General features: G+C 39.9%; 8 protein-coding genes, 1 long non-coding RNA gene and 1 other non-coding gene across 33 annotated transcripts; 6 read left to right on the forward strand and 4 right to left on the reverse strand.

The window, feature by feature from the left end:
• The first annotated feature begins 1,315 nt into the window (after nt 1–1,315).
• STXBP5 (syntaxin binding protein 5) lies at nt 1,316–111,755 on the forward strand. 11 transcript variants are annotated; one of them, XM_061471495.1, is made up of 29 exons: nt 1,316–1,441; nt 1,985–2,379; nt 4,829–4,926; nt 32,630–32,711; nt 33,571–33,671; nt 45,805–45,939; nt 47,072–47,135; nt 49,787–49,870; nt 58,919–59,042; nt 60,305–60,383; nt 65,884–66,038; nt 67,075–67,147; nt 69,854–70,001; nt 70,420–70,487; nt 71,560–71,600; nt 73,622–73,842; nt 75,354–75,532; nt 76,630–76,755; nt 77,233–77,384; nt 86,378–86,443; nt 89,545–89,604; nt 89,705–89,752; nt 96,017–96,067; nt 100,320–100,559; nt 102,010–102,379; nt 105,786–105,951; nt 106,719–106,830; nt 107,642–107,862; nt 108,362–111,755. In XM_061471495.1, exons 2-29 carry the CDS (start codon nt 2,227–2,229, stop codon nt 108,401–108,403), a joined length of 3,459 nt encoding a protein of 1,152 aa, XP_061327479.1. In that variant the 5' UTR covers nt 1,316–1,441; nt 1,985–2,226; the 3' UTR covers nt 108,404–111,755. The 11 variants fall into 11 exon arrangements, with proteins under 11 accessions (XP_061327479.1, XP_061327482.1, XP_061327471.1 ...); XM_061471498.1 differs by lacking the exon at nt 1,316–1,441 and adding an exon at nt 78,358–78,441 and having other exon boundaries at nt 1,506–2,379; XM_061471487.1 differs by lacking the exon at nt 1,316–1,441 and adding an exon at nt 1,507–1,906.
• A 34,020-nt stretch (nt 111,756–145,775) lies between these two features.
• LOC133278565 (SAM and SH3 domain-containing protein 1-like) lies at nt 145,776–681,439 on the forward strand. Of its 9 annotated transcripts, none has more exons than XM_061471499.1 (21): nt 145,776–145,900; nt 146,412–147,494; nt 584,668–584,796; nt 616,867–616,917; nt 617,039–617,088; nt 628,400–628,440; nt 630,006–630,092; nt 631,381–631,493; nt 633,173–633,274; nt 649,044–649,176; nt 653,154–653,989; nt 657,966–658,037; nt 660,244–660,387; nt 662,528–662,663; nt 663,602–663,771; nt 664,872–665,081; nt 665,764–665,914; nt 668,575–668,688; nt 674,989–676,118; nt 676,687–676,818; nt 677,606–681,439. In XM_061471499.1, the coding sequence occupies exons 2-21, from the start codon at nt 147,030–147,032 to the stop codon at nt 677,864–677,866; spliced, it is 4,527 nt and encodes a 1,508-aa protein (XP_061327483.1). In that variant the 5' UTR covers nt 145,776–145,900; nt 146,412–147,029; the 3' UTR covers nt 677,867–681,439. The 9 variants fall into 9 exon arrangements, with proteins under 9 accessions (XP_061327483.1, XP_061327487.1, XP_061327484.1 ...); XM_061471503.1 differs by having other exon boundaries at nt 653,154–653,500; XM_061471500.1 differs by having other exon boundaries at nt 630,015–630,092.
• A 12,373-nt stretch (nt 681,440–693,812) lies between these two features.
• On the forward strand, nt 693,813–696,935 carry LOC133278301 (uncharacterized). The gene is made up of 3 exons (XR_009746507.1): nt 693,813–693,981; nt 694,983–695,101; nt 696,397–696,935. It is a non-coding gene; the product is annotated as an uncharacterized LOC133278301 (long non-coding RNA).
• A 29,794-nt stretch (nt 696,936–726,729) lies between these two features.
• On the forward strand, nt 726,730–1,040,075 carry TAB2 (TGF-beta activated kinase 1 (MAP3K7) binding protein 2). Of its 2 annotated transcripts, XM_061471515.1 has the most exons (7): nt 726,730–726,748; nt 1,021,069–1,021,259; nt 1,026,711–1,028,220; nt 1,033,687–1,033,847; nt 1,034,475–1,034,568; nt 1,035,874–1,035,954; nt 1,038,118–1,040,075. In XM_061471515.1, the coding sequence occupies exons 2-7, from the start codon at nt 1,021,158–1,021,160 to the stop codon at nt 1,038,261–1,038,263; spliced, it is 2,094 nt and encodes a 697-aa protein (XP_061327499.1). In that variant the 5' UTR covers nt 726,730–726,748; nt 1,021,069–1,021,157; the 3' UTR covers nt 1,038,264–1,040,075. The 2 variants fall into 2 exon arrangements, with proteins under 2 accessions (XP_061327499.1, XP_061327500.1); XM_061471516.1 differs by lacking the exons at nt 726,730–726,748; nt 1,021,069–1,021,259 and adding an exon at nt 1,026,168–1,026,539.
• Nucleotides 726,764–894,918, forward strand: UST (uronyl 2-sulfotransferase). The gene is made up of 8 exons (XM_061471522.1): nt 726,764–727,216; nt 787,384–787,427; nt 808,575–808,730; nt 817,997–818,076; nt 836,979–837,132; nt 862,703–862,800; nt 864,988–865,145; nt 894,541–894,918. Exons 1-8 carry the CDS (start codon nt 726,952–726,954, stop codon nt 894,822–894,824), a joined length of 1,239 nt encoding a protein of 412 aa, XP_061327506.1. The 5' UTR covers nt 726,764–726,951; the 3' UTR covers nt 894,825–894,918.
• A 16,621-nt stretch (nt 1,040,076–1,056,696) lies between the features above and the next one.
• ZC3H12D (zinc finger CCCH-type containing 12D) lies at nt 1,056,697–1,068,014 on the reverse strand (the record flags this gene model as incomplete). Its single annotated transcript, XM_061471509.1, has 5 exons — nt 1,056,697–1,058,868; nt 1,059,585–1,059,691; nt 1,061,436–1,061,670; nt 1,062,634–1,062,773; nt 1,067,587–1,068,014. Coding segments are annotated over 5 exons (1,917 nt in total), but the record flags the coding sequence as incomplete, so codon positions are not given.
• Nucleotides 1,068,015–1,077,604: 9,590 nt separating this feature from the next.
• PPIL4 (peptidylprolyl isomerase like 4) lies at nt 1,077,605–1,096,710 on the reverse strand. Its single transcript, XM_061471521.1, has 13 exons — nt 1,096,559–1,096,710; nt 1,095,665–1,095,732; nt 1,095,499–1,095,563; nt 1,093,540–1,093,657; nt 1,091,874–1,092,016; nt 1,091,424–1,091,520; nt 1,090,978–1,091,094; nt 1,089,954–1,090,078; nt 1,088,051–1,088,117; nt 1,087,127–1,087,238; nt 1,085,530–1,085,635; nt 1,084,793–1,084,931; nt 1,077,605–1,079,007 (listed from the first exon to the last, which is right to left on the reverse strand). Exons 1-13 carry the CDS (start codon nt 1,096,626–1,096,628, stop codon nt 1,078,789–1,078,791), a joined length of 1,446 nt encoding a protein of 481 aa, XP_061327505.1. The 5' UTR covers nt 1,096,629–1,096,710; the 3' UTR covers nt 1,077,605–1,078,788.
• A 3,544-nt stretch (nt 1,096,711–1,100,254) lies between these two features.
• Nucleotides 1,100,255–1,120,165, forward strand: GINM1 (glycosylated integral membrane protein 1). Its single transcript, XM_061471510.1, has 8 exons — nt 1,100,255–1,100,454; nt 1,109,700–1,109,759; nt 1,109,935–1,110,031; nt 1,112,230–1,112,381; nt 1,114,230–1,114,386; nt 1,115,156–1,115,286; nt 1,117,304–1,117,467; nt 1,119,264–1,120,165. Exons 1-8 carry the CDS (start codon nt 1,100,335–1,100,337, stop codon nt 1,119,370–1,119,372), a joined length of 990 nt encoding a protein of 329 aa, XP_061327494.1. The 5' UTR covers nt 1,100,255–1,100,334; the 3' UTR covers nt 1,119,373–1,120,165.
• Nucleotides 1,120,166–1,124,016: 3,851 nt separating this feature from the next.
• Nucleotides 1,124,017–1,142,784, reverse strand: KATNA1 (katanin catalytic subunit A1). Of its 5 annotated transcripts, none has more exons than XR_009746597.1 (12): nt 1,142,098–1,142,285; nt 1,137,928–1,138,102; nt 1,137,043–1,137,200; nt 1,134,890–1,135,073; nt 1,133,204–1,133,325; nt 1,131,700–1,131,805; nt 1,131,207–1,131,365; nt 1,130,017–1,130,143; nt 1,128,364–1,128,498; nt 1,127,970–1,128,096; nt 1,126,799–1,126,977; nt 1,124,216–1,124,351 (listed from the first exon to the last, which is right to left on the reverse strand). XR_009746597.1 is itself a non-coding variant. In XM_061471518.1 (11 exons), the coding sequence occupies exons 2-11, from the start codon at nt 1,138,096–1,138,098 to the stop codon at nt 1,124,153–1,124,155; spliced, it is 1,488 nt and encodes a 495-aa protein (XP_061327502.1). In that variant the 5' UTR covers nt 1,138,099–1,138,102; nt 1,142,769–1,142,784; the 3' UTR covers nt 1,124,017–1,124,152. The 5 variants fall into 5 exon arrangements, 3 of the variants coding, with proteins under 3 accessions (XP_061327502.1, XP_061327501.1, XP_061327503.1); XR_009746598.1 differs by having other exon boundaries at nt 1,126,799–1,127,007; XM_061471518.1 differs by lacking the exons at nt 1,126,799–1,126,977; nt 1,142,098–1,142,285 and adding an exon at nt 1,142,769–1,142,784 and having other exon boundaries at nt 1,124,017–1,124,351.
• A 325-nt stretch (nt 1,142,785–1,143,109) lies between these two features.
• On the reverse strand, nt 1,143,110–1,143,180 carry TRNAG-GCC (transfer RNA glycine (anticodon GCC)). The gene has a single exon. It is a non-coding gene; the product is annotated as a tRNA-Gly (tRNA).
• Between the last annotated feature and the right edge of the window lie 5,065 nt (nt 1,143,181–1,148,245).

Genomic DNA, 1,148,245 nt, shown 5'->3' on the forward strand with positions numbered 1-1,148,245 from the left:
AGGACTTCTGCCATCTCTGGAAGCATTCTTTCACGTTTTACCAAGATGATGAGAACGTCCAATAGTCCTGGTAGCACAGGGGAACAGCCACGTAAGTTCATGACTCAGTCACTCTGTAAGAACACCTAAAACGTCTTCGTTTCTTTCAAATACTTATACATCACACACCAGCTTGCAACATGGCTGTAAATTGACATGGAGTTACAGTTCTAAGAAGAGTTTGTGGAACTTTTGCTTTTGAGGTTATGATGATCGCTTGTATTGTAACTACTTGGCTGCATTTTGATGATGATGATCCCTCTGTGCACTTTTGCATTTATGGTGCTAATAAAGCACGCCTGGCTACCAGGCTGGAAACACAACTTAAAAGCAGAATTTTAATGTTGGTGGAGCCATTTACTGCTACGGCATTAACACTGTAGCTGGAAGATGTGAGGCAAGGTCTTGAATCACATCTCTACAAGTTTTCCCTCCAGAAGCGATGACTGATCTTCCAGTTCTTTTTGGTTGAAAAGAAAGTTCAGGAAAGGGTTGCAAATACTAATAATACAACAAACACTGAGAAAATAGTAGTATGTTACCTGAACACTGACTAGATAATCCAAACCCACAATCTAGTACTAAAACACAAATCAAAGCAGAGCAAGGAATGCTATACGACAGTGGTTAGCAGAAAGACATGCTATAACTCTGTGCCACCTGCTGAATTAGTAAGACTGGATGGAAGGACAGTGGTGACCCCATAGGCTCGCCTCGCACGGCGGGGACTGATCGTGACTTCGCAGATGGCAGTGACTCGTCCGCCTCCAGCCGCTTCTGGCTGTGAGTAGCCACCCGAGCAGCTCCACCACCACGGCGAAGGGGGTATGGGGGGCCTCGCTCCTCCGGTAACTGTTACTGCCATTGGAAACGGCCCCGCTGCATCGCCCCCGACCCCGCCGCCGCTCTCCGCTCCCCCGGCAGCACCAGCCCCACCGCCACACGGCGACGCCGCGCCATGGGTAAACCGCAGGCGCTGTCCCAGCTCCGGCTCGCACCCGCTACGATGTCCGTAACGCCGCGGGATGGGGATCATCTTCCCCCCATTCCGCTCCACAGCGGATTTTCCGCGGCTCCCTCCACGGCAGCCCGGCTCACGCGGGAGCCGCCGTACGCCTCCAGCACCGTGCCAGCAGCAGGGACAGCGCGTCCACCTGTTACCTGCTCCTGGCTCCGCCCGGCCGGAGGCCAACACCCAGCTCATGCCCCACTCCTACCCCTCACGCTATTACGGCCCTGGAGCAGCGCGGAGCGCAGCAGTGAGGGGGGGAACGGACAGTACCACATCCGGGTGCCGGCGTTCTTAGCGCGCATGCGCGTTCGCGCAGCTGCTGCGAGGCAGGGCGCCGTGGTAATCGCTATCGTCGCTTCTCCCCGGGGCGCTGCGCTTCCGCGTTGTCAGGCAAGGGGTTGTGAGGCGTTGTGAGGTGGCGGAGGCGCCCCCCGTGGCAGCAGCAGCAGCAGCAGCAGCAGCAGCAGGAGGAGGATGATGGTAGTGGGAGCGGGCGGTGGCAGCAGCCGCCGCTGGCAGCAACCGGGAGAAGCCCTGCTGGTGACTGGCTGGCAGCGCACGCAGCTCTGAGGAGGCGGAGGGTGCCTGAGCCGAGCCGCGGGGCGGGCGCCTGTGAGGGGGGGAGAGACTGCGGCGGCGGGAGGGGACCGGCACAAGCGCGCACACGCACACGCACGCAGAGGCGGATGACAGCGGCGGCCGCGGCCGCCACGATGTGAGGCGAGCTGCGCGGGGGGGACGCGGAAGCTCCGCGGAGAAGGGAGGCGAAGCAAGGCAGCCCGCGCAGCCCCGGCAGCGGGAGGGGCGGCCGGGGCGGAGCCGGCTGGGCCCGGGGCGAGCCGTGCGCCCCGGCGGGTAAGGCGCGGGCGGCGAGTGTGGGACCGGCGGAGGCGCCGCCGGTGGGCTGACCGGCTGCTGTTTGCTTGGCTCCAGTCTCCGTCTCCGAGCCCGCGGCCACCGATGAGGAGCGCCCCTGCGCTGCCGGACTGACGCCTCGCCGGCGTCCCCGCGGACGAGGAGAGCTGCCCCACGGCGCAGAGCGCGGCTCCCTGGCCGCGGGCCGCCCCTGCACCGCCCTCCCCGGCGGGGACTCGTCTGCCGCCTGCGGGGCGGGCGGCGGTGACAGCGAACCGGCGAGGCCGGGGGAGCGCGGAGCGCCCTCGCCGCCGAAGACCATGAGGAAATTCAACATCAGGAAGGTGCTGGACGGCCTGACGGCGGTCTCCGCCGCCGCCTCGGCGTCGTCCGCCGCGCAGCAGCAGCAGGCGGGGAACCGGGAGACCGAAATCCAGGAGACGCTCCAGTCCGAGCACTTCCAGCTCTGCAAGGTGAATGAGTGCTGCAGCCCCTAGCCGGCTGGCGGCTGGGGAAGGGGGCGCAGCGCCGCGGTGGGCTCTGAGGGCTTTGCCTCTCGGTACCGGCCTCGCCGAGCCTGCTCTATTTACTTGTTTGATTTTATTATTTGGGAAGGGAGGGCGGGGGGAGAAGGGAAGGAAGGGGTGGGTGTAGCTGCACAGGTCTTACTGGATTTCCGTAGTCATCTTTCCTGGAGAGTTTCAAGGTTTGTCGTCTTCCAGGCTCTTTCGTGCGTGTAATACTGGCAGTGTTCACGAAGGCTTCGTAGAAAGAGTGGGATGGATGGGGGAAGGAGTGATACCTAGCTGTAGTGCAGGCTTGATTATCGTGGCGTTTGTGTAGCAGCCTCTGCTAATGGGCCCAGAGGACAGGAATCTGTCGCTCTGCATTATTTGGAGATACATTTTCCTGTTCTTTTGCGCCTGAAAAAGGCTGTAGACGTTTGTGGTGGTTTCGCTGCAGTGTGTTGCCAAGTTGCCGATGCTGCTATTGCAGATCTGCTCCAGAGACAGAAGAAAAGTTCCTGTTTTTGTTTTTTTTTTTTTATTTGTTTGTGCGTGATACAGTAACTGCGGTTTGTGCTCGCACGGTTCAGAAACTGATGCAGCGAATTAGTCTACCAGCTGTACCAGGAGGAATAAAAACTGTTCGAATATCAGTAACTATTTTTATCTTTACAGTGCCTAGCTCGATATGGATGAGCTTGTTTGAGGATTCGCCTCCTTGTTTTGTCTAGTATTGCAGGTGTTTGTGCCACTTTTGCAAGTTGTTCACAAAAAGCATGGAAAAAAGCAGAACTGTTACCAGTTAGATTTTATTCACTGTGAAAAAACGGGAGATGGAAGGTCTGACTGCAACTTCAGTGAATTAAAAGTATATCAGAAGTTTGCTATGCATTTGTGAGGTCCTGAAGTAACTCTGCTTTAACCTAAAGGGTTTGAGATGGCATAGGTAGCATCTGTGTGGCTTACTTTGTGTATAACAAATAAAGTAGGTGACACTTTTTATGTTCTCAGTTCTGATTAACTGCAGCCTGAGAGGTATAATGGAGTTACCATTTGGTCAATTTCCAAATTAGTCTTGGCTAACCCAAAAGCTAGGTGTGCCAATAACTTCATACTAGGCAGGAATCCCATATTTGAAGGTTGTTTTGCTTTGTTGGTGGGGTGTTCTTTAGTTTTGTCTATTTTGGGTCTACTTTGGGGGAGGGAGAGGTAGCAGAGGGTAAGAGGTTGGTTCTATGGAGCTTAACTTGTTGGTTTTTGGTTTTGTTTTTTTTTCTTCATGTGCTGAGAGAGGTTGCATTGTCATGGGCCTGTTGGATTGAAATTGAAGTGGTTCTCAGACAAGCAGGTCTAGTAATTTAGAATCGTAGAATCGTTAGGGTTAGAAAGGACCTTAAGATCGTCTAGTTCCAGCCCCCACTAAACCATGCCACCCAAGGCTCTGTCCAGCCTGGCTTTGAACACCGCCAGGGATGGAGCATTCACAACTTCCTTGGGCAACCCATTCCAGTGACTCACCACCCTTACAGTAAAAAACATCCTCCTTATATCTAATTTAGGCTTCCCCTGTTTAAGTTTTAACCCGTTACCCTTTGTCCTGTCACTACAGTCCCTAATGAATAGTCCCTCCCCAGCATCTTTATAGGCTCCCTTCAGATACTGTCTCCAAGCAGCCTTCTCTTCTCCAGGCTGAACAGCCCTAACTTTCTCAGCCTGTCTTCATATGGGAGGTGCTCCAGTCCCCTAATCATCCACGTGGCCCTCCTCTGGACTTGTTCCAACAGTTCCACGTCCTTTTTATGTTGAGGACACAATACTCCAAGTGAGGTCTCACGAGAGCAGAGTAGAGGGGCAGGATCACCTCTTTTGACCTGCTCGTCATGCTCCTTTTGATGCAGCCCAGGATACGGTTGGCTTTCTGGGCTCCTTTATGCATCATGTTAAGTTTCTTATCGAACAACACCCCCAAGTCCTTCTCTGCGGGGCTGCTCTGAATCTCTTCTTTGTAGTAGTTCTAATGAGGATTCTGGCTTTGTTGCCAAACTTCCTAGGAGCATCTTGTTTTTTGATAGTTTAGCACCTTTGTTAGAACTGGAAAGAAGGTTACTCAGAGAATGAGGTAGATGGAAAAATAAAATGCTGAGTTGATATAGTCTTTGTAGAGAAGAAATGTAAGATTCAAATTAAGTTTCACTAAGTGTGACTGTCACTTGATAATCAAGGATGAAAGGGTAATTATGACTAAAACAATCTTTTTTAATTGGTTCATGTAATACAGCAGATCTTATTCTATTGTTAAAATGCTTTGTAGTTTCTTTTTCAATTGTGATTAACATTGAATAACATATGATTTTGATTCTGTTTATTTTTGGTCTGCTGCTTGGTCCATCGTTACTGCTATGATCTGACTGGTTAGACTGTACGCCATGGTTTCCCTTATCAACCTTCTGCCTTGGCATTTGATCCGGTTCAGAAAATACTGGCCATCGGGACTCAGACTGGAGCACTAAGGCTGTATCCTTTTATAATCTGAAGCGGATTTAGTGCACCTCATGCAAGTAATGTTTTGATTCATGTGCTGGAACCATGCAGGAGTCTGGTGCGAACCGGGTATGCAGGAGGGGAGGAAAAAAAGCTGTTTTCTGTTAGTGGGTGTCCTGGCTGTTCTGGTTGTTCTTTATGTCAGTTCAAGTTGTATTAATGATGTAGGGCATGGCTGCTTAGTCCTCATTACCTCAAGTTAATAGAAACATTTTGTAGAGGGTTACTAGGGTGCTGACAGTTTACAGCAGCTGACTGCAAATCTAGAGACTTGGGTTGAGTGTTCTTTTGTTGTTCTGCTGCATTCTCCGAGGTGGAAAAATTCTGTGCTGCTTCGTGGGGTTTTTTGGGTGGTGAGGTTTTTTTGGTCTTGCTCATGAGATAAACTTTGTAATACTGTAGTTACCTGCTACTGCTTCTTTATGCCAAAAGATGGTTTCGGGGGGACACTAAAGGGTACAGGAATTCCGTCTCACTAATAGCTTCCAAGTGACTGAGATGAGCAGAATGAATTTATGGAATAAAGCACCCGTAACCCTGCTTCCTTTTGTTCACTAAAAGTGAACTTACCCATATGTTCATAGCCGTATGGTGCCGTAGCCATGTGGTACTATCCAAGCCATGTAACAACATATATATTTAAACATTTATTTTTAAAAGAAGATGCCTCATAGATATTTTTTTTTTTTTTTTTAATCCACACTGCCATTGCCCAGACTTTACTTTTCGGCAGAAGGGAATTAATTAAATTCTCTGTTTTTGTGAAATTGACTGAACTCTGACTCTTTTGAGGAAGGCTTAGGCCATCTTGCTAAAAAAAATTGCTTAATCCTCTTTAAACTGTAGGTAAATATCATCTTTTCCTTTCCCTTTGCTGCTTACATTAGTCTGCAAGTAGAACATTTTTTTGTTTCTTTCACTAACATTACAGCTCTGTCCATAAGGTTAATTGTCTTAAGAGGGTTGTCTTTTACAAGTTAAAAAAATTAGAGCTTCACTATCAAATCGAAACTTTAAGAAGATGCTGAAGTAGCCTGTATGGTATCTATAATGATATCTATTATGATCTTTTAATTCAAAGTATAAGTAACAGTAATAACCATACACTGCTTTTAATGCTGTATTTGAAACTACCCTGAACTCCATAAATTTTGCTTTTAAAAAGGTGACAGAGTTGATTTAAATGAAGAATGAAGTGTGGGTGGTGCTGTTAATTACACTCATACCAGTAGAACAGATGAGAAAAGAGAGACCTAAAAGTAAGGATTTGTTCTGGAGGAGAGATCAAAATGCACTTGTTTAGAGCTTGCTTACCTGTAATTTTGGGCAACATGATGTTGCAGTTTGGGAAATGATGACTTGATAAAAAACTGTTTATTTGCACTCATCCATGACTACATCTGCAAGATCTCAGAGTGTGAATTGCTTTCTAAATAGTTGAAAGAAGTACTGCAAGATTGTTAGGCAAGAAACAGATATTGTGAGAGGACACAGTAACAATGACAGAAAATGTATTTCCTAAGGGGGGAGGTTTTGTGCTGAAATGTTGGTGTTCCCGTAACTTGGTGAAGGTGAATATGCTTCTTAGTACCTAGGTGCAGGTCTTGATTTGTGGAAGAACTAGTGAAAAACCCTCAACTTCAGCTGATACGCTAAGCCCTCTAATCCATCAACACTGCAGAAGTGGCATCTTCCATGATTACTTGTTCTTTGGGATGGAGGTGTGCAGGCAGAAGGGATAGACTTGAACATTTTCCTGATGTAAAACCAGCCTTTCTCTCACCCTAGTGAAACTGATTTGACAGGTGCTCTTTGAGAAGGAGTGAAACTTGCAAGAAGTGCTTATTTCATGCTGTTGCTTAAAGATAGGAACGCATCCAAAAAGTGCTTGTTGACCTGCAGAATGCTTTACCTGACAAGGTTTTTACGAGCAATAAACTATGTGTAAGGTTTCATTAAAGTGGGAGCCACTTACTCTTTAGAGCTGCAAAAATGTTTTTAATTGGAACAACATGCAGACTGGAAAGACTGAGAGCCAGTCAAGAGGTATTCCACTGAGAAGTAAATCCTAAAAGCGGGAGTAAAGTCAATCCTCATTTTCTTCTGCATTTTTCTTGTGAGAGCATAGAAGTAAAGGAATGCTAATGCCTCTTTCATTGCCTGCCAGCAGATGAGATCTGGGATATTAGTGTTTTCTTTGCATCTTCAAGTATAGGTGCGTATTGTCAAGCTTTCACTTCCTTCCTATTGCAAGTAAGTGATCTGAAAAATTTTGAAGCAATTTTTTTTTTTTTTAAGGGTATTACAGATAAAATATTTTAAAATCAAGGAATGAGCTATCCTGTTTTAGATTTCATTAATATGTGAAGAAATTAATGTTACAGTCTTGATTGGCTTTGGGTCCTTTATCAGCTAACCTCTTTACAGAACATGTTCTCTGTATTTGAATAGTCTGCAATTTGGGTATTATAAATTCAAACCCTGTATTGATTAGAGCAGATTAATATGAATGGGAATTTTCTCAATTGCACTCATTCTTCTTTATGGGAATTCTGTAACCACTAGTGGAGGAACAGAGAGAATTCTAACACACAGATGCTAAATTTTGTTTCCAGTATTGATACAGTTACAATAGAACGGAAGTTTTTTCTGAAGAACCAGAATCTGTGGATACAAATATTCTGAGAATTCACTGACTTAGAATATTTTCAATCAGAGATAAAGACAATATATCAACACTATATTTAATTTTCTGAGTCCCCAAAGTAATTGTGAAAATACAAATACCTGAAATACAGGTGGCATGTAGATTTGAATTACTACTATGTTAATTTTCTTGTCTGCAGTGCTAGGTGTGATGGGTTAAAATCAGAGGAGAGCATTGCTGAGTTGTAACTAGTGTGCCAGAGGCAGGACTTTGCCATTCTGTGCCCATAACCAGCATTTGGTTCTAGATCTTGTAGCTTTGAGAGGGAGAGAAGTCTATAAAAACATTAGAAGCAGACTGCTTTTAGTGTAAAACTTAAACCTTATGAGTCACCAAAGTTACAGCATGGGGTTATTCAGTTGTTTAACTTGTGATGTATTCCAGGTATTCCTTAAAAAAAAAAAAAACAAACCTCTTAGGTTTATTTCAAGAGTTACTTATAAATATTTCTAATTCTGATTTAGTGAGGTGACTTAAAAGGAAGTGTTTCTGAGGCAGACTGATATTGCTCAGGTCTTATCCTGAATTAATAAAGTATGTTGTGCTCTCCACAGAAAGGATCATCTTGAGCTGTTGATAACAGAGGCTCTGTTCCATTTTCAGCTACAGACAGCTTTGGTTTCTTTACTCTGGGGAAAGTTACAAAGTGTATAGCTTAGTAGAATACAAATCTTGGAGAGGTTTCTACTCTTGATTGTAGGACAGCCAGCTGTTGTGACCTTCTCCCTGACATCAGGATCTGCTGATGAAAGTCAAGCTGCTTGATTCTGTGTTCTGTATTGCAGGGGAAACTGAGTGACGAGGTAGGCACAAGAGCAAAAGCACAGTGCTGAGTGACATAAAATCTTAAATTTATTTCTCGCATACACCCACACTCTTCTGCTCATGCTTATTGAGTTGTTTCTTTGAGTTTGTGGTGTTGATCAGAGGACACTTGTTCTAGCTGCTTGAGGTGTTTGAGTCTTGGCTGGTGGCCTGGATTTTGTGTGTGGCAGTTCTGCCTCAGGCTCAACGTTCTGCAAAGTGCTGGATGCTTGTGGATGTGTTTCCCACAAGAAGTAATTGTTTGCTCTTGATTACAAACTAGTGGTCAATGTAAGCTATCTCATACTGCAGGCCAGTATCTTTGACTTTCTCCATTCTTAAAGGGATTCAGCTGGTGTCCCAAATGTATTAGATATCAAGTAGTTAAAAGTTCATCTCTACTTTACTTCTTTCCTGTGCACACCCACACCATTACAGCAGAACATGTAATCCTTTTAGTTCCTGAAGTCCAGAGTCTTTAGGAAGTTTGGTGGATAATTGCCTGTGCTTTGTTTTCCCAGCAGATAACAAAACCTTCTAATAAGTTAAGTTAAATCTTGAGTACATATATACTCATCTCTTGCTTGAATGATTTAATTGGGTAGACTTTCACCCTATGGCATCTTGACAGTGTTCAGTCTCATAGGTTATAGCCTTGTTTCTGTGCTGTCCATTGTTTGTGCTCTTCTGCTCTAAAGTCCTTTTAGAACCATACAATGGTTTGGGTTGGACCTTAAAGCTCATCCAGTTCCAACCCCCCAACCATGGGCAGGGACATGTTCCCATGACCAGGTTGCTCAAAGCCCCATCCAGTCTGGCCTTAGACACTTCCAGGAATGGGGCATCCATAACTTCTCTGGGCAACCTGTTGCAATGTCCACCACCATCCCAGTGGAGAATTTCTTCCTAATACCTAATCTAAACCTGCCCTCTTTCAGTTTAAAGCCGTTCAGTCAGGTGTCATCTGGACAGGGTAGCATCCAAACCTTAATGATGTTTGAGAAGGCATGATGGACTTTTCCAGAATTTGTCTGCCTTTAGGATGTCGTTTCATCAGATCTTTAAGTTACTAATTGTGCAGGGCTCTGAATCTAATAGTTGCCTGAGCCTTTTTGTTTGCTTTTATAGGAGGTAGAATAGGCTTTGACGCTAAAGCAGAAAAATGGAAGGAATTCTCCTGCTCCCTGCTGTTTAACTGATTCATCTTAAACAAGTTTCTTTGGTTTTCTGTGCTTTAATTTCTCAATAGCAAAACTAGGACAGTATATCAAATGAGATGTATTTTGATTGTCTGCCAATATGAATGCAGTATCCCTAGTTCTCTTTCATGGCTTAAAAATACTCATTTGAAGCTTGAAGCTCAGACTCTGTCTTGATAGAGTGAATCCTAAAAAGGAAGACCATTTCCACTAGAAATCTCTTGAGAATAAAGAGGAATAAGTGTTGTGCCTTCCACACAAACCACATTGTGCCTGGAACTCTTTATTCTTTTTAATTAAGGTAGAGTGTTTCTTTCTGTTGCAAACCCAGTTCATGGGAAGGAGAAAAATTAGATTGTTTGTCATTCTGTCATTAAACATCTGAAGATCCCAGTAATTCTGAGTGTCAGCATCTGTTTGTTTCCTCCCATTCTTTTCAGAAGTAAAAGATTACTCTTATGTAAGCAAATGGCTAAAGTTTTCATACATTTGAGGTGTGTAAAACTTGCTTTCTCTGACTTCCATTCTCTGGCCTTTGTGAGAAGAACTTAAAATTGTTATTCTTTGATCAAAATAGCTCAAGCCTGGGTGTCTGGTTCCATGCAGTCAGTTTCTGATTAAATGTTTATGTTGCAGCATCTGGATAGTTTTACTGTAGATGAATAGCAAAAGATTCAAGCGATTTAGAGAATTCTCTGAAGCTCTAACAAAATCCCATTTAAAAATTGGGATGTGATTATATTCATTAAAAATACTTTTCCTGTGGATCATTCAGTCTATGCTAGGCAGTTTGACCGTGTGAGGGTTGTTTTTTTTTTTTGTGGTTTGCTTTTCCTCTCACAGAAACATCAGCTTGAGATGTTGTGTGTTGTTGTTTTTGTTGGGGTTTTTTGTTTGTTTGTTTCCTTTTTTGTGTGTGTGTTTGGTTTTGTTTTTTTTTTTTTTTGCAGTAGCTCTATACCAGGTCTTTTTTCCTTCTGGAGAAAGGGCAGTAGGGCAGTGGCAGAGAGCAGATTTCAGTTTTTCAAACTGAGCATCTGACTGAAGTTGGCACAGCTTTAAGTGGGATCAGACGAACATGGAGGTCCTTTCCAACCTAAAATATTCCATAAGACTGTCCATTCTGTGTATATACCAAAGTAGAACTAAACTACTGTTTTGTGGATTGCCAGGATTGTTTGACATTTATACACGGAAGAGAATAGTCTCAACCTTTATCAATGCTCTTCTGGACTTAAATTTTCTTGTTTTGGGAAGAATGCATCGGTAAAGCTACTGAAAATATTACAGAAGTGTCATGTCAGAAACACTGATTATCTGTTAATATGAAAATGTTCATGGGCTACATTGCCACCCTATTTACACAGAGTAGTTTAAACACAAAAACTATGCTTAAATCATACATTAATCTTATCACAATTCAGTTTCTTTTAACTCTCCACATTTCTTCTAATTGCTTCCAGTACTTAGTTCATGAGAGTATCATTAGCTCTCATATTTCTTTCAATGAAAAATCCTCATTCCCTTAATGAAGAAAATCAACTACCTTCAGATATTCTGAAATGAAGCAAGTCCAAAATGCCATAATGAGTCGTGTAACTCTTGATGTATGAGATCATAGCAAGTTAGTCCTACACAGAGAAAGCTATGACTGAATTCTTTATGGTAAATGGTGTGGTGTGAGAAGCAAAGAAGTATTTTAAAAAGTATTTCATAAATCCATGGCTATACTTGTTGGGAGTCTTGGTGTGCTGGTTTTGGCTGGGATAGAGTTAATTTTCTTCATACTAGGTAGTAGGGAGCCATGTTTTGGACTTATGCTAAAAACAGTGTTGATAATACAGCAATGTCTTAGTTACTGCTGAGTGGTGCTTACACAGAGTCAAGGCCTTTTTTGCTTCTCACACCACACCATCAGTGAGCAGGCACAAGAAGCTGGGAGGGAATGCAGCTGGGACAGCTGACCCCAACTGACCAAAGGGATGTCCCACACTATGTGGCATCATGTTCAGCACATATAGCTAGGGAAAGAAGGAAGGAAGGGATGTTCAGAGTGATGCTGTTCATCTTCCCAAGTAACTAGATGGAGCCCTGCTCTCCTGGAGGTGGCTGAACACCTGCCGGCTGATGGGAAGTGGTGAATGAATTCCTTGTTTTGCTTGGCTTTTGTTTTGCCTATTAAACTATCTTTACCTCATGAGTTTTCTCACTTTTCTGAGTCTTTTCCCCCATCCCATGGGGTGAGAGTGGGTGAGCAGCTGCGTAGTGCTTAGTTGCTGGCTGGGGTTAAACCATGATCATCTTTTTTGGTGCCCAACATGGTACTCAAAGGGTTTGAGATAATGATAGATTTGATTGGAATGCGCTATATTAATAGCTGAATAGCAATAACAGGTATAAAGTCACTTGTCAGACCCCTGTGGTTGCCATAGGCTTTCTTGCCTTACTGCATAGTAGAGTCTAGTGCTTCTTAGTGGCTGCTGTTTGCTTTTGCTGCTTACTGTACTGCTCATTTTAGTCTGCTGTGCCTGGGAACGTTCTGGTAACAACAGTGGTGATGCTCCTGGGCTGGCGGATGACCAGGGCATTGCTGCTGTTTCTGTGCTGCTGTAACAGGAAGGCTGAAACTGCAGTGTGAGCTCAAGTCAAAGGGACTATCACCTGTGCATGACTCCATGTGGGAGCTGGATACCCCAGGTGTCTGTGGCTATGGATAAGCCCAGGCCAGAGTAGGTTCATCTCAAAGTGTCTGGGGCCATGGTTGTGTCTGTGCCAAGGGATTGTAGCCCAAGGATAAGGCCATGCTGGAGAAGGCGCTCCTTGAATCACCAGTGGCTGTGCATGAGGTCATGCTGGAACACCTTCAAGTGTGTAGCCATGGATAAGCCCATGACAGAGCAGGTACACCTTGGAGGGACTACAGCCATGGGTAAGGCCAAGCTACAGCAGGTTTACTTCTGAAGGGGCTGTGGCTGAGGTCATGGTGGGGCAGGTGCACCTAAGAGCAACTGTGGATGTGGATAAGCATATGCTGCAGGAGGTCTTTGATTGGAAGTATTATCACGTATTAATCACCTTTTTCATGTCAATGGTTCTATCATGGGCACTTGATAATAACACAGCTTACATGTTTATGAGAGGGAACACTAAGTTACTACTTCTGTTGACTTACAGTGCAAATGCAGGTGAAGGTCTAATGACATAATTGAAGTCTCTGGCAGTGATATTTGTATCACTGAATTCAGGCACAGTTAGAAATAATGAAGGTCTTGGAAATAGCTAAAATTGGAATATTTCACTAGTGAGGACTGTGGCTGAGTGGTATATGTTCTTATTTAGTAGATTTCTAAAATATGTAGCAATTCTGTCAGCCTTTGGAGACTTGTACTGAAAATCCTGATTCCCCTTCATTTTTACAAGGCTGTCATGAAATTCCTTTTTCTGTGGTGATCATTTAGCCTGATCTGACATATTGACATTCAGTTTAAGGCCCTCTACCACAAATGAGGCCCATTTTGTCTTGCAGTTAAAATCTCTCCTTGGTAAGATTTTCAAAACCTGCCTTTGTCTGAGATCTGTACAGCTTTGCAGTCTTGATCTGCATACTGGTTGTTTTAACTTAATCACTAACTGCAAAGACTTAGTCAGTTTTGAATTGCTAAGTTTCTCTTGTTGGCGGGAGGGAATGCTGGTATTGAGGCAGCTCTACCAATTGCTGACTAAGATTGATTTTAGTATTGTAAAAACTTTTCACTGACATTCAGGAGCAGATCTTCCCCACCCACTTCCTGTGGTAGTTCTACTCTCCAGCAGTGGTTCTGTACTTACAGATTTTTTTTTTTTCCATTTGTTTGACTTTCTAAGTGTCAAGAGTGAAAGTAGATTAAACTTGAAATGTCTGCTAGAAAACAGTGCAAGATGAAATACTTAGAAGAATGCAAGGCTGTGCTGACAGAGCTAATTAAAACACAGTATTTTAATTTTTGTGTAATAGCAATGATGCTGATCTTAATAATAGTTGAAAAAGTGCACTCTGAAGTGTTGCTTCAGACTTTAGTTGCAAAATCAACTACTAGATCACTGTTCTATAGATAAGTTTATAGCTTGATAGAAATAACTAAAGGCTACTTTGTTTCACTGAATGTCACAGGATTTTGTTTTGTGTCTTAAAGGTAGTAACAAAACCTGGCTTCTGTTTGGGCACCTTGAAGCTTCAATTTCCTTCTAAAATTGAGATAATGTAATTGCAGTGATCACTGCTTTCATGTCCAGAGCAAGTTTTTGTCCCATTCAAACCAGACAGTGCTCATAAGAACAGTTATTAGTGGAAAGAAAAGGTTAGGTTCACCACCATGAAGACTCTAGATCAAACTCGCCCTTTTATAATGTAGATCACATGGATTCTCCAAGAACTAGTTGTTGCCTTCTGCTCTTACAGCCTTGTGAAAGGGCTTCACAGGAAGTATGTTACCTTTGGAAACTAGAGAACCAAAGAAAAGATGCAGATCCAAAGGGAGCAAGGCCTTCGTACTTCTGTTTAGCAAGCTATTGCTTTATTTGGTGTGATTCATGGCATTTCAAGAAGGGGATTGTATTACATAGCCTCTTGAAGCTGCTGCCAGCTTGTACTTTGTATATGTTTGATTAACATTATTAGATCTTTGATTCATGTTAAAATGATACATTTAACACTCAGAGTAGACAAAATGGTAATCCAGCTGGTAGCCAATGTTTTTGATACCCTTTTCTACTAAAGGTCCTATTGTTTCCCACCTAGTAACACCAACTTATAGTCAGCAGCAACAGATGGACAAAAGCAATTTGTGGTTTTGTTTTTTTTTTACTTGCTTATTAGGGGAAAAAGAATAGAATGCTATTTTTTTTTGTGATCACTTAATGTTAATTGATAGGGTTAGCATGCCTGTATTTTTCTAACATATGCTTTATCCAGTCTTAATACCTTGTTAAACAGAGCAGATGTTAATCTTCACAGTTGAAAAACATTCTTGACTGAACTTTGTAGTGTTGATATGAGAAGTACAGTTACTAAGCTTTAGTGATGCTTATTAATATGCAAAATGGGCTGCTAAGCACTAACTTGCCTGGCATTCCCTTTTTTACATGTTCCAAACTGGTGCAGCGAGATTAGCTTCACAGCTGCCCTTAAATGTCAGATAAAAAGGAAAGTCACCAAAAAAAGCCTGCAGTAAACTTCCATTTAAGTGACTAAGTATAATGAGATTTCTGCTGGCATGGTGAATATTCCCTCATTCTTTAAAATAATTAGATAGGAAACATAGCGCTCTACAAAGAAATCCTGGTGAGTTACTAACCTGTGAAGAAGGAGATGGGGGAGCTTACCTCTTTAAAGTACACGGTCTTATTAGTAATGTTTCCATGTTTTCATAAGGGCTGCTGGCCAAAGAAAATAGTATTCAAATAACAGCTATAGCAGCTACTCACACACACAAAAAAATACTAGCGTTTTTGAAAATTTGTTTTGTATTTCTCCATCTTTCAGTTAAAAAATATGTAAACAAAAATGTAAGTCCAAACATTCCCCTCCCCTGCTCCTCACCAGTTACTCACAGTTGTCTTGGACTTGATTGTTCTACTTGTTTTCTTTCAGGCATTACACACGGAAGTAATGTGAATATATTCCCAATTGTGTTAATAGCTAAAGGGAATAGTAAAAAAAAAAAAGACTTATAGATGCTTTAGAGAATGCTGTAAGGAAGAGGTAGAAATTAACTTCTGTAATATTGCTTCTTTTCTTACTTGAATAGTAAGAACTGTGGGGGCGGTTTTGTTTTCTGGTTGTGTTTTTTTTGTGGTTAATGTTGTTTTGTTTGTTTATTTTTAACATGAATACTTTTCCAATAATTTTCTGATCAAATAAATGCTGTTCTGGATAAAAAAGGGGGGGCGGGGGGGGGGGGGGGGACGACATGGCATGGGAAGGGAGGAGAAATTGTGGGGAGTAGGTGGCATTTCCTGAGCAAACTTCACTGACTGATGATCTGCTCTTTCTGCTGGCAATTCCCAGTGGGAGAAGTAGCATGTCAGAAGGTGCTAATGGTGAAGTTTGGTCGCAATATATTTAGGAGCTTCCATTTTGCATTTTGGTATGTCATAACCAGAAGCGATTCCAGTAGTTTGTGATAGTCTTGTTGTGCTTAACTAACTGCACCTGTCGTTTCCAGACTACTTTTTTATGACATTTGTGCAACTTCTCTTACCTCTCATATTTTTCTATAGATAACCTGACTAAAACTTAATAAACACATCTCTTCAATACAGGAAAATTAACTGTAACATGTTCAGTGTAGCAATAGTGCTAGCAGTCGTAGGGATGCATGTTACAGCAGTTTGCAAATACAGCTCTAAGGGGAAAAAAACACTTCTACAGATCTGCAAGTATGTAGACATTACAGCTGGTGCATAGCTATAACTGGGGAGGTAAGTGATAAATATTTGAATGTATCAGTATTTGAACTTTGCAGCAGAACTGACTTGTATTTGCAGCAGACTATATTTAAAGCTAGCTCTATTTTGGTACTAGAAATTACAGTTCCAAAGGGGCCAGAAATGTGCTGGTGTATGGTTTAAATATGAGTAGATGGTAGACACTAAAAAAAAAGTCGTCTTTATAAAATAGATAAAAATGAGGCTGTTACTACTCTTTCTCCTGGGGATAAGGTCATCTGTATCAGCCTAATAAACACTAGAGGTGATCATTGTCCACAGTTCCTCTTGCAAATAGAAGCTGCCTGCCTTTCGTTTCAGTAGGCAGAAGTTGTAGAGATCCTTGCTATTTTGTTAAAATTATGGATAAGCTCTTCTCCCTTAAGTTTTCAAAAGTGACCTTAACTTATCTGTGTCTAGTGCACCCTGGCCTGGGCAGAATATTTACAGGCTTCAGCTCTTACCTTAGTGAAACCCTTTTTAAAAAAGGATAGTTCCTAAAACCAGGAGGAGGGAAATATTTGGTTGTTACCTACCTACAGGTTTTCATAACTCAATTACAGTTGAGTTGTCCCTTGCAAATGTCTTCCTTTATTTCGAAGATTGACTTGGAGGGAGAGAGGGAAGAAATCAATTCCTAGTAAGGCTGCAGAAACTTGCAAGACATTACTTCAATTCCAAGAATACTACTTAAATGTTTAGTTTGTAAGTTTTGTGTATCATTTCATAGTAATTCACCTGTCTGAAATCAAGCTGATATTACCTGAGATGTATAATTCTTACTTTATATTTAGAAATGTATTTAATGTACTATATTATAGGTAATACATACAATATATTAAAGAAAAAATTGGATTGGCTTAAGCTTTGAGGCATAAAGGTTACAGTAGTCAAAGTACAAAGCTTCAAATTGGTGGATAAGTGGATATGTATTTTTCTCTGAACCAAGTACTGGAAGTTGGCATTTTGCTTTTTGTTACCAAGCTTGCTTAGCAAACTTGGAAGAGTATAGTGACTAAAGAAAGTATCATTTTACTGTCATACAGACAATGGTGTGTTCACTTTGAGTCTTATGTTTTCCTTGTCACTGCGTTTCAAGTGGCAAGGATTTGGAGAAGGAAAAGTATAATTCCTGTGAATGCTGATCCTCCTGTAAGGCAGTCACTCCAATGATAAACAATCAGTTGTCAAATCAAGAGGGCACTCGTTAAAATATATGCTGAGCTGTTATTTAAGCAAATTTGCAGTGTAAAAACTAGGGGCATTCACTAAATGGTTTAAAAGAGCTAGACTGATTTAAAAGAGGGGAAAAACCCACCAATTTTTAGTTTGAATATAATGGCTAGTGAAATTCAAGGATCTGTGGGTGTAGGAGATGGTGTCGGCAGAGGCTGTACCAGTGCATTTTGGGAGGGGAACAGACAAACTAGCTCAATAAGCAAAAACTAAAGGGACTAGACTGGAATTTGTCCTCTAATACACCTAATCCACTAGGTTTGGAGGGTTTGGTTTGAGAGTAGAAAGGAGATAGGCTTGCGAAAAGCGGCCAGGCTTGTTTGCTCTCGTTAAAAAATGTTGAATTGCTGTTGTAGAAGACAGTGCTGGGCTGCGTGGGCTTCTGGCTTGAGCCAGTATGGTGGCTCCTGTGCTCTTATTCTGGCAGAGTCCTGTTGGAGGAAAGAATTCCTTAACTATGAAGTTGTTCAACATCATGGTTGCACAAACTTCTTCAATTCATTAGTTCACACTATAGTTTTTTTATAAACACAGTTTGAAATTTTCTCAGTTTCTGTGGTTTGTTAGCAATGAAATGACCTTTGCTGCTTAAGCAAAATTTATCTGATGCCTCAACAGTTGATGAAACAGTTTCCATGATATGGTAGAATATGAAACATAGACTGTTCGTGTGGTGCAGTGGTGAGTTTTAATGTCAAGGAAGCTGGCATGAAAACCTGAGTGTGGTAATCACACAGTGATCTGATAATGTTCTCTGCCTTTGCTTTTTTGTCTGCAGTGGAGGTTACTGTTACAGTTAGAGTGCTGGGCAAGTTTAGAAAACAATGACCTTGAGTAAGTTTTCAAAGGGAAAAAATACTCTGTGCCATTCTTCAGTGTTATGTTATAGCGTGCTACTACAGTAGTTGTACCTGTTTGGCAAAAGATGCTGCTGCAGTTCTAATTTGCAAAGTAATGGACTAGCATTTTTAGGAATCAAATCTCACTTGCTGTAGGAAAGCTTATTCAAAGAGACTGTTTTTGTAAAATATTCCTGTAATTTTACTTAGTTTCAAACTTAAAATTAGCAGATTTATGTCATAAAAAAGGTAAAATATTTAAAAACATAGTTTAGAAACTTTGTCCACATAGAGTGTGTGTTTGTTTTTTTTCTACCAATCCCTCTTCCCCTCAAAGTAGAAAATCCTTTGTAGTCTGTAATTTGTCATTGTCTCCTATAGTACATTAAGAACATATAACTGTAAATTATACAAATGTGCTTAATCTGGGGTGAGTTCACTTCTGATGAAATTAAACTGAGAGATATTTAGTGTTGTCTTTATGTTGACATATGTCTTTATGTCTAATGTTGTATTTATAGAGAATCTTTAAAGATGATCAGTGTAAGTGCATTCTCTGAGTGATACTGAATTATTATGAATATATTTTCAGCTCCTAATAAGAACTTTAAAAAATATTTAGTAGTCTATCTTAGTAGCTCAGTGCTGATCACAGATATTTGCTATGCTACTTCTTTGGTTGTCTTTTTCTTTTCAAGGACTACTAATAAATGCCATTCAGCATGATATTTTTGTTGATGCTTGACTGGAATTCATGTATCAGTTTGTAGTGGTTTTTAGTAAAAAAGACTTCATGCTGGGTTCATAAAACAGGCTGCTAGTTAGTGTTCCTCTCTTCATTTGTCTTTGAGGAGGTTATAGGAAGTTATCCTTCCTTTGATAGTTGCTATTTTGCATTATTGGAAATTATTTATTAATAGAAATAATCTCTGCTTGTCTTTTGAAACCCAGTTAGTCTGACTTTATTTTACCGATTTCATTTTCTCACTAAATGATTCTTCAGGAATATATCTTATGGTTTTCCGGTGTGCTTTTGTCCAGGGGCACTCCTGGTAGTTAATTGTAGCTGTTCCTCTGTGGTTTCAAAGAATATAGCCATGGGGGTCTGGAGTGAATGACTGATTTAACTCTTTTTCACCTCTGCTCAGGAAGTGTTAGCTTTGTGTATGTGTGAGGCTCTTGCGGAGGGATAAGGCTTGATTCTGTTGAAACATTTCTTTGGCCTGACTCTGCAGCTTCGTTTCTGCAGAATTAATTTGAAGACTACTTGTTCTCTGCAGACTTGCCAAGTTTAGTGAGTCAAGCAGACTCAAAATGTGTATGGGATTTGTAAGTGATTCTAGATTAATCAGCCTACTTCTGTCAGCCTTTCCTGGAGGCTGAAGCTAGGAACCTGGGCATTCATTGGGCAAAAGTGAGTAGTCATCAGACTTCAGGTTGCAGTGCTAGCATATCAATCAGTTTGGATTTTATTTTTTTTTCATTATCCTTGCAAGCAAAAGACTTCCAGAATTCTAGTGCTTCAAAGAATTAAAGTGAATCTGCATGGTAGAGATCCCTTTTTTGTTAGGGAAAATACACTTTTTTTTTTTTTTTCCCTCTCCCCACTCTTAATACATGTGACTTGAGTTTATCTTTAGTGGAGTTCTTTACCATCAGGAAGTGTAATGCTTTTATTGTTTTGTTTATTTATTTATTTATTTATTTTATTCCAATTCACACATAACTCTCAACCACTGTGAACATACAACGGGATTATTTGTTCTGCTGTTAGATTGCTGTTCTGCTATGCTAACATTTAAAAGAAGAAGTAAACTTTGAATGTAAAGATAGTATTCATTCTCTTTAAACTTTTCTGGCCAGATCTTGGAAACAGTAGTTCTCCCCTGTGATTTTGTTGTTTGGTTTGTTGTGTTTTTTTTTTTTTGTTTGGGTTTTTTGTTTGTTTGTTTTTTCTTTGTTTGATGGGGTTTTTTTGTTTGTTTGTTTGTTTTGGTTTTTTTTTTCTTTTTTCTATTAAATATGTAATATCATAGGCTTAGTCTGACAGATACCAATTTAGATGCTTAGTATTCCATCATGTATCTGAGCCTTCTGTGTTTTTACTCCTCATTATGCAGAGCATATGTAAAACTTCCACATGTTGCAACTTCTAGTGAGTTGCACAAAGTGGCTGAGAGTTACATGGCTGGTTTCCACTTGTGCTTTCTGATGAAAGGTCTTACAAAAGTGAACTTTTAAAACTATTTTCGTTTTCTATATTGGCCTGTCAGAAAAGCTGTCTGGCACTGAAACATTGAAACAAATGGATTAATCAAAATATTTTAAGCAGTGAATTACACTGTATCAGTGCAGGTTCTCCTGACTCAAAGCAGGTCTGAATATAATGCCACATTAATTTTAATGATCGGTATTTGCTGCTTGGAAACCACCTTGAGGTTGGATGATGAGTCTTGTTCCAGACAATACTTTCCTTTTGTCTGAGTCCCTGGATGTTTTAATGTTACGGAGCTCTTTTCCATGCTGGAAACTTCCCTACAAAAGGTGGGAAACACTGTCTGACATCTGTAAATTCAGACATTGACATTTAAAACCTTATTAAAGCTCTGGACTGTGGTGATAATCTACCTCAAATAGTGAGTGTTTGATTTTTATTTTATTGTATTTTGAATTTTATTTGTGGAGGAAGTTCTGTGAAGAGTGATGATGATAGAGGTTACTGTTTTGGAAGATGTATGATTACTAAGTTTTTTAATAGTTTTATCTTTTAGGGAAGCTGCAGTCATTTCACTTTCAAGTGGTTCTCATGTGTAAATAACCTGCTGAGGATTCCAGTGGGAACCAAATTGCTTTAAAAAAAGTTCCGTACAAGTTTTGTACTTGAACAACTGTCATTTTGAAAGTTGTAATTTTTTGAGGAATCTGGCTGTACGTCTTCAAGCGCATCTTTGTGCAGACTTGCTCTTTACCTTGCCCTATTTTTACCATTTAAAAAAGAGGGAGGAATAGTGAAAATGTGAGTGTCTTCTCTTGGCATTTTGGGAGCAGGGTGGGAGTGAAGGAGATGGCAACACTGTGTGGAAAGGAAAATCTCTACTCTTTTTCTGCAGCCTTTCTTTGACTATGCAGCAAGTGTAGACAAATGCTCAGTTTTCTTTACTTGTTCAACCCTTCCCTCATTCATAATAAGTCAGAGGTCACACTAATAAATTTTGATGCATGTATGTTTTTTCTTAAGATGACCTCATTCTTGCAGAATCATTGCTAGGTATTTCAATTAAACTACAGGATTGTGGAGGAACCTTGTAATTGCTGAGCAGCAAAACAGGTTTAGCTCTGCATCTTTGACAGCCTCAAAACTGGGATTTGTTCTATATAACATTTCCTCCAAGCCATCATATGAAGAGAATGGCATTTCCCCTTCTTTGGAACCAGAACTGTTTTAGTTCTAGGAAGCGAGTTGTAATATGTGGATATTCATAATTCTAGATTGTTTTATCTAGAGGAAACAGACATTTTATCTGTGAAACCTGCTATCGTATGGCTCTATCTTGTAGTATGATTACCTGTGTGTTGTAACATTTGCAATGTTTCCTGTGATTGCAGCATTTAATGCAGAGCCTCTATTTTAGGATGTTGAGGTAATGCTGCCACCCTTCCCCTTTTGATGGGATATGGGCCTAATCTGTGTTTCTTCCTTCTTCTTGTTTTCATAAAACTCACAGCAACTATTACCTGCAAGACTTCTTTTTTTTTTGAATTTATTTTTTAATTTTTTTTTTTTAATCAACTTTGACAGAATAGCTCTTCAGCCTCAGTAATTGCTATCAGATGACAAGCAACTAAAACATTCTTGTAATAGCGGGGCAGATGAGCACTGCCTGAAGTATCAGAAGTTACTTGGAATCTGACAGGAACTGGAAACATACAAGGCTAAAAGATGACCAGGTTCTCTAAAATATCAAAAAAAAAAACAAAACCCAAACTAAAACAAACCCAGCCCCTCAGTAAAGCTGGATTTGCAAGGTAATACCTTCCCTCCATCTCATAGTTAATGTGTCTACTAGAAAAACTGCAGGAAAGATGCATAGGAGAACTGCTTTGGACTGTGCTTTTCTGTTGATCTGTATTCCATCCTTTTGCAGTCTTGAACTGATCTGTAGACACTTGGAAACCTTACCATACTGTCTGAATTATGCCTTCCCAATGCTAATAAAAGCTATTTGTTTCTGACATCTACAGCCTGTACAAAACAGTAGCTCTGTGTTTATACTCTCATGGGAACCCTCTAGCACTGTCAAGCGATGCATTTCTTGGGGCCAAAAAAAGAATCCATCTGAAGTCATCAAGTACACTGAGAGAGCAAACTACAGATCTCTTGTGGCATCTGCAACGACTAAGATGGAATGTGTAGCATTGCTTTTAATGCTATGCTTCACATTTTTATATTGAAGAATTGCATGTTTTAATACCTTTTTTTTATCGTGCTGTTTAGGTTTCTCTAATGTCTCTTTGACACTATTTTAAAATAAAGTTAGTTAAATAATGTAAAACATTTAATAGTGATGTTGAGGTAGTGCATAAGCTCTTAAAAATAAATGACCATAATATATTTGTGGATATAGGAATTAAGGTTGCATAAGCACCTTCTAGGGACAATGTCAGCCTTTTAATAGTCCACCTCAAGTTGGTTTTCTGGTAAACACAAGCCACAAATATGACTTCATGCAACACTGATATGCAGCTGTTTTTGTGGTCTGAAATGGAGCTATGTGTAATAGTAGAGATGTCCGAACAAAGTAAGTAAAATTACATGTATTTCAACAAAACATAGTAATCACTCTTAATATTTTGACATGTAAATTCTATGAAAAAGCACAGGAAAAAATCAAACAATGTAATGAGTAAGTACTGGGTTTGCATGCTGAAAATCAGAATCGCAGTTCCAAGGTACCCCTTGTCTGTGTGAGGACATGCTTCCTCTTTTGATTTTGGTGGAAGAGTGCCATCTACTGAATTGCTTGAATTGTACCTTAGTTTTTCATTTGTAGTGGTAATTTTGAGCACACCTTTGAAACTGTCACTACTACTTTGATAATAGTGAAACAATAAGTTTATCAATTCCTTTGGGGATTTGAAAACCTAAAAAATATGATGCAATAGTGGAATCTGAGGAGGCTTAAAATAAAATAGAAAACACTTAACTATTTTGCAATATAACCTTTTTAAGCATAGCACTGAGAGGATAGTTATTGATGGCATATATATGTTTGAGGCTTATTGTAAAAATCTTAAATTTTATCCATTCAATATGGCACTCAGGAATTCTCTCTACTTATGCCTTTGAGTAGACTTCATGGAAACTCTCTCCCTAGACCCATTTATTGCATTAGTCTCAAATTAGGACTTAGACACTGCTAGCTGAAATACTTTAAGCAGTAGCATCAATACTGTTTCTGAACGTCACTTTGGGTATTTGGAAGATCTTCCAACTTGTGTGCACTATGATTTTGGGACAGATTGTCATGTCAAATTGGTATAGACAGAGAGGTATCTACTGGCTTGATTCGGGTCTGAGCTTCTACTTTTTGGCTATATAATGGAGGTGCTGGTACTTCTAGTCTGTGACCCTCTTAGCACTTTAACAAGTGACTTTACTGGCAAGTACTTCAAAAGGCTGCATAAAGCAAAAAATGTGCTATAACCTGTACCACTGTATTGATAAAACTCGTAGCAATAAGCTAAACTTTCTACAGAAGCTTATGTGGAAGAGAGAGTTATTTCCATCATTGGTACAAGGCAAAATGGTGTGGGAAGCATAAAGATGGGCTTAAGGCTCATCCACAAGATAAGTATTGGAGGATTGTGTCCAAAGGAGGAAGCTAATATCAGTACTGAGAGACCACAGCAAACTCTGGGGGAGAAATTCATACATGTGACCAATGTAAATGTTAATATAAGGTGGTTTTTAAGACCTTTTTCTCGTCCAGATCTGGCAGCACTCTTTAAGTGTTTAGTGTGGGGTTTTTCTGTGTGGTAATTTTGTATTTTTTTTAATTTTAATCTCTTCAGTTCTGTCTGCTTTAGTCACTTGATTTTTATGCCTTTGAAAAAGTAGATATATGAAGAATGATAAATTGCATAGGTGACATAATAAAGGTGACAGATGAGGCAAAACCTGGTTTGGGATAAGAGAAAAATTAAAAAGGATGAATAGGGGTATAAAGGTAGTGATATATATGTAATATATAATATAAAAATATGAATAATAGGGGTAATTTGAGAAATAAGGCATTGGTGCCAAAAGGAAAGACTGCGAGAATAACAAGTTCTGTAAAAGGAGAGAAATATTAACTGAGGATCAGGAGGGCTGGGGGAACCACTTCAGTTTATGTAAGTTGTAATAGTACCTAAGGTCTTACTCTATATAACCTCAAAATGATGTGAAAGGTTAACAAGATACAAATGAAACTGAGACTCAGCAGGTTAGTCTAGCTACTCCTCAAATTGCAGGGAGGGGATTGAAGAATGGGCTTGTATTTGAACCAGGTTAAGATGGAATGGCTAACTGGTTACAGTTAATCTTCTGTTACGAACATCCAGTAGTCAGTGACTTGAAAATAACTGAAGAAGGTTTGTGTGGCAAGTGAGAGTTAAGGAAGGTGTTATACACTGTGTTTTGTGAATGAAGAGAGTCTTCTGGACCTAGCAAAAGAGCTGCTTTGAAATCAGAAATTGGCAAACAATAATTGATTGTTCAGGGATTGGCCATGGTCTTTGGCAAAGTTGAATTGTCCTTCTTGTTAGATAATACCTATGGTTCTTTGTGTTTTCCTAAGTTAAGATAAATAGGTATATAAATTCACTTAACATCTAGTTCAGAACATTACATTTGTTAATGCTGCTGTTGGCAATGTCTGTATAAAATATTTGGATGCTGGGCAAAGGCATCATTCTTGCTCCAGTTATTCCTCATTTCAAAGAGCATAGAATGGTCCTGCCTTAAGCCTTGGCCAAGAAGCTATGGACGTAAGAGTAAAAGCATGGTTAATTATTGATATTATAATACAGTATGGGCTACCAGAAGGATAGGATATCTGTAATAACATGTTGAAATTTGATAAAAATTAAACTGGTTTACATTGATGACAGGTGAGCAGGACTTGGAAGCTTGCAACAGAATACAAAGGTTTTGCCTCTGAAGTTTGATTAAGATCTTTCAAAATATATCATCATTTCCTGGATTTACTTATCTGTATAGGGTCTTCAGAAAAAACTTTAGTGAATTAGCAGTTTATCACACATTTCACTGCATCATGCTTAGTCAGAAGAACCGTTATGCTATTTCCTACTCTTTCCCCTTGTGTTCTATCATTCCCCTTCCCTTCCATCCCACCCAAAAAAGTACCAGATTAGTCACTGTTTTTGGCTGGTTTGTTGTTTTTGTTTTTTTTTTTGTTGTTGTTTTTTTTTCATTAGTGCTGAAATACAGTTTTTTGACTAAAGTAGCAGAAGCTCTTGGTCGTAAAACCTGGATCAGAAAACAAATTGAATAAAATCAAGGAAAGCTTATAGCTTTATAGCTTGTTTTTGAAAACAGAATGTTGTTATTTTAGTCTAAATTGATGATTTTTACCTCTTCATTTAAGAGCATGCTTTGCTATTTGTGAATTGTGCATATAGAAGCTTATAATTAAAGACAATTTTTGTTTCTTGTTTGATTTTTTCTTTTTTTTTTTTTTTTTAAATCACAGGTTTTTAATCCTGTTTGCATTTGTACTACTAATTACATCTTGTTTTAATGAACGATTGCCACTCACTGGCAGTTATGAGGAAATTCTACCAAATACAGCCTTTACAGAAAATTTGCTGGCAGATCTCATAGCTGTTTGGGAAATAATGTATTTGTGCATATTTATGTAAGCAGCTTTGAAGTTTAAGGTGTACTTTGACTCCTAGCTATTATCATTATTAGAAAATGGATTGGAAATAAATAATGGCTCACTATCCATTCTCTATTGGTTTCTATGCAAACTAGTTAAAATTGTTTAAAGTTAAAATGCATAACTCTAAGCAAAAAAAGTGGGCTTGTGCTTTAAAATTGCTGGACCTTTCTGTATACAGAAACTAGTTAATGAACTTCGAGATCTATGTACTTTGGTATTTTTCAAAACAGAGCTCCTTTCTTTAACCTATTAATCGAACACATATATATATATATTTTTTTTTTTTAATGTTAACATTTAAGCATCAGAAGCCAGCTGATTCAAGAAGATGAGTATTGTTTTATAAACAAAGTGAATACTTAAGGAAGTTGATCTGTATTTATGCAGCAACTAATGTTATTTGTAGCTGGTCTGGAAGTTGAGAAATTCAGCTTCCAGGCAGTTGTGACTACACAACTTCACTGAAATTTCTAAAGCTGCAGTGGCCAAGAGCAGTAATAGTTTGCTGAAACCTGTTAACCTAATATATCTTGTTTGTAATATGATCTTATTTGTAATAAGATCCAACATCAGCAGTTTAAATACCATATCGGTTTTGCTCCTTCCCCCCCCCCCAACAGAACAAGGACAAATGATATGCTTTCACCCCTCCCTATGAAAGAACAAACTCATTGTGTGAGATGTAAGAGCTGCTGAACTCAAATGGTATTAAATAATTTCATGATAATGCATCTCAAATACTTTTTGACAATCAGATCATCTGAGTTATGGTTCTTTATTCTCTCATGATGATTTGATATCCAAATATAAAATGTAATATTGACCTCTGTCCGAGTAATGAGGTCAAGCTGTACCTAGATATCAGCTAATTCACAGGTACTGTATTTGCACAGAAGTTGCAGCCACTGTCTTCTGACTGTATCTGACATCTGCCATTTTCTTACCCTGTTTCCTTACTGTGAGTTTTCTTCCCTTCTCACACTCCTTAGCTGGCAGAAGGAGAATTCATTGCAATGGTTCAGCTGGAATTTCCATAGCAAATTGTTAATAGTAATTTGATAGTATTTCCACTTGGCAAACTTCAGTCTCAGTTCTAAAGGCCACGGTGCTGTTGTTTACATATAGAAAAGTTGATCTGATATGCTAACATTATTGTATCCTTTTGCAGACAGAAAAACTGAGACATTGGGAGGAATAAAGACTTGCTTAGCTGAGTGGTATAAACACAGCAAGATGTTATGCAGGCCTAAAGCTTTAGAAGGAAACTACTTGTATCATATCACTATTTTTTTGTAAAAATCTTTACCGTGTCAGGATTGGTCTGAAGTCTGAAAATCCCCCAAAAGTATTTTTTGGTTTTTTTTTATTGTCTTGTTTGTAGAAAAATCAGTTTTATAGACAGTGTTGACTGTAGTACTTTCAGTTTTATTTTTTTTTTTATAACTGTTTTGCTAAATACCTGTATGTCTGGATAGATTGGTCTTCATAAGATTGTTTCTGTGAGATCATGCTTTTGTATGTGCAAGTATTAGTGTTAATTAGATCTAGGTGCAGGCGAGATTGAAAGTTAGGAAAGTTGCGTGAATCTGCTTTTGTGCTTGGATGTATAAGTGGACTTTATGGTACTCTGTAACTTGTAGTAAAGTTAATCTTTTGCTTTTTATCTGTTGTTGCATTGTAACCAGACTCCGCAATGATGAGTAACACCAGACAGAGTTTTAACGTTTATGTACTTCAGCTACTGTTTGGAAATCTCACTGTGACTGTCTGTTTTTTCTGTTCAGTAGTTCTTGGGAACCACAATCAAAGCACCCACAAAAGTGTGTGCAAAGTAAGTGATGGTTTTGCTGCCTGTAAGTGAAGTGGAAAACTGCTACATAGCAATGACTATAGTAAAACGTGTCAGTATAATGCGTAGTCTTGGAGAACTATATGCTGCAGACTGGTACACATAAGAATACTGTGAGTTATCTACTACCCTTAATGCTTTGTATGTAATTGACATAAGTGATATGTTTTTTCCTCTAGTTGGAGATCTTTTTTTTTTTCTTCATTAAATTGTCAAATATTTATGTACTGTGAGATGTTACAGCTACAGTTCTGAGAAGCATCTAGGAATTAGTTTTAAAAGTTGCTACAGTTTCAGATTTATCTTAAAAATCGTAACAGTGGCAAATCTGATACAGGAACATGGTCCATATCTTGTGCTGTGCTATCAAAACTTTTCATAGCAGTGTAATGAATGACATGAAGATGTGACTATCTGTGTGGTGATAGTTTTGGATGTAATTTATGTTATAAATGTATCTCGTATGTTAGGGCTTGAATTCATAGCTATAATTTTTGGAACTGCCTCCTATGTTAGATAGGTGAACTGTAGATGAAGAAGAACCTGATATTCCCTAGGTCTACTTAAAGTAACTTTAAAAAAAGCCAAGCAACCAAATTGCTCTTCTGAGGCTTTCATAAATATTCTGGAATTAGGTTTCTGTTTCAAAATGTGACTTCTTAAGGCAGATGTGTGCCAGGTTGCTTTAGTGTCGATAAGTTGTAGATAATAGTAGTACTTCTTAAAAAAATGTTTTGTGTAGAGAACTCTCATATCACTAATTGAAATGCTTTAGTTTTGTTTGGGGGAAGGGGGGGGAGGGGAGTGTAACCTTAGGCCTGAAGCTTGTTTGGAAAAATATTTTAGCTGTTGCCTTTTCTCACAAACCAAAGTAAATCAGTGTCATTATGCAATATGAAATTATTGTGGTACTGTGCTTCTGTATAACCTGCACTTATAGCAGTTATGGAAACGAATGGTGCTGTAGGACACAAGTACATTATCTCTTCCTGTTCTTAGCCACAGCTTTTGTCTCTTACTTATAGAATCATAGAATAGTGACGGTTGGGAAGGACCTTAGAGTAATCTAGTTCCAACCCCCTGCCATGGGGCAGGGTCACCTCACACTAAACTATCTCACCCAAGGCTTCGTCCAGCCTGGTCTTGAACACCGCCAGGGATGGAGCGTTCACAACTTCTCTGGGCAACCCATTCCAGTGCCTCACCACTCTAACAGGAAAGAATTTCCTCCTTATATCCAATCTAAACTTCCCCTATTTAAGTTTTAACCCATTACCCCTTGTCCTGTCACTACAGTCCCTAATGAAGAGTCCCTCCCCAGCATCTGTATAGGCCCCCTTCAGATAGTGGAAGGCTCCCATGATGTCTCCATGCAGCCTTCTCTTCTCCAGGCTTAACAGCCCCAACTTTCTCAGCCTATCTTCATACAGGAGGTGCTCCAGTCCCCAATCATCCTTGTGGCCCTACTTGCTTTAAAAAAAACAAAAAAAAAAAAACAAAAAAAACCACAAAAACACCAAACAACCCATGCAGTGAAATACTAGGGTTTTCTAGGGTTAATTTCCTAATTGTAGTGGGGACCACAGAAGCAATATTCAAATGCACAGCTGAGAAGCTAGTAATTTATCCAGTTTGTTAATATTTGGAATGGGGATGAAGCAGGAATAGTAGAAAGAAATGCTTGGAAGTGAAGAAGAAAGGAAGTGTCTTTGTTTAGAAAATTGCTCAGGGCAGACTATTTCCTCTAGAGCTACCCTGGCTCTTTGGCAGAGAATTTTTCCTGTCTACAGCATTAAAATCCTTTGTCCATCTTGTCATTATTCATTATTATTTTTTGCCTGTTTTGGGGACTACTGTGCAGTAGATGATCACTGCTTAGTACAGTGAGCTCTCTTGCCTTAAGCACGCATAGGCAAGTATAGAGGATTTGGGCAAACTGCATTGCTTGGAATGCTGCCTGTTTTGGGTGGTTGAGAAATGCTTAACATGTACCAAAATGGGCATGTATTATTATCCTTCTACAGTCAGCATTTAAGTGGCATGGTTTTTCAACTCGGCATACCCTGCAAAACTGGGATGCTTTGCTTTGCTTTGGAAAAGAAGATTAATGCTGGTTAGGAGGATGATATTAATTTGAGATGAGAAGAATAATTTTAGCTGCTAGGTGAAAAAGTGAAGATGACATAATCCTTGGGTAAAAGAACTAAATGGGACTACTGCAAGGACTATTTTTGATAGCTGTAAGCACTATAAAAAAGCCAAATTCTGTTTTCAGTTCTGCATATGAGGCTTCCACTAATTTGTCAAAAAGAAGAACTTGCTCTGAATGCTTAAAGCTTGTGTAAACTTACTCCTACTGCTGCATATTTACTGATTTCTGGAGAGAGAACTGGTGCAGGTGTCCTTGAAAATGTAAAAGAATTATTTTGTTATTTAAAGAAATGTTCAAGTTGGTTTTTTTTTTTTGTTGTATTAACTTTCAGAAATATTTGTGTTAGAAGTGCTTAAAGAAAACATAATTTGAAGGTTGAAGTAACTTGAGGAATCCGTGGGCTTTTCTGTTTTTCTGGGTTTTTTCCTTGTTTTGAAGCAAAGCAGCTCTAAAGCCTTAATTCCAAATAAACTGTGTGAGTGAACCAAAAAAGGGCTACATTTAATTATGTTGGAAGCTGACATTCAAGGGATGCTTTTTTTTTGTTGTTTTTTTTTTGTTTGTTTGAAAACTACCTATGTCAGTGCAGATAAATAAGAAGTTTTATGTTTCAGTTCCTGTAAACATCTGAGTTTCATGGAAATTTCTTTTTGTCTGTTTCTGCAAAGAATTGTTAATTCAAGTGAATGCAGAAGCAAGAGCAAGGCTGGAATGAATGTGCTCTGAAAGATCAGTATTCGTTATGGGGATATTTAGTTTTTTTTTCCTAATGCAGCAATTTGTGTAGTCAATGCATAATTAATGCAAAAGCAATGAATTTCTATTAAAAGTACTGAATTTTCATAGGAAGGTATTATATATGGGGATATCCCCACCCCCCCCCTAGTTTTAAGCTTGGAGGTATAAACTATCAGTGGACTGCAGATGACTTCTTAATGCAAGAAACATATAGATAAGAATTTAAAATTCAAGGGGGAAAAAACAGGTGAGGCAGGCTGGTTCTTTAAGCCCTTCCGTGGCAGAACAAAATTAAGTTACTAATTCTGTTGAGGGAAGAATCTGGTATTAAGTTTGCTGGATTATTCAACATCTGTATAGTGCATCTCTCATCAATTAACTGGATGTTATGCGGGTTCATTAGCCTAAGAGAAGAATACGATTGAAGTTTATAAAGTTCAGCTACTGTGTTGAAGCAGACTTGTTTCTATTGTATATATACTTACGTTTTGTCTCGTAGAGGCTGTGAAGATGTATTTGAATTTTTTTGCATGCAACCTAATAATCTGTTTAGGCTTTCAACTGTCTCTAGTTGGAATGCATGTATTTTTTCTTTTTTTTTAAGAGTATCTACTTCAGTTTTGATCAACAATTTCTCAGTAAATGGAAAAAATACAGAATGGGTGAGAATTGTACTGGTTTATTAATTCCTAGTGTATACTGAGAGAGCAAATTGTACATTATATTCCTTGGTTTGCATACATCTTTGGAATGATTTCTTTTCTTTAAAAAACTAAGGTGGCTGTCAAGAGGTGTTTAGCTCTTTGGAAAATTATATTCCAGAAATTCTGGGCATATTATAGTGATGAAATACTGGCTACTTTGTGAGATTCATCTAGACTTGTTTTTTTTTTTTTCCTGCCCTGTCTCCTAGATGTTGGACAATTTCCTGAATTCTGTATCAGAAGAAAGCAGGATAACCACATTTGAAATACAGAATCTCTGCAACTAATAAATCAATCGAGTATAGAGAATTGAAAAAATCTGTGTTGCTGCTACTTCTGCTTTTATTTAATATTCATTATGGAAATACTGAACTAATTTAAGTGTGAGAGGGAAAATGAACAAGCTTTTGTTATCTAATAGTTGGTGTGAATCCAGGAAGTCTTGATACAGAGATCCTGGAAACTTATATTATCCATAATTTCCCATTGACTCCTCCATATTTTGGCTATCGATCTTTTTATCTCTGCAGCAGATTTTTTTTCAACATGCTTTGCATTATTCAGTTCTTCCATCTGTAAGTAGTGCTTAAAAGGAGAGAACTCCTTTAAAACTTGAAAAATTTGGTAATTTTTATTATGATGCTTATTTAGTTTAATAAACTAAATTTTTATACTAGCTCTGATATTTAACACTAGGGAAATAACTACTTCATTATTCTATGTTCTGATTGATGAAAAATCCTTTAAATAACTAAGTTAAGCAATTATAGGTAATTTTCATATTACATGGAGATAAACAAGGTGGGCCTTGTAACCTTTTTGTGTTCCTTTGTGTTGTTTATAAATTATTTTTTGTGGTGATTACTCAGATCTCCATGGTTAAATATGTTGGGTGCTCTAACTAGAGGCAGGATGTTAACTTGTCCGAGTGTGGTCTTAGTGACAATGTTGGTTATGGTGTTTGGTGTTTTCTTATGTTTGTTTGTTTTCCCTCTATGTCTCATACAACAATTATTCCTTAATGGTACCAATTCCAGCTTTGGTCGGCCAGGAGTTGAATGCTACTGCCAACATGACAGTGGAGCTGCAGTAATTCAGCTTCAGTTCCTGATTAATGAGGTTAGTAAAATGATGTACATATTCCATAATTCAGAGGGGACTGTTTTTTCTTCAATTTCTCAGCAAGTAAGCATCAAAATCAGCTAACACAAGTGCCTCTAAACATGAATGGCAAACAGTAATAGCAATTACAAATTCTTTTTATACTTTTAGTAAATGCTGGACTAACTGCTGAAAATCTTTGTCTCTAGAGTACTCTTGCTAGAAGCAACAACTTTCTTCCTAAGAACACTTATTCATATAATGAACATCGCAAGTTAGCTCTTGTAGTAAATAATGTTTACAATAGTACTAATAGTTTCAGTAAGTGGTTCATTTTATTTCAGTAGTTATTGTTTTAAACATGAACTGAGCAATGATCCCTAATCTGATCCCTCAGTAATTTCACATATATTTTCTTTCTCGCAGTGTAGCAGCCAAGATGTGACAGCAGAGCTTTTCTTGAGCTAGCTGAGGCCAGATTTGTAGAGGGGTTTCTAGCTCAGAGGAATGGTGAAGTCAAACTTCACTAGCTTTGTTAGCATATAGCTATTAGCAGCTGAATTCATTGTGTAGTTTTTTTGCAGAGATTGGACATGAGGGAACTGATGTACATCATGCATGGGAAAGCTGCTTCTTCCCCATCACCCCTCAGTATAGCACTGAACCAGATGTGGGTCAGCTGAATGACATGTGATCACATCAATTATCTCATTGCTAGTACTTAAACCTTATATGTGCTATACTGTTGATGTGCATGTTTATAAATAGTTTTTTTTTCATCCTGGTAGCAAATATGCAATGTACTTCCACTATGAAGATGATATACTGTTAGTAGGTTTATGAAAATAAGTTGACTAAAACTTTTTCTTTCCTATAGGGAGCTCTTGTGAGTGCCTTGGCTGATGATACCTTACACCTGTGGAACTTACGTCAGAAGAGACCTGCTATACTTCATTCACTCAAATTTAACCGAGAACGGTAAGGATTTGGTTATTATTCCTTTGCCCCTTAACATCATTCTATGTGCTATTGTAAGTAATGCAGTCCAGTTTATAACTTGTTACACTGTTGAAACTGGATTTACATCCCATTTGAATTGCAGGCTGTTAGGACCCAGTGAATAGACACGCTAGTAACCTAAAATGAAATGACTTTCTATCATTTTGTATATTGCATTGTTGAACATGAATTTTCTCATCTTTAAAAAGTGGAGGGATAGAAAACCTTCAGTGTATGTCTCCAAAGGAATTCTGTAACAAGACAAAGTGTGTGCATATATGTGTATGTCTGTGCACCAACAACACAAAACTAGTTCAATTTTTTAGTTAGAAGTTTTTCTCCCCCTTGATGAAAAACAGGAATTCTGCAGTGTTAGAGCCCCTGTGTGTATCAGAGAAGCTGAAAACAACATGCATTTTGACTAGCAATTTAGAGACTAACAGTGTAGTAAGCAGGCTAGGGTGATACTTTAAATTTCAAAAAGTCAGAAGATTTAACTTCTGGGAAAAAAAAAGTAAAAATGTGGTTTTATTTTGTGAGTTTTGGTTTTTTTTTGTTGTTTATTTTTAATAACAAGTAGTCTTTCCTTTTGGGAAAGTAGTTCTTTTGTGGTATGGGTGAAATCTCAGCTGGAATGCTATGTCTGCTTTTGAGCAGAGGTGGACTGCTTGGTGAGCTCAAAGGATACTGGCAAGAATACAGAATCGTCTGAGTTGTGCCTCTGTTGAACAGGGCAGGAAGTAATCAGCTTTAAGTAATGGGTAACAGCAGAAAGAGGAAGTTAAATATTTATGTAGAACTTTCTAATGTCTAAAGTTGAAGCAAAGTGCTAAACAGACTGATGGGTTATAGAGTAACCTCATGGTTTTAAAGAGCAAGTTATACGTAAATTTGTTAGGAATAACTTAAATGCAGGTTACTGGAGGTTTTGGGGCTAGAGGACTAAGTCCCTTTTGAGGTTGTTTCTATGATCACTGTGCATAAACTTTTTACCAGGACCTGCAGTGATACGATAGGACAAGGGATAATTAATTATTTTAAGCTGAAATAGAGTGGATTTGGATTAGATATAAGGAAGAAATTCTTCACTATGAGGGTTATGAAGCACTAGAAAAGGTTGGCCAGAGAAGTTGTGGCTGCCCCATCCTTGACAGTGTTCAAGGCCAGGTTGGACAGGCCTTTGAGCAACTTAGTCTAGTGGAAGGTGTCCCTGCCTATGGCAGGGGTGTTGGAACCAGATGGTCTTCAAAGGCTTCTTAAGAACCAAACCATTTTGTGATTCTGAACTCTTCTGCACCAAATATAAGGCTTTGACAGAGCAAAATTCTCTGCCCCAAGGGAGTGACTATGTTTCTTTACACAGCATAAAGGTCAAATGCAATTTACAACCTCTAGTTTAACTAGTATTCTCCAGCTATATGAGATGCAGTGGTGTATCCAAACTCAATTTTTTTCCCTTCTTATGCCCACTTAAGACTTTCATCTTCAGTACCTACTTAAATGTCAATATAAAATTCAGATTTGCAGCCTCAAACCACAGTTGGACCTCGGCTGCTGACTAGGTCACTTGTGTCACTTCAGTGGTTGAATTTGTTATTAATTTTGGAAAGAGGAAAACCTGTGAGAGCACCATAATTGCCAAGAGTGGTGAAGGTATAGTTGGAGACATGGGCTTCTTCTAGCAATTTTAATATTAAATTGTCTATTGTAATAGCATATAAAAGTAGCCAGAATACTTAAAATCCCAGAACCATACATTGTCCTAGCCACTTAAGTCATGCTGGATGACTGTTAACTGTTTTCAAACATTGTTTTCTTGACTAGTTTATAAAGTAAAGCACAATTTCATTACGAAGGAATTATTTTGATTCTGAAATTCAGAGAATTGCAAAACTTCACAATAGAATAATTCTAAATAGGTGCCTTTTATAACACTAGGCATTCTTAGTAATTATACCTAATAGGTCTGATATATCATGTGAATTCGAAGTAAATAGGCATTGCTTAGGTCATACGCATTATATTACCTACTAAGTTTATTAAATGTTCATGAATCATACTGGGTCTTCTCAGTTTACACACGCCAAGCTGTTAGATACCTAATTAACAAAATTTTTAAAATAATTTATGTTGTGGGATGAAGGTTTACTCGTAAGGATAAATAACTTCTCAAAAAGGAGTTATTTACAATACTAAACACTACAACAGAGCAATATCTTCTCTAATGATACTTTAATTTGACAGCTTGGGTAGGGGACTTCAGTATCTTGGCAATGTTTGGGTGAAAGAATAAATAGTGAACACATTGGAAAAAGTGTCCTTGGAGGCGAAACTAAGCCAAATCTGACTCCATGACTGAAACCACTATTCCAGTTATATTGTTTTTTGCTCTAGGACTCTGTAGATCCTAAGGTTTAAAATTACATACCTGGACTCATGGTGACTGCAGAAAAGCAGTATTTGTGTCTTGTTTAATAGCAGTTGAGCTCAACATGTCACAAGCCAGTTCTTCGATTTTGTTTCTAAGAAGTCAGAGTTTAATGTGTGAGGATTAAATGTGAACTAGAAGGTTGGCTGTAGCATTGTAACCTAACTGTAGCAGGTAGCTACCCAGATTAAATGATATTGCAGTCTTGAAAACTATTCTTGAACTATTTAAAAAAAAAAAGAACTAAATTATAATGCTATGACTGAATTCTGTATTCTAGAACAGCCTTTTACCAGGCTAATTCCCTGCTTTTAGCCATATGGAAGAATTACTGCCCGATATTTCTGGATTTCATATTTGTTTCTCCTGTTAGCAAGCTAGCCAAACTAGATTACCTTCAGCCCTGTTCTGAACATCTTTCAAACGAGGAATAAAAACCAGACATAGCTTGTTTATAAGCGCTTGTGTAGTGTCAAGGGTTTTTTTATACTTACCTGAAAATTGAGTTAGAGTATTAAATTACCTGTAATTTAATTCAAAATGCAGTCTTTAGTATATGACTGGAAAGTGTGAGTTCCTGCCTCTCCAGCCTTAAAATTCCAGGAATTTAAAGAACAGAGTGGTGAGAGTTTCTTTTTCTTTTAGAATAATTCTATGTCCATTACAGACTGTTCTGAGCTGTGGATAATGTCTTCATTGGGTAACTTGCAGCATTTTAGATTTGTACAAAAGAGTTCTTTAAAAGTAGCAGCTAATAGTCTTGAAAGATGCCTTCTGTGGAATCTTTAAGTGACTTGAGTATCTATAGATAGGAAACTGGTCATTGAATAGATTCATAGCTTTTGATTGCCTTTTGTACCATTGATGGTTAGTAATTTGAAGCAAGTCTTCTGAACCAGTGATTGATGAAGTTTTTGATGTATAACGAATCTGTTAGCTGCAATTACTGGCAGATGTCAGAAGCACAGTGCTAAACACGCTTGTTCTGCAAGTTTTCTAGCCTTTTGTTTCTGTTGTGTTTGTGTGGGCTTTGCAGCTGCTCCATGTTCTGGTTGCCAAGCAAAATTTAGAGAATATTAAACCCATGTCATACTAAGCCTGGCCACTGTCTGACTGTGGGAATCAGTGTGTAGGGGCCAAAGAGAAAAAAAAAAAGCATAATGATGCTGACATGGGGAGGAGGGTAGGGTGTTGCTTGCATATTAAAAGTGTATTAGTACCTCTTTGCAGAATGCAAACTTCAGTGTGTGAACTTACTTAGTATCATAGGTTTTGTACTTCTCTAAGATTTCTTCAGTGAATCATAATGTAATTTTTGTCATCTGCATACCTTTTTACATTACATACCTGTGTAAATATCCTACAGGTAATAAAATCGTGTGTTCATATGTAATGCAAACCTTGCATCAAACTTGGTTTGACTTAGTAGCAAATATGTTAGGCTAGATTAACTGCGAAATAAGCATAGTTAATGCTTCTTATTAGGGTAAATATTGAAAGCATGTTGTAAGCTAGATACCCAGTCTGGCTTTAATTTTCTTACCATGCAGGAACTACTTCATTTTGTTCTGATCTGTGGTGTGAAAGGTCAAATTCACATCACTACTGAGCCAGGGGCTTCACAGAACCAATTCAAGAGATGGTGAAGTGACAGTCTAACCAGATATAAGAAAAAAAAAAGGGGGGTGGGAGAGTAACTTACTTAGAGCCGGTATTTGCTGTGTTAGTGTTTATCAAGTGTGGGGCTTGGGCTAAGGTTCTTGTCTCACTGTGCTTTATGGCAATGGCTTGTAATACGGGCGGGCTCCAGCGGCAGGGCGGGACGGACGTAGCCGTGGACTTGTACCTGGCCGTCCGGCTGCTCTTCACCGTCCTGGCCCTCACCCTACCCTCCATCTTCGTGAGGCTGCGGGGAGCCGAGGGGGAGCGGCCCCGGGAGCCGGCGGCTGCTGAAGCGGCCCGGGAGAGCGGCCCCGGGGACCAAGCGGCGGCGGGAGCGGAGCCGGAGGCCGCGAGGGGCCGGCTGCCGGTGGAGGAGATCGGGGCGGTCGAGGAGCGGAAGGAGGCGGAGAGAAGGCGGGAGAAGGCGGCGGAGGACCCGGGGCCCGCGGCCGAGCCCAGCCCCGCGGCGGCCGAGAGCATTCCCCGGCAGCCGCCTGCCGAGCCCCAGGAGGACGCAGGAGCCCACGCAGCATTTCCCAGCAAGGCAGAGGAGGAAGAGCTGGACTCAGGAAAAGAGAAGCTGGCGGTGGGAGAGCCGGCAAGCACAGCAGCTACACCAGCCCCGGTGACAAGTACAGCAGCATCGTTTGAGAGTTCTGAAGGTTTTCAATGGCCTTTGGGTACCCCTGGGACCTCGCTGCTGACTGTGATGGGGATCAGCATGTTGGCACACATACAGACTGTATTTTACCCACAATCATTTTTTCTGATCCCGAAATTTAAGCAGAGTAGGGTTTGGGTCTTCTCTGGGGTTAGATGACGATATGGGAGGACCAAGAGGTTTTTCCCAAGGCTGGACAGTCATGAATGGCAGGGCATGTGGGACAGTATGGGCAAGTATCTAGTCCACTGGGCCCCTCCAGTGCTTTGAAAGCTTCAGAGATGGAAGGCAGCTGTATGGAGTCCCCAGCAACAAGCTGCAGAAACTGCTGAAGGGGACAGTGAATTATTTTGAGCCTGGTGGGCCCATGACATTCAGGCCATCAGAGCAGAGATGCAACATAGAGATGGGCTCATGGTCGAGGGGTGGACTTAGCAATGGACACTATTGCCCAGATTATTCACGAGTGTGAACACTGCACGCAGTCTCTCCTGCTCTGAAAGACTGTTACAAGAGATGGAGCCTGGCATCATGGACCAGATGGACTCAGCAGCTTTATAGCTACAGGTTCATGCACTTAGATAAGAGTGATGGTATATTGAAAATGTGGGATCTGAGCATGACGTACATGGGATGGAATAAGGGGTGGATACTGTCCTGGGTTCAGTAGTAGCAGTCATTTTTCTCCTCCTTGGTAGCTGGTGCAGTGCAGTGTTTTGACTTTCAGCCTGGGAACAGAGCTGATAACAATGATGTTTTGGTTTGGCCAAGGACTTTGTGAGCCTCATGCTCTGCCAGGGAGGAGGGGAGGCCGGGAGGAAGCAGAGACAGGACACCTGACCCAAACTGACCAAAGAGGTATTCCATACCACAGCACGTCATGCCCAGGATGTAACTGAGAGTTAGCCGGAAGGGCTGGGAGACTGCAGGGTTGGAGGAGGTATTGGTTGGAGCTTGGTCGGGCTTGGGGGGGGGGTGAGTTATCGGTCGGGTGGTGCTGAGGTGTTGTATTCTCTTCCCTTGTTATTTCCTTTATCATTGTTATTATTGGTGGTAGCAGTAGTGATTTGTGTTATACCTTAGTTACTAAACTGTTCTTATCTCAACCCATGGGAGTTGCATTCTTTTTGATTTTCCTCTCCTTCCCTCCAGCAGTAGGGGGAGGGAAAGAAGTGGGGGGAGTGAGTGAGCGAGTTGCCTGACTGGCTTTAAACCTCGACAGGAGGGAAGGAAAGTGGTATGGATAGGCAAATCCAAGTCTCCTTTGCTGCAAACCAAACCCCAAACCATTTAGCTTTACATACAAATATAAAATATTTCTTTAGGTAAGACTTGCACCTTTCCTGAACTCAGTTTCCCTGTCCTAATGCCAGAGGAAGTAGTTTACTTGTTCTGTGACTTAGCGTAAAGACAAGAACCAGAATTATAGCGTAAAAATAGAGCTGAGCATTTGGTGCTTTGCATATCGATCATTGAATATATTGATAAGTTTAATTTTTAATATGACAACTTTTATGTTGCAGGATTTAAATAGTTTTCCTCATCATGAAACTGCACAATTACAAGCTATGAAATTATGCTTTCATGTTTTTGTATCCTGCTCTAAACAGCAACTTGAGCCTTGTGTTTAAAACAGTCTACTCACTGTAGAGCTGTAGACAGAGTGAAAAATTCCACCTGTTTTTACTTATTAATAAACAAGACTTAACTTTTATTATGACACATACCTTATTTTGTTAGATACTGTAACTTTATACTCAGACTGTGTATTAGCAGGTATTAGTTGCAAGACAATTTTTCCTTTCACCTCACAGAATTTATAAACTGACAAATTCTGCCACTTTGTGGATAGCTGAAGGACATACAGGTTTCTTGCCTGTGAGAGCAGGTGATAGATACTGTTTCGGGGCTTTTGGTTGTGTGCTTTTGTTTTTTCTTCCCCTCTCTGTGTATCAGTATCACTGTTTCATTTCCAGGCTTTGTTTGAGAGCTGACTTTTTCCCCTTTCCCTGTGTGTTTAGAGGTAGGATTATATTGTAACTAACAGGAGGATTACAAATACATATCCAAACTACACTTCTGAGAAACACTTGGGAGTCTTTGCAGAGCGTTATACCAAGTACAAGTTTTATATACAACACAACTAAGTTTTTTAACCTGTTTTCTGCCTTTTTTTATTTAATACATTTTAAACTGCTTTCTTCAGAGTGAAAGGAAATGCTCATCAGGTCTGCTTGCATTTGTGATGTCATATAAAGCCTTCTTTTAATTGGTGGGCTTAAAAATGCTACTTAATAGTGATCAACTAGATGAAGTAATTAGAAGGAGTTTTATCATCTTTCAAGAAGTTAGCATAATTTCCCAGATGGAATGTTGATCTCTAACTGCATGTGTTGGAGCAGCTTACACAAGCATCGTCTGATGCCAAGGATTTGGTTACTTTTTGAGTCATGTCTGGTACACCAACAGGAGATGTAGTGCAGGGGATTTTATCAGTGGCAAGAGACCTTCAGATCTTCAGGATATTTGGTGTGAATTCCTTCAGTATTGAAAAACTTTCTTAGTTTTCCAAACAGTTGCTTCAACATGCTTGTGTGCTTCAGTCTTTTGTATTACAAGCCCATTTCTACTTGTCTGTACATAAAAATGTGGAGACCCTTTCTGAGGCAAGTACAAGTGAAGCTCGAAAAGCCATCTTAAAATGGAGTGGTGAAATGTGACCTCATAAAGGAAAACATGTAAGCCACGAAATATATTAGGAATGTTATATCATAAGAGTACAGACACCTGCAGCAGTGTACAAAACCTCTAAAATTGAGCCTTTTTCTCGAAAATTATCTGAATGGACCTAATAGTGATCACGTCAGTGGTGACAGCTTTATTTCTGTTCTTGACTTTTGATTCCCTGTTACTCCATGTTGACACCATTAGTCTACATCACAGCTCTGATACTGAGCATAAGTACTTCTCAGTTCCCCTTAGAGGCAGCCCTTCAAGTGAATGTATTTGGAGAGTTGTTATGGGATATAAATGGAATTGAAGTACCTGTTCCAGTCTCTGTGATATACCGCATTTATTCACGTGGTCCTTTCAGGGGCCAGTTTTTTGATGCATTGAAGAGGAATTCTTCCTCTGCATGCGCTACCTTCCCCTCCAGGCCTTTTGTGTGCAGGTAGGTATTTTAAGCTTATTGTAGTTACTAGACCTGGAAATTGACCCCATGCAGCAGTCTAGGAAGTCACAGCCACTGCTTGCTTCCATTAGTATGTAATTCTAACACTCTTGACTTATTGTGCCCATTGAAGACTTGATAAGAGACCATGGATGTGGAATCTAGGCTAACATAAGTATTAAACTTTTCAGCTTCTGGATTTTACATGGTGGTTATCCCATGAATGAAAAGTTGAATATAGAGGTATGCAGCATACAACTTTGGTAGCTTAATGCTTTTCTTTTTAGAAAATTTTTATTTTATAGCTAGTGTAATTACAGTAACTGCAGGCCTATAATGATAGCCTGAGCTTCTAGAAATAGTTTTAGTGACTGAAAAATAAATGTATCATCAGTGTTTGTCATTCATCAAAGCATTTGTCACCCTTTGTTAAAGCAGTGAAAATTTCTGAAGAACATATAATAATTCATAATACGGTAGGCTAAGAAAAGGCAACGGTTAAATTAGGCTTTGTTGTCATAATAATACATTCAAGATAACAGCCTGTCATTTTTACTTAAATATTTCCCTTAAAAGCCTGATTTCCAACTTGCACATTAATAATTTTTTTTTGATATTTCTGTAATTAAATTCCTCTAGGAAATACTATCATTTGCTATAACAACTGTTGTGAATCAACCACAATTAAGGTGGTAGGGTTTTTTTGGTCTTTTTTTTTTTTTTCCTTTAACTAACTTTGGTTTATGAAAAAACCCACATGGTCTGCAGTTAAAAGAGGAAATCCTTTCTGTAGGTTTACATATGGCTTCTTAAAGACTCTTCTGTCGCTAATACTCTCCCATACGCAATAGCACAAATTATATTTTAATTATAGTAAGAACAGGTAATATTTGTGAGGGTTTTTCTTTTATCAGTGCTTCCTACTCTGTGTGCGCCACTGTGGTTTTTGTATATTGTTTTGTTTTCTTGAACTCTTACAAATCCATTTCACAGAAATGAAAGTGTTTTTTTATTTATTTTATTTTAGGGGATTGTTTTGTTGTTGGTTTGGTTTTGGGGTTTTGTTTTATTTTTGGAAGGGGGCAGCAGGTAAAGGAGTAGTTTTGCAAATATGTATGCAATGAGGAGGAAGATTTTATGCTTGGGGAAAAGTACAGCTTGAGTTTAGAACTACTTTGACTGTTGCATAACAATACCTCGTTTTATCACTGATGTTACCATGTATTAAAATCATACTGTAGATTTCAGATTAAAGCACAAAAATCTCTTTAAGGCACTGCTTTTTTTTCTATAAAGGGATTTTTTTGTGTGTGTGTGTACAGGTATGGGGAAGTGAAATTCTTGGCATAGGGCTGTTGCACAATACTTGGATTTTGCTCAAAGTTCAGTCCACTCCACAAAATATGCTATATGTACTGAGCTAGCTGAAGTTTCTTTGGCAATTACATGAGGAATCAGTTGCTCCATGAAAGAGCTGCCTGCAGAAGGCCGCTTTCTGTGATCACTGGCTTAAACAGTCCTAGGCTGTCTCTTTTCTTTAGATGCACCAAACTGGTCTATTTTTCATAATAGTTGGCCAGAATGGTTTAGTACATGAGAAAACTTATGGTGCTCTGCTTTAACTGATACATTGTTTTCAGCCAGCTGGGGGTTGTGTGCAAGAAAGAATTCAAAAAATTTCTTATATGGGTTGGCTGTAGTCTTTTTGATCTGTTCCTGACACGATTTTATTTTTCCACATGTAAGTATGTATCCATATGAGCATAGGGAGAGAGGAAGAATCCCTGACCTGTAAAAATGCCCTGAGCATTATATGGCAGCTTCCACTTCTGTTCATCTTAAAATATGTTATGGATGGAGTATGTTATTCTAATCTTGTGGTGACAGAAAAATAGGTTTCTGAAAGAAAAAAACTTTTTTTTTTTCCTGAAAGAAAAAAAGCATTTTTCAGAGGAAAAATAAGCTATCCTTGGCCAAGAGTCAAATAAGCAAGTACTGCCTCACCACCAAGAAGACCCTGACCTTTTGTTTCCATTCCTGCAAAACGAGTTTGAATCCCTTTAATCCTCAGTCCAATTTTCAACAGAGCATTCTTGACAAAATTAATCTCACTTGCATAGAGGAGACAGCAAATTGAATATGGCTGCACATTTAAGAATAGTATCAAAGAACATTGAGGAGTTGGGCACTCAAAATATTACCCTTTTGCCATAGTACTTGAAGTTGCAGCCCCAAGTTATATTTTTACCCACCTTTAAATGAAGTGGATTAGCTTTGGTTTTATAATGAAAGTGTTGGACAGCTGTAACTGACAATATTAACTCACAGATCAAGACGGATAGGCCCATGACCCTGCTCCTGGATATTATTTCTGGCTGCTAGGACACATTTTTAGATCCAGCTGATCTGTGTGCCAGCTGCTTCTGGCACATGTAGTGCTGGCACAAAAAAAACAAACCCTGTGGTGTTGCAGAATACTGAGGGTTTATGTTTTCATGCTGGTTACCTTTCCTCATCCCCATTACCTGCTCATAGTGGGAGAGTTCTGTTACTGGGCAGTAAAGTTTTGGTGCCTCCCTAGGAAGTGTGTGATTTAGCTTACAATAAAATATTTTTGTCAGGATGTTGGGAACACTTCAGTCTTTAACCTGTAATGTTTGCAGATTGGTATGCCTAGTAAAAATATTACAACCTTTGTAAGTTCAATGAGTTGGAAGAGCATTTTAAGTCTTGCATATAGTACTTCTTCTGTGAAACATAAATAAAAAATGTTGGTGCAGCCTTTTGGCTTAAATATTCAAGCACAATCAGTCAAGAAACTTAGAAAATGGAGAAATCAAATATGTGCTTGAACAAACTGCATTCCCTAACTAGAAAGAAATTGATGATATAAAAAGTGGCACACTTTGAATCCGGGTAGTATTACTACAGAAGCCTTAACTTTCGAAACCTGTAATATAAGCTAAGATCTTTTCAGCCATTAGCAATTTTTTCATTGCTGCTGTAAGCCTTTGCTTTTGTGCTGAGTTTGAGTGCGCATATACAGCATCGAGTGCAGAGGGTCTAAAGCTGTTCTTTGCATAAATACTTACTAAGAGGCTTGTGAAATGATGCATGGGTTTGGCAAGAAGGGAGCCCAACTGGGAGAAAACAAGAACAAAAAGTTTGTAAAGCTAAGGATTAAAGCTGACAGAACAATTTCCATTGAATAATTATTTTACTTTATCTCTGCAACATTTATGAATGCCCAAGTTTGATAGTACAAGTAGTTTGGCAATTTCTTTCATTATTGGAATCTGTCAGGTTAAAATGGTTTGGAGTTTACAGTTTCCAGAAAGTTTCTAGACTCTAATTTCTAGTTAGTGTTTCTGTTGTATTAAAAAAATCAGGTACTTCAAAAACTTCAGTTACTACAACACTTTTTCCTTATAAATTTTGAAGAAGTAGCAAATGATAAGCAGGACCCAAGAAGACAGTAATAACCAAGCTTTCAAATAACACTTGCACTGTAAATATGGTCAAAAGAATTTTTGTGGTGGTAGAAACCTTTATTGGCTTTTGGATTTTGTTCAGGTAATTCTTTCTAGAAGAGGAGAAGACTCTAAGGCAGAATATTAAAACATTATTTAAGTAAAATAGCCCCCAGATTAAGCTACTTTTATTTTTGTAATTGTTTAGGATTGGGTTTAGGTTTACTTTTTAGGGAATACTTACGTATCTTATGTTTCTTATGCTTTATTTTCTGCCTTTGTCTCCTCACTTGAAACCACCTTAATCTGCGTTAGGCTACTTTAAAAATGTTTTGTTCTTTAAAACTTGAAATTAGATAGATTTCAAAGGGACATTTATGGATTATAGCGTAGGAGTACTGTATTTTAAGTTTAAAATGACAGCAATCTTGCACAAACACGTTCAATGTGATAATTTTCAAAGGTGGCTGAATGGCTTGCTAGATTTAGAATACCTTGGTTTCTATTTTTTGTTTTACTCTGAATTTTTACATTGTCTGTGTATCTCTTCATTTTGTCACACACTGGCTTTGCTAATTTTCTCTACCTGTAGCTTGTCTTATTTCTTCCTGTTTGCTTATTGCCTTTCTTCTGCCTTTTGGCAACATAGGCCTTGAAGTGTAGGATATCTAAAAAAGTATTATTTAATTTTTTTTTTTTTTTATGGCCTTCTCTTTTAGGATAACATTTTGTCATCTGCCTTTCCAAAGTAAATGGCTGTATGTGGGCACCGAAAGAGGAAACATTCATATTGTCAATGTGGAATCATTTACTCTCTCAGGCTATGTCATCATGTGGAATAAAGCCATTGAACTGTGAGTTTAATGAAGCATTGTCTGTTGAGGGGAGGGAACAGAAGTGTCCTAGATGTTATTAACGTCAATGGCAGAAATGTCATTGTTACCCAGAGTGGCCTCAATCTTAGTCTCACTTCAGCAAATACATGATCAAAACACATAAACAGTCACATAAACTTTTTATTCTCATAAATATGAAGTTTTAATGTTAGCATGTATGTTTCTGCCCATAACACTATTTTATCATGGTGACTGGAATAGATATAAAAATAGACAAAAAATAATTCTGTGGTGATAAAGAACTGGAAAAACAATGTATGTTAAAATATGATGTGACTGGTACTTGGGCAACCATGTCACTACTACGTTTTTGGGGTTAAAGAGCAAGATATAGAAATACACATTGTAAGAGGGCTGGATCACTCAGAATATAAAATTGCGTGCTGAAAATTAAATTTAAATAGACCTGTTCCAACAGCAAAGTATATTTTACAGCTATTGTCATTGCTCCTCCTTTTTTAGTAATTGCGTGTGCAAATACAGTGGTTCATGGGAGAAAATATATACTTGTGTGCTGCTGTTCTTGTGCTCTTAATTTGTTTCTGGAATGTTACGTCTATCTTCTAAACATACAAGAATTCCATCAGTTCCCAAAAGCTGTTCAAACAAACATAGCTCTTTGGTCCATCTTCTTCAATAGCTAAGTCAACATAATGTCCTAACTGTGTTAACAATGCACAGTTTAGGCGGTTTCTGAATAATGGAAAGACTTGGTTTTCAGCATTAAAAAAAAATACTTTATCCAGCTGTGTCAATTCTGTAACAACAGACATTTAGATATTGTAAAGCTAATGGCAGTTTTGTTCTGTGTTGTAAATAAGTGGTAAATAAGTCTTTCCTTCTTATTAAAAAAAAAGCCAGGAACTAAGGAAGTATTTATGGGCTTGAAGATAAAAGTGACTCCATGGTGAAATGTCAATAACTTCTTTAGATGGAGTCGATATCTACAGCATATGTATTACTTGCCATTACTATGAGATGAAGTTTTTGGCAGTGGAATGTTGTTTTGGTTTTCATTTTGGTGTTGGGTTTTGTTTGTTTGTTTTTTAATTTATTTTAATTCTATTAAATGGAAATATTTCTTGTTTAGGTCATCCAAATCTCACCCAGGACCTATTGTGCACATTAGTGACAATCCAATGGATGAAGGAAAGGTAGGATGTGCTTAAATACTATTCAGTACATTTTTCAAGCAAGAGTTTCTCTTTGAAGTATACATACCAGTGCTTTTTAAGGAAGGATTAAGTAGGTGAGGACAATGTTGAAAATATAAAGGCTAAATCAAGTTTTTAAGCTCTGAAAATATGCAACAAGGTACAGACATGACTGTAGGACACAGTGATAGAATAATTGAATTCATCTTGTAACCAGAAACATTTGAAAACACAGGTGAAAGTGCTTAATTGCAGAAATTAATGAAAACAAAATTAAGGAACTTTATGGTAAAAATTAAGATGTTATCAAAAAACAGTCATAACCTGAGTGCAAAAATAGTTTGATGGGAATTATATAAACTTTAAAATGCTCATGGGTGTTTCTTGTGGGGTCTACTTTTCTTCACATCCCATGGTCCACATTGACGTGTAAGCAGAAGGGGTGTTCCTTAATTTTGACAGTAGGAGTAGAGCAAAATACAAAGGAAGGATCTGAAAACAGCAGCCTTAGATGTATGTTTCCCAAAAGTGTACAGACTCCTAACAAAAGTATGCTTATAACTTAAACAGAGAGACCTTGATACCACTTTAAACTGATTCTCATTAATGACTCTACTTTAGATTAATCGGGCATAAGTGGTTGAATTAAATTGAGAGGATTTTTTTGGTCAGTGCAGCTTCTCAGAAATACCCTGGGGTTTTGAAGTCCCACTTGTGAAGAATCTTCAAGGAGAGAGAAAATAATTTTGTTTACTATTGTTCCACATACACAGGAGAATTTTGTTTGTTTGTTTTCTTTTCATTTAGTGAAAAGCTCCTCCATTTTAGTAGGGGGTAAAATTGGAGAGGGAATGATACTATTATCTCAGTAGAGCTTTGAATGTTTTAATAGCATGCTGGTTATAAGGCTGTATCCTAGACACCTGAAGTTTCAGTCGAACAAGGAAAATTTCAGGAGTAGTTTTTTCTTTGGGATGAAACTCGGTGGTGTAAGTGCATAACTAATGGTTTTCTCTGTAGAACTGGGTTTGAATCACATTCCAGAATCAGAGACCCTAGGGTATGAATGCAATGAAGCTATGGTAATTTGAGAAGGCAAATGATCAATTTATTCTGGTGTATTCCACCCTCACTCCATACAAAATTATTGTCAATTAAACTTTAAGAATTACTGGGTTTATCAGTCAGTCTGTTAGCCAGTGTTTTAGAATCTGACCTTACGTTCATCTCGTTTCTCATAAGTCATTGCTGAAAAAAAAAAAGTTCAGTTGCAAGAGCGTCCTGTGTACTCACTCTTAAAATTTGTTCATGCTATTAGCCTTCCAGTGACCATGATATTTCTACTGTTTAAAGTTTAAATAGAAGAATTATAAAATATGGCTTATGATAAAATAATTTAAAATAATAGTATATATGACACTGTAGTGAGGAAAAAATCCAACTTTCACTTTGACTAGATCAAATGTCTAATATCTTTAGGGTATTTTAGTAGATGTAGCTGTAGAGCATTGAAATAGACCAAATATAGTATCTCTAAGATGGCCATGTGTTATATCTCATACTGGAAATAACTGTACTCTTTGAAAAATTTAATATGCTGAAAAGATTGTCCGGGCAGAATGTCTAGGTACAGCTCTAGGTTTGACTACAGTGCCATGTGTGTGAAGAGAATGTTTTCTAACTTGTAATATGGAGGACACTCCTCAGCACAGTTCTGTTTTCTCATGGGAAATAGGCAGTTTCAGCAGCAAGTAAATCCCAGAATCCAGCTGCTCCTCTTTATTGTCCATACTGGGAAAAAAAGAAGTGGGAATGAAGTCATGCTGCTTAATGCTAAGAGCTGCTTCTCCTGTAGCAGCTTTGCTGAAAGAAAAGCTCTCACAGTAGATCCAGCAGCTATGAGAGATGAAGCTGCATTGCCACTTTCTATGTAACAAGTGCCAGTGCTGTTACTACTACCTTATGTTGGCCTTGTTTTGTTTTCATTAAGAGAAGTGTCACTTAAGGTAGGAGAGCAAATTTAGATACTCAGGAATGTCTGAGACCAATTATTATGAGCAGTTTGAATCTTGACTCCCTACAGAAATGGTTTAATCTTGCTTCTAGCAGAAAGATTATTTGGAAAATTATCTTATTTAATTTCTCTCTAGCTTTCCTCCTTTTAACTAGCTAAAGGAACACCAAGAACCTTAGTTATCTCAACTGTGATTAACATCTGGAGAAAGCTTATATTACATAGCTCCTTTATAGGCAATGAACTATTACGTAGAACTTTGGGAAGCATAGTGTGTTCTTCCAGAACATCTAAGCAGAACAAATTCCAATGAGGAAAATGCACAATAAAGTTGTCTTTCCCACCACTATTCCCCACCTCCCATTTTCATTCTGGAAGGAATATACTTGCACTTACCTAAGTTTTATGTTAGACTTCCTGGAACTCAAGGGGATTTCCAAGAGCACTTTAGAAGAATGCATTCTCTCTCTTTTTTTTTTTTTTGTGTGTGTGTGTGTGTGGTTTGTTTTTTTTTCCTTTCCTAATTTCGCATGAATGTCAGTTGTTTTCACCACTTCTAAGTTTTTTCTTTATAACTACTGGCAGTTACTACATGTAGTATTATATAATGACTTAATATATATGCTTATTATCGCAGCTTCTAATTGGCTTTGAGTCTGGAACAGTGGTGTTATGGGACCTGAAGTCAAAGAAGGCAGATTACAGATACACACATGATGAGGTAACATTTTTCACCTGCATTGCTTATTATGAGAATATAATTGCCCAATCTAAGAGTGATTTTTTTTTTTTTCTATGTTTTTCTTTGTTTGAATTCCTCCTCCTGCTTCTGTCACCATTGGCTTAATAAATATGTCTTTGAAATTTCAAGTACTTTAAGCTTTCTCTTAAAGAACCATAGAGTTAGAGTAATAGGAGCTTCAGATTGAATAAGAAGAATTCAACTCACAGAGCTGAAGTTTGTAAAGCAATAAATGGTGGCATGGATTGGATTTCTTTACTAGTTTGGGGGTCTGGCTTTCAGATATTTTTCCTGTTACTGGGTAGTGTGACTTTCACCTGTATTAAGAGCTTGAGTCTTAAGCTGAAACAAGACGGTTTAGCAATTCCTGTCATTTGGAACCGCTCACATATTCTGAAAAGTTGGGGGGGAAAGAAGCTACTAAATAGTCTCACTAGGCCATTTCTATAAATACACTGTTTCCTTGTAGAATAAGATCAGGGTCTGAAATGAAAGTGGGAGAGATTAAAAAAAGTTGCATTGAAGGGCACTTAATTTCTTTGAAGCATATTTCTTGAGAGAATGTAGGCTTTTTGAAAGACTGAGATCAAAAAAAAACAACAACACATGCAAGTTGATTTATTTTATCTGAAATAACATAAAATTAGTCTCAATTATATTTCATTGATTGTAAAATGTCTGTTTTATTGTTGGGTGCCAGCTAGGCCTGTTTCTTGTATCACAGCAGGTATTTCTTCCTTAGCTCTGTACTAAACTTTTTTCACAAGGCAGGATTTTTGTGGGTTTTGTGGTGGTTCTGATTCAGTACTCATGCTTGTGTGTTAGCTGTACCATTGAAGAGCTTCTTTGAAGGGACAGTCTCTGAAGTGGTTTAAGCCTCAGATCATCAGAGCTATGTTAGAATGCCTGAGCTGAATGAGGCTTATTCAGATGTCTGTATAAGCCTCAGAGCATATTATTTAAAGAGCAGTTTTCTATCTTCCAGTTGCATTGCATGCATCTAATTCCCCCTGTCATTTTGTTTCATAAACTTAATTGTATCTCCATCCTTATCTAGTCTAAAGTTCTTATACCTCATGTTTTTCTTGCTCTTAACCATTCTATTTCATCTTTGTTTTATAAAAGACAAACTACAGTGTAGTATATTCAAGATGTAGGTGCACTGAATTTACAATGTGGAATAATGACTTTTTTTTTTTTTCTCTTGATCTTAATACTGGATCAGCCTTTTGATGTGGCAAGCATTAAGGAGATACTTCCTTAGAACAGCCTACTATAAAACTAGAACCTCACTCTTCAGTGTTAATTGTCAGCTCTAAGTTCATCGCACTTACACAGTGCTTCACACTTAGATAGTTGGACAATAAAAATTTCAAGTCTTTCTGCAGTTCTTCACTGGAATCCTGATTTCTACCTTGAATATGCTTTGGTACTGTCAGCAGACTTACCACTGTTATTTCCTGAGTTATTTATTAATAAACTGAGCAGCACAGATCCCTGTGGGTATCTACCAATTGCCTTGAGCTGATCAATTACTGCCAGTCTGTCTTTATTTTAGCTTGACCAATTATTCATCTGTTCAGGGATCTTAATCTGTTTGGTTTTAGTTTCATTTGAGAGATGTTGAAAGACTTGTGGAAAACTTAATTGGTGTTTCCATTAGCCACATGCTTGCTAACATTTTTCAGATGTTTGTTGGATATAACTTCCCTTTATAAAAAGCATATTGACTTCTACCTGAGATATCATACTCATCCCTGTGTAGACTAACTCTGTTCTTTATTAAAGCTTTATTGCAGTTTCTAGAAGCTTACCCAGGGTAGACACTATGCTGCTTATTCTGTTTTGCTTCACATTTTGTTGTCTCTTTGCTTAAAAATTGACTCCATACTTGTCATCTTTCTGAACCGGCCCTGATTTGAGAGGTTGCACACAGCAGTGAACAGTTCAGCTGTTTCAGCTTTGATTTCCCGTAGGATTTATAAATGAATGTATCTAGTTGTTCAGTTGTTGTTTTGGGTTTTTTTATTATTGGAGGAGAAGTAAGGTCTCTTGTCAGATCTTTTAGTAAAGGAATGTTCATTATCATAAATTGGGAATAGATAGGAAAGGAAGAGAAAAGTGAAGACCTGTAGACTGAACTTGGTGAGTTTCTTCATTCTCATTGGTGAGAACATGCATAAAATGGCTTAAAAGGAAATACTGACCACTGATGTCTTAAAAGTTGAAGTATGCTTTTTCTGTGAGTTCAGATTACCCTTTAAGAAAAATCTATCTTTGGGGAAAAGAATTACTGGATGCGGTAATAATTTGTTGGTTCTTACCCATTTAACAATGTATGACAAGGGATTTCTTCTTCAATGATTAAGTTATTTAGATCTAATCTTCTAATGGGGAAGGCAGAATAGAATACTGTCCCATTTTTCAAATTTGGATTTGATACAGTTAGGCAGTTTCAAGTTCTTCAGGATTCTGGCCTGAATGGCATAGAAATAAAATTATTTATTTAGTCTAATAGAATTGAAAATGGCATTTCTCGAGAAGTGCCATTGTGGAGTGCTGTAATAGGATCTTCTCTCAAGGCCATTGGTCCAGAAACAGTCAGATATAGAAAAGATAATTAATAGGAAGCTGCAGAAAGTGGATTATTCCACATATGCTATATATACACGTATCTTATCCTCTTTTAAGTGTGAGTCAAAGTGAGTTGGGACTGCTGCTTTAGTTTTATTTTATTTTATTTTATTTTATCCTCCAGTGCCTCTGTTTTGTATTTAGCTGCAAAAATGGCAAATCTCCCTTGATTTGTCAGTGGAATTAAAATTCAACTCTATAATGTTATCTTTCTAATTGTATTACAATCAATGCTGGTTAGTTAGTGGCCCATATAAATACACTGTTTTTGCTGATTTTTCAACTAGCAGAGATTCAAGTAAGTGAATGTAAATGTTAAGAAACATAGAAGAAACATGAGTTTTTTTCACTACATTTTGCAAGAATGAAATAATACTGCCAAATAATAAAATCTTTGCTGGATTTTGAGCCTCTTCCTTAGCAGAAAAGCACTCTCACTAGCATTTTGCTGAAAGATGTTACTGCAGAAACGTGGGTAATGTTTTGAGTCCTACGCAAGTAACACCTTAACTGATACTGTAAAAAACACTGACTGGTGTTGCTGGAATTATGGTAATAAGGTAACGTGTTCATTGTAGTTGAGTAACTTGGCAATTCACATAATTAGCCAAAAATGAAATATCTATAAATGTATAATATAAGCAAATAATAATTTTCAGTGGCAGGCTAGTTCGGTTGTGTAGAATTTTAAAATAGAATGGAAAATCACAAACCAGGGAAGTTGACTAAATGGAGCAGGATTCAGGGAAGGTATGAGTAGCCTAGGTTCTGAGCAAGAAAAGAGTAACTAGTAGACAGTTCTAGGCAGAAGCAACCTAATATGTGTCCATTATAAGTTTGACCTCACCTTGCTATCTTCTTTTCGTCCACATGTGAAACTAATATTAGTTTTTTTCTTTTAACATGTAATATTGACTTCAGAGTTGAAAAACTTTGGTCAAAAAGATGCATTTAATTATAATTTGTTCTTGATTTTTCTGTATTACAAGTGAGATCTTGAACTTCCAGTACTGTATGCTTTTTATTACAACAGTGATATGTTGTATGTTTAGAATTAGTTAAGAGAATGCACAAATGTAGCATTCTTTTCCAGAGAAATTGGAGGAAATTTTCTGTGACATAATGGAACTGCAGTTGTGAATTAACTTCTCTCTAGAAAGTTTCTTTGAAGCCTTTTCCTCAAAACATCCCTTTTGTCTTAGGCGAGCTCAGTGGAAAAACAGAATGAATTCTTTATTCATAGCCTTAAGCCTTTTTTTTTCAAACATTGGTGATTAAGAAAGTTATGCATTTCTTATATGTAATGCATTTTATGCAGCAAACATTTCTCATATTTTCAGCCATGAGAGGAAAAAAACTAAACAACTGTTTGGTGGTTTGTTGTGGTTTTTTTCCTCTAAAAAATTGAAGTGCAACTTCTGAAAACTAGATCTGCTTTTTTAAGTACAGTCCATTCTTCAAGTATTACTTTGTTCCAATTTAAAGGAAGCTTTGGTAGCATTAACTCAGCAAATGTATTATAGATGACTATTTTTAGGCACAATGTTCTGGTACACAGCTGAGTATAAGGGATTATTTTAAAGCATTAAAAACATGTCAAAGTAGCCTGTGGGATTAAGAGGAAGAGAGCAAATAAAAAAAAAAAGGCAATGCTGATATGTGACTTGCCAGGAACTGAAGCATGTTGATGCACTCATTAGGCACTTGCCCATTTCATAGCATCAAAACAATCTTCATGATATATTGCCGTTTAAATCTCAGTAGCTATATTCTTTTTCTTTTACAGCATTTGTTTCCCTTTCTTTCTTGGGCTATTGACAAGAGAGTTAGCACAGGTACTCACAAGTTACTATCCATGCTTTGAATATGTTAGTAAACCTGCAGAAAAGGAGTGTCATCAGCTGTTTTTAAGTTCACCAGAAAATACTTCTTTTGTCTATTGAAATGAAGGACTATAATAATAAGATAGTGAAATCTGAATAGGCTACGGTAAACAGTGGTTTGCAGAATAACTGATCTCTTACCATGGACCTTACCAGTCATGCACAGTATACTTTAAGTTCACTTAATGGCACAAAAGAGAAAAGGGTTGTTGTCAAATCCAAAGACTGATAAAGGGAATTTTCCATGATTGTGGTGCATTCCTGTGGGAAAGTGTACAGAAACATTTTGCCAAAGATTGTGTTACACTTGAAAAGCAAGCGAGGAGGTGCATATTACTTAAAACAAAGCAAACAAAAAAAACTCAAACCAGTTTACATAGATTTTTTTTTTTTTTTTTCCCCGAGTTGTAGCAACTGTATTGGCAGTAGTCTAAAATAAGTCTGTAGAAATTGAAAGAAAAGGGATTTTATGTATATGCTGTTTCATTAATTGAAACAGTTAAATCCCCTTGGTGGGGAAAAATAGTCTCAAAACTTGAGTCTTTATTAATGAGCTTGTCTATTAAATTGTAAGGTTGTATTTAGAGTTACTGATTTTTGTACCTCTTCAAAGAACCAAGAAATAATAGTGATTTCTAGGCATATTGACAAGCTGCTGCAGGTGTGAAACTGAATTGCATAAAGTGTTGTAAATGTGCATTAATCTCTTTAAAAGCAAGTGATCTACTTAAGATATTTCTGCTGGAGACCTGCATATAAATGCTTTTAACTTTGTTCCTCAGACTTCAGGTTTCTTATTTGTGATTGCACTTCACTTGTGATTGTGAGGGAGTCCTACAGTCTCCGTCGGGTAACTGTTGCAGTCATTGCAAGATTTCCTTCTGAAAATCAGATGGGTTCACCTTCTTTGCATGCAGTGTGACAGTCACTTTTCCACACAGGATAATCCTTCTGGAACAGCTGGTGAAAGTGAGGCTTCCTTTGTGCACAGCTTGTCTCCACATAATACTCTCTAGGGTAGTTAGTTTCTATGTTTCTGGTTAAGCTTTGGCTTAAGCAGGATAGCACAGTCAATCATGCTGGATTTGTTATTTAAAAAAGACTTGACACCCCCGCCCTTCCCCTAGAAAATACATAACTGTCTCAAAAGTTTTGAAAATATTCCAGAACAGCTACCTTTGAATCACAGTGAAGGGGATAGTAGGAATACCCTTGATAAGAAACCTTTAGTTATATTTAAGTAAGCGTAAAGTTGGGGTGTTTTTAATAAAGAATTTTCTGTGTAAGATCCTGTAAAGATGCCCTGGATTCAGTGTATGTTTATAAATGGAAGATTTGGAATGTTAATGAGGTCATGAGTTGAATTACCTGTGCAGACAACTCTTCTTAAGGATATAAATGCCTTGTGCCTTAAAAACAGCAACGTTCCTCTGTGGTACTGGTCCATGATCTTGTAATGGGGAATTATTGTCTCTCTGGGATCCATATGACCAGTGGTATATTCCATAAAAATATTTGAGATACAGTTGAATTGGCTCCAGATGATTTAAGCATACTGCTGCGTTATTGTACCAAAAGGGTACCAGGTGAAGTTTTAAAACAAAGTGAGAACTATCGTTAAAACTCTGCAAGTTTTATTCTTGACCAGTAAGTTTTCTGTAAAATACTGGAAAATATATTACTCCTAGGGGCTTTGTAATGTTGAAGAAGCTATATATAGATTTGCAGCCTCAGTGGATTCTGCCTGATTTTTCTATCTTGGATGTTGTGCTTTCCTTTGTATTCTAGCACTAATATTAATCACAGAAAAAATGTCCAAACTTTTGCTCTCGAGTATTGCAGTGATTTTTCAGTTACCAGTTTTGTTTTGCTGATTGAGGCTATCGATACTGACCAGCTAGTGCCACCTAAACTTATTGTACTTTTTTGTTGTAACTGAATTGTCATTGTAAATATGCTAGCCTGTTGTAAAACTGGAGATTATTCTACAGACTTACAGGTTTGGCTTTATTTTTGAACCTTATAAAAAGATATGAAGTGTGTAGTAGCTAAAGATAGTGCTCTGCACCAAAGATTACCATACTCAACCCACAGAATTGTTAGTTGGATTATTTTAAAAATACATAAAATTTATTTTTGTTATGCTTTAAATAATATTTAACTGCATTGCTAAACATAGCCAGATGCTCTATAAAACTAGACAATAAATAGCCATAAATCCAGAGGCCTTATTATTCTCTTTCAGCATTCTTTCCATCCCATCAGGTTCCTTGCAGAAGGTGATAGCAGTCATCCTTCTCCTTTGTGCTCAGTTGTCAGATCTTTTTATGTTCTTAAGCATTAATGATGTTTCAACATGGGGTTTTGGGTTTCCTTCCTCTTGACCTGATTTTTCAAGAAAAAGATAGTGTTCCTTTTTCCAATTTACCCGTCATTCTGTGAAACTTGCCTTCTTCTTGGTTCTTAAGACCCATTTTTATATAAACGTGTATCAAAAATGGTTCCATTTACACTATGAGCTGCTTATTATTGTCAGGGTTAGTCTCCACATGGGAGAGTATTTAAAACATACTTGTTACATTGTATTGCTCATAATAGTATAGATAATTTCTTCTCTTAGTGAAAGTAGATTTTAGAAATGCAACCTGTGCTTTACCAATTTTGTGCTTTCAAGCTTACTGATTCCTGGATTTGCTTGGTACTGCGTTGGTAAATAACACTGAATTTCCAATATTTATGCAAAAAATCTTTCATATTATGTGCTTATATTTGCTAAATAAAAATTAATTTTACAGGCAGGATGAGCAAGTCTATTTCACTTTGACTCTAGGAGACTTCATGTGAGTGTTTAGGTTTCTGAGACTTCATGTGAGTGTATAGGTTTCTGAACTACATATGTGTAGATTGAATATTGGTACACTGAATCAGTATCCTAATAAATTCTGTAGTGATGCCACACTACATAGGGAACAAGACTAAAATTCACTAAGAAATACAAAATTTAGTTGATCTGTAGTTTATAGATAGCTCTTCTACTACTTTAAGTTGGAAAAGTTACTACTGGAGAGTCTGAATTTATGTTGTGTAGTCATTTTCCTCTATCTGGCATTTAATCTCTGGATTCTTCCAATCATATTACTGGAAACTGTCTGGATTTTCTGTGTAATTTTATGAAATGTGAGGATCTGATCTGTGTATAATCAGTTTAGGCAAAGCTAGCTTAGATCTGTCTTGTGTGATTTGCTTTTCATCTAGGGGTGCTGCCTAAGCTTTCACTGCTAGTTAAGATTCCCTACTACTCAACCCTTAGGTACCTGACTTACTGGAGTGAGTCTAAACCCTGCTTACAGATAGAATCTCAGCTGAGGGTACCCACTGAAAAGATGGCATTGTACAGCCCGTACAGCCCATAAGCTTTCACACATTAAGTTCTTGCTTTAAGTTTACCTAGTTATGTCTTTATCATGAGGCAGACCTACCTTCGCACTGATATCACAGTTCCATACTTCCAGCAGGTAATACTTCCTTCTGCATCTTTTGGGTATTAGAGAGGTACTTTGGGGTTTTGATATTTTATATTTTTGCTTATTGATATTTTAATCCTATAACTAAAATTCCTTTGAACATCATCTAATGGTTTCATGATGTCTCTGTGTACTAATGCAGATGCTGGAAACAGAAATGGCACCAAACTTTTCTTACTAGTTCATCTCTTTGCCTTATTTGTACTCTTTGCTTTGTTGTTTACTTTTCCCTCACCTTAAGGCAACAAGTAGATTTCATTTAGTTAGCTTTTTTCTGCAATGAGAATTCATGTGACATGGCTTAATCACTCCAGTCCCAATTTTATGAATGTAAAAATGCTTCTGTATTCATGAAAAGATATACTAGTAGATTCCTATGCTTTCTTATACCTTAAAACTACCACTGCAACATTAGAATGCTTATTCAAGCTAATGTTTTGTTTTTGTGATCATCATAATTCATTGTAATTTCCAAAATCTTACTGTTGCTTCAACTGTCATTTTACTGATGTTCTCAGCCCCTGCTTGCCTCTTGTGCATATCTGCACAGATATCTTGAAATGCCATTTAAAACTTTGACTTACAAAAAATAAGTATTGATAGGATTATTATGGACAGCCTGTTTTTCCCAATAATAAAAAAAATGTTGGCTGGCAAAGTTCAAGTGCTTTCAGATACTCTCTGCATGCTACCAATTACTGAAAAATACTTTAATACTACCCTCTGAGGAGTATCTTTCCCCCTCCCCTTAAACATGTCAAACATAACTACAATGAAGACAGCATTTTAGATGAATAAAGTATGTCTGAAAGAAGTACTTCAGAATGGAAAACTTACCATGGGTAAATTGGGACATTCTAAATGCGGCATGATTTAATTAGTACTTTCTCTAATTTCCTTTTGCTGTCACATGTCACTGAATAAGGATAAAATTATACTAAGCTACTGAATTTATACTCTTCTGTTTTAAAATTTTTCTTTCGTAGGCAATCCACTCTGTGGCTTGGCATCATGAAGGAAAACAATTCATTTGCAGTCATTCAGATGGTACCTTGACAATATGGAATGTAAAATCTCCTACAAAGCCATTCCAGACAATCACTCCACATGGTAAGATGAAAATGTTTGACAACCCTCAAAACACAGGGAACTTATTTTTAAAAGAAGTACTTCTTGCAAAACCAAGTATTAAAAATGCAAGTGCAACTAAAAAAAAAGTCATATCAAATTCTGATAGATTTCATTAAAAAAGTATCAAATAAGAATCCAAATCACTGCAATTCTGTCTAAAGTGCTAAACTTTAAGCTCACCTTTCACACAACAGCATCGATCTCAAAATTAGCTGTTGCTTGTTTTGCAGGGCTTACATTTTGCTTGCCATTACAATCCCATATGTTGTTTAAAATACATATAAGCAAGCATCTGTTTCATGTATAAATGTGTAGATTACCATATAAATTCTTGGAAAGGTTTGTAATAGAGTAAGACTAGCATCTGGTAAAATATTCCCATTTCTGAGGAGTCTTGAGTTAATGTTAATCTAGGAAATTAACTTTACATGTTGTTCTTCTGTGAAATATGCTGCCACTATTCAAAAAGTTCTATATAAATGCCAGGTTTTATATGGTGTGCATATGTCTAAGTCATGTTTTAGCAACTTATTTACCTCAGATTCTGAAGTGTATGTAACAGCATAATCTGTGAAGTTACAGTTGTAGCATGAGATACTGAATTTAAGAAGCCTGGTTTACCTATATGAGCCTTCAGCAAGTCCATGTTTACTGTGCTGGCTGGGGTCTAGGGGGAAAAAAGGAAGCTGAGCATTTCTACATGATGCTGTAGCAGTCAAAAAATAAAAACCTGACTGCTACTGCAGTTGTAAAATTGGTTAGAGAAGACTAACGTTTATATTGTTTTGGCCTCTTAGTAAACGATTTTGATTTTGGGCTGTAAATGAACTTTTTTGTGCAGAACTTTGTAGCTGTATCAGACTTCATCAGTGTTCAGAGGGAAAAGATGCATATTTACACTATACTCTTAATTTCTGTTGACTGCGTGGGAAATTGTATCTGTAAAGCTTTAGTTGCTAATGGTGCACAGTAAAGGAGTGGTCCATGTTCAAATCTCAGCCCCCAAGGAAAACACTCAGAATAAACCTTATTTTACTTTTAAGCTGACCAGTTTTCTAAGTTGGTATACTGAGAATTTTAACAATCTTTAATGGTATTGTTCCAAGGTAAACTGTAGTTTTCAAAGATGTTAAATATATGTCTGTATGAGTGTTCTACTTTGCAAATTGCATAGTGGTTTTCATAATTCTTCATCAGATTATGGAACTGTAAGGTTAATGTAAGCAAATAATTCACTTTAGGAAAGCAGCTGAAGGATGGAAAGAAGCCAGAACCCTGTAAACCTATCCTTAAGGTGGAATATAAAACAACTAGAGCTGGGTAAGAGTTGTTTTGCATCTAAAATTAATGTACGTAAAATAAATGTAGCTCCCTGGGAATGCACTTTGTTTTCCAGTTGTTGGGGTACATATTCTGATGGCACTGAGCTATGACAAAACATAGCTGAAAAATTTTGGTAAAGCAGGTATTGCTGAGTAAACTACAAAACCTCATGTAAACAAATGACTTCCTACAAACCTTATCTTAGGTAAAGATACTACTAATGCATAATCTACGTGCTTTCTCCATGCAACTAAATGTGTATTTTTGTTCAATCCGTTGAGCATACTACAGAGAAAAAGGCTGATAAAGCAAGAAGAAGCGAAAGCACAGGCCTGAAAAGCTGATCTTAGGCAAATAGTAGCCTGATGCGAATATTCTAAGTTCTGAATACGTGTTCCTCCCCCAGAAATGCTACTGACAAGCTCTTCTGGTAAAGTGCAGTAATTTATGCTGTGAATTTTGCCTAATTATGCACACTGAGAATGTTACAAAGCAGTAATTTCAACAAGAGGCTCAGATGGAATTACAGTATCTTGAGTAGCATGTTTTGTTACCAAGACTGCAATTAGGATTGCAGGATTTCATGAACTGAGTGGAACTTTATTTATGGTTCTAAAGTCTTTTAAAGCGTTTGAGTAAAAAGTGCAACATAAAGTATTCATGGATACCTGTTCAGCTACTTGCAAATGTTTTTGTTGGGATTTTTGTTTTATTTGAGGGTGGTGGTGTTGTGTGTTATGCATTGATTTCATTTGCTTTCCAGGCATTCAGATTTGTAGAAGATTGTTACTTAATTGATGTAATAGATCTTACTATAAATATTGGTATACACATACATATAGTAGCAGTGTCTTTGTGTTTGTTTTTTTTTGCTAAAAGTGAGGTGAAAAGGAATTTAAGATGGGGGCTAATTCCCAGTGTATGAACATGTATGATCAGTTGGCAAGCCATATTTTCCTTTCAGCAGTCTACATCTGTGTATTCCTTTCTCAAGTGAAATGTTAAAAGCTGATCTAAAGAAAGATACAGATAACCAAAAGTAGCCTCAGCTTCAACAAGTTACAAGTTCTGCAATCAAAAGCCTTCTGTTTATGAATAGTCACTCCAAAGGAGAAGATGAGTTTGAAGTTTGTTCTATGCAGTTATATTACAATGTGGAAACTAACTGACTTTTCATGCAGTTCAAATAGGAGCTTACTCTAGTGTAATTTCGAAGAATGCATAGCACTTTGGAGAGTACTTTTTCCTATTGTGGTCTCTTTTTACACCCCTTGCTTTTCACACTATGAAGCTGGAGTTGTGGAAACAAGGCAAGAAGTTTTTTTCTGGTTCTTACAGATTACCTATTTATCTTTTAAGCTTGTAGGTTTTCTGTCGTTGGGTGTTTATGCTTAAATCTGCTGCAGATAGTGCCTGTGAAGTTTCCAAAGACAAAGTTGTTTACCCTCAACAATAGTATGTCTGTAGCTTTGTTTCTGGGAAAAACATATAGAAAGGTTATTGACAGTCATCCTGTACCCAGGCTAGGGAGTCAAAAAGGCAAGTTTCTTCATATATTTCTTGTGAAAAGTGGCATAATTTTCCAATCCCAGAGAATGCCATTGCTCTCCAATTTTTTTTTTTATTTTTTTTCTTCATTTAGAGTACTCCAGGTCTTTTGAAGTGATGAGTTGCAAAGATAGATTACTCTTTGGGCTTGCTGAAATGGTTTCCATGTTGCCTTTTAAGCATACTTTTCTCTCTAAAGTGAATCTAGAGAGAAGCTCTTGAGCTTCCTAAAGCCATTTCCTGCCCCTCCAGATTCAGTTCCTGCAGTATTTATTCTGATTGATATTAGCATTATGGTAAAATTGCCTAAGCTTATTCTTCACCAGTAAAGCTCTGTGTAATAGAAATTGCAGCTCAAAAGTCTCCCTGTGAAACATAGCAAAAGGTTATTGTTAGCTAATGCAGCTGTCATTGACTAACTGTAGAGCAGTACCTCAGAAAGATGGATGTATATAATTGGGGCCTAGAGGTTATAATAATAATGAGGTCTTCAGATAAGTAAAATTTCTTGATCTGTTAATTTGGTTTGAATATACTATTTTATTGTATTTTATTCAAAAGCACTCTTCCCAAAATGAATTTGTAATTTATCTTCACTAGTACTTCAAGAATTTCCTGTTTAAGCTATACTAACTCTTGGAAGTATTTTTCACCTGTATTACTAGGCATTAAGATCTTGGCAGATCCACCTGTGGCTTGAAAAGGAAGCTGGCTGGTACCAGAGGCCTGACTTCTGTGTATACTCTTTGCCCTCACATCTAGGTTGCCAGAAACTGGCTGACATTTAACGATTTATGTCTGAAATTGAGCAAGAACATCCTACAGGATTATAAGCCACCCAACTCTCATTTTTATTTCATTTTCATGCACTGCAAGACCTAATCCTGTGTTTTCTGATTTTTACTGAATATTTTACGGTGTTTCCCAAGTGATCTTACAGATTTAACTAATGAGAAAATTAGTGTAAAGGGATCACTTCAAAACCTGCTGAAGCAGAACTGTTTCGAAGAAGAATCTCTGTATTAGCTGCTGTTAAAAATGCTACATAGGAATTCTCTAAGAGTTGAGCACTGCTTTTTGTTAAAGGTTTCCCATTGTTTCATATTGATCGAGCTTGGGGAGTTAATTTTACCTATCTCATCTATTACATAAAGTACAATACTTTCAATTTTTCTGTTAAATTATGCATTTCTACGTAAAATTTGTGTGTGCTAAAAGGTGCTAACCTTTTAATATGTATCACAACTGAGGGACAACACTTTAAGCAGAAAACACACATCTTGTGTTCATGGTAAACCCAGTTTCACTAAAATATGAAAAGTTCCTATACAGACCCTGTATTAGTCTTTCTGGCAAACTAAAGTCAGCTTTAATCTTTGATCCCTTTGTGAAAAATCCATGTGACAGATCCGTGTAATCTTTTCTTAGGTCTTCCATTCTTTGCTTCATAAGAATACAGGCTCTGGCTAGCCTGCCCAAAGCAATCTGATTACCTTGAGAAATAAAACCAGGAAAAGTGGTTTTTACTGTGATGTATGACGCTTGGAAACTGTCACTTTGTTATTATTGTCAGTTGATCGTTGTGAACCCACAAGCCAAATAATTACTGCAACTTGTCCTGGCAGCATTATTGTTAAAAAGAAAAAAAAAAGTGGTTTTGTGTAGACAAAAACTACTGCAATAAATCATTTCAGCACAATAAGATACTGTAAGTACATCACACCAGTATTTTCCTCTTTGTTGACATCTAGAAAAATATCCGGTTAAATTAAAGTTCGTCCTTTTTTTGGAATTGCATCATGGACCTGACCATAAAAGATTGTCTGAAGTTCCAATATGAAGAATTGATACTAAATAAACTTGGAGGAAACTGAATTCTTTTCTAGAAATGTACTTTTGGCTACTCTTGGAGGCAGGATATTGAACTCGGTGGAGCCATGGTCTAATTACGGCTGTTCTGTGGGGTCTCTTCCTCAGCCAGCAGAACTCTGACCCTATCAACTCCTCAGTTACAAGGCTTTCTAAAGGATCAGGCAGATTGTGAAATAATTGTAGAAAATAAGAGCTTATCTTAGTCTGTTTTGTCTTCAGTGCTGAAAACAGAGCATGCTTAAGGCAAGCCTGAAAATAATGAAAGGCACATATGCATAAACTAGAGCATCCATACAGAGCTTTCAAGAAAAAAGATGTACCTAGTCTTTCACATTCCTATTTCAAATGCAAAACTACTATAGGAAATATGATGTTATAGGAAAGGACAAAAAATAAAAGATATCTTTAGCCTCTTTTTCACAATATTCCAGGATGTCAGTTTTACCTACAAATTTTTTCCAGATAGTAATATGCTGGCTGCTTCTGAGGTAGACACAGAAAGGGTAGGTTTCCTACCTAAAGTGATCATAAGAGTAGATCAGAGGAATTTCATGGGCTAAGTGCATATTTTTTCTCCAGAAACAAAATCTGAAATTTGAGGCAATAGTCAATAATAGCTCAAGAAATTGAGATGTGTGCTTATGAACAGTAGGCCTGCGCATTAAAAGGTATTATGCCCTATTTTAAACATAAAAAGTATTAAAATGAGTAATGACTTTTGATAATAAAGAAAATACCTAGTTGTCATGGTTTCAATCCAGCCGGTAACTCGGTACCGTGCAGCCATTTGCTCACCCCCACCTTGCCCACTCTGGGTGGGATAGGGAGGAGAATCAACAGAATATAAAACCCACAAGCTTGGAGATAAGAGCAGCTTAATAACAAAAGTACAGTGTAATACTACTATTACTACTACTTAGCGCTTTCTGGGTAACTACCCCTCCCAGTTTATATACTGGGCACTATGTGCTGTGGTATGGAATAACCCTTTGGCTAGTTTGGGTCAGGTACCCTGTCTGCTCCCCCAGAGTGCTTCTTGTGTCCCTCCTCAATGGCAGAGTACGAGAGACTGGAAAGTCCTTGATCAGGGTAAGTGCGACTGAGCAACAGCTAAAAAGTTAGTGTGTTACCAGCGTTGTTCTCAGACTAAAGCTAAGCCACAGCACTGCACCAGCTACTAGGAAGAAAATTAACTCCATCCCAGCTGAAACCAAGACAGCAGTAAAACAAATGGATTGATTTCATCTTGCTTTTCAGGAAATGAAATACTAAACTGTGTGTTACGTGCGTATTGGAGAAATTGTGGATGTATTTAAAAATCTTTCTGTAAAGACTTAAACTTTTGAAGGGAAGCCTCTAATCTCTTTTTCAAGCCTAAAAGAAATAGTTTTGCTATACTCAAGGCATTTAATTATGCAGTAGAAGTCCATGACATAGTAGTTTCTTGAATTTTGTGCATTGTAGTAGGGAGTAAAATTAATAAAATGTCTAGAGTAAATGTGTGATGAAAGAACTGTGGGTATTTATTTGTGTCCTTACTTTATTAAAACATATTAGATTGTTGTAGTTTATCAAGCAGCTGGTTGCTTCTCCAAGACAGTAAGGTTATTGTGGCTGCAAAATTGCTTTACAGGGTTTGAAAAATTGTTCATCCTTCAAAATTTAGGGTAATTCTGTACAGGAAGTAAAAGTACTTGATCCTGCTGGAATATTATATAGTATGGATAAACAGAGCTGTTGGCAAATCCAAATCTGCAGTTTAGTAGAAAGAAACAATTCTGAAGTTTAACAAAATAAAAAAACAGTCTCATCTTAGCAAACAGTTGCAAAGATTGTTAAATAAGCGATACCGAAAGAGGTTTGGAAAAGATGTCTGACTTAAGTCACAGTCTTCTAATTCTTGTTTTTTAAACTTTGAAACAGATAACCCAATTGCATGGAGAGCTGGTATGCATTATTCTTAATGTATCTCTGCTTAATGATATCTCATTGAACTTTATTATATGGCTACAAAAGTGCCCAGTGTCTTTTAACATTATCATCTTGGCTTGATCCACATGTCTCTGCTTTATTCCAGGGAGCCTTTCATCATTCTCTCAGGAGGCTTGTCGTATGACACTGTAGGAAGAAGACCCTGTTTAACAGTTATGCACGGAAAAAGTACTGCTGTGCTAGAAATGGATTATTCTATTGTTGATTTTCTAACCCTCTGTGAAACACCGTATCCTAATGGTAGGCTCTGTCAAGATTTATTTCTTTTCCTCAGTACTTTGACCTCTTCTCTCTAGAGTTGTATCCCATCGGAGTATTTTTTACTATTGCCTTCCTGCTTTACCTCTGGCAATCAGACTGCAGTAGCAACATCTGTTAATCCCAATTGTCTGAAGTATGTTTTATTTCCCAAAGCATCATAATAGAAAAGTTTATTATAAAACTTGTTTTGCCACTTACTGGTTGCATGTTTTTTCCATGTATAGACAAAAAGTAATATTAGAGTTTTAAGCTGTAGCTACTGCACCAAGTTTATTGATATCTGAGCACATCAGACCTTTCCGTTCAATGCTAGATCTTAGCATTCAAGTAATACTTTTAACTTTAATGACTTTATTCATTCCAATACTCACATGCAGGTCATCACTAATCTGTAATCTCCCTTCTGCAGAAGGGGATTTTTTTTATGATGGTTTTAGGCATTTGTCCCATATTAATAGTTTTATATTACCAATGGCTCAAGTGTTTTTACCTGTCACCTTCCATCAGAGTGTATAAAACTGCTTAGCTCAGAATTTGAGGGCATGATAAACTGTGGAAAGGCTTTCAGTTTTCTTATTTTAGTGTCAGGCTGTCTTTCAATCTGGTTTGTAAGCAATTACACTTTAAACTCCACTGAGTATGAGGAAAAGCAGTTTTAGGGTGGGAGAATGTTATTGTTCCGTAATTAGGTTGTTCTCAAAAATACTGTTTATTCCAGTTCTTTGCATGTTCCTTGTTGTTTGAGCTGTTTAAATGGCTCTAGCAAATTGGAAATGGGTTGAGAATATTGAATTAAATGGAGAGCATGGTTTTCCCAAACTTAACTTGAAATATTCAGGGCGGGGGGTGGGGTGGGGGTGAGTGTATAAAATATCTTAAGAAAACTATAGTCATCCAAGGGGCCTTTTGGCTCTCAACTTGATAGAGTTGATAGAGGACTGATCACATTCTTGAGACTGTGCATGCAAGAACTGTGTCTATTGGTTAAGTACCTTTTTTTCTTTCTTATTTTCAGACTTTCAAGAACCATATGCTGTAGTTGTTCTCCTAGAAAAGGACTTAGTGCTGATTGACCTTGCACAAAATGGGTAAGAATCTTGTGTAGTCTTTTTAACAATTGGCTGTAGTGTTCAGCCTGCTGTTCTGCTCTATAGCTTTTTAATCTACCATAATACCTTCCTGTCCAGAACATAAAATTTTGAATATTAGGTATGGCAGACCTGTGAAGCCTTATAGGTCAATGTTTTTCAAGTTAGTATGTAGTAGATGAGTAGAATATTATGTGACGACTTCAAACTTGATCAATGGACAGAAATTACTTACAGATCACTGCTACTTTTTAAGTATCAGTTTATTTTGAAGTTGATTGAAGTTTACTTTGAAGTGCTATGAGGAGGGCTTGGAATTTAAGGGAGCAGGGAGATCAACTCTTCAGATAAGCCAAGTAACTTTATCTGACACTGAGTGTTGTGGTCATCACATAAATATTTGCTGATTTTTATTGCCAAATGAATTGCTATCTCTATTGCTCAAAGTAGCTCAATACTGATTCAATAATATGTAAAATTAGAATGGTAACATCTACTCCCTGTTTTACTACTGTTGTAAGAGATAAAAAGTCATATCCTATTACAGTTTTCACAATTATACTTTCCTAACAAATTTAGAGTCTCTTGTTCTTTTGTCCATGGCACAGTTTGTGTACTCTATTCAGTGGTGATTAAAAATCTGGGATACTACAATTTTTTTTTGATCGAGGGTTTTGGGATTAGTATGGGTAGTAACAATTAGCTACTAAGGGGTTAATAGCAGAGGATCCAGACAGATGAGATCTTTATACTGTTCCTGATTAAGAGTCCGCAGTGGTCAATGAAGAACAAAAAATCCTTGTAAAGAACATCCTTCTAGGGCAAAACAAAAACCTGTAACTATGTATCCTCAGCTGTGATACCTTAGTTAATGAAGACTATTGAATTTGGAAGAAGGTCAAGTGTAGTTCCTAATATCTCTGCAGCTACTGAGCAATTTCATGTAGATTTTTCCAATGTTACATGGCCATATGCTGTATCTGAAACTTGTTTCTGATACACTAATGGCATTATGCTTCCAACATTCATATGCTGAAACATTAATAAAACAAGTTTGAATAAACTTGAAGTCAAGAAGCTTGTATAAACCTTTTTTTCCTGAATTGAAATAGCTTGCAGTGCCTGAAAGTTAAAATTATGTTAAGGCATATTCCTTTTCATATTAAAAACAAAACTGCTGAAGATTTTTTGTTTTTAGAAATTCATACTGGTCTTTGTTATGCTTGACTTGCAAAGTATCGTTTCACACCTTAATAAAATAACGAAGTAGATTTTTTTTTCCTGCTGCAGGAAGTTTCTTATTGCCCTGTGTTGAGATATGGAGTTGTTACTTTCTGTTAAAATTAAGCCCCTTTTTTTGTTCAAGTTTTAGAAGATTACTGTAACTTTCCAGATAGCTCTGTATAAACTTACTGGTCTGCAGGATGTTTTCATCTGTTGCTAATTTTTCCTTTAGGTGGGTTGTGAAGCTGTGTCCTTTTTTGACTCTCAAAAAAAAAGAAAAAAAATTTTTTTTTTCCTTCCTTAAGGTTTTGTCACTTTTGTGATGGAGGTGGTAGTGGGGAGTTTGTGTGTGTCACAATGTCTAATTGGTAACTGGATGTTGCTATCTATAATCTTTAGAAAGTGATCTTGGAGTTGCAGGTAGGTATCATGGTTTGTACCCAGTCAGTTACTCAGAGCTACGCAGCCGTTTGATCAGCCACCATTCCTGTTCCCTCCTCTGGGCAGGATGGGGATGAGAATTGAAAGAATACAAATCCCATGGGTTGAGATAAGAGCAATTTAATGAATAAAGTATAATATAATGCTATTATTGCTACCGATAATTAGGGAAATAACAAGGGGAGAAAATATGAAACTAAAAGGGAACAGGAAAAAAACACAATAAACAAGTGATGCACAATACACTTGCTCAAATACCCAGCTGGACACAAACAGTGATCTTGGGCCTTCCAGGTGACTCCCCCCAGTTTATATACTGGGCATGACATGCTGTGGTATAGAATAACCCTTTGGCTAGTTTGGGTCAGGTGTCTTGTCTCTGCTCCCATCCGGCTTCTTGTGCTCCTCCTCACTGGCAAAGCATGAGAGACTAGAAGGTCCTTGATCAGGGTATTCGCTACTGAGCAACAGCTAAAACATTGGTGTGTTAACAGCGTTGTTCTCAGACTAAAGCCAAAACATAGCACTGCACTAGCTACTAGGAATAAGAAAAACAACTGTTGCAACTGAAACCACGAGAGTAGGTTATAACAAGTGCGGGTCAACTTTCTGTCTAAGAACAGTATAATAATACGCAGAAAGAAGTGGAGTCTTCTCCCTTTCTTCCTGGAAAAATAGGCTGAAGAGTTAGAAACAAATTCATAGTTCCACGTTACTACAATTAGGACTTGGTAACTTTGGGTTTTCCACAGGCCGTTAAAATAGTTTCATATTTTTTTAAAAGCTTACTATAGGGATAGTAATACTCTAGCAATATTCTAGGACCAACACAAACTTCAAGTTCTATCTGGAGTACTACAATGTCTTGATAGCTTACTGGATGAGCAGTTAAGTTGCGTAGCGCATTTGTTCATAATCTAATTTTGTATGCATTTATTTTTCTCTATGTGAAAAGAGTGCAGACTTAATCTTTAGTGGTTTACTTCTGCTTTAAAAAAAAAAATCCTAGGTTAACAGTCCTTCTCCTTTCATCCATCAAAGGTACCCTATATTTGAGAATCCCTATCCTCTGACTATACATGAATCTCCGGTTACCTGTTGTGAATATTTTGCTGATTGTCCTGTGGACCTCATACCTGCACTCTATTCAGTTGGTGCTCGACAGAAGCGTCAAGGTTACAGTAAGAAGGTACAATATCTAGTATACATGCAGGTATTTGAAAATACTGAAAATCAGCAGCGCTAAACAATGTAAGAGTGGCTATGCCAAGACTAGAGCTCCATCTGACTCATTATCCTGTCTTTGACAGTGACTAATCGCAGATGTCTGGGGAGAATATAACAAATATCAAGCCTGTAGCCGTGCTTTCCTAATATGCTCTCATCGCTTGTTTAGCAAGGAAGCTGAGGGGCTTCCTGGAGCAGGGGTGGTGTTTATAGCCATTGTTGAACATTTCTTTTTTATCCCCTCCCCCCCAAAGTAGATATGTCATAATTAGTTTTTGAACTTGTGAAATATTGGAACCTGCAGTACCTGCAGTAATTTCAACGGCTTAACTTTGCACTGTATGATATTTTCTTCCTCAGTGTATTTGTTAATCTTCCAGGAATGGCCCATCAGTGGAGGCAACTGGGGTTTGATCACTCAGAGCTATCCAGAGATAATTATTACAGGGTAAGTGACACCATAGTGTGGTAATAACTTTCTTAGCTGATTAAGAACAAGTGGGAATATTTTATTTCTATTAAACAAAACAGTTTTCTAAGTGTGGTTTGAATTTAAAAAATAAGTTCATAAGCTATTTGCATAGTCTTCTTGAGGCATTAACAAGAAAGTAAACCAAAATGTCAAAGAGAATGTCAGCACAAAACAATAGCAGGTGTTTTACAGGGATTATTATGATTTGGTATTGTGATTACCTTTGCTTGCTATCATTATATCCTGGATAAAACTTCTCTAATTTTTGGAAAACAGTTAAATAGTGCACTAAAACATAGGAAGCCCATCAAATAGTTATTGAATTCAGTTCTCAAAGTGAAGCCAAGTTTTTTATTTCAAAAAGGACAACTGAATACTTAAATCTGTTTGTTTTGATCTCTTTTGAGACTGATCCTTCTAATACTACTCTAAGAAGCATAAATAAAAATTAATTTATAACCATGCAGTGCATCACTGAAAGTGAGAGCACCTCTAAAGTTTTTTTCAGAAGAGCCCATTAATCCTAATGAGGATTACTGTCACTTTATACTTTTAAGTTATACAGACTTTGAGAGAGAGTCCTGGAAGAAAAAGAAGTCATCTGATTCTCAATTTCAAGCATAAATAAACAAGTTAGGTGACTCATTTACACTGAAATACAGTATATGTAGGCATCTCCTTTACAAGTGTCACTCCAAATAAAGACCATTTTTTGAGAAACAGCACATGGTAAGGTATACCAAACTGCTTATGGGAAATACAGGTAACTGAAATCCATATTTAAAATGGAAAATTAGCACTAGTATCATGAAATTTCAGGGAGTTAGCCTTCAAATACTTTTTATGTTTGTTTATTTTTTTAATCCCTTCTATGTAAAGTAAATGGGGCACGTGTTTGTAAAATACTGGCCTCCAGTAAAGAAAATAGGGTCACTAAGAATTTTGATAGAAATAGAATATTCACCATATTTCTAATCAGTAGCACAGAGGTCTAACAGTCCAACTAACCATTTTTTTACTATCTTATTAATTTTTTAATATTTCATAGGCATGCTGATGGGTCAATCAAGTTTTGGGATGCCTCAGCAAGTAAGTGTTTTCAATAGAGATACTTTTTCCTGTGCAGTAGGAGTTTTGTAAACTTAACTGATTTCTTTACTGGAATATAATTGTTGTCTGGTCATTCTCATTATTTCCTACTTTGTGTAGAGTCAGTAATTCTATAGGAAACTTTATTTTAAAATTAAATAAAATTAACATTATTTCTTAGTTACTTGTTTCACTGTTTTTACCACCTCAGTGCATTGGTAGTCCAAGAGCCAGCTAGAATGGAAGAGTTCTAAAAATTTTTAGAAGCACTTTATTGAACATAGAAGTGTGTAACAGACAAATGCGTTCTTTTTTAGTACAATTGAATTTCAGTAGGTTGTTTCTGTGTCTTTAGACAGAAGAGGCATGTGTTGAAGACATTAGCTCCCCATAAATTACAGTATCTAAAAATGAAAATTGGAACCAGTAGTAGTTTATGCTAATAAAATGATCCATTTTGTGAAGGCCTTTGTGAAGAAAGGCAGAAGAACAGTAAAAGACTTTCTGGTGAAACACTGAACAAGCCTGCAGTCAGATACTGTTTTACATTTCTTTTCACTTAGAGGGTCAATTGCATCTAATGCTATACAAAAGTAACAGTGAGAAATGCAGTAAGACTTCAAATTAGAATGGGCTACACAGAATTAGATGTTTTAATTAATCTAGTTCTGACTAACCTTACTCTTGGTACTTAAAAGCTGTCTGAAGCAATCTTGGAATCATTATCAGTTGTCTTTGAAAACTTGTGGAAGACTGGTGAGATTCCAAAATTCGAAGGCATGTGTGGGTGTGTGAGGCAACAGATGCAATGTATATGTTTAAAAACTGGGAGGAGGAGTATTTGGAGTGTTAGCTTTAATTTCAGTTTGGGATGGGGGTGGACCCTGGGGGGGAGGGGGTGGGCCGTTACCCAGCTTTTATTGATAGTGTGTGTTTAAAAATTCTGTTCGGTATAGGATCTGTCAAAAGGAGATCCTAGTAAATGCATTTAGTTACTTTCTAAAATAGATAAATCTGTTAAGGGAGAAACTGATAGTACACACTATCTTGATTTTTAAACTTTTAAATCTCTGTAATAGCCCAGTCTTACAGATGAACTGGGGAAGTGTGATTCAGATAAAAACATGGAAATATGGAAGAGGAGGAAGGATGCTAGAAATTAAGTTTTCCTAATGATATGACTAGTAGGTGTAGCAGAGTTGAAAGAAAATGTAAGAGAGAATTAGAATTGCAATTGAGAATGATAATGGTAATTCTTGAACAGCATTCAGGACAACTTTATTCAGTGATTTATAGTCAGAACTTGTGTTTTGGGAAGAAAAACCTGGAGGTCTAATGGATTGCAGTGCCAGCCTTGCACAATATAAAATTATCATTGGTATAAACAGGTTGGAATATACGTAAAGCCAATATGGATCTTTTTTCCACAATTTTAAACTGTGGCAAGGCATCACTAGAACAATTCTAAGAAACACATTATCAATAAAAATGTAGGGTGATTGATTAGACGGGACAAAATGAAAACTGGAGCCTGTTAAGTCTGAGAACATCAGTGAGAAGCCATGTATTTGCAATACTATAAGGTGAAAGGAAAGGAGCTTCACTTTGTCTGCCATAGGTAAGCTTAAGTTGTGGGTAGATGTTATGGTATGAGATACACAAGTATAGCTAAGCCTTGAGAAGCTATGAGGTTAGTTGAAAACCGAAGCTTAGTATGTACCTCTCAGGAAAAGTGTTGGGTTGTTGGTTTGTTTTTTTTTGGTTTTTTTTTGTTTTTATTTTTGTGTGTGTGTGTATTGGCTTTTGTTGCTTGTGGTGGTGGTTTTAATACTGATACTGAGTTGGTCAAGTGGTGCACTGCACAGGCAGAGTTGAAACAGGTATTTGGTGCTTCTCCTCTGCCCTCTTTTGTTGAATATAGTTGCTTTATGTATGAAGGAAAGTTTCTAAATGAAAAAAAATCAAAAACAAGATAAATATGTTTTTAGATCAAAACTAATTATCTTTTATTTTTTCCCTAGTAACGCTGCAAGTACTCTATAAGCTAAAAACAGCCAAAGTATTTGAAAAATCACGGAATAAAGATGACAGGCCAAACACAGATATAGTGGATGAAGATCCATATGCTATTCAGATCATCTCATGGTGTCCAGAAAGTAGAATGTTGTGCATAGCTGGAGTTTCTGCACATGTCATTATTTACAGGTTCAGCAAGCAGGAAGTGACAACAGAAATCATTCCGGTAAGTACTATAACTGTGCTTTGGCTTTATAGGATTTAGCTATAAGAAGACTGCTGTAGCAATATGCTATTTCATTGTCTTTAATTTTATTAATGAAGCAGAGTAAAACAGTGGCCGCAAAACAAGGAGATACATTTTTGTGGAGGAAAACCAATAAATTATGAAATTCAGCAGAAGTGAAAATTACACACCAATGTTTTCAGATTTTGCAGCCAATAATAGTTCTTTGTTCTATCTATCAAACTAAATAGTGGATCAAAACTTGGCTGTATTAAAAATAAAATGAAAAAAAAAAGTGATAGAGATGTGGATTTGAAAAATTTTCAAAGCTTTTAGGCAGCTGATTCCTTTCTTCCTCCTGGATTTCTGTTAATTACCATCTGTTTTGGCAAAGCTTCTGTAGCATGCAAAACTAGAATAGAAGCATTGTAGACATGCCCTCAGGTCTGTTAAGGACTTTGCTGTGTCACTGTTTTATTCTGTGTAAGACACAATGAGTTCTGTCACGAGAGTTTCAAAAATCCTTTTTAAATCAAACACACACATGCAAGGTTAAGTTACCTGAGTGTGTGAGGTGAAAGCTAATTAGAAGCCATTTAATTAAAAAATACTGTATGTTCTAAGCAAGGCATTAATTGTCATGCAGTTGGTTTTTTTTCTTTGTTGGGTTTTTTCCCCCCCTCTTATTCTGCCCCCTTCAGATTAGTTTCAGTTCAAGATGAGGCATACTTTTTTTCCTTCTAGCGTTTACTTATGTACAACTACACTTTCTTCTGAGGGAATAGTTTTTCTAAATGATATTTACAAATCAGTGACTAGCAAGCTATTCAGTACTAAAAATGCTTTAAAAAAATACTCTTTAGTTCTTTGTTTCAGTCCTGGAGTTCTATTTTGCAGATGATGAGAATAAGAGCAGAAAACTTTCTTTACACAGCGCTACAATTAATACCAATATTATTATAGATCCAGCAGAAGGAAGTATGAAATCATAATGGACTTAGTTCCTTAAAATGTATCATCTAGTTCAGTGCAACATCAAACACTGAACTAGGTCCCATGTGTACAGTACTACAACAGTATAAACTATAGCTGTCTATATGCTTTCAGCTCTTCTCAGTTTTAGCATTCCTGGACTACATAAAACAATTCATCTTCATAACTGAGGATTTCTTACGTTGCACAGGTTGATAATTGAATGGGTCTTGTATCCAGTGTTTAATTTCTTTCCAGTATTAAGCAGCAAACTTTTATGTACTGGGAAATAGGTTAGTTTTCCAAGTTTTAGCAATCTTAAGATACTTGGTCTGTAGTAGTTAGTATAACTCTGTTTCCAAAGACTGGATTGTGTTTAGGTTGCACTGTTTATTAAACTACCATTATATTTTACAAGGTAATAAAGTCCTGGATGTCACTTATCATTAGTATCTTTAGTTGCACTTCATTTATTTCATATCTAGTTTTTTGAAAGGCAGAGCTTAATGGTATTTTTTTTTTTTTACTTTAATTAACAGATGCTGGAAGTACGTCTGTTGTATGAAATAAATGATGTGGAATCTCCAGATGGTGAACAGGTGCCACCTTTACCAACTCCAGGCACAGGTTCCAATCCTCAGTCCATTGTTCCCCAGTCTCATCCATCTACTAGTAGTAGTTCATCTGATGGACTTCGTGACAATGTCCCATGTTTAAAGTAAGCATATTTTGTTACATGTTTGAGTGTGAAACTTTACTAGAATATGTAATTAGAATATCTGTACTTTGATATTATTACAGAAATGTAATATTTGGGGATTTTTTTTTTTCCTTAATGTTTTCCAAGAATCTGAAAGTATAGTTCTGTTTTAAGAAATTAATATTGCACTCTTGGTTTCCTTGAACTTCACAAGCTGATTCTTAAAAAAAAAAAAAAGGCAATCTGAATGTTTTTACCGTCTGACTGCTGCCTGCTTTAGGAAACTTGGACATACATGTTAATGTAGTCAGATGCTCATGCTTTAGGGCAAACATTTTCAATAGCAACAGTATGGTTACTTGTAAATCTTACTGCCTGTTGAAATGAGTAGGCAACTTAATTTTGATTAATTAGTTTTGAGAGTCTCTTTAACTTTAGACCAAGCATGTCTGAACAGATTTCACCTGGTTTTAGAGCCTTAAGTTTTTAGAACCAAATCAAAAGCAATGAAAACATTTACAAATAACTGAGAAAGTTATTTGTAGGCTTAAGGTTAGGCTTAGAAATCTGATTGGGTTTGTTTTTTTTTATATAACTCTCCAAGGGAACTATTTTGTATTTTGGGAGCAGGAAACAATTAAATGTCCCATTCTCATGGATGTTCATTTTGTATGATGCCACAGTGTGCTCATGGAGCTTCCACATGTGCTTCTCATCCCCTTCCATTTTTTAAATCAGAGTTCTTTTGGGAACTCTGAAAAGAATGGGTAACTCCACTGAGACCCTGGTGGCCTTTATTCAAGTCAATAAAGCATACTGATGCTGTAATGCCATGCTCTGAAGAGGGGAGAAATGACATATTTGTAATCACTGATTAATTAATTTTCAATTAGGTAAGGTTATGAATCAAAAAGGACCTGGAAGTGAATGGCCAATTCCAATGTGGCTTTTTATGGTTGCTTTTATGTGTTGATTTTTTTTTTGTTGTTGTTGTTGCTATTTTCAACTTTCTGAAGTCTGGTGTAGTGTAGAATGTAATGATTTCTGAGCCCATAAGATAAAAACTGAGAGTGTGGAGAGTCATAAACAGATACCATGTTTTGTTTACTTTGCAGAGTTAAAAATTCTCCTCTCAAGCAGTCTCCGGGCTACCAAATTGAGCTAGTTATCCAGCTAGTGTGGGTGAGTGGAGAACCTCCTCAGCAGATAACCAGTTTAGCAGTCAACTCAGCATACGGCTTGTAAGTATAATCTATGCGTATTTTTCATTGTTACATTGAAGTGGTTTAAAATTATCTATTAAAAATTAAACTCCGATGTGTGTTCACATGAGCTGCACAGCAAAGCAAGAGAGGCAATCATTGTCCTGTGCTTGAAATATAAATGGGTTTAGGTCATGGCAATGATGATGCTAACATTGGAAACAAATCAGCATCACTCTTCCTCACCTGACGCTCTATAGGCAAAGAGTGTCATTTAAGGCTCTGTCAGATTGGCAAGTACAATGGTAGTGATCTTTTCTACTCGGTGTTCTGTGTTTTTTTACAAGACAGCAATTAAACAATACTTCATTCTAAAACAGTAATTTATAAATCTGCATAGTTTAGGGTAATTAAAAAAAATTAGGAAGTCTTTAAATGCTGAACAGCAACAAATAGAGATAAAATTTAATGAGCATTTGATTAGCACTATCTTTCCTTCCACTTCTCTTTTTCCAGAGTAGTTTTTGGAAACTGTAATGGTATTGCCATGGTCGATTACCTCCAGAAGACAGTGCTGTTGAATCTAGGCACTATTGAACTGTATGGCTCCAATGATCCGTACCGCAGAGAGCCACGATCTCCCCGAAAATCGCGGCAACCGTCTGGAGGTGAGTAACCCAAAACTTGGTTTAAACTGAGAAGAAAGGCACAGCTGGTTATCTGAGCTGTTAGTGTATATTCTTTGAATAAAAACATACTTTTCTCCATTGCTGTTTAATTCTTTCTTCTTGATCTGTTCCTAATGTTCAGCTTTTTATTGCTGAAAGAAAAAACACAGTATTGTTAAATTATTTTCTTATCCTCATTATGTAGTGAATACTTTTCAGCTAATTTACAAAATGGCTGAAGACAGAATAATTAACAGTGTCACTGCTGCCCCATATGATTATTTTTCAATAGGCAATAAACTGTTCAAAAAGCTTTGTGATGCTCTAGTATTGGTTGCTCTATTTTAAGAGATCTGAAATAAGGTCCAGGTAAGTTCTTTAGATAATGTTTTATTGAAATTGAAATGGATGCTCTAAGATGCATTTTAGTAAATCACTTGTTTGAAAAAGATCTAGTTAGCACCAGTCAGATTATTTCCACTGAGGAAAACTGGTTTGAAAGTCATCAGTGTACAGCAGAATGTGCATGTTTGGTATCCTGTCAGATAAAATATTTTCTTCCAATAAATAAACACTTTATTTAAAAAATTGCATTTTGAGGGAAAGAAATAACTTTGCTAGTTGACTGTTTTATTTCCTCTTAGGAATAAAGGACTTGAATCCTGCTTCATGCATTTGGATTATAAACTGCTTTTTAGAGTGTCAAATGTTACTTGCTTTGTTTTCTTGACTTTTGTTATTTTAATGTATTGGATCTGCCTAACTCTCTTATGTTCATGAATTAAGTCCTTTTTGCTCATGAATATAACTGTTACATGAAATCATGTATTTTTTTTATCTTACATTTTAATACTAACAATCTGCATGGCAAGAGCATCTTACAAGCCTGATTATAGAAGTTACTCTGCTGGCTTTTCTGTCTCAAACGTACTGTTAGTGTCTCCATCTTTCCTTTTCTCATTGCTTCATGAAGGTATGCTGACTGTGGCTTCTTGCATGTGCGGCCTTTCTAACTTATATTCAGAGTCTGTGAAAAAGCTTCGCACCTCTTATATAAGTAAGTCATTTCATGGCATTAAAATATCTTTGAACACCTGAATTTGATTTTTCACTTGTTCACTCACCATAAATATTTTGTTAGTCCGTTTCAAGTAATTGTTACAATTTTAGAAACTGATTCTAATTTATCACACAGCTGTTGTATTTCTTATTCATGGCATCTTCAAAAGAAATTTAAAGGAAAAAAAACAACTGTGATGATCTCTGCATTTTGTTTTTAAATAAGCATCAAAATTAAAAGGAGATTCTGTCTCAGAAGTTACTGATGTCTACAGGCCTTAGATCTTACTTACTGATCATAGTGTTTTACAATCTGAGACTAGAAGCTTAGCTTGGCCCCCTTTCTGGCAGAAAAAGCTTCAGAACTCTAGTGTTAGATGATTTTTATTTTTATTAGTTAACATTGTGAAAGGCAGTGATTTGTCTATTACAAATAAAAACTTACTTCTACAAAGATGTTGTTCATAGGGATTGAGAGTGGAGGTGTTTGTGTATCTCTCAGCCCTGTGGAGTTTCCAAGCAGTTTTGAAGTTCAGGTGCCTGTGCAAGGTGGCATTGGAACCATGATTTACCTGAGGGCTTCTCTGACTTACTCCATCATTCACAAAATCCAAGGGTCTGGAGAACATAAAGCTGATTTTTAAAAGCATAACACTGTTCCTTTCCCAAGGGTGCCAGTTTTCTGCAACTCTTGGGCAGATGTAGGTAATCTCTTCCCATTTTTTAATGAAGGAAGGTAGAATAAAACTAAGATAAGGGAAGAATGACCTGTAGGATTTTTTTAATTAAAAAAATAAAAATAAAAGAATTGGGGCAATTCCCCCACACACATACCTTGAGTCCTTGAGATTGTGATCCACTTCTGTTAGTTCTGCTATTTTTTTCCCCAGCAAAAAAAAAGACATTTCAGAAAAGGTGGGCTCAACAGCCAGATATTACTGTGCAGTCTTTCATCACCTGCTGAGAAGGGAGAAAAGGAGCTAGACATGAAAAAAATGCCTCCACCTGAAGATGATGCAGAATTGAAAACCAGTCACTGACTGGTTTTAAAAACCTGACGCAGACTTATTATTGTGAAGGGAAGCAAAAGATTGGCTGGAAGTCCCAAAACTGATTTCTTATGCCAATGATTGTAAAGCTGAATTTATCTGGACCATTTAATTTAGGAATAGGTTAAAACAGGCTTTGTGCAAAAGAGTTAATTTCTTAACCATGTTGTTAATTCACTTTCCACACACTGTCCTGCCAATACCTTGGTTAGCTTGGAGCTACAGTCCTTTTAAAACCTGAAAATTTCTCTAGAGTTTTAATATTTCTCATTATTTATAGTTCTTTCGAAGTATGTGTTGCCCAGAATTCAATAGTTTAAAGCAATATTGCTGTGTAATTTTCCACACGTAAGACTTGCATCAAAGAACTATCATTTGCTATATTTATAAGATTGGAACTTTAAGAGTTAGAACACTTAAGAAATGCAAGGAACTTACGCTTCCTTGCTTTTATTTTTAAAGTTATGCCTTCATCTAATTCTTTATCTTTAAAAAAAACTTGCATTTTGATACTTCTAAATTTTATTTTTCTATGAATAAGACTTTTTCAATTACTGTATAGCTCTAATAACCTTCAGGGAGTATTTGCACTTAATTTCTCAGTCTTCCTAGAAAGTGTTTATGTATTTGATGTGATTGCTTCAGAGAAGCTGAGTATTTTTCCCATTCTCTGAGACTATCACAAAGTATTAAGGGGAGAAACAAAAAAGTCATACTAGCTTATGCATGTGTTAAGACAAGTTCTTAATTAGTTACATTAAATTCAGGTTCAAACAGCATGCAACAAAGCAGCATATTATTATTGCACATTGTATCACAAGATTAGCAGGATTAAAAATTAAATTATTACAGTATGGCAGGGGAGGTAGGAAAATACTGTTCTGTTACTCAACTACTTCTATAGGTTTTGTCCAGAAAAAGCAGCAAGAATTGGTCCTTCCTCATTAGGAACGCTTCTATTCTGTATGTTCCAGAATAAAATGTCTATTTAACAGATCATCATTATCTGCTTACATATTTGTTATTTAGTAAATGGTATGTCCTGAGTCAACCAGTTGAAGTTTAAAGACTTTTTCTGGGGGGGGGGTTCACAGATTAAGACTTATGTATCTTCTAAAATATGAATGGAAATGCAAGATTTTCCCTTCACTTGTATTGCAAGAATATGCTATATGATGTATGTTTCTGTCATTTTTTTTCACTCAGAAAAGAAATTCAGATTCCCGTCTTAAAGCAGCAGCTATTTAGAGACAAGGCTCTCTACACTAGCTAGACTGTAAACTGTCATTTCAGGCTAGCTCAACAGATACAAGCTCCCTGTTGGGATCGTGTTTTGGAATTTATCGGTGATTCGTACCAGGTATATTACTCATGTTTTGGATGGCAATTTATAGTTTGTGAAGCATGCAGTATATGTGTTCAATGAAGGCCTGTCATCAGGTGCTTGTCAAGGATAAAAACAGTTAACCTTTGCCTTTAGATCATAAGAGTGAAGGGAAAAGAAAACCCATAACAAACAACTTTGCCCATGTGCTGAAAGACATAAACTGTGTAAGTTAAAGTCTCATACTGTGATGAAACCTCTGTACTCAGTGGAGGCTTACACTGTTTAGAGACCTTTACTTTGTATACTGTTTACTAAGTAGGAGCCATTAAGAAAGTCAGTATTGGCACCAAATTATCAAACAATTGACAATTTTATGACTCAGCACCAAAATTCAGGAACAGCTGCAGTTTTTCCTTGCTTAGTTATATAATTAAATTCACATAAGACACCAATCTTGATTCTTTTGCAGCTTGCTATTGATGGGAGTTACAAGATTTTATGTGAATTCTCAACTAGTACAATATAAAACGACTTTTTGTAAGTTAGTATTTCTTAGTTCTACCAGAGGCAGTTCAGGATTCTGACAAAATAGAAGCACTTCTTGCATTCATGTGACTATTTTGTTATTATTTTTTATTATTATACACCAAAAAGACTTTTCGATGTGATCTACAAGGGATTCAGAGCAGGGGTTGAGTCAAAGCTGAAGACAGTACATGTCTAGAACTCTTCTGGAGTTGTTTGTTAAGGCTGTTTTCCGTGTCCCCTTTTTCTTTGAAGTGGATCCAGACATGAACTACTTGAATTTTTAACTTAAAATGTCGATTAAATCAATCCACCGTAATCTATGGCTAAGCCAAATCCAGAACTGAATCAGAAAGCTTGATTGTTGGGCTTGCAAATGTTTTACTCCATTTTCCCGGTTAATTGTTCTTAATTATTATTTTTACATCTTTATATCAAGCTAGCTTAAGTTGTAATTTTTAATTAGGCTTGTTTCCAGTCAAGTTGTAGTTTCTTCAGAGATATATCAGGGATATAATAACAGGAAGGGATTCTTTAGGTACATTGCAAATAAAAGACAGACTACGGACAATGTGGGCCCCCTCCAGAAGCTCTTGGGAGAACTGGCTGTACTGGATTTGGAGAAGGCTGAGGTTCTTAATGACGACTTTGCCTCAGTCTTCACTGGCAAATGCTCTGGCCACACCACCCAAGTCTTGGAAGGCAAATGCAGGGGCTGTGATAATGAAGACCCTGGGCCCACTGTAGGAGAGGATCTGGTTCAAGACCATCTTAAGAACCTGAAGGTTCACAAGTCCATGGACCTGATGAAATCCATCTGCAGGTCCTGAAGGAGCTGGCAAATGAAGTTGCTAAGCCACTGTCCATCATATTTGAAAAATCATGGTAGTTAGGTGAAGTTCCCATGACTGGAAAAAGAGTAATATAACCCCCATTTTCAAGAAGGGGAAGATGGATGACCCAGGGAATTACAGACCAGTCAGTCTCACCTCTGTGCCTGGCAAAATGTTTGAGCAGATTCTCCTGGAAGGCATGCTAAGGCACATGAAAATCAGCAAGGTGCTTGGTGACAGCCAGCATGGCTTCACTAAGGGGAAATCCTGCCTGACCAATTTGGTGGCCTTCTATGATGGGGCTACAGAACTGATGGACAGGGGTAGAGCAGCTGATGTTGTCTACCTGGACTTGTGCAAAGCGTTCGACACTGTCCCACATGACATCCTTGTCTCTAAATTGTAGAGACACCAATTTGATAGGTGGACCACTCAGTGAATAAAGAACTGGCTGGATGGCCGCACGCAAAGAGTTGTGGTCAATGGCTCAATGTCCAGCTGGAGACCAGTAACGAGTGGTGTCCCTTAGGGATCGGTGTTGGGACCGGTCTTGTTCAACACCTTTGTTGGTGACATGGACAGTGGGATCGAGTGCGCCCTCAGCAAGTTTGCCGATGACACCAAGCTGTGTGGTTCAGTTGATACGCTGGAGGGAAGGAATGCCATCCAGAGCGACCTTGACACGCTTGTGAGGTGGGCTGATGCCAACCTTATGAAGTTTAACCATGCCAAGTGCAAGGTCATACATCTGGGTCAGAGCAACCCCAGGCACAGCTACAGGTTGGGCAGAGAAGAGATTCAGAGCAGCCCTGTGGAGAAGGACTTGAAGGTGTTGGTTGATGAACTTGATCCAGCTTCAATGTGTGCTTGCAGCCCAGAAAGCCAACCGTATCCTGGGCTGCATCAAAAGGAGCGTGACCAGCAGGTCAAAGGAGGTGATCCTACCTCTTTATTCTGCTCTTATGAGACCCCAGTTGGAGTACTGTGTACAGTTCTGGTGTCCTGAACATAAGAAGGACATCGAGCTGTTGGAACAAGTCCAGAGGAGGGCCACGATGCTGATCAGGGGACTGGAGCACCTCTGGTATGAAGAGAGGCTGGAAAAGTTGGGTTTGTTGAGCCTGGAAAAGAGAAGGCTGTGTGGAGACCTCATAGCAGCCTTCCAGTATCTGAAGGGGGCCTATAGGGATGCTGGAGAGGGACTCTTCATTAGGGACTGTAGTGATAGGACAAGGGGTAATGGGTTCAAACTTAAACAGGGGAAGTTTAGACTGGATACAAGGAAGAAGTTCTTTACTGTGAGGGTGGTGAGGCACTGGAATGGGTTGGCCAGGGAAGTTGTGAATGCTCCATCCCTGGCAGTGTTCAAGGCCAGGTTGAACGGAGCCTCATGTGGCATGGTTTAGTATGAGGTGTCCCTGCCCATGGCAGGGGGGTTGGAACTAGATGATCTGAAGGTCCTTTCCAATCCTAACTGTTCTATGATTCTGTCATTCTATATAGCTGTCTGAAGGTTACATGCAAAACATGACAAATGTCATGAAACTTAATTTATACATTAGTTAATTTTGAGCTTTAATTCTAGGGAGTTTTTAAGGCAGCATAGGTAATTTTTGTCTTTAATGATACTATTTGATTTTTTCTTTTTTTTTTTTTTAATTCATTTTGGGGGCTTCCAATTTTTTTCAGCTAGATTCAGAGAGATTAAGCTAAAAACTCACTAAAATGTCACTTTTCCGTGTATTTGTGTTCTAGCAGGTTTTACTTTTTGCAGTTCTAAAATGGAAACTCTTGGATCAATTTGCTTTTGTATATTTGCAATTTATATGTATGCTCCAAGTCTGAAACCAGGAAACTTTTGCAGAAAATCTGTCTTACTGCCAGTGCACATGCTGCTTCAGTCAGGGTACCTGGGGGCTGAAGATATGAAGAGCAGTAATGATTGCTACACTAGTTTCTTCTCTCAGGGCATGGACAGACCTTCATAGCTCAAAGGCGTCAGTCGAATCATTCGTATGATTCTCTGCTTAGCTTAATTGCTAATACAGTCAGAGGTAAAATTACTTTTTAGCTGCTCCTGTCCCTTCTTCGCTCTTAAATAACAGTAGTGATGGCTATGCGTAGATTTCAAAGGTTTGTGCCATAATGCACACTCTTTAGTGGGGTGAATCTTACCCAAGCCATAAAATTAGGGGATTCTGGGCATTTTCTGTTAGATCCATTGATCTGACTAGTTCATTAAGATGTATATAAATTAAATCATAGCCTCAAGACTTCTTGCAAAGAAATTAGGTGTACAAGTGTGTGATTTAATTCTAAATCTAAAGATTGTTCCTGTCAATGCAGGAGATTTCCTCGGAAAACTAGTGTGAGTAGTTAAACTATTCAAATTAAGATAAAGAATGAAAACACTTACAGGAAAGGGGAAAATAAGTTCCTGAACTGTGTGCTTGGATTTCTTCAGTTTGGATCCTGAAGAAGCATGATCTAGAAACACAACCTTGTCTAAAAGCACAGTACAGGTATATTCTCCCAGCATTGCTACTAAAATTTGTATTGCTTGTTGGGAGACCAGCATCTGGAATTTCAAAAAGTCTTTTTACACAACACTGTCTAGTATATAACATTTAGACTCCCATTCTTGTTTAAAACTCTCCTTTCAGAGGTCAAATAATACATTGGTGGAGAATGTGTGCCACAATTATCCCATAGAGCTCATTGATTTACTGATAGATAAAGGAAAAGGAAAAAAAGCAATGTATTTATTTCTCCAGTGTAGTGGAAAGGTACAGCTTTCATCTGGGATTTCACTATACACATTAGAATTGAAATCACCTCCTGCAATGTTGTTAAGTGTAGGCTTAACCAAGTCTTAAGGTCACTTGACAATTTCACATCAATCCTTGAGTTTTGAGGTTCAAGCTGCTTGTGCATTTAGAAATCTTAGACTACTTTGCATAAAAGAAACTGTATGTGAATGCAACCTACTTTTAATGTGTTACACATTGGTAGCGTATTCCAGGAGAACTTTTTTCCCTTTAATTGACAACTTTGATAATAGTATTTGGAAATCTTCAAGCTTTGCTGGAAGAGTAGTGCTGTTCCCATGTTTTTTGTCATCTGTTAACATATATGTACAGATATACTAGTGAATGTGTAGTGAACAGCTGCATAGACAGCATTTGCATGTACAAGCCCTTGTTGCCTTAGTCGTTACCATTACACCTTTCAAGCTTTTTGACCATTTGAAATATTTGTATGCACGCAAAGCTTTTCATTTTAACAAATATTTCTTAACTATTACTGTTAAGTATTACGTGCTGAAGGAAAACTGTTATATAAACCTAAATACATGTTACTAGCTGTCATGGTTTAAGCTGTAGATTTCTTAATTTTGGGCACTCTTGGCAGCATTTTATTGTCAAAAAGAATACTAGAAAAATTTCTTGTGTATTTCTAGTCAGTGCTATAGAAAAATATTTAGGACCTTTATGAGGCAACTTCTATCTTTAGCATCTGATTGTGGACTCCTGTGCTTTACTTCCTTCACTGGAATGAAAGGAATGAGTTTTTAGATACTAACACATTGCAGTTACTCAAATTATCAGATTTGTTGGTGTAAGAATTTAACACAGTTCCTCTGTACAAGGAAGAGCACTTTAATAAACATTCTAGAACCTAAATTACGTAGGTGACACCAGTAAGGAGTTTTGCTGGAGGACAGAATGTAACAACAGCAAATGCAAAGCATATCACTTTATAGTGGGAAAAGAACTGCAAAAAGGCACTGTAGTTTCACACGTACTGCACACATGATTGTAAGCGTCAAGATCCTCTTTCATCTGGCTTCTTTTGTAATTACACTTTTAATATAACCCTAGGGTGTTTTTTAAAACAAGTTGTACTTAATATATACCTATAGCTTTTAAGTAAGTGTTCTGATAAATCTGTCTTGCTGAAAGTATGGTGGTTTTCACTCAAAGTTCATAAGGAAATTTATTTTGTAAAGAAAACTTCAGTAGAAAGAATTGACTCTACAGTTACTGTGAGTAATGTCCATATAATAACAAAACAAGCAATATGTCACAAATTCTATCACAACTGGCTGGTTTGTATCTATTAAGAAATGAAGTTTCTAACTGCAGTGGAAGGAAGGATAAAGTAGCAGCTGTATTATTACACACTGTTTTTGTGTTCCAGCAGGTCTTTGCGATATTAATGAAGGTACAACAGTGCCAGAAGACCGCTGCAAGTCACCCACTTCAGGTAATCATAACTTTCTCTGATATTCAGCTTCTTATTTGTCCAGAAGATAGCATACTTTAAGTCAACACTTAGTAGTTAAGTAATTATGTAAAACCTGTTGTCATCTCACAAACTGAGCTGTGATAAATCTTCTGTTGTACAACTGCATTTTTAAAACAAGGCTGATTTAAGAGATGCAATAGGAATATGTCATAAAGATAAGTGAAGAGAAATATAATATGAAATATTTATGCTTCAGGGAATATACTGCACAATGGAATTCTGGAACACTGATAGAGATGCACAAATTCCTGTAATAGTTGATGTGATTGTGTTTCTTTGTCCTCAGAAGTAGTAAAGATTATTTCTGTCAAATGAGCTAATTCACTTCAGTTTCCTCATAAGTGTAAATTACTATATTTCTTTGGAATCTGAGACCTTCGGACACTGGTATCCTACTTAGCACTCCCCCTATCTTATTTTATTTAGTAGCTACTGCTGTACATGAATACTTTAAACAAAAGCTTCAGCAATATGTAATATTATTTAGTGTTTAATACTGGCTAGTTGAAGTTGTAGCCATGTAAATACTTAATAGTGCATGTCAGTATATAGTATTTGAGATGAGTATTTCATGTAGTAGCTAAAAATTTGTAGCTTGTCTTCACTATTAATATGAGTAACCTTTTGAAGTAATATGTAACTTTATATGTTTCGTTCAAACCTGTACTCAAGGTTGAGTAGAGGATAAAACTGCAGGTTTACTCAAGTACCTAAAATGATATGTGCACTCTTGCGATATAGTGCAAAAAGGTAATCAGTATAGGATTCTAAAGGTAGATTCCTTTCCTACTGTAGCCAGTGCCTTACCACCCTCACAGTAAAGAATTTCTTCCTTATATCTTAACTGAACTTCCTCTGTATAAGTTTAAGCCCATTACCTGTTGTGTTATTGCTACAGTCTCTGATGTGGAGTCCCTCTCCATCATCTCTGTAGGCCCCTTTCAGATACTGGAAGGCTGCTATAAGGTCTCCACGCAGCCTTCTCTTCTCCAGGCTGAATAAAACCAACTTTTTCAGCCTCTCTTCATATGGGAGATTCTCCAGCCCCCTGATCATCCTAGTGGCCCTCCTCTGGACTTGTCCTTCTTATGTTGAGGACACCAGAATTGTACACAGTACTCCAACTGGGGTCTCATAAGAGCAGAGTAGAAGGGCAGGATCACCTCCTTCGACCTGCTGGTCATTCTCCTTTTGATGCAGCCCAGGAATACAGTTGCCTTTCTGAGCTGCAAGCGCACACTGCTGGCTTACGTTCAGTTTCCCACTGACCAACACTCCCAAGTCCTTCTCAGCTGGGCTGCTCAGAATCACTTCAGATTTCTGATATACTGCAATAAAATGTGTATAATGAACAGCTAATGTGTTGTAACCCTTAATCTATATCCTTTATTCCCCTTCTCCAGCATCACTCAAATGTCAGCCCAAGCCACTTCTGTTACCACTAAAACTTAAAAGTACTATTTTTTTTGAGTTAGTTTCTTTCATAATTTGGAATTGGAGTTAAATTCAATTCAGAATTTTCACATTACAGTGAAAGCAAGCCCAAAAGTGAAAGTCAGGGTGTATATGGAAAAATACTAAATTTAATAATTTACCTCTTCTCCCTCTCTGTTTACCTTAATGTCTTGGTTATGCACACAGTACTGAAGAGAAGTAAGTCTAAAGTACCAAAAAATAATGAATGGACAAAAGGTGGAGGAGGATAGCCACTGTAAAACAGAATATTGAGACCATGAGGCTGGTCTATACCTTACCTCCTGCAGGGGTCACCTCCCTGATATAGAAATTGTTTGGTGGTGCTTATGAAGAGAGAAGAGCTGCAATTCCTTAGGTTTGCTTTAAGTTTTATATCTTTTCTGGGCAAGAGCGCAAGACTGTAAAGAAGCTTGAAAATGGCATTCAGTTTTTGGAGAGGTGAGAGGGGACATTTTGGAGAAATTGGCTGCATAGTATGTGGTAAGCATGAAATGCAGGACAGAGTCCAGATTTAAATGAATATTTTCCAGTCTAGATGCATTCTGGTTAAGAGGGAACTACACTAGCACAAAAAGTTTGCTTGTTATACTTGCTCTAATATTGCAGGGTAGGATTGTCAATTGAGTACCTTATTGATTTTGACTGTTGTAGTATCATCTGTAAAACAGACCAGCCACTTTTTGGTCTGAAGTCTGCATTTGCTCAAGTGAGCTAAATATTCCACCTTTCTGTGCCCATGTGAAGAGAATTGGAAGCTAACTTCCCTGGGACATCCTCCAGTGGGTGGTTATACAGTTGAGAGGACTGTGAAAGGGACAACCTGCATATGCAAGTTAAGAGAGTATCCTACAGTGCTAATAACACAGAATTATGAAAATGCAAGAGAGATAGTAAAATTGTATAGAATTGTAAACTGTCATGTTTGTCTTAACGGGTGCCAAAAAGTTTTCATTCTGTTCTTATGTTACACTTCCAGAATACAAAAATTCAGTGAGATTTGGCCTTTTTTAGTTGAATTATGTTTTAATTTTGTGACAGTGTTAAGCCTCAAGCTGTGGCCTGTAGCAACAACTGTTTTTTCAGTATCAGGGATTCAGAAAAATCCCGTGTGGCAGCATTGGCTCTACATTGTATGCTGAATAGTTGAACAGTGGCCCAACAGAACCTTATTGCATTGAAGAGGGGAAAAAAATAAAAATTAAAAAATGAAAAAACCCTTGTTTGTTACAGCAGTGTTCTGTGAATCATAATTTAGGTTAATCTAGATTAATGGTTAAGGCAACAATCTAGTTATTCAATATAAACATTTTATTCAATGAGGTAAATATCTAGCAATAAACTCGCTGCACTGTGCAACATTGTACCTTGCATTATAATTTGTTCTCAATATGATAGAATTCCTGTCATACCAAAAGAAGTTGGACCTTCCAGTATCTAGTACAGCTGCAGAGAATACCTGTATCAGTATTTGATATTTTAATACATCTTTGTATCTTCCTTAAACTCAAAGCTTGTATTAATACATTTGTTTTGTGTCAAAAATATATGTTTGTATATCCATTTCATTCTGTCTTCACTCATAGGTTCTGGTTCACCAAACAATTCTGATGATGATGAAAAAATGAATAATTTTATAGAAAAGGGTACAGTATTTTTCTTTTCTGTAGTCTTTTTTTTTTTCTTCAGTTCATCCATTGATACACTTAAATTGATTTTTTTTTTTTATTAAAATGTTCTTTACAGTGAAGACCAAAAGCAGAAATTTTTCCAAGATGGTAGCCAATGACATAGGTAGGAATTAAAAAAACAAACCCCAAGCCCAAAATAAAATTTCAAAGCATCAAATTATTAATTTCTCATTCTTAATGCTAATTGGTAATTCTGTGGGTTGCTTCTGCTCTAAATACATTGGGCACAGGAATTTTTTAAATCGAGGATATTGGTGGTTTAAGTTCTCTGATTTTTACAACTGCACTTTCTGTTTTCTGGTTGGGTAATATTCTAATCCATACTAAGAGTTCAGTCTATGCAAGTCGCAACATCATTCCACTGCTTTTGCAAAGGTACACTCTGAGAAGATGTGACTGATTTTAATTTCTGATATGTTACATTCATAGCCATATGGTTGGATTTCCATGTGACTTAGGACATAGTATCATGTTTTTATTTACTCATGTGGAAGATGACTTGATCATATTTATTAGATACACCCTGTTACTGTTCTGGAACTGTGCTTACTTTAATGCATCCAATAGTGACACAATGCCCTACCAGCTCCAGACTTGTGTCTTAAAAATTTGGCAACAAAATTCTCTTGGAATATGTTGTATGCAGGTAGATTGAACCCTTTTATGATTGGAATGAAAATTAACTCTGCTTCTGACACCTGGGTCATTAAATAAATGAAGGTGAGAGGCTGTACGATTTAATTTTGGGAAAGGGACTATTCTGCCTTAACTGGGATATGGTTATTTTAATTTTATAATCACTGTGTTAATGGGTCATTTTGCTTTCATTTATTGCATTGGTCTATCACTGTAGGAGGATTAAATTTTATTTCTGTCACATAAAAAGATTGAAGCTACTTGATACAGTAAAATTGTTTGCTAAACTACTATTTATGCCTTTTGGTCACTACTGTGTTGAGCCCTCCCTGCAGTGATAACAGAAATGTGAGGGAATATGCGTTCTGAGGAAGTGGAAACCTGAATATAATTTAAGAAAGCAAATGACTGTCACTAATATATTGTAGCAATTTATCTGTAATTGAAAAAAGACACAACTTGAGTATCATTTACATGAGTATGGATTAATATGTTCTCTAAAGGAAATTCAGGCTAACTAGGAACTTATGTTCAGTTCTCTAATGGGGGGGGGGGGGGGAAACAATATTTAATCTTTTTCATGTTAGATAAATGCTTATTGAGGCAATATTTCCTTTTTGTCCCAAAGAAGTCTCTTCTGACCTTTAGACAGCTTGTCTTGGGCAGGAAACACTGTATGTTTAAGTGTGACTTCATTATTTTTTCCACTTTTTTTCAGAATAATGTTTTACAGTGTTAATAAAACATGCTAATGACAATTCTATAGAGCTATTGACATCTGTTTCAGCTTGAAGCCTTTCAAAAAAATTATTATGAATGTTTTTCACAGCTAAAAAAGCAAAACATTTATTTGCAAGGAATACATTCTTTGGAGTGTAAGTTAAACGCAGAGTTAATTGAGGCAATGCATTTGATGTGTAATTCAGAAATTACTCCCAGTCGTCCCATGCTGTAATTTGTGTAACACAGTTATTGGAAGTTAAAAAAAAATTCAATTATTTCATCTGCATTTTGTTAGTGTTGAGTGGTTTGATGCTGTGAACTGTTTTATTTTATTTTGGTTTTCTTTCGCTGCGATGTTTTCTACCTTATCTGGCATGTTTATCCTGCATGGCTCTTTCTGAACCTGCATTGTGAGTTCTTTCACATAAGCAAAATACCTCTTTTTTGGTGTCAATAGTTGCATGGGTTTGCATTTTGTTGTTTTAAACCGAATTGTCAACTAAATGTGAATGGACAATGAGTTTTGTAAAATGTGTCACTGTCATTACCATCACCATGTTGTATGAACTTAAACTGTTGACCATCAGTTGTGTTCACATGGAAGAATTTCATATATATATAGTATGGCTGTAGCTTTTTGCACTGACACATGGTGCAATCAGTTCAAGTTTTTCTGTTGTTAGTATGTGAAATATAACCTGTCAGGATTGTGAAACAGAACAAGAATTATTTATGTTGATAATTTCAGTTGCTGTTAATATCAGTCCTATCTTTTGTCACACGAGATCTTGAATAAGGGAGTACTGCTTACTGGGTGCAAAGTAATGTTACTGCAGTGATAGGGCTCTAAGGTGGCAACATAATACACATGCATTTAGAAATATGAAGCCATAGTCATTTAATCATTTTATTGAAACTTATCTGTACTTGAGACATCTTAATTTCTGCAGATTTCTAGCACTATTGATAGTATCAAAGATTCTTTCTTTGTTAAAGAACCAACCAACACTGCAGCAATAGCATTAATTAAAACAAAATGTAAATGCTTCATGTATCAATGTTTCAGCTCTGCCTTATATGCTGCTAAGATCAGTTGGTCTTCTGTTTTGTTTTTTTTGTTGGGTTTTTTTGTGATTAGATGGCTATGAATCAAGTCAGATGTTACAAGGTATTGTAACATCCATTTCTGGAAGAACCTTTAGTAAAGATGTATGCAAAATGTTGTAGACTCTTAAGACCTTCATTAACTGTTCCAGTAGGGTACAGCTGAAATACCTTTCAGTAAAATTGTTTTTATTTATTTTCTGAAGTTTGCAAATTCAGAAACAAATGCAAATGATATTGGTAGGTAGATATAAGCAGAGTAGCTTTAATGCAAACTTCTGTAGTTGCTGCCGTTACTATTGACATCAGATTTCTTGCATTTGTTACATTCTAAGTGTACACTTAATTTTTTTTCAAGCAGTGCTAGTCATTGTGGTTTTAATACTTTGATCTAATTTGGGGTATCTCAGTACATCTCTCCTTACATTCTCATATAAATTGGTTTTATTACTCTTATATTTAGATTTCAGCATTGATAATCTGTTGTACTTTCACCAGTACAATAGTCAATTCTAAGTGTCTTGTTAATTGGTAATGTTAAGTCTTTCACTTCTGTGTAGTTGTCAAATACGGAGTAAGTTGGGAACTGCTATGCCTAACAAATTCTAAGGTGCTAAGTTATTTCTCATGAAATGTGAAATTAAATAGGCTTTATGTAAACTGTACTCTTATCTGTCAAAACACCAAGACTCTTGTCTCCTTTATAATTTTAAAAGCTTTTTAAAGGTGGTTTGGTTTTTTTTAAAGGTTTTAGAGTGTTTCCTTAAGGAATAGTTGATAAATCACTTTACAGCTTTCAAACTGATGTGCTATATGTTGTAGAGCATTGGCTCAGGAAAACCCACTGCCAGTATACATAACTATTACTTTTAAGCCACAGCTTCCTATTGTTAGTTTTTTCGCAGCCTTCAGATTTTCTTCATTGAATTGGCTGCACCTGCAATATAACACACTATGCCAAGGTAACTTTTCGTATTTTAACACCTGCCCCCTCAGGCCTTACCTATGAGAAATTTCCAAGAATGCTGAATGTCATTTTTGGACAGTTCTCCAATATCATGCTTTTTCCTGATACTTCTTAAATTATATATATTGGCAACAGAAAGAATATGTGTCTACGTGTGTATGACTCTAGGTTTTCTGATTTAGAGGACTATTAAATGTAGGCCTAAACTCAGGCAAAATAGTCACTGTTGCTTTGAGCAGCAGTGTGCCAGGAGGAGTGAAACGGCTTTCAAGTCTCTGTCTCCTTGTCTCACACCATCTGCAGAGAGTGTTGGCTGTAAATGCTGCAGCAACCGATACCACCTTGATACATATTAAACTCTGTCAGCTACTACTTGAGGTCAGCCACATCCAGCAGGAGTAGTCACCATCAACCTTACCTTGTTGTACGTCTGCGGTAAAAATAATGCAAAAAATCATGAGTGCTCTTTGTAGTTCTTCATCCTATCTTTCATTTCTCTCATTTTCTGTGTTGTATAAGTTGTCTAGCATGTTGCTGTCTTTCATCTGAGGCATAGTTTTTTCCAAAACTATCGTAAACCATAAGCCAGATATGAATACAAGTATAGTTTGGGATTTTATATGAAGTAAAAATGGCTTAGCTGTTGAAGTACTCCCATTTTCTTAAGGCATCTTTAGTCACTTTTTTCTTTAAACACAAGATGGCACTGCTGCTATTTAAATTGGTTCTTGTTTCCTATTTACATTTGAACTACTGAAGGGTTTGACACATTAATGTATGCTTTGAAATGTGGTGTGGGTTTTTTTTTTTTTTTGCATATCACATTAATTCACAATTTCTAGCGATGACATCCTTTTTAACAGTTCATGAGCCCTGTCGTCCTATTAATGAGGCATAGTTCAGTGTTCGTAGAAAATGATGTCTGACAAATTTGTTTTGCCTTTTCAGTAAGTTCACACAGCTGGCCTAGTGAAAGAATAAAAAACTAAAACTTGTAGTTGACTCTTAGAATCCAACCCACTGGCCTGTACTTGCTGTCATCTGCTATATTACCTAGGGATTTTTTGGCTGGATTTTTGGTTTGGTTTGGTTTTTTGCCTTTTTTTCTCCAAGGTTTTAAACTTCCGTGTTTAAGTTTTTCTATTTGAGAAGCTAAAAGTGACCATTCTGGTCTTCAGGATGGCTAAGGAGGTTAATTATTGCTGGTGTTCACATATGGTGAAGTATGTGAAAAGTAAAAATAACTCGCATTACTTTTTGTGTATATAATTGAGCTTTTGTTCAATATCTTAGCTTTTGTAGTTTATACCTGTAAGACAGAAAACAAGTCTTATGGGGAATTTGTAATTCACAATTTCAGATGAGGTTTCATGATCTCTTTTCAAGCTGATACAAGTTCAAGCTGACAGCAGAAACATGGGCTTCTGGTCACTAGTGCTGTTTTCTACCACAGTTTTCTGTTTGTATACCTGAGCTCTGATCTGAAACGGAAGTTGTTCTTATTGCAGATAATCCTTGGCAGAAACCTTACAAAGATGAGTTTTGGCCTCAGATGCCAGTGCCTATGCAAGGTTGAGGATAGAAAACATGTAGTCAGGCTGGCCTTTTCAATTTCAGCCTGCACTAAAGTAAGTTTAAGTGACTAGCATTTCACTCTGAGAGTAAGTAATTTCAATTTAATTTAAATAGAATATACTTTGTAACATTGACACATAAAGGAAATAAGAAGATTATTTCTGGAGTCTTAATCTCAAATTTTTATGATGTATGACAGGAATAAAACTGTTCAACTATTCAGATAACTAGGATTTGCAATATTGATAAGCATAATTGATGATGCAATGAAGTGTTTAACTTTTTGAAGGAGCAGAAGTAACTTTACATCACATGCTGTTCTTCAGGATATATAGAAAATTGAATTATTTCTGTTAAAAGGATAATTAGAATGAGTAAACTTCATTTTTAGCAGAGAGGAACAGCAAGATTCAGGCTGCCTTGTGATTGGTATCCATTACAAGGTGCTCCTAGAATTATGAAGCTATTGTCAACATCTACTTTAGGTAGAAAAGAGTTACCTTTACAAGATAGTGAAGAATTAGTTGCTGTATCAGACTTCAAGCCTATGGCTGGGAATAAATTCAGTCTATCCCTGGTGTAGTAAAGTTACATCAAAATTATTCCTTCTCTGGTAATTGTTGAAAAAAAGGATGGAAGATGGCTATATGGCTACTAGTTTACTGGTTACTTTTATTTTAGCAGCATTTATTGCATTTTAAATTTTCCAAGGAAGGGATGAGTTCAAGTTCTATTATTTTGCTTCAGCAATATTATCAAAATTTTACTATTTTTGTTTACAGTGTTGCAAGTGTTTGTATGCTGCTGACTTCATAATTATTCTTTATAACATATTCATTCTTCTAAGGTTGCAGGTTGCATCTCAGATTACTAACTTTTTACACATGTTCATTAATGTTTTAGCATAATTAAAAGTTCATCTTTTCTCTATTTTCAGTATCTCAAGTTTGATCAGGAAGTAGTACAGGAGAAAAGGGGATGGAATGTTAACTTTATGCAAATTTAAGTGCATGTTCTTGCAATAGCCAAGAGTCTGTATTCTGTCCTCACACCTGAAGAGATAAAACTTGAGGTTGAGCCAAAGCAAAATTCGTCTGATCCAGCAAGTTCCGCTTAAAGCCTGAGGAAAAATGAAGCTTGGCAAAAGTCATAAAATGCTGTATTTGGGGATTTTGGTATCTTCCAGGTTTTACTTTGCACCCCTCCCTTGTGGAAGTGAGGCCCTGCTTTAGTAGAAATCCTGTTAAATACTTCAATTAATGTAATAAACAATGATACATTAAGTATTGGGGAAGAAGCAAATAAAGGCCTGCAGAATCATGTTTATTCTTTTTTAAAAAAAAGATATACTTCACTTTTCAGCAAAGATGTCCAGGAAGCTAAGTTTGCCAACTGAGTTAAAGCCTGATTTAGGTAAGTTTACATAGTTGATTTTATATTTACTAAAACTGTTTTACAGAATGTGGGTACGTTAGTATCCTAAATCATGTATAATTGTGACTTTGCTATATTTATCCGAAGTGTAGAACTAAAATTTTAATTCCACTCTTTATGGGGGCTCTCAGGTACAAAAAGTTATTCCTGTCATCATAAGGTAAGCCTCCTGTCCTTGTACATGGCTTATCGCACTTTCGTCATAATTTTGGGACATCTGTCACTCACTTTATCAGTAGTGTTATGATAGTAAAAGCATGACTAAGCAGATAGTGGAGATTGCTGCCTATTTAAAACCATCTGATACATTTTAATTGAAAAAATAAATATCTAAGAATAATAGGATATGTTGTGTTCTAATCAATAAACGGATGTGCATAGTTTTACAGATGTTAATTGTCTTGTGACTGCTCTGTCTAAATGAAAATAATATAGAGCTGTTTGCATGGATGACCTCTCTGAGAATTTAATCTTTCTTGAAAGAGCACAGTAACTTTTTATATAAGAAGCAGTTCAGTTGTAAAGTCTGTAGTACTAAAGTTCATTATACTGCAGAACTAAAACAGCGTAAAAAATGAGTAGATTTATGATTTTATTTTTAGTACTTTTACTGCCAGCTTGAAGATCAGATCCAGCCTCCCCTGTCTTGTTCCCTCAAGTTGATGAGGGACAGTTGTAGACCTACGACAGTACATGCAGCCTGAATGCGAAAGTTGCTTTCTGCCTGCCATAGCTTGTTCCCCCTCGTGCAGCAGGATAGCTGCCACAACGCCGGCAGAAGATAGACCCCAGTCAGACTGGCAGCTGCAGGACTCTGTATCTGACAACTACTGCTATGAGCAAGGAAAGAGTCCATGGTGCTGGGATATCCTGAAACTGAGTTAGACCACCCTGACTTGCAGTTTACCATTACAGCTTGCTTCACTCAGGGAAATGTGAAGTTGGAAGGAATCCTCGGAGATCCTTTAATCCATTGCTATGGCAAGGATCCAGATGTCTGATAGTTTAACCTCTCATCCATTCATAAGCCTCCAATAAATAAGTTTTTAGAAAAAACCTAGACAGAAAGTTCCAGTGTTTTATAGTCGGACAGATTTCCTGTTACTTAATCAATCTTCCTTGCTTCCACATTAACTTTTCCATGTCCTTTCCACAATGAACAGGGATAACATGTACTCCCTATTTTTTTTTTTTTTTATCTGTCTTATGCTGTTGGAAGCTGTCATCAAATCTTCATTTTTGCAGATTTTTCTCACGAAATTCAGTCCTTTCTCAGGTTGTGATGTCTAAATCTAGGATGGCTTCTGTTAATCTCAGGACTTGGAATTTTTCCTCATCTCCTAAATCTCTTGCTTAGAGGGATTTAACTGTGGCCTTGTTGGCACAAAAGAGCAGAAATATTTGTTTTTTCAATGTTTTTATTCTTCCTCACTATGTTTACTAATGGTTTAGAGATGATTGCAGTGTAGGGTGATTTTTTGCAAACTGGAATGTGTTTGTATTTAAATATTACCCAATTCATTCTAATTTTACTGTTGTTTTACCCCCAGTTCTTTGACAGTAGTATGTACTTAGAAGTGTTCTTTTTTTCCTATTGAAGACTGGAAAAAAGAGAATGCTAAGAGCATTTTCCAATCCTGAAAGTTTTGGCATTTTCTTCATAATTTAATGTTTGGTGTTCCTTCTACCAAAATAATGTTTTGGGGTTAGTTTTGGTTGTTTGAGGATATTTGTTTTTTTGGGTTTCAGGTGTTTTGGTGGTTTTTTTGTCATCACACGGAATCATACAAAACAGTTTGTACTTTCTAAATTGTAGCAGCCTTTGACGGGTTTTACTTGACTTTTCATGTGTGTGGATATCTGCACTTAGATATCTCATTTTTTTCTGTGTAAAAATTCTTCCAGGTTTTCAGACCTGTAAATAAATTCCTTAGGCAATTATCATTTTCTTCTTTTAATTTGTTTTACTTCTGTCTTTTCTCCTAGTGGGAAAGCTTTTGCATAGTGTTCTTCAAAGATTGTCAGCTTGCTTGTGGGTTTGGTTTCTTGTTTGCTAGTTTGTGTTTGGTTTTGGTTTTTGGTTTTTGTTGTTTTTTTGTTGTTGTTGCTGTTGTTGGGTTTTGGTTTGTTTTTTTTTTTTTATTTCACTCATGTGGCCATATCTCCTGGCTCAAGGAGCCAACTGAACTGCCTTTCTCCAAAGTTCATTATGCTTATCATTTTTTCTCTCTTTCATAGCTCCTTGAATCTACTCGTCCATGATCTCATTTTTTCAGATCACTTTTCTGTCTTTAGATGTTTAACCTATCCCTTTTTCTCCCTAAATATCCAAGACAAAAATCTAAATATGTGCTTATGTATTTGTCCTCTACTTCTTAAAACAGCAGTTATCTTGATCATTCTCTAGTCTGCATTATGCCATTGCTTTTCAATATTGTAATCCAGGTTATTAAGGTACCCTTACCACTAGGTCCTATCTTTTTGGTTTATTTATCTTCCCATCCTTCTAGTGAAATGGTGTGTAATGGGTCATCACACTGTTGTTCCTTCGTCTTCATCTGAAACTAACCTGTTAAAAAACCCACATAGATTCTTTATTGATATCAGGATAAATAATATGCACTAAAGCAGTTATACAGATGAGTTGTCCCCTCTCCACAATGCCCATATTGTCTGGAAAATTAATTTTTACAGATATTTTTCCAATCCTTCTGGAATACGTACACATACTCTTCAAATACTCAACTGGATGCAACTCAATGAATGCACACTGAATTTTATGCCTTTTGCAGTTAATGTATGCTTATATTCAGGCTGCTTAATCCATGTTAGAGCTGAAAAATCTTTATTAGTAAATATTCAAGCTTGAAGAAACAAACATTTTAAGATGTTGTTGTCATACGAAGAATTATAAAAGCAAATTATGTTTTTCATTGTTTTACTCTAGATTTATTTTTTCCTTTAATGTGGAAACCTAGAATGTCAACATCTGAGTGATCGATCTAGCTTCTTTCAGTAATCCATTTTTTACATTTGACAGCTAAAATTCAGTAGGACAATAATTTTTCTGTCGATTTTTGAATGAGACAAATCTGAGAAGACAGATTGTTTCTGCTGAGTAGATGTCTGTATTTAGTCATTTGAAATCTAGTTTGTATGCTCTTCAAACGCGTATTAGATGTTCTTTCTTCAAAGTGGAAACAGTCTAGTGGAATTAGCATAGTGCTGCTTCCAGAAAGTATGTGGGTAGATGTTGTTCTTCAGCCTTTAATCCTGCTTTAAAGATACCAGTCGCATTTTTTACCTGCGCAGAGATCCAAAACAGTAACTTAGTTTTTCAAAGTCATGATAAATATTGCATCAAACTTCTACAGTAAGGTTTGTCTTATGCTAAAATTTTGGAATGATGAGTGAAGGAATTGAAGGATTAATTCATGAATGCACAGATAAATTCACACATGCTGTTTTGTTAACATCACCTCACATTGAGAGAGCATACAACTAAATGGAGCAACATATGTACTGGCTTGAGCTTTGTTAATGTTAAAATTCACTCTCTTTTACAAGAACCTTATTTGCTAAGCAGTGAGCAGGATGACCTGAAAGGTTTTAATGCCATTTCTGTCACTAGGTACAGTATTCAGTTTTATATACCAGTGCCAGGTGGCATTTGTTAGCATTTGATGTTTCTTTTCCTAAAAGTTTGGATATGTGAAAATAACCTGTCTGACCACCTCCATACAGTTTTCTAAAGTGAGATAGTATTATCTTGAGTCATTATTGGTTGCATGATACCCTGCTGTCTGGATATTGCTGCACTTCTTAAAGTAAAACAGTTGTGTCTCCTCAAGATTACTAACCATGTTCCATGGAAGGCAGTATTTCTTAATCTGATCAATGAACTAACTGGCAGAGAGGTTTGTAATTCAGTTTTTATAAAGGAGGAGTCCTGTTTAGTTTTTATTCTCTGTCCCAAGAAGACAGAAACACACATAACAAGACAATTGCCTAATGGCAACCTCTGCAAAAAAAAAGACTGGGCACTTGATATTCAGAATACAGTGTTAAAAATGAGGCCTAAAGGAAATAGGAAGAATACAGGACTGACTATAGAAAGGTAGTCAGTACATACTTCATGCTAAAGAAAAAAAAAACGAAAACCACAAGGTTCTGAATTCTCTTAAACCCTGCATTTTGCCATTCTTTTTAATTAATAATGATTTATTTTCAGATGTCAAAGACAACTCTTTCAGTCGATCCCGGAGTTCTAGTGTAACTAGCATTGATAAAGAGTCACGTGAGGCAATTTCAGCTCTCCATTTCTGTGAGACTTTCACAAGAAAGAATGATACATCACCTTCCCCTTGCCTGTGGGTTGGGACCACGCTGGGTACAGTGCTTGTCATTGTACTGAACTTACCCCCAGGAGGAGAGCAAAGACTTCTTCAGCCAGTAATTGTTTCTCCTAGTGGTATGTACAAAGCAAATGGGCTAAAGTATACTTTGATAATGTTTTGTTGACATTCCTCATAATTTTATAAGGAAACTATTTTTCTTAATAATAGGTTAATTAAGAATTACTATATACACCATTAATATAGCTACTGAGGTTAACAATTTAGATTGGTTACTTAATTACCAGTGTTTTAAAGTTGTGAAGTTGAAAATATGATATCATGTAATATAAAACACCACTTTAGTGTATACTTGCTGAGAAAAGTATGTTTGCTGACCTTAATATAGTTCCTGGTAATTGTTAAACAGAGATGGGATTAGAGATGAATATTTCAAGTGCTTAAGTCTATTACTTTTTTAGTCATGAGGTAGGAGACTTTGAGCTTTCCCGCATCATAAAAAGGGAATACAAGTTAAGGGTTATGTATTGAACAACTAGCTTTAATTAGTGATTAAATATTCCTTTGGATTGCAGTGGGAGGTCTTGTATCTTGTTTTTCTGATATAATTGCAACTGAATCAGTTGCTGTCTGTATTAATGGTTTGCTGAATATGCTGTTAGGCATAGAGTTAGCTTTCCTGCTACAACTGTCTCATACAGAATGTACTACTGTGTTCCACTTTGCTCTCGCAGATGGATCAGGACATGCAAATGGTAATGCTATATGATTGACATAGTGATTAGGAGTAGTGTGGCCTCTAGACTATATATGTGATTTGTGCTTCTCAAGTATGGTATTGGCAGTAGTATTCAGATTTCCTAAAACAGTAAAGGCAATGCTGCGGATTGGATAATAATTTTTATCTCTGGATCTGCAGCATAAGCATTAGAAGATGCTGCTATGTGTATGATTTTTTTTTTTGTGCACTTAGCAAATGTTTGGTTTTTACTTGCATGTGAACAAGTAAACTAAGAAACTTATTAGCTTAATATTTTGTCTACAGAGACAGTGATTTAAACAGTGAGGAGAGAAAACTTCTTTTTCATTTTACGCTAGAGAAATGGATTCAAGCAGAAGCTGCAGGGCAAAAAAATCCTGCGTGTTGCTTGTTTCTGAACCTGTCTATACTGAAGAAAAAAAGAGGGTCTCACCTTTGACTAATGACATTTATATCAACCATCCTGTGTCCTCCTCAGAGATTGAAATGAGTTGCATTTGTGACACTGAACTTGAAAACAAATATGCATTCTAGCTTGGCACTCTTAATAAATGTGTATATTTCCATTGAAGTTAACAGAGCAGTATGCATGCACTTAACCCTTGAAAACTGGTTTAACATTTTCTTGAATGCCTACATGTTCTTGAATGTGCTTCACTGGTCTGAAGGTTTTGGTATGTTATTTTGCTACAGAGGCAAGCCTACATTCTTGTTTCTTTGCATTGTGCTAGCTTCTAAAGAAATATTCTGTAGCTGAAAGATAATTTAGAACTGTTTTAGAAATGCACTCAATTTCTTTTTTCTAGGAACCATCCTGAGGCTAAAAGGGGCAATCTTGAGAATGGCTTTTCTGGATACAACAGGATCTTTGGTCCCACCAGCACATGAACCCTGGAGAGAACACAATGTTCCTGAAGATAAAGATGAAAAAGATAAATCGAAAAAGCGACGACCTGTCTCAGTGTCCCCCTCTTCCTCTCAGGAAATCAGTGAAAACCAATATGCAGTGATATGTTCAGAAAAGCAAGCAAAAGTTATCTCGCTGCCATCCCAGAACTGTATTTATAAACAAAACATAACAGAGACTTCTTTTGTTCTTCGTGGAGACATAGTATCATTGAGTAACAGTATCTGCCTTGCATGTTTCTGTGCCAATGGACATATTATGACTTTTAGGTAAGACTAGTTTGATAATAACTTAAATATTTAAAAAAAAAAGTTTTCTGCTAGATAAAACGCTTCCTTTTCCATAAGGATGTGATCTAAAAAAAAGATAAATCTACATTCACTCAGTTTTGATAAACCTCTAACACCTGAGTCTGCATAATTTTGAGTATGCATTCCTGTTAGTTATGCCTTTAACACATGAGAGTGCTTACAAGTTTAGGAGCTACCCTGATTCAAGAGAGAGATCTAAATGTGTGATACAAGTCCATGAGTTGAAGAAGCTTGTCTCAAAGGTGAATTTATTCCCTGATGGAAAAAAAATGCCTTCAGTTAGGCTTTCAGCTGGTACCTGACCATAACTCATATTTTTGTGCAGCTGTTTACATCACGCTCATGCCTCAAGCTTACTATTTTGTTGTGTAGCTTGTTCCTGTCTTAAATGCCTGAAACTCAAGCTGTAGAGGCAAGATGAATTGTAATACAGTAGTATAATAGTATATATTGCCGACCGTATCCTGGGCTGCATCGAGAGTGTTCAACAGGTCAAGGGAGGTGATTTTCCCCATCTACTCTGCTTTTGTGAGACCCCACCTGGAGCACTGTGTTCAGCTCGGGGGCCCCCAGCATAAGGAGGATGTGGACCTGTTGGATTGCGTCCAGAGGGCTACAAACATGATCAGAGGGCTGGAGCATTTCTGCTATGAAGACAGGCTGATAAGAGTTTGGCCAGTTAAGCCTGGAGAAGAGAAGGCTCCAGGGAAACCTTAGAGCAGCCTTCCAGTACCTAAAGGGGGCCTGTTGGAAAGCCAGAGAGGGTCTTTTTACAAGGGCATGTTGTGACAGGGGGACAAGGAGATAGATTTAGATTAGGTATTAGGAAGAACTTCACTATGAGGGTGGTGAGACATCAGAACAAGTTGCCCAGAGAAGCTGTGGCTGCCATCCCTGGAATTCTTCAAGGCCAGGCTGGATGGGGCTTTGAGCAACCTGGTCTAGTGGAGGGTATCCCTGCCTATTGCAGGGGGGTTGAAACTAGATAATCTTTAAGGTACATTGTAGGGAAGTTGAACTTCCAAGGATTAGCTCCATTTCATAAAAATTAATTGTTGTTAGGAACAGGACTTAATGTTCTGCTTGTGTAAAGCTGGCAGAGGATTGTATCACATCCAAGATGCCCAATATTTGCCTACTGATACATGTTTAGATGGGACTTAAGATTCTGTTACAGATTTGGTTGATACTATGAAAATGCTATCATGGATATCATGCTTGTCATATCTGATCTGGGTTTGTGTTTTGTGTTGAAGCTGTAAGGATGTTCTATGTTTCCATCAGTCTGAAGCAAAGCACTCCCCTGTTACTAACTCACTCTTGGGAATATTCTTAGTTTTGACACATGCATGGCAGAAGTGTTGTTCCTGGGTGACATGCTTATAAGAGAATACTGCTTTTTATTTCTTACCTGTAGAATTTGCATCCAAAGTCATGCTACCAGTTCTCCTTTCTTTTGTTTGTCATACTTGAAGTTCCCTGCTAAGAGGCAATTCAAAATCAGTAAAACGCAAGTTTAACATTTAGAAATCTCAGTAACATAAAAAAAAACAACCAAAACCACTCACTGTTGCAATTACAGTCCGCTTTTTCATTGCTTTTGACTTCACTTTGCCCCTTTACTGCCTTTTTTAGTTTCTAGAATTAATGATATTAATGGAGATGATTTCTGCAGCAAAACCTGCTTAATGTATGTGTGTAAGTGTTGGCGCATTTGCACTAATCTTTTGTAAATCATGGAGGGAAGGAATGCCATCCAAAGGGACCTCGACACGCTTGTGAGGTGGGCTGATGCCAACATCATGAAGTTTAACCATGCCAAGTGCAAGGTCCTACACCTGGGTCAGAGCAATCCCAGGCACAGCTACAGGTTGGGCAGAGAAGAGATTCAGAGCAGCCCTGAGGAGAAGGACTTGGGGGTGTTGGTTGATGAGAAAATGAACATGAGCCGGCTGCAGTGTGCACTCACAGCCCAGAAAGCCAGCCATATCCTGGGCTGCATCAAAAGGGCATGACCAGCCAGTTGAAGGAGGTGATTCTGCCCCTCTATTCTGCTCTCGTGAGACCTCACCTGGAGTATTGTGTGCAGTTCTGGTGTCCTCAACATAAAATGGACATGGAACTGTTGGAACAAGTCCAGAGGAGGGCCACGAGGATGATCAGGGGACTGGAGCACCTCTCATATGAAGACAGGCTGAGAAAGTTGGGGCTGTTCAGCCTGGAGAAGAGAAGGCTGCGTGGAGACCTCTTAGCAGCCTTCCAGTATCTGAAGGGGGCCTATAGGAATGCTGGGGAGGGACTCTTCATTAGGGACTATAGTGATAGGACAAGGGATAACGGGTTCAAACTTAAACAAGGGAAGTTTAGATTGGATACAAGGAAGAAGTTCTTTACTGTGAGGGTGGTGAGGCACTGGAATGGGTTGCCCAGGGAAGTTGTGAATGCTCCATCCCTGGTGGTGTTGAAGGCCAGGTTGGACCGTGCCTCGTTCAAACCCACATGGTTTAGTGTGAGGTGTAACTGCCCATGGCAGGGGGGTTGGAACTAGATGATCTCGAGGTCCTTTCCAACCCTAACTATTCTGTGTTTTACAAAAATTTCACAATTGCTGTTTTTGAGACAGTGGTTTATTTTGGGTTCTATTTTTCAGGACATCAGGTAGTTAGTCACTTCTTACTTGCATTTATTATTACTTTGAGAGGAATGTTTGTTAGCAAGAGCATTGTTAAAGCCTGAGTGTGCTATGCCTGTCCTTCAGTAGCTCGATGCAGTAAGTACTGCAGTTACATGTACAGATTCAGAAAATACAAGGTAAGCAAACTTTGCTTCGAGGACTTCATCTTACACATACAGTCAGACAAAAATGTGGACATAGTAAGATTTTTTGAAGATACTTCATTCTGTTTTCCTTTGAAAGCACAGCACTGTGTATTTCCAAGTGTTCTTGAAGAGAGATCTTTTAGAATGGTATTTTTAGTCAAAGATAAATTTTTCACCTGAGAGGAAAGGCAGGATGTTGAATTATAAAATTATGGTAGATATTTATCAAAATACTTTGTTATTAACTATTGAATAATGCTTTAAAATTAATCTGATATACACACAGAGGATATCATTTAAGTGATGCTTTTAAACACATCTGTGATGCACTTGTTTAAATTTCACTTTTGAGGTGCTACTTTGGAAAGTCTCATTTATGTTTTGAGATATTTTGTAATCACATTAAATGATACCCTGTTTGTATGGCACTTATGGCGATAGTGAAGAGAAAAATAATGTATTATGGTGTTAAAAATGAGCCATTTGGTCTAATAGTAGACAATCCTGCTATATTTAATGGGACTTTTTAATTCTTTTTCTTAAGTTTGCCAAGTTTAAGGCCATTGTTGGATGTATATTACCTGCCACTCACCAATATGCGGATAGCCAGAACATTCTGCTTCACCAATAATGGACAAGCACTCTATCTTGTATCACCAACTGAAATACAGAGGCTCACCTACAGTCAAGAAACATGTGAAAATCTTCAGGTAATGAATTTAAAAAACAGTTTTCTTAGATATACTCTGAGGTTCTTAGTTCTGGATTCACAATGCTTACATTAATTTGTTGTAAAGCTTTGGCTTTTGAGTTTCGATTTTCTGTTTTTCCCTCAATGTAGAGTCTGATTGAGGATGAATCACTTCTACTCTTAAATTTACTGTTTCATCCATCCTTTTGTGTTTCAAACAGTTTCTTAAATTTCCTTTCTGATCAGTGGGAAACTTCCTTGCTCAACATGCACAGTTAACAAAAACTCCCTTGTTCAATTGATGCTGGTGGACGTGCATGCTGACATAACTGAAGAATGCTATCTTGGGGTACTTTAAGAAAGCTATTATATTTCAGGGATATTAACATTAAAGATTCTCACCATGCTCCAGCTTGGAAGTAGTATAGAATACTGAAACAGCAGAGATGCAGGCTGTAAGGTCTCCTGTGGTACCACACAGGATTATTTGTAGATATAATGTGAACAGAACAAAATCAGGAGTGTTGCCCAAAATACAGGTTTACTTGAACCGGTTTCTTCACTACAGAATCACATGCGCTATAAACCTGCAACTATCAGATGGATAGTTTGGACAGATTTCTTAATGTGTTTTTATTTTTTATTTCCTAAGTTACCTTGCAAAGGCAGATGCCTATTAAAGCATGTTAATTTTGAAATTCAAATCCACAAAGTTTGCTCCTTAAGGAATATTCCATTAATTTGTGTGGAATAATGTATGCTTTGTTGTGTCTCTTCATTGTAAAGGAAATGTTGGGTGAGCTCTTCACTCCTGTAGAAACACCAGAAGCACCAAACAGGGGGTTCTTTAAAGGCCTATTTGGAGGTGGGGCACAGTCACTCGACAGAGAAGAACTCTGTAAGTTTCTTGTATTCATTATTTTTTGGTATTTCTGCCTAAGGAAGCCAGTGATCCTTGAGAAATGTATTAACCTGTGACAATAGAACACTACATTTGCAGAGAGGAGAGTAACAAAAGGGATGACAAATACCTTTTCATAGCTTTTGTGTTGTACACCTTACCAAAAGATCAGAAATGCTTGGTACTGTTTCTTCACAGGCTCCTTTACCTCATTTATTCAGGAGTGGATTATAAAACGAGAAGTGGGACAACTGATCTTATTTTTATTCATCTTTATGGAATACATAGTACTGACCATGATATTTCTTAATCTTGTTAAACTGAAAGGGGCTGGTCCTGGAGAGCACTATGCTGGATAGTGAGAAAATTAAAACTCCATCTTAACTTCAGTGCATTTGCTAGATTCTTTTTCATCATTTGACTTATGCAGAGATGCCTTAGCAAGCAGAAGGATAGAACGGTATGATAGTTCAGTTCAGCTATGTTGCTAAAAACCACCAGCACAGTTCTGTTGATGACTGATGTCAGCACTGGTGAAAGAGTTTTAATTTCACACTCGAGCTGTGGAAAGGTTATTATTTTATAACCTGTCTGGAAAACTTGGAAATATGTTTGAAAATCTTAATTTTATTAAATAATGTCTAGTAATATTGAGTAATGAGTACTGCTGGTAGTCACACCTATGATTAGGTGTTCAGTGTCCGTACAAAGAAATGTCACCTCCTTATAAACTAGTTACATTAGTGTTTGTGTATAAATGGTAGAAAACCTCACTATTGTGTTCTTGCTGCTTTGTAAATGCCTCTAGTTGGAGAATCAGCAGCTGGGAAGGCATCAAGGAGTCTTGCCCAGCATATTCCAGGGCCTGGGGGTATTGAAGGTGTCAAAGGAGCAGCATCTGGCGTAGTTGGTGAACTAGCACGAGCCCGGTTGGCACTAGATGAAAGAGGACAGAAACTAGGAGAGCTGGAAGAAAAAACTGCAGCTATGCTTTACAGTGCTGATTCTTTCTCTAAACACGCTCATGAGGTGAGTCTGTTGCATGTTATGCTGAACATTAATCTGATTCTTTATCAAATAAATGTTTTGCAAGTAACCAGTTTATGCAAAGGCATGTCAGAAGTATGTAAAGGGAATGAACTAACATGGATAAAGGACCTCTTAGGTCTGTTTTACCTATTAATCATTACTCTTAATAATTGAGTATTAATTAAAACAGCTTTGCCTTGTGGCTCATTGGTCTAGAGCATACCCTCTGTCTGAGTAATATGTAGACTTCCAAAAGTGCATCTCAGTTCCCATTACTGAGATATAATTAATTTTGAGGCCAAATCATCAGCAGTGATGCTACCATTAGAAAACTCATCATGCTAAATCCTTGCTGTTCACCAAAGTTGTTGCACTTTTGAGACACTTTATTAAAATCCCTTTGCTCATACTGCTTTGTAAGCATATGATTTGTTTGTATCATTGTGCTTCTTGGTATGTTACAGAAACAGTAATTAGAAATGTTTTTTTGTTTTTTCAGATGATGTTGAAGTACAAAGACAAGAAGTGGTACCAATTCTGATGAGCTCATCAATTTCATCTGTTTAATTTTGTCCTGATGGAAAAATCTTGGGTTTTCATTAATTTTGGCAGGACCATTGAAATTTCAAGGAGTATTCACCATTGGATACTGTGTTTCCTAGCACAAATAACACACTGTTTTACCTCAGTCATGGCGTGAACTGAGGAGCTTTATATTTAAAAGAAACACACACAAAAAGCAAACTTGAGTGTTTCTTATTCTTGAGTGATTAGCTGAGAGTTGGAACAGAGAAGGTAACCAGAACGTATGGAAAAGAGGGTAAAAGTTAAAATGTAGTGTGAGATGGGCAGGGGCAATGCAGGGTCAGTCCTGTGTTAATATTTCGTATGCCAAAAGTTTTTGTGCTATTGTAATTGCTGCCAGTGTTATATGCTCCTGTGAGGAGAGGCAATAAATCAGGGGTCCAAGAGCTGGAATGAAGTTGTTTGTCTTGCTGGACAGTAGCTGACTTACTCTTACCCTCTCTAGGACTCACTATATTTACCATTATTGCTGAGGAAGAGTTTGCTGTCACTTCTTTCATCGGGAAAGCTGGAAACTTGGAAGATGTCTTGTTGAAAATTGTATACATAGTTGACTTGTGCATAGTCTTTTCTTGGACCCCTGATCTAGTATTCTTGTATTCACATCCTATTCTGTGAAGTGGAAAACAAGAGAAAACACAATTTTTGCATTAAAAAAAGTCAAGTGAATAATATGACTGGAATGTGTCATGCTGGGAGTTTTCATTTGTGTTATGTCTGTGAAATGTGATAACATCTTCATTGTGGTAAGAATACTTCAATTTCTGTTCAGTTAAATATTATTCTTTTGCCAAAAATAGCTATTGGTTCAGTTTGTATAACATTTAGAATTGGCTGTGGGTTCCATTCATGCTGTGAATTTTTATAAATGTTTAACAGAATGTATCTTTACAGCCATTAATTAAAATAGCTGCGATAGTTTTGCTTAAAACTCAAGTTCTAGATGCCCCTTTAGTCCTTTACTATGAAATCCGATAATCTTGGACTCAGGTTTTCAAAGTTTTACACTCTGTGGAGGTGCTGATGCATGAATATTGGCAAGCATCTAATATCCTGATAGTTGTCAGTATATTGTTTAGAAAATTCCTGCTAGTAGAGCTATTTTCAAGTACCTATCTCGGCCCCACCCAGCACTAAAGGCAGTCGGCTAAAGTTTTGATTTAGTCTCTGAAGCAGTGTTTTCAGTGTGGGCCATGGTAAGTGTCAACTAAAACTTCAGGAATTCATGAAATAATGTTCTGTTTGGGCAAGGTAAACAATATTGCTGAGCTAACTTGTTAATGGCTGCTGCACTAAAGCTGTAACAGTGTGAATGACAAGAGCTCTTTTAAAAAGAGATAATTCCTTAAGATAAATGTTTGTATTTCAAAAGTTTATTTAGACTTTTTTCCTCAAAGCAGTAATAGTTACTGACTGACTTTATTTTATAAAAGGGAGTACTTAGAAGCAGGTAGATCTGCATTGTTTGAAGTTATTCTTTTGGGCTTGCTTCACCAAGTATCGTATCCTTTGTGGGTTTTTTTGCACATGTTCTGAATATTCCCAAAGCAAAACCTTGGTTATATTTGTATTGTTAAGTGATGTTGCAGATGCATAGATAAGGCAACCTTCCAAAACACTCAACACATGCAAAATACTGAAGTAACTGATGGTTCCTAATGAATTTTTCAAATGAAAGGTAAATATGTTTGGGCTTTGTAGCACACACTAAATCTTCTGATTCTTTGTATAGTAACACTTAATTTAAAAGGGCAAGTGAATTCTGTTCTTAGTACGAGGGCATGCCATACCATGTCCACTGCTGAAAGAACAAATGAGAATGTGACAATTTGAACAAGCAGCATTCTGATTTCCTTATGGCTCTATCCCTTACCTACTGAGGCAATGTTAACTCCAGTTACTAGACTTGTCTTCCCACGCAGTTTTTGCCTTTACACGCTTTTTCTTTTTGTGTCTAATTAATGCATATTTAAACCAATTCCATTTTGTCAAAAATCCAGGTAGGAGAAAACTAGGTAAACAGCTATCCATACCATTTCCAAAAATAAAACACCCTAGCTGACACTTATTCCCTTTGTTCTGTCACATATGTAAATTGAGATGACTTATTATTAATTGACACGGTGAAGGTGAACTATATTTCAGAGCAACAGATCCTGGAAAATTAGTCTGGTCAGGCTCAGGGGGAGAGGATGGCAAAAGTACTCTTCAGCAGATCATGGTATCGGTTCAATGGACGATGATCTTGGCTTGAAAGGAAGGCGTACTTCTCATCAAGAAACATTTGACAACCACCAGCAAGCAAAAAAAATAAGTGGCAGTGGGAGACCATCTGCCAGTACAAGAAGAGCATAGTGGCTTTTTTGGTATTATAAAATTTATCATAGGTGAATCTTTCTTCTGTTGCATATGTTCAGAGCATGCTTATGGATTTGAAAACTAATGATTGCTCATGAGATGAATACACAAATGGTTCTTGGTCAATAAAAGGGGCTATGTACAATTTTTGTCTAAAATGTTCCTGTTTCCTTCTCTGTGGAAGGAAAATGATCGTACACACATTGTTGCGTCTTGTTCCGCTATTGGTGGTGCACCTTTTGTACAGCAAAGTATATTGAAATCCTTGGGGGGAAGCTCCCCTGGTTTTTTCGCTAGCATTTTAGTTGTGTGAAACTTTTTTAGGGTGTCTGGAAAACTATAAAATACAACTGAGCTATTACTTTTTTATTTTTATGATGGAAGTGTAAGAAACTGCTGCTACCTATCTGTTTATATGTAGTGTGTCTCATTAGGAACTGTAAACAAAAGAAGCTTTTTTTCACCTTAGTCCTGCCAAATTGTAACTTTTGAATGCTGGTCTGCGTAAATATGTGTGTATTCCAAATATGTCTGAAAGTGTTACACCACAGGCATCTCCAGTGATTCGTTCTTCAGCAAACAGTCAGATATAAAATATAGTAATAGATAGCTGTGTTCCTCGTCTGTCTTTATGCCAATATTTTTGCCTGAGGTGGTACTTGTGTGGCAGGTGATGCTGGAAAGCTACATCCAAAGGAGGATTTTTGGAAGCAAGTTAATTTCCTCTTTTTCCTTTCATTTGCCTTTTCTCTTTTCCATCGTTGGCTTTTTTATTTTTTGTTGCTTACTTAATGGCACTGATCTCACCTGAACTTTTAAACTTGAATTTTTCCTGCACTTTAAGTCAATCATGGTATTTTAGTCCTTAATTTTGTTTCTGCATTTGTGCAGTTCAGGTTCATTATTTGTATATAAACACACACGTTCAGTAAAGACTTTAGAACAGATTACTTTCAGGCACATTTGCTAATTATGTGACTATCATTTAGAATGTGTGTTTTCTTAGCAAAATATGTATATACAATACAGACTCTAATGAAAGGCACGTATCCTGTGTCAGCATTCAGTTTATAAATTACTGCAACACTGTCACATTTGTTACTAGTTACTACAATAAAATCTGTTATATTTATACATACTGCTTAAGAATATACTTTTAGTTTTAAATAATTTTTATATGTACACTTCTACCTTTAATTTTAAAAAGACTTACGTTCAACTTTTAAGTCAAAGTACTTAAAGTATGTATATTATCCATAGAAGAAGTTGTTTTAAGCTTATGAATACATTCATATCTCATATGGAGATGATAAAATTACTAAGAAATGAAAACAAATAGCCCATTTTGCTTTGCAGAAAACAATCATTTTTACGTCCCATTTTGAACATTCTTTAACAATTCCCTAAGTAAGGAGAGGACAGATTGTGCACTCGGAAAACTAATGTGATGTAAAAGTTATCTCAGTAGCTGCAGTCTGTGGCCAACTGGTTTTCTATGGTTTTATATATATGTATTTTTTTTTTTAGGTATACACATGAAAGATATTTTTCAGCTTTATTTCTTGAACTCTTAAAATTCCCCAAAACAAGTGAGAGTTATCCAATAAATATTTTCTTTGAGTATTAATCTTTTAATTTTCTTGATGTATTAATCTTGATTATACATCAGCTCTTTACATGTAAATCAGGATTTTTTTTTTTTTTTGTATACCAAACATGCAAGAGAAAACTTTCAGCATATGGCTGAAGTGCCCTCTTCTTTCTTACCAGGCTTTAACGTAGGTGAGCACAGATAGCAGCTGGGGTTTGGTGCAGGGGAAGGTGGGCAACACCTTGCCTCACTCACTGAGTGGCAGGGTAACTCATCAGTTGAACGTGTTCTCATTCTAGCCAATTTCCTGTATGACTTACATGAATCTTTTTGGGTGGGTGTTGGTAGTTTTGCTGTGACCACAAAATCTTCAAATGCTTTGTAGACAGAAATTAATGCTGTTTGAGTGGAGGGAGGAAGTAAACAGAAGAAAGGTGTGGTGTAGGTGAATTGGCTAAACCAATTTTATTCATTGAAAAGCTAAATTAAGCTGGGCCAATTTCTTCTTACATGTGCTAAAAAGATATGCTGTATATCGTCTATTTGATTACTGTTTCAAACCAGATGAGTGTATGGTGCTTCTGGGTTCTTTTGCACCTTAAAGTTTAGGCTTAAAGAGATGGGCGTTCATTTTTTAAAAGATGACAAGGGGAGAAGAGGCAGAAACATAGAACAATCAAATGTCAGGTGTCAATCAGTATTTCTTTTAGTTTTCCATGTAAAGCACACAAAACGTTTAAGTCATACAACTGTAGGTTACTTTGATACTTGTTTTACCAGGCAAATAGTAACTCAAAAGTTAAACTGTTTCAGTTGAAAACATGTAAGGAGTTGTATGTGGATTACCACTACCATTCAGTAACAGGTGATGCAAAGGGAGAGGGGTGGGAACATGTTTTAAATATTCCCTTTTAAAACAGAATTGTAAATAAGCTGTACTGTGTTATTTTAGACCTGAGCTCTGCTATCTGTAGTGGTTAGAACTAGGAAAACATGCTGCTTTCTAGTTATGCTACTGTTTCATTGTACCAGCACCATGGGGTGGGGGGAAGGGTAAAAACAGTAAATTTCTCTAACACTGCCCCATTGTGGGTAAGCATGCTTGATGTGTAGCGGTTCTCGTTTATGTATCTCTTAGTGTGTACGTGTGTTTTCTTTCTTTCTTTTTGTTCGTTGCAACTTACTCTTCAGTTAAGTCTTGCTGAGCCCCACTAGCTCTTCTGAGGGTGATAACTGGAATATGCATTTTAGGTAGGGTTGCAAATCCATCTGTCTACAAATATAGTTTCGTATGAACTGCAAACTGTACTGTTACAAACACAACTATGTTAGATTGCATAGAGTTATTTTACTTACATGTACTTGAACTGAACTATGTCATCATAACAAAGTTAAAAAATTAAGTATGGAATATTTTTGTAAATAAAAATACCTGTGCAGCTGGTATTTTAAATTTAAAATGTATTATACATTAATGTTTCAGAAAAAATGTTCATATATGTGTATATGAATGTGTCATTATGCTGAAGGGCTCTTGATTGGGCAAAATAAACTATTCAAATCTCTCCTGAAATGAGTGGAGCTTACTCCTTCCTACCCAGTTGTTCTCCCACTGGCCGGAGCATGCAATGACTCCCTGGGACAAAAGGCTTTTTCATTTTGCTGAAGTTTTTGAGATGCACTTTTTAGCAAGTAGAGCGGTGTGTGCTGGAAGCACTAGCAGCCAGGCCAGTAGCAAATAGCCCCTAAGGAGCACAAAAGGTGAAATGGTTTGTCTGTGGTTATGTTCCCAAGCAGGTCTAAAAGCATCCTGAAACATGCATCTCAGTGGTGATGATGTGAGCTCCTGTTGCACTTTCAAGCTACCAGAAAAGTTAAGGTCATTCATTGAACAGACTCGGTGTTGTTTTTCTGTTTTGACAGTGTTCTTTAATTTAAAATCCAGGATGTGTGGGGAGAAGAAATTAAGCTGATTTTTTTTTTTTCTTTTCCTCTCTGTGTTTTTTTTCTTTGCCCTATGCTGTATTATTTTCTTTGAGGCTTAGCTCTGCCACAGGCCAGTTTCTAGCTTGTAGTCTATTAGATTTTCTGTTTTCTGCTGTTGGGGGTAGGGGAAGGGAACAGGACTACCCAGCTTTGTGAACATGCTCTGGATGCAGAAATACTGACTCTGAAGAGGGACAGGAGGAGCAACTCTTGAGAAGTGAAATTTTTTGGAAACTCGTGATGTCAAACAGTAAAATATTTCAGTGCTGGTTGTTTTATTGTGTGCTTGATATAGTGAGAATGTAGTTTCATTTGTGAAGTCTGCTGGTTCCAGGCCTCTCCTGCCTTCCTGTTCTGATTTCACACACACGTACACCCCCAATAGCTGATAGTTACGTTTTCTGAACTTTAAGCTCTGCAACACATGGGGCTATAAAAAGAATGATGCGTTGGAATAAAAAACTGCTTTAGATTCAATTGAATTGGACAGAAGACATTCAGAACTTTCACACTGCCTCCTGCTAGAGTTAGGGTTAACACCAGCTCTGGTGATCTCTGCCATCACTATTAACACAGCAGGAATAATTCCCTCCTTATGGGGACAGGCTGACAAGAGGAGGGGATTGTCAGACTGAGGTTGTGAAGGGAAGGCCCTTGATTTAGTGAAAGACATAAAACTTGATCCCTTTGCACATCATTTTTTAGGATATTTCCAGTGCCAGTGTACTGTAAATGCATTGAAGACCTATAGACACATGATGATATGCCCATTAGTATCAAACTGTGCCACTCTCTAAAAGTTTTCCTTATGCAAATTCTTTACTGGGACTGGCCCCTGGCCAGCTCTGCCCAGGACACTAAGAAGCCCCATAAGGTAGCCCCATAAGGCAGCCGAGGTCCAGTGCAGAGGGACTGTAAATCAAGCAATGAAAAGGACCGAGTGCAAACCCAGGTACCAGACTTGCATCCCAACTTTCAAAGGCAGTCTTCGTGCAGACTGAGGAACCAAACTTCTTGTTGCCTGTTGTCCTGCAGGTGCTCAGAGGCACCCTAGCTGTTAATCACGACTGCTCCCTCCTCCTGCTACCCCTTTGGCTGGGGGCTGGCCAAGCAACAGGCTCTGGCTGTTTCCTCTCTCTTAGGAGGTAAGGTAGCAACCTTACTAGAGACATCGCAGTCTGGCCTAAGGAAATAGGATGCTTTACCCCACAGTCCTGCACCGAGATACACCATGAGAGCAGAATGTCAGCAGACACCAGTTTCTCACCTAGTTTGCCAGCTGTTTGTTCAGAATGCGTAATTAATGCTCTCTTAGTAAGGGCTTGGGGGCTTGCATATGTAACTTGTTAGAGTAGCAGGGTTCTGCTCAGCTGCTGTAGTGCGCAGTTGTAATTTGTCAGCCACAGGAGACAGCCTAGGCTGAGATTTGAGCTCAGGCTGCTTGGAAATGAGGGAGCTGTACCCCCTGGCTGGTTGAGACCTAGGGAGCACTCCTTTAGCCTCAAATACTCATTTAGAGTTGATTGACTACAAAGGTACTCAGAAGGGGTGATGGCGGATTGTAGCAAAGCCACAGTCAAGAGAAGGAAAATTGATGTGTTTTGGAGCAGGTAACAGCGTTTCTGCATCTTGCTGCAGTCACAGTGTGAGCAGGGCTTCAGAGGGAGCCGATCATTGGCAATCAAAATGTCAGGCTGTGCTTATGTTTTGATAAGTTTACCAATTCTTCTGCCTAATTAAGCAGACATAATGAGAAATTTTATTTAACTGTGATTTCTGTGGCACAAGAGACTCCTACGGAGAATAACGTGGAATGCGGTCTTCTCTGTGGGAGTGAACAGAAAACTATTTCAAGCTGGTTCTCCTAACTCTCTTGGGCACCTGCAAGTCTCTTGGCACCAACTCAGTAAGTACCCTTTATCTGAATGTCAGTGTCACCTAAAAACCATGTGCTTTTTCTTCCAGGATCTTGAAGCGCACAGCACAGTGCACCAGGCCCTCGTGAGGCTTCTCTTCATTACAGTTACTGTCTTCAGACTGAGTTATGCACATGCCTGTTGTTCAAGTGGTATAGTGCAACATACTAATTCATATAGGGAAGGGCAGGATTTTTGGTTTGTTTTTTTTTTTTTGTTTTTAATGTCTATCTTGTAGACAGGGTTAGAAAAAAATCAGTAAGAAAAGGACTAATCAAGGTCATTGTATCAGGTTTTCTCTTTAATATGCTCAAACTCAGAGTCACTTCTAGCTGTGAACTTAGGAGACCCATACTTCCCGTTTCTTGTTTAAGCACAGCAGTTTTTGGTTGGGTTTTAGAGTTTCCAGCATCTCTTGAAAGAAATCTGTGAAGAACCTGGGGAGATAGAAATCAGTGCTCTTATTATACTGTTCAGTTAAATCCCTTCAGAAGGCTTTCTTTTTACACATTTTCAAATGTAATTTGTTGCCAGAGCAGGATCAGTGGAAGCTGCATTGACCTCCAGAGCTTTCCTTCTGTTGTAAAAGGCCAATAGTTACTTTGGCTCTAAATATCTGACATGCAGCTGCTTGCTCTCATTACAATTATTCTGGAAGCAGCTGCTTCCTTTCCAGTAGTCCAGCCGTGCTGCATGCACCAATTTTGGCAAGTCACTTGTGGGCTGTAGTCATTGATGCAAGCTTTCACTTCCTGCAGGTAAGGGAGAACTGAAAAACATCAAATAGTTGCTGGCTGGGAGGCTCTGATACTAGTATCACAACTACTTCAGAGTATTTAGCAGATTATACCCTAAGGGACAAAAAGTAATCTCTCCCTATGCACTCTGTAGAGCACAGTACAGCACTTCGGGACTCATTCCATGTCAGAAACAGACAGCATTGCATCTGCAGCCCTTCACTATCTCCTTGTATTCCAATACTGGGAACACGAAGGGATGTCAGTCTGAAGTGGATGCATAGTTTACCAAGGATTTAATACAGAACTTCAAGCAAAGAATAGATGTGGTCTTCTGAAGTATAAACAGTGACAGTACCAGATTCTGGAGAGCCAATTTCAAGCCTGAAAACCTTTCTCCTTGTGATTTAATCTGTGGGGAAAAGCAGCGCTAATGTGGATAATGCTGTTTGCCACAGTCTTGCATCAGACTGATGGCAAGCAATAGCCTAAAATTTATCCAGTTGCTCTTCCAAGAAGTTTCTTTACATTTGCATTATAAACTATTAGGTCGTGATTTGCTCTCGGTCAGAGCATGAGCTGTAGCTGTGTGTATTGCTATATCACTGAAAGGCCTGCTTATGGTCTGCTACCTTATTATTACAGGTGGTGCAAAAACATGGAAACAAATCTTGGTCTGAGCCTGGCTCCATAGGTTTCAGTCTGGTAAAAGAATGACTGATTTAGGTCAGAGAGGCAAGGGAACAGAAAGGAGGAGATGAGGTTTGGCTGAGCTCTTTGGCACAACAGTGGTTCTCTTCTTGCCACATCTTTGCAGCTATTGTGTCAAAGAAATCTTTTAAGAATGCATTTAAAAGGGCTGTTTGGGTATTTATAGGGAGCTATAAATGCATATATGTATATATGTATATATAGATGTATACGTATATGTATGCGTGTATATATATATACTACAAGTACATGGAAAAAGTGAAGCGGTACTGTTTGGAAAAATCTAGCCAGGATTGATAGTGTTTGGCATAGCTCACCAGTCATGAGAGATCTGGCATCCCACTAAAGGAGCAATGCTAACTCTGGAAGAGGACAGAGTGCTCAGAAGGCAATAAAGACAAATTGTGTTTGCTGCTGTCCAGAAGCAGCAAACACAAAGGGAAGCAAAAGGAAGGTAGCACAGGGGGAGGCAAGAAGCACTATAAAGCAGGCTTCAAAATGATCTTTATGGCTGCCTTGTGCAAGATGACATTTGTTGGAACCAGAGGAAAGGATCTAAATGAGACCTGATGCGAAGCTTTGTGATGTGGATGTATACAACAGGCTTTGCTTTAGAAGCAATGCACAAAAAAAGAGTGTGTGAGGCAGCAGGCAGCCCCATCATCAGTGCCTACAGAGAGTGGCTGGAAATGATGCCTGAGGAGACACCTGCTTGACCAGACAGAGGACCCAGATTATCCCAGTTATCACTTCATATACAGACAATGCCAGCTATGGGGCACATTTCCAAACACAGTCACACCTGGAGCAGCACTGCAGCTTGTGACAGGCCTCAGATGTGTCTGGCAGCCAGGGAGAGGAGCACACTGACCCCAGGGCTCTGCTGCCAGCAGTGAGGAATCTGAGAGCAAGAGTCTGACGTCGCTGCCTCCTCCCCAGCATCCAGATCAGGATCTCTGTCCTCCTCAAAGTGATAAAAGTGGGCTTTTTGCCTTTCATGGTTGGTAGGAGGTGACTCCATGACCCTTGTGCTGTCCTGCTGGCTGCTCTGACGCTACCAGCAGGGCTTTGATCCCCAAGGTTTTCCAAGGTGGCTTTGAACCAAACACAAAAAGACAGGATTTCTTTTAGGGTTTCTTTATTAGGAAAGGTAAAATTTAATCAGCCTTTGATTATATAGATTTTTTATTATTTTTTTTTTTAATGAGAAAGCAACAACAAAAACAAGCCCAATGCTGTTCTGGCTCAAATTAACTGGCAATGTTGCTTTCTTAGTGTAACTAAGGCACAGTGTGTGCAGCTTCCTTTTGTGCACTGACACGTGACGACACCTGCCCAAAGGGCATTGCAGATGCAAGCACCCTCTCGTGAAGAAATTACCAGTTGCAGAGTGCCCTTCAAGTAGCTTTTGGCTTTACAGTTGCTGTTCTGCAGGTCTGCCTTGCCTTGGGACTCTTGCTCCATGAAGGCAATGCACATGACAGACGAGCAGATTTTTTCATTTATTCCCAGAGCTTGAAGTGTCACATTTTGGCAAGGGCTTCGTGGGCTGCCAGGTTGCTGAGAGCAGGTTCTGCAGCAAGCTCACAGGCTTGGCAGCGAACATGCCCTGTAAGTAATAAGCTCTGTGGCTTTTGGGCACCAGATGGATGTTCATGGGAGAGATACTAGTAATATTGCAAATTAATAAGTAAAGAGCCCTCCCCTTCTCATCATTACCACCTGTCCTGCTCTGGAGTGAAATAAACCCCATAGTTTTAATTAAAAGCTATGCTGGTACATGATAGTGCATCAAGGATGACTGAAATTGCAGACTCCTCTTCCCCTCCACCGGAAGACTTACTGCATAGGCAACTGGGAGTTGTATTTTCCTTTAGTCCTTTGCACACCTGACTAACGCAGTAAGTAGTGTATGCTGTACTGAAACTTCCCACAAGAAGTTCCTGTATAATTAATATACAGGTCTCCAGAAACTTCTTCTTTGATGGGGTCACTTAAAAGATTCACACCCTCAGCTTTTTTTTTATTTAACTCTTCCAACCTCTGTGTGAGCTACTGGAAAAGCTTTCCCCAAGCCCATCCTCCATTTTTGTGTGGATCAGCATGGCAGCTCAGTGTGGAGGGTTTCACTTGCCTGCTGTACCCTGTGAAGAAATGCTGCTGAGCCACTGGAGCAGGGGCATCGCAGATGAGCCTTGCAGAAGAGGAAGGTTCCTCCAAGACTTTGTCTCTTCATGAAGATCCACCCTTTTCCCATCAGGTAGGTGAAGAGCGTGGTCCTGATGCCGGGAGGAGGAGAGATGAGAGGCTGCAGGGTGGGATGGGTACAGTAGTGCACAGCTGGTGCTGGCCAGCCACTCCTCCATGCTCCTTTCCCGGGTGTGGGATGGGACAGCCCAGATGGGGCAGAATGCAGATGTGGTCACGAAGTGCTGGAATGTGCGGGAAGGGAACAGCTGGAAGGTGCCTGGCTCTGTAGTGGTGACTTTCACAGGAGGGGCCTGGGCAGGGCCCCGCTGGCTCTGTTGGAGCCCAGGCAGGGTGCAGCTATGTTTTGGATAGGGCAGGAATTGGAAGGAGAAAAGAAGCCTGTGGATTGCCAACACAGTGGTGAGCAATTGGCAAGTTTGGAGGTGCAAGAGGTAGACCAAGGACACTCTTGGAAGGGAAGAGGAAGGTCTTTGTGTGGACAGTTACTGCTCTGACTGCACAACAGAAGCAGGCTTTGCTTGCCAAGACTTAGTGTCCTGTTTTGCAAACATTAGGCATCGCTGGAGATCTGCGGGAAGCAGCTTGGCTTCTCTGACTCTTTCAGCTCATGCTATTAGCTTTCAATGTAAACTCATCCTCTAGCCAACCAAGTATAACAGAGGACCAACTATGGACACAAGCCTTTTACCTCTCAAGCTTTGAGGATGTCCCCCGAGGACAGGAGCAGCAGCACTAGCATGTAAGTCACCCAAAATCTGACTGAGTCAAACAAGGGGAATGCTGCATCTTCTGCAATCCTACTCACCTCTAACTTGTGTTTGCTAGGAAATTCTTGCTTCTTAGAGGATGCTTTACACAGACCCTCCATTAGGGAGGCTGAGAGTTGGAGCAAGGGGAGAATTTGCCATAAAATACATAACGAAGGCAACAGTGCGGATTTTACCAAGGTCTGACTGTAATGAAGTGAGCCCTGGATCATTTAGTAATTAGTAAGGTTGATCGATCATAAGCACAGCTCGTACATAGGATGAAGGTTTTACAGATAGTGTCCTTTGCCATATTGCAACAACTCTGACACAACCGTCCCAATCTTTTCTAGCACTGAATAAGTCGGCTTTTGTGAAAGGCACAATGAGACATTAGGCTGTTGGTCTGGGTTCAGATATGTCAATCCTGTGGTTTCTCAGGAGTTTTTAAAAATAAAACCAAAATGCCTTTACTTAGCGTAGGCTGTTATTATGAAATGTCATTGTGTGTAGATTACAGATTTTGCTAGTTTAACAGTCAATCTTTTCCATATGAGTGTATGCTTTTGGCTGGGAAAACTATTATCTGACTATAATGGCTTTCTTTTCAAGCCAGAAACTAAGTATGGAAGGCACATCCAACCGAAATGAGAAATGCTGCGTTATTTCAGGTTTTTGTAAAACTGCTCTTATTTCTGACAGTGGTTTTGCTGAAGACAGTGATTTTGCAGAAGAGATGCAATCTTTCTTAAATAGACTACAAATAATAGCTAAAAACTGAATTGGAAGCAGAATAAATAGAGACAATTAATTCAACTGAAAAAGGCTAATTTTCATTCTGATTACTCATGCTAGCACACAATCATCACTTAATGCTGTTACGAGACTGTAGGATGAGGAACAAATCATGGAATTCAATTGATAAAATAAATAGTACAATACACATGCTGTTCGTTTCAATCTGTCAGTAATTATTCTCCGCTGTGTTACACAAAAATACTCCCCTCCAGTTTGAACACAGTTCCAAAACTCTCATTAGAAATATCAGGACATACATGTAGACGGTGTGGGTGAAGCTCAGTCCACAGTCCTTCAATGTTGTGTGTGTCTTTTTACCTTTACTTTCCAAATGTATAGTTGGAAATCCTTCTCCCCTGGCCAGTATGCACATGCTCAACCTGCACCCCCTCATCTGAGACATTTCGTTATAGAATCATAGAATGGTTTGGGTTGGAAGGGACCTGAAAGCTCACCTAGTTCCAACCCCCTGCCACGGACAGGGATGCCTTCCAATAGACCATGTTGCTCAAAGCCCCATCCAACCTGGTCTTGAACTCTTCCAGGGATGGGGCGGCCACAGCTTCTATAGGCAACCTGTGCCAGTGAATGGAGTTTTGGAAGGTTATTCCACAAACTCCAGACGAATCTTGCTGCCTCCCCTCAACCAGCCAATTTCCTAAGCTAGCCCACAGTTAATTGAGTTTTTACTGTCCTACTGTGCTGGATGTGTTTCACTCCTACCACCAGATGCCAACCAAAGTTCCCTTTAAGTGGCAGCTGTCATCCAAAATTGGATCTGAAGGAAAGTGTGTGCTGCTTTCTGCTGGGAGGACCCAGAGGTATGTGCAGCATTTGGTGCCTGTATTGGTTTTTGCACTTGCAATGCCTATCAACTCTGGAAACCTATTGCAAAAATGCTTTTGATCAAAATTCCTAAATTCCCCAAATTTATTGGTGTAGTCTTCATTTTCTGTTTGAAAGCATCATTGTCTAACAGCTTGATTTCTGTGTGATAGTGACCTTCCCCACCCTCATTTCTGCTCAGCGTGGATCAAAAACTCTCCACACCTCAGCATTTCTGCCATAGGTTGAGGGTCTGATAGTACAAGTACATCTGCTTTTCTCATTCTGTTGATGACCAGAGAATGAGTCAGAATGCGGAAGGGATTGCTTTTAGCATGATGTGAAATTTGAGTGAAACTGTAAATTGAAGTTTAAGTTCAAAACCAATTTTCTTGGCATAGGCGGCTAGACTATATGAGCACATAAAGCTTGTTTTCCTGAGAAACTGGGCTAGAGACCCAGTTTGAAGCCATCAGTACATTTGGGTCAAATAGTATCAAGAAATCAAGTCAAGAAACAGCATAAACAGCTTTACCTTTAAAAAATATCATTTTAGATAGTAATTTCTAGCTGGTGCAGGAATGTACTCCTAAAAAGGATTCTGTTAGGTAGCTGAAAACTTTTCCAAGCCTATCTTTCAGCTTATCTCTCATGTTTATAGACTCTGGGAAGGCATGTTAGTCTCTAGGCAATGAATATGATTTGTTTACTCAAAGAGCTTCCTGGAATCACAACGCTGCACCACTGTATGTTATTAAAAGATAAAAAAATGTATTACTGTCAGGTGAAGGGTCAATGTCAAATCCTTGTTTTATCTGGCAAATTCATATTTAAAGCTGAAGCAGGCTTGAAGATGCTCAATTGAAAGCGTCATCTTCAGCAAAAATATCTCATGATACCACATTGTTTCCTGTGTCTGGGTCCATCTAGTGTTGTTAGGACAAAAATATTGCCCCAGCATGCAGCTGCCTGTCAGTTTACCTCTCTGGATCCTTGCAATAAGCTGTCCAACAAAAAGAAGAAATTTAGAGAAAGATCTTCCTTATAGCATGTGTGCCCTTGCAGGGAGAGAGGAGAACCAGGCTGGTCTGAAAGGGCTTGCTGGAGTCTTTGTCTCTTTCTGGGTGTGAGATGTGGTTCTGCACTGAAAGGAGACTTTTTAAAATGGCACTGGTACATAATGTATCTCGGGGGGAAGAGGCAACGAAAGTAATTTCTTTCAAACAACTAAGCAGATGTGACTGGATATTGTAAGGAGCTATTCACTTGGAAATCAGAAATCATTTTTATATAACTGTGTTCCAGAGGAAACATTCTTTAAGTTTTTACTGCAGGACTCAATCTCTCCTTGCATGCTTGTCTTTTCACTCAGTTTTACACGCATGCCCCCTTCATAAGGGTTACTGTAATGTCTTTTGTAGAAACTATGATTATAACCTGCGTAATTATTCTTGTCCTGGGAAATTATTAAAAACCATAGAAAGCCTGCTTGAAGTGCTTACAGTCACGGCTCTGTGATGAAGGTGAAGTAGCACAACTCTTAAATTTTTATTCAGAAATAAACCGAAATGTCTATTGAATGGGAGGCTTGGGGTGGGGCGGGGGGAGTGGTGGTGGAAGCAGAACAGTCTGTTAGGACCACAAGACAATCTGTTTTTCCAGCTAGATTGTAGGAATCCATCACTTTGCAATGAGGTTCTCAGAGGCAATTTAGGTAACTTTGTTTGATATACATCTCAAACCAGTAATGGTAACAATAAACTACTGAGAAAACAATTTACCCTGTTTCTGACAATGATTCTTTCAATGTTGTGGTGACCCCATTAACCAACCATGTGCATTAGCAAAATCTAGCATTGCAGCTACAAATAAGGGGAAGAATAGCGATGCTTAAATGGATTCATTCAAAATCTAATAGCCAGTTGAAAAGCCTATAAAGTTTTTATCACGCATATAGATTCACCTAAATAGACAATGTTCTTATTTTTCCAGTACAGAAAAAGATGAGATCCTTAAATCCAAGACCTTTTCCACAAAAGGGCTTGAATTTCTATTGCAAATCTTAGCTACTGGAAACTGCTTTTGTAATGACATTTTTCTGACAGCAGAGAATCAAATACTTAAAATGCCAAATTTATTATTGCTCACATGCAAACACTTTCTCTCTTCCAGAATGAAGAAGTCCAAATAATTACTTATGCATTCCTGACAAAAGAGGCACATGAAATTTTGCCCCCACGTAGCGGAGCCGTTAACCCATCAGGTATATCTCCTGCAGTTGTTCCGAAGAAAAGACATTATGTCTTTCATCGCCTTGGTATGATAGTGTGTAACATCAGGGGCTTATGATAAACCCTATTCTCAAATGATTTTGCTGAGACACGAGTTGTGCTGACTTTCCATACAAGTACTGCCACAAACAGCTACTGCATTCATTAATATATCACATTATGTCCTGTGGGGAAAAAAAAGAGCCCAGTGGAGTTTGTATCGTGTCTCATCCTTGCTTATGTCTATTCAGGCATTTTATTTGGGTTGTAGCTCCCACTTGCTAGCACGGTATCCCTGAAATGGACCACGTTCTCACAGAGCTGCTGGTGGTTTTATTGCAGAGTGTCCCTTTGCTATCCCAACCATATTTACATAGTTCCGTGCATTATGGCAGAGCTTCTTAGCTGGTAGAAGACATACAGGGTGTAGATTTGTTAATGCCAGCCAGAAAGTAACAACTTCTTTGTTTCAATTCTTTTGGCAGGTGTTAAAAAAAAAAACAAAACAAAGTTTTAGATGTTTCTCTTCAAGTGCAGATGTGATAGAGTCAAATTCTTCAAATTCTGAGAACAGTGTGCCAGTCAATCCAAGCAATCTGTAAATCTCTGTGCCTATATGTAAATCATTCTGGAATTTGCCTGTTGGCACCCCTGTGTACACCAGTAAAACAAGTAGTCACTGCTAATGAAAACACAAAGAAGCACAAGCTTAACATCTGGCTCCATCTTATGTCCCATGCCATAAGGCAGTTAGAACCAGATCCTCAAAACCTATTTGTCTGCTCAATGTTCTTTGAAATTAGTGGAAATGAGGTCATGCTTACCTGTAAAGCTTTGGTTCTTTGGGAATTTTCAGGAGCTCTTAAGCACCAAATTTTCACAGCTTTCACTGTGATCTGTGAGCCTAGTGGTTTGAGCACTGCTTTTGAGTGCCTATCCAAATGCTTGAGTATCTACATATCACTAAGGTTCCTGCCTGTGGAGCTATGATCTCATTAAATCACAGCAGGTAAATGGTATCATGGCTGTTAAATACTTGAACAATTTCCATGACACACCAACAAGCAGCAGTAGCCCTCTTGTGCTAGAGATGTCCTGTTTCATTTGATTGCTTGTGATTATAATCCCATGGCATTGTTTAATGAAAGACCTCAACCAGCAATTTAATTGCAAGCTTAAACTGCAGCGCCAACACAGCTGCTATTTGAAATGGTAGATGCAATCTCACTGGGAGCCAGGCAGGGATGAAGCCAGCTTTGTGGGATGACACGGGATGGTTTGGGCAGGCTGAGGTGCTCCATTTCCCTCCCTTGAGGAGAGGGGCAGGCAGGGAGGAAGGGAGCAGGGGAGGAGGGCTAGACTCCATACAAGTGGGAATGGTATGGATACCACCAGCTCAGCCCTGCTCCTCCGTCAGCCAAGGACAACACAGTCCATGCAACATGTGCCTGGAATTCCTCCCTGTTGTGGTATAATCACTGTTATCACGAGCAAAGAAAAAAGTAATTTAGAAACCCGCAATAAATTAATCAAAGGCCATTATCAAAAAGCAAAGCCAGAATCGGTAACTATTTCCCAGAGACAGATTCCAACAAGACCACTGTGTAGCCTCCTTTCTTTCCTTTCTCTGGATTTGAGGTGCTACATTAAGCCTTCATGTCAAGCAAAGAGATTGTTTGTGACCCCAGGAAAATGAACGTACAGACAATTTTTATGTTTTCATTTGTTCTTTCCCTGCATTTCAGGGCAAGACCTCTGTGGCAGTGGCATAGATGCTGCACTCTGTGCTGGAGCAGACGCCCCTGGTAGGACCAACTCTGAAAAATACAGTTTTCCCCAGGGTAAGTGAAGTTTGTCAACCCATGGCAGTGTGGGCTCTCACACAGCTGCTTTGCACTTAAGCAACACCTGAGAGTTGAATGTGTTGGTTGTATGAGGAGGTTTTGAGTTGTCTTCAAAGTATTATAATCATACTGTCTCCTAACAGCTTCCATCTGACAAGCTAATTCAGATTTCTGCAAAATAGAGACAGGCAGTCTGGATCCCATTCACTTCACTCACAGCCCTTCTTGTCACACTCATCAGCAAAGTCTCTTGTGTCAGGCTGAAGGGTTTGTGGTCCTCCCTATGAATTTGTGTTGCCATGTCCTGGTTGCCATGGCCAAGTTTGTGTACTGTTTATTTTATTTCTAATTACTTATTCACCCATTAGGAGTGTACACCTGTAGTCTGGACCTTCACAAACAGAATTCATGGTAACTAGTGTTTAGCAAAGTTTGTTTCAAGTTAAAGCCCTGTTGATAGAGAAGCTGCGCCTGCTGTCCATTTTCCATCGAACTTCCTCCAAAATCTGTTAAACCACGATAAGAGCTTTGAGGTTTCTCAGTTGCCATTTCCTTTTTCTCTGCTTTTAAAAAAATAATAGGAAATTTAGTAAATGCTGGCATAATGGCAGATGGAAAGTAAATCCACTTCAGGCTATAGAGATCTGTGGGCCGATGGGTCAGCAGTTTATTCTTATGGAAATCCTTTGAGAGAAAATCAACCGGCTTAAAACAAAAGGATTTTCTTTTTTCCCTCCTTTCAAATCTAGAACAGAAATACAGACAGCTATGATGGGAAGTTGAACTTTATATGCTAAATTATGCTAATCCTTTACGGCTCATGCATATAAGATTGATACGTTTTTATGCTAACCTGAAACATAACAAACGGGTCAGAACAGATTGCATTCCTATTTTGGACAGTGAAAATTTAAGCCACTTAAGATAAAATAGCCTTTATGTAAGTTGTAGGAACAGATCTGGTTACAAGGCAGACCTTTTCTCCTTGCCCCTGTTCCCACAGTGAGAAGTGGCAGTGTCCATCACCAGCATTTCTGGGTAGTTCTGGGCACCACAGCCCCCTGCTGGAGCAGAGGTTTATTCCCACCATAGCCATCCTGCTGCTTCTTCTGCCCTGCAGCTCATATCACCAGCTACCCCTGCAGCACCTCCTACCTTTCAGCATGTGCTCATCTCTTTCCCCTTCCGGCCAGGACGTTGGCAGGTCCAGATAGGACCCTACTACCTATGCTTCTCAGATTATCCCCAAATCCCCAGCATCTGCATGCTTTGCCAAGCTCGGCCCTTGCCACTAGGGCAGTCTGCTCCCTCTGTAGTCACCAACCTTCCCACTCATCTATAGTTTCTGCTGACCCGACTTTCTTCAGATCCTGCCATACTCGGCTTTTGTCTCCAGTTCCATGGTCTGGTGCTGGCTTCCCAGCCCCAGCTAACCCTCCTCTAACCCTAAAAGGGTGGAACCAATAATTTTCTGCCTGAAAATAAACAAACCTTGATAAGCATTTGCTGAATTTGATAGACGAAGTGTAGCAAACTTTTATTTTTGCTGGTTCCCTTGGCATTCCCCACCTCTGAAGACTAAGGCTGAAGACAAGGAGCCCTCCTTTCATCAGACAGCCTGCTGTCAAGTACAAAATGCTCTGTCCCCTCCTCCAGCCCACACGTTTGCACAGTCCTAATGATGGGAATAATGGGAAAATCTGCTTTTGTCCACTTTAATAATTGCTCCATACAGCCATGTCCTTTCAGTCACAAAGTCGTAAAATTGCTTTTGTTATTTATGTTATAAAAGGACTTTGAATGCAGCCTCAGCAGAGCTTTCTGTGCTTTCTTGCTAGATGGTTGAGGGTTTTTTTTCCTTTTTGTCTCACAATTTATTGATTGAGGTCCTTATACAGATGAAAAACGTCCCTGCACCTCCCAGAACTACTGAGTGTGGAAAAGTTGCATTTAGCTCTTTCTCCAGGAAGCAGGTTGAAGAAGTGACTTGTGTATTTAGCCCAGAATATGGCAAATGTTTTGGTCATCTCCGTACCATTTTGTAGTGACCTACTCCTGAACTAACTGACCAGGAAGCAAAACAAAACACAGGTGCTCCCCCAGTGCTGCATAGGTGAGTGTTTGTTCTGATTAGATCACAAATCCCAATTCCACAATCTGCTGGACTATACAGATGCAAATTACAATTTGTTCACAAAACAAGATGAATAAACCCTTTCCTTTGATCTGTTGTTAGATATAAAATTGCAAAGACAGCAGGGCCTGGGGTGATATAATTTCTATAACCTCTGCTGTCTAGCACATGTCCTTTGGTCAGCAATGCTTTGACTGATGCAAACAATTTCTACTCATATTTCACACTTTCAGCTTAAACAGTAGTCTGAATTCAATAGGAAAATTGCTGCTGCCTTTCTAGCTGTCAATGGGATAAGAAAAGCATCACTCTCCTTTCTATCAAACTGTCCCATGAGACTCTTTCAGAGACTGAAGAGTATCTTAAGAATTTTGCTGGACATATAACATAGTAATGCAATTTCTTTCCATATCACCTAAATATCAGAGTTGTATCTTAATTAGGATTGAGCATTTTAGAGTTTCTATCACAAACAGAGAGACAAAAAAAAAAAAGACACATCAAAACCAAAAACATTTACTTTATGATTGGTTTTGTTGCTTAAGAGTCTTTTGATAGTTCAAGCACCTCCAGTGTCTTCCACCAAGGGTGAAGCATACTTGAAGGCCAGGCTTGGAGGTTAGGATTTTTAAAAACCCTCAGAGAGGTTTGCAATGTGAATTGAAAACCCAATTTTTTAGGCTTTCAGAACACCAAAATGTGTGACTGCAAGTGTACTTATTGGCTCTTCCACATGGTTAGTATACATTACTGTCTTTTAGACACATGGAACCCTTCAGCTACCTGTAAGCCTCTGTACTTAAAATTCCCTGAAGCTTTCAGACTTTTCCTTGGTCTTGCTCGTGAATAAAATGGTCTCCTGAATAGGCTCTGGCCGTTCTGTAAGTATTGTCTTTTCTTCTAGGTAGTAAGGTTGGGGTCAGTAAACCACTTGAATATTACCCAATCTTTCAAAAGACCAACAAAGCTTTGTGTGGGGAATTTTAGATTTCTTGGATTGAAGGTAAGAACTGAGCTAGAAGAAAGGCAGTGCTGAGCTTTTAGAGTGAACAGGAAAACTGCTGGTGGTGACAATGGCAAAAAGGCCCTACCTGCCTTCAAGATAGGTGATTTGATGGGTAAAGTCTTCAAGGGGCCACTGAGTTGAGAAAGGCAATGGGGGGGGGGAGGAAAAAATCTGACAAATCACTGGAAACTGTAGTCCATGCTGGGTATAATGACTATTTGTTTTGATATATTGCCTCTATTTTTGTCTAACCACTAAACTGGCCTGAAGTCATGTCTCACATGGCCTTCAATTATTTAGGACTAGGAGGTGATGTGTTCATCTGAATGACCTTAATGGTGCTAAAGTTTATCTCCTAAACCTCAGTGTTTTCTCTCTTGTAAGCATTTAAAGGGCTTTTTGTATGTTTTTTGAAGTTTGGTAACCTTGTGCTGTTCTCAGCCTCCAACACAATATGAGCTGATGGACAGTGAAAAGGCTATACTTTGAGGCTGTGATTTAATTTCAGAGATCTGGTATTACTTCAGCAAGTTAAGCACAAACAGCAACACTGAAGTTTCCCTTCCCTCGCTTCCCTCCTCATAAAGCAACAGCTGTGACTTTAGAAACAACACCCAGCACCAGATATTAATTCAAGTTCTAGGAGTTTCATTTCAACTTATTACATGAGCAGTGTTCCAGGGTACTGCCTACATTTCTGAGCTTCATCCATTTAATTTCTTCTTTCTCAGCACTAATCCATGTGAATAGCAGATGACATGCAGACCTAGTGGTAGTCTTGTTACTCCAGTTGTTTCTATTTAATCAATCATGAAAAACAGCCTTGGAGTAAAGTTTTCCACATTTTTCATCATCTCAGCTTGAGCTAACCCTTCATCATTTCCCCTTTAGCATCAACAAATTTTCTACAGAAAAAAAGAAAAAAATCCCCACACAACAAAACAGGTAACAATGGACTGCATTAACCTACCGCAGAAAACAAAGAATAGTTGAGGGACAAGGTCATGCCACCAGTGGCACAACTTTCTTTTGCTCCAGAAGAAATACGTGTATTGTTGGTCTCCAGGGGCTTCCTTGGCTCTGGCACTGGAGGAAAAGAAAACATTTAAATTCTATGAAAATGCACCTGGCAATTCAGTAATTATTTCTTACACTATTTTTCTTTTCACTATTTTTCATTATGTTTGCCAGCACACATTGCAATAGAAATGGTCTGACAGGTTGCAGGTGATAAGGTGGAAACTCACACAGGCAAATGATTTAGTTAAGTTGCGGTCAACATTATGAAAGCCACTTTTCCATGGCTTTGGGCACTCTGTCCCTTCTTCCTCTTGATGCCTTTCAGAAAAAGAACTTGCGTTTAAATCTGTGTTGTTTTTTTTTGTTTGGTTGGTTATTTTGTTCCTTGGTTTTGTTTGGGGTTTTGTTAATCAACTGCACATATTGAAAAGGATGTCACTAATGATCATATTCTAATTCTCTGGACTGGAGTCTTGGAAAGAGCTTGGGTACCCAACCTCTTAAGGCTGAACTTTGGCCTTAAAGAGTTTCCATCCACTGCTAGGACTCACCTACACAGAGGCCCCACCTGCAACTTCCACTCTCCTGCTGGCAGTAGAGTCCTGTCACCAAGTCACAGTACTTAAAAAGACTTTAAAGAAATCAGCAAAGATATTCTGTTGTATATATAACAAATGACCCTTAAGAAAAGAAAATAAGATACAATTCTCTTTCATCACTACCCAGAGAATCTAAGGCCTCTTAAGCCTGAAAACAAATCCTTCTTCCTTGTGATCCATGTAAGCTTTCCAGACACAAAGAATAAAGGCCTTATAAGTACTGTAGTAAATCCAATTTAAAATTTAGTGTACTTATAACTAGCGATGGATTCCCCAAAATAATTAAAATTATATAAATTTGTACTTTTGAAGAATTTATTGTTTGTTATTGTGTTAGTTATGTATCAGTAGCTCTGTGGCATTCACAAGACTTGAGGGAAGATATCTTTCTTGTAGCTCAATGTTTCATTTATTTTGGCCACTCACATGAGAGCCTTCACCAATTTGTTGTGTTCTTCGTTGTACTGAATATCAGCTTCTAAGCCTGCTTTCCAAACCTGTGATTTAGTTCTGACTAAGCTATCTTTGGCTTAGCATGGGTGAAGGTGGCAGCTGACTGCTATCATAACTTTTTAAATCCAAATACACAAATGACCTTAGTCTATCCTCCTTTAAGTGCCTCTAAGCATAGCATGAATTTTCCCCAATATTTAGACTGCTAATACCACTCCTTTCTCCAAATCTCTTATCAGAATTTGTTCCTGTGTGGTGCCTGCTAAAATTAATTGATATTTGACAGATGCTAAGGGCAGGAACACATGATGCCACCTTGTGTGCTGTGCTGATTTGGATAAAACCCTGCTGCCATCACTGCTAAGTCAGTTCTTTCCATTCCTCCACAATGGCAGCAGTAGATGGCAAGTAGCGAAGGCGAAAACATTTAACCCAGTGTCAGTGAGTAAAGCTGCTTTAGAGAATTTGCCCAATAGGAACATATCTGTAGAGTGTGCTAAAGACCCAACTTTCAGACTATACCCGAGTAAGAAGAATTGCTTTGGACTAGGTCGATTCTGGTCCCCTGGGCTGAACCCTCATATGCAAATGAAGCAAATTGCATGTGCTACTGGAACACATAGTTTTGTTTAGTTGTGACCAGAAGAAAACCAATTTTATCAAAGCAGTAACCAAGAAAAGTCAGGAGATAATAAATGCAAGGGCACCCTGTATGTGCCAGACTTCCTGTCTGCAGCAGCAGTGCCCTGCATGTGATCCAATATCCAGTTAATTTTCATACAGATGTCCAAAATGAATTGTTATTAAGGCCCTGGCTTTGAAGTGGATTTGAACTAGCCATTTATTTTTGCAAGAAAACATGGGTGTGATGAGAGGGCTGCTCCTGCCAAGCTCCATGCCTGTAGATGCAGTGCAGATGTAAACAAAACTGTTTGGATTTCTAAGGTGGAAGTATTCTCCCAAAATTATCCCAGCAACCTTTGTGGCCTCTTTCACTGATAAGCCACATACAAATCTCCATATGAGACACATGGACATTGTGCTTTAAGAAGTTCCATGTGGTGGGCTGTGAAGCAGCCAGTCATTTCTGCACCAATTGCCAAACATAGGGTTCTTGGTGCTCTAGTTTGGAGTTGTTGTGACTTGGACTTTGCTTCAAGCAGCAATATAAGAAGGCAGTTCAGCAGCTGCTTGATGATGGCCTTTAACAATGCAGGATGACAATCCCAACACAAAAACGTAGCCTACCTTAAGTCCATGAAGGAAAACACAGCTCTAGCACGGCTGAACATACTGCCCTTGTTTTGCCATGGAGACCTTTGGTATGGAGCCCATGTCAGAGGGTCTGGTCATACAGGACTTGCTGGGGTTGGGGCTGGGCTCCCTGTAAGCCTATGTGAGGCTGTGGTTCTAAACTCCCCTGTGAGTTTCTCAATGACTGGAGCACCTCCTGCGGACCAAGCCCTGCCCAGCAACTTTGACCATAAGTTGCAAGGGCCTCTCCCAAAGAGCATGTCTCCCTGCTGCACAGAAGTCCAGCCCTGGGGAATATTTTGTCCTGGTTTCTGTATTTTGAGGAGAGAAAAGAGGGTACAGTGGCTGGGTGTCTGACACTATATGTAGGTAGCAAGGTGTGAGAAGACATCCCATAAAGCATGGAGAGACTTCCAGAACCACTGGACCGTTTTCATTCTAGCCCCATGACAACTGCAAATATGGTCTGAGCTGCTCAAGCTAATGTTTCCCACGTCTGATAGGGGCCGAGCACCACTTCTTCATTGCACTGGCCCATTCCACAGCTATGGCTCCAAGTAGCCTGCTGCAGAGCCCAGGGCACATGTCTCTCCTCAGGAAGCTTTGCCCTTGTAGGCATCCTTACCCTACTACTCACCACCAAACCAAAACCTAAACCTAAAACTAACTCCCTGTTGCAGAAAAAAAATGTGGTGCTTGGGAACCAGAGGTGCTGGAAAACTAAATGGGCCGTGGCAGAGCTGGGGATGCAATCTAAACTTTGTTACTCCTAAACCATTCAGCTTAATCCTTTCTTAGAGAGAGAAGGACACGTGAGTTGAATAAAAGATCATTGTTTTAAAGCTATGTTATAGACCCCTCTATTTAGCTTTTATTTTGTTTTTTAAGTTTATGGACTTAACTGCATATTGGTAGAAAGTTGCATACACATTTTTCTCAGCCAAGGAAAACCATAAATTGGCTGTGTTTACTGACAGAAGAAGCTGCTGCTAAGGCAAACATTCTATTTCCTGCTGGGAGACTGTGAATCACAGCACACAGAGCAATACATACACGTTTTTTTTTAATCTATTGTAAAAATACTGGGGTGAATTTGTTGCCTGAAAGAAATTAAAGGCACTGAGATACTGTGAAATACCTTAAACTGTTGCTTGCTGACATGCATTTCAGATAGCTTTCCATTATATTACCCTAAGCAGCTGTACATTTGAGTTGACTAGATTTTACCAATTTTTCATAATTAATATAGATTTTTTCTGAGGGAATGGTATTTCTAGTACAGTAAAGGGTTATTTTATTTTCCTTATTTTACTTTCATTTATCTTCACATCTCTCTCGCTGACTTTTTATTTCAGCACCTTTTGCTTTTCATGGGTCTTTAGCTCCATTAAACATCCAGCGCTAATTAGACTCTGTTGTCTAAACTGTACCAAACACTTCACTCAAAATCAAAGAGCATTTAATTAGTTAGTCTACAGGTTACACCCTATCTTGCAACATTAACAAAAATGAACAGTTGAAATGCTTGTTACAGCCTCGTGAAAATGTAAAAAAAGCTTCTTCAATGGCAATCAAGATTTCCATTTTGCTCTTGATGAAGGCAGGCATGACAAGTCTTTACTACTCAGATGACTGCTGGGCTGTTTGTGGTGGAGGGAAGGCAGGGGAATAGCAGTGCTTATTTCTATCCTTTCCCAGGAACAGCTTCACAGGCAAAGCCTTGTGCCTGTGCTGAGCACCTGTGGGGTTAAACCCGAAAGAGGGGTGAAGCCGGAGGGTAGCCTTGGCTTAGTGCAGCCTGACACTCCCATAGATAGGACCACATTTCCAGCAAGTTTCATTACTCCAGCTTTTTTGGAAATCTGAACGCTTATTCTGGCATTGAAATGGGAAGAAAGGAAGTCCAAAACCAACTGCTAATCTACTAATATTTAATTTTTTCTAATGAATACAGCAATAGGATGCTAAAGTTCAGTTTATCATCTTTAGTAAGTGTTTTGACAACTCTGGATGTGCTGCCACCATGCTACCAAGCTCTACCAATTATCTGATATTTTACTCCAGTTTGAAGAGGGGGCAGTACACGCCAGGTTTGGTGTACATTGACTACAGTGGTAGCTCACTGTTAATGTACCTGTCCACATCTTCTAATCATTCACAGGCAGAAGAGGAGATATTCATCCTGAACAGACACACCAGAACAAACTGTAATGAAATGCCTTAGGTCTTGTCCCTCTTTTCAAACTTAGACAGGGTGATAATTACTTCAACACAATTAGCCTCATGCAAGTCAGGTAGGAGGAAGTCAGCTACCATGTGCTATCTGAGAGATAGTATTTCTTTCAAAACCACAGGAGAAATAAGGCTAGACAAAGCACCCACGGCAGTTTACTAAAACTCAAAAACCCCCAAAGCAAGTGATTATAATCTCACCTTTCTTTCTAGAAAAAAACCAAACACCCCCCCCAAAAAACAAACAAAAACACCAAAACCAAAATAAAACAAAAACTCACACACACACACTCAGTTGCCTCCCTCAAAAAAAAAAAAGAAAAAAAAGAAAAAAAGAAAAAAAAGAAAAAAAGAAAAAAAAGAAAGAGCTGTCATGAGAACGAAATTAATGTCATGAAACACATCAGACCTTGTTTATGATTTCTGAATATTCTGGATTGAAAACATACTGGTTGCTACAGAATCAAAGAATATTAGGCAGTTTACTTAAGGAGTTAAATCTCTTAAGTGATTACTCTTCAACTTGTCAAAAACATTATGAACATTAATTATTTGTGGTCTCTAGTAAAACTGCATGTAGTGGTGTGAATGTTATGTTGAAAAAAATAGAAATGGGTAACCAGAGCCAAGAACTTGATCTGAAAGTGCTTTAAATCTGTATGATCTCTGGCATACTTGGAGAAAAAGGTCTGCTCAAGGGAGTGAAAAAATTCTTCTCGAAGTAGTTCAAACCAGTAATGTTTTCCAGGTATGCTTAACTTCTCCTTCCTTCTCTCCTCTGTAACAATCCTCTATCACCATTTCAAAAGAAAATCTTTGAGGTTCAGAGTCTGCTTCTATTTTGCAATACATTTAAATGTCTGTTGAAGTAAAACTCCCCAAAGGAGCCTCTTCTTGCAAATGGAGCTACATAAGTCATCTTTTCAAAGAAAACTTGTGTTGAAATATTCAAAACTGCTCAAGATGTGCTTGAGATAATTTGTTGATGGCATTGGGTTGGGCAGCTCAGCTGGCAAGAGCAAGTACTGAAACTTAACAGGAAAAAAAGAACTGAACTGCTACTGTCTCCCTTTTAAAACTGGGAAAATATTTTTGATAAACAAAATTCTTTGAAGCAAAACAGAATCAAATTTATAATGCTTAACTTACTTCAGTGATCTTCAGAATGCTACACTGTTCAGTCACTTGCTTTGCTTCACTAGCATAGCTATTAATAGAGGCAGATATATTTGTGGTGTTCTAATTGTAAAATATAAAACCAATATTGCCATTACCAGTTTCTAAGTGTTATCATTTTTACAGTGCACTGATGTCAAAAATGATTGCAAGTCCTCTCTCTTCCTTGTTCATTCTGGGAGTAAATATCTGAGGAAATAAGGAAGCTTTTCCATTCTCCATGAAATCGAATTCTCCAAAATTAAGTTGAAATGTGCACTGCCAAAATGATACTAAATACTCCAGTTTGTTGCTTTTTTTTTTGGGGGGGGGGGAGGGGGCAGAAGACCTTGTTACAGCCATCTTTTAATACAATTACATTAAATTCAAGTAGATAAATACCACATATATTGCTTCCATCTCGGGGGGAAGATTTCCAATAGAAGTGCAATTCTATGAGTTTGTGGCATCTGCCATTCCTTGAGGGGAAGGTAAGTAAATAAAGCAACATGTCCTTCCTTACATTTATTTGAGCATATAAAACAAACCCCCAAAAAGCCATGTCTGAGAAGCAGTGGTGATATTTTAACAGAAAAATCTGTCCTTAAGCATCAGAATTGGCTGTTCAGAAATCACATATTTAACTGATAATTGCTGCAATGTTTTAGGGGTGTCACATCTCAGAAGAATTGCAGAGAATGTTGGAGCATAGGTCAGCTCAGCAAACGTTAAAAGAGCAGCATTAAATATCTTTGGTTTGGAGTGGAAAAAATCCCAAACCGGTTTTCTATTTGTACTTCAGGCAGAGGCAAATGAAGATAAGATGGCATTCCATCATTACTCTTCAGAGCTCCAAAACCCCTAACAAACTTGTCTTGGCATCTGTAATACTGTTCATTGCTATACAACTCAAACAGGAGTAAGCTAGTGTTTAAATTTAGTTTATTCCAGAAGTTTAGTGAAGTTTTCCAGCATACCAAAACCTTATGCACATGCTTGGTACAAAGCACTTTCAAAATTTCTCTTACAATTATTCATTAAAGTAATTATTCATTAAAAATTGCATTCACATGTGTTAAGGTTGAATTACTAGGAAGACCACGGAGACACATATGTTTCATTTCTGCAGTTTTCTTTTATCTCACTGATGGGATCTTGTATTTTGTATTTCTTACCTAGTTCACAAAAATCATCAGCGTTTCTCTTGCTCTTTCTTACTTAACTTCAACAACATGCCACTTCTCCAATGATCCCTGCTGCAGTTACAGCAGATATGCAGTGCATAGCTCAGCATAGCAGCGGATAAGGGAAAAAATATCTACGAAATAGGGATTTTGGGAGTTTAAAGCTCTGGTTGAAAGCACCTGTAGAGGACTATCTTTTTCTGAAAGTAAAAGAGCTCATTTGGGTGAGATGAAATTTTGCTAAAAGCTTGTAAGACAAAACTCATGAGCCCTGCACTATAGTTAGAGCATTTTACATAGGCTGGAGCTGATGAAGATTTGTTCGGTTTGATTTTTTTTCTGTAATAAGAAAGGTGAAGTTTCACTATAAAAAGACAAAGGATGCTTGTATCAGTAGCTTATATGCCTAAAGATGGAAAGGTAAATTACAGATTGCCTCATAAATTTACTGACTGGCATCACTAGAAATAGTTGGCTTTTTACATTACCTGGAGAGAGGAAAAATAATTCATTATAGCACATCTCTGCAGAATAATTCAGTCACTTCAGCTGACCAGTCTGAACCAACGCTGATTTTATGAGGCTAAGACTGGTTTAAAGACGCATTAATGTTCTACCTGGATCTTCAGCTGGGCCTGAATGAAACAGGAATTGCCTTAATATTTGACTAATCCAAATTAAACTAATTCATCACTATTTTATTAATGTTAAATTTAGATGAAACCTTGGATCTTAATTCCAAATCAGAGCCTCAAACTTCATGCAGACATGATTTAACCTGTCTCAAATCATTAGCAGGACTGAAATGCAGAGGCTGTGGTTAGATTGGTGTGCTTCATGGCATACTTCTGAGTCCTATTCTCTCAACGATCTTAACAAGTTTTTGGTTCACGCGAGCAACAGCTGTCTTCCAGGATCTGTGACTGCTGTTTCTACCATATGAGTTAATGCAAAGATAATAACCTGGACCCCCAAATTCTGCTCTGGTAAGAGGTTGTGACACAGCTGAAGAATTCATCTGGACACCTGGAAAATCAACAATGTCCTTGGTCCACCAAGCAGAGATACAGCTTTTTTCTGATGCTCAAAACACAGAGCTATATATAGACTTAGAACTGTGTCTTCTGAGTTTGGCAACCTGAAATGGTGACAAGAATCAGATATTGGCAAATGCCAAAGTGTACTTAATGAAGCTCCTTTCGGATTAGGTTTGACCCATGCCTAGATCAGAGCTGGTATCACAGCTTGGATCATCTCACATATGCAGCCCCTTTTCACTTACAAAACAGTCCACTCCTACATTGCATACTCAGCTGCAGTGAGACATGAAAGCCTACAGAAGCCTGGAAGGGATGAAAATATTTCTTCCTCTCTCTACCAACACTTCTGTGATTAACAAGCATCAGTGATATATGCACATGGTACTTGAAATGTCAGTTATTTGCTTTACAATTCATCTTTCTCCTTTCTTCTCCCCCCCAGAGGTGCAAAGGTTAACCCACAGATCTGTCTATCCTTATGCAGTCAAGGTCTGTAACCCTCAGCCTTTCACTTCAAATATAAGCTGATGCTTAAGGATGGATGAGGGTTCACCCAAATGAAATTGTTTGTAAATGAATGGAAACTGCACGCATGCTATAGAGAAGTGAAAACTCAGTAATACAAGGATAGAAGACTTCAGTTGAGCTAGTATTTCTTGAAAAAGGAACTAAAACATAGTACATCAAAAACATAAAATTGGATCTGCTCCCTGGAGATAAAACCCATCATCCTGATTTTGTATCTACAGAAAAACTCAGTGTTCTTTTAGCCGGCATGACTCTTTATAACAATGAAAAATGGTCTCAGAACAGAAAACACATTACTTCTTCTTCTTTTTTCCTTGCATTTCTAATTATACTGTCATATCAACTTTAGTAGAAATATATGTAGTGTAAATGAATTCATATGATTGCCAGAATTTTTATTTGTTAATTCCCTGATATTATAATATTCTGCTAGTTTTATATTTATCCATCTAACCAGTTAAAACCCCACAGATGCACCAGCTATGACTGCCTGTGTCAGGATGATACTGGGTATCAGCTGCACGAAGACTGGAATCAACACTGACTTAATGATTGAGTTGGTGCTGCACGGTGGTGAGGGAGTCAGCAGAGACGAGGGAGGTGTGGTGGGTTAGGCTTCTGTGAGATGTGATTGACTCCTGACATGGCAAGGAATGGTGGAATGAGTCCCAGCCAGAAAAAAAGACCACAGAAAAGGTGGGAGCTTGGATGCAGTGTTGTCTTTTGGGAGACCTAGTCGAATGACTGACAAAAATCTATTACAGAGAAAGGGGCGAGCATGACTAAAAGGTCTCCCAGCATTTATTCTGACAGGATGATTAATTTCTCATTACTCATCCAGAATACAGCTGTCTGGGGGGAATTCGGGGAAATATTTGATTCTTTCAAACATTGATTGTTTGGAGAAAAGCTTTTGCATAAATCTAAACACTTTATGCTGTCTTTGTTTTGAAATAGCACAGCAGGAGCATTCTAATTTCTTGGTGGAGGTTCTTTGGAGTCCCAGCACCACCAGGACTCTTTATTTCAAAGCCAGGAGCCAATTTCTTAGCTGCTTCAGAGGATATAACTTACTTGGGCCTTCCTGTACCATTTTATGCCGGTTGGTTCCTTCTCTTTCTCCTCCTCCAGGACTATTGGTCCTGCTGTGTTGGGCTCAGATCTTTAGAAGGAAAAATCATGACTGCTAACCTGCAATACTACTTGGCTCCAGGAATTTTTAGATGATAGCCACCTGTGTAATAATCTTGACTTCTTCCTACAAGGAAGCACTTTATGTTTGATGACCAAGAAATAGAGTAGGCATTCACTACTTTACTCTTTCTGATTTCTACCTTGCATGGCTCCTGCTTTTATGCCTTGTGTCTCAAGTGCCCTTCAGGGTGCTCTGTGTGTTTATGCCATCTACAGCAGCTGAGCTCAAGAGAGAAAGGGAAAAATAAGATAGTGTTTTCGCCCTTCACAGAAGCCACGTATAGCAATGGCCAAGCTGAATCAGACAACCAAGTCCCTCTAGCTCAATATCCTGTCTAGGTAGCAGGTGTATAAGTGAAAAATAAGTATATATGTGAACATGGCAAATATTACAAAGGAATTTTCCAGCTTAACTGTTTTTATTGGAGGTGCAGGGGAAAAGAATCAGGTCTGGACACAGCAAGAGAAGGAGAAAATAACTGAAAGTGAAGAGTGGTAACAAAAAAAGCCATTCAGCAGACAAGTTGTGAAGGAAAAGGAGAGGAATTGTGAAAATATGAGATGATGAAAAACACAGTTCATGAGGCAGACAGAAATACAGGAAATTGGGTGGGATAATAGGTATGGAGGAAGGATGGATTAATGGAGCAGCTAGAGAAAGAGGCCATGGAATAAGGGAACTGAGCATATGCCAGCGGGTAATAACAACAGCCAGTCTCCACTGTTAGCTATTGTATATTACAGAAAAGAGTTTAAGAACACAGTTTCAATGCTTATGTACTTAAAAGAGTCTGGGTTTTGAGCAATTTCAAAAAGATCATGATTTTATATCTATCTTTGCCTAAATACCTTATAAAACCGGGCCTTTGCCTGTATGTCGCTGAAGAGAGGTAGAATAAAAATAAACACAGGAGAAACCAGGACCTGGTTGTCAGATGGCAGTTTTTCTGATAACTCTGTAAAAGGAATGGGTGACACTGCTCCAGGAGTGCAGAGAAGCCTCACCTGTTCTGAACTGAATGGCGGTTTTTTTCCCTAATTTCCCCTGGGGTTAGGATGCTACCTTGCGGCCCTACATCATTGGAGGATGCTTTTAGAATGGAGAGGATAATTTCTGAAGGGTTGAAGGGTTCTTCCTTTCCCTGACATACACTTTCCGTCCCACAGTAATTACAGCTGGTAATTACAGCTAGAGCCACAAGTTTCAGAGCAAGCGGCACAGGCTAGTTAGAAATGATGGAGCCAATTATTTTTTTTTTTCCCATTTTATTAATTTTCTTTTCCTCCACAAAATGCTTTGGTGTCCTGGAAACCTGGCGCCTGATGTTTGTGGATTTCCACAATCCACATGTATATAATATACATAATATAAAATGTGTTTGTTTACAAAATAGGACTATGCTGACTGTGAGTTCAATTTTATTAGGCAGTAGCTATATGCTCTAAATTCAATTTCTCACTGGGAAAAAGGCAACAGCAAAAGAAACAACTTGAAAGCTGCATAAAGATTATTTTTTCATGCTTTGTGCATATGTCTGATGAAAAAGCACTTTTTCATGAAGCGAGTATGTGGAAGTTCATAATAACAAGGCAACAGAAGCTGACACTAAATGTCCAAGTGAGCAGAGCTTTCAGCTTTTTGTTCATTATGATTCCAAGATGGTATCACATGGAAGTGCTAGATTGTAAATTGTGAGGATGTAAATATTCATCAGTTTTCTACCCCCTGTGCTAATATTCAGCTGGCATTTCTAGGACTTTCACAACTTAACTAGTAGTATGAATGCTATTAGTAATAATGTAGGATTTCTTCTTATATTTACCTGCAATTAATAGCTCATTTAAACAGCATTCAGTGTGAAGCAAAATGTTTCTGAGTAGAGTTAAAATTTAACTGCAGGCAGTGTTATCTTCTGTCTCGAAGCTAATAGCAATGAGAATTGTTCAACGTTTCAAGTTCTTAAAGAGAAACCCACCCTGAACTATTGTAGGGAGCTGTTTTATGAAAACACGTGTCTGTCAGCAGCTGGTAAAATAGCAGTCACCATGTATTTCTAGGGATAAAGTGTATTTCTGGTTTGTTTTAGAATAATTTTGTTATCTTTCAGGACAACCTTTGCCACAAGAGGCCAAGAAGGTTGTACTTGTGCTCTGTTTTACCTTCTTATTGACAGTGACATACAAAACCAGTGTTAGAGGTTGAATGGTTAATAGAGAATTGGCTAGTCTGTGGAAGAAGTTGAGCTCTTATACTTTCTCCTGTTACCGAGGAAAAAGAGTCTAAATTTTTAGACTGAATTCTGGTTACAGAACTTGGTCTGAGGCAATCACTAGCCTTCATTTTGGATATTTATTCCCATTTCTATTAAATTTCCTTCTCTATTGCATTCAGAAAGTGATCTTCTAGTTGTAAGAGACTTCATCTCTAATTAATGTCTGTAAATTCTCATGGGAAAGGAGCATCACAGTAAATAAAGTAGCTGCTCTGTTTCGAATCCAAAAAAATTTTATCTTCATTTCAGAGACAAATGGATATTCCTTTAACTAGATCCTTTTACATTCCCAGTTAGATAGTCTCAGTGAGCATTAAATTATTCCAAACATAGTGTTATCACCAGCCAACCGATAACTCCCCAGCAGTGAACTTGCCCTTCCGGGTAACTCTCAGTTACGTCCTGGGCATGATGTGCTGTGGTATGGGATACCTCTTTGGCTAGCTTGGGTCAGGTGTCCTGTCTCTGCTTCCTCCTGGCTTCCCCTCCTCCCTGGCAGAGCATGAGGCTCACAAAGTCCTTAGCCAGACCAAACATTTGAGCAGTAACTAAAAACATCGGTGTTATCAGCACTGTTCCCAGGCCAAAAGTCAACAACAGAGAGCTGCACCAGCTACTAAGAAAGAGAAAAAATAACTGCTATTGCTAAACCCAGGACAATAGTGTACTGTAGATCAAGCTAAATTTAAGGTAAAACACAGTGTCTATATTTCACCACTGCAATTAATCTGAAATACCATTAGAAATACCGTTTAGTGATGCTACCCTATTAGCTTAATAGTTCTGTAAAAGTAATATGCATGATAGGTGGGGCCTTACAATCAGCAAGCACACTCTTTGATTTCAGCTGGATTGAAACTACAGTTCAGTGTCTTGGAAATTAACATTTTGCATTGAATAATTTTTAATAATAACTTTGCAATTAATAAAAAGTACATAAAGGAGGTTTTCAAACTGAGTTTGCTGTTATCACTCAAAACATGCCTCCATTTTCTGCTCCACCACTCTGTGACCTTCCTCCTTTTTCACTCTGAAATTAGCTTCCCAACATATTGACTACCCCTCCCAGTCTGTGTCATCTGTGAACTTGCTGAGGATGCACTCCACCTTGTCACCATCACTGAAGATGTTGTACAGTGCCAGCTCAAGTAATAACCCCCAAGGAATGCCCCTTCTAGCTACCCACCAAAACTTCATGTAAGTCTTCACAAAGACTTACCAGAGCTTTCTCAGGGTCTGAGGTGAGATGGACTGGTCTTTGGTTCCCTGGACTTTTTTTAAAGGTGGACACAACAATTTATTTTTAATTATTAGTTGTTTTGGGTTGTTTTTTTTGTTTGTGTTTTTTTTTGTATTTCTAAGTCACCTGGTAAGGTGAACTCGTTTTGTGAAACTAAAATCAATGCCAACACAGCCAGACAAGAGTTTCACAATCATAGAATAGTTAGGGTTGAAAAGGACTTTAAGATCATGAAGTTCCAACCCCCCAGCCATGGGCAGGGACACCTCACACTAAACCCGTCACACAAGGCTCTGTCCAACCTGGCCTTGAACACTGCCAGGAATGGAGCATTTACCACTTCTTTGGGCAACCCATTCCAGTGCCTCACCACCCTCACAGTAAAGAACTTTTTCCTTATACCTAACTGAAATTCCCCTAAGTTACAATATTGTAACCTGATGCCAAACTCCACACTTCCATGGGGTGAAGCCAGGACAGACTTCTCCTTCTTCTGTCCCGTAAGAGTCTAAGGATCCTACCTTTTTACAGGTGGGAGACCTGCAGTTTACCAAGTGCATCTGAACCATAACATCTGTAATACCTTAACAGCCTTCCAGGACACTTAAAGAAATGTATGCATAAAAATGATAAAATTCTTTATGCACTGTCAATAAGCCTGATTAGCCTGATGTACTCTCACACCATCAATTCCAGCTCCAGTTTACAGAACCTCCTTGCTAATTTCTCCAGTTTTGTCAGCCTTTCACCAGGTCTGTGAAGAGAAGATAACTGCTGCTTCAATCTCTGCCTCTGGCCTGAAAAGGTTTGATATATTATGTGGCCTGGAAGGAAAATAAAATACATAAAAAAGAAGGATGGAAAAATTTAAAAGGAGTAAAATGCTGTTCCTCCCTTTCTCCCCTTTTAGCATGTGAATCTGTGAACTCTAGGCTTTATACTCAGAGGCTGCATTTTAACCACTTGTAAGCAGCTAACCTTTTCAAATCTCTTTGCAACATGATGCTTCTTGTGAGAATGCTGCTAAGCTATTATGTGGTAGTTCACCACGTAATCCTATGATGAACTACTATGAAGGCCCAGGACAAACGCAGCCCTATCTGCTAAAAATGGTCCTTCAGGAAACCTGCTACAAATAAACCTCACTAAATAGCAAAAGGGAGCGTGTCTGTCCTTCGGCACCCCTGTGCTGTGAGGAAGCAGGGTGGGTAACTCACCGTCGTTCCCCAGCTCCCCTCAGCCCGAGCAGGGCTGTCCCTGCCCGTGCCCCATCCCCTTCTGAGTGGACCCGATGGGCAGTACCAGCCCGAAGTGCCTTAACTACCTCTCACCCCACCTATCGGGCCTGACGGGTCCGCTGAGGGAAAGGGATTTTCCTAAGAAAACAAGTTTCAACCTGTTTTAAATGAAAATGGCAGCGGGACCCAAGCTTCATCCCCACTGCGGTGGCCGAGCGAAGAGGGGACCCCCGGCCACCCCACTCTGTCCGGGCGTGGCGGCGGGCTGGGGCCGTTTCCCGCAGCGGCCTGGCGGGGGCGCTGCGAGCCAGGCGTTGCCGGGCTAACGCGGTGGACAGCGTGCGGCGTCTCCGCCGGCTTCGGGCAGCTCGTGGCGGCGGGTGGGAGAGCGGGGCCAGCTTCTCCCGCCCTTCCTCGCCGCTTTCTGGAAACGCGGGGGGACGCTTGTTCCCGCTTAGAGACCCGCTCTGCCCACGAAGGGTCGCCCTTCGGGCGCGAAGGGTATCGGTGCCCCCGCGGCGGAGCCGCCGCCACAGCCGTCGGTCCGGCTGTCCCAAGGGCGCCGGGTGGGCAGCTCCCCGGGCCGTGCCCCCTCGGCGCGGTGCCTGCCCGTGCCCTCAGGGAAGGGGGACGGGCAAGCCCGCAGGAGAGCTTGCGGAGCGGAGGCAGCCAACCCCCCGCAGCTGCCCGGGCGGGCTTGCCGTGCCCGCGCCCCGGCGGGTCTGGCAGGGGCGGCCGGAGGCACAGAGAGAGAGCTGCCGGCGGGGAAAGTTGAAAAGGCCCCGGGGAGAGCTAGGGAGGGGGGTGGCAGCGGGGTGACGGGCGCGGAGGAGGAGCAGGGAGAAGCTGCACACGGAGCACCGGGAGGAGCCGGAGGAAATCTGCTGGCGGCGTGTCAGGCGCCTCAGGGGTAGGGGAGGAAGGAGGACCTGGGAGGGGAGCACCGCGCCGAGGTACCGCTGGCAGGAGGGGAAAGCCCCGCCACTAGCTAGAGGAGGGGGGAGCGCCAGTGACCTGTCGCAGATCAGCTCATCCGCCGCCGCCGGAGGATGCACGGAGCGCTGGTTGCCCGCACGGCCCCGCCGCCGCCACTGCCTCATCCTCCTCCTCGCCGGGGCGGCTGCGGGCAGCGGCGGGAGGGGTAGCGTGGATAGGGAAGAGGGGGGAAAGTCGTGCGTGCCGGACGTGGGGCTGCCTGCCCCAGGGGTAACAAGGGGGCACCGCTGCCAGCAGCGCGGAGAAAGTGGGGTTGGAAAGCAGTTTGCGGGCTCACTGTCGGCGAAGCGCGTTTAGCCATCATCCCGGGGGTGAAGGGGAACTGGGAAAGTAACTCGGAAAAGTGAGTGGGATTCTTATCTTTTTTTTCCCCTTTTTCCTTCTTTTTTTTTTTTTTTTTTAATCCGAAAGGACCCTTTTCAAAGGAAAGCAAGAGCCGCCGCATGCCCCCGCTGCCGGGAGAGAGCCGGGAGAGGCGGGCACCACACGCTGCAGCCTTGCCCGTGGTGGCCGAGCGTGCGGGAGCCCCGTGCTCCTCAGCGTGATCGGGTACCAAAGCAGCTCCCCACAGTAAACAGCTTCATCATGCGACAGAGCGCAAGAAGGTGAGACACAAGCAGAAACAGAAACTAACACTGAAAGGAAGAGGGGAAAAAAAAAACAGCGACTGCGAATTACTTCCAGAGAAAGTGGGTGGATGTTGTGCATCAGCGACTTGGGATTTTGGGGGATGCACCCTTACGGTTCGCTTCTCTCTAGTCCAAGGCCCCCTTCTCCGGTGGCACAAAGCGGCTGTACTTGGCGGTAGGAAAACAGGAGGAGGAATAAACAGGACGGATTTGTTCAGCGGTTCTTGCTGTGCCCCACTGATCTGCTTTAAGGATTTTTTTTTTTTTTCCCTGGTGGATGTTGGTATCTTGACCTTGATTTTGAGACCTTTCAGTTGCATCGCAGGTTTTGTGGGTTTATTTCCTTTGGTGAGGCGTGGAAAGGGGGAGGCTGGCTTCGGTGCTGAAAGTTGCAGTCATTATTTTGGAGCCAGCATGTGCACCAACATAGTCTATGAGTGGCTGAAGACCCTACAGCTCCCCCAGTACGCTGAGTCCTTCGTCGACAATGGCTACGACGACCTGGAGGTCTGCAAGCAGATCGGGGACCCGGACCTGGATGCCATCGGCGTGGCCGTGCCCCACCACCGCCGCCGGATCCACGAAGCTGTGCGGCGGCTGAAGGAGGCGGACGAGACAGCAGCGGGGCTGTACTTCACCCTGGAGCCGCAGCCGCCGCCACGGCCGGCGGCCCCCGGCACCGGGCGCTGCCCCCGGAGGGTGGCGGGGCAGGATGAGGCCCGGCGGGGGGCGGACCCCCGGCACCGCCCCGGCGGGCGGCGGCGGGCGGGCGGCGGCGGGGGGCTCACCGCATACCCCAGGCTGAAGCTGAAGATCATGATCCGGGACAAGCTCATCCGAGACGGCATCAACCTGAGTAAACCCCCCTACTCCAACAAGGTAAGAGGGTTCCGGCCGCCCCTGTCCTCAGGAGGGGCCGGGCCACCCACTGGCAGCAGGAGGTTGAGTGGCATCCAGCTGGAGATGAGGGACCTGGTCCTGTTTATCTCCTACTGTAGTGGTGGCATTTTCAGAGGAAACATGGTAAGGACTTAGCACCAGCCAGGTGTGAAGAAGAGTGGGGCCAATACAGGTCAGATCCGCCAATGCTTGTTGGCTTGGTGTGGATTTATGGGGTGGTGCAGCATTGCACAGCCTTTTGGTGTTGCGTCTATTTTACCTTAACCGGTTCTCTTAGTCCAGGCTGAGTGTCCGGGGTGTGAAGGCAGCAATTGACAGGGCAGGCTTAGTGGTTTAGGGTTTTGATTGTTTGCTTTTCTGTCCTGTGAAACTTCTCCATTGTGTTGGAGAGTGATGGCTTCTTTTAAATCTTTTGTTAAAGGTCATATTTTAGTGCCAGTTTCTGTTGGAGAAATGGCTGGTGAAGCAAGTGGTAATCTGGATGGAGGAACAACTCCTTCTGTTTCCTGGATTTATTTACTGGAGGATGGTAGCGACTGATGAATGTCAGACCTGTTCATCAGCTGCCCTGGGACAGGTCTGTCTATCTCTAGGACACATGGTCTGCTGAAAGGCCAGGAAAGTGCAGGTCTTGGAATAGTACATTCCAGGTTGATGAAACCCAGATATTTACCTAATTCTTACCTTTTGAAAGCTTAAAGTCTAAGACTCATGTGGTTTGGAAGGTAGAAATTGGTATATCTAAAGTTTTCTGTAGGTTTCCTGCTGAAAAAGCTATGTGCAGAATAAATAACACAACAGAATTGAACAACTAATACCATGGATGATTTGTGAAAGAAAATAAGGTATTATAATGCATGGTTGCTTCTGGGTTCAGAATGAAGTGCTTCAAAGTTGTTGGATGACCCAAGTTGTCTGTATTTTCTGTAATGATTTGAAGTCTGATTTTTCAGAAAGACTGAGCAGTTGAAGTAGACCTTCAACTTTTGAGTACTTTTTTCCTCTGAGAAGCTTATGAAGGTATGGAGGCAAGGTGGTAGGGATGTCTGCACTTCTGGCTTTACAGAAATGTGAGGAATTAAAATTGAGAATAGTTACCTACGCTAGAGGAGCTGAGTGTGAGGATAATGAGTAAAATTCAACTTGGGTAACAATGTGGAGGTGCAGATAATAAGACTGATAAGGCAGCAAATTTCAGGACTCCAGTCTTTTAAGAGCTTGGTGATAGAGGACCAGTAGTTACTTCTCAAGTAGAGCACAGTTGACTGGTTTGAGATATTTATAGAATGGTTTGGGTTTGAAAGGACCTTAAGACCATCTAGTTCCAACCACCTGCTGTGGCCAGGAATGCCTCACAGTAGACCATGTCACCCACGGCTCTGTCCAGCTGTGTCAGGAGCAATAGGTAATGGTCCGTGGTAAAACACACAAAGACAGAAAAGTACTGTTTGTCCGCTTTGGCTCCTCCCTGGAGACTCTGCATTGGCTGCTCCCTGGAAAGTCCAGCTTTGGTTCCTACCCTGAAAGTTCTGCTTTAGAACTCCCCAGAAAAGTCTCAACCCTTGGAGACCTTTCTAGATAACAGCTGGCCACTTCTTCCAATGTAGGCTGGCCCCCTGCGTCAGAAAGAATGTGCAGTTTTGTCAGCATAAAAGCCTAAGCCTCATGCGATGTGGGGGAGGCATACCCTCATACCATCTAGGTCAATGTTGCTCCCGCGGGGATGCCCGCCGAGGTTGAGCCTGCCACATCCCACTGCGATGATGATTCTCGGAGCTGGTTTCCTGATCATCTTAATAGGGTCCTTGGGGTTGGTAAGATAACCAAACATCAGATGTATCATTTACTATATCCTTTACTATCTCTATATTTTCCTATATTAATAAACTAGTTGTGAGTTCTCTATTTGTCTCTCATTTTCTCTCACCTGCAATCCTCGAACTCTGGAACACCAGCCTGGCCTTGAACATGGCCAGGGACTGAGCATTTATCACTTCTTTGGGCAGCCTGTTCCAGTGCCTCACCACCCTCACAGGAAAGAACTTCTTCCTTATATCTAATCTAAACTTCCCCTGTTTAAGTTTGAACCCGTTACCCCTTGTCCTATGATTACAGTCCCTAATGAAGAGTCCCTTTCCAGCATCCTTGTAGGCCCCTTTCAGATACTGGAAGGCTGCTATGAGGTCTCCATGCAGCTTCTGTTCTCCAGGCTGAACAGCCCCAACTTTCTTAGCCTTTCCAACCCTAACCATTTTATGATTCTATGATTTGTTCTCTTTTCCTGAAACATCTGTCTGATGACATTGTCAGAGGCAGTGTAATAAATCTGATAGGACACTGATCAAATCTAACAATACATCCATGAACATTTACTTTAAGTACAGCATCTTCCAAAAGTTACTGTATCATTTTGTAGAGATTTTTCCCCCTTCCTTTGAAGTGTTATGTCATTGGACTGGCACTTTTCTGAAATTGCCAGTATGTATCTTGGATGAAAGAACAACTATGGAAGTTCTGGCTTATTGGTGTAGCTACAGCACATTGCTCACCTGCACAGCTACATTTTACTTCTTCCTTTTGACTTCATGTATATTTATAGTGACCGGGTCCGTCTTACCAAGTGGATCCTCTACCTTCTCTCTTCTTTACCTCCTCCATAGGAGTTGTAAAATTTCTAAGATGTCAGCATGAGACATCAGGAAATTCAAATCTTTGGTGCTAGTTTCTTCTTTAACTCACCTTATTTTGATTTGATGGGCATCAGAGCAAGCTCATCTTACACTGAGCATCACTCATCTTTAATTGGTTTAATCTAAACGCAGTATTTTGAAATAAAGGAACCAAGCTTACTTTCCTAGTTTTATTTCGGCCTGTAGTGTCAATGTATTTATTTTGGATGATAAATGCATATAACATCATTTTTTTACAGTAATAGAAAAACTTTCTCCATCTCCTCTGTGTGAATCACTTCGCATCGTAGCATGTTGTAAGAAACCATAAAACTGGTAAGATTTCAGTGTGCGTTGCTCAACATGTGTTATTCTGAATGACACCCACTGTAGCAATCCATCTCCAAAATGGCTTAAAGGAAACAGCAAAGATCACGTCACTTGAAATTATTCATTGGATGTTGTTTAGGGCAAGAAAAATGAAATACTGTATTCTTTCATTTAGGAAAGAGTCATAACAGTGTCTCTTAAAAAAAACTTCAGAAAATTGTGGACATAGTTTAATTAACCTGTATTATACTTTGTATATAGAATATGTGGTGTACACATGTTCTGCATGTTGAAAGAAGCTGGATGTGTTCTCTGCTGTGAACAGTATTAAAGAATCGCCTTGAGGCTTGTGTCAAGATTTTATATGCATTTATCACATGTCCATCTACAGGTGGTTGTGCTGGTACTTCAGAGCAGGGCACTAGACACTGACCTGTTTGACATCTATTTGCATTTCTGGTGCTGCTGAGTAGCTAACTAGCCACCTACTTCCTTCCATGGCTTACGTGGAGAATGCCATCATGTTTTCCTCTTAATGTCTATGAATGGAAAATAGTATCTGAATGGAGGAGCATGCCTCTGTGTCTGCATGTATACATACATGTGTATGCATTTTACTTGTTACCTGAAGAACACAGTTATGTAGTTCTAAGACAATTTTTGATTTTTTTTTTTTTTTTTAAACATCCCTGGAAACTGGAAGCACTACTCCTGTGTCTTGTTTATACCTTCTTGCTAGCTGCCTGAGCTATAGACACATCAAAGGATCAAAAATGAGAATTGGATATGGCTGTGGAGATGTTAAAAGCATCTTTTCGCTGTCCTTCCAGTGTTGTCACTGTATTTTCAGATAAAGGGTGAGACAGCAGAGTCAGAAGGATAGAAATGTATATTGACATGGTAGATTTTAGTTTAACTTAGTTTGATTGCAGTCAACAGAAATTACTAACAACTACTTAAATCTCCTAATAAATCTCTTAAAGATGTGCAAACTTTGAATTGAAGCCATGTGTGTGGGTGACTTCAGACATGGAGAATTATCACAAACCATCTTATTTCTCTGGAGAATTAGAAGGAGGCCTCATCTCTTCAAACTGCATCTTATGTATTTTCCAGATACTAGCCAAGGAATACAGCTGTAACTGAGGAGAACTCTCCAGAAGTCAGATTTTGTTCCATGTTGGTAATGCTCCTTAATACTCAAAGTCTTCTGTTTTAGTTTCACTCCTGCTGCTGCTGGCTGATATCCTTAGAAGTATCATACATCTATGAAACTTATTGTGGAGGTGATGGGCCTGAGTACCCTTCAAACAAGAACCCATGGTACCTCTCCTGGTCAAGTGAAACATCTGTGTCATCTCAAAACATATAGCTGCATAAAAAACATAACCTTGATAGTTGTAATTCTGTCCTTAATAAGGAACTTAATTATGCCCAGTGTAGAAATAATATTAGTGTCCTTTTGCCATATAGAAGTTCTGGGGGGATGAACTACTGGCAGAAGGAAACCAAAATGGGCTGCCCCCCTGGATTCCAGCGAAGATGAACAAAGAAATGCATAGCACTAGACTCAACCAGCCAGATCAGAGGAGGTAGAGCCTTTACCTCCACACAGAGACACTTTTTGCCTTAGTGGGCTTGTTGCAAAATGAATTATGTCCGTGCTGGGTTTCAGCAGGAATAATGTCACTAAATGTCACTGTGGTAGGGAAAGCAGAGGAGCACCAGTTGTGTCAATATAAAGACAAGTAGGGTGCCTTGTTGTGGAACATGCCAACAGAAATTAAGTATTCTATTTATCTGAAATATAGATTAAGTGACATTTAATAGTTTACTGGAATTTCATTACTATTTCTAATTGAAATTAATGGCCTGACCTGTTTCTTGAGGAACTTTATTCAATTTTTCATCTGCAGAGGATTGCAAATGCATTAAAAATCACTGAAAACATACATGCATTAAAAGCTCCCACACCAATTAAGATGATTTACTTAACCTCAGTAAAGTTATACTCACGTAGATTTCAATATTTGTTAGAGAGAATAAAACTGCAGTGTGACATATGTATGTGTACGTGATCTCATTGTCAGTCATGATGATGTTCATGAAAAACACTAAAAATCCAGCTGCATCTCAAATGTTCAAGCAGATGTAGAAAAGTAAGAAGTCAGGTCCAAGTGAGTATGTGCTTAAATGCCCATCTGCATTTTTGCAAGTTCTGTGCTGATGATACAGCACAGATTTGTGGTTCTGATTAAATGTTTATTTAAGCCTTGCTACTACAAAATGAGGAATATTTCACATAAGTTAAATGTTAAGAGGAAAAGATGCCAGCAATACTGCTTTAAAATAGACTAGTTCAGTCTGAGTCTGGGGCTGGATAATGTACTCAGTGCTATAGGTATCTACACAAGTGAACTGAGTGAATTAAAAATATTGTGCTTTGAAGGACTGACAACACTCACCTATACTAGAATTAAACACAAACCTTTTTGTAAAGACCTGGCTGCTTTGGAATAACTGCATCAACTCTGATTAGCAGAGCATTCTCAAATATGCCTTGGGGAAAACAGCCTATTGACAAAAGTACTAGTGCATTAAGTAGTAACAATATTTTCATGACAATAAATTAGCAAAGCTACAGGCAATGTTCAGGAAGTGAAAACATATTTTATGTAAGAAACCACTGAATTTGCCTTTGACTTTGTTTCTTTCAAAGAAAATACAGGACCTCATATATTGGATGGCTGTTTTAAAGTCCTGGTTTATTAACCTCACAGAAAACAAACTGGAAAAGATCTTCTTCCAATCGGACCATTAAGGCAAAATGTTGCAGAATATGAATAATACAGTACTGTGCTGTATTTGCATTTGAATTGTTCCTGAATATTTTAAAGTGTATTCAATTTCCTGTGGAAATGTTCAATGTAAATCTTCCTGGTTTTCATTATCTCTCAGTTTTGAGGGGAGAAAGATCCCATTTGGGTATATTAAAGGTGAAGTCCTGAGAGAGAATAGTATCAGTGCCACAGCTTTCTCGCCCCCTTTCTAGGATCATGTTAAGTGTATTTTCTCAGCTCTGGTGGTGGTGGGAGGTGGCAGAGGAGAAGGGGAGTGTGTGGCTTTCATCTCTGAGGAACTGTGTGGGGCTGAGAAGCCTGCCACTGCGAGCAGCAGCTGCCCTGAAAGGGGGATCCTTCCTTCATCGTCCATATAGCTCCAGGCTTGAATGGAAAGCAAAACTTACAGGTCTCTGGCCTGTAGTTCCCTGAAGGCTTTTTCTTCCCCGCAAAGGACACAATGCAGTAAGACTTCTGTCTGGAGTGGCAGAAATTTTAACTGCCAGTTTCACTCCTGCGCACTGATAAACCTGTCTTGTTTGAAATAAGTTTGCTGATTGTAAGTTTTCTTGAGGAGAAAACACATTTAAAGGAAAATATTTCTATTGCTAACCCCCACCCCCAGGGCTTCTGTCTCTGCCACATGGAGGATGATGAAGCCCATACACTCAATCATGTGTGAGGAATACCAGAGAAACCAAGATAATTTCTCACCAGTGAAGTAATCTTTTGGAACGTGTTTCTAGTTCTGTTTATGACCAATATCACTATCTCACATATACCATAATATATGGGGCAGCTGTGTGCCTGATTTCAGATGTGAAATTGAAGACTTTGCCTAAAGTAATTAAAAAATTTAGACAGATGAAGGACTGAGACCCACTACTGCAGCGTCTTTGTCCATTCCCTTATGATTAAACTTCCTTACATATAAGTAACTAAAATGCAGTCAAGGAATAACCAGTAACTTGTCTATATGGCAATTAGTTATGCCTGTTAATTTTTGCCTGTTAGTTATATCTTCTGTGCATATGTTATCATGAAAAGTCCCTAACCACTAAGGTATATAGATCCATATGCATAATCTGAAACATAGTAACAGCCATTATAGAAATTCTGAAAAGTGCAGCACAGGGGTTTGTTGTTATTGCAAATCATGAATGAATTTATTATATCACTTACAGGAGCTCCCTTACTGGTTTGAGACTCTTCCACAGCAGGAGAGGACAGAATGAGTTAAGGCTAGGTTGGTAGGTTCAACTTTTAAATTTCTTGCTTTGTCAGTTCGAATGAGCCCCTTTGCTTGGTGTTTGACAAAGCTATCTGATTCAATCTCTTTGTCTAGGCTAATATGACATCTCATGTTGATGTGCTTATCTTGACAAATGTGGTGACTTGTACACGCTGCAGGAATCATTGTTTATTAAAAGAGCACGGCGGTGCTATGTTTAGCACTGCCACGTTATTTTGGGATGGCTGTGCAGCAGGAAGGGGAGAATTGGGTGAACCTTCCCTGACACTGGCAGTCTGCGAGCTGAGCTGGCCCAAAACTGTCTCCAGTGACTCATCCAGCCTCTTCAGCTTGTTACTTGCAGATAGTAAAAATCTTCTCTTACAGTTCTGCAAAACAAAAGAGAAGTGGTGTGTCACATGAAACGTAAGTGGAAGGGCCTTCTACTCGTATCTCGTCCTGGTTCTCACAGACTCAGCAGGATGTGAATGACTGTGATGCATGCCTCTCATGGGATCCTTGCTTCTCCAGTTGGTCTTACTCCGAGTGAAGTCAGTGGGGGTTTTGCCAGTGATTTCATTTGATGCTGGGTTTGGCGTGAAGTGTTCAAATTTAAATCAGCTAACAAGCACACCCTTACTGACTCTAATTTTTGTGGTGAGTGAAAGCAGGATGACATGAGATGAAAAGAATAAAAATACAGCAGTAGCATGCAAACATAAGAACTTTTCAAAGGCTTAAATATCACCATTAGCAGTTTGAATAATGGCAAGGCAGACTGAATATACAGCTTACAGGTTTGTGCTAGGTTACATGTTTGGTAAATATTCTCTGAAATCTTCACTAACGTCTGTTGGCTGTAACCAAGTACACATAGTTGTTCACGGCTGTACTCTTATGACAGTCATATGTAGCAAATAAACTTAGAACCACGTACAAGTATATGTCTTCCACAAGTACTTTTTTTCCCCAAGAAGAATGCATTGGTTTTGAGGATAAAAACCCCAAAGCAGGGATGTGGTATTATCACTGCATATGATGTCAGTCAGAAGTTTATGGGGATATTAAGTCCAGTTCTGATGTCTGTGCCTCAGAAACCACACTGTAAATTCAGTGTGGTTAAGAAAAGAGTTAAAAAGCTGGAAAGAAAAAGTTGCCTTTCAGCTGGGGACTAAGAAAAGCTTGTACTGTTTTTTTTTCCCAGTGTTACTTAAGTGGCCACTTGGCCATACTCTCACATGCATGGAAGGAAATATTTTTATTAGCAGAAAAAGGCATTGAGAGCTGGAGCTAGGCTCTTCATGCTGTGAAGAAGGCCAAAAGCCAGTATAAAACAAAAACTTAATAAGTCAGTGTTACACAGAAAAAAAACCGCCTCAAAAACCAAAACTGGTAGTGAGAGCCAGTTCTGCAACAGTGCCCTTGGTTTGTGGACAGAGATGTTTGCTGGGAGTGACTCATCTGCACTAGCAAGCTCCTGTCCCTTGGGCTCTGTATCTCCCAGCCTTACTGTCCCAGAACCCTCAGTGTATCCCAGAGCTACCCATTCACTGACTTCTACATTGTCTCCCCTAAGTCTGTCTCAAGAAACACTGTTTTCTGCCCTAAGAGCAATCTCTTTCCCGCCCAGGAATGTACATCTTTTGCTTGGGGTCTCCCTAACCTTTTTCTCCCCATTCTACATTCACTCAACAAAGCTGACGAGTGTTAACCATGATCTGTTCGGGTAGAAAGATGGAACTGATGTAGCAATACCTTTTCGTGCAGCTTGAGAAAATACTGTGATTTTCTTGTTCCATCCCATCCCAAGCCTTTGTATGAGTTTCATTCCATCTTTCTCTCCTGCCACCCCAGAGTCTCAGGCTGTAATTTGGATCCTTCTCTGTCCTCCTTTATGCTCTGATGAGAACAGAAGCTTTCTCCCCACTCGGCAGAGTGGCGCCATCACGTCTCTCTCCTTTGTTTTCAGAGTCCCCAGCTACCCTTCCATTGACCAACACAGGAGGCTGAGCTCAGATTGTTCTCATAAAACTAAAGCTCTAGACTTCAATCTTAGAAATTCCAAACTAAAAAATACCAGTTACCTTAACGCTGCAGTTATCCAAAGTCCCTCTAGCCCCAGTTCTTTGTCAGAAAGAAGGGATCGATCTAGCAAAAGGAGGATGCATTATCCCTCTCGAACATACGTATAGGACTGACTTGGTCTTTTTGAAGCAAGGCTGAATGTATTATTAAAAAAATAAGCTGTAATCTCATCAAAAGTTAGGAGTTCAGTGCAAAGATGATAAAAGGGCTTTTTTACATAATTGTTTTAGATCTAATCATGTGATCATCTTAATTGCTTCTTATTACAGCATCTCAGAATCCTTGTCCAATATTTTAGTTGTTGCAAAATGTTTTTCTTCAAATTTTGTTTACGCCTCCTCTACAAATAACTGCTTGTGGTGTACTGCATTGAGAATTTTTGTACAAATGCATCTCTGATCTTTTGCATACCTCATAGTTAAGGTTTCCCTACAAATATCCAGCTGTTGGTTTAGAAGCAGCTTTTCCATAGCTAGAGAATGGGAAGAACCAGAAAGAGAATCATCAAGAACTGAATTTGCGCTTGAGAAGGTCAGTCACAGATCTTCATGTGCTAGTTCCTAGGCTAAAAAATTCAACCTAAAGAAAAGAATGACTGTTTTGGCCTCTTAGTCTACATTCTCTCTCCTGTCAGACCAAGCATCACAAGGAAATCTCATTTCAAAACACTAACCTAAAGAAACTCAAGGGTTACTAAAGAGAAGAGTGAAAATTACTAACCAAGAAAGTTTATTCATTTTAGGATAATGGAGAAAAGCAGAAAATAAGGAAATGTGACTGAAACTCTATCAAGAGATTTGGAAAAAGAGTAATTTTGGTTTCACCTGCTTTGTTATTTTCACAGGAAGAAAACGTATTGGATTTTCCTATGATAACTTCTAAAAAGGATTTGCCAAGAGAGTATTTCAGAGAGGATTTTCACATGCACTTGGTATTTACAGTGGTAAAAATAATGTTCTGTAGCTTGTGGAGTAGGATGAAGGGGACGTTTGACAAGAATACCACTAGCTGGTTTCTGTCCAGCTCTAAAAATTACATACAGTAAGGCCATACTTCATGCAGCTAGTAACTCTAAGTTTGTGTCATTGCCAGTAAATGTCAAAACCAAAGGAGAAACTCCAGTCACCCATTTTCTGTCTCTTTAAGAAGTAACATTAGTATCCTTAGCAAAAGTTATGGCAAAATTCTCCTAAAACGTTGACTTTATTTCCCAGATTTGTGGTCTAAAACTCAGTGTTTGAAGAAATGTTAAAAAGTTATCCTTTCAGTAGTACTTTGGGTCTGGGTAACAGTAATTTCATGGGGAAAAGGATTTTATTCTTTTTAATAGAAAAGCATGCACATGCTGCAGAGTGAGAGGAACAGACTTAATTGCTATCAGGTAGCAATGCAAATCAGCTGAGCTAGGCTTGCTCCTGGTACTCCAGGCTAGTGGCCTCAGTGGTTATTTACTTCATCTGAAGTATGAGTAGCACTGCATAGAATTGAGCTAGTTTGGAATGTTTTTCTGATGGAATTCGTGTTGTCTGCAATACTACTTGTAGGTAAGTTTTATGCGCATCAAGGAAAGCAGAGGTTATGACAGTGGTAGTTTGAATCTCTTGTTGAAGATGGCTTGCACTGATACTGTAACAAATATGTGATAGTGTGGGTACTGTGTGTTTTACAAGATACTGCATCACTTATAAAATCATGTCGTTTTCATATGAGCTTTCAGTAGTGGGTATTCATTCACCTATAGAGGAGACTGTAAAGTATTGATGTGTTTCCCTAAGGAATTCTTTCATTTTAGAGCTGGAAGTTGCCTTGAATGAGAATTTATATTCTAAGCTTATGTATATTAAGAAGAATTGCTTATGCAACTACTGGATTTATTAAAGTAATTCTTATGGTGTCTAACAGGAAATAAGCCATTTCAGTACATCCTTACTCTGTGTGTGTATGTGATGGTTTTGGTAGGGGCACAGATTTGTCCAGGAGAACTAATTGTTTTCATAGAACTTGTTTTGTGGATCTTTCAGTGGCTGAAATTGATGCAAAAGTTAGTAGTATTGATCTAGATTTGGAAAATAAGGCAGAAATTCCTTTGTGCAGACCACACTCCTTCCAACAGGGATAAGGAAATGAGCATCATCTTCTGAATAAAAAATAGTTTCGTACTTAGGATGAATATGAATTAAAGGTGAAGGTAGTGAAGAAATTTCAAGAGGTTATTTTTCTGTTCTCTGTGTCTCTTGTCATATTTGCTATGGAAAAATGTTTTTCTCTAATTCGAATTGGTTATACAACTAAAAAAACCCAGTTTAATCCTTCTACTCAGCACATTCGAATTTCATACTCTTCACTCTTTTCATGTTTTCCCTGATAATGATGCAGTATGATTATATGCTTCAAGTACTTGTTGGTTTCTAGTTCATAAGTATCTAATTTTAAAGATGTGCTATTTTAAACTGAAGTGGTAGCATTGTTTTTTTTCCTTCAAATTGAACATGGTGTTCAAGTTCTGGTATGATTTTTCAGTGTTAATCAGGTGTTATCACTGACACCTTGCTTCTTTAGACAGCCCCTCTCAGAACTTTAGTAGCAGTACAAGCTTGCATGATTTATTTATTTACTGATATATTGCCTTACTTCTTTGGCACCTGCTGACAAAAATAAAAAATTCCATTCTGAATGGCATTGCTTTTCACCAGTTCTTTTTTATTTTAGTGGAGGTTTGTCTTGCAAAGTGTTGGCATTTACAAAAAAAAAAAACACCAAACTTTTCTGTAGACTTTCAGATAGTTAACCTGAATAGTAATTACCTATTAGTGGTTACGTATATCACACAGACAAGGAATAATATGCTAACTGAGGAATTATTTGTGGATTTTATATTATGAAGGGTTTGGGTCATGCATGAATGTTTAGGTTTTGCTTTAAGGGGTTTTCAGTGCTTTCTAAACAGACTGTGGCACTGAATTTTTGTCTGTGTGCTTTCCTGTGGTATGTTTGCTAGCCACTTGAAAGAAAGACATGCAGAATGTTTAACTGAAACATGTATGTAGGTAGGTGAAGAGCTCTTTGATGTAAAATTCTGCAGTTTAAGCAGCAAGTGTTATCAATTGCGTTTTCTAGTACAATTTTCAAAAGTTAAAGCATGTTTACAGTAGAATCTGTTAGGTATGCAGGCTCTGACCATATCACCCCTATCATGAAATGTCTGTGGAAATTTTGCTATTGATTTTGTTGGGAACAGACTGAGGTTTTTGCTGAGAACATACAGTTCTGCTTTCAAAGTACTAAATCAAAAAATGTAACCAGTGTGGTTTCTGGTTGAAACATTGCCTTCATCTAAATGTCTTTTTAAACATATTTTTATTAGCTGCTATTTTCATGAACTGGTAAAAGTCCTTTCTCTTTGGAATGAGCTGCTGAGATTGTGGGTGCCCCTCCCCCAGTTTGGGGCCATCCAAATACTATTGATTTGATCTGTACCTCTTTTCTCTCTTAGGTTGTTTTTTTTTACTTTCTTGCTTTCCTCTCACTTCCTCCTCTGCCTTTTTTTTTTTTTTTTCCAGTTTCTTCAAGGCTAGTTTGTCAAACACTGGGGCCAAATTTTGGATGATTTTCCATTTTTTCAGCTAGAAGATAATAGAAAATGTAATCTGTAAGAATGAGACAGTTTTTGGAAAATTACACATATTTAGAAGGCAAGAAATTGCAAAAATTGATAATTGTGCTATAATTGTTGATGTTGTATAGCTTTTTCAAAAGGATTTTTAGCCTATATAAGAAGAGTAATCCTGTATGTTAAGTGTTTATGCCTTACTAGGCTTAAACTGCCTGGGATGAGCTAAACTTGGAAAGAACGTATAAGCTGTAGTAAAGAGATCTCAAGAGCAGCCAGGTTGAGAAGAAAGTTTTCAGACTGCAAGCTTGAATTATGTTGTTTTGGATCTGTGTGACCCAAGGAGGAGATCACTTGGACTCCAGTGAAATGGTAGGATTTTCTCAGAGATGGGTAAATTGGTTTACTTATGTATTGGGTCAGTCCTAAAGGTGGAAAATTTCAGACTTTAACTGAAGTGATGCGTTCAGTTCAGTGATGCTGTCTGCCCATATACTCCCTCACTTTTCTTCAGAATGTCTGGTTTCTGCTCCCTTTCCTGATAAACACACACATTTATAGACCTGTTAACCTATTACTTGTGCCTGTTCAGATTATTTTTTCATTCTGGACAAAAACACAAAAGTCCTAACAGGGTATGTGAATAACACGTAGACCTTGGGTTTCCCAATACTGTTAGTGTCTTTTAAATATAAGAAAATACTGGGAGATGAAAGTGTGCAGCTGAAGACTATGTTTAGAAAGACTCCTGCACTTTTATACGAGCTTCTTTTCTAATGTACAAGTAAGTGGTAGTGCTGCATGGAACTGAAGCAACTGCATATCTCTAAAAAGGAAAAAAAAAGCAGTGAAATTGGTGCAGCAGTTTTCCATGTGTTTCCTTTCAGTCTATCTAAGGTTTGACTAAATGGATATTGCCCAAGCTTTACAAATAGCTCTGCTTATGTGACATCAGATCCACCTTGGGAGTTAAATGTCCTGCTGGTGGTTGGCTAATTGGTGGTAGCAGCCCAAAGTAATTTTTTATGATTTGAAATACTTGTCTGAATAGAGGTGATGTAGTGACAACTGTTTTCCTCAAGCGTGAGCTGGATTTTGAAACTGCTGATTGACAAGCAGTTGCCTAACTTTACAGAGGTTGCATTATTGGTGATGTTAATCTTGGCTATTAATCTGTAGACAATTTTAATGTGTCTTTGCATTTGATTTTCTTTTCCTAGTATTTTACCTAAATTTTTCATGCAACAATTTTAGCTTTTTACTTCTTGCTGTGTCTTCCAGGTACATGGAGAATAGAGGTTTTTTCTTTTCCTCTGGTGGCAAGCTTTAGCTATCTGAGAATGCTGCTAATTCCTACCTAAGTATCTCTGCTAAAATAAAGACGGCTCGTTAATTCTCCTTTTAGGTGTTACTTTCTAGACTAGTTTTCCCTCTTTGAAGTTTGTCCCTTCTGTACTCTATCCTTTGTCAATGTGAAGGGGTCTGGGTATGGTATCCCAGTGGGGACTTTGCTGGTGTTGGGCCAAAAGTAAGTTAATTTGTTTTAGTAGTTGATGATTTGATTCATTTACCCCCATATGGTTGTTATGTTTTTTTTTTTTTTGTAATGCTGTGATATTGCTGACTCATGCCTCGGATTCATGGGAGCCTCAGAAACTTTTAGGTAGCAGAGTGAGCCATTTGTTTCCCATTATTAGTATACATAATGATTCAGTCAGGTGTGCTTTCTTGCCATTTTCCCTGGTGAAAAACAACCATGTATTTTCCAGGCTTTTCCTCCACTTTAAGGGCATTTTGGAATCTAAGCCTAACCTCTTGTGCACTAGTGATCACAAGTGGAATATGGCCTGCTGATACAAAAAAGAACAACAACCCTGTTTTACTACCCAAATCAGTACTAAAAAAATTATAATTGCTGTACTGAGGACAGACCCCTGAAAAACTTCTCTTTTATACCTCCTCAAATTTTAGCATGGGTTTCCTCATATTTCATACTCGTTTGTTATTTTCATTTTGGCTGTACTTCCTTAGTTTGCTAATACAAATGTCTTGTGAAACAGTATCAAAAGACGTAATAAACTCAAGATTTTTGGCATCCACTTATTTCTTTTCTTTTTTTTCCCCTGGAGGTTTGTGATCTGGTATACAAAGATTAGGCTGATTTGACATAATTCTAGACAAGTCTGTTGACTGTTAAACATCTTGTCACTTCTTGATTCATATAACAAAGCATTTTTATGTAGGAGGATCAGTGGGATTTTCCTTAGACAGCGTGATAATCTTGTTCCAACGAATACAGGTTTGTTTCATCCTTCTGTTATCTTCCCTTACCTAAAAAGTAACTGCTCTGGGTCACTTACAGCACCAGTTCTGGGAGATGATAGCGTGCTAGGTGGATCTGCAAGGTACACAGCAGATCATCTCCTTGTGTGAAGTCCAGTTCCCCCCACACACACCAGTTTAGTTGTTATCATAAACCTAACGTAGTAGGTGACCTCCTTTGCAATGCTGTTTGTCCCTATCTATGAGATGTCTGTTGAGTACAGACACTGATATGCCTTCTGCATTTCAGCTCCTCCTGGTTTTCTAGTGGGTAGAAGGAACTGAGGGGTAACTCCATGCTGTACTTCAGCACTTTGGACCTGAGGAGACTTTGTCCATAGGCACTACAGGAATGTGCACATGCAAAAGTGGGGTCCCCAAAGGAAGGCCTTGAGACACTCATGTAAATCTCATGTAAATCGTATCCTGAGAAATGCTGTGTGCTTTTTGGCTGCTGCTGGGGAACTGGCCTGGTGTATATCGAATGCTGTGTGGCATCCGTCCTGTTGTTCAGGATGTAGCTGGAGAAAACAATAATGTACCAGGGTCACACATGAATCCTGATTGAATTTCTCAACCCTTGGACGTATCTTTAGTTTGTATTAGTCTAACTCAAAAGTATGAACTGTTTGAAATGTTTTTCCTAATTGGCATGTCATGTAAAAATAAGTGTGTCTGTTCTGCATTTCCCTGGATATGCACTGACCCTATTTAGGGTCACTTGAGGTAGGACTAACGTGGCTTTGAATTACAGGCCTTTAGGATTTTGCAATATACTTGAAAGGATATCTCCCTCCTTGTCTCTCTGGATAACCTGGTGGTACAGTCCTTCTGAAGGACGTTTTTCCTCTTACATCAAGACCTCCAAAAGCTTCACAGACTTTTTATAGGGCTGGCAATGGGCAGATAGGTATCCTGTGTTTTTCTGTAGTGTTTTTTTTTTGGTTTTGTCTTGGGTTGTTCTGTTTTGTTATGATTATGCTGGTGGAAAGAATCAAGTTCATGGGAAGGCCCAGGAGAGTTTAAATGTAGGTAAGAGAAAACCAAAGCCAAGGCAGTCTCATGTTTCCTCAAGCCTTGGCAAAGGAAGGGGTGAGGAAAAGTAGTGTCTGCTTCTCTCTAGTGCTGTATATCTTACTCCCTACTTCTATAATCAACAGATCTTCCACTTAATGCAGTGGGAATCCATTTAGTGTCTTTAAGTGTAGTTGGTATTGTTGTTCTAATGGACCAAATACGTTTTGATTCACAAATGCACATCTTAATGTGAAGAGGGCAAGCTGCAGCATACTGGAGATTGCACTTAATTACTGAACCACACATTCATCTACATACATTTATGTGAAGTTTGGCATTTTCAACAGTTTAGTTTTAAATAGCTGAAAACATTCTTAAATAATGCTGATGTTACCCACTTTCAGCACATTGTTCTGAAAACAAACAGTTCAGTATATTCCTTTGAGGGGAAATACTTTGTGTGGTTGCTCCTCACCTGGAGCTTTGGGAAAATTAGGAAATAATTTAGGGGAAGTTATAAATCAGTGAAGAGGGACTTGCATGCTTCTTCAACCATGACTGTGGTTCATAATAGGATGTTATAATCTGGTCATGTAGAAACATCCATACTAAAGGTGGGGAGGGGAGGGGAGGAAAAGGACAAAGTGGACTTTTTACCTGGTTTTGTTCAAATTCTGTCCCTGGAGGCTCAGCAGTGTGGATCTGCAAATTGTCTGTTACTGGGTTTTTTTTTTGTTTTTTCTTTTCAGTGCCTTATGATTCTATGAATTTACAAAAAGCCCACCAGAATGAAAAACAGTTGTTACCTACACTAAAATAAACTTTGAGCAGTGGTAGCAGACAATGACATCAGTATGTAGGCGTGGAAAAACTTTGATTTAGGAAGCTAGTTTATTCCTATCATTCATCCTAATAGAAACACCTGAAGATCATCAAAACTGATTTTGGTGGTTTTTTCCTTTTTTTTTTTTTTAAACAGGAAATGCTTTCTAATTTCCAGATCTCATTTATTAGTTATCACTATTTTTCTAAACGAATGGTAAATAACTAAGTAGGTTACCATGTAAAAAGAACACCACGGTGCCTGTCAGCCCTTGCATAGTCTCCAGTGTGGGTGTAGCTTCCTGCAAATAGAGGTGAATTGCAACAGTAGTTCCCATTCAGGGAGTACCTCAAATTCACCAGCATGGTGAGAGCAGTCATCTCTCTTCTGTGGCTTTTTTCTGATAGCTGAAACAGGGAAAGTTCTTCCAGTCTCTCCATGTAAATTGGCCTGTTCAAATTCATGAATATCCCTTTTCTGCACCCACTAAAGTTTGTATTACCCATTTTTCAAATATGGGTTTATTCCATATGAATTTTTATTCTATCATTCTATGAGAAGTCTAGCTAGCATACACTTTCATTTATCTAGAAACATTAAAGTCTTTTCCTGTTATTAATTTCATTTTTCTGATTTCCACCCCTCCTAGAAAACATGTATTTTCTAGAAGCCAGTTTTATTTTTATTACTGAAGAAATGTGTTAGGTCTCTTGAGTAGTGTATGTGGGCTTTCTGATGTTGTGTGGGGTTTTTGTTTGGTTGGATTTTTTGGTGGGGTGGGTTGTTGTGGTTTTTTTGGGTTTTTTGTTTGTTTTTTTTTTTTTTTTTACTAAATTCATAGACTATGTTTCACCACTCTATGAAATGTTCTTAGGCAGTGCTGAATCTGGTAAGTCATACCAGGTGTTACAAGCTGTGTTTCAAAGTCTTAATTACAGGTCCAAACTGCATGTATAGCACTGCTGGCCTTTTCAGTTTTTTCTTATAATACTTAGAGCAGATTTTTTTTCTCAATTGGAGATTTTGGTAGCCACAGGGATTACATAAACAAGCAGGAGTCCCAAATCTGATCCTTGACACTTTTTTTTGTCTTTAAATACCCCAAAGCAACTACTATTGTCCCTGCCGTTAGCAGTCTCTTAGATAAAGTAAATGTTTCTAAAGTCAATTCTGCAGGGCTGCAATTCTTGGCAACAAAATAAATTTCCTTACCAGTGTTCAAAATTATGGATTTCAATTACAGCTTGTAGTGTATCATAATTCTAGTTTTATACCCTGTGCAGTTCAGTGTTTTGGATTTTTAATGGGTATAGAGCAGTAATCATAAAAGTGATTCAAAATGCACCCAGTAATTACAGAGATTTGCTGTTGCTTTTGCATTAAAAATGATGATGATTTACAATCAAGAAAATTGTAGTCTATGGTTTTACTTCAGATACTCATGCTATTACACTGCTTATTAGTTATGGTCAGTGATTTAGAGCTTAAGAACTACATGTTAGAAAGCTGTAAAATCAGTTCTTCTTTAATAGAAGATAACAGTAAATTTAAAGCAGACCTTATATTAATTATAATCTTGTACATAAAAGAATACATATGTAGCCCTTTATTTTCTTTTGTTGTTGGAAATAAGTTCCAACTAAAATGAAGTAGTTGGACTACAACTGCCAGAGTCACATATATATATATGGTTTTTTTCCTCTTGGCTTCTACTGTGGTCTAAGAATTTTAAGGTTAGCTTCCAGACTAATTTCTTTCTAGTAAGTAATGTAAATAAGTCCTTTTCTTCACCCCTCCCCATATCCCAAATTCATATCTAGGTATGTATGAGTCATTAGAAAGGTAGCTAATAGACTGAAATTTTGAGCACTTAAAATCATGTAGAGAGAAGGAAGATTTATTTTACCTGCAAATTATTTTTAAATACCTTTGGAATGAGGTAAGAACATGGGGGAGTTTTGCTCACATTTCTCCTTTTTGTTCTTTTTATTCCTTTCCTGCACATTTCCTCTTTTTTCTGCTACCTTCATGCATCAAAACATGGGGTGTAATTCCTGAATTGGGCTTAGCAGTTAGGAACTATAAGAGTTAAAGCTATTTTAACAATAATGTGTTTCTTTAGAACATTGTCGGGCGTTAGCATTAACAGTACTTTTCCCTTCTCGTTAAACCTGGATTTTAACTAGATAAGACAGCAGCCAGGTACATTAGCAGTCAAGTCACGATGTAGAATGTACTTGCATAGTTACTGATTATATAGCTGTTTGTTAGATGTACTGACTCAAGATCTCAAAACTAGGGAAGTTTCTGAACTGTTGGATGATAGTGGTTTGTTTCTACAAGCTTTCATGGAAAGAGTGTCCCTATTGTTTTTGACCAATAGTATTAATAAGATAAACTTACTGTATTTTAGTTTGTGTTTTATTTGGAATCCATAGGTGACTAAAGCTTCAATCCGTGTCTTCCACTGAGTTGTATTCATCTTACTGTTTGCAAAGTATCCTGAAGTGCTGGCCTTTAGTAAGTCTCCTTGTCAAAATTCTTCATCTGAAAAGGGGTTTAAAATGTAGCAGAGACCACCTCAGTACTAGTTGCTTTAAGGTCTGCACATTCTGGCAGATTCTTTCCAGTCCAGCTTAGTGCTTTATTTAGGTCATTATAATAGTGTAAGACAGAGTGTACTGGAAAATTACAATAGCAAGATTTTATCTTTATTATATCATGGGTAAGGACTTAAGAATTCCTCAATGCGGGCAGGAGAGATGAAACCCAAATCCTCACCTGAAAAAAGTTTTGGGGTTTGTTGTTTGTGGTGTTTTTTTTCCTACCAGACTTTGTTTAGGTCTAGAGATTGTTTGATAGTTTTTGAATAAGAGTCTGAAATGTTTCATTTGGATTCTTCCAGATTGAGGGAACTCTTGTTTTCTGCTGATAGTTGACCCAGGCTTCCAGCAGAATCTCTGTTCAGTTTTCATTGTCATCTTTTTCCTTAATGGAGGACCTAAGAATCCCTAGCTGGTATCTGGCCCCAGGTTCTGCAGCCAATCTGATATATTTGTGAAGCCCGGGTGGATTTTGACTGTGGAGACAACATTCCAGCATTTGAAGTCCAGAAACTGATTATTAGAGTGAGGGACAATTACCCCAGGAGCCGTATACCCTGCAAGCCCTCACAGCTGATGAGTGAGATTGCATCTCACTCATGACTAAAGATGCCTTTTGCCAAATCAGGTTATAAGTACTGTACTTTCACTGCATTAGCTAAAGTAGCCTGCATCAGAATTAGGCCCTCATTTTACAAGCGGTTTAAACTGGTTGTTGTTTTGGGTTAGGGTTTTGTTGCTTTTTTTGTTTCTTTGTTTTTTTAGTTTGGTTTGGTTTGGTTTTGGTTTTTGTTTAAAGCCTTTTTAGGCAGTTAATTTTAAATCTGTCCTACCTTCCTCTTGTATGAGTATGCACACATACAAACCCTCTCTTTATGAAGCGGGTTAATTTTCACTTGGATTAGTCCTGTGATATGGGCAAGCCTGCAGTCATGTGAAGATAGGTGGCATAAGAAATATTAGGAGATGGAGTAAAGGCAGTGAGTGACAAAGTCATGAGGGATGGGGGAAATCATGAATGCTTCTTCAGACTCAGGGTTTGCCTCTGCCTCAAAACATGTGACCCTCTGACCTGTCGATGCATGTTCTGTGAACAGGGTTATTTCAGCCAAGTATTAACTGGAAAGGGTAATGAGTGATGGACAGGTAACCAACAGTCCTTATCAGGGGTTTGCTCAAGCTAGCTCTTCAGCAGTTTGACAAGAGAGTTCAAGCCTGCCTGTTTCAAAATAGCTGTGGATTTGTAGAAGTAAATCCGTTGGGCAGAGGTTTATTTGTTGATTTATATAGTGTATTGTGCTGGATGGGTTAATACCTGCTGCTAAAAAATCAGTGGTTTCTCTGTTTAGATTCTGTTTTCCATGTAATACAGAAGGACAGAAACGGTAAGACCTTAAGTTCCCAATGAGTCTGTTAAGCGTTAACATCTGCTGGAGTCATGAACTGTCTATTGACTGTGTTTGTAACAGACCAAAAGCAGCTGATCATGATAGTGCTTCTCTTAATTACTTTGTCAAATGTCACTACACTCCCATGTAAGGACAAAAGGTATTTCCTTAATGACAAGGAAATAAGATAAACAGGAAGTAAAAATGGAATAGACTGTCAGTATGCTGCTGGTCTTAGTTTTATTTCATCATAGCTGAATTCATGTTGAATTCTTTCTTGCTAAGATCTTGGTACCTTTTTTCTACCAAAATATATGGTTTCACACTCTGATTTTAAAAGGCTGTTGGCCTTTCATCCTTCTAGTAATTACCCTGAGTGAATATAGGTCAGAGTTTGTTTGGATGTTCCTTCTGCCACTTTCATTTTCTCCAGCCTTATGCTCGTCTACCCTAATATTGATTTATTTTTTTTAATGTCTTCTTAACAAGTGCTTTTATGCAGCAAGATGAGGAAGAGGTGTACTTTGCAGATATGAATGGCTTACCAAAATGGAAAATGGACTGACTTCAAATGAATCTATTACTTGAAGCTCAGCCTAGCGATAGAAATTACATTTGAGGCCTTTGGACCTTCAAGGGACAGTAGTAATCCCTAGTTTATCTTTATGTTAACAATATCAAAGACAGTGTTAAAACTGTTAACATGAAGTACTTAGAATATTCTACTCCAAAAGGATTGCATATGTAAGCCAAAAGTGTATTACATTATGCTAAATCTATATTGATTGTTTAGCTTGTGAAGCTTGAGTAAGGTATTTATGGTCTATAAGGCAAAATAGACCCACGACTCTTACAGTCATGACTTCTGCCTGCACAAGGGCAAAATGAGGCCTTTTCAGGCTAAAGCTAGCTAGATGACAGTAATATCACAGTTAAGACTTCAGTGTCAACTGTGAAATTCTGCTGGGAATTTTCAGGACAGCAAGGCACATGCAGTATGTAGCTGTGCAACTTAAACTCTTACTGTGCTGGAGCTGAGCTTAGTCTTTTCCATTTATTAAGTACTGTTTTGTCCCCAGAGCATTGCGTTCTGTGGGAGAAAAAGATGGCAACAGTTTCCTGTGCAAAACAAACCACTACAGCTGTTTGTTAACACTTACTACAAAAGTTACTGTTAGCCCTAAGTCATGCTGAATTATGTTAGCCTTATAAGATGAAATATTCTGAAACCAGATGCATTTACATGCATTAGCTAAAGCTGCCTAATTAGTTTAATTAATTAGCATAATTAGCTAAAGCTTCATTGTTCTGCAGAGTTGAACTGCTTTGTCAGCCTTTGGGCTCAGAAAGGGTATTTGAAGTACCTGGCCTAAACCAGTGTAGACAGGATGAGCTATTTATTAATCTCAGAAGTAATAAAAGATGATACGGAATTTCCTGAAGCTGCGTGTAGGGTTAGCCTTCACATGCAAAAGGGATCTTTATGTCTGCTGGGATTGTAGAGCCTTGTCGTAGAAAGATTTACATTAACTTCATTGGAACAGTTTTTCTTGTGGCAAATATACTTTGAACTATGTTTCAGTGACTGCATACGAGATTGTGGTGTAACTGGTTGGGATTCTTTAATATAACTTACCAACAAAAGGTCCAGTCACTTTGATAAACTTTTTACACTATAAATTCCATGCAAGTTACTTGGGAGCCTTGTTAAGTGTCTGTGAATGGCAGTCAGATCCCTGAGGAGCATCAGCAGTAGAAGCTGGTGTGTTCACCACTGTTTCAGATGTCTGGGCAGACTCTGCTGATGGTAGAGCAGTGTTATTCTCTCTGATGTCTCTGAGAGCAGCACACCTGAGGCAGAGTGCTGTGGTACACTGCTCTCTGCACCCGCAGCCAGAGGCTGTGCTGGGCTCAGTGACCTTTCACAGCAAGTACATGTGCAAACTAGGTAGGCAGTAGGCCGCTGTGACTGTGCAAATGCATGCTAACCTTCTCTGACTGTCTAAGGGATTGGTGCTTTTTTTCCTGTGTTGGGCTGCTTCTAGAGAGATGAATGTGTATTCTGTCTGTGTGCCTGTATGGCTGACAGTATATTTGGGTGGGTTCTTCCAAAACTTGAGTCCCTGATGTAATGTACCGAACTTTTGTGGAGTCATTGCAGAGTTCAATCTGATTTGTCTTGTGTGCCTTTTCTGAGTAATATTCAGTAAAATAAACATAGATTTGTATGTTTGGTAAATCATGCTGTCACAAGATAGGTTTATGGGGACTCTAGGAAAATTGAAGCACTGCAGTATTTGCTTTTGGGCTAATTATTTATCTTGCATATAATTGCAGAACTGCGTCACAGCCATCGCTTCTTCCATTTCTTATTGAATCAGAATTTTCATTTCTTTGTCCTAGGATGACTTCTATAGAATATATTAGTCCTTTAATACTCAACTTATATCATGGTCTGCACAAGTGAAAAAGAGGGTGGCTCATGCTGCTCTCTTTCCCTCTTACTGTTTTCACTCTTAATAGATTGCAAATGATCTGTCTGTGCATTGTGTAAGTTCTGCTTGTATGTTTCTCAATAAGCAGTGTCAAAGCATGCAATGCACTACACCAGCAACCAAAACATTGAGGCTTGCATGGGAAAGGTGTGAAAGAGAGGTAAGCCATTGCGTTGTACTTTTGTTTACTTACAAGTTCTAAACAATTATTAAAATAACAATAAAGAATGCATTTGTGAAATGGCAGCAGCTGGCATGGACTTACATAATTTCAAATGTGAAATTGAAATTGTTTTGTGATCATAGTAAGTGTCTACGTTTATTAATGCCTGGTGTGTCCCTGCAGCAGTAGTGCTGTCACTTGTCTGTTGAAGTAATATGTAACAGACACTTATTTCAGTTATTGGCCTACAAATAACTTTAAAAGGTGCCATTCTACAGGCTGATACTTGGGACCAGACACTTTGATCAGTCCTAGGACATTCAGTGTTGAAGCTTAGCATGAACACATATTATTTATTCAAAATCTTGCCCCTTGTAAACAGATGGAAATGTTATCTTACTGTGTGAGCATTTTCTTCACCAGCACCACTTGTTTCAGAAAAACTTGTAGATAAATGATGAGTGTATACTAGGGGCCATATGGATGGAGAAGCGGTGTTGAAAGCCAGAGTAATTTATTACAATCAACTTGTTCCTGGAACAGGTGAGGTAAATCATTACTTGCCAAGGACATCTCATGAGTGTGCAGAGAGGCAATACATTAACTGAGGAAAAAGCAGACCACAACTTTAATATCCTCCTGTCCCATATATAGATGAGGAAGAGTGGTACAGACAGGCTACTCTGCTTCACAAGGACTATGGAAGACAATGTGTTGGGTTTTTTGTTATTAGGGCAATTGTGTATTGCCGTGAGCAGCTAAGTTGTCACTAATACACAAATGAGCTCTTTGGAGTATAATCCTAAAACCTTAGGGGCCTGTGGCTTCCTTTGTCCAAATTTTAAAACAGCTGCTGTATCCTTAATTAGACAGTAGAGCTGGTTGTGTTTTTTTTCTGACAGTATTTTAGTAAAGCAGTATTTGAAGTATGCGGGATTTCCTGCTACAGCTTTTTCTAATGTTTTTCACAAGAAATAGCAACATTCATTATAGTTTTTTAAAAAAGTTTTAAATGGTCAATTTATAATCGAGTACATAATTTTATTTAAATAGCTCTGTACATAAGGTGAATGTATTGTGTTTGGGGTTTGTTTTGTCTTGTTTTAACCCCCCATGGAAATTAAGAGATTCTGGAAAAGGGAAGTGATAAGTTCGTGGGTTTATTTTTTTGAAGTAAGAAAAAAAAGAGTTGATGCTGTTTCAAGACTTGCAAGTGGAGGAATATGGGAGACGGAAGGGATATGAGTGGAGGCCACCCAGAGGAGTCATTACAAGTTTCTTCTTTCTCTTTTGGAAACTGAGAAGGAAATTCTGCAGAGTAAAGGGAATGCAAGGAAGGCTGAGGCAGGAATATAGGTTAGTATAGGTGTCTGTGCTGAAGTGCCAAACCTAGCATGTGCTGATTATGGCTTATTTTTTGGAGAGTTTGTTTCATATTATGGGAATCGAATAAGGCTGTGGTCTGCCACATAAACTGATGCTACAGTTATCCTTGCTGCATGTTTGAACAGTGATAGCTAAATGCTGTCAGATAAGAAAGTATTTGACTTGCTTTAGTCAATGGAACCTTCTAAAGCATGTCTGTATGCTCTGTGTGTGTTTCAACCCTAAAGGTTTACATATCAATAATAAAAAATAAATTTGGATCTTGACATTGCATGACTGGAGTTGCCTGCCTGCTGACACCCTAAACCCCTTTTAATTCTGATTTGTTGCAAATGATGGCTTCCAGAGCCTCTTCCAGTCTCTGGGGAACAATAGTGATCAGTTCAGTGAAACTAAATATTAATTTACTTTTTCAAGAACTGTAGGTGATTTTTGGGATAAATTAATCACTTTCTAATAAAATGTTTTTCTTACAAAGTGGGAATAATTATTTTAGTAAGGCTTTGGATTTTTATTTTTTTTTTTTTAACCTGTATTATGTCAGCAGTGATACTCTCAAGGCTGTGGGAATACTTTTTAAAATTGCATGTAATAATTTTTTTGTCCTTTTATCTGTAGGTTTGGTAATCTCTTGACCTAGATGTCTACATAATCAAGTACTTTTATTTTTCTGTTCACTAAATAGGCGTCTTTATCGGTAGATCTCAAGCGTTGTACAATGAAAAAAAGTACAATTTGACAGGTGATGAAACTTGTGAATAGTAGAAAAACAAGTTGCCTGAATGTGCCCATTTGATCAGTTGATCTTTGAATAAAACACAGTTTTCGTGTGCCATTCTCTGATTTTTTTTTATTTTTTTTTTCTTTCCAGTAAAAATACTTGCTCATGCAGCCATTTTTTCTTTATTCTTTTCTTTTCTGAAAAGAATAGCTGGCAGCTACTGAAAATAGTAACAGGTAGCATATATGTATATACATAGTGCTTTATATAGTGCTTGCCTCCTCATGGCTCTTTGCAAACACTAAAATTATTCTATTATCTGCAAGGTTATATTTTTATTATACACTATAAGTATCATTAAAATTCTTGATTAAATGTTAATACTATTTTAAAAATCAATCAAACCTGTTTTTTTGCTAATGACAGCAATGAACTTTACAGTTCAAAATAATAAAGAAAAAGAGGAGATTTTGTTAATAAGAGAGAAATCTCACTTTATACAATAAAATTTGGGGTTTTGGTGGGCTTTTTGGTTTGCTCTTTTTTTGCCCCTTTTTTTTTTTTTAAGATTGAGTTGAGGTCTCTGTATTGCCTTTCTGAAAAAGCTGTAAGACTGGTTATTCTTGGCCTCCAGCAGAGATCAAAGGAATTAATTCTGAAGTGGGATTAAACTTTTATTTCTATCCTTAACATAAATACCCTATATGCATAAATTGGATTTACTTCAGCTGAAATGAAATATTTTCATTGTATATACTTCACAGATCCATCATTGGATTATATTTGCTTTTGCTGGGGGTGTTGCTGTCCTGCTGACACTCACAGTTAATTACAGTTTGATGTATATATTCTGGACTTTTCTCTAATGTTTGGATATAAACTGACCTTGCACTCTGAAGTATTATAGTTGTCCTTTTTCCATACAGTAATCTTTGAGATCATGCAGTTCTGGTGAGTCTGACCCTCTTGTGTGTTGGTGGACCTCCCCTGCTTTGTGATGTTCACAAATTCCATTTGCCTCTTTTTTTACGTCAGGCAAAATACTATATAAGAACAGTCTTGAGACTGATCATTGAAGATCACCAGCAACAACCTTATTTACACTGCATAGTTCCCTTTTCATTATAACCTGACTGCTTTCAAATTCATGTGCTAATTGTCCTGCTGTCCCTGTAGGAAACTAGGTGAATTTCATGTAAATATGAAGTAAATCTGAGACTGAACAGATGAGGTGTTAGCAGTTCTTGAGGATCAGATGACATTCGCCAAAGGGTACTGAAAGGATTTGACTGTGACATGGAAAATCACTGAACTGCTGGCTAAGTTGAGTAACATTCCATTTCGGATGACTACTGTGTAGATTGCTAGTATGGCTCCCATCTACAAAAAGGGCTTAAGTGGACACCCTGGAATCTAGGGATCAGTAAGTCTGACTTGTATCCATAATACAACGATAAGCCTATAATAAAGGGTGAGATCAGTGAGAAGATGGTTAAATACCTTTTTTTTCTACCACTTCTATCAGTTATTAAGTCTTGCTGTTCTTAGTTCACTTTTTCATTATTTCATGTGGCATATTCAGTTACTGAGATGTGTGTTTGTGGCTTCTTCAAGAAAACACTGTTCTTCAGTCATAGCTTTAGATTTGTGTTTAAGATGAATTTGACACAGCAAAATTTTTGTGATACATTATGTGAATGTTTGACCTAACACATGCTGTGAGCAGCCCAGCAGTAGGAGTATGTTTATTACAGAAAGTACAAGCTTTTGCAGGATTGTATTTCTGGGTTCATCTTCTTTGGTTACTTAAACACTTAAAAGAGGTTATGACTTGTTCTTTTGACTTAACGCTATTTACCTTATATATGTTTACGTGGGACTTCTCTTTCTTAGATTGTAACAGAATAGAATAGGGTCAAGAAAAGTTCCAAGAGACTGAAGGGCCTTTCAAAGGGTTATCTTCAAGAGCAAATGTCAAGGCTTTATATTTCACTTAGATGTTTTAAAAAGTTAAATAATATATACTATAGATATCTGCCATAATTTCTTGAAAGGTTTTAACATATCATCATCTGACTTTTGTCTCCTTATCACTTTCACATACGAGAAAACATTTGCTTATGTGTGGTTGAAACTTTGTTCTTTGTCAAAAATTTCACAACTAAAGGATAGTAGTGGGGGTTTTGGTATGGAACAACACAACACCATTTTTGTATTGTATTAAAACTTTGATTTACTTTTTCCTTTGTATTTCTTATTTTCCTTAGTTGAGTATTTTAGGATACAATTTTCTTTTCAAACTATTGCTTGTGGTATTTTTAAAAGATGCATGAATGAAATTCTCTATGCAATCCATCTAGCATTTTGTGGTTGCACTTCATAATTTGGTAGGATACCAAATCAGTAACAACCTCAGAGTTAACCCACTGGTACCAGCAGGCAGTTATTTGAAGTGTGAATATTTTTTTTGTTTAATCCCTGAAAATTGTTGGTTGGTTTAATGTAACCTCCAGTAATAGTGTAATGAAGAAAATATGATAAAATCATGATAATGTATCAGACTGTTCTTTGAACAAAACTGATGTGGTCTATAGACAAAGCTTATGTTCTCAGTGGAGGGGGAAATTGAAAAAGTCTAAGGATACTTCAGAATGTTGGGTTGTTTTTAATAATAAAATAATGGGAACATGTTCCTGGTTTTTTGGACAGTAGCACAGAGCATGAGAACCTAAAAGTTTTCATATCGCTGACAAAGGAATCTCTCCTAATTTCACCTCCTGAAAATCTTTATCAAAGTACGCAGTTGTGCTGAGTCCTCCAGAACAGCAGGTTGAGACACAAACTTCTGTGCCATTTAAACTATGTGTAAGCTTCTTAGTAAGATTTTTTGTTGGTGTTTGGGAGGTTGTGTGACTTCCTGCAGTGAGGGCAGTGTGGCCGTTCAGTTAAAGCTTTCAGGGAATGCTAGGAGTACTTTTCCCAGCCCCCTTCCCCTGCCACTCCTGGCTCTGACTTTCCCGCTTGCATGTCCCTGAGAAGAGTCAGGGGAGATGTGCTGTGACACACATTTGTGAAGGGCTGACTTTCGGCCTTGTCAGATGGGCAGTAAATCATAAATTCTGCTCATGTTCAGTTTTGCAGGGGCTGTTGTTCCAATGAAGGCAGTTAAAACTGTCAACACCTAGCAGTCCTTGAAGATAATGAATGTAGCACAAACTCGAGAAGCCCATGAACAGTGCTGGCTTCCTATATAGCACATGAAATCCACTGGGTCTCTGCATTTCAAGAAGGCCTCTTAATCCTATTCAGGCATTCATAATAGTACAGTGCTTATGTAAAAAAAAAAAATGTGCTTGTTCAGAGAAGCTTGTTAACAAAAAGAAGTTAAAAAGTATTTAAGCATCCTATATTTAATGTGTTCCAAACCCACTCCAGAATGTTGACAACTGGTTATTAATTATAATGTCGTGGATAAATATGCCACAGTAATGCAACACATAATTTTAACTTCTATACACATTTTACAGTGCACGCTCAGTGTTCCCTTGGTGGGTGAATTTCAGCAATAAATGGTGGATTTTTGTGTTCTTCACTAGCTTAGCTGCTTTTAGTTGAGTGCAATCTAGAACTGAATTCCATTATTGGTGATGTTTGTGATACTTGTTAATTTTTGCTAGAAGAAAATTCTTTGTATTTAAATAATTTTCCTTTTTGGAGGGAGGGAGGGAGGTAGAAGGAATGAGCCCTTGGTAAGACTCTCTCAGAAGAACTAAAAGCAGGAAACCTAATAATGGAAGAGTCCTGGCTTTCAAAAACCTTTGAAATTAAATAGAATACAAAGTGTTGTAGCATAAAGTAATCCCCAAGGAAAGTAATTAAATGGAGAAATGATCATGAAATGTGTGAAGTAATTGCTGAGAACCATGCATCGAGAAATAATTTGTTTTCTGTCAGTGTGTGCGGCTCTAACTGAAGTCGAGTATTGTTTGAAAACACACACAGCTGCCACTGGCCATGGAGTACTCTGTGTGATTCCTTCTTATTTGACTACTGCAATTTAAGTGGCTTGAGCTTTTTAATTACATGACCCTATATGATAGGAGGGATTTGGAGTGATAGCGTATGACTTTGAATGTAGAAATCGTGTGGGTGCTCTATAAGCGTTCAGTAATTACTACAAGCACTGATCCATGCACATATCTGCACATGCACACGTTTACAGCACTGTAGATTATAGACTTTCTGCCAGGAATCAGTTTTACTGTAATAAATGACTAATCTGTGATATCCTCAAACATCTTGGTTTCCTTCTGAGAGGTACATGCTTTGTTGTCCATCCTCATGCAGCAGTTTTTAGTCTATTATTAGGTAAAACAGTAGAGCCAAGTTTGGCAGTGGGATGCAAACCAAAATTTATCAGTACCACACGTGAACCCACTTGCCAAGTTTGCAATGGTCTTGGTAAGTCATGCTGTTGAGGGAATATATAGAAGAGATCAGATGAGCCTTGGGAGAATTTGCACCAGCTATGGAGGCAATGACACTTTTTATGTACTTCCTTGAAGGTGCAATTCAGAAAATAATTTCACCTTTCTGACGTAGTGAGAGTGTTCAAATCAAATCTACATGAGGGAAATGAACTTGCCTGTTCTTTCTCCAGATTATTCCAAGGGCAGAAAAGGTGATAGTTACTATGCCTGAGTAGTTAGACACCATACAACAAGCTGACTGATATTTTCTTAAAATCTCTTTGTGGGAGCTCATCATTGCTACTTATTTAGATCTTGAATACTGTTTCTAAAGAAATAAAAGATACCTGGTTTTGAACAAACTACAAGCGTTTAATTAATACCAAAACATATGTTTAGACTTGGAAATCCCAGTGTTAAACATCCCCAAGAAATGCTGCAGTACCTCCATATAAAATTGAAAAATCCTTGGTGCGTTTCAACTGTTGCGTAGAACAGGGAGTTTTTTCGATTTATATTTTACTCCTCTTTGATATAGAAATAACAGTTAGGGGGAGGAATGCATTTGCTTTTGGAAATCTCTAATTGATTTATGGTGAAATACACCACTATCGGAATGAATACAGCTAGTGAAGGATATAGATAAAGTTGCTGAGTACTAATAAACCTGATACGCCAAGCAATTGTCTGTAGATTAAGGGTCTACAAATACTGATGATGCATGAAAGAAAATGCTTTTCCCAAGTGAAAGGAAGCTTTGACCAGACCAAGAATTTGAAGGTTATTTTAGGCAGGGGTGGTGGTAAGTCGCAGGGGGGTTGTTCGGTTTGTTTTGTTGAGGTTTATTTTGCTTTTTTGTGTGATTTTATACTGTCCTGCAAGCATCTCCCCATTTAATGTGTTGCACATTCTTTACTAACATTTATTTTTCATTCAAGCCTCAGACATCTTCCCTCTTGTTGTGGAGTGTGATACCAAACTGAACAATATTAGCTAATGTTTGTTTGTTTATTTGTTTGTTTACTCCACTCTGGGCTTGGACCAATAGCTGCTTGCCATGGTGATCAGCTCAAGTTATTGAATACAGCATATTTTACATGAGTTTTTGGTAAATGTATATATTCTATACTCTCTTTCTGCAGTTCTTAAAACAAAATGCTACAGGGCTGCAGTGGATGGTTCATTCATGCGTGCTGCAGAATCAGGCTGCTAGCCCTTTTTCCAACTGGAGAAGGGCTATGGAGGGTCATACAAAGAAACAGGTCAACCAGTTGAAAAAAAAAAAGGAAAATTGGACTTTTCAGTTTCTCAAGAAATCTCCCCTGAATTTCTCAGGATAGTAAATATCAAAAGGCAAGTGAGGTAACGTGAATAAAAAAGGGTTATTTCTGTAACTTTACGGCTTTGGGAAGACTTCAGGATTTTATCAATATTAGTATTAATTTCAGATCAGAAATAAATGGGTTAAGTTCTGCATTTAGACCTGATTTTTACTTTCCAGCTAGTTCTGCCAAAAAGTTATTCCACTGGAACATTAGGAAGGAAATAAACTTTTAAACATAACTTAAGACCGGAAAAATATTTTCTGGTTGTATTTTATATCATGGCTTTTATATAAAAAAAAAAAAATGACAACATTTAGTATTTCAAAAATGAAAATTCTTTCAAATATGTACAGGATAAACTAGTACATCCCTGAAACCAAATGTCAGGCATGTCACTGTTGTCTGTTTTAATGCTTCTAAGTGTTTAACATTCTTGGCAACTAGTTCATATACTAATGGCTTAATTCAGTAAAATCCTCTAAGAACACAGAAATCTGCCCAGTCTCTGGAAAATCATTCTGGTGCTTGTTCAAAATGCAAGTGCTTACATAAGAGTGTGGGGGGTCTTCAGTTTTATTTAAATATTGTCCTGAAAGTATGTCTCTGTGTTTTCTTTTTGTTTTTTTGGTTTTGAGGGACCTGTAACACTGAAGCAGTTTGTTTTTCCTCTTCAGATGCATAAATCTGAGATTTTTCTTACCCCTTTCTGTCTTTAGGTGTGCCGCTATTTCCACTAAATAATGCTTCATTTTTGAAGTATTTCCAAATTCCATGTATAAGATGCCACTCATAAGAATACAGATCTTGAAACATGATTGTTCTAGTGAAACCATCACAAGAAAGAACTTTTTTTCATATAGTTTGAATAACTGATTAGATTTATTGTTACTTGCAGAATTCCATAGCTTACTGACTTTAATCTTGCAAGATCAACAGATTAGTCCAACTGTGGCAGCAATTCTCCCTCACTGCTTCTTAGAAAAAACCTGTATGCTTTGGGCAGCTGTCAGAGGTTCTGTATATTCAATGAAACAGGAGATAATTCTATACAGAAATTTGTGTTCCAAATATTGGACAATGGGCACATGTTTCGGGGGAAAAAAAATAAAGTGTTTGTTATTGCTGTTTCTCTTGAATATTTGTTTGCCATTGACAGCAAATCATGCTTGTGACTAAGTGTGAGCAAAGCAAGGAAAGGGGATCATCTGAGACATATGAAAAGTGTAAACCCACAATTCTGAGACTTACTACTGAAATAATCTTTCAGTCATTATACTGATCCTGTCATAAATAAGTTATTTAAAGGTAGACCAAAGTGTTTTAAACTACAGCCAGTCTCATAATAACACTAAATGCTACAGACATCCTTAATTCTTATCATTAGGAAGAAGGAGAAGCAAAGACAAAATATCTTGCTTTGTGAGCATCTGCCTTAATAGTGGTTTCCTCACATGGCACAGTTTTACCTACTTTGGCATGCCCCTAATAGCTACAGTTCTGTTTCAAAAGCCATTGTGAGATGATATGTTACCAGGCATTCATTTCCATAGCTCCATACTATATTTTAGCAAATAATATGCATCCGTGGATCCTTCCCTCCCAGTCTGGTAGCAGAAGTCTCAGTAGGTTGAAAAGTAGAGTCTGGCTGCCAGAGAAATGGCAGGCAAATTAATTTCATACATCCTTCTGAATGGAAGAGGTAGGGATTGAGGGGAGAAGTGCTTGGAGTGTTGCATCTAAAAGCCCCAGAAATTTAAAAGTACAGAAGGTAATAAGCAAAATAACAAAACCTGAAGTGTTCCCTGTAGGGAGTGTGTTAATGAGAGAAAATAGATATGTATTCAATAAATTTGAACATGTACTGAAGAATATATGAATTTATTTGGCTATATAAGTCAGATTACTGTTAATTGGAGTAGAAAATTAAAGTGACTTAGATATAAAGTGCCTCATTCAAAGATTTGTTTCACATGTCACTTCCTTTCCGATCCCCTCCGTGAGAGGAGAAAATCTGGCCGTAGAAACAAGTTGTATCACTCCATGACAACTTGCAAAGAGTGCATGCTACTTACCAAGATGAGAATTTAATAAAAAAAGATCTGAAACTTGGCGTAGGGTTTTTTGCATGAGTAACTTTTTAATGTTCTTGAAATGCATGTATTAGGATGTGATGAAGTAATAGGCTTTGAGTTTGCATCTTTACACCCCTCCACTGGATTAGATGCTCTAATTTTAAATAACCTAGATCAATCTTGCTTGTTCTGTTTTAGCCATATTAAGCACACCCTTTAATAGATAGATGAAATTCAAATTCTTCAATTAAATTTATGAATTCAGTTGTTAATATGAGTAACTTCTACAAATACCAAATTCTAATCACTTTGCCATGTTAGGTGATCGAAATTTGACTGTTTTATGAATTGCCAGCCTAAAATAAACCCACATTTTAAAATGTTTAGGTCTCTGTGGAAGTAGTAATTATTATCTTGAGGATTGTTAAGAGAGATACAAATCATGGTACTTCAAAGATTTTTTTTTTTTTAATATTTCAGAGGAAAAAATGCTTTGCAAAATGCACTGGTTTACATAATCTTATGTCAGTGAGATAATTTAAGATCTGGCCTCAAAGAAGTCAAAAAAGCACAAAGATCATGGTACTGTGTCTCTAATACGTGTTCTACTTTCTGTAAGATGGTTAATTATAAAAGAGAAGCCTTAAACAAATTGTAAATGTGATTATCAATCATTTTTCAGGTTGCCTAGGGGCAGTGTGCATTTCTGTAATTAAGGGTGTGCATTTAACCAGCACAAACAAGGAAGGGGGGGAGAAATAATGTATCAAGGTCTTAATATGGTGTTTGTGAATGTTTGTGTTCATTTTTCTTTCTTTCTTTTTTTTTTTTTACTGAAGTGGACTGCATTTATGAAGTTACTGTATCAAAATAAAATGTCATTTGTTGCTCACAATTTTTAAGTGGTTTTAGGGTAAAGAAAAAACGAAAAACCAAAAAAAAACCCAACAAACCCAAACCAACCAACCAAAACAAAATTCTCAGGTAACAGAACCATTCTATTTTTACAAAAAGTTTTCAATGTAATGCTATCTATAAATATTTGGTAAAAGATGACAGTCATTAAAGAACAGTTTCAGGTGGTGTTCAGGAACTGGGCTTGGTTTTCAGGAGGAGAAAATGTTACATTTGTTCAGATGTTATATTACTAAAAGGAAAGCTTAAATATTTTTATGCTATTTGTGAAAGTCTTCGCTTCACCCACTTAATCTTTGTATTTTTCCGCTCGGGTTTTGAGTGAAATAAAATGGTATTTGTACGTCTTGGTTTGCTGTGGTCTTTTTTTGATTAACCCAGGGTAGATGATCCAGTTTTGAGATTAACTCAACCACAGGGCATATAGACTTGCTGGCTGTAGGCAGGGTGAGCTCTGACACCCTGGGCTGCTGCTGGGGACTGCTCTGCACAGGTCCCAGCTGCCTCTTTGCTTTTCCATTTACACCTTCTTGTGTTGTGTAATCACTTACATAAAGTAGCTTGATGGCTTTTTTTTCCCTATGTTATTCATGATGTGAAAAACTCAGTAACCTACAAACACAGGAAAAATAAAATTAAAAGGGAAAAAATGCATGAGTTTGAATTTGAAATTAGGGTTTGTAACAAAAAAAAAAAGAAAAAAAAAAGGGGGGGAGGAGGGAGAAAGAAAAGTAAGTATAAAATGGAATATTCTGTGGGGTTTTTCCTTCCTGAAGGTCTTCACCCTTTCACTTCAAAAGGAAATTTTTGTGTATTAGGGGTTCAGCCATATTAGCATCCAGTGAAAGTCACCAGCTCTTCCAAACCTGTAGCACAGTTGATATAATTAGATCTTTTCTCAGGCTCCTGTTCTGTGTTAAGAACAGCTAAATTGGATTGTCTTTTGTCACTGTAGATAAACCCTGTGTCTCACTGATCAATCCACATGGTGTGGACACAGTACACTTTCCTCTTCCATCATTTTACCTTGCCCTTTTAGCTCTTCTGCTTATTACTGTATTGTTAGTTGTATCTTTTGCCTCGGTTCATCCAGAAGTCATTTCTGTATTTTCTGTCTCTGCAAACTTTATTCAGACTCATAACTTTTAATACCAAGTCATGTCTGTTTCAATGGATATAACATAGAACTGGTTTGCTCGGTATTTCCACTGAGCTGTAATATTGCAAATATATTTAAAAACACTTTAGTTGGTGTCTCTAACACTGTATTCCGCTGAATAAGCTCATCATAGTTCTTTGTTTTTCTGCTAGTTTAAAAATAAGAACAAATTTAATGGCAAATAGAAAATAAAATTATGTGGCTGAATTTAAATTAATCCCCGAAAGTGTGATAAAGTCGAACAGGACAACTGCAGTTGCCTACAATGTCATTCTGAATGATATTAAAAGCAGTGGCCGATTATCTCTACTTCAAGCCTCCCCCTTTTGTGCACAGACAAAATATGTCAAGGGAAGAAAATCTAGTTGAACAATGACTTGGACTCTCTGCAAACACTGTATTTTACTGCTTTTTGAACTGTGCACTTCATTAAAGATCAATGCAACAACTTTGATAAAAAGGGCCTTTTCACATAATAAAAAAGAAAGCAAATGGAATGTCATGTCAAGCTGCAGTACAAGACGAATGTAGCATGCACAGATGTATATTAAAGCTATTTGTTTAAAACAGAAGATAATTTAAAATTCTCTTGTGCTGTGTTCAAATAGCCCAGAGCAGAGACACCCTTGATATCTATACAGCAATATTAAGTAAATTATTGTAAAAAATCAAATTCATCAAACTAATAGATCTATTAAATAGATGGTATTTCAAGAGATAAGCTGTGCATTTGACAGCCTTTTACTATGTAAAGCATTCTGAAATGCAGCTATTTGTGCAACAGTTTATGGAGTCTCTTATTTCTCACAGCATTTCAAAATGTTCTTCCAGTATACCACTTGCCAAAATGTTCTAGTTGGCATTTGTCTCTATTAAAGACTTCAGAGTCCTGCTAAGTTAGCTTAAGGATTTGTTGGCAATAGCTTAGAGAATCTTGCAATATAATTAATATTTTATTTCATTTTGTATTATGATGCTTTACATATTGTGCTGCTTAATAGTTAAATCTGAATTTTTCTTTGAGGAGGAAAAATCCCAGTCTGTTTTAGTGAAGTTCATAAAGAATGTTAATTTAGAAAATGAAAAGTTATGTTAAGTGATTTAATATGGTAATCCATGATTTACTTGGGATCAACAGTTGCTTGGGAATAAACCAGCTACTTAACACCTGGATCCATTTAATAAGGGTATATAGATTAGAAGTGAGGTACAGCTCATCAGGTTTTAATTTTTAAAATTCTAACAGACCTTTAAAAATAACAAAATTACTTCTCCCTTCTTTTTCTTCTCACTGTTGAAAATCAGTATGTTCTGCAGTAAGAAATACTGTTTTGGAAGACAGGCCTAGCACTTGTAAATGAGTTTCATTAGGAATTTTGGGACAGAAAATGCATATGTGTACACTTAAAAGGATGCAGTAATTCATAGTTATATGCTTATGACTAATTTCCTTATGCTGCTCGTAACTTGCTCTTCCTGAGGCAGTTTCAAAATATTGTTTCTGAAATCATGAGGAGGCATTGGCAGAGTTTTAAAACAGAAGCACTTTTGACTGTTTTAGAAGAGCTGAGATTTCCTAGCAGAAAATGTTTCTTCCTTTGCTTATTATTTACGTTTGGTTGTAGTACAATGCTGATTGGTGCAGAGAAGAGTCCAACTTACACCCATTGCTTTGAGCCCCTTGCTCAAAATAGTGTTATAGGAGGGTGAAGGGTTTGAAATGCTGACTGGTGAAGCAAAGTGAACTAAATGAGGTAGTGCAAAGTAATAGACTTTCCGGATCTGTGAACCCACATCCAAGTGGCATCCTGCTGTGCATCCATATCATGCTGTAAGACGTGATCTGGGAAGCTTGGCAGGTGGCCTTTACCAGAGTTGTTCTGCTTAGTGCCCAGAAATCCTCAGACAGTTTTGAACTGCAACTGCATGGGGAGCTGGAGTGTTTGGAGCACATCCCCTGGTGTGGTGTTCCCAAAAGAGGCTATGTTCAGGTGATAAAAGTGCAGCACACATGAGTTCTTAATAGATTGCATTTACTTTGGGTACCTGAAAAGCTCCTTAAAACCTATGTGGTCCAGGTCTAACTTAGCTGCTTAGCAAGTCTAGAAAGCAAGAGTATGATTTGGAGAACAGTATAAGTATGTTTAGCTGCAGGAGGCATTGTTTTCCTAAGCTCAACTGTGCTAAACTTCATTTGAACAATGTTTTTGTAAGAGTAACTTTTTAATATTTCTCTCCTTAAAGCAATTCTTTGCTTTACTAAGAAGGTGTTTCTTCGTCTAAGCTTTTTATGTCAGATTACCCTGTTCAAGTTTTCCCTTTACTATGTGCTTGTGTAAAGCAAGAGATTGTCAATAATAAGATGGAAAGGTTTTTAACCTCTAGGTCACAAGTTCAACTTTGTCCTGTGTCAGTGCTGTTAGATAGGGTCACATTTGAGGAATTGCATGACGTCATTGTGGGATCTTGGTGATGTTTTTAGTAACTGCTATCCATACAGTAAAAAAGACACTAATCTCAATTCTCTTTCCAGCCTAGATGTCATCCTTCCGCACTGGGATGCGCAGAGTTTAAAAACGTGTCATTTGTCTATATTATCTCTTTTCCCTGGATAAATACACTGGTTTCAAAACTATAAAACCCACATCCTCCATAAATATTAAAGTCATTATTATAAAGTTGTCCTTGTTCTCATTAAAAAAAAACCACACCAAAAACAGACAAACAAAAAACCAAACCCTTTACTTCCTCAGTTATGAAATTCGCTTAGGACTCCTACATTAAAATAAATCACTAGATATGATTTCCCATCAGTGCATTACTTGTAAAATTTCATAAATGGAAATCACTTCTAAAATTGTTTCTACGTGTGTAGTAAGCCTACCAATTGGTTTGATTTTGTTTCTAGGGATGAAGCAGAGCACAGAAGGCTATAGACCTTGAGTTCTTGTCATTGTGTGTGCTGAAAGAGGACAAGTGAGAGAAGAAAGTTGGGTTATGATGAAAGCAGCAGTGTTCAGTTACCCTTGATTATGTTTAGTTTGGCAGTGTTAAAAGTGTAGACTCATGATGAGGTATGTTTTGCGCTTTCTGTTGCATAGTGTATACGTACATGTTTTCTTTGGAGCTGATAGAGAAAAGTAAATGTCATAGGATACACTAGGCATACTGGTAAAAGCATGTTATTGTGTTACTCAAAATGAGAGCAAGTTGTTGAAAGTTCTACAATTGCTATGTGCTTTTGTTATATTTTGAGTGGAAAAAGTGCACTTTTTTTTCCGGATTGTTTTTTTTGAGTGCCTTTTTTAGTGGCTATTTTACAGAATAGAAAATTAAGCAGATGTTTCAGCAGATGTCACAAGGTCTCTGGAGGGAATGGCTGTTCTGTACACCAGAGCATTAGAAAACTACTTAAGGGGGGGGGGGAGAAGTCTGTAGTTGTGTAGCTTGAGGTCTGGTGAGCTAGAACTCAAAGGCTTTGAGATTGCAGCTATCAAGAGTGGCAGGTTCTACTTTATTCTTGTGTCAGGGAACAAATTCAGAAACCTTCATCACAAACAGTATTCTTCTCCTTTGGCAGCTGTGAAACTCTACAAGGATTGTAGTGTAAGCTCTTGTGCAAAGCGTTCCATCTCTAAGAGGAGTGTCAGAAGCAGATTCCCCTGCCTTATGAGGAGGAGCTTTACCCTGGCCATTGCAGAGATGTGCTCCTCAGAGGAGCTGTCAGAAGGAACTTAAATGCATCTATCTGGAAACGTTTTCTGGATTGGAGAAAACTGTGAAAGATAGAAGGTAGAGTGGGATATAAACTTAAGACTTGCTACATAGTTAAGCAGTACCACTCGCAACATTTAGTCAGCTCTAAATTTAGACTAATTTAACTTCACAGCAAGTAAGAATTGCAGCAACCTCCACACCCTGTCTAGCAGTGCCTTGCTTAGGAAACAGCCTTTTTATTACCCTCCTGCCTTTTGGTGTATTTTTTGGTTTGGTTTTCTTTTTCCCCCTTCAATCAAAATGTCATTCCTAGGTTGCTAACCATAATAAGAAAAACAAAAAGGTTGGAGATAGAGGAGAGGCAACTGAGTTACCCTTATTCCGTAATACACAAAAACGTTAGTTATACACTGTGAATACTGGCTCCAGCAGTCCTGAGGCAGCATGGTTTGTAGGGTGTTCATGCCATGAATGTGAGACACTCTGTTCTGTAGATGCAGTTTTGTGGAAAACTGTAATTTTGCTAATGAACATGAGCATATATGAAGAAGAAAAAGGAAGATCCCATTTCATTTGGGAATAAAAGCTTTTGTCAGTGAGGCCTTGTAGAACATATCAGAATGTCTATCTGAATGACATAAAGCTACAGGAAAGATAGTGATAGGAGTCAAGAAAACCTTTGGAAGTGCAAAGGTTTTCTTGTGGGATGATGGGGAGTGGGATGATTGGGAAGGCAAAGGTAAGGAAAGCAGGTCATGTTTTCTAATAGAGGTAAATTTGCCCCAGTCTGCAGAGGAGGGAAACCTAGTTTTCCTGTTCATTAAAGGCAGGAAGCTGTCAGTCATGCTTATGAGCCAACTCTGGAGAGGGGGCACAGGCCTTGGTTATTTACACAGAAATCCTGCAACTGCTGCACAGACGCTTTTGCAGCCACTGTTGGCAGCACGTAGCTCAGTGGAGTGTCGCTTTGATTTCAGACATGCTTCTGGTTTGGGTCCTGGTTCCTATGTTCACATGTTAATCGCTAATGAGCTCAGAGGGGTACAGAGCACCCTAGATTTTTAAGTATTTCATAACCAAAATTTGCATGTTGTATTTCATCTGGGATGGATTTTGTGTATATATTTATTTAATCTGTGAGTTACTGCTTCTAAGAATAAATTATTGTGCTAATTTATACAATGGAAATCTGTAGTACAGAAATAGAATGATTTCTCTGCAAATCTGTCCTTTTCCCTGCTGCATGCTGCAATATGAGAAACAGCCATCATCCTGCTTCAAGGGGAAAAGGATTGCCAGGGCAGGAGGAAGAGAGATTAAAATTTTAAGAGGATTTAAAAATTCTTGACAAAATAGTTTTTTTGCCTCGTGCTTTTCCAAAATGTGAGAATTACAAAATGAAGGGAAGAAAAAAAAACACAAAACAAACCACCAAAAAACCAAACAGAATTAAACAGAGCAAACCAAAACCTAGAAACATGGAGGTGTAAGAATGCATGTGGTTTTGTTTGGTTGCACTTTTTTTGTCTGGGGCTTGTCTGCATGTGTGACTCAAAGTTTATCTTTTGACACAGGACAGTACAGAGCTGCATGAACACTACCATGTATATAAGTGTAAGATTACTAAAGAGGTCTAACAAGGGGAGTGGAGTAGAACCTGGAACCATCCTGGGTTACCATTTCCAGAACAGTGTAATGTCCTACAGACAAATGACATTAGATAGAGAACAGCAGTTTGCTGAGAAGGAGAAAACCTCCCTAAAGTGGCAACACTCACCAATCCCATATGATACAACATATTATTGTGGTTTAAATGGCACAGCATTTGGAATAATATAATATTTTGGTGTAAGTATTGTGAAAGATTCACATGTATTATCTGCTACCCAAATGGAAGGAAATGTTCTGCCAGATTCTTAGTTGTAAAGATGTAAATGGCTGGAATTATACTCAGAAAGATGTCTTCCATTCCTTTTCATTATATCATTTAGTAGATCCTGGAAAAAAAAAATAGTTTTGCTGATTCAAGGCCCTTGGAGATGTTTGTTGCTGTTTTCCCATGTACCGTAAATCTCATTATTTGTACTTCCAGCAGCAAGCTGATTTGCAGATGTAGAAACTGAAATTTATGGCAAGAAGTAGAGGACTCCAGTGGGTTTAATACTGTCCACAGCTGAATTGGAATAAATCCAGAGCAACTGCGTTTAAATGTAATAGTTGCTTCAGAAATTTTCACTGCAATAATACCTTTTCTCTCCAATGTATCTTTTCCTTTATTTTTATTGCTAGTTATTTGTCAAGGATCATGTAACTTGAGACCATTACAAAGGGAATCAAGAATTAAATGTTGGATATTTATGATACTTAGTTGAAGACTTTATTCTTATGAGCCAGCCTGTTGTGGTGGCAGGTTCTTTGGTGGTGTTTGGGTTTGTTGTGTTGGTGAGGGTTTTTTTTGGTTGGTTGTTGTGGGTGGGATTTTTTTTGGGTTTTTTTGCTTGTTTGGTTATTTTTTTTGGTAATGGACAGTGAAAATATGGCAAAGACAATCTCTTACATAGTGGAGATTAATCCAAAAGGAAGTGTATGAACTGATATATACATTTTCTTGATCTGTTTTTTAAGGTTCTGTACTACTACTCCATAACACAGCATGCTGTAGAGCCAGTGCAGTCTGTTTTCCCCCTTGAAAATGAGAAATGCAAGTATTAAAGAGCCTTTTTTAATAGTTTTTTCGTATTTTCATTCATTTGTGATCTGAAGGTGGAGCAGACAGTCAAAGTGAAGTTGCACTTAATGTGCACACTAAAGGAACCCAATGAACTGTGGAGGTGGAGATGTAGATGTGTTTTTTATGGTGCAGGTTTACTTATTTTCCATTGTCATACCTTGACAGAAAGTCCCATGGAAAGGCATGAGACTTTTGAAAAAGAATCCAGTGGCATTCTTTCTAAATCTTTTTACTGAAAACCATAAGGTACTTGTTAAATGCGTCAGATATACTAAGTATAAAGAAGTGAAAATATGGAAATCTGTATTGCTTTTTAGCAGGGCCAGATTTGTTGCTCAGGACAGTCACAAGAATTCATTTCATGAGGAGGATGATGTGAATGGGGACAAAGTCCTTGTGACTTAATGATGGTGTTTCACTTCAATTCTCCATGGCCTCTTTGGGAACTAGGGACTGTGTAATGCCACTGAGTACAATTATGGTCCTTTGAAACAAGAGTAAAACCAGGAAAGTATCACACAGGTAGGTATGTGTAATAGGTCTGCTTCTAAATGTTTGTGAACAATAATATTGCTAAATCATCACATGCTCATGCCAGAAAAATCTCAGTTGTGTTCTCGGGAATAGGAGTGCTGGGCCAGCTGTGGGCATAATTTAGCCCAGTTCTGGGCAGTGGAAAGTATTTGCTGTAGAGCCTATTTAGATGCCTGCACAACTTGGCTTGGTTTATCACCCTCATTCTTACATATGAGGGACAGAGTAGATTTTGCAGTAAATCTCTTTTTTACTGGATGGGGTGAGGAGCTGTTGGTTTTTCTCCATCTGCTTGAGGGCACATACTTGGATGCAGTGGTCACCTTGGTTGGTACATGACCTCTTGATGGTGATTCTTACTTACTTTGGCTCCTTCCTAGCAGTGTTTAGGGCACTGCCATCCACAGATCTTAGTGAGAATGTATCGGCCCTCTTCCAGGCCACCACAGCTGTTTTACCACTCCGAAAAGAAATAGGGAAATTGACTGAAAATTGTGAGAACAATTCATGTTCTTTCAATTCTTCTGAAATTAATTTTTCTGTTTTTGCTTTGGGGCTTTTTAAGCTTTTTCACCCAGCTACACAGAACACATTATTAGAGTGGATGCTCATCGGATTGTCGTTTAACCATATGCCTAAGCTAAAAAAAAAAAAAAGGCGCTGATAGTACTTCTGACAGTGTTGTAGAAATTGGCAACGTGCTCATATCCCCTCTGTGCTCGTGACAGAGAAGGCAGGCTGACTTTGACACGTACATTTTGACACTTTAAATTATTTGGCTGACATGCATATTAAAAACAAAACAAACAAAAAGAAAAAAAAAACCAAGAAAAAGAAACAACCCTGTTTTTTCCCCTGCTAGTATCTAGGCAAAGAAGTGAGAATCACATTTAAATATACTGGTGTCACAAGACTTTTGTTATAGTCAAACACAGGTATAAAAACTCATTGTCCCAGATTTCCGTCTTCCTGAACAGTCATTGTTTGGTCTTTTAAATTTCTTATTTTGTGACCATTGTTTTGCTTGATATAAACTTCTTTTAATTTCTTGTATACTGGACTTGATGATCTTAAAGGTGTTTTCCAACCTAGTTGATTCTATTACATTAAAAATTAGCCTGTCTGAAAACAAATGTTTGTTGGATTGGTGAATTGGGTTTTATTGCGCTTTGCTATTCTCAATACAGCACAGTAATGCGAGCAATTTAAGGAGAGAGTACTTTAATAATAATTCAGCTGCAAGAGGTGTTCCAATAAATTCAACTGTATCGTTAACAATATATTCTATATATGTTTTAATAAAAGGTCATTACAGAAAGCTTTTGCAATAGTAGCAGGGACATTTAGCTTTACCTGAATCTACTGGGTGACAATTCAGATGGCATCTGCTGATGCTGACCAGTTACTAAAGGTTGAATGCAGTTACATTTCAATCTAGTTAGAAATTGAACTTTTTTTTTTCCTGATACTTTAGTTGGGGGGGGGGGGGGGGGGGAAGTCTCTTAACTGATTTAATCTGTACTACCCTAAAAAATTACACAATTTAAATTGGTTTTTTTTTTCTTTATTTAATTAAGGAAAGGACCATAGAGATGTTACTTATGTCCTCAGTTTCTGTTTGGTAGTATAACAGTAGTTTGGCTCTATACGTTTTTCCTTAAGTTATTTTTCTATTCAGTTAGGCTCTTCCATGCTCAGAAAATAATCTACTTTTAGCTGGTAGTGGCAACTTAAATTTATGATTTGGTAACTGTTGTGTTAAGGATTTGTGTGTGTGTGAGGTAAACAGAATCATTGCCTGTAAGTGATAGTTTCTTAAATAGGTATCAGGAGGAAAGGGTGTCGAATGCAGAGGAAAAAGTAGAGTGAAAAGTCACAATGCAAGTTATGGATAAAGGTTATTTTGAAAAATTCAATATTGATGATTTATTTTTAACCACTTGATCCCACTTGGTCCATCTTTCTCCAGACACTTCAGCTATTAATGTAATGCAAGCCATAAGTCATTCAATTTCTCTTCCTTCTCTTTATGCTCGTCAGACATATTTGTATACAGTTGGTTCTGGCAGCAGCAGTGATGAAATACATTTATTGACTTCAGTCACAGCAATCTAAATAGATCTCTGTCTTTCCCTAACACCTCATAATAGGAATTTGTGGGTTTTATCCGTGAAGTAAATTTGCTTAAAGAATTTTTCCTACCATAGATTTTAAGGTTTGCTTATGTCTAGAGTGTTTTTGTTAACTTTTGGAATACTTACAGAAGGCAGGAACACAATGTTCCTTTGACCAGGTTTGGCTATATTTTGGACTTGTTTCTTAAAATTCATGTGCAGAATTTTGTTCTTCTTCTGTGAGTAAAAACACTGTTTTCTGTAAATGTGGTATAAAAAAAAAAGCCTGGAATAATGTTTTGGGTTTGTTTTGTGGTTGTTTTTTGTTGTTGTATTTTTTTGATGGGATTTGGGGGGGGGGCTTTTTTTTTGTTGTTGTTTATTTATTGGTTGTTTGTTTTTTTTTTGGGGGGTGGTTTTTTTTGTTTGTGGGTTTTTTTTTTTTTTCCTTCATTCTAGTGCATGACCTGTCTCATTTTCTTTGGTTCATTTTACTTCTTTCCAGGTTATCCAGAGGACTTCTTCAAGTTCCAGTTGTTCTGAGAAATGTGCAATAAATTTAAAGCAAGCTGCTAAATCAAGTAGACAATTAGTTTTAATGGGGAAGTCCTGGGTATTGTGGTCTCTGTTCTCCTACGTATATCTTTATTTTGTATGACACAGTAATTGGATAAAACGGATAATTGTGTTTGGAAAGGTTATTGGCTGGTATAACAGTGGGTGGATGGCTTTGTCCCAGTCTGCGGAGCTACTTTCTTTTTTAACTCTCTCCCTGCTTTCTTTGTGACCCTAAAAAAATTGCATGATTGTACAGACAAGTATTGTAGAGTTGAACAGGTGACTAAGTACTCTAATGTCGTTTGGCCTATAATGCAATTATAAGCATATGCTATTGGGAGCTGAGAGACATAGGAGGGTTGAGAGCACAGAGATGTCACCAAGTTCTTTATCACTAGTTCAGGCTCTTCAGTTACCTTATTAACAGACTGAGGCAGGAAAGAAAGTATAAGATATTACATATGTTACATGTTATGTATGAGTGGAAGGGAACTGTTGTCTATTACTACCACCATTGTTGGTTTTCAAGCTGGTCAAAACCGGAAACTTGGTAGGACTAAAGTTAATGGCAAGTATCATCTGAACTTCCTTGACCAATGTTCTGTTAAGAAACGTCTGATTTATTATGTATCATACAACTGCAGAGTTTTAGTCATTTCTGAGAAGGAATTTTATGTTTGGCAGCAATATCCAAGCATTACATTGCAGGTAAATAAGCAACCTGAATGAAACTAGTGATGACAAGTATCCTATGTATTTGTTTAAGTGCTAGTTTCACTTAAGTAATCAATTAGATTTTTCTTGTTGATATGCAGTCTATTATAATAATATGATGCACATTCATTAAGAGATTTCTTAGACTTTCTGGGCCACAGGGATTTGGACATAAAGTGATGCAGTAGGATTTTAAAAACATCCTTGGTATCTCTTCCCCACTGAGATTCTATTTAACTAAGTAGCTTTCAGAATTTGATGTGAGGTGGTTTCTTTCAGTCCTGGTCTTTGCCAACACACCTAGTTTTCAAAAAAAAAAAAAACAGCATGCAAAGACTTGAGCTAAAGAATTCAGGAATGCAGAAAATATTACAGCTGCGGAAAGAAGCACTTGGAACAGAGAAAGTACGAAGCTGTGGCTACCTGTGCGCTTTTAACTTCTTTTTCTCTTCTCCTTCCATGTATATGCTATTTCATAAATATTTTTTCCAAACTGGTTGTAAACTTTTTTCAACACATGGGATGTGTGATGTGCAAAATGCTACTTTTTCCTCATTATATCCCTACTACATTTTTGTATGCTAATTTAACTGTATTTAATGCACAATTATTAATTTCTCTGTGGGCTTTTAAGGTGGATTTCAGTGAAGCATCTTTGTGCTTCACAAAGATCATTCATTTATTTTCATTATACCCCTTGATATCTCCATTAAACATTTGGGTAACTTAAACACAAAGGAAGAAAACCAATGTCGGTATTCTTAGCATATTCATCAATGTATAGTCATACTGTCAGATTCAACTATGATGACAGGAACATTCTGCAGTGAGGTCTTTAGCTCATTATTAGACCACACGCTGACTGTCACACACTGTAGATGATTATGGGTCATATAAGGTACCTCATATAATTACAGTATTTCTTTTGTAGCAAGGGATATGCCCATCTTCTTGGTGAGACAAGACAATTAAGATTATTCTCAAATGCTGCAGCTCTGTCATGGTTTTGCATAGGCTTCTCTTTGCTGTTGTGTGTCATTTGCATACCTTAATGATTTTAAATTAAGTAGTATTCATAGGCTGCCTCCTGATTTATGTATCCCCTCACAGGCTCGGTGTTTGTAAATTTTTTTTTTTTCTCAGATTCCCATGTTGGTGCCATATTTCAGAATCAAGAAATAGATAAATGTTTTTTCAATAGCAGTTGTCTCTAGTGGTATATGTGCTAGAGACCAGAAATACCACCACGTGTAGGGTTGATCTGGATGTTCCCACGGCACATATGGTCTTGCAAGTCAATCAGTAGTTAGCTATCTTCTAGAAAGATGAAGTTAATCATGCAGATGGGCATTTAGGAAATAAGCGTTTTCTTGACTCTATGGGTTGATGATGACTTTCTTTAGGACTAATTAGTAGGGTTATTAATCTAAACAATTAAGTTCTCTTTTTAACACTACAGCTGTCTAATTAATCTATTAATTAATCAGTAGGTTCTCCAGATGTCTACTGAGATACTGTCCCTTGAGCAGCAGTACTAGTTGCTGAATTTTTATAAATGAAGTACTAGACTCTTGCGTTTGCTTGGCTGCATATTAAACAGGAGCTGGAGTTATTATAGTACGGGAACTGCATCTTTTCCTCTGAGTAAAAATCTATTTGAAATTATCATTGGTTATTTCTTCCATTCAGCCACCTGACACACTTGTGAATAGATAATGTATGATTAAAATCTAAGGGGTTGTTATTCAAATGCCTCCTTTCCAGTGACCCAGAAAAAACTCTTGCAAAAATTAATGTTACCATATAAACATGCAAATAGCTTAATTGCTTTCAATTTCAAAAACCTACTTATATTGTGCTAGTAAGTCATGATCTTACCACAGTACTGCTGCTGAACTCTTGCATTTACTGGGATATGTTTAGTATTTTCCTCACAACTGAATGGGAGCACATTTGCTGAGCCCAAGGTCACCATTTTGTTCAAAATTTCTGGTTGATAAGACATTACTAAAAATCTGGTGAACCTGCCTGCTCCCCTTCCAAATGCTCATCTTTTAAATTATATGTGCTCAGGGACAGGAAAAGTTATTACTCCTGCTTTCACCTAGAGATTAAGTGTTCTCCTTCTTGGTCTTTGGTACAGAGAGACAACCTGTGTGAAGGCAGTGGGAGCTTTATTATTCACAAAGGTGTGTTCTTATCTGAGGCATGCTGCCTCACAGTGCAGCTTGAAAATGAGCTGTCATTTGAGTCAAGTCTGGCAAAGTCATCCTATCTAGTTTAATTTGAGTGATACTGTTAATCCCAGAGCAACAGAAGGTGCTTTGGTCGCATTCTGTGCGTATCTTTATGTGTACAGGTTTGACAAAAAAATCCAAAACATTCCTCTGCATACTGAAATTTACAGGGTATGCTGTGCATGTTTGTGCTGGTCTGCTTGTTTTGTAATTTCTTTTGATAAAGTGGGGTTTCCAAAATTAAATATTAAATCTGAGTATTTAGCATCTTTTGTTTTGCAAAACAGTCTGAGTTTATTCAGTAGTGAAATCTTAGTCATCTAAAAGTAATGAAACCAGTGATCATGCTTCTTTCTCTGTTCTGTCGAAGCCAAGGTATAAATGACCTCGCCTCGTCAGTTCTAATTATCATACAACAGGCTACAATGTAACTGCTAAACTGCTATGGCTGCATTTTTGCTAGCACGTTGTCTCCCTCAGAGACAATATCTCTCCTTTCACTCCTTCCTCTTAAAATTCCCTGCCTTTTCATTTATTAGGTATAAAAGATCATAAGGAAGAAGAATTTAAGCCTCAAGAAAATTGTATACATTTTAATTAAAAATTCTAGAATGTAATCCACACCTCTTATGTTCCTGTGTTGGTGTGCATGAGACTCCAAAACTTGCCAGCCCACAGCTGCCAACGTTGCTGTGTTATTGGAACATATGCGGAGTTGGCTGCTTTTCCCTGTGCCATGCATCTAAGCTGAGAAAAGTGCTATACTGGGAAAGGACACTATCAGAGGAGCTGAGGGCATATGTTCTCAGTTGGAGGTTGTCCGTAGTGACATTTTGCTGGAGGCTTGTGCTGTTTGGGAAGGTAGTTTTACTCCGGTGACAGGCTGGGTTTTGCCAGCTGGCATCAAACTTACACAAAGTGTTAGCAACATGAAACAACTATTTTGGATAAAACTTTGTGGGACCTGAGACCTCAGTGAAACTGGCTTTACTCAGAAAACATCTTGTTCAGGTTCCTTCAGCTTCTGTCCATTTAATTTAGTGTTAATATGGGTATTATGGAGATTTGAGATTATGTTGACTCATTTTCCAGCTGAGTTCTGAGAACTGAAGACCGAGCAGAGACATAATTCTGTTTCTAGCTATAGACTGAGCTAGAGATAACTGTTAAGTGTTTATTGTCTGGGCTGTGTTGTGCAGAAAACTACAGTTGCACTATATCAGTAGCTGTCTGTATCTGGCTAACCAAGCGAAGAGGACTAACTGGAAAATAGAATGCTGAACAACCAAGGAAATAAATCCTAAATCTATTAAAGGAAGAAAATGGAAAACCTAGCTCCATAAAACTCTTCTGAATTAGGAAGAGCCTCAGTTTGCTTCAAGGGCAAAAGCTTTATTTAGCTTATCTTTAAGAATTTTCAGTATTCCTGTTCCTCTAAATTCTCTTGCTGAGATTTAAAAGATAGATCTGTCCTATCATTAATTTTTTTTTCAGTCACAGATGAAGAGGTAATTTGAAGTTTTTCTTGTAATTTATATAATATGTTTATATTCCTATGACTGTGAAAATTATTTCTTGATTTAAGTAAGTGTTAAAAAAAAATCCAAATCAAACAAAAAACAATCTCTCTTTCCCCAAAACCCCAGCAACAATACTTAAACTATGTATGCAATTAACAGAAAAGAGAAACTAACCCTAAAACAAAGTAGGTAATTTGTTGCAATAAGCTCTACTTGCAGCTAGGCTTGAGAACTCCCCTAAGAGCATAGGTTAAAAGCATACCTCAAAGGTGAAATAATTTTAAGAAATGGTAGTCTTACCTCCCTGCCAGACTCTACGTGCTTGAGTTTCTCACCAGCCTGCTCTGTTTCATTCCTTTGATGCTAGTTGTCATGCTTAGAGATGCTTTTGCTGTGTCAGGATGGTCACGACTACAGTAGATTCTTGCTACACAAATAGCAAGATCCTTTTGAAAGATGGGAGACAGTGATGTGCTAGCTAACTTTCCAAGCAGGTATAAGTAAATTCAAAAGTAGATATCACAGAAATGGTTTTGTACCTTTGGCCCTGTTTATTCAAGGGGTAGGACTGCATGGCGGCCAGCTACACCGTGTTTGGCAGAGATAGGTTTTTACAGGCAACTGAGTTTGAACCTTCTGTTTTCTGATGTACGTGGTAAGGATCCTTGAAATATGAATGGCTTTTTGTTCTTCCAATCTACCTAAACAGAGCTCTTGGAATGCCCGGCCAGTTTTGAATGAAAGTGAATGGGCCCTTAGTCTCCTGTTTAGGCATACTCCCTCAGTTTACAGTGCATGATACTTCAGTACTTTAAACAAACATGCTGTGTCAGGCATAGTTGATCAAAGGTAGCCTTCCACTTCTGATTAGGGCAGGTGTGCTTAGAAACCTGCCTTTTCAGAAGTGCTGAGCGTCTACAAAGCTCTGAGTCACTTAGATTTGCAAAGTTTCAGCATCTTTGGAAGTCACACCACTACCAGTAACAAAATTGGAGCGTCCAATTGGGTGATCTCAGTATAAGTCCAGTTAAATTATAGATACTAGCATACTTACAGATACAGGTAATCATGCAAATGCTTACGTCATTTGAAATCAATAAACGTTAAACTACTCAGTGCTTTTTGAAAATCCCATTAGGCTCTGCGATAGCTGAATAACTTTAGAAATCTTATGTATGGGAACATTATTTTATATGTATGGCATCTGCTATGGTAGAAGACTGCAAGAAAGCTGCGCTTTTTAGAGGGAGTAAAAGGAATTAAATTCCCAGTCAATGGAGCATTCAGTGGCTAACTATTGCAAGCTGCTTTAAAGCCCCAGATTGCCTCCTCTGTTTCCAGAGGTTTATGGACAATGTGTGGGAAGAGAACAACTTGTCATACAGTAATACTGAAGCACACCAGAATGTTTATAATATTCAACACTCTGTTGCCCTTGGCAGAGAAGTCTAAATGTTGACCCACTGCCATAGTTTCTAACCCCTCTTAGCCAAATTCCCTTCTCAGATACATTCATGCAATGCCATTAAGTTTAGTGGACGGAACCTAATAAACATCAAAAGAGACTATATCTGGAAAAGCAGAAATTCTTTAGAGTTTATTGTTTCTTTTAGTATCAACTTGTTTCACTGGATTTTCTTTTTCTCCTGGTCTTTGTGAAATACAAGAAAATGTTTCTATTTTGAAATGCTTGTGTGTAAGAAAGGGTTACAATCCTTTACAAAAGGAAGAGGGGTTATGAATGATTGTACGATTCCAGTTACAGTGTGAGTGAGAAGAGTAGATGCTTAGCCAATATGGGTAAGATGAGGTGATGCGAAGATATGCAATTTTACTCGTCTGCCAGATGTTCAAAACCTTATTTCAAAGGCATGTCTAGAAGCCTTCAGTGAATATGAATGTATTAACAATATTACTCTTTTTAATGTTTCAAATAAATAAAATACGTTGAAGCTACCATTTGGCTATCAGCTTCCCCATGAACTCTTCCAAATGCCAACCATGGATAATAGCAAGAAAGGTTGCTTCATCAGATATTATCAGAAAAATTATGTCTTGGTTGTGCTTTAGTGAAACAAGTGGCAATAGAAAAGGACTGAGAACTCTATTTGCAGTTTCCTTCAGCAGTATTACTTTTGTGTTACCTTGACTAATCTAGATAGCATTTTGAACATATTTTTAAGAACTGAAAGTATTAGGAGACTTTTATAATGAAAGCTTTACAGTGTGGTCAGGTAATCCATTTTAAAAGCAGTAAAAAAAGCATGTCTTCATGAAATGCGTTTACTTGATTAAATTTTTGAATACAGAAGCTGCTAAAATTAAGGATTAACAATTTTCTGTAATGTGAATATCTGGTCTCATTTTCTGATAACAGCAGTAATAGAGCTATACATTTTAGGTAAAGATGGATCTGGTAAAATGCAGCTAAATCTGTGTTTGTTCCTGCAGTGCTACTTCCTTTTCTTGGGTTAGGGGAAGAGTAAGGAGGGGTAGCTTTAGGGGGTGCTATTTTGATGGAGAGGCATGTCTTTTATTGCTGCAAACTGACCCTGTGAATGAATTGTTCTGCACAACTTCTTGTAGCATGATGTTAGAATTTAGCATGTAATAATCCTCAGTAAATCCCTGTAGTTTTTGTTGGGTCTTTTTTTTTTTGGGGGGGAGGGGGGTATTGTGTGGTGGTTTTTTGTTTGCTTGCTTGTTTGGCTGGTTTTGTTTGTGTTTTTTTGTTTTCCCTCAATACAGAATGTACTTGGAGGTATGGTAACTTGCCATTGTTTGACTTGAGACAATTTTGTACCTCACTGGAATGACCTATTGCATCCAAGGCATTTGCTGGGACTGAGCAATACATTCGTATATGTGTGTTTGAATTTTCTGTTATAGTTGAATTTTAGTTCTAGTATTTTTAAAATTTCGGACAAAACAGTTTAACAGTTCTTGGAAAAGAGATGAACAGAAACAATCGTTTACATTTAAAATTATTCCAGCAGTTTTTATTATTTTATATGTAATTCTATATATTATATTATTTTATTTATAGCTTTATCTACTGAGCTCCAAAATTGGGAGCACAGCCTTGACATTTAGGAGCAGGTGGCCTTTTTGTCAGGGGTATTTCTTTCATTATTCGTTTGCCAAATTATAAACTTTTAAAGTCTGCTTGCATGGGCTGAATAGAGACCAAAGGGAGGTATTGAAAGAGGCTAATCTTCTCTGTAGTTAATGGCAGGCAAGTTCGTCCAGGGGTGATTCAAAGGATCAAAGTTAGGTTCCTGCTGAGTTGTTCTCTTCTTTCGTTACTTCTGGAGGAAGTCAAGGGAGAGAAAACTCGGTTGACTGGTTAGCCCTGGTGAGTACTCCTTTTAAGGTTTCCTGAATTCTCTGAACTTGTGTGTGACCATTTTGCTGCACCTTTCTGTTCTGCTAGCGCTGACCAGCCTGTGCACCTATCAGCCCCCTTGAGATACTTGACATACTTTAGCCTGGAGCTACACCGTTAAAGTTGGATTCATTTTACTGCAGTTGCTGCTCCTGGCTGAAGAACTAGCACTGAAACTGAAATCGTAGCCCCTATCTTGCTGTGCCCTTTGTGAACCCTGTGCTGGCCCTGAGGCAATGCTTTGCAGGAAGCTGTGAGAGTGTGCAAAGCAAGAGGGAAGGAGCAGTGCTGTAGTGTTTCAGTGGCAGTGGAACAGCAGTAGTGAGAGGAAAAAGAAATAATAATAGTTCAGACCTCTTTGTGACATAGGGGAGGACAAAAACCGAAACAAAACCCCACCAAATCTAAAACCAAACCAAAACTCACCTACAACAAACCAAACAAAAACCAAAACCCCACCAAACAAAACCCCTTTAGTTCTTAATGTCACTAAACCCTTTTCTATGCTTTCTTTTATTTTTTTCCTATATTGTTGCCCATTGCTTTTTAATTTTAGTTTTCCATAATAAACCCATTTATACTCAAATGTATGAGAGAATGATGCTTTGTGTGTTGAATGTGCTTAGACATCATTTATCTAGAACTTGACAGGGATGTCATCCTGGATGATTAAAAAGGCATTAATGAGATGGGTGCTTGTCAAGACTGGATTATGGCCATCTCCACGCTAAATGGCAATGGAATGACTACTGGAAACAAATGTGAAGCACACATTTTTGAAATTATTGATTGTGCTTGACAGAGAAAATAAGGAATTGGAATGACTGGATGACAAAATATAAACAGTCCTTGATATTTTCACCAGGCTTATTATGAAGTAGTCTATGTAAGATAAAAAGCTGCACATGTATCGTGTCACTTCTCCTTAAAGAAGCCTAATGTAGTTTAGGCAGGAAAAAATGAATGTGTGGGGTTTTCGTTTCTGATTAAGCCTTAATGCACTGTGGTTTATGCAATATGCAAATAGTTAGATTTCTTCAACATGTACATGGGAATTCTTAATTATCATCAGATAAACTGAGACTAATTCAGCTAGATACTAAGCATATGTTTGACATTACATCTATAATAATTCTCAGAGCTTAAAAATTTAAGAATACACTAATGCTGTTTTAATTTCTTAGCTATTTAATTTCTATTTGACAAACTGAAATAGGTGGCATCTTGGGCAACCAGACCAGAATCTGATGTATAAAATTTGTTACCTTTACAAAATGCTTTATAGACACTGCTTTGCTGTGAAAGTCTCTTCAGATTTTTTTTATCTTGCAATGTCAAAACAATTAATGGGAAAATAAGCATTTCAGGATGTTTCATCTTAGTGTCTTCAGTTTGCTAATGAGCTCATATCTCTGTATCTGGAAGTTTTTCATATGTATGTGTGAGGAACAACGTACTGCAGTGCAGCTGCTGCTTTATGGGGCAGTAAGGTTTCAAGAAAATTGTAACCATGAATTCCTTCACCCCCCCCCCCCCCCATCTAATCTGAGAAGTATGCAACGTGAGATACAGTGAACATTTTCTGCTCACCATAAATTTGTGTGTCTCCCAGCAAGAGAGAAGAAAAACAGTGTATTAGGGCTTGGCATTTGCAGAATTTTGCCCAAACTTGTGGAGATATTTTTAGGGTATATTGTTGGGGGGGGGGGGGGGGGGGGAATATTTCTTTTCAACCCTTTTTTGGGAATATTACTTTTCAACCCTTTTTTGTTACTTTTCATGAAATTGAAGAAAAATGCAAGAAGCAGTTTTAATAATTTTTAATTTTCCAATTTGATTTTCACTATTTCTCTTATGTACATGAAATACGCTGTCTTTATCCACTTTCTTGTTCATTACTGTACCATGGTACTTTCCTATTTGAAACCTCATAAATAATGGTAGCACTAATTCCAAGACATGATGCATGTTTGGGCTTCTAACACTTGATATGGGAATTTTTAAAAGCTTTTATTTTCACATCTCATTTTCAAACATTATTTTAATAGACTCCAACAGAGTGGAGTTTAGTAAATACCAGCACTGACATTAGAATGTCGGGTTTTGTGGAAAACCAAGTAGTCCTCCATTCTGAGTTAGCCACATACTTTGCTGGTGCTTCGGTTTTTGGTTGTGCAAAGGGATTACAGTATTACACTGTCCACTGGGTTAGTAAATTATTCCTGCCTGGCTGCAAGGCAAATATGTAGCAGGGCATACCTAAATTTTAGCTCTTCTTTTTAACCTTTTTTGTTTCTTAATAGCAGTAACTTGGAAAACTGCTTCCTATCTCCTCAGTTCCTTCTAGCTGTATGCTGCTTTTTTTTTTCATGATGGCAGGTAATTTTTCTTACAAATATCTAAGCATAGATGTCTTGTATCAGAGTTATGGGTGTAAGCATGCCAAAATACCCTAATTAGTTTACTAGGAAGTACGGTGATCATGTGTACAAACGTTATCAAGCACATGATCACTTGTTGTGACTTTAACTTCCCCCGTATGAGATAATGTGCCTCCTCTTAAGCAGTACCAAGGGAACTAACAGTTTTCTGCAGTCTGACCAAACAGCAGTACTGGCAGTGGGATACACTTTGCTTCTCCCAGGCTAGGATTACACCAGGAAGAATTTCCAAGCAAATTCGGCCATCATAAGAAGGGGAGAGGGGTGGGGAGGAGAGTGTATGTGTGGGGTAAGTAAAGACCACTTCACCACAGGAGAAAAGTTTGATCTGCTGGCTTTTTCAGTTAAATTAGTACTTCAACTAATGGGAAGCAATTTAAATACCTCCTAAAGCTATAAAGTAACTGTTGGCAGAACAGCAAAGCGCAGATTATTTTTCTGGGTGGGTGTGTTGTGCCAAGATGTGAACACTACATTTTAGATATAACATGTAGAGTTAAACCCATTCAGGTTTGCAATGCACATTAGTGTTTTCATTGAAAACAGTAACTTTCAGAGTGTTGGGCTTTTTTCATATTGTTTCTGTTAATATAAGGTTTCTGCATTTAGAGAGAGAAAAATACCCCTTTTTCCAGTTTTATAATACTTGGGTATTTTACCTTCATGAGAAAATTTTCTAAAAATGAGAGTATTTTGGGATTAAAATTCTTCTCCCACTCAAATCAGTAGGAAAAACTCATGAGCTTGACTGGGAAGAGCATCAGGCCAGTAATGAGTAGGAAAAAATGAACCACGCTCTGACACCAAGCTGGTTCAACTTGTGAGAAAATGCTGTGGGCTTGCACACGTGTCAACTGCGGGGAGGTTGTATATGTCAGCTCTGCACTGGAAGCCCTTGGCCAACTGGAACTGTTCCAAACAGACTTAAATATCACCAGATATAGTGGAATCTGTTGTATGTTCTCATCATTCCTGACAATAAGAAGCACCTCATAGGTAGGTTTAGGCAGGCATAAAAGGTATGGTTATCTTTCAGTTAGGTTGCAATGACAGTTTTACCAGGTCTGACGCAAAATTACAGTTTGAGAGTATGGTAGCCAAACCTGTTACACCTCCATGTGATTTAGTCCTTGATGAGAATTTAGCCAATGTAGCAATTTGTAAGACTTTATGTCAGCATTTTGCAGCTGAATCAACACAAAACATTAGACTCGCAAGAACTCTTCTTTACAGAAGCCCAAGCATACAGTGAAAATTAGGTTTCCCATAGAAACTCCTTCAAAATATTAACTGTGATGATTCCACTATTATAAATTGCTAGATCCTATTTAGTTGAAGAATACTGTGGGCCTATAAGTAACTATTGAGTGGAGAGAGCTGTAAGAGAAAATAGGTTCTTTCCCCATCTGGTATGCTTAAAAGAAAAATAACACTAAATTAGAGGTTTATGTTATCATTTATTGATGGTAGTTTTCTGCTTCCATATCTTAAATTTGCAAATAGCAATGCCTTGGGAAGCTAATTCATTTCTCTGTAGGTGCTAAAATTTCCATAAATCTGTGGCGTGAAATCTCATAGATTTGTTTTTACTGAATTGAGATGTAACTGAGCCTCTATTCACCCTCTGCTAAATTGGGTTCGGCATGTTTTTCACTGTTAAGTTTCGCTATGTACTGTGCCTATTGCAAATATGTAACTCTGCAATTGACTGGGAATAGTTGTGAAGAGGTTGTTATGGTCTCTCTTGCGTAAGTAATACATCTTTAGAAAACTGAATTAGGTCATTGGCACACATATTTAACAGTGATTTGACTCAAACAGAAGAACTGGAACTGTTTCTTTGCCCCTTGAGGAAAAGAGCAGTTCTCTGTCTATTAAGTCCTGACTGTTCATCTTAGGCTACACATTATGGTTATGGTTCTTCATCTGCAGGACAATTAGACCTTTTTGATCAGTATTTTTCTGCTGGTAAGTGAATAACCAACAACCTCTGGGATATTGCTGTGGGTTTACATTGAATCAGTAATACAAGAGATAAGTTTAGAAGTCCAGACTGCTGTATGCTACTATTGAACTACTACTTCCTTCAGCACATCTAATTAAATAACGTCTCAAGGTTAACTGTGCATCCAAAACCAGTAAGCAGTTTTAACAGTTCGTATGACAACAGCTGGCAGAAGCCTTACAGTAGCATGAAGTTTAAGAAAATTAGATTTGTTGCTGATGCAGGATGTTGGCTGGCTGGAGTGGCATTTGTCCATGTGAGTTTCTCAGTGAAGGGTTGAGTTGCTCAGTCTGTGCATGTGGTTGTGCCTCTTCTCACAGGAAGCACTCTACTGGCATAGCTGTGGAGAAACTGTGCTCACAGATCTCGGTGTCCTTACTCATCGCCACCCCCTTCTCTGGCTTGAGTGTGAAAAGGCACATAATACACTTAAATCTCCCTTCTTTAGTCTACGTAAGACCCTCTTAAGGCCAGTTCTTACTCAGGAGCAGGTTTACACCACTTTCACCTTTTAAATAAGTCTTCACTGAGCCTCAGGTTACATCCTCCTCCAGCAGGGTGTGCCTCACTGGTGAGCTGGAAATACACTGTCTGTGAGTTGCAGTGCAAAACATGAGCAGATAAACTTTGCCAGACCTGTACTGTTTTTTTGCATGGTCAGTTTGTTATTTCAGTACCTAAATCTTGGTATGGGAATTCTGTAGCCATGACAATTTCCCAACAGCCATGGCTGTGAATGGTTAGGAGCAGATATATTGCACTGCTGCACAGCGTGAAGGAATGTACAGGAGAATTTGTTTCCAACCGTTAAAATCTCCTCATAGTTACTCTGGTCAAAACTGAATAGCTTCATTAAATACAGACTGTATATTCTGGACTGGCATTCCACAAGTACAGCAGAATTGTCACTTTACTGCTGGAATGTTTTGTTCCATGCTTAATTCAGTGTCCCTGAAGAAGGAAAGAAACTTACATTAAAAACCCACCCTGGACTGCGGTAGTAGGTTGCATAAGAATCTCGGCACACTTAAAAAATAAATATATGAAGTAATGCTACGTGTAGCAACCGTCATATGGTTTAATCATAGTTTAATGCAACTGAGTTCAGTGTGAGTCCAAGAGATAGTTATCCTATTAAAATCCAGTGTGATTACAGAGCTGTTTTCAGGAAAGATGGGAAAAAGGGCATGTCAGCTTTTGGCAGTGCTGAGGTGTTGGACTTTGATCAGAAACTTTGATTCCTGTGGCTTCTATTACACAGGAAAGGAACTAGTCTTGGCACATCTTCTAACAGGTTGTGAAAGATCTGTTGCTCGTGCCCATTGGAAGAACTTTCTTGACTATCTTGGTTTCATTAAACAGTTTCAGAGAAGTCATGAATTAGAACTTGAGCATTCACAAAAACGGTTTTAATAATGAGTTTCCAGACACCGTATTTATGAAGCATGGGAGAATAGCACTTCACAGCCTGACAGATATCTGGAAGGAAAAGTTTATTGAAAGTTACGTGAGCCCGTACTTAACTGGAGAGTAAAACATGGTAAGGGAATGGAAGGTGAAAAGTCATTTGTAAATACTAGTATGAAAACTAGAAACTACTGTATATAACTTATTTAATAAACATATTAAACAAATGGTTGAGATTTTATATATTTTCTTAGGGTTTACTTTTTTTTATTTATATCTTGTATGATTTCATTCCTTTCTTAAATTAGATCTGCTGCTGTAAGTGTTCAGGTTTTTCTGTGTTTACCACTCAAAAGCCACTGGAGAACTTGAAATAGGAACATATACGATCCCAAACAGTGTCAGTGAAAGGAGAACAAAAAGAAAAGATACTGACTGAATCTCCCTTACTTCTACTTCTTTAATAAAGCTGAGCACTGCAAGCACTACTCAGAGCTCTACAGATGAGGAATGGACATATGTGGAAATTCAGGGCCTATTCTGGAAAACTTCTAGGCAGGCATGGATTTTCTAGAAGTGGAAGAGCATTGCTGCTTCCCCAGTGCTGCTCCACCTTCCCCTGTTTCTCCAATGTGAGGTGGGAAAGACCACAGACCACAGATCTCCATTTAATGACCAGCCAGCCCACTCCATGTCTGCAGATGCAGCTGGCCACCTGCAGCAATTTTCAGTGCCTTGGAACTCCCAGTGGCTGATCCAAGTCATATCACAGTTGTCAGAAGCCTCAATATTTCTGAAAATTCAGCCTTAGTTCCTCCTTCCAAAAGTTTCTTATTATAGCAGAGCGTGAATTTAGAGCATAATAGCTGTGTGTGATCAGCTCCACATCTGTACCCTAGCAATGGTAGTTGATCTTTCTTTAAATGTAGCTATCATACTGGTTGATGAACAGTGTGGGCAGAGCGCAAGTCTGCAAGTACATCCCACAGATTTGTGATGCCCTAAGGTTATCCCAGCCAGATGTGGAAAACTGGCTTTTCTTATGAAGAAGTAGGGACTGCAGGAGGGGCATTGGAGGATTCTCAATATTATTTTATTTGTATTCTCACTACAAAATGGGCAAGTGCTAACTTGGTTTAAACTAGATCCTGGGCTCTAAGCCACACTGCCATCTGTGCTAGCTAGTCAGGATATTCAGACTCAAGTTAACCTTTTGTCCCTGTGGAGGTAGGGAGGTTTCAGCCAAGATTCAGTGCAAACAAACTATTGATGATACAAAAAAGGAGAGGGCTTATTTTATTTTTCAATAACTTTTTGGACTGAAATAGCTTGTTCTTGTATCTGTAGTTGGAGATAATAAACAAATCACAGTCATTAAACAAAGCCTGGGTTAATTGTAAGTTTCCATACAAAACAATAGTATTAAAAATACAAAAACCTGAAGACCTGACAGGAATCAGTGTTTTTGTTCTTACCGTTCCAAGGCAGAATTCTTCAGTGTAGCTCTGGGCTTGATTTTTCACTTTGGGTGATACAGCTCTTGTTTCACATGAGTTGCTGAAGCTGTCATGATACTGTAATAGTTATTTAAGCCAAAGAGTTATATACTTCCCTCCCCCACTTTGGTTCTGGAGGAAGAAAAAAAAAAAAGTAAATTAAAAACATAAAGTGTTTTTTTTAAATATATTCTTTCTATGTCCTATATACCATAATTCCATTTTTAAAATTTTAATCAAAATCCAGCATACTTAATGAAATACAGTATGCAGATCAGTGGTTTCCAATTTTCTGCTGTTTGGGACTCTAGTTCCAGCATCATAGCCTTTTTTCCAGTTGATCCTTTGGTCTGTGAACTCCAATTTGTTTGAGAATCATTGAGTTTGTGGAACCATGGGTATGGGAAACCTCAGTGATGAGGAATGAGCCCTTTGTTAGCAGGAATACCAGTTCCCAGTGCTGCCTTGGCTGATATCCTGGCTCTGACAGTGCACTTGACAGTGCACTTGAGAGAACTGAAGTTGTGAAAATGGCACAGTAGGCAGATAATTTCTTCTTCACAACTGTTTTCACTCAGATTACAGATATTTAAAGACAGGTTTAAAACCATAAAACATGAGACTTCAGTAGCCTTTCAAAATGTTATGTTGGTTTCACAAAATCTAAGTATTCTTGACAGCTGTGCCAGTTACGTATGGCTGTCAAAATTTTAGATATATGCTTGCTCTTATTTTGATTCCTTTTTTCCTGTAAAACAATACTGATCACTCTTTTTTCTTTAAGCTTACGAATTTCTCTGCCTTCGGTTTCATTGCACTCCTCTTTGTTCTTCTATTGTGAGACAGGGGACACCGATTCTAACTTCTTTACACCATTGCTCTTTTATCCTAGCTGTTTATATTCTTCTTTTGCTTGAACAAAGCAAAAAGACTTAAAATTGCAGTCTCTTTCATGCCACTGTGTTTTCTCATTTCCTTAAATCAGAATGGTACAGGTCAGGTTGGTGGACGGACCATGACAAATCATTGTATAACTCCCTGTATGTACAGCCTCTCCCTTTTCTCCTTCTTGTTACTCCTAGTTGTATATGCCTCTTATTTTCTTGTGTATTGTCCCCACTAGCTCTGTGATGTCCTCTCTGTTTTAAAACATCTCAAAGGTTTGGCCTTCTCTGGGCAAGAGGTGGAACAGATGGGTGGAAGAACTTGTACTCTAGCTGGATGAGTAGTGGAGGTGGCTGGGAACTGCTGGGCCAGTCAGCTTTTGTCTCCTGCCTCTTGGGCACTTGTGGCAATTTACTCTTTCATCGTATATTTGCTTTCATAGCACAGATGTGATACAGGGGCGATGAGTTTAGACTGCTCTCTGGTGAGCCTGCATTGCATAACTACATATAGTGGTATATTATTATGTTTGCTGTTCTGGATATGCAGCTTCATTTTAGTAGGGAGCTGTTGGAGGAAAAATAAACAGTAATAAAAGTGAGTGTCAGCAAGTAGACTCCTTCTGGGCAAATGCATGAGAACTCTTGGAGAGCTACAGGACAGGGAGAGGTGGGTATGTGATAGAGAGCTGAGAAAAGGGGCCTGCTTAAGAGAATGACCTTTTTACCTTTTTCTTTTTTTTTTTTTGTTCTGAGGGAAAGCAGAGAATCAAGCTGGGAAGCCGGCTGGACTTGTTTGAGGTCTTTCCTGGGTTACCTGTAGACAACAGTCAATCTTTCTGTTATCCACAGTTTCACATAGAAATGCCTTTTTTTCTAGAGGCAGTGTGAGTGCTACTTGTGTGTTAAGATGGCTTTGCTTTGGTCGCTGGTCACAGACATCTGGAGGTCCAGCCTGAGAGACCTTAGCCATGCTGTTATCTGTGGGACACACACAATGGGTAGGCCAGGAAGTGGTGGAGGCTCTTGCGTGGGAGCGTTGCCAGGTTCAGCCATAGGGCCTGCAAAGGATGTGGGTCTCCAGGGCTAAATGGATCTTTCCTCCAAGGAAAATTGAAATTTTCCTCTCTGGAGGTAAGGGGCAGTTACTGGAAAGGCAGAGAGAGAGATGAGGGAACTGGGGAAGGCCAGCTATCCAGGAGGGCAGGGCAGGCTCTTTCACCCCTGAGAAGGAGTCATTGGCCGTGCCTTGTGCACTTCCTTGATATCCCCATTGGCAGCCTTGGCCCTTGGATTTCTGGCATGAGAAAACAGGGACAGGACTGTTTTCCCGCCCTCAGCAAATTCACTGCTGTAGGCAGTTGTTTGTTTCAGTTGCACACGAGAGGATCCTGTACTGAGAAGCGTGAACACTCAGCCTTACACTGTAGCAGCAGGCAGGTTCTGCCAAATGCCAGCACATTGGAAAATTTGATCTGAAGAGGCGTTAAAAAGAGGAACTGCCAATTCACAGACCAAAGCAGATCAAAGGACTGTACCCCTCAGGAGAAGATGCAGAGGTATTTTATGCAGCACTTTCTACCATGTGTTGGGATAGATGTCATTTTCCAGAGGTGTAATTTCATATGCTGTTCTGGGTGTGGCATTTCTTTAGTAAGCAGAAGAAACCCAAGAAAAAGACTTTCTGAGCTTGCTGGCGATGAGGGTCTTTAACGTCGGTTTGTTGAAGGAATGTGAAGTTATTTTGCAGGATATTTATGAATCTTTTCAGCTGGTATTTGCACCTTGTCACATAATTTTTGATGAAAGCTGTGTTATATTCGGTCTACACTTGTGATGCACCCCAGAAATCATTGGACGAAATTTTCTTGCAGGGTTGCAATATACATTTCAGTAAGTGTTCCTTATAGTAAAGAATGTGATAAAAGATTTGCTCTGATAGAATATGCATGTTTTATCAAACGCTTTGCTTAGATTAATTTGTTATTCCCAGTGAGTCCAATAGCAACTTATAACAGGGTTTTTTTTCATTAAGCTGTTGGAAATAACTGTACTACAGCAAATGATAAATATGCTATGTTATTCTGAAAATTCTGCACTCTAAAGCATGAACATAATTTTCTTACTTATAAGATACTTTCCATGCTGTGCACAAATCTCTTATTATGTGTCTTGTCTTGTGGTTGTCCTTATTTTCATTTAAATTTATTGCAGGGCTTTGTCTGAAGAAAATATTTTGATTGGTTTGTAAACATGCCACGGGGGGTAGGTAATTTACATGAACCAGCAATTCTGTTGAAATTGCTATTCAGCAGTTTACCTATTTCATCCTTGCTGTAGTTAAACAAGAAGAAAGAGATCCCCAAAACATGACCTTGGATTTTTTTCCCTCCTAACTAACAGACACCCCCATGCCTCCAGTTCCAGAAATATGGAATAGGTGGTGTATTTGTTTATTTACTTCTTTCTAAGGTGATAATCTTGTGGGAAAATAGTAGGAGCATGGTGTGTTAGTCTCTGATAACACCCCAATAATGTGGGGTTTTTGCAATAAATTCCTGTAGCCATCAATGCTGCTCTTACTCTGCTGTAAAACTAGGAGGGACTGAAATTCATTATTAGTAGCATGAGACTAATTAGCACTAAAAGATGCCTACAAAGTGAGCTTCATTGTCAAAATGATAGCAAGTGTCAGAAAACTGTCATGTATGAAGAATATTTCTCCATTCATGTTTCTCTAGAACATGAAGTTTCTTAAAAAGCTATTGTTTGCTCTTCTGGTTATAATAAATCTGTTAAGTATTTAGTAAGTAAAACATTATGAATTCTGTAAAACCACCTAATGCTTTAGACATCCCCTGAGGATTTTTAAGGAAGGTTTAAGCTGTGAAGAACTTTCCAGTTCTGCTACAGCACTTTTGAAATGTGTGCAGTCTTGGGCCACCATTCCTCAGTCTTTCATGACTGTATCAGGCTGCAAGTGAAAGTGTTTGGTTTTGGGAACCACTGAAGCATACATAATGCTGAACAATTTAAATATGTAGAAGATTCTGGTCTGGGAAATGATGTGATAGAAGATGTCCTTCATTACTCTTGGATATGGTGGAGCATCTTACGTTTTGTACATACTTGTGAAATGTTCACTGACACACTGCTTTCTGATGCCTCACTCCTGTTTCCATTTTCATGCATTCCAGTGAAATACTAAGACCTGAGCCCCAGCGGGCCCAAAACTAGATAGAAAAAGAAATTTAGAAGCCTAAGCATGTTTTCAAGGTGTGTGTAACCGCACACGTCTCAAGCCAATTAGTGCTCAGATTTTCATTATTAAAACTTTGAGAGCTGGAACCTCTGTTTCCCCCTAGGCATTAAAGAGTCTGCTGTATCCATGTGATTATTCCTGTCATTTTTCTACATTGAGGTATCACAGGAGGGCCCAAAAGGAGGGAGGGGGGGAAACCCACCCCAAAATGTGAAGGAGGGGCAGCCTTTCCATGCTCAGCAAGGCTGTGAGAGATTGAAGGTCATTTATCTCTTCCATCTGGGAATGCGCAAGCCCTGAGTTCAGAAAGTGTCCTGCTTTGCAGATGACAACACTTATTTGAGCTGAGGCACACTTCTCAGTTGAAACTGCATTTTTGCATACAAGAAGTTGCAAGACTGATCTAAAAAAAACCAACAACCCAATAAACAAGACTTGAGATTTTTAATATGTACGCATCTAACTCTTAGACTACATTCAAAGCTGTTTAAGTGGACACATTGTTGCTTGTGCTACAGGGGCATTTGGGTTGAAGATGCACCATTTAGGTTCCTTACTAGTGTTCATGGTTCCCCTTGGCTAGCTTTGGCATCTCTCTAGCCAGGTTGCTTCTTTCTGAGGGTACATTTTGAGGCACCTCATTTCCCTGTGGATGAGGAGGGCTGTGCGGAGGTACTCAGTTTGGGACAGTAAGGACAGTGCCTGGAAATTTGACAATGAAATCTAGACAGCAGGTAGCTCAACTCTGCAGGGACTGTGTTTTTCCCCAGAGAAGTTACTTAACAAGTCGTATTCTCTGTCCAAAAGAAAATAACCAGCAAACTTCTGTCATAAATCAGGATTTGCAGCTTACCTAAATGCTTCAACTTCATGATTAGTATTAGCCCAACCCATTTCCCCATCTGAAAACTGCAAAAAGTTTATACAGGACAAAGCAGGCACCATGTGCTAAGCATGTCCATGTATAACATGGTTGTTGAAGAGCCAAAGGTTTTACTTCTTTCAGATAGTCTTCTCTAAAACACATCAACAGTCTGAAATCCTGTACTTCTGAAGAATTAACAGTAAATCTTGAGACCAGCTGTAACACATCTGAAGATTAAATGCAGTGATCCAGGGACAGAATAATTCATTCAATGTTGAGACACAGATCTGCAGCATCCCTTGCTGTTGTTATTTCATGATGCCTGTGGATGGTTTAATGTGCAAGACTGACTCACTACACAGAGTATACAACAGAAGCTCATTAGCTTTTCAAACATTTTCCAAATACTTTTTGCACTGATAAAAGCAATGAATTAAAAATCAGAGTATAAGATACTCTAATATTGCTTTTCATAGCTATGTGCAGCAGTGTGTTTTTATTTTTATTCCTTACTTAAGATCTTCTGATTCATTCACTGACAATTCATTTATGTAAATATAATTTAGAAAATATACCTCTCAGTTAATTCCAGCTTCTAAACTGGTTGAGTTTGTAATGCTGTATCTTTACAGCAGTTCTGTAATAGAAATACTTCATGTCATGCAAACAAAGGCCAGGCTAAGTAGCAAGCTACACCAGGATTTTCCTGGCTTCAGCCTTAATAGGAAGTGGTCAGGAATTTCCTGCTTTGAGATGTTTTTGGTGGAGTTTTGAAATTGTTGTGACGTTCTAATTTAACACTATTCAAATAAAGTAGTTCAGCTTTACTCTTTGGTGTTTATTTCAAAAGCTATAATAATTTACAGTAAAACAACAACAACAAAAAAAAATAGCCATCAAAATAAAACATTTCAATTGATTTAGGATTATTTTTGGCTTGAGGCCATGTTTGGATTTTTGATGTTTTATTCAAAGTTAGGGAAAAAAAAATATTTGTGTGACAGCAAAACTGTTTCCATCTCAGTCTACCATTAATATTGTGTTAAGATAGCTTTTCATTTTGGAAGTTATGAAGAGAGGGAAAACAATATAGTAAGGTTATGTTTCTTGGATGTAAGACATCATTTATGAATGACGCGAAAAAACTGCTAACCTTCAATTGACATAGTCAATGTTATCAATATATGAATATGCTTCTGTATGCTCTAGCCTTAAAATATTTTGCAAGCAACAGCCACTGCTCCACTTCAGCATTTTCTCCTAGTTTAAGTATCTCCTTGTTTTCCCTTTTGCTCCTTTTGTGTCTCTTCACTTACACAGATGAGTTTGGTATTTGTAACATTACAGCTGTTCTTGTTGCCCTGAAGTGTGCAAAAGCTCAGTAGCTGATGAATAGACAGCATAATAACAATCATGATAATAATGAAGACTAATTTATTATTCTGTCCAAAGCCTAATCCGATGCAGTTGTCAATGTTGGATGCCTGTGAGGTTGTTGTTTGTTTTTTTCCATAGTGGCAAGTTAGGAGCAAATTAATGGTTGGCAAAAATGGCAGGCACACTTTCACTCACAAATTATCTTCAACCTTTGTGAAATACCTGTTGCCATTTGATCTTTTGCTGTGGGGGTGGTTTTTGTAAAGTTATGTTGGCACTATAAGTGGAGAAGAGGAACAACTGTCTAGCCCTGAAACTATACTGTTGCTATGAAATGTGGCATAGATTCTGGATGTGTGTATTATCGGAGAGTTAGTATGAGCTGCTGTAGCTATCAGAGTGGTAGAAGGCCTATCAATCATCTTTTTAGCTGTATGCTAATCTATTTCAAGGCATGTATTTTTGGGAACAGCCTATCCTAATAAGTAACTTATGTCTCAGCAGTTAAACTTGAGTTACAGAAGCACAAATGATTTTTTTCTGCATGTGGAGGGATTCAAAGCCCAGGCTGGATGTGAGAGCAGTGAACCTCTTTAAAAATCGCAACTTGACAAAATTGTGACATAGTTATCACAAAAAAACTAGTGCCACTGATTATTTCACAGGCAGAAAACTACTTACAAGCCACAGCTGGAGACAGGGCTGGAAGGGAAAGGGAGCATGCTAAGACTGTGACAAAGAAATAACTTTCTGTTAAGCAAGCTTAAGATGTGCAAGGCAGCCTCCCCAGTCACTGGCACATGGGTTCTTTGTCCACCCAAGAAGCAAAAATACACCTGCTGGGGAAATAGGCATGATGGAAAGACTGACAATAATACCTTGCTAACTGTAGTAATTTTAAATGGCCTAGAAATACTAGCCATTTAAAAAGCAAAGTTACTTCAAGGTGATTTAGAATTGGAGTAATTTAGGTTGGAAGGAACCTCTGGAGACCTAAGTCCAGGACACCACTCCAACCAGGACCAGCTACAGCAGATTGCTAGGGCCTCATCCAGTGCAGTTTTAGTTTCTCCAAAGATCAGCGTTCAGCAACTTGACTGGGCCCTCATTCTGGTGGTCAGTTGTTTCATTGTGAAAACTGAATTCCTAATACCTCACTGGTATTTCCTGTATTACAGCCCAAGTCAGTGTCACTCATCCTGCTCCTGTGTGCTTTTCAGGACATCAGCACTCCCCCATTTACCTGCCTTACTTTGCCATGTTGTCATATCCATGCTGACTGTAATGGAAAGAAAGAACAAGCAGCTGTATTTCCAAGAAGAGCTGTGCGTTCAGACTCATAACAAGATGCAGAACAAGAAATTAAGAATACAAAACCAACACCTGAACTGCAGCATTATGCTTCTGTGTCATTAAATATCATTAGCAACAGAGCAATGATTTTCTACCTGATTTTTTTCCTGGTTTTTAGATACCATTTAGAGACATGTTTTTTTAATATAACCCACATCCAGATAGACTCTAAATACTGTTACTGACAGTATTCTAGTGTACCCCTTTCCTCCTTTTTATGATTTCCAGTCTAACTCTGTGCTGATACTAATTAGATTTAATAATGACATGTCTTCAAACAGAACTCTGTATGTTCCTTCATACATATCATAGCAGAGAGAAGTGCTCTCTCTTGATCATCCTTAGGCAGTCCTTTGCCTGCCCTGCTTCACTGATGAGCAGCTGCTATGATTTATAGGATAGTTTCTGTGCCAGTCACATAAAGTGTGGTGTGGCAAGTTCGTGATTAGTAAAGAATATGCACAGCTGATAAGAGTAAAAATTTATTTATACTAAATGTGATAAAATACAGTAAACACTGTTGCCAGTGTGGTTCTTTGAGTAAAGGACAAATGCCTGACATGTTTTTCACATATATAATTTTGCTTTAATTTGTGGCTTGGCATGAGTTTCAGGTCACCTAAATCCAGCTGTCTGGACAGGCACTAGTCTTGAGCATCTCCACACTGTGTTTTTATTTGCCTACCTCCAAAGATGCTCTCTGCTCTTTCCTGCAATAAGAGTATATGCTTGGATTTTTATTTATTTTTATTTTTTTTTAAGATAGCCAAGACTAGATAGATAAATCCTGCCCCTAAGCAATATCTGTTCTTTGTATGAGTACTAACTTCATTTTCATACTAGCATACTTTCATACTACCTTCTATTTCTCATTTGTGGATTTCAAAACACAGTGAAGACCAGTAGCAATATACCAGTATCTGGGTGGGAAACTGAAGCATCATGAAATGAAAGTGGAAGCAGATAACAAAGCTGTAAATAGAATTTGCATTTTTGAATTGCAAATGTATTGCCATAATCTCTAGGAGAAACCATAACATGAGTCCTTTTTCCCCTTCTATTTATTTTCAAGAAATTCTAGAGTTTGGACTTAGATTATTATGTGATTACTTCCATTTCCTTTTTAAATTTTGATTACCCCCCCCCAGCTTACATGTATAAGATCCCAGACTCTAAATATGTAAAGAAAATAAAGGGGTTTACGTACAGTCTGTAAAAGAAAGCCTATTTTTAAACAATCTCCCAAGCTTTCAAGAGGGCCTTAGTCATGGCTCTCCCCTCCCCAAATGCCTCAGATTTTACTTCTCTCCCCCCCCCCATTTTTACTGTCTCTTCTTAAGCGTATGCATTTAACCAGCACATTATGCTCTGTTTATGCAGTGATGGTGGTAAGTAGTGATAAATGTATCACAGAGAAGCAAGCCTTTGCACAAAGAACTGTGCTAGTAGACTAATCTGTCTAGTGCGAAGATGATTCAGTATTGGAAATCTGGGTGGTCTGGGAGAAGAAGGAAACAATAGCCTGTTTTAAGTAACTATATTTTAAGCAGACCACCTCCTTGCTTTTTTTTTTTTTTTTTTTATTTTGGGGGGGGGTGGGAGGGGTGGCAGGGTAGAGAGGAGAGGAAGTAGAAGTGACATAACTTGATCCATCATCAACAGCCAAGCAAGTCTTGAAGGGCTCCTTTTCAAAATCCATTATTTTATTTTTTTTCCCTTCAGTTTGAAAATAAAGAGAATCCTGATGGAATTAATTATTGGGATTTGTGAGGTTTTTGCATGTTTATTTGCATAACAATGCTGCTCAGATACAATGGTGGGAATCTGTCCTGAATCAATGGCAACTTACAGTAATGTTTGGCATCTGTTGGTTTGGAGTACTTAAAAATGAGGCAGTGCAGGTGTTTACCCCTGAACTGGAGTCAGTGAGACCTTTTGTGGTTTTAGAGCTAGTGATAATTAATTCTACATAGCAAAGCATTATACTGTAGGAAATGCTTCTTAAACATCTGGTCCAATATGAAAGAATTTAGCAGTAAGGCTGATTAGGGTTAATGAGTTGTGTGGGTCAAAATTCTTTCTCTGGATGATCATCTTGGACTTAAAGGTAACATAATTTTGCTAGTGATTTTCGGTCACCTGCAAGTAGGAGGATGCTGGCTTGATGCCTAATATGCCACAGGAGAATGTTCTGTGTAGTGTTAAATAATGTTAATTTCCTAAATTTAACAAATAGAATATGAAAAAAGCATCATTCCTGTGACCTAGAATGGTGTTAAAAGGGCATATAAGGAAGTTCAGTCAGGTAAACCTTCACTGTGTGTGTTCTTGGGGAAAAAAAAATCCAGTGAGGAATACACAACTACTTCAGTGGTGTGTGTGATAAAATATACATACTCTTGCTATCACCTCCACATATGTGTATGCTTCATTTCAACAAGGTGAACTTACTGCTAATAATGCAGCAAAAATCACTATTAAGTTATATTTAAGAAAGTATTTTAGTTAAATTTAAGACTCTGAATAATGAATTGAATTAATAAGTTGTGTTTTTTAATGCCCCCTAAATAAAAAGGAACTTGTTTTCTGTTGAAGAACAAATAGTTTTATACGTAATAAGTTCCTTCAGGACTTTTCCTTTTAAACCTTTAAAAAACCGATTTGGTCAAATTCAATTGCAACTCCCACTTGTGTTGCCCTGCTGCCAACATACCTAGGGAATGATTAAGATGGTACGGCATGTTACTGTACAAGTTAAAAAAAACATAATGTATTTTCAGTACTACTCATGATTTTTTTGCATGTGTGCATATGCAAATGTTCTATGGATAAAAAGTAAACACCAAGATTTCTAGCTGAAGCTGTTTCTAAGCATTGATTAGCTACTTCTCCCTTCCCCCGCCCCCCCCCCCCCCCCCCCCCCGCAAAAAAAAATATATGGTTATATAGTTGTGTATATTTGGAGACATCTTAGATACTCTTACTTATTTTCCTTCAGGAACTGCTGGCTGTATGCCTTCATTTCTTCGTCCATGCCTGTGATAAGATTCCAGACAAACAGTGCTATACTTTGGAATCATGCTATTGTAGCTCAAACATTGTTTTAGTAGAGACATGAAAGGAGTACTTTTACCATTAGTTTAGCAAATATGGAGCCTTTTTAAGTTGGCCATAAAGTCTACTTTACTTTGCCATATTATATGTATGAAATAATTTTTAAAAAGCCTTTTCTAATTTTTTTTTTTTGTTTGGCAATTCCAGGAAAGTACTTGGAGGGATAACTATTCCTGTTTATTCCTCACTTTTATGTTTATATCTTCAATTTCTCTTCTATTTGCCTTCCTCAAGGTTTTCTTGCTTTTTTTGTAGCGTACAATTTTTAGACTCAGTCCTTTGCTTGAAGTACGATCCCTAAATTTTATAGTATCATAGTAAGAAAAATGGTGGACTATAACCTTTGTTATATACTTAGTGTGTGGCTCAGATTTCTTTTCTGAGACGGGGTAAACCACCCTCAGAAATGGAGAATGGCTTCAAGGGGAAGGGATAGAGGTGTCCTTTTACAGCTGTCACTTACCTGAGCTGCTATTAGGAAAACAAGAATATGAACCGGACCTATGAAAGAAAGCCTTCCAGCTAAGGAATTGTATATTGCCCATACTTTCAGAAGAGTTTTTGCTCTGCTCCCCTCAATGCAATGCATCAGAGGAGCATTAGGGAACATATTGCAATGATACAGACTTAGTGCTCTTTATTCTCTCTATATTATCTGTATAATTATTACATTGATAATAGAGGATTTTTATGCTTGGGTGTGTTTTATGGGTTTTGTTTTGGAGGGGAGCTTGCTTCAGTAGGGTTTTGGCTTTTGTTTTTTGTTTAGTGTGCAACTTCACAAGAATGACAAATATTCTCAGAAATCATGAGAACAAATCGAGGATAAGATTTTTTTGTACCAAAGGGTGATCTTCCTAATGCAAATACCAGACGTAGTTACTTCTCCATCATAGCTATGACATTGTCCTTGCAATCCTAAAGTCTGTGTACTGGTGTAGCAAACAAGATAGGATTTTGTTTGGCGTAGCAATACATTGTTGCTAATCCTTCATGCAGCTTGTAGAGCAGTTGTTCTGTTCTTCTCCTGCAACAGTAACAGCTCTAAGTGCCCAGTATCCCCCCCTGCTTACCTGCAATTTCCCAGTTAGAATGGGTGCAGCTTATTGTGCTTTTAACACAAAAATCATCTTCATGTTGTAAAGTAATTGGCAAATGTTTACCCATTAGGATTGGCTCTGGTATTGTTAAAAATTAAATTGATACTATGCCAAATTCATTCATGCTGTAACATTGCTGACTTCAATGGCATTATACCAGATCTGAGTTTAGTCTGTTGTGCTTCTGTTGCTTGGTTTTTCCAGGCACAGATACAGGAAGGAACAGGGTGGATAAGGAATAGTTGATATCTTCCTTGCCTTTCCCATGATTCATTTTCCTTGTAAATTAGTTTCATTGAAGGAAATGATATAACTTAGCAGATCCTTGGCACAGTTCTTCATACAAACAAAACACATTATGGAAAAAAATACATAATCTTTGTCCATTATGGTTTGACAGCATTGTGTTCACTAACCATGTCTGACATCTGAAAACAGAATGGGGCCACGCCATCTGAAGCAAGGGAGGAATAAAAAAAAAGGCATTTTAAATAGGATGGCAGTGACCAAGTAACTTTCACAATATGAGGTTTTGTTTGCTTTCTTTTAGATGTTTTATAACATCGTGGTAATCTTTACACAGCCTAACCAAACCAAAGAGCTTACACAATAGTTTTGTTTGGAGTGTTGTCAGTTCAAGCAAGACATTAATGGAGAAAAATGGGCAAATTCAGTCTATGTGGCAAATTTGGTCTAACCTGGTGGTTGTTACAATCATATCTCATGGAAAGAAATTTAAGAGGGAAAGCAGCTTAGTCCTGGATTCTGTTCTGTGGGCAAACAGTAAAATGTGAATTGTGAATCTGAAAATTACATTTTGGGTAATATTTCTTCAAATTTTACTTACTTATTTTCCATTCATTATTTCTCCAACAGCTCTTTGAGCTAGCAGAAAAAGGGACAAACTCAGTGTTCATCCTGTCTCTTCAGTAGGCACTCATCCTTCTCTTTGCCTCTGTAAATGAGCCCTGCTTGTCTTACCTCATGTCAGGTTGCTGGACCATATGTCCTTTTCCTAGCCTGTGTCACTGACTGCAGTGCTCTTCGAGTCAGTGCACTTGGTCCTTCTTTACTCCATAGATACCTGTCTTTCTTTGTGATCTGTGATCCATTCCCTTCTGCCAGCAGCTTGCTCTTGCAATGGATAGGTCTGACATGAAACTGCTTTTGGGTACATCTCCCTTGCATCAGTCTATGACCTCTTCCTCTGTAGCCTGATGAAGTGATTCTCAAATGACCACTCATTGCAGTTTTTCCCATGCAGCTTTCCATACTTGGCTGGAGCTCATTGCAGAGATATGCAGGATTCAGGCTTGTTGGGCTGGCCTTCAGTACTCCCACTTTTTGTTTTACTGGACTTCCTTTTCTTCAGATCTTCTCCCCTCTTTCCCTACGGATAATGTTTTAATAAAAGGAAAGCCTATCCTTTTGTTCCTCATCCTATTTTCTGCAACACTGAGATCATGATCCATGGCTAAGGCAGAAAGTAAGTCATCTTCCTCATATTAGTTAGCATGTTGCATGGGAGAAGCACACAGTGGCAGGATAAGGAGAGCAACACTCAGAAAAAGTGCTAAATTAGAAAAGTGTCTGAGTTAATCGGTTCTTTCAGAACCAATGCCACATGGTACTGTTCTGTGCAGTAGGATTTATTTGAGGACCTTTTCTTAACTGTTTCAGTGTCAGTGTCAGCACCCTGAAATGTCGATCTCCATTGCTCGTGAGAGAGAATTCTTTTGTGGTTAGAGTTGGCATGCAAATCTTGAAATTAAAAGAGACTGGTAGTTAAACAGCTTGTGAAAGCAGCACTCCTTTGAAGTAAAAGTGGGTTCTTCCTGCAACTCTATTCATTTAACATACAGGGACAGGTTTGTCTGCAGGAGAGACCAGTCATGATATACAGTTGCACAGATAAGCACTGGTGGGGCTTTCTTTGGGGTGGGAGGGGTATGGGAAGAGCAGCAGTGGGAGAAATTTTGATTATAGATCTGATTTATGCTCACTCTCCCACTTATCTGGTTCACATGAAACTGGTGGAACTCCCTTTTAAGCTATGTTTTGGGGATGGGGCACCCATGTGTTTCTGAGGTTGCACAAAGCCCTTCACTAAAACTACCCTTTCGCTTCTGGTCCCTGTATGGCAACTGCGCATTCCTGCTGATTGCTGTTGTACTCTGAAGTAACTAAGTAAATGTATGTATTATTTCTTGTGAGTTTTACAGCTCTGCGGTTTGTTGGTTTTTTTTGTTTTGTTGTCTGTATATGAGTATACATCATTATGGTGGTAGGCTCTTCCTTTATAGAGTGTCAATGTCTGCTCTGTTTGAAACGAACATTAAAATAATATATTAACTTTTACATGTTGTATTTAAGTGAGTTGCTGTTTAAGTCCACTGGCAAATTTCATAACCCAGTGAAATACCACAAGTGTCTAGGAAGTCCAGCAAATGCCACAAGCCAAATCCTGTTCTATTTTCCACCAGTGTAACACAGAAGTTAAATATTTGCTGGTCTAGCATGGATTTACACTAATGATGTAGATGCCATTGGTTCTTTGGACTTAGCAAAATTATGCTGGTGTTAAGTATACTAATAAAACAGAGCACAAAGCAGAAATAACATCTCTCGGTATTATTTATGTTCTTTTCTAATAAGTGCAAATAATAGTGATGGTGATGTTTTATAAAAAAAAAAAGTCACATGAAAACAGTTCCTGCCTTTTCTTACTTTGTTTTAATCAAAATGTCTTTTTATAAAACTTCATTGTGTTGACAGTGCTTTAAAAGGAAGGGGAAAATTCCTAACAAAATACAGAACTCATCTTCTAGCTTATTCATTATTTACTGCCTATGAAAATCAGAGGTTAGAATATATTTTTTTGCATGTGGTTGAGATAGAACTTGATACATATGACACTGTGATTTACAGGAGCTTAATTGTCAGTGGGATGATCTATTGCTCTTGTGTCGAGCAACAGGGCATTTGTCTAGTAGCAGGAGAGAGTCCAGTGTAGCATCAGCTATGCCTTCCCCTACAGGTGGGCAGCCAAGAGGGCTGCTGAGTTTGCTCTTGGACTGTGATAGGTGAAAAATGCTATTTAATGAGTTTTCTTCCCGGTCAATTAGCAGACAGAGGGAGCTTTCCCATCTGTGCCTGACACAACCATGGTTTGCCAGTTGCCATGTTTCCTTTGTGCTAGTGACGGGCAATTCATAGAATGGGGTAATGACAATGACTTTGCTGGCTGCAGTCAGTCTCACTAACTGTGATCAGTTTAATCTCAGGGTTTGTTTTTTTTTTTTTATTAAATACTTCCCGCTAGTGAAAAAGGGCAGTGTGGAAGAAGGGTTCTCACTAGTAGGTGGGTTATTCATGTCTTGCAGTAAGACAAAAGGAGAAACCACCAGCAACTGTTAGTGTACTTAACATGCTCATCTATACATGTAATGTATCGATAACAGATGCATGGTTGTTTGCATTGCTTACTGTCTGCAGGTTCTATCAGTAAATATTGCCTTATTTTTGACTACTGCTGGCTTTCATGAAGAAGTATGTTATACTCACATCAGTAAAATATAGAGAAATCCTTCTGAAATCTTTATTAATCTTTTCACACCCTTTCCAGGGTACTCTAGTAAAGAAAATTTCAGTCTGACACCAGAACACACACACAAAAAATCAGTGGCTGACCATTCACGTGAACATAATGTGCCTTCTCTCTGCGAATTCTTTTCTTAATTTAAACAGAATTTTCTAATCGCATATTTTATTCATTCCTAGGCTCTTACTAACCCATCTAATGCATAGACTTTAAATTTCTTCACACACCAATTCTGCTGAAGTAATGGAAATTAGAGGATATTAACATATTACATCCTACTGCTGATACATTATATTTACTTGCAGTGACACATAGAATTTTCACAGAGGAAAGGGAACGATGGGTAGCTATGCTTTCTGTACAGCAAATCAAAATCTCTTTGCAGGTTTTCCTGGAAAGTAAGATTCTTTTACAAGTATATAGCATTCAGTTAAGAACCTGTATATTGGATGACATTCAATTGCCTGGTAGCAGTATTATTCCTGGTACCTACACTCTCAGTATTTATTTTTCACTTTACAAACCCTATTTTTGTCTTAAAATCTACTTGAGCCGTTTTGTCATACATTTTATTGCGGGTTTATGAATTAACATAAATAGAGTTTTGAGTTCAGGGTGTTGCTTTTTTTTTTTTGTTTTATTTTAAATCTTCAATTCTGTGAAATATAGCTGCCTTGGGAATTCCTTTGAAAAACCTGATAATGAATGTAAGATGTGAGTGACTGGTGTGTGATTGTGTTGATGTTTTCCCTTCTCTTGAGCCCAGTTTGAAATTCAGCTCTGCACAGCAGGGATTGTCCTCAGCCACATATGACTATTTTGAGGATTGTGTGCTTGAGTAGCTGTGCAGGCTTTGGGCAACTGGCAGCCGTTTGTCATGGCTGCCTTTAGGCTAGTAAACCTTAGGGATTTTAATCCATGTCCCTCTCTGTCAGTCAAGTCTGTTTCACTTTTTAATGTAGTATTACATGTTTTCAAACAAATAGTGTTCATTCTACAGTAGGTGCAAAAATACCAAAAGGCAAAATGCATAATGTAGGGAGTTTACCTGTTTTCCTGTGTGTCACTGAAAATTACTTGCTCTGTGATATAATTGTTCATATTTAAATAATCAAGCTCGCTTACCTATTTTCTCATTGTTTTATTTTGATTGAGTACTTTGATGCTGGGAATCCTGTCTGCATTTAATTCATTATAATCATGTGAAACTAAACCCTGAATGGCTTCCAAATGAATATTATTTAATTTTCTTTGGCATTCACAGAAGCAGCTTCTTTGCTAGCTAAGTAGTAAGCGTAGACATGTTTTTCACTATTATGTGACATGGTCAGATTTTAGAGATGTTTTCTTTTGCATTTTCAGAGTACTGAATGTGCTGTTCTGAATAATATTGTTATTAATATTTTTCCTTCCTTTTAGTCCCAAAATGTGAAGAGTTGAGGAGTAAATGGTGTTAACAGTTTTTTTCGGCACTGTACAAGATGAAAAGGGAGTTTCCACCACTCAATAGCCAGGTACTCTGCAAAGATGTTCAGACATACTGAATGTCCAAGAAGAATAATTTTATGTTTATTTGTGACACATATAAAAATATTATTGTTTAATATGGAAGAAAGACATTTATACAGCTTTATGTGTGTAGCCGTGCCATTCAGTTGTCACATTGTAATGTTAATGGGCCTTCCAGTGCTTCAAGTGAATTAGTTTGGATTTTGGACTTCTTTTTATCCCTTATTCCTTCTTAGGCAAGTCGATGAATGTGGTTCACAGTCTTTATAGGTAACTCACACTAAAATGTTGGAGTTCTGATTTCAGTAAGTAATAGAAAACAAGTTGGAAACAAATTGTTCTCAAATATATGTGTTTTCAGGAGGAGGCTGAGGTATCATCTTTTATTGCCTGATGTGGTAGGGGAATCAGTGTGGCTTTCAAAGGCTTTTTTGATTGTTGAAATCATGCAGTTCTTCTCATGTCTGAAAGGAGCAGGCAGCCAAGAAGTCAAAGGTTGCTCATCAGTGATGCAATGGAGCTGCATCGCTAACTGTGGTGTGCTAGAAGCAAACCAACAAAACCTGTCCTCTGCTGGTTTCTCCCACTGGAAACAGGGGTGGGGTCTAAACTGTTGGCCTTTACCTGCATATTGAGTCTGAGAATGGGTAAGTCCCTAAAGCCATTGCCTAAAGAAGGACATGCTAAAAACACTTCATAAGGGACTCTATGTGGGACAAAATCGAGACACTTCATTCAGAACATAGAAGTCATCTTTTAATGATGGTTACCATTGGCTCCTCACACCATAGTACATGTGCTCCTATGAGAGAATGTATTCCCTTCTACTCACTTAGTTTGGTTTTCTAATAGGGTTTGAATGCGTAAAAATTGCACTACATATGTTTGAGAGGTATGAACATGAGTCCAAAACAAGAATCAAATAGGAATACAAAGAATCCAAAAATGAAGTGGGAGTCAGTCCCAGTAGATAAACAGGAAAAAGGGAAATGAAGGAAAGGCTTAAATCTCATGACATGTCAGAGACAACTCTTGCATCCCATTTGAGTATGTTAAATACTAAAGTATTTATATACAAAAACATACAAAAGTACGTTAAATACAATATACCATGCTCGCCCTTCTTGTGTTCTGTGAGTCTAACCAGATACTTGATATTTCAGAACCCTTGGTTCTGCTTGCATGTTGAGGGACCTGCTTAAACATGTCTACATTTCCTGCAGCATTTTTTTTGGTTTTTTTGGAAGCCTTTTTCTCCCTTATAATTTCTATGCTGTTGTTACTCTGTTACCTACTCAGTCACCTAACACTCTGTGTTCTGCCAAACTGTGACCCACCATCCATCAGGCTGGCCGACTCCCACGGTACAATTGCAGAATGCAGGAGGGAGATTTAAAACTTATTTGGTCCTCTAGTTTTTAACAGTTTTACATATGATTAACTGCTAACTGTCTCAAACTGCTGCTGTAAGAACCATCTTTATATTTCACCAGAGATGTGCTTTTGGGAGAACAATGAGGCATTTATGCTATTTGGGTGGGAGGGAGGCTAGAAAGTGTAAAATAATTTCTTACTCGTAAACTCCCAGTAAATTATCTTTTCATTTTGTAATAAAAAACTTAACTTCAATAAAGATACATCAGTGGATTTGGTCAGAAAGTGGCACTATATGTCTAGACCTTACTGAAGGGTAACTAAATCAGATGTTTTTGGAAATTGTTTCTCAGATCCTTGTATTTTTGTTTGTGAGAATTTTAGTACTGATCCCTTATATTCAGCTCTCATCATCTCACTTTCATTAATTCAGAACCTCAGGTTATTGAATTGCAAGTCTGCTTTTGTTTTCATTTAAATTGCAAAACAACAATCCAAGACAACAGTGATATTTTATACTCACACACAGCAGTGTTGTTTTTCTCCTGAAAATAGGAAACACACAGTCCAAGACCTGAATCCTCCTCTGCCACAAAAGAATAGATGGTCCCATAGACCCTCAACCCTGGTCACCTCCTTTCTTTACATGCTTGTGTTGTCTTACATGTAAGATACAGTCAGTCTGTGTGTTGCTTATTGTAACATTCTAGGTGATGTCCCTTCTCCATAGCCTACCTGGGCTTTCATATGCTTTTCTAAAAGAGCTCCCTAGTCTGGATTAATTTTATGTGTGAAGAAATGCGAGAGTGATGAATGCTACGAAAGTACTAGAGACCTCTTTCTAGATCTGAAATTTCCCCTTTCATATGTAAAGTTGCATGGAGACAAGATGATGTGGGTACAAGGATGTTCTGAAACAAAAGAACTGTTGACTGGCTTTTTTCTGGGTTCTCTTTATGGAGTAAAGCAGCTCATTTTGAGCTGGATCATCAGGTTGCAGCATCACATTTGCTCAAAACTTGCCTTTGAGATTGAAATTCTTCAGTCTTAAGCCTGGGAATGAAGCCAGAATCATCTTTACAGATAACATCAAAGACACAAGGTAAAGTCTGATGACTGTGTCCTTGGGCATGGAGGTGATTCTAATTAAATCCCTATCTATATAGCATGCTTATATTATGGATCTTAGTGTTACACTCTGACCTTTGGAAAACCAGCCTGCAACTGGTAAGAATTAATGAGAGATCTTCAGTATCTATAAAGGATGCTTTTGCTATAGGTCCATACAGTTGTTTAATGTTTAACAGATAAACCATAGAAATAGAATAGTTGAGGTTGGAAGGGACTTTAAGGATCATCTGATTTCAACCCCCCTGCCATGGGCAGGGGCACTTCCCACTAGACCAGGTTGCCCAAGGCCCTATCCAGCCTGGCCTTGAACACCGCCAGGGATGAGCATCCACGGCTTCTGTTCCAGTGTCTCAGCACCTCACAGGAAAGAAATTATTCCTTTTAATCTAGCCTAAATTTACTCGGTTTCAATTTAAAACCATTCCCCCTTGTCCTATCCCTACATGCCCTTGTAAAAAGTCCCTCCAGATCTTTTTTGCATGCCCCCTTTAAATATTGGAATACTGCTCCAAGGTCTCCATGGAGCCTTCTCTTCTCCAGGCTGAACAACTGAGATACAGGTGATATCCTCAATGAATAATGAGCCTCCTTCATTCATTATAATCCTTATCTGTTTATTTTCCCTATGCTTAAAAATAAAAATGAATTGCCATATTTACTGATATTATCACTGTGTAATTCTCTTTGAAAAAAAATACACATAGTCCATCCATATGCCTCCTAATTCCAAACTAAAAGCAGAATGTTATTAAGTTTAGCTTTTCTGGATGGCTAGTCTTTGGCTTCAGACTTTTGCTCCCTCTCTGGTTGATTCAGGTTCCTGGTGGTTTCGCTTAACATCCAGGATTCAACAGCCTAATGGACCTGCATGTGTGTCTTCTGACAGCTCACATGGGTACCCAGTCAGCTCAGTGCTGAGCAGCTTGGGATTCTTTCACCAGTGACTGTACAGCATTTTTTGAGGGATGTGCAGTACCTGGCTGATTTGTGGATGTCTTTTTAGATTGGGAACATTTCAGATGGACAGAATAAATTTAACAAAATACATGTTTTTCTAAGGGAAGTTCAATTAATTTTTCCTTTTGTATTTATGAGTTTGAGAGTATATGGGCAGACTTCAAATAGCTGATCAGCTTCCTTGATAGGAAGAACTTGCATAAAATTACAATCATCTTTCCACACTTGCTTCTTTCAATGCAATAGAAAATGAGGGATGCAATATGTGGATAGCATACTCAAAGCAACAGCTTGAGAAAATGGATACAACTGTGCAATGATGCATTCACCAGCCTTAGAAGGAAAGATAATACAATAATCAAAATGTGAGATGTTGTGGACTTGTGTGACTGTTGTAGCCATGGGGATGGATACAAAAAGCCCTGTCTTCCTTTCTTCCTTCCTTCCTTCTCCCAGCAGCCCAGAGAGCTTATTCTGTCTCTCTGTAAATCACAGAACCAAACAAAATCAAAACCTAAACCAAAAGAAAAAATAACCCCAAACCCACAAATCCCACAAATGACACATTTGAAAAAAAAAAACAAAAAACCAAAACTGGAAAATATTTTGCTATACTATCTTCCCATGCTTACATGAAAAGTGATTCCCTGTGGAATTTTGTAATTCTTTTTTATTTTTAAATAAAGGATCATACCAATTATGAGGTCTTCTATTTAGTTATTTTCTTCATTTGTAATACAATACGTATTTATAAACTAGTAATACATATTTATGCATTGCTTTTAAGACAGCAAGTATCCCACAGTTTGTATAGAAAGTGGTTCACAGGGCTCTACTATGTAATTTTGAAGAGATGCAGCCTTAGCAGATTTCACTGATAACAAAATAAAAATAGAGCATGCCTGTATATCTACTAAGGCTTTGCTTTTGAAACATGGCAGGAATTCAATTGCACCAGAAGTGGAGAAGGAATGAAATTATGTAGGTAATCTGTAGCTTCCCATGCACAATGTGTAGCACAATCTATGGTGTTTGGGTGGGAGCCTGTGGACCAGAAACACTGCTCTCGCTATTTTAGGGTATGAAGCTGTGCTCCAGTAGCTGGGGAAGGAGCTCATGTGGGTTACGGAGCATCTGCTAAGCATCCTAATACATCTGTGAGGCATAAATGTGACTTTTGTTTCTTTGTTCTCCTGGTCCAAGTCTACTGGGCTTTGTAATACACCCAGCACAGGATGTAGCTGTTGATTTTTGTGATCCGAATTCAACAGTGAATCCGAACAGCAATTCTGGATCAAGAGTTGTGGTTCAGAACCATTCATTTTTCATAAATGTCTTCATTAAAACTTTTTTTCTAAAATATGCTAATCTTAATAGACAAAAAAAAAAGAGAGAGAAAAAATATGCAAGTCCCTAGGAAAATGTTACAGGAAGTTGTGCCTGCTTTTAAAAAGCAGATAGCAATGGAAAGGAGTCATTTCCTAGACTCAAAAACTTCTGCCTTAATAGAATAATATTACTGATCATGATAACTTCTGTGTTTCACTTCCATGACTAAAGAAACTGGGTTGTCTAATTCCTCGGCTGATTTCTGTTTGTAGCATGATCATGTCTGCCTCAGGGCTTAGTTCAGTGGACAACAGCATCTCACATAGGAATTAATCAAAGATTTTGATTACTGTGGGTCTTAGTTGCTCAGGATACACATCTTCTGTCAAGTGAATCTTAGCTGACATAGAACTTTAAAAGTAGCTTTTCCTCCTGCAGGATGAGAAATATATTGCATGCATAACTTGAGAGAGCTGGATGCTTCTGGTTTGTGCTGGAGCTCGCACCGAATGAATGGAGAAAGAGAGAAAGATGAAAGACTGTTTCTTCACCTGTTCTCATCTCTAAATTATGAGGCTTATAATGTCCCAGCTCCATGCTGGGACAAGTCTAGACCATACAGTAATTTCTCCTAGTCCTGTTGTCCTTTTTATTTTTTTTTATTTTTTTTTCTTTCTTTCATCTTCTCCCTGCGCCCATGCATGCTCAGGTCAGGTGTCCTGCAGTTCAGACAGAGTCTTTGTGACTAACAAGCCTTGGTGGTAATGGGAATTTCCAGCTGCTTTGTTACTGCAGCATCAGAGGAACTAGCCGTAGGACTACAAGGCAAACTTTGTTACATACAGAGGGGAAATTTTATAGTCTGAAACCCTGTATATCTGCTACATCTTGAAAACCGTACCTTTAAAGCTTGATTTTTGTGATTTTTTTTTTTTTTTCTATATTCTTTTTCCTATTACTTTAATGATAGGTGCTTATATTTGTATTTTGGAGACTTTTCTACACTACTGTAAAAATCTTCAAAATGCAAAGAGAAATGCTTTAAAAGATCTGAAATATACAGATGTTCAAAATCCTTTTGGTCAAATAATTTTTATTCAGATTTATCAGGGTTTAAACTAGCGGGCTTGCAAGATCTCCCAGCTTTGAACATTCTTAGCAGAATTAGCAGAATTTGGTCAATGAGAAAATGAGCATGAGCCAGCAGTGTGCGCTCACAGCCCAGAAAGCCAACCGTATCCTGGGCTGCATCAAAAGGAGCATGACCAGCAGGTCGAAGGAGGTGATCCTGCCCCTCTACTCTGCTCTCATGAGACCTAACTTGGAGTATTGTGTGCAGTTCTGGTGTCCTCAACACAAAAAGGACATGGAACTGTTGGAACAAGTCCAGAGGAGGGCCACGAGGATGATCAGGGGACTGGAGCACCTCCTGTATGAAGACAGGCTGAGGAAGTTGGGGCTGTTCAGCCTGGAGAAGAGAAGGCTGTGTGGAGACCTCATAGCAGCCTTCCAGTATCTGAAGGGGGCCTATAGGGATGCTGGGGAGGGACTCTTCATTAGAGACTGTAGTGATAGGACAAAGGGTGACAGGTTAAAACTGAAACAGGGGAAGTTTAGATTGGATATAAGGAAGAAATTCTTTACTGTGAGGATAGTGAGGCACTGGAATGGGTTGCCCAGGGAGGTTGTGAATGCTCCGTCCCTGGCAGTGTTCAAGGCCAGGTTGGACGAGGCCCTGGGTGAGATGGATTAGTGTGAGGTGTCCCTGCCCATGGCAGGGGGGTTGGAACTAGAAGATCTTAAGGTCCTTTCCAACCCTAACTATTCTATGATTCTATGAATTACTTAAGATTTTGGAGGCTTCTGGTGTCTTATGCTGTTTCAGCAGAAGTCATATGTGGAGATCACTTTGTTAATATGGGCGGGTAACTGAAGATACCATTGCATTTTGCCTTTGCACTGCATAGTCCTTGCTGTCTAGAAATGAGCAAGGACCTTCAAGCCTAGGGGAAGAAGGAGCTTTCTAATGAAAATTCCAGAGAACCACAGTCACTGTACTGTGTTCAGAGGACATAAATGGAGATAGTATTTCTTCCCAAAATTTACAGCCTGTCTTATATGGCTGATGGCTGTTGACAAAAGTAAGAAACCACACAACAAACTAAAACTACATAATTTAATATCCTTGACCACAGCAGTACCAATTTGATGGATCTGAAAATAGAATTTCCTGTCTCTAGGCTTGGCATGCAGTCTGGGAGCATAATGCCAGATATTAAAACCATGGCTACTAAACTGCATAAGGTAAACTAAGCTATGATTCTCAGCAGTGTTTCAGGCATCAGCATCCAGACAGACAGAGAGCCGAGGGCTATAGTGAGCATGTATACCTGCCACTCAGCAAGGGAATTCATAGCAAAGCTGAGGCATTAAGAGAAGTATAGGTGACAGATCCTTTTTGTTTCCTATTGCTTTCAGCAGAAAAAATACTGTTAACATTTCAAATGGATCTGTACGCAAGCTTGGTAGATATTTAGTTTCTCTTATTTCTTAGGGGCTGTAATAAGGGATTTCTGCTCTGTGTCTTCCCTGTGCTTTCTTGACCAGATGTGTTGCATGCAGCAAGAATGAAGAGTTCTACAGTACTGGAAAATGTACGAGTTTATGGTGCCAGTGTGCTCCAAGTAACCAGCCTATATAATTCTCTGCTGAGAATGATACTCGTTGGTAGCCATTGTGTTTTCTTAAGGCTTTGTGACTGTCATAGTAGTAGTGCTACGTGTAACTAATTTGCATTTTAAACTATCCACCTTACTGTTACTAATTCAGCTTCGCTGAATCCCTGTCCCCCCCCCCCCCCCCCCCCCCCGTTCTTTACATCCACTAATGTGTCATGCATATTTTTGCCTAGTGTATTCTGTTTATGTTTTGGGTGGGGGATCCTGTGATCTAATCATCTGTGCTGTACACATCCATATGTGAATTCAGCTACCTTTGCAGTTCATAGAAGTGGCACTTGGAGAAAATGATTCATACATTCATCCTCTGACATGTCTAGAGCTGGTCATGTGAATCACAACCCAGAAATGCCCTTCTCTCATGGTGAGTCGAGGCAACTAGCCAATATGTAGATGTCTGTGTTGCAGAAGTCTGAAGCTGTGTCCTTAAAATAAAATGTCATTGCTTTAATTTCCTGAGCAGTGCAAGCTATAGTATTCTGACATTATTAAGCTATTTAAATAACTGCAGAAAAAAGTTTACTTTCAGAGTCTGAACTTTAAGAAAATAATTTAAAATGATGGTTGAGTAAAATAAGTAGATGAGAAAGTGCATTTATTTAAAATGATAGTTAAGTAATATTTTTATTTCTTTTATTTGCTTTTTTTTTTGTGAGAAAAGTAGGATTTTTTAGCTACCAAGAAGGAGAAACATGACGGCTACTGCTGAGCCCAGGACGTTATATAATATGCAAAACATGTTTTGCATACTATAGGGACTAAGTTGTAGTCACATAGAAACTCTTGTGCAGTGACTGTAAAGGCAGATGCTCCCTCTAGTGCCTATTTTCTTCTAATGGCAATAACTTTGTTGGGCTTTCTGCCATGTTTTACTCTCCAGTTGTTTGAGTCCTTCAGTGTCGATCTTAAAATGGGTAATACAAAATGGGGATAAAACCTTTAGTATTGCATGCCTTCTGCATATTTCCCCTTGTGTGTAGCAGAGGGAGTCAGATAATGCATTAGGATAAAACCTATGGGAAAGTTAATTAAAACTATTTTTTTTAAATGGAAGTTTTTTATAGGCTATCAGGTCAGTAAACTGTTCCTACGAATTAAATGTCACCTGGGAAAACTGTGCTACTTGTGAGCATTTCTGAGTTTGAGGAAGGTTCACTGCGTACGTGGAACATGAGGGACTTAAAAAGTACCTGGGCAGTAGTCTCAAATTCAGGTAATTGTTCCCTTTTTTTATGTATTTGTTAGCTGATGTTTTTAACATGGCTATTGAAGTTAGCAGACTAGGGTTTTATGAAGTGTTCTAAACCAGTATGTAATGTCACTGCATAGAAAGAAAAAGTGCCTAAACTATCTAGACAGCTATATATGTTGTTTATTAGGAAAGCGTAAGCAATGAGCATCTGTGCTAGCATCTGGGAGGAGAAGGGAGAATGGAATATGTGTGCCATGTGAGATGGCTGGGGATGCATACCCTACTTGCTTGTTATATTATGGCTGCATTTATCCTGGTGCATAGTCTTTTCTGAAGGCAGCATTTCAATGCTGTGTGCATTCTGAACTTTTAAAATGTTATGTGCATTCTATTATTTTTTGTCCATCTGTAAATCATGCTTAATAATAAATTGTTAGAAATACTATATGTGGAGAAAATATGAATTATTGTATATTTCCAGCAACACTCCATGCTAAACTGTAATATCCAGGGTTGAGAATAATACTGCAGTAACGCATTGCCATTTTCAAGCTCTGGTGGATGTGACAGCAGAGGGATTTGAGAGAAGAGAATAGGTAGGGATTTCTGAAGAAATCTTTTCTCCAGTATGACGGTGAGTTATTCCTGTGCTTTGTATGTTATCCTGACTAAAAGCTGCCTGAAATGGTGAGCTTTTAGTTTTAGGGGTTTTCTGTCATTTCTGTATGTAGTCTGTGTGACCCTTTTGCCTTCCTTTCCTTCCCGCAGTCTTTCTCTCCATAAAGGAAACAAATGGAAAGTCTATTGTAAAGGCTTTGTGGGCATCAGCATTCAAACCCAAGAAAAATGTATACAAGTAAAATGCATGTTCTCCTTGGGCACAGTGGGAATATCAGTAATATTTTTCATTCTGTAGCTTGCAATTTATACTGCTGAATGGAAGAGTGGCACGGTGCAACTTGAAATAGCAGCCAGCAGCGGCCTCTCTTCTCTCCTGGATCCTTGAATCTTCTTCCTCTTTCCCAGGGGGAGGGAGTGAGAAAGTGTCCTTATGTTTTAGTAATCTTTCTTTTCAATAGGTACCAATACCCAGTGTAAGAAAAAATAACTGAAAGTAATTAACTGTGCTTGATTACATTTGAAAGTAATTGGGAGCTACAGCAGAGTTTAAAAAAAAAAAAAGTAACTTGTTACAATTATAAATGTCTACTAAAAGTTACTTTCTCAGCTTTGCCATTGGCAAAGCCATTATCTGCTGTGAAGATTCCTTCTCTCCTTCTGGTGGTATTTTATCAGCATTAGTGGGCATGGCAGTGAAGAGCAAAATCATGTTGTTTAAGAGCTAGATTCCACTGCAGATAACCCCTCCATCAGAAGGATGCTTCTTAGAATAAATACTCCAACAAGATAACCTTTGCATCCTCTTTGATGTCTCCATATGCCTTTAACCACTTGGAAGTTTAAGTGCTGTGCACTTACTCTTTTGTTTCAAGGTATACATTGTAGATTTTGTGCAGTAAAATGTTCCACTTATCTGCTTCAAAATTACTAGTTAAGCTAAATCCTTAGCTAATTGACGCTACCTTTTATTGAGATTATTTATTTGGGTGGTTGTGACCTTCTGAAGAGCATATATTTCTTGGGAGGGGGACTTGGCCCCTAACTTTTTATTGTATGCTACATGATTGCCTTTACTGAGGTTTTCTTAAGAGAAATGCTGTTTATTGGCAATTGCAGTATGATGTCAGTAGATACAAATATGGTTCAACAGTCATATTCAGGAATTTAAAGATCAGGTAACATGTCAATACCCTGAAATACAGTATGGAAATGATCATTCATGAGGATGCTGTTTGCATGTGAATATCACATTTCTTTTCCCTGAGGAAATGGGGAGGAATTTCAGCATTTGTATTCCTGCTTCAAAGAAGGAGGTTTTTTTTTGTTTCTTTTTGTTTTTTTCCCAAGCTGCATTGAGTCAGCAGGATGTAGCCCCTTCCTACAGTTCCCTCCTTGTTGCTTCTTCCCTCTAAAGCTGAAGGAATTAGCTGATAACCTGTTGAAAAGCAAATTACTACTCCTCCTCCGCCTAGCTCTTCTTAAGGAGGAAGAAAAGGAGGAAAGATTTGGGATATGGAATGCTGAATTATCTCTTCTTTTTTTTTTTATCTGATGATCAGGCCTTGTATATTCAGACCAAAGATATTGGTGCTCATTCAGAAATGTGTAAAGATGTAGACTTTTTATTGTAGTCGGTCCTTAATGTTGTCTTATAACCATTGCTGTTGCAGAACCAGGATGCTTGGCTTGTGATCTTAGGCCTGTTTCTGCTCTACTGCATGTGATTAGCTTTTTTCTTCTTAGTTAAAATTGTGATGGTCATTTAGAAATCACTAAACAGAAGGGCACAGCATGACACTGTGCTGATGCAGTTGTTTTAATTTCAGTCTAAACATCAACTGCAAAGAGATTCAAACCTTAACAAGATTTGTAGATTTATAGTTTCGGATTTATTAGCAATGCATAAAGTCTGCCCAGCAATTCTGAAAAAATTCCCAAAACCCAAACCCATTGGCTTTTGTTTTTTGTACTGTATAGTAACTTAGCAGTTAAGGACAGGAAAAGTTAATATAGCTGAATATATATTTTAAAAAATGCTGTTTCAGTAATTATTCCTTGGAGCTACATTTTTTAGTTTGTTTCCCCAGTACTGTGAATATCTGAGCAGCGGGGCACTGACCTGACCTGTGATTGTGTTATGAATTCAGGGGCCATCATAGCTATTCTGATTTATATCACTGCTGAAGTTCAACCAAGACCTCAACCATTTATGTCGTGTAGTGATTTTTTTTCATGTAGTTTTTCTTTTGTTCGGAAAAGGTGACTATTTACTTTCTTGAAATTGTAGATTCTTAATGTTTTCAGCCAGTCCTGTTGTTGAGTTGGTCTTTCCTGAATGCATTTGTACACTGTGTGAAAGCTTTATTTTTTCTGTGATGCATCATTAGGGCACAACTTAGTTTGATTTTGTTTCATTCTATGTGTGACGTATTTGAAACAGTTTGCAGTTTGCCTTTTTATAGATATAAATTCATACTTTCTGTTTCATATCTTTGTATTTAATGGATTTTCTCAGGATAGACCTAGTGGAAAATGCATCTTTGACAAAAGAGCTTTAAAATGCTAAAGCTACTGCCAATATCAGACCTAAATTTTCTGCAATATGAGGCAGCCATAATAATGAAACAAAATTCCGTCAAACCTTTAGCAGTACCCTACATTCCTAATTTAAAACTATAAAATAAAGCTATTTCAGTTTTCTTTTGAAACAGCATAGCATATCAATAGTCTCATTTGCACCACTCATCTGATATATGCTACCATGGGTTATGTTTTAAGTGTAAATCAAGCTTTTGGAATTATTCCATAATATTTCATTTTGTGATATATGTCATCATGTAAACATGTTCGCCAAGCTTGGCCCAATTCTAGTGAATTGGAAGTGTAAGCCACTGTGTTCATGCATTTCCAGTATCTATTTTTCCTTTTCACACTTCTGTGATAGTTGGCCTGCTTATCTTGTATTCTTTTCTCTGATGTGTATGCTTTTCCTTCTTTCCCATCCGAGTGTTATAGTGCTGTATGTGTTTCCTGACAGCCAATTAATTGGTTACCTCTTTACGCAGCCAAGAATAGAAGGACCAGTTCTACATGGACCCCTCACGTCCATTGATGTGTACAGCAGACACCCTAAGAATGGGGACATATTTCGCTAGTCTTGTGGCTGCATGCTGTTCACATCAATTTCCCATTAAAAGGTAATTTAAAGGTATAGCCCCAGGCAGACTCAGGAGAGAGTTATAAAAAGAGTTTAATTAACAGTTCAGAGTAATATAATCTAAGGTTGAATAGTCTGTAACCAGCTCATTTTTTTGTTCACACTTGCCATTTCCTTTACTTGCAGATTAGAGGAGATTTCCTTCTTTGGTAAAGAACACAGTGAAATAAGTCTTCGAAGAAGCTTTGTTGTACATGTCTTGGAGCTAGATCACTGCATTATCACGAGCTTTAAACCTGCCAATGCTTATCTCCCCTCTGTATTAGCTCACCTCTTCTGGTCAACATGTTTTAAGGGAGCAGATTTGAGTCACCTCGCAGTTGGGCTCTCCGTGCTTTTTGAAACCTTTACTGCCATTTGAAAATGGATTTAGCCCAACTTGTTCCAAAATACTCTAAAGAAATAGCTATTTTTGTGTGTGGTGAAAAATAAGGTAGAAAATGGGGCTACAGGCAATTCAGAGGCTTTGTATTCAGAAGCAAGTACTGTTGCCTCTCCTCCTCTTGCTGATTGTATTTTTGATAAAATTTTCTTTGCAGGTATTTTCTTTCTGTGTCTGTTCCTCTTTTTCTACCTTTTTTTTTTTTGTTTTTCCTCTCATTCCTCCTGTGTTTTTGGGTTGTGCAGGTTTCTGCACACATCAAGCCAGGCTGAATATAGCTGGGTGTGTTACTTACATGACTTCTAACAGCCTTCAAATCAGAATGATTTTCTGTCTCACTGGCCTGACCTTTTCCTGGAAAAAATTATTACCTAAAGGATTAAAAAAAAAGACATGTAAGGGAATCTGTAGTACTCTTTTTTCTTGAGGGCTAAAGATACACAGTACTTGTTGTCATTTAACTGTCCACCCACCTAATTCATTCCAAAATGCCAGCTACAAGTGCAACGATCTGTGGACATGACATATCTTGCGTGCTTGGTACAATAGGACTACAATCCTGACAATTTTATTTTCCCACAGAAATCTGTCTTGCTTTCTTAGATCTGCCTCCTTTTCTCTACCAGTAGAAAATATATGGATTTCTTAGAAACTTTTGTTTTTCACACAGATCACCTCTGAGGAATAGAGTGGAAGCAGTGGCTGAACTCTTGTTTTGCCCTGTGGCCCAGTATATTAAATCATCCCAAAATTAATTATGGCTAAGCTGGGACATATTCTGTACAAGTTAAATAAGTCTGACTTGTCAAGTATTGAGTTTGTTGTGATAATAGAGAAAATGAGATGAGGTCTAGTTTGATCTTTATTCTTTTGTGTGTCAAGTTTTTAAATATGTTATGACAGTTCAGGGGGGAAAAGAAAAAGCAAAATAGGAATCTTTTTACATGATTGACAGAAAGACCCCTTATGAAGTGCTTGAAGTGACTACCTCAGTGAAGATTGTTGTGGAGCTGCATCAGCTCTTGCAGTACCTAATTAACACTGCCACAACATCCAGGTAGTTTCTTAATTACCGTTCCTGCTTCTCCCTCCAGTTGCTGTGTCAGTTAGGCACAAAAGTTAACATGCACCTCTGTAGTATACATCAAATCTGTTAATTTTCATCGTGCTCTCGCAATGGAAAGCTGTAAAGGCGATCAAAATAAATTTTAACTCTAGCTATTCTGAAGGCTTAATAAGCTTAGGAGGCAAATGTTAATTTATGTGTGTCTATTTCAAACATATGGTGTTTTTTTAATTATAACTGGGAAATGATCTGGGGGGAGGGGTCTGTCTTGTAGAGCTGAGACTAGAAGCAACGTTTTCAAGCAAGTCTGAAAAATTCCCATGGTGCTGACAACAGGGATTTTCCAAAATGAGCATAACCCAAGCAGGTTTGATGTTCAGTGCCAGGAAACTCTGACTTCAGGGGTCTCTAGTGTTCGTGAGTTCCAGGAAGTGGGTGAAGGAAATTAAAAGTAATTTAAAAATAGGGCTGTGTTTCTCAGCTGTGGTGTAGACATGCTGTCTCATGAAAATAGTCACTGTGTTACTTTTTTTCTCCTTTTTTCTTTTTTTCTCTTCCCCCACAGTGCAAAATGTATATACAAAATAACAGTGTTTCTATACAGACATGAGAACACTACAGTAAAAATGGGCTTTGCTTCGTTGTGGGATTGAGCACTGCTGTGGAAGAGGTCTGGTGCTTGGGTTGTACCACTGCTGAAGGAAGACAGGTGACGAGCAGAAACGGGCACATCAATAGCTGCGTTTTATTCTTAGCTTTGTTTCTCATAGGTAGTCACTGACCTATACAAGCAGAATATATGCTACTCACTAAGCAAGTCTGGCTTGTATATGCAGCTGTCTGGATACAAAGTTCTGCTTATCTGCAGTAACCATCTGCTCTGAGAGGAATGAGCAGAAAGCAGTCTAAGTTTCTCCTGTGATGTAGGCTTGAGGACTTGATAGCCCAGATAAAGATGAAAAAGGAAGAGATGGGAAGCTTCTCACTGGGTTGCACAGTGGGAATCACTGTCTAGCTGTAACTCACATAGGCCTGAAACTACCAATTTCCAAGAATGATAGTAAGAAAGGCAGTAAGGTGTCAAACTGTCACTCCATCTTGTATGAGAATCTCCGTCTTGTATTGCAGCAAGAACGCATCTAGGCTTGCCCAAGACAGTGTACAGCAGACAGTTTACATGCTGAGAGGGGCATTTGACAGTTTGTCCCTGAGAGCCATCACAAGGTGATCCTGGACATCAATTTGGCTTGTCTCTCAAAAGTTGTCCCAGTTAGCAGGGACACTGGATTTTCTGTGGAAGCATCACTGAATAACTAATAACATCTGACACTTCTCAGCCTTGCTACATGACAGAGTGAGACAGCGCATTCAAGGGTTTGTTAACCATCCTGTGCAAACATGACTGGAGAACAACAAAACAAGAGACACTCTGCCTGCCCCAGAACAGTAGAAACTTTCAGACTCCGGAAGCAGTGAGATTAGACAAGAGTGGGCAAGCCCAGTACCTTTATTATTATGGTTTTAATTAGAATTTACAAACCCTTTAGTGTATAGTGGCTATGATTAAATAGTTTGCCTCTTTAGCCAGAATTGGAAAATACTAGAACCAAGAGGAGCCTGCAGTTAGGGTAAGGACGGAGGAAGAGGGAGTTCAAAGTGGCACCAAAATATTCAGAGGAGGTATATATCAGACCTGGAGAGAGTTGGATCTCTTAAGAGCTAGTTGGTCTGCAGATGCTTTTACTTTTCACCAGTGGACTGGCTCAAACTGCCGCATTGCACATCCTTAACTGCCACAAATGCAATCAGGAGAAATTCAACACGTTGCACTTTTTAAGTCTATTTGCGGTGCTCTTTCATTTCACCAGCTGTTCTGTCCTTACTTCATAGTAGCTTCCAAAGTTTTAATTATTCTTGCCCACAGTTAAAATTATACTTGTGTGGGTAAATGCAAGAGTGTTGTATCTAATGTCAGAGATAATTGCTGGCTGCCTCAAGAGACTTGATAGATTCATTACCTCTACATATGGTAGGAAGAAAACTGTCAGATTGTATTTAAGTTTGAAGAGCTTTTAAAAGGGGTTAGAAATCTTCACAGAAAGAGCATCATTTTGCTAAACAAGGTCCCACACATTGCTATGTTAGTGCAGTATTTATAAGTTGATACGTATTTCCTACTTGTCTTACAAAAAATAGTTTAGAAACAAAAAGTAAAGGATTTATTGGTCTCTTTCCAATGCCTGTAGAACTTCCTAAATGAAAGCACTTTGTGTTGGACTCTCATTTTGAATATCTCTGGAAGGTCTGTTATATATACAGAGGTATTTTCCAAGAAAAATCTGTGATGCATCCAATGATATCACTTACTAAGAGGATGGCCAGTTCAGCAAACATTATAAGCAGCATGTTCACTTTGGCATGTTTTGTTGTTTTTTGTTGGGTTTTTTTTGTTTGTTTGGTTTTTTAAACTTTTTTTTATTTTTTTATTTTTCCAGTATAATTGCACTTAAAGGCCTCATTGAGTTTGAGGTTATTTCATATGAATGTAGATGTGAACTGAACTGCAAGTTCTTGTAAGCACTTAAGGAGAATTTAAGTTGATCTCACTGCTGGCTGCATAGTCCCACTTTCTTTCTTTCTTTCTTTGCTGCATCCCGCTCATTTGTGCCAGTTCTGGCATTCATCAAGCCTTCATTTTACCAGTAAAACACTGTTCTAAGTAGCCAGTAACTATTTTTTTCAGGCTGCTGTAAAGCCTCAGTGTAGAGGTGCACCTCACTGAGAGGTGTAGAGGAGTCCTCCCTTGCTCCTCCTGTCTCTACCCATGTCCTCTACTCATGTCCTTTAGAACAACTTTGGCTCTCTCCAACTTTTATTTTTGGCTCTAACCAACTTTTCTTTTAACTTGCTAATACACTGTAAAGTTATTCAGTTCCTTTTCTTGGGCTTCTTTTCTGATAAATAACTCTAACCGGATGCAAAATTGGACAAAGCACTTGAAGTAGTGTGAAGAACATTGAGCAGATGAAGTGGCTGGAATCAAGGAGGGAATGTGTTGGCAGCACTGGGAGCTCCTTCTGCAGTAGCAGCATAATTCAGATCAGCTTCGGTCATGATGTGTCACTTCTCCCCAGCACCATAACTGGAGGAGCAGGTAAAGCCAAGGCCAGGAAACAGAGGTGAGGGGAAGTCAGTAGCAGCAGAGAGCTGGGAATTAGCTCAAGAGCCCTGCGTCCACCAGGCCTAGCTGCCATCATTTTTTTTATGATCTTTGTGAACATGTGTCAGGGTTTTGAATGTTACAGCTGCTGTAGAAAAACTGTAATAGATTTTATTGGATCTTTTCCCATTTGATTCCCCTCTGCCTTTCTTGAAATATTTACATGAACTTAATGCATACCAATAAGATTATTATTTTTTTTAACGTGTTAGAAACATTACAGGCTAATTTCAGTGTGTGAGTTAAATATTTAAGTAAAAAAAAGGGAGAGGAAAATGTAGTGGTAAGAGCAGCAGGTACTTTCACTGACACAGAGAAAATGTGAAGGTGGTATGGCAGTGTAGTGGCCTAAGGAGATTTGCCAGTAGCACTTGCTGAAATTCTCAAAAGCTTAAATTCTCCCTTTGTGCTGAGCTGTCAGGAGGGGTTTAAATCTATCATGAGCAAGCAAAATATAGCAGGCGTTTGATGCAATGGCAACCACAAAGAAAAAAAAGGAATTAAATCTGTTACAGATGTTGACATATTGCATTTAGCTCAAGTGGAATTCGAGTTTGTCTTAATTAACACACAGAAAGCTGGAATACATATAAAGAGGAAAGTTCTTCAAGCAGATATGGCATCTTTCTGTTAGTTAGCCAAGTTGCTCTCATCTCAAATTCAGAACAACATACTTTTGCACAGAATTGTTGCATGATAACGTACAATCGTGTCTCATTTTTTCAGCATTTAAGGTTAAGGAATCTGGTTATCCACAAAAAGCTCATTTGAAAAAAAAAAAAAAAGTTGTAGCAAACTGTTAGGAAACTGTAAATCAAAATTGGTGAAGGAATAGCAAGGAGATTCACAGCTTTTCCATTCAAGTCTTTGCTTCCAGTCAGCCAAGCACCACAGAAATGTAGTACTACCATGTATGGATTACTCAGATACGAATTTTACACTAAAGTAGATAAGATAGCACATAAAGTGGCCATATTATGATGCAGAATAATATTATAAAGCAGTGAAAGCAGATGTGAAATTTTCTTCCATGTTTTGACACACCTAAGAAGCAGAGGGCTACTCTGCAGACTGGCATGTACGAGAGCAATTAACTCACAGTGAGATTTAATGTGCATAGAAGTCATAAAACCCCTCTGTTAGGGTTATATTTAGAAGTAAAAGAGAATTTGTTTGTTATGTAAGCCTCCTTTGAGGTGAATTTATTTTGGTTCTTCTGTCCTCATTTTCACCAGTGAAAAAATCTCTTTGCATTCTGCATGTTTCTCTCTCTACACGGCAATTTTCTCTGTGACTGCGGAAGAGGGTTTTTGAGGCCAGTAACTTAGATATTTTGCAGATGTCATCCAGGAAGTGAAATTTATGTCACTATTGTCTGAATTGTAGGAATTAGCTTGTGAGGTTAACAGAGAAAAAATTAGCTTTGGTATGATTTTTATCGTTTATGATTTATTTGTGGTAAATAGCCTCTGTCATACAACTAATCGCTTTACGAGTGTTCAAGGAGGACATTCTTTGCTCTGGGGAACTTGAAGCATAAGGAAAACTGGTCAAGGGAACAGGGGGGCAGTGACAGGTAATTTAAAGCTTTGAAGGTGATGACAGGACCCTTAAATTTGATGTGATAGAAGTGGAAGGCTTCAAAGAGGGAATGACTTGATGTGATCAAATCGACAGGTGAGGAAGATGGCTGTTGCATTTGTGTTTTGCATGGAACGAGGGTAGCCTTTTGGCAAGTCAAGAAACAGGATTTACCAGTACTCAAGGTGAGGTATAGTGAGGGTCTGAGTAAGAAACTTTTCTCTAGGAAAAGCAGGCAGGATCTTGGAGATGTTAAGAATCGAGCAGCAGTAGAATTGCAGAGTGACTCAGCTGTGTGGTAGGGGAAAGAGGAAAGCAAAAATTAACTCTCAGATTGTAAGTGTAAGCAGTGGTGAAATCAGTTGAGTTGTCACCTTTCATAAAGAAGTAGAAAAGCAGAAACAATATGTTTGTAAGAAAAGATACTGTTGTGGCAGTGTTTTCTAATACCTGTGTATGTTTTTACTGAACACTGAAAAAATATAATTGGAAGTGTGACGTCTTTCACTTCAGTTTTCCAGGCTATAGGACAAAGACGCAAGGCAAATCTACTATGTGAAGTCATGAATGGTGCAGAGCAGAACTGTGTACCCTGTGGAAAATACAAGAGGAGTTTAGAGAAAGAAAATTTAAATCACCATTAACTAGGTTAAAAATGTCTCAGAGCAAAGCCACATCTATTTTATTGATGGGAAGAAGTTCAAGTCTCAGAAGTCAGTGAGATAAGGAGAAGCGGTGTTCAAGTGAAATCTATGCTTTGTGGCTGAAGAAAGAAAGGGCTATCAAAAATTTGAAGGAAAGCCATTTTAGTACCTCATGTAAAGTTCTAGAACATTTTAGCTGCTTCCATATGCAGCCAGAAACATGCTTCTCTGTGGTGTTAACCAAACACAACAAGCTGGCCCAAATCACAGCAGCAGTGTAATTTAAAAAGTTATTTTGTCTTGTTGCTTGTAGTTGACCTCCCCCCCACCAGGGTTTTTTGTGGTGTTTGGTTTTTTTTTTATATGTGTGTGGGGAATCAAGGCTGAGTGAGTATTTTTTTTTCATCAGTCTGTATCTGACCTCTTGGTCCCTCTGAAGTTTGAGGGGCTATTTCTTCTTGGCTGATGTCAGAGGAATATTTTGAAATTATCAAGTGCTTGTTTTCTCTAGATTTCTCCATATACTTTTTTCCTGCTTGCTTAAGTTGCAGAATATGAAATCTGCTGCAAATTTTTTTCTGCTGCTGCTTATAATTGTGCATGTTATTAAAAAAAAACAACAAAAAACAAAAGGTAAGAAAAAAAAGAACTGTAGAAAAATCAAACTAACAGCACTTAAAGATAGTCTGAAGTTGTTGCCAGTGTAAGAATACATGGAGAGCCAGGCACAGATGACTTTAACTAGCGTCACTGCATAACAAAAAAATTATGATCTGCAGCCTGTCTTTTTTGTGATTCTTTTCTTAGCCTTGAGCTTTGTCAAATACATTTATTTTATTTTTGATTACCATCCAAATAACATGGATGCTGAATATCAGACTAGAGTGAAATGTGCTTTCCTCTACTGTGGACTTTCCACACAGGCTTTTAATTCCCCTATTACTGCAGAATATCTCTTGTCTGAGCTCTCATAGTGAAGCATGCTGCAGTTCTCTCTGGCTGTCTTGGGTATGTATGCTTTCATAAATAAAAGAGTTTGCATAACCTTTAAGGTAGAGTAATGGAAGAGGCAAGACAGCCCCTTTGTTACTGTAGTGACACAAGTGGCAGTTTATTTCATGTTTCACTTTTTTGTGGTGACCAGAAGGTGCTGTCTTTTATGAGAATTAGTGGCCAGTGGGACAGGAGGACTAACAGAAAACTTGGTTTAAGACAGAGTATCCAGTGCATAACGACAGAGGTAATGTGTCATCACTGTGATAGAAATCACAGGCTTTCTGGGAGTCACTAGCAGTTACTGCAAATAAAATCAGTGGGCATGAGCTTATTGACTTACATTACTGACTTATGAACATTTTTGGTTGCATTTTTATTTTCATATGGTTGCAGAGACTTAGCCAGCATCCATCAACATTTCAAGGGGAAATGGAGCTTAAAGCATTTGCACAGACACACTGTGTGTTTTCAATGCAAGAACAGTGTAGTTTTGAAGGTGCCATGATGGTGATTTTCTTTACTTTCAGACTAGCACAGTGAAGATTTCTAAATATTAACTCACTTTTTTTTTCTTATCTCTCAGTGTAGCTTCCTCATTACGTTATCCAGCTTTCAGCTTATGAAGTCACGTTGCCCATTGCTTATGTCTTTGTAGGGTTTATATTCCATTTCCATGGAAGTATTTTGGAGAGGAAAACATGGAAAGGGAAAACTCACAAGTAAGAGGCTGTACGTTCAGAATAAAATAAGTATCTATCTGCCATACTAAGTCATATTCTGTGTACTTATATATTATCTGCATTTTTCTACAAAGTAAAAGTAATGTGCAGGGGGTTGAACCTTTGAAAACATTTAAAATGCAGTCAGACTGAAATAGCAATATGTAATATAAGGGGTCTTCTACAATAGCAAAGGTCAGATATTATTGCGATTCAAGAGAAAAACTCTGGTATTTTAACTTCTCTATCTATGAAAGTTACTGCTGTTAAGAGTGTGGCTGACCAGCTGCAAATGTTCACCACAGATGAGTAAGGCAAACCTTTTTTTTTTTTTAACATGTTATCTATCTCTTCTGGTGCCTCTGCACAATGTATACACAAATATATAAAATGCCACTGGATAATAAGATGCTTAAGTGGTGTATTTATAGGAATTCTAAAAAGCAAAACAAACCCCAACAAACAAACCAACCAAAACAAAACAGGAAGGATAGAAAACAGAAGTTGATACATTACAAAGGCCTTTGTAGATGTTGAAAACAGATACCTAAAGTATACAATGAGAAGTTAATTCCATACAAGAAGGTCTGTTTCTCCAGACTTGCATCTTTATTCTCCGCATTAAAACCTGAAATCTCAAATTATTTGTATATTTTGGTAAACATTTGACAGTTCCTCCCGTGTTTAAACTAGTATTACTTAGATGGATTTAAGAGGCTGTAGTAGATAGAGATGTTAAAAGAGAAAGGAATTTTATTTGCAATTATTCTGTTCCATCTTTTTATATAGTAACTCTGCAAATAAATGAAAGAGGACTAGCAGATGCGCAACTTGGCAAAAAAAAGTACACTTGCATGTAATAAGCTGCAGTATAGTTGGTATTGGTAACTTCTAAGGCCAGTTCTTCTCAAGTTTTAGCAAAAACAGTATTTATAAAGATAGACACACAAGCAAAACTGTATACTGTATTTTTTTCTGATGTATATGCTTTTTCTGAACTGTTTATATATTTTTGGAAGAGGAATTTACCTGTAAGGTATGATGAGATACTGTTTGGAGGGTTTTTGTCACAAATTCCCTGAGATGCATGATCATGTGCAACACTTCAAGAATTAGAACTTGCTTCTGAGTATTGAGGACAGTAGCAAAAGTTAAGCTATTTATGGGCTTCCAGGAGTGAAAAGAAAGCTGGTTAGATTTATTTATTTATTTATAATTTCCATTTCATGCTTTCATTTCACATCAGATAAATGTTAAGAAAATCTCTGTTAGTTAAAAAAAAATAATCCCAATTTCTTTATTTGGAGACACAAAGAAAAGGCATATGGGCATGTTGGTAAAGCATATGGAGACCCTTATGTAAAGATAAAACAAAAGCAAAATAAAGTTACTGGCCGGATCCCCAGGGTACAGCACATTAGAGTGTTTGGTGGAATGTTGCCAATTCTCTTTTCTTCTGAAGAACAAAAGTTCCTTTACATCCTAAAAATGTAAAAACAATGCCGACAGTATACATCTGGTAGCAGCAGAGAGTTGCGCGCTGCTTGAATCTCTGTTTTTATACTAGTTATTTTCACTTAATGCTCAGATGTAGCAACTTAAAAAAGTTCATGACAATTACTGTATTACGCTAGTTGGTTTATTCCACGCGAGTGCAATTCATTCTTTTCTGGGATTGTGTATCCCCAATACGCAAAGGCTGCTACTAGAGGAACATCCTTTCTGTTAACAAAGATCTTTACCCTGAAATGTTGTTTTCCTGCTGTAGTAAACTTAACTGTGTTTGTAAATAAAACTTCACTGGCTAAGCCCAGAAATATAATTTAATGCATTTACAGTTTTTCTAAATTTTATGCAATTTTTTGGTAAGTTTTACTTCTTTAGTGGTTTGTGTCTCCTGTTTTCATTTATGTCAGCCATTTACACACATCAGCTGTGCAAAGGTAAATGTACTGTAAAAATCAAAACATTTATCTTCTGCTGAGCATAGTATCTATTAATAGCTTGCTCTGAATGTATTTGAATCAACCTCTGGGATCTGCTCTATCTGACACACCCTGTTATTACTAAATTAAACATGCCAAAACTGTTGGCATATCCATACACTCATAGTACTTTTTCACAATCTTTTCATGTCCTACAAAGCAGAGGCAGCATGGCTGTAGGCAGAACACCAGTTAGGAACAGTCTCTAGTGTATACTAACCTCTGAACCGTGGAAGGAAATTGTTAGGGAGCACACTGGTCATTGCAGGCTAAAAGCGTGTTCTAGTGATTTAACAGTAGAGACAAGTAAGGTTTAGTACCAAGGAACATTTGTTAGCACAGTAAAATTTACTTTTGTAGGTGTAACCAAGGAGTACTTCTAATAAGTCTTCTTCTAGGCTACTGCTGTCTCTATTCTGAGATAATTTTAGAGAATACTGCTTGGATAAAAAGACGTTCTCACTAAACATTACCCCTTTTCAGAGCACACAGAGACTAGAACTCATGTATCACTGTGCACACTGCTTAAAAAAAAAAGAAAGACATCCTCTTGATTTTGAAATTTTGAACTCTGGGAACTTTCCAACATTGCTATCTAGAAGATGGCTAATGAATTGTGGTGAATTTTTTTAAAGGATTCAGAGTTGAGTACTCGGCAGCAACCAATAAGTATGCCTTGACAGCTTTGTGTTCTTTTGATAATAAGTCTCCCATTTGTGTGCTATCTTTTTTATGCTGTCCTTAAAATTAATAACTAAAAAATCCTCTAACAATTACTGCTGTAAATTAATAAAATTTATTTCTTGTGAAAGAGTAGAGGATACACCCCAGCTCCCAGTGTATAACTGAGGTTAAGTTCTGAAATATGAAGAACGTATTTGGGAAAGCTGATATTCTCCTACACTCAGTTATTATGTCTTAAAGTATACCTTTAAATTACAGGTCACGGTGAAGTAGGAACAAGCACAGACATGAGGGGAGAGGGTATTAGACCCCAAAAAGGGAACTGCATACCAGAAGCAACATCCCTCACATCTATGGCTGAGACACTGCATAGGGACTGTGACAAGACCTCTGCAGCACCATTTCTTCATGGGGGCTGGAACTAGATGATCTTAAGAGACATCTTTCAACCCTAACTATTCTGTGATTCTGCATCACCTGCAAACTGCTTTAAATGCACCACCTGCCCAAGCTAGTACATGAGATGTGCTTCTGTGCCCAGCTTCTTCCAAGCTAGGATGATACACTGCAGGGTTGAAGGATGGCCCTGGCTTTCCTGTCAGTCTGTGACCACACATACCAGAGAGAGAAGCTCATACATCTGCCTCTTATCCAGGAGACTGCTGCACTGTACTGCAGCTGTGTGTGCCTCCTGCTGTAGCCCCATGCTGAAGAAAGCACTGTTAGAATGCTTCCTGTCTTCCCTCCCTACATTTGGAGAGGACTGGTACAGTCCATCTCCTCTTATGTGGCCAGAAGTACTTGCTGTGCACACCTCCATTGTGTGGGCCCTTGTAAGAAGAGAAAGTTGGTCTCTGCCTTTCATACATCTCAGGTTTCTATAGTGTGAACCATATTGGTTTTGGAGAAGATCTATAAATTATGTTGTTAAACATAATTCATTAGGAAGGCAGTTTACCATGGATAAGTGTGTCCAGCTGTTAGTGCGAAACAAATAGGCAGGCAATGCTTGGCCCTAAGCCGTGACTGAAAAGCAATTGGGCAACACGTGCTACATGTCACAATTTGTTTTGCCATTTGTTGGATATAATTCCTCTGATATGTAGAATTCATCTTCTACCACCACCTCTCCTTTTTTAAATAGCAGTACAGTTTAAACGGAGAACAGTTTCCCAGACAAAGTTAGCATTCCTTAAATGCTAGAGATATTTCTGCTGCTTACTGTAAATGGGGTAGAAAAAAAAAAATCTTAAAAAGCTACACCCTAATTTATCAGTCATCTTAACAATTTACTGTGATTGGATTCTAAATTCATAAATGATTTTTACTTTTATTGCCTAAAAATTGCACTAAGCAGGGTTGTATTTTTGCCTCTTTAAGTGTTTTTAAATGACAGACATAGAAAATGAAGAATACCTTTACTTGGAAATATGTACTAAAAAACATTTGACAAGAAACGTTGACAACATAGATATATTCTGGAGGATGAAATTCTACTCTAGATAGAGCAATTTCTTCTTTTTCTTCTCCACCCCCTGATACAGTCATGTTGATAAAGATCTATATTATACCCCTGCATTAGAAGATTAAAATATTTTGGGGAGCTTATGCAGACTGCATAGGAGCAGACCATCTTTTCAGACATGTCTGTGCAATCCCATAGAGAAGGGCTTGAGATGGAGATCATGATGATGAGATCAGGAAAACTGGTATGTCTCCTTCTATACAAATTTGGCAGCCATTCTACAGAGAGTTTGGGCATGGGAGAGACCAAGTTGCTGCTGCTCTGCAGCAGAGTTAAGAAAGAAAGATAAATTTCATCCTAGCATTATTACTATCAAGTATTTCTGCTAATAAATGTTTTTGTCCCATGGCAGTTTAAATGTGCCACATTATTAAAAGGCACATAAGAGAAGAACCAAAAAGCTGGAAATTACAAGACTGTCTATGCGTGAAGGCAATTTTCCGGAAGACTTACATTGCTAATACAGTCAAATCTTTCTAATATGATGTTGCATTTAGGGTTTTTTTTAAACTTCTGCCAGTTCAAATTATTACAAAATTGTGATTAAAAATTTGAAACTGTTTCAGTGCCTGATGTTATCTCAAGCAGTAGGCAGCAGCAGGCTTTCTCCTGCAGGTATATAAATAATTTCTCCTAAAGCTTTGACCCTCAGGTAGATTTCACCACAGGTTTAGCTAGCAAAACCCTCCTATTTTTATAGTAGTAGGCATATGATGGTGGTGAAGGCGCTCTGCCTGTCAGTCTTCCATGGCAGTAGGTACTTTTGCTATTTGGCTATGCTAGGCTCCCCACACTATTGCTGTTTCCTCAAAAACATTCTGCATGTGCAAGCATCATCCTCAGAAGTTAACTATTGTGCTTGCTATAGGAGATTAATTTTACTACTTAGATGTATTTAGAGAACAGACACAAAGTATTGTGACGCATTTTCTAAGTTTGATAAATCAGCCAGAATTTTCACTAGTACATATAAAGTTTATTAGCATATTTGGTTCTAGAAACACTCCTCAGACTATTTCCTGGTCTCCTGAGTGCGACATAAAGGTATCAGTTGGGTGGGTTTATGTGGGGGAGGCCTAATACTGAAATAAAACATAATAGAAAATTAAAGAAAAATTAACAGAAAACTAAAGGAAAATAAATTGGAAGTCAGTGAAATGCAGCCATTTCTCTTTGTCCTGGGTTCAGCAGTAGCAGTCATTTTTCTCCTTCTTAGTAGCTGGTGCAGTGCTGTTCTTTTGACTTTTGGCCTGGGAACAGCACTGATAACACCAATGTTTTTATTTGCTGCTCAGTAATGTTTGGTCTGACCAAGGACTTTGTGAGTCTCGTGCTCTGCCAGGGAGGAGGGGAAGCTGGGAGGAAGCAGAGACAGGACACCTGACCCAAACTAGCCAAAGAGGTATTCCATACCACAGCATGTCATGCCCACTATATAAACTGGGGGCAGTTACCTGGAAGGGCTACATCACTGCTCAGGTAGAGCTGGGTATCGGTCAGTGGGTGGTGAGCGATTGTATTCTCTTCCCTTGTTATTCCCGTTATCATTGTTATTATTGGTGGTAGCAGCAGTGGTTTCTGTTATACCTTAGTTACTGGACTGCTCTTATCTCAACCCGTGGGAGTTACATTCTTTCGATTCTCCTCCCCATCCCTCCGGGAGCAGGGGGAAGGAAGGCGGGGGGTGGGGGAGTGAGAGAGCAACTGCGTGGTTCTGAGATACCTGCTGGGCTTAAACCAGGACAAGTTGAAGTACAAGATCAGCCGAAACAGCTGATGTCTTGCACTGAGTAGTCAGGCAGCGTCGCATGTTCTACAGAAGGATTTTGAAAGGCTTAAACTAATTCTCTGTGCAAGCATGGTATTCACTATCAGTTTTACTAAAGTGCAACATCTTGGTTACAGTTTTTGTCCTCTTTTACTAACATCTAGTACGTTATTTTGTAGTTTTTAACATTGGCAGCAATAATAATTACAACAAACTTAATATATGAATGCAACATAGCCCTACAGGTGTACTGAGATTATGGGGAAATACTATTTTAGATATTTTAAAATTTAATCGCGCATGCCCTTTTTTTTTTTTTCAAATCAAAAAGGTCATCATCTCCATTGCTGAACTGCTTTTCTTGTACTAAATAAATTTAAAGTATACTTTAAGAATAACTTTAGCTCTTGAAAATTTCAGTAGTAATTTGAATGATGGTAATAGTAATGAAAGTTCAGGTTTGGGATAATATGCTTGTCTTCAAAACCAAAGGCTTGATTTTAATCAGAATGAAAATAAGGAAACTTTCTGAAAGTTTTTGAGCTGTGGTACAATCTCAGTGATGCATGGATTGGGAATGGTCCCATGAGTTCTGGTAACTTGAGGTCTTTCAGTATCTTTAATCTCTCTTTTTGAGGGAATAAGGTGTGCAGAGAGGTGAGGGACTAAATATTCAGCAAGAAATTTCCTCCCCCTTTCAAGCAAATGGATTTATTTTATTATTTTTAATGGCCAAGAGATTTCTGCATTTCTTATTCTGTTAATCAGGATAGTAAGTTTATTTTTTTTTGCTTTTCAGAAAGACTCAGACACGTATACCCTGATTTTACAGTGTTGTTTTTCAGAATGAAAGTTGCATTTAGCACCTCTGGTTTCCTACATAACACATTAGGAAGAGATGTGTATGTGTTTAGCAAAATGCGCAGTGTTGTTCAAGACTGTTGATCCCGGGCTATCAAAATTATTTTTGGAATCCAAAATTGCAGATGATTTAACTCTCAGAAGTACCAAAATGCAAAGAGGGGAAATAGATATAGAATAATAAAATAATAATAAAAAAAATCTTAATCGTGAAGTCATGTTATAGAGCTAAAATGAACTGGAACTTAATAAATGCCCTTAAAAAGCTGAAGACTAGAGCTCCCTGCCTTCCTTCAACCTTCAATAGATGCTATCCAGGCATCATGAAGCATATCGTTATGACTGAATAGTTGTTACATCCTCCAACCAAATAGAGCTCCCATTTACAAAGACTCAGCAACATGAAGAAGATCCACTAATTTTTAATGAATCAGATGGAATTTGGGAGGAAGATTAGTAGTAAAATTAAGGTAATTTATAGCTTCTTATTACCACTAACATAGTCATACCACTAAAATGGTATATTTTATGCATCTGGCCTTGCAGCTTTACTTCAGGAACGTTTATTTTAGGAATCTGTGATAAACTACAGATTTATAGTTTCTGTAAGTTGGGTTTTTTTGAAAAAAAAAAAAGTTCATCATTAAAAAGAAAGCAGTTCATTTTACGGAGAAAAATGTCATTATCAGAGTTGAGAGTTGCACTTGGTTGTTAGTTTGCTGTAGATTTTGAAAGAAATTATAATAATCTAAACCATATGGAAATATATAACCATCTGCTGTAAAGCAGCTGCACTCTTCATAACTAGTAAAAATTACGCATAGTTTATATTTGTCAGATTAACTGCTGGGTTTGTTTTTTGTCAGAGCTGCTGTTCCAGGTAAGACAGAAGTGTTAAGTTCATCTTTCCAGAGCTCACTGTATTATTGCTACTGTTCTTATTCTCTTTCTTCCCCTTTCTCACCTTATCTTTCCTTATCTCACCGTAATCGTTCCCATCCCTTCTACAAAGGTGTGTTTGTGTTTTTTTTTTCAAACAGGTTTAAATCCATTCTAGGAATTGGTGTGAGTACGCTGTTAAGTAGGTGATAGAATGGTGCTCCTGGGCCTTTGCAGTGAAGCAGAGTTCTGAAAGAGTAAATGTATCATATTGAAGAGTGGTTTAATTGCTTTTTAGAAAAAACATTTCTCCGAATCCTTACCTTTCAGTGCTTTTGCCCCTCTACCCATTTTCTATGTCTTCTGTGTTGTTAACTCTGAAGTAAGATTAAGATTCCTTATCTGATTGCTTATTGGTTTATAAGCATTGGTGTTTTCCACACATGAGAACAATGCAGTCATTATTCATGACCGGATGCTGATTTCAGAAAGCAGTCTCTCATATAGCTGTTTCGAGGAAACAGTTTGTCCTTTAGTTACACATAGAGCTGAATGAAAAGTGTCTCTCTAGGCTACACTGATTTCCCATTACCTTAAACTCCCAGGTCCCCAAGCTAGATAAAAGTGCTGAATGTCTTCACAGGGTATTAATGCTAGATCTCGTTCAGGACCCTTGTGTGTTATATCATCCTGTGAAAAGCAAGCAACTGATTCCAAGTAATAAACACCTCATTCCCACTTTGCAAAGGGAAAGTGGGAGTTCTCTGTTTTCTTTCCTTCTCCCTCCACAGCTGCTGTCCTCCATTTCAGACTGGAGATTGTGAAGATCTGTCTCCTCCAGTGCTGATATTAGAATACTTGACCAGAAGTTTCAGGTTGCTTCCATTTGTCTCTGTTAATGTACATTAAATTAATTTTGAATTATGAGGTCTTATACAGCCTCTTCTGACTGCTTGTCTTTAGAAAGAATCCTTAACTGTCTTAGCTATATGTACTGTAATTATTATTTATTATTTTCTACAAGGTTATTATTCATTGGCTTAAAATAGGAAATCTATTTCTAAGGGAAGAAGAAATTTTAGTATTATCTACTGTTAATCTGGAGATTTTTTTCCCATCTGGTTTCCTAATAATGATGGGGGGGGGGGGGGGGAAGGATGTTAGGATTTTTATCTTTACAGCGGTAATGAACTGCATGATCACATGAAGAATTGGTAGGGGCCTGTTGGGGGTAATTTAGGAAGGAGGAAGTGAGATGCAGAACATAAGTACCCATCACTGAATGTAATTAGAAAATGTACAGCACATTCTTATGAACTGTGACCGCTCATCTAAGCAGCATATTTGTCCTTAAAGGCCTGATCCTGGTGAGATATTGACTGTGATGCTTGCAGGGTACTGTTCTCATTGATATCAGTGGGAACTGAGGGCATATGTCACCCTGCATGAGCATATGCTCAGAGGGGTAATATCAGTTACCTCCTGCCATGTGAGTGCCAGCTTTGATCCATCACAATGCAGTTTCCCAGATGTGTCCTGGATCAGATCTCTGTGCTCAGCCGGTGTTGTTCACCTAGAGGGCGAGTGTCCTCTATCACTTCTGTACCTTCTCCTATCCTGGAAGCTTATCTGAGCCAGTACAGCTCAATTACTGCAGTAACAGTCCTCAGGGTTTTGTGGCTGGGTGGGTCTGTGTGGAGTGGTGACTGGGTTTTTACTTTTTAAAAAGAAGAAAACTGGTTAGAGAAGAAAATACAAAGCTTAATTCTCCTTCTGGAGAAACTGCTGGCTGATGGACTGTTTTATTCAACTCTGCTAAAAGCTCAAAATGTACTTACACCACCTCATTGATTATCGTGACAAAAAAATACATGGGAGGAATTTTGCTGGAGGCAGAGACAGCACCAGAATGTCTGGCAACTATATTACCACTTGAAAAAAAAAAAAAAAGGGAAGCTTAACCTCTGCTTTTAATCAGCATCTCTAACAAAGTTGTTTGTTAAGGGGGTGTGCATATTTGTGTCTGTCTCTTCCTTCCCCTTCACTTTCCATGTTGTAATGGAAATGCGGGATGCCTGTGTACAATCTTTCACCTCTGACAGCATGTACTGCATACTTCACACAGCTGTCATGGTAATGACAAGTCTGGTGCACCAGGATAATTGGGTACTTGAAGAAGATTCATAAGGCAATATGCTGCGCAGTACTGTGTTGTGCCCTGGGGCAAGGGGAAAAAGAGAGAGGGTGCCAAGCAGAATAGAGAGTCTATTTGTGAGAAATGATAATATAGTAATGTGATTTTGTTTGCTTATGAAGTGGTTTCCCTCACGCCCACCCGCCCCACAGAATTAAGTTAAGGGTTTCAAAGTTGGTTTGTACTACGTAGGAAATCGGGTTCCATTTCATAAGTAATGGAATTGAAATATCCCAGTGGAGTGAAGGAGGTGAATATCGTCACAACACTGTGGCTCTCCATGAGAAGTAGTTTGGTGTCAAACCACACTATAATCCTGCCATCTGACAGCTCGTTATTAAGAAACAAGAACTGACTTTATTACTGTAGACTATAGTTGGCTTATCTGCAAATTAGCATCTTTTGTTCCCTTGTGACAGATTCCCTCTGCTTTTCTGTCATCTGTCATGAGGTGTTAAAGGGGAGCCTGTTTCAGAGTTTAATGTGATAGCAATTAACCTCTGATCCCTTTTCCTGATACATCTCCTTTTTCATTATTGTTGAAGTTATTTGTCTTGGAGTGAAGATTAAATGTTTGGAGACCATCTATTTATGCACAGTGGTATTGATAGTCTGTGTAGCACATTCTTAGATGTTTAACAGATTACTCATAAAAATTTTTGATAGCCCCTCTCCAGGAACAGGAGAGTAAGTGTGTTGGTCACCACTAAAATCAGAAACCTAGGATTCAAACCTTCCATCTGAATCTCTGATTTGTTTCTGCATTCTTGAAGAAGATATGTAATCTCTTGGTATGATGGAAATAATAGCCATGGTGTCTTACCAGCATGTTGAGAAAACTATTTAATTACTGTTGATATAGCCTTCGGGTGCCAGTGATTGACTTGTGGCAGAAGTATGAAGTGCTATTAGTAACAAGAGGTTGGAACAATTAAAAACTGCTAATATTGTTTTGCCTGGAGAGTTGTTTTGCTTTGTGTTTTTTTTTTTGGTAGTATCATACAAACAGAATTTTCATCCAAAAAGTAAGTCATGAAAAAATGAGATCTATAACACAATTTATGCTGAAGATAATGATGCCAGCGTAACACAATACCAACACTTGTAAACAAGAGCTGACTTGCAGTTATGTAGAGTAAGGTCATGTGCCTGAAAAGCTTTTTCAGCATCACCAATTTTGACTATTGTAGAAAATGAAACATGTATCAAGGCATCCTTGTCTTATTAAGAATAATGAGGTTGACACAGGCCACAGAGGAGTGCTGGAAGAAGCACTCCTTAACTGCCTAAATGGTGACTTAGGCTGAGCTTCCTTTTTGTACACCTTTACAAAGAACATTGTTTTCTAGATCTCACCCTTTGGGAGCCCAAGTTTTTGGATACCCTTCAAGGAGATTAATTTGCTGAGTTTTCATTTTGTAGTAACATATTCAAACAATAATCAGAAGTCATTGTGCTGTCTTCACATATTTTCTGTTTCTGACAAACTGAGACTATGTAGTTTTAATGTGTTTGGTCTTCATCTGAACAGATGCTTCCCTTCATTTGCCCTCATTCCTCTTTTTCACTTTAGAGCTTTTTCACTGCATCCCTATTCAAAGATGCCTTAGTATTTTAACTATCCAAGGAGGACTGTCTTAGGACAATACAGTGCTCGCTGGCTTTAAGTGGAACTTCGAGGTGTGATCCTACAAGGTGCAGAGCACTGCCACCTCACAGTGTCCTCAGTGAACAGTAATGGCCCTTCGTGCCCTCAAAAGGTTTGTGCTGCTTTGCAATGTTTTGCAAATTTTATTAGAAATTGATAAGAGGCAGCATACAGGTAGAAGTCATGCACTGCTTAGCTGCTGAGTCACTGTGTTAGCTGTGCATTTTGATAACTTCTGATTAAAACTTTTTCATTTTATAAGTATCAAAGTGGATAAGCTACTAGTCCAGATTTTGTTGGCCTAACTAGCATTCTACATAGCTCCCGCATATAACCTGTAAACTTTGCATAAAGTACATAAGACCTTTGATCAACAGTTGACTCCCTTGGCCAGATTTTCCTGAGAATGAAATATAACTTGTTTTCTGAGAGCTGCATGTCTAAATTATGGCTTTGGATGTTATTTTCAGTGCAGTGATGAAGCACAAAGGGTTATTATTCTTTGTGATAATGCCTCTGAAAATCTCTAATGCCCAATCATTGTTTGTTAGCACTGAGATGATTCAGGCTATATTGTATGATAGTATGCCTCATTCTTTTGCCTTTTATCAAGTCTGCTACACTATTTTGTATGCTGTGAACTGAGGAGTAAGCTTCAGAAAGTATCATGGTTTGTCCTCTGAGGTTTTTCTTTCTTGCCCCCTTGGCTTTAGTTCACTTTAAAGGATCATCCACGGGATTGTATCCATGCAACTGAAAGCTCATTTTGCTTTATTATTGCATAGAATGATAACCTGGGACCTGAATTCATTGTATGAATATGCTGCAGATTGGTGATGACAGCAGGCAGATAACTAAAGCCACTCACAAAAACGAGTAAAGACAATGGCTTGGATTTCTAGCTGCTCAAAACCAGTTGTCTGCAGCTCCTGACTCTGATGAAAGTCTGTGCTGTATTGGGCCTAGTACATTCTGTCTTTGAGCCTTTTCTGCGTATAAATTGACTACAATACTTAGTAAAACAGAGCCCTGACTACATTTTCTTATTTTCTGTAACATATTTATTACATGGTGTGATAGAGAGGTCAGAGTTAAATATGCCAGGTGGGATGATCTGCCATCAACCTGTCCCTGGTGACCTGCCAAAAAGGCAGGTTGTTGGATCTAAGTGTTTGACCCAGGTTATTTAAAGTAATATGACTGAGCCTTGTGAAGCTATTGGAGTGTGAGTGCAAATACTTGAAAGGGTGGAGACCTGCAGTAGGTGGGGGAACTTTCTTACAGGAAACAGGTTCACCAAATGAATTTAAACATCCGTTTCTTTAATTTGAAGAATTGGAATTTTTCATCCTTTCCTCATTGTACCATGTTAAAAAGCCTTTTGAACCTCAGGAAAAGCATATTCCTGTTCAATGATACCCAAGGTGTTAGATTTGCTTTGCTTTCTGTAATCTTTGCTAATTATAAATGTGCATGTAAAGAACTGAATTTTAGAACAAGCAAATCAATACTTAGAAATACTTTCACTCATCAAGTTCATTGTTGCTATAAACAGCCTTTACTCATGAAAAATAAAAATGGGTATAAAGTACTGCTATTCACAGAGGTTTATTTTTCATATGAGATTTTTGAGACCCATTAACCCTATCAGCTAGTAATTTTAAGGAAGTCCATATTTCTTCTCTATCACTGATTGAAAAAATGTTAACTTTTCATTCTAAGCAGAATATATAAAATCACAGTAAAAAAATGTTTACACAACACAACCAAATAAATAAAACACAAAATAGCGTTAACTGCCAGATGTTTGATATTTGAATTAGAGTTTATACACATATCAAATTATCTAAAAATAATAATCTGTAATTAATGGTTTCATTTTAATATCAACTAAAGAGAATCATGAATGGTTGGAATGAGAGAACCTATTTTTAATGAGTACATCTTTTAAGTGCTAATTAATTCATTGTTCATTTTTCACCATTCATTTCCTCTGATTTTCTTTCTTTTCTTTTGAAGACCATTGTTGTGGCACCGTTTTGCTCAGTGCGTGGACTTATATGCAAAGCTGTCATGTATTCAGATTGGCCTGCATTATAAAAATAATACATGTTGTGTATTTGGAGGAAGCTCTTCAGTCTTCCCCTGTTGTTTGTTGTTTGGGTTTTTTTTAATGTATGTATTAAACCCAAACAAATCAGGTAAAAAAGGAATTAAGGCTTTAAGGATGGCAGGGAATATCCTTAAGCCACCACAGGCCAAGAAAGAGGAAGTCTAGAAAGTCTCTTTCCATTTTTGTAGAGCCTATAAAATCCCTAGCAGGGACTTGTGTTCTGAATTCGGGGCCCTTCTCACCTTTTGCTGTCAGTTCCTCATGGCAGGCTGTTATCAGCATCAGTAGGGTGACAGCTTCACAAAGTCTTTCCTGCTGCAGCTGCTGCAAGGTATAAACCACCTGAGGGGCTCTTTGGTGTAATCAGCTCTGGTATTCATGAAAATTAGACAGTGTGTTTGTTCTGGTAACTGCTCTTTGCCTACTTCAGCTCCTGTCCTAGATACACCCATGATTTCCAAGGAATGTTAATATCATAGGGTAATGATAAGAAGTTCCTGAGGAACAGCTCAAACAGAGCAGTGGCTCTGTTTCTACTATTTGTTACTACTACCCTACTCACACAGGTTTAGTTATCTGGCGGCTTGCCTTCTGAGTTATTTTGCTGAGGCCACTGGGATCAGTATCCAGAAAGTAACAGAACTGTAACTGAGGTATGAAAGTAATTCAGTGAGCAGTGCATATATATGATACTCTGATTGAATCTTTTGTATTATCTGTGTGCTTTTTAGGATTACAGGAACAGGGCAGGACAAGCAACTGTCCTGAGACATTAATTTTGATTATATTTTTGATATGCATGGTATGCTGTGGAAGAATAGAGGGTTGCTCCTCAAGGGAACTAGCAGATTTTCTTACACAGGTGGAGGCCTAATGTGACCAGATTGACAGTACTGAAAACACTGTTTAAAAGTGAGACATGATAAAGCACCACACTGTTGAAAAACAGTATTATTGGAAATAATGATGGTAAATGTGATTTGCTGGTGGTAAATTGAAATAACTGATTAAATTACATCTTTGACTAATAAATTCATTGGAAGAACAGAGCACAGCAAGTGCCAACACAGCACAGCCTGAAGGCATAAATAAAAGTTATCTAATTGATGGCAAAGATAAATCAGAATAGAAGTAAGTGCCTTGTTAATGTGCTAGCAAAGAATTCATTACAGCTGGTTGCAAAAGCTCCTCTCTGCACACTTCCGTGCACAAGCTAACCCTTCTGTCTGATGTTTTTACCTACCTGAATTTGTTACCTTAAAGTTTCTTATGCATGTCGGCTCTTTTGAGGGGGTACCACAGGTGTCACTGAGATACCTCCATTCTTACTAGACTACATCATGGTTAAATGTCACACTTAGGCTGTCTTTAATTGCTTTCATACCTTTTCTCTGTTGCTTAAGGAGCCTCGAGTATTTTACCAGAAGGTGTCTTGTCTTCAGTTAGTGATGTGAGTTAGGGTCCCAAGCTGACTTCAGATTTACCTCTCTGAATATAGTGAATGAATTCCTGAACCAGCTCTGGTGGGGAGCTGCAATTGTTTCTAGTCAGTGAAATTGCTTGTGCAGAAGGAAGGGGATACACTCTTCAAAGATGCTTTCCTTAGAGTGGACATCAGATCAAAGTCAAGTTTCAGTCTGATGACTAAGCAGCCATTAAATGTCACTCAAAAAAAATGGTATGGAAATTATCCTGTCTTTGAAAAATACTTTGCAGGGTCATTGGTTGCTGCTTTGGGTTATATGATCATGTGCTTGGCAAATGAAGGCTTAAACCCATCAATTTATTGCATGCAAAAAAGCGAGTGATTCTGCAGCCTTTGAGATTTATTGACTAGGAGAAGTCAATGAAAATTTGGATATCGTAATTCTTCAGACTAAGTTATCGAGTTCTGTACCAGTACATCTTTTAGATCAGAGTCAACTCTGGCACAAACAGGTAAGTATCATTGGATATACTGTGCTGTCTCATTTGCTGCTATTTGTAGATGTGTTCTGATCTCAGTATTGCTGAGTAAGACTCTCAGGTAACCCTGCTGCATTTAAGACATTTATTATTCTTCTACACATAGCTGAATAGAGCTTGCCCTGCTATCTCAAGCTGACAGTAAGGATCTAGTCACTTCACAGAGGTTATATTGTGCTGCTGCTTTGAGAGGGGAATTTTGTGATTGATATTCACACTGCTTCTGCAGCTGTAAAGCTTAAACATAAATATTCATGTTGAAATCATGGCAGCAGACTTAAGGTTCAGTAGAAAACCCAGAAGCATTTTCAGTTGTGTAGTTAAAGGCAGCCATATGTCCCACATAAGACAAAGTGTAAAAGAATATGGCAAAAAAAGTGACACAAATGCGCATAGCTGTTGCATTTGAAGAAAATAACAAAATGCAGTTCAAACCTGACAGTGATAAACTCTGGAAGACTTCATAGTCCTTCTATGATAGCACTAGTAGCCTGGCTTTTCATTGTTCTTTGAAAGTTCAGAGCTGTAATTTAGTGGGGAAACCAAGTCATCTCCTCTCTTTGAGGAAGAAAGGTAACATCCTATCTAACTAAGTTAAGAAGAGAAGCAAAAATCGCCTTACTTGAAATGATTGTGTAGTTCCTCAGAGACAGAATGACTAAGCAATCACGATAACCTGATTGACTTATTTTATGTGCCTTGTTGAGTGGGCGTGTCATTCAAATGAATGCAAGTCATCATTGTACAGTCCTTTGAAGCGTGTTGCTGATATTTTATTTTTTTTTATTATGAATTGCAATTTCAGGCACTGATGAGTTTGTAAACAGAAGCAGTGTGAATCTCAGGAAAAATTATTGTAGGGTATGGGACACCGGAGTGGGAGGAAACTTAAAAATACCCCTTGTTTGTCTATAATAAGCCTATGTTTTCATATCCAGATGGAAAATTTTCTTTGCTCTTGCAGCATATTTTTCTCTAAGCTAGCTCATAGGTATGTGTATCTGCAAATTGTGGCCAACAATATTAAATTTTGAGTGCAAGAAACTTTAAGCAGCCACAATAGATTTATCCTGATTGAGGTTCCAGCAACGTTCACTAGAGCCATGACTGAATATATCCAAGAAGACTTTCTTTTGGTTGATCGAAGGTGCTCAATTCTGAGGTAAAAATGGGTGTGTTTTTTATGCACACAGCCATTCCTTCAGAGTCTAATGCTATATATATGTGTATGTATATGCTGAAAGCTACCCATAACTGGGTATGGAAGGCTCTTTTTCCTGGTCGGTCCCATAGTGCTTATACTCAGTCACAGAGTGGTAGGTCTATGACAGTCTTGGAGTCTGGTATAATAGAAAGATGCTCTGGAGGTGAACTGAGTAAGAGGTAATTATCATTTTCTTCTTAGCCTAGAGGCTGAAGAAAAAGGGTTGATAGAGTGGTAGAAATGGGTTCTGTACCTTGAAGACCTCCATAATTCCTTTCCTAAAGCCATCTGCTGCTGTTCTTATGCATGGGGAGGAGTAATGTCCCCTGTAATGATAGCTGCCTCTTTAGCACTAAAATGCATTACTTTTTATAAATGGCAGCAATGGAAAAACCTCCTGAGATTATTGTCATGGCTATGTGCCTTGACATCCCCATTCAAGGGATTAGAGATACAAAGAGAATGCTCAATGAGCTGATTAAATCAAATAAACAGATTTTTAATTCTCATTAGAAAACATTAAAAGCTACTGCTTTTACCAACAGAGGGAAGAAGAAAAGCTGAATAAAAATCTGCTGCTGTAATTCAGAAAATGTAAAGCAGTGTTTGTATTAGAAATATTTGGCAAATGTAAGTGTATCTTGATGAATGTTACAACCCTTTTGCATTATAAGCAGCAAAAATGCCAAGGTACATTTTGTATTAATCAGTCAAAATGTAGAAAGTAAAATCTAAAACCTCGTAGAGAAGCAGAGGATATTCCTCAGGGGCTCTTTCTGTGGAATTGCCTGACTTTTGCCAATGCCAGGTATCCAACTATTGATTTAAGTCTAATTATATGCTTTTTTAGTAGTGGTTTACATGCTATTACAATAGATTTCAGGAATGGAATAAGGAGGTTCAGAAACAGAGGTAAAATGCAGGGGCAGTCAGGGGTTGAGGAAGATAAATTCAGAAGTGTCTTTGAACTGTTATGAAATGATTTTTTGTTTATATGATGGGAGAATCACATAATCAGAAAGCACTTTTATTGCAGGCATAAATGCGTGTTTTGGTTAGCATTTTGCTGTTATAAGTGAGCATTTATTTTGCTCACTATTTGGAGCCCTGTGAAAGCAGAATTAATATGCTCGTTTAGTTTGCTTGTAAAATTATAAAATGTCCTGAAGAAGGGCAGCTGATTTTCAGATTGGAGCAGACAGAGACAGAAGGGAGAAAACAGGAAAAAAAAAAAACAAAACAGGAAGAATTAGATAAATACCATCTTGGCTTGTCCGTCTGGTTCCTTGTTTTCTTCATCCATCTTCTTTTCATTCTCCTCTTGGCCATCTGCTTTGGTAGCAGCTCCCACAAGTGCTGGGAAGATGAGCCCATACAGTGAATAGTTTCCTTTTTCTGGAACTATCTTTTTTTTCCTCATTATAAAAATGCCCACCCCTTTTGACCACCTTCTGAACCAAGATACTTCATCAAAAGTTCCATGGGAATTTAGCAAAAGAAAGTCTCACAGTTCAAGCATAAGGTAAACACCTGATAGTCAGGGGCTTTTCTGGAGTCCTCCTAGCAGCTGCTGTGGATTTACAGTCATTGTGTTTGAAAGGTTCTTTATTAAATAAGAGTAACAAAACAAAGGAAAAAAAAGAAGTGAAACAAAGCTCTTCTAAGGCTCTAGTATATTACTATGAAGTTTCTTTAGATTGAATGATGAGCACAGTGCTTGTAATTCTCTGTTTTGAGATTACTAAATTGGTGGTGAGAATGTTGAGGGCCCAAGTGAATAATGGTTGTTTCTTGAGGTCCCATTTTAGCAAAACACTTAAGCACACACAATACTAAATAATCTGAAGAGAAAGTAGTCAAATAAATAAAAGTTGATGCACCTGGAATATATGTACAGCAAGAATGAAAAGACACACCGCATGCTGCACAGAACCCTTAGCTTACTAATTTACATTTAGTAAGAACAATTAGAAATTTATTTGGATGATAGTTGAAAATCAGTATCTGAAGGTAAGCTTTTACAGGACGGGCAAGTAGAGAACTGCAAAAAATAGATAATATATAGTGCCCTATCCTGTCATTCTTATAATGAAAAAAATAACTTTTTTTTCTGGCTTTGATCAGATTCCTAAGGATTTTTGTTAGTGAGTTGATCTTATTTCTTGTTTTTTCTCCTCATTCAGAGCATGATTCATCATGAAAGATATTTGTTGTAAAATAGTTAATTTCAGAAGTAGTCTGAAGTAGAAACAGATCATATTTTCAGGAGGACTCAAAGTTATCAAAAATGACTAACTCAAAGTTAGTAATTCTGAGAAGGTCCTGAGGTGCCTGTCTGTAGCAGTGAGCATCTAAAGACCTTGACAGTTCTGGTTGTGACTTATTGTGAAAAATAGTACAGTTTGAAGGCTAAATTACATACCTTAAACCAGATCCTCAACAGGATGACTATTTCAAGTGTTTCCCACTCAGTACTATGGAGTGTGTCAGTATCTTTGCATGCACACAGCTTATCTTTTCCAAGCTTTTGCAAGACAACAGCTGAACAGTTGTTTCTTCAGGTTGCATGGACACCTGACCTTGTTCCTAGGTATTTGGTGGTACATCTTTCCGAAGTAGTTATACCCACTGCCATTAGACCCAAATGTTGTGAAATGAGTAATGCAATGATACCAATAGACTTAGTGACAAATGAGTCATACAGATTCCATTTGCAATTTGAGTGATATCCTTATCAAATTCTTTTTTTTTTGGCTCATCTGGTTAACTGTGTTTATTGTTCCCTGTGGAGAGCATTATAAGGTATTGCTCAGAAAACCCAGTGTGGACAGAGGTGATACATAGACTCTTACCTAAATATTAACAGAACTTTTCTTCTCCCTCAATGTTTTAAAATTACCCCTTTTTTTCTTTTCTGTGTTTGTTTGTTGTTTGTGTTCCTCCCTCCCCCCCCCCCCCCCCCCCCTTGTCAGTCTCACACTAATTCTTCAGTCTATTTGTGGGAAAAACTAGAAAAATAATAAAAAAGATGAGTTATATCAGAATTACTGCATGGAATTAAGATGTAACTGTGAAATAGGTGTATTTTTCTGTCTCTCCCTTTCCCATTGCCTCCTGAATGATTAACTTCTGTTTATTTCTAATTAGAAAAGCCACATCAGACTAAGCCACAAAGCATGTCAAAGAGTATGCAAATAATGCAGAGTACTTGGAAACCTAGGACACTTTGCCTTTAAATGCCCTGAGTGGTTTATTAAACTATAATTGCACTCTCTGAAATGTCGTATTGCAATTATATACTGGGTTATTAATTAAAAGAAAAGAAACTATAAATGGTAAAAGATAATTTTGCCTGTGAAAAGCTTTATTGAGATTTTAGAGAGGGCATTCAGGCAAAAAGTCATTTGTGAGAAGAGCTCCCACTGAAAGAAAATAAGATGTTTTGATCACCTTCTGGGGAAGTGAACCTGCATCCATTCTCAGCAGGCTGGGAACTGTAGCTAAAATACAGTGAACCACAGAGGAGGAATTGTAGGTGATAATGACCAGATACTTATGCAAATTTGTTAATACCAACCTATATACGGAAGGTCTCCTCTAGTCATATCTTTGGGTGGGAAAATGTTGGTTTTTTTTTTAAAAATAGGTTTCCTTGTTGGAGTTACCAGAATATGGACATTCTTAATGTTCTTTAAAAGTAGATGCCGGTGATGAAACCTCTGAAAGTATCACCAGCATTCCCACCACCTCTAGTGGAAGTGGAGGTAATGTGCAAGTCTTCACTATTTAGGAAAAAGCATTTCAAAGGAGTGTTTATGTACCTGATATTTTACTTTCCATTTCCTATAGAATGATGTGGCTATTTTTTAATTGAATTTGATTCTATGATAAACAGAGCAAATCTAAAATGGCTGTCTGCTAAAGTATGAAAGAACTCTTCTGTAAGTCACAACTCACTCTTGTATGACTTTTCTTTAGAAATTTGTGTATGATTAAACCTGCTGAAAATGAGGGATTGCACTTTAGCCAGAGCTTTCTGGTATAAAAGAATCGGATTCCTGGGTCCTTTTGTGTGAGAATGCATTTATTCTTCTCAGAAATCATTGTGATGTTGGTCTGTATTGCTGAGATGGAGGATATTGAAACATTTGTTGGTTCTTCTTTTCTATTAAGGCGCTCCTCCTGTGCAGACTGCACATTCACATATTATTGCTTTTCATCTGAAAAGAAATCTGGCAAGGTGCAGTATGTGTTTCTGTCTACATGGATATTCTCAGTCAAACCATAAATAAGTTATGTTTTTACCTCCCTATATATAAATGTGGGGATAGTTCTTTTCCTCTCCATGTGAATCATACTATTAGCTGTCTTTGTGAAAGGGAGAGGAACATCCATCAGGTTACTTCATAGATTTGTCTCCCAAATCAATTTGTCTGTTCTGCTGCATACTAAAGATAGGTCAGCATGTATGCAGTACTTCTATAAAGATGACACCACAGTAGCTGTTTTTTCCTCTAAGCATTGTTCTGTCAGCGCAAGTCATAAGGTTGCTAACATTGGAAGAGTGTTCAAGTCACATGTTTTCAGCATATAGCTTTCATTTAATTCCAGAGAGACAGAGGAAGCTAGGTCAAGAATTACTAGCAAAGGAGGGTCTAAGAACAACTTTTGAAAGTCAGCTTTTGTGTTAGTCTTGCAGGCATAAGTAATTCTAATGGTCAGAGAGGCTGCTGGACTGAATGAAATCGTGTACAACGAGTAAATAAACTGCCTCTTAGACTGCACAGAAAGACAGCTTTTAATGATAAAAAGGCTCTAGCTCATATCTTTTTCTTTCAGATGTTGAGAGGAGAATAACCTCAGGGGGTTCGTTATTTTATAGAATACTAATCAGAATATGCTTTTTGTTATACTTCTAATTGAGAGAACAAGAGGTGAAGAAAATAAATATTCTTAGAGGGATATTTGTACATCTCAATGAATGAAGAAAAAGAAAATTCTCTCCTCCTGTTAGTAAACAAACCCCAAACATACAAACAAACAAAAACCCAAACCAAAACAAAGCCCTGCCACATAACTACAGGCAAAAATTTCCTCAAATTCTCTTTGTATATTTAGTCTCTTTCAGAATGTGTCTGGTACAAATGCATTTAGGATAGTAAGAAAGTTTCACTGAATCTGGTGTCCCAGTTTAAGAGTTTCTGGAGGACAGTAGTACCTCTTGGAGATGTGCCACTGTTGAAACCATTTCTCCCATAGGATAAAAGGAACAAATATGATTTTTCCACAAAGCAAATAAATGAAAAAAATAACCTGTCTGAACTGCCAGAAAGTGAAGTACTTCCCAGAATGAATCAGGAGCTCACCACTTCATTGTAGCTAGTGATCTTTCACAAGCTCACATATGTAAAATAGTAAAACATCTATATCAGTGTATTATTTTATTTGAGCTGTATTTCACCTTCCATTTTTTCAATTACTTGTATTAGAGATGCATCAAACTTAGCAGCTGTTGGAAGTAGCTGGGGAGAATAGCTGAAAAGTTTGTTCTGAATGTTTATTTAAAAAAAATACTATCATTGTTCAAAACCTTAGTGATGGAAAGAAAATGTCTTTTAGCAACAGGCTATAAAGAATTTATAGCATGATGTTTAATAACATTTACTTTTAAGGGAGAGAACATTTTTAATCAAATCAGAATTCTTACACCTAAGTACTTCATTGCTGGTAGGTATTAGAGCTGTTTTATTAAAGTATGCTTAAAATAATATCAAAATAAATGTAAAAATCAAGTTCAATTTTGTTAATATTTAAACAGTACAGTTTGTGTTCATTAGAAGCTCATCAGTAGGGTCAGGATTCAAAAAGCATCAACTGTTAATTGCTATGAACCTACATGACCGTTATTGTGAGATTCTGAATCAAAGCATATGTTTAAATGACTATTTAATTTAAGAGTATTAAGACAGCCCTGAAGAGACTCTGCCACGAAGGTGTAACAAAAGTGAAATTGTAGTACTATTGAAGGCTCGTTTTGGCCCTTCTATGCTGCTTTTAAATGCTTGTAAAACTTTAGGAATAAGTTTTTTCAACTCTGTAAATAAAGGAGTAATGAAGAATTGTGTTCTCTGTACTGTAACACTGCACTGAGCTTAAGCACAAAGAGCTGAGGACTGACTGTTTGGAAATGGAAATTACTGCATCTGGATTTCCAGAGCTTAATGTGCTCAGTTCTGGAGAACTGCATAGTTTATACCTTAGATTTCTGAGGAAATTTGCAAATAAGATTGTCAGTTTGGAATTAATAATTTGGAAGGAATTTACAATGACAGGAGTAATATTGAAGCATACGAAATTATTTTTACAGAGGAGTGACAAAAACTATTTGCAAAACTGGGGAAGATGAGACTTAGTATGTGAAATATTAGGAAGTGGAAGAACTGGCTTAACAGGAGATGACAGTGGATTGTATTGAAAAAGAAAATACTGGCTTGAGGGGGAAAAAGCAGTGGAATTTCTGGAATTTCCCAAAGATTAAGAAGTTAATGGACTTTGTCAGATTTTCATTAAATGGTAGCAAGTTGTAGTGATTTGCTGTTGCACTTGACACAAAATTAGGAAGGACTGTCGACAAAGAGGATTGAGACAGCAGGATGGGAAGAACCAGAACTTGGAGATTATTATAACAAAAATGTAATGAAATTCAATTCTAAAAAACTCAGGATAATTTGTGTAGATTACATGTCGAAAATATGTGCATGTACTGACACCACCTAACCTTCCCAGGCTTTGCACTTTTAAAAGTTTCTGTATGCTTTCATATTGCACCCTTGTGCTGCACATTACATGTAATCTCCATATTGTGGCATAAAAAATACTGCAGTGGTGGCTGCAACATGGGGTTCTCATTATTTCACATACTTTGAATTGAAAAAGCCCCCCCCCCCCAGCAATAATAGTAATAATACTCATAGTAACAGCGATAGTCATTGCCATCATTATCATTGTGTCCTTGAGCCAAGGACATACAATATATGACCAATCTTAGATTCTAGTGCTGTGTAGTGTGTACGTGGCTTTAGGGATACAGAAGTGCTGGGACTTGTTTTCTTTAGACTTACAGGCTGAGGTATTCCTTTCAATCACAAATTAATAAGAAGAAAAAACCTGCTAGGACCCCAAAAACCTTCTATGACCCCATGTACCAGAGGTACTTCCATACTGAGTCTATAAATCAGACTGGTATTAGCCAGTGGGAAAGAGTGTGTTTTGGTAGAGATTGGAGAGCCTTCGTGATGTCGTACAGGGCAGTGGAGCGACCTCACCTGATGGTTTTGTTTAGCCACCTTCATGGAAAATGAATTTGAACTGGGACAGCTGGAACTAAGGTAATTAAGGAAATGGTAAGCTTGTCATGCAGAGAGGACAAAAGGAGCTTGGCTTGTTAAACGTAGTACAATAAAGGCTGAGGAGTGTGATTACTCCTTCAGGGCTAGGCACCAGAGAGGGAGGTGAAATAAGTGCTTCAGCTGAAGAGCTGTGGTAGCACAAGAGCAGCAAAATGAATGTAACTGTCCCTGAGTATATCTGATTTGGGAGGTTTCTTACTATGAGACAAAGAGGGTTCTGGAGCAACCTGCCAAGAGCAGCAGAGGGAGCAAAAGACCTGGTTAGTTTTAGAATGGATTAGTGGTGACTTGTGAAAGGACGGGTGATCAGCACAAAGATGGAATTGCTTGCGCTCCCTGGGAGGTCCATTCTAGGTTTATCTTCTTATTTTTGTCTATCAGAATGAGCAAAACTATTTGACTGTTCAAAGAAAAATACGCTTGAGCATCAAACATATTCAGGACAACATCAACAGTAGTCTTTAGTTTTCTCAGGTTAAGCTTTACTGGGAAGAAGCTGCAAACACTCAATGATCCTCTAGTGCTACAGAATAAAAACTCTGTATATCGGATTGAACAATTATGTGAAATCAATGCAAAGGACCTTTTTTATATTTTACTTCTAATTAATATACTTGTGATATAAAAATTAAGTTTGAATGACACAAAAACATGTCCTATAAAATGCCATTATTCTCACTTATATTAAAAACCCTTTTCAAAGATGAAATATAGTTTTGAAATAAGTCTAGGCTTATTTGTTTTCATACCATGGGAAAAAAGTAACATCCCTAAGGACTCATGTTTCTTTCATTTTAACTTGGATATAGCATGAGCTTTTATTCCTAAAGAAAAATACATTCTTTGTGTGTTTACAGTGAAATTAATTGCATAAATCCTATATGCTTTTAATTACAACTACAAAATGGTAATACTTTTGTAGGCTGTATGAGATCTATGGTAGACATTTGCTGCAATTTTCCTGTTTATTTTTTGTGGAAGTTGATTAATATTTTTACATATTTGTAATTAGATTATTCTTTTAAGAGAGCCTATTTGATACATAAGTAGTAGTAGTAATCCCCAGTAGTTCTGGGGACTGTGATTTCTGGAGTTTATCCAGGTGTAAAAAGAATATTAGGTTAGCTGAGTATACCAAACAGAAGTATTTCTGAACTTCTAGTACTGAGGGAGTACTCAACTCCGTAATTAATTTGGAAATCTTATTCTGGGTGCTGCTACCTTTTTCAGCTCTTGGAGTTATTATTTGGGGAAGGGGAGAATTAAGAACACTTGCTTTTAGAGAACTTGCGACCAGTTACGTTTTCCTGTACAATGATCTGATGATCATTGAACTGGGCAAATTCTAGAGGGAGAAGGTCAGTAACAGAGTAAAAATGTATTCTTCCTCAGAAGAGAAAAGAAAAAAGATTGATATTTTGGTGAGACTTAAGAGCTTCAAGGGTAGCACCTTGTGTCCAGGGCTGTAAATTCAGTGTTACCATTTATTGGTTTTATAAAGTTTATTCATTAGGGACATCTACCAACCTGAGCTGGTATTTGCTATAATCTCAGTTGTTCATGAGAGCGTAGTCTTGTTGAAATTTCTGTTTATGCTATATTAAAATACCCATCCTATTGCTGAGGGGGGAGGCTAATTTAAATATATTATGCAATTATCTTTATATATAGGCATTCTCAAACATTATATATGTCTAACAACTTCTCCTCTGAATAAAGAGACCCAATATATGTAAATATATGAGGAGGCATCCATTGTTCGGCTGCTTTTGTGCCTGAGGGCATTTTATGAAGTGTCAGTGATTACAGGTGGTTTTGTTTCAAACAGCATTTCCCCTAAAATAGCAACAATCAACAGTAAGAGGAAAACAAAGCCTTGCCAATATCAGCAGCATAAACAAACTCAAGGGTGCTCAAGGGCCCTTCTAGTAAAGATAGCTGGTAGGAGATGGTCTCCTCTTGGCATATTAAATGTATTTTATTGGTTTGGGGTTTTATTGTTGGTTTGGTGGGGGGTTTTTTGATTTTTTTTTTTTTTTTTGTAAGAGAGGAGAATTACGCCTCTCAGAAACCTAGTGAGAGTGACGCTGCAGCCTTATGGGGCTAACTTTTATGCCTCCACTTGAAGCATCTCATCACAGTCATAAAAAGATTCAGGGACTGGGAGCTTCTAACCCAACATACAGTCCCCACTGTGCAAAGACTATGGAGAAAAGCTAGTATATATTGCAAAGAATTGTAAATAAGCTAAAAGGCTCCCTTAATAAACTGTTACAGTATTGTTTAGGCATCCTCCCACTCTCCCTGCTTGCTAAGCACCCTGGCTGAGGCTGCTTTTTGGAAGGTATTTTGTTCTGAAGGGTGCCTTGAGTTACCTGTTGCCACATCAGCTGCTGCAGCTCTGAACAGGAGCCCTCCTACTCTGCCTCCTGCTTTTGACAACTGTACTTCAGTGCTGGGTACTGTGATAACTGTTGGGTCCCCAGCAAACCATAGCTGCAGGTATAGAAGGATGAATAGGAAAAAAAAATTTCTTAAAAAAAGAATGCTTACATAAAATTAAGATGTTAATACTAGACCATGGTAAATATTGTTAACACATGCATTAGAATTTGTGATCATAAAATACAGGAAAATCAAGCTCATATCTTCCTATGTTTTCATTAATTCATTAGAAATATTTTTCTCTCTGCTGTATCTTGCTGGACATTGTTAGGATATTTGCATGACATCACAACTGGGATCCTGTCTTAATACAGACTCTTTCTTAGGCCATTTTTGCTGAGTAAAGCCCTGATTTGAAATTACAGGTTTTGTTACATGCACATGCCCACCTAGGGTGCCGAGGATGCTGCTGCATTCTTTTTCCTCCATTGCTCTTCTGCAGAAGAGGAAGACAGAAATTCAGAATGTATTAACGATATCGCTGATGGACTACTGAATGCAGTGTCTAGCATGCAGAAGTGCAAACCTGGTTATGGTATTGGGTTGTAATCTTGCATCCGGGCAGGGAGAAGAATAATGCACCTAGATCTCAATGTTTTAGCAGTAACCTGCAGCGGCATTAGCCTGTTCTAAGTAAACCCATCTGATTCACAGGCAGTAGCTCACAGCCCAGGTTGTTCATGTTCTGAGAGCTACATTTTCTGTACAAATGTTAACAGATAATAATTCTTTATGCAAGTATGCATTTAAATCAGAAAAATGCATCTGACTCATTGCTAGCTCTTGAGTGAAGCTAGACTTAATGATAGCCGTTCTAAGAGAGTGTGTTTGGAAGAAATGCTTTGGAAGACTTTTGTTTTTTTTTTTCTACTAGCTGTATTTTGCTGGAGCAGTAGTATTTTGTTGGATACTGCTGCAAGTGTAAAATAGGAAAATAGGAATTAAGCAAGTATGTTTCTCTTGACATGAAACAAAATGTTAGAGGCTTACTTGAAACAATCTTGAGTAGATTTTTTTTTAATATTTATTTTTAATTAAGATTTACTGACCTTGGTAAGAAAAAGGGTTGATGTGAAAGCACAGATAAAATTTACTAATAGGTTTCACGGGTGGAAATGATTCAGACTTACACACTGGGAGATGAATGACTACATAATGCAAAATCTAAATAGCAGAGAGCAAAGAAATAGATGTGCCCAACAACGTATCTGTATGCCAGGCTACTGTGAACTAAAAAAATGATGGCTCCAAAATCAATAAGAAAATCCATTTTGGGGAAATAAAGGATGAAAAAAAAAAAAGTGGAAAATAATGTTGGTCCCCCAATAGACTCCTTAAAAAGCCATTTTCAATTTCTGGTGATGCATCAAAAGAATGATAACTTCATTTCCTATGGTGGTGCTCTTCTAAGGCAGAGTACATGAAGACTTTTTATGATGAAATAGATGAAGCATCTGATGAAGCATCTGATGCAATTAACTTGCATCTAACTCCTTAATTTTGCATAGCAGTAAATGTCTTTAGTAAATGTGATCTTTCCTTTAGAGTCTGATAGAGTCTGTCAGGTTCTTTGTCTCATACTGGTATCTGTTTGAAGACTAGTTAATTTCGGACTATTTTTTACCAAGATTCTCACTGAACCAGTTTTTATTATAATGCTTATGACTTGCCAGAGAAAAATAATGTCACGTGGTTTTCAGTGGCAGCCTGACTCAGTGGACTATAGTAAGTAATCCAGGTCCCAGCTGTGAAAGACTAATCCCAAAAAAAAGAGTGTTATATGGATACAGTGTCATTTCAGCAGCCTGAGAAGGCAGTGAACTGAAGAGTAGACATGTAGAGGCTTTGCAGTATAACATATATGGAGTACATGGAATAATTTGAAAAATACCTGTATTTTGTCAATAACCAAGTAGTTATCAGGTGTTTTCAGATTTGTAGAAGGACTTTTAGCATACAATTTTATTAAATGTAAGTTTTATGAAAGCTTTAGAAGCAGTTTTATACTGTATACCATTTTAAAATAAACCATGAATAATTCTATAAAGCAATTATTATTAAATAAAGACAAATAGTTCTAAAGCATGAAATTCCTTGTCTGAGCTATGGGCAAATACAGTATTTATGAAGGCTTTTCAGTATTAGGTTAGTGAAACAGTCATGAGGCACATGCAGCCTATTTGCTTTGTAATTGAAATTTCCTGGGCATCTGAGCAGTCATATGACCCTAAAGAAGAGAATTAGTGATTGCAATTATATCTAGCTAATCAAGCCTTCTGTAGTGAGCCATATTTGAAAATCTTCCACGTACACAGGACGTTTCAGTCGACTTCTAAATTTTTCTGACACATTTTCACAACAGTCCAATGTTACATATTTGCTAATATTCCCTAATCTCATTAACACAGCATAGAAGATGGATAGGTGGTAGGGGGGGAGAATAATGTCAGAGACTTCTGTGAGCAGAAGTTCAGCTGCTGTGGCTGCTTTGTAAGAACTCCTGTTCTGTTTGTTGCTCTGATGTGAGTATTGAGAAAGCTCTAAGGTGCAAAACCAACATTGCTTTTGAGTGAGGAACAATGTCCAATCCCCAGGAGAAATTCACAGGCGCTGCTTTTTCCTCAATTGATTTTTCATTTAATGAAAATCATGACAATGTGCTAGATGCCCCCAAATAATAATTTCATAAATAAAAATGTTCATTTTTACAGGCAGCATTCTTTGAGTCTGTTTTGTGACACCTTGGCTGCCCCTTACAAATAAGTTTCTTCTATACCTTCATTCATGTTCATGTAGCAAATGAGTATTTTTTGCAGGTTCTGCCATAAAAACACGGTCTTATAAAATTATTTTAGACAAGGAAAATCCCCAAACAAACAAAGCAACTAACCTGAATTATTCGAACTATGACAGAGGTCTTTCTTCTGCTTCTTTCCAAGCAGTAATTTAATGAGGTTCTTTCAATACATTTTAATGTATGCCAGGTCTTTTTCTCCTTTAAATTGTCTCACTGGAGGAAGTGGGATTTTGTCTCTTTGCTGGCTGAGCTACAGCTAAAGACAGCAATACCGGGCAAGATTGTTTTATCTGCAGTAAAACACTGGCCTCGAGGCAAATTTTCTATGCCTAGTTCTATAAATTAACAGGGAATTGAGCTTGGGGTTTGAAATCTTGAATTCCTGCATCCTAACAGCAGTTCTCTTTATTGACTCTCGTTGTCCAGCTTTGTACAGATATGGTGGGAAGTGTAATGTCAGATGATCGTAATGTCTTTTTTTGGCATTAAAAATATGAATAAAGCACTTCAACCTCTCTGTTCCTCAGTCTCAGTTTTTAAATCGAATATAAGTTTTGTACACATAGGTTATGGGATATGCTAGAATACTTACTGTTTGCAAGTGCAATGAAAATATAAAGGCTTCTTTTTTTTTTAATAGAAATACTCAAACAGTGCCATAGACTTTCTTTGAACATTTACTAAAGTATCGTCATCTGTCAGAGTTAATCTAATATGATTAACAATTATATTATTGTGATAGGCAATGCAGACATTTCATTACACATTCACAAGGGATTGCTTCTGATTAATTTGCATGGTAATCCACAGTCACTTATTCTACTTGGCGCCTGTTTGCATGGGGTGGTTATAGTCTATGTTAAGGTGTTTGCGAGCTATATAGGCAGCTGGATTCATGCTCATTAAGCCTCAAAGCCTCTCACTTTCTCCCCTGCTAGAAGTGTTCAACGTGCTGTGGGTTTGTGATTTGAAGGTACAGCACTGAGGGAACTGAGCCGAAACCACCAGTATAATTTCACTTTGGTCTTTTTTCACTTGACTGATCAGAATGATTTTCAGTCACTCCAGTCAGGGCTGGAATCCCAGAGGTGAAAAGTCAGCGAGTAATCTATTTAGCCACCAGGTCCTCCAGGTGGAGTTTAGCAAGCTGTAACAATTATTGTATTCTCTTCCCTCTTATCATAGCATGGCCATTGCTAATGTTGTATCGAAGCGTCCATTTTAAACCATGCTTTGCAGGAGGTGTAGAATTTGCTGTAAAAATTCCCTGCATGATGAATCTGGACACAAAAGGTCACAATGCAAGAGCCATTTTTGGCACCAATTTAAAGATGAGCCTCAGTGACTTCTAATGAAAAATTGACTTTTTCATCCAGAATATTCCTCCTCCAAATCCATGCACAGAAGAAGCCTCCTGTGAGGGGGAAAAAAAAAAGGGTATTTGATGGGATATGTGTCACAATTTCTCCCCAGTGTCTCCGTAAGTTACAGAGAGCCCTTCACTTAGGTGTTTTAAGAAATACAGAATAACAGAAGAATACCTATGAATTGACCTATTAGTTAAATATGGTAAAATGCCTTTAGTAATTTATTTGACCAGTTAAACTCATTTTGTTACATCTGAAGTATCCGTTTAACCACAGAAATTGCTTCTTATGCATTATGGCTCGGTAAGCCCTTCTACTTCTTTCAAGTTGGAGGATACAGAGCTGAGAATTCATTTGTATAAACAGAGTTTCAGTTATAAGGTTCCCTGTACTTCAAAAACTGGGGAGCAAATACCACAATTTTTTGGTTTAGTACAAAATGGTGGAATTAGGATGACTTTTTTTTTTTAACAAATGTAGAAAAAAATTTTTTTTAAAGAATAAATTATATTAATATCTATACTTTTAAAAATCTTGGCAAATCACACGTCTGTATATATGACATGTTTTCTTATGTATGAATTTTTAACTTATAAAGTAACCTCTCTTGAAACCATGAAATGGTGAAAACTAGATGGAAGATAAGATCGTTGTTATTATTTTAGAAGTAACTGGATTATAACCAGTCTTGGTTTTGTGAGGCCTTACAGTTAAGGACTACAGGCACTTGAAACTGAGGGAACTCATGGAGAGTTAAAAACACTCAAAGGAGATATTTCTGAAGTGTTCCATTTACTGCCATTTCTCCTGTTTGAGCTTGAGTCTTGGTCTTTCATCCTTATATTCTTCTTACTCCAAGAAAGAAACATCTGAAGATTAATGACCTTTCTGTTCCCAGGCAGGGAATAGGATTATATCCTTAACTCGTTACTGTTGTTAACCATGCAGATACATTCCCAGACATTATTCTTCCACTTTATCTCAAGTCCTGCCATTTCTCAGGATTTGATGGCTCCATGGAATCACGTAAAAGGTTTGGCACAGTTTATACTTTAGCCATCTCTTTCAAAATTGAGACTCCAAGAAAATAACTGGAGGGGTGAAGGGGATGTGTGAATGCACTACAGCAACAACCCAGGAAAAAAAAAAGCCCTTCTGTTTTGTGTTACTGACTGTGCAACCCATATAATTTTATCCTAAATTTCCCATAAATGATGTATCATTTAGCAACATCACTGTGTCTTTCTTCTCTAAAATCCTTTGTACTTGGATCTACCTTTGTTCATGTGAACAAGATTGTATGTGTGGATTTTATGCATGCGGGATATCCCAAATGCTTTCTCTTTGGGAACTGAAAAATAGGGAAAAATTGTCAAGCAGGAGAAAGCATTTTGGATGTGCCTTCAGTGTATAGAACACAATAGGAAAGCTGACAAAGCATTCCTGAATTGAAGATCCTTTGTTTATTACAAATCTTTAACAGTCTTGACTGTTAGAAGCAAAGATGGATTAAATTATTTTAAAAGTGACAAACTCTAATCAATATTCAATTATTGGTGTGTTAATTAGTAGATGATGTCTTGTTTCTATTATTAGCAGAGGCAATTTGCTGCTGAACATCTTTTCTGTTTTGACTGCTTAGTCTCCAGTTAAGAGTCAGCTGCAGAAGCACAAGCAGTATAACTTGCCTTTTCGGAGCTTTAAGTTAGCATTTGGCCATGGACATTCTCAAGAAACATGAAATTTCTGTGAAGAAATATTTCTGTGGGATTATGTTGCATAAAGCACTTTAAGGAGCTTTTATTCATTAATTAGGCAAACTCAAAACTGCAATGTTGTTACAGTATCTGCCTGTGCTTGTTTGTAAAAGGGCAAGTGCAATTGCTTTAGAGTTGGCTGCAGAGCATTCCTTAACTTCAGTGCAAGCTCATGTGGATTATTAGTGTGCATTGCAATTGGGATGGTCTTCCTATGAAGCTAGCTCATATTAAATTCATGTCTGGACTCAAACTGTTAGGCATTGTATGTACACTTGCATATACTGAAGGCACATTCTAGTTTAGGGATCGGAGAGGAAAAAAACAAGAGCTGTAATTGTTTCTCACAGTCATAAACCCCTAGAAATTTATATCCTATCAAATGGCAAAATTGTTGCTTTCAGAAGTAATTTTTAAAAAATGCCACTAAATTTAGGGCACTGTTAATCTGTTTTCTGCTTCAGAAAGTTAATTTATTTAGGGCAATAGAACATTAATGCAAAATGAAATGGTCTGAGTCAATTATTAGTAGAGACAAACTTGAATGGTAGCTCATTTTAGCCTCTGAGATGTCAGTAAATACTGGAGCACTGTGACAGAATGCTTTTGGTGAATCTACCAGTTCCTACAGAAGTTGGACTCCTAAAAATTAAAGATTCCAAATCTATTAGGGTACCTTGCTTTTGATTTTAGTTGGCTGCTAGTTTTAGATGATCAATGGTACTCTCGGAGTATTAATTGTGATATTAAAGGAAAACAGTGTACAGTGCTAGTACTTAGCATCATACCAATCTTGATACCCAGCAATTCTGCAAAAAATATGTTTGTCTTACTTTCCAACCCCAGTATAACACGGTCAGCTTTCTTTGTAGCGGTTGCGTCAGCCTTTATTTCATTTCCCCCCACCAGGACTTTCCTGCTGGGCTACTAAATGCACAGCTTTGGATTTTTTGTTAACTATTAAATATGAATTAGGACACATGCATTTTTCCTTGGTTTATGATATTGCTTTTTTCCTTTTGTGTATAAGGAGAGGAAAATGAATGTTACATGTTGAAAGAAGTATGTGGAGAGGAGTGAAGATGTGCGCTTTTGCTCATCAGAAACTGCCGATGTGTAACCCCCTCTAGCTTAAGCATATTTTTAGATACAGCCTTTTGTCTGACCATTCTGTCTTACTACCTCTGTGTGGGCTGAAGTCCTGAGTATTTTTCCCACCTCCCTGTGATTTTCTCAATGTGATTTAGCTGGACAACACTTAATTAAACTCAATTTCCCCTCTTTACGCTTCAGGTATTATTATGCAGCTCCCTTCAAGAGGTAATTTGTAGGCTGTTTATCAAAGCTGTGAATTTAATAATATCAAAGCCATGCTATTGTGCTGCCACTGTAATAAAATGTATTGACATTTCTTATGAGAAGAATTTTCTCTCAGTATGTTGTTCCTCTGCTGAATATTGTGGGCTTTCAGAGCAACAAAAAACCTGCCACAATATCTATGTTATTTAGTCATATTATGCCATTACCTTTACCTCCTTCATAGTTAGATATTGTTGTCTAAAAAATGTAACTTCAGCACTGTAGTACTTTGCAACAGGAAAATTATCCCATGTTTTATGTAACAGTGTTACCTGTAACACTCAACCAACATTCCTCATACAAGGCATGAGGGGAATGACAGCAGTGCCCTTTCAGACTGTTGGAGATACAGATAGCCTCTGCTGTGGTTCCAGAGAAGCACTGGTAACATAATTCTGGAACTGATCAAAACCACAGATCTTAGTTACTTGTGGAAGTTGTGTGTGATTTGTTAAAAAGTTGGAGTTTTATTTTAGGAGAGTGAGTTCTGAATTAAAAACCCCATTATTATTATATGGAAAGTAGAGGCTTTCTTTGATATAATGGAAAAAATTACTTGGTGATTTTTTTCTATAGTTTTACAGTAGTTTCTATATAGTTTTACAATTGAAAGTAGTGCTCTTTCATTAACTATAGCGTAAAGCCTTGCTTTTTGTATAATTTGTTCTCCTTTCCAGAATTCTTTTGCTGCATTCAGGAGGACTGCTGAGATAACATACTTAAATATACAAAATGCAGATACTAAAAAATGAGCATGGAAGGAAGTATGGAAAAGACCCATAGCAAACAATATTAAGTGTAACTCCTGTTCATCTCCCCCCCCCCCCCCCCTTTTTTTTAAGTATTCTTTATGTGTCAGGAAAGTAGTAGGATGGGAAAAAGGGCATCTTGTAGACATTTTACAATCAGCACTGATTTAGATAATTTTAAACTTAAAAGTCAGAATATCCAGTATTTCCATGCATTAATGCTGATGTCTGTGGCAGCATCATGGCAGCCCTGTGGTATTTTTCATTGAAAAATCATTCTAGAATATTCAGTCCGAATTTTTTTACAGGTTTTTATTTTAAACTTGTGAATTTTGTTGTTCCATTTTTACATTTTTGGGCTACTTTTAATACTACTTTTTTTAGAAAGTATGAATTAGTTATTTTCTTAGCATGAAGAAAAAATGACTGATGTTTTTGGTCCTCTATCTACATGGGCAACCCCATCCTTGTATTGCTGCTTCTTTGAATGAATATCTACAAAGATCCTATATTTGATTCATACGTGACTGAATTTATTTTGAGTACTACTGTACTGGGCCGTGGATGCTACGGTTGAAAATTCCTTGCTTATCTAAAAACTTGCTTTCTGTTGACAAATTACTTCCTCAGAACAAGTGCAGTTTTGCTGCAGAGTCGTTGATAAGATAGTCCTAGCTAGGCATTTTGAGAGAAGGTACTGTCGCAGAAAGATCCTCAGAAAACTGGTCTGTCCTCATCTGCACCATCCTGTAATCTCATCTGCTACCTCAGTGACTTTAGATCCTGGTATAATCATATAGTCAAATCCAGAGAACTTTCTCATCAGCAGTCCTCTGTTCCTTTCCCTCCTTTTGATGATGCTGCCCTCAGTTTTACACTGTGAAAAAGAATGTATGCTGCTCGTTGTGGAAGTGAACATCCAACACAAGAACACGAATCTAAATCCAGATATAGTCTTCATTGATGGAGACTGTGGAATAGCTGCAAAACCCACAGAAAATGTGCAGAATAGTTTCAACCATTTTTCAGCATTCTCCAATGACTTCAGTTTCATGGTCAGAGAAGCTGAGGGTATATTTCAACCTCTCCCAGGTCAACTGTCCCAACATTGGTTAGTAGAAAAAGGATCAAAATGGTCACCAGCTTTGTTTGTGTTGCAGTCTTCTCAGATCAGTAGCAAATGGCAATGAAATTTGTCTTCTCGCTTTCAAAGACAATTCATCTTTCAGTTGTGAGGAAAAATGCAGAGTTGATTTTTTCACTTCACTTGAAGTACAATGATATACTTTTGCATTTTTCCCTGAGTCTTGGATCCTGTACATTCACCATATTCAACACCTTGAGCCGATGGATTCTGAAGTTTTACTAGCATGGACATTGTGTCAAATGCCGAGGGAGAGAAAAACATCTGAGATGTTTTTCAGTATGGATGTGATCTAGGGTTTCATTTGCTATGGGCTGAGTACACATGGAAGAAGGAAGTCTAGGATTCTCAAATGGGACTTTTGGTGCCGGTTATCTAAGCAACAAAAGTAGAGCTGGAGAGGAAGTTAGTCAAGGACAGCATTATTAAAAGAAGTCCTGCAGGGAAGACTAAAAAATATTTTAAAATGATACTAAAATGCTTCCTTGAATTAACCCTGTTAAATCAGTCTCAGTGTATAGTAACCAGAGGCTCTGAGCTGAGGAAAAAAATCAATTATGAAACTGCTGTAGTGTTTGTGGTAAAGTACGTATTCAGGAGAGAGAAGAACTTCAAAGAGAATTAGTCACCACCTTTCAGTTGTGTTAATTTGCTTAGTTGACTTGTAGCTGTGTTTGTTCCTTAGATGTCTTTCTGTTCTCATGAGTGTTCACATAGACTGTGAGAGTACATCACAGTGAAGAAATGGTTGTTGACCACAACAAAAGACCATCGAGTTAAGCTTAGTGTGAGACCAAATGCTGGCCGCGTGCTCCATCTCTTCTATGACGGAGCTTACTTGTGTGAAGGACAGTTGCATTCTCATTTTTTGATTGAATTTTATTTCTTATTCTTTGAGCTCCTATAAACTTGGTCTTTAGAAGGAAAAAAGTAATTTTACATTTATCTGTACACCTAGTTGGTTCTTACTGACTGCCCTTAAGAGGCTACCTTAGTCATTGTGACAGATCACCAGTTCCTTGGCTTTTAGGCTTTCCTGCCATGTTCTTCAGCATACAAACACTCTTGTAGTTTTTTCAGCTCTGGAGACAGTTGTGCAATTAATTAAGGTATGGCTGCTAGAGGCTCCAAACCAACTGTTTCTGAGAAGCCAGAAAAATTTCAAGGTAGTTGTTGTCAAGGGCGGTTGTTCTTCATCCTAGGCTCATTATTCCAAGACCTATTCCTGTAAGCATGAATGTTTTCTTTATCTCAAAAGATTATGATGCCTCTGTTTCTTCATCCTCTGCAGCATCTCAGACACCTGTGATTTCCGGAGATTTGATGTCAGCACCAGTCATCTCTTATCAAGCCACGTACGTCAGCGCTGAATGTGTCATCACTGAAACTCTGCAGGAGCTTGGCCAAGCTTTTGAGTTAGTTCAGTACTGAGATCTGCATTATTAAACTTGGTGAAAGATATTCAGGTAGTTGCCAGTTCCAATTCCTCTTACAAAAATGGGTGCTCTGCAGATCCCAAGCCCTCGGTGGAAGATTTTGTCTCTGTTTCATCCACCAAGGATGCTCTCTCCAGTAACTTCTCCATCACAGGTTTCATAGAAGGAGGCAATACACTGAGCCATTCTCAGAAAATGAAAAAGTGGGTGTTTTTCTCACAGCAACATATCATCTATTCACAGTGGCCCATGTTCTTCAGGAGCCCTATATGCCTTGGATGTCCAAATCTCATTGGAGTGTGAATTTCTTTCGAAGAACGTTCTTTTAAATGATCTAACTGCTCCAAGGTGTCTCTCAGAGGAACTGGTGTACATTGCTGCCTTTCGTACATTTATTTTTCCAGTGTCAGTAACTAGACAGTAAAGAGAACTTCAGGAAGACCTTTTAATAATGGTGCCTCTCCAGATTTATGCAGCATCTCTTATCATATGTTTTATACACTTACTCAGCCTGCAAGGATATGATTTAAGAATTAGTAGAGGAAAAGTTGCAAAGATAAGTAATCATGGATAACTTGGGAGAGGTAGCACAACTATTTAATAACAGACACAACAGCATTCCGAAAACTCGTACATTCACAAAGAGCGCTGTAAGCTCACTGAAGTCATTTGGCACAGTCTCACTTTCCCCAGAAAAAGGAGCAGAAAATGCTTCTAGGTCACAGCCAAGGAAGAAATCTTGGATAGTAAAAATTAATGAATAGCCTATACAGGGAGAACATGTGAAGGGTGCTATGGTTCTGCTGACCTTGTGGCAAGTGGCATATTAGAGGAGCAGTCTGCTGTCCTGCTCAACACCATGTTCCCACTTCTCTACTTTGCATTGGATCAAGCGATTTTTATCACTAGAAGGTGAGTTGATACATCTTGATCCATCAGAAAATTTTCCTTCTATTTTTCTGCATTGACAGAGTTCGTTTTCCACAGGATGAGCCAACTGAACTAACTCACCCTGTAGCTGCGTAATTCACTAAATCTGATACAAGGCAGAGCGACGAGAATCCTTGACACAAGAACACAGAAAAACTGAGTTGTTTTGGCTGTAAAAGCTGTTCAAAGGTAAATATTCAAAAGTGTGGTAGCCAGTGCTCAAGGTCTCAGAATTTAAATCTTACTTTCTCCTGGATGGCCTTTTAAAAAGTGGAATTTGTAAAATAAATGTTACATGGTAAACAAATAATGTGGCTCATAATGGAAAAAAAACAACCCTCAACCAACCAATACTAACCTATCTATTGACTTTGCAACGTATTGTTATATAATGAATGTGTCAGGCATCATACATAATAATGTTAGTGCTGGTGCTCACCAGGATGTGTCTCTTATTGGCTTGGTTATGCTTTTTTTTTTTCAGTGCTGATGTCCTCCAACTCACGCATGCATGCACAAAGTGTATCACAGATCAGTTCCAGTTTGAACAAGAGTCTTGAAACTTATTTTTTCATGTGTCCTTTAATATTTACCTGAATTGTTATTTAAAGAAATAATCTTGATGCTTTTCTGATGCAGCTGTGTATTATATAGTCTCTTGTGGTATTGCTAGTTACTTAAAAATGAGAATAAACATCATTACGAGGAAAGACTCATTACATTTTTAGTCTTCACTTTAGAAGCTGAAGGCTCATCTTTGAATGTGCTGCAGCTGTTCCATGATCTTCTGACTCAAATGCTGGAAAATGAAATAAAGCATTTTGCTCTTTCTAGCTAACAAGAAATGAAATTAAGTCAGATGGCCCAACCTATAAATATTCCTATGCTTGTCCTTTGACTAAAAGAAAATGCAAACCCCAACCCCAGACTTCCTTCTTTTTGGCTTGTCGTGTGTTTTAAGGCCACAGTGTCTTATAGCCAAGTACTGTTTTATGGCATTTAAAAGGGTTTTTTCACATGTACTTAAAAGGTTTAGCAGCAGAAACATATTTTTACTCAATTATATATAAGAAGTGAGATGAGAGGAAAGATGAAGATAGGCTGAGAAAGTAGAGGCTGTTCAGCCTGGAGAAGAGAAAGCTGCGTGGAGACCACATAGCAGCCTTCCAGTATTTGAAGGGGAGCTATAGGGATGCTGGGGAGGGACTCTTCATTAGGGACTGTAGTGATAGGACAAGGGGTAACAGATTCAAACTTAAACAGGAGAAGTTTAGATTAGATATAAGGAAGAAATTCTTTACTGTAAAGGTGGTGAGGCACTGGAATGGATTGCCCAGGGAAGTTGTGAATGCTCCCCCCAGCGGTGTTCAAGGCCAGGTTGGACAAAGCCTTGGGTGATACGGTTTAGTGTGAGGTGTCCCTGCCCAAGGCAGGGGGGTTGGAACTAGATGATCTTAAGGTCCTTTCCAACCCCAACTATTCTATGATTCTATGTGTATTTGCCATAAATAAGTATGCATTTCTAGAACTACTGGAAACAATTAATGATCTGAAAAGCCTGTATACCACCGTAATTTATGATTCATGTTGATTTTTCCTTTTGTATAGTAAAAACTGAAATATGGAAACTATTAAATGACAGTTGTAAACTCCTTGCAGTAAGCATAGCAATTTTTAACTTTCTGACAGACCACAAGGTGAACTCCGGGAATGTTATGCTTTCTCTGAGTTGATCTCAAGGAACTTTGCTCATGCTCCAAATTGTGAGTGAGAATTGTGTAGGCAGCCGTATGTTACTAAATCACTCTGAAAATATCTTCAGTTGTGTCTCTAGGAAATTATTTTCATCAGCCACATGAGAACAGCAGTTAAAATATATCAGGACGCTGTCCTCACAAGTTGTCCTTTCCCAAATTTTGTTAGTGATGGTCAATGCAGCAAAAGCAATAATAAAAGTGAAAGCTCTTTTTCTTCCTTTAGTTTGGAAAGCTGACAAGAACAGGGTGTGCTTTTGTCTATTAGTGTCTGTCATGTTCCACAACTGAAGACACCTTCATATTCAAATAAATTATTTCTCTGTGTATACCAGAGGGTGTCCACTTTTTGTTTTCTGTCTGTATCCCAAAATACTTTCTCTGTGGCTTGCTCAGTAATGCCTGCTGAGTAATGTGTGTGCTACTTTATTTGCTCCCTGTTATGTCCTACTGATTTTTCTGTTGCTTTAATTACCTGTGCTCCCATGGGATATCACAGAATGTGCTCCAGCATAGCATGTTGAGAGAAGGGCTCATTCAGCCCTTCTTCTATTCTTCAATCTGCTAGATCTGTGTTTTTCCCGAGGTTTCCTGTGGTGCCTTTCTTCTTTGGTGATGTAGCCACCATGGGAATCATATAAGGAAGAAGATTAAATTCTAGCACATGGTAAGGGCAGGTATACATAAAAGCGAAAAATTCAGGGATTGTTTTGAAGTTCACAAGAGATGCTTAATTTACATTTGGGAAAACTGAAAAGTAGGAAAAATACATGCTAATGTGAAAGTGGGATCATATGTATTTTCAGTTATACTAAATATTAATATATAAAAAATACTAATGGAAGAAAGGAAGGACTTGGACCATGTAGATGCTGGAAAAAGAGAAAAGGGATGTTCTGGAAAAAACACAGAGGGAAACTGAAATACCTTTAGCGATAGGTACAGCAATTGCAAAATAGGGAAATAATGGTAGTTGAGGGCAATAAAAGATTGTGTAGCAAAGCAAAATAAGAAAAGGAAATTATATCATTAGAGTGAAGAAAGATTTCTAGTAAGATAGACATAAAAAAGAAAAATAAATGTAATATACAGGAAATTAAACACTTTTTTCATATTTTAGGTAAGAATAGTTTAATGAACAGCTCAACTATTATGGTTCTTACAAAAAGGCTAAAAGATTGTGGCAGGTTGAATTGGAATGCATGGATACACATAAGGACAATAAGAGCAGTGACAGTATTTGTAGGAGATGTGAAGAACCTGTTCTGCATTGTCCAGTTTTAATTTCAATCCTAAACAAATTCTCCCTGCCTGATGATGAAGTTTCTCCTTGGTAAAGTTACCTTGAAGGTCAAACCAAATGTGGAATCAATGTAGTGGTCTTATCCAAAGCTTCATTATGAATACTTTGGTATATGGTCTCTTTAGAGCTTGCACTGTTGAGCATAAGAAGGCAGAGAAAGGGCATAACCTGCAAGAGGACCAGGATTAGAGCAGACGCAATGTGTCACTGTGTGTGTGCACCACATGTCATGCTGTAATGTCCTTTTCAGGAGGAAGTGAGCGTGTTGTTTACTCTATGCTTGATTTTTAACATGTGGCCATAGATTGGATTGTGTCGGCAGCCAAGTGTTTATAGTACTTAGAACTTATCTTTTGGCAAAGCTTTTAGTTAAACCAAGGATATTAATTAAGAACAGTACATCATAAATGTATAATGTGTTAGAATTTTAAAATCAAATTACCGGTTATGAAATGTTCCCAATGACTATTAAAACAACAGCAAGACATTAGAAACACTTTTTACTGCTATATAGAAGGTCAATGCACTGTAGTAGCCTAACAACATTTTCTTTTGCTGCTCTGATGGCTCCTTCATGCCTACTGCTATGAGACATAAAAATCAAAGGACAGCGAGAACTCATCTTGCTATATCAGAATTAGGCAGACTGAGATGTGTTATTAGCTTCAAGATTGCCCTGTGCTATACGTAGGTAGGTACTGTATGGATGGTGAACAGCAAGCTCTCACTGCTTTAATAGCTTAGTTCTCAGACATGGGAAACTATGTTTTCTCTTTTTCCTAGATTTTGTAGAAAATTCATGATCAGAAGTAGGCAAGGGGTCAGGCAGGCTTTTTGGTCACAACAAGAGATGCTTATGGACAAATTACTTCATTAATAAATGAATTGAGCCTAGGGTTGTGGCAAAAATCCTATTCATGTCACTGCCAGATATTGCTACTAAAAAGAGATAGGAGACTGTTATCCTGTGATGTACTTTAGATCTTAATACTGAAAGAACATTTAGAAATTGAATTAAATAATTTTTTTCAGTTCCATTGAAGAGAATGGTAAAACTCCTTCAAATCTTAGTGGGTTTCGTTGTCATATTTCTCAAATCTACGTTCTGTAGTTTTGCTTATGTGCTTTTTCAATGCATGCAGTACCTTTGTAAGTATAAAATGTACAAATGTTTAATATATCTCTCTCTATACACAATTCTATATTCAATCTCAAATCCAATTCTGGATCTTCACAGTGACTCTTTTCTCTTGGCTGCTTGTCAGCATGGGGAAAACCTGTGGCAATTATTTCCTGGGGAGATCTGCCTTGTGCTGTAAGATTCAGAGGCTGTGGTTCTCATCTCTTCAATTCTCGATTAAAACTGGAAGGCTTAGAGTTTAACCTTGGAGTAATACTTTCCTGGACTGCTTTTCTATCTATGCATAAAATTAAAGATACAATCTTTAAAGTAAATGCAAATTATATTAAAAATTTTATTAAGTTATAGGTGCAAGCAGCCTTGCTACTCCCATAAGTTGTTGTGTTGTTTTTTTTTTAATTTTAAATCTGAGACATACTGATATGAAAAACCATCTTGTGTCTTTTTCAAGGCTTTTAGCATATTTCTCTTGTGAAATCTTAAGGTACAGGCAGGAACGGTTAGTTTATGATGGCAACTGCTCAAGGTATTTGGTCTTGTAGAATCTGCTTCTAGTGAAGCTTTTCCATGAAGCTTTACTGGAATGATAAAAGAAATAATTACAGGACTTCAAAATGACAATCTGCATTTTTAGTGAAAACATGCAAAGTTATGGTTCAGAGTTTATTATTTTATAATAGCCTCTAATTGCATTATTGTTTGCAAATACAGGGTGGTGTTTATACTTGCAGCAATACGGAAACTAAAATTTTCCTACATAATAGCCTTGTTGGAGTAAGAGAAAATTGATCCCAGGAAGGCGTCTAGTCTAGGGTAACTCCAGCATAGTGACTTTGAGTAAGAGTGAAGAGGAAGGAGGGTGTGTTCAGCTGCAGGCTGAGGCATGTCAAGGTTTGTTTGGAATTCAGAGTTCTCCTTTCAGTGATTCTCGGTGTGTACTTAAGGGAGGAGTACATTCATCATGGTAAATTTGAGAATTACTGTAATTTTCTTTTACTATGCTGCTCCATGTCTGGTAAATTGCTTTACAGTACAAAAATAATGTAACACAGTACCTTTGTCACTGCCAGGAAGACTCAGTCCCTGAAAGACGTGACTGACTGGCACTGGGTAAGTCCCATGATATTGCTAAAAGAACAGAATGCTAAAAAATAGTAACTTGTCTTTCGTCACACCATCAGCTGAATTCTTTTCCTTGTTAAATTTTACTAACACAATCATGCTATTAAGAGCACATCTGGGAAGCACTTACATGTTCAGAGGATAATGTTTTTGTATACTAGCCTGTAGACTGTCTTCTTCCTTTTGCCACCCCTTCTCTATTGTCTCTTCCAGGGCTGTTAAAATTCAGCTGCATATTCAGACACAAGGTCTCTTCTGTCCTGTGTGTTGTGTGGGAGAAGCTTTTTGGCAGAAACTTCCTAGTGGCTTTTTTTCATAAATCATAAAATCCTATACGTAGGAAAAATGGAAGGTAATAGCATGAATAGAAGTGACATAAGGTTTCTTGGGTAGAAAGTTTGGAGAGATTTTAATCACCAGAACCTGTCCAAGTATGGTGTGATGAAGTGATTGTGTCAGTGTCCTTTATCTTCCATAGCTTCTGTTGTTTCTGTGCAACTGTAAAGGAGCTACAATATAACTAAAGATAGTGCAGTACGAATAATTCACTCTGTATGGATACAATACTTGTGATTATACGCATTACTGAAATACTGTCATCTTTGAATCCCAGTAAAATACACAACAAGGAACAGCTGTTGGGTATCTGAAGAACTTTTCTTTATTCCCCTCTGTGTCATGGTTAAATGTCCAAAGAGAAGTTGTTCTTAGCAAAGAATACTTGACAAAATATTTCAGACGATTGAGTTTCTGTTCAATCTGTCTTCTTTCTAGCTCATGTTCACTTTGGGAAATCATCTTGACCTTTATTGACCCAAATGTTTGAACTATAATTTTCTGTAAGGTACGATAAAATTGAATATGAACCTATAGATACTAATATTGGATGAAATATCAGCATATTTTGACACCAGCCAAATAATTTCTGGAAGATTTAGTCATTTACAGATGACTGAAATGATGAAACCAAAAGTTTATCTTCTCTCATAAGAGGTGTGATTATCCATATGACTGGGGTTCATCATTGCCTGGAAGAATGTCATGTATTTTCTTCAAAAACAGTTGTGCATACCTACAGAAATGATAGGACCAAATTCCTTACTAAACATTGAGGTGTTTTAAAGCATGTATAATGCATAGTACTACACAAGAAAATTTTCTAATCTTTTAATATGACCTTCTGCTTTAAGAAAGGATCCTATAGAAGCAAAGATAATTTTATATGAGCTTGCTTTAAGAGTGGAGAGTTAGTTTACCATTTATTTTTGCAGTTGCATCTAAATTAGTCTGATTATAGTTTTGGCTAAGGAAGGACCAGAGGTTGAGAAATTTTTAGATATTTGGGAAGGTTTGTTAAGTTACCCGTCCTTCTGTCTGCCACTGCACCATTGTTCTCAACCCAGGCAATTTTCCAGTGGTTTGTCTAATTTACTGTTAAAAACCCCAAACAAATTATGCTTTTGCCATTTCCTCTGGGAAGATGACATTCAATGAGTCTCAACAACCATATATATAATTTATTTCAATTCTATATGATGTCATCAGAACTTTATCATCCAGATGAAATCAAAGCAGAAAAAAAAATTATTTATATCTGTTAAGACAGCTTTTGGCATTGTGGTGATGTGTTCTTTTTCATAATATAAATTTTATACCTCAGTGCACAGCAGCTGCCTATACTGCCATGTTCTGCAGGAGACTTCAGAGGAGACAGATTTATATAATAGTCATAATTTATGGTCATTAATATGAAGATGTTTTAGCAATTACCTATGCAAAAATACCCTGCAGAATTTATATCTTTTAGTTATTAAAAAGTGGTGACTATCTTAAATTAGTTCTTGGAAATAAAGAATTCAGCAACAGGAATTAATCACTGTCACATCCTTGTGCATGTCTTGTGGATGCTAGACTGCGTAGAACATTTGTTTGGAAAAGAGAAAAATATTATTATGATACCCCTAATAGAAACAGACAATCATACAAGTCTTAATTTTTGCAGTCATAAATCATAATGGCACTGCACTCTAATGAAGGAAAAACATCTTCATAACTGCATGACCTTGGTGCAGAGGGTTATGTTCTCATCAGACACTTATATTTCTCCATTTAAAAGACTGATGACATTTTTGCCAAAATACAAAGTTGAAGACATGCGTTATAGTTCCTGGTAAAACCATGTATCTGTCCTCAGATTTTGTGGCAATTAAGTATGTATTTGACCAGAATGTTAAGATTAGCTCTTTGTGTTAATGACATTATGGTCATTTACAGCATCACTGAAGTCAGCCACAATTAAAGGTCAATATATGTTTAACATAGCTATAAAGACCAATGTGCTGGTAAGTCTTTGATTGTTAGGGTCATGAGTACTTGAGCTGAACAGAATGAAGTGAAAACAAACAAACCAACCAAGCCCTCCAAAAGCAAAAATGTGAAATATGTAACTTATGCTGCACAAACCTCAGTCGAGGTTTTTTATTCTCAGAGGAGAATAGCATGCATTTAAACTATTGAAGAACTGGATAGCAAATTAAGATAGATGAGTTGTAGCTATTTATATATTTTACTGTATTCTTTATTTACAAAAGTTTCTGTCATCTCACCTATTACATTAGTGGAAGGCAACTAGCATAGTTTAAAAAGATGAGGGAGATGTTTTGTGAATTAATATAATTGTGATAATTTATACAATTGATACAATCTCTAGAATTGAAGTAACTGCCATTGGCCTAGAAGGCCTGTTTATCTCTCTCAGTTGTATCCCTGAGATGCACCGAATGGCACTCCAATGCCTGTATAGTGTACATATGTTTAGAGAAAGATCTCCCTGTTAAAGGGCAGGGTCAAGGGTATAAAAGGCATAAGGTGTAAAGATGAGAGAAAGCAACTTGAATGTGATGTAGACTGTGATAACGAACATCTGTTCTGTAACATCTGTTGAGCCCCTGAACTACATCTAGAGTCATTCAACAGCCTGAGGGAGTTGTATTTTGAGATAATGGTGGTAAATGCGAGAGGGGGAAGTAAGGTTTGATCTGTATCTTCTGAAAAGGAAATAAAGAATCATAGAATAGTTTGGGTTGAAAAGGACCATTAAAGGTCACCTAAGCCAACAACCCCCTGCAGTGAACAAGGACATCTTCCACTATATCACATTGCTCAGAGCCTTCTCCAATCTGATCTTGAGTGTGTCAGGGGATGTGGCATCCACAGCTTCTCTGGGCAGCCTGTTCCAGTGTTTCACCACCCTCATTGTAAACACTTTTTTCCTTCTGTCTAGTCTGAATCTACCCTCCTTTAGTTTAAAACCATTACCCCTATACCCCTATACTACTGCAACAGGCCCTACTAAAATGCATCACCACTGGAGCAAAAGGTTAGTGATATTGTTCCAGTGTGTGAACTTGTACTATCTTACATCATTACTGTGTATGTCTACTGACCCTATCTCTTCATGTGATGGGATGCACTTCCTGCAGGTTTTCTCAAACAAGGACTTTTGAAATAACATTTTGGAGTAATTTTTGAGTGTGACAGGCTTTCTGCTGTAAAATGAACAGGCCCCATAATAAACTGCTCAGCAGTATCACATGATTTTTTTCAGGTCACCTTTAGGAACAGACATGGTGTTCCCACTGTGCTACATGCCTCCAACAAACTGCTTCCTTAGCAGGATCTCTGTTGTTTTATTGATAGCACAACTAGCTACAGATAAATCCTCTGATTTTAGTAAGTCCCTCATTACCTCCCTGATAACAAAGCATCTCCTACTGTGTTTCTCAACTATCAGATGATCAAAAAACTGAGCAGTGAAAGCCACAGTAACTATGCATCTTCCTTTCAGAATCCTTTTTTTTAATAAAAAGCTTATTATAAATTAGTAGATGAATTAAATATATCTCATTAATATACATTATAGCAGTGAGAGAGAGCAAATTTTGTGCTAATGAAAGAAATAGAGCAAGTTGAAGAGAGTTCAGCTTTTCTTTTTTACTAATGAGCTAGATGGTGTGAAAAGTTAGTCATTTAAATTACAGCATGGCATGGTATATGATTTGGAAGACGCAATTGTAGATCCATAGAGTAGAAGAATAATGGTTGCGCAGGAGGTGGTGCATCATGCAGCTTATCTGTACACGGGAATCACACTGTGATCTTGAAGTATTTTGGTATTTTCTCTCACTGAAGAAGACACTCAAAGTTTCAGCACCCACTCTGAAACGAGAATCTGGAAAAGTTACTGGCTTGATTATATGAATCAGCTATATGTCAAAGCTTCACAACTCTGCTTTAGTGAATCTCTGTTTTGGGATGTAGTTTGGTCACATGTTTTATCATAAAAACTTACTGCTTAAAGCATACTGAATGTGTCAGATGTCCCCCACACATCTTGTGTGGATTTAAGACTGCAGTCATAAACAGCTTCTCAGACTGCACCTCTAGGAACTGTTCAGCTGTAATGTAGTATTTACTCAATAGGGGTAGGAACTAGCAAGTCAGAAATACCTTAAAGGCGTTGTGGAGGCTTTGCCCTAGTCATAGAATGAAAGAATGGTTTGAGTTGGAAAGGACCAACAAAGATGTTGAACAGGATCTGTCCCAACATCAACCTCTGAAGGACTCCACTCATCCACATGGATATCGAGCTGTTAACTGCAATTCTCTATGTGCAGCCATCCAGCCAATTCTTTATTCACTGGGTGGTCCATCCATTAAATCCATGTCTTTCTAATTTAGAGACAAGGATGTCACATGGGAATACGACCCGTAACATGCTACATATTGATCAGACTGGTTAGGTCTCTGGAATAGCTGCTTTATTTTAAGAAAAGTTTGGGCTGTGGGTTTGTATAAAACAGGTCTTGTTTTTCATAGCTTTTGTATTTAGCTAATACAAAGTGGCACTTGCTAGAATGCAAGTGTTGCTTTTTCTGCTATTACTTCTGGAAGAATCTCAAACAAATTGAATAGTTTTGCAGAAATCTATAGGTTCGTTCAGTCACTGAACATGTTGCCTCCACAAACCAGTGCAGCGCAACTGAAAAGAAACATTCTCTGCTTCTCATCAATTTGACCACGAGAGACGCATTTTGTCTGATATTCCTGTGATCTGGAGATCACAGAAAAAGAAAATGCTGACAGGAAAAAAATAACTAAGTTTTTCAAAGCTCAAAAAATGGTTTGACTGTCATTTGGATTTTGGGTAACGAGGCAGTGGAAAGAGAACATAGTTTCTGTTGTCAAGACGGGTTTTGCTGCTCATCTGATTTCATGTTATTTCTGGATGTTACATATTATGAAGATCTAAAGAGTAATGGGTTATACTTTTCATATATATTTTTATAGATATATAAACACCCCATTTTTCTTTAGGAACCCAGATCTGCTTTTTGTGTCTGACTTATGAAGTATGGCAATTTTAATGAATTTGTTTAAAGAAATAAGGTAATATTCCCTGGTTGTGGCTGTAATTAGAGTACCAAGATTCTGTTTCAGAAGCAGGCATGCGCCCAAATCTTGAAACACAGAACAAAACCTCAAGAGCCAGTGTAATTGCATTTAGTATGTTTTCTAAACTCTGAGGGTAAAGATGGAGACATATAAGAAAGGAAGGGGTAGAAAGGTAAATGTAAGCCAAGAGGCTACCGACACTTGTTTAAATGCAGTAACTATAGTGAGTATGTACGCAGTATTCCCTGGGTAGCACGTTCCTGGACTTCAGACAAGGTCAGGAGAACTTGCTGTAGATTTTCTCCAACTGGAGATGATCCCTTCTTGTTTTTTATTAATGAGGTGCTTTGGTGAAGCATGGGAAGTTGGAATGCAACTTGGTTACTTTATGATGGTAAAGGGCTCAATGTAAAAGGGTTACAAAATGCTAAGTGTTTTAATGTCTGACTTTATAACGATCTTTAATAAGAATGCACTGTCTTTTGGAAGTAGAGGACCACACTGGCATCAGTTGGACACTGTCATTGGAATCATGACATTTTCACTAAAGACAGTAACATTGATGGTTTAGGGTCCAAACCCATAAAGCATCAAAATAAAAATTGATTTTGTTCTCTCAAGAAAACTTACAAGGAACTGTATGGTATTGAAATATGGTATATAGTGTGGTATACTGTGTGGTATTGAAAACTGAAATTGTCCTGTGCCCCTGAGGAAGAGGATAGAGAAGGCAGCCTTCCCTGTGCACTGATCTAAATGCCTTTTCCCCTGAATTCCACAAGTTTATTTTATGATGAAAAAAGTTTATTATACTTAATTGTAGATAAGAAGCATATGGATAGCATATGAGAGCTAGGACCTGCATCTAGTCTATTTCTGCTAAGCAGAAAATTATCAAATGTATATCTAGTTCAGAGGGTGTCAAAGGTATCATATTCTGCAAACACACAACATCCAGTAAAGGCATCCGCACTATCTCACACATTGCAAATTTTCAAGAGTTTTGACTATAACTGTAAAGATGTCTTTGATTCACAGTAATACACTAATGTTAGAGAAGCACATAGGCTGACTGAAAGTGACTTGTCATTTTACAAATGCAGAGGAGATTGTTAATTGTTCACAAAAGATGCTATTTACAGTAATAATTTCTGAACCAGGTAATGATCGTGTAATGGTTTGGATATTATATCATGCTCCAATGCATTTGGACTTATTACCAAGTCATTACAAGAAGAGTAAAGTTTTCATGATGTATAGAAGTGATTATGCTGTGTAGTGCAAGAGCTGACCAAATAAATAATTGAAAATGGCATTTTTTTCCTCAGGTACCCTCCCACTAACACATTTCTCCACTAGAAAAAAACTGTCCCAAGCTACTGTTCAGACAAGACAGATTGTGGTTCTTCATTTCCATCAGTCTGAATGTGATACGTGCTTAATTCAATTGTGTAAGCTTTCTATACTGGTAGTACTGTATTGATAACTTCTGATGTAGAAAATAGTTTTATTTTTTGTTTTTCAGATGCTCAGTGATTTCACTCCATCACTTTTTTTTTTTTCTTACAGTTACACATGTTGTACAGATTGTCACAGCTTTAGTTTTGCAGCCCATATCTCCTTAGGGCTTTTGCCTCAGGGCAACCCATAACTATCAAGTTTTCTTGAATAAATTAGCTTGTTTAAAGTGTGTACCAGGAAGAGACTGAGTAATGAAATCTGTACCCTGACTGTGTTTAAAAAACTTCTTTTTTCTCATTGGAAGATTTGAACCTGTGTATTAATTTTGGGCTAGTTGTAGAAAGGTCTGAAGCACTAATTCTAGACTTGTGAGCAGTTCTGCTTCCAAACTAGACCAAGAAGTGTTCCAGAGAGCAGCCTGGCTTCTGACTGTGCAAATTATGAGTGCAAATTCTAAGCTTGTATTTAATTACCATTTTTTTACGATTTGAAATCTTAAGTGCATGTCACACGGCAATCAGCTGCAAAAGCTAAGCCACCTACCAACTGCTTGTTCCTGCTGGACAGCTGCATCAACAGGCCATGTGAGGCTATTGTTCCTCAACCAGTGCAAAGTTAAGTGGTTTTATTTTATACTGGCATTGAAATGTGGCTTGGGTTAAGCTGCTGGATTTCACTCTAAGTGGCTGAAGAATGCAGGTCAATGCAGTAACCTCCAGCACCAAGGCAGTAACGCTTTGCTGTTGAACAGCAGCATCTTCAATTACTGTGGGTGCTTGCTAGGCAAAATATACAGCTAATCCTTAAAATCTATATTCATTTAATGTCGATAAGGATTTGTGACAGCCTTTGCCTGAGTAAAAGTACGTAGTTTAATAATTGGAACTTTGAGCTTGATTTTTTCATTTTTTTAAAGAAGGATTAGTTTTTGAATTTACATTGTTTTTTTCTTTGCTTATGCTGTTAGGTTAGTGTATGTATATGCATGCTTCCAGAAACCTAGCTGCTCTAGGATGAGGATTTTAAGCACTCTCACAAGTGTTTTCTTTGGCAGCTGATACGTAGTTTTTCACATGCAAGAGTGATGTGTTGATTATACAGGTTTATTTAGAAGCATAATAGAAGATAAAGAAGGTAAAGAAGAAATTGGGAGGCCTTTTTAAAACAGAAACCCAGTCTCAAGAGCCCTTTCTGACCACACCAGTGTATTGAGTTACTGTCTTCTGTCTTAGAAGAAGGGGTTCTTCTTTGTTACTGGTTCTTCTAGAGAGTATGTTAAGATTTTTCTATTAAAGAGAGTATAGCAAAAAGGAAGAGGATAGTGTGTGCCACCCATTTGCAAGGTTCTCAATAAACTGTCCACAATCATATGTTTGAGTAGTGTGTTGTATCAAGAAAGGGTAAGGAAGAAAACACAATACTTTCCTTTCAAAGTTTTGAATATTAGAAGTCAAGAAAAAAACATTCTAAACAAAGCCCTTCAGTAATATGAAGAAATCATACCCAGTTGTAATCAGGTAGGAATGTCAGGTTCATAAACTGCCGTTTTATTTCAGGGGCTTAGCTCTGCATTACAGCCTTCTCTGTGCACTGTCATCTTCATTGTCTGTTGGAGTGGTTTACAGAAACAGTTTTGCCACAAATGTTTTGTAGCTTACGGAGTGACAGTCTCCAAGTGGTTACTGTGTAATAAAAGGCCTTTGAAAGGCATTTCCCTATTACAATGATAGTTTCTTATTTATTAATTATTCTTTACATAAAATAAAGTGCAATATGTGTGAGGGGGTATTTGAGGGAAAGGAATATGGAGAAGGCAAAATCTTGACATTCACGAGTGAGAACTAATCATAGTTAGCCAGATCCTCCTAGGCAAGCTCAGCTGCACAGCCCAGTGAAACTTGTTAGCTAAGGGGTCTGTGCCATATAAGGAGTATACTCATTCCATGGCTCTTTGTCAGTTCGATAACTTCCTGAGTTATGTTTAGAGGTGTTACAGAGGTAAGAAACGTGATTGCTAAGACTCAATTCTTTGCCTTCTTGCCATGTTTCTCCAAGAGGTATAGTACATCTGCAGACAAGTAGATTACGTAGGGGCAGTGTCTATGGGAAAGGAGCCCATTCCTTAGCCCTAAGCTCAAGTGACACAACTGAGTTTACACCCATATAACTAACTTTTTTCCACAGAAAAAACACTTGGTCTCATCCACATAGCCTTTTCAGACCAGTGCCCAGGCTCTGTTACAACTAGGCTGTTAACTAGTCACACATTTGCTAAATGGGGTAAGCTAAAAGCGCCATACAAGGTATTAATTACAACTTTGACAGTAAGTGGTCACAGAGTGGAGACTATTCTGCGTCCACTTCTGGGCTCTCCAGTACAAGAGAGATGTGTAGCTCCTGGAGCAAGTCCAGCAAAGGGCTACTGGAATGATTAAGGTTCTGGACCATCCCTTATATGAAGAGAGGCTGAGGGGGCTGGGCCTACTCAGCAGAGAGAAGAAAACGCTCAGGGGGGATCTGGTTAATGTATGTAAGTATCTGAAGGGAGGGTGTTAAGACAGGGCCACACTCTGTTGTGCCAGGCAATAGGACGAGAGGCAACAGACATAAACTAAACCACAGGAAGTTCTACCTGAACATGAGGAAGAGCCTCTTTACTGTGAAGGTGACAGCATTGGAGTAGGTTGCCCAGAGGGAGCTTGTGGAGTCTCCTTCTCTGGAGATACTCAAGAGCCACCTGGATATAATCCTGAGTAATGTGCCCCAGGTAACCCTGCTTGAGCATGGAGGTTGGACTAGATGACCCCCAGTGGTCCCTCCCAGCCTCAATCATCCTGTGACTCTGTGATTCCCAGCTGTACTCTCCATACATTTTGGGGGAACGTGTCTAAATATCTGAAGTGACAAAGTAGGGGAGTCTCTGGACTTAGAAAGGTGACTGATTCCCCTCATTTCTGGGATGCCAGAAGTGGTAGTGCTTTTGAGAGCTCTAGATCCACAAGACATCACAAGACCACTAGGCAGACTCAGTGGGCTTTACATCGTATGGTAGGCAACAGGTGTGGTCCCATGTTAGAGGCATGTCCAAGAGAGGAATAGGTCATTTCAATGTTTTTACAATAGGTTGCTTCAAAGCCTGTGCAAGTAAACAAGTTACAGAAAAGCTGAGAAGAAAGCCTTGATGAAGAAAATAAAGGAGGTATACTGAAGCTGCCGCAGTGTCACTTCTTATTCCTGTTCACATAATGGAAGGAGCAAGTTTACTTTTGCTTACATAATGCTCCAAAATGCTCTAAAATTGCACTGACTGGCAGTTCCTTCACTCAGTTTAATCTTCAATTGCAAATTACTGTAATGTAAAATGGAACAAGCTGACAAGGTCATACATTTACTGTAAGGGTGTGTTTGAAAGTTTTCAAAGGGTTTGGAGTGGATATACAAAATTCACCCTCTGAGCAGTCTTTAAGATGTAAAATGTAAGAAATATACATGTGTGCCTGCTTATAGGGTACCTTTGAGTTTCTAATGAGTGCTTGATTGTGGGGATTCTAATCTGATAGCAGTTTTCATCTTCACATCCTTATTTCTGGCATGGAATACTCTATCATAAAAAATAGATTGTTCTTTTCAAGTATATTCACAACTGTAGGGAAATGCATTTCATGGTTTTACAATAGGGCTTCAGACTTCACAAAGCAACTCTATTGGTTTTTATGCATCCTTTCAGCATCTAAGTAACTTTATTCAGTAGTAATCACCAGTAAAAGGCATAGCATTCTCTTGAGATGTGAAGACAGTGATTGTAAATCATAGTTTTGTAGTGGTTCACTACAGGAACTAGGAATATCAAACTATATATATTATTTTTATTTAAGGGCCTGGAAGTATCCAGCATCTTTCAAGTAAATCACAAATAACCTGATGTAGTAGCAATGACTTTTGTTTAGGTGAATGCTTATAGATTTGATCTAGTGAAAATCTCTCTCCCCCTTCAAAATCTGTGGGTGATCGCCTAAGCTCTGAGGCTGACTGAGGAAGGTGGAGGGTAGAAGCACTAAGCAGAGGATGCAGAGGAGGAGAGAAGAAATGCCCTTTTGAGGATTGGCATGGACTTAGGTCAGTTTAAGAAAGGGCTGGGACCACAAGTGACACAGACCAGGATGCTGATTGCAAGCATGGGCAGCTGCCTGCACATCCTTACCCTGGTTCTGCTCCTTACTTCCCTGACTATGTAGGGATTTTACACAAAGCAGCCAGCAAGTATGCACACTTTAATTGATGCTCTTCAGTTTTTTAGTGTCTCAAATTGGTTCAGAATTACTGTTAGTCTTTTCCTGCACACCCCACCCCCACCGCCACCCCTAAGAGTTTTAGTACTGTTGCAAAAAAGATATGCTGATTCAAGGGAATGTGGGGAAATGGGAATGCAGGAGTGCTTCTTTGGGTGGCAGAGCAGATTTAACCCAGGCACAAAGCTAAACCGAATACCTGTCTGTCCTTCCTCTTTTCAGAGTTGAGGACAAGACTTGGTTAAGGTTTAAGTTTAGAGTAGAGCAAGGTTAGTGTCTCTGCAATTTATGTAACTATCCCAACCACTGTAGAGCAAACCACCTTATTCTGCAGCCTGGATTCCACTGTTAGAGCAATGCTTCAATATTAATATGAAAGCATTACATTTTTGGTTCATGTCTACAAAGGTAATGGGGCTTCTTTTGATTTGGGTATTAACTGAAGGGCCTTCAACCCTTCTGTGCTTCAGATATTGAACTCTGTCTCACATAATCAGTTTTTCCTCATGCTTCGCAGGAGTCTTAAATAGGAAATATATTTTAAACTATAAAAATTCAAATAATGAAATGTGAAAATGGCCCCATTATTTTGCAGAAAGGATAAGAAATGGTGGTTGAATGGGAGATGTGGAATTAAAAAAGGAATGAGAAAATATCAGAGGTGGAATATATAAAAAGAAGAAATACCATTGTGGAAGTTTGGAAGGCTCTGCCTATATGAGACTTTCTGGGTTTGCTTATGTAATTATTTCACAGATCTAGCAATAATGATTTCTAGGATTAGAAAGATAACAGCAAACCTGAAGCCAGGTCATAGCTTGCTTGGTCTTTCCATGAATATACTGAAGCCTTTTCTCCAGTAGGAGCAAGCGAGCTGACCCAATTTAAAAAAACACATGTCCCTCATGATGCTTAAACTGCAGGTTCTGTTGGCAGAACATTAGAAAATTGTAATCAAGGCTGAATGTGCCAAATTTCGGAACTTAAAGCCTTCAGAAAGACCCAGCGCATTGGGAAGGTTTTTTAAAGGCTTTAGGAGAGGGTTGCAGCAAACAAAACTGCAGCACTTTTCAAGAATAGTTGTGCTAAAAAGCAGAAAATGATAATTTCTGAGCTTCTTATAGCAGCAAAATTTCTATAAACTACCTCAAAGGGCTACTTCTGTCATCTGGAAAGGTAAATACCTCACTGTAGTTTCCATTTATCTCATTGGGCATTAATTTCCAAGAAGTGCCTGGAGTAAGTAAGCCTTAAACCTAAAATATAACAGTTATTAAAAATTGTAGTCATTTGCAGGAGATTCAACAATATTAGACAGTCAGCTTCTAATAGCTCTTCTTGATTGATTTGTTCTGATTCCTCAGACACAGTTGCCAAAAAATAAATACTTTTTCCTGTAAATAACTTTCTCGTGTAGTAATGTTGCTACTTAGGCTGCTGAATCACTTTTGCTATTGAAGTCATAGTCACTTCTAAAGTGAGTATCATCAATTTTTAATGGCAATAGGTTTGCATGTGTTCTGTACATTAATGTTCTTTAAGAATTGGAATTAGATAAATTAATTTTAATGAGGACCTTCTGTTAGGATGCTTGTTGTTTGTTTTTTTTTTCTCAGTGAGAATGTCCCTTGTGCTCTCTATATGTATACATAGATGCAGATAATAAAAAGGCATAGGACATGGCCTCAGCTAAGGGCCTCCACACTTCCAGGAATAGCCTCAGGCATTGTTTGGCCTCCCTAGCCAGATCTTCCCCAAACACAGCTGCAGTGGAGGGTCCTGAATAGTGTGAAGGTAGATTGAGCAGTTTCTGGCCATTCTGTATTGAGCACCATGGAGGGAGCCTGTATTTCCAATTCATCTGGTGCCTGTTCTAAGTCAGGATCCAGAAACGAGGCCATCCTCTGCCTGAATATTCAGAGGGGCCTGGTACACTGAGTGCCTCGAAAGATCCCAATGACAGCCGGTGGAGCTCCTTACCGAGTGAGGCTGCAGCTGCCATGTGCTGCTGGCAGAGACAGAACTACAGGTCTGTGTCACCTTCTGCCTTTCTACTGATTGCCTTAGCCTTGGGAGCCCATCTAGGAGCTGCAGGTCCAGGTTGACTCCCTTCTCAACGTTAGGGCAGAGCTGTTCACCAGCAGCTTCCTTATTTATTTTCACTTTTAGAAGATGTACTTGGTTGACCATCAGTTTAAGAGATTCCTGCCTGCTTCTGCCCTGCCAGCAGTGGCTTTTCTATTAGCCCTGAGGAACTCTGCTGGGGGTGAGCCTGCCCAGCCAATGGGGTGAGCGGCTGGTTTTTGTGGCACCAGAGGCTTGAGAGAAGAAGCCAAACAAGTGCAGGAGGGTTTATCGCTTCTCACTATCTTCTCTTCCCACTGGAAGTTTGTGCCTGTCAATTGTAATCTGTGGTTAAAGGCCAACCAGCCCCACAAGACTGGTTGCCAGTCCTTTTGAGCTGAGCTTCAACCTGTTTCCTTTGTTCTGCTTGCAGCCACCAATGATTCTTATGAGTTGTGATGGTGGTTAGACTTATTCTTTTTTTTTAATTTTTTTTTCCTACTGATTTCAGACTTCAGCATAGTTTAGGGGTTTTTCTGCTTTATTATTCCCTCTAGAAGTATTAGGTATGTTGGAAAAAAAACAGTGGGTAAATTATTTCTATCCAAATGTGCAGAGGGGAATTGTGACTCTTCCTCCCCTTCCTTGAAACCCTCTATATTTGACTCTCAGAAGAGCCCTGCACTGGGTTTTGTTTTGCACCTAGTTTTGGCAATTATTTTGCTGTGAGATTGGCCTGTCATAATTTTGAAAGAGTATTTCAAATCTCTTTGAGCAGTTTGGGGCTTATATAACTATATAGGACAGAAACTGCAGTATCTGTGAGTGAGAAGGGTAAAAAGGTGTTTCCTTATTTTGAAGTGTTCTTTCAGATACGATTATAGACAATAGTAACTAATTGCAAAAATGTATGTTATGTTCATATTTGTTAGGTATGTGACTGCATTCTTCTGTTCTCATAATACACAGAAATGTGTTTATGCTTAGACTTGCAGTTTGGAGCAAAGACTACCGTAATAGGAATTGTATGTTGAGATTTAACTGCTCTATGGATTGTAGTACAATAAAGCAGTAATCTGTCTCCCCTGTGATGGTTCTAATTTTTTATTCAGCTGTGGCATTCTGTACCATGCTGTTTATCTTGTACTTTTATTCACTCATGGATCTGACAGTTGTGAAATTGGCAGATGGCTCATGATGCTTTCCTAGGAGTGGTTGCGTCAATCCCAGTGATTAAAAGCTTGCTGATTTGCTTTCCCAAAAGGATTAATGGTAGGCAGCAAGGGCTTTGTTTGAAAAATCCATGTCCCATAATTCAACAAAGGGTCAAAAAAGTAGACTGGAAGTAATCCAGTATTAGAGCTGCTTTATGAAGAAGCTTTTTAAAAAAACTTACTGACTCAGCAACTGGACATTTCTTGATGAGATCTGACCTATCAAGGAAAATGCAGCTTCCCAGTGTTTTTTCAGTCATTCCATGACAATAAAGTTCAAGTTTTTAAGCAGGTCAGCAGCAGAACTGACTGACACGTAAAATTTTGGAGAGCTGCCCTGCATATTTTGCTTCTGCTTCTGTATAAAATCAGAAATGTAAAGTATAACCTTGATCCATCCTCTCCTACCAATGCAATTTTAAGCATTCATGAATTACTGTGTTTTTATTGGTATGGTCAAATGCTCAGGCAGACCAGACTATGAGCACTTGAACCTGCTGCTTAGGCTTCTGTAAATTATTGTGATGACTTCCTAGGGAATTGTAGTTGCAAACTGCAAACTATAGTCTACTGTAACAGTAGGCTATTAAATTTAAAGTTGCGTGTCAAGTACACAACACGTAACCTAGTGAAGAGCATAGTCCTCTGGGAATTCAGGCTGCTTCTTCCTGTTCTCGAAACTGTTTTTAAGATGTATGCAATGACTCTTGAATAGGAATGGAGCTACTGTATCAGCCTTTCTCATGCTCATTGTCTCTTTAGTTTTCACCTCCTCCATTCTTGGTTGCCCAGATCCAAGAGAAAGTAGTGCCCTCTTGTCAGATTAGCAGGGCACTCCTGAGCAGCGGGATTCAAATACTCTCAGGTTGGGAACAACAGGGTCCTGCCTCTGTCAGCAACTCTGCTAACTACTGGATGCCCCACAGAGGTATGCATGGCATCATCTGCTCAGTGTGAGCTTCCCATTTCAGTCAGTGCAGGCTGCCTTAGTAATCTGTGAATAATATGTTCTAAGCACATCTACAGACTATTTCTTTCTGGGGAGTTTCCATGGAGATAGGTACACCAGAGCTCAGATGACAGATAGACACCTCTCCACAGACTAAGTTGCTTTTCTGTATGCAAAGATACCTATTTTGTAGCTAGGAAATTGAAGTGTTTCTTGACTATACATTTCTGAAAATGAAGAATGGGCATAAGAATAAACAGCATGCCTGTTTTGGGACCCTAATGGACCGTAGCCAATTGTTATCCGGTGTCATACAGTCAGTGCTGCCGTTGCTCCTGTATGTCAGCTGATTCTGTGTATTGGTATCCTTTCTTAAATATAAGTTGCATCCCTTGTATTTTTTTTTACTTCATTACAGTATCCAATTTTGGCACTTTGTGCAAGCTTCAGGTATTATTAAATATATATTGAACCAGCTCCTTTTGCTTCCAGCCATTCCTTGTGATACCTTTGCATTTTTAATGTTGCCTACAGGGTCAGAAACTTCAGCCTGGTCAATATGGTGGCTGTCACTGGAAAAATGAGAATCATCTTGTAGAGGACTAATTCTAAGTCTCCTCAAAATCTGTCTCTGAGATTTCTGTCCTGTAGTCTTATCAAGACTGGGTCTTATATCTCACTTATTGCTCTCAGACTTGCAATAGCTTTTCAGCCTTAATCAGTCACAAGCCTTTTTCAAGCTCCAACTTCTGTCCTTAAGCTTAAACCAGATGCGCTTTGAAACAAATGTGTCCTCCTTAATGTGAGGTATGATTTTCCACAGCTGTATGCAACACACTTGCACAGTTAGCTCCCTCTGTGTGACTGCCAACCAAAACACATCAAGAACACAGGAATCTGCTGCTGTCAGACTATTCTCTGCATGTTTCTCTTTTCACCAGCACCCATTCCTGAAAATACAGAATTTGGATTAGATCTCCTTCAGTTGCCTTCTGTATATCTAGATGTTTCCATCTTTCCTGCTCTGATTATTTTCTGTAATTTCATCTTCCTGGTGCTAGCTGCTGTTCAGAAATTGCTTTGGACCACAATGCTTGAGAGGGAGAGCCTTGTTCAGGGGTGTATTTTCAGTGACTTCTGCTTAATGAAGAATGTGCTTCTTCATGAGATCTTCCCACATCTTTCAAAGAATGAGCAGAATTATGCAAAGATCCAGTTCTTTTATTACATAGTATTTGTGATGATATCAGCCAGGTTACTCATCTTGGGTGTTGTCTGCAGAATCTGAGACCTAGCTGGGAAAACTTATAGACCAAAGATAAATGGTCAAATTTGCCCAAATGACCTAAAATCCTCTCTGCAAAAGAGAAAAAAATACTAGGATTCTAAACTTCCTTGAAAGTACTCCTACTACATTCTTTTGCATTCTTTGCTTTGCTAGTTTTAAATCCAGGGATTTTAAATATGCATATTTTTCATATTGCCACAGCATACTCTGGGTATACTCTATATAAGCTGGTTTTAATTAGATTTGTGTTAAAAAGAGACAGCCTTTATCCTAGTTGAGTGACTAGACATGTGTTGAATACTTTTAATGGCAATCTCACTGTTCCAATTGTCTGATTATTTATTATCTTTTTCCTACTTATTAAAAAAAAAAAAAAAAAGACAATCAAAATTAGCTTCAAGCAGCAGAGGCATGAGACTGATGTGATTCTGGTCCTGCAGGTGGTAGATGGGAATAAACTACTGACCCCAGAAACACCTAAAGAGTGACTGAAGTTAAGATACCTATGTATCTAAAACTTTGGATAGTTTCACCAAATAATTTTCTTTTCAGTTAATTCCTCCATATGTGGGCAGGACACATTTTAGTAGACATTTCCTTTAGAAAAAAAGTTTCCAGAACCTTTGTTTTGACTAGAAGGGATTAATGTAATGAGGAAAAAAGTCCTGCATGAGTGTTTTTAGTTGCCATGAAGAAGAACGAGCAGTTAAAGACATGTAAGGGTAGCAAATTCTTTTCTGTTCATATTCCTGATGTATGGAAAAGTTTCTCAAGCAATTTAATTTTAGCTTTGACTCCACAAGCTCATAATATATTCCAGCATTTTGTTAGCCCTCTGCTTAAATTATTTGTCCAGCCGAAACAGCTTAGGTTATGTGACTACTTTCCCATGTTCAGGAATAGTTGATTAGGCTGAGAACATACGAACTTCTGCGTGTCTGTGATTAAGCACATGTGCATATCCCAGTTTGATTCAGTGGTATTGGGGAAAAGAGTCAGAGTATGTTGAATTCTACTGTGGAAGAGACTTGTAGTATTTTTGTACGGATTTGTTGCATGCTATCTGATAGTTTTATAAATACAGTATTTGGTGCAATGAAAAGAAAACAAACACATGAATGAACACATTGAAAACACATCCTAAAATTTAATAAAAATTGAATACTTAGAAGTACCAGAAGGGAAAAAAAAAAAGAAGTCTTAGGTATATTAGTAAAAATTATCTCATTGTATCACTCAAATATTTCAATGAAGAAAATATCAGAGTGGGAAATGTAAACAGACAAAAGAACAGTTCACAGTCTTAAAAATGGATGAGGGCTAGAAAAAGAAAGAAAATCCTATAAGGAAATTAATTTGAGCAAAAAAAAAAACCCTGTCCTGTTGTTTTTTAACTGTATGTCTACTTACTCTATTTCCTGACTTTGTTGTGTTTTTTATATTTATTTTTCTTATGTAAAGAATGAATAGGTCTTGCCAGCTGCTTTGTTTGAGTGTCATTTGATCATATGGTTCAAAACAGGTCAGCATATACTACTAGTACACAGATGTGGTTTTCCATTTGCAGAGTATTGCTTTCCCAGGTGAAAGTTTGGCTGTGTCTTGCTGGGTTGCTAGTGTTTTGCCAATGCTGTCTTTGGACCACCATCGCTGGTATCTCTTTTTGGATGTCTGTAATGTAATAATGAAAGAGAGAGAGGAATTGTTTCTTAGCATTGACCTAATTCACTCTGTTTGTTTAATGACATGATAGCTTAATGTGATGCCCATAATGAAGCTAGTCTGTGATGACTTCACTTGGGATGGAACCAGCCTTAAGCTATAAAGGAAGGCCATCCAAATAATATTTTTTAAAATACATTCAAAAATTTTGTGATCTATTTTCAGCACCCTCCTGCAGTGATGTACTTTCTGCCTAACCGCCTTTCTGTGCCTGACTATACAACATTAAAGAAAAAACAAACAGAACCCTCAAAATCCCTAGTTAATTCTCCAAGTTGAATATTCAGAAATTAGGAATCTGCACTAAATTTGGAAACAAGGTATTTTGAGTGTATTTCAAGAGTTTTTTTCAATAACTGATGAAAATCTAAAGGAAGAATACCCTTAGACATGCCAGTGAGAGACTGGGGATGTGGGTTTTTTGAGAGATCTTCCAAACAGGGACTGAAGGCTAATAAAAGAAAACAAGAAATAAGAATCACTGGATTTTTTTTTTGCCCCAGTATGGAATAGTAGATTTGTATGAAACAAGAGATTTGTACTGCAGGTGAAGACAAGAGAACTGGTGCAGCACAGGAGTGACAGATGCATCAACTTCAGCTGAAGCCAGTAAGAATCTTTGTCTCTTACGCTGTGTCTGTTGTCCTGTTTCTAGAATTTTAGTCTCTTTCCCTTGCAGGTATAGATATACCATTTGCAATAACAAGAAAGCCAAAAATAGTGTGTCTTGGTTCTTGTTTTCTGATGGACATTTGCAAACTCAGCAAGTCATGTGTTTTCTAAAGAATAGTTCTGTACCCTATTTAAATAATTTTTAAGAGCAGTGATGGCTTTGGTCTGATTTGAAGTGATCATGAAACTGAAAAGTCAATTAATTTTTATTTGTAAAAACCTACCATATGATAGATGAGTTTCAATCAAACAAACCTATTAAACAAGGTTCTTGGCACAGGTGGTAACTGGTTTCTCCCAAACATCCAAAGAGGAAGTGAGTTTTCGTCACAGCATGATACAGGATAGACTGCCCTGTGTGATTCCTTTATGGAAGAGATAGGTGAACATCTTAGTAATACTGCTGAAGAAAATCTTACATCTCGTTGCTGAATTGGTGGCTGTTGTAAAGTTGTCTAAAAACTACTACATAAATCTTACTTCTTGATGATTTCTGAGATTGAATTCAGTTGAGCTGAAGCCTTTATTGTATTGAATTGCAATGTAGGTCAAGGATCAATGGACATGAATAAGAATTAAAGAGATGCAAGAAAATAGCCCTAATAAAAAAGTGCAGTGCTTCGATGCCACAGATTGAGTCCTGAATTGTCACTGATGGGCTTCTCAATCTTGTCAGCAGGAATGGTCTCCCATGGTGCCAGCAAACTGCAAGCAATTTTTTGCAGTAGTTGCTGTGACCAGATTGTATTAAGATGAAAGGTGTCATGAGACAAATATACAGAAGCTTCTACTTGCTTGTGTCTGAAGCAAGGAAGAAGCCCATATTTCTCTGCTTGGTGAAGCGTAGAGAGCCCTCCTTGAATCAAGGCTGGGAGAAAATCCATTGGTGTTTCAGTCATGTGCCATTTATTTTGTCTTTATTAGAGACAACTTTTGTAACTGGAACAAAATGAGTTTGCATATATGCAGACTATTTTCAATATATTAAATATAATTTGGTCATTTACATGCATATGTTATCTATAGTAATGTTTTTCATACTTGTGGGACACAAGAACAAAGTTGTGCCTTATTGAGAAGCACTGATGTAGATTGCAGGTGTCTACATTGGAGATACCCGGTTTTGTTAAATCCATTGCAGTCTTCCATTGAGGCTTTTAGAATGACATCTCACAACTAAACAGGTCTCTAATGGAACGTAGCTATTTTCAGTTATGATTAAATATGAACCTAATTATCCCAAAGTCTGGAAAAAATAGGAAACAACAGTAAGTTTGAAGCACTTATACATGATGAGAGTAACTGAACAAACAGGATGCTTCTGAAGTGGTGAAAGAGAGAAATTGTATTTCTGAACTCTTGGACTCAAAAGCTGAGACAGGATAAAGTGAAATGGAGGAATACAAAATGTGAGAAATACACTAGGAAAAGCTGATGGATACCTGTGAGCAAAGAGCAGTAATAGCACCCTGTTTAGAGAATCCCAGAAGCTGCCTGCCTAAGCAGGAGTAACAGTGTCTCAGTTTCTTACTCACAGGCTTGAGTGAGACTTAAGTAACTTTTCAGACCTCTGCCAAAATGAGTATTTACAAACATATTTTAGGTATATTTGATTAAGTAAATTGTAAGAACTTCTTCCCAAAAGTTCGTGAGTCTTTTTCCTTCTGATCATGACAGAATGTGAGAGCTTTACAAGTGCACACCCAGAAAAGGAAGAAAACAGTGCCTTTTCTTCCTTTTACATTTTACATTTTACATTTTCTTTTAATTCAGTGGAAACAGGTAACTGATATTTTTACTCTTTTGCAGAGCTTAAAACAACAATAAGAGCTTGTTGTGTAACATTGCTTATCATCGTCTTCTAAGATTGTTTTGAGTCCTTCAGTAATTTAAGTTGCAGCTTAGGCAGTAAATATATACTCCAGTAATCAATTTGAGATGAGTATTTGGAGAGAACCATACATACTTAAGTGCTGTTAATATATCCTTTAGCCTGCAGGTGTACAACATATTAAAGCAAGTAAAATACAGCAGGTGGGAGCACCAAAGACCTCTGGAAGTTGATGAAACTTGTGGCTGTTCGTCCTAAGAAAATATGTGGTTTCAACTACTGTTAAATATAATTTCTTCATATTTTGCCTTGATTAATTATTTGCTTATTTAGGATTTTTAGTTTGAGTAATATTGATTCTGCTATTTGGCGTGGATGCAGGTAGTCTTTGTATCTTTGGTTGGCAACATGTTTACTTCTCTCCACTTACTGTATCTTTGGTTTAGCTTCTGATCTTTCTTGAGTTCTGCTCAAATTCTTCATACATTTCTTGTGTACCTTGGACATCTCGTTTGAGTAGTCAGCCTGTTAAGGTTATAAATCCCATCCAGTACCAATTCCTGTAATTTTACTCTGTAAACTACCCATAAGTTCCATACCATCTTTGTAGCAATGGCCATTTAACTCTGAATCTCCTTTTATTTTTTTAAAAAAACACAACTTCTACCAAACTTCTGTTTCCTTCCTTATCAAGCTAAAATTGTATTTTTCTATTGCCTGAAGCCTTCTGATATTTTTCCTCCAAGTCATTCTTCACACTTTTTTATGTCTCTCTCTTTTTTGCTTCCCCACTCAATCACCCAGAATGTAAACAGTGGAAAATTATGTTTGTCACAGCAGAGCTATGAAAGTGAGACCAGTATTTCCTTGTTCTCCTTTGTGGATTTCGCATTCTGTATTGCTGGGATAAAAGGATATTCCTGATTCTCTAGAACGTGTAGGTGCCTTGCTATGAGTAGAACTGCACTTCTGAAAGCTGGTGCTTGTATGTGCTGAAGTAAGTGCACAGCCACAGGATCAGCTCCGTGGCCCAGAAGGTTGATTTTGACCATTTCTTATTGAGTGATGAGTTCTTCAGACATACATTGGCTAACCTCATTTATTAACTTGATGCAAAATAATCAATAAATAAAGCCTTTCCAGCAAAAAAAAATCCCACATCCTGGGAGTTCTGCTGTAGCTTCCAACAATGCACAACTATAATGCTGAATAGATAGGACAGGTAGACATAAAAATGGTTGGCCAATAGATTAAATTCCTCTTCCAGATGCTCAAATGATATTAGGTGCCTAGCATCTAAAATACCAGCTATCAAAACCCTTAAACCCCCTACTTCTGAGCAGTATAATCCCCGTGCTAGAGTGGAAGGAAATATTATCACAAACAGGACTCCAAGGAGTTGGAACTAGATGATCTTAAGGTCCTTTCAAACCCTAACTATTCTGTGATTCTGTGAATGTGTACTGTGCTGGTTTCTTTCTATAGACAAACTATAAAATGGATGCTACCTCAGAATTTATAAACAGTCAGTTCATTCCCTATCAACACATCTGCCTTTAGTTTTTTTTTCCATAAAAATGCAGTGTTTTGTAACTTCCAGTAAGACTGCAAACAATAGAAACCTTGCATCTTTTTTTCTGCAAATATGTCTAAGTGGCTAATTAGAAAGGATTATTTTACCTAGTGATAATGATTCTGACTGAAAACAGCTCTTCTAATGTGTAAATCTTTGTAAATCTTTGAACTTCTGTGGAATTTGTAGTTGGGTGAATCTAAAAGCACTTAGTAACAGAGGGGCAAATTTAGGGGAAAATACTGGCATCACAGTACTAATCTAGCACATCTTTTTTATATTACATTGTTTCTCTATTATTTAGGAATAGGTATTCAAGTATTCTGTTTCTGAGGGAGAATTTCCTTGGTTTTCATGGGCATAATAGTTTGCACAATGTGCAGTCACATTGGAGAAGTTGGTGTTGCGATGATGCTGCAAAGTTACTGTTATATTTCCAGGGAATCTGTAAGGCAAATGCTGAATGTGCTATATTAAATACAGAAATACCTAAAGATGTACTTACCTTCATCTTTTATAATCTTCTATATTCCCAATCTGTTTCCTCCCACCTCTGAAATAAAATTCGAAAAGATGGCTGGTAAAACACTGCTAATTTTCAACTAGTTTTTCCCTTGTAAGATTTTTACCTGAACTTGGTCAGTCAGCTGAACTGAGTCAGGCAGCCCGTGTTTGTCTAGAACAGGTACACTGAATTGCCTAATCATGAAAAGCAAGTTCTTATGGATCCTGCAAACACACAGTGGCACTCTCCCAGGCTCCTCTCACTGCTGCTTCCTGATTGAGATGCACTGATAACAAACAGGAAGACTGAAGTACCGAGTACCTGGGCTCATTGTGGTACCTGCACGTACCCACAGTTAACACATCATGACAGTTTTCTCATGGAACTTGCTGGCTCCAGCACCAGCTATCTATTTCTTCTTTCGGGGCTAACATAGGCCATTGCAATCTGATCCTAGGGGATTCCAGGAGAGAAGCCCAGTCTGTGTTCTCCATTTTCATACAGGTGGGCAGGGAATACATACGGGGGGGTACACTCCACTATTTGTGGGGTGACTCCTATCTGCAGAACTGCTGCATGAGGCAGTGGTATCTTTCAGGCATGGGATGGGATAGAGGCACTGGGGGAGGATAAGATAAAAAAACCAAAAGGTGCTTATCTGATTGTCTTGCAGTCATTTTCTTGATGTATCATATATATATGGATCTGTTCTGAATATTTTATACAGAGATGTCTTAACAATATTATTTTTAAGTGTTGACCCTGAAATTTCTTCAGTTTCTGAAAATTAGTTTTGGATTATGGATACAAAACACATATGAAATGCTCTCATGTCAATGTAGCACTGAGTGAAGTCATTATTTCTGCTTAATACTCCTTGCTTATGCCCAAGGAGTCTTAGTATTTCTTGTCAGAATGTTATCCTGGGAGTTCATGTTCTCTCTGAATCTTTTTCAGCTTCACCATTTTCCAGGATTCAAACCTCCTGTTCCATTAGTGTATTCAAGGTTCTTAGGTGTGGTTACTTTCTCAGTAACTGGTTTCTGACCACTACTTACTTCTCCATATCAGAGTTCATATCAGTATTTGAATGTACACTTTACTGCTAATCTCCATTGTTGCACTTTTTTTAATTAGCAGTTAATGTGGTTCTAATTGAACCAACAGAATATTCCAGGAATATCCCAGCTTTGTAGTTTCCAATTTATAACCTCCTAAAATTCTAGAATTAGGTGTGGCTGCAAGACTTTCATTATGCAACCCCAAATGTAGTGTTTCATTGTATTCCCATCCTCTAGAAACCAAATATCTGGTGGTCTTTATCATACACAGCATTCACAACACTTTGTTTGCCTTCATTGTGTTTTGAAATGTTAGCACGCTTCCAAATTTCTGAAATTTCCAGAGTATCACGAGGTTTATGTAAAAACTGGTAACAGTGGTTGAAATATCTCCGTAGAGCTTTGGGAGGTCATTGTAAAAAAGCAGCTGATTTAGTAATCCTTAGTCCTAGCACACGTTAAGTATCCACTTACGTTATTCGCACAATGAAAAGATCTGTTATCATTCTCACACGATGAGTACCACATTCTGCTTTTTACAAATAAAAGTATTATTAGAATAGTTGAGCCTCATCAGCATGTAAGGAAGCTTTATTATTTCCATCTATAACTGAAGGTTTTACTATTGTTAAGACTTCTCTTGTTACTACATTTTAAAGCCTTTTTCATAATGGGTGTATACCTGCCATCTGTGATTTGATTCTGGTTGATATTAGATCTCATCCTCATGTTTCTAATAACAGCCATCCTACTAGTAATGATAGCTAAGTAATTTCCACCTATTTTATCATTTTTCTAAGCCAAAACCTCTGGTGTGGATTTGGCATTAGCTAGAGCCCTTGGGGAGCTGGGGGTAGAAAAGGAGAAATATCAACCAGTTTTATCCTATCATTCGTTCCAGTTCAATCACTACATAATTGTGCTTGAATAAAGGTTGTATTTACTTATTTTTAGGTTTACCAAGGCAGTGATATATTTAATATTTTGTTATTTGCAGAGAATATTCTAATTAATATTGAATTAGCTCCTAAAAATCATGAGAGGAGCAGTTCATATAATAGTAAAGGATTTTTTTTATATGAAAACCAGATGTAAAATGAAATTTAGCAAAACAACTCTATTATCAGTTTAGCCAAAGAAATCACACATTGCTTTTGCAGATAGTTAATGTTTGACATAAAGATTGCTGGTATCTTTTGAAAGAAGCTTTTACTAACTTAAACTGTAGTGTAGTTAAATTGCTGCCATGTGCAAATCCTTTTCTAAATATGCTTGTATCAGTAGGCCAGGCATCACGTCGTGAATCAAAAATCATGCTGCTTTTTGATCCCTCTGGAAGTCAGGTGTTGATATTTTCTGAGAAGCTGTTTGCTCTGTCGTTACTATGCTGAGGTGAGTCTGAATTCATATTGCTGTGGAGCCTGCAGTTTTTCAGACATAAATGGAACACCCCTTGAGCCTGCTGTGACAAATTTCCTGCACAGTCATGTCCTTGAATAATAAGCAATCAGTGAAGCATGGTTGCAGGAGATGATTCTGGGAAAGAAACCTGGAAGACAACTACCTTTCAGAGGGACAAATGGTAGTAAGAATAGACCTCTGATCCCACAATCAGCTCCAGGTTAATTGTCACAATTACTTGTATTGAAGCTGCCATGGGATCTTGGTCTTGAAAAGGCACAGGTCGGTAGTAACAATTTTAATCTTAAATGGTACATGAATGGTCCTACTAAATTAGAGAGTCTTTCATTCTTTAATATCGAATAAAAGCCTGCCTTCACATCTCAAAAAGATAGACTCAATGGAAAATAAAATATTAACTATTGAAGTACAAGACTGCCACACTTTTTTTTTAGAGCAGTTCATTTGGGATAGAATATTGTTGTGGAAAGTAACTTTAAAAGTGCAATCTAACCTGAAATACAGATACAATATTTCTGTCACCCAAATAGAGGTCTTGCAAATGCTCCTTTATTTTTATGAGTTCTTCTAAAAAAAACCTATTCCTCCGGTAGGCCAAAAAAGTCTTTTTAAGTGACATTGTAGTTTGATAGTGTCCTAAATATTATTAATTATTAAAGCAACTGTGTTCTCTTCTTTAAAGTAGTTATCCATCTGAATAATTGATAACATAATTGCTTGTGCCTACTTCTGTTACATAAGAGCTTGTCTATTTGCTGTTTTAACATAGCTATGTGGAAGGAAGCTACTGATAATATGTAAAACAATTTTTAATGCTTATTCAAGAAGACAAAATAGTATTATACTGACTTTTTGGTGAAGAACTGATTCTTATTTATACAAAATCTGTGCTATGTTAGTGTCTCAGGGATATTACAATAAACAGTAGGCAGTCAGTACATTTTTGCGTTCCTCTCATTTTCTTTCAGCCAAGCAGTTGCTGAACTCTCTCCCTTATGCAGTAGCTTTGTTCAACAGCACCTGTAATCTCCTAACCCTCTTGTTTCCCACATCTTGGATCAGCAGCATGCAAAACAGCTTAAAACCAGCAGAATGGTTGTCAAGGGATCAGAGTGGCAAACTGGTAAGGCTTTGAGGACAGGAGGAAGGACAAAGAGAAAGAGCATGGGCTGATTTCATGATCAGGTGTCACATGGCAGCCACGCTTTAGTTCTTGGGTCTTTCAGACTGGGCATATTTTTGGCCTGTACTGTGAGAGAATTATGAATTGGGAATAGAGTTTATGAGGGCACTGTATAAAATATTTATTAGTTGTGCAGGAGGACTGGCTATTGAACACCGGGACAGTGAGCTGCACTCTGATTGCTGGGTCTCCAGTCGATATTGCAAAGCGGAGTTTTCTGCTAGGACAATCCTGCATTAGAAACCTGCAGGAGGCGTGATGTGGTTTTTTACTTGCTACTGTAAACAGAAAGAAGAGCAGCTTCTCCAGTTATGTTCAGCTTCACTAACAGGAACAGGCAACATGATAAATGGTTCATGATTTATTCTGTGATGTACAGGGTCTTTGACCCGGGGGGGGGTGTGATTTGTAAAAGAAAAAATCTCTTTGCTCTGTCATAAAAATCGGAAGCTGTCTCAACATGGCTGTAAAAAATACTAATATTACGATGAAGGAAGACATGATCTCCATGGAAAGAGAGTAGTTTAATTGTGACACTTCAGTAGGGGAGTAGCTGTGCCAACAACTTGTGAGCTTTCTCAGCCTCTATGTTAGATTGCACAAAGTGGATATAATATTATAGACTCTAGTTTTGTGATCAGTTTCATACTGCATTTTTGTAAAGAGCTAAAGACCACGAGCTCTGGAGAAATTCTAAGCACTAAAGAACCAATTGCAAAAATTCTGTAACTGAAGGCACTTGCCTATTTTTACATATTTTACCACTTTTCTCAGTGCTACTGCAAGAATTGACAAGTTTGCTCCCAGGACTTTGCTTTAAGCAATTGTCATGCCTCATATGTAGCACTGTGTGTGTTGACTGCCTCCTCGCTACTTTGTGTCAGCAAAACAAGTACCCTTTCCATTCTTTGCCATAGCAATGGAAAATAAACATCTGGCTATCTGTCTCTTCAGAAAATATAAAATGCAGCTTCTGAGAGAGTGTCTACATACCAGAAGATTACTTTGTCAGAGAAATGATGCTTTATCTAAGGAAAAAAAAAGCCCCAGAAACTTTAAAATCACAGTGTACAGCATTAACATCTGGTTTAAAGTGTGTTAAGAGCCAACAACTCAGTGTCAATTTGGTCTGACTTTACGGTATTACTTGCTTGATTATGGCTCTTGCTGGGGGAGCCGAACATTTCGATATCATCCAAAGCCCCTGAGAACAATTCAAAGCAGCTGGTATTCTCTATATTGCATAATTACAAAGCACACAGTGCCGTTTGGCATACTGAAAAGGCACCAGGGGCCCACTTCTCAAAATATTTACAGCCTTTTATTCTTCTCTAAACAATCATTTGCATAGTAAAAGTGATATACAGCACACCAGCATGTGAGTTTACTTTATTTTCTTTCACTTTCTCAAACTTACCTGGAAGTGGCTGTGTTTAGCAGTGTGCAGGCAGAAGGGAGATGGAGCCAGCAAGGATAAAGGCTGTGTGGTTCCCAGGAAAAGCTTTATGTTGACTCAGTCAGTGAAAGATGAGGAAACATGAAAGATGTATAAAAGTTCTTCCGTCTATGTGAAAGTGCACCATGAAACACCTCTTCTGGAAGAGGAGAAGCTAGAAAACATTATACATTGCAAGCTGGTTATGACAGGAATGTTCATGTGTAGATGAGATGAAGTGGCAGCATCTTGGTAAAAGGGGTGTGTGTGTGTGTCTGTTTTAAGCAACATATATTTGATTGTGAGATCAGCTTTATCCTAAGGCAAAGTTGCTAAAACTGTGTTTTGTCTAGAGTGAACAAAAAGCTGTGGAAGTTACCAGAAGTTGAGATGCTGGAAAGAAAGATCTGTTGGTGTTTCTTGTCATTATGTATTGGTCTGAGAGATTTAAAGTTAAGATAAAAGGCTGTGTACAGAATAGGTGCTGATACAGCCTCAAGGCTTAGTGCTTGGGTCTCACAGACTGAAAATTTCTTTTCAGAAGTGGATCTCTGTACCCTGGAACCTGTTAACCTAGTAGCAGCCACAAAACATAAAAGGAAATCCAGATTTTTTTTTTTTTATTATTATGATATTGTTATTGTGTCGTGTGTGGCATTTTTAGGCTTTCCTGAATTTTCTGCTCTCCTAAGGATAACAGATTCAGCCACCCACTCAACTGATGTGCAAGCTTTTATCAGGCATCTGATCTTCCAAACAAAGTAATTTTTTGTTATGTTCTGACATCTTTTAAGACCTTTCTCAATATAGTGGCAAAACCTAGTTCTGTCTTGTATGCCTGTGTAGATGCTGTGGGTTTAGATGAGAGCGGAAAGGGGCTACAGGTCAGGACAGAAATACTCCTGCACTTTCAATAATTTATTCAGAAAAAGCAGAAACCTCCTACACAGTAGTTGACTGAACTCCCAGTGATAACATTCCCCCTTCTAATCCAGTCAATATATTCCCTGTCTACAATATATACCTGAGAAGAGCTACACAAATCTGGACAATTATGTCCATCTGTACTCACTATGGAAAGAGAAGAGCCAAGATAATGACATACCTGGTGAAGTTTATGTTCTTTCAGCACCGCCCATTCTAACACTATGCTAAGCTTTTCAAATGCCATGCATTGGATTAGCACGTTTATTTTTTAACATAAAAATGCCCTTCAGGTTTGTATTTTGAGTGTGAATTTGGAAGTCTGTAGACACAGAAGCTTGGAGATTTCAGCTACATACACCTTTCCATACACTCTCTGCTCATTCTGCCTATGAAATCAAAGGAGAAGGAGGGACAACAGTCATTGACATAATCAAATCTGGTAAAATAGATGATGGATTTAATGTAATTCCTCTGGACCCTCGAAGCAAAATCCATAAATCAGCTATGAATAAATCAGCAAAAGTTTGCCTATATGGATTTCAGATTTGTTGCCATAGCACATAACCTATTAAGGAAACTTGGATCAGTGTCAGAACACTTCACAATAAAAGTCCAATTTCTGCTAATAAGGTAGATCTCTTGCAGAAGGCTGCACACACATCTAACTGGACAATGGGTTCTTCCACACTGTGGCTGGAAGGATGTTGCGGATCGAATACCCACCTTTCTGGTCTGCACACCAAAGAGATACAGGCTTTTGCTTTCATCCTGTGCACATGTGCATGTGGATGAAATGAGGATGTTTGAAAAGAGTCAAATTTAAAACAGGTTTTGGTCCCCTTGCTTGTAGGTTTTGCTCAACGGTTAATGCAATTTTCAGATAGACAGTCTTTGTCACCTCCAAAATAGTATTCCTTTGCATTCTGATGTCTTCTACCACCTCTTTTACCTCTCTAGTTACTTTAATATAGCAGTGACGCCTGGTTCTATACTGCGTGATTATGTTGATGTTTATGGAAACTGGAAAAAACGTTTGTAGCTGGAAGTCTGTCTGCCTTAATATGGAGACCTTACTAGTAGTTACTCAAGGCTGACTGAAAATTACATTCACTTACATGTGAGTGGTTTTCTCTCCACAAACCTTTTTTTTACAGTCTATTCTGTGTTCTAATCTGCTTCTGAACTGAAACTTCAGTGAAAAGTAGCTATAATCCTCTTTAATGATACAGGCAGAGTGGATAGTGAATTGCATGCAGAACAGCAATGTAACTTTCCAAACCTATGTAAAATAGTGTTGCTGCTTTTTTCTTTGCTAAGTTTAAATCCATTTTTAGCAAGCAGATTCAATAGCCTGTGTGGTGCTACTACACCATTTAATGATATTTAATGATATTTAATGATTGCATTCAATACTATTATTAATAAAATTCAACAAAAAGAACAGTGTTGTGGAAAAGCAATATTATTCCTTATGACAGCTCAAATAAGGAAGTAACCATTATTCTATTGAATATGTGTCCTATCCTGATATGATTAATTCATGTTGAAAAGACTTTTCACCTGTTACAAGGCTTTTCACACATAGTTCAATTTCTTTTACTGGCTTTAATAATTACATTTATTTGGTACTAATTTTTCTCTTTTGCAAAAATATGCATAGTAATTTTGTGAGTATGAATATTAACTTGAATTACCTCATTTCTTAACTCTATGAAGCTGCACATTAAATGTCTGTACATCTTGAAATAGAAAAAGGGCTTCATTTGTGCATCACTATGGTCAAGACATTTGAGATGTAAAATGCAGTTTGTGTTCTTTTGAATAGTATCAGTGCAACTTTTAAAACATTGATCTGGATGCCATTGTTATAAATCATAATTGATGAACCCTTATTTGCTGAGAGGTTCTAAGGAACATCACTTTAAAATGTCCCTTAAACTATCCAGTTGAAAGTGATAACTTTTTAAAATACATGGCAGCTATCATTCTGCTACTTGAAAAAAAAAAACCAAACGTAGAGCTTAATGAAGCAAATACATCAATTAGGTAATTCGCTTAAAAAGCAAAAGGGACCTTCATGTCACTTTTACTTACTAAACCTTAGAATGTCTTATGAATTTACACATTAGGTTTTTTTTCCATAAAGAGATTAATGATTGTGTGCTTATAACTTGATGTATGTAGATGATAAAAATAGGCATGGAAAGTAGTGAAACTTGAAGAATGGTGCCTCTTATGGAAGAGTAGTTTACTATAAAATAGCTCTCAGCAGTAGATCTCAACATATGAAATTAAAATGTTGATGAGTAAAATAATGCTTTGCAGTCTTTAATTCAGTTGCAGGAGGAGCTTACATAAGAATAGTGTAGGGAGAGAGTACTATGCCTTGAATGCTCTGTGGTGGAACAAGTGTTTATTCTTACAACAGAACATTTTAGCTTCCCTCTGTTAGAAGCTGATTACTTCTGTTAGGGAGGCAGTTTCCAGTCTTTCTTCCTCTGCCTCTATTTTATTGTATCCAAATATAATTTCCCTGTTAGGATTTACCTTTTCCTACTTGAGCAGCTGCAAGCCCACACGATTACACTACAAATGCAGGGTGTGGCAGGTGAAAAGAAAGGATTCTTGCAGCTGTGTCCTGATTTGTAAGATGGTGTGACCTCCTTTAACACAGCCAATAACAATAGTCTGTGTAATTTCTAAAAAGCACCTAATACCTCCCCGCTCCTCTGAATTGGTTATTTTTCATGCATGAGGGTTGTTCTTCTTTATACACGTAGTATTTTCCAGCCACAGTGTTCTAAAAAACTTGTGCAAGACTACACTGGACATGAAACAGAGGCCTTTTCTCAGTTTTATCTATTCCATAATACTAATATGTAACCGATGAAGGCCCAAAGAAAAGGGCATCAGTATAATAGTGAAGAAAACAATGAAATTACTGATAGTTGTTACATATCTTTCTAACCTATTCTTGCAGGTGTTTGGTAAAATTTTTAATCACTGAGTATCCTTAAATCTCAAGTTCCTTTGCATAAGGAATAAATTCTTTACTGTAAGGGTGGTGAGGCACCGGAATGGGTTGCCCAGGGAGGTTGTGAATGCTCCATCCCTGGCGGTGTTCAAGGGCAGGTTGGACGAGGCCTTGGGTGGCATGGTTTACTGTGAGGTGTCCCTGCCCATGGCAGGGGGGTTGGAACTAGATGATCTTAAGGTCCTTTCCAATCCTAACTATTCTATGATTCTTTTCTTTTCTCTGATCTTAAAATCAAGTACTGTAGTAGTACTTGATACTGTCATTTAGAAACTCCTTTCAGATCACACTTTAGTAATTTCAATCACACTGTTATTGCTGTCTGACAGTGATTAGTATCCAAGGAAAACAGCTAATGAGAGATTCTACCTAGTTAAAACCCTGACCTGGAATTCTGGCATCTATTCTTTGCTTACAACGTCTACTCTTGGAGGCTGATTGACAACTGACTTTTCTTTGAAGCCATAGGTTTTACCTGTTTTTCTAAAAAGGAATTTTTGGAAGGTTGCCTAATTCTTCAAGGTTTTATGAAAATCCTAGATTAATTCTTGATTCGTTTGGCTATTGACGGCACAGCTCTTTTTTCCATTATACTATTAGCCTCTGTCTTCATATAAATTAAATTGTGTTTAACTGGATTTTATGGGTATCGTTCTTAGAGGTAAGGGCTGTTAAAACTCATTTTATAAATATTCTGTAAAGCTTAACTCTAACTCAAAATTGTAAAGTCCTCAGACTTACCAAAAAAAATGAGTCCTGCCTGCAGAGGTAAAGCTTACCGTTTGGCTTAAGGTTCTGTAAATTAGCTTTCTGTAGGCTGCCAACCTGGCTGTGTTTGGGATGTATCTGTATGGCCACCGTAGACCAGCTGAGGGCTTCTGTGATTCAGCAGAAGAGCAATAGAGATGCAAGAATTTACTTGCCTATATCAAATTTCTGTGTGAACTCCTGTATCATAATCGCAACTAAAACAAAATTTTTGACAATGAATCTTGGTAGAACAGACCAACATGCTTCAAAAGTCAGTTTGTACTTCCGTATATCATGAGGCAGTGTGCTTGAGTCAAGGTCACTCAGATGCAGTCAATCTCAGTTCTCCATTTTACCTTTGCTTTCTCCTATTTTCCTTTCTTCATTTTCCACCTCATGGTTCAACTACAGTTGAGCAAGCTGTAGCATGGTCTGTGAGCCTGCACGGCTGCCGTTTGGTCTCCCTTCTGTTTGGAGACCATCTTTTCTCCACACCTGCTTTTACTGCCATTACCTGTACTGTCAGTCTGAGTAGGCACACAGGTACAAAAGTAACTGGAATATGAAGAGATTCAATTAAGGTTTTTTTTGTTGGTTTTCTTTTTCTCTTTCCAGTTTCTTTTTATTTGTGCCATATTGGTTTAGCCTGCAATCTGACTAAGCCTAGCAATGGCTTTTATCTAAGCAATGAGTGTGCCTAATTACTCGCTCCAATGGCCTGCCAGCTCCAGTGGGCTGCCTAAACAGTTGTGAACCTATCAGCACTGAAGGACAGGAGGGCAATATTTTGTTGCACAGCTATAAAACCACTTCAGCAAAGCCATAAGAATTGCAGAACATTGTTGTGCTAGGATGTATAATATCATTTGAACCTTTTACAACATTGATACTAGAAAGTAAGAATCATGATGAGATGCATCTCCTGTTTCATATGGAACTGACGAATGAGGTGGCTAAGCCACTAACTATCATATTTGAGAAGTCATGGCAGTCTAGTGAAGTTCCCACTGATTGAAAAAGGTGAAACAGAACCCCCATTTTTATAAAGGGAAGAAAGGAAGACTTAGGGAACTAGAGGCTAGTCAGTATCACCTCAGTGCCTGGCAAGATCATAGAGCAGATCCTCCTGGGAATATGCTAAGGCACATGGAAAATAAGAAAGTAATTGGTGACAGCCAACATGGTTTCACAAAAGGCAAACCATGCCTGACCAATTTGGTGGCCTACTATGACAGTTGTACAGTGATGGTGAATAAGGCAATAGCAACTGATGTCATCTACCTGGACTTGTGCAAGGCATTTGACACTGTCCTGCACAACATCCTTGTCTCTAAACTGGAGAGACATGGTTTTGGTGGATGGACCACTCAGTGGATAAGGAATTGGCTGGATGGTCTCACTCAAAGAGTTGTGGTTAATGACTCGGACGTCCAAGTAGAGATCAGTGTTGAGTGGCATTCCTCAGGGTTGGTGTTGTGACCAGTGATGTTTAAAATCCTTGGTGGCAAAATGAATGGTGGGATTAAATGCACCCTCAACAAGTTTGCCAATGAAATTTGCTGATAAAGCAGAAATGGGATCAATGTCAATGCAGGGGAGGAGCTGAATAACAAGTAGGATGAAGTGGGTAATATCGAGAACTGAAATGAATAAAAAGAGATGGATTTTAATAGTAGAAAAGACAAAGCTGTGTATCCAAAGCAAGTAAAAATTTCTGCTACATTCTGAGCTCTCATCAGTTAGAATAAAAAAGACTTAAGTGCATTAGGGAGTTACAGGATGTTTATGAAATACTAATGAGATTTAGCTTTGCAAAACACATAGCAAGATAGCAGGAGGCATATGATAAGGTATTTATAGCCATGGAATGAATAGTATCAACTATTTAAAGTGTTGATGGGTTCCTTCTGAAATGCCATGGACATGTCTGTCTTCAAGAAGAATGAAAATTTTATTAAAATCACTGCAAATAAGACTCCTAGGATTGCGGGTTATCAAGGAAAGGATGTGTTTGAGAACAAACAGATGTCAGCCAGTTGTGTGTACCTCTTGCCTAGAAAATTTTTGCAAGTACTGAGACAACCGCTGCATTAGCTTTCCAATGGGAATGGGAAATCTAACCAGATTTAGGATGATGCTTGATAAAGTTATAAATGGGATTATGTGACACAGCTGCTTGTCTGGTATAGCAGGGGACTAGATCTGGTGCTGTGCAGTTGCTTCAATAATACGTTTTCCCTTTGAAAAGAGCTTTCAAGTTTTCAAACATTGAAAATCAAATTTAATGCTCTACGTCCGCAAGATGCACTGCCACAACCATTTAACCTCTACAAAAGGGGCAGTGAGGGATAGAGCTATGAACTGCTTTTGCTAGAAATATTTACCTTTTTTTTTTTACCCCTCCGTAAGGGATTTTTAGAGGGTTATGTTTAAGTTTCTTTGTAACAGAAAGAGAGTTTTGCACAGTATTGTCTCTTCCCAGCTGACCGGAAGAATGTTTTCTTCACAGAATCTGTGCCTCCCTGGTTTTATGTCCTGAAGCTTCATGATTCTTCAACATCCTAAAAAGAAACTGGTCCTTCTGTGGTAGTTTCTCAGAGTCACCAGTCCTTCCTGAATTTTGCCATATTGTAGACTGATTGCATGCAATGGCTTTTTGTCCTCTTTAAGTTTTTTTCTGTCTGCGATATGTGTCTGGATTGTGACAGGAAATGCTTAAGCAAGTTTTTGATAATAACATCTGTGTGCAGTGAAAGAATCTTTCAGCTGAAGATACTTTTCAGCTTTTTCATAATTTTTCCAGAAGGTTTTCTTTATCTTCTACCCAGGTTTGACTATTCTAGAAAAATATTCCTAGTTTTAGTTCAGGTACCAAAGTAAAAAGCTCTACTGCTTTTTTTCTAAGATTTTTTAAGTATTTGCTCTCAAGGAACTCAAGTTACTTTGACAGTGACCAGATATAATGCTGGTTGCTTTCCAAGTTCTCATTAAAGATCGGCTCAAAGACCTCAGAAAATAGGCATCTATTTATTACAATTGCCTACATCTGAACAAAAAGGTCAGTGGTTTTATCAGATCCAGTCGGGTTCATGAGAATAACAAAGTCTCTAGACAGTTTACAGAAAGGTAATAATTCAGTTACTATCAGAGTTTCAACAGATACCAATTCAGCATCCACAAGCAGTTTTCTCTCAGACTCCTAGACATTCATATCTTAGGCTGCAGGACAAGAAATGGAGGGATTACCTTCCAGACAATAAGCCTAGTCAGCCTCAGAAAATATGCACATTTTTTGACTAGGTATTCGTTAAAGAACTTGACCTTTATTGTGCTCCAGAATGGACAAGATTGCAAAAATTTAGCTGAGAAATGCACTAGTGTTCCTGTACTGTTATTTATACCTATATCTTATTTTTCTGAAGTTTGGGGGTTCAGTGAAAGAAGCATTCTTTCCTTTTCCTTCCAGTTCTGGATCTTTTCCCCAGCATGTTCTTATTTCCCAAATTCTTAAACTAAGTCTGAAAAAATAAATACAGAGAATTCCTGCAGGAAAATATTGTACTTAATCATTTCACTCTCACTGTTTCCTGAACCCTTGATTTTTAAAAAACAAATTTCTATTCAAACATTTCATATTAGCAGTTATAGTGGGCCCATACAGTTAGTATATATTGACAGCTTATGCATCTGGAATCATCGTGTGCACATTTTTCCTTTGCATACTATGGCTCTCAGGCCAGGAGTGTCTTCTCCAAGAGAGATCTGTTCCTAGCAAGCGGTGGTGGTTGAATATGTGGCAGGAAAATAAATTAACTTCTTGTCTTAGGAAGTATGAAATCTGATGGGCAAAAAGAACTCTCTGCTTTGTTTTGTTTTCTCTGTAGCTCTTTTTGCATTAAGCATTTCTGGGGGATTTTGAGACCTTCTTCTAACTTTAAAAATCATAAAGCCCCAACAGGTGTTACTGAGAGGGTTTCATATTATTCATCATTTTAATGGTGAATGGCCATTTTAATCCATTGCTTTTCTCCTTTATTTTTCCGCTGTTTTATTAGCCCACTCATACACAGTTTTTAATTCAAAATACTGCCTGTAGATATTCTTCCACCTTCAGATGGTGCCTTGAACGGTCAGCTATGATCACCAGATCTAATGGTGAAAATATTGGGTTTCTTCTTTCTTTTTTTTCATTCCTTCTCCTGCATGCTGCTCCAGAAGACACTGACACATGGTACTTCATTCAGCCTTTGGACCCAACAGTTGCCATGGGAATCTGAATGTTTACCCCCAAGTCCCTTGCAAAAGTACACCTTCCTTGTGGTAAAGGTGTTTCTATGGTAACGTTTTACTGGAGGCCATAGAACTTATACGGGATGTGCTGTAAGGCTTCTTTTGCACATTATCTGTCTTAAATATGTCAATATAAGTTTAGCTGTATTAAGGCAGGTAACAGTGAGAAGAAATGTTTCCCTTGGTGACTAGATTCTCTAGGAGTTATTGAACACAATTCATCAGAATTTTACTCTATTCCAGGTTTTTATTCTGTGCTCTTTCATTCTTTTTGATAGGGTGCCCTATTTTTCAGTACTAGTCATTCTCTGAATAATACTGGCAGATTGTATTATTTTCAAATAAAATATTATACCAGTACCACTTCTGGTCCTTCTTTAATAAACCCAATATGACTTTTGATTTCTGAGAAGATTTTGTTGGTGTTTTTCAACTTCCTAAGATGTTGTTTTGGTGTTTGCAAGGGAATCGCTATCTGTAGCAAATGTACTGGACTGAAGGGTTAAATATGGGTTTCTACTGCTTCTTTTGATTCACTATAGATCATTGTCACCTCTGATAATGGCTTTCACCTGAAAAAATGTAATGACGCTTCCCAAATTAAAATGGGTCGTGTTTTCTTCCTGAGAGTCATCCATTGATGTCAGCTTCCACTTACAGCAGAGCCTGAGCAGGCAGCAGTGTTCTCGCCTTGTAATAATTAATTTTGGGTTATTATTGTTGGTTTATTACTTTGCTATCAGCCTTTATATTTATTCCTATCCATCAGTGAAGGGATTCTTACTACTACCAGGTATGTGGGCTCATTTTGTTTCTCTGCCTGTTTCAAATTGCTGTTCCTGGCTCTGCATCAGCCATTGCTTTGCCTTAACTATTGGGACTGTCTACAATATGGGTTATTATTAATGTTGATCATTCTCCACTGGCAAGGGTACAAAAGAAGGTTTCAGCCAACACTGTGCTACTTTAAACAGGAGTCTTAATTAGATAATCTTCCTTGGCCAGGGAAAGGTGCAGAAGAGAAAATGAGATGAGCTAAAAGAATTAGGATGACTAAAGGCATTTTGTGAATGCATTTGTGACAAATTAGCTCAGACTGCAAATAGAGATTGATTTTTTTGGGTGAAATGAATGGGTTCTCAGAAACATAAGGATCACACTCTTAAGTTTAAGGTGACATAAGGTGTATTTATAACCAATGTTAGCTTTTCTTCTGGCATTTACCCTAAACTGAGAATAGAGTCTGAAGTTAACGCTGTGGATGGTCCTTATCTATACAGTTTTCTTTGGTAAGGAGCAGCTGTTCTCACACAGAAGTTGGATAACATGTAAATTCTGAAAGTGACAAACAAGCTGTGTCACACCCCATGGAATTATTACTGCCTGCCACCTTACACATACTGCCACCATGGAGGATGGTGCCAGCATCCCTTGTGCTCACTTGCCGAGAAGACTGCAAAGTCTTATTCAGTGCTGGTGCACTTAGTTTCATATCTACCTGACATGAGTCCCATCAGCCTGCTCAAATGAAATACTCTTTGCCAGCGTATGATTGATGCTAGTTTGTTTTTTTTCACCATGTAAAAGCAGAAAGAGGGGAGAGGAAGTCATTTCCATCCACCTGTGGGCATTTGGAGTATTTCATTCAAGACAGAGTTACTTTATTCTGCTTTATAACACAGGTGCCATGCAATTGAAAGCTTTACATGTGAAAAATTCATGCACACTTGACTTTATCTGGCATTAAATCTTCTACTTGGAAAAATAAGCAATTCAATAAAATATGGAAGCCGTATTTTCAGAAGGGTCTCAGTGAGGCATCTGAAATTACTCAAATACTTTTAAACAAGCATTCATTGCCATACGTAAGTTAGGTGACTGCACACAATCATTTGATCCTTATGTGTACCGTTTGGTGCTCAGTTTCAAACTGGCTCAAAATTGGAACATTTGTTTAGCTGGCTTGTTTAGAAATGTGGTTTGCCAAGACTTGGTAAGCAAGCCAAATATTTATAGATGCTGTTTGCTAAGGATTCTTCCTAGGGGCAAATCTCCTGAACCTGAAGAGTTAAAAGTATTAAGCCAGTTTTCCTGAAAGGGGATGATAAATGCTCTGTGATGCTACCTGTTCTCCCGTCTGCATTTCTGGGGTTAGTTTCTATCCATATCTCTTTACTACTCTAAAATAAATCATTTCTATGTTCAAAATAATCAATTTATCCCTTTTGTAATCAAATTGTGCCCAGCCAAATGAAGTCAGTTAATTCTAGTATCTTGGCCAAATCACATTAATTAATGCTGGCCTCCACTCCTTCCTCAGGTCTTCTCTGCTGTTACATGAAACTGCACCCTGGATTAGTAGCAGGCCTTCAGGGCACAATTTATTTCTTTTTACTTAAGCCTGCTGCCCCTTCTTCCCAGCAGTTCAGAAACTATTTGATATTGCCTTTCCATGCCCAGGAAGAAGGATGAGACACAAAGGTTAGTATAAACCTTGTTCTCATCTTGTAGACTGTGAGAACATAGCTGCTTCTTCACTTCTTCCTCCTTTAACTTCTATCTCTAGCAGTGTCTATATTACCCTTTTTTTGTACCTTGATTCTCTCTCCCTACCCATGCTATCCCAGCTGAAATAAGGAGTGCAGCTCACTGATGGAAGATCATGTGAAAGAATAGCAAGGCATCTGCAAGAAAAAGAAGTCTTGGTGGTTTGTTCTTTGGGTTGTTTTTCTGTGGTGTTAGAAGACAATGATGAGGTTAAATAATGGGTGTGGTGTGAAATCTGCAATTTGGCATGCAGGGAAGTCTCCTTGAGATGGCACAGCTCCACCTGTGTCCTAGGAGCTGAGCAGTTTTACAGAAACAGAGGGAGAGAGGGCCTGGTGATGAGCCATATTCCTCTACTTTTTTTCCTTAGAAAGTAGCAGGTTTTCCTTATCCCTTGAAGTACCAGAAGAGAGCTGTCATTTTCATCCTGTACCTCAGGAAAAGGGAGAAGCTAGAGAGGATCCCGTAAGTGCTTCAGTCTGTACCCTGCACCATGGGATCTTGACGTTTCCTGCAGTATTTAATTTGGAGTAAGGCTCTAGTTTAAGGCAGAAAAGGAGATTCCTTTGCTACAGGAGACAGTATTTGCTCACCATCTCCATAACCTCCTTGAAAATTTTTGTAAAGCTCCCGTTTATTTCTTGTGGCATTTTGGTGAGAAAGTTCAAATGGTATCACCCTGGAGATCATGAGAGCCAGGGTAACCCAAGTAATATTCTTATAGTGAACCTCCTCTCGTAGAATCAGTATTTGCTCCATGATTAAAGTAGAAGTTTCCATTATACATTTTACTTTGGATCCTTCAGTGTGATCTGCCTAAGAATTTCCATCAGGGTCAAAATGGGTTAGATTTCTTACAGCACTGAGAATTTCTCTCTCCCTTGCTTCCTCCCCTCAAAAAGACAAGAATCTGATATTTGCCTGAAGATGGTACACATTAAGAGGAGGATTTGTATTCTTCTAAATAAAGAAAGAATAAAAATTGGGATTTCAGATAGGCTGACATCAGAGAATGAGCGTTTTTCTTGTTAAATACTTGTTAAGTATTTTTTATAGTGGTAATTTATAAAAATGTGTTGTAATGAAGATTTATATCACAGTAATTGCTAAGAGTTAGAGCTGTAATTTGGTGGTAGATTTTTCCAACAATGCACTTTTATTGTGACCAACCTTTCTTTTCTTTGTAGTTCTCATTTATGTCAGATAAAAGTGATGAGACCTACGTTGCTTATGTGTGTTCAACAATTAATTGCTAGTTGGGATGAATATGGATATACTCCTATGTACCTAGTATCTTGGCAAAACTTATAAGCATTTCAATATTTTCATGACAACGTTCCTTTGACAAAATAAGTAGAAAGTGGTCCCTAAACCTGCAGTTACCTTGAAGCCACTCTAGAAGGAGAGAGATTAAATGCATGACTTGTTCTTCCTAGGCAAATTCTCGAGTCACTAGGCTGAGACTTGGTACCACCTTTCTTCTTCCAAATCCTTAAACACAGCTGAGAGTTTCGAGCCATTCACACTTCTTGCAGTTGATGCTGTTTTGAAGCAGGGCTTGGCTGGAGGTGTGTGTGTCTGTCTCAACCCCACAATTTCAGCGTCACTCATAATCAGATATATAGGGTTCAGCAGCAGAGCATTCAATTACAGTCTGGATATCCTGTGCAGTTATGTTGAATGAAACTCTAGGAGGATCATGTGAACTCAGTTGTGACTGATACAAGATTTTGAAAGGATTGTTGTGACTGGTTTTGCAGTCTCTGAACTAGCAGCCAAGGTAGGAGATACCATTTTGGGTCTATAGATACAAAATAATTTAAAAACATATGAATGAGCATAATTTATTATTCCTTGTTGTACCAGATTCTTCTATAATGAATTTTGGCATGAGGATCTAATTGAAGTACATAGTACTAAATGGTGACAGTAATACATGGAAACATGTCAAATAAATAAATAGGTATCCTGAGAGATTTTATTGAATGTTTTTCACAGCCTGTTCAAGTTGTAATATTGTTCAATACTGTATTTTGCATGTTTTATAGTGACTTGGTTTATTTTGGTGGTGATTAACTGTTTTGGGGGGCCCAGTCACAATAAGTCTAAACCAAACCTTTTACTTACGTACTTTCTTCCCAGTCAAACAACAATATGGCCTGCCCTACCATTGAAGCATAGCTGGCTGAGTTCTCTTAGCTGTCATTTTCTTTTGGAAAATGCAGATTCCAGTTTCTAATGCTTAGTACCATAATACTGATCTCTTTATGTAAAAACATAGGGGGTGGGTTTGCTGTAATCTACTAAGAGAGAAGCAATTCTTTAAGAATTGGAGTGCTGGAAATGTTCTCTTGGTTTTCTGAGTTTGTCATGAGCAAAAGCTGAATAAACTGGTGAGGAATCACATTGCCAAACTTAAAATCTTTGTATCGCAATTCACTGTTTTCCGTCTTTATGAGCTAGGGTCAGTCCAGAATTGCACATCTTTAGGCAGATGTGAAAAAAAATCTTTATTTCAAAAAAGTTGAAAACTTCAGACTGAATTTTACAGGAAGAGCAGGCATGTCATCTAATACTCCTATTCAATCTGGCCCTTATTAAAGGTTAGTGGGCACAGAGCTGCAACTACCATTTTATCCAGATATTTTAATTCAAGGAATTCCAGTGCTGTAAAACAAAACAGAAAACAAACCAACCAACCAACAACAACCAAAAAATCCCAAATAAAACAAACAAACAAAAGCCACAAACAAACAAACACTCATTATTGCTTGTTATGTTTACGCTTTCAGTTATGAGTTACTGTGTTGCCAAGAAAAAAAGAAAGAGGTTATTAGGCTATTAGGATGGGAAGGAACTGTTGGGTTATCTTCTGTTATTTCAAACACATTGAACACATTGGACGGGAGGCAACATGAAGCAGCATGGATTCAGGGATTTATTTATTTTTTCAGCACTATTAACTTTGATTTTGCATAAATTCCATGTCCCTCAGGGGCCTGCTAGCTTGGACAGAGGTTAGCCAGTAACTGCTAACCTTGTCTGCATTACTATTGATTCTGTCTTTCAGGCACGGTTAGAAAGGCAACTTTCTAAATAAAAATTTGTGTCACAGTCCATTGCAAAGTGTTTACCAAAGCAAGAGTAAAATATAGAAAATGTGCCCTTCTGTCTCTTCCTCAAACAGTAAGAAAATTTAAAGAAATAGCGATGCTTTAAATGTTCCCTATGATTAATATAGCAATTGGATATAGTAGTCTATAGAACTTTTTAGATGTTTGTTAAATACTGAATTTTAAATCATTAAGGAAAGTCAGGAGAGAAGGATGATGTATCTCCCTTTGAACTGCTCACCATTCCTTGGGTTTAGTCTTCCAGAGAGAATGCTGGTTAAGTTTCTCTTTCCCAAGAGACATCAAGCTCCCACTGTTGTCGCTTATGGCAGAATAGAGCAGGTCAGCAGGAGCCTTCAGCAGTGGTACAGGCAGGGAGACCTGGGGAAAGCTGGAAACTGATGGGCACTGGGAAGCCCAGGCCCTGAGCTGATGAAACTAAGAGGGACTTTCCTGTGCCCTCTGATGTGATGGGAAGGATTTTAAACAGGCACTGAGAGTCTCTGAGCTGAAGACAAGGCAATAGTTTTTCTTCAAGCCCTTTTGTTTACTTTTTGTCACTCAGCAGCTCTGAATTTCTTTAGCTGTAATTATCTTTTTCTAGCTATTATTCTGGTTTAAAAAAAAGTCTTAGAGATTGCACGTCTCTAATTAAAGACTGCAAATATTTGGTGTTTTTAAGGATGCTTGAAAGAAAGAGGGAGGTAGTTGTATCCTAGGGCTCCGTCAGACTTGAAATTATGTCAGGCTTTTCCTCAGCCACTACCTGGCTTGCTCCATTAACCTGAAATTCAAACCATCCTGACAGAAAAGGGTAGAGGGGTGAGACAGTAGTGATCTGTTGTGTCTCTTATCCACGCAGTTTAGAGTTGCTCTTTAAATTATGTAGTACGTTATTTCACTTTTTCCAGACTGCTTTTAGGAATCCCAAATGAAAATTTCCTTCCTATGATTTCCTTTCCTCAGTGTCATCCTATTTTCATTTTTGTATTTTCTTCATAACATATTAAGTACTCTAATCAGTCTCTACAAGCAGCTTTTATAACTTTTCAGATAATTTTAATAGAGATTGTTTTGCTGAAGAAATGGAATGTATTTGTTAAATAATAAAAGTTTTATCCCAGTCTCTAGGTGTTTATTGGTGATACTGTAAAATCATAGCACCATTAAACAAATATATCAAGATAGAACTTGGCCAGCTATAGCCATTAGTTCCTGTGACATTCCCCAAATCTCACAAAGTGGTGAATGAAATCCTGTGACCCAATGTCCACCAGTACGTAACCACCTGCCTGCTTGCTTTTCATCTGCATGGATGAGTGGTCTACTGTGAGAAGTCCTTCTCTTGACCTGTCACTGGGTAGAGTAGCATAAGGAGCAAGCTTATCATCTGAGTGAGTCCCAAGATCTTTGACAGTACAAACGAGCTAGTTCCAGTACTTAAATATTGTGGATGTTCATGTATTTTCTGAAATAGCAAATGGTAAAGTTAGAGTGGTTTTATAAGTTGTTTCGTAATAAATGAATCACACATCCCAGTTTCTGCTGTGAGTTTTTCTTAGCTGCATGGCATGAGCAATGTGTACAGAGTGGCTTGGGCAACAGCATTAAGGGAAAAATGGGATGGAGAAAGCTCAAGGGAATCAGTACATCATCTTTCTACATGAAAACGTAGTTGCAGTTGTAGGGATATTGTTCTTACTGAAAGCTATTTTAAATAAATGAAATACTCTACTAGAGGAAATGGAAAGCAAATTTGTTTTGACTTCACAACATAGCAATAAATATTGTATTTTCAGTGGCATGAAAGGAAACCTTTGCTATAGCCAAAGGAACAATATATTTCTATTGTAAGAAATAGCCTTAAAAAGCAAAACAAACCATGCAGTATTTTTTGTTTAAACAAACTAAATTTCTTTAATGAGGAAATGGAGGAAAAAAGTCATTATTTTCACTTGACAACTAGCCATTATGCCTTTACCTTGATAAACATATATTTTTCTCAGTTTAGCTGCATTACATAATAAAATATTCTGGCTTCAGCAAGTGTGTTTTCTGCTGAGTGTTGAGAAATTTAATAGAGAAGTAATGTCTTATTGATGCTTAGTTTTTGTGACCTTTTCCATCTTGTGTTAGTGACATATTGGTCCTCTGTCTCCACTGCTATAGGATTCTAATGGATAGTATAGAATGGGTCAGATAATGAAAGTCCCTGGTACATTAACTTTCAATTTCATGAATGTCTGAATACTGCCTGGAAGATGAATAACAGGCATTTCCTTCCTTTTGCATTTTAACATTTGTGACCTGGTTATGATTTTATTTTTTTTTGTCTGTGTTACCTCACAACAGGTCCTATATCATCATATTAAACTGTGTACTTCTGCTGCTGGCAAAGATCATATACTGTAATATGCGGAGGGAGGTGGATAATGCCTACATTCAGCTAAATGAGATAATCTGAAACCTATTTTTGATTAGCAAATGCAAATTTTTTTGCCCAAAGGTATATTCCTTGTTTAATAAGGTCTCATTCAGCTGGATTAAAAAACAGTTTGACTTTATTAGTGATTGATCTTTCAATGAAAAATTGGTAATTACTTTTATAAGTAGTTTGGCACAGCTACAGGTTGGGCAGAGAAGAAATTCAGAGCAGCCTTGTGGAGAAGGACTTGGGGGTGTTGGTCAATGAGAAACTTAACATGAGCCAGCAGTGTGAGCTTGCAGCCCAGAAAGCCAACTGTATCCTGGGCTGCATCAAAAGGAGCGTGACCAGCAGGTCAAAGGAGGTGATCCTGCCCCTCTACTCTGCTCTCATGAGACCTCACTTGGAGTATTGTGTACAGTTCTGGTGTCCTTAACATAAAAAGGACATGGAACTGTTGGAACAAGTCCAGAGAAGGGCCACGAGGATGATCAGGGGACTGGAGCACCTCCCATATGAAGACAGGCTGAGGAAGTTGGGGCTGTTCAGCCTGGAGAAGAGAAGGCTGTGTGGAGACCTCATAGCAGCCTTCCAGTATCTGAAGGGGGCCTATAGGGATGCTGGGGAGGGACTGTTCATTAGGGACTGTAGTGATAGGACAAGGGGTAACAGGTTAAAACTGAAACAGGGGAAGTTTAGATTGTATATAAGGAGTAAGTTCTTTACTGTGAGGGTGGTGAGGCACTGGAATGCATTGCCCAGGGAAGTTGTGAATGCTCCAACCCTGGTCGTGTTCAAGGCCAGGTTGGACAAAGCCTTGGGTGATATGGTTTGGTGTGAGGTGTCCCTGCCCATGGCAGGGGGGTTGTAACTTGATGATCTTAAGGTCCTTTCCAACCCTATTCTATGATTCTATGAGCAGCATTTGAGCCTTTTAAGTTGGCAAACAGTAGGCATGATATATGGAAGACAGCCACGGATAGAGATTAACCAGTGTTTATAGGTTGTACGTAAGCGTACTTAGGATATTACATATATAATATCCATGCTATATTGTATATACAGTTTAATAGGAAGCTGGAAGTAGGTAGATTTGATATTGGCAGTATTAAAAGAAAGAATTGTTAATGATATGATTGAGGGTACAGCAAGGTGGGAATTCAATCAGTCTTCCACCTCTTCATAATATATTAATGTAGCAGGTAGTCTTTTTGCAAAGTGCATGAGAACTGACCTGAAGCTTTCTAGGCAAGATATTTAGGCAATTCTAATTCTAGATGGCATTTCAAAAAGTGTTTCAGAAGGCATTACCTTGCAGGTCAGAATAGCCCCTTCTGCTCATTTCAAGAAGCCTGTGCAATGTCAAGTTGTATAGGAGTGAGTATCAGAAAATTTCTTAGAACACAGGTGATAATAATGCTTAATGTTAAATTATGTCAGTAAAGCATCTTCAGAATCTTTCTGTAGAAAATACTGTAAAATATTTTCAGGGGAGAAGAAGATAAAGCCCGCATTCCATAGAAGAGTTCTGATGCATGTGCTCTCCTTCAGCAGCATTCAGAAACTAAATGCAGAGTTATTAGTTTCAGTACTTGTTTCATTCATTGAGATTGATGGATATAGATGACTAGGGTGGTTAACAAAATGGGAATGTAGCCAGCACACTATGTTTAAATAGGAGTTAAACTAGATTTCCTCATTAAAGTGAGGTCTGTGGTTTCTATTCTAGATTTTAAACTGATCTGAGGTTGGGATTAGTGGGAAAAGGATGTTTCTGCTGTGTTAGGAAGGAAGAAAATCCACAAACATCTTAGATTTAAGTGAGATTTTCTAGAGGGAGGTATGAAACCTGACGTTGAAGGCAGGGTAGGTTGCATCAGAATGTTTTTTGTTTTGTGGGTGCAACAGCTGAGTCAGTTCATAATGCATCTCAGAGAGAAATTGTATGTTAACAATTTTTCAATTCCTAGCGCCAATTTTATTTATCATCCCAAAAGAAGAATTAAAAACATTCTGGAGCTGGATTGAATCTTCTGCTTAAGACCCCATTCTTTCTCTGAAACCATTGGAGGAGTATTTCAGACGTGAGCAGCATGTAAAACAGTCTGAATTTAACAGAGGTTCTGTGGAACCAATCATAACACTCCTGTGGTTGTGCAGGTGCTTTATAAGTAATGAACAGTTTGATGGGCATTCTTATTTTACATTCGAAGTTGGGGGTGGGGGGGGGAATATAATATTTTTTTTTTGAAACAGCCCCTGTTGGTATTTTTGCTTTCTCCAAAGAGTAATTTAAAGGCCAACTATAATTTAAAAATGGAGCATGAATACCAAAATCATTGCATACTTTAGTAAAAAAAAGGTAAGAGGAAAAGCAGGCTGTATGCAGGAACACCAAAATTGAACTGCAAAGTAAGAATTGCAACTAACTTTGTTGTACCTTTTGATTTGAAAAGTCTAAAAAGTGCTTTTTTAGAACAAGTATTTTCAGAGGAGATGTTCCTCAGCAGGGTCATGCTCACTGTCGTTAGTAGTTCCATCTGTTGCAAGAGCAAGAGCTTCTCTGTGAACAGCTGCTGATTATGCAGATGTTGTCTCTTTACAGGGGTTCTGTCATAAAGTAAAACATGAGCGTATGTGCACATGGGGCATCTTTCACCTGGATTTAGAGGAATGCTTCATCTTCAGTAAAAACCAGAGTTGCACAGACTGTGCCCGAGGCCTTGTTTAGCATTTGAGAGATAGTACCTGACAGACCATAAAAGCCTGTTCATGTACCTGGCATATGTAAAAAAAAACGGCCTGCCTCATACAATAGCTTATTATAAATAGCCACCTAACTGCTTTTCAATTCTAGAATGGTTCCAAGATTGAACGGGAAAGCTTTTGTTTGGAGGGTTGGTGTGTGTGCAAGTATGTAAAATAATTCATATCTCAAGTTGTCCTCCTTTCATCCAGGTCTAGTTGCCTTTGGAAGATCACAGCTGGGGTTGTGGGGTTGCTGCCATCCCCTTCTGGACAGATCTTTGTAAGCGTATTTGATGACATTGCCAAAAGCGGGTGTAATGGCATTTGGCCAGAGGTAAATTCTACAAAGTACAAATGTCATTTACTTCCCTAGTTAAAAAAGATAGTCTACCATATTCAGTGTGAAGTAGAGAAAAACTGTGATACAAGGGAGAGACAGTGAATCAAGCTACCATCTGGAATGAACTTGATTTACTTGTGTTTTAAAATGAACTGGACTACATGAATTGGTTTTGGTCTATGGTTAAAATTTCATTTAAAGTACAGACAAAAAGGTATTGAAAGTCATTATCACAAAGTGCAGATGTTATACAACATGTTTTTCCCAGATTTAAGAATGAATCAGTAGAATCAAAAAGAGATGATCTGCAGTTTATTTTTTACTCTTAAAGCATGCACAATACAGCCAAAGATGTAGCAGAGATAAGTATACAATGCTTTAAAATTCATGAAATAAATCTGCTAAATAAATTTAATATGCAGTCTGACAATATATTTTAAATTGAGACATGTGGCTCTGTATGCATGACATGGCACATTGATGATTCCGATTTAGACAAATCTCATAGTCTTATTTTCAGTCTAAAGGCTCTTGTCTGGCTGGTCATTGAATGCATGGAATGAGAATTTTGTGTTGTGCTACACAGGGATCTGAATGACTTTTAAGATGACTGGGATTCCATTGCTCTCCATTGTTTTTCCAGGGAAGTGATCATCACAGCTTTCTTACAATGATAAAGAGAATGACCTCTCTCTTTGGAGGGTAAACGCTGTTTAACACCCTCATGAAAATCAAGCACAAGGGGGGTATTCCTGCATCAGCACATTTACACACAAGTATAAGACCTCTGTGCCCGAGGAAGGAGGAGTTTGTAAATAACTTTTTGCAAACAACTTTTTGTAAATTAACATGTCATGCTAAGAATAGGTCCCAGCTCAGGGCTACATCAGGGTCTCTTTAACTGAGAAGTGGCTCCAGAAGGCCCCTGCAGCTGGTCCTACTAAGCAAAGTGTCTACATTACTAAAATTTCAGTTATCACCAGTTCTATTCTCTGTTAGGTCTAATCAAAAGTACATCCTGTTGAGGTGGTCCTTCTGCAGCCTTGCTAAGAAATGCTGCTCTGAAAAGGTATGGATGGGTGTTTTGCAAAAGTATGAGTGCTTGACCTAGGGCAGAGACTGAAACAGTGGCAGTGCAAATACAGCTGGTGATTCTTAGAAAAGGCTAAGAAATTCTCTAAACTAGGAGAATTCTCACTAGAAAAAGAGGGTTGGTGGTGCTTGCAGACACAGTATGTAGCTGCATATTTTCAAGGTTAACATCCAGGAGACTGGTGTGTTTGGGGAAAGCAAGCTGAGGGAATGTGCTTTAGCAGGGTAAAACTGATTTCAGTTTCCAGTGATTACAGCTGCAGCTAGATGGATTATTGGTAATAAATTCATCAAGTTCCATTTGAAAACTAATTAGAACAGTGGCCTCCCTTGCTTATACAGACTAGTAATTTCCTTTTAATTCCCAGACTAAATTTCTTTGTAGTTAGCTTATACTCAGTTTTTCTCTTGCCAACATGATGGGTTTGCTTTGCCGTCTTTTGCTGTTCCCTAGTGTGTGTGCACCCAAGTGTCTCTCTGATTCCTTATAGTATCAGTATATCTAATCATGCTCTTCCTCATCTGTCAGAATTCTCCTTGGCATAAACATATGTGCATATACCCTAATTCACAAAAAAAAAAAACAAAAAAAAAAACAAAAAAAAACCAAACAAAACCCCTGTTACAATTAATTGCTGTAATCCTACCCCTTATAATTAAATCCTCCTCTTTTCCATTTAACCCCAGTTAAGCTTTCTGAAATTATACTGCCCGATGCTAGGAACTCAGACTAAAAACCTCTACTCTCGTGAAGCAATCTAAAATGCTGATCATTGAACATATTACTCCTGCCCAATTCAATCAAAGCAGAACACATTAAAGGTGGAGATGACATTTAAACTCCATTCACCAGAACTGGGAAAAATGCAACCAGGAAGTGCTATGACAGTTAGCATATTTCTCTCATTTTGTTGGAAAGTTCCCTTTAACCCATATTAACGTCTTACACTAATTGAGAAGGAGGTAATAAATTACTTCATGGATCATTCAAAGACTGATGATGCAGTGACATACAAAGTTTTCCTCTGAAGAGTCATTAATAGATTATTTAATCTTTGACAGAGCCTCTGAAATTCTATATTTATTTCCAGGCTTTTTTTTGGAAGACTTAAGTGAAAGATGTGATGGCCATATCCTAGAGATATGGTGCCAGAAAATTAACAGTGAATGTATAATCAATATTTCCAGCATCTATTGATTTATGTCAGTAATTACCCATGAAACCGTAATGCTGATTGTTGTCAAAATAGCCTGCACTTTATGGTGTAAAATACTAGTTGTGCCAAGGGATTCCTTATTTATCTCAATAAATTGAATATAATAGTGATAACTCTAAGCAAGTGTTTATATTATGTGACACCTTTGACACTGGCCAGAGAGTAATTCATTCAGGAGGTTTCTAGGCATGAATTAGTCAAGAAAAAGGTAATTCCAGTCAGAATCAGACAGCAAAACCCTTGGGTTGAGTCAGCCCAGGCAATGAAGCTGTAGAATATACTTGAAATATAGCAAAGCAGTTTTCCTTAAAAGTTGCACAGGTTCTGTTCTGGTTTGACGCTTGTATTTGATTATTTTTTTTAAGCTAAGAAGCAACAGTCTAAGTTGTGTCACTGGGAAACTTTCATTACACAGTAAATTACAGTTTATGGAAATTGAAATATAGCACTGATTTTCTCTAGGTTAGTAGTTCATAACTGGTTTGTGTAAAAAGAGGCCTATAAATTTACCAATTAATTGCAGCTCTGTCCATGAAGGTTTGTATTGAGCAAGTCTGAAAATGGGAGTTTTAGCTTGCCAACTACATAATGGTTTTTCAAGGTGTAAGGTGTTCCCAATTTTATCAAAATTCACAGGGACTGCAGAGGACTGGACTCATGGATTTTCAGTAGCTTATGCATATACTCAAGCTCCTTTCAAAAACAAACCCACAGGAAGTGCAGCTGTATATCCTGGTGATTGAGAAGCAATAGTGAGGAACAGTAGTTGGTACAATCACAATTCAGTTTAGTCCAACTTAGGGTATTAACAGAATGGCCTTGGTTTTATACCTGACTTGGTTTTAATGATGTCAATTATCACAGTAGTAATTCGTGTCTTGAACCACTTGACTATTCGAGTGTTCACCTGTTGCCTCAGTGTGGTTTAGTTTTGTTTGTGATAAACACCCTCCTTTCCTGGCTCCTTATTTTTGTGTTAAAATCGCCATGATTTTAAAGGAAGAGAAACCATAAAACCTCTTTAAAAAAAAAAAAAATACCAAAAAAAACCCACAGAAAAAAACCCAACCAAAAAAACCAAACAAAAACCACTAAGAACATGGGCTCTGATTAATTTAAACATGATGGCAAAGGCCATATGTTAGTGCTATTAGTACTGCATTTGACTAGAGCTTAAAATGCTTAATGGAAGTTATTAAACTTTATTCTTCTACCATTATTTAATATTGGCAAATGATTCTTGCTGATCCATACTGCTTTAAAATTAATTGTTTAAATCAGCAGTGTAGTTTGCACAGTTGAAGCTAAGCATAAGTGTAAGCAAAAGCCTTGTACCACAAAAGTCATTAAAGATATAAGAAACATTTTCATAGCAGGATTCCTGTGGATGAAAAATGCTTGTCCCTTATGTTTCCCCTGTTTTTTTCTGAGTTCACAAATGCTGAGAAAGGTTTGTGTGTCTATTATCTATGTTTTATATTTTTTAGATCTTAATGGCCATCACATAAATTGATTAAGTAACAATAATACCATGATGCACATTAAATTTAAAGTTCAAGTATAAAGCTATGGTGAATTAGAACAGTAGAAGAATACTTGGAGACATTTCTCTGGTTTCTATAAAAATTTTTAATAATTTCATTTAAGAATAAAGCATCCAAAATGAGAACCCACAATATCTAAAAAGAAACTGTAGCTAGATTAGGAGTAGTCTACATTATTGGAAATCTACAGAAATAGTACAAAGATTAAAAATTCTCACAGTGAGTAGGGCAACTAGAGACAAAGAAAATGTAAAAGAAAATCTAAAATAAATAGTGATGGGTAAAAAATGTTTGCTGAATGTTTTCCAGATATATTGGATACTCAAATTTAAGAGAAAATAGTCTTTTGTGTAAATCTATTACCTATAAACATCTGAAGATTTTTTGTAAACACTATTAAAAGTTAAATGGTAATAGTATATATGCGTAGAACAATAGGACTAACAAACTTTGGAACCCATAATGAGATCATGAAAAAGAGAAAATTTGGGAATGGTGGAGCAGTAACAAATTTCTGCTGTTCCATGAGATAGTCCCTTGATGCTTGCCTGATTGCAAATGGAATGATTTTTTCCTCATTTGCTCCAAAATTAGCATAGGTACAGGGTAGAAAGTAATTAACTATAACATAACCCCTAGCAGCATAGAAGAGTAATAGAAAATAATATTTGGGAAGAGTTTTCAGTTTCTGGTAGAACCAAACAAAAAAATACAGGATCTTCAGCTCACTGCAGCACAACACTACCTACCCACTTGAAGGAATTAGGGGCACTATTCCTCCAAGCCAGGGAGGCAAGGCAATATCGGGGAGTCCCCTTCTTTACCTGACTCCAGTCCCCACTCCAGAGACTTGTGGGAGCCTGTATTGAGTGTTTGTGCCTGTATCGGGATATGGTGTCTGGGTCTCCTCAAGCATCTTTTGTGTTTCATCTTGAACAGCTTTTCTTTCCTGTACATAACACTTCATAGTTGAGTATCATCTCTGACCCGCTTGGGATTTCAGCAGATACATAATTGACGGGTGAGGTCTCCAGTGGACTGAACGGGAGGTTTCAACACTTTCTCATCCTGGAGCGCACAAGCGGTCAGTCTTTACAACTTTTCAGATTTCTTCTATCCAAATCAAGTAAAGGGTGAGACACTGCTTTTTTCTAATTTTGATTTTACTAGGTTTGTGACAAAAAGGAGAAATACATAAAGTAAGAAATCTTCCCTGCTGAAACTATAGTCTGTGAAGAGCACATTTGGATGTTTTCTTCATAATGAGGAAATATGAAGTAATATCCTTTAATAGGGCATATCTACTGTAGTTAACAAGAGGAAATGCATGTGATGCAGTGAGCTGCTCTCATTAAGCATTTTATTTGTGATTGATAATGCTATACCCGGCGTTTTGGCATTCAAGGACTTAATTTAAACTCCTCATATTAATTTAGATTATTAATACTTTGAAAAGTTAATTACCCCCCCAAAAAATAAAATGTGCAAGTGTGCTGTTAAAAGTTTATCTGAATTACATTATAAAAACATCCAATCTTTCCTTTTTGTGAGAAATGGGTATTAATATTTCAGTTACTATGAACCTGCGGCTTTACCTGAGAAAAGCAGGACTATGGAGGTAGCGAAAAAGGAGGAGACATAACATAGCAGCCTAATTTTAGAATTCCTTTACATTTTATTTTTACAGATACAACTTATTGTAGACAAAAAAAAAAAAAAGAAATAAAACACCCCCCCCAAAAAAAGCAACACAACCAAAACACAAACCCACAAAAAAAACCACAAAACAAAATGACCTCTAATAGCTCCAGAGAGGTTCAAGCTATAAAAAACCCGCTTTCTGTGGTGCTTCAGTTTGTGACAGGCACAGCTTTTAACAACCTTTCTCTCACTGTCAGAGCATTTCTGTGAAGGCTGCAGCTAAATGAGTATTGCAACCACAGCTGTGATCAGCAGATTCTGCTGCCATGGCTATTAAGTAAGCAAGACTCTTCATTAGAAAAGCATCTTTTTTTGATGAAGAACTTAAGACCTTGAGCTCTCAGCATAACACATCAAGTCCCAGTTGCCTATGGAAAGATTGAGATGGCAGCTCTCAAGGAGAGTTTGATTTCCTATCTGGTCCAGAAAAAAAAGCAAGAAATTTAATACCTGTCTGCCTGTACACCAAGGTTTCCATTCAGGCTGGAGATGAAGGGTTGCTAGTAATATGTTTCTATTTTGAAAGGATATGGCGTCCTTTACAGGTAGATCTTTCCCTGCCTGGTGACTATAATATTAATCTCTGTGTTTCTGAAGACCATGGGCTACACAATAAAAATGTTTTTCTTGATCTTGAGGATAAGCCCTGGTGACAGCTGTTCCTTTGTATTTTCTTCTGTTGCAGTTCCCAGAAGTTAGCATTTCTAGCATTAGCAACTACTTTAAGGTGTTTCTTCAAATATAACTCATTTCTGCATTTTGAATATATCTGAAATATATATACCTTCAAGGTTTTGCACCTTTTTTATCACCTCAGGTATGGTAAGACCACAGGCAATCTCTTTAATAATTTTTTACTACATTTGAAATCTTTTGAATTAGAGAACCAAAAAAATAAGGTTTTTTTGACAACCCAGACTGGGCTATGGAAGGATTAAATCTTGTAGGGGAGGAAAGTTGATATTAAGTGCTAATAGCTATAACCATTGTGATGAGTGTACAGTGAAGTACATAGCTAGCTGGACATCTCATATAAATAAGCTGATATTACTAAAACTGAAGGACAGGCCAAATCTTACCTTTGCCGGCACAGTAAAGATGTCTAGCTATGGCCTCGTGTTCCATCAAAGGAGTCCTAGCAAATGTGTGCAGTGCAGCATGCACGTACTGCTTTTCTGAGCTGAAACAGCGAAGCTGTAACTAGCATTGCTGTTGACTTTATCAAAGGTGTTAGCTAACTTGACAGTTGACCTTTCTCTTCTGATGACAAACACTTGGGAATATGCAATAGAAGTTATCTTGGCTTGACTTTTTGTGCTTTATTTTGTGCTACTGCTGCTGCCTTTTGGCTTTTGTGAGGGAAAATGCCCTTTTCTTGCATTCTTGGCTCTAGCTGTAAAATAGACTGCAATAAGCAAACTTGTGCCCTAAAAACCTAATACGTTAGATCTGCTTGCCAGAAGTACCTGGCTGCTACCAAGCACAAAATCAGTGTCTTAGGATATGATCAAATTTTTACCTTAACGTTATAAATATTCATTATCTCACATTTTCACTAATTGCTCTAGTGCAAGAGAAAATGTTAATTTTTAATCAATAATACAGCATCCTTGAGAACATTTTACAAATTAAGAGTTCATTCGGGTCCCAGCATATGTTGTTGATGTTGGTTGTTACATGCTAATTAGTTTGGATTTTTTTAATCAGGAATAGTGCTGGAAATGCAAGCTATAAAACTGTCATTGAGCTGAAATTTTCTGAGCAGAGGTCAAGTAAGATCTCCCATATAGAAGAAGCAGGATGTAGTTACTTGCTGTTTTGACTTTTCTCTGTGAAATCAGTTGATAAGGAAATTAACTCTTCTTCCTTATATAGGTTAACCAACAGTATGTGTAGTGCTCAGGAATTTCTTCTGATTAGTGATTTCACTATTTTAAGGCACTATGATTATTGATGGGTTTTTTGAAGGTTAAGTATTTTAAAGCACAGATGTATTCATGCAGACTATCAATTACTTTGATATCCTTTGAATTAGCATTAAAGTTAAGGGTCTTTGAACTGAAAGGATTTCATTAATTACAGGCAAAAGATACGGAGTCCATAATTCCTTTGGATGTAACTGTCACGAATCTTGAAATGTGGGAGGAAGAGTCATTAGCAGAGTGCCATTCACATTGCTTCATCAGAAAGGGAGTTTGATGTGATTGCCTCAAGTAGAGTACAGAAGGTCAGCACGGGCCAATACCCTCAGCTAACAGAAATGAAGAAAGTTCACAGAGCTGCATGACAGCTAGCTCCAGTAATCCTGACTCCTCTGTCTAGATGACTTGCTCCTTTGGGAGAAACCTATTGTCAACCGCTGAAGTCTCTTGCCATTTAAATTCTTAAAGGGATTTTATTTTTTATTAGGTGACATTTCTGTAATATTCTACATGACTTAACATTATTTTTAGGGATAGTAGTAAGGTTCAATTAGAGATTAAGGATCAAGATGATGACCTGCTCCCTATTTCTATGTGTTTCACTTCCAATTTTTCTCTTAGTTTGATATTCTCCTACTATAGTTCTTGTATAATTTCACATACTATTAAACGCAAAAAGGAAATCTTGAATCCTTGCAGACTGAGAAGATATGTGACAGGTAAGGAAGGGACATTTCTCCACTTCATTCAGCAGAGCCTTGGCACAAAAAAAACAGATGTGTGAGAGAGCAAGAGAGAGCACCAGTCACTAGTTCTCAGTTCTTTTGTGCTTTAGTTTATTCTACTCGTGCAAGACTAGAAGAGAAGGCACACTTGAATGACTGGAGGCATTTACCCTTCTCCCCCCTGCACCACTAACATGGACAGGAGCAATTCTGAGAGCTAATGAGAAAAGATTTCAGTTATAAACAATTAAATCTTAAACAGTTCTGTAGCGGACAACAAATAATTCACTCTTAATATGAATTATTATGGCTTAATATGGCCTTTGAAGTAATACATATGATTTCATGACTCCTGGCTGACTCTCAGAAGTAATTACAAGGGGTGTCGGCCTCAGTCTTCCCCCCCTCCCTTAATCCTTCTACCATCCCATTGTCCCATGTTAGTGTTAAAGTGAATATTCCCCAAAATGAGATGTCGAGGCATCAAATTGACTCAAGTGGCCTGGCTTTTCTGGCTGACACAGATTGTGCATGACTTCATGCCTACAGAGAAATAAAGGGCGAAGATTAATTTTTCTGAATCTTAGTTATTTCTGTTTCTTCTGCAGAACAGGTCCAGTTTCTTCACATGTCACTTACTGGTCTCAGCCTCTACAAGAAGGCTGAGACTGGGATTGACTGAACAAAATACTTCATTCATAAATGTTTCATGTTACTCAATTGAAAAATTTGTAAGGAGAAAGGATGAGAAAGGCCTGGATCCGGCTGAATAGTAGCAAAAATTGGTCTAATGTGAAGATTACAGTGCAGAACAAGGACGATGGTTATTTTTATTTTGGTTGTTACTTATCTTCTGATACAACTGCCTTTTAGGAACTGTGTGAGATGCACTTGATTCTGGTTGCATGAAAGTTCACAGCCTCTGGGGCTATGTAAAGGTTCGGCTGATAGTTAAAATTAAAGGTAGGTCACTTACAGCTAGTCATATTTTCAAACTCGTGATACTTTTGGGGAACTGCTTTCCATGCCATAAGAAGCAAAGGCACTTTTTTCCCCTTTTAATTGGCATTTCAGGTTGTAGCTATATTTTCTCTCATAGCCAAGTCTTGGGCTTTTATGTCTTCTGTCATAGTGACAAAGTGCTAACAATTTCATTCAAGCAGTCAGTCAGTCAAATTAAAATTTCACACCATCTATACTGTTTATCTGTCTTGTTCTACTGTCTTCTCTCTAATGGCCAGTGACTCTTAAGCCCTGACAAAATTTTAAGTGGAAAGGGTTATTTGGGTGTTTTCTTTTTAACTATTTAATATTAGGTCTGTGCCTCATCACAGTGTCTGCTTCAGTCAGATTCATAAGTTCTTCTGCCATCTATACTCTCAGATTCAAACCTGCTATACAAGTTCCAGCCCTATTAGTCACCTCTGAATCAACAGCACTCAGAAATGTTAGAGCCTAGAAAAATCACGAAGTCACAAATATTTATATTTAATGTAACAGCTCCCCATCTTCCATGTACCTCCTGTTTTATCCTCCCTTGGCATGTGGGCTGCATTATTTTGACTTAGCTGTAAGTACATTCAGTTTTCCTGATAGTAAATACCATGGTTTAAAAAAATGGTAATTGGTTGCACTACTGCCAAACAAAGGAGCTCCATTTTTTCTCAGTCTTTTGCATCCAGACTCAAACACATGCGGCACTTATGAGATGCCTTTTCTGGCAAAATACAGTCATCTAAAAAAAAAAAAAAAAGAACAACAAAAAGAACCACAAAACCAAAAAACCAAACATGTAAATTTTGTAGCTGGTGATGGTGACCAGACTAATGGCGATACAGCTTTTTCATATGACTTCATTGCAGTCCAGTAGGGAAGATGCAACAGCCCCATTTTGTGGGACCCAGAGATGATAGCAGAGTGAACAATGAGTTGGAGGATTTATATATAATTGTGTCTCTGTGCGTATATACATGTACGAAGAGAAGACAAATCTGATAAGAACAATGAATGGTTTAATTTGGTCTGATTTTCTAGTTATCCCAGAAATCCACTGAGCAACCTTTTTTCAGATGTAGATTAAATCTAAACATGAATCCGAAGCAAATTGAATATCCATTTATTCCACACAAGGGAAGAAACTGCATAAATAAGCTTAGATTTTTTTTTGATGTTCACTTTATTGCACATGCCCCCTGATAGTTATTTAATTTCAAATGGTTTGGGCTTTCAGTCATAGATTTTGAGCACACATCTCTTCAAAGAGATTTTCAGTGCTGCTGCATTCCAAAATAAGCTGTGATATAAATAAAGCAAAGTAAAAATGCTTCAGTAACAAAGCTTAAATGTATTTAATTTCGTAATTCACAAATCTCAATAAATACCATTCCTTTATTTTCTGGGTGTTTTAATCACTCTTTCTCCTTTAAAAAGGTAATAAATAAGTAGATTAACTGTAAATGTAAATATATACAGTGCATTTAATAAAAATGTAATAAAATACTGCATACACTATATACATCTTTTCATGTACTGTAAGCCCTATTCAGAAAATTGCAAGTCAAATTCAAATGACATTGCCAGTATTCTGACCAGCTCACCTGCTGTTATAAGGCCTGCATTTGTCCAGACTCGTGTAATTTGGTCGAAAAGGAGTCAGGAGGAAACAGCTTTGGTGTTAGTTAAGTTTATATGAAAACACATCCAACTGAGGTGATGCTGCTGCATCAAAAAGAACATGACCAGCAGGTCGAGGATGGTGATTCTCCTCTTCTACTCTGCTCTCATGAGGCCCCACGTGCAGCACTGCATTCTGCTCTGCGGCCTCAACGCAAGGAGGATGTATATGTGCTTGAGCAAGTCCAGAGATGAGCCACAAAGATGATCAGTGGGCTGGAGCATCTCTCCTATGCAGACAGGCTGAGAGAGTTGGGGTTGTTCAGCCTGGAGAAGAGAAGGCTCCGAGGAGAACTTATAGCAGCCTTCTAGTACCTAAAAGGGGCCTGCAAGAAATCTGGTGAGGGACTATTAAGAAGGGCATATAATAACAGGACAAGGGGGTATGGCTTTAAACTGCAAGAGGGTAGATTTAGATTAGATACTAGGAAGAAGTTTTTTAGTGTGAGGGTGGTGAGGCTGTGGAACAGGTTGTCCAGAGAAGCTGCGGTGCCTTGGCATGGTTCAAGGCCAGGTTGGACAGGGCTTTGAGCAGCCTGGTCTAGCAGAAGGTGTCCATGCCTGTGGTGGGAGGCTTGGAATTAAATGGTCTTTAAGGTGCCTTCCAACCCTAACCATTCCTTGATTCTATGAATGCAGCAGTTATAACAGGGTACCTATGTAATATTTGTTTGTAATGTCTTGGGTTGTTTTTAATTTAGCCTTTGAAGGACAAAAATTAGTCAGGACTTCCTTTAAAATACACACTGCAAAACAAAGAAGAGAGAGACATACACAGAGACATGCAAACAAAACATACTGGGACATTAAACCTTTTTCTAGCACAAACTTCTAATCACGGTCATATGTTGACTGGTCCTAGAGTGGCCCTTCACTTTTGCTTCATGTTCCTTCAAGTACCATCGTTATGACTTAGAGAACTTGTAGCATTCCTAGGAAGAGCTTCATTGGTATAGAAAGAAATAAGCATGGAAGCACTCAAAATAGTTAGAAATGTCACTGCCTGACTTTAATTTTAAAGTAAAGATCCCAGAAACATTTTTTTTTCCCAGATATCTCAGCATTTTCAAAGCCACAAAATGATCTCTCTCAGGCTATCAAAGACTGCTTTAAGATTCTGTGAGCTCTTTGTAAGAGTCCTTGAGGATTCCCTGCCATTTTTGATCCAAATGTGTAGCTTTTATATTGATTGAATTGAAATTTTCATGAGAACAGATCTCCTTGTAACATCTCTCTCTTTTATACCTCTGGGTAAAGCTGTGCTCCCTGCATCTCAATTAAATCAGCATTGACCTTGCAACTCCCAGCTGAAAACGCAAGAGTTTGTCTTGTCACTTTTTGTCCCTGCTGTTTTCAAGAAATTGTTGTGCCCTCCAGAATTGCTGGAGCCAACCTTCAAAAGTATATCTAAAATACACTATGGAAGTATTTAAAATAAAATCTCAGTATTACAGGTAACAAAACAACAAGGTGCACCTTCTGGGAATAGTTAAAATAGTAATGAAGTCCATAAAAATTAATTCTTTGGTCTTTGTTTGCATCATTTGTTAACCAAAAGTGTCCCTAAATTTCTGTCTAGGAAGGTGCTGTGCCATCTGGCAAGCTGAATATGGTAGTGGGGATAGAGCAGAACCATTATAGATAGAGCTATATAAAACAAATATATACAAAACAAAAACCATAAACAGGTTTTGACAGCCAGTTGAGGAAGCAGGTGTGCGTTTTATCACTGGGTTCAGCCAAACTAACAACACACAGGTAAGCCACTGGGTCTCCTAACAAATAGTTGGTATAGAGGACAAGCTGTATAGGAGACATATAATGATGGAGACCCTGAGAAAAATGAACCCTACAAAACTCCTTTGTTTTTGGTGGGGTTTTTTTTTCATTCAACTCCACAGAAGGGCTTGTGTGCCTTTGTAGCTTATACAAAACACAGAATATAGACCTACAGTCAGTCTGATGCTTCCTGAATTCTAAAGCCAAAGGGGTATTTTTATTGAAGACATTCTTAGATAGAGAGTGGATAATACATAGACAGTTATAATTGATTTAAAGGCACTATATTTTCTATGTTATTCTTCACATTTTACTGAGCATTAACTCAAAGAGAAACTGCAGGATATTTTGCATTGTGCTTATTCTGACTTTTAAAAATAGACTTCTCCAGTAGTTTTAACAGCCTGTAATACTTTTTCATATGTCTAGAATATGGTACAGGTGTTTTATTTCTCTTCTCTTCAGTTTTTCAAGCAGGAATGTTAAAAATCCTTTATTATGTATTGGAAGAGGTAAGCTCTATTCCAAGAGTAAACAAACCAAACCCTAAAGACTCTTCTGCTAAATTTACTAAAATATATGCAGTTTAACTAGTGCCCCATTTTCAGAGGCATCTGTTCTATTAACTAAAGGGCTTTTTCCTCCTAAGAAGCAATTTTGTAAGGTTAGGTGATTGAGAGGCTTGTTAACCCCTGGGTAGGGAGGACTGTTTGTTTTAAATTTCACTCTGCTTTAGATCTTTTCTGGTTTACTTCTGATTCTAGATGAGCATTAAAATCATGCTTCTTATGGATTTGGGGGATTTGCTAGCTTTCCCTGCTATGGGTTCTTCAGTGAAACATGTTTCTTCATGTGCTTTCTCCAGAATTAATGAAGTCAGCTCCAAATTCATTTTTTCCTTTTTATTTTTGAATCAAGTAGGATGTTCTGGCTATTTTTCATCTTTCTTGTAGGCTTTTGGTGTATGTAAGAGTGAAGGGGGTTTTGCTCAGCATTGTCTGTTATGATTATGTTTATTAAAGGAGAGTTTGTGGGATCAAAGACAGACAGACCTAATATTCTGTATGTTTTCTAATCACTTATTTGTGTGTCTTGGAATATGGAATATGTAGATTGGAATGTGTATGTTGATTGTAAATTTTTATGCAGATGCTAAAATGAGACAAGAAAACTGTGGCCTGGTAAAGGCAGGACAGAAAGAAACCAGAAATAATGTGTAATTTGGCTTAGAGTCTGAAAATCTGGGACTCAGAAGTTGTTCAGTCATAGCGTGATCTGCTCTGCTTAATAGAAATAGGTCATGTATTCAGGGGAAGAAATATAATAGAGGCAGGCATTTTTTCCAGTTTGGATCAGTTTGGTCAGGTGTAAGCCTTAGGATACAGGACATATATAACATAAAGTATAAAGCAATTATTGCCTAACTAGCACACAGAATATAGGTAGGATTTAATGAGCTGTTAGGCAAAGCATCAGTCCATAAGCGTTAGCATTAGCTCTTAGGCTGAGCATGCAGCACCTCCGGCCAGCATGAGCCTAGCAGGGAAGGGTCAGCCTCTGCAGCCCCCGGCACTGGCTCCACATTGCTGCTGAGCTGCCGTCTGCCACCAGCTCTGTCGTCACTGCTGTCACTGGCAGCTCAGACCTGTGACCCAGTGAGTCCCAATTCACTTGACCAGCATCTGTGGCTTTTCCCTTTAGGGTTTTACACTTTTCCATGTTGGTGCACCTTTTCATCTTGAATCCTTGAGCCACTAACAAGCCCCGTATCAGCTACACCATTTGGGGGTTGGAAATAGTTGATCTTAAGGTCATTTCCAACCCTAACTATTCTGTGATTCTATTTGTAATCTATCTTTTCTCATTTTTCTACTCCACACATCTCTTTCTCCCAGCTTAGTAATTTTCTCAGAAACCAGAGTCCCAGTTAAACAGTAGGACTGGGTAAGAGCTGGACCTCTAGTCCTGGAAACACAACGGATCGGGATCCTAGGAAACAGAGGGGGTGCTTATAAAGCATCACTGTCTGTTATTTTTTTTACTATGGCCTATTTTTTTTTTCTGTTAGTATTTAGCTTTATCAATTTTTGGCAACTAAACAGTTCTGAAAATTTGATTTCTGGCAGCATAGAATTGCATCCTGCTTTTCCCTCTTACATCAATATAGACAGTTGTTCTATGTTGACCTAATATTTTGGCTTTCTCTGTTCACCTGTATTTCTGTATTTCATCTTTCACTGCCTTCTTGGACCACTGACATTACTTTCTTTTCACAACCACTTTCAAGTATACGCTGTAGGTTTGTAATACAAATTCTATAACCAGGAAATGTATGTGTTGCATGGATTACAGTGGAAAATAAGTCATATTTCCATAAGAGTGTCTGTGTTTTCACTTCTTAGCATAACTATGTTATTTTGCAGTATTCATAGAAGCTGTCCTTACAAACTAATACTTATGTAAATGCTGAAAAATTAGACATCCAGTGAATTACTTTTTCTAATAGATTTATATTTGCTCCAAATTCCTTTCTTGAATGCAGATTGATAATCTATGTTTTGAATATCAAGGAAGAATATTCTCTGTTTCAACAGATTTTGTATACTTACGCGAATTACTGCTCTAGTTATATAAATTTAGTTTGAGGTCATTATATGGATAATTTGTTACTTAGTAAAGTAGTTTGTCAGGTTATGAGACATTAATCCTCTGATAGGTCTTTAATTAGCAGATATGAACTAAATAATTCATAACAAGACTTGGCCTGAGAACATTTATACTACTCGATTATACCGTTTTACATGCAAGGACAAATTGTTTTGGTTTAGTCTGGAAATAGCAGGACTTAATTAATTACTTCCAAGGTTTTAGACATCTGTGATAGGTTTTTTAAATGCATTAGATTAGAAATTCATACAAAGGCTAAAAATAGAGTTCAAGTCCTTGGGGTTAAAAAGCTGAGACGAGAAGAGAGCATTCTGTTTGCAGAAAAGAGCAGGAAGCAGCTGAAAGAGGAGAGGAATGCAGCTAACTAGCGTGTCCAATTCCCTAAATATTATTTTTGCAAAACTGAGCTGGAAACCGTTAAATGCTGAAAATGACATGGGTTTAAATTTGAATAAAAGGAATGTGCTAACTACTTGAGTGCCTTTTACTCATTTGGCCAATTAGATGGAAAAAACGCTAAGAAAGAAGCCCTGAATAGTTTAAAAAGCCTACAAAGAAATGAAAAAAAGAGAGATATTTTTCTAGTCTGGAATCATCTAGCAGATGAAATCAGCTAAGTAAGAAGAATTTACTAGATTGGAAGGAGAGATTCTTTAAAAATAAGCAAATGAAAACAAACAAAAAAATCTAAACCAAAAAGCAAACAAAAACCAACCAACCAAAAAACATCCCAAAACAAACCCACAGGAGAAATTAGCTGGATGTTTTAGTAACTCAAGTTTTAGTGTGTGTCAAGTGGTATCTGCCGATGATGAAGCAGTGAGTCACACTGCTATTGCATTTATAGCTAGTGGAAAGAGCAAATAGCAAAGGGTTATAGTCATATGATCATATAAATCTGAGAGAAAAAAAACATTTTTATAAGAGTATTTACCAATTTATAGTGTGGAGGAGTGTATTTTTTACAAATCAGATACCATCTTGAACACTTGAGTTGGGAACTCTAAAAGACTGAAGATCATAACCCCAGATCTAGCATTAATCCCTGAAAATGGTCCTTTTGAGTTGTGACAAATAGCTAACTTTTTCTGTTTCATAGCCAAGCTGCAACCTTTACATGTAGCTTCACAGTTGGAAGCATTCATCCAGTGCCCTCAGGTTCTGACTTCAGTTTCCCCTGTGACCTGAGAAGACTGAAATGTACATTGCTAACTCACAAGTGGACATCTGGGTTCAGTGAAAGGATCTTCACCATTGTCCTGAATGCAGCTATGGGAAACCAGAAAATGAACGATCTAAAGGAGAGTGATGGAAAAGATAAGTCATTTGGAAACTGAGTGATTGGAAATGGCAGTTTGCAGACCGTACAGACTGAAAAGGGTGTTTTATCTATGACTGCTTTCTGACATTTTCCTGTAACTACTACGTACCTACCAACAGACTGAGGCTGTGCCTGTTAATTTATTGCTATGGATATGGCTTGTGGGGACAACTGGAGGTTTGTGAAACATCCTCCATGGATCTGGGTCACTATCTTCCACTTATACTGTACATGAAGTGCCTCAGCACTTCTGCTCTTTTAAGATCTTTGTTATTTGAATTTCAGGTTATCTGTCTGTGAAAGTACTGAATTGAAAACCTCCTCTGACTAACGCATTAGTATTAGGAACAGTGGCACTGAGAACAGCAACAGGTATGAAAACAACATGAGGTACCTGCATGGAAATAAGAAGAGAAATAGAAGTAGCCACCCAGTAGCCACTACAGCTCGAGTGCACATATGTAGCCTTATTCATAATAGATTTCATTACTAATTCTTTCTAGTGACCCTAGGAAGTCTCAGAATATTTGCCATCTTTGGGATGATTCTAGACATTCGTAGAAAATTTCAGAAAAGTCCGTATTTAATGAAAAAAGTCTGACATCCAACCTCAGAACCAAAATATTCCAATGTATGATAAAGAGGTGATGCTAATGGAAATGCAAAAAACAGAAGAAAAGGGATGTGAAGAGTCTCAACAAAACAATGTAGTTACATAAGAAAGGGTACATAGCTACAGAGTGGACTTACTGATTGTGTTCGTCCAATGCAGACATGTGGGTTAGGTTGAGGCTGAATTTTATGGGTTACACATGAGTAAAGAAATCAAATTTCACAGCTTCAAAGCAATTGCTTTATTTCATAAGCGTCCAAAATCAGACGAAATTTTCTTGTTCCATTTCTCCATCAGAAACACATTTTTACAGTAAGTCAGGGCACCTAGCAGGAGCTGAAGCAAACCCTTTCAATTCATTTGTCAAAGCATTTGCAGCACCTATTATAAAACAACAATAGATGTTAACAAAAGGAAGTTAATCTGTATTCTATAAATAAAATCCAGAGAACATCAAAGCTACTTGCAAAATCTTGTGTTTCTTTTAAGTTTCATTCAGTTTCACCTCTTTGCATCTATGTGATTAAAGTTTATTTAAGGACCCCAGCTAAAATATTCAACATTGTAGCAAAACTAAAACAGCCTACATAAAAAGAAGCAAGGGAAGTGCGGCTGAGTGAGAAAGATGTCAGAAAACAGCTTAGCTGTCAGTAGCTGTCATACACCACTGAGGCAAAACCCTGCAGACAGGCTTTAGTTGCAGCTGCCCTCCTCAGCATTAGAGGTCAGTGCCCTGAGCAGCATTGCTGGAAGGAATCACAGGAGCACACTCCCACCAGCGCCCACAGCCCCAGTAACCTGCCTGAAGCTGAGCCCTGGGTTTCAGATAAGCTGATACTGTCAGCGTGGTTCTTCCCAGTCCACCTGAACAAAAGAGGAGCTGTTGACCTTGCAGGGGATGCTGTGCTTTCTGTGTAAAGCTTTGCAGTCCTGTTGCAGTCCACTTGGATGTGTTGAGATTGTTCTGAAGGAATTGATTTATAGAACTGATGGTTTTTACTGTGCTGCTGGCAGTGGCGGTGGCATTAAAGCATACATGCCGAGAGAGCACCAAAATAGTATCTGCCTAAAGTCTTAAACAAGAAAGAAAAAATGGTAAAGCAAGTCTCTCAAGACAAATTGAAAGGTCAGTGGAGGAGTTTGAATATGGAGTCTAGCAGAATGACATCGTCTGCCAGGATGACCCATTACATGTGAAGGCTGCAGGGCAGAGGCAGCAGTGCCAGAAGTCAGCATGATCAATCTCTGTTGGAGCCTGGCTGCAGAGAACCAGCATCAGGCAGTGACAAACACAGTCCAAATTTCCTTCCCTACAGTGGAGTCTGTAAAACCTATGATAGTTGTCCTAACAGGGCTAGATTGGCTCTCATTTTCTAAAGAGCTTTTAATTATAAAACTTGTTGTGTGTTAGTCTAGTATTAATGCATCTCAGTTTGATACATAAATGGGGGGGGGGGGGGGGGGGAGGGTGTAGAACAGGTGGTTGGTTTGCCTGGTTGGAGAAGCTACCAAGACAACTAATGGTAAAATTCTGTGCTGATGCCATTCAAAGAGGTTAATCTCTGCTTATATCACTGCTGAATTCAGCCTGTGAAAAGTTAAGTGAGAATTGTTACAAAAGTAAGTTTTATGATATATGTTTTTTTCAGAGCAATTCTAGTAACCGGATAAAATAGATACCATTCAGTTATTTTACTTGGTGTTTGGAAACAAACAAACCAACCAGCCAACCAAGCAACAACATTCAAACTGAAAACGCAGAGACATTTTCAAAACGTTCGTTTGTGTTGTCATGTATTTCTTGGTCATTCTCACCAAGAATGTTACTAAAATGCTGACCATTTCTCAAGCTACTTAAAAATATTTTGCATTTCTTATTTTTCAAATCGTTACTTAGCTGCATACAACCTCCCTGCATGTACACTGCAGTCATGAGATGGATCTTAAACCAAGGAGATATTGTATAACTCAAGCAGGTTTTGCATAGTTGACTGTTTGTAAAAACAGCTATTAAATGCTAAGAGCTGCAAGAAATGTGAAATCTGGCAATGAGAGGGGGAATGAGAGTCAGTGGCATGCAGGAGCACTCATGCTGTTCTGAAGTGTTCATGCTGTGCTGATGTGTGCATGCAGTGCCACTTCCCACCTCTCCGGTGTGGCATTTCAGCTGTGGTGGGGGGTGTTTATGCAGTTTATTTCTTCATGGTGATTGGTAATGGTAAAGTCTTTCTTTAACGTAAAGGTGGATAAAATGCAGGATTTGTCTCCTGGAGAGCTGATCCCCTGGGCAGCTGAGCGCTGTTCCTGCCTGGCAGGAAAGAAGGCTCTACTCGCAACCAAGCTGGCCATATTTCTGGATGCACATTCTCCCTGGTGAAGAGACAGCACAGAGAGGCTCTGTGAATGCCCCTCTCACCCAAGTTTCCCTCAGCTGCCCTAGAGGTACGTTCAAGCAGAAGCACATGCCTTTGACTTATTCCCCATCTCTGTCATCCTCAGAAACAGCTGGTGCTGTAAGCCACCTCTGCCTGCAGAGCCCACAAGCAGAGAGGAGAGGCTGATGTGAAGCCCTTGGACCTTTGGAGTGAGAAAAGGTCATAGTGGTGTCCTTGGGAAAGTTGGTTATGTAGAAACGATTGAAAGCATGCTTTTGGGCTGAGTGGATGGGTGTTATAATAATTGGACTGAGCTGTGGGTAGGAGGAGGGTGGCGTGGCTTGGGGCAGGCATGCAGCCCTGACTTGGGTGGTCAGTGTGGGACTTTGCTGGCCAGGCAGGCTGTGCCACCTGCGATGGCTGGAAAGGGTGGCCCCAAAAAGTTGAGGGGGGCATGGGACACATGCCCAGGGCAGTGCCATGCTCCTTTTGTAACGATGCCATGTGAGATGTTGACATGACAGATACACCTTTAGCTTGTGTGCTGTAGCTTGCATGTGTTTTAGGGAGTCACTGCACACGTATGCCTCAAAGTTGTTATGTTGCATAGAAGTATGCAAACACCTCCTGGGCAGAGGGATTTCTTGAAGTTGTTTTCCAAACAAGGGGTCTGGAGGGAAGGTGTGAAACAGCAAGCAGCCATCTGGGGACGCAGTGGGCTCATCTCTCTGGGAGCACAGCAACTGTCCTGCCCACACTGCTGTCCTCAGTGGGCATCCACAGCCTCAAAGGGTTCCCTGTCCTGCTTTTGAGACCTGTGTTGTGGGAAATACAAAAGTAAAATGAACATACTGTGTTCAGAGATGCATGCTTATTAATCTTTTACAAGGAGCTGTATTTAAGAATCAAAAAAATGCTGAAAACCACTGAATTAGCCATTGCTATTATCTGAACTATGGTGTTTCCACTTCACTCTGGTTGTAGTGTGGAGAGTAGTTTGAAAGGTTGTCTCATGCTTCCTTGCATTGCTTTTTTGATAAAAATAAATCAAGTACTAATGCTGCTTTTGTGGAAATACAGTATCTGTGATTACCAGTAGTTAAGGAAATAATTCACTCTATTCCAGAAACCTGACTCTGCCTTCGTTTACTGCTGGTTATCAAAGACAAGAGATACTGTGTAAAATACCTGCATAATAAAGTAATATGGAAAACTAATGGTCATAATCAGAAGTCAAGTTCAGGATACTCTATATTCACATCATTAGGTAGCATATTGTAGCTCCTTTGCTCTAGGTATGTGCTGAATTTCCCCACCAATATTCAGTACTTTAAAAGCTTCATTAGAATGGAAAACACAGCTAATTTTTAAGCTGCCTTCTGGTGCACTTGCAGAAATATTTCAATAAGAAAATAAAGCTTTTGAAGCCTGCCTCTTCTCAGCCCAAGGTGATGTTTCTTGATGGCTCCTGCCAGACTTCTGCACAGCCAGATCATCTGGTGGATTAAACTTGGCCTGTAATTAGGCACGGTTCCATGCCTGGACTCTGCTACACAATGGCAGTCATCCAGTAGCAGCTTTAACCTTTATGAAGCTTCCTGAACTTTGCTTAATACATTCAAGTGTAAAAAACCTAACAACTCATGCTTTCTCCCCTTTACTCAAGTGCCAAGTATATTAGACCACCTTCTATGTAGAGAAAGATGTTCTTCAGTGCCTTTCAGTATGCTCAAACTGCATCTCTCTGAGGTGGTACCATCCACACACACCTTCATGAGGATTCCCAGGAGAAGGAGTAAGGAACATTGGAAAAATGTACAATAAAGACTTAATGAGAAGTTTTCTGTGCAGTCCGTGTCACCTGTCCACCAGGAAAGCCATTTACCTCCCCTTTTATTGGTATGACCTTAACCCAGATATTCAGACACTGTAATTCTTCAACAGTATTTGTTAATAACTTCATGTGGGGATCTTTGTCATTAAATACACTGGGAGCTGCTGGTGGAGGAAGTTCTGTGAAAATATTAGGTGGGAATTAGCGGAGAGGAAGATGAAGTCTGCGTCAATCTACAGAACAACATCCTTTGAATGGCTTTTAAAACTAAATTTTATTCAAGATGCAATTAAAAAAAAAACCCTGAAATGTCTATGAACAAGTATATACAAAACATTCAGCAGTCTCTGGTTTGAAATACATTCTGCTACTTTCTTCAGGCCTGTGTTATTTGGGCTTCCTCCATGTAATGGTGTGAGCCTGGGCCTGGTGCAGAGAGCATAACTGTGTGAACTGTAGATTGAATTTCTTTAATGATAGCATTGAGTGAGGTTGTTAATTTTGTCACTTCTAATCCTTCCTTATTAGCATATTCTATTGAAATATTCAAGTAATCAATAGCTCTAAAATGACTTGTTATCATTTAGGGTATGAGACTACCTATGTAGATCTTCCTTATACTGATACATATGCTTCTGATATTAAGATTAATGGTATTGGAGAAATATCAGATGTTTGTGTGGTAAGAGCCGAAAGGCAGAGGTACAGTATAGCCTGAAATATTCACATGCAAGTAGTGCAGAGACTTTTGCACCAAAGTCTTAAAGAGGAACATGAAATGTAATTTCCCTGTTATGACTTACCTTTTATTACTTGAACAGCTGCAAGCCCTCACGATTATACTACAAATGCAGGGTGTGGCAGGTGAAAAGAAAGGATTCTTGCAGCTGTGTCCTGATTTGTAAGATGGTGTGACCTCCTTTAACACAGCCAATAACAATAGTCTGTGTAATTTCTAAAAAGCACCTAATACCTCCCCGCTCCTCTGAATTAGTTATTTTTCATGCATGAGGGTTGTTCTTCTTTATACACGTAGTATTTTCCAGCCACAGTGTTCTAAAAAACTTGTGCAAGACTACACTGGACATGAAACAGAGGCCTTTTCTCAGTTTTATCTATTCCATAATACTAATATGTAACCGATGAAGGCCCAAAGAAAAGGGCATCAGTATAATAGTGAAGAAAACAATGAAATTACTGATAGTTGTTACATATCTTTCTAACCTATTCTTGCAGGTGTTTGGTAAAATTTTTAATCACTGAGTATCCTTAAATCTCAAGTTCCTTTGCATAAGGAAGAAATTCTTTACTGTAAGGGTGGTGAGGCACTGGAATGGGTTGCCCAGGGAGGTTGTGAATGCTCCATCCCTGGCGGTGTTCAAGGGCAGGTTGGACAGAGCCTTGGGTGGCATGGTTTAGTGTGAGGTGTCCCTGCCCATGACAGGGGGATTAGAACTAGATGATCTTAAGGTCCTTTCCAATCCTAACTATTCTATGATTCTATGAAATCTACCATGAAATCTGTGTGGGAGAAAGAAAGAAGCATAAGCGAGGAGCTGGGTTTGCAAGACAGTCTTTAGCAGGTGACTTGGAAAATTGGCTGTCATTTCTGCTGGAACCAGCTGCAAAAACCTAAAGAATATGCTGCACATGCTGTGTTAGGTTTTCTCTTTATATGGTTCTTTTTATGTATTGCAGACTTCTCTGGGTGAATGCAAATTATTTTGTTATATACCACACTGTGCTATTTTAAATATCGGTAAAAGGTGATGAATGTGTGGGAAAAGGAAGACAACTGGTGTGATGTATTACATAATATATCACATTCAGGTTCTGCAGATAGTAAATGCATGTAAAATGAAAATGTCTCCTTATGTTTCACTAGTTGTCAGTCAAAGCTTTGCCGTATAGTCCGTAACAGGATCACTTCCTTGAATGAAACTTACGAAAAAGCTCTTAAAACCTCCATTCCACAAATGGTCCTTTGCTCATTTCGTCTTGGTAATAAAAGAAAAGCTTGTTCACAAGTTGATTAGATAATTCTTATTATCAAAATGCAGTTTTCAATCAAGAATGACCTTTTCTTACATTTATTGGGAAGCTAGCTTTACAACCCATTAAACTGAAGCTTTTGTGCTGCCACTGAAAAGCTCACAGTTCCATAAAGATGATCTTCAGTTTGTTTGCTCTCTACAACAACGCTTATTACAGACAGCTGGCTGCTTTGATAAGATTTTGGGGAGGGGGGAACCTTTTTCATATTTTGGCTCAGTCTTGCTGGTCTTTCAGTGTCTGCTGAATGTTATTAAGTCAGCTTTACAAAGCCTTTGCTCTGCTTAAATTCTGGGCATTTCTTTATGGATAAGGTTTTTTTTAGGTGAAAGATTGTCCCCTGAAGATTATGCAGCAGCCTTATTACATAGGGTACAGCATCGATGTTATCTTTGGAGGTTAAGATGATTTTGTTTGAATTAAGTTATTTTGGAGAATAAACTTACTATTTTCAAGTTTGATGCTTATCTCCATTGCAGTTCTATTACTAGTTGTTTCCTAGTAATGGCATTTTTATATTAAATAAATGTCTGAGCCTTTCTCATCCTGCTAAACAACATGGTGAATACAAACAAGGACCTGACTATGATGGCGTTTGAAAGAGGGAGAAAGAAATTATAGGAGTTAGGTGCTATTTGAGAAATGCTTTCACATGCTGTCTTTTATGTTTCTTTTTTTTCTGCTCAGTGGTTATGTTTTTCAGAGCAGAACTTTTATGCTTGTCAAACATGGCTTTTTTTGTGAGGATATTTTGCTAACACTCATGGTAAGGAGTTATCACCTTAGAATATTGGCTTTTGCTACAAACCATTTAAGATTTCGTATTTACTTGCAGCATTTGACAGTACTTAAGCATCTGGTTTTTTCTGTAGGTTGGTTTCTCTTTTTTTTTTTTTTTTGTGAAAGTGGAGATAGTGGAGATCTTAGCTTTGTTTTTTTCAAACTGTAGTTTTTCAGTAACCAGTCATTGCAAGACTCCCTTCCAGGCACACCAAGTATTTTGTGTGTCGCAGCACTGTTCCCAGACTAAAGCCAAAACACAGCACTGCATTAGCTACTAGGAAGGAGAAAAATAACCATTACAGTTGAACCCAGGACACATCGTATGTGAATTATGGTCTTCTACCTATTGCTAAGCAAAGTGTTTGCTATATTTTGCCCATATGCTCTTCGGTATTATGTAACTGGGGGTCACTAATGCCTCTGTGTGCTCAAGTTAATAGCTATGTGGTTTTTAAGGTCTTTTGGAAGAAAAAAGGATTTGTTTTTAGATGGGTGATAATTTTTAAATAGTAGCTGTACCTTATGGCTTGATACCTGGGATGTTAGAAAGCGGAGAGAGAAAGTTGGATTTGTGGGCAGAGGGCAGGTGAAGATAGCCAGAGGTGCACAGTAAAAGCAATTTATCAAGTGGTTTTACTGAACAAAAATGCAATTTATTCTAGGATTTTTTGGTGTGATTCATCATAAGCTGTACCTCTAACATGCCACTGCAGGGGGCACAAAGTAGACAGTGACTTTTGTTCTGTTTCTGTCCAGGAGACTGGCAGAGTCTCATAATTTTCCACTGTGCTTCTCATGAGACTTTGTGGAAGATCTTACTGGTGTCACATTTTACCTAAAATTTTGTGGAATACCTCTGTCTGCAGTGTCAAAGAAATACAACAAATTTAGGGAAGACTTGTCTTTTATGCCCTAACTGCCTTATGCCAGAAGAATGCAACCTTTCTGCTACTGGCAATGGTATATAAACTGCTTGGAATTATAAAAGAGAAGCTTCTCTGTTTGTTTAATGTATCAAATGAAAGTAACTGGGGTGGGTTTTTTGATTCTGTTTATTCAACTGTTTAAATTTGGTTGTGTGCAGATAAAAATCTAGCAGACAGAGAAAAGCTTTATTAATAAAGAGAATTCTGACATGTCTGTATTGGAAAAACAGGCATAATACCTCCACAGGTAAATGTCTGAAATCAATTGAAGGGTAAATGGAGCACAAACTGTAAACTATCTGTACCTTTTTGCCATATAAAGTTATGCATACATATGTAACATGAAAGTAGGCTGGAATTCTGCATGTACATCTCAGTCTTTTTACATAAGAAATTTTTTTTCCATGCAGTATAATTAAACAGAACTTTTTGTCTGAGAGGCTGATGTGTTTTGTAGTGTTTCTGATACAGCTTTTTTTACAGGAAAATATACGATATTACCTCTCACATAAAGCCATTTAATTTAGCTGATGTTAACATTACAGATACTGCTGTCCGAGTAGTGGTAGGGTGTTGCATGTGACTTTTTGGAAAGACTTAATTTAGGAAAGTTTTGACAGAGACATGACAGAAGTTCAAAGTTCAGAAGTAAAGAAATTTGTTACTTCAAGTATGTTTTACTTCTAAAAACAATTAATGTTGGGCAAGCTCTGTAGTAAAAGCTATTGCACTTTTTAATTATGCCTTAAAAAAAGAAAAATAGCAAAGAAAACCTTTCACCAAAGTAATTTGAGTGTACAAAAGGGAGTTATTAATGTTTGTGTGCAATGTCGTATTACGAACTGTATGAAAGCTTCCAGGACCAGTACTTCACAGAGAGGTTTGTAACCTCTTGGGGCACCATTTGAAGATTCTAGGGTGGCTCTCAACTTGAACATCACAGCATTGATATAGAAGCTATATATAGTGTCAGTGAATTGTGTGAAGGAAGAGCAGTCTGAGGAATCTGAGGGAAAAGTCTGTAATCCGAAGAAAAAAATACAACACTCAGAACATAGTTGTTTTCCTCCTTCAAATGAAAAGACCAAAGAAGAATAAGAGTAGAAAAATACTTCAGTTTGCTCTTAACTCACTTAGATTCTGTCAATGGGTAGGATAATTTGGTTATTTAGGTGAATTTCTGACTTTGTTCAATGAGGCAGAAAATGGAAACTCCATACTAAACGGAGGCTGTTCTTTTTACTCACAGTTAACTGATTGGAACAAGTGGAAATTAAAAGCAAGCCTGGAATTTACTGACTCACTGATAAGATGCCGTAATTCAAGTAGCACAAGGATAGGAGAAAAAAATCATTGGGTTTGGGAAATAATATGCAAGGGTGCTGGCAACAAAGAAAGAAGGATCAAATTTCAAACTGCGTGAACTTCATCAGGAGTTTCTCACAGATTTGTATCTACATTATATATGAAAAATGCAGGTATACATATATATCGGAATGGATATTTTACATATAATTTAAAAAAAAAAGCAAACACTTTCATTTCAGATGGCATATTAATCTGCAAACTTTCTTTTGATCCCTCAGTAGTTCTTAAGGAAAAGGTTATAAATGGTAAATTCCTGGCTCCTTTAGGGTTTAAAAGGAGAAGTGGTAATCTCCACAGCTGCATTCTGTGCAGATCACAAGCCATGTGAGGAAGCACATCTTACACAGCTGTTGCAGCAGAAGTGCAAAAGTCGTAGTTAAATACTTCCAGTATCTCTAGTGTGCAAATGCTTTTAAAAACTCAGTTCTGATCTACTGTGACACTATTTTTTAATTTATACACTTTATGATTATGTAAGTGCATCTCCAGAGAGGGGCGTTAAAATGAGCAATTAGTTGGGCTTCTCACTCACTTTTTTGATAGACTTTTTTTTCTCAATTGTCTTTATAATATAATTTCCCTTAAGTAATTATATAACTGAGCAGACTAACCTTCTTTTATTCTCTGCTGATCTTTCTCAAGCTGGAAGCAGAGTCATAGATGGATGGTGAAATTTTTGTCTGGCGGCCGAAGCCTCAGTTGAAGTCGTAACAAAGGATTCTAAAAAATGCAATAAACCTAGACTTTCAAAAGCCTTTTCTGGGATTTAGTACTGGAGCTAGAAAACTGCCAGTGAGAGAACAGATTTTTAAATATATTATTTAAATTGTCTTTGTTCTTACTTTAGTAATGCCTTCACTTTGTACTGTTGGTTACAAAAACTTGCATCTTTCACATCAAAAGGAGACCATTCTGTCAACTCACATTAGCTCCATATGAAGCAGCCTAAAATTTTTTGTTAATCTGAGGTCCTTTTTCACTGTCTGATGGTTTTTTGGTTTGTTTTTTTTGTTTGTTTTAAGGTGTGTGTATAGGTGTGTATACACATATATATATGTTTACTTTGGGGTGAGTATTTTTGCCAAAAGTTATGATGACAAGTCAGTTCTGTGCTTAAAATGAGTGCTTCAGATTTCAAAACACAATGGTAACAGTCTCTGTTATCACATATAAACCCAAGATCTACTCCTGGGATCTTAATGGCTACATTTTAGACCCACAGCTTTAGAAAGAACATACTTCCTTACTGCCTTTGCAGTTGCAAGTGGCCAGGAGTGTTCTGTGTTCTCCCCATAGTTCCATGATGGGCACAATCCTCACATTCTGCAGTTAGTGGGAAATATATATTATCTTTCACGACGATGATATCACTGATTAGCACACTGCAATCTCTGGTGTGCAATAATATTTCTGTAGGACAATTTTGAGTGAGTTTAAGGGGATATGCCATCATCATTCCCCTGCTCCCTGGTCAGTTTGTTTTTACTTTTGAAGCCAGAAGTTCTTGCGGAACTTAAACTCATGGTGAAAGCTATGATATCAGGTAGTGCTGACAGTTCCCAAACCCTGTTCCATATCATTTTCTTCCTTCATCTGCTGCCTTCCTGGGACCTGTAGTCATCTTGGTTTTCCTGCTCTGCTCCAGCCCATGTTGGGAAGAAGAGTACAACTGGCTGGGAGAAAAATGTCTGACTAGGCTCTTTCCATGTATTTTTGGAACAGGGAACGCATGTAGATAATACTGCTTTCCTTGATAGAAAGAATAGAAAAGTCAAGTTGAATGAAGCCACCACATTAGATTGTGAGATGAGTATCAGCCTACTGGGTTTGGTCTGTTGGTTGTTTTTTGGGTTGGTTTTTTTTTGTTGGTTTGAGTTTAACGATGTGGTTTATCAGTTGACATTACTAGCAGGAACTTGGCTGTGATATCATTTATTATTGATTTCTATGAACCTTTTGCCTATCACTTATGTATTTAATAAAAAGCTAATAGCTTTTCCTCATCTATGCTTCTGTATCTAATTTTCATTTAATTTAGAAGGGAGTGACCGGACTACGGCCACTTGCTGCTGATGTATGTAATCTATAAGGTACTACTTTCTATGGCCTAGAGGGCTGGGTTGGGTATTTTTGGTTCTAGTCATATGAATTTCTGATACTAGTTTAGAGAAACGATGCTTCAGCCAACTATCAAATCTGCTATGGCTTTTCTAAGGTGTTAAGTGGAGAGGAGGTGCTCTGCAATTAAAGAAAGTACTCATGGAGTCCAGTTGATGAAAATCGGTCTGATACTTTTCCTCCCTTCACACACATCACTTAAGATGTCTCATTCTTCCAGTTCTCTCTTTGAGATTTTTCTCTGGTGTGCAGGCATGAGGCCTTGGTAAAGGTTTGATGACTGCACTTTGCTTTCTCTTGAATTCAGTAGAACTTTTCAAAGAAATAGAATCCTGTGAGGTTTCAGGGAAATATAATTTTGATGTTGAAGTGTAGAAATCTTCTCTGACCTAAATTTTCAGAAATGCTTAATACTTTGGGGGGTGCATTTTCTAATGCTTGAGCTGAGGTTATGTAAGGAGACCAATTACAGAGAAAGAGTGCTCCTCTTGAATCTTTTGCTCCTTCCCTGTTAATTTATTCAACACATCAGCCTCATTGATCTCCTAGGATTTAGTAGTCTTCTGCATTATTAGTTTACTTTTATGACTGCTGAAGTAATTATATGTTGTTCCTTAAGTTGTCATGAGAAAGTTTCTTGTTGCTCTTGTGAATACTCTTTAAGTATCGAGGCAGCTAATCTGGGGGATTAAAGCCAGCAACATCAGTTTAAGTTGTACATGCTCTTTCAGTTCTTCTATCCTGTTGCATGAAAACAGCCCTTCATACTTCGAAAGCCTCTCTTTTGACTACTGAGAATTAAGAGCTATAGGCAAGTTGGAACTGGAAAAGTCCTAGAGTGGAAACTAGCACACCTACTAGTAGGAGATTGTGATGGCCTGAGTCTTTGCTCAGGGGTATCAGGGAATGCATCCTACATGACTTAATTCAGTTCATTGAGAAACTACACAGATGCTAGTAGAAATGTTCTGAATTCATGTTCATTAAGTTACCTTCAAAAAGAAGATGCTGGTAATTTGTTGCAAGTATTACAGTAAAGCACCTATAAAAGCTATGGTTAAAAACACATTTTCCATCAAATTCTTGTTTTGAAGTGATGTTGAAATGTTCATAACTTATGTGAAACTCCTTTGTGTCCGTAGAACCAACAGAAAAGAATAAAATGTGAGGGAAGCTAGAAAGTAACATCAAAAATCCATTGTGGAGGAAAATACCACATACATTTCAGCTGATAAAATTCTTCTTTCCTTGCACCATGCATTTGTTTAGGTCTTTGGCTTATGACTTATCTGTAAAGGGTTTATACAATTACATTATGCTTAGTTAGCAAAAGACCGTCAGATGTTTTTCAGTATATGAGATAAGATTGACTATAGTTTCAACAATGAAATGTTACACCATACAATGGATTTATTGCAGAAATAGAGTAATACGTTGCACACACTTGATTTGAAAATATTTGAGAATCTTTCTTTCATGCACTTCCTTCCTCATTCATTCATAAATGCTTGTGTTTTATATAGCTGTGTTAAGGGCTATGCATGTGTGCATCTATTGATAGTTTTAAATTTCCTTTTGAAAACTGTATGGTTATACTTGAGTTTGTAGTTTCCTCCTGTGCAGTGTGAGCCATGAGAAGGACAGTCTAAGCTGCAGCAGCCTCCTTTATTGTATCACTGATCCTGTGAAAAGGCTGTGTCATGCTTCCTTGTGTATGTGTATTATTTCTCAAAGAGAATCAGCATCAGAGTAATTATTCATACTTAGCAACAAAGCAAGAACCATGTCAAAATATTAACTGATTTTTTTTTTTCTTTTTTTTCATTTACATAAGTCACACCTCTTTATGTTGTGGTCAGAAAAAAAAAGTCATTTTTTAGAATGTGTGTTTTGTAGTTTTGATACAGCAGTAAAAGACATTAAAATGCAACTGCTATCACTGAATTTATGAAGTTTTTTTTACTTGAAAGAAAATTTCCCATTTAAGCATTCAAGGTAGACAGTATTTCTTTTATCATCCCTTAGGAATTCTAGCTAGGATGTATTTATTCTATTCAGGGCTCTAGGTTGTTGGGGTCTTTTTAGTTCCTTGTAAGTATATTCCTGTCAGTGCTGCTGACATGCATCAGCATCACAGAGTGAAATACAGCAATGAAAATAGAGTTTGAGGCCAGCACATGTTTGCTAAAAGCACTGAAAGAGATGTCCTTTGTAATAAACAAGAAAATAAGAGGGTATACCACAACAGGATTTTGTGCGTGTCTTCCAAATATGTACTGATGCTATAAAGCTGTACAAATTGATATAATAAAGGCAATGATTTTTCCCTAGGCTTCATTCCAATAACTGATAAAAAGTAAGAGGAGGGAAAAATCTGATGACCTGGGCACTGAGGACTGAGGAGCTGAAGAAAAGTTTATGATTGATTTGACCATGGACACATTAGGTAATCAAGCTAAATGCATTACCATTACAAGACGATGCTGTATGTTGGTTATCCTTGTAGATAAGAACCAAATGGTTGAAAGCATATTTCAAAATAAGAACTAGATCAAAGTTCTTACTTTGGGGGGCTGGGGGAGGGATATCAAAGCACTCTGAAAATGTTAAATCAACTTAGTACTAGTTTAGTTGCTATGCTGCTTCATGAAGGACAGAAGGGTTTGACAGATGTAAGTAAACCAATAGAATTCTTTCTGTTCTTGAAAATTCAATGAAAATGGATCTTAATCTTTGCCCCTTCTCTCTTTACATTTCCTTTTTTCTTTTGTAAACAAAGAGGAATCACTCCAAATAAAACAATTGTTCCTGACCCTACAAACAATGTTTTAGGCATTTTTACACTCTCTACATCAAATGTTGTAACTCTAAGTGTTGTTAACTTGAAAGCATAGGGTTTTTGAAAGCAAATACATCAATGTGCTGGCTACTGAAGCTCAGGGAGGGAATACTGCTGGGACATATCACAAACCATTGAATCTAACCAGAGAACACAATGAATTGCTCCTTAAGTCACTGCAAATGTGAGGAAAGGGAAATACTGTTGAAAGGCATCCGTTTGCAACAGGCATGCTAGAAACTGCATAGAAACAGCTTTTTCTATAAGTGATAGAAAAGTTAACCTCAAAAATTTTTCAATCTAGTCAAGTTCTGTAAAATACCCTTTAAAAGTGACTGTTTCAGAAAGGAGAGGGAAAAATATAAATCGGAAAATGCAAGGAAAAGAAAAAAAAAACCTTCAAAGAAGGCTTTGAGTATTGTATACTTAGGGACTGCATTTCAATGCTAGTGAACTCAAGCAAGTTAAGCTCTAAATTAGAGCTTGTGGAAGAGGTCTAATTGCAGTGGACATGAGGAGTGTCTTTTGGTGTACATGAATGCCATATTTAGAGATTCAGCAATTAGATTTTTCATAAGCAATATTATCTTTAATGCTGGTAGAGGTGACAAGTAGCTCCCTATTTTTTCTTCTCCTTACTACTGTCTCTTTCAGCTAGGTTTTTAAATGGTGATATTCTTACTTTGTTTTCTCCTCTTGCAAGATCTGATATGAGATTTCTGAAATGCATCCCAATTCTGTTCCCAATATCAAAGCAAAACCATGCAGTATGTATTTTTGTGTATTTTATCTACATTGTGAGTATGTATCTTTAAATATTAAACAAATAAGTAGCAAATCAGAAAGAGTTTATCCACTTTCCTTTCTCTGAAGAGGTATGAAAAGCTGAAGACTTGACTCTATTTGGATCAAGCAAAGCTATCAGAAAACTAGGTAAGGCTGGAGGAAGTCATGTACTCATCACCATTGCGTATTTTCTGTCCTTGCTTGTTCACTTGTCTAAGCTACTGGAAAACTTTTAAACCACTGAGGACAAGGTTTTATACAGAAAAATGGGGAAATGACCATGGGAATAACTAATTATGGGTGCTCTTGACTGGAGAACAGACATGACCTGAAATGCCATTGTTTCAAGTGCTTGTGACCTCCTTATAAACTACTTCAGTGATTTTTCATTACTATAGAAGAGTAATTGTTTATTACTGCTACCCTCTGTTCTGAAGTGCTGCATCATTCTGGAGTGCCCTGATGAAGGGATACTTCCCCAGCATCCAGTTATGTTTTAATGAGCAGATATGTAAAGTACGCTATTTGTTTTTCCTGATAATTCCTTGCACATTAATGCTTCTGTGGTGATTTCTATAACGTGATTAAACCAGATTGTTTAAAAGTAACAAATCTGAGCTACCAGGGCAAGACAGACTAACAGAATTCAGATGAAAAGCATGAAGCCAGCTTTATGGTAGCTTTATTTTGCCTTAGCAGCCAATATGCCCTTGACCAGATAGAGTCTAACCATCTACTAGAAATTCCTATACTTACTGCTCCAGTGGGTTTTGTTGAAGGTATTGGTTTCTATTATATGAGTCAGCAGTGTTTATCAATTTTAATATCATGCCTCAGGAATATTGCCACTTACGCTTTAATATGACTTGGCTTGTCAGTTCAAACCTTGGGTTTTTGCATTTTTAAAGTCATAATGTTATAATCTATAGGGCTTCATGATAATCATTAAACTATGCCTGTTGGTTCTTAGATAAACAGTTTAGGAAGATATGGCTTTTTTGTTCTTGCAATGCACTGTTTCATTTGGCAGGTTTATTTAATATATTTAAAGGTGTAACATTGAGAAAATAATAAATGCAAGTTTAGAAGTTCTTATTTGAATCACAGTGGGCATCTCAATTGGAAAATGCTCTTTTCGGGTCCATCCTATAAAGATTTAGTTTGTGTTGCTGATAAGCCCTACAAAATTCTTTGTGTAATCATGTTTTAAAATCACACCTTTTCTGAGCCTACTCATGTGGAAATAATCACATTCTGTTATAAATTGATACCTTAATTCATTGTGCCAGCACCTTCTAATACTCATCAGAAGAGCTCTTTTTCCCAGAATGTGCACAGCCTCAAAAACATGACTCCTTGATACATCCTTTGGTGTAGAATTTTGTAGGCAATGCACCATCAAAACTGGGGGGATTTGCTGCTTGTCTCTGCTTTGGTTTGAAGTTCCTTGAGTGAAGACAATAAACCTTCTTCCTGCTCACCCCACTCCATGTAGATAGATATCTTAAATTAGTCAAGTGACTGGCATGTCAGAAGCATGAGCTGAGTTCATGTGTAAATTGCTTGGCAAGTGGTGTGATGTTACGTGCTAACAGCATCTTCTGTGGAGGAAAGAATGTGTATTTCATTGCTTTGGCTTTTCAAAAACAGAGATAGGTTGCATTATCTCTATCTTAAAGACCACTTAGAACTTTAATGGCAAAGCCATTTTTAATTATTTATATGAGAGTACTATATATTGGATTAAAGTAAACAATATTGCTAATTTTATATCATCTTTCATTCAAAAGTTATACAAACATTTCAAAAAGTCTTAAGACACCTTTGTGAGGTATCATGTAAAGAGGAAGTCTTTACATGCATCAACTATTCGGAAAACAAAGTTGATTTTAAATATTTGCTGTGTTTTATGGTACAAACCTGGGAGTATGTTAGTAGAAATAGTGTTGCCTGTGCATTGCAGGTACCTCAATACTATATTTTGGTTGGCACCAGGACTTTTGTTTTGATTCTTCAGTCTGAAACAGTTCCTCTTGTGTTTCCTTAGACGAACTGTACTGTCACTAACAAGGAAATTGCAGAGTAAACCCAACTGTTTCTTTTAGAGAGGCTTTTGGCTCACAGATGGGACAATGCAAACCAAAATCATGGGGAAGGAACTCTAAATCCCCAAAGTGTGCTGATAACTGAGTGTACTGCTTAGTAGTATCTTTCAACATGTTTGAGCTTTTATTATGGGGAGTGGTGGGGGTGTGGTAATGTTTGGGGAGGGGTGTTGTTGTTTTCTTACCCAACACTTTATAAGCCCTATTTCCTTTTTTTTTCATATTTTATTTTCTTGTCTGTAGTCTTGACTATTTATACACCTGCAAGTTACTTGGTACACTTTTTTCTTATCCCCCTATCACCAAGGTACTTGTATCTTTTCCAGAGTATACTCCAAGCACCCAGATGATAAATCTTTATCAGCTGTAAAAGAACAGTTTGGGAAGGAGGTTTACTGTGAAGTGTTAACCAGCAAGGGTGAGCCCAAAGCATCTGCTTTTGGAAAATAGTATTTCCAAAACATGTTGCTACTGTACAGAGTGATGGAGAATTCATACACCTCAATTGTTGGGTTTTACAGTCTTCATGCATATGCTGGCCGAATAAGGGAAAACAGAAGGAGCTCCAAGGATTTAATTTATAGTGTATGCTACAGTTGTAAAATTGTATTCTTCTTTTATGTGTTTAGTTTTTTCTAAACTGAAGTTTATGTGGAAAAAAAGCATAATGAATCCCTATATATCGCTTTCTTCTATTCCAACCTTATGTTTTTTAACACTCTCCAGTGAGAAGCTGTTTATCTCAGCTTTGTGCATTTTGACGTACAGGACTCATGTGGCTTCATTTATTTAATCTGGAATGCTTTTGAAAGAAACACTAATCGCAGCTGTGAATATTCAGAAACATAGTGTGATTCTCTGCAAAAGCAGGACATTTTCTTTACTGTATAGTCTCTTGAGCTTTCATTATTTTTACCCATTTATGAATAGAGTAAGGATTTCAGTACAATTTATGGAAATTTAGTAAACTCCTTAAAAAAACCCGCATGAACAACAAAGTGAGGAAATAACTTTTTGCAGGTTTGTATGAGTGTGTGTATATATGATTGTGTGTATATGTATGCGTGCAATAATTTATTAAATACTGAGCTTAAATGTATATATAATGCTCTTGCATTTACAAAAGATAACTTCAGTGGAGGTTCCTGTCAATAAAACCTTAGAATTGTGCAGGTTTTCTTCTGCAGACATCTGCCCTTGGCCATTCCACAAGCTGGTTTGGGTTCAACTAACAGTGCTTGGAGCAGATTAATACTGCACAGAAGTTAGACAAAAGAAGGGAGCTGCAATACCTCTAAGGGTTTCTGTAATTTCTAATTTCACTCCATTTACACGCAGGTTTATTGTTCTGAGAGTAGAACTGAGGCAAGTAATGAGCTGATTCTTAGCTCTAAATGGGGGATATGGCAGAGGTGACAGGCTCGAGCTGTGGGAGAAGGAAATTTGTGATAACTTCTTAGAGGTGGGCTTGGGATCTTTGTTTGTTTGCTTTCCCACAGTGCTCAGCAACTTGATGATCTCAAGTTTTCTTCGTATCAGTCAGCTCTTCCTCCTTTTTTTTTTTAATTCATGATTTTCATTCCAGTCCCATTGCATGAAACCATTTGTTATCTTTGTGATATTTACAGTGAAGCTCAGTATTGCCCTCCTTAGATACACTTTAAGCATTGGTTCCATAAATTGGCCTGTTCCCTCTGGGCAGAGCTGTTACATCTGGACCCATGCAGAGCTGAACAGGCTCCTGTATTAATAGAGTGCTGTGTGGTCCCTGCTGCTGTGGCTATCTGCCTTTTCACAGATAACATCACAGTCTGATGTGATGTGTGTAAATAGCTCCCTGCACTGAAAACAATGTGCGACTGACCAAGCCTTTCAGATTCCCTGATCCTAGCTAGTATGCTGCCTGGTTTCAGGTCTTGATGCTGTGTAAGCGTTGCCCAGCAGTAAGGGAATCATCTCTGTATTATCGACTGTTTTGGTCACAAATCCAAAACATAGTACCGTAAAAGCTATTATGAAGAAAATTAACCCAGCCAAACCCAGTGGAAATAGTTATATAAGCTCAATGACATACATCACTAGACCAGTAAGGGGATTTGTCCTTTAACAGCAATGGATGAACTTACTTAGGAATGCCAAAATTTTAAGTAGTTCCTGGTAGAGTGGTCAGGAGGAACTGCAACAGCAGAAAGCATGTCTTTGAGCTCCCCTGCCAAGCAAGCATCTTCTGCCTTGGCTCTTGGGTAGATTGGTAGCTCCCCTCTGCAGACAAAATGCCTTGAATATGTGTTTGTCTGTCTGTCCTGATCTAGTGAGTCTTTAGAAGACTGTGTCTTACGTGTGATGGCCTTGACATATGGTAATGTTTTTCCACATAGTAAATCCAGTGTTTGTTTTTGTAATATTGCTTGTCCACTGCGTTTCTCTGTGATTTATGTATGAAGGTTCATACTGCCCCTTTTTATGGTCTAAGTATGCCTAAGTGGCTCCCGACCTTCTCCTCATGATTGACTGTGCATCTATCACAATGAGGGGTAAATGAACTGTGACTGTCAGTAGCAACGTGGAATATTTTTAGTAGTAATGTGTAGCCCAGCTGATCGCTAATCAGACCACAGCCTTTTATTCTGGTAGATGAGTGCAGAACTGCAGCTGTTAGCTGTAGCTATGAATTTTGATCAGGGTAAACACTGAGGGGCTCATTTGTTATTGAGATAGGTAAGAGTACGGCAACAGGAGATGATAGAGGAAACCAGGGCTGTGCTGCGTGCTGCTGAGAAATGAGACAGTCAAATAATGTTACACTTCACAAATTTTCACACACAAAAGAGAATGAGGGTTTACAAGGCTGGTATATAGCAAGCGCCTGGCACTATCTGGTAGCACTTGGAACGTGTTAGTACAGGGTAACATCTGTGTTAAAATTGGCTGCTTCATCAAATGGAAGTAGTGTCTTACGTCCAGTTATATGTTCTTATTTTGTACCTCTGAGACCTTCATTTTCTCATCCTCAAGCAGCATTCATTTTTACAGCAAAGGACTTCTTGTGATACCTAGTTTTCAGGAATATTAAGGTAATTGTAAAAGATACTGTTTTGTTCACTGTTTGCACAGTGCAATATTTCTAATCGAGCTAATACATTACTACATTTTCACAAAAAAGTTGATCCCTGCCTCTAAAGCTTTACAAAGTCTGTTTTAAAGAACATAGTGACATTACAAAGTCAGGGGCTCAGAAGTTAAAACTGCAGCTGCCCCTGTAGCTTACAGCTGCCTCCTTGCTTTGTGAGAGTTATGGCATGGCATTCCCTATTCTTCCTACTCCCTGAAAGTCCATGCCTTATCTAGTACTCAAGATCTTATATGGAGAACTAATGCAATTGACTGTAGATCATCTTCCTTGTTCTCATATGTAGAAGTTTGATGCCCCATATGCGCAATTTTAATATGATGCAGATAAGTTCATCAGATTTTGTACACCGCTCAGCTTCTGCTGTGATTGAATAGTGTATAACTAACTATGTACCGTTTAACAGTTCTGCCAGGGTTTTGTTGGGGTGCCATAAATACAACCCCGGCTAACACAGAATTTCACAAAGATAAAGTCTGACTGTTCACTGAGCAGGTGCCGCACAGAGATAAAAGTTTCAGCACCAACATTGCACAACCAATATTTTTAGTCTTGTGAAATATATCTGTGTATGCAAGTTACGTCTCCTTGATATTTATTTTTTAGTTTATATTTATATGTATCAATAGCTCATTTAGGTGCCAAGATACCAGATGCAGAGAGTTTACAAAGTTATGTTCAGTAACTTACGGAAAGCTTGTCAGTGAAAGGGAGAATTTTTACTTTGAAGAGGCTGGGAGGTTGGAACTAGATGATGTTTAAGGTCCCTTCCAACCGAAACCATTCTGTGATTCTATGATATGCACGGAACTAAAGATTTCTCAAAGGTGGGCAGTCTTTGGCAGAGATTTTATGATTAGCACTTGATACAGAGTTTCTGTAGCATGGTTTTTTGAATCATGCAGTTAAGTATTTTATATAGTGACCAACTTTATATTGAAAGGGATTCATGCAACATTGAAAGGAATTCTGTTCACGCTGTCAGTGAGTGAAGCACTGAGCAAAGAAGGAAAATGAGATATTTTTATTGGAAGTAATTTTTTCATGTAAATGTGAAGGAATTGCAAAAACATGCCAGAACTAATATGTAAAAGCCTGTTTTATAAAATGGCTTACTATTTTATTAAAATAGTACTTTGTAAAACAATAAGCAATGACTGTTGTTCTAGGAAATACACTCTCATGGTTTATACAGTATATATTCTAAAAGTAATCCATTCTCATCACTGACCCACTGTTATTTTATTCAGTACCACAGTAGATATAGTAGATATAGCTCTCAAAATATGATTAAATTGTATTTTATGCAGCATTTCTTTTCAGATTTTATTTATAGCTTTTGGTTGGTTTGGGGTTTTTTTGAGAACACATCACCCTTGAACATGAGATGGTATACACAATACATTATTTTAAATCTCTTTAACTTAACAAGGCATCCAAGGCTGAACTGACATTATCTCCAGTGGCTGATTACATTTCCTGCTGGTGGATACTGTCAGGAGTGAGGGAGGAAACTCTCGGTGGAACAGATAGAATCTACCAATCAGTTCTGCTGTAATTAATGTAGAATTTACAGCAGAAAATCCAGACTGTCAGTGGTGTGTTCAGTAACTCATACCAAGGCCTCTTTATCAATAATGTTTATCTTTGGAAGGGGCATAGTTAATTTTGTCAGTAGTCTGTAAATTATCACAGAAATTATGAATCTGCTATAAAATCAATACAACTAATTGTAAATTAATAGATTTCTAAATGTGAAGGAGCATGTAATAATGTAGATGAGTCCTTGAATGAGCATGCCAGTTCTGGTGTCAGGGGTGGGAGCTTCCCACTGTTTTATGTGACATCTTCAAGTGTAAACACATTTCTTTTCCTTCCCCCAACTGATTTAGCCTGCTACCGTAGCAAGTAACATTTCCATTAACCTCCTACCGTTAAATCGCGGAGTAACTATAATCACAAAAACATCCACCATGCAAGCAAGCTAACAGAGCAGCAACTGTGGTCATAGCTTATCTCCATCTTACAGGCATTTTTTTTGTGGGTTCACTGCAAGTTGGTGCAGAAACAAATCCCTTTAAACTGAATCTAATGAAGGAGGATAAAAATGGATTGTTACAATACAGACTAAGCGTTTATAGATACTTCTGCGTATGCTTGCTAGAAAGAAAAACATCGTTTATGTTGTTTTCCTTAGCAGCTAAGCAGTGCCCTATGTATTGATGCCTCGACTACTTGGGATTGAAATGGCAGAAGAGGAATAGTTTGACAGGATACTACGGATTTTGTTTAAAATAAAATATATGTAGAAGCTGACAGGTTTAGCTATGTTACAGGCAGTAGAACAGAAACAATTTTAGGGCAAGAAAAGCTTTCCTGTTTATTACTTGCAGTGTTTTGGTTTTGGACTAAAACAACCTGTGTTTGCATATGTGCAATAGCCATAACTTTTTGTGATTTAGCTCTCTTTTTAAATAGAATTGGCTAAAAGATGGCTTTCATCGCATAGCATACTAAGCTTTTGTTTTTCTAAAATCCCAGCTTGGTAAAGCGTGTAGACTTGAAACCAAAGTGACTCTGAAGCAGGGTTAACTTTTACACAAAAGTTTTTCTGATCTGGGATTTCAAGGTGTCCTTATCTTCCTCCAAGACTGAGTCCGGAAACTTGGCAGAGAGCTATTCCTGCCAAAGGCTTATCTTGCAGCACTGTATCTCTCTTCTGGATACAGCTATACCTGCTGGTATTGATGAATTAGTGGTAGCACCTTCAGTACCTGTGCACTGTGGGTTTGATTTCTGTTCTTTTTATAATAATGGAATCATGAGTAGGATGATGATACAAGGTCGTATAATGAGAAGTCTGTTTGTGAAATATATGCAGTAACAGGACATTTTACATTGGAGTAATACACTGTGTGCCATAGTTTAGATGGAAGACAGATTCTTAAAAAGCTTGGTCATGAACTGCTAGAACTAAAATGTATAGAAAACAGATGCTTTTGCTTTTTTTTTTTTTTTTTTTGCTTTTGTTGATTTTCTTATTTTAATTAAAGTGAAATATGGGATTTTTCTAACAGCCTGTTAGGTGACTTAACAGTGGGGTGTTGTGAAGGAGTAAAGGAGTAAAGCACAGCTTGATGTGCAGCACTGCCCAGGAGGAGCAGCAGCAGCAGCAGGATTGTATCTGATGCAGCCTGGTCATTCTGACAGCCACCCAAGTTAAACATTTTGGTTACACTTCCCAGGATTGCAGCATACAGTTTAGTAACTCTTAATGTTTATATATGTTTGTTAAAAGTCAACTGGTTTTCTGTGTTTCTAACTACCCTGTAGCAGTAAAAAATAAGAGGCATCTTAGAAACAGTGTCGACCTTTACTCAGTGTTCCTAGAATATGAATTTCCTTGTCCAAATATGAGCATTTGTTTAGAGCCCATTTTGAGTCCTTCGCTGCAGAGTGTCTGCATGAAAGGACACAGAAAAGTAAATTCTTAGCTATGAGTAATATTCAAGCATTAAGTGAAAGGCTGAAGGGAAATGTATTTCTCAAAAGGTCTTAGATTAGTTAGAGATGATACAAGTTTTACAAAAAAAAAAAAAAAACAAAAAAAAAGAGAGTTAGTGAAGAGCTTTACCTAGGGGGTAACAGGTGAAATCTGCTGAATGTTGGGTATGAGTAGAAAATATCTCCAGTGTTCCATCATTGATCTGTACTCTCATGCACAGCCAGGAGATCCCAGTGGAGGAGCAGTCTCCTGTGGAGCTGCTGAGCAAGTACCCCAGTCTGCCAGGGGTCAGTGAGGGGGAGCTCAGGCCCTCTGGACTAGGAGGTGGCACATCATCTGTTTGTGGAAGGGGCTCTGCAACTATGCTGTGTGACACAGCTTTGTGCTAACTACATGGCGTCTCTAGCTCCAAGATAATAGGAGCATTCTTGCTGTGCTAAAAAGAAAAAAAAGGGATGCGTTTTAAGTCTATGTTAGAAGGGCACAACTGCATATAAACATACAAACTATTTAAAATCATCTTAGAATTAGAAGTTTATGATATGGTCACCTATAAGCTGTAGGAAATCCTGTTTCTCCTTAACAGGCTTTCAGGGTTCTTATTTAAATGCACATCATGATTCAAATGCTTCCTATGATGGTAAACTTAGAAAATGAGCAGTGCAGTTCAGAGGTGATATCAGTTGCAAAGGAATGGCTTTGTTCTTTTGCTTTTTCTCTCCTTCTGACTTCTCTTTTAAGTGTCCTTATGCATTAAGCATTTCATGTGGTTAACTGTTGGTGTGTTCTCAAACTACCCCTTCTTTGATAATGCATGCTAGATAAGAGCCTTATTTGGATAAGAGGCATATTGAAGATGATGTATATTGATCACATGTATGCTGGTTGTGCAGACTGCTATTGTTTTTTATCCCTTGCAAAACATTTCTTACCTTTTTTTTTGTGGGAGGATGGGAAGATGGGAGAGTCAAAACTGAAGTAAAACTTCCATTTCCCCACCTAAACATTAGATCTGTAACAGATTTCCTGATACTTTATTTTAATCTTCTTTCATTTTATTTATTTTATTTTAGGTAAGTGGAAGCTTTCTCTTCATGACTTGGGGACACATTTAACTGCTGTGGTAAGTGTTCTCCATCACATGAATATAGAGATCAGCTGTGTGTAAATTAACACCATAAGTTGGCTTCACAACTGGCAGCAGATGGTTTCTAGAAGGCTGTGTATATACATACACACACGCTGCTTCTCCTACACAAGTTGTTGGTAGTCTTGAGTACAAAAGATGATCTATTCTCTACAGATCTGCTCAGTTGTATCGATTGCAGGTATCCTAACTCATTTTTATTCATATTACTGTGGTTTACCATTAGCTTTGTTTTGTTTGGTCTTACAGTACAGAAGCTTGTTAGATGAAGTGGATTACTTGTGTTTCTGGTTTGGCTGCTTGTCTTCCAGTTTTCATGTGTTCAGTTGTAGTAATAAATGTTGTTTTCCTCACCTCCTTTAGCATTATTTCGCAATGCTTTGCAGTAGCACTGTCCTAATTGTTAGTGGCTCAGACTTATTGCTGTATGTAATTTTTTAATTGAAAATGACTTTATAAATTGCATGTGTGTATGAAAGGAAAAAAATTGAATACCTATCCGTGGCTTCTTTCAGAGCGAAAAGAAATGCTTGAATTTTGTTTTGTGTACTAGTTGTGGCTGATAGACCATAATTGGGTGAAAGGGAAGGACAGAGTGGTTTTTAGGAACTTGGGGTTTAGATGATAAGGGAGGAATTTTCTACTTCAGGTATGCAAATTCCACAGGGTTTTTTGTCTAAGCAGGTGTGTGATGAATGAGGCAGTGGACTGCAGGAGAGAGAAACATTCTTTTATGTTTCTGGCATTGACCTGGGAATGGCAATATGTGTGTAACCCTCCTGTTGAAAGTGCTGTGATCTCATGTTCAAGCATCATCTATTAAGTCACGGCTTTGAAATGAAATTTTATGACCCTGCTTGATTTTTGGTTTCTTTTGTAGGGGTTTGGGGGTTTTGTGACTGCAGATCTTTATCCTATGTGTTTTTCATTTATATATTGAACTAAAGAATGACTTACATACAATGGTAGTATTTTAACCATAACCAACATACTTAGCCTTTGCCAACAGCATTGTTTATATTGATGGTATTTTTTGGATGCAGGTAGAGGAGGTCATGCTAGTATAGAATAGCTCTTCATTAAAATGGCTTTTTTTTTCCCCAGTAGATTTTTGCTATAACAAAAAAAGAGCAGTTCACCTCTTTAACTAAATTAGGTTGATTTATTTGTATTGTGATTATTTTTTTGTTGCTTGGCACAGTCCATCTGCATTTTCTGTGGAGGAAAAAAAAAAAGAAAAGAAGAAAAATTATTATGTAGTTAAAGCTTGTACTTGAAAAATTCAGGTTATACTCAAGGTATTTGTAAATTAGCTGGAGAATACCCAGCTGTGCTTGCTTTTTTTTTTTTTTTTTAATTTGTTTTTTTTTTTTGCTGGCTTTAAGGGAAACATTTGCCCAGAAAACTGACAACTTTAAGAGCAAAAAATGTCCAAATAGAAGAACATTTCATGCCAAAGTTGAATAAATGAACTCATGGGAATTGTCATCTCTCTTTCTTTAGTTGAGCATTGGCTTTGTGGTTAGAAAGTCCAGAAATCTCCTGCCAGTGATACCAGTAATAATGAGAGAAGGAAGCTGTGTGCGTGTGTAACCTTGTATACAAACTCTGCTGATGAGTTGCCAGTGGTCTATCTGTGAACTGTCTGCTTGAGAGCGTAGTTCTATCAGTGTCAAGCCTAATTACGTATTATTTTTTCAGCTTTTAAATTTTATCTCCTTTTTGGGTAGAAACACAAATTAATTCCTGGCAGACAAATACTTTTTTTTTCTTGAAACATACTAAAGAAAGCAGATTTTACTGTATATTCTACATTGAGATCCATGCCCCATGCTGTTTCCAACCCTGGTTTAGTTTTCTATTGAAGAAGCAGGACTAGAAACATCAGAAAATGGGAAGGTGAAGGTCAGGTTTTGTGCTTGTGTAGGCTTTTTCATACTTGTGCTTTGAACCTTTCTAAGAATAACAGAGACACACAAATCTGGATGTTGTTTGAAGAGCTATCTCAAAGGAGGTTGGCCAGAGCAAATCATACCAGTGTCAGGGCAAATATGTGCTGTGTCTTTTCATGCCAATACACAGTCCACCAGCTTAACAGCTGCACCCCATTTCAAGTGATCATGGTATACTGATATGCCTGTCTTTCACTCTACATTTTGTTTGAGGGTACTGGTTCCTAACATCTGAAGTTGTTCACTGTTAAAGCTGCAGTTAACTATTTGTCATAGTTCTCTTTTGTCTTCTAATACTGCTTACCTCCAGTGATGCTCATTTGTACTTAGCATCATTATATATGAAGCTTTTTTTTTTCAGTTGTGATAGATATTTTTACTTTACATTGTATTGCAGCAATCTTCAAAACGTTAAGAACTGAATTTGAGATTAATGCTGATGTTGAATATTTTCGAATTCGTATTGCAGCTCAGGTTGCTTTCAAACTTCTGTTGAGAAACTTTAACAAAGCAAAATAGTATTGCAGAAACTGGGAAAAGTAAATCTTTAATCCTTTATAAACAGCAAACGTTTAAATTATTCTGGGTTTGCAGGTTTTCTTGTGCACCATTTTTTAGGTTGTAAATGTTTCTACTGCCACTTTTCTATGTTCAATCACTTGTTATGTTCTTCTTGATCAAGTTCAGTTTTATTTTCCGAAAGGAAAATTTTTAAAAACCTTTAGCTTACAACTTTTGTTACCCTGTTGCTTGTTCTCTTGCATTAAGTGCCAAGTTAAAGGCTACAGTAAAGACTAAAACATCAACAGCGGTGCATTTTGCTGCTGCTCAAAGGAAACATCACATGTACAATTACAGTACCAGAAACATAAACACTAAAAATCTTATGTTTCAAAATAGCCATTCAAAACAATAGTTTTGAATTTATTTTTTAGAACATTTTTTACAACATTTATTACTATAAATGTTGGATTTGGTGTTCATAACAATTACTTTAGACTTACAAAATTTGATATGTATGTATAGGTTGGGAAAGCATTTCCCAACATCTTAGGAGGTTACTTCAGCTGAACATGATTCTGAGGCATGCCTGGATTAAGGCTATCATAAGGTTTCTCCATCTAGCTAAAGGGATAGATTTCCTTATTTCCTTTCAGAAAGAATCCTGGATTGATGAACATTTAGGGGTGGGGAATGTTGGTTTTTTTTTGTGGTGGTGTTCTGTTTTGCTGTTTGGCTTTTTTTTTTTTTGCTTGTTACATTTCTTGAACTATTTTTCTTTTACGTTTTTGGTGGACCGTGTGTATATTTATTAACAAAATCAATTTTGTAAAGTATATGATTCCAGAAAAGCCTCTTTTAGGCTTTTATCTTAAAAGATAAACGATAGCATTTTAAGATGTCTTATGAGCAAGAATGAAGCGAATAAGATCTCAGTCTTCTGACAGTGCAAGGTACAGAGAACAAGAAAATCCACCCCTCAATCTTGTCTGTTGAGCAGATGTGAAATTTGCAATGACAGATTGCTTCTAATAAATTTACTTCCACTTCATTAATCTCTTAAGTAGTATCTAACTTTGCTCTTTGTGATTACACTATTGAGGTTTTCCTAAGTAGTGTTTTTTCTGTAGAAAGCTGGCTAATGATATCTGTCAAAAGAAACGTCAACCTCTACTGACAAATACCCAGTGTCTTTCATTGGACTAAAATAATGATCTTGAAGTCTTTAAACTGTGTAAACATGTATGTAACAAAGTGGGTATACCCATGTAGCTAGATTACACATTCCAACTTGTTGTTTTCAAGATCAGAGCTAAGTTACTTTTCTGATTTTGTATACAGACATTTTGTATTGCATTGGGATCTCTTGTAGTCCATGACCTCACCTTTACCTTACCATGATTTTGGTGGGATTAGTCTGAGTCGCATTCCGTAAAGCAAAAAGCGCATTAGTTGTATTAATTCAGAAGTCAAGTCTGGAGAGATTGTGATCAGAAGCTTATTGTTGTACTTTTGAGTTTATTAAATTTAATTTGAAAGGCTTAATAAGAAGTTTGTGGGGGCTTTTTTAGTGGTTTTTTTTTTCTTTGTCTTCGATTCCTTCATTTTGAAAGTGAGGGTTGAATTTGTATGGAAATAATCAGTATAGTCCCAGAAGATGCCCACGATCCTCCATTGCAGGATTTGTTTCTTTATGCTAAAGTGAGTAGAACCACTTTGGGCAGCAGTAATAGTGAGCTTCTGTGTAACATGGTTTCAGATTACTTGTTTTACTTGGCTTGCTCAGTGTCCCTTGTACAAACCCAGCGTGCAGTTAAGTTGGAGGTGACACATTGTCGTGCTAAATTGGAGCGCTCAGATTTGACTGAAATCCTTTTGAGAGCACTTAACTCGGTGTTTACCTGCCCTTATTTGTGGCTGTCAAAGCAGGACACTGGACCTAAGCATCTGCTAGTTTACATGTTGGTTGGGCAGCCAGCTAGCCTTAAACTTTTTATGAAGCCTGGATACTATGTTGATATTTTTGTGCTTTTTCCATCAGCAAATAAGGTCAAACTGAAAGTAAAATTATCTGGGGTTGTGTATCAAAATTGGATGTTAAAAAAGAATCATAATGTTGTTTACGAAGAAAAGTAACTCCAGAGTATGGCAGTGAACATACAAAAATTAAAAATCAGATCATGGATTGCCACATAAGCATTGATCTGTGCATTTTACTCCAATTTATTTTTTTTAACAAAGTGGAATTTATGAACTGAAACTGAAACCCTTTTCATTAATGATTTATGAAATATTTAAGTGAAAATTTTGTTATTTTGCAATTATTATTAGGAAAGCACTCATCAAATTATATGAAATATCTGTTTTCTTCAGGGTTTGCCTGGCAGGAAACATTAAAGGGTTATTTATAGCTTATTAGTAACGGCTTCTTTTCTTTTTCTTCTTTTTTTTCTTTTTTTAATTTCTGTCAGCTGCGTGGATTTCTCTCTGTATATTCAGAATTTAATTTGTCCTGTATGGAAAAGATATGGGAAGGAAACTTGTAAAAATCTCTAAGAACACCAGAATGAAGTGACACCAGAGATGTTGACACCAAATTGTTTTAACCTTATATACAAATGTAGTTAAGGACTGAAAGATAACCTTACAATAACATCATGGGGGAGAGTCTTATGCATAGTAAAATCTCCTCTTTCATTAATGTACACTTTCAGCACTCACTGCAACTGTTAAATTATGCAAATGAAGTTACCATAATATTCAGTGAAAAAAATGTTTTATTTAATAGCAGTCATTAATTTATTTCTGTAATCAAATCCACTAGGAAATCATTTTAAATCTATCATTTGGTTTTAAATAGGTCCCAGTTAAGCAGAAGGAAAACCTGTTGGACCTTAAAATCATGGGTCTTTTTCCACACGTACATGACAATTCAGCAGTGATGCTCCCTTCTTTTCTTCCCATTTATCCAATAATTTGGCATAATGTGAGAATCAAGCAACATATTTAAACATGACATAACCAGGTATTTTATAATGCAGCATATAAACACTATTGTTAATGCTTCTGCTTAAAGCAGAGCGAAGGCTTGAAGCAGACCTAAGAGAACAAGGGTAGCACCTTTGAGAGATGGTGAAGGCAATGTTAATGAGATTAAAAAAGAAAGAGAAATTATTGCATAACTCTGGGTCTGAGTCATGTGATCTTTAGAATACATGAATATAGAATAGAATACAAGGACATCTTGAGTAGTGCAGAGAGGCAAGCTCAAGCAGCTTCTGTATCTTTGAAAGTCTTAACAAAGGAGAGGCTAAACTGAGTTGTTCTTCTGCCGTGTGTATTTCAAATGTGCCATTTGGAATAGGCAAATATTGAGGTACGTGATTGGGTTTACTGCAAGCCCAAGGAACAGTACAATTATGGACTTACAGCTGCCTTAGGCTTTGGGAGGGCAAAACATAATTCAGAGGTTCTGTGATCTGAAAATACTACTCAAGTAACATACACAGAATTTGGTTTTCTTAGAGAAAGCTATTGCATTTGAAATCCTGAATTTTAGGTATAAAATATAAGCTTTATATGCACATATTTATAAGCAAACCTTGCATACTGAGTAAGTTTTCCTTCCACTAAACTGGAACTGTGCACCCCCAGTCCCAGTGCTCTTGTGAAGCTGTGGCAGGAAATTAAATTCAGTGCAGCACTGGAGATTGCAATCACTGCTCCTCCTGTAGCCGACAAATTTTTACCTTGTTCCATTGAAGGGGAGCTCTGGCAACTTGTTTGAACATGCAAGTGAAATATTTTTGCAGGGACAAATAAGGTTAACTTTGCATCATTTAAAAGCCACAGGGGGCAGACTAGCCTGTTGTCTCTAAGAATGTGCAAATGAGGTTCTTGCCTAATTGAAAAATAGGACATTTCTGGGTTAATTGCTGGAAAAGACCAATTATCCAAACACCTCCAATAAAAGAAACTCCACCACCCCATGCTATCTTTCTTCAAAGAAATTACCATCATCTTTAATCTGTAGCACAGTCACTACATGATCTAAAAATCACTGCATGATTTTTATTATTCAGCTTTGTGAATAACTGGAAAGATTCTTACCCAGCTGCCTTATTTGCCTTTTGAAATTAGGTGGAGCAACAATTCTGATGGCAGTGCATTGCCTCAAACCTGTCAGTGTCTGTCTTGGTGCTTAAGCACAGAAAATGATGAGAAAAAGTAGGTAGGTGGCCATCACCTCCTGTTTTCCCATCTTCCCTCTATGCAATTTAATCCAGCCCTAAACAGATAAATTATTTCCATGACTATTCTTCCTTCTTAGCTTTGCTTCTTGAAGTGTTGCTGTAGAAAGCAGAGGAATTAGAGTGGAGAACCTGACTGTAGGGGTGAAGGGCAAAACGAGGCTGCCCTGCTCTTGTCGTGCTTCCTCTTCCCCCTCCCTAGCCCCTTTTCTGCAGGTAGCCTTCAGGAAGATCAGGCAACATGGAGAAACGTTCCTGGCTTTAATATTTAAAGCACTGTATAAGTGTTTATAGGTTTCTTTATATACTTTTATATAGGTTTATAGGTTTCTTTATATACTTTTCATGCAACCCCAACACAAAATAATGAGATGGGGTGTTTGTGTCCTTTAGCCAGTTAATGGTGCCTACCTACCTCAGATCACGGTCAGGTCATACACTCTATATGTAAAATAGCAAGTCTTAAAAGACATAAGAAGAATCAGTAGGTCTTTTGGAGAATTGTGCTTATATTTGTTTGATTTGAAAACACGAAAGTTCTTAATACTGAATAAACACTTATTTTCATGCTCAGGACAGGGTTTTTTAATAATTATTTTCTGAATCAATAGCAAATTCAAAACAAGAATGGCACATAAAAAAAGATATTAACATTACCCCAAAATAATATAAACTGCCTTCGACTAATTTCCCCAATGTGTATTGTGACAGAATTAAATATTCCATATATTTTAAAATAAAATAATAAAATCAGTAGGCAGAATTGGTGACCATCTTCTCTTTTTCCATTTCTCTTGACTTTGTTCTTGGCAGATTTCCCATCTGCGATTACATATTCCTGCATTCCCAAGATATAAAGCTCTCTGCTGAATCTCAATGACAAGGAGAATTCTCAGTAGGTTTATTCTTTAATGATCTGACCTTTCCTCTGTCAACTTGTTTACTTACAAACAGTTCTGTCTTTGATTCAACCTCCAGTTTACTGGAAAACAAAACTTGTGAGTCTGCCCCTCTACTTGTGGTCTGTAATTTCTGTTGCAGAATAACAGTTTGGAAGACTAAGGGGAGTATTTGTTCTTTCTTTAGGAGTTTACAGTCTCAGGCATGAAATTTTGTAGGCACTTTTTGCTACCTTGAAATGCTGTTTGCCTCTCTGCAGTGTCGAGTATTAATCAGGTCAAATGGAGGCAACCAGCTGCTAACACTTCAACTCCTGTTGTTTCTACACAGAGATAAAATGCAGTAGGTAAAATGCCAGCTCATCAGTCCTAGGCTTTTCCCAGTTTCATGGTCGAATTTCTTGAGAGTGATCTTGAAATATTTTTACAAATATAATGATGTATAAGTATGTGAGAGAAACTACTTGTGATGGAAGCATGGCTGTGGGCTTGCGGAACAAGGAAAAACCCTGTCAAACCACCTGGCAGCTTGCCTGCCAGCCTGAGCCTTACTTCCAGGAATAGTAGTTTCCATCTAGGTCTTCCTTCCCCCACATTGTATCTTTAGCAATCCCCAGTGATTAGACTCATTTTAACTAGGCTGAATCTACTTACCCCTATCAGTTTGTGTGAGCATACATGATTTTCTATCAGTTTTGTTGGTTGCTGAAAATGTGTAGGTGTTGGGTTTGGTTTTGGTTTTTATTTTTTAATCGTAACTATATGGTAGAGACTGAACTGGTGCATACAACTGTTGTTTTTTAAATCTAACAAAATTTCATTACCTGAAGAATATCCAAAGCTCAGAAAGTGTATCTCCTTTTATTAGGAAGTTTATTCTTGTTCTGTACCTAGTCTGTCCTATAAAACAATCTTGATTTTTCTTTCCCTCCTTCTTCTTTCAAATTTTGTTGTGCTGATGAGGTTTTTGGGTTGTTTTTTAGTTTTTTTCTAAGGTAATAGGATGTTGACTTAGAAGGTGTTTAGACAGATAAATATTGCATGAACTAACTACCACTTTGGAAGTCTTCTGTAGCTGTACCTACGCTTCTCCTCCCCCAGATTTCCCTCTGGGAGAGACTCTGCTTATGGCTTGGGAGGTTGATTGTGAACCTTCTCATTGCCTGGCAAGTTCTGGGCTCTCTGAGGGTGCCTGCGGTCGCAAGGTGGCCTTCTCTACCAGCACTCAGGGAAGACAGCTGGTGCTGAGGATTTTTTTGTTTCAGCAGTTTGGAAATGACTTCCCTGCTCACTTACTGCACCTGTTAGCAATTAGCATTGTCTGCAAATAATGTGTTGGTTACTCATTAAAGACCAGGTTCTTGAAGTTATTTAAATGACCAGCTTCTGTGGGTTTCAGTATGGAAAAGTTGAATCAATTTTGTGGAAGATAAGTGACTTTTCAAACTTCAAAACATCTACAACCAGTTTGCACTCAGCTTCATTTCCTTGATAGCCATCTGCTGTGCTGCTGCACGCTCTTTACATCTGTAAAGTGGATAAGGTGGTTAAACCATATTTGCAGATTGATTGCTTCTGAGTTATTTCCATTAAGAAGATGGTGGCTAAGGGATTTATTTTTATTTTCTTTTTTTGTTTGTTTTTTTCCAAGAAAAGGTGGTATGAAGCACCTGAGGGTGTGCAAATAAAAATCAATACTTGCTTTTGTTTTTTTAATGTGCATTTTTACTGGCAACTCTTACTGTTTTGTGTCCTGCTTTATTGATCTTCATCCTTAGAGATGTTTGTGTATCTACTTTTCCTGAATTAAGTTTTTACCAAGATGTGATTGTAGCAAAGAAGCAGTAAATTATTTAAATGCCTCTGATTATCTGCAAAGATTGTTGTTCAAACTGTACAAAGGATCAACATGAGCAACAGTTAGTGCCCTTCAATGACACCAGTTTTATGTGCCAGCTTTGAAGCCACTAGTCTATGGAGCTATCCACCTGAAATTTCAAAGTGGCTCAGTACCTTTACATTTCATCAAGTATGTAATTATATTTTTATTATTCAAAGAACTCTAAATATACTCTATACTTCTTTCTTCTGGTAGAATTAAAATTGCAAATTTAGAAGTTTGAGGGTTTTTTTTAGTAGGCTGAATTCTTACTTGACAAGACAATGTAAAAAAAATGCTACCTACAATGGAATAAGATAGCTAACTAACATTATTCTGAGTGTGTTAGTATTGGTAGAGCCTACGCTCTATTTCATTTAATTTGTTAAGCATCTGTTTGTCTTGGTCATATGATTTAGAATAAATCTGTCTTGAAACTATGCTTTCCTTTCTGATTTCAGTGAAGTATAAATTTGGACACAGAAAAACTTCTTGTGAATACATTTGCTGGGTGAGACTGAACCCTAACTATTGAACTAGTTTTTGCATGCCACAAGAGTGTACTCAAAAAAAAATGGGAAAACTTGTATATTTGTAGGATTCAAATACACAGAATTGCCAGATATTTTTACTGAAAAATTAAATTTGTTTTCAAGTTATAATTATTAGCAAATATTTTTAATTGAATGTAACTGTGTAGAGTTAGGGAAGTGATTTGAAATCATAGATACCTTTGAAGGTTAAGGAGCAATGCCTTCTTAAAGTGATCTGAAGACCATTAAGAGTATCTTGTATAAGTAAAATGTATGTCTTCTCCAATTATATGGATAATTTGATTTGAAAAGGGATCAAAGTTCTAATTCTAACCTTAGCAACCTTCATAAGATTTCTGACTGTGGAAGATAGCAGAGCCATTTCCACAATGAACATAAAAAAAATGAATGATACCGGTAAACAGTAATACAATAAACTGAAGAGGCTGGAAAGCATGTCATGTTAATGCTATGACTATTACTTCATTTTCCTTCACAGTTCTGGAAAGCGCAGGGCAGGTTTATAAACTTTACTCCTGAGGGATATATTCTGACCAATAGAAAAGCAACAACAGCTAGAATGAATATGTACCTGTTTACATTTTGAATTGTGTAGGAGTTGTATAAAAGCTGTATATCCTTTCAGCCGGTCTTTTTCCTAGCTAGTCAAGAAAGAAAAATGCCTGTTTGCTGAGATGCTTTCTATTCTGTGGTTTAAGTATCATTAACTTCTCAAACTTCTATTATTCCTTTCTAGCAAACTGTTTCCTAAAGAAGGCCAAATAAAGAAACAGCACAGCATTTTTCCAATAAGGTATACATTACGTAATATGCTCAAAGCCATAGTTTCTTTTCCCAGTCAAAGATGATGGCCTTTGGTCAACTACATTGTTGCTGTTGAGAGACACCACCAGAAAACTGATAACAAAACTCACTTCCATTAAATGTATTTGCTCAGCAGATGTGTATCTCTGAAAATGAAGTTATATTCATACTTTGCACAGAAATCTATCAAAATAATCTTTGGTATGCTTTAGCCCTGCAAATTGAAGTGATAGCTGACTTAATTGCATCTGTCAGACATTTATTTATATTCTCACAGGGAAATGCATTGCACATTTAGAAAGCCACTGGAATGTGTTGTAAAAAAAAAAATCAAATTGTTGTTTAGGAAAAGATTCATCTATCATCAACATGGATGGCATTCTGTTTAAGTGTGATGAATGCGTATTTGTATTAGAAATGAGACATCCCAATGCTATTGCACATACATCTTTGCAATTACCGTTTGTTGAAGATAAATGTTTTTTTTGCCAAAGTGTGCTTTAGAATGCCACGGGTTCTTGATGCTCTAGTAATCCCCAAGACAACCTGATGGTCTGTTTACATAGTACAGAATTGAGCCTGGAAACAGCAGTATATCCTAAAAAACACATGGAGGGCTAGTGGCCAAGGTAGCAGGATCCCGATTTCCACATACTTTGCCTTATTGGTGTGCCTCCAGCACTTTGCTGGATTCTATATGCTGATGAAGTTGAATGCCTTTGGCATTACTTTGCCTCCTACATGGCCATAGTGGCAGCTCCAGTATTAAATGTCTGCTAATATATATGTTTGTTTAACAGTGTAGCATGAGCTTTCCCATCAGCTCTTCATCATCTATAAAGGAAAGTCACAGAGCAGCAGGCCAGATTGTACTCATTCTTGCTCCCTTTGGGGTAAGGAAAGTTATCTTAACTCTTTGAGTAGAGCTCAAAACAGCAAAATTTGTGATGCCAAACAGGAAAGAAGTGGAAATACCGGATTGTTTTCCACTTGGAAATCTGAGTGAAGTTAGTTTTACCAGATCTCTCAATTATCCTGCTCAAAAAGAAAAAAAGAAAAAAAAAAGAGGCAGGCAAGCTATTCTCAGATCTTTTTGTTTGTGTGTAGCTGGGCTCTTAAATACAATCTTATGTGTTTGTTTATAAATGTATGATTGGTATGTTAAATTAAACTTAATGTATTACTTTGCTTATTAAAAGCAATAATGCACTGAACATCTCTAAAGTGCAAACGTCCACTTCTGAAAGCTTCTCTGATTAATCTGCTTGCCTTCGTATTTATAATAGCTACATCTTGTAATTTTTAATGAAGTGAAGCTATAAGGAATGATGTAAGAGCCTATAACAGAATAATCTGTTTTGGAGCTAATAATATGTCAAATTGTAACATGATATGAAAATACAGAAAACTTGTAAATGTGTAAAAGTAATTTGTTTGAGAGCAGCAACATGTTTTCAGTACTCTCAAATGTATTGTTTGATCATGGGAAAAGAAAGAATTATTTCCAGAAGATCAAACAAGATCATTTACAAGGTAAAGCCTAAGCTTTTTATTCTAAAATTCACCTAACACCTGTAGTTTCATCTGTGGGGTTGGTGATTTTCAGTATAACAGAATTTTGTTCTTTACAACATTCAGTGAAGTGACTGTACACAGTTATTTTGTCAATAGAAGATCCATTGTGATATCAAAACAGGAATACTTTAAAGGATGGTCAAGTCTATACTTTTGAAAACACACATTGGAAATCCCTCAGTAATAATCAAGTTCATCAAATACATTAGAACCTGATCTTAAGGGTTATTTTGCATTTCACTTTAATACCATTTGGAATATTAAATTGGAACTGTACTGCAACCAATCCCACTTATGGCCAGGTAACTGTCTAGTCTGTGTACAGCAGATCAATGGTACAGTATTTCTTGTGCACCGTTGAGAAGAATTTCTGTAAGTGTATGTGCATGTACATAAATGTGTGTTCGGCAACTTAACCGGTACCAGGTGATATTTAACAAACAAACAAACAAAAACAACCAAAAAACAATTAAAAAGAAGAAATCCCCCTGTGTTTTGTGTCAGTTGCTGTACATGCCAAGTAGAATACAAATTCCCTTGCTTAACTGTCAGTGAATAACATGATAATCTTTCAGCATTCTAATATGTCTCCTCCTGAGGGGAAAAAAAAAATGTTAGAGCTAAAAAAACCCAAGCAAATAATAGTCAAGTTAAGGATGTATTTCTGTTCCAGTTAGCATTTTAAGTAGAAAAGTCCTGATTTGTGGCATTTGGCTGGAGTAAAGGGGGGATTTCTTTTGGAAGGGCAGAGGGAATACTCCTTCACATAACAGCAAAAGCACTGGCAAAGCTGCCCTTCAGTGACTGTGCCGCTTGCCCTGGCCTTTTCATATGCCTCCCCCAAAGCATGGGCATTATGACAGATCCTCAGCTCCTCCAGTTCTCTGGTCCATCTTAAACCCTGCAAGTTCTTGCACACCTGTCTGAATCTAGAGAGAAACCTTGTGCAAAGTATTCAGTGTGCATGTAGAGTGTGGCTTCTTCAATTCATGCTGCCCAGCCTTCCTCTGAACTGCTGTTGAAGCTGCTTTTACTGCTGGATAATAGGAATGTAGAGTTTGCTGCTGCTTGCCTGGTTGCTTTTGCTCTTCTGTGTCCTTCAGCCATCCCTCAGTGTAGTCTGTTGTTAAAATGATTTGTGTGTTCAGCCACTTCGCCACCATATTTGTTTATACTCCAGTTTGAACTCTGGCTTCTTTTAATTTCTCTACAATTCATACTGTTATCATTACATGTGGCAACCTGTTTCCTTATCAGTGGGAATAAAATGGCAGAAAGCAGCTCTGGCTTTTTTTCAAATGGCTTGCAATTGACCCAAGATCTTTTCAAGTGGGTCAACTTCTAGCATGGTGAACCTCCAGCATCGGCATGTGAAATCATTTCTGCTTTCTTTCTGTTTTGCGTTGTGCAGGCCTGCTCCTTCAAAATTACTCTTATCCCACATTCCAAATACCTGATCATATCAGTGCCAAAGTCATGGCTGTCTCCACTATAGGCCTGGTCTGTGTACTTTCTGGAGACCAAGAACCACGGATGGTTCTTCCAAAGTTTTTAGATTGTGGGAGACACTGACAAGTTCTGGGGAAAATTATGGATGACATGGGCTCAAAAGTCTGAGGAAGTAACAACTTAGTACCTGTTCTGTAATAATTATTGTTTTTTTTAATTACATGCTACCAGGGAACTTGATTCCTTGTTGTGTCCCCCATATCAGTTTGGGAAACTTCATGTAGCTGCTTTATTCTTAAGCTTGTGTGGTATGTCTTAGATTGTATATAAAATAGGATATGCAGATTATATCAATGGCATTTCTAAACATAGGAGTTCTGGTTTCCTTTCCCTACTTTGATGTCAGAGTTTTGACAACTGCCCTTTACTTGTGCGCCTACCTGCTGCAGTTGGGGGCCCAGCTTATGTGCCGTATTCTGTCTGAAAAGATGTATTATTTTTCATTTGACTTTTTGACTTTTTTTTTTTTTTTTACCCTCAAAGGTTTTTATGCTGCTTTTCTTTTTTTACTTTTGGTGTTGTGTGTTGGGTTTTTTTTTGTACTGATAAAAATAAGGCCACCCAGGGTCAATACTTAGGGTTCTGATTCTTTGTTGGTTTTTCTTTTGTTTCTGTAGTTTTCCAGCTTCCCCCATGTTAACAAGGTTTGTATAGACATGCTACACCTTGCAGACATTGAACTCTAGTCTGGCATTCCAGTGCATAATCATTTGTAACCAAAATTGCTGGAGATGATTTAGCAAGCAACATTGAATGCAACTGCTAAGTGTAGGAAGTAGAGAACTAGAGCCTGATTTAGAGCTTGCCCTTGGGTCTTAAAGCATAAAACTAATGGTGCTAAGTAACAGAGAGACAACTGTGTGTTATCTGAGGCTGGCATGATAGAAGTCTAAATTACATTCTCACTGTACTGTAGCTTTCACATGTAACAAATACTGCTACGCGAAAGCAGAGCACAAGGAGAAATAAAATCGGCTCTGTCTGTCAAAAGTGAATTCACAGATGCTTCTGAAGAGGATGGGCAGCATATTTGTACAGCTCTGTTCCCGATGGTTTCCTTGTTTGGAAACAGTGCAGTTCTGCTATAGATTTTAGGATCAAAAGGGTTGTTTTGCTTCAAAATAAATTGAGTCAGTGGACTTATATTTTCTTATTTTTGTTCTACTTTTTTTTCTATGCCAACAAAATACAGATATAAGTCTTTAAAATCATAATGAAATACTGCTGTGCATAATACACTGTTAGAAGGATGCAGATGGAATTTATTTCCTCTTGTGTATCGTCTTGAAAAAGAATGTCTTAACATTTTAATGAAAATATATATTTTAACATCAGTCTGAAAAACCTCTGTACACATATTAGGATAGAAAAAGAAAATTTCTGATTTGACTTTTAAAACAAGCTTTTTTTCCAACCTCTTAGCAAGTTACTTATTTTCTATAAATTTTAGCACTACTACACAGTAAGAAATAGTTAGGAAATCATGTTTGGACGTGCCTATGAAAAGCTAAGATGTTGGTGGTATAAAAGAACCACATCCAAGCTATGTTTTCATAGCTATCATCAGGGAAAACTGAAATGGCTTATTCTATCAAATTTCTGAAATAGGAGCCCTCACTTTGAGGCAGGAAAATTTAATTGGAACTCTGAAGCGAAGAAAACTTCACTCCTGGCTTCTACTTTCTACTTGTATGGCAGAGATATTTCAGTGTCCTGGTCTACTACACAAAAAAAAATCTTCATAGTTTTCAACTCAACTGATAAGAGCATGTAGTATATATGCCAGGGTGTCTGAATGGGTTTATAGACAAATAAATAACTAAGGTAAGTGGGGAAGTCAAAGTACTTGGGATAGATGGGCTTGTTGGCTTTTACTTGGAAAGGCTAGGATGGGGGAAAAGAAGAAAATAATTCCTGTTGAAGATGCCAAGGAAAATAAAGTTAATGGGGATAAGTATGATTATGTTTTGTGGTGTGAATGATGAAGAGAAATACTCCTGCTGTCTGTGGTTGAAGAGGTCAGATATGATTTTTACTTCTGCAGATGGCTATAAGCCTTAATCGCTAGCTTTCTCTAACATCATCTCTGTATTTAATTTACAGAATTTGAAATTTAGCACTCACTTCAGTGGTGCTAGCATTGAATTGCAACAATTTGCTTAAAGTTTTCATTTAGTAATCTAATTCTTAGAAGTTTTACCTTTTTTTATTATTATTTATTTATTGGCCTTTCCATTCCCTTGCACAGTGTTTGTGATTTAGTGAATTTAAAATTATTTTTTTTAAAGTCTTTAGAAACTAGATGTTAGCACTGCTTCATATAGAAGTGTCCAGGTACCATATTCAAGATCCTCCTGGTGAGCAACGCCGAAGACAGAAGTCCTCCCCAGGAGTGTTTCATTTGCCTATGAAGACAGTGTCTTTTTAATTGAAGAAAATTTAGTGTTAAAAAAAGGCATTCAGCCTTTTAGTGATAAATAGTTTCATTGCAGTCAGACAACGCTTTTTCCAAAGACAAAGGAATTGACAGACTTGGTCATACTGGGATAACAGTTGGACTTGATGATCTTAAAGGTCCTAGTTGATTCTATGATTTGGTAATAAAATACTGCAAGGTGTAGCAGGCAAAAAGATTGTGAGGTTGCCAAGACACTGGGTTTCTAACTTGAGTAATCTTAGGGTGAAGAATAAGGACCTTCTGCAATAAATTGAATTAGGCCAGAATCAGAAACTACTCATGATGTTGATTTACGGTAGCAAACATAGAAGTTGCAGTGTCACGTTTTTTACAGCTGAGTCATGTTACCTGTGCCTGGACAATAGAATAGTTACTATTTACTATTACCAGTACCTATAGTTACTGGTAAACAAAGTTAGAGAGCCTGAGGGGTAACAGGGAATTATGTTTCAAATACTCTGTTACCCTTGTCCTTAACTATGCTTGGATATTTTTTTTTAATTTTTTTTTTTTTAAATCTTTCCAACATTATTTCAGTCTGCACAATATAATGATGGGAGTATTAATATGGAAAGGTGCCTGTAAATAGCTTCAGGTGCCCTCTGAAGCTATTTACAGGCACTGCAGTCTCAGTAGCTGCGTCTGTACACTTCTACAACTGATGCATTCTAGCAGGTGACACAAACAATGGCTGTCCCAGAAGAAAAAATTACAGTATTGTAAATAAGGTGATAGTATATCTGTATAGTATTTTTAATCCTTTAATTACCTACTAATGCTGTGAATTAAGCATAGAGCTATAACAGTGGATAATTTCAAGTTTCAAAGCTCCCAGCGTAGATGTGTCCAGAAGTTCATTCTGCACTCTGTGGTTTTCAATTACTACACACAAAGGTCATGTTTCCAACCCTGTTGTTCTGCTTTTCACTAGCTTTTCCAACTTCTGATTTATTATAGTAAAGAGTGAGATAAGAGCCAGCAAGTTAAAAGTATGTGCGTTTTGATGGGGGATGGAATGAGATTGGTGGCTGCTTTGCTGGAGCTTATTAGTTCACCTGCCTTGAAAGGAGTCCTGAAAGTGCTTTGACAAATGGATTGAGAGACTGCCTAGTAAATTCCTCTGCTTCTTGTAAATACGTTTGTCCTATGTAGATGATTTCCAACTTCCTATGTCAAGATGTCTTTGCAAATCACACCAGAGACCCCTATGCCTTCCAAAGCCACAGCGTGGCTTGAAAGGGTTAAAGCAATGCAAGCTGAAGAAAGATGTTGAGAGAAAAATTTTTTATGGGATTTCAACAGCTTAATTTTCTAAATATGTGTTGAAGCAAGAGATGTCTATTTCCCTCAGTAGTTTTTCACACTTCTGGCAGTATGCACTGCTTGGACCTGCAGTTAAAAGACCAGTTCTCTCTTCTGCAAAGTACCGTGGTCCTGATTTATGAGACTTATGGAACTCCTCATAAGTCTCATTTCCCTGCATTACTTCAGTTCCTTAAGTGATACTTCAGACTTCTGAGTTTGGCTTGTCCCAACACCACATCTGCCTTGAATGAGAAGTTTGGATTTGACATAGGGACTTGAATTATTCACAACCCCTGTTGAAAATATAATGTATTTGATCTCTCCCGGTATTTAGAGAAAATATGCAAGTTGCAAGTGTTTCTGATGCATGAATAAAGTGGGAAGATAATGTTAAAAAAAACCCACATATGTAATAATCAATTTCATTTCATCCTGAATATACTTTTAAAAGCATTTAGTCTTGTATGCAGCTCTAAGATAGGCAAGCCTGATACTTGTACAGAGGGAAGAAGGGGGAAGCTAGCATGAAGTTGTCACTTCCAAGGCTCTAAGGAGCTGGAAATTACAGAGTTTCAATGCCCTCCCTGTTTACAAAGAGCTTTTTAGTTTTATGCAAGATCCTGCAGGGTGAAATTCAGGGGCATCTTGGTGGTACATAAGCTTTCAGAGCATGCTTTAAGTCTAGTGCAAGATACCTGCCTCCATACTGGAATAACTCGGTATAACTTACTTTGTTGTGATCTGGTAACACCTGTCTGAATCTTCTTTGTCAGAACAGCTTTTTAGGGACCTGACAGGTCACATTTGTTTGGGGAGAGGAGAAACTGTTTTTAGAACACGTATTTGGTTTTAATAAATTCTGGAAATGTTTTCTTCTCTGTGAAAAATATTCCCATGCATAGATATTTGTATATATGTATTAAGGCTGGGAATAATAATGCCATAACTCATACGTGAATTTCTTTATAGCTACCCTTATCTTACGATTTCTTCTGAAGTGTTTACTGTCAAAGCTGGTCTCAACATTTTAAAGTTGACCTATTAAATTATATCCAAAATGAATAGAACTTTAATGTCAGAGATGTCATGTCTAGGAGAAACAAGTTTTACAAAGGATTTTCAAGTTTTAAACATCTCTTGCAAAATCTTTTTGTACTTTGCTTTCCAGTTTCATGTTATGTATTCTGCTCTTTTACAGCAAGGCTTCATTCTGAAGCCAAAGTGAAGAGAGAGCTCATATGAAAGTTCACTGCAAAAGTTTAGCTTTTTCTGTGATTGAGCAAGCTTTGGTGTCATTTTTGTATTTATGCAAAGGGAAGGGGTGGCAGGTGGGGGGCTTTCTGTTTCTGCTTCCTAGTAGAGGGATAGCTTGTACTCTGACTGGCCTTTAGTTATTTCATGTTAAGATCATAAAAAAGGGCATACTTCATTATTTGACCATTAACAAAAAGAACATTCATTAATGTTCTTTTGGTTTTGTTTTGCTTCAGATCAGAAATATAAGAGAACTGATACAGATATGAGTTCCAGAAAAATATTTCAAAAAATATAGACATCTGATTGATCAGCGTCCATTACCAGAAGACAGAAGGACCTTTCAGATTGGAATATCAAATTGTTGACCAGATTTTGTATTTAATTTACTGAGTGTCAAGAAAATCTCTAGTATAATTTTAAAGGGAAATTTCAAATTTCACTGTGGTCCAAATATAGAACTGGGACTAATAAAAGACCTTTGCTTCTTTCTTTGCATACATATGCATACCTACTTCCAATGCTCATTCTCTTTTCTCTCATGCAGTGTTTGCTAAGGAATGGCCCAAGTTCTACTTTGTGATGGTGATTACCACACAGTAGGATATCTGGGCTCTGTGACTACCTTATATTACTTTTTTGATTTCCTTCTCTTACGTGAAGCTGAACTAATAAGTTTTTCTTTACACAAAAGAAGAAAAAATGTTCTCTAATTTATCAGTGTTCTCATTTCTACAAGCTTGGGAGGTGATAGAATTTAACAAAAAAAGCAGTGTCTTTTTTCTGAAGCAGTTGTTAAGGAAATAAAGACAATATTGAATCATAATTCTGAAAAGACATATGGCGGAGCACTGCTTAGCTTTCTTGATGATCCTTTTTCAAATCTGAAAACACAAACCTAGTCATATCAAGATAGAAATCATCATACAATTTTATGGGGAATTTTCTAGATACTTTGAACAACCTAATTAAGCTTTTGTTACAAATACTAACTAAAACTGTTTCCCATTAAAAGAAATTGTTTTCTAGTATGTACTTATATCCATCTCACTAAAATTTTTATTCTTTTTGTCATTAAACCCTGTAGGCACTTCCTATGCAGAAGACAGTGTTCTATTAAATCATTCAGATTACTGAAGGTGTTTAGCAATAACAGAATAAAATGCTTTTGAGTTTATTTAAAAAACAAAAAAAACTTTGTGTTGACATTCGTCGTAACAAATCTGTACTTGTTAAGTTCAGTAACTGAATTATACTTAACTAATGAGTTAAACATTTATTCATTTTGAATTTTCAGTGTCTAGTTTTGTACTGCATAGGTGTTTCAATAAACCAGGCAAATTTTTAGTAAGGTGGGGTTTGGTAATATTGATGAATTTGAGTTTAATACTATATCAAAAACATCTCAACTATGTAAATGGTGAACAATCTATTCCAGTTGCAATTTGTTTGAAAGCTCTGAAAGAATAGCTTTGTCCAAAAAAATATTCAGACGGTATTGTGTGCTTTCTGCTTGCTTCCACTATTTAGTATTCAGGCAAACTTTAGGCTGGATTGGCATGTCTTCCCACAGCAAGAAACACCTGCATGCACTCTGGTCACACAGAAGGATGCACAAGCATACCTTCAGGCTTGATCCATTTCAAACTGCTACTCTATTTTGTGGCATTAATGAGTACAGCATAAGGGTATGAGAAGCCCATATAAATAACTGAACATCCAACTTGGAAAACTTTTGTTGAAACCCATAATGTAAAACAGAACAAAGCCACCTTGGGCAGTACGAGTAAAAATAACAGTATAGACGATGGCACCACAGTAGGAGCTGCCTATTGAAGAGAACTGAAAGCTGTGTTTGTACTGGATGTTTCTGAATTCTGCCTCAACCTTTACAAATGCATCACAGCTGGAGCATTTGCAGAACTTCACATCATTGCAGCACACTCAGCATTGGCTTTTAGTATAGATCCATTTTTCCTTTTGCTGTCTCGAAAGGACTTGGAGTACAGGTCAAAAAGAACATCTGAGTGAAAATACAGAAGTCAAGATAGCAGGACAATTAAAACAGGAAGAAAAGGGGGAGGAAAATGGCAGGAGTTAAGCAACCACCAAAGCATGGTAGCCTTCATAACTGAGCCTGACCTGTTTGCCTTTCAACTCCCCATGCTTAATTTTGGGGAAAATGTTAACTGAAAAAAAAGAAAAGCAGACACTAACCTTATGAATACTGAAATAGCTCAGAAAAATGGGGTATGGGTGTTGCAATCTGAATGCTATTTAAACATTGTTTTAAAATGGCAATTTCCCATTTTTTGATCTTTTTTTCCTAACTGAACACAGATATACCCATGAAAAATGACACTTGGCATGCGGTGATTTGAAAATCGCTATCTGCCCCTTGATGTCTTCATCTGACAACATCTATATGTTGCCAGGTTGCCATGACAACTAAGTACAGTTGTAATTGCAACCCTGGAAAGGTAATTCTTTCACTCAAAATGTGGCATACATTTAGTCTGTCTGAAGTTTCAACAAACCATCTTTTAATGACAAGTATTTTGAAAGGTCTGAATAAGGTAGTTTCTTTGATGTCAATTTTTTTTTATTATATCATGTAGCTTAACTAGATAGATACACTGGCTTTTATCCAGTGGAGTCTGTATTTTTTAACCTTTTAATGCCTTATTTAAGTTTCAAATATATGGTATCAACTGTGAATCTGAAATTAACATATGAAAGCAAAATACCACGTTAAGTGTTCATTTACTTGTATTGGCAGTTCTGAAAGCAGATCTTGATACATTCCTCATACTTACCATCCTTCAGGTTAAATCAAATGACTTCTGTTGTATGGCTGGCTGTATTTTCTTAAATTTAAAATAAAAAAAAAACCCATACGCATCAAAACCAAGAATTAACTGTGTTTCTATGCAGTGGGCTACTAATTTATATGCCAGGGTGGGGGGAGAATTGGGATTCTGTATGCATAGCTGAGCCTTATTATTAATCTAAAATCCTGGATACTGAAGAGTTGACAACATGAAACTGCATTTTATGCTGTTAACAACCTGACCTGTCTTCTCCAGATATGATGATGCACAGTCTTTCACCATCCATTTCCATTACACAGGGAAAGTAAGATGGTAGGCAGCTACATCACTGTAGTAGTAGAAAAAGCCTCCTTCCTTGGATGTTTTGTTTGTCATTTAGAGCTAGGATATCGGGCCTTATACTCTCCGAGAGGTATAAACTGTCTCTAGAAAGAGTGAATGTAGTCCTAATCTGTCCACATTAATTTCCTCAAAATGCAATACTGCTCCATGAGAACATGGTAGGAGCATCTCTTGGACTGCTGAGTTCTTGCTCACTAAATGATAGTACTGTCACTTAGGATTTCAGGAATATATCAGGCAATTTTAATCTTTGAATCTGTTAGAGCTTCAGTGAAACCTGAACATAAATAGTGTGGATTTAACTTCATATGGAATAAGTGCCTGCCTTTAGCTGCTTATTGGTCTCAGTGATCCACAACAGTAAGCTCGCCCACTGTAAGTCACATGCAGAGATGTTTGTGATTTCTTTGTTATATTATACTTTTATAATTGAAGATCTCCTTGCAAGTCTAGGCATCCATAATCATTTCAGAAGGACAGGTCCACTGAAACAATCATGGCATTATGCCATCTGATTTCTTTTTTTTCTCTGCTCCTTTGTGCTTGAAATTATTCAAAATATTTTTATTTGGGTTTTTTTCATTGCCTACTAATGAACCAGAGGACAAAACCATGGTATCATTCAGCAACATAGAACTTGTATATTTTGAAACAAGTCACAGATGTGTCTCTTGAGATGTCCTAAAGCTCATTATAAACAAAGTCCCGATGTAGGCTTTCAATATTCTAACACACAGTGCAGTGGTATAAATTGCAGAGAAAGAATCATGATTGTTTAATTTGAAATAATCCTTTTATCTCCAAGACCTGTGCTTTGCGTAAATGTCCTGTCTCGTTTGAGCATTTTGTGTGATCTGGTAAACAGTGTTCTAATTGTTTTTGCAGCTCACTAGTTTAAAAAGCCAGCAAACCTTCTATACAGGGTAGAAAACAGCTATTCTGTGATTAAAAGACATTGAGCAGCAAGCACATAATACCAACTGGTAAGGCAGGTGGAGTAGGGAAGGGACTACAGCAATCCTCAGTATCTTTCTACATATCTTCCTCTGAATATCAATGTAAGGAGAGGTTCTGTTGCCACTGGATAAATATACTAGGGTGTGCTGGCATCATTTGGCTCAGAATTTGCTGTTTAGTATATATAAAATACTATGTATTTTATTTTGAAAGCTTTTTTTTTTTTGCAGTGAAATGTCAATAGTAAGCCCGCATTTACCACTTTCTATAAATTTTAAATATTCACTTTAGCACACAGGAAGATCAACTAGCACCTTACATCCTGGGTTTTGGTTTATACTGTTTATTACTTTCCCTTAAAGCCACTGAGGTCTAAAAGTTGGTCCAGCATTCTTGCAGGGAACCAGGGGTCAGGGCAGCAATGTTAGAGTTAACTACTTCACCTGATTTGGCTTCCCACAGAGACGTGTTACAGTCCCCTTTCCCACAGGCATATACTCCTCTTTAAAGCAATTACATGTCAACATTATAATGCAGCCAAGAATTCATAAATTATATATAGACTGCCTGTATCATCATATTTCTCCTTTGTCAAGGAAACCTCATTAGGATAGAGGTGAGCTAGTCCCCTGGGTGCCTTTCTGATGTTCTGGCATCTCAGTCACAACACACCTGCTTATAATCCTTATTAATTGAGACTTCCAGCATTCACTGTGAGTATGGCCCCCTATCATGAAATTGGTTTAGCTCAGTTTTCATCTACTGTGTGTAAATCTCCTTTCTTGTTACATGTGGGAAAGCTGTAGAGAAAAAAGCATTCATAGCTCCCACTTCTTCTTAAGTTCATTCATCTATGAAATCTGTTTCTCACACATGAATATTAAAGAAAAGCATTTACATAAGGTAGATGTGAATTAACCTGTAATGCTTTTGCAAACCTCTACATCTCTCTGATCATTGAAGCAAATGGGTGATCGTGATACGTCTGTAGGAAAAAAAAACCCAACATCTATGTGCAGTTTTGCCATTGCTGTAGAGCCTTCTTGGAGACTTTTGGAGTCCAGAGCATGTTTGCTTATGAGGTGGGACTTACAGACTTTCATCTCTTTTAACTATACCCTTTCTGTTGCCCATCCAGCGTATATGAGGCAGTTAGTTGTTTCTCACATAGAAGTGTGACAGAGAGATTGTGCCTTGCATACTCTGTGATAGTTCTAGACTTGAATATGAATACTGTGATTAATGCAGTCCTCACAGCCTTTGGTTATAAATGTGGAAACATGGGTTAATATGAAAGAATAAAACTTTCAAAATGTACGATCCATGCCTATAAATCTAGGAGCTGATTTTGACAATGAAAAACATGCTTAAAAGGAAAATAGTATTTAATTCAGGGGGTCACACAGCATTTTCTTGAAATCGTAATTCAATCAAGAAATTGATGCTAATTAGTGTTTAAATCTCTCGTCTTGTCAGCTCTGTATGGTGCCTTGTTTCAAGTGAAATGTTTTTTGACACAGCCTTCCTAATGCAGAATTTGTTTTCCTTAGTTCTTTGATGTTGTCATTAAAGGGAAAGGCATTCAAAAAAAAAACCTTCTCTAAAGCAATAGTAGTAAAGGAGGGAATTTGATATTCATATTAAATTCTCTAGGGCTTTGCATATGAAGTATCAACAGCTCTGACCTATCTTCATCAAGATTAGACTTAAGTTTTTGTATTATAGTAGCACCTAGAGGCTCCTTTCAAAATTTGCTTTATCGTATCTGACATTATATATGGTAATGAGCATCTGTCATCCAAGAATTCACAAATAGGCCAGGCAAAGACTATAAGTAAAACTGGTCTTCTGGTAAGCTGAAGGGAGGTACCTAAGGTCACTCATGGATCTGGTGTAAAGCTGGGAAAAATGCAGGATTACAAAGGGTAGGACCCCACACAGCACCCTTATCCCCACCGTTGTGCTAGTGCCAGCACAACAGCATTTGAGGCGGGGTTGGGCTACCAGATCTCTGCTGGACTCCTTATATCAGCCACTGCCCTGTATGGATAGCTTTGTGGAAGTGCATGGGACAATGGCAGTATCAGCTTGAGGTGAGCTGAAGGAAGAGAAAATGGCGACAGTAAAGGCTTCTGACAAGAACAGTTATACTATACCTATTTGTGCTACATCTGCGCTATATACTCTTAATGCAGTGTAGTATAAAAACACATGAGCTTGCTTTAAATGCTGTGATAGTACGGGGTGTTGCAATCTGCTTTTCATCTTGCACCTGGCAGATGCATAAACCAAAATATGCCAGGTGTAAATGAAACAGAAATAATAAGGTATGTGCTGTGAAATAAGAATGTGAGGGTATGTTTTTTGGGAAGTGTGTGCATAAGTAATAAGCAAAGCAGGATTATGTAATATACACAAAAGCAGACTTAAAGTAGCCTTATTAAGGTAATGAAATTTAGCTTTTAAGATCTAGGAGATGTTGTGAAGGTTTTCTTCAAGGTCTCCGTTTAATATTCTTGTGCATATACATTGTGATTTTATTGCATTCACTATTTTTTTCACCTCCAAATTCTTAATTCATTCAGGAAGGATTGTTCCTTTTTTCTTCCTTTCTCCTGTTCATTCTTTGTGCCCAGTCCCTGTACCTGCTTTAACACACATTATTCAAACCCTGTTCAAATAAGACAATTTATATCCTTGTGAGTTTTTGAAGGTGTTTAGTCATTACACAGTCCAAACATGTAAATGTTAATAAATCTATTGGCAACACTACTGTGAATTGGTCTTGGTATCATTATCCCTTGTTAAAGACTAGATATTCCAGAGTTTTATCACAGAAATCATAGAAAATGCTGGTGTACGAGTAGTAGGAAGTCTAGGAATGAGGCAAATAGAATATGGTCAAAACCAGCAATTAGATTTATTTGCCTGATCTGAGATGTCTGGGATCATGTTGCTCAGGGTACTGTTTGGTGCAAAATATTGCTTCTGCTTGCATCCACAGCTGTTTGGACCAACATCATTTCTACAAATAACCAGGCTCTTCAGCTAAGAACCTAGACAATGAGAAATACGAACATTTAACCACCTATGAAAGTTAAGGTTCTAATTTGTCCAGTATTCTGACTTCTCCCACAGTGAATATGTAGATACAGCATTAAATTCACCATGGCCACATCTTGAGGATGTGGATTATTTATTTATTTCTCTTCTCTGCCATATCTCTCCAGCTTTTGAGGAGGGGAGTGGAGCGGAGCAGGGAGAACCCCTAAGTATTAGTAGTTGTTATGCATCCCAAGGGGAGGTATGTGATATACAACCCCATTTCACATATATAGTGAAGAAAAACAGTATCTGGTCAATTTTAAAGATATATTATTTAGTTAGCAGCCAGTGTGCCACATCTTGTTTATTATCTGCTTTATGTTTCTGTCAGGAGTGGAAACTGTAGGAGTACCCACAAATGATGACTTAACAGAACACCCAACAGTGAGGGAAAGTTACTTTTCTTTAGGTCAGGAAGAAGATACTGAAGGATTGCTAGGGATGGTTTTTGGGTTTGGGTTGGAGGGGTTTTGGGTTTTTTGGTAGTGTTCTGATTTGGTATTTTTCTTCTTGAATCATAGTCTAGAAGACAGTTGTTCAGTCTTACAACCAGAGGTCTCTTGAATAGCCTGTATCCAAATTTAACTGATGTATATGAGCATATTTTCTTCCAAGTTAAGAAGAAATCAAATTCTGGTTGTGTTCGGTTGAAAGTTTTAAAGATTTTTCACTGGAACTAAATATAACAAAAATTCTAAAAAAAAACCAAATTCTGGGTATATACTTTTTTTGTCTGTCAAAAAAGGATTCTTCTCTGTACATAAAACAGAATTAGCTAGAATGTGGGATATATCTGAAGATGACTTCTAATGCAGTGTTTGTATGAAAGAAAATTTCATTTCCAGTGTTTTTAAATAATAATCAATTGCATGAAATCTGTAATTTCAAGATTAATTGATTTATTCTGTCTATATTACCCATTATGAATTGTAGTTGTAATCTTAGTGATGCATCTTCAGTCAATAAACAGCTTTCAGCAAATGTTTGAAACCAGCAATGATATCTGTTGGTATTTTCCATGGACTAATTTGTATTGTATAACATCTGATTTTCTTCTTGGAAATTTCCTCTCAAAATAGCTGTTATTGTAGTCTAAACTTCATGTGCAATATCTTTCATTAAGAAACCTGATAATTATTTGTTTCCTTATGATATTAAACATTTTCCTTTATCAGCTGACAATTCAGCAATTTTCAGTCCTCCCTCACATTCTAAATGTACTGTGATAGTGCTGGGGAGCAGTGAGTGTAGAGAAACCATTTCATGGAGCTGTCTGAAAATCAATTATATTCATTAAAAATAAATTCTAATATATATTGCTGCTCCCAAATAGTTTCTCTCCTTGGATTTGGTTATGTTCCATTTGGATGTTTCTTTCTGCTTTGCTTGCTTCGTGCTGTAAAAATGTTAAAGCATTCAGGCTATTTTAATATTCTTTTTTAAGTACTCCTAATACTGTTGGTTAGCTGATTTGCAGTGGAGAGTTATTAGTCAAATGAGCCATTTCCTGTGTTCTAGCAACAAGTCTGATATTTAGAGATATAAATTGCACCTTTCGTTTTGTGTAAGTCTTACACTGTTATTTCAGTATATGAGTAGCCTGGAAAGGCTATAAATCTCACTTCCATAGGAAAAAATTCTTTTGCTGATGTCCAGATCACAACTCTATCACCAGTGCATTTGAGGGAGAGGAGGGGTGCGCTCTTCTCTTAGCTGTTTTTTCCTCTCATGGCATGTATTTGTGTCTTTCAGTCTATGACTTCCACTTAGGTCAAGGGCAAGCTCTGTGAAGGCTGTGACTTCCTGCAACTGGAGCTAAAGGCTGTGTCTGTTGAGGCCTAAAGGGGGTCATTTTATTGTTAATATGGTGTATCAAAACATTTGTACAGTCGATATCCACAGATTCTTTAATATATCACTTGCTTTCAGTGTTTCCCCAAAATAGCAAGCACAGAAGTCACTGTAATTGCAATTACCACTAGCCCTGGCTGCCTACAGAGCCATATGAGCACCTGCTGTCTGCAGAAAACACTACAGTTTTTCAGCTGTTGCTCTGCCCAATTGGAAAATGTTATTTTGTCAGACTGAATGTATCACTGTTAGTGTGACCATTTAGATGGCAAGGGAATTTCCTCTTATGTTAAATAGAAAATGCTAGTAATGTCAACCTTAAAATAAAAGGTTTTCTATGTACTTTTTTGCCATTCTATTATGTAGCAAAAGACCTGTCCCTTAAAGGTCAGGTACTCCTTGGTAGCATTTTGATAAGGAAACTTCTTGTTTACTGAATCAGTTGATTTTTGTAGCACCAAAAATATGGCTATCCATCCATCTTGGACCTTTCCCTTCATCTATCATACTGCCACCAACTGCTGCCCGTTTCTGAATTAGTGAGAAAATGATGGCACTGCCAGAGCAGTTTAAAGATTTAAGAAGTGTAGCCAGGCAGGAAGAATACTCTAATGGTCTAAGGAAAGCAAAGAAATGCTCGTTCTCAGATTTATCTTCTGCTGTGTATAGTTATGCTATGTGTATGGGCTTGCTGTACTGTCTGACATCTACATGTAGATCTATTCTGTGTCCACAGATAATTCCGTAGTATTTCATTTGCCTGTAAGCATAAAAACTTTAGGAATATGTTACTTTTCTCTGATAATATTGGAAAGAGAGGTTCAGGGTTTTTAAACTCTGATTAATCAGAAGCATAGGATTCTTTTTTTCTTTTTTTTTTTTTTTTTCAGGAATGCCATATGAATTTAGTTAATTGCATGTGGAGGATAAATCTGTACTCGAAACACAGCCCTCAAGGGCTCCAAGTTCAAAGGTACCCATGTTGTGCCTAGGTAATTTAGACCAGTATCCTCTGTGTATATTACCTTTTAAGCTAAAAACTCATGTACACTTGAAGCTAATATTGCTACAGTGGCTGTGCAGGTAAGAAATATATTAGCCTTTGTATTGCATCAGTATGCCTTGTCTTGAAGAAATGAAATAACTGCAATTTTTCTATTCATGAACAAAACTAGTAAATTCCATGACTCTTAATCAGTGCATTTTGAATTTAGATTCCATTAAAAAAAAATTGTAGGAGGCTCTTTTCTCATGTAGTACATATAATTCTATGTGACCTCTGATTCAACTCTTAATTGAAAATGAGGCTAACAAAATATATCTAGATATTTGTATAGGTAGATTTAGATATTTCAAATATATATTACTGCATATTCAATACATCTAAATGGTAGAGGCAATTTTTAGAAATATTTTGAATATAGCTGACTCTATATGTGGAAATTATATATCATGCCTCATGATATATACCTTATGAAAAGGGGGAAAAGGTTTGTGTTCTGAAACTCAGAACATTTACTCATATCATTTAATGCTTTTGCTACTGACTTACATGAAGGGGAAAAAAAACAAAACAAAACAAACAAAAAAAAAAAAAAACAAACCCAACCAAACCAACACAAAAAACAAAACAAAAAAAACCACCCACCAACAACAAAAAGAAAAACCCCACCCCAACCAAAACCCAACCAAAGGTTTCTGAGGCAAGTATACAGAATTAGATGTAATCACAAGATAATGCTGTAATGCTTTATCATTTTGTGGGCCAATGACCATTTAACAGTCAACAGTTTGAACCGCTCCAGCCCAAAATAGCAAAGAAGTTTATACCTGTCAAGCTAGTGGAGGAACTGGCCAACTTGCTTCAGTCACCAGCATTTCACTGAAAGCCTTAATACATTAAATCTTGAAGTACATTTTTAACAGCTGGGGAGGTATTTTTTGAATTGGAATATAGTAGCTATGCTGTGCTGCATTTCAAACTGACCCTGTTTCCTTTGGGCATTTTCATAAGGGGGGGGGGGGAGTAATGGGGGAGTAATGTAAGGTTGGTGGTGGGCTTCTGGGCAACTGATACTGTATACAGATACTGTTCTCAGTAAAACAGCTTCTTTTTCCCTTTGAAAACGGTTGTTCTGTCTTTCTGTCTCTTTATGGCCAATGCTGATTACATCTGTAGTTACTAAACCTGTTGCCTAGCAAGTCAGAACTAATTGAACAAATTGAACTAATGTTCAGTTGCTCTTCAACTTTAAAACTGAGTAACTCATGAAGATGTTGTATCTGAGTATTCAGTTGGTAGAAGAAGGTCTCTATGCAGGGTCTAAATTTCAGACGTTGTGAAACTTTATTTTAAAAATAGATGTTAATTTTCTTCTGGGACAGGTTTTTAATGTTTTGGAGTCTTTTCACCCAGTTTTTACAGCAACTGTTTAGAGTTGAATCTGCCAGATAAGCAAGCAGAGGAATTTAAATTAAACTTGCCTTATGGTGTCTCAGGAGACTTCAAGGCAGTTTTCTTCTTTAATTTTTTAAGACTAAAGGAGCTAAAATTATGCAGGGAATGGACGTTCTGGCACCCCAGAAGAGGAGAAAAGCTGCACCTATTTCTTTTGTCCAGGAAACACACCTCTGTGAGATGGAGGGAAGGAAGCACTTGGTGGGAGGCAAACACATGTCAGCTTCTGCAGTTTCCTCCTTTACATTCACATATAAGGTTTTGATTTGGAAGAGTACATCTGAAGGCGCCTTTACCTATGGAGTTATCAATTGTGTAGCAGAAGAAGGAACACGGTATTATATTCTTTAGGTAAATTGAATGAGGAAGATCCAGAGGGCCTTAAGCTTCAGCTAAAATTCCTGGAAGACAGTACAGGGTCTAGATTTCAAGTCTCTGAAAGCAGTTAGGGTATATAGGTGAATAATTTTGCATAGAATGATTTTTGAGAAAGCATGGTCCTCAGGCCCGAAGTCTTTAAATCTTGATAAGATTCAGGCCTCATGGGTTGGGCTTGAAATAAAATGCTAGAAATGAAAAAAAAGAAGCTGTCTCTTGAAAAATGAAAGTCGTCATTTGTTGAAGAATCCCCTTAATTATATTTCTAGTCTACTTTTTTTTTTTAAATTCATTCAGCATAATAATCACTGCTGTCTCCAAAGTAAAACTTAGTTTAGTTAATTGGCCAGTGGTAGTGAGTGGGCTCTTGTGTAGTTGTAGCATGACTTTTTCACGGATAAGATTGGGCACAGGGTGTACCCTCTATGCAGAGCTAGTGGGACGTGCGTATTTCTGCTGACAAGAGTTGTTGCACTTTCCATTATGATGCTTGTTTTCCTTCTGTCTATATTCCAGACAAGCACTGAATATTCGTATGTGTTTTCATGCACAGCTCGGTTAGCACTTTTTGTCGCTCTGCAAGTCCCCCTTCTTTACTGGCAATTGCAAAGAAGTATCAAGCAGCACAATGTTTTTCTGCAGTGAAGTTTAGATGACAGTTATTTGTCTGAAGCCACCAAATGAGTTTTCAGCTTTGGCCAGAAATGGATTTTTCAACTAGTTCATGGTGATAGAGTAAGTTGTACAGTCGAGTCATAGGTGATGTTAAAGCAATAACTTGATATTACTATTCTTGTTATTGGACTGTGTATCAGTAGAAACTATGTTTAGAAATCATTTAAGAAATCTTTCATTAAAGAGAGTTAAAAGGCTGAGAAGTTCTGATCACATCTAGTCGCATAATTTTAAATACTTTAGAATAACTTCACAATAACTTATTTAAGAAAATATAGGTCCTTTGTGAAAAATGTTATTAGTGGAGTTCTTGAAGCAAGTGCTGGAAAATGGCTTTTCCATTACTTCAGAGGCAGCATTAAAATACCATGAAATTCAGAGCTTCTGGTTTTATCACGGACATGTTTATACCAGTATTTAAGCATTTCCCTTACAGATCTTCTACTTAACAGTATTTTAAGAGAACCGATATACCTGGAGATGGATCACCAAGTGATCATTAAACAGCAAGTTATAAATCCATCAGGTTTTCTAAGTTTAGTAGATAGTCGTAGATCATTAACTGACACTACAAAATGTATTTGGGTTTAATTAAATTTTTAGTGTTTATATAGAACTTGAATTTGTAAAAGGAAGTTGTAAATTTAGCTGACTTGAAGCCAGCTCTTGAATCTTTTTATTATTTTTCCCCTGTTAGGTGGGCCTTTACAAGTTAAATGAAATTACTACTTTTTTTCTCTTACATAAATTAATAACCTTTAAGCGATATTCCAATTATTGCATTTTGTCTAGATAGGAAAGTTTTTTTTCCTGTTGCAGTGTCACCTGCAGTCTACAGAAGAAAAGATTTGCAGTTTATTCCTCCCTGGAGGCAAGTTATAAGAAAGAAGAATCAGTAGGTGAAACGGAGCAAGTCTGCAATAAAACACTTGTGCTGACTGTCCACCCTACCATCAGTCTCCCCTTGCCAGCAAATTCACTGAAGTAGTATTTTTTCAGACTTGCAGATTATTTAAGGTAGCTGTGGCTGATGACTCTAAAAACACAGCTGCTAACGCCTGGATTATAAACAGGGGTAACTGCAGAGGAAGAGAAGATACATCCCTATCTCCAAGCCAAAATGTTTTATTGAAGGAGCACTTACGGGGGAGGGGGAGGGGGGAAGAACCAAAGAAAAAAAACCAACCAGACTAAGACAGCGGAAACAGTTTCAAAGAAATATGCTTAAACTGTGCTGCACCAGGGCAGGGCAAGAGGGGTTGCAAAATAAGAGCAAACACCTTATATCCAGAGCTATGGCTTACAGGAATCCAGAATGAGGGGATGCTGGGCAGCTCAAGAGGTTAGAGGGGAAGTGCCACATGTCTTGCTACGGCACTTTTTCCTTTCTTAAATAAGGATAAAGGAATGTGGTAGCATAAACTTATTTCTTTTGTCAGATGTTTGAGTGCCTGCCTAGTACATGAGGCAGATTTATTGTTCTTTGCTTCAATTACGGGTCAGAAGACTGCTCTGAATATTACTGGTCAGTGCTAACATTACAGAAAAACGCAGTATATTACAGACATAGTGTTTTGTTGTCTCCTCTTACCTTGAGAAAGGATAAAACACAGTGAAATCTGGTCAGTGCATAGTTGGTAAATCTATCAGGAGCCTGAAACGATTCATAGAACTGGTTGGTGAAGGCAAAGAGGGATAAATGATTGCATTAAGAGAACATTACATAATGTTTATTCTTTTGGAAAAGTGTAAATCTGAGTTTGATCACTTAAAATGTTGACATTCTATTCCGCCTTTCATAAGCTGCTTTCAGAAGTGGCAGCTAGAGATGTTCAGACCAAATCTAACTTTATGTAATTGTCCTCTGACTATGTTGCAATTCTTGTAAAACAGTGTAATCACATCCTCTCCTGAAATATGGTTTGGTGTTATTGCAGTTCATAAAATATTTGTTCCTGCTTCTTTAAAACATATGTATTGAAGGGGAAATAGGCAAGTTGCTTCTGACAGAATAATTTTAGGCAAACTAGCGAGGAAATAAGGCTGCCTAATGCTTTCCGTTATTAAAGTCTGCTTCCTGTAGCTTATAGTTTCACCAGACTTAAATTTCTGGTTTGGAGTTTTCCATACATCCCAGTCTTAGGACGTTTTTTAACCACATTAAAAATGAAACTTGAGACTGCAGGTATAAACTCTTTGCACTGCCTAAGCTTTACAAGTATTACATACACCTATAATTATAAGTCTGGATCATAAGAAATAAGTTTGGTTTGAATTTGTGACCTTCCTGTTAGAATTTTGTGGACTCTTACACACTTCTAGCAAGGTGAAGCATTTCAGAAAATGAATGTGACATTCTTGTGTCTGGATAATGTAAGAAGTAACTGAGAACTGAGAATTCACAAGTTACCAAATATTGTATTATATATAAGTTTCTTTACAGAAATTTAGTTCTTAATATGATGAAGTCATAAGCTTGACAAGAATTAATCTGTTCAGTCATCAACAAGCTAGGGAAACCACGCAGAGGAAGAGCAATGGCCTCTATTTCATTACATTCTTTCATTTGATCACATCATTGTAGCTGGCAGACAAAGATATCTAGATTTAATAAATTTTCTTTTGCTGTGAGATCATACAAAATGTCACGTGGAGATATATTTCCAATTGCCATAAATTTAAATACCCTTGATGGATGAAAATCTGACAGGCAGTAATCCAAAACTGCTGAGTGATCAATGACAGTGCGCTGACTATAGGAAGGAGAATCTATCAAGTCTGTCACTGGTCATTGGTAGCCTGCTTGTGCAGAGTGAAGAGTCTCAATAGTAATTTATTGGAAAAAAATGCCACATATTTATATAATACATTGATTACACTAAACTGAAGGGGAAAATAAGAAGTGGAACACAAAGTGACTATTAATGCAGATAGGCAGTAAAAAATTAGATTTCTAGAACAGCATAGGTAAAAGAAAACAGGTGCAATTTTAGTTTAAGATGAATCTTGTCATGGTGGGGATATCTCTTTTTGTAGCATGGATATACTGCTGGAATCACGGGTTGAACCTGCAGTAGTAGATCACTGGTTAGTGACTGATCTCTGACTTGCAAAATAAAGATGTCCAGAGTGCCTCAAGTCCAAAGCATTCACATTAATTCCTTCTAGACTGACTTGCTGGTATTCCCACCATGTACACATTAATTGTCTGTAGTCTACGTGGGCACCCCTGTCACTCCCAGACATCCTTCTATGATCATTGGGTGTGGGACAGAAAGAGAAAAGTTCAGTTTGTAAATTTAAACAGGGAGAAGGCTGAGTCACAGCCCACAGGAGTGGTGGTTTATAGCATAATGTCAAGGGCATGACAGCAGTAGTCAACTTCTCCAACAGGAGAGCTGGTCATGACAGAAGGTGACATTGAGTGGTGCTGCCTTGTTCATACTGGCCCCTAGCAAGGAGAATCTGAAGCAAGTCTCCACCATCTCACCTCAGTTGTGTCAGAGTGAACATGTTCTCTTTCTTCAAAGAGAGACACAGACAGAAGGATGTGACCCACGATCAAATTAGAAATCGGCACTATTTGGTGGCATACTTGTATTCACGCAATTGTTTGTGTTGCTTGAAATTTCTTTGAATCTTATTGTTCTCTGTAGTGATATCTAAGTAGTGGCGTGCAAAGAAAGACTAATAAATGCAGATAGAAAATCATGATTTTCTCGTACTAGACTTGTTCAAAGAAACCCTTATAACCTGATGGGTCATTGGTCATTTTTTTGTTGTTTTCTTTTTAATATATTCAATCTTTTCCACACCATTGAAACTAATACGTATACTATACGTCTTTAAAAATCCAAAAGTGACTGTATTGGTAAAAAAATCCATCACTCTTATTATTGTTCTGCCCAAGCTAATGCAGTTCACATCGGTTAACCTGAGAATTTTTAGGAAAGGACTCAATAATGTGTTCCATCTGTAGCAATGAAGTTTCAGCTTTAAGTGGCAGAAAGCATTAGCATCTAACACTGGGCATTAATAAAAAAGGTTTGCATTAGAAATACTATAATTGACAGAATCAGGGTCCTAATGAGATTTCACATCTAGTTCTATTAATTTCAAGCATCTGGGGTTTGTTTTAGAACCTGAAATGGAGGTCTAAATCTAGATAGATATTCCCAAGGGGGAGTATCAGTGCATGTTGTCAAATTTTAGAGAAGTAAAACAATGTTTTTACAAAGCAAATCATCTTTTTTGGGGGGAGGGTGGGTTTTGTTGTGTTTGGGGTTTTATTCTTTTGATTTTTGGTTGTTTTGTCGGTTTCCTTTTAATCCACTGTATTCTGTATTATTCTTTTAAGTACAAAAATCTGTTGTGGAAATTAAAAGCTATTGTGTGACAAACAGTAAATTCTTTGGATTTTCTATGGGTTTAGAATTGAATAAGAGTAGACAAAATGTTTGTTAAGATCTTTGGTCAAAATTGACACTTGAAACGTATTTCAAGTATATGAAAATACCTGACCATTTTATTGCTTTCTTTTTTTTAGACAAGTAAGTACTTACAAACCTAAAACACAAGATATACTGATTGTTAAGGTCTAGCATATTGATTATGGAAAATCAACAATTTCATACCAGTATAGATGATGTCATTACTGTATATTGAGGCAGATTTTCCAAGGTGAGAGCTACTGTTATACAGTGTTATCTGTGATGTTTTCCTTTAAGATGCTAGTTGGTCTATATTGAGTCCCTTGCTGCCATGTGAAAAATATGTAATAAAGTTGCCTGTGAATATGTTCATGTCAGTCACTTTGTATGAAACCAGAAATTCTATCTGAGCAATGACCTGCAGAACAGAGGGCAAGAGAAGGAGCAGTAGGATCTATGTTGGTAATATGTCTTATATCTTGAGGAGAATGTCTTTGTAAGATTAATTCATTTTAAGCAAGAGGAATCACCTTGTTTTACAACCAAGTAGTAATCTCAAGGTCTGTACATTAAGTTTTGTCATTATGAAAGGAGGATTCTGAAGTCATATAAAAAAAACATGACCTGTTAGAGCAATCCGATGCACAAAGTCTATTTGCAAAGATTGTGGTATAAATCATGATTCATTGTGTGATTGTGATCAGTATGTAGTAGAAAAAATTAATCTTTTTCAGCAGCGTATTCTTTTATGGCCCTCTTTTTATACAGTTAAATTGCTTTACTGCTTTGTTCTTTATCTGAGTTTAAATATTTTTTTATATCTTTTCTTGCATATTTTCACAGTATCTGTTTTACAGCACTGAAACCTTTAAAGGAAAGATAAGCTTTTTTCTTGTTCTTTACAGAACCCTACATTTGCATTCATGCATTAATGTTTCAAACATAAGACTAGGCATGAATAGCATATCATCTTGCTCAGTTTTGAGCCAGATTGTGGCCGATGCCAGAGGAAAAAACATATAAAGCATCCTTAAGGCTTCTGCACCACTGGCCTGGGCTGTAAGTTGTAACCCAGTGGGGAGCAAACCAATGCAGCTAAGCATGTATGAGGAATGACGTAGACACCCTTCCTTCCTTCTCCTTTTCTGCTAGTCAGTGTGCCTGAGCTGACACCACCATATGAATGGAATGATCTGGACCACCATAAAGCTCTCACTGATTATGTCCCTTGCCTTTGAGATACTGCTTGATACAACTGCAACTATGTGTTTCTCTCTTGTGTTTTGTATCAAATGTGGATTTTATTCCTTTTTAAACAAAGGATATAGGTGTTTGCAGTCTTTGTGGAAATTTCATTTTCAATGACTCTTAAATGATTTAAACGTACAGTTCTGGTCTAAAACGTGATGACATTACAGTCTTGTAGCTTTCCTGTAAGTGACATGAGCTCAATTTGCACCCCATGTTTTTTTCACTTTTCTGTGCTTAAAGTACTTGAAAATATTTTTTTCTCTGCCAGCAAGTGCAGATAGCTTACAGACCCTCTGTAGTTAAATATCCCATGTATTTAAGGGGGTTGCCAGTTACCAAACTTCAACAGTGTAAGGAAGAACAGATGGAGAGCATAACTTTACCATCTCAGTAGAAAGCCAGAAAGCATCAAACTGTCTGACACATGGGCCCAAGAGCACATAAAATGACTTTTTTTTTTTCCCACTAGAGAAATCTGAATCTAAGATCTCATTTGACCCACAAAGATGTAAAAGGTGCAGTTGGACCTGTATAGTTTTTAACATAAAAAAGCATTTGTAGTAGCTTTCTTACATACATTCAGATGATTGCTCAAGGATCTATAGCCATAATAATTTAAAAATATGTAGTACTAATACTTCAAGAGTCTCTGATACTGTACTCTGTTATTGAACTAAGACTGTTATTAATCTTTTACTTATTTTGTGTGCAGAATCTTGAACTCTTCTCCTGCAGCCTATCAAATTCAATGTCCTTTCTTCTTCATACAGCTATTAACAATGTGCGGGCCTTTGAAACTTGGAGCTAAGCTTTCCTAAAAATATCAGTGCATGATTTTTCTTTCTTTTTATTCCAGTGACATGACCCCTGAATCAAAATCAGGCAAGGTTTGCCTTAGAATTAGTCTCTGTTGCTTTGAGAGCAAGCCAACAAGGGATGTGTAAATTATGCAGAGAGCAAATCCCAACTGTGCCGTTTACTTGCACAACAAGCTCAACTTTAATTAATCCAGGGCCCAAGATCCTTTGCCAAGTTGCTTTCAGTACTGATTTTACAGTTCATAGAGCAATGTCCTCACCTATATGAAAGTCTTTTTAACCCTTCAAAAACCTGTCTTTATTAGAATGTCCATGGTAAGGAGCTCTCATAGTTCAGTAGCTGACAGAAATGCTCTATGATAATCATTTTAGCAGATCACAGACCTGAATTTAAAAATGCAGATTTTTAGACATCTTTGGTTCAACAGGCATAATGATTGGCATGACCTGCCAGTATAGTGTGGGTATTAAATCTACAAGATTATTGCTTGCTAACATCAAACTGAAAGGATTAGAAAGAGGTGACCTAAGGGGCACACCCAGGATTTGGAAGTGAGATAAGGTCTCATAGCTCAAGAACACTCAGCCTCCTGCCTGAGCTCCTGTATTTCCCAGTGAGTGGAATCTGATCTAGGGATGCTCATTACTGAGTGAATTCTTTCCTCCACGAGGAATTAAAATATTAGTCCATGTTGCTTATATTCTAGAGAGCTATATATTTCAGTTCTCTTACAGCTGCCAACTAACAACTGTGACTGTTACATTTCACAGGGAATGTGGTTGCTCAATTTCTATTCCGGTATGTTAAACATTATTTCTAAAAATTATAGGGTTTTATTCCCAATACTGAAATTCAGTGTTGTACATAACAATAAAGTCCATCTAAAAATTTCATTTTAACAAATAAGGCATTGGGAAAAAAATGATCACCTTAAAAAATTAATGATAATTAGGTGTGTATGGTTAAACTTGTCATGTGCTGTTAGTGGTTTGGACTTAATTCTAAGCATTGAAAGAGACCAGTTTCACCAGAATAAATAAGTTATTAAGAACATCACATTGTTAAAGAAGAAATACGAATAAAGATGGGAAAGACTTTCTGGTTTTATTGGTTTTGGTTGTTTTTTTTTTTCATCTTTTTAGACTGTACTACCTCTGATAAAGGGCTTAAAGCATGTGCAGAAGCAAAACTTAGAATCTGTGTAAAAACTTGTGGTTAGTTGGGGAGTGGGCCTGGGGAAATGGCCTTTTTTGTGTGTGTGTTTCTTTTGGGGGGTGTTAAGTTTTCTAAAAATTGGACACTTCTGTCATGTGCAAGAGCTCTTTCTTACAATCTATAATGAGCTTCAACACGTTCTCTTTGCTTACTCAGTTCATTTCTAGTTTCTGTTAGGCCTCTGATGAGAATGTGAATTTGGACTTTCAGTCAAGATTAAAGTGAAATTGTGGCTGTTGGCACATTGTTCTAAAGATGCTACTGTATGCCAGATAGAGCCAGATATGGGCCTGTCACGGGATATCAAATGCCTTTATTTGTTAGCAGCTTCAAAAATAGCTTCATTATGCCTCAGACCTTTTGAATGAAGCTGTCTGGGACTTGATGGTGAAGGTTAAAACTGCACATTGCTGTGAGTCCTGGTCATTGAACTGACAGCCTTTATTAGGTACTACTGTTTCTAGTGCACTGATCACATATGGACCTGATTCATTCTTTGATATATTTTTATGTGATATTTTATTTTAGTGCTATCGCTGGAAATAAAAGTAATAAAGGTGAAATATAATCTCTGTGTGTAAATGTTAATGCCTGGTTCAGACAATATCTGTGACATTATCTTGTGTGACAGCATTGTTTCTTCTGTGAGTTTTTTGATCTCTGTAAAGCACTTATTGGGTTGTTTAAGGTGTATGTTTCTGTTGGTATTTTAAAAACTCGATACAGCACTGAACAATAGTAAATACTCTGCAACTTCCTTTTCATTTTCAACTGATGGTCATAGAGTAATTCAGTGGATGTTAGTTCCCCACTAGGCACCCTCAGTTATACTGAACTTTTTTCTGCATAGTGGGGTTTTTTTTTCATAAACTTGCTGTTGGTAATCATGCAAGTGTTAGGCCTTGAAATGTAAAGATTCTGTATTTCGTTATTGGATACACAGACAGTGTCTACAGAGACTTCATGTGTTTTTGTTTCTTTCTGAAGGACTACACACATTGATTTTTCAATTCTAGATTTTCCAAGAGTTTAGTAGCTTTATTTTTTTATCTTTGATGAAGATAAAAAATAGATTTCTGATAGATAAAAAAATAGATTAAAAATAGATAAAAGATTTCTAATCTGTAGATTAGTCCTGTCTCTTTTCAGCTTCTGAGCGCTCTGGTGTTCTTGATGTTGCTGTTTCAATCCCAACAGTCTCTCCTATTTTGGGTGGGGGTGGGTCTGAGGAGGAGCATTTTCTCTTCTTCTGATGTCTCTTCTTTTTGACGTACTCAGTCCTTGTAAGGTAGCGTTTTGAGTAAGGACTTTTAGTAGTATATTGAAGTTTTGATAAAGATCCAGCCTACTGTCTAGAGACCTGTCACATGTTGGAGAGCCTACAGCTGCCTGACTGTGGTTGACAGATAATTCCCATAGGATCACCAGAAGCGCAAGCTAGTTAAAAGAAATAGACAAAAGTGTAGGTTAGTAGTAGCAGATATAAATAAAACAAATATGGATTATGGGAAGTGTACCAAGCTCTTTAAAAGAAGCACTATCTAGCATATGCCAAAAACTTCCCAGCAGTGCTAGCGCTGAAAATTATTCCTTGCAGTTCTTAAAACACCAAAGTGCATGTTTGCTGGTATGTAGCCTACAGTAACATCAGCCCTGTAATAATAAAATTTAGGCAGGGAGTATGTAATATTAACCTAGCTGTTACTTAAGATTTCTACAGGGAGATTCACTAGTTATGGAGAGCAAACAGCTCTGCCCTTCAGGGCTCTGCTTGTAGGACACTGAATTTCAAAGTGAAACTTCAGAGGCATTTTCTGAGCAGAGGTCAGCCATGGTCTTGTTAATCACACTCCACTTCCAAGATGAAACAAGAATAATGCTGAAAAGCTCAAAAAAGCAGAGGGTGATGAAAATGGTTAGGAGGCTGGCAAGTACAACATAGGAAGAGAGGCTGAGGAGGTGGGATTTACAGCCTGAGAAGAGAAAGATAATCAGGGATATAATTTCAATTTTCAGTTAATATGTGGGGAGGAGTGTTTCAAAGAAAGAAATCGGATTCCTCTTGGATGGGCACAGAGAAAGGACAAGTAGCAGCAGACACTCGTTTGGACATACCTGTGCGTGTGGGGTGGGTCTTCCCTGTGAGGGTTCATCCCAGGGAGGTTGCCATCTCTCCACCCTCAAAGATTTTCAAAACTTGGCTGGACCAGGTCCTTTGCAATGTGATCTAGGTTTGAAATTGCATCTGAACTTGGAAGGCATCCCTGCTTTGAGCAGATGGTTGGACCAGGTTACCTTCACAAGTTGCTTCCAGCCTAAATTTTTTGGTGATATGATTCAGTATTAAATCTTCTGCATGGCATTTGATTTGAAATAATGTGGCTAAAAATTCAAAATTAATATGGTATGCACAGAATAGGTTTAAAATTACTAACCAGTGTTTGTAGACAGAGGATAATTCCCTAGGGAGTGTTTTCTAGTTGGGTCCTGTAGGAATTTATTCTTGTTCCGTTGCTAATTAGTATTTTTAACTTTCACCTCACTTTTCCCCCGAAGCAGAAAATATTCAGTGGCTGGTGAGGAAAAGAGAAAAGCTTTATCTTTGTTTGTTTATTTTTCTTGGTAAATAAATGCACATAGATTGAAACAGTATTAAAATGGAAAAAAGGTTGCTACTGTCAAAAATATGTTACCAAGAGGAAACACTGGCTGTGGGTCTTTGAAAAAAGAAAATGTTAATTCCCATAGTGTGAAGTAAAACTCGCTCTCTGTTTCTCATGAAATACCTTGTAAAAACTGAGAATAAAATATAGAGAATAGGAATATATATAAAATCTTCTCTGTACATTTTAATTGCTGAAAGAGAACTCTAGTTTAAAGTGGACTTCATTTGTCTTTCAAAAATTATTAATTCAGTAAAGTCTTTTTTAGTCTGACTTCATTTCACTGTCCTCATCATTGTTTAAATTTTCTGTGAGGTGTTGGACTATTCTTGCATTCAGAGTTGTAATCTGTCTCTTTTCCCACCTCCTACATCCTTTCAAGCCCTGGACTAGGGAAGACTGGGACTGGAAGTGAACTTTGGGGCTGAATCATGTTCCTTTCTTACTGTGGGTGAGAATAAACATGTTAGTCTCATGGCAAAGTATTCACGACCTTTAATTCACTTCTGTTCGTTGTCATTTACCTTGTTGCTATGTGTAATAACCATATTGCCCTTAAAGGGAAGCTTTGAAACCAACTTAGAGAAGTTGGTTTGACCATTTATAACTTCATTATCAAGCTGAACAGTAGGAACAATGGGCTTATCTTAGAAGAAAAATAAAAAAGTAAAGAAGTCCTGGGTCATTTGTGAGCAAAGGGTGGGAACACCAGAGATCAGGGAAACAGTGCAACTGAAGCGGGCCTGTCTCCACTATTTCACGTAGGTACAAGAGACGGGAGGGAGTCTTCTAACTCCTAACTACAACCTTTCTCTTTACCTCCATCTCTTAAATAGTTTTGGTTTAAAATTCAACCACTGAGATTCTAATTCTAAACTCAAATATTTATTTGAAAACTAGAATCAAGTTCTCAGTTTTAATACTTTCTTTTCATTTATTTAACTCATCAAAAGGTAAAAGGGGGAAAGAGAGAGAAAGATAACACCCCGCTGATTGTAATGACTGGCAGAAAGGTCCTTAACACTGAGCATTTTTGTGCTTTGACATTGCAGTCGATAAAAGGAGAGTGAATTGATTCAGTACTGTTCGTTGAAATGCAATTCCTCGGATCATCTGGGATAGACATGGGACAGACAAAATGCTGATGAAGTTCTTGGGTCCCTGTACTGAAATTGTTTGACAGGGAAGAGGTAGAGTTATCCAATACTAAGGTAATGTTAGCCATTTCTTACCTCACACTCATATGCAGAATGGACTTTAATATGCCATAAAGAGACTATCAGACATCTTTAGTGCATTGGATTAAAACCAGTTTAGGTCTCATATGTATTACCAGCAAAAGGAGTGGGAGGAGGAATGGGGGGGGGGGAACCCAACCAAAACGCTCATAGGATTCTGCTATTGGCAAAAGAAACCTCCAAGAAACCGAATATGCCCAAGAAAGAATGCCAAATTTGCTCTGTAGGGAAAAAACACAGAATGAGGCAGGAATTAGTATTTGTTTTGGTTTTATTTGGTTACATTTTTCATTCATGCATCGCCCCTAACCTTTAGGGTAAAAGGTATTTCACATTAGCATAAATATTAAGCAGATGCCATTTCTGCTACATAAAGAACTTTCAGCTAATCATTTTTCCATGCATTTAAATAGGAATATTAGAATGAGGGTAATTACTTCAGTTTTCCATGAGTGATCCATCAAGACATTGACTTTCACTGTATATTGTTGAAGAGATTAGTAAGTGTAAAATTAGATTAGAAAGCAGTGTTGAAATATTTGAAGTGTTTTGACAAATTCAATATTTTTTATTTATTAAACAACGTTAGGATTTAAAATACATTCCCCTCATACAAAGAGATTATTTTGCCAGGAGAAGGTTTGTCAGATTGGATGGTAAGGCAAAAATTTAGTTTTAAGATATGACCAGTCACATAAAGGAATAATCTAGCAGGAGTGAAATAGGGTGTGAAGAAGTAAGTTAGAGAAGTTGCTTTAAAATTAAAGATTCCAAATTTTTGTTGTTATTCTTATATTTCGCATGAAAGATATCACTGCTGACATTGAAGAAGTACAGTACAGCATTGTTGTAGCAAATGCAAATGTAACAAACAAGTATGACTTGAACAAAAGTATCTCTGGGAGTTTCAGATTTGGCTACTATCAAATAAAAGGAGTTTTTATTTGCTCTTCCAGTTATTGGCCATTGTATCCATATTAATTTTATTTTTCAAGCTTTTGCAAGAGTATTCCACATTCAAAACAACACACTGAAAAATTTGTTTTTCTGTATAAAAAGAGGCTAAGCAGCTGTCTCAAAAAATATCTCACTAAGCTAAGCTTTTAAGGAACTACCAAGAATTACACACCATCATGTACAATCCACCTTGCTTAAGCACAGGAATGTACCATTCATCCCAGGTCCAGGTACAGAATCAATACTCTTTTTTTGTGTCCCTCTCTTGCTTGACTCTATGCTTGAAAGTCATTATCATTAGCTAAGCAAGTGATGCGACTTGGAAAGTAGCTTGCTTTTTGAGTAAAACAGATTGCATTGCCAGAGTTAAGTATCAGAGGAACTGCTTATTGCATGATCACAGATCTGTTATTAACAGGATGCTTTGTCAATGGTTGGAAGAATCCTAAGTAGACATTGACTTCTCTTGCCAATATCAAGATTTATTGGCACGAGAGATATTGACTTCAGCAAATCCATGACATTATTATATCTCAAAGACTAATAAAACTTGTTACCAGCCAAAACCATAAGTCAATATAATTATGCTTGATGGTGCATGTTTTCCCTAAAGATCTCAGCTTGATATTATACTTCCAAGCAATATCAAAATATTGAGGAAAAAACAACTAAGGGAGAAGTCAGTAAAAATGTTATCACATGCCTCGTAGTCTCTGGGATTTTGTGAAAGGCACTTGCCTGTTTCTGTGCTGTTTCATATGCTTTTTGAGATGGGTTGTTATCTCTTGGAAAGTTGTACTCCTTTTAAGTGATGGGATTTAATTTTTGTTATTGAAAAATGACTAGATGGCACGTACGTGTGTCTACAGGAACTCCTGAGCTCGCAGATAGTCTTGTTTCCAAATTATTAGGTGTAGGTGTAATGGGCTGCACAGGATTGAGGTCTGTTGAAGAGACCATGTTTTACAATAGCTGAAGGAAAACAGTGCCCCAGAGTGCAATTAAGTAAAAACCCGAACCAAACAAAACAAAACAAAACCCCAAGCTCCTTAATAACCTGATTTATTTTGAGCCCATTTATTGTTTAGTAGAAAAAGTAATTTTTGTTTTAAAAAGACCCTCTTCAATTGTTTATACCTGGGGTTTATTTTCATCAAGTACTTGTCTGGGATTGTGTTCTTCAGAGCAGAAGAAAGGTGGGGTAGGCTCAGGAAAGCTGCTTTGTTGTCCCTATGCTTGTAGTGGGAGGGAGCCCTCCTCAGCATCCCTCTTGGGGTTGGCATGGGACCCGGATGAGATCTGGCACACAGTTGCTCCATGCTTGACAGGTGAACAGCAGAACTAAAGATTCACAATTTCTGCAGAGAATAGTTCAACACAGAAACAGCATCATTTTGGGACTGTTTGTGGTTATATGTAAACTTGTGGTTCTCCATGAAGCATTTAACTAATGGTGCAGAAGCAAGGAACAGTAATGAAAATTCCTTTGCATTGGATAAGTTTGACTTTTTTCTAGATTTTTAACTGATTTTACATATCTGAAGAAGATTCTGACTAAAAAAATATAAACACTTTTTATTACTGTTTTCAAAACTATTGCATGATTTCAGGTGGTTCTTTCAAATGATCCACTTGTTTAGCTCTTCTTTGCTTCTTCTCTTGATCATAGCATTTTCTTTACTTCTTGACATTATCAGTATTTAATAACTTTTCTTTCTGATTTACAAAGTATGTGCAGTCATGTTGCTGTGGAGGTTTTGGTTTAATCTGGTGACTTGGAAAAATATATAGCATCGAATGTGCAAGCTGGTAAATTTCTGAAGGAAAATAGGAAGGTTCACAAAATGTAACCATACATTAAACTACATTTTTGGTTGGTTGGTTGGTTGGTTGGTTTTTTGATTTAGGTTTGTTTGGTTTTTTTTTTAAGAGGATATTAAAAAATCACACAGCAGGGGCAGTAATAGCTGTGCACAGGATTTGAATTGAATTTAGTACCAAACCAGTTACTGAAAATGCATTTTAACAAAATGGAGATAATGGTGGGGTTGAGGAAAAAGATAGTTTTAAGTTTGTCCTTTCTTCTCAACTGCTTTAATTTATAATTTGAGGTGAGAGAGCTTTAATAAGCAATCTGAAGGTCACCTATTTTCTGAGAAGTCTAAGCCATCTATTAGAGGAGGACAGCATTCAAAATAAGTGCTTTGTCACATCTGATATAATTGGGGTTGCAAAAAAGTCTCCATCTAATATAAGGGGACGTAAAATATTAACGGCTGTATAAAACAAGGCAGCAAAATCACTTTCCATAATCTTCCTTTTTGTTTTAATCCAACAAATTAGTTGGTTCCATTGTTTGGTTCCAACAGATTAGTTGGAAGATTGCTTTAGTTCAGAGCAAATAAGAATTGTCAATCATTTCTCAAAAGCACAGATTAGATCTGGGAGATTTATCGCATTACGGGACCATATCAGTTGGTATTTTATTTTCCACACATGATGCGGTTTAGATGTTATTCACAACTTGTGATAGTTGGTCTTACATGATTTGAAGCAATTTGCAGAGATTAGGGTTGCAGCATAAAAGAATAAAAAAGTTAAATGTTAAAAAAAAGAGCTGCATACCAATTCTTACAGAAGTGTAACAGCTTTTAAAACCTCATTTGTCCTGTGCTACTCAGGAGTTTTCAAGGTGGCACCCCTCTTAGAACTGAAGTCTTCTGCTAATAGCAACAGTACTAACACTGCAGGGAGGATACGGTTGCCACTTCATCTGTAGACTCAAACAGTATTTTTTTTCATGAGAATGAATATACATTCTTCAAATTTTGTTGGATACACCTTTTTTTCACTATTTTTAACTATTCCAGATATTGTTCTTCATGTTTTAAAGACAGTTCCACAAATGTAGTTTCCCCCTTAATGTGGTATACTCATCGCAGCGTAACACAGGCGATTGTTATAAAAAAGAAGTAGTAACAGAACTTACAGTAAATGAGCATCACATTTTGGAGAAATGTGAATGCATGGTTACATTAACTGTCGTCCTCTCAGAAGGTACTAGGAGTGTAAAGGAATATGCAGCTGTGTAGGAGGAGAGAGGGAAGCAATGTCTATGGTAAAGGCATTGAGGAAAACTGCTAGAAAAAGAGAAAAGGCACTGCTGTAAGTGCAGATACAGTGAGAAAGCTATTCCTTTTTCCTGAAGGTAACCGGGATTAAACAAACAAACAAACAAAAACAAAACACACACACCCCCCCCAAAAAAAAACAACAAACAAACAAAAAACAGGAACCAAAAAACCTGCACAACAATAGGGTTTCCTGAAAACTAAAGGAAACTGTTCATCTCTCTGGGGTGAATTGTTTTCTCTGAGACTGTCCTGGGAAGCTTTGGCTTCTTTGCACTGTTCCTGTGCACTATTTTTTGTATTTCTAGTAGTTGGTTATAGCAAACTTCAAGTATTTTTTACTTTTCAATTTTTAGATGGTTATAGTAAGGATAGTGTGGGATGGAAGAGACTGTTACAATATTACCTTATGTTAAATTTACTGCCCTGTATTGCCATTTCCAAGGTGAAACACACGATTTCTCAGTAGGTTATGCAAAGGCAAAAGCAAACATGGCACCTGCCATTCTTCAAAGGCCTTAGAGTAGCATGGCTGGAGCCAGTTTACACTGCAGATACAAAACATGTTGTGAACTTCCTGATGAATTAGTGACTTGTCTTCCTGCTTATGCTATATGGATAGACCTGAAGTACAGTACTCTGTTTGGTTTTCCCAATCTACTGATCAAATCATTTTGTTTATGAGCAGTGTAAGGTAATGGTATGCTGCCACTGTGCATGCAACTGAGCTGTAAACCTTTGCTATCTGCTCTGGTAGGGGTTCAATTTGTAATCTTTGATTCAAGCCATTGCTCATTCTTTTTATATTCTTCCCTCTTGGTTGGCTGACTCCCAATACAGTTTGTTCTTTAACCAAGCACTGGGAGCAAGAACCATTAACCTTTTTAAAGTGGCTTTTTAGCATGTCATGAGTTTAGATGTCTTGCTTCTTTTTGCCATTAACCTTTCTGATGGGACAGTGCGCTGTGTTTTGCTTACTTCAGCATGTCACACACATTTTCACCCCTTACGCATTTGCAGATGCTGTATTTCATTACAAGAAGGATGGGGGAATGTAGTGGGGAAAGCACAAAGGCAGTGCATGCCATACCTTTTCCTTGGGCACACAAGCTGCTAGCATGACCCTAATTAAGAAAACTAACCTGTTAAAGATGTATCCTTGTTCAGGTGCAGAAGCAGTTCCTCTAACACTATCACTGGCTCTTGCTACAAGACCTTGATTGTCAGCCATGATCAGGCATTGCAACCAAAGCCCTCAAAACAAAAGCCGTTCATCTAAGGCCAACATCAGTGAAAGGCTCAGTTATTCTTGCTTTACTGAGCATGAAATGGAATTGAAAGGCAATATTAAATGGGTTATTAAACTTAAGACATGGTGTCTTGTGATCTTCTCTTGCAATTGCCCTTACCACATGCATATATAATCTATTCTCTATAGGGCTAGTCATTTGTATGGCCTCTGAGTTTCAAGAAATGTTAGCATTGGAATTATTCTGTCATCATTTTATGATAAAATAAAAATATGGATATGGTTCCTTTGGAAACTAAATGTCTGTTCTGTGGTTATTTTCATTCTCTCTGTAAGCAGGCAGGTATCTACCACAAAGAATGATTAAGAAGTGGAAAGAATATAGTAATTTCTAGTACAGGTTTCACTTCCTCTCAAAAATCCTTAAAATGAGAAAGATGTACCTTTGTTTCTCTTCAACATATAAATACTAGTCCCTCCATTTTTTTGGTTTATTTTACACAGTATTATGACTTCCCTGATGTCCCCATTGGAATGATTCTAGGACAACTGACATATGTTTCCTTAAAACAAACTAGGCATTTAAAAATGTATGGTAACATTTTAATCAGAACCTTTTCTCAGATGAGCGCTGAATAGTTGTTTCCACAGATTTTATCTGGCTTGAGGGTAGGCCCAAGGGAATTGCATGAAAGCACATTTCTAGTCATGGATTCACTGTTTGTTCAGCTTGCCTAGAAACCAGAAAGGACTGGAACATTAGACAAAAGGAATTGATCTAAATGGCATTTGCCAATTAGACCGTATAGCTAGTAAAGGTGTCTATTAAGATAGCATTTCCACTGTTTGCTCAAAAACTGCAACTAAACTGAACTAGAAGCTCCTTGTGCAGGTCATTTGCCTGGAAACAAAAGTATTTTCTAGATATTAACTATCTCTGTAACTAATTGAAAGAATTACCCAGACTAATTATTGTCAGACAGGACCATTCAGTAGCGTGAAGTAGAAGCTGGAGAAACTGACACAGTGCCTACTTGACAATTAAGCAAAAGACAGAGCATCAGTTAATTCTGTTAACTGAAGCTTATCTGATAGCCAATTTGTTTAACTGTATACCTGAGAGGTCTTGCTAAAAAAAAATCATGACATTTAGAAGACAGGAGAAAAAAATACTTCTTGTGAAATTAAAGAAATGTTAGAAGATAATTCCCAAAAGATATTGCTAGAAACGTAATCACTCCCACCAGGATCTGTCTGTCTTATTTTGACAGTTTATCTTGAAAACAGCAACTTGATTTAGGAGTGGCTGAGAATCATGGTATAAATAGGTAATCTGTATTAGAATTTCTAGCGCCTATAACTGCAAGTTATTAATCTATTATGAATCTGTCAAGTCCAGAGGAGGGCCACGAGGATGATCAGGGGGCTGGATCACCTCCCATGCGAAGACAGGCTGAGAAAGTTGGGGCTGTTCAGCCTGGAGAAGAGAAGACTGCACGGAGACCTCATAGCAGCTTTCCAGTATCTGAAGGGGACCTATAAGGATGCTGGGGAGGGACTCTTCATTAGGGACTGTAGTGATAGGACAAGGGGTAACGGGTTGAAACTTAAACAGGGGAAGTTTAGATTGGATATAAGGAAGAAATTCTTTACTGCAAAGGTGGTGAGGCACTGGAATGGGTTGCTGTGAATGCTCCATCCCTGGAGGTGTTCAAGGCCAGGTTGGAGAGAGCCTTGAGTGACATGGTTTTGTGTGAGGTGTCCCTGCCCATGGCAGGGGGGTTGGAACTAGATGATCTTAAGGTCCTTTCCACCCCTAACTATTCTAGGATTCTATGATTCTATTTCTAAACTAATAGTAAAGAAATTCACCTTTAATGATTCTAAAAATATTTTTATTTATTATCTCTTTAATAGTTCACCTAACTCTGGAAGAGCTGTTAAACAGCAAAAGAAAAAGAAGTGGCAATACAGTCAAAACACAAATAGCCACAGAGCAAGGAAAAAATTGGATGGAATTAAAGATGCTACTGGGGCAGATTTTGGTTTAATCTAATAGCTTGGCTTGGTTTATGTCTGTTGAAAGACAGGTCAACTGCCACAGCTTTATTTTATCACTTTACAAAATCACCTTCCAAATTGCTAGAAGCATGAAGAACATTTAAAGGCAACTTTCACCCTAAAATAAATTTCAGAAGAAAATTAAAGCTAAAATCAAATGTTTGAGCAGATCAGCGCTGAGTTGCTTTTACCAACACAGATGTGTTAGAGATGCTCTGAAATTAGGGTTCCATCTTATTCAGAACTAAAGCTGTTTAATTTTCAGTATCCAGGGTCCTAGCAAATTTTGGTGTGTTTTGTGCCTGGGAGTTTGTCATATGCTAATGGTCTTTCAAAAGAACTATAGAATTTGACTTCTGATTTTTGGGCCACCTCAGCCTGTATTTAACTCCTGTATGCACTATACATAAATTGCTTTTCAGTCATAGTATTTTATGGCTATACATGGGAAAAACAAGGATTTGTGCCAATGATTTTGTGTATTTTCTTCTTTTTATTTATAGTAATGAAAATAGAAGTTGTATTTTTTCACACCAGGCATTTCCTCTCGCTACCATTAAATCTATCGTTGTTCTTCAGCAACAACCCCTGGAGTCCAGGGAAATATACAGAAGTGCTTTTTATTTTGAACATTAACACTACTGATCCTATTTTCTGTGTTAAGGAAATGAGTAAATCCATCTCTCCTGCATGGTTCAATCAATTTCCTTTTGAAAAGGAAAACCTGTGATTCTTTTACCTTCAGCCAATATGTCAGTATTTCTACTGTGATATATAGGCAGTGGATTTAGAGATTTGGTTTGGTTTGGGCTGAGTTTTTTGTTTGTTTGTTTTTTTTTTCATAAACCAGCTAGTCCCACACAGTCTTTTTGCTCTGAAGTTTGTGCTTGAGACATGCATACTACAGTACTCCAGGGACTGGTTTTAGCTTTCCAGTTTGCACTTCTGCCTACATGAGGTTGGTCATTCTTGCTGCTTCTGCTCTCCTATTTCATTGTGATTCAAGGACCTGCCATACAGATTTGCGTCACTTGTGCAGTGCTCTGTGCAACTGGTGGATACTTGGTGTATTGTGTCTTCCAGTGACTGTGTTGACACAGTAAAGAGCAGGTTTCAAGTGCTCTCCATGGTAATGCCAGTAATTTGTGTCTGAGCTGCATGTCATTCTTGTTTAACTTGCTGAGATGCAATAAAAAAGCAGTAGTACAATGCACAAAGATGACAGAGTGCTTTGTGGTTTTGTGCAATCATCTGTGGCAGTCTAACCAAGACATGAGATCTTGGAGGTTTGCTCTAAGAATGCTGGAAATACAGAGATTCTAGATTTTTTTTTTGAAACTTGAGTTGGGACCTGAAATTTTGATGCTTCAAATCCACTCTTTAGCTTCTCTATAAAGTATCAACTTACTATAGCAGGTTCAAGAAACTCCTCCATCTTTCTCGCCACCCAGCCCAGGGAAACCTATGAGGAAGCCAGTCACGCTTTCCTTACCCAAAACAGTAAGGACTGACTTTTTAAAACTTCATTTTTGAAAGGTAAGTTGTACTTCCGTGAAAAATCTTCAGGCCATTTCTGCTTGATGTGGATTGCAGCTCTGACACTGGCAAGGTTAAGGCCACAAAGAGGTGAAAATACTGCCTTCAATATATAAAGAAACTTCTTTATGGTGAGGTCTAAGAACTGAAGACAGGCTTTTATTTTCCTTTTAGCTCCTACATTGTATACTTTATCTGCTTATCCTTTTATATTTTACAAAGCACATCTATCAATCACACCAATAGAAGATGAATAATTTGTACTTAGTCTAAATGCACACAGATTGAAGAGAACCTCAGTCTAGCATTTGAAAACCTCCACTGTGGACAAAAATAAAAGTACAAGTTTATGTTGGTTTTCAGGTCTAGGGCAGTATTCCAATGAATATGGGAGAGTATGAAAGAGAATAAACAACAGAGTATGGCTGTCAATCCATCCTACCCCTCACTGGGTTTCCTTGGTGGAACAGTGGCTTCTGTAATGTGTTAACGTACTCAGAGGCAGTTTAAGCTCAACAGCTTGAAAAAGATTGGAAATAGTTTTCTTCCCCCCTCTCCTCCACTATTTTAAGGTACTTCTAAATCTCACTAGTGTCTGCTCTTACATGCAACAGGGACTCTTTTTAACTTAAAGGCAAGGCCTGAGCCTCTAATCCATATCTCCTGATGACCTGCAGTTAAGGCCTGTCAGAATAATTGCATCTTGCTGTGGGTGAGTATAAGCATTCTTTATTTTTTTTAAGATTCTTCCCTTTAAGGTACCTAACCTGAGCTGAATATCCTTCACAACAGGGGAGAGGAGTGTAAAGTAAAATTAGCTATGCATGTCCTGCTGTCAGCCTGAGATCTCCATCAATGACTACTGTCAACCTCCTTGCCAGAAAAACAACCTACTCTGCTCCCGATTTGCTTTATGAAAAGACTGCATGCTCATTAAAATAAGGAAAAAGAAACAAACAAAAAAACCTTTCCATCATAGATTAGTTTACATCAAAATGTCCAAAAAAACAAACCACACATCTTTATTGGGATGTGTGTCCCTGTTGCCATGATCACCTAGCATTGCCTTGAACTGCAAAGAACAGACAATGAGTGATTGAATGTCGATTTTTCCTCTTTATGTGTTATACTTGAGTTTAGTCTTGGTCTGGCTCCTAAATAGAATAATCAATGCCATTATCTCTTCCTCCCTTATCTAAATCACATCAGGAGATCAATAGCTACAACAAAGACGGCCAGTGCTTTCTTTCCACTGGGACTCATTACTTTGCTGCCCAAGATGGGGGTATAGATATTCTCGGGAAGGTTATCTGGTGTTCCCTGGTAGTTAACAACAACTGTCAGTTATTAATGGTGCTCTGCAGCCTCACCTTTACAGTGCTGTGACTGGTAACAGGACATATTTATAACAAAGTGAATCCCTGCTGCCTTTTCTCCTCGCCCTCCCAGTTCTTGTTCGTTCTTTAGTCTCCTTACTCCCCTCCTGTCTGCTGTTACAATCTGGGGCAGCATGTCTGAGAATATCAAACATTGGGGCCTTCTCATTGAGATTCCTCACAAGTGCAGGTTTGCTTTTATACAAACTAACATCTGCTGCAGTATTACAAAGACTAATTAAAATAAATTCAGATCTTAAATTAGTCTTTTCAGTAACATTTATTACACAAGACGCTGGGTGATAAAGTGTATAATATGGTCAAGCTGAAGCAAAATTTGTATTTTGATTGGGTTTACTGGCAAGTCAGGAGCAGTCTCCCCAAAGAAGTTTACATTTGCGATATAGTACTTTTCACTAGGCTAATAACAAAGTCTGCCACAATGTTCTCCTCATGTTTATTTATACATATCAACTAAATGGAAGAAATGATGCTAAAAAAAAAAAAAAGAAAAAAGAAAAATACGCTTCTCCTGTCAGTTTGGACTACACTCCCAGTTTTTCTTGTCAAAAACAGACAGCCAGTTTGCAAATCCTAGGTGAACAGTGTGACAGAGAAGTCACACTTCAAGTCATCAAATCCTGAAAGGGGTAGTTAGCCACTAATTAATGGCTCCACTTTCTGCAGTGGCACATACTCAGTGTGAGTGCAAATCCCACCCTATGCCATAATCTTGCCTTGAGGAGCCGGGGATGGAGCTTGGGTAACCTCAGATTTGTGTGGAGTGGTGAGCAAAGAAAAGGAGGGCAATGATACCTGAAGTACATTTTGTATATATCGAAAGTGTTTACAGCAAATAGAAATAGATGACCAGGATGGTATTTATTCCTTATTGTGTGCTTCAGAGAAGCAGAGCAGGGTGCCCAAACAACATTGTCACTCTTTACAACCCTCAAGGCTGTAAATGAATGAAAATGAGAGCAGTTGTGAAGCTGTGTGCTTTAGACATGCTAAGCTAAAGAGCCAAAACATAAAGCAGTGGTGCCGCATGTTTTTTCTAATACAACATCAGGATTTGCTTGTTGAATCTTATGGGCCTGACCTCATGTCAACTGAAAATAATGGGAGTTTCGTGGTTGGATTCAGGTATGAACAAGAGTCGCCCTTCTGTCCAGAAAAACTAAGAGTTTGCTAATGCATGGAGGAGAAAAAACTTGAGATGTTTTAGGCCTTCAAACTGTCAATAAACATCACCATGATGTAGAATATGTAGCTATAAAATCGCTCGTCTTAACAAGGAACTGAATTACTCATGTTTCCAGCCATTTCTTCCACTCACTAGGCGAGTTTATTACGGTGGGTGTTTTGTGGCTCTGTGTTAATAATTCTTTCTGGACTTTTTGTTGGCTACTTCTAATTGCAGTCACTCCTCATTTTCCATGAGGAAATAGACTAAGAAAGAGAGGAGAATGTTTTTACTTTTGTTTCAGTTGTTTCTTAATGTACGTAAAAAAGTATTCAGGAACATGCAGTGTGGGAGCATTGCTTTCCTTTGCCTGTACAGCCTTTCAAATGCAAGACATCTTGACCTGGACCATTCCTGCTTTTATTTCTTTATGTGGTTTAGGTGCTTTTTTTGATCATCTTTTTCTTTAAAGATTTTGAGGCCTTTTTAAATTGGCAGCTTGGTATCTGTCCTGCTACTCAAAGACTTTGTGCGCCTTCCAGTGGATGGGAGATAATTTCGTTGGAAAGAACCTGCACGTTTTTGTGTATGAGAGAGTGTGCACCCTTACACATACTGTTTGCTTAGATAGTTTTTATTCAGAGTTAAAATATAACTTGATGATATATTTTCCAGTAGCTCTCCCTTGGCTACTTCATTTTTCTTACATGAAACAGCAAAGTAGCAAGGAGTTAATAAAAGACAGGTCTGTTAAAAGGGCATAATATGTTACAGACACCTCAGTACTGGTTTTTGTATTTTCTTTCACTCTGTCAATCCCCAGATTATAATATACAGATTATTTCCAAATACACCACAGGGAGACTTGAGGAGAAATTAGTGGGTATAGTCAAAACAAACACTCTCTAAAAAATACCTTTGAAAATAACCAAGCTTCAGAGTAAGAGAATCTCAGCAAAACATAGGAGGGAACATAAAGAGGTGAGCAGCAGAAATGACTGAAACCATCTTAAATTAGAACACAAAGGAAATTGAGCTGTGCAAAGTTTCTTTTTCTCTGATAGTGTCTTTTTGTAGTATAAATGAAACTATTTAATGTAGTTTGCTGCCTAAAATCACCGAAAACATGAACTGGTAGTTAAATTCTGAATTGGCTGATACCAACTTGTTACATCTTTGCTACCTGGGTGACATTTTATCTTCATCTCACGTGATAATGAAAGGCTTGCATCTGTTGGAGTACACCATTCTTTTCTTCATCTGGCAATGGGTTTGAGCTTTCCTCTGCCAGTTTGGGGGTTTCTAGGCACTAGCAGCCGTCCATATTATCTCTGCATTACTGTTGCTGTCATTGCTGTTCAAGACCAATACGAGATTAAAGCAAACAACTTACATCTTTAAAACAAAACGTGATCATTAACTAGCACAAAATATCTCTGCCTTGTAAAACTGGGAAACTATGTTAATGCACATCTTCACCTTTGCCTAGCTGAAAAGCAAGTGGTGCCGGAAATTGGATTCAGGTTCTCAGAACCTCCTAAAATAGTGAAAGTTTAAGTCATACGGTTGGCAGCATAATGTTTGGCTACAGTTCAGCAGAAAAGATGAGAAGGGTGGAGCAAGGCAGCAAGACAGGCCCACCATGTGGAAGTGCTGATGCTGATGAGACGTTTCACTAAGATGATTAATGCCCATTTACAAAATTGGGCTATTTGCAAAATTGAGCCTGTAACTTAAAGACTGCCTGGGTTAAAAGGAAGTGTCCCTGCCTGCTGACACTGCTTTTATCCTACACTGTTCCTTCTGTCCCATTGTGCCATAATTATGGCTGAGCCTTGTGCTAAGGCCTGTCTCAGGTGGCATTAGTCCAGGTCCTGCTCTCTGCAACTGCTTCTGTCTCTCCCAGTGTGTTGTGCCAGGCTGTGAGAGCGAGGGGATGAGGGAGCACTTAATGGAAGGCGAGAGGTTTCCATTTATGGCTGTTATTCCACTGTGATTCTGGGGTAAGAGCCATTATAAGGGTGTTTCAGAGCACAACAGGAAAAAACTACCATAAGTAGGAGAAATGGGATAAGATTGAGCAAAGGCAAATGGAGGCCATTTCCTGACAGCGAGATCTATTAGACTGTGGAATAGATAAATTTCCCAAGGGAAGTGGTAGAAGCCCAAACAGTTGAGTCATTTAAAACTACAGAGGACAAAGAGCTCAGGACTATGTAATAGGGAATAATCTATCAGTGGCCACAGTATGAAAGATTAATGTAATATGTCCTTCCATCTCTAATTTCTGGATTATGTACAGACCAATTGAAGCTTTCCAGCTTGTAGTTTCCTGATAAACATTTTTTAGAAAGTCCAGTGTCTAGAGGAAAAATGGTGGCTGCAGATGTCTCTTAAAGGCACTACTGTTTGTTTGATAATGCTGTTCCACAATGCTTTCTACAGCAGTCTCCTCTGGAGGTGACAGGTTTCAGGCATTTGCAGGTGAGTGAAATCCAGCTCAGCTTCCCTTCCAGAAATTCCATTTTCTCTCTGTCACACCCTGTACCTTTGTTGCTCATCACACCTTATACCCGGATATGCATAGCATTATTAACGTTAGTTTCAGGCTCTTCAATGCCTTTTACCTTGTTTAACTATTTATATAAGTAGTGTAAAACATAGAAATAAGGTTTCATCTCAGTGCTAGCCATATCCTTCACCTTTCAGCCATGTGTTGGCATGATGGAGCAAGCCTTGCAGAAAGAGAAGTCCTCAATCCTACAGTTAAACTCAGGAAAGGCAACTCATATGCAGGGACAGTAAGAACGTGGAGCACAAAGGAAATATGTATGAGAAACACAGTGAAACCTAGAATTACTAGAAGAAAAGATGAGGAATGGTGTAGTGCCAGAAGAAAGCAGTCAAGGTAGGAGCAGCAGGGTTCTTAGGTGTACTTGAGCCTGAACATGCTGTAGAGGGATAGTGATATGAGCCATGTAGTGCTCTAGAGCCATGGACCTGAGATGTCAAGTTTTTGATAACTTGAAGGCAAAATTAAAGGTGTTGAACAGAAGTCACTGGGGAGGGCAGAGAAATTAAATACTTCTGGGTTTGGAAATTCTACTGCCTGACAATATCAATCGTATCATCCGCTGAGATAAAAGCTGCATCTAACCTGTAGCTTTATCCTTCTTTCACTGTTGCATGCATATTGTAACCTTAGATTAAACCACAGACTGCAGAATTCATGAGCAGGTTGTGCTACAGCTGACTGACTCACTCCTCTCAAGCTATACCCCATAGTGGGTATTGGCAGAACAATGCTACTAGCATAAGAATTGCCTTGATCTAATCTGCAATGTTGTTTGTGCTAGAAAATGGAGAACAGAATAGTTATTGAAATGGATTATGTTCAAGAAGCCCTAAGGGTGGGCTAATATCTAAGAAATCTTTAGCACCCTGTAATGATTTGCTGTCTTCAAGAGATTGTTTTTTTTTATTTCTGTGACTTGTATTTCTTTTAATGCTGCAAGATTCATTTTTAATAAATTTGATCATAATATTGTATTGTTTGCTCTGTATTTTTTACCTACTTTCCGTGTTGTTTTTGTTGTGGGTTTTTTTTGTTTTTTTTTTTTTTAACATTTATATGTAACATGTTTGCCATTTCTCTCTAAGCACACATGCTTTGCTATCTCAAGATTCTCTAGTTAAAAGCTTAGCCGGGAACTGAAACAAACACATTAACCCCGTCTGAACTATGTACATATCACATTAAGTCTTTCTTTGCTTGTTGAGCTGTGTAAATTCATGGAACTTTGGCTTGTCCTGGATGGTGATCAGATAATCTTATTTATTTTATCTGGCTATGGTGCCTAATTCCAAAACTTTGACCTCTCACTAAAATCTGCATTGGGTCAGCACTTCCATATTTCCATTTCACTGAGATGGATGGTCAAGAAATTGAAGACAATGTGTTGTGATGCAAATTGGCACATCCAAAGAAGTGGCAAAATTGTTTATCGGTCATCTTCTAGTTTAAAACCTCTATTTTGCTTCATGTGTCATCTCCAATTAAAAGTAGCTGCTTAAAACAATTGCATGTGTTTTCTGTTGTCTAAGCAGACAATCTTCTGTTTCTTGCTATTCTGTTTCTTTGCTATTTCTGCAGAGCAAATCCATAAACTTCTGTCTCCAAATCTATTCATATAGGATAATAACAAAACTTAAGTATCAATGTTATACCAGAATAGCTGTTACTTTATGTGTGTTTTATATTTATAATGCTCTTCTATATTTTAAATAATAAACACTAAAGGAGGAGCAAAATTCCAGTTGACTATACCAGTATTTATGCACTAAATTAACACCTTTATTGTATCATTTAGATGAAATATGGGTATATTAAAAAGCATGTGTTATGGTAGGGTACAGTATGTATGCCTATTATATAGAGTCCAGTAGAAAGCTATGCTGAAACATGTAAGTGGATGAGCACAGCATATGTAACCATAGGCTATCAATATACGTATGTTCATATTATTTCCTGTAAAGGATTTTCCAAGAGGGAAGAATAGAAGCATGTGAATGGGAAATTGATTCCACTGGTAATAATGGCATCTGATGGCTAATAGTTTCAGATCACTGTCAGCTCCTGCCTTCTAGGCAGCAATCTTTCAATGCAGGATTTACAATAAAGATCAGAAAAACAGCTGGCAACTAGCAACTTATTACATAAAAGACCTTTAAATGTCTTCTGCTATCTAGCTGTGATGTAGTGTAATTTACTTAAAAATGTTGCTACTGAATGCACAAACTTATTCAAGACCCAGAACTCCAATTAGCTGGTAAAATCTGGTTACGGCTTTAATTGTTTTAAGGTTTCTGTGGGAATATGAGTCTGTGAAGAGATGAAAGGGGGCGGGAGGTGGGGATGGAGTGCATTCTGGAAATTCAGTTTCCTAATTGTGGCAGGAATGTTTCACTGGAATATCTGCACTGTCATTAGTGAGCTTGAAAGCCACATGGCAGATATTAAAGGATAAGAATACAGTAAACTGCACAAAAATATCATTGAAAAGGAAAAGAAAAAAATAAATTAGCGGGCTGAAGGATATGTTGGACATTTAAAAAGGGAATGACTGAGATAGTGATTTTCCCTGTCACTCAGAGCACCAGTGCAGGTGAAAAGTACATACAGACCTGTGCACACCCTGCACTGCTGGTGGGTCCGCACCACAGTCATTACTGAGAGAACTGGATTGGGATGATTTTAAAGGTGGATTTTCAAGGCACCTTCTTTCCAAAGCAGAAAACTATGGGAAAATGTAGTTGCCATCAGCAGGATTTTTATTTCTGTTTCTTTTGTAAGGTGCAAGCTTGTTCTTCAGTCATCCATACTCACCCTGGTTTTCTTTTTCTCCATGATTCCTGGAGCTCTTTCTGTATTACCAAGTATCTAATTCAGCTTTCATATCTGTTTTAGCTATCTATCTCTCTGTTATATCTTCTATAGCTATATTTCAACAAGCTGTCCTGGTAAAATACCCTGTCTGAAAATTCAGATCGACAGCTTGGAGAGTGAATTTGGATGGATGGATAGATAAATGGTTATCCAGAATAGCTCTTAGAGCTGTCTGTTTTAGCAAACTATTTAAGCTGTCAGCCTCCGTGTATTTATAGCCTACTTATCACACTAGTATCTGAACACCTATCAATTTAGCATCAGAAATCCAGTCCAACTCTCAGTCCAATTGTGGAGACTCACTGGCTGTTCCCTACTTGCCTTAAGTAGAAGAAAAGGTGTGATATGCAGCCATGCTTTGCTTTTCCTTTCCTAGTGGATTATCTGAAAGGTTGATCTAGGGCTCTTTTTGACAATTCTTTATAAAAGGTAGTTTATACTTGTTCAGACATCTTCTCTGAAAAAGGAATTTTCTTTAAGAAGTCTTGCAAAATTTAAAAACTAATGTTTTCATTTACATTTTTCCCCAGGCTTTTTAGTATTTTACCATTTTCTGTTTTTTTGTCCATGATGTTTGGTTTGGTTTTCACATTATTAGTTGGGCAATATGCCAAAGAGAGAAAGTGAAGATTATTTTTTTTCCCCAGTAAAACCAATGGATAATACTTTGTTGAATGTGTCGGCAAATGGTAGCGATATTCACTTGCCAGTCAGAAATGCTAACCTTTGAAAGTGAAGCAGTTGCCCAATATGCTGAGCTAAGAGTCATTTAAAGAGAAAAAATGAAATGTTAAACAAAATTGAAAGTTTCACAGCTGACAATTTGGGGCCTTTTTTTCTTTTTTTCTTTTTCCCTTAAGAGAAAGAAAATATTTAAGAAAATGGAACTAATGATTTTCAGTGCTATGTTCCCAAGCATGAGAAGGACATCATGAATGTGTGGTGGACTGCTCTTGGAGCTTATGCTGATCATAAAACTGCATCTTATGCATATCAGAGCAGGCAGCTACAGCTTGTTTTTTCAAATGGTTGGCATTATAGGCTGCATAGAAGTAAAAATGGGTTTCATTACTCTCCCTAGGTTAAAAGGGAGAATAGAGTCAGGCTGTGACAAAATACAGCATTATAGTGCAATACAGCTCTTTGTGCAACCTGTGATATTGATTGTTAATGTAGTCATATGTCATTAGTAGAGCTCAGTTCATTTTTATTCATGGCAAGATCCTTGCAGGGACACTTCTGCAACACTGGAAGGTTCTCACATTACCTGATGCTCTGAGGAAGCATTAATAAAAGGAACCGGGTCAACACAGTCACGGGTTACCCAAATGGATACAAATGTAAGTTCACACCTCCATTATTGCTCAGATCAGCCAATTTTATGGTCATACCTCTTATGAATAAGCAAAGAGGAAGACCGGATGTGTGCAGCCAGAGGCATGCCTGCTTCTGTTCAAGAGCGAGTCCTTGTTTCTCTTTGGGGGGAAAAAGGTTCTCATATGGTGGTCTCGGGGAGCACAAGATACAGTGATTGGTCTGTAACATGTGAGAATCCGTCCCTTGAACAAAGGGAAGTGGCATTTGTGGCTGAGCTCAGTTTGTAGTTTTGCCAAATCACACATGGCCCATTTATTCCATGTCAGTGTTTCCTTCCTGTTTCCACTAGGGGAGGTCAAAAAGGAAAGAGCTGAGATTACAGTTTCACTGAATTTGAAGTTCTGGTGCAGATAGGTGTCCTGGGTTCAGCAGCAGCAGTCATTTTTCTCCTTCGTGGTAGCTGGTGCAGCGCTGTGTTTTGACTTCCAGCCTGGGGACAGTGCTGGTGATACCGATGTTTTCGGTTGTTGCTAAGTGATGTTTACCCTGACCAAGGACTTTGTGAGGCTCATGCCCTGCCAGGGAGGAGGGGAAGCCGTGAGGAAGCAGAGACGGGGCATCTGGGCATCTGACCCAGGCTAGCCAAGGAGGTATTCCTTACCACAGCACGTCATGCCCGGGGGGGGGGGGGGTAACAGGGAGTTATCCAGAAGGACAGGGGCTTCCTGGTCGAACTCATTTCTTGGCTGGTGGTATCGTATTCTCTTCTCTTGTTATTTTCTCTTATCATTGTTGTCATTGGTGGTAGCGGTGGTGATTTGTGTTGTACATTGGTTGCTGGACTGTTCTTGTCTCAACCCGTAGCAGTTGCACTCTTTCGATCCTCCTCCCCATCCCTCCGGGAGCGAGAAAGGGGAGAGCCCCGGGGAGGGGGGGCCTCGATTGCTCTCAGCCCGGCACCACTCACTGGGAGTGAGTGAACAAGCTGTCTGGCTAGGGTTTAAACCATGACAATAGGTTGTTAATTCCCTGATTAATTCAGTATGGGACTGACCTGGAAGAGTATTGATATATTTGGCTTTTCAGTTAAATGGGAGAGATCAAAGGGCAATATACTAGGCGTTTTTGTGGGCTAACTCAGCGTGCTGCTTTTTGGTGCAGTCAGAAACATATATATTTTTGTCCTTTATTTCTTTGTTGATTTTTTTTTTTCAGATTAAAATAAAATGACACAGTAAAGCACACTGGTTTGCAGGAAAATGAAAGAAACCCCAAAACATTTAACTGGTTGGAGAAATCCAGGTTAGAATTAGCAAAAAATATCAGAGAGTTGTCTGGATATCTGTTCACCTGAAAGAGCTGAGAGAGAGAGCATTTAGAATATGAGGATGCTGCAGGATGAATCTTTGTATTTGGTCTGGTTAGGATGGACTTAATTTTCTTCGGAGCAGCCTGTACAGTGCTGTGTTTTAGGTCTGTGGCCAAAACAATGTGGATAGCACACCAATGTTTTAGTTATCGCTGAGCAGAGCTTGCATAGCCTCAAGCCTTCTCTGTTTCTTGCACTGCTGCCCCATCAAGTAGGCAGGGGGTGAGCAAGAGGCTGGGAGGGGAGGCAGCCAGGATAGCTGACCTGTATTGAGCAAAGCGTTATTACAGACCTTATAACATCATGCACAGCAATAATATGGGGGTGGGTGTTTTTTCCAAAGTAGGCGTTGCTTGGAGGCTGGCTGGCCGTCGGTCTGCTGGTGGGAGCCTAGTGAGTGATTGTTTCTGTATCCTTGGTTATTTTCTTTTATTTTTCTTCAGCCAGCAAGGGTGAAAGCAAGTTTTTCCTGCTTTTGCCCTTGCAGTTCTCTCCCCCTGCCATAGGGATTTGAGTGAGTGGGCTGGGTTAGAGCTTAGCTGCCAGACAGCATCAGCCCACCACAGTCTATGATGACCTAATTCTGGAAACAAGGAAAAAGGCCAAGTTTCCCCTGTTGGAAGTAAGAACTTGGTATCAGCTCCTTCCTGCTATGAAGCTATATTTACTACTAACATACTACTTGTATTCATAGGTTGTTTGCAATAAAAACGTAAGGGGGAGAAAAGGACATGCATATAAATATAAATCTCTAGAGGTGTTAGTGACAAGTTGTTGTCAAAGGAAACAGCTGATCAATGTATAGGAAAGATGAAGGGTGTGATCATGATCAGCCAACAAGGTTAGCTGCATCATCCAGGTCTCCTAAAATAGATGGAAGAGTTGCAATTTCATGTCTTCAGCTATAGCCGTGCCTTGTTTGCTGGTTTCAAATATAAAATAGCAATAAAGCATCTATCTAGCTGACATCCTTTTATGTTCTCTTTCAGTCATTGGCCACAAAATGTTTCTTTTCAGGTTTACTCTGGTTTGGCAGCCCTGTTATTGCCTATCACTTTAAGGAGTTGAAAGGCTGAGGATTGATTTCATTTTCTTTTAGCTCGCAAGCTTTTTTATGTGGAATCTGTTTCTCACTTGGTTTTGTGTTTCATCTAGGATAATGCAAGCTATCAGTGCTTGAATAATAATTGAACTGAAGCAAGCTGTTCAGCCTAAGGTCTCAAGCTGGGAAAGCTGTGTATGTCATGTGTGGATATTTCAAAAGAATTTAAGATTCAAAAATTAAGTTGCAAGTAAACAAGAAGGTAGGGAAAATGTGTGTGGTTCTGGCAATGAAGCTACACCACTGCCTACAGTAGTTCTTCACTGTACCTGAGCTAGACCTTCAAGTTCTTTAGCCATTTTCATCAATGATGTATAGTAAAGCATTACAGCACTGAGAGGTGGAAAATGGCGTACTGGTAGTTTTGAAACATGAATGAGCCTTGTGGAATTGTTTCTCCTCTCCGTTTATATGCTTAACTTCTGTTAAATGGGCCTTTAATAGTTACCCTGCTTGAAATCACACTTTATTTAGATACCATTAGTGCTGCTATAACATAGATGCTGGTTGTAGCTTTTGTATGTGGGTGCAACTTTAGTTTACAGTAACTCTATACCATTATTGCTGTGCCATCTATAATCTCTGCTAATAAGAAGGAAAAGCAAGCTTATTTTACACTGTCAGTCTGTAAATGTATTGGTGATTACAAAGTTTGTGGATTGCTAGTATCTAATTCCACTCTTTGACACACCCTGCTTGAATTTGGCAGACGTTGGTAGCTGGAGATAGAAATGGTGTGGGGTTGCAGTTTGGGCTCACCTGCAGTGAGGGAAGGTAGACGCCAAGTTCTCGGAAAGCTTCTTCTATCTGCAGCAGGTTTGGCTGTGACCTGGGGACAGGGTTTTAGTTGTGAGTAGAGAAGCAGAAAATTGTTCACTTCGTGAAACTTAACAGATGTCTATAAAAATGCAGAATGTTTATCTTTTTTTCATTAGATTGCTGTTTGAATCCTTCTAATCCCCTTTATAATCTCCTGTATTAACCATTTTTTCTTCAGGTTGGGGGGGAGTATTATATTAATGGTCCAAATAGTAACTGCATCTTGTAAGTCACAATCTGATGGCTTGAAAACATGTGTTAATTAAAACTTCATGGACTGTTTTTGAAAAGCTTTAACTTTCTTCTGCCCTACTTAATCCAGACATGGCACTGAAGCTTCACCAATGTATAAGCACTTTTACATGTTTCACTAGCTATTCACATGCACAGTTACTGTGCTGCCAATTAGACAATGTGATTTCTCAGTACTCTGGAGATGAGAGCCAAGGAAGGATGTATCATATATTAAGAAAAGGTCTTTCTATAAGAATTTCTGCCATTTGCATAAAAGATGCTGCAAGACACAAAAGTGTGAGTTAATCACAGAGGTTAAACTGTAAAGGAAAGTGTCATGCTTAGAGAGAGAGACATTCTTGTTGTAGCTATGAATTTATGATACTGCTGATGGATATATTTTAAACTTCAGAATTAATGAGCAGCCTGAGGACAATGAATGATAGCTGGTTAAAAATGAATAAACGGGTGAAGGGGCAGTGTTGAATATAGGGGCCTTTTGCTCTGCAGGGGTAGAGCATGCTAAAATCCTTTTGCTGATAAATGTAAAATAATATATGTTGGAAAGAAGTAATCCTTCAACCAAAAAAGAAATTACACAAGCAAGTTACAGTATAGCCCCTGCAGCTTAGTTCCCTTATAATGTAAAAGAAGAGATAGCTAATTAGCATAACAACATAAAACCCAGGCTTTTTTTACCTTCAAAACTTCAAGGAGAAATGCCAAGCTTTTGAATGTTAGATTGTATCTGAACTGTTAGTGACTTCCTTTTTTAGAAGAGAAGGAAATAATTGGGCTGCTTTGGGACTGCATTTTGCTGTGTACATAAAGTTAGGAGGCGAGCATACACATTTGAAGCATCCCTTTCTGAGCAGGCACCTGCTGAATCCTACAGCATGTAGGATTGCAGTCTTTCTGAATTGTTAAAACGTTGCAATTCAATGTGAAGTACTTGCTTAGTATGTTCTTCCTTGGGTTTAAAGTGCTTCTCATTAGTTTTGAGCACTCCAAATCAAAGATGAGGTTTGCTGCTTTTAGCACTACTCAGGCTGATCCACATTGACCTTGATGGGTGGATCTAAGAATCAGTGGGCCTCAGGCTGGCACCTCTTTCTTTTTTGGAGTCCCAGTACAAAGTAACATTAGCCACAAGCACAGCAAGCTTCAAGAGGTATTCAGATTTTCAAAAGGCAGCAGGCATTTGCATGGGCATCTCCTGGCAGTGGATGGTCAGTGTCACACTGGGGGTGTGGATTCAGCTTCCCCCTTGTGTGGGTGCACAGTTTATTACCACACTAGTGAAGCTCTTTGGGTTGCGCCTGGTCTCTTGCCTGGCAGTGCCAAATCAAGTGCCATAAACTTGTCAGCAGACAGGCTGTAATCGGTTATTTAGGTTGTGAATCTGTTACCTGCATTATGGCAAGAAGGGAGCAGTGTATTTTACAGAGTTGTCTAAGCCTCATAACATTGTGGTTTTCCTCCACACTGGATGCCTTCATTTTTACTCCATTTGTAAAATATTTGGGTAATTGTCTGCAACTTCAAGGTTACATGGCATTTAATTGTGAAATTTGCTGAGATTTTTTCCTTGCCTCTAGAAAAACCTTTCATTTAGCCTTTAAACATCAGGTCAACCATTTGTTGAAAAGCTTTGCATAGCTGACGAACTCCTTTTAATTCCACTTATCCCTTCATTCGTCTGTCTTGTCAGCCCTTGTCATGAAGAGCCCTTTTTCATATGAATATTTTGTTCTTAACAGGGCAGAGAAAATGCCTTGCTGTTTAATATAAAGCCTCGAGACTTCCCTGTATGATGGTGTTAAACAAGGTCAGAATTTTTGAGCTGATCAGGTTTTTCTTAACCAAAACAAGTTTTTGATAGGTGAGCAAACCAAGGAATGCGTGACTGCAGTTAAGTACGATGCAGTATTTCCTTCCCTTGCAGAGGTGGAGTTCTAGTGATGGAATGTGAGCAGCCCTCCTATGGTTGGGGGAAATTACCTAGGGAAAACAGCAATTCTGCATCTCTTATCTCTGCAGATATCGGTTGAACATAATCTGTTAAGGTAACAAGGTGGCTAATATGATCTGCAATCTGCAGTCTCACAAACTTTAGATTTTGAACTTGGTATGACTGCTGCTGCAGTTCTGTGTCTAGTTCTGATCTCCCCAGTACGAGAAGGAAACTGTCAAGTTGGGAAGGTCTCAGGTGAGATCTTTGGAATGGTTGACTAAGGGATCTTAACTTTTTCAGTTAGTCAAGAAAATAGTTGAGAAAGACCTAGATTATTAGTTCAGTAGTACTCACACAGAAAACTGAAGTGTGATCTTAGAGGGCTTTGCAGTGCAGCTGACAAATGTGTCTAACAACTGGAAGCTAGACAAAACTGAGAGAAATATAGTGTCCGCTTTCAGTAGTGATAAACATTGGCAAAACATACCCTAATCAAGGATGGATATTCTAAACCATGTCAGTAGTGTAACATGACTCAATATTTTCTAAGTCAAACAGGCATTAGTTTCAGAAACATGAGGTTCCTTATAATCTCACATGAAAAATTTTTAGAAGTCATAAATAATACAACCTCCACCTTTGTTTTTAATTCTTTTATGTGCATTCTTTATACTATGGAATGCTGCCTTTCCTGTATTTCCAGTTTCTCCATGAGTTTCTCTTTCTGCTAGTCAGATTCTGGACTGTGTATTGGGAACAGTGATGAGAAGATCTTGACTGGGTTTGGTCTGAGTACAGAAATAGCAGTATAAAATGTGAGAGCAATTACTTTATTTTCCGGTGCTTTGAAACTGCTGTTTTGGAGGACAAAGGGGAATTAGGGAACTTTTCTAATATCTGGTCATTCTCATCGCTTTTTCAGACCTGTCACAGTTCTTACTTGATAAATAGGTCTATGCTAGTGTTAGGTTTGAAGAGTTAGTATTAGGCTGCCCTAGTAGTTAGGTAAAGGTATATAAAGCCTTATGTTAAGCTCACTGCCTTAGTTAAATGGGGGAGGGGGGTTAGTAATCATTCCTGAAGCCCACTCCTTCACTTTACTTTTCACTCACACTCCTTGCATGGATCTTCTGAAGATGAGCCTTACTTCTGCAGTCTCCTGAGCCTTTAGCAGGGCTGTGGATGGGAGCTCTGCCTTGTGATGTTTTTATTTATTTTTTTTTAATAAAGGTTGTTCAGTGCCTGCAGTACTTCATGCTCTGAATTGAGAACATGGCAATGTGCTCCCAGCAAGCATCAGAATATCTAATCCCCAGGTCTTGGAGGTGCAGTGTTTATATCTGTATTTATTTCTCAGGTAGGTTTGATGTCTTGGGTTCCTTTTACAAAATAGGCATGCTGACACTAGGGTTGTTTGTTTGGGTTGTTTTTTTATGGGGGGTGGGGTGGTGAAGGGGGGAGTTGATGATGAGGAGAATACAGACAAGACTACAGTAACTTCCATTTTCATTAGCTACATCTCTGCCTTTCCTGACATTTGCTGATGAATACGCCCTAAAATTCCAGCAGCAGCAACAAGCGCAAAAAAAATGTCTGCACCTGAGGTTTCTGAGCATGCTGAGAAACAGGGAAGGATAAAAAAGAATATTCCATAAGTATATTGACTTGGCAGAATTTGGGTCTGCTTCCAAGTGATTAATATAACCAAAAATACACTTGAGAAAGAAATGTCAGAAACTATTTTTATTCTCAGAGATACTCTCCCTTCAGCACCTACTGTTTGTATAGCCTTTCTCCCTGTTTTAAAAAATACTTTTCTATGTGGTTAGTTTGTGTGTTCTCCCATTACGAAACTTTTGAGAATGAGAGCCCTATATTTTTAAAGCTTCATTTGCTCTGTGTGTGAATGATATTGACCCAGTACAATTGGTGCCCTTTGCTTTAAACACCCTGTTGAAAGGAACCATTTTATGGAGAGTTGACTGACGAGTGACTTCAACCACTGGCAGTGGCGAGGAGAGCAGCTACACCTACAACTTTGTCAGCCGTGCTGAGTCGCTGTTTAGTCTGAGTCCTCAATATAAGTATGAGCAAATCTCGAAAAACAAAAATAGTGGGTAGACAAGCCTTCAAAATAAAAAAAAAAAAAAATGTTTCCAAATTTTATCTGCATAATTATGTATTTGTCCCAGTGTTTCTGTCTCCAGCAGTGGAAAGTATTAGATCTCGGAGAAAAGTGCTAAAACTCCCACAGTGGACTATTATGGAATAAGCTGTTCTAAGGGAAAGTTCCTTCCTAACCGCAGGATGCCTGGAAGTATTTGTGTCCTGTTTAATGTAATTGTAGATCTTTATATTAGTCTTATAAATGCCAAATCCCTTTATTAATCCTTCTGCAAGATTAGTTCTTTAAAAAGTCAGTTCTGTGTAGTGGCTGCTCAAAAGAAGTAGAAATTTATCTATTTTTAAAAAAGAAGAGAGAGATTCTTTCTGTTTTCAAAGCAGGCCGAGATCTATCGGATAATTTATAAATATATTTCTTTCCATAACTAGCCTGATAATATTCCAGTTGAAGGACAAGAATGATTATTCTCCCTGGTTGTAGGCAACTGAATAAATCATGTTGCTCCTAGAATATACAAGAGATGCCTTTTAAATGTTGTTAATTTTTATTTACCCATTCCATTTATTCCTATAATTCTTTGTGTAACACTCGTTCCATTATCCTTCGATACCTCAAATGGTCTTCAGACCATTCTACACCTTCTCTTTTTTCTCTGCAGGTTCATGATCTAAGTTTTAAACACGTAATTCACTACTAATCTTTGTAAGAAATGGGATCATAAATTCAGGCATTAAAGATAAATATTAGGTAAATTACAAGTCTAATGTGTTCCCAACTAAGTCGTTTTCTGATAAGCATTGACATTTCTGGAAGACATTTAATTATTGATGTACAATATATCAGGAATGATTAATCAAAAGGGTATCGTAAGTTCAAATGGATATAAATTATATGTTTTATAATGCTGACATTATTTAATTTACTAGGATTTTAGTTTAGTAGTCATCTTGGATTAGACAAAATAGGGGCACACTGTGGGAATATTAATTTTTGTCTGACTTGCCTTAGATTCTGAACCACCAGGAACTGGGCACAGTTTCCAAGGCTAAATCCTATGTAGAATTTCAATATGAATGCATGCCTGAAAGACTGTTTAATTTGTATAATAGTGTCAAATACAAGCAATCTTTTAAAATAAAATTGCAGCAGCTTCATCTTTGCAGGACTGGGGTAGGAGGCGGTGTTTAACCTTTTAATGAACTTACCAGCAAGACCGACGTTGTACCAGAAGGTTGTGAAAAATATCATCATCCATTTTTATCTAAGATTTAATATTCTGAGGTTGCACTGAATAGTTTAGATGCTGCAGATTTGATTTTTTCTTTCTAGCACAAATTTTACTCTGATAGGGTAGTGCTGATACTGCTTTCTCATGAATATGTAGCAGCATAAAGAAAGAACTGGACAGCGTGTGTTCTATTTTAAGAAATCTATTTTCTCTTCATTATAAAACACAAATATGTTCCTAACAGAATTGTCCATACTGTAAGTATGTTTAAATCATCTGTTACACTCTAGTCTCATGCAAAAATGCAGTTCTTTTATATTCAGCTTTTGAACATGCTGTCTATTGTGCAGGCTACATGCTATCTGACATTCATTGCTAGTGGGATTGGGTCTGTGGTGATGATTTCTCAGCCCTCATGATGATTGTATAAAGTTTGTCACCTTTCAACTCCGAGTTTGCTTTTCAAAGTCATCTCTAAAATGTCTTTTCCAGCTGAATAATCAGCTTACCAAAAATCATCTGTGGTAACACAGTTTCAAAGTAATTATGACTCTAAAGCTTAAAAAAATTAAAATAAACCAAACAATAACATTTCTGTGGCCTCCAGGCAAAATCATGTTTTCAATTAAAATCTGGATGCAGTTTTAACTAGTGAATTTGTATTGGGGAACGCTGGCAGATGAGAATGTTTGGGCAGTTTGGTATTTTCTGTCAATATGACTTGCTCAGTCATCCAAAGTAGATGGAAAGTCCATCATTTGGGCCTTTGGTTATCAGGTCCCTTAACTGTATTGGGGTAACACTGCTTTTCCCACAGCTTCCATGGCAACTGAGGAATATTTAGAAGTTCAGTTCAGCAGCATGCATCAGTGATAGAAGGAAAAAGTCTGTCTGATAGTAACTTCTGTTTTCAGTTACCCTAGAGACATAGCTAATGTAGGAAGAAAAAGAAATGCCCCGCCTCTGCTACAGGTGAAGAGCAGTCCTGGGTTTGCCTGCATCTTGTGCATGGAAGTATAGTTGTCATCCGAGGCCTTTTTCTTTCCCAACATACCATTCAGCCATTACTGGAAGTTATGCAGACACGTATCAATGTATTACTTTTTTGCCCTTTTTATTGAGAGAGGTGACAATGTCAACTATACAGCCAATTCTTTATCAAAAAAGGGGGAAAAAAGGTCATGTAAGTATGACAGACTTGAGCCCTTACGATGATGCTATTGCTGAAAATTCATGCAATTCGTTTTTTTGTTACTACAATATCTGCATGAGGACTGTGATAGTACCTTTTTTCAATTTGGAAGAATTAAAGATCAAAACATTTCAGGATTTGCTGAAAGGCTTTTGATGGGTTTTGGCTGTGCACTGATCATTTCCAGTAAATTGTTTATAGTGGAGGAGTGAACACTGCAGTAAGTCAACTGTTTTATTTTTTTTTTTGTCATATATCTCCATTGAAAGAAGAAGGAATATGTTTCAGGGGTGGAGATCAGTGCAATTTGAGATAGTTGCATTAAATTACATTTTTAGAAGAGACAAAATTCTATACCAAAAGAAAAGTTGTCCAACAGCCTAAGTATTGAATCTGGCTAGAACTTGTTTAACTGGCCATAAGGTCATGACTGTGTAAGAAACCTGCCTGCTCTGTAGCTAGTGGCATGGCTTAAAAAAGAAAATCCTTGGCTTCCACTATGCTTTCTTCAGCCTTGGAAAACACAATGGTACCATAATATCATTTTGGGCCAGTGAGTTCTGTACAGGTGCTTGTGTTTTAGAGGTGTGTGAAGATCACCTATGTGAGCTTCCTCACGCATCTGCAGATGCCTTTACAGAGGTTCCCTGTTGTGTGTTCTGACTCCTCTGTGCTCAGCAGGTATGCTCCTGATGTCCAAAGTTAAGTGATTACCTTTGTGAGTGACCTTCTACTTTAGGCATTACTTAATTTTGTTCAGGATCTTGGCTTGATTTTGGATAAACAATATTTTTATAACAAAGCAATAAAGGAAGCAAATACAATGGAGTTTTAAGTAAATGAACAGATTCCCTCGTGTGCACTGTGTGGTTCACCTGGCTATGAACGGGCTAAATCCCAAGGAATCACTGAAGATGAAGGGTGAGGTGGTACATGTTAGGAGCATTTTGTGCTTAGTATCACCCTAAAGCAAGTTCTGTTCCTTAGGGTTAAAGAATTCAACAGTTAGGATTAGATATGTGTTAGATAAATTTACATTAGATATAAGGAAGTTCTTTACTGTGAGGTTGGTGAGGCACTGGAACAGGTTGCCCACAGAAGTTCTGAATGCCCCATCCCTGGAGGTGTTCAAGGCCAGGCTGGATGGGGAGTTGGAACTACATGATTTTTAAGGTTCCTTCCAACCCAAACCATTCTGTGATAAATTGATGGCAATGGGATGGGGAAAAGTACATAAAAGAAGACAAGAATAAGCATTTTGCATTTGAGAAAAATTCAAAAATATTGGTGTATACAAGCGTGGTCTTATTTACCAGTAGAGATTTCTGTTTTCTTTTCTCATACACACTGTGAAACATAGCTTAATACTATTGACCTATTGCATTGGTTTTGTTGTGGCTAGCTGCATGATTAGGTATAGGGGGCCGTGTATGTATCTGAAGGCAATCTAGTAAGGACTCATTCCACTGCTGCTGAATTAAAATTAATCTGTTTAGGGAGAGAATTCATCTTACCCCTGTTGTTCAAACAGACTAGAAAAGGCCTCTTCTGTGAGGGTTAGAGGTTCTTCAGGAGTCAGACATGTCAGCCAATTGAGTGCTCTGTTGGCTTTCTCTCTGTGGGGGCCTCATGTGCAAAGTGGAAATTCAAGGTTGAAATGGGATCTTTGCAACCATTTATGTGATAGTTGTATGATGATGCCCCTAGATGAAAGAATATATAAAAATTCATAAGATACATGAGGAGCAAATATCATTAATATTTATCAGCCTTCTTCTTTGTGGAATATACAGATGTTAGCTCATTGTTGCATTTAAATGCAGTATACTCAAGACAGGGAAGTAGTAACAGGCAGTAAATTTCAGCAACCTAATACTTCTGAATATATCTTTACATGGCCACACAGCCAGAATGATAGCGTCACTGCTTTTAAAACAGCATTTTCAGCTACTCTTTTCCTCATATAAGTTTGTGAAAATTAATCAACTTTATTAACATCCCAAATTAAGGACTGCATTAAGGCAATTTGGTTTTTAAAGGTTGGCCTTCAGACTGCTCCAGTTGCCTACCATCACAATCCCAGCAATACTTGAAAATTAAATTATGATGGCAAAACACTATGTCTGTTAACATGGATGGTTTTCAATCTCTTGTGCTCTTTCTGAGGACAAAAGTTCAACCTGTAGCTCATCATTTAATGCTGCTCTAGAGTGTAGCTGAAATGGAGAGAGTTATTTGGAGTTAGAAGTTTGCTAAAGCCTGTCAAATTCTGCTATGGCTACTCTTGTTCTCATGCCAGGGGATAATTACTTGGAAACAAGGGTCTTGGCACATGTACTTTGTGCCATACCAGAAAATCAAGCTGAGCAGTGCAGTGTAATAAGCAGTATTGTATAACATGTTGTTCCAATTAGCTTGTGCCAGGACTTACTAACAGCTCTTTCTCCCATTTTTATTTCCCAGCCAAACACAATAGCAATACCACTGGAAAAAATAAGAAAACAATTACAAACAATCCATCAAGTGTAACTAAATGGCAATATATAATCAGTTACTGAGGTGTCCTGCACTGGTTTGTGTTGACTGACAGGGCTACCCTGAAGTAAAAAACAGAGTGTGGGCAGTCTTAGCTGTGGTAATTCTGCTTGTGCCTCACACTCAGTGGTTTCACCTGCTGTGGTTCTCACCTGAGACTTTTTCAAGCACAACAGTATCCTGTCTTCTGGCATATAGGAAAGATACTGCCACCTACTTCTGTATAAAAAGTGCCTATCTTGATTGACAACTTCATGAAATGCCACCGACTTCTTGTGATGTCCTGCTATTTGCTGTCATAGTTTCCCATTGTAGACAACTGCTGCTTTCATGGCAGCCTCCAGGACCGACATAGTATTGGCTTTTGCCTTCTCTCTCTCCTTAGCTACTTCAAGTCCTGGCTAGGTCTGATGCTGGTTTCCAGCAGTGTGTGCCTTCTCCTTGCAGTATTCAGTTGAGCAAAATGCAATAGGTGTTGAGAGAATTTCTCCTTAGCCCATTTTAGATCAGATATTTGTGCAGATCTAAGATATACTCAAGTGCCAGAAACATCTGCATGAATTTCTGCTAAGTGGGCCCTCCAGTTTCACACTTCATTACTGTGAGAATCAGCTGTCAGCTATGTGCAGCTAGATCCTTGCATATTCTCCAGGCTATTCAACAGACTTGGGAGAATTGCAGCATTAATCTCTGTGTCAAGGGTGGAAAAAAAATTAAATAAAACAATCAAAACTGATGCAGTTCTCTCCACAGTGGATTCTGGCTCTGGTGGACTGTTAGGGGCACACTCTGGTGTGCGTCAGACCTAGGTGATGCTCACCACACAATGGGCTGTTACACAAATGCTACCAGAGGAGTAGTTTCATAAAATCATAAATCAATGATCTAGAAAAACAGAGTTGAAGAAATGATGATAGGACTGTAAGAGTCCTTAAGGAATTGAGGGCTCTGACCCTTGGAGGATTTTAACTAAATGACTATTTAGTTGATTGGATTTACTTGGAGACAAAGGGGTGGAGAGGCAGGGAGGAAAAAGCTTAAATGAAGCTGGATGAAGAAAAGATTCTCTAACAAATCAGACTGAACAATAGCAAGAGATTTATTACACTCTTGTTAAAATTCCCCCAGCTGAACAGCTACCCAGTTATCATTTTAAGATCCTGCTATAACATCTTCCTAAAGGTTTTTCTCAGTCTCAAAGATTGTATCCATGCCGTAGTAGAAACAAATGAGTATTTCTCCAGCTTCTGTGCCAAGGGGAGACTGAACTCCTTCTTTGTGAGACATCAGCAGAGCTGCACAGAGCTCATCAGCCTAACATAAGCAAGATACAGATTATTTAAATCAGACTTCTGTGCGTGCCTTTTCGTCCAGGCCATAGAGTGTGTCTGATTTCTTGCTCTTGCCTATCTACAGCAAATTTGCTTCTTTTTTCTGCTTTTAAAATGTCACTCTTTGGTTTCCTTCACTGAATGACTTGTGTCTGTGAGTCCTTCCAGCAAATCTCAGGTTTTGCTTAAATCTGACACTAAAACCACCACTTTGTAATACCCTGAATATGTTCTACTGCTCCAAACATCAGGGTTTCCCTCCTCCTCACCTCATCTTCTAAACACCTCACTTCAGCTGTAGCTGAAGATCATTCTGATCTTATAGTAGGGCACTTCAGCTCAAGTGATGGCTCTCCAGCTTCAATGACCTTTTGCATTTTACAGGCAGGAAAATCTGCTGTAAAATCCCAAGAGTTTGTAATTGACTGCACATGCACCAGGGCATTGCTAAAGAAGTACTTATTGTTGTACTTCATACACTGCATGGAAGCAGATTCATGAAACTGTCATACTAGGTCAGGTACGGGGGATGGTTAGATGTTTCTATACAAATGTAAAGATGAAATGTAGTGCAAAGGACAGTGTGAGATGAAAATGTGTCAGCAGATGGCAAGCTGCTGCTGCTGCTTTTAGTACTACTGGTTTATTTGTTTCCATAGCAAAATGTGTGCAGGAAAAAATATCCTCAGAAACTGATTTGGAAGAAAGACCATTTCTATCATGCAGTTTCTGATATCATAGATTTGATCAAACTGTTCTTCGTGGAAGAGGCAGCTAGGTTGGATTGGTCCATAGCTTGGTGTTGCAGGAATAGTGTAAGAAGACATACCTGTTTGGGACTTTCTTCTCCTGAGAAATGATTCCCATAGCCCAGCTGCCTGAGGATTAGTAGTGATTCCTCTGACCAATAAAATGTGCCTTCCACGGGAATGCCATGTGGATTCTTTAGGGCAACTTTTTACTTCTTTAGAAGTGTCATAATTGCTGAACTTGTCATGATAAATAGCAGAGGGTTTCTGTAAGCGTAGATGATTTAGAAACCAAAGTTCTTGGTAGTTTACTTTTCCTTTGGAGTCCACCTTGTTCAGAAAGATAGGTCTCTGCTTTTGATTCAAGCTCAGATAGTTACTTTAAGTAAGTAAAACAGGATCCAAATGCAGAACATCTTTGATCCACTTGTTATCCTGCTGTAATAAAGTGTCATGCTCTGTGTGGCAGAGCAATTTCCAGCAGACCCCACTCAGGGTTCTGCTCTGAGTGATCTCCACCAATGGACACCAGTTGTCAAGGGCAGTGCCAGCCTGCTGCGCAGCAGGAACTTGTTTAAACTGATTTGTAAATATGGAAGTTAAAACTCAGTATATGAGCAGTATTTACCACTTGCCTCAGTAGTGCTGCTTGTTACTACAGTTTACGTTATTTTAAAGCCTTAATTTTGCAGACATTTATGTATGTTCCTACTTTACTCACATAAGAAGCCTGTTCCTCAGAAAGGTGCTGTCATATGCTGAAAAAAAAAAGCAACCAACTTTTAAAGGTTAATCTTAGGTAGGTTCCTAAATAAGTAGTGGGGTTCTTGTATGAGTAGGTAAGTTTTCTTCTAAATATTGGATGCATTTGCTAGATGAGGCCGTATGCTTGAAGGCTGTGGGTTACGGAGCATGTTTTGGATGGGGTAGAATGAATAAGCCTGCAAGGACATCTTTGTGTCTTACAGACATGAAGGAGTGAAAATTCTGGGGTCAGAAAGAGACCATATGACAGAAAACATCAAAAATGTTTCTACATTAAGGATGCGTTGAAGTGGGCTGATGTTAACCTGTGATGAATTACAGCAGCATTAAATATTGCAACTGAGTACTGAAAGAGACAGCATTGGCATAAATGTTAAATCAGCAAATACTAGGAAACAGGAATCAGTTGTGGGTTGTTATGACAGGTGTTATCTCAAGTCTGTCTCAATAACACAACTGCATTTTACTTATTAATCAGGCGGAAAACATAAGTTTTACAAACAGGAGGATGGAAGATGAGCATTTTGTACAAACGTTTAGATTTCTGTCTCATCTGCAGTTTGCATGGGACTTGGGTGAACAGTATGAACCAGTGCTCCAGACAGGAGTAAGTGCACGGGAGGGATCTCAGACTCTGCAGAAGCCCCGTCTGTATCTCACCCAGGGCTAAGGCACCTTCAGTCAGCTCATCAGCAGGTTCTAATGTGATCTTTGCTGTGTTTCTTATGTATAATCTGCAGGGCATATTGGACTCCTGTCTCCCATGAAATCAGGATAGGCTTAATGTAGGCTTGGGGGAGAGAGAGGCATCCATCTACCTCTAAGTTTCTACTTACAAATGCCTACCACTAGGGGGTAGTGGGGGTAAAAATCATCTCCAAATAAAAGGGGAAGGACATAAAAAGACAGGAGGATGAATATTTCAATATTGTTAGAAAGCTCAAGGAATGTTTTTCACTTTCCATAGATGGAAACACAGAAAAAAAAAATGTGGTTTTAATAATAAAATCCACCATTTTAGAGGAACCACTGGAGCCGTAGCTAATTTGGAACTTTTCTCAGATACATATTTAGGTACTGTAGATTAGCTATTTAAATAATTAAGCATCAATTAATATTTGCGAGTTCAAACTGGAATTTCTGACTGTACTGCTGCTCAGCCTACACCTTGATAAAGGATGGGTTTGCTGTATTTCTGGTGTGTAAAATCCCTAGAAGATGTTCTGGGTTGAGACAGCTTGCTTTGAATATTCATTCACTGAATTCATATAAATTCAGATGATGGCTGTCACACTATTTAGAAAACACAGTGGAAAATTATTTTCATACTTCTAGTGATGGTTAACCTTGAGTAGAAGAATAATAGAGAGATAATAGAGTTACAGTGCATTGTTTATAGATTTCCTGTGTTTTTACTGTCCCTTGTAGTTTATTAAGTATAAGCACTTCTTACCTTGTAATATATAGGGAGTGTTACACTTAACAGTTGGTCTTTTACCTGGTTTGACGTTATGGAGCAATTTTTAGAGCACAATCTCCTCAATAAAGGACGCCAACGCACAATCTCTTCCTTTTCATTACTTCAAAAAAAATAAAATCGACATGACTAAAGTTCTGATTATAAACTGGAAAATTTTGAGAGGAATCCAAAAGTTCTTGAATTATTGGTATGAAAAGAAGCATCAATCTGCCTTCCTTAGGGGCAAATTTGTTAAAATGTATCTCATCAATTATCAAAGACATTTACACAAATAATTTCCTTGCATAATCTTAGCAGCAGTGCTATGTAATGGTTCTTTTTAAAACATACCACATATATAAACTTATTAAGATTAGCAGAAATTTTTCTGTGTTTGCTTTAGTGTTTTGTTGAATGCAGATGGACCATTATATATTGAGAATCAGTTTACAAGACTTGTAAATACAGGGGTGAACTCTGTGAATTTAAATACTGATATAGGAATTAAGCTTTCCTTCAACAAAACAATTCATGATAGTTCTTTTGGAAATGCTGCAATCTGCTAAAGCTAAAATGGCATTAAAATACACATATTAAATATGTATTAGATAAATCTTAAGCCTGAAATATGCAAATGTTGGAGCCCGTAATTGCATTTTTTGTTTTTCCTGATGTGTCTGTTGATTTTTTGATGGCACCAAATTTTCCTCTTCTGATCCTTTAACAAAAGTAAATAAATAAATACAGTCATACGAGGATTGCCATTATTTGTCAAATCCACAGCGGAATGCTTTGTTGAACTACCGACTCACCTCACCTGTATTTATAAAGCGTATCGGTATATCTTAGATAGTAATGGAAGTAAATAGCTGCATAAAACCAATTTCCAGCCAAATGCCATTTGAGAATTTGGAGTAAATATCACATTATTGTATGCACTATAATTTATTATTTGCATGGAATAAAGATAAGACTGACCTTCAGTGTTTCAGTTGTTTTTGAGGATACAGTGAAGGTTTTACTAAATGTAATCTAATGTTCTGGAACATGGGTAAAAAAATGTGCAGATACAGACTCTAAGGAAAATGTTAATTATCCTAAATTTAATTAAAGTAAAAGATCATGATGAGAATACATAAAAATGCTTGAAATGCAGCCAAAACATTTTCCAAAGAACATTAGAAATGATTGCTGTTTACTAATCACAGATGATGTAGACACAAAGCTGCGGTGAGAAAGATGTTTAAATTTCATCTATGGGGTTAACAGTAGAGAATCAAGGCCAGGCATAAAGTAAACTGGAACCTTATTCTCATAAAAGAGTAATTTGTCTAAGGCTGAAGCAGAGCCTTCCCTGTTACCTCCAAACCATGCCAGCTGAACACGTCAGCACCCTCCATAAATGACAATGTCTCTGTACGGACTTCCTCATCCCTGAGTACCAACACACACAAATTGCATGATTCATGAAAGGAGTTCTTCAGCTTTCCGTAGTCTTTTGCGTTTAATGTAAAGTCTGAAGATTACAGGTAGGGAAGAAGTAACCTTACATGGCGGCAGCATTCCCTACTTCATAATTGCTTGTGTTTAAGAGTTACTGTCTTATATGCAGCTGTGAGCTTCCTTCATTGTGGCAAAGATGAGAAGTTTTGCAGTCCTGCACTTTCAGACAAGAAATGTGTGCTAGCCAAGAAGCAGAAGTCTGTCTTTTGATTGTCACCTGAGCCCTCTGACACCCAGTTCCTTTGAAAGAACTGTTAATTTCTACCTAGACCAGGTTTTATGTTGTTTTATGCCACACTGAATGTTTCCTGTTCAGCCAAGCTGAATCCAAGAAACCTATTTTTTGTGTCTATTAAATGTAATGTATAAGATCTAGATAAGTCACTAGATTCAAATGACCATTAGAATATGCAGAATTTTTGTTTCTTTTCAGAACTGTTTGAGCTTTTTACAGTTTTGCTTAGACCACTTCCCCCCTCCCCTTTCTCCAGGGAAACAAAAAGTAGGTAACTGGGTTGGACATTTGGCTAGCTGACTTCCAGTTCTCCTCCTTAGTTTCAGGTGAAAACACAGAAAAGACAATAAATAAAAATATCTGCAGAGACATACATGCTAATGAAAATGGATCAGACCAGGTGGTTTGTATGAACCTTTGCATTCCACAGAATACCCTTTCTCAGACTGCTGTGAAATCTGAACTTGCTAAATCTAAAAGTAAGACAAGTGCAAATTTTAAGGTAAGACGATAAATCTTCAGGTAATAAGCGGCAATCCTGAGACAAGTGTTCACGATCATCTTCTTGATGGTCTGTAGTGTAGTACTTGAAAGTATCAACTCCCTCATCCTGCCCCCATCCTTTTTTATCACCTTGATAAATGAGTTAATTACTCCAGTGCCAACTAGTCTTAAAGTGGGAAAACAAAAGAGGCCTGAGATACTGCAGGACAGAGGGGAAAGGCTGGAAAGGATATAGAAGGGACCAGGAGCACGGGGTGAAGGGGAACACAGAGCAGTGCAGGTGAGCCTTGGCCCCAGGTCCTGCACATGCTTTCTGCTACCAGCACAATCTGGCCTGTCACTAACCTACCCCCTGACATCTGTTGAAAAGCTGAACTGGAGAGTAACAAGGCTTCTGAAACGTCATGCTCTGTCCCACAGACTGCAATTAGAAACCTCATGTAGGCTTGGCTGTGGATTTGGCACACATTTACAAGCCGTTTTAGGGCAGGTTTTGTTTCAACCCCTGAAGCAGCGAATGCCATGAGCTGGCAGGGGTCTGGTCCCTGTGCCCGGGCAGGAACAAAGGGGGCTAGGGGAGCAAAACAAGCACCCAGCAGAGCCCCAGGAAGGCTGCTGGGCCTGGCATGTTTGGGGAGAAAGGATTCATTATATTTTAGGCAAATCAGAACACTGGGGCTCATAGACCTTTCAGGCTGCGCAACAGATGGTGTTGTTTTGGCTGGCGCAAGAGGCAGGTGTTAAAGCAACTTCCAGAGATAATGGAGCTGCAGCCGGCAGAGTTGAAAAGAGTGCAGAGAATTACAGGGCATGCCGCATCTACATGGAGAATAGGACAAGAGGAGCTTTGAACCTGAACTTGGATTTTGAAGGCAGGCACCTGACTTGTTTGTTGCTTCTAGGTGAAAACCCTGTTGGCTGGAAAAAAGGGCAACATTGCACCCCTTTTTAAAAGGGGTGGAAAAGAGGACCCTGAAAACTACCAACCTGTCAGATTCACCTCTGTTTCTGGGACGATCATGGGACAGATCCTGGCAGAAGCTATACTGAGGCACATGGAGGACAGGGAGGTAATTTGAGAAAGCCAGCAGGGCTTCACCAAGGGCAAGTCCTGTCTGACCAACCTAGTGGCCCTCCATAAGATGGAATAAATACGTCAGTGGACAAGGGAAAAACCACAGATGTTGTCTATCTGGACTTCGGTAAGGCCTTTGACACAATCCCCCCACAACATCTTTCTATCTAAATTGGAGAGATATGGATTTGACAGTGTACTGTTTGGTGGATAAGGAATTGGTTGGATGGTTGCATCCAGAGGGTAGTGGTCAACAGCTCAATGTCCAGTTGGAGATCAGTGGTGTCCCTCAGGGTCCATATTGGGACCACTAGTGTTTAGTATCTTCAACAGTGACACAGACAGTGGGATTGAGTGCACCCTAAGGAAGTTTGCAGACAACACCAAGGTGAGGTTCAGCAAGGCTGCATGCAGGGTCCTGCACCTGGGTCAGGACAACCACCAGTATCAATGCAGGCTGGGAGATGAAGGGATTGAGAGCAGCCCTGTGGAGAAGGACTTGGGGGTAATGGTGGATGAAAAGCTGGAATTGAGCTGACAATGTGCATTTACAGCCCTAAGGCCAACTATATGCTGGGCTGCATCAAAAGGAGCGTGACCAGCAGGTCAAGGGAGGTGATTCTCCCCCTCTACTTCACTCTCATGAGACTCCACCTGGAGTATTGCATCCAGCTCGGGGGCCTCCAGCACAAGAGGGATGTGGACCACGTCCAGAGGAAGGCCACAGAAATGATCAGTGGGCTGGAGCACCTCTCCTATGAAGATGCACTGAGAGAGTTGGGCTTATTCTCCAGGGAGATGTTATTATGGCCTGTCAGTACTTAGAGGGGCCTTATAAGAAAGATGGAGACAAAGTTTTTAGCAGGGTCTGTTGCAATAGGATGAAGGGTCATGGTTTTAAACAAAAGAGGGCATAATGAAGCTATAGCTATATATATGAATATATATATGAATTCATATATATATTCATATATATATAGCTCTATATGAATAGCTATAATGAAGACTTTTACAGTGAAAGTGGTGAAACATTGGAATAAGTTGCCCATAGAGGTGATAGATGCCCCATCCCTGGAAATATCCAAGTACAATTTGGACAGGACTCTGAGGAAACTGATCTAATTGAAGGTGTCCTTACTCACTGCAGAAAGAGGTTGGACTAGATGACCTCTAACCCAAACTATTCTATGATTCTAGAAGGAAAAGAGATAGATGTCATGAGTGACTTCAGGCTCCTATGGGTATGGTGTGAATTGTTGAAAATATGTAACCTTGTCAAGGCTGAGACATTGTGGTTATCTTTTACTGCTGATGCTTTCCATCCCCATATATCACCGAAAGAAGAGATGTGCTATCTGAGAGAAGCAGAAGTTGTGAAAAATGGGTGTAAGTGGTCCCTGAGCACGGTAGTATTTATCCACTGGAGCAGTCTGAGAAGAGAAAAAGCATTCAGCCAGGGAACCAGGTCTTCAGGCTGCACTGGGTCTTGTCTACAGTGGTGAATCCGAACTTGTCAGTTTCTGGGTTTTGTTTCTGTAACTGAATCTCAGATTCAGGCTATAATCCCTTGCTGGGCACGCCTCTGCCACACCACAAGTCCTGCTGTGATGGTGGGCCTGGCATGACCACCAGTGTGCCTGGTGTGGGTCACAGACCTGCTGGGCTGCAAGCCTGGGGGGCAGGTGCCAGGCGCTGCCTGGGAAGCCTTCTCTGGGACACATGCCTTTTACACCATGCTCAGCCATTTGCTGCTGTGGCCAAGTAGTGCTGGCTAGGTAACCATACTGGCTTCTTGATTCAGTTAATGCTCACTTGACTACAGCTATTTGTACTGCAACTTGAGTGGACAGACTTTTTCAAATTCCAGAAAGCTTGTGGTAAAGGCTTAGTAAAAGAACAATATTAAATCTTTGTAACTCTCTGTTCCCCGTGGCAAGGACCTGCTACCAGTCTGCCCAATTTATTTTGTGACTCAGGCATAATTTTCTATAAAGGGACATTCAAAATGAAAAAGAAAGGCTGTCATGCTGGCTGTGCCAAAGCAAAGAAATGATAAATGCACAGCATGGTTTTCTTGCATGTCAAATACAGATAGTGGAGCAACCTCATCAGGTCAAGCAAACCTAAAAATGCAAAGACCAATGTGTATGATGCACCTACCTGCCACTGGTGTGCGCTGTGCTTCAGAGCCCCTGACTCAGGAGTATGACTTTTTAGGTATTTACTTCTTAGGTGTTTCTTTCAATCTGTAATTTCAAGGGTTATTTCCTCTATTCCCTCTCTATCTTATTTTAGCTAACATTATTTCCATTTCATTGTGACATATTTCATCATTATTACCATGAAAGTAAACAGTAGCACAGTTGCTATAATAGTGACTGTATACAGATAATTAAAATAGAAAAAAATATTACGCTACTCATTTCCTTTCACTAACTTAATGAAGAGTCACTGAAACTCTCAAATGCCACTTGCTGTTTAAGATGTACTTCCTGATTGTGTTAGCTGCTCACATGGCAGGTATTATAAAGATATACAGGCTATATATCCCAGTCAGAAAACTGTAATAATACCTATAGCATCATGGAGATCCTTTTCATCTAAGGATTGGTGTGAATAGATTTTGCAAACTATTTTAGATCTCCAGATCTCTAGAACTATTTTTACACATTTGTCAATCACTTGATCTGTTCTTGAAGATACGTATGGATTACAACTGGTGCATCCAGATGAACAAAATACAATTTTTTTTTTTAAATAAAATCTCTGTGTTTTCTAGTTTAGACTTCTGGGGTTAGTACTGAGTGTTAGTTATGATCTGGAGCAAGAATGATGCTCAAATTGCATAAATAGGCAACTGGAAATCTCCCTTTACAAAGAGAGCTACAAGGTTGCTCATTTTTCAGTGATTGAATGCTACAAATATACGTTTTTCTTGAAGTACAATTCTAGATTTTGAGTGATTTAGGGATTTAGCTTGAGATGGGACATTATGTCTAAATTACTTTGTCTAAATACAGCAGTGTTGTGATATTATCCATGTTAAAATAAAGGCAGTATAAATTGCCTCTTAGACATGTCTGTGGGAGAATAAGCGATACAATATTTGAACTGTCTCTGATCTGTGCATATTGGTCTTGGCCATATGCTGCCTGGTAGCCCTAAACCCATAGCTTTCAGTATTTGAGGTTGATTTACCAAATGACAAAATAAACTCAACATCCACCCTGCAGAAAGAAAACCTTATGTAGAAACATAATGCAAAGAGTATTTTAAATTTTTTGTAGGGCAAAATGCTTATGGATTATTTTTTCAGAAGTGTCAGGCCGTATAAAAGAATAGGGTTTTATATTTTGTTTATTGGTGTCTAGTCAAGCAGATTTTCTCCTCCTTCAAGTTGCATTTAATATAATGGCAGCTTTGGGAAACCTACTGTAATTTAATTTGACATGTAGCTTGTATATGCTGCACAAATTTATAACGTGTGGCACTGAAAATACAATAAAGGTTCCTATTTTACTGAGTTTTGCTAGACAAAGAAAGATGAATAAAATGATCTCATAATGAGTCTTTAGAAAAGTCAGGATGCATTCTTCCTTCCAAATAGTGCATTTGTCTCATCTGTTGGCCTAAGTTATCCATGTTCTCAATAAAATGTGAGATTTCGCATGGCAGTTGGTGTGAAGTTAGCAAGGTGCCTAATTTCTTGGCGAGTATTATCAACAAGAGATTTGAATACAAAATTGTGCAGCTATTATCATTACTTTAGAAAATTTGGATTGTTTTAATGATCAAGAATAGATTGGTCTTATTTTCCTTTGTTGTATCTTGAATATATCGCAGCATTATTCAGCTTTGAAAAAAGATAGGGAGGCATCTACTCAGCTTCCTGCTCAAAGCAGGGTGAACTGTATGAGCTTCAGATGAGGTTGCTTAGGGTTTTGCCCAATTGATCTTGAAATCCTCCAAGTATGGAGAAAGTGCACCCTCACTGGGCAGTCTGTTCCACTATTTCACTGTCCAAGTGTCCTGGGTTCAGCAGTAGTAGTCATGTTTCTCCTTCGTGGTAGCTGGTGCACTGCAGTGTTTTGACTTTCGGCTTGGGAACAGAGCTGATAGCGATGTTTTGGTTTGGCCAAGGACTTTGTGAGCCTCATGCTCTGCCAGGGAGGAGGGGAAGCCAGGAGGAAGCAGAGACAGGACACCTGACCCAAACTGACCAAAGAGGTATTCCATACCACAGTATGTCATGCCCAGGAGGTAACTGGGAGTTAGCCGGAAGGGCTGGGGAGACTGCAGGGTTGGAGGAGGTATCGGTCAGAGCTTGGTCGCGCCTGGGGGGTGAGTTATCGGTTGGCTGGTGGTGAGGTGCTATATTCTCTTCCCTTGTTATTTCCTTTATCATTATTATTATTGGTGGTAGCAGTAGTGATTTGTGTTACACCTTAGTTACTAAACTGTTCTTACCTCAACCCGTGGGAGTTGCATTCTTTTTGACTCTCCTTTCCGTCCCTCTGGGAGTAGGGGGAGGGAAAGAAGTGGGGGAAGTGAGTGAACGAATTACCTGACTAGGTGAAGAAAACCTTTGTCTGATATCCAATCTGGACTTCTCGTTTTTTCCGATTCTCCTGCCATGCACCACTGTGAAGAGCTGGCTCCATCTTCTCAGTACGCAATAACTTCCCTCTGGGTACCAGGAGCTGCTGTCAGATGTGTCTCTTCTCCAGGCTGAACAAGCCTAGCTCCCTCAGTCTCTTCTCATGAGGCAAGTGTGCCAGGACCTGACCTGGTAGCTCTCTGATAAATGACCAATTTAGAAGTATCTTTTGTGTATTGGAGGGTCTAAAACTGTGGTCTAGGAAGTGCTGAGTAGAAGGGGGCTGTGGCGACAGGGCTCCTGTTCATGTAGCCGTAGGTGTCACAGGCTGTTTTTGCTGACAGGACCACTGCTGGCTTCTGCTCATCTCGCTATTCCTCCCCAGGGGCAGTATCTTGCATTTGGCCTTATTGAGTCTTCATAAGGCTCCTGTGAGCTCTCTTCTTTAGCCTGTCTAAATCCCCTGAATGGCTGTTTGGCTCCCAAACGTATTGCTTGCTCCCACCCTTTTGGAGTGAGCTGCAAACCTGATGACAGTGAGCTCCACCACCTCCTCTGGGTCACTGATAAAGATGTTAACCAGGACAGGTCCCAGGACAGACCCCTGCAGTGTTCTGCTAGTAACCAGCCTCCAGGCAGAGCATCACCCTCTGAGCCCAACCAGCCAGTCATTTCTGTACCCACAATGGGCTGTAACATCCTAAGATAGATTCAAGAATATAGTAAAAGATGTATTGGAAGCCTTGCTGAAGTCAAATGGGCCTACTTGTTTCCTTGTTTAGCCTTTTACTTCTAAAGTATCTGTATTGTTTCCTGTATTTTAAGATCCTTTTGCTGGTACTGTTTATTCCTGAGTTTTCTGAAGCAGCTCTTTTGACTGACTGGATGAGAATCTCTTCTCTTAATGAGTGACCTTTTGCTTTTGCTTTATTGAGTAAAAATCAGAATGAGTGATATTTGTCATTTAATAAAAGGAGCAGCAGAGGCTAGTAAGGACAGCAACACTAGAATGTCATAGTTTGTTCAGTAAGTGATAATTTGCTGTGCCAGACTATTTTAGATTTTAGGCTTTTTAAAAATGTGTAAATCATTTCTATTATTTATAAAGACAACTTATAATACAGTCTAGAGGCAAACTTTGTTTTTATAGCATTATCTTTCAAAAAGGTCATTCTTCAGCTTCAGAAACTGCCTTCAGGCAGACTCTGTTTAGGCTGATTTTTTAAATGCATTTTTACAGATATTCTGTCCAGGTAAATCCTATTAAAATATAAAAGTTCATTTCAAAGTAGTTGTAGTCCCTAAACTGTCACGGTTTACGGATCTGAATGTAAAAGTTTGTGGTTTTGAGACCAAAATACTGAAGAATCTGAATTCTGTTTTTAGATATAGCAGATACTGCAGGTCGTGTCTCCAAGGCCACCTGGGACTTATGCAAGCACTGGGATTGTTAAAACCATCCTAGATTCCTCCAACCATCAGTAGAGAGGCAGATCAACCACACAGTGAATTCTTCAATGTAATCCAGATACCTTCTGGAGCGTTGTGCCTGTACAACTTTAGATTGTAGCATTGCCCTGCTTAAATATATATTTATATTTGGGCCTAAGTAACATGATTGTGTCTACTTGATAATTTAATATCTAAGGGCAGAAGAATGAAACTCTTGAAAGCATTTATAAAACAGCGTTTAAGAATTTTTCAGCCCTGATTTTTGTTGTCCATGCTTATTGCAAAGCCCGTAAGGCTGGCCTTTATACCTGAAAGGATTAGCAGGCTCCTTTTTGCATGTAAAAGCAAAATGGAAAAATGAAAAGCATTCACAATTATTTTAAAATATTATTCTGTGTGTATCTGTAGTATTAGTATGGCAGTGTTTGTGAAGGTAGCGATCTAGTTGTTCTCTGCTATGTATGCAAGGAAATGGGAGCTTGGGCACTTCTCATTTCAGTGGTTGAAACTGAATATCTGCACAAACTGCAGAACAGCTGCCATGGCCAAAGCCCATTCCGTTTCATCAGTTCAATTGCATTTTTCTTCATGCATTTAGTTAGTAAGAAAACAATATATTCTGATTTCTTCATACTGTTTACAAAGTAATATGTATGAAGCAAAGACTAAGACTTTATTAATATTAAAGAAAAAAAGTGTGCTTAGCTAGGTAGAAAATGGAAATACTCCAGAGAAATCTTTCATATTACAGGAAAGACTTATGCATATAGTAAGACTGCATAAACAGTCTCCTTTTTATTGTGGGTGGTAAGTGATAGTGAATTTCTTGTAGAAAGGTGTCTACCAGAAGCTATAGGACAGGATAAATTAGAGAAAAGTCCTTTCTTGGGATTTAAGCTCATCAAAATAACAAGATTGTAGGATCTCAGTCTGCAGCCATTTTTTCGGGGCACGGCACATAAGGCTATAAGGTAAATAGGAACTGCCTGTGTCAACATGAAGTGCAGAGAGCTAGTACCCAGGTACCACTGCTGCAAGCAGGATTTGAATCAGCAGCCCTGGCCAGGAGGGTAAGAGAGGAGTCAGGTGGGGACATGCTAATGAATACCTGTAGGCACACTGCAATTGGGATGAGCAGCCAGATCTCAGGCTCCTCAGCTCTGCTGTCATTCAGCTCAAAGAGCTCTGGGAAGGAGGTAAGTCAGTCAGTCAAACACAGTAATTATATTCCTTCAAAAGTGAGTGAAAGTGGCACATGTTCAACATGGATCTCCTCCCCTGTTCTTGATCATTACAGAAGATTTGGGCAGATTTCATATTCAGAGGCAGTCAGTGAGTGTGGAGAGCAAGGGATGCAGGATGCCCTGGCTGACCTTCAGAAGAATTATTTTTTTCTTTTACTCATGGTTTCTCCCCCCATCTTCCTTGTACAAGGCTTGGTAGCTACAGAAGCTTTCTGTTTAAAAACAGGTGCATAAGTGGAGCTGTCTGCTGTGGGAATGTAATTGATTCAGGACAACAGTGCCCCTAATCAGACAGCTGCTTTTGTTGCCTTGCCCTTTTGTATGAGGGAATAGGAAAATAGCTATCACTATGCGTTTTAGTCAGGAAATATTCAGCAAATATTTGTCAAGTAAAGTGTGTTTAGAATAGTGCTTAAAATTATACCTCTATTTAACACTTTCCCCTCCTTTTCTGCTCAAAAATGTCAGGCTTTAAAGGATACAATTTAATTAGCAATGGCATTTTAATACAGTTACTGGCACTGGCTGGGCTATATGCAAATCATTTATTTCAGGGAAATTGTGCTGGGATTGAAAACGTTTTTTCTTTCCCAAGAAGTATTATAATTCCTAATTGACTGAAGCGCTGCTGATTTAGAAATGCATTCAGAGAAACCAAGACACAAGTCAAGGGTACAGGGGGATTAAAGTTACTGTCACTCTTATGCAAATGTCTGTCACCCCGCACAAGGCTCACAAATTAAAATTGAAGTGCTGGTTTGCAGCAGCAGTCATGCTTTCAGAATAATCAGTGATGAATTCAGCTGACGTACCGCAACTGTCTCCTAAAACCAGAGCATCCTTTTTGTGCAACACAGTACATTTACATTGTTAGAGAAGATTTATATCAATTTCATTCTGCATTCAGATTTTTGAAAGTTGCTAGTTATGAACCAAGTGTCTTTGCTTGCCCCACTGAAGACGAGTTTTGCATGTGCAGCACCGTGTTTGTCATTACAGATTAGTGCATCATTTAGAGGGAAAAGGGATGGATAGAATAGATAAAATATTTTGCATATGCATAATCAACACAATTGCAAATAAAGGCAAAAGTCTTGGGAGGCAAAACACAGCTGTAATGCTAATGCTGAGTGAATAATTTCCTTGATGAATTTAGCCTCTGTGTCTGCCCACGAAATCTCCTCAAACATATTGTAATTTCTGAAAATTTGGTTATTCTTTAGAATTGCTGCACTGGTTTTGTTTTTGTTTTCCTCTTTGGTTTGCATGCAATTTGTGATTATAAAATATTCAATATTCAGCCTCAGGGTGTTACTAGCTAGTAGTCATCGGTCATATAAGCATACCTCATTTCTATCTGCTGGTTGGATTGGTGTAATTCCTTTAGGAATGCTATCTGCAAACAGTTGGCCCATAGCAAAGAGTTAGAACTTTATGTGGTTTGTCCTAGAAATAGTTGCTTTCTGTTTGCAGGAGTAAATTTTAAAATGGACGTAGTTGCAGTCTTTGAAGGAAGGGAAAAAGATAAAGTGGTGGTATGTTTCCCATGGGACATATATATTATTTTCTCAACACATTTTCAATTACTTGGTCTAGTTGGACTTCTTTCTTGATATTTTTCTGTGGAAGGGAATGTTGATTTGGTTTGTGGGTTTGTTGTTTTGGGTTTTTTGCCTAATGTTTATCATTCCATTTATAAACAAATTAATAATAATCACAAGCATTTTGAGAGAGGATCTGTAAGAATTATCCATCTGAGAAGTGTTAGAACCTCTTTCTGGTACAATATAAACAACTTACTAAGAAGGAATAAAGGAACAAGGATTATTTCAGAACAGTTGTCTTTCCTAGAGTGATTAGATAATTGCTTTGCATTTTGTTGAAGGAAATAATAAGTAAATGGTAATAAGTTTTATTTCACTTTCTTATTCTAATTATATGGAATCTGCTGCAGTGAGTCAAATTAAGCGGTTTAGTATTGTCTTAACATATACACAGGCTGCCCAGTGATTCAGGAACATTCTCTGTGGTCATGTTCTAATGACTGGCAGACAGGTTATATCAAAAGCCATTACACAAAGTATAAAGCTATGAAACTTTCGAAGTGTTTTCATAAAGAAACAAAATGCTATGTGTGGAGACAGTGTTCTCACGGGAGAATGGATAATTGGTACATAAACTCTGAATAATCCTGAAAGATACAGCAAGGCCATGAGAGGCCTGAGGAAGCTTAAGCAAGCAAGATAAGAAGAAGCTGGAATTCACTGAGTTAATGAGAACTGTGGACTGTTGGCAAGCTTTCGAGGTCAAGTTCTCACACCTGTGCTTAACCAATTATATGTTAGTCACTAAGGGTCTTCAAGACATGTATCCAATCACAATATGCCAAATCACTGAAAGTGCATGTAAGAAACAGTATATAAGGAGTTAAGGCTTTGTAATAAATTTGGCAATCGCTTGATCACGTTGATCGTCCCTGCCTTGTCTGTGGCTCCTGCGTCAACAGCTATGTTTTCAAAAACAGTAAATCAAGAATATAAATGTCCTTACAACTTGAAAAAAAACAAAAGTGTTAAATGGACTTTTGTTAGTTCATGCTATTTAAAAGTATTTAGATGTACAAGCACCAAACAAGAGGCTGGTGCTTCCAGTAGTGTCTGTATTCTTGCATTTGCTTTTCTGTAAATCCATTAGTCAGACACCACTCTTCAACAGCCTCTGTACTGGGTTTCACAAAGTATTACATTCAGTCATTATAAAATCAGCAAGTTATATGTCCCAGATATATAAACAAATACTTATTTCCAGTGGCTCTGTACCAGTGGCAGGGTTGCAGCCAAGCTCCCATACATGTGATACTGTTAGTGGTTCCAATTTCCTAATTGTCACTCTCATAATACAGGAGAATGAGTAATTGCCCAAAGCAAACCAGTGTTTGCAAAGAGCACGTCTTCTGCCATTCTTGTTCATTACATGTTGGATGACCAAGTACAAAACCTTGCTAACTCCATAGCTATTACTCAGGAGCATGATTTATTTTGATGTGGGGAAGAAAGGTCAGATTCATTTAATTCCACTGCACGTTCCCCACTATGTTTAATATCTAGATGTTGATTATCAAACTATGTTTCTCAAGGCCTTACTTGGGAAAATAATCTGGTTACAGCTTTTATATGTCTGTGACATGCACTATGTTTTCAGGAAGCAGAGCAACTGAATGGAATCCTTTAGCACCTGTAATCTTTGTTCTCTGTTTTATGGCTTGCTGTCACCCCTACTCACAAGCATTCATCTCCAGTGAGGCACGCAGTATTGCTGGTGGTCCAGTGGCTGTCTGGGGTCTAAAGGCTTTGCCCAGGGTTAAAGCTGTTCCCTTGTAGGTTCTAAGTTTGCAATTTATTAAAGCAGTACATTGTGAAGCAAAAATTTACAAACTGAAAGTGCCTTTCTTTTCCCTTTAGAAAGTAATTTTTAGCTACAAAGCTGTAATAAATCAGAGCACTTAGAGATGGCCCAAAGGAACTTTAACATTTGTAAAACCTTGTCAGTCAGGGTTAGGTTTTGTACAAACTCCAAATGAAGGAAAGTTCCTTGTTTCATTTTTATTTGAACTTTTGGAGTAATGAAGATTTGGATTAAAGTTTCTTGATGGGCTTTTCTTTTCTTTTTATACTGTTATCAATGCTAATTCAATTATCAGATATAGTAAATCAGTTCTCTTTAATTAAACCTGACTGGTTTTAAACCACGACACCAGATTACAAAACATTTGAGATGAGATGAAAATGGGTATTTTTGTCTTTCTTAGATCTACCTTAGTCTACCCAGACCATTTAATTGCTCATGTTAATCTGTATTTGAGGATGGTTTCCCTCGAGCAGAGAGATAGCCTGCAAAAGGAGGCACATTGTGCTGTCATCAGTGCAGGACAGCTAATGCCAGGCTAAGCCAGAGCACCGCACTGGTGATGTTAGGAGGGAGCGCTTGCTGTACTGGGAGCTGCAGATATTTTATGTGCTCAGAAAGGTTACTCAAACACAGGCACCTTGAGTCCTTGCATTACGGTGGCAACTTTATTTTACAATACTGCATATGTATTTCATGCAAGTGAACAGTGTTACTGAAAGTACCTTGAAGTACTTCTGGTAGAGAATACAAAACATCTCATAAGATACGATGTGCAGGAAAAAATAAACCTCTTGAAAGGGAAATCATCAAAGACTGTGCATTTACAGTGATGTGGGTAAAGAAATATGGCAACTCTGCTCCTGAGCCTTTAGTTTTATCTCAGTAGAATGGGTTTCATAATAGAAAAGTAATTCATTTTTTTACAGTTAATTAAGTCAGAGTTTCCAAAGTTGATATATGTGCTCTTTAAACAAACTGAACAGGACCAACTTAATGGCAATTTTTGGTAGGACAGACAAGGTTAAAAGCATTTGTAGAGAGAGCAGAGACATAGACTGTCTAGAGAGTATCTGTGGGAATACCTGAGGCTGTTTCAGCAAAGAGAATGTAGCTACAAACCATAAGCTGTCATTTGCTCTTTACTGTTTTTCTTCCAGACAGCAAATCTAACCCCTTAGTACCTGTGATGCAAAGAAACTGGGGAGACACACACGCACAAAAAGTGCTGATGCCCTCACTATATTAGGAATATCAGAGATATAAAGATTAATTGGCACAGCTGCAGAAGAAAGAGCACAGCCCTACAGCTGTTCAGGTGAGCACAGGCTGGAAACACTTATTTCTCGTGTTTCAACTCTTTCTTGTCTGTTGTCCCTCTTCTGCACTGCAACAAGAAAAAGTTATCTTCCAGTGGTGTATATTGTATGTAAGTTTTTCAGATTCCCTAATCTAGGAATGAAGCTGTTACTGTGATTGTACTGTATTTGTGGAGTAGCTGCAGGCTTGATTAAAAAATACAACCAACCAAACACCCCACTTCTCTTAAATGGGTGGGACTGTTAAACTGCTGGAGGACTGGTTAAATGTGTTTGAGAAACGCAAGCATTACTTCAGAGCAGTCTAGACCGGGGCATTGTGACAATGCATTGATATTCAGGGCCAGCTACCTAAAAACACTACACCCCCATTGAAATACACATTTTTTTATTATTATTACTATTATTAAAAAGTCATTGAAGTATGAGATGGAATAGTAGAAGAACAATGAAAAAGGCAAATTTTAAAAAAATGGAAATAATTCTCCCATTTCAAATGCTCTAAATTAAATGCATGGGTAATCTTTAGCAGTCATTAACTGAGATCAGCTAATAAAGAGTGTTCAAGACATTGGGCTTGTAGTTCTGCTGTATACAGTCCTCTGAATAAAATTGTTACCCAATAGTAATGAAGTGACTTTGGTGGGGAAAGAGAAGAGTCAGGATCCTGCCCCCCCTGTTTATTTAGTGGAGAGACATTTAACATCATTGAAAAGAGAAGGGAATTCTGCTTCAATATTTCAATGAAACACCTTCAATAAATAGGATTATACATGTGTAAGCTCTTCTGACCTAAATTCTAAATAAATTCCTCAGAATAACAAGTGCATGCTTGAACAACTAAGTGGTCAGATTGGAGTGGGTTAACATTGACTCTAGAACGAAGGCAACACATGTAGAGTCAAATCTTTCCCTCTTTAATTTCTCCATGTGTATATCGAGAGAACTAGTGAAAAAACTTGTTCTCAACTGCCAATGATTTACTCATAAAAGTATCACAATTCACACAAACAGTCCCACATACACTTTAATGGCATGTTCTAGGTGACAGGAATCTTCTCCACTTCTAATGTGCTAAAATCTATGCACAAAATCAGGCTGTGGGTTAAAAGGAGCCAACATAGAAATGACAGTGGAGGAAAAGGCGAAACACTGAGCAGTGAGAAGCACAAGCTCCCTTTTGTTTCTGCACAAAAGTTCAGTACCTTTTTTGTTTTTCCAATTTCATAAAGCTTCAAGCTCTCTCAGAGATGTCACTCCTTCCTCACTCATAAAGATTTGTGAGTCGTGCACATATTAACTTCAGGCTCAGCAATCCTAATTTACAGGCTTTGGAGCTGCATGTGAAAATGTGGTAGAGGTCCCAGCTGGCAGGCTGTCCAGCTGCCCCCTGGGACAGCCTCTTGGACTGTACTCATGCTGGCCTCCTTCCAGAAGCTTTAGTCACCCCTTGCTAAACCTAACAAGGATCTGGTGCCCATTTTTGTGTGGAAGCCGTAATGGCAGCAGCAACAGCTTGTTAGTTTTATGCTTGTTTACTCATTTTTGGCAACTACTTCCCCAATTCAAAAGGGTATCTGAGAGGCTGTAGTTGCAGCCCTTCTGCGTCCCTTCCCCACTGCAGGCACATGAGTTCTTCTCTTCACCTTGCTGTAATAAGGTGAATATTCTAATCTTCCAGTTCAAAGCCAAAACCAGCAGAAGGTTGTTCAAAAGCAGTAATTACTTTGCATTTCTCTATAATGTCATCATCTTGAAATCTGTATTTATCAGTGAACCTCTGAGAGACAGTCAAGAACATCTGGTCCTGGAAAGCCAAATATTAGGTGAACATCTAGTTTGACCATTGTTCACCATAAAAAATGGCATTCCATCATAAGAAAATGAGATTTACTTGGCATTGCCTTATGCCCATAAATCTCAGTTCCTTTTACTTTTGCCAAGATAGTTCTTATTCTGAAAAGAAACATCAGAGAGTTGAGAATTATGACTTTTGTCTGAAGTTGTTGCTGTTACATGAAAGATGCGTGAAAGTTAGAATGATGGGGAGAAATGTAAAAACCTTAAAATAAACTTTTTTTTTTGGAACTGGGGTGATCCAATGAAATGAGTAGAATTACTGTAGTATAAATCATGGTTTGGCCCAAAGTCTGAGTATTTCTGCAGATTGTGGTAATTGCATGTAAGGTCCTTGTAATTTTGTCAGTGTACAGTATGTTCATTTAATACTGCCATTTCCTTCAGGTTAGTCCTGTAGCAACGCTTGCTTCCATTATTTTCTTAATGTGTTTTTTTATGGATGAGTAGTGGCAGGTTTTTTCTTAACATGTGAAGAAACGCAAAAACAGGGAAAAGAATCCCATAATGCATCCTTAAACTCAACTGTCATCAAACCCTAACTAGTTTCCAGAGAAAGCACAGAAACCATCATCTCAAACCAGGAACAGTGCCAGCAAACTCTGATCCTTGAATAAGCCATTTACTTGCTCAAACTCTCAGGACTTACGAGAATGAGCACTTTTCTCCCCCGTGAATACCTCTGTTACTTAAAAGAAGTGGTCCGAGTGTTGCACATATTCATGATTAAAGGTTCATACTTTGAATTTCAGTTGACAGAGTTATTGTATGTAAAACCTGATACCTTCACTTTATTTACTCCCTACTGGCTACTTCAAGTTGGAAAATAACAAGGTGCAGCAATGTATATTATTTTTTCACTTGTTTTTATGGGATTACATGGGATATGGTTTGATGGGATTAGATCAAATTTGCTTTTTGATACATTCAGTGTGCCTGATTTTGGAGTTCAATTTTTGGTTAGGCCCAGCACTGCTTGAAAGTGGCTGACCGGGGAGCTGTCAAATCCTAGGTCATAACCTAGATGCTAGTCTCAGTATGACATCTAGCATTAAGTTTCTGCAGATCTAGCTTGGGCCACTTCTAAAATCATGAAGGAAGCTGCTGAACAGTGTCAGGCATGGCATCTGGGGCTATGTGGTCAGTCACTTGCTCCCAAAGCAGCAGGAGCAAGTGGGAGTGTCAGGGCATCACCTGCATGGGACCTGTGGCACAGCTTGGCATGTGCTGTTGCAGTTCAGCCTGGATTTGGACCAGAGCCAGGCTGCAAGTAGTCGGGTGTGCATTTCATCAAATGTGCTGTTAAGAAGCTACATGTATGTTACTCACTGGCACTGTGTGGATTTGTTTGTTTTGTTTTGTTTTAATCGATGTGCTTAGGTTTTTTTACTGGCTTCCTGAAATTCTCTAGGGAGAGCTGAAAAGGTTTAATAGGTAATAAATTTCAGCCTTTTGCAACAACAGTGGAAAAAAAGACATTAATTTTTGTAACTGTGGTGCTGGGGGGTGGGGGGTACAGGTAGTATTGGGTGGTCTGTGTCTCTAATTTTTTATTTTTATCTTATTATTATTTCTTAAGCAGTATAAGTATTCAGGGAGATGCAGAATACTCACTGCAGAAGTTGGAGCACAGGAAACTTGGGTATTCTGAACCAGCAATAGGAACTGGAAAGTCCAGGGTTGCAGGTTATTCCTGCTGCAGGTGCAGCACTGTAAACACTCACATACTTTGCAAAGGGCAGAGATATCCAGGGTGATTTTCTCCGGGAAAGAGTCAGAATTAGCTCTCTTAGTGCCTGTCTGCAGGGAAACTTTGCAAATGTAATTAAACTGCTGTAGTTACATGAGTATAACTCCTTGTTTGGTCACTCGTGTTTCAGGAGGTGTGTGCAGGCAGGGAGTACCCACAGCAATGTGCTGCCCTAGGAGTGCAGCAAGGCCATTTGCCAGCTGTTGTGTGCCAGGTGGTTGCCATCTCTGACGCTCAGGACAGCACTGCCCATGGTGAAAACAATTGCCGAGCTGTGCCAGGGCCTTAGGCAGGACACACATTCCCATCAACGCCCTGAAAATAAAACATTCCAAGTCAGAAGTCAAATCATTTCGTTATGTATATAAGCTCCAGCTGCCTTTGAAAACCTCCTATCACAGCTTGCTTTCACAATCCAATCCGACAGAAAGATGAGTTTAACTGTAATATTCAGCAGGCTTCTGATGTTTGGTACTAAACACATTTTCTCACCACCCCACTTTCCAACCACCCCTCTTTCCACCCCCTCATGGCTGCAGGGTGATTCCTGACTGAGGGAGAAGCTAGAAAGGGCATGAGGGTGAGTAGCTGGAAGCATGGGTGACCTGGCTCCAAGTCTTTGCTTTGCATAGACCGTACTTTCTGTATGGTCTTGGGTAGGACAATCTCTGCAGTTTGTTTTCTGCCCTGTGAAGGTGAGGAGCAGCACGTCCATGACTCTGGGAAGAGTTGTGAGATGTGCTAACCACCTCAGAGAAGAGGAGTTACAGGTTGTGCAGGGTGAGAGGTTGGGTCTGTACCTCAGCTCTGTGGATTTCCCAGGAGACAGGGACTGAAAAACTGTCCATTCCCCAGCCAGGCTGCTTTCTGGAGTAAATCCAGTTTTCCTTCCCTTGTCTTCCCTTACTGAACAGTCTTTCAGAGCCTCAACTGCCCAAAGCATGTTTCTGTTTGTCTAAGTGCACTATAAAGTATCTTTCTGAACAAGGATGAATCCCCTTGAAGCCACTTGTGACCTTTGATTATTACAACCTGAAGAAATAACTGATTTTAAAGCAGGAAGGTTAATGGTACTTCTCAGGTTGTCTGTGTCATGAAGATTTGGCTGGGGAAAGACAAACCTCATTCAGAGAGAAATGTTCTAAAGTTGTATTTTCAGTGTAAAAGATATCACAGTTCATCATGGGACAGGCTCTACTATTACTATCAATGTTTACTAACAGGTGGTTCAGAAAAATTGGCAGCATTGGATGTCAGTGTTGGATACCAAAACGAAAAAAGGTGGGGGGAATGAAAGGGAGGAGGGCCCTCCCATGCTTGGCCTTGTCTGGACAGGAGCTATTTATTTGGTTAGTATTTTCCTGAAGGGTGTTCCTGAACCACTGAATATTTTGTGTGTTCATCAGCTTGCATAATTTGCTCCTACTTGTCTCACACCAGTCTCTGTCTGACGGGGAATAAGCGCGTATCTTATGTGGGAACTCTATTATACAGTTGTTAAAAGCAGCTGTATGAATCCTACTATTCAGTCTTTACTTCGTTTCAAATGGGACAATTCAGATTGTGAGTTTAGCTCAAGGATATACAATGAGGGTAATCAAATGTCTTTATATAGCCTCAAATTTGTGTCATAAAGAACTGCAAAAAAGGCATCCAAATGCAACATTGAAACTTAAATGGCAATTTATTTCTGCACTGTAATCTAGCAGTTGCTTTCCTGGCCTACAACAGGCTTGGAAGTGCTCTGCTGTGGTTTGTACGCTCTAGAAGAAAGGAATCCTCGTGAATATACATGTGTGCTGACGTTAAACGTTAACTTCTGTGTTTCAGAATTTGTGTTTGCTTGTGTAACTCTAGGCATACAATATCCCTGCCATAAAAATGAAGGGTACAGTAATATTTTATCTTCAGCCATCTCTGTTCCCACTTCCAGCCATACCTTTTTCAACATTAGATGTCTGGCAATGGGTGAGACAAACTGTAGGGTTTTAACAGCAAATGGATCATGCAGGCTTTCCAGTCTGATCCTTGGTCAGACTGGATGGACTGATGGAGATGTGCTTAGCAGGCAGGAACAGCTGAATCCAGTCCCTTTCCCTATCCAGGTTTTGGCCAGCTTTTCCTCCCTCCCTCCCTGGTTAGTGAGCTGCTTGGGGGGAGCAGCACTTGGCAGAAATTCACCCACCTCTGTTTTCTCTTAAAAGCTGCCTCTGGTTGAGTATCTCTTTAATTTTCATTTTATTTTAACATATAGTCAAGAACCTTAGTGACATGGTGTAGGGGTGGACTTGGTAGTCCTGGGATAAAGGCTGGACTTGATGATCTTAAAGGTCTTTTCCAACATAGTTGATTCTACGCATATGCAAATCAAAGCAGTGCTGTGGCCTTCCAGACCACTGACAGATCACTGTTGCTTTTCTGTGCGGAGGCAACCCCAACTGGCAGAGTCAGTCTGGGCCTCCAATCCAACAAGTACTCTTCAAATGTGCTCAAAATCTGCGATGCCTTGGTAGTTGTAGTTACTCAGGGAAAAGCCTACAGTATATTCAGTGTTTCACAGGTCTTTGCTTTGAGCAGGTTCATCATTAATGGAACTTCTTTCTTGCTTGGTCCCTGACTGGGCTATGTTTTGTTCAAAACTTGCTTTGCTAAATTAAAGCAAACACACATCCTATTTCTGCAGCTGTGCTGGGTATCAATAATTACCTTTGAGCCCCCTGGGAAGTTTTGTCGCAAGTTGCATCCAAACACGTCCAGTGCAGAAATGTCTGTTTACGCTACATCTGCCGTACCTGTACATTAGGGCAGGGGTTTTCCCTGCAACGGCTGCCCGAAAAGGTCCTTCCTGGGCAGCGTACAGCAGCAGTCCCCCTCTCCGTCCATCTGTCCGTCCGTGTGTCGACCGCGGCTCTCACCGCCGTCCACCGGGCGGCTGAACGAGCGCCGCCTGCCACCTAGCGGCCGCCGTGGGCGCTGCCGGGCCGGGTTTGGCGGGGACGCAACCCGGCATTGGGCGAGGTGCCCGCCTGGGGTCTGGCCCCCTCTGGGTTTCACTCTGGAGATGTCGGGGCGTTTATACTGCTGGAGCTTGTAGCGCACCTCGTCACTTGAATACGAAAAAATCCCTTAAAAGGATAAAAAAAGCCTCAAATCCAAGGGGGGGGGGGGGAACACAAAAAAAAAATAACACCACAAAAAACAACTAACCAACCAACAAAAAAAATAAAACAAAATAAAACAAAAACAAAAAAAAAACAAACAAAATAAAACAAAAAAAGAACACCTACCAACTGTGCCAAACTGTCCCTTGCATCCTTGCATTCAAACAGTAGTGTTTTGGGGCTGTGTCTGTGTTGCAGGATGGGCACCGCTAATTGTGGGGTCACCCCTCCCCAGGCAATGTGCTGGGACTCCACCTATGCAGTTCTTGAGCTTGCGTGAGTCAGCACGGCCCTTGTTGCAGCCCTCAGGAGTCTGGAGGTGCAGGGGGAGGTGTGGCAATCTGCACTGTAGGGTGGGATCAGGGGCTTTGAGGGGGCTCCTGCAGCATCAGTAACAGGGAATGAATCAGCATCAGTATTTACTTTTGTATTTTAAAAGAAGTAAACGTTTCCTGAAGGAATACCCTGTCATCTGAAAACGTTCATGCCAAACAGCCTTTCTCCTCCATCAAAACCCCAGAGAAATAAAAGAAAAAAGGGAAGAAAACCATGGGACAACTTAACTTAAGACTACAGAGGAAGAGAGAGCAAGATCACAACCTTAACGTGACATAAAGAGCTGGTATTTTGTCCTGCCTTAATAATAATAAAATTTCACTTGCAATTTTTTTCCAGAAAATTAAATACTTCTAATAAAGACGATGATGTAGCTTAAAGAATGTAGCCATTCAAACTATTTTGAATTATCTAGTGTGTATTCATTGAAATGAAATTGAGCCTTTGTCTTTTTTGAAGGCCTGGATTTGAAGCTGCAAATTTATTTGATTTTTGCAGCCACTTCATATAAAAAAAAAATCACTAGTATGAAGTTGGTATCATTTGCATAGTATTTAGGTATTAACTGCTGCAAGATCATTACTGTGTAGCACAGAATAGTTGTTTCATTGTGTGCTTTCCTGCTATACCACACTACCTTTCTGAAATCAGTGGAATCAAGCACATTGGAAAAGAGAGGAAATTTGGAGTTGTTTATGATATTCTCTTCAGAAACAGATGAGGCAACTGAATCCATTGTGGGTTGTGGTAGAGAACTGTAGGTATAAACAAAATGCTCATGGATTCCATTGGTGCTAAGAGATTTTCATTTCTCCATTGCTAATACTTAAATGTTTAAATTTAAAAAAAATAATATTAAAAAACCCAGTATTATTTACCTTACTACATTTATATCCTTCAAGCATCAGACTTTATGTCTCAATGACTTTGAGTACTTAAAATATCATGATATTCTTCATAAAAACTGGGCTTACTGTAAATAACATGATTACAGGAGCTGAAGCTTTAAAAAAAAAAAAGCTATGGTTACATACTTTTGAGAAACCTTGAGGTTATAAAAGTTACATTAATGAAATGACAATATTGTTTTGGGGGTTTTGTGTGTAATTTTTAGTTATCAAAGCATCTATGGATATTGTATATAGATAATCAGGAATGAGACTAACCAACAATATTGCTACAAATTGTTCTCTTAAAGCCAGATGCTAGGGGAGGGATGGGGGTACAACCGCTGCCTTTGCTAAGAGCCAGCTCAGGACAATAATGACTTGTAGCCTTGGACATTTTTTTCCCATCAACTATCAAACCCTCACTTACCCTTCATACAGTACTGTCAAGGAGTTTGATAAATATTTTGCTGATTATTTATATACTTTATATAATTCTGGGTCATTTTTTGACAGGTAATCATATCATGCTTTGCTTCAGCCTAGCATGTTTTTCTCATGCTACCATATCTGCTATGGTCAGAGAGAAAATTATACTGCATGAGAAAATGATGTTTGAAAATCTCTGCGAGTCCGAATGGGAGAGAGGGATAGCATTGTTTACCGGGGGACTTTATACAAGAACAAATCAACTCCTTTTTGTTTCCAGTCAAGATCTGCTGACTGAAAGCTACTTTAGCTTCTAGGTTAAGGATAGTAATTCTAATCATTGGTAGCAGCCTCCTAATACTGGGTAAGAAATTAGTGTAGGAAGCCAGCAACATGAATGTAATTTACAGAGCCACTGGGAAGTTTGGAGTAAGATGACTTTTTCCTTTCTGTCTCTATCTCTTCTGCTAAATGAAATGGTAACTTTTTTAAAAACCATTACTAACCTTTACTGCCTTGTTTCCAAAACATGTATCATGTTCATGTGTGGGTAGGCCTGACTGAACAAAGAGCATCAGTGGCTTTCTGTCCTGACTTCTAGTATGGACAAATTGTAAATTGATGTACTGTATAAGAAAGTCATGTAAGCACAAGCCCCCTTTTCACAAAGATTGATGGTATCACTCCTGCAGAGGTAGCAGAGCAGCCTAAAGGTTTTACCTTCTCCCTCTGGAGTGGTAATCCTCTGTGTACATTGTCTGCAGCACACAGCACAGTGTATATCATCAACAACCTCAGTACACAAAACTTAGGTAAGATGAAAATAAGGCAGCTAGCAATCAAGTATTTTCAAAAGAAGGGAGTTTGTTCTGATCTGGGTTTAGTCTTTAACTTAAGCTTAACTAAGCTTAAAATTGCTGTTGTCAGTCTGCTCAAGCTGGTGAACTCTTCTAATACTGAGTCAGCAGCTACTGAGGACAGTAACTGAAAATGCATTTTAGAAGCAGTGGCTATTTTGTGTGCTCTATCATTCCACACAAACCCTTGCTTTACTTACGTTAGTATCCAAGTGTCACGATCTTTGCATGGGACATGTGTGCACAGGAGTTAGAACTGGCTCCCGCTAGCGGTAGCAGATAGTGTTGCCCTCCACCTTGGAGCACCAATCTAGGGGAATGACAATTTGCTCCTCTGCTTGCAGTGTTTCTTAAATGTTTCTCCCACCTCACGTAAGAGTTGATGTCCCAGCTTCATTTCAGCTGTAAAAGGACACCTGCTACTGCAAATGTTTATTCATAAGAGGCTTTTCTGATACTTGATCTATAAAGAGGAAAAAAACAATAGTAACGCTTCCTGTCAGCTGTCTGATTTCAAAACGCAGCATTGTTCCTGCATGGAGGAAAAAAAATGTAAATAGTTAAACTAAAAGCAGTATTTCCCTGCTTCTCCATTTTGCCAGAAATATCTGGGAATGTGCCAAAGTTTTGGTACATATTGACGCTGAAGACCTGTATACTGCTGACCCCTACTTATGCCTCTAATACACTTGTAACTCCTCTCTTGTATTTTAACTTGATGAGTATGATTCAAATTCCATTGTCATTAATGAAGAACAGTCATTGACTTCAATAATCTTTGAATTGCATCTAGTATCAACTACATTAACATAATCAAGTGAGAGGCAATTGTTATGGATGCATTATTTAGCACTGATTGGGAACATACTGTCAGCTCCCAGTGTCAGCTGGTGTTGTTTTATAAGGGGTTGATTATTAAATTACTATTGCAGGTTATGAATCTTTTAGTTGTGCTTTCACTTCTTACTGTGCAATATTCTGTATTTATGTTATAGTTCCCCTAAAGCATACGTCAGAAGGGTTCAGCCACTTTGCATATTTTCCAAATATCTAATATCTTCTTCTATGAACTGGCATTTCTTACAAACCTGAGTGAAGTAAGGGCCACAATGTGCCTCACATTTCTCTCAGCGTCATGTAGTGAGATGCATACTGCATCACAACAGATAAGGCTTTGATATGACTGCACTCATTCATGCATAAAGTTGGAGAAGGAGTATGCCAGGTTTCTGATGCTGATAATTCAACTGGGCTCCTGGTACACAGTGCTTCACAGCTTGAATGTTGCTGAAGGCCATTAAGATGAAGAATATCAAACTACTGATGCCACATCCTGGAGTAATTTGATCAAGCCCTGTTCATACAGTATGATCAGCACTCATAAAATAGACAGTAGCAAGTAGGAAGTTAGATGCTGGCAGGTCACGTGTATGGCAAGGCTCTGATCCAGCTGTCTGTAGTGACATTGTTAGATGTTGCCCTGTACATGAGAGGATTGCTGTGCCCAGGAGGTGAGCATGGTTGGGTAGGTACATGCAATGGTTTCTGGTTTTAATTTCTTTTTTATATCTGTATTCAGCGTAACTAAATCTAGAAATATTTGTGTGCCCATTGCCACCAGTTTAAAAGCCATATTTGATCATAACTAGAGTGAGCAATTTCAGAGGACACAATGGTGTAGGGATAGAAGACAGAACACTTTCTACAGTGATAATAATTTTGTTAATACTTATGGGGTTAAAATAGTTTAGTTGGTGATCAGGGCATTTCTCCGAAGAGCCGCAGGGGACATAGACCTCTGCTGCAAGTCAGCTTGCTTGCTTTCCAGAAGCACGTAATTTGCTTTTAGTGAGGCCTCAGATGATTAACTGTCATATTAACCAATGCATATGCTTGTGTCAGCACATAGAAGAATTTCACTTTAGCTCCTACCCTTCAGGCTGATGGACAGCTGTGCCAGTGTATGACTTCATCAGTTAACAGAGATACATCTTCAATCATACTTCATGTAGCAAAAGCCAGACCTCACCCAGTAAACCAGATGTGAAAATCTGGAGAGGGACTTTGTACAAGAGCATGTAGCGATAGGACAAAGGGGAATGGATTTAAGATGAAAGAGAGTAGATCTAGATTACATATTAGGAAGAAACTCTTCACGGTGAGGGTAGTGAGACACTGGCACAGGTTGCTCATAGAAGTTGTGGATGCCCCATCCCTGGAAGTGTTGAAGGCCAGATTGGACAGGGCTTTGAGCAACCTGGTCTAGTGGAAGGTGTCCCTGCCCATGGCAGGGGGGTTGGAAGTGGATGAGTTTTAAGGTCCCTTCCAAGAAAAGTTGTTCTAAGATTCTATAATTGAAGGAGATTAGAAGATTGGCCCCTTAGTATGTGACCACAGTACTGAAGTCTGCTTCAGAAATACGTCATTAAAAACAGAATATACTTGCACTTGCTACAGGAACCAAACCTCAGAAATCTTTCTCACAAATCAAAGATTTGTGGTAGCAGGTAAAGTGTGCTGAACCACTAAGGAAATGTATTTATAAGAAATTAGTACATGATCATTATTTTTAAATGTAGCTATTTATATAGCTAATGAACTTAAAATATAAAGTTTGTGGGTGGGTTCTGCCTGGTACAGGCAAAAGCATGAAATTCGATGATGGACATGTGAAAATGTTCAAACCATGTTTTGAGGGGGTGTCAGTATAAAAGAACTTCGGGAAGGGTACATAAAGGTGATTTACTGCTCACCTTTTTCTGGCTTACTGCAGAAAATGTAATTGAACTTCAACTGGTCTGTGAATTATTTGGCCTTCTGTTAAGGTAGCAGGGAAAGCTCTTTGATAGATGTTTATTATGATCCTGATGGAAGATTTTATGCTGTTTGGCATGAGACTCAAGGGAGAAAAAAAGAAAAAAATAGACTTTTGAAGATGGTTTCTACTGTGTGCCATTTCACCTTTGTGGTTTTCTTTGCCATAACTACCCGAAGTTCCTGCTTATAGGATCCAGCAGTGCACAGGCTATCATCACTCACCCTTTGCTCTTGTTTTTTCACCCTCCCCCTCCAAATACTAGTTTGAAACCAAGAACTCAGTCTCTTAAGGTTTTCACCACAGTTTGTCACCACAGTATTTCTAACTGTTAAAATTGTTCTCTAGCTGTTGAAATAACTAATCTGAGGTAATTTTCCATGGAAATTAAATTTTGTAACACAAATTCAAATGCTTCTCAAAATGACTATGTAAAATAAAGTAACATCCTCATGGTAAAGTAATGGATCACAGAAATTCCTTAGAGCTTACAGTGGAGCTTAGTGACAGGACATAATTTCAACCCTCTGGGTTCAATGTACATATTCAGAATGACAGATGAAGTACTGGAGACATCCTGATTGTAACTGGAAAGCCCAGAGGGTTAAGGATCCTTTGTAGTGGGACAAGGATGTCTGTGTTACACAAAATGCCAGAAGAATTACGTTCGTTTGCCAAGTTGTAGAATTCACAGAATACAGCAGGGAACATACATGTGACAAGGAACAGTTTGCTAGTTTTTGCAAATCAAAGAGCTTGAAAAGCTCTAATAATAGATTTATTGCTGAATGACATCCTTTGTAATTATTTCTGGACAGATACAGGATGATCAGCATCCTGTTTTATTTCAGTTTGTTTGTATAAGTAGAAACCTGAAGTGATTAACTGGGAATAAGTGCTGATTAAAGGTGCATCCAAATTTATCCTGCATTTTGGGGAGATGACATAGACTCGGGAAATCTGAAATCAGGTCATTGGATTGTAAATGTTGACTGGTGTGTTAAATAGTGCAGATTTATCCCAGGCCTAAGCGTGCAGTCAGAGTCTGGTATGGATGTCCCACTGATCTAATAAAATGCTGTCTGAAAGCACATAGCTGGTTCAGGCTATAATAGCATAGCTATTAAGCTATTATATGTCTATTATATGGTTAGGTTATTGTACATATAGGTAGAATTTCCTACAGTGTAAGAAGGTGGAGGACTTTCCCTATGTTTTTAATGATTTAACAGGGCAATAGCATTAGTACTGCCTTACCCAGCAACAACCACCAGGTAGGTGTTTCCCACCCCATCTGCTGAGGGGTCCCCAGCCATGAGCACCACCTCATGCTGTTCCATGGCCGGACCCCAGCAGAGGGTGCTCGGGTTCCCCTGGGAACTGCTCCCAGCTTCCACCTGCCTTCTTGTTGAGTCTTGCCTGTCCACTCCCCCTAGTTACAGGAGCAGCCCGCAAGCACAGCAGGGGTGTCAGAGGAAGATGTTAAAGATAGGAGGGTGTTAAAGATAGAAGCTGGGCAAAGAACATCAGCTTTGGAATATTAAAACTTGGAGCTGTGGGAAACACTCATCTAGATTGTCTCAACAGTTTCCAAGGCAGTAAGGACTGCAGCATGTGCAGTTGTCCCAAGTCAATAGGAAACACCAAGAGGTGTAGAATGAATACTGCCTCAGACCCCAATGTGTCAGAAAAAGCAAAAGCTTGCAAAGAAAAAAAGGTTACCTGGTGAATCTGGTGAGGGCTTGATGGTCAGGTAAAGATCTGCAGCAGCATTTGTTTGCTTGGAGTGGTATTTTTAGTCTGGGACTTGAAAAGATTTTGAACCGTCACAAGGTTTGCCTGTGAAGGCAGCTGACCAGAAGCTTTGAAGATAGGCAGATGAAATAAGCAACAAATCCTGCCCTGGAGTCTCCCAATTAACAAGCAGTTATTAGCTTTTTACATATTTCACCCCCCTTTTCAGTTTACTGCAGAGTTGTTACTGAACTTCTCCAGCCTCTCTCCTCAGGGCTCAAGCAGGTCTGTGTGTGTATGGGAAGAAGACACAGCATTTAGATTGTCCCTGGATCTTGCTATCCTTGTTTCTCAAAAAAATACACTGTAAATTCTGTGCTTTTCTTGGAGTTCTGGGCAGCAGATGGGGGATGGAATGGAGGGTGCGAGTGGTGGTGGGTGGTGTCAATTGTTAAAAGTGCCAGTTATAAGAGCATTTAACTATGCTTTTGTGACTTCTTCCTATCACAACAGTTTTGTGCATTAACCCAGTAGTGCATTGTGGCAAACTAGATGTTTTTTAACATGTGGCTTACAATGAACTTTGTGATATTTCTGTATGTAGCAAGCAGGAATCCACGGTTACGTTCCATACACAGAACGTAACTTCATACACCTTAGGGACTTACACTTCAGAGACTTTTAAATACAAGCCTCTGGCTTGAAGCTATCTTTCCCTTGGCTGCACAAAGCACCCAGTAAAAGTTTGTATCTGGCACATCATTTTTGAGGTGTGGCAGAGTTATAGATGGTAATGTGAGTTGAAGTTTTACAAATTATTATGTTAGAGACACGTATGAATCCTTGAGTTCCTTTATTATATGTTGTGCAAGCATTCAGCCGAGGCATACTTCACTTTTGAATCATAAGGAAAATGCCACTACCCAGCTTGCTTGCAAAATCGTTCGCTTAGAAGCTTCATTGCATCAGCGAAAACAACAGCGCGTGTTTAGAGTGCTCTGTGGAGCACAATGTTTCCTTTTCTTCGTTCAGTAATTTAAATGACTGGAGTGATACTTTTGGAAGGCAGAAATAATTTCCTTATTATGGATCATTTATCAAGGAAAACTGAGTTTTGGAATAAGGTGATGGTGAGTAAATGATGAGAGTGGGGAAGAAGGGGTTATTTTTGCTCTGAGTTTTATTCAGCAGTTTCTGCAAACTAAGATGGAAGTGATTTTCGTATTCTGACTGCAGTTTTATATGTTTTTTATTAACTGGAAAACATAACGTTATGATTAAAGAAGGGGTGAGACAGTAACAGGCACGCTTGCTGTCGTGTTCCATGGAAAAGCGGAATGTGTTTTCCTTTCTAATATTGAGATACAAATCTGATTCACAGTTAGTTCATCTGACTTCTGAAAGGGAAACATGTCAGCTCATTAAATAGATGCATTTTGTCTAAGCAGCCTCTTTTAGCATAATAGTAACCTAGATTTTCAAAATCATTTGTGGTATTGCTATCTAGATATTTTAAGAGTTGGGGTTTTTTTACTATAGAAAAATGAAAAGTTAAATCAAAATCCAAATTTTTTTCAGATAAGGGGAAACTTTTAAAATGACTAATGATGTTTTCTTTTTTCTGGGAACTGTATTTTCTGCATTAACTGTATTCCTCTTTTTCTGTAAGTAGCCATTTTCTTTTGTTTCTTGTTTCTCTCTCTTGCCATCAAAGTACAAATAATACTTCAGTCTGTGAATTATCAGTTGCATCCAAATTGAGAGTGGGCTTTTTAAATCCCAAGTTTTGCCCATAAGAGTAAAAATGCTAGGCAAAATAATGCTGCTTAAGTACAGGGAATTAACCATATGCATAGCTGCAGGTTAGGACAAGTAAATTTTATTGTGCCTTCTCTTGTTGCTGATGGTAATCAGAACATTCATGTTAGCCTGATGAAAAGAAAAAAATCAGCTGGAGGTTTCTAAAGTAACTTAAGGAACACTTTTTTTTCTGAGGGAGAGAGGCAGTGTGATCTTGCTGGTAAAGCATGTAATCAGCATGTCTGGCTTATCATCTCAGGCACTGCCACAGGCAGCCTTAGATGACTCTGAGGAAGCCTCTGTACAACCAATTTTGCTACACAGTGAGTTGTACTTTATTCATATAGTAAGGTTTACGTATTTTTAAAATACCAGTAATTTGTGTCTCCTTCACAGGGCTGCTATGATTCTTGCTCCATCAGTGTTTTTAGTCTCTGATGACAGTGGTTCAGCCTTCTCTAGATCTTTCCTCCATAGGTAGGAGTCGGGAGAGTGATTAATATGAAACATTTCAAATTTGTAAAGACTTATTTGTATTTCCGTATTTTTAAAAATGGCAACTAAAGTAACCACTTGGCTGTCCAACTGCTGAAAATACTGTGCATAAACAACCTCCATTTGAGAGGCATACAGGTTAAGCTACCTTTTATCCATATAATTTAGTTCAAGTTTGCGAGCTAGAATTTCTTCATCTTGCTGTCTTGCATATGTGACTTGTACAAATGTACAACAGGTTTGTAAGTGGAAAGGATCATCCTGTCAAACCTTTAGGCCATAATTGTGCAATCTGGTTGTAAACCAAGAGTTTTGTGGGTAAAGGCAACCTTCATGGTTGTCTGAGCATATATATTGAGTGGGTTCCCATACACGGAAGTTGTTTCCACGCATATATTTGCAATTTATTTTAAGTGGGCTTATGTCCAGTGATGGCTTTGGGAGCATGTCTCCTTTAGGATTTGCTGACAGGTTTAAGTATTTCTTTAAAATAAAACTAAGAGAGCAGCTCATTTCATTCTTATTTTTCAGTGACTGAGGTTTTTACCACCTTTCTCCCAGAATAGTAGCACTTCCATCTTCACCTGACTGTATCCTCTTGCAGGGTGATCTGTCTCTCTCAAGAGCAGAGCCCTGCACGCAAAGCTGAGCTATATAAACACTACATGAAGATGCAATGAAAACTTCTGTCTATGAGATTTCTATGGTCTCTTGAAATCAGATTTTCAAATAGGCATCTATGTATCCTAATCTTTTTCCTGTCACTAAGCATTTCTTGTAGGTCAATGCAATTTTCTTCATTGTTTTTTGCCCTTGAACACAGCTTTATTTAAAGTAATTTAAAACGTCCAAAGGAGCATAAGTTTTTTTAAAAACCTGGGCTATGGTTGTGTGAACACTGTAATCTTCAGGAAGGATTTTAAAAGAAAGGTGACTGGAAATACTGGTTGTAATTTCAAAATAGCAAATGCATTGTGTTTCTGTGGAAGAAGCCAGCTGATTGTCACATGGATAGGTCTGTGTCCACATTGTTAGTGAGGTTTGCAGTAACACTGCGGTTCTGACCTGTGATCTGGAGGGGATTCTCAAGTTGCTGTGCAAGACTGCCTCAGCTCTGGAAGTTGGCAAGCTGGTTCCCCATGTGTCTTAAGGATGGGGTTATCTTGCCAACTTAGTGAGAGTGAGTCAGGATAGCAGTTACATATGGATCATTGGACTTAGCCACATCTTTGTCAAAGATAAACAGGAAAAAACACTTTGAGGCATGCTAAAGCATCAAAGACAGTAGTGGACCATTTCTCCTGATCACAGGCGTTTTGCTTACCTCAGTTCCAGTTTTGAGTTTTGGTAAAGAAGTACATGATAACCAGGATGTGGGTAATGATATCAGGATAGAAAGTGTAACAGTGGTAGAAAACTGCTTAATCCTGTAGCCATCTTACATTGAAAATCAGGGAGTGGGTGAGAGGTCATTAGAGAAAGATGACTGTGTGATGCAGAGCAACCAAATCCTGTGGAAAGCTTAGGGTTGTTTTTATTTCAGTTCCTGTTAGATGATGATTTGCCACTTCCTTTTGTACCTATGGGTTGGGTTTGAACTGTGACTCTCAACAAGGGCTGATGAATATGGAAGGTCTTTTGACTTCATTAGGTGGCTGCCAGCATCCTGAGCCCCTGCATAACTTTTGAAGGCTCAGGAGTGCCCTGCTGTTCTTATTGTCTGCTGGATTGTTTCATTTGGGGTGCAGCTAGTCATGAACAAAATCTCTTAGCAAAGGTGTTTTCTTCATACAAATTCAGAATTGGTGTGCCAGTTGGTGTCAATGCAGCATTTGAAACAGGCTGAGAGAAACAGTATAACAGAAGAGTTGTTAACTGCCAGGCCAGGGCTTTGTGGGGTCTGTCTAACCATAGGAATAGGATGTGTCAGTGTATACTATTACCAAGTGCCGTGCCACTCTGCTAAGATTTTTGGGATGTAGTTCAGAAACCTGGCTCTGCAAAACTCCAAGGTAACTGTGTGTGTTGCCAGCTTCACCAAACAATGGAAAGAGTGATCGCTCTTTGATTAAAGTGCTTGAAGTAAAATAAGAAGCTCAAAAGTGCTTTAATGATAGCATAAAAACACCAGAAAACTGAAGAAATCGTGATTTAAAAACAAAGCAACCCTTCTGCACTCGACAGGTCTAGAAGGGGGGGGAAGCCTGATTTTCAAGCTGGGGCACAGAAAGGAAGTAGGCTACATCTTCTCCTTGTTCAGGTTCTGAAAACACTGACTGTAACCAGCTTCCCTTGCCAAGCAGAGATCCCACCATGTTTGAGAGGCCTACTCTTACCTGCACACAATCCACCTATATTTGAAATGCTTCACCCATCACTGATCTAGTAGAAAGTTCACATTCACATGTGTACGAACTGCTGATTCATTTGCATGATAAGCCACAGTCCTGCTGCTTTTTATGTAGTTAGGCAGTAGATAGCAAAAGATACTGAAATACATTTTTCCACAGAAGTTGTATGTCTTTTTTTCTCCCTTCCTCCTAATTTTCACTCCTATTTTAGTACCTTAGTTTATATTCTGTGTTTATTTTCCATCATATTTACAGAAGTGAAAGCACTGTATCTACCGCACACCTGCATTTGTTTTCTAGCAAGTCATCCAAACTCTAAAAATCCAAATGCAATATTTACAGGTAATCTACTTATCTGGAAGGTGATAATTTTTTTAGAATCAAGTTGAAGGCTACATGCTTCCCCAGAGAAAAGACACATATATTGATGTGTTTATGCTTTGCAGTAATAATATTTGTCCATATGAGAAAGTGTGAAGGTTTTTTTTCTGCCACACCATATGGGCTTATGACTATTTACCATCCAAACAATAACATCTGCTTCTCTGTAAGAGAATCCATTCCTCTGAGCTGGAGCTGCACTGAGTAGCGAATGACAAAGTATATGTTCATAGATGTATTCCAAATATCCTCATGTGCCACTCAACATCCTGTCTATAATTCTCCTCTTAGAAACTGTTGGAATTTTTTTCTTACATGCTTAGCTAATGCAAAGGGCTAGAATGAATTTGACAGCTTGGTTTGGGAGCAGACAGAGAAGCTGTGTCTGATGACAGTTATCCAAATGGAAAAATGGGACATTCTGGTTGGGTTCTCAGCAAAATGAAAATGTGAATCATGTATTGGACATTGTAAGAAGCTGTTTACCATTGTCAGTCAGTCCTGTCAAATGGCAAAGGGCAATTTCCAAATATTATACAACTGGGTTACATGCCTGGCCTTTATCTATAGTGATCTGATTGGAAATGGCATTTAAACCATGTCTGTGCCTGTCAGCAGGTTCTCTCATATTTGCACTGAGTTTTTCGTGTACCTGCTCTTTCCCAATGGGTGAGACAATTGGCACATCATATTTATGATGACTTATCTTGCAAAAGCATATTCCAGAGAGGATAAAATATTCGGGGGAAGGGAATATTCCCTGGGCATATTCTTCCTGTCACACAATAATCTAACAATGCTCATTAGCAAAAAAAAATTGCAGGTTTCTTGCAGTTGACACTTTATTTGCCATGAAGCTTTACTGGTAAATAAAACCCACTGGATTTCATCTGACTTCACTGAGTAGTGGCTATGAATAGAAGTGATTACCTTTCTAACAGCATTTACTGTTATAGTGGAGCTTTCTCATTGAAAAGCCTTAAAATTAAACCAGATGAATTCCTTGACACCATATAATAATTTCTATCATTTACATTTTATTTTTTTAAATGTATTTGTAGTATTCCTGTGCCACTGTTAATTTTTCATGTCAGGGCTACAGCTGCCAAAAAACAGAAGGACTGAGAGGAGCCTTCTGAGCCTCAGTGGTAGATAGGCTGGCAGTACCAAACCCTGCTGCTTCAACAACCCTTTAATATGGATGCCCTTGTGGTAATCATACAGAGAGATATTTTTAACTTAGTTTTCTTCCCAGTGCTTGGCATGAGCAGTTCAAGATCTCAGACTCTACTTTACTATGGTCAGGAGCCTCTGCTCACATATGATAGATGCCCTGTTGCCATGATTATGCTGGCTGCTTTTTCATGACCACGCAGTGGCCAAAAGTGTTTTGAAGAAGGGACCCCACAGAAATTGATAGGGTCTTGTGACCACTGAGAAAGACCTGTAGGCATGTTCCATGTGCCACTTCAGCAAATAAATGAAGTGAGACTCCAGGTAGATTCAGGTCAAATCCCTTTATTGTAGAGCCCAAGCAATGCTGCTTATATTTAGAATCATAGAATCATAGAATCGTTAGGGGTGGAAAGGACCTTAAGATCATCTAGTTCCAACCCCCCTGCCTTGGGCAGGGACACCTCACACTAAATCATATCACCCAAGGCCTCGTCCAACCTGGCCTTGAACACTGCCAGGGATGGAGCATTCACAGCCTCCCTGGGCAACCCATTCCAGTGCCTCACCACCCTAACAGGAAAGAATTTCCTTCTTATATCCAACCTAAACTTCCCCTGTTTAAGTTTTAACCCATTACCCCTTGTCCTGTCACTACAGTCTCTAATGAAGAGTCCCTCCCCAGCATCCCTATAGGCCCCCTTCAGATACAGGAAGGCTGCTATGAGGTCTCCACGCAGCCTTCTCTTCTCCAGGCTGAACAGCTCCAACTTCCTCAGCCCGTCTTCATACAGGAGGTGCTCCAGTCCCCTGATCATCCTTGTGGCCTCCTCTGGACTTGTTCCAACAGTTCCATGTCCTTTTTATGTTGACGACACCAGAACTGCACACAATACTCCAGGTGAGGTCTCACAAGAGCAGAGTAGAGGGGCAGGATCACCTCCTTAAATGCAAAATCTCCTGTATAAATCTAAGCCTGTGATACAGCTTCACATAATTGTGATTCCATAATTCATGTGCTGAGTCAGCTCATTCCCATGTGAAGGAAGGAGTTACTTGAGAACATGTTCCTTAGTGTGAATTTCATCTCTCTTGCCAGAGATAAAAAGGAATTACCAGAAATATTTGTATGAAGAGCTGTAAGTGCAGGCTTAATCTAAGTGCTACAGGAAAGAGCTTCCAACATATTCCTACCAGAAAAATGCTGATAGGTACCATCTCCTGCCCCATGTCTGCTTCACTAGAAGAGACAAATTACTTCAGCTTTCTTGGATCAACGCAGCTGTGCCCGGGTTAAACTTGGAACTTCATGGAGAGAAATCAATATAAAACAACTGACAACAAAAATGGCAGATGGGAAAAATTGCTCTATGTAAACCAAGGCTACATTTTGTCATGGCCTTTGCCTGCCAAAGCTGTTCTGTGAGCAGTAACAATGGGTTGCATAAACAAATGTAAGGGATTGGTGGAATTTGATTTCATGCTTTGTTCTTGCTAGCTGTCTGCTGTGTTAAGCAGAGAATCCATTTCAATACCCACTATGCAAAATTCCAGAAACAGCTGTGAGTATTTACTTCTAGGGTGCTGCCTACGATTAGCTGGCTTCTTGGCAACTCTGTGTTAGAGCAATCAGTGTCAAGAAATCACCTAGTGAATAAAATTGTTTTGCTGACCTGTGACATGATTTGATGCCATTAATACCAGATGTTGAAGCCTCTGCTCCTCCTCCTGTTCATGTAGCACTGAGATGAGAATTTGCTATTGAAAGCTGTTTCTGCTGCCTAAGCAGTGAACCCATGAGCTTTGTCTGTAGAGGAAAGCCGATGTATTGGCTTAATTAAGGGAACATCCACACAGACTGTTGACTTCATAAAAACAAAAAGCATATTGTCACACTATCCACATGCAGAGACTGAATTTACACCCATTCTTTTCTGTTGCTTCACGGCTTTCAAAACACTGTAGAAGTAAATCACAGAGGGTCTGTGCTTTACTATCAGCTTTACAAGCCACTGAAATTGAGACTCTTCTGCACAGAGGCAGCCTTGCATAATAAAATTGCTTCACTTTGAGACTTCATAGGTGTTGTCTGTGTTTTGGCTTCAGACCAACAAGCTGGAATCTAAGAGAGTTATCTCTCAAATCCCATACACTCGCTTTAGCATAGCAAGTCAGAACAAGAAGCTGTGTTTGGACAGTATCCCAGTGAGACAGCATGGAAGGTACAGAACCAATTGATGTCAGAAATCTATACCTTGTTGTGACTTCTACTGTCCTGATGTTGCTGAAGCACACCTCTCGGAAGTCTCCTCCTGGAAGCTAGAGTTGCTGATTTACTCAGAGACCTTTGCCAGGACCGAAGTGTGTGATCCGAATATACTTACGCAATAACCTTTCAAAAGCACATCCATTAGCATCAGGTAAGCACCTCCAACAGCAATTGTTTGTATGGTTTTTACTTGGCATGCTAGGAAAGGTTGAGTAAGGGATGAGGTAAGAGGGAGTTTTGGGAGATCTTCTCTCCATCCTATCCAAAAGTAAAGAAAGTCCTGCTTCTTCTGTCCTCTATCTGTAAGGGATTTTCTTTCCTGTGTTTCCACAGGCTGATGATATGAGAGCTTATTTTGTTGGAAAATACAAGGCTAGGGATAACAAGACAATGCAACAGCAGAATCTTACAACAGAAAAATTAAAGTGTAAATCCTGTGTCTTCCTCTTTTCCCCTTAGAAATGCCCCATTTTCAGGTCTGCCAAAGAGCAGGGATGCTAGCAGCAGAGAAGACTCATCAACATTGGCACTCCAAAATCCTCAGGGGAGACGCCGTCCCCACTGTACCAGCAAAAGCCTTTGGGGCCATTCCCCCAGCTGGGCTGTCATTCCATATCTCAAGAGTGCAAAATAGTCAATCAGTGCCCCAAGTGAGGCTCTGGCAAGCTAGGACCTGTGCACGGGCAGAAAGCTTCACAAGGCTTCAGGCATCTGTATGATTTGCTTTAACCTGGGTTATTTTACATTTTAAATGTGCTTAAACTATCATCCTAGACTAATTCCTGCAACAGGAATTGCACTTTATCGTGTCATTTATCTCATTATTTTTACGATTCCATTTCTTTCAATATTGTGAGTTTCATAAAAAAAAAAATAAAAAAAAAAAGATAAATCCCCAAATGAAAAAAACACACCAAACCCCCAAACAACTTACTGTTCAACACTTTGCGCTGTCACACGATGAACTTACTTTCCCAAATACCTTTACTAAGCCAGCAGTGCAGATCCCCTGTGAAAAACCTGCAGCTGTTAAAAGAATTTTGAATTTATATCTTCAAAATCCATATTTTTCCTCTTGATTTAATAGTCCTCTAAGCCATTACTTCAAAAAGGGATGTTGCCTGTTTTTTATTTCTTGGGTTCAGTAGTTAGTGATAAATGAATCTCAAGAGAGAAAATAACTGAAGATGATGAATAGAAGGAAAATGTTCATTATTAGCTCAGGCAGAAAATGAATCCCTTTTCAGAAATACAGGAAGTTGAAGTGGATTTTTTTTTTCCTATAGATGATTACCCTCATGACAAATCTATCACTTTGCCTTCTCAAACAAGTATGATATGTTTTGTCTTTTTTTCCTCTTGACAAGGGAATTCATGACATAATGTCACCCTCTTGGAAAATGTGTATGTTTCTGGTAATTACTGGAATATGATGCTGCTGTTAATTTTCATATTATGCAGGATGGTTGTGATTAGAAAGTTAGACATTGACATGCAAGAAAGTGCTGGGATAAGTCAGTTAATTTCTCCTAGCTGCAGCAGACATTTCTCTGTGAGAAGACATAGTACCATAGCATCTTGTGTGTGCCTTTTTTAACTGTTTAAGAGCAATCCTTGTATAAAGCAGAGCTGTGATCCCACACAGACGCTGAATTTCTGTGCTACCTTCAGCGAAGGTACCTATCCCTCATTTACCTCATCAGAAATTCTACAATAATTTTTATTATTGCCACACAAAGCAAACAAGTAAAAACTGTCTTCTTATCCGTTTCCAAGTCTACATCTATTATTTTCAGAGATGCATAGGTAAAATTTCATCTAAGCACCCATCCCCCTGCACTGATGTGTTGCATTTGAAACTCAAGCAAAGAACAAGCTGTCATGCTGTCCTGCTTATCTGTAAAGCAAAACAGTATTTCTGCCTTCTTAGACATGCCCTGCCTTTGGACTTCATTTAGTGTTTCTCTGCAAACTGTTCTGGTACGAAGACAAAGCCGGGGTGATGGAATCACTCTGTCACCACATCTACTGGTCACTCCTCACTATCAGCTTAATGAGTGAAGTTGCAGCTTGTATTAAATCTTGCCTAGCCCTTTGTATAACAACTTAGCTGCATTTAATATGTCACATCTGGCCACCCTTAGGCGTGGTTGGCATCTTTATTTGAAAGATGTGATGGCATGCTTACCTAAAGCATTTGCCAAAGCAAAGGACCAAAGCAAAGGCAAGTCTTAGGGTTCCCTTGGGAAATGGAAATTGAAACTGGCAGTGTGGTCCTGAGGGCTCTTCAAAAAAACACTAGGAAAAAAGTACTCAGTGAAGAGAGGAAATCAGAAGAAGGGCTTATCCTCTTGCTAGTACCCCAAAGTAAGGCAAAGTTTGCATTAATGGGTTTCTACAACACAGGCAGACCCTGAGAGCTTTCTGAGCTTAGAAAGGTTTTTTTCTGGCTGGTCATGGTAGAGAAGTAATCCTTTAATGCAGCGAGAATTTATAGTATTTCCACACATTTTTCATTCTCAAAGTAGGATGAAAAGCCTGAATCCTAGGGAGTATCAAAAATTCGCAAGCTAAAAATAACTAAATAAAAAATGAATCACACCATATCAGTTTCCTGTTCCTTTCCCTCCCATTTTGCACCTTGTTTTGCAGGGTCTTTTCATCTAAAGTTACTAATCCTTCAAAACAAAGAAGACAACAACAACAAAAAACTGTCACAGAAAATACAAACATTTGCAATCAGTTTTGTTATTGGCAAATTCAAAGCTTTCATAAAGAGAGGTTGTGTTTACTGAAATAATCTGCCGTTGACTCTACTGTTGAAATTAGTCCCTCCAAATCCATGCAAAATGCAGCTGAAATCCACTTTAGTCGTCCCTTCCCTTGGACTATGATTAAGAAGTCAGTGCCCCATGGGACCAGGATGCAAGATGAAAACCTGCTACATTGACTAGACTGCTATATAATCTGGATGGCACAATGACACTGATTTGTACAGCATGAGGCCTAAAGCCTCCTAACTTCCCTGTCTGAAGGGAAAGGAAGAGGGGAGAAACCTTGTGTTAAGTGCCTAGATTAAGTTCTAATGATCTTACTGTGTTACAACTGAAAGACTGATAACGGAATAGCATGCTATAAAATGATGTGGAAAAAGATGAATACCTTTAAACAAGATTAATGTGCTAATAAAGCGATTTTTTTTTTGCTCTGAACTAATTATCAAATCCACCTCCCACAAATAGATGAATAGGCTCAAGTTGCTCCTTCCTAGCATTCCTTTGCTGTTGGTTATCACTAGCAATGAACTTCATTATTTGCAACGTAATGGTATTATGAAAAGAGAAGGAATTGTCATCAGTTCAATAGGGTTTGGGTATTTTTCATCTTTACAGGCTTCGTGGCATTTTCATTTACCTTTCAAACCTCCAGAAAGCTGTATTTAAATTTGAGATCTTAGATGCAGCTTCCAAAAATTTCAAGCAGATGTTTTTAGCCCGAGCACCGGTCAAGCACAGGAGCACCCAGAAGTTGGTATGTGGTGTTCCCTGCCTGTGCTCCAGTGAGATGTGTGCTGGATCACTTTAGCTTATTGGAAAGGTTTTGTCATTTGCAACTAACCAAAAAAGGGCCTTAATCATATGATTCCTATGAAACTGTGGAGCACAGGGAGCTGTCAGTGGAGATGATGGAAATACAGGATTGTTAAGCCAGAGGAAGACAAAGATCCTCCATTTATTATTGTGCTAGCAGCAGTAGGAGGTGGTAGTAGGACGCAGGTGGCTTTACATAAACAGGACAGATGTGTGGCAACTCTCTCAAAAGATTTCTCTTTCTCGTACAAGGCCCTCATTTTCAAAGTACCCTTGCTTTCGCACAGCTTTTGTCTGATCTCACCTCTCTCATCTAGCATCAGAGGCCTTTTGGTCCTACCAAAGGCTGCCTAAAAGTTGTGCTGCCTGAAAGAAGCCTTCCTTTATCTTTCTGAAGCATCTGTTTGCCATCTAATTTCAAAGCATAACTGAAAATCTGTTTTGTTGTTTTTTTTCCTTTTTTCCCCATGCTAGTGCTTTTAAATTTCTCAATCACTTTGTTGTTGTTCTTTAATTTGTAAATTTTTAGATGTGGTCCCTTTTTTTCTTTTGAGAGCAAAATACTGCCTCAGATTGCTGGATCACAACATAGATCAGAAATTTGTTAGTTAATAATGCTTAAAAAAAAAAAAAAAAGGTCCTCTTTCTGTTTAAATCAGTGCAATGATTTGGACCTATTTTGTTTTGCCAAACAAAAAAAGCAGAAGGAAGAAATCAGTTCTTTGACAGAGAAGATGAAATAGTTAACCCCGTGATTTTCACACATCAGTTTTGGTCAATTCTGTATGTTCTTTTCCTCTAAATCCCCTGTCTGATGGTGGGATGCTTGCCATGACACTGTAATTCCTGACTTACAGAGATTCTGTGTGCTGCTTGGTGCATGCAAGAGTAACTTCAGTTTTCCTTTCCCATCCCTTACTTCCCTCTCCCCCTCCCCAGCTTTTTTTCTTCATCCATATTTATGCCAGTGGTTATGAAAAAAGGAGGGAGATCCTACCTCCTACCATTTTTCTCTAGGGCTAAGAAATTGGAGTACATATGCAGCTGGGATACACTTTTCAGTTTAGATGGATTTTTTATTCTCTCAATTTATAGACTGAAGTCAGAAAATTCCTTCTCCTTACAGCCACTCACAATCTGAGGCTTTTAGAGAAGAAAGAGGAGAGACCATGAGAACTTTTTCTTTCCCTTACATCTCTCCCCATTTTTCCCCCCTTGAAATCACTCATCCAGACAGTCTCATCTCAGCCAAACATATATTTTAAACTTCAGGGATACATTCCTCTCTGCTCTTTTAAAACTCATTTTTCAAGGAAAAGAAGTGGAAAATTTGCAGTCCTTAGTATGCGTGGGAAAAGCCTTGAGAAAGACATATCCAAACACACCATACTGAGCTTACAACAGAGGCTGCTTCTGCACCTTCTGAGCTGCCTTGCTTGAGTCTGCTAGGTGAAAAAACATCACACAGGATATTTTCACCAGTGCAGCTTTGCTAAACATTGTGTTGTGTGGTTGGTGTGCATGCTGCACCACTATGTATGTTTGGAATCTGAGACTTAGACAAGACAAATGCTTTTTTTTTCCTGAAAGCTAAAAATTGCATCTTACTGCTCCTTAAATAATATTTTTTTTTTAATTTGCTAGGAATCTGGGGATAAAAACTCATTTTAAGAAATGGTAGAAATTATAAAAATAACATTTAGGTTTTCATAGTTCTCCATAATGTTTGAACTCTGGAAAATTCATCCTCTGAGAACAAGAAATACAGATGATGTGAGTCTAGAAAGCAAAAGTAATTGGAGCTGTAATTTGTGTAAATCAAGAGGATCCACTAGAGCTATTCATGCAATGTGGGTAGCTGCTATTCTTCCTTCTGTAATAGATGCTTATGGCTGAACACACAGCTTTGGATACCTACACTCAGTGTAAAACTGGTCCTACTGAATCCGGAAATTCTGAGAATTCAGCTGAGCCATCTTGAAAAAAATCTGTGAATGAGTTACAGGTGTAGCAAACAAGAATTCTGCATCTATCATCAGTGCAATAGTTTGGCAGGGGGGAAATCTCATCTAAAAGCAGGTACAGCAAGTATGATTTGCCTAGTTTCTCCTTTGAACTTAGAGAAAAATGTTCTCCACCTACGTGAGCAAGAGCCAGCTGCTTTCTTGCTTCTTCACATACATGTCTGGTCCTGTAGAGTGGGCAGAAACTGAGCTGATGCACTGAGCAAGTGTAATTTAAATAACAGGTTTAATTACAGTCCTGGAACTGGAGTGTCAAGTTTGTGACAAACGCATAGTCATTTCCACTGCACTTCATAGAGTCAGCAAATGTTGATCAACAGGTACTGCTTACTCTGTCTTTCTGAAGTTTTGATTTAAAATAACCAAGATCAAACCAGTTCTAAGATACACACGCATCGGATTATTAAATTTTATTTTACCCATTCATTGTTTTTCATGGTACATATTCTCAGTAGCAATAGACATAACAAAACAACTGCTGTGACAAGATAATATGGCTTTAGAAGCCAATATTGGTGAGTGCTGGGAAAAGAATTAGAGAAACGAGTAGCTTTTGCACAGACTTAGAATTTGTGTGCAGTAACAGTCATTTTCCTGGATGTCCATGGCATGTCAGTAATCAGATCTTATACAGGGTACGTGTCATCAAACCATTCTGAAGGCTGCTAACTATATATTTTTCATTAAACCAGTCAAAGCTGTATTCCCACAGCATTTGGGAATTCCCACAGCATCTTCCTTTTAGTTTTAGTAACAGTGAAGCCCCTTATATTAAAATTATTTTGCCTCTGATTAATGGAGAATAGTGGTGTTAATGCAAAAAACATAGAAAATGGTGCAGAAGCACTTTATTTTTAGAAACCTTTTTCTAAATACTTAATCTGGTTTATGTCCATTACCTATACTAAAAATGAATGCCAAAGAGGGAATTATATTTTAGAAAGAAACCTGTTTTCCTCTTTAAAATAGCTTTTGTACCTTTTTATGAGGCTCTTTGGAGACTTAAAGCAAATAGTCTATTCTCAGGAAGACTTTAATTTGCTTAAAAGTGCGGATTTTTCTTTTTTTTTTTTTTTTTTTACAGCATGTGTTAGTTTAAAAGAAGGTGTTCAAACTAAATGTGTTGTTTGTTTCCTGTTTCTTTGGTTTTACCACTATCTTTTGCCTTTCCAAAAGACCCCTGAAAAACACCTCCATGTATTTCATGAAATGATAGAATGGTTTGGGTTGCAAGGGACCTAAAGGTCATCTACTTCCAACCCCTCTGCCATGGGCAGTGACACCTTCCATTGGACCAGGTTGCTTATAGTCCTGTCCAACCTGGCCTTGAACACTGTCTGGGATGGGGCAGCCACAGCTTCTCTGGACAACCTGTACCAGTGTTTCACTACCCTCACAGTAACCCCCTAATATCTAATCCAAGTCAACCCTTTTTCAGTTTAAAACCATTCCCCTTTATCCTATCACTACATGCCCTTGTAAAAAGTCCCTCTCCAGATTTCTTTTTGGCCCCCTTTAAGCTGCCCTCAGGTCTCTTCGTGGCCTTCTCCAAGCTGAACAAGCCCAACTGTCTCAGCCTGTCTTCATAGCAGAGGTGCTCCAGCCCACTGATCAAGTTTTTGGAGCTCCTTTGGACCTGCCCAAGCAGGTCCACATCCCTCTTATGTTGTGGGCCCCAGAGCTGAAGGCAGTACTGCAGGTGGGATCTCAGGAGAGGGGAGTAGAGGGGGAGAATTGCCTCCCTTGACCTGCTGGTCACGCTCCTTTTGGTGCAGTCCAGGATATGGTTGGCTTTCTGGGTTGCAGACACACACTGCTGGGTCACGTTGAGCTTCTCATCAACCAACACCCCCAAGTCCTTCTCCTCAGGGCTTCTCGCAATCCATTCTCCACCCAGCCTGTATCTGTGCCTGGAATTGCCCTTACTCAGGCACAGGACCTTGGACTTGACTTTGTTGAACTTCATGAGGTCTACACTGGCCCACTTCCCAAGCCGTTCAAGGTCCCTCTGGATGGCATCCTTTCCCTCTAGCATGTTGACCGCACCACATAGCTTGGTGTCATTGGCAAACTTGCTGAGGGTGCACTCAATCCCACTGTCCATGTTGCTGACAAAGATGCTGAACAGATGTTGTTTGTTACTGTTAGATTAGTGTTAGAAATAAATAAATGACTCCAGAAGATATTTTCCAATTCAAAATCTATCAATTTTACAATTTTATTTTGTCTCTTTTAATTCAGGCATACTTACCCTGTTCCTATCAGGAATCTGGGCCCCTTGACTTTTGTTCCTTCTCCCCTGTCTCCAAACCTTTGCAGCATTTCGGTCAAACACATTGATGATTGCAGAATATTTGTCTTGTTTTCTGTGCTCCCATTCTTGAATAAAAGAAATAGGTTGTATTTAATCTGTTTAATTTTGATACCTCTGGTGTCAAAACCCAAGTAGGACGCACTCAATGTCACCTTGGTCTCTTCAAGATGAGAAGCCAGTTTTGTGTTGCCTTTGTGTTGTCTACCCCTATGTTTTCCATAATGCATGATTAATAGAAAACAAAAGGGGTTTTCCCCTGTATTTTTAAATTGGTCAGTTCTAGTTTCAAAAAATATTTGCTGAACAAAAGTTTTTACCATGTGTTAACCCACTGCTCCTTATCTTTGGCAAGTTTTAGCTCACCTTGCCAATTTAAATCATACTTGAAAATATTTTGGGTTTATTTTTTCAGTTTTCTCAAGACTGATGAGATCACTGACTAGAAAACATGTATTCCATTTACGTATGAGCAATTTTTTGCTTTGCTATTTGCAACATGTGGATAAGCAATTTCCATTAATCAGCTATTGAATACAGGGCCACATAGCAAGACAGATATGAGCTATTCCAGGTAATGGCAGTGAAAGAGGTGTGGGTCCCATTATGCAGTACCCCAGCCTTGTTCCTTGTCTTTATACCTTTCCTTCTGAAAATTCCCATCCTCAAAAAGTGTCTTGGCATCCAAAACTGACAAAACTGCACACTGTCTTTCAGTGCATTGGTTCTAACCATCCCCTTCTCCACCATAAAAAAGATTTATATCAGCTATGGCCTAGCATCCTGTGCAAAAGTTAGTCTTGAACTTTCCCCCGTGCATAAGATGTTGTGAATTTGTCCCAGGTCTTGACTTGATAATTGCTGCTCCTTAGTGCGATATGACACCTTGACTCCATGAACAGGGGCCCCTCAAGTCCTCCTCTTCTTAGGATGCCTCCAGAAAGAGAAGTTGCAGTTTGTGCCACTTCACCACAGAGAGGAGGGAATAATGCATGATTCCTTCAGGTTTTCTGCTTCTCCTTAATCAAAGCATTAATCAAAAAGCTGACTCGGAACCAGAAGACTTGAGGGATGATGTTATAGAGGTCTTCATAAGTTCTTGCTGCAAAATGGAGGAAAGATCTTCAAAAAAGAGTACTAGCAGAGCTATCTGTGCTGGGTTTGCACTCTAATAATATTCATGTTGCCCCTCAAGTGATGATGAAAGCAGTAACTCCGTTAGATACCAGTGGTCTCTTTGTTACTTATATCAATCCTGTTCATCCAGAAGCAATCCAATGAAAGGCAGGATGATTAAGAAAGAGCCAGTTGTCTGGTGTTACAAATAATGGCCTATGGCTTTGCCCTTAGTGACCTAAGAGGTATCATAGGATGAATTTTTATTAGCATTACTTCCCCAATAAAACTATTTTCCCTTAAACATCACATATTAAATTGATTATCCACCATGTCATTTTAAAAGTATGCAGTTGTTGTTGATTTATATGGTCAGACTGCCTGCCAACTCAGCAATTTCCATCCTAAAATAACAGATCCAAAAAACCCCCAAGCCCCACATTCGGCTGCTTTATGTTGTAATGAGTCAGCTGCAGATCACTGCAACCACTAATTTCAGCCCATTTGTCCAAAGGGACAAGCAAAAACATGCAATTTTCTAGCAATTACAATCACTGAAGAACTCTACATGGAAATGGTCAGCAGAAATATCAAGAAAAATATTTAGACCAGGAAGCATTTTCTGCTGTTTTCTGCTCACACATTTTCTCTCTATATATATACATATATGTGTTTCCAGTAAATAATTACATGATAATCACAGACCTTGTTGGCCAGTTTTAGAAAAGAAAAAGAAAGGAAAAACCCAAACCAAAGCTAACCAAACAAAAAACCCCCAAACCTGGTGAAATGAATAGCTGCTAGAGTTCTGAAATTTAAGTGAACGGATAATGGCAAGACAGTGCAAACTTTAATAGTGTCTCTTAACACTGTCATAAAATGAATGAATGAAAAATCTTCTTGGCAGCTCTTCTATGCATGGTTATTTCAGATGTAAACCAGACAGCCCTGTGTGTGTCATATATGTCATACTCTGCTATTGAACAGCACACAGACTAACAGAGAGCAGTAGTAGGTATGGCAAATACAAATGTATGGTCATATCTAAAAGCAAGAAAAACTAAGGAGGCGATCTTCAAATATAAATAATGCTGGTACATTCTTCATGTGTTTAATATGCATCTTAGTGTTAGCTAGCAATGAGTAAGAGAAAAAATAAGTCTACTCTTTCTTCTAGTAGCTCAAGATACAGAGCTTGCTGATCTCTTCAGTGTATTGAGATACCTTGTGTTGACCTCTTAAAATCCACTGCACCATAGTGTTACAGTCCTTTATTACTGGAATGTGAAAATCTGTAGGGTAAATTCAGGGTAAGAAATGGTATTCTCAGAGTTCTCTGGTTATAGCAAACAAAAAATCCATGCAGTATGGCATCTGGGAAACAGGGAACCCATCTCTGTTATCTTCCATTTTGGCACTACAAAGGTCACCAGGAATTCAGATAACCTTTTTGATGTGAAAGAGCCAATGAATATCTGGCAATCACTGCACATGCCAGCTTTCAGCAGTCCAATCACTTATGACCATAATCATGTGTGACTTCGTCATTTTAAGGTGATATGTAGAGCCTCATACTTAACTTGTATGTTGTTTCTGTTTCTGTTAATGATGCAAGCCCAGAGCAATAATGTAATGAGACGAATCCAATAGAGTTCATTTGTGGAGCCTGTGAAAGGAACATCTTTAACAGACCTTGCATTTAATGAAAATATGATATTGATTAAATTAGATCTACAACAGCATAAACAATAACACTGAATTTCCAAAGTGTGCTCTGATTGAGCTACTATTTCAGATTTAGGCTTTAGGGTTAAAAGTGGGGTGAACGCATAACCATAAATAGTCTTTGCGTGGCATCAGTACTAATTACTATAATTATATCCCAATGTCATTTGCTTAATTTATGAGTTGGCAGCATGGCTGAAAGTAGGGTTTTTTCTTGCCTTTTCTGTTTAGAATTTGGTTATTAGGAGGAGGTCGTTAGTTTACAACTTAGTTGCTTTATTTCCTCTAGCACTAATATTAATGGAACACTTCATCACTGGAGGCCGTATCTTGCCTTTCTGGTAAATAGAGGGAGGAACTCCTAAGGGGTTTAGCTTCCCACTCCATCATTAAAGCTGCGAGAGGAATTTCTTAAATGTCTTACATGAGACAATGAGGCAATTTCTTATGAAGTCATTTTTGTATACACATTCCCATCTTCATGCCTCCAGTGTGCCCTTTGGATCTTCTCCTCCTTCTGCCAGCACAGTCCATCAGTTCAAATGTGGAAGAAGGTTGTGCTTTGCAGGGGGGGAAATGTGCAACCTAGCTTTAATTACAGAGTTTTACCAAGCTAAATCAGCCCTAAACATTCAGTTCTTAGTGCACATGTCTGGCAGCAGTTGACATCAAATCCCCCCGATGAAGGCTTTTTTTTCGTTGGTGTGCAAGGACGATAAGGGAGGAGACCTGTTGTTTGGACCACTCTAGACTATCAGTGTGCAACATAAATAAAACTCTAAAGGCTTGGAGCTTTTTATTATTTGTCACAGCATGATCTGATGTAATAGTCCATCTCCCCCTTTATGCCATTCCCCTCTAGCGGTGGATCAAAGGAGGAGTGCTGCTGTATCCTGCCAAAAGCTGCTACAGAGCAGAGCAAGCTCCTTGCTTGTGGACCTGGGAAACAAATGTTTGAGTCACATTTAAGGATGAAAGTTTATAAGTTCCTGTTGTTTTAAATGCTATATTTTCCATTCATGTACTCATATCCTTTCATAGGCTTTCTTTTTTTCCCTTGAAACTAAATGACCTAAAGCTACATATCACTGCCATAAAGCACATGGTTCCCTTTTGTGTCCCTCTTTGCCAGCAGTATCCGCTCAGAGCCCAAAGCATGCTGTTACAATAAACCACAGTATTTTAATCCCAATTCCCTAGTTGTATCTTCTATCCTTCTACGTCTTTCTAGATATGTTTTAAAAGAATCCCAAATCCAAGTGCACATGAGAATGCGTGCTATGCTTTTTTAACAGTGTAGGTGTGTTTTGTGTACACACAAGGATACCTGTCCCTGCACATAAACCCTGAACCTTCTGAACTGGGTATCTTCAGTTCATGCAAATTTCCCCTCTGTGCACTTCCTAACGGAAGCCTTGGGTGGCTGTTTTGCAGTGGGTGACCCTGTGAGGATGTGTCAGAGCAGGGCACTTGCCAAGGCTGGCCTCCTTCCTCCCTCTGTGTTTGCCCACTGGCCTCTGGAGGAAGGTGCACACCGAAGAGCTCTGCCCCTTGACAGGAGGATTAGCTGTATTCCAAATTGCTGGGGAGCTCAGAAGGGCTGAAGCTGAGCTGGGCTGTGAAAGCTGTTAAATGGAGAGCTAGGGATATTGCCTGAGAGTAGAAGTCCTGTCCTGGCATTCCTCATCCATTCCACATTCCAGCCTCTTGCATTGATCTCAGATGTCTTCCAGAAACCTTCCCAGGAGAAACAGCTGCCTTATGCTTAAGAGAGGAAATACTGAAAGTTCCCGATGTTTTAAATCTGGGGGATTGATGCAATTTCTCCCCTTTGGCAGCACAAACAGTGTTTAACTCATCTCTTGCTACAGTCAGGGTATGAGGAACTACCCTAAAATTTGTTAGTTGTGCAAGTAAAGGATGGTACCTTTTGCTCGTAAAAGTTGATAGCTCTTTGGTATTAAATCATGTAGCTTAACAGGATTTGAAAAGCTATGTTAAGAAAAGGGTGGAAGTGATGTGATATTAGCGCATAGGCTCAGATTTTCAAACCTAAGGTATCTAAAGTTTGTTCATCTAAAGGTGGCTCTTTAGTGGGTTTTTGAAGTGTCCACTAGTAGTTAGGAAAGTAGATAGATTATTTAGCAAATCTCATTTTTTGCCCCCCTGAGACCCTAAATAGCTATAAAAATAGTAAGTATGGGGCTTTCTATCCTGCAATGACTGGAGTTCTTACTATAATGCCTTTGGAAGAGACAGTCAAAAATTAGCCTGGTGTAGGGCTGACTCCTAGTGATTACTCACAGGCAGAAGCAGCAGCCTTACTGGAGTCTGGCAGAGAGGCTGAAATCTGAGTGTCCGCATGCATGGATATGTTCGTGCATGTATGGATGCAAACGGGCAACTTCTGAGTTGGATTTGCAGCAGATTAATGTTAATTGTTAAATAAAGTGTTGGGTAGTGTCCTGGGTTTAGCAGTAGCAGTCGTTTTTCTCCTTCTTGGTAGCTGGTGCAGTGCTGTGTTTTGACTTTCGACTTGGGACCAGAGCTGATAACAAGGATGTTTTGGTTTGGCCAAGGACTTTGTGAACCTCATGTTCTGCCAGGGAGGAGGGGAAGCCAGGAGGAAGCAGAGACAGGACACCTGACCCAAACTGACCAAAGAGGTATTCCATACCACAGCACGTCATGCCCAGGATGTAACTGGGAGTTAGCTGGAAGGGCTGGGAGACTGCAGGGTTGGAGGAGGTATTGGTCGGAGCTTGGACAGGCTGGGGGGGGGGGGGGGGGGGGGGGGGGGGCAAGTTATTGGTCGGGTGGTGGTGAGGGGATGTATTCTCTTCCCTTGTTATTTCCTTTATCATTATTATCATTGGTGGTAGCAGTAGTGATTTGTGTTATACCTTAGTTACTAAACTGTTCTTATCTCAGCCTGTGGGAGTTGCATTCTTTTGATTCTCCTCTCCATCCCTCTGGGAGTAGGGGGAGGGAAAGAAGTGGGGGGGGAGTGAGTGAACGAGTTGCCTGACTGGGTTTAAACCATGACAGGTAGGTATTCTGAGTCATAGACATTTTCTCCCATTCCCGTAAGAGTATCGTTCAGCTTCTGTTAATGCTTACAGTGCTAAATCCAGGGTACCGCCTTGAGTCACTGGCTTTAGGACAGATTTTACCAGAGTTTAAAGAGGAGTAGGTACCTAACTAAGGGTAGTTAAGACATGGAAGAGAAATAAATTGGTATGATATATGCAGTAATTTTGCTACATAAACAGAGGATGTGACATTCATACTCTTCAGAAAAAGAAACAGCAACTTTTCATAAAAATAGTAGCCAAAATTCCCATAACTAAAAGGAGATGAAGTACTTTTTCTTCCATTAGTTTCTTCCAGCTTGCTTGCTTCATGCATTTGACAGCATTTTGTGGATAGCCGGTTGCTCTATTCCCTAGCATAAAATTTAATCAGTTTTCAGGGTTGAGCCCGGGTTGCTGCCTTTAAGTGTTTGCAGGAGTGCCAGCTGTATGCTTGGCACTGCCTAAGCACTTGAGGATGTCAGCTTGGACAACTAGTAAGACAAAAAGAAATAATACTACTTTGCACAACTTAAAAACCAATGTATTTTCATAAGCATCATGTTGCAAGTGGATCTGCCAGGTTCAGATAAAGCAGGACTTTGGGAGAAATTTGAGCAGAAGAGGTGCTATGGGACAAAAGGCAAGGAAACTGAAAACTTGGCAGGCTGGGAGGAAAGGAGGGGAGAAGTGAAGATAAAGCTTAACAAGGGGAAGATAAATTAAAAGGACCCAGAATTACACTGAGCTTGGAAGGTGCTGACATGATTTTGGAGAGATGCCAACAGTGAAGCTAAGAAAGGGATGGGGGGAGAGGAAGGAAAAGAGGTGATCAAACTTCCAGGCAAGAAACACATGTTTATTTGGCAGCACTTTGATTTTTATGCCTTTGTGCACACGGGAAGCCAGGAAGGAGGAATTGAGGCTGCAGTAATCAAAATGGGATACACGTGAGAGATAGAGCAAAGGATTGCACTGTAAGGATAGAGATGAAAGGGGGATTTTGAAGATGCTGAAGAGACAAGTGTCGTGACTTGGAGATGATTTGGCTAAGGTGGAAGGAATAAAACACAACCCCCAGACATGGGCCGGAGTGATAGAAAGAGGAGTGGTGTTGTCAACACCACTGGAAAAGTTCTGTGAGGAAAGGTAAATCTGTTTTGGGCATAATCCATCAAAAATGATGAAGAATACAGACTTTCTTGGATAGCTAATTCATACTTTAAGAATGATTTTTTTTCATGGAATTAATACAGTGTAAACTTCCAGCAACTGAAACAGTTGCCAGCTAATTTAAACCACTCTTACATAGAACTGTAAAAGGTCTCACGTTTCATGTCATAGCTCTGTTGAAATGGTTGTTAGTGCTTGGATTATATAGTCTTTCAGATAACTGTGGGGTAGGAAAAATACATGTATTGTCACGGGAAAGCGTAATTAGAAGATCCCAGAAGTTGGCAAGGAAATATAAGGCAACATGTTAGTACATTAAGTAGGTAGTCTGTATGTGGATTTGCCTGTACTCCCTCGTTGGGTGGCTGGATTCCATGATAGCCATCTCACTTGAATTTCCTTCAATGCCAATCTTTCTCTCTGTCTTGCTTTTTTTTTATTTCACTAGCACAAATAAATGCAGTGTCAACCTGTAACTGATCAAATATTAGCAACACAGGCTAGTATTGCTCTTGATGCCTTCCTGGACCACAATTCAGGAAAAAGGTGTTTCTCAGCCCCTTTTGATATTGATTCCATAATGCTCCATCCCTGGCAGTGTTCAAGGTCAGGTTTGACAAGGGCTTTGGGTAAGTGTCCGTGCGCATGGCAGGGAATTGTAACTAGGTGATTTTTCCACCCCAGGGTCCTTTCCAACCCAAACCGGTCTATGATTCTATGATAGCTACATACAGCTGTTTATTCTAAGCATCTTTACAGTAACAAGAAAGTTACCGTTTTTAATGTACACAGCTGGAAGTCGTGGCTGTTTCATTTGGGACTGATATTAAAGTTTGTTTCCCCGGCAACTGTCGGGTCCAGGGCACCCATGAGAAGTCATCTTCTAATGAACCGTTACAGACTACCCTGGTGGGAGAGCCTGAGAGTTGTTTGACAGGCACACATCAATATGGTGACACCATCATGACATGGTTGGTCAAAACTAGGAGTTGCCAATATTATTGTGGCATTCACAAAACTAAAATACCAGTGAATTATGCATTTCTCCCTGTCTCTGTGCCTCTTTTTCTGCTGTCTAGTCTCAAAGTGGGATGGTGCTACTGATGCCGCCCTGGCTCTTCCTTCAGGAAGGTGAATGCAGCCTCCACTCCTGAGGGAGATGAGAGCTGCCTCACTTCCCTTCCATTCCTCTGTCCAGGGGTACCCCCTTTGTTCCCAGTAAAATGCTGGAGCACACCCGCATCACAGAGGTTAGTGGCACAGATCCTGAGGAGCTGCAAGGGGATAAAAGAGAAAGCTCCAGAACCATTCTGCATTTCAGGCTCCATGTAGGGTGAAGTTCCCCTCGGTATATGCCTGGGCTCCCAGGAAAAGCAGATTATGTAAGAGTCAAATTATTAATAAGAGATCCCTGATGCCAGTGGGATACTTGTAGAAACTGGTCTTCTGTGTGACAGTACACATCTAAATTCTTGAGGAATGTGGCACCTCTTCTCTTATTTCAACATACAGATGAACTTCATGCTTCTTTTCAATGCCTTGGAGGAAAAGAGAGGCTGTAGTGCAGTTGAGTTAAAAATGCTAGAATATATTTATAAACCTAATGCTTCATCCAGTTAGGAGCTGGAGCAATTCCTGTAGCTCCTTGTTAGCTACTCAAGGACAGTTGTGGCTGGTCTGTGATAAAAGAAGATTATTCATGCAATCTGTCTGGAAATACATGCACATGGGAGGTGGAAGGAATCAAAATGCAGAAGTTTTAAGAAAGTCAAGCCACCACCTACCCCTCCCCTCGGTAAATGTTTCCTTGTGCAACATCAAGGCAACTTTCCACCATTTATCAGTAGTCCTGACTAACCTGCAAGGTCCCAGTTGGCTGGAGGTTAGCAAATGTGACATCCATCAATAAGAAGGGCCAGAGGGAGGATCTGTAGAACTACAGACCTGTCAGCCTAACCTCAGTGCCGTGGGAGGTTATAGAGCAAATCATCTTGAGTGCCTTCATGAGGCACGTACAGGACAACCAGGTGATCCGGCCCAGTCAGGAGGGCTTTCTGAAAGGCGGGTCCTGCTTGACTAACCTGACCTTCTTCTGTGACAAGGTGACCCGCTTAGTAGATAAGGGGAAAGACTGTGGATTTTGTCTGTCTAGACTTCAGCAAAGCCTTTGACACCATTTCCCACAGTGTTCTCCTGGGGAAACCGGCTGTTCACGGCTCAGATGGACATAATCTTTGCTGGGCAAGAAACTGGCTGGATGGCCAACCCCAAAGAGTGGTGGTGAATGGAGTTAACTCCAGTTATTGGCTGGTCACAAGTGGTGTCCCCCAGGGTTCAGTATTGGGCCAGTTCTGTTTAATGTCTTGTTTGTCAACAGTCTGGATGAGGGGATCAAGTGCACCCTCAGTAAGTTTGCTGACACCAGGCTGGGTGGGAACACTGATCTGAAGGACAGGGAGGCTCTGCAGAGGATCTGGACAGGCTGGATCTATATGTTTGAGTTTCAACATGACTCAGTGCCAGGTCCTGCACTTGGGCCACAACAACCCCACGCAATGCTACAGGCTTGGGGAAGAGTGGCTGGAAAGCTGTTTGGTGGAAAAGGACCTGGGGTGCTGGTTGATGGAACTAAACATGGGCCAGCTTGTGCCCAGGCAGCCAAGAAGGCCAAAGGCATCCTGGCCTGTATCAGAAATAGTGTGGCCAGCAGGGCCAGGGCAGTGATCATCCCCCAGTACTCAGCACTGGTGAGTACTGGGGGATGAATACTTGAATACTGTGTTCCGTTTTGGTCCCTCACTACAAGAAAGACATTGAGGTGCTGGAGCAGGTCCAGAAAAGGGCAATGAAGCTGGTGAAGGGTCTGGAGCACAAGTCTGATGAGGAAGGGCTGAGGGAACTGGGGTTGTTTAGTCTGGAGAAAAGGAGGCTCAGGGGAGACCTTATCGCTCTCTACAACTACCTGAAAGGAGGTTGTAGTGATGTGAGGGTCGGTCTCTTCTCCCAAGTAACAAGTGATAGGACAAGAAGAAACAGCCTCAAGTTGTGCCAGGGAATGTTCAGATTGGATATTAGGAAAAATTTCTTCACCAAAAGGGTTTGTCACCATTCCTGGGGATATGTAAAAGACATGTAGTGTGGCATTTAGGGACGTGGTTTAGTTGTGGACTTGGCAGTACTAGGTTAATGGTTGGACCCAGTTTTCATAAAGGTCTTTTTTAACTTAAATGACTCTATGATCAGGGGATTCGCTTTCCTTGACATTACGATGTGCTATCATCATCTTACAGCATTCATTATTAATACCGAAGAAAACTGAGACAGAAATTCCCCATTTTTAAACTGAGCATTGTTTGCTAATCAGGGTATTATATTTCATTTAAGGAAGTCACAGTCTAATTTCCTGCTAAGCAATTTGTTATACTGGGGTGGGGAGGGAGCTGTAACTGCTGCTGCTGCTGTTGTTGTTTTAAAGTGCTTGTCTGCACTGGCTATAGATAAAGTTTGACGTCGCCTGTTTCGTATGTACATAATGATTAGGGAAAAAGCAATTTAGAAAGTTTTGATGACTTTCCTCCTGCACCAGACTGTGCTGCTGCACCCCTTGCTGCCACCTCCTGGGACACTGTGCGGGATTTGTGACCATCAAAAAACAGAGGGCAAATAAAAGTGACAGCTGTGGAGAAGCACCAGTAGCAAAGGTCTGTCATTACCCATTCAGCCCCAGGTTGAAAGTTACTCTGACTATGATAGCTGAACTCCTTTGTAGTAATAACTCTCAACATAAGCTTTCTCTAGGATATATTTGGGTCACTTGCAGTGGGTTTTGCTATCTGTCTGCTATGAAGTCTTCCTTGAAATGTATAAAAAATAGCTCTCGTTTCCTTCCAGTTTTAGTGTTGCTCACCTAAATATAGCTTTGCTTATCACAGTCATGTAATCCTTTACAAGAACAAGGCTGATGTTTTTTTAAGGAAAGTAATTATCTAAAGCCATTTTATTTCAAAGCTAAAACCATCCAGCGCATTGATTCCTTGCTGCAACCTGGAAGGGTTGACTTGTCAGATCACTTCCAAACATTGTTTGGGAATATTTGGGAGCTAGAGCTTAATTTGCACCTGCAGTGTCCAGGACTAGAGCTGAATGATCCAGTCACATTTTAACCACTACCTTTATCTCTAGGGTACCTACCTGTTTCCTTAGTTGTCATAATGCAGCCTGTGCTCTGCTTTGATTGCTTCCATGGTTCAGCTCCATGTTGTCCTTTTGTTGCAGTGACTCAACTTTCAGCATGGCTCTTGAGCACAGATTTTAATGACAGAGAACCACTGGTACCACCTGCAGAGTAAATGCTAGGGATTTCAGCATGGAGCCCATTCAACCTATCATGTTTGCTCAGTGCTGGGGATCCCAGATGCAGTCTGGTGAAGAGAGTTCATCATTATCTGTTCCTTAAGTTATGGAGGGACCGTTGTGAAACCATAAATAGCTTGACTTCAGCACTTTGATTGCATTGGTTAGTAAAGTCTGAAGTGGATAAAGATGAAGAGGTAGGCTAGGGGGAAGGCAGCACATACATCATCCTCCAGGAAGAATCCATCAAGAGTTACATTTAGGATGCCTGAACAATAGTGGCTGTCTTGGCCAGCTCTCTTTCCTGCGTGCAGACACACAGACACAAATGCATGCATACCTTCAGTCTTTGATACAATAGAATTTGTGATGCTTCTTTGACTCTTTTACTTACATGTCAGTCCTTCCAGGTATAACACATACTTTTGGAGAGCAGAGTAACATCACTGTGCCAGCTGAGATCTCTGAGCCATTGTCCTCCTCTGCTAAAGCAAACATGCTCTTTGCTCTGATGAGATGCCATTTCTCATTTACATCAGTCCTCTTGCAGTACTGCATCCCTCAGGCTGGGGTCCTAGGAGGGCAAAGAAAGAAGAATGGCTATGGCTCATTCCAAATTGGCTTCTGAATACCCAGGTGTTATGTCAGCAGAAATGTAACCTGTTCGTATCCACATGTGCCACTATGGATCCCCTTGTTCACAATGTTTCTGGGTATTTTGTATGTACTATAAAAGCAAGAGATGCTTTAAAAAAAATAGAAATGTGACTTGCTTGTGTGATTTGTACAGTGAAATAAGTGAACATGAGCACTAATGAGCAAAGTGTGAAGCATGGTTTGGAAAGCATGCAAATCCAATGAAAAGTATGTTGGATTTCATATGAGACAAAGAAGAAGGAACACGGATGTGAGAGGGCATTTTCCCTCCAGCCAATATTGTTACTGTGCTTGGTGACAAGGAGGAACTGCTCTGAAATGCTGAAGCAGTTGAACTGCATGAATTCCAAGTTCAAAGACTATTGCAAACTAACCCAGGGTTGGAGGTGTTTGGTTTTATTTTTTATGATCCACCTGCATGTCAGGGATAAATCTTTCTTGCATTCTTAAAAGTTGCTCCTTCTCTCACTGGCGGTGCCACAGAGAAGCAGAAGGCTGTGCTTGGGTTCACTGAGCTGGAACAGCATATTGATATAAACAGACCTGGGACCTGCTGAAAGAGATGCCTGCTTGGCAGTAACACCACCTTGAGTTCAGACGGGATGTACATCTGTGCCTCATTGATAATGTAATAACCTTCATTACATTCTTGGCTGAGAGCACCTGTGCACAGCCCGAGATGTCAGCCCAGGGCAACCATTTTGATTGAGGTGATATCAACAGCTCTCATTAAAACTCATGACTATAGCAGTGCCCAATAGCACTGCTATACTAAAGCGTCTGTCAGCATTTCCATTATAGAGCTCTATTTTCAGGAGTTAATAATGTGACCATAAAAGTTTGCCTACCTCTGAGCTAAGCCTTGAATACAAAATATCAGACTGAGGTTTCTTCAAAGCAACATAACTACTACAGGTGTAAATTTCACTTTTTTTTTCCTGAGGCTATCTTGTGCTTTGTTGACAGCGCATTGGCATTTATCTGGCAATCATAAGATGCCAAAAAAGTCATGTGTCTTCCTAGGCTGGAATGGGGAGAACTGGAAATGCCTGAAAAGTCCTGAGAGTCCATTGGAGAATGCATCCTCTATCTGCCCTGAAAGGAACCAAAGTAGGCTACCAGCCTTTAAAATTGGGAATTGTTCTAAAATGTAGTAACATGATTACCTTACTTGTAATTAAGCTTCAGCTTATTTGCTTGAATTGCATGTATACGCTCTAGAGTAATTTAATCTGTCTGGATAATAATTATCTCAGTAATAATTAAGGAATTATTTCAGATAAAGTATTTCTGGTTAACTTTCTGCAGGTAGACATGCTTATTTCAAAGTGAGAGTATTGTCTCCATACCAAGTTTTCATATTTTGGACAGTGCATTCAAATAATTTCCAAAATTTAGGCCTTCTGATATTGGAATATATATTTTTCCACCGAGTTATTCCTGAATCATGTTCAATTCAAATATATTACCCAGCGGGGACAGGCCCTACAAGACGTTTAGGTTCATTTAAACATGCAAAGCTAACGCATAAATACAGACCCTGAAAATGTCATCATTCTCATGCTTAACTCTACTGGCAAGTAACATTAATGTGTTTGAAGGGTTTAAATCACAATATTTAATTACACAATTCCTTACAGACACAAAATGACCTGCTAAATCTGTGGGACCGCAACACTGAAAATACATGTCAGCAGAGAAGAATGTGGATAAACAGCAGTTATGACACAGATCTGACAAGTAAAAAAATCCAGCTGAGCTCTGGAAATTTATATTTTGGCATCTGGGTCTTTGCCAGCACCAGTGTTTCATACTTGACACCTTACATGGACACTGTGTACTTTTGAGAATATTCTTAGACAATTATCTGCATCTTGTCGAGCCAATGTCCCCCTTAGGGAAAGGAGGGGGTGGGAGAGGGAGAGGAGAGAGCAAATAATGGGAACATTCATGATGCCTCTTATTAGTCATAAATTATAGAATCACATAATAATTCAAGTTGAAAGGGGTTTATGGGGACCATCTAGTCCCAATGGCCTGCTGAAGCAGAGTTAACATCAAAGATAGGTCAGGTCTTGCTGATTTTGCTAACTCCCTGGGTGCCCCTTCCAGTGCTGAACCGCTCCCGCTGTGAAGAATTTTGTCCTTGCGTCTAATCAGAATTTCTCTTTCACAATATGTGACCGTTGGCTCTTGTCCTGTTTTCATGCATTGCTGAGAAAAGTTTGCCTCTGTCTTCTCTACAACCTTGCTTTTGGTAGATGAAGTCTGGTTATGTGTGCCTTCGGTCTTCTTTTCTTCAGAGTAAGCAAACAGTTTGGCCTCTGCTGCATTTCTTTCTGATTTATCAGTACTTCTCCTGTGCTGGGTGTCCAGATTGGCCACAGTGCTTTGGACATGGTTTCAGGTGCTGGAGGAAAGAAAAAAACTTTTCCCTAGACCTTATCTTGCTCATGCAACCTGGTATACAGCTAGTCTCCAACATGGTAAGGGTGCATCACTGCCCACGTTCAACTTGATGTCTAACATCAAGTGCTTTTCTGCAAGGCTCCCAACTGTTCATGTCAGGCTGTATCAGTGCTGCCTTTGGTCTCTCACTGTATTGATGGGTGATTTTGTAGTTTTGGGGTTTGTTGGTTTTGGGTTTGTTGGTTGTTTGGGTTTTGTTTGTTTGTTTTTTTTTTTTTGGGGGGGGGGAGGAGTTCCTTTTTTTCAAATGAAAATTTCTGAGATTTTTAAGTACTTTTATTGAAGAAGCAATGGAGACATGAGCATAGACAGGAAAATTAGTTCACATAGTCATGGAAGAGGCTAACCTCACCTGTAGGTCATATTCATTGTCTGAATAACTGTTTAACACACAGGTATAAAGTTTCATCATCCATAAAGTTTGACTTTTACACAGATGAATAAAACAGGCTAAGCATCCTTTCCATGTACGTTACGTAAAGCACAGCACAGGGGTGTGCTAATTAAGCATTCCTCCAAATACTTTAGCAAGGTAGGGGAATAAATGTTATGATCACTGTACAGAGAAAACTGAGACGCAATGGTTCAGCTTTTTCCAGAGCTTCACGCAATGTGATCTGAGCCAAAAGGAAAAAACTCCAATCCTCCTCTGTGGTGATTTAACCATCTCAGTCACCTAAACTATGCTATATGTGTATTTTAAATATAGTACCAACTTTCCACTTTTAGTAAGAATTGGTTGAAGAAGGTTTGAAGAATGTGTGAGCGTTTTGTGTATTTATGAGTTAACCAAGTGGTTCCTACTTCTGGCTTTAAAAAAAAAAAAAAAAAAAAAGACAGGATATACCTATAAATTGCCAGAAAATCAAAACATCAAAAATCAAAAAATGTTTTCTATTTCCACAAATGAGAGAGTAGGATCTGGCTCTTTACAAGAAGAAAAAACTCAAAAGTATGTTACAAAAAATCAAACAGCAGTAAAATGAGCAGTAAATCTCAAATTAAAGGACTGAGAGAAAGTGGCTGTGATTGAGCAATATGGTTCTCAGAATGCAAAGACATATCCTTACATCTTCACTTTCTGGAGGAATTGATCTAAATAATGCCTTTGTGATCAGACCTTCCCAGAGTAGGTAGACTGTGCTCAGCGTACTGAGTGTTTTAGGTTAATTCACATGGGGTCTACCAGCCAAACCAGAGAGCTGTGGAAGCAGAGCAGTTGCTTGACACTCCAATGTAGCTGAACTCGGCCAACAAGCTGTTCATGATGGCGGCAGACGTTCCTGCTTTTACCTTATGCCAAAGTTTGCCGTACAGACTTAGTTCATGGGCCATTCTTCCCAGCTGCAAATTCCAGCGCAGGCAAAAACTTTTCAAAGTAGAAAAATTGGATGCTGAGGCATCAAGACCTGGCACTAGTCAGTGTTTTCAAAGAAGCAAATTATAGAATAACAGTAATCTGCAATGTAACAATGCGGATATTGGAATTATTTTGTTTTCCAGTCTTCAGCCCAGTGCTGTTCTCTTTTGTTTCAGAGCATAAATACTGAGGGTTTTGTGGCTAGACCACATTAAAATTTGCACTTCACAAAGTTCATGTTTTCTTTGATGTAGATCATGAATGTTCAGAGACAGGGTTCCTCAAGGCCATGATCCAGCCCAGTGGAACGAAGCATTGATTTGCACAAGCAAATAACAATATGAGTTTTAATTTATATTTCTTTTATCCAGAGAAACCCTGGTTTTGCCAACAAAGGGCTTCGCAAACAGCCAGTTTAAGACTAAGGCTAGCTCTGATGCAGAGGAGACTATCTCAACAAGGAAACGTGCATCAGTGAGTGAGAGACAAGTGCAAACTCCTTTCTTCTGGAAGCTCTGCATCCCTTCTGAGCCTCTGAGAAGCAAGCATGTTTGGAAGCCATACAGTGAGCGTGCATGCAGCCTGCTCCTGCCTTCAATGGGGAGCACGGATGCACTGGCTGCTGCAGGACTCCACCCAGGGAGATGTGACTTGGACTGCGGGGCTGAAGCCTGCACTCCAGAGGGAACGGGGATTCGAAATCACACTCTTAAGTAAAAACATCATAATTCCCTTTTAACCTGGAGTTTTTGTGGAGTTTGGAGGTTTTTTGTTGTGGGTTGGTTTTTTTTTTTTTTTTTCTTAAAAAATATTAACTGGGTAGTGCATTGCTCCTAATTTTAGAAGAAATAGGTCTTTTTTTTTAATTATTCAAGTAATCTTCATATAATAAATACATTCATTTTTCTATTATTAAGCATGGAAAGTCAATTAAGTGGCTAGTTTTGTAAAGCTGATTTTTTAACATGTTAGAGAAAGAGAAATTGATCCATCTTCAACTTTATATTTCTTTTTGTGTGACTTTTATTACCATCTATTAGTAATTTGCCTATTTTGCTTTTGGAAAAAAAAAATCAGAAAATATTATGCAACATTTCAGAAATTCTGACCATTTTTCACAAAACCTTTTTTGGTACATATTTGATCCTTAGGCATGCTGCCTAGTCCTATACAGGAGGAAGGCAGAAAGCATACACAGATGGTCTTGCAGAAGTATGATCTCAGTATTTCTATAATGCAGGGACATTTTAAAATATTTAATACTTTTCAGTTCTCATAACTGAGAGTTTTGGAATCACATTTATTAAAGCTAGATAGAAACTGAGGAGTGGCTATACTGATGAACAGGATTTCAGTGCCTTTGGAGCTCCATCCCTGATTTTCAAAACTCAAGCAGTTGGTGTTTAAATCAATTTTGGAAACAGGATTTGGGTTGCAAGACCATATAACTGCTTCTGAAGCGTGTTGCCTTTCAACTACACTTCAACACAATCACAGCAGCTGGTTAGAATATGTTTAAAGTGTAAAACCTAATGGCAGAGCTTAACATTTTGTTTATTTAAGAGGATATATTGCAAACTCCATCTTTTTTCTTTAAAATTGGTTAGTTTTATAAGCCCTAATTTTTCTGCATGCTTACTGACAGCCTGATGAAACCCTAAATTAGCCTCTCGAATTGATTCCTCTGTTTTATACACCATGCTAAGAGTGATTTGATTATCCCTGTATCTGAAAAAAAAAAAAATAGCCTGCATCTGTCCTGAATTGAAAACAGATCTGCATTAAAAAGCATTACATCAGTATTGCTGATAAGCTAGAAATGAGTCAATTGGGAACTACATTTTCAAATAAAATATGATGGAATTACAAGCAATTAACTTCTTCCTTGAGGTAACAGATATATATGAGATAGACGTGCTGTTCTTTAAAAATACTTAACATTGTTACTTGAACAGTAAAATAGGAATACTGTGCTTCAAGAGAAGACTGCACAGGTGGCAAGGAGATATGTGCTGCACATCATCAGGGACCGTTCACTTCAGACTCACCCAAGTAAGTGGTAGATGTTCAGTCAGTTAAGTGGTCATCTCTGCTTTCTCTTTCAGCTGAAGATAACGGCCTAATGTCTCTCATCATGCTGGTGCCTTGTTAGCCTTGTATCAAGCTCTAAAATGTATTTTAGATTTGTTCTCACTGTGCAAGAGACTGCAACTCTGTAGAGCAAGCACATTTTTGTTAAATCATGAAGTACAGTTCTTAGGTTGATCTGTCTTTGGTACGAACTGAAAAATTACTCACATCATGAGCATTTTTACCTCCCTAAGGAGAACACAGTAGTCAGTACTGCTACTTGGCAACCATCAAAATGTATTTTAAAAATCCAGTAACAAGGTAGGTTTTTCATAACCTTTTCTCATTTTAAGCATATGTGTGAGGGACCTGGATTATTTTTATGAGAGGAAGCCTCCTTTAATTTTATTTATTTTTTAATAAACCTTCAATTTTAGGAAATTAAAATGTAGTATGTCAGTATCTGAAAAATTTAAAACTATACTAAGTATACTGTAATTGTTATCTAAGTCCCTTGGCTTTTCTACTTCATTTATTTTGCTTCTCAGCAGTTTGATGTATTTAAGGACAAGCTTATGCCAGAGGTGACTGAGCAAAGCATAGAGCGTTTTGTCTTGGCGAGTCATTCACCTTGAAGCTGCCCTTGACTGTTTCACCTTCTTTAAAAAGTTAATGAAGAAAGTTACACTGCTTAGCTATTTTAGTCCATTGTTTTGGCGTTTGCATGTGAAATGAAGCCTCTTCTTGGCACATGAGACAACAGTGACAAAAATAAAAATTGAATTATCTAGATATATGTTGAGTTCAGAAAGTGGTTAGCATGAAGAGAGATGGGACAACCACTTTGTTGATGGCTTTTGGACTGTCTGCATCGGTCAGGACAAGACTGTGGGAAGCAGTAAGTCTATTTTTTAAGGAAGTGAGGCTGTGAATCAAAGACTGACTCCCTGCAGGAGGTATGAGTTACATCCAGTGACTAAAACCACGTGAAGGACAGAGAGCCAAATAGCTGACAAAAGTGGAAAAAGGATTTTTATTGATTCATTATAAGAGAAATAATGAAAGCTAAAAAGATTTTGGGAAGCTGGGATAAGAGTCACTGGGAAGCTTTCTTCATTTCTTTCTTTCAGAGCTGGCGGAGAAGTGGGAGCAGAATCTGATCTAGTCAGCTACCACTTTCTTTTTTCTAAGTTCATTGATCTTAAATATTGTGATGGTGTTAAAAGAATTTATTTTACATGAGATCCACATAACTGAAATAATGATGTATTGGCCAGGGGTGATGTGTTCTTTGGAGGAGCCACAATTTTGTTGTATTTTGAGAACCTGCCAGCATTCCTTACATGATGTCATATTTCCGTGTATGCCAAAAATGACTGCAGAATGCCATGGGACCGTCTTTGCCTTATGATTAACCAGATTTGTAATTTTATTATTTTGGTGTCTTATTTGTCTTCACATAACACTGAAGAGCCAAAAAAGTTGATTGGTTGGTAGAATTAACCGATCATCAATAGCTCAAACCATTTGAGTTTGAGAGTCACTTAAGGAAGTAGATTAGTGGGTAACCCTTCCATCTCTGAATATCCAGATCACTCCAGATCAAAAGGAATGGCAAGTTATCTTTTGATGGTTGTTTTCATCTTGTCCTTGAATTAATTTTTGAACGAAGTACAGATTCCTTGGTTTTGACTCACTGGCACTGCTGCTGACAATCTCATTATGGCAGAGGTGTTCTAAGGACAGAGAGATAGTGCCCTTGGGGTTGAGACAGGGATGTACTGGATAAGTCTTTTTGCATTACTTATGTAAAAGGAAAAAAACTGTTATCTGAATATTTTCACACTGCACAAACTGAGGTTTTTTAAGAAAATCTATTGCACCGTTAATTATTAATTTGAGGCTTATTAAGTTGGGGCTGTTCAGCCTGGAGAAGAGAAGGCTGTGTGGAGACCTCATAGCAGCCTTCCAGTATCTGAAGGGGGCCTATACGGATGCTGGGAAGGGACTCTTCATTAGGGACTGTAGAGACAGGACAAGGGGTAACAGGTTAAAACTTAAACAGGGGAAGTTTAGATTGGATATAAGGAGGAAATTCTTTCCTGTTAGGGTGGTGAGGCACTGGAATGGGCTGCCCAGGGAAGCTGGGACTGCTCCAACCCTGGTGGTGTTCAAGGCCAGGTTGGACGAAGCCTTGGGTGAGATGGTTTAGTGTGAGGTGTCCCTGCCCATGGCAGGGGGGTTGGAACTAGATGATCTTAAGGTCCTTTCCAACCCTAACTATTCTATGATTCTATAATTAATTTAGGCTTATGTGTCTGCTATTACTGAAGAAACGACAACATTTTTGAGAAAAAAAAAAAACAAAACAACTACTTTCTCTACATGTATTTTGTTTTCTCTCTACAGTTAACTTGTGTGTGTGTGTTTAAGGTTATCTGGTATTCTCAGAATCTGACTTAAAATATTTGCAAAATCCCCAAAATTTCACAAGTTACTCCTGGCCTTGCAAGCATTGCAGATTGTCATGAGGCATTACTCATCTCTATTCTGTAACCAGAGAGCAGGAGAAATAATCAGCAGACAAATAAGCAGAAGTGTATTATTTTACTAAATTATTCAGGTACAAATTATTAACAAGAAATACGGTCTCATTAACAGCCCAAATAAAGGCGCTGTATAGATTAGTGGAAAACAATGCAGTGGTGTACCTGCTAGCCATCACGTGAACCAGTGTTACTGGTATCTGTAAGATCAGGTAAGGGTACTGTCTCATTTGCTTCTCCATGAGAAATCTACATTTGTCATCTCTTAGATTAGATAATTAAGCTTTTGTGTGGACAAACACATAAACTTTTACAGAATTTTTTTTATCAGTGGCTGTGAGCTGGCTCCACTGGCTGTGAGGTGAGCAGCCTACTGCAAACCCTGGTAAACCTGCCATGGACGCTGCCAGCTGATTTGCTAGTGTGAAACCACGTACTCAGGTGACTCTTATTTCCTGTTTGAACCTAACTAGAGCACAATCTTGCGAGATACGGCATTAAGCATGAGTTTAACCGTAATCAAATAAATAGTTGAGTTGAGATGGACCACATTTTTATTCTTGAATACATGTGTAATTGTCCTGTCAAAGTGACACCACAGCACTTTCCAGCATCTTAACAAGATATGATTTTATTACTTGGCAAAATGAAGTAACATAAACCATTTGTGGGTATGTCTACACTAGTTAGCATATCAGGGTTTTGTCTACCATTATGGGGCTTTCATTTCTTATTTAGTTGTTTGGCTGGTTGAAGGAATTTTTGTTTCATGTCTGTTAAATCACCATTATAGTATCCAAGGAATATCCTTGATGTTTAATTCTGTAACCATCTTCAGCAGCGGGGTTCTTTTCACACCCAAAGGTAATATTGCCAATACTAGTAATTTACACTCTCTCAACTTTTCAAAGAGTTGATCCCCAGCAGAGAGTAGCTTTCTAGTTTTGTTTGGGGAATGTAGCATAGAAGAATAAGGATAATTAACCAGATCATGACTGTTTATTGACTATATCACCAAAACTTTCTATATGCTGTGTATCAGTGCATATCCATATCTAAAATACTGGTTTTTTTTTATTTTTCTGAACAAATAAGATCCTCATTTTCAGTGGAAAATATTTGTTTTAAGACATATGGTCTCTATGCTTATTTTTTCATGCATTAACCTCAGGATTAGACATTGATTTTATTTACAGTTTTGAAGGCTTTCTATCACTGCAGCATTTCTAAAGGAAAATGGATGGTGTGTATTGATTAATACTCTATATGTTTTTATTACTTAGCAGCTATGCCAAATGATTTGCAAGCAGGTTAGTACCTTAGAGGCAGCTATCAAAAAGGTTTTCTTCACTTATTGATTTATAGACCACATGATATAAAGGACAAATATCAAGATCTCAGGTGTAAATTATACACTCTCTTGTATTCTGCAATACTTGATGTCTTGTATTTTAAACCTCTGCTTGCTTGGCAATACACCAGTTTTTTAAAATTCAGAATGGACACACATTTGGACATGAAGGTAGAAGATAATTAGTTACATTTATTCTCTCTCTTGCCATTATTGTGAGCATCATTGCAATTACTGCTTTGTCAAAACCAAAAATTCTCTGGTCTGCAAGAGATGTATTCTTTATCATACTATGAGACCCAAAGGGAATTTATATTTGAGAGCTTTCAAAGGAATTACTCCTAACATTTTGAAGTTTATGACAGAGAGATAATAAAGTGCTGTCTAAAGGGAAGGCATCAAAATGAGGTGCTGTGCTTACCATTTCACTGTCTCTGGGAGGCCAGCCTCTGCTCAGGAGGGTCTAGCGGCACTGCTAAGACAGTTTTCTGGCTTCTTTAGGGTAAATTTCAACCTGAACTAGCCTGTTTGAAAACATGCAATTTATCTAAGTAGTCTAACCTCTTCTTTTTCCTAATCTGACCTGAATTCTCATCCCTTTGTCTCTCATCTTAATGGTGTTAGACACCTGATAACAGCTAACCTTGTTAGTGAAGCAGAAACAACAAAATCTTTACATGTGTTAGTGGTCTCTGTAGAGTATGTTTTCTTTAGGTTCCTCTGGAACTGTGGATCAAAGCATTTCCTGTTAATCTGCTGTGCTTTCCTATTTAGGCTCCAAACACAGGAAGTTTACAGCTCAGGTTGCACTCTGATTAAAGTACAAGATACATAAGTGCAAGGGGGCGTATTTGCCCAGTCTGAAGCCAGTAATTACTCGATAGAGTAATTCACATTTTGGCAGATGTGTCTCTGAATCTTACTAAAGAAAAAAAAAAATACAGCTTTTCACTGTTGCCTAGCATGCATGATTATTTACTGTTCTTCATGTCAAAGTTTATCTGGCAGGATAATCTTATATAGGTATTCTGTAAGGAATCCAGAAAAAAAGCATGATTTCTTTTTGAAATGGTTGATGCTCTCCTTTATTCTCAGGGGACTGGAAATTACATCCCTAAGTAAAAAAAAAATATCCCCATTTGAACAGTTTTCCTACCTGTTCTGCAAAAATACAGTGGACTAACTTGGCTACTGCAGTACTTTTCTAAGCCAGCAGATCTTTTGTCAGTGACGTAAGGTTGTGCAAGCACTCAGAGCAAACCTCACTGGAGAAGCACTGCCCCACACTGTCAGGAAAATACTGTTGAATTCCATTATATGAAAAGTTAAGTGTTCTTCATGCATGAAGACCTCTTTGCAAATGTTTTCCGTTGTCTAAACTGTTGGCCCAGATCCACTGGTAAGAGCAACAGTGGGAGTGGAACAAGTGGTGAATATTGTTCTCTTCATTTTATTAAATTTCTCATGATATTTGTATTTTTGCTAATCCCTGGTTACTGAATATAGTGATTATATGAGAAAGGGCTTTAGTGAAAATAAAAGAAAAGTTGCCTCAGCAGTAAAATTCACCCCTTGCTGTTGCAAGGACTTTGAAAGTGTATTCTGTGGAGATGTAAAACTCCAAATGGAGAAGGAGCCCTGAAATCTGCCTTTTACACATGAATTTAAGCCATAACAGGACATAGAGGAGTGAAAACTACAGTATTTAAGAGCAGGACATCCACAATCTGGGGTATATGCATTACAGACCAGTTGTTCCTTGCTAGCTTCTGAGAGTAGCACATAAAATAGTAGTAGCCTACTTGTTGCATCTATCCAAAACTTCCTTTGCCCAATGAGGTGAGAACGGATGAAGTCGGTGGGGAACCAGGCACTTCCAGATAAGACAGGATGCATGTTAAAAGTGGTATGCAGTATCCTCCTGCTCTTTTAAAATAGCTTTGAATATCAGAAGGTGGTGGTGTTTTCAGAGATAGAAGAATTCAAACTTTTAAATGTTAAGCTGTCAAGATTTAGTTGGAATGGCAGTGTAGTTGAGGCCATATGTCTTTGCTTTGCTTAGCACCAAAACAAGACCAAAAATTAAATCTTAAAATGCAGTCTTAGTGCAGTGAGTGGTGTGCATGAGCATGGTCAGTGCGTGAGCAAGGCAATGTCAGAAATACAGCTGAATCATTCAAGAATCGGTGTTGATCTGAACCAGAGCAGGAATTACCTGCAGCAGGGATCAGGAATTCTCCTAGGCAGTGATATTCCACTGTCCCAGTTCTGAACCCATGCTCCAGGGGGCCCTGCGCGGCCAAAAGTGATGCTCCCTCCTGCTCACCATCTGCAAGCGGGGGGGTTGTGCTGCTGCGAGCACTGTGAAACTTCTCTCTGCTGCCCCACAGTAAATGAAGTCTCGCAGGGGTAGGTAGCTGCCTCCTGCCCACGTTCTGCACGCTTCCAAGCGGTCGCTGCTTGCTTTTTCCTCCATGCTGGTCAGGAAGGGTGATGGTGCTCTGGCTGGGAAGCAGTTGCTGCGTTCTGCTCTGGAGAGGGTCAGATTTCAGGGCTGAATGCAGTGGTCTCACTTTATCATACATAAATGTCAGTTTATGTGTCATCTTTAAACTCCTTCAGAAGTCCCTAAATGCTGCTACAAATCAAAGATTATTGTGGGAGTGAGGGTTTATTTAGAGAGAAGTATTTTATTTCCAAATAAGAAGAGAGGCAACACATGAAGGGCAATGAATTTTGTGTGTTGTGTTTGCATGTATGTGATTGTTTCCAAACTAAAAAAAAAATCAAGTTAAAAATGACCCAGCAGGAGCTTGCAGTGCTTGTGAATTATTTTCTGTTTGTGAGCTGTGCTAGGATGAAGAAAATAAGTATTTAGTTCCTTGGGTTTATATGGTCTTTACTGCTTAACAGATTTCAAAACTCTTGCAGCACACAACTTAAGAGGACTCCTGATCTGTCACATTAGGTCCATATCTCTGCTGCTCTCCTTCTTCCATAGCCTTCCAGGTCCCACCTGCAAAACTGGTAGACACTTCAAAGGGTGTGAGCAGCAGATTCAGTTAGCTGCAAGACATTTGGACTGTCCAACACCTCTTGCTTCCTTTAAATAAAGTGTTTCCATATCACAAATGAAAGGAAGTCCAGACTTCCACCTTTTCTTTTTGTTGCTTATGTTTCAGCGGTACTTAGTCATGTGGGCTCTGATGCTGTACAAGAAAAGCACCCCGTCCTTTTAACAGTTCCTGTCATTGAGGCAGCCCGTCTTCAAGGAGACACCGGAAAGTTTTAGCCAGCCCCATGGTGGGAGAAGAGGCTTGAACTGCAGGTTCTTGGAGCTTGGCTAACCTTGGGAGTCACAGACAGCCTTGTTCCCAATAAGCTTTAGTTATTTCAAAAAAGGGTGATTTGGAAGTTAGAATTTTTTTTTATCTTGGGGGGGGGGATATTTTCTTTCTTCAGCAATCTCTAGTTTTTCTGTATGCAATGAGTCAGGCTCACCTGTTAGATGTAGTTGGTTTTGTGTATTAAGATTAGTAGTAACTGTAATAGGTCACTAAGTAAGCCTCAACTTCTTCAGTTTCCTGTAGATTCATATAAAATGCTTCTTTAGTTTGATCTCATTGATGGCTGGAGTTTAAAAGATGTAGAACTGTCTAGTCTTCACAACAGGGATCATTCTTGCTTCAAAACCCTTCAAAAATATCAGTGTGGCAGACTTGGGATGCTCCTTAAAGATGCAGTTAGAAACTGCCATGGTTGTTAATCATGGCCTGTTTCCACAGGGCACTATTACCAAGCTTATAAAAATGGTGCCTAGCTTTATTTAGCTTTACAAGGCTTTAACTTCATTCTAGCAGAACCACATGAGCCTGTTTCCCCAAACACCCCTGTGAGAAGGAGGGAAAGTTTAAAAAGGGGGCCCAGCCATTACTAATGAATGCCTGGACTATGCACACAAATCCCACTTCTCAGGGGTGTAGGAAAGTGGTTTGGATATGGCTCCACATCCAGGAGCAGTGCTGTTTGAATAACACCTCCCATAAAGCAGGCTTCCTTCTTTCCTCTATTCCACCCAAGGCTATGCTAACAGAAGTGTTCATGTGGCTTCTTGATGTACCTGAACACATAAGTAATCTGGCCAGAAAAAATAGCTTAGAATTTTATTTCAGGTTTTTGCTGTCCCCACCCAGTTCAGCTCCTTGAAATATTTTACCACACAGCTGCATAAATAGTTGGCTTTGGTAGAGCACAGGGAGAGAAGTGGGGTGGGCACCAGTGTCCAAAGGGAGACAGAGCTGTTTAAACTATCCTTGCCATCAGAGAAATGGTCCAAGAACCACAGTCCCAGCTGCGTGAAGTGCAAAAGCACAGGTTTAAATTGCCAGCTGCTTTCAGTGAGCCTGAAGAGCCTCTACAAAATTGGGAAGCCATTGTTTACAAATATGAGACCCTCCCAGATCTGTTTCTTTTGTGTGGGCTGTTTTCAGTGTGCCATCACTATGAACCATGCTGGTTATCATTTTTCAGTGTTATGTTGGATACCATCCAGAAGTAGCTTCATGCCTCTAAAACCTCTACGTGTAAATAGAAGTTACCATCAGAATAGGTGGTGCTAGCACTCTGGTCACACGGACATCCCTCCTGCTTACCTTGCCATTAAGATCAGGTCTGTGCAACATCAGATCCAGATCAACTGGCAAGGTAGATGTGTCCTGAACCAGGCTGGGCACATGGTTACTCAATTAGCCCAAGCCTGCAAAACAGCATGTATTTCAGACTTCTGTTTATGCTGGATTCAAAGGACAGACAGTTCCTACGCAGGAATAATGCCTGCCAGAACGAAAGTTGTCCTTCAAAAATACTTTAAAACAAATTAGAACCAGAAATGTAGGTTTGGGCAGGTTCAGTGTTTTATTTTATTTGGTATTATGTGCCCTAGAAAAGAGTTAGCACATTGTGTGACAGCAACCTGACATTCTGCACAAGAGCTATGAAGGAAATGAAAAAAAAACCCAAGGATCTCCCCAGCTAAATCCAGTTGTTTAAAATCCAGCTAACAAGCTTGAAACCACCTCATGAAGTCTAACATGCAGTTTTCTCTACTTTTTTGAAGACTTCATACTTGCAGAGCTGTTCTGATGCAGCTGAATGAAAAGTTCAAGTTTCTTGTTTTGCTTTTGTAGTGGTCTTTTTTTACCGAGGAGGAGACAGTTAATGTTGGTAGCTATAGTAACTGACAGCAGCATCCCAATATTTTGGTATACTCGGGTGGTCTAGACATGGTCTAGGCTGAGGCTTCCCTGCCTATGGCACGGTGGTTGGAACTAGGTGATCTTAAGATCCTTTCCAACCCTAACCATTCTATGGTTCTGTGCTCTTACTGAGTCAGTGGGGGTGCGTTCTTTTTAGGTACCCAAGAAAAAGCTTTTTACACAGTGAGTTAAGCTGTTTGCAGTTTGAGGTTTTTGAAGCCATCTCTGGCGATGGTTGTACTGCAGTCTGTGTGGATGTATTAGTGGACTGAATACCTGCCAGGTGGTTGCATGTGACTGAGCAGGGTAGTTTGCAGAATCCTTCTGGAAGGAAAACTGGTCACAGAAGTTTGTTTGAACATTGGGGATGATGGCAGAAAGGAACAGACTAAATTTTTATGGAGTACATCCTACGGGTCACAGAAAGCAATTCGCAAGCATTGGACAAATGTCAGGGAACAGAGAGGCAACAAGGTCCATCCAGCTCTGAAAGCATCTGTGAAAGATTACATGGCCCAGATGGCTGAAAAGATTTTCACATTCATTGCACATGTAGTCTCATTTTAGCTATCTCCAGTGCATTTGTTCTGCTGATCTATGGTAGTTATTCCCCCCTCGGTGCATGAGCATGTTTCCCATTCACATAAATAAGAGTTATGTCTTTGTATGCAGAGAGAGTGTATTTCATTTGTCTACTGCCAAATCAGTTTCTCACAGGATTGCTTGCCTCTCACACCCTTGGGTTTTTTTCCAGCTCTGTGTTTTCTTTGTTTTGAACTGTTTGGACTTTAACATTTTAGGTAATAAACGTTAGTAAAGTATTGGAGAGACTGACATGGCTAGAAATGGAGTCCTTAGTGGGTTCAGGCATCTAGGTAATGCAGTGTAAAATATGAGAGTCACACTTTGCTGTATGTGGAAAAGCTTGCTCTTACTTACAGGGCTTTTGTGTTATTTAGCTATTTTTTGTCAACTGCTTTTACAGTCTCTGTCTCAACATACTATTCAAGCAGTGCCCGCGATAACTGCGGTTATCACTGCTAAAAGCTTCTAAGCCATGGAGCATCGGTTTCTTTTGTACATGAGTTTAGGTGGTTTAATTAACGTAGTGCAATCCCTGATGACCAGGGTGCCTCAGGCTGAACAGACAATGATGTTCTACTATCAACCCCATGGTCTCCTTTTGACACCTCCCGTTTATTGTCCAAGACTGTTGCTGAGAAATTGCAGCTGGTGATGTTCACTCAGCAGTAGGTTTCATGTACTATGGTTCTGTGGAGCAAAGGTTCATCAAGTTGAAATAGTCATTTTTGCCGTTTGTTCTTCCCATGTGCAGTTCACTTGGCTACAACCACAGTGTGAGAAGGAGGGTAGGTAGGTGTGCTCTCCTCCCTGTGAGCTTCTGGAATCGTTGCTGATGTGCCTGCTTCTCTCACCCTCATTTATTTGGGGGGGAGAGGGGAGACATGGGAGAAGAGGAGGAGAAGCAGCAACAATTTCTGTTAGTTATTATTTTATTTTTTTTTATAATTGTTTCTTTTCGCTCCTCTGCTAGTTATGGGCCAAGCCCTTTGACCACTCCAACCTGTCTCCTTTTGTGTGACAGAAGCTGTCATCTGACTTTCTGATGATGCTCATTCTCTTTACCTTCTCTGTCTTCTCTTTGCAGTCCACCATTTTCTCACTCTGCTCACTGCCTTGTTAGTCAAACTGGCTCACAGCCACCTTGGGAAATTGTGTAACTGAGGATGCCAGGGAGAGGGCAGGCAGGGTAAAGTCAGTAGTCATGTGGGAGGAATGAGCTCCTGGGTGGCACTGCAGCCTCCTAGCCTCCCCTCAGCTGGCTCTTGCATACATCAGTCAGCTAAAACCCCTGCAGGACAGCTGTACTTGGACTTCAAGCTAGTGCTCTGCAGGGTGCATGGTCACCCTAGCTCTAGGATAATCCTGCGCATGGCTACAGATAGATCCTGCTGGTTTGCATCCTCTATGCTAGGGAAAGGCGGTTTTGCCTCAGCTCCATGTGGCACTAGGCGAGTGCGCTGTTTGCCTGGCCGCTCCCCGGGTTATCAGGGACCGGAGAAGCAGCAGATTAGGGCCACTCACACCGGCAGTTTCCTTAGTGCCTTTGCGAGATTGATAATTTGTGGCGGAGAGGCAGTGACACCAGCAGGCAGTAATCTTTTCCCCAGGGAGAGCTGCCTGCCCTGCATGTGTGTTTATCCCCCCAGGTGCGGCTCCTGGAAACGCTGTCTCTCCTTCTGGCTTTTGGCACCTCCAGTAGTATCCCAGGCTAGTGGCTTGTCTGGTTCCAGCACTCCTCCCTCGGGAGCTGCTTCTGGATGGCATCTGGGAAGTGCTGCTCAACAGCAGCCTTGTCCATCATAGGTGCCATTATGGCCCTGCAGAGGGGTTACATGCTGAGCCAGCCTGGCTGTGGCAGTTCACAGCCTTCACCCCTATCTCCTCCCTGCTGCCTGGCAGCCTGGGTGGGAGAGGTGCTGGCTTGCGAAAACAAGATGGGCTAGGTGAGGAAACAAGAAGTGACATGAGAATAGCTTGGTTTAATTGCAGGCCTTCGCATTACAGTGCTGCCAGTCAGAAGGCATGGCACAGCCTGAGTGGCCTGGCATGGGTGGCAGGGGAGCATGCCCACCCTGGGTGTGCAGCCAACGTGCAACGTGCTGCCACAGGGATATGCTGCGAGCACAGGGGCAGTCATGGGAGGCAAACACCTTCTGAGCAGCAGCACAGTACAGGCAGGCTGCTGGCCCGACTTGCTGTGCCTCGCTGCGTCCCTCCACACAAAGGCAGTGCTAAGTACAGGCATGCCTTTAATCTTGATTTCCTCTCCTCACCTTCGGGGGAGTTATGAAAGCAACGTCCTACTGTGTCTGAGTAGTTTTAAACATGGCTGTGAATGTTTATTAGCTTGCTTGGCCCGGGATATAGTAAGCTACTGAGAAGGAGTGTTTACTGAAGTGTACCCTGGCATCCTTATCCTTCCTTTGCAGCTGCTATTTACCAGACAGCATTTGTGGTGAATGTAGCTGGGCAGGAAACATCGTCTAGGAATGAACTGGATGAGTTAAAAAAATTTTCACACTAACATTGTCACAGGCATTTGAAAATATTTTGCATGAAGGCGTATTTTTGTAACACTGAATTAAAATAACACTGCATGAAGCTGACTCAACTAAATTGAATTTGCAATCAAAATGTTTGGTGTTTTTGTTTTGGGTCCCTGCCTTGTTTACAGCTCCGCTGTGTTACTCTCTGTATTGCAGAGAGAGCATCTCCATCCACTCTATTGATGCGTTGTTTCACAAACGTGGCAGCAGCACAGCTAATTCAGCAGCACTGGAAGTGGGAAAGATTTAGACTTTTTCTTGGCACTTAAAGAAACTGCTTATGAAAATGCACTTACTCCTGGTTTAGTCAAAATGGCCTGCTATCATGCTACTTCTTTAAGAAGCTCAGATTGCTTAACTAGAATAATAATGTCTTCTTTGAAAGACAGCAGAATAAAGTAGCAGGATTGTTTCTTACATAGGCTGTTGTGAGATTCGGAAATCGCTTTCTGCATTCCGGGATTTAACTCGCCAGTGAGATGTAACTATTCTTGGAGTTTTGTAAACCATGACTGGGACTTTTTCTTTTTTTTTAATTATCATTCCAGAAACTGAGAAAATTGCTTAAAAATAGGTTTTAGAAGGGATCAAAGCCCACACACACAAAAAAAAAATACACAGCCATTCACATGCATGTCAGTTCACTGCTGATTTTTTCTTTGTAGGTTGTGCAGTCTACCCCTTCCGTTAGCCATTGTCTTTATTTTCTTATTTAGATCCTTGTTTAGATTTTTTTGTAGGACTGTAACTCTCTATTTTGTTTAGAAAGTTCCTAGCAGATTGTGGTTGCTATAGCTATATGGGAATGGACTATTTTTGTTCAGTTACTTATTTGAACTGGGACTTTCCAAAACCCTCTCCTTGTCATCAATCTAGTAGAAACATCCTGACAGTGTATTAGTCATTACTGGGGTGACAAAAAGCAGAGTACAGTGTTTGGAGATGCCCTTCCAGTGAAAGACACTGAGGTTTAAGCCTCTTCACAGTTGTGCAGAGCTGTACTAGCCATGACTAACTCCCTTGCATGCTTAATAGGCTTTTTCTCTATATATCACCATGTGCCACTGAGATCCCTGTAGAAGGGCTGGATTTGATGGTAAACCTGGATGTCTCTGATTTATCTCACACCTCCCCTCCTGAGCGTTGCTTATGGGGGTGGGTGGAGTATGCTGCTCTGACACTTACTTCTGTTGCCACCCAGGTAAAAGCTGCACAGGGGAAAGGTCTCCCTGCCCAGCACCCAGGAGCAGGCTCAGAGCTGGGGCTTTGTCTCCAGAACTCTGACAGCAGCATGGCCATGAAACAGCTGAAGTAAACAAACCAACAATACAGGCATTTTTGTACAGAATAGATCCATTATTCTTCCTGACAGCATGACTTGGATTTTGAGTTCTCATTCTTTGTATTGTTCCTTATTTAAAAAGAAAGAGAAAGCAGAACAAGGAATAATACAAATGAGACAGCCTAGGGCTTGTGCTAGCCTATAGGATACTATTAAGGTCCTGTCGGCACTACAAATTGGAACCATTTTGTAACCAGGTCCCTGAACCCAGTTGTATTTTTAAAGCAGTCGGGCCTGAAGTCTGGCAAGATTGATTCGCCCAGGGCTTTTACACAGACTAATATCCAAGAGGCAATAAGCAATCACTAACCAAGACCAATCTATTGATCATTCAAGGTGCAGAGTTTTTCTTAACCAGACAACAGGGCTTGCACAGTCATATAGACATATGCTGAGCAGGGGGGCCTGGAGGGAGCCCAGGGCCAGAGGGCTGCTGGAAAGGTGCAGGAATCTGTCAGGGCTTTCAGACAGCAGTTTGTTGCAAGGGTCACAGTAAGACTTTAAAAAGTTTGTGTTAGATAAATTTTGAGCCCTTTTCTGGTCATTTGGACTGGATACCCAGAGTGTCTGCTGGACACAGAAAAACCAGCATGGATTCTGGGAAATAACCTTTTCCTCTGGCTGGGAGAGGTATGGCTGTGGGAAGACCTGCCTATGGAAGAGGTCAGGGAGTGTCCATTGAAGCCTTCACTGACTTTTCAGATCTGGGCAGCCATAGCAAGAGACAAACAATAAAGCCATCATTGCTGAAATGAGATGCACTGATATCATAATCAAATCAGCTATCCTGAACCTGCTCCTGGAAAGAACACATCAGGAACATTAAGTAGAAAATACTGTCTATTTAGAAATTTTTAGTTATTAATTCTGCATGTTAGGGGCATAATTTCTTGGGTGTTTCATGCCATTTTTGGTTTAATCTCCACACTTACGATTCCCCAGGGGGACACATGGAGTACATCCTTATTCCACTTTCAAAACTGCATGTAAACCCAATTTGAATTGCACAGTCTGAAAGATCTTTCAGTCAACTAGATGCCATTTCTGTTTACACATCTGTAGCATTTAAACATTGCAGGATTGTTTAAATACAATGTTTAAATACATTTAACACTTAATGCATTTATGTTTATATTTAAATATATAAATAATGTATACATTTATGTTTAAATAAACATAAGCATAAACATTGTATGGCCACCTCAGTTCACAATCTTAAGCATAAATCATCGGGTTTCTTGGCCTGAAGCAGGCGAACTGACACTGGTGGAATTAAGGGGAACCACAGCACATCTCTCCATTATTGACAGGTCATAGATAACAATAACTTTATTGACAGATAAATAAATAAATGGCTAAGAGTCAAATCCATTAATGGTGACCAGCAAACCAGCTTCCCTACTTATTCTTCCCGTACAGTTTGGGAAGCCAATGCCTGAACACCCAGTAGTGCTGCTTTTTTGCAGCAGACAGGAGGAAAATTGAGAGGTCAAGCAGTGAAGAAAACAGGGTACATGAGGGAAGGAGGAGGCACGGGGAACGCTGGTAGGCAATTCAGATGCATTAAATATCTTTTGATTGAGACACGAAAAAAAAGCAGAATCAAGAGCTGACAGGCTTCCAATGAAAAAGTAAATGGGAACAGACAGAGGTCCTGGTACAGGAGGGCATTAAAGCATTCTGGTCAGGAGATGTGGGGGGAAGATAAGGGGATATGCAAATGCTGTAACAGGAAGAGGCTGTGACATTCAGTGAGGGTCAAGGGATGGAGGCACAACAGAGGGAACGGGATCACATATGGGTTAATGTCTTGTGCTTACAGATCCAGGAACACAAGGACATAGATGGCATGGAGGGATCAGAAAAGCCCACACTGGGAGGACATGAGGTACATGGAATTACTGGCATGGGGACACCATGGCCAGTTGTAAGAACATCTTTTGTGGCCCTGGGAGAAATTTAGGCCCTTTCCTCCACATCTTTACTGCTTGATGCATAGCAGAGGCAGCATGTGCAGTGGGACTGTCCTCAGCAGTGCACTTTACAAAGACTGACAGCAATAAAATTTCCCTGGGAAATATATTGTTCATCTGTTATTTTTAATGGGTATAAGGTGAGAGAAATAGCCAAAGGTAATTTGCTGGCTTATTTAACTTTGGAAGGTTAAGCCTTTTTTCTGGCATTGTGGCTGTTCAGCAGAGGTTGTAGAGCTCTGCTTTCAGTGGGGAAATCGATCAACCTGAAAACCAAAAATTCCCTCTGTTTGACAGTGTCTTACAAATTCTGCAGTGTGTACTGTTTTTTTGTCCCTTTTCTGCTATTGATTTCCTAGTGTGTGGTAGTTGTACCATGTTTTTGAATGAATGCATATGTCTAATTGGACATGTGTCATTAAACATATATAAAATTCACATACACACATTAAGCATATGGAAGTTTTGTTAAGAAGTATTCATTCCCTCTGTGGCCATATACAAACATTTGAAATAGTTGAATCAGGCTGAATCACAAGGTTAAAAATAGATCAGTAAAGTCTTCATATTTACTTTCTAAATTTTAAACCCTGGAGGTGTAAGGAAGCATTTGAAGTTTTTTAACTGTAATCTTTTTCTCTGATACCAAAAGGAGTAAACAGAGGGGCTTCTTTCTTTTAATGAAAACAAGAGATTCCCAAGACTTGAAATGAAATCCTGAGAACAGGCAACAGCATGCTTCCTGCTTCCTTCCTGCGTTGTTCCTGCCAGGGATCCTCAGCTACTGGGCACAGCCCTCAACCCTCCTGCACCCCACTCCAGCCCATCAGCTGCCCTTTCCCTCTGTGCTTCTGCCTCCCTCTTCCTTGGACAGTCAGTGTTGTCCTCAGATGGGCTAAAGCTGTTCCTGCTCACTTTCGTCCCACAGCCACTGCTGTTGGGTGTAAACATGGGTGTAAATCCCTGTCCAAAGCCCAAAGACTATGAATGTTTGTTATATGCATCTCAATCTCAGCCCTCATTCCTCTTTCCACAGCAGCAGGGATGGTAGATGGGGTCGGGATGGTGTGCAGCTCTAGCCCACACTGGTTGTTCCTGTAATATTGAGGTCAGGCCCTCTTTCTCCTCCTGGGAGCACAGGAGAACTGGACCCTCCAAGAATTGCCGGATTTAATAGCTGCAGATGGAAATGTCACCTATAGAAACTGCAAAGAGCTGCTGCTGCTGCCAGAGTACAGCTTGGCTTTGCAAATGCAGGGATTGCCAAGCTGCAAAGGTGGGTGAATGAAAGTAATAGAGTGTGGGGAAATTATTTAAAATCACCGCAATCACCATCATCTGTAGGAAATGATTTTCTGCCCTTCCCAAACAGCAGTGCTATTTTTGCTCATGTGAGAAAGAAGTTACGACATTTTTAACCTGAAAAGAGGAAGTCTAAGAACATCAGTGACTTACAACTGTGTGGAAGGATTGATATATGGCACTCCATCTTAGAATCATTTTACCCTTTTGAATTCATAGTGATATATGTCTTCGATAGAGTATTTTATTTTTTAAATTTGCATCCAAATAGAGCTAAGAAAGCATTATAGGAAATTATCTTCAGGGACCTTTCTAAAGGCTTAACACGTAAAATCTTTCTTGAGTGTGTGTGTGTGTATATTTTGAAATTTGTGTGTGCGTATTTTCAACACATTTGCTTGTTTTCTGCACTCCCAGTTCACTTCCATTTGCGCAGTTACAAAGTTTTTGCTGTATTTAATTCTAGATAAGATTCAGAGGGCCACAACAAATTGGCAGTACAATCCTTATCAGCAGTTTTCATAACTCGGGTTGGTCCAGGCTGAAGGGAAGCTGTGAAGGGACAAGCCTGGGCTGGGCACCGGGGCTAAGGCACCTCTGGGTGAGGGGCACATTCAGGGTGATGCCAGGGAGCGGGGCTGGCCACTGCCCTTGCAAGCTGGAGAGCCCTTGCAGCCCCACCACACCGGTGTTTCAGCAGTCAGCATTAACGGGTGGAAATGACACATGTCTAGCAGAAAGGGAAAAAGGTGTTTGTCAAAGGAAGGCCAGCAGCTGGACAACTGCAGCTGGGCGGCTCTGCCTTTGTTTGAGATGTAGCACCGAGGAGCCAGTGAGGCCTTTGGCTCAGCTCCTCAGAGCCTTTGTATGTACCTGTGAATATACTTTTTAATATTTTAGGGAGTGGTTACCCAGCATTTTTAGGAGGCATGACTCTTCAGGAATGGGACTGTGTGGCTTGCTGATGCTTTTCATCTGGAGTATGAAGTGGTGTTTTGAAGTCTGATGGAGTTTTTACCCCTGCTGGGTCTGGAAGTTGGTGCAGAAGTGAATGGCACAGATGCTTTGGAGAATAGTCTAGGCTGTAAAGAAGAACTAACTTAATAATCCCTCTTGGGAAAGTTGCTATTCCTTGATGTCAGATGGTAAGTCATTTAAATCACTCCACCCTCATATATTTCTATAGCTATTTACCTCTATTTCCAAACTACATGTAGATTATCACAAAGCTATCATGTGGTTAATTATAGTGGAATTTAATAGTTACTGGCCTTACATATTTGATTGAAAATAAATACTTTCAAACCGTTTTCACCCTGAGAAAATAGAAGCATTACTTCTGATGTTACTGTTTGTGAACAGTTCTGCTGCTTCCTATCACAGAAAGGTAAGAAATTAAATAGACTATTAGATAAGATTTTAGAGTTGGTTTAATTTATCCCTTTAAATAAAATATGTGGATGAATATGAAGGTGAGGAATGTTTAAGTTGAAAGGAAAGAGACCAATAAATATGAATGTGGAGCATCAGGATGTGGATAAAGATTAGTCATGAGGTTTTTTTCTCTCTTTGCTTCAAATACTAATAAAAACATGCTTCATGAATTTAGCTTGAATTCAGATTGTTTCTCACTTGCTATATCTCACCTGCTCACCTTGGCTTAGAGCCAAAAGAAACTGAGTGTTGCTCCTATGTGCTCCCTCGGACTAGGTAAAATTTTCTGTTCGGGGCAGAGAGAACATACTAGAGAACATAAAACTTCAGTAATTCATTGGGTGACTGAAGCTGTTAGTATTTCCCAGCGATGGCACAAGAAATGAAATCTCAATTAAGAGTGACTTTTCCTTACAAACTAAAGCCTTCACATCAGAGCATACCTCTGAGCCTTTTGTCTGCCAAATGGGTGGGGGTTAATTCAGCTGAGAAAATGCAGTCAAGATGTGAAAAAAAGTGCCTGGGGGCATGCAAGGCCTGTTTCCAATGATGCACGGATGTTAGCAACATGCTGAGCTTTAACATCCCAGAGCACAAAAGGACAGAATATTCTCTTCTCACTCTCTTGGAATTAAATTAGGTGTCAAACCAAAGGGCTTTACAAAAATAGAATCAGAAAATGTTAGGTTTTCAGTTGAAACTTTTAACGTGGCTTATACATTTTCTGTGCGTGAAAGCTTGCAAAAATAGGGTTCTTTGTTGGCACTGAAATGAGGAGTTGTCACTTTTTTAGTGCCAGGTCCTTTTATATAAGCAAGTTGTTACTTTAACTCCGAAGCTGTTCAATTATATGCTTAGTTTCACAAAAATATGCAGACTATGCTTCAGCAAATGAATTCTAAAAATGTTGAAAGTGTCGCTTTATAGTATATAGTACTTTACAGTATATACACTTTATAATAGATGGTATAAAATCAAGTTTAAGATTCTTAATTCCTGGAATTATATGTAGAACTGTACCCGGCTATTTTAGCAGTTACAATAGAGACTCTTGTTCCAACTAAATAAGCAGGTTTCCATAAGTGTAATCATCTCACGTACTGTGCTATTTTACTCGTAGGTAAGAATTTAAAATTAAAGGAAAAAAAAATCCAGACTGTTCAGTTTCGCTGTTCCTTCAGTGGTGACAAATGCAGAATGCCTCCCCATTGAGAAGCACTAACGATCTATTTTCAGTAGCTTTCAGGAGACTTATTAAGGAAAACAATGTTGACAAAACCAGGACTTGAGTCATTCTGGTTGGTGAAGACTTGGCTATTTTGCAGCTCTTGATGTATCAGTGGGAGCTGCTGCTCCTTAAAGGGGCTGAAGTTAAATATGTATTTCTCTGAACAGAGAAAATAGGTGAAGTAAATAAAAAGGACATACAGTGTAGTAGTGCTATGCATTTGGTTTAAATGAACTTGGAAGATAACCCTTGAACATTGTATGAAGGTGGAGAGATGGAGAATTATATATCTCTAAGTGCAGAGTGTCTATTTAAACATAATGTTTTAAATAGCCTTTATTCTCTTCATAAAATATGAAGAACATCTATTTTTAATACTTTCAATTTTCATCCTCCTACAATCTATTGTAAATAGGCAGTGTTCTTGATCACAGCTACTCAAGCTTAGGTTAGGCTTCCAGTATAATGAGAGTTCTTTAAATGTTCTCCCCAATATGTTTGGTATCTTTTTAAGCCAGTTCTTTCAGTATTTGAAATATGCTGAAAATGTATTTTCATTCACTGTAAAATCAAGAGGGCTAAAAATTCCTGGGTTTTTTTCCTAATTTCCATTTACATTAAAAATAAAATTAAAAAAGGATGTGTCTGCATAACTTCATGTGTCTGCAGAGGGGCAAGGAAATGCCAGCCATCATAAATCCTTAGGTTGAAGATTTTCCAACTGAGCTAGCACTAAATCCCAGGCAGTTGGTTTCTTCTGCTGGACGTGTTTTGTGGACCTAATAAAACTAGGCCTCTAGGTTATTCTAGGTTATTTAAGGTGTTTCCTCTGGACTCTTCTTAATTGATTCAGATCTTTTTTGAAGTGCAGTGTCAGCAATGAGTCTCATGGCCCAGCTGATGCAGGTCTTGCAATGCTAAGGAGAGCAAAAGTTTTATTTTTTGTGCTGTCTGTTAGTAAATCTTTATGTAATGGTTGCTTTTCTGTGACAGCAAGAAATAAGTTGACTCATGTTCAGCCTGCAGATCCTTTTGTAAGAACTGCCTCAGGGCCAGCTGCCTCCAATCTCCTGCTCATCCTCCTAACTTATTTCTTTCCAAGTGAAGTATTTTGCAACAATATGTCCTTTTTGCCTGCTGCCTCCTGTTTTGTCTTAGCCCATTTCTCCAGTTTCCATATCCATCTGTGCATCTAATCACACTCTCATATGCCTGCAGCTCCTTCTAGCTTTGTGCAGTCTCGAAACTCAGAAATCAGGTTTCATCATGCACATTAGAGGCTAGCTGATGACATGGCTCTCTCTTGCTTATGGTTCTCAGGACTTTCTGCAGCCTCTGCAGGCTCAGGCACTTCTTGCACTTGGATGTTGAGAATCATGATCTGAAGAGGATGGTTATTGACCCTCTACGAGCCTCAGACAGGTTTTGATCACACTTCTGAAAATGTGAACAGCCCCTAAAGTCTTATTAATGTCCCAAAATCCTGAAGAGGGCTTTCTGTTCTGTCTTTCCAGAGTCTGGGAGAAGCATAGGTTACCTTTGAAATAAAAATACAGGCTTCTCCCTCACTTATCATTCCCTAACAAGCTGTACCTTTCATTTGTGTGAGTTCTAAGCAAATTTCTGTTATGACAATTAAATCTCGTACTTCATTATGCATTAAGACTTCCAGTTCCTCCTGTTTGATTTGTTATAGCTCTTTTATTAGCACACAGGCTTTTAATAGGTTCACCAGACTGAGCTGCTACTTCTTCCTGTCCCTCTTGTGACCTTACAGTGAACCCCAGAATCTCTTTTCCCCTCTTTCCCTCTTTAGATTTTGTGCTCTTTTTCCCCCTCTTTTCCATCACTTTTCTGGGGTTTGACTGTTGTCTACATTGTTTTGGTTAAGAGGGGAGAATTTAGTTCACTTTGTTGTTTTCTGTCTTTCTTCACTAGATGGATAACAGCAGAATAGCAGGGAATCTCTCCTGGAGCCATTATCCCATGATCAAAGAAGTCAAACCACTCTTGGCAGTGTCCTCTGCATAGCCTCTACATCCAGCCCCAATGTGTATGTGTGCATGTGCACACACACGTCTATGTGTGCCCCTCTCCTCTGTCTGGTCCTTACTAGTTTGGTGGGGTATAAGGGGATGCTTAGGAAGACCCTGTGCCTTCTCCCTTAGCCAAGTTGTCCAAATTTCTCCTGCTTTCCACAGGAATCCGTAGGTTTGTTTCTGTGGGTTTCCTGCTCTGTTTTGGGTTGGATTTTTTTCTGTAAGAGAAGCTTTTTGCCCCTCCTCAAAGAGCTATGGATGGAGGGAGGTCACTAAGGTGCCTGAGCACCTGGGGAGGAGCAGGAGCACTTCCCAGTCAGGCTAGGAGTGTCTGGACTCCTCCTAAATTGAAGGGCAAAGGTTAGAGGCTCAAGACCCTAACAAAGGGAAACAAACTTCTACACTGTTTTTAAAAAACTTGGGAGAAACCTCCTGCATACATAAGGGCTTAGATGTCTTAAAAGAGAGTTTGACCGCGTTCTCCTCTTGATTGCTTCTTATTTCTTACTTTAAAACCCATGCAGTTTAGTGCAATGTGGGTGCATTTTGGGCCCTCTGTGCTACTTAGTCACCTAACTACAAGCACTTTCCCATGTTGAACTGACTACTTGGCTGCCCCAGAGTAACTAATTACCCCGCAAACTTTTTGCTTGCAACAGTTGCTATACATTAGCTGTGGCTTCCATGGCATATTGTGCAGGTTTAACCATTGACCTGGTACCACAACTTACCTAGTTAAGGTTCAGACTCTGGTTGAAATTCAGCAAAAGTGATTTGCAACCTTTCTGTATTCATAAAGTTGTCTAGACATAGATGCAAATTGGTGTGGTGAATTTAAGGTTATTAAGAAATAAGAAATTTTCCTAATTACTTTTTAAGAACATCATTCCTAAAAATGCTCAGAAGTAAGGCTCAGAAGTCCATGAACCACAAGCTGAAAGCCACAGCTTCAGAAACAGTATACTAGGAATTAATAGTGGATTCACAGTGTTTGTTACCTGCATTTTTGATAGTAAATAAGAGGAAGGCATCTGCTATCTATTTAAGCAGTGAAGATTAGCAGAAGAGGTTTCAAAACCAGTTTGCTTACTCCACTGATACTGATATGGAAAGGGCTTCAGGAGCTAGGTTATTCTAAATGTCTAATTTCTCTTTCTCCCCTTTCACCATATTTCAGTATGGGGAGGTAACATGAAATCCTGAAAGATACAAGAGCCTGGAATGAAGAGAGAGAAAACTATCGCTATGATTCTTATAAAATGAGATTAGTGCATTTGTAATTGAATACTCCGTGGTTCTGCATCTTTACTGTGCCAGAAAACGATGATGACAGGTCACTATGATATAGTGTGTCCTGTACTTCTATATTAATTATCATTAATATAATTTTACATGCAAAATACAATTGAAATATGCCTGCCTGTCACTGTGCTACTACCTTCCAGAAAGATCACGGCGCTGATACAGTTCTCCAGATGACTGTAATGCTTTTAGTTCTAAGATACCAAATTTCTTTGCCAACAGAATTTACTTTAAAAATATTTGGTATTTCAGTTCACTTTCTTGGGAAACTGCATTTTCTATGCACTTTGTAGTACAGAAGTATGACTTTCCAGAAAACACTCCCACGTCATTGCATGGTTTGGGACTTCATTACAAAGCATTTCCCCTTCCCAGTTACAAGAGTGTCTGCTTACAGCTGTGTATATTTTCTGTGGTTGTTGCTGTAATGTTTTTAACAGGTTTATTTCTGTTATGCTTCATTGTGTAAAAGGTGTCCAGCAAAACAGATCATTTCCTAAGATATCTTTGCTTTCTTAGAGTCATGGAGCATGTGATGTGGTTCCTGGACTGGTGCATGATTATTCACATCATGAGGAGCATGGCGTGGTCCAGTTAGTGCCCTGGACCACAGCTCAGGAAGACCCTGATTTCCTTTTTGGCTCTGTAACTTATTTGGGGTGTTTCCCAGTGCAAATAACTTCATCTTTGTGCATCTTCACCTTCTATTTCAGATTCAGATGTACAATGAAAATGCCCTTAAGCTATATGCACTGTTTAGTACAGTGGGAATCTTTAGGTGAGGTGTCCAGATGCTTCTGTAGTAAAACCTGAATACATGCTAAATGCTAAATATTTGAAGAAATAACAACATGTTCAGAAACTGAAAGCATAAAGGGTGTATTTGCACAAACACCTGCCAGGAAAATGTTCATCATGGTCCCACTACCTTTTATTTCCTGAATTGATTCCTGTGCTATTTATTTCTAGACTTTTCAGAACCTTATGTGTAGACAAAAGCTCCCATTTTACTTCACATGTTCCTCTGACTTTGGTAACTCTAGTAACATGGTCACTCATTATTACCACAAGAATTATAACATCTTGAGTTGTGGATGGCTGGCATGGTGGCAGTTCAGGCAGTAAGAGCAAGTTGCGTAGAAGAGCAGGAGCTCCCTTTTAGAGTTGCCAAGATAATTGTCAGCTATCATAAAGTCCAAGCACTGATGATTTTAGATTGAGGTTTGGGGGTTTTTTAGCACAGAAGACAGTCCTACCAAGGAGAAAAACAGCTCATTTTGGAAGCTGTGGTTATTGCTTTATATCCATGTTAACTTTAATTTTCTGGGCTTGTTGCAAATTGGACTAGTTTTTCAGACATAAGCAAAAGTAGCTAATGCAGAGAGACTGCAGGAAGGGAGCACTGGGATTTCAGGGGACACATTGTTTCAGTTCGGTGCAACAGGGAGAAAAGACTGGGTCTGCCTAGTCCCACCTGATTATGCAGAAAGGAAACTTCTTGCTGCTGCTTTCCAGAAGCTGCTTTTGTTCCAGGGGAAGCGAGTGGGAGATGTATGATTGGCATTGTACCTTTTGCAATGTGCAAATCTAGAATTTACTAGGAATGGCTGGGAAATGAGATATTTAAAGTTGCCAACTTCATTCCTCTTTCAGCATTTGTATTTGAGGGGAGGAAGTGTTTTCCTACAAGTGGAAGCTTTAGCTACAGTTATGACACCTTCAAAGTTAAAACAAAACTCAGACTCTTGTGATAAGGCATTTAGTGTGGAAAGGGTATGTGTATGTTTGTCTTTTTTCACCCTCTGATATAGAATACCACTGCAAAAAATGTTCCAAACTTTTCCAAAGGACTTTTGCTACAGAAGGCACTAGTACAAAGAGGCCTTTGTTTCACAGGAGTATCCAAACCTGTGGTAAACTTTTGCTTGTGGGGTTCTTTTTCCTCTCAGACAGGTGCCATGAAGCTCTTTGACATTTGTAGAGCAGATGGGATGACATGTCCCTGTTGTATCTAATTGACACAACCTTACTAACTCTCTCCAAACCTTACTTTCTCCATGAATCCTGCCTCAGAAAGTGTGGGCTGTAGAGTCTGAGAGAGCACTTTTTCCTAATCAGCAACTTGCTTAACTCACTCACTACGGGGTGGGGAGTTAGAGCGATAACTTGCTAACTGGCCTGTGAAGCCTCCTGTGAATTCATAACCCATGGAAATCATTTCTTGCTGCTGAATTTGCCATTTTGGCTGGTTGGTCACTTGCTGTTAGCTTGGCTACTGTACGTTGTATTAGGTGTATCTGCAGCCACAGATGTTATTGTGTGCAGCTATTTTAATGTAAATAGCAGTGTTGTCTGTCTATGCAATCACAGATTGACATATGTTATTGAGTATGCGTAGAATACATGAAGACGTCTGTGTAATGCTGTCTCCGGGGATGTGCGAATACACATGCCTCTCCATGCTTCCTCCCCCTCTCAGGCTCCCAAAGGAGGGATCTTGTGAATGCCTGGTTTGGGGAAATCAGACACTATGAGGCTCTGATTTCCAAAAGGCTGATGCCTGTGAAGGTCTCAGAGAAGAAAGTAACTGTTCCAATCATTTCTGCTAATCTTGACATGCCACCATCATGCTCAGTTCTTGTACATATGTCAGTCTTGTATGAAAAACACAGAAAAACTGTTTCAAGTGTAACTTCTGCTAAAGGTACACTCCTTGGCACGTCTGGTTTACACAAGAAAGCCGCATTTGCAGTGTGCTTCCAGCATTCAAATCCCGATAGACATATATGCTTCCCCAGAAATTGCTTCTTTGAAGAAAGCAGGCAATGATTTCACTTCTGGAAGGGTAGCTAGACCATATTTTATGGTGATTGTCATTGGTTATGATCAAGAGTGGTAGGAATACCCAAACAAAATATTTAATGGAATATAAATGAACTAACAAACCTATTGCCCTTGAGCAGCTGTAATTTTTAAGATTATTCTTATGAAGCATGTTGAGTTTGAGATTCTTGGCTTCCTTGTACAGCAGGCTGTCCCTCTGGCAACTGTCATCCTCACTCATATCAGTTACATGCTGCCACAGCCACGCAAATGTCTTGTGCAAATGTTAATATTAAAAGCAGGCCAGGTGGTGGCAAACTCTGGGATAGATCTTCAGGTCACTATCAAAATCACAGAATTTACAAATAACCTATATGAAAACTCTCCAGTTCTCCAGGTTTCAATGGCTGTTTCTGTGGCACTGGCATACAAAGCATTTCCATGCTCTTTGTGGTGTCTTTAATACCTGTAAGCTCTGATTCTAGCTTGCAGCATTGTATATTGGCTTTTTGGCATGAATGCACTCAGATATCCTTTTGAATAAATGCTGCCTACTGTACATAAGGCTGTCATAGTCTGGTTTAAAGAATTAAAACACACACAAAAAAAGTATTAAAAAAAAAAATAATAAAACCTGGAAAGACTCTTAAGAGGTTATTTAGCCAACCCCAAGCCCCAGAGCTGAATCAATTGTACCAAAATAATGGGATGTTGAGAGACTCTCAAGAACAGGTTAGACAGTGATGAAGGCACCACACTGACCCCAGGCAATCAATTCCACCACTTTACGAACCTTGCAGTTAGAAAGCTTTTTCTAGTGTTTAAGCCAACATCACCCCTTCTGCAATTAAACCTGTTCGTTCTTGCCCTATCCCCAGTAAATAGAGGAGTTTTTTCTCAGTGAAGTGAAGCTTTTACATATTTGAAAATTATTACCCTATTCACTGGCAATCTTTTGTTTTGGATAAAGTATCCTTGTCCTTTCAATTTCTGTTCATAAACATCTAATTCATGTAATGTCTTCTTTATTTTCTCCCATTAGTCCATGTCTGTCTTGAAGTCTAGAGGATGCTGGGTCAGACCAACACAGTACTCCAGCTGAGGGTTTGCACTTGGTGAGCAGCATACAGATTGCTACACATCTTGGTGGTTGTGTACTGGCTATATGGGGTGTGTCCTACTATGAAACTTGCTGCTCTGCAACAAGATGACTTGTTCAGTAGTTATTTTCTGGCTCTCTGAGCTTTCTGTGTCATCTGTAAATGCAGTGAGCTTATTCTCTATTCTACCAACCAAGCTGTTAATTAAAATATTGAAGAACACAGTCCTGCAAAACTCCACTCAATATATTCTTTCACTTTGGCCGCCAACCACTGAAAACTAATCTCTGAAAGTGTTCTTTTCAACGAGTTGTGCACCACTTATAATGGTATCAGCTGACTGTGTTGGATAAGGTAGAAACCTTATTAAATTCAATATGTACTCCATCTGCTACTACTTCTTATCCAGTACCAATTATCCTCCAAGGCAGGAAATTAGATTGATTTGACACAATTAATTCTTGACAAATCCATTTGGCTGTTTAAAACTCCTACAGGATAATAGGGTGGAAAAAGAAATATTATATAACTTGTCTGTGTATCTTTCCAGCCCCATGCTTGCACTCCCTTGAACTCTACTCTTCAGGAGTCCTCATTTGTAATTACCAAGGTGCAGGAGTGAGAACAAGAGGTGAAGGCAGTAGTCATTATTACAGCCAAAATCTATGTATCTTTAAGCCAAGCCTGAGCATTCTTGAATGAACATGAACAGGTTAAACTTGCATAAGACCAAGCACACTAAGTAGCCTCTAATACTGTTTATCCCTTTGACACTGACAGGAATCATCTGTCATACACGGAGCCTGTTACAGTCATTTCTCATGTATCCATATAAAAACAATTTAGCTATTTAAACTCTGTTGCCTTTCTTCTTTGGGAAATACTAGCCACTAAAATATTTTTAAACGGTACCTCCCTTGCCAAAGTCTTTGGCATTTGAACTTGTTAGAGATCAGGATAATATTGTGCATGTTTTAGGGTGCTGTGAATAACTAGGTCCTTTGAATTTCTTTCTGGTTTCAGACAAACTTGAACACTAGGTGGGAAAGTACAGGCAATAGAAGGCATAAGTTTAAATCATTTTTGATACAGTGAAAGGTGCTTTAAGCAACTACCCAAGAGAATGATTGTATTTCATTTCTAACATAAGATACCCATGTCTGGAAATGTTACCTGGAAAATACTAGGAGATAAAAAGGTATCACAACACTTGGAGAAAGCTTTTAGGAGGCAAGGAACTTGTCTTTTTGACAAGTCAAAATACTGTCTTTTCTTAGCTCTGTCTGCTCATGCAGTTTGCATATGCAAATAAAATAAATATTAAACAACAAGAAATATAATAATGATTTTTATCTCCAGGAGTTTTAAATTTATCTATTAAAAAGAAATGAAAGTTGTTGAGTAATGCAAATAATCTAGATGAGGCCCAATACCTTGCCGGCGTCTTACCATACGCTTATGTATTCCCTAAATGCCACATGCGTAATCAAGGGGATTAAGGGCCAAATAGGCTTTTCAGACTTCTTAGGTAATTGCGCAGGTAGCATACCCCTTAGAATTACCCATGAAAAACATCCAAAATACTTCCATGTAGCTGCAAGCCATGTGAAATTAATGGCTTGTACCTAGCCCAGTGCCTTGTAGGCTCACCACCCGCCCCTGCTGCCTCCACTGTGGTAGAGATGGCAGATACTATAAAGAGATTCCAGAAGGTCACCTGGTTTGCCCCAAGATACAGAGTTACTGTTGCTGTATCTCATATTCCCCTTCATCCATATAGCAAATTTCTTTCATTCCTTTTAGTCCACTTTCACATATTTTGTCCTCAGTGACAAATAGTCATGACTTCTTATATGACCAGAGGTTCTTTTGCATACACAAATAATGTCATCGTTTTAGAAGCCAGTATTTCAGGGCTTAAAAACACATACATTTATCTCATTGTCCGAGTTACACCCTCTTGAGTTTTCTTCAGCAATCTGACTTTCCCCTTGGTGTTTACACACCCTTCATGCTTTCAGATAATCTCTGCATCCTTTCCAGTCCCTTTAACCTTCATCCAGCCAAGCAGCAGTTGTTTGTTTAAATGTATTCACATAAATCACCTCTTCCCGCAGAAATCAAAAGGAATATGTGATGCACTTCTGGGATCAAGTGTATTAGCAACTTTCAAAACCCCAAATCACTTTTTGTGATTAGGCGTACGTTGCTACAGGATACACATTATACTGAAGTAGTGTTATTTGGCCATCTTCAGACAGAATTGCCTAATTATTAAATCCTTGCAAATGAAGATTCATTTTTTCTGAGAACTAGAGATACCAGCTTACTCTGCATATACTTCAACAAAATGGCTTCTTTGTAAAAATTCATCAACATTGAGCCAATGCAGTTAGCTCATTGCCCTTGAGGGCTGTTGTATCATCATTGATGCAGTTGGTTGAGCTGTGGAGGGTAAATTCCTCCCACTCACACCACCACAGTCACAATAATCCTTCTGTTCACAAACTTCCCAAAATATTTATTAAGATAATAGCTTGGAGGTGTATTTTCAGCAACGCTTAAGCCTGTTTTCATCTGTCTCTCTTATTTGCCTTTTTTTTTCTCTTTTAAATTACATTCGGGGAGTGGGTTAGCCAGTGCTTAAAAGCTGGAGTTTCAGATAGATAGCTTCTCCTCACTTTAATTAATTTGACAGGCACCTCTGCTTTCCAGCTGAGTTGCCCTAACTGGAAGCAGCTGCTCCTCGGAATTACTCCCTCTCCTTGCTTTGTTACACAAGTAAGAAGCGTCCCATGCCCCTTCAGTGAGTTCATGGATGTAAAATGCACAGTTCCAGGGCTACAGGTGTGCCTGGCTGCCGAGAGATGTTTCTCTCTCTATTATTTAATGAAGTTTTATGAAGTGAAACGTGTCATTAACAATATAGGGAAAATGAAATGTGCTGATCGGGTATGATTCTCAACTTCTTGTTAGCTCTTCTTAGTGAGCACAGAGCAGGTTTTAATATATTTTTTCCATGGCAATTTGAAACTCTGATTTGAGAGCATGCATCTTGAATGTACAGCTTGCAAGGTAGTGAAAAGTAAGGCTCCTCCAGGAGAGCACAGGCTCTGTGAAACAAGCTCATGCCTGTGTTTACAGCCACAGTTGAAATGAATGCTTATCATCTTGACTACATTGTCACAGTCTTGCAAATGCTCCTGATTTCATCACTAGCTTGATGATTTATTTAACATCCTATTAGCTGGGGCCAAGTGTTGTAAAAATCTCAATTCGCTGCTGGTTTTTTATAATAATGAAAATGTAAATTATGGCTTTTATTTTACAATAAAATTATGAGAATGTGATCTAAGTGCACCCTGATGACTCAGGCAATTGAAGCTGAAGCACTCCAAAAGACTTACTTTAAAAAAAATCCATTATATTTAAATGGCAGTGTACTTTCCAGGTGCATGACCTCAGTGAGTTTTGAACACTTATTACAGCAGAAATGCAACACCACGTGTAACACAACTGCTTGCTAACTGCTCACTAGGCAACTGCTGTTTGTTTTTCCATAAATTATCTGTTAATGTACATGTCTGGGCTTACTGGGTGTGCACAGGTCAACTAACTCAGGAGTGCAACTCAGCATCAGGGAAGACACCTGTGTTTTGGTCTGATCTGGTACTCTGGGGAATGGGCAGGAAGCCTTTAAAAGGAAAGGCAGGGAAGCTGTTTGGAAAGTGAGAGAAGATTAGATGGTTTACATCCATTGCTGCCTGCTGATGAGAGCTATTTTCAGGGCTGAAGACAAGAGGAGAAGCTCTGGCTATGGAGGAGGAGTTACTCCAGCAGAAATTGATCTGAAAGAAGAGGTTGAATCCAGGACATTGTTCTCAAGTGGCTGCAGCAGAGAGAACTGACCCCTAGGCTGATGTGATTTGCAAACAAACATCAAATAATCACATCTGGTCTATTATCTTCATCTGTGGCTAGCTGAGATCATCAGGCAGGTTTCTTTGTTTGGTTGGCTTCTGCATTAAATAGGACCAGCTACTCCTTCAGTAATAATAGGTCTGTGTGACTTCTGTGCCTGAGCTCAGTACTGAATCCCTGTGGGACTGAAAGTCAGGCTTTGGTAGCATGTGTATGCTACTTCGTCAGAAGGATGGCATATTAAAGAAACAGTTGAGGGAATAATTTGTTCTATTATGCTTGGGACAATATTTAATTGGTAAGCTGGGGAGTGGGTGTTAGGTAGGGTGTGGAGGAGGTGACTTTAGGGTGGAAGTTGTCTGTTCTGGAAGAAAAGGTAAGCAGTTCTTCCTCTTCTGTTTTCCTCCAAGTCTCTACCATTGGCATGTTTGTGTCCCATGCGCTTGGCTGTAATACTTTGCCAAGGGTGGCTCTCTTAAGTTTTTATCACTCCATTGATAGCAGGCAGATATTTCTTTTTTTTTTTTTCTTGAGGTCTACATTTGCATTTCACAATTGATTGTTTTTGCAAAGATAAAATTGATGAAAGCTCTTGGGTTTTTCTAGAGAGTATAACATCTCTGAGGTGTATCCATTCTTATTTTAAATATTTGAGTTGGTCATGAAGTGAGTAGTAATAAAACAGTTGCTGTGTGAGTTTGGCATTCTCTCTTGGTGCTCCTCCCACCTTCCTGCAGCCAATTTGGTGTGGTATTTACATAGCATCTCTGAAATGCATGGCTATCACATGCTACCAAGTTGTACCTTATTCTTGGCTAGTTTTATGATGCAATTTGGGATGAGATCATCGGACTCCTTTTCATTTGTAATTTAACAAGAGTTTCAGCAAAGGAATCAAAGGACATTGTGTTTGGAAGAAGGAGAGGCTGAAGTCCTATTCCCAGTTCCAAGGGTTGCTTTTTCACCTTTTTCACTTTCCCAGTTCTAAAATTATTTGGGATAAGAGCAGCCAAAGGACACTGAGCTAAACTGTTCTCTGTCTGTGGATTTTCTAAGTCTTTTGCAAGAAAGATTTGTATGTATCCTTTCTAGCAGACGCATACAGAAAGAATATAAGAAGTTGAGCAAGCCTGCTATGGCAGTGTAGAGATTACCCCTAGACATCCCAAAGGATGCTGAGCTCCTGTCTGAAAATTTAATTCAGGTTTATGAAACATTTTGTAGAAAGTGCTGGAGAAAACTAGTACAAAATTAATGCTGACTATTTCAATGTTGACAAGAAATAAAGCATAAAAGCTGGATTTGCTGTGCAGCTAGAGAAGAGGGGATGCTAACTTTGGATGGAGAAGGCAGAAGTAAGTAATATGAAGAAGCAAGAATCTTAGTAAATTTTGGAAATTGTCCAGGCAGTGCCTGACATTGCGTGAAGCAGATGGAGTCCCTATCTGTGGGCAGTTTTGGAGCAGTGTGCTGTGCACCCAAGCAGGTATCCCTGGGGATGTGTGCTTCTCACTGATCACAGTCTGGCTCCTGGAGCCCCTCGGCTGACTGAGATGGTGCTGCTGCCTCCCAGTTAAGAAACACAGTGCTGTGCTCCATCAATGGGGAGGAGAGCTGGGCAGGATGTAAGAGGCCTTTGTGGAGCACATCTGTGGGCAGGAAGGGAGGATATGAACCTTTCCTTTTTCCTTATGCGTCAAAAGGTATCTTTCCAGAAGGGCTGTGATAATTGCTGTGTTTAGATTTCTTTTCCTTCATTCAAAGTCACAGCCACTGTGTTTTAACTGTAGCCTGCCAAGCGTGGTGCTAGCCTGAAATGTTAAGGCTACTGGAATGATTTTGTTGGGAATATGTGTCTCCCTCCTTATTTTTTAATCTAGTGGGGTACTGATATTGGGTGCAATATGGAGGGATCAGACTTTTTTTAGAATAAAACAATTAGTTGTTCCTAACTGCTTTCTACCAACAGAATTAAACATCTGGTTTGCATGGAGCATATTAAGTGTACTCTTGTCATTTTGATGCAATAATCCAGTCATGAGGCTGGCAATAAGACTGGGAGCTGACAACTAAACCTCTGAAAGAATAAATAAGGATTTCTGACTATACAGCAAAGAGTATATAGTCTAAATACTGTCTATTTTAAAGCCACTGTTGTACCACTTTCAAAATCAGGTATACTTTCTGTAGTTACTTAACTGGCAGATGATAAAACATGATCATTTCAGGCATACATAGCAGTCTGATGTGCAAGCGCAGACGAGGGATCTAGCGCTCTCCTATAGTTTATACTAAGAGTGTCTGAGATAGAGCGACAGCCTGATTAGCAAAACAGCTGATGGGTTGGGTATGTGGGTCTCCATCCCACCCCATGCCAGAAGCTTTCTGGAATGGCCACTTGCACGTCTGTGTTCTGCTGGAGAGCAGCTGCCACCTCCTTTGCCTGATACGAGTGATGCAAAAAAAACCTGCCCTGAGGGACTCTGCAACAGACATAATAATTTAATTATTTAAATAAATTTAACTTAAATAATTCTAAAGAAAAATAAAGCTCAAGTAAGAGATGAGAATGAAAAGAAAGTATGCTTTAGAGACTTTCAAAAAGATACAGTGAGGCCAATGAGATAAAATTGTTCCAAGATGGATTATGGTAAATTAATGGGCTGGAGCCTGAAACTGGGTTGCAGTTGCAGTCAGAGGCTGTGATGTGAAACTGCATGTTTCAATTTGATGACTTCCACCAAGAGGGAAGAGGGAGAGAGCTGAAAGGAGATAAAATCACTGCCAATAGTGTGTTGCATTGTAATTGGCTTGTGTTAAGAGTTTTAGGGCTTCTGTAGGTCACCTGTAGGGGCTAGCTGGAATTTTTATTTCTCTCTTCCCTGCACCCTCTCTGCATACAATGGCTTGCTTATTTATTTCTCTGAAGCTTTGATGCTTTGATTTAGACTTGAAATACTGGGCAGGGTGGTGTTAGTAATGTTGAGAAACCACGTGTTTTGCTCACGCACACAGAGTTAATTGCTAGGCCTCTGAGCAGGAAGCCATTTCCCTCAGTTCAACTATCACAAACCTGTGAAGTTTGGTGTCCATTACACTGTGGGGCACAATCTACTTCTCAAGGCAATGTGGTATCTCCCAGCCTTTTGCATGTAGTTTAAAATGGATATCAAAGTACTTGGGGTTGTTTGTGGTATAGATTTCTTGGATTAAATTGCCATTTATGTAGTTGCCAGCAGTTGTGATAGTCTGACTCTGATGGTGCGTGTCAGCTTTTCCAGTTTATTTTGATGAATATTTCAATTTTTCACTATAAATGCTTTGTTGACACTGTTGTGTTACTGTTCTGTGTCACTGATGAGATAATGCACACTAGTTCGGGACAGAAAGATTGTCATCTTTTGTCTTAATGAGTCAGATGTTTGTGTTTGAGGTTTGTGCCTTTCAAAGAGAAAGAGTTTGGCCTGGTGAAGGCAATCTCCCTGAACCCGCAGTAAAGAAAGGAGACAGATGAGCATCCCTACAGCCACCTTAAACTAGAGCTAGGATCCTGCTCTGAGAATTCCTCTAGAAGAAAGTCCCTCTCTCTTGAATATAGAAGAGTGCTTTCCAAGTTGGTTAATCCTGCCTGGTGTGTTGATGTGGGAAACTCTTCTTAACTACACACCCACATGTAGCTGATGGTGTGATAGGAGGATACACTCCCATGCACAATGCATCTGCCATAACTGGGCAAAAGTAGATTCACAGCATTCACATTGATCATTTCCAAATCCTGTGTAGACATTTGCAGAACATCCCCAGGGAGCTCTGATAGCTGCTCTGTGGAGGGACCTTCTGTCCACAGTGCACTGGAGTGTATGTTAGAGTAACTGTGAGTGGGTGCTCTTGTTGCATCTGTTTTCTGTAAAATGCCTTTAGGTTTTTTAACTGCAGGACGTTGGCATCATTAAAATAAAGGAACCCTATGATACCTAGGAGGGGATCTGTTTGAGGGAAGGAGAGCAAGGAATATTTTAGTATGTCATAGTCATTGAATGTCTTGGGAAAACAGCATCTTGTAAATATCTGAAGGTGAACAGATACTGTAATTACAAGACCACAGAATGTGGTAGCTATTGTAAACTGCCATGGATTTGTTGTGATTATCATGTCAAATTGCTTCTTAAAGGAACTGCTCTTCGAGTCAAGTGATTTGGCAGTACTTTTTTTTTTCCTTTTCTCCCCATCTTTTAAAATCACAGGCTCTGTGTCTCAGATAAATTAAAGTCAACTGGCTGAGGGAAGACTGCTACAGCCATGCATCATGCTCCTCTGATAAAAGCTGCTGCCTCCTCTAAAGAGGATGACATCATGACTCAGGAAGCAGCTCTTGGACCACCACAATTTATAAACTGGTTTCAGTTAGGTGCACTGAAGGCTGAAACGTGCAGATATTCAGGACCTGCTTCTGTAAGTAGTGTAGTCAACCTTACAGCGGAGCAAAGACCTCCATTGGCAGGGAGCGGCAAGTGGGAATGCTGCCCCTTGCACATATTTGGTCTTAATCATTGCTGCCTGAGTCAGAACAATGAGGGGCTTTTAGACTTTGTGCTGCAGTTGTTTGTTAGTTTTAAATATGCCTCTAATCTATTAAAAAAAACTATATACACAAGACTGTGCACTAGAGGAGCCCAGAATATTTAAATCCTGCGATCAAAAGTGTGCCCTTGTTCAGATATTTTGAAAGTTGGTTGACATTACTGTTGTGACAGATCACTGGAACAGGTTACCCAGGGGGGGTTGTGGAGTCTCCTACATTGGAGATATACAAGGCCTGCGTGGACAAGTTCCTGTGTGATGTACTGTAGGTTACCCTGCTCTTGCAGGGGGGTTGGACTAGATGATCTTTTGAGGTCCCTTCCAATCCTTGGGATTCTGTGATTCTGTAAGTGGTTCAGCATGGATTTCAGAGGGTCACTGAGTAAATTACCTCTAACTAATTAAACCAGTTTTGAGTTATGCAAGCCCTCTCAGAGTACTGACAGACTTCACTGGCACGCCTTTATCCTTGTATTTCATTGGTTTACAGTTGCATACAATTTGAAGATCAATCAGTAGAGATTTTATACCTGGTTTGGGCCCTTCATTATTTCTCAGTACTAGTCAGTAATATGATGCGTTACACTGTGTGTGTCCTATATGTGCATCCTAAAGAAGAGTCAGGAAAAATGTGCACATATCTACATTATCAGTGGTTTCTTTACCACTTTTTCAACATAATTCTTGTTACTACCCGTGCCCCCCACCTCCTTTTCTCTGTTCTGTGTGTGCTTAGAAAAGTCTTGTCCCTTGCTTTGCATGCCAGTTCCTCAGAAAGGAAGTGTTTCTACTAGGCTTTTCTTTGTGGTGCTAGCCTACAAGTAACATAAGCTATCTTAGCTTTAAGGACAGAAGAGGAGCATTGGTGGGAATGTGGAAAGAAGATGAGGAGTGCTTTATGCCTTCTCCTGAAACTGTTTTTAGCCCTGTAGGCAAACGGTATCATTTGTTGCTTCAGCCTTTGAGGGCTACCAGTGCCCTGCAGTCTGTAGGAGTCTCCCAGACAGTTGCTCTCAGTAGACAGCAGCTTGAAATAGGAGCTTTTAAGGACACATATAACCATTTCAGAGCTTAGACATGAGCACCAAGTGTAAAGGATTTCCTTGGCACTAGTCCCAGCAGAGCTGGGAGCAAGGTGGTGGCCAGGCCTTAGGGTCATCCTCTGTCCCCAGCTCCTGCTGACCTCTCCAGTTTCCTCCATTAACTGGCCACTGTTCTTTAATGTGTGTGTGTGCGCGTGCATGGGCACTCAGCTGTTCCCCAAGAAGGGTACAGTTTCCACAGTTCCTCTGCAAGGACAGCTTTGCCTTTTAATGAGGCGATTGAGGATGGATCTCTCCTCAGGAAAACGAATGATGCAGTCCCGGTACTTGAACTAAAACCTTGATTTAACCGTGCGCCTTTTCCCTCCTCGGCCTCGTAGCGAGCGCTGCCGGCTCGTTTCCCAGCTGGCCTTTCCGTGGGGTGAAGAAAAGCCCGTTGGCTTTGCCGTCGGACCTCGCGGCAGGCAGGCGAGGCGCCTGAACCAGCGGAGACCCCCCAGCAACAGGCCGCCCCCCGCCGGGCCCGGCCCTCTGGTTTCGGGGTGGTGGAAGCGTCGGGGCCGGAACCCGGCCGGGGAGGCGCTGGGGCCGTTTGTTGCCGCCCCGGGGCGGCCACGTGCACCGGGCGAGTCCGCGGGCAGGAAGGGGGTGCGGGGCCGACCAGCCGGCAGCGGGGTAGGAGAGAGAGGAGGGGCTTTGCCGCCGTCCCGCCGCCGGGTGGGCGCCTCTGCCGCGCCTCAGTGGCACCGCCGGCCGGCCTGTCGCTGGCCGAAAGTTGGAGGAGTGGCGGCAGCGGTGGCGGGGCCGTGCCGGGGCGGGCCGGGGCTGGCATGGCGGGGCGGGGCCGGCCAGCAGCAGCGGGGAGCCGGCACTGAGCCGGCGGCCGGGCCGGGGCATGGAGGGGGAGCGGGCGGGCGGCCCCGCCGCCCCGGCGGAGAGCGGCACGTCTGAGGTGTTCGCCCAGCTGTGGGCTGACGTGATGGGCATCCTGGTGAGTGCGGGCGGGACGGGACAGGACGGAGCCTGGGGAAAAGTCGGGCTCGGGGGGAGCCCACCGTGAACTGGGGTGGGCTGCGGGCACTGCTGTCCCCGCCGGAGGGGTCGTGGACGGCGTGGCCCCGGCACCTGCTGCAGAGGTTAACCGGTGGGAGGGCAGCCTCGCCGGGCGGGAACGTACGTCCCAGAACACCAACTCTATGGGTACAACTGAGAGTGGTGTCAGCGACCGGTTGCATCGCGGGTTGGGAGGAAAGGTTTCTCGGCTGTCATTACAGGCGAGGCGGAGATGCAGCGCAGAGCAGCGCCGGGGCTAGGGCCGTTCACCAGGACGGCCCGGACCCCTGAGCCCGTGTACGCGTCCCGGAGCGCACCGTATGGGCCGGCCCGTGGGCGCATTGTTCCTGGCGCTCCGGCGTGCTGCCGGGTTCAGTGAAGTTTTGGTGAAAGGCTGGTTTGTTGCTGCCTTTATATTCCACGCACGTGTTCCAGCGTCCCCGTGCCCGGGGGGTCGTAGAGGTCGGGGGTCCCCTGCACCCCGTGTGGCCGGGTCAGGACCGCCCGCCAGCCCAGCAGCGCTGCCCCGTGCCCTTAATGCACCCCCGGGTGCTGGTTGTGTTGCTCTTACTCCCCGTAGTGTTTTTGGAAGCGAGTTGCCCGGTTACGGCTGGTGGAGTTTCTGCGCTGGCGATCATCTGAGGAGGGACTAATCCTCGTAATTCACTGGTTACAAACAAAGGAGATGGCCCCAGTTACAAGGGCTCAAGGAATTATGTTTAGTGGGCACGTAGCGTACCGACAGGACGGACTGGATAGCAAACAGTCAAAATGCAGGAAGAGTCAATTCTTTATTTCTACTTGCAGCCAGAGAATAATATTTACTTTAGGTGCAAGATGATAATTACTGCCGAGGACTGCCACTCAGCAAAAAAACAAACACTGATGTTATATATGTACTGGCAGCTTTCCAGTGATACAGGAATGTGGAAATCAACAGTGGAGTGCCTGTTTATTCATTTTAAAAGCAAATTAATAGGCTTGATGCGTATTAACTTTTTGCTGAAGTACAACGTAATGCTATTAACTTTTTGTTGTTAACATTTAACCAACAGATTTTAAAGAGTATTATGAGAAAAAACCTTTTGGAAAGCTGCTAACAAAATGAATGGTAAACCCATAGGATCTAATTCAGAAGCATTATAGAACTGCACAGAGAATCTAATTAGCATTTTATGCTGCTTTTTTTTTTTCCACATAGACTTCATTGTTAATATTCAAAGTAAGATTAGAAAACCTGCCTCATTTCATTTCTTCATAGGAATTCTCCGTTGACTTGGCATTCAGTTTAGTAGCACCTGGATGCGTGCACTCTTTCACTGTTAATGATTTTAATCTAAGAATGCAAGCAGAGTCAGTTCTGCCAGTTTGTAGGGAGCGCACAGTTGGTACTTCATGAACAGTCTCTTTCTCTGTTTTTCTGGCAAGTTTCAGTACTGCATTTAGTAAGAGCAAAATGCTATTGGATGCCTGGGAAGGAGTGTTTGAGGAGGCCAGACCAACAATCCTAGCATGCTGGAGTGCAGTGCAGAAAAATACCTGATTCTCACACAACTAATAGTTTCTCCTGGCTGTACAGGCTAGTTTCCTTCCTGGGAAAGCATAGCTATTTCATTATTTGTCTTCTAACAAAACTAAGACAAAATAATTTCTTTTAGAGTTGGTCTGCTTTATAGGAAGGAATCATCTGGTAACTGTGAAGTCAGTGGTTTATATTGGTTGCAAACATAATCCAGCACTGTTATCTTTTCTTACTGCAGTGTTTTGTGTTGCAACACAATTACAAATACAGAAGAATACCCTTGTGTTGGGTCCCAAATAATAACTGATCTGAGGGAAGACAAAAGCTCTTCTCTCTGCAAGCTGTCAGCTTTCTTCAGATTTAGGTTTTTAAAGAGTTTCTGGTCCCCGTGGGTACAAAACATGTCTTAATATGAACTGACTATAAACTTATTTATTGCTCTGTCCCTCTCTGAAGGCAAGAAAGAAGTAGATCAAGTGCCAAGCTGGATCCAGTGCCAGCTTGACTTTGTGGTACATACAGCTCTGTCCTTTTCAAACCTACACTGCAAAAGGAACACAGTAAACCAGATTTGTGGCTTCCACATGAAAGTCTGTGGGTGATTGGTCACGGTCCATGGTGCCACAGCAGTGGCCTGCATATCTGGCTTACTGTTTTGGCATTGTCAGTTAAGTGAGGGTATGGGTCTTAAATTCCTGGGATTTACAGTAATTCATGATCCAAAATGGTTTAGGGAACACAGAGGTAAACAGTGGATTTATTCACTGGGAACTGCTTTACGAACTAGGAGGTTGATGATGTGGAAGGCTAGGTTGGTCCTGCAACAGCTACCAAAGGAATGTGCTAGCGGAGGGGGAGAGGCAAGAGAGAAGAGACAGGATCTTAGGAGGGGAAAACCAGAAAGAAATAAAGAAAGGTGATCATCAAAAATTTGTTGATTGAAAGAGAGAAAATTGCATTCTTAAGCAATGATCATAGGATGATGCAGGTTAGAAAGGACCTCAGGTGACACCTAGCCTAACCCTGAGCTGAAGCAGGGAATGCTCTGAGGCCAGGTAAGGTTGCTTTGGGCTTTATCCAGTCGGGTCTTGAAAACCTCCAGGGACAGAAACTGCCCAACTTCTCTGTGCAGCCTGTTCCACCACTTCACTGTCCTTATACATTGAAAAAGGTGGTCTTCATAAAAATGATGAAATACCTGATTCTGTCTATCTCATACTGAGGAATTACAGCAGTGGGGAGGAGGAGGGAAGAGTGTTACCCATTGTCCCTGCCAGAAGCCTTGGTGGCTGTGGTGGTGTCTCTGTTAGGTTTAGAGGGAGAGGCTGTGAAAGTCAGCCAGCTGGTATTCAGTACTACAGTTACTTAAAATACAAACTGAGCCCCTCTCACTCAGTGGATAAATACATTTCATTGTTTGTGAACGTTTAGATAGGTTCCTTAAAATAGGACCTCATTAAGCAGGAACCTGTGATGGCAGATCCCAGGTCCGGAGGGGAAGCAAATATTTCTCAAGTGCTGCTTGTAAGCAGCATATTTTACAGACTTTGAAGTTGCATAATAACTTTCTCTCTGCTTGACAAATATTGAGTGTACTTGCAGCTGCATTGGGATTTTGCTGAAGTTAATGTAACTTTTCACATTTGCACTTACTCTAATGAAATATTCCATAGGTGCAGCTGTGGTATGAGCACCTCAGAGCTGTTTGCGCTGTTAATAGAGCTCACTAGATAACATAATTACACTTAAAAGCTTTTGCTCTGTCTGCAGCAAGCACATGATGGAATGTACTGGTTGATTATAATTTGCAGTGTCTCAAAGCGACCATGGATGGTAGAAGTGTATTAAGATTTCAGAGTGAGATTGTAGTAGATGGATCATGAGTAAGAATACAGAAAATTCTCTGAATCCCAAAATGGAACACCATAAAAAAGGAATATTTTTGGCATAGAGTCATGTATTGATGTAGAGATAGCAAACTCTTTTATGCTGAGAGTCTGAAGATTTCTGTGATCAGATCTGAGAACAAATTGTAATATTAAGTGAAAATAATGAACTTTATTCTTTTAAAGATGTGCTTTCAAAACATGGGCTGTTGACCTTAGTACAGGGAAGACGCTGTAGTGTCTATCTTGTTTATAAGATGTTCTTTCTTCTCATATGGCATAGCTGGAACAGGTATCTGTGTCAAATCCTGACATTAATGAAATCACTAGCAGAACTCTGATCAGTTATAGAGCATGGATTTCCCTGAAGAAAATGTCTATTTCTGTGAGGAGCTTTTGTCTTCAATGGCCAAGATGAGAAAGATACAGAGGAAATTGCAAGAGATGCAGTGAAATTGGAAGTCTTTCCAGCTTTTTATTTCAAAGTCATAGCTAGTTTGTTTCAAACAGTTAAAAGAGGTGGAGAAAAGGGGAGTTCTTTATTTTTTTTTTTTGGTAGTGTTTTGCAGTTATGCTAAGAGGAAACTAGTGCTTTCCCACCATCTCCTGTGAGCTAAAGGAAACGGTGTTTTGACAACAATAAAGCTCACTTGGGTTTATACTGGGTGCCCTACTATTTACATATATAATCTATCTTGCTTTCCATGTTTCAGTGACTATTTGAATTTCTTATCAAAGCAGTGAAGAAAAAAACCAAGAGAGAAGGATGCCAGCTGATAATACTACTGTAATAACATGTAATTACATACTGACTAACATACTTTGGATAGAGGAATTTGATACTGAGCCTGGATATCTGGAGAGATCGGGGAAGTAGATCCGTGACTGATAAAAGCAGTCGGAGGATTGCCGAGAGGAGTTGTGGCAGCTCCTACCAGCCGCAGATTTCTCCCAGGATTGCCCTTCCGTAAACCATCTTTAGCTCTCCATGACCTCCCATGGAAATCTCTCTACTCCATTGCTCTCCCAGTGTCTGATTCAGGTGACTCTGTTTCTCTGATGTCTGCTTGGCACTGAGAGGCCACTCCACCTGAAGCCGTTGGTGTTCAGCACAGCTCTGCAGAAAAGCGCAGGCAACCAAGTAGCTGTTCCAGGTAGAACTTGCTTTTGAAAATTCAATATACTCATTTTTTTCCAGTTTTTACTGAGATGTTGCAAAATAGCTGTGGCACTGTGTTGTTAGCTCAAAAAGCACTTTGAGACATTCTGATTCAAAACTTTTTTGTTCTGACTTCTGCTTTGGAGTACATTTTGAAAGCATATCCCACTTGCAACAATAAGGATAAACCCAGAAGGCCTGGCCTCTGCTTTTCCGACTGGCAGGTATTGTTTTTTTTTCTGTTTAAAAGGAAAGGAAATATTCCTTTCAAATAAAGAAATCAAACCAGAAAGTCACTGACTGTCAGTTGAGGTGTTGGATTCAGTTTTATATTTTAAACTTAACCTATTGCATCTGTTTTCCCTCTCATCTCCATGCAGCATTACGCGTAGCAATGCTAATACCTTTATGAAGAAAGACAGCTTGTAGAGATAACCTTTGGTCCAGGCTTTTTCTTGCATGTCAAGTCACATAAAACAGATGTCTCCATCAGACAGTTCAGTCCCTACAAGACCCTGCACAGTCAGGAATGATAAGAGGTTTTGGTTCTGGTGCCCTGAAATCAAACTCTGGGTTTCCCTGGTCTTTGAATTGCAGTTAAAAATAAGGAAGATTTGTATATGCCTGCTCTTTGTCTACTGTGAACTGTGGTTTACTAGATAATAACTATGAATTTAAGGTAAACTTGATTCTTGGTGATAAGATTTTATTTTCTGGTGAGTTGCTAGTTTGCTGTGAATATGGGCTCCATTATCAGCGTTTGGAAATACTCCTTTTCCTCATATTTATTCGCATTTTGTAAGTCAATCAAGTGCTCTGTCTTTTAAAAGCAGCGGATTATCAGATCACCAGAACTCGCCTGTAATGATGCCTCCTTCCTTTTGTAGATGTGAAAAAATGGCAGTCTCTAAACAGAAAGGAAATGTGAAAACTGGTGTGGAAAGTTAAAGTGTTGCACATGCAGGACAATGATAACTTAAAGGAGCTTTATTGTATGGAATGTGATGTATTACACATGCTGGTCACCATTTTCTATAGTCAGGTGAAAAACATTTTTAGCGTGTATCAGAGCGAATGATACTTTGCAAGACTGGGTAATGATGAACCTAACTTATTCTGATGCTGTCAAGAAATCAGTGTAAATTAGCGCTGATTGCACAAGATGCTGTGCAAATGGGAGCAGAGAGGGTAAGCTGTGTGAGCGAAGCAGAGGGACTGGGGTGCAATAGAGTAGGGTCACTGCTGGATGTGGCACAGGGTTGTGAGGAATGGACAAAACAGGCAGTGCCTGGGGTAAGGGAGTTTGGGTAAGAGGGGAGAAAGGTCTTCTCTTCCATACTCCTTATGAACTACTGCAGTGTTGGCCCTTGGCTCAGCTCCTTCAGGACTTCTTTTCTCTCTAGATGTGGCATGATGGAGGAGAGAATGCTGGTGCACCCAGTCCTGTTGCCTGTGCCTTCCCGGGTGTCCCTTCCTCATTTGGAGTCTCTGGCTGTAGCTTTTACTTCATGGAGCAGCACAGGATTTCTCCTGTTCCATTTACCCTGTTGTCATGGTATTAATGATAGTAGAGCCCACATTGTGCTTGGATTTTAGGAGGTGCAGTGACACAGGATGAATAAGAATTACTTTGTTAATGACACAGCAAAGTGATTTGTCACAATACCTGTTTTAACGTAAAGTGCTGCTAATAATTTTCCTCTTTGATTGCAATGACTAATGAACATTCTGCCATTATTGGTGATATGAGGGAGGAGGAAGGTGGTGGTTGTGACTGCAGAGATGCTGAGGTAACTTTGCCAGAGTTTGGAGTCCATGTTTTTCATGAGAATATTAAAATAAAGATGGAATTGGATTTAATATGTGCAAGTCTGTAAAAATTAAGTTTCTGCTATGAAAGTGTATTCTCTGTTGAAGTATGTAGGTACACGTGTGATTAGAGAAATATGAATGGTTTTTATTTCTCACTATCATCAAGAGACTTAACTGTCCCATTGGCAGGACAGAAATACAGCACAGTTCCCTGAAACACATTTGAACCCAGGAGTTCACAATACGGATTTCCATTATGGAAAGTACTCTATAAATAAAAGGAGCTGCCACCACCACAGTGCACTCTCTGTGGTGTGGGTCAGGTGGGGGCATGTGGCTCTGCTTTGATCTTCTTGAGGTGAGGGGAATGCTTTTCCCGGCTTAGTGTAATAGCAGACTGCCATGTTTTGAAGCACTAAGTTATAATATACTATTTTTATTAGCACTTTGGTTAGTGTAATAAAATACTTGATGGCTTAAGTTTTAATGACACCTGGATAAGCATTTCTGAGCTACCTGCTAATTTTAGGGGCATGTTTCCTATGAGGAGGTTGAAACTGAGAGTGGAGATTGTATAACCTATTTGGAGAACAGCTTTAAGGAGGCTATAACTGGAAAACTAGATGGACAAGCTCAAGAATGTAATACAGCAAAGATTTATAAAGCACACTTCAAGGCTTTTTTTTGGGGGGAAGTTATACAATAAAATGGAGAGCTGGTTCCTTGTATCCATGTCATGATCCAACTGTGATGTGGTTGGAGTGCTGTAGCACAGGCCCTTGCTACAGGCCCGTTAGATTTTGCTGATTTGGCTTCCCTGTGGTCCTGCATGAACGCAGGGATATGCTATTCAGATCTGTTTACATGATCAGGCCTCCAGATGGAATAGATATGGATGTTCTTATGTGCATGAGTAAATGCACACATTGAAGCTTACAAGCATGGTAACATAATTATCAAGAATAGAAATATGTCATTTTCTGTTTATTATCGCTGTATTTAAGATGGTATACAGTGCTTTTTGGTCTTTGGTAACAGCATACTAAAGTTTTTATATTGCAGTGTTATCCACCTTTCCATATATGTGTGGGAGTGTGTGTATGTAAAGGAGATTAGGTAACTATTTAATATAATAACATCAATACTTTGAAAGCTTTGCAGTGGTGAGAGTCAATAGATGGTAGTGAAAACACTGCCATGCTTGTTACAATGTTAAATAGAGAGTTACATGAGCAAGGTCTTGATGGCAAGATGCTCCTAACCCTTTCGCCTTGCAACTGAAGATGCTTTGTGCAGTGCTAACGGGCATGTGGAAACAAAGGATGAAGAAAAAGACAAAAGATAAAGGGTCTAACTTCTGCTCTGTTTACATAAAAACTTCATGAGCCTAAGGAATGGAAGTTTTTTTTTTATTGTTGAGCAGTGTGAGGCCTTGTAGGTTTTCAATAAAAAAGGAAAAAGCAACTTCTGTCATTCCTTCACAAATTCAGGCTAGTTGGGTGTCCTGGCCCTTTCAATGCCAGCACCAAGTTGACCCTACTGTAGAGCTTTCTCTCTGCTTGACTGTAACCACAGTCTAACTGGATGGAGAAAAAAATGGATTCGAGAGCACTTATCATAACAGCTCACTGCACCAAAATGGAACTGTTGGAAGGTTATTTTTAGTGAGTGCACATCCACAGCTGGAGCTTGTGTGAAAGGATGTTCCAGGTCTGATTGCATAGCATTACGTTGTACTTCAGCAACGTAAGGCTTTTCAGGTATTTTGCTTGCCAGAATAATATCATACTGGTCATAATACATACCTCTGAAAGTGATAAGTCATTGCTGTAGAATATGTGGGGTTTATGCACTTAGTGTTTAGGAGATGTATTTTGTCTTTGTTTATTATCTCTGTTTATCTGTATCTGTTACAGTTCTGAAACACTTTCATCCTCTGGATTTTGTGCTTGCAATCTTCCAGCAGCAGCTTCCTGAATATTCCAACTCAGCTGAAAGAATGAAATTTCTCACCTGAAATTTCTACTGCAATCCCAGGGATGGTGTGCAAATAGAGGATACTTATTTTCTACTGCTAAATTGAGGCTTATCTCTTTTCACCATCCCTGTTAGACTTATTTTATGTTGTTATCAATATCAGTGCATAGACTTAAATGTAGCCTTTGGTTATACAGAATAATTTTTACTACTTACGAGCTTTGGAGCTTTAAGTGGTTGGCCAGCTTAGTGCAATAGCTCTGAAAGCTGACAATAAGTATTTTGCATTTAAACTAAAATGTATACTTTGTAAGGGTGAAAATAAGAAAAATCCTATTTTATACATAAATGTATTTGTGTTTATACATAATATACACTGCAACTTGCAGGTTGTGATTTCCACTTCATTATTAGGCTTCTTTCCCACCTTAGAATTCATAAATAACAATTGTAACACAGGAAAAGGTGGGGGCAGATTGCACTTTGTGTGTCAGTCGTGGTTCCTGTCTTCAAGTTTCTGTCTTCACATTTCCATCTTCAAGATGACTGCATGTTTACACTTCAAAAAAACTCACTGCTTCAGAGTGTGTTGTGGGAATATGTCATGTTTTGTACAACACTTGGGGAGAACAGGTCTCCATGTGCACCATTTTATCAGAGGACTAATAAAGATACTGTATTTCAAAACCAAAAACACTGGTAAGGCTAGGAAATTTCTAGTCAAACAAGCAATGAAAAGCTGGTGGTCAGCTGTCACATTGGGCATACCATGGAATACAGCAGTTGATGGGCAGTGGAGCAGGGGCGACAGTGCCTGTGGCACAAATCCATGTTGGCTGGTTTCTGACATGTTCTTTGTTGGATTTACATGGTGCTTTGTGTCAGACTGAGGACTAATTAGGCTCAGAAGAGGTATTTGGGTTTTCATGTATGTCTAGTATATATAGATGAGTGGGTTTTTTTTCAGCACAGCAAACAGAGTAGGGGATCACCACGACGGAACCACGACAGAAAATGACGTATTTCTATTCTTGATAATTATGTTACCATGCTTGTGTTCCTTCTGGTCCTGAGGTCACTTGCTATTTGCCACAGATTTTGTTGGAAGAGCAGGCTGTGGGCCCCTTGAAAAATGTTGACACCAGAGGTAGCTTCAGGTACCACAGTGGAAAACTGGTGTGGCTGCAGTAGCAGACATCTCTTCTCCCACTGGAGGTGTTTCCTTAGGTCTGTCTGTTTTCATTTCACTGAGGAAAAAGGGCTGAGTAAAGGCAGATTTCCTGCTGGCAGGGCATGTTGTGAACCTTCATACATGGCAAATTCTTTGAACTTTTTTCTCTCTGTTTTTACATACCATAGTTCTGTAAAGTTTCTCAAGGGTCATTTTCCTTGTAGAAGAAAATGCCATATTCCTGGTGTCTCTTCTTAATTACCCAAATTCATCTGTCAGTGTCCAGTTTATATGTGGAAGCTTCCACTTTGCTTGCTGCACATTGCAAATAAGAATTGGAAGATGCCTGTTTTTCATCATATTTTATTTTGTGATGATGTGTCCAGCTCATTGTTCAGAGGGGTTTGGTGTGAGGGTCTGTACTATTTCTTGTGTTATCAGTGGAGGCTGCTCAGTTGTAGGTAGTGTAAAATGGTTGTTAGTCCTTAAAAGAAAAAAATCTGTTTTCCACTTTAATTATGGCTACTTTTATTCTGTGCATTTTGCATTGAGGTGTGAAATAGAGTCTAATCCTGTGATCCTGTGTTGCCCCTCTCTGCTGTGGTGGCTCGTTCTGCTGTGTACTGAATTGAAGGGATACTGGGATGTGTTGGCTCAGTGTTGTATATTGTTTCTTGTTCAGTCCAGATCCAGCAATATATTGTTTAGATTTTGTGTCTGGGAGCGAGTATATACGTGCAGATGGATAAACTTAGGTTTGTAAAACTGAAGCTTTGCATGAAGGTATCTAAACTCAGGAAGTTAAGAGAACATAAGGTCGTGGACTTCATCGGAATATTGACATGACAGTGAAGAGTAGCTTCATACGGCATATGGTGTGTGTTTATGCATAAATGAGAGAGGAAAGAGATGCTTCTGCATATCCTTCTTGCAGACCTACTCATAATGAATCTCACTGGGTTTGGTTGGTGTGAAGGCTGAGTTCCTAATTGCCGAAATTAAGAGAAAAGAAAGAAGTGGATGTTCTTAGTGTTGCTTTTTCTCTCTGAGAGAACAGTACATTCTTCAGGAAATCTTTGCCAAGTTACTTGTGGTTTTTAATCTTAATCTCAAATGTACTTAGAATACAAAAGACTGTACAAATTTTCATTTTCCATCTGCCAAACCTAATTACAACTACTGCAAAATACTTACAGATACTTATTTTGAAAAGTGTCATGAAAAAGAGAGGGGAGTAAAATGGTTTGTTACCTCCTCACTGGCCCTTCTGCTGTTTTTAGGTAGATCTGTTGCAGTGTGTGTTTGAGCAGTTGAGAAAAAAAACAAAACAAATGATGTGGGTTTTATTCTTTTTCTTCAGACTCATGCCTCTCTTAGGAAAATACCTCTCATACAAAGAGGAAACGGAGGCTGACAAGGATGAAAGTGCAGTGACTCAGTATCCAGAACTGTATTTCTGTGGCTAGAAAAGTGAAAAGAGAGTCCCAGCTCAGCAAGGTAACTTGCAACTGCTAGGAAGAGGGATTTAAGAGGATCATGTGAAAGGAAGAATTGCTGCCTTCATGGCAGGAAATGGCTGGAGCACTGAGGCTTTGGCAGGGGAAGGTCAGCACTCAGGCTGGCTTTGGGGAGGCCCAGAGGAGGTGACTGAATGGTGTGGATGGGCAGGGAGCACATAGGAAGTAAATAATAGAGATTTAAACCTGGTTCAGAAATGACAGGGCTCACTGCAGGTGCTGAGTAGGGATATGGGAGAGCAAAGTAAGCTTTCATGTCTAGTTGGTTGCCCCTTGTTTTGGTTTTGCTTAAAGACAAATACAGACAATAGGTGGGTAATCTTTGAGTGTATGAGTCATATAAAATGATGCCATTCAGGTACTGCCAGCAGATGCTTCAAATAGGTAGTTTGAAGCAGAGAGCTGGTTAGCTAACACAGGCTGAGAGCACAATTTGCTATTTTGCTAGAGACAGTCTGATGCCCTGACTCCTCGTTCACATGTAACTTGTTCTGAACCAGCCTTTGCATTTCAGGTTGTACCTTTAAAGCTTTGAAGAGATCACCACATCTAAAAACATACGATTCTCCTTTCTTCTTGAGAAAGTCGTACAGCAAAATCTTTGTTTCCCTTCAAGTCCTGGTTCCTTATGAGTGAGGCAGCGTATTTACTATGATTTGAAACTGAGAATGGTGCCTAATGTGAAAAGTGGTGTAATATCTTCCTTTTGCTGGGAGAACTCTGCTGTTTTTGTGGTGCCTCAGATGCCTTCTGTACTTAGGTTGTCCTGGTGCTCTTGCTGGGTTTGTGGTTCAGTGCTCCCCAAGACTGCAGTCTCTTCGTATCAGAAGGAGAGTCTATGAGGAAGTGTCTTCCTTCTGACACTTTCTTCTTATGTTAGAGTTGTTTTTACAGGTAGGTGAGATGTTTTTCTTTGGCATGACAACTCTCCTGACAAATGGCTAGTTAGCAAGATGTTCTTTTGATGTTGCTATGCATAGAGCACTTGGCTTACCCTCAAAGTCCAAGTGTTTTATCTACAGTTGTCTTTCAATGTGTGATTCAGGGCCTTGGATCAGTCAGAACCAGCTACTGAGTTTTGTAGAGATTTTTGTGACATTTATTGACACTGGGGTTCTGCCAGCTTCTGCTTTTTATGACCTCTTTAGTCATGTGGGGCTCTTCAAATTGTTTTACACTTCAGTTAGAGGTGCATCTCTGTTATGGCAATACTTGATCAATGCATTCAAGTCTCCAGTGAAAGCAACATACAATCATAAAATATCCTAAGTTGTAAGGGACCCATAAGGATCATTGAGTCCAGCTCCTCACAGAACTACCTAAAACTAAACCATATGACTAAAAGTGTCATCCAGATGCTCCTTGAACTCTGATGGGTTTGGTGTTGTGACCGCTTCCCTGGGGAGCCTGCTCCAATGACTGACCACCCTATCAGTGAAGAATGTTTTCCTAGTATCCAATCTGAACTTCCCCTGACGCAGCTTCATTCCATGTCCTTGTGTTTGTTTTCAGTGGGCAGAGCCACTGAACTGACAGCACCCACAGGCTTAAGCAATTCCTTGAAACAAGCACGTAGCATCCTGCTTATTGATGAGCTCCTGTAGGTAATAAAGTGCATGTTGCCCCTTTAAAGACATACCTTGAAACACCTGGGAGATATGGCAACCTCACAGTTACTGAAGCCTGGACTCTGTAGGATTTGCTCTGAAGCTAGGCAGAAATACTTCTCTTTTATTTGGGTAAGTGACCTATTTAGCCTAATTAGGAAGTGCTTTGGCAATGATGAAGCAATATGAGCACACAGGAATGCAGAAAGCCCATCTTCACTGTACACAGATAAAGGGAAATGAGCAAATAAAATATGAGATCCCAGAGCAGAAAGGATTGTAAGTTGGCAAGAGAGAGAGAGCTCTTATTGCAAGGTTGATATCCCTAATTGATATAAACATGAAGCCCTGTGCAATCTGTGGTAGTTAAAAGATACGCATCTAAATAATATTTAAATAGATTCTTGCACTTTTAAGACCCACTGGAGTGTAATTGTATTCAACTTAATTAAATGAACCAAACCCCCTTGATAACTGCATTACTGCTCCTAAATAAAACACTCTCCAAAGAGACTTCAGGATGTTTAGTTAAAGTGATAAAAAACCTGAGCCCACTGCCATGAAGTTTTGCATGAGTCGCTTTATATTTAGTTCATCTATATGCTACCTGCAGTGGTGGGAGAGTGCATGTTAACAGTACTGTACCTCTGCTAGAGTCAAAAGCTGATGCTTCACTGAAGTACTGCAGGGCAGAATCAGTCTTTCTGGTTTTATATTACCTGTATGAATGTAGGGTGTCTATTTAAGCTAGTTTATTAATGCCACCAAAGAGCAGGAGTCCCTCTGCGCCTGTGCCAGCGCTGAACACCCGGTCCCTGCAGAAGCCAAGGTTTGCAGAGCAGGAGTATGTGCAGGCAGGATGGGCAGCATCAGTGAGGGGGGCCTGGGTGCAGCTGGCTAACGGGAGCTATGGGAAACCATTTCTGCTGCTGCTAACATTACATGGGGAAACATGGATCGCTGCCATGCTCAATTGTGGTTGTTTCCTGGTAAAAGAGGGCCTGTCAGGAAGCAGTAGGAGTGAAGGCAAGGTTAGTCTCTGGGTACAGAAGTGCTGGGTGTATCCTCCAGGCTGCAAGCTGATGAATTCCTAGCAGGAAGAAGTAAAAGAGCAGTAGTTTGAGATAGCAGTTTAAACATTGACATCCTGGTTTGCCACAGATGACAGGTAGGCTGCCCTCTGTGCTTGCAGCAATAAATCAAGGGCCAAGTCTTTGGGGTGCACAGTACCCTGTACCATTGGGCTGAGCAGCCAGGGTAACTGATTTCTGTACCTACTCCCCAAAGAGAGGAGAGACCTTGTCGTGCCTTGATGTGCAGAACATTATTTTTTCACACTTTGTAGAACTGGATTTTGGGGTGAAGGGAGATACTTCAAGATTCTCTTTCCCCTTTCCAAAATCTTCACGTGGATAGCATGAGAGTGCTGGTCTCTTGGAAGGAAGCCTCTTGGTTGGCACATGGAGGAATAAGCAATGGTACTTACTGTCACACCCTGCTTCATAATGGCATAGCAGCATTTCTTAATGTTGGGTTGCTCATTTCTGAGCTGGGTGCTGCATGAATAAAGGTGAGGTGCTCCCTGTAGCCCTTGCCGTGTAAGTGCAGATGAGGCAATTGGCATGTCCAGCCAGAAGAAACCTGGGGCAACTGCATCCCCACCAGGCTTTGCTGGGCACTGCCTTCCCTGTGGAGCAGGAGAGGCTGCTGAGATGGTGAGAAATTAGGGAAGGCATGGAGGGCTCTCTTCCTTTATTGATGCATCCCAGAAGCTAGTACTGTTGGGTTTCAGTGGGCTGGGGAATGTTGGAGTCCTTAGGGAGGGCCAAGCAGAAGACCTTTCCCGAATCTTGGGCCTAGCTCTTGAAAAGCTCTACCAAGAGAAGTAGAAATAAAGGTGTGTGGCGTGCACAATGGAACACTGAAGAAGCAAGGGAAATGGGCAGGGAGAACAGAGGAAGAAGGATAAGAAGGTTTTTTTTGAGTGAACTTTTCTGGGCAAGATATGACCTGCTCGTGCCAAACTGTCCTGGTGAGAAGCATAGCAGTTTAAGGTAAAGATGGTTATTCTCTACTGACACTAGGAAAAATTATGTGGGTAGAGAGGAAAAAAGGTCAGAGTAGGTACTTGTCACTGTCACTGGGGGTTTTGTACAGCACCTAGCACAAGACAGAATGAAATACCATTTCTGCCACAAAGCAATTACAGATGGCAAGAGCTTCATAGTGTCAGGGCAAAAAAAGAAAAACAACCATTTTGTAAGCCAAAACAAATCTAGTGCATTTTATTTGGAGAAACTACTTAAGGTCCCAGAAACTGGATAAAGGCTTAATTTACTAAACAAGCAGTTGTTTTGCTATGGATAATGTGGTGACAATTACATTCAGTATTAGCATGTCCCTTATGCATATACCTCTTAGCAATCCATGTATATTGTGTTTCAAGCAAGAATTAACTTGAGCGGTCAATATGTAGGGTATTGGGTGCTATAAAGGTTTTACTGCTGTGTTGATGCAACAGATTCAAATCCGAAGTTTAGTAAGTCCTTTCCATAATGTTTTGTAATGTTAAGATACTTCATTTACAGGATAAAAAGATTAGGTTAGAATAAAATCCCATATAGGAGTAGAATATTAGTGTACCAATAGATGGTATTAATATTCTGAATGTCATTCATATGTGGAGGTTGACTTACAGGCAGAGTTGCAAAACCTGTAGAATAATAGTTGCCTATTCCTAAAATAAAATCACCCTTTGAATGCTTCTCAGCATACTCCTAAGAGTATGTTCATAGTGAAACCCTTATTTTTATAGTAGTTTCTCACTTTTGTTCTCCCCCCCAGTTGAAATGAAGCCAGAATTTCATACAGCAGAATCCTTGTTGGATAGGATCTGAGAGTGTTTATGGCTCATTCACTTAGATGACTGCATTTTATTGTTTTATTGTGTTTTACCAACATGCCTGTCTGTAAGGGAAGGCCTCTTAGTGATTATTGGCATAAAGCAGAAATCAGTTTTAACTATGCTTGGACATAAACATAACCAAAGTTTGTTTTCTCTGAATCTACCATGCAACTTTAACACCTTAGGGAATACTAGGCTTGCTGAGTTTATGCAATGGCTCTGAGATGCTGTTCTCAGTTTTTGTCTTTAAATATCCAATTTTTGTGGGTTTGTTTTGTTTGTTGATTTTTTTGTTTATTGTTTTGTGGGGTTGTTTGTTCATTTTCTTTACATGTTTCGTGTTAGTTTGATGTTTGGTTTGGGGTTTTTTGTTACAGAAGATTTGTTCTTGTCATGCTGTGTTACTACTAAATATAAAGAAAAGACACAAATTTTATTGAGATCTCCTTCACTATTGCAGCTGATCTGGCAAGCACACTGAAATAAAAGATTTATTTCATCATCTGCTTAAGATTTTTGGCTTTTGGGTATCTATTTCATTAGACTAACTTAAACATGAAGCCACCCCATAATGTCTGTTAAAATGTCTCAATCCTGAAACAAGAAATTCATCTCTATCTCCTTGATAGTGCTTCAATCACATATTAATTTCATATCACATGTTAATTTCTTAATTCTTGCCATTCTTCTTTTTACTGTTTGCTTCTGTTCTGAGTGTCAAGATAGAAGCCTGCTGCAGCTGGTGTGCATGAAGAGATGCATTTGAGGGAAGTGTCTCGGCAAGCACAGTGTGCAGAAGGAGGAGGCAGCAAGAGCAAGGGAAACAAAACTAATGAGAGGTGATGTCAGGTGCAACTATTACATGGATGAAGGAGGAGTTACTCTGCTTTACACGCTGGCAATGATAATTTGTGCCTGACTGCTGACCAGCCTGGTGTGGGTAGTGGTGGCATGGCAGGTATCGGAGCAGACAAGGAGTTGCATTTTGATGAGCTTAGGGCCCATCACCTCAGGAAAAGGAGGATAGAAGATAACCTACTATTATTAGGGAAGCTGGACATTAAGGGTGCTTTGAACTAACGTTTCAAAGCACCCTTATAATATAAGAATAAAATTTGCATGTAATCTTGTCTGTCAAAATAATGAGCGTGTGAAAGAGCTGGTTCTACTTGTGATAGATACCTACTTTTTAAGTATGTTGGAATGTATATTTGCATAGATGCAACTTTTTTGTTACACACACATATTTTAATTTTTTTACATAGAGGACTTCCTTGGTTGCTTGTCAGAGAGAGGGATCCCAATATGTGCTTTCAAGTTTATTTTAATTTTCAAAAGGAAAAATGTAAATTGCATTCAGATTGCTTTTCCAGAGATGCTTTATTACACCTTCTTGACAAAGATTTCAGGGCTTTACAGTGAAAAATTAGAGGAAAAAAGATTATATTGCTGATGGTGAAAGATTATATTTCTGATGGTGCACTTTAATTGTAGAATTTTGAAAAGGGAGTTTGTTTTGATTTAAAGATAGGGCAAGATTTCATCTGAATTAGGAAAAGCTTACACAGCTCTGTGGTTTAATATAAAGTTTCTGGGTCTAGGGTGACTGTGCTCTGAACTCAGTTGGGTGCATCAGTTATTTCATGTAACTGATGCAAAAGCTTTGATATCAAACTGTACCATTATTGTGCGTTCTGCTTATTGTACAGAATGTAGAACTGTTTTAACCATGCTGCAGAGAGCTTGACACAATTTGATTAGAACTATTTTTGTAACTCTGTCTGTAAAGCTGTATAGCTTAATGACTTAACCCTCAGATGCCATAAAAATTAATAGAAAGTCTTCTATTGAATCAGTTTCATCTATATGTTCTCATTGTTCTCACAGTGTCCAGCTATAGCGAGGTCAAGGGAACCATGACAACCCTTCAGTATTCTCTAAAATAGCTGTTCTCAATATAAAAATGTCATGACTTCTACACTAAGTATTTTATGCCTTACCCTGAATATCAAGGCAAGCACTGGGCTGTTTGGCCTCATGCTTCTGTCTCATTCACATTTCTGACCTCGCTGACTGTCAAGACAGGCTTTGAACCCGTCACTTCATGGATGGTGGAATTGTTAGTTCTGCTGAATAGAAGATTGTCCTTTCTAAGCCCTAGGAAAAGAAGAGAATGTTTCTGTAGCAGCTTGTTGGGTTCAGTTTTAATGGGAACTGTTTTGAAGTTAAGCCAGAAGGCCAAACATCAGCCTTAATCCTGGCAGAAATAAATTGCTGCCAAGGGGCAAGATCAGAAATAGGTAAAAGACACAGTTGTTATCAAGCTCCACAGGTTTTCCTTATGCATGCCTGTCATCATTATGCAAGTCAGTATTACTGCAGGAAATTGAGACACAAGCCCTAGACAGAGAGGTAAACATAGGTGTGACTCTTATTTTGAGAAGGTTTGGATCTGGTTTAAATCTGCCTCCTTAGAAGGAGCTGTGGAGGAACGTGAAATACCGTGTCAGATTAATTACCTGTAGCCTGAATTCATGCATTAGTATATTTTGGGGTGCAGAGAGGTACACTGCTAGTACAAGGTTGCCTAGGGAAGAATGCACAAGTTACTCAAGCTTTCATGACCCTGTATTAGGAAAAATATCTAAACTAGGACTGGGATCTTAGTCAAAATTGTCCCATGCGAATCTGAGCAACCTTTGCTTTCTAGGTAAGCTAGTTCTGCTTGACTTTAAACAGCTTATAGTTTGCTATGTAGGTATGAAGTCCTGTTGAAAACGGTGTTTATTAGGTACAAACGTGTTTCCTTTCAGTACATGTTCTCATTTCAGCACTTTTTAGTCCCTCCTGCCTCTTACCCTTTTCCCTTCCCCAAACAAGCCTGTTTGCTCTGGCCCACGTCCTGGCTTTCATTTATGTACTTCTTACAGCTATCCAAACCAAAGGTATTATTGAAATGCGGGGCCGTGTTCCACAGATTTTTGGTAGGCGTCCCTGTTAAGATCAACTGCCAGCAATAAGCTGCTAATGTTTACAGTGACTCTCCACACAGTAGTCCTGTGTTTCAAGCATGGAAATGGATTTTTCTCATCTTGGGCTGTGACGGTCAAAAATATGCCTTTGCTAGAGCATGACTGCAGAGTTGTGAAAGAGCATCTTCCCTTTGTGTGTGCCCTTTCCATGTACATTTATACTTTAATAGGAAAAAGTCAGATCTTTTCCCTTATGGTTTCTGACCTCTTCCTAACCTCCCAGTTTATGCATGTGCTGTGGCCATAGCTGATTAGTTTTTAAGTTAGGAACTTGTATAGTACATTGTGTGCTGTAATCCACATTGCCATGTGCAGATGGAGACCCATCTGTCTCCCTGACCAAACAGGCTTGTGGCATGCATGCCTTTTTTTACAGTTTTGAGATTTGTGCAGTTGCATAGATTTCACCTGATGTCTTAGAGAGTGAGCACATACATCTGATATCAAGACCTCTTTCCTGGCTTTCCTAACAGCAGTTGGAATAGGACTAGGATACACTGGAATATGTAGTTTTGTAATACATTTTTGCACAATCTGAGATAGAAAAGCACAAACACAGGTAGCTTTTTCTAAAGCTTATTCTTCATGGAAATTTATGCAGAAAGTATGTATACTGTGCCAGTGCCTGGTATTTTGGTTTGTATGCAGGTTCATGAAATGTATATGTTACCTAGCAAATTCCATTATTCCTCCTTAGCTAATAGTGTGTGGTTTTTTTATTACTAATATTTAAATATGAATGTGTTTTTACTTAAAATTTATTTCCAGCAGAACTCTCTGACAGAACATTTTTCCCCTTTACACTTGCAGATGTCAGATACAATGGATTTTGCCAGCACATTAAACTAACTGATGTGCAGTGACCGATAAATCCTAACTTTATAATAAGTGTCAAATCGTTCCAACTTTTCTTTGTAGTCACTCCATTAACAGGAATCCCGATGGATTCCTTTGGTATTCACATGCATATCAGAACTAATTCTCTGGGAATTCCAGGGCAATTCATCATTTACTCTGTGTTTTATGATGCCAGAAAATGTTGCATGCATACATTATAAGATGGAAATTTAGGAACATATTTGACAACAGAAAATAGAAATCTGAGGTAACTTCTGTTTTCATTATAATATTTTATTAAATCTTCATTTTACATTTAATCCTTTAAAACTAGTGGGTTGTTTACTTTCCTGGCTATGAGACTATTCTATGGAAAGCTGTCAGGCAGTAGTGAAGTCTTAGGAGAAACATGTTCTAGCTTTTTACAAATAAATTAAAGCATTTCAGGAATTATATTTCTGCTCACTATTTGTGTTGCTTATGAGTTTTTTCCACCAGAGATCTGTGAGGTTATATAGCTGGAACATCGCAGTTTGTATGGTAATAAACATAACTGGTGCAAAGCAGTCTTCATGGTAGGGCTTTGTTTAACTGTGAAATTTGTAACAAAATGAGAAAGAGTTTATTATGAGGTCTTGGTTTTAAAAATATTACTGACCTAAAGCAGTTAAGAGCCCATCAGTTGCTACTGAATTACAGATACAGTGGTAGGAATAAATTTGAAAGCTGTGGAGCTTCTTTATTACTCTCATAAGCCATTTCAAGTATGGGACCTATGTCAAAATGAGACAGTGGTGCATAACTGAAGACATTATACATTTCAGTGGTTTATGATTTTTGGTATCAAATAACTGTATGCTTATTTTCCTACCCGTGAAACTAAAATGACAGGCCATGTTTGCTTAGACCTTGTTGTATTAGTATTAAAATTGAGACCACAGTGTAGGGCTCTTAATAGGAAGACTTTTTTTTCTTTTATCTTAAAAATCATATGCAAGCCAAATGAGGAAAGCAAGAAAGCAAAAGGAACTTACTAAAATTAACATTGGCTTTTATTCTTTATGCATCCATAATATGTAATTCTTTATTCATCAGTAATATTTAAAAATATTATTAGTTATGAATGCTTTTATTATTCTATTTTATAACAAAGCTGGGGATATTTTTAAGACATTTTGGACAATTCCTTTGACTCTGTAAGGGAATGAACAACCTCTCAAGTTAGAGCTTATGCTTTGCGTATAAATATTTTAAAGTACCCCCCAAAAAATAGTACATAGAACTGATGGTGATTTTGTGTGAGAGTTTAGAATTGTTTGGACGAGGTAGCAGTCGATGACTGGACAGACAAAAAAACGTAGTTCAAAATTCATCTCGTTAGTTGTAGTTTGATCTCTAAAGTAGATCCCCTCTGCCATTATCAATGGGTTATAAAAGTAAAGCATCTTCTCTTTTAGTTTTGCCATACTTTTAATAGCATTTGAGGAATAAAGGAGGTGGGTGGAGGATTCCTACATATAACTGTATAGAGGAATAAAATTAGAGGTAATATAAGTCAGTCATACAATCTTTTGTTAAGGAATGGCATCATTTTCTCACATGTCACATGAGTGGATGCTGCAAGGTGTGAAATACTTGCTGTCTTTGGCTTGGATTGGTTTGGTTATCTGTGTTTCTTTCAGCAAGAGTAATGCTTTTTGGATACCTGTACACATAAGCTCATAAAAGAAGCTCTTTGCCACAGAAAGAAATGATTCAGTTGGCATCTTCCATTACAACTTCCTGGCAAGCTGAGATGTAAATGCAAATGTTTGTATTTTTGTTCTCATTTTTCAAAGCTAGAGACTTCAAACCCCAAAGCTGTCTGCATCTAGCTGGGAGGTTGTGTGCTGCTTTTGTGGAATGGTAATCTCCTAAAGCTAGCTGCCCTTGGTCTGGTAACCCAGCAAAAGTGTATGGCAGAGTTGTGATATGTTTCAGTTACCAGTTCTCATCTCCTAAGATCTTGTGGTTTTTCTGTTCCTTCAATTTTTTTTGGACATTAAGCTTGTGTTCACACAGGACTAGTCTTCCCCAGAGACCTGGCATGAGCTGTTTGGAGCATAGCCTCTAATGTGAATCCGGAGCACTGACAATTCCTTCTGTCAGTCAGGCTGATGCCTGCAGCTCGGCTTCTCTGGACAGTGCAGCACGGGCGGACAGGGTTGCTTGTGAATAGGCCTTTCTTTGTAGTCACGTGCTCACTGGCAGTGGGGCCACATGCGTTCCACAGGCTTTAATTGGGTCTAGCAATTGAGCTAATTTTGTTAGGGGACAGTTGCAAGCCTTCAGCCTTTTAGAGACCATCTTTAAAAAAAGCACAGCAAACTGCATGCTAATGTAAGTGAAAAATGAGCATTGTCAGATCCATTGAGCAGCACCACTGGTATCCTGGAGCAGTCCATGACCATGCACCAGAGGAGGTGGTGGGAAGGTGTGCAGAGAAGCACTGGAGTGTGCTGCTGTCGTCGCCTCAGCTCCACACAGCTCTCATAAGCTAAAGTTCACGTGGTATGTTTGGATCTGGAGTATATCACTCAGTCATAGAATCAACTAGGTTGGAAAAGACCTATAAGATCACTGAGCCCAACTGTCAGTCCAGGGCTGTCAAACCCAACACTAAACCGTGTCACTAGGGGTAAACTGATCTCCCCTTATGGCTGCCCCTTATGATCTCCAGTCACAGCCACCCCTCATCTGCCCCCTCACAGTGGCCCATGCTATATAGCTGCTGCTCCTATGCCTTGTGGCCATACCTCATCTTCCCACAAGATCTCATGGTTACCCCTCATGGCCCATGGCTGCCCCTCACGCCCCATGCCTGCCCCTGCTCTCACCTCATGAGCTCACCTCACAACTACCCTACCTTTCCCCTCATAATCTTCCCTCATGGCTGCCCCTGCTCTCTGCTCACTATCACTCCTCATCGCTATCCCCTCTGTCCCCTCATGATATCCCCTCAAGGCTGCCCCTCCTGCCTTCTCACCATTTCCCCTCACAGCTATCCCACCTCTCCCCTCACAGTGGCTCCTCCTGTCCCCTCACAATCATCCCTCACAACCACCCCTGCTCTCCCCTCACAGTCTGCCCTCATGGCTGCCCCTGCCCTCCCTTCATGATCTTCCCTCGCAACTGCCACTCCTCTCCCCTCACAAACTCCCCTCAAGGCTGACCCTGTTCTCTCCTCATCATCTCCCATCATGATGTCCCATCATGGCCTCTCCTCCTCATGGCCATCTTCACAGGTTGTACCTGTATCTGGGCACGTTTACTCTATGAAATATAACAGTTTTCAGAATGGAAGGAGAAGACGGACTGATAAGGTAGAAAGGTAATTTCATACTGTTCTAATAAAGCAATAGTTTCCCCTCTTGTCTGTGTATTATTACTGTTTCCAGCTCCTATACTCTTAACTGGCAAATCTTATCAAGGAACAAACAAACTGGCTGGGGAAGATACTCCGAAGTGGGCATTTTTTTGTAACCCTTAGAGAGGGATGTTACGATGGAGTGGCTGCAGTTCAGATGTCATGCCATCTGTTTGGAAGTCATACAGGTTTTCTTACTGTCTGCAACAGCAAGCAAACAAAGGCTAAGTTTTGGGGTTGCAGCGCTGTAGCATTAGTTAATCCCTACTGAGGGTGCAGACCTAGTGAAAGCAGCTCATTGTGCCTGTGGGATAAGCAAGCATGCCCTCAACCAGTGGAAGAGTGTCCAGGTTCACAGGCAGATGTGTGGAGGTTGTGGCACGGGCAGAAAGTCAGTTTCTTTCCCAGTTTGCTGGAAAGCAATGGATGGCAGAGAGGTGGCTGGAGGAAGAGTTATTCTTGCTGCCCACTGAGCAGGTGGTATGCCTGCTCTGGAAGAAAGGCAGGGTAACGCTATTGTGGCTCTCAAAAGATGTTGTTTATATGCTTGTTTAGCGGTGTAGAAAGTTGTTTGTCTGAAGCTCTGGACAATCTGAAGTTCCCAGAAGTGTATTTGCAGTAAGGAAACTGATCTTTTGATATTTGAAAAATCTCCTGTTTGAGATCTTTAGCATGTTGAGAGATAGGAAAAAGAGTAAAAAATACATAGGTATGTATATGTACCTTCATAGAGGAGTGGGTGTGCATACATATATATTTAGCGTAGTTAATTTGCTTCTCTTGCTCCAACAGGTGACATGCAAGTTATTTTCCACCTGTACTGTACTCAGAAGTTTTAAGAAACTGCAGGCTGTTCTGAATTTGGGGAATGTGGAATTTGAGATACCTATTGCATGTGTGGAATTGCACTTTTTTTAAAAAATGAGTGTGTTTCACAGAATCTGAGATTTAATAGGTTTTCAATTTGATTTAAACTGGAATGGGGGGAGGGGTGTTTTCAATTCTCTGGAAGTTCTACCTTATTAGAACAGAGCTGCCTCTTCTGCATAGTCAAGAACCCTGAAAGTAGGACCACATAATTATTTCCAAATGGCAATTTGGTATAGATAGTAAGGTGTGGCTTCTAATTAGAAGATTTCCTCCTAGCGTGTATGCTAAAAGTTTGCATTGCAATGTATATATATTATTAGCATTAAATTATTTCTTAATTGCTCAGTTTTTTTCTTAATATTCAAGAGATAAGTTTGTGTTGCGTCTGTTAACAGCAACAAGGAAACAACACTCTGCAGTGTATTCTTGCTTTTTCAGAATATACACATAGCATAGATTGTTTCCTTTTAAAGAATGTATACAGTAACATGTGTGTTCTTTCATAAGTTAGGCAGATAGAGAACAAAATTACTCCATCCCATCTTTTGGACCTATTTTAATTGTGTGCATGTTGTACCAAGCAAAATGGGTAACTCCCCCTGCCCACCCCCTTGTTCAGTCCTCTGTGGCATACCTACCTGAAGTTTAGAAGGATTTCTCATGCTGCTTAAAATTCAGCCTCTTTTTTGTTTTGTTTTGCATTTTTCCCCTTATTTATCCATCATTTAAAATGTATTAATTTCAGGCGTAATTAACAAATGATTACAATTAGATTCCTGGCTGTATCCAATTCATTAACAATGTAGCAATCCTGCCTAGCAGCCCCTAGCTCCTGGGACTGCGCAAACCATGTTTCTGCCTCCAATATATCTTAAAAGACCAACTGGCAGAGTGTCTTTGTGGGCGGCATAAATGTGCCTGTTAAAGTCATTTGGCTGGAATTGTTTGCAGTCTGGCTGATTGTGCTTATAGGCAAGAAGTTTAATATTTTAAATTGCTGTTAGTCATTGTCAAAGGAAGCAGGGCTACTCCCAAGTAAATAAGGTCAGTGAAATGTACGTAATGACCGATTATTGGATGAGTGGGCAGCTGCTTGGGAGAACCAGGTGGAATATGAATGCATGTTGGGTGGGAAGGAATTGAGGCAGATAGTGCCTGGGGATATGTTGTTCCCCTGTCGTGCATTGCTGTCCCTGCCTTCTCTCTCTGTGTAGGAATTAGCAATGTCCCACCTGTTTCTGAAGAGCTGCTGTGGTATTGCTTTTCCAAACTGCTCTGGCATGTTAGCATGCTTGGAGCTAGGGATTGAGAGGATGACCCAAGAACTGTGTGCTGGATGTGGTGCAGGAAGGGGGTCTCTCTCAGAGTTGTGCTGGTACTGTTAAATTAGAATTTTAAAATTAACCTCTTTTTTTCTTCTGTCTCCACCATAGGATGGGTCACTGGGAAATATTGATGACCTGGCACAGCAGTATGCAGACTACTATAATACTTGTTTCACGGATGTGTGTGAGAGGATGGAAGAGCTGCGCAAACGGAGGGTTTCCCAAGACCTTGATATGGTATGTAGAGAAATTACAACTTCATTAACAAATGATTGCCATTCGTGCCTCAGATGAAGAATCGGTATCTCAGCTTGAAGGTTCTACACAGGGAAATTAACTACGTGATTGTGTTCATGCACACAAACATTTCAGCCAACTCAATTAAACACTTGGAAATTAGTAGGATTAGTTGTTTCTCTAGGTATTTGTTATGATTCATTAAGCCTTGGAGTCTGCATTTCTTAGCTCTTCTTTAATTAAAGTACTTTTGCTTGCTCATATTTGCTTGCAAACTTCAACTCTTGGAAGTCAGATCATGTCTGATGAAAGTGTTCCCTTGCTCCAAGATGCTTCAAGTGTGAGCACAACAAAACTGTGTTCTATTTTTCAATTGCACTGTATGAACTGTTGAAGTACTGCTTCTCAGAAGTCCAAGGCGCATACTGGTTTCAGGCTCCCAAATGTAAGCAGTCTTCAATTTTGTTAACCCTTTTCCATTATTATGCATTACAGAAACTGTAGCAAGGGACATTGGGTCGCTGAAGCCTTAAGAGTGGAGGGACCTTGGGAGGCCTGTGAGCCAACCTTCAACTTCAAGCAGTGTCAACACTAAATTCAGACCAGGTTGCTCAGGGATTTATCTGATTGGGTGTGAAGACCTCCAAGGATGAAGACTTTGCAGCCTCTCTGAGCAGCCTGTTGTACTGCTTGACTGTTTTAACTATGAGCTTTTTTTCCCCTGATATTCTATGCAGTAGCCCCATGACAATTTATAACTGTTGTCTCTCATTCTCATGCCATGCACCACTTCTGTGAAGAGCCAGGCTCCACCTGTTTGATAACCTCTCCATGGGTACCAGCAGGCTGCCAGTAAAAGCCTCATTGAAGGTGTCTCTTCTCCAGGATGAATCTCCTAGCTCTTCTTGTAAAGCAAGGGCTCAAGTCCTTGAGCACTTTGGTGGCCCTCCACAGACCTACTGAAGTTTGTCAACACATTCCTAAGCACACAAGATTGTAGAGTTGGAGGTGGTAGTCCAAGAATGGTCTGAGAGGTGCCAGGGAAGGGGAAGGATTACTTCCCTCTATCTCCTGTCTACACTGCTGTTGACATGGTGTGTGATGCTGCTGGCTGTCGTTGCTGCCCTGGCATGCTGCTGGCTTGTGCTAAGCCTACTGTCCTCCATGCCTTTTCCACAGAGCAGCCCTGCCCTCAAGCATATTGACTGCAGCCTGAGGTGGGCATCATCCATTACCTATTTCCTCCTGGGGTATCTAGCAGGATAGGCCGCTGTACTACTCTGCTTGTACTTGACTTCCAAGTACAGCACGTTAAACACTACTCTTAAAGCCCAACTAGATGTTTTTTCATCTGTGTGGACTGCCTGGGGACTCCCACTTTAGCTGCAACTAAAGGTGACTATGGGTCACCCACATACCTCATTTTTTGTTAGGTTTAAGAAAGAACCTCTTAAGAGGCCTGTTGCAAAAACATCATGTGTTTTCACTTGCTGGACAATTTCCTTACTGTCCTGTAACAGTAGTGAATGTTTGTCAGTACTTATGGTATACGTCTGGGTATTACTGGTTTCTGTGTTTTTTTTCATTGCAGACTTCTTTGTTAGTTTTCATAACATTCATCGTGATCATCTGTGACAGAGAAAAAAGCGCTTAAGTCTGCTTTGTTAGGTCTTTAGTGCTAAGTCTGTGTTTCCCGAAAGTATCGTATATTTTTACATACAGACTTACCGGTATTTCCTTCAGGTCTTGTCTCTCAGAAAACAGGTTACTGAAGGAATTTTTTTTTTTTTTTTTGTGTGTGTGTGTTATTTTGTCACTTACAGTTTTGCTCTGGTGGTGACTTTTGTATAACAACCAAAGTATGGTTAATACCTCTACTGAGGCACAGCACTGTGGCAGAACCAGCATGGGATCTGACCACAGTTCTGTAGTTCCTTTACCAGATCAAATCCTTCAAGACAAATCTGGGAACTGAAGCTGTGTGTCTTCTACCTTTGCTTCCTTGCTTCCCCGGATCCTAGTACTGACTACCAGCACAGAGTCTTTTTTCAGCAGCTGTACATGATGACATGGATTACTTAAGGCTACTTTCTTATTGGGATTCCAGTTTAGCAGCTGAGAGGCTTCCAGAGCTTGGATGGACTACAGACTATAGTTACACAATGAATGGCTGCAGAGAAACTCATCTCCTCTGTCCCACTGAAGCTTGCTAGTTCCTTCTTTATTTTTAAATGGGAAAAAAAGAAGTATTTTGCAGATCTGTTGCTGCCAAGAAGTTCCAAGTGTTAAACAAAAGGCTATTACAGGAAAGCCCTTTATAGACAGACCCTTGAAGCTTCTGTTCAAAGAAGCTGATAGCACAGAACTGTGGTTCTCATAAAAACTCCCATGCTCATTGTGCCTGGTATTCTGGGTAGCTGTTGGCAGAAATGAAACCGTGTTTCAAGGCACTCTTGGAAGGCAGCTCCTGTGCTGGGTAATGAAGTGTGCCTTATGGCAGGAGAGGACTCCCTTCCATTTAGACAGATGGGCCTAATTTGGCTCCCTTCACTTCCGAAGCTGCAGAAGCCAGGCTGGAGAAAGCCATGTGAGCTTAATTAACTCACATCAAAGGTGCAGAGCTTCACGCTGGTTTAAATGGATGTGAGCTAACCCAAGATATATCAGTGAGTGATTCACTAGCTCATTCTGCTTGAGAGAAGCTACAGTTAGATAAAATGGCTATGGGAAGAGACATCTGGAGATTCCTTTTCAGTGACTCTCGTACTGCGTTTGCTTGCTCTATTAGTCCAGTGATGACTTCTTGAACTGTCAGGTCAGAGAGAAGGTATTGCAATTGAAAATTAAATCAGTGCTCAATTTTTGCTACATCCATCACCACCACAATACAGTTTCTGGATATCAGATAGCCATTCTGCTGATAACACATAAGACTGTAGATATTAGCTCACATCCACAACAACAGCATTCAAACAGTGGTGACTGCAGCTGAAACTCACTCTCAAGAATAAGTGGGCAGGCTTGACTTGTGTACACAGGTAGCAGGAAGTGGCTATATTGACTGGAATGTATTTTTGGTGTAATAGAGTAGTAGGCTCTTTTATAATCTGCTGTACAGACAGGAGTTGGTTTAAACAGCAGAACTATTGAAGTGACTGCAAAACTACTAATGTGAAAGTCAGTTCAGAAGAGTGACTCATTTGTTGTGATATTTTTCCTCTCTTTACAGTTTGAAGAAAGGTGATGTATTTGCAGAGGGTTTGGAATAGTGAGTGGGGAGTAATGCTGGTGAAAATGCTAGAGCATCTCACAGATGTGCTGTGGTAGCAAAATACATGCACCCGATAGCAAGTATATGCAGCCCCAAAATTGTTATGCACCAGTATTATTGGGCTGTTAGTCCAGCCTGGCTTTGTTCTGTTGTACACTGCTCTCCTGACAGGGGTGAGGAGGGACAGTTCTGTATATATACCTTCTCTTCCCAGCAGTGTGGCTGTGTCGGACCTGGAAGTAGGCAGTACTTCTGGGGATTTGATGGAGTGAAGGTTACTGATTCATGAGAACCATGTACCATAGGATAAACCCAACTCCTGCGCAGAGATTGGGTTTAAATGAAGGGTAAGGGAGTGGGGTAGGGGAGGTGTAAGTCTCTGTTGACAGCTATCTCAAAACTACAGATCCCATGTGCAAAAAGTATCATAAAGCAAAAGGTACTGGGATACATCTTTTAGATTTTATAATCATGAAAGATCAGGCAGTCAGCAGCTGTGATGTAGCTGGGAGGCTGCAGCTTGCTTTTTGGATGACAGTCTGCCTCTAAAATGCATTATGAGTCATAAATAATATGTAGTAGAAACATGAAAGGCCAAAGTTAGGTTTGGAGCTGCTTTTACTGAACAAAGAGTGGGTCACCCCAGGGGTTGAAGTGTCCTCTAGAAGTTGCCCAGAGAGGCTGCATCAGGAGGGCAGTGCAGTAACAAAGAAGTGTCTGAGCTGGCAGAGCTTTGCCAGGAACATGTATTTCACACCGGCTCGCCCAGATTGCCCTTTGTAGCGTGTCCTCTGGAAGGACAGAAATATGAAGTGTTTATTGCTGCTTCTGTACACGTTGAGATCATTTTAAGCTATTTGGGAGCAAGTGTTGATATCTTGATTATATTTTGTGCTTTCTAATCAGCTCTCCAACCTTTCCTATCAGACCATGGCCATTTCAGTCTAGATATCCTGCTCTGGAGTTGAATTTTTAAAAAATCACTTGGTAAAATTGTTTGGGAGAGCAGCATATCTTGTAACAAAACAGTAGCTGCAGATGAAGCTGAGCACAGAGTATTTTGCCAAATAGGAGTTCCGTCAAGGATTGTTAGTTGTCCCTAACCACAGTAACTGCTTTTTGCATTTGGAATTGTGCCTCTGTTTTTGTAATGGAGAATGTGCTTGGGTTTGGACATTAATGTTTGTGAACAGAATGGGAGTTGCCCACATTTCCTAGCATTTGGCTTATTCCTGTGCGCCATGTGGCTTTCTGGCTGAGGAAGAACTGCAGTCAGAGTAGCTATAGTGGATTTTCAGGCCTATAATGAATATATCACTGGTAATACTGAGCTGGACATCTGCTAAAATGCAGTTACAGCCAGAAAAGTGACTCTGTGAGGATGACACTTTGGTACGGCTTGTACAATATACTCATCTCTAAACTGGAGAGACATGGATTTGATGAACAGACCAATTGGTGGATAAGGAGTTGACTGGATGGTCACGCTCAGAGTTACAGTCAACAGCTCGATGTCCAAGTGGAGACCAGTGAGAAGTGGTGTTCCTCAGGGATCAGTATTGAAATCGGCCACATGGACAGTGGGATTGAGTGCATCCTCAGCAAGTTTGCCAATGATACCATGCCAGCAACACCATGCCATCCACAGGAACATTGACAGGCTTGAGGGGTGGGCCGGTATGAACATCATGAAGTTCCAAGTGCAAGGTCCTGCACCTGAGTTTGGGCAATCCCAAGCACAAATACAGGCTGGGAGGAGAATGGATTGAGAGCAGCACTGAGGAGAAGGTCTTGGTTATGCTGGTTGACAAGAAGCCAGCAGTATGTGGCTGCAGCCCAGAAAGCCAGCTCTGTGCTGGCCTGCATCAAAAGAAGCATGACCAGCAGGTTGAGGGAGGTGATGAGAATCCCCCTCTACTCCACTGTCATGAGACCCCCTCTGCAGTACTGCCTTCAGCTTTGGGACCTAAAACACAAGAGGGACGTGGACCTGCTTGAGCAAGTCCAGAGGGTGGCCAAAAAGATAGCCAGAGGCCTGGAGCACCTCTTGTATGGAAACAGGCTGAGGGAGTTGAGCTTGTTCAGCCTGAAGAAAGCTGCAGAAGGACTTTAGAGCAGCCTTCCAGTACCTAAAGGGACCTACAAAAATATCTGGAGAGGGACTTTTTACAAGGGAAATACAAGAGGTAGTGGCTTAAAGCTGACAGAGGGTAGATTTAGATTAGATATTGGGAAAAAAAATCTTCACTGTGGGGGTATTGAGATACTATAACAGGTTGCCCAGAGAAGTTGTGGATACCCCATACCTGGCAGTGTTCAAAGCCAGGTTAGATGGGGCTTTGAGCAGCCTAGTCTAGTGGAAGATGTCCCTGCCCATGGCAGGGAGGTTGGAATTGGATGAGCTTTAAAGTCCCTTCCAACTTAACCATCCTGTGATTCTGTGATCTGCTTCCTTTGTATCTTCAGAATCATAACTGCTTGGCTGACTGACAAAACCAGGTTTGCCTTGCCTGTCAGCAGGGCAGAATGGCATTAATGTAGTTGTGAAAGAGCAAACCGCATTCTGTTGTCTCATTCATCACTGAGCATCCAGCTAACTGCTGCTGCCAAGGTCTGTATTGTAGTTGATGATTGTGAAGTCAAAGAACAGCTTGAGGTTTTCTGATTGACTCTGACAGGTAGGATTGTGGCACTGAGAAACTGCACTAATCTTTTGACTTGTAAACTACATATGTTTAAAATTAATGCCACTGGAAAGCTGTAAAGCACACAAGTATAACTTTATGGGATTTTTTTCCATCCACTTAATTCATTTTGATGCATAAAAGGGGGAAATGTTCAGAATCTCTCTATGTACATGGTGGTAAAGTTCAGTGTTTTTTTACAGTACCTGCACATGTGCATATGCAGAGTCAGAAAATACAAATGAACATATAACCAACGTGAGTTTCTTATTTTGCTGCTCACAATGTATGTAGTCCTTAGAAGGCTTGGATGTGTGTGGTTTTGAAAGATGCTCAGCAGTCAGTTTTCAGTTACAAATGGAGTTGACCATCTAGAAAATGTCATCATGGATAAGTGGTATATGTCCAGCAAGGCAGAGTAGAGGAAAAGTGACAGTAGTCAAATAATTAGTAATTTGAGTGGTAAAGTAAGTTGGCTTTAACCTTTTTAGAGTATATTTGTCTGATAGGTACTGCTGGTTGGTGATATCACAAGACTACTTGAGAAAGTAGCCAGCCCTCACTGAAGGATACTGAAATACCCAAAACTGCTGCAGTCAGTGATTGATCTGTATTTAAGAAATCTCCATGATGGTTAGCCACTGAAACTGGAGTTAGGATGCACAATAGCTTTGTGGAGTCTGCCTGTGCCTGCTCTATACCTAGCTCTAGCCACATCTGCTGTCCTTTTCATCTTACATAAATCTCAGGATCCTAAACCAGACTGTATTCCCTGCCATGAAATCATCAGTTCTGTTTTGCAAATGCAATACTGGCTGCTTTTACCTTGTCCTGAGAGGACACCTCTGTATCTTGCTGTTTTGTCTTGCTGGCTGCAAGAGGCTCTCTAAAGTATAAACAACATCTGAGTTGGATTAAAAAGTTATCTACAGTGCAAAAAAAAAAGAGCTGGAGAACACACAGATAAGACTTATTAAATTTTGGAGAGTTTCCAGGCCTTATCAGGCAGACATGCAAGAGAAAAAGTAGCAGTAAAAGTCATGGACTTTCAAACATTTGTTTTTTGGTTTTGTTTTTCTCCAGTACAGCTTGAAGTAGAGAGAGTTTGCCTGAATGACGTGCACAAAGTAGGTTTCCGTAGAAAATACATAATAGAGATTTACTTTGGGTGCAGTCTCAGTCTCTCAACATTTTATGCTTTATCTTCATTAATTCAATTCATAGTAATATTTTCATCATTAATGGAGCTTTTCAAAGGTAGACACAATGGAAATTCTGGAACAGACGGGCTATTTTTAATGTCTCATGTATTGCACACCAAGACAGCAAAGGCATTTAAATACAGAGCTAGCATTAAACATGAAAATAAAGCAAGGCTTGTTCCATACACAGCAAAGTGAATACTGTTCTTAAACAGTTCTTAGTCCACTTAGCACTAGCAGATTAAGTAAAAATCTCCCTGCTTTCTGAAAGCTAATTATCTCCTGCAGTCTCTCTACTGTTTTTGTTGGAAGTCCATTTATGAGTAATCCCTTGAGCAAAATCTATTTATAGGCAGAGTTTATAGGCTGGAGACTCGGCAGACTGCACAGCTATGGTGGTTTGGGTGACTTTGTCTTCCTTTTCATACTTTCAGAGGGTCCTTGGTTTTTGTAGCATGATCTTCAGTTTACCACTTGTGGTCTTCTGATGATGTTTGTATTTTTGGCAATGTCAGTGTTACAGGAAGAACAGGTTATCAAAGTAATTGCTGTTTTTTTTCTGAACGGGTAATACTGTTATGAATAAAGTAATATTTATGTTTAAGTAGAAAAGATAACACACTTCTGGTAGTCTTGACTGGTAACTGTGGAGCGGAGAAATTCTCCTTAGCATTATAGATGTTTTTCTAGCTATGCTTGATCTTTTAGCATCATCTGTAGTGATTTTCTTGTCCTTTTACACTCAACAGGACTTTTACTTTAAACCTAAGATCAATTGGATATATATTCTTACTGTGCTGCTCTTTCATGCTAGAAGCAGTGTGTATCTGTATCTGCTGGAACTGACAGACTAGATTTGTATTAACTCTGTGATCTAATCTCATTGGAGCCTGAGGACTTTGGGGGGAGGAGGGAATTGTTTGACTAAGTTCAGCTCCTTTTGTGTATTTTTTTGTCCAATTCCTCCCCTCTGAATTTAAGATGACAGCAAAAATGGAAATGTGCAGCATCATTCTATCTGGACCATTAGGTAAATTTCATTGTAAAGGATACAATAGAGAAAGGAAATTAAACTGTCGTTTAAGAAGGTGCATCTCTGAGGGGAAAAAAAACCCTAACAACAACAGAAAAGGCAAAACCAACAAACAACCCCCTCAAACACCCAAACTCTGTGGTGAACTGTTTCTGTGGCATGCAGCCCAGCTTGCCATTCGCATATTACTAGAAGAATTCCAAAGTACCCAGATGAATGGATTTACTCTAGGAAGGACTGCAACTGTATTGGCTGTATCAGAAAAGTGTCAGACTTCTGCAATGCAGTGACAGCTCTAAACCAACAGAAGAATTAACCTAGAAGGCTTAATGTCTTGTATTTAGTTTACTCGTCTTTGTCCTTGTAAAGCTTCAGCTTGACTCCCCAGGCAGCCTCAGCCTCTGTGTACTCTCCTTTCATCCCGCAACCACTGCTCTCCAGTGCATCTGTGTGAGGTGAAGGTGGCCGACTACAACTTCTGATGTCAACTAATTGTTGTGCTAGCTTGCATTTTTTTTTTTTCTAAGCCCTTGTGTAAAGGAACACTACCATGGGTCCTTGAGAAATAGTAGGGTTATTGCTCAAGACAGAAGTCTTGAAGTTAGTGAGATATTAAAAAACTGCACTTACAAAAACTGTGACAGCCTTGTGGGTCATCAGGAAAAACAGGGTCTTCTTAATCAAGAATAAATTGAGAGCATGTTTTGATGAAAATGAGAAACACATCGCAAGTGTTTGTGCACATCTGGGATGTGTTTTGGGACGTCGCTCTCCACAGCAGAAGGACTGTCCTTCAACAAAGATGCCTAGAGGAAGGCAGGCCTTTTATCTCTCCATGTTTTATCTTCTCTGTCTTGTGTAGGTTTCCTGTTTCAGCAGTCTCTCCTGAAACACACAAGGAAATCCTCTGTTTCAAGCAAGATAGTCTGTGAATTTTGTTTTTGATGGAAAACTCAAGTAGTTTGAGGACATGTGATTTCTTTGGTGATTGATCATCTTATTTTCCACAGAATAATGAAAAGGAATGGCTGTCAGCTGGAAACCCTTCTTCCTGACTCCCATGTCATATCTTTCTTTATTTCTAATGTCAAGTTTTCCCCAACAGTTTAGATTGCAGCTGTATCTTACATAAGGGAATGATGTATTTTGGGATTACTACATCCAGATTTTCCCTGGCTATAAGTATTTTTGGGCTGGTCAAGCAAATTGAGTTGGAGAAGACAAGAATAGTGTAAAAGTACATGAAAATGTATGGGTAATATTTTGCTAAAGGATTAAACTTCAGAACCTTATCAGAGGGATTGATTTTTTGCATTACTGGGTGTGATGAGCAGAATCAGTCATGGATTAGGAAGTAATTAAAGAAGAAAGACTTGAAATGATTAGCAAAATCTGGAATTCATAAGCTCCTTATGAAGCTCATACTGGTAGTTTTTTGTTTATGTATTTTACCTGTTGCAGTTGAAGTTCCTGATAAGACCACAGTTATAATAATTTGGTTTAGGCTAAGTGTGAAAACAGTGGCTGTATGGTTGTGTACCCAGGCTCATTTAAGGATGTAAAGAAGGCAGTATTTACAGGAAGAGTATCTTATTGAATCAATGGATATTGCCATGGAAAAGCAGAGAAGCTTTTCATAAGGCTCTATTTGCAAGCCATCCAGATAAATTAGGAAGATAAAAAAAGCTAGCAAAAGAAAATTTAGAAATTGGAAACTTCCTTTAAGACTAACTAGGCTAACTAATAAATAATATTTGAAAGAAGTCCATCTCCCTTTAACCTCCAAGGGGCACACGTTTCAAGCTTCACTCAGCTTTCTGTCTTGGTGCTTCCACAGACCTGTTCAGGTTTCTCCTCACTGTGGTATTCAGCAAAGGTTAAGCCATAGCTCAAGTCCATTTTGACAGAATTGAGAGCTTTTAAAGTTTTGCAGCATGTAGGAGGTGCTGAAAGTCATGCAAATGAGAAGTAAGAAGAAAGTCATCAGAGTAGCTTTATTATGTTCATGTGGTTAACTATGGAAAGCCACATAATTGGAGCCTTCACTTGCTGGCCTACACAGAAGCTCACAAAATAGTTTTATTTCTCCTTTGTGTAGCACTTTCCACCCTCTAAACTCTTTGAAAACATTAATTAGCCTTTGTTGCATCTTTTGAGGTTGGTAATTTTAGCACCATTATCCCAACGTAGGCTTTGCCTTCCTGAGATTCAGCTGCTGATGAAGATACACCTATGTAATTCCCAAATTCTTCCTCTGTAACTAAGTTTGCAAGAGAGTAGCATGAACAAGTTAAGACCAACCTAGTAGCAGATGGTGGCATTAGTCTGGGTCTACCTCAGTGTAGCTGTAAACAAATACTGGCCACACGAGCAAATTAAGCATGGGCAATGAGTGACAGTCTAAATGACCTGTGGCTCAAGCCTGAAGTCAGGTCCACTAGACCACACTTTAAAAAAAACCTAAAAGTCAGATGTGTGTTAAAATTGTGCCAGGCTGTTACAGTGTTCCTGACGTGGAGTATAGAGGTCTGGTGAAGAGTTCAGCTGGACTGATCAGTAGCTCACTGCCTGCCATCTCTTCTTCCTACCATTGTGCCTCTGCATTAAATAATTGTCTGACATATGACAGGGATAATGTTAATACTTCACTGTGGAGTAGGCTGTCGTTTCTTCAATAATGCATTAGTTTCGCTGGAATAATGTCAGTTGGTGATAGCGGAAAAACATGCTATTTCATTAGGGCCCAAACTAAGTATTTTGTTTTGAATCCTTGTGGGAAAGTATGGAAATGAAGGGCATGGTGTGCAAAGTAATAGATGGTGGTGGTTTAATCCAGTGGTGTAGAAAACCAAAGTTTGGTTCTCTCGTTTGCCTGAGGAAACTTGAACTCTTTTATTTCGAAGCAAAGCAATCTGCAATTTAATATTCTGTAGTCGTCTTAACCTTATCTGTTGATCAACCCTACTCACGTATATAAACAGTTCCTGGTGTAGCAATGGGGAATTACCAGTGTCTCATCTTCCAGGTAGACATCTCTCCGCAAAGGTAATGAATCTTTACTGGCTAAATAATATAAATATTTTAAACAGGGTTCAACAGCTATATTAGGAACAGAGTAGGAATAGTAATCTCAGCTTTATGGGTTTTGGCACCTTTTTATTTTATTATTTTGCATGCTTTGCTTATGTCATGTTTGAGTGATGCTCTTAACAAGGAGTCAAGCCACTGACCCTCTAGCAAAATTCAAGTTTATTTTTCTTGATCACTGTTTTTAACTCCATAACCAGTTTGGATAACTTTTGTTTGTAGGAGAGACAAATGCAGTGAGCATTTCAGGGGACTTGGTAACTTAGTTTTTCCTTCTTTGAACTACTTGAACTGTTCTTCCCATATTTTTCCTTCGTTGAACTATTCATACCCCAAACCCACCCAAAATGGATTGGTCCAATGTGAGCTAGGTCTTGTCTCACCTCTTTAGCTGGAGGGAATTTCACTTAACAGCTAATAAAAACACCAAAGGAGATTTGGAAAGCTAAAAGTGTGTGTTACATCAATTAGTCTTTCAGATGTCTTTACAAGTAGAATGAAAATGGAATTGAGGCTTCTTGTGAGCAAGTGTGACTCATGAGTATTTAATGTAATTTTAATAGCTCCTTTTATTAAAAGTAGGCTATTAGAAGCTTTTAAGCAAGCTATTGACTGTCCATGTCCTCAACTTTGGTGGTTTGGTATCTATAATAAGCATGTGCAAGAATTCATCTTATATATCATACTCAGAAAATTAACTTTTCTTGGCATAAATTGCACTGCGTATCCTGGTGTCAGTAGCTGCTTGTTGCTCTTCTGAGGACTGGATAGGTAAGCAGGGCTTACAGAAGTTGGGCCTGTTTCTTAACACGGTTCATTACCTTTAGAACATGGTAAACTCTTTTGAGTAAGAATTTATAAGCCTGCAGAAAGGGTTTTCACACCTTCTGTTGTCAGCAGCTTCAGAGCAACTATGATGCAGTTCTGTTAAGTGGCAAGATATGTTCAAAACAGAGAATGTCATGGACTATTAGGATGCATTAGGCATTTACGTTGTTCTGACGGTTTTTTTATCTCTGGGTTTGAGCGTAAGAATTTTATTTCCACCACTGTTACAAAGCTCCTAAGTGGCAGATGAAAGGTTCTGATTACCAGCACTGGATTTCTCTGCCTCTTCCCCAGATTGGAGGTAGGATAAAATACCCAAGGAAGTTGTGTTGTTCCAGAATTATCACGTCTGTCCCTCTGAGATACTTTACTTGACATAGTGCCCCTATACTGTCTCGTTACAGGAGATTCAAAGCTGTGGGAGGAGCCTCCATATCTATCTGTAATAACACTCCTTCATTGACACCATCTTTATTTTCCAGGTTATTCTTTCTAGTCCCCATCATCATCCCTTCCTTTAGCAGCTCAGCCTATGCTCTTCTGCCTTCCCTATTTCACTCCACCCATGCATCTTTTCAAAGATTCACAACCTTTTCTTTCTTTGGTACTTGGAGCAGAAGAGAACTTGCACACCCTTTCTTCATTCACTTTGTCCCACATACTTCATTTTCTCTTTTTCTTGAGTGCTTTGAGTGCTATGCATTCCTTTTACCCTTCCATATTCCTTATTCTTTCTCATACATACCTCCCTGAGTTGGATGTTATTACCCATGGGGAGCAGGAGCTTTATGAAAGCAGCTATGCTATTTCTGCAAAAAAGCAGTAGAAATAATGTAAAATATCAGAAATCTATGAAACAAAAGTCCCTTGAAGGCTCATAGCTTGGGGATGGTGCACATGCAAAATGTCTCCTTTAACACAAAATAAATGAAAAGTTAAGATGGTGTATTGACCTGATGAAATCCAGTGGGTGCTGAAGGACCTGGCAAATGAAGTTGCAAAGCCACTGCCCATCATATTTGAAAAATCATGGCAGCCAGGTGAAGTTCCCAATGACTCAAAAAAGGGTAATATAACCCATTTTCAAGAAGGAGAAAATGGATGACCCAGGGAACTACAGACCAGTCAGTCTCATCCCTGTGCCTGGCAAAATCTTGGAGCAGGTTCTCCTGGAAGACATGCTAATGCACATGAACAACAACAAGGTGGTTGATGACAGCCAGCATGGCTTCACTGAGGGTGAATCATAGAATGGTTAGGGTTGGAAAGGACCTTAAGATCATCTAATTGCAACCCCCCTGCCATGGGCAGGGACACCTCACACTAAACCGTCTCACCCAAGGCTTCATCCAACCTGGTCTTGAACACTGCCAGGGATGGAGCATTCACAGCCTCCCTTGGCAACCTATTCCAGTGCCTCACCACCCTTACAGGAAAGAATTTCCTCCTTATATCCAATCTAAACTTCCCCTGTTTAAGTTTTAACCCGTTACCCCTTGTCCTGTCACTACAGTCCCTAATGAAGAGTCCCTCCCTAGCATCCGTATAGGCCCCCTTCACATACTGGAAGGCTGCTATGAGGTCTCCATGCAGCTCCATGAACAGCCCCAGCTTCCTCAGCCTATCCTCATACAGGAGGTGCTCCAGTCCCCTGATCATCCTCGTGGCCCTCCTCTAGACTTGTTCCAACAGTTTCATGTCCTTTTTATGTAGAAGACACCAGAACTGCACACAATACTCCAGGTGAGGTCTCACAAGAGCAGGGTTGAGGGTCAGGATCACCTCCTTTGACCTGCTGGTCACGCTCCTTTTGATGCAGCCCAGGATACGGTTGGCTTTCTGGGCTGTGAGCGCACACTGAAGCTGGCTCATGTTCATTTTCTCATCAACCAGCACACCCAAGTCCTTCTTGTCAGGGCTGCTCTGAATCTCTTCTCTGCCCAACCTGTAGCTGTGCCTGGGATTGTTCTGACCCAGGTGTAGGACCTTGCACTTGGCATGGTTAAACTTCATGAGGTTGGCATCAGCCCACCTCACAAGTGTGTGAAGGTCCCTCTGGATGGCATTCCTTCCCTCCAGTGCATCAACCGAACCACACAGCTTGGTGTCATCAGCAAACTTGCTGAGGGCGCACTCAATCCCACTGTCCGTGTCAGCAACAAAGACGTTGAACAAGACTGGTTCATAAATATCACTGTTTCTTTTTCTTGATTCTGAACAATTTGCTGCCTCTTTTTTGAGCAACAGTACTGAAAACTGAGCATGTGAAAGCACCTGAGGTCTAGTCAGGACTGACAGGAGCACAAGGGTTGGTAGCATGTCATTAGCTTGTTTATATTTCTAATAGCTCTTTACACAACAGCGTGACACTAAATTATGGTAATCCCTGCATCCTCTTTTGCCAACGTGTTAGCTTTCCAGATGTTCCTCACCCTGGATCTCTTTGTCTGAGTAGTTCTGTTTAAATCCAGTACCTTTCAGTTCTCTGTTTTGAATAGCATCTGATTTCAAAACATTAAGCCAGCTTAACCTGCTTTTTCATCTGTTATTTCCCTAGCAGTGGTGGTGGATTCACATGTTTGTTTTTCTAGAGTGGAACCTTATATGAAAACAACCTTTGTCTATGTAATTGATAATGACAGTTCCTTCCAGCCCTTTGCTCCTTGGTAACGGAAATAAACAACAGTCTTTGCACTTTTCTTGCTTGATCTCTCAGCAGAGATCAAGCATATATTTATTGATCTAATATGTATATGCATATATAAAAACCCTCACATGTTTATATAATATAGATCATTAATTTGACAAGAATTAGGCAACATTCTGGAGTGGTAATTTTTAATTGAGCAGTCCCATTATGTGCTCTCTTAGTCATCTTAATTGATGTAGGTATCTTTTCATCTACTTCTGAAAAGCATGTGCTACTGTGGGTAGTTGAAGGAAAGGGTCAATCTGTGAGAGTGAAGGGTCCAGAGATCCCTCTGTATTTTTACATGTGACCTTGCAAAAAGATGGGAGACAACTTAACCTGTATGAGGTTAACACTGAGGTCATGTGCAAAATGTTAAGTAGTTTATTCAATGTAAATTGTATTCCATCAATTGATTTGGTATACTTACTATGTAGAAAATTTTTGCCATGCTTTCAAGTGGAGTTACCAGTATTATGAAGTTGTTTAATTTGTAATGCCTTCTTTAGTCACTATTTATTGATTTATGTAGTGGAGCCTTGCATATAAATTTGGTAATGAATTACTTGATCTTGAACCTTGAAGGCTGTATTTGTTGCTTTCCTGCAGTAAAGAAGAGGTAAACTCAGGCTGTAGTACAACTGCGGTCTAACCTTCCTTTCAACAGAACTGAACTGTAAAAATAAGTGTTTATCAGGGGATTTTTTGCTCAATTTTATGTAACATTAATACCTGCTATTTGTATATATTTTTAAATTTTCTTGGGATGCTTGCAAACTGAACATAGTTGCATTCTTCCTGTGCCTGATGACTTTGAAATAAAATTACAAACTATATTGCATAGAATTACAATTATATCATTTCTTTGTGGAACAAAATTATTTGTGTAACTTGTTTCCCATTGTCGGACATTCTGTTGATGGAACTGCCTTTTAAAATCCTGATTTAGTCTTTACTGTTCCAGAAACAACATCCTGAATGTGTCTTATGATGGAGAAAACTCTATTGTTTTTAAGACAGGTGTTTGTCTGACACTTTCTTAGTTCACAGACTCTATGATCTGGTTTTCATAAATATGTAGTACCTTATCACAGACACTCCTGCTGAAATACTTTCATGTTCTCTCCTTCTTTCCCTCCATCCTTTTATGTGGAAAATACCATTTTTTTCATTAAAAAAATTTAAAACCACACAGGAAGACTTCTGTGGTGCTCACTTGATTTGTCTGAAAAAAAATCACTTTAGAAGTGCAAGGGCATATCATGTAAAATAACTTCCGTCCTTCACCAACATCATGACATCTCATTCTGAAAACACATTTTCTGGTAGTGTATTATGACTGCCCTGAAGGGGACAGATTGTATCTACAATACTGTGAGGAACTACTTTTGTTGTGCCGTGGTATTACTGTGTATGAAGACAGATTATTGTTACATATGATTTACATCTTTGCACTGCACAAAGGTGGATGGTAAAATATCCATTTTATAGATGCTTAAACAGAGGCATTTGAAAGTTAAACAATTTGTTGGAAGTTATTTGGATTTGATCTGGCACCTGCTGACAGTCCATTCTCTTGATTGGGTGTGGATCAAGCCTGTGATGGGGCAGTGGCTGGTTTTCACTAATGACAAATGATGCCTCTTCAGTGTCACTGAGAAATAACACAAGTGGGTGTTCCTGTTGTTTGGCATACAGGATGTTCTGCTGCTTTTGCTTTCTCCGTTTTCTTGACAGTTGGCTGTTGGCCATTTCTGGATTTTCATTTGCCAAGAAAAATTTTCTCAAAATTGCAGGAAAACAAAATAAGCTTCTAAATGTTGAATGTGGCAATGTTCATTCTCTGAACTTGATGAAAGTTTTAGGACATTCATGCAGATACATGCGGAGGCTTTCCAAGTGCAGAAAGCAACAATCACCGAAGGAACATAAATCACTATTTGAAGGAGTCGCAACAAAAATTAAGGACATTCTGCTTAAGAGATGCTAGGTCAGAAGGAAAGGGGGAGGGGAGGAGAAGAGAGAAGCACATTCCAAGTGTTGTCCTTGTAAATAATCTTAAAAAAAAAAGGCAATATTCTTGTGCAGTCAGGAGAGATTTTTCTGGAGGAGCAGAAGGCTCTCTGGATGGTTCACATTTCTCATCAATACATGGCAGACAGCTTAAGGCTCCTTTGCATTGCTAGATGAGGACCTTATCTTAAGCAGTCAGGAAGGCAGTGCTGATAACATGAAAACATTTGTGTATATTATGAAATTGCTGTATAGAAACAATTACATTATGGCTGCAAAGGGAATTTATGGAGACCATAAATATGTTGGTTTAATTAGGGGCACAGTGCTATCTGCTGACGCATTCTCTTCAAAGTCTGCTTTTGGAACTGAATTACTAAATGTTTGGGGTTTTTTAAAACAGGAGAATTGGAGGAAAATTAAGTTGGCTAATTCAGTTGAGTTTTTTATGTGAGAGGCGGAAGTGCAGTCACAGTCCATGAAGTCTGCAGGGCTGCTCGTGCGTGTGTATCCAGAGCCAGAGTTGACAAAGAGCAAATCATGAATTGCTTCATAGATCACAATTATAACAGTAAGAGATGTTATCTCAGCTTGGCATGCACGCTTTTAATAAAGCAGGGCAAATTGAGAAGAATGAGTTTTCAGGGAATTGGATTGTCATAAAAAAACAGTCATACTCTTTTGTTCCTCACCCAATGATTTTCAAAATGGTTATTTATTCTAAAAATTAAGGACCTGACAATAGTCATGCATAAGGTAGGTTGGAGTATTTAATCTGCTCAGCAAGACTTTATCTGTTTGCTGAGGCCTTTGCCAACTTTGCTTTCACAATGGCTATTTGTAAAATAGCTCCTGCTTTCTTGGACCCCTAGAGATAACTTCCCCTGCTTTTAGTGGTAAAGTCTAATTAAAGTCTAGTTTGCCTAATAAAAATATAGGCTATTTACAGGGATGTGTAAGCACATCCCTGGAAAACTATGGAAAGAGAGGTTTGTTTGGGAATGAGTGGGAGATGGTCACAGAGTGTTTTGTAGTTGCGTTCTCAAATGATCATCTCATTGATGGTTTTCAGGGCTGGTTTTGGTAATGGGGTGGTTGCAGTAGCAGAGTCCTCTTTGGGTCACCGACTGTCCGCTGTGGTTGCACTATATGTATTGATGGCCATCAGCTGAGGATGCAGGGCACTCAGGAAAGGAGGTGCATGCTGTATTTGCAGGTATTTATACCTCCATATGTCTTTTCTGAGTTGTTCAGGAAGCTTCACAAAAAACTTTGAAAAAGCCATGAAGTATAGTAGATAAGAATTTGTGTTTCCAGACAAATACGTTGAGACACAAGGAGTTTAAGTAATTCCCTTGAGATAATACAGAAAATCGGTAGTTGAACTGGAAGAAAGACTATTTTAAGTGTCTAGATTTCTCTCTTACTGTTTTGGAAGTGTCATTCTCATGAGATGAAAAGGAACACACTTCATTTTCTGTGCTTGTGTTTGTGGAGGGTTTGAGGTTCTTTTGTTTGGATTCCCACCCCCAGAGGATATACTTTTTGTCTTTATAGCAAATGATTCTCCACTTTGTCTTCAGGCATTGTAAGGAGGCATGTTATGAATGGTTTTAGCAGTTTGAGGCAGAACAGGCACCAGTAATAGCTACCTATAGTGACAGCCTGGGTCATTACAGTTCAGGCTCCTAAATCCTAGAGGCTTGTTCAGAGTATTCGTAGCCAGACCACATGAAAATAATGAAGAGGGATTTTTTCCTTAATAGGTTTGCTGGGTGAGTGCAGAGTCACTCAGTGCTGCACTGAGCCAGTTTATTGCAGGAGGAACATAGGTGTGAGGAGCCTTGCTGCCCGTTAAAGACCACAGCAGTCTGAGTAGTGTTAAATGTAATCTACAGATGCATAGTACTGTGCAGTTGAGTTCATTGGGAGGAAGAAGCTTGAGACACCATCTTCTGAAGTAGTCTCCTGTGTTGGCTTTGTTCCATGTTCTCTTCTGTCATCACATCATGCTCTTCCCAATTTTACCTGTGGAGCTGCTGATCTGCTCTTCAGCAGTAAGAATGAGAAAGTTCAAAGCAGTACGACATATATGAACCCAGTGGCTGTCTGGTGGGAGGTACAGTCTCAGGGTTGAGTAGGTTCTGGTTTACTTTTTCTCTTCATGGGAATAGCAGGACATTGTGTATTTCATGGTCACCACATAAATCACTTCTCTAAGTGTGCAGCTGTGGAAAAAACCCTAGGGAGCAGATCCCATGGATAAGACAGTTTATAGTAACAACAGCTTAAAAAAGAATATTCCACTCAAGGCAGTACAAGATGAGAAATATGCAGAAGAAAACTCTGCAGGAGACTTCTTTTTTTTTTTTTCTTTTCCCCTTTCTTTGAAGGCTTTTACTTCCCCTTTCCCTAGTGTGCAGGACATCAAAATTTATGGCTTGTAGGATGCCTGGAATTAAAGAAATGGGAGATGCAGTTGTCAAGAAAGAAACAAGCTCAAATCAGCTGTGCATGCCAGCCTCTAAAAGTGGTCTTCTTTCTTTAACTCTGCAAGCCAAAACAGTTTTCATTATTTTCAAGCTTATTGAAAATAATGATTACAAGCACATTTATAGCTACCAAGAAACTGATTTTCAAGATATTAGAGTGAACAGATAATTAATTATTTATTCTGATCAGCTAACATTTTTCAGTAAACTGCAAAATGTCTTTTTGTCCTCTGACACTGAGACTTGAAGTGATAGAAAGGGATGGTATAAAAGACGAGCATTTGCCAGTGCTAGAGAAGCCAAGGACGTGCAAAGAAAACAGATTAATTTAGCAGCAAATAGGCAAAGGCCACGGAGAGCAGTTTTTACAGCAGATATCTTGCATAGCCAGCAAAAGGCCTGGAGTGGGAGTGATCTACTGAGATAACCTCACATTTTAGTACCTAGACAGTAGCAGCATTCTGAATCTTTGTAGGCACATCAAGGTCTTATTGAGGGGGGCAGCAGTAGCAGAGTGAGAATCCATTCAGTCCATGCCTTCTGAAACATGCAACATTGTGTTTTTAGAAGTTGTTTCTTAATTAGATCTGAAGGAGTGAGCAAACAAAACTGTTAATGTGAAAGGCTAATAATTGAGTTTATGTAATTAATAGCATCTAATTCAAGCTGAAGTGTGGGAGGCAATTTAGTCGTTTAAAAAGTGTAAAGATCAACATCATGTCAAATCAGTGCTCTCACCTTAAACAAATTTTGTCATGTTAAAAGTTCCAGCAATCTACAAGTGATTTGAAAACAAGTCTCTTTCAGTATATACATTTGCCATGCATTTTTTACAAGGAGCTGGAATTGAGTGCTTGTCAAGGACAGGAAACACAACAATTAAAGCAGTTACGAATACAAGTATAACTTACATGGTCTAGTGTTGTCATTTACTTTGAAAAAAAATTAACAGCAAACCATTGATGGATGGATTTTCAGTTTTGTTTTGTTTGGGGTTTTTTTCTTCTCTATTTGAAGCATTTCTTCACATCAGGAATGAATCTGGTTATGGCATTGCAGTTTCATCAAGATTTGGAGCTTTTTTTCAGAAGTGCAGAGTACCAGTAGGTCTTTGTTGTCTAAGGTACTCTGTTACATCCACTTTTCCAATTCAGCAGTCGTAGGAGCCCTTACATTTCTATGTGTGCAGAGTATACCTGGGTGTGAGAATTTGCATTCATTTATGAGGAATGGTGAGTAATGAAACTGGCTTCAGTCTCCCTGCAGCCCCCGCTTTTTCCTAGTGCTGACCAGTTTCTACCCTCTTGTCACCTTTCCTCACCTGATCCTGTGAACTGACAAAGAGTAGCCTCTGGATATACTTGGACAGTGTATTTTACTCTTTTTTTCCCAGATTTAAGAAGATCTGTTTATACTGTAAAATCTTGGTTGGTTGTGTAGAAAATGCAGCTTATGCACTGCGAAATATGAAAGCTGCAGTTTCTAAAGGAACAGCAATCTCGTGCAATGAAAAATGAAGGTGTCCTGTATTATTTACTAACTTCTCTTACTGCTTGTACCCTATCCTGTGGGGTCAGGATTCCATCCAGTAAAACATGCAAAAACATGCCAAAGTTTAAACTTGAGTACAGTTGCCAGGCAAGTGCTTAAATACTTTGTTTTCCTAACCCCTAAATTTCTCTGAAAGATTATTTTGAAAATATACATGTAAGAATGATCATAGATTAAGCTAAATGAAGAGCAGGCTAGAAAGACCAGGAAGAAACTCAATGCTGATGAGCTGTACTGTGTGTCTCTTTCTGGTTTGAAAGCCAGTGGAAACACATAAAACCATACGTTATTGAAGAAAGTAGCACTCTGAGCACATAGCAGTACATTATATTTAATTCATGTAGTGAGACCTGTTGGTATCTTGAAAGCCTAATGAGGCATATGGGAGATTGTTGTGTAGTTTCAGCTACATTTACTATTGTGTTATCTTTATTTCACTTGTTTTTAACAAAATCTTAAAATTGTAATTGAAAACCCATTCTGCATCCATTGGCATGCACTTATTCACAGAGTGCACCTAACTTTGAATAAGAGGCAATATTATTGAGGAGCAGTCTGAAACAAGAAAAGCATCAAAAGAAATGGTTTATGCACTGATGAGAGCCTCAAGCTGTTTTAACTAAACTGTTAGGGCCATAAACCTGGAAAAAAAACCCAAGGTACTAAGGGAAGCCTGAGCAGGAAAAAAAAAAAAAAAATAATTCAATCAAGACATTCTGTTGCTGTTGTGATTGGAGCAGACTCATTTCCAAGAAGCCAGGGCAGCTTTCCCTTCTGGAGACAGTGGAGGAGAGGAATTTGTACCATTGACACTCCCATAACAGTGGCAGCACCTGCCCAAACAAGCAGGTCTTGGCTATAAAACCCCAGGCATTTAGAAACTCTTGCAGGTGTTTGTACAGCTTAAATTTTACTTTGCTCAGATTTTCCTTACCACAGTGAATTAATTTAGTTGGAGGGCCTACCAGCAAACTGAGTCACGATGCTTACATAGACATTCGCAAAGATGGGGTGTTTGGTCATTTGTTCACCAGGGTTTGCATGCGTAATTTATATTTGCTGGAGGGAAGAGGAAACAAGACACATCATGCTCCCTTTCCACAGCAAACCCTTTGCTTGTTGCAGGCAGGCAGCTTGCAGTGTGCTTGTTCTGTGGCCTCTCCAGCACTGACAAAGCAGCTCTGAAGGAGCCTGGCAGCAAATTATTAACTGAAACGATTTGACTTCAATAGATTTTTTTTTCCCAGTCTAAAGCTTTTGACTGCTATTTGGTTTATATTGCAATTGAGAGTTGTTATCGCTTGTAGCAGTACTGCAATGTCATTAAGAGGCACCAAAGTCTCTGGGCTTGTGTGTCTGATTTACTAGATCTTTGTGAGGTGTATGTTTCTTTTGTACCTTTACTGCTGCCTTTCTCTTCGAGAGTTTAGTGAGACTGGTTGCTTTTTAATGGGTTTGTTGATGGTTCTTTATTCTAGATATTTTATATGTATCAAGGATGAGGTCTGGCTCAACACTTTGTATCTTGAGAATGGTGGTGTACATTCTGCTTTGCTCTTTCTTTCACTACATGTGTCCCGACTGTTAATTTTTTCTTTGTTGCTTCCAGTTTCCTGCTTTGTTACTTCATTGCCCTTAATATCTCATTGTTTGGTTTTGATCTATTTCCATTCAATGTGCATACCTGTTTAGAAGATGATTGGAAATGCTTAACTATATGAAGTAGGAGTCGTGATGAAGCCCCAAGCGTCTGCAGCAAGACAGTAATAGATGTCTTTTATATTGTTCTTAAATCAGCTGGGTCTAAAGTGCCACATGCTTGCTGGCAGCTCTAGCTGGCCTCCAGGGTGTCATGCCCCAGTTGACAACTAAGCACCACACAGCTGCTAACTCACTCCCCCTGCCTGCAGTGGGATTGAGGTAGAGAACTGGGGAGAAAAAAGTAAAACTCATGGATTGAGATAAAGACAGTTTTATAGGTAAAGCAAAAGCCATGCACTCAAGCAAAGCAAAACAAGGAATTCATTCACCAGTATCCCTCGTCAGGCAGGTGTTCAGCCATCCCCAGGACAGCAGCACAACATCGCAAGTAATGGTTATTTGGGAAGACAAGCACCATCACTGTGCATGTTCCCCCCACTTCCTTCCTTCTTCCCCCAGCTTTATATGCTGAGTATGACACCATGTGGTGTGGGATATCCCTCTGGTCAGTTGGGATCAGGTGTCCTGGCTGTCCTCCCAGCTTCTTATGCAACCCCAGTCTTCTTACTGCTGGGATGGTGAGAGGGCAGAAAAGGCCTTGGCTCTGTGTGAGCTCTGCTCCAGCGGTAATGAAAACATCCCTGTGTTACCAGCATTGCTTCCAGCAGAAATACAAAACATGGCCCCATACTAGCTACTATGAAGAAAATTAGCTTTATCCCAGCCAAAACCAGCACATAGGGTTGCAGAGGCATTTCTTGCTTTTACAATTTTAGGTGACCTCCTTCTAACTATTTAGTTTTATAATTCTGCTGGGACATGTGAAGGGCTGAACCGCCTCTTCAGCAGTGCAGGTGTGGCATTCCCTCTTAATTCACTGGTTTTACCTAGTTTATCAGGACTGTGATTTTTTGGCCAACTCTTGTACTGCTGGATAAGCATGATGGTTAGCGCTATTAGTAAAGGGACTGGGTTTTGAATGGGGGTCTCAACAAAAACAGTTATTGGTTGCTGAGGACTTTATTTCACTTCATTTATGTTTAGAAGACAAGTTATAAAAATTCAAAACAATGCATGCCATCATCTTTAATGCCATAATTTGATTACCTGTGACTGTAACACTCCTTCAGTAGTAAAATATGGTGCTGTGTCATTAGGGTGAATAAGAAGGTGCATGAGGAAGTGCAAAGCTGTACAGGCTTTGCTGGAATGAAGTGCATGTGGTACTTGTTTGCAGTACATCATTGAAAAACTCTGGTGGCTCTTGGAGTGCAAGCGAGCTCTATGCTTGTGCTTCATTTGTTTCCAACTGCCAATTCTGTGCACCCGTCTTAAAATCAAGTGCGATCCATAGTCTGGTGGAGAGAAAGGCTGAAGTTGGAAGTGGAACTTGAGAAGAAGTTCATTGTAGTTGCCACTTAGGGAATAAAATGGTCTAAGCAGCTGAATTGTGACTATGTAGTCCAACTCCACAGGGAGAAAATGTTGTTCTAGAGAATCATTTGTAAGGCTTTACTCTTAATTCTCCAGTGAATTGTTGTGGAATGACGATTGCAGATGATTTGCTTAGAGCAGTGGTGCAGCTTTCTTTGCAGATTACTCAGGTCTGAGTTTTCTGCAGTTACTTAAGGACAGCCATTTGCTAAGGTTCAAACACTTTGTAAGCAGCATATAAAGTGTTGTAATTATTTTTTCTCTGCAGAAGTTCTTGGTACTTAGTTTGCTCTTCATTCAGCGATTGGCCTTTTGTTTGGAAAAGACCCTGACGCAATCTGTGATGGGATAACTGCCTGTTTCATAAAAACACAATGAGGCAAAGCAGAACTGTGCATCACAGTCCTGAGCTAGCCTGAAAGCAGTGAGATGCTCCTGAACTGGAGAGAGAAGGAGTCAGCCCTGAGGATCGCACAAGCCTGATCTCACCAGGAGGCTGAGGTGGCCCTGGGTGAGGGTTATGGTCCCCACTGTCCTCTCCTGAGGAAAATCTCCAAGCCTTTTGCTTTGAACAATGGAAAGGATGAGCATTTTACAGCTATTTGACAGATCCTCAGAATTTGGATTTGTTGCCCTTTAAATTGAAGAGTCACTGAAACCAGAACCACATTTCTGCTGTCCGGACAGTGTGCCAGGGCAAAACCCACCTTCTATCCCAAGTGCTGGTTATGTGGCAGGAACCCACTTGTGTCTTTTCAGCAGAACAGCTGAGCTTTGCAAGAACTGGCTGGAGCTCTGCAGCTGGGCTGGAGCCTGGCCCAACAGCCGGAGCTGTTGATGCCATGACTGAAGCCTTTAATTTAACCCCTTAGCAGCAGTTGTGCTGGTTAGTATTGGAGCTGTCTGATGTCACTGTCATACCATTACCCTTCAAAGCAAAACTGCTGCAGCAGTAATCTCAGAGAGCACAGCTTCCATTTGCTGCACCACCACCTGGGTCGTTACTATTAACTACTCCCTATATGGCATAAAAGTTTCTAGTCCAGTTACTTAAATGTAAATAGAAAATTAAGAATATTTCTATCATTACTTGTGTAGATACAGATTTCTGTCATGAATGTGTAGAAGACAATAATTATGTCTTAGTACTGCCAAACAAGAATATTGTGTATCTTCTTTATAAATACACAGAATTGTACCAAATGGTGTAATGGCCTTCAGTAATAACTTCTCCCTCTGATGGGAACAATTTTTCATGTTGTATTTGGGCCTAAAAAATACAGTACAGTGCTTCAGAGTTAATTTGAAATTCCATTTGATGATAATCATCATGTGATGGCCTGTGATGAAATCTTAAATAAGGATCTGGCCCAAAACATTAATCAAATATAGGCTTCAATTTCAAAGGTAAAGAGAAAATGGCTAATTTTAAATTCTCTTTATCAAAGGCAGTTTTTATAGCAGGGAGGATGAATAAATAGAGACTAGCAATTTGTGGGCTAATCCTTTTTTGCATTAATATGGTTACTTTGTTTTCAGTTCTCTTTCAAGCACTGAAAACAATTAATTTAAGAAATTAATTTCTCCCTTGCTTTCTAGGAGACTTTGAAGTCAGCATCCAACTATCCACCATTGCCTCTCTTCCATCACCCCCTCACATTCCTGGAGTGTGTTTATGCAAGTTGGGAGCAAGCAGTTCAGGCCTAGCTCTAGGGAATGAATTCATATTGTTTATCTTAATTTTCAGGTGTTAATGTTCACATACCTATATAGTACACAAAACCAGTTTGATTTAAGTTAAATGTCAATTCTGCTTTCTAAATCGTTAGAAAAGTCAGATTTTTTAAAAAAATAAGTACAACTTTTCCAAGTATGACCAGTTTCTGTCCTGATTTAAGTGAGACTTTTTAAAAAGGAACCTGAAAGAAACTGCTTCTTCAGAATGTGTTTATTCTAATAAAAAAGATGTTAGCAAAGAGTCAGTTCCACGTATGCTGGCAGAAGTTTGTCTGATACAAGTTTTGTTCAAAACTTTTTCTCATCTGTATTTCTTCTGTTTCCACGGTCAAAGCAGCTGAAATGGGGGTCAAGACCCCACCAGCCCTCCATGTTCATAAGTTTGTATGAAATACACAGCATATATAATGTTGTTACACCTTTCTGACTGGGGTCTTCTCATGAAATAATGAATATAGGAGTCAAGAAGGGGTACTGGATTAAAAGCATGCAACTGGAAGTGCAAATCGGCAGGAAAGACCTACTGAGTCTTAAACGCTGAGAATGGATGGATTGAAAGCTGGGCTGCAAGGCTTTCTGCTGATGAAGACCTGCGTTCAGGATGTCTGCATTTTTGATTTTGCAGCTGTTGGTGTTTTTAACCTCTGAAAGAGGAAAAAAGACATACACTTTTACTGCCAGTTGGAAAGCAAGAATCCATTTTGCCAAATGTTTAAAGCTTTGACATAATTCCTTTTTCATGAAAGGATGCAGCAGGAAGCTCTTTAAGTTTCTTGATGGAAAGATGAGAAAACCAGTAACTATGCATGCGGGCACAGCCTCATGATAAGACTGCTTGCCAGGGATGTGGGGTAATGTGGCTCAGTTAAACTCTCTGTTACATGTTCTATTGCCATTTTTTCTGTTTCTGTACAGAATTCTTTCACTTCTCTAAAAAAAAAAAAAAAAAATCCATTTCCTGAGCAATAATGCTAAAACTTTCATAAATTCTGTGCTGGGTGGGAGAAAGTCTTAAATCTGCCCACAGTGCTGTTGAGTTTGGTTTTGCCCACCACAGCTAAAGGAGCCAACAAAAAAGAGTTGGATCTCTTTCATATATATACTTGGGTTTTGTTTTGAGTCTCTGTTATGTGAGGTGTGTCAAGTAAAAGAAATAGAACTGTATAATTTTACTGCCATAACCAATTTCCCATTAGTGACTGTAATGACGGAAGTTTCTGACACAAAATGCACTGCATGTTGTCAGTTTGACATACATTAGAAAAAAAAAAATTAAGTGTGAGGAAAGTTTTAAACTAAAATATGCTTTGTTTCATACGGGATAATTTCAGTGACTTTTGCTTTGTCTGCCTGCTTTTCAACAAAGTAAAACAAGTCACTGCTTTCCCAGAATTAAATTAATGCAAAGTTTTGTTTGTTTGTTTCTCCCTGAAATTCATTGGGACTTCATTGCTGATACTCCATGCATCTGTGGTAATAGTAAAAAAAAGGAAAAACAAGTTTGTGATTTCATTAATAAGTAGTACTTTCTTCTGATTTACCTACTCCTGAATTTCACTAAGGCCTTTGTAAATCAAAGTAGTTTGTATTTTCTACTGTAAATCTTCTGAATAATTCATTTGTAACTTGTTGTTTGATGCAACATAAGTGAAAACTAGCAGTTATTTTTTAAATGTTTGCTAGCACAGTAAATGATGATGTGAGAGAGAGTATAATTGCAGAAATTCATTGGTATTAGAGTAACAACCCATTTCACAAGAATCCCTGAGTCTTGAGTGTATTGATTGATTTGGTGTGAATGCTTCCATTCATCTGCAGTATAGATCTTTCGAAATTTCACATGCTGGAGGCACAGATATCCGTATATAGGTGCACAAAAACAGTATCAGTACAAATATGACATAGAGTGGATTTGGGTTAGCCTCTTTCTGTGGTACGTCTGAAAGGATTTATATCATGGCTTTAAAAGTTTCCTGGAGGCATTGGTCTTACCCTGAGTTCCCTTTCTCTTTCCTTGCCACTTTTCAAAAAGAAAATACATCTTTTGTTGTTCTTGAAAGTATTGAAGACAAATTGAGGAAAAGTCAAATAAGCTTAATACAAACATAGTACAGCTCTATGTGCATGTAAATTAAAAGCTAGTGAGAGCTGAAAAGTGTTTCATAGAAGGAAGTGGAGGACATCACTGATCCTGTGGAATGTGTATCCTGAATTTGAAGAGCACATAAAAACAGAACAGGATCATCAATATTCAGGAAGAAGTTTGACATATTCTGCCATGGCTTTCAAGGTAAGGAGCTGCTTGTGGTTATTTTTAGAATCATAGAATCATAGAATCGTTAGGGTTGGAAAGGACCTTAAGATCATCAAGTTCCAGCCCCCTGCCATGGGCAGGGACACCTCACGCTAAACCATATCACCCAAGGCCTCGTCCAACCTGGCCTTGAACACTGCCAGGGATGGAGCATTCACAACCTCCCTGGGCAACCCATTCCAGTGCCTCACCACCCTAACAGGAAAGAATTTCCTTCTTATATCCAACCTAAACTTCCCCTGTTTAAGTTTTAACCCGTTACCCCTTGTCCTGTCACTACAGTCTCTAATGAAGAGTCCCTCTCCAGCATCCCTATAGGCCCCCTTCAGATACTGGAAGGCTGCTATGAGGTCTCCACGCAGCCTTCTCTTCTCCAGGCTGAACAGCCCCAACTTTCTCAGCCTGTCTTCATACAGGAGGTGCTCCAGTCCCCTGATCATCCTTGTCTTATCAGTGGTGTTTCACCTCAAAACCATCTACATTCCTGGCCTTGCAGTTCCAGGGAAGCAAGGTACGGAGTGGTGGTAGGGGGATATGTTGTTCAGAGAGGTGCTGACTTCCTAAGTAATTAAGGATATGGATTCAAGTGGTGACTGAGGCCGAGGTGCCCACAAGCTGCCATCACATTCTCGCTGGAGCACCAGCAGCTGGGTAGGAATCTGTACTTGGCTGACCAGACTGTTCCTACTCCAAAGAACACTGTAACAAGCTACAGTTTGTTTTGTTTATTCCTTTATTTTCTTCCTTCCTCATGTCATTTTCTCACAGGCTGAAACCCTCTCCCTGAGGGAAGTGGTGACTCTTCCCTGGGCCCCTTTGGGCAGTGGCCAGTTGGGATTTGTGTCACACCTCCCTCACCTATATCACATCCTGAGCCCTCTTTGCCTTCATATTTAACCATTCTTCATGTGGTTTGTTTGTTTTTTTTTATCCCTCTGAAACTTAACAGCTCTTCCTGATGCCACAAACACCCTAGCTATCTTAAAGGCCTCCCTAGAAATGCATCATTATTCCTCCTCACAAAAGTTCTTTTTGGCCTTACCTGTACAATAAAAGTCAGTGCTGACAGACCTGAAGAGATTTAGGCAAAGACATCAGGTCTTGCTCATCCTGTTTATACCAGCAAGAGCTCCAGTATAGATGCAGTTATGCCAACACAAGAGTGCTTTACTATTTTACTGTTTGGGTAATGGGTGTAAAATACGTCAGTCAGAGACCTGCTGTGTCCCAAATGCATATATACACCTTTATATTAATAAGGTTTTAGCTCAGAAACAACTACTGTAGTTTTGGGCCTGCTTCATCTTGTTTGGAAAATTGATCAGAAGGTATTTGATTTCCCCACTGCAGAACTCTGTGTTTCTGTATTGACTTTCCTTTCTCTGAAGCCCATTGCTGTTTTGTTTTTTGTTTTTTTTTTTTTTGCCTTTGTGCCGTAATTTCTCTGGATTCAGCCTCCGATTGTTGCAATTGGATTTATGAGTTATCACTGCCTTGCTTTTCAGTGTTACAGGGCTTTACAAAAGCTGCAGTTTCTTTGTAATTGCTAATGAATTATGTTTTTCAAAATCATTGTGGAATATTTTTCAGCCCCTGTGGCTTCCAGCCTTAGTGTTGTATGCAATGCATTTGTGATGGACAAAAAAACGCTCCTGTTTTTGCTCTTGGCAGAGGGGAGAATGTCAGACGCTTCCCCCGTGACATGTTATGTTCGATAGATTTCGGCGTTTGCAACAAGCTGAGAGGCATGACTTTTCCTTCCTATGTAATACTAAAAGCAGACATAAGAGTGTTGTAGCAGTGTGTTCTCTGAAACTGCTTTTCATCAGTAGTTAAGCTAAGTGTTTACCTACGTCTATACTGCTGTCTGAGGCACTGAGACACTTTCACCATTATTTCATGTGTAGAAGTATTTATTGCTTGAAATGCCATTTTTTTAAACTATTTTTCCCACATAGCTCATTTTCTTGATCCAGAATTTTTCTGCTGCTGCTGCAGGATGTTATCATTTAGCATGTGTCAGCTGGGGCTTGAATGTGCAGGAGTAATGGAGCAGAAAGGCTTCACTCTTCAATGAAACGGCTAAGGGGATGGTTCAGAGGTTGTGGTTTGAGACTCAAAATGGAGCTTTTACTAATCTGTACCACTAGAAACTCGCTGAGATGGTTAATTCCTTCAAACACTTGCTGAAGTGGTTGCCACAGGTATAGGTCTTTTTTATGTCTTTATCCTGACCTGTGGCCCATACCTAGTGACTTGTAGGCAGTTTCCATTGCACACTGCATACCTGTGCTCTCTGCACAGGAGCTACTCTTCACCTTCTCCAGAAGCACTGCAGAAGCTTCAAATGTATCTGGTGGAGGTCTCTGGGAAGTGCGATTGCTTTCAAAATAAAGCAAACTCTAAAAGACCCTCAGTGTTCTGGCTATCTTTCAGATGTAGCTTTGTTTAATAATTTCAGAAGCTACAGTAGAACTGATCTGTGAGCATCTGTGGAATTTCACTGGGCTTGGTCCAGCTTCTGCTTGACTAGAGGAGTGCTGTTGGATTTGTCAGTAAGTGAATGTGGTCAGCTTTTCAATCTGGCTTCCTCTCAAGGACTTAATTTCCCTTTTTGTGCTATAAAATCAGCAAAAGCAGATACACAGGCAGTGCATGCTCAGGCAAAATCCCCCAGTAGGGCACTGACCCTGCGTCAACCTCAAATACTAGCAAACGCATGGCTGCGAGCTGTCCTGTGCCCTCCTGGCTGCTGTGGCCAGCAATGCAAGCTGAGTCAGTCCGGTGATGACAGGGTAGGTTCCTCTCTACTCTAGGTCTTGTAGGCATTCTGGGCGGGCTAATCCAACACTGCTTCATAGCAGTGAGTGCTGATTTCCTGTTTAGTATTAAAAGGCTTCATTTCCAGAAAATCGTGTCTAATTTTCTTTTAAATCTTAAGAACATTTTGTCACCCTTTTTGTAAACAAAGGGCGTAGGAAGTACAATTTCACAGAGATAAGAGATTTACATGTAGGCTGAGGAACACATGAACCGAAAGACCTCCAATACTGAGGAATAAATTCATGTCCTTTTTTTTTCCTTTTTAAAGTGTGTATGCTACTGTGGTTGCTTTCTCAGCTACGATGGCTTTTTGGTTACAGTACTCACTTGCAGTAACTTCACACTAGAGGTAGGACTGGCTGAGAATAAAATAGCCATAAGTAGATTCCCCTGTAGTTTCACATGCAGATCAACCAGCAAAGTGTACTGACAATTAGTTTCACATGCAGATCAACCAGCAAAGTGTACTGACAGCTATGATTTCTTCCTCCATTCAAATTGGAGTTTTCCCATTGGCTTCAGCTGGACTTGTTAGTAGTATGTGCCTTTTAGGCAGCTGGCTTGCAATCTTAAATTAGATACCAGTGGGACTTGCCTCATCTAACTTGAGGCAGCTGAAACCCATCGGGTGAGTTGTTCTGTAAGAGTTCCTGTCTCTACATTGACTGCAAAGGGAACCTGGATAACCAAGTCCTGGAGTAGATGGTTATATCCTAGATGTTTGAAGGAAGATGATTTAAACTCTATCCTGTTGACAAATTTCTGTGTGAGAAACTGGCCTTGCTGACATGTGTCTGAATCCTCTCAGTATTCTTAGCTCAGAGAATGCCCTTTTTATGTCAGATTTTTCCTGTGTGTTCTTCCTGAAGGTAAATTGTGGGAATTGCACTTGATGTTATCTAACAAATTTTGTGATGACCTAGTGAAAATAATACATTCCTCTTTCTATTTTGTCTTGACTCATTCAGTCTGTCTGGCAGTTTTACCTTATACCATTCTCCAGTGATACGGATGGAATTACCTGTTTTATCGGAGTATTTCAACATTTATCCTGAAAGTATTTCCTTCTGGAGAGTTCAGTGTTTCTCATTTGAATATTAGAAGTAGTCCTAGGTTGTGGTACCCTGTCTCATATACTTTTTTTCTCTCCTGCAGATGTCTTCTCTTTAACATTTGGATATTTCATTAACCAGGCATTTGTTCTGTTTTAGGAGAAACCTGATGCCAGTCCCACATCTTTACAGCTGCGATCCCAGATTGAGGTACACAGTTTGATTTTGATAATCCGTTTTTGTTTGTTTGTTCTTCAATTTGATATTCTGCATAAAATGGATAAAGGCTGCTCTTTTGCCTGCTCTCACTGCTGGGTGCCTTATCTTGCAGGAGTCACTTGGTCTCAGCAGTACCGCATCAACACCTGACACTGAAAGAAAGTAAGTGAAGTCCCAGGAGGGGAGGGGAAATTTGATACATTTTCTTTCTCCCTCAAGTAAACTCCTTTTAGATTGTATTGGTGTTTCATGATTTCAGATCAAGCAGCTATTAATGAAACCGGTTTTGGAACCTGTTCCTTATCTCATTCTCTTTTTGGCCTTTTGTTGTTTTGGGGGTTTAAATCAAGGGAGTTAGCTTTTCTCCCCTCTGTGTGAGCTTGGGATGTGCATTCACCAAGATGGCTGGTAGTCATTTTTGAGCAACATTCCTGATCTCACATTCTCTGCAAATTAAGCCTGCTTAAGAAATAATTTCTGTGACTAGACCTAAATGGAGCCAAAAAAAGATAGGCCAGGGGAAGGGAGAGTTACAAACTTAAATCACTTTCCTTTTCCTGTGCACTCCTGGGCTTGTAGCTGTTCTTTTGAAGAAGATGCCAGGGGAATGAAGTATTTAGGACCAAGTTAAAAGGAGCTTTAATTTTAGTAGTCCTTCATAAAAATCTCTCTATGAGGACTGAGAGGATTTCTGTTTACTGTCACCTCCTGCTGCAATGTGTGTGCTTGTTTTCTGCGCCTTCTTCCTTTGATCCCAGGATCTTGGATCCCTACTGCTAAGAGCAACGTGCAGCAGTGCATGAAGACAACTGACACTGCATTTCCAATTGTCTGCACTTCATGGGGTAGTGCCAGCTGGACTGGTTCAGAGGGAGTATGTGGAATTCAGTCATGATGTGACACGTTTTTATAAGGTTTTATAGTCCCACATTTTCATATCTTCTGGTGATTCAACACTGGATGGCAATAGGTAAAAGGCGGTAAGAAATTGCTGCCCTTGCTGTTGCTAGTTAAATAGAGGGAGTGTCAGTCCCAGATGTAGCTGTGATGGGTGCTACCTCAATATGGGCACTCAAGTATGGGACTCACCTGAGTGCCAGCCATGTAGGAGTCAATTGTATGGTAGGGAACGGCTGCTTAAGGGCTTCCTGTGGGATTGTCTGAAAGCTGGCTCATGCTGAAGATCTTGGAAGGCATTAAATTTATCTTTCAGAGGTTCCTTCATTAGTCAGAGGAAACAGTGATGGTTTGCTTGAGGTAGATGCTCCTTTTCAAAACATCTGAGGACAGATAAGGTGGGTTTTACCGTGGGCACCATCACGGGACCCATATTACATGCTGTTAACATTGAAAGCCTAGAAGGCTTAGAGTTTAAAAGCGGTGCTTCAGGTATTGAAACAAGGATAACTCCCTATATAAAATTCTAATGAGATCAGAAGTGCCAAGTGGATGGGGAGCATTCTAAGAACTGTATTCTGGGGAGTAAGCCTCTAAGGTTATCCTATAATCATAATACTTTTCTCTCAGTCTCAAAGCACTTCCCCATGGGTAAATGTCATCATCCCTCCTCAGGTAATAATGCGATAAAGATCTCACAGTAGGACAGCACACAACTGGGAATAAACTCCTCTTGCAGGTTCTAGCCAGCTTCCTAAATTGTGTGTCTGTGTAGGTGTTATACCGTAAATAACTGAGTGAGAAGACACTGTCTTACAAAAACATATTCTGAACAACCCTGCTCTGAGAGAGCCCATTTACCTCACCAAAAGGAAATCAACCTTGTTATCTTACTTCAGCTGGAAGGGACCTGTGATTTTTGAACCTTTCCAGAATTGAAGTGTCATGTGTGAGGATTTGTCTGTCAGTTGAAGGGTGTAGGTGATGAGCCTGATCATATATGTGAAACTGGTGCAGGGCAGGTTGTATAAAATATTTGTGCAACAGGAAACAAGGGTACAAGGTGTTGGAAATAATTGATGATATCTACTCAACATCATACAGATTATTCAAAACTGAAATTATACTGGCCTGTGCTTGTTAGTGGCAGCCTGCATGTCAATGCTGGACTCATCCCTGTAGCTTGAAGAGCCAACTTGTCAGGGGAATGCCTCTTCCAGGAAGGCAGAGTTTATAAAATTGATCCGCACAAAATGACCACATCAAGTATATCTGATACATCTGTACTTGCTATTACCATGTTGAATTTAACGGTTTTCAGGGGAGGGCAGTGTGTTGGCCCTAGGGGGTTGGTTTGAGTTCAGTGTTTAGTTTATGGCTTTAGTCTGAATATGCTGCGTGGGCATGCTACAAGACAGGAAAGCTTGTCCTTTTGCTGCTTTTGCAGCCCTCTCATGCTATATGACAGATCCAGGGTAAACCTTTTACAAAACTTATTTTGTTACGAGAAGACTCCAGTTTGCCAAACTGGAGTGCAGATGTGCATTAGTTTCTGATATTCACAAAGGGATCAGGGGGCAAAAGGAAAGATTTATCCCAAAATAGCCATCCAGGTTTTCAGGAGCTGAAAAAATCTGTTGTTGTGAGTACTCTTCCAAAACCTGAGTAAGAGCTTGCCCAAGAAAACTTGCATGTCTGCATATTGAAAATACATTTTCTCATGGTAAGGTGAAGAGCGTTGTTTCTGGTTTGATGTTCTGAGTGGGTTGCTTCAGAAAGTAAAAGCAGTAAAACCGAGGCTGGGACAGGGAGGAGAGGGCAAGTGGCAGGCTGGATACTTGGTTGCTCTTGGTAGCTCCCTTGCCCATTGTAGCTGCCTGCACACCCTGCAGCTTAACACTACCAAGGTCTAAAGTTCTAAAATAACACACCTGGATAGTTGTTTAATTTTGCCAGATTTGAGAGATTCCAGACAGAAAGAGCCTTTGAGGGAGTCTGGAAGAAGCTATGTTTGTTTTAACCTGCTTTGATTTTTTCCTTTCCTGTGGTGCCCAACTGAAGAGAGAGCCTGACAGCCTTCACTGTACATCACACTGAAAATAGATTAGCCTTGGTGCTTTGTGGTAGGAAAAAACCCTGTTTGTGTGGACAAGCAGTGTATGTTCAGTCTTGCCTTGAGTCTTTCTAACTAACCCTTCTGCCCAGTCTATTCAAAGCCACTGAGAAATTAGTTGCTGCCCTCAATCCAGCAAGTTGCTCAACAAGTATCTGCCTAGTGGGCGATACACTCTAACACAGAAGAGCAGCTGTAGTGCCTGGAAGGAGGCAAAAGGGGTTAAACAAGCCTGGAGGAAAGAGTTGCTTGTCACTCCAAGTCATTGTTCCCCCAAAAGGCATTTGGAGCAATACTACCTTCCTCTACTGCTGACAACACTGTTCCTGTCAATTTAGATGAAGCTACAAAATACTGCAGATGTGAACCTGCTCTATGCATTATAAATGCACTACCAAAGATGGTTTTCATTCAATTGATTCTGACAAAGAGAGAGAAATCTTCCCTGTAGCAGAGGCCTCTAAGATTTATATGAATAACAGCAAGGGTACTGATGTGGCCTGAAAAGCTATTCGCAAACAACAGGAAACAAAGTCATGTTTGTTCAAGCTTTGCCTCACAATCTCTGTGATTTCTTTTTTTTTTTTTTTTTTTTTTGGCCATACTGGGGTTGCTTCTGTAAATTGAAACAGTTGGTCAGGCTTCTGAATCACATAATATTTAGCAAAAAACACAAAGTATGGAACGAGACGTTTGTAGCTTTCTTCTCTTAATAAATTTAATTTCCCTCTGCCCTTTTCAAGATTCCTATCATTTAAACTGCGGTGTTGCTGTCAGTTATGGTGCTGGTGTAACTTTGCAGATTCTCAGTGGGCCTTCACTGAAGTGGCAACAGCATCTTTAACACTGATAGTATTCATTTTAAACAAAAATCTCCTCAGGACTGCAGGTGTTCCTATATAGACACACTGACTTCTAATTTGCTAGAAGAATTATCAGTGTAACAAATACATGGTAAATGTGTTCTTAGGAGTTAGTATGGGTTCTTTAGGCCCATACCATGTTGATTCTGGGATGTATTGTATATACAATCCCTATTATTTCCAAAAGATGGCAACACCCCAAGGATGTTTACTCAGGCAGGGGACTGAGACGGTTTTCTCATAATTGTAAATAGAGCATTTAAAACAATGTAATCCAGCTTTTAGCCTGTTCCCATTTTTGGCCATTCAAGTCTACATGACAGACTGATGAGCTTTGCATGTTTGCCAGGAAATCCAGGTTAAACCCAGTCCCCTGAACTTATGCTTCTGCATCCTGACTCTCATCCTGTTTTTAGAACTGGGGATGTTGCAGAGGGGAAGTTGTGTGTTTTCCCTCTTGGGAAATAGATCTCTTTGCTGCCACTATTTGCTCCAGCAGTCTCTGGGCAAGTTTCAAATGTGATGTATCAGAGAACTGCCTGGAAAGAGGTGGAAGTCGGTGAGACCCAAGAGCACTACATACAGATAGGATGGGAGACAGTAACCCCTGTATACTCATTTTTCTTTGCAGCTGCTAGAGAAAGGAAGAACAAAACAAGCCTCATGAGGTAACAGGACTATAGCTGTGTCTGGTGTTTCGCAGGCATTCCTACCACCTTCATGTGGAAGTCGGTATTACGAATTGACACCTCCTGTGTGAATTACTTGCTGTTTCTTGCTTTGTTCCACTCAAGCATGCTCCTGACCAAGTAAACGATCGTATTTCATATTAAGCGCCACAATTCATCCGGCTGTACTCCTCAGCCTGCGGCACAGTGCAGTTTAAGCATTCTCAACCCTGTGATCCTCAGGACCTAAATCCCAGACTCTGCCAGAGCAGGGAGCTGAGCAGAAACAGACTTGTCAAACGGAAGTTGCTGAAGAGCATGCACGTGTGGGGTGCTGGCAGCACAGGGCAGCATTGCTCAGGGGCTTTGCATTCCACTGGCATGGGGAAGCTGCTGTGCCTCTGGCAGCTGTGTCCTCAGCTCTCTGATTCAGCTGCTCCCACAAGTGAATGTCTCTGTCAGCCTCTCTGTGCATGCAGGACGTACATCTTAAACCGAGCCCCTCACATGCCGAGTTTGTGCAGTTTGGCAGATCTCTGATTACTTGTTGGGAATATCAGAGGAGGAGTTGTAGGCTGCTTGGGCATTACAGCTTTCTCTGAGGTTGTTAACAGGCAACCAGTGAGGCCAGAATACGAGTGGCTGCTATCTGCACGCTGTTGTCTCTGCAGGAGGGACTGTTGGCTGAATCTGTTTTTAAGGATTTTCTGCAATGGATGTGTTGTAGTATAGTCAGTCACTGTCCTGTGGTATAAACTTGAACTCCAAATCACCCTAAGGCTATAAGAGTCCCTACAGTTCAATGTCCCCATCTTCCACAGTGATTTTCAGTGAAAGCAGCAGTCTCTTTAAAAACAGGTTTCGTTTTGCCAAGGTTTTATGCAAGCCTCAATTCTGCCCCCTTTGGCACACTGATCTACTGGTGTTTGCCATAATTTTAACACTAGATTTGCTAATCCTCTTCCCCTGCAGCATCCAAACTGCAGGTCCAGGTTTGAATGTAGGAGGTTATTAAATCATCCCTCCAGGTCATGGATGGGGTGCTTAAATACTATCGTGTTTGATTCTGGCAACTTCTCAAGGTGTCCAAATTAACTTTGGCAGGTATTTGTAAGCTCATCTGCAAAGAAGTAGGAGCATGGGGCTGACAGAGGACATGAGGCAGAGAGGGGGCAGAAAATGAGAACAAGAAAGCAGAAAACAAACAGATCCCCCAAACTGAGGATGCTAAAGTCCGCACTTAAATACTAACCGAATAAATTGTTTCCTTTGAGTAGTTGAAAATGGAAGGGAATATTGGAAGAAAAATAAGAGCTTGCTCTTGAGATGTCTGTGTTTAAGATACTTTTTTTTACCCAGTGCTTGCATAAATCAAAAAGAATCAGTGAATGTGTACAGCCGTGTTTTCACTTGTTTGAAGCCTGATTTAGTCAAAGCCAAATTATTCATGCTGCCTTTAAACAGCCTTCTCAAGAGAAGTAGGGCAGGAAACTCCCACAATAACCCACACAATGGGAGTGAGAGGACAGCCAAACGCTGCCTGGACACGTGAGAAGGGAAACCAGTGTGCCTTTGAGCAGCTGGAAGAAGATTCCAAACCTGGTAATTTTGTACGAGGAAGCATGAAGGGCACCTTTCACGAGAAAGTCCAACTTGTCGCAGCTAGTCGACACAGTGAGCAATGCATGCAGAGCAGGGGTGCGTTGTGTGCAGTGTGTTGGGCCCTGCTCTTTGCTGTTGAAGAGTTTTCAGCTGGCAATTGTCTGCCTCCTGGCTGGGACCAACCAGTCAGTTACTAAATACGTGATGTAGCCCCATCTGCCTGCTGCCAGTCACCCGACCAAGCCTGTGAGACTGACATGGTGGGTTCCATTCTGGTGGTGGTAGAAAATACATGTATGCACACATGGCCCACAAGTAGCTCAGTGTTTGTTTCCACTGAGAAAGTTTTGACCTGGTTAAAGAGCCATTGCTATGGAAACCTAATGAGAAGGTAATTGAATGAAACATCTTTACTTCCCATCCCTTTCTCACACTGGTGCCAGCAAGGTCAGAGCCTTGCAGGCCTGCTTTCTCTTCAGGTTCATGCAAATTTGATAAAAATACCAAAGGCCTGTTTTCTTCTCTGTGCCAGCTCCTGTTAGATAAATTATCTTGTATTCAGTCAGGAGCAGTTACAAGTCTGTCAGTTTTTCATACTAATTATGCAACTGGGCCATTTCTAATGCACATGGATAACCAAATGGCTTTGCAGCAGAGCCAGCATGGACTTTTGCATCAGTTTATTCACCACTATGAATGTGCATAATATTTATAGATTGAAAATCCCATCCCAAGCATTTTCCTCAACGGGTTATAAATAGTGATTGGGAAGGAATAAGAGGGCCACTATCAGTTTGTTGAAGATCATAATAGTTGTGGTTTCATTATCAGATGGTGCTATGGACCTGTGGATTTTATGGTCCATAAATGAGATGTGGCCATGTGTTAAAGCACATCTGCATTTAAAATACTTAGTGTTGAAACAAAAACCCATCAGAAATCCCATCATTTTCAGTTCCCATGTTTGTTCTGTTTGGAGAATAATGAGCTTTCAAAAATCAGCAGGCACATTCATGAAAGCAGCACATGGTGTCATTTGTTTCCTTTCCCAGTTCAGGGGTGTACCAGCACATTCACATCTCAGGGCACATATGACTGTGCCCCTTGTAAACTGAACTGCTCTGTGTGTGAGATAAGCCCCAGTGTTTTCTGTCTGAGATCAGAATCAGTCCAGATTTAACAGGGAAAGCTGTAGCCTAATAGTTCAATGCAGCCTAGTTAAAACATGTCTTAATAATCGGATACACTCAATTGGCTTGTGATGCAAATGTGTGCACTGGTTCTTCTTTGCACTCCATGTTTTAGAGCCCATCTCCAGGATTCAAGGGCTAATATATAAATGGAAGGGATTGCTTAAGTATATCGCAAGGTCATCCCCACTGTAGCACTTTTATAGAAAGATAGAATCAAAGACTGTTTTGGATGCCTGGCTTTGCCATTGTTCATACAAACCCACAGGCTGCAAAGGAAAAGACAGAAGTGCCCTCCAGAGGCAGTCATCATGTCCAGGTCTTGTCAAAGACTTCTGGTCTGATGTCTATCTTTCAATAACCCTCTTAAAAGCAGTCAGTTTGTAAAGCTGCCCTCCCTTTCTCTACTTACTGTTGGAAGCTTGTCCAAATAGTTAGAACATATTAAATCCTTTTTTTTTTTAATGCAGCTTACGTCTACTTGTTCCTGTTCCTGATTTAGTAATAGGCAGTAATTTTGCAGCTTTCAATTTTGACAGACTGAACAGGCACAACTTTTCTAGCTTTCTCTTGTAAAATAAGCTGTCTGGTTCCCTGACTATTCCAGCAGTTTTTCTCTTTACTGCTTCAGGTTTGAATTCATCTTTCTTGAGCCTGAGTAATGACAGTTGTACAGCTATTCCTATATGTATTCATGCTTTGTACTGCCATTGGAATTTCCCATCCTTATGCCTTTTAGGATTAACATGTTGGTTTTTATCTCAGTCATCCTTTTTCACTCGGTGTATCCCCAGGTACTCTGTCACTTGTAAACTCCAGTGTTTGAAAGACTGACTTCTGTGTGAGTCCTGTTCGTGTACTTGCATGTTTTAGTGTTGAGTGTACACTCATTTTTGTTAAGCCTGTCTTTCTAAGCAGCTGGTTTCCTGGTCTTCACTCTGGCTGTTGCTACTAAATTTTGTGTTACTGATCACTGAGTGGTCTGATGTAATTTACTAAACCCACTGAAACCCATCGTCTCTCTAAGGCAGTAATATTTGCTTACTCCCAACAGTAGCTCTGTTTTTAGACTATCTTCTACACTTCGCTCCCCCCCCCCCCTTTGTTTATTTCAGCAGTTTGTCTCCAAGAAGCCCAAAGTGTCAGCCTAGAGATGGGTTTGAAATTGTGAGATTAATGGATTAAAGTTTTGACCCATTCTGCAGCACACTTACAGAGATTATGGTTTGATAAGAAAGTACTCCTCCCCTCTGGCCATAAATCTTCCTTCTTGTCTGAACATATACCCATATGTTTCTTACGCTATATGCTGTGACAGAGTACATTTCATCTGAAAGCTTGCTAATGAAGTTGTACATCAGACTACAACAAAAATGAAGGCCTCTGTGGTGGAATAATGGCATTTGGCTCCCTTTCAGACACGCAGTGCTGAAACTTCTGCCAAGTGTCACTGCATCATTAACTTTCAGTGCAAGTTATCAGTCTATGAATGGAAGAACACAAATCACTTTCAGTGCACGTTCACAGAGGAGCTGCAAATTTAACAGAGTAAGGGAGCGTAATTGGCAAATCAAACATACAGCAACTCTGAGATACTCTGGAATTTTTCACCAGTCATCTAGGAAGTAAATGCTTGATTGATTTTACTGAGGACTTTTAAGCATCAGAGTTGTTTGGTGGAACTAAAAAGCAAGTGCCATATCAGGCTCTGTGTGGTAAGTTTTGTTGGCATTTCCGTCTCTTCAGACCAGCTGTTAGCATTTTCAAGGTCATCCCAGGCATGGAAGATTTCCTCTTCAGGGAATGCATGAAATGATAATTGAAATTTGCATACTCTGATGAAACTCAGCATAGTTCTTAAATCAGTTATAAATGAGAAGGTGGTCTGCTTGCTGTGGATCCTTTTCTTCTCACCCACTTTACCTCAGGCATGTCAGAAGTTTGCTCCTACTGCTCTTCCCCATCTTTGGAGGCCAGTATGTGATGAGTTGGTGGCCTCAGGCTAATTCCCAGTGAACAGATGTCCACATCACAAACATTGCCATTACACCTGCTACTTACTTGTATTGTCGTTGGCAACTGTGTGAAAGGAGAAAGGGATTAAAATGGGTTTAGAGGCTAAAGAACACAAGAGACTGCTTCTTTGCTTTGAGTCTGATTTCACTACTGAGACAGAATTCTGATCATTAACACATAATTTTCTCAGGATGGTGATTTGGTGCATTTAATGGATACTGAATTCATTAAAGATAAACAAAATAACTGATTGAGGTCTATGATGAGGTGCAGAACATGTAGTGGATTCATTTTGTCGCCTCCAACAGACTTTGGCTTTAACTTGGTTGTCTCCATATACAAGTCCACATAATTTTTATCTGATTTACCTTTATTTAGAAAAATACTTGCTGACAATTTTACTGTTGAGTGTCTGGATGAAGTCCTGGACTTGTTGAAAGTCTTCAGATTTTGCCTTTGCTGGAGTTTCTACCCAGAAAGCATGGGGTTTGTGTTTTTCTCCTGCATTTGTCATTCAGGCTTCTTAAAAACTAAGCGTTTGGTGACATACCACTTATATCATTAACTTTTCCCCTTCAAGGGTAAGAAAAACAGAAAAAATCTCCCTCCGCTTGTGCACTACAGATCTGAAATTTGGTTGCTTCAATTAGTTTGCAGTTTATAGTGGATTAAATTTCTAATCAGTCTGAGGTTGAAGGGGATTACATTTCAGAGCGACGCTGTGCCAAACCCTCCTTGTCTAGATGAATTAGTAAATCAAACTGAAACTTCATACTGTCTCACTTCCCCTTTAATGATGTCTTTGCAAACTGATGAGCATGTTTTTCATGCTTACAAAACGTTGGCCAGTAATTGCTTGCATCTTCTGAACTGAACTAAGATTTTCCTTCAAGTGCTTTACTGAATTGATCAAAAACTCTTCATTGCCCTCTTCTGGGGGTCTAAGAAAACGCAAGGGGCCTGTGAAGCACTGTGGACAGTAACAGGAGTATGGCATGTGTGTGTTATTATGTGGGCTCATTCAAAGAACGGTTTAGCTTGAGGTCTTCTTGGTATGCTGGGGTATGCATGTTTCCACTCTGCATGGCTGCAGTACAATCACAGCACAATAGGGCATTGTCATGTTGCGGGGCCGGTCGCTTGGCAAAGGCGCTGCAGTAATGCTTTGCACTTGAAACCTCCAGCAAAGCCATTGAAGCTGGCAGAAGTTGTTTCACAGGCTTGGCACAGCATGGTTAAACAGCAATTCCCATAGGAAGGCTTCAAAGAATAGCACAAGATTTGGTAACTTCTATTAGCTTCCTTTTATACAGACAAGAAAAAAAAAAGGCCATGAAGCGGGGTGATGTTGTCTCATCAGAGATCCCACAATGAACTGTTGGCACTGAGGTGGAATCCATTATGGAAAACTGGTTCAATGAATATAAAGACCAGGAACAAAAGATTTACTTACTGTTTTAGTGGGTTGTTTGTAAAGTCCATGTTCTGTTAAAATAAGTCTCTTCTGCTAGCTTTTGAGGAAGGGAGTTACACAATTGTGGGAAAGCACACAGGAGGGACTAGGGAAAAAGCTGTGTCTCCAGTCATCTGTGGACCCACTTCACAGTGTCTGCACAAACTTTCTGTACCTTGTCTTTAAATCTTTCTTTCTCTGTTCCACACAGTAGCTTCTGAAAGGTTAATGAGTGCATATTTGTAAAGCATGTTCATATAAAAATCAAATAGGCTGACAACCATTGTACAGCTACACAAATACAGCAACCCAGTGCTACAGTTTCTAAGGCAGCCATATTACTGTTTTACAAGTGGAAAGGGGAAAAAGATGTGAAAAAGTGGGGTTTTTTTTTGAGAGATCCCTAGACTGCTTTGCCTTAACCTTAGGTTTCTGCTGGTACGTATTTTTCTACACGGGTCACAAAACGCATGTGTTAAGAGGGGAACTCAGTTACTGTAGCCAGACCAGTGGGTTCAGTTTTTGTTTCCCACTTGCTGTGTTGAGAAGAAAGGGGAAGAGAAAACAGCTCATGATATGTTGTTTGGAAACTATAATTTATTGTAATCAGACAGCTCCCATGAAATGCTAGAAGCCTGCATCAATAAGTCCATTTCTCTTTTTTGTCCTAGGCTCTCCATTCATAAATCAAGTTCGGAAGAAGGCTCTGTAGGTCAGTATATTTCATTTTATTAGATACTCCTATGGAATACTTAAACAGGTTTTGAGTTTTGCTTGTGCTGGGATGCGAAGAGCTGAGTAAACACAATGCTGGCAAAAGCCAGCAGCATTTGTGTGTGTGGGGAAGACGAGTTTCACCAGCTTGAAGTTTGATGCTGGGTGTCTCAGTGATCACTGAGACTGCCCAACCAGCATTGTCATGTGGTAAATATGCATCTTTTGACTTGTATTGAATTTCAAATGTTGGCATGTTAGATCACTGCTAGCCTGTTCATTTTTGTATTCTGAAAATTGCCACCACCAGTGAATAACTGGTGGTTTTATTTTTGTTCCTGTCATGCCATAGTCTTTTCCTTTATTTCTGAATCATTTTGTATTCTTAAATATGCATTTGTTTCCCATTGTCTTTCAGTTTTTGGGATACTGTTTTCTTTTTTAAACTTACTATAACTAGTTCATACTGCTGTCCTGACATTAGTTGAGCTGATACAATTCTGGACAAATTTTATTTTCTTCATTGGAGAGGAAAAGAAAAACTGGGAGGGTTTTTTTGTTTCTTTTTAATGTTTTCCTAAGGACATTTCCACACAGTCTGTACTTGAGCTGTGTTTCAGAGTCAGTAAATCCAGCACTAGGTCTTTTGGGGCAGGATCCAAAATACTATATTCACATGCTGAAACTCAGTGGCACGGTATAAACTGTGTTCCTTTGAGTTTTTCAAAAGCAGAGGGGTGATGCAGCTGTTTATCAGTAGCATTTTTTGCCAGATGAGGCACAGTATGTTCTCTTGCAGGTGGCATAAACTTTATAGCATGTGCCCTGGTTATTTCGTGAAACGAAGTTATATGCCCTAAATTGAGCCAGATACTATTTCTTTTTTAGAACAAATGATTTACATCAAGCCATATGCAGATCTGACATTAATGGACTTGGAGATCCAACCTTGCGCAGTCCAGGCATACAAAGAGTCAGATATAGTTGATGGTTTACACGATTTCTCATGCCAAGTAGTACAATGTGTGTGTTTGTGCATACATGTGTGCCTCTGTGTGTGTGCATTTATATATATGTATATAGAATGAAAGTATTTATTTTCTGTATAGATAAGCATACTGCACACACATATTGGAAAAATAGTTGTCTGAGTTGTGGCTTAGGCTGCATAATTGTGGTTCAATTAAAGAAAATAAACAACAAAATACTTCAAAAACACTTCCATACTTGACATTAACAGATCAACAGATATCAAAATGAATGTAAAGTATTTTTTGTTTATAATTCAAAATATGTAAGTTACTGGCTTATCTCAGTCCTCTATATGCTATGCATTGGCAATTATAACAGAATGTGTGTTTCCCTGAAATAGCTACATCAGCATAGTTCTAGTACAGAATGCATCAAGAAAAATTAAAAAAAAAAAAAAGATATTTTTATTCTTGTTTTTACATAGAAAATACAGCTTAATGCTTGAAAATTTTCTAGCATTCACTAACTAATGTTTCTTTCTGAAATTCTTTTTCCCTTTCCTCTCCCCCTCCCTCCCCACTTTCCTTTTAGGGAAAGCAGACTGGAAAAAGAAAAATAAGTTTTTTTGGCAAAATTTCCGAAAGAACCAGAAAGGACTAATGAGGCAGACTTCAAAAGGTAAATCTGTTTTTATGACACACAACCTATCCATATAAAATAGAAGGATCCAGCATCACAAACAAGTAAAATTCATTTGCATCAGTGTGGCAGTTATATCTGGGAGTATGACAGCTTTGGTTCATTGTGACAGGGCTCAGAAAGAAGAGTCACATTTTGTGAGACTACAGACATGCAGACATGAGGCTGGGATGCCTTCAGTCCTGTCAGTAATAGCACATGCACTAAGTGATGCAGTTAATATATATTTACAAGTAATATCTGTAAATGAACGAGATGCCTTTTTTTTTTCCTGATCCTGCCTTGATGAGAGAAGTGCTTGATCTTAGACATTTCTCCTTTCTTTGGCATTTGCTTACTTTGAATCCAGCCTCTCATTGTACAAGACACTACACAAAGGAGTAGTGAAAGTGCCTCTGGTGATTCATGCAAAGTAGGATCAATGCCACTTAAACGGTCAGGTGTCTTTCTCTAGTTCTTCTCCAAAAGATGCAGCTGTTCATTGCTTCAAGTATTTCTCTTCACACAGAAAGTTTCTATTTCCCCATGAGTATCTGATAGATCCTTGTGTTGCAAATAGATGCTTCTCCACATCACTATGTCTGTGTTCAGACAGATAGTGGAAGATGACAGAAGCCTACTTAGGAGGTTGAAAAGGGGTGCATTTACATTCTCAGTTAAATGTGGGTCCTTGCTTGCTCTCAAGGCAAGTTCTAGTTGTCCATGCTGACATGCCAAGCAAATGCCAAAAGGAGAGGTCCTGGTGGTAAGAGCCAAAATACATCCAGCACCATATGTCAGCACAGTAGCTGATTAGATTAGATAGCATGGAAAGATAAGGGGACATGGCCAGTCTGCAGCAGAGAGCTACAAGGGCGCAGAACACCATTCCTGAAAAGGCTTCCCATCCACTCTGGCAGCGACTACAGTATTCCTCAGGGCTGAGAGCAGGACTTTTCTTAGCACCTTCTGTTTTGATTCTTGTCTTTCAGGATCAATAACTGCATAGATGACAATCACTTTTTACTTTTCCTTGTCATGTTCTCTTGCTTTCAGTGTCAAAGTAGACTTTTCTAGCCTTAATTTACTTTTTTTTTTTTTTTCTCGATTACTTCCAAATCATTCAGTCCTTTGAAATCATCATATAAGCCTGCCCTGGGGAGCATCTGTTTTTTGGCCAGACAGAGTCATATGGCAACCATATTTCAGAGCATCCACTAAAATCCAGTACCCTGCTCTGTGCATGACCTCTTAGACGTGCTTGTTATCTCTGTGCTTTTTCCTGCAGGAGAGGATGTAGGGTACGTGGCCAGTGAGATCACGATGAGTGATGAAGAACGGATCCAGCTCATGATGATGGTCAAAGAGAAGATGATCACCATTGAGGAAGCACTTGCTAGGGTATGATTATGTATATACTTCAGTTTCCTTGAGAAACAAGTTTTAGGATGTAGGCTATACCGATTGGAGTTTTCATTTGCTCAGAAAACATAGAACAAGGGGGAGAAAGCCTGCATAGGCAACATAAATTAGATAGCAATTTCTTTGTTTATGAGGAAGGATGAGATTTAGCTCAACCAAAAATAGATGTCCTGTGCATGGTAAATTAATCGAGCCCTAAAAGCATTTGCTTCTCTTGGTTAGCAATAAAAAGTGCTAATCAGAGAAAAGCCGACTAAGGGACAGGAATTTCACCTGTACTAGCCTTTATTTACCATATATGTTCATAGTCTTGTTTAGTACTAAAAGGAATGCTTCAAGTTCTGCTGAGCTTGCCTTATTTGTTTCAGAATACATATATTTCTTATTTTCCTGCTGCTAATGGCTGAAAGGCAGTTTGATTGAAGGCTTCCATTTTTCAGCAATTAAAACTAAAAAAAAATAATAACGTTTAAGTTAAAATTTATTCTGCTTGTTTCTTAGCAAAAAAAGGTGAAGCTTGTTTTAATAGCCTTCAAGAAAACATAGTCAGATATTTTTGGCATTTGACATTAAAATCAGCATGGATGTATCTTTTGATAAGTGCAGTGGCTGTCACAAGTGTCTCTTTATGAAATCTAAATGTTAATAAACCACAAGAAAAGTAGCTGTAAGTTATTGTATTTGTGCAGCAATAGGGCTGAGATTTAATTGTTCAGGAGCCAAAACAGTGTTAAAGTTTCTGCACCACATTTGATTTTGTACCCTTGTGGCAAAGACTGTGAGGGAACACAGGGTATTCTGTATGGGCTCCATTAGAGGAGCAGAAAACACAATTTAGATCATGAGTTGGCACTCCAATAAATTTCGGTACTGACAAATTAAATCTTGAGATATATTATCCTAGAATACAAAGTTATGTTATCATCTGAAGAGAAGATTACTTTGCTGGGAGTCATATAATGAAAAAAAAAAGAAAAGCCGAATTTTTTAATTACCAGGCAGTAATATTGGGAATACTTTTAACTTCTCTGCTGTTGAAACTTTTGAGGGGAGGAGAGGTTGTACCTAGTCTGCATGGTACATATATGTACTGGTACTGTTTCCCTCTAGTGGGCTGAGCTACTAGCTGCAACTTTGTTAGTATCATCAGTTCTTGATGATCCTTTCAACAGTTTGACTCCAGTAAGATTGATTTTTTTTTTTTGTCCTAAGCCTTTTATTGGGAAACAGAAAAGACGGTCTTTTGTTTTAGAATTATGGTTCCTAGTGATTGCTGCAGATCGTTTTCTCTATGAAGGAAATTGGCAGGCTATTGTGATTTAATCTGTCTGCTGTAAACTGTGCCTCTGAAATGGGGATGTGTAATTTATATTTGCCAGTGACACTTCATCAAAATCCATTATTTACAGATCACTTCCTTTTAAGAAAGAAAAAAAGTCATCATTAAAACTACTGGTTCTAAAGCAAATTAATTTATTTTGAACAAGTGAGACATGCAATGCGAAAAGTTCTGATTCTTTCAGTTCCACAATGATACCGGGGGGGGGGGAACGGGGGACTGAACTCTTTCTATCCTGAAAGGACATGAACTCTTTCTATTTTAATGTAGCCTGATAGCTTCTCCTCACTGGAAAAGCTTCTGTCTTTTCAAATTTCAGCTGAAGGAGTATGAAGCCCAGCACAGGCAATCGAGCACTGTAGATGCTACAGAATGGCCTGATGGTTCTTACTCAACATTTGATGGGTCTTCCAATTGTAATGTAAGTACCTATCATTTTGATATAGCTCTCCAGTATCATTTCAAATTTACATTCTTCTATTGCAGTCAGAAATACTGTGATTTACCTGGCAATTGCCTTATTAGCATACATATAAATTGACCTTGTGATGCCATGTTCTGTCTGCAGAAAATATTTTAAATCTTCAAGGTCAGTTGTCTTGCACTTTAACAGTCTTACTGTATAATCTCTCTTTTTTATTTTTCTTTTTTCTTTAATCTGACCCTTTTTCACTGAGCTTTCCAAGTACAGGTTATCCCCCGGCAAAAATGCCAGTGTTCCAAAATGTACAGCAAAGGGCTTTTAGGTTGTTTAGAGGGAACTGTTTCACTTTACTTATTCATAGTAACTGAGAAGTAGAGTTTCTCAGGCCTTCCTAGCCCTTTTTGATACATTTTAGATGAGGGTCTGGCTAAATCCTAGCTGCCTGCTGCTTTCAAACAGTTCTATCTTTGCGTTTGCTAAGTCTTAGCCGAGAGAGTTTGCAGCTTCTGCCAGACCCGTGAGCAGTAAGGCAGCTTTCCTCCATAATTTTTACTTTTGAGCTGTGCAGCTTCTGTTGTTTTTATGAGCATCAGACAGCCTTTGTATCATGCCATACTGAGTTAATTAGTTTTTCCTTCCAAATATCTTCATTTTCACTGAGTAGTTTATTCCACTTCATTTCTCTAATTAAAAGTTCACAGATAAATCTTAGAGGAGAACACATTCGGCTGTCAAATCCAAGCTTTTTGTAACCCATGTAATTGAAATATAGACTTTTGAGACCATTGATTTATTTTATTCTGTATGGAATTTCCTACTAACTGCAGCAGCAGACAGTTAGCTTCTCCTCCCTCAATGAAAAGAGGAATGCTATGTCATTTTATGAGATGTTTAAAATATTTTGTGGTGGAGAAAGATTTTCTTGTTTGTATTCAAAAAAGAATATGCCCATCTTTAGTTAGATGGGAACAGAGAGGGAGCTGATGTTGTGTTGATACTTGAGAAATACGCAAAGAACAGAGAAGGAAGGATCCTGACTCTTCTATACTGATTGTTTAGCCAGCTGAAAGATCCCTTGATCTTCTCCTCATCAGTGTTTATAGCCTGAACTTTCCCTTCTTAAGGCCTTTGGCTAAGGTACCTATAGCATAAAAGCCTCAAAACTCTTATTTTCTGAGGTCAAATCTCAGAAGGATACTGGATTTCTTTCTTAAACCTTCTGACAGTGGTTTACTCTTGCGTTGAAGTTACTGCAAGCTGTGTATACCTCTGAGAACTGAACATGACTCACTATTTCCTCCCTAATGGAACAACTTGGCACCTTTTCTCTAAAATTATTTTCCTAAGCCATCTTTCCACTGTGAGCCAAGAGCTCTGCCTCTCTCTTGTGTCCTATTAGGATTTGAACCATCTTCCTGCTAACTTCAGTGAGGGATCTCTAGTCCATCGCTGTAAGATACCTCTCAAGATTTTTGCCCTTGCTTCTCATTTTTATCCTGGTTACATTTAACAGAAGCTGTGAAACTGCTTGCCTTCAAGGAAAAAGCAGATAATCTGCAGAAACGAAAGTTCATGTTAGAACGAAAGTCAGCTTGGCTTCTTTTTTTTTGTGTGGCCAAGAAAGAAGCTGGGGTTAACTGAGGTAAAAGACTTTGGGATATAATTGATGTGCAAGAGGGAAAAACAAACGGCACAAACTATCAGATATGGCTAGAGATTGTGTGTGTGTTCACCCAGACTATTTTGTCAAAGGACTTCTCTTTTAATCCAAAATAACAAGCTTTTGAGATGTGCAAAGATGATTCTGTTCTCAAGCCCTTTCTTTGCCGAGTGGTTTGACTTTCAGCGCCATTTGTGTGATTTGTACTCTGCGAATTTGGAATCTCAGCTCGACTACCCCACTCATTTTGTAGAGGCCATGAAGCAAAGATGTTTTTCCATGTATTAAAAACACTCTATTAGGTAGCCCACTGCCTTCTAACCTCAGAAAGTAATTGAAAATATGAGTCACTGAAATTGAAGTTTCTGGTTTGAATTAAAACTCTTTGGGCAATGGTTCTTCTGGTTCTGTTCACATTTTTTCTGATTTCCTTTTTTTTTTCAGTCTCATGGCCAAATTGTTACTAGGCAGTTTTTAGTGGAACATTGTGATCATACTTAATCATTTTGTAAATATTTTGTAAACACAAATGATTAAAGTAAATCTCAGGATAACTGCAGATTGAGGAAATTTAGGAAAAGAATATTTTTTAGTTTACTTGCTGTATATATTTGTTTAGTAACCTTGGGGATTTAAGAGATGCCAAGACACTTGTATAATGACCTTTCCACCTTCCCCTCGTCCTTGTTTTATCTGTGTAGTCAGAGAGACCTGCTGGTAGTTAGAAGGACTTGGTAAGATGGGTCACTAGTTTTCTAGTGTTTTGCGGAGAATCTTAATCTAGCTTTGCTCAGTGAATACATTTCAGGTAGAAGGAAAAAGAAAAAAGAGAATCTAAGCAATCAGAGAATCTTAAAATGGAGACAGAACATATGAAGTGTTCTAAGCATTTAAGTACTCCATTGCTTTCAAGTCAGCTCTGCCCACAGCATAAGAACGGCCACCTATCAGGTAACATCTAAAGGGTAAATATCATTAGTTGTTGTTGTTTTCCTCTTTAGGAGAAAAAAAAGAGCACTTTTTATTTTAAACTTGTATAGCTGTTATGTGTTTATGACTAACATCACTGGTGTTGATCCTTAACTCATTTAAAGATTGATTTAAGGATTCTTTTTCCCAGTTTCTCCTCCTCTAAATTACTGTACCAGGGTATGGAAATGTGCATTTTATACTCCTCAAAACTAAACCCTAAAATGAACCGCAAGGGATTGAAGGATCATAATCTCATCTCTGCATCTGAAGGGAAGCAGCCTGATGTCATTACTCTGCTGTTAATTATATGTCCTGTTTGTTTGCTCTTAAGAAACAAAGGCCTTGCCAAGTAAGTAGGTGACTCCGTTCTCTGCCACTTTAGACCAGTTTGTAGCTTTCAGTCTTACTACTGTAGCCCTTTCGTTTCACAACAAAGTATGTGTGTTATTTATTTGCTAGTGTGGGAATCCAGTTGAAACTGTTATCCTTTTGAGTCCAATGTATCAGAAGTCTAAAACGACTCATCATTTTTTCACACATTTATTTCTGAGTATTTATGTTTCATCTCTGTTGGAATGAAGGCTGCTCACAGCAACACTAGACAAGCTTTCATTGACTTTTGCCAAGCACTGGGATGTAAAGCAGGTGCAGATTACAAATGGATCGCTCTCTGGGTTTTAGATAAGGGCCTGTTTGTCCTCAGGAGTCAGAAAGTCCAGGGAAAAGAGAAGACTTCAAAATTGTATCACATTCTTTCTTTACACTGAGGTGCCTTTTGTGCTTCTTAAAGATAGATATTTGTTTGATAACTTCGAGTGCTGGAATTCTCAGTTCATATACAACAGGGTGGTTCATCCCCAGAGCCCCGCTGGTACAGCTTCAGCCTGCTCGGAGGGACCTGCACTGGGAGGCTTCAGCATAAATCTTTCTTGTTCCCTCTGCTGAAAGACTGCTAATTGGTACCAATTGTCATGTTTGATGAGGGGGTGGGGGAAAAGAGGGAAGCAGGAGGGAGGTTGTGGCATACGTGTGCTGCCACTGAAACAAACCACTAATTAACTTCGTTGACAGTTTCTGTAGAGGCAGCTTAAACGAAGTTGTAATTATTTCTGGACAGAATTGTTTTGTTGTTCTTGTCAAGCTTCTGTGTTTCGGTTTTGATCAGCGGATAATGGTCAGCCATTAGTGCGAGCTTCCATGTAACCCAGCCAGGCTTCGTTTGAAGGGTTCTGTTGGGGGCTGTGCTGTGCTTCCCCGAGACCTCTCCACCTGCTACACGTGGCCCTAGCAGCCTCAGGAGAGAGGCCATAAAATTTATGAGCGGGGAGAACAAAAGCAGCATCTCCCTCCAACTGTACAGCCTGCAGGTGGGCAGTGGGAAGCTCGCAGTGCTGTTTTAGCTCCCTGACCTCCCAACACTTCCCTACCCAAGACTGTCAACATGGCACTATTACCACTAAGAAACTGGCACCCTGTTTGTTTTTGCTGAGGAAGAGTGGCAGCAGTTGTTCAGACCTGGAGGTGTGCCATGCACATCTGCATCTGCCATGAGGCTGATGCTGGGGAAAACCTTCTTTGCATTGCTGCTGGTCTGTCTTCTATCAATCCACTTTGACAAATGGCAACACATCAAGTCCACACAGTAACAGTTCTAGCCAGAGCAAGATAATCTTTTGTTGTTCCTGTTCTTCATGTAATTTCCTGAGGACATTTTTATTTACCAGGTCATTAAATGGAGCTGAAAGTTGAAAGGGTGTGCAGTATTGGGTTTGTGTTTGATATCAGAGTCAAAGGCAGAATAACAGATGAGAATGGACTTTGTGTTGCATTTGTTTCAATCTGAGAGATTCTGAAGCTGTTGAAACAGGATTTAATTACCCATGGTGAAAAGTACCCATTGTACAAAGCTGACCTACAAAAGATGAAATCTGGTAGAATTATCTCTGACTCACCACGGTCATTACTGTATTGTTTGGTAAGTGTGTAGAGTAGGAAGAAAAGAAATAGTTGTGGTCTAACTTCCATAGCACCAATTACCTTGAGAGTAAATCTAAGTGTAACGACAGCAAATCCACATTATTCAGGGTTATACTGTATTTCATTGGTTCAGATTCTGGATGCTTTCTAAATACAGCAATTTTAAAATTGATTCTTATTCCCATTACTGATGGATTCTTAAAATGTTTAACCACTTGCTAGCATTATTATTGCTTGTAATACAGGACTGTTCCAGTAAACAGGAAAAGACCCTTCTTTTGGCATAGTCATTTTGACTTGTTAGAACTAAGCTCAAATTCAATCAATGCATATGGAGAGTCAGCTTTGGATACCAATGGAGACGTGGGTATGATGTGGAGGTTTTTTTAAATTTAAACAGTAGTGTTTTAAGCTCAAAGTAACATGGATGCTTTGAGCATTTTGAGAGCTGTGCCCTGTTTTTGCTGTTATCACAGGAATTATCATTTTTCATGGTTTTTTTTTCCCATTAAAAGCTAAAGGGTGTAAGATGATGGTTCTGTGTTTCAGTTTTTCTTGGAGAGCTTGTGGCCACCTCGAGGCCATGCATGCTCTTAGAAGTAATGGAGGGGAGCTGGTGTTGAGCATGGCTATGAATGAATGCAGAGCTTTCATCTTTGCTCTGAATAGTCTGGTGACCCAATTTCTGTTAAGATTTCCTGAAAAGCATTGATGTGCCTCATTGCATTGAGTGATATATTTATTATTACTCTCCAAGTTTCATTAATACTGTCAGTGCTCAGTAATAGTTATGATGAAGGAAGAGCCTACAATAAGATATGGCTTCAAAATGATAGTTCTGAATTACCACGCTATGTGCCTACCACAGGGGCCTGTCCTGGGAGGCACTGGCTGCCCTCCTTTTTCCACTGATCTCAGGGACAGAGTCCCGCACCTCTCCATGAAATCTCGTAGCAGAAGAATTACAGCATGTTTTCTTATTATCTTTCTCCCCTCTCTATTCATGCATAAGGGTTTCCCATGGGTATAGTAATACAGAAATCTTCATGAGAGAAACACAAATTGTCATTACAGTTCCCAGGACACAACACAGTTTTAAGTAAGGTCAGTGCTGTGAAGTGATGATAGCAGAGCAAAAGACCATCAATGTGTTTATATTTGGTTTTGTTGCTTTTTGTAAGGAGTTTTTGCATATTTGGTCTGAAATTTTCCAGAATGCCTTAGAATTTGAAGGAATAACACATTTATTTAGGAATAAAACTGTATCACTTCTTTAAGTATTACAGAATCACAGAATGATTAGGGTTGGAAGGGACCTTAAAGATCATCTAGTTTCAACCCCCCTGCTATGGGCAGGGACACTTCCCACTAGACCAGGTTGCTTAAAGCCGCATCCAGCCTGGCCTTATTTACCATTTGCTTATTTGCTTTATTTACCATGCAAGACTTGCCCATGTCGTTACCAGATCCGTCTTGGCTAGGTATGTGGATCAAGAACTGGTAAGAAGGAAGAAGGCAGAGAGTTGTGGTCAGTGGGGCAGAATCTAGCTGGAGGTCTGTGACTGGTGGAGTCCCTCAGGGGTCGGTGCTGGGACCAGTGCTGTTTAATATTTTCATCAATGACCTGGATGAGGGAACTGAATGTACCCTCAGCAAGTTTGCTGGTGATGCTAAACTGGGAGGAGTGGCTGACACACCAGAGGGCTGTGTTGCCATTCAGCGAGACCTGGACAGGCTGGAGAGTTGGGCGGAGAGGAACTTGATGAAATTCAACAAGGGCAAGTGTAGAGTCTTGCATCTGGGGCAGAACAGCCCCATGTACCAGTACAGGTTGGGGGCTGACCTGCTGGACAGTAGTGAAGGGGAAAGGGACTTGGGGGTCCTGGTGGATAGGAAGATGACCATGAACCAGGAATGTGCCCTTGTGGCCAAGAAGGCCAATGGCATCCTAGGGTGCATTAGAAAGGGTGTGGGTAGTAGGTCAAGAGGGGTTCTCCTCCCCCTCTACTCTGCCTTGGTGAGGCCGCATCTGGAATACTGTGTCCAGTTCTGGGCCCCACAGTTCAAGAAGGACAGGGAATTGCTTGAAAGAGTCCAGCGCAGAGCTACAGAGATGATTAAGGGAATGGAACATCTCTCTTATGAGGTGAGGCTGAGGGAGCTGGGACTCTTTAGCTTGGAGGAGACTGAGGGGTGACCTCATCAATGTTTACAAATATGTAAAGGGTGAGTGTCAGGATGATGGAGCTAGGTTTTTTCAGTGATGTCCAGTGATAGGACAAGGGGCAATGGGTGTAAACTGGAGCATAGGAGGTTCCATGTGAACATCAGGAAAAATTTCTTTACTGTGAGAGTGACAGAGCACTGGAATGGGTTGCCCAGGGGGGTTGTGGAGTCTCCTACGTTGGAGATATTCAAGGCCGGCCTGGACAAGTTCCTGTGTGATGTACTCTAGGTTACCCTGCTCTTGCAGGGGGGTTGGACTAGATGATCTTTTGAGGTCCCTTCCAACCCTTAGGATTCTGTGATTCTGTGTCGCTGGTGTGACTATACATTGTCACCACAGGATTGTACTAAGCAGTTGGCAGTAACACAGCCCAAGTAAACCTCCTGCTTGCTGCCAGTAGGAGTGGCTCCTGCGTTTGTCAAGACTGGATGCAATTAGTCTGCCATAAGGTCTCTGAGAAAAATCTTCCTGGTATCATGAGTCAGAGAAGAGCGCTTACAGTAATGCACAGGCAGTGACTGTAATTAAGCGTGTTCATAACCACTTCTGTTTTGACTGCATTCAGACAAGTCCTGTTGACTTGCTTTACCGCAAAGTGTTTGGCCATGCACTGGGGGAGGGTGGAAGGTGGGAAGGCAAATCAATTTAATATTCATTCTAGCGTATTACTTGGCTTTTTGATACCATTTTGCCCTTGGGCAGCTGCCTGATTTCTCTGCTTATTACATAGAGGGTGGGGGGATGATGGAACCAGGGTTTTCCTATTCTCCCCACATGCATCAGCCAGCAGGATCCATATGTGGTTCCATAATGTGGTTCCCTGCCCCCATCTTTTCTGAGACCAAGCTTATTAAATTGGAACAAAGGCTTGCTAAGTTCAAGAATTGAGAATCTCAAAAGCCATGTGTTTCACTGCCCTGTTTGACAGACCCAGGCTGAATAATCTTTACTTGTGGTACAATAGAAAATTTTAATTGTGCTCTTGTTGGTTACCACTTAGCCCTCTCCCTGCTGCTGGTGTTCCCTTCCTCACACTTAGGATGATAACATTAATCATTTGTTTGAAAATACTATAAGAATGTAATTTCAATTACTACACCTTTCACTATAGGGCTCTCATTCTCTTCTTTTGTTCTCTGATACGAATTTCACTGTGTTTCATGTATTGCTGTTCCACCCTTGCTTTACCAGAATGTGGCGAGATTGGTTTCCCGTGCCAGCGGTATACTTTGTTCATTAATAGTACAGCCTACACCAAATAGTAGAGGTTCTCCTCATGCCCTCTTGACCTTGCCAGAAACACAAGATGCAGTTGAGAGAGACTTGTTAGAGACCTTTCCCATGTGTAGAGGAATGCCATTTTGTATCAGGTACAGAATAATTTAATGCAGGGCTTCATTCTACCACATATACCTATTTCAAGTGGTACATGAGTACAGATATATTGTCATTAAAATTAATTGTGCCAATCAGTGAAAGAAATGCTTAGCCATGAGGAAATATCTGGCTTGCAGATGCAAACATTGTCAATGGGCTTCTCAGAATTATTCAAGTAAAACCTGGAAACGGTTAACATCCAGGAATTTGCCTAAGTAGCTATTCTAGTATCAAGACAGACCTCCAGGGAGAATTAAATTTTTGTACTCGCTACTTATGACAAATATTTCCTACTAATTTCAGCAAGCAGTGTCGTCACCAGCTAATGTGCAATGTATCTTTCACCAAAGTAACTGTTGGATGCCCCTTTGATTCCCTGGTAGGTAATCACAGACTGAACCCACACCTGCGGGGCTGACACTTCCACTACACATTTTAGACTTACAAAGCCCCTACAGTTCATGCTCTTGCAGTTAATTATGTGAAGTGGCAAAAATGTTTATGACCTCTGTAATTTTCTTAATATTTGTAACCTCAGGTTATGATGTAGATTATCACATCTGAGCTTTACAGCCTCTGCACGGATTAGAGGTTTGCGAAACTTTCTTAATGAAACCAAAAACCTTCAAAACTCAAGTTGCAAAGCCCCAGACTTAGCTCAGTTTCACTTATGACCATGAACTTCTTAGGGAATCTGGGATACATTTCAAGGAAGTAGCTGTTGTGTTTCACTCGATGTGGGCTGGCATGGTTTTGAAATTGGAGAACGCTATCTGGTTTTATCTGAAGCTTAGAATTTTCTGTAGGGTTTTACATGAGAGTTTTGGGGCTAAAGTAATGTGAAGGTAAGAACCCAACTACAACACACCAGTAAATCTAGTTTACGTGACCCCTAGGGAGTAGAAAAGCTGTGTATGGTCACTAGTACAAAGGTGGAGAAATTGAAAAAGGATATTTGGCTAGGTGGATCATTAAGTCAGCCAGTTATCAAAGGAAGTAGATTGTTTAGTCCCACTGTGATTTCACTTTGTGGTTGATCTGTTGCAAATCCAGATCAACTGGCCACTGATGGTATGGTCATGGGTAAGGGGAATCTTTTCTTGGCTTAAAGAGGGTGCTGTTGTGGTATGCCTTTGCTACTGCTTTCCACGACTGCATAGCAGTGCTTCTAATTGGTAGAGATTTTGGTCCATGTTTTCTTGTGCTCTGAGAAGAAATGTCAAAGTTCTGAATTTGTCCCAAGGTTTAAGATTAGGTATGGTTGACTAAAAGAAGAACACCAATTTACTTGAGCATCTCAATCTGTTTCTTAGGAAGGGAGGTCTGAGCCCAGCCTAGGAGAAGCTGGTAGTCATGCTGCAATGCTTTATAAAGCCACGATGTGCCTAATTCTAGACCAGTCTCAGATTTCTGAATTAAACATCATTTGCCTTTCCAGTTCTTAATGATAGTTCTTTTTTTCTTTTTCTTTTTTGCACTGAGACAAAGGGAAAAGAAAAAAAAAAAGGATTTAAGTTCACGAATTTAAAAGCATTTAAAAAAGGTTTATTTTTCTCTCAAATTAACCCTTTCTAAAGGGAAATTCTCAGGGTGGCTTTTTGTCAAAAGAATAAAAAAAATGAAAATAAAAAAAGCCTGGTAAAGGGCTTAAGTTATATTTCCTATAGACACAGCCTCCACTCTAGTGGTCGAGTTTGAGGGTCAGTCTTCGTCCTGGCTTTGCAGAGGTTCTCTGTATTTTTTTTCTTTCACTGAAATTCCATAGACAGTAATTAAGGATCTGGAGGCCAGCAAGAGGTCAGCAAGCCTTCGTCAGTGAAAACAGGGATTGTTTGCCATGTACAACACTCCCTTTTTTCCTTGTGGTGAATAGAAGATTTGCTTAGAGCTGATGACTTATGCCTTTCTTGCAAGTTATGCAGCTAGCGAGTAACTGGGAGAATCAATCAGTGAGCTGAAAACAGCTAATTGAGTCCAGCATCACGCTTTTTTCTTCTTTACATATTCAGCGGCGGAATCGGAGCCAGTTCGGTGTCTGATAATGTAACTCCAGAGAAGAGGCATTTTGTGCACAGGATTTGGAGTGAATACAATACTTAAGAAGAAGGGTCTGCTCCTAAATTTTAGGGTTACGAAGCTGACAGCAGTTGAGGACTCGGGGGGAATTACTCGAAAGTGAGCTTTAGGCCTATAAATGCCGAAGCTGGTAAGTCACTGAGTGTGTAGAGTGATGTGAGAGGATGTGCCTCCTGTTTCAGAGAGGGAGAAGGAGAAAAGGCTTTTGTGGTTATTCTTAGGCACAGCGCAGCATGCATAGCTTTTCTCAGTTCTCGTCGTCCTTTCCTTGGGCTTTTAAGTTCTTTTCTGTTTTATTTTCCTGTCTCTGACTTTATCCAGGCATCTTTAATAAAATTTTTTTTAAAGTTAGAATGAACGGGGCTTTTGGCAGATGTAAAGCCTCTTAGAGAGAAAGAAGAAAGGACACGTGTAGCCACGTCTCCTAAAGGGAGCAGCAAAATCTCTTTGCATTTACTATAGAGCTCGTAGTTCTGAATTGAGCTAGCGAGGGCTGGGGGATATGATATGATATGCCCATGAATCTGAATGTGGTTTTTTTGACCCACTTTGCTGAACAAAAATTGTCTAATAGCCAGAAACATTGGCTGTCAAAAACAAAAATTGTCTGATAGCTTGGGCTTAATCATATATTAAGAGATTTTCTTGTCTCTAGGTTTCCCCAGAGATCTTAGTTTGGGACTGAACTATTACTGGGCATAAAGAGAACTGTAAAATTTTCACGTCTCTCTAAATGGTTTCACACAGCTCATGTAAAAGTAGTGTATGTTTTTGTTTACTGATGGAGCTGGAACAGATTAATCACTTATGATAGCTTTAACTGGGTAGTGTCCTAGTGTTTCTTAAACATTTTTATTAGGACCTGGCTAGTAAGCTTTGCCTATCTTGTATTTTTTAAGAGCTACTGCTATAACCCTTATGTGTTTCCAAACATAGTCCTGCCGAAAGCTAGCTACTTACTTCTGTTTTACATTTTGCCAATTAATTCCAAGTACCATAATAAATGTTTAGTTTTCTCTGTGTGTGTGTATGTGCGTGTGTGTGTGTGCTTGTGTGAAGCACTATTTTAAAGAGGGAGGTTAGGGCTGTTATTTCTATGGTGTGTGAAATGGGCTAGGTGTTAGAGAGCAGCAGAGCAAAGTGTGTGCCCTGCCTCCAGATCAGGCAGCAGCAAAGAGTCCACGTGAGAAAAGCAGGAGAGAAAGCAAAGAGGGCACCAGGAGCAGAACTTTAGAGAGCTCCTTGAATATCAAAGTGCATGTGCTTAATTTCTCATTTGTTCCTGAACGTAAGGCTTTTTACTTTGATCTTACATACAAGATGATGCAAAGTGTGGCCTGTAAAAGTGCACAAATAGAAAAAGTTTTTCAAGCAGAAGAGATGGGAGAGGTTGTAGAGGAAATTGCTCTCTCCCGGATTTGAGAGAATCTTCATAGGTTTCTGGCCACGTTTGTTAGTGGTGATGAGCTGGGTGGTGAGGATGAGCCTTGAACTGCCCATAGTTTTCCAGCCATGTGATACGTGGTGGCTGCAGTCCTCTGCATGCAGTCCTCGGTATTTCCAGATGCTGTTAATTTAGTCCCAGTTCCCCTGTAGTCCTTCACGCGCTTGTGCAGCCGAGCTGTCCAAGCTGGCTGGTTTCCGCACCGTGAGAGCATTGCAGATGTGTCGGGGATGCACTTGCTCCAAGCAGCAGAGGGAAAGGCGGCTCCGCCCAGCCAGCCCCGCCACGGGGGCCCTGCAGGCTTCACCGTGTCCCCGGCAGCCCGACCAAGCCCTGTGCTCTCCTTAAAGCAAGTGCGATTGCTGTGCATCAGCTTTGGCCAATTTGTTATGGTTTAAGGCTGTGGAGCCAGCTGTCTGCAATCTGATGTAATGTTGCCCTGGAAACCAGAAATGAAATACTTAAGCATTCACCACAGAATTACTACATACAGCATTAGCCAAAATAATTAAAAGTCCAGCCATATGGGCTTTCAGATGGAAAAATTTAGAGCGCAGGAGACGGAATTTAAGTTGTTCCTATTTGCAGTACTGCAGATCTGCTTGTTTTCCCCTTGGAGTGTGGGGAGAGGCCTGCTTTGCAGAGTGTGGGATATGGAGGGGTCCTGGCTGTTTTACCAGTGCCTGAAGGCTTGGCCTAATGGGATAGCCCTGTGCCAGGGGCCAGGAGGCATTGGCACAGGGGGTGCGGCATGGCCTCTTCCTGTGCCCAAGAGCCTCCAGCCTCGCCTCTTGCAGACGCATTGTTCCCTCTAGTAGACTGTGCAACCCTTTTGCTGTATTGCAGAGCACTGAAGCACTTGTTAAAAGGGGAGAAGGTGAAAGGGGGACTGGCAGCTGGCTGGGTCAAAGCCCCATGCTAAGGGCTGGCTGCTAGAGCTGTCCAGGAAACCATTTGCCCAGCCCGCCATGCGCTGGGGAGATTGAGGTGATTTTCCCATCCAAGATAAGGGACAGCAACCAAAAAAAGCAATTCAGTAACTGTGGAGGCAGGAAGGGTAGAGTGGGTCAAGGAAGTCAAAGCGTTGAAGTTCAACAATTTCCAAATATGTTGCTTACAGCCTGGATGCTTTACATTTCTGTTTTCTGTTTAATATTAGCCATAAAATAAAGCATTGCTTGAGCTGGAAAATTAAGGTCTGTTTCCCATGTGCAAAAATGGAAACTTTCAATAATTTCAAGGCCTTTTAAAAAAAATCTGTTTCAAAACCAGGAAGTAACTCAAAAGTAACCCTCTTTTTAAAACAGTTTCATGCTTAAGAAATCAGCATTATTTGACAAAGTTTCCTGACTACTGGCGTAGTCACTGACATTTTTATGCTTTTTTGCATAAACTTATTAGCCATCCTTTTCCTTTACAGAAGATTTTCTGTGCCACATGCTACACAATATGATAGGAAATAGGATGATGAAGAGAGACTGATTTTATTTTAGTCATCCCACATTCCAGCAGCTCCTGTTGTTTGTTGAACATGAGCTGTTCTTGTCTCTCTCGGTCAAGCACCAGCACTAGAAAGGGTTGTCGCTGCCTGCAGAGGATCCTCGCTCAAAGGGTGCCAGGAGTCCTGAAGTGGCAGGGAAAACTATCTGGCGCTTGGATTATGATGGGATCTTATTTATTTTGAAGTGTCATGGGGACCCCTTTTACCACCCACTTGGGTTTGATCTCAGTACCTTGTGCTGAGGCTATTTTGGCTCTCACTTTCACTGTGGTAATTGTGAATGCAAATGTCAGACACTGTAAAAGCTTTTGTTGTCATTGTTGAGTCTTCATAAACCTAAGAGGAACAGTTCTTTGTTGGATACCAGTGGTGCAAAAGTAAGACTAGTAGTTTATTCTTTGATGAAATCCTGGATGGGAGGACCAGGTATAAGCCGTTCTGTAAGTCTCAGAGTTTTACAAACAGTAGTGTCACAAATGAAGTGGGTGCAAAAAATAATGAAGGAAAGCAATGACTTAATAGTAATTGCATTTAAAATAAACAGATCTCAAGTGCAGAATATGTATGATGGTTGCGTGCCAGGATGTGCTTGATGGCCTAAGAAGTCTTGACTGAACTTGATTATGGTCAATAATCCATTCATCATCTTATCTAAATATGGCTGTCTTGTTGCTTGACATGTCACTAAGTTGTCCAAGCCAAAATCTGTGAATTAATGTTCATCTTGCTGCTAAATTTATCTTGATATGAACAAGTCTGGTACTCCTCTTTACAGCCCTATTTTTCCCAAAGGAAGATCATTAGTTACCTAGCCTGTACCCATAATAAACGCATTCCTGTGGCTTTCAGATGGCAGAATGACAAGTCTTACTGCCATATATGGTCCATTTGGTATTCCTTGCTTTGGATTAAGATGAAGTTTGTGGGAAATTGGTAATTGACAGTGCCCTCACAGAAAGTGGCTGAAGTTTGCTCTGGTGTGGTGCTGCTGGTCCTGTGAGATACTTGCCTGGGAGGCAGGCTTTCAGAGCTGCCTCGGCTCCTCTAGGCACTGTTTATGCCTTTGAAAGCATACCTGTGCAACTGCTAATTGGTGTCCTGCCCCATGGCATCTACAGTTATTACCACATCCTGATATTTAAGTGTGTTAGAAAAGCAGAAAGCAGTTTTATATTTGCCCTGTCTTTTATACAACCTCTGGAAAAGCAGACAGCATTTTTACTGGGGAAGAGCAGAGGGTGGCTTTTTTTCTTGGCTTGTATTTGTTGGGAATTTTCTTTTGAAAGTTTAATTAAGGAGAAGGAGAAGGAGAAAAAAGGATGAGCGCGCTGTGGAAACCCAGAAAGCTGCGCTGACAGGAAGTTGCATGAGGGTTTTTAGAGCTTACCATTAGGAATGCGTCGAATTGGCTGGGACCGCCGGTGAAAGCAACGTAAGGTATATGATCCATACCGCACTCCAGCTGGAGCCTGTGCTGCATGCAGGAATGTGCAGCAGCCACAGTGCCAGGGCTGTCCTGGCCGAGCCGGAGAGCCCTTCTGGCTTCCTCTTCCTTTCTTTTCCCTTCCCTTCCCCCCACCGCCTTCCACATTCTGAACTGATTAAAACAGAGGAAGTAGCACATTGAACGTTGGATCTGGCTTGAAAATCGAAGTCATCTTCTCGTTCACAAGGAATGGATTGTTTCAGCTTGTTGTGTCACTGCTGCTGGAGAGAGGGGAATTTTTTTTTGTGTCTGTAATGTTTGATACTTGAGGGAAAACAGATGGAACTGAGCATACTGGATCAGATGCAAAACGAAACGGGATGCTGGGGAATATGGACTGCACTGTATATCTGAAAAGGTCAGAATTTTCCCTTGGTCAGTGCTGGAGGAATGCTGTGTCCATCTTGATTCCAGCCTCAAGAGCCTTCAGGAGGAGTGTAGGGAGCAGGGAGGAGGAAAGGAATATTTCGTAGCTGTGGCAGTTCATGAACAAGGCGGATGAGGTCTCCTCCTTCCTTTTCCTTCCCATCCCTTTCTTGTGCTGCTGGTTTTGATTTTCTGGGAAGACTTGGGGGGGAGGAAAGAGAAGTCGTCAATGACAGAGCTTCAGTTTGGAAAAGCTGTTTATAACCAGGTTTAAACAGCAAGTTCTGAGATGCCAGACAGACCAGTGACTGACCCAAACCACAGGAGCATAACTGGTATGGTAAGAAGAGCCCTGAGAAAGAGCCCTGCCTGAAACGCACTGAGAGAGGACGTGGAAGTAGTTATTACACAATGCATGGGAAGAAAGACAAGGGCAGGAATGAATTCCAATGCCTAGGATCTTACACTGCACAGATTTAGAAATCAAAATGGTATGTCATGCTTTCAGAAAAAGAAAACCCTCAGTAATTTAAATGTTTCTGTGTGACCTGGACTGAAAATATAACACCAGCTACAGAGCTGCAGTGACACAGTGCAGCAGATGAGCTGGGTTAACTTGACCTGAAGGAGCAAGCCGTGGAACTGCTACTTTATTAATATTCCCTTTGTTTCTTTGCCAGTCAAGAGAACAATCCGATGATGAAACAGAGGAGTCGGTGAAGTTTAAGAGGTTGCACAAGCTGGTGAATTCTACTCGCAGAGTCAGGAAGAAACTCATAAGAGTGGAAGAAATGAAAAAACCCAGCACAGAAGGTAAAAAAGCAATGTGCATATGGTTAAAACTGTTGTGTGTGCATACATATTTCTGTTGAGAGGGAACAGAAAGTGGAGGGATGGGTGAAGGAGGGGTGGAGTGTTCTTAAGGGATGGTAGGAAAGATTGCCTTATCTATGGTGCATGCCTTATGCAAGTAATTGCATTTTGAGACAGTGGAAGGAGGAAAGTGACAGCCTAGGATGTGGTTATTGCTGATCTGGTATTTCCAGAGCAGTGCTTGAGGGCCCCTCATTAAGAGATTAGAACTTGGTTTATGTTTTATGCCCCATGCTGCAGAGGGAGTGAGACTAGGAGCGATCCCAGCTGGCTGCCCCACAGGCACAGCAAATAGGTAAGCAGAGCCACCACCATGTTGCTTCCTCCTCTGAGGCCTCGGATGGAACACAGGTGAACCCCTCACTAGTTTTGGGAGGGTAGTGGCTGGTTGGTGATGCAGTTGCACCATGGCATCATCCTGTGGCAAAAGTACAGAAACTCTATCAGACATTATTGTGGGATAGCAACGGCCTCATGTAATATTAATTCCTACTTCTGGGGGAGCCTGCTTACAGTTTGGCTCCTGAATGAGCCCTGCTGCCAAGAGAGAGGGGGAGAGAAAGGAGGAGGAGGAGGGTGGGGAAATGGGAAGCAGAGTTCAGCCCCTGGGAATACCATGCTGCAGAATTAACTCTGAATGACCTGTATCTGTGAGCACTCAGATTAGTGGAGCCTGAGCCTCAGGAGCCGTTGTGCATGACCCTGCTTGAGTCCTCACTGAAATTGTAGGCATCCCTCTGTGTTAGTGGCCTTCCCAGAATTACATGCCGATTCCCTTCAGCTTTGCAGGGAGCTGAGTTGTGTTATGATTCCTTCCTAGTGCATTTAAGGAGAATGTGTGCATCTCCTTGGGTATGTGGCAGGAAGCTGTTGGCAAATTTATGATCTAGCCTGACTCTGGTGGTACTGGCTGTTGTGAAAGGCATGTCTAGAGCTGTGCACTGGGCAACTTCTTGGTCTGAAAAGTTCTTGTCACCTTACAGAATGAACATAAAGCTGGGCTGTCTTGAAGCAAAAACATAGGTTTTGAGACTAGCGAACACAACATGGCTATTTTTCCTTTGCTTTGAGGAAAGGACCCCAGAGAGGCCTGTTCTACCCCTTCCCTCCCTGGAGGTCTGGGAAAAGCTGCAGGGAGCAATCAGCCAGAGGCCCCAGGGATGGGAGCAGCTGCAGGAGCAGGCAGCTCAGGGGCCGCTGTGCATGCAGATGCCTTCCTGCAGTTTGGTCACACTTTCTCCTCAGCATGCTAAGTGTCTGCATTGCTCTCTGTACTCTCTCCTATGGTGCTTCACCTCCTTATTTCCTTTTCTCCCTCAGTCTTTCACTTAAGCATCATTGTTCTTCCAGGGTTTTTAATTTTCCACTGAGTTTTTCCACCCCTCCCCCCAGAGAAAAAAATCACTGAATTAACAATTGTATCAAAAAAAGTTTGCTTTGTTTCTTTCTATCTCAGTCTGCTGCCAGTCTTCTCTGTTTTAACTCCAGGCTTTTCGGAATAAGTTATGTGTAACTCTGAGTTTGTACTTTATCTAACGCTCTGGAGTTTCTTTGTTGATTGGGAAACTCTGTAGCAAAAACAATTATTGCTATATAACACATCATAGAATACTTCTGCATAACTTCTCTATAACTAGAAGGCCCCTTAAGTAGCCAAGTCTACGTTAGGAATGACTTTTCTTTCAGAAAATTCTCTCGACACCCAAGTTTTCATGTGACAAAGTAAAACTGCTTCATAAATGCTGTCCATCTCCATCTCTCATAATGCAGGTCTGTATTCCTATTTGGATATGTCAAAGAGCTCTTCAAGGTCACAGAAAATACTGTGGTCAGATTTGGGGATTGCTGTCTGGCATTCCATGTTACCTGTGATTGGTTCTTGAGCTGTTTGCTGCTGTTATTTGAGTCTGCATTATGAATGTAATATGATATCCTGGATGGCTAAGTTTTGGGGAGTTGGCTATAAAATTTGATCGAGTAACATCAGTAAAATTTCAATAAATTCGTCAGTGCTTAACAGCCTTTAACAAACTGTGAGAGTAGGCTTGGTTTGAAAACTGACATGCAGTTCCCCAGAAGATTCCTCACAGTCCTCAAAAATTTCTTCGTGAGGAGCAACTATCCCAGAGCCTTCTCCCACATTTCTGCTGTTGACTCTACTATCACACTTAATACACATATGGATGATCTGATATGCAGTAGAATGTGCCAATAGCTGAATCCATGTTTATTTTGTGTTAGCATGCTCATAGTGAGTTAAATAACTGAATCTTTGTAATTCCTGGGCACCATTCTTATATAGCATTTAAAACCAAATCACATCTACATCTGCGTCATTATGGCTTTGTGTCATGGACTCACTCCAAATAACATCTGTTACAGTGTTGACACAGAATGCATATTTTACAAGCTGTTTAAAAACATATTTACTCAGTGGACTAAAATTGTTTATCAGCACATATTCAGTCCCAGGAGAATGTCTATTTTCTGTCAACATTGGGAAGTGGGGGGGGGGGGGGGGGAAGAGTAAGTTGGACAGTCCTGCAAAAGTGGTGTCAAAATCAGACTCCATTCCACATATCTACCCCAGAAAAATTCTCAAAAGAGTGAAAGTTGTGTGTCCTTTCACTGTCACAGTGAGTTTCATCTTGGTACAGTAGTATCTTAGTTTTCAGCAAATGTACATCAAACATGCTTTGCCAACAGAGTGAACTGAAGGTGAGACAGGAAGCCTGGACAGGGCAGCCAGTCTTCTTTCATTTTGAAATGTGTCTTCTGTTATTGAATGAGCAAGTTACAGGTATTTCGGTAATGGTTCAAATTTAGCTCTCCTATGTAAGCAGTGGAAGCAATTGTAGATGAATGACAAGTTGGGTCAGGCAGAAAAAATATTTTAACAAGAAATAAGTACAGTCACATTTCTGTGTGTGTTTTTGATACATACCTAGGAATGCTGTGAAATTTGTTAGGCAAGCCTGAGGAGGACGTGTACTCTTGTTTGACTGTTTCCTTGGTACCGTGTCTAACACCTGAACCTATGCTTTGCTCAGAAGAAAACACCAGAGAAAAGTATCTTAAGTGATAAATGTGAAAAGGAATTGCAAGTTCAGGTCCTTTATTCCCTTCTCTTTGCTCAAAAAAAAAAGAGACCTGGCTATTTGCCCATCTCTAGTGCTTGTGTTGCAAAAAGTCTTCTTTCCTTCCTGTGAAATGTGTATTTGTTGAAAACCAAGTGTTTCTGTCATTACCAGGAAAGACACTGTTGAAATTGGCACACCCGCAATTTGACCTACTTACTTTTTCTTTGCATCTGTTTAAGAAAATTCTGTGTGATTAAAGCTGGTGCCTCTTCCCCCATCAAAACACCAAAACTTTATATTTCATCCTGGCGTCAGCTCCATAAAAAAAAAAATAAATACTGCTTTCTGCAGCAGCAGCAGCATTGGGTATTGCAAAACTGGACCTGAGAAGTACTTGTTTGGTTTTTAATACCTGAGTATATTTCTGACCTGTTGTAACCTCACTAGAGCCGAGCAAGTATCAGAAGACAAACCATGAAAACAGGTCCCAGTTCCAGCCTTTAAGGGGTTCTTTGTGAGAGCACCTGTGGTCTGTCTTAGCTGTCTTAGCTGCAGATGAAAGGGAGAAACTTAAAATAACAATGACTTTACTTATAAGATGCTGTCATCTGCCTGTTGTTAACTCATCCCAGAACTCTCACTTCACAAGTGGAACGAACTGCTTCAAATTTAACTACTTGCAAATGCTTTCTGGGCTGCTTCTATAAGGAAGAGTTTTCTTCCATTTTAAAGTGGGAGATATCTTAAAAATAATACAGCAAAGCTCCACAGGGAAAAGTATCTTAGATAACTATGAGCGATGGATGACATGCATTGTGCTGCTTTTGTCCCCTGTAGGTGTGGAAGAGCACTCACTTGACAACTCTCCTATACTGGATGACAGATCAGCACTTTACTCTGGAGTTCACAAGAAGCAATTCTACTTTGACAGCCCCTGCGAAAAGCAGCCAGAGGATGACTCGGACTCACTTACTACTTCTCCCTCATCCAGCAGTCTTGATACGTGGGGAGCTAACCGGAAGCTGGTGAAGACCTTCAGCAAAACTGATAGCTGTGGCCTTATCAAGCCTCCCAAGAAACTCGGGACATTTTTCTCTTACCCAGAAGAGGAGAAGACCCAGAAAGTTTGCCGCTCCATGACAGATGGGGAAATGAAGAAGAGCCTCGGCTCACTGAGCCATGGGGTAAGTACAGAAAGCATTTGCTTTTATGACAGCAACAGGCACAAGCACCATCTTCTGGTGTCCCTGGAGGAGATTCAGAGTGTAAGGAAGCAGATCCGATTGAAGAAAATGGATACTAACTATTCCTGTTCCAGAGCTTTTCTTTGCCAGCGTCCTGCTAGGAAAGGAGCATCTCCCACAGCTTGCGACCTACAATTACTGCGGCACAAAACGAAAGGGGGTGGAGGTTGTGGCTTCCCAAACAGAAGGCTACGAGGGCGCACTTCTGTCAGCGAGTTCAATATTACCTATGTGGTGGAGAAAAGCCTGTATAGCCACCTCAACCTCTCACAGCTGGTGCGTCCCGTTACTGACAGGACCCTGAGCAAGGCCGACAAGCAGGACCTGAGAAGATGCCTGCTGGAGGAGGATGAGGAGGCCAAGAGGAAGTGGGCTGCCACAGTGGATCGCTGTACTAAAAGGGTTCTCTTGAGAATCCACCAAAAGTCTGTGAGTCAAAGAGTTGCCATGAAAGGTGGTCTTCCAGTTTCTGCGAGGTTGCAGTCAACACTTTCTGCTTTATACCTTTAAATAAAACTCAGTGCTTCTGCTTTCCTTGCTATTAAAAACTCTTAAGCACTGTAATTCAGTTCTGAGGTAAGAGTTTGATACTATCCCATCACGTACGAGTTTTGTTGAAACTGCAGTTTCTTTATGTACAGAATAACTCAGTGAGAGCGCAGATATGACACTGCTGCTTCTTAAACTAGCAGAGAAATTGAGATCACAGGTGAACATAGGTTTGAGATGCTATAGACATATTCTTTGTCATATTCTGGGAGTCAGTATTCTTTTAAAGGGATTACCGAGAAAATTTTCAGAGGATTAGAGCATCCTTAATCAACTGTGCTGTTTCTCTCTTGCTGTTGTTGTCTCATGTTGGCCCTCCTTTTCTCAGTTTGCATCTCATCAGTTCACCCACCCAGTACTGTATTCTCTGTTACACACACAGCTGCAGAACAAGGAGGCTGGCATTATGTAAACACTACCCTGCTTGCTGCTCGCCACCGCCAGAAGTGCCCCTTCTGCTCTGCCCCTAGCCATTGCTCCTTCTTTCTAGCATGGGGTGAAGATGGGACCTTCCCTCAGAGCATTGTGGAAAAGGAACAAGGGGTGGCTGATAAAGAAAATTGTGCAGTACAATGGGAAATTATTTGACAACTCCAGAGATCCAAAGCTGCTTCCTGATTATATGATTCCCTTTTGACATTTCCCTTTACCATGATGCTGAGTTTCCTAGGAACTTGTCTTTGGGGCAAGCCAGATCTCCAAAGCTGAGCCAGCTAGTCTGTTGTCTAGATGACAATGTAAATATGTTCCCTCCTTCGTGGATGGAAAGAGCAGTACACTGGTAATGTTAAGCAAGTTATTCCAGCAAACAATGCAGTAGAAACAGCTTTTGCTCTTGAACTACAGATTTCATTTTGAGAGGTCTCTGCTTAACTTCTTCAGATGTGAGGTATTCTCAGTGTAAGAGTCACAGCCTTGCTCTCCTTGAATAATCTGTGGGAGGGGACCAAACCTTCCTGGTCTGCTTTTTGCTTTTCAGCTGCAAAATAGACTTGTTTTTTCTACTCAATACCATGAGTATTCCCTCTTGGCAGCTTCACAGTTTCTTCTGCATTGACTGCTTGCCTTGCCGCTCACAGGGTACTGTTTATTTTCACAATCATTGTACTCTCAGAAGACATCATTTTCCCATAAGGATATTACAATGATAAGAGAAATCTTACTTATGCTTCTGTGGGTTGTACAATAGGGTTATCTCAGGCAAAAGAGAATGCTTGTATGTGCTAGAGATGCCCCATAATTAAAAATACCCTCTGAAACTGTCTTTGTAAATACAGATGACAGAAAAGCTTTTCAGGTTTTCTAATAAGTTGTCTTGCTATAGTAATTTCATTATGAAAACCATCTGGCCAACTTTTATTTATTCACAAGAGATACAATCGCAGAAGAAATGCATGATGTGTTATTGCTGTTGTTGAGGCTCCTCCAGCCTCATTTGAATGGGATAAATGGTGGAGGCATGCTGCTCTTACTAGCTTTTTCAACATACTTCTTCCTGAAACCACAAAAAGCTGGCAAACTTCAACCAGTGTCACTTCTTCTTCCTGGAAATGCTTCATGTTTGTTTGCTGCAACCTCAGAGAAACTGCAATGCCTATGTATTCAGTGGAATTGGTCACTCCGTCTTGCCTTGCCATTCATTTTTATCATTTATATTTGTTTCAGTGACCTGGACATGCATGAAATTTTCAAATCGCATCAGTTTTTCTTTTCTCCCAAAAGGATAATACTTTTGATTGCATGGCCATTCCATTGAATATCCCTCTCCTCATCCACAGACCTTTTGCTTGGTACAGTATTGCCAGGGTCACTACTGGAATCTGAAGGCGGAAGTTAAATATTAAATGTTTGGGGAGATCTATAATGAAACAATAAGCACCTGCATTAAGGTGTGTTTATTCAGAAGCTTTTAACTAGCAAACAATTTGCTATCTGAGAAGATTTCTTTAGGAGGAGCTCTGGCTGGTTTGACAGACAAGCTTGCTCAGAGCAGTTCCAGATGTCCTCTCTTCATTGCTGCGATTGCCTTCAGACTGTAGGATTAGTTAGAATGGACTCCTGAGAGAAGGACAACGTTACTTACAATTAGACATGCTGTGCTTTAAGAACTGATCTTATTACTTGTGGTTGGTCTCAGATGCTTTCCAAAAACAATTTTTAAAAGCTATGCCATAGTCACATTGCCTTCCGGTAGAAGACACATAAAAAAATTCTTTACCACAGCACTCATTTTTAATGCACATGGGGCATAGACAAAGCTGGCTTTGAGTTCTAGTAGAGCTGTGATGTATATAAAGACTGTTATTCAAGCACTGTAGGTATGCAGCAGCTAACATAGAAGCTAGAAAACTTTTTAAAAGCTATTAATATGTATGCTGATTAGCAGTGAACAGGGCAGGAAGAATTTTTACTTTAATAGAACTACTTGATGTAATTGTTTACTAAGTGTCACAGTTTATAGAGCTTGCTTCTTCCTAATAGAGTGTTGAAGCAGACTGGTAGTTCTCAGGTGGTGGGTCTTCACTGTCTTCCAAGTACAGACTCATGGTACTGATCAGGCAGTCCTTTGTAGGTCTGATCTGACACTTAGTTGAGTCTTAAGATATCTTTGAAGTTACTCTGCTGGGTAGTTCAGTCCCTAAGAACTTACAGTTTGCAAGTACCTGATCTTCTGCCTCCTGAAGAGAATACTCAGACGTTTGCCTGTCTTACCACCCACACTCAGAGCCCAGAATTGAAGTTATGCAAGTAAATTGTAACTGTTGCATCTTCATTTTCCTGGATTGCCCTGTGAGGCTTCTGGCAGGGCTAGGTACTTGAGTACTGTTGAGCTGGCTATTCAGTGGCCTGATATAAAGTCAAAGGTTTTACTTTTTGGAATGCAGGGGGTTGGACTAGATAACCTTTGAAGGTCCCTTCCAACCCAAGCTATTCTGTGATTGCAAAGCAAAAGCTGCATTCTCTCAGAGCCCCGTGTCTGGTCTTTTTTAAAGCAATACCAATGCTTTAGCAAAGATTCGTCCACCACAATTAAATGATGGTTAGCGGTGGAAATGCAACTGTACTGAGTTTGGTGGCCCTCTGCTCTTGGGAAGGAAGCAGTATCATAGTGCTGATTTTCCTGTTTTATTCAGAATGATCAAAATAAACTAAATCTGTGCATTCAGCCAAAACTGAGTCACTCCATTAGGAGATTGTGGCATTGTAAACATAGCATACTTTATCCCAGAAGTAGCAGAACTGCTTTGTACCACCAGAACTGTGACGATAAATACCTAATCTAGAACTGGGGCTTGCTGAGTCTTTGGGGACACAGTGCTTATGGATAGGCAGACTGTTTTTTCCCTCCTCTTACCAAGGGCTTGCCCTACAAGGCCTCTAGGGTTTCCCTGTGTTTCAGTGGAAATGGAATCTATGGAGGTATTCCCAGAAGGTAGGTTATTCAGTGCTTTAAAAGATTGGTGGTTCTCTGTTTCAGTGCTACTGTGGACTCATTTATGAAGGCAGATGGGACTGCTGAGGTGGATTTGCCAGCACCCTGGAAAACTTGATGCATAAGAACAACAGTTTTCTCAGACCAAAAGGTCTTTTTTCCTTTTTAAAAAGAAGAGTAGGCAATAGATGACTCAACAGCAGCAGACCTTAGGCCAAGGAGTTGTCTCTGGAAAAGGCAAATGACTCAAATGGCTTTATAACAAATTTCTTGATTTATAATTTCCCATCCTTTTGTTTGTTTGTTTCCATTTTTGCAGACATTTCTGTTTTCACTGGTGTTCCCCAAATCACAGATTTTTCAGTGAGCTAATAATTGTGACAGAACTGTATCCATTGTTTTGTTGTTTTTTTTTTTTTACAGAGAACCTGTAGCTTTGGAGGATTTGACTTGACAAATCGTTCCCTTCATATTGGAAACAGTTCTGACCAAATGGTAAGTTTAAGACAAGAAGGTACAGACTTGAAATAGCATAAAAAGAAATGTGCAATAGAGTTATTGTAGACTGAAGTGTAATTTAGGTCTGTAATAACAGTTTGGGAATCCAAGAAAGTAGAGTATCTTTGCTAACCTCAAGCTTCCTTAGCTTTGAGAATAACATACCCGCCCATATCCATGTGTGTATGAGTATTTATATACCATATGTGTAAAAAGGCAGGAACAAGTGATCAAAGTGCAGATCTGGGGGTACATCTGTGGGCTGTTCTTATGTCTGACTTCCTCAGAGCATCACCCCAGGCAAAACATATGATTACTATACTTTCTTGGTAAAAATATTTACTATTTGGAATGATGAGGCAAACTTCCCTTCACTGAAGATCTGCAAGTTATTTGGGTGGAAGTCATTATGCAAGAGATTTATTATTTGTTTTGTCATTGTATCTAAGAGCTGTGGAGTAGACCAGGATCCCATTGTGCTGGGTGCTGCACAACTGATCTCAGACCTCTTTGTGTTATAAAAAAATAAAATAAAAAAAAAATCTTCCCCTGAGAATTAATTCCATTTTATGTTACTCATGTTGATCCCAGTGTTACTGTTGGCCAGCCTGCAGCCAAAAATAACAGAATAGAAATGAGACAGAACATCATATCAAATGAAATTGCCAACATATTTTTTCCTTTTTGCCCACATAAGATTTTCTTTTCTGTTTCAACATTGGAGCCGATAACTTCTCTGTTCACTTAAATCAAGTCTAAATTGTGAAACATTTTGTGTGCCAGCATTATATTTTGTTTCTTGGGGTTGTTTTTGGTTTTCTGATTATTTTTTTTAACATCATAAATTAAATTTTTCTCTACTAGCATCAGTAGTGGGAGAGATGCAGTGCACCAGAATAATGCATATAGAGCAAGGGGTTTTCTCTTTAAACATTTAAGTCCATTAAGTAGAAGGTTTTTTACAAAAATAAAAGGCAAAAAGCTGTCCTTAATTTCTGCCAAAAGACTAAAAGTTACCAAAGTTGTAAACACAAACAATTTTTAAAGGAAAAAATGGAGAATTGTCAGAAATGAAGTATCAGCTGAATTTCAGAGAAACTTTTTTTGGAGAACTTTAGTAAAGTAGCAAGCATACATAAATTTAGGAAAGAAGCTATAAATCTTTGTGTAGAATACAGTGTACACTTACTTTAAGGTTTGTCATTTTAAGTAACTGAATTGTCTTCAGAAAGGTTATTGAACCAAGTCAGGGGCCAAATTCAGTAGTCAGTTGATTTGGCTAAACAGATTTTGGTCCTTTTTGCATTGTGATTTTTGGTGTACCCTTGCCAATGGAAGGTGCTGGTAGTAACTCTTAATATTGCTGCGTTGCTGTGGTTCCCAACACACTATAGAACGAAAGACCATGTTTTACATGCCACCTGGCCAATCTGAGTAAGGGTTGAGTCACTCAAGTGAGTTTGGCAAAATGTCAACTGATCTATGTTAATTCTTCATGTGCGCTTGTGGCGTAAGTGAATGCTGGGTATCTTAAGCTGGTTTAGAAAAGATTAAATGTATTCAAAGCAGCGGGCCTTCGTCATCCACTATATATGGACCAGCTAATTTAGTTCAGCAGTACCCTGTTGGATGTCTTAAGAATAGCTGTGCAAGTGTTACTTCCTGCCATGGTTGATGGATTTAGAAGCTTTTTTGTTGTGGGTTTTTGTTGTAGTTTTTGTTTGGTTTTTTTTTAAATATATATATATAGAGAGAGAGAGTAAAAAAATTCTACACTAAAACCATGGAGACTGGCATCAAGAGAGGTTAACTGAATGCCTCTTTAAGTAAATTTGGGAAATCGAATGCAGGTATCCATATATACATATATATATATATATATATATATATATATATACACACACACATATATTTGGCTAGGATCTCGGGGTACCTTTACTCCTGTTACAAGGTATAAGTCTTAGCTTGAAACTGTGGAGTTTTCTATCAGGTCAAATCCTTACCTGAAACTCAAAAAGCCATCCTAACAAACCACAGCATACGTGCAAACAGTAGCTGCAAGAGAAGGTTATAAATCAGGCCTTAGGAGTATGTTACAATGGACTGTTTACAGTAGCTTGCACAAGGTCTCTGCAGTGATTGGTGACTGAGGAAAAAAATAGCTCTTCTGTTTTATAGGCTTAAACCCTGTTGTATTTTGCAGGGCAAAGAAGGAGACTTTGTTTATAAAGACGTGATCAAATCCCCCTCTGCCTCCCGTATATCTCTGGGCAAAAAGGTGAAGTCTGTAAAAGAAACCATGAAGAAAAGGATGTCTAAAAAATACAGCAGCTCTCTGTCTGAGCAGGTATGTAAGGTCTGCAATGGAGTCCACTTTTATAGTGTAGAAGTGATAATCAATACTGATTCCCATGCTTCACGGCATCTCTGAAGATAATTCTAACAAGAATGTGAAGTATGGCTTATTTAAATGTTCTTATAAAATCCCTTACTGTGAAATGGCTTCCTATAGATGTCAAACCATGAAAATGCATTTTCAGATTTTCATTCAAGTAGTTCATCAGCAGAAGCCCGTGGTTGATGGCATTACACATCTTGCACTCTATTTCCATTTCTTTATCTATCATTGTTTATTAAGGGAACCGGTCTTTGACACAGGGTCACAGTAATATATTTAATATCCAATTTATACCTTAGTTTAAATTCTCAGCATAACTTCACATGTATGGTTCCTCTCTGCTGTTATAGATCTTTTGTCCATCATAGTTTCCCTCTACAGCAGCCTGTTAAAACAGATGCACGATGTAGTCAGAAAGGGACATCCCACAGAAGATTTTCCTAGTATTCTTTCATTACAAATTTTTATGGCATATTCTTAAAGACAAACCTGAAGTACATTAGTTGTAAATTAGGCTTTGAATTTCAGTGGCCTGGGAACAATTGCTGTCTTTTTCCGTTTTGGTATATTTTGCATTCCTTTTCTTCAGTGAAGTGTCAAAAATTCTTCGGCATTTGTTTGAAACCAATCTTGCCAATCAAACCAAACTTGAAACGTGTTAATAGCTGGGAAAGCCGAGCTCTCTCTGGCTGACATCGCCCCCAAGTGGGCTCGTACTAGGGATGCTGCAAGCCGTAAAGAAATGAGAATGGGAAGGGTGTCCTCCCCCAGCAGATCTGCTTTCTGGTATTAATGCAAAGCGTTAGTGCTGGTAAACGGAGCAGCCTGCAACATTAAAAATAAACCCCATAGACTGCAGAATCTGGAGACAACAGAGACAGGCTGGAACGTGGGCAGTTTTATGCAGTGCTCTGCAACATTAGAATCTCTTTCCTGTAGAACTGTCATACTGATTCATAACCACGGCAGTGCTACAGTTACGGTTATTTAATTTAAATTTACAGATAAAAACATTTTAAGGCCTCACATGATTTGTTATTGATAAAAAGATGCTTTGGTGTCTGACTGGCCTTGCAGTCCCCCTCTGCAAAGACTGCCTAAGAAAAGGACACTTGAGAAATCGTTTTACAGTGAGTTAGCAATACAGTTCTGTAGCTCTCTCTGAGATTGACTTGACCTCTGAAGTCATATGCTGGGATGACTTTTTTTCTCTGATGATTCTGCAGCATGCAAATAATAGCTTCCATCTGAAAGTTTTATGACCGCAAATCCCCACAAAACCTCTTCTTGTGTGCAAGCTACAGTTCTTTTGTTTTCAAGCTTTTTGGCACAGTTGGTTTAGAATATTTGTACCTTTCTGGCATCATGACTCAAACTATGTGCCAGTATCTCTTTCTACATTCAGAAAAAATCCCAAGCACAAGTATTTTGGCCACAAAATCTGCTGCTTTGCTTTAACTGTGCTTCACAGAGGCTGACAGAATTTGTTTTTTGAAAGACTCTTTGATTTCCGGTAATGCTTGAATGAATGAAAAGAGAAATTGCCTCACCTATTACACATGCAGCAAAACCTTTATATATTTAGGCATTTATGTTGATGAGTATTTATACTATGCACAGGCTGCGTTTTCTGGTTAATCATTTTTTGTCTTCAAGGTGAATGAGCAAAGATAAAAATTCACTGAAAAAAAAGAAGTACATTGATGCATGTCTTACTTGCGCTGCCTGATTTGTTTGTGTTCATCTTTATATAAAGTCTTGATTCAGAAAGCTGAATTTGGCATTAGCTGTTTTGCAAGTACTGCTGATAAAAATACATCATTAACAAACTTTGAATTGGGAGTGTGCTTAATGTTTCTTTCTATTTAGAGTGCTAGCTTTTTCAGAGTGTACTGTTAGCTCCTGTGTCTGCTATCATGCATAATAAAGTTGGGTTTCTGCCACAGCTGAGTACTGCTAAATAAGCAGATAAACATAGAAGGTCTGGTAAAAAGCAAGAAAACAGAATCTCTTTCCTTGGAGATGAACAAGCAGCTCCTGTCAGTGCCTGTGTTCATTTACCAAACTGAAATGGTTCAATCCCTTTCAGGAGTCCAGCCCTAGGGTCATGCCGGGTTCTCCACAGTCACCCCCTCCAGACACTGACTCCCTGGACAAACCCAAGCTGAAAGCCGGTGGCTCAGTAGAGAGCCTGAGGAGTTCCTTAAGTGGTCAGAGCTCAATGAGTAAGTTTGTAATTGTGTTGCTCCATTTGTGTGGCTTCAAGGAACAGAGATCTCTGCAATAAGCAGAATCAGAGAAAGTTGAAGCAGTGGTTAAAAAGTTAGAAGGGCTGATGGGTTAGTCATTAAGGGTTTACAAAGAACTGTAAGCACTTGCTTTCTGGATGGGTGTTTTGGGTTCTCTATTATAGTAGAAATGATTGGAGTGAAAATTACAATCCTTGGCCACTAGTAAACAGGCTTTTCTAAACATTAGATTTCTCCTGGGCCTCCTGATGGGCTTCCCACCCTCCCTCCAGAGGGACCTTGAGGTTGTCTCATTAGTTAGTTAGATGAGTATTTAAAACCTCTCTGGCCAAGACTGTCTCTACGCAAAATAGAGCTTAAGTGCTACACAGATGAAATAAGCTTGCTTCGCTGTGAGTTACTGACCAATAGATAGCAACAATGTACTGGGGGGTGGGGGATAGGGACTGAAAAGAAAGCTCCATTTTTAAATAACTGAAAGTGCTTTCTGAAAATCATCTGCCTTTTGTCTGTTTGGTTGGTTTTCTTTGTTTTGTAATATCGATACGGAGTGTTGCCATGAAACTGATTTTTTGGAAATGAGAGGATTCTGGAACTTCATGGAGGGTTCGGAGCTTATTTTACTCACACCACTGTGCTTTTCTGTGGGCAAAACTTCTCAGAGAAATGACATCTCCTTTGATGAGATACCATTTAAACAGCTTCTTAGTTACATATTGAGGAGCTGAATCTGGCAAAACAGGAGTGCAAAGTTCACATGCTGGGAGAGTTAGTTATATAGCAGCATTTAAGAACTTTTGATTACCAGGTTTTTTAGAAAGAAGACCCATTTTCTGTCTTGCTTCCATTTTCTTTTCTGAACCTTCCTCACAAAGAAATTCTTTATTAGAGATTGATACTGTGTCTCTCACCAGGTGGTCAGACAGTGAGCACAACAGATTCCTCAACCAGCAACAGGGAGAGCGTGAAATCAGAAGACGGTGATGATGAAGAGCCTCCTTACAGAGGACCTTTTTGTGGAAGAGCCAGGGTTCACACTGATTTTACTCCAAGTCCTTATGATACAGACTCTTTGAAGCTCAAGGTACCAGCCGTATCTCTTTTGAAGGGGTCAAGCATTTATTCTGGCAAAATAAGAGCTCTTTGCAAGACTACGCAAGTCTTAGATTTTAATGAGTTTACATGTGTTTTTTAAGCCTTTTAACCTGTGTTATTCTGATACATTTAAGATTTGCTTGAATTACATCAAAGTGTTATAGAATGTAAGTATCAGTATTTCTGCATATGGAGGGAAAGACACTTGTGTCTTTAGTTTCTGGAAAAACAAAAATGTGCACAAATTCATTTCCATTTTGCAAGGATTTTTTTTCTTTTTTTTTTTGAGATTGGAAAAATACTTTGTCTGCCACAATGAATTAATCCATCAATGGAAAAAATTCAGAATCCATGTTAAAAATGTGGATGCATCTGCGCATAGGGTCTCTTAAAGGCACTTCAGTTAATACAACTTCTTTTGAGTTAATGTTAAATTACTTTGCTGACTGTGAGTTGTCACCCCCCTTTAATTTTTCTGGATATCAGCTTTTATTTTTAGTTGTGTTGTATTCAAGTCAAACTATCTGACTCCATAGTTCATTATTTAAAATTCTGTGGGCAGGTAATTCCTATTAAATGTACATACAGTAATCTCTTTATAAGGATACAAAAACGCTTGTGTGTCCATTTCTTAGTTATGGTCAGGAGCAATTCAGGAAAAGTAGCAGTGTTGCACAGTTACTTCTGCATACACCTCCTTTCCTCAGGAGATTTGAAGTGAGGCTGTGTCTGTATACACTGAGCATGTTATTTGCACCATTTCTGATATTGCACAGTTTAGAGACATTTGTGTGAAACAGCAGTGATGCATGACTGGGGTCTAAGCGGGTTTGTGAATCAGGACAATGGGGGTCCATTCCAGGTTCTTTTGTTGGCTTGCTCTGTGGCCTTAGGCATGCCAATACCTTTTTCTCCCATTTGTAAAACAAGTACAATCAGATATTTTTGCAAGAGCTGTGGCTAACCTTTTGAAAACTATAGAGTGTTGTCCATTCTGTGTACATGAAATTATAAGACAAAGTGGGGTTTTTGCTTGAGTATCCATCAGAGAACATACCTAAATGGTTTTCCTGCTGCTTTGGTCTGCAGAAAGGTGACATTATTGATATAATCAGCAAACCCCCCATGGGCACTTGGATGGGCCTGTTGAACAACAAAGTTGGCACTTTCAAATTTATCTATGTGGACGTGTTAAATGAAGAGGAAGAGAAGCCAAAGCGGCCCACCAGGAGACGCCGGAAAAGCAGACCGCCTCAGCCCAAGTCAGTTGAGGATCTCTTGGATCGCATCAACTTAAAGGTCTGAATTCTCTTTCTGTTTACCCTTCAGTTTTACTTGTGGGAAGAGGCCATGCCTTTGGAGTTACTGTTTTGAAAGCTGCTGCACACCAGATTCATAATCTGAAGGATCATGACACCACTTAGCAGAACCGGGTGCTAGCTGCAGAGTGAAAATTGCTGAGGCCAGGCAGAACTGCCTGTCAGGCTTGATGAAGTGCTGCGGCTGCATGCACTTGCAGACTGTAAATCCTTGCATAGCGTGGCTACTAGGTGCCACGTTTCAAAGGCAAGCAAAAAGTGTAAAATGACAGTAGTAACCATCTTTTTAAAGAGGAATGTTTTTTCCATATTTCTGTTCAGAAGAGCAAGGGATAAACAAGTGGGGCAGTCATTCACCCTTTGTAATTCTCGTTCATACAGAGCTGTGCCATATTGTGAGTCTGGATAGCATGCTACCCAGGCCATTCAATACAGTGCATTCCAAATACAAAAATATGTGAGCATTCTGGTTCTGGAACAGCTACCTCCCTGAACTCTGAGCAGTGTTTATACAAGCTATAATCCTATAATTTTGCTGTTATACATTGGTTTGCATTTGCTAAACTACTGCTTTTTCTATTGGTTATGAATATCTCTTCTAGTATCTTTGTCAAGTAAATATGTTGTCCTACAGTTCTCCTTTTTTTTTCCCTGTTACGCAGGAGCACATGCCCACTTTTCTGTTCAATGGATATGAAGATCTAGATACCTTTAAGCTTTTAGAGGAAGAAGATTTGGATGAACTGAACATCCGAGATCCTGAGCACAGAGCCGTTCTCCTCACAGCAGTGGAGCTGCTACAGGAGTATGATAGTACGTGGGATTTTTAAAGTTTTCAGTAGCTCTGCCAAGAACCTTGTAAACTTCTTAAAGCAGAAAACTGGGTCCAGGATTTTGATCTTTTTTTTCCCTAATCTAGTTATTTCCAGGGTAATTCTGTGTAACAGTATGTAGATTTTTGAAGAGTGACTTAAGACTTGTATTTGTTCTGCCAGAATACTTTTGTTCATGTAAGCCCTGCTACCCAACTTACTCATGTGATATCAAATGAACAACACATATGTTTTAGAATACTGATATTCAGGAATAAATCCTGAGATAACCTACTGAAAATAAGAAGCTGAGGCATGAAGAACAGGAAAGAATACATAGTCAAGGGTAAGAAAAAGATCTAAGCCCAGAGAGCCATGGAGAAGGGTAATGTGAATTAAAAATGTGAATTAAACTCTCTTATTTTACCTGCACGCACATATGGTTCTTGGACTGTGAACTGCAGGATTTTACAAGTAGCTTCAGGTTGTACGCATAACAACACAGCAATTTGTAAAGGGACAAAATGTAAGTCAAGAGCAAATAGCAGAAGACAGTGACCTAATTACCTAAGGGGCAGAAGTGCAATTCTGCCTATTGTACAGATGTTCTCCAGCAAGTGGTTGCAAAGATGAGGGAAAGCAGAGCCCAGCCATGGCAGTCAAATCCAATGGCATCTTTGCTGCACAGGAGAAAGTGGGGCTGTACCATCCACACAGTAGTCATGATAGAGTCATGGTAGAGTAGATTCATTTGAAAAACAAGCGTAGCTTGAGACAGAAATTTAGATGCACTCAGTACCTAGTTGCAGCAACCTAAGACAGTACTGAATTGCCCCTTTATACCTAAGTGTCAGAAGAACTTCAGTATTGCACTGAACAGAATCAGTGGAATGGATTGTGTGAGTGAATCCTGTGTTTTAGCTTAAACTGCCATAGCAGCAATTTAAACACCTGGTTATTAAATGCTTAAGTGCAATGCTTAATTCTGTTATAGAGAGATGTGTGGTTAGTATCTCTAGACAATGCTGTGTGGCCTGAGCTTTCACTGACACATAGCTTTTTTGTTCATTTCATTTCCCGAAGAGGCATCCACACTTTCTCTGTCCTCCTCTACCCCTCAATAAAACTGCGGTTGCAGATTTAGATTCTTACATCAGAGTAGCTTTTCATTACCTAATATGAGCTTCTCTTCATTATTTGCAGGCCTACTTAGAATACTCGCTTCCCTGAAGTAATGATTTTTTTAGGGCACTTCAATTTTGGTTTGAAAACTTGAAGAACTGTGCGATGTGGTGGTTGGAAAGTATAAATTCCAACTCCAAGTCAGGATGACGAGCAGAAAGAGAAGCGAGGGCCGGACAGCTGCAACCTTGGAAGGGCAGCATTTAGTTCCACCCCATAATTACCTTTCATGTGCTGAGAATAGGAACTGGAGTAGCCATTTCTGACATTTTATTGCAGGACAAGAAAAACACAGCATAAACTCTATCTTGCATCCAGGTAAATTCCTGGAATCCAGCCTGTGCAGCCTAGGTGAACCACACTTGAGTGCTGACTCTTTGCGCAGACCAAGGAAGGAAGGAAGGAAGGAAGGAACTGTTACCACTAGTCTCTCCCTTGTGCCTTTCCACTTCATTAGGTGACAGCATCTAACTTTGTGAGACCTACCTCTGATCCTTCCTCTTGGCCCTTCTGAAAAGTAGGTCAGGGTTAGAATTTTATTCTTTTTTACTTGATTTGGTTCTTTTCAGTGCTTTTTTTTTTTTTCCCCTTTGTTTTGGGCATTGAGTTTGTGTTTGTTTTTTTTTCTCTGTCTGTTTGTTTGTTTGTTTTGGTTTTTTTTTTGGTTTTTTTTTTTTTTAAGTTTTAGAACTTTGACTCCATCATTTTAAATAAATTTCCACAGTTGTAAGTTGCAGGAGTTGGCCCCAAGGCAGCTGAGGTGCACAAGCAGTCCATTCTGCTTTCGTTGTGTGTCACACTGCTCCCTCACACTTGTGCTGAGGCTGTTGCTTAATTCTTCACTAAACAGGATGAATGTTTCCAACATTTGAGATGGCTGTTCTTAATGCTCCCTCTTTTCTAAAGCAGTGATCTGCTACAATTAATACAACAGGGAAGATCATAAAATCATAGAATCTTTTAAGTTGGAAACGACCTTTAAGATCAAGTCAACTGTTAACCTAGCACTGCCATGTCCACCACTAAGCCATGTCCCTAAGCAACATCTACACCTTTTAAGTGTCTCCAGGGATGGTGACTCAACCACTTCCCTGGGCAGCCTGTTTCAGTGCTTGACAGTTATTTCAGTGAAGAAATTTTTCCTCATACCCAATATAAGTACCCCGTCATGTGCCCCCCGGCACAACCTGAGGCCATTTCTTCTTGTCCTGTTGCTTGTTGCTTGGGAGAAGAGACTGAAACACACCTCACTACAACCTCTTTTCAGGTAGTTGTAGAGACCAGTAAGGCTCCCCTAAGCCTCCTTTTCTCCAGGCTGAACAACCCCGCTCCCTCCTCCTAAGACTTGTGCTCTAGACCATCACCAGTTTCATTGCCTTTCTCTGGACACACAGGATAATGGTGTTGGAAATGGAAGGTGGAAAAGTTCAGCCAGATTTTCTGTTTGCCTGTTTTTCACTGTATTCTCACATCCTCTAGGTAACAGCGACCAGTCAGGATCTCAGGAGAAACTTCTCATTGAAGGCCAAGGCCTAACCGGATGCTCTCCTCGGGATTCTGGCTGCTACGAAAGCAATGAAAACCTGGAGAATGGTAATGGTGACAGCAATGAGCCTTGTAATCCCTGCAGCCTTTTTTCAGTAGATATCTTCATATACTTTCTGCTTCTGTTCCTAGCTAACGCAGGCTACTTCACACTTGACTTTCCTCTTTGTTCTGACTGCCTTTTTTCCTCTTGGCTTGAGCCACTGGTTTTCATTGCTGTTGTTTCTAATTTATTTATTTGCATTGGTAGGAATCGGATCACATTTCAGAAATCATCTTTCTTCTGTGATCATATAGCAACAGGCACTCTCACTGCAATTCTCTGCCTTCTCCAATCCCTGTCATATTGTCGTGCAGCTGTGCCTCATGAGGCTTGCACTACTTACAGTCCAACAGCCCATGTCTAGGGGACTGCTGGTAATGGAGAAATCAGTAAACTCCACTGAGATTAGGATTTCAGCAAAACCCATACAAAAAATGTTTAGAAAAAATGTTCTCTGTTTTAGGCCATATCTTTGCTTGCTTATATTGCATGTTGCCTTCTGTGATCAGAAGCCAACTGCAGAGATTTAGGACTTTTCAGTGTATGAACACTAGCAAGTTAAATTAATTGAGAAGTTGGCAAGGAAATAAACTATGGGGAAAAAAATGCTTACGGTATCAATTCCCATTGCCTTATCTTGCACCAGTGAAAGGTGATACACTGAAAAATTACCATGAGAGATGTTATGATTTCTGAAGAAATCAGTTTGTTGTGCTGACTGAGTGTGCTTTACTTGAAGGATGGTGTAATCTTGTCATTAGGAATGAAATATTAAAATACATGAAACTGGTTTGAGCTTGGCATTATCAGCCCAAGCAATTGAGCCATGGCTTGGCCTCGGACCGCCTGGTTTCATAACTAACATCCATCTTAAACAGAAACAACAGAATAAATAGAGATACTGTACACCCCTTGTAGCGGCTGTTTTTCCCATTTAAAATATGAGCTAAAGGTCCTTCTCTTAGTACGTGCATATTCTGTCAGTCTGCCACTCAGAAATAACCATTTATTGAAGAAAATTGCCATTTGCTTTGGGGCTGAATGCTGAAATCAACAATATGCTAAATTCCTGAAAGCAGAGAGAATTTTTTTCCTTGAATATGAATCTCCGTCCAGTAGGCATGCTGAAATATAATCATGGCTAAATATATGGCATATGTGACAATTTTCTTCCCTTTTTATCTCTTAAGTGCCATCATAATGATAGCTGTAGCACTGAAGTTAAATTGCTGCCTGTGCATTTTCCTTATTTTAACAATATAATAAAATCTTTAGAAAGCAATTGGCATTGCCTGTCTGCTTAGATACTTACTATTACATTTAAACTAATATTTCTATCTGAGTTTTGCAGAATGTAAACTACCACTGATAATTTTTATATTGCTCTTTATGTATGGCTTGCTGCATTTCTGCATCATTTTGCTCACAAATGCATTTAGTGCTTGTTTTGAAAACCATTATGAAAAGAACATTTGGTATGGGATTCATTCAGAGATTTTTGTCAAGCCTGGTTAATCTGAAATGTGCTACGCCTTCTTTGCAGAGTTCATGGACCATAGTTGTTTATATGCATATTGTTTTCAAAATACATTGGATTCTCATCCGTTAAAATAAGGATAATCATTTGTCTAGTATAAACATCCCAATGAGCAGAGCAGCAATAATAAACTGTGCTTCATAAATGGGAAATATATTCTGAGAAGAAATGGTTCTTCAGATTTTCTGGGGAGTGGTTATATATAGTATTTTGATATCTAGTATAGTGCCTTGTTTTGGGCTGATATTGCACCATTTGGCATCAGTTCTAAGATTTCAGAGTTGCTCTTACATTTTTGTTAGAGTGTAGTTTGCTATGTACAATGGCAGTGGCACATGTGTATCTTTTACAGGTACTGCTCTGGGTCCCACTGCAGAAATATTTGGGTATTCTCATAAGTATACACAATGTACTTAGAGCACCATTGTGATTTTATTCCAACTTACGAAGAGCAAGGAATATACAGTTCGGGATGTATTCAGTGTTAGGAAGAACGTAAGAGCAGACAGCAACCAGCCATGATCAGACTATTAGTCCATATAGTCCAGTCCTTGGTTTGAAACAAGGCAGAGAGAGCAAGCTCTCTTCTAGACTTCTGACAATGGTGCAGTTATTGTACTTGTTTTGTGTGCAAGCGTTGTCTATCTGAAACATATTTGGAAACCATATCGGAAATCTAGTTCTCAGAGGACTGGCCAAAAGCAGATAGCTAGAGAATAGTACAGGAGTAGAGCAAGCATATTTGATGCTTCCCAGGGTACTCTTGGGGAGTGAATCATTTAAGGACTTAAAAATTTGGCTACTGTTTCCTGGCATTCATCCATTTTCCTGAAACATGAACATCCCCAGTCTTCCATAGAACCTCCATCCTAACAGTGTTTAGACCAGTTAACTATTGTATTGACCTCTGTCATACTCCTTCCCATGTCAGCGCCCTTCTAGTTCTTATTCCTTATAGGGCATTCATGTCCCTGATCATGCCTGGTGTCTTTGAACCTTTTCTTGTTGTGCTGTATGGCTTATTTAAGGGGAGAGGGGATGTGAAGGGATAAGAATTGTGCATGCAGTATGCAAAGCTGAAGAAGCAGACAAACCATGGCTTTATCAGGTGGGATAAGGGTGCACTCTGATTTGTTCAGATACTGAAGTCCCGATTTCCATAGTGCCAAGTAGGCATCCTAAGCACTTAAGTGTTCAGTGCTAACTAGTGAGAAAAGGAAGCAACAGAACAGGTGGCCACATTGCCTAATGTAGTGTGCATTTCTGCTAGCTTGTAATCAGTTAAAAAAAAAAAACAAAACAAAAGCAATGAGGCTACAGTTGTCTTCTGTGCCATCATCTTTGTTGTGTCAACAGCGTTATTTCAAATGCACGCAAAATATAGCCACAGAAAGCAATGCCAAATGATGTTAATTCAGACCACTGAATATGTTCTGCGTCTGGTTTGGAGTACTTAAATTTCAGAGGACAACCTTCCATACAGAAAAAAGATGCTAAGAGAAACACTGAAAATTTTAGCTGTAATTCTTGTACCTCTGAAAATACTCCCCAAGATAATCTCCTTTCTCCTGAGGCAGATGATGACAGGAAATTGATAAATTCCTTCTCTGTATTCTGGTAACAAGTACCATGAGAGGTGGACACTGCTTTGTCTAACAAAACTGCACCATAGCATTAAACAAAAGAGTTGAAGTATGACTGTAGCTTGAACTGAACCTGGAAACAATAAAAGTTTTCCATTTGTTTTGTGCAAAGACCACCTTTGTTACCTTAGTTTTCACCATTACACCTGTGTCATTCTGCACGCATTTAAATCAAAGATGCTGCTCTAGTTGACAGCACTAAGAAAGGCATTATTAGACTGCTTATCTGTACCAAGGATTCATAAGAACGAATTATTATAAAAATGTGCTAACATTAAAAAGGTTTTAAGCCTTACTAGCTATACACATTAACCATTGTAGGCTTTTTCTTCTTTGTTTCCCTGAGAAAGGGAGGGAATGTTAAATTTGTGGACATTGTTTATATAGCTCTCTACTTTATGAAAACAACTTAAAAACATATTTAAAAGTCTGTTTTCTTTGTTTAATGCCTCGGAAGTATAATGAAGGTGCACTTGGTAGTCAAGTGGAGAGAAGGAATAGCTAGAAAACAGCTGCATTCCTGATACTGCTGTTGATTTAAATCTGTGTAAGAGAAATTATGTTCTCAAATCTTGTACAAAACAGTAGCATTAAACCTAGCACTGTTTTGAAACCATTCTGAAGCAGAGAGCTTAAAGATTGCATATTGGGTTATACATTTTCAAGACAAAATGTTGTGAACTTCATCCCATTCTCTCTACGTTTGTATTTTTATGCCAAACAGGGCTAGAATTAACTGAAGATTTCACTTTCCAAAATTTTTCTTTCCTTTTTTTCTTCACTTTTTTTTTTCTTTGTTTTTCTATTCCCCATCTCTTCTTTTTTCCATTCCCTGACTACTTGCTTTACACAATCATATCCTATTTCTTAACAAACTAATGTTGTTTACTGGCTACCCTTGTGGCTTCGGTGAGAGCTTGCACTGCACAGCAGTAGCATTTCTCACAACTTTCCTTTCAGTGCTGAGGTTCCTGAGTGAGCTTTCCTAATCCAGTATATCCCCTAAGTATTTATTTCAGATCGAAAAGGAGGTTCATGAATTTTGTTATGTGAGCTGCAACAGCAAGCCCCAGACAGTATGGTGAATTACTGCACAAGTCAGACATGTACTGGCAAATACAAATAATGAAAAGAGAACTCTCCACACTTATTACATATTGACATTAGTGCCTAAAAGCACTAAAAAATGAATGTAACATTTCTTAAACATGTCTTTTTAATGTGGCTGTAAGTTATTTTCAGAAAGTGGTGGCCTAGCACCATGGAAAGGTGCAGACAGAGAAGTCTTTCTGCTGCTTCTCTGAGCTACCTGAACTCAACGTAGTAGCAAGGGTGCCAACTTAATGTGTGATGTGTCTTTATTAGCATTTTGGGGTAATGTTAATATTTAGCTTGGGTTGAGCTGTGAACCATACAGCTTCTGAGAAAGGAGTTCGTGTGTGCTGGCAATCATCCTTGCAGGCTCACTTTGATTTTCGATGGAATAACCTTGCTGACATACCAGTAAATGTGACCAGTATTTTTTGAGGGAAATGTTTTCCATTTCTCTTTAAATGTAACCTCCATTTTCTGTACTGGTTTTCTGGATACTTTGTTTTTTAAACTCCTTGAGCAGATAAAGAGGCAAGAGAAAGTCAGAAAGCAAGCTATTTCTTTTTGGTGTTAAACAGATTCTTTCATTCGTATTCAAAGTGAGGAGTGAACATTATTAAAAACTCAAACATTGAGCTTCTTTCAGGATAAAGCTTTGAAGGTGAGCTATATGAGAAGAAAGCATCTATTGCTTAAAAGTGCACCAGGTTAATTTTGTTCCAATGAAGTTAGCAAAATTACTCAGATCACCAAAGTAATTGGTCTTTTAATTGGCAGCTATTGATTACTTGTTGTTACAGACTTTTGAGACCATTTAATCAAATCTGTTGGATTGGGGGTTTGGTGTATTTTTATTTTTTTTTTCCCCATTGCAAAAAGAAATGTAAAGCTTTATCCTGATTTTAGAACACTTATTGTACATGGGGGAAAGTGTCCCTGTCACCCTAAAGCAATAACTGTTCAGGATGTGATGTCATTCTGAGAGGTCATCTGCTTTGAGACAAATTTACTTCTGTCTTGTTAAAAAGAAAATTAAATAATTTATGCAGTATTTGAAAAATGTCCTTGTATTTCATACTAATGAATACTCCAGTGAGCTCTGTCCCTTTGGTCAGAATTTCTCTGTCAAGCAGATTTGATGGAATTCACTGTTCAAAATCAGTGATGCTTATCTTGTAAAAATACAAAATAAAGCTTACGAAGAATATGTTGCTCATACTGATTCATGTCATCTCGTCTTAAGTGATTATAATAAAACACCACATCTCTTAAGACCTTCCACTTCAATAAAACACTATGACATAAGAATAACACTAAGATCAGTCACACCTGAAACTCCCTTTTGAAACTCTTCTCCGTCTCTTAGTATAAGCCCTTTTTCAATAAAATTCTTCTGTCCCTAAAAGTAACTTCACAAGGGGACTGGTGCAAAACCAGTCTTTTAACACTTCTCTGTTCTCTGGTTTGCCATTGCAAATAGTTTGCTGCTCATTTAAAAGATGAAATAACATTGGCACACTTGGTAATTAAAATGAATAAACTGGAGCTTTTCTTTTTAAAAAAAGGCTTTTCTGAGCAATCTAGTAAACTTCATTAAAAGGTGAACATAATTACCCATATCCTAAACAAATTAGAAAAGTAGAAAAAAGAGGTATGTCCTTTGAGTTATATTCTCTGTGTTCATTACATGAACGAAAGGGTTCATGTAATGGGTATAAGGTATCAGTTCTAACTGTAGGATATTTCTACACTGAAAAAGGTGGAGCTAAACCTCAAATCCCTGCAAACTGGGGAGTAGGAAGGATATTAAGTATTCCAAATGAATTTTCTTTGCATGGTCATGTTTACCAGTTCTTCCTTAAAGCTGAAGCTCACAAATTTATATGCTTAAAATGGCACCGAGTTCTTGTATATCTAGAGTTACGAAAAAGCAAGTAAATAATTTTGTTTCAAATGCATTTAGAAGTGATCTGTTATTTACACTGCAGATTGTGAGTACTTTTAATGGTGGATTGTGATTTGCTTGCTTCTAGGTAAAACTCGAAGGACCTGTCTTCTGCCCTCAAAATCAACAAGTGAGCACAGCTTTAAGGACTTCAGCAGAAGCCAGCTATCAAATTATCCTACACTTCCACTGACCAAGTCAATAGAAACTCTGCAGCAAGAGGAGAAAGACAGCCGATTGAGCCATCGTGCTCTGAAGAGCTCTGTCCAACCTCCAGCTGTTATGGGTCTGAAGAAGAACCGTCGGAGTTTACCGGTTGCCGTCTGTCGGAGCTATGAAACTCTGGATGGCCCCCAGGATGTAGATACATGGCCAAGATCTCACTCACTGGATGATCTCCAGGGAGAGTCCAATACTAACCTACAGGACACTAGCAAGGAAGTAGGTTCTTTTCCTCAGGATTCACTGGATATAGCGAAAAAGGCAACTGGCTCTGCCCTGCCACCTCAGTCTCGTGGAGGCAACTGTATCATAGATGACTTGATGGCTAAGCAGGGTAAAGGAGCTGCTAGTTCTCAGAAGGGAAGAGCTAAGGAACTGGACTGCTCTGTAATGGAGACTGCAGGTGGAAAGCCTGCTCCATTCCCTCTGAAAAACTGTGAAGCTCAGCCTTCCTTAGCGACGCATCTTACAAGGACGCCTCTGGAAATACAAAGTAAAGGCTTGCATGACCTTGCACGGGCTGATTATGCTGCAGTCCTCAAGGGAGGTCTAGAAGCTGAGCAAAAAGGCACAAATGAGGCAAGAATGCAACCAAAAAATCCTTCTCAGCCACCACCCGTCCCTGCCAAAAAATGCCGAGAACGCCTTTCTAATGGATTATATCATCCTCCCACAATCCCAAGTGGGAACCGTTCAAGTCTAGAAGCACCATGTTTGCCAGTAAAAAAAAACAGCTCATCCACTCCCATTGATTGTCACGCAGTACCTGCCCATAGGACATCTTCTGAACAGGAGCCCAGTACCCCTCCTAGCCCACTTCCACCCTGGCTGTCCGAGCTCCCAGAGACTGCTAGTGTTCAGCAGCATGTGATAAAACTAGGTCCTGCTTCAGCGAGGAAAACCTCTTGTAGCAGGGGAATGGATCTGGAAATGGTAATAGAAAACAAGTTGCAGTCCGAAGAGATTGATCTTACTGAAGAACCATACTCTGACAAGGTAAGTGGAGTACATCAACATTTTTCTTCTACTAGCATTCCAGGGGTTAGTCTTTCATTTATTGTTTCTGTTGTATTCTTGTGACTCACCAGCTGAGATAAAGCGTGTATCATTGGGACATTAGGCATTCTATAACCATGTTTCTCTTTACTATCAAGCCTTGTGCCTGAAGTAACCCTTGTATTATAGGGTTACTGAGAAATCACAAACTGATTCTGAACCTTTGTCTTTTCAGGCCACCAATACTTTGGTGGCACTGCACATGGAAATGTCTCTTTCTTGGCCAGTGGGGGGAAGTAGAACTGGAAAAGTAAGGCATGATTAGATTTTATCCTTCCAAGAAAATCCGAATTCATAGCATAGTGATTACGACATCTTTTTAGGAAGGAAGGAATCCTAATGCCCAGTTCTTCCTTTAGAGATTGCTTTTTCGGTTTTCATGGAATCTTGAGGACAGCTCCTTCTTGCTCCCATCCTGCACTTCCCTTTATGTTTGCCTTGATTGGTCTGTATTGATACACTTCTTTTGTCTGTCCTCTCTCCTTTGCATCTGGCTGGGAACATTCAGCATGGTCGCTGTGGCATTCCTGAGGCTTTGGTACAGAGGTACTCTGAAGACTTAGATCAGCCTGAAAAGGATGTTGCTACAAACATGGACCAAATCCGGGTAAAGCAGCTGAGAAAGCAGCATCGCATGGCAGTGAGTATTTCCATAAACACAGTTTCTTATTTATAAGCAGACTTTCAAAAAGGGTTGACTATTGGTAAAGGGAGACACCTGTGAAGTCCTGGTACAAAAGCGTTCCCTGTGTTTACCCAGCAGGTACTACAGTGTACATAGGGATACTACAGGGGAAGGAGGTACCTCCCCCTGTCCCAAAGGGTGACAGTTAATAGTTGAAAGGAGAGTGGATAGTCCTCTCTCCTGACTGAGTAATAGTAGTCTAAGTAAACCGCAAGCAGTGGTTAACAGATTTGCTCATTAAGGGTGGTATGTATTAAATGCTTATGTATTGAATTCTGAAAAGTTTTACACTCCTTTTTGTTTCTTAAGCTGTGTTACTGCCCACATTTTAGCAAAAGCAGGAGGGGAAGACTGTCAAAAGCTTTCATGGCTTTCTGTAAAAGGATTTGGTCTGTCTGAGGTGGCAATAGGCAAAATTGGTATTATTTTGTCCTAACGAGAAATTAAATGGATCACCCTGGAAAGTCTTGTCACTAGCTATTTTTTACTGATCTCAAACTAATTCAGAATGGCACATGACAGTTGCCCAAGGAGCTGGATATTGCTGTTGCTTCTGTGCCAAGTGACCTTAGCCTTTCTACCCACACCAGTCTCATACTGACAAATGTGACATGAGACAAGTTGAAAAGTCTGCTATGCAATTCTACCAGTTTGGGGAAAAAAAAACAAAAGACTTGCTGTAAAGCACGCAGTTATGTTTAACATTAAGAGTTCTTTTCTTTTTTTTTTCTTTACTGCCCAGATTCCAAGTGGAGGGCTCACTGAAATTTGCCGAAAACCTGTATCCCCAGGACTTATCTCCTCTGTATCTGACTGGCTGATTTCCATTGGTCTACCTATGTATTCCAGCCTGCTCACAGAAGCAGGATTTAACACACTGAGGAAAGTGCCTTCTCTGTCACAAACTTATCTTCAGGAAGCTGGCATCACAGAGGAAAGGCATATAAGCAAGCTTCTGGCAGCGGCAAGACTCTTCAAACCTCTTGATCCAGAGGCAATTTAAATGCTCCATAGTGTGGCATTGCCTGGTTGAGAATCCACTGCTTCTTCCTGCACCAGTATTGCTCTAATTATTTCACATAGCTAAAGTGATTGATGAAGTGGCTCCCAAGGACAGGCAGATATCTTCTTCGAAAGATATGAAATGTTTCTATTGCTGTCTCTGGCAACTGAAGAAGAAAAGAAGCAACCACCAGGTAACATAGATGTGGTACTTTCATCCACTCTCATTCCCCTTTAAAGTATTCTTATTTCATAAAGTGCACAGGGTTGGCCTGAAAATCAGACAGCTTCACAGAGTTAAGGGACCCTCATGCATTTTTCTTGAAGTTTATGAAAGTAATACTAGTAATAGGCCCTGTTTCTATGGAGAGCTTCTTAGGATGGAGAGCTTCTATACATCCAGGTTCCATGTACCTTGGGTGAGTCCTAAACAGGCACAAGCCAAGGTGCAAAATTCCAGTAGAAGCTGTTTGGAAAATGCCTTTTGTTTATTTTAACAGTATAGAGCTAAACACAGCCTCCCCCGGTCATCTTTGCTGTTGCTTGGTCTAGGTCCCAATATGCCACAAAGCCTTTAGCTAGGCCAAAGTTAATGGACTGGAATTAGTTTTCAATGTGGTCCATCTCTGTCACTCTGCTGCAAGTAACCTGCGGAGAGTCAGAATGCTTCTTTTCATTTGTACAGAGCTGAGGTCATTTTTATAACTGCTTTATAGCAATCAGCTTTTTATTTGCCTTAAAATAAGCTTTCAAGCAGTTACCTAGTGTTCACTTACCTGTATTCATGTTTCCCAAGCCTTGTTTCAACCTGTCACCCTTAAGGTGCACTTAGGGTGATTTCCAGCTAACGTAGCTTCTATAAAATGCCTCATCATAACACCTTCTGTGTTGTAGAGATGCTTTTACAAATGCAGGGTTATGCTAGGTTTCAGTTGTCAGGCTAACTTCTTGTTCACTACAGTCTGCATTTACTGTTCTTACTAAACTGTTACAAGATAAACTGCCTTGTATATATGTAACTGCTTTTCATTTTAATCATATTCTGTGTACTGTGTTATATTGTCAATCATTATGCTGCAGCTTTGACTTGGTATCCTGACCATATCGATTCCTAACAGTGGGTTTCTGCAAATGAAAATTCACTTGTGGGAGATAAAATGCATCAGAAAAGCAAATTGTGTCCCATAGATATCCTCAGATCGGTAATTCCATTGCATAGATGAAAACCCCCTATATATAGTCTTATTAATTGCACTGTGATTTTTATGGCAGTTGATATCCCTCATGACTGTGTTAAAATATTACCTCTCACTGAAAGAGAGCATTGTTCTGGCGTATGTGGTGAGCCATTTTTCCGTGCTCTAATGATGTTTTTTCTGCCTAAATCCATGTAAAACGTTCCATTCAAATATGTGGCTAATGACAGATTTTATTTTTCTATATGGGTACACATTTTCTATACCAAATACAGATTAGCATGAATAGCACATAACTAGATTTTTCTTTGTGGTCTATATATGGTGTGTCCTTCAGCTTCTTGTAGCGCAAAGGCTCCATGGAAGGACAGAGCAAGCTTACTTTGGCCAGTAAAGGGGGAGAGTATAGAAACCTGGGCACAGGCCAGGAAGCGTGGCTCTTTCCAGTATCGGTTCTGACATCAACTTACTGTATAAACCCAGACAAGGAACTTAATGATTTGGTGCTTCAGTTATCCCAGCCTCATACTGGACTAATGACACTTTTCCTGATAAAATTCTTTTAGACTGATGAATTCAAAACTGTGGTTACTCCATGATTTCTAACTTAATATGGTCCTTTCATGGTCATATTTTAAGTTAGATGAACTATGCATTTTAATACAGATATGAAGTAACTTGTCTTCTGGTCAAATTGGTAGGTGTTAGGTTTATTTGCCTCCTTTTGTATTTCACCACTGTCTACCACACACTCTCATGTGAAGGCAATTAATTCATTGGTGTAACTTGAAGTGATTCTCAAGGAAAACCGAAGCTTTTGTTCTCAAGCAAAGTGTGTGGGTGATCAGCGTGTTCTAATATGACAGCATCAGGAAACACACAGCACAGATGTTTTGCACAGCTGGTGTAAACCCAGAAAATGAAGAAAAAAAAAAAGTAAAAAAAAAAATGAAGTGTCATTTTAATAATGATGATTTGTCTGTTGTTCCTCTCTGAGGCTTACATGGCAACTATTAGTACGCAGGAGATGGAAAGAGTATTGAGACTTCCTGAGGTTGCTAGCAGGGGCCAGAACTGAGTAGAAGTAGACAGCAGCTATACTGGAGCAAGGGAAAAGTCCAAAATGGCTATATGCAATAAAAAAAGGAAACAAATTTCCTTGCATTGCAGTGAAGGCAAGTTGCATAATAAAGCTCTCTCATACTAATTACCTTTCTCTCTCTTAATAGCAGGACAATTACGGGAATAAACTGAACCTGTGCGCCAAACACTCTTTGTGTTTAAAATGATTTTAAAATGATTACATAGCCCAGGGAACCTCACTTCAGGGCCAGAGTGAGCAGTCTGAGATTTGTGAATTTTAATAGTTGCTTTGTTTTTCTTTTTAAGACTGTGCTCTGTGGTCTTAGTTGATTTACAATTTTAGTTGATATTTTAATCTAAAAAAGCCTTAAGCTTCTCATTGTTTGAGCGTCCCTGCTATGGTTTCGGGGACCTGTGGCGTTCCCTGAGCAGGTGAGGCGGTGAAGTATGAGAGCCATAACCTCTTACATCTTGCAACCATGCAGTGCTCTAAGCAAAAGTTTGCTTATAAGCTCTTGGGAAGCACAAAGGAAACCTGCTGCTGGAATCCTAATCTGCTCTGCTCAGGCTAACGATGTTAAGTATTTATCCATTGTACCTTTGTAACTCAAACAGCTATTTAAGAATAGAAGCAGCAAGCCCACATTATTACTGAATGCTGTCATAACCATGAGCTTCCATCAATAACCCTCTGTTACTACCTGGATGGCAACAATGCCCGTAGTTCCCTGTGTTCTCTTATGAGCCTGGCTTCAAATGCAAACTGGGAGCATGATTGGAAGCATCAAACATTGCATTACTCAAACAGGTCATCATCTCTAAGAGCAGCAATAGTGGTCGATTCACCAAGTCACAGCTGTGTAGTTGTACTGTATTATTTTTAAAATAAATAATACTTTTGGTCCAAGATACTTTTATCTTTAATTGACACTCTGGGGAATGAAAACCGTCAAGCAAGTTATGTAACAACTAACAAAGTTGCACTTTCTGTATATGAAATCAATATTTAAATAACTTATTTTTCTCCATTTGCTGTTCTTAAATGATGTAAGTAGCTGTAATATACCAGTACTCAATATGTCCTGCAGTTTGCTTCAACCCAAGAGAGCTGTGTATTGTAAAGGAAAAAAAAAAAAAGAAAAAACAAAATATGAATGTGTAAAGATTATTGTGCTGTTTCATTTAGCAAAAAAAAATGGTTGACAAAAGGGTTTTCCTGTGTATCAAAACTTGTCTATAATTATATGTCATACTGTTCATAGATAAAAGGTAAATAAATTTCCTTGGTCTCTCTCTTTTTTGGTTGTTTTTATTTAGCTAACAAGTCTTCTATTTACAAGGTCTGGTAGCAGCATCCAGCTGTTTAATTTCTCTGCTTGTATCCCCGGCCCTCTCCCTCCATCTTAGCAAGCCTACACTTCTTCACCTTGTGAAGCACTCTCAACACATACCTACAGCAGGAGAGAAAGGTTAAAAAAAGCAATCCAACCAACCGGCCAAAAAATATTAAAAGCCCTGCTAATCCACGGCTGGAAGCAGTCCTCAAAATGTGACTGCATGGGATGTGAGTCATCCCTGTCTGAACGTCGTGCCTTGTATCCCATGAATGTCCAACTGCTGGGCTCAGGGTACAAGCGGTCTCCCAGGTCTCACCTGGAGAGCTTTACAACTTGGCAATGGAATATTTAAAGTTAGTGGAACCTGAGAAAGAGTACATGAGTATAATGCTCTGGAGTTTTAGTTACAGCTCTTGCCTTCAAGAAGGTATTTCAAACCTGGTCTTCACATGCAGCTCTGCCTCGCTGGGCAGGCAAGGTGCCTCATTCTAGAGAGGGCAGCTGTGACTCCTGAGCAGTTAGGTAATCTCTGCATTCTTTAAGATGCCCGTGTCCAGGGTTTAAGTCAAAGTTAGCCTTAGGACATAACTCTTGGCACTTCCTCCGAGCTCACTTGAGTGATTCTCGCTTTGTGTGTTGCATTTGTTGGTCTATTTAAGTTGGCTGTGCAATTAATGGGTGTGCTTAGCTGCCTAACAGGATGCTGGCAGCTCCACACAGCAGCAGTGCACCAGAGCTCGAAGTTAATCGTTTTTGGACTCAGCCCTAAGTAACAAGGGTGGACTGTGCCTGCATTAGTTGTCATTAACCAAAGCTTAACTCTGGAAATGATGTAAAGAGAAAACAAAAAACCCTACTGTTTGGGTTGGATCTGGACAGCTGAGTCCTTGGTTCTCCTCAGGCAGCGCTCCCATCAGAACTGTACAACGTGGCAAACAGTTCATGGGAATGAGGGAGCATGTCAGATATGAACTTCTAATTTTCCTCCTCTATTAATATCTTTCAATTCAGCTGAGAACCAGGCCTGCACTGTGCGTGTGCAGCAGAGGGCACTGCTCTGCTGGCGGGAGGAGAGCATCCACCAGTCCCTGGGGACCGCAGCTGCCTCACACACAGCCTGTTTCCAACCGTCTCTCAAGTAACAAAACAGAAATACAAACAAAACAAACACTGCGCCACATGAAAAGCCAGAGTGCCTGCCATTGCTGCAGCTGGAAGGAGTATCGCTTCCCTTCCAAGACTGCTGTGGTCCAGGACTGCTTTGGTAGCAGCTGAAACACAAAGCCCCTATCCATTGCTGCCAGCATTCTGCTAGCATGTTTGATCCAAATGTGTGGTAACTACCGTAGCTGCTGCCAAAAACAAACACCACCACCCCTGACACATACATACCTCTGTCCTTATTCTAAAAGCTCTCTCCTCCATGAATTGTTTGCATCAGAAAGAGAGACATGGGAGAAATGTGTTAAAATTCTTGCTACTAATACTTATAAAAAAGAAACTTTAAGCCTGAGCAGAAGGTTCACATGTAAGCCCATGGAGATTTAAAAGCTATGAATGTAACTTTGTATACACCACCAGAGCTACCTCATGAGACTACTAAAGGTTAATCATTTAACATTTACAAAGTCATATAAAGCAAAATCTTCCTAGCGCTTCCGCTTGCCCTTTTGCAGGTTCCGTAGGCTTTCATTGCATGAGTGGACATAATTATTTTTTCCTTCAATTCTGCAACATAATTACTTTATTGCTGAACTTATGCCTGCATGACGGTGCTCGCAGCTCTAAGTGTACTGGTGATGTTCAAGCCCTGATCCCAAGCTCTGATATTACTGAGGTTCTAACATTTCTGGTGGGTTGCGGCCTGGCTTCAGGCAGGAGAAGGACTTCTACACACATAAATGAACTTACAATATTCTACACCCAAAAAAAACCCAACCTCTTTAAAAATATTTCGGGACACGTATAGAGTTAGTATACTTCCAAAAAGAGTTAGACTAGAACAAAGCCATAGGTCTTATTTCGAGGGAACTTTGTTGCTTAGGCTGCTGTGGTTGGAGTTCGAAAGAGCTCTACATGCCTAAGGTCAAACAGAAAGACACCTAGTGGATTTAGTTGCTTCCAAGACTAGACAGGCTGGAGCAGGAAAGGTGGGTTGGGATTACAACTCTGCACTTCAAACAGCTTTGTTTTTTACTGAATCCAGCTTTTCAGCTTCTTCATCTCTGAGATAAGTCCTGCATACACTTGGAGGTTCTAGACCTGTCTCTTCCAAGGAGGAACCCATCCCAGGTAGGCAGAGTGCTTTGTATCCCTGACATTTCTACATTCTTTCAGTATATGCTATTGCAAAAGTCTCACATGTTGTATTTCTCCATTTTTTACAAAAACAAGACCTGTATTTATGTCCACAAATACTGCCTTAAGAGGGCACACTTGAGAATTAGACTATCAATCTGCTACTATTAGGTTTGCTGTTTGGCTCCACTGTCTCCTGTGATACTGAATCTGGAAAAATGGAAGTTGCAATTTTTTTATGTTTTATTGAAGCGTGGTTAAGCTGTTACCTACTACTAGTGTTCACTTTAAAAGCTCTGGTTTAAGTGGCTCATTTGCAGTTAGCCAAACAAAACCCCACCTCCAGTGCTCTGTCTCAAAGGGTGAAACTGAATTGCCACTCTTGCAAGTTCGATGCGGATTAAAAACATGCAATGCCAGCATTTACTAGCAGTTAAAATAACTTGTCTTTCACTCTGATGTCCATATGACAGAGTCCCTGCTGGAACTAGCTGGGTACCAAGAGCAGAGGTTCGTCCAACTTCCAGGTCTGAATACAGGTTTTAGAAATTCGACAAAGCCAAAAAAGCCCCAAAGAAAAGAATTGGCAATATTGCAGACTGCCTACTACACTCTGAGGTGTGAGCAATTTTATAGGTTACAGCAGCTATGTGAAAGCATGATTAGTGTTGCTGCTGAGCACACTAAAGCTGTAGGCCAGCACTGTATACATTTTTGGTTTTTAGCAGCACTGAATTACCTGCCATTCACAGGAGTTGTTGCATAAGGAAGACTGCAGTCCTGATAGTGACAAGCAGGACTGCTCCCCTCCTGCCTCCCACCATGATCCCTGCTCACCACTTCAGGTCTGTCGCTCTTACAGACCAGCACAGGCTGCACTTAAGAGCATCAAAATATGAGCATCATAGAAGGTGCTTTGGATTTGGAGCAGTGCAGTTTCTGAAGAGAAAAATGGCTTAGATTAATTCAATTACCCAAATAAGCACTTATGTGCTTAATAAAGTCATCTAATGAAATGAGAGATGAGATGCTCTCTCAATTCATCAAGCATGTTCCCTTTCAAAGAGACTTTTTTTAGCCCCTAAAGGCTGGAATTAGTACATGCCTTGGGACCAATTGCTGTTCTCAGTTTTCTCCCCCGCAACCCGATGGCAGAGCGAGAGATGTCAGGCTGCTTTCTAATATGCATTCAGGTGTTAGTCAAAAACTTTCAATTTCACACACAGCAAAACCTCTGGAAGGTGCTCAAATGCATTTGTTTGGGTTTGTTTTGTTTTTTTTTTTCTTCTATTGTGCATTTTTGCCGAGGTGAGCAGCTCCAGAGAGGAGCCTCCAACCCCAAAGCGAGGGGAAACACAGCGTCCAGGAACCTCAGTTCTGAGCAGCGAGAACCACCGAGGGATCTGCTCTCTTCTCGCTGGGATCCATTGATAGGATGTGTGGCAATGGTTCAAAGCTGCACTACAGGTGGTTTAGGGTAGACATTAGGAAGCATTTCTTTACCTAGAGGGTGGCCAAAAAGTGGAACAGGCTTCCTAAAGAGGTGACCAATGCCCTGTGCCCACTTGACTGCTGTCACTTGACTACTGCCTAAATCCATGTTCTCAATAGCTCAATAAATTGTTTTGATCCCAATTTGGTTTGAACCGCGTGGACTGAGCAGCTTTTCCCTGCAATGCTCAGGAAGAACAAGCAGCTGACTCAGTTGTGTAGAACAGTTTTAAAACCCTCAGCTAAGTATCATGTAAGGGCAGTATATAGAGGACAGAGCTTTAGAGATTGGCAACAAATCCTCCCAGCACATTTGTTCAAATCCTTGAAATGCAGAATGACCACTGGTCACTCTCCTATAGGCTTATTTCTTGAGTGGTCTCTCTGGAGGGGAAAGGGGAAAGTCACCAAGTTTGTTAATGGAGATGTTGGCGCAGGCTGCAGAAGACAGACCCAGCTGGGTTCCTACCTGAAATGAGGAAATGTTTGTGTCTGTCTGAACAAACTGACTGTTCTTTTAGGCAAAACATCTATGTTTTTCACATACAATAGCAGAAAATGCTACTGCCTCTGGCCAGTACAGGTAGAAAGTGTGATCATCAGGCACAGTCAACATGGGTTCACAAAGGGAAAGTGCTGTGTAGCTGATTTGAGATCTTTCTGTGATAAAGTCTGAAGGCAGGATTCACCTGCCTAGTGAGTGAAGGGATGGTGGTGAATCTAGTTTTTCCAGTTTCCAGTGAGGCTCTTGGTACTGCCCCTCACAGCATCCTTCTGGACACATTGTCCAGCTGTGAGATGAACAGATACGTGGTGCACTGAGTGAGGAACTGGCTGAATGGCAGGACTCTGAAGGTTGTAGTGAATGGGGCTGCATCTGGCTGGCAACTAGTCACGAGTGGTATTCCTCAGGGATCAATTCTAGGTCTAGTTCTGTTCAATCTTCTTATCAATGATCTGGATGCAGGCGTTGGATGCATCACTGGCAGGTTTACTTTACTGATGATGCTAAGCCGAGAGGTGCTGTTGACGCTCTTGAGGTACAAGAGGCCTTGCAGAGGGATCTAGACAGACTGGAGCATTGGGCGGGCAATCATCAACAGCATTAAACTGAACAAGAGCAGATGCTGAATTCTGCACCCAGGACTGAGGAATGCCAGCCACAAGTGTAAACTGAGGGGGGGGGGGGGGGCGCTGGAGAGCAGCCCTGCAGAAAGGGATCGGGAGGTGCTGGTTGGCAGCCGGCTGTGTAAGTCAGCAATGTGCCCTGGCAGCCAAGAGGGCAAATTGCATTCTGTGGTGCATCACACACAGCATGACCTGCCAGTCAGAAAAGGTGATTGTCCTGCTGTAATCAGTGCTGGTGCAGGCTCACCTTGAGTACTGGGTGCAATTCTATTTAAGAACATGAAGGTCCTTGAATGCATTCAAAGGAGGGCAACAAAGCTGATGACAGGGCCGGAAGGCATGTCCTGTGAGGAGCGGCTCAGGACACTGGGTTTGTCTAGTTTGGAGAAACAAGGCTGAGGGGTGACCTCATTGCTCTCTACAGCTCTTCCCAAGGAGGCGAAATGGAGAGGGAGGTGCTGATCTCGCTGGGATCCATTGATAGGACACGTGGGAATGTTTCAAAGCTGCACCAGGGGTGGTTTAGGGTAAACATTAGGAAGCATTTCTTTACCTAGAGGCTGGCCAAACACTGGAACAGGGTTTCTAGAGAGGTGACCAATGCCCTCTGCCCATCAGTGTTTCAGAGGCATTTGGACAGCACCTTCATTGCATAGAGGGCAGATTTTTCAAATCCTTGAAATGCAGAATGACCGCTGGTCGCTCCCCCATAGGCTTGTTTCTTGAGTGGTCCATCGAGGGGACTGGCCTCCCTTGGGACCTGCACTGCAGACAGCCCCCCAGGTCTACGTCAGGGCGCGTCATACACGGCTATATTCTATATGCCCACCACAGAAGGCCACCAAATTGGTCAGACAGGATCTCTCCTTAGTGAAGCCGTGCTGGCTGTCACCAGCCACCTCGTTGTGTTTCCTGTGCCTCTCAGCATGCTTCCTAGGAGAATGTGCTCCAGGACCTTGCCAGGCCCAGAGGTGCCGAGGGGAGCAGCTCCAGAAAGGAGCCTCCAAGCCCGGAGCGAGGGGAAACCCCGCTTGCAGGAGCCTCAGTTCTGAGCGGCGAGAGCCACCGAGGGAGCCCAAGCCTTCGCCAGGCCTTGCCCAGGGGCCGGGAGCTCCGCTGGGGCGAGGAGGGACTGACAGGGGGCGGTGCCAGGAGGGACGGCCCCGGCCTGAGCGGGGAAAGCCCGCCCCAAGGAGCGCGAGCGAGCCGGAGCGCGGCGGGAGGGGCGGGCTGCAGCAGCTGGGGGTCGCAGCAGCGGGAGGGAGCCGGTGGGGGCTGGTGGTGAGCGCCAGCCCCAGAGCCGGGCCCCGCTCCGGGAGCTCTGCTCTGGCTGCCCAGGCGGTGGCAGCGTCGGCACCAGACAGAGCCGATGAGAGGGGAGGCTGCAGGGCAGAGCTCAGAGTGTAGAGAGGAGAGTGCCTGCACTGGTCTGGTGAGGGGAGGGTGCACAATGGGCAGGGCTGCACTCGGTGCGCCCTGGTGGAGGTCCTCCTGCAGCAGGGGCTGAGCTGCGGGATGCTGTCAATAGGCTGAAAGATGTCAGGGAAGCTGAGAGGAAGCAGCAAAAAAAGGAGGAAGAGGACTATCAACAGCAAGGGGTTTCCTCCAAAATACGATGTCCCCACCCAGGAGAGCTCTGCAGCTCTGCGGGGGGCTGACGAGGACACGCACACTGCATCAAATGAACAACCCCTGATGCACCAGTGAAGAAGATCATTACTGGTGCCTCCAGGAGAAAGCAGCAGGTCTTAGTAGTTGGTGACTCTCCTTTGAAGGGCACAGAGGCACCCATCCGTCTGCCTGACCCGGTCTCAAGGGGGGTGTGTTGCCTACCGGGGGCTCAAATCAGGGATGTTGCTGAGAGGCTGCCTGCTCTAGTGAGTCCCGCTGGCTCTTTAGGAAAGACAGGCCAGGCAGACGGGAAGGGGGATTAGCCATTTATGTCAGTGATAGTCTGGAGGGTATGGAACTCTGTCTGGGGACTGGCAATCAGTCAACAGAGTTTGTGGGTCAGGGTCAAAGGGAGAGCAGTGATAGGGACATTAATGTGGGGATCTGTTACAGGCCGCCTGATCAGGAGGGCTCTGTTGGTTAAGCTCTCTATAGACAGATACGAACAGCCTCACGCTCGCAGGCCCTTGTTCTCATGGGGGACTTCAACCACCCTGATATCTGTTGGAGGGATGGTATGGCCCAGCGCAAACAATCCAGGAGGTTCCTCGATTGCGTGGAAGACAACTTCCTTCTGCAAGTAATAGAGGAGCCGACAAGGAGAGGTGCCATGCTTGACTTCGTGCTCACCAACAGGGAAGGACTCGTTGGAAATGTGACTCTCCAGGGCAGCCTTGGATGCAGCGATCATGAGATGGTCGAGTTTGAGATCCTCAGGACAGCAAGAAGAGCGTGCAGCAAGCTCACTGCCCTGGACTTCAAAAGAGCAGACTTTGGCCTCTTCAGGAACCTGCTTCGGAAGGTTCCATGGGATATAGCCCTAGAGGGCGGGGGGGGCCCTGTTGGTTGATATTCAAGGATCACCTGCTCCAAGCTCAGGAATGTTGCATCCCAACTGGAAGGAAGTGCAGCAGGAGGGCCAGGAGACCTCCACAGAAGGTTAAGGAGCTGCTGAGGAAACTTAGAGGACAAAAAAGAAGTTTATAAAAGGTGGAAGCAAGGACAGGAGGCTTGGGAAGAATACAGGGATGTTGTCCAGGAAGGTAGGGACCAGGTCAGGAAAGCTAAGGCCCAGTTAGAATTAAATCTGGCAAGGGATGTGAAAGATAACAGGAAGGGATTCTATAGGTATGTAGCAAACAAAAGACAGACTAGGGATAATGTGGGCCCTCTCCAGAAGCTATCGGGAGAACTGGCTACCCTGGGTTTGGAGAAGGCTGAGGCTCACAATAACTTCTTTGCCTCAGTCTTTACTGGCAAGTGCTCTGCCCACACTGCCAAAGTCTTGGAAGGCAGATGTAGGGACTGTAAGAATGAAGACTTTAGGTTCTCTGTAGGAGAAGATCAGGTTCAAGATCATCTTAAGATGTGCACAAGTCCATGGGACCTGATGAAATCCATCCACACGTCCTGAAGGACCTGGAGAATGAACTTGCTAAACCACTGGCCATCATATTTGAAAATATTCCTGACAACTGGAAAAAGGGAAATATAACCCCCATTTTCAAGAAGGGGAAAATGGATGACCCAGGGAATTACAGACCAGTCAGTCTCACCTCTGTGCCTGGCAAAATCTTGGAGCAGATTCTCCTGGAAGGCATGCTAAGGCACATGAAAAACAACAAGGTGCTTGGTGACAGCCAGCATGGCTTCACTAAGGGGAAATCCTGCCTGACCAATTTGGTGGCCTTCTATGATGGGGCTACAGAACTGATGGACAGGGGTAGAACAGCTGATGTCATCTACCTGGACTTGTGCAAAGGGTTCGACACTGTCCCACACGACATCCTTGTCTCTAAATTGGAGAGACATCAGTTTGATGGATGGTCCACTCGGTGGATAAAGAACTGGCTGGATGGCTGCACGCAAAGAGTTGTGGTCAATGGCTCAATGTCTGGCTGGAGACCAGTAATGAGTGGTGTCCCTCGGGGATCAGTGTTGGGACTGGTCTTGTTCAACATCTTTGTCAGTGACGTGCACAAAGTGTCTCTGTGGTCCCTTGTGCAAGCAGCACCAGAGGTGTAAAGAAGCATGGGGAAAATGCAGCTAATACTGATCTGGTGAATATTTCATCAGGGCCTCACAAAAATCCCACGCTCAAATGTGACACAGAGGTAAGTAAACAAACCAACCAGCTGGAGGCCCTCCAAGCTCGTAACTATTTCTGCTCATTTTTTCAGGTGTATCTACTTTGCTGAGTGCTTCTGTAAAGTTCTGTCATGTCAATATTCCATTTGGAGAAGAGAAATTCAGTTCAACTGAGTAACTGAGAGAAGCATCTGGGCCAGATGCACTCTTTAATTTTGAGTAATGTTGCTTTTACCAGTAGCTTTGGGTCCTGAGGTACAAGTAATGAGACGTCCAGGAGAGTGGTAGGTACAGTAGATAACAGCAAGATCCCACAGACACCATCTTCTTGATATAAGTGAAGTAAATACAAATAAATCCTATTTATAGCAAACTGCAGAGATCTGTCAGGCTGCACCCTGAGGCTTGTGCAATGTTTGCACAATGCCAGCATAGGAAATACTTGTTTTCTGTTATTTTGTTTTCTGTTATTTACAGTATCATCCCCAGTAGTGTTCCGTACCTCTGTTCAGACCTGCATGTCCTGTGGGAATAACATTCACGGACTGTGCCTCTTTTCTGTTGTGCTGTCTCAGGGTGTGCCTGAGCCATCCAGGCATGGAAGTCCTTCCAAGCAGCTCAAGCAAAAGAACAGTGTTCCTGGCATGTATTTGCTCTGGCTGCCTTAGGGTCACAGGAGGAAGGAAAAAGGATCAGCCACCTCATGGAACAGCTGATGTGGTAATGGGGATTACTGGGAGATAGAGAAGAGAAAGAAGGAAGGGCTGGATGAAGACACTAGTGGAAAGCTGTTGAATGTCATCACATTAAGAGCGGCATTTCTGCCTTCTGGGAACAAAGCCATCTCACATTCTCAGGTGTGTGTTTGGTATGTATTAGACAAGGTTGTGCCATGCTTTTAAAGAGTTAGTTTGAGAAGATGCTTTTCAAAGATGAACCACCTAAAAATACAAAGAATTGAAGGAAAAAAGGAAAGTTCTCATATATTTCTAAACACTTGTGGGAACTACATGCCCAGAACAGGCATCTCGTGAGCCAGGACAGTTATTCCCGGACAAGGTGAGACATCAGGCTTTCTCCATGGACTGCTCTTCTCTGCTTCTATATTGTTCTGAGCAGGCTGTCACTAACTCCAAATCACAACAGCATCTGATTCATCCTTTTTCACACACAGCAGTGGGAACATAAAATAGATTCTTAGTTTTCCCAGGCATAGTTTCTTCTCACTGGCTTTGACTTATACAGAAAATAGCAGCTACCATTGCATTAACCAGCTCTAAACCCTGAGGACTTCTTAGAAACCAACTAACCAAACTCCAAAGGATAAGTGTACACCAAATCGGCAACCCCACACTTGTTGTTAATGAGCCAATTTGCCAAAACACAGTGTAAGCCACATTCACATGCAAACACAAAGTTTTCCTTCAGCTCCTCTTCGATTCAAAATGGAATGAAAATGGGCAAATATCTGACAAAAGGCCATTTTTGCCTCTATCAATCTGTACTTTCAGAAATCACAAAGCTTCAAAACAAATGTATCAATGAAACTATGAAAAAAAACTATGAGGACTTAGAGGTACTGACAAAATACACTTGACTATCTATTGATACACTGCCTTCCGTTAGCTTTGTACCTTGCTGACTTAGCACCCTTTTCCACAGGACGTGTCCAGCCTCATTCAAGCAACCTTGGTGGACTACAGCTCTCCCTGCCTATGCAGCCCTGAGCCATGACACACCTGTGGGATGATGAGGAGCACTTCAGCTGTAACTGTCTGTCCTGGATCCAGCAGTAGCAGTTATTTTTCTCCTTCTTAGTGGCTGGTGCAGTGCTGTAGTTTTGACTTTCAGCCTGGGAACAGCGCTGATAACGCTGATGGTTTTAGTTGCTGCTCAGTAATGTTTACTCTGACCAAGGACTTCCTGAGTCTCATGCTCTGCCAGGGAGGAGGGGAAGATGGGAGGAAGCAGAGACAGGACACCTGACCCAAATTAGCCAAAGGGGTATTCCATACCACAGCATGTCATGCCCAGTATATAAACTGGGGGCAGTTACCCAGAAGGGCTAGATCGCTGCTCGAGTCAGGCTGGGTATTGGTTGGCAGGTGGTGAGTGGTTGTATTCTCTTCCTCTGTTATTTCCCTTATCATTATTATTGGTGGTAGCAGTAGTGGTTTTGTGTTATACCTTAGTTACTGGACTGTTCTTTTTTCAACCTGTGGGAGTTATATTCTTTCCATTCTCCTTCCCATCCCTCCAGGAGCTGGGGGAGTGAGCGAGCAGCTGCATGGTTCTGGGTTGTTGGCTGGGCTTAAACCACGACACTGTCACACAATACAGATGGTGCCATACCCTCTGATCTTGCTTCTGGTGCCCCTAAATCCACCCCCCCCCAACCTCCCCCCCAACTCCTGCTCTGGAGGGGTAATACCACCACTCTCACCCACCCTGGACTGCTGAAGGCTCTGGTGACCTGGGCACCAGGGATAAGTGAATAGCTAGGCAATCGGCTGAGACAGGGTATGCGTCAAATCTGACATAGTCTGTGGGCTTGATCTCACAGTGACAATCTCACAAATGGCCCTGGAGCAATGCAATCAAGCAGAAGAGCATCAGCAGATACTTGTATGACACGCAGCCATGGTCTGGAGAGGTCAGAGGGAAGGGAGAGGATTCAGGGAGTTTTCTTAAACAGAAGAAATGGATTTACAACAGTTCAAGAGCAAGCTAATTTCTAAATGAGAAGTCAAAATTTACATTTTTACCTTCCAAGACTTCTAAAAACATCATTGTAAGAGACTGTCATCACTAAAATAACCAGCAGCCATTAAGGACATCAAAATCTTCCCCTTTGTTGAAAGGCACTGCTGCTTCCACACACATTTGTCAAGTCGTATTTGTTCTGGTGTTGACTCATGCTGGACAGCAATACAGTAAAACACCAGTCAAATGATTCACTTGGATAACACTCGCGATCAAAGTTTCATTTAGAGTAGGTAACTAAAGCCCACACGGGCTTGTGTACAGAAGTCTCTTCACATGATTGTTTTATTGGCCAAGTACTGCATTGCCATCTACTGGAGAGTGAAGAAGTAAAATCCAATAAAGGGGTCTTGCGTAGTAAAGGAACTATGCTGCCTATGCATTTTTGTCTTTAACTTTCCCTGTTTCTATACAATTAATCTAAGTCTCTGATGGCTTATAAAATTGTTCTCTGTATGCTAAAGAGTTTGTAGTCTTCACTGTCTTCAAAGTTAAACCACATAAATACCACTTTTAGAGTGAGACAGGTCAAATATTGTAAATAAATGTTTCTTCAAAATGAGCTCACGTGGTCACTTTAGAACTGGAACTACTAGATAAGCAACCAGAAAAAATGCTGCTAAGGATTAAAGCTTTGTTAGTCCTGAACTTCTGTATTTGTTTGACCTTTGTGGTCTAACAATTGTAAAAATGGCTAATAAATGGCTAAATAATATTACTCCTGAGATAAAATTACTACCAACAGAATTTATGCCAAAGGCAAATTAAAACAAAATATCTAAAGCTTTCTGCCTCTGTCCATCTCCTTTGGCCTGTGAAATGAATCTGTGTTATTGAGCTTATTGATATACAGTAAACTCTTCCTGCCTTCCAATCTTTTTTATGTCCATAAAGTTTTATGTTCATAGAACATAGGGAGAAAAAGAATTAAAATTGCTAGCACAGCCTTAGCTCACCCTGTCAAGTGCTCTGCAACTGCCTTTGATGAGCTGAAAGTGTTCCCTACAGGATGCTCCTCTTGATTGCTGCAGAACCTGACCCTCCATTAAGAGACTGTCCAGGTGGCAGGTTTATAAGAAGTGAAAAAATATAAACCTATAGGCCTGCATTAGTGAGGAAGTTTGAGGCAGATATGTGCAGTAACAGAAAGGGTGGGGTTGTGGCTCTGTCAGCTGAGGCTGGTTTGAGTCAGGGTGGTAATACAGAAAATATTTTTTTTTAAAAGATAATTTGTTTAAAAGGACAGATGATTACTCAAAGGTTGGCTGTGTCTCAAGAAGAACGTGCTCCAGCCACCACAACTCTCCTGAGTCCTGCTCACCTGCACCCCTGCCTCCTCCCCATCTTCCTTTACATCTGTCCTGTGCCAGTCCCGTATTTTCACTCACCCTTTTCTCCTCATCATCTCTCCTTGCTTGCCTTGCCATTGTATCATTTCTGAGGTGCTTGTTGCAACCTGTTCTTCGCTGCTGAATACCACAGCTGTAAGTATGTCACTCAAGACAACTTACTCATTGCTGCTGAGGCTCAGCGGTGCAGCAGAAAAAAAGGCATTTTGGTTAGGGAACATCCCATTCAGATCCTACAGCATTACAGCAAATCTGCTGAACAGATATGCACAGTGCACAGTGACTTCAGCCAGCATCAAGACTCTCTTCAAGCTGGACCGTTTTCGGTATGAATAATAAAATCATCTCATCATTTAACTGTTGCATATCAGCAAGTTAACAAAAATCACAGAAGTGATGAGACCCAGACTTTGACAATAGCTGTGATCCTAAAGCAGTGAGGCAGCACGTGCTCAAGGACAGAAGAGGAATAAGTACACTGGAGGGGTTGTTGTTATTGTATTTTATTTTTTTTTTTCATAAATGGTTGAATGATTTTTTCCTAGTGGAGAAAAGATCAGTCCTCAGTCCCCGTGGCTGGACACTAGTATTTATTAGTAAAGTGTTTATCACATCAATTTTGGGGGTTCCTTTTTCAGGAGAAAGTATATTTCTGCTAATCTCCTTTCCTTGAAAACAAAGAACATTGGTTTCATTCTCTGTGTCTCATACAGGGCATGCTGTATATCTCTGAAGAAAATCTACCACACCATCTGACATTGTTCGTACTCCATTTTGTAGCAACCGTTAAGACAGAGGCCAGTCTCAGTGCTAAGCAACATATGACTGGGAGGTAAATAAAATCACTTTACTACAGGTACAGTTATCCTTCAGGCTCTGAGTCAGGAGATCAGTCCATTGGTTCAATTTTCTGTGCAGCAGTTTGGATATTTTTCCATTTTGATGAGGCTATATTTCTTCAAAACAAAGAGAAAAAGCCAAGCAGGGTGGGGAGCTGGGTATGTTTCCAAGCAGAGCTCTGAGATACAGTGTGCAGGAGGCACAAGCTTCAGAAATAATAGTATATTTGTTTTGTTCTCTGTTGCATTAAAAGAAAAAGCTCTGTGATTCGCTGCCATTCAGAAACATTCCGTGTAGCTCTGTGCCATGCCATTTTATCTGCTTCTTGTAGCTCTTACAGGAACCAGTACCACATGCAGCCCTACAGTCCCACCACCTGCACGATGTGGGTGCCATCATGACCCCCTCTTGCCTGAGCGGGTTTACATGTTTCTCTACATTTTACCTACTGGATGTCATTGCAGTCACTGCTATCAAAGCAAGCAGTGACAGAATTGTATGCTGTACAAGAAGAGGGCAGGGATGGTCAGTGCAGCACAGATTTCCTATGAAGAGAGATTAAATAGCTCTGAGGTTGCAAGGCAGAGACTCAGCTAGGATAGGATGAAGGACAGTGAAATTATATTGGCCACAATGGAGAACAGTTTGCTCAGGGGCTTCACAACACAGTGAACCACTGATATTAAATCAACAAAAGGAAATAATTGTTCATGACTGCATGGTTAAATTGTGGCATTCCTTACAGCAAACTACTTCAGATGCCACAAAAATTAAGGAATTGGAGAGATTGTGGAATATAGCTCCATTTATGGCTGCTAAAAAGATTATGGTGTGAGCGCAGGCTTTAGATCAGGACACATTTAAACCACAGACAGCTGGAAGAGTGTACACGGGAAAAGGTGCCACTCTTTCCACAAACATAGTTTAGGATGCATCTGAAGGAAAGATAAAATAACAAGACGAAGAAATCCTCACTCCGACCTTATACTACTGTTCCTACACTAATGTATTTGGGAGACTTGCCGATAGCCTAGAAGGTGCAGCAACTGGAATGTGCAGCTAGTGCTTTCCTCCTTGTATCTCATTTTTGACATGGTCCAGACTAGAGGTAACAGTATTGATTTAGCCATAGTGGTCAAGTATAAGATAGCTTTTCTTTTGGCTAAGAGGAATTTGCAGTACCTCAAACCCCAGTTAAATTGTCCAGAAGCCTGTGAGAATTCAAATGAAATAGGAAAAGGCCTCTCAATTAAAAACTGAATAGCTTACTACTGTGTTACTCCACAGGACTTCTCAAACCTCAGTGGACTTCTCAAACTTCAACTGATGCCAACAGCAGCAGCTAGGGAATGATCTCTCCTGACTGACACTCTGTTTTCACATACAATTTATGGAGCTTAGTTAATGTGTGGCCCTAAACAATTGCTGCTTTTCTCTTTCTGTATGATAATGAATCTTGTGACAAAGCCAAGAGTACCTGATGAGAAGTAAAGGAAGCAGAAATGTTTTCATTGCAAAGATCACACAGGGAGACATGGGTGATTTAAGCACCTGTGCAGTGGGTAACACAAATGTGGCTCATACACTATTTTGCCCTCCCATCCTTTCTTTCTAGCTTACCACTAACACCTCAAAGAGCAGGAAGCAGGGAAACTATCCATCCCATTTAGTCTAGACAAACTCCAGACATTTATTTTCTCACCGTTATTCCAATAACTAATCGTTTAGGGTTGAAGCGACCGCACAAGCCAGAGAAACAACTGCAGCAGCCACTGCTAGACCTTGGGTGCCTGTCCCTGGGAGAGGCTGGGGGCTGCCATGGCAGGGGTGTAGGAGCCTGGTGGAGCACCCCCAAGGCTGGCAGCCACCCACAGTGCTCAGTGGCCTGTTCTCCAGCAAGTGCTCCCAGCACAGACCCCTCTGGGCTCCGTTTTACTGCCCTTCTCACTAAATAAATGGCTGTTCGTGATCCACAAAGCCCACATTCACCACATGTAGCCTATGCATTGAAGTATGCTCCCTGCCACTGTTTTTTATGGGAAAGTGGTGAAAAATCCCTCCGTCAGTGTCAGGTTTTTCCAGGAATAGGGCCTGTTGTGCTAAGTATGTGCACAGGAGGGAGCTTTCCAAGCTTGAGCAATCCATCTGGCAGCAGTATGCAATGCCATAAGATTTGTTTCTGCAGAACAGGATCAAGAGCTGATTTAATTGCATTAGTCACCGAGCAGCAGTACCGCTGATCTTGGACCCAGAGTGCTGGCTGGCCAGCAAGTCTCATGGTTATTTTAACTCTGTTTGTTTGACCTTTTCAGTGGTCTGGACCCCTTGAGGAGCTGGAGAATGCTTAATCCCACCGCTGCTGCCTCTGAAATGCAGAGTGGCTAGGGCCAAGCATTAGCTAAATAGGATGCACAGGCTGAGTAATGGTTCATCTTCACGGGGGAAATGTCTGCCTCTTACTGACTGACTTTAAAGAAACCATTTTTTAAATTGTGTCTGAATTTGATGGGAAAGAAAGAAATGAAGCTTGTTGCTGTTTATTGCTCTGAAGATCATTAAATATTTCTTTCTTTTATTTATTAGCTGTGAGATTTCTTTATAGGCAAATAAATTTACAGATCTGTAGAACAGAACCAAAACCTGACATTTAGACCCAGAACCACTTTTTTTCTCAAAGTTTGTGGGTGTTTGTCTCATGTCATCCACTGATTCAAGCAGGATAAAAAGAAAGAAGCTGAAAAGGTTATGTCCTAAGAGAAAGTTTTCAAAGTCCAACAGGGCTCTCTCTTTCAGCTAGATCATATAGTAACAGTGATACTGTTACTTGCTGCAATTCCTATTGCTGTAGATAAAGTATTGCACAAGTTTAAGTAAGTCTCCAAATAATATTTCCAAAGAGCTGTTTACTGCCAGATCATTATTTTTTTAACCTCTGGAGCCAAACTCTCTGAAACTGCACAGCATCTGGGAAGGAAATCATAGCTCAAATTGCCAGTGTCAGGACAGACGCCAGACAAACTTTGTTCCATAGCAGTGATATCTCACTCATTGCTGTCTGAACAACACACTTGTGTCTTGGAGTCCTGCATTCTTCAGCTTTCAGGAGAACACTTGTCAAAGCTGAACTGACACAACAATCTGTATATGAGAAGCCATAACACAACTCGCCTCCGACTCCTCTCATGCTGGATTACTCCTGCATGGTATATTCTGAAAGAAGAGAAAAGCGAGAAGGAATTTTGCACCAAATAATCTGTAAAACTGTAATATTAACAGACAAGTCATACAGAAATAAGGATGAAATATATAAAATTTATTATATAATCCCTACTATTATGAAGCTCCATACCCTATGGTATCTGAAAGGCCTCAGAAAAAACATAAACCTGATAGCCACATACACTTGAATTGTAACAAGCTACCAAAAGAATCGTATCTCTAGTTTAATAATCTTTATCTCACAGGCTTTTGGTAAAATTTGACAATGTATTTTTAAAAGATCAGACACCACTGAGTTTTGAGGTTGATAAAGATGTTCTAAATGTGCTAACGGGTTATTTGAGCTCACTCCAACACTGAGCTCACAGGGTGAAGCTAATAAAATTGGAATAGTTATCCTTCAGGGCAAGCCTGCTTTTAGCTGGTAGTACTTTACTATTTGAAACTTCCTGATTAACACTTCCTGGGATTCTGTAAATAGTTGGGGAGGAAGACATCTGTGTCCAGATAAAGGACGCTCATGGATTTGCTGTCAGAGATGTGCAGTTCCTAGAGCAGCATTACCAGTGATCCCTATGAGCCAAAGGAGATGACTGTGAAAATGATGCCGCTGGTGACACAGAGAGTGAGAGGGACAAAGGGACAGCCACACAATAGTCCCTGGCTGTGGAAGTCAGCTCGGACTCTAGTAGATTATCCAGTGAAATTTTCAATAGCAAGAAGAATAACATTTAAATTCCTCCAGGTTCATTTATGTTCTGTTTTACTCTGACCGGCAAGTCAGGGCAAGCAGCTGTGATTTCAAAATTCATTTTTATGGTGTGAAATTGCTTTACCACGTAAAGAGTTGGGAGGGGCCGAGGTTTGGTTTTAGCAGAAAGTTAGCATTGCAGACTACATTTCTTTTCGGCTAACTAAAACGTGATAACCTTTCTTCCTGTATTGCCACATAAACATATATGTTACGGCTCCATCCCAGCTCCTGAGGTTAAGAGCTCCAACTCCATTCTGAAAAGATACTCTGTAAAAAAAACATATCCGTATCTATTGGTCTCACTCACTCAAACCTCAGATCTGCTCATTTAAAAGTAAAAAAGATGCTTTTTCAAACTGCCAGTGCTTAAACTGCACCTGGCTCACAAATCATCTCTCATAGACTTCAGCTGCACCTTAACTGTGCCTGCAAGGCATCTTGCTGGGCTGGGATTATGGATGAGGCAGTCAGTGCCGGCAAGAAGACAGCCTGTCTTTCACAGCCCTGAGAGGGTGTGCAGGGCTGGCAGCCTTGTAAAACATCTTTTTCTACTTCTAAGCTAAAAGCATTCAAACTGCTGGTCAGCTGAAGCATTCTGGAAAATCACCTGAGGTTCTGCTGAATACCCCGAGAGCAGAGGGGAGAGGTGGTGCACATTAGTAGCATCATGTAGTTAATGGAAAAGGTTACTATTCTTCTGTTAATGAGGTGGACCAGCATCTTCACAACATTTCTGTTGTTCTTTCCAACACACTTATTGGGAGGGACAGTGTAGTTATGTTACATGAACCACAGAATCCTACTGGAGGGAAGAAACTGTCTGCATGGATAGTTTAAGCGATTCTTTTTAAAATGCAGTCTATGAACTTATAATTGGAAGTCATCTCAGGAAACAAATTCTTCATGGCTTTCTAGAGCATCAGGAAAACGTGAGGACCCTGCAGAGCAGCTGTGGGGAGGATGTGCTATCGAGTGAACTGCCAGCCCAGCGCAAACACCACCACCCGCTGGTCCTATCGGCAGGAAATGCTCTGCCTCCAGGGAGGCTGGGGCTGGGGAGACACTGAAACACCCATGGGAAACATCAAGCCCCTGCTGGATGCAGAGGAGCACAAAACAGTGAGGGGGAAGGCTGAAGCAAACCCCAGGAGCTAAGCCGAGGGGCAACAGTGCAACTGCACCTGGAGCCGGGGGGGGGGGGAGGGAGGGAGGGAGGGAGTTGGGAGGGAGTATCACAATTAGTTCTTGCCTGTGGGAAACTCAGAGGTTTTGCCAGAAGCAGGGAGGGAGCCTTGAGCTGGTTTTACCAAGGTAAGCTCTCTGCCACTGTTCAAACCTGCAGCGTAACCTAGTACAGAAGCTGCTTAGAGGCAGGGGAAATACTGTAAGGGGGGGGGGAGAGATTCAGATATATGATGTAACTCAAAAGCAGCCTGGTCCGGATCATGCTAAATCTTCTCTCCAAACCCAAGCGTTCCTCAAGGGTTTACCAGCTGCCATGGCCATAGGAGAAATGGTTATCTGTGATCACTTGTATTTCTTGGGAAGCTTTTGCATTTTACCCTTGAAAAAAATGAAGCAGTGTTTTGCCAGGAAGCAAAGGCTGAGCCAAGGGAGTGTGTGGGCTGCTGTCTTAATGCGCCTGATGTAAGGTGTGCAGAAAGGGTGTGTGAGTTCTCAACCTGTGTCTCCAGAAGGATCATTCCTTCTTTTATTCTCCCTTTTATAGGCTTCCCTCACACTCTGTCCTTAGACTTCTTAAGCAAATGGATTGTCATTCAGCTTTAAAGTCCTTAAGCTAAAATCTTTAACTGTAATTTAGCTCCTTTTGATTGTTTAAGCAGTGGTGGAGAACTCTTAGCATCTTTCCCTCTCCCTTTGCAACTTGTTTATGTATCTTGTGTGTAACTCTTCCAGTGACCTTTGTCTCTTGTCTGTGCTCTCTCCTACCAAGTTTTTAACTTCTAGATCTGCTTTTCCCTTCAGTGGCAGTTTTTCTTTCTCATCTATGTTTGTGTGACTCTGCATATGCTAGTAAAAAGACACAGTGCTTTGCAAAACAAGGCAATTTTCCTTGCATTACAAACGTGCACAAAAGTTCCTATTGTGAACCAGTTTGATCTGTGCTCTCACTTAGCAGAATGATAGGAACCTCTTCTGCTGAGTAACTGCCTATCTATTTTCAAGCAGCCCACTTTAAAAGTTGGCAGCTGTTTTATTTATTAAATCAATGTCATTGCAGCTATGCTTTTAAATGGCTGAGGTATTTTATTGGAGGGGCAAAGTCTGCCTAATATAGGCCATCAGAGTTGGCCTATGTTAGTTGTCACAAATCATTTGTAAGTGGCAAAGCCAATGTAAAGAACTACCGTGTAACTAATAAACGTTACCATCTTTATGCTGTAAAAACAAAACCGTTTCTTAGGAAGGAAGGTACCATTTATCAACAGCTTCAGGGTGTAAAAGTTCAAGATGGTGTATGGTAACGTAAGCATGCTTTTTGCACAGTTCTGAACATGTGAAGGGTTATTTCATTTTTATTTTGAGGCTGAGAGGCAGCTGAACCTTTAGCATGGATCTAAAGAGCACACATAAACATTGTTTTTTTTTTCCAGTTCACTTAAATCTCAGTAAACAGGGTTATGCTTACAGTGAGAATTATTTTGGCAGCTATAGCAGAAGGCAAGAGAGATGTGGATAGTTCACACCATTAAGAAAAATATAATTAGGATAAAGCATGTGGCTGTGAGGTGTGAGGGACCAGCCTCTCATTTATTCTCACCAGCAGCACAAAGGGAGAATAGGTTTATCTCCCACCAGCTGCCAGCAGCTAATTCTCTCTGTGCTTTGGGAGTCAGAGGCAGGGTTTTTTCAAAGGAGAGGGAGAAATGAATGTCACAAAATGGATAAAGACTATGCTGCTCCTTGGGGTTTTTATGACTGTCATAGCTCCAGGGAGCACCACAACATTGACTTCAACATAACCTGAGCTATTGGTGGCTTATCTTAGGAAGATTTATCAGAGCATCATTGCTCAAGTCTCTCCACAGAAGTGGCAGCACTTGTAAACAGATGATGATGAACTACCTGTGGAGAATATTCCTTATACATATAGTGCTGTTGGAGGGTAATATGTGCCTGGTAGCAGGTGGCAGCAAGAATCCAGTGAGAACAGGGAGACTGAGCTTCCTCCTGCTTTTCCTGCTCTGCAACAGCTTGACTTTTGGTGCAACAGCTTTGGGGCTAGTATAGCAGGCAGGCATGCCATTTGCACTGCCTATTCAAGCAGTACTTTTAAGCATCACATTTGCTGAAATAAGAGTTTGGGACTTAAGAAGGGAACAAAACCAGAGGGAAGTGTAGCTCTCTTGGAAGTACCAGTGCTGCATACTCACTCTTTTCCCCTCTGTAGCTCCAAAGCTCTCCAGTAAATACACTCCTCCAATACTGTCTTTTCACAAAAGCATCTGTCAAGGTCTGATTAAAACCAGAATATGCTGCCTGACAAGACCCAGTCTATGATATCAAAGGATCAGTCTGGCAGAGCTAGAATGGTCTCTGGAGACAGCTATAGTCCCCTGGGGATGGAGCTGCATTCAGCTTCCACTTCTGCCAGCACTCACAGATGCTATCCTCACCAACAGTCAAGCCTCACATATGCTGCCAGCTACCTGGGTAGACAGCACTTCAGCTGCTCCAGGAATACCCCCTGTTGTACAGTACCATGCACCCCATTCTGCCTGCCAGCACTCTTCAGGATGTGCTCAACTGCCTCAATGCTGGGAACCTATTTAACATGTTTTAAGTAGACCATTCTTTAAAAATAGAAAGGAAAGCGGGTTTCCTTGGGTTTATTTAAAAACACACCAAACTGAAAGTCCTGCCTCCCATATGGGCATGTTGAGTAAAAATGTGTAAAAATGATGCTCACTTCTCCCCTCGCTTTCAGCTCTAACAGACTTGCTCAGAATTTAATCTGGTCAAAGAAAGCCACCTCAGGAAAGTGCAACCTCCCACTGTCAACCGACAAGATCATTCATCTGTCACTTATCATCATGTTCCATGAACTTTATGGCATTTGAAGCACCTCTTTTTATGGAATGCGGAACAGAACCAGTGAATTTTCTGCATCCCTCACTGAAGATTTCAGATACACACACACAAAATAAGCTAACACACAGAGCTTTCATTCAGCTACTTCTGTGAAAGAATATTTTATTAATGTTCTGTATTGTGAAAAATGCTTTCATAAGAATACAGAAGGCATACAACATTTTTCTAGTGTTAAGATATGAAATGCGTGTGTCTTGGCTTGGAGTTTATAGAACTTTGCCATAGGATTCATTCTTGGTTTTGGGGGTTGGTATTGGGTTTTTATTTGTTTGATTTTTTTTTTTTTTTTTTTAAGTGCACATGTTAGTAACAAAGGGCATAACACCAAAGAAGGGCAGACTCATGTAATAGCTAGGAGCTGGTTAGTAGCCGCTTGAATAACCAGGTGTTTTCTACTGTGCTTCATTAGTCCTCTCTTTCCACCAGGACCTGACAGAAGAATGCAAGATGCTGTTTGTGTACTGTTACAATCGCGGATATTATTATATCCAAGTGATTTCTAACCCCAGTTACCTCTACCTACCCAGATTAAGAGAGACTAGCATGATGAAAAACATGGGTAACAGCAAGAACATTTTGCACAGGCAGACATCTGGGAGGCTTTGTTAAGAGGATGGCTGGCACTGAACTGCAGGTGATGTGCCCTGCAAGTGGGCACCCTGGTGCTCAGCCTGGTCCCAGGGTTGGGTTGCAGAGCTGCTCAGGTTGCTCTGTGCTGTGCTGCTATCTAGGGCTCTTCTGCTGGGGTGATCAGCATCCTGCCCGGACAGGCTCCAGCAAAGCACACATTGTGATCTGCACCTCAGCAGGAGCCTCCCCAGAGCTGGAGAGCTGAGAAAAGCACAGCAAAGGTCTCCAGTCAAATAGCACCGGGCAAGCTCTTTGGTTCTGGTCTGGCTCTGCATGGGATGCAACAGCTCCTGGCTGAGTCCTGACCTGAGCTACTCAGTTGCCTCTGTGTTGTGCTGGTGACTTTTCTGCCCAGGACTCTTGCCCAGGGCCTCTCCAAAACTCAGCAGTGTTGTGTTAGTGGGGCAGTTGGAGGGAATGACACCATCTGTAACTTAGATATGGAAGCCCACAGGAATTTGATCTTCAGGGCATTGATTGCTACTTTTCTAACAGAACTGAACTGTCTATTATGATAATACTGAGTTTTCATCTTGATACCAGACTCAAGCCCTCTGGGAACTTATTAATATTTTAATATATAGATCAACATATGCATACACTAAATGATGGTGTCATGAGCTGCTGAACGGATTTCACAGGGTAGAACTCAGCTATGAAATGTCTTCATTTTACTCAATTTGCACACCTAATGCATAGTTCTGGTAATGCTTACAGTGGTGTGCTGCATATAATAGTTTGAAGAACCATACTGACAAGTTAACAACATATGCAAGATATCATACAGTATGAAGATAGGATGAGGAAGTTGGGGCTGTTCAGCCTGGGGAAGAGAAGGCTGCGTGGAGACCTCATAGCAACCTTCCAGTATCTGAAGGGGGCCTATAAAGATGCTGGGGAGGGACTCTTCATTAGGGGCTGTAGTGATAGGAGAAAGGGTAACGGGTTAAAACTTAAACAGGGGATGTTTAGATTGGATATAAGGAAGAAGTTCTTTACTATAAGGGTAAGAATGGCACTGGAATGGGTTGCCCAGGGGAGTTGTGAATGCTCCATCCCTGGAGGTGTTCAAGGCCAGGGTGGAGAGAGCCTTGGGCGAGATGGTTTAATGTGAGGCGTCCCTGCCCATGGCAGAGAGGCTGGAACTAGATGATCTTAAGGTCCTTTCCAACCCTAACTATTCCATGAATCTATAGCAAACAGAACAGGAGATTTAATCCATGATCTTTATCATGCGATGTACTTGAGCCTAAATGTAGAACCAAAACACTAACCATTATATTTTCAGAATATGATACTTGCAAGTATCTGTCTTTACCTTTCTTGACCACCAGTTCTATTTTGTAAATGCTTCAAGAATTCCCTTGGGGTCCCCACATGATCCAGCACGTACTGGAGGCCAATCCCTCTTCCCCTTACCTTACCGAGTGCTTTATATACTTTGTGAAAGAAGGGGTGCAGAAAGAGACTCCCAGCTCAGGATAAACCACATATTCAAGTCCCCTGAGAAGAGATTCTTAACCCCCAGTTCTGCTGTATTTAGATAGATTATGAAGCGATATTGCAATGCAAATCCAGGTCATCATATCCAATATTTGAAAATGAACCTACTCAGATGTATTGTTGATTAAATATACCCTGACAAATAGGCAAAGCATTTGCAGGGTATATTTAATTTGGATCAAATTGAGATGAATACCACTGAGGTTGCAGAGGGCTTTTTATGCTCTATACGAGTAAAGCCAGGTTCAGGAAACCTTCAGTAAAATCAACACAAACTGACTGTTACATCTGTTTTTCTCCCAGTGGAAAAGCAGATACGGTTTCAGGGTAACTAACAGCTTGCTAGCTTTAAGGAAGACAATGCAGGATAATCTATGGAGTAGTATGACAGAGTTACTGTGAGTACTACCTGTTGGCCTGGTTTATGTTTAACTCATTTTCTGAAAAGAATCTTTCTGGTTTATTGTGCCTGTTGCTCCCATCCCCATTGAAAACTTGAGACAGACCTTAAAAAGATAAAAATCAATGATGACATGCAAATAGAGAGTTGACATAGGGTTCTAGCTCACTTTGTAATTAGCATTTTCTCTTATTAGAAAGAACATATATATATATACTATATGCACATTTACTTTCCTATATACAGTTTGACACTTTAAGTTTGGAAAATTTCCCATTAACAATCTAAGAAACTTATCTAAGCTCCATCTCACATCCCTGCTTTATTGCTTTTTGGTTTGTCTTTACATTTTCTTCATCACTAAAGCTCACAGTATATACTAAAACATCTGTTGACAGGATAAATAATGTTTCTCATGGTGTTTTTAGCAGCAAGAATGTTTTTTTTTAAGGCTGGAGTACTAATGCCAAACAAATTTACAGTTACTTTTGGCATTGTAAGCAATAGAGCTGTTCATTCTGTTCAGAAAGCATAGAATCATAGAATAGTTAGGGTTAGAAAGGACATTAAGATCATCTAGTTCCAACCCCCCTGCCATGGGCAGGGACACCTCACACTAAATCATCTCACCCAAGGCCTCGTCCAAACTGGTCTTGAACACTGCCAGGGATGGAGCATTCCCACCCTCCCTGGGCAACCTATTCCAGTGCCTCACCACCCTAACAGGAGAGAACTTCTTCCTTATATCCAATCTAAACTTCCCCTGTTTAAGTTTTAACCCGTTACCCCTTGTCCTGTCACTATGGTCCCTAATGAAGAGTCCCTGCCCAGCATCCCTATAGGCCCCCTTCAGATACTGGAAGGCTGCGATGAGGTCTCCACGCAGCCTTCTCTTCTCCAGGCTGAACAGCCCCAACTTTCTCAGCCTATCTTCATAGGGGAGGTGCTCCAGTCCCCTGATCATCCTCGTGGCCCTCCTCTGGACTTGTTCCAACAGTTCCATGTCCTTTTTATGTTGAGGACACCAGAACTGCACACAATGCTGTAGGTGAGGTCTCACAAGAGCAGAGGAGAGGGGCAGGATCACCTCCTTCGACCTGCTGGTCACGCTCCTTTTGATGCAGCCCAGGATATGGTTGGCTTTCTGGGCTGTGAGTGCACACTGCAGCTGGCTCATGTTCATTTTCTCATCAACCAGCACACCCAAGTCCTTCTTGTCAGGGCTGCTCTGAATCTCTTCTCTGCCCAACCTGTAGCTGTGCCTGGGATTGCTCCGACCCAGGTGTAGGACCTTGCAGTTGGCATGGTTAAACTTCATGAGGTTGGCATCAGCCCACCTCACAAGCATGTCATGGATGGCATTCCTTCCCTCCAGCGTATCAACCGAACCACACAGCTTGGTGTCATTGGCAAACTTGCTGAGGGCGCACTCAATCCCACTGTCCACGTCACCGACAAAGATGTTGAACAAGACCTGTCCGAACACTGATCCCTGAGGGACACCACTTGTTACTGGTCTCCAGCCGGACATTGACCCATTGACCACAACTTTTTGCGTGCAGCCATCCAGCCAGTTCTTTATCCACCAAGTGGTCCATCCATCAAATTGATGTCTCTCCAGTTTAGAGACAAGGATGTCGTGTGGGACAGTGTCGAACGCTTTGCACAAGTCCAGGTAGATGACATCAACTGCTCTACCCCTGTCCATCAGTTCTGCAGCCCTATCATAGAAGGCATGTGACAAGTAAGTAAAGTTTAAGTAGACAGAAAATGCTTTTCCATTATTCTGATTAAACTTTCTAATCAGGAAGGACGTAGACTACAGAGAAAATGTTGAAAATTTATTTCAAAGGCAGGTTATAGATTGAGGAGAGACCCAGTAAAACCTGGGATGAATAATCTATCCCAAAGCCAAAAGACTCTGAACGACAAAGCTTAACCAGTTGGAAGAAAATGACAGATGATTCTGTCAGTTTGAATCAAGCAGAAGAGTGAAACCCAATTTCCTGGGAGTTCATGAAGAGAGGTATTTCAGAAAAAGTGCAATAAAGTAAGGATTCTGTATCCAGAAGGTCAAAATCACGCAGTGAAAAACTCTTTTCAGCAGGTGGAGATTGCCAGCCTTTTTAAGCGGTGATGTCGAGTCTCATCAGCTAGAGAACTGCAGATGCAAGCAGTAGCTGCACAGGAGGCATCAGAAAAACCTGTAAGCACATATTTTTCACAGTAACTCACTAGGTGTCATTTCCCACTCAGGACAGAGCATACACACTCTCTGTCTCAGTGCTGAAAGGTGCCATTTTCAGAGTGAAGCAGTAAAACTGATCTGCTGACCTCCACAGCAATTCAAGTGAGATTACTGCCATTTTTGCATAACTAAGAGTGGTGATTTCTACCCAATCTCCCCCTCTCCCTCCTCCCCTTACATTTCCAGGAGGACAAAATGTCTTAGAAGTTTAGAAAGCAATAATATAGATGTAAATATTGGCACTGAACTCCCTGAGTTGGAGAGGACAAATGAGGCAGCTCAGAAGTCCTGGCTCCAGCTCCTTCAGGTTCTGGATGACCTGTGGAGAAAACTGCATGTGGTTCTGCCTCACTGGTGTGGGATGAAGCGTTAGGAACCTGGCAGTCAAGGAAGAGGGATTTCTGACCACAGAAGTTCCAGCCATCTATTGCTTTCCTATCTTAAAAAGTAAACATCTAAGTACAGTCTTGTGGCTGCATTACTGGGTCTTCAGGAGCTGTTTTGACCGATACTGAGTGTATTGAAATCCATGGACCATCTGATTCACACAAAAGTACTGACTAAATAATATCAAACCTAAAAATAAAATAAAATCTTTCATTTTGGGATAAGTGAATAAATTTTCAGCTCCTGACTATAGAAGTTTTATCTAGGTGGCCTCGGAAAGTTGTTGAGCTCATCACAAATGTACAGAAAAGACTCTTTTATTAACATATTTTTGTGAGTCTTAATTCTGTTCAGAAATTTGAAGTACAGTCAGTTTAATTGTACCATGAGGCTGATTCAGTGTTCTAAGTGGAGCATAATCTTATTCTTGTCTTTAGGTATATTTTCTGAATTAGGTAACTTTCTACTAAAATGCTCAGCAGTAAGAGTTAACGTTAAATTTAGACTGTCATCTTCAGATTTTAGAGTCAATACCATATAGAGATGAATAGGTCATACCAATTGCAAATTATTCTTTTGATTGTCTTTGATCTCTTGAACATAAATCTGCATCAATCCTGTTTGAGTCATGTCTTCAAGGATTTCTTCACAGCCATGACTCTGAGGAACATAATTTCTTTTAAATGGGATGTAGACTTCAGAGCACCAGCTCAATAACAAATTTAATAATGACATAAAGTCTTGCGTGAATGCAGCACAAGAACTTTCAGAAAGCACAAGATTTCAGTTGAACTGAAGCTGTGCCCTTCATTTTCCACCTTCTTGCTTTCTTCCTGTCATACTTACTTCAGGTTGGTATTTGTTTCTATAGCACACAGTAAGCTAAAGCTTAAGTAAGTATCATCTCTTGACTCCTCCTGCCTGTTTCTTTTCATCTCTGTGAAATATTTATTGCTGTTTCTTATATTCTTATATCCTGAAGGGTGTGGCTTTTGTTTACATCTTAATGGAATTAAATAGCAGGATGTGTTTGCACAAGCCTTACAGGCATGCTCCTGCTTCTGCTCACGTATTAAAGCTGCTTGTATGGGACTCAAAAAGTGAAGCTTTGTAAGCAAAGGTCTACATTTCTGGTAGAATAGGAAATGTTCCACATTACATAACAAGAAAAACTCTAATTTTGGGACCATTCACCCAGCTGGGCAGTTTAGTTTGTTTCCCTGCAGTTATGAATGTATTTTGCATCTTTCTACTCTGGACGCAATTCATGTGACACAGCATGGATACAGCCTAATCATTTGGCAGAAGTTTCACCAGTTTAAAATCGGTTTGCTTGTCCCTAAATCTACTACCAAACAGTTGCTCATTTGTAGCTAAATTTACAAAAGGATACAGTGGCCTCAACACTGCAGCACCTGATTTTCAGGTGAGCATGGCCCTCCCATGCAAGGTGCAGGAAATGAGTGTTGAGTCTTCCTCTTGACTCAAACTATTTAAACTCAGATGTGGCACTTTTCTGCAAGGCTTCCTCCTTCAGGAGGAAGGCTCCTGGGCCTAAGGTTCTTGAAGTCCTTATGCAAAGTGGAGCACCCTTAAACAGGGCCAGAATGGCAGGCATAGGTCCCTGGGTAGGAGACTCATCCGTGGGTGAGACGGAGTCAAGCCTTCATGTCCTGTTTCCTCTGTGAGCTGAACAAGCTAATAGAATTTGTAGATGGAAACAAAACCTCTTTGCGCATCTATCTGGCACCTGAGAGCTCTGAGGAAGTTGTTATTGTCGCTTGACTTCTGTGGCAAGGAAAAGGATGCTTATTACAATCTGAATTAAACTGCACCCACAAACTGTAAATACTGTGACATACTTTTCCTCCAAAAGTACTGAGAGAATTATGTGTGTGAACTTGTACTTGCAATTAGACAGCTCTTCTTAGCTGCTTCTGGGCAAGCCTCATTTGGTATATCTGTGCTGCTAAATAAACCATGGCAGGAAGTAATACATGGCCGAGTGGTGCAAGATGTGTCCTGTTAGTCCTTCCAGTGTCTGGCTCTCCTCTGAGCAGGAAGTGCCCGTATGTCTGGTAGAGTGCCTTGCCCTGCACCTCCTTGGGGCCTCATCTGCAGTACTGTTGCCCTAGGAGGTGATTGATGGGCTTTGGGAAGTTTTGGGTTTGGCTTTCTTTCCACTTCAGTGCATCTGAAACACTCACCTAGGCTGCATTGCAGCCCACAATAGTGATGGGTTTAGAGCATGAAACTGAGGGTATTGGCACATGTCATGGTGTCACTTGGGACACTTTTGTGGTATAAAGTCTGATAGAATTGTGTCAGAAAAGTAGGTGGGGGAAGCCAAACATGGGGCAACCATGTCCATAATGCCCTTTGGGAGCCATCCATGGAGTGAAATATCTCTAGCACTGCACCCACTCACCTCCTGGAGAAGGCTATCAGGTGTAGGCCACACCAGGGAGCTCACTAGCAACTGAGCAATATCCCTCACCTGAGCCGCAGTGCTAATGCTTCCTGCTTAGTTTACTTTTATCTTTAAATCCAGCAGTAGTGCTCAGAGAGGCTCAGCAGAGGCCAGGGGCTGTAATTCCTGTCCTTGCAGAGGTGGACTGTAATGAGGGAGAACAGACCACGGGAGGAATTTTGTTTCATAGCTTACGTAAGGGCTGTTTATTTGAGCCATATGATGCTTGGAAAAAGTGAAACAGAGACAACTTATAACTTTTAAAGAAATATGTATATTTAATGTAGCTTTAAGGGTAAAGAGGGATAAAATAAATCTGGGGAGTATCTGTCTAAAAAAAAATCAATCCATAAAACCGCAACAAATAGAGACTGGAGCAGGACATACAAAGAAGGATTAAGAGGTAATCATACATTAAAATATTTAAAAACACATTAAACATAATAAAAGCATACATTAAAAAGAAATATTTTATTTCAGCTTTTACATCATCATTGTCAAGGTCTGGGCCACATTTTCAAAAGCAGATTTCAAAACACTCATCTAATCACCTTTCATAGATAATTTAGCTCCTAAATCACTCAGATGTTGTGGGAAGTAATAACCCCTCCCATTTCCTAATTAATGAATGAACTTTCTTAGGAAAGAACAGCTTTGTTAAAGAACAGCTTAAGTTAAAGGTTTGCATAGTCTGTCATTTGTTGTAGGGAATAAGAAAGGTTCCCCAAGAAGTCAGAATTATTAATACCCCTGTATCTGCAAGAGAAAAGAATTTAGACTTCTTTTGTTAGGTCTCAGGCAAAACGCTGGTTGGAAGATTGTTGGTTGGTGTCCAGCTTTCAAAGATAATTCCTTTAATTACGACTCTTGCTTCATCACTTTGCCATTCCCATTGTCTGTGAAAATGAGAAGTTTGGGTCCCAGAGAGCAGGCTTAAATGGTGAATGGTAGGACTGCCTGCCTTGGTAAGAGCATCAAACTGAAGCACCACCTCTGCTTTTCAGCACTGTGTGTAACTAGGGTACATATAAAAAGGGTATTAAACAACTGAAGCGTCATGGATAGCAACAGCAGTGAGCACATCTTGAAGAAATATGTGACCAGTGACTGAAGTCACAGGGATTTGGTTTGTTTAGGTTAGAGAAAAGGTGACTTAGAAATATGGGAATAACAATTCCCAGAAACGATACAGGCGCCTGGGGGAAGTGTTTTCCATGACCTCTGTCAATAGGACAAAAAGTAATGACCTCAAACTGCATCAAGCAAGATGTAGCTGAGACATCTCTAGTGAGAATAGCAAAGGACTGGAATTGCGTGTCTAGTGAGATGGTAGGCTCTTTGTTGACAGAGGTTTTAAGAACATCTCTTCAGATGTTTAAGTACAAACATCTGTTGAGGTAGTCTAAGCATAGCCAGTTCTTGGGAGAGGTGGATGTGCTAAATTACCTACCAAGGTCCCTTGTGGACCTACTTGCATCATACTACTACTCTTGAAACAAAACACAGCACTCTTCAGCTACTATATAGTACTACATTTGTAAAAAAAAAAAAAAAAAGAAAAAACATCCTTTTTTTTGTTGTTTTGTAATGCTATTCTCCCCCAAGGTCACAAATGATGTAAGGTTTCTGAGCAATGGGTTAGCCAAATGCCATCTGGATGCATAATTTCTAGCCCTTCTCACCCTCTACAAAGTCCCAGAAAATTGCTTTACGTTTGAGAGGGGAAAAAAATAATCTCTTGATGCTCTATCTTCCCTACAATAACTTAGAAAGAGAGGTGTTTTACATGAGCAAAAACATGCCTTCCTTCTTCAAAGTGTTTTTCATGTTTATGGTCTTGGCCACAGTAGTAGAACGTGACACATAGCTGTACTCATTGCATGTAGTGTTTTTTTCACTGGAGGTAATGGCAGAAACCACAGCTACAGCACAGCCTTTTTTTGTTACATCCTTGAGATTCCATAATTGGCTGGGATTGTTCCTGGAGTCAGTCCACAGCACCTACAAGCTTATTCAAATGGATGAAAACTTTTCCAGCCCCTGTAATAAAAGCCCATTGGCCTTTCATGTTGAAGTCTATGGGAGAGTTTTTTTAAAGGAATGAGATAGATATCTATTCAGCAAAATGTGTACACATGTTTTTTGGAACAGCAAGGCTCCTCTGAAGGAATGGGCAGGAGGGAGAGGAAGGAACCAAAGCTGGGGAGGACCTGGCTTCAGGCAGAGTCAGCAGTGCCCACTGACCTGACTGGTCACTGAGGAAGAAGTTCTGCACCCAACTTTTGATTAAGGAGATGGGCGCTTGAAACCTTGGCAAGAGCTGCCTGCCTGTTCTGTAAGCAAGAGCATTGTGGGGTTTTTAAACTTTTAAAGGAACAATTAGTGTTTCTAAATCACTTCTGTTCCCCACGGGAAAGGCCCTACAGCAATGATAAGTATTACAGTTTAACCTGCATCCCTGACTAATGTACAAGTTTTGCTATCACCTATTAATTTATTCATTCTTCCTATACTCAGAAACCTTTTATATGACAGGTATATCTGTAACATCAAACACCAAGGAAATTATACTCCTGTAAGCTGATGTATCCTTAATCAGCTATATTATATTCAACTGACTTTGCATATATGAAGGAGAAAATTGACACACTAAAAGTGGATAAATAAGCTATCTTTTTGTAGTGTAGAGGGTATTAAGATGGAATGCTTAATATGTCCATCATATATAAAACTGCTGTTTCCAAAACACTAACTGTAACTTGAGTTAGAAGAAAATCCATCCATTCAGATAACATTAATATTAGAGAATTAATAGATTACTAAAACACTACTGTCTTTTTCTCTTCCCTTTTGGCTTCTCTTATTGTTAATAGTGAGAAGTAAGAAAAACTTTTAATGCAAGGTAAGCCATCCAGTAAGCTAGTTATAATTTATATTAAATTTTGAATAAAAAGAGAATATTGATTTTTATGGAAAGGCTGAAATAAGAAGATATAAAGCATCCTCTTGTCAGGTAGGTTTCAGGGGCTAACTACTTCAATCACATTCAGAAACAAAAACTGTACTTCTAAAAAGAGAAATACAGATAACCAAACTGAAAGACCATGACACATTTATCTAAGTAATAATTTTTTTCTCTTGGAAATGACAATGCAAAAAAAAAAAGAAGGAACATTTATAGTGGGCAGAATGATCCATTGGAAGAAAACAATAGATGCAAGTTTCAGTCTAACTTTTTTTCATGGTAAAATCAATGACCTCTGGTGTATAGTAAATTAGGTAATTATGTAAGATGTCAAACCACATAAATGATGTAAGGTTTGATTTTACAAATCAGTTCTGCCTGTGAGAAGTTTTGCAATAGTGAGTACTAGTGATTAGAATGTCAGGGTGAGGGACTGCTGCAGATTCTACCACTGTGATAACAGAATATAATAATTACATGATTGGAAAGTCCACATAATAACCAAGTTGAAATTATTTTAAAGAGTGGTTTCGGCTGAAAACTAAAAAGCAGCACCAAAGTACAGCATGGTGGTCTCCATATGTGGCTCTTTTTTAAACAGAACATACTCTACAGCTGCCTTTGCAGCACATTTACCACCCTGCCAGCCAGAGGACCCACATTTGGGGACAGTGTCAGATTGCCTATGCCTGGCTTTTGCAAAAATTGCACATATTCTGAATGCAATGCACTTGCAATTTCTTAAAACACTCTCCTATTCTTCATTATTTGCATTCTCCATTTCCCAGCCAGCCAAATCCACACAGGACTAGACAGTTTTAGTGACAGCAGTTTCTTCTCACTTTCTAGACCATAACACAAAGAAAACACAGCAGAATCCTTACAGGCCTTACCTTACCTCTTAATGTACCACTTGCTTCAATATAAGATCCAGCCCTTCATTCCTGACAAGTCTAGTACTGCTATTTTTAAGTGTGAAAGGAGCATGTTGCACCACACCGTAGTCACCACTCCAAACTGAACTCTGCAGTAGCAGTTTGGAATTACATGATAGGCAGTATCTTCTTTCAAAGATAAAGTGATATTCTGTGTATTTCACATTTACCAAAATGTAGACTGTTGGAAAATAGTGGCAATGGAAAATTTTTTTGTTACTCTGGATTTGAAATTTCCCTACTGTAATTGTTTAAAAATTCTTTTCCTGTTTAGCATCTCCTTCTACAGTTTGCTTGAATTGAATTAGTGCTTGCAAGAATACAGCTTGTCCCATTTTGTTCTTGTTAAAGGTGTGTTCCGCATCCTTCAAGACTTCCAATATTTTTTTGCATCTTACCTTTCTCAAAAACTTTTCTTTGAAGCACTGCTGTCCCTGAAGCAACTACTTTAACAATTCCTTCTAGCTGGACACGCTGCTAAAGTACGTATGTGGTTATTCCTTGTGGGGACTATGTCACAAAGCATACTCAAAGTGTTAACACCTACAGCCTCTCTGAAGCAAAGAACTGAGTTGTACACACTATATTCAGCAGCTCATCTCAGCTTCTCACTGCTGGCATCCCCAAAGTATTGATGTGATTTCATATTCACTTAGTCAAGGACAGGTAGAGTTTAAACTAGAAGACACTGGACAAACTTTGGGAATTCTTACCTTGCAATCATCAGCTAATCCTTGCCTCTAAGTTAACATGCAGTGCCACAGGAGGGAGTAGATTTCTACTCACAGTAGAAATCACACTGTGAGTAATTTCCCTTGCAAAACATAAGACAATGATGTAAATGTTATAAAATGTTTCACATTCTCTCTGCCAAACTTTCTGGGGATCTTCCAGCCCTGATTTAATTTGCAAAAGTCTTGCAGAAAAACAGCATGTGGGGTACTCATGTGTCTTCACCTTTCCCCATTTAGTAACGGGGAGGAAAAAGAGCCCCACCATTAAGCAATGTTATCCAAACTCTCCTGAAATTATATTGATTTGTTTGCTCCTTGGTGTTTTCCCAGCTATAAAACTCCTGTAAAGTGACTACCATCACCCCCTCCTACTTTTGGCTGCTTAGTTCTAGATTTGCTGTAGCAAACCTATTCAATCTATTGGATGTAGAAGGCCTTTATTTTAAAGCAGAGCCAGGGGATAAGAAATAGAGGCATCCTAGGGGTTGCAGGTAGTATGGTGAAATGATTTGGATTTTCATTTTGCCTTTCATTTATCAAACAAGACCCAGTGGAATGAACATCTGCCTGGTTGTGATACAGGAAATATGTTGGACTGTCTTCAGGTAAGTTGTGGCTCTGCTCTGGTAGCAAATGGGTTTTGTGAAGAAAGGGAAAGACTTGAAAAAGCAGCCTGCCTATAAAGCTCTTAAGGCAGGATTCACATCTCTCTAGAGTTGCAGGAAGGGTATATCTTTTCAAACATTTGCAAGACCTGGAGGCTCATACTGTATGGGCATTTGGTAGCTTATTTTTGCAGAGGTTGGAAAGAAACTTAAATGAGAAGATTGAGTAATTAATTGTGCCACCCAAGATTTTGGCTTTCTGTATAACACCAGGAGACAGGTGTGGCTGTTAGGAGACGAAGGCATGTTGGTTCCTTACAACCCGAGTGCAGTGGGAGTCCTGACTTTCAGCATGTAGGGCAATAAACCCAAGCTTCAGAAGGCAAAAGATACAGGATCATGGAGAGAGACTATAAGCTGGAAATATTCCAGAAAGGAACTTTAAGTACCATGGAGACCACCAGACAAAGTCTCTTATTTGGTTGGCTCATGCTGTAGATGGCATACTAAACTGATGCACTGAACCTCCAGTATTCTTGCTTTTAGCTACACAAAAAGTGACATATAAGTGATAATATTTACAGCTTGCTGTTTCAAAACTATGGGAAATATTTGGGCTTGTAGTTCTTGTGCATCCAAACCATGTGGAAATGGATTTAAACTTCTATGTCCACAAGCTCAGAGAAATGTCTCAGCTATAATGTAGGAAGAGTTGCAGTTACAACAACCTCAGCTGCCCGTTAGTATTAGAAAAATTGATTGGTAATTAATAGGTAATAAAAGCCTTTTACTCATCCTCTATTCCCTTAAGAATTCAGAGAACACAAATGAAAAGCCTTCCTAAAAAGAGAAAATACAGTCAGTTGTAAAAGGGATAGAGGAGAGAATGTATCCTCTGTAATAAAAGATGAATGTTTGTCATTAGTTTAATGAAGGGGCCCCAGAAACTTCCTGCAGCCCCCCATTAGTCTAACAGTTAGTCCATTGTATACATAAACAATACACAGTCACTTGTCCTTGTGGGGGATCATGTCTGGGGTAAGTCTAAAGGGTAAAAGTGGAATCATTTCCACATTTCTGATGCTTAGATTTAATGCTTCAGGAATTAAAAACCAAAACAAACAACAACAACAAACACACCACCACCAACAAAAAAACCAACACCACAAAACACACAAAACCCTTTAACTCCAAACCTTTAATGCCCCTATCTTTCTAAAATAATGTATCATCACTACAACAAACTTCCTCCTCTGGTTCTGGCTGACGGTTTGGTCTAATCGTGATTTATTTCCACCTAAGATACGTGTTTCTTGTTAACAGAAGAAGAATTTTCATATCATCGGTGTTCAGTTTTTCACCTACCTCCCCTAGCTTGAACAAACATACTGTGTGAATATAGAGACGTTGTGGCCACTTGTGTAAGCAATACATGCAGTAATGAAGAGTGGGAAAATTGTAGCTTTCCATCTTGAGAAGAGTTAGAGGTACAAGGCTGACATTTGGAAGGGGAGTTTGAAGCTTGAATGAGGATACAAAGTGCAGTTTATTCTCTAACTGCTATGATCCACAATTTTATGGATGATGATGGTGTAACACTCAAGAGAACAACAAAGTAATTTAATTTCACCCCAAGAGGATATTTTAACAACCCTTGCAGACACCATCAAGCCAACCAAATCTCTGAATTCAGTGCGAGAATCACACTTTTGACCCTGTATCATAATTTCTTCCATAGTACTTGCATTTCTTAGGTTTGCAGCACAGTTCCCTAGTTTTTCCTGACCTGGGATCAGACACAGATGATTGCAGGAAGCATAATTCTTTATCACGCTGTGCTTTGCACAAGGAATGTAGGCTGAGGTCCAGAAGAGTGGAGATGCAGCTGATGCAATGTGTAGATTTTGGAGCCTTGTCCTGCCACCCTTCTCTCGTTATCTATCCTAAAGGAAAAAAGGGGTTTACATACCGCCTGACCTCCATTTGTATTTGGGTGTTTTCATTATGCATTTCAGGGTAAGATTTTCTACACTGATGCACATCTGTCATCTCCCACCCTGCAGCCAACATAAGACTCTACAAATGTAAGAGGTCTGTAACTCATCTGAGGGTGTAAGCAGGGACTGTCATACACAGTCCTTGCAACAGTCTTCTGTTCATGGATAAATGTGGTTGTGAAATCAAAAGGCAAGGCTGGAGAGGAGGCAATATGAACTTTTTTTACACTAAATTAAAAAAATATTCTTCAAAAAGTTACAAACACACAGCCTTTTTGCTTTATGGTGTTTGAACATGAAAAATTAGCAACACTTTAAGCAAATCTTCAAAAGAAACGGTGTACTATTCTCTTAAATGCAAAGACATGTTTGAGCCTGATTTGTTAATTCAAAATAAAAAAAAAAGGGGGGGGGGGAGGTGACATCTTTTGAAAGAGCCTCACATAAGGGCAGTAGGAGCTGCCTTTACAAGGTGTGATGTTAAAGTCTGGCTTAGCTCAATCAGCAGCACATGCACAGTCCCACTGAAACAGCTAAGGTCTCTACAGCAAGAGGCAGGGAAATAAAATATAGTAGAGACAATATCAGCAGCAACAACAGAATCAATTTTTATCTCATCAAGCAATAGAAATAAGACCAGTTGATCATAATTGTTGCTCTGTTTTTTTAAACTTATCTCTCTAAATCAGGAGATTACTCAGTCGGAGGCCCAGTCTAATGGTTATATATGCTTTCTTTTTCCACAAGAATTGGAAATAGTATGATCTAAGACTGACAACCCCAGCATCTGGGATTGCTTAGAGCAATTCAGAGTTTTGCTCCAGTCACGTGGCTCTGGACAAAGACTGCAGAAAAATCAAATTGGTCCGCAGGAAGCCTTGATGTTGAGTAACACTCAGTAAATTGAGCAAGGAGCCTTTGATTTATTTGCCTTAATTCATTATAAATGGATGACATTCATTCTTCTTTTGCAAATGCTTGGCTGCTTTTTTTGTGTGTGTGTAAACATTCATGACTACGTTAGTTGCATTGCATCTTTTTATATTTATTCTCTAGATTTTATTGCTCTACTTTAGAGGTTCTAAATAATTGATTTATATAGTCTCCTTTTTCAACGGGCATTTTTGCAGGCATTGTCTTCCAGATGTATTTTGTATTAGTTTAAAAGAAATGCTTACTGCATTCCAGAAATGCTGTTGCCAAAGAATCTAATTTAAAAGTGGGAGGAAATAGTTTATGATATGCAGATCTACTTGCTGCTTTGTGTATTCCACATTTCAACAACAACATGAAACTGCAAGAGTAACAAGAATGTCTTATTCAGATGAGAGATGTTACTGAATTAAAGAATGAAAAGGTTCCACATTTCTCACAGTTATTCTGCAAGCTGACATGGAATGAAACTGCTAATCTGTGTAGAATCAAACTGAAACTTTACATACAACTGAAAAACTTTCAGGTTTAGAAGTGCACTTGTCAAAGAAGTGACAGGAAGCCAAGGTTATATACGTAACTGTCTGGGAAATTAGTCAAATCTAAGTTAGAAAAAGAACTCTCAGAGCTGTTGCAGTAAGCTGCCTGAATTAGTAATTCAGCATTTTATACCTATAGCCACCTCAGATGTGTGTGAGTGCATACTTGTGTACAGGTAAGTGCCTTCACCTTTGGTGTACCGCTCTTTTCCAGTCCCTCATATGATGGGAGAATTATCAGATATTGTTCTAGCAGTTTGCATATTGCTCTGTTGGCTTGAGGTTTTTAAATTTTGACCTTCCATTTCAGTTCTCAGTGATGTATCACCACTACACAGTTAAAATCTTGCTGGTAAAACAGTCTAAAAGACCAAGTTACCTATGCAGCAAAGGCAAACGGTTCTGAAAGACATTCCCCCTGCTGTAGCTCAGGAGTAAAGTTTGTATGATCTGTCATTGGGAGGTTAGAGGATGAAGTGACCTGATTTCCAGACTTTACAGATCTTTATCTTGTGGGCCAGCTCCTTTTCTGTACATTGCTGTTTCCAAAATTTGACCTAATGCATGTAATGACATCCCTGTGGCAGATTATACAAAAGCAGCCAAAGCATAACTATTTGTGGTGGATACCAGTTTACCAAGTAAGGGATCCATGCTAAAGAGCTTGGCAGTTGCTGGCTTTTTGATAAGGGAACAGCTTTTTGATATATGAACAAACAGTGTTTCTGAAATACTGCGATTACATGCAATCTATGAATAAAGATTGCATGTAATAAAGCAACTTTCAACTTGTGAATTGTTTCATATATAAATTCTTAGATGAGTTGAAAAACACAGGGATTTCCTGTGGGATTTAGACCCCCAGTTGTTCAGACAGCTGCCTTTGAAAATACCACCTGGAGTCCAAGATTGCTAATCACTAAATGCACCACATCAGGTGCTGTTTTCCTCACCTCACTAGGAAGGGATTTCCTTCTTCTCCTCTGTAAGTGCAAGTCACCTCTCCACCCTGCATGCCATGCTAGGTATAGGATCTTCTCTGTCTTCACCTTTGGTGCATCACTCTTTTTCCAGTCCTCCACATGAACCTGCTTCCCGCTTCTTTTTTTAACTTCTTTTCACCTTGGCTTTTCATCTTCCTTCTCCCTCACCTCACCCTCCCCAGGTGCCTAACCCTCCAAACCTAAACCCAAAACCCAAACAAGTTGGAGAGTCTTCTACAACCAGTTGGAACCCTCACCTATGGGAGAGACCTCATTTGAAGGTCTGCATTATTTTATAGAAGAGTGGTGGTGGTGGTGGTGTTACAGTTTGTAGACTATTAGGAGTTGGAATATTAATTTTAGGAATAGTTCCAGAGATGTGGATTGAGGTTTCTTATAGAGAGCTGATTCATCCTCCCATAGTGTTCCCAGGTGCAACACCACTGCAGCTATTTGTGTGTTAGCTTACTTCTCCATAATGTTTTTCCCTGTGCTACAGAATACAGTGCACTATGAGGAGTTGTAAAATCTCTCTGTGACTGGCCAAAGTAAACCAGTGTTTAAAACCACAATGGACAGCCGTCCTGACACCCTGCACTAAACTGGCTCTGCTGCTCCCTGGTATTACAATGGCTCTGCATGTGGTTGCATGTATGCACCATCTATTTTGGAGGTAGCTGTGTGTTTCTAACATATTTTTGCATTTCCTGGGTTTAGACATAAGTGCTTAACTATCTACTTTAATTAGTACCTAATTAGCACTAGTAATGTATTTTCCCCATGTGGCTGTCTCCATCTTTACATGTCTAAATCTGTCTAGTACATCATATGGTGTTACTCTGTTAACTGTCTGAACACATGTAGCTTTTAATGGGTCTGCTGTGTGAAAATTCACATTTACACATTGAAGCTTCTGCCTTTCTATTAGTAGTTTCTGCACACAAGTGCAGGAATTTGACTGCTATTGGAAAATCAATACAAAGATGACACAAAGTCAAAGGGAACTCAATTGGGGAATTCTGAGTGGATATTTATGAGAGGAAAGGATTGATCATCAAGACTATACATTATACAACATCCTCTTCTATTGTGCCTCTAGCTTCAATTGCCTCTTCTGATTGATACGCATGCTCATTACAAAGGAAAGCATCCTAATTGAATCCTCTTGTTAATTATTTTCTGAGAAGGTTCAGCAAACAAAAATAGTAGTCTGGGGATTTAGGATAGCCCTGTGAGCAGCACTTCAATGGAGATAGCCAGCAGTGCCAAAGGAATAATAAAAATTCCTTTTGATAAATCTATCACACACCAACTGATGTTGATAGAATATGCTCATGTACTTCCAAGTAGCATTTCAATTACAAATTATAAATACTTCTTCTGAAGTGAACCTGCTCCATCTAAGTGTCACTAAGTTGTATCTATCTGGCACACAAGCTTGTTTCCCTGTCTTCAGATATTTACTGATATATGTATCTGTCAGGTTATACTCCTGAACCTTCCACAAAGGACAGAAATGAATGCAACCAGCCAGCAAAGAGCTGCAGTTCAGTTCAGTCAAGGCAGATGAAACTTGCAAGCATTCTGTATGCATGAAATGAAAGGGTACAGTGCACCCTTATTTCATCTCAATCAAATTATTAACTGTCACTGAACAAAGCAAAATAGAGCCTGCACAGTTGCCGACAATTACTCTGTTATGCTCTGAACCCTTTCTGAATCACAGGGAGTGCTGAAGGAATCCAAGGCTGTGATCTTTCATGGGTGCTTCTTAGATGACATTACATTTCATTATTCTGCTATACCAATGAACATTGACTCAGTGAAGCCTTGCATCTAAATTTCCTTTATCCTTATTGTCTGATGAAAATTCAGGCCCAGGCTATATCTTATCCCTTTCTAGTTATTTATACCTTTGCAAACTGCCTATTCTGAAATATCCCAGCTGGGGAAATTTGCTTAATGAGAATTTAGTTAGAAAATTTGAATAAAATGTGTTCAGATGTTTCTAAGAATAAGGGGAAAATGTTTTGCCCATGTTAGAAATAAAATCCTACCACTGCAAAAATGGGAAATCATCACGCATCTGTTCCTTGGAGCACTGGTGTTTGGTTTTTGAGTGTGTGGATTTTGCTATTCCCATGGAAGACTAGAGATCTCTCTGTAACCTCAGAATATGTGCAATAACAGAGAGCTGCAGCACCCCAGCAGCTGGGTACAGATATTCCCAAACAAGGTACTAGTCATATAGGCTCAGAATCAGGAGTGCACAGCGCAGATGGCAAGATGTTATGTCGAGGCTGGCTCAGCCAGACCTGACTAGCCAGTGAGTAGCCCATGCTGATGTGGCCAAATGAGTCTCTGCAAGTACTGCCGGATATATAGCCTCCAGGAGCTCTTTATCTCACTCATTGAACTTGTTTCTGAATCCATGCATTTGGAGTTTCTAATCAGCTGAGGAATCTCTACCAGACCACCAATGTGGACCCACTGGAAACTTTCATCAGCTCCATTCCTTTGACTATATGGAGCATTCTCTTCCAGGAGAAGCACCTCTGTGCTCACAATGTCCTTCTTTCTGGAACCATTGCAGCTGGGAGGGGGATTCAGTCTGAGCAAGAGCTGGACCTAGACTGGATGAGGTCACTGAAGGAAAGATATTTGGACAAAGATCCTGGAGCTGAGACTAGATCTAGGAGAGGAGGAAAATAATGAGTGGGACAAGGTCAAGGCAAACAGAGGACAAGGACTACTGCAGTGAATACTGCTCTGAAAATGATTGATTCTGTGTCTGCTAGCAACACAGCATTCCTAGATGATGTCAGGAAGATTACTTGAACTACAGGTGGCCACCAAGTGCTCTCTTTTTATGCTTTGTGTTTGGTTTGAGAGCCTGAGGTCTGATCTGTAAAAGTCGTTGGCATTCATGGCTGCATCTGAAGTCAAAGCCAGCTATGCTTTGAACATACAAAATGCGTCACAGTGCTCACAATTCCGCCAAGGAAAACTCCAGTCATCTCAAGGCTGGCAACCAAAATTAATAGACAAATTTACCTTAATCTTTCTGTGTCTCATTTCCCAATCAGTAAAATGGTGATATCAGCTATATTTCATGAAAATAATTCGTAAGCATTCATCATATGCTCAAGGTACTGTAACAATGAACATTGTAGAAAAGCCTGCTATAATATTAATAATTCCACATTACAAGCAGGATTTAAATAGCTTTAAACAAAGCCTGAGGACATATGTTGAACAAAGAGATTAAACATAAACTGAAAAGCTGCACATTTAGTGAACAGTGTCCATCCCATGCACTGTATGAGACAGTGGTCTTCTGAGCAAAACAATATCATCACACAATTAAAGACTAATTCTTCAGTCATACCCTTTGCAAGTCAAAACAAGACTGAAAAAATCTTACCTTTGTATTATCCTAAAGTATCAACACTTGGCTTTTCAACTATAACATTCCTGTAACATGGGGTTTGTAGTTTGGATTCTTTGTTTTATTTTGTGAATGGAAATGCAATAAGGATGTATATATGTTTTAATTGCTTTATGCTGTGCATGCAAAATCATACTGTTTTCATTAAGGTAGATGAGTGATAGGGGAATTAAGAATAAGAAAACAGTTGCTGAATCAAGCTATCGCACAAAGTAAACAGTATTTATTTTCCTGCTCATCGCCCTAGTTTGATTTAGGCATTCTAAATAACAGCATAATGCAGGTGTGACAGTTCATATATGTGAAAGTAACTAATCTTACACCTTAATTTATATGTTGAAGTATATGTTTCAGCAAAAGAGATTTCTATTTCTTCTTCCTCCCAAGAGATTTTTTTACCTGTCGATGCTTAGAAATACAGAAAGAACTCTCTCAACAGTAGTCTTCCCACTCACATTTTATTCCATTGATTGGTCTGGTTTTCCATCTTTTCATTTAAAAAAAAACAACAAACCAACCCCAAACTCTTCCTAGACATCAAAGACATTCTTTGCAACCAGAAAAACAAAGATTTATTGATTCACCTCACAGGTGTTGTCTGTCTTCTCATCAAAGCATCCATTTTTCTCAACTATTCAGTATAAGTTCTTACCTGTTTGTCATCTATAAAAGCAACTACCACTGTTAAACAATCTCCAGTGTGGTCATTCAAACAAGCCAGTAGATTCAAAAACAATATGTAAACCAATGTAAAACATCCATGAGAGCAGCTCACATTAAGTGAGCCCCCAATACTTCCAAGGGTTTCAAAGCAACATTCATGAGAGTTAAGAAGTGGTAGTTTAACCATGCAATTGGAGTTATGACTTTATCTGTTGAGAGGTGTTTGAGTCTCCTGTTTAAAATGAGCCACAGTCCTAAAGATGTACCTTTTGCAGGGTTCCTCCCCCCCCCCCCCCATAAACACTATCCCAAAGTGAACTTACTTTTTGTATCATATTACCTTTCTCCTTTTCAAAATGAGGTGTCATTCCTAACTTTGTCTTTGCTAAAGGTTTTGTGTAAGACTGTGAAGGATTTGTGCAGTGATGTGTTAGAACTGTGTAATTAAGCCCAGGAAACGCCTTTCCAACCTATCTAAGAAGGTCTGCTCTTTCAGTCAGTATGTGGATATTTTTTATCAAGGAATGCAATGGGACTGGTTATTTATTGTCAGATTCTGGCTTTGTGCTTTTGTCCACACCAACAAGATTAATTTCCCTATTTCAGCAGATGCCCTTTGCTGCTGGATGCCAGCAACAAAACAAAGCCAGCAGCATAGGTAAGAGTCAGGCATTTACACAAGTCCCTCAGTGTAACTGGCAAAACCATCTGAGTGCAGTCTCCTGGGCAAGATTTCCAGCTTCAAGTGCACAAAAGTTATGAGTCAGGCTCCCTCAATCGGGACGCATTTTGGTTTTTAAGCCTAAAAAGGAAAAGGGTGATTGCTTTTTAATTTCTGCCCTGGCAAGTTGCACTTAGGCTGTGATTTCCTACTTTTCTCCCAACCCATGGGGATAGAACTTGCTGAGAAATGAAGAGTCTCATGTGATCCTGGGAGCACAGGCCCATAAAACGAAATAGTGTAGTGGCGCTACCACCCCAGGTCCTCCTCCTCCACTGCTGTGCTGGCAAGGCAGCCATGTGAGGGACTGAAATGTATCTTCTGAAGACAATGCCCAAGGACAAGAATAGCTCCAAATAAGCCATCAGGACATATTGCGGACATATGTTGTATAAAGAGGATGAAGCTACTAAACAGCTCAGTGCTGAGTGAATGCCATTCACCCTATGCATGGTGGGAAGTGTTTCTCTAGGAAAAAATAGCATGATCAAGTAATTAGAGGCTGTATCATAAGCCATATGTGCAAAGGGGTCAAATTAAGGTTGCTTGAGCAATCTTAATTTTGTCATTTCCGTACTTGTCTAAAGCCTTGTCTCCCATAGACAACGGCCCCACTTTAATCATCTCCAAAAAAGCCACAACACGAAGAGCTGTCCCTCTCTTCCCTGTGAATGATATTATGCGACTATAAAGGTGCTGCTTCTTCACACTGTGTCTAAATCACTACAGTTAAACCTTTTTGCTGCTATGACCACTGCAAGATCTGGCAGCCCTAACGTGGCAAGTGTGGGCCATGGGACACTGGTCCCCAAGGCCTGCTCCAGTGGGAGAGGTGCGAGGACAAGAGGAGCGCTTAGGACAAGTCAGGCCTAACCGCGGCTGCCCGCGGGGCCGCTTGCGAGGCAGACCCTGCGCTCCGGAGCAGCGGGAAGCGCTGCCACTGCCACCGCCCCTACCCCTCCGGTCCCCGTCCCTCTCCCCGCGGCCCGCGGCCAGCCGGGCAGGTGGGTTAGGTCGCTCGGGGCGGCCCGGCCGCTATCGCCCCATGGTTTGCCTTCGGCGGCGCCCGCAGGGGTCGCTCGCGCGGAGCCAACGTGCACGTCGCAGATGCCAGAGGCCGGGGCGGGGCGGGCCGGGGCGCTGGGGCCGGGGCGGGCGGGGGGCAGCGAGGCCGGGCGGCGCGCACAAGTCAGCCGCGAGTTGCGGGCGGCCGGCGGCGGAGTATTGGCTGTAACTTGACACCGGAGCGAGAGGCCGAGCAGAGAGAGGGAGCCAGAGTACGGCGGAGGAGGAGAGGAGCCCCCGGGAGCGGGATGGTGACTACCTCCTTCTCCTCCCTTTAACTGCGCTCTTCAGTAGCAGCAGCCGCCGCAGCAGCAGCAGCAGCAGCCGCCGCCGCCGCAGCAGCAGCAGCAGCAGCAGCAGCGCCGGGACTCTCGCCTGCCTCGGAGTTGGGGACAGGCGGCGATGGGGACGGGACGGGTCCCCTAAGCTCCCGGGAACTTTCCCCGCCGCGGGCAGCCGTCGCCGAGCAGGCGGATGGAGGATGCGCTTTCCCCGGCGGGCTGCGTGAGCCGGAGGCGGCGAAGGGGAGGATGAAGAAGAAACAGCAGCACGGCGGCGGGGATTGCCCGGTGTCCCGGCTCCCCGCGGCGGCAGCGGCGGCAGCGGGAGGGGGCCCTGGCCCGGGCCAGGGCGGGGGCTGGAAGAGGCGGCGGCCCATTTCGCTGCTACCCTTCCTCTCGCTGCGCGACTACGGCTTCTGCATGGCCGCCTTGCTGCTCTTCTGCCTGGGCTCCCTCTTCTACCAGCTCAACGGCGGGCCCCCGCACTTTCTACTGGACCTGAGGCACTATCTGGGTAAGGGCGGCTGGCAGCGGCGGCGGGGACTTGTTGCGGCTCTTCCTCGTCCCCCGTGGCGGCTGGGCTGGGGCCCCCCGACGACGACGGGGGCTGGAGGGGGGGACGGACGGGGCGCCCGCTGGGCCCCCCCCGGCTACCCGGGCGGCGGGAGCGGGGCTGTGGGAGGCCGGAGCTGCCTGGGAGGGATGGTCGGTGAGGTCCGGCACGGAGATGGAAAGGACCGGCGGTGCTCTGGGAGCAGGGCATGGGGTGTGCCCTATCTGAAGTTCGTTTTGACGAAAGGTAGAGTCTCATCGAGACTCTTTCCTCAGACCCGAGGCAGCTCTGTGGCTGCTAACCGACACGGTCTGCCGGCTGCCTCTTGCTGTGAGGTCAGGTTGAAGTGCCCGTGGAGGGAGGGAGGGAGGGAAGGCGTGCAGGGCTCACTGCCCGCGGGTACCGGCGCGGGGGGTTTGGGCGTAGCAGGTCTGTCAGTGCCTCCCACCGCTCAGGTGCGGGCAGGGGCTGTGGGGGGGACGGGACCGCAAACGGCTCATGGCAGAGGGTGGGGATGTAAAAATGAAACCCCCAAAACAAAACCAACCCCCCATAACACATATACTGTGTACACCAAGCATCCATCCATCCATGTGTAGCAGATTGGCTTCTGGAGGGAAATGTGCGCTCGCAGGGTGAGAGTATCCGTGCTCCATCGCTTGACCTCGCTATGATACTTTGCCACTGCAGCCTGCGTGACCCCGAGGAGTTGTGTCACCGCGGAGCAGCTACAAGCCGCGGGCTTGTGGTCCTCATCCTCGTGCTGACCACAAGTTTGCACGTGGTTTTCCTTTGTGCCCAGTTTCCACATCGCTAAATGTCGCTTCCCTGCTTAAGAGAGAAGTTCTGAAAACCACAGTGTATCGTGAGGTCGTGTAAGTACCTCAGGCTGGCAGGGCTAGTTCACATAGGGAACAAAAACTAAGGGTTGCTCTGGATGGGAAGATTGCTACAGGGTAATCCTGAGGTGTGGGTTTTTACCATGTTAGCTACTCTGTTACTTGTCTGTGAAGGTAAGCCTTTGGTGGTACACACTGCAGAAGGACGATCCACAAGAGACAGTATTAGGCTGCAAACAAAAATATGGTACTTGTATTTCAGAAAAATAAGCTGAAAATCCATATGTGTGTGCACATAATTTAATGAACATCTTGGGAAAACAACTGTGTGTGTTGCTTGTCTTTAATGGAAACCTGTCCCATGTCTTCAGTTAACTGATGGGAGGGTATGGAGAGGAGACAGTCTGGCTCTTCTGGGAGATGCACAGCAGGCAACAAACACAAGTTGCAACAAGGGAAATTCCAATGAGATATTAGGAAAAAAATTTTCAATGTGAGGGTGGTCAGATGTTGGAACAGGCTACCCAGGGAGGTTGGGATATCCTTGCAGATACTCGGAACACAGCTGAGTACGGCCCTGAGCAACCCAAGTCAATTTGTCCCTGTTTTCTTGAGGGAGAAGGCCCAGGGGAACAGAAGTTGCTTCCAGTTCATGTTAATCTGTGATTGTAACTGTAACTGGAGGGGGTTGGGGGGGGGGGGAAGTGAAAATTCAAGTTAAAACAGGACAAGTGCTTTCAATATTACTTCCCAAACACAACAAAGTGTTGCTTTTTTGGCTTGAGTTTTAATGACTTCCTTAATTTTTTTTTTTGTTTCTTCCTTTAATGTTACAATTAGGAAGAAATTCTACCACTGAAGAGAAACCGGACAAATTTGCCATCAAGGTAGAAGCAGATTTTGCTTACAATTGATAGACTTTTTAGTGGGATCAAGCACAGACTTCTGGTTTTCAGAGGAGAATTGATGTCAATAATCTTCATCAGGGATGAACATTGCTTGGCTTGTGCAGGAATAGGCTTCAGGGTTACACAGCTTCTTGCTTTGTGGCCTTTTGGCTGCTTTTGAGGGATCCGGGAAATAAAACTAGGATGTACTACCCTAACTACTCTAGCCAGTAGTTGCGTGTCTGCTGGAAAACCTTCAGAGGCCTGCAGATGAAAGGCCTGGAAAACACTGTGCCTTGGTGAATGGGTCATGATAATTTTTTGTGAGGCACTCAGAAAGTGCAGAAAAGCCTTTATTGTGTGTGCCTGATGTGATGAGCCTCTGGGGAAGGAGTGCAGTCTTATTTGAAAATGGTTTGGGTTTTTTTTGAAGCGTCGGATTCTCTCAGGAGACAGCAGAGAGCTCTATTAATAGCTATCTGTTAATGAACTTCTGCACTTGTCAATAAGTATAGGAATTTCCTCTCAATGCCTGGGTCACCTGGGACGTGGAGGAGACAAGAACTTGTCTAACATCCAGCAGCAGGCTGGTGGCTGAGAGGGAGGCAGAGTCCTTGTGGCTGGAGTCCTAGTCCCACTTAGCAAACAGTGCTGCTGCCTCTGCAGAGAAGTGGAAAGTACTTGTCTGGGTGCTCACATGCCTGTTTGCATCCTATTTTCTGAAGTTCTTTTACACTTCCTTGGTTTATAGTTTCAGTTGTGTTGTCAGAGTTGATCCCTGTGAGGATGTTGCTAAAGACGTATTTATTGTTTTACTGAGTGTAGGTTTGTCCGGAGTGGTGTGTACTCCTTGGGGTATCCAGCTTGGGGTGGTTTAGAAATTAAGAACAATTTTTTGTGGTAACCAGTAGTTGTGTTGTCTTCCAGGGAACTAACAGAACTGCTTGGATGAATAGGTATTGGAAATGCAGTCCTGCTAACTACCAGAGTCCTGCATATGCATGTGTGTTTTATGTAAGTGTTGGACTAGTTGAGTCTCATGACATTAAGAAAATTAAACTTTTTTTCCCCCTGAAGCCGCAGATGCACGGTACAAGCAACTCTTTCCTTCCAGTCTGTCCAACCCATAATTTATGGAGTTAAAATTTAAATCCCTAAACAAAAATGAGCACTTAATTTGCAAGCCATGTTTGCAGTGTGTGAATTTTGCGCTTGCCCTTATTGCATTTAAATCTACAAGAATGAAGAAGGACTAGCCTAAAGGGAAAACTGATTTTTCTATTTAACTATTTTGTGGCCTCCAGTGTAGTGAGGGCTCATTTTGTCTGGCTATGGGGTTTTTATTAGCATTGCAAGTTTCACTGTGTTGCTTATGGTTATGTTACTCTGGAGGGAATGCTTGGATGTTTTTTACCTCAGAACATGAAAGGGTGTTCCTAAGTAACAGCACAAAACTTCAGCAGTGATCAGGATAGAAATCACACCTTCCTCAGGCAGGTGTGTGCATAAAAGAAAAGGCAGTGTGAAAACACTGGTGGTAGAAAACTTTTATTCTGTTATTAGGCCAGCATCATACGCTGCGGAGGAGGAGAAAGTGTAAGTTTATTTTCAAAGGAATCGTGTATGACAATTTGTTAGTCCTATGAGCTTCCCTTTGGTGATAGAGGAGATGAGTGTATTTTTAGGATATTCAAATTATTGGTGAATTGTTTTTTTCCTGGATCAGCTTCTCTGGTGCCTTGTCCATATGCATCTCCTTTTTTGTTTGATTGTCATACTAACTGGGGAGAACCCTGGAAAAACATGATGACAGTTTGTAGGGGACAAGGTAGATAGATTCAGTCTTTCCACTTCTGTTTTATAAAACTCATCCAGAGTCATACAGAGCAAGTGAGGGTAGAGAACTAGGTATGAGGTTTGTTCTTTATCCTGTTCTGAGTGCAAGCTCATAATTGTTCATAGGGCAGAAAGATCTGTGGAAAGCTAATGGCTTCTCCTGTCCATTCTGGCTGTGGTTCATAACAACGCAGCGTGATAGATCTAGAGCCCTGGTTTTCAGCATTTAATTGGTGAGGGCAGGGACATCAGTGGTTTATTTCTAAAGGATCTGTGGAAGATACTTAAAAGCACATCTGTTCCCAGTAGGCATAGATTTGTTGTATGGGGCTGCATAACAGTCCTGGACCATCTGTGAGCTCCAAAAACCAAGAAAGTTTAAAAATTGCCAGGTTTTCCAGTAATAAACTGGAGTGTTGAGATTTGCACAGATGAGGTCTTGCTTGTTGATTCTGCCAAGGTAATCCTGGCTCGCTAATCAAAAAACAACTCCAGCAGTGGGAGGAAGCAAGATGAGTCTTCCCTTATATGAGTAAGACAGAAATTGTAAATCTTGGATAGCCAAGTGGCTTTTGGGGAATGCACTGGGGACTCTGTTTCCCTGCAACTATGGTGGGTTTTTTTTACGTTGCTTTGTTCTCCCCTGCTTTGGCTTGTGATATATACATGCTTCAAAATGCAGAAATGAGTACTTCCAAGGGCTGGTAGCAACAATCTCTGAATTTCTGCCTACTCTCACTTTCATGGCATTGGAAGCTCTTGGATATTTTTTCGATGTACCTGGTAGGCCTAAAGTTGTCACAGCAGTTACTTTATTTTGGATGTGTGGAGGAATATAACCATAATGTTGTTAAATAGAAGAAGCAGAGAGAAATATGAGTATTTGGGAGGTTGTAACAAAAATGTTCAAAATATTTAAAACTAAACACAAAGTGAGACTTTTAAGTTGGGGTAGTGTGAATGGGCTGTATTTTGATAGGGTGTTTTGGGGGGTTTGTTTATTTCATTTTGGTGGGGTTTTTGTTTATTGTTTTGGTTGGGTTTGTTTGTTCTTCTGAAGCTTCTGTCTTTTTCCTGTTAGGTGTTAAGAGAGGGACAAAAAAGAAACACTCACTATCCAAAGCAAACAATAAAAGTAACCGACAGCGTTATGTATACAGATTTTACTCCTAAACTGCAGAAGCAGGAGGGGAAAACAACAGATGGGCTTTTTTTTGAGGGGTTGGTTTACATTTTTCATTTTGATAATACTGCATTTATACCTAAAATGATGGAAAGCATAGAATTGTTCAGGGCAAGCTTTTCTAAACAATAAAAGCACCTAGTGTGCTCCATTTAGGTTGACAAAAAGCATGGTGAATTGTTATGGCCAAAACGGTTGGCTTATCCAGTTTTGTTCTGCACGTGGATCATGAATCCCTGACAATTTTGAAGGCCCTGCGAGTAGGAGAAGCACACTCAAGGAAAGATAGACTTATGGATGACGTTTACTGTATGGTGACACAATACCTGTTTCTGAAATTAATATGTTTTAGCAAGGCCCTGGTCTTGTTCTTACTGCCAGTTCTTTTGTTACTGTTTTGAAGAATGCATAGTGTTTTCAAAAGAGTTTTTCCATACTTTAAAGCTTTTTGATTTTTCTGTGGCTTTTCAGTGGATTGCTTAATTCCATTGCGCTTGGAATTTAGTATATTTTAAAATTCCTTAACACTGTAAGGAACTGAAGGGTCAGTTTAGAAACTCCTTCCTAAAGGCTTGAAAAGAGATGGTCTGAACCAAAATGCCAAATCTGTAGCTATCTTTCTTAATTAACTTTTCTGCCCTCTTTCGGCCTCCTCATTTTGCTATTGTGGATGTGGTATGTATTATCTTTTAGTTAAATTACATTTGGACTTCTGCTTATGTTGGTAGGCTCTCAAGTTATAAGCTTATTTGGAAGACAAAAGATGTGCCTCGTCTCCAAGAAGCTTTTGTTAAAAGGCTGCATGGCTTGCTCATCACTCACAGTTTGTCTGATTGTAAGAGTATCAAAGCTCTACCTAACGTATGATGGTGTGAGGGAATGCTCTAAGGAGAACCAGAGTGCACTTTGTTTTATGAGCAGCTCAAGCCTTTTCCTTTCAAAAAGATGAAGTAGTCACTGGACTACATTATCCTGACTGGCCATAAAACACTGTTCAGTAGAGTCATAGCAAAAATGTTTTAAGACTCTGAATGTGTTGGGATGACATTCGAGGTATATTTGGAAAATTGGACAGAATTTATTCAAAGATGTATTTTCTGCTTTCAAAATTTGGGAATCGGGTATTGCATATATGCAGCTGTATACATTTTTCTGTTTCATATTGTCAAGGATTAATTCAGTTCCTGATGAGAAGGATTATTATTACAGCTTTTTTAGAAAATATATTTGGTTTCGGTTTACTTCAGGTTATTTGACCTGAAGTATATGTGGTTTATATGTGGGATATATACCTGTGAGAGGACAAGGCTGCTGATTAAATGGGATGCTCCACTTGCTCTTGGGAAGATGAGAGAGGCTTCAGTTGCTTTCCCTGACAGACTTCGCGTGATGTTGAACAAATTGTATGTTAATTCTGTCTGTGCTAAATCCCCTTTTGTCCAAAGGACATTTTGAAGATAAATGTGTAACAGAATATGATATTCTCAGGTATTACAGTGATTGTAGCCACAGAAATACCTAAAGGAAAAAGATACTTGTGATAAATCCTTTTCTTGTGGAGGGATTTTGACCATGTCAAGGAGATAAGGCAGACAGAACATGTTAGAAGGGAACACCTGTGTAGGCTGAGGCAAAGTCAGTGGTCCAGTTGCTTTTCTTTCAAGGGTATCATGCCGTTCATTAACGGTCTCTATGCAGTTGTACTTCAGGAGTTATTGCTATAATTGGTTTCCAGAGTCTCATCAAAGGACATCAATTTTCATATGTGCCCTCATATAGAAGACTTAATGTCCAGAAGAATGTAACCAGCTCGCTTATTTCTTGTTTCCAATGGTGCTGCTTAGACTTGATTTGCAAAAAAAGAAAGTAAAAATACAGTTTCTTAAAGCTTCATTCTCCCAAAGTGAATGGGAAGCACTTTGTGCCCTATCAGAGAATACTCAGCCAAAATGAATTGTGGCTGTCATGGCCAAAAAAAAAAAAAGGTGATTGATGCAGTGGTTCTCATATTTTCATATGAAATTAGGGAGGAGGAAGATTGCTTTTGCTTAGGATCTGACAAAGATTGATAAGCATTAAAGGGTGCCAGAAAGGGAGATTCTTCCTATGAGCAAAGTAACTGGTACAACAGCTTCAACACTTAATGCTCTGTGGAGAAAATAAAGGTTGTCTAATATATTTCCTTCCCCCCCACCCCTTAACTCTCATTAACATTGTGCTAGCTCTACTGCACTGATTCCTGATAAAACCATGATTTTGAAATCAATAGCACATGTCAAAATAAGCAGTGAAGTGAAAGTTTTTCATTTGTTATTTAAATACAGGTCTATGTTGGTATATATATCTAAATATGTCTATATATCGGTATATATATGATATAGATATATCTATATATCTGATATATCTATATCTATAGGTATATATATCAAAATTTATAGAATGTGTGATGAAGGTATAGCAAAGTGACTTGATTTTGATGTTTTTGGTGGTAGCATTCTGTATGGTGTATAAAAGCACAACACATTTATTTTTCATTTCTCATATTTTTCCAATCTCCTCTTATACCCCCTGTTTCCAGCTGGTAATCGATTCTTTCCCCCTCATCTTCTTCTTCTGATCCCTTAATATATAGAATAATAAGAGGGAGTTCCTCATGTCTAGCAAGAAACTTGAATTACTGAAATTGCTTGAGTGTGTTTTGTATAATAATCACCCCATTTTTTGGACATAAATTTGGGGCACTTCTGAGTGCCCTTTTTTTCTGGTTTGTTGTCTTAGCCTCATGTGAAAGCACTTGCAGTTAGATAACTTCTGGTTCCTGTAACCCACTGAAGAGCACTATTGGTTATTTTTGTATTGTAGCTGTCCCTCCATGCAAACATGTTTGCAGGTGAGATGTGACTTTTTAATCTTGGACTGAACAAAAAAACTCTGTTTATAATGGGTTTGGGAAGTTGTGACTTTGCACCTGCTGCTGACCCCCTGTGAGCACTGTTCTAAATTGCAGTGCTGTGAAAGGAAGCCCTGTGTGCTTCCGCTGTTACCAGTGCAGCCAAGGGGGTGAATAGCCACTCTGTGTGCTCATGCAAGTGGGTATGAACACACTTACCAAAATAAATTACTGCATTGTTATTCAGAGCAGATAATTTTTAAGGATGTGTTTACAGTCCTCTTTAACTGGATTATCTTTCCTGAAGGACTCAGTGGAGGGGGAAGGTCCCCCTGCCCCTCCTTCTATGCTGTTGTGCTTTCAAAGCAGTAAATTTTGGAGCCAGGGCTTGCAAGGGCCTAAGTTCTGCTAATCATTATCATGGAAGTGAGAAGGGGACAAGAATCCTTTTGAAATTGGTGATAATTTGGTTCCTTTCTGGATCTCACTGTGAGATTTGTATCACTCTCTGCTATTTATCTGGATTTCCTATCTTACCAGTGAGGAGAAAGAGCACCACTTCCAGGACACGACAGTGTCTGATAGACCTGTGGTGTGAGTAGGATTAGTCTTTTCAGAGATGTCAACCATCTGTAGCCTGTTGTCATTAACTTGGAGGGGAACACCAGACGTGAGTACACTGGTGCTGCTTTTCCCTGGGCAGTGGAGGTGCTTGCTTGTAAGACCTAGTCTGACCAGTGCAGCAGTGGCTCAAAAGCATAACATAAAAGCCTTTTTTTTTTTTAAATTATTATTATTTAACTTTGAAGTGAAATCTGTGGGCAGTGATGACACATGGCTTTTCACCAAGGAAAATTTCCCCATCGTTATTGGTGAGCAGGCAAATAGATTTTCAAACGTGACTTATGTTTATATAATGAGGCATTTGTTTTTCTTTGTTTTAGAATCTGGGTTAGAGGATGTTTAGAGACTGGATGGGTGGGTAGGAAGTGGAGAGCAATTATTTGACTGAACTGTATTTTGCTCTTGCTCTGTAGAGCTGCATTGAGGGAAGCAGACCCTCTTAGTAGAAAATAGATGTTTGGCTTTGTCTGTAAGCGTGGAAGCACAATTATTAGGTTTGCATTAGGCTTTCTGAGTTACTAATGCTTCAAGAAACAGACATTTGGATGCTTGCCAAAACTTGCTTCTTATCCCACTTAAATGATTCTGGGTAGAAGTCATCACGGCGCTGGGATGGAGCCCATGGTGGTTTGAGTAAAGCAGCCGTGCATCTCTGCCATGCGAAATATTGTATTTTAGCACCCCTGCAAATGTTTATTTTAAAAACCTCTACTGGTTAAGTGGATGATTGGTTTAGTTTAATGTATCTGCCCCAGAGGGAGGATGCCAATGTAACAGTGTACTCATACAAGGTCACTAAACTGCTAGCAAGTGACAAAACTGTGAGGTGAGCTGCCGGCAGCTGGATTAAAAGCTGCTAGTCAAGGGGATTTGACCTATTATTTCCTCTCTTTCTCTTTTTCCTCCTCGCCTCCAATCTTCCCAATTTGAAAAGTCCTAGACATCCTGGGAGTCCTTGTAGCTTAACAATAGGTGTTTCTAAAATCTGTACAACAAATTTGTAACAATATATGAATGTTTCATAGCTTTTGCCTAATTATTACTAGGGACTACTGTGACGTATTTGTTATTGTTTGGCTTTTGATCAGAATGCCAGATTACTTTGGAGGAAACTAGGATTGTCTCAATGATTTTTGCGTGGTGTTTCTGTCCAGAATACAAAGCTTGCTCTTCAAATGTAAGTTTTAGTTATGTATCCATGTCAGATCTCCTAAACTTTGTTTTGGAACTCTTGTGCAGATTAGAACTTGAAGTGTTTTTCTGATTAGCTGTTTTTTTTTTATTGTCTGTTCAGGGCATGAAGTTGTACACTTTTGCTTGATGGCAGTGACTTGTATTGAAAAAGACACAAGACCTGAAGGAGTTGAGGGAGATAGGGAGATGTGAGAGGAAAACACATTAGGATGTTGTTTCAGGAAGTGTTTAAGAATTGTCCCACAATATACCAGTTTCAGTTTTATAAATGTCTACAGTAATTGATCAGTATTATTATGACTTTATCTTGTACAGTACCAATGTGCTCTGTCTTCAGTCTCATTTTCTCTCATCTGTTTTTTCACTGCCTTTTACTGTGAGCACATTCTTTTCCCTCCACTCCTTCTGTATTTACAAGTAGTTGCCCAGTCCTCTTCTTAATCTGTTCCTGTACAACACCCCAGAGGATATTTAGCAGCTGGTGGTTTCCAAATCACGTATTGCTGGTGGTCCTGCTTTCTCCAGCCGGGTTCTCTTTCCTCAGTGGCTTGTATTATAAAGCAAATATTCTTGCCTCTTTTGTCTGACCTATGTCTAGGTAAGAGCCATCTGAATCTCTGTTGAAAATCAGAAGGAACTGGCATCTTAGAAGTGCCCCATGAGTAGCCCGTGCCTTTGCGTCCTTAAAAGGTAAGGAAAAATGCTAATGAGGTACTTTGAAATAGAGAGAAGGATCTTGGAGCTGGAATGTTGGTAGACCTCTTCTGTACAACTTTGAGGTTACAGGTAGAAATTGCATTCAGATTGGGCAGCACAGTGCCAAGAAGAGATTTTTAAATGGGAGAGAACTTCATAGGAAGAGGGGACAGGCAGGCATCCTGATGATTAGAAAAATGTACGTGAGATTTAGACTGTCTATGCCTTGTCTATAAGGTCCTGACTCCTTTCAGAGGTTCCCTCTGAAGTCAGCAGGGTGAGGCAGAGGTATCTCCAAAGAGCAACTGAGGCTGTCTGTATCTTTATGATAGCAGAGCCCCTGACTTGTGCACAGGGAAATGCTTGAAGTTTGGTGGGAAGAATCTGGGTCATGATAGTATTTATTCTTAGAAACATAGGTTGAAGACTAGTGGAAGGCTTCCAGAGAGGAGGAGGGGGGAGAGAAGCCTGGAAATTACGTTACCAAGATTTTTTAGATGCATAGGTCACTTCATGTCAGTTGGTCATTGAAACCTGAGTGCTTAGGATGCCTAAAAATAAAGACCACATAAAGCAGTGGAAAATTAACACTGCAGAGGCTATCTATCCCTGCTTCATGGGTAGATTTGATGCCATGTTTGTTTCTCTTAAGTCTTGCAGTTCCATGAAAAGGCTGTGCAACAACAGCTTTGATATAATATGAAATGTTGCAGCAGACATTGTAAGGCAAAAGCTGTGAAATTGCTGACTTCTTGGTTCCTTTCATATCTGCTGCTGATTGTTCTTTCCTAGCAGAACTCTCCATACAAATGTGCAGATTTCTTTTATGTTGCCCGTTGGGAGATATCACAATAAATAGATGAGGATGAATAACAAAATAGCTGGGCCTAATCACTACCAACTGTAGTTGTTTGAGTTTTTTGTTGTTTGTTGTTTGTTTTTTTTTTGATGTGTTTTGGTTGCTTGGTTATCAATGTCTCTGTGCAACAGGCAAATAGCAGTAGCTGTATATGTAAGTGAATAGGAGCAAATGTGTTGGCTGCCATTAGGAACAGGCATGGAGGCAGGAGAGGCTGAGAGTTAGCTTGAATCTGAGGATGTATTGCCACTTACTAGCTGAGGAAGTGTTGAAATCAGAGGCAATTCAGGAGGAAAGAGAAGTTTCTTAAATCACTTTTATGCTGATGGAAGTTCATGTTATGAACTGGATAATAATACCACTCTCTTGCATGTGAAGTAGCCATTCTCAGAAGTGTGCTTAAATGAAAGCTGAAGTAGTAACTACTTCTTTCCCAAACTGCAAGCTGTCTACATTGCCTCACTCATAAGGACCAAACCTGATCAATTTCATCCATCAAAGAATATTTTTCTGAGGATACAGTCAAACTTGGCATGAGTTATTTAATCTCCTCATAAACAGCCTTTCTCTGTTAAGCCTGTTGCTTTTTCCTCTCTGGTTTTGAATTTGACTTGTCTCATCTAATCAATGAGGTAAATTTTAGCAAAGCTCTGGGATTCTTTATAGCTCAGCAGTTGTCCATTCTTTGATCTGTATTACATGGAAACAGCTGACAGCTTTGTAATTTATTTTTTTTCCTGGAACATTTTAGTTACCAATGTTAAAAGCTGAAAGATTTTTAAATAGTATGTAGTGTCTTTCACCTTCTGACCCCACCTCAAATACAGCTGAGGTTGACAGTAACTGCATCTTATTACTGTGCTGAGATGCTCAGTAAGCTGCATGCAGCAAGTTCATTGTGTAAGTTGTTATGATACCATTGTGGACACTGCCGCCCTCTTCTATGCTCCACTAGCTCAAGGATATGGCATTGCAGGCCAGCATGGGAGTGTACAGTGGCAGTGGAAGATCCAATGGGTTTTATCTGGTTGGTTATCCCAATGAGCTGATGGACTTTCTTATCCATTTCTGTGTGCTGTGGTTCTGGGCTTGGTGCTGGTGTATGCACTGCCTGTACTAGGTATAAAAGGGAAGTGAGATTCAGAAACATGTTACTGAGGGTTATAAATCTTGAGGGTGGGCATGGGCCCAGCTGTTGTCAGGGTAAGAGCTGTGCCTACATAGTGGATTTCTTTGTACTACCCTGCTCCGCAGTTAGAGGTGTTTGTTTGTAGCTATTGTAGCAATTACATATTTGCTCTTTACTAAAAAAAGAATTCAGAAAAAGCGAGCTTGGAATTTCTTGCTTAGGTGTCGTAGATCAAGAAATCTTCAGTCTTCTGCAGAAGAAGCTGTTAAGTGTCCTCCTCGCTTCCTCTTCTCTCTCTCTCACTACTGACCACAGAGTACAAGTGTCTGTTTTTTACCCTCATACAGCAGTTTCCATCTAGCATGTCAAAGAGGAAGGTAAACATTAACACTTTTTTTATTTAAAGGACACAGGCCACATTCCTTGCTGTTATTTGTCTGATCAATAGCAGGATCAAGAGTAGGGACATGATTCCCTGCAGTCTTGGAAGGGCAGGGTTTTGCCTGGAAACATGTGCAGCATGTCCAGCAAAACACTGATACTCAGCCACATGGAAACTCAGCTACTTGCTCTTGTCTCAGCTCTTACCTGCCTCTCCTGGCTGGGGTGATCTGAGTTTGTACAGTCTTTGAGGCATAACACTCCTGAAAAGTCACTGTCTTTTTGATGGGGCTTCTGAAGCATGGGATTGTTCAGGGAAGTGTGAAACCAGATCTATGTAACTGTGGAGCAACTTTTACCCAGCAGAGCTTCTACGCAGCACAGGTATGGAAACTTGCATTTTCCTGTCTGCAAGCAGCACCTTGTTAGTCTTTCCTCACCCTGTTCCCATCTGTGGGGAAGCCTGCTACTGCAGAGCTGTATGTCAAGCTTGGGGACTCTGAAAATGGCAGGGAAGCATGTAGGAGGGAGTGATAGCTGGTAGAGGAAAAAGTGGGTGAAAGCAGGATAGGTTGCTGGGTAGAACTTTCCCGATTTAAGCTGGAACAGCATACCTTTTAATGTATTCTGCTTAAAATGAGCCTGTAAAAGGCAGGAATAGTACTGGGAGAGCAGATAAGTGATAAATGGCATGTTAAGGAGCCTGTTCCCACTGAAAAGTATTTCTTACTGCTTTCTGCAGCTGTCTTCAACACCTCTGTGGAATTTGCTCACCAAAGCCTTTACTGTGGGTGGAAAAAGTTGTATCTGTGGCATGGGTAGATGTTAAAATAGCTGCTTTATTTAGCCAGCACAGCTTAAAAGCTGTATAGTCAGCTTCAGAAACGTTTCCTTAACTTATTTATTCTGAAGACAGAAATATTTTTAATACAAAGGAGGTCCTAGTGTGAGGGAGGCGATGTGAGGCTCATGCAAGTTTTGTCCATCTGTTGGGCCCTTGGGCTATTTTTGGCTAAAATTTTACACCTACAGATTTCCTAAATCCTGATGAAACAGTTGCATCGTATGAGAAAAGTGACCAGAGAACTTGTTTTCTCATTCAACAGAATCATTACCATGTCCCGAGCATGAAATAATAATGAAATTTTAAGGCAGATCAAGTCAAAAAGCTTATGCTGTAGCTCTTTGCTCTTGCAACGTGACTATGAATTGGCTCACAAAGCATGAAAATTTTCTGTTTTCAAGCAGAATACTCTGGTTCCTCAGTTGGATTTCAAGCTTGAAATTTCATTTATGGAAGAAATAAATGTGGTGGTCTCAGACTGTTCTTTTTATGAATATGGTCAGCATCAGAGAAAATAAGAAATCCGCAATATCCAATATATATTCTGAGTTAAAAATGACAGGTTTAGCTATTCAGTTATAGTATGGCCCTGGTGAATAATATTTCCTTACTCGTATTCTATAAATAACAAATATGGTGTGCACTCTCTTTCTCTAAACACCCATGGTTCACTTCTGTTCCACTCTGCATTTCTGATCTCTGAGTGTACTGGGTTCTGCTTACTGGCCAGGCATCTTGCTTATTTTCAGGATATCACTTTTATTTGCTTTAGTGGCATAGAATCATAGAACCATGGAATAGTTAGGGTTGGAAAGGACCTTAAGATCATCAAGTTCCAACCCCCCCTGCCATGGGCAGGGACACCTCACACTAAACCATCTCACCCAAGGCCTCGTCCAACCTGGTCTTGAACACTGCCAGGGATGAAGCATTCACACCCTCCCTGGCCAACCTGTTCCAGTGCCTCACCACCCTAACAGGAAAGAATTTCCTCCTCATATCCAATCTAAACTTCCCCTGTTTAAGTTTTAACCTGTTACCCGTTGTCCTATCACTACGGTCCCTAATGAAGAGTCCCTCCCCAGCATCCCTATAGGCCCCCTTCAGATACTGGAAGGCTGCTATGAGGTCTCCACGCAGCCTTCTCTTCTCCAGGCTGAACAGCCCCAACTTTCTCAGCCTGTCTTCATATGGGAGGTGCTCCAGTCCCCTGATCATCCTCGTGGCCCTTCTCTGGACTTGTTCCAACAGTTCCATGTCCTTTTTATGTTGAGGACACCAGAACTGCGCATAATACTCCAAGTCAGGTCTCACAAGAGCAGAGTAGGGGGGCAGGATCACCTCCTTCAACCTGCTGGTCACGCTCCTTTTAATGCAGCCCAGGATACGGTTGGCTTTGTGGGCTGCGAGCGCACACTGCAGCTGGCTCATGTTCATTTTCTCATCAACCAACACCCCCAAGTCCTTCTTGTCAGGGCTGCTCTGAATCTCTTCTCTGCCCAACCTGTAGCTGTGCCTGGGATTGCTCCGACCCAGGTGCAGGACCTTGCACTTGGCATGGTTAAACCTCATGAGGTTGGCATCAGCCCACCTCACAAGCATGTCAAGGTCCCTCTCGATGGCATTCCTTCCCTCCAGCGTATCAACCAAACCACACAGCTTGGTGTCATTGGCAGACTTGCTGAGGGCGCACTCGATCCCACTGTCCGTGTCAGTGACGAAGATGTTAAACAAGATCGGTCCCAACACCGATCCCTGAGGGACACCACTCGTTACTGGTCTCTAGCTGGAGCAGAGAATAGTTCATGGGTTGCAGAACTGAGGACTTCTACTTCCTGTTGCCACATGACTAAGTAGATTTCTTAGTACAAACTTGTATATTGCAGTTGGTCATACCACAAAGAGATTGTAAGACTGTGCTGGTCACACTTATAGTTTGGAAAAAGCTCCTCAACTGGAACGAAGAATGGAGGGAAGAACAAATAGATGAAAACTGTGAGCATTCTTTCTCTTCCTTCGCTGTGGTTTTGGACATTTTTAATAAAGTGATATTAGCACTAATGTGAGATTTGATGTGTTCCGATTCCTGTAGCTGTAATTCTTTGTAAACCACAGAGAACAGTTTAGAGAAAATACGAACTTGTGAAACATTCTTTTGTGTGCTTTTGAGCGCATTGCAACTTATTTGAGGAAAAAAAAAAATGAAATAAATTGCTTTACCAACTCAAAAATCCTGGAAATAAAAGGAGTTTAGAATTGGGTAAAGTTTGTGTTAGGAAGCTAAAACGTCAGCATTTGCATTAATGTTCTTACGCGAGTGTTAGCAGCTTCAGTCTGTCTGTGACACAAAAGTTAGGTTCCTGCTGAGAATTACAGTTCAGTAGGGCCTGATACTTATTTTTTTAGCTAGAAATAACAGTGTGTATGACCAAAGTAGGTTTATGCTACTGGTATATATTGAAGTTTCTCAGAATTTACATTTAGTTATTTAATATTATTTTATTTATGCAACTCTATCTTAAGTTTGTTTTATTTGGAGTTCAGTCTCTAGTGCCATATTTTCTTTTTTAGGAGGAAGGTCTGCTCAATTTGTTTCTTCAATAGTAATTTTTTTTCTGTGTATTTCTGAGGGCAGAGGTGGTGCAAAGCCTAGTTGCTGGGTTACGGGACTTTTTCTGTAATAGAAATAAGACCTAATCTGGTTCTGGAAGGAACAATAACAGTAATAACATGGGTGGGAATATATGTCTGAAAATAGAAGTCATATTCTAGGTTACAAGTTAAACACCATGAAAAAGATGCCGCTGTTCATGCACAACATAATGCTGAAGCATATGTAATATGTTGTTGAACTCCATGTTTTCTTCTTTGTCTTGCTGCTTGTCAGTATTTGTATCCTCCCTCTGAGATAAAAATGAATAAGGAATGATGGATATAAAGAATTAAGGCATTTACCCTTGGGTCTCCTTTATCCATGAGGTTCAGGTGAGAAAAGTTTGATTTATCTCCTACATCTCTGGTCATAGATAGCTGGGATTAAGCAAGGATTGAAGTAGTTTAGTAAGTTTTGTGTATAAGAAGGGTTAAATAACCCATACAAATTCTTCTCAAGGTGAAAATGGCCAGTTGCCTGTGTATGTAGGTACCAATATGCCTATGAAGAAATTGGTCTGAGGTGCTGTTGAATGTAACTTTAGTTTGTCTGGGTGCTCTCCTCTTAAAGTGCAGGAGCTGAGATGGCAATGTATGTGTCTTGCTGCGTGTCTTGCTCCTGACAAAGTTGCTTTATCCTGCAGCATTCTTAAATATTTTCCTAAATATTTGCATGTGAGCTCACTGATGACTTTCTGGTAAGAGACTCCTACAGGCATAGCATCAGCAAAAGGAACAATAGGGAAAATAAGGGCCCACTGCTGACTGGGGACAGAAAAGGCTGAGGTACTTCAGACTTTACTGGCAAGGTTTGCCTTCAGGAATCCAAGGCAAGGAAGACTGCCCTCAGATGTGGAAGATCAGGTTAGGGAACAATAAAACTGGACATACATGAGTCCGTGGGGTCTGGTGGGATGTACCCATGAGTGCTGAGGGAGCAGGCTGGTGTCACTGCAAGGCCACTCTTGGTTATCTTTTGAAAGGCTGTGATAAAGGAAGGTTCCTGGGGGTTGGAAAAAGCAAAAGTCAATCCTGTAGTTCAGAAAGGCAAGAACAGCCCGTAAGCCTCACCTTGATCCCTGTGATGGAGCAAATAATCCTGCAAACCATTTCCAAACATATAAAGACAAGAAGGTGATTTCGGAGTATTCAGCATCAATTTATGAAAGGAGAAAGCATGCCTCACCAACCTGATGGCTTTCTGCAGTGAGGCAACTGTGTAAGTGGATGAAGCGAGAGCAGTGAATGTTGTCTTCACATTGGAAAGTCTTTTTGCCTCTTGTCTCTCCAGAATCCTGGTAGATCAACCAGTGAAGTTTGAACAGTGAGGTTGGTTGGCAACTGGCTCAAAGGGTCATCATCAGCAGCAGGAAGTCAGTCCAGACAGAGGAATTTGTTAATGGTTTATCCCAGGATCACCACCAGGGCCAGCACTGTTCAGCATCTTCTTTAATGAACTGGATGATGGGAAAGAGTGTGCCTTCAGCAAGTGCAAGAAAGCTATGGGCTTAGTGGAGTGAGTCCAGTGTAGAACCACTAGGATGAAAATGGAACAGGTATCATGTGAGGAGGGGATGTGAGAGCTGTGACTGTTCAGCCTGGAGATGATCTTATCAGTGTGTGCAAATATCTTGGGGAGGTAAAGAAGATGGAGCCAGACTGTTCCCAATAATACCCTGTGACAGAATATGAGACAGTGGGCACAGACTGAAATATAGAAGATTCCATTCAAACATGAGAGGATACTTTCTTATGTGAGGTTGATTGAACAGTGGCACAACTTGCCTTGAGATACTCGAAAAGCATCTTCGAGGAGCTGGCCTCATTCTGGGCAGAGGGTCAGAGCAGACAAGAGGCTCTGCCGAAGTGCCTTCCCACCCTACCATCCTGTGTGGCTGTGCTACTTGAATCTTGCGGTCCTTTGGTGCTGTCCTTTCAGAAACTTGGTTAGAAGTAAGAGTGAAAAGTCAGCTCTATGGTGAAGTATGGAGAAAATGCTTCCTTGCTGGTGCTGGGAAATGAAAGGGCATAGAGTAGTATGATGAATGCTTTTTCTATTTCTCACTGTAGGTAAAATTAAGACTATGCATACTGTGAGGGGAGTACTGTCTGTGTAGCCAGTTTTCATTGTTTGTGGTACTGTACTTTATGTGGAGCTGTTTAGACTCTAATGTATGCATGCATTAGGGAAGATTGATATGATAGAAATGTTGCTGATTAGCAGCGGGTCTAGGAGCAGAGCTTGGGTCTTAGCATCAGTCTCAGCCTAAAGGAGATTGCTATGTCAGAATTACATGTCACATTCATAAATCACTTCTAGAACTTGAATTTTTTTTCAGGACTCTGGAAAATTATTTTCTAGGAATTGATTAATTGGACATGGAGGTACATAATTTTTGTGTTGCAAAGTGAAGGACAGACTACTTGTCTACTAACTACTTAACTTTAGACACTTTGAGTCTTATTTAGTCTTTTAAGCTGGTAGGTGGAATATGCTGCTGCAGACTCTTCTTGATCATCATGTTTCTTGCATAGGTTACTTTTAGTAGCTGTGAGAAATCTAACTTTCATCTTGCATCATGTCATTATCAAAGAAGGGTACAGCAAGTGATGAAAGAGAAAAATAAGTAGTGACTTTGGTAATAAACTTTGGCTTCTGTTTTACACACCATTAAATATCCAGTTGGACTTGAGCCTAGGAACCAAAATAAAAAAAAATATGGTTTACTGTAGCTGAAAACATTTAGAAATACTTTTTGATTAGCTTTTGCATATATTCTACAAAATTAGGTATTTCCAAAAAAGAATCTTGGATAATATGTGTGTCTAAGCACAAGGGAGAAAGAGACTGGATAGGAAATCTGGGAGAGGATGTATATGATCATATTAGGAAGAGAACGCTCCTTAGTGATTCCAGTAATCATTTACCACTTAAAGCATGATCACTTTTTTCCCCCTTCTTTCTTTGTATGTTTTTCCTCTTGGGTCAGTAAGAGAGCAGTTTCTGAGACTGGGGTTATAGTACAGTAAATCCATTGTGCCTCTAGGATGTATTAACTTCAAAAGATATGATGCTTCAGTCTCCTGGCTCAAGTCAGACAGAATCTAGCCTGCTTGTTTTTGTTTCTCTGACTCCAGTGTGATTCTATCTTGCAAAGGCTTGGTCCGGTTCTTTTCAAGTGAAAACTATTGAAGCAGATTTGTTTCAATGAAATTGATACCTCTGGCAAGTTGGATCTAGTTCAGATGGCTGTGCCAAGGATGGGAATCTTGAAGTTTAAGGAGACAAAAGAAAACAAAGAATATTTTCAATTATAGTTTAATTTTAAAAGATATAGTAAGCTAAGTTTAAAATTACATGTGGATTGAGAGCAAAATTGCTATTGTGTTAATTTATTTACCAAGATGAGCAGTCATTTTCCTTCACACACATGACATTCATATTTGGCACTGGTAAGCATTCCTGTCTGAAGGAATTTTTCTTGGTTCTTTTCAGCACTTTTTTTGTTTCCTGAAGTGAAGGAAGAACAATTTGAGTACTTTTGCATCCCTTTTTCTATGTGCAGTTGTGTGTGTTAACTAATTAATTGGCTAAGAGATCCTGATGAAGTTTTAAAAGAAACCTTTGCAGGGTCAAGCCTGAAAGGACTGATGGTGTTTCATCAACAAAGGCTCTGATACCTGCAGAGGTTCAGTGGACACAGTGATGCTGCAAGTTGACAAAGAATAATTCAAATGATAGAATTGAGATGTATAATCGCACTTAATTGATATTTTTCTTCTTTAGTCCGCTTCCTTTTCCTTAAATGTCTTGCTAGATTGTAGAAGTCTTTCTTGTGATGTTCTCCACACCAGGTCTGCTACTGAATCACTACTGGGTGAGAGGTGAAGGACAGTTCCAAAAAAGCCCAGCATCTGAAAACTAGGAAACAAAGGAGTATAAAAAGGATTAAATACTTAAAAGAGCTGTGACCTTTGTGGGAGGATACCTGTATATTTTTAATTACTCAGGTAGATGAAACAAGAGCAATTCTCAGATAACAGCTCTGTGTAATTGTCCCTGAAAATTGGCAAACACTTTGTCACTCTGGGTGTGGGGACATGCCCTATTAGTTGCAGGCTGTGGAAAAGATACCTTACGTTTAGAGTGGCTGTGCTGTTCCAGTGTTGCTTCAGCTGACTTTTTGATGTAAGCTGGACTCAGTGATGTTGCTGGTGGACACTGGCACCCAGACTGCAAGCACAAGCTAAGCGAGAGGGAAGGGGGACTGTGATACTGCACCACTGCGCAGTGGTCATTTAAAGCTGATAGAGCTACACTCTGAGAAATAAACAGTGGCAATTAAGAGAGTTGGGAATACATAAAAACACTGATAGTGTGAAGTGACTATTCAATCCTACTTTATTATGGTAGATTCATGCCATTTTTACAAAGCTGCACTTGGTTGCTCTGTGGAGCTCTACATCCAGTTGCAAGGAATAGGACATTTCTCTTAAATAACCTTTGGATAAGCATGGTTTCTCAGCTCTTTGTGAGATGGCAACTTATGCTACTCTGGCAGCAAGCATTCCCTAATACACTGTTTGCTCTTCCAGTCTACCTTTTCTTGGAAAGGCAGTAGTGTAAGCAATAGCACAAAGAATTTCTTATGAGAAATTCATCTCCTTGAAATACTTACAATATCTTACACTGTGACTTAGGTTAAGTGTTTGGAAAAATGACGTTTCCTGTTCTTACATGTAGGAGATTCATATACCTTTTATTTTGTTTGGTTTTTATTTTATTTTATTTTATTTTATTTTATTTTTTTATTTTCAGTTGTGCCCCACTTGGATTGTAATTTCCTTACAAACTGTAAGGAGAAGTTTTGAAGTTAGAAATGCAGATAATCAGAGCAAGGTTGTAGAAACAGTACGTATCAGAAATGAGCGCTAAAACCCCAACACAGATATCTTAGAAGGTCAGGAATGATTGACAAGAGACATTGTTCATTATTATTAAATACGAAGTAAACTCTGTGAAATATGAACTTGCTTTTGGACAGACAAGGATTTACAAAGAAGATTTGCATAGCTATAGGGAGGAATGAGAAATTACTTGAGTTTTAAGCTTATTTCTGTCAGCGTGCTATTCTCTTCACTGCATGAACAAGTATCTAGAAACAACCAGGAATCAGATGTTATTCCAGAAAGTTAGCAGTGTTTTAAGCTTCAATGAGGAATGTTTGAAATTGCAGGAATTTCTGAATATCTCTTTGCTGTTCCCTTAAAGAAAGAATTTGGATCTTCCTTTGAATGTGGCTTTCTGAAAGTGACTATCAGTATGGTCTATAAATTTCAATATATATTGTGATTGTCATCACATAGCTGACATTTACTACTAATAGTTAAGAAAACCCCATGATCTAAAGACAACACGTAACCACTGCTTACTGTTGGACGTGCATCAAAATCCTCTCTCTCTCTCTCTCTCTCTCTCTCGCAGAAAAATGCAGCCGGCTGTAGCTGCCAGCTAATGTACAAACAGAACCAAGAGAGGGAACAGCTGCGCCCTGAAAAATAGCATCGCTCAAAGGCAGCAGCACCCGCCTTGCCTCCTCTGGTGTTTGGTTTCAGGCTAGAATTATGTATTTTGGGGTAATTTTACATGTGTAAGTAAGATTTTCGAGGTGATTAAAGATTTCTTGATGCACATACGCGCACACACACACATACACGGAAGTAACCATATATTGGTTTTAAGAATAATTTCATCCTGTTTTTCTTACCTTTGTGCTTCTAGAATTTCTCTTACACATTTGTGTGACAGTCAGTGTTTGTTAGATAGGGATTAGGTCCAGTATTCTTCAGTCAGCATCTCTGAAGCTACTTGGTGAGGGCGTGTTGGCCACAAAGTCTTTATGCGTGGTTCATCTGGATTATGAGGAATATTGTCTAGAAATAGGTGGCAGTGGCCGAATAAAATACTTTTACTTGATAGGCTTCTGCATTGTGGGGAGTGTGACCCCTTCATTAAGGAGCAGATAGCGTGTGTCACGCTTCAGTTAAGTCTGCGTCTGAATCTACACGTGGTAGATTTAAAACAAGAGTTAAGTTGTGACTAAAAATAGGGAAATTGTACAATCGGAAAAATTTAAAGCAGTAAGTATGAGGAGTGATAAGTATGAAGGTGAGCATTCATGCAGCTTTTTGTTTGCATCATAGTGTGCCAAATATCACTGTATATCTCACTGAAAGGTACGGTTGTCATATGGAAGGATTTTTTTGTTTGTTTGTTTACAAACTGGAAGCTCTTGATTAACCGTATTCTAGTGAATATACATTCAATGCTGCCATAAAATCTGACTTGCAGTGACTGCTTTAAGTGACTGCAAGTTCTTGTGTTATGCCTGTCAGTTTTTACTGAGAACTGACAGTGTTTTGTGTCCATCATTATTGTGTTTTGTTCCAGGTGCCACAGGATATGGTATCTTTTTTTGATCTCCACGCAAATAAGCTTAGTGATTTATTTTCTCCAAGCCAAAAGAGCATTTATTTCCTGTTATGTTTTCGCTAATGAGCTGTATTTTAGAAAGGGTGTAACACTGACGTTTGCGAGGTAGTGTGAATATAATTTATCATGCAAGAAAAATTGTGTAGATTGTCTTAATTTCTGAAGGGCTAACTGATTTCTGGCTTTCTGTTACAAAGTTCCAGTTTGTTGAGGGAGTAGGGATTACTCCTCCCATGTGCTTATGGTGTTTTGTTTTCTGCATAAAACCCGGTAATTTTCAAGGGCAAGACAAGTGCAATTTGTTTGTTGTGTTTGGAAACTTGGGTGCTGCTGTTTCCAATCATACAAAGTAATGTTCTACATTGGATTTTGACAGGGACACTAGCAAGCAGCCATGGTCTATCCGTCTGTCTTCACTGATGTGTTGCTCCTGGAATGTCTTTCCTTGCTCTGAAGAATGCAGGCAGAATCTGTTCCTGGCCTCCCTGCCTTGGGGTCCATCACCTCACCTCACCTGGCTGTGGGGCATTCTCTAGTCAGAATAGTGGTCCTTTTGTGAAACGGTATCAGGAATGTTATACAGATTTTTGTATTAAAGCTTCTAGTAATACTGAACAGCTGGAAAAAATAATGAATGTTTAAAATCCAAGATAAACAGAGCAGATGCAGGAGAATATTGTTTTGGATGTGCCGTAGCCATGTCTTCTGGTAATTGCAGGCCGTGCACTGGTTATGTTGGCTGTCTCCTGTAGAGCTGGAAGTGGAGTAAAGGGTGCGAAGGAAAGCCAGCTTTCCTCTGGGTACACCAGAGGTGTGTGTTGGGCTGAGGAGATCACTCTGCCAGATCTGCAATTTTTCTGGTAGTGCCAGTGACTTGGGAATAATGTAGTCAATATTAGCTGTTAAAATACTGAATTACATTAGCTGAGCAATGCTAGTTGGGTGGATGCTAAATCATCTGTGCTGACCATTACAGAATGACAGGAGATGCCGTTGTAGGCTGTGTGTAGCTTTTAATGCTGTTGAATGCTACCATCAACATTGGAAACAGCTTGACGGTTGTGGGAGTAAACACACAAGAGCTTTGCGGCTTTTTTACCAGAAGGTGTTAATTCAGTTTTACCAACAAGGGACCTAAGCTACATATAGGATCCTTGTCTTCCTTCAAAAACCATGACCTTCTGCAAGGTTCCCAGTCTGCTCTGGGCTCTGACTGAGGGGCTAGGTGGCCAGCCAATACAGTCTTGCAATGGCAATGACTGTTTGGCCAGTACCCTGTAGCTCTATGGTAGCTTTCTTGGGGGGGTGTGTTGGAATAAGCTGTTCTGTATTGCAGTGAATCCAGAAGCTGTGGACAAGGCCACTGGGGGTATGCAGGCTGAAGAGGGTGCTGTTTCGTGCAACACCTGAATGCCTGCACTGGTCCTGAAACCCATAGCGTGTATCCTCTCTTCCTATCTGAAGCCATGGTGTTACCAGGGGCGAACTGATAAAAACAAATTCACTCTTTTACTTTGTGAGATACGGAAATAAATTGTGTATTGGCCTAATTAAGAATATGTAAACTATATTTACTTCATTTTTCTTATCTTTGAATTTAGATTAAATGCTGGGAAGCTGCACTTGTGAATTTTCTAAACAATCTTCTGCCTGTCAAAGGGACACTCTGGCCTTGATTATGATACCAGATCCCATCTGTCCTAGCTGGTTTCATCGTGCTGCTTCAAGTTTTGTTAACATTTGAATGGGAAAGTAAATGTTTGGTGGTTTGTTTTGTGTGATGATAATAAAACTGGGAATTTGAAGAAGTTAGTTACATTCAATGATTGAATCCATTCTGAGGATCTTGGAGAATGGCATTTATAAAAGCTGGAGATGATAAACTGGGTTAGATTTTGGAGGTGGTGTTTAGGTCTGTTGAAAACTTATTGTGGCAAACTTCTTGATCTGAGCACTGCCAAGTTCCCTGGGAGTGCTGTCTTTGTATTTTGAACTTTGCAGATGTCATATGTTTCTTTAGAGCATTATATGGAAGTGTTGAAAATACATGCATCAAGTGGTAGTTTTATGGAAGCATTTGTAGCATAAAGCTAAGAGTGAAAACACTTCTGTCATGTGCATCTTCCCCAGATGCTGAGAACCTTGGCAATGCTGTGGTTAAGATATTTGTTTCAATTTTTCCTGCATGTTAGAGCTGTTGACATTTTAGGAATTTTTGTGGCAACGATTCAGTGGAGGAAAACATGATTAGAGGCTTGGGATGGGGGAGCCAACCCACATTCTATATATGCCTCTACTGCTGGATATATTCGGTATGTTGTATAAATGGCTTACCTTTCTTTTCCCTTTTGATAAGCATATGGGCTAAGCTGTTTGTTTTTGAATAGTAGGCCACACTGTGGTAGTTCTGGATGTGTAATTACTGGAAAGACTCAGACATAATCAGACTTACTTTTCTGGTGTTGTCTGAGTTGGACTGTAATATGCAGCTTTAAATAGCACATATCAGCTAACTTGCCTGTTTAGAAGTTGTTGACTTTATCTTTTAAAATTCAACTGAAACTTCAAGATGATGCGGCATCATTTGCTGAAAACATCAAGGTGGGTTTTTTATCCCTGTTTGTTAGCCTCTTGTTGTGTGTTGTCAAGAGTGGAAAGTTGCAGAGGGATGTTTTTAAGGTAATGTACTGAGACATCCTGAAATACCTAGCTCTAGGAACAGAGCTAAGGGCTGAACACTGGTTTTGGGCACACTGCTTCAGTGCATTTTCTCTTTCATGTTCTACCTGCCTCCAGGGTTGCTTGGAAAGCTTACCTCCTTTTGTGGAGTTCCCGATCCCAGCTTGCATACTCTGGCAACAATATGAGATTATGGAGGGAGTTGGAGAGGGTGGGTGTTGACCAGCATTTGAAATCCCTGCCCTTGTGTTTTCTTTTCATAATATGCATGAATCCATAAACAAATAAAGACTGCAGGTTTGTTCATAAATGCTATGTTCAAGGACACTTTTTGGACACCAGCTTACTGGGGGAAAGATAACTGATAATATCAGCTAGGTTGTCAGGCTGCCAGACTGTCCGGAGAAACTGCAGAATGCTACCTCAAGAAGTTTCAAGTGCTGTTTTCTTTCTCTTGAGCAGAGTTAGAGTGTTGTGAGCTATGTAATACAGAAATCAAAGCTAGGAATATAGGAGGGTAGGACCATCTGGTCCAGTCCCCTGCTACTGTAAGCAACTACCTCCTAGAATACATTTTAAAAAGTTTTAAAACTAGTTAGTTTTGTTTACTTTTACATTCCTTCTGAAAGCTTGTTGCTAAACAGCATTGCTCTCATGTTTAGGAAATTCCTTTCGCTTCTAGCTGAAACGTTTCAGTCTGGCTTCTTTATGCATCTTTTTTCCTGTGCCACAGTCTTTTTGTAGTTTAAATAGCTTTTGTTCCTCTGAGCCTGTAAAAGCTAACATAGCCCTTTCATGTAAAGAAAAACAGGACTTTTAGTTTCTGTCAGGATCTCTTGATTCCTCTCATGGTGCTAGTACTGCTTCTTGTATCTGTTACAGGGTGAAATTACTTTTTCTGGAACAAAATGAACAAGAATGGGCCACAGTATTTTATATACAGTCAAATGCAAGACTTTGTTCAGTGGTGTTACTACTTCCTTTCCTCCACAGGTCATAACCTTCCTGTTGTGCACTGTGCTCCTGTTTGCCTTTCTTAACATTCATTGTCATCTTTCTATAGGTATGAACAGGTTAATCAATATCCATTGCTTCTAGGTGAAAAGCTCCTGCCCTGCTAGAGAGGGTTTCTTGGTGTATGGTTTTGTATTATTTAGTTTCACCTTGTTTCTGTTATTGTAATCCTCAGCATCACCACAGTTTTCCATAGACCAGGTTCTAATCCTCCTCTGCTGACAGTTCCCTCTAGCTTCATGTCAACAGGAAGCTTCATTATAGCTGTCCTAAACTTTTTCCCGAAGTAATTACCGAAATTATGCCATGCTGATTACAGACTACAGCATGTCCAGAGTAAGGTTTGTGAAGCTTTTGGTTCTTATTCTACAGTTACAGACTTCTTTTCTTTCTTGGGCAGAAGTTACTAAATTCAGAGCAGAGGGCCAAATTCTGATGTGTTTTGGTTTGGTGTTGATCTACAGGCATTATGTGAAGCTGTAACAATTCTGCATTACTTCAAGTATCAGACTATGATCAAACAAGCCTTTCCCCCTGAATTTGCCATTTCTGTTCCTTATAACTTCAAATGTATTTGTAAAATGTGAACATGTGATTAGAAATTATGTAAGTCCGAGATGGAGAGTAGCAGGGGACATTCAAAGATAGCTAATTAGAACTGGATAACTGTTACTGTTACTTTTCCCATTCCTTTCACAACCCTTGCAGAGCAAACAGGAGACCAAATTCAGGATAAAACGATGAAATTCAAGCATGTGTGATTTCTCTGACCAGATCTTAAAAGTCTTGTCAAGTCACTAATATTTTATTTCCTGAAGTAGAAACATAAAATATTTGGCAATTTCCAGCTTTGTTTTTTGGTTGGTTGATTTTTAATTTGAAAAACCTAATAAATCACCAAACTACAGCTATTCAGTGTTTTTTCTGAAATGTTTTCAATGGGTTTTTGTTTTTTGTTTTTTAAATATTAAAGTGAGATTTTTGACTAGTCTCTGTTGAAGGGAGCTGTTTTATAGTCTATAATGTTATAAGATCATGACAAAGAATAAGATTGCTGAACAAACTTAACATAATTCTTTTCTGTCATGGCAGTTTCTATTGTATGTGGTTTGGGTTTAGAGATTGGGTTGAAAAGTTTTCTACCACAGTGTGCCGAAAAGTCTTTTTCGCAACATGGAGCCATTTCAACAGTTACTATTGAAAGATCTGTGAATTTATTAATTTATTGTATGAATAAATACCACAAATCTTAGTGTTAGGTGTAAGCTTCTTTCCATGTGCCAGATATAATGCATCTGACTCTGGATGTTGTTGGCTGTCTTCAGAAGACTTTTTTTCAGAAAAACATACGGAATCATTTATGTCAGATATCAAAGTATCTTTCTCTCCATCATTTAAAAGTGTGACTTACTTCTAACTGTTGACCTTAGTCTCCTATCTTTTTGTATGCCTTCTAAAGCAAATGAACTGTCACAATGAGAATAGATGTTCCTACCTTGTAAAACCTGTGAGGTGTGATCTAATAAGCAAAGGGACTGCACATCTGCAAGAGGAACTTTGTGTAGAGGTTTAGCATGTGGGTGGTCTGTTTTCCCTCTTGGAGTTTTCCAAGGTTGCCAAAGTACCTGAGTGTTTTATTGCAAAGGAAAGCCTTCTGATGTTTTCTTATGCTGGAAATAAGGCAGTGTTTGCTCCCAGATTGAGAGGTAGAGGGAGAAGGATAAGTTTCATGCTGATGCAAGAAAGCCTGTCTAAAAAACCTCTTGCAAATAGGTTTTGTGCAAGACTGGCCAAAAGGGCCCTAGTAGAGATGTAGTTCTGGAGTGGCTGTATCAGCTCTTGTTCATCCTATTGAATTAAGTAATAGATAACATGGCAGTGGTTGCTTGGAAAGTAACATCTGCTGTTTGAAAACCTGAAATGTCTTAAGTATATTGGTTTTGCTTTCTTACAGCAATTGTTTCTACCGGTGAAGTGACAAAAAGGTTGATCGTGGATGTGTAGGAAAGTGAACATCAGACAAATATTGTTTTGGAAGATACAGAATTCAAGAAGCAACTTCTTTGTCAGAACTGAATTGCAATGGGACCTGCGCATACATCCAGGGTGATGGATGGCACTTGGTGTATTTAGCCTCTGGAAATTCAGCCCTTGTTTGCCAGGAGTTCCAGAGAGTGGATTCCCACTTCAGTTCTGTACTGTTCCCCCTCACTGATGAGGGCTGAAGGGGGTGTGGGCTTGGTGTTAGACTGATGCCCTGGGTTTTATTTGTTGTTGCCTTTGTGTTCTGCTGCTGCAGTGCAATGGAGCCTTGTGTCAGGACTCCCTCTGAAAAGCTGAGCGGGGTAAAGCAGGTCCACAAAGTAAAGGGAATATAGTGTGTATTAATACCAGGGCCTTTTTATTCTCTCTGGCAGTCTTCTTAACTGCTGCTGTACATGGATGGCCATTGGGTGCCTGCCTTGAACAGAATGGGTGGTGGAACAAGATTCAAGGTAGAACAGAAATTGGAAGAGTGATCCTGTCCTGCGGTCCTTAGCATTGCTGGATTTTGCCGACGTTCCTGGATAACTGTGTTTCCGTGTAAAATGGCTTAGTATGTAACTGTCCAGCCTGAAATGGATAGAGCTAAGCAAACTGTGAAAAATTAGTGTCATACTTCAAATAAAATAGTTTGAAGTTGCACTGAAGTAGAATTACAGTAACTTTCACGTTACTTCTGAAAGCTCAGAGCTGAGGGGAATAAAATGTTACAATTCCTCCATAAGAAACCTGACTGACATTTGCTGCTCAGTACAGCACTGGAAGACAAGTCAGCTCCTTGCCTCTTCCCCTTACCTTCTGAAAAGTATAGTTTATTTCCTATGTACTATATAATATATCATAATATATTTACTGGGCTACTGCCTGGGAGACTATCCTGGAGAAACAAGTCTTGTGGTGACACGGCACCCTAGAGAGAATCAAGTCAGACAACGGACTCATTTCTGGAATAACCTTATAGAGACTTGGCCCAAAGAGCATGGCATTGAGTGGGTATATCACATCCCCTACCACGCACCAGCCTCTGGGAAAATGGAACGGTACAATGGGCTGTTAAAAACTACACTGAGAGCAATGGGTGGGGGAACTTTCAGACATTGGGATATACATTTACCAAAAGCCACCTGGTTGGTCAACACCAGAGGATCTGCCAACAGGGCTGGTCCAGCCCAGTCAGAACTTTTATGACCATGGCACAACATAAATCATATGGAATAAAGGGATGTTGTCCTGTTTTGTCAGAGATGGAGTTAATTTTCTTCCTAGTAGCTGGTACAGTGCTGTGTTTTGCATTTAGTATGAGAATAATGTTGATAACACACCAGTGTTTTATTTGTTTCCAAGTTGTGCTTACTCTAAGTCAAAGACTTCTCAGTTTCCCATGCGCTACCAATTTTAGGGAGGTGCACAGGAAGCTGGGAAGGAGCACAGGCAGCAGCTGACCTGAACTAGCCACAGGAATATTTCAAACTGTAGAACATCATTCTCGGTATATAAACTGCAAAGCGTTGGCTGAGAGGCACAGATCACTGCTCATGTCAGGCTGATTATTGGGCAGCAGGTGGTAAACAATTGTATTGTGCATCTGTTGTCTTTCTTGGGCTTTATTCCTCTCTTTTTCTTATCTCCCTTTTAATTTTTATTATTATGATATAATTATATTTAACTTCAGTTATTAAACTGTTCTTAACCTATGGGGTTTTACCTTTTCCTGATTCTCCTTCCCCATCCCACTGCAGGGGGAGGGAAAGGGAGGCAAGAGTGGGTGAGCAGCTGCATGGTACCTAGTTGTTGGCTGGTGTTAAACCATGACATAGAGGTACAGGCTCTGGGGAGGCATGTGAGCATTTTCAGTCATTGGAAATAGTTATGAATAGTTACAAACCACACTTTCTGTGTGGAGGAATGGAAAAGGAGATCATAGGTAACAATCTGAGAAACAGAGAGGGAAGGAAAGCCTCTACAGTTGCCCATCCTTTATTGTATAAGCTAAAAGGCGAGAGAGGAGAAATGATCAGTTGAAGTCAAAAAAAGAAAGAACCTTTTGAACTTTTTTACTTTGCCTTCTTCACCAAATTAAAAAAAAAGTCTTAGAGAAGTGATTGATAGGTTTGCAGGTGAAGACAAGTTGAGCCTTTTGATGTTTTCACCACAGATATCTCAAGTCCCTTGTTGGGGGCTCCTGTGAGATTTTTTGTGTATGCTCCAGTCAGCTCTGAAGGCAGTGAGAGCCCATCAGCGCAGGCTGGAAAATGCTGTGTCAGGAAAGAGCTGGGTGATTTGCTGTACTGACTTCTGGTTACTGCCTTTTAAGTCGCTTGTCTTGTTATAGGTATGTCTGCAGTTTCTCTAAAAAGGTACTCATGGTTATAACTGCTAGAAACCGGGTGCTCAGTGTCACACCACAGATTAATGTACTGTTTGAAGTATTGCTTTCTCTACTAGATGCCTTATGTGTACATGCATTCTTGTTAGGCTTCAGAGGCAAGAATTGTTGTGTAAAAAATACAAGTGCAAATGCGTATGTCTCATATCTTGTATTGTCTTAACTGTGGATACTGTGGCATAGAGAGTTGCCCTGAACATGAAAGAGGTCAAATCCATAGTGCTCTAATGAGTATTGATGTTAGGTAGAATATGTGTTTGTGCAGCAGTGGCACTTCTGCTATGTTCAGGCAGAAGTACTGGAACTGTTCTGCCTTAAAGAGATGAAAAAATGTTCCTTTCCTGCCACAGGTTTGATGAAGTTGAGCATTATGGAAAGAGGGCTAAGGTTTGGTTTTATTAGATAATAGTTATGGCTGAGGAAAAACAAACAACCTAAAAGTTCTCTGTAAAGAAAAAAAGTTTGCTAACTGAGATGACTAGTTTGTGAGAGCAGGATTTCTTATTAGTTCTGCAGATGAACTCAGTATTTCTCTTACTCGGTGTCTTTGAGATCCTGTTTTCTTTGCTGTGCAATTTGTCCATAACCTCTTATTTAATCTACTGGGTCAGTAGGGTACTGCACTGAACAGACAGGGTTTTCTGGCTTGCTGGCATGAAGTGTGTGCGCATCTCAGTAAGTTTTGTGCCATCTACCACTGGTAATTCTTCACAATGGGTAAACATGTACTTTGTCATTAATTGGTATTGCTTGTGTGTTTCATAAGAGAAGGCTTCCTTTTTGCATATGTCAGGTGTTACTCCTGAAAGCCTACAGCACAGGACAAAGGCTTGATGTGGAAAATACTGGTTCAAATAGCCAAAACTCTTAATTTCTAGGCAAGTGGAAATGAGACCTTAGGAGAGGAGGTAAGTACTGTCATGGTTAGGAGGTGCAGCTTACAGTCTGTACCCAGCTGCTGTTTTTGTAAGGCTGAGGGAGACCAGCTGAGGCCACATTGCAACCTACTCTGATCAGAGCTAAATAGTGGTCCAAGGGACCCAACATATGGGACCAGGTCGGCAGGACTGTCAGTGGCATGACCTGGTGCATTTTTGGCTCTATAGCATTTCAGCTTGAGTGCTGACCTGCTGTCAAGGTGATACACTCTTTCTGTATCCAAGTGTGGCTTTGCTATCTGCACCGCCCACTGGGGGTCACAGAGGTGTCCACAGTTTCACGATTTCTTGATCAGTGCATATTTTGGCAAAATCTATAAATTAGTATGTTTATGTATTTTCTTGCTTCTCACCAGCTTTATGGCCAGTTCTAATGATGTTCATTATTTATTACCAGAGGAACTTGTCAGCATGAGGGTGGTTCTGCAGATGCAGGAAAGAAAGGTTGTTTTGAAGAAAGAAATTCTAATGGAAATGGAATGTGAAAAAAAACTACTGGAGACCTCTGGAAAAAAGCTTTTCTTGTTCATGGTGCTAGCAGAGCTTCGAGATTTAAAGGTCTGCCAGGAGATCAGTGTGGAATTGGTACTTGCAGAGGCATATGCTAACATTTGGAGAGATTTAGATGTGAAATTGCTAGTTCAGATTCACTTGATCTGTGTTGAAGAATAATCCGGAATATAAAGTCTGTGATATTTAAATCCAGAGAAGGAACCGAAAGACCTAAGAACCATCTAAAAATTCTCTGGGCATCATCTTTGTTGTTTACGTGTTGAAAGGGCAGATGCTAAGTATTTATATTTCATGCCTCATTTTAAAGGCTAAGCCCAGGCAAAGGCATGAACTGCCTGTGCACTTCTATGTACATCTGTCTAAGTAACGACGATAGTGTAGGAAAATTGCCTCTGCTTCTGGAAAACAGAGGGCAAAAAATCTATAGAAACTAAAAAGAATTAAATACAACAAATGAAGTTCTTTGGGGTTTAAGACATTTTATCCTTTTTGGCTATGTCAAGTCAAATATTTCCTCCATAAGAAAGGAAGACTCTTCAAAAAGTTATGAAAATAAATTCTACATACATATATATGGGGGGGGAGGGGCGAAGAGATACATATACAGTCCTTCTGTAAAACACCATGCAAAACATAATGCCTGTATGATGACCAAAGATAATAGAGTTCATTAGAAGTCACACTGACTTCTGCCATTGTAGACTTAATTTTTTTGAATGCAGATGTACCGTTTGGTTTCAGGAATATTTAATAGCAGTGACTGACATGAGGTATAGTTCACTATTTATTCACTGAATTATAGCTGTTATTAACTATAGCTATTATTAACTCACGGCAGCTAGGTATGTTGCTGTTGTCTAGGATCAATCGGCACCTGCTGCCTTTTGACTAAAGTATTTCATATTAGGTATTGTGTCTGTGACCAAGTGGAAATCCGTCCCAATCAAAGATCAAAGGCAGAATTTTTAAAGGCTAATCCTGAAAATCAGTTGGACAAGTAATACTTGTAAACTCTGTTTCATAAATGGAGTTGTTCTGTTTCTTGGCTATTACTGTTGCTGTACTCAAGTATAATCATATAAGGAGTAAAACTTGCTGTGGTTGATAAAATCTGAAATCCTCTCTGTCTTGCAGAGATAGAGCAGTATTTTCCATGTTTAAGTATCTGTTAATTTTGGCCTAAGCAGCAATAGCTACTAGTATAACATTTGTGCCATCCAGATTTAGAATCTTTCAAGTACTTAAATACATACAATTACTAAATTATATAGGTCAATATTCAAGCTTAAGCTTGTGTTTTTATATAGTTTTCTTTCTTCCTATGCATCAGCAAGCACTTTACAATGATGCTGTGGCAATAAAGAAATTATTTGCTCCTGGTGCATGTGAATAGTAGAACAGTGATTTATCACTGTGCGTAGTATAGTTTTGAACAGCCGCGTTTTAGGAGGAAAAACTTAACTGGAGAGCACTAGGAAAAACAAACCAGCCAAACAAAAAAACACACAAAGATTATTTGAGGGCTAGAAAAAATACCTTATAATGGAAAACTTGTTATTGGTTCAGCATAAAGATGACTGGGACAAAACTTGATCACAGTAGTCAAGTAAATCTGCAGGGAGAGAAAATACTGAGGAAATTGCAGTATGTGAAAGAGTCATAACAGGAAGCAATAGCTGGAAGCTGCAGTCAGATAAATTTGAATTGGAAATAGCAATGATAATGTGATTATGTGGACAACTAGGGACAACCAGAAGATGTGAAGAGAAAAATCTGTTGTGGAGAATTTGGCTGTAACAAGGTAGCAAGTTCTTTGTTGAAAGTTATATTACAAGAAACTTTTTGGCTTTCCTATACTGTTTGTACAGAAGCTATGAAAAAATACAAGATTTTTAATTAAGGGAGGAGAAAAATGTTCTGGGAGATTATTAACAGTGTAGGACAAAAACATTTCTTGTGGCAAGGATTCAAAGATACGTCTTTTTTGAAGAAAAAAGAAAAAGAAAATGTTCTACTGATATCTTTGGCAAATGTTAAGAGTTGTAATACTCAGCACTCCAAAAATGAGTCAGTTTTTTACAACCTCATCATGGCAATTTAGTTTTGAAATAAAACGGGCTGTAACACTCTGTCAGAACGGACTTGAGCTGTTTTAGGCAGTATCAACTGCTTTTTTTCTGCCTTCAAAAATGGCAGTTTTCACTGAGAGCAGGGGGACTCTGTAAATACTTCGTATGTACTCTGCTGGTGTGAGAACTGGGCAGTAATTGAGGGGTAAAATTTCCTTACCTGTTGTACTGGACTGTGGTAGGAGAATAAAACAAAAGCCTTGAGTGGCAGGCGGGTTGGAGCTAGATGATCTTAAGGTCCTTTCCAACCGTAACTATTCTATGATTCTATGACCTCTTCTGGCCTTTGGGAGGAGAGAGAGAAGATGCTTTCTGATTTCAGGAAAGAATCTGAACTTTATGCATCATTTTTGGCTGTGTTGGTTCACTCTACATAATTTGCCCAAGGGTTAAGCTCTGTGTACTTGAGTGAGATACTTGTCTCTTTGCAAAACGTGGGCGCTGTGAGGCTTCATATTATAAACAACTGCAAATAATAGCTTAGTCATGACACGGCCTTAAGCAAGTAGCTTGTGTGGGAGCAAGAGAGGATTGCCTTTGGGGTCTAGCAGACTTTATCACCAGCAGACCTACAAAGTTAGGGAAAAGATTTCCCCTTGAGCAATCTGAACAAGCTGTGTAAGCTTTCACTGAGCAAGTTTTTCAACAAGATCGTCTGGTTTAGGTTTTCATTTTTTCTTCCATATGATCTGCCTTCGAGATCATGATCCATCCCTCTCGACTGCAAGGGAGGAAGAAAGGTTATGGGCGCAACATGAAGACGCAGGGGCAAAGGAAGGTGCTTCGCTGAGCCTGAGTGAAGACAGGTTGCAATCTGCGATACAGGTAGAGGGAGGAACTAGTCGGAGGAGGAGGTAGGAAGAGCCAGGGAGGCTGGCAGAGGCGCTGCAGAGCATGGCCAGCGAGGACTGCCTGCGGCCACACCAGCCAGCCAGGTATTGCAGCTGACAGCGGCAGTGGAGCGGGACTGTCCCAGAACCAGAGCCAAGAGACCAGCGAAACAATCATAGCTGCTCCTGGGAAATTCTTGTACATGCCAGGAGAAAGCTTTGCTTGTGCTTTTTTTTGGATCTCTGTCTTGAACTTTTCGTAGAAAACAGCAGGAGAGTGAGTTAGCATCAGATTGAATTTGGGGTTTGACCTCCTGGAAAAGTGAAGTTGGAAATCAAAAAGTGAAGCACATGAATTCTTGTGGTTCAAGAGCAGATGTCCAGTTCAGTATTACATACCTCCCAAGCTAATACGTATTTCCAAGCAGTTCTAAACCAGTACCAGAGATCAGCATCAATGTTAGTGCTCTCTTTCAGCATTCACCTTGTAATACCTGGGCTCTCTTCAAATGGATGACAGTCTTTTCTCCTAAGGTGGCTAAGCCTTTTTGAATGTTTTGAACTTCAGGACTTAAATGTTTTGAACATCAGGACTAAAAAAGCTGAGTGATGTTTCTTTCCTCATATATTCCTTCGTGTAGCATAGCAGGAAAAGTAGGAAACTATCCCCCCAGGCATATCTGAATAATCCCAACAGCTCTTCCTGAGTATTGCTCTTAGTTCTAGGCTTTCATGTGTCAGGAGTAACATGCATATGCCCAGCATTACCAGTGTTAGCTCTGAGTTGGTAATCTGCTCGAAGATGATTAAAAGAGTGCTTGTGCTTGGGATCACCACCAGAATGTCAGAAAGCAAGCTAATTTTATATATAGAATGGTTGCAGAAAAACAAACATACTTGTTCTTGTGAATGTGCTGTTAAATCAGATGTGATGGGTAACAATTTGGAAAGAAATGTTTTGTCATTTGAAAATATACGACCTGAGGCACAGAAATGATTTTTCTGAATTTAGAGATGATGGTTGCTTCTCACACAAACACCCCAAAAGAAATGATATAGTATCTCTTGCCAGCATTACATGGAAGCTGATGATGTTGTGTAGTGCTTGACTGTCTTACTCAGATGTGTGTGCTTTTGTTACATGAGCATGAACTAGTTTCGTATCTTTTGAAACTGGCATGGTACTTTGGAGAAAAAAATAGTCTTAAAATTAGGGTTGAGTTTACCATGGCTGATGGGTATTGTGATATTGTTGTGTGGTTTGAGTATTTTGTTGTGGACTTTGTGATGTATTTACAGTTTCATGGAGGACTTGCATGTCACAAGATGCACATCCCCACCCTTGTGATAACATAGCCTTTTATTCCCATAAAGCTGGAGATTAACAGGATGGCCGGTTTATTAATCCAAGGAAACTTGCCACATTAAAGCTGGAGGAAAGAGAGGCTTAAATGCCTGCGTTTAAATAATGGGATACTACAAATGAGGCTGGATTTGGTTACTTTTATTGGACAGTATAGAGACAACAAAGGAAGCTAATGGGCTCCAGCTGTGCAAAGGAAAGTATTCACGTGGACAGTGCTGGAAGTCTTCTTGCTCTCACTCTCTGCTTGCTGAGATTTGTACTTTGTCTCAGCTTTTTTAGAACAAATACCAAAAAGAAGGTGGATCTAGTGCAAACAAATACTTTGGTTTATTTTTTTGTCAGACATTAGAAAAGATTTTTTTTTTTTTATAAGAAAAGAATAGTCATGGCTTCTGTGCAAGGCACAGCAGCCTGAGACATCTCTGTATGTACAGCCTCTGGAAGAAGAAGGATCTCATGATGCAGAATTTTATGTAGTGCATGTCAGCCAGAGTAGCACTCTTAAAGAGGTGGGAGAAGAGTGTAGTCATCTGTTAGCAAGTTCATCAGTGCCTGAAAATGTCTGAAATAAATAGATTTTATTTGTATTGACTGAGTGGACAGTATTACTGGATTTTATTGTGTATTGATTAACTGGAGTAAAATCCACTCCCCCTCGCTAAACTGCTTCTCTCTCGGTAATAGTAGTAGCAAGCTGCCTCCATTTGAATATATTTTAGCAAGACTATTCCATCTTCCTTCCATGTGCACTGTCTAATACTGCTGTGGGGCTTTGCGGGTGGTCAGGGTATCATGGCTTTCAGTGCATGTTGTCACAAAGTTAATGGGCCACACTGCCTCCTCAGTGTCTTGTAACAGCAATGCTCTGTCCCAGGTGTAGTCCAGATCTGTTGGGATCATGGAAGGTTTTGGAGGGGGTGTTGTAAGTTTGGGTGGTCAGTCACACCTCGTAAAGAAAGGCAAAGGAAGCATAAGTTGCCTATGAGACATACTTAAAAATTGGAAAGTTGACACCAGGGCTGTGCTTCCAGAGAAACTGGAGTTGTCATGAGTGACAGCAGGAAGAAGCTACTGGTTATTTCTGCTTTGTTGCATCAGGACTTTCTGTGTATCAATCTCCACGTATCAAAGGTGTGAAACAATAGCTGGAAATATTAGGCAAAGAACCAACTTTTAATTACATGCATTTTTCAAGTTTACCGTTTCATTTTAGTGGCCTTTATATTACCAGGAACAAAAAGAACCTTAATCTACTGAGGAAAAGTCGATAAAATGAGACGGTTGGGAACAAATTAGCACATCATCCATATGCTTAAGATTTTGAGGATAAACAACTACAGAAATTCAGAATATATGAATTAGTAACAGCACGAGTGCTGCACATCTTAGTGCAGTAATTCAGCATAATCACATTCCACATTTATTTTGCACACTACTTTTTCTAAGGAGCTATTCAAAACTTGGATTATGCTTTTCGCATCCCGTGATCCTGACATTCAGCAATAATGAGCTCACATAGTTAAATTTTCAGTACTTAAAAATAACAAAACAAAACCACTGAAGAAAAAAAAAAAAGCCAGCAACCCCCGAACCAAAACTTCTCTTAATTGAATTCAGATGTCCTGTCTGGAGAACATTTGATTAAACACAAAAATAGGGTACTTTTTGGTTCAGCAAGATGTTCTGTGGGCTTTATTATTAATTTCTTTGTTGTTGTGTAAGTAAGTTTCTTATGTGTACTGAAACTGTCTGGATAGAGCAGTATCAAGCTTTTGTCTGTATGTATTTATTTTGCTTTCCTTTTTTTCCGCTCAGTAAAAAACCAGGCTGTGTTTCCAGCTGTAATTTCTATGTCTAGCTTGAGAGTCTATTTCAAAATAGATGTTCGCTCTTTTCACAAGTCTTTGTAGATTGTAAGACTTTAGAAGGAAAATGCCCAAAGTTGTTCACATACCCTTTAGATTGCAGAAAATAATGTCATTTATAGAAATTCACATTAACCTTGTTTTTAACATGACTTAATGCCAGAAATGATATCACATAATGAAAATAGTGGTTTGGGTGGGGGAAGGAGGTGAGTAAAAGTGAGTGTGTTTAGTTATATTGTGCCATGTGAAGCTGCAGACCATCTGATAGTTAAAATATTGGTGATATTTCACTCACCATTTTCATGAAAGGTAGTCACCCTTCTTAATTAGCTGTTCCGTTGTCAACCTTGAGAGGTTCCTGAGGGCAGATCAACTGTGCCAACCTGGACAGTCACTGGGTAATGTGGTGTGCCATCCGGACTACTGCCAAGGACCAGGAAGGGAAAATCAGGAGATGGCATATACTGAAAGCGTCAGTGATGAATGCCAAGAAGCTTAAGTAAAGAAGCTGAAGAAGAGGTGCAGAACTTTGTGTTACATCAGTGATGCAGGGACAGAGGATGGCCTCGGCTTCATCAGGTTCTAGCATAAGACTGGTCCCAAATGATGCAGAAGGTAGTGGCAGGGTGGGAGAGGAAAGCCTCCTGACAGCAGCACCAGTGCTCTGCTGGAGGCTGCATTCTTGTTTGTCTGCAGTGGGCAGCTCAGTTAGGGCAGCATGTTTGGAGGTGGTTGGAAACTGAATATTCCTTGTCTTCTCATCACCAAAAGGAAGATATATTGGGCAGATTTCTGGAAGCTTTAGATGTGCAAATGACACCAGCTTTGATTCAGGCAGGATGCTTGTCCAATTTCTATGTGTGAAGATTGTTTTACAGACTGCTGTGTTAACTCCAGCAGCCGCTGTTTACATGTGTACATGTATTACATGCTTATTAATGCTCTTCAGTGGCATGTGTACCTTGGCCTGTCCTAATGGCAAGAGGGCTTTTTGCCCTGAAGAGGATTTCTCAGATTAATTACTACCGTGGCTGCCTGTGTGGCCATGGCAAACTCACTGTGGCCACAGGTCTGAGAGTTACTGTAGGACTGCGGTGTTTCTGTGTGGGGCAGAAATTCCTGCCAGGTGCCTGTGGGTGTGGGGGACGTTAGGTTTTCCATGGTGGCCTTGCACAACGGTCCCTCGGGGCCAGGCTTGCAAAATGCTCTTGTGGGGCTGCCAGCCAGGCCCCATGTGGTTTGTCTGGCACTGGAGCCCCTGGGGAAGCTGCGACAGGCACTTTGGAGGAGAGCTGATAGCTCAGCTTCGCTGGGGACTTCACTTTCTGCGTTGAGTAGGGTGGCAATTGAAGTGCTGAAGGATGGACTGTAAGGCTGAATCGATGCCTACCCGGCTTGCGTTGTACACTTGCCATGTCTTGCGGACTGTCGGGAAGTTTGGTTTGTATCGCAAGTGGAGTGTATCTGTAGTGCTTGAGCAAAAGCTGTCATATTTACAGTTGGGCTTTGGGGCTTTCCTTTGTTGTTATTGCATTAAAATGACATTCCTAACAGTTGAAGAAGGTGCAGAATTGTTGTGGTTAAACTAGTTACAAGAAGTGTAAACACAATGGAGTATACTGGAAGAGCAGTTTAGCTGGCCTTCTGTTTGATTTGGCAAAATCTCAAATATCCTTGAGTGGTAGTGGTTATTCAACTGTCACTTTGTTTTCTCTCACTGTTTTTCCTTGTTGTTGCTGATCAGGTGAATGACCAAACTGGGAGGAGTTTAGGAGTAAGCGGATCAGCAGCAGTAGCACAGCTGTTTGGTACGGGATGCTCTCATCACACCACAAGTGTTATTCCTTTAAAGTATTTTGCAGAATAGGGATTTCTGCTAAAGTAAAAGCAAGAGATTAAATGACAGTGTGAATGTACTTGAGTTTCTAAAAGCAGCAGGAAGAGAAAGCAAACAGGTTTCAGTTTCCATAGAAACAAAGAGAGGAAAAAAAAGAATATTTCAAAACAGCTTGTAATTCCTGTGTCTCCTTTCTCACTTTAACACTTAACAGAACTCTGAATTAAGCACCTTATCAGGAGTCCTACTTCCAGAATGGTGTGATTTCAGTTAGGGCTGCAAGAAATGAAAATGCAGTAAAGAATTATATCTCACTTAATAATTTCATATGTGCCACATGGTAGGTTTGAAGCATTCAAAGCTGCATTTGATGATTCAGTCCTAAATTAATTGAAGTTTAAAACCACCATAATGTCTAGTGGCACACAGTTTGCTGTCAATCAGCCATAAAAACATTACTGTTCAAGTGCTTAACATAGTGCATGGAGAAGCTGGAGGGCAACTGCTATGGCCTGGGAACAGCATCATGCAGGTTCAGTGGTCCAGTACTTGGAGGTTGTGCTGAAAGCCTCATACAGAGCAGGTGGTGCAGCATTTTCCAGTCCTGCTTGGAAGGGAAAGCAGTGCTGCTGAAGTGCAGCTTAGGTCTGGCTGCCACGGCTGAATGAGGCAGAGGGAGGCTGCTGCGGGGTGGCACCGGGGGCTCTCTGGTACAGGTGTCCCATGTTTGTGGTGAGGTACAGCTCAGGGCAGGTTTGCAGAAGGCAAAGGGATGACCATGTGCTAGTCACAATGGTTGCTTGTGGTGCTGAGGATGCTGCTGGTTTGTAATGGGGTCTGATTGCTGGATGTGGTTGTGTGTCATTTTGGGTGTGCTAGAGTACAGTTAGAAAACTGATAATACTTCATAGAAGCAGACTTTTTTTCACTTCATTTAACCTGCATTCTCCATTATGACATTCTTTGTTGATGAGAATAATAAGATGTTGATAAGGGTAATAAGTATAATTTTTCTCATATACTGCAGCGCTAAGCTGTAATGGCCTATGTACATGTTAAGGAAGGTGTCTAGTAAAGATCAGTAGGATGGTTTTGTGCAACGTCTGCTTTAATGCCTAGAAAGTGGAGAGTTAACGTTTTGATTATATTTGCAGATGATTCTGAAGTAAAGATACTCTAAATGCCAGTAAGGGCAGGGATAAATTTCAGAACAATCTAGAAAAATTAGGTTGACAGTAAATAAGAGATCACTTGGGGGAAAAATATGGAACTGGCATAACTGCAGAAAAAAAGTTAAAATGCCAAAATTGCATAATGTTCTGAGTACTAAATAGCACACTAGCAATGAAAGTCAAGTCAAAAACATGTTGCATGCCAGATTGCAACGAAATAAAGAAGATTATAATTTCAGCTGTGTGAAAAGTGTTATTTTAGATGTGCAGATATTCTTCCATTTGTAATGGCAGAATTTTTTTAATCACTGAAGACACTGTAACTGGGTTTCTGACATTTCTGTGCTGCCTTTATGAGTTTCCTGAAAAGTGTGAACTGCCTTCACTTATTTCTGTACCAAAACCAAATTTTGAAACTAAAATGCCTGTTTCTCTAAGATTGTTTTAACAGAAACTGTAGCTCCTCCAGGATATTGGTCAGCAGCTGGGAGGAGGAGAGCTGTGTTCCCTTTGTGATCTTTGAGTGACTAAATTATTCCTAGATCTTAGTTATACCATGAAATCGTATTTCCAACATAACTACTTTTTACATACATTGTGTTTTTCCTGTTCTGTCTAGGTGAAGCCATTGCTGAATAGCAATGTCATATAGAGTCATATAAACACATTAAAGTTCTTGAAGCTTCAGAGTCACTTTTTATTTGTGTATTGTGCACTTATAGATGAATTCATGCTTTGGAAAGGGTGCCGTGACTGTCCGGTATTTTTTGTGTTAATATTGTCAGGATATTCCACAGAAAGTGAAGTGTCAAAATTGTCCACCTTATAACAGCTCAGGTCTGTGCAGGAAATCCCTCTTTCCTTCAAAGGAGAAGCTGTTCTGCATAACCAAAACTTAAATAGCTCAAAGTTTCCACTGATTTCAGCACTGGCTTCCAGCAGAAATTATTTTAAAAGTTTATTTGGGTTCTGGTGACCCAAGTATCTGTTCTGCAGAATGGCTGAAAAATGAAATCGGGAGTCCCTAGGTAAATAGTAGTTTGGTTTTGTCTTTTGGTTTTGTTTTTTTTTTCTTGTTGTTTGTGGCTAAAGCATCATTATCTAATATGGTGATATATCCTATTTGGTTCTCATGAATCGTCTGCCTTAGCCCCAGCAATGGTATCGATGTTGGCCAGGGTATTGGATTGGCTCTGTTAAATCCACAAGTTGGAGAAGCAATGACTGAAGTCCCAAAACTCCTTAACAACTGTTCAACTTACTGATATTTGTTTTCTAGTTAATTTCTGATAAAGGACAAGGGGGATCCACATGATGCTGTAACATTTGGTCCACATTTCTTGGGACTCGTCTGAATTGCTCTTTTTCTGTCTTAGCTCCCACAGTAACTTTGAATGTGTTTATGTGCAAATGTGCCCAAATTAAATGCCCAAAGAGCGATAAAACTGGTGAAGGGTCTAGAGCATAAGTCTTTGCAGGAGCAGCTGAGGGAGCTGGGGTTGTTTAGTCTGAAGAAAAGGAGGCTCAGGAGAGACCTTATTGCTCTCTCCAACTACCTGAAAGGAGGTTGTAGCACTGTGGATGTCAGTCTCTTTTCCCACACAGCAAGTGATAGGACAAGAGGAAATGGCCTCAAGTTGCATGAGGAGAGGTTTAGACTGGATATTAGGAAAAACTTCTTCACCAAAAGGACTGTCAAGCATAGGAACAGGCTGCCCAGGGAAGTGGTGGAGTCACCATCCATGGAAGTATCTAGGGGACTTGCAGGGACATGGTTTAGTGGTGGACTTGGCAGTGCTAGGTTAATGGTTGGACTAGATCTTAAAGAACTTTTCCAACTTAAGTGATTCTATGATTCTACAGTCTAAATCAAAGCTTGTGATTCCCAGGAGCTGTGGTTATTGGCAGTTGTGAACACAAGTCTCTCAAACTCAGGAGACATATAACTTAAACAAAGTGGTCCTGCTGTTGCTGGTAGTGCTCCCAGACTCAGCAGTGATGGCGGAAGAGGTTGAGGATGTGGCCCAACCCCTTGAAGCAAGGCTGACATTTTGCATGAGGTCTGGGCTTTTCCATGGATACATATACCTGCAGCAGCCCAGCTGCCAGAGTAGCCAAGGAGACTGCAGCATAGGGCTGAGACTGCAATGTCAGTGATGAGGTGCTGATATCTGTGTTTCTGTTTGTTTTTCCTTCCTCTAAGGAATTCATAAAGGTTGACTTTGGTTAGTTAATAGCTTTCAGTCATGGTACTTAAAATTTGACTAAACTTTCAGCAAGTGCCATGAGAATACATAGTGAAAATGTATCCTGTCATTCAGCTGCCTAATAAAAAGGGAGAGTATCCTCCAAATTATGGTTTGTTGAGTGCTAGAAAGCAGCAGAAAGCCCTGAAATCTTTTCCATGACTGAAGGTGGCAGAAGAGGGTATGCTGAGCCTGCTGGCATCCTTCCCAGCCCAAGCAGAAATATAGTAGTTTAAATATGACAGGATAAGTCAAGTACAAAGTTGCTTTTCTTCCCATGAAGATTATATGTAGAATAATCTATGATTCCATTCTAATAAGGACAGCGTGTGCACTGGTTTCCTTGTGATTTTTCCTGTGATTCATGCACCAGGCCGTTTGTTTTAAAAGATGGTAACCCAACTACTCTGGTTTCAACTCAGGGTGGTATGTAGGAGTCTGCATCTTGCTGTAAAATTGTGTAGTTTTATATAAGCCTCATATAGCTGCCTTTGCAAAATCCTGTTTGTGCTCACTCACCACATGTTCCAGCTGACGGCACTGTATTTATGCCTCTTCCTTACAGTTTCCATGAGTTAAAATAGCAGCATATTTCATGGTTTCTTAGAAACTAAATGCAGTTCTTATTTACATGTCAAAGAAAGAGTAAAAAAAAATGTGAAAGTATGTAAAGTCCTGGACTTACATGAATGATAAACTCTTAGTGATGTTGGAAACTTGATGTATTTAGTTGATTGTGAAGTTAGTGAGTGCTGGGCCCTACGTGAGCATGTTACAAGACTTATTACATTCTTTCCAAAGAGGTGCTAGTCTGAAGGCTTAATCCTGCAAGCATTACTGGTGTAAACTTGTTTCATCAGTTGCTCTCATGGCTTTCCAATAACCATCATACTAAAATAACCCTTTGCAGGGCTTTTAGATCAGTTTACTTCTATAATGGCTCTTTATGGAATTATGTCAAACAGTGATCTGGATTCTAAGATGACTGAAAAAAATTGTTAATGTTTGAGGTGTGTCCTTGTTTTGGCTGGGCTAGGGTTAATTTTCTTCCTAGTAGCTGGTACAGTGCTGGTTTTGGATTTAGTATGAGAATAATGTTGATAACACACTGTTTTAGTTGTTGCTGAGCAGTGCTCAGAAGTCAAGGACTTCTCAGCTTCTACCACCACCCCACCAGTGAGCAGGCTGGGAGTGCACAAGGAGCTGGAAAGGGGCACAGCTGGGACAGCTGACCCCAGCTGACCAAAGGGATATCACACACTGCATGGTCTCATGCTCAGCAATAAACTGGGGGGAAGGCTGGCTGGCACCACTGCTTGGGAGCTGGCTGGGCATCGGTAGGTGGGTGGTGAGCAATTGCATTGCGCATCTCTTGTTTTGCATATTCTTTTATCGTTCCCCACCCCCCTCCTTTGCTTTCCTATTAAACTTTGTCTCAACTCACAGATTTACTTTTTTTTCCCAAATTCTCTCCCCCATCCCACTCGGGAAGGAGGGGTGGGAGAGGTGGAGCAGAGCAAGTGAGTGGCTCTGTGTGTGTAGCTGCCTGCCGGGTTAAATCATGACAGCGTAACACTGTTTTGTCTTACCTTAAGGAAGGATTGCGAGGAAGGGAGGAAAGCTGCCTGGCATGGGAGTAGGAGCTCTGGGCCCAGTTGAGTAATTTGAAGCACTTTATTGCTTGTGCCTTGGCTGGGAACTCACATTTCAGCCTGAGTAAATACTCCGGTGTCTTCTGACATATAAATTTTGGTAATCCCAGTGCCATGGTATTTTGTCAAGGTTTGTACTGCAGTTTTCCCTCCTTAAGGTCCCATTTTCAGCTTCTTAATCTTCAGTAGTTTGGACTGGTATATTTTCAGTGCCAGAAGTCTGTCTCAGGCTGATTTTTTTTATTCATTTAACAATTTGGTTTAATTTAAGTAAAACATAATGCACTGCTTTGAGAAGGCAGCCAGGGGAATCGCATTGTTTCTTAATGTTTGACAAAAGTAAGTTCTGGCAGGTTCTTGATTAGTAAATAATGTAATAATGTAATACAGTGGAAACTGCTGTGGGAAACAAGAAGAAAACAGTGGAGACCTCTTAAACAGCTTGTGTGAAGTTGCAGCGGCAGCAGAGAGGAGGTATTTTCACAGCTGTATTTTGTTTGGAGTTAGGGGAGCTGAGGAGCTGACACTTTGGCTGACCATAGCATGAGAGCTGCTGATAGCCAATCCATAAGGATGTCGAGGCCTGGAACAATATGACTTGTGGTAGGAAGTCTGAGGTGAATTTTTGAAGGCTAAAGAGGAAAATAATGCTACAAAGGTCCTGACACGTGTCCCAAAGCCTAGAGCATTGTAGGGCCAAATACTGAAGCCCTGAGCAATCTGCTACAACCATTGTCAAAAGGTTATTTTGTGTTCATAGTAGAGGAGCATAATTGAGTGTGTCTGCTGCTGTGACAGTGCTGCTCAGTTGAATGGGCTCCTTTAAAGCATGAAGGCTGCATTGAGATTGAAACAAATTTGGTTTTGGCATTATACTGATTTTTGGGTGTTGTTTGAAATAGAGTCCCTTTCCCACAGGAGTCCATTTGAAGGGAAGTTCAGTATTGATCAGAAAGTACCCTTTGTCTTTGGATCAGAGGTCAGGGCAATCCACAGAAGTGTTAGATTCTCCGTGAGTAACTAATACTGGTACTAGGCACCGTCTACATTGTTGTCTGTCTGTCCTGATAATTTTTACATGGCAGACCATTGTTTCTGTGTCTGGAGATGATAGTCCGATTCTCAGATTAGATTTTTCTATCATGATTGGTGACCAAATGTAATATTTCTGAGAAACATAGAGTATAATACAGAATAAAGAATGAAGAATTGCATTTTTCATGTATCTGAATGTTAATTTCAGTATGCTGCAATTTCTTTATTCTGTATCTCAGCCAAGGTTGATGGAAATTTGTAGAAATGAAATACTGTCACTGAAATGACCTTGTGAAATGTTGTAGAATTACACCACTCTACCTGCTATATGATTAGAACAAAAAGCCTATTCTCACTTTCCAGCAAAAGTTTAAAAGTATTGCTATAAAGCTGTAGCACTAAAAAAAGCATCGTTACTTTTACAGTGAAGTCTGTTAGGCATGTCCTAAAAATAATACACCGCCTAGTAATAAAATGCAATAATACACCTAAGTTATACTATCCTCTAGTATGTGCCAATATGAATATCTTTGGTTTAATTTTTTTAAACAGCTAAGTTCATACCGGTTAAGAGTCTCTCAACCATTCAAGCAAAGCAGAGATTGTTGCTGATACAGAGTTATATAGCTATATGTAGACAGAGCAAAAATAAATTCTAGTGCCTGTGTACTCTGCGAAGCTCAATTTAGATAATGGCTACTATATTGTTACAGTCTACACAGCACAGATGTTTTTCATATATTTTAAGATGTCTCTTGTAAGAAGCATGGTCTGCAGGAGGGCTGGTGAGTGGCGGTTAGAGATCTATTAAACTGCCACATCTTAGTGGTGACATCCTGATGTGGTTCTCCAAGCTAAATAAAACACAGGAAAATGATATAAAAAGAAAGAGCACGCCTCAGTAATTGTTACCAGTAGTGAATGTTTGCATCTCAGCGTTCATGAGTACGGTCAAAGCGCCCAAGAGCACTACCAAATAAACAGTTGTCCAAATGAGTTAAAATGCATTTTAGACATTAGTAGTACCTTAACTGAGTTGAACTCCTCAGCAGTTAGGTTAGTTGTATATATAGAAAGTGCGTATCTTTCTGGGACAGGTGGAAAGCATGAGAGAAATAATGCCAATTTGAAGAATTGTGCTGAGATTGATGAAACCTGGACTGCTTGTGTGGTTGTATGACATTGCATAAGGTGTAGTTATCTTTTTGACATAAATATGTTAACCTATAACCTGTTATTGCTGATGTTTTCAAGACACTGCTTTAGTCATTGAAGAGCTTACGGTTGGAATCAGTTAATACATCTGAAAACTCTTCATATGTCTGTTATTTTTGCAAATGTTTTCACTGAAACTTTGGAAAATTGAAAGCATATCAAATGCTTGATAGGTAATAGCCATATTTTTGCTGTTTACAATATGGGAAAAACCATCACTACATACTTATGTTTGCTGCTGGATACATTTATGAATTGATGAAAGTTGTAAGGGTTGTGTTGTCTCTTCCATACAGGTAAGCTTTGTATATGCACAGTGGGTCTTAGGCTTCAGTAATAACAGCATTAGATTTTGAAAAGCAAAAGCTTTTATAGCAGTACATTCAATTATTTTTTCGTAGGGTTTTCTACAGAAAGTTTACAAATGAATCTTAAAAAATCATGTACAAAAATGGGTATGAATCTTGTTAAAAATCATGAGAAATGAGGCAGAAGGCAGCAGGAAAAGTCATCTTTCTAGAAATCGTGATGTTTGTTCTGGTACTTGCACTGCTTTGTAAAAGAAACCTCTTTCAAAGACACTTGAGTTTTAAGTTGTCTGTTTTGTGTACTGATTCTTTCTCAATGAAGGCTAAATTATGAAGTAGAAGTTATGTATTGCAAGGGGTTGGAATGACAGGAATGGGGTTAATCCTGTCCTTTAATAGTTGCAGGAGATCAAAGGGTGCTGTAATGGCAGGGCAGGTTTAAACCAAGGCCAGTGCTTTGTGGTTGATAGATCTTGCCTCTTATTTTTAAACATGCAATTTCTATATAGAAGTTCCTAAAATATAGAACACTTGCACTGAGAAGTCTTTTCATGACTCAAATGCATCCGTTTGAGACAGGGGTAGAATGGAGTTAAAATGTCTTCATGAACAAAAGCCAGTAACTGTATATTGTGAAAATTGAGCAGTTTGGCCAGAGCATTTATAGTAATGGAAAATATTTGTATTAAATCATATTGAAGTCTAAAATAAATATCTGAAGAGTTAGAATTTTTTTTTGTAATTCAGATTAATAAAACTTTATGCTAATGTGTCATAAAGAAGAAATAGCTCAGGTACATTATGTTCCTTATCTGACCTACTTACATGTTCTGTTTTGCAGTTATAAGCTTCTAACAGACCTTGGCAAGAAGTGCTACTTCCAGTTTTGTGCCTTTCAAGCCTTTTGAGGATGGGAAGCTAATAATGGTTAAACAGGTTGTGATTTTCTTAATTACTTTTTTTTTTTTATCTTCGGAGAAGAAAGCTATATAATGATAGCCACTTCTTACATAGAGTGCTCTTGCTTTTCCAGAGCTTTGTAAGTATAGTGAAGAGTTTTACAGTGATTCTCATGTGGCACAAAAAAAATGGTAGAAGGGGAAAATGAGATAGACTTGTAAAAAGTTTTTTTTACTTTGTCATTCTATTTGAGATCAGATAGAAAAAGAACCTGAACTGTGAAGAAAGTAGAAAGCTGTGCAGACGGAGTTCAAGCCTGCAGGCTTCCTCATATGGGGGGTCCATTATTGTAAATGCAGCTGCCTCTAAAGAAGTGTGACAAAATCATAGCAACCGTATGACTCAAGCGATGTTGCGAAAAGCACATGCAAGGAAAACCCATTTGGCTTTATCATTATACAAACATGAATAATTCTTTAGAGCTTTATATGACCAGTTGGCTGTGAAGTGTGTTCAATCCTTCTCTGCTAGGAAGGTGCTGCTGGGGTCAGCCCACAGACCTAGGCATCTTCTCGGAAATGTTCCTCGAGGGACAGGAGCTTCAAACCAAATGCCCAACAAACAACCCTTTCTGGATAGCATTTGCAGTGTAGTACTTAATAATACTAATAATAAACTTCTTCCTTGACCAACTGGTGACTTGCCAGCTGTGTGTTTTCCAGAATTCATTGACCTGCTGTTTTCCAAGATTGCCTGTGCTGGGGGGGAAGTGTAGTGTATCTGAAACTATCTGTAGAAATGCAATGGACAGGAATAAACCCTGCAAGTTGGGTTAGGTTTATATAATAAAATCCTTGTCCCTGGAAAAACGTCATGCAAAAAAAGCAGAGCTCTGATGTCTGGTATGGATGTAATAGGAAACTCTTGAGACTGGTATCATCTGAGAAGGTGTCTGGTCAGATACAGATTCCCTGGAGCTTGGAGCCTGAAAAGCAGAGTTAAGTGAGACTAAGAGGCCTCACACGTGACAGGGTCTTCATTGAAGCTTCATCATTATGTCCTTTGTCCAGCCCTCAACATCACCTTCAAATTGTTGTCACTTCGGTAAGGAGAGCCTTTTAGAGAGAAGGCTTATCTGTGGAGCTGCCGTCCTGTATTTCACATGCGCAGAGAGATTTCTCCTGCACTTGGTGTGCTGCTCTCTGTGCAGGGGAGAGCGTGCACCTTGAAAGGGGAAATGTCATGGTCCTGCCATCATCTTTTGTCCCGCGGTGTTCCTTCCTTTGTATCATGTGTTCCACAGGGTAGAAGCAAGAAACATTTCTCTGAAGGCAAACGGCCTGCAGATACTGTCACACCTGTCTATCACTTGGGAGGAAAACAAGGAAACAGAGTAACCCTAAGCTTTAAAAAGTTTCTTCATATGACAGTTGATTAAAACAGTCTTCTTGCCAAGCTAGTGAAGCTATAAGCTTTCACAGAGTGCTCAGACTGATGCAAAGGAAGGGAATTGGTATTCACCTCCCATCATCTCTCCCCATGCTCTTTTCTGCAGTTTCCCCTATGTTTCCGTTCTGCTTTTATGAAGATGTTGCTCTTAGGCGAGTTGAAATTTCTATGCTTGTTTTTATTGAATTGCATCTTGTGTTTTCAGACCGTTTCTTTAACTAATCATTGTATTTCTATGTTGGCCCTGGAGTTTCAGCACATCAGATCCCTTCATTTGGTACTGTTATCAAATGTAATACCAGTTCTCTGTAATGCATTTCTTCAGGTCATGAGTGAGAATTTTGAGTGATGGGACCTAGAGCAACAGCCAGGGGAAGTCTGCTTAATTTAAAAGAAAAAAATAATAAATAATTAAAAACAGCAGGGCTGGAATAGGAGCTGGTGTAATTTGCCTGTCTATTCTAAAGCAGCCTGGCAGCACCTGGATCATTCCTGCCAGATGCCTAATCCACTCTTGGTGATCTCCATTAGCGGCCAGTCCTCATCCCCCTGATTTTCTGACACATTTTTCTGTTTCCAGTTTGAGTGTTGGTTTTTGCTAACTACTTTCAGAGTATTGTTTTTCAGCCAGATTTTCACTCATTCCTTCCCTCTTAATTCTCTGAGATAGTTGTTAATGCAGCCTGCCACAGGCAGTTTCCAGAATACGTTACCTGGATGTCATTAAGTCTAGCTTATTTCCACATGTCAGATGTTTCTAACTGCTCTCTAATTTGCTATTTTCTGTGCTACACTGATCGTTTTTGTATTCAGCCATTATAATTTAACACAGTTTCCAGTACTACTGTCATGTTAGCCAGTTAGAAAATGAAGTAGGAGACCAGTCTTTGTGTGACTTCACTGAGTGGCAGTTTAGCAGCCAAACTATGAGCTTTTCACAACTTGCCCCTTAAATGTTGAAGAGCTTCATTTGCAGGAAAATAACACAGGTATTTACAAAATAGCTGATATGCTTTGTGGCAGAAAGGATAAAAATATTCAGGGGGTGGGGAGGGGAGCAAGACCCCATATTTAACCAGCATCTGCTTGCTGTGTGATACTAGAAAGCAGAATTTGAGAACCGGCTGAAAAGCAGAGTGAGGATAGAGAACAGATTAAGGGGGATTGAAGTGAATTTAGTAAAGAGCTACCTGGCTTCAGAGATAGGTCTCAGTGTTTGTTCTTATTGCAAAACACATTTGAATAAAATTTGGCTTAATGGCACTTTCTGTGTTTTGGCCATTGGGTTTTCTCTGCACTGTCTTAATGGAATGCAGGGAAATACTTGTTGAAGCTGGTTTTATTAGTTGATTTCCCCTGTCCCCTTCCCCCCCTTCCCCAGTTGTAATAAAGCAGTTTATTGAAAAAGAAACAATAAAATGAAACACCTGTCTACACTGTGAAATGCTTGTTAGCTTTATGTATATGGTGCGTTGAAGCAAGGCTTAACCACACAATTCAGAGAGAATCTGTGATTTTTGAGTAGCTTTGTCTTCTGGGTTCTCCTCTCTCTGCAGGAGGAGGGCCATACCTAATACGGATCTTCCCCTGTCCTGCCCACACCTCTCTGCTTTGCATGCCAGACCCAGGAGGACAGCAGTCAGCCTCTCACCAGTGGTAACTGGACAGGCAGTGTGCTGCTGTTAGGTGCAGAAAGGATGACTGAACCTGCAGATACCTCTGAGAAGGGCGGGGAAAAGTTTAGAGGAGTAGAAAGGGGCTAAGAACGAGCAACGCAGAGGATAAGTGCTGTTTGTAGGTACGTTCGGCTAGGGCCAGTATAGATTGGGCCATGAAGACTTCTGGATATTAAAGGCAGGTACAAGTAAAAAGCTGGTGTGAACTGGTCATGGAAGACTTCCAGAACGAAGATTAGATTGTCTGACAATTAGGGGTTAGGAAAAATCTCCCTGCAAGAATTTTGGAGCAAAATATTCTTCTGCTTGATATGTATATAGGACAAATACACAATGTGGCTGCTTGTAGTAGGAAGATCATGAACGCTGTGATGTCAGACCACCTAGGTCTGTCTTTGTTTGTAAGAGGGAAGGATTTTTCTACTTATTTGAGAGCAGTTTTAGCCAAGAGCCAAGTTGCTCAGTTTTTAGATTCAATTTCATATAGCCAACATTTCTAAATATTTATTAAAATGGGTCTTTAATCTCATAGAATTACAGGCTGGAAAGCCTGTCATTGGAGGGTAGAAGTAAAAACAAAAAGCCCTAGGAATACCACCAATAAACCCAATGTCTGCGGTACTTCCATCATGTTGCTTGCTCTAGATCACATGATTTGGGTAGACGGGATCACATCAGAACTTTTGGCTTTTTTTTTTTCTTTAGTTGAACTAAACTTCTGAAAGTTTTGGACTTCTTATTTAGGAATTATACATTTAAATACGTTTAAATGTAGCAAATAAAGTTAATGTGGATGTTTTTTCTAAGAAATTGATCTATAGAACAAGTTAACACTCTAGTCTTCAGTATATTAAGAGCATGTAAGCATATAAATAGGAACACTAATAGATTTGGGCAAACTAAGTATACAGAAAGTCAGTATTATTTAATATCTGTTTTCATAAAGGTATTTTTCATCATTTAGAATCTTTCTCTGATGTATTTTCTGTGCTGGTTTAGAACCTACTGTAGAACCTACTGTTAATTGAAACCCTTTGTATCTGTATTCTAGTGGTACTTCGATATAGATGACATATGGAGAATTACCGGTAAATTTTCAAAAACCGTACTTACGTGTGCCAGTTTCTCTCCTAATTGTGTTAAAGTGCAAAACTGATAGGTAAACAAATGTGAATTATAACTTAATGAAGTTTCCAGGGTTCATTTCACTGGCTAATAAAGCTAAATAGAATTTTTGTCATATTCCAGCTTCTTTGCTTCATTATATGCAGTAATGTAGGGTGAACTAAATGTGTGGGTTTGGTTTTGGGTTGTTTTGATATTTACGATTTAAAAGATCAAGGATAACCAAAATGTTTTAAAAGGCAAGAAAGGAAGCAGAAAAATCCATTTTGGAATGCTTTTGGGTTGGTTTGTTGTTTTTTAAAAAAAGCTTATTCATTTTTTTTTTATGGTCAAAATGAAAATTTTGACGGTCATCCACAAAGGAAACCAATTGTAGGTACAGAGCCTTTAACTATGATGGGAGAAGTTGCAGTAAGTCACTTTGTGTTCCGGTGCAGATTGGTCAGTGGAGTTTTGCAGTGTTTTGCAATGTTAATCTCTGCACACCTCTGAAACTGTTCCCTCTGTTAAAGCTAAAATGGCTATGCTGACCTCAGCAATAGCTGGGTTTTCCTTTCAGGCTGGGTATGAGCTGAACGCAGTTGTTCTGCTGAGCTGCTAGTTTTTAAGTTGTAGTCCCTAGCCCCCTTCCTGCCTTTGGACCACAGAGGGCTCCGTGACATGATGACTAAGAACATCTTACTATTGCAGATGTTTAAAAATCAGTGCATTTTCTAAGGAAGTCAACTGTTACACACATATAAAATGCAGGATGCTGAGAATAAACTGCAGAAACCACCCCCAGTTATTGTTTCTGGCAGTCCTGTCTGGTCTGGATATGTTTTGCCAGCCACGGGCATCGTGTTCTAGTTAACACTGTTACTGGCGGCATCTCCCCAGTGTTTTCTGTAGCGGGAAATTATTTTTGGTGGAAAGAGCAAGGAAATTGCATAGAATAAAATGATAACAAGCACTGGGGAGCCATGAACTGATTTCAGTGTGGCTGGTTTTCCAGTTTCTTGCTTAAACAATTTTTTGTCTGGAAGCAGAGCAGAACTGACCCTTATTCACTGGTACTTTTGTTTATTTTGAAGGTGCACTTCTTAATGATTAGGGGTGCTTGGTGGGGAAGTTGTTCTTCAAAGCCTTGATTTCCAGACTGGAAGACTCATCAGACAACTATTAGACTGTTCGTTTCCATTAGAAGTCAGATGATCTAAGTGATGGTATGTCAGTAAAGGCTGCATTGGCAGCTGGAAGTTTGCAGTGATGACCAAGAGAAGAGAACAAAGCAGGATTTTCAGAAGACACATTGAATTTGGCAGTAATTGGATCCCAGCTCCCTTAGACTGCTGCTTGTGATTCCCAACAAGGGAAAACGCTGCTCCAGGAAAACAGTCAAAACACCACATTTTCCATGTTGGCTTTCTCCCCTCATCTCTACTCAGTTCTTTCTGCATGATATCTAAGTTGTTCTAATGGAGTGATCCTGTTTCAGTTGCTATCTAAGGGTCCTTAGTTCATACATAAGTTCATTCACCACCTCTTCCCGTACTCCCCAGTCATTTTTTGGAAAGTTTTTGTTCCAAGATTGCAGTTATTCTTGTTTTCCGTGGTTCTGAACTGGACACAGTAATATTTGTCCTTTAATCCTGGTGGCTGACCATCATTCTCTGTATAAACTTGGCTTGCTTCAAGCAAAACCCCCACACTTAAATGATTCCAAGAAAAAGGGAACATAACCACAAGGTTTCCCCAAAGATTTTGCATACAGCTGATTCACTTAACCTCAAAGATAATAAATTATAGAAAAATTGGACTGCTTCCATGCATTCACCATGTTCTGTAATAAAGCTAAATTCCTTTTTTTTTAGGTTTTTTTTTTTTCCTCTCCTGACAGAGATTGGAGGAGGCTATGCTCAAGTGTGCTCTTTGAACATGTTTGTGGAATGCATAATACCCCTGTTCTGAGACTAATTTATTCTGACTTGTTTCTAAGGCTTTAGACTTTCACACTATTACAGGAAGACAGAACATGCAAGAAAGAAAATTTTTTTTTTTAAAGAATAAACACCACTCTACAGGGAGGAGAAAAAGTACTTCTAGAAGTGTCTTAGGCAGCAGACAAGCAACGATGTCTTTACTAAGTTTTTCTAAGCTTCATTAAAGGACTGCAGAGAAGTCATCCTAATAATGTAATGACATCTGTTACTTTGGGCAATGGACTAGATTCTTAATGAGGAAAGATGACCTATCGCTTTATCATTTCCATGACAGAAAGCCTTTTTTCTTCTTGTGGCACTTAGTCACGTCAAACACATGCAATCTGTACCAGAGCTTAAAAAAGCTGCATAATAATGTTCTCCATCTTAGATAAGCTTGTCATGTTGATGTAATTAAGCGCTTGAACTTACGAACAGTGGTTTTGGTGCTTGTTGTATTCATTAAGTTCCTGATTTTCACTGTGCAACTGTTTTTCTTGTATTGTTTTGTCATCTCTTTCTAGGCAGTAGTTCATAGATTGGCTTTACTTTGGTATTTCTTTGTTGTTGCAAATACATAATGCTGAATTTTTCTTTTGTTTTTAAACTAAACTAGTCTGATATGTATTCTCTATGTATGAAAGTGGCAAAGGGAAATAAAACCCCCTTTTTCAAGAAGGGGAAAATGGATGACCCGGGGAATTACAGACCAGTCAGTCTCACCTCTGTGCCTGGCAAAATCTTGGAGCAGATTCTCCTGGAAGGCATGCTAAGGCACATGAAAAACAACAAGGTGCTTGGTGACAGCCAGCATGGCTTCACTAAGGGGAAATCCTGCCTGACCAATTTGGTGGCCTTCTATGATGGGGCTACAGAACTGATGGACAGGGGTAGAGCAGTTGATGTCGTCTACCTGGACTTGTGCAAAGCGTTCGACACTGTCCCACATGACATCCTTGTCTCTAAATTGGAGAGACATCAATTTGATGGATGGACCACTCGGTGAATAAAGAACTGGCTGGATGGCCACACACAAAGAGTTGTGGTCAATGGCTCAATGTCCAGCTGGAGACCAGTAACAAGTGGTGTCCCTCAGGGATCGGTGTTGGGACCGATCTTGTTTAACATCTTGGTCGCTGACACGGACAGTGGGATTGAGTGCGCCCTCAGCAAGTTTGCCACTGACACCAAGCTGTGTGGTTCGGTTGATATGCTGGAGGGAAGGAATGCCATCGAGAGGGACCTTGACATGCTTGTTAGTTGGGCTGATGCCAACCTCATGAAGTTTAACCATGCCAAGTGCAAGGTCCTTCACCTGGGTCGGAGCAATCCCAGGCACAGCTACAGGTTGGGCAGAGAAGAGATTCAGAGCAGCCCTGTGGAGAAGGACTTGGGGGTGTTGGTTGATGAGAAAATGAACATGAGCCAGCAGTGTGTGCTCGCAGCCCAGAAAGCCAACCGTATCCTGGGCTGCATCAAAAGGAGCATGACCAGCAGGTCAAAGGAGGTGATCCTGCCCCTCTACTCTGCTCTTGTGAGACCTCACCTGGAGTATTGTGTGCAGTTCTGGTGTCCTTAACATAAAAAGGACATGGAACTGTTGGAACAAGTCCAGAGAAGGCCCACGAGGATAATCAGGGGACTGGAGCACCTCCCGTATGAAGACAGGCTGAGGAAGTTGGGGCTGTTCAGCCTGGAGAAGAGAAGGCTGTGTGGGGACCCCATAGCAGCCTTCCAGTATCTGAAGGGGGCCTATAGGGATGCTGGGAAGGTACTCTTCATTTGAGACTGTAGTGATAGGACAAAGGGGGAATGGGTTAAAACTTAAACAGGGGAAGTTTAGATTGGATATAAGGAGGAAAGGAGGAAATTCTTTCCTGTTAGGGTGGTGAGGCACTGGAATGGGTTGCCCAGGGAGGTTGTGAATGCTCCATCCCTGGCAGTGTTCAAGGCCAGGTTGGACGAGGCCTTGGGTGATATGATTTAGCGTAAGGTGTCCCTGCCCACGGCAGGGGGGTTGGAACTAGATGATCTTAAGGTCCTTTCCAACCCTAACGATTCTATGATTCTATGATCCTGTCTTAAGCTCATGGGATCTGTAAATACCCAAATCGGGAATCATGCTTAATAAGCTTTTCTTGGTCTCTTCTTCTGTTAGAAAGTGATCATCTTTCCTGAAGGTTTTCTGCAGAAAGATTCTGACCTAGGTGCATGTTTTCCAGGATATTTCTTCATGCATTAGGGCTCCTGTAGCGTGGCCATTGTTTTGCAAGCAGGATGGAAGCAAGCCCAATTCGATGATGCGATGAGCAGTGAGAGCACGTGCAGGGCTTTCTGGGGTTAAGGATCTGGCCAGTGTACCCCACAGCCAGCTGCTCCACTCTATCACAGCTGGATTTGTTGAGCTATTGTAGTGGTTTTTAACTTAGGGTAGGTATGAATCATACAGCAAAAGGTTTTGCTTTTATTACTGAAAGAAAACAAATACTTATTTTAAACTTAAACACAGAAGGATTGAGACTATTGAATTGGTGTGGCATGCTGGGGATGCTGAGAAGCTCTGCTTCATATGCCTGAAGGAGACCTGGCAGGCGAAGGGAGCTAGCTGAGTACATGGCATTTAGGGCAGCGTAAGTATGTCGGAAATGTGTGCAGCTTTCCTTCCTCTGCTCTTAATTTGCAAGTTATTCTGACAGTGTTTCAAATCAGTACTCTTTAATTTCTGTGATCGCTTTTATCTGTCTGGCAATTTGCTTATACCACTGTTAGTTGTTTCTGGATTTGAGCAAGCAACTATCATGAAAAAGACCTTTTATAAAATGGGCCAATGGTGTAGTATTTAACTGGTAACTAGCAACTTTCTGAGAACAGAAATCAAACCTATAGGGTAAATGTTCAAGGACAGGGATATTTTGATGTAATTTCAAACATTAAAAAACAAAAAGGAAGGAAAATGCAATACATGTGCTAATAATATAGGTTACTGATACTGATACAGAAATGTGAAATTGCTTCAGTTATTGGCTCCTTAATTTTAAAGAATATCTCAAAAAGGTGTCTGTAATATGGCTCAGACACTTTTGACACTGCTGTATAAGATAGTGTAAACTATGACTGTGATGATCTGTTTCCTCAAGAAAAGGTGGTAATTCAAATCCTTCTCTACAGATAAATGAGCCATTCCTAAACATATAGTTTATATATATGTATGTATATATGTAGTTAATATTCCTTTTTATTTAGATAAGTAAAAACTGCCTGGGTTTTGGGGAGATGAGGAAAAAAATGAGTATTAATGTATCTCTCTTAATACTGATTATAAAACTCAGAGTTTTGTTACTCCTTTTTAACAAATAAATAGTTTTCATATAGTGTTTATGGCATTTCTAATGTGTTAACTGCTTTAGACCACAAACATGCTTTTTAGCAAGCATCACTTATTCTAGCATGGAACAAGATGAAAGAGTTTTCCTAACACAGTGAGAAAACCATAAGAGTTATTTTATCAACAACAGTGCCAGTATTGTTTAATTACAAAGAGAAGGAAGTTGCTATGAACGGTACAGTAACAGCCTCATCTACAGGGAAGTTAAATTCTGAATTAATATGAAAGGAGAGGTACCAAGAGCTTTCCTTGCCTCCCTCCCAGGTGTAACTGGGTTTTCCTGAAATGCTTACTTTCAAGTCCCTATCACTGTGCATGGAGAAGCTACTTTATTGGAAAGCCATACATAATTATGTTAGCAGTCTGGGAAGTGAATCACTTTCTTGGCAATTAGAATTGGATCAGAGGAATGGATAATAGAGATTATCCCTGGATGTAGGGAATCAGCCATATTATCTATGGCATTAAAATAATCAACAGGGTTGTTCAAAGGATGGGTATTTATGTCAGCTGTATAGAAATAAGGGTTTCTGGTAAGCTTCAGAAGATGATTCATGTTCTGAGATGACCATCAAAAGGTCATCTCAAGACATGTTGAGGCTTTTGTAGTTGTGCAAACTCTTCCAAGATCAAGGTACATACATCTGCAAAAGAACAAGTTTGGGGTATTGGGGCTTACCTTTTTATTTTACATGGAAATTCATCACATTCACACATACAGACTTCCCCTTCCTGCCTTCTGGATCCAGAAATCTCTTTTTAATTCTGGCACTCCGAAAACCAAGGTGACTCAGTGTCCATTAGCCAGATTGACAATCGAAAAGCTATTTGGTGTGAAATTATGTCTTACTCCCACTAGCCTGTGTTGCCCCGGAGGCAATATCTGCTGCCCATTAAAAACCCCAGGGGCGGAGACGCTCAGAAGTGGGATGTGATTTTTGCAGTCCTCCTCCATGTGAGTTTTGGATATCTAGCAGGCACTTGTACAAATGGTTCTTATGCTCTGTACTGATGTAAGGTTAGAGCAGAGGTATTTTTGTTGCTTTTGGTAGGAGAATGACTGGAAGGAGAGGCATGTGTGGCCTTAGGGGAGCTTTCAGACTGGCTGCAAGGTATCATCTTCTGCTTCTTTCTGTTGGGAAAGCTCAGGATTAAGAAGGATTCAAGAAGAACAGTTGCACGGAAGTTAGCCTATGAGTGTGTGTGGGAGGGTGTATTGTATATGTCAGTGTATGTTTGTTAGTAATGGGTAAAAAGAAATTGTTGCCTTTTCTATTGTAGCCAACTAAGAATGGATCACATAAAAATTTTAGGAGCTTTTTTAATTTTTTTTCCTGAAGCTTTTCATCAGAATTAAAAGAGATGCTGGAAAGGGCAGGTGTAACTACAGCAGAATACCTCTCTCATTTGGTCAGGGCTGTTTGGGAGCAAAGAACTATCTTGGAGGTTGGGAAAAATACGTGTTAGGAGATAGGTGAATGCTTGTGAACTCCATCAGACCAAAATCTGATTAAGGCCTTGAAGCTTCATTATTTAAGAAATCTCTTTGAAGTTCACTATGCTCACTTGCTTAATATATACAAGGATGCAGGTGATAGTTTTTGTCATGCAAATAATTGAATGCCATGTTATTTAATTAAAGTTGCCTTGGCACATTTATTTTTTTTTCTAAAATAACAATGTGCATCTAATCTATTAGCACAAATGTAGCCAAAATGAATTAGTTTTGTTTTTCTCTTGTTAATCAGAAAGTAAAGCAGAGGGTATTTATTTTCCTTGAATTAGTCAACACCAGAGAACCAGTGAGATAGGGATACACTGGCTCCATGAATTGGCAAGTTTTGAAGTTGCATTTGATGGCTTTTGTTTATCTCAATTCTTCTGCTTTTTGTAGGAAATTCCACTTACTTGGATGACCACGGACCACTCCCCCAAAAGGTGAGCTGCTGTTATTTTACTTTTTTACTGTTACTTGCTTTTTTCTTGCTTTTCTTTGGGTTTGTTTTTTTAACTAATTATATGTTTACTTGTGTGCAAAGCAACTGTGAGTTTACACTAGTCAATACTACTTGGCCCTTCTAACTCTTTTCCCCCCAATGTTTTCAGGCATTTGTAAGTAACTTGGGTTAAATCTCTGTGTGATTAAACTAATGGCATTTTTGTCACTGAGTCAAGGAGAGGCAGGATTTTAGTGATGTTTTGTCTGTCAGCGCATTAATGCACAAACAAGACATAGCGGTTGGAGTTAATAAGGCAAGTGAAGATGGCCTTTTTCCTGGCAGCAGTTACTAGAAATGGACTCTGCTGCTATGTACAGTAATTTCAAAGAAAGCAGTATTTAATGAACGTGGGTAATGATGACTTTTATAGGGATAGGGTACACTGTTCTCATCGCCTATGACTGCAGCATTGACTTTTCCATCACCGTTATTGTGGCACCTCATGACAGGTGGACCAGCATTGTGATGGCTTCTACAAGAAAAAAAAGTAGAAGTAGGCATTTAGGGTCTCTTGGCTTGTTTTCTTGTGTCTTGTGTTGTTTTATTCTCTAGAACATGATCTTACACTGTCTTGTACCTGTCTTTCCAGGCAAGAAGTCTATTATAACTCCTTTTGCATAGTAGCTATTTAAAAAACAGGATGACAACTGTTCTCATGCTATGTTCTAATTTATCCAGACTCACTTTATTTCTGTAGGTATAGTGTAGTGTCTTACTGAGGTATTTGGGTAGAACTAACTGTGGTTTAGAAGTCTTTTGAAGGTTTTTATGCTGTGCAGTTGCAACACTTTCACAAGTTTCCTCTTGAAGTTACACAGAATTCTCACTGTTACTTGTAAGACAGCAAAGCAGAAAGAAAGCAGACATACTGCAATTATGCATATAATAATAATTAACCATAGGCTAATTTGCATAATAGATTCTATGGCTTTCTTTAATACGAACCTTTTCAAGTAGTATTGGTTTAACGGAACATAGATTCCTGAATCCTTTTGTAAGCCCTATTGGTATTTAAGTAGAAATTTTACATGTTTTATGAGCTCCCCGTGAAAGGTGGGATTCCATGGTCATTTCTAGCCTAAAAGTGGAGCCTACTGATGAAAGGGTCTTTTTTTTTTTCCTCAGCAGCGCAAGAGTCCTGCTGAGCTTATGTGGATGAGCTAGAGCATGAAACCTGAAAATGTGTCTGTCTCCTAGTTTAGTTTCAGACAGATTATTTTGGTGATGTGGCCCACTGTGAATGCTAGCGCAGCAGGTGAGAGTGAGTAGGTAGAGATGGGGTGGAGGTGAAGAGCCACTCTCTCTGGTGGTAGCCCTCACCTCTCTTCAAACTCACTGTGAAATCACAACCTGAGCCACCAGGCCTTGAGTTTAAAGGCTCAACCATGTGTGTGCATCTGTATGGTGAAACAGTTGACTTTCGGTCAGTGGAAGGAAGGTAATATGGAAAGTGATTTGACTTAGCTTAGTTATCAGTGAAAGCAAGCTACAGTAATCTGTATTTCTTCACGTTGTTGCTGCAAAGTCTGTGTGCATATGAGATTTGTAGCTTTCAGCTGATATGTGGAAATTTGTTATACTCCTGAAGTTCAGTCAGTTGAGAGGTATGATGTACATCTGATTTTCTTCCTCTTAACACAAATTGCATTTTCTGCATGCACAGTTACAAAACCAAATGGATATAGACAGAAGCAACAAAAGGAAGTTCAGAATTACTAAGTGAGATGGGACGGGAGGGAATCTAAGGCTAAACATACGTTTCACACTTAAAATTTATTTAATACCCTCTTATGTTCTTGCAAGATTTATTTATTTATTTATTTTTTCTTATTTGTGTACCATCTGCTTCTCTTTCCCAGAAGTACAGCAGCTTGCATGGAGTAAAGCATTATGTTTGTCAGATCTCCACAGTGAGCAATCGGCTCAGAAGAGTAAAGCAATGGTTACTCCAGACCTCTTAATTTTCATGCTGCCTTTAGCATTCGGAAGTGCCTAGTTGTGCCAGTAAGGAAAAGGCTGTAATCTGGATAAGAATTTTTAACCTTAGAAACTTTATTCAGATTCTGGTCCTTTCTCTTCAGGAATTTTGTTACCAGCTAATGATGCTGGGGATGGGAACTCTATGCCAATGGGCAGCAGCGGGACAGATTTATTCTACCCAGACGCTTTCCTGTTTATATTATGAAAAGTTCTTTTGCCTATCTAAACGTGTAATTTTTGGCTGTATCCACTCGGTTTCATCCAGCTGCAGCTCGGCTGTCTGTAGAAAGGCTAGATAATTAAATACCTGCACAATTCATTGATTGTGTAGGTACTCTTTGATTAACTACAAAAAGTCAGTAAAGTTTTTGGGCTTCCTATGTAATCACCTCTGAAAGCTTGGTGAGCAGCTCAGCAGAATAACAGGCTGTAGCCTTTTGCAAGTTAAAACTGTTCTTCTTTAAGTACTTGCATGTGTTTACAAACTGTTAAAAGATGGATGCGCACATTTTGAACACCTTTTGGACAACTTGTGCAAGTCTGCTTTGTTCTTGGGTGGGGATTTTTTGTTTTGTTTTCCATTCTTGTAATCAAAATGTGGGTGGGGATTGGAAAGAGGGCTGCTAATTGCTGGTATTTGCTTAAGGTCATGTTTTGCATGAAGATGCTCTTGCTTTGTGAACCTCATGCATTGCATTATTGGCTAAGTGCAATTATTTACCCTCCTACAGCTTCAGTTCTGAACTGTGAACTCTACCTGAACTAAATTCACTTTAATTGTCATTATCATTAAGACAACCTCTATTCACATGCCTAGATAACTGTCCACATTTAAACTAATAGATGGTTAAGGTCAATGAATGGTTTAATTCGACACATAAAGAAGTGGCAGAAGAAATTAATCCTGAATCCAACATTTGGAATATTTCATTACAAATAGTATTTTCAGTTGTGATCCTCAAAAAGCACAGATGGTGTGATGCACCTTTCTTTAGCAGCACACACAATACATGGATGAAAAAGCCCCTCATTTGTTTCTTTCAATCCTGGCAGTTACTTACCATGGCAGGCATATCTTTGCCCTGCTGTATTCAACTGTGGTCAGTCTCATGTGGAGCTATTAAATGAAGCTCTCCAGCATTTCCCTAATGCCTGCTGTATTCATCAGAGGGAATTGCAGCATGCCCTGAATTAAATGAAAACATGAGAGGGGGATTTGGAAGGTTTAGAAAGTAAGTTACAGCGTTAGAAGGATTCCAATTTTGTGTGTCTGCTTAAAAATGCTTCAAAGCTAGAAACTGAGGTAGTGAACGACAAGCCATTGCCCAGGGTTGGGATGACTGCTAGCTAACACTAATAGTATGTAGTTAGCTGTGGTGGAAGGCCACCAACAGTTGCTATGCACTGGACTGCACTGTTTTGCAGAGTGCATTCCAGTGTTTTGTTGGAAATAGTATTAGTCTTGGCTTTTTGTCATGGCTAGGTGCCAAAACTTTGTTTTCTTTAAATACTACGTGGGTTTTTTCCCAGTGGAAGAAGTGAAAATAGCTCTTGTTCTCTGAATAAGGAATAGCATCATCATGTTTCAGGAGGTCAGGGTATTGGGCTGTTTTTTTCAAATAAATGTGGCAGCAGCAATTTTCTCAGTGCAAGCAGAGAAGGAAAGGTTTGCTCAGTGCTGTACATGAACATTGTTGGTGTGGTTCTGCTTCTCCCTTTAAGGTGAGTTGAGCCAACTGTTCAAGTCTTCCCCCAGTAAACATTTACTTGACTGTTACAGACTAACAGTGATTACCCTTGCCACTGGTAGGAAGGTTCCTGTGCCTGTAGCATGAAGGTATGTGTCTGGCGTAGGCCACTCTTCTTTGGTCCTTAGACACCAGAGGCTTAGCCAGAGATTGACTCATCCTAGGTTTTCACGAGTTCTAAGACAGATCTCTGTGTGTGCTTCTTTCCAGGTAGCTGCAATTTCCAACAACCCTAGCACACCCCTGGTCTTGGTGGTGTTAGCGTCTGACAGATAAAAAGGAAGTTACATTTGGCTAAACTATATTCACTGCTCTGTCAGTAAAAAATAATTCTTCAAGTTAAAACACTTGAATTTCCTAGTTCAAACCTCTTTCTCTCTAGGTTTTTTCTCAGTCTCTGAAAATTCTGATTTGAAGGTTTTTGCGAAATGATCATTTGTTTAGCCTCTCTTAGCCTCTTACAGACTAAGCAATGACTATAGATGATGCCTGCCTGTTTTTAGAAAAACTGTGAGATTGATATTTATTAGAGACTGGTGGTGTTGAGTTGATATATTTCATGTCAGGGCATTTCTGAAATAGGTGTATTTTGTTCCCATATTTGGCTTAGCTGTTTCCTTAGCAAACTTCTTTAAGTTTTTTTTCCGACATCCAATGTGGTGAAGCTGACATCTGAGGACAAATTATGCGATCTTTATCAAACCTATTGTTGTTATTGATTGAAAGCTTTTCCCCTGAGAACTTGGCAAGAGCATCAGGATATGTCCCTCTATATGTGTAAAGGAGCTGTGCACATAGATGGCAGATTAATTAGATTCAAGTGGTCTATTTTCCTTTTCTTGATGGTTGTCCCATGGGATGTCTGTGATGGACCCAATGTCTTTTAGTATCTGTTAGAATGTCAGCAAAACTCTATGCTTAGCATGTGTGTGACAGTGCTTCAAAGCTTTAAATGAATACGGAAATGGATGGGTTCAAAATGAAAAGAAATAAAATGCATAGACGCGATATAATATTTTCCGGTATGAAGACAGGCTGAGAAAGTTGGGTTTATTCAACCTGGAGAAGAGAAGGCTGCGTGGAGACCTCATAGCAGCCTTCCAGTATCTGAAGGGGGCCTGCAGGGATGCTGGAGAAGGACTCTTCATCAGGAACTGTAGCAGTAGGCCAAGGGGGAATGGGTTTAAACTTAAACAGGGTAAGTTCAGGCTCGATATAAGGAAGAAGTTCTCTACTGTGAGGGTGGTGAGGCACTGGAACAAAAGCCAAGCAAGATTTGTTTCCCTTTAGGTGCATGCTTAATAGGGAATTTAAGATCATGAATAGTAGTGTGTGTTTGCAATAGAGTTGATATTCTGTGTTTAGCTGTTCTAAACCAAATGGTGGATAATCTTTGAAATAATCCATCTGGGCAGGGTGGGAGGAGATTTCAGTGATTAAAAAGCATTGTTCTGTTTGTAAAATGAATTATGAGATATTGTGCAGTGTGAAAGTTTTCATCTAGCAAAAATCATCAGAATTTAGAAATGCTAAAATAGAGTAACTTCCAGTGGTTACTAGACACAATACCTGGCTGATAAAAATCAAAATGCAGTAAGTGCCTTAACTACAAAGATCCCCTTTATAGTTTGAAGAACTATGTTTTACTGTATTACTGAGATTGAGTGTAGTACAGTGAATAAAATACAGTGATATTAAAAACCATAAAATATTTCTCCACTTTCCTCAGTTTATTAAAGGCAGTGTAAAATAATTGGGAAATATTTGGAATAATTATTTTATGTCCTTCTTAAGTTTTGTTGTCCTTCCTTATAAATGGCAGTATCTCAAGGGAAGAAAAATCTGATTTTCCAGAAGATTTCCCCATTGTCTGTTATTTGCAATTGATTGGAATCCTGCTGAAGCTACAGGTGGTGAATGATATAACCATATAATACACTAGAATTGAATCTGTACTATTACTTTGTGAATTGCATCGTGAAAATATTTGAATAGTAATGGAGTACTAATTTTTGTTTGTTTTGTTCATGTGAATTTATTGATCAAGAATCTTGAGAACAAGAAATTATTTGTTGTTTACTAATATAGAGAGAATGATTACTTCTGTTTTTAATACTACTTCAGTATATAGCGTATCAGAAAGGTGTTGATATGGGGAAGCTAACTGATGGTAAATGAACAGTACAAAGAGACTTGGGAAATTAAAGCCAGATTGCCTCTCATAAGAAGATAAATCCATGAGACATACTGTGCATGCTGACATCCTGCAAAAGTTTAAACAGTAGTAAATTGGCTTTACAAAGCCCGATGTTTTTCAGCCTCTCAATTTTGACAGACTTCGAGACACAACAGGGATGCAGATTTTTTGAATGCCAGTAGTCTGTAGTTTTCATCCATCTAATTTCAGAGGTGCTTAGGAAGTATTCAATCGTTTGGTCTGTACTTTAATTGTCAGGCTGTGTGCATAGTTAAAGGTGAAACACAGCAGCCTACCCGCTGTTACACAAAATAGAAAAATTCTGATATCGCCAGTTTTGCAGCTTGTAGATTTGTTCTGTGTCAAATACCATAGCTAAAAGAGAAGCTCCCTCCACTGAAACGGAAAGGAGTCCTGCCTTGATCAGCAGGAATGAGGTTCGGTATGCTTGAGGAACAGATAAATCATTTCAGATTGCAGAAGGGTGAAATGGGAGCGCTTGATACTGGACTGCATCCATTATTGCCTCCAACATCTCCAACACCACAGGATCCACTTGTGACTGAGACATGCACTGTGGTCAGTCAGGAAGGTATTCTGGGCCTTTGAGTCATTTCAGGTGACACTAGGTTTTCTTCTGGCTCTGCTGGAATTACTGGCTAGTAGCACACTGTCCTTCCTGTAGGTACTTTTTGGTGCTGGTCCCTCCAGGTGGTGACACATTGTCGTGAACTAAATTTGAATCTGTAACTGGTAGCTGTGAAGTAAATTCAGTCCCTTTGAGTTCCCCTGAGCATGTGGAGTGAGAGCACCTCAGAGCCAGCTCATCAGTAATGAGCATTTGAGTTACAGTCCGGCAGAACTGGCCTGTTTTACAAATTAAAATCCAGTTACGGCTATAAACAACCTTTATTTCAGGCTGAGTTGACTTAAAAAGTGCCTGCTCAAAGTGCACTGGAAAAGACAAGCATGCTGTAGACCTTAAATAAAATGTGAAACGACTAAAGTAAAGAGAAGGAGGGCAAACTGAAGTACAGTATGACACATCCTTGGCAATGATGAAACCATGAGGAGTTGTACTAGTGCAGCCCAATAGATAGTCAACCCCAATAGGTACAAAAGGGTTAACCCTTAATCTGAAGAAAGACGGAGGAATAAATTATTTAGTCTACCACTTACCACATTCAAATCCAGTATTATTGGCTTTGGGGTGAATTCATGTATATTACATTGGAAGGATAGAAACTACTCTAAGGTAGTTAGGTTACTTAAGGGAACACCAGTGCTGTGATGTATTATAAAAAGTTTTAAAACCAGGCTTAGCTACTTAATATCTCTCATGTTGTAGGTATCCAGTATAAACATGTGGGTTGGATGTGATAGGATTTACTGCTTAAACAGAGAATAACTGTGCCAGTGTGTTCTGAACACATCACAGAGTGTACAAAACCCTGGGCTCAGGAGGAAAACCAGCAGTTTTAAATTTTACAGTTCCAAGGTACATACACATATAGTGTAAAAGCTGCACAAATTCTGCAGCTTAAGGGGTTTTTGATACGACATGTAAAACATTCCAGTGGAAAACTGGGTAATTAGTAACACCAAAATTCTTGACCTACTTGAATTCATGCTAGCTCCAACAATGAATACCAGAGTCAGTGAACTGTGTCCTTATATCATTTCTCTCCTTTATCTCATTAGAAGATACATGTGTACATAAATAGGATGACTTCCACAATGTGAGGAACTTTAGAAGTAAGAGATGAGAATATTGCTTTTCACAAGAAAACTTTTGAGGGTCTTCCTGTTTTCTTTCTGCTGTAATCTTTACACTCATGTAGGGTAAAGGAGAGAGTGATGACTTTGTTCAGCACCCCTTTCTATACCAGCAACAGTCTCATATGGTTTGATTCTTCAGAATGCCACCATGAGATTTATTAAAAAGGGATATCCACAAGGTACAAGGAATAACTATTCAGTTCTTTTTGGTCTTAGACACAGCACTATATCTAATTTTAGTCCCAGAAGAAGTGAACAGGTTGCAAACTGCAGAGGAAAACAAGAATGAAGAGAAGATCGAAAAGCATGATAGGTGTCGTGGTTTAAACCCAGTCAGGTAACTTGTTCACTCACTCCCAGTGAGTGGTGCCGAGCTGACAACAATCAAGGTCCGTGTCCGTCTCCCCCCCCCCCTGCACCGGGGCTCTCCCCTTCCCCGCTCCCGGAGGAACGGGGAGGAGGATCGAGAGAGTGCAACTCCTACGGGTTGAGACAAGAACAGTCCAGCAACAAATCACCACCGCTACTATCAGCTAAAACAATGATAAGGGAAAATAACAAGGGAAGAGAATACGATACCACCGGCCAAGAAAACGAGTTCCACCCGGAAGCTCCTGTCCTTCCGGGTCACTCCCAGTTACCCCCCACCCCGGGCATGACGTGCTGTGGTATGGAATACCTCCCCGGCTAGCCCGGGTCAGGCGCCCCGTCTCTGCTTCCTCACAGCTTCCCCTCCTCCCTGGCAGAGCATGAGCCTCACAGAGTCCTTGGTCAGGGTAAACATCACTTAGCAACAACCGACAACATCGGCTTCACCAACGCTGTTCTCAAACTAGAAGTCAAAACACAGCACTGCACCAGTTAACACAAAGGAAAAAACATGACTGCTACTGCTGAACCCAGGACATTATCCACCCCTTATTCCATACCATTCACGTCGTGCTCAGATCCCACATTTTCAATACACCATCGCTCTCCCACATATATACATCCATATACATACAGACCAAGAGGAAAAAATCATTTTCTTAGTGCATGGACCAATCCCTATAATGCTGCCGAGTCCATTCGGTCCATGATGTTCCAAGTTCATTCTCTGTTGGGATGATGGCTGGAGGGAAGTCAGGGCCAGTCGCTGGTGACCTGGAGACATCTAGTTGATGGGCTATAAAAGCATTACACAGCAGGCAACAGTATACAATTGAGTTCACTGGCTGTTTTCCCCTAAAATCAAATCCCCTTGAGGTATACATCGGACTTCCCCATCTTCCCGCATTACCCACCAAGTATATCCAGGTCCCTGAGCAAAAGCAATCCCACGAGTGGGTTTGCCTTTACCTGAAGCAGGAATAACCCAGACTGTCTTCCCCAGCAAATTCTTCATATGCACCACGGGAACTTTGTCCCCCTCTACAATATGTAAAAGTTCTGACTGGGCTGGGCCAGCCCTGTTGGCAGATCCTCTGGTGTTGACCAACCAGGTGGCCTTTGGTAAATGTGTATCCCAATGCTTGAAAGTTCCCCCACCCATCGCTCTCAGTGTAGTTTTTAACAGCCCATTGTACCGTTCGATTTTCCCAGAGGCTGGTGCATGGTAGGGGATGTGATATACCCACTCAATGCCATGCTCTTTGGCCCAAATATCTATAAGGTTATTCCGGAAATGAGTCCCATTGTCTGATTCAATTCTCTCTGGGGTGCCGTGTCGCCGCAAAATCTGTTTCTCAAGGCCCAGGATAGTGTTCCGGGCAGTGGCATGGGGCACAGCGTATGTTTCCAGCCACCCGGTGGTTGCTTCCACCATGGTAAGCACATGGCGCTTGCCTTGGCGGGTTGGTGGCAGTGTGATATAGTCAATCTGCCAGGCCTCCCCATATTTATACTTCAACCATCGTCCTCCATACCAAAGAGGCTTTAACCGCTTGGCTTGTTTAATTGCAGCACATGTTTCACACTCATGAATAACCTGGGCAATAGTGTCCATTGTTAAGTCCACCCCTCGGTCACGGGCCCATCTATATGTTGCATCTCTGCCCTGATGGCCTGAAGTGTCATGGGCCCACCGGGCAAGAAATAATTCACCTTTATGTTGCCAATCTAAGTCCATCTGAGCCACTTCAATCTTAGCCGCTTTATCCACTTGTTGGTTGTTCTGGTGTTCCTCAGTGGCCCGACTCTTGGGTACATGGGCATCTACATGACGTACCTTCACCACCAGGTTCTGCACCCGGGCAGCAATATCTTTCCACAGTGCAGCAGCCCAGATGGGTTTACCTCTGCGTTGCCAGTTGTTCTGCTTCCATTGCTTCAACCACCCCCACAGGGCATTTGCCACCATCCATGAGTCAGTATAGAGATAAAGTACTGGCCACTTTTCTCGTTCAGCAATGTCCAGGGCCAGCTGGATGGCTTTCACCTCGGCAAATTGACTCGATTCACCCTCTCCTTCAGCAGTTTCTGCAACTTGTCGTCCAGGACTCCATACAGCTGCCTTCCATCTCCGATGCTTTCCCACAATACGGCAAGAGCCATCAGTAAACAAGGCATACTGCTTTTCACTTTCTGACAGTTTATTATATGGTGGGGCCTCTTCAGCACGCACCACCTCCTCCTCTGGTGACATTCCGAAATCTTTGCCCTCTGGCCAGTCCATGATGACTTCTAGAATGCCTGGACGACTGGGATTTCCTATTCGAGTTCGTTGTGTAATTAGTGCAGCCCATTTACTCCATGTAGCATCAGTTGCATGATGTGTAGAGGAGACCCTGCCTTTGAACATCCAGCCCAGCACGGGCAGCCGGGGTGCCAGGAGGAGCTGTGCTTCAGTGCCAATCACTTCCGAAGCAGCTCGAACCCCTTCATACGCTGCCAGTATCTCTTTCTCAGTTGGGGTATAGCTGGCCTCAGATCCTTTGTATCCCCGACTCCAAAAGCCGAGGGGTCGACCTCGAGTCTCCCCTGGAGCTTTCTGCCAGAGGCTCCAGGTAGGACCGTTCTCCCCAGCTGCAGTGTACAGCACATTTTTTACATCTGGCCCGGTCCGGACTGGTCCAAGGGCTACTGCATGAACTATCTCGCGTTTAATTTGCTCAAAGGCTTGTTGCTGCTCAGGGCCCCATTTAAAATCATTCTTCTTCCGGGTCACATGATAGAGAGGGCTTACAATCGAACTGTAATTTGGGATGTGCATTCTCCAGAACCCCACTGCACCCAAGAAAGCTTGCGTTTCTTTCTTATTAGTTGGTGGAGACATTGCTGTTATCTTGTTGATCACATCTGTGGGGATCTGTCTACGTCCATCTTGCCATTTTATTCCCAAAAACTGAATCTCCTGTGCAGGTCCCTTGACCTTACTCCGTTTTATGGCAAAACCGGCTTTCAGCAGGATTTGGATTATTTTCCTCCCTTTCTCAAAGACTTCTTCCGCTGTATCGCCCCACACAATAATGTCATCAATGTATTGCAGGTGTTCTGGAGCTTGCCCCTGTTCCAGTGCAGTCTGGATCAGTCCATGGCAAATGGTAGGGCTGTGTTTCCACCCCTGGGGCAGTCGGTTCCAAGTGAACTGGACACCCCTCCAAGTAAAAGCAAACTGTGGCCTGCACTCTGCTGCCAAAGGAATGGAGAAAAATGCATTGGCAATATCAATCGTGGCATACCACTTGGCTGCCTTTGACTCTAGTTCATACTGAAGTTCTAGCATGTCCGGTACGGCAGCACTCAATGGTGGTGTGACTTCATTCAGGCCACGATAGTCTACTGTTAGTCTCCATTCTCCATTAGACTTTCGCACTGGCCATATGGGGCTATTAAAGGGTGAGCAGGTCCTGCTGATCACCCCCTGACTCTCCAGTCTACGGATCAGCTGATGGATGGGAATCAGGGAGTCTCGGTTGGTGCGATATTGCCGCCGGTGCACTGTTGTGGTCGCAATTGGCACTTGTTGTTCTTCAACTTTCAGCAACCCCACAGCAGAGGGATCTTCTGAGAGACCAGGCAAGGTGGACAGCTGCTCAATTTCCTCAGTCTCCAAAGCAGCAATACCAAAAGCCCATTGGTACCCTTTTGGGTCTTTGAAGTACCCTCTCTTGAGGTAGTCTATGCCGAGGATGCATGGAGCCTCTGGACCAGTCACAATAGGGTGCTTTTGCCACTCCCTCCCAGTCAGGCTGATTTCAGCCTCCAGCACAGTCAACTCTTGGGATCCTCCTGTTACTCCAGAAATATAGATTGGTTCCACCCCTTGACAGCTTGATGGCATCAGGGTACACTGTGCACCGGTATCTACTAGAGCCTTATACTTCTGTGGGACTGATGTGCCAGGCCATCTGATCCACACAGTCCAGTAAATCCGATTGTCCCCTACCTCCACCTGGCTGGAGGCAGGGCCCCTCTAATGGTCGTCACAGCATTGGACACTTAAGTCGTGTTGAAAGGGATTATTCTTCGTTATCACAGGAGCTGGAGTAAAATCAGCTCTTCCACTCCATCTGGGAAACTGCTCACCAGAGACTGAAGCTGTAGCTCTCATGGGACGATCAGTCTTGGCCCTTGCTCCCCTCTTCAGTTCACTCACCCGTTCCTCCAAAGCTGAAGTAGGTTTTCCATCCCACTTTGTCATGTCTTCTCCGTGATCCAGCAGGTAAAACCATAGGGTACCCCGTGGCGTATACCTTCTGTATCTCCTCTCTTGAACAATAGGACGTCTTTTGTTAATAGCTGAGACGTGTGTTGGTACACGTGAGGAGCTGGATAAATCAGATACATCGTCCCTCAATTTGTCGAGGTCCTGGGACAGTTTTTTCACAGCTGAGATGATGGAAGGAGTGAGATTGTCTTCGAACTCTCGGAGTTTATGAACCATTTCATCCACTGTTAGTGGTACTATGTCATTCCAGGTCACTGTTGCCAATGAATGGGCATATGATGACGGTGCATTCCGTGTAAGTTTTCGCCACATGGGTCGTGTACATTCAACTTCATCTGGATCTATAGGTGTATCCCCGTTATTCGGCTTGATGTGATAGATCATCTCTACGATGGCCGATTCCCTCAGAGACTGGATGCCTTTGTCTATAGTAGTCCACTTGGCCGAACGACTCGTAACATCGTCCTTGTACGGAAACCTTTCTTTCACAGCTGCCAAGAGCCTCCTCCAAAGGCTGAGGGACTTTTTCTCTCTTGCAATTGCTTTGTCAATTCCCCCTTCTCTAGCAAGTGATCCCAGCTGCTTGGCTTCTGTACCTTCTAGTTCGTGACCATCAGCCCCATTGTCCCAGCATCGGAGTAACCAGGTGATGATGTGCTCCCCTGGTTGACGGGTAAAATCTTTTCGCATATTCCGCAGCTCGGTTGAGGTTCGAGGTCGAGAAGTTACCTCTTCTTCTTCTTCTTCGTCATGTGATGATGACTCCTGATCAGATTCTGGACCGGGTGGTGAATTCATTGGTTCTTCATCTCGCTTCACCCTTTTTGCCTCCTTTTTGCTTGTTCTCTTGCGTACAGGGGCAACTGATATTGGTACGAATTGGTCCTCTGGTTTGGCTGCAGTGATTATCACTGTGGTTTGAGTAGCGACTGTACTTGTTGCTGGGGGTGGTGTAGCTACCGTGCTTGGAGCTGGGGTAACCGCGCTGTCTGTTGCAGTTGAAGTTTGAGCAGCTGCTGTACTTGCCACTGGGGTAGCTGCTCTGTTCATTGCAGCCAAAGTTTGAGTAGCGACTGTCGCTTTGCCCTCAAATCCGCCGATATTCTTTTCCTTTTGAAGGTGCTGGATAGTGTTGAACAAGGCCCTGTAAGCATAGGCCAAGCCCCAGCACGTTGCCGTGATTTGTCCATCTCTGGTATGGCCAGAATGACCACACACCTCATTTAAGTGTTTTACTAATTCTTCTGGATTTTGCAGTTGTTCGGTAGTGAAATTCCAAAATACTGGAGGGGCCCACTGACCTAGATACTTGCCCATACTATCCCACACACCCTGCCACTCATGGCTGTCCAGCCTCTGGGAAAATCTCTCGGTCCTCCTACATCGTCTTTTGACCCCAGACAAGACCCAAACCTGAATCTGCTTAACTCTTGAAATCAGTAGTGGGCAAAACACACTCTGTATGCGTGTTAGCATGGTGATTCCCATCACTATCAGTAAACAAGTCTCAACAGCATTAAAAGGCCATTCAAAAAATTCAAAACTCTCAAATGTAAATGGTCTGGGGGGACGACTAGGAGGGTAAAAGGATGTCTCCTTCACAGGTTGAGCACCTGAGAAGGAGAAAAAAGATGTGTAATTGCTAAGCACCTCCATCATATACCTCCCAAAGTATAAAGGTGGTGACCACACTGGGAACATAAACCAGATCAGTTTCATGATCAATGATTCTATTGTATTACAAGTCATTACCATAAAGTACAATGGGATAAAAACCTTAGCCCAAGCCCCACACTTGAAAAACACTAATACAGCCAATACCGGATGGACGTAAGATATGGTATACTGAAACTGTGAGATCAAGAGGAAAAACCTTGAGAGCCAATAAATCAGCATTGTGACGAGTGACTATCAATCCAGTCAGATCTGTTCTTATCTCAACCCCTCGTGCCCCACGTTGGGCGCCAAAAAGAACTGTCGTGGTTTAAACCCAGTCAGGTAACTTGTTCACTCACTCCCAGTGAGTGGTGCCGAGCTGACAACAATCAAGGTCCGTGTCCGTCTCCCCCCCCCCCCTGCACCGGGGCTCTCCCCTTCCCCGCTCCCGGAGGAACGGGGAGGAGGATCGAGAGAGTGCAACTCCTACGGGTTGAGACAAGAACAGTCCAGCAACAAATCACCACCGCTACTATCAGCTAAAACAATGATAAGGGAAAATAACAAGGGAAGAGAATACGATACCACCGGCCAAGAAAGCGAGTTCCACCCGGAAGCTCCTGTCCTTCCGGGTAACTCCCAGTTACCCCCCACCCCGGGCATGACGTGCTGTGGTATGGAATACCTCCCCGGCTAGCCCGGGTCAGGCGCCCCGTCTCTGCTTCCTCACAGCTTCCCCTCCTCCCTGGCAGAGCATGAGCCTCACAGAGTCCTTGGTCAGGGTAAACATCACTTAGCAACAACCGACAACATCGGCTTCACCAACGCTGTTCTCAAACTAGAAGTCAAAACACAGCACTGCACCAGTTAGCACAAAGGAAAAAACATGACTGCTACTGCTGAACCCAGGACAATAGGTTAAGAAAGGGAGAAAGGAAAAAGATTTGGTTAATCTAGCAGGTATCCCTTCCCCAAGCCATTACCTTTTGGGTAGGGTGATTCCCTCTCACCTGCTTCATCCTTGATGGGAGCCAAAACAGCCTTTGCTTGTGTACAGTGAGTGTTGCTGAGTGATGAGGGAGCCAGGAGTCCTGCTCACACCTCCAGAGGCTGCCTGACTTTAGTGACCACCTAGAGCTGCTGAGTGAACAGAGAATGTGCGCTTTACCAGCCTGTTTGACTCTTTCTTATACATCCGCCGGATTTGAATGTTGCTGTAACTTCACATACCTAAAATAAACCTGCTTCTGCACTCTTGGGCAGGGAATCTTGTGCAGCAGATTGCTGAAGCAGAGGCTTTGCTCAGCTGTCAGCTGCTGTTGTAAGAATCTAAATCAGTTGCAAGGTATAAAAGGAGCAAACCAAAATGTTTCAACAGGATGCAGCCAAAACATTGAAAATTTGATCTTTGACCTTTCTTAGTAATTTTCCTAGGTTGTCATAGTTTCAATTTTCTGTATGTATAATCATAATATCTTGTAATGGGGCCTGATCTGAGACTTTACAGGGAGACTTTACTATGCTTTGGATCAAACTCTTTTTAAATTTGTAAGGGTGAAGCGCTTCTTCACAGGAAAAAAATATTGGAAGTTTTGATACTGGCTATACAGCTCTGTTTTGTGGGGCACATGGGGAACCATTAACTTTGGCAAACACTTCATAGTAGTGCTTTTCTTCAGTCTCAATGAGTTTGACTATGTCTACAACCAGTCTCCTTTTGCTGCTTGTGCTCCTTGCTTATGTTTTCAATTTATTTTGGTACTTAGGGATGTTGAGTCATTAGAGAACACGTTTAAACTTACTCTTCCAAAAATGTCAGCTGCCAAACAGATGGGGTGGGGGGAGGGGGGTGGGGACATCATACTCTTTCAGTTAAAATTAGTTGCTTAATGAAAATGCAACAGGAGAATCTTCTGTTTCTTCTGCTGCCCTATTTTCAGTGTTCCACTACAGCTTGAAGGCTTTCAAACTTTGAAAACAAACAAACTTCACCCTTACCTTTCATGTGGTTTCTAGTGTATTTTCAGTGACCTGTAGAGAAGATCATGCTGTCTGATCTGCCAAAGGCTTGGTTAATTCCAAAGCCTGTCTCTGTCCAGTGTCACTAGGCTGCATAGATGGATCTTGATATAACTGAATCTGTGTGATTTACCTGGGGAAGAAGGAGGATAACTTTATTTCATTTTCTCTCACTTTAATATTTCAGTCATGTCTTCTGCCAACATATCTTTGTGTTAGCACCTTTTCATTGTAAATGCTTTGATAGTGAGTAAGTTGATATTTGCTTGGAATGGATTTTGTGCAGCAATTCCTGAAGTTAGGTTTGAAATATGCTATCTCTTAGTGGCCTTTTAGTTTGTCTTTTAATAGGCCATGGCAGGCTTGTGACAAACCTCAGTTAAATAGAGGCATCCAGCAAATCTAAGAAAATCTCAAAACTGGTGACTGAATTATCTGATCTGTCTTCATGAAACTCACAGTGTGAGAATGGATATTCTGTGGAGTTGGTAAAAGATGAGCTAAAAATGAAATGCATAGTGGGTAACAAAATTCTGGAATTTGTTGATATAGCACGTTGTGTAAGAAATTCTTTAGGCAACAGGTATAGATGTGCCTTCTAACAACCCATCTGCAATCTCTGGAGGAGGAGAGAGGAAAGAAATAGATTGCTGGCAGCACTCAGGTTGGCAAGTGCCTAACTAGTGTTTTCCACCACTCTTGAGCAAGATGGGCCATTGCATTGACCCAGTAACCAATTTCCTAAATTCTTGTAATTCAGTCTCAGTTGGACGGGTTAAAAAAATGAAAAGTTGGAACTGGGAAGATGTGATATACAGGGATGTGTGTCATTAGCATATGTTTCATTGCTTTCATGATCGCACCAGTTTTGTCTGTGTGAGTTGGCCTCATTCACCTGCTAAACATGGAGCACTATGACCACAGATTAGTGCCTGCTCAGAAAGGGGAAGTCAATGCTGGCACCTACTTCTGGCCCTTCTTATGAGTAAGGACAGGGGTCTCTTGCTTGCAGAAGTTGTGGAAGTAGTGGATTGCATCTGGGAACGTGTATCCCTGACATGAGCTCTTTGTCTGGGCAAATTGTACCTGGGCTGGGAAATTTTTGGCAAAATTATACTGGATTTGGTTCAGTAAAAGTGGAGTGCCTTAGGCCATTGGGTGGATCCCTGAACTGTTGACACTGCAAGTAATTACCCAGCCTGTTTTTTCTTTAAATGGTGCAAAGGTTTACCTGGAGACAAAGCCACAACTGAAGATGGAAGCCTGACCTTTTGTCAGGCTATCTGAGAAATGACTCCCCTCCTAAAACTGGCAGAGCTACTTGTCAGTCATCATCTGTAATGTACTTTCATTTCGATTTAAATTTGCTTTTTCTTCTTGATTTCATTCACAGTGGTTGCTGACATCTTTAAGTGTGGAACAAAAGAAAAAAAGTTCAGTTTGAACTGACAAGTAAATTGTTATATAACTTTCCAAAGCCTTAAAGAGAGCTGTTGTAATTATGCTGTGGATTTTACTTTTATATAACTGTACGTACTAATTCGTATAACTCCAAAGTGAATTACATGTTTGAATTGTTTGTATTACCTCTGGCCTTTGATTCAGTGCTCAATAAAGTCATTGTAATGATTTTAGGTTGTGTATATTGTTACATGAACATTGCGTTGCCAGAGCATCACCTCAGCAGTTAGTCTACATGATGCATACTCTTATTGTAAAATAAAGTGTAATCCAGTTAGTGTTTTGTAAACCTCCAATTGCTGTTTTCCATCTTGCTTCTGCTAATATAATAGGAGCCTCCTTTTCAAGTGCCTTCTTTGTCACCATTTCTTCTATTGTCTGAGTCTATTGTAAGTATTGGGGGGTGGGGGGAGGGGGAAGGAAGGGGAAGAGAGAAAGAAGTTCCTCTCTGAAGAAGTTTTCAATTTCTTGCATTTTTAGATCTGCCCGATACAAACTCAGGATCCAGGAGGAAATATTTCTTCATCAAATTTAGACATTTTAGAAAATTACTTAGACATTTTCTAAAATGCAGAAAACAGTTTTGCAGCATCCAGAGGGAACTGGTCACATTAAACAAATACTTGCTTATGTCAAAAAGCCTGTGTACTGAGGGGCTTTGTGTACTGGGCACACCCTCTGATGCACTCAGGTGTGTAAGTGGAATGGTGACGTAAACAGAAGAAACATGAGCAAAGCTTCGGCAGCACATCCCTAAAGCCAGTCACATTCAGCAGTGCTGTCAGTGAAGTTTTGATTACTGTTAGTGACTATGTTCTTCTGAAGTGAGCTTTGAGCTGTAGCATTTATTTATCTTGAATCCTGTCTGATTTTACCTAGGTGCATTCAGATGCTTACTGAATTAAGGTATTGATGTATTTGTCTCCTTTAAGCTAAACAGTTGTCTGAAAATAAAAGCCCTTTATTTCAGTTTTGTATAACTGCAGTGAGTATTTGCTTACAGTTTCCTATTGGGAGTTGCCATGGTTATTGTCAGTGTGCAAACCAGAATTGTGCTACATAGGAGGGCGAGTTTCAAAAGGAAAGGTGAGAACTGGCAGAAGTTGGTGGCAACTGTCACTTTTTTGGCTGCTAAAGTTGCTTTCACATAGAAAAGAGACCTTATAAATACTTGCTTTAATTTCATTTCATTTAAAAGAATTATATTAATAAAATTCACCCAAAGTTACTGGCTAATCAAGTCAGGGATTTAATTAGAACTTGGATGTGAACTGCATGCAGCAAAATTCCATGTGAATGAAGTACCAATGAAGACAAAATTTTGCTTGTTATATGGCGAAGTGCAGCTCCAAGCAGTTAATGGAGCATTTTTAAATGTTTCCACAAACTCTCATCATTTATCACATTTCCAGGATGCTAGGCAAACACATGCTGTGTGAGCTCTTGCTCCTTCACTGGCACTTGTCAGCATCTACTTAGTATTTCTCTTGAAGACTTCACATATTTGCACAGCACAGTACGCCAGAAGTGTACATCTGAGCAGAGGAGAACCTTCCATCCATTCCACAAGTTACAGAGTGGTTGCTTGGATAGTGCTGCAGGGCTGTGGCAAATAATTGGTTTTTGTTGTGTAAAGAAATGAATCAAAAAGTGGACAATCCAGAATATGGCTCGTGTGTGTTCTTGCGTAAGGAAAACTTTCCATGATGGTGTTCCCGGTGTTACTATCAACATAATATAATGTGTTCAAATGTTAACCTTTCAGACATCAGTAGCAGTTGTTTTGGAAAAGGTTAGCTACAGCTGTAGCAGAGACATGTTAAATTCATCACCCCTGGAGTTCTCTAATCGTTGAGGCTGGGATTTTCTGTTTCATAGGAAGCAAGGCTTCTGAGGGAAAGATTGATAAGGAACAAGGGAGCTAAGTATCTCATAGAAAACTATAAAACCATTATGTGGGTTCTGTATGAGCCTTGGGAGGCCCGTGTTTAGTTGCTGAATCAGCAGGTGTGATTGGATAAGTTGGAAAGCTTAACAAAGATCATGTTCACCAAATACGTACCCCTTCCCAAGGTACTTTGGAGAATGGTGGTTTCCATGTTCATGTTGCAGTGAAGGGTATCCTAAACACTGCAACCGGTAACAATAGTAATGTCCTTATTGTCATGTTAATAGCAAAGTGCCAGGATGTGACCATTATATATAGGGGAATTCAGATTTTCCTTTTATTTATTTATGGATTTTTTCTTCTAGTTTGCAGTCCTCTTGGAAAGTAATCTGAAGGGTTTCCTGAGGAATAATTTTTCTTCCCTAATGAAGATCTGTTAGGTTTTCAAATACCAGAAGTGCCAGAAGCCCATATGCCTCATATGACTTATGTTAGAAATCCTTCTGCTTGGAGAATGTGATTGCATTAACAGCAGAAGTAACTATAGGTTGAGGCACACCATTACTTTGTCATGTGAGTTGTTTTCTGCACTGAACACGTCGCCTGGAACCCGGATGCACTCCCTGTGTCAGGAAACATTTTGTGCTGTCCCCTTACTAGAAAACTGAACTTTCCATAAGTGAGTGTGATATATGCACTGCTGTGGATGAAATTGAACTCCTGGCTTATGTTAGCCAGTTTAAAAGGCTTGAAAAAAGATGCCTCTTAGCCTACATTATCAGATGCTGCTGCTATATACAATACTTTGTCTAGTGAAATTGTGTGACTTCAGAATGCCTTTTATTGAAGCAATAGCCCATGAATATCATCCAGAAACAAACCAAGGCTGCATCCAGTGTACTTCAAGACAGTGAATTACTGCTCACTTTTTGTGGTTTCCCATGGAGGAGAGCATGGTGCAAGAGAGCATGGGCTGGAGGTCATTCCCAGTGGGCAGGCTGGATGTGGCTATTCTGAGGGTTAGTGAACATTACCTCTACAGAGGTGATCAGACTGTGCCAGTTGACCTCCAGGCTGCCTGTGTCCCAAGCATTGTTTATTCTGCAAGTACATACCTAGCCAGTGTCATGATTTGTTCTGTGAGTCCCTTTGGAAGATTGATGTTTATATTTGAAGTAGAAACAGTTGATTAATCTTAGCTCTGTACAACTGGTGGTTGTTGCTGGTGTTTTTTCTTTTTAAGCTGAAGTTTTTCTCTTTGAGCATTCCTCTTGCATTATGTCAGCTTCACTCTGAGTTGCCAAACTGTAGTGAAAAGTCACTCCTCTTTGTTCTTTGTATGGTAGGCGGTCAACTAAAGGTGATTATTTGTGCTGAGGTTACCAAGCAGCAAGTTTAAGCACATCATCGTCTTCTCTAGAAGACACCAGCAGAGGCTTAATGTATTTGGAGTAGTTACCTATCTGCACTGTTGGCTTAAACTGGATCATGAGGGGGAAATCTCAGCTTGCCACACTCTGAGCTGTGTCTTTCTAGTCTAAAGAGCTTCTAACTTGCTGGTGAAAGTGAATACTTCTGACCTGGGCAGAGCCCTAGAAATTCTCCTGTATGTATTTGTTGGCTTACAGTCAAAATATGCTGTGATTCAGAGGTACACAGAAACAAAAATACCAATATACTGACTCCATGTTTTTTCAATCTCTATTTAGGTACTTCCTTTCCCCAGCCAGGTGGTCTACAACAGAGTTGGAAAGTGTGGAAGTCGAACTGTGGTTTTGCTTTTGAGAATTTTATCAGAGAAACATGGATTCAACCTGGTTACATCCGACATCCATAACAAGACAAGACTGACCAAAAATGAACAGGTAACTTCATCTTCGATCCTGTTTTCTTAGTATGTTTGTGAGACTGAGAGACAAAGGCATATGCTGGCAGAAATCATATTTAAAATGCACACTGGTTCTTTGACCTGAGTAATCAGCCAGAATTCATCATCCTCTGAGTGGCTTCAGTTAATAGGCAAAATGGATGATAGAGCCAAGAGCAACATGATGTGGAAGCTAAGCAGAAAAGCTAACTTCCAGTGAGCCAGCTCGTGAATTTAGTCAGCGTAGCAGTTAGTCCAGCAGTGAAGCAAGAAGGGTTAGTACAAGAGAAGTTAGGTGCTAACAGCTTCTGGGATTTGTATTAATGTATCTTCAGGGCACAACCATTTATCATATAAGCAGGCCAGCTTATTTAGACCTAACTTGGGTCTCTTTTAGTAGAGCAGGAGTAAATAATAGCCAATAGTTGTTTTGTTTGGGGTTTTTCCTCACTATCTTCATTCAGAATTTTCTAGGAAACATTTGCTTCAAAAAGCTGTTACCCAGTGCTATACTAACCTGTGTTGCTATAATTTGACACATCCTTGATCTTATCTCAGCCTCTTGCTCATCTGCCTTTTTCATGCTATCACACAACCCTCACTAAAGCAAATGAAAATATCACATGAAACCTCTTTACCCAGGCACCCCTTTTCCTGTTCCTTTAAAGTTGTAGAGGGCATTATTTTTGCAGCTTTGATTCCACAAAAGATCCAATTATTTAAATTCTTTTGTATTTAGGGTAACCAAGTGCCCTCCGAATATCACTGCCATCAGCAGATGCTGGTGCAAGTAATACAGAAAACCTCAGGCTCTGAAGAGTATGGATATGGTCAGATGCTATAGACATGGCTGTTGCACACAAATTGCCCACAGCTGCTATTTTGATCTACAGATCAGGTAGAGGCTGCAATAACTGCCTGTGTCACTTCTAGAAATAGCAGCCAGCAAACCACAAAAGAATAAATGCAATGGTATATACAGACCTGGGCCTGCCAGTGGCATTGTGCTATGATTGGGGGTGATTTTTTTGTAGCCTGTTTATGAGCAGAAGTTTGTTATTTTAGACACAGTGGTTCATTTCAAATGGAAATTTGGGAGCAGATATTTGTCCTGCTGGTCCCACCTTCCTTCCTTCCAAGATGGCCATAGGTGTCTCACCACCAGCTGCCTTACCTAACCCCACATGGTGTTTTAAGTTCAGCCCAAGGTGGGGCCGACTAGCCAGGGCTGCCATGCCAACCCAAAGGCTTCTGTGCACAGCTGGGTGCAGCACCCCAGGGGAAAGGTTTGAGGGGGAGGACAGTATCTCCCCAGTGCCCCTGCTTGTGGCCAAGGGAAGGTCTGGGCTGCAGTTACTGCAGCATCCCTCTGTGTATCCTACTGGCAGCACCTTGGAGCCTCGGAAGTTTGCAGGATGGTCCCATCGGGCCCCATCAGGTCAGGGTCAAACTATCCTGAGCTACTGCCTGGTTAGTTTTTCTGCTTAACTGTAGGATATGGGATAGAAGACTTCAGTGGGTATGACTGCTTTTGGGTTTTGGCTGTGTCGTTCATCAGATATCACATCACAACAGTCTTCAGTATTTTAGTCAAGTATGTGGAGATTCTGGAGGCTTATTTTTGATTCAACCAGTACAATGACAGAGGATAAATATCCTCATTACTTTGTCTGCACCAGAAGCTGCTCTGTTACTAGGTAAAAATGGGCTGGAACACAGATGATACTGGATAAATTGACACTGAGCTAATGGTGTACTCTATAGATTGCCCTAGTATAACTTGGGTCTCTTAAATTATGGCTTATTTACATAGTTACAATATGTTCATAATTTAATGAGTACTTTTGCTGAAAAGTGCCTTTGATCAGCAGGAAACATGCCTGGAGACAGTAACTGTGTTGTTCAGGGTGGTTTTAGTTGTCTTCTCATTTTTTATGAGCAGAATAGGAAAAAATAAATTATTTCTGCCACCTTTAATGTGGTGTACACAAGGGGAAGTTAAGAGAATGGATGGTCTCAGGCTCCAGGCATTGGAATGAGAGAAAAGAGAGCTGGGCAGGGCTGTAGGCTCCCAGCATGTGCATGGGCTTCTCACTGAAGAAATGTCTCTCTTCCTTATGTAATTTGTCTGTACTGTGTTTGGTTAATGCCCTGATCCAGCCAAGACTTTTATGTAAATGTTTAGCTTATGTAGTCTGCTGTTGTTGAATAAAGTTAAGCATGTAGGTGTTCTTAATGACTATGGAGACTGCACATAACTGAAATCCATATTTTCATTGCCTTTCCCAGTCTCCTACCAAGACATTTCCCCAAATCATATGTGCTTGCCAGCAATTATAAGTGCAGCATTTGAACATCTGTGGGCATAAGGGAGTGAGTTCTGGAAATAGATTGGTTAATCTGTGCCTTACCATTTGCTATGATATTTCCAAGTAAATTAAATTCAGAAAATAATGTGTATTATTCATGTATACAAAGTTAATCTAACTGATGTGGCTTTAAGATGACAAGCAAACTCCTGCAAAATAATTCTTCCCCTTCCCTGCCTTCCTCCCCACCACCCTTTTTTGTTTGGTTGTTTTTTATTTTTTTCATTTGGAGAGTAAGAGTATAGATGTAGATATATTATAGAGATACCGATACGAATTGCAGGAGTAATTGATGGTTTATCCTCATATTGTTTACTTCTACCACCCATCCTTATGGCCATGCAGCCAGCTTTATGTCTAATTCCAGTTTAACACACTAAAATTCCATCACTAATTTTTCTTAAGTGCTTCTAAAGACAAAATTTGTCATAGCAGCTTGGGGAGCTGGAGAAATTCTTGAAACTATTCCAAGTTTTTGAAAGCTGAAAACAAAGACCTAGTCTCATTCCTGCGAGTTGTTTATGGAAATGATACCAAGATGAAAGTGATATACCAAACACCTGTAGATACTTGTGCATCCTGGACCCTGCATGCCTGAAAACAGTAGAGGAAGGTAAAGAACTCACAAGAAAGATACAGAGATTTTTTTTTTTTTGTCCTATTTTATCAGTGTTAGTAGAGACCAGAGTGTGATCCAGCTGACCTCACTTGGAAAATTCCAGTTGCCTCACCGTTTTTGTACATTTTGACCTCAGATTCTCCCAGTGAAATAACAGCAACTTAAAAAAAAAAGTGGTAATGTTTTGGCTGTTGTCTGGGTGGGATTATTATCAGATTCTTTTTGTTCCCAGTAGAATTTACCTATTGCAAACACTGAACCAAACAGGACTGCTATGAACAGTTAGCTTGGGGAACTGGCTGTTTTCAGAAGAGGGAAAGGTGGTGTCCTCTCTCACAAGCCTTGAGCTGAGTTTTTAAGCAGGAACAATGCTGTGGCTGGAGCAAAGCCATCCTCCACGTTTCTCCCCTCTCGGAGAGGGCCTGTCCAGTCTCCCTCAGTCATTTAACTGTGCCATCTGCTGGATTGTGATTTGCAGTACAGCAACAAATGCATGAGTGATGCTGAGCCGTTATGGTTTAATTTCTTCAGCATGGCTAACTGAGATCCTACAGTAGTAGCGTAGGATGGTAGACAAAGGAAAAACCTTTCCGTTTGGATATTGCCTTCTGATGTTCTTGCTCAGGTGGGCTTTAAGATTCAGAAACAGCTTGTGATTTACAGGATTGCATCTCTTTGCAGATCTGGTCTTCTTTAAAGGTCCTGTTTAAGGATCAGTGCAGAAAATTAATTTTGGAGGAAAACTTACAATAAAAGCTTAAGGAATCACAGTGGTAGAAAGATATTATGCTAGGGAGCAAATCAGCATTTATGCTAAAGACCCTGTTCTTTACAATAAAGTGTTTATGGAGAGGTGGAATGACAGCAGATGTGTGTTGACCACACCACAGAGGTATTTGCCAAGTGCTTGTTGTGGTTTCTCATCTCTGCAGGCTTTTGCCATGCAGTGTGCCCAGTTCTTTTGGTTTGCTTTTGCGCTGCAGTTGAGCTGATGTGGCTGGGCCATGCCATAGGCTCCACTGGTGGATTGAGAGCATGTGGGCATGAGATATCACTGCCTGCCTCTCCAGTCTTTGTGTCCTGGCATTTCCTTCTCCCTGGATCCTTGTTTAGCAGCATGAACCCTCTGGTGCAATTTAATTAATTTCAAAAGCAAATTGCTGTCTTTTTCAGCACTGTTTCACTGCAGTAACCTGACTTTCCCAGGAGAGCTCATGGTAGCAGCAAGAAAAGGAATGGCTCTTCATGGGCCCTTATCCTAGTGAGCATATGCTCCATTCAAGCTTACTCCAGATATTTCTACAGCTGCTCCCTCTAAACATGGGTGTGTTCTGGTTCATCTCTTTCCTAACAGTGTTTGCCAGGGTAGTTTTTCTTCTGCTGCTTGTGCTTTTTCATGTCTTTCCAAACTTAGATTGGTTAAGACAATCTCCTACATCATTTGCACTTGTATGTCTGTCTCCTACATAACTCATTCCCTCCAAAGGTGCTTTGCTTTCCTCAGCTGTTCTCCTCTGCTCAGTCTTCCTCTGTGTTGGTACTCTACACTAGCTATCTTGTAAAACCCAAGAACCAAAACACCAAACCAAGAGCAAAAGAACCCACTGGAGACCTTACTCCTATGGGAGACCTTTCAAAATTTGTTTGTTTTTTTTTTTTTTTTTTTAAAGTCATCTTAAAAGGAGGCACTGTCTAATGTTTGGCTTCTTAGACTGAAATCAGTTCAGCACAGTGGGATCAGAGAGAGGTAGGCCCATGGGAAATATGGCCACAGTTTGCATGTGGCTGTGAGCCATTACAGTTACTTATTTTTCCCTCCTGACATCTGTGTGTTGTTTCTGTTAAGCCTTACTTACCCTTTTGGCACAGTTTTTAAAAGGATGGTTTTTGCTTGTTTGTTCATATGCACATTGTAGCTTTATCCACATCTGCTTGCAAGTCTAGTTCATCATTAAGTGTCTAAATGTGAAGGTACTTTTAAGTCAAAACAAAATTCTGTGCGTGCTTTGGTCTAAGCTATTCTTATAGCTCAAGAGATTGAGTTTGGTAGCAAGGGATTTTAAAAAAGCCAGGAGCCAGATGCTGTCCTACTCTCTGTGCATCTTTCCAGACTTTGCTCCAGAGGCAGAAGTGCCTGTGCTGGTACAAAAACTGGTTGACACAAGCCTGACACTGACATCAGGTGAAGTGCAATGGGAAACATGATAGTGGTGTGATGTGAATCCGCCTGGTGCTAGCAAATTGGTACCAGCCCTAGGGAGAGATGAAGAGTAAGGGAGGCTTGCATGGTGCTTTGTAACACTCACATATACTACTCCCACACGTTTATGTAGTGGTATTATGTTAAAGGTGCCTGACTTTTTAAACTCAGTGGGATTAATCTGTATATGTATACTATCTGTAAATATCCATATTTATACTCTAATGTTTGTTTTTTATTTATTCCAAGATGCAGTTACAGTGGTGACTGTAATGGCATGAATGGAGTTTTTATTCCATATCAGTAACTTTTTTCTGTCATCTTCCTTCATTCATTCATGCAGATACAGTAACACAGGTAAAATGCCAATAAACATAAGTAAAGCTTCGTACAGTTCTGAGAATTTAAATTCTCTTTCACTTTTCTGGGTAAAAACAAAGAAGCCAACTGAGACATCTGATAGACAGTCTCTAGAGTCTCCCCTTGTTTCATTCTTCAAGATGAATGAATATAATTTTTTGGCAGACAGAGTCCTGAAAAAATGTTGGCTTGTTTGGTTTGCAAGGGAAGCCTTTGTCTCATCAGGGAATTAACAAACAGTAGCCAATTGCTTGTTCCAATTATTACAAAGTTTCCTGGGCTTTCTAATTCTGGTTTGGGCAAGCTCTTCTCTTCAGGTTTATTAATTTCTTTTTCACAACATTTATGTTGTACTGAAGGAACTGTATAAAGATCTGTTTGTACTTGAATCAACCAGTCTGGGGTCTGTATATGACTAACTAAAGCAGGGGGGCTGTTCCCTTCTTGCCACTTTTTTTAAAGCACACATCTGTCTGTTTTCTCTTGTTTCTCTTTTCTTTTCATATTGTCTTTCTGTTTGTGGTCTTTTAAGTTCCATCCCCTTGGGTTTACAGCCCTTCGGACTTAATATATCTTCGTATTCTAATACACCGTGATGCACTTTTGTTGTGGTTTAAACTCAGCCAGACAGCTTGTTCACTCACTTCCCCCCCTTCTTTCCCTCCCCCTACTCCCGGAGGAACAGAGAGGAGAATTGAAAAGAATGCAACTCCCACGGGTTGAGATAAGAACAATTTAGTAACTAAGGTGTAACACAGATCACTACTGCTACCACCAATGATAACAATGATAAAGAAAATAACAAGGGAAGAGAATACAACACCTCACCACCAGCCAATTGATAACTCACTCCCCCAACCCGACCAAACACCGACCGATACCTCCTCCAACCCTGCAGTCTACCAGCCCTTCCGGCTAACTCCCAGTTACATCCTGGGCATGACGTGCTGTGGTATGGAATACCTCTTTGGTCAGTTTGGGTCAGGTGTCCTGTCTCTGTTTCCTCCTGGCCTCCCCTCCTCCCTGGCAGAGCATGAGGCTCACAAAGTCCTTGGCCAAACCAAAACATCTCTATCAGCTCTGTTCCCAAGCCGAAAGTCAAAACACTGCACTGCACCAGCTACCAAGAAGGAGAAAAATGACTGCTACTGCTGAACCCAGGACAGTATCCACCCCTTATTCTATACCATTCACGTCATGCTCAGATCCCACATTTTCAGTATACTACCATCACTCTTATCTTAGTACATGGACCAATCCCTATAAAGCTGCTGAGTCCATTGGTCCATGATGTCAGGCTTCATCTCTTGTAACAGTCGTCCTGAACAGGAGAGACTGTGTGCAGTATTCACACTCGTGAATAACCTGGGCAATAGTGTCCATTGCTAAGTCCACCCCTCGACCATGAGCCCATCTCTGTGTTGCATCTCTGCTCTGATGGCCTGAATGTCATGGGCCCACCAGGCTCAAAATAATTCACTGTCCCCTTAAGCAGTTTCTGCAGCTTGTTGCTGGGGACTCCATACAGCTCCTTCCATCTCCGATGCTTCCAAATTACTGGAGGAGCCCAGTGGACTAGATACTTGCCCATACTGTCCCACATGCCCTGCCACTCATGACTCTCCAGCCTTGGGGAAAACCTCTTGGTCCCCCTCTATCGTCATCTAACCCCAGAGAAGACCCAAACCTGACTCTGCTTAACTTTTGAGATCAGACAAAATGGTCGTGGGTAGAACACAGCCTGTGTGTGTGCCAACATGCTGATCCCCACCACAATCAGCAGGCAGGTCCCAAGGATACCCAAAGGCCATTCAAAACCTTCAGAACTCTCAGTTGATGCTGCTGTACTTGTCACTGGGGCTGGTGTAGCTGCTGTGCTTGCCGGCTCTCCCACCACCGGCTTCTCTTTTCCTGAGTCCAGCTCTTCCTCCTCTGCCTTGCTGGGAAATGCTGCGTGGTCTCCTGCATCCTCCTGGGGCTCGGCGGGCGGCTTCCGCGGAATGCTCTCGGCCGCCGCGGGGTTCAGCTCCTCCGCAGGCCTCGGGTCCTCCGTAGCCTTCCAGCTACCAAGAAGGAGAAAAATGACTGCTACAGCTGAACCCAGGACAGCTTTCTTAGACTTAATATGCCTTGATATAAAGGGTCTGTACCTAATATGCCTTGATGGACTTGAACTAATTTGATAGGAAAAGACCCATCTTGAGAAGACAGACAAACTGAGCTGTTTGCTTCAGTCATCATCGTACATGTATGTGTATAAAATTGTTGAGGCAGAGGAAAAATAGGTAAAAGCATATAAGTTTCTGCACTTGTTTATTTGGTTCTAGAAGTTAAATAGCTGTAACTTGTGTAGTCTGCAAGAAGAATGCCGGTTATGTGTCCTAGGAAAAAATGGAGATAAAAGATGGATGAGAAGCAGTAAGATGTGACATCCAGAGTAAAAACCATGGCAGAATATCAGTATAGCAAAACTGGGAGATAGCAGGAAAAAAAATTACAATTGTTGTCCCTTAAATGTAGTTTAATATTTGTTATGGCCCGGACATTCTTTTCTACAGTGTTCTTCAGGATTTTAGTGCAGTAACTCATCACATGCCAGTCAGTTTATCTTGGCCTCTGTTTAACAGACTGTTATTTTGTCTGTGTCAGGTATAGGATTCAAGTTTTATGAAATAGATTAATTTTTTTTTTTTTAAGTCTCCTTAATGGTGTCTAAATTTAGTACATCAATTGATATGGCTCAAACCAGAATGTTTGGTTTACCTTCTATCCCCCCCCCCCGTTTATGAATTTCTATTACTTTCTGTATTGTTTTCTACTAACCAGTTTGCAAAAATCAATAAACTTATCATTTCAAATGCATTTGGTTTCAACGTCCATAGCATAACATGCATTTGAACACGGAACAGAAAATCTGAACATAAATCTTAGTAAATTAATAATAAGGAAGCAAAATTAACCAGGGTGTCTCAACTCACTAGCATGGTGCTCCACTAGATGCTTTGTTTTCTCTGCATCTAGATAGAGCTCAGCTTACGCAACCTAGATACTCATATCCATGGAGCGCTGTCTTCAGTCTATGCTGTTTACATTACTCCATTTTAGTGATCTGAAGATTTTATTTATTTCTTTTTAAAAAGTGAATGTGCCTGAACTAGAACTTAGCATCATCTTTCTCAAAGTGCCCAGTTAATCTGTACTCTTAATTTGCTGTAATAGTGAAAGGATTAGGAGTATGAATTTCTGTATTTAAACAGGTGAATCAGTGTTTTGGCAATGTTGGCTATTTTTATTCTTATATTAAATTGGTCATTGGCTCAGCTCCTACTTTCTGTTACAATTTCAGACGTTTTACATTTTGGCATTCTGGTGAAAAGAGCCAGTGTTTTCAGAGGGCAGCTGCCACTTGCAAAGTTCTGGTGCAGATTTAGGCAGAGGTTAGAGTTTTCCTTTAGTTTATGCCTTTCCTTAAACTGATATAGGAAGTACGTAAGTTCAGTGATGGCAGGATGGTGTCTGCAGCTTAAACTTTCTTGCTTAGACATGAAATAGTAATTATTCCTGCTATCTTGATGGCAGTGTTTGGGAGGTATAGTGGGGAAGGGTTCCTGAGTAATTCAGACGTGAAAATTACATATGTTGTTTGTATAGTTGTATCTGCCTCAAAATGTGCATTGATGTAACCTGGAAAATGTGATTTGTTAATTCTTTTTTAGATGGAATTGATTAAAAACATAAGCACTGCTGAGCAGCCCTATTTATTCACTAGACATGTTCATTTCCTCAACTTCTCAAGGTAAGGCATTTTTTCAATTGTTTTTCATTGATTTCTATTAATTGTAATACATGGAATGTTTTCCCTCCTTTTTACGTATAAACAATAAAATTTACTTCCCCTCCCCCTTTCTGGTGCTGGGAGTCACATTCAGAAGTTTGGAGGGTTTTTTTTTTTCCTCTCTTTGCTACGTAATAGTTACATGGAGTATGTTTCTGAAAAGCCAGGATGCTATTGCATGCCTTTGCCTCCAAGCTGATCTAGGTTTACAACATTTCCAGCCAACATGTATGAGCTGGTAACTTAGGTCTTTAAACTGTGCACATTGTTGCAGAGGTTTTCTCTCTGTATAGCTGGATACTAATATGAGATTGAAAACTCCACTGAGTGCATTAATTTTCTACCCGGAACAACTCTTCACCAGTTTAACCAATTTAATTTTGTTCTGACAAAATAGTCCCCATTCCACAGGGTATGGAAGTAGTTATAAACCATGCAGATGGATTATGCTCTGTATCATGGGAGTGCAGTCCCTCCTGGCAGCCATTTAAAAGTATGCAGCAAGACTAGAGACATTTATAGCATGGAATGTGAAGAAAATTGAATTTGGATGAAACTTGGAAGGAATTTTTTGAAGGAGCAAGTGATGCCAATTAGCATTTAGCCAGGACACAAAGGTTAAAGCTGACTGCAGATGGTTATTGCCCAAGTTGTAAGTTTAATTTGGAAATTATATTTGGGAACCATGCCATCTGTGCCACTAGGTTGGACTCCATGCATTTACATTAAATAAATGTTTGTAGGAGTGTGAATTTCATTAATTTTCTGCAGATCTTTGCAAGAGGTTGCTTATCTTTCCAGCATATTGTTTTTGTGGTAATATCAGTGCATGTCCTCTGAATGTATGGCTTGGGAAGATAGTGTAGTAAAAAGTGATAAAATTGCGGGGGGAATGGAAGGGGAAAGAAAAGAGGAGAGGAGGCTGTTGTTCAGGGTTTGGTTTTGGTTTTTTTGTGTTTTGTTGGGTTGTTTTGTTGGGTTTTTTTTTAGAAAATATGTTGAGCAGTTGGAATTTCACTTGAGATATCAACTTAAGTAAGACCATGATTTTGTTACAGGAAAACAAGAAGAGTTAAAATTCCCATTTGTGTTCTCTATTCTGATTCCATGAGAGTTCCATTTCTAATATATTATCTTTAAAAAATGAAACTCATAGAATAGGATGTCACATCTTTAATAAATGATCTTTCTGCCAAATTGCAAGATCAAACAAGTACCCACATAAAGAGATGTTTCTTGATTAAACTGTTTTTTTAGAGAGGGGACACAACATTAGTACATGAGAAAGAAATGAACATCATTGCCTCTTTTTTCATCCCAACATCCCATGCTCTATACATATGGTGCATCCTTGCCACGTTGGTAACATGTTCCTTTTGTTGTGTATCCATGGGATGAAATCTCTCTGCATTTTTCTTCCAATACAAATCCTTGAAAACATATAAAAATTATATGAGATGTGTAAAAGTATTTGCAGCTTCCTTTTTGGCTGTTTGTTGCAAACCTGGAAAACATATTTTTCATTTTATTGAGAGGACATGTGGTTTAAGTAGTAGCTGTAGAGTAGTGAAAAGACTAACCTTTAAACGAGACATCATTGAAGTACATCAACATTGCTTACTATTGGTTAAACATTTCCTAGTGTTTACTGATAAATAAACATTTGAGAGTTTTAGTCTGTGGTTTCAAAATTTATTGGTGCTATTACAACTAACAGTGAATAGCGTTGAAGAGTTGCTCTGTCCCTTAATTATAGGGTGATACGTTTCTGTCTTTGTAACTGATTTCATTAGGAACTTCAGTGTCAAGTATCTATCTTGCAGAAATTTCAAGAATGTGATTTAAAACCACATTATGAATATTACAGAATTGTGAAAGCATTTTAGTATTACTGCATTTTTCTTTTTAAACTGATCCTTTATAAACCACCTCTAGTGACTTGAGCTGAACTCAAATTGTCTGTGGAATACATTTCTTCCTGTTTGCCACAGCTCTTCTGCCAGCTCACATGAAAGCCATGCAATACCCCAGAAACTAAAAGAATGAGGGTCAAAGTATTGATGTGGTGGTTTCTTGGCTGACAGCTGAAGACCTTAGACAGCAGCTTGCTGTCAGCAGCTCAGGACAGTGGGGAGTGGGATGGGTGCTCAGGGACAGGTAGACCACTGACTGCAGGCTTAGGGTGGCTTCAGATCTGTGAAAGGCTCAAAAATCAGCTTGAAGATTGAAGAACCCTACTTTGGTGACAGCCCTTGCTCCTTCCCAAGGAAAGGGATGAGGCTTTCTACATACCGTTGTAGCAGAGCCATTACTGGAAATAGTGAATTTTTGCACGTGCAGTCATCCTGGGCATTAGTACAGTAATAAAACTCGTTTCTTGTTTGGCATTTTATACCTTTGAAATCAAGCCTTTGTTTGCAGGAAGGGATAAAGAATGCTTTATTCTCCTTTTTTTCCTGCATATATCAAGCTAGCAGACGGGTATATATATATTATAAAGCATGCTCTGCTTGAAGGACACTCTAGGGACAAAAGGAGTCTCTTCCATTTGCCTTGCACATACCTGCTTGAGACCTTTCAAGATCTGTAGGTATTGTTAAGCTGTTTTAGAGGCTATCACCAAGGTACTAGAGATGCAGTCATGCAAAACATAAGTCTGCTTTGCTTTTGCATAGAAGTGAATAATTTCTGTTGGAAAAGACCTTGAAGATCATTAAGTCCAACCATTAGCCAAACACTGCCAAGTCCACCACTAAACTGTGTCCCTAAGAGCCACATCTACAGTATTTCAAATGCCTCCAGTGATGGTGACTCAGCCACTTCCCTGAGCAGCCTGTTCCAAAGCTTGGCAACCCTTTCAGTGAAGACATTTTTCCTCATACCCCATCTGAACCTCCCTGGCACAACGTCAGGGCAATTTCCTCTTGTCCTATTGCTTGTTATCCAGGAGAAGAGACTAACACCCACCTCACTACAAGCTCCTTTCAGGTAGTTGTAGAGCGCAATGAGGTCTCCCCTGAGGTCTCCCCTGAGGTCTCCCCTGAGGTCTCCCCTGAGCCTCCCTTTCTCCAGACTAAACAACCCCACTTCCCTCAGCCCTTCCTCATCAGACTTGTGCTCCAGACCCTTCACCAGCTGTGTTGCCCTTTTCTGGACCTGCTCCAGCACCTCAATGTCTGTCTTGTAGTGGGGCCCCAGAACTGGCCTCACCAATGCTGAGTACAGGGGGATGATCACTGCAATGAGTCTGCTGGCTCTGCTATTTCTGATAGAGGCCAGGATGCCATTGGCCTTCTTGGCTGCCTGGGCACAAACTGGCTTACATTCAGCCAGACATCAGTCAGCACCCCAAGGTCCTTTTCCACCAAGCAGCTTTCCAGTCACTCTTCCCCAAGCCTATAGCATGGCATGGGGTTGTTGTGGCCCAAATGCAGACCCAAGGCACTGAGTCTTCTTAAAGCTAATACACATGGCCTCAGCCTGTCATTCCAGCCTGTCCAGATCCCTCTGCAGAGCCTATCTTTCAGCAGATCAACACTCCTAGCCAACTTGGTGTCATCTGCAAACTTACTGAGGGTGCACTCGACCCCCTCATCCAGACTGCTGATAAACAAGACATTAAACAGAACTGGCCCACTGCTGAGCCCTGGGGGACACCACTTGTGACCAGTTGCCAACTGGAGTTAACTCCATTCACCACCACACTTTGGGCTTGGCCATCCAGCCAGGGGTTGTTTACCCAGCAAAGAGTACAGCTGTCCCAACCATGAGCAGCCGGTTTCTCCAGGAGAATACTGTGGGAAATGCTGTCAAAGGCCTTGCTGAAGTCTAGAATGACAAAATCCACAGCCTTTCTCTCACCCATTAATCAGGTCATCTTGTCATAGAAGGAGATCAAGTTTGTCAAGGAGGACCTGACTTTTACAAAGCCCTGGTGACTGGGCCTGATCACCTCATTGTCCTATACGTGCCGCATTAAGGCACTCAGGATGATTTGCTCCATTACCTTCCCTGGCACTGAGATCAGACTGGCAAGCCTGTAGTTCCTTGGATCCTCCTTCTGGCCCTTCTTGTGGATGGGAGTCACATTTGCTAACCTCCAGTCAACTGGAACCTTCTCAGTTAGCCAGGACTGCTGATAGATTTTGGAAAGTGGCTTGGTGAGCACTTCTGCCAGCTCCCTTGGTATTCTTGGGTGAATCCCATTCAGCTCCATAGGCTTGTGTGCGTCTAGGTGGTCTAGCAGATCACTGACCATTTCCCCTTGGATTATGAGCCTCATTCTGCTCCTCATGCCTGTCTTCCAGTTTAGGGGGCTGGGTACTCTGAAAATGACTGATCTTACTACTAAAGACTGAGGCAAAGAGGGCATTAAGTACCTCAGCCTTTTCTTCATTCTTACTGGTGCTTCTCAGCTTCCCAAACAATAGTAAGAAAAACAAACCTGACTTGCAATTAACATCACTGATGTGAATAGCAGCAGTTTCTTTCTCTTCTTTGATGTGAGTGAATTTCTACATAATGCTTGTCAGAGGAAAAGCTTCTATTTCCAGTGGTTTGCAGCTTCTGTTCCCAGCCTCTCCAGTGCAGCTACAGCTAACTTTAGGAGATGATCCAGTGCCTTGGAAGGGTGACTGTTCCATCCAGTGCATTTTGGGACTGTTTTTTTTGGGGAAGATGGTCCTGCTTATTGGATTCTCCTGTACTTGTGATTCCTGGGTGAGGCTTTTCATTAGGTCTTTGTGGTCATTGTATTACTCATCCTAAATGCTGGACTGACCTCCCCAAGAAACCCCCAGAGGGCTTTCTTCTATTAACCCTATTTGGAAATGTGTTTATACAGAGAGGTAAATGTTTCAATGCTTTTTCTCTTCATACCAGCTGTTAGCTACTAGGGATTTCTTTGTTCTTGATTGGAAAGAGTGTATTTCTCTGAAGTTTTCCATAAAACCATCCAGGCCGTGTTTGATGGCATTGTGTTACACCACTTCTGCCACTTCCTTGGTTCCAGTTGTCTGTCAATTTTACTGTCAAATTGTGTGGCTAGTTTCTAATGAGTATTTCTCTGGCTTTTGCTCCTTATTGACTGGAATGATTTTCTGTTCACTGATATTTCTCCCCATGCATCTGTCTGCTGCTGCTGTCTCCAAACAACTTTCACTCTTCCTTTTGATCACAGGTACTCTCAAACCTCTTGCTGGTGAGTATTTTTCTAATCCATTTAATAACTCTGTGGCTCTTCTCTGAATCTTCTCCAGCAGTTCTATGTATTAAGTGTAAGCATCAAAACTGTACTCTGGACCTGTACCAGCTTCACTAATGCTGTATGCAGTAGAAAAAAATAACTTTGCAGTCACCATGCCTATACTTACTAAAGCTGCAGTTATGCCAGAGCAAAATGGGCTTTCAGGACAAAGTTGTTTTTCCAGTGTGTTTCCTAGGTATTTTCCTGATCATTCTTTATGAGGTTGCCATTTCCCATTTTACAGAAATGGCTTTCATTCCTTGTATTTAAATGTGTTAACCAAGGGGACATGAAGTGTGCAAAATTACTAGCTGCTGTCCTACTGCAGTCAATGTTCTGAAGAAGAAAATTAATTGAATAGTAAAAAAATAATATACTCTTTATGTGTACTCTCAGAATGCTGGGATCCATTGGCCTATGTTAACAAAAAAAACCCAACAGATAACTTTTTTTCTCATGTGCCCAAGGAGCTCTAGAAGTTGTCAGTCATAACCTCTGCTGTGATCTATAGTGCACAGGGTAGAAGCACCCACCTCCTTTTGCACATAACTTAGGAATTTGGTATGTTTGTGTCCTGGGTTCAGCAGTAGCAGTCATTTTTTCTCTTTCTTAGTAGCTGGCGCAGCTCTCTGTTGTTGACTTTTGGCCTGGGAACAATGCTGATAACACCGATGTTTTTAGTTACTGCTCAAATGTTTGGTCTGGCCAAGGACTTTGTGAGCCTCATGCTCTGCCAGGGAGGAGGGGAAGCCAGGAGGAAGCAGAGACAGGACACCTGACCCAAACTAGCCAAAGGGGTATTCCATACCACAGCATGTCATGCCCAGGATGAGAGTTATCCGGAAGGGCACTCATTGCTCGGTCGGGCTTGTTTCGGCAGGTGGTATCGTATTCTCTTCCCTTGTTATTTCCCTTATCATTACTATTATTGGTGGTAGCAGTAGTGGTTTCTGTTATACCTTAGTTACTGGACTGTTCTTATCTCAACCCATGGGAGTTACATTCTTTTGATTCTCCTTCCCATCCCTCCGGGTTTGGGGATGGGGGGAAGGGAAGAAAGGGGGTGGGGAGGGAAGAGAGAAACTGTATGGCTGGCTTGCTGACAGGGCTTAAGCCACAACAGTTTGCCTCCACTTAGGGACATGTGCCCGAAGAGGTCACATTGCAGGACCAGGATGACAGGTATAATTTATCTTTGTCATATTCCAATTCTTTTTCAAAGTCAGTGCTGCATGTATTTGAAAAGAATTGTGGGAGCCATTAAATTAGTAAAAATACTGTTATATTTTTATATCTCTTTCTGAATTGAAGTTTTTATATACTAATGTTGCCAGGAAAAGCATCCAAAATATACATCAGAAACAAATATTAAAAAATGTCTCTACTCTATGAAGGTAAAGATTTATATGCTGATACATTCGCCGAGATTGCAGGTGCTATTAGTAAATCCAAGCAATACAGTGTTAGAGTGCAGAAGCCTTGAAGAGCTAGAATAACCTGCAGAGAAACAACAAAAGTTATTTCAGGATAGGTGCAGGTTGTTGGCTGTTCTTCATCATAAATGCTGCTTGGTGTCTCTTAGCCTGGAAAAAAAAAGAAGCATGAAGAAGCTTCAAGTCTGGAAAAGTCCCACTTGACCTCTTAGAAATCTTCATCTGATTATAACAATTTTTGGGCAGCTCTTCAAGATACTTGGTGTGAGCTCCAAGTGTCACAGATTGCAGAGAAGCAGAAAGAACTTTTGTAGGAATGCACAGGGGTGGTGAGGCCATGGTTTTTGGGTCAGGCTGAGTCAGGGATAGGGAGAATCACACCACTCACATTTTGAACACAGGAGGGCAGCTTGCCTCTCTCCAACACCAAACTGTTATCTTCCACGCATGTATATATGGACCCTCATTCAGGCACAGTAAGAAGCTTGGCCCCTCCCTCCTGTCTCAGGGTAAATGGAAGTTTCAGTGGAATGTGTAAAAATCTAAAGATGTTCTTCTGTCAGTAGCTGGTAGGTGGCTTTTGCTTGTTTAAGAGTTGGCTGATTAGGTCAGGGTAAAGTCACAGGAGGGAGAAGCATTAAAAAGACCACCCAGAGAGAGAAACAGGCTTTTTCATGTCTCATTGGAGCCGTGAATTCTTAATTTCTGCAGTAGTTTCTGGCCACTGGGGAGTGATCTCCTTTAAAATTTCCTATGATGTGGTAAGGAGATGCAGAGATAAAACATGGAGTCAATTTAATCTTACATTTTAATTAGCCCTTATAATTCAGTTCAGTATATCTTGTTTGTTCAAAGACAGGATGAATTATCACCCAGCATTAGTATGTAAGTAGTCATTCTTCCTGCACTGTCAGGCTGCTGCCCTCTTCTTTCTTCCAGCTGCAGTTTAATATCGGCGGTGTGTATTGTAGCATATATGTGCATGAGCTCGAGGCGGGGGGACAAGACTTCAGCATAATTTTCTAAGGAAGTAAGACTCACACATAAGTTCCAGCTGTTCTGCGTCTTTCCAGTTTCCCCCCTAAGCCTAATTCCTAAATAACTTCTGACCCCACTGATCAGCTTAAAGCCAAATTTGAAAGACCAGTAGAAGACTTGGAGACAGCCATGCTGCTGATGGTACCCCTGCTGAAGGGAAAGCCAAGCAAAGCAGAACTGCTGGACCTTCTGCTGGGGCACGGCCAGCAGCCACCATCCTATGCCTTGCTTGGATGCCAGCCCCAGCTCTGCCATGTCCGTTTTGCTCAGTGCATGAGGGAAGTGGGTGACAGGTTTAAGAGATGAGAGAAAGATCTGTTAGATCTTCTGCTTGAGAAGGTACTTGCCTTTAGTCCCTGGAATCAACATAATAAATATTTCAGGGTTTCTGTTATTTATTAGCAGAGTTAATGAGTAAAGTTCTTGTTTTTCTTGAAAAAGTGCTTTTAGGTAGACAGTCTGTGTCAGCATTATTGATACTGGCTTCAATATTGCTTTTTTTAAACAGACAAAATAGCCACCACTAATAAAAATGAGTAAATTGGGGTGCTGTAGCAGCAGGCAGTGTCATGTGCAGCAGTGCTGATCAGTTTGAATGCTTTCCTTCATCTCTGACCTGAATTCTGAATTACAGATAACAGTAAATCACATGCTGTATGATGGCAGATACAGGCAGAGAGATGCAGTCTTGATAAATCCAAACTTAAACTTAGTTTCTGAATATTCAGGGTTTTTTTGTTATTCATCAGTTTTGTGTTTTTTCTCATGCAGAAGCCTCTCTAAAAATTGAAGTTTAACACTGCATTTTGATGTTAAGCACTCCCTGTTCTTGGGTTCTGTAAAATGTCTCTGCAGCCAACAAACAAAAAGGGGATAAATCTTGAAGAATTAGTGTCCTGGGTTCAGCAGTTGACTATATGTCACAAGAATAAGCCACATGTTTGAAAGCAGGAGCACACTCTGTGCTGACAGCATGGTGTTTGAAAGCCTTGCATGTTAGCCTGCTGATGATTCATGAGGGTTGGATGATACTTTTACAATTTCTATGGCAAATAAAGATCTTGCTTTGCCGTGACTTAACCTCTGTGTGTGTCACTGGCCTGTTGATTCGGAATTAGAATTTAATTTTTAAGTTTTTCTACAGACTGGTAAGAGGTCAGTGAAACCAGGGTGATTCTGTGATGCTGTTTTCATTGATTTAAAACACAGCCGTGGACTATTTGTCACCACACTCAAATTTATTAATAACGTGAAGATTCCTGTTTCTCCCTTTCTGTGGAACAAGTAATGCCACAAAGAGCGTAAATGTTTTGCAGAACATGCCTATTATGTGTTTTAACCATGCTCCACTAGCTTTTGAAAATGGTGTGCTGGACAAAATGCATGGAGCTGGCATAACACGATGCTGAATGTCCATGACCCTTTGAATGCAAATTCAGGTATGCTTTGTATGAACATCAACAGTTCAGTCAGCTTGCACTGATTCTGTGGGAGGGATTGGGCTCTTTGAATGCCCTCTTGAGTCAACATCTTGAAACAGTGATTGCAGCCTAAGATTATCTACTGAAGTATTTTCATGTTGTGGATTTTTTCCTCCTTTAAATAAAAAACAAACCATATACGCCTAGGAAATGTCATTTAAAATACATTAACAAATAAAATATTACCCTCTGGGTAAGCTCTTAAAAGTAGGGAAATGTCAGCTAAACTTTTGTGCACTGCCTTAACACTGTGTCTTTATGTGTGTTCATTATAATCTATACTTTTTGCTAACACATCATGAAACACTTTCTACCATCATGTGAGGTCTGCCTTGTAAAGTACACATTTCATGAATGGCCACACGGTGCTATAATCCCTCCTACATCTTTCTTCCTTTTTTATACTACATTTTTTTAATGATGTGAGTATGTAATGAGGTTTTTTAACTGTGACTTGGTGGAAGGCAAAGCACAAATCTCATGTGCAGTTTGACCTCAGCATGGTCTAAGAGCTTGTTTTCAGGTTTTTGGTGTTTTTTTTTTAATACTGCTCTATGTCAAGTTTTTCCACAGATTTTAAGATTACCTGATTTAAAATTTCTTTCCCTAGATTTCCCATGTTTGTAATAGACTTTTTAGCTTTCATTCAGTTGGTAATGGACAATTCTTGCTTGAAATATAGTTACTGAAGGTGGGATCAGACATAACACCCAAATTATCTTTTTTTTTTAATTGTTGTTTGGTTTCCGTGTTTACATTCACACTGTAGATTAGATTATGTTACCAGTTCGGGAGTACCTTAAAACAGGTCTTGATTACTCCAAAGGAGTCCAAAAGAGACTACAGAGAATGATCAGAGATACAAAGAATTGACCTGTGAGGAAATATTGAAAGGGCAGAGAAAGAGAAAGAAAAAGAAAACCAGAGAAGACTGGGAAAGAGGGGACTGCGCTAACACTTCTGAAGTTTATATTTAAAAGGTTCTGTAGAAATAAAGGGACTACACTGTTCTTTATGAGTAATGATAGCAGAAGTGGCAGCCTTAAATTGCATCAGCAGAATTCTAAATTGGGCATTTAGGAAAAGGCTTGAACAAGGACAGCGAAGCAATGGGATAGATGGAGTATCTTTGAGCTGGTAGTGGCAATTATGTGGCTGATCCTGCCTTCAGGCAAAAAGATGGATTATGGCAGTCCCAAGTCATTTCTAGTCTTTCTCACCCTTATGTAATGCATGATACAGACTATTTAGGTTTCAATCTAAAACCTTCATCTTTCAAAACAAAAATTTAAGTCTTGATTTAAAAATCACCAGTAACAGAGAATTTGTGGCCCTTGGTAAATTCTTCCAATACTGGATTGTTCTCTCGGATTGTAAATTGAGAGTTATTTTTTCCTCTTATTTTTTCTGAGAAATCTAATTGCCTCCTTCTCCTTGGATCTGAGAATAGATTTGCTTGCTTTATGAGGACTCCTTTTATCAATTTTTTTCCGTAGGTAAGCTTTCATGTGTAATTTCTTACGTGCAGTGGTGCAGTCTCCTCTGAGCCTTCTCTGTATTTTTTCCCTTCTTCATTTTGGTTTCAAGCTGAAGATTTTCAGTTTCTAGACATCTTTCCATTCCAAAACATTTTTTTCGTCCTTCTTGTGACTGCAGTGAACTTTGTGTGCACTTTGTTTAAAATGAACTCTGTTAGTGGTCGCATCGGGTCTCCTGCTTCTCACAGAATCACAGAATCCTAAGGGTTGGAAGGGACCTCAAAAGATCATCTAGTCCAACCCCCCTGCAAGAGCAGGATAACCTAGAGTACATCACACAGGAACTTGTCCAGGCCGGCCTTGAATATCTCCAACGTAGGAGACTCCACAACCCCCCTGGGCAACCTGTTCCAGGGCTCTGTCACTCTCACAGTAAAGAAATTTTTCCTGATGTTCACATGGAACCTCCTATGCTCCAGTTTACACCCATTGCCCCTTGTCCTATCACTGGACATCACTGAAAAAACCTAGCTCCATCATCCTGACACTCACCCTTTACATATTTGTAAACATTGATGAGGTCACCCCTCAGTCTCCTCTTCTCCAAGCTAAAGAGTCCCAGCTCCCTCAGCCTCTCCTCATCACAGAGATGTTCCACTCCTTTAATCATCTCTGTAGCTCTGCGCTGGACTCTTGCAAGCAATTCCCTGCCCTTCTTGACCTGTGGGGCCCAGAACTGGACACAGTATTCCAGATGCGGCCTCACCAAGGCAGAGTAGAGGGGGAGGAGAACCTCCCTTGACCTACTACCACACCCTTTCTAATGCACCCTAGGATGCCATTGGCCTTCTTGGCCACAAGGGCACATTGCTGGCTCATGGTCATCCTCCTATCCACCAGGACCGCCAGGTCCCTTTCCCCTTCACTACTGCCCAGCAGGTCAGCCCCCAACCTGTACTGGTACATGGGATTGTTCTTCCCCAGATGCAAGACTCTACACTTGCCCTTGTTGAATTTCATCAAGTTCCTCTTCGCCCAACTCTCCAGCCTGTCCAGGTCTCGCTGAATGGCAACACAGCCCTCTGGTGTGTCAGCCACTCCTCCCAGTTTAGTATCATCAGCAAACTTGCTGAGGGTACATTCAGTTCCCTCATCCAGGTCGTTGATGAAAATATTAAACAGCACTGGTCCCAGCACCGACCCCTGAGGGACTCCACTAGTCACAGACCTCCAGCTAGATTCTGCCCCACTGACCACAACCTGCCTTCTTCCTTCCAACCAGTTCTTGATCCACCTCACTACCTGATCATCAAGCCCACATTTCCTTAGCTTATCTATGAGGATGCTGTGGGAGACAGTATCAAATGCCTTACTGAAATCAAGAAAAACCACATCTACCGCTGTACCATCATCCATCCACCTAGTTACTTGCTCATAGAAGGCTATAAGGTTGGTCAAACATGACTTCCCCTTGGTAAAGCCATGTTGGCTGCTCTTAATGACCCCCTCATCCTTGATATGTCTAGAGATGGTGTCAAGAATAAGTTGTTCCATTACCTTTCCAGGGATGGAGGTAAGGCTGACCGGTCTATAATTATCCCAGTTCCCCTTTTTCTCAAAATTGGCCTTTAAGGTCTCACATGCTACTGATAATCTGTGGAGGCATGCAAGTCCTTGCCAGAGCTGCTACTTCCCTCTGAATGTCCTCTGCTTCTGATTCTAGGGTTTTATTTACTGTACTACAGTGCATAATGTTTGCTTGTCTTGCTTGCCCTGTGGCTTGAGTAGCTCTTTGCCATCAAACCATTCCATTATTCTCTCATTTTGCAACTTCGTTATCTGAAAATGCTATCTGTAGTTTTGCACTTACCTTCTGAATCATAGATTATGATGTTAAACTGTGTAGATTCAAAGCCTCAAGCGTGGTGATGCAGCTTCCTCTGTGTGATGGTGATTATGTAGAATTTCACATCTGGTACAGGGCAGCCATGCTTTCAATTTCAGTTACGTTGATTTTTATATACCACACATTGTATACATAATATATATTCCCAGGTTACAATGTGATTTTTTTCTTATACCTAGGTTGCTGTATTTTAGTTTCCACGTGGACATTCCTAGCATTATGTTGTGTAGCAATCTGTGACAGCCGTTTCCACAGGACAGCTGTAAACACACATGATATTCTTGGTAAATGTATTCATATGAGAAGCTGAATAAGCAGTGCCAAGTGCATTGCAACATCCTTTTGATGTTTGATGGATTGAGTGTGCCTTCAGCAAGTTTGCCAATGACACCAAGCTGTGTGGTTCGGTTGATACGCTGGAGGGAAGGAATGCCATCCAGAGGGACCTTGACACGCTTGTGAGGTGGGCTGATGCCAACCTTATGAAGTTGCCAACCATGCCAAGTGCAAGGTCCTACACCTGGGTCGGAGCAATCCCAGGCACAGCTACAGGTTGGGCAGAGAAGAGATTCAAAGCAGCCCTGTGGAGAAGGACTTGGGTGTGCTGGTTGATGGGGAAATGAACATGAGCCGGCTGCAGTGTGCGCTTGCAGCCCAGAAAACCAACTGTATCCTGGGCTGCATTAAAAGGAGCGTGACCAGCAGGTCGAAGGAGGTGATCCTGCCCCTCTACTCTGCTCTTGTGAGACCTCACCTGGAGTATTGTGTGCAGTTCTGGTGTCCTCAACATAAAAAGGACATGGAGCTGTTGGAACAAGTCCAGAGGAGGGCCACGAGGATGATCAGGGGACTGGAGCACCTCCCGTATGAAGACAGGCTGAGGAAGTTGGGGCTGTTCAGCCTGGAGAAGAGAAGGCTGCGTGGAGACCTCATAGCAGCCTTCCGGTATCTGAAGGGGGCCTATAGGGATGCTGGAGAGGGACTCTTCATTAGAGACTGTAGTGACATGACAAGGGGTAACGGGTTAAAACTTAAACAGGGGAAGTTTGGGTTGGATATAAGGAGGAAATTCTTTCCTGTTAGGGTGGTGAGGCACTGGAATAGGTTGCCCAGGGAGGTTGTGAATGCTCCATCCCTGGCAGTGTTCAAGGCCAGGTTGGACGAGGCCTTGGGTGATATGATTTAGCGTAAGGTGTCCCTGCCCATGGCAGGGGGTTTGGAACTAGATGATCTTAAGGTCCTTTCCAACCCTAACGATTCTATGATTCTATGATTTGTATTATAACCTTCCTAAGAAGTCAAGCCTCAAGATTTTATGTGAACATAACTATCTCACCTAATGTGTGGTTTCATCCAGTTTTGAAGATGTATCTTTTCTACACACCATGTTTGTTGATTTAATACTTCCTAAAGAGCTGTATCAGCTGTTCTACTATTTGCTGGAAATTTGTTACAATAATTTGTAATCAGCTTTTTGTTCCTCTGTATAATGTGCAACATTTGCATCTCTGAATTACAATGAAATGTTAATGAGGGGTCCAGAGAGATCCTGAGCCAGACTTCTGGAAAGTCTTGGAAAAAAGGTATCTAGAATTAAGTGATTTTAAATAATGCAGAGTTTGACTATAGCTGTTGTTAGTGCTTTGTGGAGAATTGGTGTTTTCTCTCCTACTTATTTCTGGCTGTAACTTTGCATTACATGAAGGGAAACACAATTAGTATTACCTTCTCAAGGGTTGCCTTTGCCTGAGTTGGGGATGTTATACAGACCCTGTCAGGATTTGTGTCAGTGCTGATGCTGTTAATTGTGAATTTATATATTAAACTACTTTCATATCCTCAGCATAATGATAGGCATAGGGGAAAAAAATCCCACCTTGTTGTTTAGCATTCCTGAGTGTAAAAGACTGACAGAAATACAACATTAAATATTCTGAGATTCACAGGATAGTGAAATAGGCAGTACCTCAGCCTGCTTCTCTGGAAATTTTTGCAGCTCAGCCTTGAAGAGGGTCATTGGAGCATCCCAGCATTGCCTGGTGCCTTGTGTGCAGAATAGGGTTGCTTTGCCCCAGATGCATGCAAATTCGACAAGTTATAGTATCTTTTAATTTTAAGGTACCTTTTTCAGAAGACAGATTTTGATGTAAGTGCATCTTATTTCAGTCCTGAAAAGGTGAAAGTTGTATGTTAGTGCTTTTGCGTGACTTCCTCGTGAAGCTGTGCTGCAGAGCAGGAAATGGAGGTGTAACGTAATTGATGAGTAAAGCTTGCTGGGCAATTGTGTTCTCAGCATGTGATTCTGATTTGTATGAAGCTGTAGAAGCAAATTGTGTTGCCTTTCTAAGAAGGACACAATATGCTTGTCCCTGTTAATATTAGATGACTGTCAGTTCTTGTTTGTTTCCGTTACATTGAATTTTTAGCAACTCCCTCACTTGTTTAAGGGAAGATACTTTACATTAGAAGAGTAAAAGACAGCCCAAGTTCTTTCAGAGAATAGGTTAGGAGTTGTCATTTCCTCAAGGAGTATTGTTTGCTTGCAGGGACAAAGAAGCCTGCTTCTGCTTGTGCAAAGGGTTTTGTGCTGAACAGAAATACAGCAGCCTCCAGCAGTGAAGTGAAATGAAAAATAACAGGAACTGAGAGAGCCTCCATTCTAAAGCCAAGCAAATCACTTTAGTTGATTAAAAAAAAAAAAAAGAAACCATGTAAATCATACAATTGGAATTCATCAGAGACATTTTTCTAAGGGGCAGACTTGCAATATCTGTCATACCTCTCTTTTTTGTTTCCTTTTATTAAAAAAAGGATGGAGAAATGCATTATTAATGAACCTAAATATCATTGATTGAAGCCTGTAAATAGTCTAGTTATTTTGATGGGTGCTCCAAAAATATACTTGTCACAGCAGAGCAGTTAAAACTAATGGGATTTAATAGTATATACTGAATAAATCAGGAGAAATTAAATACAGGAAAAGGACTGCAGAAGATCTGTGGATACATTTTCAGTGCTTCTCTGAAATGGCGGTGTCCTGGCCCACTCTACCCAGTAGCGATGTGCTGCTGGCCATGAGAATGATCAGGTACATTTATCATGCAGAATGAAGTCTTGATCCCACTCAGAGAAGGTAAGCATTCTGCTCAGGCCTAGAAAAATATGATCATATCCCTTTTTGAATCCTTCACAATAGGTATCTGAGTATAAATAAGGTGACATGATGTATAATGAGAGCACAATGTGTTATCTGCAAGAGCACTTTCATGTGGGTGTTGTTAATTTGAGAAGTTTCACTCTGGAAAGCTAAGTAATATTTAATATGTTGTGATTGATAGGTACCTAAAAATATGCTGAACATACTTGAACAAATGGAGCATTGATTTGCCCTTTTCTCTCTCTAAATAGCTTACGGTTATTGATTTCAGAGGGTTTTTTTAACCAGGAGGATTTTTTATGCCATGCGAGTGCTGCTTAGCTTCCATAAAAAAGTCTCAGTGTAGTCCATAGAAACAAATGGTTGGAATTTGAAGTATTAAAAACCATGCTTAAAAAAAAATACAGATTTGAGTAAGAGCCAGAACAGATTTAATTTCTCTGAAAACTCCCTGCTTGTTGCCTGATGGAGCAATTGAAACTCCAGGCTATATACCAGGCTGGTTACAGAGTGCAGGAAATCAGACATTCGAGCTGCCCTGTGTTTTGAGGGGGACACACTCTCCATTTCAGAAATAAGAAGTTCCTCTGTAGCAATTTTGTGAAAGAGTGACCTCCCATCTGAGCTGCCCTCTTGGGACAGACGAGCTTGCATGTGCCTGTTCTCAGAGCTGTTGGTGATGAATTTGCAGTTCACATGTTCAGGGACATGACCTTACCAGCAAAAGGCCAGGCTGTGACACTTTGGTGGCTTGGTTATGCAATCTGATCCCTCCTTTCACTTCAGAAAAGACAATATGTGTTGAATATTTCGATCTAGACAACTAATAGCTGTCTGCTTCTGATTTTTGTCTCTTCAGACAGGCATTTAAGCTTAGTGTTCTCTACAAACCCTGGGGCAGGATATCCTTTCTCTTTGCATCTCTGAATATTGTTATCTTTACGTATCTTAAGACGACTTGCTGCTGTCATCACTTCTTACTGTCTCCGTTGCTTCCCCTTTTCTTTGTACTTCACTCTCTTCTGTCTTTAGATTATTGTTGATCTTTATCAAGCAATAGGAAGATAATGTGTTCAGTAATTTAGGTGCAACCTCTTCTTGCCAGCAGTTTCAACTGAAAAATATAGTTTTCATGGCTACCAGCAATGGCATTCACCAAAAGCTTTCTGCTTGAATAAATATTGTCAAAGCTTCATGGCCTCATTGTCCTATGGTATTCACAGGAATGCCTTTCTTTAATGTAGGTTTTATTTCTGCATAATGACGAAAACCAGCAAAAATAATCTCAGAGAAGAGTTCAGGGTACTGAATTCAGGGTACTTCCCTTGCACACCCATGTCCAAACTGGGCTATGTACTAATCAGGAAGAAAGGAGCATCTGCCTTTTTAATTGGATTGGTTTAAAGTTTTATGCTGTCTGTGCAATTTCAAATTATGGCAATGATCCTGCAACACTGAGGTCAAGGAAATTACTGATATGCATCATTACTCATGAGACAAGCCTTTGCAGACTCTACTTAGTGGTCTGGGGAATCATGCAGACTAAAACTCAACTTGAAACTGTGGGATTTTTTTTTCTTTTGTCTTTTACTAGAACTCATATTTTTTAACAATTTTGCTGGCTATTTAATATTTATGAGGAGACCTTCCCTTTTATTATACGTATTCAATTATTCATCTGGCTCAAAAGATGTAGAGAAGCCAAGAGGGTTTTGGTTTTTTTTTTAATACAAAGGATGTCTTCAGTTTTCTCTCTTCTCATCTAATATTTTACATTTTGAAGGAAAATATATAAATTGTGACCATAAAATCATCAGAACAGCATTTAAATCATTAAATGTGGCTATGTCCTCAAGCTTCCAAAATTAAACCACAAGCTAGTGCTTAAGAATTGTCCTCCTGAGTTGGAGAAACAGAAGGGAGAAATATAATTCATATTCTTAGGCAAATTCCAAGTAGAATTTATCCTATGAAATTCTTAATCCAAAAAGTTTTTATTTTGTTCTTTATCTCTCCCAGCATCTGTAGTTCATAAGTCTGTTCCATAGCATAAATGTCCATTGTCAGTTTTGACCACAGAAGAGAGTAAGCAACTTTCATTTTTTCCCCGTTCTTCTGATGCTGTGTATTGATACAAAATATGCAGTTAAAATATTTTTAATACTGTGAAAATACAGTATAATCACAAGCCTCCTCAAACTCCTTTTCCCTCCGCTTGTCTCTTTTTATCCTACCTGTTAAACAGAAAATGTTTTTCATAAGTTACCAGGAGGAGGTGTACAAGAGGGTAAAGTCAGACTGATGAGATTGCTCTGGTTTATCTTTTCATATCTAAATTGCAGGTACCTGTGCTGCATTTTGCGGAGCCTGGTCACACCTGGTTTTATCTTTCCTTTTCATTGGACTTGCTTGTACTTGAAATAGATGCATAATTTCTTTTTTGAAGCACGTTTTTATATTGACTTCCAAAAAAACACCTTTGTGCAGAGCAGTACAAGGATAAGGTGATGCGTAACCACAAAATAACCTCAAATCCAGCTAGTGGTGCAAGCTGGGGGTGAGGGGAGGAAGATCTGCACAAGTTCCAGCAAATATAAAGGTGGAAATATCATACATATCTGTCAGTTCATCCAAAGGAAGCCTTTTGAGATAGGCTTGAATGTTGCAAAATCCTTTGCACTTACTGTACAGGTGAAGGTGATCCAAGGCTGCCTTATGGCAGTTTGTGTTAGCCATTGCCTGCTCTGACATAACTTCCTAGATGAGAAATGTGTTGACAAAAAGTACCCATTCCCGGATTGAGCTGCAGAAGGTTCTTCATCTGAAAACATCAAGGAGAAAACTCAAGAGGCTGATCTATTGACACAGTGCAAAAAATGGTCTTAAACGAAAATTTCTGTACTACATAGCTTAATGTGACACCATATTTACTGCTCATCTGAAAGAGGTCTTGCATGCTTTTACAAAGTTTTGGTAACTACTGGTAAGCCTCTCAGTTTCTGTTCTAATCTTGTGAAAGCTCTGAGCTTGTGTAGAGAGTAATCTGAAGACATTCAGATAAAAGATGGGTACATGTGCCGGTGTGAAATCTTCTGATGAGATTGACCCATTTTATTTCCCGCCAGGTTTGGAGGAGACCAGCCAGTGTACATCAATATCATTAGAGATCCTGTCAGTCGGTTTTTATCCAATTATTTTTTTCGACGTTTTGGAGACTGGAGAGGAGAACAGAATCACATGATCCGTACCCCCAGCATGAGGCAGGAGGAAAGATATCTGGTATGTTTAAATAACAGGCTCTTATTGCCTATTTCCCATCATCACATAATGCTGATATTAAGATGCTTGAAAACATGGGAGACTGAGGCATCTTGCATTTTTTCCTCTGTCTTTGTCTTGCCTGGTCCTTCATTTTTGTTCAGCTTTAGTATGAATTCAGTGATTTGGTTTCATCTTGTATAAGCTGACAGGAAGTTGTGGATTGCAACCATTGAATGATCCTTTCACCGAGCTGGATAACTACACGTTATATAGTGTTTAGGCATAGTAATTCTGCCTGTTTATCACTGTGAATATTCAGACAAATTTTTAGGTTGGAACTGTATCTGTAACACTGCGGCCTCAGGGGAGATTTGGGAAATAGAGCAATTTAGGGAGTCCAAGCCTCTAATGCTCTTGCTGGTAAGTTGAGCATCGTGTTTTTATACTAGGGCTCTGATCCCAGTTCTTGGTTTGGTTTTGTTGCCTTTTTTGTATTAAGAAGGTGGCAGTAATGCTGGATGAGCTGTTCTTAAGTTTTAATTTTGTGTAACTGCTGAACTGTCATAACACCCATCCAGCCATTGTCACAGACCAAGGTCCTGTGGCAGTAGGTATTCTATAAATGCTGAATGAGAAACAAGTTAGGGAGGTGGTCAGTGTGTTTTAATACTGGTCTCTTTGCATGCACACCAAAACCTTCCTAAGACAACAAAATGTTGGAATTAATTCTTACCCTCTTTATAACGGAGATCCAGTTTGATTGGACTCAGCCTTCAGCCACACTTGTACCTGCAGAAGGTTCAGTGACACAGCAGTGACAGGACAGCTTGATGGTCTGCTATGAGATGTTGCAGGCCAGACATCAAAACCATAGAGAGCTGTGTCTTTTGGATAAGCACGAGAGGAAGTTTTGATGATGTTTTGAAGGGGCAGTAGAGTACAAGATGTGGTGTGGATGAGCTGGAGAGAGCACAGCTCTGAATGACTGCCATACAACACATTTTAGTTCTAGCGGGGGTCAGGTGGATCGAAGGAAGGCTGGGGTTTGTTTTTTTTTTCATATGACAGGGCTATGCTGATTTATTTTTTACTTTACTACTGTTGTTTGTCATGCAAAGCCCCGTGAACAGATAAGCTTATAGATTATGTAAAATTGAAGGCGGGGGGGTGGGGGGTGGGGGTGGGGTGTGTGTGTGTTTGGGTATAGCTATAGCCTTAAACTTCAGTGATATCTGCTATACAGATATAAACTCCTTTCAGTAATGTTGTAAAGGGGTTTTTATTTGCTATATGTCTAGAGATACTGAAGAAGTCCCTATATCAGCTGAGCAGGTTTTGACATGCTCGTGTGCAGTTGGAAGGCAGCCCCAAAAGCTTTGCATGCTTCGTACATGGACTTTTGTTCTGTCATCAGCGAATGGGACAGAGGGGCTGCAGAAGTGAATCTGTGGTGGGTTTTTTACTGCATTATTACTTTGTTAGTGCGGTCGTATTTTCTATGTTGAAAATGTTGAAAGGGGGTTGTACAGTATGTACTTCACTCTGAGTGCCTCTACTTCTCATTTGAAGTGGAGCATCCAGTGATTGACACTTCTCATGACTGAGTGACTGTAAAAGCTCAATTAATTCAGTACTGCCTGTGCGGTTTAAGATGTGGTATGTAAAGCCACTGAAATTCTACTTCAAGCAGAACTGAAATGAATAGATCAAATTCCTGTTGTTTGTGTTGGTTTAAGAGTTAATAGAAAGAAATCACCTTGGATTTTTGTTGTGATGTTCTTTAAGAAATTGCTTATATGCACATGCATGTATGTACACATACAGTGAAAGGGAAATAAAAAGTGGTCACCTGAGGTCAGTAGTTATTTTCTTTAAAAGACAGTCTGTCGGTCTGAGGCACCATCAGCATCCTTTATCAAAACTACTTTGTATATCTATCCAAGAGTGCAGTACAGGCTGGGATCTGCCTGGCTGGGGGGCAGCTCTGTGCAAAAGGAACTGAAGATCCTGGTGGACAATAAGCTCAGTAAGAGTAAACAATGTGAAGCTGAAGCAAAGAAAGCCAACAAGATGCTGGGTCACATTAATAAGGGCATCACCAACAGAGATAAAGATGTCATTATCGCACTGTACTCAGTGCTTGTCAGGCCACACCTGGAATACTGTGTTCAGTTTTTGTCCCTGCTATACAAAAAAGATGTGGAGAGGGTCCAGAAGGTCCAGAGAAGGTCACGAAGATCAAAGGATTGGGAAGCCTTCCTTACACCAGGAAGAAAGGCTGAGAGAAGTGGGTTTCTTTAGCCTAGAGAAAAGAAGGCTCAGGGGAGACCTTATCACCATGTTCCAGTATTTAAAGGGTGGATACAAAAGGATGGAGACTGTCTTTTTACAAAGAGTCACATGGGAAAGACAAGGGGTAATGGGCACAAATTATTCCTGAGGAGATTCTGATTGGACACCGGAGGAAAATTGTTCACAATGAGAATAATCAGCCATTGGAATAATCTCCATAGGGAAGTGGTGGATTCCTCAGTATTGAACACTTTTAAGATTCAGCTGGACTGGGTGCTGGGACATTTAGTCTAGGGCATGCTTTGCCAAGAAAGTTTGTGATCAGATGATCCTTGAGGTCCTTCCAACCTGGTATTCAATGATTCTATTTTTGCTTTTTTTGTTTTAAACTTCTCTGTTGGTAATTCAGCATTAGAATCTTGGAAACATTTGTGGAATGTGTCCTCCATCCCTCCTTGGCAGACTTTGGCTGTCACTTGCACTGTTTGAAGAGGGCATTTGCTTCTGTCACGTAATGTATAGACCATCCGCCAGAGAAATTAATTTTAACAAAAGCCACTTATTCTGAATGTTAAGCATTTTTAAGAGCTGTGCTATCCAACCACGTAATATATTGCATGACTGCATTTTAATCTTCCCCTCAGTGGTGTAAGGAAATCTACTGGCATATATTTTAAAATTCAGGTAATGTATTTTGTGGAATGGTAGCTTCAGAAGCTGCTAAATCAGTTGCCTGATCCAGCTGTGAAGAAGGTAAGCAGCTGTTTTACCTCTGAGCATGAGCCTATATGGCCATTTAGCACAGGACCGATGACTGGCCTGATTTCTGGCCTCATACCTTTTGCAATTCTTCCCTATTTTTTTCTTCTTTTTTTTTTTTTTTTAATTGCAGAATGCACCATAAGGCATTTATTTTCACAGGGGAGTATTTGAAGGATAAACTTAGATTTAGCATATTAAATAGTTTCTATATTGATCAAAGTTATTAAACCCGAGTCATTTGGGGTGAGGTATGCCTGACAGCAAGCAGATATGTGAAAGCAGGGGGAGGATTTGAGAAGTTTTTACTTTTCTTCTTCCATCATGCCTCAGATCAATGGTTAGGGAAACACAAAACTGCCGATGGCTCCACAAACTTGAGCTCATCGCTGGAAAGTCTGAGAAGCCTCGTGTTGACAGCAGTTACAGATTTACAAGATGGATTGGTTTATGTGTCAGATGAGCTCCTGCTTGACCATCAGGTTGTGATATTGTTAACAGAGGCATTCTCTTCCCTCAGTTCTGATCCTTAATAAAAAAAAAGGGGGGTTGGAGAAAAAACACAACAACAAACTTGGAAGTCTTGTAGTACCTTGGGTGCTGTTTTTTTAACTTTGAATATTTGGACTGCTGACATTGCAAAGGTCAGAAACAGAGACAGAAATTTCCATCCGTCACTGATCATTTGAAATTTTCTCTGAATAGAGCGTCAGGCTTTGACTCTGTTCAGAGAAAACAACCATTCATTTAGGAGTCAAATAAACTGGTTTAAATGTTTCGATAATGTCTGTGTTTACCAAAATTTAATTGAAAGCCAGGATAGAAAACAAGCCCTTTATTCACGAGTCAAATACGGCAGAGGCAGCTGCTGCAATGTGAGACTTTCCACCAGGATCAGCCAGCTCCTTGCCCTGATCCGGTGCTTTCTCTGCTGGAGTGAGTCACTGTCAGTCACCTAAAAAGATCACTTCCAAGCTCCCCAAAATGAATAGTGGCAACATGTTAGCATGGCATATGACAGAGAGGTGATGGTCTAAAACAGTGGCAAGAGTCACGCTACCTTATGGTCTTGTAAGGTAAATTCACAAAAGTTAATTTAAAGCTATCATAGTAAATATGTTTCAGGTTGAAGTGGAGTAAATATGCTTCAAGAAGGCAAGTAACCCCCTTATCAGCCCAGCTGTGGGTGCTGCTGGTATCAAGCAAAGGAAAAATACGCATCAGATGGTTGAGTTTAAGGCTTGAAAGTGCAGAAGGTGGGAAGCACTCCTGATAAAGGGACTACCATAAATATTTAAAAGGTTTGTATATAAAATTGTCCTTTCCAGGCTTGTTAGCAATTACCTAGTATTTACTACAACTGCAGTGTGAGAAGTCAAATATAAAAGATATGTATGGGTTTTTCAGCTTTCCTTAATACTTGCTGAAACTTTGATCTAAGACAGCTAAGGCTGAGTGAGCATGTGAAACAGCATGGGATGTGTATTTTTGCCTGAATTGCAGGAAAAATGGTTATATGCGATTCTGTTCTCTCTTAGGCTCACAAATGGCATGGCTCCTACCTCACTCAGGTACAAGATCGAAAGATCTTTGAGGTAATCTGTTAGAAGAGTGAGGTTTTTTGTAAAAAAGATTGTTCATTAAATTAAGAGCTTGCCACCTTCCTATAGGCCATTTCAGATTTTCATTATAATTAGTGGTTAAGTTTGCACTGCATCTATGTCAGGCTCAGCATAGTCTTTCAACTTCATCTCTGAAAATAAATATGCTTTTCTCAGCTAAAAATAAAAACCATTCTAACAATATCCAGCTTCAGTTATGCTAAAGATTACTCATGCAAGTAATCCCACGAAGGAGCATCTGTCTTTTTGTCTCTTAAGTTAAATGTTAACATGTATGTTAGTAGTGTGTTAGGATTACTGCAAAGGAGGGCAAAAGACATCAGAGAAATTTCAAGTCAGATTTCTTATGGTACTAACCACTCTTCTGTGGTAAAGATTGTCTTTTCTTCCTAAGTATTTAAACCAATGTTTAGGTTATTTCATAAAGTTCAAACAAAATTGTAGAAAAAGCTGGATGGTTAAACTGTTAAACTCATATAGAATGTGGTTTTGTGCTCCTGAATTTTGAGAAATTCCTTATATGACTTTTTTTTTTCATTAACGTAAGAACATTCGCTAAATACATTGAACCAATTTTATTATTTATATCCCCAAATTTCTATCTATGATGAAAAACACGCTTTTATCAATTGCATTGGTTTTCTGACAGCAGCTAGCTCTCTTGGTTCCTGTCTTTATCTTTAAATAGAAATACTTAACCATGGCTAATTGTATTGTGAATTGTCACCAGCAGTAACACATGGAGCTTTCTTCTTCATGACTTACGTTTCTTGAACCTTTTCAGTCTGCCAGGGATGTGGCTTCCAGGAGAGACCATGGTATGGAGCCCATGCCTCCATCTCCTGTCACTCTCCTGAGTATTTTTCTGTATAAAAAAGGCAGTGGGAGAGTTGCCTGCCTGAAGGTTTGGTGCAGGGGGGAGCAGAAGGTTCATTCTAGATGGGATTTTTCTGCTGCGGACCTCACAAGGGGCTACGTATGTCTGTTGATTGAACCTTGGAACTTTTAAGGAGATTCTGGTGAACTTGGTTAACATTGTTTATGTTGGAAATCTGAGGCATGCAGAAGTTAAAATGATTTGCCTGTGCCAGTGCAGTGCATGCCAGATATTAGGGAGTTTAATATATAAATAAAAAAGTACACTTTTTCTGTTACTGAGTTCTGAGCTGTAGTTAGAGACTAAACATTTTATACACCCTCAGTGTTTTCCCTAACTTACCCCCATACATACTCATTTTGCTCCCTGTGTTACATATTGGTGCTGAGAAGCTTTGAATTGGCCATTCGGTGTCCCACACCGTGTCCTGAGCTTTGCAGCTGTAGATGCGGTTTGAGCATCGCACAGTAGCATCAATCTCTGCACATGGGACCAGGCTGCCGAGAGGGCACTACTGAAGCACAGCCACCTGTCAGCTGACCCAGTTAGAACAGTTTGCTGCTTCTTCCCTCTAATGAGTGCTTTTAATAGTCCCAGCTGTTCCCTTTTGCTGCATTAACTCTTCACAGCAACATTTCTGGGCCTTTTTTGGAACCCTTCATCTGCTGGGTGTGTTCTAAAGCACCATCTTTCCCTTAGATGCTCCCATTTTGTATTAATAATTTATTGAACCACAAAGTTAATGATAATTCAGACCTTAGCTGGAGGAGGGACTGATTAAACAGCTTATAGTATGTAGCGTTAAAGGAAATGTTTTCATGACTGACATTAACTTTTCAGTGTCTTTAATTTGCAAACCAATATTTTTGAATGTTCCCCTCTGGAGTCTACATTCCAAACCTTGCAACATTATGCAATTATTCGAGAGCAAGAAAATGTGCCTTCCTGATCTGTTTTCATTTACTAGCCTGAATCAATTGCACATAGTAAATAAAGCGGTATACCATGGGTTAAGATTGCAGCACTAAAATCTTTCATGTAATTCATAGTACATATTGATAGCAAAGATAAAAAGATCTGGATTTTATTAACACCATGCTTTTATTTTAATGATACTATTTGTCGTGATATCATTACACCATTCTGTATTGCATTCCTTTTTGTGGAGGAAGGGTACAGGAAAACTACAATATTTTTCTTCAGAATGTAAAAGCATGCGGTATTTTTTCATGCAATATTGTACTGGTCTGAAAATTTCTGGCTGTTGCAAATGCTAGGAAGCCACATTAGAAACCAGAAGCCAAGTATCAGAAGAGTTCCACGCACTAAGTACTACAGTCTTAATTAAACTTAATATTACAGAATCTTAGCACCACCAATAAGTAGTGTATGGTATTTAAAACATTGGTATATATAGAATTTATGTTCTTTTATTTAAGAACTTAGCTGTAGTAAGTTTAGAACAATGAACCTTCATTTTTATGGTGATTTTGCCAAGTTTGTTGTTTGTTCCTTTCTGAGTATATGAATAGAGGATAGCTCTTGTTGTTCTCTTCTGTGATCTTTTTTGATGATGTGTTGTGTTAGCCTGAGAAACTGGTTTTCTTTAGCTTCTCTATAGGAAGCTATTGTTTTAAAGTGGAAAATCCCAGACACCGAACAAAGCCTAATATATTGATGCTGGCCCTCTACGGCCATATAAACTGCATAAGAGAAGATGGTATGTCCGTGTTATATTTTCAGGAGATATATTTTTGGAGATGGAAACACAAACAGAAAAAAGCGTTCTTGTGTAGCCCAGAGATAAGAGCCAGCCTTGCCTTCAGCGAAGGCTGGAAGGTGGTTTAGTGGGGAGGATCATCTTTATTTCACACAGAAAATGATGGGTTCTCAGCAGACTGTTACCAGTCAGGAATGAGGTCTTGTGTGTGCGGTGGATGGTTCTGCTATAGCATCAGCTTAGTTCTCGGTAGCAGTCAAAAAAAAAAAAGGCAAATCAGAAGCAAAAGAGAAAAAAAAACAACAAAACAAAACAGAACCTCATTGTGTATAAATCCATAGGGTAGCTGCATTTTACTTCCTTCGTTTGACATTTGTGACCTCCCATTCCCAAAATGGGTTTTCAGGAACTGGAAAATACTCACAAATGGTTAGGAGCAACAGTGAAAGGATGAAGTAATTCCCATATGAGGAAAGATGAAGATTAGGACTTTTCAGATGAGGAAAAAGTTAACAGGGGAAAAGATAGGAGAAGGCATGTTTGCAGAAGGCATGGAAAAGTTGCATCAAGGATGATTGTTTGTGGGCTGTTTCAGTGCAAGACCTAGAAGATCCCAACTGGGATGGGCAGTTGCCAGATCCAGGAAAAAGCAGAAAGGTGTGATGGTTTGAATAATGTGTAATTAAGCTGTGGAAGTCGTTGCTGACATTATTGTGGATAACAGCTTATATGTATTCAAAAAGGAAGCATTGTAAGAAATGTTTATTTACAGAGAGGGTGGTCAAACACTGGAACAGGCTTCCTAGAGAGGTGGTCTGTGCCCCAGGTCTGTCAGTGTTTAAGAGGCATTTGGACAGTGCACTTAATAATATGGGTTAAGTTTTGGTCAGCCCTGAAGTAGTCCAGCAGTTGGACTAGATAATTGCTGTAGGTCCCTTCCAACTGAAATACTCTGTTTTACTCTATTCTACTTGAAGAGTAAATATGTAGCCATTACAGGCTACTAGTTACCAAGGCGAGATCTCTTTATCAGAATATCCTACATAGCTGTAAGTATATAGATTAGGTAAGTGTGCAGAAAAGGGTCCTGTGCATACAGTAGATGTTCCTCATAGCCCATACTGACTTTCTGAAATTAGGCACCACTCTGGGTAACTCAAAAGCAAACTTTGTAATTACATGCTTGCAAATGAATTCTGCTACTAGGTAATTTATGTAAGGTAGTTACCATTATAGACATCTTCAGTTGCATCTATTTTATTTTGACTTTAAAGTAATCAAGTCTGCTTGTGTTTATGCTGTAATGGCTAAGATTTTGTTGTCTTACAGATCTGCCTATCAAATGAATTTTTGTAATTTCCAAACTGATGCTGAAGCTCTCAATTGTTAACACTGTCATGACTATTACCAAATTTATCTTCAACAGCTAAGAGATAAATACATTTAAAGTGTGAAATGTATCTATAAATTTACACTATGCACTGCTAATAGTAAAGGTACCAAAACAAAAAATGTGGAAAAAAATTAAGATAGTGGGTTTAAACATTTTCTTCAGCGCTTTCTGGAAAGTAGAAGTCTCCTGGTACATCCTGGTACGTTTTCTATGTACAGTAGTTTCAGTATGGATGAGTTTCAGGTTTTTTGATAATTTCTGTCAGTCTCCATAAAATATAGCCTCCTGCTGTATTTTGTTAATGTTAAAGGAACAGGAAGACACATCTAAAGAGGCAACACTTAAATGGTTCCCAGTAAGTGATGGCTTAATGAATACTAGCTGGCAAGTAACCATTGCAGGTAATGGAAACAAAAGAATCTGTGTGAATCTTCAGTGCATAGTCCAACATTTTGTGTGTTGTGAAGCTGGAGAGTAGTCTTTAGTAGTCATCATGGAAAAATAATTATTGATACTTTGTTTGTTTAAAGTTGGAATAGAATGAGTTTAGAACTGCAGTATTTTATCATTCAGAAGAAAAAGAATGCCTCCAATTTCCATTTCTGTTAGTATAATTTCTAAAATTAATGTTTTTAATGTTACATTTTATACACGACCTAAATAACAGAGGTGGGACATTGACCAGCAAATACTCTGTTTTAAAAATAAATATGTGTGTATATTTACAAGTCTGACTTCTTGAAATGTTTAGTATTGTATTCCTGTTTAATTAAAAAATGCCTTGGAAGTCTTGTCTAAAGAAATTAATGTAGCCTTCCCTAGAAAACCCTACTAAATTCCCTCCTAAGTACACTGCTTGCTAGAAGTAGACCTGTTTCCTGGTTGCTTTATGCTTTAACCATCTTAAATGAAAACTATTTTATTGGCAGTGTAATGGGGAAGGAGACTGCAGAACCTTTTAGTCCTCTTGATAGAGGAAGGGCAGACAGACACAGCCCTCCCGTTACTGCCTATATATTGAATGTGTTCAGGCTGTGGTATGATAATGTAATTTCAAGCAGTCACATACTCACTTCGCTCTACAGGTGTCAGAACCTGCAGGAGCTGACAACCAGTGAGAATAAACCTGAATTTATTAGCCCGTTCTGTTCCTTTTCTGTCATCCTCCTTCCTCTTTCCCTTTTGTGGTTTATACATAAGTTTTCTGGCTGTCAGCACTGCCAGCAAAGTGAAATAAACTGAAATCCTGATCTCTGAAACTTACTGGCCAAAGCAAGGCTGAAGCTCTGAGGTGGTAGGTGGCAGGGAGAATTCAGGGTAGTAGGATTAGGAGAACCACCTGCCTGAGGCACATGCATGACGTGGTGAGGGATAGCAAAGTTTCATAAAAATATCCAAAGCTGTCCTGGCCTTTAGTGTTTGTTGTCAGCAAAATATTCTCCTATCATGTAATTCTTTGGTGGTAGTATGGACTCTTCTGTTGGCTGCAGAATGACTGTGTCGCACCTCTGAATTCTTTATTTTTAATGCTCTGAAGTAGTTTATGTGAAACCACATAGAAGCAGAGATGGCATGTTACAGAAAAAAGGGACGCTCAGTGGCCAGGCATATTTCAAGACTTAGCTTATCATAGATTTTACATACTCTGGGGCCTGTTGGAGCACAGGCTGCTCCTTTCTGGTGAGCACTCAGGGTCACGTCCCAGATGTTTGAGGCATTTAACCATTGTTTCTTTATAGTCAGTCAGTCAAGTAAGGAAGGGTATTGCTGCTAGGAACTCATATTTTTGTTGTTACTATAATTCAACCTTATGTAAAGAAATGAGCTGTTTCACATTCATTCCTTTTTATTATTTTTTTTTCCTTAAGATGACTATTTACAGTCGAATAACCTTACTCAAACATACATGTGCCTCTCACCAGTTGGCTTATGAGGTTCCATGGTCATGAGCTATCACAGAGGTGGGGGGGGGGGGGCTTTCTTGAAAAGGTAATGAAAAGGCAATTTCATCTTTCAGAGTAAGCAATAGGCCTTCTGTGTCAGCTGAGAAAATGCATTGCCCATGAACAATGTAGGGAAATTCTCCTTTGAAGTAAAAGCAGCATTCATTTTCTTATTGACTGGTATTTTCAAAGCTCCTCTATCCATTGTAACTATATTTGCTTTACATAAAATCAGAAATACAACACCCCAAAAAACCCAGCAAAAGCTGATTATTTGTTGTTCTGAACTCTGGAAAATGGACTGCCATTGTTTTAGCAGAGCTGCCTACTCCTCAGTGAGTTATTGAAACCCAGTCTATTCAAGTTACCTTGAACACAACTTTTTCCTGTGAACTCTGATCCAAGCAAAGCCAGCCACTATTCATAACCGAAGCTTGTCAAGAGTAATTTCCTTTCTCTTGGGGAAAAATCCACTAACCAGTGGCAAATAGAAAAACTTTCCATGGTGAATATGGATTGCTAAATGAGACTTTTTTTTTTATTTTTATTTTTATTTTTAGAAAGTAATTTTGTGTTCTCTTTAAAAGGAAAAATCAAAAGTGCTCATCAGTGTTTGAAGGAAATAAATTTCTTCAGAATGTAATCCAAAGAGATGATGTCATAGAATCATGGAATACTTAAGGTTAGAAAGGACCTTAAGATCATTTCGTTCCAGCTCCCCTGCCATGGGCAGGGACACGTCACACTAGATCATGTCACCCAGGTCTCTGTCCAGTCTGGCCTTAAGCACTGCCAAGGATGGAGCATTCACAACTTCTTTGGGCAACGAACACATTCCAGTGCCTCACCACCCTCAAAATAAAGAACTTCTTTACCTTTGATAAACAGAAAGAAAAAAGGCAGATTTTACACTTTTCCCCTCCTTTTAGCAGAGTTACTAACTTCCATGATTTTATTATTGTGTTACTTGCTGTACTTTTTGAAACTGTACTGCCTGACATGAGGGGATTGAGAGATTCTGGGGAAGGAGGCATGGGTTTGTTTTTCATAGTTGTAGAAAGGAACTTAAGCAGATGGTTTAAGGTTCACAAATAATTAAAAAAAAAAAGAGAGAGAGGCAAATAGGAACATTAATTACGCCTCTAAGCCTTGTAATTTTAGTTTTTAAATACCTGGCATTGTGAATACAACCATAGAATCATAGAACAGTTAGGGTTGGAAAGGACCTTAAGATCATCAAGTTCCAACACCCTGCCATGGGCAGGGACACCTCACACTAAGCCATGTCACCCAGGCCTCTGTCCAGCCTGGCCTTGAACACTGCCAGGGATGGAGCATTCACAACTCCCCTGGGCAACCCATTCCAATTCCTCACCACCCTCAAAATAAAGAACTTCTTCCTTATATCCAATCTAAACTTCCCCTGTTTAAGTTTTAACCTGTTACCCCTTGTCCTATCACTACAGTCCCTAATGAAGAGTCCCTCCCCAGCATCCTTATAGGCCCCCTTCAGATACTGGAAAGCTGCTATGAGGTCAATGTTTGACAATGATAGTATTGTCAAACAAAAAAATGTGGAATCAATATGTGTGTTCCATATTGTGGCTGCTGTTTGGAATGGCAGTGCTATGAATGATGCAAAGTATTAGTAATTTTCCAGAAAAGCTGTTCAGCATGGGAAAGATTATAGCTAAGGAAATTAGATAGGGGCAGCAGAGCAGAAACCATCCCCAGTTGCAGCAGCAGTGAAGCCACATGCAGAAGTAGTGTGGTTTTCTTCTCTGCTCTGCAGCTCCTTTTGCACTTCAGCCCTGAAACATGGAGAGATTAAAAGTCAGTCAGCCACCAGGCAAAAGACTGACAAGAAATCAGAATTAGAGCACAACTTGCACTTCTGGCTCTTCTCTCAACATTCAGGAAGCTTGTGGTGAAGTGCCACACAAATGTGTAGGTTAAGAGGACATAGGAGTCATTCAGACCTTGCTGCTATGAGAAAGCTAGGGTTTTTTTTAAACTCAGTACTGTGCTTTTAAGATTTATCATCTAACTTTAAAAAATGGGTAAAACCAAATAAATTTATAACCCGCACTACATGACGATCATCACGTATTTTCTCTTCTTCAATGAAGAGGTCAGCAGCAGGGTTGGGGTTTTCTTCTTTTTTGCTAGGCAGTGTGCTTGATGTGACTGGATTATTTCAGGTGCACATCATGAGTTGTTGGATACAATCCCTCTCTCTTCAGCATCAGTGAAATGGAAGTGTATCGTTTGAATTCATGACAGCAAATCATGTAAGCTATAACTGAGCAGTCTATTGAAATAAAACTTTTTAAGGCACATCAGCTAGCTAGTGTTCATTTTCTTTAGTGGAAATTTTGCTCATCATCTGCAGATGAGAGAAGATTAATGATTAAAAGAAATGTTGCTTTCCTGAAACCTGCAATATTTATTTTTTTGAGATATAGAAGCATAGAATCAACTAGGTTGAATACTGTGGCATATCTTCCTTATCCGTGTATATAATCTTTTAGCTTGAAGATTTATTTTGAAGAAAGTAAGCATTTGCCTCCCTAATTCTTGTCACATGAAGTTCTGTAAAAATACATGCAAACGGAATGAACTCTATTGTTTGTTTTGCCTCTGTCTTGATGGGCTATATGAAAGCAATAATATTTAATGCCTGTTGCCAATGAAATAAATTTTCTTTTGGCTCATGGATTGCTTCTCTCTGGTGACATCTTTGACATTCAGAACTCTAATACATGTTTTAGTAGGCATCTTATAAACTTTGTATTGTTAAAACTATCTTTTATAAGCCCCTACTAAAAACGGTGTAGTGCTAGCTTCAAGATGATGTGGCATTTGTAGAACTTAAATGTATTTCTGTTGGTGTATGCGTTTTTGAGGTCTGTGCTAAAATCTGCTGAGCATAATTTCTGTGCATGCAATCAAGCTGTACAGAAATAAGAACATTTGATATAGGAAAGAAAATGTGAGAGAAATGTAAACCACAGAAATGTGTTGTTATTAACGTAGGCTTGCCTGTATTGTAGCTACGAAGCAATAGTTGAAAACATTTAAATCCCATCATACCTGTGCAAATGACATTGTGTCATATGTAGAAGTGTGAACTTACTGCATTAAGGCCTTTTTGAGACATGACCACCATCCAGCCCAGCTAGGGAAGACTGGGGATGGACTGAAGTGTAGCTTCTACTCCAGTGTCCTCTCAGCTTCTGATGTTCTTCAGCTTACCAATTTCCTGAGCCACATATCGCTTCCGTATCTATGTTTGATAGCCCTCAATAGACCTTTTTCTATGAATATAACTTTTTTATTTTTTTAACTATTATTATTATTTGGGGATTTATTGTTTATTTTTTTTAAACTCAGTTACACCTTTGTCATCCAGAGTAGCCTGTTACAACAGGGACTTGTGCATTTACCTAGCACTGACTTTCTTCCAATGTTTTATTGCCTAAGCAGCATTAGGTCCTTCTGTAACTCCTTCAGGTCAGATTTCTTACCTGCTGTTAGTAATATTCCCAGAAAAATTTGCTACTTCACAGTTAACCCTTCTTTGTTATGCATAAGAGATGCCTCAGCACAGATGCTGATACCCTACTAAGATGTCCTACTTGATGTCCTGTTTCCCTAGGAAAACTGGCCAGTTTATTCCTGTCCTTAGCTTCCTGTCCTTAGCTTCCTATTGTTTACCAGACTATCCTCTACTGTTTGGGGGGATTTTGCCTTGAGAATTTAGGATCACAGGACTGCATTTATCACATCATCAGTGACTGAATCAAAGACCTGCTGGAAGTTGGGAGGCCCAGCTTTCTCTGCTGACCTGTTCTTCATTACTGTTATCTACTACTAGCTGGTTCTGTCAATCTTCAGTTCATTTTATCCATTTTTTCTAAAGCAGCTTTGACTATCACTTCAGTTTGAGACTCTTGTTTTCCTGTCTTATGCCTGCTCTAGAAGGCCCTTTGCTGTATGTAAAAGCATCCCAGATCCCTAATGGTATTTTTCATGGCATGACTTTTCATTCTGAGCAATCTGTAATGCTTGTCACTACTCAGTTAGGAGCAGGACTTGCTCTCAATCCAGGACTCACTGAGTCTTAGTATTACAATGTGCTTGGCTGGACAACAAGGCTTTTGACATTAACACAGTGGTGTATTAAGCAGGTGATGTTCTGTACATATGATTTCCTCTGTGTCTTCTCCAGTTTGTTGTGGGTTTTTTTTTTTTTAATGTGCAGCGCAAATGGTTTCTGGGATCCAGCATTTCAAGTTAAACAGAAGATGCTGAGTTCCAGGAGCCAGAGACATAAAATTACTCCTTCGTTTCCACCATAGCAGAGTCTTGTTCAGATGAGAACTTCAGTAAGTTGCCAGCAGGGTCTTTTCTGTTTCATTTGGAGCTGAAAAAGCTGAAGTTAAGAAGTGTTCTGTTTTAGGATTTCTAAGAAATTCAAGAGAGTCCAGAAGATGGGCTTTAAAAGGAAATACTGTGGGGAGATTTAAATCTTCAGCTGGTTTTGTATCAGATACTAGTAAAGGTTATCTGACTATAGGTGCAGTAAAGCACTGGTACGAATCAGAGCAGATCTAAACATTTTTATGAATTGGACAAATGGCAACCCTAGTTTAGGTAAACTTGGTTCTCCTTTATCAAAGGATGGACTTAATTGCTTCTCAATGCCCTGGGTCTTCTGTAGCAGCCTTTATTGTCAGGCTGGGAGCAACCAGGGCTGTGCTGCATCACTGGATATGGTGAGGCCATCCTGCCAGGAGGACCCTCACCCACCAGCTGCATCTCTGTTCACTTCCAGCCCACTGACTTCAGCCTCAGAGTCAGCTCGAGGTGAGTCTGTCCTCTGTCAGGGAATAACTTCAATCTTTCCCCCAGAACTACCATTTGTGAGTGTAAATTGATGGTTGTATCTTGTCGATTCACTACTTTTCTCACAGGCATCTGTAGGCTAGGGTCCAGCAGTGCTGCGTTAGGAAGGGCTGAGAAAGTCTTGAGCTGGGGACTACTTCCTGCTCAGCATTTGCAGAACTGAATATGTGCCATCCCTAATTGACTTTATCAAGGGTCATCATCCAAGCAGCCTGATTTTCCACCTTCCTTTATAGAGACTTGTTAGCAAACAGAATTAACAGATGAACTGTCTCCCTGCTGTTAGTTGCTTTGGAGTTCATTCTTGATTGCAGTATAATGGTCTATATTTTTGGTCTTCTGGATCTGTGCCCTCTATAACAGGATAGTTATTTATTGCTTATACACTTCTTCCAGCTGGCAGGCACTCTCCCATTTTTTGGCAAAATTTCTATTTTTTCCTGTATTTCCCATACTAAGATGATTCTTGGTGAAAGCCACAGAAGTTGAAAAAGAAAGATAAGAGAAGGTGCACAACTAGGAAGTAATTCCATTCTAATTGATAACACTGGTCTTTGAAAAATTGCCAATATGATTTCTGATGTAGAGAGGAGAGAAATATATCCACCTGTGCATTTTCTCAATGATGTACATCATTGTAAGTTAGAAAATTGGGATCTACAAATGTGTTTAATGTTTGTTACATCTAAATAGAAGCGTTGTGGGCATACTTCATCACCTGTGCTATGTTAATGCCATCAAAACTTTATATATGAATTAATAATTTATGCCTGCACTGAATGAAAATGTAGATGGCTAGCAGGAGATCAGCTGTTTTGTTAGCTGCTGCTTCACTTGCTAAGAGGCCAGGAAGAAGAGTTGAATACATTACTGACAGAAAAGCCAGGCAAATTAGCCCAGCCAAAAGAGTCTGTCAAAGAGAAAAAAAAAAGTGAGAATGAAACTTGGCAGCCTGTTTGCTATTGTGGTCGGGGGGGGGGGGGATGAAAAACATTTATTTTGCCAGAAAAAAGTGGAAAGTCAATTCAAAGAAAGCCCAGAATTATCCTCTACAAAAATGTATTGTATTTGCATGGCAAGGCTTTGGTAGTGGGGGAACTTTGTTGTACTTTTCTCCCCTTCCTCCAAAAGAAAGGAACATGAAGTTGATGTCCCAGCTTTGCTGCTGGGAGAGAGCTTAACACTTCTGTGTAAAGGAGCTACCAGCACAGACCACAGGGAGAAACAGATGTGCACATCCATGCTTGTCTTATGGAGAAAGAGCTGTAATTAGTGAAGTTGGACTATCCAGCACTTACGCATTCAGTGGTGGCTTCTGGGAGAAGCAACCTTCCCTTGCCCATGATGGTAATTGTTGAGGGATCTCTGCCTGTCCTTATCTCAACCCATGAGCTTTTAGTCCAGCTGAGAAAGGGGAGTGATAGAGTGGCTTTGGTGGGGCTGATGTAGAGACAGCACAAATTGAATCTAAGCAAGCCATAGGCTACCCTAGGCTGGCTTTAAAAAGTCAAGTTTCCTCAGTAAAGCACAGTTGAAAGAAGACTTAACTGAACCAGCCTTCATATCTTTTATCTTTTTCTCCAGATTTTCCTAATACAAATTTCTCTTGAATAATTGTACTCATACACTACAGGCTTTTTTAATTAAAGAAAAAATGTCATACTATGAATCAAAACAAAATTTCAATAACTTTCAAGTATAAATGTCTAGCTTTGCCAATTCAGTTACTGAGGAAAAATATCAAGCTTTGAGGCAAGGAATAGAAGATGTATATATTCCTTATTATACTTTCTCTGCTGATATTTCGGGTTGATCTCAAGTCATCTATTGTTGCAAAGGGTTCTTTCAGCTTCCTGTCACCTCTTTCAAATGCAGCATTAATGTGCTACCCTGAAGCATGTGAAATACAAATATTTAGTGTAAGTCATAGAATCATAGAATAGTTAGGGTTGGAAAGGACCTTAAGATCATTTCGTTCCAACCCCCCTGCCATGGGCAGGGACACTTCACTCTAAACCATATCACCCAAGGCCTCGTCCAGCCTGGTCTTGAACACTGCCAGGGATGGAGCATTCCCAGCCTCCCTGGGCAAACCATTCCAGTGCCTCACCACCCTAACAGGAAAGAATTTCCTCCTTATATCCAATCTAAACTTCTCCTGTTTAAGTTTTAACCCATTACCCCTTGTCCTATCACTACAGTCCCTAATGAAGAGTCCATCCCCAGCATCCCTATAGGCCCCCTTCAGATACTGGAAGGCTGCTATGAGGTCTCCACGCAGCCTTCTCTTCTCCAGGCTAAACAGCCCCAACTTTCTCAGCCTATCTTCATACGGGAGGTGCTCCAGTCCCCTGATCATCCTCGTGGCCCTTCTCTGTACTTGCTCCAACAGTTCCATGTCCTTTTTATGTTGAGGACACCAGAACTAAGTCTCTAAGCGGTGCTTGTAATGACAGGTGAAGAAGTCTTAGCAGAGAGCTGTGGGGAGTTACAGCATTGCTGCTGCTCAGCGGTGCACTGTCAAGGTGTGCTTTGCACACCCCAAGGAAGCGGGGCAGATAAGAGATGACTGTACATGTTATCTAGATTAAAGCCAGTTTTGTCTGTGAGAACACAGTCATGCTACACATAGATAACAGCAGAGTGATCTATTCAAACCTGTAAGTTTGGATGCTGTTTTGGGTACAGTGGTAAGGTCAGTTTCAATCTAAACACATTGCTTGTCAAAAACTCATTCCCTGGAGGTGAAACTGAACAACCCCATTTCCAGGGTTTCCAAGGCTCTATCACAAGTACCAGAAGCACTTTGAAACTTTACTTTCTCAAGTCAACTAAAAGCTTGCAGGCAGCTGCCTCCACCCTTTCTCAAGATGTTTGGTGAATTTCCCCCTGCCTGGAGGGAAGGAGAACTGTCTGGCCTGGCTTCTCCATCCATCGGGTCTCTGAGATGGAAACTCAGAAGAGGAAAGTGCAGCAGTCCTGCTCATGAGTGTGCCATGCTAGAGAATGAACAAAAATGCTTACTTTCCTTTAATTTTATTTAGATTAAACATTGGAGAACTTTGGGTTTGGGGTGTTTTTTTTTTTTAAGTTTCTAAAGTGCATCTTTCTTTAAAGAAAGGTTTTTCAAAGCAGACAGCTTTATGTTCCACACTTTTTTAGCATATTTTTTTCTTGTATACATGGTTGACTGGCTTCAAACCAACATATTGGTGTGACTTGCTAGTCAGGCTGGTTATATCAAAGAGGAAGCTTGCTCTCAAGAGGGGGAACAAAATGTCTTTGGAGCCTTTTGGCTTTCAGTAGCCTAGCTAGACAGCTAATATGGAGAATCACAGAATCACAGAATCCCAAGGGTTGGAAGGGACCTCAAAACATCATCTAGTCCAACCCCCCTGCAAGAGCAGGGTAACCTAGAGTACATTACACAGGAACTTGTCCAGGCGGGCCTTGAATATCTCCAACGTAGGAGACTCCACAACCCCCCTGTCCCAGTGCTCTGTCACTCTCACAGTAAAGAAATTTTTCCTGATGTTCACATGGAACCTCCTATGCTCCAGTTTGCACCCATAGCCCCTTGTCCTATCACTGGACATCACTGAAAAAAACCTAGCTCCATCATCCTGACACTCACCCTTTACATATTTCTAAACATCGATGAGGTCACCCCTCAGTCTCCTCTTCTCCAAGCTAAAGAGTCCCAGCTCCCTCAGCCTCTCCTCATCACAGAGATGTTCCATTCCCTTAATCATCTCTGTAGCTCTGCGCTGGACTCTTTCAAGCAATTCCCTGTCCTTCTTGACCTGTGGGGCCCAGAACTGGACACAGTATTCCAGATGCGGCCTCACCAAGGCAGAGTAGAGGGGGAGGAGAACCCCTCTTGACCTACTACCCACACCCTTTCTAATGCACCCTAGGATGCCATTGGCCTTCTTGGCCACAAGGGCACATTGCTGGTTCATGGTCATCCTCCTATCCACCAGGACCGCCAGGTCCCTTTCCCCTTCACTACTGCCCAGCAGGTCAGCCCCCAACCTGTACTGGTACATGGGGTTGTTCTTCCCCAGATGCAAGACCCTACACTTGCCCGTGTTGAATTTCATCAAGTTCCTCTCCGCCCAACTCTCCAGCCTGTCCAGGTCTCGCTGAATGGCAACACAGCCCTCTGGTGTGTCAGCCACTCCTCCCAGTTTAGCATCACCAGCAAACTTGCTGAGGGTACATTCAGTTCCCTCATCCAGGTCGTTGATGAAAATATTAAACAGCACTGGTCCCAGCACCGACCCCTGAGGGACTCCACCAGTCACAGAGCCTGAAGTATGGGCACTTGAATGTTGCCACCATCTGCAGCTGTCAGCTGTTTCCCCAAAACAATTGTGTATGTGGTAACATTTCATAAGAGTCCTTCCAAAAGTGGGCCAGTGAATAATGAGGAAAACATAGTAGGGTCCGATCGTTGTTTCCAGGGACTCCCAGGGGCTTTCTGCAAGATGCCAGGTTGGCTTTTATAGCCCCTGGCACCTGACAGCATGCTGTTACTGTCCCTCAGGCCTCGGGACTTCTGTTCACTTGCTAGGAATGCCAGTCATCAGCAAGTAGTTGACTTTATTGTAGCTTGTAGGTAGGCACCCCAATGTGTCAAAGCACGTGGTTAACTAATGATTCACTTACAGAAGTGATCGTTGTAGGAAGCATCTGAAATATTGGAAAAGAGGAGAAGGGAAGAGAATCTGTTTCCAGGATAATAGTAAGTGTGAAAAATTATTTTGGAGGGAGAAAACCCAACATACTTATAAGAGCACTTTGTTTTACATGACAGCTTCTGTTTTGAGCTAAGCTTTAAATAAAATGGCTGGAGAACAGCAGCCTGAATCAAATGAGCTGGCTCAGTGGGGTGCTTTTGCTCATCCAGTGTGCTAGGAATCCCGGAAACTTCCTGCAGGATATTATTTTGATCTCTTCTGCAGGCTGTTGCAGTGTCTTCTTCTCTAGCAGTGCACTGGGCCTTACGGAAGAACAGGTGATGAGAGTGCTTGTCTCTTCGTCTTCCAGTTGCTTTTGCTTCTGCTTTTTGTCAAATACATGATTTAGCTGAAGGCAAAGAGAAGTTGAAGAAATGATCACGAGGGTTTTCTAGGAGTTAAAGAGATCAAGGATTTGTTTGTTGTTTGGGGTTTTTTTAAGTGCATTTCGACTCCTGAAAAATATGTGGAGGAAAGGAATTTGAATGCCTGCAAAGGTGTGAAATGCCTGTGCAGCCTTTCAGGAGCTGTACAAAAGCATTCAGAAGTGTCTCTTCAAAAGCAGATGCACCAAGCGAGAAAGAGTTGAAAGGAGTATTATCTGTGACTGAAAACTAATTTTAAAATGCAAATCTTAACTCAGCTTTCAAATAGGTAGGTGTTGAAGTTAAAATAACATACCTCTTGACTATTAAGCAGGAAAGTAGTGGTTAAAGCCAGCTACAAGAGGTTGTCTTTGGGGAGCACAGTTCTACCTGCTTGGTGCTCCAGGCTCTTCTCTGTTCCATGCTCTAGTTCCCAAAATCCTGTCACTGGCCTCCACCTGCTGTAACATCTGTCTTCACAGGGCAGTCCTTGATCTGTTGCATGGACCCACCAAAGGATTAGCCTGGATATCTCTTACATCTATAGTCCTCTTTTGCAGCAGTTTTGATCCTCTTCAGAGTGAAACACAAGGCTCACCTCTGCTTTCTTGTCAGTAACTACATGAGATCTGCCAGGTAGCTAAGAAGAGAAGTCCCTGGCATCTGTGGATTTTATGGTGCCACAAAGATGCTGGAACCATGGGTGGCTCTTGCAAAGGTGTCAGAATTTGGTCATAGGGGGACAAGCAGTGCTGGGGTGAAATGGCCACATGCTCTGACTGTTTCTCGGTGCAATGGCATTAAATATGACCTGCATCGCTTGGAGGGGGACATGCTCTGTGCAGCTGGAGTGCTGGGGTGGCATCATGGCATTTCCATGACAATCCTCTGCTTTATTCACACCTCTGGTAGAAGAGCAGAAGGCATCAGAGGGAAAGCAAAGGATTTCTGTTATTTTCTGAGCTGATGGAGCCTGTACAAGAGTGAAGGGACAATCACCACTGGTGCAGGGGGTTGTTTGGGGACAGAAACCCATGTTCTGGTTAGCCAAATCAGCTCTGCCATTGATTCAGAGAAAACTCCAGAAACAGACTTGCCAACAAAGTTCTCAAGCTGACAAGCAGGTATTCTTTATTGCAGCACCGGGAGACACGGGGGACAGCTCCTCCTAACGTGTCACCCCAATTGCCACACAAGCCATCCTTTTATAGCCACTGGGCATACATACGTATTCATGAGGCTACGTATGGATTACATCGTTTTCCAGAGAGTTCCTCGCATACGTACAGAATTGTGGTGGTGGTCTCTGAGGGTCGTTTACTTCCTCCAACAATCTTCATCACTTCTGGCAGCCTTTGAAGCACGCACAGTAGATGTTCATACCAGTTTAATTGGTTCGTTAGCACCAGAGACATAATAATCCTCCTGTCCTCCTACTTATCAGTTAGTTTAACTGTAGCCCATCCCGGACACCTGCAGTTCCCAGATACTCCTTATCCTGTGTCCTGTTCTTTTAGACTGTTTTTTTTTTCTTAAAAGTATGTCAATTACAACGATTTATCTTGTGAGAATTCTCAGTATGTTCTCTAGCTGCGCTCTATTTTTTTTCTATGTATCATGCACCTCAGTAATTTTCCATTGCTACTGTTACAAAGCCTTCAAACTTAACATTACTCAAAACTAATTCTAAAGATTTCTATATTCCATTTGTGATTTTGTGCCCCCCTTTTGTCTCACCATCTCATGAAGCCTCTCCCCAAAGTGCCAGCTGCTTGCTCTGCAGCGTTCCACTGGTGTCCAATAGACTTGTTCAGGTTGTCATTTCTAGAGGACCACCATCCCACCCCGTCTGGCACAAATCACTCCACCTGGCAGCCCTCCTTGGGGGGGCTCAGTAGCACAATAACATGGGCTGGGAACCACTTTGCTTCGTGTGAGTTAGCAGTGCTGGTTTGGGAGGTGATGCCCATGTCACAGCCATCTGCTGCCAGTGCCATTAGCATAGATGCACAAATACCAAATCCCTCCAGAATGTGAAAGAAATAAGGTTGTCTTGCTGTTGTGTGTTACTTGAATACTCAATTGAAATTGAATTGAAACATTAAGTATCACCTAGTGAAGTAAAACCACCTCTAATTGGGGTCAAAAATCTGTTGTGTTACAGTTTAGTTTCCATAAAAAATTTTCTTTGGCTGGCAATGGTGAGGACTAGACTGTGCCGCTGACTAGCAATGCATGAAGAATAGCCTTGTGAGCAGGAGCGGTCACCCTAGACTGGGCTCACTCACTGGTTTTCCATGTTGTTTCATTTTTTTTTCCCTTTATGGAAACTTGAAAGGTATTTATTTAGGTATTTAGGTCGCTGCTTCCTCTGTAGCCTTCATGACACACCTCAGCTTCACATCTGCAACCTTCAGACTGAAGTAAGGAGCGTTCAGTGTGGCTGGGCTGTAAGCACGGTCTCCTGGCTTCACAGAAGCTGCAATATCCCACAAGGGCAGGGCATGGAAAAACAACATGTTGTATTTTTCATTTTGGTTGTGAGAGGAAGGCTGTTTTTATGGCTTCCCATAGATAATGGATGATTCATGGAAATATATCTACAAGGGATGCCTTTATTTGAATTAGGATTCCTCATGTTAAATTTTCAGGTGTACTTATAATTGCCGTACATCCATAGTAGAATCTGGAGGTTTTGTAATTCATGGTTGTGATCCTAAGGATCAAGAAAAGGGAGTTCTCTGAAGCCAAATAATTATTTATTATTTTAAAAAACTTAGGTGTTAATTCTAGTGGGCAACGAAAACTTATTATTTCCTCCAGTACACCTAGGATTTTATAGAGGAATGAAAGAAAGCTCTCAAAGCTAAGGTCACCTTTTTTTGCAAGTGGTACAGTATTTGCTGTGAGTTAAAGAGATTAACTGAAGGAAATTGTTTATTGTTCTACAAAAAAGTACTTCAAAGTTTGCTCTCTTCAGAGAAAAGATGAATGTTTCTTGGCTGGGTGTTACTAATGAATTTTAAGTCTTATGTAGGTGTTTCTGCCTTTCAGTTAATCCATCAATTGAGGGCGAGCTGGCTTGAACATTATTTTAGGTACTCTTAGGACAGTATTTTAGATTTTTTAAAATTCAACCAGTTTATGAATTCATTGCAGGTCTCTGCAGGTTCTTGTGGAAACTGAAAATATAGAATCATAGAATCGACTAGGTGGTAAAAAGGCCTTCAAGATCATCAAGTCCAACCTTTACACCAGGACTGTCAAGTCCACTACTAAACCGTATCAGTAAGAGCTGAAAACATCCCTGAAAAACATATCTGATGGCATCTATAGTAAGAGCACAATAAAACTTAAAGAACTGCTATTTTTAGATTTTTTTTTTATATGATAGGAGGGACACATTCCCTGTGCTACCTTACTGTGCCACCAGTATGTTTCTCAGTAATATAGGATTGAGAACGGGGGGCTGGTTAGTGTCATCTCAGAGGCTTGAATGTCAAAATTCAGGCCTTGACCATAAATTTTCTCATATGTATTTAAGGCAAGCCCTTATCAGTATGTATGAATACACTGGGGGTAGAAGGGAAATCAGGTTGCTCATATTCCACATGGCAACTTTTATTTTTTCTTTGATGATTCCTCACCATGAGATTTACTTCCCAGCCCAGGATTTTCTGATGTTCTTATAAAATATGATATGCATGCATGTAAAACAGAGGAAGAAACAGGAATGTGCTTTAAAAAGCTTACAGACCCAAATGTGACACTACTGAAGTTAGGCATGAGGGCTGAAGTTCTGGGAAGAGCTTTTTTGCATTGAGGTCTCAGAAGCAGATGATGCGGCTGGAGGCCTGTACCCCATGCTGCCCTGGGAGAGCAGTGGATGCTCTCCCATGTCTCCCATGCTGCTGAGCACTGCTGTCTTCCAGAGGGCCTGTTGCCCACTGAAGTGTTCTCTGTTGCATTTTATTTACTTGATGAAGTATGGATTTGATTAGTCATTGTTTTTATACTGATGTGCATCAAGCTTATTGCATTATAAAAGCACACATCTTGAAATAAGAAAGAAGGTTTTGCAAAGATTATATCCTTTCATTTTTGCTTATTTTGTCTGCCACTTTTTTTCTTGTTCTGTACATCTCTTTGGAATCAGTGGGTCTGCCTGCAGAGTAAGGGTTGATTAGACTAGGCAAGGATAGTGCAATTCCATCGGCTTGCAGGTACTTTTATTATTGCGCTACAGTAAAGGTAGAAATGGAGTACAGTTTCTCAGGGTTCAGTAACTATGCCTAGTCTTTGAAAAATGATAAATAGCTCCTAATTAGATGAACAATAAATCAGGCAAATGATAAATAATTTCTAATAAATTCTTTTCTCAGCAGGAGTTTACACAATAGGCTCAATTCTGAACATCTGATGAATGAACACAATTGTAATCAAAAATGATGTATGTTTTTCAATCAAGAGTGAGCTGTGGAAATTACAGCTTATGTTTGATCATTCCCATCACTGAATGAAAGAGAATGGGAAAAGAAAAATTAAATAACTGTTGTCTCAATTTGATTTATTCTGGCTACTTCAGATTTTCTCCCAGGTGTATTTAGAAGTGTCTGAAAATAATCTGAATATTTAAATATAACTCAGTATGAAAGTTGATCCAGGTGCCTGGCTTTGAATCACATGGAAACCTCAATATAATAATTGTGTTATTTGCAGAAATAAAAAAGTATGTGGGTTTTGCCTTTTTTTTTTTTTTTTCCCCTCCTGAATATTTCTAATGATATTTAGAAGTAGATACTTTGATCAGTGAATGACTTTTAAGGTATCTGGGATAACCTCAGCACAATTATTTGACTCTGGTATGACTTTAAAAAATATGAGATAAAACTCTGGTTGATAGAGAGAGGAAAATGCAGTGTTCAACCTCTCTTTCTTTAATTATTTTTTCCTTTCCTCCCCCACAGGACATTAATGTATGTATCCTTGAAAACTACCCTGAATGTTCCAATCCTAGGCTATTTTACATCATACCGTATTTCTGCGGACAGCATCCAAGATGCAGGTAAATATATACAAGGTATCTCAATTTGTTCAGCAATAGCTACTGCCAGCAATTTGTCAGCCATTGGTAATAAAGAGCCAATGGTTACTTGGAAAGAAAAGTATAAGTGCAATGTAGCACTGAATGTGGCAACTGCATGCACATATGTTGGCATAAGGAGGGGAATGCAAATGTACTTCTGTTCCTTTTTCTTGTTGTAATATTTGAATAATTCATTGAATCTGGACATATTTATGTGGAAATTTTTTTTCTGGGTTGGCAAGGTGAGAATGGCAATGGCCGTGTGTGCTCACTCATTTTAGTGCACTGCAGTTCTGTAATACCTGTTTTAGCTGTGCTTAGATACTTGTATGAGGCCTGTATATGAGTAATTCCAGGTTTCTATGTCCGTGTAAGAAATAGTAATCATATTTAAAACTTGTAAAGTGCAGCCTTATACTGCTGTAATTGACCTAGCTCATTCTTAATGTGTCTGTTCTCATATTGCTGTATTATTGATTCTACATAGTAAACTTTAATGTAACAATATGTAAATAATTTTAGATATCTTCCTGTTTTCAAGTACTTTCATATTGTCAGTCAAAGCATGTTCTTTATTAGGTTTGTTCAACTTTGAGGTATTCTATTTATTTATTGTTACTGTTTATCCAGAGTGGGACAACTGCAGATGTTTTAAAAAATTTCTTTAAAAAGGCATACTTCTTTGGAGCAGTAATAACACATGAAAATGCTTTCCTTCTTATGTCTCAGTTTCTAAGTATCGTCGTTGTAAAATCCTGCTTTAGTTTTTTGGCATAAGTGAAGTTACGATTAAGAAGCAAAACAGATGCATGACTTCATTTTCATTACACATTTTTTCTCAATGTATTTTGGCCTCACTTGCAAATGCTTATGGTCGCATATTTAACTTGTCTGCATGAGTAATCCCATTAACAACAGTCACATACCTGAGTACTTTCACCACATAGCTCTATGAGGTTCCTAAGCACTATACTGAAGTACCATTTTGTAGCTTGATATAGATGGGTTTCCGATCATGCCCTTCCTTCAGGTACTGTGTAGTCTCACAAGGAGCTGCAAGAAGGAATTTTAAAAGATTTGTTAGGATTCTCTGGCCTTCCAGAAAACAAATCGGTGCACAGAAAGTGATAGGAAATGAAAAACCTTCTCCAGGTCTGTTCTAGCAAGAGTACGAAGCGATATGCTTTTATAAATGTTATCAAAAGACATTCTGACAAATGTTTGACTATTGCATAGAATTTATAATAGCCTAATGGAGCCAGAGAAGAGGTGCAATCTCCAGCCACTCTCCAATAGCATATGTGACTCAGGTGTTCATCATACCAGGTGGAACCTGTGAAAAAGCTGATTTCCTTTAATTTGGGACACTGGCATTATATCCCCTATCAAAATGAATGCTGACTGCTGCTCTCAGGACATAATTAAGATAAGTTAGCCTAAGGGATTTAGGATTCTTATGCTTGTATAACCAAATTCTGCTTCCAGGAAACTAAGAAGGAAGCATAAAGTTTTACTGGTGTTCTGCCACTTCTCCTATTGGGGGAAAAGATAGAATAACCCTAAGGTGATCTCCAGAGCAAACAAATGTGAAATCTGTAGCTGAGCCAACAGGGCTGTCAGGGGTAATGGAAGGGAAAGGGAAGCTCATGGAGACTTTGGCAGAAGTTAAAAGGAAGGACAAGGTGGGAAACAGGCCAGTAGCCTCCTGTGTAGTACTCACTGAGTAACAGCAGGCAGTGGTTGCTTGCAACAGTTCTCCTGATGTGGTTCAGGGACACTGCCACACTTTAGCACCCTTCATCACCTAGGGCAGTCATCCTCCTGTGAGACGGGTCATGCTTCGGAGTTGAAATACAGGAGTTCACAAGTCTGAGTGTACGGACAACTTGGTGAGGGATGTCTTCAGAATGGAGTATTTCCACACATTGATTAATGTCCTTCTAATGTGATCATGTTTTCACATGCCAAACCAATTCTAGATGTACAGGAAAGCTCAGTAAGCCACTCGGGTTTGGTGGGGGCTTTTTATGCTCTGTTGGAAGTGCAGCACGAAATATTTTTTTATTCAGTTGTGTCCTTGGCTTGAATTTCTGAAATGAATGCATATTTAAACTTTTCTTTCCCCCTCCTCTTTTCCCTTTCTCTCCTTCCATTAATTTCATACAGGGAGCCTGGTGAATGGGCCCTTGAAAGAGCAAAGCTGAATGTTAATGAGAATTTCCTGCTTGTGGGCATTCTGGAGGAGTTGGAGGATGTGCTGCTTTTATTAGAAAGATTCTTACCTCATTATTTCAAGGATGTGCTTAGCATCTACAAAAACCCAGGTAACTTTTTCCATTAAAAAGCTATTTTTACAGAAACTTTGGCAAAATCTGCAAGGCTGCTGAAAGGTCCGTGTTTGTCTTGTTTAGTCAGTGAAGAGATTTATCTCCCTTTCAGGGAGCAGATATGATTGATGGGGTATACATATTCTCTTTTTTTCTCAATGTCGCTGTGTAGTTTTCATTCCCAGGCAAGCACTTAGTGCTCCAGGGACCTTGTCATATGCCAGAAAGCTTCCCATTTACCACTGGAGTGGCTTTCTTGTATTTTAATTCTGTCATACTCAGCTGTCAAATAATACCGTCAAAATATTCTCAAAATGGTGTCAGCAATATCTACATAAGTAAACCTGCAAGAAGTGGTTTGGGGAGCTGGGCACTTTGGAGATTCTCTAGCACCAGGATATTTATTTTCCCTCAACCTTGACTAAGAGTTGAAACGAAATGAACCTTCAGATAAAGTTCTGAGTTCAGGAACTGAGTTTAGGTAAAGTACAAAGAAGAATGTGTATTTATGGCATGCTGAGGAAAAGACTTGGGATACTTGAGTAGAGAAATGAAAACAGAGAGCACCTAATCTACCCCTTAATTTGCATTCTGCAGTCAATCTGAAAGGGTTCCGTCTTCCCTGCATCGGTCCATTCCTCCCAATGCTTATTCATTGCTGGCTTTGTTAGAAGGCAGTCTTGTGTCCTATACCTAAACCAGGAAACATTATGCTTCTGTGGGGCTGTCCATGTCATTCCAGCAGAACTGATTTCCTGCTTACATTTGGTTGGGCTATCAACATCATATGAACCAGGGTGGGGTAAAAATTCCCTTCTTGCTTGGTGCAAGAAGGTTGCATTCATGTCAGTGTGAAATGCCTACAGCCACTGAAATGTGTGTTTTGTACCAAGTTGTGTATTAAAAACACATGGATCTAACATTTAATTTTGTTTGTAATGCGTGCAGATGATGGTTGGCTTTTGACTGAGAACAGCTATCACAGTAAAATGTCACTTGGCAGAAATCATGGGTTTCTGCCTGTAACGAGGAATTTTGGGTGACTGTCCACCAATCCCTGCCCCCAGGATGCATCTTTGAAGATTTTGTTTTTAACAATGATACAGATATTACAGGGAAAGCATGGCATTCCTCCCCTGAACATGATTTCACTGAGTCATTATCTGCTTTCAATAAAACAGTTAAGGCAGCTATTTAGAAGGGGGGTGTGTGTTACTTTGTTCTGGTGCTGTATCCAGCCATAAACCTGTTTTGTTCAGTAACAGACATAAGAAGAGCATGGTGTGGTATTGACATTAGAACAGTGCCCAGGTTTGGAAAAGAGTTATTTCTCTTTTCTTTGTAAATTAAAAACAAAAAAGGCCTATGTTTGTAGCATGTGGAAGTTTTCCTAAAGATTTAGTCTCCAAGGTTTTCCCATGGGAATGTTAAACAAGAGAGTAGCAGGGGATCAATAGAAGGATGCTCTTTTTGCAATGAGACTCTGTAGGACTTCCTCAGTTGTCCTGTTCACTGTAGATTTTCACTTCTTGTACAATGGGGGAAGTTAACAGCACACAGGGTCTTGATTTTCATCAGGTGTGAAATAAGCAGTCTCCTGGAATCATGAAGTGCTTGATGATCTTTCTCTTCTCTGTGGTTATTCCAGTGTCCAGGGTAGATTTAACACCTTATTTCAGGACAGTGATTTCCTTTGGGAGTGCACATGTAAGGCTGGTGTTGTGTCATGTCTGAAGATTAACCTCTTCAGTATTCCCCATGCGGATTAAACTTCTGGTTTACTTTTCCCATTCACTTATTGACAAAGAAAAAATAGAAAGGAAATGGTCTCCTTGTGTTGACTCCCTCCTTTTTTCATACATGCCTATGTTTGGAGGTCTTTTTCAGTCAATTATTTTCAGGTTATTTCTGAGTTGGTGCTAATGCTTAGGAAAAACTTAACAGAATCAGCCAGGGAAAAAAAAAATTCCAAGTGCTGTGCAACAAATCCTGCATCATTCTCCTAATAACACCATAGACCTGATCTGCAACACCCTCTGCTGTTGCATCATAAAGTGCTGGGAAGAAGAGATGTTACTCTGCCCAGCTGTGCGGCGACCTTTTGTTGTAACTAATACTTGCAGATTAAATCTATACAATTGACAAGGTTTGCCTTCTGACCTGCTGTTCCACCCAAGATACTCTTACAGCAGTCTCTCCTTTTTTCACATAAAGAAAATAAAGGTTTTCCAGAACTTATCTTTTATCAGTTGAATACATTGACATGAGAAAAGGACAGTGAAAGGTGATTTCATTTCCAGGTCAGTGAATCTCTGCACTGAAGTCCACTGCAGTAAGAGTTTCTGGATTAGACACAGTTCAAAAACTGGATTTGTAGAGCTGCTTTGAAGCAGAAAGTAACTGAAGGAAGGCAATTTCCATCCAGTGTTGCCTTAGTAGATTATATAGATTAGAAACCAGAGTAGAGCATTGGTGATTGCTGTCCCACCATCATCATAATATAAACAAAATGAAAAACAGCTACCTATCATTTTAGGAAGCAAACTGCTGAATGTTATGAAACCCACGAAATCATGTGTGCATTGAAGATATATCTACAGGAGTTCTGGGTTAAACCCTTTCTTCTTCCCAAACCTGGGACTCACCTCCTTTGTTACAGGTGCTTTGGGTGGTCACCAGATCACTACAGCTCCCATCCAAGAGCAGCTCTTAATATTGGGAGCCTTCACTGTAGGTTGCTGCTAATAGAAATAAGGAGATCTGGAAACTTTTCCTGTCTTTCTTTTAACTATGCAAGCCATATTCAAGCCTTTTTATTTCTTCTGTGCCTAGTAAAATTTCTCATCCGAGACAGCATGTAACAACATTTATTAAGGAACTCTTGCTCAGAGTCCTCCTAGCTGGAAAACAAAATCAGTAGCCTTTTTACCTTCAAGAACATTTTGCAGCTATTGTTCTGAAGCACAAGGTCAGTATAACAGTGACTCTACTGATCAGATAGATAATGGAACATTTACATGAGAGAGCACAGAGTGTGTGTGTGTCTGTATATGTAATGACAAAGGTAACTGCTTAATCCAGACGTGAGTGCTATTGCTGGTGATGCTAATCATTTATTATACATAAGATGGCAGAAAGAAACTGAAGAAAGGTAAAATACAAAAATAAAAAAATAAAAACTGAAATAAAAAGAGTTGCCTTGTTTGGACATTATCACTAACAGTGGTTATTGAGATATTTAATATGTTTTGCTTGCCAGCTGCTGTGTATTTGTTCCCTGATGGCTATTTCTTTTCAATGGTGTCACATCTGAAACACACACCAATTTTTCTCAAAAGTTGTGAGTTTTAAAAAGTTGGCAGTTCTTCATGACAGGAAATTTTAGTGTCAGAGGACACCAGGAAGATAATTTTATTCATTGCATTAATAAAAACGTTGTGTTTCGCTAATCCCTATGTCAAATATTTTGACTTCTGTGGTTTATATCAATGTGCAAAACAATGTGAAAGTTCTTTGTGGTGCTAAAGCTTCCATTGGAACCAATCTGGTTTTATCGTGCAGAATATTTTAGAGCTACAGGCTTCCTGTTTTTCTCCTTTTCCTCTCTCTCTTTGAAATTAAGTATTTTCTTAATGTTGGCTCTCTTTTTGATGTCTGTCTTGTCTAAAGTGACAAACTCTTCCTGCCTTGACAGCTAGAACTACCCCTGACATGAGATCAAAAGGGAAGAGTGGGGGTCAGGAGTGGCAGACAGATTATTAGGGGATAGATAAATGGATCGATAGATGGGTAGAATAAGTAATAATAATAATAATAATGGTAATGATAAAAGATCTTGCTGTGTTTAGTAGATTTCTTTGCTAATACAATAAAATTTGCTCCAATTTTTTTCTTTCTTTTTTGCCTAGCATTGGAGCAGATAAGGACCAGTTGGAGAGCCTTGGATTATATTTACTTAAAATCTGGAATTTTTCCTTAACTCTTTGAAAGGCCTGAAATAGCTATAGCATAACTTTACATCTCCCCTCACTTTCAGGAGCACAACTGATGGAAAAATAATTGGTCAGTCCTGTTCATTTTTGCTAGTCCTGTGCATTTTTGCTGGCTATAGCTCACTTTGGTAGCCTGGCTGGTGACCAGAATACTTACACAGTTTCTTTTGAAATGGGTGAGTGTTGGTTTTGTATCCTGGTGGGTTTAAGTGGTAGAAAAGTACACCTTATCTATAGACAGCAAAACATGGATTTTTTTTTTTTCTGCCTTGTCAAATTCTGCAGTATGGGGTAAAAGTTTACAGGATGTCAAAGAATAGGCTATAAAATGATCTTCTATTACCCATATCCTCTCACCTTTCTGCAGGAGTTCATAAATTTTCTTTGGCACCTGGAGCCCTACAAAAAAAACCCTTCCCAATACCAGGGAAAGAAAAAAAAAATGTTTCCTGAAAGTTGTGTTTTGCATGGAGAATATGGACATCTTAGTCTAAAGCAAGAAGATTGGTTTAAGCTTTTCAAACAGTGAATTTTATTGAGGGAAATTCCTCACACTGTCAGCTGGAAGAAAATATATTGTACAGGTAAACCGTAAAATGTGCTTTTTTGTGAAAATGTTATTCTCCAGAAGAATCACATTTACAGGGAACATTTTAAGCTGTAGTAGTAATATCCTGGGTAGTACAATCCTGCTGATTTTTTAAATCCATTCTGTTCATGAATGCTAGTGAGTCTTGACATTTTCTGTTTATAAGCTTCCCCTTCTCTTTAACCTTAGTAAGGAGAGAGATGCTGACATTTGTCTTTTTTGCAAGGCTGAAGTCCCATGAGGTAGATGATGAAGCCTTATTCGAAGGAGTTAGGAAAAGGGTGGAAGTCTTGCATAGTGCCGAAGGTTGCTGCTGTGCCAGGGCAGCACTGAAGATGGGGCATGCCTTCCCATGGTTCCTGTGCTGGAAGTGGAAAAGAACATGTTCCCACTCCTTGTCAAAACAAAACTCTTTGCAAGTGGAGAAGGGTGAGAAAGGCTTTTCTTTCTTTCCTTATCCCCCCTTCCAGGACATCACTTTGTTAGTAGTGCTCCCTGTTGTCTTAGGTAGGTAGATATCTTTAGTACTAAATTCTTGTGGCAGCTTTTCTCCCACCGTTTTCTTGGGCTGCTCTGGCAAGATGTGGATGCTGTGCATTTGGAAATGCTCTGGAACTGAAAGTTATTGCTGGAAAAGTTGATGTGATAGAAAGAAAGCAAAAGGAGGGCTGGAAGATCCCACTGCTCTTTTTTCCCTCTGAGAAACTGTAATTTCTAGTGTTTGCCAGCAAAACCTCCAAGAGCAAAAATTCTGGGTAAGAAATGTTGAAAGAAGTCTGATGGAGGAGAGGCAGTGGTTTTTGTGCAGTGTCTTAAATAGTGATCATCTTATATTGTGTCTTTGTTCAGCACAAAATGAAAGGAAAGGAAAAATTAGGTCATGTGATGTGCAGCTTCTAATAGTCTGCTGTTTCTCATGCCCTGTATTTCCTGGACAAGGTTGTGACTGATATGTAGAAAGAGAATATATTTGCTCATCTCTGATGCGCAAATACACAACCCTTCTCTCTCCCACAAGCATCTGCACTCTTGATGTGAGAATAAAAGCAGCTTGGATTAAATTTATATAAGATTTTTTTGTATCACTTCCTTGCATCTGCTACTTTCTTAAAACAGAATCTGGGAAAACTTCAAATACATTCAAATGTTCAAAACCTTTGGAGACTCCAAACATGCTGATTTTTCACCTCACACTCCAAAGCAGCTTGGCGCTTTCCCTAAATAATATTCTCAGGAGGAATTTCTGTCTATGAAAGTTTTCTGCAGAAGAGGAAAATTCTAGATTTCACATAGAGGTAAAACATGAGGTTGGACCTGGGGAGTAGTTAACTGTACAATGCTTCCGCGGCATGTTCCCATCCATTATATGGAGCAAACTGTGTGCGTGACTTAGAAAGTTTTGTCCAGAAGGTGGTGTAATCTCCCTGCTTGTTCAGGACTTTCAGGGACTTGAGCATAGTGCTAGTGGTAACAGCACATGTGAATTTACATTCTGCCTGGGTGGCGGTTTCTTCTTTATCACCCAACATCCTGTTCTGAAAATAGAAAATAAAAATAGGAAATGTGAACAAACCGTTCTTCTCCCTCTGAAGTCTGAACTGTCAAAATTACATAGAAGAACACTCTAAAACAATGTGTATGGTAAAACGGGCAGTTTAAGCTCCAGGAAAAGTTTTAATTACACGTTTTGTTTCTTGTAAAACAAATTCCCACTTCTCTGTGTGCAAAAAAGGCAGGGAAAGAGGAATAGTCCCCGTGCATATCCCCAAGGGTGTTTGTTCCCGTTAGCATCTAGGACATTCTGTGCATTTATTCAGCTCTCTGTTTTGTTTTATAAAGATGAAGGTATTATCAAAAGCTGCAGATACCTCATTTAGCTCTTCACACATGAAAATACAATGTTTGGAGAGCAGGGACAAAACCAGACTGCCTGCTCTGGGATGCCTTGAAGTTACTGGATGCACCAATCAGTGATAAGCACAATCAGTGGAAATCTTCTTTCCTTCTCCAGTGCCATAAAAGGAAAAGATGTTGTTTTCTGTCTTTCAGAGCTTTCAAATTCCATTTTGAATGAATTAAGCAGTTTTAAGAATAGGAGCTCTTGGAAGGATTTGAGCACTTTTGGGCTCATGTTTTTCAAAAGATCCATTAGGTCTTTGGGAGATTTGCCTCAGAAGCACAAGCTTCTCTGTTGCAAGTCCTGCAGCAAAGATTGGCAGCTCATAACAGCTGTGGTTCTTGTTCTGCTGAGGAAGGTGAAGCCACTCCAGACTGTGGGTTGCATGAGAGACAGAATTATGGCACCAAAAGATTTATCTAAGATAGCATCAGTCTCAATGCTGAAATATGAGCAACAGTAAAGGTGTGGCAAGAGAGTTAGGCATGGCTTTCCAAGCCCACGTGGAGCTTGTACACACCCAGGCTCAAGTTTTCTGTAGTTACGATTCCCTACTGGTTGGAGTTAGCCCATATGTGCATGGTCATGCAGCAGAGTTTTTACATAAAAATACATCTTGTGGTCCAAAATGAATGCACATTTTGAGATAAGTGATGTAGCTGACAGTCTGCTGTGACATTGACACTTTGGGTAGATCTGCTCCCTGAGCTCATGGGGCAGTGAAGTGTGATTTGCAGGTCTATCTGCCAGACATATTACTATGGTTCTGCTTTCTTCTAGAGTCAAGATGGGTGGTTGACTTTATAAGTGCAGCAGCAGCAGCAATAAACACTTAGATCAGGTGAGAAATTGACATATTTTATGTTGCCAGGGGATAGAGGGCATAGAGCATGGTTTGTGAACTGAAAGAATGAAGAGGGCAATGTTGATCCACAGTGCCTCTGCCCAGCCCTTCTGGCATTTGAGGGGGCTGGCCACCTTCCAGATCTCACCACTGAATATGGAAGAGAAGGATATGGTTTATCTGCTTGCCAGTTACAATGCAGATTTTTAAAACCTTATTTTAGGCTTGGATTTTCACGTGAGTTGAGTTTATAAAGGCTCTTCTTGGAAGTGAGTTGTAGTGCCAGGTGAAGCCCATGTTCCCTTAAAGTCATCCTTTGAAAAACCTAGATCAGATGTTTCTCTTCAAAAGTTTCTGGTCAATTGAGCTCAGAGACTGGCTCTGACAATGTATTGTCACCACCACCAACAATGTATTGTAGAGATAGGCTAAGTATTTTTTCATAGAATTACAGAATCTTTCCTTTCTTTGTGCTATAATACATGTTGTATATACGGTGCTTGTGCTCTGCAGTCTGCTACCTTTTTCCTACACATCTCCACTACCTTTTTCATATTGCTATTTCCCGTTGACTGGCAAGGTCTTTACTTGAAGCCAAACACGCATTACTTTTTTGCATGGTCTTGTCTGAGCCTTTCCATCATGAGCAGTTTCCCTTCTCTAAACTTGCTGTATAATGCATTTATACCTGCAGGATTATGGAGGCTGAGACCACCTCTGGCATTGTCTTCATCATTTAGTGCAATTCCAAAAGACTTCAGCCTCCATATTTTTCATTTCATCCCACGTCTTCATGATGCTTGCATTGTTTCAATTTCCTTTCATCAGACCTGTTGATGGCCTGTCAGGTTTTGGACTAAAACCACACTGGTGTAATTTCATACTTTGTGCAGTTAAAAAAAAAAACTTATTTGTGGTCTAAATCGCAGGGGGCAGCCAGCCAAACCCTTGTATCCCACGTATCAAGAATTCATGTGAATTTTTTTGTGTCAGGAGATCATTTTGAAGGGTTCATGCTGGTATCTTTCAAGCAACTGTCAGGTTTATCTAATAAGCATATCAGTCACTAAAGATGTGTTTTGTAAGAGTGCTCCTGCTATTCATCTGAGGTTGATTCCCTGATGCATCTTTTGGATGTTTCCTGTTCCTAATATAACAAAATGAAAAACCTATGGACAAGAAGCTTTGTTAAAGCTCTGGCACAGAGGGAAAGCTGCATTCAGATTCAGTGTTAGCTATATCTCATAAATAATCCTGGGTCACTGAAGGCAAAACACCACAAACATTTTAATGACAGACAATTAAAGCTTGCAATGACAGTTCATTCCTTCTTGACTAACTTACTAAATAACATCATAATGCTTTTTTAATCAGTAACATTCCAGCTAAACCTCTGTTGCGGCTTCTGCTTTAAAAATAGCATTTGAATGAAAATTATGGCAGTAACAGATTATGCAAATTGCTTCTTTGACAACTTTGACCTCTATTCAGGCAACAGAAGGCATAGAGGACAAGGCAGAGCCGTAAATCCCAGTTAATAGGCCTGCTTCTGTTCCCAGCTGCAGCTACAGCATATTTGCATGGGTCTTCATTTCACCTACACGGAATCAAGCAAGTTGCACAAGGTGACTAAGGCTGGAATCTGGAAAACTTTTGTTAATCATAATACAAAAACAACTGAGAATTTAGGTCAATTATCATTGTGTCCCACAGTATGTTTTCAGGGTCAGTGTTCAGGGAGAAACATCTTTTAACTGAAAACTGGGCATTTTTGGCATGGAAGACACAAGAGCAGTATGGAGAAGATCACAGAGCTCACTGTTCACATTGCTTTTTAGGAACATAATATTTTCAGTTTTCAAAAAAAGTCTGTTGTATTTTTCCGTCACACTAATTGTAAATCCTGCCTATTGTTATCAGTGATGGAATAGGCCTCAGGTTAAGCTGATTATGCATATCTGTGAGGCATCTTGCAAGAACAATGGCAGTACCATGAGCCAATAGCTTGGATGGCTCAGAAATGCTTTGGAAAATATTAAAGTAATTACAAAAAAAAAGAAATTTAACTATAAAAATGCTTTTACCTGTATTTTTTGGACAGTAGAGACAAGCAGCCATTCCTAAGGAATTAATTGGGGTTTCACATAAACACTGTGACTTATAATCTAGTTTTTACAGTGATACAAATGAGCTGCTGTAATAATTAAAATGCTGTAATAATTAAAATGAGGAAAACATCAAAGAGTATAAATTCTGACAAGTTAGGTGTGAAATTATAGCAAGGCATTTTCTGGCATGCAGCTAGCTAAAAGCATTAAAGCTAAAAGGTTTATTTCAACTACATCAGGACTAGGTTCTAGAACTAGAACTGGCTGGGAAGAGGAAGACAGAAAATAGCTGGGAGAAATGGAGGGGGGCACTCACAGGGAAGAGACATACCCAGAGAGCATCTGCAAATAGAGCAGTTACTCCCAGAGGACACAGTGTATTGAGCTCTAAGTCATTTTAAGACCACTGTTACCGCTGTTAGAAAAGGGAAAGAATTAGTAGAATAAATTCCAGCAAAGTGCAGTGCTGGCCCTTGATTACAAAGTGGTAAGAATTAAAATGAAGGAGATAGATTAGCAGTGTAACTCTCAGCTACTACAGGAGTCTTTCTGGTATGTCTCCCAGCCAGTGCTCCTGAGGGGATAATCTGCTCCCTTGCACACAGCTTCACACCATGCCTATGTTCCTTCCTCCAAGCCCCTTTGCTTTACCTGCCCTGCAGGCAGTTTGTGGTGCTGGATTCTTGCTCTTCTAAGTGTGAGTCTTTTCTTGGATTTTATGCTTCCCTATTTGCTCTCCCAGTTGGAATTTCCCCGGCTTTTTGATCTGTCCCTCTTGAAAATTTGCTCTCCAAGAAGCTATAGCAAGGGAAGAAGGTTTTGCTGTATATGGGTAGAAAGATTTCTTTTCTCTTCTTTTTTTTTCTGTAATTGGGGTGGAATCACAAATTCACATATGTCGTAAAAAAGAGTTTCCTCCCCTCCACTGCTCTCTGTGCTCATCTTCCCTGTCTGCTCCCCTTCTTCCAAATTGCATTCCCGTTGTGTTCTTTAATTAGTGTCTTCTTTCCAGTTGGGCTGCTTTTTCTATCTGCAACATTTGCACAACTATTACTGCACTTTATAAATTTCATCTGTTGAGTTGTACTGTTTGGACTCAACATTTCAGTTACTTGCAGGTGCCATACAGGTAACAGATTTGGTGTTAGCATGTTGCATTTATTTTTTCTCCTCAGCTATCTTTACTCATTGGCAGTGTCAGGAGTGCTGCTGTCAGAGCTAGTATTCACCAAGGATCAATTTGAAACTGAGATTGCCAGTGCTGTGGTGTGTCCTGTCATTCAATCAGCAGCTACTTTGGAGAAGTGAAAGGTAGTTAATGTGACTCCAGGCTTTTAAAGGGCTGCAGTGGTTGCCTGGATAGAAACAGATGAAAGAACCCAATTTATGTACTGGTAGAAACTATAATAAAGATGGATTAATAGATAGTTGGAAAAAGTCTGTATGGCATTTGTAGACCCTTAAATATCAACTAGTTCCTTAAAGGAGTCAGCAAGCACAGGGATATGAGATGGTAGAGGTGTGATTTTCAGCAGGATCTCTGTCCAAAAGCGCTTAAAGAAAATAAGTTGTTAGGATACAAGAGAGAATGTTTTCCTGCAGGATAAAATTGGTTAAAGAGATAGGCATTACTTGATTGATAGACTCCCCTTACTTTAAACAAGCAGAGGAGTCCTGCAGGGACTGTGCTCCAGCTTGGGATAAATGTTCTCTTAAAAAGATAAGGCTGAGGTGAGAGATGTTACTGCCAATATGAAATTACCAGGAAGCAACAAGAATAACACTGAAGTGTTTTAGTAGTTGTAACAAAACAATGCATTAAAATTCAGCTTAAGTGCAGTTGAAAAAGGTCTGTCCTAGGCACTCAGGACTGCAGTCTGCTGATGCTCTGGGTCCTGGTGTGTGCCCAGGTGGGTAGGAAAGTACACAGATTGTCATATGGGTGGGTATAACGTTCTGCACAGGGAAGCAGAAGAAATTTTTTTGTGAAGCTAGATCAAGCCATGGCTCAGTTTTCCAGATGGCAGAAAATGATGACGCAGGACAGAAAGGCTAAATCCTGGCTAAGTCTCAAGAGCAGCTGAAGAAAAGATGTTCATACTTGAGGTGCTGCCCTAGCTGCAAAGCAGGGAGTTCATACAGCTGTATTTCTGATCTGCGTTTAATTGTAGGTGATTCAGGAGCATCAGTACATACCTGCTTTTGCTCTGATTTAGCTGTTCTTTTTCAAGTCCGTGTTCTGGATAGGCAAAAGGTGTCAAGGATGACAGTGAAGCTAAAAAAGGTCATTTTATGTAGAAATACTAGGCCTCCTTTGCCAGCTACACTTAGCAGAGGAAGAAAGAAACTGTTGAGTTGGTCTCTAGTTTTCTGGCGGTGAGCAGCAGCTGTTTTGGTAGCAGTAGCAGCAGCTCATATAACAAATGTTTCATGATGAATGCAAACAAAAGCCAGCCCTGAAATTCCAGTTCCACTATGTATGCATAAAATATAAAACCAGCTCAAAATAACATAAATACTCAACTTAAGGGATTTTTCTCCCCCTCTAAATAAATACCATATGAGTATTAGTGTTTGGTCTGCTTGGTTCTCCAGGGCTCACCAGAAAACATTTTTATCATACAGGCTGAGGGCAAAAAGTAAGCATAAAAACAGACCAAGAAAAAAACATTTTTAGAAGAAGTGCACGTGCAGAGGTGTGTGGTTTGGGGGAAGGTTTTGAGAATGCCAAACATGCTCACTGGATTGAAATTACTGCTGATGTTTGTGAGATGGCTGAATTCACTTGCCTTCAAAATAGGCCTTGGAGAAATTCTTCATGCACCTCTGTGCCATTTGGTTTCTTAAGATGACTTGTGGTTTTAAAGGCATCTACGTATTAGAAGAGCGTTATGCCCTCCAGCATGAATGTCTCTCCAAATAGCTAGTGGGAGGATTTCTGGGGAATGCAAGTTGCTGATGAGTGCATACTCAGGGGAAATGAGAGTATTGAAGAGAAAGAAAAGTACAAGAATTGGAGACTCAGGAGGAACAGAAAAGCCATCCAGGGGGCAGTGCCTTAAATTGTTATGTTCCTCCAGTTGTTTAAGTTAAAACAAGAAGTCAACCCCAGCATTTACCCATCCCTCCCTGCTTTGCTGCTTGCTGGAAGTCTGGAGCAGCATCTGTTGTCTGCCCACACAAGTGCTCCTGCTCTGTTCTCAGGCTCTGAAATATACTCTCTTCACAATCAATTTGCTTTCCTGTGGCTTTCTTCGACTCCTGTGGTCTAGCTTCCCTGTAAGTGTGGAATTAATCAGCTCAGTGCATTCACCATAAGAAGAAATCATATTTCTTGTGCTCTGCCATGATCAATGATAAAACGATATACCCTATTCCTGTGCCTTTTGCAGCATGATTCCATCTAGTACTTTCTGGGTAGTGAAAATTTTAAGCAAGGTAATTGCAGTGGTCTGTCTTCTTCCATAGTGATTCTTTCAGTTGAGGTTCAGAGGGTCTGTGAAGTTGTGTTACTGTGTGATGTATTGCTGTACTTAGAGTACACATGTACCTGTAAGTCATTCCAGGTATTACAGCTTTGGTATTACAGAACATGCAAATGCAGGGCTTAGAACAAAATCTGTATGCTTCTCTCAGGCTTTGCTCCTCCTGATGCTTGACTGCTTTGATTCATTTCCAAGCAATCAGCAACATCATTTGATTTCTTGCTTTTTGTGGAGTAAAGCGGGGGCAAGGAGACAGACAAGAGCACTGTTGGACCTAGAATAAACCAAGGAGACGAGAGGTGGGTTGTTTTGTTATTTGCTTGTTTCTAGCCAGAAAGTGCAACACAAATTACTGGCAGAGCCCAGTGGCTGGTTGTGTTGGGCCTGTGTTGAAGAAAGATGGGAAGCACGCTGCCATTGCTGCAGCAGAGTATTTGGTGCATGCCTGTGTGCAAAGAACACGGGTGTGCGCATTCTGGCCAGAGCCCCCAGTGCTTTGCAGAGGTGCACTCTCAGGGCTTTTGGGATGTTAACAAGTTTGGAGGTTTACTGCTTATGCAACAACATGCACTTTTACATAACTGTTACATAAAATGAGAGCATGGGATTAATGTATGGCTGATACACAATATACATCTCCCAAAAGCTAGTGGAAATCAGGCATGACAGGAATGAGCGTGTAGCCAAAGCAAGTTTATTTGAAATGTTGAATGAAAATATTCACAGAAAATTCTGTTTTAACCTAAATACCACCAAATATTTTGGTGGGCATTGAAGACTTATTTTTATCTTCCAAGTTTTTTCCACTCTCCACTGTCCCTACAAATGCTCTGCCAATGTTACAGTAGCTGTGACTGACCTTTGAAGGTCTTCAGGCAGCTGGCAAACCTGGTTTACTTCACTGGGTATAGGCATTATTAATGTCAGGTGCTTAAATTATGTACCAGGGAAACTGAACACTCTGCACAATCACTGAAGAGAGGTAAATGCCTCTTTTATCTGTCTGAGGATTTGTTTGATGCCTGGAGTTCAGCAGCAGGAGTATTTCTCACTCATGCTATATGGAGATGGATATTGTCAAGGAGTTGGCATACAATAATGTTTGTAGAAGCAAGGACGAATTATGCATATAAAAACAAAGTGTATATCATGCCTTTATAGTGCTTTCCTTATGTATCCAATGGGTAGGTCATCTTTGAATGCTATTTGACCTAAGCTTTTGGTAGAATTGTTTAGGGTTTTGGTTCTTTTATTTATGGGTTTTTTTTTAGTGCCTTTGGTAGTATCTTTTCCTGCAGTGTTTGCAGGAGCAAAGTCTATGACTTAGTTCCATGTGGGACAAAGAAACACAGCAGAAGCCGAAGACTTCCTTGCCAAGATCAAAGGAGATTAATGCAGAGGAAGATCTTTCTGGTAAACTCTTGAGAACACTGTGCATGATGGCCAAAGCAGCTGCTAGAAGAGTGCTTAGAGTGAATTAACTGCAGAAGACAGGAAACCTGGGGAGTCTGGAAACTACAAAGGGACCTTGAAGAGGGTGAAGCATGGCAAGACCAACTGGCGTATTAGCTGAAAATAGCAGGAACAAATTGCCAGCTTGCATAACTTTGCCTGTTTGGTGCAGCTACGCCAGTGCAAGAGGCTTAAAGCAAGAAACCTCAGTCTGTCTTCTTACACTTTAACAACAGCTTACCAAAAATATCAGCCCAATTCAGCTAGAACTTCTGCTAACAGAAGAGCAGTGAAACTGCAAATCATGTTTATCTGTATATTGAATTTCAGCATTTACTTGGCACTGCCTTGTGCTGCTGCTGGAATACGGCATGGGGTCCCTGGCAGGCCCCAGTACTTTGTGTGGCTGCAGAACACATTATTTAGCCTCTCTTAAGGGCAGACTCACTATTGAGCCAACAGTTCTGCTTTGAATCGATGAAAATTATTTTCCTTGGTGCATGTTATTTCAAGCTACTTGTAGAAATCAGTGGTTTGAGTTCCTGCTTAATTTAGCTATTCAGTTCACAGGCTGCTTCTGTTATCCTTCCAGACCACATCTTGGTGTACATCCCACTTGTTCAACAGGTTTTGTTTTAATAGGAATAAACAGTTATGCATAGCTATTTGTATCTCATGTGCAGAAAAGGAAAAAATCCAAGTCCCACACATCTTTCCATATTGTATACATGTGTGAGTAGTTTTGCAAAAAATGACATGCGATACGTTGGTATATTTTGTTAACAACTGGCAACGCAAGACCAACATTTTGGTTTCAAAGTAGTGGCAGAACTCACACAGATTGCCACTAAATCCAAAGGCTGAATCTAGCACCACATCACTGTTTCTAAGTCTTAGCAGACAGACTGGATACTCAAAGGCAAAAGAGATACAACAAAAGTATTTTGATAAACAGATATCACCCACTTTAAAGCATTGAATCTCAGTTTAATTTTTCCCATGCTACATAAATAGTCCCTTCACTTCCTTCAGCCTTGTGGTTTTTCATTTCCCACTGTTACTCGGACAAAAAAAAAAGAGAAAAGCAGTTATATTTATGAGGGCTCTGTGTTGCTCAGTTTAGGGTTCTTGTTTCTTCAGTAAATGCACTTAACAAAATTAAATGATTTGGAAATGTGCCAGGAATGCTGTCAACTACTGTGGCAAGCAGATGGATGAAGTTTCAGCTGAATATGATGTGTCCGAGTTACCATTTTTGTTTAGAAACTGATGGCCGTAGTCACTGGCCACCCTAGAGCAGCCTGTGATGAATGTATTCTTAAAGAGCTCAGGATTACAATTTCATATTCACAGCACCTGCAGGCTTATAGGAGAACTTGTCCTCCATCTAGACACTGAACTGGGTTCTGGGACCTGTACACTAGGCACTTAGACAAAACCTGATTGCATGCATTATCTCCCATTGATGAGTCTAGGTCAAAGTGTGCACCTTAGAGCCCTGTTGCCATGTGTAAGTGCATATATGCATCCAACACTGTAGGTGTCCCTTCTATGAAAATGTATGCCAGGCCTCCCAGAGATTAATTTTTGATTTTTCAGACATGCCTTTACAAAGCTGCCTTATTTTTAATTTTTTTTCATTGTTTTTGTTACTGTGGAAACCCTGAATGTACCATTCTCTCAGATAACTTGTTCATCATGTTTTCCACAGAGCTTCATTAAAATACTCTGTTTGGTTTTTGTTTTGTTTTAAATGTATTCAATGGTGCATTCTGTCTACAGATTTTTAAAAGCTGATCATTTATGGTTTAAGGATTTCTTAAGGGCATGGGTGAAATTTAGGCATTTATTCTTGTGGTAAGCTCTGCAAATTGTATAGGATTTTGTAGATTCAGAATCAGATTCATTGTTTTGAGGAATATATCTTGAAATTGGCCACTGAAATGTTAATTCTTTGTTCTTACTGTTATTTTCTGTGTTACTTTACCAGATAAGTTAAATTTACTTATAGGTCCCCTCTTCCTTTTAGAATCAGCCTATGAAGTGGGTACTTCATGTGATTCACTGTGCCTGTTTTGAGCATTATGTATATACTTTGTATTTTAAATTTCCTAGAGACAGATGTGGCAGGTTTGCCCATACCTGACAGCAGCCATTTTTACTCTGCTGGCTCTGGGTGGGTTTGAATTAACTTTTCTTTATAGCAGCCTATACAGTGCTGTGTTTTGGATTTGTAGCTAAAACAAAGCTGACAACACACCAGTTTGGCTGTTGCTGAGCTAATGCAGTATCAAGGCCTTCTCTGTTTCTCACTCTGCCCCCTTGGTCAGTAGGTTGGGGATGGGCAAGAGGCTGGGAGGGGACAAGCCAGGACAGCTGGCCCAAACTGGTCAAAGGGATATTCCGTACCATATAACATCATGCTCAGCAATAAATGCAGGGGTGGAGGAGAAAGGAAACTTTGGGCTTCCAAAGTGACCATTGCTCAGAAATTGGCTGAGCATTGATCTGTCTGCGAGGTGGAGTGAGGGATTTTTCTTTGCGTCAATTTCCTTTGCATCAATTTGCCCTCCCACTTCCCCACCCCCCCCCCCCCCATTAAACCATCCTTATCTCTACCCATGAATGTTCTCCCTTTTAAAGTTCTTCCTGTTCTCTCCCTCGTCCCTTCATGGGGGCAAGGTGAATGAGCCAGCGGTAACACAAGTGCTTGGCTGCTGGCTGAGGTTAACCTACCAGAACAGAGTTTCCTGCTTTATCTTGATGCAACTCTTAATGTTGCATACTGTTGAATAATGTTCAAAAGTGAGGGCCTTTATTTCACCATTCTTGAAGGTCACAGTGTAGTAAATTGGAGTGTTCTTCAACAAAAGCCTGGTTTGCTGAAGGTTTAGTGTTATTTTTAGTAACCTCACTCCCTCCCAAAATGGATTTTTCTTAAAGAGCTCTTCCTAATTGCTGTCACAACCTCCCTGGTTTCTGTCCCATTTTATCCTCTTTCAGAGGTGTTAATGTTTACATGTGCCCATAAATACAGAAATGGAAAAAGACAGCAGGTCATTTTATCTCCTGTTTTCTTAAGCACAAGGGAAAGTTTTGTGTGGTATAACCTTGAAGCATGGTAGTCATTATGTCAGGGCTTGTATTGTCATTAAAGCAAAACAGTGCAGTCATCCTGGGAACTTTGATACTAGCCAGTCTCTCTAACACTGGACTGAAACTACTGATTGAAGCACTGCAGACACAAGACAATTCGCAGGAGCAGTGGCTTTTCATATCCCTGTAAATCTCTTGTTCTGATTCATGGATGTTTCCACAGTATTCGCTAATTCCTTTAATCTGCAATAGTTATGGCTACTGAGAATATACTTCCTGTAAACAAGGTGATGGATGGCAGAACAATGTACCCATGTATCTCCTCCCTGTCAGCACAGTAATGCTGAATACGAGTTGAATTAGAAAGGATAATTGAGCAAACTCTGTTTCCTCGATAGATTGCTCTTTGTGCTGACACGAGTGAGAATGGTCAAGGTGTGCTGGAGCCGATGGCATAAGTCACTGTAAATAGATGAGAGCTGACTTTGCTACTGGCTGGTGCAGATGCACAGGGTTCATAGGGAGGCCTTCATCTGCAAAGATCTTGGTCTCACATTGTCCTGGGTTCAGCAGTAGCAGTCATGTTTCTCCTCCTTGGTAGCTGGTGCAGTGCAGTGTTTTGACTTTCGGCTCGAGAACAGAGCTGATAGCGATCTTTTGGTTTGGCCAAGGACTTTGTGAGCCTCATGCTCTGCCAGGGAGGAGGGGAAGCTGGGAGGAAGCAGAGACAGGACACCTGACCCAAACTGACCAAAGAGGTATTCCATACCACAGCACGTCATGCCCAGGATGTAACGGGGAGTTAGCCGGAAGGGCTGGGAGACTGCAGGGTTGGAGGAGGTATCGGTCGGAGCTTGGTCGGGCTTGGGGGGCGAGTTATCGGTCAGCTGGTGCTGAGGTGTTGTATTCTCTTCCCTTGTTATTTCCTTTATCATTATTATCATTGGTGGTAGCAGTAGTGATTTGTGTTATACCTTAGTTACTAAACTGTTCTTATCTCAACCCGTGGGAGTTGCATTCTTTTGATTCTCCTCTCCGTCCCTCCGAGAGCAGGGGGAGGGCAAGAAAGGGGGGGGGAAGTGAGCAAACGAGTTACCTGACTGGGTTTAAACCACGACACACATGCACATGTCAGAAATGTCATTTCCCCCTCCTTCAGGAAGAAAATCTATTGCCTGGAATACAGAGCAAGTACATGGCTGTGTAAATCTTGGTGGCGTTTGAACAGCATCTAAGTACCAAAAAATGTCCTGTATTCACCTATATTAACCTGAACTGATTAAAATCACGCTTCTCCCTGAACTAGGGTCTGCTTCCGAAAGCTCTCAGACATAACTAATTGCTGGGGGAAGTCTCCTGCCACAGCTCACTGAGACACTACATCCTGCAATGCAGGCTCTGAGGTAGCTCTCCTCACCCAAGCGCTTTGGTGCTCAGAACCAAATCAGATACACTAGGCCTAGGGATTATCTTCTACCCTTTTCAAGTCCTCATCCGTCACCTGTGGTTGTGCTGCTAAAGAGGCACAGAGGTTGGCATGAAGAGCCACTGCGCCTCTGTGTAACCTCTGCAACAGCATCTGCCTTCAGAGGTTTCAGATAGGGGCACGACCTCTCAACTTGCAGTGAACCCCAAGTGTCCCAAGTTACTCATCGCAGACCAGAGCTGCAAGATCTTTTACGGAGATGGCAAAAAGCCCAGGTGTGAATTCACCTTGACTGGCGTTTAGTGACTGTGGAAAGCCAGCAGGAAGGAGCCTTGGTTGCTGTGAAGTTCTGAGGTAGCTAAATGGCCTATCTGTCTGCCAGACGCTTCAATGTCTGCTACATGCATAGAAATGTCTGTCTTTTTATGAGTGAGGATGCTCACCCTTCACTCAAGGTTAGTGGTGCAGGCATGCAGTGTGTCGTCTGGGGCTTCCTGGAAGGCGGAGAGATACATTCTTGTTTCTAGTTCATAGTAACCTTGGGGGATGTGAAGACCCTGGCAGTCTTGGGGCTTAGCGCTGTTGAGATGTTACACTTTGCCTTCTAGCCTGAACAGCAGAGAATCAAGACGTTCCCTCTCCAGGAAAAGCATGGGGTGAGAATTGCATTAGCCACACTAGGAGATTACTCTCCTCTCTCAAGACTTCCAGTTAGTATAATTCCCCTTCTTTTTAGTGTTTTCTCTTGCTGAAACAAGTCTGCCTGTGTTAAACAACAGACCCTTTTCCTCGGTTTTGGACAGAGGAGGAAGCCTTTGTCCCGATACCCTGGCAGCTGGCCAAGGCAGTCAGGCTGTGGGCCAGGAGGGTCTGAACTTGAAAGGAACAGTGTGTTATTTCTGCTCTGGTAGCATTCTTCCTTCTTCGCCAGTGCCTCAGCCCCTGGCCGCCTTCCGTCGCTCATTATACACATAAGAACCAAAGGGCAAAAGAGAGAAGTTTCTCTTGGTCGCCTGTAACTTGCAATAATAAGAAGTAAAGCTATTTCAGGGCTTTCAGTTGTCTGTGTGCAGAGAGAGTTGGGAGAAAATCTTAGACCTGGCAACTTTCTCACAAGGGAGAAGGGAACTGATAGCTTTCTCTCTCTTCTCTCCCTCCCCCTTTTAATAGCAGCTTTCATGCAGTAATGTACATTTTCCAGTCCTGTATATTCTGTCAGTGGTGCATAAGTTTTATTATTGTCCATTAGTTTATCCCTAGTTAGTATAATTACTTTTGTTTCTCATTTCAGTAGTTATTCCTATATAAATAAGCACTTGTATTATGCTCTTGGAACACAGGAAGAGGCAATACTTAGAATTAGTATTTTTTGAAGACCATGTTCTCGAACTTTTAAAAAAAACTAAAATCATAGAATCATACTATAGTTTGGGTTGGAAGGGACCTCCAAAGCTCATCTGGTCCAACCCCCCTGCAATGAGCAGAGACATCTTCAACTAGATCAGGTTGCTCAGAACCACATCCAGCCTGGCTGTGCATGTCTCCAGATGGCACATCCACCACCTCTCTGGGCAGCCTGTTAGTATTTTACCACCCTCATAGTAAAAAAATTCAGAATAGAATGTAGAAGTGTAGTGTTACTTCACATGCCTGCAAGGCCTGATGCTGTGCAGTGTGGTGACAGCTAGTCTTGAATAGCTGATGACTGGAAAAGGTAGCATGTTAGGTGTTCATATGTCTTCCAAAAATGGTATTTACATGAGGTATCTCAAAGGCACTCACTAAAAGGCTTTCACAGGTGGTGCTCTTGATATAGAAGCTTACACTTGCAAGATGTTTGGAACTTGAATCTGTGAAAGACTTAAGTGAACCTTTGGGTCATTCAGCTTGCTTCTTGTGTGCTACAGGCCACAAAGTTTCTCTTACTTCTGCACAGAGATCACAAACTGGAGTTACCCAGCATGGATGCAAAAATGCCAAGTGATAGCAGATCAGCTCTTTGTTTTGTTCCAGTGACTGACCACCTTCACCACTTAAAAAAGCTGTGTGTTACTTCCAATCCACATTTCTCTGGTTTCTGCTTCCAGCCCTTCAGTATCCATATTTTTCTCACCAGGAAAATATGCAGATGCTGTAAAAACATCACCTCTCAATCATCTTATTTTTGGTAAGCTGACCAGAATGAATTGATCATCTTTCTGTAAAGTGCCCCTTCCAACCCCAGTATTCATTCTGAGGCTGTTTTCGTACCCTCTCTGATTTAGGATGTGGTTACAAAACTGCATGCTATATGCCAGCATTGCACTCACCAGTACTATATATGGAAATAAAAACACCTCCACCTCGCTCCATCCCACTTAGACATCTTAAGCTTGCAGAGCATACGTCTTCCACTGCTTCCTTTTTGCAGACAAAAATCGCAGATAGCAGCCTGCTGTGACTCAGAGCATAACAGTGAGATGCCTGCTCTAGGTTCTCAAGTCCCAGGCTATATCTCTGCAGATTTGCTGCATCACATACCTGTGGTGAAGCTCTTCCTGCTTGTGAGTGCTGCTGAAATTTGTCTCCATCACTGGAACTCTCTCTTCTCTCTGCATAACATTAGTGTCTGTGTAAGCTACTGTGCAATGCAGTGCAGATCACACAAGGGATCTGTGAGAACCTACTTTTAAATTATGGCTTTGTCAGATCCAGATTTGACTGCATCCGTTCAGTAATACTTATACAGCTATAAGAAAATGAATTGGAAATTGCATATGAGCTGCAACCATAGCAATTCTTTTGGCAACTTGGACTAGACGATCCTGGCATTTCCTCTACAGATGACTTTGGTTTTGGCACCTCCAACTCTGTCTAATTCAACTTAGAAGTTGCTTAACAGCGGTAAAGTACCTGACCACATTCTCAAGAATACACATTTTCTCTCTACCAGTATGGGTTCAATTTCAGCCTTTTTTTTTTCTTTCTTTGTTAACTTCCCTTACTGGGAATGCAGCATTAAAGTGTACAAAATAAAGAAGTTTCTTAGAAGATCCTGCTGAGATTTGTTATCTGATCATGTGTGAGATACAGCCTGTTTCCCGGCTGGGGCAGCAGCAGAGGCACAATATGGTACAGCTGAGATGGACCGTGCAGCTTGAGATCCCATTGTTGGATCCACAGCTCTGAACTGGTAGGAACGAAGGCATAGGACCGTGAAGTTTCCCAGAGGAGAGCTGAGATTCCATGATAAATGCTCAACGGCTGGAGAAGAGACCTCAAAGTCTGTAGCTGTTTTCAAAGTATGGAGAAATTTACCTATTTGCATTGCTGTGTTATAGGGCAAGTGTTTCATAATAGTGTTATAATGCCTTCAGTAGCTTAACTTGTATTTCAGAGCACTGTTGAATGCATGTCGCTGTTACATTGTCCAGTTGACAGTCACATTGGTACATTGTGGACCTCTGCAACATATCCCCAGTAATGTTACTTGCATGATGTAGGAGGATATTTCTTTTGTTATTTTCAGCCTTATTGGCTCAAGGTGCTTCTTACATTTATCAACTAACTTCCCCCCCCCCCCCCCCCCTTTCTTGTTCTGATTTTGTGCCATGACTCAGTGGTGTTTACATCCTTGAGCATTAGTAGTTGTTTGATTATTTGTCTTTCAGATTATCTCTGTGAGCTCTTCCTGGCTAATCTCTGGTTTGTCATCCCTCTGTTTTTCTCCACCAGGTATCGTTCTCTGAGCTCTCTACATTTTGTCCATGTTAATAATGAAATTATATTAGGTTAATAATAACATTATTCTTCCATTTGGTTTCCTTATTCATTGTAGTGGTAAGAAAAAAGAAAGAGCATTGCTGTAACTGTCTCCCTGAGCTCAGTCTGTCATTGGCAGCCATCGTTTTGCAATGTCTTTGCTAATTACAGCCTTGTGTGTTTGCTCCCAAGATCCCCGTTTGATAAGACATCTGATGTGCCTAGGATTGCAGATCTGTCAAGTTCTGGATGTTTCCATGACCCCTGGAAAACAGTCCTTTTAGAGAGACCTATATTGTGCACAGTTCTGGTGTCCTCAACATAAAAAGGACATGGAACTGTTGGAGCAAGTCCAGAGGAGGGCCACGAGGATGATCAGGGGACTGGAGCACCTCCCATATGAAGACAGGCTGAGGAAGTTGGGGCTGTTCAGCCTGGAGAAGAGAAGGCTGCATGGAGACCTCATAGCAGCCTTCCAGTATCTGAAGGGGACCTATAGGGATGCTGGGGAGGGACTCTTCATTAGGGACTGTAGTGATAGGACGAGGGGTAACGGGTTAAACCTTAAACAGGGGAAGTTTAGATTGGATGTAAGAAGGAAATTCTTTCCTGTTAGGGTGGTGAGGCACTGGAATGGGTTGCCTTGGAAGCTGTGAATGCTCCATCCCTGGCAGTGTTAAAGGCCAGGTTGTGCAGAGCCTTGGGTGACATGGTTTAGTGTGAGGTGTCCCTTCCCATGGCAGGGGAGTTGGCACTGGATGATCTTAAGGTCCTTTCCAACTCTAACTGTTCTATGATTCTGTGACTCTGTATCTGATCTTTAGGGAGACAGAGCATTGCAGTGTGCCAGTGTGCTAGAGTTCTGCTAATGCCCTGGAGTTAGGAGTCATTGCATGTCATCAAAGCAGCACAATAATTCAGGACAGAAATGCTAAAACAAAGCAAGCATTGCTAGTGAGCCTAGCATAACTGTCCTCAGTATGCACACGAGTGTCACATCTTTATCTACATGTTGTCAAAAATTGCACCTTTTTTTGTTGATATGAATAATGGAGAAGACAGTAAACTAGCAGTAAGAAGGTTAGTAATTGGGATTCATAATATTTCAGACAGATAAAACTAATAAATGCTATGGGACAAATTACCACTTACTTTTCCATCCACCTTGGCTTTTAATGCACCTCTTCCTCGTCGTCGACTCTGTTAGGTTTTCTCCACTGTCCCTGATTTCCTTTAGCACCCATAAGGTCCCTTCCAGCCCAAACCGTTCTATGAGTCTATGAACCTATGTGAAGTGCTCAGTCATAGTACAGCCATGGTGTGGCCACATAGTACAGTCACATAGTACATGGTGCAGTCACATAGTACAGCCTCCTTCTGCCAGGGACCTGGGACCTGCCCTGGGCCTGGCATGCTCCTGAGCAGTAGCAGCACATGACTATTGGAAAGGTGGAATGTGAGCCAAACGCGTCAGTGTCTTTTCTCCCCAAACCATCCTTTCCCAGGTATCCTTCAAGAGCCCAGCAAAAATTTCAAGTTTGAAAAGCAAATTGATTATGCCAGAAATTTTTCTGCTGCGCTGCTGTTAGATATTCTGGGGGGAGGTCATTTCTAGCATAGCCATCAGAGCCCTGTTTTAGCACTCCGGTGATCATTCGAGTGGCAAATCAAGCAGAGGCCCTTGCCGATTCGTACATCACATCTGACCACAGTGACATACATTTATTTCCATTTAAAACCGTGGAACAGAAGGTATGTGCTACAGCTCAGCTGCGTACTGCACTGAAACACCCGGCCTCCCCGTGTAGTTCCAGGAAATGAGTTTACTGTATCTGTGACAGCCATCGTGTTCACACAACCTTAGAGCAGCAGAACTCTTGGCGTGCGGTTTTCCACTGCGAGTATTAGCCGGGCAGGCCCACACTTACCTCGCCTGCAGCCATCCTGTGCTTGCTCCAGCCTGGCTCACCTCTCCCTGCCGGAGCCCCAAGGGTGCTGGGCTCCCTGTGGCTTCAACCTGGGGAGCAAACCTTTGCCTCGCATCCACCAAAATGGTGGGGCACTGGAGACTCCAAAATTCTCCTTCGAGGTGGAGAATGTTTTTAGGATCATTTTATCTAAATATGGCAATCCAAGGTTGTTTTTTTGAGCCACAAAGTATAAAAAATACTTTTCACTATGGTTTGGTTTGCTGCAGTGAGTAATGCAGTTTTCTTAGCTTGTTTGGGGTTTTTTAAAGCGGGAAAAGTAATAGTAAAATATTCATCACCTGGGAACCCAAAAGAGTTTCATTTTCTTATCCATCTCTGTGTTCCAATTTAGGCTTAAGCACGAGCTTAAGGCACGAGCCGGCTGCTCTGGGAGGTTGGATTACTCTATAGTACTTTTTTTCTTTTTTTTTTTTAAGTAACTTAAAGGAATGCCAAAGCAAACATAGTTTAAGAAAAAATAACCCTAAAAAGTAAATGGTGTAGTTTGTTGCCCTCCATATGGTTAGTTCTCTGAAGGTCGTAAAACAGGAGTCCTTTGGCGGGACAGCTGGATTTGTGTAGCGTATGCAGATTGTTATTTTGGCTTTAAGCCAGATCTACCTAATTTTTCCATTTTGCTTTTATGACGAGGAGAGGTGGTTAAGGTGACTTCAAGGGGCAGTTCAGTGATTTCATCCATATTTGTATTAAAGAGCCTTTTAAGAATATTTCAGATTAGAAACCAGCCTAAATAAAAATCAAGTGCAAAAGAACATGCAAAGGTCACTAGTTTTATCGAAAGGCTTAGCCTGCAGCCAGGCACAGCCCCAACTCATGCGATCTGACAACCAGTGCCTCACAACTATTGATACACTGGCGTTGCTGACGATTGTACTGCAAGAACCAACTGGAGCCAAAAAATCTACGTTGCTCCTGTAGCCTTCCAGAGTGTGTATGTTTCTATGTATACATCTATGGAGGTAGGTGGGTGCATAGAGCAAAGAATTGAATGTACGCAGGCATTCTCTATGCGATGATGACTGTGAATTCAGAGGAGGAGTACATATTGCTGTTTTCTTGCTGCCCACCATGAGGGTAGCATGCAGCACCTGGCTGGTGGGCTGCTGCCTGCCTGGCACACCACCAGTAAATTCCTCTTTGGCTGCTCCTGTCCCACACTGACCTTCCCCCAAGAAAACAGTCTACTGCTTTTCACCTTGTCATCATTGGCAGCATTCCTGGGCCATAACACAAGTGCCTCTCTCTGCTGGGAGGAGCAGCCACCAAAGGAAACTGGAGCTGTAAGAAGTGGCTTTTCCCGCTTAGAGTCCTGGAGGGACTGTATAAGTAAAGAGCTTTTGCAGCGAGGTAAATGGAGTTTTTTGTGACAGAAATAACCTATGTAAAATAAAAATGAAGTTGGCAAGCAGTATAAAGGCTTAAGCTTAATAAATGCAATATTTAGTAGTGTATATTTGCTGCTGAGTTTGTAAAGAAAACCAGGCTGCAAAGCTGGTGGGAGCTACCAGCTAAGCACCAGAAAGAGGAATGTCTTGAAGTGCTCAGTAATCATAAGGCAGCAGTTACCTTCTCACCCAAGGACAGACGGAGTACAGTGTCATTTCTGCATTGTAGTCATCTAATAGCCATCAATGGCAACTTGGACACGTGACCGATAATTTAAAAATGATGAGACGTTTGTTAGTCTATTGTAATGTATGGGTAACAGTTGTGTGAAAGAGACTAGGCTCTTGCGGAACCCAGTATTTCACCAGAAGTATTTCACACCATTCACTAGCTACACGTAGTGCTTTCTATGCTAATGTCTATTTTAAATGCAAGCATTTCATGATCCTTCCTCTACACTTTTTCTTAGCTAGCTAGCACGTTAAAGATACTTTTAATTTAGTTTTTGTATATTTTAATCATTTTTACTCCTATCTAAATAAAACTATACAAATTAATAAACTATGAACAGTCAGTAGTTACAGAGCATATACCACCATACAGCAGTGTAATTAAAGAACAAAGAACTCTGTGTACCAAATTGTTTCATTAGTTAGATATATGAGTAGAGACAGAGATTTCAGTGTAAAGAACTACAAAGTTTAGCATGAAAGGTCCATTTAATTACAGAGCAGCATGTTTTAACTGTTACCAACTAATGAAAACCATTCTTCCTTTAGAGAAGGAATTAAAAGTACAAATGCAAAACAGAATTAATCCTTCAAATAATTTTTGTGTGTGTTTTAGAACAGCATTAAGTTTAGTAAGCTAGTCAACCTATCCTCTGTAGCATATTCTTCCAGCAGTTCAAATTGCTGTAATTGGCAAGCAAAACTGAGAGGGAAAATACCTCTTTCAGCTGTAAGTCTTTTTCTTCTGCACCAGATGTGTGTGACGGAATGAAGTCAAATGAATATGAGAATGTCCGGCCCAGCAGCACTTGCTGTCTCATGCAGTATTATTAAAATGAATGGCTTTCATGGTTTTTTAGTTCAATTCCTTTACTCTGAAGAAGGAAAATGTGTGTCAGTTGTCTGAAAATTATAATGTGTTAATAGGTGTGGACACTCTAAGCTATATGAATATATATCTTCTAAAATGTGAAGAAAGCAGTTCAGGTTCACGTAGCTGTGCTCTACGACTCTCTTGTACTTTTCAAGATTTAAAATATTGCAAATACCAACTTTTTGTTTAAAGATCATTCCTCTTGTGTTTGCTAGCTGGGGTTACTCACCTTTTATTACCTCTTGAAACATATGGGTTTGTCTTTGCTTAAAATTCCTCATTTCCCTAAAAAGTTATTTTTTGTTATTTCTCTTGGATAAACATAGTGTTTGTGGAATCCCAAGAACAACTCACTTTTCCTACTAGGAACCATCAATCCATCCTTTAGCAGTATGCGTAAGTGATTGTGAAAACGTGTTTCACTGTAGAACTGCTAAGGATGTGTTTAGTTTTGCTGGCAGGTGCTTCAGAAGACCTGGGTTTGGACTACTCACATGAGAAACCCTGCCCATGATAAAATCCCATTTTGATTCAGGGACTCCCCCTGAAAGGGAGGGCGATCACTGCTGCTGGGATCCGGTTGGAAACATGAAATGTTCTTTGTTGCCTGCTTCCTCCTTGTAAGTTTTCTCTTTGCCGTGCTTCATGGCCCAACCCTTTTGAATTCCTCCAACTTGCAGAACTGTTGTTACAATAAGAATTAGGTTTCCATATCAAAATCCAGCTCTTCTTCACTGCAACAGTGCATCTATGTAGTCATGTAGCATATGAGGATTTCTGTTTGGCATTTGAGACTGTACAAATAGAGGATCTAAATATTAAGGAAAGAATGAGCAGCAGAAGCCAAGACATCCTGAAACAAAAAAATAAATACATCAGTTTTCCATGCAGACCTTGCTGTTGTAGCAAAGAGCAAGGAAGTGAAGTAAGGCCTGACCAGACTAAAATTAATCTATTGGGTTTAGAGTCATGGAAAATGGCATTAAGATGTCCCCTAGTCTTCCCTCAGGAGAGAATCAATGAATCTAGTCTTAAAATCCTCCAGAGACACAGCTTTTGTAACTTGCATGCTCCACTGCACTACCTATCTGTTCTTGCCATTATAAAGGTTTCTTACTAATGTCTCACTGACACCTGCTTGCTTCCATGCAAGCCCATTCATCTTGCTGTGTCTGGACACGGGTGTATTCTGAGGCTATTACAGTCATTTCCATAGGCATCACATTCTCTCAGAGTTACTGGGAAGCACTGAGCTTTCAGAAAACCTAATTATAAAGCTAGTACTTCATCAGTGTGACATTCACCTCTACTCCTACAGAAAGTTGCAGTTGTTAGGGGTGATACAGTGATGCCACAGATCAGTACTTCTAGCTTATTCTGTTCTCTTCTTCACAGTGCATGTTCAATTATATTTCTGTCTTGAAGAAAAAGGAAATACTTAGGATGCTCTGGCAGCTTATTACCATGTGTTAAAACAGCAAAACGATTGCCTTGAGATTTGGCTTTACACCTTGTACTAATCTCATTGGAGATTAATGTACTCCTCCAAAGAGGAGGCAGAGGCAATTCAGTATTTTTGCTTGTAACTCTAATTCATTATCAACAATAAGGGTGTTTTATTTCAGTTTACTGAAGCAAAAGTTGTCACGTAAAGAAAAACATACTGAAATATTCCAGTCCCAGGTCATGATAGGAAGATGAGTCTGCTTTAATGAACAGGTAAAAAAAGACAAGAATGTCATCAGGTACATTTGGTCCTGAGGAATCATGGTAATGCTAACAATGCTTTGGGGTTAGGTGGAGTTGGGTTGGTAAATACCTGTTTAGATTTGAGCAATAATAAAGCACCACTGAGACACAACACAGTATGCTACACAGGAAATAACTGATTAGTTCAGCTCAGCTGTGTACTGGATATATATTTCACATGCATTAGGCAAAATTTCCAAAGCTATGCAAGATTATGGGTTTCTCTGCATGTGGTTTATGTTCATAAATGGTATGACCTAATTTGCATGTTAACTGTTCATTGATGATTAAAATCCTTGGTGACATCACATAATGTCAAGTGCCATGTGTGAAGTAGCTGTATTTAAACATGCAAGTCTGACTTAAAACATCTGTATTTTTTCATCTCTTGTTAAAAGTAAATCTATTATTAGGGAGACAGCTTGAGCTCATTTGAATTAGTAATGTAGCAGAGCAATGCCTTAATCATTAAAAAAGTTTAGGTCTGGCCTCATTAATCAGCACCCACAACGTTGCTTGTTTTCTTTTACAGAACATAGGAAACTTGGCAATCTGACTGTGACAGTGAAAAAGACCGTCCCCTCTCCAGAAGCAATACAGATCCTCTACCAACGCATGAGATACGAATATGAGTTTTATTACTATGTCAAAGAACAGTTCCACCTGCTAAAGCGCAAGTTTGGACTGAAGTCTCATATCAGGAAACCACGTCCCAGACCTGAGTTCTTCATCCCTTCTCCCCTGGAAACAGAGGAACCGATAGATGATGAGGAAGAAGATGATGAAAAGTGGCTAGAGGATATCTATAAAAGGTGATGGATGGAAGACCTATCCTTTCTCTTCTGGTGACCCCTCCAGCTTTCTTAAGATTTTTTTTTAATTATTATTAAAAGTAATTCCTTAAGGAACTGAGTTAATGCGCAGCAGCATTTGAAATGAAACATTTGAGACCATTCCCACATGCTGGGCCACCAGGAGATACCTGGTTTTGCAGGTTTGATTCATCATATGGTGTTGGCTCTATAGCATAGTTGCTATAGCATGGTTCAAAGAGCAAAGTATCTACTGTCTATCACAAAATAACTTTTCGAGTATGCAGTAGTCCTCTAGGAACCTGCAAAACATTAAAGAATAGATTGGGCAGTCTTGAAAAGTGAATTTTACAGACTCTCATGTCTCTCCAGAAACAAGTCTTCATTGCATACCACTGCAGCATTAGCTACCAGCAGTGGGAACTACAGGTAGTGAGCCATTTGGGAGAGTACCTCTTTTTGCCCAGAACACACTGGTATCCCATTGCCGTGTCTGCGCACATCCAAGGATAACAGGCTCAGAAGGGGCCTAGATAATGGCTTCTGAATTACCCTGTGCATGAGGAGCGAGGCTACTAGTCTGAAAAATTAGTATTAGTGGAAATAAGGCAAGTTACAGAAACCAGATGTTTTTTGGTGAACCCTTCTTTTTCATAGAGCAAGAAAAAGTTACCAGGTCAGTGAATGCAAAGTGCAAGGCAGTTAACTAAACAGTAGAGTTTGGTTTCTGCAGCTGAGTATGTTTTTATTAGACTCTGAAAGAAAAGGTGCAGCATATCTTTTTCCTGTTCAGGAAGGGGTTTTGTAGATTTTTATTCTTATGGGTCACAAATCCAAAGAGATACAGAAAAAGCCGCTCATTAAAAAAACTTAGATGATTTCAACTTCTCTAGTTGAAATACTTCAGAATGATAAAACAAAGAAGGTATGCTCTGTGAAATAAAAAACAATTCAATTATATGTTGTTAAGAGAGCCACTGTGAAAGCTGCTCTTGTTAGTCACTATCAGCAAACACTAGAAAGGGGGTGATTGGAGGCTGGGAGGGGAAAGGGGTATAGCTTAGTTATGTGACATGCTATTGTCTTTAAGGTGGGTGTCGCTGGGGTTCCCTGTGACCTGTGGGCTTGCTGGCTATTTGACAGTCTGCCAGGACTGATGGTGAAGAAGTGACAGACCTGCATGCAGCAATGGGCAGAGCAGAATAGGGGGTATTTGCGGGTCTTGAAGAGGACTTGGACTCTTGTGCGCCGTTGTTGCCAGAGGAAGCAGGCTGGTAGACGATAATAACAATTAATTCCTGTCCTGGAAGCAGGGCTGAGTTTGTTGCATCTCCTCTGTCAGGAATAATGCTCTATTATCGACTTCAGCGCCTGCTAACTACTCTGGCAACAACGGGCACAAGAGTCCAAGTATCTTCAAGACCAGCAAATTACGTTTCCTATTCTGCTCTGCCCTAGCAGCATGTCTGCCATCTGCACGGTCATACTTTGGTTTGCAATAACAAGCAAAAGTTACTTTGTGATGGACACGGCATATAAACCTGGGTTAAGTGAGAATGTGGTTTCGAAGGGTTTCTTCTTTTATGAGCCTGCTGAGAGCCAATAAACATTGTGGCCCATCTTCATCACCAGTCAGCCTTTCCGTACCTACATGCAGAGGACAAAAATAAAGAAGTGTAATCATGTTAAGACAAGATGCAACCTTCCAGAAAATACTATGTAGAAGTTTCTGTTCTCGTTATTAACATCCCAAGTTGGTGGCAGCAATGCACTACTGTGGGGGAGCACATTAAAGAAAGCTGAAAATGGCACAGATAACAACTAACATATTAGCTAAAATATGAATCTGCTGCTTTGTATATTTTAAGTGGTTTCTATGAAATTACATTGAAAGAGTGATGATTCGTTTACACACTGTGGAGTTGTTATATTTTGGAAAGAAAACTAATAATCTCACCTTCCTGAAATTCTGTTCGAATCCTTTTTGCCAACGTTGTAACAGAATAATCAGTCACTTAACACATTCACCCTTCCTGCAAGTTCACTGCCGCTTACCGTAAAGTCTGTTTTTATCTGTTTATTTAATGGTATCTTCAGCCATCACTACTTATAACCTAAATACAAAACCTGTTTAATGATTTACTCGCTAGGTTTTAATGTCGTTGTATTTTTCGTAACAATCAACCTGGCCTCTCCTCTTTGAATGGTACTTCATAAATTTATCTGTCACATAGCATCTAAGATTCCTGGTTCTACAGCCTCTTTGTCTGTCATGAAATATATTTTACTTAATTGTTAAAAGGTACGTTTTAAGCTGGTTAATCTTTGACTTATTTATTGAAACTTTTCAGCACATTCCAAATTCTAAGTTGCTCAGGAAGAAGTTGATTTAAATTATTATATTTTGGTCTGATTAATATTTCATATTCAAAAAAGAAATCATTGTTTGTAAGCCTTTAGCCCACGACAGCTTGTAGGAAGTGCCATGCATGTACTTGTGAATCTTTGTGGGGGGAAAAAGGTGGGTGCTTAACATTTATGAAAATAAGAAAACATATGTGTACATTAGCTTAGCTATAAATGAAAGCAAGGTATGTTTTGAGGTGAAATATTCTTTAACTTATTCACTACCATCTCTTGAAATATAAATAAGCCATATGACTATTTTTCAGTCCAGTGATGTTTAAGAATAAAACTTGTACATTTCTTCCTAGCACCATAGTCCACTTGGTTATGCTAGATTTACTGCCTGAGTACCGCAGCTATGGGTAAGGCACCGCAGTTGCATCTGGCAAAACAGGATGAGATACAGCACAGTTTATCATCTGAAAGTCATGCTTTAGCAGTGAGATTGGGGCAGGTTGCTCCTGGGTTATTCTGTGTCCCCAACTGCCTGGAGGTATGAGAGTGAAGTCAGAATTACATTACTCAGGTGAGAAGTGCAGTAAGTACCCCTGAAGTACATGAGCTTTGTGGCTGCTATGAAAAACAAGTTTTATCCAGGAGAGAAACAGCTTGGTCCCCACACACTGTGTTTTACTAGACCTGGTATTTGATGGCAAGGCATAACAGCCCCAATAGTCCAGAGTGATGTTGTAATGTAAGTGAAACATCAGTGCTTTCACACTAAAAATTGAATCAACCGTTGCTAAAATGCAGCATTCTGGAAAAAAGGAATTTTAGTCTTAAGTTTTCAGTGACAGTGACAAATGGTGTAGTCTTTGTTCCTGTTTAATTTACTTCTCTTTCACATAAATTGTGCTGGTGATGCAAAGCTAAGTCCAGGTATTTGCAATGTGCTCTACTTACATGTATCTCAGCAGAATGAAGGTATGTGAAACTAATGGTGTATTTGAAGCATTTGAATTTCTTTGCAATTCTTTATCATTGGTCCTTGATGAATTGTTTGAATGTTATAGAATGGTACATGGTATCATAAAAACACAAACAAAACCACAGATTTTAGACACTGGAGGACAGGTCTGTTGATTCAAGCCATTGAATTCTTCCTCCTTTCAATACTTGACATAATAAAACTATTTAAAGGTAGATTTTTTGACTAACAAAGGAAACCACACTGCATGCCAACTTGGATCCTCTTAGCAAATGAAAAAACACCATCCACCAAAGAATAAAGCTGTGCATCTTCTTAAAAAATACAGGTCTGTAATTCTCAATTAGGGGTAATGGTGCTCTGATCTTTCCCTCCATTTTAAGAAAGGGAACATCTGTGGTGTTAGACCACAGCCTAAAACAACACAGCAACATTTTTGAGCACTATAATACTGTAACACTGTACCACAGCATTCTTTCTATTTTATTTTCAAGCAATCAGGCTTTATTGTATAGACTTCAGCAAACATATAAAACACTGACAATCAATCTGCTTATGTGAACCAAGACCAGAGAAAAGAACCGAGCATTGCTACATGTAGACCTCCATGTGCAGACTCCATGGGAAAAACAAGAAAGGTGTTACCAAGACTTGGAAGTGCCTGTCTGGTGGTGCTGAAATCACCAGGACTGCTTCTGCAGGGTCAGTTCCAAGGGAGTGTTTGCAAAGGGTCTGCTTAGGTGCCCACAGGTATTGTGGGAAAGGTGCTGGAAGGCAGCTCCATGAGAAAAAGCCATTTAGGATATGAAAAAAAATCCACTGCAATGCATTAGGAGTGGATGGAAGGCATCTTATTTTGAAGGCTGAAAGTTAAACCTCGACCAGCATAAATCAGTTGCTGATGCCTCACTTGCAACTGGAAAACTGTAATGCATTTTCTTTGGTTTGCCCAGAAACAGCACTGCATGCCAAACTGCAGCGTGAACTTCAACACTCAGTTCTAAGCTCTGGAAAAAAAATGTGTGTAATGGAAGCACCAGCACACCACAACGGTTGTCTCAGAACTAACGTCTGATACTGTCATATTGGAAGAGCTTGGAGGTGGAGTGGAAGGTTGTTGTGGGGGCAAGAAAGGATGGGAATGGGGGGAAGTTTTCTGCAAATGCATATTTGGCCTTTTTGATGCTGTAAGATGGTGAGATTTGACCAATGGTGTATTTGAATGGGGATTGTGAATATAAACATGTGGATTTCCTTTTCTGAGTATGTAAAAGAAGAATGCAAGTCTGGTTTTGTATTTAACTGATTGTGGCTGAAAGGGTAAGTTAATAACGCTACTGTCAAGCAGGCATGGTAGCAGTGTGCTTTATGCAAACTTTCGCCATCCATCTGTTCCCTTCTTTGAATCCAATGGACGAAAGGGCTCCTGTTAAAGAATTCTGCTACACCGCAAGGGAACTGGTGCTATGAAAAGTAGAGATTAGCAGAAATGCATGGAGGCAGTGCTGCTTGGGATTAAGAATAATGGTCTAAATACTAGGATGCTACAGAGCACCCCACAGAAGTGTTACACAAACTGCCCACTCTGTGGCTTTGGCCCATCTGGAAAACTTGAGATGGTGCTTCAAAATCAAATGCTGCTTCAGATTTGTGATTTCTATTAAGTCAGCATTTGGGGGAGCTTTTTCAATCTGCTTCCAAATTGCCAGTCTACCCCAGAAGCCTAGCAGAGTATCAGGCTCTACCTGTATCCAATGTGCAGGAGCTGCTTTGAGACATGGCTTGATCCTTCAGCAGACCTCTTTCCAGGTTGAGTGCAAGTACTAAGCTGAGTGAAATGAGTCCTTCTCAGCGCAGTGGTGCTGCTAATGAGCAGAGTAATACTCAGTTACTGTGCACAAGGGAAGGCATTCCTTCAGTTCTCCAGTTTACTAGGCCAGGATGGTATGGGAGACTTTTCATAACCTCAAAGCTCACTGGAGCATTGTCAGGTAGCAAAGGCCAATTGCATCTCCCAATTTTGAACTCGTAATCATTTCTAATTTGGGTGCAGGAAAGATACAGAGGCAATCACAGCCCATGGCAGGCATAAGAGCCAGGGTGTGGCTTCCCAGGAATTTCTCTTCTAGAAGCTTCCAATCCAGTTTATGTGATTGTAAGCTCAGGGAGGGGAAATCAGCTATAATCATTAGTCTCTGATTCCCCAAAGAAAACCAGATTCCTAAGATCATGCTGGAGACATGTGCTAGAAGAAGCAACGAGGCACCTATGTCTCACTGAAGAGCTGTAGACCTTTTCCATTTTTGCTTACTCCATTTGTTTGTATATGAACAAACCGTAGGCCTATTTGGTGTATTTCCCAAGGTCAATCTGTGTAGGGTATTTCTTCACTAACCATATTGTCTGAGCATTTTGGAAAATTATTAATATATTTATCCTTTTGATCCACAGTGGAGGTAAAGAAATGCTATTATCTTCATTTCATACATTGGGAATGGATGCAGCAAGTGGGTAAGTGATATTCCCAATGTCACACAGGAAGGTTGTGAAAAAACCCTGATGATAATTTAGCCAAGTGTCTTAATCCTTGAATCGTCTTTCCTGCTCTAAGATCAGACCTAGATTTCAGAAGGCAAAACAGGTACTACAGGAAATTTTAGCTACCTAGACTTGTTTTCCCTTACCTTGTCCTTGAAACTCTGCAAACGTCTCAGGTAACTGCCTAAATATTAATGAATTTTTAATCCTTCAACAGACCATTTATGTTCTTTTGGAACAAAGATTACTTCCTAGTCTTATCTGTTCAGTTGCATAATGAATGCATGCAGAAATGGCATGGCTGTAAGGTAGCTTTATGTTTGGGAAAGGTGATCCTGCAGTAGTAAGAGCAGATAAGCAGATGGATGGGTGGCTGAAGTCACACCTTGTAAATTTAGCTGTTTGCAAGAATATGGTCACATTTTGTCCTGCAATATGTGGCCATTGTAGCCTATCTGAAAAGTTACCAAACCTGTGTTCATGTATGTCCTCTAAGTCATATTTTCCTTTGGTTTTCCGCAGTGCTTAGAAACACAGAACATGAAGCAATTCCTTAACTGTTCAGCAACCAACACCAACACAGAGTCAAAAGACTCAGCTCACTGAATAGTTGTTTTTCTCTGGTGTATCCATAAAGCAGAAAACTACTCCAGCTGCCAGACAGGGGTATATATACCTCTCAGCTGAGAGATCTGGTGCTTTCCCCTCATCTTCTCCCAGTCTCTCCCTTACCTGGACAGTACACATCATTAAAACTTGCTGATGTCTTCTGGGGGCCATCTTAAGGAAGACTGAGCAAACATGAACATAATCCAAACTCCTCTGTCCAAGTGCCCATGCTTTGTGGAGGAGCATGAGCTGCTGAGCCTCACTCTAAACTTTGTTACTGAGGAAGGGCTCTTGAAGTAGCGCCCACCTTGCAGGTGTCAGCTCCATCCCAGCTCCAGATCTAGTTTCTGCTCAGAGTATTAGGGCGAGTCCTGGCCTGTCTCTGTTGAAAGAACTGAGGCTTAGCACTGCCAAATCTGTTCCCTTTGGCTGCGGGCCGGGAGGCTGAAATGTGCTGGCAGGTGAGCACATCAGGGTGCAAAGATGTCTTCACAGTGTCAGTCCTCCAGCGTGAGCACGCTCGGTGTCAGCAGCGGCGCTGGAGGCTAGTGTCTGAACGGGGCAAGGGAAACAGAGCAAGTTTCTCAGTCACAGCTAGCTGGTGGGCATTTCTGCCAAATCTCCCTTGGACAAGTTTGTGCTAGACCTGTCAGCACTGGCTGTGGGAAAAATCTTTCTTCCCGCACTTCCTGGGACAGAAAGCTGGCAAGGAGAGCCTGGCTGTGCCTCTCTTCCAAAGAGGCTGCAGGGATCCAGGGGAGGTGTCAGGGTGCAGGGCAGGGAGGGCAGGAGCCTTCTGCCTGCCTGCCCTACGGGGACCTGAGCTCAGGACTGTTTCTCACCAGACCAAGCAGGAGAGTGCTGATAGAGGACAGTGCTGCTCCTTGAAGCATGAAAACCCATCTCCACACAATGGGGTTTCTTTTCAGAAACTCTGCTGTGAAAACTCCCTGGAATCTCTGCATAATTGTAGCTTTCCAGCAGGTTTTGCCCCAAAGATCGTGATTTGGCTGATCAGCACTGGCTGGAAACTGAGCTTTTTAGTGACTCTACAATCCAGCCCTTGTCAGTCACAGCACTTGGGTACATGCATGGGTCTCTTTGTGATAAACCTCACTGGAATTTGGAAAACATTCAGCAAATTTGACCTCTATTTTGTCTTACAAATATCACAGTGTCAAGCAGCATCACGCATGTCTTATCTCTCCAAAACTGGGAGAAGGAGATGGAATTATTATGTGGTCAACTCTGATTTTCCAAAACAATGTCTTTTTGAGTCAAAGGAAAAAAGCTTTTGGCTTCTTAGAAAGAAAAGAGAATGTCCTCATTTTGTCTGGGAGAAGGGGGATTGTCTCAGACTTACTCTGATCCCTCACAGGCATGTACCCATCACCCCAAATGAGTCTAAAGCATTTCTGTCTTTTGTAGGTATAGAGAAGCATTGCAGCCAGCTCCTGGAGGATGGTCCCAACTCATTTCTCTGTTCTCACCACAGAAAAGGGAACGGAGGTGCTGGCAAAACCTTGGCGAAGAACAGCTCTGACCGGAGTTAAGAGCTTCTAACTTCTCTGCAAAATAGAAAGTGCAAAACAGATAGCAAAGCTTGCTGGAGCAATCCCGGGAAAATGCGTTTAGCCACAAGTCAGCATCTTATAAGAAAGCTGCTGCTCCTCGTGCTAACATGAGGAAGGTCAGGCCCTTTCTTTCCTTAAAAAATGTATGTGGTCCTGAGATGCCCTCTCCCCAGAGCCCCTCCCAGCTGCTGCCCAGGGTTCAACACCCATGTGGGTGCTCTCGGTGGCAGAAGAGGACACAGAGACACTGTTGCTTTGGGAGCCCCACACAGCTGGCGGCCCAGCTTGCTGCCGAATCGCTGTGTGGCCCGGCTTAATTACTTAAAGCTTTCCTTTTCCCCCTCACCGCAAAGGCTGGAGTGCAGTATTTATCTACTCTGCAAAACTTTTATGAGTATTGGTACGGTTTTGTAGAATTCCTGAATAACAGGGATCACAATAGCCTGCAGTGGAGCCAGACTTCCCAAAACCAAATGCCTATGATGTTTGCCTATTCACACGCAGACTCTGCAGGCGGGAGTTGTGCTCCTCTGCTTCACACCGATCCCAGTAGCAAGTGCTCTACACCACTTAAAATCCAGCTGAGGGGCAACTATCCAGCATGCCCCAGGCACTTTGGCCTCTACCTCCCTCCTCTTGAGTCATTCCCAGGCTCAGAAAGAAGCCCCAGTGCCACTGGAAGGCAGCTGAATGTGGCTCTAAACCACGTAGAGACTGTGCACTAGCTTGTATTCCTCTGGAAATGAAAAGGAGGCACTGAGAATTTCCCTGGAGAATTTTTTCATGGGGAAAGCCTCCTTGTTTTCCTGCCAGATAGTGAGCTGGGAAAAGTAATTTGAAACAGGATAGGTAATCCCCACCTTACCCAAAATATCCATTCAGGTTTGGCCAGCCCTTAAGCACTGTGAAGCCAGCAGTATCACATCATACCTTTGAAGACTCCTCTCACAAGCAACACAGAGGATCAAATAGTAATGACAAATAGTAATGACAAATAGTAATGATAATACTGTTTATGTCACAGTGTTAATGGTCAACTGAGCAGTAGATGCTGCAACTGAGACCAAAAAAATGTTTCATATTGTCCTGGGTCCAGCAGTAGCAGTCGTTTTTCTCCTTCTTAGTAACTGGTGCAGTGCTGTGTTTTTGACTTTCAGCCTTGGAACAGCGCGGATAACACTGATGGTTTTAGTTGTTGCTCAGTAATATAAGACCAAGGACTTCCCGAGTCTCATGCTCTGCTAGGGAGGAGGGGAAGCCGGGAGGAAGCAGAGACAGGACACCCAACCCAAACCAGCCAAAGAGCTATTCCATACCACAGCACGTCATGCCCACTGTATAAACTGGGGGCAGTTACCTGGAAGGGCTAGATCACTGCTCAGGTCAAGCTGGGTATCGGTCAGTGGGTGGTGAGCAATTATGTTCTCTTCCCTTGTTATTTCCCTTATCATTATTATTATTGGTGGTAGCAGCAGTGGTTTCTGTTATACCTTAGTTACTGGACTGCTCTTATCTCAAACTGTGGGAGTTACATTCTTTCGATTCTCCTCCCTATCCCTCCGAGAGCAGGGGCGAGGAGGCAGGGGGACTGACCGAGCGAGCTGAGTGGCTGACTGGGCTTAAACCACAACACATATGCAAAGAAAGCCCTATGCAAGAGGTGGATGAGTGTAGGTTAAACAGCAGAAGCTTCTTGCTGAGGAGGCCTAGACTGCAGTACTTGATGCCTGGGCTTAGCTTGCTTTTCCTTCTTTCCCCCTCTTCCCCATGCATGCCAGTCATTTCAGTTTAGATGATGCAGCCTTTTAGAAAAACATAGCAAGCCAAGCCAAACCAAATCCAAGTATCCACTGTTTTCTGTAGCCTGTCCCTCCAAAAGCAGTTTGCTTTAGTCCTGTGAGTCAAAAGGTATTATTCCCTTACTCATCATTCCCATTTGCATTGCTCAAGAGAAGACAAGGCAGAGATCCAAAAAGACAAAGAATTCCGAAGCTTGCACTAGGACTCAGCATCTCCTTCCCCAGGAAGCTTTTGGGACTTAACGCTTGAAAACTGACTATGTAGTGGTGGTTAACATGCTCAGGGCAAATGGATCCTGCATGAAGGTGCCACCCTAAAGGGAGCTGTAATGTGAAATAGCAAAGTGGAGCAAAACTGGGGCAATGGCAAGCTCTCACCATAGCAATCCAGTTACACAGTTAGCATGTGTTAGGTTTCTGCACTGTACAGGAACTGTAGCAGGTATATGTGTAGAGCTTCGAAACAGTAGCTACAGCTCTCTGGAGCCACACAGGGGTTTTAGACACAAAAGACAGAAGGATTTTGCTTCTGTAAAGTTTGAAAGAAGTTTGGAGACCAGAGCAGAGAACCGGGGAAAGACATGAGATGTATTGTGAGGAATAGGATCAGAGGCCTGTAGAATGGGAGGTGAGGAAAGCTGCTTCTGGTGCGGGTGTTAAGCAGCTGGATGTCCCCAAGGAAGCTGGCAGAAAGGGCAGTCACAGCCTCCCTGGCTCCACTGCCCCTGTTGCTGAGGGCACACTTTGTGAAAAACCCATGCTTCATAAAAGACCGGAGCACACAGCAGCAGGGAAAGGACTCAGCCTGGGTGCACACATAGTGCTGGGTCCAGGTGAAACTGCTTAATTAACCCTGGAGGTCATTTGCTTTCTGGTGCTGGAGCCACTCTGTGGGGATGTGAACAGAGATGGGATCCTTTCTTCCCTTTTGTTCCCATCAGCAAAGGTCACTTCTGGTGCAAATTAACCAATTCTGCATACTTTTAAGAGGAACGCAGGCTGTCTGTGATACTGTTTCAGACTTTCTTCTAGCAACAAGCCAGTATCAGCTTTGTTTAAAGGTTTTTTTCACCGCTCAATCTCAACTTTGTGCCCTCTGTGTCTCCAGAAAAAGCACTAACGTCAAGGTAGGCTCTGGGCTGACTCACTTTTGTCAGAGGAAGGGGTTTTCATCCTCCTGCTGCTCTTTCGGCCCTTTGTTCCCACACCTCATGGCTCTCCCCATTTCACTGCAGAGCCTATGCTCCGCAAAAATGCACTGCAAGCTTTCAAAGAATGCATCTGTTTACATTACCTCTCCCTGGCCCAACATCCTGTTTTGGGAAAAAAACGCTTCTCTAACGAGAAGCGGGGGAAGCGAGCAGATGATTCCTCGTGCGAGAGGTGGTGGCCTCCCTTTCCCCTCAGCATCTCTCGCGGTTTGGGGGTGGGCTCCGTGTCCTGCCCAGAGCCGCAGCTCGTGGGGGGCGGTGGGCAGGCCCAGCCAGGCTCTCCTCGCAGGGGCTCGGCAGGGCTCTGCCCCCTCGGTGCAGCCCCGGAGCTTGCCCGGCTGCCCGACGGCGGGGCAGGCCAGGCTGGGCTCGGCCCGGCGCCGGGCGGGCGCTAGAGGGAGCCGCGGCAGCGGCCGTGACAGCCCGGCCGGGCCCGGCCCGGCCCAGGCTCCGGGCAGGGGACAGCGCTGGGGTGGCTTCCGCTGTCTCCAAGCAAACCGATGTGGGAGCCGTCCCACTGTTTCGCTTGGGTTCAGCGGGTTTACTCGGCTGTGCGTTGGCGGCGGCGATGACCCGGGGTGCTCCGCTCCCTCTCTCAGCATCCGCCGTGCCCTGTATACCTGCAGGCCCTGGGCCAGCCCGAGGCGGCCGGCGAGGGGGTGAAGCAGGGGAAATGGCTTGTTGTCAGAAGCAGGGAGGTTCTGGGAGAGCCAGGGCTGCCAGGCAGACAGTGCTGGAAGGAGCGAGCGTCCAGGCAGCGGGGAAAGCAGGAGATTGCAGGCAGGAGGTGATGTGCGATGTGGCAGGATGTTAGAAGAGGAAAACCAGGGAGTGGCCACATCTCTGGAGATCACAGCGAGGGCAGAGGAGAGGAAGAGCGAGGAAGCGCCTTGCTGCATACTGAAATGATAATAACTTACTTTTAAGAGTCAGCCAAAGAAACCAAGTATGTGAAAAGTCTTTTCCAGGCTGGGGCTGTTACAGTCTTTGATGAGCAAGTGTCAAACCTGCAAAACTGTATTCCTATTGACTTTTGGCAGTGGGAAGAGTAAATTAAACTTCTGCACAGATGGTACCTTTCTTCTGGTGACATCAAAGCTTGGAAAAGATGAATAGCCTAAACCTTATCTCTCTCTTGAGAGTTCATTCACTGTTACAATCCCAGCTTCGCTAGGCACTTACCCAGTCTTACACTTCAGGAACGGGAGCCTAGGTCTCTTCCTTCTCACTTTAAATAGGAGCCTTGCTGCCATGCTTTCCCTCTTCCTGTTACCTCTCCTGCAGCAGCATCACATGGGGCATGGGCAGTTATCATTAAGTGAATTCACCCGTGGTTCCTTGTTTGCTATTTTGGTTTGAACAGAACATAGATCCTGGGATATGGGCACAGAGAGACATTAGGTGCTTTAAATCTTATGCCTCGGGCCCCTCTCCAAGGAAAAGCTGTTGCTAACTTACAGCTGTCTCGTGCTCTCTGTGGAATGAGAGGGAAGTCCATTCAGTCTGGTGAAAATAAACCCACCATCATAGCTGGCATTCTCGTTGGTAGTCTCAGTGCAGAGGCCAAGGATTTGAGGGCTATGACACATGAGGCAGCTCACTCCTAAAGAGCTTGATCTGGGTTGAAACGTGTCATCAGAAAAGCATGAGGAACCTTGTGCTCCTGCTGTCAATACAGTACTTGCCCTCTTCACACAGACCAGCTTTCTTTTTCTGTCCTGCCAGTCTGGCACACGGCATGGGTACGCTTTACTGTACATTCACTTTAAAGGAGAAGGACACCCAGCTTCCTCTCACTAAGCTCAAGGACTCAACCATCAATCCTTCAGCTACTGTTTTGCTATCACCATATGCCCTTCTCCTGAATAAAAACCTGTGTCCTCTCCTGCCTGCTGCTACCTGGCAGATACCACATCATCACCTCTACCTGTTCACTCTCCTCTCTCGTTCCTTAGCTCCTCCTGGCATGAAGCTGAGTGCCCAGGTGGTACCTAGTGCAGTAACGTGCAGCTGGACACATTGTCAAGTGGATGAGCAGTGAGAAACAGGCTGTTGCACAGACATCATTTGGGTAGCAGTCTGGTGACGAGGAACCGGGAGTCCCTGCAGACATGACTGTACCATGCTGCACTCCAGGGAAAGTCCAGGGTCCCGGGCAGCAGTCATGATTTTTGCTGTGCTGATGGCAGCTGTCAAGGCAGTTGAGAAAATCCCCTTGAGTTTGCCAACTCCAAAAAATCAGCCTTTGCATCCTCTGGCAGACAGACTTCCACCAAAAGGAGTGCTTCTTGCACTTTTTCTTGCTTACACCAAGAAAAGCTTCTGTTTTGTGAAGCGCTGTTGGCTGGAGGGCCATGAAAATAGTACCCACAGGTTTGATTTTCACTTTTCACATTGCTTAAAATGAAACTACTGCAAGATGTTGTGTATCAAGATGTTAATCAGAAGAATTAAATCTTGCCAGAGAATTGCTGGGCTCACTGACTAGCCACAGGTGCAGCTCTAAGAATAAAGTGGCTGTCAGGAGCTCTTCCAGGAGTACAGCAGCCATGTAGCTGTGTACATGCTCTGCTGTTGTCAGCCTTCCCGTCCAGTTTAGGATCAAGAGCGAGTCTAGGGCTGTGCAAGAGGCTATCACAGGCAAGAAGTGTTGACTATAATAAAGCTATTTATGAAAGCAGAAGCTTTCATCATAGAGGCCTGGAGGTTTTTGTCTTTGCTGTTTTATCAACAGGTCTGAGACTTTATACAGGCCCCTCATAAGGGGTGAAATCTCTGGTGAAGTGGGTTTCATAACCTTTCTGACTTAATTCATTTGGTATGGTAAATGTAAGTGTAGCACACAGCAAATAGGCCAGAACAAGTCAGTGAGGCAAGAAGGTACAGTGAGTGAAAAGGACAGACGCAGTGAGGAGGTACACCACCAGCAGAAACCCACATGCAAAGCAAAGCCTTCTAGGAGAGTTGTCATCCATCAACACTGATTTGCAGCCTTACATCACCACTGTAATGGTCTTGCATTTCACAAGCTTTCCCTCATGGAGCCTAGTCACACACCACTGTCCCTGTGGGTGAAATTAAGGATGTGAATCACCCTGGAGGTGACCTGTGGGCTTTTCAAGTGAAAGAACTATAAGAAATAATAGAAAAGGTTAAAAAAAAAGGAAAAATCAATCTTAAGTCTCCAGGCTTTCCCAGGAAATTCTGAGTGGACTGGTTTGATTTCTTCCCCCTGCAGTCACACTGACATAGGTGTTTCCTTGATACAACTTCCACATGCTCACTGTGAGTCCTCCTCAGGGCTGAGCATGCCATGTGCTCATTCTCCAACTTGAAGAGTCTGGAAAACTGTAAGCCGGGGTGCTCCAGTGAGTCCATGAGGATAGAGCTTCAGCCTCTGCAGTGCCCAGCTCCTGCACACCTTCCTCTGAAGGCTGTGGAAAATGTTCTAAATTACAAAGTGCCAAGAGAAGGGGAGGACTGCAGCTGGTTTTAGTCTTGGGGTGAGAAAGTTAAATGAATAAAGGAATTAGAGGCAACTCTTCCACATAGGTGATTAGTGCAAAAGAATGTCAGATTCAGCAGAGAAGGTTTGCTTATCAAGCTGCAGCTTTATTAAATGTGTTCCAGACTTGCATTGCTTCATTCAAGTTTAACAGAGCTGTAATACTTAATATGCCTCTCAGCAATTTAATACTCTCTTGTACAAATCATTGGAAAATTTAAAATAGAAAAATATGTCCAGGCTTAACTGTAAGAAGAAGGGGAACTCTGTACAAAAACAGGAGAAGGAATGCATGGGTAAAGCTGAATATTACTGAGTATCTTACCACATGTATTATTCTGCTGAGTTATTAGTACGTGCATTCTCATCTGCAGGCTAAAGGAAGAACTAGCAGTAATAACTTACAGAACAACAATTTTCAGCGTCAGGGCTTGAGACTGGCATCACATCATGCCCAGAAATTACTCATCAGGAAACATGTTTTATACACTTTTTTGCCTTCGGAGAGAACAAATATGGGTTTCATCTTTAAGGAAATTAAAATCTGTTGTTGGTGCTGCTTATAACAGACAGGAAATATTACTGTCAATCATCATACAGTAGTTTTCACAATAAAAAGGAATGCAAACATTGAATTGGTACATCACTGAAACATTAGAGACAGTCTTTGTGGAGACAGGGAGAGGACAAGCCTGTAAAATGCCTCGGTGCCGCATAATTCTGTGTGAATATAAACTCATGCATATATACATATTTCTGCATAAATATTTTGGGTCTAATACCCTGTGTACGAAAGTTCCTGTAAGGCTCTATGTGTGCAAGGTGTGCATGGATCTGTCCTACTTTGGATGAGAGGATGTTATTTAATACTGGACATGTCTGTGAGAAAGGAGGGCTTTATTTTGTGGTTGTCAGACTGCCTTGCAGAGGGTGGTTGCAAGAGGTAGGTGCAACAGTGCCTGTTGCATCCAACAATGAGACACTCCCAGGACAGGATCAGAGTGCAGGAAAGGCATAGTCGCATATGTCTTGAGTACACCCCCATCCATCAAGGTGCAGCTGATTCAAAACCATACATATAGTACAATACTGTATACTGGCCTCTTCTAATGACACTGACTCAGTCTGTCAATCAGCATATTGCTGCTGACCCAGACTGGCTGCCAGTAGCCAGCATGAGTCAATGATACACACAGATCACAGGGCCTTACAGAGACTGGGAAAAGCCATTGCTCCTAAGGGACAAACTTACTCAGGACGTAAAGGACAGCAGGATTAATTTGCCCAAACTCATGTGCTGAGTTAAGCAACAGCTGGGACCAGAATCTCCCCTCCTTTGCCCTAGTCACACACTACCAGGCCCTGAGCCATTTTAACAATTACCATTGCCTTCTACTGGCAACCTCAGACTAACTCTTTCCATACTATTTAAGGGCTGCAGGACTGGACGTGACCTCCTGAATCACTGATCCCAATCCCTTCTAATTGGAGGCAACCACATCATATGAGCCTAGTCAGAAATGCCTCAAAGTGAGCAGGGTGGTGGGACATGTGATGATTTCATCCTTCCAAATTCCAGAAGCAACATCCAAGTGGTTGTGACAGTGATTTTCTCTTGCTCAGACATTACGGGAAGATGGTTAAGAAAAAGAATTTGTGCCGAAAGGTGTTTTGTTTTGTTTGTATTTTCCTGACATGGCTATGGAACTGCAAGTGAGGTGGGATCTGAGTAAAGCAGCCACTCATCTCTCTCTTCATGCTAAGCAGCAGTGGCACTGAGTATTAAAAACCAGCTTGCCAGCATCTGAGACCTCAGGGAGTTCTGCTGAAGCAGAAGCTAGTATAATATATTGAATATCAGAAAGAACGGGTGGATGGTAACGGGGCCTAATTGAGGCACGAATGTGTTAGCAATGTCTGCCTTTGAAAGGCACATATTCTATGGCCTCTGGGGTACACAGAATTTATTTCCTGAGCAGGAGGAGAGGGCTTTGATTTTCCTGCTCCATTAGCCTCCATCTCCCACCTCTCTATGTGGCAGCCTGTCTCATTCCCTGTAGGAGGGAGGACCTGGGTGGTCAGTGGTTTTGTCTCTGCAGAGTGCAGGTCTTAAAGGTAATATTTGATTTCTTGTCCTCTGACCCACAGAGTGGAAAGGAGGAATGCCCTGTGGGATCAGCTCTCTTGTTTGCTGGGAAGCACACCCTGCAACGCGTTTCTATTACCAGTCCTTTCAGAGGCTGCGAGCTATGAAGCAGCATGGAAGCAGCACGATGTGCCTGAGGTGGGATAGGTGAGCACAGAAAAGAGAAGGGTGAGCAGGATTACTTAGAATTTGAACGTGGGACAGAGAAACAACTAAAACAGGAGGTATAGGGTTGTCACACCAGCCTACCTACAGATTTTAGAGGCAGCTGGGGCCCTGGGTCACCTGGGTGCTGCTTAAAAAGTGCTCTTGGACATAGACAGTGTAGGAAAGAGTCTGAATATGAGCCAGAAGCACAGGGGAAAAGGAACTGAAAGGACATTGGAAGGAAGGGCACAGATGCTTGTGGCAGCTAGAGAGCCAGAGCTCCTAGGAAGCGTCAGATTCACCCAGGCTTGGTGAGGCCCAACAGTGTCTTCCACCACAACACTGCAGAAACAAGCAACAAGAATTCAGGGCTTTGGGCCTTCCACAGAAACAACCCTCCTTTGCTGGTGTCCAAAGAAGCTGCCAAAGTAATATGGCAAACAGCTATGTGTTAAAGAACAAAGGCCCTTTCCTTAAACAGCAAAGAGTGTTTTAACTTGTTCCAAAATGCAGGAATGAAACTGAGTTTCGTGTCACCACTGAATTGTGACAAGCTACCAAGAAAACCTACTTTGGAGAAGTTGGCACAGTTTCCATAGTTGATATCCAAAAGCTACATAAAATTATCTGCAGCAACAAAGTGAGAGTAACAAGCAAGAGAGATTTTGTTGTCAGGAGGAGGAAAGGGCAATCACATAGCTCAGATTTATTGAGGCAGACAATCCAAATAGCTCAGGGATTTTTTTAAGTCTTGTCTTCAACAAATACCTAACGGAGGAGCATGTTAAAGCTGCTTTCTCATGAAAAGGAGGGCAGACTACTTGCATGCATTGTATGGACCTCATTCATGTAGCAATAATAAGCTGCTAGTGTCACTGTAGCTCAAGTACAGGTAATTTCACTTTTATATTTAAATTTTTAATTTCAAAAGTAACACTCTTGTGAGTCTTCCTATTTAGGTTACTATAAAGTACTGCAGGCTAGGAGTCAGGATTTGGAATTTGCATTGGGAAAAAAAAAGTAGTATTGGCACTTGCAAGAAAACAGCAGTCCTGCACATAATGGCTCCAGAGGTTGGTCATTCACAGCAAGTGGGACATAACTGATGATTACAAAGAAATTCAGCACATTTCCAGGCAGTTAAAGCTATTGTTCATTGTGAGGAGCTGCAGTGGTCAGAGGCTTGGACATGCTCCATGCATCAGAGTGTGCCCCGGGCAGCCAACATGTTGTAAGCTTTCCTCTCTTTTCATAAGATTCTGGCATACCTGTGGGCATTAAGGTCAGAGAGAATCTTTCAAACCACCAAAAAGTACACAGAAGTCTTCATCTATTTCTGCTGGAGATTTATCTGGTTATTTCTACATGTGGTTGTGTGAAATTCCTTGGCAAAAGTCAGCTTTTAGGAAGGATATTGTAGAATAGAGATTGTGCTGCATCAGCAGTGTGTGAAGAGATATTAAAAATAGACATAAATAGGAATGGCAGGTGTTGGTAGCATCAGTCTTTAAGTCAGTTGCATGTGGTTTCCATAAACTTCTTTCCTTACAAAAATCAGTGCTAAGAAAATACAATAACTTCTGCACCTACTCTGGAAACAAAGAGAGCACAGTGCAGGACCTGAGGAAGAGACCTCCTCAGCTGAAAGCAGTACAGCATGCTGGTGGCTCCCATTGCTTTCCCCTGTACCTTCAGCCTGCTGTTATCTCTGGCACAGAAGCAGTAGTAGAGTAGTACTGCCTCTCACATGAGCACTTCACTTGCAGCTACTTTTACGGTGTGCTTCCAGAAGCCTAGTTGGAAGGAAAAAAAGCTGCAAGAGCCAGGACATCAGCTTCCACTGATCTTCCTTACCTTGCCACATTTTCTCCCAAAGCTGATAACAAAACACCTGGTGTGACCACAGGCTTGGATGGGGATGATAAGTAGGCGCTAAAGATAAAAGTTTTCACATCAAAACCAACTTGACATGTGCCCAGCTGGGGTGGTGGTGGCTGGCAGTGGAGCGACACAGCTGTTTAATATATATAGTAGGTAAGTTCTTAAAGCCCATAAGGTACTGTGGTGAATGGCCATTACTAGATTTTCCTAGTAGTTTATGTTGCTGCATATTAAATTGAAGCTACCTCTGCAGCTCAGAACATCAGTACTCATTGCAGAGTGACAGACCTGGATATCTCTCAGGCTTCAGGTTCACAAGTACCTCTCTCTAACAAGAGCAGTAGGTCTGGGGCACTGCACGTCTCTCCCTCCTCCCTGTGTCTCTCTTGGACAAATAGACTGCTAGCATTCTCCATGCCTGGGAAACTCTGATTAGGTGGTGGCACTTCATCAGACTGCAGAAAGGTCATCCAGGGTAAACCTGGATTTATGGGAGTCCAGCCTCTAAGATGCTAGAGAAAGAAGACTTTCAAAATCTTTAACAGGGAATTCTTCACTACTGTAAGGAAAATATTGAGCCCATATCTCCAAGAAAATGATGGCAGTCCAGAGAGATCTTCACTGGCATGATGGATCTATTACAGCTGTGGAAAAAGGTTCCCCCATCCAAACCAGACTCAGTAAGCCTGCCCACTCTGAGAATACTGTTAGAGATATCAGAAGGTGACCATGGACTGCCAGTTTCCTAATGAATAGTTTCATTTATTACAGTATTTGAAATGTGAGATCCTGAGATAATGACTCAAGGATTGCTCAAGAGGGCAGGATGCAACCTCTCTGAAAAGCTTCTTTCTGCTCTTTTGCTGGTAAGATAACTAATAAATGTCTTCTGGAATGGGGCTTTGGTGCACACTGCCAAAATTCAATTTGTGCATTTGTTCTTCTGAATCAAAGATGTTGAGTGATGAAAACCAAAGTGCTAGTGTCAGCTGGGTAAAACCAGTTAATATTCTGCAGCTGGAATAAAGTTCCCATACCTGCATTCCTCCTAGGTACAGTTCATTTAGGCATTTCAAATATCCATTGAGTGAATACTTTGGGGTTTGAAGGTCAACAGTGGTTAAAACAGAAGTGCTTTGGAAGCTAGTATGCAGAACAATCTCTTTGACTGGAGAAAATGAGATATAAATCAGCACTTTTTCCTGGGGCACAAAAGAGAGAGGATAACTCAAGAGCTTGCAGTTTGCCTTCTGTTAAAATATATGCAGTTCTGTTAGGTGGTTCAGTAGCCAGGGCTCAGCAGTATGCCCTAGCAAGTGAACTACCAAGCACAAAACATGTACAATTTGCAGCAGCATGGAGGAGGTCTTCATCTATTGCACTGTCTGCCTCAGTGGCAACAGTGGTACCACTATTATAACACAGAAATAGCCGACAGGATAAATGATCTTGAACAGTAGATTAGTCACAGTTAATTCTCTCAGGGAGTTTTTGACATTCTGAACCTAAGCGTAATGAAAGGGTGCTTTTTCAGTTTAGTGTTTTATATGAGAACTGATGCTGTTTTTATTAGCAGTGTGTGGATGCCTGCACATGTGAGTGCATTATGTCCATTGAACATAAAGGTTTGACCTGGACAATCCATACTTAGAGATTGCTTTGGGTTAGACTGCATACCCTGTCTGGATATGAGACACTGTACCCACGGCTTTGTCTCTAGGACCATGAAACCTTTTCATTCAGGTGCTGCGTGTCTGTACTTCCTCTTGATAGCTCAGCCAAAAGTTGCAGCAGGCACTGACAGAGTCATCAGTAGGTGCAAGTGCAAAGGAGATGGAGGCTCTATTGGCATCCTGTTCTACTGATCTCCACCCTTAGATTTTGCTGGGTATCTTGGTCAGAGAACAAGTGACAGCTTTTACCTTATGAACTTGAAAATTCAAACTGATGTGAGGTATTATGACAGGCATAATCAGCTTTAACTACTTCAGGGTTAGCAGGATGGAACCCTGCCTACACATCTGCATATTTCCACTCCAGGTTCCCTTGCACAGGCCAGCAGAAAGGGGAGGGCCGTGTTACTGACCAAACACAGTCAAAACAACAGAGAATTTGACCTGCAATACAGAGATGCTTGTTTCAGTAAGCTTTCTCCTAGATCTGTAAATTAGTTTTGAGCCCACAAAGAGGCTTGATAAGTGACACAGAAGTGGTGTGGAAAGTTGAAGCATTCAAAAGCAAAAGGAAATAACACACAGTAAGTACCTTTCCCTGCCAAGTTTGCCTGGCTTTTATCCTTACCCCGTCACTGCTAGAGCTACTCTGAGTGCTGCCTCCCTCTTTTTTCAAGTGATTAAACCCTGACAGTGCTTGAGGGAGGATAAGGTGGTTCAAACCATAAATAGTCAGTCTAAAGGTCAGGCAAGCCACACTGATGTTTCAGCTCCCAGTTCATACTGGGCTGTGCACTCAGTTGGAATCTGCATCCAGTAGATACTTATAAAAACTTATCTCAATTAGTGCATCAAATTCCTTTCTCACTTCCCAGCGTACAACACTAGAAGATGTTAACTGCAGTGTTGCTGTGGTATGTTAACAGCATCTCATTTTAGTCCTCTGGCTTGTGTTCACTCAAACACACAGATGCACACCTCAGTGAGACAGATCAGTCCCGTTAGCCCTGTTTTGTAGCTGGGCTTCAGAGTCAGGGTGGGGTGTGCCCCAGGTAAGAGTTAATGCTCCAACCCATGGCACAGCGTTCCCTGATTTATCAGAGGTTACTGGGACCACTGGGGAGAGTGTCAGCAAGGTTATGATGGGCAAACATGCAATCAGATGGAAGATTTGTGTTTCCTTAATTCATGGTCAGCCCTCCAATGATCACTGGAAACAGGTGGGGATAAGTACAGATGTGGAAACTAAAGCATTTGCAATTTTGTGCTGAAGCAATTTTGTAGCTTTGTAGTTTATTTTCAACAGTAGTCATTTCACTCACTGAGTTGAGCACAAAGTATCTCTAGGTTTTAATACGTCCTGTGGGATTAGAGTCACTGGATTTGGAGCCAACCAGTCTGTTATTTGGGGAGGGTGAGGAGGTGGCAGTGTCTGAACTGCCTATCCGATCTTGCCAACACTTCAGTGACCTTTCTGTACAAGTGGAGAGCTGGGAGTACAACCATCGCTTTAGAAAGGAAAGAAGTGGAGATAGCTTCTGATTTTGGCAGTGTATGCCCACCTATTTCAGGGGTGCAGCAGCCTCAGACCTCACACCAGTGAGACTGAGCCTGGAATGTGGTTTCCCCTTCTCAGCGAAACCAAATTTGGGCCATATCAGTAAGTATCTAAGGAGAGGCATATGTATGTACGTCTTTAATTGCTGGAGAGCTATGGCCTAGAATGCCAACGTGCTCAAGCACCCTGCTCCCTTAATCATTTAAAGTGCTGTGCATGCTGCTTGGATACCTCCTAACACTGTTTGCTAGATCAGATATCAAACAGGAATGTTAAACTTTGAAATCAGGGCAGCGGTATGCCTTCGTAATTGCCCTTCTCTCTGAATAATGGAAGCCCGCTGGACAGGACAGTGATTTATTAACATTACCTCTTCTGCCTTCCCCCGGCTCCATGCACCATCTCAAGCAATTCAGTTAGTAGGTTTTTTGTGGCTATATTTTTTCATGGCATACTTATCCTATAGCACTAACAAATTGAGGCTCCTAGAAAACTCATATTCTCACAGTTGTTGCTGGAATGCAAAATATTTTTCTACCATTGTTGTGTGAATATTTTTCTCATTCTCAGAGCCTCAGTGGTTTGTATTGCTGCTCTGGCTCCTATGCCATTTACTTCCATCAATACCAAGAAATCGGTGGAAGTTAGAAGCAGTCCTAGGGCTGGGATCTGGCATGTGAGCTCTTCACTGCTGTGATGGTTAGGACATCTTAGACATGCCAGTAAACCCAGGTGTGACAGAGCAGGGTTTGGGCTGGAACAGCCCCTCCCCCCCCACATGCTAACTAAATTGCAGGAGCTGCTACAACAGAAGGCTGCTTCCTACCTCACAGACACCACTGCTTGCATTTCATTCCTAGCTAGTCTAGGACATTTGACGTATTTCATCTGCACACTGGCTTTATGTTTGATGAGTTGTTAAGTTAGTATCAGGGAAAAAATCTCATTGTGCACAACGGTTGAAAGCCACCTTCTAACGTCCAGTGAAGCTTTTCCCTCTGTTGCTCCAGGGAAGCTATTTGCCTGACAGCAGCGTGTTTAGCTCAGAAAACCCCAATTAGCAGAGGAGACAGACTAATACCAGCCCATGGTAGTCTACAGCTGATGTCTCTGCTGAGCAAATGGAGGTGTGTGTCCCTCCTGGCATGGGTAGTGCATCCTTCCAGTGCCTGCTGCCCCACCTATCTCTGAAGCCCACAGCTGCACGTGGCCAGCTCTTACCTGCCCAACCTACCCTGCTCCCACTGCATGACTCTGATTGACACTGCAGACAAGCAGACACTTGCCGTCTTCTTAACGTTATTATCTACGAATCTGGAAATAATAGCCCAGTAGGGCTTCCTGGCCATGTCTGCAAGACTGAGTGACAGACAGATCTGCTTCTGAGAATCGTGAAAATCACTTCTCTTTGTAACAGGGCAAATGTAGCCCCTTCTGTGCTGCCACTGGGACTTATAAAGCTTTATTCACAGAACTGCCACTCTTCTCAAGAGAGTGCAATGAAACCTCCCAGACTGGAATGGAAGCAATTGACATTTGCCAAGTTCACATGTAAATGATCAGTTTCTGTTTTGAGCCAAATAAGTCACTGGAGCAAGGAAGCCAAAGAAAGTTTTCAGAAATAGCTGACTCCCGGTGAAGCAGGTCAAATCTAACTGTCTCTTTCAACTTGAAGTTATGGTGAAACTTATGAGGAAAGCACTCAAATCTTCTTTCAGTGCAAACAAGATATGAAAGTTACACAAGATACACAACCACAATCAGTCTTACTGTTAGTATATGCCTGTTACATCTCCCATCTCCTTAAAGTTTTCCCCTTGTTGCTCCCCTGATGGACATCCTGACTGCGATAATCTTGAAAACAGATTTTTAGGTTTTTTTTCGAAGTGATGACTGAGCTGCGGAAAGCAAACTGTGTCACAATCAACCTCTGTGCTGGACAGAGCACCTTTAACAACTTACTGAATATGTAATAGATGTGTCTGAAATGGAGCCTATCAAAATTGTTACCAAGAGAAACTCAGTTCATGTTTTACAAAGCACTAACCATTGCTGTGATCAGAAAATGATTTTTCTACATACACTTTGAAGAGTCAGTGTTTTATCCTTAAAGAGGAGCAAACTTTTTTTCACTCCTTTACAGTCCAAATGTCTTTCCCTCCCTGTCATGGTAGCTTGCAGGTGGACCATGTTCTCATGGGAATGGCTGGATTTGGTCTGTGAACCAGGAGGTGCTTTGGGACTCAGCATAGAGAGGAGGCTGATACAGTGCTTGTGGGGCAGTGTTTCCACAAACAGCACAATGTGGGTCCCATCCACAGCACAGCTGGGGCTCACCAGCTCATGCACACAAGGTGGAAGTAAACAAGTCTGATACCGAAAGCAGTCACGTTGCTGCCCTTTACAGGCAGCCTAGATAACAGCCATGTGCCTGTCAGCATGTTTCTTCTTTCCATGCTTATCTTGGCCAGTGATTGCTTGCACTCATCAGAGGAACTGGCCAAATTAAAACACCAAGCAAAGGTGTGCTTGCCCATCTTTCTAGCTTCCTATTCAATGGGCCAAATTCTGCCCATGGTGCAGTGTGGAGAGGTCTTCTCACTGGGGTTTTGTTAGGACCACTCTGTGCCTGAGGTCTAGCTCAGAGAGCAGCTTCATGTAAAATGAAGAGAGAGTGCTTGTTTCCATATTGCCTTTGTTTTGGGATGTGTTGAAGAGGTTTATGTTGAGAAAAGCGTACCAACACAGGTTAGAAACATTAACGACACCAGTCTTTCTTGTGCTTACTGTGCTTTCAGAAATACTTTTAAAAGCAGCCCATGTCAGTGGAAAACAGCTCTCTTGTGTCAGAAGGCCTGATCTCAATTGTTTTCATGGAGCTAGGTATTCAGTCCAGTCACTTGGCCAGAACAACTCTGCAGAAAATATGGTATCATGTCAAAAAGTCATTTCCTGTTAATGTGGCATCTTCCTTGGCAAAAGCTTCTTCAAACAAACAAAAAAAAAAAAAAGCACAACAGATAAATTTCTCAATTCCAGACTTTTTTTAACCATATCTGCCAGACAGCAAGCACTGCTGGTCACACAGTAAGTGACTTTCCCTTCCTTCCTTATTCCGGCTCTGAGGCCCTGCACACATTCTGTGTGTGTTTACAGATACAGCTCTGTGATTACTTTGGAAGTGCAAAATACTTGGTGTAAGGGATTATGACAGAGTTTCCTTGGCTCTGACAAGTCTCCTCAGTGCCTTCAGTTTTGGCTAGCAAAACCTTTGCTTCAAAAACACTATTCGGATTTTCAGTAATAAAACAGCCATCTCAGGCGGCACTCTCTGTTGCCTGACCATCCGACCTTCTGCCTTCAGGATTTAGGAAGGTGGCTGGAGCAAAAATGCAACTATACATCTGCAATTAGCATTTGCATTCTTGGCCTTGATTCCTCCTTTGTGGAGTCCTGTCAACCAGCCACTAGTCTAGGTGAGAGTGATCTTCCCTGACCATTTTGATGTGAACCATTAGTTGGTAAGTGTGTGGGATACAGTCTGCTCCCTTGGAGAAGGCCTTGTGCTGAGATTTAAGGCTTTCTGCTGTTTCAGGTTTGCTACAGGCTCTTTATTTTCAGCTATCTACTCACTCCTTCTGGCTCCAGTTGAACCTGTGTTGGACAACTCAAGCTTATGCTTGTTAACTGAGCTTGGGACTGGTCAGGACTTTTGCAAGAGCTCCACACAACATTGTGTGTTGGTGAATGAAGAGTTTTGCATCGGAACATTAATTATCGAGGGGCCTGGCACAGAGCAGGAAATACAAGTCCTTTTCTTATGTAAACATTTTCAGTTTGGGTTGGCTGAATACCTGGGTACCAATGCTCTACAGGTTGGGATCCTCTAGGTTTATTTATCCAGTTATGTTCCTGTTTTTTTGAATTTAATGATTCCCTAATTCTCATCACCATGGTAGAAAAAAATATTGATATACAAGGTACAGGAGACAATTTAATGTTTCATTTCAACAGAAACTATTCAGCCAGAGGCATCATGAAACAGCCCTGTCTATTCACACAAAAATAATGATGAACTGTTTGTTATTTCTTGCCATCAAATTGTGTTTTCTGTTTCTTCTGCTTTATAGAAGGGGGACTTAAGACTCAGACAAAAGTAAACAGCAGCTTTTTTTTAAGCTCTTACCATTCTGATAAGAATATACAGGAAACACAAAACCAAAACCCCTACAAGTAGGGAAAATGGGGGGGGGGGGGGTTGGGGAGATGACAGATAGAAGTAGAATCAAAATACTGCATCCCACGTGATGTCTAATTGCACCAATATAAGAGATTTGTATGCTGGAAGAAATACTGTCAACACTGAAATCAGTCTAAGCAGTACTGCTTAAAGTTTTGATAACACAGAGTGTCAGATAAACAGGTTTTGGGGTAAACACAAGTATTAGTTAATTATGTCTCATTAAGAGAAAAAAGGCAGAAGCTTTCCAGAGATCAAAATATACTGCTTAATACAGTGGAAATAAATTAGGGTTGAGAAGCATGTCCATGAAGTAAGTTCACTGATTTGCCTACCCCTCCGTCAGCCTTACTCTATCTGTCTGCCTCTACCCCTCCCCTCATTTTGCTTTTGTTTCCAGTGCAAGGTCACAGATGGAGACTTTGGGAGGGCTGGGGAGGAGCTGATATGACTAACTGCTTTGAAGAGGTTAAGATTCCCTTACAAGATACTCCTTGTCTGAAAAGAATTTCTAACAAAAGGGTATTGTTCACATAGAGGTAAATCTTTCTGTTTTCTTTGTACTAGATAATTAGTCACTGGACTGAAACTTGATAGTAGTCTGCCTGTAGCAGCAGACAGTGGGGCAAAAGGAAGATACTGCTGACGAGTCATAGATATATTTTCATAAAAACACCTTCCTGGAACAGGGAGGAGTTGGAAGGAAAAAAAAAGTAGGTAGAAATCTAATGATTAACTTAGAGACTAATGCATGCAAGTCAAATAAAACTGATGTAGCAATTTGCTAAAACTGGAGAGAGAAAGAAAGCTTGAGTTAAAAGGAAGTAAATTACAACCAAAAGCTGATCTAAAGTGAGCCACACAGTTGCAAAAGTGACCCTCCTTCAATTTTTCAAAGCCTGTGAAATTCAGAGCACATCACAACACAGCCTGAATTCCCTACTGAAGGAGATAAATTCCTCTAGAGAATGACACGGATGCCAAAACTTCAGACCATATGAATACTTTAGCATCTCTCAGAAAATTGTCTCCAGTCATCAGGAGCAATATTCAAATGAAATTAACTGTGCATTAATAAGAGAGAGAAAATAGTTTGGAGCGTTAGTGACATGAAGATGTAAAAAGCAGCCGAAGACAGATAAGAATGGGGCAGCCATATTTGTGTCATAAGCAACAGCAAGACTACTTTGATGCAAGAAATACTACACAAGGTAAATTGCCCCTCGACAGATATTAACAATAAAAAGATCAATGGTCATGTAGAAAAGATAGACTTTTTCCATTCTTATCTGTATTCAGAAACCAGAAAGCCAATGAACATAAATGCCTTCTTTCCACTCATAAAAGAGGACTATATTAAACCACACTGACCCAGAATGTATATTTTGAAAATCAGCAGACCTAGAAAACTTGCAGTTAAGAGACCTAAAGAGATGATGGAGAAGATCCTGGCCTAGAAATACTCATTTTTAGTGAATCTTGAAACATCAGAAGGACACTAGAACAATGCAGAGTGTTCAGCCAACATCACAGGAGGTCACCAGCGCATTTGACAGCACTGCAGCTTGGTTTGCCTGACAAGGGATCCTAGGCAGCAGAAAAATTAATTGTTAATTAAATTGGATGGGCACACAGTCACTAGAAGTCTACACTGGCTTACAACAGAGCATTCTTGTAAGAAACTAATGGTATACAATGTCTGTGTGGTTTCTTCCAAAGGGATTAACATAGGGCTTGAAGTCACTCCAGAGAGCTCATTAGCTGATGCCTTTCAGATAGCCATCCATATGCAACAGGTTATTCAGTGCTGCTTAGATATGCCCAGACCAAACCAACAAGCAGTTAGATTGTGGTACAGCATCTCAAGTCACCAGCTGTGGGTCACAGATAAGACCAAGGCAGAATCTATCTTCCACATTGGCAAGGAACTATTCAGGTAAGAGAACAGATGGTGATTTGGCCTTTTGAAGCCATGTGAGGCAATCAATATGACTTTGAGCATGTGAGCAAGAGAGACCAGCAAACCACCTGAGGGTGAGGACTGCATTAGTGACTAGGATACAGGCCAGCTTCTGATAGTGACTGAAAAAAATCATCTCAGAATAAGAAACAGAAAAGTTTACTACCCCAATCCAGTTTGAGCAGGGATGTACATTTATACCTGTGTACAGTATTAGGTAGACTGTTTCAATGCCCACAGTTTTAGATGGTTGTTGAAATATTGGAGTGGGTGAAGAGAACAGCCACAAAACTTATGCAAGGTCTAGTGAAAAGGCCATAGCAAAGACTTGGAGAACTCAGTCTGTTGAGTTTAATAAAGGCTTGTAAAAAATGAGAAATGACTCGAGTACAGAAGATGTTTCCCTCCTGGCGGAAAATGTCATGGACTAAAGAGCTCTTAATCTAGCAGAGAAATTGGCAAATAAAGCCAGTAGCTGAAAGTGGAAGCCTGGCAAATCCAAATGAGAAAATAATCAGAAACGTTAAACAGTGAGAGGAAGCATTAAAGCAAATTGCCAGAGAGTGGTCGATTCTTCGTGTCAAGCTATCATCACATCAAGGCTCCAGGCTTTTCTCAGTGATGAGTTTCTGGTAGACAAGCCATTGGTTCCCTCATGAAAATGACTGTCCAAAACCTAATGGCCCATCTTTAGGACTGAAACTTAACTGGCTTTTGGAGTCTCAGATGAGTTCTTGACCTCTCTAGTCCTCATTTTGGGGGGTTCTAAGAGACTGGTACAGATTAGTTCAAAATTTTAAATTGTTATCTACCAGTCTTATTTGTCATCTCTCTTTTATACAAAGTCTTCCTGCAGCTTTTGCCTGTCTGGACTCTACGATTAGGCAAAGAACTGTCTCTGCACCTCTGGTGGTGCAAAACCCTCTGCTGAGTGAATCTTTCCTTTTAGCTAAGTACCCTGCAGTAGCAGGGGCTTTTCTCAGTTATCCATTCTTCCTGGAAAAAGGGCATTTTCTCTCTACCCATTTCTCTCTTTCTCTCTTTCTCCATCTCAAGCCACAATTGCCAAGACTCCGGGAAAATATTTTTTAGCTTCTGGAACAGATTATTATGCATGCTCAGTGCAGATCTTCTGTACTGTATTTCTCTGGGTGGTTTTCAAAGCCTCTTGGGGCCCACGGCTTGCCATGGTCTGGCTAAATCCCTGACCACCACTTGGGACCTTGGTTTGTTTATTTTAACATTTATAGTGCAAAGAACTGAAACCAATTGATGCCAACCATTGGTACAGAACAAAAAATTAATATAGACCAACACATTTCTATCCACTGAAGAAGGATGTAGAATAAAGGCCTCACCCACTGTCAAATTAAATAAAGGCCAGAGTTAAAAGCTCTGTCTTGTGACACATTCTACAACTGTCCAAACTGCGAGGCAAGAAGCAATAAATACTGGAGCCAAGGGCTTGGGGGGATGAGTTCTCCTGGCTGGTCCCAGCAGCTCAGGCCCAGAGCTACACAGCAGGAGCACTCTGGTTCATTTCAGCTGTTGTAAAACTTTAACAGCCCCAGGGCAGATACCAGCTCCTGTTGGAGAGGATGGGTCTGACAAGGATCTCAGCTCTAGGAAAGCTGGTGTCTTAAATAAGCACACATGGCACAGACCTCAGAGGAGCACTTGCCTCTCACCTCGGGCCCTACTCTTGTGACACTGTTCTTTTACTTCTCTCCTGCTTTGTGTGGAAGGTAGTCAGTGGGACTGACTTACTCAGTGGTCTTCACTTTGATCTTTACACCTCTCTCCACAGTTTTCCCCATTCTGGGGATTTCTCTGCTTTGTCAAAAAAATGGAGGCAAAGGACTTAAGTGTCACCGAGGCATCTGTGAAAAGCTGTCTAACACCTCATTGTGGCATGCAGGCCCAGGTTGGAAATGGAGATCTGCCCTGACTCCCTTTCTTAGGTCCCTGGTGTTGCTGCTCACCCCAGCAGAGCTCCTGGCTTTGCAGTCCATAGTTCCTTGGTTCAGAAAGTGCCAAAGCCATTGTTTTTTTGTGCTAGTGCTATGTGGTTTGTGTGACAGAATTATAAACCATGAAAAATATAACAATTCTGTGTAAACTTACGCAACTTTTTTCCATGAAGACCCTCAAAAATGGCAAAAGTCTTGCCTTGTCACTAACCATAGAGAAGTGTATGGTATGTGTGCATCTTCTTAAAGCAGTGAAAGTTTGTCCAGAATGATCAAGTTTACAGACTAGATAAAAAAGCATCACGTATTCAACTCCCACCAAAAGACCTCTGCAAAGGCCTAGCAAAAAGATGGATGAAATATGCTTTCCAGGCTGTCCTGGGTTCAGCAGTAGCAGTCATTTTTCAGGCAAATTTGGTTTACAAACACAGCTGCTACTGTTCTTGAGCAGTCACAAAACATGGCTTCAATGTCAGTTCCGTTGGGGGCAAAGTCCTACAAAAAGACCAAGTGTCCCTTAGGTCCCAACATGGTGCCATTTTTCCACCCTGAGGCAAGGATGGTGGTCATTGCCAGCCATGCATGCATGCTTTAGGGCCCTCTGGCTTTACCACTGCCTCTCACATATGGCCCCAGCAATGCTCCCTGTGCTCTCCTACCAGGAAACACTATTGTACATGAGATCCTTTCACCTTAGCACTTTGTAAAACACACGGGGATGGAAACACACATGTCAGATTCTTTGAGCAGTGAGACTGAGTCAAGGCTTGCCCTGATGAAATGCTTGCTTTTATAAAAGGCAGCTGTCACCCATGTTTGAGCAGCCTTCATAGCTCAGGAGCTCAGATATATCCTGTGAAATCTGCATGGACCACCATGTTTCTGAGGTTGGTGGAAGGACACATGCCCATTACAGAGACTAGCTATACAGATGCTCAACAATTAAGCCATTAGTGGACTCCTACACACTTGTAAGGTACACAGGGCTCATGGACAGCCTGCCAAGTTCCTCAGGTAGTAAGAGTTCATGACACTCTTGAGATATGGGCAGATGCCGACGCAGTGTTCTGAAGTTCCTATTTCAGGACATAATTTTAAAATTACTTCTAGCTCAGGATTTAAATGCTAAAATGCTTTTGTGTATGAATTGCAGTGTAAACCATAAACCCAACAGGAAACATTAGAGCCTTCACCTTTTGTAGATATGATGTGACTAAAGAGCGTTAGGAAAATGTTCCTTTATTGGCAAGAAAACAAATACATTTTACTGTCCCATATGTGCAAAATGAAACAACCAATTACGATATATCTGACAAAGGAAGAATATTTTTACCTTCCAGCATTGCCCACACATCCCAGATTGTATATTGATTGCAACATTCATGAGTATTGCACAAGGGGCAGATGGTGAACGCTCTGCTAAGCACCAAGCTTAGCTGACAAGGAAGCACTCCAGTTTTAATAACAGCGTCAGCAGTTCAGCTCAGCCTGAATCTTCTCACATTTCTGGAGCTCACACTGGGAGTGCTCAGTGGCCTAGTAAGAACTTTAACATAGTCACATCCATATCATCAACTGGCTGGCATAATCACTATCACAGTACTAATGTAATTCTTATCCTTTCAGTAGACACTAAAATTAATTGCAGTAAAAAAACAGCTCCAAGAAGAGCCACTTGTCTGCTTTGTCTGCAATAAGACCTACATTTGTAGATCCAAGTTCCACAAAAATTGATTGCATGTGTATGTTGTATATATGCATTTTCAGCACATTGGCCCTTTGAAGTGGACTTTTCTTTTCCTTGATTAAGATTCAGGTGGGTATGAGATAGTCTTAAAGCAAACATGATTGTTTTTCCCAGTATGTTTTTACAAGGGAAATGCAAAGATGTCAGTGTGATAAACAGAATGCAACTCCCACACCTGCAGCAAGCCACCCTCAGTGCATGTTTTTAGCCTGTCACACCAACCTCTGGGTCAGAATAAACTATGCTTTTGTTGTATGATATTTTCACAGATTCTTTGTACCTGGTGGATAGATTCAAATATCCCATACCATCATTCTGAACCAAGCCCATCTTCTTTATCAGGTTTGTGCACATCAGGCACCTACATGCACTGGTAAGACTTAAATGGCCTTCATCAGCCTCAGCTGGGGCTTCCACTCACACCCATGACCCAGAAGCCGTATTTCAGCTCAGCCCAGAACTGGGAGTCACTGGTTGAGCTGGGTGAGTGCTGCTTTCCAGCTTTTCACTGTTTATGTCCATGTCTTTGTTCTACCATGGGCTGTGTTGATTCAGCTCTCAGCCTGCAGATTGGTGTCCTGGCTAGACCTTAGTCCAGTCTTGTGGATCTTTCCAGCCAGTGTTAGACCTGTTCTTAACCCTGATCTACAGACTGCATTTCCAGCTTGAACTGAAGCATGTCTAAATGTCTTATGATGTGGACTCTCAGCTGGTTCTGGTCATCATCTCCAGGTTTGTCCTGCTCACCTCACTCAGATACTGTGGATGGGTTCTGGTTGGGGAGGTTGGGCCCTGCTGGTACTGGGTTCCCATTACCTTCTGGGTCACCTTGCTTTAGGGAGCAGCTGGTCTGTCTGGTGCCATGATAGTGAGACCTGCATTTAGTTTTCTTGGAACATAAAAATGGTCAAGAGGCTCTGAACTAGAGCCCACTGGTGCAGTGTCTTTGTCACACAGCAGCTGGTAGGTAATACTTGCAGAAGAGTGTAAGCGGCCTATGCTGCCAAATTTCATCAGCTGGTGCCTGAGGACCCTTCTGAGCCAGAAGTGATACCTTTATGCTAAAGCTCAAAGTTCAGGCACACCAGTCCATGCTACTGTTGATCCTGATGGTCAGTCTGCGAGCTGGTGGCCAGCTCTGCCAGGAGTCCTCAGGTTTCACTGGCAGTAACCCAAGTCATCTCAGAAGCTCCCCAGTTACCTCTAACTGTTGCTTGAAACTTGCTTCCCAGCATGTGTCCACTGATAACTAGTGGCCTTGTACAGGAGAAGTTGTCAGCAGCAGTCTCATTGCTTTTCACTGTGCTACTTCTTTCAAAGGCCCGCTACTAAACACAAAGTTATCGGGAAGGGTAACAGCCCCTTAAATCAATTTATAGAGAGATTCTGGTTTGTTAATGCTGCCCACCATGTGGATCATTTGCTTCGGGCAATGCAGTATGATGGGGGTGGAGAGTTGTAGCTCAGGCCATTTGGGCTGATTAAAAATTACATTGAGGCCAAGCCTCTGTACCAGTTTAGCTAAACATTTAGGTCTGGCTTTGGAAATCAGTCACATTTATGAGACATTGGAATGCCATATGAGTGACAACTTTGAATTCTTTCTACTCAAATCTTTGGACCTCATAAAAGTAAATCTTCAGACTTACATAGTGTGTTAGCATGCTCCACACTGACTCATAACAGACATAAGTAGGGAGCTCTGGTTTCCCACATATTTGTGTCTCCTGTCTCCTATGGTCTTCACCAAAATAACCCCATCTTCTTCTTGGTCTCTTAAGGCTCCTTCATAACAACATCCCCAGGCTCTTCCCATGACTCAAGAATTATTCCTTTTTTGGTTCCCTCAAGCTTCTGCTTCATTCCACGTCTTCAGTATTTTCTCTTATAATAATAACTCCCCTTCACCTTGCTTTTCAGCTCAAATATTTCCTCATATAGTCACCATTTATTATTTGGGGCTGGTAGGTGAGCAAGATGCTTTCCTCAAAGACAAGGCCCATCAAAGGCCCAGATAATGGCTGGTTTGTGCTTGCCTTTCTCTTAGAAAGTGTACTAGTTTAAGCATTTCTCTTCTCCCTCCCCTCTGTGAAATATGAGACTGGTTTCTAAGAGGCTGCTGTTCTCTCAAACATGATTGAAACTGGCCGCCAGGTTCAAGAGTACCTGGGGAAAGGGCTGATAGATAAATGGGCTTTGCTTAAGCCCTTGTTCCTCTGAACTCTTGCCCTAATAAGTAAGGTTAAAGTGCTTGGGGAGTAGAGTTATTTTACCTCCCTCATTGTTTAGTCCAAATTCATCCAACAACAATCGTAAAAGTGTATCAAGTGCATTTAAAAATATTTTAAAGCACTTTAAAACAACAGCTTTTTACCTTCTGTTTTCAGAACTGCTGTGCAAGATCAGCATTTTACACTGGTTTGTGATAAGAAAGTGTTTTTGAGCAGCCATTGCGCTGCACAAGCATGTGGAGAACCGCTCATCATTAATTTGGAACAGGGGGAATTTTGCAATTCTGGAAGAAAGACTAGTAAGTGTAGTATAAATGTGCTTCTCTCCTTTTTGCCTTTTCACTGATTCCACACCAGCCTGATGTGTAACCAGATAGTTTTCCAAGGCCTCTGTTAGCAAGCAGACTTTACTGTGCAGGCACCAATCCTAACATTATGGGAGCTTAGAGGCCTTTGAGTGCGGAACAAATTGGTTTTAAAAGCAATAGCAATTGCTAAAAGGGTCATATTACAATAAGAGATTTGAAAGCTTACACTGTGAGCAATGCAGCCGATCAGCGCCGATGATATAGATGAAGTACTTTGTCTGCTGCTGGGAGCAAAGCAAGTCCTGATTATTGCATTGACTGAGGTGGGTTGTGGGGGCAGCTGGCACCTCATTAAAGCCAGGGCTTTCAGTCCGTCCATGACTCCTGTGGGACTTGGGAAGGGTGCAGGAGTAGCGCTATTGGTCACAGGCTGGATGAGGGAAGGAAAGCCTGTATCTGTATAGTCAGCTCTGCACTCACTAACCTGGATGGTGCTGTGATAAACATAGTATCAATTAATAGGAAATGGGGGGAAGGGAGAAACAAAAAAACAAAGAAAGAAAAACAAAAGGGGAGCCCTGAGTAAAAGGAACTCTAAAGAGATTTGCAGGACCCTGAGAGAAGACACCAAGGCCCAGACCCCTGAAGCTATTCAAATGAGAGTCAGGTGGCTGAGTAACTTCAAAGATCTCAACCACGGTCTGGAAAAGACAGCAAAGGAGCTGGCAGTCTGCTAAGCTGCTTCTGGACAGACTGCTTTGCATCCATTTTGAGAGGAAGCAAGAAAGACCAAGCTGTCAGTATTTTTCAGGATGTTTGTGCTGTTGGGAATTTCTCACGCTTTTATTTACTGTATCGTAACATTTGCATTCTGGCTTACATGTGGTACATGCACTGGAAGTAGCTTGAAATTCTAGAGGTTTGCCTGGCTGTCTACAGCTACATCTCATTTGGCAGGCTGAAGAAAAGATTAAAAGTGTTTTAGCTGTAATTCCCTGCCATGGTCAAATCAAGACCTTGATTTCCTCAAACACGAAATCCTTGTTAGGACCACACTTCAGCAGTAACAGTTTATGTCTCAAAAACAGAATAGTTACTACTAGCTAAAGCCAAAACATGTTTAGTTAATCAGATTCTGACTTGGAGATGTTAAGGATGGCATGTAAAATGAAGTACTAATGACTGACAAAATAACACAGCAGTGAAATTCTATTCATAAATTTATGCTCACTAGTTTCCAAGCTATTGTTAATGGCAGCTTCTTTCTGGATGTCAACAAAGCAGGAATGTGAAGGCAGAAAACCAAGAATCACTAAACTAAACTTTAATATGTGTACACATAGAAGCATACATGTGCAAACACATACTGTAGTGATACAGTACTGTACATGACTGTACAGTATATGACTGTACATATATGACTGTAGTGATAGGACAAGGGGTAACAGGTTAAAACTTAAGCAGAGGAAGTTTAGATTGGATATAAGGAAGTAGTTATTTACTGCAAGGGTGGTGAGGCACTGGAATGGGTTGCCCAGGGAAGTTGTGAATGCTCCATCCCTGGCAGTGTTCAAGACCAGGTTGGACATGGTTTGGTGTGAGGTGTCCCCGCCCATGGCAGGCGTGTTGGAACTTGATGATCTTAAGGTCCTTTCCAACCCTAACTATTCTATGATTCTATGATACACACACACACACCCCTGTTTATTTTTACAAGTGAGATGATGCCATGTCCATTCTAAGTTTTCTGATGTTCCATCTGAACAAAGGGTTCTTACAGTAATTATGCACAGGTACAGAAGATGAAGGGAGGAGCACACAAATCATGTGGATGCATAATGTGTGGGCAGTTTGAGCTGGCTCACAGGCAGCACAAGATGCGTCTGTCTTGCAGAGGTTGCCACTTTATGTTCTGTACCCCGGCTTTGATGTTTTACAAACATCCCCTTGGCCCTCAGAAGGCTGTAAGGGTGATAAGCTAAAGGTAAGCAATACATAGGGGTCCACAGGCAGGCAGAGCCAGATCTTCAAAAATGTGAATTTTTGCCATTCATCTTCATGGCATGTTATTGCTTAAGTTATGCCGCACTATACAGTTCAGTATTGTTGACTATTTCATTGCTGGATAAAACTAGTGAGTTCCAACTAGAATGATGAATAACAGGAAGATATGCACTAGCTGCTTTCACGGGCACCTCATTTTGGCTTTACATCACAGTAATATTTTTATCTGAGCTTCATATTTGCATTGTAAAGGATTGACTTGAAACTATTTGCTATTAAATAAGCTGATATTCCGACTGTTCTGTTTACCTGACAACCTGCATTTACATCACAATTTGACACTGCTGTGACAAGATCATAAAATTTAAGCTCCCAAGGAAAGAAAGGAAGGCAAGGTAATAATCCTAGATTTTAGGAGAGCAGATTCCATCTTCCTCAGGAAAAGACGGGAGGCTGCCATAGAGCAGTGTAAAGGAGTTTCACGTTTGTTTGATCTTCAAGAATAGCCTCCTGGAGCACCAGAATGATCCTTTCCAGTGGGCAAGGAAATGAGTTGTCCCAGCAAGGAATGGCTTGAGTACAGGGAACTCCTGACTGAAATAAAATGCATCTTTTGAGGCTTTCCAAACTTTACTGGATGAAGCTTTGAGCAACCTGAAAGCTATATCTGCTTTGTGCAGCAGAGGTGGGTGATACAGAGGTCCCTTCCACCCTAAATTATTCTGAGTTTGTTTATGCTGCGCATTAATGGGTCTGTATCAAAAGGGTATATTATTTTCAGCTAAGAAATGGAAGACTGCTAGCCATTGATTGAACTGGATATACTGCTGCCTGTTAAAGTCTGTAAGTCTGTCTGATGCTCAGATATGATGGTGATGAGCCTAATACAAATGACTCCACGTTTGGAAACCAAGGAATCGTGTAGTGTGTTAGATAATAGTAATTTTGTCTTTCTGTGAAAAATGGTAGTTGCAAGACTCAGTCTCTTCCATTTTCTTTAACTGTCCAAATAAGCCAGTTAATTCTCTGTTCATTCTTTCAATGGCCTTTTTCCTATGCAGCTTATTGTGATTTCCCACTGTAGTACAATCAAGGTACAAATCTTGTATGACAGCAGAGATTAGCAAGAGTCACGCAAGTAAATGCAGACCAAAAGCCTGATGTATGATTTGTACAGTGCTGTATCTTAGCTATTCTGAAAGTTCTGAGACAAGCTGTGTTCTGCTTCACTAGAGGAAGCAAATATCTGTTCCTCAAGTGAAAACAGCATGCAGATGTTGGAAGGTGGGACTTTGGTATCAGCCACAATATTGCAAGGCATTTTGACAAAGCATAGAGTTTTGAAATGCTTATTTCTCATGACTTCCTACTGAAACTGGTGTGTTCTTCACAGCCTAAGGTGGTATGATGGGACTTGGTTGCCTAGAACGTTCAGGCAGATCTGCCGAACTTTTTCCTTAAGTTAGGCACTCTCAAAACTGCCAAAGAGCTTTTAAACTCAAACCCAAGTTTTATTTTAACAGAAACTAGATCCACAGCCTTTAAAACTGATAAAACTTAGAGTGAGACAAAACAGAAATGAAAGCATTTAGAAACTGAATTCCTTCTTGCCCACTATGTCCTGGAACGAACAGTCCTTTTTTTCATGCTTCCTCTCAGTTCAGCTGCTCAGGAACTTTCTGTATTGCAACCAAATCTCCTCTGAGAAAATCATCTTTGAAACTTTAGGAAATACATTTCACCCCATCACTAAGGCCTGGCCATGTGTCTGCTTTACTGAGCAGTTTGCCAGTCTCTGCTCTGCACTTGCTGAGTTTTCCTCACACCCTCAGCATAGGTTCTTACAGCTTTTACCCTGTGATTAAGTGTTTTCCTTTGATTGCTGTTTAACTGGATTTTTATACAGTATCTAAAAATGAATGAGGCTGATAAGAGGGAGACTATTTGGTGAAGTCAAGGGAGGAGGTTGGAGGATATAGGATATAAACAGACAGACAAAATCAGTTTATTTTAAGACCAGCTTGGCACTGAACATATTGTGGTGAAAGAACACCATGTAAAGAGAAGTCTCTGGGCAAGTTTTTTGGGTTGGTTTCTTTAAGTTTTTGGGGGGTTATTTTTTCTTTAGCTTTAATGCTTAATACCACAGAAACTGCACACAGCATGATTGGAAGACCTGGCTCATAGAGGAGATTGCTGCGGGTGTCAGAGATGGACAGAATAATGAAGATCTTCAGAAAGGTCTATAGGAGATAAGGTAAGAAAAACCACAAGATGTAGAGAGGCATCAAGAAATGGCAGAAAGAAGAACTGAAATGGAGAGATGATTTTACCATATGATAAGGTGTTTTGAAGTAATATTGTAAATGCTGCAAGAAATTTCAATCTATATTGTACACAGACTCTTCTAGTTGCGTGTAGGAATTAAATTATCTGGTAAACACACGTTAAAATATGAAAGTAGCTTTGCTCACAGGCACTTTTTCTTTGTAATAGAAAACCTCAAGAGGTATACAGATGTTTTTCAAAGGCGGTTCATTCAGTTTAATGCCATAAAATGTCGCTGGTTGTCACAAGGTTGTTCTAGCCTCCACTTTTGGCTCTTACCTATTTTTAATCTGGAATTGTGAAACTAAATTATCCAAGAGTGTAACAGTACCTATTTAAAGCAATAGTTCCCAGATGGACAGAGAGAGAAAACCATACAAATACCTTTTCGTCCTTTTGCATTTAAAAGGACTGTGTAGAGATATTTTGGTCATTCCGCTCTGAGCCACAGACAGCTGTGCAAAGAAGAACCCAGGCCCATCTCTTGAGTTCACTAGCAGTAGCAGATCTGGGTCTGTACAGCTCCACCAGAATAGATGCCACACCACCAGTGGTCTTGGCAAGACAAAGACCTGGTCAGACCAGGGCAATGGTGGGTTCCTGGCAGGTTATACTGGGAGAAAGGTCTGGGTGTGAGGGGAGAGCACGGTACCCAGCTGCCTGTCACAAGGGCAGGTTAAAGGCCCAGAAGGGGCAGCGTCACACAGCAAGTATGTGCGTAGGAAGCTCAGAGAGCTATTCGCTAATAAGTCTGCAGCGTGCCAGTCTTTAGACTGGCATGAGGCAACCATTTGGGTTTTAATCTCTTCCTCTGTGTGCATAGTGACTATTCATGAGAGGATTACTATGAAGTGCCCTGAAACTAAATGGCATGTTTAGGATCTCATGGCTACATGTATAGAAGTCACAGGCAAGCTTGGATAGCACAGGCAAGATCAGCATTATTCCCTTTTTTCAAACAGAAACTTAAAAGATCAAATACTCCGTGTCACGCTTACTCGCATTTCTCCAAACTCAAAATGCAGCATCAGCTCTACAAGTTCAATTGCTCTTGCCAGTACGTAAGTGAAATACCTCACATGGGTGTCACCTCCTCAGGATCACCTTGTTCTTACCGCTTTTGAAACCAAGCAATGGGAGCAGGTGATCACATCAGCTGGGAAAATAGGCAAGCCAGTATCTTCTGAACATCTAATTTTATAAAGTGTTCTAAACAAGCATGTGCCTGCCTGCATTTATCCTGTAAGACAACATAATACCCAGCTGTGTAACTACAGGGTTACTGCTTGCCAAAAGAAGACTCCTGTAAAGCTGAATTTTTGTGTAGATCCAGGCACTTCATGCTCACCCTTGTCTTCAGAGCACATTCTGCAGTCCTTTGCAGTTAAAGTTACACACATATGCTTAGCAAAACAAGATCTTTTCCAATGTGGGTGAGGGGAAAAGGAGCATGGCAGCGAACTATCAGCCTAAGTACAGAGGAAAATAAGTCACAGTTGTTAAATAGGTTACTTCCACTCTGTGTAAAAGTGCTCTTGTAATAGGTTAAGGTCTGAAATAGGGAACTGTCTGGGCTCAAGTTTCTTTCAGTGTTTGCTGTTTCTGCTCCAGATAAGTGGGGGAAGTGAGGAAAAAAATCCCGGTATAAAAATTGGTGTTTTCAGCTGATGAATGTACAATTGTGGATTCTAGTGAAATTATTCTAACTCCCACTGATTGAACATGTGGTTTAGTTTTGTTTCATGCGTCTATGTAGATTCTTTAAAAAAAAAAAAAAAGCCCTCTGTAGCAGCTGCATTGGCTTCTGCTAGTATTTGCTTCCCTTACAGAAAAACCTAAGCACTTCAGCACAAGATGAAACCCCTTTCTTTACTTTTATTTCAAATCATGTCTTTGAAACATGCGTTTCTGCTGGAAGACGAAAACCAAGCTTATCCGTAGTGAGTGGGAGGTTGTAGTATTAGGTGTTCTTGCAGGAAGCCTCTCTGACCCCAAACAGAGGGTCAAAGCATTTTGACCATCAAGCTTTCAAACTCCCAAACAGGGGGGTTTGAAGGTTTAGAGATAACACTGATGTTTCAAGAAATTTCTGAAGAGGGATGGGTGTTTATTACTGATGATGTTCTCTTGTAACAAACAGACTGCTGTATGGGGACACTGCCCTTGCTGGGAAATTGATTACAGTTCAGGTTTGAAAAGTGGGTGTTTCCTCTGCTTTCAGTTACTGTATCAGGTTTTTGTAAGGGGGGGGGGGATAAAACCAAACACCGCCACTAAAAGAAAAGGGTATTTTCTCATGTTCCTGGTGTTTCCCCAAGAGCTTCGTGTCACGACTTAATGAACATAAAGCAAGCTGCTGCTTCTTTTTAACTCCCCTTCTAGGAAGCAGTTGCTTTAAGGACTGATTCTGGTAACCTGATACCACTTGATGTATTTATGCTGGAATATGGAGCCTACATAAATTGCACCATAAGCAAATTTCTTTATAATGGAAGGATCGGGAAGCTGCAGCTTGGCAGGCCATTTCATTGGTGTGGTTTTCTTAAGGTGGATTTTCCAGATGCTTTTTAACAGATGCTATTGGAGACTTTTGCAAAAGGTACTGGGAATATGCATCGTCCCTCCATTCCTTAAACCAAAGCATCGTTCCTTTCTGTCTGGGACACAGTAGTTGATACAGGGACTTAGTTAGATACAGGATGGCAGATGTAAGTGACTCTGCAGTGTGGCGTGATGCAGGCAGGGACTCTTCAGAGGTGGTCATGGAAAAGAGCTGGACCAGAGCTTCAAGCAGGAGTGTTTCCTCCCAGGTGAACAAAAGCTCTTACATATTATGGTTAGTGAAATCAAGCAGATAATTTGGAGCTACTGCACATAGAGTGCATCCCAGAACCCCCCTTCCATTTGAGCTTGTTGTCACCTACCACACCAGTAAGCTGAGCCTGCGCTCCAAAAATTTCTCTTTTAAATTGTTTGCATTGGAACTAATGTTTATTAAAGGAGCCAAAAGGAGACTGAGAGCCTTCCTGTCCTTTTACTGATGTCCTGAGGCACTTGGCGCCCTGCACCTCCTGTGCTGTGAGGGGCTGGCAAGGTCTGCCTGAGCACATAAGCAGCAGCATGTCCTTTGCCTCAGGCCTTTCCAAGGCACCACACTCTTGATACTTCTGCTAGGATTTCCTGACAGCTCTGAGAAAAACAGTTCCTCATAAGGCCAAGGCTTGTTCCTGCTATCAGCAGGAGCTGCTATGCCTTTCTGCATTGGAACACAGAGTGGCAAACCCTGGCTGGTGACTTTTACATGGGAAGCACTTTTCAGAGTTTAAAACTTGCACTGTTTGTCTGGCACAGGCTTCGGCACTGGGGAATGCTCTGGGCTATGCAGACCACGCAACCTCTGTCACCACATCATCCCAGCGGGAGAGCTCCATTACAGCTCTTTAAAGCTCACAGACCATTCAGACTTGATCGTGTTGTCATTACAGCATTATCTGTCCCTAAGATACTGCAGACTAGAGGTTCTTCGTATCGCTGCAGCGCCCAAACGCACGTTGCACATGGCTGAGCTGTTTGTCAGGCTGTGCCACATGGGAATTTCTACGCATAAGGTAAACCTTCATGTTCTACCCAGAAATGGAGCCTAGCCCTTCAGAAGGAAGGAAAGGAGGAGATCCCCACTTTATTCCATCCCCTGGAAAGAATGCTACTGAGTGATCAGATTGAAGTAAACACAAGATAGGAGGCTGGAATGCAACTCTTACCTTATCAGTTCCTGGCCTCTGCCTCCGGAACCTTCTGTCATCTCATAATATTTGTTATGGGTTTACCAAGCAGCAGAAATGCTTCTGGGTTTGGGCTTCTGCTCCTAAATAACTTGTGTGAAGATGAATGAGCACTTTAGACTTACAGCATATTGCTTCATTCAGCTCCAAAACTCTTAACAGGAATTTTACCAGGCTCCCTGAAAACTCAGTGTTCATAAATTGCTTTAAGAGACTTTCCTGAAAATCTGTAAAGACCCAAACTATATCTTCTTGTTTTGTACAAATAGCGTAATAACTTTAACTCCAGATTATAATTCCACAGCCAAGTGGTAAAGACCGGCTCAAGCTCATACTGCTCAGGGTTTGTCTGCCCTGGAGCCAGGTGTTTGTATCCATGCTGCACTAATGCCTTTGGTCTGGGTTTCCTCTAGGTCTTGCATAGCATAACTGTGGCTGTGGCAACTAAGCTTTTTTTTTAGGGGCAACTTTTTTTGGAGATCAAAATCTCTGAAATAATGTGATCTCCTGATAAATTATCCAATGAGAAAGTCCTTCAAAAACTTTTTCAGATGCCCCCATGCAAAGAAATGTTTACAAGAAACTAAGCCATGCATCGTCACATAATTATGACAATTAGGTCCTATCCCTTAGTCTTATGCTTTAACTATTCAAAAAAGAGTGTATAACTTTAAAAAAAAACCCCTTCTTGCATGTATGTTTGGAGTATGTGGCAACCTGATTTCCCCAGCCAAAAGACCATCTCTGCTGCTTGCTAACTGTTAAGGTTAGTTGATGGCCAGTGCCTGCAGGAGGGGTTTCCCCAAAACTCAGCACCTGGGGATCCCAGCCCTCAGATAGTGACACTTTGCATACACCTCCAGCTGTGGGGGTTACCCCAGGTCATCTCAGCTTGCAGGTATCCATGGTCACTAGTTCTGGGCTTACGGTCTTTCGTATTTTATTTGTATGTTCATAATGTGTAACTAAGAAGGGGTGTTTCTTGAAACAGATTTTCCAGACCATGTTCATTTGTCTCCCAAATACTGAAGTAGTGGCTGCTGAGATCACACTTTTCTCACAGCTGCCTTTTCCTCTACAAGGGCAAAAACTAGGTGTGAGGCAAGAGGCATAACTGAGGGGTGAAATGTGTCATTGTACTGTAGCTGTGCAGAAAATAAGTCAGGTGCTGCAAATGGGCATTAGAGAAACAGCACAGCTTTAAAGGGGTATGTGGTGATGGAACCAGGGAGGTAACGCAACAAGCGCCGAGATACAAGCTTAAGCCAGGAATGTCCTTCTGCCACAGGAATTCCCAAAGATCCGTTGAGTTTGTGCTCTAATAATAGAACAAAATAAATCAGGAAGCAGTTTGCTTAACTGAATGCTATATTTGAATAGAATTTTACTCTTGATTTCAGTTGGGGTTTTGGTTTTACTGCCTTGGTCTATGTCCTCTTGTTACAAATTTAACATTTACTTCTTCACTTTCATAACTTTTTCTTGGTGTGCAGAATTCTGGATAAGAGTTACATTATTCTATAGGGTCACACAAAGGAAAGACAAAGACAGAATAAAACTAGGAAGAGCACTTTGGTAGAAAATATGGTATATCTTAACAGTTATTAACTGGCAACAGAAAACTGGTCATGTGGGATTTGTCTGGAGAAGACCTTCCAAACAAGGCTCAGACTCAAGCTGAAGTCATCTAAAGGTGATTTAAATTTATGTGCTGATGATAGCCTGCAAGGAAAGCACTAAAATGGGGTGAAGTCCACGCCCACTGGTTCAATTGGTCAATTCCCAATGAATAAATCATTACTGTTCTTGTTTGACATTGCATGGAAAAATAAGGAATAAAAAGCAGATTATGTTATTTATGGAATTTTTATGGGATGAGAAGTATCATGGACTCTCAGATCATGCTAAAAATTGTACACTATTTGGCTATGATAACATGTCTAAGTCTTACTGTTTCAAATGGTAAACTAACTGAGCAATGTTATTCAGAATGTACTAGACATTTTCTGTCCTATCAATAAAATATCAGTACAGATATGCAAACAGTAAGCTACTTCCAAGACAGGATAAACAGCAAGGTGTTCATAGTAGAGCTTGTAATATGCTGTGCAGTCTGAGCTGCTAAAAAACAAATCAATTCCTTCTGATTTTGAGGTGGCAGTGAGAGATCTGCATAGCTTTGTTAGCAATGTGGAGTATGTTGTTCAAACATGGTGAGAGATAATCAAAAGACAAGATGCATGTGTGTGTACATCAGAAATGCGTGTAATACTTGTTCCTGCCCATTCCATGTGTTCAGGATTAACTCTCATGTACAGAGTGCAATGAATGATGGTGGTAAAGTGAAATACAGCGATGAGAAATACAAACTAGGGGATGCAGGGAATTGAAAATTGAGCTACCTACGCAGAATGCTGAGCAGTAAATTACTTACTGCTGTTTATGAAGCGGACCTTGGAATCACTGGGCTAACTCTCTGAAAATGGTTACATTAGACTCACAAACAGACAAAAAGTCTCTAAGAAAGGAAAGTGAAAAGAAAACATCATTGTTTCACTGTGTAAATTTATCATCCACCTACACTGTGGTTATTGTGGGCAGTTCTGTTCCTCTCTCCCAGAAAGAGCTGATTGAATGAGAGAAAGGTCAGAAAAGAGAGACAGGATGCTCAGAAGTGGGGGGGGGGGGGGGGGGGGGGGGGTGTGGAAACTAAAGAGGTTGTCAATTTTTAGCCTGAAAAAATAAAAAATAAAAAGGTTGTGAGATGTGATAGCTATAAACCAACAAAGACATGAGAGAAGATACATTAAGTCTTATATCATAAAAACTAGGTGTCATCTGAATGATCAGGCGTTTAAGTTTATACACGCAGTGAACAGTTATGCTGTGGAATTCATTTCCACATGATGCCACAATAGCCAAAGAATAAATTAATAAGAAAATATTGGGCAATTTATAGGGAATAGCTCAATCAAGACCTATTAATGTAACAATCCAAATGCTATCTCCTGCTCAAGAATCCCCTCAGCTGATTGCTGGAAGCTCAAAGGTGTATCAGAGAAAGGATCACCCTGTCCATACTACTTCTGCTCTGTCTCTAGGTGTCTGCTACTGTTCATGATAAGAAATAGGGTACTGGATCAGACTGACTGGTACAGGTCTCGTACTGTCCAAGCTCACACTGATTGTGTGAGCTAAGTAAAACTTCACAAAGTAACCAGAAAGTGAACATTATCTACAAAAACTAAGTTTTTGAAAGAATCACCAGGCCTTAACATTGCATTCAGTTGACCAGAAGCATCAGGAATCATAAAATTAAACACAGGACAGGTCATGTTTTTTACAGTCTTTACAAGTAATAGTAATCTCATTCCATCAACAGAAGAGTGATTCGCTGGATACCTGTTTTCCATACCAGGTTCTTTTTTTTCCTTTGGGGATGCAGAATAAATATTAGAAACCAATCATCAGGTCCCTAATTTACATCCAAACCTCAATGATATTATTTATAACAAGGACAAGTTATTGCTTCACTCAAGGTGGGAAAGTGAAACGTTTTAAAGCTGGTGACCTGTTGCACTTCAGGAGCAAAAGCACTACTGTCATAGAGCAGAGGCTGGCTGCTGGGTGGCCCTCACTGGGTTTTGCTGCATAGAAAACTCCTTGGGAAAGGAGTCTGAGGCACTGTCAGAAACAGGGTGAAAAGCCAGTAGCTTTTGTTTTAATGTAGCAAATAATTTCCTATTTCCATTTCAAGACAAATGAACTTCTGACAAGTAACAACTGATTTGGGCTCTGTGTATACCCCTCAATAGCCATAGTGTGAGTGCCTAGCAGGTACTGTCTTCCCAGAAACTTTGCTTCACACATGCATTGAATATATTTAAACTGGATATTAGGAAAAATTTCTTCACTGAAAGGGTGCCCAGGCATTGGAACAGGCTGCCCAGGGAAGTGGTGGAATCACCATTCCTGGAAGTGTTCAAAAACCGTGTAGGTGAGGCCCTCAGTGACATGCTTTAGTGGTGGACTTTGCAGTCCTGGGGTAATGGTTGGACTTGATGATCTTGAAGGTCTTTTCTAACCTAGCTGATTCTATGATTCTATGAGTAGGTTGCAATATTTTAGCAGAAATTGTGCAACTGAGTCTGTGTAACAGTATTAAAAATTATTAAATTTTGAGGTTTCTTCAGCATTTCCATAATTTTTATTAAACATTTTTGAAGAGTCCTCTTAGTATTCCTAAAGTATGTGCATTTGCCTAAGTTGGCTTGTTTCAGTAAATGAACATTATCTGTGGATTAAGTAAATTTGACTGTAGTGTTGTAGAAACTTTTGTGTTTCTGTTGGTGAGTTTTCAGTCTGGGAAGAAAAAAAAAGGGGAGATTTCTGCTGGAAAACATTTCTCTCAACCAAATTTTTTACTAGCTTTAATAAAAAGACAAGAAAAATAGAACATTCAAGTCTCTTGCCTCTTGCCAGCTCCTGCTGCTATTTGGTTTTAGTTTATTCCTTTCTTTTTATTATTACTGACCGTTTATTAGTACTGAAGTGGTGCCCAGAGCCTCCCCACAACAATCTTAACTACACTTTGCAGCATGATTTACGAACAGGCGAGTTGATACCATTTGTCGCACCAAGACCTTGCACTTCCGCACAGAATCAACCAACCTGGAGCCAGGAAGAGCAATACACTTAAATCGCATCCAGGCTTTGGTGGATATGTTGTGAGCAAACACAGCCAGGGAGGATTTTGAACAACTCCAGGCAAAGACAATTTAGGGGACTCAGATGTGCATGCTGTGGACACCAGCATATGCATCCTTCTTAGAACAGGAAGGGGCATTCCTCAAACAAAATAAAGACTATTGTTTGTCCTCCAGAAATGGCCTGGATTTTGGAGAAGGCTTATTCTGTCCCTTTAGACCACAGGTATGCAGTGTTTGCGCAGCTTCCCAGGAGCCCAGCTTCTTGGGGGTCTGGCAGGTGCGGAGTTTGGTGGCCACCCCAGGGCATGTCACCACCTCTTCAATACAGGGCCCTAGGCTGGCAGGACAAGGTACAGCCACAATGCTGCGAGCCTGAGCATGTTTCTTCCCTACTGAGGGCTTCCTCAGGAGTCATCAAAGGCAGAGTGCAGGACCCTTGTGAAGGCAGAAAGTTTGTGAAGGCAAGAACTCTTCTGGATGTGAAGCCTAACCAAAGAGGAGTTAGCTAACCAGTTGCAGCAGTGGATAAAGTTTGGGAGGACTTTCAGAAGAAGAGAAGTGTGTGATCTTGTACTATTTTGGGAGTGCAGTGGGACTGAGAGAGGACTGATGAAATTCAGTGAAAGGAGGGAAGACATCAGGCCCACTGAGGCTGGGAGAACAGATTTCCTCTCCTACCTACTCCTTCTGTGTGAGGTGGTCTAATCAATCAGCGGGAAAATAATCTCAGAGAGTACACCAGAAATTAAATTCCTATTTTTTATAAATACATAAAGGTTAGGAAGAAGGTGTTAAGAGGCTGCAGACTTTCTGTTAGAAGACAGTGACTAAAAACGTTATAAAGTCGTTGAGTGCAAGTAATGCAGGTGGAAATGTTCAGGACTGAGTAGCACAGAGGGGATCAACGGCTTTGCAGTAAAACAAGCACTGGGCGGGACTGGGAGGGCTTGGCTGAATCAATAACAATGGGAGAAAGCCAGAAGTAAGCCTGAAGTAGGAGAAAATGAAGGAGTAAAGAAACTAAGGCTGTGAGGGCACAGAAATGAGATTTGTCTGTTGGGATGCAGCAGGAGGGTAGAGCTCAGTAAGCCTGGCAGTCTCTCGCTATACATAGAAGTAAAATTCCCTTGAAGCTAATGGACTTGGTCTGACATTCGTTAGGTGAGGACAGCAAGGGGATGAAAGAGGATGATGGTGGTGATTATGATGATGATGCAAAGAGAGCTCTGGAACATAATTCATCCCTAAACTTGCTAGATAATGTCTGGCTTGGGCAGGGCGTGCAGACAGGGATACCAACAGGAGAGTAACTTCATGCTTGCCATGCTGGTGAGGCTGAAGGGAATGGAGTGAATTAACAATTGTAGTTTCATGTCAACAATGGCATAACATTAATCCTGTAACAAGCTAAACCGATAATAATTAGCAAGAACTGTTCATGGCTTATTCAATGCAAATTAAGCCAACAATGAGTAAAATATAATTAGATACGCAATAAATGTTAATTAACAAATTAGAGACATGGAGACAATCATTGGCAAGTACAATTCTAAATGTTTAAATAATGTAGTAGTTGCAGAGCAAGATGTAAATTAAGTTAAATGGACAGTCTTGGTGACAGAGAAGATATATTTAACAGGTAGTAAAATCAGCAAGAAAAACATATTCTGCAGTGGACTCAGAACAATACAGGGATTAGGAGAGCAGTATTGCACTGCCATAAATCAATGTTTTGTGTATAACATAGTCATGATTTCTGCCTCTTTGTAAGAGAAATGAAAAATGAAAAATTCATGTTCAGGCCATGAAAGAAGCCATATCTGCAAAATCTGCCAAGGCAAGTCTGAAAGAACATGGAAAGTTATTATTTTGGATTCAATAACCTGCCTTGGGAAGGTATTAAATACATTATTTGCAACAGCTATTAATACTATATTGAGGATTAAATCCAAGAAAGCTCAGCAGCTTATGGAAAGGTAAATTGGTATGTGAAACCTATTGCTTGCTTACAGTGTTAAGCAGCCTCATACCATGAAAAATGCGATTTGTTAGAATAAATTTTGTTATGGTATGTTTCATTTGGCTGCTGGGAATTGTTCTGTAACTCAGAACATGCTGAAAAAAACCTACTCTACCTGAAGAATTGCTGTTATCACACATTATTTGTGTTGCTGATAAACAGGAAAATGCTTGCTCAGCATCTTCTTGTGATGCCATCGTGAAGCAATAAGTGGTTTCTGAAAGGGAACTAAGTTGCTATAGCTTGAGTTTTAAAGCAGAAATCTAAAAAGTTACGTGTGAGATAGGAGTCTTTTTGTTCTTTCAATGTGTTCACTCTTTTATCCCCTCGCAGCACAACCAAGCCTCTGTGCGGGGGGCAAAGTCTGGAGCATTGTACTTATCCCAGTCTTTTAGCTGGGGAGAGCTGTACCCTTTCATCATCTAACTGAGTCACATTTTCACAGGGTCCCTGCAAATCTACTGTATTTCTGCTTTCTCCCATATCCAAATATTTCATTTCTAGATTATACATTCAGAAGCATCAGTCAGGGTCTTCTTTAAAAACTGTACTCGGAGAAAGATTTCTCTTCCTTTCATACAACACAGCATTTTCATTTTCCAGAATAAGCTCCTTCTGTGTATAATTTGGTTAAAAATAATAATAACAAAAAGAAGTCTCTTCTGAAGACAGAATGAGTGAAGGTTCCTGGTTTGTATTCTGTAGTTTTGGAAGGGATTTTTATTGCACTTTTTTCTGTTCAATTGTTTTGTTAGTGAAGTGGAATTCAAAGGAATGAAATGAAGTCTATGAACTAGTACCAGTAATCACATTAAACATGGGAGAATTGAATTAGCAATATCCCCCAGCTGGAGGCAGTTTGTGAACTGCTAGGTGGTAAATCTGCTCTCATCTACCACAGAAAGTACTGTTGCCTGGTTTCCCTTTCCTCTGCTTTGGGATTTGCTTTGCATTCAGTAGATTGTTTCAAATCCTTGCCTGCGTTCGGTACAAACTCCGCAGTCCAAGAGCAGCTGAGGGTTCCCTCCTTTGTAACCACTGACCAGGGCCAGGCCTATTAGTATTAAACATGCTCGAGGGGACAGGCACAAAGAAGCAATCAGGTGCTGGGGAGCCTCCTGTGTTGCTGAACTCGGAAAATAGGTCAGCTGTCCTTCAGCTGCCTTGAAAGAAAAAAAGGGTGAGGAATAAACTCGGGTTTTTTCTTTCCTATCAACATTGTTCCAAACCCAGAGGGGGGGAAATACCCATCTCCTACAAGCCGCACAAATACCGATGTTCAGATTATCGGTTGTTTAATCTTTTTTCCGTTGTGAGCTCTCCTCTTCTTGGGCTGTTGAGGGATGTGGGTGCCTGAGCAGTGCTGAGGCAAGCAGGAACGCTCCAGAGGCAGATCCCTGCCTGCTAATCCCTTAGAGCTCGACGGTGTGGGGCACAGCAGTGCTCTGTTCCTACCGCCTTTCTAAGCAAAATCACAGCTCTGTAGAAAGACCTCCTTTCTCTACCCTGCCTGTGATACGCTCACTAACACTGCAAACAGGGCACGGTTTTTTCTTTTCTTTTTTTTCCCCACTCTGTACAAAGAAAAACCTCTCTATGAAAAAGAGGGCTTGTACTTGGCATGTAGCACAGTAACATGAGCATAATAAACAAGAGTGGCTGTCCCCATAAATAATAAAAGGAATGTTTCTCTTCACATGGCAGCTTTTCAAAGGCGAAAAGGCAGGGAATAGGTAGTTCTGTTCTAATGTGCACATCGCAAGCTCTAATCCCCACTCCTGTTGTTTTCTTTGGCAAGCCACCGGCCGGAGAAGCTGGGGGTACCTCTCTGCTCTGCATTCCCTTGTAACTTTTACTCTGTTTCTTATCTCTTGTGCCTTGCGCTTGCTGGAAACCAGAAGGCTCCTTAAAAACACTATTGGGCTTCTTCCCTCTGTCTTTCTGGCATTTTACACTCTCAGAAACACGGAGCCATGCTCTGCTGGCAATGAACTTGGACTCATAATACCAGCTCAGAGGTGAAAATAGACCATTCTCAGTTTAACATCCTCCTGATTTATGTTACTGCAGCAAAGGTGATGAGCTTTTGATACAAGTGAATAACTGTATCATCGGAAAATGTTTCTGATGTTGTTTCAGCTGCTTATGTAAAAATGTTAAGCGTTCTCACCATTAGGGACATGATTTACTGGCACATCAAAATTTCCTTTTTCTGGCCACTCTGTTCAAACTCTGAATATATTGTAGCTGGCTTCAGCCTTCAGAGCCATGTGTGAGCTACTGCAGTAGCTGAAATCATGCAAATTATCCTTTTATTCTGGCTGAGATTGCAACTTTAAAACAACAACAACAGAGAAAAGCCTGTGCAGAGAGTATCATAAATAATTTAGCTTAAGTGAATGCTGAAATTAGTCAAGGCACCGCATTGCTTGGCTCCAAGCAGTCTATTTGCAGCCAGATATGTAGAGTACCCTCTGGCCAAAGCCTAGCCTTTCAAAAATGGAAAGGAGGAAAAACAATATGATCTTCTTTAAAAGAAGCACGCTGGAATGACCCGCAGGGTTAAATATACCTAGACAGTCCTCTGTGCCATAGCTCCAGTGATCTCGGGAGAAAACATACTGTTTATAAAGAGCCCTGAGCTGGGGAAGGAGATAATGAAATGTGCTCATGTATTATTGGCAAGTGCTCTAAATGGTACAGGCGAGCTAAGTGCATACAGTATTATCTTGCATAATTATTAGGTCACTGTACTGTAAACTAAGTGGTTACTATACTTAGCCATACTACTGTGCTCGCTGCCTGATTAAGGACTAGATCCAGCTCTCACTCAAACCGGGCTGTATTTACACTGAATTCAAAGGATTGAACTGGAGCCTGGAGATTCTTCTTGGCATGGCCTTCATTTCTGAATAGCTGAGATGAACGCGGTGACAAAGCAGTGACGGGCTTTTCTAATCATAGCAGTAGGGATGCTCCCATTGTGGGGGTGTCTGGAGACCCCCCAGGGGTCGGGAGCTGGTTGTGGCCAGGCAACACAGCCTTTCCCAGGGAGTCCAGGACTTTGAAGCCACAGCAAGAGTGCAGGTGGACAAACCCTAATAGGTGACTTGGAGGATTTCAGAGAGAGAACTGATGTGAACTATGGACTATGCTATTTAACTTACTGTTTACCCCAGATAATCTCAACTGGGAGCAAGTGTGTGTTTTCATACTTTCCTTTGAATGTGGGTATCATGTGCAGGTAACATCAGAGGAGAGGCTTCTATCAGCACAGTACAGGAAATTAGGGAGCAGGCCATTTGGGTATTCACACATTGAAAGAAGGCTCTGACAGGCAAAAACTGCATTCTGTAAAAGGTGAAGAGCTGAAGGAGTTTTTTATTGCGGGCACCTTCAGAGCCAGCCTCCTCAGCAAATTTCAGAGTCCCAAAGTGACTGCACAGTTGAATTAGTCATGGAGACTTGCAAGATGGCCCAAGGCAATTAGTTAAGCCACAAAGTGTGTGTGTGCGTGTGTGTGTGTGTGTGTGTGTGTGTGTGTGTGTGTGTCCTTACACAAAACCACACAGCTACTGAGAGTTTAGCAGGCTATTTGCAATGACACAGGACTGGGCTAATGTCAAGAAGAGAGGCTGTGAAAAAAGGGGCGAGAGAGGGAAAAGAAGCCAAGAGTATAGACCAAGATGAGACCGAAACCAAGGCTATGAACTGAGATACAGAAATGGGAAGTAGAAAATGAAGCAGAAAGAAATGAAGTTGTGAACAGAAGACTAGTGGAAAAAGAACAGAAAATGAAAATAAAATTAATAGTTCTGTTGATTAAAGGAAGAATAAACAGCTTGAGCCTTGGGAAATCCACAAGATAAGAGAATAAATGAAACAGAAAACTTATGCAAAGGAAGTAGTACAGGAAATCACTGAACAACACTAACCTGGCAAAGGAGATGAGAAATCCGTCCCAAGATGCTAGTCACAGTATTTTCTCTTAGTTGACAAGTAAAAAATGGGTTAGATTTTATACCCTTAACCATTTTTTCTAAATAGCTGTGCTGCACTATGGCAGGCTTTACCAGTCCTTACTCTGAGAAGTTTGAAGTATAAGAGTGAACATAAAGATAAGTAAAAGTGTAGGGTTTATTTATGTATCTGTATTGCCTGACATGTTACTAATGCTTTTCAAGTCCCAGGGAAACACTCTGAATTACTAATTCATAAGGTCAACTTAAAAAGGTTCCTGACAACTGAGGCTTCTCCCAGTTCTGGTTTCACGGGAAATGTTACAACAAAACCTAAACACTACAGATTTCCTGTGCATAGATATATCCTCCCCAAGGTGACTACTGGGAGCACTGCATCAAGTGACTGCTGTCAGTGACATCCACCACCCAAATGAGTGAGCATGAAGAGGGGATGGTACTGGCCTGCTTGGAGAGAGAGGAGATGGTGAATGTGTATTAGGTAGTATATAAAGGATCTTTAACACCTCTCCTTTCACATCCCTAATGCCACTTTCATAGAGGGAAGAAAAGGCGAAAAGAGCCTGCTTTACGAGTTCCATATGAAACATTAAATTCTGACTCAGGTTCTTCTAACCATGTGTGTTTTAAGCTCTATAAAAAAATAGCCTTTTCAAAGATTTAATCTGTTTGTAAACAATGTAAAACAGAAGCCAAGATCTGACATAAAACCTTAGAAAGACTTCATTAAGACATTCAGCCTTTATATGACCTGAAGAGTAGTAGTGGAAATAGAGGCTTAACCCTTTCACTTCCCTTCCTATGCAGGCTGGGACAGGGCTCACCACAGGAGAATCAGCTGGCTCAGCTATGGGCACACACATGGGGAAGAGCTGCATGATGATGCAGCTCACCTCTTATTATTGGACTTGGATTGGCCATGAATATTGTGTATGGATATAGTGTTTTAAAATACTGCGGGAACATTGTTCTAGTTTTTTCTTTTTTTTTTTTTTTAAGCTGAAGACAGCTGGTGTAGTTCTCATAAGCCCAGAATTGTATCATTTTATGGCACAAAAATTCATCCTGTGACAAGAGGGAACCAGTCCACTTACGGTTACTGGCAGATGGTTTTAATTCCTTGGATGTGTTTACCTGCTTCAGAGATGGCTAGTTAGGAAAAAGGTCAGTTATGAGACTGAGGTGTGTGGCTTTGTAACACTGTAAGTGAAGCCTGATGTACACTAGCAAAAAGCATTTCTAAACCAACTCTTCCATGACAGCATGTTTGTTTTTTCCCTTCTAAAGACATGAAATCTGCCCTACATATTTAAGATTAGGAAAAAACCCTTTTTGCACAGGACTGTTTACCTTATTAAGTTATGATCATCCCAGGTATAGAACCAGAGCACTGAAGAGGATGCCACTAGGGGTAGGTATGGTTATTAGAAACTCTCTAAAAGTCAGAAAATCTTACAAGAAGATGAACTTGGTGTTTCTTACAAGTAATCTTCATGTCTTTCCTTGTGGAGAGGTCAGGATGCACAGGAGCCCTGTGAATGTCAAGGTGAGGTCTAAATGAACATTTCAACCCATAGAAATTATTTCTGGAGGTTTTTGATCTTCAGCAGCCTCACACATGAAACAAATTGCCATGACTCCATAATCTTTTTATTCTGAATCTCTACAGGGTTAGCTTGTTTTGTTGTGTTTTGAGGGAATTAAATTATGTTTTGCAGTTTAAACCTGCAATATGGACATGCAAAGTAGAAGGAGCTTGCTTGGAGGGAAAGGGTTATACATTCAATAACCTTTGTGTATTTATTTGTTCAGCATGCTGGCTCTTGTGCTATTTGCTGGGAAGGAATGCCTGCACAAAAAGCTACAAGGTGGCTCAAATAAAAAAGCCTAGAATGTTTTGAAAGCCTCCCCCTTGACTTGTGATTGAAAGGATCTGTAGAGGTTTTGGCACATTATAAATCCGTGTTTACTGAAAAGGAAAAAACCCCAACCCAACAGCCCCACTCCAATTCTGGGTTTATGTCTACGAGAGTCTGTGCCAGCCCCAGTTTACAGAATGTCAAGTGCTAATAATTCACAATAGATCCAAGACAGAAGAAGACTTTAACTACATTTTGGGACAAAACATTTACAGTATTAAAGTCTAAAAATACTATGCAATTTGTTCTTAAGAGAATAAGAAGATCTGAGCTTACTCCGCATAGTTCCAACACTTCTCCTGGGAACTTTAACGTAAACTTTGTGTTTAAATATAAACCCACCTCTGGGGCTGGCCTATTCTCTTTATTTATTTTATTTGCCATGCTGCTGAAAAGCTCATGCACACAAAAAGAATGCCCCTCTCCTAATCCTTTAACGATATTGATGGGGTAGCTCATGCAAAGCACTTAGTCTCATTGTGCCTCTAGAAATGAAAAGCAAACTCTTTCTAGTTCATCATTCCCTTTTTTTCACACTGCTGAGTTTTATGTTTTTCTCTCTTAAATACTCATTCTGGCCTTTGGTTACAGACATTCACACATTCAGTATGGAACACAGATACATTTCTCAGTTTAGAAGTAACTTGAGTACAAAACTTCTAACAAGATAAAATCTTTATGAAATCCATGCTAATACGTGTGAGGCAGGAGAAGCCAGAGTGATGGTACCATCTTCCACGTCACCTCTCTTCTGCAGTTTCCAGGCTAGGTAAAAGTTGCTGGTCCTTTGGACCAGTGCCATGTGCAAAAATTAAAATCTAAAACATTTCTGATGTGGAATTTAATGAGCCGTCCACAAAACACACCTTGGTTTTCAGCACCTGAGGAGCCTTAGGCATTCCTAGTTTTCTGTACACCCTCAAGTTCCTCTGCCTCCTTCTCAGTTTGGCTGCCCCTTGGTGCACCTGGGTATCTCCACTGCTGCCTCCCTCTAACCTCAACCAAGTAGGCTTCACCGAGTAGGTATCCCTGGTCATCTGAGGACCTTGTTTTCATAAGGATATGCTGATTTGAGCACAGCAGTGCCACTCTCAGCTTTCTTTGTGGATCTTCTCGTCTGTTGCCAGGAATGTGTCTAGTACAGAGGCCAGTTAAAACTGACCTCTATCAGGAACAAAATAATGTGAGAAGTCTCTTTCATCAACACAACAGCCCTGTAAATGTTTCTCGTGTATGTTAGAGCATTTCTGCCCTGCCTAAACTGCATTTAAATCATAGAATCATAGAACAGTTTGGCTTGGAAGAAACCTTTAAAGGTTATCTAGTCCAAACCTCCCCTGCAGTGAGCAGGGACATCTTCAACTAGATTAGATTGTTCAGAGCCTCATCCAATCTGGTCTTGAATGGATGAGGCATCCACAGCTTCTCTGGGCAACCTGTTCCAGTGTTTCACCACCCTCTTTGTAAAAGCTTTCTTGCTTGTATCTAGTCTAATTCTACCCTCTTTTAGTTTAAAACCATGACCTATTGCAACAGGTCCTGCTAAAAGGTTTGTCTCCATGTGTCTTATAAGCCCTTTTTAAGTACTGAAAGTCTGCTCTATGGTCTCTATTCACTTTTTCAGTCTGCCTGGACTGCACTTTTCCAGCTCTCAGCCTGCCTTCATAGGAGAGGTGCTCAAGCCCTCTGGGCATCTTTGTGGCCCTCCTCTGGACTCGCTCCAACAGGTCTATGTCCCTCTCATTTTGTGGCCTCCAGAGCTGAAGGAGTACTGCAGGTGGGATCCCATAAGAGTGGAATAGAGGGGGAGAATTGCCTCCCTTGACCTGCTGGTCAGGCTCCTTTTGGCGCAGCCCAGCACACTGTTGGCTTTCTGGGCTGCAAGCGTACACTGTCAGCTCACGTTGAGCTTCTTGTCAACCAACACACCCAAGTCCTTCTCCTCAGGGGTGCTCTCAAGCCCTTCATTCCCCAGCCTGTATTGATACCAGGGGCTGCCCCAGCCCAGGTGCAGAACCATGCACTTGGCCTTGTTGAACATCATGAGGTCCACTTTTCAAGCTTGTCAAAGTCCCTCTGGATGGCATCCTATCCCTCAGACGTGTCAACTGCACCACATAAATTGCTGTTGTCACATACTTGCTGAGGGTGCACTCGATCCTACTGTCTGTGTCACTGATGAGGATACTAAACAATACTGGTCCTAATGCAGACCCCTGAGGGACACCACTTGTCGTTGATCTCCATCCTTTGGACTCTCATGCCCATGCTGGTTCATTAAACTGCCTTCCCAGAGCATTATGGAGAGGGAGCAAGCACTGCCAGTGAACACCTTCTAGCAAGGTGAATGGACCTCTTTCTCTCTTTGTTTCTCTTTAGACACAAATTATTTTGGAGCAGATGGAGCTTTTTACAGGTGGTAAGTTGAGCTGTGTTGGATGTTGCAAGGAAACATCCAGAAAGCTGGTTCTGCATACAACAGCAGCAACAGGGTGTGCCTTGAGGGGGAGATTGAAGACCTGTAAATAAGTGTAAAGTTAGTAATAAAAATTTCCATATTTAGAAGTTTGGAAGCTTCACTGATAACCAGAGCTTTACAGTTACTCAAACAGAAAGCCTACAAACTGCTTTCGACTGCTCTAGTGGAATACAGATGCTCATTTTGTACTTGCTGGCCTTTTTATATTTATTTTATGTGGATCAGGCAAAGAAAATGCTCAAATGAAGAGTAGGATTATATCTTTAAAGCATGCTACAGTGTTTTGTTTATTCCTGCACTTTCTCACTGCAAACTTGATCATCTTTGCGGGCATTTTAGAGACTCCGCAGTTGCTCTTCTCTCAGCACTGCCTGATAACAGGAGATTTGTGAAAATGTCTCTGTGCAAAAGAGAAGGGTGTGAACAGAAACAAACTTTTCACAGTAACTCAGAATTATCTCAGTGTTAAGTTTAGAAAGTAACAGTTTTTTAAAAGCTCCTGCTGCCTTTGGAACAAATTGGGACTGAGAGGAAACAATATTCATTTACATTGTAAAGTATTCATTTTTAAACACAGAGAAAGAAAGAGGTATTTAAAGGAGGAGGGAATCGTGTCTTTCATAGCAACACTTTCTACCAGTAGTTTTAGAATTTCCAATAGACAGCAAATAACTAGGCTGCCAACCACAGAGATGAAAGAAGAAGCCAATGGAGAAAAACAGAATTTTACAAATAGTACAGCTCATTGACAGCATTGTCAAAGCTTAAAATTAGAGTTAATGATAGAGTAGTGGATCTCTGACATTTTAAAACACCATGGCACGTGGATTTTTCACTGTATTTGTGGTTTCCTTCTTCTCTAGAGAGCAACAAACTTAAACTGATCCTGCTGATAGGTGATAACAGCCAGTGTAAAACAATTACCATCTCAGCCTATAGCATAAATTGAATCAGGCGCTCGCTCCTCTGCACACTTTGCTATCAGCCTGCTGGAAGCAAATATAGCATTGTAGTACCAAGGGTCGTTAGTTCAAGTCAGGACTTGGGTGACTGAGCAGGTGGAAGTTTTGCATGTCAGATGAAGGAACTTAATGCAATACTGAGTAGCAGTTACATAAACTCTGCTAGGGTGTTACCGGTCCTTTACAGCCAGGCAAGCTGCAGAGGTTAGGGAATTTGAAGTGATTAGAAAAGTTAGGTACTCCACAGCCATAAAGCTTCTCTTTCATTTCTGTTGGACTCAGGTTTTATCAGCAAATTGTTGAAAAAGAAGTAACTCTGTAAGCACCAAAGTGCTTACATTTGGTTTAAAGTGGAATTTAGGTCCCTAACTGTAGCCACGCAGGCTGCAACACACTCAGCTTCCTCCCATCTCCATGCCTCTCCATCTGAAGGCATGCTAATTCCCACCAAAGCAGTGGGTTTCTCTCTCCTGCACCGGCAGTAGGCACTGAACTGGTTACGAGACACAGGATTTCCCACTTGGTCAGGCTGGTTTTGTTGAGACTCTCACCTTGGAGCATCCATCTCTCTGCGCCTGATCCATGGAGAACTGGTGCAGACAGCTAGAGCTGTGCACCACCTCTAAGTGAAATGCACTAACAGCCTGGGGACTATGCATCAGGCATCACCTCTCTGCCCAAACTCTGACACTGGCCTGTAGACAAAAGCTCTTTGTTCCTTCTTCCATTTCTGGCCTCAAGAAGTTCTATTTCTTTATTTGAACTATGCAGTAACTCAGGTTAACTTGGGATGTGGGAGGCCCTACATAGGAATTGCTGGTAGTGGGGTGAATGAACAGAGCGAGCATGTAGCCTTGTACCCTGTCTGGTCAAGGAGGACTCCACATCTGAGTTGTCTCCCTTCTGGTGAGTGCTGTAGGCTACCATGCAAACTTTAGCTGGTGAGAATACTGACTGGTGTCCTCTGATTTAGACAAGTGCCAATAACCAACCATTTGAGGAAAGGCAGAGCATGGAAACAAGCAAAGTGAGCGAAACTGCAGGTAAAAAATAGTATTGCCTCTAAGTCAGTAAGGAATAGATAGCTTCAGGAGAAGGATGTTTAACACTGAAGAAAATGGAAACGAGAACAACTGAGATTGGCAGCAAAGTTGAAAGATCTGAATGAGCTCATTTGAAGGGTGGGACAGGGACACATTAAAATAACCAGTATTTGGAAAACCAGCACATAGAATGGAATCAAGAGGTAAAGATTTTGAATAAATAGCTGAGACTTGGTCAGATAGTGATGAAAAGACATAAATAGAAAATACTGTGCCTACAATTAGGATGACACAAGACTACAACATAAGCTGTTGGATTCATTGAACATATCTCAAAGCTATTTAAGGCTTCTAAATATTGAAAGAAATATAGTTGAAGATATTGAGAAAAATTAAAAATATGATAAAACACAACGTATTTCTTTAGGAGTAGATTACACCATACTGATGAGGTACACAACTTTACCAAACGATCTTCTTGCTGGCAATGAAAGCACTGGATCCAATCCATCTGAATTTCAAAGAAACACACCAAGGAAAGCAAGAGTTGATGTAGCAAAGATGAAAAACAGTAGGAGAAAATGAAAGGTGGCTAAGTGACCAGCTAAAGAAGAGACCAAAAAAAGAGAAAGTAACCTTTAAAACAGGAGAGGATAGGATTGCTGTCACTGAGGGAGGGAAAGGAGATATTTAAGGTAAAAATCAGTGCTGGCACAAGAGTGAAATAGTATAAACAGCCCTGACTGAATTTACATTGAAAGCCGCAGAAGTTTTGAAACATCAGAGGAGAAAGGCCTGGAACAGCCACCCAGTCAGTACACTGGAAACAACGTTTTAAGACAGAACTTTGCAAACAAATTTAAGCTTGATAAATTACAGACTTCAGGGCTGACTCTGATAACAGGGACCTGGGTTTGATGACCCAGGAGATCCTTTCCAATCCTTTGTACATAAGTTTGAATACACAGAATCACAGAATCACAGAATCCTAAGGGTTGGAAGGGACCTCGAAACATCATCTAGTCCAACCCCCCTGCAAGAGCAGGGTAACCTAGAGTACATCACACAGGAACTTGTCCAGGCGGGCCTTGAATATCTCCAACGTAGGAGACTCCACAACCCCCCTGGGCAACCCGTTCCAGTGCTCTGTCACTCTCACAGTAAAGAAATTTTTCCTGATGTTCACATGGAACCTCCTATGCTCCAGTTTACACCCATTGCCCCTTGTCCTATCACTGGACATCACTGAAAAAACCTAGCTCCATCATCCTGACACTCACCCTTTACATATTTGTAAACATTGATGAGGTCACCCCTCAGTCTCCTCTTCTCCAAGCTAAAGAGTCCCAGCTCCCTCAGCCTCTCCTCATCACAGAGATGTTCCACTCCTTTAATCATCTCTGTAGCTCTGCGCTGGACTCTTTCAAGCAATTCCCTGTCCTTCTTGAACTGTGGGGCCCAGAGCTGGACACAGTATTCCAGATGCGGCCTCACCAAGGCAGAGTAGAGGGGGAGGAGAACCTCTCTTGACCTACTAACCGCACCCTTTCTACTGCACCCTAGGATGCCATTGGCCTTCTTGGCCACAAGGGCACATTGCTGGCTCATGGTCATCCTCCTATCCACCAGGACCGCCAGGTCCCTTTCCCCTTCACTACTGCCCAGCAGGTCAGCCCCCAACCTGTACTGGTACATGGGGTTGTTCTGCCCCAGATGCAAGACTCTACACTTGCCCTTGTTGAATTTCATCAAGTTCCTCTCCGCCCAACTCTCCAGCCTGTCCAGGTCTCGGTGAATGGCAACACAGCCCTCTGGTGTGTCAGCCACTCCTCCCAGTTTAGTATCATCAGCAAACTTGCTGAGGGTACATTCAGTTCCCTCATCCAGGTCATTGATGAAAATATTAAACAGCACTGGTCCCAGCACCGACCCCTGAGGGACTCCACCAGTCACAGACCTCCAGCTAGATTCTGCCCCATTGACCACAACTCTCTGCCTTCTTCCTTCCAACCAGTTCTTGATCCACCTCACTACCTGATCACCAAGCCCACATTTCCTTAGCTTATCTATGAGGATGCTGTGGGAGACAGTATCAAATGCCTTACTGAAATCAAGAAAAACCACATCTACCGCTCTACCATCATCCATCCACCTAGTTACTTGCTCATAGAAGGCTATAAGGTTGGTCAAACATGACTTCCCCTTGGTAAAGCCATGTTGGCTGCTCTTAATGACCCCCTCATCCTTGATATGTCTAGAGATGGTGTCAAGAATAAGTTGTTCCATCACCTTTCCAGGGATGGAGGTAAGGCTGACCGGTCTATAATTACCCGGGTCCTCCTTCTTGCCCTTCTTATAGACCGACACGACATTTGCCATCCTCCAATCCTCAGGCACCTCTCCTGTTTCCCACGACTTACCAAAGATGATGGAGAGTGGCTCAGCAATGACCTCTGCCAGCTCCCTCAGCACCTGTGGGTGTATTCCATCCGGACCCATCTATTTATAGACGTCCAGATTACTTAACTGATCCCTAACCCAATCCTCATCTACCAAAGCAAACTCCTCCTTTATCCTGACTCCTTCCGGGGCTATAGGAATCTGGGTCCCCCGGGGGGAGTCTGCAGGAGTAAAGACAGAGGCAAAGAAGGCATTCAACACCCCTGCCTTTATATCCTCTGTCTCCAGGGCACCCACCTCATTCACCAGTGGGCCTATACTGCTTCTTGTGTTAGTTTTATTCGCTATGTATTTGAAGAAGCCCCTTCTATTGTCCAGAAACTGTAATACTGCTGGACCAGTTTTCTTATTGACAACGCACAAGATTACGATTTCTAATATCAAATAGCATTAAAGAATAAAGTGACTTGTTCCTTTATCACCTGTTAGTCTGAGGGAAGTGGTAAAAAACAGAGGTATAGCCTTCTGTGAATCATAAGACTTTGTAAAAATGCAGTTCTTTTTTAATTTTTACATTGAACAACATGGGTTTGCATGTACCTAACCTGGTAGTGGTTTACATTTATAAAGGAGTTTATCAGAACAGTAAAAGCATTGTGCTAGGCTAACAAAAATGTTTTCGTCTTAATAAAAATTTTTGTTGTATAACCATCATCGTGTATAATAGAAATAGGTGTGGGGAGGGAATTAAAGAAGTAATTTAATCCATCCCATGTGGGATGAACCATACTCGACAGCGTTCCTGACACATGTTTATACATTAACCTGTTTGTGGAAATCTCCAAAGATGGACTTGTGTGAACTCCTCTAGCTATTGCAATGCTTTTGTTGCACTCACTGTTTAGAAAGATTCGCTTAAGTTCTAGCCACAAACCTTGCAGCAATTGAGACCTTTTTGGTTTTTTTAAGCAACTGTTCCATATTTGAAGATTGTTACTTTATCTGCCTTCAGCCGTTTCTTCTCTGGATCAAACAGCACTGGTTCTTTCAATCTTTTCCTCATAAGCTGTATTTTTCCTGACTTCTAATCCTTCCTTGTTACTCTTCTCTGGTTTCAATAAAACCAATCTAAAGCCATATTGAACTCTAAAAGCAGTGCTCAGTAGGGCAAGATTACTTGCTGTATCTTCCTGACTTTACTCTTGTTTATAAAGCCTAATATGACATCGTTTACTCAGAGGTTCTTCCTGTTTTGAGGAAAGATTATTTCATGAAGGTGAGAAAACATGTCAGTCAGGCACTTTGGAAAAAAAGAACTGAAACAAACGAATATGAACAATGACCAAGAACTGGCTTTTAGTAGAAATGTTTTCAATAAGCTGTGAATAAGAAAAAAAAAACACCCACATAATTAAATGCCAGAGATTTTGAGTTTTAAAAGGAAACACAGAAGCACAAAACCCAAGGAAAGTTTCTTCTTATTAAGTTTAAATCGAAGAATTGTAGAACTTTGACATGGGAAAGTACACCAGAAGAAATGAAACAGTAAACATCAGGAGAAATTTTAATTTCCTTTGTTTTAAGTATGTTTGAAACTAAAGGAATTCTACTAATAGTTACAATAGGCACAAGTGTTGTGTTGAGAGTATCATGGAAGAGAAAACATGCTCATATAATGGAACTGTTCTGTATTTTGAAATAATTCAGTGGTGCATTTGACGTCTTTCCCAGCTTTTGCTGTTGTGGTGTTGAACCTGTTCTGCACTACAGCGAAGGACCCATCCTTTGTCAGGTAATTCTGCTGCTCTTTGTGTTTTAGGAGTGGTTTTTCTATATATAGATTTGTTTGTAAGGAATCTGCTTGTCACTGTGCTGTCCTACATGCTTGCCTTTTAATTAAGACATCTGTAATGTCTCCAGAGTTAGGTGGATGGGACCTTTTTTTTTCCTTGCCACAAAGGAAATAAATATTTTACAGGCAAACATCTTCACACAGAATTAGAATGTTAGGAATTACAGTGCTCAACAAATGTATTAACAGTGTTTCAGGCATTACTCCTGACAGGAACCTCTTGCTCACTTCTTATTTCCCATAAAAATAAGATGACAGCCTTATCTCTTCCTGCTCCCCTGCCCCCTTAACTTTGCCATAGTACCAATATAAACAGTACTTGCTTTAAAGCACATGCAATCAACTGCTCTGCATTATGCAATGTGATTAAAAGACACATCATACCGCTTCCAGTATCTGTTGATTCTTATGCAGAGTATCTTTAAGGCATGCATTGCCACCACAGCCAAGGTACTGTGTGTTGAGTAGAGACAGAAAAGAACTCTGCTCCATAAAATTATCTTGATCAATAAGGGGTCTATTTCGAGGTGGGCTGCAGAGCCAGCTGTGCTTGTAGCTATGCACCACAAATTGCTGTCTGGTACTTCCTTCAGCCTTGTGTTCCTCCCTCTACTTCTGCATAGGTTGTTATAAGCCAGATGGGAGAGTTTCTGCTTGCACAGAGTGACTTGACACAGCACGCATTGCTGACAGTATGACTCTCCAAACAATTTTGCCTAATACTACCTGGAGTTATGCCATGAATGCAGGACCTCACTACAATCTCCACTAATCAGATCAACAAGGTCAATGACCAAAAGCCTTCAGGTTTACATTTTAAATGCTCTCCTAGCTAGTACTAAATCAGAAATTAAAACTCACAGCACCACAGAATTTGTGGAGCTTAAAAAGTTTATTATTTGTACCGAAAACATAGTAATGAGGCCTCTTAAGATACACAACTTATTTGTTAATCAAGCTTTTTTTAACTACTGAGCTTTCCCTTAAGTACAGAGATTAAAAGCTGTATTAACTTAATGCTTGGGCAGGTAACCAGAACAGAAAGTATCTCTGCTAGCTACATTACACTGACACTGGAGCTGTACTCAGCAAAATATTTTAAGTTTACATTTGAGCACTCTGATTATCCATATCCCATCTGCATATTGAAAGACAGGCCCCTGGATTATCTCAAGAACATGTAAACCCATGTTTTCATGTTTTCTTTTTTCATGTTTTCAGCCTGACTTCAGTGCCTAGAAGTGGTCCCACCACAATACTGCTAAAAGTACTTAGCAAATTAATATACGTATTTTTTCTTAAAAGTTGTATCAAATTATTGCTGTTTCAAAATTATCCACTTTTTATTGTTTCTCTATTATAAGATGGCTAGAGCAATCTCTAGGGATCGTTATAATCAATATGAACAAAAAGCAATGTTAGCCCCAAAATATCCATGGAAGAGTTCTTCATTTGAGCAAGACAACTGAAACACCTGTACTATGAAACACCTCACAAGAAATGTAGGTGTACTATCTGCAAGCCAACTCCTTATTGCAGTGCACTATATTTTAATATTGTACACTATTATTTTATTGCATCATCTGTGATAGGATGTTCTTTCACTTCAGCAGAAAATTACGTGCTGTGCTGCAACTTTTTTCCCCTCCCTTTTGCAACATTTCTATTTGATTCCATTCTGAAATTATATCAGGTACCGGGTTTTCATCGCTACATCACTTCAGGGTGACTGCATAGATATAATTTGCCTGTACAACTCACCATAACCCTGACAGAAACAGAAAGCACTTGTAGTTGTATCACCCAGTTACCGTGGCCACACGGTCTGTCATTCCTTTTTTGAAGCTGTATTATCTAAGCTGTAAACTACAAATTCACTTACACTACAGGTTTGAGAAATAAAGTCTGTAGATTAAAGTAGATGGAATTGTGACTCAAAGTGAACGGCTTATATATTCTTAAATTTTGATAGATTAAAATAATGATTATCGTGGACAACCAACCAAAAGGAAGTATGTAACCTGTAAGTTAGGGCATCCTGACTTAGACACAAAAAATCTGGTCTTCTGGTCTCCTCTGGTACAGTATGCTGTGTTACTTGTTCTTTTTACAGATACCTTTATAAGTCTCAACTGCAGCAGTTTAACACCATTTCTTAATTGTTTTCCACATCTGTTTTTCTTTCATTGTGTTCTCCCTTTGTTTTTTCAGGGTTATAACCATAATCAAAATAATAACCAAAACTTAACGGTCTTTTGTAATTTAATATATACAGTGCCTTTGCAGACCTTCATTATTTGGAATAAAACTTTGTACATAGGACTGTAACAAGATTTCTGGATAAAAATAGTACTCCTAAAAAAAAAAAAAAAACAACCAAAACTCTCTAAACAAAAAACAAAGTCTGTTTATGCTGTTGGGCTTCAGATATTTACAAGCGAGCTGACCAGTGACTTTTAAAAAACGAGTTACTAAAAGTATTTCAAATCTTCTGTTTCTCTAAGGGTGGTGGTTTAAAATAAATACTCAGTGACAACTACTTTAGTCAGTAAGATTTCAATTCATGTACAAATTTCAGGTGGCTGCCAGCTACCGGATTTTGGTAGCTGAGAAATTGAACCAGATGAGACCTCTATGGTTCATTGAACATAGTTCCATGGAGCTGCAATAATAAGTTTTTATTCTATTTTGAAACTGGTTTTCACTCCCCATTACTGTTGGAAGACTATTTCAGAACTTCTTTTCTGTGATTAGAAACTTGGTTTTAATTTTTACTTTAACTACAGCTTGCTACCCAGTAACAGGACTGATTCTGACAAAGATTAACTGAAATGGGTAGTAGTTTTGCTTGGAGAAGGGCTGATGATTAAGCTTTAAAATATGTAGGACATTAGGAAAAAGCTCCCAAAATGGAGACCTCAACCTGGGGGGAGTTTTTATGGTTCCTCTACTTCAGCTATTTAAAAACACAGCACTGAGTTAACCATTGGTGAATCTGAACCATCATTCTGTAAGTCTTACAGCTTAGCCTGGTATATGAGGCTAGTTTCTGTATGCAGGTTAGCACATCTTGGTTTAGTTGGCTGCTTGACTTAGCCCCAGCCTTGATGCTACTGCCAGTAAATCAAACTTCCTTTCTCCCACACTTCTGGTCAATGTGCAGGTGAGTGCTAAGGTTTCTTCGAAGCACTGCTTTTTTCCACATCTGTGATCTCCTAAGTTTTATGCAGTCAATAGATTTACTATTGAATGCTTTTTTGTACTGTAGGGATCTTGACTAGGTCTTCACTGAGCAGTGGACTCTGCAAATAAGATATGAAAAAAGGACTGAGAATCCCAAGCTCTAGATCCCAGTGATCCAAATCAGGTACATAGTCAACAGTGAAGTCATGAAACCAGTCTCAAGGGTAGGGTTTCCAGTGGATTCTCTCATGTGTCATAAGAATGATAAAAGACCCATCTTTATTATTCCCTCTTGCAGGGAAACTACTGTCTGTCTTTGTACCACTTATTTTCTGAAAACTTGAGAATTACAAAGGTGTCTGTCTGAACTGCCTAGAGGGGGGTCAGAGGCTGTGGCTGGGACAAACTCACAACACAAACTCAGCAACCTTGTCCCCTTCAGAAAACTGGCTTTAAGGAGAGGGCTACTAAGGATGGGAGAAAAAGCGAACTTGAAAACAAATGATTATGTCTTGTCTTTTGATTGAAGGATTTTACTTCTGAAAATGCAGAAAAATACAATGAACATGCATTGCCTGGTGATTCAGGTGTGAAGTAATGCCAAAGGAATAAATGACTCTATTATTGTGAAAGAGTTTAACATATTTTCTGTGGAAGGATACTTGTGAGAGGATTGCCCATTGGTACAGCTCCACTGCTACTGGGAAGTGCCAAAGCGCCAGTGCAGAGTAAGCTGCTGTGACCACTGGCATCTTGATATATAAGACAGAGCTGTTCTGAACAGGGCCAGATAGCACTGCACTTAAAATGCCAAAGGAGCTATATCTACACTAGACTTCATACTTTGCTGCAGTGTTGTTAGCAACAGAAAGATTTTGCTGGAAAAAAAAATAAATTAAAATGCACACAGTCTAGTAGAATTGTATCCATTCTCATTTTGCAAATGATGTAAGTTCTCCTTAAAGGCTAGAGTACAATACCAAATATTTATAGAGGTTCTTAGCATTAAAAATAAATACACATCAGTGCACAATGCATACGAGAGAATTAGTTAGCTGACATTTATTGTATATATGCAATTATATACACTCGGAATGAGCAAATTCAGGTGCCCGTGTGTAATGAAACTCAGTGTTTAAAAAGTTTCGCCTCCTGTCTGTCCCCTTCTCCACGCAATGCCGGGATTCCTCTGGAACAGCCAGGCTGTTACTAAACAGTGGGAAAATTGCTTTTGAAGTTGTGCTTGCAAAACATTTTTGTCCTCAATGTGTAGATTAATTTACTTTACGAGATGCAAAAAATGTTCTTCATTAAATTAAGAAAAATTAAGGTCCTTTTGTAGCAGACTAATTAGATAGCTATCTAAAATAAATGTTTTGTTTAACGCCTGGTTTCTTCTTTAAACATATAAATACCAGCCAGTGTTTTAAAGCTTCTGTAGCTGTGAATGGCTCTGCTGTCCCTCACTGCAAGCTACATTTTTATTACTTCTTCCCAATAAATTTATTTTGCTGACGTGGGCCCTAATCCAGTAAAGTGTTAAAACATATGCTTAATTTTAAGCGTGTGAGTAAAGCCAACAGAACTTTCCTATGCCTAAATTTAAGCACAAATTGGCCTTTGGCTTAGCTGGGGTTATATGTTCTTGAAGACTGTGTGTGTTTCACAGAGTGGGCACCCTCCTGATGGAAGAACAGACTCTCACAGGTTTTTAAAGTGTTATTCATCACAAGATCTCGAGAAGAAAAAAGTACCAACAAGTGAACAATAATATTTTTGGTCATTATTGCATTTCTTTAAATATGTACATTATGCAACTCCTAACAGACTTCCCACAATTTCCTCTTGTACCTCTAGATGATGATGTAGTAGCTGAAAAGAGCTGAGATATTAGTTGATTGTTTTCATGAATGACAACCTTATCTTCTGTATTGGCTTTCCTGGAAGTATTGAGCATTTTAGCTTGGAGATGAGATGACTGTTCTTAATTCTAGTGAACTGACGTGTTAGAAGTTCAGTATTTCTTAATATTTTGCCCTGTGATACTGAAACATTTTTAACTGTGGGTATACACAAGTGATCTTTTCTCACAGAAAAAGTAAAATGTTGAGATGATAACTGAAACTTGGAACTTGAAAGTCACACAGGCAGAACAGGAATTTGGTGATTTTGTCACAGTACCTACAAGATAGGTGGTTACATAGCGAAATGTATTCCCTCAATTTTCACTCCTGCACAGAGTAGACCTGGAAGCTGAGCTGCCTTCTCCTTACAAGGGCTTGCATGAGATCCAGGCAGAAACAAAGCGGTTCAGTGCGCATATAAGTTTACATGACCAATTCTGTTTTGTTAACCAACGAGTTTTCTACACAAATGAAGAACCCAGTACCTCTCTGCATCAAAATTTACTGTTTCTAACAAGCATCAGCATTAGAAAGCACTGAGTTACTTTTTCTTTTTTTTTTTCTTTTAATATGGAATGGCTTAAAGGCTTTGCATGTTTCAGTTGTACCATGCAAGTTGTCAAGCACCACAGCTGAAAAGAAGAAAGAATGCAGAGAATCTGTACTGAGCTTTAATTTTACTCAATAGCAGGCACAGAAATTGTTCAGAGTTTTATTATTGGGTGAGGAGTTAAGGTAATTAGAGCAGTGGGGCAGAAGGCCAGAAGATGATGGAGAAATCTAAGGCCATGAACCATTTCGGTTTAGAGAGTACTTTGGGCTGTTTTTTTTTAAATATACTAGCCCCCTACCAATAACCTCCTCCACATTTTGGGGAAATTAAACACAATATAATTATTGCACCTTCTGTGTTAACATTTGTAATAAGGTTAGGTACACTGCAGTTTGCACTCTCACATTTACAAAGTGGGTAAATGAAAAGGATTTGGCTGAAGTCAATGAGACAGAAGAGGTTAAAATCAGTAGCTGGAAATGAAAAAGCTGTAAGACGTTCTGCAAGGGTTTTTACTATGAAAACATTCATGCCCAGTTTGAATTTGGAACAGGAAAGTCATTTGTTTGGACTTCAAGGTAGGTTTCCTGTCTCAAATCAGCAAGTTATACCTGTCCAGAGAAACACTCAAGCCTATTCTTTGCCTCAGGTTTCCACACAGTGTAAAGTTTAAGCAAGTAGTTGAAAGGTATCCTGAATAAAGATGGACTTTACCAAGAGGCTAGATGTTTTGCTGAACCAAGACCTGAATGACATGCTTTGAATATATCACAGTATTATATAAATCTCAAGAAGAGTGGAAATTCATGCAAAAATACTTTCTACTGAATTTCCCACAAAGCATAGGAAACAGTGGATTTCGAAGAAACATAACTGCTATTTTTTCTGAAGTACCTTGGAGCGTCAAATGGTCTTAGCTTTTTATATTTTAAGTCAGTGAGTTACCAAAACTAGTTTCATAAGAGAGGCATATGGTAGCATTGAATAATATTAAGTTTGTCTCCCTAGTAAATATTGACTCAACGATATGTCACATGAACATACATGAACTTATATTCTTACATTTTTAATTCTCGTATTCTGAGCACTGAAAGATCTATAAATTGTTGATGCACTTTCTCTGACTTAGTCAAAAAATGGTTTTAATATGGGGGTTTTTCCCAGTTATTTAAAAAACTTCAGAATTGCTTTGGCTAGGCTAAGAGATTTTCCTTCAAGTGTAAACATTCTTCTACGACACTCATGATCAATATAATTTTTTTTTTAAGATATTTAAAACAAACAAAAAAAAGGCTTACCAAATCTCCAAAAATACATCATTTTGCTATGTCAGATTAATACATGCCCTACAATAATGCTCACTATGCTTTTAAAATTGGAACGCAAGGGTAGGCTTTCTCTCTCAATGGATTTCCTTTATGCAAAGGCCTTATCCAACTCTTGTGAGGCTGTTGGAACTCATGAACCTCTAAGGCACCTCTTAATCACATCCTTATCTCAAATGTCATGTTTGCTCTCTACTCCTAAATATATGAGCTGTTAGGAAGTAAAAAAGCTGGTGCTATCTTCAAGAAAGGAAGGGAGCAACCTGGAAAACCAGGGGAGTCTCAACAGTGATAGCGGAGCTGTTTGTATACTATGGGTTGAAAAGAAAAACATCAGGACACAACAGCTTTTCGTAACTGCACACAAGTGCAATCTAAAGAACTGGAGTTCACTGTAGTCTTTGAATAATTTGATCTGAAAGCCATTTCTTTACCAAAACATTTTCTTGAATTATTATACTTATTATTTCAGGATTATTCATAAACTCTGAGCTCCAAGAGCTGATGTTTCTGATTAAGTAAAAGTGTTTTGGGTTTGGTTTGTTTTTTAAAGCAGACTTAGAATTATGCTGACATTCAAAACAGAAGGAAAAGATAGTAAACTAGAATATTGACACTACAGTTTCCAACACACTCTTCCAAATGAACACCAGTAGCTGGACTACCTCTACACTGCAAACAAAAAGGGCTTTTTATAAAGCTATTACATATTATAAGCACTCAAAGGGGAGTGGGAGAGACAAGTGCTTCACTTGAGCAAAGCTATGCTGCATGTTGATCACAGCTTTGGCTTTATGCTGAGGCTCTGTAGTTGAATTTGCTTACAAATCCATCATTATCCACTTCTCTACACCAGGCTGGTCAAAGTATTGAACTGTGGCACTCTGCTTTTGTCAACCTGAACACTGACAGACCTTCTGTCTAAAAGTATGAAAAAGAAATTGCAAGGTGAATGTTCGAGGTAAAAGTAGAGTTTTACAGCTGCCAGTGCCACCTTTTTTCACTGCAGAAAACTAATTTTAAACTCAGTTTCAGAAATAATTATGTCAGTTGTTGTGGGTTGTTTTTAACTGAACTTGTTCTCTTTCCTTTTCTAGAAACTATTCTTGGGAAATTTCGGCATCAGAAATGCCAGTACCAAGCTGATAAAGTTGATTGTACTTTGCAGAAATGGCTGTCATTCACAATATGTTTAGAATAATCCCCCAGTCTTATTTCACTTTCTACCAGTGAAGAACATAAACAGTCTGATGAAGGTTTTAAAAACAGGAACTCACACCTTGTATGGCAAAAAAATAAAAGGGGGGGTGGGGGGTAATACTCTAAAGTCTACAGGGAAAGAAGCAAGACTGAATCAGCAAACTGCTGGGCAGGCAGCAAAGTCTGCCCCACTTGGTGTCACCATAGTAAGGGTTGCACGCAGATCTTAGTATTAGCTAGATCCTCCTAATTCTTGTTTCAGATACATAGGAAAAGAGTTCTTTTCTGAATCTCAGTACACAGAACTGTTTTTCTGTTCTTTTCTGAATCTCAGTACACAGAACTGTTTTTCTGTTCTTTGATTTTGGAAAGGTGTTTAAAAAGGATACAAAATTAGCTGCTGTAGGGGAGCGAAGAGCAACTTTAGCAATGGGCTCAAGCACAGATGCAGCGTGTAGAGTCTTGGAGAGGGGAAAAAGGCTGGTGCAGCTCACTCACATGATCCCAGCATTTAAGCATTGCAGTAAATGGATGGAGCAGTGACAGATGGCCTTTCACTTTCCTGTGGCAAATCCTTGTTTTAGCAACTGTAGGCAAAAAGGTCAAATATTTAACTTGGTATTAAACTTAGCAAAATAAACTCACTTTCTAGTGCGCTAAAGATATTCATATAAGTATACGATCCTATCTGTCTGAAAGGTCAGGTATAGCATAGCAAAGTTTGAAGCAGTTGTACTGGAAGAGTTGAAGAGCAGTGTGCTTGGGCAGATGACCAGGAAGATCATGAACTGCCTACAGCATGGGTTGCAAAAGAGAAAGGTTTGATTAATGTACCGGAACAATTACAGTGGAGCAACTGTAGTACAGTTCTGTGATCTGATATTTCCATTGCGTCTTCCTTCAAGGTACTCCATTGCCCATTTTGAAGGGGACTATATTAATTTCTGGCTGGGTTGGAGGAATACTATTTTGTTTGCAATCAACAAATATCAGCAGATTCTCAGCCCTGTATAACCTTGGCTCAAGATAGGCTGAGTAATAAACATTGTTTCATGCACCAAGCTGCTGATACATGAAGGAAGTGCAGAATTCTCTGTTGTAGCTTATGACCATGACTGATTCTTACTGGAATGTATATACACACCTGTAGTTCCCCATTTTGTCAGGGAAAAAATGTCTTCCTTTCTCCATTTTTTCTGTTTCTTTTTTCCCCCTTCCCAGCATAACAATTCACTATCAGACTCATTGGTGTCATATTCTGTCCCTCCCTGTGCCTACTCAAGCAAAGCTGGTCTCTGCAGTCGCTTACCCTGGGATTCTCTGTTTGACAATTTTGACTAAATGAAATTAAGAGGGTTTTTGTTCACATGTTAATGCTTTTATTTGGAAAACGTTTTCAATCATTTCTGAAAATAGCCATTGTTGCAATGGCAAAGTCAACTTTAGTTCTTGTAACAGGACACTTAGACTAAATTGTCACCAATTATATAGTTCCTGCCTAGCACAGGATAGTTTATTAGTTTGTATCATTTTATCTCAGGATTGTTAGTTGGCAAGTCTGACAGCTGATGTCTCATAGAGAAAGCATGGCCCTCTCTCATCACACCATCACAATGGATTGTGCAACTTTTAAGGTTTGAGATGACTATGGCCCAACAGTTCTGTAGCTTCTTTCACACACCAGAGCGCACTGGTACCTCTGGGAGTTAAGTGGGGGAAAAAAAATACCTCTACTTATTTCTGCCCAGTACCACTGATGTATGGGGAAATCTGGAAGGCCCACATCCTCTTCCCTGCCAAGAAACCTCACTAGGTTACACGGTTTCAGACAGTTTCCTTCCACCATAGGTGATAAAGATTTCTTTTAAATGATTTCTGTTCCTGTCTTTTGCAGAGTAGAATTACCCAAGAATGGATGGATGGATGGATGGGCTTCTCATTGCTAGACAGCACAGGCAGCACCTGCTCACTGCAGGCAGGATGGAGGATGAGAGATGCAGGAAAAAAAAGAAATACAGGAAAAGTGATAAAGAGTAAATGGTGTATGGTATCACACTCCAAAACCCGACTGATTTACTGGATAATTTTATAAATTCATCTGAAAGTTGTCTTCTCGTTTAAGATGAAACTTCCTGAATTATGGCAATAGAAACACCTAGTCAAACATCCCATTAAAATCAAGGATACCCCATCTTTCTATCACAGGAGGAATCTGATCCCCATTTCCAAGGCTGCACATGAGGACCCATGGCGCCTCCTGGCCTGGCTGAGGCTGGTAAAGCTCTCCTCCTTGGGGATCTTGGAGGGAGATCACGGCTGTGTTGGCCCCACAGGCTCGGTCTGGCATCCCTTCTGCTGAGCTGAGCAGATGAAAGCGGGCTTCACCTTCCAGCGTATGGGTCCCTGCTTGCCTGCAGCATCTGGGAAAGAGAATTATGCTGAGCTGTACCTCAGAAGGTTGATGGAAACCATGTAGATTGTATAAATAAATTTAGAGAGCGCACCAGTATTCCTGACAGAAAGAATCCAGCAATTCCCTCTCAGAAACAACCGTTTCAGATAAGGGGGTGGTTTAACTAATCCTGCTTTTCCTAGTTTCTATTTCCCCTTGCAGACGCTAGCCTTTGTGGCAGCTGCCCTCCTCCGTGCCTCCCTCGGCTCTCTCAAACCCTGCTTCGTTTCCCGCCGGGGCGGCCCACCCCCCGCTGCCAGCGCCAGCACCACCACCGCCTCCGCCTCCGCCTCCTCTGGCACCGGCCCGGCACAGTGGTGGCCACAGCCAAGGTGTGAAGGGGTGAGAGCAGAGGAGGAGCTACCGGGGCCGGACGAGAAGCAGTGTCCCCCACACCCAACGCGCCACCAGTCGTTACCCCACGATCTCCCCATCGCCGCAACTAGACCTACCCTCCTGTGGGCGGAGCCTGCGGAGACCCCGCCCACCGCCCCTCCCCGGCGCCCATTGGCTACCGCCGCGTCCCGTTAGCACCCGGGGCGCGTTCTCGCGATGCTGGGTTGCTGCCGCCATATTGTGACACTATTTTGATTTGGAACTGTAGCGAGCGGAGGGGGAGGGAACGAGGCGGGGGGGGGGGGGTGGACGGGAGCGACGCGCAGCCGGAGCGGTTCCAGCTGAGGACGGGAGCGGCGCCGCAGGCACCCACCGACCCACCCAGTCCCGGTCTCCTCGCCTCTCACGCCCGCGGCGGCAGCACGGACCCCCCCCTTCCCTTCATCCTCCTCTTTCCCCCCTGGAGCGGAACGGCGGCGGCGGGAGGCTGCGGAGTGGGTCGGGTCGGCGGGGTCCCCCCTGCCGGGCGGAGGCGGCGGCGGCGCTGGTGGCGGCGGCGGTAGTGGCGGCGGCTGCTGCCGTGGTGGGGGAGGCGGCGGAGGAGGAGGCGGAGGAGGAGGAGGAGAAGCAGCAGCAGCAGGGTAAGGCTGACCCCGCCGAGGCGGGCCTGGCGGCAGCTCCCTGAACTCGTTTCCTGCCGGGGCTGAGCCCATCCCCGGGGGGCTGCAGAGAGAGGCGCAGGGTGCTGGTCCGGCCCAGCCCCCAGGCCTGAGAGGGGCAGGGGGCCTGAGAGGGGCCGAGGAGGTCCCGGTGCCTTTTTTGTCACCCTGGGAGAGGGCAGGGAAGGCCTGTGCGCTGGGAGGGAGCAGCCCTCGGCACCCAGCTCATCCCTGCGTGGTGGGGCGGGGTGGGGGTCAGACTCCCCGGCGGGGTGCGGAGGGGAGGGCAGGCTGGGCTCGGGGAGCCACTGCTCAGCAGGGCGTCCAGCGAGAGATGGAAACTTCTCTACCTTCGCGAGTCGCTGGAGATTCCCCCGCGCGGGGAGGGAGGGACCCGGCGGGGCGGGGGGCGCGGGGCAGCGTGCGTGGCGGCCCCGGCCCTGGCCTGGCCCAGCCCGGGGGGAGCGGAAGCGGCCTGCCAGCAGGCTCGCCTTGTTGGAGGAGGGACCGAGGGAGGGGGGCTGGCCTGGCGCCTAGCAGGTGACAGGTGTGGGTGCGCTGGGCGAGCCTCCGCCATTTGAGGATGAGTAACGAGTGTCAGAGGTGCGATTCTTTGGTGCCTGATGTCTTTGCGGGGGCTGGCTGGGCCCGATTCCATATATAGTATATTTGGGACGTTAGTTTCCATTATTCAAGTCAGTTTAATTGTTGAGTAGAAATTCTTGACATGGTTCTGATAAGAGGGATTTTGAAGAGAGGAGGTGCATATGGTTTCTTTTTTTCTTCTTATCCTTTTCTGTTGTCCCTCTGAGAGACCTGGAAACGCTATGTGGACGTGTATAGTACTTTTTCTCATTCATTGAAAGGCTTGTATTAAAAGTTTGAATGCTCAGCCCTGTTACATGTAGCAAGGCCTTCAGGGCAGGACCTTGTGTTCATTGTACTTCCCCTCAGCAAAGCCTGGTTTGTGTCCAAGACCTGTAGGTGTTTGTGTATTAAGGATAGTAAGTACATACTTAAAATAGGTGTTCCGAAGGATTACTTCTTAGCACAGAGTGGGTTTCAGGTGTGGTTTTCTGATCATCGTGACTTTAGGGTATTTGACACCGATTGATTAGATCTGTTCCTGAAGTTCAACTGTAGAACACTGAAAATGGTGTGGCTTATTATTTTCAGTACTCTGATTATGTAAATGTGTAGAAGACATACATTACATACAGTCATTCTCTTAGAAACTTCAAATTGTTTTGTATCATATGTTTAGCCACCAAAATGGTACTGCACATGCACTACAGTAAGGATGACTAGTGACACTGTAGCAGTAGCACTATATTCATGATTTGCTGAAATGTGGAATAATTAATCTACCAGATAACTTTATATTTGCATTTCATATACATATTTCAATTATTTATTCTTTATCTGTGTTACTGTAATTAATTTTATAAAATCTCAGAACTCTGGTGTCTGCTTTTGGCAAGAGGGAAGTTCCACTGACAGATTAGGTGACACGTGTCATCAGCCTCAGTAAGTTCTGCCCTTCAATTTAAATGAAAGTGTCTGTCACTTGTGGCTGTTATCCATATGTTAAACTTATGGGTGCTCATCTGTAGGTAGTGCCTTGGCTTAACGTTGCAGCAGAATGCACACTGAGCTGACTCTTGATTTCTTTTAAAAACTGAGAAGACCTTTGGGTGTTTTTTTTCATGTTACTTCACAGGCAAGCCTGCAAAGGGAAAGAGGGGAGGAAGGCTGTTGGAAGGGAACTCGGTTTGGGTCATCCTGATTTTGTTTCTGAGAGATGTTTGATAAAGCATCATACCTACCATTATATATGGGACAGTGTCATCTTATTCCTGTGCTATGTTGCCTGCAGTGTCATCTTATTCCTGTGCTATGTTGCCTTTGCTCACGCCAGTGTTCAAAGACTTTGTGAAGTGTAAATGTTTTTTCTTCTCAACATCAAGAGAAATCAAAGGGTTCTTCTCTCTTTCTTTAAACTTGCTGATGCAAAAATAGAATTCGTGAAAATGGGCACCCTTCCTATGGCAGTGTCCTGGTAGAAACTTCTCTTTTCCAGCAGTGACAGAATGGAAGATGATAGTGGTTTTTTTTCACCATGGTGTTGCTTTGAAGGCTGAGGTCCTGTGTCATTTTGTAACAGTCTTTGGCTTTATAGATAACTGGTATTCTTTTCAAGCCTTGTTGAATTAAACCTGTCATCTGTTGAAGAGATTATTCTCAGAAAACTTTCATATTTTTTCTTTTTTTGTTAGGGAGCTTGAAGAGCTTTTGGCAAACTATTTCTTTGTTAGAGTGTACTTTGAAACATAAAACTAGATTGCTTTTCATCCTATTGCAAGTGCCACCTCCTTATCATGATCTCCATGGTTGGAACCACTGGAAAAAATAAGTTGATCAGATGTGACCTCAAGTTTATGAAATGACTATAAATTTAGGACTGTGGGATCAGGCTGATCTTTTCTGAACTGCTGCAAACGGAATGCTGAATGATGTGCTGTTGGTGCTTTTACAGGAAATAAAACAAAAATTCCAGTGATTCAGAACTGGATTTTTTAAAGCTATACTCAAAACTCAAATATTTAAATGATTGAAATGAAAGTTAACTTTTTTCCCCACTAATGTATGCAGTGATTCAAGTTGGGGTTTTCTTCTCTTTAGTTGCATAGTAGGTTATCTCAACTGAAAAAGTATTCACATAATATTTCAAACAGGAGAAATGCAGGTGGATGGTTCCAAACATCTTGAACCCTGCTTAGCAAACTGATCTGCATTGGATTCCACACATTTAAAGGCAACTGTGAGGGCAAGAAAGCTGTCAGATTTGCAGTTGGATAATATTTTTATAAACTCTTAATTGTAGTCAGAGGTTTCAGTATAACAGTTGCTTTCATTTCCACATCTCTTGAGAATGCTTACCCAAAAATCACTGGCATAATATTAATGCTTTCCCTGACAAAAGTTTTTGTAAACAAACTTTTTGTGTGGACAAATTATAGTAGAATTCGGGGCTTCTTTTTAATAAACTGGTCAGCAAGCTCAACTGCCATGCAAGAAGGTATTCCAGGCAGTATACAGATGTTTAGTGAGTTCTTTCTAGCTGTGTGTTATGCTACCTTTGGATTTTGGTGTTCCTAAGTTTGTAGTAATCGGATTCTGGTGAAACCAAGTGAAGTAGCTTGACATAATTGAAGTTGGAAGATCTGTGTTATTTGTGCATGGTATCCTGATATTCTTGGAGCATGTCTGTTGTTGAATGAATGGCATCACTCAGGATGTTTTTGTTGCTGTAGGTGCAGTTAAGGTGTAGTTTAGCGTTTTTAGAATGTGTTAGATTTTTTTTGTTTGGTTGTAAGAAGTTAGGCATAACTTGTGGTACTGCGCTAAATAAACTTTGTTCAAGTTAGTATCTGGCAACAATTTTACAAAGAAAATCCTTTTTTTTAAATGTGTGTTATATTCTTAGAAAAATGCTCTGTGTAATCTTTTTTTTTTTTTGTAGCAATATGGAAAATGTATAGCTCTTTCCTATTCTGAGCACAGATGAAGATCAAATTTCATTGTCTTTAATGATGAGTGGTTTAAAACTCGTTGAGATCCTGCTTGTACTATGAGCAGAGTTTAATTTTTCCATTATTTAAAAACCGATGTTTCGGAATCAGTATCAATATAAAATTTGTGTTCCCTTTAGTGCGAGAAAAATGTTAACTTATAAACACACAGTGGTAGGAAAAAAACATATATTTCTATATGTTGAGTATACAAAGCTTTTTATTAAAAAAAAAAAAGCTCAACACCCCCCCCCCAAATACAAAACCCCAAACGCGTGCACCTATTTAGTCACGGTATTGCTAGGCTTGCTAGAATTCACCAAAACCAGGACAAAAGCCAGTATATATGATCATTAATTTGATGATTTACGTTAGACAAGTACTTAAATGCTAAGTATTTAAAAGCTTGTTCCAGAATTAATCAAATCTGGTGCTATGTGTATGCTGGCTGTTTGGTCTGCTGGGGCTGCTAGTAGAGAAGGCAGAATTCCACCTGATTTTTCCCCTCATTGAAAGCATGAATTTGAGTTTCTTGCTTTCTGCAAAGCTGCCAGTTTTCAAAAAAAAACTTGTAGAAGCTTTTTTTTTTTCTTTGAAACTTTTACACCTCCTTTAAAATACGCTTGAAAGTAGTGGGAGGATGTAAATACTTATTAAAGGGACAAACGGAATGCGTAAATGGAGTTTAAGAAACTTTAGTTAATGGGACATGCTGGAAAAGTTCAGAATCAACTCTTCTCACATGGAAAATGTGTGGAGAGACACCTATTTTCTCGGGGGGGGGGTTTGTTTGCATTTGCTTTAAGAAATAATTGCTTTTTCCTTTTTTTAAGAAAGAGTTGCTGTTGGTTTTATATATTTGTGTAGTGTATTAAAACATCTTTAATTTGCCTATCTAAAGACACAAATCTTGAGCAATTATGTTTTCTTTAATCCTATGTCTCAATAAATTTTGAGCCCATCAGCTAATTTCAATAAAGAAATTAGCCAAGGGGCAAGATCTCAAAGACTTTACATTTTAGTACTGTTTAACAGGCTATGTTAAACTTGATGGCTTAATTGAGTAAGATCGTCTCTTTAGGAGAAAGTTTTGTGTTAATTTAGAAGTTACCTGTGTTTAGCCTTCCAGCTGGCAATCAAACCATTGTCTGTGGGGTAGGAACTAGATGTGAAATGTAGTACTCTCTTCAGTTAGTAGTTAGAGGACATGAGAGGTTAGGTATATTGTGCCTAGCTCTTGGAAGAGAGGGGTAAAATAATAGGCATCTGGGATAGAGGTGGAATGTGACTAATTGAAATGTGGGGGTATGGCTGAAACAATGCAAAATGTGGGAAATGGGGCTTTGTTCTGCTATTTATGGGATAGTGCCTTTAAGAGGAAGGTTAGCAGCTGCCAGTTTTGGTTTACTAAATGAAAATCTTGATACAATAGGTTCTTAAGTAGATGAAAACTGAAAGAAAAAAGAAGGGGGGGGGGGGGAGAGAAAGGCTGAGAGACAAAAGGTAGCTGAGCAGTCTGCTGAGACTGTGTTATAAGCTTTTAACTACAGTGACAGAAACTCTCAGGGTGAGGTGGCTGGTAGGTGAGGTGAGGTTTAGTGATGCATGTACAGAGCCTCTTCTGCTGTGCCTGTGTTTGTGTTTGTATGGGTCTGATTCAACCTTAGGATTGCCCTGATGCCTGGACTGACAGAGTGCATGTAGCAGCAGGGGGCAAGAATGTGCCCAAGTAAGGAGGAGTTAGTTAAGCTGTGTAAGAAATACATATTATCCTCAAAATGCATTATAGAATCATCGAATGGTTTGGGTTGGAAGGGACCTTAAAGATCATCTAGTTCCAGCACCTCTGCCATGGACAAGGATACCTTCCACTACACTAGGTTGCTCAAAGCCCCAACCAGCCTGACCTTGAACACTTCCAGGGTTAGGGAAAAAGCACTATTTTATTGTATATCATGTATAGTTTAGAGTTTCTTAAGATAATGTGACTTAAATGTTTGTCTTGTGTTAATAGAATAATTCAGTGATACCTCTGTGTGCTGTTGCATGCAATGGTGTATTTAATGTACTGAAGGTCTAACAGATTTACATGTGAAGGTGAGCCATAGTAGTATCATACTAATTTAATAAGCCTGAAGTTATGTGCTTCTTATTACAGGATAAGATTTTATGGAGTTGATTGAATCTTGAAATAAGTATTTATCCGATATACCTGTATTTTGTATGCAAGGCTGAGTAGAAATGGCAGACGTATTCTTAACGTCAAACTTAATTTTATTTGCTGCAGCAGCTCTTTATTGTTCAAGAAGATGCTTTGCTATTATCAAGTATTTTCATAGGTGACTTGTAGAAAGATCAAGCATAAATATGCTTATGGAATATTCTTTGAGGAAATTGTAGAGGCTGTCAAAGCTAAAGCTTTAAAATGCATTAAGGAAATTGCATTGTATAGGTGTGAAAACCTCATTTGATGATCAATGTGTTTATCCATATGTTCTCAGAATGTCTTCTTCAGCAGGGTAAAGTAACTGAAAAAAACATATAGTAAGTTTTAGAATCTAACCACCCCATAATACATTAGTACTTGTTACTGATCCGATCCTCAGAAACTATGACTAATACATGTATCCAGATAAATCGTTTGTTTTCCTGAAGCTGTTGGGAGGGGATTGATTTCTACTTTATACTGAAAGTTAGAAATGCGGAAGTCTTTTCTCATGTAAAGTCCTAAGCATGATTTCCCAACGTGGAAAAAATTATAAACTGTTTCACCTACACAGGCCGGGTGCAGGGATGGGGGAAGCAGCGCACGCTTAAAGAAAAAAAAAGGTGAAGTTTTACAGTATGGCATGTAATTATATCACTTGTCAATTCATGTTATGTTTGAACCCTTGAGGAAAGCTTCCACCTCCTGTGTTGATGGTGCTACTTATCTCTTTTTACAATGCTTTCCTGTCTTTTTATATCACTCATATTTTTTCTGTTTATATTTTCTTGACTCTTTAAAAATCTGTCCCGTGCAGAATTTATCTCCTCCAACCACCTTGTCACTGATATCCTATCATATTTGTAGATGAGCTAGAAAAGAGATCTCTTCATTCATATCTTATCTTTCCCTTGTCTTCTCCCTTTCCCTTGCAATATATGTTTTATACTTCACAATTGACACATTAGTGCCCTCTTGTTTATACTTCTTTGACGTTCCTTTTTGTTCCAATAATTTTTTTTTTTTTTTTTTCTTGGAAAGTTTTCTTCCCTCTTAAGAGTTGAGTTCAGCACTTGGCATTTCTTTCTCCTGTTTCTTCTTCAGAATATCAGTTGCTAAGTTTGCCCCTTTTCCATTTAGGCTTTCCTGAAAGAATGGGAGAAAAAGGAAGTGTCATGAGTTCTGTACTTGGATTTCTTTCAGTTCATTTAGCTGGTTTGAACTGCTGCTTTCCATTTGTTGGAGAACTATTTATTGAAAGGGAATGAGTGGTTGGTTATCTTACAGTGCCTTCTTTAACAGGTTGAAGTCTGGGTACAGGGTATCTCCAGGGCTCAGCAAAAGTATGCTTAAAAAAGTGGCTTACGTTGGTAAGGAAGCTCACTTCTGTTAAAAATTTTCTTGTCCTCTTGCCTTTTTTAAAGTACTGGTCTTGTCTTTGGTAAATGGGGCTAAGACCTTTTTGTATGTGTGTGTGTCTCAAACTGTATTTTAAACCGTCTTGCTGGAATAATTGCCAATACCAGATTATTATATTTTATTTATGCTTTGGTATTGCTTAGAGAGCTTGGATTGGATTAGGCCCTCTTGTTCAAGGCACTGTATAAATATTTATTTTAAAAGCCAGTCCCAGAAGAGTTTGCAGTCCCGTGAATATTAAACCTTGTTTACCAAGATGCATATATTGGATCAGGCAAAGACATTTAGCAAAGTATTTGTGTTATCTTTCATCTGTTATGCTTGTTAGTTCTTCAGACATCTTAAACTGTGCCAATCTTTAAAAATTAATTAAAACTGTCTTTAATAGCTGTAATTCATTTAGCTGTTTTCATGTGTGACTTTTAAAATCTATTTGAGTGATTCATACAAGAATTATGAAATTACTTGACTTAAACCCTCACCAGCTTGTATTCATTGGTAGCTGCTTAGGGTAGAGGTAGGTATATCAAAGCTTGGAATCCTGTTGGAGGAGGTTGTGTCAGTGGATCACCTCTATGATGGTTACACCTGGTACTTCAGTCAGATTTTTTTTTTTTTTTAATGAGTTGAATGCAAGATGAAATTTGACTACTAGCAAATTTTTAAGCAATATAACTTACCTTGTTTTGCATCTGAGTTAGGACAGCATGAATGTACGTGTAATGGGGATTGCTAAAGAGTTAGTTTCTGCTCCGCTCCAAGAATGGCATTTTGGTCTTCCTTACTCAGGCCTCAACTGCAACACATTTGAGTTCCTTTTCCACAGCATCTGGTGAAGGAAAATAAAATAAATGGAAATAAATGGAAAATAAAATAAACGGGAGAGGACTGTCATTCAGATTGAAAATTTCTCTCCAGCCTCTTGTTTCTAGCAGGTGATGTGTTTGCAGTAAGGTTCAGAGCAGATACCCATTTGTTTCAGGTTTTAGTTGCTTGGTTTTTGGTTTGTTGGTTTGTTTTTTTTTTTCCTCTTCATGGGGTTGAAAAACCCTGTGGTTTCCAAACTGGAAGGAAAATACCATTTCTCCCAGTAGTGCCTTCATGCACTGTGGAGGGAAAAAAAAAGATATAATAATCTGTTGTCATTACTCTTCTGGTGAGGTAGAGCTTTTCAAAGCTATGAGTGGTACCAACATAGCTACATCATTTTGGATACATGCAGGAGTGTCATTGTTCCATAGTGTAGTTCTGTGCATGCAGAGGTTGCTGGTGTAGCTGCAGTTACATGTGTAAAGTGGTGTTATTTTTCTGGAAGGGCTTCAACCTTGATTTGTTTGAATAGTTTTGCTTTATTGAGGCAAAATATGCCTTTGCTGCCATGAAAGGAATGCTTTAACTCTTTTGTTGGTATTTCTATGTAAATACTCTTGCAGTAATATAACAAAATGACTTTGAGATAGCAGGTTTAAAGCAAAAAATGGAGGTAAGAATGCATTTGTGAGCATCAGAGCTCAGTCTGGTCTGATAGTTCACTGTGACTGAACAGGGACGATTTCTTTCACTGACATAAGCAGCTGGTCTCTGATACTTGTTTCATCTGTCTGTGAGCCAGGTCAGTCTATGTGCTAAGGGTTAGAAAACTACCAGTTTGCTATTTAACTGTCTTGGGTGATCTTATGGAGTGAGGTCTAACCTCTTGATTCTGAGGAGCTGTTAAATGAGTTCAGGAGTTTCTCATAGCTTCACACTGAGAGGGATACTTTTGCTCTATAGCAGTGAGAGTGTATGGATTTGCCATCCTCTCCCATTAGTTCACTGATGTGTTTTATAGTATGCTCCTACAGATAGGCTTAGTTTCTGAAAAGCTGAGGTACAGTGAATTAAAACTAGAATTAAGAGTTTAATATGTTGGTACCATTGGTGAAGAAAGCCTCTCATGAAACTATAGACCTAAGAGCAGTGCTACAGTAGACAAGCAGGGAGACTAGTTCAAGAATTCATCTCTGCCCACTGTGGCACTGCAGCTGTTTACAGGGTCATCAACTGAATCACCAAGATGGTGCAAATTTAAAAGCTAGCCCTTCAAAAAGTAGGACAGGAACTAAACGGACGGACTGCACCACAGAACCCACCACATATGTGGATTACTCCACTGTGTGAAATCTTCACCAGTGGCCTACCTGGGTGAAAGATGATGACAGTATTCTTTCTCCTGTTCCCTGGAAATAATCAAGGAGGCTTAAATGCATATTTTTATTAGTGAGCTTTAAGTGATGGTGCATATTAAAATCCTAGTACTCTTGTCTTAGTCAATAGAAATGGCCAGTTTTTCTAAGGTGTTCAGTCTTTAAATGTTGTAGCCCAGTTTTGCAATGGAGTAAAAAATTCAGGTCCTGTTGGAACCCGTGAAAGTGTGGCTAGTAGATAAGCGTAACTGCAGTGAGGTATGTATGGAAAAAGGAAGATGGAGAGAATCATTCAGAGAAGAGGTGCAGCACTTGCCAGTGCTTGAGGAAAGATGTGGTTAAAGTGAGATAGAAAAACAAATGATTAGTGAATATGAAGCTTCATTTAAAGATGGGTAAATGAAAACTGGTGTGTAAATATTCTTTGTATTTAAATTGCAGATATTGGATGGACTTTGGAAACTAACTAGTTGCCAGTGTGGCCTGCATGTTCAGATTCTAGGCTGGTAGATACAGCTTTTTCAAGCTAAAGCTTACATCATGTCTGTCTGTTTACATAACACAAGTGTTTAAGGCTTATCTAGGTGTTGAAGTTTGACATTATTTCTTTCTTGGTTGTGTTTATTGTATTGGTTTTGCCTTATTTTTAGTTGCCCATGAATGAATAGTTTTGAGTACATTCCTGGTGACAGAGAGTATCTTAAAGTCAAAGTACCACCTAATGGTGTTAGCAGAGTGGATGGAGCTACAGGCTTCGTTCCTCTTGAAACTGGCCAGAAGAACAGGCCAAACTATAGCTTGGGTTTCTTCAGAGTAGAGCCAATGGCAACTCTCTGGAATGTTTTTTCCACTCCCCATCAAAGAGAGGGGAATTTCATGCCAATGTAAATGAAGTCTTTAGACCTGCAGCTTGACTCAGCATAATACAGTTCATATTACAAAAAAAAACAACCCACAAAACAAAACCCACAAACAAAAACTTTAGCTAGAAAAATATCCAGAGTTGTACTGCATGGGATTTTGTTAATTAAAAACTAGTTGTCTTCTGGTTTGAAGTTTTTAGGAGTCTTGGAATGAACTAGTGTTTCAGCTTTATCTGTGTGACTTTAGGCTGTTGCCTGTTTGTGATAAGGGCAAATCATCACCTTACACTGTCATGTCAATGAATGTTGCAGAGTGCCTTACAGTGACTGCTCAGACTGGCAAAATTCACTGATTTCAGATGCACTTTTTCATTTCACGTTTTACTATTGCAGTACAACTTCTCTGGCTCTTGGAGCTTTTCCTGGTGTGTATGTATTGACTAGGATTTTTAAATTGATTTAGGAGAAGCCTCGCAGTGCAGCTTTTTTTTGCCTTCTGAACTTAAGAATTTATTGTCACTGCTTTGTCATCCTTCCTGAACCTCTTGTGAGAATGAAACTATATGTAATTTGGAGGAATAATACTTTGCTATTCATTGGGGGGGGGATTTTGTGATTTTTATCACAAAATTAAAACACAGATTTTTATCTTTGTTCTTGCCAGCTCCTGTCAAAAGTCCACATCTGCATTTTTAAATTATGCCTGTTTGTAACCTATGGCTTAGTATTTTTGCAGGACAAGCATTAAAAAATTGGAATTGGTGAAAAATTGAATCCTTATGAAATAAGAAGCTAAGTATAACAGTTACTAATACTTTGCACTTTATTTGCATGACACTGTTCATTTTTTCTTTCAAAAGTCAGTCTACGTCTGTTAACAGGCCTCTTTGTTTCAAATGTAAGAAATGTGTTTGTATGTTTAAGTTGTGAAGAGCTATTCAGACTAGCAAAGTAACTTCCTCCATGGAGTAGTTTAATGTTTAATTAAGTAAAATGGTACCTTGGTGCTCTCTGAAAATAACTGACACCTAGCTGTATCTGTGGTCAGAAGATAGACACTGGGGCTTAAAGGTGGTTCTTACTTGTATGTGGTAGTTAAATTTTCTGTGTTTAACTCCAGTTTTAAAGAGAAAGGGGAAACACAACTAATTTCTTAGTTAAAGGCTATAAGGTGATACTGTATTCAGAAAACACAGGGGAAAGTCAAAACCTGAGTGGGAAGATTGTGTTTAATGAAGGGAATGGAAAATTATCTAATTATTAGAATTATTGGCAAGTTAATAGCAATTTATCAGGTTAGTAATTAAAGATTAACCTGTTTTTATTTCTACTTTTGGCGTGTGTTAATACATCAAAATTGGAGGATTTGTAATTTAAAAGGTTTGTTACATTTCATAGTTTAATAATGCATGTAAGTCAGTTTCGGAAAGAACTCTTTTCTATTGTAACTGCTAGATGATAGTGTAATCTTGATTTCTAGCTTTTTAAACAGTAGTTTATTTCTGTGTTTTTCCTCTGCCTTCCCAACACCCCTATAGTTTACAAGGAAGGACCTTGGAATAGGGATGATACAGGGACAGAATCTTAGTTGCAAATGTTCTGGATTTTTTTTAACATGAGTTTTAGTCTTCTGGAAATCTTGCTGCTGTTGTGGGAGTCTTTTCCAAAGCAGCGTGACAAAGTGGAGGACCTTGCAAGGTTAAAAGCTTTTATTTGCCTTGTGCTGTGAGGCATCTTTTCTATTTTTCAACTTCCCCCTATTACTTTCCTCATCTGCCTTTTTATTTTTAACTTTTCAAGTATCTAGTTGTCTTGTTAGTCTGTGTCTCATGTCAGGAGCTTTGTTAGGAGATGTTTAAAGTAGAAAAGGTAGAAGATAGGGTAATTTGTAAAAGGATTAGTGGACATCTTTTAAAGGTTATAATAGCAGGAAACAATACATAATGAGAAGCCTTGAACTACGGAGGCATTTCAGCTTTTTCCAGCTTCCCTCTCCCTTTTCGTTAATCTCCTCTCACTGAATCCTGTGTGGTGTCAAGTGCAGAAAAAAGGGTTGGTAGTGTTAGTCTATTACATAGCAGGAAGTGCAGAGATTGCATCTATCTTTTCTTTACAGAAGGTTGGAGAACAAGTAGCATTATTCCTTCCTTGAAGAAAGTTCATAGACAAATATAGGAAACCTAAGGGGGAAATAGCAAATTTTAAAATTATATATTATCAGTTCCTAGGTAGCAAAACCATGTTTTATTCTAGAAAAGTGTGGGAAAATAATTGGGAAGTAAAGGAACAGCTGTTTAGACATGTCTGTTACTTTTCTCTCTCTGTGTATGAAGTATGCTCCTTGAAAAAAAGCAACACAAAACAGATTGGATGATGATACCACCATGAGTATTTCTGTTTTGCTCTTGCTTATCAGTGTCTGTTACCTCATCTTGGTGTAGGTTTTTTGCAGATTAATGGATTTTTGTTTATGTTTCCCAACTACTATGAAGTAGGCAGAAAATAAATGGAAACTAGAGTCTTGCTCCCAAGTGTTGCAACAGTGGTCTTGATTTTTTGTCCATACATATGTTAGTTTGGAACTAACGGAGGGAAGAAAACAGCTCCCAGTTTCTGTGACCATGCTTATCCCTTCCTTTCCCCTTTTCCCTGCACCACTTCCCCCGCCCCCCCCCCCCCCCCATTCTTTCAAAGACATTCTTAGCCTAGGACCTTCTTCTAGTGTAGCTTCACAGGTGAAGATAACTGTGCTTAGATATCAAGTTAAGCTCTGTTAACCGAAAAGTATGGCAGCCCAGCTGTAGGCTTCTTCCTGTATGGATACCCTTCAAATGCAAGAGCCTCAGTTGCCCTTCCTAGACAAGAGGATGGGCAGGAAACAAGACTTCCGTGACTGTTCTTCTTTATGGTACTGTGCTGAATAGCTGAAGGTCTTTCTTTCCTACCTCTTGGTGGTAGCTTCCCTCTTGATGGTGTCCTACCAATCATTCTGAAACTTTTCCACCTGCTCTCACTTCAGGTTCTTTCTTGCATGAGGAGAATAATCTTGAGGCTCAGCCTAAAATTAAGAAAAAGGGACTGTGGTCTAACAGGGAAGATACTCTCTGCTCAGTTTGATGATGCTATGCTCTGCTTGACAGGGCTGTGCCAGTGAGTCTTCTCATTATCACAGAATCATAGGATCAACTAAGTTGGAAAGTACCTTAAAGGTCATCAAGTCCAACCATTACCCCAGGACTACCAATACCACCACTAAAGCGTATCACTGAGGGCCTCATCTACAGAGGTTTTGAACACTTCCAGGGAGTGTGATTCCACCACTGCGCTGGGCAGCCTGTTCCAATACCTGATTACCCTCTCTTTGAAGAATTTTTTCCTAATATCCAGCCTAAACCTCCCCTGGCACAACTTGAGGCTGTTGTCTCTTTTCTCCCAAGGAACAAGCAATAGGACGAGACTAACACCCACCTCACTACAACCTCCTTTCAGATAGCTGTAGAGAGTGATAAGGTCCCCCCTGAGCCTTCTCTTCTCCAGACTGAACAACCCCAGTTCCCTCAGCCCTTCCTCATCAGACTTGTTCTCCAAACACCTCACCAGCTGTGCTGCCCTTCTCTGGACCTGCTCCAGCACTTCAATGTCTGTCTTGTAGTGGGGGCCCAGAACTGAACACAGTACTCAAGGTGCAGCCTCACTAGTGCTGAGTACAGGGGAGTGATCACTGCACTGAGCCTTCCGGCCACACTATTTCTGATACAGGCCAGGATGCTCTTGGCCTTTTTGGCACAAACTGGCTCATGCTCAGCAGCTGTCAGTCAGCACCCCAGGTCCTTTTCCACCAAGCAGCTTTCCAGCCACTCTTCCCCAAGCCTGTAGCATTGCTTGGGGTTGTTGTGGCCCTAATGCAGGACCTGGCACTTTACCTTGTTGAACCTCATACCATTGGTCACAGCCCATCAATCCAGCCTGTCCAGATCCCTCTGCAGAGCTTGGTGTCATCTGCAAATTTACTGAGGGTACACCCAATCCCCTCATCCAGATCGTCCATGGAGGTGTTAAGCAATACTGGCCCTAACACCAGGTCCTGAGAGACACCACTAGTGACCAGTCACCAATGAGAGGTAATTCCATTTACCCACCACTCTTTAGGGTTGGCCATTCAGCCAGGTTCCAACCTAGTAAAGAATCCACTTGTCAAGGCCATGAGCAGCCAATTTGTCCAGGAGAGCACTGTGTCAAATGCTTTACTGAAGTCCAAATAGACAATGTCCACAGCCTCATCAACCAGGTGGGTCACCTTATCATAGAAGGGGATCAGGCTGGTCAAGCAGGACGTGCTCCTCATGAACCCATGCTGACCAGGCCTGATCCCTCAGTTTTCCCCACATGTTCTTTATGATCTCACTTAGGATCATCTGCTCTATGACCTTCCCTGGCACTGAGGCAAAGGCACCATTAAGTACCTCAGCCTTTTCCTCATCTTCAGTGGATACTAGCGTTTCCCCTGGTATCCAGTAGAGGATGGGGGTTCTCTTTAGCTCTCCTTTTATTGCTAATATATTTGTGAAAGTACTTTTTATTATCTTTTATGACAGTGGCCAGATTTAGTTCCATCTGTGCCTTCACCTTTCTAACTTTCTACATAACGTAACAGCATCCTTGTACTTTTCATGGAGTGACAGTCCCTTCTTCCGCAGGTGATAAATTCTTTTTTTTTTTTTCCTGAATTCAAGCAATATCTCCCTGCTCAGTCTTAACACAGTTGTTTCCAATTAGCTGCTAACTTGAGGAAGCAGTTTGCTGTTATTAACCCTTTTTGTGGTGCTTCCGTGGAGCTTGTATGTCTGTTCCTTCTTCTAACCCTGCAGGCCCACATTGTTTTATTGTAACAGCTGCCAGAGACAGTTTTTTGTGGTTGGGCTACATATTTAACTTGCTAAATGTTTATTCTAGTGCTAAGGTAATGTAAAATCAGAAGTCTCTTTTAGTGTTGAGTGCAGCCTTGTCTTTTACCCCTCCTTCAAGATTGCCCTCAGGAAAAATTAAGGGTGTGATTTATAGATATGTATAAGTTGGCTCTGCTCCTTCACACTGGCATTCATCTGTTTCAAAACTAAACTAGCAGAAAATTAACACTGCTTTCCTCCTCCCTCTGTTTCTTGCTCCATGAACTGACTTGCTGCAGGATCAAATGAGTGCCAGCATTGGCAGCAGGTCACAGCAGGGAGAGGGGGAATGCATGCCTGGGAGCAGGAGGAATGACAGTGGCAGTATTGAATTGTTTTGGAACTGCTTTTTAAGGAGTGGCTGAAATATCCAGCCTTAGTGTCATTGAAACATTATGAGTAAATGATATGTTAGTAAACAAGTCAAGTCCCTGACTAAGATGAAAGGAATTCATTTTTTGCCCGTCTGGCTTTCAGTAGTTATTTACCCAAATGTTGGCTTTAACAGTGACACCTCTCCTATCAATTAAAGAAATTGTTCTGAATTTTATAAAGGGGAGAAGAATGCAAAACAAAATATTCGACCAGCCCAGAAGTGTGTGTGAGACAGTCATTTTGTGCTCCTTGACCAGGAGAGAATAGCATGAGGCTGCAGGACAAGGTATCACTGGTCATGCCTGAGGAGAGCAAGAGAGTTGGGTTTGGTACTGCCTTGAGGCTTGTCCTGCTATACTAATTCCAAGTGTAACTGGAAAAAATATTAAGTGTGGCAAAATGAAGAAAAGAAGAGTTTAATTTTGATCATAAACATAGCATGGAAAGTTCAAGCATTTGTCTTTAATAAATGAAGTAGTTTTCTCAGGAAAGCATGGGTAAATGAAGTATAGCAATGCACAAAACTGAAGATGTGTTCTATTTAATCTTCAGATGTATCTTTTAATCGTATGTTTTATTATTACACTGTATTTTTAAGCCTGCAGTTCTCAAAGGATGACCTCTTTGAACAAACTGTTGCATGGAAACTCCTCAAGTCCCTAACCAGAAACGTTTGCCCTGCTTTTACTTTATTGAAGAAACCGATGACTGATTGCTTTAGCCAGTCATTTTCTACCCCAAAAATACCTTTCCATTTCAAAAATAAGTTTTCTGACTTCCCTGTTCAGTTTGATAAAGGTTTAGACTGTGACGTGTGGTAATTTTACGTGGTATGCGTTAATTCATATGTGAAATGTTTTCATATACTGTTAGTGTTTATTTTCTGACTTGAAGTGATCTGAGCATTTTTAAGGGATACTGTGTGTAATTAAACATTTTAATTGAAGCTCTTGAGTAGAAAAAAGTACTGTGTATGTGAAAGGTGTAAAGAGGAAGATGGAGACTACTTTCTTTGAAAAGCTGGAGAATCTGATTTTTGTGCCCAGATATTCTGAAGAAACTAGTTTTTTATTAGTAAATTTGTTTGATCTCTTTTGTGCTTAGGTTTGGATCTCATGACAGTTCTGATTTAGTGTTGGCTCTTTATTTTTTAAATGAGGGAAGGGGGTTGGTAGGTTTTGTCACCAGTATATTTTTGTTCTTTCTTAAAGAAGCAGCAGACTGGTGATTGCAGATATTTGTAAGGGCGAAGTTTTTTTAATTTCTTCCCCTTTTCTTCAGCAGTTAGGGATAGTGATGTTCCAAGTACCTTTGCTCTGTTAAAGGACTGTGATTATATTTTTCAGGCATTTTCAATATAGTTACTTAAGTGTCTTGGTAATGTAATTAAATTATTTAGTTATTCCATATGCATTTATTTTTACTTTTAACATCACACATGGAGAACAGACATTTACTATTATCGGTATTTGAGCAAACAGTGTGTCTGGGACATCGAACTGTACAACTCTGTGTGCGCGAAGGTCTTCTGTGATAATGTATTAGAAGACTTTTTTCAGTTCTGATTATGTCTACTTTTTTTTTTGTTGCCTTGACAAAAGATGCTGAAGCAGTTTTCTTTGTGCAGAAGGAAATCTAATTTGTTAAACACTGCTTGAATTAGAGGGAGAGGCTAAACTTTGAGGCTTGAAATCATGCTGGTGTCTTATATTTTGAAGAGTTAAGAGCTTTTGCAGAGGAGCCAGTAGAATTTTTTCAGGAGCAGATGAAGTTCCCATGAACTGGATCACCAAGTTCTAGTAAGCACATGGATTTCTGTATTATGGACTGTCCTGTTTTGAGGAGTGAGGGAGTGGTTATGATGGATAGTTGTGAACTGGTTAAACCATGACAGGGACCTTGTAGTAGGAAACAGTACTGGGTAGGATGTATATCAATAACACATAAGGTAAAGGATTACTATAGGGGGTAGTCAAAGACTGGTTTTAGTAGGTGTTACTAATTCACTATATCCCTCCAAAAGTTTGCAGTTTAAACTGAGTGTCTGCTTTCTGAGGTTTTATAGAATCATAGACTAGTTAGGGTTGGAAAGGACCTGCCATGGGCAGGGACACCTCACTAAAACATGTTACCCAAGGCTCTGGACAACCTGTCCTTGAACCTCACTAGGGATGGAGCATTCATGACTTCCCTGGGCAGCCCATTCCAGTGCCTCACCACCCTAACAGGAAAGAATTTCCTCTTTATATCTAACCTAAACTTTCCCTGTTTAAGTTTTAACCCATTACCCCTTGTCCTGTCACTACAGTCTCTAATGAAGAGTCCTTCCCCAGCATCCTTATAGTCCCCCTTCAGATACTGTAAGGCTTCTATGAGGTCTCCACGCAGCCTTCTCTTCTCCAGGCTGAACAGCCTCAACTTTCTCAGCCCGTCTTCATACGGGAGGTGCTCCAGGCCCCTGATCATCCTTGTGGCCCTCCTCTGGACTTGTTCCAACAGTTCCATGTCCTTTTTATGTTAAGGACACCAGAACCGCAAACAGTACTCCAGGTGAGGTCTCACAAGAGCAGAGGAGAGGGGCAGGATCACCTCCTTCGACCTGCTGGTCACGCTCCTTTTGATGCAGCCCAGGATACGGTTGGCTTTCTGGGCTGCGAGTGCACACTGCTGGCTCATGTTGAGTTTCTCATCGACCAACACCCCCAAGTCCTTCTCCGCAGGGCTGCTCTGAATCTCTTCTCTGCCCAACCTGTAGCTGTGCCTGGGATTGCTCTAACTCAGCTGTAGGACCTTGCAGTTGGCTTGGTTAAACTTCATAAGGTTGGCATCAGCCCACCTCACAAGGGTGTCGAGGTCCCTCTGGATGGCATTCCTTCCCTCCAGCGTATCAACCGAACCACACAGCTTGGTGTCATCGGCAAACTTGCTTAGGGTGCACTCAATCCCACTGTCCATGTCAGCAACAAAGATGTAGCTGGTTTTGTCTTGCTGATTGTAGCAAGTGGAATTTCTTTTATGATTGTGAAGGGAAATTTCTTGTGATTGCTTTTCAACAAATGAGAAAGCAGAGAAAAAGGGATGTAGTTTAACTGAAGTATTGATTTCTGAATATATTGTGTGATTTCTGGGTATATATATTTTGTTTATTGGTAGGATGGGCATGAAGAGATGACAGGAACAAGCAGCAAAAGAAGTACTGTGTTAACTTTAGTAGTTTTATAATGATCTGCATGATACTTGGTGTTCTTTGAGCCCCAGCTGCCAAAGTTAGAGTTTGAACGTTTTTAAAATATAAGCTTGTGTGTTTCAAGGCTGCAGAATGGACCCTGCACATGTATAAATTTAAGGTTAAATATCGGGGGGGGGGGAATAGTTGAAAAAAAAAAACAAACAAAACAGCTCTACAAAACCCCACCAAAATCAAACCAACCCAAACCCACAAGAACATCAGTTTTCTAGGCTCATTTTGAATGCTTCTATTTTTTTTTTTTTTAACTTTGGAATGGATGGACTCTGGATGATGTCAAAGTAAATGGGAAAAACAGGAGAGAAATGAGGAGAGGACTGTGAGAGCAAGGCAACTTCCTTCCCTTCCAAGTCTTTTAGTTGGTTAAATTTGTCAGAATGTGTAGAAAGGCATTACTGCCAAATGTGAAACTGAAAGTCTGCTGAGTTTACAACTGCCCAAAGTACTGACCTGCTAGGCTGGTTTTACCCTCTGGCCTTCCATGCTGTCAGGTAGAGACTCTGTGAAGCCTAGTGTTTTCCCAGATATATTAGTATTTTCTAAAACAGCCTCTAGCACCTTATTTGCTCCATTAAAGAGTGTAACTCCTGCTTGTTTTGAATAAAGTGAAAGAGAGAAAAAAGAAATCATACTGATATGGATTCTTTTCTTTCTTTCCTGCCCAAAGTCAGAAAACTGTATCTTATATGGTCATGGCAGTCTCTTTCAGATGACTGTTTCTTACTTTTAAAACTGCAATGCAAACACTTCGAGTCAGCTTTTGGTATTCTGAAGGCTTTTCGTAACTGAGTGGTAAAAATACAAATCCAAGCAAGAGCGTCACCATTCCACGTCTGCTGCAAAGCTTTGAAACTGCTGGGTTTGTTGGTAGGGGTGTTTGTTTTTTCATTAGCGGATACCTGTATAGCTCAGATACTTGGTACACTTTGTTCTTGCTTCGTGATGTGGACAACAGACTCCTGCCCTCCCCACCTCCCCTTTTCTTTTTCCCTCTCTTCTCTATGTTGGAGTAGAACTGTCCTGTGGATGTGTTCATGGACTATCTAACACTTGGGCTGACTTGATTTAGGTTCTTCTCCTTAGTTCACTTGCAACTTCAGGAGACTTAATTCAAATTTTAAGGAAAGTGTAAAGATTAATTGGTGTTTAGAGATGACTTTCTGTTCTCTTACCAGTCTGATGGGTAACAGCCCAATTGCTAAGAAGTAGTTTGTCTTCAGGTTTTTGAGATTCGTTGAAAGCTTGGAATCAAACTTGCATGATCTTTACATCATATTAATTCAGTACTTGAGACTATATTTTAGTCACAAAATTATATGAGACCAAGAATTACAAAAGGCACCTAGGCATTTATTTTTAAAGGCTCAAGTGTTCTTAAATGTGGATATGAAAGTGGTATGCTTGAGAAACCAACTTTTTTTGGTTTCTGTAAGCAAGATTAGTATGGTTAGATATTTGTTGATGATGGCAGTAGCAGTGGTCCTTTGTTTATAACTAGCAACGCACTATTTGTCTGTTAGCTCTAGAGTTCAGAAGTCATTCTGCTTGTTCCTGTAATTGGAAATAATAATAGTGTGCCAATCAAACAATCCCCTTAACGTGAGAAATGTATCCCCAGTCTGTACTCTTCCCTTACACATGGCCTTGTATTGACACTTCTTAGGTTCCTCTTCTGGCCAGCTCATCTTGCTAGAGACTAATTCAGGCTCCTTCTCGTCCACCAAAACATAACTTTCTGTTGCACTAGCAAATGGAATTGCCTCTTTGAAGTGTCGAGGGACCAGAAAAGACAGTTACTATGGGGTAGAAAGGTGAGTCAGACCTGTTCCGGTAGGTGGCAGCAGAAACCTGTTGAACTGGGTTGAATGGGAGATGTGAGGGGACAGAAAAATGAGGACAGGTATATATGATAAGCAGATGAAGAAAGCTCACTGAAGATAATTTGATAGCTTTTAATAAATGATGCCCTGTTAAAGGCTTTATCTTGTAACTCTGAAGGTTGTTGTGGTGCAGAACACTTAAGTATTTTTATCTGAATGGATTTGAAATTGCATTACCTTAACTCCTGGGAGGATAAGCATCTATGGTGGGATTAAGTTGTGTTCAGGATAGAGTGTAACTCTGTCTTAACCTGAATTAAGCCTGTGTCAGTGTTTCAAACTAAATTCATTCCTGCTTGGAAAAAAAAAAAAAGAAGTCTCAAGTCAGCACTTTCATGGATTATTTTTACAGATTAGTTATATTGTAATATCTATGGGAAGTTTAATAAAGGATCAAAATACTAAACAAGATCTGTTGCTTGCGATCCATCTCTGAGAATTGCCCTCTGCTCAGTGATGGCTAGAAATAGTACAGTATATTCTTGGCATTAGTATTGATTCAGGATAATTTTTAAAAGGCTTATTCCTTAATTACAGGATTCCTCCTTTGAAATTCCAAACTATAATTTGAAATAAATATGATGATAAACATCTGAGGTTAACAGGTGAAAAAATGCATTCCCTTATTCTCCAAGTTGATGGCATTAAAATCTTATGAATGCTTTGAAGCATATTCATAGAAAGAAGCTACAAAGTGAGACTTGTCAGCTTGATATTTTTTTTAGTTTAAACATTTGAAAAGATACTAACTTTTCTGATACGTGTACAGAAGCATGTATGTGTGAATAAAATATGAACTTAAATAATAGACTGTTTCCCAAATTAGGGTTGTTTCCTTTTAAATAAAAGCATACACTTGGTTTCAGGTATTAACCGCAATCTTTTTGCGCTGTAAGCAGAAGGAGGAAGATGATGTGCCAGGGATGCTGCTTTTGAACAAGGTAGAGACACAGGTATGTGTTCCCTGTGTCTTGCATGCCATGGAAATATGATATAAACTACCTTCTGTCTGGAAACTTTATCCACATAGTGATAAACTTGAGCAGTTTGCCAATAGGTCTTATACCCAAGAGTAGAAAGCATTTTTATCAATAGAGCATAACTAGCCAGGGCTCATACCTTTTTTGTGGCCTTGTAGATATGTTTATCCGATAGTTCCTTTGGACTGAAAAACTTGGGAATAAGCAGGTCACTAACAGAAAGGCTTGTTCTATTGCTGCTGAAGGCTAAAATCTTACCAGGGTGTAGCCCTTATGCAGGCAGCATAGCTAGTATTGTGAGACGAGTTGTATGTTTTTAGTCTTATAGTTACTTTATCATAGCATAGATAATGTGCTTAGATATAAAGGTGCTATATACAAATATTACTGTTCTAGCGTACAGTTTCTTTTCCTCGCCTTTGCCCAGGATTTGTTAAGAGAACAAATGTATTAACATCTTGTCTGTTTGCCTGAAGGGCAGAGATCCAGTACCAGGTTTTGTATGTGAGCTAGTGAAAGAAACAGTAAATGATAGAATACACTTGTTCCGCACAAACAGGAAATGAAACAGGAAATGGCAGAGGTGCAAGGAGGGTAGGGAGAAGGGCAGTTTGCAGCTTCTATTAAAAAAAAAAAAAAGTTTCTAAGAGAATTTCTTGCAGCCCTTGTGTAGCATTTCCTGAAAAGTGAGTAGAAGCCTTCTGTGTTGTTTGGGGTCTTTTTTCACGGCTGTGTGAGCTAATATTCTTCTCTTTTATTCTGCACTGTTTGGATAATGCACTTAATCAGGCAATGCCAAAACATTTAAAGACAAAGGTATAGTTTCATGAGCATTTCTTTCCATGTCAGCACTGGCATGAGCTGCCCTGACCTTAGCTTCTTTTTCCTCCTGCCTTGCCCCTCAGTTGCACCACTGTAACTAGTTAATGTTCCAGGTGGCTGTGCAGCAAAGCAGGTTGTGGAATTTACCATCAGAAAAATATTATTTTTAACCTGGATCGATTCCCTGACCGGCCTCACTGCTCAGCTGCACAAACAGTTGTGCCAGCACAGCTGAGGGATGAGGACTGCTTAAGCTGGTAGTGCAGTGGAAAAAGTGTTGTGAAACTATAGCCTGTGGCTTAATCTGTGTGTTATAGGTGTTTTGCTGGTACAGTTATGCTATGCTGGCAAAATATTCCTCACACAGATGCAGCTTTCATCAGTGCAGTTTATTTTGATTGTGGACTGGAGAAAAGTATAATTGTGGGTTTTGCTGTGATACTTCTATGTTGTCAGAATACATAGTATATGCAACATATGTTTGTCTATTCTGTATAAAAATTCTTTTAAAAACTGATTTAAAAACTACTATGGATCATTTAAAAAAAAAGGAAGAACTATAAAATCAAGGCATCCTGTGTTTGTGCTGTCTTCTTGGAATATGTGTTACGTTGAGATGGCTGCTTCTGTCTTTAACCACATTAGTATTCCTGCAGATGATGACAGATTAATAGCAATTTTGAAGGTGAGGGCCCGAGGAAGTCTTACAGGGAATGAAATTCACAATTCTTGAACACTTACACTAAGAAACTAAAAGGTTGGAAGAAGAGGTTTTAAGACTTCAGGAGATAATGTAGGATTTCTTTAAAATTCCTTGTTTTGTCACTACACACTTATAAAGGTGGTTATGTAGCTCTGGGTCCACTTGGGAAAGAAAGCATCAAATTTTTTTGATTCTTTGTCCAGGAGCTTGGGCTCTCCTTTTACTTGCCAAGTTTCCTGCACCCAGGCTATTTGATTCTTTAATTTTGTTTCCAGTTTGGTTCTTTCATCAGTTTGGGTGTCAATTCACTTCTCAGTCTCATGGTATAAATGGGGGGGGTGAGGGGGTGGGTGTGTGAAAGGCAAGTATTCTCCCTTATTGGAATAGTTAAAGAGCTTGATTATTTATTTTTTTTTATGCTTTGCTTTTAAAATTTGTAATTCTGCATGTTGCTATGTGTGATCCACATTGAAGAATAATTTTAAATTGTTGTTGCATTCCTTTGTATAGAGGTATCATTCAGCTAAGGTGGGCTTCCTTCAGTCATATTTGACTAATAGTGTATGTATAGGATTTTTTAAAAAATGCTACAGCATTTAATGTTTTTATTCTCTTTAAGTTGATAAATATCTAAGGTCAGATGTAACTATAAAATGGTTTAATGGATTTCATTTGGTAATCAGTGTTTGGAATACCTTCTGCCCAGTTCAACTTCTAAATACCAGTCTGGAATGGGCTTTAATACAGGGGCAGTAAGTAGTCTTAAGTTTTGAAAAAAACTAATACTCTAAGAGCTTTTACCAAATATGACTTACAATCATGTAATATTAACACGAAAAAATTACAAATCAGTTGAGAAATGTACAGTAGTTTCCAGTAGAGATTTGTGCCTTGCGTTATACCCTTAAGAGTTCATTGTCCCTATGGCAACAGCTCGAACTGGAAAGAGTGTTTTCTAATTGTGCAAAGTTTAAGGTTTCATTAAAATGGAGGGAGGTGTGGAGGAGCAGCTCCTAAACTTCTACATTTTGTGGTTTGGAAAGGAAATAAATCTGTTCTTTGTACAGTTTTTTGCTGACTGCTTGTAGCTTTCCTAAGCACTGCAGAGAAATTTTAATAGGTAGGTAAACTCACTGATCTCCGCAAGAGTGAAATTGCTAAAATCACTGATATTTGAGAAAATTATACAATAGTTAAAAAGCTATAAAGAAAACTCATGCAGAATTTCTTCTAAAGTTGGTAAAGGGCATATGGGCAGCTCATTTCACTGTAATAGTAGTTTCTCTTCCTCTTGAAATTGTAAGAAAAAAAAATCTGACTTCTGGTGCTGTTTGTAAGGGGCTTTTCTTTATAGAATGTTAAGTTACGAGAAGAACTGTCTTTTGTCTTATAAATTTGAGATATAAGGAATACTTTTTAAAAAGCAAGTTACAGTTATTGTAGTGTTAAAAGTAGTTTATTGTTAGATTACTTTTTAGTATGAAACATAGTGAGTAGAATATATTTTGATCTATTATATGCGTTAATTTTATGATCAATCCACGCCTAGGGGCATTTCATAGTTCTTCATTCTAAATTCATTTATGTGAAATGTCAGTGTTGATGGTAGATTTTGTTCTAGAGTATGTTGGTCTATGTTTTCCTGAAGGAAACAGGCCTGAAACTTCTGGAGTTGGTGGTACTGGTATTTGCATTTAGTTTTGATTTAGCTGGAGCAATTGATCTTTTTTGGACTCACTGATGGTAAAAAGGGATTGAGTTGACTGTAGCTGAAACAATGAAGTAAATGTGGATACTCCAGAATATGTTTTGACATTGTGAAAGGGGATGGCTGTGGTTTTAGTAAGTTTTAAATAACTTATAATAACCTGAGTTGCATTATGACAAGGTCAGTGGATTCTGTGGAAGACTAGCTTTGTGTCTTTCTTGCTTCCTTGGATGCTGACTGTGGCCTGTGTCACTAAGCCTCTCTAACAGGGACTAAAGTCATGTATTTTAAACGTATATAGCTCTCGTTGATGTAAAAGAGCTTAGTGTGGTCAAAATTCATGTTGCAATGTCTTGAAAATTTGTCCAGGTATGATTTAGTTACTTACTGTTACGTACCAATCAACCAAGTTGCTGTATTTATCCCCTGTGGGTCCCAGTGAAATGGTTAAGATATCTTGGTCAGTGTTATTAATACTGTTATATAATAATAGAGGGTGTGAGGCCTCATCATCTGCAGACTGGGCTGGGTTCCAGGGATGCCTGGAATTTTATGCTGTTTGGTTTCCTCCCTGGCTCAATCACTAGAACTGCTGCTTTTTTAAAACACGCGTAAGGATACTTTGACAGTGTCAGAATGAGGATATGACATTTACAATGGCAGGTTACTTACTTCTTTACAACTTGAACATAGCTTTCAGTTAGATAGGAAGATGTTTAAGCTCAAAGGAGGTGTAGTCTTTCAATATTATTTCATAGGCTGTTATCTTTGCTTTTAGTTCTGAGGACTTGTCGTGTAATGACCACGCATGATTGCATGTCTGTCGAGACTAATCAGTAGGCTTTCTGGAAGATTTGTAGGGTAAGGGGAAGCCACAGCATTTCAAGATATTTTTAATCATGGGTTGTTTATTTTTTTCCCATATGAGGAATTAACGATGCACTTCATTTAAAATAACTAACCATTCATTTGCAACATTGTGGTAACTTATTTCATGGAAAGTTTTGCAGTTTCCCTTCATTATTGGAAAGAAGCTGCTTTTCAAGGCAGTGGTAGTGAAATGAACTGTTAAAAAATCCATCTCAAAGTTTGGGTTTGTTTGGTGGGTTTTGGTGGTGTTTTTTTTTGGGGGGAGGGGTTGTTTTTTTGTTGGTTTGGGTTTTTTTGTGGGTTGTGTGTATGTATGTTTGCTTTTTGTTTTTCCCTTAGTTTTATAATGACTGGTGCCAGTAATAACTCATAGTAGTCCTTCCTGGTATCTGTATGTTCCTTCACTCAAGGTTTACTATTCTTGCAGTCAATAGATAGTCATACTGCATTTATCCACAAAAGCAAGGCCAGATCTGCCAGCTGCTATGACATGAGAAGATTTGGGGCTTGACAGTTTTTTCTGAACCTCAGTATGAGATACTGAAGAAGGTTTTCCACTGTCTGTATTGGCATCTAAAACTTTCCGACTGTAAAAATACTGTTAGCAGTGGCTTTGATTTTTGGCATTAAGAAGTTTGGCATTTTAAAATTTGAATTTCAGATATTTAAATGGGTTCTCTGTGATGTCTAGAGAGGACATTTGTCTGGGCTAGAAAGAAGTCTTGCTCAAATAGAACTAAATTCCACTGAAACATGCAAACATTTAGTTGGTGGAGAAGGATCTAAAGGTCTCTGGAAAAGAGTTGGGCCTCACATAAGCTACTGATTAAGGATCTCCATAGAGCCCAACAGTAGCAGATAAATACTTGGCACAGAGGCTTGAATTTAGTTTTGGCTCAGTGTCACAAAATGCATTGAGGCTTATAATTCTTCCTATAGCTTTTCCTCATCCCATATCCAGCCCCATAACTTTCCTCTTTCTCTGCTTGTTTTTCCCCACTTTAGTTTCTTAAGTAGGCAGCTGTCAAACTCAGTGCTTTTTCTCCAAGTTCTGCAGGTTGTATATGCATGTTCACAAAATAATCAGAAGTGCATTTAAATGCTGAAAGTATAACACATTTAAAACTAGAGGAATAAGTATTTCTATACTAATTCCGTTTTTTTAGATGCCTCTTTTTACATCATTTAGAATATAGTTGCTGATGCAAAAGCACCATAAAAGCTTATTTCAGACAGTAGCTGTGAATTTAAATGGGTTTCAAAGTACTTCCCAATGTGTCAGTCATCTTGGAGCATAGGAAAAAGGTTTTCAGGCTCAACATAAAGAGCACAGCCTGTGTGTCTGTGATTCTATGATTCTATTCCTTCTCTTCAGCACTTGAGAGGGTGTATCTGATGGTCTGGAGCCTGCCCATTGCAAGAAATGCTGACAAACCAGAGCAAGTTCAGCTGAGGGCAGCTAAGATGGTTAGTGATATATGTGGAGAGGCTGAGGAAACTTAGCTTCTTTGATGCAGGGAAGAGAGGGCTGAAGGTGGACTTGTGTGTGGTTTTAAGTTGTTCTAATATAAATTACAGGCATGTTGGGGGAGGCATACTCTTCACAGGTGGTGAGCAAAATGCAGTCATAGACTGCAACAGGGGAAATCCCAATTAGGCAAAAGGAAAAAGTTCCTAGTGGGGGTGATTAAACTCTGGAGGAGGTTTTCCAGAAATATAGTGGAATCCCTATCCTTGGGGGTTTTCAGAATTTGTCTAGCCAGGGCCCTGTGCATCCGGTTTAAACCTGAAGTTAGTCCTGCTTTGAAAAGGTGCTGGGAGCTGTTGACCACCAGAAGCTCACTCCAGTTTAAATTTTTCATCAATTCTCTGAAAATGGAGCTGGTTTTTATTGCAGAGTATTCCAGAGTTTTAGGAATGTAGAAAGCATTCCTGATCAATACTGTTTTATCAGGGCTGCTCCTGAGTTGAGATAGAGTAGTCTTAGATAAAATAATTCCAGTCTGAGGCTGCATAAATCAAGACCAGCATTTCCTAGAATATACTCTTACATGTTTAGAAATGTTTTGGGGATGTTTGTGGGTTTGTTTTTTTTGTTGTTTTTTTGTTTGTTTGTTTTTATTTTGTTTTTTTTTTAAGGCAGCCACTGCTCTTAGACACCTATTCTAGTTGTAGAATTGGTTTAATATACAATCCCAAAAGGAGATAATGGGAGTGGAATACACAAATGGCTCCAGTGCTAGCTGCTAAAATAATATAATGGCTCATAACTCACTACTCAAATTCAGCTTTTGGTCTAGCCAGTGTCTGTAATTCAGATTCTTAATTACGATAACTTGTCAGCCTCTTTCAAAGCAGTTTAGGAGCAAAAGAAGATATGTTCTCTTGCTGAAGGCTTCAGTCTTTTCAGCTTTCTCATGTAATTTCAACCTAAATCTCTAAGCACTTCATTAGTAGAGGAGTGTGCAAAGTTGACTGTTATTGTCCACAGTTAACTTGCAGTGCAGATCTCTCATTTTATAGGGGCATCTCAAATCTCACAGTGAAAGATTCACTTAATCTTATCCTCACAGTGAGTGGAAGCAGCAGTAGCGGACTTGTTGAGAATTCTTCACAGCAGTCTGGAAATAGAAGTTAATAAACCAAAATCAACTCGGGGTGATTCTGGTCTTCCCTGACTAAGGTAGTTTGTGCTTTGGGCTAGTGCTGCAGGAGGCAGCTGGCAGATGTAATAGTGTTAATGCTGGAGCTTCATTGTTTGCATGTGCAACAATGGGTGGCTTTTGTACTTGGTTTGAGAAGGTTCATAGAGGTTTTGGGAGTGCATATTTAGATTTCTTTCTGCTCCATCTCCAAAAGCCAAGTAGGTTAGGTTGTTAATTCTGCAATTACTTTGAAGAGTTGAAAACTCTTAGGTGGCTTACTAGCCAGCTTTTACTTGTATTGAACCCAGGAGATTTCAGCAAAACTATTTCAAAGTAGTAGGGGGTTTTGGTGGTTTTGTTTTTAGTGGTTTTTGTTTTGTTTTTGTTTTGTTTTGTTCTTGTTGCTGGGTTGTGGGTTTGGGGTTTTTTTGTTTTTTTTGGGGGGAGGTGATTTTTTGGGGCTAGGTATGTTTGATGAAAGGCCTCAAATTGTTTTAGTAAAACCTGAGATTATTATTTGCATTACAATGTTCAAATAAATGTTATTTAATTAACAGTGAATACAAAAGTTACAAGTCTTCAGGAAGGAACATGGCAAATGTTACTTGTAGAGTCGTTAATCCGGATGACCACAATTCCCTTCTTAGCAATTAACTTAATTTTTTTGTTTTTCCTTGCATGACCTTTTTGCTGTAAATCGTTTTCTTAATTTGGCAGCATGAACTGTAAGAAAAGTCCTGCTTTTGACACATTACCTGACCAGTTTCGTTGTCATCCTGGACCAGTGACTTAAATTACTTTATTATGTTTAGATTATTTTAATCTGTGTGATTGAAAGGGAATACTTTGAGTTACTCTTAAACTTTCCTTGCGGCTTTTTTGACACATACATTCACTACTTGGTGAATACCAGAGAAAGTGTAATTTGATTGTTGAGCCATATTTGGTAAATACTGGTTTTGTGAGGACAGCCTGTTCTGTCCATAGGGGAAAAGCTCACTGACAAAATCTAAAAGCTTTCTCTTTTATTTGGTTATTTTTGTGCTCTAGGCTACTAAAATACAGATACATGTTACTTGTGACACTAACAGTGTCTGTATTTGCTCTAGTTGTAGCTTGGTCTGTAAGTTTTCAAGCTATACTTTTGTTGAATTCTGGCTAAATTGTTACTTTGAGAAAATACCTTAATTAATTTGCAAAGTTTTCTGTAACATATGATCAGTAGAACATTAAAGTCCAATGTGATGCCCATAGCCTGCTGCTGCTTGTAACTGAATACTTCATCAAGTCTGGTATATACAAAATAGAACTATTTTGCTCTCTTGTTTCTTGCTTTCCTTAAAGGCCCAAAGCTATTTCCAGTTTCTCTGTAAATGAGGTATTTTAAAAACTATTAGCTAGTCTTCTACACATAATTTACTATGGATAAGGTTGAAAACACTAACTGAAAGCTCTTCAGGAGTTAAATTTTGTTTTCCTCCATTTGGATTGTAAATGAGAATAAAGTACCTAACTTGCTAGGCATACTTCTGAAAAACATTCCAAAAGCTTATTTCTTTGGCACTAAATAATATTTTTGTTCCCTGGGGAAGAACATCAGGGAAGAAGACAAGTATTAGCATTCTCTGAAATAGTTTTTCATCTTCAGATCATAGTCCTGAGAATCGTAGAAGTTGTGCCAACTAAAATCGGCTTGTATTGCTCAAGTTGGCACAAGCGTTTGATTGGCAGAGTGATAAAAAGGCTGGGAAGCTGATTTAGGTTAAAATTAACCTAGCCCCCCAAAAATGAGATTACTAAGTAGACTTAAGATGTATTTTGAATAAATAATCTTATTTTTTCATACAAGTGCTTGTTCAGTGGAGAAAGGGGAAGTGCAGCCTGGGTGCTAACGGGGAGAAAAGCAGGGTCCTTACACATTGAGAACCCAGACCTTGGACTCTTCTAAATGCCTCTTGTCCTAGTCATCCTATTCATGCCTGCTATAAATCTACTTTAATTTCACATATGAATGATTTTGATATTAGTGTTTTGTAAGGTGACTTTGATATAACAAGAGTGATAATTCCACAGTATAATCTTTATTTACTGGTTAATTAATGGTATTGAGTTCCTAATAAAAGTCAAGCAACTTAAACTTCATTTACATCTTCATTGAAACGCAAAGGAAAAATTTTAGTTTGTGACAGTGAAGGCTGTGTAGATGTGATTTCAGTGGCTTGAAAAGCAGTATTACCTACATTACCTGCATGGCAAGGACTATACATGTGGACTACTAGAAGGAAGTTGTGTCATGACTGTATGTGACAACTGGGAGGAGATAAACCAGCTTGTGCCTCCCTCTTCTAGTGTAGTGCACTAGAACAGTCTAAACACACAGCTTCTGGTTGGTGATGATTCATTTTAATGCTTTGAGCAATGCCTTTCATGTAAATGGGGTCAAAAATTCCATCACCAAGGCTCCAAACTACACTTCCATGCAGCATGTAACAGACGTTTTTACATTCAGGTAACTGATTATACTGTATAGGAAAGAACAGTGAAGATGAAGTGATAAATTTATTTTACTCATAAATAATACAGTTTGTAGCTTAGACTTGCTCAAAAAACTATTGCTCAAGCAATCCTTGGTGTGTTTTTGCTTTTCTCTAAGTAGATAACCCCTGTAAAGCCGGTAGTATCTCTTAGGAATTTTTCACTTCCTATACTTGTCTTTTGAGTGGTGTTTTGTGTAAACCAGGCATTCTCAAAGCAGACTGTGAATCACAGTGAAATGCTGCATGACCGTGGATTCAGCAAGCTGAAGGGGGCGGTGGGGGGTGGGGGTGGTGGTGTATGTACATTGTATACCAGTGCTGACAGTTCCTGGTTGTATGATGGTCACAGAAATTAGAGCCTTTGTCTAAATCTTTGCAAAATGTTAGCGTTCTTGAAGTGCCTGCTTAGCATATGGGGAATTGGAGAGTATGACCTGGAAAAATCCTTGTTGTTTCACAAGTTAGAATTGCTGCTGTGTTTTAAAATGAGATCAGCAAACAGACTGTGTTGATAAGACTGGAAGATACCATTGTTCAGAAGTGTAGTGTTTTGCCTAGTGTGATGCAAAAGAAAGATGATGAATGAGCTGCAGTATGATAAGAACAGAGAAATTGTCTCTTTGGTTGTGTTCCAATGTGTTAAAATCAGAGTGTGCAATTCTATTCCTGGCATTACTGTGGAGTTATTGCGTGATGTTAGGCAGGACTTCAGTGATGTGTGTGCGAATACGTCACATGGCTGACTTGTGATGTTGCTCACCTTTTTTATTCTTTTTAACTTCCCAGTACTTGATTTTTTTCAATTATTATTATTTATTTTTTCTTTCTCCCCAAAAGTAATATTATTTTATGTGGATGTGTATTTCAGTGTCTTTATTGAGTTAAGTCGCTATCAGTACAGTCTGCAGTAGATGGATGTATCAGCTGTCAAACACTACACAGCAATTTAATATACAAATGAAGACTAATTAAAATTGAGATCTATTTAATAGGTACTATTTCTAGAGTTTGGCTGTTATAATATGACTGAAGCACCCTTAAGTTCAGAGTATCACAGCTAGATTTAATTTGCTTTTGGTACAGTCATGCATTTTTGAGGCCTTTTATTCAGTTATTGCATTGGTGTGGCTTTTCATTTGTGGACTATGACAAACAGTATGTAACATGGCTGCGAGACTGAAGACCCAACAGGAATATTCCTTATAGCAGTGTTATTGTTCATAATAGCCTTATTGTAACAAGAAATGAGAATTTTCAAGACTTTTGTTGGTCTTGTTCTAATGTACCTATTGTCAGGAGCTCAATTTTAAAATTTAGTAATGAGACTTGCTCAAGCTAGAGACCTCTCTTGTTTGCCTTGTGGAATGTTAGTAAATCTCATTGTTTGAATTAGAAACTCATGAAAATAAGTATCCCTCCTATTTATATGGCTTGAGAAGATCTTGGCAGTGTGTCATGACAACTGCATTCAAAAGCATTAGCATTAGTATTGCTCTTGCTGCAGTGGTAACAACCCTTGGAGCAATGAAGTAAGTGAAGGATGGAGAGATCTCTAACTGGTTGACTTTATTCTGGGAACATTACAAATAAAAGATTCTTGGAAAATCTTGGAAAAGTCTTGGAGCAGAGGTTGTAGTTCCCTCCAAATCAGTTTTCCAGACCAAGCTTTTTTATTTTTCCAGGTTCTCCTTATGGCAAGAGTTAGTCTTATATTGTTTCCTTGTACCCTTATAGTTACCCTTATATTTCATCCTCAGTAGGAAGATTCAACTGTCAACCTTTAGATAAGCACTTTCCACTCTCATTGGTAACTTGTACAGGGCTATACTAACACCTTCTGGATTTATTTCAGCAGTTTGTCTAAACCACAGCTGAAGTTACCTGTTTACCTGGTTTATTCAGATTCAAGAGATATAAAGGTAATGGGGAAAAGAAAAATCAAAAGACTATACTTGCGGAACATGAACATCTTCAAGATTAGAACATGTAAATTTTGATTTGAATTTTGAAGAGGTGGAGAAAGTGTCGAAGGTGCAACTAGTCTTAAATTTGAAATGTGTGCTCACCTTTGTTTCTATAGCCATATGAAACAAAGATTTTTATATAAGGCGAGACAAACACACACACACACATATATATATATATCTATATATATATATCTATATATCTATATATATATATAAAAAATAAGGTGAGATATAACAACAACAAAAAAAGATGTGTAAGAAGGGAATAATAAACCATAGCCTAAGGTCAGTGAAGATACATTTTATATATTGCAGCTTGGCTTTTCTCTGTCCTATACTCAGAGTCCTGTGCTGGCTAAGTCAGTTTCTAAAACCTGAGACCAGGTTTTGGTGGAGTAGGACTTTCAGATCTTTGCTTCCTGTATCTGTTTCTTGACAAAGGACACCACTAGCTTGCTCGGCCATGTTGCAGTTGCCAGCTTGTGCTGAAGTGAGTCAGCGTCTAGACTGGGGTTGCGCAACTAAGGAAGTAGAAATTTAAGTTAAAAAGTAAAAATAAAATAAAATAAAATGGAGACTAACTTAATGAAATGGGGGAAATAATTAGAAAAGCTTCCTCACAAAAACAGAAAATAGCATGTACATTATATGTATGCCTAAGAGAGCCACACGTAACTCCTAATTTTTTTCTCATAAGTTAGTGTTTTTAATCAAAGCAACAAGAAAGCTTGATCTTAATTTTAAAAAATATTTGGGGTGACTTTTTTTTTGTTTGTTTCAGAAAACCTTGTTGCTGATGAACGAGGTGTGCTGTAACATTTCAGGCCAATATTACAAGCAAGCCATCTTTTCCTCTAAGGAAAAATATAACACACAGAATAAGATGACAGTTGACATACCTTGTTACTACCAGGATTTTTGTGAATATGTTTTTCTAATGTAATTGTATGCATACAGTTTGCATACAGCCTGACTTCAACAACATCATCTAACTAGAGGGGGGAGGGGTGAGTATCTTAATGCATTGCTTAGATATACTATGCAATTGTATAGCAACTGGCTATTGATGCAGTTAAAAGAAGGGCAGTTATCTTTTGGTTTGGACATAAGAGATTAATGGAATGACTTTGGTCTGAAAGAGTGTTTAAAGATCATCTAGTCCAAGTTCCCTGTTGTGGGCAGTGACACTTTTCACAGAATCAGGTTGCTCAAAGCCTCATCCAGAGTTGTGAGGGACCTCCACACCTTCTGGGCAACCTGTTCCAGTGTCTCACCACCCTCATCATAAAGAATTTCTTCCTGTTGTCCAGTCTAAATGTCTGCTGCTCTTGTTAAAAGGTAATACACCTTCTTCAGAGTTGTTTGTCTGTAGGTATAGGCAATTTTACTTGAGATACTTTTGATTCTGGAATGTTTCCCTAAAGTGCTGTCATATCCCTTGATTTCCGATAGCTTCATTTCTGGCTTATAGTTGTATCATAATGGAATTTCTTGGCATTTTCTTTAGGGGTACTTCAGTATTGGTATGAAACACAGAAAAAAGTCTTTCAAATACCAGTCCTAGCCATAAGCAAAACCACTGTAACATTGGGTGACATACGAAGCTCTGGGGTTTGTGATGCTGTTGCTGCCTTCTGTATAGAACTGCTGGAATTCAGATATTTGTCTTGCTATGTGGAGGCTTTCCAGAGCTTCCTGCTATGAACTGAATAATCAAAAATACGTATCAGAAAATTGAACTACCGGGCAAGCTGCTAACACATGGCACAACAATGCTTGTATTGTTTATGTTCTTGTATGAATTTTGAAGAAATATGGTAATACTGTCAGTGGGGACATTAAAAGGGTGCAGATTTCTCAGGCTTTCTACTGTTAATGGAGATGTGACAACAGGATAGTTTTACATTCAACAATTGCAGGTAACTGTAAATGCAAGAAAAAGCATTATGTATCATGCATGTAACTTAGCACTTCTTAGCCTTTTGCATTCTTCCATGTTTGAACTGGCAGTATAGGAAAAAGTAGTACTTTCAGTTATGAAATTGAAGATCCCTTCTAAAATTTTTTTTGTATGGATAAACTGGCAATTATTTCAGTTTCAAACCACTTGGGTTTGAAGTCCCTCTCTTCTGAGATACAGTCTTCTGAGTCACTGAGAAGCTTTTTTTTTCCTAAAAATAAATTGTGTATATATGATTTTGAAGAGTTTTCTGAATAGCTCTTTTCTGAGATACTACTGATTGTGTGAACTTTTAAGAGTAAAAAGTATCATGTTCTTATGTGCTGCTCCTTGTACAGTGATGTCCTGTGGTGGCTTTTCAGATGTTAATCACGTGCATCAGTCTCTTGTGAAAGGTTTGATATCTAGTTTGTGTGCAGTCTTGTTTTGTTTTTAAACTGGGAAATCACTGTCAAAAAGTACTGCAAACTATCCGGGGTTATGGCTTCCTAGAAATCAGGTTTCCTGTTTCATCAGAGCTTTGTTGCATTTAGCTGAAGACTCTTAAATGAGATATGGATTTAGCAAGCATAAGCTAAATCTTACAGTGAAAACTACAGTGGGACTAATGACTAGAGTTCAGACAGACAGCTTTGGAGCAGTCTGTCATGCTGGATTGTGGTTTTCAGAGGTGGAGCCAAAAGTCTGAAAGCTCTGCAGTTCCAGGTCTAATTGGAGCATGGTTTCATACTAGCAAGAGGATGCTTGGGGCAAAGAGGTTTTGAGATGGGCTTCTGTGTACTTAGGCTACAGGGTATCCCCCTTTGGCCCAGAGTCAACTATTGTAGAGTTTCCTAAAGCTTTTGAGTGAATATTTTATTGCAGCTGTTGGCAGTAGGTTTCTGGCAAGTTCCCTGGACATCTACAGCTTTTTAGGGGGCAACTTGTTCAAGAAAGACTTTGATCTGGCCTGGAATAAAGTCAGATATAAAACTGGAACTTGACAAATTGCTCTGGAGCCCGCTCTCTTATAGAGTTGTTCTATGTGTAGAGTAGTGATTGAAATTCATGAAAGCAGGGGGATAGAAATAAACTTAACACTTTCAAGTGCTTTTTATCCTACTTGTTGCTGTGGTCATCACCAGCATGTACAACAGGCTTTGTATCGCAAGCTTAGCACTTTTTTGACTTTTGAGATACCTGAAGAACTTCATTGACTATGACTGATTCTTTGTTGTAGGTTTTACAAAGCTATCTCCTACTCAACAAACTAGGTAGTAGTAAAACATTGGAAAACATTTTAGACTTTCACAGTTAATGATATTTAGGGAAGTAAATACAGAGAAGGAAAAGCATAGGTGGGAGCAAGGGGCAGGAATAGGTGATTAAAGTTCCAGTATTGCAATCTCATGGTGTGTAATAGAATCACAGAATTGTTAGGGTTGGAAAGGACCTTAAGATCGTCTAGTTCCAGCCCCCCTGCCATGGGCAGGGACCCCTTACGCTAAATCATATCACCCAAGGCCTCGTCCAACCTGGTCTTGAACACTGCCAGGGATGGAGCATTCACAACCTCCCTGGGCAACCTATTCCAGTGCCTCACCACCCTAACAGGAAAGAATTTCCTTCTTATATCCAACCTAAACTTGCCCTGTTTAAGTTTTAACCTGTTACCCCTTGTCCTGTCACTACAGTCTCTAATGAAGAGGCCTCATGATGCTTATAAGTACTGTATTTGGAACTCTCATTACAATTCAGAAAAGAGATCCTGGATCCATGGTAATTACCTAAAACTGTTGTTCAGCAGCAGGCAGAAAAGCCTGCGGAGGTGTTGAGCATCCTCAGAAAGATCATGAGGACATGGGAAGTAGTGTCTTTTTGTTCCTATGTGAAACCATGGTGAGCCCTCCTCTTGAGTACTGGGTGCTACAGTCCCTGTATTTCAGGAAGGATATATTGGTATTACTTTTTTTAAATCAAGATGACAACTCATGCTTGTCAATGAATGACTTAAAAGAAAGACAGATGAGAGGATTTATGAGTGAAGTTTGCAATTTCATGGAAGTGGTTACTGCAGAACTCTTACCAAATCCTGCAACTGTATACCATTTGAAGCTTATAGGGCAACCGGTTAGGGAGGTTTCTTGTTGATTTTTTTTTTTTAATTATTATTTTTTATTAGTATTATTGCTTTTAAATGAAGAGTAGTAAACTTAAGGAATCTTTTGCCATGGGGTACTGTGAATGCAGGTGATTTCAGCAGGTTAAGGAATTTGATGAATACATTGTCAACAGATTTGTAAAGAGAATAGACAGGGATGTGAAGGCTAATATTTACTACTGGAACTTCTGAATTAATAAGGGATTTTTCATTCATTGTGAAACTGACAAATGAAAACAGTAATGTAAATGTGTAGAAAAGAAGTGAATAAATCTGCTTAGAAGTGGAGAGAATTGATTAGCTCAGTAAAATTGACTTGAAGGATGCTGAGACTTGGAATCTTAATACAGGGAGAACTTGGAGTTGCTGCACAGTTCATTGATACAACTAACAAAACTACCCTGACTGGATTGGATAATGCAATTTTCACTTGGTCTACTACATTTCCATATGACATCCTACAGCTGCCATGAAAACACGTGCTGCAAGACACATACAAAATGTATGGTTGCTTCTGAGGTGGAGAAAATGCATCATCATGATAAATTTATAAGATTATGAGATTTAAAAGTTTGAGTTTTAAGTACTGTATTTAAGATACACATAGCACTCATCTTGATTATCTTCACGCATATTCCCAGTCTAACTTAATGAGTAGAGCCCCTGTTTTCAGATTCATGTGTATAACTAAGAAATTGGTTATTTGATAGCAATTAATTTCACTGTATTTGACAGGGAATAAAAATGATGGGAAACAGTATGCCTAGTCTTTCTCCCTGTGAGCTTTTTATTTCAACTTGGTAAGATTAATTTAATTACAGGGGGACTCTGGTATGTTCCCTTCTTAAGTAGAAGGCTAGCTTGTGATGCAAAGCTTTTAGTGGTTTTGGAAGAACTGTGTGGACAGGATAGTGCATGCAAACTATTGCTCTTAAAAACGCATGGGTGTGCCCTGGAGAATAAGCATAGAAAGAATTCAAAATGCCTCTCAGCTATCTTGGAGATGCTTTTCTTTCCTCACCTAGTTCATCTTCAGTAAAAATGAATTTAAGCTCTTTCTACAAATTTCAAAGCTTTCAGACCCAAATTACTGTTGTTAACATGCGGTGCAGAAAATACAGGTCAAATTTCAAACTATCAACTATAAAGCTAACTTGATAACTGTTGTGATGTATTTTCCTCTAATGAAACCATACTCCACAGGAGTTACTCATAGGGATCTGAGAATCCTCATTTTTCAAGGTGCTTGTGTTTGAGGTTTGCTAACATGTTACTGAGCTGTGGAAAAAGTCAGCTATGCTTTGGTGGAATCCACAGAATGGCCCACAGTTAAGGAAGGTGATGGCCTTGTTTTTAATGTCTAAAGGAGATGGGGGAAAAAAAAAGGCAAACCCAATTTATATAAAATCCATGAACAGAATCCCTTAATGTGCACTTCGGCATGGTTGACCTAGTGAGAATTAAAATAGTTCACAGTAAACAAACAAAACCAAACTGGATTTTTTTGTATGTGCAACATGAAAAAAGTACAACGCCAACTGGCTATTTTCCTTGAAAGATAATTCTCTAAGTGATTATAGCTTCCAAGGGAGTACCTGTCAGATTAAACCTCTTTTAATGTGCTCACTTTTGCTGTGGGATGCATTGTAGTACATTGGTATTAAGGCCAGGAGTTAAAAAGACATTATGAATTATGTTAAATGCAAGTCTATTTTTGGAAATGAGTATTTGTAATGGAGAAAGAAAAAATACCATTTTTTGCTTCAAGGTAAGAATTACTTTCAGGTATTTTCCATAGAAACAGGTTATGTCTTTGAACTGTTGCAGAGTTTACCATCTTCCTCTGATCTTGCCATAATTAATTATTTGATAGAAGCTTTTTGGTCTAATCCAATCCACTAGCATAAGTGGGGAGACTTTAGTCATGCCTGATTTGTAGTTCAGGGTTTGAGGTTTTTTTTTTCAGTTTTATGTGATTGGAATCAGGTTTATATCCTCTCTCATATTCTTGTTTGCATATGGAACAGTGCAGAACAGGGATCTGGCAAACAGTTAAATAGAAGCATCATTTTTTAGTAGGTTGAAGATGAGACAAAACTAATTGTAATGAGCTGGATGTGTATTTTATTTAGGAGATGAATGATAGTGAATGGAGGATAACTTACAGTTTTAAGATTATTCTGTTTTAAGTAGAGATACTGCTGAAATGATTCATAATAGCCATAAAAAAGATGGGTAATGTATTAGACAAATTAAATTCTCATGGGAATATTTAGTAATCCTGTTTCCATCATACAGTTCTTACACTTTCTTTTAAAATGTGCATTTAAAACTTTAGTGATGTTAGTGTAAGCTTTTAGAATCTATCATTTCACTTCTTAATCTCTTTTACAGACAGAATATAGTACTCGATGATAGAATGTTCCTGTTTCTATAATTTTCTCCTTTACAAAATTACACTAAATTTGAAGTTTAAGAAAAAAGTGTGTGTTCAAGCCACCTGGTATTTGACACACACCCCCACCCATCCACCCCTTCATTTGAGAGGCATGTGTAATGGGAATTTCAAGTCTGACATTTCACAAGGACTTGCAGGTACAAGTGAGGAAGGACTAATAGGTGTGGACATCAGTATGTAAGAGGTTGGAGAGGCAGGTTGCAGGAGAAGAATAGGTCATTATATGCAAAATATAAGGTCATTAGATGCAAAAATATACCCCAAACTAATTTTGAGGGAAAGTGTTGACACATAATAAGTAAATATAAACTAGTGATGAACTTGCAATGCTAGTTACCTTCAGAGGAATGAGAATCCTGCTTAGGAGGGGTGTTTTGTGGATAAAGATTCATAAGCTAATAATGTGATTGCCAAACATAAGTATAGACCAGAGGTGACATTATATTCTTGAGAGAAAGCTGAAAGAAATGCTAGCAGTATCTATATTGGCCATACTTTATCATCATCCAAGCTGTTTCCAGAGATAAAATGTTTCCATTCAGGGAAATCCTTAATGCGCAGTGACCTAACGTTGGCCTGCAGTTGAATTAGCAAATTGGAGCAATAATTGAGGTCTGGCTGAAAAGCAGTGTGTGTGAAAGTGTTTTAATATTTGTTGACCTGGTGCTTGGATAGCAGTTTGGATGAGGTAACAAGGAAAAAGTAGCTAAATATATGGGGAAAGGTACTGCATGGAATGGGGTGGGGAGAAAATAGTTTTCCTTTTTTGAGTTATCCAGTGGATAGGTGACTGTCCACAGTGGATAGTTTGGGAGAACTGGGGAACTACTTAGTCCTGCTGAAGAACCCCAAATAGGTGTAGAGTGGTTGCGTGGTTGGGATTTGGGTTTGTTTTTTGATTGGGTTTTGGTTTTTTTGTTTGGTTGGTTGGTTGGTTTGGTTTGGTTTGGTTTGGTTTGGTTTTTGGTGTTCAGGCTTGGGGCTGGGAGTGGGGCTTTTTTTTTTTTTTTTCCTATTGTCCTTATTATTGCTTATTTGTTTCTGCTGTCTTTCTGCACCCCTTGGATCTGTCAAAAGAAATGCCAGAAATCCTTTGGCTTCTGTCTTAACAGGCACTTTAGCAACCTCTACCGGTCTTGTATTGCAACTTGTTGCATCTAACTTGCTGTCATTACAGCAAAGCATCTATAATCTGTGCCATAATGCTATAAGGAGACCCTGTTAATAAATATTTACAGCCAGGTTTCTAAAGTAAGCTTTTAGATCAGTAACTTTTATAGCATTTTTAGCTATGTGAGTAAAGCACAGATGAGATGTGATCAGATAAAACGATAGAAAAGCATGACCAATTTACTTTTTAGGTATATCCGAAGTGTAAAGGCAGATAGAAAGGTTTCATTCATTTGATTTTGGGGAAGTTGAAGGGCATGCTGTTCCCTATTGCAGTGTTCCATGTATTTCCAGAAGCTGTTCTCTTGTACTCACAAAGGCTGTTTCCAGAGGGGTAGTTGACCATAAATGGAACTTCAGTCATTCTGAGTGCGTCGGAAGTTCAACTGGAATTGTTCAATACAGCAGTTACGCTAATATTTGCAAAGTAACTTTGATATTTCTGATGGTATGAAGTTGTGGTAGGAAAAGATTAGCAATGAACAAGAAGTGCAGATAACATTTTCGACTGTCCGCTTCTTTGTTTAGATTTTGTTAGGTATAATCATTTCATAAACTCAGTTTTGGCAAAATTTACTCTGAAGAGCACTTGCATTGTGTTTTGTGAAAAGTGAATGTGATGTTAAGGTTTGTATTGAAGAATTTTCTGATCTGTTGGACACCTGCTCTGTCAGAAGAAAGGAGATTTAAAAATTCATTTATTTCTTTACTAGCTATTGGTCCAGCATTATAACAGTGTAGTATTTGGCATCTGAATCATATTTCACGTTAAGACTTTGAGGTTTTTTTAATAAACAAGCAGTTTATTTTGCGTCTTGTACTCCAGTTCTGAGCAGTCTCTGGGAGATGACACATTGTTTACTTTCATACCAATAGTTTTCACAGAATAAAGCTTCAACAGGAGTTCCATCATGTTACAAGTGCCAGGCCTTTTAAGTTATCTGGGGATCTTGCCAGTAGTCTTTAAAAGAAACCAGCTAATTAAATCTTTCAGTTACTTAGTATTTCTGACAGTAGGATCTTTCTTGTGCCTGTCTCTCTTCAACAGTATAAAGTCACAGTGAAGGGGTTTTTGAAATATCTAAAAGCAGTATGTAAAAGGATTAGTAAATGGACATTACTGAAATAATAACTTTGTATTGTACTGCACTCTAGTATTTAAAAGTTCTCCTTTGTAAGTAAACTGCTTTTAATGGTTTTAGAAGAGCTCTTTCTCTGAGTCGCCATTGTTGAACTTGATTTGTGCTGATAATTAATTTCTTGAATATATTTTTTCAGTTTACTTCTGTAATGCTGTGTTGCTGTTGTCTTATGCCTGAATCTCTGAAGCCAAAATACTGCTGTCAGCAGTTCGCTGTACCTCCTGTTGGTACCCTTTTCTGCTGCTGCCTATTTACTGGTAGTCTTGGCTGTTTGCTCTTGCATTTGTACCTTTTATTTTCCACTGGTGTATATATATCTTTCTAATAATATTCTGGATGTCCTGCTTCCAGATTCTGAGTTACGTGCCTGACAATAGCGCTGTGTTTCTGTTCCTTAGATGTGCATCTGCCAAAATACCTTCCAGTTCCTTCAAGCTTTCCTCTAGCAAGATAGATGCTGAGTCCTTTTTAAGCTCCTTTATAAAATCAAGTATTGGGAAAAAACCTTTTAATCTGTCTGTACTTGAGGCCTCATGAGGCCTCCTGGCCTGTTGCTTCAGACTTCCTTAAGGTTAATTTGAGTTTATTAATAATCTTTATTTTAAATGTCTTTGAGCTCTGCAGTAGGGTGGGTTTTTTTGTTAATATAGTGGATATACTGCCTAGAGGGCCTCAAGTATATTTCTCTATGAATTTCATTGAAATGAAGCACTTGGGGTGATGATCTGGAATGTTCTCCTGGTTTAAAATGTTTTAAATAATGTTTTTTAATTATTCTGTGTTTTTCATTAAAGGAGTGGATGCATGAAATTTTTTCCATGCAGTTTTTGCTGTAAGAGCTGTGAAGATGCTGTTTTGCCAATCCGATATCTCAGACAAAAGGTGGAAATTTATGTAAAGAATAAATACAAACCGTTTAGATCTGTACAGGGAATTTGAGATGGAGATTATAGAGTTTACTGGTCTGATAGAGTGCATTGTGATATGGGTTACTTTAGTGTAGATTAGAGAAACTGGAAAAAAGAGGTCTTGGGATGGCTTGGGGAGTTGACTGTTTAGCTGTGTTTAATTGGCTGCTCAGTATGAGGGGTGGAAAAAATGGCATTTGATACTGAACTAAGGTAAAACAGTTTTCTTGTTAATAGGATCCTATATTTTTCTGAACTTGCTGTGATCTTGCCAACTTTGAATTTTAATTAGAGAAGCATTGCAATACAGTTACTGATAAACAGTTGAACTATTCAGTTGTTTGGGTTTTTTTCCTTTGCTTAAGTGTTTTTCTTAATAGTTGCTTAGAATAAACTTTAAAACCAGTCGTGTTCTGTCACTGCTCAGATTTGTCTAGCATTCTAAACCACTGAAGAAACAAGAAGGGTGTGTTTTTAGTGAGCTATGGATTCATCCATTTCTAAAATTGTGCTGCCACTGCCACAGAGCATCTCACACTTTGTATCCGAGGGCATGTACTGTAAGCATTTGGAAGCGGGATCTCCAGCTGCTGTGAATCTGCACCAAGAGCAAATGGCTGCCAGAGGTGCTTTTGGGGGTTGAGGCGATGTGCTAATGGGCTTGCTCACCTCTCTGGCCAAAGCATGGTGTGCTTTGCCTGGCTGCATCATCAGCTCTTCCTTCAGGTCTGCCATAGTGAACAGACCTTTGCTCCAAGAATTCAGGGACTTTGAAAGTAGTCTTTGTTCCCAAACCTTGATGAATTGCTTGCTGTAAACCTGAGTAAATGTAAACAGGCTTTGGCATCTTTTTAGCAGCATATTGCTGAGGTGAGTAGCTCGAGAGAGGACGCCTTCAACACCGGAGTGGGGGGGAGATCAGCGTCCAGGAGCCCCAACTCAGAGCGGCAAGAGCCACTGAGGGAGCCTCAAGTCCTCGACAGGACCTGCCCAGGAGCCGGCAGCTCAGCTGACGCGGGCAGCTGATTCACACGGGGCGGAGCCTGAAGCAGCGGCACCAGCCCTGACTGGTTAAAAACCTGCCCCGACTGGGTAAAAACCTGCCCCAGGGAGCACGAGCGACTAGGAGCGAGGCGAACAGAGCAGGCAAACAGAGCGGGTCGAGGCAGTCTGAGCGGGCAGGCGAGCGGGATGGTGAGCACTCATCATATGATCAGGGCCCGGTCTGGGAGCTCTGCTCTGGCTGCCCCGGCGGTGGCCAACGTAGGCACCCAGACAGAGCCGATGAGAGGGGAGGCTGCAGTGCAGAGCTCGGGGTGTAGAGAGTGCCTGCACTGGTCTGGTGAGGGGAGGGTGCACAATGGGCAGGGCTGCACTCGGTGCGCCCTGGTGGAGGTCCTCCTGCAGCAGGGGCTGAGCTGCGGGATGCTGTCAATAGGCTGAAAGATGTCAGGGAAGCTGAGAGGAAGCAGGAATGCTTGCTCCACGCCCAAACTGTCCAGGGGCCTTTAGTTTCACCTCTACTTCATGAAGGAAAGAAGGAGGCCGTTAACCTGGGAAGCTGGGAATTAGTAACAAAAACAAAAAAAAAAAAAGGAGGAAAAGGACAATTAAAAGCAAGGGGATTCCTCCTAAATTTGTTGTCCCCACGCAGAACTGCTTTGCTGTCCTGCAGAGGGCTAATGAGGAAGCGCACTTGAGCCAGAAACAGCCGGCTGATGTGCTGGTAAAGATCTCTACTGGTACTGCCAGGAAAAAGCGGCAGGTCGTAGTAGTAGGGGACTCTACACTGAAAGGGACAGAAGCACTCGTCTGCCGGCCAGACCCCGTCTCAAGGGAGGTGTGTTGCCTACCGGGGGCACGGATCAGGGATGTGGCAGAAAGGCTGCCTGCTCTAGTAAGTCCCACGGACTATTACCCACTCCTGGTGATACATGTGGGTGCTAGGGCCATACATAGTAGTAGCCTGGGGAACATAAAAAAGGACTACAGAGCCCTGGGGGAGGTGGTTAGGGACTCTGGAGCTCAGGTGGTCTTTTCATCAATTCTCCAGGGTACAGGGGAGGACCTAAAAAAAGCTAGGAGGATTAGCCAGGTTAATAACTGGTTAAAAGGGTGGTGTCATAGTCAGGGGTTTGGGTGGCTTGAACATGGGACCCAAGCTCTAGGCCAGGTCTGCTGGGGTCTGGTGGAGCTGCTCTAAAGAAGGGAAAGAGCAGTTTTGGTAGGAGGCTTGCAAGGCTGGTCAAGGAGGCTTTAAACTAGATGTGTTGGGGGAGGGGAGCATCATTCCATTCCAACACACCCAGTCAGTTGCCAGAACCTATAATAAATGCCTGGAGCAATGTAGAGATATCCCAGCTGCTCCAGCCAATGAGCTGGCTTCAGTTGGAGCTCAGCTCAGATGCCTCTATACAAATGCCCGTAGCATGGAGAACAAACGAGAAATTACAGATGTGGGCACATCTACAGGGGTATTATATAATAGGCATCACAGAAACATGGTGGGATGGCTCCTATGACTGGAGTGTCGGAATGGAAGGTTACAGGCTCTTTAGGAAGGACAGGCCTGGCAGGCAGGGAGGGGGAGTTGCCCTTTATGTTAGGGATAGGCTGGAGAGTATGGAACTCTGTCTGGGGACAGGTGAGCAGTCCACAGAGAGTTTGTGGGTCAGGGTTAAAGGGAATATAGCTATGGGAGACATTATTGTGGGCATCTGTTACAGACCGCCTGATCAAGAACCTGCGGATGAAGCACTCTATAGACAGATAGGAACAGCCTCACGCTCACAGGCCCTTGTTCTCATGGGTGACTTCAACCACCCTGACATCTGTTGGAAGGACGGTATAGCCCGGCACAAGCAATCCAGGAGATTCCTCGACTGTGTAGAAGACAACTTTCTTCTGCAAGTAATAGAGGAGCCGACAAGGAGACGTGCTGTGCTTGACCTCGTGCTCACCAACAGGGAAGGGCTCGTTGGAAATGTGATGCTCCAGGGCAGCCTTGGATGCAGCGATCATGAGCTGGTCGAATTCGAGATCCTCAGGACAGTGAGAACAGCGTGCAGCAAGCTCACTGCCCTGGACTTCAAAAGAGCAGACTTTGGCCTCTTCAGGAACCTGCTTCAGAAGGTTCCATGGGATACAGCCCTAGAGGGCAGAGGGGCCCAAGACTGTTGGTTGATATTCAGGGATCACCTGCTGCAAGCTCAGGAGTGTTGCATCCCAACTAGAAGGAAGTGCAGCAGGAGGGCCAGGAGACCTCCTTGGATGGATAAGGAGCTCCTGAGGAAAATTCAATTGAAAAAAGAGGCTTATAATAAGTGGAAGCAAGGACAGGTGGCATGGGAAGAGTACAGGGATATTGTCCGAGAAGCTAGGGACCAGATTAGGAATGCTAAGGCTCAGAATTAAACTTAGCTAGAGGTATTAAAGGTAACAGGAAGGGATTCTATAGGTACATAGCAAATAAAAAACAGACTAGGGAGAATGTAGGCCCCCTCAGGAAGCTCTCGGGATAACTGGCTACACAGGATTTGGAGAAGGCTGAGGTTCTGAATGACTTCTTTGCCTTGGTCTTCACTGCCAAAGGCTCTGACTGCACCACCCAAGCCTTGGAAGGCAGATGCGGGGACTGTGAGAATGAAGACCTTGTGCCCACTGTAGGAGAGGAACTGGTTCGAGACCATCTTAAAAATCTGAACGTGCACAAGTCCATGGGTCCTTATGAGATCCATCTGTGGGTCCTGAAGGAGCTGGAGAATGAAGTTGCGAAGCCGCTGGCCATCATATTTGAGAAATCGTGGCAGTCAGGTGAAGTTCCTGACGACTGGAAAAAGGGAAATATAACCCCCATTTTCAAGAAGGGGAAAATGGATGACCCAGGGAATTACAGACCAGTCTCACCTCTGTGCCTGGCAAAATCTTGGAGCAGATTCTCCTGGAAGGCATGCTAAGGCATATGAAAAACAACAAGGTGCTTGGTGACAGCCAGCATGGCTTCACTAAGGGGAAATCCTGCCTGACCAATTTGGTGGCCTTCTATGATGGGGCTACAGAACTGATGGACAGGGGTAGAGCAGTTGATGTCATCTACCTGGACTTGTGTAAAGCGTTCGACACTGTCCCACAGGACATCCTTGTCTCTAAATTGGAGCGACATCAATTTGATGGATGGACCACTCGGTGGATAAAGAACTGGCTGGATGGCCGCACGCAAAGAGTTGTGGTCAATGGCTCAATGTCCAGCTGGAGACCAGTAACAAGTGGTGTCCCTCAGGGATCGGTGTTGGGACCGATCTTGTTTAACATCTTCGTCGCTGACATGGACAGTGGGATTGAGTGCGCCCTCAGCAAGTTTGCCACTGACACCAAGCTGTGTGGTTCGGTTGATATGCTGGAGGGAAGGAATGCCATCGAGAGGGACCTTGACATGCTTGTGAGGTGGGCTGATGCCAACCTCATGAGGTTTAACCATGCCAAGTGCAAGGTCCTACACCTGGGTCGGAGCAATCCCAGGCACAGCTACAGGTTGGGCAGAGAAGAGATTCAGAGCAGCCCTGCGGAGAAGGACTTGGGGGTGCTGGTTGATGAGAAAATGAACATGAGCCAGCAGTGTGCGCTTACAGCCCAGAAAGCCAACCATATCCTGGGCTGCATTAAAAGGAGCATGACCAGCAGGTCGAAGGAGGTGATCCTGCCCCTCTCCTCTGCTCTTGTGAGACCTCACCTGGAGTATTGTGTGCAGTTCTGGTGTCCTTAACATAAAAAGGACATGGAACTGTTGGAACAAGTCCAGAGGAGGGCCACGAGGATGATCAAGGGACTGGAGCACCTCCCGTATGAAGATAGGCTGAGGAAGTTGAGGCTGTTGAGCCTGGAGAAGAGAAGGCTGCGTGGAGACCTCATAGCAGCCTTCCAGTATCTGAAGTGGGCCTATAGGGATGCTGGGGAGGGACTCTTCATTAGAGACTGTAGTGACAGGACAAGGGGTAACGGGTTAAAACTTAAACAGGGCAAGTTTAGGTTGGATATAAGAAGGAAATTCTTTCCTGTTAGGGTGGTGAGGCACTGGAATGGGTTGCCCAGGGAGGTTGTGAATGCTCCATCCCTGGCAGTGTTCAAGGCCAGGTTGGATGAGGCCTTGGGTGATATAATTTAGTGTAAGGTGTCCCTGCCCATGGCAGGGAGGTTGGAACTAGATGATCTTAAGGTCCTTTCCAACCCTAACGATTCTATGATATGTACATACTGATTATTGCGCTACCCAATGTATGTGAAGTGGGAGGGAAAAGGAACTCTTGTACTTGGAATTTCTGTTTAGACTATTTCATTACTTCATTTTAACTTTTGTAATTCTTATCCCTTATTTGAACTATAATAATGTTAATGTTTAATGTAGCTATTCTCTATGACAGAGTAAAAGCCTGACTCTTTTTCTGGTAGAAAATAAATTACAGCTTTCTATTTCAGATGTGGTATTTAATTGTGTTTTTCACTGGCCAGGGTAATTTTTCTCAATTGTGTGAGCCAAGATTTCCTGCTTTAGTTGCCTTTTGAACATGGTTGTTTTTCGGATGTGTATATATAGCTTGAGTTGTTAAAACCAGAGTATTTTGATCCTCTGCTTGTCCAGTGTTGCAACTTCTGAGACCTCTCAGGTGTGTCTAAACTTCAGTCTAAAGTATGACCACAGCTTGTTTAGGCATATCCATGCTACCTTTACATTACTGATCTTGGGTACTGATAGCAGCACCTGCAAGGCACCCCATGTAGTTGTTGGCTTCAGTGTATCTTTACACCTTCCTGGTAGCGCTTTTGGTATATGCAGAGTAAATTTGTGCAAGATTAGTGCAGGTGTGTATTTAATTAATAGTAGTGTGACTGTTAGTGTTAAATATGTGCTCACCTCTTTTAATTTATTTGCGTGGGACACTCAAAATCCTGTCTTGACTGTGATTTTCACAGATCTTTGTACTGGTCACCTCTTTGCAGGTTGTTTGGGGTGAGTTTGTTGGTTGGTTTTATTTTCTAATCATGCAGAATTTCCAGCTCCTGAAAAGTTGGGCTGCTCTGGATCCATTAATAAAGTGCACAAAGAGAAGGGAAGCTGAACTCATATACTCGGATAAACAGAATGTGTATTCTGGGAAGGAATGCCATGACCTGAGTTTCCAGTTATAGCAGTCCTGGCTGCAACTTGTTGTATGTTAAGGTGTGTTTACGTTGTGGTGCTGTTTTTGATAGCGGAATATTGTGTTACATATACTAAAAACTGCAGGTAGGATTGTGAGCTATGTTTTATAAAAACATCTCTGAATATTCTAATAAAAATTTGTGTTCTTGCATGTATTTTACGTATTGTGATTATATCAGAAAATATAGGATTTATATGACTAAAATAATGATCAGATGGTTACTAGAATATTCTTAGGACATTGCTTTCACTATATAATTAGCTAACAACTTGGATTTTTCATTTGTGTGGCTCATATATGTGGAATTTCCAGAGTAACATGTATTTTGGATTAGTTTAGGGTGGTTTTTTATTTTCGTCAAAGCTATTCTAAAATTGCTGGCAGAAAGTTGCCCTGGTTAGTGTGTTGCTTCTTGGATCATGTTCAGCTACTATTGGAAGTGCTCTGGTTCAGAACAATTGCAGTTGACTGGTAGCTGTATCAGTTCAGACCAGAGAAGACATAGCAGCTGAAGAAGTCTTTGAAACGAGTCGTTCAGGACTAATATATAATATAGTAGTTCAGCAGTCCTGAAATAGTATTATACCTGTCTTGGCATCCCTGCTTTGTGCTTTCCCAACAATTCTTTGCATTTCTTTCTCCATCTTTGGAGTCTCAAGAAAAGCTGTAGCATTGCACTACACTACATTTGAATCGCAAGTGGTGGTAATGCACTAGAATATTGTGATTAATGTCCCCCAATTAACTAGTCCCACGTAGTGCATAGAAGTACAGAAACAGAAGCATGCAGGCTCAGCTCACTTAGAGTGTGCCAGTGGGATTGTTGACTAAGAACTCCAGCTGGCAGGATCCAGGGAGCAGCATGTACAGGTGATTTGTGGTACTGGAGGCAGGTCTCTGCTGCAGGTTGCCCTGAGTCAGCACATGGGGTAATGCTGCATGCTGAATACAAGGCAAATAAAAAAGAAAAGCAAGTAGAGAAGGAGAAGAGAAAATGAATGAATTGATGGAGATGTAAGATCTTAAGAGGTAAATGACTGTTGAAGCTGACTACTTTTAGGTGTTTTTTTAATAAAAACATGGTTACATGTATTTGTAATATTAGTTTATGTGGCCAAGATACCTTTCCATTGCTTAACACAAAGGTGCAGACTGCATTTTGCTTAACACAAATTCCAGACTGAATTGATAGAAAGTCATCTTGGTAAGAGCCTATGGATATCATATAACCAGGGCAGATAAATTGTGTAAGTGTGGTGATTGTGATACAATCTTATTCATAACTCTTAATAATTTCCTTTAAAGGATAAACACAATTAGTTGAGGAAACCTGAGTTGTTATAAGTTGTTATGAGGCATATATCCTTGTGATCATAATCTCCAATTATTTCTTAAGTATTCTGAGTAAACAACAAGTAGACTAGTGGTAGTAAATTCTGAAACTCACAAACACTGAACTTCTAGCTTTAATATCCTGATAGTAAACAGTAACAGGGATGGTAAAGGTAAGAATGTGGGTACACTCAAAAGCTGAATGAACACTATCTTCCTTTTTTTTTTTTGATGTGGACTTCTTCATGTTTACTTGTAATTTAAATAAGTAAAAATGCTGTTCTTGAAACTGTGAGTTTTAATACTTTGATAAGACAAGTAATATTTTTTTTTTATTATGCATATATTTTATGTCAATATAAAAACCCAAGACAGAAGGAAACTGATCAGGAGATGTGTCAGTAATTTGGGCAGTGTGGGTTTTGGGATGTTTTTTTTTTGTTAACATCAAAAGTGCCTACTTTTAGTGTCTTAAGGCTTTCCTTCCTCTTCCAGAAAATGCTGGGACAGAAGAGATGAGTACTCCCTTTACTAAGGCCTAAAACTGCCTGTTGAAAAACAATCCTGACCAGGCAATATACGAATGGCCCAAGGAAGCCAGCAAATTGATATTCAGGTTTTACATGACCTGCGACAGAAGTTTCCTGAGGTACCTGAAGGTGTTGTATCCAGATGCATGTTACAGGTCAGTGTTCTGTTAATGACTCCACAAGTAAGCAGTGTTGCTTATTTTAAGCATTATGTATGCGTGTCTCCTTTGAAAGAAGATATTTTTTCTATTTTCCTTTTTTGAGTGAGACAAATGTCACAGCCAATTTCTTTGTGTTAAATTGGCCTCTCTTTTTCCATGTCTAATCAAGGGTGGCCCAAGGTAAACCATCCTGTAAATCAGAGTGAGTATGGAGACTACCTACTCACCAATCAGTATGGTCATGCCTTTTAGCCATCTCATGAGCCCCTAACTGTGGCAAAAGGAGGAATGCAAAGCCAACATGAGTCCAGCAGGGACAATTTAAGTTTTTTATTTTTTTTTTGGGGGGGGGGGGGGGGGGGAGGCGGGTGTTTGGTTGGGTTGTTTTTTTTTTTTTTAATCACTTTGAGGGTCAAGGCAGATCCAGAAGCATCTTTGCTACCTGTTGTCTGTCAGGCTTCAAGGTAATTAGTGGGCCCTTGCCTTACATGCAGGTTGCTCCCCCTGCTTTTTACTTACAGCTCCCTTGGTCTGCAGAGCCAGTGCTGTTAGCTTTAAGGTATCTTGTGCAGCAGGCAGCCTAGGAGCGTGATACAGACACACCAAATTCTCAAAGTCAGCCTGAATCAGGCAGGACTGGGTGGTTGTAGCCTAGCATCCACTGTGTTAGACCTGCATGGATGTGATGCACTGGTGTGCTTCTGCCCAGTGCTTCCCACTGCTTTGGCTGCCAGATGGGCTTCGTTCATTCTGTTGTAGCTTTGGAGTCCATGCTGTTAATCTATGGATTTCTGTTGGGCTTGGAAGTAACAAAGCATTTTTGACTGGCAGTGCAGTTAATGCAATGGCTATGGGCTGCCATATCATCAACTTCTACCTTCAGCAATCTGTTTTCTGTATTGCCACCATCAGAATACTTATGCCCATATTTTATATCAGCTTCTGCTCTATAACATCATGTTAGTTACTTCTGCAGATAAATTAATATGCTCATCCAAAGTCTGGTACCTTGAATACCTGGGGTTAACAAATGCTGATAGACTTACTTAGCTATGTTGCTTAAACATGTTTGCTTTGCGTTTTCCAGCGATCACAAAGCATCCATACTGATTGGATTTTTTTTTCATTATCTAAGGTGTTCAATCTTTGAGTACTCTGGATAATGAGAGGGTTCATATGGATAATGAGAGGGTTCATATTCATATGGATTATCGGTATACACAACTTGATTAGAAAAAAGACGTTCCCAGAAGATTTTCCTTGAGTTCCCAGAAGCTAGCAGTCTCTGGACTATGGCTAGGGCATCTGTGGTTATGATGCAACATTCTTTATATCATAATTGCTTGTCTTGGGTTTTATATGTACTTTTATTTATAAAATACATATATGTATATACTTACGTGTGTATATGTAGTCATACATACCTGCATCCAAACACAATGTTTTTTAGTTAGGAGTTAGAAGTGTGCCAATTTAATGTTCATATTTTCAAGACTTTCTCATGCCTCTTCATTTGTACTAGAGTAAAAAGCTGTGAAAAGTGCAGTTCTTTGAGAGCATTGCCTTTTTACTTGCAAGAGAGCAAAATTCAGGGCTCATTAGGTTCTAAGCTTTCCCACACCCTTTCTCTCTAACTGTTTAGCTGAAAAGAGAACCAGCCTATAAATTGCCAGTATTTGTTTTCAGGATTGTACACTGCCATTTTATTAGTTCTCTGTAGGATTAATCTAATTCTCATACGACAAGTATAGTTTTGTCCTTCAAACGTGAGAACTGGTTATTGAGCGAGATCAATGGACTTGACAGAGTGAATACATCAGAAATTTAAAACCTCTCAGCTCTTGAGAGATTCAGTAGTCTTCATAACATTGAATATAGTGGACGATTTATATTTTCATATATATACACATATATATATGTTAAAAAGAGCCTTTATCTGTGAAGAAAAGAGACTGTGCAACCCATACTTTGACAGAGAGATTAGAGAAGGGTTCAGATGTTGAGGAATTGTTTTAGGTCTGCCTTCATAAGAGGATCTTTCAAAAATGCCATAGTATAATTAATGTTCCATATGTGCAGTATTATTACGCTAACTCATTACAGTGGGAAAGCTACCCTTTTGCTCTTGTTGTTGACTGAGAGCTTCTAAGACCCACCAGTAAAATCCTGTCATGTTGGTGGTTCTCTGAAATTTCTTGAGCTCTCATTTCTCTGAATCAGTGGCTTCTATGAACTACCATAGCTTCTAGCTATGCTGCTCCTCTGAGATAGGGGGGAGTTTTTTAGGTTTGGTTTTTTTTGTTTGGTTGGTTGGTTTTGTTAAAAAAGAAGCCTAATGTGATCTTGTTAAACCAAGAAATTTTGTACTTTGACTGGTGATGAAGATTGGAAAGCAGAATTTGACTACTTTTGCATGTGTTTACAGTACTGCTGGAACAGTGTCAGAATATTCTAGTTCCTGTAGTTGAGCATAGTGGAAGGAATTTCCGAAAAATGCAGTAATGTGGTTTAGGTCAAAGATAAGTACTTAAGGACAGTATCAGGTATAAGAAATGCTGTGTTTACCTTGATGCGTCAGGTGAAGCATCTTGTCTGGGTGAAATTATTTTTGAACTTATTATGTTCCAGGAGAGAACCTGAAAGAGTTTAAGCAGTTACGCAGTTTGGAATTGGATTGGCAAGAGGCTTTTTTTAACAAGAAAAGTTTCTTCAGATCACCATGAACTGTGCAGGAAAACTACACAGATCCTTAAAACTACACAGATCCTTCAGTCCTCTTCCTTCTATTTTTGTTTTTGTTTGGGTTTGTTTGGTTTTTTGTTTGTTTTGGTTTTTGTTCCTTTTTTTCTCTTTACTAAACACTCTCAGCTTATTTTTAAAGGAAGGCTTATAGCATTATATGCTTATAATGAAAATCTTGAGATTTAACAGAGGCACAGATGTCTTAAGATGATTAGCCCACTGTTGAAATAGCTGAACAGTATCTAGTATACTGAAAACAGAGGACCACGAAAAAATCTAATAGGATGAAAACTGTATTAATTTAGGGAATGAAGTTTTATTGTTTTCTTGGGCTGACAGCACTGAATGTTCTTGAAAAGTTTTGCATCCCTCCATTCTTCCCAACAAGTCTTCTGCATTTGGCTCTCCCCTTCTCGTTTAAGGGAGTCACTGCAGTGTCCCTAGTCTGTGGACATTGTCCCCTTTTGTTCTTTTTTGTGTCTGGAGCATTCTGTAAGTACCTGCTCCTCAAGTCTGCGTACTCTCCTTGCTTCCTCATTTCTCTCCAACATTCTTATTCATTCTTTTTTTTTTTTTTTTTCCTCTTTCAGGATGGCATTTTAAACTCAACTGGGACATGGGCAGAGCTAACATGAGGGGTATTGTTTTGCTGGAATATGCTCAGTTCTGCTGTCAACCGATTCTCTGATCTGTAAAGAACTAGAAGTGGTTGAAACTCTTCCTCTGCCAGCCAGAAGATGCCAGGGGTTTCATGTGCCCCTGTTTCCCGTTTGTGTGCTCCAGTTTGCTCATTGATGTCACTGAAATTTTTGGAATTGATTTGATGCAGTCTTAAAAAAAAAAAAAAAAATTGTCCAAAGAAATGCATTCAAGCTGAATGTAAGGGCCTTGCAAGCTTGGCCTGTTTCTTTTTGGTTTGGTATTTTTGGCCTTTGTTAGTAATTCACTTAAGTTCACCCAAAATCTGCCTTTAAGATCTTTCTAGCTTATTTTTATGTGACACCCTATCTTTTTGCCTTTTCTGGCTCCCTTTTTCTCCCACACAACAAATACAGGACTGTTTTTTCTTACCTTTTCTTACCCACTGTTGTGTCCATGTGTGATTCCATTCTTCATTACTGATTTCATTTGATTACTTTGTCCTCTGGTGCTTATTCCAAGCTAGAACTGATAGGCATAACCATAATCTTGACCTGTTTTCGTATCTCTTGAGGTTTTTCTGCAACAATCTTAATATACAACTGGTTAGTTAGATAGCATCTATGGAATCCTGTTACTTCAAAAGTTTTGTGGCTGTTTTTTTTGGTGGGTTTTTTTTTTTGTTCGTTGGGGTTTTTTTTTATTAATTCAGAACTGCATCTGGCCTGTATGAACACATGGTTTTGGTTTTGGTTTTGTGGGTGGAGTTTAGCCCTGTCCCTCTTCCACTTTTGTTATGCCAGTCCTTTTTTTTTCTTTTTTAATATGCAAGTTAGAGACAGCCTTGCTGTATCTTCACAACACACTTACGACCTCTCATCCTGGTTGAAGGATTAGAACTACTGTCCACTACTTTAACAAAAGTAACTTGATACAAAGCATTTGGCATACATCAGTTCATCTCGCTTGTGTTATTCTTTAACTAACTGATAATGTTGCTACTTTGCATATGCATTCTTCTTAGTACCTGTTTCTGTGTGCTGGATGAATCTGACATCTATTTAGTTTTAATGTCTGGGCCTCAATAGGTGCTTTTCTGGCTAAAAGTATTAACCTTTATTTCTTGGTGGTAGGGGAAAGTTCTGTCAGAAAAGTAATATGGACACAGTATTAAGAAATTACCCCACTGATGCATGTTCACTCTTCTAAAAATCCTTATGTAGGAAACTAAATTGGGAAAATCTGAGTACAGTATTACTAAACCTGGAAAAAGAGGAATCAGCGATTTTCTTCTGAAATGTTTTAAAAAAGCAAATTAGCTGGGTTGGTTTTGTTCTAAGTCATCCTGTTCAAGGTTTTAAGTGCCATTGTACAAATGTAAGTATTTAAGAGCTTTGCAAGCAGTGGTGTCAAATGAAAATACAAATGTCCCCTGGCTTTTCCATTACTCATTACATCTTGCAAAAGAGTAATCCTACTGCATTTGTATACACTGAGTTTTTACATTTCTTCTGAAGTCATGTACAACACCTTGGGCTGGCATTTTGCTTCTCTGCGTAAGATTCACTTTCCAACAGGCGGTAATGCATAACTGCTATTGAAGTGTTTGGGAAAAGACTTAAACATTTATTTTGGTTTTTGTTTTTAAGTTATTAACCAGTAATACGTAGGTGCTGTGTATCCATTTTCTGTCATTTCACCCCTCAAACCATAGACTTGGTCATTGCTGAAGATTGCTCTGAAACTGAGAAGGAATAGCAAAAGTACTCATCCAAGGTGTATCATACTGTATGGTGTTAGCTTGTCAAGGTCCAAGATCTCCCTGGAATTGCTTCAGCGGCAGTGCAGACCTCCCCCGTTGGTACCAGTGCCTGAGTTGCTGTTCTCAAAATAGTAAGGTTCACATGGAAGCCCTTTGGTGCATGTTTAGCAGCTATGCTAGCCAGCCACCTAAAACTTTCTAGTTTATGTTAGTTGTTAATTTTTCAATGATGATTGGATGCATATGTATCCAATTGTGATGGTATTGTATCAGTAATGTCAAACTTTCATCTTCTTTTATAGAATAACAATAATTTGGATGCCTGTTGCGCAGTTCTCTCTCAGGAGAGCACGAAGTATCTCTACGGTGAAGGAGACCTAGGTTTTTCTGATGATTCTGGGATTCCTGGACTACGAAATCACATGACATCTCTTAATTTGGATTTGCAGTCACAGAATGTGTATCATCATGGAAGAGAAGGAAGTAGAATGAATGGAAGTAGGACTCTAGCTCACAGTGTTAGTGATGGACACCTTCAAACCAACCAGTCCAACAATGAACTGTTTCATCAGGAACCACAGACAGCACCTGCTCAGGTTCCACAAGGATTTAATGTCTTTGGGATGGCTAATACAGTTAGTACTTCTAATCCAGGACAGCATCTTGGATTTCACCTAGGCAGCAAAGGAGTATCTAACTTGTCTCAACAAACACCCAGATTCAATCCCATTATGGTAACTTTAGCCCCAAATATTCAGCCTGGTCGCAATACCCCTACGTCTTTGCACATACATGGTGTACCTCCTCCTGTACTTAACAGTCCACAGGGAAATTCTATCTATATTAGGCCTTACATCACAGCTCCTAGTACCGCTCGACAGACACAGCAGCAGCCAGGCTGGGCATCTCAGTTTAATCCCATGCACCCTCAGCAAGTCTACCAGCCTTCACAGCCAAGTCCCTGGACTACTCTTCCTACATCCAGTACTACGCCACATACCTCATCGCAACACTCAACGCAGTCAAATCAGCAAGGCCACCAGACTTCTCATGTCTATATGCCTATCAGTTCTCCTACTACTCCACAAGCACCTATGATTCACTCATCTGGTAGCTCACAATCCTCTGCTCATAGCCAATACAACATTCAGAATATATCCACAGGACCTCGCAAAAACCAAATTGAAATCAAACTTGAACCACCACAAAGAAACAGTTCTTCTAAGTTGCGTTCAACTGGCCCTCGCACCTCCACTACTCCCTCTTCCCTCAACAGCCAGACATTAAGTAGAAGTCAACCCACTGTTTACATATCGGCCAGTCCTCCAAATAGTGATGAAGTGATCACACGCAGTCAGCCCAAGGTCTACATTTCAGCAAATGCCACAACAGGAGATGATCAAGTTGTGCGGAACCAGCCCACTCTTTTCATATCAACAAATCCTGGAGTATCTGCTGCTTCTAGGAATATGTCTGGTCAAGTAAGCATGGGTCCTGCATTTATTCATCACCATCCACCCAAGAGTCGAGCAGTGGGCAACAGCACCACTGCAACCTCTCCTCGAGTGGTGGTTACGCAGCCTAACACAAAATATACTTTTAAAATTACAGTTTCTCCAAATAAGCCCCCTGCAGTTTCTCCAGGGGTTGTGTCCCCAACCTTTGAACCTACAAACCTTCTAAACCTTCCTGATCACTATGTTGAACCAGAGGGTATCCAGCATCTTGCTGACCCTGTTTTAGCACATGTGGATAGGATCAGTGATGCACGGAAATTGAGTATGGGATCTGATGATGCTGCCTACACGCAAGGTAATATTCTTAATATAAATAGTAGAGATTTCAACAAGGTAGTCAATTCAGTATGTAGATTATGGAACAGGAAACAGTTGATAACCTTTGTGAATGTTAATATAGTGTCTTCAACTAGCAAAATAAAAAAGCTTTATAAGCATAGATTTCTTTTTATGGTAAAGACATGTAACTGAATACTTGGAGATAATTCTGTTTGTCTTAAGTAGATATGTTATCTGTATAATGAAGTAGAGTCACAGTGTTTTATTTTTTATGTTGTTCTGAAAGAAACATCTAAACTTGTTCTATTTGTCCTGACCATTTAAAGTTACCAGTCTACTGGCAGATTTTTGAATCGTTTGAGATACTGTTTCCACTGGAAAATGTTCCCATTTTTTTCCTTTTTCCGAGTGTTACTTAAGAAGGAAGAAAAGCAGACTTCAGAAGAAATTAGTGGGATGAAGTGTTGGCTTCCTTGTTTCCTAATGCGTGCCTGACAATAAAATGCTTAAAGTCTTGATACTTACTTCTGTTATGTTCTAAAATGTGAGAAGGAACACCGCGCCAGATAAAGCTATTTTAAAGAATCAGTGGTGATGGGGAGAGTAAAACTTAGAATACATGATACAGCAGCTCAACCTGTTAATCTTTTTCTTCTGTTTTCATGGTTTTTGCATGCTTTTCTTACCAACTTGATGGTTTATTAACCCTCCTGTATAAAGATGTTTTTGTATAAAGATGTTGAATGAGCCTTAGGATATTTAAGCAGTATTCACGATAGGTTGTCAAAATAATTTCTCTTTGACCTTATTGGTTTTCTTTGGATATGGCAAACAATTCGGCATTAAAAAACTGGCTTGTTCCATGACCACTGTAAACATTCTTCAGATTAATTTAGCCATTTTGTTTTGTAGAAGTATAGTGATCAGGACACTAGAAGCCTGAAGTGCATCCTGAGTACTATAGCAATGAAGTAAATCGAAAACCAATTACAGTTTGTGTGCTACTTCTGGATATTATATTTTACAATCATTGAAGAATTAAAGAACACCAGAAAATGATTTGTCTGTAGAAAAGCAAAACAAACTGCCCTCCAGAAGCACTATTCCCTTTTCTTACTCAGACGGGAGGCTTGACTGGATGTTTAGTCCTAGAAGACTTTTAGGGACCCAGAAATTAAGCAATTGAAATATTTTCCTTAGGCTCTATCTAAACACTCTTCTAGATCATGAATTTGCTTCATGCATTCTGCATTTTAGATATTTGTTGGGGAAGGGTGTCCCTTTCTCTTGTTCTTTCATTCTGATGGGACTGACTTCTACCAGGTCTGTTTCATCTCTTGTACACTGTGCATGCAGTCATATGTTGAATAGTGAAGCTAAACAATTATTTTCATGGTGCTCGTTCTGTGTATAGCTTTCCATCTCTGTAATGGGCAGGCATCCTATTAAGAAAATACATAACTGTGTAATAAAATCCTTAGGTTGATGTTTTCATACTAGGGAGCTTCAGTCCCTCAGTTCAATCCTACTTGGCTTTTGACTGTCTTTTTCATATTTTCTTTGTCTTGGGGAGGGGATGGCATGCATAGTTCATCACTGGTACCACCTATATGTATGTATGTGGATGTACATGTACTTAACACTTCTTGCCACTGTTTTTAATGTAAAAATGTTAATTGGTAAACTAGTTTAGTAACTAAATATTTTGCACAGTTCTTGCTTTGGTTTCTTAGAGCTTTTTAAAATATTCAGAAAGAAAAAAAGCCACAGGAAACAAATTTCGTAAAATCCTAACCAGTCCTTGTAGATGTCTTAAAAAAAAAAAATAACTACTTGAATGAGGTACAGCTGTGCCCCATCCTCCAATTACTTCATGTGATCTAAGAATAAAATACAGAATTATATTTGTCTTTGTATCAGGCCCCACTCTTAAACAATGTTCTCTTAAAATTAAATTTAAAGAGTATTGGAAAGGGAGAACAAAACCAAAATCGGTTTGAACTTTTGAAATCGCATATTAAATTACTGAGTTTGTGTAGCTTTAAATACAGGTTTTGAAAATGTGCACAAACTTAAGTGTGTCCTGAATCTACTGCCACAGAACAATTGCAGTGCCAGAATTCCCCTTTCCTCCAGATTTGGCAAACTAAGAAATTTCAGACATTGATAGGCCTGTAGAATAGGGTGAAATCATTGTGTTCCTAGATTAGATGTTTTTCCCCTTAGAAACACAATAACGAAAGACATGCTTAAGTAGTAATTGTTTAAAATTCAGATTCACAGAGGCTTCAAGAAAACAATTACGCATACATTTTCAAACTTGCAAGTATATTTAGTGCCTGATTGAGTAGGTATCTAGGAAGAAGTGAACTTTTGTCCTCCAGACTTTCATGCTCCCTGTAATTACAATGATTTACAGCCTTTTTGTGGAAAACGTGCACTTTGAACCTCAAAGGAAGCAGTGGCATCTGCCAGAGCACTGAATCGTGCAGTTCTTGCCAAGCTGCTGAATGTGAACAGACAGAAGCTGAAAAAATTAAATGTGCATAATACTCTGTTTGCACATAATTAAAAAGCTGAACATAAAATATGTTCTGGTTGCAGTACAATAATGACAAGTTGAGAAGGCAATTTTGTACTTCTTTTCTGGGGCGATTCCAGGAAATACCTTCTTTTTAAGGATGTCCAAATAAACAGGTGCAAGCCTGAGACTTTCTGGCTCGCATTCCAGGTTAGCCTATGTAGGGTAACCTTGGTGTGCCTGTGCTGCCCACATAGGTTGAATCCCCTTCCTGCAAGAAGCACAGGATTATCAAAAAGACCATTAAATATGTCCTCATGGTCAGTCTAAACTAGATCTAGTAGCTGAATTGTATTAGATTCACACATCAGTGCAGTTTCTTCTTCATGTTTTTGGTTGATCTGATCAACACTAGAGGGAGCTGAATACTTAAATTGCTGGTTTCCGTTAATACCACAGTGGGATATGGGGAGATTTCATCTTCCGCACCCTATTTTTTCCTACAGCTGCCAAAATGGTATTTAGGCAAAATTACTAAATTGTATGTGAAAGCCACCACTTAAACCAGTGTCTTGCCAGTCCCCTATCCAAGTTATTTTTAATAGAAGTGTTGCGTAGCAATATCAAGGGATTCTTCTTTAATCATAATAGTAATTTTGTAATGAGTGTGTTTAAAATCGTTTGGGATTTAAAATTATAAAATGATAGTAACATGGCTACTAGGAGAATAAATTGGATCGTGCCTGGAAAGTGATGTGAAAATGGAGAGCATGTAGTAGTGCTGTTGGGCATCCATCAGTGCCTTCCTATGCAGTTCCATAATGACAGCTTAATAAATCACAGAGAGTTGTGGGGTTTTTCCCCTATACAAGAATAGGTTTAAAAAAAAAACCATGCAGAGTGGGGAGTGTCTTGCTCATTAGTCTACTCTTGAGTCCATGCCATATGTCCTAGAGATACGCTGGTATCAGCCTGCCTCGCTTACGACCTCCAGCATACTTGTTGATCACCAGCATCCGTAGTTGGATGGGTCTGAAGAGCTCTGAGTCTGGTCAGTAGAGCACAGCTGTGCTGCTGCAGGTCAGATACCAATGACCTGGCCTTTGAACAGTTGCCTCAGCAGTAATACCAAGGCAGTGGAAATAGAAGAGACTATCTAAAAGTAGAAATGAAGTGTAGAAAAAAAAGAGCTTGTACTCTTCTTACAAGACTAGAGGTAAAGTAGTCTTTGATTTCCTTTCTTTATAGTTGCAGCTACATTTGTAACTTCTGGAGTTCATAACTGAGAAAAAGTTCCTCCAGTTGTTTGAATTCGTAAAAAGCTTTTCAAGAGGAGAGGTTGTCTTTTTAGATTACTGACCTGATGATTCCAGGTCTTCAACAAAAATCTTTGTCTTGGGATTTCAGTTACGAAATTTTTATATCACATATGAGCACAGCTGCAACTTTAGCTATATTGTGACTATGTGGCTACCACGAAGGTTTATGCAGATAAAATTGAACAAAAATAAGCAGAAGATTAAGCAGCTTTGTTGTTTGTCAAAAGTATCTTTTGAACACGTGACTCAAAAGCCTGGCCTGAATCTCTGTAAGGCCTTGCAGTTCTGTAACGCTGTACAAAAATAGTTTGGCATGGTTCCTCCTCTTGAAGAACCTCTGGAAGACAAAAATATGATGTGTGAATGAATGAACAGGCAGGAAGTGCAACAGAGGGCAGTTCTGCTTGCCAAATACGTGGAAAGTTACCTCTTTTGATGTGTGCTTTTTTTTTTTGCCTTCTTTTTCCCCCTCTGCTACTACTGAGGAAACTTAACCAAGCAAACTTAAGTGCTTCTCATATTTTGGTACCTGAAAGAAATCATGATGAACATTACATTCCAGCCAGAGTCTGCTTAAATACTTCATGAGGCAAATTCAGTCTCTTTAAAATACCTTGTTATTGCTGCTACTTTATAATTTCCACAGTGCTATAAAAGTATCCATGGTCTATGAAGCTGATCCCAGTTTATATTAATAATTTAATGGATGAATTAATAGCTGTGCAGAAGTTGAAATAATTGTTGCATTTATTTAATGAAATACTTTTTCATTTTTATAGGTGATTATTGCTTTGAGCAGTGTTATCTGCTCACTTGACAATATTTAATAGTATATCTACCTTTAATGAAATGAACCCCTTAGTTTGTATAAAATTGATTTCATCTGCTGATACTTACATTCTTTATATCTTTAAAAAACCTGTGGTTTAAATGATAACTTTACCATTTCTAAATTAGGTCTCCTCATGCCATTTTCTTTACAAATAGTAGGCAGTGTTAGGAATTAGAAGCTGAAGTAATGGTTCTGCACCATAGTTCAGGGATAAAATGGCATACAGTCCGGCCTCTGTGATGACTATAACTGATGTTTGCCAGTGGTATTGCCTGTAGTACTTTCTGGTTTAGTTTCATGTAGTGTCTCCTGCTATGACAAGAACAATTTGTTATATTCAAATCCAAGTAGCAATAAAAATCAAAACCTTAGATGCGTATCTAGCATATGTAGTGTTCTTTGTATTGTGGCTGTCTCTCTGAAATCCTCTTCATTCTACCTGTTTTACAATGTTTGGGTGAATGTAATGCAGGGAAACATTTGTTACTGTTTTCTGGTAGTCGTTCTTGTAGATTCATTTGATTCTTGGAAGAGACTTTTACATATTACACCTAAATTTTGCATGGTCATCTGTTACGGTGTATGACTTTCTCACTGTATTTGCTTGTTGCCTGTAATTGATTTGTGCTGTTTTCAGAAATGCAACACTTTGCGTCTTACGGCAGATATTTTCTTGTGAGGAGAATGGAAGAGCAATCTCTAACAATTTTTTGTCTGTATTTTCCCAAAAAATTACTAAATTTCATCTTTAGTTTATGTTGCCATGTGAAGAATAATAAGGTAGATAAAGTGGGACTTTATGTATTACAGCTTTACTGGTACACCAGAAGGCCAGGATGGAGCGACTTCAGCGAGAACTTGAGATTCAAAAGAAAAAGTTGGATAAACTAAAATCAGAGGTCAATGAAATGGAGAATAATCTAACACGAAGGCGACTGAAAAGATCGAATTCTGTATCCCAGATTCCATCAGTAAGTTGAAACACCTGTAGGCTATAAACCTGAACCACAAGTGTGGTCTGTCACATTAAATTAAGGGAACAGTTGCTCATATATTGACAATATACTAATGACAAGTAATACAGCTAGAATTAAACCAGTAAGCAGTGTAGTTTAAACACTAAATATGCATTATTGAACCATAGCCTTTCAGTTCACTAGTTGCTTTTTGAAGTGTTGCTTTTAAAGACAGTCACAAAAGATTTGACCTGGTAGTCCTTCCTAATGTTTCAGACTACAAATTAATACTCATACTGCTTTCCACGCAGAGTACTTTTTAGTGTTCATGCATATACCAATCTCAAGGAAACTGCTTAATGCGCCAGTTTGCAGTGTCAGATGAGCCATTGACCTGGTGGACCATTGGCACCGTCGTGGCCACAATCTGGAGTCATTCAGTCAGCTCTGAAATTTGATGAGAGAAGAATTCAGTGGGTCTGAAAGCTTTGTGTAAGATAATGCTTGGATTAAAAGAAAGGTCATTATAAAGGAAAATTCTTTTATCTTCACTTCTGAAATAACTGGATGCTGTCTGCTTATGTGTGACTGATGACTGATAATGAAATGGAAAAACTTAACCAGCAGATTTATTTTTTTCAGCTGGAAGAAATGCAACAGTTACGAAGTTGTAACAGACAGCTGCAGATAGACATAGATTGCCTAACCAAAGAGATTGATCTTTTTCAAGCAAGAGGTACAGTATGTCTCAGTACATCAACAACTGTAAATACTGATTTTTTTTCCCTTCATTCACTGTCTGCATGTAGAAAAGTCTCTGTTACAAATACACACTATATATGCACACTATATATATATATACACACTATTTGCAAAATCATTACATTAGTTTGAGTGAAACCATGGAAGTAATTGTCTAAGCCTGGGTTTGTTTGGGTTTGTTTTTTTTTTTTTTGTTGTTGGCTTTATGATTTCCCTAATTCCACAGTCGTTCCTATCTCCTACTTAGCTCAGAAGAAACTTGTGATGCTGTTTATTTCATAAACCCTAGGGTGGGAAATCTGGTTATTTGAGTATCAAAGAACAGTGAGAAGCTGTTTTCTGAATGATACAGCTATATCTATGTGTCCATCTCTCTGACTTCTTTCACTTTTTCTGTATTGTATTCAGCCTCTCAAGTTAGCAAATATAAAGTACCATTGTAACTTCCAGTATACCCTCCTCCTGTTCTTGTCTGCAGGGACACAGTCTGTTGGTCATGTGAGTGAAACTGTGAGACAGCTGAGCCAATTCAAGAGCTGCCAGCAAGAGGTCCCCTTCTCTGCCTGTTTCCCTCTCTTGCTACTTACTGTGACTCTGTGTTACCTTTTTAGACCTATTGCAGAGCTGATTCTGCTCCCTAGCCAAGCAGAAAATAAGAGCTTACCACAGCTGATCTGAGGGAGAGGCAAGGGAAGGGAGAACTGAGAAGGGGAAGGGACTAATGCTTTCCACTTTCATCAGAGCAAGCTGTTAGATCGCTATGAAGTTCTCCTTCAGACAGTGTACCTGCAGATAAGGGGAAAGTAGACAGGTGTACTGAATGTAAAAACTTGACCTTAAATAATATATTCAAACTGCATGTGATTTTTGCCTGTCTCTTACAGTAAATTGGAATTAGGAGTTCCTCTGGGTATAAAATCTAAGCATATATAATATGCTGTGTAGTAGATAGCACATCTCTTTCAGTAAGTTACAATTTAGAAAGCGTCTCAGGTAAAATTTACTAATAAAATGCTGTTAAATATTTGAATGGCAGAAAAATATATTTAAGGAGTTTGTGCTACTGGATTCTATTTCTGACTATTGAATATTTTGGGCAGTAAGTTTCTTCGAGTGTATTTTTGACATTGGTAATATCTCACTCAGGTCTGTATTGACACCCTGATTTAAAAGGTAATAAGTGAGTAATAGTACTATTTCAGAATTGGTGCCAAAAAAAACCTGATATGCTTTCCTACCCAAGCTTATTTTTAAGACTGCTGTACTTTTTTATTTTTAGGACCACATTTTAATCCCAGTGCTATTCATAATTTTTACGATAATATTGGATTTCTTGGTCCGGTTCCACCAAAACCCAAAGGTACTGTACTGGTAAAATTTGGATTTAATACTAATATCCGGTTTGCATCTAATAAGAGGTTGCATTTTACGAATCTAGTTTAAATGTTGATTATGAAATAGATTACTTTAAAGGCATATGAACCTTACATTTTACCTGTATTGGCAATAAATATGCTTCTGTTTGCTGGTTTCCTCTCTATTCATGTATTCAGGAAAGAAATATATTAAATGGGGTACGTTTAAAGATGGATAATATGTTGGGGGGTATTTTAGGTAAATGGAAGCATACATTTTATTTTTTCTTTTAAATGAGAGCATGGGATACATAGCTTAGGGATGAGTGAAGCTTATTTAGATAACTTCAAAATTTTCTTTGGGGAAAAGTAAATTTATTTACACGTTCCAATAACCCAGTTTGGTTACCCTGACTTTCTGGGTACTGTACAATTTTTCTCAACAATTTACATAAAAGTCTTCTCTGAGTATTGTTAAATACAGTTTTACATAGTTGATGATGAAAGGAATGCTGCCCAATAGAGCAGTCAGTATTGTTGAAATTATCAGTCTGTCTTGAACACTGTTTTGCACTTTTTCTTGCCCTAATGGGATGTCAAATACAGTCATTACCTCGTGTGTTACCCAAAGCAGAGAATGAAATCAACTTGTTTGCAACATTTCATACTATGACCTATAAACAGACCACCAAATGAAATAGATAATCCACTCATTTCTGTCTAGTCTTTCTGTCCAGGAAGTTCTCCACATAATATATATGTGTGATTGGTCCTTGTAGTGTGCAGGTAACTGTTGTTACAGAATCACACTTTATGTATTTCTAGCCATTCAGTATGGTTTAGATAAATTGTACTTTTTTTTGACCTCCAGACTGTTTACAGCTCCTCCAAACTGGTGCTCTTCTTCATGCTTTATAAGGTTGCTTTTGCCTTCCATTATCTAAGCTGTTAATGAAAATACTGAGTAAAGTTACATCCACACGTAGTACTTTTAGACAAACTTTACAGCTGAACCATGAAGAATTTATCATGTTTTGTCAATTACAAAGTTCCCTTTGCATTAAATAAAACCTAACCTATCAAAGAAGAAAATTAAAATTAATTTTCTGTGGCTACCTAATATTTGCATTGACTAATCTTCTGAGAACTCACAGATTTAGGTGTTTAACTATTTGGTACAACCTAGCTTGAAAATGCAAAGTTAACCCTGACTGGTTTATTAACCTCTGACGTAACTCTCATTCTTTCTTTCTTAAAAAACATTGCTATTGTATCTTAGTCTTTTGTTAATTTTAACTGAATTTTCAGTTCATTTTAAGTTTCAGTTTAGCTACAATATAAGCTGCAACTTAAACCAGATTTAACCACTGTTGACAAGAGAATGAAAAATACTTCTTTTTGCAGTTGTGATCAATACCATTGTACTTCCTGAAACCGTTGCTGTCATTGTGCAGCAGTTGCAGTTGGCTACTTGCTAATGAGATGTTCTCCGGTTGAAATAATTGGCTAAAAGACTTTGTTGCAGTTACCTAAACTGAGAACCCTTAACTTGAGAAGTTGATCTTCTTTATTTCTCTCTCCCATATTTTCTCTTTTCATCTTCTGTCTTTTCAGATCATGCAAAAAGATTCACTTGTATGCTTGGGGGGGGGTTACTCTGGAGCGTAACAGGCCTAGGCACTGATTTTCACTTTTGTGTATTTGCCTGCCTATTTGTTTTAGGGTAGAGCTGCGTATATTCATTCTAGGTTCTAAATGTTAAATATATCAAAAGGTTACAGACCACTTCTTGACTTAATGAATTTTAGACTGCTCCGCAGACCTCAGACTGCTAAATCTTGTGCATGTTTCCTGTGCTGATTAATTTCTACAGTTTATCTCCTTTACATGCAACAGCTTTGAACTGAGACCAAAAGGGAAGAAAGCAGAGGGAAGGGATGTGAAATTTGCTTTTTATAGTTTCACCTTGTGCCTTTTGGCTGACTTACAATCAAGCTGTAGTCAAGGGGGTGGTAAAAAGCTGCCTCTGTCACTTGCAATAACTGTGCTGTTCTCAGAGGAACAAGATAGTTCTCAGTTACTGAAAAGAAAAAAAAAAAATCATCTCAAAATTCTTTCCATGCTGTTCTTGGTTAGTAACTGCTTATCTTATCTCTTTCATGTCACAGATCAGAGGTCCATTGTGAAAACACCAAAGACTGTTCCAGACACGGATGAAGATGAGGGAGCTCAGTGGAGTTGTACTGCCTGTACTTTTTTAAATCATCCAGCCTTAAATCGCTGTGAACAGTGTGAAATGCCCAGGCATTTCTGAGCCAACAGGCTCATTGCTTTCTGTAAAACCATAGCAAATGTTACAAGGAACTATCCAGTCATTGGGGGGTGGGGGGGAGGGCAAAAAAAAGCATTTATGCGTAGGATTTTGTAAAATTGAAGGTGTGACAAGATGGTATTTTGCTAATGTTAAATGTCAGCCCACAGAGCTAGTAATACCTCAGTGTTGTGTCACAGGCAGTTGAACTCGATCGGCTGAAAGGTAATCTGCTGGAAGACTCGGTTGCCAGCTGCCTAAACCATGTACAGTATTACCAGTATCCCAGTAACACACTCCAGCGCTTGGGTGTTGCCCATTCTCTTCTCTGCCCCGATGTCACTACTGAATTTTGACAGGGGAAAGGAATAGAGTGCTAGTGTTTTTGTTTTCAGAGCTTTCAGTGGAGCATTACATGCACAGAGGAGATCTAAAAAGAACAAGGTTTAACTGTGTAAACTGCTTGCTGCCATAATAGTGCCTTCGATAAAGGGAAGAACTTCACAAATCAGTGGTACGTTCTGCCTTCCCTGAAAACATCTCTGTGAAGCCAAGTACAATCACATCTAAAGATGAAAAGGAAAAACTGCATGCGTTGTCTGTACAATACACACAGTGAAATACCCCAAAGCTTTTTCCTACTGTACATAGCTCTAGAGCCTGCTTTAAGTGATTTCTTTTCTTCACCTTTATTATTTTCTTGTACTTCTGTATGTATAGTATAATAGTCTTTTTGTTAACTTTCTTTTTTTTTCTTTAAGTGATTAAGCACGATCATGTCCCATTTTTTTAAGCTTTTATCTGAAAGAAGCAATGCCTTAAAATAAGAGCATTAATAAGAAACTATGCACAAAATAGCTTTCCTCTGCTCATTCTGTACATTGCTCTTGTAAATGCTGATGATCTGTGAAGACCTGCAGATGCGGCGTGGTAAAAGTTGGAAGAGTTATGCATATAGTTCACTCTGTACACTGAGTTTTACGGTGGGTGACACAAGGTAGCATTTTGTCTGGTGTGAGGAAACTTTGTACTAAGAAACTTTCAACCCACCAACAGATCGGCATCCGATTTAAGCTTGCTTCATCTGCTGGGTATCTTGCAGACTCTTGAAGAGAAACTCGTTGGGGAGGTACATACAGTGCCAAAATCAACAGCAGCAGCATCGTACAGCTTTGTTCAAGGACTTTAAATGCTTTCCTGTTTTGGCAGCCGGTTTCTAAACCTGACTTTGTGGTGAAGTCTCATATTTATAGAAAACAAGGATAGCAATATTTAGGACAACTGAAATAAAGGCTGGAAAAGAGAAATCAAACAGACTTGAACACTGAAGCAACCTCAAGCATCTCTTTATTTTGATGATCTATTTTTTTAAAGAAAATATTCACATGATCGGGGATGTATGTAACTGAAATCAAGAAAATGGAATTCCAGTTCAGTATGCATGAAAGATGGCACGCAAAGAATGATGTAGCAGCACTTAGCGTGAGGCTGGAGGGAGTGCTAATAATGTAGCAAGAGACAAAGTAGACTGTCACCCACTGTAAACATTTGCCAGTGGACACTTTTGTTAGGAATTTTACAAGTGATCTATGTGAATGCACAGAGGCCTTTGTTTTGAAGGCTTTGCTTTTTTTTTTAATGTGGGAAGAAAATGCCAATCCCAGGTAATTAGGCAGTAGACCCAGAGCACTTGCATTCAATGCATTTTGTTTATAAAATGAGGCCTTGTTTTTCAGCTTCATCTGCAGTTCTATGTGAAGATTGACAAATCAGTTTTTACCTGTTTATTAATAAAACCTAATTTGGATATCTTGAGTTGATGGTTTTGTGATTTAGCTGGGTAAACTGCCTTTGTAACAGATAAGTTATTTATAAAAATTAAAAAAAAAAAGAATTATATTCTAATGTTTGGGTTTGTGATTTGTTTGCTTTTCCCATGCTGTGGAGCAACACAATACTCAATGGAACAATAAGATTAGCAGTCTTGAAAGTAGGTTTTTCTTATTTTCTTATGACCAGAGATTTTATTTAAGCCTTTGTTTTGTTCAGTCTTTCCTCCCATGCATTATTCTGTTTGATTCTAATTCAGTGACTGTTGTAAGAAATGTGTTCCAAAAAGCTGTACTGATAAAAACCATTCGCTTATTTATGAAGTAGTAAGCTAGATGTGGGCCCTTTTTTACTTCATGCTTTAAGGGTTTATGATTTTTAAAATTTTTTTCAAATACAAAATGGGCAACCACTTTGTCTAAGGTATTAGATGATACAGAATATACTTTGTGTACTGTTAATATAAGTACAGTTTAATTATTAATATGGTTAAACTTTGTTTTGGTGCTATGTATATCACACTGTTACAAGATGTGGAGTGTTCTGGACTTGTCCTTCCCACTTGGTCCTGGTGTAGACAGGCATCTGGTATGTGGAGTTGGGCTTTCCCGGGACACGGTCATTTTATTTAAAAGCCCTTCAGGAGACATCTATAAACAGATTAACTACATATCCAGCAAGAAACTTAGTGAATCAACTGGAGTGCCTTAATCTGCTGTGTGAAGAATATTGTTTGGAGCATGGAGGGCAACTGTATTTAAAAAGCAAACCAAAAACTCCAGTCAGCTGTCGGGTGAAAAAAACATGTTTGGAGGAATAGGTAAAATGGAATTCTGTTCATCATATCAAATATGTAACTGATCTTTTCCTTGCATTTATTTGTTTATTTTCTGAAAGTGGGGGAAAAAAAAACCAACTTGCATCCTAGTTCCAGCTACTTATGCAGAGCCCTTGACACAGCGCTCAAATACACAATACTTTTTTGTAAACTAGGTATGTTTTAAAGTAGTCATCAGCATATAGTCACTTAGTGATAAAATGCGAATTCCAGGTTTGATACTTAATGAAATAGAAGAAATAGTTTTCACTGGAAGTATGACTAAAGAATTACCTGCTTTGCACTTATATAAAATATTTTTATTGTCAAACAGCACAATAACACACTTAGAAAGCATTCTTGTGTCTGAGAATGTCTGTTTATAGCCATCATGCTTTGCCAAGAAAGGTTGAGTGAGATGAACCCTGAGGTCCCTTCCAACCTTGTATTCTGTGATTAGTATGAGAATGTATTAGGCAGTGTTTTCAGTAACTGATCCTGGAACACTGGGACAAGAGAAGTGACATCTCCAGTATTGTCCTTTCCACAGACTTTTACCTTCACCTTCAGTTACCTTTTACTTTCACCTTACCTTTCGCATTCTTCCTGTATTTCAAGTCGCATATGTCATTCGGTCTTCCTTCAAGCTGATGTTGGTATATTGGCATGTCACTGTTGTATGTTTTTAAAGGGTAGGGTTTTAAGGGTTTGAGTTTTGAAGGATGATACAGATTTCATGGTTGAATTTTACTATTTTTCCTCATAGAAGATAAATACAAAAATTTAAACATTTGCAGTAAGGTTAACTTTTTGTTACGAACATCAAAAGTTTACCTTGGATGCTGATTTATGACTTTTCTATATTGTCTTTGGATCTCTATAATGGGGAGGGGAGAGAGATATTATTTCACTCTAGCAGGAAGGGAGAACTACACTCCTGGGCTTTTAGAGAAGCTCCCATTTATTTTTTGTGACTGTGTAAAACACTATCAAATGATCAAGCTTCTGATTTGCGGTAACTTTAGAAATGAAGGCAGTGAAACTGAGCCAGAGATCTGGTAAGTGGGCTTCTGTGTCATGTCAACTCAGCTGTGTAGAACTGACTCCAGTTGGTGGCTTGCTAGATAAACTGGAAAAACATTTGTCTTCTGCAGCCACTGATCAGTAGAGGTATTCTGTTGCCCAGGAGTAGGGTTATGTATGGCACCCCTGAAATTCAGATTAAATGTGAGATTTGATGTCTTTGGTCTCAAGCTAATGATAGGTCGATTTTAAAACTGCATAGTCAGTATCTGTGTCTGTCTGTGTGTATTTGTTTTACTTATGTGAAGTTAATCAGTTTTATGAAATGTCTGTCTTCGGCGTATTTTGTAGGTGCCCAAGGAGAAAAGTACCCTTATCAGTACTTCCGTCAGATTCCTCCGCCTTGAATGGCTATGACACATGAGTCTGGATACAAATTAAAAGAAGACTTGATTAAAGATGTTGAAGAAGCGTTTAAAAAAAAAAAACAACTCACCAAGTATTGAAATCTATTGAGTATTTACCCTTTTATTCATATCTTGTAAAAAAAAAAAATCCTAGATTTGAACAGAAAAATACAAATAGGCTTTAAACTTTTGATTCTTTACTCTGCACTCCTCATACAGGGTAGAATGTTTACAATGCATTCCTTTTTCAAGCCTGACTGCTTGAATAGCAATTTTATTGCTAACTTTGAGGAATAGTCTTTAATTTTGGGTAGCCCACAATGGCTTGTGAGGCTCATACTTTGTGTAAGCTACTTAAAAATTACCAGAGGGAGAGAGTGAGAATAGGAAGAGTTGGTATGAAATGTTTGAGAGCTTACAATCATAGTAGTTAGGGTTGGAAAGGACCTTAAAATCATCTAGTTCCACGCCCCCTGCCATGGGCAGGGACACCTCACACTAAGCTATGCCACCCAAGGCTCTGTCCAGTCTGGCCTTGAACACTGCTAGGGATGGAGCATTCATAGCTTCCTTGGGCAACCCATTCCAGTGCTTAACCCTGTCACAGTATAAAGAACTTCCTCCTTATATCTAATCTAAACTTCCCCTGTTTAAATTTGAACCCCTTACCCCTTGTCCTACCACTATAGTCCCTAATAAAGAGTCCCTCCCTAGCATCCTTATAGGCCTAACTACTATAGGAACACTGAGGAATGATAATGAACATTTGGAATGATGCGATCACACTAAACTTTGAAATTTTGGTACAGTCCTCAGTGGGTTTGATCTGTTTTTCTTTGAGCAAATCCATGGTATGCTTCCTTTCACAGGATAGCTTCTCACACAGTGGTGCCTTCAGAGGTTGCACTGGTAGAACTCAGAAGTGTGTGCTTCAGTCAGACTTTAGACATGTTCATCTCCATCAGTGTAAGTGGATATAATTACATTTTCATCTAAAACACAGATATTTTTAATACGTAACCAAAATGTAACAGTCTCCATCCAGTGCTATGCTGCTGAGTGCATGAGTTTAGCTGAATCTTTTTCCCCGTGTTCTATTTTCTTCATTGATTTAAGTTGCAAGTCTCTATGCACAGTTACAGAGAACTTCGAGCCAAAATGATTATCTGTATGGGTTGAAACTGCCTATTATTTGCAGGTTTACTTAATAAAGCACTATTGTGTGTGAGTGCAGATTTTGAAGTAGCATGTCAGTTTGGGTACTACTCAAATGAGCGATTTGAGGTGTTTGTATAAACCTAATCCAGTTTTTTATGGATGTACGTTGTGTTACGGCTACAAATTCTGTGACTGCATGCAATTTTTCCACACCATTTATGGGAGCACAGTGCCAATACAATTTTGATGTAGTTAATTTGGTAGTGAATGGAGGGAAATTTATATGAAGTGGGTTTTATGTGGGTTTTGTCTTAGTACATGTTAGCAGACCATATCCAGCCTGCGGCTGATCAGGTTTGCCTGAATTGTGGTTCCTGTTGTGATTGAGATCCAGGGATAAGATACATGATGATGGAGATGTAGAGGAAATGGACTAAGAAATACTCTGTCCTTTGTTCTTCACATGCAGAAGCAGGTTGTGTTGCTTTTCTAGCACCCCATTGTAATACGCAGACTAAAATGCAGCAAATATCAGCCCTCAAAGCTGACAAGATTGTAAATGGTAAGAGTGGAACTTGGAACGTAGCATGCCTGGCCATGAAGACTGGTGTGCTTGGTCTGTGGTACCTTAGAAGTCTGTATAAGTAAATGGGTTTGTCACATTGTGTAGCCAGTCGTTGGGAGGATTTGTTGGTTTTCTGGTGGTTGATGGAGTTGGTTGATATGTTCCTGGGCATGATGGCCAAATGCAGTCCTATCCCATTAATTCTTTGCAGACTTGCACGACACCATGCAGACTAAGGTCAGAAAAAGAACAGTAAGGTTAGGGAACAGCAGCATCAGAGTATCTAATTTACATGCCATTTGACAAAAAAGAGTGGCCAAAATGTCAGGCTGGCTTCAGGGGCAATGGGAGGTGCAGTCTGTGTAGGAGGTACCCAAAACAACCTCAACACAGAACTTGCTTCCCATTATATTAGAGACATATGGGTGCCACCACTGTATATCTGCTCACATGACAGCCATGTCTCCCATTATGTACTGGGGTCTCATGCTTGGCACGTTCAGTTACGTGCCCAGGAATGGTTCATGAGGTGCTCCTAAGAAAAAGATGGGGGGAGCAAGTAAGCAGAGTGCCTCGTCTGGCTGGTAAGCATCCGCTTACCCACCTTGGAGGGGAGGCGCCTGTGGGTAAAATGGGTTATTCTGCCTCTGCAGTTTCGAAGGTTGGATGCTTGTTCATTAAAACAGACACTTAATAGCCTCAGAAGGAAGGCCAGTGCATCTGTAATGCTTCTAACCATCATACTATAATAATAAACTCTTAAAAGTAATGTTTTCTAATTACGTAGTAAATCCAAAAGTGAGTTCAAAACAGGTTGGTGAATAATGATGGCTCTTCTGCCATCAGATGAGATAATGAATGTTTGCTTGGAGTGAAAACTTGATTACAAAAGTTATCAGCCCCAAAACTTCAAATAAAGAATTACTTTTATAGTGGTGTTACATTTATGTTGATAAAAGATGATGAGCAAAGCAGTGTTTGTACAGAATGTCTCTTACCAGCTGATCCAAAAAAAAATTACTTCATTTATAAACACTGCTCATGGTAACAACTCTGCACTTCATGGCTGTAAATTTTCAGTCAAGGACCCCTTCTAATGATTGTTTTTAATATTTGATATTTCATGTGTTGTGTCCTGGGTAGAGCATAATTGGAGAGACGGATTCATTTTTTACAAAATCTTCTCTGTTTCGCTCTTGTTTTGTGTTAGTCACATTTCCCAAATTACTTGCTTGCTTAGTGCCCTACAGCATTGTAATGGAAGCTTACTGTCATGCGGTCTGGGAGCTGCTGCTTGGAAGAAAGATGCAGAAGATGCTTGGATGCATTGTGCCCCTTCCCACCCCTCTCATGGGGTTGCAGCTGACTGGGAGCTGGTGGACAGTAATGGAGGAAATGTGAAATGATAAAACTAAGTTTGTCTAACGGGACCTAGAGAGAGGAAGGAAGGCAGCAATTGAAGCACCAGCAAGTCCAGCACTTCTTTCTGCTGGAAGATTTATGGCACTGCTTTAGGATTTTTGTGTTTCCTCTTGTGTATAGCGTGTAAAGACATCCTAAAGATAATAAATGTTTTCTCACAGTTATGGCAGCTCTGCTCCAAGCAGCGTGCAGAATGTGAGCCCAGGATTTTGCAGTTCCCTGTGCTTTCATTAATCTCTGTCTCTATCTTTGCCTCTTTGTCTTTTTAGCTTTCCTTTTTTCTCTTTTTAATTAGACTTGAACAGCCAACCACTCAAGCCAAATTTCCTATGCTTTGTTGGAGCTGTCTGGTAGCTACAGTGAAAATTTGAATTAGAGCTGGGATGTGTCTTTTGTTCACAAGCCTTTTCCTGCCCTCTGTGTTTCGGGGCTAGAAATCAAATATGACCTGGTGAAAGAAAATACCATCTTCTGACAGATACACCTGACGCAGTTGGAAAGAGATAGTCATGAGGTGTCTGTTCTGTCTGCAAGAATCATAGAATCATAGAATAGCTAGGGTTGGTAGCCAAAGTCTGTGGATGAAAATTGCTGTCATAGAGAGGATGTTGGATGTTCTCATCAGGCATCCAGCTTGAAGTTTAAATGTGGTTTGATGCTGTGTCACAGACTTGTTTGGTGGTTTAGAGAAAGTTGCCCAGAACCTTGTCTGTGTGTTCCATGGCAGCAGTCTGACCTTTCTCATTTTTGCAGTTTTTCTTGTGCAGTTTCTCTGCAACTGTGAAAGCATTTGGAGGTGTGTACCTCTTCATGTCTTCTGTCCATGTTCATGAACGTTGTTTTTGAAGAAGCGGTACTGTATACCAGAGGTTCATCCTATGGCAGTGCAACTAAGCTGCAGCTCTACTTATAAATAAATTGAAAAGGTGGAGTAACTCTTGGCTTCAGAAAACGTTTCCTAATCCTTGGCACAGATGCTCTGTAAATGAGAAAGAAAATAATGTCATGTTAGTGGTTTTTTTGAGCTGGAAGACATGACAAAAGCTTTCCCTATTTAATGACAACTAGTAACGGAGGGGGGGGGGGGGGGTGCTGAGATTGATAATTTTAAATTAGATTGCTTAGGCTTTTTGAACCCCTAAGGAAACCACGTGCTGTGCTGCCTGGCCACTGTTCTGCCCCTGCGAGCTTCACTTCTGGCCCAGGGCCTCTGCTCTGCATGAAATGGAGCAGCCAGCTAGCAAGGGCTGAGGCTGAATCTGCTCTTGTTAATGACCCTACAGCTCCCCTCACCAGGGAGTGCTTTTCTGCCAGCCCCAGAGCCTTGGCCTTCAGGCTCAACTCTCCAAACTCGCCAGTAGTTCTGCTTTGAGAAACAGACTTTACCATTTTTCAAGGTAACTGTGATGCTTTCCAGTTCCCAGTGCTTCCTGCAGCAACAGCAGAGTTGGGTGATGGAGAGAAATACTAGGTTATTCACATGATTTACAGTTGCACCCAGAACATCTGCCAGACACAGCTGTGCCATGTGATGCTGTGCTAAGAAACCTCCATTCCCACTTGGAGAGCCCAGCCATGCTCAAAGTGGATGTAAGTAACATGCAAAGGTATGTCTTGCGTGGTTTTGTTGAAAAGTGTATCGTGCATCTCCTGATGTATTGCTTCCTGTTGGTTTTCATTTTCTTTCATTTATTTCTCTTTATTTATTTTTCATCCTGATCTTTTCCTGGACCAATACCTGCGTCCTGGTAGCAGGAATGAGCCTATTGATTTTTTTTTTTTTTTTTTTTAATTGCATACAGTGGTTTAGTTCAAAATTTGAATCAGCATTTTAACACTTTGTTAGTTCTAGTAGTGCTCCGGAAGGTGCTAGGCTGCCATGTGGTGAATTCAACTCAGTATCTTTTAATTTCACATGTGAAATTAATCTCATGAAGCTAAACCAAAACAGATTAGGAATGCTTTGGAGCAGAGACTGCATCACCACCCCCAGCTGGAACTGTCCTTGTTACTGGTTTACAGGGTTGTACTCCATGAAGCTCCCATTCTCTGTGGAGCTATTAATGAGCTGTGAATCCTGTGTTCTGGCATGACCATGGCACACCCTCCCCAGTGGTGGCAGGGAACACTGGGCTCAGCCTTGCCCATTGTTCAGTCACAGCTGCCATGTTTTGGCTAGCGTGGAAGGGCTTCTACTTCTGAGGCCAAAAAGATGTTATCAGGTGTTGAGTAAGTTAATTTTCTTTCTGAATTTTGTTTGTATGACACTAGATGGGTGTCAGAAAGATGACACTGCTCATTTCACAGTGCAATTGGATTCTGCTGTTACTGCTGTAACCAAATTGGTTTTCTTTTCATTTTCTTCAGAGTAAAAACATTTAACTCCAGACTTATAAAAGAACCACAAATAAAACACACCAGTGAAGAAGTTGTGGAAAAGGACCTGAATAAACTGGATTGCTCAGAAACTTGTTTTGTCTGTCATTAGTCATATGTTACTAACTCCTGTGTGATCCAGCCATCACTCATGTTTGACAGAGCTTGCTTTCTGTAGTATTCTCCACCCCAAAACTCTGCTGTATTGCATTTAGCTACAAAAGCAGCTTCATACCTGCAGTTCCTGTTGGCTTTTTCTGGATGGTTTTATATGGGTTGGTTTGAGAGGGTGCCTGCCAGCTGTCAGGACACAGGCACAGCTAGTTCTCTCTGCTTGTCCTCAAGTAGTAATGCAAGCCAGCACACTCACTGACCTTTTCCAGATGTTTTTTCATCAGCCTCCGGTATCTGGGTTGATGGAGTTTGCTTTCCCTACCTTTTTAGCCCTTTCCAGCCTGGAGCTGGTAAGCCCACTGCAGTATTGCAAGGGGTTATGCCATGGTATGGGCACGGGGAGCTCCCAAACCGTGTATTTTCTCATTCTCCCTTCGCTTCCCTGCTAGCGTGCTTGATGGTTCCGGGCTTGGTGTAATGCACACAAGCTGCTGAGCCAACCAGAGCTGGCAATGTTTTATTGTACTCTTAACCCCACGTAGAGCTCTCTGGTCCCTGGATCTGGAGGAAAGGAACTGGTGTTTCCTGCTTTGTTCAGAATCTCATCAAGACCAGCCTGGGAGGAGCCATTGCTTTCAGCCCCATGCAGCTTTCAGCACAGACTACCCTGCACTTCAGATGCCATGTACTGAAGAGCAGTGTTTTCAGGCAGGGCCGCAACAGCACCCTGGTTGCAGACTGGGTTGTGGATCCTTTTGGGTCCCAGTTCTGCATTGGTGTGAAGTAACATATATACATCATAATATTGGCTGTGTCCTCCAGAAGATTTGCGTTGGAAATTGTGCAAGAAGGATGGGGATATTTTAGGTTATTTTTACAGGTTCTTGTACATGTGATAGAGCCTGGAAAGTGTGTGAAACTTTAGTAATACTATTACTAATGACTATGGTGCAATTCTGCCTTGAAATAGGACAAACTGCATTCTCCAAAACTTAAAAAGGGCTACTGAAAGCCACGAGTTTGGCACCCCAGGTGCAGTATTTAAGGTAGGTCTCAGTAAATGAAGGGGAGAATGGACCAGCGTCGGGAATCATCTGCTGGCCCATGGGCAAATACAGGCTCAGGAAATCCTGCCTTTAAGCTAGTGCTGCTGCTGTGCCAGCAAAGTGATAGCTGGACCACGGAGGGTTATTTGTGCCTCTGGCAAGGAGCTTGGACACAGGCAGCAAGCAGGTTTCAGGTAGCTCTGAGCTGAAGCCTGTATGTGCTGTGTGGCACATCCAGCCTGTACCTGGATAGCAGAGTATTTTATTTTCAGCTTTGCAGAGATGTGGGTGCACAACCCACTGACCTGGCCTTGGGCAACTGCACAGCTGTGGTGAACCCGCTCCCCAGCAATGCAAGGGAAGAATGCCTAAAAGGAATGCAGCTGGAAATTGTGGCGTTTTTACTTGCTTCGGAACTGCTTTGGGGTCCCTTCCCCCACTTAATGCTGCCTTACAGTTGCGTGCCTGGAATACTTGCTGTATATCTGCCTAGCGCTTGATTGACACATATACAAGATAATAAATTTAGTTACAATCCCCTGTGTTCAGATTGACCAGTTATGACCCAAGCACACCAGGAAAGACTTCAGAGATAACATTTGTAAGGCGATGCTCTCTGGACTCAGAGAGAAAGTGTTTTTCCAATTAGTTTCTGTCTAAGGGCTGGCTGTGATGCTTATCCAATTGGCAAACCTCGGTTCAGATTTCAGCTTTAAAATATAATTGGCAGCTCAGCAAATTCATAAAATTGATCCCCATTCACACTTATTTTTGGCTTGCGTTAAGAATGTGCCAACCTGGAACTCTAAACTTAACCCGGAGTGACTTTCCCAGGCTCGCTGCCCTGAAAGGGAAGCCTGGCACCAGCACCTGGGCCCCAGCCAAGATAAATCCTGAGCCACTGATGTCAGGGCAGCTGAGGCTTCAACTGTAGGTGAGGGGAGAATAAAAAGGCAGAGTAAAGGGTGGGTTTTGTAAAATGCCCCTTTCTGAAACTCCTTCTTCAAGTGATCTTGAGTGTGGCGCACACTGCTCCAATCTGACACGGTGCTGCAGTTTCTAAGACCATCTGAGCTGCCATGCACACTTTTAAGGCTGCTTAAACGTGAAACTTGTGCTAAAGTTCAGATGCAGTGTAAACGCTCAAGAGCGCAGTGCGTTTCAGGTCCGTGCGTGCAGCAGTGGCTAGAAGAAAGCGGTAGAATTGGTTCAGATCAGATTGATCGCAGTGTGATCAAGCCTCTCCTGTGGGTACATTAGTTTCTGTCAGCCTGCAGGAGCCTTTCTGTCCAGGAGGCCCAAGCAAAGCTGCCTTCATGCCGAGCTGAAACCATCACGCAGCCCTCCAGCATGGGCTGTCCTGTACATTCTGCTTGGTACATGGATGAAGTGTGCCTGCTCGTGGGGTTTATGCGAGTGGATGGAACCGGCTGGTGAAAGCTCTGGAGCAGCGAGTCCTGCAACCAGTGCTACCACATTGACACCTGGTGGTGGACTTGGCCCTCGTGTTTTTTTAAATGCATTATTATTGTACGTCTTACAGATGGCGATTACTAGACGTTTCCTAGAGGCATTCTGCTTGGCTGCCTATACTTTTTCTGTCAATAACTCCAAGTAAGCTCCCTCGGACAAATACAAACATTGGAACATCAAAGAGCAAAGTGCAGAGGCTGACTTAAATCTGTTCCTCCCAAATACCATCACCACTTGCAAATCAGTATCATAAAAAATGAACAGAACCATTGGAGAGTAATTTTCTACTTTTCTACTCTTCTAGAACTTAGGTTCTCTGCCCTTTTTCCATAATGTTATTTTGACTTCAGCATATACTGAGACTTTTTTTTCCCTCTTCTGCAAGACTTAAATATGACCCACGTAACCTGAGAAAGATGCTCTAAAGGTTTAGAGATCTTCCATCTGCTTCTCGAAGTGAAGCCCGGGCTCCAAATCCACTGCATGTCATGTATTACATTATGAGCAAAAGGATATTCAGATGCTGAAGTCCTTCCCTGAGAATGTTTCCCTGCTGGAAATAACATTTTTACAAGCTTCTGCATTCCCATCAGTCTCTTCCTAACAGGACCTCCTGTGGGGAGAACTCGGTATTTCTCATTCCGATGATAGTTTTGAGTAACATTTGTAATTGTCTGCCAATGGCTGTGTATTTTTTGGCAATAAGAAATCATAGTCAAGTTTGCTTCCCTGCTTAAATTTTCTTTAGCACTACTTTTGGAGCAACGATGGGATGGGTTGCAGCCTTTGCCAGGCTATCATGGCATTTACACTTTTGGTTTCCCTGGAGCTGCAGAATGTGATTTTAGTTACGAAGGGCATTTTACCGTTTCAAGCAGTAAGAGCCACCATGTTCCTCTGCACTTCTCCTGCTGCTCCCTTATCAAGTTCTGATCTCTCTGCATCTCTTCTGCTGACAGTGCAAGGAGAACATTATTCCTGTAGTAAAATTAAATCTAATTGGGAAACCAAATTACCAGATGGTGATCTTGTCTTTGTGTTTGTCGTTGTAGTTCACTCAGTTACTGCGGCTTGTTATTTAGCAGGTTTCACTGGTGTTTGGAGTCTCTGCAAATATTAAATCATGGATATTAAGTTCACAAGCTGAGAGCCAGAGGAGAGCTGGACTCAGCTTTGCTCGGTGTTTCAAGAGTGCAGATGGATGGCATCCATCTTTGTCAGTCTAACTTTGCACAGCAGTAAGCTTCCAAAGTTTATTATACCATGTGTAACATACAGCATACTTGCTTCTGCCAGGTCTATGTTTCTTTAATCTTATTTAGTGCCTTTTTGGTCTTCTATGAGAAAATGTATTTCCACTCATTTGTCTGGTTTTTATGCCATCCATGTTTTGCTGCCTGCTTCTAGTTTATGGTCTTGTTTTGCCATTCGGTGTTCGAATGCCTATTTGTCTCCTGTATGAAGCCAGTAGTGTGAGTAACTGCCTCAAATGTACAGTCCTGGGGATGGTAGGTGAAGGATGCTCATTGCTTTTTGCAGTAGGATTTAAGGTAGTTCAGAGCATGTGTTGGCTGAGTTTCTGCTAGCATCCCATTTGATCCTTGGCGAGTGGAAAAAGCTGTATGAAGTCAGCTTTGGTAAGAAGGCTTCTTTAATGTGCCATGGAAGAACAGCCCAAGGATACCAGATCTCTGCCAGGCTGAAGGTATCTCCCTTGTGGTTTTAAAAACAACAAAAACCAAAACTTTTTTTCTTTTTTTAAAAGAAGTAAACCAAGAAACTATAAGAAATTTTACAAAAGGAACTCCTAAAAACCTCTTCAGCTTGAGAGCAGGGAAGGGAGAGACAGGATCCTCGCTGGGCTTGAGTGGGAGCAGTGCATGGCACAGCAAGACTGGGGGGGGGGGGGAAATGTGTAGAAATTAGGGAGGCTGAGGAAACCGTGTGACACAAAGGAATGGTGAAGGAGGAGGAGCTGGTTATGGTGAGCAATTCTGATGCCAGCACTCATTGGCAGAGGCACATCATCCAATTTCCTTTCCCCATTCAAAGGCCCGCCAGCCCTGCATACGTTGTCCTAACTTTCTGGCTTGCTGCCTTGCATGTGCTGTCCTCACAGATTGCTGTGTTCACAGCTTTGCTTCATTTGTATGTCTATTTTGACTGCATTTGCCAAGTCAGCATCTTACTACATCTTACTCAAGAGTTCCTCTGAGCCTGCTGCAAGACTTCAAGGCAGTGATTCCAACTTGGGACAGAGAAGGAATATATTTGGCTGAAATGTTGTAAAAATCCCTTCACTATAGACTGTGAATTGCACTGCTTCCTTAATAATGCTAATGACAAGTGGTGCTGTAATATTAAACTATTCTTGTCTAAAAGTTCAAAGCATCCCAGTCCCGATAGCCCCTAGGAAGTAAATACTACAGAAGTCTTGCATGTGTAGAATCATTGGATGGTTTGGGTTGAAAAGGACCTTAAGATCATCAAGTTCCAACCCCCCTGCCATGGGCAGGGGCACCTCACACTAGATCATGTTGCCCAAGGCTCTGTCCAACCTGGCCTTGAGCACTGCCAGGGATGGAGCATTCATGACTTCCTTGGGCAGCCTGTGCCAGTTCCTCACCACTCGGCACAAACATACCCTGATGCAGAGAAGCAAAAGAATTGTTGTGGCAGAGTGGATGAGTTGAATGACCTGTGTTCAACAAGCAGTCTGTCTGTTAAAGGCTTTCACCAGAGGCTTTGGGGTTTGAGGTGGTCTGTCATACTTGGTGAAGGACAGGACTTGCTGGGTTCTTAACTAGCAAGCCAACATTTTTAAGGAGGAGAGAAGCCATGAAACCTGTCTTGTTCTCCTCAGTTGTTTGTGATTAGTTTGAATGTTTGCTTATAAATTGTGTCAACTCTTGTAGGAAGTGAGTTAAAATATTAGCAAAACTTCTAAGAATAATTGGCAAACACTCTTTGATACAGAACACGTTTATTATCTGCTTCATAGACAGTCTTATTATTAATAATCGTCATGGTATCTAAGCTCACAAATTAGTGGACTTGTCATGAGTGTTCTGCGAGAGGAAGATTTCTGCATTTAAGAGGATGTGGGAAGGAGGTATATTGGGCTGCCTGGACTGCATGGGGAGCAGAGGACCACCCTCTTCCCCTTCTTATGCTGAGGAGCTGTTGCAGGGGTGACTTCTACCCAAGGGTTTTCAGCGACATATTTGTCTCTAGCTTCCCCAGCCCCTCACAGAGCAGGGTGTCTGTTCCGTCCAAGCTTCTTGGGAAAGGGTGAGAGAAGGGAAGAGGATTCTTTATTTATGACTCTTTTTTTAATTATTATTATTTTCAAATGAACTTGGCAACTCTGTAGCTCTCCCTTAGGAAAGCTGTCTCCTGGAGGATTGCTCTCACTGCTTCCAGCTGCTTATAAAAGTCTTGACAACCAAAAAGTAGAGAACATCAAGGGCTGTCCAAGCCTGTTGGGATTTATGGATTCATTTTCAACTTGGCAGCGAGAGCTGGACTCAAACGCATCTCAGCAGAGACACCAAATAGCAACAGCCTCCCACCCCGTCTGAACACCCTGGCAAGAGCTGCCTCCTCCTCCTTCCCATTAGTAGCCCCTTCCCCTACCCCAGGAGCTGACGCAGCCAAAAAGATCCTCCTGTCTTGGAAAGAGTAAGAGGCGCTGCAGCAGGAATTCTGAGCCCCAGATACTTGTGCTGTGGTGAAATAATGGAACAGTCAGCGCTTTCCATGGGCTCTTGGCCAGCAGCAGAGCTCCTCTCAAGCAGGCAGTGACACAGCACCACTGCTGAGCTGCCCTTCGGACAAAAGCTCCGTGAGAAACAACCCTCTGGTGAGCAGAAGAGCCAAGAGAAATTAAGTTCTACTTAGTGCCAAAGTCTGATTTGTTTTCTCAGCCACTTTCTCAGCAGAATGCACGTTCTGTGTGTTTTGCTGAAAGAGTCCCCAGTAAATAAGACAGAAATGAAAGAAAAATAAGTTATAAAGCATCAAGAGAGAATTTTGACCAACCACCAAATTCCTGTGCATCCTCAAAGGAAAAGCAGAAAAGCTGATGCACGTCTCCAGCAAGCCGAGGGCACTATATAAAGGCAGAATGCCAATTTTCCTATAGATTTTAAATGCCTTTTGCACTGAAATATGTAACATTATTCCAGACGTGAAAACAAATGTTGACAAGTACAGTTATATCCTGCTCTGTTGCTACGTGTGTATTTTCTGAGTGCTGTCATTTTGGATTTGCTGTGTTCAAGTATGTGGAAGATCTTTTTCCACTCTGCATCACACTTGCTCTGTGATTGTACATATGTGTACAGCAGCATATATGTGTATAGCAGTAGTTGGGAAAGCTCTGGTACAGGTTGGTAGGCAAGCCAATGAGCCTGGCCTTGCATAGGTACAGTACAGGCACTTAACCCCATGAGATGGTTGCTTCAGTGTGTGAAGTGTGTTGCGTGGCATATTTCAGCACAACTAATAATGCCTGTAGAACTCAAGAATTTTTCAAAGCATTTCACAGGACATTTATTCCATAGTTTTGTTTTATAATGTCATTTCTAATCTTCATGTAATATGAGGTGGATAAACTTACAAGCTATTCTGGAAGCTATTCACTTGGAAGATGGATGAAATCTTTTCACATATTCCACAGCTTAGCCAAGGACTGGGATAGGGAAATTATCTCTTGTTCTGCCTCTTCCTCTCTTTCTTGAATTAATTCCTCTCGTACTGATGTTGCCCCCTCTAATTCTGGCATTGCGTCTTCTTCATCTTCCTTCACTACGTGAGTTGCTTTTCATTTCCATTTCTTTTGTATATAGGAGCAAATGACAGGCATGGACTGGTCCTTTGGTTCAGCTGCAGTGGCTGCTGCAGGGGTTGGAGTGTCTGCAGTGTCTGTTATCAGAGTTGGAGTAGCTGCTATGCTGATTGGTGGGGACAGAGTAGCCACGTTGTCTGTTGCTTTGCCATCAGATCCAGACACGTCTTTTTCTGATAGTGTTGAGCAGGGCTCTCCATTGTAGTCCAGGCCAGCGCTCATTGCAGTTATTTGTACCTCTCTGGTAGTGCCAGGATGACCACATACTTTTTCCACGTTTTACTAGCTTTTCTGGATCTTGTACAGGGGGGAAGTTCCAAAGCACTGGTGGGGCCCATTGGCTGAGGTACTTGCCCATGCCACTCCACACACCCTGCCACTCGTGACTGTCCTGTCTCAGGGAAGTTCTCTTGGTGGTATTCTTAGGTCATTGTTTAACCTGAACCATATTCAACAGAACAGGGGCTCCCAGCAAAAGGAGCAGGCTGGTTTCAAGGATACTCAAAGGATACTCAGAATCTTTAAAATTCTCAAAGAGCCTGGTGGGGGAGCAGAGGCTGTGAGGGAATGTCTCCTCCATAGGGGGAGAAAGAGAGAAGTGTAATTGTTAATAATTCCCATTACATGATTCAAAGTGTAGGGGTGATGGCACAATTGCTCGCCACCTGCCGACTGATAACCAGCCTGATGCGAGCAGCAGTCTGGGCCTTCTGGGTATCTCCTTCCAGTTTATATACTGGGCATGACATGCTGTGGTATGGAATATCCCTTTGGCTAGTTTGGGTCAGGTGTCCTGTCTCTGCTTCCTCCTGGCTTCTTGTGCCCCTTCTCACTGGCAGAGCATGAGACTGAAAAGTCCTTGATCAGAGTAAGCATTACTTAACAAACCAATGTTTTTAGTTGTTGCTGTCAACGTCGTTCTCAGGCTAAAGTCAAACACACAGCCCTGCACCAGCTACTAAGAACAAGAAAAATGACTGCTACTGCTGAGCCCAGGACAGACAGTTATCTATATTGTGACAGTAACTAGTGGATAATTCATTACATGTGGAAAAAACTGTTCTGCTCTGTGAAGACAGATCATACCCCCAGCCCCATGGTTAGGATTTCTTGGAGCCAACCATGTGGCCATAGATGATCAAACTGATACAATGTGCTTATTTCCTGAACATTCTTTAAACAACACTAACCAAGAAAAGCTTCTGGTGCTTTCCAGAAGGAAACGGGTCGAACTGTCACCACTTCCAAATCATGCATCATGTGATGATGTCACTAAAGGTCACTTCTTTGAAAACAAAAGAATTCAGTGGTGTCAGTGAGGGCCACGTTTGACTCTTGCTTGAGATCAACAAATACCTGACAGAAACAGCACCGGGTCAGAGCATTTGTGAATCCCACCTGAATGCTGGAACTGGTGAAGCATCAGTGCTGAGAGTAATGGAAAAATAAAATACAAAGGAAAAAAGACAATGTTACTTGGAACAAAGAGTTGTAGGTGACCACTTTATGATGTGTTAAAGCGTTTCTAAAACATGTCATACTGACATACTTGAACTTTGGTATAATGCTAACGCCCTTCAGCTTCAACCTTAATCTTTGAATTATAACCTGAAGAGTTCAGTGGAATAATGCAGAGATTAGCAGTTTTACAATTTACTGAGGATCAAACATGTCCCAGCAGAGCACAGTTTAAATGTTTGCAATCATAAATCAGCTGTACAGTTGCATTATGGGACCATGTTCGGTAATTAAGGGTTAAGTCAATAACAGGATTTTTTCAATACAACAGAGACACTTCAAAGCTCTCCCCCCCCCCCAGTCTCTTTGGCATCATCTGTGCCTCCTTTTTTAATTAACAACCCCAAGCTCTCGGTCCACATCAGGACTTATACTGGAGATGACTTCCCTGATTTGACTTCTATCATATGCGATCCCTGAGAAAGGTACCTGCAGCTTCTCTGCTGTGCCTTCATGCCTCCGCTAGAGACTCTGTGTGTTCACTGCTTTGGTTTATAAACGCGAGATGTGCCTTTGAAAGCTCACTGATACAGCCAGTGATACGGATTGAAAGGCTCCTTCTAGCAGGGAGCACAGCCCTGTGTCCGGGGAAATGGGCCAAATTATTTTTTGCCTATAGCTGAGCAAGTAGGCATGGGAGGTCAGTGCAGAGCCCTTCACATGGAGCATGGCTCTTTTACAATAGCTGAGCAATAGGCTTAGGGTTTTTAAAACATGTCTATTCTTTCAAGGCATCAACAAAGATCTCTGCCATCCTGAACCCAGTCACTACTGAGGTTCAAATGCTGACAGGGAGGGGAATGAAGCTCCCACTGTGGTGAATGGCAGCCTGTGTCTTGACTTGGTGCCCCATGTGACATAGCTGGTTGATGCTTAGACCTGTGCTCCCAGAGCAGCTACGGTGTTTGCCATAAAGCCCTTTCATAACACTTGGTTAAGCCTCAGAGTAGCACATTATTTCCCCGGGACTTGTGATTGTCAGGAAAGGTTTGATCTGGAGGCTTCACAAACTTCTGTGTCTTTGAATCAATAAAGTCAGTATAGCAATATCCTCAATATTGGGGTACAAAGCCATGACATGGTTTACATCACTGTAAGGGAAAAGGGAGCACAGCTCCCTGTGTGTGTTTGGTTGCTGGGCAGAGGGTGGCCTTACAGCTGGAGTGGGCCAGTGGTCACTGTAAGAGGTATCGGGGTATGCATAGGTTTTCTGGTAGAAGCCCAGGCCATTTCTGGAGTCTAACATGAAGGGCTGCTGTGGGGGCCGGCTGCGGAAGCGATGCTCCTGCTGCTGCAGGTGATGCTCACTGTAAGAGTGAGGCAGGTCAGCAGGAAGAGCTGAAGACTGTGGCAAAATGTGGTGCTGAGCACCATCAGGGGCATAGCGGCTCCTCTGACTGATCCTGTGGGTGCTGCAGCCCTCCTGCGGCCAGCTGTGATCTGGGCACATCCCGCTCGACACCGGAGGGAGCACCGTTTGCTGGAAAGGGCATCCCGGTAAGCTGGTGTGGTCCAAGCTATGGGAGTGATGAAGCGTGTATGGGTTGTCCCTGAGGTTGCTGAACTGGTGAGGGCTGTCCATCACTCCTCTGTCCTGATGTGTATGTATGGACCAGCTGTAGCCATAGGTGTCATCACCAATGGATAGTGCTGACATCTTCTCCAGGAGTGGATGGTCTTGCCACGGCTCTGGCTGCAGCAAGCGCTGGTCCAGACACAAGTCAGAGCCAGAGCTGCTGCCCCAGCCACTGGAAAGCTGCTCAGGACATCTCCCTTGGGACCATCCTGAATAACAGGAAGCTCCTGTGCAGCCACTACCTTCTCGCAGGGTTTCTGTACAGGCACCACAGGGCACAGACTCTCCTCCAGTCCTATATGGCTCTTCCTCTTTGCCCATGCTTAACGGGACATTTATTTTAGCCCTGAGCTCATCAGCAACTGTGAGCTGAGCTTGGTGCAGTCTCTCTGGGTGGTAAAATTTGCATTTATTGCCATAGGTGCACTTTTTACCTGAAAGAATAAAAATATCAGAACAGGAGGTTGTCACTAGCTCCCATATCAGTTGATATACTCATCGCTTCTTCCCAGCACTACATATTTGCAGGGGTATGGGGAGCACAAACAGCAGAAGGGAAGTAGCTGTTTTCCGGTTCAGAACTTCTGACCCCAGATTTACATACTGCTGTCCAAAATAGCAAGGGGAAGCAAGAGTGAAAGCAAGTTTCTGCTATTTTGGAAGTGTCTGAAATTCATTTATGCTCCTGTTGCTGCTCTCAGTGGGCTGGGAGACCTGCTGCTACAAAGGGCTGCTTTAAAAAAGGACATGTATAGGGATTTACCTCTGAAAAACCTGTGCATTACTGGAAAGCTGTTGGAAGGGGAAAGGGGAAAGTGTTTGGATGGCCTTTCCCCAGTGCCATGACACAAGTCCACTCTGCAAAGTGAAACCTGCGTGCAGGCTGGGGCATCAGCACAGCTGCAGCGCCTGGTTTGGGTGCTGTGTGCAGGCAAGGATGGGAACCAGAGCTGCTGCCTTTGCTGGGGCTGAAACCACTTCAGCAGGAGAGGGAAAAAAAGCATCACACGTTTGTGCAGCCCTGACCCAGTCCCTACCACAAGAAGCAGGACAGCACATGATAATGGTGGGGGACCTTAGCCGAAGGAAAGCACTGCTGGGAAGCAAATGGCAAGAGGAAGAGGGGTTTACAGCATGAGGAGAAACCCACCATAGGGGCAAGGCTGCCATTTTGGTTCAGGAAGCACTGGCTTTTTGCTGAGGAAGTTATTAAGTGTAGGTCCATGCCGGCCTAACGGGTCATCAGGAGGCATAAACCTGAAAAAGGAAAAAGCCACAGGAGTAACAGAAACACCTTTTTAGCTTTAGGAGCTAAAGTGCCACCACAGCTCAAGCTTAGGGTAGAAAATCCTCGTGATCCTTTTGTGGCCTGGCTTTCAGGAGCCAAGCTCTGTTCCTATGCACAGCCGTCATGCCTGACAAGACATCAGTTCTTCACCTTCATGTAGCTGTTGGTTTTCCCTCATAACACAAAAGAACTGGAAAGGCACAGCAGCTTGGTGTGGCTCTGGCCAGCCAGAAGCCCTGGCTGTGGCAGCATCCTTCTTCTCTGAAGCAGCAGCAGCAAACTCCTCTGTGGTCCCAGCGCCTCAGTCCTCACCATCAGCTCCTTTCCACAGCAAACTCACTTTGCTCTTACTAAATACTTGTAGGAGAATGAGGATTAAAAAGCCAGAAGTTAATCCAGAGCTACAGCTGGTCACTTGTGATAAACTAGCCCAGCCTTTTTCAAAGGTTCAGTAAAGGCTTCCCACTACAAGGCCTGCAAAATGCTCAGATGAAACTGTTAATAATTCTTCTATGCCAGTACATGAATGTGGTGCTTCAGGAAGAAAACTAGTTGTTTTCTCTAGACTTGTTTGCAAATGAATCTGCAGTGCACCCACTCATGGAAAACCCCTTTGTTGGATGAAGGGAGTCACTGGCAGGAGGGAAAGGAGGCACTCAGGGAATTTGGTTATCCACAGAAGGGGACTGAAACCTCCAACTTCAGGCTGTGGTTTTAGAGGGGTTCTCAAAGCTGTGCAGGGTCTTGCTGAAACTACTCAAAGGGGCTTCACAGTAACAGCTAGTCTTTCTGAGGGAAGAGTTCTGAAAAGGTCTGGCAATCACTATGAAATAGGAAGGAAAATATCATATAAATATTTGTAACCCATTAGTAACTAGGGAAGAAGCCTGGTGGTAGCTGGAGATGATAGACTGGAGCTTTGAGAGATACAGTATGCTGGTGTTCAGTGGCTACATTTCTGTGAACAGCGTTACAGGGAAACTGAAACCCAGTGCCAAGCACTGCCATCCAGTTCTGGTGGCAGGAAAGCCAAGTCTCCATCCTGACCCATAGAGAATGCCACAGTGTAAGATGGCTTCTCTGCTCACACTCATCCATGCACAATGGATGCCTCTGAGCGTACTTCCCCAGCCAAACTGGTGGCTAATGAACACCTGTGCTACTAGAACACTCAGACAAGGTCAGTACATACAGACTGAGGAGCACACAGCTCAGCTTTGCAGGCAGCGTGCATGTGCCTTAATGAAAACCTTCCACAGTGGGGGTGGTAAAGGCCAGAGAGACCAGCTTCTCACTTCTCTTCTTCTAGAAAGTTATGATTACAAAGGCATAGGAAAAGGTGCTCTTCTGCCTTTAAGGGAATTAGAAATACTGCCAGATAGCCAGCTTCCTTTCACAGGTTTCATTCTGTTTCTTACAGGAAATAGAAATTGAAAGATACCAAGTCTTAGTTTAACACCCCAGTTGGATTAGACAGAAGAAAAGCTGGTCACTAATGCTGCCATTTGAATATAGAAGTTCACTGAAGGATGACATGGGGGGTTTAAGACCAGAGCTGAGGGAGGAGGAACTAAAGAAATGAGATATGTTATGGTAAATTCCTTGAGAAAAAGTCTTGTGTATTCTGCCAGTGGTGGGAGGTGCAGTGGTGTTGGAGCTGGCTTGGCCCATGATGTTTAAATTCAAGAGTGTTTGACAACAGCTGTCCCTTACCTGTTACTGACAAATGAGTACATGAGTAGTCGCTGCTCAATAAACCATTTCCACTCAGGGTTTTCATTCTGGAGATCCCGGTAATTGTCATTGGAAACAATGACTCCATCTTTCTCATAAGCAACTTTCACTATATAGCGATCATCATAGCAAACTACCCTCTTGCCTTTCACCTTCCGGGATGGGGTGTACACGAGGATCGATTGCTTCTCGAGCTCTTCAAGGATGTGCTGATCTGGTGGGATGGTTAGCAGAAACAAAGGGGATTAAAAATTAGCAAGAGAAACTAATTAACTAACAGTGACCGGCTCTCAAAGACATGCTAGAAACCTGCAGGAATCTAAAGAAGTTTTGGCAGTGTAGGCAACTGACAGTGATGTGACTCTCAGATGCATTGATACCTGGTGACTATTTGACAACTTGAAAATTAGGGGGTTTTACAAAACAGCCTACTTCTAAAATGTGAGACACTCTCTTTTTTTGATGTCTATCTGTAAAGGATGGCTTGAATTCTACACCAGGGGCATTCTGAACCAGTGTAGCGTCCTATTTACCCTGCTACATAGCTCATAATCAGTCCAAATATGAGCTTTACTTAGAGGTAAAATGTGCCTGATAAAATGAACAAATAAAAAAATAAACTTATTCTTCTGCTATTTTTCCTCTATGCCGAAAGGTGGATCTCCAGCCACCTCATCTGAAGGCACCAAACCGCTGGCACAAAGCTGGCAAATTTTTTTCCATACAAACTGAATTTCACCACCCTCCACAGCCTTCAGCTGATGCATTTCTTTCTCCTGGAAGAGGAACCTGTGCAGCTTCTCCATCAGATAATAGTAATGCAGTAGTGAATGCTTTGGCTACTGCCACCTTTGGATAATGTGTGCAACCATATCATTGTCTCCTGGCTGGCCTTAAAAGCTCTGCAGACTCATTGCAAGCTGACAGACTCCTTTAACTCAGCTGGCAGCAATTTGTGCTTGTAAAGCAAAAGGTTCAAAGCCGTATAACAAAGCCTTGTAAGCAGATTTATCTGCTAGCCAAGACTGTGAGGCAATAATGACTAATTTAAGTGACAAAATCCTGATACACAACTTGCACTTCACTTATCTCTACGGGACAGAACTGTACTGTTCACACCCCCTGTCTCCAAACTGCACCTACTGGTTGCCAAATGATGCCCAGGACGGGGACCTACCTGCAATGGGACTCTCTTGGCGAGGGGGCTCCTTCCTCCAGAGTGGGACGAAAACCTTGATGTACGTGTGCCCCCTCTCTCGAAACCAATCCACTGCCAGCTGGATCCCCCAGCAGGAGAACACCTCTTTGTTTCCGTGACTATAATAAAAACCATTTTTTAGTAGGAAAAGGATGGTGAGGCAAAAGTTGCAAGAAGCTGAGTTCTCTTTAACTGAGCCACTAACGAACAGGCAAAACAAACAGCTTGTGAGTCATTCACCGGTTTCCAAGGAAACAACCTGGCAGGGTGTCCTGGATGGACAGAGCCAAACACTTCCTCCAGCAGAACAAAATACTTGTTATCTGAAAAAGTGGATGCTTAAAAACAGAGGTATCCTATCCCCCATATCTATGACCTGCAGCTACCCAAGCCTGTTGCCCATGCCTGCTTCTTCCGTCTGTATTTGGATGGACTTGGGGCCTAGAGTACCAGCAAGATATTGGGCTGTGTCAGACCCTTCACGTGCCTTGTCTAGTAATGGTTTGAGGAGCGAGAGGTTCTTCCAGCACAAGCAGAAACCATGAGGATCTCTTATGAAACAAAACATGGGTATTTTCTTCTGTTGTAACAGTGACATCAGGGATTTTAATGTCTGAAGAGGCTGCAATTGTGATCACAGCCATTCAACTGCTAACTTCATCTGGAAACAGGAGTCGAACTATGGGGGAAGGAAAGCTATAAAAGGCAGGATGGGAAATGCAGAAACTCTAACCCAGGACTCCAAAAAAGGGACAAGACCTCAGTGGAGATAGCCACAGGCACCTTGGGCACATGTTTATCTTGCCCTAGTTGGTGGATTTTGTCTTCATTGCACAGAGAGGTAGGAAAGTCCTGGGACAGGTGCTGCAGAGGACACAGACAAGGTGGCTTCTGGAGAATCATCAGTATCTAGAGCAAGACACAGAAAACCTCAATAAAAACAATTAGGGGCGGTATCCTTCCTAAGTTCCCTCATCTTGAAAGTTCTTATTGCTTGTAATTTGCTACAGAGCAGTGCACTTGTAAGGGTGCATTTGTTAACCATTTCTGCACAAAGAAACAAAACCAGACTCTTCACAAAGTCCTAAAATGGATAATAGTAATGCAATAGTGATTGCATTAAATGCGCTCCCAGTATCTACACAAACCTCGTCCTTGTACTTTGAGCTTGCTGGATAGTATTAGCACAGTCTCACTCAGGCTTTTACCTCTGCAAATGGACTTGTAAATGACTCACTGGGTTACTACACCTACCTGCAGCGATGGACCAGTCAAGGTCGATGCCACAGTCCTAAATGCCTCTCCCACTGTCCCCCAGGAATTCATCTTTAGGTTCTGCCTACGTCAATCTCAAAACCAAAGCTCCATTTTACACTAAGAAAAGTTTCAGTGCTCAGTGCTAAGATGGTGACCACAAATGAAAAACAATACAGTTTGGAGGAAGAACCTGGGGCAGGGTTATGAATAGATACCCAGGCAATAGGAAGTCTTAATAAACTCTCACCAATAATGAACTGTCTGAAGTGCTCAACACATCTAACATCCATTCTGGAACAGCTGTTGTGTTTGGTTTTAAAGAATAGGATCTGCCCAGGATATGTGTAAAGTCACCTGGAGAGGTGAACTGGAAATTCTGGTGACTTTTTCAGGTAACTGCCATTAAAAGGAAGTCTAGGTACATCTTCAGTGTCATTACTCAAACAAAATCCAGCAACAGCCTGCTTCAACATTGACTACTCATATGTATAACCCTGTCAGCTTTAGGAAGGGAAATCTAGATATGCCCCCAGTGCAGAAGGTAAAGAGCTCAATCACAAGCGATTTGCCCAAAATGCCAAGCACAACAAGCAAGAAGAGGCACCTGGAACTGTTTCTCAGTGTTATCAGTTAATCCAGTTGCTGCTACATTGCTACAGCCAAACCTGGGGAGTGTATATCTAAAATAGTATGTACGGGGATGGTGCATGGAAGGGTCAACACAACTGAACAGCAACGTCTGCTGTGCAATAGAGCAGGGGCTTCAAAATCTTACATTCTCCCTGTGTCATGAGTCTGTGCTGCTTGACACAGACTAGCTCCTGTCAGTCACCTTTCCCACACACACCCACAGTCCATGGACCATAACTGATCTGGTGTAACTCACTCCCGTCTCTCTCCCTCCTGCCAGCAACAGGGTACATTGCACTCAGGTCACAGACCAGCAGGGCCCATCTTTCAGAAGCTGAAGCAGCAATTTGGTTTCACTGTGACTCCAGCGATTAACCCATAATTAGCACACAGTGACTCCTTTTTAAATTGTGCAATTCCGACCCTTCGGAGAGATATTTAGTCAAAACAACTCCCTTTGAAACTGCAAATGGCACCATTTCCATATGGTTATGACACAGCATCCAACACAGCTTTGCTGAAGAGAGAGAGACCAAGGCAGGACTCCTCTGGCCCAGGAAGAAAACACCGTACGTATCACTAAGCTTGCTAAACCATCCTGCCTGCTTCCCATGGACAGGCAGGAGATAAGTAAGCTTCTCATTACATCTGAGGGAAACACAGAGTGTACTGAGATGCTTGACTAGTGAGACTGGCTGAAGGCAAGGTTATTTTCCATTCAGTTTCTATGGATAGGCTGATCAGTGATCAGAGACCACCAACTCACTCACTTGTTTAATTACCCTGGTAAGGCAGAAATGCAAATGCCTGAGATATTTTCCTCCACACAGGTAACTGCCTCTCCAAGCTTCAACTGTTTGACAGCCTCATCCCTAAACTGATGCTTCTCCTTCACTTCTATTGCTGGTGTTGATGATGATGATGTTTTCCCAGCAAGGAAACCTAAAATCCCTTTTCCCTGACTTCTGCAAATGTCCCTTCTCTGTCTGACAGAGGCAAGCCAGAAACATTAAAGAGAGGAGACCAAAAGCACTCACCAATCCTATCCCATTATCCAAAGAAAATGCCATTCAGCATCACTTTGAAAGGCATTCAGGAGAGAAAAGCAGCTCTTTCCAGGCTGCATTGGTTCAATTCTCCATCTTCAAAGTAGTCTCTAACTTTATCAAGACAGAGTTTGGGGATGTCTGAGAACTGCTGCAAAACCTTTGCCTTTCTGAAACTCAAAAGTACTTCACATTCTTCTAATTCCTTTTAGGTGAAAGATGAAGAATTCAGAGCAGAACACCAGCCTTCAATCATCTAGCAGGCAGCCTTCTCTCAGACTCACATTTTAGAAATCATTATACAAAAAGATTTCAATGTTACATGCCAGAAGCATGGGTGGCTTCTTGAAAAAGTATTCAGGTGGGCATGTGGTCTGGGACAGCAATACAACATGCTAGCTCAAGCCATCTGTAATGACGCTTGTCTGAAATAACCTCTGTCCAGCAAGCTCCTGTGCACAGGCTGGCACAGCAGGGTGGTCTCAGAGCTTTCCCAGAGTATTCCAAGATCAAAACATGCCCTGTTTCGTTAGCTACCGAACTATGCTGGGCCTCCTGCTCAGTGGCAAGGGCACATCTTCTTTTCCCATGGAAACAATGCTGTTCTCTCCTTTGTTCACCTCTAAAAAAGCCCCAGCAAATCTGTGAGGACAAGGCTGTGTCCAGAGAATGGAGCACATGGCCGGTCAGGGGTACTATTGCCCTTAACACTATGAGAAGGTGGGTGCTCAGCTCAGGCACTTCTTTTGCAGAGAGACAAGGACACCATAAGGAGGGTCTAGGGTGAAAATGCAAATGGGGCAGGAGATCATAAGAGATGTCTACCAAGCTCCTGGCCCAGCCAAACTGAGCGATTCTGCTCTGTTCCATACTTCTCATCCATGAGCTGCACTGAGCGAGGAACCGCTCAGTTTTGGGTGGGATTTCTCCCTATATCCAGAAGATGGCATAATTTGCTTAGTCTCCAGTTGCTCTCGATGTGCTGCCTACCTTTGCCCTCTAACCAGAAGGGATGTGGTCTCGCCTCATGCCAAAGCTAACCCTCCCCTGCCCGGTCCCAACCTGCAGGGACGGGCTTGGCCTTGCTGAGTGGACAGGGAAGTTAACAGGGAAAAACTGAGATAGCCAGTGCGTCCTGGACTCCCAACTGTCACAGCCTCTGGCCCTTGATATTATGCACATAAACAGAGGGAAACCCATTGCTGTCTTTGGATTTCCTATCCGCATGGATGTGCCAGGCTCTCCACCAGTAAGAGTGCTTTCAGGATCAGAACACTCCTTAGGAAATGTAATTGGCCAGGATGAGATGCTGTGAAACATGAACAGAATTAATAAAGGAGGAAACAAGACTATTCAGTACACATCAACTATCAATTCCCTGATATTTCTATAAAAGTGAAGTCAAACCAAAACCCAACAAAAAATATACAATCCAGGAACATTGCTGAGGTTTACTTGCAAGTCAAAACAGTACAACCGTGATGTTGTTAGGAACCACAGTAACCCATCTTTATTTTCCCTCTCCTTCTTAGGTTACTTAGGCTGTTCTAGCTGTTGACCAGTTTTCCCTGGAAACACCTCCACATATGGGTTTAGAAGTCCTAGGTACCCGTTTGAAAAGACAGAGAAACATGAATTCCTTTTAGGTGAACAAAAAGGGAGAGAGAGCTGCTGAATCGTACAGCAATAAACAGTAGTGGTTAGCTAGCTGTTGTCTTATGAAAGGTCAAAGTGCAGAGTGAGCCAGTGATTGCATCTGGCCTGTGTATTTATGGGCAGAGAGACAGCAGGTCCCTAGAAGCTGTGCCTCAGCCAAAGAACAGGAATAAGCGGTTGTTCATACGTTATACGTCAAATACATCAGTGCGCGTCTCACCTGAAGAAAGCATACTTCAAGCCATCACCCTTAAAATTCAGAACTTCACAGGAATAGAATCATAGAATCAGCTAGGTTGGAAAAGACCTGTAAGAGGGATCCCTTTTAGGAAACACAGCTTACCTCATTGCAACATTGCTGCCGTCAATCACAATGGGTCTCAAGTAATCAGAAGAATCACTTTCACCTTCTCTGAGCCACTTTGACCCTGGTGCAGTGCTGGATGATCCCCGGGCAAGAAGTTTTAGTGCAGAAGGCTGAGCTTGGCTCTCCAGAGCTTGAGGTCTGCTCCCCATCCGAATCAGCTCTTTCAGCACATCATCCACCAGGGCCTCTTGGCCCAGGTTCTCCAGCACTTTGCAGATGTCCTGCTTACCATAGCCCAGCTTGCAGAAGAAATCCAGCTTGCTCTGGTGAGCTTCCACCCTTGCTGCAGAAACTTCTCCAGAGTGCGGTGGTACTGGTTTGCTAGGAAGCGAACTGGCCAGTGCCATCTTAGCAAGTTCCTTTAAACCCACTGCTCCTGTCTTCCCAGCCTTGTCCAACAGGCATCAGCTTTAAGGAGGGAGAGATCACAAACAACAAAACACAGGTTTTAAGGAAGAACTTTCAGTTGCCTGCCCAGTGTACAGCAAAGAGACTATCTCATCTCTGAAGAGACTCTCCAGTCTTCTCTCAGCATTAAAGCATCCTTCTGGTCCATGCTTGTTTATAAAGCACTGGAGTGTCCCATGCAACGCTTGTCACGTTCCAGGAGTTATGTCAGACAGGTGTCATCCTACTGCATGAGCTATGCAAGCCTGTCTGTACACAAACACACTGTATGCGTAGATGTGTTCTTCAGACTTATCTCACAGGAAGTGATACGAAGGACGGTGTAACTGGGGATTTTCGGTGTGCTCAGTGTGGTTTGCCAGCCACCGATAAAGATCTGTTGAGTGTTGTTGCATGGGCTCAGATGCCATAGTAACTGGGCAAGTGTAGCAAAATTCATTGAGCAAGTTAAGGAAACATTGTTTGCGAAGTACCTAGGAACCCTGAATGGTTTTTTACAGTTCTGTCTTTCCTAGTATGTGCCCATCTGTGTAATACAGACAGACCTTACGAAACTCTGTCACTTATCTGTTCCCATGATGCCTGACTTACTCTTTTCCTGTTATTCACTGTTTCAGTGAGGACTTTACATTCAAAGAAGCAGCTTGTTTTGTGAAAGCCGTCGGGGCAGCGGTTGGAAGCAGCAATTTGAGAAACACTTTCAAATTCACTTACGTTTATAGTCTGATAATTCAGAAATGAGTGTACAGAAGTAGCAGAAAGCTGCTTGAAGCTTCTCCAGAGCTGCACTGTTTGCATTTCTGGTCTAAGCAGTAAATGAAGGTGATGGGCAGCATATACAGACATACTCAGAGCTGCCTCAGCCCAGCAAGCGTGATAAGAGAAGGACATACACAGTGACCACTCATCCATCAAGCCAAATTTCTCTGGACACTGTTGGCATACTTGCGCCAAAGCTCCTCTTGCCACATCTGTACAATTATTGGTGCCATATGAAAAAGCTGTGGCTGGCTCATCTACCCACGTGTAGCACGTAAGGGTGCCCTCTTCCCTTCACTGTTTGTGGTCAGTAAATGACGCAGAATTAATTGACCAAACAACTACCTCCATGACAAGCCAGGGGCCATGACCACGTTGCACTGGCTCTCCTTCCCAGATCATCTGGCACACCGAGGCACTAAGAACTCCCTCCCCACTCCCTGAGCTCTGGGGAATAAACCTGCATTGGGTTCACTAAATTTAAAACTGATTAGTTCAGCAGGAAAACATGGTAATTAGTTATAACCCCACCTTATACAACTTTGACCTTTACTTTTGTACGTAGCCTTATAACTTTCAGGTGTAAGTAGTGGTAAAAGCAGTGATTACATTCTAATTCCTCATCTTGAATGACGTTAAAGAACAATTCTTGCCTAGTCTTCCTCCAGGAGTTTCCTCCACTTGGGAACCACCTGAGCAGGGCCAGGTGCCCCGCAGGAATGTGTTTAAGCAGCACTTCCACTCCAACAGCCTCAGACCACAGAGGGGTGTGGAGCTCCTCAAAGCCCCACCACAGCCCAGTCCTGCCTGAGCAGAGGCAGCGGGGACATGGCCCCCGGCAGACCTGGTAATGGTCAAGGCCGGGCAGGTTTGGGTCTTCTCTAAACCAGGCTGTGCACCAGGTGCACAGCAACTGCTCCCTGCCCTGGCAGTGTTCCCCCTCACACCATAGGTGTGGGCCACCTCTTCTACCTCCTCTGTCCCTAAGAATCACGCTGTAAACCACCTGAGTCTGCCAGCCCATTAGAGCCCTTCCATGAGCTGCCTCTCTGACAGAAGATGGGCTGCTCTGCTTTCAGAAAAACAGCAATTTTTACTCACAAACTAGAGATGCACACAGACTCTTCAAAACAAGACCAGTGGTTTCATATCCTGATGACTAAGAAAAGATTCACCTGTTTCTTCCTCACCTTACCTGCTGCATTAGCCAAAAATAACAAAGCCAAGCCCCCGGAGTTCATCCTGTGCACGTAGGCAGCCCCACTCGCCCTGCACCTTACCTGCAGCTGCTCCTTCTGCATCCCAGCAATGTTGTCCCACCATTTATGAGCCAGAAGCTGAATTCAGAACAGTACCGGGCTCACAAGGAAGTCATCAGCCCGTATTTAGAGGCTTTATGGTGAGGCTGATGTCAACTGAGAGCAAACAAGTGCAGTGAGCAGGTTAGAACTCTACGGGAAGGTTTTACTTCCTCATTTGGCTGGCGGAGCTCTCATTTAACTGCGCAGGTTGATGAACTTTCACTTCAGTTTTCAAAAGGAAAAGACAAAAAAGAGAGAAGAGGTGGTTCCCAACACATCTCAGATCTGTGGCAGGCAAAGATTAGTCAGACCCACTTTGGCCGGGGTCCACAACAGTAGGCAATAAGAAAAGAGCACATGAATTCTGGGTCAAGTAAAGATTTTTCCACCAGGGATGCTCTCCCGGGTTATTTCAGGCTCACTCCCGGCATCAGGAACATTTCTGACCCTCAGGAATACATGAAAAAAAAATTTTTAAATCAGCATTTTTAATAGCATCTGATGGTGCAAAGCCTCATTCAAGCACCTCCACACCTGAGGGACCCTGTGCTGGGAGACTGCAGCAGAATAGCAAAAACCAGACAAGCCCTCCTAACCTACGGATGCCTCCATCAAAAGGCCACTTCAGAGACACGCAGCCTGTTCACAGCAAAGACCGACAGCCACTTATCGACAGAAAGCTGAGGTTTTCTTTACTTGTTCCTTACCTTGCTGCAAACAAATATGCCCCAAATACACTTTGAGGCAGCAGGAAGTGTTGGGAATTCAGCAGGGGTTAACCTCTGGGACCATCTGGATGCTGCAGACAGCTCTGCCCACAACTCTGCCTCTCTGTGGAAGGAGAGCACCTCTGCCACTGCTGCAAGGTGACACATCAGAGCTGGGCTGCCCCCTCCCAACCAGAAATACAGGCATACTTTGCGGGAGGAAGCCAGGTGGCCAAACACTTTTGCAGTGACATCCTCTTTAATCCAAAGAACGGCTGATGATGAGCAAGCCTTCCCACCACTTCCCAGCTGTTTCCAGTCATGATTATGTCTTTACATTGCACCCAGGCTCTGGGGAACTCCCTGGGACCCTCCTGCAGGGCCTGGCAGTCATGGGATGGAAAGGCAGCACACTGCCCCATCTCTCCTGCCTCTGACACAGAGCCTCCTCTGACCCACAAAGGTCCAGCCACGGGGGTCAGTGGCTACAGAAACAGGAAAATGTTCCTAAGATCACAACTAAAGAAACAGGTTGACTTTCTGCTACTGGAACAGCTGCTATGCGAGCAGAACACCTGGAGCCTTTGACTCTTCTTTGCTCCATTTAAACTTGCAGAACGCCACACACCTCATCACAAGACCACCACAAGGCAGTAATACTGGAAAGGAAAGAGAAATTTGCTGTGTTATTTATAACCTAGGAAGGCGATGGAGCAAAGCACATGACATTTCATAGTATCATTTTAACTCCTCACTAACAGGTCTTTTTTTACTGCATAAATAAGAACAAACAGGAGCTTATAAAAAGAAATGAGAAGGAAATCATATAGGAGAATTTTGCACTTGCCTTTCATTTGTAAGACATGACTAAACCCGTTGCTGTAAAAGCCAGGAGCAAAAGACTTCAACATCATTCAAATCACAGCCAGGAAGACCCTTAATTAATTCCTGAAATCTGTTAAAAGCCTTTTCATTAACTGAGACAGGAGACCATGAGAAACAAAGGAGCATATTTGATTTCTCAGATGATCTCAAAACCTTTTGCTCACCAGCGCAGATATACATCTGAGACACCAAGGCTGTGGTTTCAGTGTGCTGGGTTTCCTGGGGTAGAATTAATTTTCCTCATAGTAGCTGGTATGGGGCTGTGTTTTGGATTTGTGCTGAAATAACACAGGGATGTTTTCATTACCGCTGAGCAGAGCTCACACAGAGCCAAGGCCTTTTCTGCCTTCTCACCACCCCAGCAGTGAGCAGGCTGGGGTTGCATAAGAAGCTGGGAGGACACACAGCCAGGACAGCTGATCGCAACTGACCAAAGGGATATCCCGCACCACATGGTGTCATGCTTAGCATATAAAGCTGGGGGAAGAAGGAAGGAAGGAAGGGGGGATGTGATGTTCTGTGTGGAGACCTCATAGCAGCCTTCCAGTATCTGAAGGGGCGCTATAGGGATGCTGAGGACGGACTCTTCATTAGGGACTGTAGTGACAGGACAAGGGGTAATGGGTCAAAACTTAAACAGGGGAAGTTTAGATTGGATATAAGGAGGAAATTCTTTACTGTAAGGGTGCCGGGGCACTGGAATGGGTTGCCCAGGGAGGTTGTGAATGCTCCATCCCTGGTGAGGTTCAAGGACAGGTTGTCCAGAGCCTTGGGTGACATGGATTAGTGTGAGGTGTCCCTGCCCATGGCAGGGGGGTTGGAACTAGATGATCTTAAGGTCCTTTCCAACCCTAACTATTCCATAATTCTATGTTCAGAGTGATGGCATCTGCCTTTCCAAGTAATCATTAATTGTGATGTTGCCCTGATGTCCTGGAGATGGCTGAACACCTACCTGATGATGGACAGTGGTGAATGAATTCCTTGTTTTGCTTTGCTTGTGTGTTCAGCTTTTGCTTTACCTATCAAACTGTCTTTACCTCAACCCATGAGTTTTCTCACTCTTACTCTCCTGATTCTCTCCCCCATCTCACAGGGTGGAAGAGAGGAAGTAGGTGTGTGGGGCTTAGTTTCCAGCTGAGGTTGAACCACAATTGTTCTTTTTGGTGCCAACAAGGGGCCCAAAGGGCTCGAGATCACAACAGATTTGATTGGAACGTGCTAGATTGAATTTATAGCTGTTACTGCTGTTGAGCTATTAACAGACAGGCTTCTTCACTTGCCATAGGGCTTGCTTGCCTCACTGTATCTTAGAGACTAGTGCTCTTTTGTGGCTGCTCTTTGCTTTCACCCCTCGCTGCACTGCTGTGCTGCTGTGTTTGGGAACGTTCTGGTAACAGCAGTGGTGATGCTCCTGGGCTGGTGGATGTTGCAGCTCCTGGAGGCTATACAGAGGACCAAGCATGACTTTCATGCAGGCTCCCTGTGCAAAACCAGTTTCCTGATGGTGTTAGACTTTCATGCGGAAAAAAACATGCTCTCGAAACTGGCAGTGGTGAACACCACAGGTGTTTTGGCCTACACACCCCAGTGAGTATTTGCTTTGCTAAAGGAAACAGTCATTTATTGCATCAGCACTGAGAAAAGTGTTATTACTGTCTTCCTCATCAGAAAAAGTTGCTGGGAAAATCAAACAAGCATGGATGGCTGTATTGCAGTGAAAAATCTTTAGCCCATAACCAGCAGGAGACAGTCAGGAGAAAGCAAGTGCTCAATCAAGTGTAGGTCTATTGATGGGGATATTTTAAATAGTTCCTGGAACTAATACATACCCATCCTGCCTCAGGCATTTCATTCTGCCTTCAGCACAGCCTGGGTCAGACCCTCAAGCTGTACTCCTCCAATTCTGCCTCCTGGCTTGCTAAGAACAACAAGGCTCCCAGTTTTAAATGTGATTTTTACACACTATTAAGCAAAGTCTAGATGTTTCCTACCAGGGAAATTCTCTCCCTGTTGGAGACACTGGAAATTGACTGGGAGGCAGGCATTCACCCCCAAAATTTATATCCCAAACTTAACTTTAGGTCCTGCTGGATCAGTTATTGATAGGTGGCCCTGATAGGCAGCTGGTAAAGAGCCAGTATCTTTAGAAGAGGTATTTTCACATGCTTGCCAAAAAGACCATCTTTTCTCCCTCTCTGAAGCCATGCCACAGTAGTGAGCACTCCATCTGACCACAGAAGAGGGAGAACAGAGAAGAGCTGATTTCAATAACACAGCCAATGGCAACTTCTTTTACTTCTCGGAAAATGACAATCCCATTTTAAGATCCGAGGTAGCAGGATCCCAGCTTGGTTTTGCCTAAAATATCTATTTTCCTCTGTCTTCTATAAAAAAAGATACTGCTATCACTCAAGCACTTTCCACTGGGCTTACAACAAAAAGTACCTTTTACAGTCAGAAAGTCCCGAACAGGTTTCAAGTTCAAAAGTTTACTGCTGTTCAGCTTAAGATTTCAGAAAGCTCTTGGAACTGCCTTTTGGCTTTGATAATTCATCGTATGCTTGGGAGACCTAAACCTTAATACAGTTTGCTGATGCTTTTTAACACAATCTACTGTGTTTAACAAAGATGATACTGGCTCGCTCACCACACAAAGTACATTCTATCAGTAACCAGCCCAAATGTTTCCCACAAGAACGGGGCCCGTAGCAGCTATTTACATGAATCTTACTGTAACTTAACATTTTGCAAATTGCTTATTCTACACCTATGTATGATTGATAAGAAAGCTATTATCCACACTCTAGGAAGCATACACACCCCATAATCCTGTCATCAATAACACAAGTTCTACGTGAAAAAAAATCACATAGAAGGGCAAGATGATCTTCAGGTCTTTTCCAGCCCTAACTATTCTATGATTCTATGAACAAAGAGCAGCAACAGATTCAGAAATAACTTGTGAACTTCTTGAAAATTTTGAATTTAACGTCTTTAATAACGTCTTTAATTATGTTAATTCTTATAATTAATATGCTTGTCCAAATAACTGGTATGGGCAGAGCTTCATTTTGTTGTTGTTATTTGGGTCATTGGTCTGGGGACTTTTTAACAAGTGGAAGGTAGCAGGTATAGCTTTACCTACAGAGAGTAAAGCTTCTTGGCAGCCTAGAACCCAGGACACATGGCATGCTTTGCCATAAACACACTCATGTTCTTTGAGAAGCCATCAGCAAGAAGGCCGACAGCCATCAGGCAGAATACACACCAGTATGAATGCAGGTTTATTATGAATAGTTTTTTGATAACTACTTACTGTGCCATCCATCCTGGAATAACAACCACTTATCCTTATGATCCTTATGCTACTTCTACTGACTTGTGTGATACCCATGAGATTAAAGAGAAATCTCTATTGAAAAACCCTAGCTTCTCTCACTTGCCTTTAAGACCAGAACCTTTATATATCATGGTTCTGGTCAAGTCCACCTCAAGTCTAGAGAGAGCTGCAGAAAATTGAAGGAACTGCAATGTGGGACTATAAAATAGGCCTCCAACTTCCTCTTATCCACATAATACAACAGTTAACAGAGTCTACATCATATTTTTATGTTGTTACAGATAAGGAAATCCAACAGAAAACTCTAAGGAGCTGGCTTATAAGCCTTTAAACCACTGAACAGAGAGCCTAAAGCATGAAGAGTTCCCTTTCAAACAGGCCTCAGTGAAGTTGAAGTGAAGCAGCTGATGCTTCTGTTTCAACATTTTCAATGTTACTTTCAACATTATAGGGGAACTTGGGGGATTTTATTCTGTTTTGGTTTTTACCACCACAAGCACCAGAGGTCAATACTGAAACTGTGATTGGAGTTAGCACTGACAAAATGGAAACAAGGATAGGGAAGTGTGAACTCTCATTAGAATAAATCAAGTCAAGTCTCCAGCTCCCAGATAGTAAGAAGCCTTGCGCACTCCAACCCCTCTGGCAGGACAGGAAAAGCAGGAAATGCTTGTGGTTTTGGCTGACCATACAGGTCACCTGTATCACTTTCTGAAGAACCACATGTACACAGCCATAACTTCCGATGATCATAGCAGTAAATCCCATCTAACCCATAGTGCTCCACCATCCATGTGTGTACCAGGTGAACTGTGATCCCTCACAGTTAGCAGAACAGCCTAGAAATGCAGTCTTAGGTGGCAGTAGCTAACATTAAGTACTTGCCTCCAAACAGGGAGCTTTATGTGTCATGTAATGACCTATTAATATCACCCATTTTGAACATTCACATTTTGAAAGTTTTATTTTAAAAATATAAACAGATAATTTTGTCCATCTGAAGTTACTGCGTATTTAAAAGCACTATGGCATCCTGAAAATCAGAAACTTGAAACACTTTGCATACATTTAATTTCTAACCCTTTATTCTGAAGATTTTTTGGTCACCAATGCAAACCGACTTATTCCTTCTATACACTCATCATATAAACTTCTAGTTCTTACACATTTCATAGAATCATAGAATAGTTAGGGTTGGAAAGGACCTTAAGATCATCTAGTTCCAACCCCCCTGCCGTGGGCAGGGACACCTTACGCTAAATCGTATCACCCAAGGCCTCGTCCAACCTGGTCTTGAACACCACCAGGGATGGAGCATTCACAACCTCCCTGGGCAACCCATTCCAGTGCCACACCACCCTAACAGGAAACAATTTCCTTCTTATATCCAACCTAAACTTCCCCTGTTTAAGTTTTAACCCATTACCCCTTGTCCTGTCACTACAGTCCCTAATGAAGAGTCCCTCTCCAGCATCCCTATATTTATCTGTTACAAGAAATAAAAAGCCATTTCTGCTGCAGAAAAGCCAGCACATTCACCTGAAATAGGGTGCTTGTTTCTAAACATCAAGAAGTTCTGCATGTCATACAGGTGGTTGGCAGCTAGCTGAAGTTGGAGTCTGCTGAAACTCTTCACGCTGTTAAGTCACTTTTACCATCTCTCCAATGAAAGGATCTCCTGTGTTCATAAAGAATCCCATCTTTTTCTCAGTGGAAGCTCTTGCTTTACTACCTCCACATCCTTGTCGAATTTGCCAGTGTTTTTTTCACGTATAAAACCACGCTGTGGAAAGGAACTGAGAACAGTATGAGACAGTGCAAACCCTGTTTCTTCAACAAAGCAGGCTGAAAGCAGGAAGAGCTAGACAAAATCTACGGCCTCAGCAGCACCACCCCACATGCATCATATCGTGGCCTAGCACAGTCCTTCGGAAGTCTTCCTATCGCCAAACTGAAGGCAGGAACCTTCCAGAGAAAGACTTACAAAAACAGGCTTTCTGCTTATTCCTCCTCTGGGGCAGCAGGCCCTGAACTCTTGCTCAGACTCTGCAAGGATGGCACAGGCCGCTGCAAGTCACCGATGGCGTAGAAAGCTTTTGTCAGGAGACAGTTATGGAAACCCTTGATTTCCAGTTCCATGCTTCGAAGCAGACAGAAGTTAGAGATTCATCAAAAGGCAGCTTCTAAGCCAAATAAACTCAAGTCTTTAACAAAGCAAAGAGAGGGTAGAGGCTGGTGGAAAGCACATTCCAGTATACAACATCCTCAGCATCCCTGCTCAGCTTGGGTCTGGATATGATAGGCATCTAGCCTGGCCTGCTTTGTCAGAATCTTTTGCCATGGGGTAAAGAGCTGCTTTTGTACCTTTAGTACCAGTCTTGCCACAAAAGCATCTCAATCAGAAGTTCACTTTCTGCATACAATCCATTCAAATGCCAGCCCGCCAGGCATTTGAATGTGCAACAACTCACTGCCCTGAATTTTAGATTTACTCTTTGTCCTGCAGATCATGTTCCAGTAACAGGTATCAAGCTATAAAATCTTATTACAATCAGACACTACAGCAAGGAACAGGGAAAAAAACCACAATCACAAAAGGAAAAAGTTAAATTTATTCATCAAAGCAGGCTGCCCCTGAGCCATCACACATTCCATGGGTGGGAAGGAAAGACAACTACTATTCCTGACATGTCCCCTCCCCTCCTAACAATACAAATCTCTCCTCTTCTGGAGATGAAAAGGAGGACATGCATTTTCTTAAACTGTGTGTATACACTGTTTAAATGGTGGGGAGAAAATCAGACATTTAAGACTCTGCCAACTTTCACTAAGACCCAAGCTCTGATAACATCACTTGTGTTCCTCTGTAGATTAAGAGTTATTAACTGACTTACTTCTGCCACAAAACTTGAAAATTAATCCCATCTAGGTTTGGCAAATACAATCCAAGTTACACATTCTGCTTTTCTGCTAACTCTGCTAATGACTATTTTCTTTCTTACCTTTCTCCCCCTAACCTCCCTGACATCATAGCAGCTGGATCCCCCTGACATTGCAGAGTCCAGATCTTTAACAGTGACTACAGATGGACAAGTATCAAGTGAACCTCAGTTCTAAGAGGCATCCTCCAGCAACACCATACAGCCAAGTGACCTACAAACATGTGATCAAGTAAGTGCAATTGCCTTAGCATGGTGCAGCAATTCCATGGCCCCTGCAATCAGCATGGCAGTACTTCAGTGCCTTTAACCACTGCTACACAGTGGTATCAGCAAACATTGCTGATGGGACTAAACCATCCAGAAGCACATACTTTTAAAGGAAGGAAATAAAGAGTGTTGAGTACAAATGGTACCTGCCCACCTTTTGGAAGGAGGGTGCACAGCACATTTCTGTCTCCTCAGGTCTTCTATCACACTCACTACCATAGCATCTGAAACTGCTGAAAGGTAAATACAACTTCTTTGTAGAAAGAAGGTATGTCCTGCACATCTCTTCACAGTGGAGAAAGGTAATTCACTCATTAGTGCATGGTTATGTTTCCCAATGGCTTTAGACAACATTCTTTATTGGAGACTCAAACCATTCCACTAACATGAAATACTTTATTGAAACCACCTTTTTGGCATCAAGGCTTACTCCAACACAGAATTGTAAGGCCAAGCTGCCAACAGAAGGCAACTGCTTTTATCCAGTAAGTGCACATCCATTTAAGAGAATATTGGGAATGCTGGAAAGAAGCACATTTTAGTTCCCTCTCTCTTTTCCTTATCCTTCATCTGTACTTGGACCTCTCTTTTGATTTCTTAGGACTTCTGGGTTTGTCTGCTTTTTTGTCCCAGTCTCTTACTCGGAAGTCCTCTCTGTATTTGTCTTTTTGTTTACTGTAAGAATAGTCTCTCTCTTGAGATCGGCTGCGACTCCGATGCCTGTCTTTCCTCTCGCTCCTCATCTTCTCTCTACAGCGTTCTCCTTCATGCTTACGCTCAGAATCCTGTAAAAGGAATTGGATAGATATGCAAGTTACAGACAAAAGGGGTAAATACAGAAAGGCATGAAGAGAACTAGAAGTCAGGCAAAGCTGGTTCCTTAGCTAAGACTGGTACTTTCTGGAATACATTCACATCCATGATGTGAAAAGATAACACATAAAAACCCCCACTGTAACTATATGAAGAAGACAGGTCTAAAGTTTTTGCCAGCTTTTATGGAAAAAAGCATGGCTGCTAGGCATACTGCTGCTTGTATTTCCTAAGGAGCTTTAGTGAAAACTGGTTATACCAGAGATTCAACTCAGATGGATATTGTCAAACTCTTCATAAGCATCACATGAGCTTCTAAGCCAGATTTGAATTGCGACTTCTTATCTGCGCAATGCAAGTACTTCCATCATAGATTTTGGTTCAAGCCTCACAGGCATTCCAGTACTATGAAGATGCAGAACACTTTCTAAGACTGCCTGTAATAATCCTCAATGGCCTAAATTCTAGGCCTCAGAAAAATTAACAACACCATTACAGAAACCTCATACATGCAAATCTCTTCCCTGAAGCTAGAAGTCCACAAGAAATTCAGCATGATGAATCCAATCCTTTTAAATGTACTGTCAACCAGTAACACAAGGTGTAGGAGTTGAAATGGAAATAACAAATTAATGAAAAAATCAGTTGCATTTTGCAGGCTGCTGAGAAAGACCCATACAGAAAACATATAGGAATACACTCAGATATAGTAAACTCTAAGGGGTTCAAGCCTATCTAATTTAAATGGCCTAAGAAGGAGAGACCAACAGTATGTACCACAAATGGTAATGGGGTTTGAGCTCACACACACAAAAACTCATGGAAAAAAAAAAAAAATGCTGTGAGTTCAGGTAGCCAAAACTGAGGAAATTCTGAATTTCCCTGGCTTTCTGCATGTTGTCACCAAGAATGTTGACTGGGTGGCTCAGTGCACAGAATGTATTTGCTCCAGAGAGAAATGAAGTTTGTTTAACAAAGGGGGAATGGCTGTCAGTAGGACACCTGCTTTTTGTGTTGCCCTAGGCAGACAGTATGAAACCAGTGTATAGTAAATGAAGGAACGATGGCCCCATTACTCAGATTGTGAAATGTCACACTAACAAGATTAGGGCAATATGCTAAAATGACTGTGTGGAGACACCAACACCTCTACAAGCCACAGCATCACAGCAGTTTTAAAAGTAAAATGATAAAAACCATTTAGAAAGTTGCCATTTCATTTCAAGGAACTCTAAAGAATTAATACACAATGCTGAGTTTTGACATGTGAATTAACATTTCAAGCACTACTAAAAACTAGTTTGTTTTTATTATTCAGGTAAAGGAGGGAGCTTCAGAATCCTGAGGAAAAATATGCATACAACTTGCTATTAAGAAAGTGGCAGGTACTTCTGTTTTGAAGGCACAATCACCTTCAAGTTTGGTATCAGGTGACTGTATCAGGGCAGATACTGTTTTATGGGATTTTAATAATACCAGTGTTAAACACAGATTGGTATGAACTACGAAAAATGTCTGCAATTATACAATATTTGTTTCTTCATTTCAGATACAACTTTCATTTTTGTGAACATGCACTCTTGACAGCAGCGTTCACAACTGTATGGCTAAAACCTGTACTGCATGTACAGACAAGCTAACTTAGTTTATTTAGAAGAATAGCAAAAAACTCAACTCCAAGCAGAGCTTTTATCCAGGGAGACAGAGACCAGGATGATTCCCAGAGCAAACACTACCTCTTAGAATTGCATAGATAATGCTGAAATACCAGTTACAAGGAGCAACATAACCCACCTGGATCAACACATCACTAATCACAGATTTCATCCTTATCAACACAACCAAGAATTTCTACTACTGCTGGGCACTGCTTGCACTGGCCTTGGTGCACTGCTGCCTTCTTGATAGTTTGTTGCTGAAGCTTCCTCCCAGCACATGGGAGAAACAAGAGAAAAGCAGAACAGGACTCAGCTGGAAAACCTAGCAAACCAACCCTGCAGACATGCTACCAGCCAAGTCAGGGCAGGGAACAGATTAGTGAAGACTTGAAAGTAACAGACAAATAGCCCCTGTTGAATGCCATACAAAAGGGCAACTTGCTGAAAGGTTTAAAAGAAGTCATATGAGCACGGAGCTAGCTATGCACAATGACCTTCACAGAAACATTTAAGGTACAGATGTTCAGGGCAAGTCTGAAAATACCACAAGGTCAACACAGTAGCTAATATGACCACAGTGTAAATTAAAAGGAGGCAGTAATTTGAATTAGTAGAATGAACTGCATCTTAGTCCCTGCCCCAATCGGTTACCTTTCCCCTTAAATACAATTTTACTCTTTTGGAGTCTTTGGCACAGAAAAAGACCAATGGTGTTAACACTCGAAGTTACTAAAAATAACAGTATTTTTAAATCAAATCCTTTATGCCCTATCCAAGTCAGGAACATGCTGTTTTGCCACTGGCAGAAGAAGAAAAAGATTCCTACTTAAAAACAGGCTCTCTCTTCCTGCTGAAGTTCATATTTCTCAATCCAAGATCACAGCCTCTTATCAGTCAATGAGTAAGTTATGATCACTCCAAACCTTAACCCAGCACTGTGCTCGTGAACACTCACAAGGAAGGAAATATCAAAAGAGGAAAAGATACTTCTCTGGAAGTTCGTAACTACTTGGCCAAAAGCAGTAAATTGTCAAACAGTACCTGCAGGTAAACCAGCTAGAAATGCCATGACCACAAAAGTAGAATAAATATGCCACCTCTACATACATTAAACACACTAGTTTAAAAATTAAAAGGAGCAAATAGAGACGGCCTTTTCAGGAGGGAGATTTTGATCAAACTTGACACTAAATAGAAAGAGTGTCCAATAAGCAGTAAGAGCCGGGAACTGAAACTAGAAAAATCACTATCTCTGGCAACACCATGCACTACCGAAACCTGAAAAATCCTCTGCATTGTGCTATACTCCACAGATCCAGTTATCCAAAAATAAAAAGATCCAAGGAGCAAAAAAAACACAGAGAAAACTGGAAAGGGAACAAAGTCATAATACAGATCTCAAGGAGAAGCATGCCCTGTATTCAAAAACCTCTACTAAATCTTATTCATAAACCTAAAGGTAGTCCAGCCTTGTGCTCCAGACCCACAACCTGTTACCTACCAGAAGGAAGCCACAACACCCTACCTTGTCTACCCTCTGGAATCAAGTCAAACAGCACAAGATTCAAAAATATATTCTTAAAACATCAACACAGAGACTGAAGATTCAGGAAACAGCTGGCAGACTAAAAAAAAAGATGAGTCAAAATCTACTAAATAAAAAAAAAAACCAAACCAAAAACAAAACAGCAAGAGAATAGAAAAACCACTCAACTTCATGGAAACTATTCAGAAAATAAATCCCCTTCAAGTCAGAGGTGGAGCCGGTAGAATGAATTCCACTTTCAGTTGCCAGAACTTCTCATTGTAAGGCCTTGTTCTCTGTTAATTACAATCTCTGCCACAGAAGGGGCTTAAGGTGGAAGTTTCTATATGAAAGCATGACTACTGTGGTTTCTGGCCAATCAATTGCAGAAGGTCTGCTGTTGTTTAATTTTAAAATTCTTACCTCAAATATATTCTAATATGCCTAAAATAGGGTTACGGTGAAATGCCTTGTTTGCCTATATAAAAAATGCTGCCATTCATCAAAGAACCTTCCATACCATTATACTTTGTGCTGGCCTCAGTTATTCACACTGAGCATACTCTGCCTCAAGAACATGCTTCCTCCCCATGGTCTTGTACCAGTTCCCCAGATTATGCCCAGATTAGAAGTAAAATTTAAATAAAAAAAAAATTTACATTTCATATATGCTAAACAGGATTTGTCAGGTAAACTGCCTGCGGATTTAATCTGGAGGGTCATGCCAAAAGCACTTGCTGAATCTCTAAATGAGACTGAGTACATACTGCCCAGTATGTACACAGTATACAGTACACACTAATGGGAACATTCAAGTGCGGATACAGAGAAAAATGAAGTTCTTCCCAGAAATTAATATTCACAGCTCCACAAGGGAACTATGTTGCTTGCCAACAGAGAATAGATGTAAGCATTCACCTGTGATTTTGGGTGTAAGAAGGCTCAGCTATCTACACCAAAATGGGTAAAGATAAGGAACAGAGAGGAAAGAAGCAGGAAAGAAGATGATGCAGCAGCAGACCCAGGAACAAGCCACAATAGGAGCAGATGACTACATCACAAAAAGATATACAGAGACACTGAAGAGATCACAGAGTGAAGCACTAGAAAATACTCTCTTCTAGAACCTGGAAGTAGCACCAGGAATCCTTCTTGTCTTTGTATTTCCATGCTATGAAATCCACTGCTAATGTGCTCCACGGTCCCCTTGAAATAACTACAGCGAAGGTTAACAGCCTGCTGCTGCTGCTAGTGCTTGCTGTAGCACCTGCAGGGGTGGAGACACCTCAATGACTTCTAAATGTTCTCTGCTGGTAACTCATGACCAGCCATTTCCAGGCATGTAATTTCTGAACCATCAAGGACAAAGATTACTTCCAGAAATACCTGTTTCAAGAATGTTAAAACCACAGTGTCTATTGGCCAAAACAATGGGAGGAAGTCTAAACCAACATTAGCCCAGACCTATTCTATGTGTATACTCCAATTGAGACTTTAATTATCTGAACAGGTCCCTCCCCTCCACCCAAAGGATCCCAACAGAATTAGTACGCAAACAGTGACAAAAAGACTGGTACCATGAATGAGCAATAGGGCTCACTGGTGGCACTGAAAAAATGGAATCACTAATGTTCATGAGAAAAGTTATTTTTTAGCATCACAGCAAGAAGTGATGCAATGGGACAACAGAACCATGTATGCTCTCTGTACGCAGAAATTAAAGCAGCACTCAAAACTCATGCCAGGACAATGGCTTTATTTACTGTGGCTGGAACCTTACCACTTTCTGCAAAGTTGCTAGAAGACAGCCTTGCTCTCACTCATAAAGCTTGCATTGTTAAAATACTGGGGTTTGTTTTTCAGTTTAGCTCAATTCTCCCTAATGCTCGCTCTTCAGTGGGGGTTAACCCTCCACTTCATCATTGCAGACATCATTTCCATGAAACATCAACATCTTGACTATCCTGAATTCACAGGAAATGTGAGAATGCTGACCTGACAGGCTCCAGTGGAACCAGTGAATGCCAAAACTACTGTCTTCTGATGATCTCCTCCACAGCCCTAGTCCCATAGCAGCACATGTTCACACAGTACAGATGTGAGCAAACCCACATACAGATTTTACACAAATGCTTCCAAAACAGTTAAGGAAAAATAGAAAAAGATAACGAAAAGAGATTGTGTTTCTGATTCCATGTGGGAAAAAGCCAACTCACACTGGTCTGGCAAGAAAATGAGGAATAGTTTGCATTTGTGAAAGATGATTAACTACTGTGAATATGCAATCAGGTTCAAAGTGCTATAGAGCTCCAACTTTATGAGAGGCTACACTGCCTCTTCAGGACGTTTTGGCAAAAAGCCTTCAGACATGCCAAAGCTTCAAAAGTCCAGGAAGATCTGGAAAGACTCTTTCATAATCAGACGCTAACATCAACCTTCTGTATGTTTACAATTGGTGTATTTTTCAGGACTTTGCACACCATGTGCTCAGCTCAATATCAGACTTTTTTCCTGGCTTCTCTTATGAAGAGAACAATGAACAGATATAAAGTTAATGCATGAAGAGGTAAATACCTTAGATTTTTTGGTCCTCCTGTCCTCCTCTTCATCTTCAGAGTAGTGGTGCCTTTTCTTTTTTTGTTTTTTAGCTGAGTGCGACTGACTTGTTTGAGACTCTTCTATATCCTCATCCAGCACAAGGTCATACTTGGCACTGATGGCGCTGGTTAAGGACAGATCTGTTACTCAGTATCAACTGATACCAGAACATAAAAGCTCGTGAAGCAAGCAAATCCCTGTTTATCAGACCAGGTTTTACCAAGACTTGCCACGTATTTCAGTCAGAACATGACTGTACCCGCTGACAAAAAATACAGGTGTGCTAAAATGACTGAATTCTGTCCTGTTGAACAGTACAGTCAGATCCCAATTCTCTTTTCTCTTCTGCCTGTGGACATTTGAACAAGCTACTGTCTTTTTTTCTCTCAAGCTTACCACAACCAAATTATAACGTCAGTGCATGTTTTAGTTACGACTGTGGTATTGTTTTGGATGCTGCTTACTTAGAACTCTGTTACGCCTATGTCACTCCACAGGCTATAGACTGGGAATGTGATTTACCTGCACGAACACAGAAGTGAAACAGCACATTCTGATTTAACTGAATTCAGCAAAGTCATCAAATGAAAAACGCAAAATGCTTAATTCCACCTCAAACCCCAAATTGGCAAGCTTTAAGAGCAAGAAGTCTTTTCCAGGCTGTTTTCATAAACTACTTAGTTTAAAAAACACCTTTGGCCAGAAAAGGATACTCCTGCTTTGGTTTTACCTTCTCTTTCAGAGCAAGGTTTGAAGGTTTTGAAGGTTTCTCACATTCCTTTTCATACTCTCTGAAATCATCCTTGGTATACTGCCCACCTGTCCACAGGAAAATATATTCAATTCACTCCAACTAAAAAACAATCAAGACCCATACCTATCGTTAGGTTCTGCATATTAATTAAGGGCTCTTGATAACCATACAGTTCCAGAAACAACACTGTCATCTGGGTAACAGAGTAGAAGAGAGTAGGACACATTGTTAATTTTTGGTCCTTCCCTTGCTTGCAGATCCCATTAAACGTGTTTTCTTCTCACTCATGACCAGTGGAGACAACACATGAACATGATCACAAAACAGGACTCAGCAACTGGTTTAGTCGCATTTTGATGTCCCACTACTTAAAATTCTGTTACCATGAAAGCACACAGACTGTTCTATTAAATGACTTTTTGCACTGGGCTGCACAAAAAGGGAAACCTCCAAGATGGTTTACAGCATAAGAATTCAAATGGGAAATAATAAAATGTCATTGATTTAAAAGGGGGTGTAACAGGTTTTGTTTTCTATCCATTCACTTGAAAAGTAACAGCTCACGCACAGATTAATAAACTATTCTACAGCAACATACTGCCATCTCACGGTCATACTTAAATCTGCAACATTACCTGTCTAGATCAGAAATAGCTATTGCAGGTGGAAGGACAATGCTTCCTCCTAGGTCATTTTTGGAGTACCACATAGGCACAGCAAGATGACAATATAGTTAGCTTCACAATATTTAGGGCATTTTAGACCTATGTTACCCAGATGTAGAAACGTTTTCCATGCAGTCAGTTAGTACAGGACACACAGTAGAGTACGGTATAGATTACAAAGTCATCTTAGCTCTGTGAAAGAGAAGTTCCAGTACCTCAGTGCCCATGACCAGTCCCCAGGCTGGACAAATCGTATGCAAACAACTGAGAGCTGACTCCATTTTTAGGCAAAGACACGCAAGAACTTCACCACTGCAGTGCAGAGTTATCTCTCCAGGAACAGTGTTTTCCTCACTTCCCGAGAGCCAAGTAACCATTGCAACCACCTCTCCCACCATCTTTTTCCTCCCAGAACATCCTCAAATATCTGAAATCGGGTTTTTATAACATATAGCCTGCTATGCAATACACTTGACCTACAAGGGAAATCCCTGACCTGGATACTGACTTTTTCTTGTATACACCCAAGCCTCATACAGTGAATAAAGAAACTAGAAAGTAACAATGTACTGCCATATTATTTTGCTAGGAAGTAATATCGAAACACATCCCTTTTAAAGCTTGAGAGGAACAAATGATTTAGTGGCAAAAATACATCTGATAAAAAGGTAACCCATGGCAATGCAACCCTAATGTAACTAGTAAACCCTTCCACTCTTTCTTACGGAACAAGCAAAGAGCTCTCTTTATTACAGTACCGCAAAAATTTATATTCCTGAAGATGAGATGATTTAAACTTGTAACAGTTGCTTCACTTTTGTATAATACTTAAGAGTTTAGAAGTCATGGCATATCAAGTCATGAGGGCCAAAGAATCACAAGTGTACCTACCTTTTCCCTTCCACTTAATCTTTGCAACAGACTGGCTAAAATCCACATGTATTCGTCTGTCATCTATCAGCACATTGTCCATTTTGAAGTAGGCTTTCTCACAGTCTTCCTCCTGATATTAATGTTTCCAGAAAACTTTGAGTCATGATTATTTCACAGGAATATTTACTGAAGAGCTTAAGCACGAATCCAACTGCTCAATGGCATACATTTCTTTCTAAAAAGCACAGCAGTTCTTGTACTGTGCCATTTCAGAAGAAACAGTTATGCTTTGTCCAAATGTCATTTCAAACTCCAATTCTTTAGTTCAGCTCATTTTTTTTTCAAATTTGCCAATCCAGCAAAGTTTGGCACATGTAATATAGTCAGAAAACTAAGGAAGAGAACAACTAGTAAAAGGTCCACTTTAAGCATATAAGTAGGCTAAAGAAAAGTGAGAAACTTTTCCAGTGTTTTCTAGTATTCTTCACAGAGATTAACAGATAAAAACAAGAAGCTGTGCAACACCAAGAGAACTTTCATTATCAATCTCACTGTAAGAGCAGCATATTGATAAAAGCAAACATAATTTACAAGCACAATATAGGGCACTACTGTACAAGCTGATCTACCTTCTTCCATAAATCCCTCCTCTCCTTATGCAGCATGCCTTTTCTCCTAGCATTCCCTTCTTTAACTCTTCAAAGTCCCAATATGCTCTGGGGAAAAAAGGGACCTGCTCCCCTCCCACTGGTTTCAAGACAACCTGAGAACAACACATTTGTATTGCTCAGTTGAATAGAGAAAGACTCACATATTTGCCTCATTTAGGACCTACAACTTCTATAACTAGATCAGCATGAGAAAATATTAGCTACCCCACACTTGACCAAAACTGAACTTTTATAAGCAGGACCTACAGAAAGCATACCTAAAAAAACATACCTTTTCAAACTCAATGAAAGCGTAACAGAGAGATTCGCCAGTTTTCCAGTCTCTAATTACTTCACAGCTGAAAAATGGATAAGAAATTAAAATGTCAATGCTGTCGGAGCAAAACACATAGGATAGGCAAGCACTGCTTAAAAGGGAGAGTAGCAAACAAAACCAAACTACCACAACAAAAGAAAAAAACACCAAAAAATCCACAAAAAACCCTAACACAAACCCAAACCAACCACGAAACCCCTTGAAGGTATTAAAGCACTGGATTCTGAGCCCCCTACTGATGTGGGGGTATCTACACAGAAAAAAATCCATGTGACATCACTTGAGTAATTATTACACTTACCTCACAAGTGGTTAACATGAGGTACTGAACTAAGGATGAATTTCTGATTAATGACAGAAAACCTATCTTCCACCATTACTGTTCATTATTTATTTTTTGCATTAATTTTGTATTAATGCATGACAAGAAATGTCACATTCTGTTTTCTCAATCATTTAAGGAAAGTTTGAACAGATATCATGTGACAAACTTTCTCTTCTTAACAAGCACCTCTTTAGTCACGATCTTACCAGACAGTTAACTGGGCAAAAATAATAAGCTTGAAGTATTCCATCAGTAGGTGCAAAATGGGAACAAAAAAAACCAGGCCTATATGCCTGTAGTGCACAAATTGGTAGAAGTTCAATGCAGAACAGAATTAGCATGCACTTGAATGAGCAGGACCTACTCAGGACCATCTGAATAAATCTAAATGAATTTCTCTGAAAGAGTCAATATGCTTATGTGCGATGATGATCTATTTGATGCAGTCTTTTGAAATAACTCTGGAAATTCTAATAAACCCCTGCACCAAAGGCTTTTGGGAAAACTAAGCAGCAATGGTGGAAGACACATCTTTGCATTGATAAACATGTGAAAGCCCAGATAAGAATAAACAGTTATTTCTCACTGAGAAAGTAAAGAGGTCACCAGTGGAATTTGCTGATGACACTAAATTGCTAAAGGTGGCGAAGACTGAAAAAAGTGCACAAAGTTCCTAGGAGACCAACTGAAAAACAAGATAGCAAACCGTGTTCAACACAGATAAATGCAACAAGATGAGCGTGGAGGGGGGCAGAAATCCCGATTGTGCTTTTAGAAACAAAATAAGCTAATTGTGCATTAACTAGAAAAGGAGTTGAGAACAAAGCAGAGAATACCACTGTGCCACTGTATAGCTGCAATTTCTTTAACAATTCTGGTCTCTCATCCTGAGACAAAAAACAAAAGAATGGAAAAAAAGCTGAGAAAACAAAATCAGGAAAATGCCTGTGCAAAGCATGAGTATTTAGGCCAGTACTCTTAGCAAGAAAAAAAGATGACTTCAGCATATAGAATAGAGAGGTGTAGGAAAGTAAGTTTCACTGTCCATCATGTCTTTTGATACCAGTACTAGGAGGAATCAACTGAAACTACTACAAGTCAAGTTCAAAACTGAAAAAGGCAGCAGGAATGAGGAACATCTTAATAAGAAGTGTATCAGATGCTAGAAATGTTTCCTGCTTTATGCCAAACCATACATACTCCAATGGAAAGAAAAATCCAGAGACTGTACCTAGCTCATGTAGCATCTGAGATAAAAACTGCTGAAAGGAGGGAGAAGATGGGGGCTGGGGAGAGTATCATATGCTTTCCTTGCTCCTACACTTCCCCAGGCTCTCACTTAAAACCACTGCTAGGACAGGATATTCATCTGACTTTGTATTGCCGTTGTTATGGTCTCTATCCAAATACATGCAGTCACAGCATAAGTCTCTGGAGACGGCAGAACACTACTTAACAGCCAAACCTAAACAGATTGGAAGGAATCAACTTCAGCTTCCACACAGAAGGTTTTCTTTTTTCTTCTACAATTACCTTTTAATGGGACCAAATCGTGAAAATATTATCTCTAAGTCTTCATCTGTGGTCACAGGATTCAGTTTACAAACAAACAGCACATTTTCTGGTGGCTTGATCTCTGCATCTGGTAAGTCTCCCACCTGTGCCATACAGAAAAAGAATTTCATCACTTCTGCCTAAAGCTCTACATTTTAGTGCCACAAGTACAGTGGCAACATATCTTTTCGTATGATTTCAAGACACTTTCCTGTCACAAAATGAAACATTAACTTTATCTGGAAAACAGGTTATCAGCCCCACCGCTGCTGCCGCAGAACAAGAGCAGATCTTCTGCAACACTGGACTGACCTTGGTATTAGCCTCTGCTAGAAACTATTCACCCTAAATTTGAATTTGGTAGTTGTAAAGAAGTGTGCGAGATTCATCCTTCAACAGGGTCTGTGTTTTTTTTTCTTTAAAAAAAAAAAAAAAGACAGACTTCAAAGCCTCTTCACAGGTTTTGTTACTATACAGAGTTTACAACTACCAGCAGTTACTAAACATCATTTTTAAGGAAGAACATAAAGTTAATCAATGTTAAATTCAAGTAATCCCATGGAAGGAAGACTGCTGTCACATTAACAATGCAACTGCAATGCCACTGTATGTACTGGGAAGAGATTATCACTAATGAGTTCAGCTCTCTCTCACACATGCTAAACCTTTTTCAGGATTATAGATAATTCAGCAGCATACTATGTATGTTATGGGGTTTTTTTAATTGGGTGCATTTCTAGCAAGTTTTTATAAAGCCTCCACTGGTCCACATTTAATCTTGGCTTTCAAAACAGAGTATCACCCACTTTATCAGAAAACCACCTCCAATGCTCATGCTTAATCCTTTTCACTGTACCACAGACATTTCACAGATTCTGAGCCATGACATCATAACCAGATAAGCAACTTCAAGATAAACAGTACACATTCTCCTAGTCTTCATATAACATGCCCACACACAGGAATAACATTTAAAAGGTAAATGCAGAAAGATGCTGTTCACCATTTCCAGAAGAATGGCACGAGTTTTTGCTTCTTTTTCGGCCTGAAATTCTTCTATTTCATCTGCAGACCGTCCTTTCATGTCATCAATTTCTTCATCTGCTCCTATTCTGCCACTCTGCAAAATTAAGGAAAAAGCTATTTAATATCAAGCCATGGCCAAAAATTCTTTCTTACTTTCCAAATATTACTTGGATGACCTTCTCCCTCACCCCCAACATATCAAAAATGCTTAAGCATGCATCTCTGCAGAAATGGGCTCTCATTCTGTTTTTTTCACTTAGATTAAAAAAAGAGAGATGATGTTATTGTTGCGTTTCAGGCACTATGTATTTTGTATGAACTTTCAGGCCCAATCATATTCAGTCAGATATTCTACACTCTTTTATACTACCATCTCACATTCAACACCTCACTTTACCCCAAGAAGCTATCATAAACACTCACATCCAGCTGTTCTTTAGTAGGTTCTGGTGAGCGATCAGGAACAGACAAGCCAGGCGGATCTTCAAATGGATCATCTAAAATTACTGTATGGTTTATCCTTATGGAAAACAAAATCAAGACCAGCATCAGTCACATGCAAATAAAACTCTCTTTACCGAAGTAAGAACAAACTGGTACCCCTGATTCTCAGTTATATTCCAGCCAAACATACTGTATGCTTGTTAATACTAGTACTGATGCTTTTATAAAGGCAACACAGTTGCACATTTTCTTACATGATTGTTTAATTTAGTACATGCTTATTTTACCAATAATACTGCAATAAAAGAGTACTTAAGATACCATGTACAGGTCACCTGACATCACTATATATTAATTTAGTTTCCAAAAAAGATTAATTTGTTTAATGATAATGTATTCCTCAAAAAGGGAAGTTATGAGCAGTCACACCTGATATCTTGATAGGGGATAAAATCCTTATCTACAAAGGTTTCATTAATTGTCTTCAATACATCCATGCCCTCTGTCACTTCTCCAAACACTGTATGCACACCATCGAGGTAATCCAGGTTTTCCCCTGTAGTAATAAGAAACTACAAAAGAAGATATAAAACAAGTAAGAAAAATTCAGGTTTTGAGTTTTACTTTAGGAGAGGTACAACTGTCAATGAAATCAGTCAGGGAAAAAAAACCTTCTTCCTGATCTTTGCAGAAGATTAGTCTTCTTCCATTAGCTCTGAGAACATGAGCTGATGGAAGAAAACCTACAGCTAGCAGCCACAGCCTGAGGAAGAACGGCTCTCCCACACAAGTCTCCTTCCACGAGAGCTTCAGTCTTCAGCTTTTCGGACCCTGAATTGGTTTGACTCAGTAACCTGGCAGAAAACCAGACCAGCAGAGGAAGAGCAGGTACTTATCTGCCAGGTAGGTGTGTTGAGCAGGATCAGAAAAGCTTGTAACAGGCATCACAGCTGATGCTGTGAGAGAATGAAGAGCAATGCTACCCTCTGGGCAGCAGCGAGCTGAGCTCAAATCACATGTATATCAAACTGCATTCAGCAGGTACATTTTCACAATTTTAGCAAAGCTTCCATAGTTCTATCTTCATATAATTCTATCCAGACTTTTTTTGTTCCTTCCCTTGTATCACAACCCGTCTCTTCCGCCAAACCAGAATGCAGTAGCATTGAGAGAACTGGAACACACAGGAGCATTGACTTAGATCAGACTGAACTAGCACTGAAATGTATTCTAACACAAATCAGGTGTTTTGCTTTAGGGCAAAACTGAAACTATGAAAATTGATACAAACTGAACATTTGGTAACAAATTAAAGATGGAGGATAGCCGGTAATGAACAAAGAAGGAAGAAGCAGATATGCACAAATAACAGAACATAACCACTACATCCATGCTTTACAATCTGACTGTTAACATCTCACTCCCCATTCTCTCCAATACAGTTAAGACTTGTTAGTATTTGTCATAGGCTACGTTAAGCTACATTGTATTTGTGAGCCAACTCCAAATAACTTTTTACTGGAATTTTTCATTCCTAAAGAAGCTGCAATAATGTTTCTGGGAATTGCATTCATTCATATATGACTGTGCATATGCTAGCAGGCTGCATTCTTACATATAAATACAAATGTCATCTCCTTTCTCCTAAACTCCCCACCCAAACAATTTTATACATACAATACAGGGGAGCAGCAAAATAAACTCCATGCATTACAAGCTCTAGCTGGAATAAACCCATAGGCTTTTTAATTGCTCTTCAATTACTAACCCCCACCTCTTTTTAAAAATAAAACATATGGATATTACAAGTGAGGCATTTTTTTATGTATCAAAGTGACAATACATCTAAAATAATAATTTAGAAATAATATTCTAACAGATTAGAGCTTTAAATATACCTACAGCAAAAGATTTGTGCACATGAATAGGGAATAGCAAAGGGAACAAACCACTTTCAAAAACTGTTTTATACCAGTACTGGGATAAGACTATAAACTTATATTGTATTGTTAATGCACACTTATATAACCATACCAAGAACTTTCATTTTAGTTACTCAGGTGTGTACCAAGGCTTTCCAACACTGTATGCTGACCTGTGATCCATGCTGATCACTGCCATTGTTCACCATTGACACAGTTCCCTTCTTTTTGTGCTTGATTCTCGGCACTTTCTCCGCCTCAAAAAATCTAGCTTGATCACCATACAGTTGGCTGAAAACATACAACAAATATTTTACAAGTCAAATGGATTCTACAAAAATGAGACTAAACAAATGCTGTAAAACAGTAAAGAAAACATCTTGGACATCTTTACAATAGCATTCAAGTAAAACCAGAATTTACATTGCATCTATGCACATTTTTCTGGACCTGTGCACTTACATAATTCAGTTGTTATTACAGGGAACAATAGCTTTGTCTCTGTGGCATCTCACTGAGATTTGATTCTGTTTGGTTGGGGATTTTTGTGTTTGAGGGGGGCGGTGTATTTGTGCGTTTTTAAATGCAGTATATAACATTTTTCTAAGGCATAAAGCAAACACGAATTTTGGTAAGTAAATTCTGCAAAAATAAGTTAATCCGTGCTTGGAAAGTTTAATAAATTATGTCACAAATTTCTATTCCAAAGTAAGTGGAAAGCCACTAAATCTATGTGTAAACCTAGTTCAGTATATAGGCAGGACTGTATACAGTAATTTGACATACATAGGATCAGGCAAACTATTAAATTCTTTTTTAATTTTTTAATTCTAACCCTGATTATCACTCATTTTGTCTCACTCCATAACTGACAGAGGCAAGGTCAAGACACACATTTGCTCAAATTTAAGGACAGTGCTGTGTTTGAACTCAGTTTCCTAAGCATGGTAAGCCTCTGTGAAGGCAGGATTCAAATTAAACTTTGCCTGCATCAGTTTCCTGAGTAGCAAGAACAGAAACTCCAATTTCATGGACTTCAACAGCAATTAACAGGTAGAAAAGACACACTGCCATTCTCCATGCTAGCAGCAGAACAGAATCTGCCACTCTCTCATCACATTATACCTCCCTATCTGCTGTACCAATGAGCCTCAGAAGAGAAATCCCTATAAAATAGCAGAATGTCAAAATAAACTTGATCTACCCATGTGCAGAGACAGCTTAGGTCTGCTAAGTTTACCTACCTAGACTTGCTCTGCTTAGCACAATATACTGCTTCTAGGATCACCAGAGTGGTGATCAACAGATCCTTGTGTTCAAGGTTTTGTATTAAGAGGCTCTGACAGACCAGCCTTACAAAGGTCAATGCTGGTCTAGCAACGCTGCCTCTGTCCAAACCGAGCTATTTATCTCCGCATAATGTGCTCCCCAGCACTCTAGGTTTAGTTCTGCTCTGCAATTTTAATTCTCCTTCTAATAACACTTTCAAAGGAATCATACAGAACATATGCACTAACTTCCATCCAAGCCATCTGAATGATTTCTTCTACTTCAGTATGCATGACAACTGACATCTTAAACAGGAAAGAAAAGTGATTTTCTTACATATGTACAACATGACTAAAATCAACTCAAGTAAATTTTTGGAGCAGCAAGATTACTTTGCCTTTAAGTACACAGAGGACATCATACATAGCCTTTATATTCCCCTCCTGCTCAATTAAATGTTACAAAAATAAAAGTTACAAAAATAAAAATGTTACAATGCTAATGCTAATGCTTTTGCCTTCTGCAGAGCACTTCATTACAATACTTCTCTTACTAAACCAAAACTGTAGTTATTTGCTTTAACTTTTACATAATGAGAAATTCATGTACAACTTGTTAGCTGTAACTTTGCTTTTCAGGTCAGAGATAGAACACTGCCCAGAAAAAAAGCAATCTGAATGGCTGAAGACAGCACAGTAATTAAAAAAAAGTATTTAGGTATGACAACCAAAGCAGCTTATACATCAATATTTTTACTTCCTGTCAGTAATTCAACCCCAAGAGAGCTGAAGACAATTTAATTGGAACCCCTATTTCCCCATACAACTTCTCTGCCGATTAAGTAACACAGAAGTTTCACTTACCAAAATATGGATTCCCCTCCACGGCCAGTTCCCATGGGGTCTCCAGTTTGTATAATAAAATCCCTCTGTCACCAAGCAGAACACACAAGATATTGATCTCATGATTGTCAATGTAAAGCAACAAAAAGAAAAAAAAAGAAAATAAAAAGGAATTGAGAATACTCACCTGAACATTATGAATAAGACAATAGTTGTAGTACTTGACTTTGCAGAGCTTCAGAAAATTCAGACAAGCTGTAAGAAATTACACCTACATTTACTAAAGAAAACCGCAGATATCATAAGCACAGATATAACAGATAGCCAGTTCAACGTGTGGAAAAGTATTTTTGGAACAGTCTTTGCTAAGACTTAGCAGCGCACAACCTATAAACCCTGTGAGAAATGCTCTAAGGAGAGGTAACATTTCCTCCCTTCTTAAAGCCAATCTCTAGTGATTCAAAGAACCCTAAATACAGCTGTTTATACAGAAACACATTTTTTCCTCCACACTTTCTTTCTAAACACCTAAGAAAGGCCACAGTTGCCTTCCAATTCAGAATATATTTGCCTTTTAATTACTATACATTAAATTTATAATAAGGGCATAATTTGAAAAATCAAAGCTTCCCAACAGCAACTGAGGCTTCCAAGTGTTTTAAGCACGTATATACAAGCTGCGCAGCGGGACCGCTGACAGCCACAGCAGACTCCGCACTCGGTGGAATCTAATCCCAGGACTGGGGCCCGACGGGAAGACCCAAAACCCAGGGTGGGAGACAGATGCGCCGCTGACTGAAACCACCCGCTTAAAGCCCCTTCCCTGTGGAGGCCGTGCCGGCAACCCCAACCTCCAGCGGCCAGAACGCCAGCAAAGAGCCCAGCGCCCCCTTCTCCTTCCCCGCACAGCGGAAAACCGGGGGAAGCTTCGCGGCGGCCGCAGGAGAGCAAGCGGCGACGAAACGCAAGGCCCTACGGTTTATTTAACCGTATTTCCCGGTATTTCCCCACCGATCAGGCGCCATCCAGGCACGGATGGCAGCCGTAAAATCTGTATGTTCCACCCCGCTTCGGTTCCTACCGCGGGGCCGCTCCTCCGTGTACAGGTCGATGACCAGATCCCCCACGGTGGTCTCCAGCAGCACCGCCATGACGCTCAGCCGCTTCCGCAGGGCACGGCGGCGCAACCCGCCCTCGCTAGGCCGCCCCCTGCCGGCGCGGAGGCTCTCTGCTGCAAGCGCCTCTCCGCGCGGCTGGGGACACCCACAAGTGCGTCGGCCCCGGGGCCGAGCCGGCTCTGAGAGCTGCCGGCCGCCGTGCTGCGGCCTTCACCGCGGCTGCTGGGGGGGCTGCACGCCTCTTCCCTCTAGCGGGAACAGGGCGGGGGACAGCGGGGCAGGCTGCCGCGGTGTCCTGCCTGCCTGAAGGGGAAGAGGGTATACCGCGTGACTTCCCCCAGCAGCAACCTGCTCTGTCAGAGTACACGTTTTGAGGCCGATCATGCAGGTTTTGAGAGTGGTGCTCACCAACGAGGGGTGTGTGCTTATACTGTATAGTCAGAGAAAACCGGGTTTACCTCACAGTTATTAACAGGAGGTTATAAAGTGATTAACGGGCCAAATATTTGCGTTGAGTACATGGTCAGACCACAACCTGTAGAGCTTACTGTGGGTGACAGAAAGGACACACAAGCAAATCGAATTTATTCCTTTCCAGCTGACACTAGAGTGCCAACCCTCTACAGAGTGTTCTTGGGCATATGTGTTACAGCTGAACTAATGTAAAGGCTCTTAACCTTCAAAACAAGGGGTCCTGCTGCCTGGCACAGAGCTTCCACTTGAGGCTGTGCTCTCTTTGCCTCTTTGCAGATCCCGCTCTGGTACTTGTCACACAATGAGTCAATTCAAGTCACTAATCTGTTGGAAAACAATTTATTTCTTATTGCTGAACTTAATTCCTGACAGGTTAGTGACCTGAATTTTCACCATACAGTAAAAAGGAACTAGGGAAGGGGGAGAATGGGGATGCACAGCTGGGAGAAGAGGTGCATGTATGGTTGGTAAGAGCAGGATCTCCCCTTTAAGTAGCAATAATAGTAGTATCAGATCAGCACCTTTATAAATAGCCAAGTAGGGAATTTCAATCAGTATATTACAGCACCTTTATAAATAGCCAAGTAGGGAATTTGCCCACTTTTCATTCACTATCCTGCTGCGTTATGTTCCTGGAGACATGGTGGGCTGGTCCTGGGACCAGAATGTGCACTGCAGAAAAGTTGTGTTCTGCTTCCATAGCATACTAGTTTTCAATGCTGTTTGTGCCATCATGTGTTTTAGAGTGCTCTATTGGTTTTGTGACTCTGTACATCAAGCCTAAATTGATTCAAGGCTGGTTTTAAGCTATCCTGTACAACAGTTATTCATGGAAGAAAGCACTATAGCACATGCTACATTTTTTACTCTGAAACTTTAATGTTGGGGGATGTGCATCAGTTTTCTGCAAGCCTGTGCTGACTGAAGTTTAACTGTTTACTTGCTACTCTAAGAAGTCTTACTTTGCACGTCAGTAAGAAAGCGTATCACTAACTTAGTCCAGGTTTTTACCACTATTTAGGCATAAAAGAAATTAATCTGTAATTTCATTATTCCTTATACTGGCTTTTGCCTTCTAATAACCCACACCTATAGTGAAGGTTCACAGGAAAAATGGCTTCTTGTGATCATACACCAGCACTGAAATACAACACTTCTGGCACCCTCTGCAGCTCAAGCAGTAGTCAATCTCAGTTCAAAATACTTTAAAATGTTACATATTTTAATAGTTATAAATGTCAAGACACGTTCGCCAGCAGACTAGAGGAGTCTAGGAGGTGTGTGTCTGAGCTGAAAGGGAAGCCTTATGCTCCCAGCCTGTCCTGGCACTGAGTAGGTTATTCAGTCACACAAGGACAGATCCCTTGTGAAACTGGTCACAAGTTATTTAGTTATTGTGAGGAATTTTACCATTTACATTAAGTAGCATCTGTTGTGCTGTACAACTAATGAAAGCTTTGAAATTTGGGGAAAACAGCAGTACGTTGAAAGCAGTTTTAGTGCATAATTTTTGCAGTTTTAATTAAGTTCCAAGAGAATAAAAATGAAGGAAGAAAGAGGATTGAGGAAAAGGGAGTGCAAAAGACTGGGAGAAAAGGGGGAGGATGATGGAAACAAAAACAGAAAGAAAGCATTACCTGATAGGTGGTTTTCCAGGAAACTTGTCAAAGGAGACAGACAAAAAAGGAACAGGCATTTATGTCCTCTTCCATTTCAGTGAGATACTGGATTCCTTGAGGTCAGCTGAGAACCCAGCCTGAGCTTTGCTGCATCTATAAATTCTGCAGTTCAGCAGTCCTTGCTTCCTGGGATTTTTATGTACACCAATACCATTAATCATGATGCCTCTGGTACCTTTTGTAAATATTTGAATCATGAATCTCATACACAAAGCACTGTAGTATTGCAGCTTGCCTTTGCTCATCTAGAATTCACCAGTCCTGTTAGAAGTAACCCCCATTCTGATTTACACATGGAGTGCAACTCACAGTTAGGAATTTAGGTAATTTAAACTGCCTCCCACCAGCACATGCAAATGACTGCAAGTACCAACAAGAGCTGCATTCTTGTAGCTGCCATCATATCCCTGAAAATTCTTATGCACCCCATTTGAGATTCAGCAAAATGTCTTGTTGGGGAGCTGACTTACCATATATCTCTCTCTATATAGATATCAATATAAATATATATAACTCTCTTAGGCCTCATTTTCTAATGACTTCTATCTTGCGCCAGATGTTTGCACTGCTGTCTCATGAATGAAACTGCATATGAAATACTAAGTTTCTGTGGGTTTTAGAATTTATGTTCACTGTCAACCAAGTGGGAGCCATAGAGTGATATTAAATCAGGCTGCAGACTGCTGCAACAAGACAGCTAATTCATTGCTAAGCTCTGGCTATAGTAAAACCTCACCAGACAAGTTGTGAAGATGTTTGCCATTAGCAAGTCTGCTAACAGACAATGGCAATCCTTCTTAAAGCACTTTTAATCTTCCTATCCACTGAGGACTTGGAGATACAGGTTGGTTCCTTGGTTCCTTTCCTCTAGGCATGGGACTTCCATGGTTTTGACTCCACTGTTAAACTTCCCCGTGTTCTCTAGTCTGAAGATGTCCAGCTCTTTAAAACTTCATCTAGTGCTTTCTTCCTTTCAGATGACTCTCTCTGAGAGTGTGCCCTGGGGCACACTGAGCCCCTTTTGCTTTCAAGAAAGCTTTCTGGACATGTGGTGCTCAGAACTCAGCCTGGCATTGCTCCGGCCATATAACCCCAGCTGCTGATGGGGAACTGCAGGTATCTTCGGGGAGTGAAGGAAGTAGGTGAGTTTGATAAGTGTACATTGGCCATTTCATCTAGATAATTATTAACATTAGCTATATGGGTAATTATTATACAAAGTGCTTTCAAAGGCTGTAATCACCTGTTAACGGTAATGAACATTTGTAGGAGCAGGCACATCTCCACACATGCCCAGGGTGGTGAGGCACTGGCACAGCTTGCCCGAGAAGCTGCGGCTGCCTCATCCCTGGCAGTGTTCGAGGCCAGGCTGGACAGGGCCTTGAGCAACCTGGTCTAGTGGAAGGTGTCCATGCCCGTGGCAGGGGACTAGAACTGGGTGAGCTTTAATGTCAGGCGGGCCGCGACGGAGGGAGGCGACGGCGGGAGGGGGCCAGGCACCGCCTCTCCCTACTTCCTCCCGGTCCCGCCCCGCCCCTGCCGCCGCTTGTTGATGTTTCACTTTGTTTTAATTCCCGGGTCGCAAGATGGAGGCGGCGTTGGGACGGCGGGCGCTGCTGCTGCTACCGCTGTTGCTGTTACCTCTGTTGCTGCTGCCGCTGGCCGCCGCGCTGCTGGGCCCCGCCGCGCCGCCTCAGCTGGGCCAGGTACCGATGGGGCCAGGGCGCGGCGGGGCCGGTCCCTCTCCCTCTCCCTGTCCCTCCGAGGGGCGAGCCGGACCCTGCCGGAGAGCGGGCGGCTCTGGGGCGGCCGTGGGCGGCTTGGCCGCTGGCTGGCACGGCCGGGCGGGTGGCATCGCCGCCGCTGGAGGAGCGGGCAAAGCTGATGGCACCGGAGGGCGGTGTGCTGGGTACGAGGGGGTTTTCCTGCTGTAGCGCTCGGCAGACTGAGGTGTGTTACCCCTGCTTAAAGTGCTGAGCTGCTGCTCGAGTGCATTTCGGTCTAATGTGGGAAAATGGCACAAAAGGACAGGATTATGCATCTCCCACAAACTCAGTTAATGTTTTCCCCTCTCTTTAATGACTTATATAGGATTTAATATGCTAAATAATATTTGACTGTTTTCTGGGGGGGGGGGGGGGGGGAGGGATTGTTACTTCTCTGCAATGTAGATGTATTTACATCGTATTCTAACGCTTGTCTACCCATGTTTGGACTTTCAGCGCTATTGAAGTATGCAGTGCCTTAGGTACATGCTTGCTTTTAGTGATTTCTGTACTGAAATTGAACCAAGCAAAGGGTTACAATGTGTTGGTATATTATGGGACATCGTGCTCTGCTTTTTTCTCCAGTATCTATGCTGTATCTTGGTAAGATTAGTTTTAAATTAAATTTGGTGGCTTTTTAAAAAGTGGAAGGCATTTTTTGGGTACTGCTTAGGAGATAGTGGGAATAGAAAAATGTGCTGCGGTACTGGTGATCTTTAACCTCTAGAATTACCAAAGAGAACTGAATGCTTAGGTCCGTACTTGAATCATGACTGAATACATCCTCTAATTGTTGTAATAGTGAACTCCCAAAGTGTGAGGTTGCAAAGAGGGAAGAGGTGTTTTGCATTTGTAGTCACTTGTCTAACCAATGTGAAGTTGCTGTCATGATTAAATTTACTATGGTTGTGGGTTTTGTTGTTGCTGATGTTGTTCGGTTGGTTTTTCTGTTTTTATTTAAGTAAAATGTTTCCAAGAAAGCCTGACAAGAGGCCCTGCACATCCTGTGTTGCAAAATGGGATTCCTGGGCTTACTTCCTGGTTTCTGCCTCTCTATAGTAACATTTGAAGAGAGACTTACTTAGATCTGTTTTCAAAATGGGGTTTTAGATCTTCAGACACCTATAAAAGCACTTAAGTGCTTGGAGTCAGGTGCACTAAAAAGAGCAGACACAGCGCAGTCCTTGGGTATTCTGCTTATCTGTTTGAGCAGGGGAGTGCTAGCTCAAATGTGCCAAAAGACACATGAAGTGGCAATAGAGTATATAGACCTATTTTCTTGCTTGCCATCTACCTGGAGACTGTCTTCCACTGAATAGCATTAAAGCTGTTTGTCAGAGCTGGCAGTTGTACAAGAAGTGGAGACACATCTGTGAGTGCTATCTTTGGATCTGAAAGCACGAGTTGAGCACAGCAGGGCAGTGCCAGAGCAGTCCTGTGGAAGCCAGCTTGGGGGCAGAAATAGAATAGGTATGGTTTAGAGTGCTGGTAGGGCTTGACTTAGTAACTGGGGTGTAATGCCTTATGGGCATAGCTGTGCTGTTTGTCAGGTGAGTTTGTCCATTTGTGCCATACTGCTTAGGTGATCTGTCAACTCAGTTTTTGCTGATTGCAACTATCTGCGCTTTTTTTGCTTTATATTGGTGTGGTGGCATACATATATGCAGAGCAGCTCTTCTAATAGTCAAAAAGGCAACACATTTTTACTCTGGTGGTGTTTTTTTTTAAATCTCAAGCTTAGAAAAGTGAACACTTGTGTTTCCTCATGCACTGTTTATTTGTACAAACAGAATCGTTTTGATGTAGAAGGCGCAGTGCATCTTGGAAAAGTTTTGAGTAGAATTATTGCTGGGTTTTGAGCATGAGCTGGTTTATGGTGGCCTGGTAGGAACAGAACTGTCTGTTCCTACAGTGGGAGTAGGCAGAGTGAAAATGCCATACTGTCAGGTTGGCTTCAGAAGCTACACACTTAAGACAGTGAGCACTGGGGTCAGAATAACTGTGGTCTTTTCTCAGCATGGCCTGGGACTGCAGGCTGGTTGGGAGCAGGCTGCATCAACAGGACAGCTTTGCTTTGTCTGAGTACCACAACTGTGTCCTTTACTATTCTGTGAGCCCACTGGCAGCCCACTACTGACCGCTGCACATTTTGTGTTCTTGTACATGGTATTAAAGTTTACTTCCAAGTTGGTGATCATGATGTTGCAGAAACCATAGCGGAAGGACTGAGGAAAAACTCTTGAGACATTGGAATAATGTTTTGTAAGGCTGAAATGCTTTTGTTCAGCTCTGGAATGTGAATGTCTCAGTTCTTGTGCAATACTTGTCATTTCTTAAGATGTTTTGAAATCTAGACTTATTTTGAACATCAGTATGTGCGCTTTCAGTTTCTTCTCTCTCCTGAAATTTGGATAAGCAAAACTGGGTTACAGATAGATTGATAGTAGACAAAGTGAGGTTTTCTTTAATAAAAAAAGGTGGGGAATGATGCGGCAGTACAACTGACCATGTTATTCTAGTGCAAGGTCAGGAATTAGGTTTTGTGTTTCAGAGTCTTATTTTAATGTGCTGATAGGAACTGGCTAAGAGCACAGTGGGCCAAATGCTAATACTTTGTTGTTTGCTTACTCTGTTTGTTCTTGGTAATTCAGGTTTAGCAGTGTTCTAAGTGGTGTACTGGACTACCAGATGGGTTTGTTTTTTAGTTTAGTTGCCTGAAAAACATTTGTTGGCTGTAAGAAACCTCTGTGCGGATGGATTTTGTCACAACAGAAAAAAGTAATCTTCATCAACCATTTGAGTATGTGTGCAGTAAGTGTAACGTACTTTAATCAAAGAAGAAACTTGTCAATAGTGCCATGCTGAAATGTTTCTTTCCTTGCTGTGTGCCAGTTTCTCTATTAACCACCTGGCATATGTTCTAAACTTTATGCCTAAAAGATCTGACATAATCTTTCTGTGTATATTTGATTAAATTAAAGCAGCATGATGCAGTCATGTCCTGGTGATGTGGGACTAATTCACCTTTTAAAACTCCTGATAAAATATTCATAGTATGAATTGATTTAATAGAGAGTAAGCAAAGATGATTGATTCTAGCAACATATGTATGGCAAAGGAAAGGATAAGCATTATACTAAGACTCATCATAAGGCAAGGAAGGAATATAAGTGTGTTTGTTCAGAAAATTAAAGCAAAAGCACCATGTTAGATTTGAATGTTAAGATAGAAGTATTTATATAAGCTTAACTGAAGATAGTGCAGCTTTAGTTACTTATGTAGATACTGGGTTTCATTATCTTACCCTAAATATTGTCATGCAGTTTAAAAATGCCAGACCTTATTGGAGAAGATTTTGTACTAAAATTGTGTAAAATCTGAGGGACTTGCAAACTTGTCGGGTCAGACCTGTCACATCAAACCTGTACCATGGTTATTTCTGAACTCAGTTATGCCTGACAACATCCTACAACACACCTCTGGTTTGAGTCTGATGGAAGAATTGTGAGAAGCAGAAAATGGAACCAGCTGTCCATGTTAGTGCCATAACTCAAATGGTGTGAATTTGGATTCTAGTTTTGTTTGTCTGTTCAAACACTTTTTTTTTCCCATAATCTCTTTCCAAGTTAGAAAGAAGTTATTCATTTGTCTATTTCTTATCTGCTTGGCAGCCTTCATTGGACGTTACATTTTCCTGTCACAAACTGTGTATAGCAGTAGTGCTTGTGTAATCACTGCGAGGGGATTGTCTGTCTTTCAGGTCTCTGTACAGCTGGCCATCTTGCAAAGCACTGTGCCATCTGTTCCTAGTGCTGCCCACTCCACTTCCCCCAGGCCTTCTAGTGCAGAAAGAGCCTTGTTTGGAGAGCCTGCATAAAGAACAGCTGTGCTTTAAGTGGGCTGGCTGCAAGTGCCAGAATCTAGACAGGGTTTATGTGACTAATGCAGTGGTGTAGGGCTTAACCGTTACCCTGTACTGGGAGAAACTGTGCAGTGCACCCATCAGGTACCCACTGTTCTTGGAAGATTTTCTGTGGTTCTGTCATCAGATCCCTTTGAAGTTCCTGCATGATCAGAACCAACAGCTTTGTCTCGCCGGCATCTTTCATAAAAGGCTGTGATTAGGTGAAGTGTTCTCTGTAGATTTGTGTGCCATTGCCATGGGAGTCTGGAAGAATCAATTAATATTCCATTTACATTATGCCAAATGCTTTATATTCTTCGCTGCCATCTTTTCCCCATCTTGCTCTTCTGCAGCTACTGGGATTATACTGCCCCAGTTAACGCTTACCATTGCAGCACATGGTAAAAGGGAAATGATTAGAAAATGGTCACTGCCTGCTTAGCTCTATCGATCCAAGTTCACAAAAAATCACGAGTTCACTGTAATGTATGTCCCTGTTACTGCTGTTGCCTAGCTGTCCTAGAGCAGAATGATGCACATTTGTGGTGGAAGTGCTGTCCTCTTTACAGGTACTGTGGTCATTACTGCTGTAAATATCCCTGCTGGAGCACTAAAACAGTGATGAGAAATCACAGGAAAACTCAGGAGAGGGATCTACATCCTGTGATAGCATTAAGAATGATAGGGCCATTTTCGGTGTGAATTGGAGTATTTTGTGTGAAGGTATTCACCGGCAGAGGAAGGGATAAAGTGCTGTGAATGACAGAATCATGTCAGTGGTAAACTAAAAGCACAGCCTGATGCCTAAGGACCTGAATTGCTTCTTGGGGCTGACCTTTGATTTTCACTCTCTCAAAGTGCAGCTTTCTCAAATACTCAATGAATTACAGGACTGTCTAAAATTTATGTGAACTTTGATGTTGTTAATACTGGAATATGTATTGTAAGTTGTACAGGCAGTTTTTACACACGTTTCTGCAGAACTTGATAGTGCAATATTATGGATTACTGCAGAGGACATGTGTCCTGTTGTCAGTGGCTTCATTACTACAGGATTGGCTTACTATATCATGAACAGATAGCTTCTGAAGTGACGCTATAATGTAAAAAAATCCTTAAAACAACAGGTGTTAACCAGTGTATGCAGGCAGGCAGGAATGCCAAGAACTGGAAAACATCCAAGTTTGATTCATCAGAAATCTGGCATCACAAGAAGCATGGCTTAAAGTCTAGGACAGATAACCTTTTGGTTGGAAATGACCTGTCATTGGTGCTTCAGATGCATTTGTCGGATCAGCAAGAAAACTCTGACCACTGAGAGAAATCTTTTTCTCAGCACCCCTTCTAGGAAGCATACTGACTTTTCTTGAGAAATTCAATCCTAGCTATTCAGATGTTCTTCCTCTTATGGGTTCAAACTTAAACTGGGGAAGTTTAGATTAGATACAAGGAAGAAGTTCTTTACTGTTAGGGTGGTGAGGCACTGGAATGGGTTGCCCAGGGATGATGCTAATGCTACACCCCTGTCAGTGTTCAAGGCCAGGTTGGACAGAGCCTTGGGCAGCATGATTTAGTGCAAGGTGTCCCTGCCCATGGCAGGGGGGTTGGAACTAGATGATCTTAAGGTCCTTTCCAACCCTAACTATTCTATGATTCTATGATTCTATTGAAGTTAAATGTAAATTACCAAGTTACTTAGAGAACTGGAAGACCGTAACTGAAAATATGAACCGAAGTAACAATATAATCACAGGATGTAATCTGTTCTGTCATCCTGTATTTCTTCAAACCTTGTTTTTTTTCTTATGTTTTAAGAATTTGTACATTACCAACAACAAAAAAAAATCCTCTGACCTTTCAGCTCTCAGCTGTAGCACTTGGAGCTGTACTTCTATACTGTCAAACTGTTTAACAGATTATCAAAACCTTGTCTCATTACTTCCTAGGTTTTTCTGTTTTCTGGGAATTCAGAGGGCACAAAGGATGGATTTTCCGGGCAGTCTTAATAGTTGTTCGGTTTTCAAGCCTCAAATGCAATTTGAGTTCTTTTATGCAGAAAGGGTTTTGTAATCTTTTTTCAACATCTCCAGAGTGACTCACTGAGATTACAAGAAAAAGGAAATGACTGATAGCTTGTGACTGCTGAAAAAAAGGAAAATTCACCCTACTTTATTATTTATCAAATGACTTGAAAATGAAAGGCATAGGGCAAGATAGATATGCTCAACAACTAAGCGTCAAGTGTACAAAAAGTGAGCTATATAAGCAGTGATTATTTTTCTTCAAAACAGCTGTCAATTCTGTTGACGCGGTATCCAAAAGCATGTTGTGAATTCTGGTAGATACTTAAAATTTGCACTTGAAGAGCATATTCCATGTGTTAGAGATGAAAATATGTCAATGGATCACTTCCGTGCAGTCAGAGTTACAAAAAATAGACCACAGCATGCAGACAAGTAAGACAGCTTAACTGCTTGCTGCCTCTGCCACTGAAAGAGCATAGCTCTCTCCCACACATCATCCTTCCCTCTCATTTACGCAAAGCCAGTGAGCCAGTTTAGCTCATTAAATTGGCAGGAAAACGTTCCCTTTTTTTGCCAGACTATTTTTCTGTCAGTTGAACAAGCAAGGAAGAGCTGCACAAGCACAAGAGAAGCAAGAATGCAGCTGGGAGGAGGGAGCCTGGCTCCTTGTTCTGACAGACAAAGGCTGTTGGATTGGTTCTGCTGCATGGCCTGCCTGTCCTTGCAGCATCTCTTTAGGAGATGCCTTCTCTCATCATCATCCCAGGAGATGGTGGTGCATCTCCAGAATGGTGCGGGTTCATAAAGCTACTCAATAACTTAGAGCAATGATTAATACTCCAGTACAGCAGCTACACCATGACCCTTGCAATTTTGTGTTTATAAGCAAGGAAGAACTCCTATTCTTGTCATTCCTGTGACCAGTCTGTTCACATCCAGATCCAACAAATTCTATTGGTAACATCCCGTATTTTGTACATCCATTCTCCTGAGTCATCTATGTTGTTTTGCCTCTTTGCTAAGCAGTCTCACAAGACTTGATGGCAGTCTTGCTAAGAAACATCTCAAACACATCTACAAGTTCTGCTGCTAGAAAATAATCAGTTTTCAGTTGTCCTTGCTTTAAACATTCCTGAACAGATATACCTGTTCCTGATACAGAAACATCTCGAGGATCAGAGGAAGACCAATTTTTCCAGAGTCAAAATCAACTATATTGATGTCATTCTTGACAGACTTATTCTTAAAGCGCTCCAGTCATGTCCAAAACTTTTACACTCTCCCCAACTATTTACTATTTATTGTAGTACTCAGCTTCTTTTAATATTAAAAGTTTTCCTAATGTTTCACCTCTTTGCTCTTCATAGTATCTTCCCATGGAAAATAACAGTCCTCCAACTTAGTCAGCCTGGTTTTATGCTAATGGTCTCAGCTCACTTAATCCTTCCTTGGAGGCGAATTCTTCACTGCTCTTTTCCCCTGGCTTCTCACTGATCTTTCTTGCAGTGCTGCACCCAAAACTCAACGGCTCCTGCTGTGGCCAGTCTTCCGACCCTACGCACCCCATACCAAAATGTACATGAGGCAGGAACCACAAGATATATGCCAAACACAATGAAAGGCCAGACAGGATGACTCGGGTAAAGTGGAGGAACAGCTGAGGGAACTGGGGTTGTTTAGTCTGGAAAAGAGAAGGTTCAGGGGGACCTTATTGCTCTCTACAACTACCAGAAAGGATGTTGTAGTGAGGTGGGGGTTGGCCTCTTTTCCCAAGGAACAAGCAATGGGACAAGAGGTAACAGCCTCAGGTTGTGCCAGGGGAGGTTTAGGCTGGATATTGGGAACGGTTTCTTGACAGAGAGGGTGTTCAGGCATTGGAACAGGCTGCCCAGGGCAGTGGTGGAATCACCATCCCTGGGATTCAGAAACCACGTAGACGCCCTCAGTGATACACGTTAGTAGTTGTCTTGGCAGTCCTGGGGTAATGGTTGGACTTGATGACCTTAAAGGTCTCTTCCAAGCTGGTTGATTCTCTGATTCTATTGCGAGAAGTTTACAGGAAAGCAGAGCACCATCCCAGCTCACCCACTTTCACCCACTGGAGGGAATGGGTGATGCACAGCATTCACCCTGTTAACACAACATAGTTCATGAATTGGGACTATATCATGCTAGGTAATGTATATTTCAAGTATTTCCTGGTTGAAAATCTAGTGTTTTATAAAAATCCCAAACAAACCCCCATTTTATATGTTTAAGTTTTTGTTTATTTATTTTAAATTCTGAGCGAGTTAAACTTTTTATTGAGACATGATTTGCTTTGTAGCTGTTAGTTGTGAAACAGTGACTCAAACACAGAGCTGAAGAAGATGCTGAGGATATGGAAAGGTTTTCCAGAAGAAAATGAAACACAATTAGAATCATTTAAGACTCCCAAAAGGCAAATAGGGAGCTTAATGTTATTTTTGAAGAGGTGACTCAGGAAAACAGTGTGACAATCACCACTTTTGGCAATATCCAAGAGAGATTTGGCTTTTGTGTGTGGGTTTTGTCAGAGGCAGCCCTGGGGGATTTAAGGTTCCATCTGTAAAACAGCCCCTGACATTACAGGGGCAAAATGAGAGGATAGAATGAGTCAGTCAATAAATTATAGCAATTAATAGAGTTTGAAAGAAGCAAATCCCCATTACCTCCAAGTGTGGAGGTGTTCCATGTGGTATAATTTGGGAACGATAACCAAAGAAAAGAAATAGGATTACTGTTGACATTGACAAAACTGAGTGTTCTTTAGTATAGACTAATGTGTATTAAATTGTACTCCATCTTGAAGACTAAGTGGAGTGCTTAAAAAACATTTATAGAGAATCTGATTTATACCTTGTATTTTCTATTATTTTTCAGCTAATACAAGAGGCTTCTTTTCCATTATATCCATGTAAAACAAGTTCTCCTGAGAATTTAGCTTGATTACTATTATTCTGTCTTATTTAAAAAAAACTGATACATAAGGGGTACAGCTGTCATTCTTTCTCATCAATGCTCTTTATTAAAAAGAGGGGGAAAACCCCAAAACAATCCTTACATGGAGCAAGTAAGCATATTCCTTTCTTCTGTCTGCTGGATGGAAAGACTGGGAATGTGCTCTGGGGATTTTATGCTATCATTCTGTCAGGACAGTGTGTGAAAGTTGCCTGTGGCCTGCAGTGGCTGCTGTGTTTTCTCAGAAACTTAAGTCTCTTCTCCCCCTTGTTTTCCAGGAAACTATCAGAGTCAATGTTATGATGTTGAAAAGCGATGGGGAATTTCACAAAGCACAGGTTTGTCCAGTTTTTCTATTTATTCAGTGAATTAATGTGCAGTGAAATAGAGTCTGTGTGTGGATGCAAATGCATTGTTTTCCCTGAGGTCAGTCAGTATGGTGTGTTCCTCTGAGAACAGAACTGTAGCATTGTGCCAGGAGCCATACACTCATTCTGTCTGTCTGTCTTTCAGGTTGTTTTTAATATCACCTATGCTAATGGACAGGTATACCTAAATGATTTCCCTATGAAAAGCAGGGTCGCCCACGTAACATGTCAAACAGTAATATGTGAGTATTGCCTTTTTGGTGTTTTTTTTTTTATTTCCTACCCCTGGGGTATTTGGCTTCCCTGTTATCTGGTAACCAAAGCTTACAGTGACTATATGTTCTCATACTCTGCAAACCTGAGCATCATAGAAGCAAATAATTTCCCAAGGTAGGATAATTTTGCTACTGAAATGGGTGGAAAAAACCTTACTGCCTTGTTCTCAAGTCACATTCACATTCCGATATGTGTAAATGGTCTAATCTGAAATCTAGGCTCTGCTTATCTTTTCAAAAGAATGTTTTGCACTACAAGCTAGACAATGTAAACAGAAGGATGCAGCTCCACCCTGCTTATAGCTGTGTCCCTAGGTTGGGTGGCATATATCCAAAAGGAGATTCAATAACAAAAGTATGAATTATGATTAGGAAGATCTTTTAATTATCTCATTTCTGTGTACACTGGACAAAAAAGTTTCTGCTGGGTAGGTTATTACAGCACAAACACTGCAGTTTTGCTAGTGCCCTGCAGTGGGCAATGACTTTGAATTATCTTGACACTGCTATTTTTGCCACTGATTCAGTGCTACATGTTTTGTGAAAGAGCAGAAAGTACTGTGATTTTTTTTGAGATGCAGAGCGCATACTGTATAATTAATTAAGCAAGTGCCATTATGCTCATTTAAGTTTTTGTTGTATTCAGAATGATCTCTTGATGGATCAGGTGCAGCTAGTCTCTAGCTTGGTTTCTGAGGTCATCCTCTCCTTACAATCGGACATGTACTTACAGAGTACTAATGCTTTTTCTAAATTGGTTCTCTGAGCCATGACCTTTTTTTCTTGAACCCGAATTCCCAAGCATATTTAATTATTAATTTGACGCTATTCTGGAGAGGGAGAGCAGTAATTAATTTCTCTTTTTCTGAGATAATTATATTTCCATTGCTTCTATTTTTTTCTATACTAAAAAACCAAGACAGAATGTCATCTACCTGCAAGATAACTTGAGTCCAGAAAAATAGATATGATTTTATTCACTAATTCTGAGAGCTACTGAGCACTCTACTGTAGTTCCTGTTAATTTCCCAACTCATACTATGAGTTTGAACATGAATCTGAAACAGAGAGAAAAATACATATTTGACATAGGAGGTAGAAACCTGGCACTGTCTATCTCCTTGTTTGGTCTGAGTCGTCAGCACTATAGCCTCTATTATGTTTATTCTGTTTAGCTATTAAATCCTCAACAAGAGATTCAGATAATGCTTGTAAAATGCTAAGGGAATATTGAGATACTTGTTAACAGAGGAAGAATAGTCCTGAATGTGTATAGAAGTAAACTTGAATTAAATATTCATGCTCTGAGATCTGTCACCTCCACTCCTACACTTATGCAGCACTGCAGTTCTACTGTGCTCTCACCCGTTGTAGAGGTATGGCAGCTGGTAGAAGGGTACCAAGTCTATGCAGAAACAGCAAGGGTTGAAAGTTCTCTGTACTTGCGGAATATTGGGTTGTTGAAATAGCTGAAAGGTTTTGGATAGGAAGAGAGCTTGAGGTGTCATCAGGCACATATGAAAATGGGGGGGGCATAGAATAAAACACGTATGAGGGAACTTGCCTGAGTAGTATATTAGGTGTGTGTGGAAAAGAGCGTGTTTGTTTCTGTATTGAGAGGAAGGGGAATGTTTTGCAAATCAAGATGTTTACACAGGTGGCTAACTGGGCTGTGGCATTACTCTTACGAACTTGTTTGGACAACTTAAATAGGAATACATCGATAGCAAAGCCAAAGAGTGGTGCTTAGAGTGCTTAAATGCAAACCTCAAAGGCAGGGATGCGACGTTGTTTGCAAGCTTCCTCAGTCTGGGGATCATACAGTGCTGCTGTTGTCTGCTGTGTTGTATCATGAGACCTGCTCCAAGTTTGGTTTGGTAAAAAGTCATGGCATCTGTTTTACCTGTTGCCCAGACTACTACGGCTTATAACAGCAGTTTACTGGAAGTGTTAAGAACATCAGCATAGTACAGACTTCTGTACAACTGTTCAGGCATCTCTGGTTGAGTGCTACTGGTCCTCTGTAGTTGTAATGCCTTTTTCATTCAAATGCTACATGTGCCTTTGCATCTAGGTCAGAGTTGCAACTGTTCGCCCCTTGGTTGTGTACTGCTTCCTGGTTGGGATGGTTTCTCTTTGAAAACTGTGACATTGTGTGTTAACAGTGGAGAACAGAAACTTGGATAACTTACCAGATCAGCAGCACCTGGGAACCGTCAGTGTTCGCATTATGGTTCACAAGTGGCCTTTGGCATCCAGTTCTGATTTGCAGCTGATTGTCATTCAGGAAGAAGTGTCAGAAATTGATGGAAAACAGGTAAAAAAAAAAAAAACACAACATTCTGCTTGTTTTTAATTTATGAGAGGCAAGTCATTACCAAGGATTCAAAGGTTTACGTGTGTCTGGTTGGTGATTAGAGCACAAAGTACATAAGCTAATGCTGGCTAGCACGGTAGTGAGGGAGGTAGTACCAACCTAAGTTACTCATGTAGTAGCAAAGGTGATTCATGAGGAGTCTTCAAGTTTTAATGCTTCTATTTGTATTTAGTAATTTATTTATAATGTAATAAATGTTAGAACATCACTGTGTCACATGCTGTTTCAAAATGTGCACATATGCAAAGTCAGACTCACAAGCAATACTTCATTTACAAAAAACATACAAAATAAATAAAAGGGGCATGGGCTTGTTATTAGTCCTGAGGTTTTCCCCGTTGTTTACCCCAAGCTAGTAAAGGGTTTCAGGCATGTAGCATGGGGAACAGCTTATAGCAGCAAACTCTTACAGCAGGTGGGCTTGTGAAAGCCCACGATATCAGAGCTTAGCCCTGGGATATTTTGCATATAAGATAATTAATTCATTTGGATAAAAATCTTAATAATAAAATGGATTTTGAGATTAACAGGGAAAAAACTCCTACATTCTGACAGTATTTGCACAAATACCAGTGAACGTGAGAGGTTACAGTTCTAGCTGAGACTGAAATGTGCAGAACTGAGTTCTCAAAATCACCAATAAAGTATAGTTATTTTTCCAACCAGAGAGGTTCTGAAGAGAAGAGACAGCTGCTGAAGCCAGCAAAAATATTGTGTTTTTGGTTCAGTATATGTCTGCGTCTTGCATGTGGCCAGGCTGTTTAGAAGCTGGCTTATGTTCTGCTGCCTTTTTTTGTAATAGGAGAATTATGGTAATACCACTGGTCCTTCATAAATTGTGTGCTCAGCATGTCCTGTTTTTTACAGGGATCTGCATCACATCAAATTTTTACTCTGTTAATGAAAAATCCCACTGAGAGGTTTGAAGCTTTTCTAATGAAGTGTTTATTCCACTTCTAGGAGGCTAATTTATCCTTGGTTTGATTGAGTAGTTACACAATCTCAAATTAGAGGCAGATCTCAAACTAGGCATCACAATGCATTTCCTATTTTCATAGGGACCTGGCAAGAACAACCCGAAAGCTAATATGGTTTCCTTAATTGTTTAAATCAAAAGTTTTCCATCTTTCTCGTTAGTTTTCAGCTGACATTAACGATCATCTGCTTCTTCACATTATTCTCTGGGTGTTTGAAGCAAAAGGAGATTGTTGGTTGGCCTACTGTTCTGAAAGCATGAGTGAAACCATCACGTGCTCCATTCCTTTTCTGTTAGTTACATTTCTGTGTAGCAGTTATAATTATGATCATAAACACTCTGGATTTCTGTGAGTTCTTGGCCTCAATGCAGTTACTGAATGTAGTGAGTTATGCTGAATGTGTTCTATATTAAGTGATGCTTGCAGTGATTAAGTGAAATGGGTCCAGTGCATCACTGGAAAAGGAGGAAAACTCTTTTGGTTGTTGGAAAAAAGCAACACTACTACAAAAGCAGAATTGTCAGACTTGCCTCAGCAACACTTTCAATGTTTGCAAGTGCTCTTTTACTACATACTTGAGTTTTCCATGCCCTAAAATGCCTCCCTGAAAGAGGATCATAAAAGGCTATGTAAGACTTGGGTAAAAGCCCATGGAGCAACTACCTCATGCTTTTGCATTTTTTTGTTTTTAACATCCCTATGTCTAAATCTTAATGGCCTGGAGTTTTATGTGATGCATTGGTTTTCTTTGCCAGCCTAATTCACTCTTACTTTAAACTCAGCAATATTGACATATTTGCATCTCTTGTAGGTTCAGCAGGAAGAAGTAACAGAAATAGATATTTTAGTAAAGGACCTGAGAGTACTTAGACATTCAAACTACACTGTCCCTTTGAAAGAGAGCATGCTGTATTCCATCCCAAGGGACAACGACATGTTATTTACACTTCCCAGCCTCTCAGAAAAAGGTATCTCTCTTAGCTGTTACAAAAGATTTTTTTTTTATCCATGGTTGATATATTCCTTTACAAGGTCAAAAGAACATCATTATTCCTGTGTTTTACATAGTGGAATAGTTTCTTCATTGGCATGAAAATGTTTTCTTTAATATAGTTTGGTTTTGTTTTTGTTAAATATCTAAATTCAACTCTTCTACATTTAGGTATTTCATTTGTTTGTTTTCAAATCTGTTCTCCTTTGAAGCACTTGGTACTTGTCAGTCTGCAACCACAGGAAAAAAATTCCTCTGTCAGAGCTATGATGGAAGTTTCTCTAAAGCTCTGCCATTTTCCCCGAGAATGAAAGAAAAACTGGAGAGGAAATACCTGTCTGGGTCACTTCCAAACCAAAGAATAATTTTATGTTATTAAACTTGAGTATCTTAAAAGCAAGAGTAGTTATTTGATGCCTTAATCTTATTTCAGTTCTATTTAATTAAAAACTCTCAGGGATCTCATAGGAGACGAAATATTTTTATCTAGTTCTTCACTTTTTAATCTGGCAGCAGCTGAAATTTAAGCTGAATTTAAGGGCACAGCTAAGGCTGCACTCTAATACTGCTGCTTAGCAAGTTCACTACTCAAGTAAACAAAAAAAAAAAGTCAGCCTTCTATGTTCTTGCTGTAAATGTGTTAGAACTGTACTGTAAGTACAGAAATGTAGCATGTCTTTGTCTTCCTGAACAGTGAGTCAAATAGAAAACAAGCCCCCCACTGAACTCGAGCTTTTCTTCTTCAGATACTCAAGACCCACTACAAACTACCAGTCAGTATCTCATCCGGCAAGTGGAAACCACAGTAGACGAAGAGGCATTACCTGGCAAGTTACCAGAGACCCCTCTTAGGATAGAACCTCCCTCTTCTTACAAGGTAGTTTTGTTGTTTGTTTGAATTATTAGTATAAACCTTGAAAGAATGGTTTAAAAAGGAAAAGCAGGTTTTTTTTCCCCTCCCTCCCTTGTTTTTTTTCCTTGTTTCCTAAGGGATAAAATACATACAGCTTGGTGACATTTTTAGGAGGAAAAGTTGTAGTAACATGCTGCGGATGAAGCTGGACGTTATCCAGTATTACAGTTTGAGGGAATGAACTTCCCCATTTTCAATTTTCTCTACAGCACCATATACAAATATTATGTTTTCCTCCTTTGTGGATGTTTACAGAACAAAATAAACAAACCCAGCATTGTTATGATTTAGATAGTGGATCTTCCTCATGTGAAGACCAAATACAACATCCATTTGAAGATGTTAAGAAGGTGTATAACATTCCTAGGCCTTTGTCTTTGGTCCTTTATTTTTAATTCGGAAAAAAAAAACCAAACCCAACAACAACCCAAGACCCAGCATAATATGTAATAGCTCATTTCTGGAATTGCCATTCCTGTTTAACCTGGTATTTGACTTCTCAGAGTACTGTTTTACTGCTTTATATTTACTAAAGACCAGGATTTTCTATTGTGTGAAGTACATGGCAGTAACTGACTTCCACAGAACACTAAGAAATCCCCACAGCCAGCCACGAAGAAGAACAGGCTTTTACAGACACTGTAGTAAACTTCAAAAAACCCAACAAAATCACCCAAAACAAAACTGAAAAATCAACAAACAAAACACTTCCTAAATTACCCCTTAGCAGGGAGGAATTGGATGTTTTTACGTCAGAATCCTGCAGTGTTCTGACCTCAGAGATATTCATGACATGAGAGTTGCTGTATTTATGCCTGTCGTGGTTTAAACCCAGTCAGGTAATTCGTTCACTCCCCCCCCCCCCCCCCCCTTCTTTCCCTCCCCCTACTCCCAGAGGGACGGAGAGGAGAATCGAAAAGAATGCAACTCCCACGGGTTGAGATAAGAACAGTTTAGTAACTAAGGTATAACACAAATCACTACTGCTACCACCAATGATAATAATGATAAAGGAAATAACAAGGGAACAGAATACAACACCTCAGCACCAACCGACCGATCACTCGCCCCCCCCCAGCCCGACCAAGCTCCGACCGATACCTCCTCCAACCCTGCAGTCCCACAGCCCTTCCGGCTCACTCCCAGTTACATCCTGGGCATGACGTGCTGTGGTATGGAATACCTCTTTGGTCAGTTTGGGTCAGGGGTCCTGTCTCTGCTTCCTCCTGGCTTCCCCTCCTCCCTGGCAGAGCATGAGGCTCACAAAGTCCTTGGCCAAACCAAAATATCGCTATCAGCTCTGTTCCCGAGCTGAAAGTCAAAACACTGCACTGCACCAGCTACCAAGGAGGAGAAAAATGACTGCTACTGCTGAACCCAGGACATGCCAAGCAAAGCGCTTATACAATTCCAAGTATCATTTAGCTTTAAGTCAGTTTTACGCCTCTGGGAGATGTGCCATTGCTCTGTCCCATTGTAAGAAACACAGCAACAGCTTGGGAAGTTTCAGTTCCAGATGAGGTAAGGAGAGGCATCATGTCCTTCTTCGTGACTGAAAGAAAACACTTTATAACCTGCTGCTGAGACACGAGGGCTAGGACAGTAGGCTGAAAATTACAGGTAGGCTAGGGAAGGTGCTACCCCTCTCCCAGGGGTAATGCTTTCCCTTCTGTATGCTGCCATGGTATCACAGCTTCTCCACATTGCTAACCCTTCACCTGCTCTGTTCAGGTGTCCTTTGTTTTCTAAAGTGGCCTTTCCTCTCAGAGAACTCTGCTAGGATGAGAAAAGAATTAAACCTTTGCCTCTTCCAAACCTCACAGAAGAGCTGCGAGTCACCAGTTTTATCCTGCTTATATGTATGTTTAAGCATACATAAATTCCAGTAAAACTATCACCACACAATGCAATTCACCAGTATCTACAAAATCCGCACTTGCTGTGTTTTGCAACCTTTTTATTTTTACCTGTTTGGTTGTAGGTGATGTGCCAATGGGTGGAAGATTTGAGGACAGTGTTGTGCAGATTCTGGTTGCGATCTTTACCCATCTTCTTCAGTTTGATGGAAGTCGTTGGAGTTGGAGTTGTTGGAGCAGCTCTTATTCTCAAAGTTCTAAAGGTGATTCTCCCTTCCTGTGAAAACAAGTAAGTCATTTTTGCTGTTTGCTTCTCTGATGAAGGCAAAACACTAACTAAAAAAATAAAAATCTTTAAAGCAGCAGCCCTGTTCTGTATGAAGAAGGTGTCGTCAATTCAGTGAAAAGGCTGCTGGTAACTTCCCAGTCTGAGTGCCCTGTTGACACACAGGCATTTCAGAGGAATATGGGAAAATCTTTCATTGGAAGTGTCTTCAGCTTGGCTGTCAGACTGCCAGATTTTCATCAAGTCTTCTAAGGACTATGTTGTGAGACCCCATTAACATAGAATCATATTGCTGGGAGAGGAGGGGAGAAGCTGGAGCTAAACAATTCCAACAACTCTACATCTTTTCATATTCCCACTGTGTTGGAGTTGTTGTAATTATTATGGAAGGCCTCAAAACTGACTTTGCAAATTTGTATGGGAATTCTCCAAGGAGGAGCTACCTATGCAGGCAGCTTACAAGCCATTTCAGTTGGTGGCAAATGGTCATAAGTAAAGCTTATTGACTGCAGGTGGCTTTATTCACTCAGCTGGTGTGTTACCAGCAATAGGAATATTTTTCAGAGAAGCAAGCTCTCCAAACAAGGAGTGGAAAGATGGATTAGTAACTGCAGATAAGAAATCAGTATAGATTTTGTGCTGGAATGGGCAAGTGTGTACATTTTAAGGCAAACCAAGTCAATTCTGGAAGACCTAACCCTTGGAACCCTATATTCTTTTCAGGCCCCAGAAGCACAGCTGATGTCTTTGAATGCAGCTGAGCAGCTGTGCTTCTGAATGGCTCTGAGTGCGGTTAATTTGTGTATCACCCCAGGGATAGGAGTGGCCTTAGTCCATCTGACAGAGCTAGAAAAATGGAGAGCTGGAAGATCAGGAAAGGTAGAAACTTCAGTGACAGAAGAGACCATGCTTCCCCCGACACTTCACAAAGCATGCTGTTGGGTTCGAGTATTTCTTCTAACTTGTTAGAGCAGGAAGAGTCAAACACTTTGTACCCCCCAGCAGTAAGTAGCTTAAGACTGCCATGTGTGAAAATTTGAACTAAGTAGAATTAGGGGAAAAAATAAAATCTAATCCACATAAACAGTTCATCAAAGCGTCCATGGCAGAGGTGAGTACAGAGCAGAGGAACCAGCCTGCAGTAATTTCCAGTTGGAACATGGGGCTTGTGCATGGCTTGTCAGAGGATTTCAGGATACTGTTACACTGGAAAGATGTTGTGTCCTTGCTAAAAACCCAAACAAACAAACAAACAAAACAATGAGCCAATCCCACCCAAAACCACACGCTCATTTTCTTGCTGCCTCTGTAAAGTGGTTGTGTAAAATGTGGTAGTGGTTTAATTCATGACTGTAAACCAGTAAGAATGAGTACGTCTCACTTGGTGAGTGACACAGTTGCAGAAGTGTGTAAGGACCTTGTCCCAAGTCTGTGATGCCATTCTACAGTGCACTGATAAAACTGGAAGCTTTAGCTAGAGAATTAGGTTCAAGAGCCTGAGGAAGTAGCTTGTGACAGACAGCTATGAGGCTGCTGTGAAACTGAGCCTATGGAGCCCACACTGCTGGTATTTCAGATGTGGAAACTGGGTGAAGGGACCCCACTGAAACCACAGGTAGTTCATTTTGGAGCCGGTTTTGTATCAAGTTTTCATTCTACTTTATAAAAGAGGTATCATGAGGGTAATAAGTGATGTATTGATTTAAAGTATGTTGATGAGCTCAAGAATAAACCTAATTTTCAGAATGCAGAATTGTTTTTTAGATTGTTTCCTAATGCCAGGTAATCTTACCTTTCAGAGGCACCCTTCTCCTGGATCAAGTCAGCTTTGTACCCGTGATTACCATCAGCTTGCCTTCAGATCTTCCAGACAGGAAAAATAATTTAGATGAGAAATCATGTACTTAATGCTGTGTTTGCTTTGGAGTTACTGTTTTTTTAAATCATATTTTTAGTTGACCTGAAATTTGGCACTTGATCTTAATACCATGTTTGTTTCCTACTAAGAGAACTCAGTCGATAAATTGGCAAAGGGACACTCAGGCTGAGGCCCATAGCTGGCTGACTTGTGCCTCTCTGCTAAAACACAGCTTTTTCAGAAGCTTCAAAATAAAGCAGCTTTGCACCCTGAGGGCTACCATTGGTTTTAACTTCTGTGAAGTCACTTTTCCTCACCTCGGACAGGACGCTGGCTGCCTTCATGCCCATTGATAAACCAGGGCAGCTATCCTGAGTATCGAGGTGGTGTAATTCAGGGTGTCCTGAAGTCTCCCGACAGCATTCCTCAGAAAAGGACGAAGGAGTATCGCAAACATCAGCTGTGCCTGCAAGCCTAAACAAAGCTGCCCAACCTGGTGTCAAGTCTCTTAGGTTTGAGTGTGCCTTGCGAGGAAAATATCACTACCAACCCCTTGTGTTACTTAAGTAATTTTACGTTTTAAATATGCAAACCAAATTTTAAAGGTAGGTTTAAGCACTTTACACTTTTGTGGCTCCTTCCACTTACAGAAACTGTTGGCACTTGTGAAGAATGTCTTTTTTTGTACCTGTGACAGCAGTACTTTGTGAAGTCTCAAGAGAGAAAAGGAAACCCTACAAGCTCCTACAACAGTACTGGCTTACCACCGCTGCGTAGGCCCAGTCTGCCCCTGCCCATTTGTACTGCTGTCGTTTTTCAAATAAACACTTAAATTGTTTATCAGCCTGTGTTCATGTGTGCAGCTCTGTTTATCTATGCAACCCAGTGGTTTGCCACATGCATTACATGTGGGCACGATTTGGTTTTTAACTTTTCATTGTTCTTGCTTACAAGACACTGTCAAAAGAATGACTAGGGAAGAAAAAAGAACGTTAACTACCTGGTGTAAGACTGAGCAGAGTTATCATTTGAGTGATTGAAATTATCCATTTTTAGCTAAAGCTGTTACAGTGAGGGAGAAAAGCTAGGATTACACACACACATCTCCCCCTTTAATGAAAGGTTATCCAATGTGTAATGAGTTCTCTAAGTTAGTTATTTGTCCTTACAGCTGGTGTGTGACAGGAACAACTTGAATTGTCTCACTAAACTGACAGCACTGCTGGGATAGAAGAAACATTTCCAATGCTGACTGACCTTGCTAACAACCAAACCAAACCCCAGCGTGGCATATGTCAGCCTGAGGTAACAGGGACACTGCTCAAACTTCCTTTCCTAAAAAAAAAAAAATCTGTTTTTTGATGTAGCACCATGTGGTTCAGTATTTACATTTACTTCCTCAAGCTCAATGAGGTTGGGGAGTGCAGGATCCCCAGCATCAGCCAGGTTTAGCTGAGTGATGACAATAGAAGTGGGGGATGTCATAACTGGCTGAGTGCTTTGGAGCCATAAAACTCTGGAGCAGGGCAGCTGCTCTGCTGATCTGGCATGAGTAATAATGGCCAGCATCCCCGGAGCCCCAAGCAGGGCTTTCCAGGGCTTATCACCAGAGAGCTACCTACCATCATGGTAAAGTAAGCACACAAGACGGAGATGATGGCAGAGCTACAGAGGCATCTGAATAAAGAATGCAGTTCAGTTAAAGAACATACATGAGAGAGGGGCTGTTGTCATCCATGGCTAAACAGGAAACAGACTAGCAGAGGCATGGTGACTACAGACAAGAGCAAGTCTTCAAACAGTTGCAAAGTCCTCTGTATGTGGAAATTCATGTTCTTTCCACATAATGCACATAGCCCTGGGCCCTTCATTAACATAGTTCAAAATAGAAGCAATGTATAAGGCTGAAGTTTAGCTTCTTGGCGTAGGAGGGAACCAGGGTGGACGCAAAATACAACAGTTCTTCCTTACAGCACAAGCACAGTGTGAACTCAACTGCAGATCAGAATGCAGCAGCTGTTGCAGACTGTTCTTTGCCTCCCTACTTATGAAACTGTAAACCAAGCACCTGCACAGCAACAAGGAGATTTCACTCTATGCTAAACAGCTGCAACATAAATGAGTGGTTAAGCCTGAAAAAGTGCTGGTAGTGCTTCACAACTTGGCTGATTTCCATAAGCTAAGTCATCCTCCTCTTCTGTATGGTGTTCCACAGAGCATGAGGAAAGAAATGTGATTGTCCGGGTTAACAAAATTAAAGACCAGTGCAAATCTTTAACACAGTAATTGCCAGACAACACTGCTATGGTATAACAGTGCACTGCTATGCTATGGAGCTGGAGCTATCAAGTCTTACAGCACTAGTCTTCTGCTTTAGCATACACGTGGTTTTCCTGAGTCACAGAAACCTCATGCCTTTCAGGAGTGCGGCTTGGAGCTGGGACCACTGAGCCATTTTGTAATGAGCCAGTTTAAAGGCTCCTTACCGTAACTAAGAGTTAAGAAAGGACAATTGTCCTGCATGCCAGTCGCAGTAGGTCTCGCTTTCCCAGCACAGGAGCTGACAAGGATCCAAGGTACCAGCTAGGGAAAAGGAGGAGGGGAAGATATAATACACATGACAAGTGACTCTCCCCACCCCCAAAACCTAACAACTACCCAAAAAACCCAACTCTGTTAGGATGGCAGCAGGCTTTTAGGAAAGGCAACACCTCTTATCTCCCCATGGATAGTAGCTCTCGTTACAGCCCTTCTAGTTCTGCCTCATTCTCAGAATGTCTCTTTACCTTTAAAACACATGGTATAATGCAGCACTGCCCCTTCCCTCCATACAGGGACTCCCCTGGAAGGTGTTGGCATCATCACGTTCTGTGTTTCAAAACAAGATGAATCTGAGCTACAAATTCAGTATCTACAGCTTTCCCCCCCACCACCACATATTATGCAGTTGTTCGTTTTGTTCATTTAGAGTGAACAGGGCTGGTTGAGGACTAAAGTTTCCTTTTAAAATGAGGCTTACTTTAGAAGCTCTCAAAATGTATAATGCTTTCACTCCGAGTGGCCCCTTACTGTACTGCTTCCAAGGACTAATGCTTACCTACTTTCCCTTCTTCGTCTGATGACAGATTGAGTATTTTGGTTTCCTTGCAGTGAATTGATTTAGGAGAAGAAATCTTTTCCCGCAATACAGCTGACAGCTATACACTGATCTTAACACAGAAAAGAAAGTATTAAGAAAACCCACTTCTTCAAAATACTGCCTCTGTTTAAGTCTGACACATAAGACTATCCCTTTGGAAAGGAAGACGTAAATTTCTTTTCCATACTGGAGGTGGCAGCCTGTAAAAGCACCCATGTGTACACTCACCTGAACATCTGTATTTCTGGGTTCATCACAGCTGGTCCACCCAGGGATTTAGCAGGAGCTCCCAACAACATCTGCCTTGCGGTGTCTTACCAGAGTGTCTCATCAAAAGAACTGCTCAAAGCCCCTTCTCAGTGTCCAGCTGTCATTTGCAAGACAGTGATGAATTTCAAGTACAGAAACATGATGTTGACAATAACATCATTTACACAACTGTGCACTTGGGATGCATTTGCCTTCTGCTCAGGCTGCAACTTTTCATTATCATCTGTCCTTTCCATCTGCCTTGCAGCACCTGAAAAGACACAGGAGCAGGAATTCCACAGCCAGTTTCGTACAGTGCTTCTTCACCAGCTGAAACAAGTCTTGACACATTTGATTCATGAGACACCTTGAAGTTCAACTGTAAGCAGAACTAGAGCCAGCTGCTCCGAGATGAGCTAGCAGGAAGAAGTACTTCCAAAATAAAAGATGGGCAGAAATCATAGGTGGGTTAATTACAATGACCGCTGTCGAGCAAAATCTAAAATGATGACCTAAATGGTCACCGAAGAACCAGAGAACAGCTCCTACATTCCACTTGTCAAGTAATGTAAGAAAGGAATTTAGACTGTGCATCAATTGTGAAATCAGGACTATGAACAGACACCAAGTGAGCAGAAACCTAACACACAGGCTGCCACATCAGAACAACCTTACCAAAGTGACTGTGTAGTGTAAATCAGGACCCATGTGACCAGTCTGGAGTTCTGAAGTTTACAGTACCGCACAACCAAGAAAGAAAAGCGTATTTTAGAATTAGTGCCAGAAAATTTTTGTTTTCCTTCAGACTTACCAGGAGACTGCACCTGTGACCTGGCATCATGGAATTTGTTTACCCTGGCTGGATGTGCTGTACTATTAGTTAATAGATACTGTAAACCAGTGATGATCCTACCCCCTGGCTTAAACTTCAGTTGAATCGACTCACTGTTAGTAGTGCATGGGTTGCTGTTCTAAATCTCAACCTTTGGATGGGCTCTTTATTAATATCTTACAGACAGGGTAGAATTCTCCCAAGATCAGCTAGCAAAACCATCTATATGACTGCATCTTGCTCATCCCACTTCCCAGTTCTCAGCATCCCTTACTCATTTAGCAGGGCTAGTTTGGTTTTTCTTGGTGTAATGGCTGTTTTTCAAGAATAAACCCTCTGATGCAAGAGGTCTAGTATTAAATTTAAGGAATTTTAAACTCTTGAAGATCAAAGCAGATCCCATCACTATCTTGTGCATTTGAGACCAATGGGTAACTTTGGATCTGGTTCAAAGAGAGCCAGACAGAATTTGCATTAAAAAAAAATTTATTTAGACATCTGTTGCTCTTAAATTACAAAAGTTAAAAAGAGCAGGCAGTGAAACGACACATTATTTATTACTTCTAAAGCTGTTTTAAGACGTAAAGTGACTTCTTCAAGATAAGACAACTCAGCATGATCCAAATTCAACTATCCATTTCTCATATTTCTCAATGTCCGCAGCAGATACAGATTTAGAAACCTTCTTCAAAGCTATTTCAAAGTCTTCCATAGTTGTTGGCATGTGCATATCATCTCGGGAAAGATTTCTTATTTCTTCTGGTGTCAAGCCTTCAATGCGCCTTCTCATAGCCATCAGGGATGCATCTCTAGTAAGGATGCAAGAAAAAAAAGAGTTACTCAATACGGGATGGTGGCTCAGCTGTTTGAGAGGCTCAGCACAGCATTCCAGTCAAACTGTTGCTTTCAAATAGGTAAAGAATTGTAAACTTTAACAGGATCTTTGAGTGCTTGTACAACCTACAATACCATGCTATCAGTATTTTTCAATCATGGATTTATCCTCACTGGATCTCTGAACAGCGACTATTCATAGGAGAGGACTAACTGGTTTATCTAATGCCACTGCATGTCTATGACATAGCTGCCGTTTACAGTATCTTCAAACAGGAACAAGACAAAGTAATACTTTCACTCCTCCTACATACAGAAAAAAGTAACTGGAATGCTTTAAACATTTGCTGGTCCAAACAGGAATCCCACTTGAAAGAAAAAGGGGTCAACAGTATGTTCCTCCAACCTGTAGGTTCACAGCTAAATGTTAAACTAAATAATCTGTTCAGCTTGTAGCTCCTCAAACTTCTAGCCTCTATAAGCATTAAGTGGCTTTACAAGTGTCATTTTCTTGATACATTAAGTTTGTTGGCATTTGGATTTCCAACAGTAACATCCGTAGCAGCAGCTGACGAGCTGCTGAAATAGTTAATATCTAACGCTAAAAGACCAAAGCTCCTGCTAATTCATTGTTATATAGCTTATAATAAGAAGAAAATGCTACTTATTTTAGGTAAAAAAGATGCAAGGGCAATCCTGGAGATATCACAATAGTGTATCATATTGTATTAGTGAGTGAGAAGCCAGAGAGAGAACTTTTACGTTGTCTTCTAGGAGGATTTAGAATGATGGTTTCAGCATATTCTGTTCCAGCTTCACCCCTTCCTCCTAAAGGAAATCATAATTGACAGACTTCATGAATTTCACAGAATCATGGAATGGTTAGGGTTGGAAGGGACCTTAAAGATCCTCTAGTTTCAACCCCCCTGCCATGGGCAGGAACATCTTCCACTAGATGGGTTTGCTCAAAGCCCCATTCAACCTGGCCTTGTACACTGACAGGGATGTGGCAGCCACAGTTGCTCTAGGCAACCTCTGCCAGTGTCTCACAAGCCTCATAGTAAAGAAACTTCTTCCCAATATCTGATGTCAATCTCCCCTCCATCAGATTAAAGCCATTGCCCCTTGTCCCGTCACCACACGCTCTTGTAAAAAGTCCCTCTCCAGTTTTCTTGCAGCCCCCGTTTAGGTACTGGAAGGCTGCACTAAGGTCTTCCTGGAGCCTTCTCCATGCTGAACCACCCCAAATCTCTCAGCCTGTCTTCATAGGGGAGGTTTGTTTACTAAATAATTGTCAGCAATTAGAATGCATACTACAGTAAAGAGAATTTCAGAATAATCCCAAGAAGTTGCCTTGTTAAACTCCATCTCAGTCCAGTATCACCACGATTTGCTGTTGTTAACATTTGTGAACAAAGAGCCAGTGATATACCTGGAGGGAGCATCCCTAAGGCCTTCAACCTTCACAGTACACTCAAAACAACAATCCAAGATAAGTTCATAATTACATCTGCTATGCAATTTAGCGATTTCCGGAATGTCTTATTATAATAACATTTCACCTACATTTTCCATGGTTACATACTGACTGTTCAGAACTGCACTGTTATCTCTGACTGGGTTTCACTCCAGCTCAGAAAACCTTGGATTTCACCTCCAGTTCTTTAAGGTAGTAGAATAATTTGAGAAAACCAGAGTTCTTGGTTCACTCTTTCTTAAGTTTTGCTCCTGTCATGAGTGAGGACACTAGCCTGCAAGTTTGAAATTTGCTTATATACTGCAAGTCTCAACTACACAAAAGCACTTTTAAATAAGCCATATGTCTTTTTGTCTCAATGTAAATGAGACAATTATGTGCAACATCTGTTTTCCTGATACAGTTAACAGGCTAATACAAGCACTTTCTTACTAATTTCAATTTGTGCACCTCCAAACCACAGTTTGTCTGGATTTCTGGTTGCTGCCATGTCAGTCATCTCTAAGAAGACTGCTACAAATCAAAGACTCAAATATTTCTTTGTGGGTTTGTGTTTGCTTGCTTTTGTTTTTTTTTTGTTTGGTTGGGTTTTTAAGTTCCGATTAAAGAAAAAAAAAAGCAACAGTGCGTATAATATATACATATATGAAATTCACTGAAAACCATTACAAGTATGCTGACTTTTAAACAACTGTATTGCTATCCAGTATGAAATGGAATGACAAAAACCAAACACTGAACAGACCAGATGACACAAACTGCAGCTAAAATTTACTGAAGAGTAGGCCAAACAAATTCTCTTTCACATAACATGAGCCTATTAGCACAAACTGCTTTCAAAGGACAACCAACAGCAAGACCAAGCAAAATACCACCACAAATTCATCTCACAGACCTACAAATGAAACAAATCTGCCCAACACTGGTTCAGAACAACTAACATACCGTTCTTTTCCCAGACACTGTGTAAGGTTTGTTGAGGAAATAGTACTGAGGCTCCAAACTCTTAGTTCAGCCTGAAGCGACCCTGCTGATAGAGCCTTTGGTGGCAGTTTTGCATGCAGGCTACTCGCATTCATCCCTGCACATTGTCCTTTCAGCTGTCCTGACAAGTGTTTGCAGAGCTGTATTAGGAGTCAAGGCAAGAAATGGATCTGTGTTTCAGGAAAGCAATGAGGAGGTGGTTTTAATACAGAACATTTCTCTTATCCTGTTCAAAGTACAGCCCCACAGCAGTTGGCACTAGCACAGCTAAGAGCTCAAGCCTTGCACTGCCACATTTCAGTGCTGCCCCCAAAGCCTGAAAGTACATTTACACAGGTGCTTATTAGATGATAACAGCATCTTAAGAAGTTTCAGTTCTTTGTTCATTACTGCTGTTTCCATAATTTGCCATTGCTCCAACTGTGCCAGTGCAAATCTTCAGATATACATCAAATGACTGATACTAAGTCTCTCAGGAGATCAGTCCTTTCCTTCCGCTTTCAATTTCTGAAAGCGGAGACTGGGGGAAAGGCTAGAAAGTATTTTCAGTAATTTAGGCTATAGAATAGGCCCACAAATGACTGCATGTAAACATGACTGAGGGGAAGGAGCAGAAGAAAACTTAAACCACTCATCACTGAAGCCAACATGCGGAGTACACAGCTCATACTGTCACACAACGCAGTGTACCTTTTCTGTGTCACGAAGGAAGAACACTCCATGTTTTTACTTTAGTTATTGTTGCCTCTGCCACTATTCCCTCTTACACATGGATGTTCTGCTAAACTAGTGTAACCTCAGCAGAATGACTGCAACTCTGCAAAACTTAGTCTACCATTCTGTGGATGTTCCTCATGCAAGGAATTTGGTGTACATGAAAGAACATGGAATTTTACCTAAATCATAGTTTGTTTAGATTCCCACGTTGCAACTGCTCTCCATCATTATTATATGAAAATATCAAACAGAAATCTAATTAATTAATGTAGTATTTTACCTTTTAGCCATACATAGAAAACAAATTACAGTCCGTTTTTAATCCAACAATTTTGATCATGTAAATTACTTTACAAACAGTTTTCTTAAGACAGCTTGTAGCAGTAGTAACACAAATGATGCAATGTTAACATACCTGCATACATTGGTAATGTCTGCACCCGAGTAACCCTCCATTTTCTCAGCTATATTTGCAAGGTCAACGTCATCAGCCAATTCCAGCTCTTGTAGATTTATTCTTAGGAGTTCCTCTCTACCTTTTGCTAATCAAAGAACAGAAAATTGAGTCTGTACGATTTGCTTTCTGAAGATAAATAATGAACTGCAAAATGGTGAGAGGAAGAATGAGAACAAAAACACTGTACTTGCTACAAAGGTAAATGTTCAATGTTTAGATTTAAACGTTCTGAATTAACAAATTAATTTCATACATGTATAAAATCTTTAAACCAGGTGATCAAATGTAAAGGAATATTGATAAAGTTTAGGTTTTAGTCTTTCCAACCACTCCTCTCCCCAAGTCTTCCCACCTGATGGTAAAGGAATATAAATTCTCTTTTCTAGTCTCCGTCTTAGGGCTTCATCAATATCCCAAGGAAAATTAGTAGCAGCAAGTACCATGACCATTTTGGAAGGATCATCATTTTCAGTAGCCCCTCCAACACCTGCATTGGAGAAAAAAGAAAGCAAAATGTACATGTTTCATGGCATTTCATGTAGACATAACAATATCCACAATTCTGTAATATTAAAGCAGCTACCATAATGCCCTTTAGTGAGTCTAAGCACAACAGAATAACTAAGGGCAACAGAGTGCAGTTTTTCACCTGTATGACAGCCTGCAAGAAAAAATGGAAACTTCGTTTAATTAGGAGCAGCGGCATAGGCCACCACTCAGATCATCAAGGTCCTCCCTATCATGGCAGGAACAGTTTTACAGCAGAGCTGGTTGGATTTCTGACAGTACAGTATTTGAATTTTCACATCAATGTCCGGTAACAGCATGTGAGAAAAAACAAAATAAGCCCCCCAAACCCATCAGCACACCAAAAAAACAGATGCTTCCCCCCCCAGTGTTCATTAACAGCTACACAAAAGCAGCATTACTCCCCTACAAATTTTTTTCACTTGTAATTTTAGGCCAAACACTTCACATACACAGGTGGATTCTTACAAACTGCTGAAGTGAATGCTTATTTGGTGGACTGAATAACAACTTCTCAGAGAGAACACCTCTGCGTTGAAAGTACCGTGAAACTGCTGCTATATACAGAAGTTAGTTTCATTAAACCTGCTACTCTCTGCATTTACTGTTTTTGCTTATAGGACTAGGCTGTGGAATAGCCTAGTCTGCCTGAAAATCTGAATACAAAACATCATTTATGAGTGTCAAGCAAAAGGACTTCTAATAGTTGTTACTAATAAAATTAGGTTATGTACATACTTGAGTTATGAGTATTACAGATCTGCTGCTATTTAAAGTCAAACATAAAAAGGTATCAGCAACAGAGAATCAAATATACAAATCTTCTGACTCATGTAATTGTACCACAAATTACTCCATAGACTAGCACTTTTCAGCTGCCCTTCTCCTTTCTCCTTGCTCAGCAGAGTATAAAAAGGATGCCTCTATAAAAACTCTGCAGTGTTACCTACTTTTAAACTTCGTTGATTTGTGAAACATTAACCAAATAGCTGTAATAATCTGTGGTTTAAAAAGAAAACAGTCCCAACCACTTCTATAAAAAAAATTGCCTTTTTATTTATATATTTAAGTGGGAAAAAAAAAAAGGATCCAAAATAAGCTAAGTGCAATGATTGCTTTGAAGTCTAAACTGGAACACATGACAGTTTTTTTGAGCCACCTTTTCCCTGGTATTGGAGAAACGATATGCTAGGTGAAGACTGAGAGCAGCAGTTAATACTTTTTTTCGTCTATATTTTTGGAATCTTTGTTACTCTGGATCAGTAATATAAGGTTGTTGCTCAGATGCTAAGACTGTTAGATAACTGGTATATTTTTTTCCTTCCACACTGACAGCTGGAACAGTGCAGTTTCATCTTTTTACCCCAATTTTATGTAAGACTTTCAAATAAAATGCTTCTGAAGAATGAAGTTTTGATTATTTTTCCTCCCTCAAGTTTTCTCCAGTCCAGCACTTCCCAGCAATCAGGGTATTTACCATCCATCTGAACTAGCAGCTCTGCCTTCACACGTCGGCTAGCTTCATGCTCCTCTGAAGTTCCCCTGCGACTACAGATAGAGTCTATCTCATCAATAAATATAGTTGTTGGGGCATAAAATCGAGCCTAAAGAAAGCAAAAGATAAAGCAGAAACTGAAATAACAGTCTACTCACATTTAAGAAACAGCAGCACATTCAAAACTGAATGAGTATCAGACAATACCTAACCTTCCCTCTCTGACCACTACACCCAACTACAGAGCAGCTGTGCATTCATTAATACCATTTGAACAGCATGTTTTTTGGCAAAGTCCTGTAATTGTTAGGGCTATAAACAATGTTTAATAAGCTAAAGGCAGTTTTACAGACATCATAATAACACAGTAAGACTTATAACTGTGAAAGTCATCAGTTATTCAAGCAGGAATAACAACTCAAGTTAAAGCTAGGACATCATAATATGGAACCTGTCCAAAAAACAGGTTAACTGCAAAATAACTTTAGTCTTTCCAAAACCAAGAGAGGTTAAAGACAAGGATCTGGGAAAATAAAAGCTGTTGTCCTACAGCAGTTGAGATGCTGTTCATTATGTATCTGCATTTTTGATTGATCATATTAAATGAGCCGATCAAACTATGATCTTGTATTTCCTGATTTTTCTGACTACTGTAACTGCAGCTCTGCTGCCCCCTTCAGTACCGAGCACCATAGCAAACACCAAATGCAGACCTGCTAACACATGGAAAAACATAAAAGACTACATGTTCTGAGCCAATTTCAAGTGTTATATGCTCTGAAGACAACTACAGTTTGTAATTCCACTTATTTTAAGAACAAAAAAACCACCCACAACAACAAAACATGCACAGCCTAAGCAGAGTTCTCACCCAGAAAGCATCAGATTCCACCTTCACTTTTACATTCAAGTATGTTCTACAGTGCTTATCAGCTTATAGTGAGCTACCTCTAATATAAAAAGATAACCCTGAAAATAAAGATAACCTATTTTTTCCATTTTTATAAAGCTATTTAAGAATAACCAGATCTTGGCCAAATCAGACGGTCCTAAAATGTTTGACGCTTGGAGAGCTGTTTATGTTATGACTTCTACACCTTAGCTAAGTTTCACTATTCCACAGGTAATTCTACTTCATTATCTCACTATTTATGTTCAGGAACTTTAATCACCATTTCAAACAGTAGACGAACAAGTTTCTCAGATTCTCCTCTGTATTTTGAGGTAAGTGTGGAAGAAGAAACATTGAAAAAAGTAGTCTTGCATTCAGTCGCTACAGCTTTTGCCAGGAGGGTCTTTCCAGTACCAGGAGGACCAACCATCAGAACACCCTATTAGAATAAAAAGAATCAGTTTCAGGACAAGAATCAAAACACAGACAATTTCACAGTTTAGCGGTGTAGTATTAAAATACTAGATGTAAACTTTCCCATGAAGAATTATTCAAAGGTAAGTAATTGATTGCTATTACAATAATACAACATAGCTGAAGACAGTGTATTTAACCAGCCGACACCTTTATTTCGTTAGTATTATTTACCATAAACTTTGTTACTGAAAAGTGGAAAGAATTTACATGAACTACAAAACACCTGAAATTTCTTGTTCCACCAAGATCCAATCTCAGAATCCTACTTAAGATCACAGGATCATATTTTTTCATACCTTCCATGGTCTTCTAATTCCCTTAAAAAACTCCGGCATCCACATGGGCAAAACTACAGCTTCCTTAAGCAGCTTTTTGGCTTCTACTAAATCAGCAATGTCATCCCTGGCAAGAAAGAAGAAGTTGTTGGACAGATTCAGACAGGCTGCAAAACAATCAGTCCACAATTCAAAACAATATGCAGTTAAACTTATTATGTAACAGCTCTTCTGTAATTCAGGAAGAAAAGTTGAATTTATTTATGCTCTAGTGTCAAAAGCCTACAGAAACAGATGAAAGCCTACAGCAAAACAGCTGACATCTGACTAGTAGACTGCAGCTAGATGCAAAAGCAGTGAGACACAACTCTTTCATGAGGGCATCACTGATCTTATTCACAGAAAGAATAAGCAGGATAAGGCAAGTTGTTTAAACTTATGGTAGTTACAGATGATACTTTCTTCTTTTGCCAAGAGGTTGGCTGCCCATGAGACCTGAATGCCAGCTTTCATTGGTATGAGAACAATTTACCGAAGACTGGAAAACAGAGTTGAATTAAAAAGAATTTTTAGAATTCTTTTTCAGAGTTACAAAATTATTAGTTCTTAGATATCTTATAAGCTGGTCTGATTTTCCTGAAGTTAACTCTTAGGGCATTTCACTTATCAGCATTTGCCCAAGTAATATTTTGGTTTCAAAACATATCTATATGAAGAATTAGTTTCAAATCTGAAGTTTCAATTTAAGATTCAACATGAAAACCGAAACATGTATTTACATGTTAAAGTGAAATACATGTCAGCTGCATGCATTAACAAGTTGTTTGTGGGATTGTTCAAGCCTGGTTTTTTTTTAAGCCTATTTTATTTTCCAGAAGATCTTTGATCATTTAATCCTCACAAAAATCACCTAATCTTGGAAACATTTGCAACACAAACCAAGCTTTGTATAAGGTTTAATATTTATCACATTTATGTAAAGGTACTGGCACATGATTGTATTTTATCCTGGCAGTCACAGCATGTCCAACAAGATTTCAAAGGGTTCCTATATTGACATAACTTCTTTGTTAATTGGTTTACTATCTTGGTATGCCTCTGGGTAGCAAAACAGGTTTTTAAACAAAGAGACACTGGCAGATACTAGAATCTTCTACATTGCAAAAGACTATCTAAAAAATCCATTTTAGGACTCTTAGAAAAGTTTGAGAAGCTTTGTGTGCTTAGGCTGGGGTTTGAGCAACCTGATCTAGCAAAAGATGTCCTTGGTCATGGCATGGGGTTCAACCAGCTGGTCTTTAAAGGCTCCTTCCAACCCAAACTATTCTATGAATCTACGGGTGGAATAAAAAGTGTTCTAAAAATATTCAGCCACACAAGAAGTTTAGTCACCTATTTAATCAGCATAGGAAACCTGTAGGTACTTTTTACGTGCAACCATATGCTAAAATACTTTAGTCTTGTCATATTACATAAGAGGAAAAAGAAATAACTCAGAAAAACTGTCAGCAGTATTCAAACTTACCATCGAATGTTGGGATTCTGAGAAATTATATCTCTTTCCAAAGCTTCTACTAAATCTTTATCATATCCAGTACTATCAAATTTCTTTGGCTCAGCCTCTGAAACCTCTGATGCAGATTTGTTCTACATATAAAAGATATAACATAAGCACGTAACAATGGTTATGCTACTAATGGATTTTTACACAAGTCCACAATAGCATCATACTTCTAGAAGGCAGCAACATAAACCAGCATGAAAATTATGACGCATCCATATTTCTGGTGCACTGCAGGATCTATGTGGTCCTCCCAAAATTCTGTACTGCCCTCATCCCATTTCCTTCTCCAGGAAGGAAATGCCAGCATATTATACTGATGCAGTTCCTTTGCTTTAGTAGATAATTAAAACTGCATGCACCTATCGCAGTACAACAATGTTTCTTCCAGAGGAATCAAAAACTTTGAGACAGTAGCTAGGTAGGTGGAATTACACGTAAGGCTAGATCAGAAAGTGTCATACTAAGCTAGAGTATCTCAAATCATGTGTCATAAATATGCCATATATATGGGAGACCAAAAAAACTAAGCAGGACTTCCATATGAAGGATAAGAAAAGGTGATCTGCAGGAAGACCACAGAAGTAAAAAAATAGCTAATTAACATACAGCAGGAAAGCAGAAGCAAAGAAGCTATACAGCTGAAAGGGCTCAAACAGCAGAGACCATGCAACTGAAATGAAATAAAATGCAATAGACATACCCCATTTTTTATACATTTAACAGCAAGCACTTGTGTTGACAGAAAAACTGCAAAAAAGAAAAAAAGACCTACCCTGTCTCTGTGTGTTTTTATCCATACTGAGAGAGGATTATCACTCAAAGACAATGTAATTTAGCTCCCAATAAAAAAACAGTAGCTTACATCACTAAACAATTCCACCCTTGTAGTTTATACTACTTCCACAGGCCATGACATCTTGCCACAACATATGGTGGATGAAACTATCAAACTGTTACATGGATATTTGACTTATCCAGACTCTGGAAAGCTATGAGTTTAGTGTCTTCAGTATGACCTGCTACTCTGGTCAGTTAAATTTATGGAGACCAGAGCACAAGCAAAACTTAAAACACTCTGACTGCATGGATCATTCCCTCTCATGAAGTATGTTGGGATTCAGTTTGTTTTAAACTGAAGAGTCTGGAGCTAATAGCATATATCTACCAAAAAATAAGAAAAGGCATCCCTTTTACAATTAAATAGATCTTGAAATACTTTGGAAAAGGCAAGTCAGGGTCAGCCTAAAACATATGAAAGCAAGGACACCCCATTTGAACAAGCTCTATCAGGTTCAGCTTCAATAATTCAGATGTATACTATATCCAAGTTGCAGTAAACAAGCCCACATTTACCAGATCACTTCCTCCAGAAGAAGGTTTAGTTTGTTTTTTCAGGGTTTGGTTGTTTGGGAGTTTTGGGGTTGATTTTTTTTTTTTGTTTGATTGATTGGTTTTTTTGGGGGTTTGTTTTTACTTAATCTGTAACTAAGACTGTCCATAAAGCAAAGATACCTTATAAAGTGCGATTCAAATCAGCATGCTGATTGAACAGAAGAAACATTTATAGGCATCTAATTTTATAATACACTCAATATTAAGAAAACAAGACTGAGTTTCTCAACTTCATGAAGTTATTTGCAAGTTTACCTTTTCCTCTTTTCCTTTATTTTGCTGATCCTTTTTTTCCCGGCCGCGAACCGCCTTCCCTTTATCACTGGGATTTCGAGAGGATGGACGGTGAGGGCCTCTGACAGCTGCACTCACACGATTATTGTGACCTCTGCAATCACTGCATGGAACAGACTGACGTTTTCTAGGTCCTGGCGAAGGTCTAATTAGTTGTAATATATGAAAAAAACCTCAGTGTAAAGTCACTGGTGAGCACTACATAACCAAATCAAGGCTACAAACTAAAAAGCCATTTTGCTCAAAATAAAAATCTGCATGTCAGAAACAAGACAGACATTTTCAGATAGTCACTGAAAATCCACTTTTCCTTTCCCACAAGCTTAGGGCTCGTTTGCTTAAAACAAGCTCCTTGCTTTGTATATTTCATAAATAAAAGTAATCCTAGTATTATGGACCACTCAATATATATCAGGATCCAGTACATTCATAAAAGCTGTCTTTAACCGAGTCACAGCAGCAAGTTTGTCACAACTGTACATCTCTCTTCAGTGTGAAATGCATATTAGCCAATATGAATATGCTAATGGATACGATCATATGTGTTAAGGTCTTTTCACTCTCCAAATGGAATATCTACCAACCTATACTTTTACTTATGAACACCCAGGCATCTCTAAATTCCACCACAAAGATCAAAATAAAGGAATAGCATGATTACACATCTTATTTCCACCTACATTTGAGTCCTGCTATCTCAGTACAGGAATTTACTGTGGTTATTCCAATGCAACATGGCCTAAGTATTCACCATGGCTTTTTTTGTATTATCACAACTCAATGCTTCACCAGATGGCAACTTAAATGGAACAGAAACAGTTATCTCAAGTCTTTCCCATTTTAGAAACCCAAGTATGTGTATCTCTTCTCTAGAATGCTTCAAAACATTAGGAGGGTTCTACCTCTGAGACTCTATTCTTCCAGAAGGTTTGAATGAAATTGGGTAACAGTGCTCCTAGTTATTAAATGAGATCAACAGAACAGTGTGATCACACAAGATCCATTTCTTTCAGAAGTCAGACTTAAAATCATTTAAAAAGGAAATGTAAAAATGTACCCATAAAAACTGAAGTTAGATATATGAGAAATAGCTCTTAAGTTCAAAGTCTCAAAGAACAGCTAAGCTCATCTAATAGTCACTTGATGTCAAAATGCACAGTTCGTGTCTGCTTTGCATGCACTCCTGTTCCCCGCTTCAAGCTACTAGAGGCATGTGTCAGAACCTGCAGTTAACCAGTTCAGATAGTCAATTTCAGGGAAGTAGGGGTGTGGGAAACAAACAGTAGCCCCACAAAACAATGTCTTTTTTTGCTCGTTTAGCATTCTGAAACAGCTAATCAACACCAACAAAGAGGAAAGTAAAAAAAAAAACAACAAACAAACCCCTCAGGCAACTATGGAGGGTAGGACTATCCTTCAGCAGCAGCTGCACTGTCAAACCACACCACAAGGCCTTGGTTTCACAGATACTAACCCAGCATAATTCTGAAATAAGCAGGCTTGCCTGAAGCTGCTTGTTCCTAGCCCTCCCCTTGAGCTGATGCTAGCCTAACTGACCAGTTCATGAAGGAGATCAGGGAACCACATTGCTACACAACGGAACTGAGCTTGGACACTTCTAAATTTTATATTATTCCGATAACATGTCTTCATCCTTTTCATATCAGCTACATGCAGAATCATTTTTAAGTTGGTAAGAAGACTAATAAAAGAATAGAGTTGAGCTGCAACAGAATGACAAGTTTATCTTAAGTCAGGGAAAAACAAAACAACCACCTCTCTCCCCTCCCCCCCCCAAAAAAAAACAGGAAAGAGCAAACAAGTAACCAAACAAAACACCTTTCCCAAAACAAAATGCCTCTACCCACCCCCAAAAAAAAACAACAAAAAACAAGGACCAAACTTGACATTACTCAAGTGTACACAAGATAAAAGCCTCAGAATGTTCTGAAGCAGGCTGCCTCAAAATGACATCTCCTTGACCACAAATGGTGGCAAGCTGCTGGTGTGTTATACATCTAAGTTCTAGAACAAAAATTACACAAGAACAGGCCAAAGTCAATGCTCACTTTGCCCTGATAAATGCTAATTTAGGTCTTCAAGTTTCCTCTTACCTACGTTCAGCAGGTACTGGCAAAGACCAGACTTCTGCCTCATGAGCTGGTAATTCTTGTTGTGAAGCTTTCAGCGGCGTACTGTCCAGTTTAAAACTCTCTAGTGTTTTCATTATATCTTTTACATGCTTAGCTTCCACACTTATCTCTTGCCAAACCTGATTAGAAAAAAAACCAACAAAAACCAACAAAGTAGATTAAGCACATTGCAAGTAAGTTTATGAGTCTTGATTTCAAGCCTGTGTAATGCCTGGATGGACTCCATAAAGTTTCACAAGCTACCTGATCATACTTTAGTAGACAAGAATAACACATATCAGATATCAAAAACTTCTTTTCTGCTTTCCTCAGCACATTTAAAGAATAAACAAATTTGAATTTTGGATTTAACACCTAAGAAACTTTTAACAAATTCTGCATATTAAACAAGTATGACAGAAAAGAACACAACCTTGTAGAATCAGTGTTGATGAAAAAAATGGTGGTTTATGTTAAAGATATATTAACATGGTGGCCACAACTCAGTTTCTAGTGAGGATCTAAGTCACACTACTGAAACACTGACAAGGAAATAAGACTATTCAAAATGATACCAGCCTACAAAACTTCAGCATAACAGAGGCACTCATCAGCAGGAAGCTGACAAGTCAGGCAGAACACTGGATCTCCAGGGCTATGCTCCATTGCCTGTTTTGTCATCATCAGAGCAAGAAGTCATAAAGATTACTTAAGTAAGTCTATAAAATAACAAGGAAAAATGCCTACATATAACAGCACTACAGTTTATCAGAGGACAGTGCGAGTATTTTTATACTTTACCATGACAGGCAATTTTTGCTACTTTAATGCTTTTCCCTCAAAATAGTCCAGAAAAATATTATTCACCTGTTGCCATTTCTGTTGCAGATACGTATCTCTGACAGAGTAGAGATACTTATTCATTTGGTCAAGAACTCCCTGGTAGTAGACCATTGCAGAGTCGTAATTTCCCAGTAAGGCATATTCACGGGCCAGCTTTACATTCTCACTGATCATAACAATGCTCATGTTCAACATGAAGCTGAAAAAACAGGAAATATTAAGGAAAAAATTAATAATCCCAGGATCAGAACACATTTTTTAAACTATTACCTCATTTAGCATTATCAAAATATAGAAGCTGGAAAGATACTGCTTAGAAAAAAGCCCTAGAATGAATGCAATTAATATGAAAAGATAATTGTTTCTCTGTTACTAAAAATTCAACTCTTCACTTCCTAAAATTGTTTCACACAATGAAGATCCTGTTGAAAAGCATAGATAAGATATGCAGATTTAAATGTACCACTGCAAGCCACAACTGCATACTCTCCTTCCCTCTTTATTTTATTCTAAGATAGATGGCTATTTTACTGTTAGCATTACACTGTCCATACTATAGCCTGCAGTTTAAGAAAAACAACAATCCAACAAACAATAAACCAAAGCCCATCTCCAATATGAATTAAGTTTTGGGTTGTTTTTTTTTTTTTGCCTTAACATTCCACGTATATAGGCTACAGCTGAACAGTGAGTGTGTAGATACTCACTTTATTTAACATACTGTTCAAACCATGCTACTTTTCCCTACCAGTGGTTTAGTTGGCTTTGTTGTTGTTTTTTGTTTTGTTTTTTTTTTTATGGAGCAAGCATTATGAACTGCAACCACTTCCACTCTGCAGCACTAGCAGAATCAGACCCTTTCCATTAGAATAGATCAGAATTATTATTTATACAAATACAGTATTATTTGTATAAACACACAATTGCCAGTCACCACTGCCCATACAGCGATCAGCCTATGTTCTTATTTGTTTCTTACATATTCCACCCCCTTCCTTCTTCAAGATACCTGCACTGTGTCCACTCTTCCTGTCTCTTGCACAGCCGGAGTTTCCCCACTCTCCTAATCTCCTAGAACCAAGCACAGAAAACATTAAAATAAGCACAGAAAACATGCTTGCAGGAGTCATCTTGCTCTCATTCTGGCACCTGTACCCACTACCAGTAACAAGCAATTGCAGAAAAGCAATTGCAGCTAAGCCCTGGGATGAAGCATACTTGACACAGATCAACTATTTAAAGAATGTAAGAGGTACTAAACTCACATGCGCAATAAACAGACTGAAGACTCAACACATTTCAAGACCAGGTCAGGGTCAAATTCAGACAAAGTATAGGAGGTTTCAGAAGCTACACCTTGCACACACCAGACAAGCTACTGTTGTAAAGAGGGGCTGCTAATTGCAAGTCAAACATTTTATACCTTCCACTGCTTTTTCTATGCCCTTCCCAAGTAGCTTTATGCATGGACTCACAGCTAATCTGTTTCTGAGCCAATATTCTCTTTCTGCTTCTTTTCTTTTTCTTCTCCTATTTCCCCCGGAGCAGATAGCTGCTGTGAAAAGCTTCACCCTGAACAGCAAAACTCTAGCAGCAGAGGAGCTGAAGATACGCCTCTGACAGCCCACACCCATGCGCAGAGAAGGGACCTGTGGGGTTGAGTCTGTGAAACGTGCTACCCTAAGAACCTACACTATATAATCTCACTCCAGCCAGAGGCTGGCTGAGCTGGCTACAAGCTGATACAGTTAATGTGACCAGAAACTACAAAGACTGCCAAAACCCAGGCTAATTAGGCTTTGGAGGCACAGTTTGACTTTGGAGCCTTGCTGGTTTTTACCTCGGGAGAAAAAAGCCTGAAGGTGTTTGTCAACTGCTCTGTGGATCATCACACAGGTATTACCAAAGTTTTCCCTGCTATATTTAGGAGCAAGCTTTTCCACTCCTGCTCATCCTACCAGATGCACCTGTTTGCCTGTCCTGAGAATTCAAACCGATGACTAATACTGCTAAAATCACAAGTTGAGCAAGATGCTAATAAACCTTTTAAAAATTAAGTAACAGCAAGTTACTAAAGCCAAACTAGACTGTCAAACACAGAGAGAAGTCACAGATAACTATTCTTCCCCCCCCCCCCAAATGTTGTAGAGCAATCCAAACAGAACAGCAATTCTGTTTAAATACCGGGATGTAGGGGAAAAAGCTTGAAAGAGTAGTTTTCATCTGGAAATGTTAAAATAGCCGTAATAAAGCAACAGACAGAAGACAGAGAGAGGAAGGACATAAAGGACAATGGGGTGGGGGGAGAAGGCGATCACTTAAGTTTATAATGCTTCCAACATAACCAAAAGCAGTAGTACCAATGAAAACCCATGAATCTACCAGTTTAATCTGTGGTACTGAAAATGCAAGAGAATTTAGTGTAAGCTAGAAAACAAATGTAATTTGTTCCTTCATTTTGAGTCATAAGAGCAGAAGATGTTGAAGTGGCTTCTGAATACAAGGCTCTTGTGTACAACCAGGGCAGAAAAAGCTGCTGACTCTGCTTATGTCTGGACATGCCACTGCTGCTGCCACTTGAATACTGGCAGTGTCAGAGCTGATGCAGTAATGTATGCCTGTAGCCTTACTGCACCTGTAACTGAAGATGCTGAAGCAGTTTTAAGACGGGGAAAAAAAGGAGTTAAGAGTACTAATCTGAACCCAGATTAAAGTTTGCAGCAGAAAGTCACACTGTGACAACTCAGGGTGGCAAGACACACGCGGAACAGATGTGAGCATGCACAGATCCAAAGTTAAACCAGACCTGAAGGAATTAAAAAAACAAAAACCAAAAGCAATACACAACTAATCCTGCACCTAAGTATTTACCAACAGCTACTATTATTGCATAACAAAATGTCAAAGCAGCAAGGCTGCACATTATCAGCCATGACCTTTCCATGAATCATGCCCAGTGAAATTATCTATGTTCCACAGCAAATAGTAATGAGCTTGTAAGGTTTACAGTGCACAGGATATAAAGAAAATAATCTAAGCACTTTTGTCTTGCAAGTTTAATTCTACACTGTGTACAAACACACATGCTTCACAGTAAGAATACTTTCTACACTAGTTGTCAGTATATGTGGTTCCCTGAAATTAACACAGCAGAAACCCATCAAATTAACACACCGCTAGTAACGGAATACATTTTCTCATTTGCTGCAAGCACTTAAAATACTTCTAGAGTTTGGAGCAGCTCAAAGTAGTGGAGCCTGAAAACTAAAGAAAGTTCAAAATACGTAAAACTTTTCAGAATGAGTGTTTAGAACTTATTTTTGTATTTTATTTTAAAGATAACAGCCTGACCATCATCAGGAAAACACTGGGAATACATCATGACTCTAAGGAGTTATCACAAGGAATGACTCTAGGTAATTTCTGCTTATATTCATACATTAGAACCTGGGAAGGTGTAACTGAACACAGCGCCAATGCTGTTTCACAAAGAAACCCCCTGCAACTTTAAAAAAATTAAGAGATTAATGTTGGGATGCAGATGTTGGAAGACTGAAGTTGGGGTCCAGCAGTTACTACAGGGTACCCCAGCAGCTACCCTTCTGATTCAGAGAACAGCACCAGCCATACAAGGAAAACACCTCTAAAGAGTCCTTCAGTCCAACCTTAATGCTCGGACTAAGCCAGAGCCCACATTTCCATTATTTCAGGCTGCTATACAGGCTCTGACATCAGAGCCACCATGTGAAATTCAGAAAAGTTCTCTCAGCAAACCAGAAGAGAAAAAACAACGTAAAAACCCCACCCAAGTAATATTTTTCAGGAATCAGTTTGTGCTGGTGACACAGCGGCTTGGCATCACCTCCGACCTCCCTTGCACCTTTAACAGTCTTCTTCATAACATCCACTCCTAGCAACATTTGGTGTCAACACGGGATTGTGTTAATTACTTGGGAAACAGAAGAGCTGCCAGACTTACTGGATGTGAAACAAACTGGTTCTCATCCACTCGTATTCAACAGTAGTGAAAAAACAAACACCAGGAACAACAGATGCAAGCATACCTAGCTGGTTACTGAAGAAAAAATTACTGAAAAAAACTCAGTATACAGATACATGGCCTTGAAAGCATAAAATCTGCTGGCAGATTTTAAGCCAAAAGCCTTTTTTTTTTTTTTAAAAAAAGTATATTACTCCCTATTTCACAAGGGCTGGAATTCTCTCAAAAGGTCAGTGTTAACAAGTTTCTCAGAAAATTTAGAAGGTGTGGCAGAATGGGGACCTAGAACTGATGTCTACACTGCTTCTCTCTGTTCGGAGAGAAAACTTGACTATCTGCCAAAAGTTTACTCCCTTAAAGGAAAATAAAGAGGCGGAGAGCGAAAGAAGCACGAAGTGCAGCCCAGTGTCAGAGCCGGTGCCCGCGGTGCAATGGCACCAGGGCAGGGAGCTGAGCGGCCATGCACCTGCAGCCACCCGCGCCTCCATTAACTTTGGGGAATCCGCGGCGACATCCCGTGAGGCTCCGAGCACGAGTGAGCTCCAGCAAAGACTTAAGACCGACGAGGCCGGTGTTAATAGTCACGGGTGTAGCGACAACAATGACCGTAGCGACTCACTCCCCAAAGCTGGTCCCGGCCCCTGGGTCGCAGGACGAGGGAGCCGGAACCCTCCTCCCGCCCGCCCGGGGGGAGCTTCCCCTCGAGGCTCCCCATGCCGCCCGAGCGCGGACGTCGGTCCTCGCCTCAGACCGGCGGACGGGAAAGGTGGATGGAGCCCCCAACGGTCGCAAGTGGTACGTGTGGGCGGAGGACAGCCCAGCTGCCATGAGGAACAAAGATACCAGTGTTTCATCGCTCACTTACTCCTCTCCAGAGCTCGGTCCCAGCAGCCACAACCCCTTCGCTCTTCACTCCTTCCTCCTCCTACTGCCGCTGCAGCAGCACTAACTCCACCCCCGACCTACCGCCTCCCCCCGCCGCCGCCGGCAGTTTGAAGGCAAATCCGGCTGCGTCACTTCCAGCCCGGGCAGACGGCGGGGCAGGCTATGTGGGGGGTGATGGGAAGGGAAGGTCCGTCCAACCATACCAGCGACACGCTGCCTTCTGTTTTAGCAGTACGACTGACACCCGTAACTTTTTTTGGCTTTTGTTTAACTTTTAAGGAGGAAAAAGAGCAAAGGGAACAACAACAAAAAAGGTAGAGCTGCATTGGCCGGGAATCGAACCCGGGCCTCCCGCGTGGCAGGCGAGAATTCTACCACTGAACCACCAATGCTTGTATACGGACTGTCTTCCGCCTCCATCCGTCGAAGGTGAGAGGAGTGCGGCGCGCCTCCGCTGTAGCAAGTGTTACAAGGGCTGGGACTGCCCCACGGCGTCCGTTAGAATATCCGCGGCGGTAGTGAGGTGCGGTCAGCCGTGTTTGGGTCTAAACGGCATTGTATTTCATCTCATAGGTAGAGATGTATTCAATGGTGGAAAGATACCTTAGCCACCTTAGGCATGTCGGTTATATTAAAAACGCTGCTGTGAAATAGTGCTTGAATTTTAAATGTATTTTAACATCAGAGTGTGTTGGTATGTATTGCCGCAGATGTAACCTGACAGCAGCACATGAGAGGCCTGAGAGCACAGCTAAGCTATAAACCAACCCCACTAAGTTCATACCTCTGAGGAGGAAAGACGCAGCGTGGTGAGGAACCAGCAGACTGGGCCTGCCCCAATAGCAGGCTGAGCAGAATTAGGATCAACCTGTAAAGAGGGGCTTCCTTCAGCTATTTACATTCCGTAATCCACGATGCGGTTTGCCTAGTGAATAGCATTTATTGATTTCTAGCCACATACTCATTGCTTTGTGACTGTCTCCACCTCTTCAAGCTATTAAAAAGGGTGGTGTTCTTGGAAAGAAAACCACCTCATGTGCTACTGGTCCTAGGAAAATCATATGCTGAGACACGTTCCTTGGGTATGGTGCCCCTGTTGGAGCAGTTAACCTACTCAGCTGCTTAGCAACAAATAGGATCTAAAGGCTGGGCACAATGCAGGAGGTTTATGACAATCCACTACAGTGAACTCAGAAGACCTGCAGCATTATGTAGTCTTTTAGTTAAGTTTATCACATCCATTCCTCCCTTCCACTTTTCTATTTTTACCTGTTTAACACTGTCAAATAGGCAATTTTAGTCTCTCCCTTTAAGGAGTGCCTGGATTTAAAACAACCCTTCCTACATTACTTTAGCTGTAAGATAAAGCTGGTGATAAGTTCTGTCAATTCTAAACATTACTGTATCACATCATTTGGTTGATGAGAGCTAGAGAGATTACCCTCTTTCCATTTGTAGGTGGCTAATGAATGAAAAATGATGCCATACTTCCACTCACTCCCCTCAAACCAAAGGTATAGTAAGGATATAAGATAGTCTCTGCAATAAGACACTGGTTTCTGCATCAGCAGTTTGACATGTGCACTTAAAGAAGTGCACTTTCTCAAAGACTATCCTCCCTCCTAATAACATGAAAGTTGTTGTTATGTCGTCATATTTCTCAAGAAAAGGAGCAGCTTCATGATACATGATGTATGCATAATAAATAAGATTTAATTATTTTGATGAGACCGGGAAAGAGTACTAATAAATTGAATTCTTCAACATCAGAATGTATACTTTTGCGAACAGGTTACAGACATGAGATGACAGCCAAGTACAAAGTACATTTCTGCTATTAAACATGCGATTTTTTTGTTAGCTAGTAGAACTGTTGCAGGGTAAAAGGGACTTCAGGAGAGGGATGTGAAGAAAAATAAACACACTTGGGCAACTTCTTTTTACATTTGGTATTTGATGAGCAAAACCAAGGATTTAATTTCTTATAAAGAGCAACTGTAATTTTTGTATTACACAGCAGGTGTTATGCTACAGAAACTGATTTTGAGAAAACAAAGAGTTTCTAAAACTCAGGAATGTCACCAATTACCAGCAGCTGGTAATTCAATCAGGCTGATCACAAGTGTTGGAATTGTCTCTCTTGTTCTGAAGTAACTTCTAAGTAAGCGTCAACCATCCACTCAGGCATATGCCCTTGGTCAAATACACATACTGTGCTAACAGTTCAGTCAGCATAGGCAAGGAAGCTGCCTGTGCTGGGTGTAGACAGAGGAAGTCTGCTGCATGAAGGGGACGGACGCTCTGGGTACCTACTGGAAAAGCATAAAAGATGCATGTTCTTTTCACAGGAATATCAGGGGGCTTAAAGATGTTGGTCCCAGCCACCACCACTACTTAACCCCATGAAACCCAGACATATCAGTGAGCATTTCAAGATCACATATCACCCAGGTATGCAGAGACCTGGTGAAAGGGGGATGCCCATGTCATGACAGAGACAAGTACAGAATACTCAAAAGATAGGTGAGTAACTTGCTATAGGTGTGGGATAACGCAACATAATGTCAAGCTTACTAACTGGGCGTGTAATAAATGAATTTGCTTAAGCAGAGTAGTGCTGTGGTCTATGTATTTAATTGGAAGATCCAAAAGAACCAACAATCAGAAGGATATTTATAATACAAACATTATATATACATATACACATATGGAATATATCTATATATATATATATAGATATGTATAAATCCGTAAACTTGAATAGTGCCTTTACCAGGAGCATCTTAAGGCATTCAAACATTTTACGACGACACTGACCCAACTTACAATCTTTTTGCTTTGGTTGAATTAAAGCAAGCAGATTTTAAGGTCTGATCTGAAACACCAAAGTCATCTGAAACCAAAGCCTAATAGTATCTTGGCTGGCAGCAGCATCATCTAAGAACCCACCCACTGCACTGTCTGTTAGCTGAATAACATTAAAGGGAGTCTAAATAAATCATTTCCACTCACAGCTTTGCAACAGCAGAAGATACTTCAGTCTCAAAGAAACTTTCTAGCCATATATCCTACAGATTCTATTACAAATAGAGGATAGAAAAGACACAGCAGGAGGGCCTGCCCTAGGATAGAATGACACTGAGTATCAAACAGTATTTACAGTACAGGTACAGGATTACAGAACATTTTATAAATACAATTAGTATGTATACAAAAGAACATAAAAGAGAAATTTGCTTTCATGCTATACAAAGTTAAAGTAACCTGAACTAAAACTTACTGCAGAATTCCACAGCTGCTGGTTAAGAGCCTCTCTGCTCACCTGTCTGTACAAACCAATCCCCATCATAGGTCACCAGTGAAACACCCATGTTTTAAGCAGCAGCTATGAAGAATCTCAACAGACTCCAAATGTACGTATGAAACAAGAAGTTTCAAAACATGGGTCAGGCACAGCATGTTGGACAGTTGTGACAACATTTATGTAAAACTAACTTTCTCAGAGAACTTGGACTGTAACACAACTGCATTTCTGCAAGAAAATATACAATACTGCAGCATATAGGTGGCAAAATTCAAACAAGGTATACTACAACTTCTAACACAAGGTAACAGAAAATGCCAGAAGCATCTACCATATTCTACAGGTATGAACTCTCCCTATATTTCTTTAAAAATGGCAGAATATTTAATATTTTAGTACTTGCACGTGTCCTTAAAATAAGCAAACAGTTTTGCTTTTATGGAACTGCAGTGATGCCTTTACAGGACTTTTTTTTCCAACACACTGGCTAAAGACCACTTATAGTGTAAAACTGGATAAATCATAATACAATGCAAGCAGAGGAGAAATATACTCAGATTAGAAAAAAAAATAATCAATTTTAACAGTCAATTTAATGAAGAATTGACATTATTTTCTCTGCACACTTCACAAATGGTAAAGCAGGCTTGATTAAATCACCTTTAACCAGTAATATATTATACTTTACTCCAAGACAAATAGACCAGTTTTACTGGGATACTTAGTATGAAGGAGGATAACTTTAAAGTTTATTTACATGGAAAACAATCTTTTTTACATAATATATAAAATGGAGCAGTTATACACTGCAGCCACTTTATAATATTTAGGCTAAATGAAATTAATCTTAAAAGCTATTCTATTTCAACTGTGGAACAAGCAGAGAGAACATGAATTTTATTAAGATACAAACCCATTTTCATTACAGAAAGTAACTAACTACCCACTTAGGAAAAGAAAACCATATTCTAACCATGATAATGACTTCACAGTAGAGGGATTAACTTCCACAAACATTTTCTCCTGTGACCAAGTCTGTTTAAGATGTTTCCCCCTAGCTTTCTTTGGCAGAGAAGGCTGCCAAATTGCCTTTTCTGCAGTTTACTCCTTCCTCAGTTATGCCAATATAAATCAGTTTTTGGACCACAATGGAAACTGGATCACTCAGTTGAACACTTTTAGCATTCAGAGGTGTCTTGTAAACACCAAGCAGTTTTCTCACTGATCTAGTATTTAGCTTAGAACTGCAGAAAGTTGCACTGGCACAAAGAGACACACACAATAAGGGAACAAATGGTCTGAAGCGCACCAGAATTTCTTGAACCAGCTTGGTGAGAAAAGTAAATTAGTACCTGGCGTTTGCTGCAAGAACAGTTATGAACACCAATTTCATGATTTTTAGACAATCACAATACCAGTGCAATGGCACAAATAATTCAAAAAAGCAGTAATGCTTACAGGCACAATATAAGATTATCCTTTGGAATTCAATTCCAAGGAGGAGGCAATGTTATAAAAGACATGACATTTACTAAAAATAGTGCATTTTCTTTACCATTGTGTTAGCTTCTGGAGAAAGTAGGGAAGAGAGAAAGAGAGGTAAACCCCGTAATTCTTCCTGCCTCTCACCTGTAGCTCCTGGTCTTGTCCCAGGCAAGCTGCTCAGAGGGTTGCCCCGCCTCCCTGGTCCCAGCAATTTCAGCAGGCTCAGTACCCTCCCACCATGAGACCCAAGGGGATGTCTGCTCACCTGCTGAGTGAAATTGTGAAAACAGTAATGCAGAAGGCAGCAGACACAGCTGTTCATTTCCTAATTCAGTTATGAATGGGTCTGTGAAAGATGGACCACTGAAACTGTAGTGATGGCTCAGATGGACTTGTGCATGACATTTCTCCTCACTGTCTGCATAACTAGGATGAAAACTATTAAAGCCAGTGAAACTGGTCTCCACAACAACAGTCTCAAATGCCTTAATTTATCATCTTTCTCCATTACTATCTCAAACCTATAATACAGAAATTATTCTAGAATTTATTTTTCAAACTAAAAATCTCAACTAAAGCAGAACTGTACAGACTTTTTACAGTTTGGATTTACTCAGGACACTAAACTACATTTCAAAAAGTGTTTTTTCCTAAAGTTTCTTTTCCTG

The sequence above is a fragment of the Pezoporus flaviventris genome, unplaced genomic scaffold (assembly GCF_033815535.1).
Source record: "Pezoporus flaviventris isolate CSIRO_AGI_PZ_B2104156 unplaced genomic scaffold, CSIRO_AGI_Pfla_v1 ptg000066l, whole genome shotgun sequence".
Classification (NCBI taxonomy): domain Eukaryota; kingdom Metazoa; phylum Chordata; class Aves; order Psittaciformes; family Psittacidae; genus Pezoporus; species Pezoporus flaviventris.

Bases quoted from the DNA above. Each gene is read 5' to 3' on its own strand.
- STXBP5 (XM_061471498.1), top strand. From the start codon at position 2,227: ATGAGGAAATTCAACATCAGGAAGGTGCTGGACGGCCTGACGGCGGTC. The intron at 73,843-75,353 runs GTAAGTACTATA...TTTAATTAACAG, and splicing joins TGACAACAGAAATCATTCCG to ATGCTGGAAGTACGTCTGTT. The intron at 106,831-107,641 runs GTAAGTTTCTTG...AAATGCCTCTAG, and splicing joins ACTCGACAGAGAAGAACTCT to TTGGAGAATCAGCAGCTGGG.
- LOC133278565 (XM_061471499.1), top strand. From the start codon at position 147,030: ATGTGCACCAACATAGTCTATGAGTGGCTGAAGACCCTACAGCTCCCC. The intron at 658,038-660,243 runs GTAAGTTTAAGA...TGTATTTTGCAG, and splicing joins GAAACAGTTCTGACCAAATG to GGCAAAGAAGGAGACTTTGT. The intron at 668,689-674,988 runs GTAATGGTGACA...GCTTGCTTCTAG, and splicing joins CAATGAAAACCTGGAGAATG to GTAAAACTCGAAGGACCTGT.
- UST (XM_061471522.1), top strand. From the start codon at position 726,952: ATGAAGAAGAAACAGCAGCACGGCGGCGGGGATTGCCCGGTGTCCCGG. The intron at 787,428-808,574 runs GTGAGCTGCTGT...ATCTCTATTTAG, and splicing joins ACGGACCACTCCCCCAAAAG to GTACTTCCTTTCCCCAGCCA. The intron at 862,801-864,987 runs GTAAATATATAC...AATTTCATACAG, and splicing joins GGACAGCATCCAAGATGCAG to GGAGCCTGGTGAATGGGCCC.
- TAB2 (XM_061471515.1), top strand. From the start codon at position 1,021,158: ATGGCCCAAGGAAGCCAGCAAATTGATATTCAGGTTTTACATGACCTG. The intron at 1,034,569-1,035,873 runs GTACAGTATGTC...TTTTATTTTTAG, and splicing joins TGATCTTTTTCAAGCAAGAG to GACCACATTTTAATCCCAGT. The intron at 1,035,955-1,038,117 runs GTACTGTACTGG...TTCATGTCACAG, and splicing joins GGTTCCACCAAAACCCAAAG to ATCAGAGGTCCATTGTGAAA.
- PPIL4 (XM_061471521.1), bottom strand. From the start codon at position 1,096,628: ATGGCGGTGCTGCTGGAGACCACCGTGGGGGATCTGGTCATCGACCTG. The intron at 1,091,521-1,091,873 runs GTGTGACTGCTC...GTTTTCCATAAG, and splicing joins ATCCCCTATCAAGATATCAG to GATAAACCATACAGTAATTT. The intron at 1,084,932-1,085,529 runs GTATCCTTTTCT...CAGCGCCATCAG, and splicing joins AAGGTAAAACCAAAGCAGGA to TGCCAAGTATGACCTTGTGC.
- GINM1 (XM_061471510.1), top strand. From the start codon at position 1,100,335: ATGGAGGCGGCGTTGGGACGGCGGGCGCTGCTGCTGCTACCGCTGTTG. The intron at 1,109,760-1,109,934 runs GTTTGTCCAGTT...TCTGTCTTTCAG, and splicing joins GGGAATTTCACAAAGCACAG to GTTGTTTTTAATATCACCTA. The intron at 1,114,387-1,115,155 runs GTATCTCTCTTA...TTTCTTCTTCAG, and splicing joins TCCCAGCCTCTCAGAAAAAG to ATACTCAAGACCCACTACAA.
- KATNA1 (XM_061471518.1), bottom strand. From the start codon at position 1,138,098: ATGTTGAACATGAGCATTGTTATGATCAGTGAGAATGTAAAGCTGGCC. The intron at 1,131,806-1,133,203 runs GTAAGTTTGAAT...CTTTCTTGCCAG, and splicing joins CAGAATCCCAACATTCGATG to GGATGACATTGCTGATTTAG. The intron at 1,128,499-1,130,016 runs GTAAATACCCTG...TCTCCAATGCAG, and splicing joins GCTGCTAGTTCAGATGGATG to GTGTTGGAGGGGCTACTGAA.